This window comes from Onychomys torridus, chromosome 4 (genome assembly GCF_903995425.1).
Source record: "Onychomys torridus chromosome 4, mOncTor1.1, whole genome shotgun sequence".
In the NCBI taxonomy this organism is placed as follows: Eukaryota; Metazoa; Chordata; class Mammalia; order Rodentia; family Cricetidae; genus Onychomys; species Onychomys torridus.
This window is the reverse complement of record NC_050446.1, coordinates 109144640-110142638: the sequence shown is the minus strand read 5'-3', so window position 1 is coordinate 110142638 and position 997999 is coordinate 109144640. Positions and strand designations below refer to the sequence as shown.

At 39.6% G+C, this 997999-nt stretch overlaps 1 protein-coding gene, 1 non-coding gene and 1 pseudogene across 3 annotated transcripts; 2 read left to right on the top strand and 1 right to left on the bottom strand.

Moving 5' to 3' along the window:
- Positions 1–179779: 179779 nt before the first annotated feature.
- Positions 179780–876180, bottom strand: Plcb1 (phospholipase C beta 1). 2 transcript variants are annotated; one of them, XM_036183929.1, is made up of 33 exons: positions 875736–876180; positions 847324–847401; positions 659181–659249; positions 440037–440174; positions 409818–409897; positions 408055–408108; positions 406824–406899; positions 398796–398896; positions 396744–396910; positions 365414–365560; positions 347642–347799; positions 341518–341600; positions 335206–335290; positions 331843–332020; positions 327091–327158; positions 324734–324830; positions 322341–322425; positions 320236–320360; positions 318722–318876; positions 315491–315655; positions 314700–314799; positions 312718–312822; positions 311612–311721; positions 295969–296101; positions 293119–293172; positions 289448–289667; positions 282937–283117; positions 266580–266656; positions 266391–266480; positions 265564–265621; positions 264878–264964; positions 253482–253599; positions 182950–183006 (listed from the first exon to the last, which is right to left on the bottom strand). In XM_036183929.1, the coding sequence occupies exons 1-32, from the start codon at positions 875832–875834 to the stop codon at positions 253501–253503; spliced, it is 3522 nt and encodes a 1173-aa protein (XP_036039822.1). In that variant the 5' UTR covers positions 875835–876180; the 3' UTR covers positions 182950–183006; positions 253482–253500. The 2 variants fall into 2 exon arrangements, with proteins under 2 accessions (XP_036039821.1, XP_036039822.1); XM_036183928.1 differs by lacking the exon at positions 253482–253599 and having other exon boundaries at positions 179780–183006; positions 875736–876179.
- A 56384-nt stretch (positions 876181–932564) lies between these two features.
- Positions 932565–932668, top strand: LOC118583250. The gene has a single exon (XR_004944840.1). It is a non-coding gene; the product is annotated as a U6 spliceosomal RNA (small nuclear RNA).
- A 7341-nt stretch (positions 932669–940009) lies between these two features.
- Positions 940010–940463, top strand: LOC118581900 (annotated as a pseudogene).
- The last annotated feature ends 57536 nt before the right edge of the window (positions 940464–997999 follow it).

Genomic DNA, 997999 nt, shown 5'->3' with positions numbered 1-997999 from the left:
GAGGACACTCTGCTTCCTCCCCCTCCTGCCTGACGGCGGCCACCAAAACCCGGAGACGTGGCACCTGCGCACTGGGGACTGGGGCCCATGCTCCAGGCTGAACTGGGCATGCTCAGCTGCCTGAGTTGGTCTGGCAGGTCAAGAAGAAAAGGCTTGGCTTGAAGGATAGCTTAAGAAATGGGAGGGAAGGAAGGGAGCAGGGTGTTAGGGCAAGAGACAGACCAGGCACTATGGGCACAAGCCGTTAAAAATGCAAAACAGTCGTTCACCTGATTCGTTCTGGTGATTTCCCGCAGGAATAAAAAGGGAATGACCATCAAAAGTTGACCAACTAGTGTGATGGCACATGCCTGTAATCACTTGGTATGGCTTTGACAGCAGCCTAAACTGTACTATATGGTGGGTTCAAGGCCAACTTGAACCTTATCTCAAAAAAAGAAAGAAAGAAAGAAAGAAAGAAAGAAAGAAAGAAAGAAAGAAAGAAAGAAAGAAAGAAAGAAAAAGAAAAAGAAAACACTTTACCACCTTTAGGGAAATGGGCTGAGAGCCACTGACCACTCCCTAGCTAAACACAAAGCTTCAGTTTTAAGTGAGCCTTGAAAAAGGTTTCTCAGCACTGAGCCTGCCTGCCTGTGACAGAACCAAAAGAAACATTCATGAACCTGGGTCAGTTTTTCCTGCAAGGTTAAAAAGACACAAAAGATCCCAGAAAAGCTGATACTGGTCAGGGGGCTTCAAGATGCACTGGTTTTGGCCCATGCCATAAGGCACACAAATTGCCTGGGCAGCTTGTGCAAGTGATGATTTTCATTAGGCAAGACAGGAGGAAAATCTGGTGCTCTTGCAACTCTTAACAACTCTCTGATAATGGTGTTCATAAACTGAGACTGGATAGTAAGGGGGTTAGGGCAATATTTTAGGCCTATTCTCCCTATGTGTGAGAAAATGATGGCTCAGAAAGGGCAAGCAGCTTGCCCCAGGTTGTGCAGCCAGTAAATAGTGCAGTTAAACTCAAACCCAGTTCCTCGAGACTTCCTTTGTATGTCCTATATTCCTCTAGTATTATCACAGAAAGGTGAATCATTTATGTGACTGGTAGTTCTTACCAGTAGAACTTAGTACATAAAGCACTCAAATATAGTCAATTAGTTAGTTTTTGATGACTTACAAAACCACCAACACATAGTAGCTTAAAACAATTAGAGCTCACTTTTCCCTGGATGAGCTCCTGGGACTGGAATCAGGGAGCAGCTCTGCCCTACAGCCAAGTCACACACTTGTGAGACGACATGGTACTTCTGCACGGGTTCCATATAGCAAGCCACTACCACCAACAGCAAGGAAAGCTAATCCTAATTCAAAACAATGCTTTATACATTTTATTGACTAAAGGAGCTCACATATTCATATCCAAATGGAAAGCACAGGACATATACTGCATGTTTGATAGGAGCTTATGAAAAACAAGATAGCCATTTCAAAGAGGTCTGCCACATGTACCAACTTCTGTAAAACAAGCCCCTAGAGCTTACTCTAAGATTTATAGATCAAACATCTCATTTTACATATGTGTAAAAAAAAATCCAAGTAGTCTTTTGTTACATCAGGTGCTCAAGCTAATTTTGAGCTTATTATCACTTTCTACTCATTGCTATATAAACAGTGGAGTTCTCTAAATACAATATGATTTCATGGAGACTCCCTTTCCCTCCCCTTAATGGCTTCTCAGACACTTTTTCGAAGACTTTCATGTGCCAGACACACTCACTACTCTTTGCCCAAGAGGCTAAGGTAAACTTAAAACAAAGTCATCTCCTTGATGAAGTTAGATGCTACCACGGGAGTCAGGCTGTGTTAAAATGCTAAGAACCATGGGTAAAGGAAATGAAAGAGACTCCTGGAAGCAGGCAGGGAAGACTGTGAGTCTGGACAGGGGACAGACATGGCCTCTCTGAGGATGTTTGAGTAGAACCTGAATGAGAAGAGAAACGTGAATGTCTGGGAAGAAACATGTCCAGCAGGAGGGAACAGTCAGAACCAAGATGAGAATGTGTTTGACCTATTCCAGGGTGGCCACCCAAGGCATAACGTGAACAGAATTGAGGACTCAAAGGCAGCTGAAACCAAATCAACTAAGAACACAAAAAGGACTTTGGGCAAAGCTTCTAAGTGCCCTGTGAGCCCATTGCAAGGTGTCAAACACGGTTATGGCAGGATTGATTGATTGATAGTTTTAGAGAGATTCACATTGAAAATGTCAGTAGGAAAGGAAGGGTACCTGGGAGGGCCTGGAAGGACATGCACGTGGGGAGTGAGGTAATTCTATTTTAATCAAAAGTGTGTAGACGAATTTCTAAACAGTCTTATTGAATAAGAAACAGCCAAATACAGGGGTGAAAGCCGTAGAGATCAGAGAACTAGTGATAGCTACCAGCTAACCTTAGCTCACCACACCACCATAGCTTCCCAAGAAAGCTACTTCTTATCTGCCCAGCTTTTTATTGCCTTGCTGTTCTGCCTTCTCATTGGTTGTTAGCCCAGCTACCTCACTTCCTTGTCACTTCCTGTCTGTACAGACCTCCAGATCTCTATGGTTGGTACTGGGATTAAAAGCATGTGTTACCATACTTGCTTGTTCCTAGTGTGTCCTTGAACACACAGAGACTCTGCCAGCCATGTGATTGGATTAAGGGCACTGTCTGACTTTTGTTTATGGCTGGCTATGTCCTCTGATCTCCAGGCAATTTTTATTTATTAACATAAAAATAAAATACCAGCACATTGCAGCACAAATAAAATATCACCACAAAAGTGTATGTTTTAAAAGAAAAAACATAAAGAAAATAAGTGTAGGAGCAACAGCACAGAGGGTAGCCTATGGTGAGCAGCGATCCGTAGTAGGGCAGTTCAGGTCTTGCTCAGGGTCAGAACTCAAACCAGGTAATCCTCCACATACATTCAAGCTTCTCCCTTTCCGCAGTATGGGCCCAGAGAGACCCCTTAATTCTTTAAAGTTGGTGGCACAGGATTCAACTCTTAATCACTTTCCTGTTCACTGCCCTTTGCCCCTCGCCCATCTGCACCTACTTCTCCAGAATTGTGGGAAGGAAAAGGGAGAAAAAGGGATAAATGGTTCTACTTTTGACCTATGGCCATTGAGATCCCTTCTTGGTTTACTGTGGAAAGAGGCCTTTGTCACTCTCTAGGACAGGTCCAATTGATAGTTCTCTGCTGTAGAAATAATAAATAGGGAGGCCCTTGAAGCATGTTTTTCTAACTCTATCCCTGGAATCTGCATTCTTTTTTGTTTATTTGTTCATTTTAGTTTTTCAAGACAGGGTTTCTCTGTGTAGCTCTGGCTGTCCTGGAACTCTGTAGACCAGGCTGACCTCAAACTCACAGAGATCTGCTTGCCTCTGCTTTCTGAGTACTGGGATTAAAGGTGTACAGCACCAGCACCATCCAGCTGGAATCCACATTCTTTTTCTAAATTCCATGGCATCCCAGTGCTGGAGCTTACCTGTTAAGTGGGCCTCTCTACTGACTGTGGCTTCTGAAGGAATGTTCCACAATGTCTACTGGAAACACAGAGAGAATGAAAGTGCCCATCCCAGACAGGCTCCCAGGTTGGCAAGGAGGGAGACAAGTGAATGGATGCCTGCACCTAATTGTGAAGGCTTTCATTAGAATGTGGGTCCTTGAACACCTCTCAGCTACAGAGTCTAGTCCAAATTCCCTAGCAATATCTTTGTTATAAATCAATATTAGCCAAAGGAAAGATAGAAGCATCATCCATAATGCAAACAGTCCCCCGCTTGGGTTTTTATAAAGTCTTGTTGTTCTTATGGAATATGAAAGAGGAAGAGCAAATGTAAGGAGATTCAAGTTAACCCCCTGGACTGGAGCAAAAGCCACACTGCATCCTCTTTAGAGAACAAGCAAAGGGCAGCACATCTCTGATCCCCGTTTAAAGTGACCCATTAATCAAAGTTTCTACCTAGCTCTTTACATGCTGTCCTTTGGAAATGAAGAGGTCACCCCTGGCCCATTTGTCCAGGTTGCCTTAATTAGAAACATGCATCTTTGAAAAGTGGGCAGCTGACAGACAGGCCTGACATGAAGCATCTTGGCCCGGGGTGTTTCTCTCCATTCTTCACATGTAAACGCAGCATTCTGGTCAATTCAGCAATCCCTCCTTGCAGCTTCAGTGCTGTTGAAATGAGGTTGGAAAAGTGCATTCACTCACAGCATAAATATCAACTGAACACTCCACAAGACTCAATGTTCCCTTTTCCTTCACTGGCTCCATGTGGATGGAATTGCAGCAGAACTACAATTCTGTTGAATGTATTATTCCTCTCTGCCTCGGGAAGCTCAAACTTTCACCCACCAAAATAATAATAATAATAATAATAATAATAATAATAATAATAATAATGTTGACCTTCCTTGTACAGTCAATTTTGCCATTGTGATTCATCCTGACCAAGATGAAAAACAACTCCTTTTTACAGCTTTGCTTCTCGTGTGGTTAGAGAAGTAGCTAAAGAAGACTATATGAGCCAACCATTCCAACTCACAAGTCAGTCAGTCTGGTCAACACTGGCCAGTCCCAGAGTTGCTGTGGTGGCCTGCCTAACCAACACCATACCAGGACTCTACCTATCACATCAGAAATGTAATCTTACCTGCTCAACATATTCAAAAACACAGAACACCAGACCAATAGAACAGCAACAAAATTCTATATACTCTGTAATATTTTTGTTTTGTTTTGTTTTTTGAGACAGGATTTCTCTGTGTGCAGCCCTGGCTGTCCTGGAACTTGCTCTGTAGACCAGGCTTGCCTCAAACTCACAGAAATCTGCCTTCCTCTCCCTCCTGAGTGTTGAGATTAAAGGCATGTACCACCACACCTGGCTAGTCTGGAATTTGTAAACTCACATTAAAAAAAAAATCTTGCTTGTAGGTTATGTCTTCATAAGAACCCTTTCCTACCTTTTTAAGATGGGCAGACACATTCTCTACCTTTTAACTGAGGAAAATACAGAGCTTCTGAGATCCACCTGAGGTTCTAACACTAAAGAAAGTCCTCTCTAGCATGCCGTGTTGCTGGGACAAGTGTTTCACTTCACAAAGACACCGAACAAATGGAGCAAGTATTGTCTGAGATGGTCCCTTGCTAAGCCCTGGGCCAAGTCAACTGCAAAAGAAGATTTACATTTTTCTAACTTTTAGAAAATCATAGAAGAAGGAACATTCCAGGGACCAGGTGCAGCCATCATTTCCCCCTTGGACATCTCCCCCTCTTGGAAGTCACTTGGTAGATAAATAATAATCCGTAAGAGGCCTGAGGAATGTTTGTGCTTTCACTTGGCTCACTGATGATAAGGGCCTGGGGAGATGGCTCAGCGCTTAAGAAGACTGTTGCTCTTGCAGAGGACCTGGATTTGGTTCCCAGCATCCACATGGTAGCTTATAAGCAGTTTTTTGGGGTGTCCATTGCTCTCTTCTGGCCCTTGCCAGCACCAGGTATGCATGCTGGCAGTGCACTTAAATGTAAATACACATCTGCATAAATGGGCAAAATACCCAGACACATAAAATAAAAATAAATAGGTCTTTAAAATATACAGATGACAAAATCAGAAATGTGTGGTGATATTTTATTTGTGCGTTAATAAATAAAGTTTGCCTGGAGATCAAGGGAGAAAAGGCCAGCCATTTTAAGTAAACAAGAAGTCAGGCAGTACATGCCCTTAATCTCTTAGCAGGCAGGATCTCTGTGTGTTCAAGCCCACACTAGGGAACACAGCCAAGCATGGTGACACACTCCTTTAATCTCAGTACCAACCATAGAGATCTGGAGGTCTGTACAGACAGACAGACAGTGACAAGCTGTGTAGGAAGAGGAAGTGAGGTAGCTAGGCTAAGAGAGTCAATGAGAGGGCAGAAAAGCAAGGCATATAAGACTGGGTAGACAGGAAATCGTGATCTTTTGGAAGCTGTGGAGTTGGTGAGATGAGGTTAGCTGGTGGCTTTCCATATTTCCCTGATCTTTCTAAGGCTTTAACCAAAATTTCTGGTTCTGTGTTTCTTATTTGATATGACCATTTAGAAATTCGGCTACTGAAATGAGAGTCTCTGTCTGACTGCTTCATAAAGGGCCTTCTTTCAGCTGAACTTCTAACAGTGGCAGAGATGCCAGAGCCAGGCCCAGAGGCAGAAGCCCATTCTTGCCTTGGCTTGTATGTACCTACACCATGTTTCCCAAAGCAAGTTGCTGATTTGGGTTCAGGGTTTAAGTATAGGCCAAAGTAAAAAATGATAACATTTTAGTTTATTAATTTTACATATGTAAATTCCCATCACAGGTAGAAGCTGATGAGAGAAACGCTCTCTAGAGAGCTAAACAGTTAGGATCATCATTGCCCTCTACCATGCCACAATATTAGAGTGTGCCTTCTCAAGGGCAGGGACCATTGCTCATCGACTTGGAATTCCCAGGTTCTGCATAGCACTTAGGATAGAGTGAGGGTGTAATAAATGTTTGCTGGACCAAAAAACCACTGGCTTTGGAATCTACTGAGTGGCTGGAACCAGAATTAGCAAGCCATTTTTTACTTCTGCAGCCACACATTACACCCTGACTCAGTCATTAAGTAATATTGATTGACACCGTTTTATAAATACCCCTTAAATCATTCTGCCCTTTCAGGTGGAATTAAGCCTCTTATGTTTACAGCCTTGAGCACAGTCTTATTTTATACATTTGCCTCGTTCTACAGGTATCCATTTGTCTGTCTCACCTCAAAGGAGTGTAAAACTTTGCCATGCAAAATCAGGGTCTTAGATCTTTTTTTTTTTTTTTTTTTTTCTTTTTTGCAGCAAAAGAACAGCCTATATTTTAAAGACAGTAAAATGTGGTCAAGATACGAATTTTGAAGGACTGTTGCCCACCAAGCATTCCTATACTACAAGAAAATTAATAGATGCTTGTGTCTTATTTAGCCTGCTTAAATCTACACCAGTGAGTGCAGACACAATTGCCCATTTTCTTCCTCCCTCTTGCATTATGGTTTGAATATGAAATGCCTTCCATTGGCACATGCACTGAATACTTAGTCCCCAGCTGATGGCACTGTTTGGGGATTTGGTTAAAACTTTTAGGAGTCAGCGGGGCGGTGGTGGCACACGCCTATAATCCCAGCCCTCGGGAGGCAGAGCCAGGTGGATCTCTGAGTTCGAGGCCAGCCTGGGCTACCAAGTGAGTTCTAGGAAAGGCGCAAAGCTACACAGAGAAACCCTGTCTCGAAGAACCAAAAAAGAAAAAAAAAACTTTTAGGAGTAGAGGCCTACCTGGAGGAAGTGGGGCTCCAGGGGAACACCTTTGACAATTGTACTTGGTTGCTGGTCCCTTGTCCTCTCTGTCCTTCTGTTTGCCATGAGGTTAACTGCTCTCTTCCATACACCTCTGCCACCATGATGCTCTCTCTGCCCAATGATCATGGATAGAACTTTCTGAAACCATGAAACAAAGTGAATCTTGTACCCTGTAAGTCATTCTCTAAGAGACTTTGCTCACAGTTATGCAAAAGCAGCTCATGTACCCTTTTTAAATCTCATAGATTTTAAAGATATATCTGTGCATATAGAACAGCCCCAATCTTTCCTATTGCATGAATATAACATTACTAATGAATCAAATAATTTGGGGCTGGAAAGAGGGGTCAGTTGGTAAAGTACTTAATTTTATAAGCATGAGGACCTAGTTCAACCCCAGAACTCAAGCTGAAAAAAAATAAAGCCAGGTGTGGCCATGTGGCAGTTCATACATGGAAAGCCAGTACTGGGGTGACAGAGACAGGGGATCCCTGGGTCTTGTTGGATAGCTACTTGAATTAAAGCTCCAGGTTAAATAAGAGATCCTATTTTAAAAAATAAAGTGGAGAGCACTTCAGGAAGGCATCCAGTATCAAGCTATCACAAACACATACATACAAAATAATTGACTTTTAAACATTTTTGGATATATTTTATTTCATATATATTAATGTTTCACATGTGTGCATGTAGGAATACCACATGCATGCCTGGTGCCCTCAGAGATCAGAAGAAAGCATGGAATCCCTGGAACTGGAGTTATGGATGACTGTGAACCACAGTGTTCACAGTGTGGGTATTGGGGAACAAACCCAGGTCCTTTGCAAGAGCAGCAAGTGTTCTTAACCACTGAGCCATTTCTCCAACCCACAACAATTAGTTTTTGAGATGAAGTTGCTGTGTTGCCTTGCCTAGTCCAGAACTTGTGGGCTAAATGAGTCTTTCCCCACTTAGCCTCCTAAGTGGCTAGGCCCAGGACATAGAAACTTGTCCTGGATTTTAGATTCCTATCATTTACTATGTCTGTCTGAATACTCTTCATTACAAATGGTCATGACAGCATTATAAAGCATTTCCATTTCTTTCTCACTTCCCTTCCACCCCTTCACCATACAGTATTCTAGTTGCTCATATCCTTATGTCCAGCACTAACCTTTCTAATTTTAGATACCTCTTGGTTTTGATGACTTTCCTTACTCGGGTTCAGAATACTGTCTTTGGCTTGCTCTGCAGCACGAACCTACTGTGCACCTGCCCTGTTTCCTCCAGCCCGCCTCCTTTCCTCGAAGCTATTTCTGTTGTCCCTTCAGGTTGCAAATTTGATTGGCATTTGAATTAATCTAAGTCTTACAGTTAAATGGTTTCAGAAATGGCCCATTTATTGTGTTTTCTCCATTCATATCTTGGTTTGTTGACATCCGCCTCTAGAATAATTTCTTTTTAAAGGGATGATGAGATCCATATTCCTTAAAGATTTTATGTCAAAATATCTGTGTGTTTACTGAATGTATAGATGATTGCTCAGCTTTCTGTAGGTTTGTCTTCACTTCCTTTTATTTCTTAGGGTCAATTTATACATTGCCGCCAGCATGTCATATTGCTAGAGGAAGCCTGAGATGGCTCTGATAGGTTTTGCCTCAAAGACAATTTTTTTTTTTTTAAATCAAGGTTTTCACAGGATTGCCTTTGAGGTAACATAACTTTATAGAAATATCTCACAGCAAGGATAAAAGGTTTTGTTTGTTTCTTTTAAAAGATTTTATTTTCTTTTTAATTGTGTTTTTACATTCATCTGTGTGTTTGCACATATGAATGTGGTGCCTTCAGAATCCAGGAGAAGTCAAATCGTCTAGATCTGGAGTTACAGGTGGTTGTGAACCACCTCACCTGGGTACTGGGAACCAAACTCTGGTCCTCTCTAAGAACCATTTTTAACCATTGAGCCTTCTCTCCACTCTCTGTTTGGCATTTTTAGTCAGAATCTCATTCTCTGTCCCAGTCTGGCCTTGATCTGATGGCAATTCACCCACCTCAGCCTCTCAAGGGCTGGGATTATAGGCATAATCCACCACTCCTGGCTTCCGGGGTCTGTATTTTCAATTTCATATTTATAGTTGATCTAGCAATATTTACTGTCAACTAGTGTGCCTACGAAATGTTTAACAGACATTTCCTGAAGGTACTCTGGCCAGTCTGAACATGGCAAGTATGGCTTTGCCAGGCCTTACCCTTCTCTCCCATACCTTCTGCCTTGCTAAAAACCATTAGATGACATTCCTAAAGCTAGCCACTAAGGTCTACTTCCTTATTTGGCCACTTCCTCCTCCTGAGGCTGACTACCAAGGACCAGCTACCAAAGTATTGAAATCCAGCAATCAAAAGCCCCCTTTGTAGCCTGGAGAGATGTCTCAGTGGTTAAAAACATGTATTGTTCTTACAGAGGACCAGAGTTCAATTCCCAGTACTCACATCAGTCAAGATACTCCTAACCTCAGGCACATGTATGCAGATATACACATAAACAAATAAATATGTAACTAAAAAAGCTCCCTTTAGCTCATCTAATTAACCTGTTCAATTAAAATTAAACACCTCAACTTAATACTGGGTCTCCCCCTTGACCTTTACAAACCGCCATTTTCCTATGTGCCTGGTTTCCCCTCTACCCAGAGGCATTCCTTTGTCCCCCCAGGCACAAATATCCCTCCTCCCTTTCCTTTGTTCCCTTCCCCTCTCCCTGGTCCTCTATCTCCTCTGTTTGTCTTATTCCCTGACTTCTGTCCCTATGGGGCAAATGTTAATATTCTGATCTGCCCCTTGGTGCCGCCCTGTGTCCTAACATAAAAATCTCATTTTAGGCCTGGTGGTTGTGGCACACGCCTTGAATCCCAGCACTGGGGAGGCAGAGCCAGGGGGATCTCTGTGAGTTCGAGGCCAGCCTGGACTACCAAGTGAGTTCCAGGAAAAGCGCAAAGCTATACAGAGAAACCCTGTCTCGAAAAACAGAACAAATAAAAAATAAAAAAGTCTCATTTTGGGGAAAGGGCTTTTCCCTTCTTCTCTTCTACTTTTCCTCCCACGAGGTGTGGACCCTTCAATCTCTTTCTCTCTCTCTCTCTCTCTCTCTCTCTCTCTCTCTCTCTCTCTCTTCTCTCTTCTCTCCCTCTTTCCTGTCTTCTCTTTGTCTCTCTACTATAATAAATCATTTCCACGTTGATGCAGTGTCTGGGTTATGAATGAATGTCCACCTGCCGCCGCTGCTCCCATGCCCACATGGTGTGGGTCACCTGCCAGCCCACCACCTCATCTGCCCAGCATGCCAGCATGTTTCCCTGCACACGTGGAATACCCTGGCCAGCCAGCGTGCCCTGTACAATATATCATAACAGCAAATCAGTCTCCTTTGTGGGAGAGCATATTCATGGGGGTCCTGAGATGCTACTTTTCCTTTCCTTTCCCATGTTTTAAGTGATATATTTTACTCTTCCTGAAAATAAAATAATCAAAACATCTATTGATCTATTTTTTATGAACCATATCATCTTAGCCTCACTCTGTAAAACAGGGGATTTTTCACTTACTTCACATATAGGTCAACTACATGAGCACAGAAATAATATATAGCCCTTTAGAAAATTATTTCCTTTTATTGTATTTTTAATTAGAAATTCTTTTAGACAAGATATTTTGATCATGTTTTCCCCTCTCCCTACTCCTCCCAGAATCTCCCCACCTAGCTTCTTACCCAATTTTGTTTTTTGTCTCTCTTTCAAAAAATAAAAACACAAAAGAACAAGAAACAACAAAAAAATTCAAAAACAAAAATCAAAGCAAACAGACAAAAGACCAACAAAACAAACAAAGGAAAAAAGGCAAAACAAAGAAAAACAAAATAAAAAGTCCACAAAAATACCACTGATTTCATTTTGTCTTGGCTAACTACTCCTAGGCATGAGATTTGCCCTGGAGAGTAGTTGATATACGTAGTGACACCGGCTTGGAGAAAACCGATTTTTTCCCTTTGCCAGAGACTATCTATTATAGATAGCTTCTTGGTTAGGGGTGTGATTCCCTATCCTCTTCTCCCACTCAGTGTGTGCAGCCTTTATTGATATATGTATAAACTGACTTACCTTTGCATAACAAAACTTTACCTTTCCCTTCATTCCCATCACCACTCTGTGACAGCTGGAATAATGTCCCAATCATCCTTATCCTTATTTCCTGAGTCTACAAGAATATATTTCCTTCCATGACAAGATGGTCTTTGGAGATGTACTAAGCTAAAGAGTCTACAGTATTACAGCTTATCCTGAATCATCAAGGCTGGCCCCTGGAACCACACTTTCCTTAGCAGGGGAAGAGGGGAAGAAAACAGATAAAGAGAGTGACACCCCTGATCAGCACTTGACCTGCAACCAGTGCTACTGGTAATGTATATTTGAGAAATACAGGTTAGTAGTTAGTCATCTATAATAATCAAACTTGTAGTTATATTAGGTATATCTTCAAGGTTAAACAGACATATAGTTTAGATAGATAGGTGATCTTCAAAACCTTCAGAGATCTACAGAATATGGCATTTAAGATGTTTAATAACCTTACCTCAACTGTTCACAGTATGCTGTCCAAACTGGAAAAGCAGGAAACAAAGGAAAAAGACTGCTGAACTTTGCCAAGACAAGGTGGGGCAATCTTTCAAAATTTCTTCTTCACAGAAAATTCTGTCAGATATTCCAGGCTTGTAGGACAAATGTGGATACCCCAATATTACAGAGGAACCTTGGTTGACTGTCCAGGCAGCCAGCTACTTCTGTCATTTCTATAGTTTTAGGAGTTGCTTGCTCTGTGCTTCCTATTTACTCAGGTAATATTATATCCTTTTTGGGTCTTTGATGGAGGTGAAAAGATAGTTATGTTTATAGTTTTCCTTGTTACCAAATTCAAAAAAGAAACTTACATAAGACATGTAAAGTGGATAAGGTTGAGAGACATAAAAGCTTAAATTGTTTATCTAAGAAAATGTTTTGAGGCCTAAAAAGATAATTTGGAATTGGTAATACAAAATAAGATAGAAAGTAAATTAGGTACACAACTTTGGACTCACCCAAATAGGACAGATAATGGAGTATTTTCTCTGAATTTGCCAGATGCAAATGGACTGTATATTATAAATGTAATTCTTACTTGATAATTGTTCTTATCAAAGAGGGGGAAATGTTGTAGAATATTTATTTAACTATGTAAAGATGTTGCCTGCCTAAAGCACCTAATTGATGTAACAAAAAGCTGAACAGCCTTTAGTGAGAGAGGAGGTATAGGTAGAACTTCTGGGCAAGGGAAGTAAGTAGGAGGAAGAATTTAGGATTGAGGAAGAAAGAAAAGGAGATGCCAGGGAGCTGTCAGAGGCCAGCCAGCTAGTCATGGAGGAAGCAGGAAAGTAGGACACACAAAATGGAAGAAAGGTAAAAGGCCCTGAGGCAAAATGTAGATGGATAAAAACAGGTTAAATTAAGTTAAAAGAGCTAGTGGGACAAGCTTAAGCTAAGACCTAGCATTCATAATTCATAATAAGTCTCTGTGTCTGTATTTGGGAGTTGGTTGGTGGCCCAGAGTAAATGCTAACTATACCATGTACCTATAATCCCAGCATTGGAAATTCGAAGATCCCAGGGGCTCTATGGCCAGTCAGTCTAACAAGTTGGTGAGCTTCAGATTCAGTGAGAAAGTGAGTGTGAAAAAATGAGAGAGAGAGAAAGATACTTAGAAGTTCATTAGAAGTTCATCTCTGGTCTCTAGACATTCACATACACACATACACACACACTTCACATGCACATGCATGCAGGCACACACACACACACACACACACACACACACACACACACACACACACATCAGAAATAAACTGATTACAGCTGGGACTGACCCTCTGACACCCTGAAGAGAGAGATATGTTCATTATTTTTAAAGCAAGAAGAAATAGTGGTTTGGGGCATTACCATGCAGACTACTAAAAATTTGAAGGCCAATTATTTCTATGCTTCTTATAGCATGTAGAAATTTGTTTTCTTTTTACTTTTCTTTAATCCCATTCAGAACATAGTAGCCTTTGTGCTGTGGAATAATCCTTTTGCACACTGAAGATTTGTCACTCAGATTGGTTTAATAAAACGCCGATTGGCCAGTAGCCAGGCAGGAGGTGTAGGAAGGACAAGCAGGCTGAGAATGTTGAGGGAGGAAGGGTGGAGTCAAGAGAGACTCCAGCAGATTCAGAGGGAGCAGGGCACGTAGAAGATGAGGGAACAAATCACGAGCCAGGTGTGTTTGTTTGTTTTTTAATGTAAGAGTTAGCTAGTAACAAACCTGAACTATCAGCTGAGCATTTACAGCTAATATTAAGTCTCTATGTTGGATATTTGGGAACGTGTGGGTGGTAAAGAAAAGTCTGTCTAGACTTCTGTGATATTTCTCTATGGTGGCTGTAGGGGCCAGGGTGCAGCCCAGCCATAGAGCACTTCCCTGATGCGTGCATGGTTCCAACCAGGCACTACAGAAGTTGTTGTTTTCTTGTTCTGAGGCCTCCCATGTAGATATAGAACTATGGAAATGCTATAAGGACAGGTAGTACCTGGGACGACTGACTGCCCTGGTGCTTTTCCAAGGAAGCATGACGTTGGTTTCATGAGGTTTCTGGGTTTGACTACTTTTTTCTTCTGCTTACTTTAATGTCATTTCCATGATGTCACAGCAGTACTTTTTCAGTGAACCAGGCCCAGCTGATTATGGGCATTATGGCTGGGTTGACTCAGCCTTCAGGCTAAATTTAGAAAACTAAATAGAAGCAGAAAGGAGGTAAGTAGAATTAAATGCAGGAACAGATGAGGGGCTCACTGCTTCAACAGCGCTTTCCAGGTGCTGTTTTGGTAATCTAGGTGAGAACCAGCATGTGGTGTCTTTCAACTTCAGTTTCCTCATAGTTTTGTTAAGAAATATATTGATCCTTTATTAGATACTGGTGTTTTATTAGATGCCCAAACCAATGCTGAGCTCCATAGAAGCCACATGGAACAGGTTTCAACAAGATTTTATCCTCAAGAGAAACTTTGTTTATATATAATGTTGCTTGACTGGAGTTTTCTTCTTGTAATTCTATTGCAGAAGTATCTCTATTATACTCACAAAAGTAGGCACCATGGTAAGGTTTGTAGGACCAGGAAGGGCATTAGCCTATGATCCTTGGCCACATCTTCCCATTCCTTTTAATAGTCTTTCATGGAACTGCCCATCCCTCTCCCCTGCTCCCTTTCACAGTCTTCCAAATCTTTCTTTTGTTTTTTGTATAACAAGGATCTACTGGGCAGGGAGTCCACCTGAGATCTTTCTACCTGAATGATCTGTATCTTAATATACTCATATGTAAATGCAAATAGAGCAATCACTGTACTTAGCGGGTATTTTGAGGATTAAGTGAGGTAATTGTTGTATTAGTCAAGGGGCTCAGAAAAACCTGACAAGACACAGAGAGGTAAATTACAAGGAATTTACTCATGTGACTATGGAGGTGAGGAGTCCTGGGATCTGCAGTCAGCAATCTGGAGATGCAGAAAGATAATAGGAATTTTCAGTCCAAACGAGACCTGAGCACGAGAAGAGTGGCTGGTAAAACTTCCAGTCTTAAAGTTGGTCTTCTAGAGACCCACAAAGAGTCAATGTCTCATTAAAGTTCATCAGTTCCAATGCTAATCTCACCCAGAAACACCCATAATAATGAATGTTTGACTGACTACCTGGACATCATATGGCCACATCAAATTGACATAAAAAGTTAACAGTTACATCTTTTGGTACCCAGTTGTACTAATGAATGCTTTTCTAACACCTCCAGTTCTTATTAATTTTATTCTTTCTCTGGACTTCTGTGGTGTTTTAGTGGTGGCACTATAAAGAAGTGAAGATTTATGACACTTATGTCACTGAAGTATGTTTTATTGATTGTTTAGGGCCATTTTGTTTTCCCAGAGGACTAGAAAGAAAAACAAGAAAACCACAGCCATCTCCAGTTGCCAAATTAGTCAAGACAGCCATGACTTTTTCTGCCTGCTTGTTAGAAAAAGAAGGTAACTTCTTATCTCATCCCTTAAACACAAAAGGAAGATACTCAGGGCAAGCTATTCCTGGAGATAAGGGCTTGTTCATCAGAAAGACTGGTGTCTCATTAGGCGTCTTGTTTGGAGGTGGATCGGTGCCATAACTTCTCAGCCTAATTTGTGCCACTACAGTGAACTGGCAGCCGAGGAAGGCATTCTTGGGAAAGCCTGAGAAGTAGCCCCAGTGTTAGGGAACATTAATGGACACTAAGTGTATTATCTGATTTTCATATGGAAATAGATACTGTTGACAAGAACTTGGGGTGGAGGGTGGGGAAGGAGCCAACCACTCAGGAAGGGTATAATGGTATCATATACAAGAAGGAGATGATGTCAATCTTCACCATAGCCCACTTATGTGAGACTTTCAAGGGGCACCAAAAAAAAAAAAAAAAAAAAAAAAAAAAAAAAAAGATGCAGCAGTTCACATGCATGAGGAAGCATAAAGGGTAGAGAAGGAAACAAACCAAATGACTTCTTCAAGCACTCAACCAACACCCCACAGAATGAACTAGAGACAAGAGGAGACCGCAGCTCTACAAAGAGTCCTCAGTAGACCAGGAGCTTAGAAACAACAAACCACCAACCAAGTGAAGATTGCCTGGAGGCCACCAGCAACAGCCTCACATCAGGAGACATTGAGGCCCATCCTCCTACTGACAGACAGCCATCTGTATTTCTGTTTCTTCCAATCTTCATCACCTCTGAAAAACAAAGGATTCAGTACCAGAAGAAGACAAAGAAAGCATTCCTCACAAAGACCATAAAGTTCTTCCCTCCCTTCCCTGAGGAAGCAATCAAATAGCTTCTGTGTTAGGTTTTTTTTTTTTTGTTGTTTGTTTGTTTGTTTTTGTTTTATTTCTGTTGCCATGATGAATACCTGACAAAAAGCCACCAACAAGGAAGGATTATCCATTTTGGCTCATAGTTTTAGAGATTTTACTCTGAGGTCATTGGCTCTGTTATTTCTGTGTCTATGGAAAGACAGCAATATGAAGCTGGGAACATGAATCAGATGCTAGACACCTTATGACAGTCAGAAAAGAGAGGGGATGGGGCTGAGGTCAAGATACAAACCCAAGGACACACCCCCTTTGACTTACTCCCATTGGCTAGAGCCAGCTATGGAGCCTTCCAGAGCCTGCCAAATCAGTGCTACCTATGCAGGTGAACCTCGTCAACACAGGAACCTGGGAACATATCTTATATTTAAGCCATAACAGCTTCTCTCCTCCAAATCTCCAAGGCAGGAAGTAAGAAGTGTTCTAAGTTAGGTTTAAGCTAGAACATACTGGAGTCCCAAATTGGATCACTCTGAACTCTTTTAAATAACAAATGTAGTAGAAATGCCACTAGCGATACAGATATCAAATTCTCTCTTTATTGCACTACCAAGCAAAAAAAGAACTCTAGATCTTGTAGCTGGGCAGAGCTGGGTGTTCACTCTGGCCAGTGGTCCCTGAACAAAAGTTAAAAGTTTCACTAAAAAAGCTAAAAAAGTAAAATCTTTGGACATTCTTCAGTGTTTATCCCCCTGCTGGGGCCCTGTGAAAGATATATATTAGAGTCAACAGTGTCATGAAATCTAAGCAGATGGGGCTCTGAGTCATCCCTCGGAAAGGAGATGCCTTGGAATTCATTTTGGCCCATGTCAGGTTTTCCATGAGTAAGAAATAAACCTCATCACTGAAATTCCTGATTATTTTGTAACCGAAAGGATAATCTAACTGATTCTGACCAATGTAGAAATTGATCTTGGAAGAGGGAGGTCACTTCAAATCCTAGACTGTTTTGCAGGAGTTTACCTGTCACAGGATGGATGAACATATCCAAGCCTGGAAAGACAATAGTCCATGCACAAAAGAGAAAAGTTAAAAGTGTTGTCAGAGAAAACCCAATATTTTCATTAAATGTTTGCTCCTGCTGTAATAAAAAACTACAAGTGTGGGCATAAGGCAACACAAATTTATTATTTTAAAGTTGTAGTGAGTAAAAGTCCTATTTGTTGTTTTACCTGCCTACAATTAAGGTATCTGCAGTCTGCTTTTCCTTCAGCAAACTCCAGGAGAGAATGAAGTTTTCTTGCTCCCAGTGGAACTATAGGCAAAAATTAGCTCCTGGCAATTGCAGAACTGAAGTCCCCGTGTCCTTGCTGGTTGGCATCTGAGAGCTGGCCTTAGTTTCAGAGGCCACCACATTCTTCAAAAGGAAGCTTCCTTGTTGCTTCTAAATGTGCCCAACCATTCAGGAACCTTCACATGTTCAGCTAAATGAACATATTCCAAACCATGTGCTTTTGAGATTTGTGGCCACTTAGTTGTGTTGGCATGAATGAAGGATACACAAAAGTCAGAGCGTGATCAGAGAGAAATGGGTTCTCTATTGCTAAGTGCTGAGTAGGGAAATTAGCAAGGCCTGTCTATGCACACAGATTCTTCTTGGCCGTTGAATGACACCCTTCTCTAGCGTAAAAGACTACACTAAAGAGGTTCTTTTGGCCACTCCAAGACAAGGATAGGCTGGAGAATTTATTTTTGCCCTATTCCAAAACAGAAAGACAGGGGAAGATTAGCTGTGCTTTTACCTGCTGAAGCATTTCGCCAGGCTCCTATTCCTCTTGAACCAGTGTCTTTTATCTTTCTTTGCTCTCTCTCTCCCACTGTATTACTCTTCCTTGCCCCCTCCACAGTAAAGTCTCCTCTGTTTCTTCCCTTTACCCCTTCTACATCCTACTCTTCCCCTCTCTATCTCCTTCTTTCCACCCACATCTACGGTTCCCTTCTACTTTCCTGGTTTCTGCAGTTACTTCAAGTTATCTACTCACTGTTAGAATTCTGCCCTTACTCCAGCTACATGACCACACATGCGCAGTTCAGGAGTTAAACCAAGATTTCTTGCATCTTACATCATCAGTGTGCACTGGCGACTACATGCGTGCATGTGTGCAAGCGGCATGGTCACGCATTCAGTGAATGCATGGTGTAGCTCTGTAAGCCCATCTGTGCGTGTTCACCAGGAACCCTTAAAAAGCAGGACACAGACCTCTCTATCCCTCCCTCCCTCCCTCCCTCCCTCCCTCCCTCCCTCCCTCCTTCTCTCTGTTCTGCTCTGTTTCTTCCCCACCATCTTTCCCTCTCATAGCATGTGCTCCTTTTTCAGGCCTGGTTCTCCCCCTTTACCCTGAATAAAGCTCCAAAGCTAATACCGGGTTCTGCCATGACCGTGACCTTTCCACAGGGTAACCAATGCCGCCACCAGAGCCGCTCATCATTCATTTCACGCACATCTAAAGTTTTGGAGCTAGGATCTGTAAGTAAAAGGGAACATGTGTTTGTGCATCTGGGTCTGGGTTAGCTCACTCAGTAAAATATTTTCTAGTGCCATCCATTTACCTGTGAATTCCACTTTTCTTAAAAGCAGAATAGAATTACATTATGTATAGCTACCACGTTTTCATTATTATTCCATTAATTGAAGGTATTGACACTGATTCAATTTTCTAATTATTGTGAATAGATGGAAATGGCCAATCAAGTGTCTCTGAAGTTGGATCTTGAGCCCTTTGGGTTTATGCCAACAAGCGGTATAGCTAGGTAATATGGAAGGTGTACATTAGCTTTTGGAGAATTCTTCACACTGATTTCTACAGTGGTTTCTGTATAAGTTTACAACCCCACCAACAGTGAACAAGGATTTTTTATTCTTTCAAAAATTATAATATTTTATGAATTGGTAGAGAATATAAACACATGTATATAATGCATTTTGAGCATTTTTACTCGATCTTCTCCCAGATCTTTCCTTCTTTCTCCCCAATACTTCCTAATTTTGTCTCCTCTATTTTTTTTAATGTGTATGGGTGGTTTACCTGCATATATGTCTGTGCATAACATACATGCAGTGGCCTTGGAGGCAAGAAGAGAGTGTTGGATCTCCTGAGACTGGAATTACAGTCAGTTGTGAGTCCCTGTGTGGGTACTGGAAATAAACCCAATTCCTCTGCAAGAGTATCAAGTGTCCTTCGCAGCTGATCCATCTCCCCAGCTCTCTTTTTCACTTTTAAATAACCCAATGAATCCCATTTGTACTGCCTATGCATTCATGTTTGGGGCCTTCCCTGGAGCATAGTTGACCTACCAAGGGCCATACCATTAAAGAAAAAGCTGTTGGCTTGTTCTTACTCAGGTCTTACAGGTAACCATAGCTGTTGTGAGTTCATGAGTGCAATAGTACTCACATGTCCAAAAACCATTGTTTCATGTTGGTCCTCCACAACCTCCCTCTAGCTCTTAAAATCTTTACCCCTCATCTTTCACAATGGTGATTGAACTTTGGAGGGAGAGACTATTATTTAGATATCACCTTTGTGACCACAGAGGCTCTCAAGACATCACTTAACACATGCTACCCAGAGAGCTACTAGTCACTCCATAAACTTTGCATGAGTGAAGCATACACCTTTGATATACTTAGCCACTGAGATGTTAATGCTTGTTACTTTAGACTAACTTAGCCTATCTTGACTAACCAGGAAGTAGTTAATAAGCTTTAGAATCTATCTAGGATGTCAGTGACAAAAGGAGGATTAAATTGGCCCAGAACTATAGAAATTGAGACTGGAAAAATGAAAATAATTTATTGTTTATACTTCTTGAAAGTATTTAAAACATGATTTTATATGTGTGTATATTTTCATGACTTATAAATGCATTCTTAAGATTGTTTTAGAGCAGCAACTTAAGTTCATGTCAAAGCTGAAAGTACAGAGATTTCCCTCTTTCCTTTTTCCTTACATGTGAATAACTGTTCCCATTGTCAACAGGCCTCAGCAGAGTCATGCAGTTGACACAATGAACCTACATATCACATGGTCACAAAACATCAAGGTTCACTCTTGGTGTTGTGTATTTAAGGGGTTTAGAAAACAGTATGAAATACATACAATAGTATAGTGCCAGATAGCATATTTTAACTTCCTATGAAATTCTTTTTGCTCCTGTTGTAGAATATTATTTTAGCTAGACAAAGATGTGTTATATTTGTTTATGCTGCATTTGTTTAATGATGTAAAGATGTGTTACTTTTGTTCTTTTGTCTTCCTAAGGAACCTGAATGGTCTAATAAAAAACTGAATGGCCAATAGCAAGGAAGTAGAGGGATAGTCACGGCTGGCAGGCTGAGAGAATAAGTAGGAGGAGGAATCAAGGACAAAGAGAGGGGGCAGAGAGAGAGAGAGAGAGAGAGAGAGAGAGAGAAGAAGAAGAAGAAGAAGAAGAAGAAGAAGAAGAAGAAGAAGGAGAAAAGAGAAGAGAAGAGAAGAGAAGAGAAGAGAAGAGAAGAGAAGAGAGAACAAGAGAGAAATAGAGGGAGACACCCAAGGCCAAGCAGCCACTAGACAGACATGGAGTAGAACATACAAAATGAAAGAAAGATAAAAAGCCCTGAGGCAAAACATAAGTGAAGAGAAAGAGGTTAAATTAAGTTATAAGAGCTTGTGGGACAAACATAAGCTAAGGTCAAGCATTCATAACTAGTAAGTCTCCGGCTGTCACAATTTTGGAGCTGGTTGGTGGTCAAAAGAAAGCCTGCTACATGTTCCACTTCCATAGCTTATTCCATCCTAACCTCTGGGTACCAACCTCTGATTTTTGTATTCCATCCTGCTTCATTTCCCACATAGTTGGATACATACATGTTGTAGTATTTTAAGATTGACTTTTTTGCTTATGCTTTCTTCGTATCTTACAACACCCCAAATAACCAGGACTAATTCTTCATTCTTTTGGCATACCACAGGCTTCTTCTTTCATGTACTGAAGGGCAATTTGTTTAACTCCAAGATTTGGTGATTATAAATAAAGCTGCTGTAAGCATCAATGTAAAGTCTTTCATGTAGACAGTTTTCAAACACCAAGAAGTTAAGAAGTACTGTTTGGATCTGCCCCGGAACTCCATCTAGACCAGAGGTGAGTGCCTGGGGTTATAGCCAGAGAGGCAACTGTCCCTGGGTCCCACTGCTGGACACAGGCCATCCCAGGAGGACCTGACCAACTTGGCCCCAGTTTCCAGCCAATCGGTGGGCCCTGAGGGAAGGCTCCCTTTTCCAAGACTGCAGGCAGACACATCAGTCTTCACACCCTGCCCCCACACCCATTTGCCCGAGACCCCAGCCACTTCCTGAGAATCAGAGACCAGCCCCCAGCTTCCATCCTGCCCTGGAACTCCCATCTGGACCAAAGACCAGAGGAACTCCCTTCTGGACAAGAGGATCTCCCATCTGGACAAAATAAGGAGACCCCAGTCACTTCCTGAGACTCAGAGTCCAGCCCCCCAGCTCCTATCCAGCCAGCACTCTCATCTGGACCAGTGCTCCCATCTGGCCCAGAGCTTCCATCTGGACCAGAGAGAGGCTCCCTAAATCTGTCAGCTCTCTCTGGACCAAGTACACTGATAAGACCAAGAACGAACCCAAGAGGAGATGGGCAGATGCCAAGGCAGAAGAACATACAACAAAATAAAGAGCAATACAGCATCACCAGAACCTAGCCTTTCTCCAACAGCTAGACCTGAACATCATGGAATGGAAGAAGAAGAAGAAGAAGAAGAAGAAGAAGAAGAAGAAGAAGAAGAAGAAGGAGAAGGAGAAGGAGAAGGAGAAGGAGAAGGAGAAGGAGAAGGAGAAGGAGAAGGAGAAGGAGAAGGAGAAGGAGAAGGAGAAGGAGAAGGAGAAGAAGAAGAAGAAAACATCCTTATAAGTAACATCATGAAGAGGCTAGAGCCTCATATAGAAGAAATCAAAAATAAAGTAGAGGAACAGACAACCAAAAAATGGGAAGAACACTATAAAAAACTAGAGGAAAGGACAATTAAAGCAGAAGAAAACAATAAGTCCTTGAAAGAAAATCATGAAAAAGCAAGGGAGACAGTCCAAGACTTGAAGAGGGAAATAGAAAAAATGAAGAGGCCACTAGCAGAAGGAATGATGGAAATAGAAAATCTGAGTAAACAAGCAGGAACTTCAGATGCAAGTATAACCAACAGAATGCAAGAGACGGAAGAGAGGATCTCTGGTGTTGAAGATACAGTAGAAGAAATAGATTCATCAGTCAACGAAAAACACTAAAACCAACAAAGTCATGACCCAAAATGTCCAAGAAATTTGGGACACCATGAAAAGACCAAACCTCCGAATAATAGGGATAGAGGAAGGAGAAGAATACCAACTCAAAGGCACAGAAAATATATTTAACAAGATCATAGAAGAAAACTTTCCCAACTTAAAGAACAAAATGCCTATGAAGATACAAGAAGCCTATAGAACACCAAACAAACTAGACCCCCCCCAAAAAAAGTCCCCTCGCCACATAATAATTAAACAACTAAACATACAGAATAAAGAAAGAATATTAAGGGCAGCAAAGGAAAAAGGCCAAGTGACTTATAAAGGCAAACACATCAGAATAACACCCGATTTCTCAATGGAGACTTTGAAAGCCAGAAGGACCTGGACAAAAATAATGCAGACACTAAGAGACCATGGATGCCAGCCTAGACTAATATACCCAGCAAAACTTTCAATCATCATAAATGGAGTGAATAAGACCTTCGAAGACAAAACCAGATTTAAACAATACTTATCCACAAACCCAGCCCTACAGAAAGCACTAGAAGGAAAATTCCAACCTAAGGAAGGCAGATACACCCATGAAAACACAGGCAATAGATAACACCACAGCAGTAAACCCCAAAGAAGAGAAGTACACACACACTACCACCAAAAAATAAAAATAACAACAGGAACGAACAATCACTGGCCATTAATATCCCTTAATATCAATGGACTTAATTCACCTATAAAAAGACACAGACTAACAGAATGGATAAATGAAAACAGGACCCATCTTTCTGCTGCATACAAGAAACACACCTCAAATTCAAAGACAGACACCTCCTAAGAATAAAAGCCTGGGAAAAGACTTTCCAATCAAATGGTCTTAAGAAGCAAGCCATTAGGTGTAGCCATCCTAATAGCCAGCAAAATAGACTTCAAACTAAAATCAATCAAAAGAGATGAGGAAGGACATTACATACTCATCACAGGAAAGATCCACCAAGATGAAGTCTCAATTTTGAACATTTATGCCCCAAACACAAGGGCACCCATATATGTAAAAGAACCATTACTAAAGCTTAAATCACATATAAAACCCCACACATTAATAGTGGGAGAATTCAACACCCCACTTTCACCTCTGGACAGATCGGCCAAATTGAAACTTAACAGAGACATAATGGACTTAACTGATGTTATGGCTCAAATGGACATAATTGATATCTACAGAACATTCCACCCAAACAAAAGAGAATATACCTTCTTCTCAGCACCCCATGGAACCTTCTCTAAAATCGACTACATACATGGCCACAAAGCAAATCTCAACAGATACAAAACAATTGGAATAACCTCCTGTGTTCTATCGGACCACCATGGTTTAAAGTTAGATTTCAACAACAGAAAAAACTACAGAAATCCTACAATCTCATGGAAACTGAATAATGCTCAACTGAATCACCAATGGGTTAAGGAAGAAATAAAGAAAGAAATTAAAGCCTTCCTAGCGATCAATGAAAATGAATACACCACATACCCAAACTTATGGGACACTATGAAAGCATTGCTAAGAGGGAAATTCATAGCACTGAATGCCCACATAAACAAGCTGGAGAAATCTCACGCTAGTGACTTGACAGCACACCTGAAAGCCCTGGAACAGGAAGAAGCAAAGTCTCCTAGGAGGAACAGATGCCAGGAAATTACCAATTTGAGAGCTGAAATTAATAAAATAGAAATAAAGAGAACAATACAAAGGATTAATGAAATAAAGAGTTGGTTCTTTGAGAAGATCAACAAGATAGACAAGCCCTTATCCAAACTAACCAAAAGACAGAGAGAGAGCATCCAAATTAACAAAATCAGAAATGAAAAGGGGACATAACAACAGACAATGAGGAAATCCAGAGAATCATCAGGTCATACTTCAAAAACCTCTACTCCACAAAACTGGAAAATCTAAAAGAAATGGATAATTTTCTGGATAGGTACCACATACCTAAGTTAAATCAAGACCAGATAAACCATTTAAATAGTCCAATAACCCCTAAGGAAATAGAATCAGTCATTAAAAGTCTCCCAACCAAAAAAATCCCTGGACCAGATGGTTTCACTGCACAATTCTACCAGATCTTCAAAGAAGACTTAGTACCAATACTCTTTAAATTGTTCCACACAATAGAAGCAGAAAGTATATTACCAAACTCCTTCTATGAGGCTACAATTACCCTGATTCCTAAACCAAAGAAAGACGCAACAAAGAAGAGAACTACAGACCTATCTCCCTCATGAACATTGATGCAAAAATACTCAATAAAATTCTGGCGAACAGACTCCAAGAACACATCAAAACAATTATCCACCATGATCAAGTAGGCTTCATCCCAGGGATGCAAGGGTGGTTCAATATACGAAAGCCCATCAATGTAATACACCATATAAACAAACTCAAAGAAAAAAACCACATGATCATCTCACTAGATGCAGAAAAGGCATTTGACAAAATCCAACACCCCTTTATGATAAAGGTCTTGGAGCGATCAGGAATACAGGGAACATACCTAAACATAATAAAGGCAATCTACAGCAAGCCAACAGCCAACATCAAATTAAATGGAGAGAAACTCAAAGCAGTATCACTAAACTCAGGAACAAGGCAAGGCTGTCCCCTCTCCCCATACTTATTCAATATAGTATTTGAAGTTCTAGCCAGAGCTATAAGACAACATAAAGAGATTAAGGGGATACAAATTGGAAAGGAAGAAGTCAAGCTCTCCCTATTTGCAGATGACATGATAGTATACATGAGTGACCCCAAAAATTCAACCAAGGAATTGATACAGCTAATAAAAACCTTCAGCAACATAGGAGGATACAAGATCACCTCAAAAAATCAGTAGCCCTCCTATATACAATAGACAAAGAGACTGAGAAGGAAATCAGAGATACATCACCCTTTACAATAGCCACAAATGATATAAAATACCTTGGGGTTACTCTAACTAAGCATGTGAAGGACCTATATGACAAGAACTTTAAGTCCCTGAAAAAAGAAATTGAAGAATATGTCAGAAAATGGAAAGATCTCCCATGCTCATGGATAGGCAGGATTAACATAGCAAAAATGGCGATCTTACCAAAAGCAATCTACAGATTCAATGCAATCCCCATCAAATTACCAACACAATTCTTCACAGATCTGGAAAGAATAATACTCAACTTCATATGGAAAAACAAAAAACCCAGGATAGCCAAAAGAATACTGTGCAATAAATCAACTTCTGGAGGCATCACGATCCCCGACCTCAAGCTCTACTATAGAGCTACCATAATAAGAACAGCTTGGTACTGGCATAAAAACCAACAAGTGGACCAATGGAATCAAATTGAAGACCCGGACATTAACCCGCACACCTATGAACATATAATTTTTGACAAAGAAGCCAAAAATGTACAATGGAAAAGAGAAAGCATCTTCAACAAATGGTGCTGGCATAACTGGATGTCAATGTGTAGAAGGCTGTAAAGAGATCCATATCTGTCATCATGTACAAAACTTAAGTCCAAGTGGATCAAAGACCTCAACATAAATCCAATTACTGATAGAAGAGAAAGTAGGAAGTACTCTTGAATGCTTTGGCACCGGAGATCACTTTCTCAATATAACACCAGTAGCACAGAGACTGAGAGAAACAATCAATCAATGGGACCTGTTGAAACTGACAAACTTTTGTAGAGCAAAGGACACGGTCAACAAGACAAAGCAACAGCCTACAGAATGGGAAAAGGTCTTCACCAACCCCACATCTGACAGAGGGCTGATATCTAGAATATATAAAGAACTCAAGAGATTAGACATCAAAATGCCCAACAGTCCAATTAAGAAATGGGCTTTAGAACTAAACAGAGAATTCTCCACAGAGGAAGTTCAAATGGCTGAAAGACATTCAAGGAATTGCTCAACATCCCTAATTATCTGGGAAATGCAAATCAAAACGACTCTGAGATACCACCTTACACCTGTCAAAATGGCTAAGATCAAAAACACAGAAGACAGCTTACGTTGGAGAGGATGTGGAGCAAGGGGAACTCTGCTCCACTGCTGGTGGGAATGCAAGCTTGTTCAGCCACTTTGGAAATCAATATGGCGCTTCCTTAGAAAATTGGGACTCCATCTCCCCCAAGACCCAGCTGTAGCACTCTTGGGCATATACCCAAGGAATGCTCAATCATACCACAAGGGCATTTGCTCAGCTATGTTTGTATCAGCTTTGTTTGTAATAGCCAGAACCTGGAAACAACCTAGATGCCCTTCAACTGAAGAATGGATAAAGAAAATATGGTACATATACACAATGGAGTTCTACTCAGCAGAGAAAATCAATGACATCATGAGGTTTGCAGGCAAATGGATGGATCTAGAAAAAATCATCCTGAGTGAGGTAACCCAGACTCAGAAGGACAAACATGGTATGTACTCACTCATGGGAGGATATTAGATGTAAAACAAAGACGATTAGACTGCTACACAACTCCAGGGAGGCTACCTAGTAAATGGGACCCTAGGAAAGACACAGGGATCACCCAATGACAGAGAAATGGATGAGATCTACATGAACAACCTGGATGACAGTGGGAGTAATGAAGGGCAAGATTTGAGGGAAAGAAATCTTAGGGGAGCAGGAGATGCCAGCTGGATCAAGAACAGAAATGGAGAACAAGGAATAACAGACCATGATAAATGAAGACCACATGAGAACAGGAATAGGCAGAGTGCTCGAGAGGTCCCCAGAGATCCACAATGATATATCCTTTGTAGACTGCTGGCAATGGTCGAAATGATGATCTGACCTAGTCTGGTGATCAGATGACTAAACACCCTAACAGTCATCTTGGAACTCTCATCCTATAACTGATGGAAGTGGATGCAGAGATCCTCAGCCAGGCCCCAGGTGGAGCTCCAGGTGTCCAACTGTCGAGAAAGAAGAGGGACTGCAAGAGTGTGAATTGCTGAATCCAAGATTGCAAAAAGCACAAGGACAAATAGCCAATCGAAAGAAAGCACATGAATTATGAACCAAAGGCTGTGGAGCCCCCAGCTGGATCAGGGCCTCTGGATAAGTGAGACAATTGGATAGCTTGAGCGGTTTGGGAGGCACCCAGGCTGTGGGACCAGGACCTGTCCTTAGTGTATGATCTGGCTGTTTGGAACCTTGGGCTTACACAGGGACACATGCTCAGCCTGGAAGGAGGGGACTGGACCTGCCTGTACTGAATCCACCAGGTTTGAATGAATCCCCAGGGGTGTCTTGGTCCTTTAGGACATGGGAATGGAGGGGAGGGTCTGGGGGGAAGGTGGGAGCGGGGGTGGGAGTGGGGAGGACGGGGGAACCCATGGCTGATGTATGAAATTAAAACACATAATTTAAAAAAAAAAAAAAGAAAAATTTTTAGAAGAAACTGTAAAAAAAAAAAAAAAAGAAGTACTGTTTGGGCACACGTGTTAAGAGAAGGTTACTTTTATAAGAAACTGCCAAATAGTCTTCAAAAATGGCTAGACTGGTCTCCTTTCTTGCAGTGAATGAGGGGTTTTGCTACTCCATGTGTATATTTTTAAAAGACCCATAGGGAAAACTTAACAAAAAAGAATACTGGGAATTGTTATACAATGTTTAAAGATTACAATAACATAAGAAATACATGGAAATCAGGATGTGTTTTCCTTTTGAACCACGGGGGCTCTAAAATATAGTTTCCCAGTGCATAAATTTGATGAGGTAATGACAAATATAAGCTGCGTAGCTGTAAAATTTTCTCTTTTCCCTTCCCTCTCTCACAACATTCATGTGCTGGTGTAACCCAGTATTACTTCATGCTGAGATGTTTGAGAAGCTTAGTGAGGAAGGCTGATTTGCCTTTTAATCTCTACGTAATTACCACTGGAGAGTCACTAATGAGCCATGAACACTCAGGTGAAGTTCACCCTTATCATCACCATCGAACCCGTCTACAGGTACTGCTCATGTCACTCAGGGATGTCTTCCTGGAGTGTTTTAATAATGGAAGGCTTTTGCTGTCAAATCCAATTGATTCCAGTTTCACTCATACTTTAAACCCGTACATTTTTTTGTCCCTACATTTCTTTGATGAGGTGTTCAAAATCTAAATGATCTGCAATACATACAATTGTTTGCCTTTATTCATTATATGGTAGGATCAACAATCTCTGATAATTTTTTAAAAAAGTCTTTTTACTCTTATTACTTAGTTTTGAGTTTGTATCCATCCAAGCTTTTTCAGAAGTTTTTAGGGCTCAGTAGAGCATATGCTCAGTAACTCGAATCTTGGGTTCAATTCTCAGTTCCCCTAAAAGTGAAATAAAACAAGATGAATTTTTATTTCCTAGAATCCCAAATAAAAAACTTAATTGAGCAGCCATTCTTGAATTCCCCAAAGAGACAGATTTTCAAAGGCTGTGTCTCTGAATCTTCCCCCACCCCGTGTGTGTGTGTGTGTGTGTGTGTGTGTGTGTGTGTGTGTGTGTGTGTGTGTGTACTCTTCCTGCCTCTGCCAGGGCTGAAGGGTTATGGTCATATACCAGAATGCCAAGCTTTGGGGCTGACCAAGTGTTTCTAACAGTTTGAAGTATCTGAAATTCTGTAACCTAAGAGGTCTCAAGATATGAAGAAATACAGTCTCAAAACAGGAGATGACAGCAACTGATAGGGGCAAGGGCAGAGACACAGCCAAATATTAGGCAGAGCTCCTGGAATCCCACAGAACGGGCGGCGGGGGGGGGGGGGGGGGGGGATGTAGGAGCCAGAGGACATGACCCACAGAATTAACTAACAAGGGATCATAGGAGCCCACAGAAACTGAAGTGACAGTTTCTTATTTAATAAAGAATAAGGCACCATGAATCTGGGGAGGGTTGGCATGGGAGGATAGAGGGAAGAAAGGGTGAGAAAGGATTTAAATATAGTACTCATATACAAATTATTAAAAATAAATATTAAAAGCAAGAGAAGAAAACCATTTACATAGAGATGGGAATAGACATCTTATTGAATAAATAAGTGGAAATACCTTTCAATCTTCTCTCTTTTGGTATGGAAAAATCAAATTCACAGCTATACATATGCCAGGAAGATGTTTGTCAGTGAGCTACACCTGTAGCCCATTCTTCAGTCTTTATATCAGCCTAAAGTCCCACATCATTAAAGAAATGAAAGCGAGGGGCTGAAGAGATGACTCCGTGGTTAAGAGCACTGGCTGCTTTTCCAAAGGGCCTGGGTTCATTTCCCAGGACCTACTTGGCAGCTCACAACTGTCTGTAACTCCACTTCCAGAGGGTCTGACACCCTCACACAGACACACATGCAGGCAAAACCTTGATGTACATTAAAAAAAAATAAATTGTCAAAAAAGAAAGGAAGGAAGGAAGGAAGGAAGGAAGGAAGGAAGGAAGGAAGGAAAGAAGAAAGGAAGGAAGGAAGGAAGGAAGAAAGAAAAAGAAAGAAAGAAAGAAAGAAAGAAAGAAAGAAAGAAAGAAAGAAAGAAAGAAAAAGAAAGAAAAAAAAGACATACTCTCTAACTTGATACTTGCATACTTTGTCACTTGTACACCCATAATGGTTCCTAATAGTCTCTTCAAAATACAATTTCCAGACAGTAATTTATATTCTAGAATATTCATTTCAATGAATAATAAGTCCTGAAAAACAGAAAACTGAATCTATAAAAATGCCAAACAATAGAAACATTGTTTGCATTAGCTACATTAGCAACCTACCCAGATTCTTGGGGAAAGTTGAGATTTTGCTGTGTCTCACTCAGATTCACATTTCAGCTTAAATAAACAAACAAAATAACCTTGGACAAAATCTTAAACCCTCTGAGTATGAGTGTTCCCATCTGAAAAATAGGTGCAATTATATACGGCTTATGGTGGTTAGAGAATACGGCGGTGGTGGCGCACGCCTTTAATCCCAGCACTTGGGAGGCAAAGGTAGGTGGCTCTCAGTGAGTTCGAGGCCAGCCTGGTCTACAGAGTGAGTTCCAGGACAGCCAGAGTTATGCCCAGAGAAATCTGTCTCAAAAAAGAAAAAGAAAAAGAAAGAAAAGGACCCCTTTCCAATGTCAGGAGCATCTTTTTTACTTCCTAGCTCTCAATACCCAACCATTACTTTTAATGAGCCAGGAATAACTGTTAAATTAGTCACACGAGCAGTGGTGCAACTGCTCAGTGGCCAAATATGGATACTAGCTGCTATGTTAGACAGCATAGTCAGCAAACGTCCATTACTTAAGAAAATTCTTTTGACTTTGCTCCTCCAGAGCCTTATTGTATCCACAGTAGAAATGTCCTGGAAATATCAAAACAAGTGAAATCATAAATGACAAGAATATTTCTACTATAATGAAAATTTTAGCTTTCAACACCCATCTTATTTGAATTTAATTTATTTTTTCTTTTTATTTTAATGAACATGTATTGTAACAACATATTCCAATTTCTAAGCATTATCCTGATATCTAGTTAAAGGAAAATAGATTTAATTACAATAGAATGATCACATTAGAAACAGTTATACATGTCACTGAAATGCTCATTTTTGGGGCTGTATTTCCTTGTTTACCTTACATTTCATTGGACATAGATCAATGCTTGATTTTTGCCTATTTTACCCAATTCTTTGAAAAGTAATTTTTGGATTAAAATACTAATGGTTTAAAATGTCCTTATAAGTACTCCTTGGGTGCACTATCCTGCTTGAAAAATTCTATGAATTTATTTTCTCTAATTAATACAGAACATTCCTATCGATCCAGTGCATAGCATGGCATAATGGATGATATGGAAGCCTCCTTCTTGTGATTCACACATCCCATTTTTTTTCTTACCTGTGAAGAATCTTCTGACTCCTCCAGTATCTAAAATATCTGGAGACAAAAAAGAATACAATAATAGCTGGACAGTGGTGGTGCATAACTTTAATCTCATTACTCGGGAGGCAGAGACAGCAGATCTCTGTGAGTTGGAGGCCAGCCTAGTTTACAAAGTAAGTTTCAGGGCAGCCAAGGATACACCGAGAAACCCTGGCTCAAAAAACAAACGAAAACCAATAACAATAAAAGAATATATTAATAACTGAGTTCTTGTTTATTCTATTCCACATATTTTATAGTTCTAGAAATCATACTTTAATAGTTTTAACATAGTTTACTTTACAATTTTCTGAATAAATGACAATTTTTAATTTGATAAAAATCTCAACTCTTTGAACTTAGAGACTACAGATTCAGCTCTAGAGAGCCCTAAGTTGTCCTAATTCTCAATTGTTTCAAGAATATAAGGTGTGACTAGCAGGGTATGACATCAGGAAACTATTTCTCAATCTACTAAATTTGCACAATAAACTCAGTCCTAAGAGATAAACTGAGGTCCATACTTAAAGTGTGTTAGAGTTTACTATTGATGCACACAATGGGTTTTCCTTCTGTTAATTTGTGTGCTCATTTCTTACCCATTTTTCTATATCCAGATCTATCTAGTTCTTCTGTGTATTGAGACTAGTTGGTTTCCTGGTTCAGATTTGGAATGGGGCTCTTTCTAACCCCATTGTAAAACATGCTCAGTCATAACTGCACTTGCTAGTCTGTAATGGAAGTACTTGCTGATGGGTTGTTTTGAGAGTTAAATAAGAAACGTGTTCAGCTTATTTCATGGCACCAAAAAACTTAGTGGTAGCATTGGGGATAAGCTTTTCCACTCATTTCCAGCCAATCATCCTCAGACTGCTAAGACTCCCAGTGATCCCTTTACTAGCAATCAGGTGTGCTGACAGTAGAAATTACAATGCAGTGTCGGTATTTGAATGTAAAGTATCCTCCATAGCCTTCAGGGTTTAAGCACTTGGTCTGTAGCTAGTAGTGATGTTCCGGAAGATTGTGGAGCCTCACTGGAAGGATGGGCTCACTGAGAGTGGGTCTTCTGGCTTCATAGCCAGGCCTGAATTCAGCCCATTCTCTCCTTTCTGTCTATGGAAGTATTACGACCAGTTGCTTCACTATCCTGCTGCCATTTTGATGAACTGTATCCCTTCTTAAGCCATGACCCAAAATAAACACTCCCTTAAGTTGCACTTGTCACAGCAATGGGAAAATCAATGGACACATGCACCCTAGAAAGGTTGTCTGCCATCACACTGTTATGAGTTTGAGAAGTATGCATTAGTCCTGTAAGGCTGATCTATCTATAGACTACCCAAACTGACTTTTGAAATATACACTTAGGACTGATCCCAAATTAGAATAACAAAACATGGCAATTGATAATCTATTACAAGAGAAAGATGGGTCCCCTTTAGAGAAATCTGTTCTCTTGAGTTGCTTTAGCCATGAATGACATAGTAGCCATATAGTTTTATGATTCATGCATATCCACCATCCCTTTGTTCAGTGTCTTCTATGTACAGGCTGATATTCATTGTAAAGATGCATCCATATTTACCTTTTGCTATTGTTTGAGAATGTAGCTTCTAAAACCTATTGTGAAATTCAATTGCCATAGTAACAGTGTCGAAAGTAGGACTGGTCAGAAGCAATTCAATCAAGACAGCTCTGACCTTGTGAATGTAAATGGACAGATGATGTTATAACGGAGGTGAAAACCTGATAAAAATAGTAATTTCAGCTCTCTTTCTTCCTCTTGCCTCCCATTCCTGCATATGATCACTTCCATCACACTGGACACAGCAAGATGGTCCATGTTAGATGACCCTGAATCTTGGACTTCCAGCCTCCAGAACTGTGAGGCAAATAAGCCTCCATTGTCCACAACTGACCCAGCCTGCATTCTGCTATAGCAGCAGAAAATGAGGAAGCACCACTAATGCCTTTGCTTTTTACAATGTTTTATGGCACTACATTGCAGAAGTAACTCAATTCAATCCCTAATAAACCTAAGCAAAAATATTTATTCTTTAAGGTTAAAAAAAAATCTAGAACCATTATCCATGGTCAATCTCTCACACAATGTCATGCATCAACGTTTCTTTTCTCATTCCCTTTTCCTGTCTTTAGAGCCATCTCCTGACCCTCTTACATCACCTTCTGGCTATCACTCTTCTACCTTTCCCCTACTACTACCAAAGATTGCTTTAAGCAGGGGAGGGATCCAATAACCTCATTCACATTAAAATGCAAATTAGTAATTCCCTGCAAGGCTTAATATGGTCTCTCCCATGGGGAATTTATATTTTAATGTGAACCAAAGGACCACATCTATAAAAGTCTAATTTCAAGGATCAGAAATTTAAGTAGAGAAGGTCACTCAAGGAGGCTGTAGGCCCTTCTTAGCCTTGTATGTGTCAGATCATGGACAGTGGAGTACACAAGCCCTGTGAGGGGACAGCCAAGAACTGAGGAACAGAGTACTACAGTGACTCCTAGATGCCCCCAGGTGATGGATGAGTAGAACATTCATTGAGGGCTCTGTGCAGGCAGAAGTCTGGTTCAACTCCTCCAGAAGTCAACAAAAGGGAGGGCCAGCAAGGAGAAGCTAATAGGCATTCCTTCAGGAATAAGATGAGTGTGACAACAGTCAATTTGTGGACACCCAAACAAAGGGAAAGCAATGATAGGAAAAACACATTCTCTTGGGGCAGGAGGGCATGTTTGATGCAGGAGGTGAAATTCTGAAGGTTTGTCTTCAAATACCATGGGTTAAGTAAGAGTGGAGTTGATGATTCCCAAACAGGAAATACCCAGATCACATGACAATGGAGGTCTTTGATCTTGCTGTACTTTGCCTGTCTATAGCCTATTCTTCATGACAGACTGCTGCTTGATTGATTCTTTATAGTGTGTCATTTAGGAACATCTTGATGCTCACTAGACACGGTCCATGAGCTCTCAATCTTTGGCTCTTATTCCCTCGTCCTTGTTTTTCAACAGTTGACTCTTCATTCTGTTATTCACACTTGGCTCTAGTTCTAGCTTCTAAGATTCATCTCCCTTGGGGGGAATTTATGTTTCATGCAGAGTACTCAACACATGCCTCTGACAGTGTCCAAGCCATTCCCCTCCTCTGTGGTGGTATTGTGTTCCCCAAAATATTGTGCACTCTAATAAACTTATCTGGGGTCAGAGAACAGAACAGCCACAATATTAAACCTAGAGGTTAGGCAGTGGTAGCACACGCCTTTAATCCTAGCATTCCAGAGGCAGAGATCCACCTGTATCTCTATGAGTTCAAGGCTACACTGGAAACAGCCCAGCTTTTAATCCCAGGAAGTAATGGCAGGAGGCAGAAAAGTATTTAAGGTGTGAGGATGAGGAACTATAGCCTGGTTAAGCTTTTAGGTTTTTGAGCAGCACAGTTCAGCTGAGAGGCATCTAGTCTGAGGAAACAGGATCACCTGAGGAATTGGCAAGGTGAGGAAGCTGTGTCTTGTTCTGCTTCTCTGATCTTCCAGCTGTAACCCAATACCTAGCTCCGGGTTTGTTTTTACTAGTAAGTACCTTTAAGATTCATGCTATACTCTCTGAAGCCAACGTTAGCTAACTTTTTCTCAATGGTTGGTATTGAGATCCCTGAAGAAACTTGCTGCAGAAAGAACCTGGCTATGTATATCAGTCACAGTGTATGATAAACTTCATAGGATATCCTGGGCCTTCCCTGTCTTCAAAGGCCAGCATCTACAAACATAGGAACAGACATTTGTGCTTTTACTTGAGTTCTTCTCATGTAGCTTGCTGGACAAACAACTGCACATTAGTTGCATAGCTCTGTACAGAGTACATTGATTTAGATCTCCCGATGGTTTTCATTCCTCAAACCAGACTGGACTACTTGGGACGTACTTTCTCACACCAAATGGCAGTAGTATAAGAAAATGATAAGAGCAATGTGAGGGTATTGAAAATATTTGAGCATAGAGATTGTAGAGTTGTATGACCTACTCAGAGTGAACCATGACATGACCCAGAATATTAAAGTATCAAACAGCAACAACAAAACAAACAAACAAACAAACAAAACCCACAACCTACCATATTAGCCCACAGCTGTAGTAAAGACAAAATAATAAGAGAGGAAAAGAGATGAAGTTTCACTTTTTGGGTGGTTTCTTCAGGCTCAGCAGGAGACTCTGTGTCCCACACTCACTATTCCATACATCTACTAACAACTCCACAAACAGTTTTCTCTTATTCTCTACTTGGTAGATGAAGACACCTAGGAACAGAGACATCAAGTAAATAGGGAACAAGAGTGACAAAATATTTAAAGAGTTCATAGTTATTGAATATTATATCAGTTTCAAGTCTTTTCTGCTACAAATAATAGAAAATAGAGCTAAAGTTGTTTTAACAATGGCATTGACTCCTTACTGTGGAAGAGGTCTTAGTGGAGGGGATTTGAGGTGGTGGGTTCTACTGAGTCCTCATCATTCCCAAGACCCAAGGTCTTCCTTGTTTCTTTCCTGCCAAACTCAGTGTGTTAGTACTTACATCTCACAACACTAAAACACCCGCTGCAACAGCAGTCCTCTGCACATGACCTCTGTTGTACCTTTATCCAGCATCCGTTATTAAAGTCTACACAGAACACTAATCTTGATTTCATATTGGCCAAAATTACATCACACAATTATGTCTAAACCAATCATTTGAGGAGAGGAAAACCACTCAGATTGGTTTAGACAAAATTATGACTCACCCCTACATCTTAGAGTTATGAGATTTCTGGTCTTTTAAACAGACAGGATTTCTGGGATAGTTAAAAAAATAATTGCGTTCTGTTTATAAGGAAGAAAGAGACAAAAGTCTGGTTAGACAACCATTGACTCTGTCATTGGTCTTCTTTCTTTGGGTTTGCATTATATTGCATTTATCAACTTATCAAATATGCCCATGACTTTGCAATATGAAAAATTGATAGACTTAAATTTTAGCTTTCATTCTAGAAATTGGAGTGAACTTTTTTTTTCCCCCAAGACAGGGTTTCTTTGTGCCTGTCCTGGAACTCACTCTCTAGCCCAGGCTGGAGACTCAAACTCACAGAGGCCGCCTGCCTCTGCCTCCCGAGTGCTAGAATTAAAGGAGTTCACCACCATTGCCTGGCTTGGAGTAAAATTTCTAACATCCTTCAAATAATAAATTAAAACCCCGAATCAAAATTAGTTTTCCAAACCAGGGCTCTTACCACAGTTTAAATATTATACCTTCTGTTGATTATAAATTGATACATGATAGGTAGATAGATTTTACATATGTGTGTGTGTATCTGAAATCACAATGCACCTAAACTAATAATCTTTTAAAGTCTTACTGCCAACATTTCATTTCCTACATGTTACATAAAATAGTGTTATGTATCTTACAATCAGAGGTACAGCTGGGAAGAATATGACCTCCAAGTTAAGATAGGGTTTTAACATGTGATAACAATTTGTCTAGTTTTGTGTATTCAAAATACCAGTGTCCTGATTAATTACTACTGTGAATATTTGGCTTGTCTGTTGCTCCTGTTTGAAGAGCCATGGGGAGACTGCACAGCACGTTACAGTACAGTACACTAGTGACATAGTCTTCCTCTTATGCATTCAAACCCAGACTGATACCCTCTCATGGAAGGTTGTCTCTTTCCTTGAAGTTTATCCACTTTCTTTAGTAAATGAGTATGCAAACACCTAGCTACAGTGAACACAGATGACTATGAGGGTCAAAGCAGGGTGTTTTAGAACCCTGGGTTGGTTGAGGAAAGGGAAGACATACTCAGAAATACATTATGAAGCCACTTACATGGCCAAGCTCATCAAAATCAAGTTTTTAGTATGTGTGTAGTATGCCAACACTGACTAATCTGCACAGGAAACACTAGAATTGGTTTGGGAAGTAAGAGGATGAAGCCAATTTCAATAGAAATCAAAGGAAGAAAAGAGTAACAAATGGGAAGGAATAAAGATGGTGGTTTCAACTAATTCTCCAGAAACAGGAGTTCTCCGGAAGAACTTGGCAGAGAGCACCAGGAAGGAAGAGAAATTTGTTATGTGTCAGCTGAATTCAAGCCTCCGAATGACCAGTGGAACATTTTGCAATGAGGGTGGAGCTCTTACTACCTTCTTAGCCACTCCTGTGCTTCCCTAGGAGAAGACAGAGTTCCCCAGGCTATCTTAGGGAAGAGCATGTCTATAGGCTTGCACCTTCACACCTGCATTGGCTTGGTGTCGGTGGGCACCTTAATTATCAACGACAGAAGAACTTTTATATTCTTAGAGGCATAATGGATGCTGATTTTTTTCGAATAAGATTGTTTCTACTTTTGTTGTCACTTATTTGTTCTATAGACACATGTCTTAAGACATAAGGTAATGTACACACACACACACACACACACACACACACTCACACACACACACACTCACACAGGAGGAGAGGGAAGGAATGAGGGAGGGAGGGAGGGAGGGAGGGAAGAAGGAAGGGAGGAAGGGAGAGAGAGAGAGAGAGAGAGAGAGAGAGAGAGAGAGAGAGAGAGAAAGAGAGAGAGAGAACATGAAAGTTCTGTTTGTTTCATAGTGAAAAAGCAAATCTGTTTTCCCCTCTCTTCTTACTCTAACAGAGATACAGAATTCCTAGGACTTAATGATAAAGTACAGAGAGAAAAAATGAAGCACTTGGCAGGACAGTCCATTTCAAGACCCAAGTCATGTAAGAGAAGAAGGACTTTATGGGCTCAGGTCAGTAGGAATCATGAGTCCAGAGCTATCCTGAAAGATAAATGGATGCAAGACCCAAAGCAAAGTGGCCAGGACCCATTCAGTACACCGACATTTGTTCTGTGTTAGGCTCTCTCCCTCAATGCAGTGGAAACAAATAGTGCTCTCCAAACAACTTCAGATTCATGCAGAATAGTGACAGGGGTTCTTACACTATTACTGCTTTAGCCTTAGTAAATCCCATTGAAGACCTCTGCTTGGCTGCCTTAGGCCACATGTATGCCATGTGTGTCAATCACTGTCAGCAGGCTATGTGGTGCAGACTGCTATGCATTGGCAATGTTTTCCCTTGCCTCCTGCCACATACCTACACCCCTTGCATTTTTATTTTAGCCATGTTAAGTGTATTCTGGACAATAGGATGTAGAATCATTCTGATGTTCTCTCTCCCACCGTGTGCTGGACAGATACTGGGAACCAAGCGGCAGAGGCTAAAAGTAGCTGTGTGAAACTGCCTTCTATCCTTAAACATTCATCTTGACCTTTACACGATCAAGAAGTATGTTATCTCCTATATTCAGGTACCACAATTCAATGGTTGTTTGTTACAACTAGTGTTTCCTGCCCCAGCTAACGCAGGGTACTCTGAAGTGCTTTGTGCTCAGTCTTATGGACATGTGTCCAGACAATTGCGGCCTTTGGTGCCATGTAACTCTTAACGCTGGTTCTGGCAGACTTTACTTGAGTTACAATATCTTTGATTATATTAACTGTTAATGAAGCAAGGATAGTTACCAAATTCAGTCAGGCTTGACTCACTGTTTTTCCATAAAAAAGAATCTTTTAATGTGGATGTGGGTGTTTTGCCTAGATGTGTGTATTGGAGACCATATGCGTGCCTTGTGCTCATGGAGTGCAGAAGGGCATTGGATTTTTCTAGAACTGGAATTACAAATGTTTGTGAGCCACAATGTGGGTGCTAAGAATTAAACCTGGGTCCTCTGGAAGAGCAGTGAGTTCTTTTACCACTAACTAAGCCATTTCTCTAGCTTCTTAAATAGCTTCTTTTGCAACCAAAAGGTCATTGGCAGTATTCTTTTTGTTGTTGTTGTTTGTTTGTTTGTCTTGTTTTGGTATTTTGTGACAAGATTTATCTGTGCAACACTCTTGGCTGTACTGGAACTCACTCTGTAGACAAGGCTGGCCTCAAACTCAGAGATCCACCTGCCTCTGCCTCCCAGGTGCTGGGATTAAAGACTTATGCCACCACGCCTGGTCATTGGCAGTATTCTTGAGAATAGGTAAACTAGAGTATGAACTGGTCCCTAAAGGAGACAGGAGCAGCAGTCAGTCAAGGGCAGCAATGCATCATCATCATCTAAACTGAAAAACTGACACCATCAATGCCATCTGTACACAAGATAACCACTGAAGAAGAATGCAGTTTGTCCTGACAGACTGGAATTCTTGCTTAAAAACTTTTGGTCACTAAAACCTTACTAAAAATAAGCATCTTATCCCAATGATTAATGGTCCATGTCCTCTGTGTGTTTTGGTAAATTCTACCTGCTGGCATGCTCTCCCTATTCCCAACAGATCAGCTTTCATGTGTTGTAGCCTGGCAGATCAGCCCTGGTGCCCTGAAGAAGTGGTTCTCAGCATCAGTGTGCTTAGCCTCACCTTGGGTGGGGGTGGGATGGCAGTGAAATGAATATTCCTTGGTGCCACACACAGAATTTTTATTTATTGAACCTTAGCTGAGAATTGGCCTTTCTAATAGCTTTCTGCATGATGCAGATGCTGTTGACCTGGGAGGCAAATTCTGAGAACCATTGTCCCAGGGAACAAGGAAGCTGGAAAAGTCAACCTGCCGGCATGCTGGCAACTGCACATGGCTTTTAGCGAGATGTTAGATTTAGAAGGTCACGGGGCTTAGAGAAAAACCAGCTGGTTTTGAAGTAAATATCACAGGAAATCAAAGGAATCTTAGTACAGGACTGGACCCTCACATAGCAATAGTTAAAACTGAAAAGGATTTGATTGACAAGTTCCAGGAAAGCTCCATATTAGAACAGAATGATTTAGCCCATAACAAAGGTCAGATAAACCTGATCCTGTTCTCTTGCATGTCTTCAAAGCAGCTGCAATAGTTCAACAGAAAGATGTGGAGACTCGGCATAGGTTAACAACAACCAACATAGAAAACCCACAGGATCTGAGAATTCTGTTTAGGATCAGAACTATGGAATGATATAACCATACTGTGGAGGCCCACAAAGGTTTCCTAGTGAGATCTGAGCTTGCTTTGCCGAGCAGGGCTGCATTTGAGGATTGCTTGACCAGGTATGGTTACCAGGTGACTGGAAGAGTTTGTACTTGGCTGTGCTAAGAGGAGGTCTTTGCTCCACACCTTGGTATTCCTATAAAAACCCCTTAGAAGAGACAGGAGGCACCAGTGGATAATGACCCAGGCCCTTTCAAGGCTTTCTGTCTCTCTCTCTGCTCCCTCTATATGTCTATATAAATCTCCTATCCCCCACTCCTCAAGAGTACCCTGGGGGAAAAAGTGAGAGATGGTCTCCCACACCACACTGAATTTTTCAGCATGTGATTGCAACTGTGAGTCTGGACTGAGGATGTCTGAACTTTAAGGCAAGACAGTCAGTATCCTTCATTGAATGTAAGATACACAAAAAAAGGGACTTTGTGTTCTCAACCACTATGTGCAATGGCCAGTACAGATTCTTACACAGAGCATAGGCTTGACAAATATGAGAAAAATGGAAAAGAACCTGATAAAACTCTTCATAGATCTAAAATTTGCTGGTAAAATCTGACTATGAAAACTTAGTGTCTCTCATGGAAGATATAGTTTCCACTGTGCTTCCCAGACATGGAGGTATTCAGACATCAAAGAATTTTGTTGAGGGCAGAACTAGGGATGTGGAATAAAAGGGTGAAGGATTTCTCCCCCAGAGGGCAGAATCATGCTCCATCAAGGAAGTCCCCTACTTTTGGGGAAATATTAAAGGCAAGTATGCATGTGTGCCCAGTGGGATTTTGTGATCACTGTGTGTCTCTCTGTATTCCCTTCTAGAATAACATGTTTATTTGCTTTCTGCAAGATCAGTCTTTGTTATATGTTAGAGGCATTTTCTGGCCATTTCCACTTTGGGATATAGGTTGGATAGAGCTTTGTTTGCCATCACCTGTGACCTCAGGGTTGAGCTGGGTATGTGAGCACATAAAGCTGTTTGTGGCTATATCATTCCAGTCTTCAAGGCCAGCATCTTCAAATCCCTCTCTACTCCGTCTTCACAGTGTCTTCTTCTCTGTGTGAGGGAATACCCCAGGGCTTCCCTCTTGCAAGGATAACTGAGGATAATCGCTCATCCTCAAAATTCTTAACATGGATATATTGTGTATGTTGTCTATGACAAGTACTATTCCTACTTAGTGTAAGGTCATAGAGGTTACATAGCAGTGAGTCACAAGTTGTTAGGATCCTGTGAAACTTTGTCGGGAGGGAGGCAAGTTGCCCTTTCACTGACTCCCTTTTCTCCTCCCGGCGTGAGATTCCTGGGAAAATCCCATTTCTTTTGGGGTCCATAGTTTCAACAGTCTGAGAAATTGAGAGACACAAATGTCTCTTTAGAAAAAGCTTCATTTTTCTGCCAGGCCAGTTACATAATGACATCCGGGAACACTAATTCTCTCCAGTGGTTAAGCTAAGATAAAAGAACATACATAAACTGCTACACAAACTCTAGATGTGAATTAATCATAGATTTTGGTGTACATTAAAGATTCTTCCATGTGAATTCCATCAGACTATGTCTCTCACTCACTAGAAATAGTTTTAATATCCTCTATGATTTCTTGAGTGAGTTATTTAGAAGAAAATTTCCAAATATTTTGATTTTTTTAGGGATATGTTATTAATTTCTAATTATTAATTAATATCTATTTCCTTCATAGGCAAAGAACACACTCTGTAGAATTTGAATCCCTTAGAATTTGTTGGAGATATATCTATACCCTAACATTTGGTCTATCTTTGTGAACCTACTGCTTGTACTTGAAAAGAATACATTTTGCAGTTATTGGGTAAGATGGTCTATAAATATCAATTGGGTCAAGGTGGTTGATACAGACTCTTCAGATTTAGAAAAAAATTAAATGCCTAATCATTTGGGGAATAGAAATTAAGTATGGTAAATTTATATACAAAGCTATTTTATTACTGAACACTGAACAATTTTACTCTTTTGACTCTCTCAGACATGGCAAATGCTCTCATTCGCTTCCTGCATTTCTCTTTTAGAAACATGTCCTAAGTCATCACTCTGGCTTATGAGAAAAATGTAGCACATAGGTGAACATTAGTGAGTGATATAAAATGGACCTGAGCCTATTATTTGTTTAAAGGGATTAACTTAATTCAATAATTAAGGTGAGCAAAGGCAAATATTTCCAAATCCATAGGTCCAAATCCAAGCTTTGAACAGCCCTTCAGCAAACACTTGGAAAGCCAGGGCTTAATGTGCTATGGTACGTGAAGAGTTCTGACAAATGTTTCTTCATGACTTATACAATATAAGGCCTTAATAATGATGGCTAATCGTTCTCATCCGCCAGAGTGATGGTCCAATGGTCAAAGCTCAGTACAGCAAAACACCAGAAAACTCCCATTTCAAACTAAAGGGAACAGAACAGGACACCCAATGCTACTTTGGCATCAAGATTAATTTGAGAGCAATTAAGAAAGAGCAGATATAAGGAACCTTCTTTGCCTTTTTTGCTTTTGCCTAAAAAGCAGGTCACAGTTTCTAAAGGTTCCCTACTCCCACCTCCTTGCAGGAGTGATAGATTCTAACTCTAGATCCTTATGAGCCCAGACATGACATTAGAGGGACACACAAAATGAATCTGCCTAAAACTAGCTCTTTTTCTTTTATTTTAACTAAAAATATTTTTATCTTTTTTGTACATATATAAAATGTATCTTAGTCATATTTATCCCCAACTCCTTCTTCTCACTCCCCTCTCCCCAGGACAGCCCCCTTTTCCCTTTGATGTCCTCTTCTGTATTTATTTATTTATTTATTTATTTATTTGTTTGTTTGTTTAACCAACGAGGGCAATTAGTGATTCCATTTGAGCATGTGCAAATCACCAGAGGCCACACCCCTGATGGAAACTGACTGCCTCTGTAGCTGGCCTGCCTTGCGGGACTGTATGTGTTCTGAATAGTCACTTCTGCACTGCTCTTTGGCTCTAAGACTACTGAAACAATGGACCCCAAGAATTAGAATTCCACCAGTTATCTCCTGCTGGAGCAGGAAAAGGGTGAAACCCTGGTGGGATAGGGGACAGGGTGGGGCGGGGAGAGGGAAACATAGCTAGAGTAGAAGCTTGTGTCTAAGAGAAAGATTTGCAAGCTGTCTGATGACCTTGCAGGAGAGACTGAAGCTCAGACAATAGAAGGTGGAGGACCACGTCTTTGTTGGACCATTAATTATTCATATCTCTTTCTTTCTATTTGAACCTTACCCTCCTGTTTGGATGTGAAGATAAAGGTGGGAGACAACCTTCTGGATCTCTTTGTCCCTCTTCTTAATGTTGCTGTGTTGAATAAATCTCCGTTTTCTGCTTTCAACTTTTAAATTGGCTCTTTTAATTAGTTGAGAATGGTAGCCAAACTGGGCTTGCTGGGGGAATAGGCTATGGCCCTAAATACTCTATCTTCCTCAGTAGCCATCAATTGCCAATAACTCCTCAGCTAGAGTTGGAACCTCTTGAGTCCCTTAGCAGTCCTTGCTGGAATTACTGATTGACATGGCCCTTGTGCAGGTGTTATGCAGGTGACTGGAGCTCCTATGAGCTCCTGTGTACAAAAGCTGTTTGTGCCAATAGGCCCTCAACCTGTGTTGAGCCTTCACAAGCCCCTTCTCCTCCACCATTTTTTTAAAAATGTCTTCTGCATTCAAACACAGCCACCATGAGTTCAGGATTACAACAGCCCTGTCACATGCAGAGGACACTATTTGACAGCACTCCACAACTTCTGCCTCTTACAATCTTTTTGCATCCTTTCCTGTGATGAACCCTGAGCCTTCTGGGGAAAAGTGTGACACAGATGTCACATTTGTGGTTGAACACTCCAGGGTCTCTTATTCCTTGTCCTTTAACCATTTGTGAGTCTTTGAATTAATTACTGTCACTGAAAAAAATCTTCACCTGGTGAGGGCTTATAACTGCACACCTTGACTTTTGATAAAGTGGGTATGATACTCAGGAAGGCACAAGAGCCAAGCACACAGGGCAGGGGGCACGTGTGGTTTGTGTTCCGACAAAGGTGGTGACATGTCTTCTTTTCATGGGCTGGGTTCCAGCTTCACAGTTTTTCTTGGTTGGCTGTTTTTTGTTTGTTTGTTTTGTTTTCTGTTTCTTTTTTTTTTTTAAAAATGGGGCAAAGAAAATGAAAGAAGGGAAGGCATCATAGCTCCAGTCCATCAAGTACTAGGAATGCAGCAAGTCTTTCATGTAAACAAAAGTCGGACTGGTTTGGAGGTAGGGATTAATTAAAACATTTACATGTTTTACAAGGTGGGAAATGAAAGTTTGAATTCCTTATCATCAGCAAACATTTGACAGTGCTTGACAGAAAAGACTGTTATTTAATGTTTCTGACAAGACCTTTCCAAACAGGCCCATGGATCAATAGAATAGAACAAAGGACCCGGTTCATGCTCCTACAAACACATAATTTTTGACAAAAATACTCATTAGAGAAAATATAGTATCTTCAACAAATTGTGCTGGAAAAACCGAATAGCAACATACAGAAAAATAAAGTTGGTTCTTTATCTTTGACAGTAGCCTAACCTCCTCACCTTCCCCACCACCCCTACCCCAACCTAAACAAAATTCAACTCCAAATGCATCAAGGACCTCAACATAAAATATGATACTCTGAATCTTCTAGAAGAAAATTTGTGTTTGCTTTAACTTATAGATGAAGTTAAGGACTTTTTGAATGAGATTCCTAAAGCACAAAGAGGTAACAACCAACAATTAACAAATGGGAATTCATGAAACTAAAAAGCTTTACAGCAAAGGAAACTATCAATCAAGTGAGGCATACTACAGAATGGAAAAAAAAAATTTCCCCAGCTATACACCTAATAGAGGATTAGTATCTAGAATATACAAAGAACTGACGAACAACAAACAAAAAACCGGACACCAAGACAATGAACAACACAAAAATGGGCTGAGAAACTGAATTTCTCAGAAGAAATATAAAGAGCCAAGACGTATTTTTATAACTGTTCAACATTTTAGCCATTAGGGAAATGCAAATTAAAACTACTTTTCTATTACTCCAGCCAGAATGATGATGATCAAGAAAACAGGTGCTGGTAAGGATGGGGAGAAAGGGAAACACTTATTCACTGTTGATGGGACAATAAACTGATGTAGTAATTATGAAATTAGTTTGAAGTTTCCTTAAAAACACTAGAAATAGATCGACCACATGATCAGGCTGTACCACTCCCAGCCATTTACCCAAAGGACTCTGAATCCACTACAGAGACACTTGCTCAACCACGTTCATTACTGCTATATTCACAATATGGAGGAAATGGAACTAGAGTAAACATCCATCAGCTGATGAAAGGGTAATGAAAATGTGGTACATATACACAATGGAATTTTTAGTCAGCTGTGAAGAATTTGAAATTGTGCAGTCTGTAGGTAAATGGATGGACCTGGAAACAAAATCATACTGTGAGATAGTTCACCTCAGAAAGGCAATTGTCACATGTGTTCGCTCATATTTAGATTTGTGTTTCAATTGGAGTATGTATAGAAGCCAGAAGACTAGATAGGTAAATTTGGGGAATGATTTAAAAGGGGGGGGGGATAATAGAACAGATGTGGTGGGAACTGGGGAAGGGAGTAAGGGCAGGGGAGGGGAAGTTTAAGGGGAAAACAGTTTCTTTTTAATCACCCTTACAAAAATCAAAATAATCTTAATATGACTAGTACATTTTATCAGGTAGGATTTCTAGCTGCCATCAACTGAAATGAATTCTGGATTATTTGACTTGAAAAAAAAATTATTTAGGAATAGAAAGTAGCCCATTCAGATAGTTAAGAAAGACAGTTGGAATTTTAAAATGGTTAAGAAGCTAAGCATAAGTAGCATATGTTCATAATTTTAGTTTGGCAGGGACGAAAGTGGGAGGATTGTGAATCCAAGAAACATCTAGTAGGATCCTGACTCCAAACAACAAACAAACAAGTAATGAAGTAAAATAGGAAACAAGGTAAGTCTCATCACTGTCCCATACTTGCAATGGCCTAAGGGGGCAGGAGTGGATGCTCCACCCCCTCTGTCTCTAAAGTTCCCTTTGACTATTTATTGGATTAGGCAAGGCTGCTCATAAATCCATCTCTCAGCTGCAAGGTAAAAGAGGGAAAATGGTCATCTTAGTTTTTCAGCTTCCAAGAAGGAATTAAGCTTCACATTTCACCAAGCCGAACACAGCAGGAAATATGTGACCAAAGGAAAAGGGTTTCAGACAGAATGCAGGAGAAAAAAATACAGATATTTGCCACGTTAATGTTTCCGGTCGTCTTTGTAAATGACTGTATTTACACAGGAAGCAACAAGAGAACTTTGCTGTTTTGGTTGCTTGTTTCCTATACTGATATGTTGTAAGGAAATCCACAGCACGTCCACATCCTGTTAATCCATAACAATCTGTGGTATCAGAGGAATTGGATTCAATACTGGACTTGTCCTCGACCAGCTGTCTGGGCTTCTTCAAGTCACTGTTAAGGAAACAGTGAGTCCCAGTGCTCTCACAAGGGAATAGGAGTAGATGAAGCCTATAGTAGTTATCAGAGACAAAAATCTCTACCATTGGAACTAGCTTTGATGATGGAAAATCTAACCAGAAAGCTACAGCCAGTGAGCCCCCTGAGCACTTGCAATACAGTTGACATCATTGAAAAACTGGTTCTACCATTCTCCTTCATTTAGTGAATTTAAATTTCAATGGTCTCTTGTGACTAGTGACAATTGTACTGGACAGTGTAATGTTGGATACTAAGACCTGTAAAAACAGGAGTCTTGTCTGCCTTGCTAGTTGTCTATTCTACCAGCTGTGTGTACCAGTGTCAAGTTATCAGGTTGCAAGATTCCTGTAAGCCTTTATCTGGTCAGCAGAAACACCATAGATGAGTAACTTTTTAGTATAATAAATGATGAAGACCAAGACAGGGTTTGTTGCTCAAATACAGAGACCGTACAATAAGAAGACAACATGTGAGTGAATATGTCTCAGAAGCACAGGAGTCAGCCCTGCTGTGAGGGAGCAGAAAGGGAGATCATGCCTGGAGATTCTAGAAACAAGGAGGTGGGGAATTAAGGGGTGGACAGTAAGGCAGGTAAAAGGGCAAGGTAGTTTGTATGTGGGGGCCTAGAAGATGTTTTGTTAGCAACCTCTTTCACTTCACTTTGAATGAGGTGGAAGTCATTGAAGAGTTTCCATGAAAAGTCTGTGACACATCGCCTTTGTATTTTTCAAAGGGTTGCTCTTGCTCTACTTACTGTTAGGAGTGCTGTGACCCAAAGGCTGGTGACATAGAAGGACCACTGAGCTGAGGGAGACATTCCAGCTACCCAGGCAAGACATGGTGATGACTTGAATTATAGGAGCAGTTCTTGTATAATATTAAAAGGACCAGCCTTAATATTATACTTCCTAGAGGCTCAGAAGAGGAAACTATGAATGGCGAGGATTATTTTCAGGAAAAGAATCTAAGTACACCAAGTTCTTTGTCCAATCATTTATTCTTCCAAGTCCTCTTCTCCGTCCTCCTGTGCCCTGGAAGTCCTGGTATATATACACTTATAAGAAGTATTCCCTTAGCAGAGCATAACCAGGTTTCCAGGGTCAAACGGAGGGGTGATAAGAATCACACAGAGAGGCAATAATGGTTAATTATCATTTGCAACCCAAAAGGGAAGTGACCAATGGGGAAATGAATTAACTAAGGGCTAAATTCGGGTAATATCAAGAAGAAGGATCTTATGTGCTCAACTATAATGTTAAACATGATTGGATGAAAATGTTAAGACACTATAAGTCGCTAGGTCAATGGGTGAAAATAAAACTGTCTTCTTTTTTCCTGTGGCTCCTATATGTCCAAGCTATCTGCCATTTTTCTGCAGGGTGGGGGAAAGTGTACTCGGTCTCTAGGTAATCTGTGTACAGATAGATGCCTCTGGTGATAGTTAAAGGGAAATCTGGAACTAGAGGTAAGATTTGGGAAAGGAGAAAGTTAAGCTTAATTAGCATATCCACCAGGCCTTCTCAAACAGGTAGTCTGGATGCTTAAGTCTGTTCTTAGAGGGTACAGAGGTATCTCTGATAAGGTACTTTCCTCCATCTGGGGATGGACCTGGCCGGATTCTGCAAATGACAATACAGGGAGGCTTGAACTGGGGTTCTGGCTGTTCACAGCTGTCAGCGCACAAGGTATCTAAATATTCCTAGAAGTGGTTAGGTAAGGAGTTAGAGGTCTATAAAGTTAGTAAGGCTGTAAGAAAAGGAGGATCCGAGCTAAATTGTGCGAAGCTATTACTTATGGTCCACTTGACCTAGATGATATCTCCATGTGGAATTTACCTTAATTTCAGGAGACTTATTATGTGGTGGTTTAGACTGTTATTCCTGTTATTCCTTGAATATGGCTAAGGGAGATGTCTGATTCCATAACCAGCTGAGTTCTCATAATATATTCCTGTGACCCATAGCAAGCAGTGAAGGTGATATTTTAGTCTATTTTCTTTATTTTAATTTTACTTTTTTTTGTAGTGCTGAGCATCTTACCTAAGACCTCACATAGTCTAAGCAAGCAATCAGTACATTGAATCATATTCCCTAGCACTTAGTTTACTTTCTGTTACTATGATTGAATACAACAGATTGGGTAATTTGTGCCACATAAAAGTTTACTTATTCACACTTCTGGATGTAGAAATACCAAGGCATCAGCGATTTCCAGCTTTTAGTGAAGCCTTCTTCATGGCATGACGTGGCAGAGGATGTTACATGTTGAGATAGTAAATATTCCAGAAGGACACACTCATAACCAAGTCACTCTTCTAATAACTAAACAATCCATTAATGGAAGAAGTAAGCCACCTATGAGGGCAGACCCACAAAGAAATACTCTTCTATCAATGGTCCAACCTCCAAATATTATCAGCACATTAACTCAAAGTTGTCTTTAGCAAATGAATAATGTTGAAACCATAGTCGGTGACTGGGATGGTCAAGTTCAGCGTTTGAAGGTAATGTTAACAGCATTGGGTAATGGATTGACCATGGTCTGCAAGGAAGAGATGAGATGAAGACCAAGGTAAAACCAGAAAAAGTGGAGTTAGAATTTATTAGTATGAACAGAACTGTTGGTGAGCAGTTTTGGAGGGCAAACATGGAGCTTCAGTTGACATCTGCTGAACCTGAATCCAAAAGTGAAGGGTGAACATGCTCCAGAAACCTCTCAGTTGCAGGAATCTAGGGGCTCTTTGTAGCAGAGTGTACCAGCTATCCACCTAGAGGATCAATCAAAGGCACTGTGCTGTGGAGCTTGCTCTTCTGCTCTGTCAGGAGTTGGGCAGTCCCCAGCTACCCCCCGAGTTCCCAGCTCTCGGTCATTGCCCATTGCTCAAAGGGCAAGCCATCTGCCTGTGTCAGTCACCATGTATTCTGCCTGGAGGAAGCTGTCTAGACAGTGTCTTTCACTCCCTGCTAATATACTTTTGCTTTAAAAATCATTTTAATTCAAAGTGATGAATTGAATATATTGTGTGTGTTTCTATAAGTACTTCCCTTCCACATAACAAACATTGCACAATTTCAGTACAGAAGAGATTGCAGAATTCCACCCCCACCAAGACAAATTATTAACTATTAATGAGAACATTTAAAGGTAACTTTATCTTTGCTTTGTGGAAGTTTCTTTAGAACCAGAAAGCAATGATATGGGAAATAAATGTAATTAACTTTGAAATGCTAAGTAGATAGTGAAAACACCCACCTCCTCTTTAGCCTTGGCAAGGATTTTTCTAGGTTTTAGATTTGTTCATTTACGAAGTCTGGAAGTCTGGCATTTGCTTGTTGTTGAGTTGGTGCCAAGAAAATGAGATGTTTGTCATCTGATAGAACAGAAGGCCTCTTTGATTTCCTGGGAGAGTATAAACTTGGAGAATGTGCAGCCTGCAGAAAAGGAAAGGGAAACCCATAGGATTAGCCCTAGGCTGCCAAGCTTTCTCTTGAGGAGTTTGTAGAACAGAAACCATGCTGGGAGGCTACTCAGTTTCCTAGGACTTCCACTTATTGCTCCTTGCTGAGTTCCTACCTAGAGCCTAATTTAAGAGCTAGAGATTTGTGTCCACGTACTAACTATGTCCATATTTCTCCTGCCTGACCTCAGGCCAGCAGCTGACTTCTCTTCTGGTGTTGCTACATATGCATTCCTTTATTTTGTGTCCCTCTTAAGTGCCCTGTATGGAGAAAGGGTTTGTTTGTTCACCAGGGGAAGATGTCTTCATTTCAAACAATCCATGCACACTGATGTGTCTCTTTGTATTTCCAGGAGGCAATAATGTTTTCTTGCTCAGACCCCATATGCTATCCTGTATCCTTATCCATTCAGCTACAGTGAAAGCTGTTGTTGATGGTATGCTTTTCCCTGGAACATTGCCCTTAGCTGAGGGAAGACACCTGGCCTGGAGATACCTGACATATTGTCTGTACCTTGGACCTATGGTCATTGACTAATAAACAGGAGGCATAAACTTATGCCTAATCCTTTGCCCCAAGGTTAGACAAACCCACAGTGCAACTGGTGCCTCATGGCCCCAAGGACCAGGTTAAGGCTATGGGGTTAAGGCGTTGTCTTGAAACTACATCCTTGCTTGTCTCCTGCTTCTCTATCCTGCTTTACTCCCTCAGTCTCCTGGAGGTCTTCTGGCAGCATACTCTTAACTGTATGCACACACAGCCCTAGTTTGTATTTTGTTTCTAGACAACTCAACAGCAGGCTCCTGATTCCAGAATTGGGAACACATCTAACCTTGGGAGTCAGAGAGTACCTGGCTAATTTTGAGTCTGGCAAATGGATTTACTCATAGCTACAATTGTGATATGCAGTGAGCCTGTAGAAGATGACTGAGTGACTGTTACCCTTAAAGAGATGCTTTCAGATGTTTGGCACTTACCTGCAGGCCACAGAGGGCTATTAGGTTAAATTTGTGGATAAATGCCACCTAATGACTACAACATAAACATGTAAACTATGGTGCCATCACAAGGATTTCACAAAGGCATTGTTTTGAAGTGGGGTCTTATTAGGTTGAGTCTAAGCTGACCTTATATTCATGATCCTCATACTTCAGCCTCCTGAATGCTGAGATTATGGGCATATATGAGCACATCAAAAGATGATTTTAATCTACAAATGTTTAAAGTTTTTTTCATAGTGCTTAGTCAAGATTTTCCAATGCTGTGGGATGATCCTTCTGTATGCTGTGAACGTGTGTTGCTCTCATTGGTTAATATTAAAGCTGTTTGGCTTATGGCATGGCAGGATAAGTTTAGGCAAAAACAAAACAAAACAAAACAAAACAAAAAAAGAACAACAACAAAAAAATCCCACAAACTGAGGACTTGGATGAAGAGGGGAGGAGTCAAGACAGACATGAGCAGCTTGCTCATGAAGAAAGATGCCAGAGGAATGGTAAAGCTATGGCCACATGGCAATACATAGATTAATAGAAATAGGTTAATTTAAATGTAAGAGCTAGTTGGTAATAAGTCTGAGCCATCGGCCAAACATTTATAATTAATGTAAGCCTCTGTGTGGTAATTTGGGAAGCAGCTGTTGGGAATTTTTGGAACAGGCAGACAGGACAGAAAACTCTGCCTCCATTTACATCCAAAAAGAGCATCTTAACCTATTTTTTTCTTCATAAAATGTGATCCATGGACCAGTGGTATCAACAGCACTTGGAAGTTTCTTAGAGATGTAGATTCTTGGGTCTTATTCCAGCTGAATCAGAATTCACATTCTTAACATTTCCCATGAGATTCTTAAGCATATGAAAATTTGAGAATATTGGCTCAAAGACGTCTTTTCAGCAAATGTATTAGTGACATTTGGGTCCTGTGACAGGTGACTAACATAAACATCTTAAGGGAGGTATCTTACTGTTCTATTGCTGTGGAGAGGCAGCATTTAAATTGAGGGCTTGCTTACAGTTTCAGAGAGTTACATCAGGGCAGGAAGCATGGTGGCACAAAGGCATGTGTGGCATTGGAGCAGTCACTGAGAGCTTTACATCTTGATCCACAGGCAGCAGGCAGAGAGAGAGAGAGAGAGAGAGAGAGAGAGAGAGAGAGAGAGAGAGAGAGGTTGAGACAGACAGACAGACAGACAGAGGTGGGGGGAGGCTTTGAAACCTCAAAGTCCACCCATGTGACTTACCTCCTTCAACAGGTCACACTGCCTAAGCCTTCCCAACAGTCCACCAACTGGGAACAAAGCATTCAAATACAGGAGTCTATGGGGCGCTTCTCATTCAAACGATCACAAAGTGAAGATTTATTCTGTCTCCAGGTTTCAGAGAGTTCTGTTGATGGTGGTGTGGTTCTGTATGCTTGAGCAGGACATAAGATAGAAAGTCTGTCCTCTCATGGAAGACATGAACAGAGTGTGAAGGAGGCACTGGTAATGAGGATTACTATCAAAGGCATGCTTACTATGACTCACTTTCTCCAGCTAGGTCCTACCTCCTAAAATTTCCATAACATTCCAGAACAGCATCACCAACTAGAAATCAAGTGTTGAATGCCTGAGTCTATGGAGGACATTTCATATCCAAGGTATAAAATCATATTTTCATGATTAACATAACTAGAAAAATTTGAAAGTGACCAAATCTATAAAACAATAGCTCAAGGTAGAATAAAGTGGATGCGTTGGCCCAGTCTCTGTAATCTCAGCACTGGGGAGACTGAGGCAGGAGCGTTGTGAGTTTGAGGTATGTAGTGGCTATAGAACAAGACCCTGTCATGAAAAAAAAGATATAGCCATAGTTACAAATTTAAGATATGGGCATAGATAAGCATTGCTCTCAGCTTTCATCAGAGAATCTTCTTTTTGCAATGGTAGTAGTTAATGCAGAGACTCAAAATGTTAAGAATAAGCAAATGTTGAGTGCCAGGCCCTAAAAAGGATTTCTCTATCACCCCTGCCAAGCCTCAGGGAACATTGAAGAAAGAGTTTAAGGGTTAGAGATGTGAGAGAATGCTGCAAAATAATGTCTTTAAACATGTCATGGATGTTGTACTCTTTGAACTCACTGTATCTGTGGTTATCTGTATAATATCTGCTTAAGGTTAAGTGTAGAGTAAAAGGGCCAGCCAAAGAAATCCACCCTGACCTTGAAACCAGAGTCAGTGAAAGAAACCCACCCTGACCTTGAAACTAGAGCTAAAAGGTTAAAAAGAGGGCAAGTGAAAGAAACATACTTTGGCACTAAAACCAGAGTCAAATCTGCCCCTGACCAACTGAACATGAAACCAACCAATCTCTGAGCACAAAATCCAACCAATCCATGAGCACGAAATCAAGCCAATCTGAGCTTGTCCAAGCTCAAGGAGATTGAAATCCAATCAATTCCCATCCTGAAAATCTTCTCCCTGGAAAAATTCCACCCCTAAGGACCCTATATAAGCTCTGGGCCTATTCAGTTGGCAGCTGCCCTTCTCTACCCTGACAGGGGCAGTTACTCTCCTGGATTCCTCCCTCCCAAATAAATTTCTTGAGTTTTGGGTGAAGACCTTCTTTTGTCAGAGCATAGCAGAATCTCTGTTAGGAAAGTCTCTTTGCAGAGTGGAGCAGAGAAGCAATGGACACCTCTGCTGAGAAACTCCCTTAGGGGAATGGAGCAGAACTCAGCTGTAAACAATTCTCTCTTAGAGAGGAGCAGGATTACCACATCCTGTGAGGAGACCAGCACCCACTGGGAACCCAGCTTCAGGTATAGCCTGACTTCTCTGACAAGTCAGGATACCATTCCCCTCACAGTTGTGGGTATTCCAGATACCTTCCCTTCACAGTTGTAGGTATTATCTGACTTCTAACAGTCAAGGTACCTTTCTCTTCAGAGCTGTAGGTATCCAGGATACTTCTCCTTCATGGCTTCAGGTATAGCCTGACTTCCCGACAAGTCAGGATGCCTTTCTCCTCATAGCTGTAGGTATCCAGGATACTTCCCCTTCACAGCTTTAGGTATTGCCTGACTTCTGACAGTCAGGGTACCTTTCCCTTCAGAGATGTAACACTTGCAATGAGCCCATCAACAACTCCTCATGGATGAGAGGGGGACTTAGGAGATGCCACCCCACCTCCAGGAGACTATTAGTAGCTAATGATTTCTTGGAGTGCATGCCATTTTCTTCAGTGGTGCAGCCACGGATAAATTATCTGTGCTCTGTTAAATAATCCACACCCATGTCCATGTAAGTGACTTAATTAAACCCAGTGGGATGCACACAGAGACATGGAATGAGAAAGGGGATTTGTTAGAAAGAAGCGATTCAGAAGAGGGAAGAGGAGGAGAGAGAATGTAGGAATTGAAAATGACTAAAATTCATTAATATGTACATTAAACTGTCAAATTAACCACAAGACTGAATGACAAAATTAATAATGAAAATGGAGAAGAACAAGAAGGGCGAGGAGGAGGAGGAAGAGGAGGAGTAATTGCTTAGTTACCTAGATACCATTTATTCTGTATCTTATAACCATTAAAAACAGACCCTACGACTGGGGATAAACAAATTATTTCTGATAAACTGAAATGAATAGCAAAGAAGTCACAAATCAAGATTATCTTACAGAAAGAAGACAAAAACAAAAAACTCCGATCTTCTCAGTCGGTGCTTGTTTTCAGCTGTGTGTCCCAGTCCATTCTGACTATTGCTCTGGCTTTAAAGTCTTAGGGAATTTTGAGAGTCATTACACGGAGAAAGTGGCTTCCTGGCCTTCAAGTCACATCCATCCCTGGATTTGCACTGTGAGTATGTGCTGGGGGGCTCCTAGGGTGCCTTGACTTGATAAAGGAAGTGAGTAGGAATTATTTCAGTGAGATGGGCCAGTCTCAGTGAAGACACAGAGTGATAAGACACCTATTTGCATGGCCAAAGCAAAGATTTTAAAGTTCAGCAAACAAGATGCTAAGCGACAAGGAGTCATTACAGACTATTCAAAGAGCTCAGCTTTCGTTCTTCTGGTGCTGATGGGCCATTTATCTGCAAGTAGAGAAACCTGGCTAAGAGAGAAAGAAAGCACAGGTGAAAGGGAGAGGGCTCTGCTATCTGAAGGTTTAATTTGCCCAGGGTGTTGAATAAAGGAGACGCTGTTATAGTCAGATAGGCGGGGGAATAATGCCAGGTAGATCTGCCCGGAAATCTCATCCACAAAGCACTGCTGTAACGGGGTCCAGTCTACTGAGATGTTATTTTGTGATGGGGACTTTTGTAGAAAACAAGAGTGGCTGAGTTAACACTCCGAGGCCTGGTTCAGTGTTTGGTTACATCCTTCTCTGACGTCAAAATCCATTCTACTCTAACAATATTTATGTATTATAAAATTCACTTTACCATATATCTTTATATATATATATATATATATTTCTGTGTCTCTAACATGCTTTCAAGCCACAGTTGGTCTCTGTTTGAGTGAAACTAAGTTTTAAGTAGATATTAATATTTATTCAAGAATACAAAACTGCAAACTTAGCATTCACTGAACTCCAGTGGAGTTCAGCCTCTGGGCTCCCCTGACGGCTGACTGATCATGATTTTCTCATACCTTATTAGGTTTGTCCTGTTTGTGTTGATGAATTAGATAGATTGACACTAAATTACACATGTTATTCTCCTAAGTATGGAGCTGAGTACTAGTATTAAAACAAAATGTCTTTTAGATTGGAGGGTTGCAAGGGTGCGTTGTAAGGCATCACTCTGTGAGCATTATTCAGTAGCTAGACTGCTTGGTACTTACATTTAAATTATTGAGAAGTTAAAAAAGAAAGTCAGATGATGTGGCTTCAGGGAGTGAATATGTCTTTAACCACCAACATCAAAGGGAATAACACTCCTTTAAGACAGTTGTGTTAATTTAGAGCAAAATTCTTCCCTGGTAAAGGGACACACAGCCTGTTCAGTTGAAGAGTCTGTGCTTCTGTACTTCTGAAACACAGCTCATTAAGTATCTGTGTTTCTTACCTAGCACAGAGAAAGATTTAAGCTCTAACAATGATTACAGGCTAAGGGGTACTCACTCTCACTGTTCAAATCTTCTTGCCACAGAAAAGAAAGGCACAGGTTGCATCTGAAGGGCTTTGATAATACTTCCACAATCATTCCTAAACATTCATGAAGTGCTGTTGTTTTTTTATTTCTGCTCTTTTTGTCTTTTATTTTTTTGGGGGAGGGGGGCTGCCATCCAGCTCTCAAATAAATAACACACAGAGGCTTATTCTGAATTATGAATGCCTGGCCTTAACATGGCGTAGTTAATAGCCAGCTTTCCTTAAATGATCTCATCTCCCTTTTGACTCTGGGCTTTTTCCATTCTCTTACTTCCGTAATCTTACTCTTACTCTGTGGCTTGCTGGTTGTGTAGTTGGGTGGCTGCCCCCTGATGTCCTCATCCCTGTTTGATACTCTACCTCTAGGATTGATTCCATCTGTTTTTGAGACAGGCTTTCGTTATGGAACTCTGACTGACTTTTGCCTCTACTTTTCCTGCCTCCTTCTAAGTCTGGACTCTGCCCAGCTCTGCTGTTGGCATTTCTCATTTTTAGATAGTGCATCGTGAGGGGTGACGCTCTCAGTTTGTGTCTTTATTCACTCTGGGCATCTTCTGTGGAACCTGTTTTGAGACTGCTTGTGAATATGGCCTCTTTGATCCTCAAGATGGCCTGTCTTGAGAGTTTCTGCTGCTCTTGCTGGTGGTAACTCAGGGCAGACATACTCCTTCCTGGTTAGACTTTTCTTCCCAGTCCTGAAAGGGCAGGTGATAAGTCACCAAAAGAACTTTCCACTCCAAGTCTTCCAGCCTTTGGCCCCAGTACCCCACTACCAATGTTACCATGTACTCTCCCCCAAATTAGGTCCCAGCTGTGCTGTAGAACCTCTGCCCCCATAACCTTGCACATTTCACTGCCCACATTATATTTTACTAAATACATGATTTTTATATTGTGAAAAAAGAGAGGGAGATATGAAGCCATTACCTTATCTGTGTATAGACAGCCCCAGGCTTAGAATATCTAGAATATCTAGTCAGTGTTCAGGGGTTACATGATTACTGTACCTACTTTCATCCCCTAACAGATAGGATAATTCAGGAACACTACAATCAAGAGGCTATTAAATGCTATAATATCACTTAAGAAAACAATGCTTGTTAAATCTGCTTACAAGACAGAATCTTAATAATGAGTGTTCCCTTGCTTTGAGTTCACTAATTCTGGTGAAGGAATTTCACTAAGGGCATGTATTTTGTTCCCAGAATATGAACATTTTGATACAGTGCTCAAAGAGCTTATGAAGCGCAGGAAGAAGATCTAATGCCAAAAGAATGTGACCTAAAGCAATTTCCAGCTTGAGCTACCATGATTTTATCTAATAAAATATGTAATGAAAACATGCTATACACCATCAATTATTACCTCAGGATAATTTAGGCACTGTTGGATAGCCCTCTCAGCCTATTTTATAAAGCTTATACCTCATCTTTTGACTTCTATCTCTGGCTTAGATGCTGCCCAAGTCCAGTGGCTCCTTCATGTACACAACGCCTGGCCTAGAAATCCATGGCCATTTGGCCCTGTAGCCTGCATTTACTTGGTGCAGATACCCAATACAACCACAGCAAATATTTGTCAGACATTGTTTTCTAAGCAGTGGACTAAATTCGTGTGAACTCTCCCACTCTCAGGCTTAATGCAAATGTATTCTCAAAGCTCCTGTTTTAAAAGATAGACCACTATAGTTGACAAATCAGTCCAAGGTTTCAGACTTGAAATAACACTGGTTCTGAAAGCAAATGGTCTGCCTCTAAAACCAGTCTTTACCCCTGGTCTGGACTGTTTTCACATATTAAAAATGTGTGTGCTGAAGTCAGTTCTGGTTTTCTAAAATCAAGTAAGGCTAATCACAAAATACAGCTGATCCTAAAGGTTTTTTTTCCCTCTGCTTGTTGTATATCTAATTGAAATGTTTATCTAAATTGTTCTATTTTCAATAAAAACTTGGGAGTCAGATTTTGGGGTAAGATTCTGATAGATCAAGAAAGCTGCAGAGGAATGATCAGCTGAGCCTCTCTCCATGTTTGCCAGGTCAAAAAGACCCAAGAATCTTTCTAAGCCCCTCCCAACTTCTTTCTGTGCCTCTCTATCATATCTGGGATCCTCCAAAACCTCTATGACTAATTCAGGTCAGCTAGTCTCTGACTCTGCTCCCTGATTCAAGGTTAACTTCATAACAGTCTCAGAGTGTCACAGTGCAATCAAATATCTTGCAACATCTCATATGTGCTGTGTTTTGACAAAGCAGTTGTGTTTTGCATCTGTTAAGATTTCCAGTTACTGATCTTCTACTATGACAGTCAATATTCTGATTATGTGAAAATTCTGAATCAAAACAGCTCCACCTTAACATCAAAAGACAATAACCTCTGCTGCCCCTGAGGGTGGTAGGGGCCCACCCAGGTGGGTCACTGGGAAGTGGAAAAGGGGATTCCCTTCCCCCTAGTTTATTGATATCTTCTAATGGAGTGTTTAGGTTATATGTAGTGCTCTGTGAATGTTCCTCCAATGATTAAATGAATGAAGGGATAGATAGAAAAATGAGTGAATGACTTGAGAGAGGAAAAAAGAGAAATAACCATACAGAAACAGGGGAAGGCCTTCTATTAAAATACAAAGAAGGATACCTAGCTAAGCTGAAGAGTCAAGAAACAGTTTCCATTTTATGTGAAACATACATTAACTTTAAAAGCCATTCAGTGTTGATCTGATGACTATATTTTCAATAAATAGCTATCAAATAATGTTATAAAATATTCAGTCATGACAGAAATTGCCATTTGTCATTCTGTGAAAATGGATATATAGCTCAGCTAGCTAATAGAACCAAATATCCCAAGGTTTTATATATATATTCAGAGACAATGTGGTCCAAGGAACCCTGTCACTGCCATATAGAACACAAAGTGATGGGAAAAGGTAGTTAAAACTCGCCCTTCTCCTGTTCCTAGTTCCCATCAATAGAGGCTGCAAACTCATGGAGCTTCCTTGCAAAGGAAGCAGCAATTGGAGTCAAATCTCTGATGACTCAGAAAACCTCAGGGCCTCAGGACCACAACATAACCAGACTGGATATGTGATTCCGCGAAGCCCCAGAAGGATAATTTAAAAAGGACTGGGTTAATTGGCTTTTCTATGGCAAATGATCCCTGAAAATGATGGTTTAATTTACCACCCAGCTATGAGGATGGAAAGTTCTTGGTGGATAGCCAGGCCTTGTCTGATTGCATAAGTCCCAGCATCATGATTGTTTCACCTATCCTCAGTGAGCTTGTAGATGTCCATGTTTTCATCTTTCTTTTCCACTTCTGGCATTCTAAGACTTTCTATTAAAAAATAAAAACAGACATAAACACCAATAAGCATTCAACAATTAAAATATCTAGACACAGAGAGGATTAGTAGTACTTGTCGTCACTCACCATTATAATCAAGACTTTTTAAAACTCTTTCCAGCCATCTTAGAAGATGACCTTTGCCATGGTCTTTGCCACTCCAGCTTTACCCCTTAGCAGGAAAGTTCACAACTGTACCAGAACCTCTCTTCCAAAGACTGCTGCTGTGAGTCCTGATGGTGAAATCATCGCTGTTATTGAGAATATATCTTGGGGTTCAGTGAATTTTTCGAGATACTTCTTCTCTAATCTGGCACTCTCTCCCCTCTCTCTCTCCTTCTCCCTCTTCTCTCTCCTTCTCCCCCTTTCTCTCCTTCTCTTTTTTTCTCTTCCTCTCCCTCTTCTGACAGAATCTCACTATATAGCCCTTGTTGGCTATACAGTGGAACTCACTATATAGACCAGGACTTGTTTATGTCAGTGCTGAGGATGGAGCACAGGGCATTGTGCCCAGCAAGCAAGTGCTCTACTGCTGAACCACACTACCCACCATCACATAAGGGCTCTTAAACTTGAACCTGATGCCTGTTGATAAGTGGCCTAGATTCTAACTATTAACTGCTAACTGCCACCTAGTCTACTAAACCATAAGCATACAAAGATGAAAGCATTTTTCTTGTATGTATGTCTGTGGATTACATGTGCACAGTGCCCAAGGATGCCAGAAGACGGCATCATATTTCCTGGAATTGGAGTTACAAACACATGTGAGCTGCCTTGTGGGGTTCTGGCAATCAAACCCAAATTCTCTGGAAGAGCAGCCAGTGTGCTTAATCATTGAGCTAGCTCTCCAGTTATCCCCACCTTTCTGAAAATATATTTGAGGCAGCATTAAGTTGTGTGGCCTTGAAGTCGGATGCAGATGGCCCCAGGTAGACAGTATTGTGACCAGCTTATTTGGACCTTGACTCATCAAGAGTTAGAAACACTGTGAGAAAGTCAAAGCTGTTAGCATATTGGAGGTGTGAACTCTTGCCATTTTTAATTTGATACATTGGAGAATATTTTTCATGTTCTAGAAATACAGAGGGATTCACTTATGAGTAAAGAAATATAATAAAAATAATGTCTTATGTCTCTGGCATTGGCTTCAAAATAATTTGTCAAGTTTTCAGACAAGGGACACGAATGCAGATTTGACGTGAGTTGAAGATTGTTTGACATAAGGTATTAGGTATGGAGGGGATGGTACTCTATCTTCTATTTTTAATGCATACTTAGTATTTAACATTTTCAATAATAGACACATTCTGTGACAAATACACATCAGAGATATTGGAACTAGCAATCTCTAACATTTACTTTTTTTCCTTTTCCTTTCCTTTCCTTTTTCTTTTTCTTTTTTTGTTTTTGTTTTCATTTCTTTGAGACAGGGTTTAACAGCCCTGGCTATCATGGAACTCACTTTGTAGATCAGGCTCCCTATTGCTGTGATTAAAGGTGTGCAGAGCCATGCCCTGCCTCACACTTCCAGTGTAACCATTTCTATAGATGATGAAAAATATCTGACTTAGAAAAGACCAGTGGAGGAAAAGTCTGCAGTGGGAGAAGTATTGAAGGAGACAGAAGGGACTAGGACCTGGTAGGAAGATGACGACAGAATGATGCCATGCTATTGAGCTTGAAAGAGTTTGGCAGGGAAGACACTCACGAAAGTTCCCTGAGCTTTAAAAAAGAAAGTCAACAAAGTGTTTTTCCAGGAGCTACTTCCAAAGCTCGTGACAGCCAGGACACACTTGAGTCAAACAAAATGCGGCCTTCTTGGTTTGCTTTAGCAAAGCATAAACTCCCCCTCCAGAGTTCTTCAGGCTTTCCTTCAGGGATTTGAAAGGGGCTTCCTATGGGATTTGGCTTATCTTGGGTGATGTCTGTTCGGGCTGTTATAACAAAATATCATAGTCTGGATGGCTTACCAAAACCAGAAGTTATTGTTCCCAATGTGGAGACAGGGTAGTCTAAGATACACATGCCTGAAGATATAGTATATATTGGGGGGCTATTCCTAATAGCCAGTGCCATGTGTTTACATGAGGGTAAATGAACTTCCTGGAGCTCCTTTTTATAAAAGAATTAATTTCAGAATCCAATCACCTCCCAGAAGGCTCAGCTTCCTAATACTATCAGCTCAGAGGTTAGGATTCAGTATATAAGTGGTGTGGGACACATAATTCTCAAGAGTGTAAGAAAATAAGGTCAGCTCTGGGTTAGATGTTGGCCAGAAGCTGGATTGTCTGAGATTAGTCCTTCTCTAGGAGGCTGGAAGGTTAATACAGAACCAACCACATGTGCTGTTGGTGAAGAAGCAGCTAGCTCATTACTCAGAAGAGGGCCATGGCTGGTCATCTGCTGTCAGTGCCAAGTGGTCTTGGGTGTCTCCTGTTTAGACACAGAGTGAGTTTTGTATATGTTCAGTGAAGGATTCCTTGGTCTATTTATCAAGAGATCCATTTTTCACTTGCTCAGAACATACATAGGGAGCCAAGACACTGACTCCTGAAGACATAAGAGCTAGCTTGGGCTCCCATGGGCAATTAGATGGAGTTTGGGGAAGACTTTTTAGCAGTCTGGGCAAACTTTAGTTTTAGTTGTGCTCTGTACAAAGAGCATGTGTATACACATCTGAAATGGTGCGCGGGAGGGGGGGGTGTCAGAGAAAAAAATGGATTCCGATTAACATGAGCAAGTATCAGTCTCACAGTTACGAATGAGAATACCAGAACCAATTATCTAGCAAGCCCTACATAGAACAGAAAACTCATTAAAATAAAAAATTAAAAGGGGTCTCTCTAATGGTTCCAGCAGTCTTGCAGATTGCTTTAGAAACTACGAACAGAAAGCTGGGTGGTGCTTCTTTAATGTACCTCGCACCATTAACTTTTCACAGAGAACAACACCATCAAGAAATAAATGGAAACAGCCCAACTGGCATCAGAACAGGATTTCTCAAGGAAAATCACCACCCAAGAAACAAAACCCTAGCTGCCTTTCCATTTTCCATTCATATTTTCCTGTCGGCCACAGCAAACAAGCTCAGCTAAAAGGAGAAGGACAAAGTAACTAAAACAACTTTGGGTCACATAGTAGTACACAGATACAACTGCCGGCCATCTTTATCTTCTTAGGCTGAAATGTTTTCCAAACGACTTTTTGTTCACTGTTTCACAACTGGAGCTCTGACTTTGGTGGATCTTTTGTTCATGGATGTTGCCATACTTGGGATCTTAAATATCCATCAGAGGCTTGTGTGTTACCCATTTGTTCTCCAGAATGGCACTATTAGAAAATGGTGGGCACAGGGGCTCCCAGGAGGTCTTCAGGCCATTACAGATATGGCTGGGTGGTCAGTTGGATTCTGACTTCTTCTTTCCCTCTTTTCCTTCCTAGCCATGAGATGAGGAGTTTGAATTCTCCATATTCTTCCTCACTACAGGTCCAGAAGCATCAGGCTAATCAATCATGAACTAGACCTTCTGAAACCACGAGCCAGTGCATCTTTTCTCTTTCTAAGTTGGTGTTTCAGGAATTTGCTGGAACTTACAGAAGGCTGACAGACACAAATGAGAAATATCTTATACTTCACACATCCAGAAAATGGAGTGTCCTTCTAATGTTGTCTAAATGGAAATTTACAGGTTATCAACAAGACCAAGCAAAACACCCTCAAGGAAATGGCATTACTAAAAGTTGAGGCCTTTGAAGGTGACTGGCTCCTCTCTCAAGAACAAGGCTAGTTCCCATATAAAGGAGAGCTCCTTGCCTTCTTTTATCTTGTAAGGTCAGTGACAAAGCTCCATCTGCAAACCAAAAGCCAGCTCTTACCAGACACCAAACGTGTGCTAGTGATCTCAGACTTTCCAACTTTCAAAGACACAGGGAAGTAATTTCTGTAGTTTATAAATCATCCAGTTTAAGACATTGTGAGGCATCCTTTCTCTCCAAGAGCCATGGTAGCTGAACATTATGGGGAATTCCAGGGATGGGGTAGGGAAGGGCAGGAGCTTGTTCTAATGCATGGAGAAACAATGCCTTTCCAAGGAGTAGGGCTTGAGCTCAGAGGTCCCTGATGTGAGAGGCTCTGGAACAGAGACAGGAGAGAAGGGAGAAAGTTGGGGGAGAAATCAAAAGTTTGGATACAGGGAGGGGGGAGAAGAGAATTGTTGTGATATTTTAATTGTGCTGAAATGTGATTTTATTTGTATGTTAATAAATAAAGTTTGCCTGGAGATCAGAGGTCACATAGCAAGGTCACATAGCCATAAATAGGAGTCAGGTGGTGGTAGCACAAGCCCTTAATCTGATCACATGGCAGGCAGAGTCTCTGTATGGTCAAGGATATAGCCAAGCCTTTACTCCTAGTACCAGCCATAGAGACCTGGAGGTCTGTATAGACAGAAAGTGATGAGGAAGTCATGTGGCTGGGCTTAGAGCCAATAAGAAGGCAGAATAGGAAGGCAATAAAAACACAAGGTTAGATGGGAAGAAACTCTCTGGGGAAGCGACAGCGGCAAGGTGGTAAGATAAGGTAGTTGTGGCTCTTTGCTAGTTCTCTGATCTCTTTGGCTGTTACCTCTGTACTTTGGAGAATTGGCCAGAAGAAAAGCAAGAGAGACAGATACAATAAGAAGCTTCTGTGAATGCTATGCACTGTAGACTTTGTAACCCCTTGATGCTCACAAAGTCCCCTAAATTATATATTACTCTTCACCACATAAAGCAGTGGTTCTCAACCTATGGGTCACAACCCCTTTGGGGGTTGAACATCTCTTTTACTGGGGTCACATATCAGACATCCTGCATATTATTTTACATTATGATTAGTAACAGTAGCAACATTACAGTTACAGAGAAGCAATGAAAATTTTGTGTATTAATTTAATTATATTAAAGGGTCACAGGAAGGTCGAGAACCACTGGCTTAGAGGAAATAGAAAACTGGAGAAGGTGGTTAGTTCTTTGGAAATATTGTTGGGACTGTAGGGACACTGATAGGTGAGGAGACATGTTTGAATTGTTTCTTTGCTAAACAAGCAGGTAACACGAAAGAGCCACTAGTGCTGAAGTTTGGGAAGTATGGCCAACAAAATGCATCCCACTCAAAAACCATGATGTTTTGTGCTGAATTTGCAAACCCTTCATCAATGCCAGCAGGGAAAACTTCAGTTTAAGACCTAGGATTCACACTGATCATGCCCATGGTGCTTTCTTTTTTCTTTTCTTTCTTTTGTATTAAAACAAGACTTTTAATTCATAAACATAATCTACAAACAGACTGGGAACCTTACATAGTGTACCATTATAGAAACATAACAGTTTCTTGTATGACTCAGTTCATCAAAATAGCCATAGCCTAACAATGCAGGCGAAAACAAAGAGATTAGACATATATCTTTAAACCAGTTTTTGTAAATTTGAATAACTCTTAAGAGAGACATTCGTTAAGTCAGTGGTTTTTAACTTTTTGTGGGTCACTGTTATGCAAACATTTGATATGCAGTTGACCCTAGGCTACTCCCATGAAAATGTCTTTTGACCCCCAGAGTCTTGAGGTTGAAAAATTGTTCCAAGTTCTTTGTCAGATTATTTAAGGTCATTGTCTTATTGCATCACAAGATAGAAATATCCCAATTTTTGGTGCTTAGTAGTTGTGGCCCTAACTTTAGTTGGCCAGTGACATATATTGGGTGTTTGGGATTTCAGTGTAGTATTGAGCCTTTCTCAGGGTAATCCATGGTGCTTTCTTTTCCATCTTCCACTGTCCTAGTTTCCGGTGATGTCCTCCTCGCTCTCATCACCAAGTTTCTCTTTATTAGAAGAATTCCCTGATTTCCTCTAATCCTTCAGAATCTCAGGCTCACTTGAAAGCTTGAAAACCATACTATTCTCATCAGAGGTCAGCATCAAATTCATGGCCAATACTGCTTTCATAAAAGTCTCTTACATTGTTTCTTTTTCTAGTTTCCGTTAATGTTTCTGGTTTCTATTTTCTGTTTTTCTCTGAAAATAAATCTTACCTGTCCATTTCTGGGGCAACTTGCAACGTGGAATTATTACTAATATTTTCATCACCTTATCGGCATTGATTATTTACTCTTATAGCACACATTCTCTTTGGCTAAATATAATTCATCTGCCACAGCATTTTTTTTTTGAGACAAAGTTTCTCTGTGTAACACCGCTGGATATCTTGGAACTCATCCTGTAGATCAGGCTTGGCTCAAATTCACAGAAATATGACTGTCTTCACCTTCCAAGTGCTGGGATTACAGGTGTGCACCATCACACCTGGCCAGTAATCTTTATCCTAGTTACCACAGAGTCCTTCAACATAAAAGCCCCTTATACCTGCATAATTTAGTGGCAGGAGCTAATAAAATAGCCGATGAGGAAGGAATAAAGCACCTTCAGAGATAGTTTTGTTTGTTTGTTTTTCTGGTGCCAGGAATGGAACCCAGAGTTTTGTGCGCATCAATCCCAGGTCATGCCAATCCTCAAAAGCACTTTCATCTTGTGCTCTGTGGGGATGAGGGAGACCGTCCCTCCCTTGATGCCATGTTTCCAGGTAAGGGAGATTCGATTACGAACACATCTGGCTGTTTCCATCTCCCTACCCATTTCTCTCCAAGAATGAAGAAAGGACTTATCTGAAAGCAGAGTTCAGAAACAAAAGTTGAATCCACTTCCCTTCCCTGCCCTTTTGGTACCGGCTTGCTAGCGAAGAAGAATCATTCTCATCTACTCCATTGTGTAACTTTTTTGAAGAGCAGCTTCACTGGGGACATGCTGTTTTGTCAACTACATGTAACTTGCATACAGGTTCGAGTTGGGAAGGCTCTATTGGAGAGCAGATAAAATACACTTTCTTAAACCCAGTGTTTTTAGTCATAAAACTATGGTGAAAGAATATGATCAAAATATATTGTATGAAAATTTCAAAAATAAAGTTTAAAAAAGTTTGGATGGGCAAAAAATTTAATAACATTATATATTAACTTCATAAACTTCCTTCTTGATTCTAAAAAAGATTTCCTAAATAAACTTTTCACAATATCCTTTCCACATAGCCCATCAATTAGAGTCATTAGATGGATTCCATAATTTTTCCTACTTACATGACTGACCATCTCCTCCTCTTAAGAAGTTAAATACATGAACCTGTGGACATTACATAACTGCCACAAATGGCCCTCAGGATAAATGCTTCTGTCTTGTTATGTTCATGACATCAGAGTCAAAGACTCTTAAATGTCAAAGTATCTTTAAATGGTAATGCACAATGTGTGTGTGTGTCTGTGTCTGTGTGTATGTGTGTGTGTGTGTGTGTGTAAGAGAGAGAGACAGAGACAGAGAGACAGAGACAGAGAGACAGCGAGAGGGAGAGAGATTATTCAACACATATGTGAGCAAAACATAACAAATATGCTGCTTTTATTTGCTATAATAGACTCTCTTGCAGCAAAGGAAGCCTACAAGACCACGCCTAAATATGTAAAACAGACTTGTCCTTCACAACTTTTTGAATAACTTGGGCTTTCATGGAGAGAAAGTCACAGCCTGGCTGATGTCATCTTTTCTCCTTTTCCTGATGTGTTAGCACCATGCCTGGAAGCACAGCAGCCTCTTTTACCCATGATGATGCTGGTGATGCAATGCTGTCAGTTATAAGTGACAGATGCTGAATCAGTAAGACAGAAGAGCCAAAGTGCCTATTTACATGAAGCAATTCACATGAAGCAAAGCCACCAACTTCCCACCTCCAGCTTCCTCTTGAGAGGTAGGAAATAAATCTGTATTTATGAAGGCCCCACTGGGCAAATGCTTTCCTAACATGCCATATGAAATGATGGATAAGACATTGTTTCTATTCTGAAACCTCCCTAAGTCAGGAGTCCCATCTATTTAGCTTAAAAGCATTGTGATAATAGAAAAGAGGAGAAGGGTAAAAATACTAAATGGGGGCACTAGCTTAGTTATATGGTTTTTGGAAAAGTTAAATCCAAGAGAAAACCTGAAAATAAGAACTTAAGTACAGGACGAAAGGAACTGGCAGGGTGAGTTGGAAGTAGGAAGGGAATCATCAAATGAGGAAGCAGCGATAAATGAGCGGATGTGAGTCAAGTCAAACCTGACTCCACCTGTGCCACCTACTCTAGCTCTGAGTCCCCTGCTCATCTTAGGCTGAGCGGCTCCCCTGATGATCACCATACATTATGGACACAGAACTACCATCAATCATTATCTCTCACTGGTTTCATTTTGTCAAGAAATATATCTCCTTAGAAACACTGAATTTTTTTTGCCATGATTTAATATGAAGATCTCATAAAAATCTCTCTACTACTTGCATGGGATTATCCAGGAAATAAACTTTGTTTCAGATGCTTAACAACAAAAATTCCATTCAGTAGTTCTCTCTGAGAAAAACTGAGATTAGAAACCAGGTTGCTTTGGAGGTCTCTAGTCTCATTATGAGCAGAGAGTCTAGTTCTCTTATGGCCTTTGGTGATGGCTGAGTGGATAACCAGATTCATGGAATGTACTGGGACCAGGAAAACTGTGCCGGCTTCCTCAGAGTCACCTGGTGAGTGACATGACCCTAGAATGATCTTGGCTTGATGATCTTCCAGGAGTCACCACTTCATTGACAGTAAACGTTCAAAACTTCCTCCCAGTTGGCTAGCTTGACATAATCACTGCTTTATTTCATTTTAAGCAAGTCAGCTCTTGATTCTTGTTTGGTTTATCTTGGTAGGTCGAGACTGGTTGCATTTTTTCAAATTAATAAATTATTAAAATTTCACATATAGCCAGGTAATGGTGGAGCATACCTTTAATTCCAGCACTTGGGAGGCATAGGCAGGCATATCTCTGTGAGAATGAGGCTAGCCTGATCTACAGAGCTAGTTCCAGGACAGTCAGAGCTATACAGTGAGACCCTGTCTCAAAAAAGTCACGTATATGTACTGTATTTACATAATTTCCCCCTCTTCTACCTATTATCCTTCCCATATCCCCCTCAAATTCATGGCATATATCTACCAATAAATTTATGAATACAACCTGGTGGATCTGTTTAGTGTTGCTTGTATGTATATGTTTTTGAAAGGTCCAAGCAGATGCCATAAGAGGCTGCTCAGTCTTCTTTCAGAGATCAGGCCTCAATTTCAGTTTCCTGAGACTGGAGCAAGCAGTTTCTGAGAAACAAAAGACACAGTCCTTGCAGTAGCTCCCTTTCTGCACATACTCTGACTGCTCAAGGTTCAGCCAGTTGTTTATTGTTTGGGACCCCTCACCAACTTTGAGCTATATGCATTGGTCAATGTGAACATGCACAGCCAGCCAGCCCCCATGACAGCACAAGGACAGAGCCTGGGACTTGTCCAGGCCTGCCCCAAAAATGATAACTGTAACTCCCAACCAATAAATTCAAAGATTACACACCCTCACCCAATCATATGATGCAAAGGCTTGTACCACCCTGCTTGCAGTGTTTCCCTTTAAAAACCCCTTATCCTGAGAGCTCAGGGCCGTCCTCCTCCACTTGTTGTGTTGAGTATTGGATGCAGATCAAGCCCCAGCTTGCTTGTTATCAATAAACCCCTTTATGTTTTGCATCAGATATTGGCTCCGTGGTGGTCTTGCTCGGGGGTCTCGTGATGCAGCCACAACATTTTCATGACTGACTATTTGGTATTGGATAAACAATTAGGGGGCTCTTCCCTAGAGAAGACTGTTTCTCCCTTTAACAGTAGTCATTAATTGCCTGTAGCTTTTCATCTAGGAGTGGGATCCTCTGAGATTTCTCCCACCCATATTGGCATGTCAACTGGTGTTGTGACTATTCTGATTTTTGTTTAGACAGTCACAGTGTTGAGATTTCACAAGTGTAGCTTCCCCATCATATATAGAAAGCACAAACTTGGGGCAGACTTCCTGGTTCTCTTGCTCTTCCAATCTTTCCATTTCTTCTTTCACAATGCCCTGACCCTTAGGTGTAGGGGTACATAGTAGATGCATCAACTTGGCCCGGACACCCAGTAGTCAGTTCTCTGAATTGTGTTGACCATTTGACTCATTGTGGCTTTCTGTAATGATTTCTGTCTGCTTTAAAACGAAGCTTTTGGCATGAGGAGTGAGAGATACATTTATCTGAGGGTATAAGGATAAGAATTTAGAAGGCAGTTAGTAATTACACTGGTTTAGGAAAGTGGCAGTCATAGGTTCTCCTCCAGGACCCATGACCTCATTAGCTATGGGTAGTTGGCTGGGTTTTCAGTCCCAGGGATGATTTCCTTCCTGTTGAGAGAGTCTTCAGTCCAATTAGATGGCTGTTGGTTACCCTCAAGATATTGCTCCTTTGGGAATAATTTACTGTACTGGTCATTGTTGTGGTTCCTGGGCATCACAGCTGGCTAACAATCCTAATTGCTTCCCTCCCTTGACAGCTTGCACAGCACCTTCCAGTACTAGGAAGGCTGGTCCTTCAGAGGGAGTTTTTTTGGGTCACATCCAACTTGGTTCATCCAAGTCTGTGTCTGAAGTGCATAATGTCTTGAGCAATAGGGACTTACCTTCAACTTTAGGGAGACGACCAAGGGCAACAGCAATATCCTACATTGTCTCCTGACAAGCAACTTGAAAGGAAGTTTCTCATGCCTGGTAATGGGGGTTTTGTTAGTCTATGGCTCTTAGAGGGAACATTATCACTCCAAATGATGTAACTTCAGTAACAGATCCTGTCTTGCCACTGAAATAAAGTGGCAAGCTATCAAGGAAGACACTTGATGTTAAACTCTAGCCTACGTATAGACATGCAACGTATGCATATATACCTGCACACACACACACATGCACATACACAGAAACATGCACACACTCATACACTGATGCACACAAAATAAAGTAAAGAAGTATATTACTTCCTGTGAGAGAAAAGAGATGAGGGAGATGGAGAGAGAGAGAGAGAGAGAGAGAGAGAGAGAGAGAGAGAGAGAGGACAAATTCTGGGAAATAAACTTAGAGCCTTGCATGTGCTAAGCAAGCATTTTATCCCTGAGCTATACCCCCAGCCCCTAAGACTCCTCTTAATAGATAAAATAATGAAAGCATTACAAAAATCCTGTATAATTTATGGCCATTTTGGCCATCAGTCAAGCACAGATGCATGTTGAAGTTCATTAGGGATTACGCCTAATGCTTAGGCAGCACACTAAAGTAATTACATTCATTTCAGGAAGTTAAATTTCAGAGCTTTTTGCATGCATCCATGTATGATGCATGCTAATGGCCCAGAAGAGGAGAATGAGGTCCTCTGAGGAATTAACTCTCTAGTTTTGAACTTTTGAATAATAGTTCAGGACTTGATGCAAACACTGTTTTAGTATAGCTAACTTTGCAGGTCAATTTGAATAGCCAAGCTGGATTGTTCTTCATAGTTCAGGCTCTTCAAACTTTATGTGCCCAGCATCCCCTGAAGGATATATTTAAGCAGATTTCTAGACTCCCCCCTCAGAGATTCTGATGGGGTTGGCCTGGGATGAGGCAGGAGAATGTGTATTTCTGATAAGTTCTTACAGAGTGCTTCTCATATGATTGGATGTCAATGCCACCTCAATTAAATATAGTAAATAATCAGCCTGGCATCATTGCTCTGGAGAAGAGTCATGATCACTCTTAGCTCAAATTTATCATTCATTCTCAAAGACCTTGTCCCTCAGGCATTTCAATATAGTTAGACAGGAAGTAATCCCCCACCACAGAGGATCCTCCATTGGGACACATGGTTGTTTCAGCTGCTGCTCATTTCTGCAGTTTCCACTTGACTGAGTACCTACTTCTTTTCATTCAGCTTCCCATTAAATGAACAGAATGGACGATGATTTGGGGTAGTTGCAGGAAAGAAACTTGAAGTCTTCAGTACCCAACAACAAAAGTGAGCTGTGACAGTGAGCTCACTTTTCAGCTAGCAGCATCTATCAGAACACACAAGAGATCGAGAATGAATCCCTGGGGAGGCTTAGTCTGACCTCTGCTAATCAGGATCTAGGAAGAATAGAGACAAATCACTTGCTTGCTCTTTGGTAACAGCAAATGCTTTTCAAGGGCAGTATTTGCAGCTCATGCTTGGTCAGAAGAAAGTGAATGCCCTGCTATATCCTGATAATTGCAATTGAGAGCGGCTCTTATCAGCATTGGCCAGAAAATCATTGTCTATTCTTTACTGTAATCAGTGGTCTATTTGTAAAATACACCCTCTATCTGGGCACTTCTACTTTCTAGGTAACAGGTGCCATAGTTGTCTAGACAATTAGCTCTTTCTCTTTGGGAGTTTCCAAAGAAGAGAAGGATGATTTTTACCACACATGGGCCACTGCTTGCCACCACTTTTGTATTAGTAGCAATGTCATCAGCTTTGCAGAGCACAGTGCTCTAACCTCAGACTCCCCAACCAACATGCAGCTGGACCTCCCATCACAGCTCTCCAGGAAACCTGGTTTTCCTTCTTTACATGTCCCTCAGTCTCCAGTGTTTGCCTGGGCTTGGCCAGTTAGCAAACATTTTCTCTCTGTTTAAGGGAAAGCCCTACAGCACTGATGTTTGGGCCTAGGTTAGTATGGTAATGTCAGGTTTACCACATAAGATTTCCTTTCAAATTTACAAAGAATGCTCAGGGAACCTTGGGATATATATATATATAGCCTCATTATATGGTAGATCTACTTTTTGCATTTGGGGAATTCTCCACACTAGCTGCCTCAGTTTTTAATCCCACCAATAGTGAATGAGGGTTCTTCTTTCCATACACCTTCACCAGCATTTGTCATAGATCCAAGAGAATAACTACTACTGACACTTTGCTTAACCAGAATAATTTCTAACTGCATTTTAAATACTGTCCTTATACCCATAGATATGTATAGTTCTCATCCTTTATCAAAGAAGCTCTTTGCAACTATTTGGAATATTGTGACTATTCCAAAATTCACAACTTATCTAAGTGTGCATAACAAGTGACTGGATTCCATCCCAAATTGCTATATCTATAAAGCAACCCCTATGCCAAAGGCTCAGGGAAGGACCATGACACCTGCTGTCTTAGTGGTTGTCATATTGCTGTGAAGAGACAACATTACCAAGGCAAACTCTTAGGAAAGAAAGTATTTAACTGAGGTCTTGCTCACAGTTTTAGAGAAATAATCACAGCAAGAAATAGACAGGCATGGTACTGGAGCAATAGCTGAGAGCTTTACATACTGACCTACAGGGAGAGAGAGAGAGAGAGAGGGAGAGAGAGAAAGAGAGAGAGAGAGAGAGAGAGAGAGAGAGAGAGAGAGAGAGAGAGACTGGGACTGTGTGGTTTAAATAGGTATGGCCCTCATAGACTCATGTGTTTGACTTATAAGGAGTGGCACTATTAGGAGGTGTGGCCTTGTTGGAAAAAGTAGGTCACTATGGGGTAGACTTTGAGGTCTCATATGCTCAAGCTATGCCCATTGTGGGACATGATTCACTTCCTGTTGCCTGTAGACCAAGACATAAAATTCTCAGCTCCTTCTCCAGCAACACATCTACCTGAATGCTGCCATGAAGATAATGAGCTAAACCTCTAAACTATAAACCAGCCCCAATTAAATGTCTTCCTTTATAAGAGTTGTCGTAGTCATGGTGTCTCTTCACAGCAATAGAAACCCTAACTAAGATAGTCTTTAATGGGTTTTTGAAACCTCAAAGTTACCCTCACTAATGCACCTTCTCCAACAAGGCTATATCTCTTAATCCTTTCTAAACAATTCCACTAGTTGGGAAACCTAGCATTCAAACATTTAAGCCTATGGGGACCATTCTCATTCAAACTGTAGACATGACCAGGAGGCTACACTCAAGAAATTGCAGCAATATGGTTACCTCAATAAGACCTAAATAATGAGAATACCAATTCATGTGACACATGACTGGTGGGAATTTCTCAAGACCCCACCCATAGGTTAAGACCTACAGGCAATCAAAGACTGCTGAGAAAGGGAGAATCAGTTTTTATAGAAGCCCTGAATTTGAGGGACCATGGGAGGGGCTAGAGGGGGCAGAGGTAGAGGTAGAAATGGTGTAAATACAGTACTCATGTATGAAATGACAAAAAAAAATTGAATAAAAAACTAATATAATGATTTACTATTTTTATTTCTAATTGTTATATATTTTGGTAGCCTCTCACTTTGTTATAATTAATTATTTTTTTACATTTATTTCTTATTTAGTGTGTGTATGTGTATGTAGGGGGGGGGCGTGCATGTGTACATGGGAGTTTGAGGACAAATGAACAGAGTCTGTAATCTCATTTTATCATGATGGTTCCAGGGGTTTGAACTCAGTTGATTGGGCTTGGTTCCCTGTGCCTTTGCCGGGAGAAACACACTTGTTTTATGCCTTGCATGCTTGTTAAAACCAGAAGCCTAGATTCTGCCCCCTTGCACTAAATTAAAGACATGTATCCATGATACCCATTTGGCTGGCTAACCTTATCAGTCTCCATTAAAGACAGTAGGAGTGTCTTTCCAGACAGAACCTATCACGAGTTCCTGCCTCACAGAGACAGAAAGCACACCAATGCTCAAAGGGAAGACGCCAGTTGGAGCTGCATGAATGCCTATGCTTAGGTGGTTAACAAGACAAATAGGGGATGCTTCTGTTCTGGAAACACAGTAACTTAGCCCAGCTGTGGAATAACGCCCATCAAAGATGGCCATTTCCTCATAGGCATCACTTTGGGTAGGTAGTGAAAGAGCACCCAGGCAGTAGGAGAGGCCCCTTTCTAAAAGCAGCCTATGGGAAGCATGGCTGCTTTCTGCACCCCAGTTCCTCACTGCACTATGTCACCATAGCTTGATGGACAGCTTGTTTGATCTCTGCTCTGTCCTCAAAGCACCGTGGGAATCTCTCTATCGTCTTCCAGATCTTTGCTATGTCCTGTCTCTGCAGCCCTGATAGCCATTCAACCTTCTAGAGCAGGGATGGCTCTCAAGCTGTGGGGGCCAGAAGTGTTGTTGTGACTCCCCCCCACCCGTGTGGTGTTTTGGGGTTTTGCTTTATGGACTGTTAATACTCCCTAGAAACTGGTTGGTAGCTGAAGTGAGGAGAAGGCAATGTTCTTGAGTAAGCCACAGGTATCATAAAATCTCTTATCACCTCAATAGTATGCAAAGAGATCATTCATGACCACAGTGGGTGGGAACTCCGAGTTTTCTAGGTAGAAATAAGTTTTAGTTTCTGGATTTCTGTATACAACACCAAGCTATGGGCCCTGCCTTTATATTACAAATGTTGTTTTGAGAGTCTAGACCATCATAACAAAAAAAAAAAAAAAAAAAAGCAACAGATTAAACAGTTACAAGAAAACACATTAATAATATTACTCTATAATCAAAATCGACTATCAACTGTGCATTTAAAATATTTTTATTTTGAAAAATCAAATGTTCAAATAACATTATAGAATTTGTATGTATCATTTTCTAAGGTACACATGTGCCACATTGGTTTGCGCTCCTTGGTGACAGTAGAGATGTGGCTGTCTGCCTCTTGCTTCCCAGAACTCCCTCTTTATTGCTCTCTCTTTTTACCCCCCCCCCCATGCTCCTGTGTCTATGGTTTGGTCCTTTGTATTGTTGAGTTTTGCGTAGGCTGATTTAACCAACCGTGGACTTAAATATTTGGACAAAAAGAATTGCATCTGTATTAAACATGTACAGATTTCTTTCTTGTCATTGTCCCCTCAATAATCTAGTATAACAATGGTTTACAGAGTATTTATTATAAATACCTAGAGATGACTTAAAGCACATGGAAGATACAACTAGGTCATATGCAAAAACAATTTCATTTCATATAAGGGACAGAATATTGTCCACAATGCTTTCCCTACATATTTCTGAACGCATCCAGACAGCCAGTCATGTGTTCTACATAACCGCTGCACAGTGGTCAGACCAAGAGACATAATATTAACACAATATTGCTATTTTGAATAAATAATCAAACTTTGCTGGTTGTCTCTATGTCTTTAACAGAAGTTAAAATTTTTGTTTGGTTTTTTTTATTTAACATGGAAAAGCATATTATGTTCTTCTGTGATGTATTTTCGACAAGCACAGGACAGTTCTTCATAATCTGATGACATCAAACACAGGAACTTAGTTAAGAATGTGCATACTTAAAATCTACAGACATGATTAGTTTCTCTTGATTGTTTCAGCTTGTGGCTGACATTTTGTAAAAGTGACCCTTTTGTCTTCACTGTACTCTATGACATACAAGTATTTATCCAGCTCAATTAGAAGAGAATAAATGAATTTAGGGCTTTGAGACACACTGTTGTAATTGGGGTCAATCCTTTGATGCAGTTGCCAATCAGTTCTCTATTACAGAACACAGACCCCAGACTTCATGCTTTGGCAGGCAATCACCACTCAATATACCACTGCTAAGAAGAAGCACACTTGGAAATAAAACTTAGGGCAAAATAGAAAGGTAAAATTGCATCAGCAAAATAATTTCATAGTTTAAAATATATTAAAATGTGGTTGTACCCTTTGAGAATAAAATTGCTGATTCTATACAGTAACCTATTTTTTAGAAGATTTCCCCTTAGAGCTAAAATCCCAGTTATAATGTAGAAAAAGGATATCATTTATTAAAAATGCTCTGATATCAAAAGCACAGAAGATGAGCTCTGTTTATATGCAGTGTGTCTGTTTCTACATCTGTATCTACATCTCCCTGCACCTTGCCATTGAGTGTGTTCCTGGCGGACCAAGGTGCCACCGCTGTCACATCATTGGAGTAAGATTTTGGCTTTCAAACAGAATGAAAGGCAATCAAGAAACCCAGAGAGTTAGTAGCTGTGACAGGTGCTCATCCTCGGGACTCCTACAGGTTAACGGACATGGAAGCAGGAACTGCAATGGGGAGGACTGAATGTAAGTTATCTTGATATTTTCACAGTATTACCCATCCTTTAATATACCGTGTTATGCTATGAGCCTTGAGACGGAATGTTTTCATTTGTATCCAGTGTGATTAGATCTGGGGACCTACTCCTATCCTGGCAGTATTGGACGCTGAAGGGTTTCCCATGTGTTCAAGCATAGGTGCTATTGTGATGTTTGAAACATTTCTACTTTCTTTAGTCCATTGTGCTCTCTTAATGATGCTAATAAGAGGGTTATAGTCCTGTCTAGTTTCAGAAAGTTGTGAGAGCCTGATTGTGAGAGCGTACTGATTATAAGTAATCAGTACACAGTGTTGCTGCAGCTGCTGGTACTAATGTCGGGAACTGAATGATCAAAGTGTCTGTCAGATTAAGAGGAATAGAAACCCTCTCAATAATTTGTGCAGAATCCCAGATCAAAAGAGCAGAGGGCATTGCCGCTCACAGCCATTGCTCAGAGAGCATTATTATTCATTTGGGACCCAGACTTCAAGAAGATGCTCCACACAGCACACGCTTGTAGAATGTGTAATTTAACAGGTGATGGTGTCATGAAAAGGAAATTACAGAGTTGTACTGTAGCCCCAGGTAATCTTATTAATCTTTTTGATCTTTTCCTTTGCTGTTGAATTGGTTATTCCTGATAGGAAGACAACATTATCATTCTTTACTCAAGTAGGAAGTAGGGAAAACACTAGTAAGGGAGCCGTTTTGTAGCATGTTACACTTACTTATGGAAACAGTGCACTTGTGCAGGGGACACTGTAGTCACACAAGTAGATACTTCATTTGTTTAGCTCATTCCTTCCCTTTCTAATCACAACAGAATTCTAGGTCCTGACATAGATTTGGTGGCTTTGAGAAAAATAAAAATACAAGTCATCAGTAAAGTATTTTTAGTTTATCTGAAAGGGAAAAACTGAAAATCCTTTCCCTTAAGCGATGGGAGACGGAATGCAAATCCCTGAGGAGCTTCAGATACATCACGGAGGGGTCCATGACAGAAACCCCACATCTTGAGCTTCCCCTCAGATGTTCTTCTCCTTTCTTTTGGGGGTCACTTGTCTTCCTGTCAGAGAGGCAGCATGTAACAGATTTCCCATCACATCTGAAAACTGAAGCTCTATGAAGATGCTCATGTCAGCAAAGCTCCAGAAAGCTGCTTTCCTGGGAAGGATGTGTGCTTTGTGGATTAAGAGTAGGAAAAGAGCTTGGAAGGAAACAACCCATTTAATAAGTGTTTTTAAATCTGTGTGTGTTTGAAGATCTCTGGTAATTGTGATATTTTATTTGTACACTCCAATAAAACTTATCTGGGGATCAGAGAACAGAGCCAGCCACCAAATTAGATGCAGAGGTCAGGCTTGGTGGCACATGCCTTTAATCCTGTCACTCTGGGAGGCAGAGATCCATTTGGATCTCTGTGAGTTCAAGAGCACATTGGAAACAGAACCAGGTATGGTGGCACATGCCTTTAATCCCAGCATTTGAGATCTCATACCTTTGCTACCAAGTATTTGGGAAGCACACACACCTTAATCCCAGCACCAGGAAGGAAGGAAGATGGCAGGACATAGAAATCTTTGTAAGGCATGAGAAAATAAGAACTCATTCTCTTGAGGCTGAAGATTTTGTAGAGGTTAAGAATGTGGCTGGCTTGATCTTTCAGCTTTCACCTTGATATCTGGCTCTGATTTTTTTCTATTAATAAGTCCTTTTAAGATTCGTCTTACAGGTAATATATATATTTTGGAGCTGAGGATTGAACCCAGGGCCTTGCGCTTGCTAGGCAAGCGCTCTACCACTGAGCTAAATCCCCAACCCCCCAGGTAATATTTTTAAATGTCTCTTTTTACCTTTATTTTTCTTTTCTCTCTTCCCTACTTACTACATGATACCACATTGCGCACTAATAACAGTGAGGGTGTACTTAAGTCCACACATGGTTGACGAGATGGGGTTGAAGGTCACTGCATGGTGCCTGCTGTGCCTGGAGCCCAGTAAAATGACATGGGTGAATGAGATAAGGAGCCTGTCTAACCACCTGTTGCCTACAGACAGGCTGGCTACATAGAGTTTTGAGTGGGGTTTTTCCCCCAAATAAAAGTTATTGGAACTTTTTTTCCCATTTATTTATATATTGTCTGTAGCTGTTTAAAGTTCAAAGGGAAAGATGAGCAGTGTGACAAATATTATATGGTTCCAAATGCTTAAAAAATTTAGTTTAATTTTTTAGCTTATTTTAATTTAAATAAGAGCTTTCAACATGACATCTAAACTGCAAGTAGATATTAAGTAAATAATAATTCATCAATATTGTCTATAGTTATAGCATCGTGTAGTAGATCATTGTAAAAGTACCCCTTTTCCTTATTATGACATGACCAGTTAATATGCGATCTTCCTTTTTAATAGGCTTTTAAGCAGGGAAGTGATAGCTCATGCCTTTAATCCCAGCCCTTGGGAGGTAGAGGCAGATGGATTTCTATGAGTTCAAGGCCAGCCTGGTGTATAAAGTGAGTTCCCAGAGAGCCAGGGGTACACAGGGAAACCTTGTCTTGAAAAAACAACAACAAAAAAAGGTTTTTAAATGTATGCTATTTTACTGTTCACTTGAGTTTAACGCTGCAGAGCATATTGCGAGACCTTCTTCATCTTGCTTGACTGCCCCCCCTCCTTCTGCAACAAACATTCTATTTTTTGATTCTATGAATCTAACTTCATATTTCGTGTAAGTGGGATCTTGTAGTACAGTTGATTTTCTGTGACTGGCATATTTCACTCAGGATATCTTCAAGTTATCTACATTCTTTTCTAATTGCAGGGTTTCCTTCTTTTCAAGACTGAATGGTATTCATGGTATTCCATTGTTTTGTCATACCACATTTTCTCTATAAATTTATCCACTGATGGAGGCTTACAGTCATTTTCACATCTTATTTATTGTGAATAGTGCCACAATAAATGGAAAATACAATGTGATATCTCTTCATACCTGTCAGAATGGCTATTCATAAAAAAACAAAAGTCAGCAAGTGTTGCCAAGAATATGGAGCGATTGGAGTGCTTGCCTTATGTTTCTGGCTATGCAAAAATGATACAGAAAACAGTGTGGCAATCCTTCAAAAAATAAAAAAAAGTAGAACTACCATATGATCAGGCAATCCTCCTCCCTAGGGTTTATCCAAAAGAGCTAAAAGAAAATGTAGTCCTGTGCCCTTTGTGGCACTACTCACAATACACAAAATATTTAGTATCTTGCTCATCACAAAAGTATTTGCTGCCCCCAGTTCAAAGCTTAAACACTGCTGTTCCGAGATCAACAGATTCAGCATCAACACAGGGCTCCTTAGACTCTTATTCATCCAGCCCCATTCTAGATCTCAGGAAGGAAATCCCCAGGGGTGGGAGCCAGCAACAGTGCTTCAGCATGACCCTGGCAATAGAGTCAAAACTGTGACTCTTGTGGTCTAGAGCATCCTGCCCTGATGTTACACTAGGTACCGAGGTACCAGTGGCATCAATTTGTGGGTCATGGTTGGATCTTGTAGTATCTCAAAAGTTCACAATCTAGAGCAGGACACATTTCAGGCTACATATGAAAATCTCATTCAGTTGACAAATGGTTTACATGTAGATTTTTATTTATTTTAATATTTATTTATTTTTTTGTTCTTTTTTACATGTAGATTTAATTTCCTGTTAAACTCAGAATGAAATTTTACAATGACAAAAATGAACATTTGCATATAACTCAAAAAACTTATGCAGCTTGACAATGTTACTTTAGGAGGCAAAATACACAGGGTATAAGTAAGGCCTATGTCTCTGTACATGTGTTGGCATGTAGTGATATCTTTTTTCAAATCAAGGACATACCCTCCTTGCCATATCTGCTCCCTACTCAGGTTTTTGGATATGCATGGTGTAGGCTAAGGAAGAAATGTGGTCCCTTGTGGGCAATCATCCTGCACTATGCAGAACTACACAATTAAGGGAAGGGTAGAGGGTCCTCTGAAGTTTGGAATGCAGGATTGAAATCCAGGTTGAGAGAGCCTACATTGGCTCCATATAAGATTTTCAACCTTCTCATTATTGATGTTCAGGGCTAGCTAATGGTTTGATGTGGGGCAATGCTGTGTACTATAGGATGTGTAGCTGTATCCTGGTCTCCACACATTAGTGATGACAACTAAAGGTTGCCTCTGTACCCATGTAAAGCCCTTGAGCTAATGAGCTCCCATCTCAGCTTCATCCAGAGTCCTGGGAGGATCAGACACAAGCTACCATGCTGGCCCTGACTTCTAAATGTTTACATTCATGGAGCCAGATTATTCTTCAGGCAGCCAGTTCACAAAAAATGACACCGAGATTTATTTTTTATTGTGAAAGCTCAGCCTATATCTTAGACTAGTTCCTAATTAATTCTTATAACTTTAATTAGCCCATTTCTATTAATCTATGTGCTGCCGTGTGGCTCATCGGCTGTTACCTCTACTCCTGCATGTCTTACTTGTACTCCATATCTTGGCATCTCTCCTGCTCCTAGATTCCTCTCCCCTCCTTTCTCTGCCTGAAAGTCCCATCTAACTTCTTCCTGCCTAGCTATTGGCCATTTATTAAAGCAATCAGAAGGTGTCCTGTCAAAGACACATCTTCATAGTATACAAAAAGTTTATTCTACAACATTTCCCCCTTTTTGTCTAAATAAAAAAGGAAGGTTTTGCTCTAACACAATAAAACTATATATAATAAGAACAATTATCAGATATTATCTAAGTAAAAAGAGAAGGTTTTAACTTTATCATATTAAAACTATGTAGAATAAGAACAATTATCAAGTAAAAATTATATTTACAATGTCTGCTCCATTTGTGTTTGGCAAATTCATAGAAAATACTCCATTATCTATCCTATCTTGGTGAGTCCAAAGTTTTGAACCTAATTTACTTTCTATTCTAAATTGTATTACCAACCCAAAATTATTTTTTTTTAATCTCAAAGCATTTTCTTAGATAAACAATTTAAACTTGTGTATCTCTCAACCTTATACACTTTATACCCTTTTTGTGAGTTTCTTTTTTGAATTTGGTAACAAGAAAAACTCTTAACTATCGAATCTTCAACCCCAGCAGAGACTTGAGAAGGATATAATATTATCTGAGCAAACAGAAGTGCAGAGCAAACAACTTCCAAAACTATAGATGTGACAGAAATAGCTGATGCCCTGGACAGTCACCCAAGGTTCCTCTGCAATGTTGGAGCATCCATGTTTGGCCGACAGGTCTAGAATATCTGATAGACTTTTCTGTGAAGCAGGAATTTTGAAGAACTGTCCTATTTATCTTTCCAAAGTTCAACAGTTGCTTTCTTTTGTGTCCTGCTCATCCAGTTTGGACAGCATACTGTCAGCATTGAGACAAGGGCAATTTCTTTGCCCATTGGCTAACTTTGCCACAATAAAAGCGAACTCCATATGGAGGTTCTTCATGCTGCCAGGATGAGATACACCTCACTATTATGAAAAGCCTTATGCTACTAAAACATTTTAAGTACCATACTCTGTATATCTTTGAAGTGTTTGAGGACTATCTAAAATGTATCTGTGTGACCTTGAAAACATACCTAATGGCTAGAAATTTGATTGTTATAGATGACTAACTACTTGACAGTAAAACGGCGCTGGTTGGTTGACAGAGAAGTCCTGAGCCACAGCTACCAGAGTTAGGAAGAGCTTTATTAGAAAGAAAACAGGCCTGGAGAGAAAGGAAGATGGAGAGAGAGAGAGAGAGAGAGAGAGAGAGAGAGAGAGAGAGAGAGATTGGAACATGTTAAGCTTTATTAGAGACAGATTGTTTAAGGCACCTGTTTTCTTGGAAACAGAAAGAGGAAACACAGGAAGAGAGGGGTGGGGGTTCATGTCTGGCTTTTTAAGGCAGGGGCTGCATAACCAAATGGTAGGTATGTACCTGCCCAGGCTCCCTGATCATGTAAGACTGTAAGACGTTAGACCCAAGCTGTGCATGTACAGAATCATAACATTACTAACCTGTGTATTTTAATTATCCTAAATAGTTTGTAATAATAACTTTCAAGAACTAGAAATTTGTGTTACATTGTTAAATGTGCTGCATAGGTACAAAACCTTAAAAAGAGTAGAAGCTTATATAATAGTATAACAAAATAACCTTACATTTGTGTCAATATAAGAAATATCTTAAACAAGAGTAGAAACAGATATAGAGTATGTTCTAAGAAAAATAACCTTAAGTTTGTATCAATACACAAAAATCCATGCCCCTGTAAAATATTTGAGATTAATAGTTGTTCAAAAGTAGATTCAACAATACACCCTTTTATTCCACCATTTCTATACTATATTCTCCTTTTTTCCCTTCAGAAAGAGATTCCCAAATCCAATCTCCTTTGTTTAGCTTTCTCTCTGACCATGACCAGTAACAATTTGTAACCAACTTCCCTAAATGATGACAAACATCCATAACTAGATTAATAGTTGCTTTTTAGTTAAAAGTTGATTCAATAATATGCCCTTTTATCACATCATCCCTATATTCCTCCTTTTCTTTTCAGAAAGAGATCCTTGAATCCAACCTCCCTTGCTTAGTTTCCTCCTTTAACCATGACCAGTAACAACTTGTAATCAATTCCCCTAAACAATGACAAACATTCATAATCCACAGAATGACCAAAAGCCACCCACCCCATCTTTGGGGAATTTGGGTGTTGTGTTCTCTAGATTGCCATTGTCTGGGGGCAATGACATCTTTGGGGGATCCTGAAAAAATTAGGATAACGGTCAAGTCCTGGGAGAGCCAGCTGTAACATTTGCTGTCCAGCCTCTGTGCAATGAGAAAGCACAAGGCTTATCTGTAGTCCTGGCTAGAATAGTCTGTAAGGCTAGACAATGTTAGCCAGCAGCCTTGAAGCTTTTCCCACTGCAGAAGTCTGAGGAAACTGTAACAGAGGTACCCCTGGGAGGATAGATCACATGGGCCACCTGTTTTCATTGGTGTCTGGTTCCTTTGTTCTAAAAACACACAAACTTTCAAAGGTAACATACATATCTGCATTAATACAAGTATGGACTGTGCATTGTACATAAGCCAGCCAAAGATTTTTTTTTTTAATGTTTGAGCAGGTAAAAATATGTCACTTGTCTTGTAGTTTTTCTAGGTTTATTTCCTTAAGTCTGCAGCCAGAATTTTCAGGGTATCTCCCCAAATCAAGCCTGATCTCTTTCAACCTTGAATAAATCTGTAGCCTTTCAGTTTTTGTGAAAATAAAAGCATAACCTCTTCCCCAAAGCAAAACATTCTCCAATTTCTATTTTGATGTCAAGACATCCCTAAAGTATCTAGGCTGGTTTAATTCAGCAGTCCCTTTCAAAAGACAATGTCTTTCATCATCTGTTGTTCTCTGTTCATTAGCATTCAAAAAATTCAAAATTCACAAAACACCATATAGGATCCAAACTGGGTTATAATATATTCCATCCTTATTTGGCTATTTTTTTAAATAATAATTTAGTCTCTTTTTAAGACTTTATTACTTTTAAATTATTTTTTTCTACAACTGACTATACCCATTTTGTTTTCTTTCTGCAGCATCTAGGGGCATTTTAAAACATACTTTACCTTTTTAATGGTTTTCTGTATATCTGGATGTGGCTTTACTAAGCATCTGCAACATTTTCCAACTATGTGAGACAAATCAACCTGCCATGTCAGCCATTGATTCATAGATCAGCTTAGCACATGACACTGGCAGCTGACTCCAGCCTGCAGGCAGCAACCAGTAGCTGTGCCTCTGTATACCATGCACTGGCACACCTAAGAGACTATAGGCCTAAAAGGCATATCCAGCCACATGTGCAGAACATTTTTTAGCTTTCTCAGGACCTATGTTTGGATATTTGAGCCCCAACATTGGATGTCATATGTTGTCAGATTTTTCTTTGGACTGACAATTCACAAAAAACAGCATGGAGACTTACTATTAATTATGAAAGCTAGGCCAAGCTTAGGCTAGTTCCTAGCTAGTTCATATAACTTACATTAACCCATTTCTATTAATCTATGCTCTGCCACATGGTTCATGGCTGCTACCTCTCCTCCTGCATGTCTTGCTTGTTTCCCATCTCCTGGCATGTCTCCTGCACCTAGAATCCGCTCCCTTTCTTCTCTCTCTGCCCGGAAGTCCCACCTAACCTCTTCCTGCCTAGCTATTGACCATTCAGCTCTTTATTAAAGCAATCAGAAGGCACCTTGGCAATGACACATCTTCATAGAGTACGAAAAGATAATTCCACAACATGTTCATTCTTGGATTGCATCATTTCTTGTTGAAGAGGGTTGTGGTCACTGGGTTTGGTAGTTTTTGGATGTGTCATATTGTGAGTGATGTGATTTTTTCCATTCCAGCTATTTAAAACATAGGATAAGATGTGTTTCTGGATAGATGAATACAATTCTTTTTTTCTGGGTAACTATCTGTCATAAGGATATCTTGACTAAACATACTATTGTTTATTAATACAATTATCCCCAATCAAATTATTCCTCCTTAAGTGATATGTCAAAAAATGTACCAAGCATTGAAATGGACTTTAGAATCAATAATTCTCTTTACCTTAGATAGACAGACAGACAGATGGATTTTATCTGTCTACCTCTTTGTCTTCACATTTGCTCATGTTTTCTCTGAACTACCAAGAGAGATTTTCTGATGGATTCATTCCTGTGCTCCTGTGAAAAGAAGGAAGGCCTGGTGTTGTGTAGCTTACTATTTGTCAGTAGGGTGATTGTCCAACGGTTTCATGGCATTTTCAATTTGACTTTTGCTTTTCAGATTCCAGGTAAGTCATGATGGGATTTTACTGTGGTACCTCAGTGCAATCATGCTTGTTTCAGGCTGTTGACAGGAATGGGGGGGGATACTGTGTTTGAAAAGATGGAAGAACTGTAGAAAACATTTATGTATTTTTAAAATCCTGGGGTTGGGGACACATCTCTGTTGGAAGAGTGCTTTCTATGGAAGCATATGGACTTGATTTTGGTCCTTGGCATCCGTGTAAAAAGCCAAGTGCGGCATTACTTGTTTGTAATACCAACACTAAGGAAGCAGAGACAGGGGGAACCTGGGTCTCACTTGCAAGACAACCTTGCCTAATCACTAAACTGATTCAGTGAGAGATCTTGTCCTTAAAAATAATTTAGAGAGTAATTAAAGAAGACACATGAATTCAACTTTTGACCCATATATATGTGCAATACGTGTACACATGCACCTTTGCACAGGTGTGTGCTGATACACACACACACACACACACACACACACACACACACACATACACACTCAAAGAATACAATTTTTTTTTTAAATTTTAAAGGCTGAGTTTACCTGATAGTATATGTTGCACAGTACTTACAGTTCTTATGTGGCTGTAGTATACTTAATATTTTATGTTTATCATTATTGGCATTATAACATAAAATACAATATCTAGCAGCTTTAGTATTTTTGTATGTGTATGGATAAAAAGCTCTGTATGCTCATAGGTACATGGAATTTTGTGCATATTGTACAATATGTGAAAAAACAATAAATCGGCACTGAATGTAAGACCTTGAAGTGGGAAGCTGCTTGTTAAGGTTGTTTCCTGATACAACTGAACTGGCTGGAACTGACCCTGTTGTCTTTGAATATAGCTTATGAAAGACAATTGTCTGAAACAAAAAAATTAAAGACAGATTTCTTTCAATTTTTGCCTTTTATTCTTGTTTTTTTTCCTTTTCATTATCTCTTCAAAGTTCATTTATATGAACCCTTTCCAACTGTTTTTGTTGGTGTCTCCTTCAAAGCTGGCCTTGGAGCATTCTGATGAATGCTCTTGATTCACCAGAAAAGTGTCTGAGATTCCTCACAAATACAATGTCCTTTGGGGCCAAACCTTTATTTCTGTCTGAACATTCTTCAGTACATTACAGCCATTCCGTCCTTAGAAACAGGGAAGGCAGAAAGCCAACAAGTAAAAGAATAGCAATAGCCCACCAGTCCAAACCAGTGGACTAGAGAAGAGTAACCAGAACACAAGCCAAATGCTGATGCCATCTGCCAAATGCTGACGCCATCTTTGTTTCTGATATTGTTACATCAGCTTAGCCTCTTTGCCTTGTTTATCATGTTCCTCTCCCACTCCCACATTGCAAGGGCAACTGTGCATTGTTTATCTTTATATTCCCCGAGACAGAATCTGCATATTTGGAGGCAAATGAATATTTTTTGAGTGAAAAATAATTACGATGACTTTGAAACATGTTATCTGAGAAAGAGAGCATAAACAACAGATTCGGCCCTGTTCCATTTTAACTGATGCTGATTAAAAAAAAAAACAAAAAACATCACGCAGCTTTGAAATTACTTGAAACACTCACATAGTTTGCTACTTGTTATGTCTGTTTAGGAGAGCGTACCTCCATCCCTTTGGGTGGCTCAAATCTTATTGGTCCCAATGTAAATAAACTTGGAGTGAACTGCTCTTTAGACCTTCAGGAATGTTATATCAAAATTTATCAGACACCCAATAAGAGAGCCACTTACCTTAGCTACTAGACTTTAAAAATACATGTGAACTTGAGTTTGACTGACACTTTGTGAGCTTAGTCTGTGGCAGATGCTCTTTACAAGATCAGGAGCCTATGGTATAATGTGTCACAGCAGATGCTTCTCTGAGTACTGAGAGTTCAGTTTGAGTCAGGGCACAACCCTCATGCCTGGAGGGACCTATGAGTCATCACAGATGTCCTCAAAAGCATTGTTTTAGGGAGACATCAAACTTCAGTTAGACTTTGTTTTCTACAGAACTTTAACCAACTAACTGGACTTTAATAAAATTATATTAATATAGTCTATTCCTTGTGAGATTTGGTCTCAGTATTCTTTCTCTCTCTAATCATTGTGAATCCAAGAACCATTCTGTTTGCATGACAATGAATGATATGATTCATGGAATCATACTTTGATCATCTTTTTATTTCAACCACATTCACATTAAAAGGAACAGAGGAACTTCATATCTGGAGAGGAAATAGTCATATAGTCCACATCTCAGCTGATGGTTGAGAGATGGGAGGCAAAGAGAGGAGGGCTGACATAAGCATTTATATGATATCAATCAACTATATGCTAGCATATGCTTTGCACATATCTGATCTTCAGGTTACTAAGTATTTTCTTCTTATATACTTAGTATTTGCTTTGAGAATTAGAAGGATAATGTTAGAAGCCATGGCATGGTAGCTTTCCGTACCAATGAGCTTCCATACATTGGTCGCCTTTCTCACTCCCTTGCACCCTACCCAAGAAGCTCCTGTCTTAGTCAATTTGGGTTGCTATCACACACTACCATAGGTTTCATGTCTTATCAATGCCAGCATTTATTTATCGCAGTCATAGAGGCTGGGATCCTGGGGTTGAGGTGCCAACATCCTGGGGTACAGGTGACAGCATCCTTCTGTGTTGTAGCCTTCAGACTTTTCCTTGCATCCTCACACAGTTGATAGAGGGTGTCTCTTGCTTCAGAACACAAACATACTCATGAGGGCTCTACCTCACGACCTAAGCACTCTTGATGTTATACTGTCAGATTTTCAACTTACTTATTTGTAAAGGTGGTAAGAGATACAAACATTTGGTCAGTAATGGTACCCCAGTACTAAAATCTTGCCAAAGAGAAACATGAAATAATATCATATAAGAGGGGACACTCAGAGAGAACAGTACAAGCTACCACAAGGAAGCCATAGGCTGTAGCTAGAATTGAGGAAATCCTGCATGGTAAATAGTCCTGTTTGTTCAGCTCACACATCACATAAAAATGAATAGGGACTATTATGTAACATGAGACTTGAGAGACACATTAGCCAGGTGCAGCCCATGGACCTTGGATCCTGACTCAAGAGTCAGCTGCAAAAAAAAGAAAGTGAAAAAAACTGGAACCCGAAGAGGAAGTGGCATCAGGGGCTGCTGGGGGTCATTTCAGTGTACAGCTGTGATTTTGGTTCTGTTTTAAATATTTAGGTGTCAGAAATATATGCTCAGTCATGAATGAAATATATATATATATATATATATATATATACAGGGTTTAAACTAAAGAAGTTTGTTTACTTACTCTGTGTGATTGTAAGTTTTTGTTCGGTTTAAGAGCTATAGTAGCTAGATTCCACCTCTCAGTTCTGTTCTGAAGCCTGAGGTAGTAACAAAGTATCCGTCTGTATGTGTAACAAAATCAAATTTCCTTAAAAGCAAAGATAAATACCCTTGAGCTCAGTGTGCTTGAAGTGCGCTCCCTTCCTGAGACCTAACTGCTGTTAGAAGGTCAGACTGTCCCATGCTCAATGCCAAGCTCCAAGGTCATCTGAAATGTCTCCTTGGGAGGCATCTCTTTAAAGCAAAGCAAGGCCACCTCTGTTCTAAAGTGAGGTCAGAAGCTCTTGTGAGTGCAGAACCCACTGGCTAAAGAAAAACCATCTTCAAAGAGTTTTGAAGGACCTTCCTTGAGTATGTGCAGGAGGAATGTAGGGATTCATGGTTCATTTACATAGATGCTGCCTGCAGATCCTGAGAAACCTCATTTCTTTCCCAATACTGCATTGGAGGAGAGCCTCTAGCGAGACAGGAAATAAATGGCTCATATCCTGCTGTCTGTTCCTCACTGAAGGCCAGCAGGCTAGCTTCTTTGTGGGGTTTAAAAGACAATGGGAGTTGAGGGCAGTGAGACAGAGCTTTCTAAGGCTGCCACGTTTTAAGCAGAAAACAGAAACTATTCTTTCAAAGTGAAATGAGGGAGCATGCAATTTAGAAACAACCATCAGGCTCTCTTAACATCACCGCTTCTCAGTCTATAGCGTACACACATATATTTTGAGAATGCTATTAAAAATGTGTACGGTAGGGCTGGTGAGATGGCTCAGCAGAGAAAAGACCTTTGCTGCCAAGACTAAGGACTTAAGTTGGATCCCTGGAACTCACATGATTGAAAAAGAGAATCAAGTACAGTAGGTTTTTCTCTGACCTCCACAAATGCCCTGTGGCCTGTGAGTGCACACACACACACACACACACACACACACACACACACACACACTCACACATCCACACACACAACATAAATAAATAAATGTTTAAAAAGGTATATTATGACCCAGCAGGTCTGGGATGAGGCTAGAAATTCAGAAATTCTGTCCTTCTAACAGACTTGTAGAAGGTACTCCATGGCCAGCCAGCCCATAGTTCATGCTTTAAGTTTGAGATTGCATGGTCACTTTTCAAGATAGAATCGAATTTCTTTTACTGGCTCCCTCTTTAGGGTGGGTCTTTTATTTTTATATCATTTGTGAAAAATACATTTGTTAATCTTCATGAGTGCAATCTGAGAATAAATCTAATGACATGAGAAATGCATGGTTACTGTTCAGAATCACATGGCGAGCCTGCAGAGGGGACTGGAGGAGGAAGGGCATCCAGGGCTTGCAAAAGAACACTTACTAAACTCGGGGCTGTTTTTCATGTTTTCTGATCGAGGCTTTCAGGTGTTATTAGGTGAGGGCTATTGTCTCTATGTAAGAAAGACCCAGAAGTGCCAGCTTAGAGCAAAATGGGAAGCTCTGCAGAAAACATGACCCAGTTTCTTCAAAAATAAATGCCAGGGAGAAAAGGAGGAGGGACAGGGACTCACACAGATGAAGAGATCTAAGGGCCATAGAAACAAGACAGTATGGGCATCTTGCTGGAAATCTGATTCGGTTGAATAAAACCTATAACAGACATTTTTTGGAAGCACTTGGTAACCTGGAGCATAGGTATTAAAAAACTGTTGCCATTGTGCTACGTGGCCTCATGTTATTGCAGGCCTGTTACAAACAGAGTCATTATCTGTAGAGATCAAACAGTAAAATTACATCCTGTTTTCATTTGCCTGAAAGCACATGTGCACACACGCACACACATGCACATGCACACACACGTGCACATGCACACACATGCACATGCGCACACACGTGCACATGCATACACACACACACACACACACACACACACATACACACACACACACACACACAGAGGGAGAGATGAAAGGGGAGGAGAAACAGATGAAACAAGAATGGCAGAAACCTAAGAAGCATCATTCCTAAGCCTCCATGTTTTAAAGCTTACATTTTAGAATTAAAATTTTTTTATAATATTTTATTCTAGCAGCAAAGGTCCCAATACATATCGCATAGCTTCTCCTAATATAACATCCTATGTCACTGAGACACAAAGATCAACACCAGGAAATTAGCAATAACATAACATGATTAAGTGAATCAGAAATTCCATTCTAATTCCACTCACTCCCCCAACTAATGTCATTTTCCTTTTCTAGGAACCAAGGGAGGGTCTCAGCTTATTTGCTTTCATATCCTTTTATTCTCCTCTGGTCTATGTTTACTCCAAGTTGCCCTACCCCCATTCTTCATGCTCTTGACACATTAGGAGCATGCTCATTTGTTACAGTGTAGAAAGTCCTTCAGTTTGGGGTTGACCTAGATTGTCATGTCCAAACTGAGGTCTACTTATACTTTCATTATGATGTTCTCTCTATAGGTATGGTTGACATTTTCCATAGTAGAAGTCAAAACGACTCTGAAGTTCAGACATTGTGATGTTACATGACTTCTTTATGTTGAATAGTTCTTAAATGAGAAGAGCTGATATTAGAACCCAGACTCATCCATTAGCATCCTTTATATTACAGAGTATGTGATGTAAAACAATCTTTAGATGGGAGGCTGGTCACCTGGGGGATCAGAGCTCTATAATCATCTCACTGCTCTGTACATCATCATCTCTTCCCAGTTTATGGGTGCTTTCCAACAATGAGTATCTGCCATCAAAGCCAAATTTTGTTTTGCATGGTCCCTTAGTTAGGAATAATGTACTTGAATTCTCACTCAAAATCCACACAGGTAAGCAAAAATAAATATTGAATGTATGGTAACAGAGGTCACAGAATTTAGAGTTAGATTGACAGGCTTCCCTTGGGAAATGAACTGAGAAAAATAAAACAGTTGGCATTCCTCCCTCTGTATGTACATTTATCCTTCTGTCTCTTTCTCTTCTGGAGACACAAGAAACAGAAGATTTTTCTCACATTATTTTGGTGTGTGCACGTGTTCCATTCTACCACTATTCTAACCATTCTTCATCCTATGTGTCCTAAGGAGCAATTATCTATGTAGCGGGCTTTCTTTTGGACCACCAACCAGCTCGCAAATCATGACATGGAGACATTATTAGTTACAAATTCTTGGTCTTAACTTATGCTTGTCCCACTAGCTCATATAACTCAAATGAACCTGTTTCTCTTCATCTACATTTTGTCTTGGGGCTTTTTACCTTTCTTTCATTCTGTATGTCCTACTCCTTGTCTGTCTGTCTGTCTGGCCCCAGGTCTTTTCCTCTCTTTCTCCCTCATTTTCTTCTTTCTCTCTCATTCTCTCCTTTCTCTCTTTTTGAGCCTTGATTCCTCCTCCTACTTTTTCTCTCTCCCTACCAGCCCTGCTTTTCCATCCTCTGCCTAGTGACTGGCCGTTCAGCTTTTTATTAGACCTATCAGGTGCCTTAGGCAGGCAAAGCAACACATTTTTACATTGTCAAATAAATGCAGCATAGGCATATATACAGCATAAACAAATGTAACACAGCTTTACATAGTTAAAGAAATATGCTATTCCACAACATATCTGCTTGACTTTCAGAGGACATAACCTTAAGTATAGGAATATCTTCTAAGCAATTTCAACTTCCAGTTATCTTCACCCACACTATGTATTATAAAAACTAATTTTATGGATCTTGTGAGTGTAATAGCCATTCAGTCAAATAAGCTATGGCCATGGGAAAGTAGGATGTATGATTCTTATAGTACTGGCAATCTACTTCTTCAGTTGTGGCTATGGGGAGCTGGTGGGAATAAAACTTAGCTGAAAAACCAACAAATAATTTCCTGCATTCCTCATAATCAGTCATATGACATATCCATATTTTGTTGATTATACATCCCCAGGACATGTCCTGATAGCTGATTCATGGTTCTCACATACAAATGACAAGAACAATATATCTCAGTAAAAACAATTAGCCAATTTCTGGAGAGAAGAAGACAACATGAAAGCCTTCAGATGATATCAGTCTTGGATGGTATCATTGTATTGTTCACTTTAGGGGTGTTACGTGTAGGCTTTCACTCTGAGGACCTGTACCCCATCTTCTCGACACCTTGCATGGGTGGTGCAATTTCCTACCCCATTGATATTAGGCTTGCTCCCATGACTCACTTTGGTCAGTGGAACAGAAGCAGGCATGACATTCTTATCCTTGAGGATGAGTTTGCAAGATCATGGGGAGACTGACAGCATCTTCACCCACTTCTTCTTTACACTGTGAAGTGCATAGAGGAGAAAAGTTCTTCTATAATCAAGTGTTTGTTTTTTTTAAATCAATATTTCTGGTCATAGAGTAGCAGAAACAGGGGAGAGTCATGTGAAGGAAGGAAGAAACTGTGTCTGAGTTTGTGACTGGAAGAGTCAGAATGTTTGCCAGGCACATCTTTCATTGTGCTTCCCATCATCCACTTTAAGCATGAAACTGTTGAATATCTGGGTGGAGAGTCACTGGGTAAATTATCAAGAGTGCTGGGTGGAAGGGATGTGTGTCTATAGACTCTGAGTGCTCCTGTTGCCAACCTAAGCATAACCAGGAGCCAACAGTGTTGAAAGAATCAACAGGGGAGAGGCACGGCTTGATTTATGCTAGAACAATGCAATGACCCCACCTTTCTTCAGATGCCATACACACATAGACACCAGCAAAGGCCTAAACAAGTGACGTCATAGTTTAAACTGGGCTTGTCTTTGTACTAGCCACTGGCCATCTGGAGCACACAATAAAGGGAAATCCACTAGAAGGAAACTTTAGAAATGTCCAAACACTCTAACTTGGATTTGGAAAGTTTAAGAGGATAGCAGAACCAGTTCCTACTTGGAGTGGAGTTTGTTTACTCTGCTTGTTGGAAACCAGATCCATTGACCCTAATGGTTTTGACTGGTGCTCAGGGCTCTTTTGTTTTTGTACAATGGGGCACTCAGTCTTGGCCAATTTCTGCAAATGAGTTTTTACAGATAGAGCAGGCAGGTCTTTCTTCTCCAGTTTTAAGGACCTTCGGGATTAATGGGAATTTATTCCTGAAGCCATAGCTTCCCTCAATGCTGCCTGGGGCCATAGGGAGAAAAGCCTCTTACAGAGTCCCTGAGGCTGGGAAGGTAGGATGATTACCTTACCTCGGCATAGGGGAATGGTGTGTGGGAAGGTATGGAAGGTAAGAAACAACAGAAGCAATGACATATTTTAGCTTAAGCCTGTGCTCTACTGGGGAGGAAGATACATACTCCATTAGCCAGGGCTTGGCTTTCAGAAGGCAGGGATAAAGAGGGAGTGGGAAGGAAAGGTAACAATTTGGCAGGATTTCAATAGCAACAGGAAGGGTGTCCTTTTCCATCTCCCCTTCCACAAAAAGTGACACTGAATGCCTTCCCCAGTCTGAGTACAGTCCACCTTACATGGAGTGCCCTGCTCAAGATTTCATCCTTTAATGTGGTTGGCACCCGGAGAGTCTGAGGACTTAGGACTTAGGCTGTCTCCTACTTGTGAGAAGATGTTGACCATGTCCTGAGTATCTACACTTGGAAATAGAGCTGGGATTAAAACCTCATCTCAGCATGGCTGCAAAACCCAAGCCCCAGTCCTTGCCCAGACACAACAGAAGAAGTCATGTACCCTCTGAGCCCAGATTCTTCACTGCCAAAATAAGAGTGGAATCAGTGGAGCAATGGAGCATTTCTTTCCATTATTACTCAAACCTGAGATAGAGAGCATTGCTGTGGTTGAAGCCTGCGTAGGAGCCAGGGCCCTGAGCTCTCTATCACCCTAAGGAGACCTGTGCTGTGTTGTATTACTGTCCTGCAAACCACTGTCTTCCCTAACGTCCATGGACAATACCCTTCACCCCATTGATGTCCGGCTTGCTCCCATGACTTGCTTTGGCCAATGGGACAGAAACAGGTGTTCAGAATGAGTTTGAATGATCAAGACAGCTTGGCCTCTAGCATTTCTGGGGTCTGAGGTGAAAACCATATGTCCATGAAACAATATTCTTCAGCCTGGAGAGAGAGAGAGACAGATGATACATACATATATTTTACTCTTAGGCTGCTGAAACTGTAGACCCATGGATAAGAAATGAAGGTTTGTTTTTGAAGTCACTGAGATTTGGGGGATGTTTGTTACACAGCTTTATTATAACAAAGCCTGTCTAATGGACATATTATTCCATAATATTCCAAAACATATTATTAAAACCTATATGTAGATATAATTTGCATAAGAAAGTAACCATCTAAAATATTAAAAACAAGCACAGCCATCCTAATAACACTACTCATGTTTCATTGATGGTGCTCATGCTGGGCAACAGAGTCGTTTTTGACACCCGGATGTCTAGTGTTGCTGTCTTACTCAACTGTTTTCCAGTCTGATTTTCTAAAAACTAGACTACACTTAAGCTCTTTTAATTACTCAAATGAAGTACTCTTTAAATAGGTTTCTCTGGTTAGTTTCTGTCAACACAACACCAGGTGGGGTCATCTGGGAAGTGGGAACCTTAACTGAGGAATTGCCTCCATTGGATTGGCCTGTGGGTGTGTCTGTGGGGCATTTTCTTGATTGATGGTTGATGGGGAAGGGCTCAGAACACTGTGGGTGGTACTACCCCTTGACAAGTGGTCCTGGAATGCAAAGGAAAACAAACTGAATAAGCTGTGAGGAGTAAGCCAGTAAGCAACATTCCTCCATGGTTCTTGTTTCTGGTTCCTGCCCTGACATCCCTCAATAATCAAATGTGATCTGGATTCATAAGCCAAAGAAGCCCTTTTCTACCTCAAGTTGCTTTTGATTGTGGTGTTTATTATAGTAACAAAGAAGCAAGCTAAGGTAATGACCCCCCTATAAAAAAACAGCACCTAAATCCAGGTGCAAGATCTTGATTATTGGCAAACAAACTTAGCCACTTCACCTTCTAAGTCCCAGCTCCTTCCTTCCCATTAGCCTCACCTCTTTAGAGCCAAAATACTATTTACCACAGGTACACACTTGTTTCATAATAAAGTGTCCAGGGCAAAGTGGAATGGGGAACCCCCGGGACCATGCAAAGTGGTAGGTGACTACACACTGACCCCTTTCCAGCTACTGCAGCACAGACCAGCAGCTTTTAAAAGAGTGAGCTCAGTCATCAAGGAAAGATGATCGTATTTGTTCATCTAGAGGCAGCTTCCCTTCAGCAAAGGTAGAATGATTCGTCCAGGCTCCAATGTCAAAAGGCTTCTATTAGCCTCCCTCTGTGTGCTAAATTTTCTCCAGTGTGTTCCAGAAGCTAGTCCCTCATTAACATCTGAATAGATGAGGAAGGGATCTCTATTTTCCAGAACCATTTACTGAGCACCTTTTGGACAGACACAACAGTGTGCTTAGTACCACAATATCTCCATGAGTGCATCCAGACCCATCAGAATCATTGCTAAGTAGGCCAAAGATAGTCCAGCTTAAAAACTGCAGAATTAAGTTTTATACTGCATTGTCATTGAAATACGGTTGGAGATCCTATGGCCTTGGTGGTTCTATGTGGGTAACAATATTATAGACCTTATCTAGAGATGCCTCTTATAACAGCCCTTTCAAACTTGTAAAAATATAGACGCAGATAAAGAAATTCATATCGATGAGCATAGCCTTTTCATTGAACACTTGAATACTGATACTGTACTTAATATTCAAGTGGTGCTAGTGTGTGTTTCTCAAAAAAATTAGTCTTTGAGGATACATTTGGTTTCTAACGATTCCTTTGCTGATCTTCCCTGCCTCAGGCACTATTCTCATCCTTTGAAACACTGTTCAGAGGGAACCCAGTCCAAAAGCCATGGCAGCTCAGCACAGTGAACAAACTACATTTTAAAAGAGGTCACTGTAGCTGTCCTCACATGTCTCACACCACAAACAAACCATGACCTTGTTTAGAGAAGGGATCAGGCCACAATGTGGGCATTCCAATGATAATGACCATCAGAATAAGTATTAATTGAACACTTACTTCAGACCACATATAGTTCCAAGAATTTCACCATGACTAATTACAACTTCCAAAATATTCATTAATCTCTAGTTTTGCAAATAAAGCATAAAGAATGGAGATGACCTGCCAGACAGGTTTCTGACTTCACAGAGTATGACTTGTAACTCCAGCCCTTAATCTTATCAGAGATTCCTCACAAAGAATCCACAGGGCATCTACGGGCAGAATTCAGGGAACACTTGTATAAGAATGAAAAGCTGGGCATCTTGTAGTGATTTCTAACTGAATTGGTGCATTTCCGTTGGTTAAGGAATGTAGAGAACAAACTGATTGTGACTTTATCATCAGTAAACACCCTGTGACTTTATCATCAGTAAACACCACAGATGTATTTTCTTATCATGTGACAGCTGTGGCTAGATTGTTTAAATATGGTTTATATCCTTCATTATATAATAATTGTGGAAGCTGTTATACCTACCACTAGAGTTTGTTGTTTTATGCATTAATAAGGAACATGTCTTTAAAAAAAAATGTATTATATTGAGCTGGGCGGTGGTGGCACACGCCTTTAATCCCAGCACTTGGGAGGCAGAGGCAGGCAGATCTCTGTGAGTTCGAGGCCGGCCTGGGCTACAGAGTGAGTTCCAGAACAGGCTCCAAAGCTACACAGAGAAACCCTGTCTCGAAAAAAACAAAAAGAAAAATAATTGTATTATAATTCTATGTCAGTGGGTTGTTTTATTTTGATATATATATATATATATATATATATATATATATATATATATATATATATATATATTGTTTTGTGCTTATAAACCATTATTCTCCTACAGCATGGGTAAAACACAAATGTCATGTTAAAGGAAAGAACCCTGTTGCAAAGGAGCATGGTATTTATACCACTTCCTTGATGAAGCTTCTAGAACAAGCAAATCTATAGAGATTAGCAGCTGACAAGGTCTGGGAGAGAGAATGGGAAGTGTCTATCTAGTTTCCTTGTGGGGATTGGGAGGATGGGGGCTGAAGAAAATGTTCTCAAGTTGGATTCTGGTGGTCTACTCTGCAGGTGTATGAAAGACCTTCAAATTGTGAGTTTGGAAACACTACAGTTATACTCAATACGGCTGTGAAAAGCAAGCACAGCGATATCCAGGAGCAGTCAAAGCTTCCATGAACTTCCTGTGGACCCCCAGTAGGAAGCACAGATGCACAGAAACCATACTAGGAAAAGTTCTATTAAAAACTTTAAAAGTGCTGGGCTTGGCAATACATGCCTTTCATCTCAGCACAGAGGCAGGTGGATGCCTAAATTGGAGGCCAGCCTGGCCTCTATAGAATCCAGGCCAGCCAGGATCACACAGTGAGATCCTGTCTTGAAAAAAAAATACATATTTTTTTAATGTAACTAAATCTTGTGAGTTTAAGTAAGTGAAATTCTATCATGAATTAAACTGACACAATGAAATTGACAGGACAAGAAATGGATATTAAGGAAAATTTCCTGAAATCCATCAAGAAAAACAAATCAACAAAACAAGAACTTGCACTCTGGTGCTTGCTCCTCATCCTGGTGTCATGTTTCTTCCCAAAGACCCCACAAAGCTGCTGCTCCTTAGGATATTCAAGAGCAGAAAACAGGGACTAGCTTTCTGTTTAGAGCCACAAGATATGCTAGTGCTGAGTGAGTGTGAGATAATCCTTTTCCACGCCCTTCTGGAACCATCACCTTTGCCAACAATGAGGATTTGTGTGTGTATGTTTGTTTTTGTTTGGTTGTTCGTTGTTTTGTGCACTGCTCTTTAGGCTAGTGGTCCACCTTGAAAGAAGATGTTTTCATGGTGGCTTTATATCACATAAATACTCATGGAAGATCTTCCCTACCTACCTCCATACCCTGCAAGTCTCATCAACTCTAAAAAGACTTACCCTAACACAGATTCAGTCTGCCAGGAAGTCATCAACAATGACAACATCCTGTCCTCCTGTAGCTCACCATGTGCCCTTCAGTTGAACTTTACTGGATACTTTGTGCCCTGACCATGGTCTTTTGCAGTTTGGGGAACAGTGTGTGTGTGTGTGTGTGTGTGTGTGTGTGTGTGTGTGTGTGTGTGTGTGTGTGTGTGTGTGTGTGTGTTTATCTTATGCACCTGCTACTGTACTGGGCAGAGGCTTCCTTGGGCAAAGAAGGGCAGCTGGCCCTCGAGGAACCAGGGATTTAATAAGCCTGGGCACAATTTACAACCAGTGAAAAGTAAGGCTTGGACTTGTAACCTGTTTTCCTCACCTGTGGACTATTTATTCTATGTTCTCAAGAGGACTGAACACCAAGTATCCAGCTCATTAGCACACTGTCTATCACCTTTCCTCTATTCCTTGACTCACTGCACGCCCCCTCACGCAAGCTTGTTGAAATCATCTCCAAAACCAACTTCTTTAGACACAAATTCTTGCCTCTAGGTTTGATCTAGAGAAACATCAATTTAAGTAAATATGCATGAAATATGTATACCTAGACCCAAGTAAAAGATCTTTAACTGTGGAGTATAACAGCAACAAGCAACTGGGATGTATGCTCCATAGTCCATTAATTCTGTCAGTGTTCAAACACTTGGGGACACCTGTTTGTTAACCATGAATGTATGCTGAGATCTCCAATGATATCCCTTTTTCAGCTGGTGAGCATTAAATACACAGATGCTCAACGTTAGTCTAGGCCAAACCTAAAACACAGGGCTGATATGGGTAGGTAATAAAACTCTTCTTTCCTCTTGAAAATCAAAAGTGGTTCAAAGGGGAATAAATAGTTAACCAACCTTGGTCAAACCATGGTCTGGTTGGTTATTATCTTAGTTCTTGTTCTGCAAGGGGGCTCCAGAGAAGTTGTCCTCATTGTCAATACTGACAAGGGCAGTTTAGTAGCCACAAGAGGATTGTTCCTGCTTGGGTGCCTCATCCAGCATGGCTCCAGGGATAGACATGAAGGGGACAGGAGGTAATGAAGAAGTGACATGGACTCAGGGACACAGACAGAAAATCTGGGATCAGGTGGGCTGAGCTCTCTGACAGAGAGACCACAGTACCCCAGAAACTCAATGTGTTTATTCTATAGAGTTGAACAGGGAGGTGGGTTTATGGTCTACAACTGAATCAAGGTGGCAAGTTTACCTAATCTCAGTAGGAGCAGTCTCTAGAAGTATGGTCTTTAGGCCATAAACATCTGGGAGGAGAAAGCTACGACAGATGATGGATATTTCTGCAAATGCTGTTAACAAATACTATTAACTCAGACCCCTGAGGAAGGCTTTACCATCCCTCTGAGCCTCACCTGGGGAAGGCTTCACCATTCTCTTGGGGCTGAGGCAAAGGAGTCCTTGACATTGCTATGCCCAGTTCAACAGCACACACTCACTAGGAACTTCATTCATTAACATTTGGGATGGAGGGAAGAAATGCCTTCAGTTTCCCCTTGTGGAGTAGTTGCTCCTACTTAGAGGGCTAATCTCAGCATCAGCTGACCTGGCTCCCAGGCTGTACTGCTGCGGAAGGACAAGGTGAGCACAGGTTTAGGACAAGGACTGGAGACTTCCGGGTGCCACTCTGGGTATTTGAAACAGGATGTTGTAAAGTCGCATGTCCTGCTTACCCTTGTGCCTTTTACTCTAGAGGGATGAGGCAGGCTAATTGGACTTAATAAGGCTAGTCAGTTGTGTACCACCAGCTTTGTGACAGGGCACTCATTATGGGGTCAACATGCTTGCACACAAAGTTAGCAAGAACCAGCCTCAAAATTTTCAGACAAAAATTGCAAAATGAGGTCAGGGATACCAAACTTCGATTCTGCTTTTAGCTGCTCAAGGGGTGTCTCCAGGCCCAAGTGAAGAGTCAGTAGAAGCAGATTCTATGTCCTTTTCACATTAGTGTCTTAATTGAACAGTCTTCCTGAGAATACTGGCTGCAGATCAGTTCTGCTCACAAGGGACTTCAGAGTACTGACCTTTGTGTTTGCTCAGCAGGGCCTCTTTTTTTTTTTTTTTTTTTTTTTTTCATGAACATTCCTCCATCAGGCCCCAGGGTAGAAACAGGGTTTGGTCAGGCCTAGAGAGGGTAGGACTGCACCAATGTCCCTGCCATCTACTCATCTGGACGCTCTCAGGGTTTGATGCCAGAGGAGAGCTGCTCCTCCCTTTCTCAGACCTACCTTAGAGGCTGGGAAAATCTGTATTTTGGAGCCTGAGGGGAGCTCATGCAGGGAGCCCAGCTTCACAACTTTGCTCTTATGGGAGTGATCTGGGAATAGCAACTAGAATCTTCCTGGGAAGCTCCTTAGAAAAGCAGGAACTTGGATCTTCCCCAGCTCTGCTGAGTAGGGCCTTGGGCTTGGAGGATTTCAGGCAGCCTTTCAGAAGCTCTGCATTAGAAGCAACCTCCCAGGGCCTCTGACTGCTCTGTTGTTACAGTGTGGGCCTGTGTCCCTCTCCTCCCTTCTCTCCCTTCTCTCCCTTCTCTCCTTTCTCTCCCATTCTCTCCCTTTTCTCCCTTGCAGATCTTTTACTGCCAAGATTTGGAAAGAACATATCTTGGGGTTTTTGTTGTTGTTCTGTTTTCTTGCTTGTGTGTGTGTGTGTGTGTGTGTGTGTGTGTGTGTGTGTGTGTGTGTGTGTGTATCTCCAAGGCTATGCCCCAAAGAACCCAAAGCAGTTCATATAAAGCCCATGACTTCTTCAGTCTCTTGTTTTACCTTAGAGACTTCTATGAATTTTATATTCGATTCCATAACATATTGACATTTGCCTTAAACTAAAGCTATTTGCTTTAACTCTAAAATCTTTGAAACACACTGACTCTTCAGGATGATGTCTACCCTTCTGCCCATGACTTCCACTCTGGCTTGGATAAGGTTCTGCGCAGGCACTTGTGTTTAAAGGCTTGGTCACCAGCTTGCTGTGCTGTTGGAAAGCAGGGAAACCTTTAAGAGATTGGACTTAGTAGGTTACCGGGGTGTTCCCTTGAAGGAGACCTTGGGGCTCTACCTTCTTCTCTCTCTTTGTTTCCTGGTAATGATTAGGTGAACAGCTCATTCCATAATAGTCTCCCCATTGTGTTTCACATTGTCAAGCTCTCAAAGCATCGAGGCCAGTGGACCAAGGACTGGAAACTCCAAAACACTGAGCTAAAGTAAACTTTTCACTTTCAAAGTTAATTGTCTTGTGCATTTTGTTATAGCTCTAGAATGCTGATTCTTACAAGTTCCCATCTAGCATTCTTTGCACACACACTATAGCAGATGCAAAATGGCCCGATGAGTTAATAATTTAACAGGGAAATCCCTGGAAATTGCACGCTCCAATTGTTAGGGAAAACATAGGGATTCATATATTTGATTAGAATAGGAGACTTTTCTTTAAATGTTTAATACTAGATATTGATCACAAATTAGAACAAAAGTTTGTGTGAGTTACTCTCCAAAAACAGAGATTTATATTAGTTACATATTTTTTTTTCTGGAGTCAGTAACACTCTTGTGTTTGGTTCCCTGCAGGCAGACCCCTGAGGCAAGTGTTTGAGTATGTCTGTCTTACATTTTTTTTGGGGGGTAGAGGGCGAGGTTATGTCTTGAGAGAAAGTATAACCGGCCGTGAGTTGGGTAAGAATATGGCTTTAGTAATGTCTGGCTGTGGCTTGAATCACAGAGCATGCTGGAGCATGACTCATACCACTGAGTTGCCTCACTTGAGGTAAAAGCCAAGGCTGTGTCTCCACACAGGCCAGTCATTGACTCTGAGCTGCTTGCAGAGGAGAGGATGAATCCAGGCAAGGTAATTCCTGATTATGGTAGCAGCAGCCCAGGGGAAGGGATCTTTTATTTCAGTCATATTCATAAATCTCCATAGCAACCTGGCAAGGAAAACTTGTGGGAGTGGGGACTGGGGTAGGGAGTGGTAATATCAGTGTCCACCTCAACTTCCATGATGGTATGGAACTTTGACATTCCTGTTTTGCTGCAGTGTGGCTCAGAGGTTATGCCCTCTTTGCTGTGTCCCTTCAGTTCCCATCACCCGCTGTATAGTGATTGGGCACCAGATATTAGTGAAATTATTAAGGCCACTCCATGTAGTTAAAAGGGAGGTTGATTTTGTGGGGTAACTCACAAGTGAAGGGATAGTTTACAGAGTCTGGGAAAAGGTGTGGTGCGTTCTGGCGGTGTTCTCTGGAGAACTCTGCTCTGTCTACCTCCAGCGTCCAGGGTCCAGAAACTAAGAGAGCCTGCAATTCTAGAACCCAGGTCTTCAGTGTCCTCTCTCAGCCCCTCCTTGTAGGCGTGACTGTTAACGAAGCCTCAATGGGGGTTGGAATTTCCAGGTCAAAGGGCTGCATCCAACGAAATGTGTGCTTAGCTGGTTTTGTCACTGTGTTAGCATATAATAGAGTATACTCATAAAAACTAATCCTAGAGTAGACTTATAAAAACTAACGTGGCTGCAGCAGCACTGGGCACAAAGACTTCATGGGCTCCGAGAAGCACAAGCAGCTGGTCACTGAGACATATGAGATGTCATTGTGTATCACATGGTGACATATTAGCATCATTTTCTTCCTTGTACTGTTGGTAATTGCCACCAAGGTAAATAGTCCCTGGCTTCGGCTTTTGAAAAAAAAAAAAAAAAAGAAAGGTTCCAAGGCGTCTTTGGGATTCCCATCTCCAAGCCTTTCTAACACGTCCCGGCATTCAAGTGACATTCCTAAAGTGGCTCCCTTCCTTCCCCCTTTGGGTTTCCATTGTGGACTTGCCCTGGACACACCCATCAGGTCAGAGTACTTTTTCCTGAACACTAAGTCCCAAGAAAACAACAAGGGCAGCCCTGGCCTAATCGCTCTCGGTGATTACTTACACAGCTGCCAGGATGCTGAAGCTGCCTTGGCGAGCATCCATGCTGGGGAGGGGACACACCGAGCCTTCACAGTGAAGCCACTGCCATTACCAGGCAGGGAAACATCCTTAAGCTTCAAGTGGCTTTCAGACGTGGAGATTATGATTCTTTTGTAATCACCTTAAATGACCTGGTGCTGGGAAGGTGGCCTGCTTTCAGACTGCACAAAACCTGGAAATGCTTTTACCACTGTGCAAATTAATCAGAATGCTTAAGTCAGAATCAACAGGAGGCAGCATGCCGTTTTTGTTTTGTTTTGTTTTTTTAAACTCTTTTCTTCTTTTTACCTGACTTTCTTCTCATCCGTTTTCTTCTCTCACTAGTCTAGGGCTCCAGAATGGCTTTTCACATCCTGTGAGTAGCAGGCAGAGGCAAAATCCTTTAAGCAGGCCTTTTGGTTCTGAAACAAAGCTGGAAAATTTACAATACATGACTCTCAATGCAACTATTTTATTTTATCACCTAGATTCCCACTGTGTGTGTGATTACTATGTCTATCACATATGAAGAGCATCCTTTAAACATTATATCACAGTGCATTCCACATCGTCTGCAGTGTTGACGAGGAACATGAGTCTGCAGAGTTCTTGGGAAGTTTTTGATCTTTCACAGAGTCTAGGGGTCCCAAGTTCTTTCTCTGAGAGCAAATTGTTGGTATGCTTGAGTTGTCAAGGTGTTCCTGAGTGGAAAAAAAGAAAAGGAATAAAAAGGAAGACATGACTGCCCCTAGGTATGGTGGAGAAGAAGGCTTATTGTAGACATGAGGGAGAACATAGCCGGAGGCATCTAGAAAAGTCTACAGTGGATGTGGCCAGATTGAGCAGGACCATGAGAAGAGAGAGGGGAAGGGAGAGTAAAAGAACACAGGCTGACCAAGAGGGGTGGCCTGGGCTGAGAGACTGACCAAGAGACAAAATAGACAAAATGGCTAGATTATGTCGGGAAGAGCAGCTGGGGGAAGGGCAGCCCAGGTCCCAGGTTGGAGAGCTTGGGGTAGAGGGCGGTGTATGCCAGCCATGAGGACCCAGTAACAGGACTGAGGGATGCTGGCAGAACCAGGCACCCAGAGTCTGCTTGATGTGTTAATAGGCATCTCAGCCATTTGTTCTGGGTTTGAGACCTAACAGTTCCAAAATAGTTACATATGCAGAAACAACATGGTTGTGTGGAGGGTTGTGTTTTCCCTTCTCCCTAACAAATGTTTGTCCTTGTTTACAGTAGTCTAAAGTACTCTTTTCATCCTTGGACATGTTAATTACTTAATTTTTCTAAAGAGAGTTGAGGGGTCTGGGGATTTAAGTCAGAGGGGAACCCTTGCCTAGCATGCACAAAGCCCCCAGCATCAGATAAACTGGCCAAGACAGCACACACTTGTAATCCCAGTGCCCAGAAGTAGAGGCCAGAGGAAGTTTGAAGGACATTCTTGGCTTCATAGTGAATTTGAGGCCAGCATGAGATCCACAACACACACACACACACACACACACACACACACACACACACACACACACAGAGAGAGAGAGAGAGAGAGAGAGAGAGAGAGAGAGAGAGAGAGAGAGATTGAGAGACAGACAGACAGAAACAGAGAAACAGGAAGCCAGAGAGAGACATGGTGTCCTCTGGCCTGAGGAAATATCGCTTTCCCAAGTGTCCTCAGGGAAGCTCTTTTCTCCCTCATTTCTTGAAGGTAACAGTGTATGTGATGTCAGGAACCTCAATAGCCTGGGCACATAGTCAGCAGGAATCTGCCCAAACACTCACTGGCCTGTGCCTGATATGGCCAAGAAAAGCCCATATTCACATAGTAAACTGTGCCCAGGTTTCTTGGTGACAGGCACCTTCTACAGAGATTGCGCTGGGCGCCGGACCCCGGGGCTTTGCTGTTGTGGATTTCTAAGGAGAAAGGGGGCTCAAGTGGTGGTTGCAGAGCCTAGTGGATCCTGTTCTTCTGGCCCACCTGCTTCTTTGGCTTTTCTTTAACCCAGAGCCCTTTCCCTTCAGGCAGGATGATCCTGTCTGCATTGGAACGCAGCCTCTGACCCTGAGCTGCCTGGCTTAATTTCCGACCTCACAGAACAGGTTGTGCTTGACACTAACTTGTCACAATCTAGATGTTCACTTCATGGAACAAGTGGACAGAAAATGTGCATGGCTGTGACTCAGCAGTATAGCCTGGGCTAACCTAACGTTTATTTTCTTCTCTTCCCCTGGCCACTTCTTTCAACATTTTCAACCTCTTTTACACACAGGATCCAGGAGAACTCCAGGAGGAATTTTATGTTCAGTTGGCCTCTGTGCGACTCTCAGCATTCCCCCTCATCCCATACAGATTCTTGTGCCCACCAAATCCTTGCTACCCACTCCAGCTCTCAGAGGAGCCCCTGTGCTGATTTCTACCACTACTGATTCCTTCCCCCTGTTTCTAAACTTCATAGAAGTGTCTGGCTTCTTTCACTTGCGTATGGTACTTTTGAGACTCAATGGATTCACTTCAAATGGCTGATAAGAGCAGCACTGTGTTTCTGGACATTTCTCTGATCATCGTTAGTCTTCTGATTGATCTTGGGGGAGGGAAAGGCAGGGCTGAAGGAAGGGAATCTGCCAAGGCCTCCCCTTGTTCTTTCCAAGATCAACACCTTGTCTGAGTGTGCACAGGACCTGGAAACTGAGATCTGTGGCTTCCCTACAACTCCTTCACAAAGGGTCATTGCACAGGCTAGGGCCACAGTGTTTAGAGAAAGCCTCCAAGAGGTCCTTGCAGCTGTCCACTGGAAGCCCCACCCATCCTCCCCTCCAAAGGCTGGCCTTGGCTCTTAACGAGGGACTCTGCAGGCCTCCCATTTCCCGCCCTGCCTAGGGGAATCTCCTTCCTAGTGGGCTCCTCCCCAACCCCCAACCACAGGCACGTCTCTGTTCCCTCCCTCCTCCTTATCAAAGGCTTAGAATGGGATTGTTTTCTTCCAGCAGCTTCCCCTTGGCAGCGGCCAGCCCTGGCCAGCCCTGAGACAAAAGAACACAATGAATAGCCTTCTCTGTGGGCCACTCCAATGTCCTTGTAGTTTGTGGTCGCCCTTTTACCTCTTTAGTCTTATCTGATACTCTGCCTTTTACTCCCTATACTCCAAGCCTAGTGGCCTTGTTACTAGAGGTATTAGGGCCAGAGCCTGTGCCCTGATAGCCCTAATATGACACATTTGGCCACCTGTCCTCAAGAAGCCAATTAAACAAACAAGCAATAGTGAAAATCAGAAAAGGATTTTTAGTCAGCGTGGCCACATTGGGAATGAGGACAAAGCCATCAAGTGACTCCTCAAGGTCTGTCTTCTGAGGTCCCCGTTAGGTCTCAAACACAAGATAAATGGCTGAGATGCCTATTTCACATATCAAACACAAACTGGCTGCAAGATGCTCCTAGCATCTCTCAGTACCTGTCAGAGTCCTCGGGGCTGGCATACTCCGTCCCCTACCCTAAACTCTCCAGCTCAGGGTCTGGGCTTCCCTTTCCCCAGCTACTCTGATTTCATCCATCAGCCATTTTGGACATGACATCCTTTTTAGGTGTTCCTGACTCTCTCTTCTCTTCCTCTCTCACCCCTCCCTACCCATGACCCATTTCAGTGTGGACCCTTCCTGATGCCCTTGACTGTGTTCTCCCACACACCTACAATAAACCTTCTCAGCCGTACCTAGGAACAGCCATGTCCTCATTTTTTTTTTTTTTTCAGTCCCCACATGAGGTGGAAGGGAGGGACAGAGTTGTGCTTGCCTAAGCAATGCTGGTCAAGGCACTGTCCTGTCTGTCACTCACAAACTGTAATCACAGCTCCAGTTTCTCCTGAAACGTATCCTGCTGCTTTGCTTGAATTGCACAAAATTTCCTCCAAAAGACAAGTCCCCCCTCTGGCTGGTACCAGGCTTCAGCTTTTTCCTTCTCCCAGAAAGGAATTTGGGGAGAAATTCCAATTTCTTGGAGACCATTATTTTACTAGCCTGGTAGCCAAAAGGAAGGGCAGGGCTGTCTCTTTAGCTTATTGTCATTCCTGCCAAGTTAGCTACTCTCTGTCCCCAGAACAGTCAAATCTGTCCCTTCTTTAGGGCCTTCCCTGTAGTTCCTTTTGTGTGGGTCACTTTTCCCTTCGTCCTTGCCTAACTGGCTTTCATTCATCATAACCCAAATGTAACCCTCACAGAGTAGAAAAGCCACTGTTCCAGTGTGGTGAACCTACTTCCCCTTCATATGTCAAAGACGGTTTTGCAGTGTTTTACCAGTAGCTATTTTTTTCTAGTTCATTTCTTTCTTTTGTTTGTTTGTTTGAGACATGGTTTCTCTCTGTAGCCCTGGCTGTCCTAGAACTCACTCTGTAGATCACTTTGACCTTGAACTCAGAGTGCTGAGATTAAAGGGGTGTGCTAATACCACCGCCCAGCTAGCATTTATTTCTTTGTTTATTCATTCATCCATTATGTTGTTCTCAGCTTAGAATGTGAACTTGGGAGAATGGAAGCCTTGTCTGTCATATCCACTATGTTTGCTGGTTATCTATTGCCACAATTATGCTGTCTAGCAAATGAAAGACAAGTCAAACTTCAAGGTCACCAAAAGACATGTATTTATCATGCATTTTTATGTTAGCAACTTACGCTGTGTGGTGGTGCAGTTCTGGTGCTGAATTACCATGGCATCTGGTCTTGGGGTAGAGGCTGGGTGCTGTCGGCTTCGATGGCTGGGCTAGGAGAGTTTGCTTTAAGAGTACTGAGAGGAATAAATGCACTAGGGAGAAGCCCCAGCGAACAAATAAGTTACAGGCCTTGTCATGGCGCAGCCGTTAATATCTACTGGCCAAAGAAGTCACAGTCAAAGAATTCTAAGAAGGATTCTAAGTTTGCTCAAAGAATTCAAAGGAGAAAATAAACTCCCAAATGGATATCAAGAGAATGCAAACATCTGAATGAAATATGGAAATCAATACAAGATACAGAAGGTATGTTCAGCACAGATGTAGGAGGGCTGAAGAGAAACCAAACTGAAATACTGGAAATGAAATCCACAATAAGTCAAATAAAGCCTTATAGAAAGCTTCACCATAGGTTCCAGACTATCTCAGCTTAAATAAATAAATAAATAAATAAATAAATAAATAAATAAAATGAAGAAATGAATATATGAATAAACAAACAAACAAACAAACAAGGGCCTACACGGCTTCCCAGCAAGTAATGAACCCAGCTTCGCTTGCTTAGGCCCCTTGACATCATCTCTGAAATTCCTGTACCAAGATCCCAATCCACCCAGTCTCCTAAACCCTCCCTCCCTTGCTTAGGCCTACCTCTGCTTCCCAGGAATGACACTCCAGGAAGCAACACCATGCCCCTGCCCCAGGCTAGCCCACAACTACCAGGAACCTTGTTCCCACAGCCTCTTCCTGCAGCAGCAGCAGCCTTATATCTGACAGTGATGTCATAAATGCTCTTCAGAGAAAAGATAGGCTCTTTAGCAAGTGATGCTGGGAAAATCAGACAACTACATGTAGGAAAGGGGATTATTTATCGATCCCTAGCTATTATCTTTCACAAAACTAACGCCAAACAGATCAAAGACCCCTATGACAGTCCAGAAACAGCTGGTGGAAAAAGTAGGAAAAATATTTTGACGTATGGGCTCAGGTACAACTCTAGCCACTCAGTAAACAAGGTTGATAATTAACCAATGGAACTTTATGAAACTGAAAGACTTCTGTGAGGTAAAGTAAACAGTTAATTGAGGGAAGAGACTGCCTACAGACTCAGAGCGGGAGGAAAAAACTTGTCAGCTGAAGCTATAGAACTGACAAAGGATTAACATCTCAAATACACAAAGAACTCAAATAACCAAACAACAAGGCAACACATGACACATTCTATGAATGGCCCCTGGAACCAAACAAAGGATTCTTGAGAGAAAGAAATTAAACAGCCAATAAATACTTTTAAAAGTGTTCAACATCCTTAGCCATCAGGAAAATATGAGCTAAAGCCACTTTGAGATGTTTATGTCGCCCCAGTCAGATGAACATCATCCAGAAAAGAAAGGACAAGAAATACTGGTCCGAATGTGGGGAAAGAGGGGCCTGTGTTCCCTCTGGGTGGGAGGGTAACTGAGGCAACCACTATGGAAATCAGTGTGGAGGTGTCCCCAAGAGCTAAATACAGAGCTACCATATGACCCAGCTACAGCACCCCCTGGGTGTGTACTCAAAGCACTCCTTCCTACCCCAAAGATACTTCACAACCATGCTTCTTGCTATCCTATTGACAAGAGCAAGGAAATTCCACCAGCCTAGATGTCTACCAACTGGTAAGTAGGTAAGGAAAACATGGTAATGCACACAGTGGAATTTTGTTCGGCTACATGGAAACGTGAATTTGGTAGGAAAGTGTATGGAAGTGGAGACTGTTTTATTAAATTATATAATCCAGGCTCAAAAAAGACAAACACCACATGTTGTGGATCCTAGTTTCTAATTTTTATGTGTGTGTGTGCTTCTGTGGGAGTGAGTGTGTGTAGGGGACAAGAAATTCGAAAGGTGCCCAGCAGAGGGAGAACGAGGCTTACAGGGAGAGGAGTAGGGAGGGTAATGGAGTAGGTGTGCTATGATTGGGGAAGTTGGTACAGGGGTGGAAGGGTTTAAGCTGGAGCTGGGAACAGGGAAATGGGGGAGGGTCAGCAAAAACTAAGTGTGCATGAAAATGTCATTAGAAAATATGCAACTTTGCAGGCTAATAAGAAAAAGAATGAGAAAGAAGACAGGGGCAATCCTAGAATACACACACACACACACACACACACACACACACCTATACTCACCCCATACACAATTTCCAGGGCTGTTGTAGGATAATCACTATAAACCCTCTTAGATTATTGTAAGAATCTAATGGCCTAAAATATCTTATCTGAAATTCTAACATGGATTGTAGTACTTTGCTAGAGTATCAACTCAGAGAGTGATCTGGGTACAGGGAAGAAATGACTGGATTTAGCTTCAACGTGTGCTTTCAGAAAGAGGAATAAACGGTACAGAAAAGACTGATAGACAGTCCTGGTGAAAAGCCTCATGCTTGTTCCTTTCTCCAGAATTACAGGTCATTACTGGCAGCGATCCCTGGGACCGTCTTCAGTGGGAACGCTTTGTCTGATAGCTTTGCTACGTTATGAGACAATTTTTCTAAGTGACAGAAAGTAATTAAAAGATATCACAGAAAATCAATCTGCCCAGTTAATCTTGCCACTTCCAAACTCAGGAAGAATCTCCTGGCAACTTGCTTCTCACTCCACCATCAGACATCAGAAACAGAGTTTTACATTTAGATGCTGAGTGTGGGTAGAATCCTTTCTGGAAAGTAGTACAGTAAATATTTTTATCCTCTGGGACATGTATTCTCTATTGCAGCTACTGAGCTCTTTCTTTGCAGTCTAGAGCAGTGCTAGCTGAAAAACTGATTAATGTATGAAGATGAACTCTGACCCAACATGACTTAGAAAAGCTTCAGCAGCCTATGTCATTGGCCGTGGCTTACAAACCCTTATTTTCAAGACTTCCAAGAAACAAGACGTTCTTGAAGAAGTCTTTAGAGAAAGAGTCTTAGAATGACTAATTTGAGACATAAAATTCCCTTCAAAACAAAGAAATAAAAATCTTTTCCACCCCGCCCCCAGTGAACAGCTTAAAACATCCAGAAGATAAAACACTTTTACTTAACAAAGAGGAGTTTTGCAAACTTATGTTTTTATGTCAAGGGAACATATGGATTTCTCTCAAGAGAAAGTTGATTGGCTATCTCGGTGTGGAAAGGAGATTACAAGGAGCTGCTGTATTGGGAACAAATCTTTTCTTTTGCCCTCTCAATAGTTCCTCTGTATCCCTTGAAAATGACAAGGTCTCTTGAGCAACTTATGACCCATGGTGGGCTGTATAATAAGAAATGTAACTTGCTCTCGGGGCATATGACTTAGCAAGTGAAATCCATGATTCTCAGTAACATTTCAATTTTTAGGTCAACAAATATTAGTATAAGCATGACCCTTGCAATTCTTAGACCATAAATATAAAAATCCACTGTTCATTATCTGAAGTTTGTATGTAAATGGGCAGCCTGAATTTCACTAACTACCTCACCTGGACCACTTGGTTCATTTGCAAAATATGAGAAATTGTACTTCTGTAATAGGAATGTTGACAGTTATGAGATCAATATAACTTTAATTTAAAACACATTGATGAGAGCCTGACACATAATGAGAATAGAAGATGATCTACTATCACCAGCTATTTTATTATCTGATTGGTTTTAGCAATACATATGATGATGTAATTGTTAAGACTGGATTATGTCACCCTCCAAATTTTCAAGTTAAAGTCTAAATTCCCAGTGCGACTCTGAAGGTGTAATTAAGGTGAAATAAAGTCGACATACAATTCATATCCTTACAGGAAGAACATGAGGATCCAGGCATGCATGAGCAGAGAGGAAAGGCACTGTGCATACTGTGTGGTGAGTGAGGAAAGAGGCCTCAAGTAAACCAAGCCTACCAAAGCCTGCATTGAGCGGAAATGGTGCCCTCATAACATCTTGATCTGATAATTCCTTTTATTCCTTTTAAATCTACTTATACAAACTTCTTGTTTGTGCTCCTTGCTTTAGTTTTGTTTTTGTTTGATGTTTGTACCTCAATGTAAACGTACTCTTTATTTTTATTTTGAAATCACAGGATGTTTTCACCTATGAAAGCAAAGAGCTTTGGCCCCAGTCAAATTCTAACCCACAGACAGAGCAACATCAGTTAGCATCTTAAATTCCCTTTGCTGTAAATTTCTTCTCTTCTGCCATTGAGACTAATGGACTAGATAAGGAGTGGGCGTTGACATTTATTATTTTGTGGCATTCATAATTCTAGCTAGATGGGAAGTGAAATATCAACCTCATCAATATTCAGAGTCAGTGACTATATGTAGCATGTGGCGTTGACTGATTCTATGTGGTTAATATGTCTTGGTGCTCATTTCTCATGGTAGTGTTGTGCTTAAAAATTGTTTTTACTGTTTGGTAAACATTTTGAGATCTGAGCAATTTTCTGTCTCCTGTAAAAATATAGTTTTTCTTTCCATAAAAGACCCTCACAAAACACAGGATTTGCTTCAAAATAATGAGGGCGTAGGAAATAAGATTCATATAGGGAGGTGATGGCCACAGCTGTTTGATGGGCATATCAGGGTTTAGTGTGACTTTCTGTTACTCTGGAGTCTGTTTACAAATTTCTATATTATGGTGGCTGTCCAGCTCTTCACTCCCCTAAATCATAGGAATACATGTGTGTGCTCTTTGCTGTTTGACTGTGTAGTGCTTCTCAGTTAGGCACTAACAAGCCTCTTCCCAGACAGGGGATCAGGACATTCTCTAGTTAATGGAATGACCGTAGCCCTGATAGGAACAGCTTGCATGCAGACACACCTTGCATATGTAATTTACATATTAATACTGACCAATAAAATATGTCTACTTATGGAATAACATAATGATTACAAAATATTTATGTACACATATATGCCCATATACACTGTGAAATTGTTAAAGCTAGCCAGTCAATGCAGAGACTTTAAATGTGCATGAACGGTGGTCTTTGGATTTATGTTTTCTGCCTTTTACCAGAGAAGAGCACTGGGTAGCTATTGTTCCTTTATCCTCTTTCTTGGAACAAAAAACAGGAATCATACTCAACCTCGACTCACAATTTGAGGGCTGGCTCAGTCCAGGCTAGTTGGAAAATGGCCAAACCTCAGCCAACATATAGGCTGTGATAGTGCCATAAATGTTTGCATTTTCAAACCACTGGGATGTTAGAATTGCTATAGACCATTCTCTGGAGAATATCTAACATAAAGCAGGACTTCTTATAGCATTTTTTGAGATTTATTAATTTATTGGTTTAATGTTTTTGGAAGTTCTGTTTGACTATATGTCTGTGTACCATATTCATGCAGTGCTCAAGGGGCCAGAAGAGGGGATCAGATCCCCTTGAATCAGGAGTTAAAGACAGTTATGAGCGACCATGTCAGTGCTAGGGATTGAACCTCAGTCCTCTGGAAGAGCAGTCAGTGAATCTAATCCCTGAGCCATCTCTCTAGCCCCAGAAACATAATGTCTTCAGTGGAAAAAAAAAAAAACCATATACTTAAAATTCACTGAATACTGGCAATTACATCTACATAAAATTATAATCTAAACTTTAAATTAATTAAATATTTTAGAATCTATTTTTTTTTGTTTGAAATCCATGTATATCAAGTTAACAAATTTGAGAGCTGCTCCTTAGGGCCCTGCCCTATTCATTGTGATGAAGAACGTGACTTGGGGTCTTTCTGGTGTTTTATGAAAGACTAGAGACTCATTCAAAGTCTGTTTAGTAGAAGAAAGAATAGAACAAGGATTCTTGATGGAATCTAGAAGCAGGAACCACAGCTCACCTTGTATATCTGGAGAACAAGGGTTAGAACCGAAGGCAAAGTGCAGACAGAGTTGTCACCTATGGTTGTTTGTTATATGTTGGGGACGAGGGGTCAGTCTTTCACAGTTTAGACACTGAAGTTTCTATATTTATGATGGCAAATGTCAGGCAGGTGACAAAATCTCTTGTCTTGCAGGTGTTTCAGTGCATGAGAGCCAAGTGTCTGGAGGGTTTTAACCTTCACCTCTCTGCTCATGGGGTTGTGGCATTGGCTCCTCTCCTGTGCACATCTGCCTGTCTTTCTCAAGATACTCAAAACGGTTTTCTTACTTCTCAATTCAATGAGTTGTTAGTGTGTTGTCTTAGTACAAAGTTAATGGTGTCTAGCAGGGAAATTTCATTTTTTCACTTAGCTGTACTGTCTTAAAAGGCAGATGGAGGAAGCGTCTTGGGCATGTGTAGTTTAGTTGGGAGATGATCCTTAGAAAGCAACGAAAAAGGAGTCACAGAAGGGCGAGTTGGCTGTTGCTGTGGCCCTGAGGTCACCCTACCAGAAGTTCTCCATGGCAGTATAGAAAACACATTTGCTTTCTATTTCCTTACATTTTAGAATTTACTTTAGTTTGGGCCACTGAGGTCTTTCCAAGCTGTCTCTTGTTTCTCAATTCTTGAGGGCTGCTTCTCCTAGGGCTGTTACATGACCAGCTTCCGGCCTGTGTTGCAAGCGGGCTCTGCACATTTCTCAGGCTCAGAGAAAGCCCTTGAGCTGTGAAAAAATGAGAAGCTGCTTCTTAGGGTCAGAAGCTGATGGAGACACCAGCAAGCGTCCCTGCACAGGTGACTCAGGGATCCACTGAGGAGATACGGATGGAGCATCCAACACAGCAGAGAATAATTACTTCACTATTCACTCACAATAGGTGTACAAGTGCCCATGGTCTCAGTGTGTATGTCCTCTCTAAATTTAAATATTGAAATCGCTTCGACCAGTGCATGGTATTGTCTGGGACTTCTGAGAAATGAGTAAGTCAGCACGACAGTCTAATGAATGGGATGTGTCCTTAGGACAAAGGTCACAGAGAGTCCTTGGCCCTTTTGCCTCGTGAGACTACTGCAAAAAAGACAGTGTCTGTGAATCACAGAGCAGATCTTGCCCTCAAAACTGGGAAAAATGAATTTCTGTTCAGAAGTCATCCAGCCGACTTTCATTTATTTTTTTTTAATAGCAGCCCAAATGGAACAGGCCAGAACTTTGTATCCAAGGAGTTCTTTCTCGCACCCACCTGGTATTCTTCAAGCCCCGGAAATGGAAGAAAAAGGAAGAACTAAAGACTACAACACAAAATAGAAGTATTCCATCCACTCAGCCTGTTGCTCTTCTTCAGGGTCTTCTCCTCTGTGGGAGCAAAGAAATTCGCACAGGTGGAGACAGGAAGAATCATGGCTGGGAGCATCTCCCATCTCCAGCCTGTACTCTCTTTTTTACAATGGTTGGACTAAGTTTACATGATTTTACAATTAAGTCTCTGTCGTTTTTATCATCTTCTACTTCAGTTTTATTGCTCTTGGCATCTGTCAGGCTGCCCAGACTTCATCGGGGAAACAAAGAGCATCCTGTATATGTTAACGTTCCCTAAAGCAGCATTCAAAGTTGTTCCCACACAAGGTAATGTAGCCAAGTCCCCTGGCATATTTGGTGAGCAGACCGAAGAAAGGCAATTTTGATTGCTTAACCTGGTATATTAGTATATTAGTGTGTGGTTTTGGTTTTGTTCCATATATATAAACTTGATGCAAACTAGTCACTTGATAAGAGGGAATATCAATCGAGAAAATTTCCCTGCCAGCCTGGCTTGTGGGAAGCCTGTGTGCATTTTCCTGATGAATTATTGATGTGGGCAGGCCTGGTCTACTGTGAGAAGTGCCATGCTGAGCAGCTTTTCTGCAGTTACTCCAGGTTTTGGAGCCAGTGGTCTCTGATGAGAACATACAGCATTTGTCTTTCTGGATCTAGGTCACCTAGCTCACTATGATCTTTTCTAGTTCTAAATTTCTACCTGCAAATGTCATGACTTCCTTATTTACAGCTGAAAGCTATTACAAAGTGTATATGTGCCATATTTTCATTATCTATTCTTCAGCTGGAGGAATATTTTTTTCATTTCCTAGCTATTGTGAATAGAGCAACAATTAAGGGGAAAGAAATTTCCCTTTATTGATGACACCATGCACTTCTGACACAGGGCATGGAGGACCCAGGCTTGGGTTCTGATTGGAAAGTCTCTCCTCTGAGGACTAACTTTCATGGTACCAGAAGATAGCATGCAGGCTTCCAAAGGAGGGAATCAACCAAATAGTTTAATACAGATATGATGCCTATGCACCACAGCAATATCCAGATCAGCATGACACAAAAACTTTAAGGATGTAGTGTTCGCATTGTGGTGGTCTGAATGAAAATGGCCCCATAGACTCATAGGGAATGGCATTATTGGAAGTGTGGCTTTGTTGGAGTAGGTGTGAGACTTGGGGGTGGGCTTTGAAATGTCAGATGCTCAAGTCAGGCCTAGTGGCTCACTGTCTCTTCCTGCTGCTTGTGGATCTAGATGTAGAACTCTCAGCTACCTCTCCAGCACCGTGTCTGTTGGAAAGCAGCCATGCTTCCCACCATGACAATAACCTCTGAACTGTAAGATATTCCCAAATAAATGTTTTCTTTTATAAGAGTTCCTGTGATTATGGTGTCTCTTCACAACAACAGAAACTGTAACTAAGATGGGCATGCTTCCCTTGGTGGAAACCAATAGCTCTCTAACTGGACTTAAAACTTGCTCTGCTCAACAATAGGAAAATCATGCTAGTGTGGGAAACATATCCAAGTACCCAAGCTAGTGAAATCATGGATCCTGGAGGAGAACCTACTACTGTATTAAGCCAACATAATTCCTAACTATATTCTAAATATTTATTGTTATACCCACAGATAATTGTAACTCTCATCCTTATCAAACAAACGTCTCCTTGCAACAGACAGAGACCATTATAGAAAACCACAAACATAAAGATGTGGAGTTGGGGACAACACAACTCCTGTACCTAAAGCTCAGGGATCATTATGGAAGAGAAGGGCAGAAAGATTGTAAGAGCCAGAAGAATAGGAAGTTTTCTGTGAGATTGAGTCTCCCAAGAATGTCAGAGGCTACACCCATAAAGTATAAACAATATGGCTGCCTAACTATGACCTGAATGAGTACAATAGGGATAAACATACTAACTTAGAGGGGAGAAAGCTCTCAAAGTCTCAGTGCTAGATGAAGAACTACCAGCAATGAAGGAATTTTGTGAGCAGGAGAAACAGTTTTCTCTAAAAAAGAGCACATCAATCGGTTATCCACTACCAAATGGTCAGCCTTGAAAACATATGTACAAATAACAATATATGGACTAAACAGGTTTTATTCATATATTAAGGAACATATATTAAAAATTAAAGAAAAAAGCCATACATTTGAAAAAGAGTATGTGGGAGGTCTTGGAGAGAGGGGGAGTTATGTAATTATATTTATTAATGTCAAAAATTCTTTAAAAATTTAATTTAGGAAGACAAAGGTAGGAGGAAAGAAGGAAAGAAGGAAGGAAGGAAGGAAGGAAGGAAGGAAGGAAGGAAGGAAGGAAGGAAAGAAGGAAGGAAGAAAAGAAGCAGAGAAAGAAGTCTGAGGAGGTCAGGAGGAACAAGAGAGTAATCAGCATTCCTCTGTGGCTTCTGCTTTGGTTTATGCCCCCAGGTTTCTGCCTTGCTTGAGTTCCTTCCCTGACTTCCCCCAGTGATAGAATGTGATCTGAGGGATGGAAGATAAAATAAACCCTTTCCTCCCCAAATTGCTTTTTGTTGTGGTATTTTATCACCGTAATAGGAACCTTAGCTAAGACAGAAATTGGTACCAGGACAAAGGGGATTGTTGTGGCAGACTTGACTGTGTGTTTGCGAGGACTGTGGTTGCTTTTTAACTTTGGGATGGAAAAGCCAATGAGGGCTCAGAGCTCAGTGGGCTGTTGGGTGGGAACTTAGGGGGTAAGAATGTTGAGGGCAACAACATGATGAGGTCTCAGAGGACAGTCTGGGAGTCCTTTCAAGGCTCTGTTTGGGCCATCCAATATTTTGAAACAAGAGTCTGTGGTTCTGGCAGCCAAAGAATCTGCTGTTGAGAACAAGAGATTAGGACCTCTAAAGTGAAACTTCTACTGAAACCAAACATATCAGATGAGCTGAAGAATCAGCTGTGATGAAGAAGAAACCGGAATCATTTAAATACGGTCTTTACGGGTACTTCCTCAGGGTCAGCACACAGAAGCTATGGAGTAGGACAAGGATGTACCTCATGCTGGCAGCCACACTTCATAATTGTAAGCGTCACCCATGTGGTTCTGGATTTGAAGGCATGAGGGGGTCATGGAGAACAGTTAAGGTCTGGCACTATGAGAAGCTGAGAGAGGCCATTGGTTAAGTTACAAACTCAGTTGCTGTAGCAGCCCCCGGTTTGAAGAGGTCATGGAGAGAAGTCAAGATCTGCTGTCTTAGTTCTTCTATTGTTGTGAAGAGACACCATGACCACAGCAACTCTTATAAAAAACCAACAAACAAAACAAACAAAAACAACAACAACCAAAAAAACAACAACAATATTTAATTGTGGTAGTTCGCTTACAGTCCATTATTGTCATGGCAGAAAGCAAGGCAGCATGCAGGCAGACATGGTGTTGGAGCTGAGAGTTCTTAACATCTTGCTCCAAAGGCAACAGGAAGTAAACTGTCTCACTGGGTGTGGCTCGAGCATATATGAGACCTCAAATCCTGACCCCCCCAACTTCCTCCAACAAGAACACACCTGCTCCAACAAAGCCTATCTCCTAATAGTGCCACTCTCTTTGAGGGCCATTTTCTTACAAGCCACCACACTTGGTACCATGCAGCAAGATGAAGAGACCCCTCCGGGTAAAAATGCAGCCCAATTGTAGTGCAGACCCTAGCATTTTGGAGATTCCAGTACCATGGGATGACTACTAAGGTCAGCATCAGCTGTGGAATGATGCTAGTCTGAACCTATTAGATGTGCTATTTGGCCTATGGATGGCAGAGAAATGGAGCCATCTAGAACCTTTGGAGTCCAGGACCTAGGGTTGTGAGTAAATCCCAGATGCCTAACACTGAGCTTTTTTATACTGTTGGACTTTGCTTTTGCTTTGATCTGATTATGACACTGGTAGCTCTTCCCCTTTGAATAAGAAGTATTTAATTTTTTTTTAACTTTTCTCGGATCCCATAGTTAAGAGACTTTGGAGATTTTAGAGAAGCTTGTGATATTTTATAGAGGCTTTGAACTTTGAAAGAGACTCTGGATGTTTTAAAGAGACTGAACTTTCAAAGTATTTGAATTAAATAATTAAACTTAAAGACTGTGGCACTTTTAAAAGTTGGAAAGTGTTTCATTTTGAGATATTAATATGATATCTTGGGGGGATAAACAAGAAAGTACAGGTTGTAGTTTAATAGTATTGTAGCAGTGTGTCAAGTTGTCAAAAGGGGTCGATTGTCCTGATTCCGAGTTTTTGTCAACTTGACACAAGCGAGAGGCATTTGGGAAGAGGAACCCTCAACCGAGAAAGTGTGCCCACCAGCCCGGCCCAGAAGCAAGCCTGTGGAGTTTTTTAGTGATTATTATAGGGTAGTCCAGTTCAGTGGTTGTGCAGCATCATTCCTAAGAAGGTGGTCCTGAGTTGTATAAGAAAGTAGAATGAGCAAGCCATGGGAAACAACCTGGTCAGAAGTACTCCTCCCAGAGAAACACTGTCTCAAAACAAAAACAAAAACAAACAAATAAACAAAAAATAAGAAGTACTCCTCCACGGCCATGGCTCCTGCCTCAGTTCCTGCCTTGACTTACCTCAATGATAGACTACGACATGGAAGTGTAAGCCAGATAAACCCCCTCTTCCTTAAGTTGCTTGTAGTCATGGTGTTTCATCATCAGAGCAACAGAAACCTCAAGGCTCTGAAAAACAGGAGTCAGAACAGTGCATGATGTTTGAGATCAAAGTGTTGGGATTAAAGGTGTGTGACACCCCTGCCTGGCCTGTAGTGACTAGCTCCACACTCTGATCTTCCAACAACTTTATTTGTTAGAGCACAAACAAAATATCACCACAAGAAACCATCTACGTAAATGAAATGGGCACCATTGAGAACAAATTGTAGTAGCTGTATTCTAGTATCTGAGTCCATATACCATTGAGATATGGGTATAATCTCAGCATCTTCTTTATTCCTTTGTCCCCTTATCCCTATGTTTACAGATTCAGAATCCCAAGAAGTGAATCTCACTGGTCTATGCTACAAGGGAGGTCACTCAGGCTGATTTTGGTAAAGACAGGAGCAATAAGTGGCAGTCTGTGGGAGTCTCTGCCTGTGAGTAAGGATGCTTCTCCAAAAAGCTAAATGTTAGGAGCCCCATCTAGGAAATTTATTTCCCCAGGACATAGTCTAGAAAACTGATTTATGAAGACAGAATTATATGGAGTACTCTGACTTCTCGGAATGTCTTCTGGGGGCTAAAAGGCAAGAAATAAGGACTGTTGTGTGAAGAGAAAGATTGCATTGTAGCCAAGCTATTTGTGTCTAGTCAACACATTTTATTTCTTAGCCTCAGGACTCTAGTCTTATGTTCACCCACCAGTAAGAGATCAATTTCCCAACTCCTGATTCTGGCATGGCCTTTTGTTACTGGTGGTCAAGGTCTGGGCCAGGTGTTTTTAGATTCTTGGCTTCTTATCCAAAGAATTGGAGATAAAGGCTCATGAGGATTGGCAAATGAAATAAGAAAACTTAATTCAGAGCAAAGTGATAGTGTACATTACAAAGGTATACATTGGTAAGATTGACAGGTGGCCACAAGAGTGAGATCACTCAAGGGCCCTGACTATTGCTCGGCACTTCCTTTTATGAAGTTCCAGAGAAGGAAGGGTTTGGATACTATTTTGATGGTCCTCAATTTTGATTGGTAGAGCAGGCCATATATTCCTTTTCCTATTGTGCATTTTCCTTCCCATAATGCACCTGATTTTAACTAAATGTACACACAATATGCATAGGCATAAAAATTTCACTTAAAGTGAACTAGAAAACACGATTTTCCTGAGCTTTCTGAACATGTACCCCAAACCAATTCAGTCCTTCTATTTCTCATAAAAGGATAAGTTGGGAATATACTTAAACAGAAACTGTAGCGCAAATTTTAATTGGTCTTAATAATAAAAACCCAGAGTCAGATATCAGGGTGAAAGCTGAAAGATCAGAGAAGCAGAGTAGCCAGCCACTAGGAAGACTTCTTACTGCTATGAATCCTGAGGTTGAAAGGGCTGAGCTCCTGTCGCCACCCTGACTTATCACTTCTCTCTGTTTAGCCATATCACTTCCTGTTTTCTCCTCCCAAGTGCTAGGTTTAGAGGCATGTGCCTCCCAAATACTGGGACCAAAGGCTTAAGATCAAAGTGTTAGGATTAAAGGTGTGTGACACCCCTGCCTGGTCTCTAGTGGCTAGCTCCGCACTCTGATCTCCAGATTCAAGTTAGGAGGGCAAAGGAGTTCTGGGGTTGCACATTGTTTGGAGAAGGGTGTCTGAGACATACATGGCACATTTGAGTGAAGAAACTGGGCTGCCAAGTGCATTGTTGCAAGAGGGGTCTTGTAACATTGACTTATTCATGAACTCCAAACCGAGATACTAAACTATGTGTGCTGGCCTGTTTCACACTCTTCTTTCACTGCTCTTTTGAATATAGTGGAGATGGCATGACCATTCTGTGAGGGTTCAGCAGTCTTACACGCTCATTTTGTATGTTGAGCTATGTACAAAGAGGTCATATTACTAGAGGATGAGAAACAGCTCATATCACACTAGAGTAAGCCAATCATATAATGTGTGATTGAAACTACCTTAGTCTATCCACATCTCCATAGTTGGGACCTGCCCACTGATCAGCACCAAACTGTGGAAGTCAGAACCAACCTAGCAGAGATCAGTAGAATCACCCCGCTGAGCCAACAGAGTTGCTAATTCATAGATTGTGAGCTAACATAGCTGTCATTTTTAACCCACGACATCTTGAGATGGTTTGTTTAGCATAGTAGGTCATAGATAAAATTAAGAAACAAAAGTTTTCAGAGCAGCCATCTCTTCTTCCTCATCACTTCTTCATTGTGAAGACCATACCTTTCCATCAGATGAATTCCCTGAGAGCTTTCTTGTTCACTGGTGAAGAAAACAGTGAGATAAATCTGGGATAGAATAGGGTGGAGAATTTCCTTGATATGTCACTGCTGTTTTTGGGTGTTAGGGCAATGGGGACGCAGGCACAGGCAGAGGAAAATGAGAGTGTAAAGTGGAAGCTACTTACCAGGCCAGGTCAAGCAAAAAACGGAAGCCAATGCCGCCACAGATCCAAACACAAATCTAACAGCTGATGCTGCCCAAGCAAGTCTTTTCAGCACACTCGCATGCTGGCTCTTACAGCTACGAGACATTATTTTAAGAATCTATGTGTGCTTGGCAATAACTCTTTTAATTCTTCCTTCTGAGCTCACTGATTTCTGCTTGTGCATAGATTAAATGTTTTGAAAGTGAGGCTGTATCCACCTGTGCTGCTGGGAACCTTCCAGGAAACTCCCCAATCGGAAGGCTCAATCAAGCCTGTCTACACAGTGGCATCATCAGCAGGTGGCACAAGTGGGAGTCTCCCCCCAACAAGACCACAAACACAGACATCTGTTGCCAACTTCTTGGAAGAAAGCCACACACGAAGCATTTCTGAGAGAGCACATGTACACGGCCTAGGAGGAGGGGGTGTTCTTAAGAGTCACACATATGTCAGGGTCTTGGCTCTGATTTTTAATCTAAGAAGAATTTGCTAAATTACTCAGAATGTACCATATGCAAGAATGAAGTTAATTTTTCAGGACTCTCTGATGGATTCTACTTGTAGCTTCTAACTGAAGGCCCTGGAACTTCCCATAGAGCTCTCTCTCTCTCTCTCTCTCTCTCTCTCTCTCTCTCTCTCTCTCTCTCTCTCTCCCTCTCTCCCTCTCTCCCTCTCTCCCTCTCTCCCTCCCTCCCTCTTTCTCTCCCTCCCTCCCTCTTTCTCTCCCTCCCTCCCTCTTTCTCTCCCTCCCTCCCTCTCTCTCTCCCTCCCTCCCTCCTTCCCTCCCCCCTCTCTCCCTCTCTCCAATTAGGAAAGAATTCCTTCTGTAAAATAAGCCTATACTCCATGAGCTGCATGTTGTGGGATACCTAAGCCAAGTTTCTAAAGTCTTTGTGCAAGTCATGATGGCAAAGTCTCAGCTTCTTCACCTGGAAAGACTATGGTTACCAGGAACATCCCACCTAGATCCAGCAATAATTAGAGAATTAAGTAGGTTGAAGAATGAGGTAACAGAAAAGCATGAACAGCTGTCTGGTAATGAGACTCTATGGGAATTGCTTCCCAGATGATTGCTCTGGAGAATACAATATTTTCCTGATGTTTCACTAAGAGTGGGATTTCCAGAGTCTGGAAACAGGGCAATCTGGACAATTCTTAAGATCGTGCCATGTACATGATTTTAGAAATGTTTCAGTTAACATATTTACTGAGCGTACTAATGGGATTCAGTGGGCTATTTGAACACATTCATATAGTGTGCAGTGATCCAAGCCAACCTCTCTTCTTCCAGTCTCCCCTTCCTTTCCAATCTCTGTTAATCATTATTCTGCATTTGGGAAAAAAATGTTTTTTAACTTCTTCATATGAGATGTATCACATAGCACCTGTCCTCTGTGTCTGGCTTTAGGGTTATCTCACTTAACTTGGTATCTTCTCCTTTGATCTGTTTTGCTTCATATGGTAAGATTTCATTCTTCTTTATGGCTGAATCGTATCATATATATGTGTGTGTGTGTGTGTGTGTGTGTGTGTGTGTGTGTGTGTGTGTACTTTCTCCTTTTTCCTTTTTTATTGATGATTTGGGAATCTCACATCATGTGCCCCAATCACACTCACCTCCCAGCCTTTCCATGTCCACCCCCTTCCCCTGTGACCTCCCCCACCAACAAAAAAGCAAAGTAGTGGAGTATGGTCAAGTTCCTAGTGGCCAGCCTCTCAAGGGAGGATGAATCTATCTCTGCCTGCATCTCCTCCAGAAGCTATCAGATGAGGAGAGCCATGCAGTGGCCAGAGTCCAGCAGGCTGCGTTGTGAGGGGTGGGGCTACTATCCTGTGCTCAGGCCACAGCTGGTGCCCTGTGCCCTCCTGTGATGGCCTGTGGGGGAGCAATTCTCCTGGGAGGGGCAGGGCCAGCTCTCCTGGAAGGGGCTGGGCTGGTTCTCCTCCAAGTGTTGGGGCCAGCTCTCCTGCAAAGGGTAGGTCTAACTTTACTGTGTCCACATCACCATCAGCACCCCTGTGCTCAAGAGGCGGGGGTATACGTACATTTTCTTTATTCACTCATCAGTAGGCCCATAGGTTGGTTCTGTGTCTTAGCTATTGTTAATAAACAGAATGAACATAGCTGCAGGTCTCTCTTTGGTCTTCTGAATGCACCTGCTCCAGCCATGCATGGGTTGCATCTGTTCCTCTCATAGCTTTGTTAACTCAGGACCAGCCTTATTTGTGTTATCCATGGTCTGTCCCACTGCAAAAAGTTGCAACTTAAGTTGAACAAGCATTCATTAAGCATACGACTGGCCAGTTCGTTTTAGAGGTCTTTGGCCGTAAAAATTGGGAATGGTTGTCACTTTAAGGGAATGATTGTCAATTCCAAGTCTGTTTGGTGCCCATATAGGCTTTTACCAAGTCTTGTAACAAAATGAACCAGTAGGGACAAGGTGTAAGAAGAGTTGTGTGTGTGTGTGTCTGTGTGTGTGTGTACACACTGTTCTATCACTGAACTCCTTTGCTAGTCCCTGTCCTTGTCTGAAGCCAGCCATTGTTTCAATGGTCCCTTGACCAGTCCTTCAGAGTATCTTTTTGTCATTAGCCTGGTGCAAATAGGGCTGGCTGCTTCTGACAACCAGAGGACTAGGAATTGATTTCTGAGGGCTTTTTTCCCTAAAACAATCATTTCTCCAACAACCCACAGAAGTCTGCTCTCTTAATGGATAGCCATTTATACTGACAGCTTGTTGGAAGTGTCTATTGTCCAGTCTCTTAATGGATACCTATGTATACTAACAGTTAAAGCGGACATGCACGGAAGTATGTATTACCTTTGTATTTTCCATCTAGAAGTCATACTACCATAAACAAGGACTGCCTGGCCGCCCAGCCCCACACATCTTGGAGGGAATAGATCAGATGCTCCTGACGGCATAACTGTCTGCTGTCTTGGGCAGGGGTGGCCAAGGGCAGGGGTGGACGGGAGACACTGGGCCAGGTTAAAAGCTTGTCCCCTCTGTTTCAGAATGCTTTCCCCGTCAGACCCCTCACACCAAATGTAAACGACGAGTTATTTGGGCCAGTCCTTCTTCTCACTTGCCTTCATTGCTTCTCCGTTTTTTCTGTTTTTGTTTTTGTTCTTGCTCTGTGGCAAAATGGGGCATGCAGAGGAGGGAGGCAACAGCAAGGGAATTACATAATCCCGCGGCTTCCGGAAGAGTTGATGGAGTTACACAGCTCTCTCCTAATTATTTCCCTCTTGGGCTCCAATTACATGTTAGAAACTTTCGGGCAATCCACCAACTCATCATCTTCAAATTCCCATGGATTATGAAAAGCAAAGAGCCTGGACCCAAAGCTTAACACTGTTCCAGTGCCAGCAAAAGGCTTAAAGGCTTAGATCCTAGGAGGCAGGAGGGGATAGTTTCTGTCTGAAGACGGCAAGCAGTGGCCTGAAATTTGGCTGGGATTCTCCAGCTGGGAAATCTCCCTTTGCACATCACTGTCAAAGGATGAATAGAATTTTTATTTCCTACAAGGGCATCAGGGGCTCTTCACATAAGGCAAAGGCCACTGCTGAACAAAATTATTACTTCTGTCTACTTGAGTGGCTACTTTGTGTTAATTTTTTAATGGTACTAATTTTCCTACTCCCCATGCTTCCTTCCACCCCACTCTTTGCACTGGTGATTCTGTTCAAGGCCTCATGCACTTTAAGCAAGCGCTTTATCACTAAACTATATCCCCAGCTTTTATCCTCTTTTGACACATTCCTAGAGGGGTTGGGAGAAGCTAGGCTAACGTCTCGCCTCTCAAAGTGAAGGTCACAGACACTTAATATGACATAGCACACATCCAGAACTGCACCTTACTTGGGAATATCAGCTTCTGTTACTGAGTGCTTGTCAAGGCTATGCCTTATGTTCTGGTCCTTTGGTCAGTCTCCTGACAGAAAATGCATGACAAGATGGGAGTTGATGGGTGTTTATGAAAACACCAGTGATAGAGCTATGCCTGAAAATGCCAAGAGCTTTCTCCTTTTACTAATGGCCTGCCTAGAGAAGGGGCGACTTGCAAAGTTAATGAATGCTCTAGGAGACTGAGAGCTTGGACGCCACCAAATAGAGAGCTTTGCAGTTGCCTAGAAATGGCCTTCTAGTCTTCTGGATCTGCCCCTGCTGCACAAATTCACATAGAAGCCAGAGGGAAGGCAGCCACAGGGTAACTAGCCGGTAGAGATAGGCTTTCTGATCTCAGCTGAAACTAGATCTCATATTTGCTCTAATGTTATGGCTGTTTCGCAGAAAAACAGAGAGGTTCCATAATGGCCCAGGCTCATATGCATAGAGAATATGAGAAGTGGAATTTGAACTTGGTGAGACTCTAGTGCTGCGACTCACAGTTCCTTGGAATTCTGTTGCTGGTGACTCTAGGCACAAAGAAAGCACTTGAAGCATCCTAGAGGACCTCTACATAAGTGTTTACCTCATGTTTGCTCTTATCAGTGCTGTGTTGGTATGTTCATGTGCCAAGAGGTCAAGGTTATTTTGTTTACTTCATTCAGGATGAATTTCCTGCGACACAGTGGAGTGGGCACCAGCTTTTTTTTTTTCTTTGTGACTAATGAGTCTACAGAGAAACCACAGTGTATCAGGTTCTGCCTTGCCCCTTTCTTTGGGGTGCATTTCAGCTTCCCAGTGCTATTGTGCTACCCTAGAAATCGCCAGGGCCACTGTTTCAAGCACAAGTTCTCATTTCTCCAGGCTGAAAGGAGTTTGGAGTTCCAGCCCCCCCCCCCCCCCCCCCCCCCCCCCCCCCGTGAGTGGGTGGAGTAAAGGGACCCAGGAGGCAGTGTTGATTTTCCTGCCCCACCCATGTGCTCACCAGATCCCCAGGTTGCCTTTTTCTCTGGAGCCTGGACTCTTTCATCCAACACCTCCAGCTGCCTCTACCGAGTAGGGAAGACTAAGAAGTTCCAGGGCCTTTGTTTTCTGGCCTCAAATCTGTGCTGTCTCCTGTTGTCCCCAACTGAGGCCAGGGCAGACTAGACCTGCAGTTGTCTTTCTTTGTTCAATGAAGCTAGGTAAAACCCAGCCTATCCCGCAACAGGACCTAGTTAACAAAGGACCCACAAAGGGTTGATTGGATATGGGGAAGGAGACCATTTGGTGGTAGGATATCCAGAGGCTAATTTAATGACTACCTAAAGACATGGGGTTAGAAAGTGCCAAAGAGCTTGTTGGCGTTGGCATGTTGTTTGGAAAGTGAGGTCTGTTGAGGTAAGTAAGCAAGGATTTAGGGAGCGGGGAGTGGAGGAAGCTTCTAAACACAGTCAGCAAGCTGTCCCCAAACTGCTTGTCATTGTTGGGATAAAAATGAACCAGAAGAACAGCCTGTGGCCTTAAGCCGGCCACAAAGCTAAAGGGCGAAGTGATGACCGTCAAAACAATTGCTGTGCCTTCCTGACCCAAAGCTAACAAAGGCTAAAGGAGAAATTCAGGTTGGTAAATATGGCTGACTGTCTCCTTCCTCAGACACCTCCAACAGGCCATTCACCTGACTGCAAAGTTGCACCACCAGAATAGAATGCAGTTAATTATTTCTTCCTATGATGCCTGAATGGGTGGTGTGTGGTTTTGTGCCCCAGGCTCCCACTATCCTGGGTAAAACACACTTTTTATATTCACTCCAATAAGAGCCTTAATAGATGGGTTCTGTGCAGCCTGGTCTTTGTTCTGTCCCAGTTTGCTCCTTTGGCCCTTTGGACAAGATCACCATCTTCCCCTGCATTCTGGTTTTCTTCCAATTTTAGTATATGTGCCTTCAAAGCAAGCGTGCATTCTGCTTTCATCAAAGCTCTCTAATGAGTCTCCTGGTTTCCCATGTGGTTCTTCCGTAAGATACTGGAGGAGAGGCATCTCTAACCTTGGGCTGTTTTTGCTGAGGATGAAGGTGATTTTCCAGTTCTCCAGTGACAAGTCTATATACTTAAACTTTGTTCTCCATGTCTATCCAGTGAGAGCTAAGTAAATAATAATTATTTCACTTACTATGAACTATTTGGGGTTCCCCAAATATTTATTGAAACCATATTTTACACCTTGTTTAGTGAGAAAAGCTTCCATTTCTGATACAAGATAGCTTTTTAGGGGGAAGGAATCTTAAAACGTTACTTGGGAGTCTGGTGGAGATAGCTCAGTAGTTAAGAGCACTTATTCTTCCAGAGGACCCTGGTTCACTTGGTTCCTAGCACCTACGTAGGCTGGCTCAGAATTTTACAATCACCTGTAATTCCAGCTCTAGTTAAAGGATCAGACGCCCTCCTTTGCCCTTTGAGTGCACCTGCCATATGTGGTATTCCCACTCCCCACGTGTGTGTGTGTGTGTGTGTGTGTGTGTGTGTGTGTGTGTGTGTGTGACATTTGGTTCATTTCTGTCTTTGGTACAGTTCATCATATAAAAGAGGTATTTCTTTTGTTTCAAAAGAATAAAAATGTTCTGATGTTTTTGTTACATGTGTATGATTACCTAGTTTTTTAGAACCTTTATCTAAATAAATTAGTACATTTAAATCCAACTACTAAAAATAATCTTAATTTTTTTCATATGAACATTTCAGCAAAAAGAACAGTGCCATAAGCTACCATCTAACCATTACCCAGACTGAATAATTACCAGAAAATTGCCAAGCTTGATTTATCTATTTCTGTCTGAAAACTTTTCCTCTTCAGATCTGTGTTACTAGGACTTGGTTATTTGAGTCTCCTAACAAGTTAACATCAGCTTCTTCGTAGGATTGAGAATTTCATATACTTCTTGAATCTACTTATACCATGGTGTGCCCTTATCTTATTTAAATCTCAGAATATTTTTAAGTTTATGGTAGGATTATTCTGAAATAAATGCCAGGCATCGTGTCATGACACAGCCACACACAGTGATATGTATCTACAAATACTACAGTGTTGGTGTTGGCTTCCACAGTGTAATGCCAATAAATATTTTTTTAACATAATAGCTATCACATGATTAAATAATTACACCATAGGATCTTAGTATAGTGTTTCAGTCAAGCATGCTTATAAAAAGAGTCAGAAGGTCATTAGAGCCAGTTCTTGGGTATGAATATCTCTCTGAACTATGGCTGAGAGGTAGCTAGGCTATACCTTAAGGATATAACTGGGAAACAGAAACAACATCAGCTCCTTCCCCAGGCTGCCAGGTAGTTTCCCTGACAAATTCGAAGTGAGGGTAATCTCAGGCCCTTCCTTGCTCTCTTCTTATGCGACCCGATGTCCGCGCTGTCTCCTCACTGCTGGGACATGAGCTCAGATACTGGGATGCATGCTCAAGGGATTGCTGTCAGTCTCTAGCAGATGCCCAGTGTGTTTCTGGCAACAAAACACTTGTCACCTACCAGATGCTGACATCTCCAAATTTGGATTTTATGCAATGGGGACCGACCATGTATGTGTGAAGCTTTTTCTCTTCCCCAGTCTCCTTCCTCTGAAGCTAAAGATTCCAAATAAAGGGGCTGTAGCATATATCAAATGCATAGAACAAATAGAACAAACTTTCACATCTTGTTTGTGTAGCTAATCCTGAAGGGATGAGGATCTCTGGGAGGCTGACAGGTGTCAGCAGCTTGGAGCTACCTCCAAGGTGGGCTTGGATACTGGGCAACACTTATGACCTTAGACTAGACCTCAAACCAGGAATGGTGGGTACTGTGCACATCAGACTCCTCAGGGCTCCCAACTCAAAAGAGACTATTTATTTCTCTTATATTAGTGTCTTGTGGTGGCCTCATTCTGCTCTGTCTGAAAACCAGGTTTTTTTTAACCTTTATTATAATAGAAGGAAGAGTATCCAGTGTACACATCTGAGCTGGATCAACTCGAGCTTCTATTTCAGGCTTAAAAATATTTCCAGATGGAGATACAGTGGCCCTGGAATAGGCTTTGCCTCATTTGTACAGAAAGTGCTTGGAGTTGGGGAATAGTCCTTTTAGAACTAATCTTTGGATGTGGAGATACACCCACGAGATATCTGTCATATCCCAGTCAACACCTACAACATTCTATGAGGAAGATAACCTTAGCACCATTTTACTAAAAGATTAGTTGAAGCTCAGAGACTTATTTTGCCTAAAACGACACATATAGACGTCAAGACCTGGATTCTGTTGTTGTTATTGCTTTAAAATACAATATGTTCATTAAATCTTTGAGAATTTCATGCATTCATAGATTGCATTTTCATCATATCACTCCAATTTCTCCCCTAACTCCTCCCAGATCCATACTCCCACCTGTCCTGTCCCACTTGGTGTACTTTCTTTGTTTGGAAAAACAACTCACCAAGACCAAATTTATGCTGCCTGTATATTCATAGTTGCTAGGCTGTACACTGGAATGGCAGTTTGCCAGGGACCACTCCTTGAAGAAAAGTGACTCTTCCAGACAGTCCCAATCAACTGTCATTAGCTCCTCAGCTATGGCAGGAGCTTTGTGAGCCCCTCACCCCTCCATGCTGGAATGTGAACTGGCTTGATCCTGTGCAGGTCTCCTGTAGGGAACCTCAGCTGCTAAGAGCCCATGAGTACAGTGGTCATGTGGTATCAAGAAGACACTGTTCAGCTCCTGTCCTCTTTGATCCCTGGATCTTGCCGTCATTTAACCTCCATTTCCACCATGGTCTCGGAGCCTTGGGAGAAGGAGGTATTATTATATAGATGCCTCACAGGCTGGAGCCGAGCACTCCACCAGCACTCACTCTTTGCAGTTTGATGAGTTGGAGTTTCTGCATTAACATGGTCCAATGCACAAAGAAACTTCTGTGGTGACAGAACCTGGATTTGAATGCAGCTCTGTAAGAATCCTAAATCTCACAGTCCTACCAAACTCAGCCTATATTCTTACCATCCTTAATACTAACACATCTATTCAGCAGTTCCTCATCGTGGCGACCTGAGAAGTTTCTATTTTCATAGCATTTATCCTTATAGGAAACAGAGAGTAGTTATTTTCATGTTTCCATGTGTAGAGAATCAAAGTCACTTCCATCACTAGGTTTCATCCAAAAGTTTAGGAAAACACTCTCTAAGAGTCCAAAGTTAATAGATGCCATATTGCCTATATCTGTGACTAGCATACCTTTTCTGTAGATATTAATATAACAGATACGACAATATAATAAATATTTTAGGCTTTGTAACTAACTACTTAATGTTGCTCTAGTCTGAAAGCAGGCATCCCAATAAAATTTTCTGTACAAACACTAAAATTGCAATTTTAAGGAATTTTCACTTTGTGAACACCATTTTGGGTTTGAGATTTTTCAAACATGTAAAGTCATACTTAGTTCACAGGTCAAGTTTGTTCAGCAGACAATATATATGCACACATGCTGGAAACAGCGCCAGATCTTGCTATCATGGAACTGGCCATCTAGAGTTAAAAACAATAAATTCCATGGTTGAACCAGAATTTCCAAGACTACAGTAGTGATCAAGGGTAAGAATAGGAAGATAAAACAGCCCTTAGTATGTACTGCAAGGGAAGTGGATCAAGTATGATAGTGAGATTTGAGAAATGCCCTTTCTATAATCTTTTAGTCTTCCTGTGAGCTTCCCCATTTGAAATCAATATTACTGATTCCCAGTCATCACATGGTACCCATGGTTGTGCCAAGTCAGCCTGTCTTTACAGGTAGGTGAGTTTACAGAGGGAAGAGACATCTTACATTGGTTCCCAGAGCTTTTCTGTATCACATCTCTAACAAGTTGTCCTTTTAATGTAAACAGGATCATATTGAATTTCAGTCTGGTGCCTTAAACCCTTGAAACGCCATCTAGTTGCTTTAGCTTCCCATCCTAATCCTTATCAATTCTTTGTTCTTTCAGCCAGACAACTGATAAAGACACTGTGTCCCCAGAAGAAGATTTCTTTCCCTTACCCAGGAGCACAGCTCTACTTCAGTTCTAAAGATTGTTCTTTCCCTTTTCATTAATCAGAAGAGCAGTAAGTGCTCATACATCTGCATGCACCAGGATTGGTTCTTAGACCCCCTGTGGATACTCAAATCCCTGGACACTCAAGTTCTTTGCATGAAATGGTGTATTTGCAGAGAGTCTACATATATCCTCCCATGTATGTTAAATCATCTCTAGATTACTTGTAATACCTAACAAAACATACATGCTGTGTAAGTAGTTGCTATAGTCCATTGTTTAACGAATAATGATTTTTAAGTCTGAATGTATTCAGCACACACTTATTTTTTTCTGAACAGTTTAAATTTTCAGATAACTGAAAGTTAAGGCCCAGAACCCACAAATATGGGCCCATTCTTTTGGTCCAGAAACAATGCCCAGGTCAAACATCTGGGTCAGAATACTCTAGGACAGTGATAGGATGCCAGAGGTAATCTCCAAACATCCAAGCACTTGCTACAGTTGTCTCTGAAATGACTGGAACACTTTGAAACCCTAAGCTCTCAGAGATGTAGTTGTAAATACTGGACACAGCACCAGAAAAAATAAACTCCAAATTTGTCCTGAAAGTTCACAGATGGGTACTTGTGAACTTTCTAGGGTTCATGACTTTTAGTATAGCAGGGGATGACAAGGCCTCTAGAACATATTTAGAGGAACAAGGCCCATAAGAACTGCTCCTATTAAATTGGAGCATTTGTGACTTCTTTTGATAATAAATGCAGTGGTATAATTTGATTAGCTGATTTATGTGCCCACCATCACATGTGCAATGCTAGGTATAGCCCTAGAAAACGTAAAAGACACCATCAATTAAATGTATTTTGATTATTGTAATTGTCTCCTGGAGTGGTAATTTTTTTAAATGGCCAGAAGTTATTTGAGAGCCTTTTCATCAACAGGTGAGGTCCAATCCTCTCCCTTCCAGTTTGGCTGGGTTTTTGCTTGTAACCAAAAGAACGTCACCGGAGCAATACTATATTACTTCCAAGGCAAAGTCAGCTTCTTTTCCTGAGCTCTCACTGAACTATCAACTTTGGGGATGGTGGTAGGTAGAAACCATTTTTAAAATCCAACTACCCTTGCTCAATGTGCTGGAGAGTCACAGGCAGGGACTCCAGAAACCAGCCCAGGCCAGCCATCAGTGTGAAGTACTCCAGATACTCAACCCAACCAAGCCTTCAGATGATTACGTCCAGCCAACAGCTGATTGCAATCACTCAGAGATCTTCAGAGATAAGTTCCAGGCTCCAGTGTTAGTAGACTCTTGGACCACAGAGCCAAAAGTCTGGGGAACAATTTGTGACACAGCAGAAGCACCAGCAACAATAAGCAGACTTATATTCATAACAACCTATGAATTTGATTCCAACCACACCAAGGTGGAGGAATCAGCAGTAAAACAATATTCTCACAGTGTTAGATGCACACATGCTGATTGTTGCTTATCAGTGTCAGCATTAGGAGTCAAAGAGAGGCATGATGGAAACAGTGAGCTGGGGTCCAAGCGATTGTTGTTGCTTGTTCCTATTGAGATTTTGGAGCCAACTGTCAAGTGCTACACTTCTCCTTTGAGCATGTTGTAGCCTCAGCTGCCTAATAGCATCAGGCAAGGTCTATTTTACTCCTCTATGGAGATATGAAAACCAAAGTGAGTTTCCTAGCTTCCATCCTCACATAGTCCCTTCAATGTAGAATACTTCACTTCTGGTCACCAAAAGTAGGGTAATTTCTTACCAGAAGCAACGACTCACCTCTCCACTGGGCACCCAGTAGGTGTCATGCAACTCAGTTCAATTATTGTACTTCCTACCTGGAAAGACTGTCCAGTTTCATGGACTGAAAACTCAGTCCCACAAGGCTCTCTGGGTCACCAATTACAATGGTACAGAAAGGATGCCCTTTACTGCAGATCAATGCTATAACCATTCATTGCCCCTTGCTTGCTTTTGGTTAATTTGCTGGAGAACCCATGGAAACAGCTGGCACTTATTCACTTACTGCTAAAGGATATAACAATGGATGCAGATAACCTCCTCCAGAGTATTGTTGAGTGTGCAGTATTTTGGAAGGAGCTCAGAGTTCTCATGCCCTCTCTAGCTACCACCCGTCTTGCAACCTAGCTTGTCCAGCTATCCAGAAGTTTCCCAAACACAGTCCTTTTGGGTTTTGTGGAGGCCTCATCACTTAGGCATGATTGGCTAATAAATTGGCCATTATAGATGAGCTCTACTGTCAGCCCTCTCCACCCTCTGGAGGTTAGGGGCTCCTAAACCTTTAATCCTGGTATTTCTGTGACAAGCTTTAATCCTAAAGCTATATAGGGACCCCAAACTCCTGCTTATCTCATGAGCATACAAGAAAGACTCTAGACTCCAGAAGGTGCTTAGAACTGTATATCAGGAAACAGAGTTGAAGACCAAATATTATTCTCTCTCTCACAACTTACAGACATTATTCATGGAGAGTGAATCAATCTTGACCTGTACCAACCACTTTATGATGTATATTCTGCCATGATAAAAGACAGAAAGAGGTCAGACAGGCAGGAGATGAATCTTGTCATACATATACCCATTAAAAATCCATTTGTGCAAAAGTCTTTTAATTTGATTGACTAATTAGCAACATATAAACAAATCCAAGATGGTTATTTTTCCAAAAATTATTTGAAATGTAATTCATTAGTTGGGGGTTCCTGAACTCCGAGGGATCCATCAATGAGGACCATATAATTTTATTACTGCATTGTAAGCAATTTTTTTTTTTACCAAAATGTTACATCTATCATATATGTAACATATATGATATGCCTAACATAAGTAATAACTATAACATGTTTAATACATACACCGTGCTTGGTGGATTTCTTTGCAAACACTTAGAGAAGTACAACCAAATTTGAAACATTACAATTTTGCAGGACTCCTATGCTTTCCAGACTGAACCTTCAAAGGTAACCATCATTTTGACTTCCAACATAACAGATTGATTTAACTTTTTAAGAGATAGGATCTTGCTGTGTAGGCCAGACTGGTGTCTGTCCTCACTGTAACCAACTTTGAGTTTATGGGTAGGAAGAAATGCAAAAGGGAAGGAAATAGAGCTCCTAGAATATTCTAGAAGGCCAGAATGCCAGAATTACACTATTCTATGAGTAAGAAGCACATCTTTGTGAGAAATTGTTTGTTACAGAAGTCAGAGTTAATCAGAAATTGTTATTTGTTGATTTCTTGTCAAATTCATGAGCTGAATGTTTTCCTGGTTATAAACTGGCCCCCTATAGGGGCCACTGACAATTTTAGTGCCAGACCCAGTGGTCACTGGCCAAAAGACTTAGTAACTTGAAGAAGGTCATTAACCACGGTAGAAAAAAGACCACTACTGCATTTTTGGAGAATTAATTTCTTTTTCAGAGAAAGTAGCTGCCAAAAAGATTCTCCTCCATAAGAGATCAGGATTACAGTGAACCCACATTCCAACCTAAAGCAAAGTACCTGCTCAAGATTCTCAACAGAGTGGGTTCTGATCTATACTTCAATTCCCCATTAATCTGGATGATATATGATAAACCAATTCAGAATACTAATAGAAAAATGAACAAAGTTTGGTTTATTGGCATTATAGAATACTATACTATAATGAAAATGGATAAACTTCAGCTAGATCTGGTGACGTGTATTAATTTCCCAGACATATTAAGCAGACAAAAGAACACACAATGTCTGTGTCTCTTTCTATAAAGCTCTAGAATAGGTGGAACTATAGGGCATGATGGTGGGTACTTATACTCCTACTTCACAAAAAGAGAATACATTGAGCCTGGCAGGACTTCAAGACTAGCCTCGCCAACACAGAAAGACCCTGTCTCTTAAAACCACAACAGAGCAAAACAAAACAGATTAAAATCACCTACAATGTTAGAAGGTAGGATGGCTGCTTCTGAAGGTTGACTCTGATCTGAAGAACTGGTTGACTTGAATTTTGCTTCTTCAGTCCTGACCTTGCAAGAAACCTCACAAAACTTTTCACTAATTTTTATGTGTATAAAATATATATATATATATATATATATATATATGCATATGTATGCCAGTGAAGTCATCAGTTTAAAAAAAAATCAAACAATGAACTTTAAAAAAGACTTCTTGAAAGACCCTTCAGGATTTATAGACTTTTCAACATATGAATTATATATCTTTGAAAAAATCCATCTTGGATATTGGCATACATTGTCATTTATAGTCAGTTTTTAATGGATGTATGTCTGGTTGGACACAGGCCCAAGGAATCAAACTTCTCATTCAGACACCTGGACTTTAGAAAGATCAAACAAAGTTACCCTTTCTGCTTCTGTCTGGGCCACACCACCTACTTTTCATTTTCCTAACAACACTTCCTCTCAATTCCCATTTTAACAAGTTTAGGAATACTTGTCAATTCATTATTTCTAGAACTTAACATCATAAAAGCTGTGCTGGTGGTAAAGATGTTAGGGAAAGTGAAATCTCACTCTCAAATGGATATGCTCACTGAAATATGTATGTACTTTTTTAAGGGTGGTAAGACACATGTGCCTTTAAGAAGGCCTCTGTCTGGAAATGGAAACCAGGGAGGCCATAAAGAAACAGATATCTGGGAGAGAATGCTGCACAGAATGTTTGTTGTTGTCTTTAAATGAGGGGCAACAGCAGGGAAAGACTATACTGAATCCAGGAAGCCTCCAGACTCTACCCAGTGCTTGTGGTTCCCCACTGCTTCCCTACTACAGCATCCATAAAATGGAGTTTTCAGGAATATTAGGACTGAAATTCAAGGTGGAAAGTTAGTTCTTCCTAGAGATGCAGGGAAGGGACTGTGGTCCTATTCCCCCAGCCAAGGGAGAAGGGCTCCCCATAACTAGTTTCTGGGATGAAAGGGGGCCTCATTTTCTACTGCTTGGCATCAAATAGATGGATCTTTGAGGGGGTAAGTGCATGGAGAAGGAGCAGCTTCCACCTCCTCCTTCAGTTTCTTAGATTCTGAATAGGTCAAGTTGACAATTGTGGCCATACCTCAGTGTAGAGGCAAAGGGACAATGGCAGCAGGAGGCTCTGGGGTATGAGCAAAGGATGAAACAGTGGAGGGGTTTGGAGGAGGTCACATTAGAGCAGAGAGTTCCAAGCAAAGTCACTAAACCCTTGCAAGCATAGTTATAGGCTCCTCACCAGGAAGTAAATGCAAGGACACAAACAGGTCTATGATAGCACACCAGGTAAGATGGCCTCCCTGCCCTCCCCACCCCTACTCCCATTCCCCTAAATGTCTTCTCTGGGTGATCACTAGCTGTTTTCCAGTCATTCTAAATGATCTTGGTATTTCAGTGTCATGTCCAGTGTGGTAGGTGGAGACATTGTTTGCTTTGCACAAATGCAGGTTATGTGAGGGTTTGGCTTCCAGGATGAGCTTGCTAGAAAGTAAGACTGGAGTCACATTCTGAGTGTCTTCCTTTTCACTCTCAACCCCCAGTAGCTTCAGGACTATGTCCTTTCACAGTGTTGACCAGGAGTCCATCTTGTGCTTCTGGAAATATCATTCTTTGTTCTTTTAAGTGCTCTGTGGGCTTCTAAATGTGCTGCTTGACACTTTGCTTCATTTTGTAAACTGACTGGAATATCCTTGTAAAGATGGACTGAAATTTTTTACTCTCTCTCTCTCTCTCTTCCCCAACATGACTTGTGACAGTAACATATTAATACTGTGGCCCTTAAACTTGGACAAAGGGAATCTGTTGAAAAAATAAGCAATCGACCACAGCTTAAGTCAGAAGGTAAATGTAACTCAGAGCAGTGGATTTGGTACGGTAGTACGGATTCTACACTTTACCTTGCATGGATGTCAAAGCTCTATGTGTTAAGATCTCACCCCCTCCTCCCCATGTGGCAGTGTTGAGGTGGTGAAACCTTAAAAAATCTGAAGCCTAGTGAGAGATAAAAAGCTGCTGTGACACCTTCCAAGGCCATGATTCATGCTGATCTCACTAAATGAGATAACTCTTGCAGGAATGAGTTCTTATGAAGGTAGTACACCCTTTCTACACATGCTTACCTTCTCCATTTCTTCAATAGCTTCTGATGGAGCCAGATGGCTCCAAGAGGACATAAGTACCATGATTCAAACAAACCTCTTTACGGAACAGCCAGTCTCAGGGGTTCTGCTATAATGATGCCAAACAGACCAAGACAAGCTCACGCATACCCTTCTGCTGATGTCTCTGTAGTCAGAAAAAAGCAGCAATTAATGCACTGGGTTTTCTTCAACTAGAAAAATTCACCTAAAGCAAATCAAGGAACCTTGGTCAACTTGCACTTACGTGATTTTTTTTTTTTTATAACTACTGACAATTTATTTGACATTACAAAGGCTATGCATGATTTTCAAATTTTGTATGGCCATTGTTCTCATATAGACTTATTTGGTACCTTCTATGAGTCATACCCCAAGTATAGGAAGGGATGACACAGATACAGCTCTGTCCTCAGAGTTCACAGCCTGGCAGAGCTGTTTGCCTGCAGTGAAAATGGTTGTTCCAGTTAGTGCTTTCTCATTAATCACAATAACCTCGTTTTGCCTCAATAGTCCTGTAACACATTATCATAAAATGTAGCAGATTACAATGACCGCTTATTTCTGCTCACAGTTTTATGGGTTAGAATTTGGGACAGGCTGTCCTGCATTCTCTCATATGGTTAAAGTGCAGCTTGGGCTGGGCCATCGTTGTACAAGTTTGGATTTCCCAGATGGTTCTTACTGGAGAGACAGTGTCGGGTACCAGCCAGGGCTTGGGGCTTGAGAGGGGCATACTTCTGAATGCCCTTTCCAGCACCATGCTTCTGATAGAAGTGGCTCCCCAAGAACAATCATTCCATAAGAACAGCAGAAGTAGCTCAGCCTTTCTGGACCCACTCTTGAAGTTCCCAGCATCACTTCTGCTGTCTTCTATGGATTATATGGAAGTCAACAAAGTTGGGCTAGATTCACGTGGGAGGAGGGCATCAAACTCCTCCATGAGTGGGAACTGTTCTCCAGAGTTTGAACACACAGCATCTGGTATAACAAGATTTATGGGACCATTTAAGGGCCTATTAGAGATAAGCCAGAAGCTGTGCTTGAACATGGCTGTGGGATTTGGATCTCTACCAATAAAGCCACCTCTAGTGTATCTCTCTGAACACTTTTGGTAAAACTAACAGAAGCTAGCCTTTCTCTAGGCAGTCCATTGCTTATCAGGCTTCTTCACAGGAGTTGTGGGACAAAAACCTGTGCGGTCATAGCCAGTACTTGTTTTAGTCAATATTTGTGGTATATAGGAAAGAGGGAAAGTTTGTTCTAAACAGGGATTTCTTTGTTCAGATTTACCAATGAAAAAATAAAAATTAGTGTATTTGCAGTTTTAGTAGCAGAAATTTTAAGGTTGTTAAAGCATCAGGAGTCACATCTGTGTCACTTGAGCACAGTTACCGAGTTCCTAATTCATTCCAACCTACAGCCTTTCTCAGCTGATGTGTAGACTTCTCTGTCATTGGCTCCTTCTGCTCTAGCAGGGCTCTTCTGGCAAAGCCTCTCTGGCACAGTTTTGAATATCCAGGTTTCCTCGGTTAGGACTAGAGGAACCCCCTGACCTAGCTAGAGGCAGAGACATTATCTCACCTTTGCCACAGCCCTGCTGAGCAGGCTGCCTCCTAAGGATGCTTCTCCTGATTGTCCACATTGTAGTGGGTCCTGCTCGCTAGCTCAGATCCATTTACCCTCACCAGACAGAAGAGGACCCCGCTGGAATCCTCCTTCCACTGACAGCTTTTGATGCATATCAGTCACACGGCCTTGTTGCTGAAAGCCTCCCACGGTCCCATGAGTAACTAACTGCCTCCACATATAGGGTTCTGCTCTGAATGCCTTTGGATTGGCCCTATGGATTGGATTGATCTCCCAGTGTCATTTGCTTCATGCTTTCAGAGAGTGGTTTTCAATCTTTCTTGATCAGGACCCTCAGAAGAAATACATTTTATGGCATGATCCTGGATAAGTGCAGCTAAAAACTTCATGAAACAATGTTTAGCTTTATTTTTTGCAAGGAGCTGGGATACTTCTAAATATTATTTGTGTGTGTGTGTGTGTGTGTGTGTGTGTGTGTGTGTGTGTGTGTGTTTTATGGTGATTATGAGCTAACAAGTAATACAATAGATATCCCCACACAGTTAGACCACAGACAGCTGAAACAGTCTCTCTCTCTCTCTCTCTCTCTCTCTACACACACACACACACACACACACACACACACACACACACCACATAGACTACTGAACAGTTACCCCCACTCCAGTTAGGCCACATTATGTCAAGTTATATCACCTTAATAACTAATAACTTCCTTAGACATGGTTTGGAAAATCACCACATGCCTAGAGATTTGGAAGGACTTCAGGATCAGTCAGAAGTTGATCTAGACTCTGCACATCTATCGACAGCTTAGTTCTCATACACCTTTATCGGGAGCCTCCTGAGGATTCAGTTTCCTTCCTTACTGATGGATGCTGGACAGGATCATTCTGGATGACCTGACTATCTCCAACAGCTTAGCTTGGATCATCCAAAAATATGGGCCATGTCTAGATAACTTATATTCCAGGATTCTTCTTGGCTTTGAAAAGGACCATTTTGCATGACTCATCTAGGGAAAAGACTGCAAAGCAAAGGACTGAGGGGAGGTCAAACTTTGGTCAAAAATGATGGCAATAAACTTTTCCTTATCTACTTACCTTGTGCCAGGCATGTTTCTAAATACTATAGATGACTAACTTACATAGTTTTCAAAGTAATTCCATTTTACAGATGAAGAAACCAAGGCACCGGCAGATAAGTAGCTTGTCTATTACATTGTTAGGAAATGACGTGGCGACAATTTCAGTCCAAGTTTCAGGCCTTAGATTTCAAGTTGTTCAGAGTAGCGTGCTAACCTGCATGCCTTTAAGAATGAATGAGTCCTGAAGTGTGTTTTTTCAGTCAGCCTTCCACAACTGTGACAGAATACCAACATAAACAAGTTAACGAAGGAAAGGTTTATTGAGTCTTGAGAGATGTCAAGTTCCAGCACACTGCTTCTTAACTCTCTGTCCTACAGAGAGCTTTAGGGAGGCACCATGGCCTTACTCAGGCTGTGAGGTCTGCCTAAAAACACAGGCTCAAACTTTATCAAAAACATGTTTTAGGGTGCTAGGCAACTTGTAGATCTCTAGAGAAAGACATTTTCAGCAGACATTCACAAATAAATCTGAAACCCAGGAAAGAAGGCACATCTAGAGTTGTGAGCAGCTCATGTCAGAAACAGATGAACACACTTGTGTCTTTCTACAATGTCAAAGTTCACTGAATAATAATAAATTCACAAAGTACATTAGTTTCATTGGCATGTGTAGTTGGTTATTTTTTTTCACACTTTGGGCGTCTGCTACCTAGCTCCCAAATAAATACATGGAGTCATATTCTTACCTATGAATGTCCAGCTTTAGCCTGGCTTGTTTCTAGCCATCTTTTTTTTTTTTAACTTAAATTTACCTGTTTCTCTTCTTCTACATTTTGCCAGTGTGATTTTTCCTTTCTTTATTCTATATGTCTTTCTTCCCTTCTTACTCTGTAGCTGGTTGTAGCTGGCTGGGGTGGCTGGCCCCTGGTGTCCTCTCTTCCTTCTCCTTTTCTCCTTCCTATCTCTTTTCTCTCTTCTATTTATTCTCTTTGCTTGCCATCTCCACCTATTCTTTCTCCTGCCTACCTATTGGCTGTTCAGCTCTTTATAAGACCAATCAGGTATTTTAGACAGGCAAAGTAACATAGCTTCACAGAGTTAAACAAATGCAACATAAAGGAATGCAACATCTTTGCACCATTAAACACATATTCACAGCATAAATGAATGTAACACCTCTTCAACTAATATTCCACAACAGTCAGGAATTTGTCAAATCGTCCTGATTCTCTTTTAAGTTGGCCAAAGCATGTTAGCTCTCAGATCATACATTACAGGTCACACAGTAAATATCTACATATGTGTATGTATGTAGGGTATAGAGGGTTAAAGAGGCTGCAACAGACTTCAAGGAACGCAAAGAGGTCTGAGACTTGGAAGCAGGAGGCTGACAGACATGCTAAAAGAGTCTTGTGGAGGACTCACAAAGCTTGCCTTTACAGAGGTGCCCTGAGACACTGCTGCAGGGTCAAGTCATAGAGTCACAGATAAGAGCCAGTCCTTCGGATCAGGTCAAGTCAAGCTGCAGTAGTGAGATGCAGCACCAGAAGGTCTTGGAAGTGAAGAGCAGGACTTGTTCTAGATGGGAAAACTAGTGGACAAATGGCTGGGAGATCCAGCTGGTCGAATGGGTAGACAGACAGATAGCAATTTGAACAGTTTCCATCAATAGTGGGGAGTATGCCAACCTGAAGCCCCTGGGATAGCTGGAGGTTCTCTGCCTACTGGTCCCTTAGCATATATACCAAGTGGTCAGATAGCAGGTTTGTGGAGGATCACTATTATCTCAGTGTTATAACTTTAAAAAGACATAGAAAACTGGTAGGTTTGTGGGAAGAAAGTGACATGACTCCTTATGACATGGAGCACTGTGGTCCAGACTTAAAATGAGAGAGCATTAGCAAACATGGAACATCATTATTTAGGCAACATGGCAGGGCTTTGAAGGGACAGAGAGCCTTCTCTTCAAATCCCAAAGAGGAGCATCCTTGTAAGATATAACTGCCATGTACAGCATGGCAGGGATCCTTAAGGGGGTATAATGGCAGTAGGGAGGGTTGGGAGGAAGACAGAGAGGGAGGGAGGGAGAGAGAACCTTGAAATCCCTAGAAAAGATATTTCTGGCTCTCACTTGTTCTCAAGGGCATGGAAAAGTTTCATACCACATGTGACCCAATCTAAGTGACTTCTGGTGCGGATCTAGGCACCAGGTGGGACCATAGTATAAAATTGCCTTTGCCGCAGACAGTAAAGGTGGGAGGCTGGGCTTGCTTTTCCCTGCTAGTACCATAATCCATCATAGCAGGGGCTTGTTAGTTCTTTGTTCTAAAGAACAGGCTGCAGGGGTGTGGTCTATTTTCTCTTAGGCTGCTCCATCAGGCCTCTAGAACTAGTCCATCTTAAAGCAGCAGGTCCATTATGTAGCGGGCAACAGTAGGTCTCTTCCTCCTCTCCATGAGGTCTAGACAAGGGGTTGGCCACCTTTCCTCAGTCTGGTGTGCTTTGTAAGTTCCCAGGCCTGGTTTCCAGATAGGATTTGAATACATCCATGTGTCTATTTGATCCCAATCAACTTTGGTGCATTTTAAGGGTGGCACTCTTTCCTCTCATAGAAATAAGTTATTGGTAAGTCTGTGTCCTATGTGTGGTCCCTGGCAGGTGGTAGTGTTTATGTGCCTGCAAAAGTGTACAGCTATGCTACTTCTGCATTTATACTCAAAATGGAGTAGAAGGTGCTTCTGAAACAGAGTCCCCCTGGGCCAGGCAGCCCCTAGAAAAACACTGTTTTACACAATATAATATTACTTAGAGTAGGACACAGCCTGATCTTAATGTCTACAAAGAAAGACTTGGTAATCTTTGGCAGAACATGGAGTACAGTTTGGATGAAGTCCTAGTTTAAAATCAGTTGAGAATAAAAATTAACCAAGTCGAGAGCTTCACAAAGAGTAATGAAGTACTGAAGGGATCACAGGAGACACAAAGACACTTTGGAAAAAATGATGAGAAGGGTGGTCAGAGGGCTGAACAAAAGACCAGAGGCCAATGGGAGAGTGGACGTAAGGAAGGGAGTGTCAGTCAGCAGGTCATGCCTAGGATGAGTCTAGAGAGCCAAGGCAGAAAGCATCATCAGTCAGCGAAAGCATCCACCAGGCACTTAGAAGAAGTTAGACCAGTCAAGGCTGGAGAGTCAGTGGGAGAGAAAGCATAGAGAACTGAGAAGCTTGCCTAGGAAGGGGAGAGAACACGGGGCAGGAAGGATTCTGACATTGAAAGAGTTTTGTTGTAAAGATCATAGTGGATTTTAAGATAATGACACATTGAGGGGGTCTAGGGAAGAGGTGATGGAAAGTAAAATCAACCCAGGGACAAAGGGTCCCAAGGAACTGAAGTGGGAACTCACCTCGGCCTTAAAAACAGGATGCATTTCACCGTTGGCCTCAAAAGAAGTGAAAGAAGTCAGATTCAAGGGGGCACATCTATCATATAATTAAGATTCATACACAGTCTTACAGTGAGGAAGTAGACTGGTGATGGTCAGGGGTCAGTGGGAGGGAAGTGTGGGAGTGGCAGCTGATGGTTCAGGCTTGGACTTCGGCTTTGTAAAATCAGGTGGTGATGATGTTTAACTTTGTGAACATGCTGTACCAAAAAAGGGGGGGGGTAAAGTATATGCTATGGGAAATAAGCTAATGGTTTCTAAGAGCTTGGAAGAAACTATTTGCCTTGAGAACAATGAAAAGTCTCAATTTCTGGGTAAAAATACCACATATCTAAGGGTAGGAGGCTGCCCCAGCTGTGTGATTTGTACAGACACTGCACAGTGTGAATGTAGAGCCCTTGGTCACAGTTATTAAGACTTTTTAAGACAGCATTAAACTGAACATGGGGTTTTTCTAATCATGGGCTGTTTGGAGGAGGGGACCTCTTCTGAGCTTTGGGCTTTTCTGACTGTGAGTCCTGGGGGGACTACACAGGTTCCATGAGACACATCTCATGAAGGAGCATCTCACTAGATGGGTTCAATCATAGAACCTCAAAGTTCAATTGCGAGGTTCTGAGATGAAAGAATGAATAGAAATCTGGAATTATTCTTGGAGGGAATGTGAGATTGAACTGACTCTGGCAAAGAAAGAGAATTACTAGGCAACCAAGAAAAGCCAGTTAGTTTTTCGAAAACACCAGTTTATAATAATATGGTTACATTTTCTTTTCAGCATTGGCTCTCCAAAAACTAAATAGATATATAGAGATGTCTTAGTCAATGTTCCATTGCTGTGAAGAGACACTATGACCACAGCAACTCTTATAAATGAAAACATTTAATCGGGGCTTGCTTACAATTTCAAAGCTTTAGTCCATTATCAGCATGGTGGGAAGTATGGTAGCATACAGGCAGGCATGGTGCTGAAGAAGGAGCTGACAGACAGTTCTACATCCAGATCCACCAGCAGAAGGAAGAGAGAGCCACTAAGCCTGGCTTCTACCATTGAAATTTCAAAGCCCACACCAGTGGCTCAGTTCCTCCAACAAGGCCACACCTATTCCAACAAGGCCATACCTCCTAATCCTTCTCAAGTAGTGCACTCCCTGATGACTAGGAATTACAATATATGTGCCTATGGGGGGTTTTCTTAGACTACCACCAGAGATAAGCCCTTTCTGGGCAGATATGGTTGAAGATCAAACAAAGGGTTAAAAGTTAACAATTAAGCTAATTGGAATTAATACATTATTTCAGGTGGGTTAGGGAGATCACCTCACTAGCACACGTTTATATGATATCTGAAAGCAGCAAGAGTAAGGAGCTAAAACCTAAATGAGGTACAAGTGCAGAAAATTGGGAGAGAAGAGCCAGAGTAGAGCTGGTGGATTTTGATGGAACTGTAGGAATCTCAGTTTTCACATGGCCATTCTGGGCTTTAAGAAGCCAAGGATCCAGTTCTGCCTCTGTTGAACCTACTGGACATAATGACTCAACTCCTAGAGCATCAAGACTGAAGCAACCGTCATTGTAAGATGTAAATCTTACATTGTAAGATCTAAAAAGGACAAGTTATTCTCCATCCGAAAAGAAACGTCCTCCACTGCATATAGCAAATGAGCGTTGATAGATGCTGCATATGGCGTGACAGATGGAAGAAGTCGGGGAACACACTTTCCTCTGTCACAGACATGTTTCCTCTCATTGCTCTTCTTACAGTTCTCACCTCTTCTCTCATTGCTACCTAGAAAGGGTGAATCAGCCACTGCACTGAGGGAGACCAGAAACTTGGCCAGTGTGTGGTTATCCAAAGGGTTGCAAATTCATTTCTTCTTCAATTTCTTTAAATATACTTTCTGCCAAAGCTCAATAATTGTAAGCTTGTACACACGTAGGTCCATAGAGAAATCTCCCACACCTCCTTCCAGTAAGGACTCTCCCATGATGGTGGGAATGATCCCTGTTTGCAGCAGTGAAAATTAGTTTCTTTCCTTTTGTACTTTGTAAATAGGACTGTAAAGTGTGTTCTCTTCATATTTGATTTAATTTGCTCAGCATCATGCTTTTGAACTTCATCCATGTTTGTTGTACCAGCATTGCTCTATCTTTCTCATGGTTGTTTTTACTGGGGTCCACTTCCAAGGTTTCCAGTGATACTGAGGATCACTTGCTGATGCTCAAGTCCTTTATATAAGTTGGCTTAGGATCTGCATCTAACCGATGTCTGTATTTAGAAATTTTTGTAGCTGAGTGGAGGTGGCACATGCCTTTAATCCCAGCACTTGGAAGGCAGAGCCAGGCGGATCTCTGTGAATTCAAGGCCAGCCTCGTCTACAGATCGAAATCCAGGAAAGGCATGGAGAAATCCTGTCTCGGGGGGGAAAAATTGTTATTCTTTGATGTTTAGTAATACATTGTATTACATTCTATTTAACATGCACTTATGAAGTAACTCATTGTGGATTTAACACTGTGCTAGATTCTGAAGGATATTCCTAAGTCATATTCTTGAGCTCTCTGCTTATAAGTGAGAAAAACTCAATTAGAGTTGGCATAAAGCAAAACAAATTTATTGCCTATAAAACTGAGCTGTGGGGAGGAAGCTGAAACAGAGACCCAGCACTAGCTAGCCATTCTTTTTCTTTCATCTCTTCTCTCTGAGTGTTGACTTCATTCTTTCTTGCCAGAGACGGTTTTTCCATGTGGATGGGTCCATGGTCAATGACAAGGGTCTGTATCTAAGAACAAAGTGGGAGACAAGTTGTTCTTGGTCTGATGGGTTCCTATAATAAATACTGAGAGACATATTTTTATCAGAATGGCATGGGTTGCATATTCACCTCTGAACTGGTTTTGGAGTTCATCAGAGGCATTGGAAAGGAGGATGGCAAGTACATCATCATAACTGACACATTTTAGATAGAATCCTACTGAAGGGTTCATTATTTTGTCAATGGAGGTGTTGATTATGGAAGAGGATTCAAATTCTATTCCAATGATGTGTCTCAGAGTAGAAAAAGATATAATGCCTCAGGATGAGAAGGGTAAAAATATGTAGTTCCTTGAAAAATTCTGAGGAGTCGGGCTAGTGGGCTTTTGTTGCTTTGTTTTTCAGTGGATTATTTGTAAAACTAGCTGCATTATTCTTCCAGTATTCTTTCAAGAGCTTGAGTAGGTCCATCTCCCCTGCTCTGCCATCTGCAGCTTCCATGGCTCTCTCTTAGGCCAGCCACATTCTACATCTGAAGCTCTCCTTGGTAAATGTCCATGCTCTGGTGTCTCCAATATCCTGGGATCTCCATTGCAACTGAGATTGCTCTTTCACAAATGACCTGCAGGGACTCCAGTCTTGGCATATGGGGCCTGGCCTCAGCTCTTCTTCATGATCCCTGAAATCCTGTATCTTTCATGCTTTTTAAGAAACCAACCCAGGTCGGGCAGTGGTGGTATATGTCTTTAATCCCAGCACTTGGGATGGAGAGACAGGTGGATCTCCGTGAGCTAGAAGGCAGCTTGGTCTACAGATAGAGTTCTAGGACAGGCTCTAAAGCTACACAGAGAAATCTTGACTTGAAAAAGCAAAAAAAAAAAAAAAAAAAAAAAAAAGGAAAAGAAAAGAAAAGAAACCAATCCAGCCACATAACCTCTGACCTAAAATCTACCCTGCCTATGGGATGTGCTGGGATTGTGCCTAAGCCCAGTTGTTGTCAGGGAGGCTTCATCCAACAACTGTTGGAAACAGATGCAGACCCACAACCGAACATTAGGCAGAGTTCAGGGAATCCTGCAGAAGAGGAGGAGAAAGGATTGAAGGATCCAGAGGGGTCAAGGACAGCACACACACACACACACACACACACACACACACACACACACACACACTACCAACAATAACAACAAAAAACAGAATCAACTAACCTGGGCTCATAGGGGCTCACAGATGTTGAACCAACAACCACAGAGCCCGTGTGGGACTGACCTAGGCACTCTACATATATGCTACACATGTGTAGCTTGGTTCTTTTGTGGGACTCCTGACAGTGGGAACAGGGGCTGTCTCAACTCCTTTACTGGCTTTTGGGACCCTACTCCTCATACTGGGTCACCTTGCTCAGCCTTAATACATGGGGAGGTACTCAGTCTTACTGCAACTTTATATAGCGTGTTTTGTTGATACTCATGGGAGACCTGCCCTACCCTAAGCAGAACCAGAGGAGGAGTGTATTTGGGGGTGGAGACAGGGTGGGGTGGGGTTCAGGGGAGGGGCTGGAAGGAGAAGAGGGGGAGAAAACTGGCCAGGATATGAAACAAACAAACAAATTAATTAATTAATTTAGAAAATAGAATTAAAGCTAATAGCAGAGGGAAAAACAAACAAACAAAACAAAACAAAAAACTCAATGCCACATGCACAACACCTACATACAAAATCGCTCAGTTCTGCTGCCAACTTAAGATGTAGCCTGGCTGTCTTAGACCACAGCTGCTGTGTGCTGATCCTGAGAAACATACTGCTATCATCCCAGTGACAGTCTAATCTTTCATCTAAGCGCTACTGACCCCCCTCCCTTTTTTTTTTCCCCGAGACAGGGTTTCTCTGTGTAGCTTTGCACCTTTCCTGGAACTCACTTGGTAGCCCAGGCTGGCCTCGAACTCACAGAGATCCTCCTGGCTCTGCCTCCCGAGTGCTGGAATTAAAGGCATGCGCCACCACCACCCGGCAGTACTGACTTCTTATTAGTCACCACTGATTCTTCAGCCACAGCCTGATCAGCACCCTATTGTCCCCATCAAGCACAAAAGGCTTCACCTCAGTGATGTTCTTCTATCTGTTATAGTTGATTCCTCCAGCCCATTCTGGCCAGCACACATAGATGCTTAGCCAAAATGTCACATAAGTAGCCTGTGTCTAGTTTCCAACAAAATGAATCTCTGAATCTTGTCTTTCACTGTGTGAATTATTCTCAGCATTCTTTTCTTCAGAGCGCCCTTAAGAATGGCCCTGTTCATAGTACTAAATGTATTTTCCAGCCCAAAGTTCTAAGGTCCTTCACATTCGTTCTAAACAGCAACACGGTCATGTTTATCAGAGAAGGTGACTCCATTTTGCAGGCACGAATTTCTAACACAGGTTCATTTTTGTTATGTGATAAGAAAAAGAAAAACTCTTACAAAAAGCAACATGGGAGAGGGAAGGGTTTATTTGTCTTAAAATTCCAGGTCACAGTCCATTCTGTGGGGAAGCCATAGCAACAGGAGCTTGGGACAGCTTGTTATTACACCCACAATCGAGAGCGCAAAAATCACACACACTAGCTGCTGTCTGCTTGCTTGCTTACCATAGGCCAGTTTCTTCCATTCGTACACAGCCCAGGGGCCCCTTCCCATTTACAGATGCCTTTGAGAAAAGGAGAATTTGAAGTACAGAGGAGATAACAAAAGCTGTTCTTGATGGCTGGACAAATAATTCATGTTCAAATGTAGACATGAGCAGAGGAGACAGAGGGAATGCCTGCATGGGGTCGGCCAATTAACAGTAAGGCAGAGGACAGAGCACATAGTGCAAGAAAAGTTAGCTGTGTGAGTCAAGGCAGAAGCGGACAATACATGTGATCAAAATAGGAACATAGTTTGGATCCCCCACTTAGATGAGTATTTTTATTTTTTTGAGACAAGCTGGGCTCAAAATTGATATGCAGTACAGGACACCCTTGGACTTATGACATACATGCCTCAAGGGCAAGGATTACAGGTTTGTACCAACATACCTGGCTTAGATGAACAGTTGAACTTTTGTTCAGTGGCAGAACACACAAAGAGTTTTACTCTTTTTCTGTTTACATCTACAATACAGTGTTTTACTGTCTCCTATCTATAAACGTTACTTCCTCACCCCATGAAACAGTCTTGTAGTTTATTTTGGATAATAGAATCAAGAGGAAATAATAGTGTGCCAATTTCAAGCTAGGCTTCAAAAAATCTTGTATGTCTCCACTAATTTTTGGAGGGCTGCCTTCACCACATAAACAAGCCGGGACTAACCTCCTGGTGAGTTGATATAAGGCGAGCATGAACTCTCATAGGCGTCTCTATCTTAGAGCAACTGCCTCTCCTCATCCATGCAATATAATGACAGACTGCAGGCCCAACATGAAGCTAAGCTAAAATAAAGAAATACCCAGTTGTGGGGATTTGGCTAGGTTTACATGACCAGATATAAATTTCCTCCTATCTAGTGGGCCATAGACCCAACTAGGCAACTGTTGATTACTCACAAAAATAAAAAAAAAAAAAAGTGCCACTATTGCAGCATTAAGGATGTATTCATAAGCCAGTCTTTGTTGTGGTTTATAGGCTTTATAGATGGATAGACCTATTGATTGCTGTTCTGCCTTGCCAGCTTTTGGTACTATGAGAGCTAGCCGTCAAGAAAGAGTCTTCCTGGTCAGTTCCTCCAAGTCCTGTGTCCAAAGTATGTGGTGTATTCAGCAATAGGAATATGTGTGTGTGTGTGTGTGTGTGTGTGTGTGTGTGTGTGTGTGTGTGTGTATGTGTGGTGTATGTGTGTGTATTTAAACTAACATAAAATAATGTTTCCATTTGGAAGTTTTCAAGTATTCCTAGTGTTATTTATTTCTTTTCCCTCCCTCTCTCCGTTTTACCCTCTTTCCCGCCTCCCCCAGAGTTAAAGCCCTCTCCCAATTTTTCCTTTTCCTCCTTCACAGCACTTGTGCCTGCTCTCCATCCCCATCTTTAGAGCTCCCATTGACCTTCCCACAGTCCCTTTCTACTTTGCTGGCTTCTGCTGTTCCTTCAGCTTACATACTTGCATCTAAAGTTCTGGAACTAGGATATACCAATAAGACAAAATATGTGGTGTTTTTTTCTTCCTGGGTCTGGGTCACCTTACACAGCATAGTACTTTCCAGTTTTATTCATGTACCTTTGAATTTCATTTGTCTTTGCATCTAAGTAAGTATTCCACTGTGCATATTATATCCATTCTTTAGTAGAAGGACATATGGTTGTTTTCATTTTCTAGCTATTGTGAATAAAGTGGTAATGAACATGGCTGAACAGGTATCTCTGGAGTTGGAGTCTTTTGAGCACATGTCAAGGAGTAGCAGAGCTGGGTCATATGGAAGATCTATTTTTAGCTATTTGAGAATTCTCCACACTGGTTTCTGCTGTGGATATCACTCTGTGTAAATAAAGTTCTGATTGGCCAGTGGCCAGGCAGGAAGTATAGGCGGGACAAGAGAGTAGAGAATTCTGGGAAGTAGAAGACTAGAGAGAGACACTGCCAGCCGCCGCCATGAAAAGCAACATGTAAAGACACTGGTAAGCCACAAGCCATGTGGCAAAGTATAGACTAACAGAAATGGGTTAATTTAAGATAAAAGAAGCAGATAGCAAGAAGCCTGCCACGGCCATACAGTTTGTAAACAATGTAAGTTTCTGTGTGCTTTCTTGGTTGGGTCTGAGCGACTATGGGACTGGCCGGTAAGAGAGATTTGTCCTGACCGGGCCAGGCAGGAAAACTCTAACTACAGGTTTCCATAGTGACTGCCTCAGTTTGCAATGGCGCCAACAGTGAATGAGTTCTTCCTCGTCCCGGCATCCTCACCAGCATTGCTGAAGTCATAGCCATTTTCCCAAGCCAAGTAGATAGGAACTCTATGAGCAGATAGGTGTATTAAAATCACATTAGGAAAACTACACCCAAGAACACACTGAAAACATTGGACTGGGGAAAGGGGACAGCTCTTACAAAGAGGAACTAGCCAACCCTGAGATGGTGGCAGTGCCTACCAGTTTGTCATCTTACCATCTAGTATATTCAGTAGGTAAATAACTCCCCACTCTCCAATGGGCTTCAACTCAGCTTAGTCCCCACTATTTATGGGGCCTGTTTGAATCGCCATCTGTTCCCAGCTTGTTTATATGTCTGGACTTAGTTCTACACCTTACTCCTATGAACTTCATGGACTTATACCTCACGTTGGCAAGCAATTTGACTCAATACTGAGGGTAGGCTCAAACCTGCGGCTGGGCAGCTTGGCTCTGTGGTGGCCTTCAGCAGAGTTATTTATCTAAATCCTCTGCATACTTCCCAGATCCTCTTTGCATCTCTCAACCTTCTGCTTCTGCCTTCAATATGGCCTCTTTGAGCAACTTGAATTCTCCTATGGCCTCCTTAGCTTTTTTGTAGTTATTCTGTAACAGTGTAACAGAGATAGATAGACAGATAGCTAGCTAGCTAGCTAGACAGACAGACAGACAGGCAGAGAAGCATACAAACAGAGGTATTATAGATATAACTATTGAATGATGTGTATGATGTGAATTGTACCATGTGATCTGAGTTAATATTAGTAGTTAAGACTGGAATAAAACGATGTGTTTGCTTACAGCCACCAACCAAGAGAAATTGAAACTACCTAGAGAACTGCAGCCAATAAAGTATCTTGTGATTCATTATGAAACAAATTCTGACATTGAGGAAAAATACATATGTGCTCATCTATGTTTCTGACATAGCCCACTCATGACAAATGAAATAGGAAATACAATTTTAAAGAAGGCTATTCTAATAGCAGAGCTTAAGACTAGAAATGTGGAGACAGAAAGGAAAGAAGCTAACAGTTAGTAGAGAAATATCAACACGGATTTCAGAAGTCACTGTAAACATGGAGTTTTACAAGATCTAAACTAGAGATTATCTTGAAGTGGCTAGAAAATTGATATCACAAACAATAGGGAAGTTGGAAAGAGGAACTAATTTTTAGGGTAAAATAATGTCTGACTTATGAGCTAAGTCCAACAGACCTTTTAAGTGAAAGCTATTACTCCATGGCATAAAATGAATAGCATCAATTCAGTCAATTCAGATGGTGAGTCAGTTGTTTAAGGAAGAATATTTAGTTAGCCATTAAGAATCACAGATCTTCTGCTCTACTTAGCACTAGCTGTTTTGTATTTTTATCTGCTGATGAGAGTTTTCAAATAATCATAAGCATTTTCTGATTGTTTTTCATAGTTCTGAGGCTTACCTAGGTCTGTGTGGTAGGGTATTTCATAGCTTGATGGACTTCAAGATGTGCTGACATCAGATGGAGTACATTGACACTTGGAGCTTTTAAAGCAAAAACAGTTTGAGAAAATGTTGTATAGGAAGGTCAATCTGACCTTAAGGTATGTCATAAGACCCTGATCCAAGAGTCTTAGTCTTATTTTCTGCAGGAGAGGAATATCTTTGTCTTTCAGACAGGGATGCTGAGAAGCACCTCAACACATTTTGATAAAGTTTCTCCAGGTTAGTACCCTTAGTTCAGAATCTTCTTTTTGTTGTATAATATTACTTTCTATTCTTTATCAAATCTTATGGTGGTCTGAGTGAGAAATGTTCTCCACAGATCAATGTATTTTAACACTTGGTTCCTTGTTGGTAGATCCCTTTTGGGAAGGTTATGAGGAAAGTACATTACTGAAGGCAGGATTTAAGAGTTTACACCATGGACCCACTTCCTATTTACTCTATCTACTTCCTGTATACACAGGAAGTAGAAATGTGATCAACCATTTCCTGATGTGATCAGTTTCCTACTTCTGCAGCCATTCTACGTCCTCATAGACTCTTAGCTCTTAGAAGCCTTAAGCCAGCATAAACTTTCTTCCTTAAATTGCTTCTGGTCATGGCATTTTATTATAGCAAGAGAAAAATAACTAATACAAATCCACTATTTAAAAACATAAATTGTTAGGCAGTGGTGATGCATGCCTTTAATCCTAGCACTTGGGAGGCAGAGGCAGGCAGATCTCTATGAGTTTGAGGCCAGCCTGGTCAACAAAGCCAGTTCCAGGACAGCCAGGACTGTTACACAGAGAAAACCTGTCTTGAAAAACAAACAAACAAACAAACAAACAAACAAACAAAAAACAACCAGCAGCAACAACAAAAAAATTAACTACTTTCTATGAGTTTCATTTCCTAACGAAGGGTCCTATGTTGGTCATGCTTACACTCTATACATTTAGACTGTTTGGTGGGAGAAGTGTCATTGTCACGTTATTAGAGGACTATTCAGAATGGTGTTCTTTGTTAAACTTTAGGAAACCTGCGACACACATACCTGAGTGAATATAATTCTGATTTCTTTTTATTTTGAAGAATTTTTAAGGTTATGCAAGATCACAGACCCCAGTGTGGCAAAGGAAATTTAACGTAGATGGCTGGAAATCTGCATTTGGTATCATTGCAATTAAACTTGCCAGGTTTGTAATTTCAAATCAAAATAAATTCCTACCCAGGAATGAAAATGTAAACTCAAATTTGTAGAATTGCTATAATGGAATACTTCACGAGAGAGCATCGAGTACATTCCTTCAACTCCAGACAATCTGACTTTAATACATTCCAATGAGATTTTTTTTAACCACCCTTTCTAGAATGTAGCCATACAAGGACATTCTTCGATGGGCTTTCTTAATTGTGTACTCCAGCTTCTTTAAATAACTCTGGACCTTTAATTTGTAAAAGCTATCAGTAGTGACATTCTCCTTGTCATAACATTTTAGGTATTGCTAAAACCTAGGTCTGAATCTGATATATGCAAATAATTCTACTAGCCTCCAAGAACTGAAAACATGCTTCAAGCCAAAAATTTATCAATCTCTTCAATGCTTCTCTTTAGGATCTTAATTCTAAGTGTTCCAGGATCCTTAATTATAGGCTCACATAAACGAATGCTGTTGAAACATAAGAATCTTATAATGAAAAAAAAACGATGTTAAACAAATTTTCTCTTTCATATGTAAAAGCAGATCAAAGTAAGACTGTTCAGACTTCTGCCACGTATCCCAATTCCTATATTACCCACCGCTCCACTAAGCTGTCTCCTTTCCTGCCTCTGTGTTAAGCCAGACCTGAGCTCTGATTTGTCACTCTGCTCAGCCTTCCTGTGTACCTCTGTGTTAGGTCAGAGCTGGGCTTTGCAGTTCCTGGTTTGGAAATCCCAGTTACTTAGAATTCTGTGCAGATTGATGACAATTATTCTGAGGAGACATTTACAGCTCTCTCAACATATCATTACGACCCTGTCTTCATCATTACGACTATCATCTTTATAAAATACTAAAACCAAGTATTCATAAGCACTCCATGCAAGGCCAGGCCGAGGGCCACTTCATTACAACAAGTAGAACCCAGGTAGAAGGCCCAGAAAACAAAACACAAAGCCTAAGGAGATGGCTCAGTGGGAAAGAGAGCTTGCTGTGTAAGCATGAGGACCTGAGGTCGAGTCCCCAGCACTCAAGAAAAAGTAGCACATGTCTATGATTCCAATGTTGGAGAGAGCAGAGACAGGTAGATCTGGAGCTCACTGTCCACCCAGCACAGTTGATAGCGTGCCTTTTAGGTTCAGTTAGCATCAAGGGAGTAAGTGGAGAGCAATAGAGAAGGAAATCTGACATCCTTCTCTAACCTCTGTTAGTGTGTACCAGGCCATACACATACCCCTCCCATTTACATATGAAGACAGAAAACACAAGGTGAAATCTTATTACAATTCATAAAAGGCTAATATTTTTAAAAAGCTCTTCTACCCAAAGCATTTTTTTTTTGCTGTTTTAGAGAAAGGAATAGATTTAGGGATACCGGCCTCCAATCTATTATGAATCCGTAGAGGAAGGCAGAGAACCTGGGAGGGGCTTTGGAGATTTGGGTGTCTTGGGCATTGGCTGCTATTCCAAGTAGAGTTGAGTAGTGTATCACAGAAGCCTGTGAACTTGGATCTAACTATGGTCCTCCTTTATTAAAAATGAAGACTCTGATTCTGAAGGTTGCAGGTAAGCACCCAAATAGCATTCATGACCACACGGTAAGAGAAGTGTCTGGGGAACATTTGTGTCGTATTAGGAAGGATGCACTGACCAGGTGATGAGTGAATGAACAGGAGAGATACTTGGAACCACTTGATAATTGAGGAGAAGCAATGGTAGATTCTATCTCCTTACCAATTTATAGCAATGGATAGACATGGGTATTTATTTATTATTTATAAATATACAAATCATATTATCTTATTATACATGATAATTTTGCCTTAAAGAAATTTGCCCCCTGGGGGTGGGGTGGGAATGGGAGGACAGGAAGATGAGGGATAGGGTTAGGGGGTCTGAAGGGGGGCAAAAAAATTTATCCCCAATACAGAACATGTTTTGCAGAGGTTTGAAAGAAAGACAGTTTATTGGTGTAACTTAATTTTATTGACTTACCAAGTTAATAAGAATTTGTTGAGAATACGTTGTACCTCAATCATTGGAAAAAATCAAGTACTCCCCACACTCTGGGTATGGGATGAGGACTCAGGGTCAAGTACAAGAGACAGCTATTTCTAATCCACATGGCATGTTTGATAAGATATCACCGCTGAATTCCTTTCCATATGGAAAGAAGACAGATGACTCAGTGTTAAGCATGAGAAGACATCACGGTTTACAAACACATTATTGAAACTGTCAACAGTATAGGTCCAAAGTGAGAAAGAATTCTTGTCCTGGTGAGCATATGACTCTAACAGATGGCTGTTGTCTAATAATGGGGAATGTCTAATAATGGGGAAAAAAACCACAAAACTTCTTTTTAAATAGCGCAAGTGAATAAATCGAAATACCGATTCTTTACAAACTACTATATCTCTGTCCCATTAACACTGACAATTTTTACTGTTCTTAAAGAATGCATTAATCTTTCTCTTTTTCTGAGGCCCTTTAATCAATGTGTACACTGGACATGTGAACAAGAGTAAGCGTTTTTCTTCCTTGGGTGGTTAAGGCTTCTGTGAAAAGCCTTAAAGACAGTTATGGGCATTGGCTACACGAGAGCATCTTCACACTAAAATGCTTAGCAGAATAAGCATTCTCAGTCCCACAATGGGCAGGTTAGGAAGCTCCCCAGAACTCCTGACAGTACATATAGAACTTTCTGGAGATCTTATAATAGAATGCAATACTATATAGTGCTGTGCAATGCTGGGTAGTTCAATCCTGGACAATTCAATTCCAGACAGTTCAATCCCAGAGTTCAGTGCATGCCCCCCAGGCATTCCCCCAGGAATGTTCCCTAAGCAGTGGAGTTATAAAGAAGGCTTCTGCACCAAAAAAAAAAAAAAAAAAAAAAAAAAAAAAAAAAAGGCTTCTGCTAACCCATAGCCTGGAGTCATAGCTCGGGCCTCATTTCATCCTCCATTGCGCCACTGACTGCACTAGCTCTGCAGCAGTCCTGAAGACCTCTTCTTGTCTTGGGCACCCTGTTAGCTAATGATGATTTAATTGGCAATTCAGACAGCTTGGAGAATGCTCTCAGGGGGCCAGACATTTCGGTCTCTGTTTAGACAGCTAATGAAAGTAGGCAGGAACAAGGCAAAGCTCAATTAAGTTTGCAAAGACTATCAACAGGGAAAACCTGTGAAAGGAGCGATGGGTGGGTTATATGGACCAGAGAGCAGGCGCCTAGCTGTTTTCCATTTTTGCCTGGGAGCAGATGATGAGAGGCATTCTGTCTTGCCTTCCATCTTTTAAGTTGCTTGTCCTCATTATACATGGAAATAAATCTCTGATGCTCAATGTCCAGCCTGTAGAAATTCTATTTGTCAAAGATACCTCAGTGGATTGGCACTCTATGTTCAGGCTTCTGTGATGAAAATACTATAGGAGTATTTCACACAGTTCTGGGGTCTGAAAGCCTCAGACCAAGCTGCCAGCTAATCTGTTGTCTGGTAATGACCATCTTCTTAGAGTCCATGTTGCCACCTTTAAAATGCTTTAATAGTTAATATATATTCATTATTCATAAGTTTTCATTAACACACACACACACACACATACACACACACACACACACACATATATATATTAGGTGTTCTATTCATATTTGTTCCTGCTTCTTCTGATGGTCCCTTTTTACCAAAAATAGTCTCATTTCTTCTACTACTTTTTGCATATAAATATACATATACACATACATTTAGATTATTTATATGAGAGATAATGTGTTTTTTGGTTTTTTTTTTTTTTTTTTTTTTTTTTTTTTTGGTTTTTCGAGACAGGGTTTCCCTGTGTAGCTTTGAGCCTTTTCCTGGAGCTCACTTGGTAGCCCAGGCTGGCCTCAAACTCACAGAGATCCGCCTGGCTCTGCCTCCTGAGTGCTGGGATTAAAGACGTGCACCACCACCGCCTGGCAGATAATGTGATTTTTGTATGAATCTGCTTATTTCAGTTACCATCTCGGTTTTCAGATCTATCCTTTCTCCTGAATATTATATAATTTTGATTTTCACTGTGAATTAGAAGTGACCCCATTGCTTATATATACATTTTCTTTGTCCATTCATCTGTTTATGGGCATCTAGTTTTCCGTATCTTACCTATTATGAAGAGTGCAGCAATAAATATGAATATTCAAGTATCTCTGTGGTATGCAGACTTGATTTTCTTTGGGCATAGACCCATTATTTTGAGGCATCCCCGTTCAGTGGCTGTTCTAATTGGTATGTCCAACAGCAGTGCCCAAAGGTTCCTTTCCCCATGCATCTCTACCAGACTTAGTCGATGTTTATTTTCTAGATGATAGCTAAGATGTTTGTCTTATTCATTCACACAGCCAATCAAGATTTTCAATTTCATCCTGATAATAATATTTCAAAGTAGAGTTTATTATCCACATTTCATGGAAAACGATCCCATAAACACAAAGTCGTTCATCCAAGTTTTAAAAGGGAAGTTAAGTGAAGGGACTGTGATCTGAACCACGCTGTATTCTCAGTTGTTTTCTCAAGCACAGGACATTGATTGCACAGAATGCCTGACAAGAGGAACTCTGAACCAGCGAGTGAGTTAATGATGGAAATGAGGACATTGCTTGGAACCATGACCACAGCACACATTCTCTCCATTCACATTCTAACTTCTAGAGAGTCTTCTGTTTATTTGATCAGATTCCACATATTTTAAGTACATTTTGGAAAAACACATGGGAAACATTGGAATGAATCAGTTTGGTTAAATAATTGTCATAGTTGAGAAGATAAATAAGTGGTTATCATTTTTTGTGATGATGATGATGATATTGATAATAGTAATTCCTATCTTTGATATCTCTTTGAGTCTGATGTAGTTTGACTTGTGTTTCTTTGGAATGTGATCATGTACCAAGGTTGAGACAATCAATTGTCTGTCAGTTATGCAGTTAACAGGAACCCTAAGAGCCCATGCTGTCTGTTAGTACACTTTGGACTGATACCTATTTCTCACATTTCTCATGCAAGTTTAAGAAAACTTGAACCTATTACAAAATATTGGGTCATATATGTGTACTTGTTCCCTCTCTCCAAACTCAGTCTCAAATTCTAAATAAGATTATGCTGTTCCATGTTTCATTTTTTAAAAAGAATAACTAAGAGTCTGAGATCAGAGAACACAATAGACACCTTTCTCTCTTTGATGTCCTGTGGCATCACCTTAATGAAATACTGTGACAAAGGTTTGTTTACATTTCTCTCCTTAGGAGGACGCAAAGAGCAAACAAAGGGATATTCAGAGAAAGAAGTCACTCAAAGGCACCATCTACTTGCAGATTTCTTATTTTAGGTTACCATTTGGTTAGGTGCCTGAGTTGTTTGGCTATATGTGTTTCAACTGAAGCTCTGGCCTATGCAGAGCTGTCTGTACAGAAATAGAGCAGGGAGATGGAATGGAACACACCATGGCCACTGCTGCTGGCCAAGTTAATTACTTCAGCATCTTAAATGAGACATTTCAAATGTCTTCAGCAAGGCCATCAGCCTTGTATGGAGCAAAGGCTTATTTTTAAAGTTGTGACGTTGCCCATGGAATGCTTTGTTACTAATTTAGAATGCTTGTCCTGAGACTTCAAATCTCCGGCATCTGTTGCCACCCACCAGGAGCTTTGTTCAGGCCAAAGTCCACTTGGGGTGAAATCTCAGAGCTGGGCAGCTCCACAGGGAGCCAGCAAGGCCTGGGAGAGAGGTTGTCATTCAGGGGTTTGTTTAGACAGGGCTCCAGCTTTGAAAATAACACATCTTGGATATGGGAATTAGAAATATTTTGGTGAGTATTCAGCCCATTTTTCCTTCCTGTGGCACGTGCCATGGACATTTTGGCCTTTGGAATTTGGGGTTGGCTATGAACTGTTAGCAGATGATAGGTAAAGTGCAGCTTTTACTGAACTTGGCCAGTTAGGCTTCCCTCTTGCATGCTGTGATCAGATAAATGGAATGGCCATTGTACTCTTGCCACTCCTCCCTGAATTTCAGTCAAAAATACAAGAGAAGAAATATATTTACCACAGAGCCTCACAGACATCAGCTGACATCCAGATCTCTGACTATAATATTAATACTTTGGGGGATGTTATTTGGATGCTTGTTATACGGCATAAAGGCAACAACCAATTGACTAACATATGAATGAAATTGAATGATGTATATTTTCCTCACATGGTTGTGTATATATATATATATATATATATATATATATATATATATATATATATATTTAAACTAACATGATAATTTAAAACTCCCTCACACAAGGTATAAAGATAGATTTTATTAACATCACTGAAAAAAAGACTGGCTTGGGACATAGTAGATACCAGCTTTTTCCAAACAGAGTAGAGATAAGAATAGGGTTAGTAGTAATCCAAGGGTGGTTGGTGGTGAGGTGTTTAAAGTAATTGCTTTATGACCTTAAGACTTCTGAGTCTGTAAAAATTCTCTAGTCCAAGGAAATTACCTAAAAAGTAGTGTAAAAAGGTACTAGAGTTCTTGCCTAGCATGTTCAAAACCTGAGGTTCAGTACCCAGCAGTGCATAAGCTGGGTGTGATGGCCCATACCTATAATCCCATCTATAGTATGTTTATATTTGTGTGCATACATTTAACAATAATAACTGAAGTAGAGGCCATGGATTGGAGAGGGAATGGGGAAATGGGAAGAGCTGGCTGGAGGAGGGAGAGAAATGATGCAAATAGAATACTCATTTATGAAATTCCAAATTTAAAAAAGAAAAAAAAAACAAATGTTCTGGAGTATTTGGAGGAATATAAGCTTAGAGCCTACTGAAGGGAATGTGATTGTATGCAGTCATTATGGAGAGACCCTACAAACCTAAAATAGATCTACCATATGCTGTCCCTGCATCCTTCTCCTGGTATATACCCAAAGGAAATGAAACTAGCCTACTAGATCTATATGTGTGTGGTTACTGTCCTAGCTAGGTTACAGTAGCTAAGATGTGAAATTTGTCTATATACCCATTAATGAACAAATGCATAAGAACATGGTATATTTGTGTAATGAAATAGTGTCCAATCATCATAAATAATGAAAGTTAAAAAAAAAAAAGTAGACGTGGAGGACATCAAGTTAAATGAACCAAACATAGGAAAACAAGTCCTGTGTGTTCTTTCTTAGTGGAAAGTAAGAAGAAAAGTCTTCTTGAGTGTATACTAGTGGTTAGTAGAGGTTGGGAGGTATATGTAAAACAGGAGGACATGAGGGGAGCTTGGGTTTAATCATTACATACTGTTTATAGGTATGGAAAAATCACATTGACATCCATTTGTATGTCAATAGAAATCAGTACAAGTTAATAAAAATCTTAGTTTAAAAAAAGGAGTTGGCCAAAACCAATGGTTGGCATTAAGCTATGGATATAAACATAACTATTTGTGTGGCAATTTGATGGCTCATCCTGTCCATTTAGCAGAACAATACCAGTACTTTCCTGACCAGGGCCTGTGACCTCCCCTGGAATGGGCTTTTGGCCAGGTTTACAGTACCAAACATCGATTTTTCTCTTGTGTGGAGTGGGCCACTAATCCAATCAGGGAGTAACTGGTTATCCCATTACTAACTTGCCACTACTGCAACAAGGGGAACTTTGCCTGATCAGTCCTTAGTATTCCATGTTGAGTATGACTTTTGAGCATTCTCCCCAGCAGCCTGAACAGCAGCCTCCAGCAAAGTAAGAACTACCCAGCAGGGAGGAGTCTTCAGTCTTGGTTCTGGTGACCTATGGCCTTCAGCAACCAGAGTCTTACAATCTAGGTCTCATGTGCAAAAACCTGTACTGTTTGGGGGTCTTCAGGCTTCTTGACTAACTTCAGGGTGGTAGCCCACTATTGGTACCGAGATTTAATAATTTATGTTTTCTGGAAACAGTTTTATGTTTCCATGCAGGGTATTTCCATTTAAACTGCTGATTTTTTTTTTAAATCAGCTTATCCATGATCAGGTTTCCCTCAGGCTTTTTCATGCATCCCTATTTTCAGCTGATCCTGTCTTCACCCCCAGCTCTTTGTCCCTCCTTCTGTCTTAAGCTTTTCCCTTCCCCCACTATTCCTTCCTCTATTTTCACATCAGATATGTTCTGTCATCCCACAGGACCTTGTTTCCTCCCCTTCCATGGACTTTATTCCAGTTTCCAGGTTTCAAACACTCCTACAAACATTCTAAAAATGCACATGTATGAAAATTAGAAGCCAGGATCCACATATGAGTGAGAACATGCAGTGTTTCTCTTTTTGACCTGGGGTTAACTTACATTATAATATTTTCAGTTACAACCATTTTTATGAAAAATTTATAATTTCTTTTTTCCTTACAACAGAATAAAATTCTATTGTATATACATGCTATATTTTGATGATCCATCTATGCTGATCTCTAATTGTTTTGGGGGTTGGTTTGTTTTGTTTTCTTCAAGTCCTTCTGGAAAAATATTTTCACTAGGAAGTGGGTTTCCTTCACCTGTTTTGGGGGATGATGAAGTGGTCTCCCCCCCCAACTTAATTATCAGCAGTCCTGGTCTAGCCTTTGGCATTGCACTTGTGCCCCAGGTAAGGCTCCAAGACTGTGGCACTGGGGTGCTAGTTAGAGAAAGAAAGCTTTCTAGATTGTTTAAGTAAAGGGTGTCAGTGTTGAAGTTGGCAATGGATGGAATGAGAGATGAGGGGAATACCAGGTAAAGCATGGTGAGGATGGCCTGTGGGCTGCAGGTGTGGGAGTGGTAGAAAGACTATATCAGAAATGTGGAAGGGAGGGTTCCTCTTACTTTAGGAAGGGGAGGGACAGTCATAAGGGTCTATCAGAATGTGACAGGAATTAAAACACCATGGCTTAACAATTAAAATTACAATGTACAAAATTATAAGTAATCACACACACACACACACACACACACACACACACACATACACACAATGCCAGGCAGTGGTGGCACATGCCTTTAATCTCACCACTTGGGAGGCAGAAGCAGGCAGATCATTGAGTTCGAGGTGAGCCTGGTCTACAGAGTGAGTTGGAGAACAGTCAGAGCTTCACAGAGAAACTCTGTCTTTAAAAACAAAAACAAGCAAGCAAGCAAAACAAAACAAAACAAAAAACCAATGAGGAGAAACTAAATAACTAAGACACTAGGGAAAAAAACTGAACAAGACAAAATGAACAAAACTAAAAAAGCATACAACTAAAATATGCATGCAACCCAACCCACAAATGAGCAAACACACACATGGGGTGGTAGCGGAGAAAGCAGAGATGGAGATAGACAAACACAGAGCAGTAGTAACCTAAGATAGACCATATTGGTCCAGTTATTTCTTTCTCAGTGGGATGCTGTGATTCCTCCCACTCCTAAGCCTGTCCTTTACATCAGTTCAGGCACAGAGGACAAGGAGTGGAACTCAGTAGATTAGTCATCTTAAGCCTCTGTGCCCTTTTACTGAGGACTTCTGTAGGCATGGGCATCTTCCTACTAGACTTTGCTGAGCTGGGTGCCTGTATCCTGCCCACCAGATACAAACATGCTACCTGTGAATGAGGGAACCTCCCACAGCAGTACCCTGACGGGATGTGGCCAATGTGCCCACCTGAGTACGGAATCCACAACACTATACTCCCTTGTGTGTGGCTTTCTCTGGCTTTTCAGGGATCTCCTACTCAGTTTTGTAGCTCTGTGTTTGCCTTGTTTTGTTTTGCACTTGTTGATTTTTTTTTTTTCCACTGTGGAGGCTTCACTCCTAGATTCCTAGAGCTGTATCTGCATGAGTTTCACTTGTGAGATAATTGATAGTGATGCTTGAGTAGGGTAGCTGAGATGATCCTGGGTGAGCTCAGTGGTAGTTTCTGAAATTAAGATGGGGATAGATAGTAGGGGGGTGCAGGTCCAGTGGCAGTTGTACCATGAGGATGGCTGAAGCATCAGTGAGCAGCTGTGATGGCTGGGAGGGGGCAAGTTCTAGGGATTGCTGTCAATAAGAACACCACTGAGGCAGAAATGTACCTGTGGTACCGTTTTCTGTTTCTGCTACCCTTGGGAATTGAACTCAGGGCCTCACACATGCTAGCAAAGCACTGTACCACTGATCTAAAGTCCCAGCTCTGATGCTCTTTCAGTAGGCCATTAGAGGAGGCATATGCTTGGCCCTCAGAGTGCCTGTGGCCATTGGGACAGGGCTCAGGTGGCAACTGTGTCAATGCTGAGTCCCTTTATGGAGGAGATTTTACTGGTGAGCAAGTGTTTGCCTGTGTGCTGCAACAGGAGCATCTGGGCTGTATGGGGCAGCAGATGTGGTCCTTCTGCTTGGCCTACTATTATCACCTGCTTGCTCAGATGCAGCATCTGATCTGCCCCCTTTTCTGATAGTCCAGGGTACTGATTTCTGTAGATTTTGTTTGTCTGACTTCTACTTTCAGTTGCAAATGGAAAGACTAAACCCACAGAAAACACTGGATAAGAATTTCTCTTCTGAAAATATACTTTCAGAGTCTCTTTAGAGTAGAGAAGTAACACTTCAACTCAACTTTCTCAAATTTTTAAAACTTGTTGTACAAACATGTATCTCAGAAAAATCAGTACATGCTCAGTTATGCAAAAGAATCAACCTCTCTTTAGGATGAGAGGTTTTAGGGATATATGTACATATGCTAGATTAGAATATAACACACAAGAGTAAAACTTAGAAGATTCTCTCATCTCAGGCACCATAACCGAAAAGTAGGCTCAGGACCAGCAAGCTCATGGCAGAGGGTAAGTTTGAAACTCAAGTAGGTTTATAATCAAAAGTTCACACCAGTTAGTGCCTTCTGTATTACAAATCACCCCAGAGCTTAGCAGCTAACACCAACAATCCTTTATGAATACCGACAAGTTTTGATTGATTTGTCCGGGTGCTTTGGGCCAGTGTGGCTTCCCTAGCTGAGGGCAGTGATCCATAGGGGCCAGCTGCTAGTCAGTTAGCTAGATGGCTTAGCTAATCTTGGTTGGCTTCATTTCACATCTGGTCTTTTGAACTTGGAGAATGAGGTCAGCTCAGCTTAAAAGTATTTCTCAAGCATCTGCAGGTTAAGGCAAGGCTATCTCCATGGCAAAGCCACAGTTCCCTTGTGTGGCACCCAGAATGGAGTAATCTCATTGATTAGCCAAAGCCCATCTTAAGGCCAGGCCGGGTACAAGGGCAGGGAAAAGACAGGAAGAGTCATTTCCTCTTGATTGCACAATCTATCAATCAAAGCCTACCAGGGAGGCCACTTTTGCAATCAATCAACTACAGGTTAATTAATTTAACCTTCCTTGCCATCCTTTGTGCCTGGCCTAGTGCCACTGTAGTCCCTGTAGATGAAGAATAATTGATCTTGAGCCTCTTAGTGAAAACGACGTGATGAGAACACGTGTTTCCTTAGGACATCTTTTGGTGCTTCGGGGTCAGAGTTTTCTATTGCTGTTGTCCAGAAAAGCATACTCCTTAAAGTAGATAGTCTATCTTCTATTTAAAAGTCACATAGAAATTCAGAAGCAATGTAGGGTGCATAAATTAAAATTGGCTTTGGTGAGAATAATTGACTTCTCAGAGGTGCGGCCAACAGGGAGCTGTCAGGATAGATGAGTTTTTACACGTCTCAGAGAGAAACTGGAGCTCTCAGTGCTAAATTTAACTTAGAAGGATATCATACATACATTTGACAACTTGAAGGTCTTCAGTGTATAGGAATTTTTTTCCGTCTCTGTCTGATATTTTCCTAATTGCTATTTCAGATGAGGTATGCGAATGAAGCTGCAGAATATCCCCAAATAACACATGGGCCACTTCATTTTTAGACTTTGATTAGCTACTTTCTCCCAGGAGATTGACATCGAAGAGAGTAAGTTATCCGGTGGCTGGGTTTGGTGTGGATAGCCACAAAGGTATTGTTGTGGGGAGGGGGAGTAGGTGAAACATTTCAAATAAAAACTGAGTGACTTTGAGACAACCACTAATATGCTTGATAAAAGAGAAAAGGAAGAAACAACAAAATATTGAGTGATCACCAAGTTGGAATCTGGGGGGGGGGGGCAGGGGGAGCGGGTTTAGCAAGGATGCAAGCAAAGCACTGAGACCAATTTGTTCTGCGAGTATATACCTATTGGGGGTACTCCAAAGCATCAGTTTGGAAGGACTCATAAGACAAACAAAAATGAAAGACTGAGAGGCCGCTTCCACTGGAGAGTCCAACTGCCGTGGCTCCACAGGTTCAAATTCAAGATACAGGGAAAGCAGAAGTAATTCCCTCTAGTACTGTCTCTGTTAGAGGCTAGAGAGAGAGTTTTCCCAGTCCGGGCCTTATGCATGCCAAGTGAGCAATACATCACTGAACTGTGCCCCAAGCCTTATTTTAGTTTTCAGTTTTGAGACAATCTCACTAAGTTGCCCAAGCAGGCCGTGACCTCATGACTGCCCTATCTCAACCTCCTGACATTTGCAATGACAGGTTTACATCACTAGGCCCAGTAGGAGAGAAGGCATACGCTTGGGGATTGAATAAGGCATTATGACCAACATCTCAAAGAGGAAAATCAGTGGTCAACAAAGGGACATTAGGGAACCTTCTTTCTCTTCATGATAGATTCTCCCTAGAAAAACCTTTTATTTTGAGTGTCATAGAAGTGTTTAGGATAGCACTGTAATGCTTGATATTTTAAGGCTATAAAGCTTCTTACATTGGAAGAATTCTTGTTTTGGATTTAGGTGTGGAGGTTGCCCTTAGGTTAGGGAGTGGGAATTTCGGCCCATTCTCTGAAGGCCCGAGTCCATCTTCTTCTGGCTGTGCTTCCTTCCTCCCCAGAGAAGTATTTTTTTTGGGGGGGGGACTTAGGAGCATAAATGATTATCTTCAATAGTCCTGAAGTCTTTGGCAGAATGTGAATTAATTTTATGAAAATAAACTTACTTCACTTTTGAATATATATCTACTAAAAGTAAAAAAAAAAAAAATAGAACCTCTCAGTAGATCATTTTCAGTTCCAGGAGACTTAAGTAGTGTCAAGATGCAATACTAGGGAGACATTCTGGCCTTTTTAGAAAAAGACTTATTTACTCATGTATTTTTATGTGTATGAGTGCTCTATTTGCATGTGTGCCTGCATGACAGAATAGGGCATCAAAGAGAAGAGGGGATCAGTAGATGGCTATGAGCCACCATGTGCTTGCAGGTAATTGAACTCAGGACCTCTGGAAGAGCAGCCAGTGCTCTTATCAGCTGAGCTATCTCTTGGGCCCTTCATTCTGGGCTTTAATGTCATCTTTTCATGCAGGCCTCCATTGTCCTGCCTTGCCACTGCCCTGGTCCATTTATATGCAGTAGTTCTTTCTGCTTCTTCTGTCTTAGCCTGGAGAAATACTGAGGTTTTTCTGTTGTTTTCAGGCCACAGCAAGATACAGGAGTTTTGTGATGCTGTCTCAGTTGAATGTGCCCTCTTTGGGGTTCTGTTTTTTTGTTTTTGTTTTTTGTTTTTTTGATACTTTGCAATAATGGAGGTAAAATCCTTCTCTGACACTTGCAATTTTAATATTCTTTCCATCCTAAATTTGAACAATTCTTTCAGAAAGTGGCTAATGTCCCCTCACTTCATTTAAACCTTGTGCCCATCATTTGAATCCTTTGCCTCCCTCTGAGCATACTGAAAAAGCCCAGGAAGCAGATTACATGTCTCTAGCCTTCCAGCTTGCAGCTTCAATCCCTGAGGTGTGGAACACAGAAAGTCACAGCATTTGAGATTAACAAAATGTCAGGTAGAGAAAATAATTTGGGGTAAAGCAGTGTAATGTTTGAGATTTGAAAGCCGTCAAGCTTCTTATGTTGGAAGTATTGTCCTGGATTTAGATGTGGGGTTGCCTACCTTGGGCCCATGCTTTGAAGGTCCCATTCTAGGCTTTCCCTGGTTATGCTTCCTCAACGGAAAATCATCTTTTAAACTTGGGATATGTGCTAAACTGGGGACCTTGGACCCTTCTTCTGTTGGCTTATCAGTTTAGAATGCCTTTCCCAAATATCCCAAGTCCTATTCCAGGTTTTCCTAGCTCTGGGTCTCTCCCCTGAAGTCAATCAAGCTGAAATTATCTTCAATGAGAAGTCTCATAACTGGGCAAAGGTCAGCTATAGGCTTAACAGTTGATGACCTCTAATCCCTACTTCTCTACTTTCTAGGTAGTTTCAGAAACCACAAGACCTGCTACTTACAGATACAATAGAGCTAATCTTGATGGGTTGGGTGTTAGGATGAAGAAATTCCCTGATAAAATGTTCCCTCTACTTATGAGGTTCTTTCCTTCTCTGGAGAAGGTTGGCCAAGGTAAGCACTGGATTAGAAGTGTTGGAGCTAACATCTCTGCAGAGACCCACAACTGATGACCAGATTCTCCAAGTCTTGGGCAGTTAACTGTGAGAGATGCTCTGTAAATCTTGGAAAGGAGGAGTGGAACCCTAGCTCTGTTGCCCATCAAGGTAACTTGCTTAACAAAATAGCTTTCCTCACATTTGCCTCACATTAAGGAACTAAAACAAAGAAAAGCAAAACCAGAATCAGTTGACTGGGAACTGGGAAAATGTTTAGAGTCATATGTTTTCAATTACATAAAGCAAGGGGAAAAACAAATGAAGAGCAACTTTAAGAGACTGTGTAGTGAATCAACATAGCTTGCCTTTTATCTCTTAAATCAGCTACTTGGACTGATAAACCATGTCCTAATGTGACATGGGGCCCATTCTAGGTTAAAGAGTTTGGGGGTTGCCCTTTGCTGTAGAAAAGGAGGGAGCAACTAGAGAAGCAACTCTAACAAGATAGGGATGTATTACATTCAAGTTGATGCTGACGCGCTTCTTCCAAGTCTGAGGTGGGTGTGCAAGCATTCATGTGTGCCAGTGCATACCTGCATAGCAATAGTGTTTTTGGCATGAAAGGACAGCTGTGTCTTTTCTCTTCCAATTTGTGCTGGGGTAGAGACATAGGCTGATTCATTTTAAGAGAGTAACCTGAAAGGTAGGCTTATCTGGCCATGATTATCATCAGGAAACAGGCATTGTATTCTGTGCCAGAACCCATGCTTGGAGCATAGTTTGTTATATGTGTTGACCACATGTATGGTTGGGGATATATACACAGTGCATCCAAAGTTCCTCCCTGTGGAAGGGTGATTCTGTTGTTGCCTTCTTAGTGTGCAGCTTTGGAGGCTCTGAACTGGACAACACTAGAACATTTGGGAAAGAGAGAATGAGCATCTTGGAGAGCTTACAGGATTGCTGAAGTGGCAGAAGAAAAGAGGCTAAACCCAGAGGTAAAGGCAGAGGAGACAAGAGCCCACATGGATTCAAACTGGGGGAGAGGAGAAGCTGCAGGATATTTGTCAGTGGCAATCACATACATTAGGAGAAAGAAATTCAAGAAGTAATTTTAAGAAACTCTATCAGGAGTCAAATCTTATTCGGCATTTCCTATAGAGATACCAATACACTTTTATCTCTTCTTTTCAGCCATTTTCCTGGTCTTGGCCCAATGTTGCATTGGATACAATGGTGCTGGAGATGGAGATTGGTTTTCAATTAAATGCATGTGCAGCCTCAGGTTCTCACAAATCAGGTGTCTCATAGAAAAGAAGAAGAACATTCTGCTATTTGCCTGCTTCTAAGAAACATGTATGCTTCTTTTCTGAAGCAGGATGTACTCTTATATTTGACGAGGAATCATAATTTAATTGTCAAGATTCTTTTTCTTTGAGATTAGGACATTTCTTATTGCCAGCTTGGATTTTTTTGACAGTATAAATTGGATGATGTGTTATGTAATGCACTTTAACTTTTAAAGGCCATTCAATCATTATTTCCATTCACTTGTCTGTAAAAAAATTTCCTTCCATAGGAAACATGAAATCACAGTGAATTTACCAAGTAGTATGCACCTTGTTCTTAAGAGAAAAAGGAAGATCTGGAGAAGTAAACTTTTGATATTTAGTTTAAAAATACACAGAGGATGTCTTTGTAAATCCACAGATTTATGCTGTTGTCTACCTGAACAGAGAAGCTTCCTTCTGCAGTGGGTAGAGTTTAATGCAGAGACTGTCCAATTTGCTGAGAGTAAGTGGCTGGACGTGCTCAACTATCAATGGGGTGAGTGTATCCAGCAACTCCAGGCTCAGGGCATATCATGGATGAGGAGGAATATTGTTAAATGCTGTCCTTTGACATGATACGGCTGCTGTGCACACAAACTCATAGCAGCTGTATTTACCTGCACAAGACCACCACATGATCAAGTCAGTTTAAAATCCAAGAACAGAGTCAGGCCTAATCCCCACTCTTTGCTGGGGAGCTATTGACATTCAATGGCTTCTGGGAGATGAAGAGTCACTTTTCTTTGGGAGGGAAGCCACTGGTGATCAGCCCATGCCCTACTAGCTTACTCCACATCCATGTCCATTTGGGCATCACTAATTGGAGTCAGTGTGTTATTTTTAGAAAAAGGGTATGGCTTTTGGGAGGGGATACAAGTCAGGGAGCAGGGGGAGTGAGTAGGAGTAGATATGATTAAGATCCATTGTGTACATGTATTACATGTATAAAATTTTCAAAGAATAGAAAAAAGAGAAATGATGAGAACTATTTCCTTAAGAATCTGCATCCTTTTTATCAGTCCAAAGAAGGATGCCTACTGGGAGAGCTTTTCCAAATGAGATTTTGGGATAGGGAAGCACAACGGAAACTAGGGTCAAACACCAAGCAAGGGAACTCAGAATTTAAAATGAATATCAACACAATTAAAAATGACAGAAGACTTGAGTAGACACTTCTCTAAAGAAGATGTTCAAGCAATCACAATTTACTCAATCATCAGTCACCTTGGAGCAAATCAAAGCCACCGTGAAATACTTCTTGTCATGCTGAGAGTGTGTTATCAATGCCAAAGACAGAAAATAAGAAGGGAAAGCAAACGGCCTCATCCACTTTGGAAGAGAGTTTGGTAGATTCTAGAAAGTGAAACATGGAGTTACCACATTGCCTTGGCATTTCCACTACTCAGTACACACACAAGATGTCAGAAAATGAATTTCCACATAAAATCATCCAAATGCTCCTAGCAGCATAATTCATAGTACCTAAAAGATAGAAACAAAATACCTGTTGATTAAGTGTGAAAGAAGAAAATGTAAACCCAAGGGGCTGAAGAGATGGCCCTGCAGTTAAGAACACTTCCTGCTCTTCCAGAGGGAGGTTGGGTTCCCAGCACCCATCTCTGATAGAGGCTAACAACTTCCTGTAACTCCAGCTCCAGGGTACCTGATGCACTGGACTCATGTGGCAAACATTCACACTTGAATAAGAGCAAAAGTGAAAATTTTTAATATGTACCTCTTATGAGCTATTATTCAACTGTTAAAATAATGAAGTCTTAGATACATGTTACAAATTATAAGAACCCATGAAAACACTGGTGAGTGAAAGCAGCCAGACACTAAAACCCACATACAGAATCTAATTGTATGAAATGTCCAGAAAAGAAACATCCAAAGAGATAGATAGTAGATTAGTGGTTTCTAGTGGCTTGGGAGAGAAGGAAGTAGAGAAATAGTAGGAAGAGATTGCTCGTGGGTATCAGATTTCTTTTGGGGCGAAGAAAATACATTGGAGTTAGGAAGTAATGATTAATGAGAAACTTGGCAACTACTGAAGTGTGTATTATGAAACAGTGAACTTTATGGTACCTGAATTACACTCAGTAAGTATATTATTAGAAAAATTAATATTCAGAGGGTGATGAAGTGACTGAACATGGTGTCTATGGTTAAGAAAAGCTCCTGACCTTTGACAAAATCAAATACTCCTCCATGATAAAGGTTCTGGAGAGGTCAGGGATACAAGGAACATACCTCAACATAATAAAGGCAGCTTACAGCAAGCACATAGCCAACATCAATTTAAATGGAGAGAAACTCAAAGAGATTCCACTAAAATCAGGAACAAGACTAGGTTGCCCACTCTCTACCTAACAATTCAATATAGTACTTGAGGTCTTACCTATAGAAATATGAGAACTGAAGGAGACCAGGGGGTACAAATTAGAAAGGAAGAAGTCAAAGTATCTTTATTTTCAGATTGATATAATAGTATATATGAGTGACCTAAGAAATTCCACCAGGAAACTCCTACACAGCTGTTAAACACTTGGATACAAAATTAATTCATAAAACTTAGCAGCCTTCCTATATCCAAATGACAAACAGACTGAGAAAGAAATCAGGGGAAAAAAAACTTATGCAACAGTCTCAAAAATATAAAATATCTTGAGGTAATTTTAGCCAAGGAAATGAAAGACTTGTATGATAAAAACTTCAAGTTGCTGAAGAAAGAAATTGAAGAAGGTGGAAAGACCTCCAGTGCTCATGGATAGGTAGGATTAATATAGTAAAATGGCCATTCTACCAAAACCATTCTACAGATTCAGTATAAACCCCATCAAAATTCCAACACAATTCTTCACACATCTTGAAAAGACAATTCTCAGCTTCATATGGAAATACACACACACACACACACACACACACACACACACACACACAAACCCAAAAACCATTCTGAATAATTCTGAATAATAAAAAACCTGCTGGCAATATCACTATTCTCAATGTCAAGATGTTCTATAAAGCTATAATAATAAAAACAGCATGGCATTGACACAAAAGACATGTAGATCAATGGAACTGAATTGAAGATCCAGACATGAATCCACACACCCATGGACACCTGTTGCTGTGTGTATTGCTCTGTATAAATAAAATGCTGTTTGGCCAGTGGCCAGGCAGGAAATATAGGTGGGACAAGAGAGAAGAGAATTCTGGGAGGTGGAAGGCTGGGGCAGAAAGTTGCTGCCAGCCACCACCAGGACAAGGAAGATGTAAGGTACTGGTAAGCCACGAGCCACGTGGCAACTTATAGACTAACAGAAATGGGTTAATTTAAGATAGAAGAACTAGATAGCAAGAAGCATGCCATGGCCATACAGTTTATAAGTAATATAAGCATCTGAGTGATTATTTTATACATGGGTTGTGGGACCACGGGGGGGATGGGGGGGTTGGTGGCATCTGGAGAGAAGATCTCCAACTACAACCTGTTTTTTTTTTATTTTTATTTTTTTTAAGAAGCCAGAAATACACACATGGAAAAAGACAGCATCTTCAACAAATGATGTTGGTCAAACTAGATGTAGAAGAATCCAAGTAGATTCATACTTATCACCCTGCACAAAACTCAACTCCAAATGATTAAAGACCTCAAAATAAAACCAGACACACTGAACCTGATAGAAGAGAAAGTAAGGAATAGCCTTGAACTCACTGGCACAGGAAAAGACTTTCTGAACAGAACACAGTTAATACAGGCACTAAGATCAACAAGTGGGACCTCATGAAAGCAAAAAGTTTCTGCATGGCAAAGGACACTGCTATTCAGACAAACCAGGTATCTACAGTATGGGAAAGATTTTTTATAACAACTCCACATCTAATAGAGGACTTATATTCAAAATATATAAAGAACTCAAAAAAACTAGGTAGCAAGAAAACAAACAACCAAATTCAAAAAAGAAATGAGGTACAGATTTAGGCAGAGAATTCTCAAATGAGGGAATTCAAATGGCCAAAGAACACTTAAAGAAATATTCAATATTCTTATTCATCAGGGAAATGCAAATCAAAACCACTTAGAGATTTCATCTTACACCTATCAGAATTGGTTTGATCAATTAAACAAGTTACAGTTCATGCTGGTGAAAATGGGGAATAGGGGCAAGCTGGTGGAAGTGCAAACTTGTATGGCCATTATGTAATCAGTGTGGTGGTTCCTCAGGAAGATGGCAATTGATCTACCTCAATATCCAGCTCTACCACCCTTTGGTATATACGTAAAGGATGCTTTATCCTACAACAAAGGCACTTACTTGCTCAATGATGTTCATTACTGCTGTATTCATAGTAACCAGAAACTGGAAACAACATAGATGTTTCTCAACAGAAGAATGGATAAAGAAAGTGGTACATTTACACAATTCAATATTAATCAGCAGTTTAAAAAATGACATCATGAAATTTCAGGCAAATGGATGGAACTAGAAAAAAACCACCCCCGTGTGAGGTATTTCAGTCCCAGAAAGACATATATGGTATGTATTCACTTATATGTGGATATTAGTTGTTAAGTTAATGATAACTGAGTTCCATTCCTTAGAATCACGGAAGATAGGTATAGAGTAAAGGACTACAGGGTCCAGGCGGACCTAATCAGGAAAGGGAAATAGATAATTATGGATGGATAGGGGGCAGGGGGAGACTGGAATAGGAGGATCAAGTGGGGAGGGAAGGGGAAAGGGGTTGAGGGAGAGAATACAGGGAGACCTAACAAAAATTAAGGGGCATTTGGGGTAATATGGAAATCGAATAAAGTAGAAACTTCCTAAAATGCATACATATTTGAACATAATCTAAATTAAATAATGGGGGAGACAAAGTCCCAACTGGCCGTCTTTTGTCACTAAACAAAGCTTCCACTACCAGGGAGTAACATCTAGTGAGTTGTTTGACAATGGAGTCCAAGGGAATCCCCCAAACAACCCAGGCTGTTGCCAAGACAATAGGTTGCTTTCCACAAACTGACAGCAAGGCCCCATTGCTGAAGACAACACCCACACATCTCATTGAACATGGAGCAGTGCAGCTGGTGACTACATGGAGCCTTCGCCCCTCAGTTCTAGTGCGTTTGATACCGAAAGGGACTCTGCATGCTAAAAAAAGAGGAATGTAAACACCAAGACAGCCACAGGCCCTTTGATCTACATTGGTTTCCTCTTGCAAGATTTGCTAGGGTACTCGTGGCACAAAGCTTGTGGGAGTAACCAACCAATGTCTGATTTGACTTAAGGCCCATTCCATGAGATAGAACCCATATCCAACACTGTTTGGGGGACCAAGAATCAGAGACTAGATATCCCAGGGACCTCGAGGAAAACTGAATACTATTGGTCTTTAAAGAAAAAAAAAACTTAGTGATAAAATGGCTTCTAATGATATTTTGCTATACTCACAGAACAGGGCCTTTTTCAGCCATCACCAGAGAAACTTCCTCCTGCAGCAGATGGGAACAAATACAGAGACCCACAGCCAGATGTTTTACACACACACACACACACACACACACACACACACACACACACACACACACAGAGAGAGAGAGAGAGAGAGAGAGAGAGAGAGAGAGAGAGAGAGACAGAGACAGAGAGACAGAGAGAGACAGAGAGAGAGACAGAGAGAGAAACTGGAATGTGTCCATTAAATCCCTCTTTTCATAGCTCAGGGAACCCTGAAGAAGAGGGAGCTGAAAGAGTGTAGGAGCCAGAGGGAATGGAGGACACCAAGGAAACAAGGTCCTCTAAGTCATTAGGAGTAAAGCTGAACTCAAGAGACTGAAGCAGCATGCATGCACAGGACGTGCACAGATCTGTACCAGGTCCTCCTTATATCTATTATGGCTTTCAGTTCAGTGTTTTTATGGAATTTTTGAGTGTGTGAACAAGTGGGTCTCTGATTCTTGTGCCTTCTCTTGGGCTCTTTTTCTTCTGTTTGGTTGGTCTTGTCCAATTTTGATGTGATAGTTTTTTGGTTTTTTTATGCTTTATATTGTTACATTTTATTATTATTTCTTAGAAGTCTGTTCTTTTCTATTAAGATACAGAAAGGGAATGGATCTGGATGGGAAGGGAGATGGGGAGAAACTGGGAGAAGTAGAGGGAGGAGAAACCATAATCAGGATATGTTCAGTGAGAAAACATCTATTTTCAATAAAAGAAGGAAAGAAAAGAAAACGTGGTGGGGGCAGAGCTCCTGAAGTTTTTCTTGAGACCAAGAGACTGGCTGGTACTCCTGAGAGCCAAAATGAGCATCATTTTATTCCACCAGTGTCTCAGAACCTAACAATCAGAGACTGACTACTTTTCATATTCTGTTTGGGGGTTGGCCCCTTGACTCAGAGACACCATGGAATTGACACTATTTGCTCGCTGACAAGAAACTAAACAGGGACACACACACACACAACACAAATTTCAGTCTTTGTGGTTGGTTGTACTTTCATACATTGCTGGCCCAGGAAGTGCCAGACCATTGAGCACTGAGTGGCTGGCATTCATTATTTAGAGTTGTATTAAGAGTTGTTTGCTTTTCTTTCATCTTTTAGATAAAGCTAGTTGAATGAATGAATTTACTCACCACAAATATAATATCTGTCCACTGAGCACATTGTGGGTAGTGGAAGGATTGACTTGTGAGGCATGGCACCTGCTTGAAAGAGGCACTTAAGGGAAAAAGAAAGAAAGGAATAGTCTAGAAGTCAAGGGAAGAGCATTGGGAACCCATTGAGTGAGACAGTGAATGAGACTAGAGAGAGTTGCATAGGGCACTGTACCAACAAGGAATATCTTGTTTAAGATCTCAGACACTTACTGGGGGACTATTCTTTATCTTGGGGACAACTGGGGGCATTTAAAGGCTTTCCATCTCCTTTAGACTTTGACATTGCTAGTCTAGCTATGGCATAGAGAAAGGGTTACACGACTGACAAGGAACTTTGGGCAGATGGGAGATGATGGTGGCTCCACTCAAGAATGGGAACAATGACAGAAAGCCAATCAACATGAGTTATCATGGAGTCAAAACTGACTCACCTGAGTTGGCCATTTCTTGGAAAAGGGATAAGGGAGAAGGTACTATCAAAAACAATGTTGAGGTGTGGAAATGTAGCTCAGTTGATAGTTCTTGCTTAGCATACACACAGCCCTGGGTTTGACCCTTTGCACTACATACACATGGTGTAGTCGCACACCCCTATAATCCTAGCATTTGGGAGGTGGAGGCAAGATGATGAGACAGTCAAGGTTATTGACCTTTACGTAGTGAGCTTGAGGCCATCCTGGAATACATGAAAGCCTCCCTCAACAAACAACAACAACATAACAACAACAACAACAAAAACAAACTGTTCATGTCAATGTTTTGTCTTGGGCAAGTGGAGTAATGTTTCTTTTTTCAAGGATGAAGAAAACAAGGGAGTTGGAAAGGTCATAAGAGAGACAGGAATTCTGCTGGGTGTACACTGTGTGTGCAGACTGTGTTGGCTAAAGACTGCTGTGTATTTAGAGTGTTTCATAACGCTTATGTTCTTCAATGACTCAAATTCTGCCCCACAGTGTGACAATGTAGATAGAGGAAGGCCATTCTTAATTCTGCCTTATTTGAGTTCCCGACTGACTCAGTCCCCTAAATCTATGACAGACAAGAGGTCATTTGGAGTCACTTATAGCATAGCAATAGATAACTGGGATGCTACATTTGGGATGCTTTTGTGACGTGGGCAGAGAACTCACATATACAATCCTTTTTTCACCAATGCTACAAACTACATATTTCATTAAAAACTTGCAGTGTCTGTTCTCCTCATTTCCATAATTTGTCAAAAACACTTGCTTTGCCTCTTTTAGGTTGGGAAGAAAGCGATAGCCAGAGGAAGGTAGAAGGAATTCTGCCATGGGGGTAGTGGCAAGGACAGTGCCACTCCTGGAAGGTGGTGGTGGGACAACCACAGTGACAGCTGTGTTGTGCACAGCACCACAGAGTCTAGTCTGCCTGGGCACTGGTGTGTTGTGTGGGGTGGGCATTATGTTCTAATGACTGGTGTTATGTCTATCCTCACTGTCCTCCCTATAAAGTGGGCTCTGACTCTAAGAAGGTCCAACTGGACTGTGTTAAGAAATTTTTATTGTTTCCTTTGGATTTGTGATGAAAGCACATAAAATTACAAGTGGAAGAAACATCATGCCACAAAATTGCATAGAATGATTACAAAAATGTGAATTATGCATTTTAAATAATTTGAGATAGAAGAACCCAAATATGTACATTTTAAGAGCATCAAATACTTTGCCCTCTCTTTCTTTATCCTCTTAAAAGGCAAAAGTCACAATGTTCAATCCATCACAAACAGTATTAACATAGTGTACAAGTATTAAATTCAAAGGAATGCAAGCAACGGCCCTTTCTTTTGGAACTTAATTAATGACTGCTTATCTATTACAGGAGTATTAACTAATGAATGGTGATACTGAAATGTTAAAAGCCAAAACACATGGCATGTCATTAGAACTTTGAACACTGATTTACACGGCCCAACCACATTATTCTCAGTAGTTTAAAGGTGTCAGGGACATAGTCTAATTAATGCATGACTCTATTCTCTATTACAGGAAAAACCACAGTACAGAATTTCACACATTCAACAAAGAACAAGGCAAATACATAAAGGCACAAAACTGCACATCATATAGACCCCTTTTCTTTACCTTTGTCTATTTTCAAGTAATATTAACATTATTAATGGATAGTATCACGGTAGTAGTTTCAAAGATGCAAGATGCACAGTGTTATACACTACCCCACAACTGCAAAAAGTGTCACTGTACAGATATAAAAATGTGATTACAGTAAATGACCAAATACAAAACATTGTAAAATGACTAGAATCACCAAGATAATGAAGTCCAACTACCAAAACAGGGTTTGAGAGTCAAGGTTATTTAACCTCAGTCACTATATGGACTTTGATGAAATCCACTGTTCTGTAATAACCTCCACTGTGTTTGGTTATGAATGCTGTTATCAATTCATTCTTCTCCAATTTTCGACAGTCTATAATTGTGTTTGTAAAATGCAGCATTCCATCTGGACCATTTGTGTTTGTAAAATGCAGCATTCCATCTGGACCATTCTCACTTCTTTCTGAGTAATGCCTTTCCTTCAAAGTGCAAAAGTAGTACGGTTTACAAAAGCTCTCTCTTCAGTGGAAGGTAAGTTTTAGTAAGTGTCTAATTAACACTCCTGATTCTTCACATAAAATACAATCATCTCTAAAGGGGATGTGATTTCCCCTTTGTGTCTCACTAGATATGTTTTTTCTTTTTTTAATCAAACACTATCATGGTGTTCGAAGCAAGCCTTCATTTTGATTAAAACTTAATTATGATCCTAGTTATTGCTTAAAGTTAAATAAAATCATTTCCATAAAAATATTAAATTCTTGAAACACAAATTTCAGGACACAACTGGTTTTTGCATTGTAAAATGCTCTGCTAAATTATAACCAGACAGGTTCACTTTGAAATAAAATGAAGCCATGAGAATGTCATTGCTGAGTTTTTATGTTCTTTGTCTCATTCTCTAAACCATATTTTTCTATATAATTATTATTTAAGACTTTTTGATAACATTTTTATTAGCTTTAACATGATATAATTTCTCTTACTCCCCTTAAAATAAAATAAAAACTCAAAAAGACATGACTAAGTGCAGTAAGTATACAAACTAAAATATAACCAAAGCTCTATTACTATTAGAATAAAATTGAAATCAATCAGTTAAAATTTATTGAAGATAGTAGTAATATATTTGCATTCTATTTCCTATGCATTTTTGCATATTCTGACCGTTAAAACAACCTCAAAATCTGATACTTAAAATCCAATTTTGATCCTACAAATTTTTTTAGTGAATTTATATTCTAAATTCTAAGTCTACCACAAGTTGCATCAATGACTCCATAAACTGATTCTTAGCGTTTCCATATAATTTAATATCCATGTGACATATATATTTGACCCATTTCTTCTCTGTCCATGTATCCCTGAACTTGCTTTTAAATCTTATGGAAGAGATTTGGGTCACTGCCAATTAATAAACACACATGTACACTCATGCGTATGTATGTGTGTGCACTTATGTGGCTGGGTGCATACATGTAATATATACATGGAGATAATGTGTATCATTTATACATGTGCATTTCGATAAATATTCTATCTTCTTTTCTACAGTAAAAATAAATGAACCACAAAAAATATCTGACAACAAAATAACCCACTTGAACCTGTTCAGTCTAGCTGAAATCCTGATTAATACATGTCAGCTCAATTCTTTCTCAACAGAACAGACTCGTTCCATTGTAGCTGTTGGATCATTTTAGGACAACAACCAATAGAGACCCAAAGGTGTGCAGCCAAATATACACTCTATATTGATAATAGGGAAATGGCTTTACTTTCACTGGGCAATGATACAGTCAAGTGATTTATTTTTTTTTATAAAAGAAACCAGCTTATAAGAGTCACTATGGTATCTAATAAAGCCATGTCAATAGCAAATACAGATGCCTCTGTGATAAATAAATTAGCAAACTGCAAGCCACCAGTGCTTGCAAAGCAAAGGATGACACAATTTAATATACATGTTAACTTGAAAACATGGAATTGCGGGGCAGTTCGGGAAACAATGGTCAACATGGGATGTTCCATAGTGTTAAATGGTGCTATGCACTTCTCAGACTATTTCTATTTGAAATACTTTACACCAGGGCTTCAAATGAAGACATGGGCTCGAGTTTTCTTCAAAGAAGACATTGTCCTTCATTTCATGTTCCATGGAGCCTGGGAGCTGCCTGCTTTCAATTTACTACTGGAAAGAAAAGAAAACTGCATACATGCATCCTTATCTCTAGACTGGCAATAGTTTCCACATGATACATGGAACTGGGGTATGGGACTTCCACACAGATCCTTCTGGAACTCTGGCTTTGGTGGATTTCAGGCTAAGGGATGCTTCTCAGGAAGATGGCCCTGGGCAGTGATCTTTGTCATTAGAGTCCGATGGAACTCAAGCAGCCGTGCATATCTAGAAGGCCTGGCAGGAACATCACAGAGGAGTATCAAACTCTCTTCCTGGGTTCTCTCCTTCCACTTCCTCACTGGAGGGAGACTTGTGGTTCACCTTTCCAGGCTCTGAGGCCAGGGAGGGAGGGGCAGACCCGTGATTGCTGTCTTCACTGATTTTCCCTTTCATGGCCTCCTGTACAAACTCCAGAATCTCCAGGGGCAGTCTTTTGAACTTGTCTTGGTACTCTTGCTCCAGCTCCATCTGCAGCTGAGAGACATCAAGAGAGGAAAAGGTTTGAAATATAAAGGTCATTTATATTTCTCAACTCACCCATACAGAAACTCCTTCACAGAGACGTGTGAAGGGCACAGAGAAGACACATGGACTTAGGATATCTTTCACTGGTCATCTGCATTTAGATGAAAAACAGTTTAATAGGACATATCATTTGTTTGCAGCTGAAAATCAAGTCCTGGTCATGTTTTGTGTAATGGGCCTGGGGACTTGGACTAAGACAAACACAATTATAAACACATTCACATACATTTGGAAAGGGTTAGAAGCAGTGTAGAATGATTGAAATTCTTACATTTAGGGATTGAATAAAGTCAACAGTAGGAATTGTCAGGGTCAACTATGAACAGGGCTGAGGGGCTGAGGTGACTGTGGCCAAGAGAGTGAACTTCAAGGACAGGGCTTCAGTTTGAGGTTGGGAAGCTAAGACTGAGTGCTTTGAATTTGTTTATTCGGTTCGTATTTTTTCTTTTCTTTCTTTCTTTTTTCTTTTTTTGCAGGACCTCATACATGCTAAGCAAACCCTCTCCTATTGACCTACACCTCAAGCCCATTAGAGCCTTTAAAGAGAAGCCTGGTGAGGATTTTTCAAGTTAACACTCCTCATATACAACATTAACGTTTGCCATGACTTCTTTTTTATTGCTTCCTTATTTCTTTTTTCACTGCGATTTTTATTTGTCTTTTAAACTGTTACAGTTACCTTTTAAATGTCTTCTATTTTACCTGTTTTATGCCTTGGAAAATTGGAAGGCCTTTTTAATGTCAAGGAAGTGTGTCTTCACATACAGACTTATGTAGCTGTCTTCGTGAGAAAGTGGTTGTAAATGCACGTCTCTTATACAGAAGTGAAGTGCGGGTACTTGTAGCAGGGAACACTGCTTACCAGGAAGTCTCTGTTGTCTGCACCCAAAGAAAACCCCAGATTTAAAATATCATATGACCTCCAGGAGACAATGCTCCTTTGCCGTCCTTATTAGCTTTGAGGCAACCCTTTTTAATGGCACCAGGGAGGATGAGGCAGGAGGATTGCCATGGGTATGAGACTAGCCTGAGCTACACGGTGAGTTTAAAAAAGAAAAACATTCAAATAAAATCCAGAAAGTCCTTAAAAATCTGAAAATGATTCTGGCGCTTGTCAGCCTTTTAATGTGCACAGATTGGCCCTGGTTCTCATTGGGGAGGTGTGGGTGGGCCTTGCTTCCACATTCTCAGCTGTTCTCTATGATGCCAATACAGCTGGCTCACGTTAGTTACACTGATTACCATCTCTTCTAAGCCCCCAGATCGACTTTGCCACATCCTGGCTGTATATCTTCCATCTGTGACAACCAGTGAAGCCTTGAGGGTTTGGCCTTGACTCTTGGGACCTTCCACGGAGAAGTCTATCCTTGTGGGTCTAAACCTCTTTTCTGGACATTGCCCGCCACTTTACAGCATCCACTGGCTCAACTCTTTCATTGTTGCTTTAGGCCAGAGATACTTCGCCACGTCTTAGCTATTTAATCTGTGTATCTATGTGTAATCATCTCTGCAACTCTAAAACTCCCAAAATTATGAAATGCAAAAAAATTCGGTAAATCTGTGACAGTCATCAAGAATGACGGCCACAGGGCTCTTTGTGCTCTTTGTGTAGTTTCCTCCTTGTGCTCTCCCCTATGTATTTTATTACCAAAAGGTTAATTTGTGTGATTAGAGTGTAGAGCAGGCCTTCCTGGAGTGTTGCAATCATGGTATATACAATGCATTGCTTTTCCAAATAAAAATCATTATGGTTTCTAAAAAGCAATGGACTGGAAGGATGGTAGATAATAGATTCTGGATCTTGGTGAATGACTCCCTCCAAAACATATATCAAATGGAGTCTTAAAAAAATGGCTTAGACTGAGTATTCAAAATCAACTTTCTCTCCTCTCAAAGAAAATATAAGATTGTGTGTGTGTGTGTGTGTGTGTGTGTGTGTGTGTGTGTAGATGGAGGGAGGGAGGGAGGGAGAAAAAGTGGAGAGAGAGGGAAAGAGAGAGAGAGAGAGAGAGAGGGAGAGGGAGAGAGAGAACACTCTACTGGACCAGGGGAAAGGTGTGTTCACAGCCCCAAAATGCACAGGATTATGATGGAGCAAGGACACCATGAACACAGTCCCACATTTTTTTGTCTGGCTCACAAAAATCACTGCATCATTAAAGACAAGAAGACAACTGTCCTTTTGTCCCACACTGTTCCAACAATCAAAAACAAAATACGGTTTGTGTAGCAGCTCAGTTGTTCCCAGGAATGGCGTCCCACCCTGACGACTGGTCCAATACAACCACCAGTTGTTGCCATCTGGTCACAGCCCTCCATTCAGCACACATGTGTTGAGGTTCACTTCCTAGCAAGCTAAGGAAGAGAAGAACAGCACAGGCTCCTGTGCTGTGACACAGAAGGTGGTCATTTTTATTTAGGGTTGATGGGTACATCTTCACGTGTGGGTGTGTCAGACCTGACCTAGCAGACAGTCTTTCCTTAAGATATTGGTCTAAGACACCATGGTATTTCAGAAATGACTCATAATCGTCATCGTCATTTAAAAGGAAACGAAAGTGAGATTTGGTAATTTGATTCCTAAGAAGACTTAATTTTGATAATTTAATTTTAATAATGATGCTTAACAATTTATAATTATTGACCTAATTGTAGCTAAGTCATAACTATCCTGGACTTTTCCTTTTATCATGAGGTAGAAGCAGATTTTTTTTTTCATTTTAAACTAGGTCACTGCCTCACAGTTTTGATGAAATGCCATATAAGCTATTCTTTAGAAAAGTCACTCAATTATTAATAAGCTAATTTCAAAATTGTATTTCCTACTAGATGTCAACTTATACACTTTTCCTTTTCTTTTCTTATAAACTAATGATCTGTTCACTGTAAGAAAATATAAAAAGTATACAGGCGAATTTCTGGAGCCATTCCCAGAAAGCCCCATCCAATGGGAGCTAGTGCAGCTCAAGGACCGTTGATTACAGGGGCCAAGAAAGTCAGGGGAATGAGAGAAGCAGGCTGTGTCCGAGGGCGTAGGAGGCTGGGACTGCAGCCAAGTAAAGGTGGCACCAGCAACTCACTTCTAGCTGAGGCTTTTCAGATTCTGGTTTTTCAAGAGAAAACAGAAGTTGAAAATTTCCTGTGAAGGTTTCTGTTTTTTGTTTGTTTGTTTGTGTCAGCAATCAAATAAAATAATATTCGTCAGTCTAGCAACATTTTCCACTGCTGAGTAGCAATCTAGTAGTATCTGTAGGAAGGAAAATAGGTCTGTCCACACTGGGTTGAGTCTTCCATTCAGAGGCTAGGCTCGCGGTAGCAGGTGCCCAATCCTCACAGGTGGGCCCAAGTAGAGTGATGGGGTTTGAAGACAGCTACTGGTGTGGCACATTTGAAGACAGAGTGAGCTCTGAAGCCCATGCCGGGGCAGTTTCCCTTGCCTTGGATTCTGCATGAACCTGATGACTGATCGCCTGGGGCCTCGGCTCTCCTCAGACCTGACTGAGATAACAGGCAAGCCTACATGGCTGCTCCGCCCTCATCTTCATCTTCATTCCACATCAAGCTGGAGAGCAAGCCCTTTCTCCTGCTTCCTATGATTTTTGTGCTGCAAATGACCTGTAAGTGAAGCTGGGCAGACCCCAAGAAACTGGTTTTTCCTGTATTCTGCCTGAGAAGCTGTCAACTTAGTAGGCTCCAGCATGTTTATGTGCCAGACAGGCAGCATTAACTATGTGTGGTGGCAGAAGCTACTGTAGTTCTCTCAGCTATTCCCAGACGTGAGCCAGAGGGTCACCAGGGCATGGGTTCAAGATCAGTCTGGATACAGTACTAAGGCCTCACTGTCCAAAGCTCAGGGGGCAGCATTTACTTACATTTATCTTCTGTTAAAAGTACCTATTTGTGTTTAAAAAAGATTCCAAGAAGTATCTTAAGACAAAAACAAACTGACAAAAAGAAACAAAGTAAAAAAAGAAAAGGATAGCACACATAACCTTGGATTGGGTAAGTCTACCTTTGGTAGTCTGGTCTATAGGCACAAGAGTAAGGCTGTTCAAAGCATTATGATGTTGACTGTTTGTAGAGGAAAATTAAATGAGCAACGGTGACAAAATACACCCCGATGACAAACTTCGTCAACAATCTTAATTACCTTACCTTTCTTTCTTAATAAACATGTATTTTCTATCTTTCTCTAGACTATCTCCTGAATCATTTGAAACTGTTTTAGACATGAACACCGTATCACACATCACCTGAAAATAAGGACATTTTCTTACACAATGGCATAATTAATCACTTTCAGGAAAATAGTAACAATTATTCATTGTTAATCAGATTTTTCAAATGTCATCTCTTCCCAAACCTTTTCAGCTTACTTTTAGATCAGACTCTAGAGTTCATATATCATCTTTTATCCCTTTTCCCTTTTCCCCATCTCAGGTGTTTATCACAGTCTTAGGTTTTAGAAGTCTCGTCTACATTTCTTACTGAACACCTATATTCTGAGTCTGTGTGATTAGTGGCTTGCACTATCATTTAAGTTGGCTCTTGAAAACGAGAAGCTAACTTTAAACTTCATTAAATGAAATCTATAAATATTTGATTTGGCAAGAATATTCAACAGGTATTTATTTCTATCTCCGATTACTACATCTTTGTGGGTGTGTAGGTAAGCTGGTTCTAGTATCAGTGATGTTATTTAATACCTAGATAACCTGGTAACTGCTGGGCCTTGATTTTGCCGGGACCTGTTTTTGTCCTTTCAACTGGCAGTTCTGTGGTAAGGTCAAATTCTAGATCTTTTTAGAAGTTTCCTTCATACCTTTTAAACTCAATTGGTAATTCTTTGCTATTTGTTGGAGATAGATGCCAATTTCTGTCATATTTAGTTGGTATTCCTTTGTAATGAACAGCAAGACACTGTCTAAAAAACAAGCAATCACCAATGTGTACCAACAACTTTCCAACCTGGACTAGAGTTTGCCCTCAAAGGCCAGACAAAGGTTAAAGGTTTTGTTCTTTTAATTACATATCTTTCTGAATGAGAAGTTGAGAGAATAAATATTTTTGAAAGTTACATGACTTTTCTTCTTTTTCTTATTCTCCCCATCTATCTTTTGTCTTTGTCTGTCTCTCTGTTTCTGTCTCTGTCTCTGTCTCTCTCCTTCCCTCTCCCTCTCTGTCTGTCTCTGAAGTAACTGCAACAATTTTTTTTTTTTTACTTATTCCTTGGATTTAAATCAGTTTTAACAATTTTATGCTCCCTCTTTGCTTATATCGCAGCTCAAATGACTGGCAAGGGGTGGGGCGCGAAGGCTTTTAGGCTGCCTCTGAGGTCTGTTGTAATGTCCCTTTTGATTTTTGAGTATTTAATTGCTGGTGTGTGTGTGTGAGTGCGTGTGAGTGTGTGAGTGTGTGTGTGTGTGTGTGTGTGTGTGTGTGTATAGCTGCTTTTGGAGGAAACTCTGGTTCTTCCCAGGAAGCTTTAATACAGCCAGCCCTGGATCCTAGGAGTGCTCACTGCTTTCAGTCACCAAGTACAGGGGATCTCACTGGATGATAAGGAAATGCACTTTGGAAAGCCATTGGTACAGATTAGTATTTCAAATGTCTTTGTTTGCTTTTGGTTTTGAGATAGAGCCATGCTATGCAATCCAGGCAGGCTTGGAACTCACTGTGTCTACCTGGATGGGTTTGAATCCAGGTTCTTTCTGCTGTTTCAGCTTCCTAAGTGCTGGCATTGCAAGTGTGCACCAATGTGTCTGGCTCCAATTTTACATATACTATTAGAGTTTCTTCCTAACTTATTAATTTTTTTTTTTTACTTAGAGTAAAAATTTTGCCTTCTGATAGTATTATTGTGTTTACCTCCATGCTTTATGTCAACTACACGGAAAGTTTCAATATTATGATTTATTAAAATAACAAAGTAGCATTCAAAATTTTCGCTGGATTCTTTTTATTCCCAGAATAAATTGAACTAAGAATAGTTCCCTGTTAAAGTGTGCCTGAAATAACTATATTCCTTCTGTGGTTGTGTTGCCTTTGACAGACAGACAGACAGACAGACAGACAGATGGAGAGGTGGTTTGTTCTCATCAGCCCTTTTAATTTAGTGTGATCTCCCCCCCCCCACTACTAGTAGTAGCTACCATAGGTATTTAAAATTCAATACTACATAATCTTTTAATCTTCTTAAATTATATCATTTTGCCTTTGGGAGATAGGTATATATAGTACTTTAATATCTTGTACAAAATATTTTGATATTTATTGCTAAAGATAAGGAAAATAGTAAAAGAAATTAGTAAAGAAATTAAAAATCAACAAAACACAAGTATTTCTGTGAAAGGGTTCTACCTAACAAAATATGATAAAGCCAAAAAAGTGTAAATTAATAAGTGAACTGCAAACAGAGAAATAACCATCACACTGCTATTATGATCACTGCAGAGTCCCCTTGTATTGGTATACATTTCTGTGACTTGAGAAAAGTTTAAAAATATAGAACTTCTTTGCAAGGAAACATGAGAACATAAACTGTATGAGGATCATGAATATTTTCATTTTTTTCTATTGCCCACTTTCAGTGTAATATGATTATTTTATTTTTGGCATGAAAATGTCTTTCTAAAATGAAAACCAAATCTAATATCTGTTTTAGAAATACATAGGAGAAAAAAAGCAGAACTGTGGGTGTGTAATATAATCAATGATTATTTCATGGAATATAGTGTTCCAGCTTCAACTTTACTGGTTGGATAAATGGATGTTTAAAACAACATGAGGAAACTTCTGAAAATACATTAATTGAATGGGTAGTTTCAGACTTTGCCTGAGCAGCCTTGAAAGGCCATGTCTTATTTTTAGAATAAGCTCATGAATTCTTAGAAAAGTACAGAGTGAGCTTAGTCAGGTTACCTGAGGATCATTCAGAAGTGCCAAGTCGGAAAAGCAGACTATATCATGTATCTTAGCCACTCTATTTTTTATTTGTTCTCCTTTTAAGTTCTTAGAATAAGTTACCGTGAGACTTTGAATCAATATTGCTGAGTCCGTGAGAAATCCCTTTTGCATCTAAACACTAAATAAAATAGAACAATGACATTTATTTAACTTCTTGTGTGGGTTTGAATATAAGAAAAGAAAATTACTAAGTTGTGGAAATAACAAAGGCCCTGCACAGGAAGAGGCTCCTTGGGTAGCAGAGTAGTCTCCATTGTGCAGGAACAGGCTTCTGTGTTCTACCAGGATGGGTGGAAGCCCTGTGTAAGGTCAGAGGTCTCTACCCTTGAGATGAGAATTAGTAAAAGGGGTATGGGCAAAGAAGCCAAAATGATTCATGGGGCCTATGGAGGAAAAATATTTGCCATGGGAATTGGAAATCAGAATCAACAATCAAAAAGGAATATAGCTTACCAATTCAAATTACTGATGTGAATGAGGAACCCAGTGCCTTAAATTTAAAGAGAAACTAACTGTTCAGCAGTTGTTGTAACCTGTGATGTCTCAGCAGGGAAACATCAAATTTAGACACTCTGGAGTCCCTCACAACCCAGGAGGGAGCCATATAGACAAGTTGGTACCAGCGACCATGAAATAATGTTCAGAATCATAGACATACCTAGTGCCAGTCAGCTTATGTTGGACCTTGTAATTTCAAGGTTGCCATTGGCAACAGAAATCTAAAGAAGGAGCAACATCATGATCAATACATTTCTAGGTCAAAGTAGGAAATACTTGAGACATGACATAAATAAATTAGAAGAAGGAAAGACTTTTGGGTTTAAAAAGAAAGGAAGAGAAAGGAAACTGTGCATCTCATGCCAATGTAGAAGAATGAAGTGAATTCACAAGATGGACTTAAGATTATCAGGGGCATGAGCACAGTACATATTTTTGACAAAATATCCTAAGTAACTACATTCCTTGTAAACAATAAAGTTAATTAACTTTCATCTTATAAGCAAACATAAACTGGAAGTAGGGCTTGTTGTAAAGGGCCTACAAGCAAATCATGAATTACCTTATTGCCAAAGAGTCGCACAAGGAGAATAATTCATCATCTAGATAAAATTCTTCCTCCAAATTGACATCGAATGCATACATTCTATCTAATGGAGTTTCAACTGTCTTATACATAATTTTAATTTTATTTATTATGGTAGAGCCTCTGTGTGTGTGTGTGTGTGTGTGTGTGTGTGTGTGTGTGTGTGTTTGTGTGTGTGATACTATAGGTGTGGTCAGAGAGCAACTTTCAGGAGTCTGCTCTCTCTTCCACTCTGGGTGTTCTGGGGATTGAACTTGGGTCTTTAAGCCTGTACAATGAATGGTTTTACTCACATAGCCATCTCATTGGCTTCCGTTGTCTCAAATATAAAAGGAAAATTTTCTATGCTTATATCCTCTGGCTACTCTTAAAAGGTTTAAACTAGACCATGTTTTGTATATTGTGATTGCTTACTAATGAATAGTGTTAAATCTTATTTCTAAAAGAAGAGAAAGAACAGGATTTGTACACAAACACAGCTGACACCCTACCTGCTAAGTGGCCCCATCCCTTCTAGTTATATCTCTTGAGTGGCTTACTTGGCCAAGGCAATGTGGTCATGATTCTTCTTGGCTCTCTTTTTGAACTGGATTCTGGTTTGTTGTTGATTTTGATACATTTATCAATAAATAATATTTTTGAGTGGTTTGATGCCATAGGTGAGGAAGAACTAAGAATCTTTTCAAGATAATAAAAGTTAGCCAGGCACTGGTGGCACATGCCTTTAATCCCAGCACTCAGCAGGCAGAGCCAGGTGGATCTCTGGGAGTTAGAGGCCAACCTGGGCTACAGAGTGAGTTCCAGAACAGGCTCCAAAATTACACAGAGAAACCCTGTCTAGAAAAACAACAACAACAAAAAAACCAAAAAAAGTTATGTATGGAGAAAAGATGTTTGGCTGAGGGGAAGGGTATGATGTATGGATTGGCAATGATGCTTGGATTGCGACCTTAAAGTGATACCAGAAATACTCTTTTGAGGAGTTTAGAGCTAAAAATTGGATCACATTGGATCTATCAATACCCTTGTCATGATCATACCTGGGGGTGGAAGCCCTCAGTGTGTTCCCTTTTCTGTAGAACATATGATAAATGACATTCCCCATGCAGACAGTTCTCTAGCTAAATTTCCCTTTTGGTGTCCCACCTAACGGTATGCTATGTGTGTATAAATAGTTGATTCTTAGGCTTTGAATCTACTCAGATATATATAAAAGTACAAGCCTTGGTCTATTTCTTTCATACAGAATCAGCTATAGATCACAAGTGAGCCCCACATACTCTGTAGTTGAGACACATTTAAAAAAAGATGATGCTGTATAAAAAGGGGTACTGCTGGCAAGCTTTAGTGTGTCTCTAAAGTTAATGTGCAAACCAAAGAACCAGAGTTTGTTAAGGTTCAGGCTCTGAGCCAAGTACTAGATCTGTGATGGGTGGTGAAAATTTGCAATTCTGACCAGCTGTAAGAATATGCAGATGTTGCTGGTCTGATCATTCTTTGTAGAACTCCAGTTTAGACAATGGTCTTCAGACAGTTTTCTTCTGTTGGACATTCTCTCCCTCCTCCATATTATTTCAGGAATATATAAATAAATAAGTACACACACACACACACACACACACACACACACGCACACACGCACACACGCACACACGCACACACACACCCTCTGAAAGACTTCTTTCTGGTAAATTTCTCCATTGTAGACCTCTGAAGTCTGTAATACTTAGGGTTGGTTTCAGAGTGTTCTCTGAAACATATAGGGTGAGAGGCAGCATGAGGAATGCTAACTGCACAGGGAGGGAAGAGGAGGAGCCAAAGACAAGGTAGGCAAAACAGTCAGTTATTCCAGATATCAAGTTAATAAAAAGAGTCCCGCACTTTAATCCCAGCACTCAGGGGGCAGAGCCAGGGGGATCTCTGTGAATTTGAGGCCAGCCTGGTCTCCAAAGTGAGTTCCAGGAAAGGCGCAAAGCTACACAGAGAAACCCTATCTGGGAAAAAAAAAAAAAAAAAAAAAAGAGTTCCTAACAAGCCTTTACATCCCCATGTAGCTCTTAGGCTAGCGCTCCTCTTTACATCACAGAGGAAATCTGCTCTTTGTATGATAAAAAACACCAGGAAGTTCTGGTGCCTTTCACTTAGCTCCACCTCCATCTCTTCTTCACTTTCCCTTTCTGAAAGCACCCCTTCTCAGACTATTTCTTAACACAGCCCATACTTTAGACTTCTGAGCTTTGAGATGCCTTTCAAATTTTCTTTTGCAATTATCTCACAGGCACCTAGAGATTACTGCGGAGCCCTTGGAGAGGAATGTTAGCAAGTATACAGTCAAATCCTACAAGATTTCACAGTCTTGGAAAGGGATTTTTGCAATTACACAGTCAAACCCTTTCCTTTGACTAAGTGCAAACCTGTGGCCCAAAGTAGTTAGTGGTTTCTAAGAATACAGGGCTCACTGGTGGCAAAGCTAGCACCAGATCTAGTCAGTTCTCTTCTGTGGCAGACTGACTGGCTGACTGGCCATGACATTTCACGTGTCTCTGTATTTATAACCTTTGCCTATAACTAAACTTCTCACATCAAAAGTGTAGATGTATTTTTTGTGTCTTTCAATATGAAGAGGCTATGTGATTTGTTTTAACCAGTCGTACCTTATCAGTTTTGGCCTAAGCAGAGGCATGGAGAAAAAACATCATTTAGCTTTGCTTTCAGCTTTTCTGCCATACCCTGAGGTTTGTTTTAGCATTTTCTAATGACTTCCACAGTTTTACTCGAAAGTTCTAGAGTTGTGGTGTAGAAAGGGTTGTTTTCCATGTTCTATAAATAAGACTCTTGCTCTGTGTGTGTGTGTGTGTGTGTGTGTGTGTGTGTGTGTGTGTGAAGTTATATATGTAACCATATCCTAGTCATTCAACATCTGGAAGCAACTCATCCTACAAGTTAAGGCAGTGATGGAGTACTTCGCAAACCACTTGTTCAGCTGTGGTACACTTCCAGGACTCAGCAGTTTTGTTCTGGCTCTAGGACACTGTTATCTTACAGGACCCTGTATTTGAGGCCTGGGAGTTTTCTCTTTTCAGTGAGTACTTTCTTTGGACTCAGTTGTCATCTATTAGAGCTAAGAATAAATACGATTATGAATGAGGAAAGTAATTTTGATTTTGCTAAACACTCCAGAGATACTTTGTCTAATGGGACATTGTGATTGTACTCAAAATGCCAAAGTGTAGGTCTCCATCTCTGAAAACCCATGCTTTGGTCTAAGGAAGTCTAAGAGAACTATTTTGCAATCTGGAGGGAAAAAATTTTCAGCACATTATTCAAAATCTCCCATCATTCACGGAATGAAGAAACAGAAGCTTACCACCTAAGTGACTTGGAAAAGAATCACAATTTGAACCTAAATTCTTGCCTTCTATTGTAGGCTGCATCCCCATTGTTCCAGACAAAGCCCTTTCTGTGGAAAAGACAAAATGTACAAAGACCCTGGTAATTGTATGTGCTGATGGAAGACTAGCAAATCACTCCAATATGCGTTCTGTGAGTATCGAGAACTTCAGAGTTGTTTTCCTAAGACAAGTGGCGAGTCTTTCACTGAAAAGTGACCCAAGGGAAGGACCCCATGGAACAGTCTTACTAATACACTGTCCATGTAACAAGAGTAGAACTTTGTGGAAAATTATAAGGTCTTCCAATCGTGTGCCATTTGCCCAGTCTATTTCTAACTCTTCACTGGGTGTTTCTCCCTGGGTCTGTCCTGTTTGGAATATGCTGGCCTTCTACTCTCCCTGCGTAATTCTTCAGTTTTTAGCGCCTGTTTATTTGCTCAGCTGGCTGTTCTTCTGTTTGCCATTAAGAGTCTAATTTAATTTGACTATTTCGGTAAAGAGCCAGAGACTATAAGAAAGGGCAAGCAAATGGAAAACTGGAATAAGGAAAGAAAACATAGTTGAAAAAACAAAAGTTATTTTGAAATATAAACAATCTGGCAAACTGCTAATAAACAAGGAAACACAGACCCGGAAAAAGAATTATAGTAATATAATGGGAGCAATAATTACAATTTGTCAGATGTGTACTGTCCTTAGAGCTTTTCATGTAGAACAATACTAACTTCAGAGTGTTCGCACTGAGGTATCGTTGGGGTCCAAGAAATAACATAAACTCATGAATTAGATTTGGGACAAAGAAAGAGAGATAGAAACTTAATTATCTGTGGAGAGAGGGTGTTGTGTTTTCTGCTTAAAACAGTAAAGCTGCAAATTTTGACATGTACCAAAGTCACGTAAAAGACTCATCTGACTTAGATAGTTTTCACTAGTTTGTAACACTTTATTTACCTTATTATGAGGAGCAGGAGCATGTCTGCCAATGGTGACTTGTGCCCTCTGGAGAGACAGTAAGAAAGAACACACCAGAGGAATCCCACTTTTAACCACATAAACAGATCAGACAGGATCAACAGACAGAACCAAAAGACCATTCAAAGGTGAATTCTAGATTCCGCAGCTATTTCATTTTCCTGAGAGGAAGGGTTAAATTTACTCTCTGAATTAAATTTCTGCGGGAATCACCATCCAAAGTAAGTCCATGCTCTGGTGGTGAAGGCAGCTAGCTCAAGCAAGCTGCGTTTCAGTTTAATACCCTTTGGAAGTCTTGGGTTCTCTGAAGGCTTTTCCCAAAGAAAGGACCTGTCCTTGTCTGGACCTCAGCTCAAATAAGAGTCTCCTCATCTGTGCATGCCTTGATGCTGGCTCCTTTTAAGACCTAGGAAGCATGGTAAGAGCCCAGCGTCAGCCCTAGCAAGGACCACTATCTTGACTTAGCCTGAGTATTATATTCAGAAAACATGATGCAGGCTCTGTCACATGTCCTAGAATGAACTCAGACATGTCCCTGGAGAGTGAGTGCCTTCTCCTGATCACCTAAAATTAGTTGAAGTTTTTTTCTCTTTTTTTCTAAGTGTGTATTTTGAGAGTGGTAAACAGTCCTAGAGTTTTATCAGGATAGTTGATTTTGGTGCTTAGGGAGTGAGTATGTCCTAATTATATACTCACTCCTAAACAGATGCTTATGTCTCCTTCTTAAATTGCTGTGGTTTAGGGTTGACCATTTACAGCTTGGTTTGAAAGGGAGCTGGTTACTGTTTTCCTTGTTTCATAGGCATTTAAAGGATTCTGATTGCCAGGTGCCTAAATTCTCCACCCAAGGTGAAATGGAATGAGGGTAGGATGTCATAAGGGCAGCAAACTGAAGCTGAGCCAAGGAGAAGGTCTAGGAGTGAGGCAGGCTGATTGGGAATTGTTATGAACGCAGAATACATGTCTGGGTTGCAAATGGTAGTCACCCACTCTTTCTGATTAGATGACTGTCAGCTACCTGCCCAAGTATGCCTCATCTGATTATTTTTTTTTTTCAAAAGAAAAGACAGGAAATGTATTAAATCTGATTTTCCAGCCTTGCCCTCTAAATCAGAAATTCCTAAAACATGAAGCAGGTCAATATACAACTTCTAGGGAATGTGAGTCATATACTACTTATGTGTTTGTTACTGAAGCTGAAAGATTGCTACCTCACTGAGCCGGAGCCTCTCCTTTCAGGGATTGGCCTCCACCAAATTCTGCACCATTTTTCCTTTGGCATCTGCTGTACCTAGCTGGGAGTGCCTAACTCTGGAACATGTTTACAATTCCAACTAGAAGGTTAATTGAGATATACAGAGTTGAGGTCTGGCTAATCTCACTGCTTAATTTTTTAAATTCATTTGCAAACTCTTTATAATGAAGTTTACTGACTGTAGTAACTCAGACCCAGAAAGACAAATGTTCTATGTTCACTCTTGTGTGTGGTGCCTAGCTCAAATCTTCAGATAGGTATGAGTGCATAACCTGAAGTAGCTGCAGAAATCAGGAAAGTCAAAAGGAATGGTGGAGGTGGAGGGAGCAAGAAAGAGCTCGAGAGAGGAAGAGCAGGTTGTGGGTTCTATGAACTGGGAGTGGAAAAATGGGAGAAAGCTTGGAAGAAAGAAGGGAGTGACAATACAAGGTGAAGAGATAAGGGATAAATGAGACTAAGGATGTTCGAGAAGGCCATAAGGAAACATTTTATTTTATGTTTACCTAAAATGACATATTATATATGTTTGTGCATATGGGTGTGTAATATATTAATGATGTTATGTCACTAGAGGTGCTAATCCATACCTTCTATTCACAAGAGTCAGTCTTTCTACTACAAATTCCAGTACCAGACAAGAGAAACATCTTCTTGAGTTTTGGTCAGGGAAACCTAAGACACTCCCTCATAAACCAATATAGACTATTGCCATTGTTCTTGGTTACTTCTCAGAATGTGAAGGTATGTCTCTGTTGCTGAAGACACCATACACATTGAATATAGGACTTGAGATGGATCTGACCTAAAAGCCTCCTTGCTATAGTCTAGCTCTCATAATACAAGAAGGTGCTATGTAAGCTGCCAAGGGAGAAAAAAAAAAAAAAAGCCAGTATTTATATCCAGCTGTGATATCTACAAAGCACAGTAGTAACCAGTATGGCAAGATACCCCTAAAGGTGTAATAGTGGCACTTATATCTTGGGAATAACCAATTTCTCTCTAATGGAATTAAAACCTGTTCACTAGGAGAGAATTCATACCTGGTAATGTAAACCTAGCCATCTACCCATGACTGATGAGGTCATGGACTCTAGAGGAGAACCTACTGCTACACTAGCATAATTTCTAACTACAAACTAAACACTTACCCTTACGTAGCACAGAGTAAGTGCAGCTCTCACTCTTCATCAACTTCTTTTGAAGCAGATGGAGACCAGTACAGAAAGCCACACATGGTCAACCAAGCCTGACGATTATAACTACAATACAAGCCAGTCACCTAAGGCTCAGGGAATTCAGTGAAAGTGGGGGTAGGGACAGTGTAAGAGTCAGAAGAGCAGGGCATCTGCTGAGAGACTGTGTCTTCTAGATAAGACAGGGAAGACACACCTATGAAATCTTAACAGTATGCTAGTTAAAACAATACCTGAACAATGACACGAGTTGACATGCCAACATGGATAAGGGAAAACTCACAAAGGCCTGCCTTTAAATTAAGAGTTATAGGCAAATAATTATTGCTGAGAGAGGGAGAATCAGTTTCCTCTGGGGGCAAGACTCTGGTAGATTATTCAATACCAAGCATTCTATCCTAAATTCATATGAGCAACACTAAATAGACCCAGCAGGTTTTTTTTTACATTTATTTGTTTGTATACATGTAACTATAATAATTAAGTAAAAAGGAAACAAGAGAGAAAATACAGGAAAGTAGAAGGAAGGCTTGCAGGGAGAGGAAGGGGAACAGAGGGAGTAGGAAGCCAGAGATGATAATGAGTAATTTAAGGTGATCAAAGTATATTATAAAAACATTAAAAAATAATAGGCACATAGGAGCACCACTGTGTTTCAATCCCTTTGTCAGAGTGGCTCCAGTGTGTGACACGTGTTATGAAAGGAACCTGATATTCTGATTTACAATGTGGAAATAAGCTGGCCAATTGGGAACACTCATGCACTACTGTTCTATTTTATGAAGTCAGTTTTTACTCTGTTTGTCACAACAGCTAGTATTATACAGGTCCATTCTGACGCACATAGTTTATGATGTATAATTTACATTGAAATTAATGAAATGATGAATATACACTAAGTTATTGTGACTATTTCCTTTTATTCATGATCCGCCTTTATTAGCCAATTTTTGTACCATAAGGATGGACTCTTGCAGTTGCTGTGGGCTTTTTTGCTAATTCTGAATTTAAAGTAAAAATTAGAGAATAATGCTAACTATAAATCTTGAATACTTTAAAGCTATTCCATGGCTATAAGAAAGAGGTGGTGTTATGAAATCCAGGGGGCATTATTATGTCACATCAATCATTATCATTTTTTCTTTTATGAGGAAACTATAAAAACAGAGGAAATTGCTCCTTTCTTCCATCAGGGGTTAAAATATACCATATCTATGGTTTATGACTGAAGTGAAATTAATTTCATAACCACAGGGTCAGGTGACTTCAGTTCAATTCTATTGTAAATCAATTTTAAAACACTACTCCCTTTTTCTTCTGCTTGGGTAAGAAGGTAGAAAAAACAAGCAAAAGCTGACTTTGTGCACCTACCTACTAGGTGTCCATATCCTGGAAGGGCTTAAAAAACTTGGGAGGGTGTGTCTCTAATTGGCTCAATGCAGGGGATCAAAATCCTTTCTGACGAATCCTGGATCCATGCGTGATAAACAGCACAAGAAAGCTATGATTCATTTACTGGTAACAGGAGAGTCTACTGGGTTCCACCAACCCTGTCCTGTTCTCAGTTAATCACACCCGGGAGAGAGCCAACCTAGTCTCACATTACATACGGCATGTGCTTAGAAGTGGACAGTAAGCCCTGACCTGTGGTTCATTTTCTGCTTACACTTACATCCTCTTGTCTTCACTACTTAATACATTTACCGGTGACCTCACATAGCCAGATTGTAAAAGTGTGTTTCTCTTTACTTACCTCTCTACCTGTGCCACAAGCTAGTCATAGAGACAGGAACCAGACACAGTTGTGATTTTACAAAGTCCCCAGGTCAGTGGGAAAATATCATATGCAAAACAATAGTGTGGTATGCTGACAAGTACCATGCTAAGACTCTACACAACAGACAAGGAAGTACTAGTCACCTGTCCCTGCCATCACAGGGCAGGAACTACTCAAGACCAGAAGTGTTGGACGTCATCAAATGCTGGCTTTCTTGCATATTTTTTTCTAGATGACAGCCACTTCAGTTCAATCATAAGCCAGTGGGTCACTTCCAATGTCATCTAGTTACATTCTAATGCAACTGCAAGAGGAAAAGTGGCAGGAGCTGGGTGAAGTATAATAACGCATTCCTGTAATCCCAGAAACTCAAGAAGGGGAGGCAGGAGGGTCATCAAGAGTTACGTATGAGGCCAGTCCCAGAGCAGCCAGGGATGTGCAGTAAAACCTCTTGTCTCAAGAAAACCAACAACCAAAATTCAAGAATTCTAGACAGGTTTTTAAAAACCTGAATAGGTTGTCTAGTTTTCTGTAAACTAATGTAAAACACCCTAGCAAATATCCCATGATAAAGCAGAGACTAATAGCCTAATCAATCATAAAATCATAAAAATTATTATTATTATTATTATAATTTGTTATGTGGTACATAAAATGCCACTCTGATGATGTACCAATATAATTCCTATAAATGTACTCTCCCTTATGAATTACTGTTTCAACACATGCTAAGGAAAAGTGGGCATAAATAGGAGACTTTTTATTGGTGGTACAGGCTTGTCATGTCAGCTACTTAAGAAGCTGAGGCTGGAGAATCACAAGTTCAAAGCCAGCCTGGGCAACTTCACAAGACTGTCTCCAAATGAAAAAGTAAAAGTGGGTTGAGGACGCACTTGTAGCAGAACACTTGTCTAGCATGAGTGAAGTCCTGGTTTTAATCACTAGTGTGGCCCCAAACAAGGTAAATATGACAGGCTTCTCAGCTTACATTAAAAGATTTCAACTTTGAGTTGTCTACCTTCTTGAGTGGTGGGAAAGTTCCCCTGTTTAATTCTTCCAGTGAGAAGTGGTTTGAAAATGTGTCAGGGCCTCTTCAGTTTCACAAACTGACAAGGACAACGTGATTCTGGTAACACAATAATGATACAGCACAGAAGTGTTCAGCACAGGTCAGGCAAAGCATGTGAGGTCTCACAGACTAAGTCCCCAGAGCTAACAATGCCATCAGGAATCTTGTTAGAAATGCAAATTCTCATGGTGTCCCTAAACTTAGGAAAGCCTAGGGATAAGATTCCACTTATCTGTATCTTATTATGCCAACATCTAAGAAGCCTGGTTAGAGCTTGAAGAGAATGTGCAAGAGATTCTCATTTAGATGAAGCAATGGCAGTCATTCTTGTATTTAGTGATGGTGTCTTCAAAAACATAATGCTAGATGTCAAAGTGTTTTCTTGCCCCTACACACCCGGTAATTGTCAAATACAAGGACGCTATGTGTAATACTCCTGAAGTTTGCATGGCTGTAGTGGTAGCATCATTTTCTTGGTGGTCTTATCATCCACTTGTCAATGCACAGCCCATAACCCTTTGGCCTAGCCACTGCAGTGACGTCTGTCTACTTTCAGCTGCCTGCATCTCCAGCAGAGGTGTAACTGTCTCAGAGTGCTATGAAACATTTCACCCTTTGCAAGAAATACTCAAAGATACATATTCTGTAGGCTCTCCCAGGATGCTTAGGGGACTGAACACAAGATGCCCATAGTTGTAATTTGCCGGCCCAAACCATACCTTTCAATAACTTCTGTCTTCACCAGATTAGTTTTCTAGTTTTACTATATATAGTCCGGCCAAAAACACTGATTTAATTAATCACAATGTTTGTCCTGGGGTCTGTTTCCAGAGAACCCAAATTAAGTCACTAACTGAGCTTTTAGTCTGAATGTGTTGGCTAGCACATACTGGGTCGAAATTTGCAGTTTTCCTTTCTTTTGAGCCTGGTGTATGCCAGCTCCTAACGCATGTTGGTATTATCTGACTTTCTTAAAAAATATTGGAGAGCAATCCTTCATAAACTGTCCAATGTCTTCATCTGGTTTGACAAAAAACAAACCAAAACAAAACCAAAACAAAACAAAAAACACAATACATAGATCCACATGGGTTTAAAACAGGTTATAGTCAAACAGTACTCAAGTGAATTTGAGTTTGAGTATATTTTGTCCCCAACCTTATGAAGAGACCCTAACCACAGAGTCACATATAAAATATAATAGAAGTTTCAGCTGTTGAGAAATAATTTCCATAGAGAAAAGGAGTAAATACACAAGAGAACTGATGGGTTGTGACTGGAACACAGGTAGTACGTAACACCCTTTTCTTTTCCTCTAGCAACACATGGAATAGACAGATCCAAATAAAAGAAAAAAAAAATCTTTCAAGAAAAATTACGCTCCACTTTGAAATAAATAAAGCATGTGCAACATGTGAGTATGTTCAAAAGCAGTGTATCCCACCAGAACACAAAATATAAAATAAGTGATCTGATATTACACCATGTTTAATAGCCTAGTCCATTCAAGAAAGTAGACTTTACACTAAACAACAATCAAACACCAATGCTGGAGATACAGTGTATACTAAAAAGAAACATCTTTCAATGTTTTCCATCTCCAAGAAATTAAACATTCATTGAATTTTTCTTTTTAGCTGCCTCTTAAGCAAATATTTTGTCTCAAGCACAAGGACTTAATTCACACTCAAATGAAGTAGCCTTTGTTCCTTACTTTTAAAAGCATAAGTGTATTATCCTTTGCACATGTCTTCTCTTCCTTGATATCAAGCCATTCCCACAAATGCACATATTACGTCTGTTTGCCTTCTATAAGTATGTTTTCATTTCATTCTTCTGAGCAAATATTACCAAAATTTTTAAGTCAAAATGCTACTAATAGAAACATAAGGTCTGATTTAAAAGATAGCCCTTTGATTTAAATGTAGTCAGAACAAGAGGCAATTTCATAATCTCTCCCCTTTCCTAGTGGAAGCTACTCTCTGAAGTAAGAGTAACATGAAAACAAAGTGGATCTAGATTCCTCTGTAGGAAAGGTATTAGAAAGGGTCCTTCTGTGTGTCTTTTCCCTTCCTTCCCCTGTTCCCACTGTTTCCCAGTGTCACACATTCCAGTAGGCAATGACTCAGTTGAATTATCCACCACCCAGGAAGATAATTAACTTGTTCTAAGCGACTCTGATAGAGGCTACATTGGAAAAAAAAAAAGTGTCTTCAACAAGAAATACCCGATCAGCATCTCACAGTTGGGAAGACAGGTTTTTAAATATCTAAAACTAAACCATCACGAAGTCCATATTCGCATGAAAAATTTAGATACATGAGTTTGAACAGACTGGGTATTGTTTTATTAACATGGTCAAAAAGGGTTAAATGTGAAGACTACTTTTGTCAACTGCTTCCTGTTTGTGAACACAGTTGTTTGTGCAGATGTTCAGACCCCCCACTCTCTTACACAAATTAGAACTCAAAGAGCAGGCTCACCTCCCAAATACATACTGACCTTAGTGTTAGGTGAACTGACTAAAACATACCTGTGGTGGCTTTAAAGAAAATGGCCCCCAAAAGGGAGTGGCTCTATTAGGAGGTATGGCTTTGTTGGAGTAGGTATAACCTTGTTGGAGGAAGTGTGTCACAGTAGTGGAAGGCATTGAGGTCTCATATAAGCTCAAGATATTCAACCATTATCTCAGATTATTTTCTGTTGTCCCTGAGTCAATTTGTAAGAACTCTCAGCTCCAACACCATGTCTGCCTGCCTGCTGCCTTGCTTCCCACCATGACAGTAATGGACTAAACCTCTGAAGTGTAAGTACCACAATAGTGTTTTCTTTTATCAGAGTTGCCATGGTCATGGTGTCTCTTCACAGCAATAGAAACCCTAAGACAATGCCTTTCTTTCCCAGTAGAAACTGGGGACAAGATGTACTAGTCAATAAGGAGCAGGCCATCATCTTTGTGACTTTTCAGGTACAAGCGCTTTGCCCAACTGTCTCACCTGGGCAACAATCTGAGACACTACATTATGTCTCAGAAAGGAAGCACAAGAGCAGATCAAAGAACTATTAACCATACTTCTGCTGCCATTTTATTTTCTGACTCTCCAATTGCCAAACCGTATTACCTTGAAACCAGGAACTGGGAAAAAAGGAGTAGGCTTTTCTTGCTTATTCTAGTCCTCTTTAAAATAAGGTCTTATTTTAAAAACCCACTATTAATTAGGGTGTTTATTGATTATTTGTTAAGTAAAACCACCACCCACACATACACTGAAAGATATACCAGCAGTTTTTACTACTGAAATAGTTGAGCCATGCTATTACAAGAAACCCTGTGCAGTCCACACTAACAACCCATAGCACTTCATCTGGAAAGTCTTAGAGTGAACCACATGACCCTGGACATCTATGCCACAGACAGCCTAAATTATTCAAAGGATCCAGGGCTCTCAGTGGGACTAGTTCAGCCTTCTGACATTCAGCTTCACACCATCTCTGTGTCATTCCAGCAAGGACCATCCGTGACCTGTCACTTTCACATAAAAATTTCCATTTCTACACAACATCAGGGTTTGATGCCAAATATAAATGTTCTTTCCAACTATTCCCATAACTTTTCAGATCAATTAGACCCTGAGTCTTAGATAGCTAGACACTGTTACCAAGTACAAGTGCATACATAAATATTTCATAATGACCACAGGAAAACATTACCATGATCACTTGCATTCAAGAGCAGGCCATGGAGTAAGTATAAATGTTTGTTGGTGAAATTAAGAAATGAAAACTATAGGTATGGCTGCACTGAATTTATAAAAGGGCTCAAAAGACAGTTCAATAATAGAAAATATGAAAACGATGCCTTAAAGCTATTTAAAAACATATTTGAGAAAGCAGGCTACTAAGGACTTAAGACTTTTCTTACAGGGAAGAAAAAAAATTTAATTCCTGTGAATAAAAAGCCAAGAATGGTCCCTAACTTGATGCCACTGAAAGGCTGTGGAAACCTTAAGAGATCACTGGGGAAGCCTCTTGAAAATCCTAGGTCACAGCAGGTCCCCACCCCTTCCTTACTCTCTCTTAGGTCTCAGTGAGACCCCACCCCTTCCTTACTCTCTCTTAGGTATCAGTGAAACCCCCACCCCTTCCTTATTCTCTCTTTTTCCACATGGCTACCATGAGGTAAAGAGGCTCCTTGACAGACATTTTGGCTGCAATGTACTGTGCCATCACAGGCCCAGAGCAAAGAGGTCAACAGGTTACAGACAAAAAAATTTAAAGCTATGAGCCAAAATAAAGTTAATCTTTATGAAGCAATGCCTTGGGTATTTAACGCAGTAACAGAAAGCAAGTAACAATTGTCAAGCAATGCTAAAGAAGAGAGGTGGAACCTGCCTGGTGGGTTGTGCTGCAGAGTTAAGACAGTCAAGAGAGCATTATAAATACAATTACAGATGACTTAACTAAAAGAATGGCATAGGGATTGCAGATGCTGACACATGATTGGTGGAACTCTGTCATGTGATGCCATGGCCAAGTGGTGGGAAAAAGATAGATTATACTTCTAGAGATACTTAACAAAGGTGATTACCTTAGGGGTAAATCAGACATTGGTTCCTCATTATGCACTACACATATCTTTATATACTTAAAGATTTAAAAGTCAGAGTCAAAACTTGGATTTTTTAGGTGATATGAATTAGTACAACTAGTCCTTGAATAGTTAAAGATTGCATTGAGATGCCTCAAGTACAATTAAATTAAATTAGAGAAGTCTGTCAATGAAATGCAAATTTAATCTTCAATAAAGTGAGAAACTGTGTAAACAGGACAAAGATGTTAGCAATGAACACATGAGACAAAAATGGCTTTGAGCTCTATAAAGAATTATTACAAGCAACAAGGCAATCCAAGTTTTAAAAAGCAAACAACAGACACACAGGCATTTGCATAAGAAGGAATACATTTCACCAGAACCAAAACAACAATAAATGGAAGAAGGATCATTGTCTTCACTGATCAGGAAAAGACAAATCAAGACCACAAAGCGATCCATCTTAGTGGGAAAAAATCAAGTCTCATTTAAAAATCAACCATGGCAAGTGCCTAAATCAGCAGGGTTCCCCACACACTAGTCAGGGAAACTTTGTGGTACTTTGGAAGATTGTTTAGCCTTATCTTTAAACCTGAAGACCCATACTCCTGAACGTATTTGTTGTGGGATATTTGTACACTGTGTGAAGATGTAATTCTGTGATTGGTGTAATCAAAAGCTGAATAGCCAATAGCTAGGCAAGAGGTATAGGCTGGACTTCCAGGCATAGAGAGAAATCTGGGAGGAAGAGAGGCACAGTTGCCAGCCAGACACCAAGAGGAAACAAGAGGTATAAGATAGAGGAGAGGTAATGCCACATGGCAAAATGTAGATTAATATAAATGGGATAATTTAATTTATAAGAGTTAGTTGAGATAAGCCTAAGCTATAGGCCAAACTTTCATAATTAATAAGAAGTCTCTGTGTCATTATTTGGGAGCTGGCTAGTGGCACAGAACACTCTTTATAGACACTGCAATGATGTCCTTGGTAACCAAGTACAACTCATACAGAGCGTACATCTTAGGAGACACTGTACATGGATATTAACACCAGATCTGTCCTTTACAGCAACCTCTTGGAAATCATTCAAATCACCCACCTGTAGGGCAAGGGATAAGTTACTATAATATATTCATGGCCTAGAAGGCTGTATGGATGTTTATAAAAAACTAGAACTAGGCAGGGTGGTGGTGGCAGTGCACGTCTTTAATCCCAGCACTCGGGATGCAGAGCCAGGCAGCCTCTGCAAGTCTGAGGCCAGCCTGGGCTACAGGGTGAGATCCAGGACAGGCTCCAAAACTACACGAAGAAACCCTGTCTTCAAAAATCAAAAACAAACAAACAAGCAACGAAAAAAGAACCCAAAACAAAACAAAACAAAACATAACAAAAACCCCAAACAAACTAGAAGTACACTCGACAGGTACAGATAGACTATGCAGAGATATGCTTCACCTTATTAAAACTTCCTTACTAGTAAACATAGAAAAAAGTGTGTTTATTATAAGTTGGATAGATTGATGTTTAAAACGCCACTGTTCATTACTCCTTCTTTGTAATGGTTCAGATAGGACCTGAGTAACATTGCTGAGTCTTGAGACTACTGTTCAAAAGGCCTTAAGTTCTGTCTCATTCTCCTGGATCTTTGATATCAGCATGTGACTAAGACTAGACTTGTTTGGTAAGAAACTATAAAAATAAACCAGGTTGTTGTAAGAAAGGCCATTCTGTACCCCTATATAGCCTGCTAACCCCTAAACATGAAAGAGGGGATAGCAAATGTCAGCAGTAGAGCTGTGTTCCTGATCCTCAGCCGACTATAAATACATCAACAAAAAGTGCTAAGACAAGAAGATTTTCCTGTATCACCAGCTCATGAAAATAGTTTATTTTATGTCCTTGTTTGAAAATGTATTTGTTGTTCAGCAAAAACTAATTGATGTATCAACTTCATGGCTGTTTTTTGACAAGTGCACATACCCATTTATTTATCCAGCACCCAGATCAAGAAAGGGAACATCTCAGAAATCCAGAGGTCTTCTCCTTTTCTGTTCCAGTCACTAAGCATCCTGTGCCTCACCTAAGATGGCAGCTAACATCATATAGACCGTATAATCCTGTGAGTGGGTCCCTTAACTCAGCATTTCATCTGTAGAACTTCCCTATTTGTTGTGTGCCACTGTGGCTTGCTCATTCTTATTGACTGGCTAGATTCAGTCTTGTGAACAGGTTTCACTCTGTATCTGCATGGACCAGTGGATAGCCATCAGGCTAGTTCTAGTTTGGGACTAGTGTAGCTAATGCAGCTGTGAAAGTTCTAAAATGTCTTTGAAGAATATACATGCACATTCCTGATGACTTTAGCAATACATTTTAAAGTGGAATTTGTATAAAAGTTGCATACAATATATATCAGTATACTTCAATACGTTATCATACTTTAGTACAGTACTCATAATGTCATAGGAGGCCATTTTATTCAACTGAAGAGAAACACACACACACACACACACACACACACACACACACACACACACAACCTGAAATGCAAAACTGCAAAATATAATGTTATAGAAAGACATATGCTCGTGATACACAAAACCTGTGTGAATATAAAAAGTGTAAGAATTGTACAAACAAGATTCAAAGTCCTGGTTACCTTGGAGGGTTGAAAGTGAAAAAAGAGAGAGGAGATGGCAAAGGATGGGAAGAAGGAGAGGGGGAGAGAGAGAAAAGAAGCAAGGAGGAAGATTTGTGTTATAAATTCTTATAGGAATACAATCTATTAGAAATGTACTAATAGGAACTTGCATGGGACAACATGAAGGGAATTTTGTGAATTAAGTTTTTTTCTTTTTTAATCTATCTACTCCATGAAAGAGGAAGTTATAACTAGGTGTGGTGGCACAGGCCTGTCACCTAGCCTCAGGTTATGGAGGTAGAGAGATAGGAAGGAGGACAAGGTCACTTTCATTCATGCTGAGAGTTTGAAATTAGTCTGAACTACATGTGGGTGACGGGAGACCATCCCCAAAGAAAAATCAAAGAAATACAAAGTAGAACTGGTGAGTTCTGAAAAGTCACTGTCTCATGTGACAGATTTTACATTTGAAAGGATAAATGACTTAGAAGTGATTTGGTGATTTGGAGCAGAAATTTGGTATAAATTTTCTTTAAAGATCCGGGCATGCTGGCACACACCTTTAATCCCAGCTACTTGGGAGGGCAGGCACAGAGGATTCTTTTCTTTTCTTTCTTTCTTTTTTTTTTTTTTTTTCAAGACAGGGTTTCTCTGTGTAGTTTTATGCCTTTCCTGGATCTCACACTGTAGACCAGGCTGGCCTAGAACTCACAAAGATCGGCCTGCCTCTGCCTCCACGTGCTGCACAGATGATTCTAAATTGGAGGTCAGCCTGGGAAGGTAGTGAGACTTTGTATCAAAAGAGAAAGAAAAAGATGAATTTTGTAGGGGAAAAATATATTTCAAAAGTATTTTTCCCTCCGTGGTTTCTACTTGGCACCTAACCTGTATCCTCACAAGATGCTGGTGGTTAAAACATTGTCCTTACATAATATGACAGTCTGAGCTGCAACAGAATGATTAATGCATTGTCTTTGTGTAACATCATGGTGTCAACAGTGTCTTAAAAACCTGTCTGCTTATTCACTCGGAAAGTGTCCGTTCTTCAGTGAAGTGTCCTTAGCTCTCTTACTAAACTTGCTGGAAGGTGGAATGGGAAATTATTTTCTTTTTGTCAGTAATGTGATTAATGACACTACATTCCTTAGAGCTTTGAGGACCCTGAGCCAGGAGGTGGGAGTGATTTGGAGCAAGGTCTGCTGCAGCCAGGAGAAGTGGACTTTGTGGACTTCCACCTCCAGGTGGTGCCAATAGAGAACAAAGAACAGTGATGGACATGCTGGCCTCTTTTTTCTTATTTCTTCTTCCTTACTAACAGTATCATTCAAATCAGCCTTGACTTCATTTCTCTGGTTAGACAACTCCTTAGGGCGGGTGGGGATGAGTCAGGGAGAACCTGCTCCGGGATATCCTAAGCCCCATTTTGGAATTTCTGAGCCTCCTCTCCAACCATATGCTCACAAACATTAAAGGGGGGTTCCCAGATCAATTCAACATGTTGTCACATCCCTTTATTTTAATCAGGCATTTTTGCTACCTTCCACAACAGATAGAAATTCTAAATTCACTGAGCACACATCATTTCAAATTTCCCCTGTTATGTTATTTAAACTTTTCCTACATATCAATTAGTTGGAAATAATAAGTCTTTAGGCTATCCATTAATTGCTGCGCTGTAGACATGATCTGTATTTAAAATTATGCAAGGAAAATTAAGGTGAAGCACAGAGTCTTGGCTAATGGAGAGGGCTTCCTAGTCCTTTGGAGCAGCAAAGGCGAAAGAAAACAGGCCAGGGGATGATGCTCTGGGGGCTCCTTTCTGGGGGTCTGCCATTCGCTAGTGTGAGATATGAGACCAGCCTGCTGCAGCTGGAGGCTCCTCTCCCTGGCTTTTCAGTTTTCATTTGGAATAGTTACTGTATTTGGTCATGCTGCAGCAGAAGAAAATGATTGTCTGCCAAAGGCCCTTTTCTAGTGGAAATTTATTATAAATAGTTTAAAGGCAACAAGGCTTCAGAATGAATTTCCCTTTCTCTCCTCCCTCTCCCAAACACACACAACACATCTCTGGTCTGGAATCTTTCTGTAATCTTGGTTAAGTCGTGGGGTCGGGGTGAGGTGGGGGGCCTGGGAGGGTCTGAGCCCAGGGAGAGGGAAAGAGATAAGAGGTGTCACCCCCAGCCACCTCACCCACCAATGCTTTTATTTCAAGAAATGCTACAGTTTTCCTGGAAGATGTCTCCTGAGGAAGAAGCCAAGGAGCCCCCACTGCTGGCCCTGGGCCACTGGAGCTGTGACAATTTGTAAGAGTCTTTGCCTTTCTAATTACTAAGCCCCTTGCTGTGCTAAGTGCTTCCCCGCCCCCCCCCCCCCCAACTATCTGTCTGACCTAGTCCCTCCCCAGGGAGTATGGTGAGGATTCCAGAATGGATTTAGAAAATCTGAAAAGGGAAGGGAAAGGTGGGAGGAGTGTTTGGGAATGGGCTTCTTTTCACAGCTCTCCCTGGCCTGGGAAGTTCATGCTTGTTGATCTTTGCATTTGCATGCTCCTCGTTTTTGTTTGTTTTGTTTTTCTCCCCAGCTTCTAGTTTTGACCTCCCCATGATTAATGATTTTGACTGTGGAGTCTGAAAAGCCAAGCATTGTGGGGTCATTCTTGCCCTCTAGTGGTGAAATAATGCATTAAAATATTACTTCATCCTTTATACTCACAGCCAATACTTGTTTAGCGTTCAATCAGGTAAATACTGTTTCTCTTTCCTTCTGTATAAGCTGTTTTTGAAAATCTTTATTATACGTATGTGTTTTCATATTTTCTTAAGTGGGAGTTGCTATTGGACCTTTTCTGTCCCTTCTTTTAGAGATGGGGGTCCTGTGTTGGCCAGGCTGGCCTTAAACACCAGATTTGAGAGATCTTTCCTGCTTCAGCATCTCCAGTCTCAGAGTTGCATGTTATTTCCTGGAGAGATGTTAACATGTGTCTAATCCCCCTAGACAGGACACTGACACACCAAAGGACCAATTCTACCCATGTCCTACTTGGTGAAGCAAGTAGGGGCATGGGCATAGGCCTTCTTAAAAGAGTATGCGTAACTCATCAACTGCTACATCACTGCAAAGCCCCACCCCAGCATAGGTATAAAAAATGCATTATGGAGTACCCTTTTTAATAGAGTCTTGTGTACTCTTGTGTACATTAGCTTCCACTCAAAACCACGTGTACCTGGGGTAAGAGGAGCTAACCCTAACCCTAACCCCACGTAAGGGTCTTATGGGAGAACTCTCCAACTGTTTCTGCTAGGGTGTATCAACAACTCCTTTACCGTTATGATGGACATAGCCATCCTGCATTGTTTTGCTTATTCTATTGCCTTGACTAGGGCCACACATTTTCACCACAGCAACCCCTGTTCCATTATGGCTCATGGCTGGTCAAAAACGACTCATTGAAAAGAATTTAATCCAGGTTATGACACATGGACCCACTTATTCTATTTGTAACTAATTAGTGTTGGGTAGATTGTTAGAGTCCCATCATTGCCTGGATGGGTGTGTGCGTGCGTGTGTGCACGCACACGCGAGTGCAAAATCTCTTCTCAAGAAGTTTTAACATACATCTGTTTTTTCTTGTTGTCCTTAGTGGGAATTGTTACTGGAGATGCTTCCAATTCCACATTTCCATTCCTAATGTGGGTGAGCTCATTTACTTCCCTGGCCCTCAGCTCCCCATTAGTCCTAGGAACTATTACCTTGCAGATTGACATAGTGTAACTTCTGACCACACAGGGGAAGCGACAAAATTAGAGCTCATGTCCACAATCCCTGGGATACCTCAGGCTTGGCTGGATGTGATCACTCTGTTTACTGTGTTTCTGTTACCATTTCAGTAGGTAACAATGGGGAGATAGGAATGACTGGTGATTATTATAGGAAAATAAGGAACATCATGCAGAGGGCTGTGAAGTTAGATCTCAGACAATGCTTGCAGATGTCTGATGACTTCTGGTACTTTCTAGTCTTAGGATGTTAAAGTGATACTTCTCACACTCAACTAATCTATCCTAAAAATACACATGGATGCTTGCCCTCAAGTCACTTATTCCCTGTCTGTGACTTGCTTTCTACTGATGACAAGGGAGCAGAGGGAACACATCTCCCAGGACTGCAAGCCTGTCCTGAGAATGCCAGCATACGGCCAGCTCTACACTACTTGTTGGGATTGGGTTTAAGTCAGACTCAGAGGAACAATGTCACTGAACAAGGCCTGTGCTTTGTACAGTTCACTGGAGTTCCTCCAGACTGTCTTGAAAGATTGCTTTGTTATTGGTAAAGAGGAACACCCTGTAATAGTGAGATTTTTTTTTTTTTTAATATTAGTCCTTTCTTTGAGACATGGCCTCAGGTAGCTCATGTTGGCTTCAAACCCCTATGTGAAGATCTAGGGGGATTAGACACATGTAGGTTTGAAGTCCTGATTCCCTTCCAAGAGTTGAGATTATAGGAGACAGCCACTGTGCTTGGCTCAACAGGGAGATTTTTCTCAAGGTCTATAATTAGGGACTCAAAAGTGATTGACCTTTCTTTCAGGAGACCTAATGAGAAGATATTCACTAATGTCACTAGCCAGAATTTAGTAGTGACACTTCATAACCTCAATATGCATGAAATGACAGAATAATTAAGAGGTAGTAAAGGCACATAAAATAGAGAGAACTGGAAAGGAGGATGGATGTCCACAGCTGTAACCTCAGATTCGATGACCAAGGCAGACAATCATGGCATGAACCTAGATAGCCCTGGAATTCTCATCAACTTGAGATCTGAGGCACTGTGGCCTGTAGTCACATGCTGAACTTGGGAGGCAAAGAGCAACCCACTGCCATTCAGAATAAGGCTCTTAGGGACCAAAGCTGGGATGATCACTCAGGGTTGTTTTGCAGCCTATTGCAGATCTAGAAGAAATGACTTTTTGTAGGTGAGTGTGTCCTACTGTGGTCCCTTAAATCATAACTTTAAGGGACCTTAAACTGCAGGAAAGTAACAGTTATCAAATATGCAGAAAGGAAACAGGTGAAGAATGAGAGTAAGATGGCAGTGGAGCATGTGGCTGGAGGATACATGAGTAGAGTAACTGGCCGAATGGAGGGCACGAACCCTTTTAGAGGGAAGTGGTACTAACGTCCCAATTCACTGGAATGTAGATTTAGTGTGGTCTTTTTATATTTCAAAAGAAGCAAGAGGCCATCTTTTTTTTTTTTTTTTTTTTTTTTTTTTGTCGAGAAGTCCTGTTAACTAAATGAAAGGAAAGGTAAAGAGAAAGTGACACATGAGTTACATAGATTGTGTTTGGGGGTTATTTCAATTAGGTCACCAGTTCGAAACTTGTGGTTTACATACTTTGGTTGGAATAGTATTGTCAGTGTCAGGTTTCTGGAATATGTTGTGTCTCATGTCTCCTTCTACAGCTACAACACATCCCTTACAATGGGTGATTGATAAATGATAAATTTATTCCTTTAGCTCCAGAGGCTGGGACATGCAAGGTAAGGACGCCTGAAGAGTCAGCATCTGGTAAGGACTTCTCTCTGTCACCAGGATGATACCTTTCAGCTGTGTCCTCCATGATGGAAGGGTAGCAAGGACAGGGTGCCTCAAGTCCTTACAAGGGCACTAATATGCTCTTAGAGCATTAGCACTGCTGCCCTGTGGATTGCATTTCAACTTAGATTTCAGAGGCACACAGATACTCAGAGCACAGAAGGAGGGGATTTGTGTTCCTACTTTTCAGATACTGAGGTTGAGACTCACCAATGCTTTTCTAGTCTTTTCCTGACGAGTAATACCTGGCCTGGATTCTCCAACGTGTTTGCCCTTGAGTGTTCCTGTACACCCATCATTCACAAGTCATATTGGCACAGTTGTATACGTGCCTACAGCTCCCACCCAATTCCTGAATATACTTTCTGGCTCTGAAAGGACAAATAAACAATGCGCCTTCGGATATCTTTTAGTGTCTTGGTTTACACTGAAGTCAAGAGGGTCTACTTTGGCCACAACAGGTACTTTGCTTTTCATAGTGTTATCCCTTTGCTCAAGGGAAGGGAAATCTGCTCAGAGTCACACAGCTCCAGATTGAAAACTGCGGCCTATTTACACTTGCATGTTCTAAAACAGCAGTTTCCAGTTGGGGCTCAGAGATCAGAGCTGTAGTGCCTGCCTGCCTGTTTGTTTGTTAACTCTAGTAGTAAATAGCCATCTGAGCTTGACCAGTGTGGCCATCCCTTATACATCAGACCTCTAACTAAAATGAAGACAGCATAGTCAACCTCCCAGATGCTGTGGGAGACTTCAGGAGACAGTTCCTACTTCGGCAGGTAGTAGAGGCTTGAAAATGGAATCAATATGAGTGATCGTCATCTCAAAATCTTCTACTAAAGGTACAATTTCCTTTCTAGGGTAAAGCCAGATAGATCCAGGAGTCACTGGAATGTTTGGCTTCTTTACTTGTAAGAATATGACAAAGGGTGTTCTAACAGAAAGAACTCAGAGGAGCAGAGAGTGCAGCCAGAGCATCTCTCTCCCATTTGTTTTGGGACCTGCAGTCATTTTCTCCTGGGATAAACTGTTTGCAGACCAAGTAGTTGGCTTCCAAGCCCCCAAACATGATCCATCTGGAAAAGTGTGACAAATTCCTAGTTCGGCATTGATGCCAGCTGCCAGGCTCTGTGGAGAATTGGGAAGTGTTAGGCAGAAAGAGCTAAGGAATAGCTCCACATCCCATGCAGTACGTGTTTATCTAAGCACTCCCCCCAGATGGTCTGCAGTGGACCAACCAGGGAAGACAAGGCTCACAGGGCCCATCCAGACTGCCACTATGGGCTAGGAGGGTGACTCCTTGGGCTCTTATTGGCTCCTCTGGCCCTCTATAAACACATCCCATGTGGTTGAAATGGCCTAGACCTCAAGTCTGAATTCTACTTTTTAGAGGTACTCAGGCATGATATAATATGAAATACATTGAGTCTTGGTCCCGAGTTCCCAGCGTACAGCTCCTACAATCCTCAGGACCCTCTGAGTAAGAGGATTATCTTCCGTTAATCACAATGAGTACTTTCAATCATGACTTGATGTTAATCAGGTATATAGGGATCAGGTCTGTGGACAGTCTCCAGATGGAGCTAATCACGAGAAAGACAAAGTGATTAGAGGAACTTCTAACCTTTCATTGGTAGGGGAATTAGAGATGGTAAAAACTCTGGGTAAAGACAGAAAAGCTTCCATGCTGGCACAGCTTCTGCGCTTAGGTCTCTCTCTGACTTTGAGCTTTACAAAATTGAAGTGTTGAGACTTAATGGCCAATGTGGTGGTGTTCGGAAGTAGGGCAGGGCTGTGGATGTAGCTCAGTTGGAGAGGACTTGCCTAGCATACACAAAGCTCTCCCTGGATTTGATCCCAAACATTGAATAAACAGCAAAGGTAGGGCCTTTGCAAGAGGTTATGGCCAATGGTGACTCATTCGTGAAATTAGATTAAGAACCTTAGAAAACAGACTTTTTAAAACTTTTATTAAAAACTTACAAATAATTAAAAATACCACACACCAAAATTAAAACACTTTTTCTAGTTCTAATTCTGCCATGGACTTTGTTTTGTTTTGTTTTTGGTGGTGGATAAGTATAGAAAATATATTTGTTACCCAAAGTGTAATTTTCATGATGCTCCACAACTTCCACACTGAATGCATTTCTAAATGTGCAGAAGTTCACTGAATTACACAGACTTTAGTCTTGTTAAGCTGGGTGTGCAAAAAGAGGTTTCATGCTTCTTTTAGATCTCTTAATGTTCTGCCTTCAATCATGAGGGCACAGCGTCCTTCTCCTACGGAAGTGGACACACCTTTAAATGACCAAGTCTGCCAGTGCTTTGATCTTAGAAAATGACTATAAGACTCTAAGAAAATGACTTTTAAAAATGAGTTAACCAGTCTCAAATACCTTGTCACAGCAATACAAAGCCAAAGTCATTCTATATTTTCATAAGCTGGTAGATATAATTAAAGGAGCCACCTAAGTCCTCTGAACCTCTAATTCCTAGTCACTTGGTCAGGAGCACAGGGAGTCCAGGACTGAACTTGGAATTGAGTTGGAGGCAGCCTTGTGAGACTGGATCCCTATGAACTGATCCCAAGTCAATTGCACCCAAATCAATTGCATTGGGCATCAAGCCAGTGATGGAATATTGGTCAGTGTCAAAAAATGTTCCTCACAGTTACCAAAAATCCCTTGCTTAATTCAAAGCCTCTTACTGGCCCCACTTCCCTAGGTCTGAATTCCTGATAGCAGAACATACAGTGACTGTGCCTGTATCTAACTTGAAGGGTGCCTAAAGGGTAAGGTGGAGTGGGACATTAAGGGAGAAGGACTTGATCTCATGGCTTCCTTATCCTAAGTCCTGCATAGACCCTAGATCCCTTTATCCACAGTTTGCCTTTATATAGTTTCACTTACCTGTGGGCAACTGTAGTCTGAAGATACGACATTAAAAACTAAACTAAAGATGTACAAAGCTCACAAAATTTATAATAAATCTCACATATTTATTATACATATTGCTATAATTCTGTTTATTGTTTATCTAACTTTCTCATACGTATGTATAACATCTGGAACTGTCTGAAGCTTCTGGGGCCTTGGAAGGTATCCCTCTGGATATGAAAGGAGCTAATGCAGTAGAAAGTGGGTGGTACTGACCTAAAACAGAGCTCTGAAGATGCTGGCTTAGGAGTTTTATGAATGTGGTTCCCAGACTAATTTAACCGGAAGTCCTCAACCTTGGCTGTACATAAAAATCACCCATTGACATTTAGAATGGCCCACCTTCTTGCCAAGCTAATTACATGAGGATTTGGGGATTGAGGACCAGGAATCAGTGTTTTTCAAATCTGTTTGGATTCCTATTGTTAACTCAGGCTGGCAGCTCTGGCCTGGGGGATGAAGATAGCAGTAAACAGGGAGATGACATGTGCAGGGCAATGGAGGTGAAGCTTGGGGCTTGGAATGAATCACTTACTTCTTAAAATGGATCCCTTTATGCTGCCCCAGCTGACTGCCATGCATGCTTGGCCCTGTCTTCAACTTTCAAGTGAAGCTTCAGATCATCACATGAAAATCTGCACTTTGTAACTGCCAGCAAGATGTGTATTGCCAGGATACAATTCTGATGGGACAGCTTCTTTAATGACTTGGTGTTTAGGGTGCTAGTTGGGGCTTTTGATGTAGAATTTTCCTATTCAAAATATGGACCATGGTCCAGCAGCTTTGAAAGCATCTGGAGGCAAAACTGAGTTCATTTTCATTTAAAAATATGATAAGCTATCCTTTTCTTCTTAGTGTCTATCAAGGACCTAAGAAAGACTCATGTTAAATGTCACACCATGCTCTACATGGTAACAGATCCACTTCCCCTCAGTACCCTTCCCTCCCTCTGCTCTTCTGTTTTCCTAATTATCCTCTTACCACATAATGCAACTTGACTGATGAAAAACTCTGGCATAATAAAAAGAAAATCAGCTTGGCTAGAAGTTAAAAAATTGGAACTTCAAAGTAAATGCTTTGTATCTGAGCAACAGATACAGTGAACCATAATGAACTGGAGAGAAATTAGTCATGCAGGAGGACTTATCAATTTTATTAATCTTTTTAGGCCCATAAAGCAAACTTCTAACTCCATGGATTTTCTCAGAAAATTGTTTTTCCATTTTGCTGCTTTATGTTCTCCTCAGCGTTCCCTGCTCTCTGCCCTCTTTGGCTCTGAGATGTGGCTTCCTTTCTAGTTTCTTGAGCTAAAATTATAGGGTGCCATCCTTTCTCCGTATATATGAGCGAAAGCCCCACACTTTCCTATGGACACTTCAGAAGTTCCATTCTGTATGCTTTAGCAAGTTACATTTTTTATTTCAGTTTAATGGAAGTTCCAATTCTATTTGCTCTCTTTGTCTGACCTGAGCATTTATTGAGAATGCTATTGCCGGTTTTCCAAATACTTGAGGACTTTCAAATATTCTAACTGCTTATTGATCTCTAGCTTTGATCCAAGAACATATTCTGCATTACTTCAATAACTTAAAGCTTTCAGCCTTGCTTTATGACTTCATCTATAGACTGTGTTGGCAAAATCAATGTGTAGTTGGGTACGCATTGTTTACTAGTTGACTTTGGTGCACTGAATGTGTGATTATGTGACATTGATTAGTTGTGTTGCTCAACTTCTCTGTGTTTTTCTATTTCATTGTCTTGCTGCTTTCACCAGTAACAGAAACCATGTTACAATTTCCATCTGTGATTTGAAGGGTGAACAGCAGTACTCTTGTTTATACAATAGTTTCTAGCTACAAAACTCTCAGTTTACAAGTACCTGTGTTAAGAGAATTTACAGGCTAGCTTATCTGTTTTAAACAAATGCCACTAAGAGGAGCAAACCTCTGCAAAGCAACAGAAAAGGACCATGTTAGCAACAATGGGAGTGGTAACCAAAAGGAAAATACAGGTTTGGCATTTCTCTCTTTCCTACATTCTAATATCACAGAAGAATCAGTTTCCAAATACTAAGTATTTGAAATATAGATCTGCTTCCTCTACGGCTAATGACCTTTGCCTCAAGTGTACGGGATGTTAATGAAAGCCTGAAGCCATCAGAATTAATAGGGCACTTAAAACCTAATCATCAATTATACAGGCAAACTTTTGCAGTTGGTGCCTACGATTGAATAAAAGGTGTGTAGTGTAGTTACCACAGGGGGAAAATACCTCTTCCATTTAGATTTTCAAAGCTCTAAGAGGAAATTTTAGGGAACAGCAACAACCCATTAAAATTAGGAATTAAAAAAGTCTAATGCTAGAATCTAATTATGGATTTCTGTATCACAGTGTCAAACCAAGTGTTTTAAAAATTATAAAGTCTGTCCAAACACACGTGTGTATTATGAAGGATGTCCAAACACACGTGTTCTTACCTTGGAAGCAGTTAGTTATTTTGAAGCACTGTCAAATAAGACTAAATGTTACTTTTCCAATTTCCATTTGTATTTTAATTAAAATACATTTATATATTATATCCTCATATTATAAATTTAGGTGACAGTCTAATAATTCCATTAATAAAAAAATCTTTGAATGGGGGAAGAAAACATCCAGTTTCTAGGGGCATGAAATTGAAAAGTTTGTGTGACATTGCTCTAAATTACCAGCTTACTATTTGATTTTGTCCCAGCATGGGAATACAGGCAACTGGGTTGCCAATGCAATTTTTACTTTTCAGAAAATGAAAGTTTCCAAAGCTAGAAAACTCCAACTTTGAAAGACTTCCTTCAAGATGTTCTGTATATTCGTGATGTAGAAGATCTTCACAATTTCTGTCTAGATGATGCCAGGAAGTCTTGTCTTCACAAGTTGGTGAAACACAGATGGGTGGAACATGCTCAGTCTCTAAGCTCAAATAGTCATATTACCTCTCTGATCTTCTGGTTTTCAAAGAATAATACATAGGCTAACATCAATTAAAGGATATATATCTACAATATATAGCTTCTTCTCTTTCATATTTTGACACTTTGTTTTTCCGTAGTTATTTCCTCCTAAATCCTATAACTAAAGCTCATAATGTGGGGCTGGAGAAATAGCTCAGCAGTTAATGGCACTGGCTGCTCTTCCAGAGGACCCAAGTTCAGTTCCCAGCAACTATATGACAGCTCACAGTTCTCTGTGGTCCTATGGATATGACACAGATATACATGCAGGCAAACACTCATACATATAATACATATATACTACATTAAAAGTGCACTGGTTGTTCTTCCAGAGGACCTAGGTTTGGTTCTCACCATCCATATGGCAGCTGAGCTGAGAACCATCTTAAATTCTAGTTCCAGGGGATCTTATGCCCTCTTCTGGCTTCCTTGGATGCTAGGCATGTACCTAGAGTACATACATACATATATGTAGGTTGAAACCCATATCCATAAAAAATTTTTAAAAATCTAAAAAATATTTAAAATAAAATCCCTTATGTTCTGAATTCATTTAGCCTCAATAGTTCAAAATGAGATAATAGAAGACATTTCAACATAAAAGTTTGCTTTGACACAAAACCAGACTTCTGGATGTATTATAAGACTAGACTAATCCAAACAAATACAGGAGAAACAACAGTAATATTTAGCTGTGTTTAGTTAATATAAGGATGACAAACAGTATCCCAATTGATCAAATATTAAAAATTTGCATTTAAACATCATCATGAAATGTCTATGTAAGGATTACTGCTGATTGTTTGCCTTATTCCTGAGATAAAATAAGTTAACCCTGGCAATTCTCCCAGTCTTTCATTTTTTTCATTGTTGAAAAATATTGGGGTGCTGAATCTAGGCCTTACACAGGATAAGTATACACTTTACTCCGAGTTACACATTAGCTTTCTTCCTATACTCTGCTTTTCAGACTATTAAACAGCCTGATATTTGCAGCTTTCCATCTCATTCTATTTTACACTGATGTCACCATTTTCTTGTCTTATCCTATTTTTATTAGTTTGCAACAATGGCCACATTACCCAAAATGCTTTCAAAATTATGAGGAATGTCAATACTAACCATAGTAGAGGCTGGACAATGTAAAATGTTTTACTTATGTTTATTCTCTTATTAACCCCAAGCAAAACTCACACCAAATAGCTAGTGTTTTTGCACTAAGCTGAAAAAACAACTTAAGGCCCTCCAAATAAGTACATTTCTATAAAATGACTTCAAGGTGTTACCACAAGTATGAATCACACAGCTAGGTTGCAAGCTCAGGGTCGCTGGAGAACTTGACCTGCAGAGTTTGACACCCTCCCAACACAGTCAACAGGTCTGTATAGTTCAAATAGTTCAACCTTTACATCTTTAGATGGCACACTAGAATTCTAATTTTAATGTCAGTTAGTGCCACATAAGAGCGGAGGTGAAAGGTCAAGAAGAGCATGCACACACTAACACACTTACTGATAGAGATTTACACTGTTATACGTGTAAACGCCAACACACTTACTGATAGAGGTATACCCTGCTATACATGCTAATACTAATTCACTTACTGATAGAGATATACACTGCTATATGTGGTAACACTAACACACTTACTGATAGAGATATACACAGATATACATGCTAACACTAACACACTTACTGATAGAGATGTATACTGCTATATTGGGTAATGCTAACACACTTACTGATAGAGATATACATTGATATATGTGCTAATACTAACACACTTACTGGCAGAGATATACACTGATATATGTGCTAATCCTAACACACTTACTGATAGAGATATACATTGCTATACACGCTAATACAAACACACTTACTGATAGAGATATACACTGCTATATGTGGTAACACTAACACACTTACTGATAGAGATATACACAGATATACATGCTAACACTAACACACTTACTGATAGAGATGTATACTGCTATATTGGGTAATGCTAACACACTTACTGATAGAGATATACATTGATATATGTGCTAATACTAACACACTTACTGGCAGAGATATACACTGATATATGTGCTAATCCTAACACACTTACTGATAGAGATATACATTGCTATACACGCTAATATAAACACACTTACTGATAGAGATATACACTGCTATATGTGGTAACACTAACACACTTACTGATAGAGATATACACAGATATACACGCTAACACTAACACACTTACTGATAGAGATGTATACTGCTATATTGGGTAATGCTAACACACTTACTGATAGAGATATACATTGATATATGTGCTAATACTAACACACTTACTGGCAGAGATATACACTGATATATGTGCTAATCCTAACACACTTACTGATAGAGATATACACTGCTATACTTGCTAAAGAGGCCCCTACTAGGGAAGGCAGAAACAATGTGGAATTTAACTGAACACAGAATTAAGAAACTGTTGATCTCAATTACTGTGACTGTCCTGAGTTCCTTTTAATGAAGAGCTGTTTTAGAAGGGAAAAAGGCAAACAAATTAGCCTCAGCATTCCCACAAGGGAAAAACATTTGTATTTATAGCAGGCATGATAAATGGTATTGTTCTTTAAAATACAGTCACAGCGAAAGGCAATTAGAGTAACAGGCATACCATGTAATGTTTGAGAAATGACTCCACGAAATGATTGAATAGCCACTTCAACATGTTTTCAGGCAACTGCCTCATAAGATAACATATCTACTTCTACAAACTGGGGTCACAGAATATGATAATGCAACGTAATTTCATTCATGTCTGGATCTACAATTGTGAGCTGCCATGTCTGCATATAGAATCAAGCTGATTTTAAATTTTAAAATGTGCTAGGTTCCTCAGATCAATTATTCTTGATGAGATTCAGTCTGAAGAAGTCTCTTCCAAATTAAAAAGGAAAATGAAATCATGGGCCCTGGGTTGAACTTACTCTTTTTTGTTGTTGTTGTTTGTTTGTTTGTTTTTTGAGACAGGGTGTAGTAGTTTTGTTGCCTGTCCTGGATCTTGCCTTATAGACCAGGCTGGCCTCGAACTCACAGAGATCCTCCTGGCTCTGCCTCTAGAGTGCTGGGATTAAAGGCGTGTGCTACTACTACCCAGCGAATTTATTCTTACAGAAATTTTTGTTGTTGTTTTTTTATTTTTGTTTTGTTTTGTTGCTATTGCCTTCAATAACTACATAACTACATGCTAGCCAGCCCAAACTTCTGCGAAGTTTCTCATGAAAGAGACCCAAACTGGACACAGGGCCTATGTACCTATAACCCCACTACTTGGAGCCCTGGGGCCTAAAAACATCTGTGATACAGTGAAACATGGCAGAGTGAGAGAAAGAGAGGAGATGGGGGCAGCAGAAGAAAGACAGGAAGGGAGAACAGCTACTGCTCTGTTGAAGCCATACTTTTCAGACTTTGACTGCCATAAAACTTCTGTATGTTCACTGTCAAATTTTTGTTGATTTTTATTTTTTGAAATGGGATCTTATGTAGATTAAATTAATCTCAAACTCACTAGGTAGCTAAGGGTGACCTTGAATTTCTGATCTTCCTGCCTCCATCTCCCAAACACTGGGCTTATAGACATGCACTGACACACTTGGTTTATGTGTAATGATCAAAACCAGAGCTTTGTGAATACTGGTGAAACACTCTTCCACTGACCTGGAGCCAAAGGCCTTGCCTAGCTTCCTTTCACTTCCTTTCCTTTTTCATTTCTTTCAATGCTGGAGCTAAGCAAGCCAGTGCACTACCACCATGTCACAGCCCGAGTCCTTTCACTTGGTTTTAGCATCATAGTATGACAGCAAGTAAACTGAAAACAGGGATCACAGCCTTTCATTCCAGAAACTTGTCCTGATTTTGCATTGGCTGAATGAGGCCTGGAGCTTGTGCTTGAAGCCTTGGGCTTGTCTGGAGGACAAGTACTTTGAGTCTGTAAAGTAATTTTGGCCTTGACCACAGCATGGAAAATACCTGAGAACTTCCAATTTTATGAGGTGGACAGAAAACTACTAAGAGTATGTTAAACACACACACACACACACACACACACACACACACACACACATAGGTCAGTCCAAAAAGGTTGGAGTTTATAGCTCAGGTACATTTTAAAGGAATATACACATGTGTGTATGTTAATGAAGATGATAATGTCTATATTCCAGATATATTGAGACATAACATATGACATAATATTAAATCCAGAATTCCCTAGATCTACTGCTCATGTGGTTCATGTGGTCATATCCTGAGGCAAAACACACTTGGTTTAAAGTCAAGAATCCCCAAAGCTGTCACCATTTCAACTCTGTTCAAAACTTCTAAGTTCAACTCTCTGAGACTTGGGGCAATTTCTTGTTAGTGCCTATAACATCAGAAGGAAAGTCATACCCATCCAACAAACAATGACATAGAGTAAACATTTCCATTCTAAAAGGGAAATATGAGAGGACAGCAAGGAAAGATTGAACCAAAACAAGATCAAAACCTAGCAGTGCAAATATGATTTCCTATAGACACATGCTCATCATCTTAGGTACAAGGTGATGTGATATGAGCTCCAACCAGCCTAGGCAATTCTACACCTAGAGTCCTGTTACCTACAGAACACATGTCCTCTTTCTTTGGTGGACTATTCAGTAACAACAGCTTCCCTCAGCAGATATCCCATGTTCCTGGCGTCTTCAATAGCTAGGAGTCTCCTTTGAAGCTCAGGATTCACCCTCACAACTCCATGAGTCAGTCTCTCAGGGACTCCTCTAGGGGATCTGATAGGAAACACATATTCTAGCTTTATTGACTTCCTTGAGAATTTCGGATATAAGCCTACACAATCCTGTAACTTGCATTCTGCATACTGGCAAGTCTGTGCCATGAAGATGTTTTCAAGCTCTGTTGCCAGTTGAAGAAATATCTGGTCTGACATGGGTCATGGCTGTATCGAGTGCCCGAGCAGCGGAAACCAAGAAAACACTTCTGCAAGCAGTAGTTTTCTAGTAGGGCAACTTTTAAACTAGCCCCCTTAGACAGAGACTTTTATATCCTTGGAGCCTGTGATGGGTGGGGTATCAAGACATCTTCCTTACTTTGATGTGACAGCACCCGACTTCTTACTAATGACACCCTTTTAACAACCAGGGCTGTTTTGTTGGCACTTGTCTACAGCTTTAAATGTGTCCATGCCCCTTTCTAGGACATGCTGCATATTTTCCAAGTCCTTCTGCTCTGCTCTTTGCTTGTGATTCTCACTATAAATGTGGTTACAAGCAGCTAGCAATAACCACAAAACAGCCTTAATGCTACACATCGTGAAAATTGCCCTGCCACATTAATTAGTCCATTACTCTTGAATTCAGCCTTACTTGAATTTACAGGTGCTGGGTAAAATGTAGTCAAATTCTGCTTCCAGAATTCCAGGATTCCTCTCACTGTGGTTCTAAAAGGCCTAAGAACCACATAGTTAGGTTAGCTATAGTGATGACCCCACTTCTCCACTGTTCATTTTCTCTATTACTTTCGTGTCAGAATCAGATCATTAGATTTAGTACAGGAAATTGGCTTATGGGGTTATGGAGGCTAGGAAGTCTCAAGATCTGTGATTGACAGGCTAGAGGTCTCAGTGAGCCAATGTGCAGTTCCAAAATGAGTTTGGTAGCCTGCAGTCTAGGGGAACCAAAGAAATAAGGTCTAGACCCAAAGTCAACAAGCTTGAGCCTCAAGATGAGCTAATGTTCCAGAGTCAGAAGGCTGGTCTCTGACTAGAGATCAATTGCTCAGCTCCAACAGTCAGGACAAAGGAGTTTCTTCACCCCATCCTTTCCATTCTTGCCAAATCTTCAGCTTATTGATTGGAAGACAATCTGTTTTTCTCAATTTACAGATTCAGATGTTGATATTATCTAGACAGAGACCAACTGAGATACCCAAATAATATTTGATTGAGTGTCTGGGCACCCTGTGGTACAGTTAAGTGAACAAACAAAATTAAATATCATGGTTAGATTTCTATAGCTGTGGTAAAACACCACAATCAAAGCAGTTCTGGGGAGGAAAGGGTTTATTTCAGTTTACAGTTTTACTTTATAGTCCATCACTGAGGGAAATCAAGGCAGGAACTCAAACAGGACAGAAACCTGGAGGTAGGCACTGATGCAGAGACCATGGAGGAGTGCTGTTTACTGTTTTGCTCCTCGTGGCTTGCTCAGTTTGCTTATAGCACCCAGGACCACCAGCCCAGGGGTACTGCCACACACAATTGGCTGAGCCCCCACACATCAATTGCTAAGAAAAGATTGAGCTTTCTGAGAGCCCAATCTTATGGAGGCATTTTCTCAGTTGAGGTTCCCTCCTCTCAGACGACTCTAGCTTGTTTTAAGTTGACATAAAAATAGCCAGAAGGGGGAAAAAACATGTATGGATAAAAGAAGGGGCCTCAGACCTTTTGTAGCTCTCCACATCAAGCTTTAGAATCTGTTCTGTCATCCCTTGAATGTGAGCTAACATTCTGATTTGTTTGGATTGTAGGATGTGACAGAAGTGACCATTTGTTACATTTGAGGACAGGCCATAGGAGTCTGTAGATAGCAGGTTTTGAAAATCTGGGCTAGACTGATAGAGGCTGAGAGACATGGGGCCTCATCATTCCTACTGTCCCAGCTTCCAAACTGATAGCTGAAGCTTGTCCTCAACCTGACACCCTGGTTAACTACATAATAACACCTGGTTACTGACTTAAATCATCAAAATTCGAGGTAGCTCATGACTCAACTGAAACTCACTGACTCAAGTATTTTGAAAATGATGCCCGTGCTTCAGACTATTTCTTATACCATTTGAGGTACGACTGGTTAAGTATTTATGGAGAGATAATCAAGTCTATTAGGCAGTTTACAAAACTTAAACAGCCAGAAGTCTTTCCACAGCAAACCTGCAATGAGTGGTTTTGAAAGACAGGGATCCACAAATGGATTTGATTGGCCAGTGCCACCGTAGGGCAGGCTAATAGTTATGAAGATGTGCCTGTAACCTCGTGTGTGTGGCAAATCTCTACACATGCATCAGGGTAGACCCCAATGAGGTGCTTCAATATAGGTCTTCAAAGGCTGCAGTCAGCTACTTCAAACATCAGGGAAAGGAGAGGGCTATCACAGGGGTGGACAGTCTTACAAAACAACAAAAAGTAGGCAGAAAGTCACTGCCCTAATTGACAAGATGGCTCAGAGGGTAGAGCTGTTTGCTGCATAAACCTGATGACCAGAGTTCAATCCTGGAAACCTAGGTAAGGGTGAAAGCAGAGAACTCACTTGCAAAAGTTGTTCTCTGACCTCCACACACATGCATGCCATATGTATTAAACCCTATTTCCATATGAGGTAATATTCAAAGGCTATGGGAAATTAGGATGTAGATATATCTTTGGGGGAACCTTCCACTCAACCCTTTGCTATTTAATGATCCTTGATAGTGTGTCCAGCTGTGCGATACTTTCTAAAGAAGTGAATCTTTGTCTTCCCAATGGGTTCTTCAATACTCAGATTAGCCCACTCTGCAAAGTGAGAGACAGTTAATTATCATAATAAAGATCTTTACTCTGAGGTCATGCACTGAAAACAAGATCAAACATAGCCTTTAGACAGTGAGTTATCTGTGGGTCAGGCTTTTGGTGTTTAGTCTTATGATAGGGATTCTTATGATCCACTCAGAGTCGGAACCAGCATGTGCTCAAATTTATGAAGAGAGAACACTTTGTATTTGAGCTTTTAACATGTTAGTGGCTGTCAAGCTCATCATTCAAGCACAAGGCCTTGCCAAAGCTTTCCCTGGCTTTAGTCTCTATAGCCCTGGCAATAGGATACTCCAAAATGAAATGAAATTTAATTTCTTTAATGTATTACACAAGACAATTTTCAGAACCAAGTGTTACAGAACTTATTAAATATGCTGGATAGCTCCCCATTTGTCTGAGTAAGTATATAAACAACCGGTCTACTGAAATTTTAAGACCTCTAAATTTTACTACAGCCAGTAATTATTTCTTTTCTGTAGATGTTGATCCACTTAAGTGTGTGTCTGTACCATACTTTGGTCAATAAAGTGTCTGTTAAAGAGCCACATGCCAATGGTGAGGAAGATTTAGTGGGTTAGTTCAAAAGTTGGTGCTGATTTTTAGACTCCTTGAAGGTCACATTCAGCTAAAATAATGGGAGAGCATTTATAAAATTTATTTTTAAAATTCTTTAGTCAACAAAGTGGCAGGGCTGGAGAGATGGCTCAGCAGTTAAGAACATTTGCTGCTCTTGCAGAGAATCCAGGTTCAATTCCCCGCACCCTCATGGGAGCTCACAGCTATGTGTAACTCCAGTTCCAGAGAATCCAACATCCTCTTCTGGCTTCTATGGTCACCAGGTATACATACATAAAAACAGGCAAAACACTCATATACATAAACTAAAAATAAATCTTTAAAAATAAATGGCTAGTTGATCATTTTTTAAAAATTAGACTTAAATTTCAAGAAAAAAGAGTAAAAATAATTAATAATAAATAAAAGCAATTGGTGGTGGTTTCATCCACATTCTAACCAATGTCTAGGTATGTTCTGAGGTCTTACAACCTCATTCTTTTATAATGATCTGACTTCATTTTGCTAACTCAGGCAGAATAATCCAATAAGAAATAAAAGTGTCATCTGGGTGTGGTGGTGCACACCTTTGATCCCAGCACCCAGGAAGCAGAGGCAGGTGGAACTCTTTGAGTTCAAGGCCAGCCTAGTCTACAGAGCACTTCCAGGACAGTCAGGGCTCTGTTATATAGAGAAACCCTGTCTCAAAAAAACAAAAACAACAACAAAAAAAAGAACAAAAAATAAACTAATTAACTAACTAACTAAATATATAAGTGTGGTGATCACAGAGAGAGGCTTAAATAAGAATTTGGCAAAAGAAAGATCATTACTGAAATCGAATGTGGATATCCATCACCTAGCAGAGAGATGTGTGAGACAGTGGCATGATAACATCCCTTGTACATTACATGAACATGAGCAGCTGGGAGAGGCTGATTCTGCTGAGGGCTCCATCTGTGAAGAACAGCCTTGCTTCCTAAGGCTGTGCCTGAAGCTTAGGGAATTCTGGGATTCTCCATGTTTCTGATGGGAAATCGGTGCTAAAATATAAACCCTGTCAAGATAGTCTGCTGCAGTTTTAATGTGTTCCCTAACTTTGTGAGTCAGAAGGTCATCACTAGTGTGGCAGGGTTTGGAAGTGGAACCTAACACAAAGTGATTGGATTACCAAGGCATTGCAGGAATATGTTATTTATAAGGATGGGCTATTAAAGTGAGACTCTACTCATACTTTATTCTGTATTTGCCTATTTGTCTTCACCTTCTGCCATGTGGTCAGGAAGCACTGGCACCAAGGCACTTCTCAGACATTGCCCCTATGACCAAGGACTTCCAAGGCACATTAAAAATTGTCCTAATCTGTATTCTTCTGTGATAGCACAATAAAGTGAAGGATGGTACATAATGATGTCAGCCTCTGCATAAATACAGCCTTTTGCTATATTTAATACATGGAGACATATTCAGTAGGTTCTCACAGGACTTTAAATGTTTTTCAAGCTATGAAGTTTAGCTTCATTCAGAAAAGAAACCTTACTTCCAGAGGATGCACACAGTGAATCTAGGCCTGTTTTCTTGTTAGCAGGCCTTTTTTTTTTGCCCAGCAGTTTTAAGTCTTAGACAACTGGGAATACAATCATTTTAAAAAGAGACTTAGAAGGAGATAGGTAAAACAATACAACAACAACAAAAATTTTAACCCTCTATCCAAGTCAATCTGGCTTCATGCATGATACTTTCTGATAAAAGCAGCCATATGGCATTGGATATCGTGAAGAGGGGGATCACATCACAAGGTGGGATGTGTGAGACCCTGGGCTCTATTCAGCCAGCAGCAATGTTTTCTGAGCCACCCAAACATGTTCTTGAACCCAATGGTGCATACAGACAGATGGTACATAGTTAACAACAGATGAGAAAGGACTAGGCTGGAGGCCACTTAAAGGTCTCAAAGTCTAAGCCCTTAGAGATCTTCTTTGGACCAGGATGTTAGTGAGAATTACCACCTAGAGGCCAATGTGTGGAACCTCAAGGGTGACATCAGTAGTCACACAGGACTGAATTGAGATTTATTTTCCCTTGTATCTGAAATTGATCCATGCCCAAGAAAACTTGGGCATTATTCTTTGCATCTCAGGCTTTCCTTTGAAGTCAGTAATGCTTCAGGAAAATGCTGAGGAATTTGAGGATTAAATGAAATGTATTTCTAGAGACCTTTTCTCCAATATTTTATTAGAAAATTCCTCAAACATGAGTAACAGTAGAAGGAATTGTACAGCAAGACATCAACAGACTTGCCATGATAGTCTACCATTGACCACTACTATGCCTTTACACTTTAGCATATATCTGCCCCATTGAATTTTTGGGTACATTTCCTAGGGACTTTCAGACATCAAAATTAATATATTAGCACATGTATGATTGGTTGAGGTTCATGATGATTAAAAAAGGCATTCTGCAAGTGCAGCATGATTCTGTTCTCAAACTTGAGTTCTCCCAGGTCTGGGTAGGGCTACAGTGAGAATTAGTATAGATCAAAGCCATGTGTTGGATCTTTTCCTAAATAACTACTTCTAAGTATAGAAGGGGAGAAAAAAAAAAAAACCACTTGTGAAGGAGCATGGAAACAGAGAAGTGTTTCTCCTCTTCCTCTGTCATTGGCTGATATCATTAAATCAGTTGGGTTGGTTCCTCTAGGGCCTTTCATCATGGCATCATGATCTTTCTGAGCATAGAAGTTGGAGCCCTGAGTCTGCTGAATTTCTCCAAAATAGCTGTAGAGCATTTTTGATTGAACGAGTCGATGAATTTCTGGCTTGTATTTAAGCTTGGCCCGATAAAGGACAGCATGTTCTTATTAGTGGGGTCATCCTCATGAAATGGCAATAATGAGAAGAGAACAGTGCTGGGAGATCAGCTCCCACTGTAAAATAATCGTTCTTGTCTTCACCGTTTTCATAAGGGAAGGTTAAAATGACAATTGGCATTGCTGTCAAGAGGGTCTGCAGATTTCTTTGTTTCGGATTGCCCAACCTTTGAGAGAACTTAATTTGACTTTGGACACTAGAGAAGATAGTGGCCTATACATAGAACTGTTGAGAGGATCAAAAGGAATTACAGAAGACAGAGAAATCTGATGTCTCAGTGAGGCCCTGGGATGCATGATAAAGGCTACTTCCCTCATTGCCTGGGACTTTGTCTCAATACATTACAGGAGTCTAAAATGCAAGTGTCTCACAGCAAACGAATCAGTATAACTCTGGAAACACTCTCCATTCATTTCATTTCCCTAAGTTACACAGAATATTCTCTATTAAAACAATTTGTCACACTGCTACTTCCCTTCTCAGCTCAAGGGTTGGCAAACTATCCTGAGGGAGCCACACAGAAAATATTTTCACTGTGTAGGCTGTATAGTCTCTGAAGCAACTGTTCAATTTGGTATGGTGGATACAAACACAGACAACACATAAGGAAATAGGTATACTTATGCGTAGTACAACTTATTTAAGGACCTTGAATTTTGTGTTTCAAGTTATTACATGTGTTCTAAAATATTCTTCTTTTGATCAGTTTTCAATCATTTCAAAATCCAAAACTCATTCTTTGTTCATAGGGTACCCTGGAGTTGATTCTCTAGACGACTTCCTATGATGGAAGAAAAGATGCATCTTGGCACAGTTCAGCACTGTAAGCATGAGCTACAGGGCTGTGGGGCATGAGAATAGAGATGACATGAAGGAAGAGGTTAATTTTAAATGCTATTTAATTATAATCAAATAAAGGTTGAATAGCTGGGTGTGGTTCATGTTGTATAATTCAGCTGTGTAAACTTTTTTCACATTAACTTTAGAAAACATCCTCATCTCTGGCCTACAAACAAGAATCCTTTTTGCAGAGTAAGTCACATGGTTAGTATACCCACTGCAAAGACCACATCTGTATATACCCTTGCATGCACACTGTGGGTGAGATCACCAGCATGGATTCCATAGGGTGTATGCTCAAGTACACATCCAATGCATAGTGCTCATGCATGAGGACACACAATGTAGCTCTTTGTATTTCATCCATCAAGCCCAGTGAAAAATATAATTATGAGAAGAAAAATGTTCCTTGATATGTGCTTTCTCTTCCTATTTATTATCCATGCAAACACAATATAGGGTGATGAAAACTGTTGTATGGTATGAAATTCAACCTTTCTTTTGGTTTGCTCATTTTTAAAAATCCTATCTTCTTTAGTCAACTTGCAGTAACAAATCTGCAAAAGTGATCCAGGAATTGATATATTCTGAGCTATGTATTGTGATAATTTCTAACCAAATGATGATATACAATCCTAGGTCATTTCAGATGAAATCTCCATCCACAGGCAGCACTTCATGCTGAGAAAGGCCAGAGAAACTGATTAGTCACACACAAAATCACTACCATTTAAATTGCTTTTGTAACAAGTATATTCAACAAAACTATACATGACTATTCAGATGCCTCAAAGGCATGCCCAGCTTGCTGTGTGCAACAGTGGTCTCATGTCTTCTCAAGAGTCTAAACTTGGTTGTCTTTGTCAGTTCTGTAGTCTGCTGATAGAGGCCAACATCCCCTCAGCTCACATCCAGAAAGCCAGATAATTCTTTCATTCCTTCCGTCCTTGACACCTTACACCTAACTTGGCACAGGATCCTGCCTCATGTGCCCCTCTCTTTTGTCACAATCCAGATTCGTATGGCTAATGACTTTTGCTACATTAATAGAAGGGGATTAATCAATCTCTTAAAAGATTAAGAAGTATGAATGGTTAAATGACTGTAACTGGAGGCGGAGCTTTCTGTCCCATATGCCCAATTATACCTGGCAGTAGCTTCCCAAATTAGCATTCAGAGGCTTATATTAATTATAAATGCTTGGCTGATGGTGCAGGCTTATTACGAGCTATCTCTTACATTTAAAGTAACCCATATTTCTTCTTTATGCTTTGCCACGTGGTTTGTATCTTGTTACCTCATTTTCTACATGTCTTGCTTCCTCTGCAGCTGGCTAGCATTTCCGGATTCTCCCTGCTGCTGACTCTGCCCTTCTTCATTTCCATCCTCAGTTTGATTGTACTAACTAACCTTATCTTGCCTCACCATTGGCCAAAACTGCCTTATTATCAATCAATTTGAGCACCACACATTCACACTGTACAGAAAGACATCACACAGCAAATGAATACAAGGATCTTGAGAAAGCTTGAATGACTTTATGGTGGCACTTATGGTCATAATGCCCATGGCACCTACAAGCTCAAGCAATGTACAGGAGGCTTCTACTCATACTGTCAACTAATGCACAGGCTTCAAGTTGCTTACTAACTATTCCCAATTTACTTTTTTACTCCATTCCTTGTTGTCACTTTATCCCACATAGTCCATTTGTCCTTAGATGTATTCATCTTTCTGTGCTTCATTCATTAGTTTTCTCTGTATACTTCTTGGGAACAAAGCTGTCACAAAATTTTTATAGCTATAATTTAGAGCCCCAATCCTTATTGTAGTGGAAATCAGTTCTTCTTCTCCCTCCCACCCACCCATCCTCCCTCTCCCTCCCTCTCCTTCACTTCTCCCCGCCCCCCCCCACCCCCCGGCTCTCTCCCTACCTTCCTATTTACTTATAGTGCTGTGGACTGAACTCAGTATCTTGTACATGTCAGACAAGCCATCCACATGAAAACCAGTTCTGATGGCTGTATGACCATCCAGTGTCCAGTTGGACACACACCTCCTTGTGTGTGTACTATTCTTTTTTGTGCCCTTGAGACTACATGTGGTTTCTATCACATCCTTTTCCACATCCACTTTGCATAACCTCACTTTCCCTGGATTTGTAAGCATGCAATAAAGTGTATATTAGTAAAGCAGAGACTGAGTCTGTTCAGATTTTGGCATCCAAAGAAAATACAAGACAAAGAAATTATAGGCAGCATTTAAATCTGTGCTGTGATGCCTTTGGTTTGATTTTGAAAGTGTTATTCTGAAAGTAGGTACTATCCTGAGATCTTTTCTTGGTGTGTGAAGAGCCAGGAAAATAAACAGGATATTACAAATTGATTGGTGAGTGATTCTTACCACCACATTCTTTAGAATTTTTTATTTTCAGAATATTTTATTTCCTTCACATCCACTCAACATTTAGGCATCGAAATTTTTTTTTATTGAAAAGGCAGATGACAGTATGTATGGTGTGCTTGTGTACTGCACCTGCCATCTGCTGATGGAGCATTTGCCACACTCTTTAGCATTTTTCATTATGTTGAAATGATTCATTATAACTGTACATAGAAAGTCCAAAGCAACTCCCTCAGACTAAATTGCTATCTTGTTAAAGGCCTTCTGAGCTCTTCAGAAGGCATGGAGGACATCAACCTCTTTGGCAGGCATCTCCAGCTTGTTGTCTCCTGCATGAGCTGTACAGTGACTGTACCTCTTATCTGCCCCCACATGACCTAAGATTCTCTTGTTTTAGGGCTGGAACACAGTTATGCTAAATTTAGAGATTCTTTTGAGCAATGGAAGGTGCTTGGTCTTCTTTTCCTGCTTTCTTTAACTTATGGTGCATATCAGTAAGAAAATGCCACATCTATGTCTGTTCCATCTAATCTCCACAAAGGATCACATCTCTTTGTCCTCCCCCAATGCACCTGGCCTATAGTAGGTTCCCAACCAACTTTATGGAATGAGTGATATTGTTTTAGCCTAAATAGTTGATCAGTAAAGAGTTAACAATGTCAGCGACATGCCCTTTAAGTGCTTAAGTGTTCACTCCTGGTTCCCTGTGGCCTTGTCAGGTTGACAATGATAGCCATCACTCACTTGTTAACCCAAACTTGACAAATGGGTTTAGCATCTATTTTCTTGCTAGTTGTAATTGTATCCAGCTATCAGATTACTCATGCCATGTAATACAACCAACACAATTTCATTTTAAAAAAAGGAACAGGTGCTGAATACTTTCATTAAGTATTAAACCACAGGCTGTTTGTTCTGTAAATAGGTCACATATTGTGTTGAATGATCCTGACCTGTCATTTACCATCTGCCTACATACAACAATGTCAGATGGATACAAATATACCTCTAGAAAGAGACCCTATGTCAAAGTGTTGATACATCAAGCACAGACCTCAGGATAGTACCTGCTACCAGAATAACATTTTCAAGATCAAACCAAAGACATCGCAGCACAGATTTAAATGCTGGTTATAATTTCTTTGTCTAATATTTCCTTTGAATGCCAAGATCTGAAAAGATCCAGCCTCTGCTATTTGTGACTCTCTACATTAGAAACATTTGAGTTTTTGTATGTTTTACTATTATCTCTAAATTTATTGGAATTTTGCCTATACTAATACTAAATATGTTAGTATAATGCATAGTATATATCATAATATACTAATTAACCCTTATTCATAACAAGAAAATATAAATAGATCCATGCCCAATACATCCTTGTCGATGTAGATTTTCTCATTTGTTGGGTATGATCCAGTTAACTGTTTCTTCATATTGATGACCTGCAGTCCTGGCACTGAGTATTGAAAGGACCATTTATTTGCTGATCTACAATACCAACTCTGTGAAAAAGAGTTTCACAATATGTCCAAGTCTCTATTTGTAATTTATTTGTGTCAGTGTTTAACTTGCCAATATCCCATTATCCCAATATCCCATTATCCCAATATCCCATTTAAGTTCCTGACTTTAAAGTTACAAAAAACTTATGTTTTTTTTTTTAATAAATGATACATTTTTCAAGCTTAAATTTACCTTAAAGTTCAGGACTTCCTCAGTAAACCTTAGATTTTTGCTTTCTCACACACATTTGGGAATCTATTCAGCATATTCTACAAGTGTTGAGCTAATTTTCCTGGCATTGTATTTCACATATAGATCAGTTTGGATGAACACCTTTTATGCAGTTGGCTCTTTGTGTTCATAAGAATGTTATGATTGGCCTTGTTCAATGTTTGTTAATCATGTTCCTTTTTTCATAATTTTTGGTATTTTTTGCTAGGATTATTACTGGACATAACACATTTGCTAAAACATTATACAAACTAAAAGCTGTTTTAGTTGCTTGCTGTTTATTCATGAAAATGCCATTGATTTGGGTATCCTTTTGACATTAAGGATAGTTTCTAAGTGCTTATTAGAATAATTTTTCTGTAGAATTTTGAACAGACATACATCATTTACAGTCTATTTTTCTTCACCTAAAACCCAAATGGCATTCTTTTTGTTTCTCTTTCATTTCCTGCTGCATAGATAGGAAGGTCTGAGAATAGAGACATTTGGGTCTATTGGGAATGCTTTAACGAGGTTTTCCTCAGATTAGGGCAGGTTTCCTTTTTTTTATACATGCATGAACAAATTAGTAAAATTTCAAATCCTGTGTAATTACTCACGTCTTGTAATGTGATATCTTTTTTTTTCAGTTTGTTTCATGTGTCAGTCACCAAGAGAAGTGTGTTGAACATTTTTAATGCAGGGATGGATGCACTAATGTCTGTGTTGGTACTGCACATCTTTGTACACAATGACATACACGTGACATTTCAATTCTTCTACGTTCTTAGACAACTGGACATTCTTTTATTCTGTAGCACTGTTCATTTATTTTAGCCTAAATCTAGTTTACTTGACACAGCATAGCTAAAGAGGGGTTCGGTTCATTTTTGTCTGATATGTTTTTCTATAGTTTTGATATGCAACTTTCCTAAACCTTCAAACTCTAAACATGTCTTTGTTGAGCAAATTTTAAAAAGAAGTTCAGCCTCCAGTCTTTACTATTGGTAAGTGGAACCTTGTGTGCATGCTGTGATTACTCATGCAATGGGATTTGACTTCATCATCTCACTTCAAGGTTTTTTTTTTTTTTTTTTTTTCTCTCTGCCTCTGCTTATTCCTTCCTTTCTCCTTTGACTTTTGTTTTCTTGTACTTTTTAATCTCATATTTTTCTGCTTTGCAATCTACGATGTCACAACTTTTTTATTCTTTCAGTGGTATTGGGAATTTCAATGCTCACTAGGTTGCAGGCCAGTCAATCTTTACTCTCTTTCTGAGCAACACAGAGACTTAGGTTTTAATATTGACTTCTTTTGAATAGAGCACTGCTTCACATTTAATTTCTAGTCTATAACCACACAAAACAACCTTATTTTCTTACACAGTAACTGTTTATTTAGGTTTGTCTGCTAATTTACTTCCAAGATGTTGCTGTTCAGTCTTCCCCTCTGCGGTTAGGTTATTTTTCCTCAGAATGTGTCCTTATTGAAGGTCTGAGGGCAGTGAACTCAGATTCCCCATTGTTCCTATGGTATATAACTTTTTTTTTAATTCTTTTATTTTGGTTTTCTGAAATTTTGGTAAGTCAGAACTGGATATGGAATTTTTTAAATGTATTTTGTTTACAATTCTGATACTATGAATTTGTGTCTTCCATGAATTCTAAAGACTAGGTATTCAGATCCTCTCCTGCTTCCATTCTCTTATCTCTTCTTAATCTGTTCTAACCCCTGACCTCTCTGCTATATTTCTGCATGCCTTTGACATTCTTCTATATTATGATAATTTTAGAGATCTCTGGAAATTTACTAATTGTCACTCTGTGACTATAACTACGCATTGCATTTTAAATAGAACTGTGTTTTGCATTTACAGGTAATCAACTTGTTGCGAGTCTGCTTCCCCTCATTTAAGTTCCTGACTCTTGTCAACTTCCCACACACCTGCTCACCGTCTCTCATCATTCCTACAATCTCAGTTTGAGGCACTTGGTCTGCTGTCTGCTGCTTCTGTGGTTCTTACTCAGGAACTGTCTTCTTGTGTAGTGTGGTCACTTGGGTGAGATGGTGTGTCCTGGAAGTTTATACACTCCCAGCAATTGTCTAATGTATTGTTTAAAGACCAATTCCTTTATAAACAAATGGATTAATTATACCAGCAGTTCTAAATGAGATACCTGCAGACCAAACACTGGTTTTGTAAAGGGGTACGTGGTGGTATTGTGTTCCCCAAAATATTGTGCACCCTAATAAACTTATCTGGAGTCAGAGAACAGAACAGCCACTAGATAGATACAGAGCCTAGAAAATGGTGGCACTCACGCCTTTAATCCTAGCATTCCAGAGACAGAGATCCACCTGGATCTCTGTGAGTTCAAGGCCACATTAGAAACAGCCAGACTTTTAACACACGTCTTTAAACCCAGAAAGTGAGCCTTTAATCCCAGGGAGTGACGGCAGAAAGCAGAAAGATGTATAAGGTGTGAAGACCAGAAACTAGAAGCATTTTGGCTGGTTAAGCTTTTAGGCTTTTGAGCAGCAGTTCAGCCGAGATCCATTCTGAATGAGGACCCAGAGGCTTCCAGTCTGAGGAAACAGGATCAGCTGAAGAACTGGCAAGGAGAGGTAGCTGTGGCTTGTTCTGCTTCTCTGATCTCCCAGCATTCACCCCAATAACTGGCCTCGGGTTTGATTTTATTAATAAGACTCTTTAAGATTCATGCTACAGTGGTAAGAATCCAGTTTCTGTGAGAAGCAGCCAGAAATCATGACCTCTCAGGGAAAAACTTCTTTCTCTTTGTAGTAGTACATCATGCCTTGAAAACAATGTTTTCTTGAAATTCCTTATAATACAGGTTTTTTTTTTTTGTTTTTTTTTTTTTTTTTTTTTTTAAACTGATGCATGGTCAGGGGCTATTGGCTCCTCAGGGTTCCAGTTTTAGGTGATGTGTCTTTTATTAGACACACCATGTCGGCTGCACTTCCTGTTCTTTCACTGTCCAAGCACCTTAGCAAATACTTTCAGGCGGGAAGCCAGCTAACGCTTCTCCTGCTTTATAGTGCTGCTTCCATTCAGGGGCACCTCCACTGGACACCCTCTCTTCCTTCCCTTGGCTGATGCTTGTAGACACATTTTAAGATGCACTTTGAGTTTTAACTCTCTCTGTTTCTCTTTCTGTATGTTTTCATAACCTAAATCATTTCCTGAAATGGTGGTTTAAACACCATACAAAGTTAACTTTAGCTAGCATTCAGGTAGTTATGATTTTTTGTATGAAAAAATGTACAAAATTAGGTCAAAACCTATGGTTAGATCGTATCAGCAACAGATGTGGAAATTTTATACTGAGGGAAACATGTGACTTTAGGAGTACTTCAGTATCACTGTGATTCTACTAAGAACCAATCAAGCTTGAAGGGCTCATTAGCAGAAACACGATGCCATCAAGGAATCATAATGGTGTCTTTTAGGCTAAATTGGAGTTTTGAAAAGCTAGAAATAGAGGGTACTTAAGAAAAATGGATGCAGATGAACATTGAGAAAAAAGTTTAGGATTTCCAGCAATCTCCCATTTTAAAGTAACTTTACTAGTATTAGATTCTTTACATTAAATTAAGAGCATTTTAACCCATTCAGAAAATGAATAAATATATTATTTTTGGAAAAACAAGCCAACAATTAATAAAGATAGAGAGCAATATAGCACCCAGGATACCCTGCCCTAAGCTCAGCTCCCTTCTCATGTTAACCATGTTAGTAAATAAACACCTGACTTCTCTATTTATTCACATTCTTATCTATGCCTACACATCCATACACAAACATCCTTTGTCTTATATTTTGGTAACATTTATAGGTTGTATGGTATTTCTGCATGTCTGGACATGTTTTTAATCAACTCTCCTGCTTGTCTAGCCACAGAACTCTCCAATCAACCATTTCAGAAATTTGCTCTTCACACCTCCATATTATCTGCAGAGAAGCTGACCCTATGCTACCTTTCAATGTGTCCTCTAAACTCTTCTTTCGGGAAATGTTTGGAAACAGTTCCTTGCTTGTAATGTTGTAGATTTTGTTGTTTGGGGCTTTCACATGGATCTTTTTTTGCTGCTGCTGTTATTGAGTACTCCCTTTTGATCTTGATATTCTGTAACTGGAGTTATAGAAGCAATTCCTATCATATCTCAATGATATTTGTATCTTTCAGTGTCCTTCTTTGGGCAACCTTCCCTCTAAGCTCCTGGCCCTGGCCATGCAGCCACATACTGTCCTATGACTGCCAATCCATTTGTTTTTATCACAATTATTTAGTAATCTTCTGCACATAGTTGTCTCCTCTTTTTATCCTATGACTGTTCTTCACTTTACTATAATTTTCAGAGAACTACTAAATATTACTTCTCAAAATCTATCCTATAGAAATATACAAGATTCTAGAAGAATATCTCTATAGGCTATATGATGTGATTCTATATTTTATGTTTGTTTTATAATATAAATAAATATATAACACACACATATATATAATGTTTTATGTTCTTAAACAGAGTTATAGATTATATATATAATATATAGTTATATATTATTGCTGCTGTAGACAGAATTTTTATTTTTTATTTAAATTATATCTATAAAGTAACTGAATTACTTTGTATTGTATATTTTCAGTGTTTTATGATGAACAGATAAATTTTAAATTGTCAAATGTTTTTAGAACTTATCTCCCTTCATGCTGCACACTGTAACTCACAATACAGGAATGTGCTTGAGAAAAGAGAATGGTTGGGAATGGGGCTGTGGTCCAGACAAGAAGGCTGGAAGCTAGATAGCATGGCTGGCCTCACCACCCCATGAGTAGAGCATTCTGGCCACTTCCACTTCTGCTAAATCAAAGTACCAGTCTGCTTAGGTCAAACTCTGAGCCTTTTACTGTAGTTTTCTGTTTTAGGATTGCAGTCCTAGTAACACCTCCTTTATCTCTGCTTTAGATGAATATAAATGGAAATTACCCAGCCCATCAGCAAACTTTTATGTCAATAAGAGTACAGTGATCATTTAAATACCAGCTAGGAGCAGAAGTTCAGTTCCTATTAAGGAAGAGAGGGTAAAGCTAAAGAAAGGCTACCTCTGCACAGGGGAGAAGGGAAAGCTTGGCCCTCTGGGGCACACAATCAAGTATTGAATTAACAAGCATCCCTCCCCCTCTGTGACTGTTAATGTGTAGCAGCTGAAAATGAATAAAGGAAGGCACAGTGGAGAGCCACCAGAACAAACAGTGCTGGATGCAGAAATCGTCCTCTCCCCAGACAACTGTGCAAAAGGGAAACAAAGGCTGATCTAAAATAAAAGAGACCAGATTTGTAAAATCCTGGGCTTTGTACTCACATGACTCACATGACAGCTAGGCAGGAAGGCCCAGTGAGCTGTACTTAGTTGGTAATCTGCTTGCTGGTGTCATCTAGATGAACTGACAAATGCAAAAGAGACTGTGTGTGGTACAGCATCCAAGGAGAGCAAGCACTGACTACAATGTGATTTTGTTAATGGTATGTTCTAAGTACTAAAAGAGACACTTTTATCAGAGTTTGTGCCAAAGCAATGAGCTATTGTGTCTTTATGTCTGCACACACATGCGTGCGCGTGCGCCCCCCCCCACACACACACACGAGTCAACCTTTTGCTTTCATAGGATCTGCATTTATGGATTCAACCAATTATTGCATCACAGATCAGAAATGCTTGAAAAAGGGCTGGAGAGAAGGCTCAGTGTTTAAGAGCATTGTCTGCTCTTTCAGAGGTCCTGAGTTCAATTCCCAGCAACTACATGATGGCTCACAACCACCTCTAGTGATATTTGATACTCTCTTCTGGCATAAAGGTGTACATGCAGCTAGAGCACTCATACCTAAAACAAAAAAATAATTTTTAAAAGAAATGCTTGAAAGAAAAAATTGTACTTATACTGACAGTGTATAAATGTTTGGTCTTGTCATTAGTCTATAAATAATGACAATAACATTTATCATCATAGCATTCACATTGTATTAGGAATTAAAAAGTGAGTTAGAAGTATATGGAAGTATGGAAAGCTTGTGCAATTCTAAGCTAACAACACATCCCTGTATATAAGATACATGAGCATCCATAGATTTTGGTACCTGTGGGTGGTCCTACAATTAGTTTCTCATGGATACTAAAGTACCAATACACATTCAAGTGTAACATTGTAGATACATGAATAGATGGATTGTTGGATGGTTGGAGAGCTACTTTAAAATTAACTGTCATTTATTACAAGCAATATGAAAAAACATAGTCTCTTCTAGTTGTTCATAAGTAAGAATTTTAATTACAAGAGTAGATATCTAGGTTTGGAAGTTTTAATGTGTAGTTTTTAGGCTTTCCAATTCTCTTAGCTTTATTGCTTATGCAGAATGCTCCAAAGGCCAAAATCCAGATGAGGACCAAAATGCAACACAGTTGCGGACGCCACACATTATTTTTCATCCTGTGCTCTTGTAAAGTCTTATATAGCAGCTTTTGATCACGTTTTAATGTCACCAGTAAAATCTAAATATCACTTACAGATTCTAGATATGACAGTGATTTGGGGTAAGCTGTGCACATCTAGATACAGAGGTTAAAGAAAAAAAAAAAAACATGTCTAGAACTTCCAGCTGAACTTAAGGGTAAGACAAACCAGGTAAGATGGAGTATGTATGGGCTGCGTACAAAGCTTTGCTATAACTGGACCCTGGCAGGGGCATACACTGTGTGTCTTCATCTCTCTAGAATATATCTACTGGAATATGACTACAAAAGGAGCTGTCAAGAGTTAATCCACCTTTTCTAATAGAAATATTTTATTTATTATTTTTTTTCTTTTTTACTATTATTATTATTATTATTATTATTATTATTATTATATTTGTGTTTTAATTTTACACATCAGCCATGGATTCCCTTGTCCTCTCCCCTCCCTCCCCCATCCCCATCTTTCCCACATCCCCTCCCCTCCATTCCCATCTCCTCCAGGGACAAGACTTCCCTGGGGATTCATTTAAACCTGGTGGATTCAGTACAGGCAGGTCCAGCCCCCTCCTGCCAGGCTGAGCAAAGTGTCCCTGTGTAAGCCCAAGGTTCCAAACAGCCAGCTCATGCACTAAGGACAGGTCCTGGCCCCACAGCCTGGATGCCTCCCAAACAGTTCAAGCTATTCAATTGTCTCACTTATCCAGAGGGCCTGATCCAGCTGGGGGCTCCACAGCCATTAGTTCACAATTCATGTGCTTCCATTTGTTTGGCTATTTGTCCCTGCACTTTTTGCAATCTTGGTCTCAACAATTCACGCTCTTACAGTCCCTCCTCTTTCTCTACAATTGGACACCTGGAGTTCCACCTGGGGCCTGGCCGAGGACCTCTGCATCCACCAACATCAGTTATTGGATGAGTGTTCCAGCTCGACTGTTAGGGTGTTTGGCCATCTGATCACCAGACCAGGTCAGATCAGGCCCTCTCTCGACCATTGCCAGCAGTCTACAGAGGATGTATCATTGTGAATTTCTGGAGACCTCTCTAGCACTTTGCTTCTTCCTGTTCTCATGTGGTCTTCATTTATCATGGTCTGTTATTCCTTGTTCTCCCTTTCTGTTCTTGATCCAGCTATGATCTCCTGCTCCCCTAAGCTTTCTTTCCCTCAAACCTTGCCCTTCATTACTCCCACTGTCGTCCAGGCTGTTCATGCAGATCTCATCCATCCCTCTGTCATTGGGTGATCCCCATGTCTTTCCCAGGGTCCCGCCTTCCAGGCAGCCTCCCTGGAGTTGTGTATTTATTAATTTTTAAGACCTATCAACTACCTCCTAATGTTTCTTGTCTGCCTGATGAGTGGGTTGGTGTTTGTGTGTGCAATATTTTATTTTAGAGCAAATACTATTAGGCTAGTCTGAGTTTTAAGTATGAAACAGTTTTTAAACTATTCATGGAGAGGTGTATGTCAAAGACATACATTTGCCTAGCATGCTCCTGGGTTCAATCCTGAGAACCACAAAACTAGAAAAAAAAATCCAACTTCAGCTTAGCAGATTAAAGCCTTTGAGAGATGAAAGAGAATGATTTTTCTACAAAAAAAAAAAGAGACTTTAAAAGCTTTTTCTTAAAATGCTGCCAAACCTTTCTATGAAAGTACAAACAAAGTAGAGAAAATTAAAAGAGAAAGCAAGAAAAGACTGGTGCTACCTAAGCCATATGCTTCTTGTTACCAAGGGACACAGCGCCCATGAAGCTGCTTGTTATTCACTCCATTATAAACTTCTATCTATCACAGCAGGTGTTGGGGCACAAGAGGACACGGTGTCCAGGAAATCTGAAATTAGGTTAGAAATCTCCCAGGTGACCAATTCCCTTTCAATTGACTCAAGTAGCTGGCTGCACCTGGCCCAGCCCCTGGGCTGCCTGCCTGTGAAATGGCTGTGATTTAAGTCTCAGCAGAGATGCCCCTAAAGCATACTCCCTACAGATGCAAGAACCACACATCCAGTGAAGGGACAAAGATGTCCATCTCCTTTCTAACTGCTGAAGGAAATAGCTAATTTCCTTAGTTGCTTGGCAATTCTGCTCCCTACAGAATTGGTTCCCTTGTTTCTTGTGTGAGTCAGTCTCTTGAATTAAAAACTGTCACTCACCCCACCCCACCCCATTTATTTGCTTCCCCACATGGAGGGTAAGTCTACTACAGAACTCAGGGTATCTTTGAGGGAGAGCAGAATTACATGCCCCGACCTGCAAAACTTCTTTCTATGTCCACTCAGGGCCCAGCACCCTACTACTGGCCTAGACTTCTCCATGGCCCTACATCAGGAAAGTGGTAGAACTCACTGTGTGAGTGAGCCCATGGTCTAGAAGAACTGACATTCGTCAGCAAGCTGTTACCATGTCCTTTTTTGTTTGTTGCTAGGTTTCAAGTAGCCTACTCAGAATGTCATTTTCCATTATTGGGGCATTACAACACTCCCCTGCCCTCCTGAGACACATGGGATGTGGAGGGCTATGAGCCAGTCCAGATTTTTCCAGATTGTGCGCTAGAGAGGCATGCACAAAGCTTTACCTCCCCTTCGACTTCCAAGTCTGCAGTTGAAAGACCCAGGCTTTCCTCGTTCTCTCTTTTTCCTAGCTCCACTGTCTTTTCAAAGGTAGTAAAACTGGTCTCTCAGACCTGGCTTCTGGGCTGAAAGGCTCTAAAGGAATTCAGAGAAATCTCTTACAATTCTATTTTTCAGGATGTATGTCCCATTATTGAGAATCTTCTCTTTTAGGAGCTGCATCCTTCCCTTGAAGAACTCCTCTTCAGGTGTAAAGCTACAGCTTAAGGTGGGAAAAATCAGTTCATTATATGCAAAATGCTTTCCCTCTACCATGAGGTGAAGTGGGTTCTAATGACTGAAACTAGAATTGGCAGCCTATTGGTAGTAGATGCCTCAGTATAGCAGCCAGGCAGGTCATGTAGTTTTATGTTGTAGGAGATCATGGTGTAAATATTATCACTAGAAGGCACTAAACAGTAGAAGAAAACAAGCCAGTGTTCAAACGGTATCTTCAGGGGTGTTCTCCTTATATTTCATGATAGTTTGCTGTACACTAACTAAAATACTGCTCATGGGGAGAAAAGCTACCATCCTGAGAGGAGGTGACAAACCTTCTTTGGTCTTCTCTATGGCTATCATCTCCTTGAGTTCCTCTTGTCAAAGTACACTCAACTATAAATGAGAAGTACTTTCTAGCTTCTTGGAACTGGATGTCCCTCTATTTGTTTTATTTTCCCATGATTCTTCTAGAACTTCCTTCGGTCTAAACTTTCAGAAGCATGTTAGATGAGCTGTCTTCCATTTCTTGTCTCCTCCTGATCCTACCAGTATTACCTAGACTCCCATATCTACTTTTCACTGATTGCCTCAAAACAACAAAGTTACTGACAAGCTCATAGTTACTGAAGCCAAGGGACAGTCTTTGGCGGCAATAGTTTGAGTGAGTCACTCACATTTCCAGAGCAGGAATTTGGGCCCCAGTGTGAAAGATGAGATACTTGGGAGTGACCGATTGGTGGATTAGTGGGTTATCACAGGGGTGGCTTTGCAACACAAGCCACCTACCTCTCTGGCAACTTGCTCTATCTTGCTATGTGAAGACTTTGCTGCAGTATGATAATCAAGACAGGCTCAGTGGGCACTCAGTAGAAACTAGTGGTGCATTCTGTGACTTCTTAACCTCCAGAAGTGTCAGCTGAATAGATTATTCTCTGCATAAATGACCCACTCTTGGAGAGTATGTGGTAGCAACAGAAGGCATACAACAGCTTCCGACACAGTGGGCAGTTCCCTTCATGCTGATGCACTGATTTTTACTATTGTTTCCCTATTACTCTAGACTTTCCTCCCACGTTCTCCACCTCCCTTTCTGTCTTTTCCTTCCTATTTTCCTTTTACCAGATTTTTTTCTCTTTTTTCCTCCCAAACACATGAAGGATTTTATGTATCCTGACATATAAATTCAGGTAGATTTAGGATTCTCAGTCTCCCCTATCTCCACCAATGTCTTATGTATCCATGTATTACATGGATAAAGGGTAGAAATATTAAATCATTTAATGATTTCTGCTTGAACTCCTCCTCCTGGAACCTCACAATGTGTTGTAATGACACAAGAAATCATGAACAGGTCTTCACTCAGAAAACAGATGGACTGCAGAGTAAATCCAAAGAGCAGGCCCGAGATGAGGAAGCCAGTGCCGCCAATCATTCTTAGGGAACTTTGATCAAGTCGCTTCAACTTCCGGTACCTCACACTTTAGAGCCCACGAGTGTGACTTAGCCTTCACTTTTTAAGAGGTTGAAGATGATCTCTTCCAAATGGAAACTCATTTTTCAAAGTCTGAACAACTCTTGACTTGCTTGAAGATGATGTAGAAGGGTGACATTAGAGAGATATGCTTCCCACAAGAAAGTCGTATTTTATCCCCGAACTGCTTTTTCACCAGCATCCATTCAGCTTCACTTACTGCTACTTAAGACTTTTAGAAAGATTGAAAAGAAAAACCACACTCCATGAAATGAACCAGGAAAGTGTTGGCTTGGCATCAGCCACGACTGAGTTGAGCCTCAGCAATAGGAAGATTGTTGATGTGATGGCTGGGGCAATTTTCAGGAGGAGACATTGCTGACTAGGTTACGAACTGTTGTCAAGACTTATGTTTTAGGGGGCTCTTTTGTTTCCCCCCAAATAGTACCTTCTGGTTACCTAGGAGAGGATTATTCAAAACAACAGCCTCTTCCTGCTATGGGAAGAGAAGAGTGTGAAAGATAATATAATTCAACAGGAAATCTTGTTTTGTTTATAATGAATGGGTGCTATGGTTCGAATATTATGTGTCTCCTGTGAAACTCTTGTTACAGTTTAACTCCATTATGAGATATTAAGAAGTAGCATAACGTGAGACATTTAATAGGAGATTAAGGCTCTGCCCTAATGAATGGTTTAATGTATTCATGTGATTAATGGATTGATGAGATATCTTAAGGAAAAAAAAAACCCACATTGCTATAACAGCGTGTTCTTATCTCTCACCATGTGAAGCATTTTGCTACTTTGGAACTCTGCCAACAAGAAAGTCATCATCAAAATGTGGCCTCTGGACCTCTGATCAGAACTGTGAGTGCCAGTAAACCTTTTAACAACTCATGTAGCCCATGTATTGTGTTATGAACCACAGAAATAGATTACAAGGGATAATAATCTTCCTACAGTGGCATGCACCAACAGGAATTCTGTATAAATACTAGAGAAACTCTGTGGCTGAAAACCATAGTTTGAGTCCATGCTATTCTGGCATGTGTTCAACAAAGGGCTCTCCAAAAAAAGTGCCCTATTCATAGAATTTAGTATTTTTCATGGTATAAGTTCTTATACTATGTCCAATTTTAAACAATCAAATAGATGACTTTGAATAAGGAATTATGGGAAAATACAGTTATAACCACAATACAGACCCTACAAATATAAAAACATAAGACAATAATGCTGAGAGCTATTAAATAATCAAAAAGTGGTGACTTTGGGGTATTCGTTATCTTTTCTTTTAATTTATTTGTAAATTTATGAAATTAAAAATTTAGCAAAAGCCATATTTAACAACCAATACAAAGTCCTCGGAAAAAAAAATAGATAACTGACTCCAGTATGCCAGTGGTTTGTCCTTAAAGAATAAAAGAAATTTAATGTTAGCTTAATTAATACTTAATGCACTTGATGATGTTTATTAAGCCAATAATAAACATATTGGTTTAAGCCTTTTCTACACTTGTCGATATTCTAGAATGGCATGTTATTTATGGATACATGACTATAAAACAGTGACTAAAGTCATCAGACGCTAGAGAGGTGACAGTTTTCTGTAAACTTTTTGACTTGCATATGAACAATACATTTCTTTTTCTATGAAAAGCAAAGCACTGGGAAGACATTGGCTTATTGTCTTGACTTCTAAATTGTGTAGTCTTGAATTTGCATCCTGAACTCCCAGTTCCCAGTGGGACTGTATTTTGGATGAACAGAAATAGACAGTAGGGTCCATGCCCTATGTTTGCACCAAAGCAAGGACATATGAAGACACAGTACACAGGCCATAAGCTTGGAAGGGAAGCTGCACCTGAAACCTCGATCTTAGACTTACAGACCCTTCAACATGGAGAAAATAAATACCTTTTCTTTAAGTTCCAGTCTGTCTATTGTTATGGAAGCCTGAACAGATGCATGAAACAAATAATGAGACCAGACATAGCTCCAGGACACTAATATGATGCTCCTATCTAAGGCTTTCCATAAAGCTGTGGGTATTACGTTCTGTCTGCTCCTCTGCTTCAAGCTTCAACTCAGTCCTCTGGGTCACAGTTCAAACCTTGCCTCAGGTTTGGTTTTCCCAAGTAGCTGCTTGCTCTTTCCCACTACAAAAAGCTTTTGTTTGTTTGTTCCAGCTTGTCTTGATCTTAAGGTGATTCTCCTGCCTCAGTCTTCCAAGTGCTGGGATTACACATAGCGCTACCATGATGTCTAGTTTGCAAACAGCTTTTTATAATAATAATCTTAGTGGGTTTTGTCAATACAAATCTTTTGTAGGCAGATGGCCCACACACTGGAAACCAGGCATGTAACTGTTAAGTTAAAAACTTAATTAAATAAAGAATTCCATTGTATAAACTACATTTCACATAGCAAGGAGCCACCTGTGAGCAGTGGCTACTGCACTGACCATTCAGACATTAAAGTCTTCTGTCTTTGCAGAAAGTCCAAATGGACACTACACAGTGGTAGACAATCATCCATTGGATACAGGGCTGCCAGGCACCCTTCTGTTTTCCCAGTTCAAAACTTAATGCCTGCAATGTAATAGGTACCGATTAGTTGAATCAATAAAAGAAAACAATGGACACTGTTCACCCAACTGTAGCATTGCAAAAGTATCCTCGATCCCATGAGCTCTTCAACTAAGCACAGACACCTGAACTTTTTATTATTGATGAGTACAAAGCTAAAAACAAGCTATTTTCATTTTCTTCAGGATGAGAACACCAATATGCATCATTAAGATATAATTATAGACTCCATCTCTCAGTGGTTAGTTAGGAAGAACACTATCGATTCTAATTTATTTTTTCTAGGCCATCGAGGCTCCATTGCTCTATCAGTGACCTTATGGACTCATTAAATCTTTCAGCATGATATTTATGCAACTGTTTAATGAGTCCTCCAACACCTCCAATTCTCTGAATCTCATGCCTATTATTTTAGTGGTAAATGTCTGCCTTTAATTAATCATATCCTTGACAGACTCAAAGGAGACCATACAAAGGTTATGGAACTTTCTGTTGGTGAAAGAATTGTTTTCACATTTAAAGATCTTCAAAGACACACACCACAGTCCTTAGGGGTCCCTTTAAGGTTTTAAACATTCTTACTCTCAGAGAAATCCCTTTATTTCTTGTTTAAATCTTTCTTAATGTAGCCTGAAGCAGTTGTTTTGCCTCTGTTGCCAAAGAAAAGGAGCAGGGTGAGGGGTGAGAGAAGCCCCTTTTTGCTGTGTGACACTTAAATATAATCTAGAAGGAGATGGTTCTCTTTCAAGATGGTCTTTAGATTTCCCAGTATCCTCTGGGGTAAACTAGGGCATAAGTACAACTTCAAAAGATATATGAAAGCCATCTGCTTAACAAATCAAACTAGGGCCATAGCACAGCCTACACACTAGCCCTTCAAACACACTGGCCCTTGGTGTTCACTCATCCCTAGTGAACTCTAGCCCCTGGTCCACTGCAGCCCCTTCTACACACTAGCTCCTAGTACATACTAGGCCCTTTCTGGGGTATTTCAGAAGAAAGCTTAACTAACAAGGATGTTCATAGAGTGCTGGGGATGTGGAAGACTTTACCAAGGAGGGATTAGGGACAGAAGAGAGAGTAAGATGCCAAGGGAGCCAAATCCATTTATAAAGTCTCTGGTTTGAAGTCAGCACCTACATGCATATGCTAAATGGTGAATGGATGATGAGGCAAGGGTGGCCACTAATCTCTCAAACCTTAGTTTCCTCTAATGTACCACACTGAGAACAAGAAGCTAGGACAAGTGATGTGGTCAGAAGGTGTGGACAACAATGCATGTGAGATAAATGCTATTTTAAAATTATTTTAATCAGGATGACTTTTAATACCTTTCTATTGCTGCTAACTGACTTATAATATGCCAAAGCATGGAGGAGCTGTGTGTTCTGTTCTTTTGAGTTCCCTGTTGGCAAAGTCCAGAACACAACAGGCACTCAATAAATGCTTGTCATTAAGTTGTATTTTCCCAAGGTAATGCCTTCAGTATTTTTAGGAGCAGGTCACTCTACAGATCCTTAATTTTTCCAAAGATTCATTTTATTTTAATTATGTTTATGTAAGTGTCTGTGTACGTGTGAGTGCATGAGACCTTGGGGTCCAGAAGAAAATGTCAACTTCCTTGGAGTTAGAATTCAAGCCACTTGACATCATGGATGTTAGGAACTGAATGTGGGTCCTCTGCAAGAACAATAAGCTTTTAAACAACTGAGCCATCTCTCTGGGTCCACCTCGGCTTATCTAATGATTCACATCTACACAAAAGAAGCAAACACTTACTTGAAAGTTTGCTATACCGTGATTTGTCACTACTAAAAATAGAAGTTATAAGGACTAGCAGTCTGGGCTACCTGTTCAGCTTCACCTTTTGATTTCTAACTAATAACACAAAGTGTACTTTTTCATCAGTGATGGAAGTGTGCATTTACAATGTTAAAAACATGAACTTTAGCTATTGTAGACAAGTACTCTTGGGACCCACCTTCTTCATGTCATAAACACAAGAACTGTATGTACTGCTAGCTTCAATTAATTTGCTCTTTTTCAGTTGCTATGTATAAATAGAAATGTTTAGTGAAAAATAAGAAACATTTTGGGAAAATTAAAATGGGAACAAAAATGACTCTATATATTGTTACATAAGAATGATTTATATTTTTTAAACTATAAAATTCTATAATTAGTTTTTTTTTTCTGGTTTAGCAGTGAGACATATTTTTCATGAAAAGTGTGAGGTTAGTTTATTTTTACATCACCCCTTGTCTCTGAGCAGCTAAGGGGAGCAAAACTAACAATGTGATTAAAGATTTTTTGGGGAAGTCCAGGTACTATGGGAATACTCTTTTAAAAGATGTACCATTTTGGTATTTTGGTTGTTTATTTGGTTGATTGTTTTGTTACTGTGTGCAAAGCAGGAACAAGCCCAATAGAACACTAGAACAAAAAGGAACATTTAGAGTCTCTATTTATTTGTTTTGAAAATCCAGCTCGAATTCCATATCCTTAGGACCACTGCCATCTGCATCTTTTGAGAGACTCCAGAGTTCTACTCATTGCAGAGAATGCCTCACAAGGGCTCTCAAAACAGAGCCAGTGAGAGATGGCTCAGCTGGTGAAGAGGCTGGATGCCAAGGCAGATTCAAGTTTGAACACTGGGACCCACAGGGTGGAAGGGAAGAACCAGCCCCTGCAAACTATCCTCTGCTCTCCACACATGTGGAGGCAGCTGTGGTACTGTCCCTTCCTCCACAAACATATATAAACCACCAGGCAGCAACAAACCAACCAAAAAGAAGACTTAACATTCAGGGCCCAATGAGGAGGGTGTTTCCAAGCTTCCCCTGTGGCTTCCTGTACAAGATGGAAATCAGTATACGCCAGCCTTCCTCTCCAGGAACAAGCTTTATCACAGGGTCATACAGTTGTCGCTGATGAGATGATGTGGTCAGAAATCACGACTAGGCTGCAACTTTGCTCTCAAATGTGCTCTTTCTCTCTCTTCCCACCCCTCCACCTCTTCCCCTCTCACTCAACAAGAGAGAAATAATGATATCAATGGGCCAAGCTTATTATTAGATAAAAACACAATTTAAGTATGGAGGCAGCTTACAGATTTTTCAATAGGCTTAAGACAGGATGTAGGAATGTTCTAGAACCCTGACAGTCACATTATGGTCACAGGAGTGTCTGGTCATTAAATGGGGGAACTGGTTAGAAGGACAGATTCTTCTACCCAAACAGACCTCTCAGATCAGGATGTGTACTTAAGAGGATGCCCAAACAGACCCCGTAAGATTTGGTCAGCACTGAGCCAATGCCACTGGTAAACAGGGCATGCAGGGACTTACCTCCCTTCCTCAGCAAGGAGTTGTTTGCAACCATTTTTGGACATGTTTCTATGCTGCATTACACTACAGGTCAACCAATATTTGAAGAAAAAATATTTTCAGTTTCATTGTAGAACTCTATTTTTGTTACATCAGAAAAGCATCTTGCTATTAAAACATTGTTCTATTTTAAAATACACTTTATTTTTTAATCTCTCAATTCCTTATCATGGTATCTTTATGGACTATAGTATAATAGTACAGCAGTACAGGTACATGGCATGTGTGGATCAGGATAAGGTGTGTGTGAGAGAGCAAGTGAGCGAGAAAGAGAGAGAATGTATTGAACACATTCAGAATCTTCTCCACTAATTATTTTGCAGTATACAGTAAGATGTTGTCAGCCATAATTAGCCAGGCTATTGTGGGTAAGAAGGGTAAGAAATTTGACTTTTTTTTTTAATCACAAGGATGTCTCATGTCTCTTCCCAAATGCACACCCTCTGGAATGGCACAGACCCGTTTTTTGGATTAGTGTAAGGAATGCAATAAATTCTCACAACACAGCTGTGAGTGCAAGAATCCTGTTTGAAGTTCAAGTCTGCAGTCTGCTCCAGTCTCTAGTTGCTAACCCAGAATCTCTACTGCAGGGATCTAGTGTTCTCACTTCCAGAGTCAGGTTCACAACCTGCCCTCTTAACTCCAAAGGTCATGTGATAGTATATTAATTTTGTTGAATTTTTAGAAGGCATAATAAGATGTAGAGTGGGTTAAAAAGATTCCCTCAGAGACTCCCTTTTGGTTTGAAAAATAAAATGGGGCCATGTGAGGAAAAGGAGGTAGTGAGAATCACTGGAAAATACACTTCCGAAGTGGGAAGAAGAGATGAAGAGCAAGAAAGGGAAAAATAAGATTAAAAGGGGAAGCCAAAGTGTAGATAGAAACAAAGGGAAGGAGGAGGAAAAGGAGTGAAGAAAAGGGAGTTTCTGCCCATCGGAAGGAATGCAAGGATGGAGGAATAAACAGCAGAGGAGAATGAGGCCAACGAAGGCATTCCAGATGTGCTGGAAATTCCACAGGAAATAGATGGGACTGTGGAGGAGGAGGGTGAGGACCAAAGAGGCAAGTCCGCACTGCCTGCACAGGGGATGGCCACACACCACCCTTCTCTCAAAAGGGCCCTCCCATCCAGTCCTACCTGGCTAGAAGGACGGCGCTCACCACTTGAGAGCTTGAGGGTTGGGGGGAGTAAAGTTGGGGGGAACAGAGGGATCCTCATGGCAAGTTTCCGACAAGACTGAGGAGGAGCCTTCCCCCTGTGTGGAGAAAAAGGGAGGCTGTCATTTCTATGGCAGGGAAATGGCTTTCTGAGTCACCTGGTGTTTCAAATTTAGGTCTGGGTGGTCCCTTGATGTGCCATTTGGAGTGGCAGCTTAACACCCCCACCTCCCTCAGCACCTGCAGGGTAGCACAGGACCCAGCTTGCCAAAAATGCAGTGGTACTGCTAATTGACTTCTTGGCTCTTCCCCACCCTCTCCAGGGATGAGATGTGATGACAAATTTGTTTGTCCTACTACATCAAGAGAGCTGAGAAAAGATATTTGATTGACAGCTTTTCAGTGGGATGAGGCAGCCTGGTGGGTTGAGTTTTGATGCTCTACTTTTCATACCCAAAGAGAGAATGTTGTAAAATGAAGTTAATTATCCCTTTACATAAATAAAGAAATTCAAAACTCTTTACTGGAACTCCCTTCAGCAGCATATATATGTGACAACTGGAGCCATGCTGAGAAGATTATTGTGGCCCTGGAGTTGAGTGGCATACGAATTTATGAGGTGTTCTATATTAAACAAAAATATTTACTGAACAGCAAGAAGGTGTCAGGCGTTATTCTTAGGTATCTAGAGTGCAGGGCATGGGCAGCAGCTAATAGAAGTGGAGAAAATAGATGAAGCTCTTCACTCCTTGCTGCTTACACCCTATGGGGGAAAGACGGCCAGACTTAGAAAAGAAATTGATGACTGACTAGGCAGTAGTCTAGAATAAAAATGAGGAAAAGGTCAGAAATAGGAGTTGGTGGTAGTGTGCAATAAGATTTTTTTCTTAACCTTTATGTGTACGAATGTTTTACCTCCCTGTATGTCTATGCACCACTTACATGCCTAGTGACCACAGAGGCCAGAACAATGTGCTGGGTTCTCTTATACTAGAGTTACAAACAGCCATGAGTGAACATGTGGGTGCTAGGATTTGAACTTGGGTGCTCTGGAAAAGCACCATTTTCCCCTTAAAATGTCAAAGGCTTGTGTAAAATAGTTTTCAGATATCAACTATACTTTTATGTATTTTGCATTAAAAGTGCTTAGGATGTATGTATTGATAATTTTCACTATCCCATTTACCCCAAATGAGGACTTAAAAATTAGAGATATATTGAGAATTTAAAATCCACTTAGTAGTAGAAAAATGCAGTCAACAGTGCATGGTGGCGTGAACACAGGACAGAAATCTGAAAGGAGTCCCAAAGCTCCCGCCCTGAGTGTGCAGTCTTTTTTGTGTATGGCGGTAGGAAGATAGAACACCTCTCAGTCAATTCCTGATGCTAAATTGGGGTTTTGTGAGAAGACGGAACCATAACTCAAGACCATCTACTTAGCTGGTAGAGAGTATTACCGTTGGAGTCTCTGCCTTAACCCAATATAACTAATTCCATACTGCCACATCATCTCATTTCCAGGAAGGGAAAATCCAGAAAAGGAGGGAGAAAGCAAGTTACCTGGGAAGAGAAAAGGAGGAAGAATCAACTGCCCCCAAGTGAATCTTTGTTACAACTTTGTTGAAACTTCAAACTCATCACCTTTTAGAAATCAACTGGTAATGGGAATCTGTGAAGCAGCCTATGCCACACCAAGCTTAAGGGGTAGCCCCTTCACAGGCACAGGCTTGTCAGTGTGCCTCTCTCATAATTACATAGTCCACTTGTTCAAGAGAAGTTCAAATTTTTTAAGTAAGGACATTTCTGACTTTTACACAGCATGGATATCTTTGTGATAATGCCCCAAAGGGAGTAAGTGGGATGGTTACTATTCTCTACAGTTTCAGCTCCAGAGAGTCAAAGGGTGGCTGAGGCATGGCAGCGCTTTTAGAACGTAGGCATCTGTGAAAGCAACAATGGGCTCTTTGGTGACTTGGCTTCATATCTTTATCTGTCTAGACTGAAGCCTGCTTGCCCATCTCTCCTACTTCAGGCCTGCAGTAGATGGGGAAACAGCTTTTGTAAACTCTACCACACAGGAGGAGCAAATTTCCTGCCGTGCACAAGCATAGTTTCCTACAGGCTGCATGTCTCTGTCAAAGTGGGACTAATTCAGATATTAAAGAATTCAACACTGCTGTGAGAGGCCTTCCTATCTCAAGCATTGGCTAGTTGAGTTGCTTGGCTGTCTCTCCCACAGTAAACAGAAAAAAGTTGAATTTGATTTTAAAACTATCTTCTTTAGAAACCACTAAATCCTAAGGAATGACTAGGCCTAACTGAAAGGACCCATGAATCCAAGCAACTGAAATCCAAATGTTTTGCATGGCCACCATGGGCCTTACTCAAACTGGAACATTTGAATTTATTCCTCTCTGGAAACTTTAAAGGGTGAAGAGCCTATACCCCAAACCTGAGGCCTCTCCAGAGTCAGGGAAGTCACAGGGAATCCTCCATACAGAAAGCTACAGCCTCCAGACCACTGACTTGACAAGAAACCAAATAGAACTTTTAGAAATAAAAGAAAGCATACAGCTTGAGAGTTAAAACTTAGCGGATGAGCAGGGTAGAGCCAGTGTGTCAGAAAGACAGTCAGAAAAATACCTGTCCCCAGGGAAGCACAGAACAAAAAGGTGAAAAAATCCCTGAAGTTAAGAGGGGAAAAAGGAGTAAGAGTCTATTTTGTGCATGTGTGCATGCATGAGTGTAAGGGCACACACACACACACACACACACACACGCAGATGTATGCATAAATTTGCATGTGTGCACACACACGTGTGCATGCACACACACATACACCCACGCACACAGAATAAAATTCTAGAAGTGAAGGAAAACATTGCACAGAAGCCACTGTTTGTCGACATGACATCTAAGAGTCTGACAGAACAGATGAAGCTCAGTGTCTGGCCATTGCAAACACACAGATAGACGTTAGAGTCATCTGTCTGGTCAATTCAAACACACAGGAACATTATAGAGTTATCTATCTGGCCATTTCAAACACAGAGATACATTAGAGTTATCTTTCTGACCACTTCAAACACAGAGATACATTATAGAGTTATCTGTCTGGCCATTTCAAACACAGACACATTATGGAGTTATTTGTCTGGCTACTTCAAATACACAAAAACATGTTAGAGTTATCTATCTGGCCACTTCACACACACACAGATACATTTTAAAGTTATCTGTCTGACCATTTCAAACACACAGATACATTAGAGTTATATGACCACTTCAAACACACAAAAACATTATAGCATTATCTGTCTGGCCACTTAAAACACACAGATACATTATAAGCTGTATAAGACAATGAAAGTTGTGTATCTGGCCATCAAACACTGAGATATATTAAAGTTATCTGTCTGGCTACTTTAAATACAGATACATTTTAGAGCTATCTATCTGTTTGGCCATTTCAAACACACAGATACATTATGGAAACAATGTAAAAGATAAAAGGGAAAAGTATAAATGAAGTCCAAGGGAAGGAATACAAATCACATCTATAGAACTACACTAACACTTAACTATACCAGCAGATGTAGGAAGGCAGCAGAATTTTATCCCTAATGAGCTGCCAGAAAGTAACCACCCATACAAAATTCTATACCCAGGGAAAATATCACTGCAGAAGGAAGGCAATGTAGATTCTGGTACACATTTTAAACTAAAGAATGTTCATTCAGCAAAGAAGGCTATAAGCATGTAGATGAAACTGAATGAACACTGATGGCATGGCATATGCTAGTCTCATATATTATGATTAAATGTCTTTATGGTCATCTCATGCCATTACCCTTTTCAGTGTCTACCCCATTTAAGGACATCTAAAAACTGGGGACACATTGTAAATATAGGTAGAAACTTCTGGAGAGCCTTGGCTCTCACTGAAGGAACCACTCATATCAGTGAGGTGCATAACTAATGTTTTTTGGTTTTGCTAGTTTTACTGTATTTTAGAATAGTGGCCAGAGACACTGAGGCTTTTTTATTAAAATTTATTCTAATTTTAAAAAGTCTTTATGATCACAGTAGATTTCAAAAATAAGTTGAGATTGGACAAAGGGAGTAAAAAATGGTTCTAATATCTCCCAGAAGGAAAGTAAACATATCTCAGTTTTATGTTCAAGAAAATTGATAACCACATTTGTTTTCTAAAAACACAATTCTTTGCATAGATAAAAATGAAAAAAAAAATAACTTCATATAGAACTGATAAGACCAAGCTACTGTGTGGGTTAATCAAGATTTGACAATAAGTCAGGCATGGCCCAAAGCCTGTTGGCTCCCACTGAGGAGTTTGTGTTCCCAGAAGGAGTTCTAATTGATACTGGCAGGGAAAATCCATGCTTGTCCATCAAATAGTAAAGATTAGAGGTATAAATGAATTAGGTGAAGAAGGGTCTAACTTTAGCTCCCCAAGTTAAGTCTTTTCCCTGTGAATACCAGGTCAAATGTCAGCTGCACCCAGGGTTCCATCTCAGAGACCGGCAGTGGTTCCTAGCATGATTAACTTCATACCTAAGATGAGCCACTCACCTTGCCTCAGAGATGCCAGAGGGAGAAATGAGGAAACTCAATCTATAGTCTCCTCATTGACAAAGAAAGAAGAGGCAGTAGCTACGTGACAAAATGTTCTTTGGGAATAAATGAAAAATGCCCTAAAGCTTCTTGGAATTCTCTCTTGATAAAGAGCTAAATTAAAGCAGAAAACCTATGGCCTAAGAAATACCAAAGACAAATTAAGTGTCAGAGAAAAAAGAAATTACAAATTTATCGACTGTTTTATGAGGTCAGGCAGACAGTTCATTAAAAGTCTAGTCAAAGGATGATTCCTTTAATGAGAGCCAGTAGCCACAGAATGATCAATACACATTGGGATATCTGCAACAGATTGAGGGCAACATGCTAGAATAAACCTCTTTCAAATGTTCAGGAGTAAGAGCAGAAGGCCTCTGTATCATCACAACTTGTCGTTTAAGTCCACACAAGCAATGGCTGCTTGGTATTTGCAGCTGAGCTCTTGAATCGCTTCCAACACAATTTATATACACTAATTCTTTCTTATTGGCTTGGCAAACCCAGGTATAGAAATCCCAAGGAAACCAATTATGTCACTGAGTTGGAAGCCTGAATAGTGTTCTTGCAAGCATCTTATAGATTCTGTGGCTGAATTTTGCAAAAATACATATCTTAGACACAATTGAAGACATACATTTAAGGGCTCAGTGAAGCAGGTGACCACCAGGAAACCCGTATCTGAATATATCTCTGGAAGGGAGAATTCTGTTGAAAAGGAACTGAACATTACCTTTAAGAATGTTTATTGTCTGTAACTTAATAAGTCTCAGTGGGACTTGGGCACAGCAATGGACAATTTGATCTTATGTCAAATCCAGGGTCAAAATATCTATTTGTTATATAAATTGCCTCTAAGGATCAAACCTCCATTTTTTTTTTTTTTTGCTATGCTCTCAAAAGTTACAAGACAATGGAACACACTGTGCTTTTTTATAATAAAAATAAAAATGAATTCTACCTACTGAAGGAGTCTGCTATCAGTCACAAGTGGGGCAGTCCAAACTAAGCTTTTGCACTGGGTCCATCATATGCTCCCTGGCAAACAGGGACCAAAAAGATTAAAGATATTGTTTCTGACTAACCATACTTTCCTTTCATTGTTCTGTTGCAAGGTTAGTAAGAATATGAGGACTCAGGTTCATTGGGAGCCTGAGTGTGCTGCTGAGTGAAGGCTCCATTTTGCATGAACCTTCAAGGCAGCTTGCCCTCTGCTGGGCCAGGGAAATGCCTTGCCACTGAAGTCCTGTTGGCTTTCACCAATTGGATAAATTTCTTTTGTTCAATTTTTAGATCTCCTTTGACTTTTAAAAGACAAGAATTTATTTATCAACAAGGAAGACTATATTATGCAGATAAGTCTAGGGTTCTGAACATCTCAAAATAGTAGATTAGGATAAAAAAAAAGTACAGACAAAAAGAGCTTTCTCCATATTCAGGCCATGACTGTGGACACTGACCTATGACTATACTACACAGATGAAGTGGGTGAAGGGAGAGTGAATTAGTATGTTCAATAACATGCTGAAAGACACTGAAGACTGAGGAGAGATGCCATCTCCTGACACTTTTGCTACAAGCAAATGATGATGTATTATCAGGTTCTATTTAGAACGCTTTTCTATACCATTTTTGAGAAGGGCCGCTGCTTCCCAGAACTAAGAGTGACTTTTGGGCATGTTTTCAGGTGAAGCTTGCCCTGTATACAGTTCTTGTCATAAACTCGGAACAGTTCATAAATTTCTAGATGTCATAAAAATCACTCTGCCTTGTCATCACTCTTACTGAATGGAGCTGACTTGGTGAAGCTGTTTTATGGCTACTATTGACTATTTTCATTTCCTTGAGTTTTTCCTCTTTTCTTTGGTTGCTGCTCTTATTCATTTGGTTCATATCTATGGCACGCTCCAGAGCCCTTCCACGATCGCATTCAGGAAGGAGGATTTCAAAGGCAGTGCTATTCTATTTCTGGTTCACATCCCACAGTCATAGAGCACTGAGGTCTGTCACTCACCCTGGCCTTTCCTAATCTACACTTGCTGTCCCGTGATTCCATTCCCATCCCACACTGGATGTGCCATTTCCCTCCACTGCTTACTACTGTTGCTTGCAAGTCTGGATCTGAAGTATCCTCCAGAGGTCCATGAATAAACGCTTGGTCTATGTACCAAGTGCTCCAAGGAGTTAGTGGGACCTTTAAGAGGTGAGGCCTGGCTGGGCCTGGTATCTTACATACCTTTAAACAGTAATGTGGAGGCTGAGGCAGGAGGACCGCTGTGATTTTAAGCTAGTCTAGATTGCATAATGACCCTGTCTCACTTTTTTAAAGTGAATCTAGTGGGAATACATGAACTCACTGGGAATTTTCCCGTTGAAGAAAACATTGGGACTCAGGTCTATTCTCACTGATTCAGGTTTTGCTGCTGAGCATGAACACAATTCCTCCACCATGAACTATTTCCACGACATGGTGTGCTACTATAGGCCCAAAGGAACAGGGACAAACAACATGGGACTAAAACCTCTAAGCTTGTGAGTGTAAATAAACCTTGTCCCCTTTTAAACTGACCATTTCAGGAATTGTGTCCCAGAGGCAGACAGCTGACTAACATCCTTCTTGCTTCTGCTGTCCTTTTCTTTCATTTGCTATGCAGCATACAATAGGACTACATGTGATTTATTTTGTTTCACTTTGTTTGGATGGAGACAGTGTCTTACATGTATGGCTTCAAGCCTGATATGGAGCCAAGGATGACCTATAAAAGTCCTGATCCTCCTGCCTCCTCCTGCCAAGTGCTGGGATTATAGATGTGAGCTACCATGGCTGACTTCACATGTGATTTCTTATTTTATTATCAAAGTAATAGCTATAAAAACACATTCTTAAGCTTCAAAGAACACCCTCCAACAAATGATTTGGTTTGACATGGAACCAACAACCTTCAAGGGCTACCTTAAAATCCACTTACAACGTGATGGCCACAAGAACAGCCTCACAGATGAAAGAGAAAATATTTTGTGGTTCCTAGTTACACTAAGAAATAAAGACAAGAGAATGATTAAGAATTCCTAGGAACACTGTAGATCTCTAATAATCAAAGAGCCAAGAAAGAAGAAACAAAAGCCTCTGAATATATAGTTGTAGCACAAACTGCTCAGCACCCCCAATTACTGTTTATTCAGTACTCCATGAGAAAGCATCCATTGTGTTTAGGTTTCTGGCAACCACAGAACCAAGGAGCTGAACTTTCTCCACCTCTGTGAATGAGTCCTAGTCACAGTAAGGCAGTCATAAATATTACACTCTCTTCCTTGTGATTGCTTTAGGAACCAGATGTGGTTCCATTATAGCAGATGAGAAATTTAGTGTGTGGGGGTGGGATGGGGTGGGGATTGGGGGGTTCTGGAAGGTTTTCACCAATCCTAAGAAGGGTATAAATTGGGGGTATTTCCTTTTCTTCTTTTAAATGGTTCTACGTAAGATGATGACACAGGATCCTTAGCAACCATCTTGTCCTCAGTGTTAAAGTCTGAGAGCTGCAAGCATCAACATCAAAATTCTGAAAATGCTGACTCTCGGGGAGGTTGCTAAGCCACTAAACCAGCTACCTGTCTATAGAACTGGCTAGCCATCCCTGGAAGTGGTCAGCTATCCCTAGAAATGGCTGCCCATCCCCAGAACCGGCTGCCCACTTGCTGTGGTTTGAATGAGAAGTGTCCCCCACAGATTCACGTATTTGAACACTTGATCCCCAGTTGGTACCACTGTTTGGGTAGATGACATAGAACCCTGCTGGTAGAAGTACAACACTGAGAGTGACCTTTGAGGTCTTAAAGCCTCAACCCACTTCCTGTTCTCCCTTTCTCTACTTCCTGACTGTGGGTAGAGATACAGTCAGCCAGTTTCTTGCTCCAGCCACCTGCTACCCTGTCTCCCTTGCCATTATGTTCTCTCTCTCTCTCTCTCTCTCTCTCTCTCTCTCTCTCTCTCTCTCTGTAATAGTAAGCCAAAATATACTCTTCTGCAAGTTGCTTTTGGTTATGGTGTTTTATCACAACAGAAAAATTACTAATATAGTACCTACAGTATCCCTAGAACTGTGCCTCCATCCTTAGAATTGTGACACTACTCAAACAGTAATATTGCCACTTATGAAGTTGTCACTGTTTAAGATAATTATTTATCTATTCAGTTAGTTAGAAACCTGGCCTCACTATATGGGCCATAATCTCTTAGTCTTCTGTCTCCATCCCCCAGTTAATGGGATTATCTATGCATGTGAGCAAGCCAGGCAGGTTAATTTAATTTTGTGGAAAACTGGACTCTAACAGATAAGTTGACAAAGGTTATTAGTCACGTTAATGTTTGGTTGTATCCAGTGAAGAAGCTTTAAGGTGCTTTAATAACCACTTACTTAATTTGATTTTAATCATGATGACATAGGACAGTCATACGTGTGATAATATATGTCTATACTCCTGGCACTGGGGAAGCTGAAGGAGAAGGAATCTGAGTTTACACACACACACACACACACACACAATGAGGGCTAGAGAGATAGCTCAATCAGTAAAGTGCTTCCCTTACAACATGAGGACATGAGCTGAATCTGTGCAATTTACACACATAAACAAATCTATGTGTAGTGCCATACTCTCATAATCCCAGCACTGGAGAGAGAGGCAAATGGACCCCTGAGTCTCTAGCCAGTCAGCCTCATCTACTTGGCAAGTCTGAGGCTAATGTGAGCCCGTTTCAAACAGTAAATATGGCTAGTATATAAGAAATTATCTTCTGGCCTCCACATGCACACGCACATAAGAATAAACATACATACAATATCTTAAATTGCTTAAAGTAAATTGTATAATTTTAACATATATGCATTGCATTTGATCTATGATTAAATATTTCACAATGTAGAACCAACACACACACACACACACACACACACACACACACACACACACACACACGCTCAGAAGCCAAACAAAACTGAAAGTAACGGTAGTTGTCCGAAGGGCTCTTAGAGGTCTAAAACTGGCTATGAAGCTCACCATAGGCAAATTTTATTACACCAGGATAGAAAGTGATGACAAATCCAACAGTAGATGCTGAGCTTGAAAATGTATGTGTCTGAATATACATACTTCTGGCTAATTCATATTTTTCTTAAATTTTAGTCAAATCTGGAGCACATGAGTAAGATAGATTCTGGAGAGAAAATACAGTGCCCCCTCCCCAATATGCCCTGAAGCCACAAAATGCCAAAGCTAATCTGCCATTTAATGTCCTCAGCTCAGGGACTCCTTAGCATCATTACTCTTGTGCTTTGGAGCCATTATAAAGTAAAAAGGGGTCACAAACACTGTGACACCAGATAGCGAATCTAGCATCAGAGAGCGCTACTGTGGGCTGTGCCGGCCAGAGGGACAGTGCACACCCAGAGTGGCTGAAACAGTGCTGTGAGGTTTCATCAGTTGGCTGCAAAGTTGTGCAATTTAGGACATCATGAACTGTTCACTCTGTGAATTTCCCACTTAATACTTTTAGACCATGAATGGCTGTGGGCAATGAAACTCAAGGAAGTGAGACTAGCAATATAAAGGGAGACTACTGTGTGGCAATTTCTAAAGTTACACTAAACTGAATCTCACTGTACTGGAATAAGCAGCACTGGCTAAGCTTTTCTGAATTGGATGCTAATAGGAGAAACTTAAGAATTAACAACATACAAACTATCAATTCTTGCTCGAGGATTTATATGGCTAAGCCCTAAATCTGTAAAGATAACAAATATTAAGTGACTATCATATATAATAAACATAAAGGATGAAGAACAAAAATAATTCAGAAAATATATTTAGAGCTAGGTATGAAGAACCTCTCCGAAGCAGACTAGGGAACAATAAATACAAGTAAATAAACCTAACACTTGAGTTCCGCAGATTCAATAAGCACTTAGATGGAATGGCAATACTTTCCAGAATCTGTATTTTCAACTGTAGCTTAAAAGGCAGGCAAACCTAAAAAGCACATTTTTTTTTAAACAGAGAAAAACATCCAGCAATAAATGAAAATGGATAGAACGTTCTAGAACTGAATGCTGTTGGCTAACCCACAAATACTTGATTTACAGATAGTTCATTCAACTTGATGTCTATAGCCAACTAATTTCAACAAGCCACAAGCACAATCCGCTCTGATTTATTGTTTTCGATTGAACCCAGAACCTTGTACATGCCGAGCACTCTCAGTAGTACTGAACTACACTCTGAGCTACAATAAAAATGTAAAGGGCAGCACTGATGAGCTGTTGCTTATAGGGGCAAAGAAATGTCTTTTTTTTTTCCCCTCCTGGTTTATGAAAGATTTTGTTGGGTCAAGATCATGGCCATCTTGGTGAAGGGTGTCCTCTGCTGGGCAAAATTGGATATCACAGCATTACAAGATGAAGTTGGTTAGTTAGATTAAAAATCCCTTGCCCAAGCCACTTATCAGACTAGCTGAAAACCACATCTGTGGAGAGGGTTCCACACACTCATACTTTTTAGATAATGCCAGTTGGTGATGAATACTTGCAGAATATTGCTATATTGTTACTACCACAAAAAAAGATGAGTTTCACACACAAGGATTGACCTGAGAAGTTGTGCAAGGTGCTTATGTAAACCAGGAGATGCTATTTTTACTGCATAGAAAGCAAATGAGCCAAGGGTGTACAGATGTCCAGTATTATTTACCTTGGGCTTTTCATCTAGGATCTGCTGGCGGACCTCCTTGTGTTTCTCCACGAGTTTTTCCTGTCTTTTACTCTGTGCTTCCTCTAACTGTAAGAAAGTTACCAGAAGAAAAGTCATATTAAGAACCAAACAAAGAAATAAAGCTTTTATGTATGTTACAAGAAACAAAGCAAAACAACAACAAAAAAAAAACACCAAAGTTTTTCAAGTCTACAGCATCAGTTATCTGGTATTCCAGGAAAGAACTGCCCTTTGAAGCTAGGTAAGGGGAACCCAGGGCAGTGCAGGGTGGTGATGGGTAGACACACATTTTTGTTTATGTCTGAAAATTTCCATAACACAAATTTTCTAAAAGCTTAAAGACTGACCTGGATGTGGGTGTCATCTTTATCACTGTTATCATTGTTAGTAACAATGAAGGGATCTTTTGGGAACTCCCTTTTGGGTCACATTTTTAGGGTTCATAAGTTGGGCAGTGATTCATCCCCATCCAGTTTTATAGTCCTTTTATTTAGCTCTTTTCTACATGCACTTCTCAATAGCCAGATCATGTGCACTTTTATGGGTTATCATAAAGCAGCTGAGTGCCGGTGACAAGTGGACACAACAAGGCACAGCTCTCCTCCTAGAAGTTCACAATGAGCCTGGCGGTTGCAAAGGAGACAGAGGTGCACAGACAGACATACCCTCTTGATGTACTGCACCACCTCCTGGATGTATGACCGGATCATCTCTGTCTTCTCCCTAAATGGAAACGAGCCACAGATTATATCAACCCAGCTGCAATTCCAGACTTCTATGCTTTTACTGTCAATGCACAGTATGTGGGGGCAGTGGTGGTATGTGTCTCCAGGCATAGGCCCTGTTTTTATTAGATGTTCCCAAGGTTGTCTAACAACTTGGGGAATGGGTATTTAGCCATTTCCCAAAAGGGATCTCTTCATATTTTTTTCTAAAAGGCCCAGAGTGACCCTGTTTGAGAGCTTACTGTAAAAAACGTTACAGTGGAGATTGTAGTGGTGTGGAGACTGGCCTGCATAGGCTCACAGGCTTAGTCACCAAAGAGTGAAAATCATAGGATTAGAAGGATTAGGAGGTGTGGCATTGTTGAAAAAAGTGTGTCACTGGGGATGGACTTTGAGGTTTCAAAAGCCCAAACTTGGGTCTCTCTCTCTCTCTCTCTCTCTCTCTCTCTCTCTCTCTCTCTCTCTCTCTCTCTCCTTGCCAATCAGGATATAGCTCTTAGCTGCTGCTCTAATACCTGGAGTGAAGCCATACTCCTGCCATGATGATACTGGACTAACACTCTGATGCTGTAAGCAAGCCCCCAATTCTTCCTTTTATAAGAGTTGCTTCGGTCATGGTGTCTCAGCAGCAGTAAAACAATGACTAAGGCAGGGATCATGTGGTAGTACAGAAACTTTACCAGTGGGCCTTTGGTCAAGACACTGGTTCTCTATCAGAGAACAACAGTTCATCATTCCAGTTAGGGAGGGGTCTACTTTCCACTCACTCTTCCATCTGGCTTTTGTCTTTCGACTTGGCTTCTGTTATCTTCTCCTGCCTCTTTTTATCCATCTTCTTCTTTAATTCTTTCTTCTCTCTGAGGTTACAAAGGGGGAAAATCAGACAAACCCAATAGCAGTCTGGAACCCATGCACTCACTTCTATTCAGGACAAGTGGGAGAGAATGCAGGCTTACTTTTCGCAGATTTCCTTGAGCTTCTTTAACTGATTGTTCTGACACTCTTCGGCAACATCTGTCAACTTCTGGATAAGCTGAAGAGAGAAAATGCCAGTTTGGTGTTTTCCAGGATCACAGATACAGGCTCCCATCCCTGCCCTTCCCACCCCAAACACTAGCACATGGAGTCAGGCAATCTGTGGTGGACACCGAGCTGCTGTTGGGGTCACCAGAATCTATCTAACTTTGGCAAGGAGGACATGGTTTTAAAGGTTTCTACCTCTACTCTGTAACATATAAAAAGTAGTAATTGGGGACTAGGGATATAGATGAGGGATAATAAGCTTTAAAGGTATGATTTGGGCCAAAACTCTACCTTTTCTGAACTAACATTTTCTTGATTATAATTAAATCATTGCTACATTTACCTCGGGCAGGTAGTGTGAAGCTTAAATAAAATAATAAGTACGATGTAAATGGAAGTTATAAAAAGCAGTGCAGTAGAATTCTGGTTTCTGGCTGTATTTTTTGGTCTTGTTGACTTGCTTTGAAGATGCCATCAGTTACCCATCTCAGAAACAGATGTAGTGTCCTTGCCGGGGTAACTTCAGTTGATATAAAGAACACCAGGAGTGCTTTTCTGTGCTGTTGTTGAAGCTTGGGTTGTGTGAATGGAACAACAGTATTGTTCTGCATCCACTTTCTTATCAAACCAAGATTCAGGACAGTAGCAACTGCATCTTTGTATCCTTTGTATTCCATATGGTTCTCAACATGCCCAATGAATACTTGTCAATTACATGAAAGTCAATTTTCATGTCAATCAACCCTCACTCCTTATTCCACCCCAAGAGTCTGTAGAACCTCAGGTGGGTGGGGCAATAGGCTTCAACTCTTTTACCGGAGCATAAACTATAGGGCATGGACTTCCTTCGAGAGGCCCCACTTCTGTTTCCAAGGTGAAGATTTTCTTCCCCAAAATATACAGAGCAAGATGAGCTGACTAGTGCTGTAGAAGTAGTATTTATCATAATAAAAAGTCAGTCTTCCCTCAAGATCCATGGAGGATTGGTCTTGGAATCCTTCACATTTATCTAAATCCATGGACGACTTGAGCTAAATGGTGTAGCACTGGTAATATTCACATACCCTTCTGTGTACTTTAAATACAAATTGTTTATAATATTCAGAACACCCTAAATGTTGAAAATAAATTCAGACAGGCTCCACATCCAGGGTCTTCACCTCTGTTTGATGCTGCTCTCCATTGTGGTTTTCAGAAGTTTTTTTTTTGTTTTTTGTTTTTTTTTTTTTTAAGTCCTTTGAGCTAGGCAGTGGTGGCACACACCTTTAATCCCAGCCCTGGGGAGGCAGAGGCAGGCAGATCTCTGTGAGTTTGAGGCCAGCCTGGTCTACAGAGTGAGTCCCAGGACAGGCAGGGCTACAAAGAGAAATCTTGTCTTGAAAACACACACACACACACACACACACACACACACACACACACACACACACACACACACTACTCAGTAGGTAGAACTCCTGCTCTGCTAGCAAAAGGCAGACATGGCCATTCCTGTCTGTAATCCCAGCATTGATTTCAGCAGCTTAGAGAGATCCATGTTCACTCATGACAAACATGGAAGTTGGAGCATTTGTATGTAAAGTGGGTTAGATCTGAATAGCTATCAAGGAGGATGTGGGCCACAGAATGCCTGTTTCATCATTTGGAAAAGACTGCCTCAGCATGGCTGCCACAGTTGAGGAAATCATGCTTCAATCGGTGCCATTTATCAAACTGTCCAGATGTAAAACACTGTTGTTTTTTTTCCATAGGGACCCCCACAAAGTGTCAGCTGACTACTTCACTCCTTTCCATAGAGACCTTTTTCCTGTTCCATTTGCCCAAATGTTTCATAGAAATTACTCAAGAGATTCTCAACTTTGGAACATCAGATTCTCTTGGGGAGACTTCTGAAGAATGCAGATTGCAAGGCCTTGTTCCTGGGCTTGTGGACTGTAGGTATCTGGTGTCTGGGCCTGAGAATGAGTATTTTCATAACCTTCCCAGGGAGTATGGATGCTTTGGTAGTCCCTGAGGTATCAAGGCACCCATTTGAATTTGACAGCAATCACACTTCCCTTTCTACATTTTCATCTCTCATCCACATGATCCCAGAATACTTTATTTTCTGGATTATTTCACCATCTGCTGACATTTTTGGCTTTCTTCCTACCTATTCTCCTCACCCTTAGCACTTTGGCAATCAGCCAACAAAGTCACTAAACTAGAGACCCCTGGGCTTTGCACCCACTCAGTTCTGATATTTACTTGAATTTGGGGTAAGTCCTTAAACATGGCTGTACCACAGTCTCCCAAACTTCCCCTGGCTCTTCATCCTCAGACACTGTGAACTTGCTTTTTGTTGTTCCCACTGAGTGGGGAACTATTCATTTCAGCCCAAACCCAACAGATATTGATCAAGCACCTACTTATAGACCTGGCACTGTTCTAGAAGCCTGCCTGATGACTCATCTGGATTGTTCTTGTTACTCATGTCTTAGGATCAGCAGCTCCAGCATGACAAGGACACACATTAGAAATGAAAACTCTCAGGCCCTCCACTAGAACAATAATTCAGGCTCTGCACTTCCTCGAGATTCCCAAGACAAAATGTGCACCTTGGAATTTGAGAAGCCCTGTCTGGACTGTTGAGGAAGACGCTGACATCATTAAAGAGGCCATTTCAGTTTGTCTGGCCTCTGTCTCAAGGTCTTTGGAACTTTGCCTGTGCTCTCTTCATTACTTCAAACTCAATGTCCTCATCTTTGTACCCAGGGTGGTTTAGACAGCTCTGGGAAGATACACACAATTTTTTGACAGACCATATCCCATATCATAGGTCCGTAATTTGGTTTGTCTTTTTATCCCAAATAACATTTCTTTGCTTCCCCTCATGTCTTCTCTACCTGAAAAAGCATTTCATGTTCTTCTCTGAAATGTCCTGTCTGTGTGGGATAAACTCCCTCTATGCAAAAAACCACATTTCTATCTATCCTCCCATGAATCTTGTTCTGTCTTTTACTCTCCTCCGTTCTGGTTCTAAATTGGATAAGAGAGTCCATTTGTTGCTTTGTGCCTTTAATCCCAGCAATCTGAAGACAGAGGGTCAGCCATTCAAGGGCAGCCTGGGCATACAGTGAGACTTTGTCTCACAAAACAAAACACAAGGCAAACAAATAGAACAAATGAAGAAAGACAAGTGATTCCCACACTTCAGTGACCCCCCCTTCTCACTTCCTCAACCTTACCACCTGTTGTGGGTTTTTGTTTGTTGTTTTTTTGTTTTGTCAACTTGACACAAGCTGGAGTCATCTGGGGAGAGGGAATCCCAGTTGAGGAAATACCTCCACCAGACTGGTCTGTAGGCAAGCATGTATGTCATTTTTCTTGATTAATGATTGATGTGAGAGGGTCCAGTCCACTGCAGGCAGCGATGCTCCTGCTCAGTGAAAACTGAGCAAGCAAGTAAGCAGCATTCTTCCATGGTGTCTGCTTCAGTTCCCACCTCCAGGTTCCTGCTCTGAGTTCTTGCCTTGGCTTCCCTCGGTGAACCATGACTTGGGACATGTAAGTCAGACAAACAAGCCCTTTCTTTCCCCAGTTGTCTTTGGTCAGTGTTTTATCACAGCAACAGAAAGCAACCTAAAACACTGCATCATTTCTGCTTCAAATACTGGAATTCACCTCATCTTTCATTAAGATTTCAAAACTCTTTGTTGCAGAACTTACAGTTCAGTTCTTAGAATTTTAATTATTTCACAGATTCCTAAATTTTTCTGGTTCACAGAACCTTTAGAAACTCAGTGATGTTTTGTTCCAATGATACTTTTAAGCTAAAAAAAAAAAAAAAAATGAGGAATTGCTGTAAGGTCCAAACAACTTAATGCTAGTAATTTGCATAGGATTCCCAACAGATGTTCCTGTTTCTATAAAAAAATAAAAACTATCTCACAGTGTCTCTGTGAGTTTGGTGTTGTGCCTGAGGGTGCCTTGGCACACATTTTAGGAATAATTACTTTAAACTTCATAGAATGGGTAACTACTCTCACATAGAAATCTGTTCTTCAATGTCAACAGTAATTACCACAGTTATTCCTTCCTTCAGCTTTCTTAGGGGCTTCTGTTCAGTTCAGATCTGCACCTACCTCCTTATCAACCTTAGCTGTGGATGCTTTACCACCTCCTCACCTCAGCATCTTCAGAAGTAAGCTGAGGCTTCCTCTCTCCCTGGAGACAAGACTTTTCCTTTTTATTAGGAGTCATTATTCAGCTCAGAAGTGTACAAGGCCTTTCCTACCTACCCTCTTGGGTAGGAAACATCCAGCAAATCACAGACATCTGTAAATTTCTCCATACCACATAGCTTTCTGGTAACAGGAACCCTTTGGCACATGTCTACAAACTGCAGTCTTTACCTTGAATGCATCTCTTTCTTGTCTGGAGTCTTTCTTTGGCTTTTCTACTCCAGCCCAAATATCTTCCCTTCTAAAATGTCTCCAAGACTTAACTGGACCCGTCCCCAGATATTTTTCGACTTGTAGATTTTATTTTTTGACATTCATTATACCTCAATAAACAAGGCAGTAGTTTGCTTCCAGAACTGTCTGCACAGACCTTTGTGCACACCTTTTTTTTTCAAGTTATTCTACTCTTTCAGTGATATTCCCATGTGAACAAGTCAGCACAAATAGAGATCACTCCCATGACTGTAGAGCTACCTTGGGTTGTGTTGCTCTGCCTCAACCATTCTTATCTCTATTTAAAGTTTGCCCAATTAAGCTCCAGGTGGCAGTGTGTGCACTATCACAAGTTTGTTAGTGCCTGGAAATGAGATGATATATGTGCATGCACAATGGGTCTCTTGTTAAAGTTAAAACCTTCCTTTCTGCAAAAAAGAAAAGGGAAAGTGCTGGGAATGTCTTTCTGTATGCTGTGGATGTGTGTTGTTCTGATTTGGTTGATAAATAAAACGCTGATTGGCCAGTAGCCAGGAAGGAAGTATAGGTGGGATAAGCAGAGAGGAGAATTCTGGGAACAGGAAGGCTGAGTCAGTAGTCGCCAGCCAGACATAGTGAAGGCAGAACTGAGAAAAGGTACCAAGCTGCATGGCTAAACATAAATAAGAATTATGGGTTAGTTTAAATGTAAGAGCTAGTCAGTGGTAGGCCTGAGCTAATGGCCAAGCAGTTTTAATTAATATAAGCCTCTATGTGTTTATTTGGGTCCAAGAGGCTGCAGGGCTGCAGGAGCCAGGCAGGACCAGGAAAACTTCAGCTACAGTCTCTCTCCTACCTCATCAAGAGATGAGGGCCTATCTGTGCTTTCTTATCCAGTACTATTTCTCTCAAAGTGCTTATTCTGCTTTCTGGTTCATGTTTGGCTCCCATAGGAACTGCTCTATACTTCAGCCTCCATTTTTTGGCCAAAGTTATCGATTAAGGAGATCATTGATTTAATTATAACTTGATTTCTAGCCATGTGTGACTTCTCTAAAGGTAGCATGGCTGGCCAATCATATGACCCCAGCAAGGCTTTTCCCTAAGATTCACTTACAGGTCAATGAAGAAATAAATAAAACCCTGTCTTGTCTACCATTCTGAATAAGATGATACTAATACTAGCCAGAAACAACAGAGAAAGGGGGAAAGTGAGAACAATCACATGTGGGCTACAGGAAGTACCAGAGGCTGTTTCTAGATAGATCTCTGCCTATTTCCCGTCCTTAGATTTCTATACTTCTTACATGATTGTATCCTGCTCATTTTTTTCTAGTATATATTATTACTCAAGTTAGTCCAATATAAGTTTCTAGTTCTTGCAATCTGGATAAACTTGACAAAAACAAGCAAACAAACAACAACAACAACAAATCCTAAAAATTTCTCCATGGCTCCACAAATAAGAAGAAAGAACTTGAGTTTTGGTCCAAAGTTTTCATTGCGTGAGATGTGAACACATGACCCTGAGGAATGGTTTTCATAGTAACAAAAGCACTTTTGAAGTGCTTTTTAACACTGACCTAAGAACAGAGGGCATTAAGTTTTGTAATTAAGTATGTTAGTTACAAGCCTAACCAGGAATGAACAATTTATAGGTAGGAATGAACAAAGATTTAAAGATTTCCTATGAAATGAACCAAGAGTACACATGGGTAATCTGGAATTCTGCAAATGATGTTTAAGTTTAACTTTGATATAATTCTTCTTTCCTCAAAGTAATACACATCTTTTTCACTTTGTTTATTTGTTTACTATTCATGACAATCCCCTAGATAAATGTCCAAACAATTTAAAGACTCAAAAACCAAAACCAAACCAAAAAAAAAAAAAACTAAAGTCCCCTGAGAATAGAATTTCATGCTTGTTTTCAGCTCTGAACTAAATTTCAATTGGTTTAGTCACTGGAGGAAGGGAAAAATTTTCCACAGAAGAAAATGAATTCCTGATGCTGAATCAAAGAGAATAAAAGATGTGCGGCCAGAAATGATCATATTTGTAGTCTCTCTGAGAAGGACGGTTGAGAAAATGGACAAAACACAGCGTCAACATACAGGGCCCTTCCTTCTTCACCAACTCCCTGAGAAGTATCTCTTTCATTAGTTCTTGGTGAGCATCAAAGCCCCTCTAGTGACTTTTCCCTGTGAACTGTTCAACTTCTACAAAGAAGGAATATACAATGTATGTTAATTATTTAGTGATCCAAAGGCCAAACACAACATGACAACTTGAAGACATGGTAGATGTTTACTCTGGGGTGTCTTGGCCACAGGAGTTGAGAAATTTTCATTCCTGTATTCAGCAACTCCTTGCTGAACATCTACAGCATATAGTCTTATTATGAGCAAAAGGGGCCCTGTCCACAGAGAGCTGATTTTCTTCATTAATTTCATTCTCATCTCAGAGAAGAAAGTTTTGGATGAAAAGGTAGTCATCTTGATTATTCTTTAAAACAGTCAGTTTTTCCTACCTATGCAATCATTACTTATTTATATATATGTATATTTTTCCATAACTCAAGTTAATTTATACCTACGCACTTGAATCTAAATGCTTTGGTGTTGTTTATTGCAGTTCTTAGGATTAAAACCAGGTACTCATACATGACAACCAAGTGCTCGACCACTGAACTGGACCTAGACCCTCAGTTTGGACTTAAATATTTACATGATCCTTAGATTAAATTTCTGTTATTCAGAAAGAAATAAAATTGAAAATCTGGCCAACACTCTTATTTATTGTAAAGAGTTTCATCCAACGAACTCCTAACATTTTAAATTATTTTTCACTCTGAAATTATGCCACATTAATTGCCTTCTTTCACTTTTGGGAGATGTGAATGGAACAGTATGATATGCTTCCTTGAAGATACGTCTGCTAGCCTTCTATGAGGCCACAAAACTATTTATAAACCAATAAGTTTGGTGCAAGGAGCCGTGGTCTGCTTTGCAGCCTAAGTGACACATGGTGGCTTGTGTCATTGCAGCTCTTTGGGCCTTATGATTTTGAAAGCCACAGTGGCCACTTACTTCAGAATAAATGAAATAAATACTAGTTGCTTGAAACAACCATTATTGCAAATAGATGTTTTCAGATAATTAGCAATATAAGTCTGACTAGAATAGACAGTGTTTGTCTTATTTGTAACTTGCTTATAAATCATGGGTTCTATGGTCCATTTGGAAGGCAGGCCCAGGGAAGCTGTCCATGGAGATAAACATAATGTCAGTCATTCCTTTTCTAAATGCAAAACATATCATTTCAGCATCCTTCATTTGCCAGAAGAAATGCAGTAATTCCTGAAATTTCAGGATGCTCAAGCTAAAAGGCCCCACAGGTGGATTTTACTTTGAAATTTTCCTTACATCAGAATGTCTTTCTCCTCAAGCTGCTTTATACTGATGCAAACAAAAGCTGTTCATTCCCTGATTTGCCTTTAGGTTTTGTTATTCATTGTTATTTTCTTTAATCTTTCTTAAATAGTCATTAGCAACATTTAAAAGACATCAAGACAATATACATTGTGTACAGAAGAAGAAAGAAGAAAAACAAAGGTTGAACAATTTGTTGCTTTAAACTAAACATCCTAATTATTATTTTAATATCTGTGGGAGGTGAGGCATTTCTACATCCTATGATATAGGGGAAAGTAGAGAAATTAACATCTTAGTCAAAGCAGACTTTCTGAGAATTCTTGTATAAACCTCTTGTTTTAGAAGTGGTGATACAGACAATAAGGAGGTGAAATAGTTTTATTAAAAGGTACATATATGAAAACAGAAGCCATTTCTCCTTTCCTCAATCCTATGCAAATTATCTTTGGTAAAGAATTACTACCATATTCTAGCCACATGGTTAAATTTCCATGAATAATTGTTCTATTAAATCTAACATGCAAACTATGAGGGACGTGCACACATTTTTTTTTTTTCTAAAGTTAGCTCTGATTCTCTACCTTTTCCTGCCTTCACACTTTATATTGTGCTTTACACCTACTCAAAACAACATAGAGTCTGTGTCTCTAACCATTGCCAAGTTATATGACTTGGCTTAACCAACATAATAAAAAAGAAGTTAGGAACTCTTGAGAAACTTTCAGCAGATGTTAGGTAGCTAATAAAGAACCAGTGGGGAGGAGGGGACATTTGAAGGAAAGGTAAATAGAACATAATGTTATAAAGAGATAAAGGAGAAACTAAAATGGGAAGATCAAATGGAGAGGGAGATGGAAGGGCAGAGTAGAGGAGGGAATATGGGGAGAGACAACTAACATTAAACGCCACATGGACACCTAGAAGCTTTCTAAAACACATATACACATACATATATATGAAATTTAAATGGAGACATCATATAATGGGGGGAACAATGCCCCAACTAGACAACCAGACATCTTATGCCACCAAGTAAAACCTCCTCTACCAGGAATGAGCTACATCTTGTTGAGTCATTGGGATCTATAGACCCCACCCTCAGACATCACAGGCTGTAGCTAAGGCTATTGGTTACTCTCCACAACCTGATAGTAAGGCCCCATTGCTGAAGACACAACTTACTTATGTCATTGACCACAGAGAAACTAAGCTGGTGCCAAATTAGAAGCTTAACCCTAATGATTAATTAGCATTCATGGTACTGGAAGGTACTGATATCAGAAAAGAAAACTAATCATTGATATTGTCCAGCTACAAAACACAGGGTTTGTAGGTATACTTGTGCAGTAGTGACACTAATGTTATAGGAGTAATCAAGCACTTTTGATTAGATTTAAGGCCCATTTCATGATATGGAACCCATACCTAATATGTAAAGTGTCCAAACCCTAAGACTTGATAGATTATAGGTCCTAGCTGAAAATCTACTACTATTCTTTTAAAAGGATAATAGGGAAAAAAAAAGACCACTAATGACATAACTCTATATATCTATAGATCAGAGTATCAATTAACTCCTTTTTTTTTAAATTTAATTTTTTTGAGACAGGGTTTCTCTGTGTAGTTTTGGGGCCTGTCCTGGACCTCACTCTGTAGAGATCCTCCTACCTCTGCCTCCTGAGTGCTGGGATCAAAGGCATGTACCACTGCCACCCGGCTTATCACTTAACTCTTAACAGAGAAGCTTCTGCTTCTTGCAGTTGATGGTAATTAACACAGAGACCCATAACTGAACAATGGAAAGAGAGTGAGAGACTCTGAACCACTCAACCCTAAATAGGATGTCTTTGACAAATCCCTTTCCTCAAGGCTCGTGGATCTATACTAAATAGGAGGGGGAAAGAGTGTGAGAGCCAGAGTGGTGGAGGACTCCAAGAAAAAGTGTCTTCTTGATATTACAGGACTGATGTACATACAATGTCATGGTTCGTGAAGACTGGCAGCATGCATAAGACTACATAGGTTCAAACCAAACAAAATCTCAGCACTGAGAAGGGCAAGTAGACACAAAGACCTTCCTCTAACCGAGAAGCCAGTTGTAGTTGCTACTTGCTGGAAAGGGAAAGGAATGGTTGCCCAGGAGTAGTTGGAGAAGACAAAATAGACTCCATTTTCTTGTGTGGATACTTTTTGTCTTGTCTTTGTCTGTTTTTGTCTTATTTTTTTCCTTTGATTTTGGGGTGTTTTTTTATTTTTGGAGTTTGGGTGGTTTTCTGAGAGAAAGTTGTATGGGTAGGGTAGTGGGTAGGGTATTGAAGAAGTTGGGGGAAGGAAAAGAATATGATCAAAATACATTGTATGAAAAACATTTAAATAAAAATATAAATAAATATATATTCTAGTTTCTAAATAGGAAAAAATCAGAGCTAATCAAATTAGTAAGTCGAAGACCTGGCTAAGAAACCACCACTAGTGACACAGGAATTTCCCTGGGAAGGGGAAATAGAAGAGATCTCCTTGGTAAACTAGGGGCCAGCAGAGATGGGAACATGAGGGTTTGATTTGGTTGGGGCTGATGGAGTGGGGAGAATAATGAAAGAGATATCTTGATTGGGGAGCATTTGGGGTCAGGTAGAAACCTAGTGCAAGGGAAATTCATGAATCTACAAGGATGACCCCAGCTAAGACTCCTAGCAATAGTGGAGAGGTAGCCTGAATTGGCTTCAGACTAGTGACTACCCCAACTGTCATCAGAGAGCCTTCATCCAGTATTGCTGTGGATATCGCTCTGAGTAAATAAAATGCTGATTGGCCAGTAGCCAGGCAGGAAGTGTAGGCGGGACAAGCAGAGAAGAGAATTCTGGAAACAGGAAGGCTGGGTGAGAGAGACACTGCCAGCCACCACCATGACAAGGGAGATGTAAGGTACAGGTAAGCCACAAGCCACATGGCAAGTTATAGATTAATAGAAATGGGTTAACTTAAGATAGAAGAAGTAGATAACAAGAAACCTGCCATGGCCATACAGTTTATAAATAATATAAACATCTGAGTGATTATTTTATATGTGGGTTGTCGGACCACGGGGGCTTGGTGGCACCTGGAGAGAAGATCTCCAACTACACAATATGGAAACAAATGCAGAGATCCACAGCTAAGCACTGGGCAGAGCTTGGCGAATCCTGTTGAAGAGAGGGAGAAGGGATTTGTACAAGCTAGGGGAAGGGTCAAGGTCATCACAGGGGAACCCACAGAAACAACTAACCTAGGTTCATAGGAGCTCACATACTCTAGCTGAAGAGCCTACATCAAACTGACCTAGGTCCTCTACATATGTGTAACAGTTATGTAGCTTGATGTACATGTGCAACTTTTAGTGGTAGAAGCAGGGCCTATCCCTGACACTTTGGCTGCTTCCAAGAACCTATTCCTCATACTGAGTCACCTAGCCTAGCCTTAGTACAGGGGAGGAGCTTGGTCTGACCTCAACTTGATATGCCATGCTTTGTTGAAGCCCATGGGAGGCCTGCCCCTTTCTAAGGAGGTGTGGATTTGGGGGATGAGGTTATGGGAGGAAAGGAGGAAGAAGAAACTGTGGTCTGGAAATAAAATAAATGAATAAATTTAATTAATAAAAAAAATTACTACAAAAAAAAGGAAAGAAACCACCCCTAGGAAGGCAGGTTCATTTAATGACAATGTACTTTTCCCTCTCAGATTTTCTACTTTGAGTATTTCCATAGAATTCCTTGTGGCTGGACCTCCTTGCACAGTGAAATTCTATGTCACACACTCCTTAAGTGTACTTTATTTAATTTTGTCTTTGGCATCTATCAGAATGTTGTGCTAATGTTATTATTTTTAGTGAACATTTGTTTAGGAATTTATTGATGTCATGGCCTCTTAATCTCTGAACTGTAAAACCCAAGCAATTCTAACCCCAAAGCCATTTTAGGAGATGAAATAACTCTGTTTAAATTTCCTTATGACCCTTTTACCTGGGGCCTGATGACTTTTTAATTACACTTGAATTTGTCTAATTTAGCTTGGGTAACCCACCCATCATTCAGACTCACCACCAAAGATTTAAAAAAAAATCAAAACTGTCACTCTGGCCAGCTTTCAGTCAGAGGCTCTTGGGCAGCCCAATCTCCAGTCATTACATTTAGAATTGAAAAGTGTGCTATTCATGTTGGAAGCAGGGTGATGGAGTGTGAACTGTGGAAGCCAAATGGCCGTGAAATAAGCTGTGAGCTTCCAAATCTGTGGAGTCTGGGTCTTAGCCTTCTTAACAAAAGCCTTCGTAAGTGGTTTACCCGAACTCCCAGCTCACAAACACTGTGGTGAAGTGAGCGTTTTGAGATGGTTGCTTAACATTTGACCTGACAGGGCCATGTTGAAATGGATACATATACATATGTTTGTTTTACTCTAGTTCAACAGCATATGTGTTTTCTTTCTTCAGTAGAAGGGAGTGAACACATGTATTCTAGCATTCCACTTCTCCCAGGATTTCGGTTCTTCCTACCCCACAGCAAACAGGGCTCAACTGGTTTCCACATTCTACAGTGTGGTTCCTCCATGTGGTATCTCCCATACCCTCTGACAGCACCTATCCTGTTCTGAGGACAACACACAAGAGATGGAGTCCCCGAAATCCCAGATCTGTGTTCCCTCCCCTGTATCCCATCTGTCTTATTCAATACTGTGTAACCTTCCCAACATGGAGCCATTCTGCTATTCTTTCAAGACCCAGATACTTTACATGCCACATCTTCTTTCTAGAAAAGCTCTCTTCCATGTGTGTGCCTGGACCAACCCTTCAGCTCCTGACTCAAATGTTGCCTCATCAATCAGTATGCCAGTCTTTCCATGACAAGTCTCTTTAAAATTTCTAGGCACATTGTTCACTCTTCTCCAGCCATGAACATCTTTTCCCCCAGTACTAATATCATCTTTCTCACGATCCCTTCTTGCTACTTAATATACAAAATATATTGCTAACTCATTGTATTTATGATCTATGCCTCCCTGGTAGAAGGTTAGCTCCAGAAGGGCTAGGATTGTTGTTGCCATTTTTATCCAATATTTGTTTGGAATGTTTAATTAGCAAATAGCAATACTAATAAGTATTTAATGACTCCATGAATGAAGTAGATTTCTCCTTTTGAGGTGATAAAAATTATGACATTGATTATAATGATAGTTGTTCTTATCTGTGCATATCCTGAAATTGTGCATCTTATGTGATATGTGAGACAACGTTCTTGAAGGAGAGAGAATCCCAGCCATCAAAACTAAATATTTGGCTGTGCATGCTCTGCATGAGCAATAAACACAAAACAATCCCTTCATCATGGCATTGGCCTACAATGCTATGTGAAGTAGGAGAGATATCGATATAGTGGTTAGGAAGCAGAGAGTCTATGGGCAGATGGGTAATGTTCAAATCACAGATGGACCACTTTCTAGTCAGAATACCTTGGAAAAGTCACCACATGGAAAATGTGCTGACAATCCCAAAAACTAATGAGTGCTTTTTTTTGAGGACCAATCAGAATGATGATTCCTATAAATGGCTTAGCATAGTATATGGCCCAATAGTGAGTGTTCAATACACTGCTAGTACATTCATTGTTATATTCTGGAGTTTTAGCCACAGCTTATTGGAGAAGATCAGATGGTAGTAGTTGGAGCTGGAGGCAAGTCATCATTTATTATCAAAATGAACTTTGACTCCCATGGGTCTTTCAAGGCAATTCTCCACCCAGCTCCCCAGTCCCTTCTCAAGCATTCTTTTATTGTTTCAATCTTTAAAAAATAATAATTTACAATTTTTATGTGTATATGTCTGTGCTTGAGTGTGTATCTGTCCACTGTGTGCATGCAGTGGTAGTGGAGTTCAGAAAGGGAATTGGATCTTCTGGAACTGGAGTTACAAGCAGTTGTAAGCTACGATGTGGGTGCTGGGAACAGTATCCAGATCTGCTGTAATGCCAGTCAGTGCTCTGAACTTTTGAGTTATCTGTCTAGCCTCTTACAGCTTCCATTTTATTTCAGTAGTCCATCACCAAGGCAACTGTGGAACTTGTTAAAAGATCTCTGTGAACTTCACATTTAAGTTCCAGGACCTCAAATAAAGGTTCTTAGAACAGGATTATCAGCAACAGCCTATTCTCTGGAAGGCCCATTGAACTAGGATTTAGAACAAGACCTCCATCTGGGTTTTAAACCAGCCTTCCAGAGGATCCTGAGAATAACTGGCCAAGTAGAATATGATTTAGATAGGTTAGTCATGTGATTCCGACTTTTTGATTTTATATTGGAAGATCCAGAGAGAGGACAAAAGCATTATAACAAGTCACCTACTACACAGTACATTTTCTTTTTTCTTCAATAGTTTAGGTCAGCATATAAAATAAGGGGTTTCATTGCTACAGCTTCACACACGAGTATCATTGTGTCTTGTGTAGATTCAATCCTCCTCCCTTTCTCCATCCCTCTTCTCCACCCCTAGCTGGTCCTTTCCTTCATCTCAAACAGTATCCTCTGCTTTCATGCACATCCATGTGTGTGGCTCATTCACACATCCAGCTCCTGTCTGTGAGAGAAACAGGGTATTTTACCTCTTTCTCTGTTAACCTTGCTTGCTCTCCCTTTCTCCTTCCTGCTTTAGAGTCCCTGTTCTGTTTTCGTGCCACATATTTATATTTAAATCTAGACTGGACACATGAGATGGCACATGTGATATGTCTTTCTGAGTCTGGCTTATTTCATTTAACATGATGATCTCCACTAATACCCATTTTCCTGCATGTGAAACAACTTAACTCTTCTCTATGGCCTACTAACACTGTATATTTACCACATTTTCTCTATCTATTCATTTTTCTGATGGACACCTTGGCTAGTTCCCATCTACTGACTGCTGTGAATGGGGCAATGATAAATAGAAATGTACAAGTGTCTCTGAATATGTTGACTTAAGATTACTCTGGGTGTCTGAGTCATGTGGTAATCCTAATTTTAGTTTTGTGAGAGCTTCAATACTTATGTTCATAGTGGCTAGACTGGTTTACCTTTCGCCCAGCAGTGCACGAAAGTTTACCTTTTCCCACATCCTCACTGGTATTTGCTGTTATTTGTGATGCTAGCCATTCTGACCTGGGTAAAACAGAATCTCAAAGTAGTTTTAATTTGCATTTCCTTGACAGCTAAGGATGTTGAACATTAAAAAAAAAATCATTGGTCACTTATATATCTTCTTTTGAAAATTACCTACTCAATGCATTTGCCCATTCACTGGTTGGATGACTTGTTTTTCTGGTGTTGAAACTGGGCACTTCTTTATAGATTCTAATTTGCTCTTAGATGTATAATTGGCAAAGATTTTCTTCCTCCCATGTAGTGGTATTTGCTCCGCCTATAACCTTGGGCTATAGGGCCCAAAGGAGGCGGTGCTTCCTGCCACTGTACGTGACTTTTTAAAGGAGAGGTAGAAGGGTCAAATGCCCCTTCTCTCTGTTCCTGCCTGCTGGGTGGATTTGCTCCGGGTCAGATCAGAGGAGTACTTCACCTGTCTACTCCGTTCTGTGTTTGTGAGTCTATTTCCTCAACTTATCTTAATAAATTTCCCTAATACTTCTTAAACAGACTCCTGTGGATTGGTTGCTTTACTTCCATATCTGTCTTTTCATTCCCAGTGAATCTCCTTACTTGTACAGACTCATAGCAAAGAGATGATCATTCTATCTACTCAATATACTACTCATTTTGGTCAAGGTTATTCATTCCTTTTGTTTTTGGCAATTGCTTGTTTTCAAAGCTAGAATTTTATTATGGAATTCACTTTGTGTGTGTCTATGTGTGTGATTAAAGGTCAAATATCTCTATCATTTATTAAAGCATCAAAAACAGTATCAAGAATTTCAGAATCCATGAGAAAATATTTTGGCAGGCACACCTTGTCACTAACAAAGAGGGTGTCTTTTGCTTTCACAGGTAGCCTTGAGGCTTTGAAGGAAGAACAGGACAGTGGGCAGCATAGAGCTTTGTTGTGTTTGTTCATGAAAAACTTGGTGATATTCACAAGTAGAAATGAAAACTTACTTGTAGCACATGCTTCATTTTTGAAAAAAAAAATTTACTTCCTTGTACCATCCCAAAGAACCCTGGAAACTGAGATAACCTGACATCCAAAAATAAGCGATGAAAGGGAAAAACAAAACAAAACAAAACATAGCTCCATGGAGGGAACAGAGGAACTTATCAAACATGTGGGAAGTGTTAGTGTGGTGGGCATTGAGAGTGGCCTCTGTATTCGCCATGCTGGTGCCATTCACTTCTACACTGTGCCCTCTGAGTCATCTGAGAGCTGCAAACATTTGCTCCTCCAAAAAGCCCTGCAGCTGCACAAACACAGCCCATGCTCCTCGGCTTACCAGTTTAATGTGCTCTCGCTTCTGGTACTTCTCACTGTAATACTGCTCTTGCCGAAGATTAAGCAGCTGCTGCTGCTGCTTGTCCTTCAAGTCTATTAACTTCTGGGTCATCTCTGCATCCAGGGCAGCAAGGTCTTGCTCAATGGCAGATGAGCCATGGTCAGGGCTGCTGGGTTCAGATCTGCAAAGACACAGAGCTTAGCTCAGGAACTAAGCAGGTGGTAACAGGTGCTTGGAAGGTTCTGGAATGACTCCTCTCAGGGTCACTGGTCTTGGGAAGAGACAAAGCCACTAGAAGGAGAAGGTGAGACTCCCACATCCAGATAGAAAACTGTCTTTGAGTAAATTGCTCTTCACATTATATGGAGTGCTCAGGGGAGATGATGGATGAGTGAGAAATGATGTAATGAACACAATGCCTAGTGACTACTTTGAGAAACATGTAGAGTCTACTTGTGGATGAGGAAGATGGGTGGCAGGAAGAAATAGCTAGGACCTCAAGACCTTCGCTTCTCCTGACACATCTTTAGATATTACTTGTTTTAGAACTTTTTTACTTTTGCTATTTTGAGGAACAGTCTAAAAAATAACCACATGGTAATGTCCTACATGTTCTATAAAAAAAGTGTTCAAACCATTACAACGCCACTAGAAATAAATCATTTGGTGATCTGATACCCGATAAAGCATTGCTCTCTTGGAAAAACATGCAAGCTTTGTTTAATCAGAGAAGTAGAATTATCTGACCTGTATTTCCTTTTCTCAGAGGCTTAGAGAGTTTAGTTCAGTGTTCAAGGACAGAAACTGCATCAAAAGTTGGTGGTGTGCTGCAGAAATACAATGTGAGCTATGCACATGACATTTTACCATGTCATTTAAAACTTTTAGTAGCCATCTTCAAAAAAGAAGTGAGTAATACTAGTTTTAATAAGATATATTATAGGATGGGTATGATGTGAATACCCATAGTCTTAGCATTCAGGAGCCTGAAACGGGTTGATTGTGAATTTGAGTGCCATTTTAGCTACATGCTGAGCCCTGGATGCAAAATAATAATTGTGTGTGTATGTTAATTTAACAAATTAGAAGAACTCAAAAGACATAGAAGTTATTTTATCTTTGTTTTATAATAGACTCCAAGAAATCTGTTGTGTAATCCATAGATTGAGCACATCATAGTACTGATAAAATGTACCTTTTCTTGCCCGGGTTAAATGTGGATTTCCCCACTGAGCTATACCATCAGCCCAAATGACCCCCATTTCAAGGGCCTAATAGCCATATGTGGCTCATGGCTCTTGTCTAAGGTGTGTGTGTGTGTGTGTGTGTGTGTGTGTGTGTGTGTGTGTGTGATTCAAGCAGATCAGAAGGTTTTGGAAGCCCTGTCTGGCTTCCTCTACTTGATGGCATCTTCAGATATCATAGGATGTCCATCCATATACACGTCTCCTGTAATTTTCATGCGCTATTAGGACTTTGCAATATGGTGTAAAAGTGAATAAACAAATGTGTGCATCACTCAATTGGAGTTCTTAGGAGATCTTTTAGAGGAAACTTAACCTTCTCTGGCTGTGTAGTTCAATTTAGCCTTTAGATTCCCCTTCAAAGAGTGACAAATTTCACCTGATATCTTTTACATCTGTTCTACCGCTAAGGAAAGGTGATTTTGCTGCCTTTTAAAAACCAAGCGTTGCATGTTGATCGTGTTTTCACACATGTTACATCATATGTCACAATATGGCTCTGAAGCCACATCTTGTCTTTCTCTATAGCCTGGTGGCCAAAAGGATGGCTCTGAGGACTGTGAGAAGAAGGATGCAGCACAGACTATTGTGTCCTCAGCCCATGGCTTGTCCTCTCGCAGTTTCAGGGCGATTTATAGAAGTGTCAGCTAGAGAAGAGGGCTGTGTTTCTCAGTGGCAATCTTTCAATTTAAGTCAAGCCCTTCAGAGACTTTAATGAGAGCTGATGACATGCTTCCAAGAAAGCTCAGACTGTGAATGCTACATCCGGTTTCCTGGACCTGTGACGAGGGTTGATTACCCTGACCACATCTGCCCATTTATCAGCTAACAGGAAAGATCAGGCCTCTCATAAGAGTGGTTTGTAAAGCAAGTGTCTCGGCTCACCCCTGCCACCCCAGCATTCGGGAGGCTAAAGTAAAACAATATGAAACTGAGATTAGGCTCAGCCAGTATGGGGCCAACCTGAGCCACACAGGGACTGTATCTCCAAAACCCAACCAACTAACCAAATAAAAAAAGGAATACTTTTTAATCCAAACTACAGAAAATCAAGTAAATAAGGGAAACAATGACTTAAAATGCCTTTTTAACCACCATGGTATTTATTTAAAATCTCGAAACATTGAAATAGAACTCAAGGGTACTTGTGCTTTGAAAAATTAAATGCCTTCTAAATTATGTATTTTAACAATATAAATAACATTTTACTTTAAGTAGTGTAGACTGGTGTTCATGATGATTTTCAAATAATGTCTTACACAATGCTATTAATGTTCACTGAAGAACTAAAGTTAAAAAAATGTAAAACTGTTTTGACATTTAGCTAAATAAACCCAAGGAAGACAAAAATTGTTCCCTAAAAATACAACAAGAAAATTTAAGTTACCTGAACTTTATTTCTAGTTCCCTAATCATTAAACATTGGAGAAAATGTTTTCACAATAAAAATGAACCCCACTAATCAGAGAGCAAATATTATTTATCACCAACAGACCTGCAAAGAAAGCTCCAGGAAAATACATGATCACAACTTTGGAAAGTGGGCTCAAACATTTAGAACAGTTGATAAGTAATCTTATTTGGCTTTTGCTGTTTTATAAATACATTCACAGTATGGACATATACACAAGAGCATAATCAGTTTCTAAATCCTTTGTGGGACAATAGGCACCTTTTCTGAAGACAACCACGTCAGGCTCCAAAGTTACTATGCCACAGAACACAGCTGATAGGTAGGTACTGTGCTTTGGCATGTGGCAGCATCCTGTGCTCTGTTTGTGTTTCTGACCAGGCCACAGTGTGAGTGTGCTTCAGGTCCTTGTTACTGTACTGTGGAAGATGTCTGCATATACTTTGTGGGGCTGCTGTGAGGATACACAGGGAAGTGCATGTGAGTGCTTCATTCTTTTGTGTTGTGTTCACCCAGAACCTCAGATTATTTGGAAACCTTCTTTGGAAATTTTCCTGTTTATCTGTTACAAACGCCGAACTGAAATCCGCATGGAAATCGGGAAGCAGACACTGAGACTCTGACCTTTGGCAGCAGGTATCTGCTACAGCTTAGAGACAAAGCCCTGGATCTTCATGCAAGAAATTATACAAGAGGTGCCCATAAGTCTGGGGAATCCTCACTTCTCATCACAGCACAGTCTAAGCCAGTAGTAGTGGCTTTTATGTGGCTGGGGAAGGAGACTGGAGAGGCAGGTGGGATTTAACCAAGGCTTTTATGATGTCTTTCTATTTCTAGGAACCACTGGAGTTCTGGACCAAATTTTTTTTTGAGACATAAACAAAATGAACTTTTATTAAAATATTGAAGCTGAGAGAGATGATAGGGAACACCTTAGTGGGAGCAGGGGGTTTTCAGGGAGAGTTTTCAGAGAACTAATCTTATCACTAACAAGTCTTTGGACCAACAGTGCCAGAAAACTCTATACTATAGCTTGTCAGAACTGCAGAGGCCCCACCACAGGTGTGGATCAGACACTGGGATGGAGGCCTAGATGTCTGAGTCTGAGCAGCTCTCCCATTGCTGTTCTTGTGAGGAAAACTCTGCTTTAGCCAGAGTGGAGTGCCTTGAACAGATGTGGCCATGGTGAACACATATATTTCAATCTCCCCAAAAGTTACCTGCAATGTTACAGAGCCACATAGACCATGTCTTCTCTCCTCAGGGTATCTATTTCATATCCCAAACTCCCTTAGAAAAATAACAAGACAAGAATCCAGTCCTTCCTTCTATTTCTGCCACCTTCTTTCTAGGAGAAACATTTAGCATCACTCAGCTGGACTCCTGATAAAGTGTCCCCTCCCAGTCTCTGTGCTTATGCTCTGAGTCCTCAGTCCTCACAGAGTACCATCTGGACACCACAACTTCAGCATCACCTGATCCAAGCATTACCGAACCAGAACCTGCCAGTTGCTCATGAAAAGCCCAGCATAAGAGTCCAGCTTCCATGCAGCAGCTAGGAGTATTGTCTGAGACTATTAATTAGATTATACACATTTCACCTAATTGTTTTCTTCAGTGGATTCTTACTCAACCACATAAGTTCTGAAGTACTTGCTGCTTGCCCCAGCTCTAAAAGCCCTTGGTTAAATGGTGTTCTGTCTGAGCTGTTAGACTTCGTTTTGTATCATTCTACATGGGGCTTACTAAGTCTCACTCATTTTGCCAACTCTATTAACCATAGAGCAAGTTGATTTTTCCCTTCTTTGAATCTTTCCCCTAGTCTGGAAGCGTCTTCTCTCTCTCTCTCTCTCTCTCTCTCTCTCTCTCTCTCTCTCTCTCTTCTCTCTCTGGTTGTCCGTGGTTGACATCTCATTCTATATTGACATGTAAGAATGCTTTTCCCAGCTGGGAGTTTTGGCATGTGCCTATAATCTCAGCATTTGGACAGCAAGGCACGAAGATTATGAGTTCAAGTCCATCCCAAGTGCCTTAGGGTTTCTATTGCTGTGAGGGAAACACTGTGACCAAAAGCAGCTTGGGAAGGAAAGGTTTATTTGGTTTACATTTCCTGGCTCACAGGCCATTAAGGGAAGCCAAGGCAGGAACTCAAATAAGGTGGAAACCTAGAGGGAGAAGCTGATGCAGAGGCTATGGACAAGTGCAGCTTACTAGCTTGCTCCTAATGGTCTGCTCAGCAGCTTGCTTTCTTTTAGAACCCAGAACCACAAGCCCAGGGGTGGAACCACCCATAATGGGCTCGGGCCTCCCATATCAATCACTAATTAAGAAAATGGCCAATAGGCTTGCCTACAGCCCAGTCCTATGGAGAGATTCTCTACTGGGATTCCCTCCTCTAATATGACTCTACTTTGTGTCAAGTTGACATTAAAACTGGCTGGCACACCAAGCTACATGGTGGCATTCTGCTTCAAAACTCTATAGAGACCTGGGCACATGACTAAGTAGTAAAGACTTGTCCAGCACACACAAGTCCATGGGTTTCTTCCCCAGCACTGTAAAAAAAAAAAAAAAAAAAAAAAAAAAAAACACCAAAACAACAAACAAACAAAAATGGAGGGTATTCTGTTTCTGAAGTCACTCTACATCATAATATTGTTCATTTTTTGATCTTCATGATTATGCTGTATGGTTACATTAGTTATTCATTTCCTTCTCATTACCATGGTGTCTTGGGTTTCTATCACTGTGACTAAAACACCATGACCAAAACCAACTTGAGGAGCAAGGGAATTATTTCATCTTATACTTCCAGGTTCATCATTGAAGGAAGTCAAGGCAGGAACCTCATGATAGGAACTGATGCAGAGACCATGGAGAAATGTTACTGACTTGTTCCTCATGGCTTGCTCAGCTTGCTTTCTTATAGACCCCATGACCATTAGCTCATGGGTGGCACCACTCACTGTGAACTTGACCCTCCCATATCAAACATCAGTCAAGAAAATGCACGACAGCATCTTCCATGAGCAGTTTTGTGGGGACACTTTCTCAGTTGAGGTTTTTCCTTTTACAAAATGACTCTTGCTTGTGTAAGTTAACATAGAACTAACCAGCACATGAGACTATATATTTGCTATTTCAGGGTAAAACTTTTAGAGGCTACAATCATTGCCTTATCCCCAGGGCATGAGAAATACAATAATAATATCATTCAATACCTGTGTTAGGCAAGCTTCTCTTCACCACATTCTGAGTGGTCTGAGTACACAATGCTGTGAGAGCAATAGCCCTCCGTGTATATATCAGGGCATTATGAGTTTCAGGCATCAAAAGAAGGTTGAAACATTTCCCTTGTCTCTCCAACTGCATTCTTGGTATATAAAAGTTCTGTACCTGCCCTGTTGGCAGTTGCTATAGTGGGAGAGGGTGTCAGCCTCCTGATATTTGAGTCAAAGGATAGAGCTCTGGGAGTCTGTGAATCCACCCCAGAATTGTTCAAATGTAAGAATCCCTACCCATAGTCCCAGCTATCCTGGAAACAGAAAAAGAAAGGTAACTGGAGTTCAGCCATTCAAGACTAGTCTGGACAACTAGCAAGATATTGTCTCTTACAAGGAAAAAGGAAAGGAGGGGAAGGAAGGAGGGAGGGAGGATAAGAGGGAGGGAGAAAGTCAAATGCAGTTCACAAGCAAAAGCGAACCAATTCAAGAACAGCAGAGAGTGGAGCAGGTGGTGTGACTTTCCTCCTGTGGTCACACAGGTGAAAAAGCATGGCACAACACATAAATCACCACCCCCCAGGGGCAGCATCTCTTTCCTCATGGTAGAAAGTTAGCAAGTCCCTATCACTCACTTTTTCTTGCTGTCCTTCTTGGCGGACTTTTCCAAGGCTGCCCTCCTTCTCAGGTAGTCGTTCTGGATCTCATTGTACTTGGTGGTGTGCTCCTTTATGAGCTCGGTGGTTTTCTTATGGTGTCTCTTGACCAGGTCTTTCATTTCTTTGTAGTGCTTCTTCTGAAGCTTCACAAATGCTTTCTGTTGCTTGAGCTCTTCGATGGTCTGCGCCTCCACTTCTGCAACAGAGGAAGAGCAGGAGAGCTGAGTGACAGGGTGGACCAAGAGTCCAGAGGAAGGGATGGGGACATCCTGCTCAGAGAGGAGCAGCCCATCCCCACCAAGAGCAGCCAAACAGCACAGCTTGGATGTCAGACCTATCAGTCACCTGCTCTGGCTCGCCAGTTTAGCAAGGTGCCACCAAACTTGGCAGAGACCCAGTTCCTTCATCTGTAGCTTTTCAGTTTTGTGTCCCTAGAAAGAGTCTGGGATGGGGATTCCAGTGTCTGTGACTTACTGAGGACTGAGGACATGGGAGGCAGAGACATAGAACAGCAGTGGAAACAACTGAGCAGCAAGGTGCATGGCAACTTCACTATGACTTTCCCATAATCCCAGGGGAACCCCAGTATGCACTGCACCCCAGGACTGGTCTCCTCATGAATAAAAAAGGTCAGCTTTTTGTGAATTTGGAGCACTCAGAAGGGGGATATAACTTTCTAGAAATGATCTACCTTTAGGTAAAGGGCAAATTTGTAGAAAAGTAGAATTTGGACTTTAGCAACCTAGGCTCACTCCAGCTAGGAATAGGGTGTACCACATCAGAGGAAAATGGAACAGGTTTCCCACTTCATTGGTTTAAAGGATGATAACACTTCTACCAGTTCACAAGCCTGGTCTGATGGTGAAATAAAAAAAAATCATGGAAAGCATTGAATAGTTTTGGGCACCATACATGGAGACACTTTGCAAATAATCACACAGCTCTCAGGGACTCACTGACAAGGGCCACACCACAGGTTTCTCCCTCTCTCTCAGTGGATATGGTAGTTGAGTGTGTCAAGAAGGTGTCCTTTAATCTAAACTTTACAAAGGCTCCAGCAGGGCTAGTGGCCATCTGTATGACTGCAGTTGTTTTATGCAATGTTGAGAAAAATGGTCAGTGTGACAAAATCTGGCCATAAATCATTCTGTATTTCATATGCATACTTCATCACTTCTATGACATGCATTTTAAAAAAATGTGTTGTCGCTTTGGAAATCAAGATTCTACACTAGTTCCCTATTGCTTTTCCTGGTATTACAGGAATGGGGTTCAATGTATGGTGTCCTAATTTCAATGAATTATCATTTATTTGGACCCAGATTAAGTCAAAGTTCATATGTCTCCATTTCTTGATATGAAATTTCTGTTTTGGGAACAACAACAACAACAACAAAGATACTATAAATACTTAGAGCTGTCAAGCTATTCAGAAATAATATATGTCACAAATCACAACATAGCTGACTAGAAAACAAAATGGCTTGTGCATAAACAGGGGAACTGGAATGGCAATTTCTGTTGCTAAATACCAAGGCCTTTAAACTGCTGCAGGAGCATTTCCTGCTCCCACCATGCATCTGCCCTGGCAGCTCATTTTTCTTCTTTTTGAAGAAAGAAGCCAAGGAGAGAACTAGGTACATTTATTTAACGGTTTCCCTCAGGCTCAAACTGACTTCGGGTGGTTGCATAAGAAGTGCTTGCATTAAGAATTTATAGTCCTGAGGCATTGCCACATTTCCTGGTAACAAACTCCACTTACTTTTTAAAAAGAAATGGTTTCTGAAAAATCAGCTGTGGACAGTTTCGAAATAGGACTCTCCATGCTCTAGCCTGTAAGAAAAAGACACCCTAAACTGCCTTTGAAAAGCCTCCAGGCCAATGGGTATCCCTTGGAATATCCCAAAATGTAAAAGTTAATGTCCATTTGCATAAAGACACAGTATTGCTAATGGGTGAGCTGCCCAGAGATGGCCACTGACAGGGTGGTGGTCTAGATCCCCTGACTGTGTATACATTCACATATTTTTAATAGTATTTTTATTTTATAATTACCTTAATTTCACATATCAGCCACGGATTCCCCTGTCCTCCCTCCTCCCCTCCAACCTCCCCAATTAACCCCCTACTCCCACCTCCTCCTAGGCAAGGTCTCCCCTGGAGAGTCAGCCCAGCCTGGAAGACTCAGCCAAGGTAGGTCCAGTCCCCTCCTCCCTACACCAAGGCTGAGCAGAATGTCTCAGTATAGGCCCCAGGCTCCAAAAAGCCACCCCATGCACAAAGGACAGGTCCTGGCTCCACTGCCTGGGGGCCTCCCATATAGTTCAAGCTAATCAACTGTCTCACTTATCCAGAGGGCCTGGTCCAGTTCCATGGGGCTCCTCCGCCATTGGTTCAGAGTTCATGCGCTTCCACTAGTTTGGCTATTTGTCCCTGTGCTTCCTCCAACCATGGTCTCAACGTCTCTCACTCATACAATCCCTCCTCTCTCTCGCTGATTGGATTCCCCAAGCTCCACTCTTGGGCATATATACCCAAGGAATGCTCAATCATACCACAAGGGCACATACTCAACTATGTACATTCACATATTTTTTGAACACTTCAGCATCTTATTTTCTGCATCAGTGTTGTATTGCTTCCCATGGAACTCTTTCAAAATATGCTTTGTGGTCTTAAAAGTTCCTAACAATTTTTATATTTTGATGGTACATAACTGTGTGCATAAGAAGCATCTATCCAAAATCTCCAGTTCTGAATATTTCCGCAAAGTTTGTATGCTTCAGGGACCATCACCAAGTAAAAACCAGAATACCACCAGGACACTAGGCATCTTCTGGAACCCTGCCCCTAAGGCATAATCTAAGCCTAGGTTTCCAATGGTGATCAGTTTTGCCAGTCTTTCTTTGATCTTCAGCTGGGGAAATCATGCTCTCTCCTGCCCTACTTCCTTTTCTCAGCACACACCTTAGCTGTCTGCCTTGTTGGAAGTGATCGCAATTTGTTCTAATTGTTATCCCCCCCCCCCATTCCATTCTGTAACTGCACCATAGTCCACTTATCCGCCTCACTGTTGGTCAGCATCTGCTTCTTACAATTGGCTCTGTTTTTGGTGAACACATGCATACATTCTTGTTCTGTTTTGTTCCAGACATTCTAAACATTTTTAAGACTCCACTACACAGTAAATGCTAATTGTACTGAAGAAAGCATAGGTGAATTTGAGTCCTGTTGCTTGATGTAACTAACCCAAGTTCATATGAAAGATCATACCTATTGTGTATTTCATGCTCACAAATAGGCTATATTCTGCATATCTGAAATACAGCTTATTGTCAGCACAGTAGGGGGACACACATTCCTGTTACCTGGCTCTTGTAGCCAGGAGGAAACTACTATTTTTTTTTCTGAAATAGGTATCATCAGAAACTATTATTTTTAGCCAATAGCATCTTGTCTGCCAACTCTGGCTACTTCTCTGTGTTTACATTAGACAATGTGACCAAACTCAGGCCAGATGTCTACAAACTCTTGAAACATTTAATGACTCTAGTTTTCAGAAATAGATGGCAATTTCTTCCCCTCTAAACACTCACCATGCAGTGTTTAGTTGCTGACTTCCATGCAGAGAAAAGGCTAGCACTCACCTGTTAAAACACTCTGGACCAAGTCTTCTGTTTTGGCGGGTGCCTTTACAGAACCTGCAACCACAAAGATCAAAGAAATGGCCTTCTTTGTTTTTCAAATTTTATCCCATTTTAAAAAAGAAATATTTGGACTTGGGGGTTGTAGCTCAGTGGCAGGGCACTTGGCCATCTGGGTTTTATCTCCCGTACTGGGGGCAGGGCCCTTTGATTCTAAGTCTCTTTAGAGACAATAGTTAATTGTAGTAGAAAGCTATTTACAACACAATTACTCTAAAGCTTCTTTAATTTTTAACTTTGATTCAATCCTATATCAATTAGCAATTTTATGTATTCTCCACATACAGGGAAACAGCCTTCCACTTGCAATTGAAAGTTCAAATCAAGGGATTAAATCTCAGTAGTGCTACTGCCATCTTCTGGCAAAATCAGGAATGACTAAAGGCTGAATGTGGACCAAAGGGCAGTACCAAGTTTTGCAGACAAGAACCATTATCAGCACCCAAATTACTGAGCAAAGTGTAAGGAAAAATAGGGTATGTATGCACCTGCAGAATGCCTCTTCCCATACACCTAGGAGTAGGAATCAAGATTTTTCAGAGGGATGTACTTTGACCTAGGGAATCCATATCATCAGGATGGGACATGCCAACATCACTTGTCCCTGACAGGATGCATCAAGAAGGACAGAATCAAAACAAAACCTTAATCTGGTCACAAAAAAAACCTCAAAAAAAAAAAAACATCGAGGCAGCTCAAAGTGAGGGGCATTTGGAAAACAATGATCACAACTCCTCCAAACTCTCCAGGGGTCTGAGAAATAAGAGAGTTAGGGGCTGTTATAGAGGGAAGGTGACCATGCAGACAGGATGAGCAAGTGCAGTTTGGGACACTAGGTGTGAATCTGCAACAATAAATGGACACTGGAGTAAGGAAGGCCAAGTTCATACAAGGCTTGCTTGTTGTGAAGGTTTACAGTGATCTTGTTGAATACTGACTTTAGGGGAAGAGGAGAATTGTGTCACACAGTTTTTTCAACTTAAAAAAACATTTCCTGGCTAGAGAGATAGCTCAACAGTTAAGAGGACTGGCTGCTCTTCCAGAGATGCCAAGTTCAAATCCCAGCAACCACATGGCAGCTCACAGTTGTCTATGGGATCTGATGCCCTCTTCTGAGGTGCAGATGTACATGCAAGCAAAATATAGACAAAATACACAAAATATATGAATTTTAAACAAACATTTAAAAAATGTTTTCTGTAAGTCAAATTATTTTAAAGTATCACTTAAAAATCAAAATGTTAAAATGGTAAATTCTCTGTTATTCTCATAAGCAATAAACTATAGTTCAGAAGCACTGCAAATGTTTCCACATGGTAAAATGTTGTTTCTTATTTATGGTTAACCACCTCCTATTACTGATTTCACTGACTTTCTTAAAGCAGAGTTTCAGTTCATTCATATTTGATACAAATGAAGTAGGATTGTATTTTATACATTTGTACCTTTACATACCAATGAGAAGATCTGAACTTTACCAATGTCACGTTCCATCACGACAGAGAAGGAAAAGGGCTGAAGCCACACTCTCATGGAGGAAACTCTTTCCCCTCCTATTTTATTAATTTTATTAACTGATTCAACTCGATGTGTCAAGCACATGATGCTCCTCAACACTGGGTGACTGAGGGTATGCACGGAGCTGAACCTGCTCTCAGGAATGCTTCTGTCTGTTAAGAGAAGCACACACACACAAGCTCCCTACCACCCACCACACACACACACACACACACACACACACACACACACACACACACACACACACACACAGATACCCACGTACCCCATACACACTCACATACCACTTCAACATGTCACAACACACACACACACACACACACACACACACACACACACACACACACAGATACCCACGTAACCCATACACACTCACATACCACTTTAATATATCACATACCACACACACACACACACACACACACACACACACACACTCACACTTACACCATACACACTCATATACCACTTTAATATATCACATACCACACACACACACTCACACGATACACATTCACATATCACTTTAATATAGCACATACCACACACACACACATACACATGCACATGCTCGCTCACTCATTCACTCACTCACTCACTCACTCACTCACTCACTCACTCACTCACATTAACCAGAGTGAGGTGAAATGCCTACATGAGCTGCCCTGAAATGATATGATTTCTCTGAGGAGTGAGACAAATGAGTGTAGCTTTGGATGAATGAAGAGTAGAAGCCCTTTAGTCGTACCAGGTATCATGTATGACCTGCCTTTCCCTTCACTGGCATTGTGCCTTTTAGGAAACTCTTCATCACCCCCTACATGAGACAACAACACATCCAGTGGAGGACCAGAATGATGATGATGAGCTAACCTGTGGGCATAGCCTCACAGGCAGCCTAGCATGGGCAGGCATTTAAGGTTACTGGAAAGTCCGATGTTGGCAGAGACTTGAACTAGAAGGAAGAATGTGCTTCTAAGGCATAGCTGTAAGTTGCTTGAAGAATGCTTCACAAGCTCAGCTCTATCAATGTGTGGATCATAATTCACCCCCAAATAACAACCCATGACACAGGTGGATTCTAGTTTGTCAGCAGAGCCAGCTGAGAACCTGGGAGGCCCTGTGACATTCATCCATGCATCCATCCAGCTTCCCACTCACTCAAGTCACACATGGGCATGCTTTCTTTCCTCCCTCAAAGCCATCGAATTCTGCAGTGATCCCCAGAGGCTGAAGGTTGGACGTCTAGCAAACAGCACTGTCTCCACTGCTTACCTGGAGCTGGCTGGCTGTGTGGAGCCTGGGAAGGTGGTTTGGGTGCAAGGGATGTTGTGTGAGTCACCCCATTTTCTGCTGGCGTGGTCCTGCTTTCACTGGGTGCCTCTGATGATGTTTCCCCAGGGTCAGCCTAAAATCATAAACACCTTTCAATTTCTGTTTCACATTGCTTTCACTGTCTTCCTATGCCAATGAGGCATTTCCACAGTTCGTTTGGAGTCTGAAATATCAAATTTGAAACTGTCTGGAAAGCAAGATTAACTCGGCATAGTGTGAAATCACAAAGCGGCAGGTTAATTGCACAGAAGGCTCTGGTGTCTCCTGCAACTTGCCCATGCTTTTGGATAGAGCCTTCCCATACTGCCTCTGGATGTGGCCAGGTGGTATGCTTCCATCAAATGAACAAACAGCAAATCTAACACAAACAAGGGACCATAAAGACACGCATCCATCCAATCTTCAGCAGACTCCTGCTATAGGTGTGGAGATGAGAGGCTCTGTAGAAGGATAACTAAGTCCTTCTGGCTGGGATGTCCCAGGCTACGTAGCCCTAGCAGAATACACACTTGAGTGAGACAGCTAAATTAATCTAAGCCTGGTCCAGAGTGGCAGAGCTGGGCTGCTGAATAAATAACACAGAAGGAGATAGTAAGCATTTTGTTTCAGGCCATCAGTGTCCATGCCACAGCAAGAACTGATGTACTGGGTAGAAGTGCAGACTTCGGAGCCAGATATTCTCAGATTCGAATTAAGTATGCCATTAACAAGTCACTTAGTTCTGCATGCTGTTTCCCCATCTTTATCCTAGATGGTATACATCAATTTGGGGTCATGATATTACATATCTGTAGCATGAATCTTAAATAGTCTTATTAATAAAAACAAACCTGGACCAGGTATTGGGGTGAATGCTGGAAGATCAGAGAAGCAGAACAAGCCACAACCACCTCACCTTGCCAGTTCCTCAGCTGATCTTGTTTCCTCAGACTGGAAGCCTCTGAGTCCTCATTCAGAATGAATCTCAGCTGAACTGTGCTGCTCCAAAGCCTAAAAGCTTAACCAGCCAAATGCTGCTAGTTTCTGATCTTCACGCCTTATATATCTTTCTGCTTTCTGCCATCACTCCCTGGGATTAAAGGCTAACTTCTAGGGATTAAAGGTGTGTGTCACCAAGCCTGGCTGTTTCCAATGTGGCCTTGAACTCACAAAGATCCAGAGGGATTTCTGCCTCTGGAATGCTAGGATTAAAGGTACGAGTGCCACCATTTTCTAGACTCTGTATCTAGTGGCTGTTCTGTGCCCTGACCCTAGATAAGTTTATTAGGATGCACAATATTTTGGGGAACACAATACCACCACATCTATCTTATAAGATTTCTTCCAAGATCAAAACAGTCAATGTTTATTAAGTACCTAGAACACTTTCTTGTGAAACAGTTAAGATTGTGGGACGTTTTCAATGGATGATAACAAATGTCTCCAGACTCATGAACTCTTCATTCCACCCACTCCAGCAGCTATGTCCTAAACAAAGCAAAGGTTTAAAAGATGCCTTTTGAATCAATGCTGATCCTTATAAAATACTCACCTCTATAATTGCATCATATTTCAACAGTTCTTTCCAACACTCCAAGTGCCTGGCATCTGTTTTAGACTTGCTCTCCATGTCCACAGCAAGTTTTACTGTTGAGTTTACCCTAGCATTTTGCTATGTAGTGCATTTATAAGGTACATTAGGAATGTTTTCTTCTACTGGTCATCTGGACCCCAACACTGTGACATTTGGACAATTTTACCAAAGAAAGGCAGTAGACAGCATCACTGATTCTTATTCTCTTCTCCCCCCACCCCAAATCACTGCTTTTCATTTTTCAAACAAAACCTTGCTCTGTAGCTGTGGATGGCCTTGAACTCATGATCCTCTTCCTATAGCCTCAGAATTGGCTTTGAATCAGTCCCCCCCAAAGTATCTTTAACTTAACAAATAGTCCTGTTCATTGATTAGGCCTCTTCATTGTAGCTGATATCCCTGGGATGGGTGAAAGAAAAATAAGCCTTGGTACCAGGCCAAACATCAAGCACAAGAGACAGGAGCCTAGCTACATAACCTAGAAGCATTAGATCCTGCTATTGTGAAATTATGTCTTTTGATGGATGGATAAATCTGACTGGTAAACCCCAGTCTGGTCACATTTAGCCAGCACCCATTAAGAAATTTCTCCCTAAAGTCATATGCCAAGAGGAATAATGGTATATTCTTTGTTCAACCAGATATTGCAAATAAGAGCCTCTTGAATGCAGTATATGGGTGGGGTTTTTGTTTGTTTGTTTTCTTTTACTTTGTTTTTTGCTTTTGTTTTGGCTTTTCCACTGTTGCCAGACTTTTCCATGCAGGACATGTTATACACAGAGAATGGTTTTCATGTTTTTCTTAAAAACAAAACAACCCAGAGTTAATGACCTGGAGCTGTAAAGTCATGAGAAGGAAAAGGGAAACCATTCCTAAATTCTGAGAAAGCTCTTGTAAGTACAACAGACGCTGCTCAGTTTCTAACTGTAACTGCCAGATTTTGAGGAATGATGGAAAATGAGATATTCATGTGAACTAATACATTTTCAAATGACCAAATGCCAAACCCAGAACAGGTTTCTGCATCTGGTGACTGGAGGAGCAGAGATTGCCTGGACCCCAAAGAAAAGATACCCTGTGCTGGAAATGCCCTGAGCCAAGGGCCAAGAAATGTGCAGCTCACACATCCTCTGTCCTGCCCAACACATGTCAGGAGAAGAAGGAGAGTAAGGAACTGATTAATGGGTCCTGGTGTAGTCAGATTTCCCAGGGCCTCTTAGGATTTTTCTGGAGACAAATGTGATGCGTGAGTGAGCATTTATGATGTCAAACAACAACAGACTGATGCTTGATCCGTTTGCTGAGGGATGTGTAGAGGAGCCACAGCTGACAGTTTCCCTAATGGAAACTGATACCAGAAGTAGTTGATGGTCCAGTGGCCTGGACACTGTTGTGTACTGGCTTCATCTCAGCTGCTCAGATGGGTCTTGCTTCCAGCACCATGGCAGAGTAACCACAGATGGTACTGAAAGTCTGCACTAAAACCTATTAAAAGGAAGCTGGAGGTCAGATAGGTGATATGAGAACTTTTATAATTTAAAGTCTAAATATTTTAAATAGCAGGCATTCTGTATTCTATGAGAGTAGCAACTGCAACTCAAGGAAGCATTAACACAACAGTGAATTATAGCTAAGACAGAGACCTCTAAGTAGGTGAATGTCATTTCCAAAGAACTCATCCTGTCATACCAAAACAGCACTCACAGACAAAAGCAAATAAACGGTTACATACCTACAGCTATGAAATACTAAATTTAACTTTTTAATACAACTGGAAAATCAAGTCATTCCCACCAGACTGACATGTGAGATTAAATGCAAAAGCCAATTCTGTATCCAGCTCAAAGAAATCTACACGTTTGACTGTTTCTCCACAGCTGTTCCGTAATGGTCGCTTTTATGTGTTTAAACAAAATAAGCACAAAATCCTTTCCCAAGGTCCTGGACATCATGACAGAAACAAAGGCACCCAAAATGTGTTTTTATAAACTGAAAGACCACTGGAATTCAATTACATGAATTTCAATGAAGCAAAATTCATTGAAGTGGGACTTTGGTTGCAACTTACTAGATTTTTGCTTTTAGCCTCTGCCCGCTAGTGGTCGTATGGAATTTCTGCATTTTTTTTTTTCCAAATAAGACCAAAACCAACTTTTAAAAACTAAGATTTTATATTTAAAAATTACACCTTTCCAAGAATTAAATTGAGCACAAATTCCTTGAAAATATACTTCAGGGAAGTCAGCGAGTGGATGACTTAACGACTCTTCTTACAGGTTTTGTAAAAGGGAATTTTTTGTAGGACATGCTGTACAGATGCAGAAGACTTGCGTCCCGAACTCGTTAATTGTGGCTTTGGTAACCAACCAGCAGAGAATACATATCTTAAGAACTCTGTCGAATGTTTACCAGGAAAGCAAAATGTCCTTCAGCTCTCAGATGTGACTCAGCCACTTGGGGTATTGGAGGATCCTGGTTTTCCTGATGCATGGGCTAGTGAGATGGCTGAGTAGGTAAAGGTGCTTCCCATCCAGCTTGTTGACCTAAGTGTGATTCCTGGGACCCACATGGTGGAAGGCAGGAACAAACTCCAGAAGTTATCCTCGGGTTCTATACATTTGTGCTATGGCACATTCATGTAGGCACCTCCCCCACTAAGTAAATTAATAAACAAACATAAAATTAAAATGCACTGTCCTGCCGGGCAGTGGTGGCATGCACACCTGTAATCCCAGCACTCAGGAGGCAGAGGCAGGTGGATCTCTGTGAGTTCGAGGCCAGCCTGGTCTATAAAGCGAGTTCCAGGACAGCCTCCAAAGCTACAGAGAAACCCTGTCTCGAAAAAACAAGAGACAAAAAACAAACAAACAAAAAAAATAACAACAGCAAAAAACAAAAAATAACAAAACAAAATACGCTGTCCCTTCCATCTTCCATGTGGATGGTCATATGACAGTATGTTGACTTGGATCCTGGTAGGTGAAGGGTGAGGTTAGCCATTTTCCCAGAATTACATGGAGATATGTAATTTCAGGCTATCAGGACAAATGTGGGAAGGGTTATGGCTTTATTAGAGACAACATTTCACTCAAAACAGCTTTTCAAAAACACATAGGTAATTTGTCACTAAACTTTCCATTAGTTCAATTAACTCAGCTGTTATACCTGTCCTATTCCTAAGAAATTCAGACTCGGTCCTGAAAACCATATCCTGACTGTGCATTTCCACATACTTAGGAGTGAAGCACACTGACGTTTGCAACCTGCTTTGAAATGCACTAAAAATAAGATGGAGTGTTAAGTGGGTAGAGGGGTTTATATGTGATAAAATGAAAATCAGGATTCAGTTACGGACTGATATAAGAACATTAACTTTATGATTCTTTCGAGTTTTACCTGTGTTTGAAAATTTTTGAAGAGCCTACTGGAAGGATGAGTGAGAAGAGAAGTCTTTGAGTAGTGAGGTGAATTTACCTTCTGCCTTTAGTCTTCTGGCTTTCTTTAAAATTTATTTATTTATTTATTTACTTATTTAACATGCATGAATATTTTTCCTGCATGTATGGATGTGTACCACATGTGTGCCCCGTGCCTTTAGAGGGCAGATGAGAGTAATAGATCCCATGGAATTGGAGATGCAGATGGTTTTCAGTCCCTGTGTGGATGCTGGGGACTGAAACAGGGTTCTCTGCAAGAGCAGCAAGTGTTTTTAACCACTTAGCCCATCTCCAGCCAGTTTTTCAAATATCTTAAAGAACACCTAGTATGTAAAATTAGTTTGGTATCTTCTGCAACTAATGTCTAGGAAATTCTTTCAGGAGTAACTGGAATGTAGTCCAAATGTCTCTTGATACAACAAGGCTGCAATATCATTTAGATACATTTAGCATTCCCACCACATATTGAACCACCACTGACAACTGCAAGTTTAATGTGTGAGCTGTTATTAATGTAATTTTCTTCCTCAGAAGTGAGGAAGAGAAAATATGATTTTTTTCAAGGTATGTATATGTAAATATATATCCATACACATACATACTTATATGTGATTTGTTATACATACATTCCAGCATAGTGACTGACATATAGTATTATATAATATTTATTGAATGAATTAATTAATGAATGAGTGAAGGAATAAGCCCACATTCAGTTTCCTGATGTTACATAAGCAATAGATACACTTCATGGGCAAAGTCCTGAAACTACAGTACCACCTAAATCTTGTGTTGAAATCAGAAAAATGTGTTTAAAAGAATGAATGGATAAATCCATGAATGGAAAGCATGATGCTGCTCCTCTCTCTATATCTGACTAACCATCATGACTGAGGGATCACAAAGCTTTTAAAATGAGAATGAACATGGCATTGCTGACTATCTATATATGTGTCAGTATCTATAGGAAGTTGGTTCTACAGCCCAGAAAAATCTCAAAAGCCAGAAGTGCTAAAGACCATTTGTGAAATGCATGTAAAATTTTTATAGACTCTATGCACATACTCCGTGTACTTGTAGGTCATTGCTATATAAATAGTTATTGTACTATTTTATTTAAGGAGAATTACCAGAAAAAAGCCTGCACATTCATTACAGAGGCAATTTTAAACAAAACTCACAATCTATAGTTGGTTGAATGCATGGAGGCAGAACCCACAGATACAGAGGGCCAACTGTGCATTGGAGTTCCTACCACCTTTGTTAGATATATATATTTTTAAATATATATATATATATATATATATATATATTAAAAGTTTCTAAAAGTAGGGACTGAACTTTTCAGTGAGGAAGGTATCTTGGCTTCCTCTTCTAAAAAGTAGTCTAAACACCCTGTGCATCTCTGTAGGGGTAGAGCTTTGAGGTTAAGCCAGATTGTTTTGCACCGACTGTAGATAACCACTTAGAGTACAAATGCTAGACAGTATTGAGTGGAGGGTGGGAGAGAGTTACTCCAGAAGCCCTTTTGGATTTCTGTGACTAAGCTGACATTGTAGGGGATGGAATGAATAGGCTTCATTTGAGGAGAGCTACCCATTTGTGAGAGAAGATACAGGGCTCCAAAGCAGTGATTCTCAAAGTGTGGTCCCCGGGTCAGCACCAGCAGCCCTTCAGATCCTTAGAAATACAAATTCCTGGGTTTACCCCATCCAACTGCATCACATCGGGGCCATCCATGGATGCTAGAGGAAGCAGCCAGGTGATCCTGACACATGCTGAACACTGAATCCTGCTACTCAAAACCTGGAAGGCTGTTAGAACCGCAGAATTTTATGACCTGTGCAAGACTCATTGAATTGGCATTATATCATGATTTTTATGCTTATTGAACTTGAGAGTTCTAACTTGGAGCAGAATGAAAGCATTCACTATTTGAGAGTCATGCTTTTGTAATCCTTTTGCTGTTGTGTATGGCATGGGTGATAATTCCAGTGTTTTAGGAGGATAAAGCCAAAGCTCTGAATTGTAACCCACTGAAAACTTTCAATAGATTTGTGAAAGCAGCTGGAGCAAACCAGTGATTGATTGGCTGAAGTTCCAGTGGCTATCTGGGCTTCTCCTGATGTCTTTCTTTAGAAGACCACATTTCTTTAATTAATCAACTCACTCCACAATTGACTCCTCTAAAAGTGGAGGCTACTATAAGTGCTTTAGGGCATTCAGAGGGAGTGGCTTTGTAATTGTCCAAGCTAAGTAGCACAGAGATGAAAGGGAAGGTCTCATTTTCTTCTTTACGAAAACCTTTTATTGGGCTGGAGAGGTGGCTCAGTGGTTAAGAGCATTGAGTGCTCTTCCAGAGGACCCAGGTTCAATTTCCAGCACCCACCTAGCTGCTCACAACTATCTGTAACTCCAGTTCCAGAGTACCCAACTCCCATGCAAGACAGCAATGCACATAACACAAAAATATCTTTGAGAATTTCTTGCAATGTATTTTGATTATATTCATCCTCTCTCCCAACTCCTCCCATATATAACTTCCTTTTCCTACCCACCCAACTTTATGTTTTCACGTTTTCTAAACCTAGAAAGTCCAATTTGTGTTGCCCATACACTTTTGAGTGTGGCACCCTCTAAAGGCCTTGAGTGAGTCCACCAGGGACCATACCCTTAGAGATAACTGGCTCTCCTTCCCCTGGCAGTTATCAATTGTCAACAGCGCCACAGCTCAAGGAGCCCAGCTCCCTTGTCCGTGCTGGAATTTTATCTGCCTTGAGCTTGTGAAAGTCTTATTCATGCTGTCACAACAGCTGTTGAGCTGTTCATCTGTACAGGTAGGTGCTCACTGTCTAGGAGACTATGAAGAAACTTCCTTGCTAATGGTTTCCAGAATATTACAGTTTTGTCATGCAATCATATCATGGGTGTCGTGTAGATATATTTTACTCAAAGTATGCTCCTCAAGCCAGGAGATCCTGTCAATGAAGCTTATTAAAGAGGCCGGGTCTCTAGACCCACACCTAGACCCACGGAATCAGGCTCAGCATGTTAGCATCCTATTCCAATCTTGATGTAAAATTTGGAAACATACTGGCATAGATGAGGAGTTGTGAGAACATGTTGTCTGTGTTTCAACCCCAACTCCTTTGCTTACAAACTTCGTGGCCCTGGACAAGAAATTTAACCCCTCAGTGTCTACATCTCCTCATTTGCTAAGAGGGGGCAATTAGAACATTATGGATTTTTATTTTGCTCATGCCAGCAATCTTAGTTTCTTAGGGGTTAAGGTAAGCTCATGACCTGTCCAGGCTATATAGTGAGTTCAAGGCTATCTCAGGAAGTTAAAATAGCTTGGGATGGAGCTCAGTGGTAGAATATTTGTCCAACCAAAATCCAACTAAACCAAACAAAGTGCCGCATATGATAATACATTAAACGGCCCAATAAACTGATGGGTACATGGAAGGCACACAATGCTCATTACATTTACTTCTTACTCTGGTCCTCTAATATGCTGATATTATCACTGTAGAGGCAATAAAATACAATAAAAACAAGAAGCAGTCCCACCCCCCCCCCACCTGTCAGATTCTAACTTCTTGATGTCTGGCCCAGGGCCTGAGATGCCCAGTACAGAGAATTAGAGCCTACCTCCTAATGGCTCCTGACACCTTATCCCAAATGGCCAGGCCCAGCGAGACCTCTAACACATTCCTTCCCAGGGGTGTGGTGCTTTTTCTCTCTGGGAATTTACCTGCTTTGTTTTTGTCTATAATGTATATTGCTTATTAAAAGTTTTCCATCAGGCTCAGCGGGTACAGACATTTGTCACAATGCCTAAGAACCTCAGTTTCAACCCTAGACGCCATATGGTAGAAAGAGAAACGACTCCCACAAATTGAACTCTGTTGTGTCTGCAAGCACTCTGTGGGGCATGAAAACGTGCGCGTGTGCGCGCGCACACACACACACACACACACACACACACACACACACACAAATGTAAATAGTAATGATAATAATAAAACATTTTTTATGTCAATGCTGTTCTGGCAAATACTTTCACCTCCATGCCTTTGGCACACCATTGCCAGTATGACAACTGAGCTCAAATATTTTGTTTTGATATTAAGTTCTCTATGGAATATTTTCTAACTGAAATATGGAGCATTCACATTTTTCATTTATAGGTATATTTTAAAAGTAAAAAACAAAAAAGAGTTGCTGATATTTCATTTGGCATCTTTGTAATTATATTAAGGTATCTAGGCTTTGAACTTTTATTAAATTTGCAAATAAAAATACATCCATAGGCAGCATGCTAGTTCAATATGTGTCAATGACTGACAGTACTTATATATTACTTAAGAGAGTTTTTTGTCGTTGTTCATATCCTAATTTTTTAATTTGACTTATAGATAAGTACCTATAAGTGCTATAAATCTATTCCTAGGATTGAGATTATGTTTTTATTCTGCAATGTTGCTGATTAACAACCCGTACACTGACTTTTTGTTTTGTTTTGTTTTGCTTTGGTTTTTCGAGACAGGGTTTCTCAGTATAGTTTTGGTGCCTGTCCTGGATTTTGCTCTGTAGAATCTGTATAGCCCAGGCTGGCCTCAAACGCACAGAGATCCACCCAACTCTGCCTTCCAAGTGCCAGAACAGTGATGTTTAAAGTGATAAAAATACTCAGGTGCTGAGGGACACACCAGACATCCCAGGCAGGGAGGTGGACAGTTTGGGGCCAGCCTGGGCTATACAGGAATATCTTGGCAAAAAAAAAAAAGAAAAAAGAAAGAAAGAAAGAAAGAAAAAAGAAAAGAGAAAAAGAAAAACCAAAACTGAGAAGAAGAAAAAGGAGGGAGACATGAAAGCAAATGCAGCAGCCAATCTCTATGTGATTTTCTAATATCCAACCACAATTCACCTATTACATGAGGATAAACATATAAACAGTCTGGATTAACATTTATAAGAATATAATCTGAACAATCTCTTTTTCACAGGGTATGTAATTAATGCCTATTAACTGAACCCCAGGGAAAACATTGGACTTAAAAATGTCATAAGAAGGCAACTTTGTAGGCTTCATCCCAAGGATGCAAAGGTGGTTCAACATAGGAAAGTCCGTCAATGTAATACACCATATAAACAAACTCAAAGAAAAAAAAAACCATGATCATCTCACTAGATGATGCATAAAAGGCATTTGACAAAATCCAACACCCCTTCATGATAAAGGTCTTAGAGCAATCAGGAATACAGGGAACATACCCAAATATAATAAAGGCAATCTACAGCAAGCCAATAGCCAACATCAAATTAAATGGAGAGAAACTCAAAGCAATACCACTAAAATCAGGAACAAGGCAAGGCTGTCCCCTCTCCCCATACTTATTCAATATAGTACTTGAAGTTCTAGCCAAAGCTATAAGACAACATAAAGAGATTAAAGGGATACATATTGGAAAGGAAGAAGTCAAGCTTTCTCTATTTGCAGATGACATGATAGTATACATGAGTGACCCCAAAAATTCAACCAAGGAACTGATACAGCTAATAAAAACCTTCAGCAACATTGCAGGATACAAGATCAACTCAAAAAAACCAGTAGCCCTCCTATACACAATAGACAAACAGGCTGAGAAGGAAATCAGAGATACATCACCCTTTACAATAGCCACAAATGATATAAAATACCTTGGGGTTACTCTAACTAAGCATGTGAAGGATCTATATGACAAGAACTTTAAGTCCCTGAAAAAAAGAAACTGAAGATGTCAGAAAACAAAAAGATCTCCCATGCTCATGGATAGGCAGGATTAACATAGTAAAAATGGTGATCTTCCCAAAAGCAATCTACAGATTCAACACAATTCCCATCAAATTACCAACACAATTCTTCACAGATCTGGAAAGGATTATACTCAACTTCATATGGAAAAACAAAAAACCCAGGATAGCCAAAAGAATCCTGCACAATAAAACAACCTCTGGAGGCATCATGATCCCTGACCTCAATCTCTATTATAGAGTTACCGTAATAAAAACAGCTTAGTACTGGCATAAAAACTGACATGTGGACTAATGGAATCAAATTGAAGACCCAGACATTAACCTGCACACCTACGAACATATAATTTTTGACAAAGAAGCCAAAAATGTACAATGGAAAAAAGAAAGCATCTTCAATAAATGGTGCTGGCATAACTGGATGTCAATGTGTAGAAGGCTGTAAATAAATCCATATCTGTCACCATGCACAAAACTTAAGTCCAAGTGGATCAAAGACCTCAACATAAATCCAGTTACTCTGAACCTGATAGAAGAGAAAGTAGGAAGTAGTCTTGAACACATTGGCACCAGAGATCACTTTCTAAATATAACACCAATAGCACAGACACTGAGAGAAACAATCCATCAATGGGACCTGTTGAAACTGAGAAGCGTTTGTAGAGCAAAGGACACAGTAAACAAGACAAAGTGAATGGGAAAAGGTCTTCACCAACCCCACATCTGACAGAGGGCTGATATCCAGAATAAATAAAGAACTCAAGAAATTAGACATCAAAATGCCCAACAGTCCAATTAAGAAATGGGCTGTAGAACTAAACAGAGAAAGTTCAAACGGCTGAAAGACATTTAAGGAATTGCTCAACATCCTTAATTATCTGGGAAATGCAAATCAAAATGACTCTGAGATACCACCTTACACCTGTCAGAGTGGCTAATATCAAAAACACAGAAGACAGCTTATGCTGGAGAGGATGTGGAGCAAGGGGAACTCTCCTCCACTGCTGGTGGGAATGCAAGCTTGGACAGCAACTTTGGAAATCAATATGGTGCTTCCTTAGAAAATTGGGAATCCATCTCCCCCAAGACCCAGCTGTAGCACTCTTGGGCATACACCCAAGGAATGCTCAATCATACCACAAGGGCGTTTGCTCAACTATGTTCATATCAGCATTGTTTGTAATAGCCAGAACCTGGAAACAACCTAGATGCCCTTCAACTGAAGAATGAATAAAGAAAATATGGTACATATACACAATGGAGTACTACTCAGCCGAGAAAAACAATGACATCATGAGGTTTGCAAGCAAATGGATGGATCTAGAAAAAAATCATCCTGAGTGAGGTAACCCAGACTCAGAAGGACAAACATGGTATGCACTCACTCATAGGAGGATACTAGATGTAAAACAAAGATGACTAGACTGCTACACAACTCCAGGGAAGCTACCTAGAAAACAGGACCCTAGGGAAGACACAGGGATCACCCAGTGACAGAGAAATGGATGAGATCTACATGAACAACCTGGACGACAGTGGGAGTAATGAAGGGCAAGGTTTGAGGGAAAGAAAGTTTAGGGGAGCAGGAGATCCTAGCCAGATCAAGAAGGGAAAGGGAGAACGAGGAATAATAGACCATGATAAATGAAGACCACATGAGAACAGGAATAGGCAGAGTGCTGGAGAGGTCCCCTGAAATCCACAATGATATATCCTCTGTAGACTGCTGGCAGTGGTCGAGGGAGGGCCTGATCTGACCTAGTCTGGTGATCAGATGGCCAAACACCCTAACAGTCTAGCTGGAACTCTCATCCAATAACTGATGGAAGTGGATGCAGAGATCCTCAGCCAGGCCCCAGGTGGGGCTCCAGGTGTCTAATAGTTGAGAAAGAGGAGGGACTGTAAGAGCGTGAATTGTTGAGACCAAGATTGGAAAAAGCACAGGGACAAATAGCCAAACGAATGGAAGCACATGAATTATGAACCAATGGCTGTGGAGCCCCCAGCTGGATCAGGCCCTCTGGATAAGTGAGACAATTGAATAGCTTGATCTGTTTGGGAGGCATCCAGACTGTGGGACTGGGACCTGTCCTTAGTGCATGAGCTGGCTGTTTGGAACCTTGGGCTTACACAGGGACACTTTGCTCAGCCTGGATGGAGGGGAGTGGATCTGCCTGTACTGAATCCACCAGGTTTAAATGAATCCCCAGGGGAGTCTTGGCCCTGGAGGAGATGGGAATGGAGGGTAGAGGATGGGGGAAGGTGAGGTTGGGGGCGGGAGGGGGGAGGACAGGGGAACCCATGGCTAATGTGTAAAATTTAAACACAAATATAATAATAATAATAATAAAAAATTTAAAGATGAAAAAAAAAAAAGAAGGCAACTTTGTAGCCTATTAAAAACCTGGCAATATTTCACAGTTCAGTGAAGTTTTTATGCTCAAAAACAAAGGACTTTTGGAAGCATCATGTTAAAAAATCAGACAGAAGATGTCTTTGCTACTACACTGGGGTCTCCAGTGTCTAACATGTCCTAGACAGAATTTTCTTTTGTGAAAACTATGGTTGCTTATTTTGAGTGGCCTCATTTGAACAAATGCATATCACTGTACAATGGGAAAGGACACACCAGCATTTGGAGGCTGAAAGTTACTTTCTCCTCCCAGCTCTTCATGGTCAAGCCCCCCCCCCCCAATTTAATTCTCCAGTTTCAAAAATGAGGCCAGGGAGGGTTTAGACAACTCCACAGGGCATGGATAGGGTGGTATTTTATTTTCTCTGAGACCAATGTGGACTCTGTGATTTAGAGCTTATTGAAGGACATTAGAAATGTCCAAAATAACCTAAATTTAACTAGCAGTATACATATATAAAAATCATTTCTAATCACTTTATTAAAAAGCAGAAACGGAAGCAATATGGATCTAAGTTTCAATTTCTACTCTTTTTATATCCTTTACAGTTTTTATTCACCACAAATGTGCTCTTAGTATGTGATATCAACTCTTGGTATGTGATGTCGGGCACAAAATGAAGCTTTTGAAGTACACCAGGGTTAGAGATCTCAGCAATTTCCAAGGCTCACTATCTCCTCCCTCTCCTTAGAGTGACAATTTGCCCTGTGACAGGGAAATGACCTGGGGGGCACCATCACTAAAGGCTCCATGGTGAGACCTTCACCAGTGGCTGCTTCAGCTGAAGAGCTGAAGAATGTAGGTATCTGCAAATGGTCCTTTGATGTGAATAATTCCTCTCTGGAGACAGCAGCTAACAGACAGACACAAGCAAGTACCCTACAGGTCCCTTGCATGTATATCATGACTTCTAGTTTATAGTGTTTTTATGGGATTACAAAGTGTGCAAGCAAGTGCATCTCTGATTCTTGTGTCTTCTCTTGGGCTCTTCTCTATTGTTTGTTTTGTCCAATTCTAATGTGTTAGTTTTTGTTTTATCTGATTATATGTTACTTTATTATGTTACATTTTATTATTATCCCCTAGAATCCTATTTACTTTCTTTTTTAAAAAAAGATTTATTTATTTATTATGTACACAGAAGAGGGTACCAGATCTCATTACAGATGGTTGTGAGCCACCATGTGGGTGCTGGGAATTGAACTCAGGACCTCTGGAAGAGCAGTCGGTGCATTTAACCTCTGAGCCATCTGTCCATCCCCCCTATTTACTTTCTAATGAAAGACAGAAAGCAGGTGTTTCCTGATGAAAGGGTGGGGGAGGAACTGGAGGAGCAGAGGAGGGGAAATCATAATCAGGATATATTATGTGAGGAAAAACATCCATTTTCAGTGAAAAAGATCAAAATGTAAAAATAAATGAATAAATTCTTCTTAGCATCCCATGGAGTCTTCTCTAAAATATTCTAGGCCACAAACCTAGTCTTACCAAATACAAAAGAAGCAAAATAATCTTTAATATCATATCAGATCATAGAGCAATAAAATTAGAAATCAATTGTAAGAGAAACCATAGAAACTACACAAACACACAGAGATTAAACTATGCATTCTTAAATGACTAATGGGGTTGATGAAAAAATAAGGGAAGAAATTAAAAACGTTTTAGCATCAAATGAAAATGGTAACACAATTTATGAAAACCTTCATGAGACTACCAAGACAGTCCTAAAAGGAAAATGTGTAGCTATGAGTGCTTACCCAGCTGTGACCCCTGAGAGCTGCAACCATGATTTAAGCCTGGCATGTATGTAAGCACATACATGTCATGATGCCCATGTGGAATTCAATTTGTGGAAACTTGTTCTCTCCTTCTACCATATGTGTTTCAGGGACTGAACTCAGGTCATCAGGCTTAGGGACAAGCACCTTACCCACTGAGCCTCTCACCAGCCCTTGGTAAGTATTTTGTGTATTATAAAAAAATCATAAATTACTTGGAAAATCATGTGTTTTAAATTAAAAGCAAAAGAAAATGCTAAATGATTTAGTGATGATTGCTCTTCAGTGACTTAGTTGGTAAATCAATACAGAATCACCTAGAAACACCCAAAGCAGCAAGATGTGTACTGTTCATTCACTACAGCCATGGGATAAGGCCCTGGTGTTATCTAAAGAATGCCAAGGGAAAGAAATATGGATATTTGGCTGACTCATCTACAGCTTTGTGACTTTAGGCTGAATTCCAAGAAGGTGTGTTCTAGCATGCCATGTCTTTGAGGTGCGACGTTACACAGCCCATGCCAGCCAGTGGATGTGGACCTCATTATAGTCATGTGTTAAGACTGGAACCCTTCTCACCTCTTTCTTCACTTCCTCTTCATCCTCCAGCGTCAGTGCAGCCAGCTGCTTAGCTCTCTGCTCCATCAGATTGACATATCGGATTGGGTTGGACAGAGCTTCAATCACATCTAACCAGGGAAGAGACAGTCTAGATCAAGGTTTCTAGAGGAGCTGACTAGCCATCATCCATCCAAGGAACCATGCATGCATACAACCCACCATCCACTCATTCATTCACTCATTCCCCGACCCACCCACTCATTGATGTAGCATCATTTATTCTTCCACCTACCCCTGTAACTCTCCTCTCAGATATGCCCCCATTTTGAAAATAAACAAGAGGCAGGACCTTGCTAAAACTTGAGAGAGAAATCAAAGTCACTCGGGTCTGAGAGCCAAATGACATGCACTTCAAGTCATGATTCCCCCTAACTGCATCTTCTCTAGCTTCCTTTTGAAGCTTTTGTCTACTCCAGCAATGGCTTCCATACTTGACTTATTTGGTTAAGAGTGTATCATAAGTGAAGGCTCTTCACATAAAGCCTGTCTTCCAGCCTAATGAAACAACTGATTTGACAATCTGGCAGTGGCAAGACAATGGAGTTATAGCTGCCACCTTTGGGCCAGAAACACATGTTCTATGTTTGTCCCAGTCTCCACCTATGGCCAGTGTCTCATTCTTAGGATAATAAAAAAACAAACAACAAACAAAGGAAAACCAAACCAAGACAACAATAACAGCAAAACATTTAAAAATGTGACTTTTGGTTAAGTTAGTGCCTGTGAATTTGAGACTCCCATCTATAGACTTGATCAGAGACCTGCAGCTAGCTGGAGGTAAATTCACTCTACAGATATAGATGAATAACTGTAGAAGTGGACAGCATGGGCTGGGAAGTGTTGGTCCCATGGGGATAAGACTGACCTTGTGTAAAGAGAGTAAACACTGGAATATTAGGATTTCAATCAAGAAATGTTTAATGTATGTACATACTCAAACAACTGATTCCTAAGCACACACACCAAAGAAGTTGTGCTTATGAGAGCAGAGTGTCCCACCATTGGCGCAGTTAGCCTTCCACCAGGCCACAAAGATGCGGATACCCTCAGGCAGCACTGTTTACCTGCATATGTATCTGGCACGTAGTCTTTGACTTCTATGTAGACAAAGACAGCTGGCAGCATTAGGGGCAGGTTCCTCTCATTCCGCAGGGAGATGTAGTGATAGCCTGCAGGGTGACAATGATACTGAATGTCACCTGTTTGCTTCACAGTGCTAGTGACATTCATTCCCACCTGTGGTGCATGACAAACAGTCCACTTGTTTTTCATTTTCATCACACAATTCTGAGTGATAATTATAGTATGTACCTCAACAGGCTGGAAAAATCATTGATTCTGTATCATTATTATTATTATTATTATTATTATTATTATTAATATTGTGATTATTATTATTTCTGTTCTAACCATATTTTCACCTGCAAATTGTATATCCCACTTTGAATTATTGGTTCAAAGGTACCCACTACAACAAATCATACTTGCTGTGATTTTGTGACTGGAGATCTGTGTTGTCCATGGGACATTAGTGCTTCGGGACCAACATGGTGTGAACATGCACATGTAGAGTTAGGCACTTTTGACATACCAGTGGGTTCCCTAAAAGAGCCCCTATGTTGGGTGCCACCACCACTTCAGTGTGCATCCCCAAATGAACACTGGATAGAAATGAGTCCAAATGGCATCCAGAAGTGCAGCTTTGCCATTGTGCACAGGCTAGCCCAGTCAATCCTCATGCTGTGGTTCCTGTGCTTTGTCCCCCAGGCTGGCGGCAGAGTGATCACCCAGCTGTTGACTTTGAACAGCTGGAGGCACAGGCCTGTGCTTGCCAGAGATGGTTTTTGAGGGAGATTCTCCTAAAAAGACTGAGCCTGGCTGACCCAGTTCTCTAGTTTCCTATCTGGGGAGGTGATCCCCACCCCCTACTTCCTCCAGGGGGCCTCCGCTTAAATTAGGTCCTTACCAGAAGAAAGCTGATACAATGATCTCATCTTGACCTGGTAGCCTCTAAAACTGTGAGCAAAATTAACTTCATTCCTTCCTAAAGCAGCCTGACTCAGGTATTGCCCTTAGATTAGTAAAAAATAAACCAGTATACGCTGCTAACCCACAAGACTCATGAGTCAGAATCACAAATACTCGCGAGTGCATTTTCAGACAGCTTACAGTATTTTGTGGTCAAAGTGGATTTCTGGCAACACTACAACATGACAAAAATGAAAAATCACCAGATTAATTTGAAAAAATTTAAAGCCTTTGTTGTACAGCAAAATCACATAGGAGCAATGTAGTGGAACATTAGTTTAAGATGTATTACATTCGTGTATGCTATGTAATACTTGTTTAATGTTGCAAAGATTAATGTTGCAAAGATGTGTTTTGCTTTCTTTTTTTTTTTTTTTGGTTTGTTTTTCGAGACATGGTTTCTCTGTGTTGTTTTGGTGCCTGTGCAGGATCTCACTCTGTCGACCAGGCTGGCCTCGAACTCACAAAGATCTGCCTAGCTCTGCCTCCTGAGTGCTGTGATTAAAGGCATGCGCCACCATTCTTTAATATCACATTTGTTTAACTCTGTAAAGCTGTGTCACTTTGCCTATCTAAAACACGTGGTTGGTTTAATAAAGAGCTGGATGGCCAATAGGTAGGCAGGACAGAGAAATAGGCAGGGCTGCCAGGCAGAGAGAATAGATAAGAGGAAATCTAGAGAACAGAGTGAGAATCGAGAAAAGGAGGATGCTAGGGGTCAGCGACCCAGCCATACAGCCAGCCACAGAGTAAGAAGGAAAGAAAGATATATAAAATAGAGAAAGGTAAAAAGCCCAGAGGAAAATGTAGTTAAAGAGAAACAAGATAATTTAAGTTAGAAAAGTTGGCTAGAAACAAGCCAAGCTAAGGCCGGGCATTCATAAGTAAGAATAAGTCTCCAAGTATTTACTTGGGAGCTTGGTGGAAGGTCCCCAAAGAGTAAAAAAGAAAACAACTACAGAGCAACAGATCCTAAGTCATTCTTTAATGACAAAGTCTCTCACCACACTATCCATACCTGGCCGAATAGCCTGCACAGGCAAGATCCGGTGGCCAATAAATTTACCTCCTTCTTCATATGCTGCTATCCTCAAACAGGCCAGAGAAGGCAGAACTACCTGTGGGGACATGAATGATGCTGGTCACAGAGTAAGCAAATCCAAGAAAGAACTAAAAAAGTATTGGAGAACCTGGCCCTGCCCTTCCCAAACCAGGTATCTACTCATCTAATCTAGGTAAAAACTTACTTAAGCTGCCTCTCTGAAGGTAAGAAAAGACATGAGCAGAAACAGGGCTGCATTTGGGTGCACCACCATGCTTCAGAGGCCATTTGAGCCAAAGGGTATTTTCTTTTTACACACACATCATCAATGTAGAAAGTTCTGTGAACTCAGTTAGGGGATCTTACCATTGTGTGCACAGGTTTTCAGATGAAGCTACTTTGATATATTAAATCAAAATTAAGGGGTTGGGGGTATGGCTCAGAGGTTAAGAATACTGTTTGTTCTCAAAGAGGATCCAGGTGCAGTTCCCAGCATCCATATGGCAGCTCTTGAAGGTCTATAATTCCAGTTCTAGGTGATCCACTTTCCTCTTGTGTGGGCACCAGGAATATATATGGTGTGTAGACTTACATACAGGGTAGACATTCATTTAATTAAAGAAAGCTAAAATATTGAAAAATAAAATTAAAGCTTTCACGATAACCTTCAAAGTACAACTGCTTTATATACTCACAATCAAATAATTCTTGTTTTTCCTCTGTTTGGAACACCCAGAAAATACCTGCCTCTCACGGAAGAGACCCACCTTTTTGAACACAATAGGTTCTTCTTCCCAGACGGGATTTACAGCATTTCCTTGGGATGTCTTGGTTTTAAATGCCTTCCTCCTTGTGTCCACAGGCAAACCAAACATATCCACTTCCACATAAGTTCCAACCTTCTTATCAGAAAGAAACTGACCTGAAATAATCTAGAAAATATTGAAAAGTCTTGAAAAATGAGTAACAAAGAGTCAGGAGAGAACTCTAAGGAGGCCAAATGCAGCCTGTGAGTGTGAAATCATAGGCTGAATGAAATAAAGGCAAGAGTAGAGCCTTCTTTCCTCTTCAACCTAAAGAGTTGACAGAGGAGACTGAGAATGGGGTGGTTAGGAGCCAATCAGACGGAGTCATATGGGAGCAATAAATGAACCAGCATCCTTGGAAGCTACCAAGTTATCATGATCTCTGTCCTCACTCAGCCATCTGAACAACTGTGGGCCTCCTTTGTCTAGATACAGAATTAATCAATGTTCTGTAGTTAAGTGAGATTTAAGTCTACATATTCTTATAAGATATCCCATGGTTTCTTCTATCTATACTCGAGTTGTTAGCCTCCACGGGACCCTTACTTGTCACAAAAGTGAATGGACATATTTACCCAGAACCAGCTGAGAAAGCTTTCCAGGACACTGTCTCCCTGACTCTTCAGGGTTGCTGATCACATCAGCAGGTTCTTTGGCACCCCTTAGCTTCTAATGCCACCATTGTGCCAGATTCCCAGCCCAGCCATCATCTTCGAATGATGTCCCTATCATGGGTAAGCTCAGAAAGGCACTGGATAGCTGATGACTTTGTTCCAAACACACAACTCAGATTCCCTGGGTTTGCTCATCACTCCCTGTTCCTGCTGTTCTTTCTGGAATAAAGTACAAGCACATTTTATTTGCTTCCATTAACCATTATGGCAGGTGACAGACCCCTTGGATGTTGACAACTGGGCTAAACAGAGAGGAAGGTGAGGGAGATGTTTTGTGAATATGTAGTCTTAAAATCTCATTCAATTCCACAATATCGAATCATTCCATAGCTAAGCAAAATAGGCTCACAATAGCATGACTAAATGGCTAGCCGGCAAGAATAAAAGCAATGATAAACTCTTGTTATCAATCACTGTTGTTTAACTTGGGTTCTACTTCCTAACAGGCTTTGTACAACATGTCTGAAACTTTCAAGTGACATGAAACCCACCAGGGATTCAGATGCCCAGAAGTCTTGGGTTTTTATGTTGTCTGATCAAAAGCAGAGTCCAAAAGTAGCCATGACCTTCAGCCTTAGGGCCTTCATCAGTCAGATGGGATGGTAAGTCACCATGTTAGCTTATAGGTCTGGGACTATGATATCTCTGCCAGAAGACCTACACAGAGGTATAATAGGACCAACGGGAGCCCAACCCCAGGTTTGGTGGTGATGATGGAGGCAAGTGGGGCTTTATGCAGTGGCATGCATTTTGGACAGAAGCTACAGGTTAAATTTTGGCTGGGGGCTCTCAACTATTTCCCAATTCACCCAAACTTCACTGTGTCTATGTCGTGGTTTTATAACTGTTTGCACTGGCAGAGTAGAATTTTCAAGACAAAAATTAATAAGCAAAAAGACATATGGGGGTAAGATGGATCTAAACAAGTCAAACTACTCCTAGTGTGCTCAGCTAGGACAACAAGCGACAGAAGTGCTAAAAGTCGGGCTGCTGTCAATACGTGATGCCTACGGTGTCTTGACCGTTCTTGACAGGGATTCACTGTCATTTGCTGAAAACAACTTCTAAAAATCAATACATTTATGCAGCATCATTTTTTGCCTAATTCAATCTATAATATGTGGCTTGAAATAACTTCAAAAGATACAATTACAAAACATTTTGCTGAAATTTCATTTTTGAAACTTTAACAGACAGTGGCTCACTTTGGGGAGAACCAGGGGATGAACAGCAATGCTGGGCAGGGAGGCAGAGGCCTGTTGTCAGAGCACTTAGGTTGAGCTGGGGGAACTAAGAACTTAAGGCAAGCCTGAGCTAAATAGTGATGCTGTCTAAAAAAATAAAAACAAAAACAAAACAAAACAAAAAAAACCAAACCAAACCAAGGGCTTGGGATGTAGGTCAGTGGTAGAGTACTTGCTAAGCTAGTGCAAGGTCCTGGTGTTTTATCACCAGCAGTATAAAGCATGTGTTTGGGTTAGATATTGAACTGTCAGAGGGATGTGTGGACAAGTTTTTCACTTGACTTTGTTAAGGTCAATCTGAAAAAGGCATTTATATTTAGTTTTGGAAGTGTATTAGTCATACAGTTATTCATGGAAACACACAATAAATGAGATTATAAAAAGTAAATTTTTACATTTTATATAACATTCTAGTTTCAACAACCACATGCTTCCAGAATCCATGGGGAAGCTCTTTATAAAAATGGAGTCCTCAAGTCGGGCAGCGGTGGTGCACACCTTTAATCCCAGAACTTGGGAGGCAGAGCCAGGCAGATCTCTGTGAGTTCGAGGCCAGCCTGATCTACAGAGTGAGATCCAGGACAGGCACCAAAGGGACACAGAGAAACCCTGTCTCGGGAAAAAAAAAAATAGGAGTCCTCTTATGATATTAAAATACTTCTTCACAGCTAAAAATCTGTTGTCACATCTATTTCAAAGACTGAATAAAGGGATTTGGAATTCGTTTTTAGGATAAAATGCTTAGTGAATAAAGCAACCCTTTAAGATTATTAAAGTGACTTTTATATCCCTGAATATACAGGTAGATTGAAAAACATGCTATGGTAACTTGGAAGCTTTTGTTCAATATTCAATCATTAGAATTGGTGGGAACTGGGGTGTGTGTGTGTGGAGGTGGGAGGACTTGAAGACCTCCATAGGGGTGCCTGGCTTCCCTGTGCATTTCCCAGTGAGATATTTGCATCCAAAGAGAGGACTGGGCAATGGGAAGCCTCCATTCACCTATTTCTTTAGCTCCATTTACTGTTATCCTAAGAATGAGACTCGGCTCCTTTATTTCTTTGTAGTCTGGGGAAATTTTTAATGAGTACTGATCTTTAAAGAGAAAATAATGTATGAAGGAAACTTCCTAACTCATAAGTTTTCAATGACAAAGATACTTCTTTATGCAATATAGGTGATAATTAATTCCCTTCTCAGGGATGGGTTTGTGACTTCTATACCCAGGGTAGGGGGTGGGAGTCTGGCAGTGGTAAGGGTGGAAGTGTACATACCTTAACGGATAGAGTGTTGGCCACTATCCCATCTACGATTCCTTCAGTAAATGGGTCAAAATGCTTGTCTGGCCTCCTCATGAACTCTGGCTTTAGCCTGTAGCCGCTCTTCCCATTGTACTCATACATGCCCATGTTTATCTGCATGGCTAGATCTAATCATAAAAACAGCTCAGTGTAAATGCATTTGTGTTTGGAAATTGTAGAATAAGAGTGTATAATATTAGAGTCCACTTCCCCAACTGTTAATGCTTTTACCAGGAAATAGTAGTTATACACCATAACAATTTAGACAGAGAGAGAGAAAAAGAACTGTATTCCCCAAACCCAGAGAGAACACTGCTTCCAGGCTGGTTTGTAGTGTTTTTCAGTTTAAATATATTTTTAGAAGCATTACAGCTATTTTAGCAAGTATTTTTCGGCCTTAATTTTTACAGCTGCATAAAATTCCTTTGCATGCATATATTTGAGTTGACAGTTTTAACTAGTGCCTTCTTTGGACACATTTGTTTGTAGTAAATTTCCAGCATTTTACGTAAGTGCTTCAGTGGACATCATAATGAAAATTTTGAAAATTTGGCAGTGTTTTGCTAGGAGTGAGGGGAATTGCTGAATCAAAAGGTAGGCACATTAGAAAAGGCTGCTTTTGTTTTGGTAAGTCTTGTTAAAATGTCCTCTAGAAAGTTTAAATTAATTTATACTTATGTAAACCATTTTAAGGAATTTTTTTGAGGACTGATTTCTATATAACTCATTATCAAGGGATGCTCTAATTCTTCATTTATTCATTTATTGGAAGACATTTTAAATGTGCATTTCTGTGATTAATTACAACAAATATGAATTGTTCACAGACTCTTTTCTAGTGCACAAAGGTTACTGGTCAAAGTTTTAACAGTCAGTGTATTAAATGAATGTCTAAATTTACTATTATAATTCCTGGGGTTAAAAAATGCAATATAGGACACTCAGTGCTGGAGTATTTACCTAGCATGTGACAAAACCTGGATAAAATCAGCACTGTGGATTTGAATCTCATAAAGATTTAAAATTTTTAAGGCACCTAGGAAATAATTTGCTGTTCCAAAGCATCCAAGAAGTGATCTATTTGTATGAATGGAACCAACACAGAGGTCTGTGCTTGTAATCACACCAAACTTTTTTACATGGGCTCTATGCTTAGAAGGTAAGGGCTTTATCAACTGAGCATTCTCCTTAACCCAGGATTTCTCTTTTTTTCCTTTATGTTTTTGAATTTCCAGTTTTCCTAGAATGATTTTATACTAATTTTAAAATTGCGTTAAAAAGCATGAAATCCATAGATATAAGTTATTATTGACAACTCAACTTTCAGATTGTAGTTTTTTCCTTTGCTTTATCCTTCATTGAAATTTAGTTTTTCAGCCAAATCTGGCAACCCCCCCCTGCCCCCACTGCCCAGTTTCCACGGTAATGGTTTGTAAATGCTTGGAAATGTGACTTTGCAATGATGGGAGTAATCTCCTGTTACTTACCTACTGTCTGGAAATTGAGTGCCACCATCTGACAGCCAGCATTCCAGAAGAGCTGGGGCATGTAGTTGGATGAGTCCACACGTGTTCCTTTGGGGTATATCCTGCTAAGTTGCATCTTGTTGTATCTGGACCATCATGTTAAGTAGCGAATACAATTTCAAAATTATTAGTCTATTATATTCACTGTAAGGCTACTTTCTTATCTTTCACTGGGGAAATAAAGTAAATAGCAATGATTACATTGCCCTGATAGGCAAAATGTGCACAGAATGAGTTAATAGAACAAACATGTTCTTAGAAACAAAGTATTACTACTGTGAAACCTGTGGATTCCAGGGCAGTAAGAATAACTGAGGCAACATCTATCAGGAAGCATCAGGCACAGGGATGATGATGAAGGGCACTGCAAGGAGCTGGAACATTAAGTCCCAGGGAGTATGGCATTGTGTGTGGCAGAAGCAGGAAGTATGAACCATCAAGCTGTTTTTGAAATGCTCTGTCCTCATTTTTTTAATCTTTTCTGGGAGTACTATTTGCAAAGACTACAGTAATCTTCAAGATTAATAAAGAAGGTAAATATAGCACAGAAATTGCTGATCTTGCTTCAAAGTTTAGTTCAGTTTCCATCCTAAAGAAATTTGTAATTTAACACTACTCTGTCTTTGTAATGTGACAGTCTGGCTCCTACCACCACTTAAGGCAGAGTTAGTTAAGGTCTGAGGTAGGCAAGACAGACTTGAGTCTTAACAGTGGAACTTGTTGGCTCTCGGATCTTGGGTAAGTTAATTTATCTTCTGTTCTCAGTTTCCTCACCAATACAATAATTCCTCTGCCACAGGATTCCTTTGAGAATTAAATGAGATAAAACATTTAACAAAAGAACATCACAGAATCAGTACTGAATACTAATGATAGTGATTTATAGCATTTAATCATTTAATTACAGTATTAACACTTGTTCCCAGTTCTCTCATTGGTGGGTGTGTGTGTGTGTGTGTGTGTATGTTTGAAAAGTACCATAGCTTAGGCTGTCCTGGAACTGGTGATCCTCCTGCCTCAGCCTCCTGAGTGTTGAAATTATATGCAGATGCTGCATGCTTACCCTCTGTTGATAAAGCTTTTGATTTTTTGTGTGTATGCATATGTGAGTGTGTGTGTGTGTGTGTGTGTGTGTGTGTGTGTGTGTGTGTGTGTGAATGTGTGCAGGTACACATGTGCTTACAAGGTTGTACCAGAAGTCAACCTTTGATGTTACCCCTAAGGCTATCCACATTGGTTTGATGATTCAGGGCCTCTCACAGGCCTACAGTTTGCCCAAGTAGACTAGACTAGTTGCTCAGTAAGCCACAGGAATAATTCTGTCCCTACCTCACTGTAATTATAGGTGCATGTCACCATACCCAACTTTCTAAAAACATGGACCCTGGGATCAAACTTAAGTGATGGAGTCATATTCTTAGCCTCACTGATGAGGTGTAAAAGTGAATTTTATTCTAGGAATTGCTTCATGAAATTTAACTCTTTAGAATGGTGGTATTAATTTATGAAAAATAACATAAAGGCTTCTTCAATTTTTATTCATGGGAAATAACATAAAACTAGAAATCACCATTGCTATGCATTTATATTCATATAATTTTGAACATTGTTCCAACTACTTTTAATTGAACTTATATCACATATGTATGAGGTGCTAAGCCAGGTTCATAGCTATGTGCACATACCATTGATCTATAAATTCACACATATCTATAATCCTAGAGAGCATATTTAGGTCAGTGTATACAGCATACACACATGTTACATATATTGCCCCCAATTAAACAGAAAATCATAAAGTTAGTAGCATTAGTTCTGTGTGAAGATGAGGAAAATCAGAATTAAGCAAATTGCTAAGAAACTAGGAGGTTGAGGTTTGAAGCAGCCTTGCAGACAGGGCTTCCACTACCCTAAAGCTAGTTTATTTCTCTATAGACCAGGCTACCCAGGTTGCACACTACACTGGCTATAGATGGAAACTATTCTACACATCTTTCTTCTTATTGAACAAACAGCCCATGACTTCAGCAGATGTGGTCAGCAGTCATTCATCAAATCAAGGATACTCTACAAATTCCACTGGAGACTTGGTAAGTTGTTCAAGTCCCTTGGTTTCCACGAAGGAAGACATTTCAAAGCTTTTATTTCTTTCTGAGTTCAACAACAACAAAAAAGGTAAGAAATAAAATTCAGTATTATAAATTATAATATTATAAAAGAAATAAATACATGCTAAGTGAATTGGACTTTAACATTCAGTGTTCATAATTAGACTTTTATCCACCAACTATTTGCCAATAACAAAAGTTGAGTCTTGCGCCAGGCGGTGGTGGCACACACCTTTAATCCCAGCACTTGGGAGGCAGAGCCAGGTGGATCTCTGTGAGTTCAAGGCCAGCCTAGTCTACAGAGCAAGATCCAGGACAGGCACCAAAACTACACGGAGAAACCCTGTCTTGAAAAGCCAAAAAAAATTTGAGTCTTGAAAGTTATATCTTCAAGTATTCATAACTTAGGTGAGAAATCCTCATGATTCTGTGCTTTAGGGTGTGAATTAATTAATTAACAGGTGTAGTATGACAAGAAAGATGTTTTTGTCTAAATCCCTCCAGACTGACTTTCTGAGGGATCTGCAGGAGACATTGTGGGGATGTAGATGCTGACATTGCATATTATTCATGCCCACATGTCAACTCTTTTTTTTTTTTTTTCGAGACAGTGTAGCTTTACACCTTTCCTGGAACTCACTCTGTAGCCCAGGCTTGCCTTGAACTCACAGAGATCCGCCTGGCTCTGCCTCCTGAGTGCTGGGATTAAAGGCATGTACCACCACCACCCAGCCACATGTCAACTTTTAAAGTCACAGCTAGTGTGACATCAGAATTAGGATCTACCAAAGGACAGGGATCTCTGAAGATGTTTCAATCTGCCAGCCTCATTTCCATAATAGATTCCAACAGCCAAAGAGGTGAATGTGTTAAAGAACTCAATATTCTTGAATATCAGAATGTTAGGAAAACACCCTGAATGTGGAATTCAAGCCTCTAGAGAGGGCAGGGGATGAAACACAGTGATCTCAGTTTAGAAAGACTGACATGGTTTTCCCAACTGAGCATCAGTGGCTATGCCCCCACTCAGGTATATGTTACACACTGTTGGTAAACAGCTCTATGTTTCGAAAAATGGTGATCTTTGGGAAGTTGTTCCCTCTTTGACTCTCTTACTTTCAGAATGATTCCTCCTGATCACCAAAGACTCTATTCATCGCCCATTTGCCTAACTTGCTTTCAGGGTACCCCAGTTCCTTTATTTTGCTTCACCATTAATTTACTTTCATGCAATTAATAATTTTAAGCATGATTGTTAATTAAAATTAAGTCTTCACAACGGATAAAATACAATCAATGAGATGTCTAGCATGATCAAGTGACAGGAAGCACATGGAGAAAGTGTGTGAATGACCATGGGCATCACGGGATCCAGAGAATGCCCACTTCCTGCCCCTCTACCTCCCAGAACCTCTAGAAGCTGTGCACAGTGGAGTCCTAGAGAGTGAAATCAAAGGGCAGGAAACCCTCCAGCTTTAGGATGCTTTGCATTGGACAACTTCAGATAACAAGAACCAGTAATGATGGCATCAGAAAATGATGGATTCTTTATACATGAGCTGCAGTGAAATTTAAATTCCTTGTGTGTATCAAGACACCAAGTGCCACTAAGTTAAGACTCAGAGCAGAATCTCACAAATATAAATAATCATGCCACACAGAAGCTTGAAGTTGGATGTATCTAGATTTTTTTTAAATGAGGCTGTTGCATTTAAGCAAAATTTCAAGTAAGCAACTAGGAAGCCTCAAGGCTCCTCTTGCTCTTACACTTTGTGTAAGTGTAAAGGGCACTTTCATAAAAGGGTTTTCCCCATTAGGTAGTAGAAAGATGACTTCTGTATTCAATTTGAATGGGTAGTTGGGTGAAGGGAAAACAAAAAGTGGTGTGAAATGAGTTACATAGTCTCCTCAACACATGAAATGAGTTGGAGAAATGGAATCCGGGTGGGTTGGTTCTATTTTGTGTTACCAAGCTTGTGTAAGTCTTTCTTGCTTCCCTTCTGCGATATGGACAGATGCTTAACACTGTCACTAGGTTACTAGGGGCCCCACAGGGCTTGTAGACAAACAAATGAAATGTGAAATTCTCAACCACTTGGACACTGGTTTGATGTCTTTCAGGTAACCATGCATAGTCTTCAGGCCCATAAAATATGTGCAAGAACATAGTTTGTGATTTTCTGATATATTAAATATAATATCAAAGTGTTAAAAGTTACATTTCTGTAATGATACCAAGATAGCACAATCTATGCAAATATCCAAGACATCTAGAACAGAACAGTTCCTTCAGGTTCTGATTACCTCATGTTTAGGCTATACTAGAATTTTTTTTCTGCAGAAAAGCTTACTTTTTGAAATTTCAAAGGACTCAAACTTGACAGGTTGAATATAGTTCACTAGGTTAGACATCTCTTCTGTGGCCATGGCCTCGCTGCCGGCAGTCCCCTAGAAGCAGGAGTGAAAAATAAAATAAGAAATATTTCCAGAGTCAGCATTATATTATCTAGAGTTATTTTCTCAGGAAAATAGTCACATGATGCAAGGGAACAGAAAATCCTTCCATTCTGAAAAGAACTGCTGCTGCACAGAAATCCACCACGGGACAGGAAGAAAAGGCAGGCTGGGTCCTCATCACAAACATTTGGCAGCATGTGTGTTTAGAGTTTGGATTTTGCAGTATTTATTTATACATAATGGATATTTTGTGAATGAGTCATAAATCCAACAAAAATTTCATTTAAAACTCACCTGTATATTATACCCACTTCCTAACTGTCTTTTCTCCCCAATGCTGAGTATTAAAACCAGCATAAAATGATTTTAAATATGAAATAAAATATTCACAACATAGAATTTTCCATCTGTGGCATCAGGTTAGCTTTTCAAAGTTTAGGGGCTTTGGACATTTTAGATTCTAGATTTTCAGATTCTGTATGGTAACTATGAATGGGAGAGCTGTCAGGGTGGTCTGGGGTCAACAGCATCAGGACCTCCATTTTTAGCCTCTCCACAGGCATCAGGGATGAAAATCTGTATCAATACGGTGATGCCTACAGGAACCATTGTCTTCTACAGCATAGAGCACAGATGTAAGTGGGTGCTCTACAAACAATTTCTATATTTCTTGATAAGCACTCCCCTCCCTTATTGGTTCCTGTGTGACAAAGTGTGCTGTATGGAAACAGAATAGTTGCTTAGGTCCCAGAACAAGGCCATTTAATAGTAAATCCAAAGGCCAAGTCAGAAGCTGTTCCACTACTCATCTGAAAAATAAAAATCAGTCCTATAGGACATACATTTCTATAATTATTAAAAATAAGTTAAAAAAAAAAACAAAACAGGTGTAGTGGTGCACACCTTTAATCCCAGCACTTGGGAGGCAGAGGCAGGCGAATCTCTGAGTTTGAGGCCAGCCTGGTCTACAGAGTGAGTTCCGGGACAGCCAGGGCTACACAGAGAAACCCAATAAAGGAAGTGAGCTCAGAACAGTGTCTGGCGAATAGCAAGAGCTTACATTATTTTAGATGTTATCTGCAATTACATATTCTTCAATACAAGTTTCAATGAAGAAAACCCATACTTGCACAGGACAGGCCTCTACAGAAGGGTCTAATATTTTCTAATTTTTTCGTTTAGAAGAGAAAATACATAGAGATTGGGGTTTCTTTGTGAAAATACCAGCAGAAATACTCTGATTAAATGCCAACTGGGAAATACTCATTTAAAAACAGACAATTGCAAAATGATCGAGTGTGCCCTGAAGCCGCTCTCATGCAGATGGAGCATCCTCATTATTACTGTAGTTTCCCTCTTAGAAATCAAGATTAAATTTAGTGGGGACATAAAAAAGGCACATTTTAAACTAAGCTGGGCACCATGGTGCACATGTGTGGTCTCAGCTACATGGAAGCAGAGGTGAGAGGACTGCTTGAGTTCAGGCATTGGAGTCCATCCTAGGCTACACAGTGGGACTCATTCACAAAATAAAGAAATGAAATGCATAAAAAGCCAGACCACATCAAAGCATATAATTGTAAGGAAAAGAATGCTAAAGAAGAATAGGTTATTGAGCCATGTGTAGTGATACACACCTATAATCCCAGAATTTTAGAAGTTGAGCTAGCCTTAGCTACAAAGTTAAATTAGAGTCCAGGCTGGACTGCCTAATGAGATCCTATCCCCAAACCAAGCAAGTTATCAAACCCTCAATAAAGAGATGAATGTCAACAAAAAGCAAAGGAGAGAAAGACAAGAGTTACTTTCCTTTACTGTAATGGAACTATACGGCTGTCAGTACATAGCCAAACATCTATAGCATATTTGAATGCAGATCCAGTATAATGTTCATGATAGTGACTGAAAGAAAATTCTGCAATCCTCATTGAACTGTCCCTGATTGGTTTCCAAGTTCTGCGCATTTATTATTTATGAGTTGGTGGCATCCCTTAGGGAGCTGATGTCAACATGTCGCTTCAGTGGATGCAAAACCAAAACACCAGAATCACTATCACATATCCGAACACTCCTGCAAACCCTATATTTTCCATGGACTTCAGACCATTCCACAAATCATTGAATTGCCTCAAAAATTGGAGCTGCCAATCAAATGTTCTGTGCTTATTCTTTCTGCCACTAGATGGCAGAAGAGGACCATAAGAGAGCCATAGACTGCAAGTTGGGGGCTAGCGCCCTAGCCTTAACTCACCTCATCCATGGAAGACTTTTTACAGTCATCATCATCGTCATCATCGTCGCTCTCTGTGTCTGCTTCGCCTGTCAAATTTCAATCACAGACACGATTTCAGTATTCCAAAGTTCAAAGAATTTGCAAAAGCACACTGCCAACTATGGTCAAGGATGCCCTAGAAGGCTGACATTCTGCTCCTTTTAAAGTTATTTTTTTTTTCTTCCCAAGATTTATGGTTGCTTAGCAACAGATAATTAAAGTGACATTTTGAGAAATTTTTCACAAATTTGGTTTGTGATAAATAGCATCGAAAATTTCAAGTTCAATTAAAAATGCCCATCTTAAAATTTTTCCCATCTGTTTTAAAAATACATGTCACTGAATATAATTTTGTTTCTGTGCATTCTATTGTAATGTACATGTTCTCTTGGAGAGATGTTAAACTCTGTGGTTCTAAGAAAGATAAACTCTGGTTTTATTAGTCTGTCCTCTCCTAAGCCAACACTCTTTAAAATAACCCTTGGCCAGCTCAGTGACCAACCTTCTCCAAAGAAAGGACCTCCCAGAAGTTGAAGAAGTTTATGACTGATATCGGGAACTCTGGGGAAATGGTAGCACCAATGACAGCATGAAAACCATCAAGTGTGGATCTACGGTTATTTAAATAATGCATAAATCATAAAAAAATGATATCATTCTTCAGCTCTAAGAATGTGAGAGCCAGAGACAGTGGAAAACTACAAGGAAGAAGTGTCTTGTGAACTCACAGTGAGTGGGTCAGCATGCACAAGACCTGGTCAAGCTCCAGCCAGACCAATTCCTAACAAGATGAGGGGAGGGGAGTGTAAAGAAGTCTCACCTTTAGATGAGCAACTACCGGCAATTCATAGCTTCTGGAAGAAGGTGGGTCAGTTTCTCTAAGAGTTTGGACCCTAGTTTGATCATGTTTGAGGGGAAGTCTGCACATCTAACTAAGAATATTTGGGCAGCACAAATTGGTATTGAAGAATTTAAAACAAAAATATAGGGCACAAGGTTGGAATGGTAGGGCAAAGGGAGTCGATCTGGAAGAACTGAGGGGGACACTATCAAAATATACTGTAAGAAATTCTCAAAGAACTAACAAAGATTTTTTTTTTTAAGATGACATTCCTTTTAAAGGGGCAAGATAAATGCAAAAGAAAAAAACAATGAAAGTCAACATAAGTAGAAAATAACCTTTTGATTTAAGATCACTATGCTTGAAAATCGATGTCAGTCTGACCTGATTCAGCTTCATACTTAACCAATATGTAGTCATTTCAATTGGTTGGTTCTACTCTTCTCTTCAAGAATTAATGGACATTGTTCAGGTAAAATATCTACATTGGTATATTAAGTATTAAATTCTTGTATACTTCTAGGCTTTGTGCAAATGCAACCGAGCATGTAAAAATACTTTGAAGGAAAAAGTCAACAAGGCACAGTTTGTAGGCAGCCCCTTTTCAATTTCTCGAATTGCAATAGCAAGAACATCCCAATAGATGGCAGCATGAGCTCATTACAGAGGCAGCTTGCCGAGGCTGGCACCTGCTCCTTTCCTTCTGGAAAGTTGGCCACACTCTTCAATCAGTGTAGATGACGTGGTCCCCATAGTCCTGCCTTCCAAGAAGCGCCTAAGGTCTTCATGTGAGTGACCAAGATCAGTCAGTTACTGGGTAGTAGTGGGGAAACATCTATTGAGGGGAAAGACTTCCGTGGCCGTAAGAACTGTGGATGGCCTGGTACAAAGAGCCACATAACGTCCAAATGTGAATCCCTTATATTTGGGGACAAACATACCCTGTTATATTACAAACACATTGTTCTAGGAGGCTGCTACTTGATACTTTATATACTTCTCTTTTACCTGAAGTTCTTTGTATTATTTTTAATCAGAGAGGTGATTCTTTTAATAAAGCAATTTGAAAAAGTGATTGACAGAACCTTCTACAAAATGTTACATGAGACATAACAATTGTCTAATCATCATTTCAGATACAATGCCATGTCAAATTTTGGATTGTGTGAGGAAGAAAGACTTTATCTTCCTCTACTGTTAAAGACCTGACTTTTCCTTTGCAAGTTTAAGAAAAAAACATATGATTTGTATTTATATATCAAGTCAACAGAGTCTGCACAGGGGCTTTTCTCATAAGACCTTGAAAGGAACCTGGAGAAATTTATTTGAAACATAAAAAATAATATCCTTTCAGAAAGCAACAATAACAATACCCATAAGTGGTATCTTACTTGACCCTCGTTCTTTCTGGAAAGTGTACTGGCTAAGGCTTGGCTCTCAGAAGAAGAATCTAGAGAACAGAGTAAATTAGCTTTGAAATCAATCCACACCATGTTTTTGTAGTTGCTTGAGTTTCCGGTACTGGGAACATTCACAAAACAAATGGTAAATTAACAGGACTTTTTATTCAGGGGCCTACCTACATACTAAAACATCCAAAAATTTGCATGGCAATAAATAAATACTGATTGCAAAACAGACTTCCGGTTAGCTTAGGCAACCTAGAGAATTGCTAACAGATTGCTGCTTTTTCCATGTATGAAATGATCCTGTTCACTGCCTGCAGAATTCAATATTAGAGTTATGTATCCAGTTAATGGGAGTGAGAATTGGAAGTAGATAAAAGCAGATGGCACAAAAACCACCAAGCGCCCACATGCAAAGGGAAGCACATGGGGACAGGTTGGGAAGAAGTGACCTCTAATGGTAATCATTTCACACTTCAAATACATTCTCACTGAGAACGGAAGTTATTTTTTCAAAAATGAATCAGAATTATGTCATGATATTTGAAAAACACATCTGAGAACCACGGGGTGGGGGATCTTTTGAAAGAATTATATAATGTCTGTTCATTAGGCTGCCAATTTAAATAATAGGAGCAGTTGACAAGCGAGACAGAAAGAAGAAGAAAGGGTGAATCAGGCTCAGTCAGTGCTTGGGGGTGTAACATGCTCAGAGGTAGAGCCCCTGTCTAGCATGTGAGAGGCCACAGCACAACAGAGGACCAAACAAAACAAATCCAAATAACCAACCAACCAACCAGACAACAAACCACGTTGGCCATGCTTATGTTCTGATTGCCCTAGACTTCATACTTTTTAACATTCCAATTGTTTAAAAATCTTTAAATGTATGTGTGATAGGCATAGGGACATACAGATATATGAGCAGAGCATGGATTTTTCATCAAATAAAAATCTACATTGAGATAGAAAATAGAACCAGACTCCCGAAGACACTATGGCTCCCTTCTAGTTACTTCTAAGGGCAGTGGTTCCTGACTTCCAGCAGTATCTTGCTTTTACACCTTATGTAGATGGAGCTACATGGCAACTACAGTCTTTTTTCTTCTTCTTCTTCTTCTTTTTTTTTTTTTGCATTTGACTTCTTTTGCTGACTATTGTGTTAACAGTCACTTACCCTTTCATGGACAGCCAGAACTTGCCCTCATCATACATATTATTCTTTTGTATGACTATGTATGATTTATAATCAGCTGATAGATTGTTGGCTTCCCGTGTCTGGGTATTCTAAGTAATACTGCTTATAGCAATTTTCCAGTCTCTAGATGACTGTTTCTACTCATGTCTTGTTATCTCTCTCCCGAGGAATGAAGCTGGTACAGAATGAGTATCCGTGCTTAGTTTTTATCAACACACTCAATATGGTCCTTCCTTCCTCCTTTTCTTTCTTGGCCTCTTCCCTCTTTCCTCCCCTCTTCTGTTCTCCTTTCTTCTGTGCTGAGGACAGGACCCAGAGCCTCATCCCTGCTAGGCATGTGCCACTGAGAAACTGTCAGCACCCCATGGTAAACTTTAACTGAAGAACGCCCTGAAGTCAAGCTTACAGTTCTTTTAACGTCATCACACCCCCAATAAGGAGGTCTTTGCAATTGTCAGGGTTCCCCTGGATAAGGGGCAATAAGTTAGGCTCAATGACAACCCAAAGAAAACTAGTGGCCCTATGAATTTTTTTCTCATAATCACAGAGAGTCATTTTCAAACTAATGTGAAAGGAAGTGCTAAGCACTGCCCAGTCACTTTCATAAACAATGCAAGTCATTTAATCCCTTCATGTTTGTAAAGAGCTCACAAAACATGGGAGAACTGCAAAGCCCAGCACCCTTCAGTGACTGGCCAATCTCTTGTCTTCCCTCCTCCTGCTGATGCTGCCCACCATGAAGCTTAGAAGCAAGGGACTACTGCAAAGCTGATTTGCCTCAAGTGCAAGCCAGAGAACACCTTCCCTAAGATGTGCTGACTCTACAGGTGAGGTCAGGCCACCCCAGACTCTCTCCATGGGCCTAAATGATATCTAGAGTCTATGATACGACAGCACTTCCCCGTGGTAGTTAGCGGGTGAAAGTAACCATAGAAGAAAGACTTCAGAGATGCCACATTGCTGACTTTGAAGCTGAAGGAAGAGACCTGTGAGCCAGTGAATATGAGTAGCCTCTAGAACTTGGAAAAACAGATAAACCCTTCTTTTAAGCTTCCAGAAAGTAACCGAGCCTGCCTGACACCTTTGGTTTATTCCATAAGCTTTCTCGAACATCTTTGGACCTACAGAACTTGAGGTGAAGTGATCCTTGTTTTCAAGTTTGTGGTAGCCATAGGAAAGCAATGCAGCTTAAAACTTCCAAAAGGGGGAAGCTGAAAGCCCTTTTAGGCCAATGTCAGAGCCGCAGATCTGAAAATCCACTCATTGTGAGCCCAGTAGCTCCTCACCGGCTCCTGGAGACGAGGGCTCGAACACACTGGACGAGTCGCTGTATGTATTGGAGGCTTGCTCAGAGAGCTTCTTTTTACCACTTCCTTCTGATGACTTGTGTGATTTCTTCTTGTTTTTCACCAAGATTTTATACATTAAATCCATAGGGCTCGGAAGAGGTACCCCAGATTCCAGCTATTTAAAAGAAAGCACAGTCTTTAAAAATACTGTTCCCTAAATATTAATTATTAATCATGAATTATATGCTATCACACCTCATTAACTGACTTTTACATCTTAGCCAATTAGGCATATATGTGTATTTGAAATATTTACCCATGAATATTGCTTTCATGTTACTTTGCATATTTTAATTATGTCAGTATTTATACTGAAAATTAATGAAGTCTTTCCTGTTTATAATTTTCCCATCAAGAAGATGAAGAAACAATAATTAACTGCTCTTAAACCCCCCCCCCCCAAAAAAAAACCAACAACAACTTTCCCCTCCTTTTAGATATTTCTCCAAAGGCACTGCACAACTTTAGATTACAGCTTTTCTAACAGTCTCTAGATTATCATTTCCTATGTTCAACACAGCTTATGAACAGTTCTAACTGTGCCCTGCATATTTGTTTTTTAAATGAGAGATGCATTTAAATGACTGAATTCATTTTCCAAAATGAAACTTCAAAAGTAGGACCACAGGAATGTTCTGGTAGATTTGATGGACCAAACCTGGACTTTCAGGCATTTTCTGATGGACTGTGCAAGTCCAACCATTTTACTGCAGAACACGTCAGCCATCTCTGAGCTGACCTGAATCTTCAGTGAAAGGCCCAACATTTGATAGGAAGAATTGGTGAAGTTGGGCAACGGTTTCCAATTGAGTCACTCTGTCAGACAAAGCTTTACAGACAGCAGAATCCTGTGTTGGTTGTATACTTGGGGTTTGGCATCAGCCAAGGGGAATGACATGATTTCAGACTTCTTTCTAGCCCTGAGATCCAAGCTGTCTTATTACTGAGGCTTATTTCACTCTTGCATGTTGTTGCTCATATAATGGGAAATCAATTTCCCATGAGAAGGTTATGAGCTACTGTATCAGGGAGTGTGTGCAAAGCACAAGATAGGTTTATTTTTAGAAAGTCTTTTGAAGTCCCACAGGCTAGTCCTCTATTCTTTGCTTGCCTTGAGTCTGGGGACCGATATGAACTCCCTTAACCACATGCAGACACTGGGACAAAGTGTCCAGGAGGAAGCAGCTACTTTAGGTTATAGCTGCTCTTTTCTATTCTGAACAGACATGGGACGGCTCCCAGTCCTCTGGGTGGCATCCTTGTACTTTACTCAGAAGTCACAAGGAGATAGAGAAGTTCTTGTTACAAGCTGCAGTCCCTTAAAGCTGCTTAAAGCGGTATGCCCAGTGAATTACAGCTCCAAACCTTGAGAGGCAGGGATCTACTGATGCAGGCTTAAGAAGCTGAAGATTTATGGTGACAGATATTCCTGTTGGAGGACCATGGTGTTGGGCTTTTACACCAGTAGTCCAGAACTGGGCAGCTGCAATTATCTTCAGCTTCCTACAGCAGTGAATAGCAGCAAGGGGGTACTGCCCATGTGTGTTCTAACTCTTGAAGGACCTTAGGGTGTCAGGACCCTGAGCACCTAGAAATCCTAGCATTATAGATTGGGACCCTGGGAACATAAGGCTTTAGCTTCCTCTACAATCTAACAGATGGGTCTCAGTTTCCCTTTTCCAGCTCTTTCCAGTGCATGGCGCCTCGAACACTTTTGTCCCTGCCCCGGTGGTCACACTTTGGAATCCCACTGCTATCCCTGTGATACTATTGCACTGCTGCTTCCACCAGCTCCGCTTGCTTCTGCAGTGGCAAAGGGGGCGTGGTGTGTCTGCACCCATCCCAGTGCAGAACCCCACATCAGTTCAGGACTGGGTTTGCACTAATTACACGCCTGGGTGGGGGCACCAGGAATCGGGTTCCCCTCTGGCCTGGGTAAACGCGGCTGTTAAGAGTCCACTGAGGCTAGTGATGGCAAGAAGTCTGGTGGACACTGTTCAAAAAAGAGGTGGCTGGAATGGTGCTTCATGGAGCTGGAGTTGTGCTTTGGCAGCAAGACGCTCTAGTTCAGAGCAGCTCCCTCAAGGCGGGCATATAATGTTCAGGGCTGTCAGGCTGCCATAAGGGCAGTCCAGCTGGCTGCTAAAGAGGTACTGCTTGGCTGACAATCCTCTGTTCAAGCATCTGGACACACAGAAAGAGACTAACAACTATCCATTAGGGAATCAAATTTACTCAGCTCCCCAGTATCTTGTTTAAAGTGGGAAAAAAAAAAAAAAACAATAAGAGAGGTGCTTACAAATGACATTTAACAATGATCTACTCTTAGCTGAATACCCATGGGGAGAGCTGGGCATCTTTTCTGCTCATGACTGCGGCAATAGAAGCCAGAGCCCTGCTTCAAAGGTGACCAGAAGTGGACAGCAGGTGGCAGAAACAAGCTAAGGAATCAGTGTGGCCACATTTTGCTTTTATTTCGAAAGGGTGTGACAAAGATCCATGGTGGGTAGGCAGAGTCCTGCCCTCTTGGACTGTCTCTGTGAGTTGACTGTCACTGCTCTGCAATTGTGACTCATTCCTGCCAACTGAAACATTCTCTCCTGAAGGGAAACAGGAGAAGAATGAGATTCAGGAAGTACACAAATCTCACATCCTTCAAGCTCCTGAAACCTACGAGATTCTCAGGGCCCTTTTCCATGGTTACATAAGCAGTATGGACTGCTCCAGAGGAGAGACTGCTCAGCCTGTCTAGCTGCCTGCATATCAGTCAGGGAGCACAGGGATGTAGCTTTCATGAGTTGATACCCATGCCAGAGTAGGCTTTTGGAGCTGCCTTTGCATTGTCTACAACCCTGTAAGTAACCCTTCACCTATATTCTTGTAGGTAACCCTTTACCTACATTCCTGTACGTAATCCCAATGAACTAATGGTGCATCAAGTTAGAATTCAGTGGAATTGCTATTTTGGCCTGTCCTCAGTCACTTACCTGAAGTAAACAGAAATGAGTTCACAAAACAAAAGACCTGCGGTGTCTCTCTAAGCAGAGACAAGAGGGACAAGACTGGAAGAGAAGGAAACAGACACCTATCTTCTGGCCTCAGCTGGGCCCCATGCTAGAGTCCCACAGATCAAACCGTATCGCTCATCTACCTATCTACAGACACCGTCCTCCCCAGCTGTAACCAGTTAAGTGCCCTCCTGCAAAGGCACACATCACAGCATCACTCATCTACCCATCTACAGAGGCGGTACCTCCCCAGCTGTAACTAGTAGGTGCCCTCCACATCACAGCTACTTACAGGGCATTTTTCCAGTGGCTCCATAAGCAGGGCATCACCAAAGATTAATCGGCAATACTCAGCCATCTTGGCTTGCTGCTTCGGGCTAAGAGCAAGAAGAAAGGAATTATGAGGCCTTTTTTTTTTTTTTTTTTTTCTTTTTCAGAGAAATGGCTTTGCATTGCTAACACAGAAAGAGGTCAGCCAGGATCAATTTCCGTCATTCTGAAATGCTATCCTGAATACCACACGCAAGCCCTGACACTCATGCACACGTACCACACAAGTGCAGCATGCAGGCTGGGTGTGTGAGGCTGTTTTTAAGGTTGTCCTACCACAACCCAGATTTATTTCCCTGTCTCCAGATTCAGGAGAGTTAGAACCCCTGGGTTCCTTTTGTTGGATCTCCTGGTTTTATGTCAACTGTAAGGCACCTGGGATAGGAATGTTTTCATGATTCCATGTGAATTCTTGGGGAAAATATATCAGAGCAACAGAAAGTAGAGAAAGGATCCTTTATAAGGAGGCAAGAGGGGAAGGAAGAGTGAGAAAAAGAGGTGACTAAATGGATAGAGAGCTGTACATGCAGAAGGAAACCAAACAGAAGCAGGTTTGTGTGTGCACGTGAAGGCTGCTGAGGAAGGACAAAGCAGCTTTGGCAAAGGCTGTCTGCAACTCTTCCCTCTCCTGGTTTTTTGAGACATGGTTTCACTGTGTAGTCTGGGCTGGCTGGCTGTTTGAGATTTTCCTGCCTCACTCCCCCATACCCCGCCCCCCCCCGTTGCTGAGAAGTCAGGCAGACATACGTCTCTGTGCCCAGATTTGCTTGTCCGTAACCTTTCTGTGCAGAACAAGTGGAGTAGAGGAGGGAGCAGGTCATGCCAGCTGCCAGGAGGAGCCTGTTCTGACAGCGGCTGGGGTCCAGGCTTTGCCAAGTTGAGCTCCTCTTTCTGAACTGTTTTGAATCTGTACACGGAGAAGGATTTTAACTGCTCCTGGAACTGGGCAAAGGATGCTGAGAAGATGTGATGAAGCAATGGATGCAAACACCTTTGAAGAACTACAAGGGCAAGCAAGATGCATATAAAATGATCCCACAGGGGCAGATGCCCCAGTCTGTGGCTAGCCTAGACAATCTGTGCCTCCAGCCCTTGTAAAGATGCTGTTAGAAGGAACATCCACATCTTTTCAGCACTCCTGTTTCCCTTGACCTTTTCAGATGCAATTAAAAAACAGTTTTCTCATCCTGTGCAATGATAAACATCATTACACAGTACCCAGTACTGCTGGGTTGGGGTTTATGGGCTTTGATTGTGATCTACAGGCTGTGGGTCTGGACTTCACCGGGTTATACTGCAATGACACTCCATTCTAGCTAAAAAAAAAAATGTACTAGAGGAATAGCAACTGTGATGAAAATGATGGTGCTTTACCATAAATCATAAAGATTAGAAGATATAATTCCTATTTTCATTCCTTCCCTGAAGGTAAGCCTAGAACACACTGTGTTTTCTGGGAAAGGGGTACTTAGACAGACGCTCTGCTGCAGTGCAGGAGGCAACTGCTCATTAGGACTGTCTCTCACAAAAACCAAGCATGGGCTCCATGGTCAGGTGAGCTTTTTGGGTTCATATGTCAACTCTCAAAGTTATCTTCTTGGAACTGCAGGGAGAGCTAAAGGAAAGATTCTGGGAACTTGCAATGCCTCGCATAACAATTTCACATCTTTCTTTTGAGACAAGGTCTTCTTATGTAACTAAAGCTGGCTTCAAACTTGCAATCCTCCTGCCTCTGCAGGATCATGTCCACAGCAAAGCCTTACGCGTCTACATTTTCCCCGTCTCGCTTGAACAGGATTTTACTGTGTGGTTCACACAGACCTAAGAATAGAGGATGACAGCTCTCTGAAGTGTGAGAAAGGATTGACCATCGACTAAATCCTGAAACATCCTGGAGGTGGTAGTTTAAGGACAACTGACTAGAAGCTATATGGATGGGACCTTTGGGACAGGCAGGGAAGCGATTGATGAGATAGATGATTTTTGCTGAGTGGTAACTTACACAGGAAGTCTGCCAGGCCGATGTGCTTTCTGGCGGCAGCTGAGAACAGGGCACCTGTGCTGGGTGGGAACAATGTAGTGTACCTGTATTTTCAGCAAGGCTGTGGATAATTCTGATATGAGCAGCTCATGAGCCACACATATCGTTCACATCACCTAGAGTGTCATTAAAATGCAGATTCACACTTAGAATCTAGTACAGGGCCAACATCCAGATATTTCTAAGAAGTTCCCAAGGAACATATGCTGCTTGTTTGAGGACTGCATTGTGAAGAGGTCTGTGTGGAGACTGAGAAATGAAGATGTAGGTATCCAAGAAAAAAAGTGAAGTGTGATGTTTGGGAATCAGGCCATTTGTGTTCTCAATAAACACAAATGCACTCCTAATAGAGCAGAGATCAAACTAAACTCTCTTCTCTCTCTCTCTCTCTCTCTCTCTCTCTCTCTCTCTCTCTCTCTCTAGTGGAAAACAAAGATAGTTTAATTGCAGATCATGCCCACAGAAATAAATGGCATTAAAACTGAAATTAACAAAGAAATCCTGTAGCTTTTAGAGCACCAACCACCATGGTAACAAAACAAAAGGAAAATTCACAAATATATTATGTGCTTCAGGCCATGGCATATATCCTAAACATATTAAAGTATCCACACAGCATCTGCCAAAGAAGTCAGTTTTCTGACAAAGAATGTACCCAATTGCGTGGGGTAAAATCCTACAAGATCCAATGTCCTTTTCAGACCTTGTCAAAAATCTCAGTCTGTGGTGAAGCCAAGCTTGGAAGTCATTTCAATCAAATTCAATATAAGATTCTTTTCTTTGAAAATGCTAAATAACAAATCAAGTGGGACCTTTTAAAACTAACATTCTTTCCCTTTCTCTCCCCCTCTCCCCTTCTTGTTTGTGGTGGTGGTGGTGGTGGTGTGTGAGTGTACAGTGAGGAGTGTGTGTGCAACACAGTGGATTTGTGGAGATCAGAGGACAATTTTGCATAGTTGGTTCTCTTCAAAGCCCTTTTGTTCGGTTGTGAGGATTGAACTCAGGTTACCAGGCTTCCAATTACCTTCACTCACAGGGCCATTTTACTGGCAGGAAGTGGAGGCATTTTTTAAACAAGTATTCTAATTTGGGAAGTGGGAAGTACCAGCTCTCTGGGAATTCTTGACAGCAGGCAAATGAGTCGAGGGCAGCTAAGTGCAGCATCCCCATTATCTGTGGGTAGGTGATTTCAAATGTTTGAAGAGAAAAATAGTAAAATCTGTGGATTTCTCCCCACACCCCACAAATAATTTTTTTGATAATGTGGGCCAAATTAGTAAGGAGCAGAGCTCTGAGCCTGGCCTTGCACATGAGGCACAGAGGACCCTGGGGTTGTTAACCAGAAATGGAAAGCTGGTTTCTCGATGTGTGGGGGTTATGGTGCTAGTCACTGACTTGAGGATTCTGAAGGTTCCTCTTGTTTGGATGACAAAGAAAGTGCTAGAATGTGAGGATTAATGTTGACTTAGGTGACTCACACACCACCACCACCACCACCACCACTACAAACAAGAAGGGGAGAGGGGGAGAGAAAGGGAAAGAATGTTAGTTTTAAAAGGCCCCACTTGATTTGTTATTTAGCATTTTCAAAGAAAAAATCTTATATTGAATTTGATTGAAATGACTTCCAAGCTTGGCTTCACCACAGACTGAGATTTTTGACAAGGTCTGAAAATACAGGGGTCTTTCCACTAAAGGAAGTCCGCTCTTTCATTGAGTGTGTGATATTCCTCCTGGGAAGCCTGAAGTTGAGCTACTTGGCTCTCTGGATGTGAAGGAGGGAACTGTCAAACAACTTCCTCTCATCAGAAGTCAGCACTTCCGTCCTGTGCTGCCATTACATGATCACAACTGTGTGTCCTGGGAAGGCTATTTTTCTGTTTTCTTTCATCATGTGTGAATTATGAATGAACTTGCAACAGCTACATTTATTCACTCAGGAAATGCAACATCCTGGTGCTCTAGCCTCTTTTAAGTGTTGTGCCCAGTTTGGGATCTCTGTGTAACAGAGATTGCAAAGCACATCCTGTGGTTGCAGATCACAAGCCACATCAGAGTGAACACTGGCTGACAGTTGCCTTGCAGAGCTCTGTCGGTTGTCTTGATTCCATGTCTTAGAGGGTTCTGATGTGTGTGTGTGTGTGTGTGTGTGTGTGTGTGTGCACAAGCATGCATGCAGTGCTAATTCAGAGCCTGCACTCAGAAGCCAGGCTAGCTTGGTTTGAAACTCATCTCAGCTGCATAGCCTCAGGCAAGCTAAATGCTCATTTGGGATCCAGTTTCTCTACCTATAAGATAAGGGTAACCCTACTGTTCCTTTGGTGAACACTAGGGCTTAAAGTACGGGTTGCATGAGCATGTAACATATTGGGAACAGTGCTCAGGGCAAATACATGTTCAGTAAATGTAAGTTTTTCTATGTCATGGTGGTTATAGATGTAGTCTCTCAAGGGAGAGTGTACTGTGTAGCAAGTGAGACCCTGAAAATTGAATTGCGTTTCTCGATTTTGTCTCCTTGAAGAAAATAATACAGCTGAATGCCCATTATTAAAGCAAACAAAGGCAAGGCACTGTCAACACGTCTGAAAACTGTTATGTATGCCTGAACAAAAAGTGGCCAGGCGTTGCTGGAACCTGAGGAAATATGGAATAGACACTGAGGAAGAAAACCTCCAACAAAGTCACTTGCAAATCAGAGCTGTTGCTGCCAGCCAGGTGTTAAACACAGTCGGCAGGAGTGAGGAGAAATAGCAAGAAACGGAATAAATTCCTCTCTCTTCCATGCCCTCTCAGGAGCATTAGGAAAATCATATTCAGCGATCTTACCATTCATAGGATGAAATGCTCACAATGAAACAGAATGTAGAATGGTAAACCTGGCACTGTCCTGAGAACGAACTAGAAATAGATACTTAGAAAATTGGTTGTATCAAACTAAGGTTGCTTTCTACATGCTAACAGAGCACCATATTTAACTACTTAGAATTTTGGTCTGCTCAGACTGCTTCTTGAAGATTAGAAATTGATGCACTGAAGCATGTGTTGCAAATTCATAAACTGGGAAAGACTGTTAGAAGGAAGGGGAGAAACAAAAATGAATGAGCCCCGTTACTACAGGTGTAGCCAGCTTTCACTAAAAACAATCAGCCAGGGGATCATTATGAGGTATAGAAGGCTTCAGAAACACCCTATAAATAGCCATGGCCCTACCCATATGTTCTTCAAGCATTGATTCCACCCACTAAAGTCTAATGTCTACATCATAGTTATAATTTATCTCACCTTGATTCTTTGCAATAAAATGAACAGTTACATTACTAAATGTGGCAGTACACCCTTGTAATCCATCACTTTTGAGGCTGAGGCAGAAGAATTGAGAGTTTAAAGCAATCCTTTTTATACAGCGCTACCATGTCTCAAAAATCAAGGGTTGATGTTTCTGCTCAGTGGAAGAACATGTGTGTAATATACAAAAGGCTCTGTACTCATACTCCATCTCAACTATGGCAAATATTTGAGTAAATAAAATAGTTATGTCAGAATTATCTTTTCCTTGTATAGCTCAGCAGTAAATGCAGGCTACTTTGGGGTAGAAAAATGTTTGCAATACAAATAAGCAGTGTAAAGCATCAGTAAGAGAAGGGATGTAGCCAACAGACACAGGTGAGAGGAAAGAGTTTGCAGCTGTTCCATCACCAGCTGCAAGCAGAGGGAACTGTTCTTTTCTTTAAAGGCAATATAAATTTGTAGCAAGAGTTGTTGCTGAAAGGGGGTTTTAAGAGTGGCCAATTGTAGGTGGGCAGCGGTGGTGCATGCCTTTAATCTCAGCACTTGGGAGACAGCCAGGCGGATCTCTGTGAGTTCGAGGCCAGCCTGATCTATTGAGCGAGCTCCAGCACAGGCAGCAAAACTACATGGAGAATGCTTGTCTCGAAAAACCAAAAGAGTGGTCCGTCGTCAGTAAAGGAACAACAGTGTAAAGACAATGTACTCAACCACACTGTAAAGCAGTGTCCTTAAAAATCATAGTATGGCATGAAGATAGGCCCCACAAGCCCATGGGCTATTTTAATGCTCATAAAATTTAAATGAACAGTTCGTCCTTTGCAGATGAAAGCGTGCCACTTTGAAAGACATCACTGATGATACCAAATCATTTGAAATCAGATGGAAAATTGCTAAAGAGGCCTCATTAGGGAAAAAGACTACTCACTGAATGCTCCAAATACTTACGAGTCCACGTGGTTCTCAAAAGACAGGAGGATGGGAAAAGGCGAAGTCTTGAACGCACACTCTGCGATGGCTTCTATGACTTCCTAAAACAAGAACACATACATATTTAACACTGCACATTGTGTGTTCATTTTGCCCCCTTGGAGTTGTGTGTGTGTGGTGTTCTACTTTTCACCTACATGCCCAGCTCACATAGCTCTTGCTCTCTCTGTCTCTCTCTCTCTCTCTCTCTCTCTCTCTTTACTTATAGAATTATATCAAATGACTTGGGATGGCTGTGTCATTCTGGCTTCTGGTTCTGTATGGTAAAAAGAAATGAAAATGGTCTCTGGTGGAGGGGCAGGTGGAGAAAATACTTCTATTTACTGATTATGGCTTCTGTTCTGTAATGAAACCATCTAGTCATGTCATGAAAATTTGGACAATAAGATGAGGCAAAAACTTTTACCCATAAAGTTACTTTCTGAACCAAACTGCTATTAGCATTTGGTTCTATTTACTTCTGATCTCTTTGTCATATACTTGTGTGATTTTTGTCTTGATAACAGTTATATAATCTGTATTTTTCATAAATATTGTTACTAAGAGATAAATAAAAGAGGGAGAGTATGGCCTGGTGGCAGGGTATCTGCCTGGAGTTGGCAAGGTCCTGGCATTTACAGCCCACATCAAAACCAAACAAACAACAAACAAAATAGAGACAGACTTTGTGTTCATGACAGTACTGTTGAAAGCATTCAGAGGTTTGTAACCACCAAGCCAGTCTACCTCGCTACTTTCATCATCCCAAACTACAGCCCTGCTAGCAGTTGCTGGCTTTACCCAAGCCCTATCCCACACTCGCAGTCTCAACAACTGGCTCTATAACTATCATGTTTTCTTAGATCTGCTGTTCTGAACATTTCAAATACATGCAATCGTGGAATATATGGCTTTGGGGATTGGGCACTTTTCAGGTGGTGTGTTTTCAAAGCCCATGTGTGTTCTAACATATATCAGTACTTCATTTTTCCTTTTATACTTGTTTTATATGTTTCTGAAAGGGCTGAAGCTGGAGCCCAGTGGTTGGGTACTCAGTACTCTATATTCTACATCCAACAATGAAAATACATTATATGTCATAAGCTTCAATAACTCTACATAAAATTACAGAAAGATGGAAGTACCATGTTTGACTTAATTAGTCATCAACTGTTGGATGGGTACATTCTTCTAGGGATGGACTCTTGAAAGAAGAAAAACTGACTAGAATAATATGAACTCATTCATAGTTTCTTAAAGATTTCCAAATTATTTTTCATTATAAACTATCTACAGTAATGAACAAAGGATCAGATTGAAAAGCATATTCACCACTGGGCATTTGAGCATTACTTTTTCCAAAGTGTTTCTCTTACTTAACTGGTATTGAGGTACAATCTCATTTATTTATTTATCCATTTATTAGATTTATTGGTTTTTATTTTATATATGTGAGTGTTTTGTCTGCATGTATGCCTGTGTACCATGTGCATGCAGGGCCCATGGAGGCCAGAAGACAGCATCAGATCGACTGGAACTGTAATTACAGACAATTGTGATCTGTCCTGTGGGTTCTGGGAATCAAACCCAGGTCCTCTGGAAGAATAACCAGTGCTTTCAACCCTGAGCCATCTCCCCAGGCTCTTGCTTATTGTTTAACTGTTCCACCATCCCTAGAATTTAAGCTTCACATTCCCATAGGTTGCTTTTATTTACATTCACTATTTGCACATTTCTCCTGTCCAGCTGTAACTACTGCTCTCATTCTTCACACTGAAACCTTTCCCATGATTCCTCTCCCTTTCCTGTGTGGTGCATCACTTTCTTTATAGATACACCATTAAGCTATTTCCCTTGCCCCGGAGTATAAATGAGGCTTTCTAATTCTGGACTGCATTTGCATATATCTTCTAAGAAGGATGGTCTTACATAGAGCAAGAATCTCTCTTCCTGTTTCTTAGAAGTGAATTCACAGATTGCTTTTCATACATAATCAATTTACCTTTTTATCACAGGCGAGTCCATCAAAATAAGTGCACTATAAAAAGCAAGTGATGTCAGGATGTAACTTTTAAAAAAAATTTTTATACATTTGCACACAGGTTGTAGATGCAAGCATGCTCCCAGCCAAGTCAGTCTTGTGTTCACTACCACATAGGTATGTGGCTTCTGGCACCTTCCTAGTGGGCATGGGCCAAGCAGGCAGGACACTGAAACTTCCCTCGTCAGCCTTACAGAGAAATATTTCTTCTGTCAGCCCTGAATGCTGGGCAGGCTCATGAGCTGAGTTTCTATTTACAGTGAATCCAGGAGGGGTACACTTTTACCACCTGTTTGCTGATAAGGAATGAGGCTTGGTCTGATGGGAAGATTTTCCAAAATCTTGCAGCCGGCAGTGCCAGAGCTGCTCTTGGAGTCCCATAGTTGGCCCAGTAGTCAGCTGGAGAGCAGCACCCCAACATCTGCCTTCTCTTTCTCTTTCCCACCTATCTTCCTCTCCTTCCTCTCTCTGATCAGCTATCCCCCATCTCTACAATACTTTTTAGAGTATTTTAGCTGCTGGTTAAAAAGCTCTATCAAATCTTTACCAAATTTTGTCTATTATTTTGAGTTGGCTACAACTAAAAATTCTAGAAGTGCTCCTGGGTGATTTTTGCTCTTTCTAATGCCTGAGAATATTTTGTAAGGTGTGTATGTTCACTCAAGGTCAGAAAACTAGCAAAGGCTCTTAAGCTTCGTTCTTTCATACATTCTATATTAGTTGCACGAGTGTTAAAAGTCCTATCCTGTACCATTGCTCCCTATTCCTCCAAGACTTAAAAAACTGCATTCAGTAACCTACTGTCTTAGTTAGGGTTTCTCTTGTTGTGAAGAGGCACCACAACCACAGCAACTCTTAACAAAGAAATCATTTAATTATGGTGGCTCCCTTACAGTCCAGAGGTTCAATAATTATCATGGCTGGACATGGCAGTGTGCAGGAAAATATGGTGCTGGAGAGGTAGCTGCTACATGCTGATATGCAGGCAACAGGAAGTAGACTTTCTCACTGGGCATGGCTTGAGCATACATGAGATCTCAAAGCCTACCTCTACAGTGACACATTTCCTCCAACAAGACCACACCCACTCCAACGAAGACACGCGGTCCCAATAGTGCCACTCCTTTTGGGGGTCATTTTCATGCAAACCACCACACCTACTGAGCACACAGGTTAACGACTAACTTTCAATCAGCAAACTGTCCTTGGACACCTTTGCCCTTGACAGACAAGAGCAGGGGGGATATGGATAGAGCCATATAAAACTGCACCCTAAATTATTTCTTTCAGAAAATCAAGCCTTATTTTTAGAAATGCTTGGGCTGACCATTTCATCCATTTCCATCACACAGTTTGCTCCATTTTATTCCATGGATATAGCTGGTTAAAAGTATCTGCACACGTGGAGAAAAACCCTAGGATGGAGTGGGAAGTGTGGTGTCTGTCCTATGTAAAGAAGAAAGAGACTGGGTGTGAACGGAGAGAGTAAGACCAAATGGTGAATTCTGAGGACACCGTCAGACTGACCAAGACAGGTGGCATCAAACAGGCACAAAGATCCAGGGGAGAAGAAGCAGAACTGGGCCACAGCTCCAAGGCTGGCAGAAAGTGACTGACCTACAGCCTCCCCACCTACAGCCTCCCCACTCCCAGGCTGGCATAAAGAAGCTGACCTACAGCATCTCCCTCCCTAGAACAAAACATTTTATTTCTGTCCATACAATAAGCAATATCATATGTCAACAGGCATCCTTGCTTTTTGAGGTACATCACATGGCACTGCTCTGGGACACATAAACTGAGAGCAGATTAACACTGTGACACAAAAATTACAAATTTTGTGCCCTGCTTCTGTCGCTGCTGCCGCATGCACTGGACTGTCACATACAGTCCAGTCACACTGGGAAAGCCACTTCTAAATGCACAGGAAACAGTGGGAGGAACATTTCACCACCCACCCACATGTGAAACATGGCATTTCACACGAAACAATGGAGAAGCAGATTTCACTTACATAATGGACACAGGAAAGGCGATAGACATGAATGTGAGGCTACACTTTGATTGGTCTAGGATGGCAAAACTCCCAATCTTTATTGATCACCTCCTCGGTGTCAGGTTCACTTCAGTGCACTGTGGGGAGATGGGCTCACAGAATAAAGGCTCTTGTCTTTGTGGGGATTATATTTTAGGAGACCCGGTAAATAAGAGACACAATGATGAAGTTCAGCAGAATGTCACAAGGTGACTGAGTACCACGTGGAAATGTAAAAACACAGAGTGAGAGGGTGAGATAATTTCTATCTGAAGGGTGTGGGGTCACCACTATAGAAGGATGAAATAGAGAAGTCCTAATAGTCATGACTTGGTGACATTTGAGAGCACTTCAAAGAGGTAAGCGGAGAACTTCAGTACAACCTGTGTGGAGATACAGCTGGCCTGGTAGGGTCAGCAAACAGCAAGGAGGAGATAATGGAGAGCAGAAGGCCCTATCCCTTGTCCCAATCTCACCATTACAAAGTTATCTTACATACAGGCTTGGGGAAAGCAGACTATACTTGTGCAGAGCAGGGACTGGACTTGTGTGAGGGAAGAGGGGTCTCTAAGTGCCAGTCTTAGGAGCCATTCACATCGGCCCTGCACTGAACTTACAGAACTCTGAGTGAAGTGCCTGAATCTGGCATCCTTAGTTCCTTCCTCACCCGGCTCCTGGAGAAAACATCCTGTTGCTGAATTTTTCTACAGCTCAGGCTAACATTTCCACTGCTTGCTCCACCTCCACCCCACTTCCATGTCTCTCCAAATGGCATGAGCAAGATCATAGGGGTAACAGTCTGGAGGGTGTAACTGGGCCCTCTTTGGCGCTCCTGGTTACCCTATCCACTAGCAGGCAGAGGAATACAGTCCTCTGGGCCGGCTGATACCCTTAAGCCTCTAAAGCTGCCAGTATTTGGACATGGTGGAGAAGCTGGCTGCAGGAGTTCAGGCAGGGACATTCAGCAAGCAGAGACCAGGAGCTCACAGATGTGACTGAAGAACCACTCGTGTGCCAAATGCAGGGGAAGAGTCACTCCAAGTGAACTCAGTGGCTAAGGCTGGGAAGCCAATGCTCTGTTCAAAAGAAATAAGCCATAGAATGTGCTAGATGTTTATTCTGTTCCCAGGATCTCAAAAAGAAAACAGAATTGCAACTCACAAGAGACTCTAAGGGGTATAAGTAGGGCATGGGCAGGGTGGTGGGTGAGTCTTCCAACAGCTCAAGTGTAGTGCCAGGTCGGCTCCACTCCTCCCAAAGCCAGGACCCTCTCTGCCGTTGCCAGTTGGAGGAACCCCTGACATGTGGGCCATTCCCAGCCTCTTGACTGTGGCTCCTGGCCCCACTTTTTCCTGCAGAACCCAACTAGGTGAAACTGAGGCTAAGCAGAGGCTAAAAGGAAGAAAGGAAACAGGGGCATGGAAATAAACCCATAAAAACCATCTTCGTTTTTCTCACTTTAAGAATATTCACATTTTTCAGAGTAGTTCATTTCAGGAGCCGATACAACTTTTAAAGATTTTGGCCAGGATTCAAGTCAATACCATATTAAATGTGTTGCAAAATTAAGTGAAGATTAAGTGTTACTTTTCTCTACTTATGGATGAAATGGTCAAATAAGGCTTCATTTTCTTTCAAACCAGCACACCCACTGAGCATGCAGATCAATGACAACTGTACTTGAACACCTTTGCCCCTGACAGACAAGAGCAGGGGGGATTTGGATAGGTGGACATTTATAGAGCCATGTATATTCTTCATTTCAAGTATATTTGACAATAGTAATATACAAGAAAATAATGACTGGACAAAAAGCAAACAAAAAACTTTGATATTTCCTTTCCTAAGCCAGTAACTTTAGAATTCAGATAGTAGGGTAAACTGCTGCATTTTAGCTTCTGAATTCAAACACAGTGATGATTCTCATTCTATGAACTTCATTGTAATACCCAGACATTATCTGAGAAAGCTTTACCCCCATAGGGCCAGGTCTCCGAGCTGCCTTTCAGCAACTTTGTTCATTCTACCTTGAAGGATATTTCTGTTGTCATGGTGAATCCATGGGTGATGACAGGCTCTTCCTCTGCAGTCCTTCCCTTCCAGCAGTCCAGCTCTACACAGCGACATCCAGACAGAAGCACCTGGCGATACATCTCTACAGAGGAGTTCCCAGCCAGCTGGCCAGCTGCAAAACAAATCCCAGAGTCCCTTGAGTCAAGGAAAGTATGAGGTAGGGGCTTCATCAAAAGCCCTTTTGGCAAACAAAGTGCTGGAGCATCAGGCCTCCCTAGTGGTGGGCTGGGAGGAGAGGAGAGGAGAGGGGGAAAAGGAGGGGGAGAGGAGGGGAGGGGAGGAACAGAGGGGAGGGAAAAGGAGAGAAAGGGGAGAAAAGGGGGAGGGAGGGGAAGGGAGGAGTGGGGGAAGAGAGGAGGGAATGAGGAGAGAAGGAAGAGAAGGAGAGAAGAGGAGGGGAAAGGTGTTGTAATAGTAACAATGACACATACTGATTATCTGCTTACTGGGAGTCAACTATAGGCCTTTGCAGTCAACTGTTAATACTGAAAAAAAAAATTAACTGTCTGGTATAACTATTCTATAAGAAACAGAGTCCACTCCAGACAATGAAAGGGTCACAGAGCAGTTGAGTCATCCCAGTTTCCATGGGGAATACATAGAAAACCACAGTTCTGTTCATGGAAGATACTTAGTAAGTGAAGGCAGCAAAACTCCCCAAATTGGTGGACAGTTTGAATTCACATTAAATCCAACAGAAATTTGGCTGCAGAAATTGACATTCTGACCCAAATACCACATGGCAATACAGGTGGGGGAGGGGGACTTAGTTAGCTAAAGTAATCTTGAAAAATATAAACAAATTGGAAAAAAAATCACACTTTCCAGTTTTAGAATTTACTACCAAGTTACAGCAGTCAAGACAGTATGACACCATTATAGGAAGAATGCACAGGTAAATGAAATAGAAACAAAGGTTTAGAACTAAACCTTCAGTTTATGGTCAGCTGACTTCCAAAAATGTAGCCCATACAACTCAGTACAGAAAAAATTAGTATGTTCAATGAAGTGACCTGGGGCAGTAGAACAGCAACACATCAGAGAGAGAGAGAGAGAGAGAGAGAGAGAGAGAGAGAGAGAGAGAGAGAGAGAGAGAGGAGAGCGCTGGATCCCTCTTTCACAACACACAGAATAAATTAATGCAAAACTGATCAAGTCCTAAATGTGAGAGCTCAAAATACGAAGGTCTTAGAAGAAACATAGGAAGTACCAATGACTGTGTGTAGTCAACACCGACAGCACAAGCAACACAAAGAATAACAGAAAAACTTTACAAAACTGATATTTGTGAGCACAGCTGAAGTGACCTAGTGAAGCTGCTGTGTAGCTAGTTAGGAGTAAGCAGGCACCACCAACACTCTCATAATTAGTTTTGGGCCCAACCTCCCTGGTCCTTGTTAAGCACAATGATTCTAAGGAAGGGGCAAGTATGACGATTGTCCCTCAGAATTTGAAATACAATGTGAAAGTAGAAGAAAGCATCCCAATTGCCCCTCAACACTTTAAAATACCATGTTAAATGATAACTAGGTGAGACAAAAGGAGGGTGGGTGGCAGGCTTTGTGAAGGCCTTTGAGGGAAGGCTATTTACTCCTAGTAAAATATGGCTATTTGTTTGTTTTCTGTTTTATCTTTTTTCAGTTATTTTAAATCTGCTCTAGTATGTCATCTACCCCCACCCCTGCTCTTTTGGTCAGAAAAAATGAATTCCTAGTCATATCTCTGATCCTGAGTGGAGGTAAAACTTTCTGAACTGCCCCAAAATATCCTGATTACTATGTGTTTAGAAGCTTTCTAGTAAAGAAGAAAGACATACCTTGTCCCTCCTTTCAGAATGAACCCAAGTGGCCATGTCAATCACCTGGACAGAAAACACCCCCAAGAAAGCTGTTTTTTTTCCAGAGACTTTAAAAAGCAATACAAAGTATATCTAAAAAGTGGACGTTGTCACTTGGGTTGCTCAGACGAATGCATTCCCATCTCAAGAGTGCTTCTCTCTGTCCTTTGTCCTTTACCTTATAATAAGCCCCACTCATCTTCAACATTGTTATCTGAGTGTCTTGTCTGAGTTATTTTAAGAAAAATCACCTGGATTGAGGACCTGGTGAGATTAGACTGTTCTCCATTCTATGTTAACTCCATATTGGGTAAAATGGTGGCTTCACGTTGTGTCTTGTCCTAAGAGACTCCAGTTTACAGTCTTTGACTCCAGTTTGAGTACAGATGCAGAGGCAAAATGCCTCTGTATCTTGATTGGCATGTGAATACCACTGTATGTCCAACACTACCCATGAAACAGAGCATGATACATGGCTTATTCTTAACTGTGAAAAGGGTGTTACCCTATGGATTTATTATCATGAATTTGGGGCCCATAAGCACATGTGTGTATCAAAACTATATCAGTAAAACCAGACACCAGAATTTACTGAACACACCAGACTGAGAAAGAATACAGGCTTGGGCTTCATAAAAAGGAGAGCACTTAACACCATGATGAAAATGACCCTTGTTGTGGAACAATCATTTTTTCCACTGTGAAGATGTGTTGCTTTCATTGGTTTAATAAACAGCCAAATGACCAATAGCTCGGCAGGAAGAGTTTAGGCAAGACTTGTGGACATGGAGAGAACTCTCATCAGTCAGGCTCAGAGGAAGCAGGACATGTACAAAATGAGGTAACAATCTATGAGCCATGTGGCAGCAAGTAAATTAATAGAAATTGATTAGTTTAAGTTATAAGAGCTAGTTAGAAACAAGCCTAAGCTATCAGCCAAACATTTATAATTAATAATAAGTCTCTGTGTGGTTATTTGGGAGCTGGCTGGCAGGACAGAATATTTTGCCTACAGACCCTGCTGATATGACTAGGTGTATGCTCCAGTAACAAACTGGCAGAGGATACTCAACAATCTCAGGGGCTTCAGCTTTGCTCAGTCTCCATGGTTGAGGCAGCCCATTTGACTTGCCATGTGCCCATTCAGTCACATGGACTGGGCCTTGTAATTTATCATCATGGCTTCCACGATCCTGCATCTCACCTGGGCAGCTTGACTAACCTGGATTCCCTCTGACTCTATGCTTGACTTTCTACATTAGCACCTCCAGCATATTGCCAACAGGGTTTGCTGCCTAACTCCCACATAAACCCTCTTTGCATCTGTATCAGCCTCCTGCTTCTGCCTCTTAATAAGGTCCTTTAAACTCCTTGAACTCTACTGAGCCCTCTTCACTCTCCTGTGGCCATTCTGTAATCTCCATATACACACACACATGTACAGAGAGACTTACTGTGTGATGGGTAATATGTGACCTGAGAGTTAATATCATTAGTCAAGACTGGAATAAAAAAAGTGTTGGTAGCCAGTGTCCAGCCATCATAGGAAATTAAGGCTACTTGGCAAATTGCAGCCAGCAAAAACTGATGTAGCTTGTGAACTGAATGTTACTCAAGGATCTTGGATGTATGCCTATGTTTCTGAGGAAGGGTTCTCATGACAGGAATCCAAAGTGAGATCTCTGTTGTAAATTTATGAAATTATGATAATGAAGACACATGAGAGGTCTGAGGACAGAACAACTTTTTTTCCCCCTTAAGAAGTTAAGGAAAATCACTAATTAAAATAAAAATTATTTATTCATTCATTTAATGTGGACGTACATGCATTGTACCACAGGTGGGGAACCTGAAGAAGTTAGAAGATGGTATCGAATCCCCTGGAACTAGAGTTAAGGTAGTGGATTATGAGTTGTCATGTATGTGCTGAGACCTGAACCTGGTTCCTCTACAAGACAAGTAAGTGCTCTCTCTTGACCATCAAACCATCTCTTTAGTCCTGGTAGTCACTCATTTCTTGATAGAAATGTTTTTAAAAGATGAATAGCAAATACATTTTGAAACACATCTTTTACCAAACATACAAATTGAAGACTTTTATTTCCATGTCAAAAGTTTGTTTGATCACAAACTGGTATGTTTTGTTTTATTCATTCCTTCCTTCCTTCCTTCCTTCCTTCATTCATTCATTTATTTTTTAATTATTTTAAGTCATAGTCTCACCCTGTAGTCTAGGCTAACATCAAATTAAAAATCCCTCCTGCCTCACCCTCCTTAGCATTGGGAGTACAGGCATATTTTCTCTCCTTCACCTTTTGGATCTTCCTTTTATAGCCAATTGAAAGATGGCTTGTTGATAAAAACTGTCAAAATGACTTTGAAATGGACAACATCTGCCTTGTGGAGAAACACAGGGGGAAGGAAATTGGATTAGGCCAACTGGCTTAATGTTATTTTATATGCATGGCATGGATACCGGCCCATCAGCATAACAAAAGGTCCGTATTCTTCACAGTGCTACACAGCTCCAGCAAAGACACTGAAAGGCTGATTAAGTACATTTTCATAATCACTTTTCTTTACTAGAAAAATTAGGGCATTTAGACACCCAAATGTATTTGCAAAGACAAAAAATTCCTGACAGAACAACCTGGAAAATCCTGAGGCTGGATAATCCATTTATGATTGCCTCAAAGCTTATTGTCCCTGCAAAACTGTCCCCATCATCTCTGCTGCATAAAGGACAAAGGAGGGGGAAGTAGTGCAAATTAACACTGTTGTTATTCCTAAACTTCTGAACTATGGGAAATAGAGAATTGAAATAATCGTAAGATTAATTCATCAAAAGGTTTGTTCCTGCACAAGACAGCATTGGTATGAAAGAACAAGGCAGGGCGGTACATGTGCTGTTATCATGATGGGTAGTGTTAATTGCCAGCTTTGTAGACTCTAAAATCACCTGGGAGATGGACCTCTGGGCATGCATGTGGGGAATTACCTTCATTTTGTTAATTGAGGTGAGAAGACCCATCGACTGCACATAGCATCTGTGATGGCTATTCTTGGTTGTCAACCTGACTACATCTGGAATTAATTAAAACCCCAAAATGACTGGGCACACCTGTGAGGGATTTATTTTTTTCTTAATTGAATCATTTGAAGTGGGGAGATGCACTTCTAATCTGGATCTTTGAGGCAGAAGACACATCTTTAATCCAGATCTCTTGAGGTAGGAAGATCTACCTCTAATCTGAGCCACACCTTTTACTAGAAGCCTATATAAAGACATGGAAGAGAGAAGCTCTCTTTGCCTGCTTCTTCCTGCCCTTTCTAGCAAGTCCATTCCTTCACTGGCATTAGAGCCTACTTCTTTGGGATTCAGACGTATACTGAAGACCAGCTGACATATCCAGACTCGTGGACTGAACAACTACTGGATTCTTGGACATTCTGTCATGGGCAGCCATTGTTGGGTTAGCTACACCACAGCCTGTAAGTTTATACACACACACACACACACACACACACACACACACACACACACACACACATATGTATGTATATGTATATAATGTATATAATGTATATAATGTATATAAATTCAACTATAAGTGCTGTTACAATAGAGAATCCTGACTAATACATCATCATCCCAGGCTGGGATTCTGGGATAACAGGAACTGAGTAGCACTCTGGACCCATCCCTCTTGCCCTGATTGTGGTTGCCCTGTGACCAATTTCTTCAAGTCTCTGCCAGTTTCCCTACCATGATTAACTGTGCCCTTGATCTGCGATGCAGAATAAATCTTTGCTCCTTTAAGTTGCTTTTGCCAGAGTATTTATCAAAGCAACAGGAAACTTAAGACGGCTGTGAAAGATGTGTTACTAACGATACCAACACTATGAAATAGTTGTTGGCTTCTATCTACACTGTCAATAATACTTTTTGTTAAGCCTGCCTACTTTTCTGAAGTGTAACATTCCCTTTTTACTTTTATCTCGGTTGGCAAACCTGGGCATGTTCTCTGGGGTACTCTGGGCTTTCTCACTCTTCTGTTATAAAAGTTATCTCATCACCACCTTCCACCCAGATATGGAAAATATCCATCAAATATTTTCTCTCTTCTTCCTCTTCTTCATCTCCCTCCTTGAGGGAAGCTGATGAGGTTTACAGCTTGCTTGTCCCTACCACTGGTTGTTGTTGATTTAAACTCTAGTAAAATTGTCCTTAAGCTTTCTTCTGAGTCCATTTTTAAATTCTTTTATTAACATGGACCATGAACCCTAAGAAGGGACCCTGATTTATCTGGTAACATTTGCCACCCTAGGTGGAGTACTCCCAAATTTCTGATACCATAAGATGCTGCAGAGAGCTTGGTCTTGACTGACCATACATGCCATAGTTGTAGAAAGATGGACTATTATAAAGCCAAAGCCAAAATTAATATAGGCTTTTTTAGGACCATCAGTAGTCAATTACCTTTACTTTGTGTGTGTGTGTGTGTGTGTGTGTGTGTGTGTGTGTGTGTGTGTGTGCTTGTGCATGTGCGTTCGAGCATGCACAAACACTAGGGGGATCATATTATGTAGTCCTTATTTCAGTCTTTCTGCTTCAGCTTCCTCAGAGCCCTAGAACCGGTTTTAGTTACCTTCCCTTCTCTATCAGACCTCACAAGCTGTGACAAGTTGATAGCAGTATCTCCAGACCTATAGCCTTCAACAAGCAAATGCAAAGAATTCCATGAGATGACATTTGTACCCATGACTGAGATCACTCCCTTACTGCACCCTGCTTCATTAGGCTCCCATCAATGCCCTTGAAGTTGGTACATGTGCCTATTAATGCTTTCCATTTGTTTGGTTGCTGTGGATATTGCTCTGTATAAATAAAATGCCGATTAGCCTGTAGCCAGGCAGGAAGTATAGGCGGGACAAGCAGAGAAGAGAATTCTGGGAACAGGAAGGGTGAGAGAGGAGATGCTACCTGCTGCCGCCATGAGTACCAACATGTAAGATACTGGTAAGCCACGAATCATGTGGCAAGATATAGATTTATAGAAATGGGTTAATTTAAGATGTAAGAACTAAATAGCTAGAAGCCTGAGCCATTAGGCCAAACAGTTTAAACAATATAAGCATCTGTGTGTTTATTTTATAAGTGGGCTGTCGGACTGCCTGGGCTTGGCAGGACCTGGAGAGAAAACTCCAGCTACATTTGGTGACTTCAAAACATCTTACAACCTCTTCTGTAGTGGAACATACCCCTCTGGATAGCCTGGGTCTCTCTTCCTGGGGCAGGCTTACTCATATCTCGCTCACAATAAACTGTTTTCTTGTTTCCTTAAAAGCAGAGATGATGTTATTTTATGTTGACAGTAACTCAGGAAAACTGGAGTGCTCTGTCATAAATGATTCAAAGCACTTTTAGAAACATTTCTGTGAATGGGCTTATAAATGCATTCGTCATTCAAAGAACTATTAGAAGGAACTGAATGTATTTTATGAAAATGTGGGTTTGTGAAATGAAAAATAATCTGAAAACATTAAAGACTGTGTTTGCCATCCAGCACCTACAGCCTGCAAAATACCCCCAAAAGCAAATTTCTTGCTCATTCTAAAAATGAACGATTTTTTATAGGGAATGGAAGTGTCCCAAAGAAAGTATAATTTGAGAAAAATCCATATCCCTAATCTTCCCTTTTCTTGGAATTCCTATTGTGTTTCTTGGATGTGTTATAATTTCCATTCTTCTCTTTTTCTCCCCCAAGTCTTACTTTATTTTCATCCCTGAAATTGTTTTTTTTTCTTCATATACCACATCATCCCATTGTATTTCCATATGACTGGGGCTATGGACTAGACATGTGTCCTGAGTCATTCAGCCCTTGATATTTCTAAAACTATTACTTGATATCATCTCTGCCTGGCCAAGAACACTCTATGCAATTCTCTCTAACTTTGTGACCAAACTCTAAGCTGGAGTTCCATCCCAGATAGATTTATAATGGTGCCTCAAGTCAGTCCGCAGTGCCTCCCTTGATGTCATCTTTTGTGGCTGCACTGGCTACAATCACCGGAGCATTAACTCTGATTTCTAAGGCATCCAGGGAGAGAAAAGAACAGACATTGAAAATGAACAGCTCTTCTACTAATACAATCTTCTCAGGAATTTCTCATGTTTTAAAGCCTGGCAAGGAATTGTCCACCTTTATGCTTATCATTTCTTTGATGTTTGCCTTCAAAGTGACATGCTTTCAGAATGTGATGCACCTGTCAACTCGGTGTTCTCCTTCTGTGAACACTGTCACTTTCAGTACATGGAGATGGACACAATTTTTGCCAACTTTCAATTCTGTGACACTCTTTCAGGGCATATGACCTTATAGCTGCATCTATGAGAGCAATCCAGGTTACCAAGAAATGCTTTGAATTCACTGCTGTCCCACTGAAAACACAAAACTCTTTTGATTATAGATTCCAGTGTTATTAAAGGGCCTAACTGAGAGAATATGGAAGATACAGTCATTCCCTTTCCTAAGAAAATCAATTTCAGCCCTAAGCCTTATTGTTGCCAGATATATCAGCAACCCTATACTTTCTCACTCTTCCTTCTATTTGTCCTTGCCAATGAACATTATATTTGATTCCAATAGTATCCTCCCAGTCCTGGAAAGTAAATCTAGTATCTTCTCATGCTGTCATGCCATGGAGGTGGTCAGTGTGGCCTCTGCTGTATGGTGTAATTCTGACAATTCATGCTAAGAATAATGGAAAGAATAGTGGGTGGGACTGAAGGAGTGGTTTAGGGGACCTCTACACTCTTCAATCTTATAAAGAATCATAAATCATGGATTTCACAGAAGTAAGTATGGATATCAGACATAGGAAGCCCATGCTTAGGGTACACAGTCAACCTGAACGCATAAGAGACCCAAAAGATGGGGAGTACATGATGACTCATGTATTCCTGATTGAGTCAAGCCTCAGTAGCTGATGTTTTGCTGCATGAGGTATAAATTCCTCATTCTTTAGGTCATTTAGATGGTATCTAATCATGTTTGTCCACAGGAACTCTTGCTCTTTTAATTTATCTTCATTGTATAAAGAAGCCAATGTAAGAGTATTATTTAAAGGTAAATTCTAGTAGGGCTCATTTATTTCCTAAGTTTATTGCACCACTCAATTTTTTTAGGCCTGTGTGTAATTTAAATTAAACACAAATGATAAAAGTTTGCATATGCTACAGTCTAGTGAATGGGAGAGAGGTAAAGAAGGGAGTGGGTGGCACTCAGCTTTGGTGAATAATGCTTCGTCCATAAGGGAACAGCTAGGCCCTTTCTACAGCCAAGAAAGGCTATAGGAGAAGAGAATAATTATCTGAGATCTTCCATGAGATAATTTAATTAATCAGATTATTGGGGTAATTAATTCTAATATTTTTCAACATTAAATCTCCAATCTTGCATTTTGTTCTATGTGGGATAAGGATATTAATTAGGCAATGATACACAACATAGCTGCCTTTATATAGAACCATTATCTTTCAGATTTTTGGAGATTGGGAAATTTTATGAGCCAGCTATGGTGCCTGTTGAAATGACTACATAGCATTCTGCCTGGAGAGAAGAGGCTTTTACTTTCTTTTTCCTATTTGAGCCACAGGGACAAATTTCTTAGAGAGAAACAATAACTTAAAACATAACCACTCCAGGTACACTGCCACGACAGGCTGAAACACTCAAAAGTGACTGCTGTCATTAATAACCAGCTCATCCTGTGCATGCATTTTATTGATCTGATGTATTCTTCCTTTTAGGTCTATCTTCACATTTAATGAGGTGCAGTAATAGGGGTAGAGGAGACAGAAGGCAGAGACTGCAAGACAGAGGCATTCCCCAGGCTGTATGTATTTATTTTTTACAGTCCCTTGGAAAGGATCCAAAGAAAATAATCCAAGTTTTGAAATTCTTCTTGTTTGGGTTGAGAGTGGAGTGCCTCAGGAATACAAGTTCTGAAAATACTCCAAGAAGAGCAGAGTGGAGACAGGGTGGCCAGGACTGGTGAACATTGTGTCACTCTGTCTTTCCTCCTCCTGCCAGAATATGGCCCCATTGGTGCTGCCCTCTGCTTGAGCCCAGCGTGGCTTAGGCTCATGTGAACAGAACTCTCCCTAGACTACTACACACTCCTATGAAATAAGATTTCTGTACTTTCTATTTGTTTCAGAAAAGGGTATGAAGTTATATACCTGGAAAAAAATCCAAAACAGCAGACAGGTGAGGAGACTGCAATCCATGTTTATAATCTAACTTATTTCTTAGTCATAAATTTAACTGGATTCTCCAGTTACACTGAACTTGATAAAAGAGAAAGTAGGAAGTAGTCTGGAAAGAATTGGCACAGGAGACCACTTCCTAAATACAACACTGGTAGCACAGACACTGAGAGCAAAAATTAATAAATGGGACCTCCTGAAACTGAGAAGCTTTTGTAGAGCAAAGGACATGGTCAATACGCCCAAACAACAGCTTATAGAATGGGAAAAGATCTTCATCAACCCCACATCCGACAGAGGGCTGATCTCCAAAATATATAAAGAACTCAAAAAGTTAGACATCAAAATACTAGATATCTTAATAATACAAAATTAAAAATGGGCTACAGAGCTTAACAAAGAATTCTCAATAGAACAATCTCAAATGGCTGAAAGGCATTTAAGGAATTGTTCAACATCCTTAGTCATCAGGGAAATGCAAATCAAAACAACTCTGAGATACCATCTTACATCTGTCAGAATGGCTAAGATCAAAAACACAGAAGACCGCTTATGTTGGAGAGGATGTGGAGAAAGGGGAACACTCCCCCACTGTTGGTGGCAAACTTGTACAGCCACTCTGGAAATCAGTATGGCAGTTTCTCAGAAAATTGGGAATGTCTTCCTCAAGACCCAGTTATACCACTCTTGGGCATATACCCAAGGAATGCTCAATCTTACCATAAGGTCACATGCTCAGCTATGTTCATATCAGCATTATTCATAATAGCAAGAACCTGGAAACAACCTAGATGCCCCTCAACTGAAGAATGGATAAAGAAAATATGGCACATATACACAATGGAGTACTACTCAGCAGTAAAAAAACAATGATATCATGAAATTTGCAGGCAAATGGGTGGATCTAGAAAATATCATGTTAAGTGAGGTAACCCAGACTCAGAAGGACAAACATAGTATGTCCTCACTCATAAGTGGATACTAAATGGGAGGGAAGGGATGGCCAGACTGCAATCCACAACTCCAGAGAGACTAGTTAACAGGAAAAGACCCTAGGAGGGACACATGGATGATCCTGTGAAGAGGAAGTGGATGAGATCTACATGAGTGGGCTGGGTGGTTGAGGTGGTGGTGGTGGTGGTGGTGGTGGTGGTGTGTGTGGCAGAGGGTGAGGAGTGGGGAATGAGAACATAGGGAAATGGGAGGGTCAAGCTGGAACAGGGACAGAGTGGGAGGGCAGGGAGGAAGATACCATGATAGATGAGGACATTATGGGAATAGGAAGAGGTAGGGTGCTGGGGAGGCTCTCAGGAATCCACAAGGTTTACCCCATCTTGTTCTTCTGGCCATGGTCCAGAGGGTGCCTGGACTGGTCTACTCTGGTGACCAGCCTAGCAAACAACCTAGCTGTCATCATAGAGCCTTTGTCCAGTAACAGATGGAGGCAGATACAGAGATCCATGGCCAGGCACCATATAAATATTTATTCAAAACCCTCTGGATAATAGGAATATTATGTTCATTTTGTGTGTAATTAAAGCATCATCCTTACTACTAGCATATGAAGTAAAATTATGTTTTAACCCATAAATCAAAAAAAGGACTTTTCAAGCAAAACCTTGAATGTTTATGGGAAGTCTGTCCTTCCTTCTATCCTTCCTTCCTTCCTTCCTTCTTTCCTTCCTTCTATCCTTCCTTCCTTCCTTCCTTCTTTCCTTTTTTTTTCTTCCCTCCCCTCTTGATTATATGGTATTCTCCTCAATTCCCCCACAGGAAAGAGAATACTTTGACTTGAACTGGGAAAGTATAATATGGTAAAAATTTATTTGATCTAATTCAAATCTGTGTAGTGCAGACCGTGGCACAATAACAGCTCAAAAGACAGGGCAAGAAAAACAACAATTAGAATACTCAGGATCACAACAGCAGTTAGTAGCACTCATGTTTTAAAAAAAAAATTTGTGTTTCTGGAAACTGTACAATACTAGAAATCAAATAATGAGATGGAATAATCAGAAATCATGTTATGTAAATTAGATGCAGAAATGTGCAGATGCTGGCTTGAACTCTTTTTTCAGTAAATAGTCAGAAGGTTGGGGATGTCGCTCAGGGCTAGAGCATTTGCCTAGTTCAAGCTGCCCTGGGTTGCATGCCTAGTAAAACAGGGAAAAGGTGAGTCCTTCTATTTCCTAGCAGCTAAACATTGCACCTTCTGAGAACTGTTAGCCATAAATATACAAATACTTACCTGGTTTTTATTAATGTACAATAACTGTACAAAATAACAGGCTTCCTTATGAAATTTTCACGCATGTCTGTCATGTACTTGTATCTTACTTGTCCCATTTACTCCCCTCTATTGTCCTCTTTCTCCTCCTTCCTACTGGCCCCCTTTCAGTTTCCCAGAACAGTGCCCAATCCGTCTTCAGGTAAGCATTTTTAGAGTGTGGATTCCACATATGACTCATGGTGATCTCTAGTTCCATTCATTTTCCTGAAAAATGGCAAACACTCTGTTTTTCCTCACCGTCAAACAGTACTCCACCGTGTTTATACACTATGTGCTTTACTGAGGCTACGTCCACATGGTGGCTCTTGGAAAGTGCCCCAACACACACGGATGTCCAGAAACTTCCCTTGTATGCCGAATTGAATTTCTTCAGGTATACACCTAAGAATAGTGTAGCTACACAAAAATAGGAGTTCTGTTTTCAAATTAAAAAAAAAAAAAAAAAAAAAAAAAAATCTGTGCACCAGCCTGGCATAATGGAGCCTGACTCCTCTGTGATCAGGGAACAGTTATGCTGAAGGAAGAGGATATTAGTGATTGCCAAGAAATTAATTTGTGTGAAAAATCGTTGGTGAAAGTGCAATTTATAAAAAGAAAACATCAAGGGAATTTTGAACTATATTCTTTGAGTTTAGTACTGTTGGTGTTTCAAAACACAGTACTATTGGGTTTCAATACTGAATAATTTTCCCATAACTGTTATTGTGATATCACAATGTAACACAATATATCATCAGAAATGACATATTATTTGGGTTGTTAGTAATTATATATAATTTGTTACATACTAAAATTACTAACGGACACAGCTGTAGAATTAAAAACTTAAGTTGGAAGATAGAAACAGAAATACCTTTGTGAACCATATCCTAAAAAGAAAAAAAGAAAAAATTTCTTTTTTAGATTTATCTAGAACTTGTCACTGAAATAGTTTGGAAACCATGTCTCATAGCACAGGGTTTACATTGTTGTTAAAAGAGACCAGGGCAATTGGACTCCTGGAGCTCCACCTGGGGCCTGGCCAAGGATCTCTGCATCCACTTCCATCAGTTATTGGATGAGCATTCCAGCATGACCGTTAGGGTGTTTGGCCATCTGATCACCAGACTACGTCAGATCAGGCTTTCTCTGGACCATTGCCAGCAGTCTACAGAGGATGTATCATTGTGGATTTCTGGGAACCTCTCCAGCACTCTGCCTATTCCTGTTCTCATGTGGTCATCATTTATCATGGTCTGTTATTCCTTGTTCTCCCTTTCTGTTCTTCATCCAGCTGGGATCTCCTGCTCCCCTAAGCTTTCTTTCCCTTGAACCTTGCCCTTCATTACTCCCACTGTCGTCCAAGTTGTTCATGTAGATCTCATCCATTTCTCTGTCATTGGGCGATCCCTGTGTCTTTCCTAGGGTCCCGTTTTCTAGGTAGCTTCCCTGGAGTTGTGTAGCAGACTGTAATAGCGTGAATTGTTGAGACCAAGATTGGAAAAGCACAGGGACAAATAGCCAAATAAATGGAAACACATGAATTATGAACCAAAGGCTGTGGAGCACCCAGCTGGATAAAGCCCTCTGGATAAGTGAGACAATTGAATAGCTTGAACTGTTTGGGAGGCACCCAGGCTGTGGGACCGGGACCTGACCTTAGTGCATGAGTTGGCTGTTTGGAACCTTGGGCTTATACAGGGACACTTTGCTCACCCTGGAAGGAGGGGACTGGAGCTGCCTGTACTGAATCCACCTGGTTTAAATGAATCCCCAGGGGAATCTTGTCCCTGGAGGAGATGGGAATGGAGGGGAGGGGCTGGGGGAAGGTGGGGCGGAGGCAGGAGGGGGGAAGACAGGGGAACTCATGGCTGATGTGTAAAATTAAAACACAAAATAAATAAACAAATAAATAAATAAATAAATAAATAAATAAAAGAGACCAGTGCTTATGGTGGGTGGTCCAGGTAGGGGCAGGATGGAGGGATGAGGGAGCGGGAGTCTCTCGACAGAGAACAGGGTGAGCCTACAGGAATTCAAGGGAAGGTGTTTCCAAAGAACAACAGATTCTGTCATTAAGCTTCATAAGGGGCTAAACTGAGGCAACTGAGCATTAGAAGGAGAAAGGTGGACGCTGGCAGGTGAAGGAACAGAATTTGAAAGGAAAACCACACATCCTTATACTATGCAGACAGATAAATGGACAAATTCCAGTGTGGTGAAAAGAAGGAATGTGCACTTGATGCCTAATCACTGTGCTATTGCAGACAAGTGGGGAGTGATGACTACAAACACAAATGCTGGAAGTTTTGTACATCAAAGGATTAGTGCTATGGTATTTGCTATTGCAACTTCCAGGCTGGAAAGATAATTCTACATGTACAAAATTTAGACACTTAAAAAAATGTTGTCATTAGTATGTGATTAAAAACAAGATTCCACTGTAAGTGGGGTCTTTTCCAGTTACAATTCCTTGGATTAAATTCTTTAAAAAAATTCATATTTTCTCCTCCTCCTTTTCTTTTTTTTGAGATTGGGTCTCACTAGCTCTGGATGAACTCAGTATATAGACCAGGCTGGCTTGGAACTCAGTATATAGACCAGGCTGGCTTGGAACTCAACAGAATTCTGTCTGCCCCTGTCTCCTAAGTGCTAAGATTAAAGGCATGAGCAGGAAAACAAAATTGCAGGAAAACAAAATTGCAGGAAAACAAAATTTGGATTTTAACTTGGCATTTGACTAACTTCCTTGAACCTGCGGTTTTTTTTTTTTTTTTTTTTTTTTTTTTTAAGCAGCTATCCAAATTGTGACATTCTTTCCAGTTGTAAATGGAGGTTATAGGTCACAAGTCACAGTTACACTAGAAAAATCTGTAGCTTTGTCACTAGTAGAAATCACAAATATTTTCCAATTTATTCGATAGTGCCTAACACATTTAAAGTTTGTCAGTAAAAAAATGTGTTATTTTAGTACAAATTATTTTAGTGCTCATTAAAATGTCAGTGAATTTTATTTTCTTTTTCATGCTAGATATTTTTTATTTCATATATTTACAGTCTGAGAAGGGCCCAAAATCTTCAAGAAGATTCTAAATAGCTTTTCAGTGGTACCAAACATACCTAATAAAGTTAAAAACCCCCTAGAAATGGAAAAAAAAATCTTTTCTAAAGGCTGATAGACAAGGGTGAATGGTGCAATTTGATTTTTGTTGTTGTTGTTGTTGTTGTTAAGCTTAAGGAGCTGAATCCAAGGAATGTGGTAGAGCAGACAGTTTTCTTTTTCTTTTCTTCTTCCTCTTTTTCTTTCTTTCTTTCCTTTTTCTTTTGTGAGACAGAATTTCACTATGTATCCCTGGTTGTCCTGGAACTTGCTCTATAGACCAGCTGACCTTGGAGTCACAAAGCTCTGCCTGTCTTTGCCCTCTTAGATGCTGTTTTCTTAAACTTATGAGACTCACAGTGGTTTTCAAACAGGACTGAGAATTCTTTCAAGTTCTCTCATTGAGGGCTTGACCATGTGCCCTCTCTCCGGACCTGGGTAGAATTGTTACTTTTCCAATAAGTACAGAAAAAAAAAAAAAAAAAAAAAAGAATCTCGCTAAGCTCTAGAACCTAAGTTGCAATAGATAGTTAAACTTCCTCCTGACTTCTGGGGCATTTGTTTTGGCAGCCCAGAGTTCATGTAGGAAGGCCACCTTCCCTGAGGTTGCCATGATATTGGGAAGCCCAAGCTATAAGTGACTCTCCATAGGGAACAGGTTCACAGCACTAACTGAGTCATTACAGTGGACCTGAAAGACATGTAGGAGATGGTGACAGAAGGTTCCATCAGAGAAACTGTGTCATCTCTCATATCCCCATTCTGTTCTCAGGAGAAATCTAAGACACCCCAGGACACAGATGTGCTGTGATCTCTTTCGCTGCTCTGATCCCTGATAGTGTGTGAGCATTTGCTTTATGCCTCTGCATTGGACTGATTTGCTGTGTGGCAGTGAGTGACTAGCATAGGATGAGCCAAACAATTTATCTTAGTAGACAACACCAACAAAAACAAAGAAGGTCACAAATCACCAACGTGCAAGCTGTGCAAATCTGACAAGCATTTAAATTGCAGCGCAATTCACTGTAGAACTCATACGATACAATACTGACTAGATGGTTCTGGACTGTGTATATTACCTTGTGTAGATAGCCCATTCTGGCTTTCGCAAGGCTATGTTACTGTCTTTGCCCACGATTGTTTCTCACTTAGTGTAGAAACAACACACATGTACTTGAGATTGGAGCAAAGGATATACCTAAGGAAGTACCAAGGATATACTCAGTCTAAAGGCTATACTAAGGATATCTAGAAATGTCCTCTGACCTGTCACCTTTCTGCAGTCCGGAATTTTCTTAGATACTCAGTACTTGAATCTCTAGTCCTATTATGTGTCACCATGAGTCCAGCCTGCAGCCCCAGCTGAACAAGCCCACATCGGACCCACTAGCACGTCCACACAACCTGGAAGGTATGAGGCTCATCTACCTCCCAGACACCAGGTAACACCCCAGACTTCAGCTGTCTTAGAAACATCAGGATTACAAAACAGAGACAGTAATGTGGTTTTTACAAAGCTTTTCCTTTCTTTTTTAAACCAGTAGCTGATTCTCCCCAAGAATATTTTAAAGCTTGTGATTAGAGATTAAAAGAAAAAAACCCTTTTTTCTTTTTGATGATTTACCAAAAACCTTGCCAATGCTCAGTTTTGGATCAAGGTAGGGGACAGAGTTTTGTTTCCTCTTCCTTTATTATATTTACTATTAAATCATCATTTAGATAATAGCTGTTTGTCCAAACCCTGTTTCACCTTGAATGAAAAGCAATTTGCCTCACTGCAGTCATTGAGGGGTCTTAGAGCCCTTAAAAGTGAACACAACAGAGAGAAGTGGGTGTCCAGTGTCCATGGTTTTTTCCTTTTTTGTTTTCCTGGTTTTTTTTTTTTTTTTTTTTTTTTTTTTTTTTTTTTTTGGTGCTGGGGATGGAGCAAGGCTCCCAGCACACTAAGAACTCTGAGCCATATTCCCTCTGGAAATGCCTATAAATTCACTATACTCTCAATCCTATTACACAAAATCTCATCGGCCAGAAAACATCAGACTGGAAAACAACACGAACTGTGAAAAGGGATGAAACAACTTCACAAATACACACAGAATGGCTTCCAGCTGGGGAGGTCAGCAAGGCAACCCAGATCCCCAGAAGCGTTGCCCAGGACAAAGGAAGTGTGTGTTTTCCCACGACAGACACTAGACAGTAAACTCTGGTGGGGCCGGCCACTTGGCTGTCAGAAACCACATTGTACCTGTGAGGTAGGTGTTGTGTGAGGAATTGATGAAATAGTGGGACAGGGGCTGCGACATGTCTTCATTCAGATCCAGTTTCTCAGGTGAAACGACTCCGTTTTCTTCTCCGCTCAGGTAGCGCATGAATCCATCCACTGACATCTGCCCTGGAGAAAATGGATTGAGAGGCGTGTGAGTGGCTCAGCTTCCTGAGACTGCTGGGGTCAGCCCGCTCTGATCCACCCCCAAACAAGCAAAATCTGCTCTGCAGCATCCAAGGAGAAGACAGCGGACTCAGTTTTGTCTTAATACAGATACGCACACACTTTGTCTAGGATCATGCTGTATGTTACCATTACCTTCACAGAAATAAAGGAAAGATGTAGTTATTCTGGTGTTTCTTCAGCTTTTCAGAGGATTTAAAACAAACTTACTCTTTTTAAATATAACAGTGAATATCAAATTCATGAATTACAAAAGAAAGATTGCTGGGCAGTGGTGCTACAAGTCTTTAATCTCAGCACTCAGGAGGCAGAGGCAGGTGGATCTCTGAGTTTAAGGTTAGCCTGGTCTATAGAGCAAGTTCCAAGATAAGCAGGGCTACGCCCAGAGCCTCTGTCTCAAAACAAAACAAAACAACCCAAACAAACAAAAAAGAAAAGTTAATTCTGGGTAAATCACCTTGAGATGGTTTTCCAAATTTTCCATTAAGAATATATATTGTTTTATTTTATAATAAAAATTATGAACAAATATTTTTACTTTATGTATTCACATCATTTTTCTCTCACACAATATAAAAATAACAACAAATGACTTTTGCTTTACATAGCAAACTGAGAGTATATAGAAAAGAAGAACTCTGAATTTTATTTACAAGTTTACTTCAGACAGAAAAATGTGACTTTTACTTTGTGATTCAACTCACAAATTTTTTTGTTTCTTATACCTTTTTGAGGTAGAGGTAGCTAAATATTCAGACTATCTTTTGATTTCAGCATTACTGAAATATACTTGGCAGACAGAAATTATACATATTTACAGAGTACAATTTGAAGCTGCCTCATAAGGACTGAGATAATCCCTCATTTCCAGCTCAGCAGTCTCTTAGCCCCACAGAGAGCTATCACCACAGCCTGTTTGTCATCTTTAACAGTCAAAGCTTCAAAATAACAACAAATAAACAGTAGTACTTTCTGCCAGACTGGGAGCTCTTTGAAGGCAGGGTCTGTGTCTGCATTTGTCTGTGCATTTAGCCCATGGCAGGTTTAAAATAAATTGTTAAATGAATAGGAGCAAAAGGAACCCTGGAAAACAGAAAAGAATAATCTAGAAGAGCTTTTTGACTGGTTCTCTAATATCAGGGTCTTTTTAGCACACACAGACTATTTATAATAGAGCTTTCTGAAATGACTCTTATGTTCCAGGCACCTAGAAAAAGGTGTATGCATCTCAAGTCTATCCAGGAATAGTAAGATGTCTAGATTCACATGGAAACTGGGGCCCTACTTGCTAATGGCTGTCAACAAACACATTTTTTATCAAGGGTCCACTTTTATGGGCCATGCAGTGAGAGAAAGCAGGTATGTGTCCATCAACTCCTTGTCCTTCAAAACTTAAAAAAAAAACAAAACCCAAAACATTTAGGGCAGGAGAGATATTCAGTGTTTAAGAGCATTCGTTACTCTTGCAGAGGACTCAGGTTCCATTTCCAGCACACACAGGACACCTCACAACCATCTGTAACTCCACTTCTGGGGGACCCAATGCTCTCTTCTAGCCTGCATGGGCACCAGACAAGGATGTGGTGTACAGACATACATGTAGGCAGAAACACTCATATATATAAAACAATTCTGCTGCCCAGGTCCAGCATAAGATGCAGAAGAACTGGCCAGTTTTGATCACCAGTAGACTGAGCTAGGAAGGAAGACATGAAGAGGGACTAAGTGTAAATAGTGAATAGAACCTCCAAGGAGTATGGAGGAGAAGGCACTGGCAGAAAGGTGTGCACCTTCCCAGCTCTGCCATCCTTGGGCTCTCCCATGATGCTTCTGTACCTAGTCAACTTAATTCTTTCATGCAAATTAGAAAATAAATTGCTCTGACAGTGGAAGATCACAAAGGACAGTAGTAGATGGCGTTTTCACCCCATGCAGATGGCAGTTGCATACAACCCTGTCTCCTACTGGAGCAGCCCCTTAGGGGAACTAAACTCCAGGGCAGGAAAGGATGGCAGTAGAACCTCTGTATGTGAGTGAGTGCCAGGCAATAAGCATGCACTCTAGTTACCAGGTTAGTGGAAGCTGTTTGTACACTCCTTTTAATGGACTACAAAGTGTACTGGCAGAGGATGGTGTGACCCAGCACCCTTCTTTTATGGGGCTGGGCTTGATTCTGAGGCTGCCAGCTTGTATCTGTTATATTCAGGTAATAACTAACTCCTGGTTTTCCTAAATAAATAAATAAACTATACATCAACAGAATAGAGGTGATGAATTAGTTTTCATTTAAAAATGGTTTATTTCATTTTTAGTTATGTGTGTGTATGGGTATGTGCACATAAGGCATTGGTCACAGAAGATAGAGGTATCAGATACCCCTAGAGCTGGACTTACAGGTGACTGTGAGTCACCCAATGTGGGGTTCAGAGTCGAACTCCAGACCTCCACCAGTAAAATATGTGCTCATCACCTTTGAGCTATCTTTCTAGCCCAGGCATAAGTAAGGTCAGCATCAATACCTAAACATTGTTAATACCTTGTAAGAACCTATGTTAAGACTTTGGACTTTGTTAGTGATTAATTTTGTTTTCTGTATTGAATACAAAATGGAGGCTACATAATCTACAAATGCCATCTTCCAATGAAGCCATTATATTTCAGGTCAACACATAATTTACAAAAGAAGAGTGTCAAAATTTTATTCATTCATTAATAAGAAAGCCTAGAAGATGACAAAATCAGTTTAAAGAGGTTATGAACCTCACTCTCTCTCTCTGTGTCTGTCTTTATCTATCTGTCATCTATCTATCTATCTTCTAAATTTTTAATTAAAAACTCAAAATTGAAAATAAACAAATATGCCTCTTTACTTTTTTTTTTTTTTTTTTTACAAATTTTCATGCTGAGAATTAAATACAGCATACACGTGAATACACATATGCTAAATGAGTATTATATCATTGGACTATGTGCCTAGTGTCTTTGTCAACAAAGAACAAACCAAAGACCAAAATTAAACAGACATGGACAAAATTGCTAAATTAAATACAAACCTAGCTAAAGATTGGCATATCAACATTTTAGATAATCTCTTCTACCTTTGAAGTTCCACAGAAATCAAATATTTTAATTTAGTTTTTCCTTTTTCGGTGCTGAATATTGAATCAAAAGCCTGACCCATTCTCATCAGGCACTGAACCACTGAGATTTGACTCCAGACCCTTAACATAATATTTAACACAGGCTACAGGCAGAAAATAATTTAGGAGTTTAGATGAGTTAGTGCTCAGGGAAGAAGTTATATAACTTTACTTAATATTGTACTCATTATTATTAGTGAGTATGCACGTGTATGAATGAAGATCTGGACATGCGAGTGCCACAGGATTTGGTTCTCTCTTCCACTGAAGGTTCTAGGAATCAAACTGAAGAAGGCAGGCTTGCAGTGGGGGAGTGATTTTACCTGCTGAGACATCTTGCTGGATGACATGAATCTAAATTTGAAGAAGAACAATGCTTACTTTTTCAGAGTAGTCAGACAGAACATGCCCAAGAATGAGGTGATCAGACACTCTCCACTCCAGAGCCCTACCTGCTAGTTACAGGAGCAAGATTTAAGATTTTTGCTGCCCCAAGTGAACAGGTAGAAGTGTGGAAAAGGCAAGAGATATCCCTGTGAAAATTAGGAATAGTCAGTGCATACTAGAGAAGGTGAGTCCGTTAAAGGGTCACAAGCCCAATTTTAAAATATATTTCACAGTTTGTACAATGTGTGAAATGTGCCTTTGACTGGTCAAGGTGTGGGGGCAGAAAAAGGACTCTTAGATTTTCATTGCTTCCATATAACCTACAGTGGAAGAACACTGTTGTCATTGATTTAAAAGCATCAGCATTAAAAAAAGTAAGTCTCTCACTGTGAAAAACTTCCATTTATTTTCTTAGTCCATGGAGGAACAAGGAAGATGGACAACCTTGAGAACTGACATAGGATGGAGCTAGACATTGTAATTCAGTGGGGGAGCATTTACCTAACAAGTATGAGGCTCTGAGGCTATGAGTTCAGTCCCAAGCACTGTAAAAGCAAAGCAAAGCAAAACAAATAAAACCAGACAGAAACCTGTGAGATGACTCAGTGGGTAAAGGTTTGTGACATCCTTGAGCTGAGTTTGATCCCCAGGACGCACATGATAGCAGAGCTGTCCTCTGACTTCTACACATGTTCCTACACACATACACTTGCACAGAAATAAATGTAATAAAACAATAAAAAAAAGCAAAATCCACACCAACCAACCAACCAACCAACCAACCAACCAACCAACCAACTAACCAACCAACCAGTAAGCCCATGACACCAGGCAGCATGTAATTCATCTATATAATGTATAAAAGCCCTTGGAGGAGTTACAGGATAAAGGCATCATCTGAGGCTGTTCCATAGTCCTTGAGGAACAAAAAGGGGGATTTATGCTCATGAAAAAGGAACTCTGGAAAATGGAAAAGAATAATCTAGAAGAGATTTTTGACTGGTTCTCTAATATCAGGGTCTTTTTAGCACACACAGACTATTTATAATAGAGCTTTCTGAAATGACTCTTACGTTCCAGGCACCTAGAAAAAGGTGTATGCATCTCAAGTCTATCCAGGAATAGTAAGATGTCTAGATTCACATGGAAACTGGGACCCTCCTTGCTAATGGCTGTCAACAAACACATTTTTTATCAAGGGTCCACTTTTATGGGCCATGCAGTGAGAGAAAGCAGGTATGTGTCCATCAACTCCTTGTCCTTCAAAACTTAAAAAAAAAACAAAACCCAAAACATTTAGGGCAGGAGAGATATTCAGTGTTTAAGAGCATTCGTTACTCTTGCAGAGGACCAAGGTTCAATTTCCAGCACACACAGGGCACCTCACAACCATCTGTAACTCCACTTCTGTTTTATATATATATATATATATATAAAACAACTCCTAAAAATAGGGCCACTATTCTGCTGCCCAGGTCCAGCATAAGATGGAGAAGAACTGGCCAGTTTTGATCACCAGTAGACTGAGCTAGGAGGGAAGACATGAAGAGGGTCTGAGTGTAAATAGTGAATAGAACCTCCAAGGAGTATCGAGAAGTAACTTGTGTAATTTGCTCTTGATGCATACACAGAATTGCAAGAGAATACAGGGCAAATACTACCATGGTCTAGAAGCCAAGACTGGATTTCCAAACTCATAGCATTTCTAAAGCTGCTTTCCATAATGACTTGTCTTAAGGCAATGAGCAAAAACAAGCTCCCCAATTTCTCCTTGATTAGGAGCAATGACTTTCCAAACTTTGAGTGATGCTTCTATGTCAATCTATTTCTAGTTCTCAAAATAATTTTCTTGTTTACTGTCATTTTTTTCTTCTTATCATGGAAGAAGAGGGCATCATTTTTTCCTATATCTACGCTGCCAGACCATATGAGGTCACTATATTTAAAGCTGATATTATTATGGCTATGTATTCTATTCAGAGACAAGACATGTAGTGACCCAATAATTATCTTGTACAATTTTTAACTTCCCTTGAGTTTAATAAATGTCTAATTTATCATTTGTAAATTTCTTTGCACATATATCTAGGACAATGTCAACTGTTCATCAGTTATCGATACCTCATTGTAGTGTGTTCAAATGCAAGTGCTTTATCATTTACATTGTCTTAAAGTCTTTCTTGGAGCCTTCCAACCAACTCCAACTGAAACTGATGAATTCCTATTCCTTTTACTTTTAATCTATTCTTAATAGCTCTTATTTTTCGCATACTATGCCTTACTTTTTTGTGAATATATATTTCATTTTAGTTGTAGCACATTTGTCAGTAGCTTTCTGATGAATTATTTCATAGTACTGAATTTCCTGAACTTTGCATGTCTAACAATGCTCAGATTGACTTGTGTACATAGTTTCTAGTTTAGGTAGGTATAACATTCTTGGTAGATTTTTTTTCTTTTTCTACTATAAAGTTGTTTGACTTTCTTTTGATTTTCAGCATGTTGGAAATATTGAAGTCTTCTTATATCACTTTCTTAAAAACAGTTGTGTGGCCTATATTCAATATCTTTGGCTCAAATTTATTGAAATTTCACAATGGCTTGAATTGGTATGGTTTTGTCTCTATTCTCTGTTTTGGTATGAGCATTACTAGCCTGCTTGTGATAAATTTCATAAATTTATTTTTATGATGCTTTCTTCTCTCAAGAATATTATTTCTCATATTTAAAACTTTAAGGCATCTTAAACATATATATATATATTCATATATTTTTTCACATTTGTCTGACTCAATTATTTCTTCAATTCTATTCCTACCTCTTGCTTCAGCATTTTGTTTCTTCTATGCTCTTTTCAATAATCACAAGCTAATTTCTGATATCTGACATTTCTTTTGAAAACAACATCTGTTCTCACTTCAAAGACATATTTGTTACCTTTCTAAGGATGAAATGGTATCTATACACGTAATTAATTCTTGCTGTGTAGTTGTCTTTTTCTGCTGTTACTTTCCCCATTATTCCTACTTTAAAAGAAGTTCCCTTCCTCCACCTAGTAACTACTGTCTACTTATATCTTCTAGTTGACAGAATGAGACATTCACTGGATTGTTTTAATTAATGTTGATGAGTGGCTTTGAGATTCTGAGACAGATGAGGCACCACTGTGGAAGGATCTGCCTTTGTCTCTCTAGGAGCGATGGCTCATCTTCAGGTCTCTTGCACAAAGAGTAAATGTTTAGTGCCAGTAGTCTAGGCCAAGGTGGGGAAAGCATGCATGGGTCTCTTTGGGTAACAGTCTGGGGTCTTATTTTCAAAATGGTTACTTTGCCTGCACCTACTCTCTGTCATCTTCACTTAGTCTGTTCCTTTCCCAGATAGAAATTCTGGCTACATTTCAACAGCTGCCCAGCCCCATTCTATTCTCTATTGGTACTCCTTCTTCTGCAAGAACATAGCTACTTCAGTTCCTGAGATGTCTAAGATTTCTATGGAATAACTCAGGATGGTTCCCAGCACACCACTTGGCTGATCTATGATCAGCTCCTCAGACTGATTACAGCTGTAAGCATAAAGCCAACTTTCTAAGATAATTGTTTGTTTTCTTAGTTTAAACCATTTCTAGATCACATGTATAAAATTATCTCTTAATGCACTTTAAGTGTAGACTCAAGGTAACTTAATTAGATAAATATGTTCATTCTATTGTGTTATCTTGAAGTCCCATGATGTTTCTATTATGAGACATACATTCTAGTATTTTAGATAAAATTAATTGTATTAGATAAGATACATTTTAATAACTATAGAAGAATTGATTCATATAGTAGGGATTTTTTTTTTTTTTTTTTTAAGTCTTCTATTTTGCCAGGTACCTTTTTGGCCTTTGCTTCTTCTTTTTGCATTGGAATGTTTGCAGTGACTAACATCTCACGATAGGTGGCACTATATGGATAATTTGTCTTTGTTTCTGCCTATACCATGTAGTCAGAGTGGCAGAGGCTGTCTGAACTTGCAACTGGGAAACTGCTTGGGCCTTATGACTTCTCTTGCCAACCTCTCAGGGATGTTAGTGTACAACAGGTAAGGTTGGGTGTGAAAAGTGCTGTCAACTCTGAGTTTCTAGCATAATAATAACTGAATCAAGCTGGTCCTTGATGTCTGTCTTCATCCATGATGGCATGGGAGGAATCCTTGAGATGTGAATCAAGAAATCATGTGCACATTTATAACTGAATTTCCTAAATCTCTCATGTCAGGTCACAATTTCAGTTCAAAACACTGCTGAAGAATTTATCCAATTATCTAAAAAAAAAAGTTGCAAGGAAATTCCAGGGACAAATTGTAAGGCTTTGAACTCATTTGTGTGCTAAGCCTTATTATAGCAGGATATTTTCTCTCTGATCTTCCAAGAGCCTGACCCTCTAACTTTTTTATGAAATAGGTAACAACAAAGCATGCTACCTTTTTGCCCTTGGAAAGGGAGGGATGATGAAAATGGTACATTTTCTGCTTGTTTTGTGAACACTGCTATAGCAAAGCTGCCTTCTCCATGAGAATACAACAAGTCCTAGATATGTTGGTATCAAAAGCCATCAGACCAGAAAAGGGAATCCAGGACAATTGAGAATATAGTAAGCCAGTCTTTAAATGGTAAAAGGGTTCACTGCACTCTATTGTACTGCTCATGGCAACCTCTGAATCCATCAACGCATATTCCTCTTAATGACCTTTGCTCTGGCAGAATTTCCTGTTAAAGTCAGAAGTAAAAAACATATGTGAAATAAATCCATAGACTTCAATCTTCTACTTAGAAGCTTATGCATACGGCTTTCAATAAAGACCACATAACACAAGTGGATGCTTCTCATTTATAATGAAATTTCTGAGCACAGCAGATACCATTCTCCATTATATTTTGCATGAATGAGATGAGCTAGGGATGGAGAAAATATATAATGCATGACTAAAAGCTAATCTCTGAATAGAATTTATGGTGTATTGTTCTGGTACCCAGAGAGTCCTTTGGTCATCTCTTTCTCACTCAGTATGCATTTTCTTTTAAACTGACATGCTTAATTTTATTTTTTAAGACATAGTCTCTCTATGTTGCCTAGGCTGTCTTGGAACTTGCTGTGAAGATGAGGCTGGCCTTGAACTCACAAAGATCTGCCTGCCTCTGCCTAAGTGCTAGGATTAAAGGCATGAGCCACCACACCTGGCTTCTGATGATTAATTTTCATTGTCAACTGCTTTGGACTTAGAACCACCTAGAACAGACAGCTCTGAGTGTGTCTGGGAAGGTGTTTCCATGGAAGCTTAACTGAGGAAGGGAGGAGCACCTGAATCTGCGGCCTCTTCCCATGGCCCCAGACTGAATGAAAGGGAGAGCAGAAAAAAGAGAGGTGGAAACCAGCATTCATCTCATCTTGCTTCCTGGCTGTCTTCAGTGTGACTGGCTGCTTCATGCTCCTGGCCTCTCAGCTAGGGCTGGTAGAGCCACCCCTGTGATAAACTAGACAATTAAACTGTGAGCCAAAACAAACCCTTCCTTATGTTGCCCGTGTCAGGCACTTCATCACAAAAATGAGAAAAGTCACCAATACAGAAAATAAGTACCAGGACTGGGGTGATTGCTGCGATAAATCTGATCATGTGATTTGTAGAAGGAACATAGAATTTGGACTGTAGAGTGGAGAACGTTGTCAACAGAGCTTAATGGAGTATTCTGGTGAGAATGTGCAAGACCAGAATGTCGAGAGTGGTGGAGTGGAGACTATGCTCAGGAGCTTTCCAAGTAGAATTGGGGACTATAGCAGAGTGTGGGCTGGAAGCCATTTTTTGCTTTATCCTGGTGAGGAACCTACATAGTTATAGATTGTGCATGCCCTGAAAACTAGCCATAAGTGAAGCTGAATTAAACGGCCATGCACTAAACTTGTTCAGAAAGGAAAACTTAAGACAACACAATATCCAAGGTGTGCATGGGAAATGCCACTGTTCTTAGCTCAGAGGGAGACTGAGAGGGAGAGAGAACAGAAAGATATGAAAAATGAGCAGTTTAGCTAGGAAAGGAGAATCAGCAAGCTTAAAGTTGGACAAAGTAGGTCGGGAGAAGGCAACTATAACCCTTAAAGAGATCATCACCATGAAAGAGAACCCTAGAATTCTGTGCTGACCTCTAGGCAAGGTGCTCTGAGATCAAGATTCTACCCATTGAAGGCTCCAGCTTGGAACATGCACACTCACTTGAAAGGGAAGAGATAGAAACAAGAACATCACAGAACATGTTGTCTACTCAATACCAGCCAATTATGGAAGTGCTGTTTTCATATAATGGCTGCCAAAATGTACAGAGGACATGAAAGCTGTGGTAGAGCCACAAGGTACTTTAAGTTGGCAATGGGCCTTGGCAGAATAGTCCACGTGGTGCTGACTTTGCAGGCATGTGAGACATACAAAGGACCATGGAGACTTGACCAAGATTCTGGAAGTCCACTGATTCAAGCAATTATGTGGCAGGATTGGATTTCCTGCAAGAAGGCCCTGAGATGTCATTGTTTGAGGCTGTGAACGTGAGACCTCTGTGTCAATAGAGATCTCAGGATGTTGGGGATGACAAGACTATTGTCTGCCTAGGAAAACTGCGGATACAGAATAGATGCAATTCAAGAGAGAATAGGCAAACTGTAGGCAACAAAACTGGAGGATTCTACTGGGGCAGGTCCAGCTAAAGCTGTTAAAGCCTGTATAATGCCACCAAAATCCCAGACATAGAATAGGAAGCTGCAGAATTTGATGGTTTTCCTACTGGGTTTCAGTCTTCCTTCATTTTTTTCTTTCCCTTTGGTTGAGAACTTGTATTCTATACAAGTATAATGGAAGTATGTGACTTTTAAAAATTTTTTTTTACAAGAGTTTATAATGAAGAGATTGTCTGTGTCTTAGGAGAGGCTTTACTCTCTCTCTCTCTCTCTCTCTCTCTCTCTCTCTCTCTCTCTGTGTGTGTGTGTGTGTGTGTGTGTGTGTGTGTGTGTGTGTGTGTGTGTGTGTCTTTCTACATAACCTTGGCTGTCCTGGAACTCACTATGTAAACCAGGCTGGCCTCAACTCAGAGATCCACCTGCCTCTGTACCCCCCAAGTGCAAGTGCTGGAATTAAAGGTATGCACCAACATGCCTGGCTGATTTTGGACTTTTAAACAGTGTTGAAACTGTTAAAGACCATGGGGGACTTTTGAGGCTGGGATGAATTAATTTTGCTTTGTCAGATGGACATGATTCTTTGAGGACCAGGAATGGAGTATTGGGATTTAAAAGTGATGTGGCTGGGTGTCAAGTTGAGAAAGGATGAACTTGTGATGACTAGCCTTCATTGCCAACTTTACTGGTTTTAAAAATCACTTAGGAAACTCACACCTGCCTGTGTATATGGCCAAGAAGTTTAAGGAAGTGTGACCTACCCTGAACATGGGTGGCATTATTGCATGGGATGAAGTTCTGTAGTGAACAAAGGTGAAAAAGAGAAAAGGGAGCTGAACCCAGCATTCGTCTTTCTGATTTGTGACTTTGGCTGCACTGTAGGCAGCGGCCTCATGCTCCTGCCACCCCAGCTGGAACCATCAAAGTTGTTCTTTCTGCCTTGCCTTCCTCAGCTTGATGGAGAACATCCTCAAGCTGTGAGCCAGAATAAGCCCTTCCTTCTAAGTCACTCTGCCAGACATTTTGCCATAGCAGTGGGATAAGTAACTAATACAGATGCTTAGCCAGGAAATTCCCCCTCCATGCCAGTACCAACCAATGTAGAATCGCTTGTGAACTAGGAGTTTCCAGCAAAGAAAATAAATATGGCTGGCCATGTTTATATGCATGGATTTTCTTTTTAGATAATGGATTGTGTCTGGAAAGAAAATCTAATATGTAAGCACAGGCAGGGTCATGAATGAGGAAAAATAGCCTTTGAATAGGTTCATCAGTTTGATCTGTTTCCCGTGTGCTGCTTAACAAATCATTCACGTTCCTTACCATATGCAGAATGAACTCAGTCTGTCCTCATTGTCACTGTAGGATGGCTAAAACCTACATGCCTATTTTATAGACAGGAAATCTGAAGGAACAGGCTTGCTCAAGAGAACATAGAACACAGAGGATTTGTGCCTTAGGTGGATAGGCTGTGTCTCAGCACTGTGGAAGACACAGTTCTAGTGTCAGAAACAAAACCGTAATAACAGTGGTAATAATATGAGCTACCTGCCACTCTGAGAATGGACCACATGCCAGTCACAGACATTCTTTGAGAGACGGACTAATTTTCAGCTCAGTAAACTGAGGCTGAGTGGGAAACAAGTTGTCTGGCAAGTGTGGAAGCTGAACCGGTAGCTCACGCTGGGGCGGTGAAAAGACAGATGGAGCTGATGAGATTGGTCTTATCTATGCACCCATCTCTCCTCACACTGTCCTGAGTAAGGGCCATGGACCATGGAAAAGGGGACATTTTGCTGCATAGACAGTTGGCTTCCATCTGGCTACACTGCATCAGTCCTAAAAATAGCCCTGAATGTGACCAGGAAAAGAGTCTTTCCAATGATTTACTTATCTCTCTAAAATGTGTTACTTTAATCTTTTTGTTAGAAGAAGCCGGGGCTTTTGCAGATAAATGACCCATCTGGCAGAGGTGTGAGGATTAGGGTCTTTGATTTGAATTTATCTATCAAGGTCCAAAATTCTTTTCCAGACTAAATTATGTTCTAATCTCTGTATGCAATTTAGAGGTGTCCTCCAGCATTTTCTTTTTCGAACCCATGAATCTTACATTTAGGAGAAGAAAAATAAAACACAATAGAAAATGTGTTATGCCAACATCGGACAATAGAAATGCTAAGCATTAGGTGACATTGTGGGATTTGCAGAAACTATTCAGGTTAGCTTGAAAAGGGGAAGAAAAGCCAAATACATGCAAATATCTTCAAAGCTGTTCGGCACCAGGAAATTTTGCCTTGGAAGACAGATGGTCCACATGTATCACTGCACAGTTGAGATGGGCAAACTGGACAATGTGTCTGCCAGTTAGCATGGGCACCAAACACATTCTGCTGTGCCAAATGCCAATTAGGCAGGATCTGGCACTCATATGTTTGGATGTCATTGGGATTAGGTGGATGAAAAACCATTCATCATCATTCAATCCTCACTCTCTGTGTAATGATAGCAAAGGTCGTTGGAACACTTCCTGCCCAAGGGCTTAACACCTCCTTAAATCACTTCCAAGCTCAGCAGTGAGATGCTATTTCTTGGCTTATGTTTATTCCTGGTGCTATGACCCTTGAGGATTCTGCTAGCTCCTCTCAGGGAAAGTGCAGATGGCATCGACACTTCATGGCTCACCCAAATCTATTTGCCTGCTTTCAGAAATAATCATTAAATGTTCCTCTTGTTTTCTGCTTGGGCATGAATTTTCCTACAGCATATGCTAACTACCTCAGATTCTCTATAATAGATGAGCTTTTCTGGCTTCTTTATTTTTTATCCAGATTTTCCCAATCTTGTATTTAGTATATTCTATACATGTTCTCATCCATTCTTACTTTATCTTAAGTTGAAAAGGATCATCCATTCTATTCATTGTAGACAGCAAAACCTGCCCTATTACCATAGCTGTGGACAAGTACAAAAAGCTATGACATGGTGTGACAGTGTTCAGTAAGTGCTTATTTGCTCTGCACCAGTCTCCAAAGGTCAGCCCCTGGCCTTGCCGCCTCAGCTCTCTACAGCTCTGCAGCTTTCCCACTACTGTGTTAAGTTGTACTTGTTGAGGTAGTTGGTGTGAAAGTTCTTAATAATGACACTTAACTTTGATTTAGCACATTCCTTTTTTTCAAAATATTCTCACATTTGTGAATTTATTTACTCCTCATCATTCTGTTTGGCAAATCAAAGAAGCTTTGTTATTTAACTTGACAGATAGACTTTGGGTTAAAGATTTAACTGTCCCTTAATATTGACATGGAGAGATTAAGACAGGGTCTAGATTAGACCTTTTGTCTAAAAGCTAGCTGTGGTGGCTCACACTTATAATTTCAGAAGCTGGAAGACTGAGGCAGGAGGATTACTATAAATCTGAGTCTAGTTGTGCTACGAAGCAGGTTCCACGCCAGCCTGGGCTATTTAGTGACTCTCTGTCCCCAAATCAACAAACACTCTCTAAAAATAACAAAATGAAGAAAGAAACTTTCTTATTCTCTGTTTTTCCCCTCTAGACCTAGGGGACCCCATGTACTCTGACCTATGACGTCATCCTCAGTCCCCTTTCTTTTTTCAATGTAGCCTTAAACTTGCATGTGGCGCCTAGGATTGCCTGAGTGTAGATCTAACCTTTAAGCAGAGTCTTCAGAGAGTGGATCGCACTCCACTGTGTTCCACGAGTTCACTTTTTGTGATTCTGATCACAATGCAAAGAAGGCAAAGTCTTGTAGATCCTAGACCAAGATGTCTGGGTTAAAATGGATGCTGCTTTACAAGGGCAAAGCCTTCACTTGCCTTAATCCCGACTATTCTGCAGCACAAAGGCAGGCCCTGCTGTGTGTTCTTCCAAGCTGTCTTATGAGGCACTTAGAACCTTCCTGGTGCTTCAAGTGTCACGAGACTCTGTCTGTCCCTCTTGGGAACCCTGCTCTGCAGAATTCTTGAAGCAGAGCAGGAAATGGCACTTTCCTCCTACAAAGCTTTCAGATCATCTAGGGATTATAGGGTTTTGCCACTATAAGCAATTCCAGAAATTCTTAGGTTAGATGCACAGTGCAGGTTTTAAATTTTAAATGTCTGTGACCTTGCATCAGGTATCTGGTAAAGGAAACAGCTGTATGGATATCTGGCACCATGGAGGACCTCTTCTTTCATAGGCTGGAGGTTGGCTGCCTTGTTGTCTTCTGTACTTAGGCCTGCTAGGTAATGCTTTACCACTGAGCTACATCCCCAGTCAGCTTTTTACTTGGAGACAGTCCCTCATAAACTATCCAGGCAGGCCTTACAATTGAGATTCCTGCATCAGCCTCCAAAGTAGACAGGGTGAATAGTACTTTTTATACTGCTGCAATCAGGGGAACATCTGTTTTGCTGGTGAGGCGAGTGCAGTAGGCTGTGTCAGTGTCTCAGGATATGATTGGATTTCCATTTTCATTTCTGTACCTGAGGGCTTACTTGGATGCCCCTGGGAGTTAGAACTACCTTAGAGCAGCTGCAAACACGGTGAAGAATGGATGTCTCACATACTAACATAGTGTTTGTCCCACTACTGAGCTCTGCTTGTGCACAGTGGAAACAGGGCCTTCACTACCTGCATTCTCCTCCCTGTTCTCAGTCCTATGACACTGCTTCCAAGAATTGTATCTCAAAAGTTTCTAGACTCCAATTTTTCTTTCAGAGTTTGTTCCCAAAGAAATATGGAACATTGGCATATAGCAAGAGGACTATGCAACATCGTTGGCTCATAGTCTGTATGCTAGCTGCAGTATTAGGTAACATGGTTGCTTTTGTCTATTGTCTGAAGTTAAGGATTGTCTTAAGTAATACTATCTGTAAGGCTGGGGATAATTGCTTTATAATCAGAATTCTAGAGACTGCAAAGATTCAGAGTAAAGACAGAGTTCCCAGAATTGCCAAAATCCATCAGTATCTCCACTTTCCCTGCTGAGGCCTTTTCCAGATCCTCAATACTGTGTTAACATGGACTGTCTAGTCTGGTTTCCTTGTGATCATGACTTATTTGCTCCCTACATTCAATGTGTCTTCCTCTTGTTTGGTATGAATGCGACCCTGGGGATTGTAGTCCTGGGGATCAAGGGCCTGTGGCTTAGCACAGATCAACCTGCCTAGCTGTGTCTCTTACTGAATGAGTCCCATGTATCTACAGCTGAGAGGGGAAAGGTGTAACAGCAGCAGCTGTCATTATCATGTTCTGATGGCAGGGTGACATGGAAGGGGAAAAGAGCTATTTGCTTAGTCTCAGTACATCATGCACAAAAACGACAAGGTCTCTTGTAAAGAGGGAAGAGGCTTTAGGAAGACAGCATACTGTAGGTGTCTTAGCCTGCCAGGCTCCCTTCCTTTCCCTGGGGACTGGCATTCCTCTTTTATTATTTTTACATTTCCTGAGTGGCTATTTTCTGAACAAAAGGAATTTTAGTTGTGACAAGATATGGCTGTAAGTTTCTGGCTAGAGTAGAGCTGCTAAGCAGACACTGAGGTCACCAAAGGAAAGGCCAGAGGAAGAAAAAACAGTCTTCCTGGGCCGGGCCTTTGCTTCCGTCAGGCTGAGTCCCTGCCATTTGGGAATGAAGGAAAAGCTTAGAGAGGGAAGACATTAGGAGGTACGGTTTACCAAGCAACAGCGAACACGGAATGGCTATTCTGGGAAAAGGTGGGGTTTAGTCTGTTTATTTGTTTCTGCACCCATTTCAAATGCTTCAGACAGGTCTATGAACACAAGAAACTCAGAGTAAAGAGGGGTTTGAAACGCACTCAGGAATGACAATACCATCCTTCCTTAACCTTCCACGGGGGCTAGAAAGTCAATAGGTGGAATTTAAATAGGATCCTAATCAATAAAATGCTAGTGCGGCTTTCAGCAGCTTCCCCAGTGCAGTAAATTAAGGCATGAAAGATTCAGCCAAGTCATACATTTCTCTTCTGTCTTTGTCTTTTGAGAAGTTGCGTCTGTTCTTCCGATTCAGTTCTTTTATTCCCTCAGTTGCTATGCGAGTAATCTGTGCAACACACCTTAACTGTGAGGCAGATCTTTAAACTGGTCAATATTCTCCCAGATGAGCAGTTTTAAAACTGAACATCTTGCATCTCCCGGGGTTTGAGCCACAGTGCCTGCAGAACCAGGGCCTGGCCTGAAGAAGACACAGGGGAAGGGAGGACACCTCACCCCTCTCAAGTACACACTAGCTTCTTTTCTTGTTAATCTTCACAGCGCTTTTGGCAGTTTTATTCCCTCTACACACTGGTTTTCTTGTAACACTTTGTTAGAAGAAACCCAGACAAAATAGTGCCTCGTCAAGGGCAAATTTGAGACCATGGCTGTAGATGCCACATGCTAACATGCAGTGTGGGCACTGCATCTCTTTTCTGAGAACTGCTGTGGGAGGGGTCCATGCGGGACTCCAGAGCAGCTGAGGGCAAGAGGGAAACTGGAAGGGGCCCCAGCCCCAGCCCCAGCGCAGCTTCCTTCTTACCTGCTACTTTTGTGCCCTGAGAGGGAGAGCTAAATGGGAGTGGCTACATCATCAATTGCTCACAAAAGTCCCTGGTGAAAACTTCATTATTGGTGAAATTATTAAGGCCACTCCACGTAGTTAAAAGGGAGGTTTATTTTGTGTTGTTCTCTGGAGAACTCTGCTCGGTCTACCTCCAGCGTCCAGGGTCCCAGAACCAAGAGAAACCTCTGCTCTCCATCCTGGGTCTTCAGCTTCCTCCCTTAGCCCCGCCTTATGGGTGTGACCATTACGGAAGCCTCAATGGGGGTTGGAACTTCCAGGCCAAGGCTGGGATGGCTACCCACTACACTTCATGAATGGTAACAGGGTAGTCTCTAGGGAAGGTGGGGAGTGCACTTCAGAATCAGGCGACAGCTCCCAGGGATTTTCAGGATGGCTATGGCTGCATTGAGAGAAATTCCTGGAGGGTTACAGAGGATGCTGCTGACTCGGGTTGGGCAGGATGTGCCAGGGGAAATGAGAGGAACTGTAGGTGTCAGTCACCTCTTTTAACAGGAGAACAACCCAAGGACTGAGCAAGGAGAGCTGCTCGCCTGGGTTGACTTGCTTAAGTCTGCCACCATGCCAGACATTTTCCTTAACTGACATTTGATTTCTGAAGCATGCACATGATGATAATAATGACAATAAATAATGATAATGATGATAATGATAATGTTTACATTTTTTTGAGATAGTATTCATGTGGCCCAGCTGGGCTTGGACTTTCTATGTATGCAAAGATGACCTTGAACTTCTGATCCTCTTGCCTTTGCTTCCCAAGAGCTGGAATGACAGCAGTGTGTCACTGTCCCTGACTTACGTGGTGTTGGGATGGAACCCAGGACTTTCTATATGCTGGGCTAGCACTCTACCAACTGAACCATGTCCCCAGCCCATCCTTAATTTTTGTAAGTTCTACCTAGCAAAGGAAAAATATTGACATGGAAATATAATTTTAAAATCTATATGGAAAACCTAGAGAAACTAAAATAAGAATCAAGTGAAAAATCCTATAACAAGTCAATTACAAATCTTTATGTTTATAACTCAATCATAATTATAAATAAATATTTATAAAAAGAAATATTAACCCAGAAAAAATATTTGGCCAAAAACCTAACATGTTATTTTTTCCAGGTTTTATGACTAAGTGATTCTTATTTGCCACTTGCTAAATGCAATATGTCTGGAAGTCAAGAACTATACAGCAATGTCCAGCTTTAACCACTACTTTTACGACATAAATGATTAAGTAATTTCTAATTACTTGTTAACAGTTCAGCCAACTCTGTTTAGTGGGTGATGACCCACATTGCCTTATCATACCCTCCGTAGTTAACTCTCTGAGCATTTTTTTTTTCACAGAATCATTTCAAAGATGAGAAGATACAGAAGGATTGGTGCTGGGCAAAGGGGTCAAAGTGGCCTGAAGTGTGACACCTGGGCTTGACCTTTGATCCAGTTCTAGTGGGATATATTAGTTACTGTCCTGTGGCCAAATTGCCTGTCGAAGATAACTAAAAGGAAGAAAGAGGAATATTGGTCCAGCTTCAGTTCATCAAAGTGGGGAAAGCACGCTGCAAGGAATCATTTCACAGGTGACAAGTGCTTGGTGCTGAGGCTGCTCACACTGTGGGAGACCAAGGGAGCATATAGAGTATGGCAGGAAGCAGGAGCAGAAATGGCCTTTGAAGGGTCACCTTCAGTGTCCCACTTTCTCCACCCAGCCCTACCTCTTAAAGGTTCCTCAGCTTCCTAAAATAATGCCACTATCTGGGGGACAACCATTCAAAATAGGAGAGTGATGAAGACATTAAGATTCAGACCATATGGGCCAGGCAGTGGTGGTGTACACCTTTAATCCCAGCACTCGGGAGGCAGAGGCTGGCGGATCTCTGTGAGTTCGAGGCCAGCCTGGGCTACAGAGGGAGTTCCAGGAAAGGCTCAAAAGCTACACAGAGAAACTCTGTCTCAAAAAGCACCCCCCACCACACACACAAAAGATTCAAACCATAATGTGGATTCTATTATTTTTTTATTTGCCTTGCAACCATCTCTCCTTTGTCTAATGAGCTTCACTTGCTTGAACTTTGAGGACCTGCTCCTCCATTATCAGGTCACATGATATGTAGTTTAGATAGATGATACTGCATTGACTCTAGGGAGACTCATGTGTCTAGTTATTTTATTTGATCCTCCAGGACACAATGACTTTTAACTCAAGAGTGGCCTTGGGTGACCTAGACTGGCCCAGGATTCTGAGACTTTTGATGGAGCTATGAGGGAAAATAATGTCTTTACAGTGGGATATGTTGGTTGGCAGGCCTGGAGCTATCATGGTACTTCAGAGAATCTCCTAAATCGCTACAATAAATGCAGAGAAAATGATGAGAGGTGGAGAAAGATAACTGTTTTCTATTGGCAACAAATATATAAAAACTGTGTATTATATATTTGTGAAAACAATTTGATATTAATATTATTTTCATTTTTTAAATTATTTGACAGTTTCATATGTGTATACACTGAATTTTTTTTGTTTTGTTTTGTTTTGTTTTCTGTTTTTGTTTTTGTTTTTTCCAGACAGGGTTTCTCTGTAGCTTTGTGCCTGTCATTGATCTCGATCTGTAGAACAGGCTGGCCTCAAACTCACAAAGATCCGTCTGCCTCTGCCTCCCGAGTGCTGGGATTAAAGGCGTGTTCCACCACTGCCTGACTAGGTTTGATTATTTTTATTCCCTCTACAATTAGCCTCAAATTCCTCCACTGAAACTCTATTTCCCTAAGTAAGGCCCCCTCTTTCTTTGATGTCTTTTTTGATTTTGTGTCTCACTGAGGTTAATTTTGGTTGCTTATATGAATATGGTGGGGATTACTTACTAGAATAAGGGCAACTGATCAGTAGTTATCCAGTTGAAGAATATAACACCCTCTCCCCAGCACCCAGTACCCCTGGGCAATGTGATGTTTTGCTATATGGCTGGATTGCAGGGTGATGAATTCAAGCAAACCAACAGACCCCTTTCCTCGAGTATTTAGTTTTGTGGTTCACAATTTGAAAATCTCTTCTTGTAGCTATTTTAAAATAAGCAGTGCATTATCATTTATTCTAGCCTTCAGTACGTCACTAAAGCTTAGTTTTCCAACCTGTATTTGGGTGCTTTCCCATCATCACACATCTCTTTCCCTATCCCTCAGCCTCAGGCAACTATCATTGCACTCTCTGCTTCCAGCAAATCACCTTCTAGATTCTGTGTGTAAATGGAACCATACAGTCCTTGAGGAAAGACAGTTCTCAATAACATTATTTGAGCTCTTGGATTCTCATGCGCAGAGCCACTAAAACCCAGACTCTTTGCTTGTTGTACATCCCTTTCTGTGTTTCAGTCCAATTTACATTCCTGTGTTTTCCAATGAAGGAGCACTGCCTCATAATATTACAGTTTGCAGAACTAGAAAGCTCAGAATCCTGTCACACTCCGCCTGCTTCCTGGTATTAATAATGTTCCAACATAGTTGCATTGTGTCAGGATTTAAAATAAAACAACATTCGAAATACAATAGAGTTATTCCTCCTGATACAAGCAAGAGTATCCTGTTTCTACTTGGAGGAAAATGTGTTGTACCTGAACTTGTAATGCTTTGCTTAAAACCAAATTGTTGTGCCATCCTAATTGTGAGTTTATTTTAATTCTCAAATCATTAACTCCATATACTTGGATCAGATACTAATGGGTACTACATAACTTCAGTTTTTTATGATTGAACTACAATAAAATGGGTAGGCATTTATATAGTACAGCCTATAAGTAATTCAAGAGGAGGAGTCAATGGTAAAAAAGAGTAGAGCTTAAAACACCTGCTAATATTGTGTTCTGCTGTATCAGTTCAATTATTCAACAAACACTTGCACACTTACTCTTTACAAAGGAGTAAGAACAGAAACAAACTGTTTTTTTTTTTTTTTATGTTTTGTAGTTTAAGCAAAAAGTGGCTTTCATTCATAGATGTCCATTGAATCTTGAGGTCTGTATTCCATTATCAAAAGCACCAATATAACTGTCTTATTTTTCCGGCTAATTATACCTCACTGATTTTTCTAAAGAGTGTAAGTAATTAAAAAGGTATTAGTCTCCAAACTAAAACGTCTATGACTCTCTTGTCTGGGGGGGGGGGGTCACTCGGCATTCCTGTGTCAAGCATGGTTAGATCTGCATTTAGACAACTAAGCAAGGAAGAAGCAGTTGGTGACTATGGGAGGGACATTTATAAACATATAACATTACATGAAAAAATAAGACAAAACTCTCTTGAGAATGGTATTCTCTATTACCAGAATCAAATCTTCCCTTTACGGAAAATAGCATGCAAACACTTGGCTTACAAGGTACAGAAAGCCTTTGTCTATTTGGAACGTTCCAAGCAGAAATTCCATTATGGAAATATGGCCACCACACTCACTGTAGCTGGCTAACAGAGCAGCAAAGGCCATGCTCTCTTCCTTATTCTTTACTCTTCCTTGTGCTACATCCTTCAGATAACTTGTACTTACATGGTTTGGTGTTTAGGCTTCTGGCCACATTAATTTTTTTCATTTAATTTTTGTCTTTTACTTAAAATTAAAAAAAAAATCCAAATGAACTGGGCATGGCAGCATAAACCTTTGCCTCAGCCCTTGGGAGGCAGAAACAGGCAGATCTCTTTGAAGTCAACTCATCCTTATCTCCATGGTGAGTTTTAGGCTGTCTAGGACTATCTTAATACAAAATAAAACAAACAAACAAATAAAACCAGTTCCTCAGAAACTAAACATTAACATATATCATGTATGTGTATTATTTAACCATTGAAAAATATACTTTAAATGTATCTCTTGGAGCCCTGGGAACCCACAGGCCTCACCAGCCAGGGAAACAGGTAGGTTCTAATTGTGGACCTTCACTTTTTCCTATTTACCTCCAAATCTAATCCCCTAGTCTTATCTCCAGCTCTGTAGCAGACCAACCCCCACCACTGCAGCTTCCCCTTTCTCTGCCCTCATCTGCATCAGATCACAGATATCTTCTTCTCCAACCTCTCTCCTTACATGCCCCTTTGTCTCAGCCCCCAACTCCAGCATGCATTTCCTAAGAGCCCACCAGCCAGGCATGACAGAGAAGCAAGTAGACCAGGGAAAGTTCTCCCTCCTCTCCTAATCCCCTAATGAGACTCATCCCCTAGTCTTATTCCCAGCTCCATAGCAGACAACTGCTGTGGTCTCTCCTCCCTTGCCTGTTTCTAGGGAACAAAGCAAACATTTGTTTCCAGATACTTGATTACACTATGTAAAGATATGTCACTGTGATTGGTTTAATTAAAAGCTAAACAGTCAATAGCTAGGCAGTAGGTATAGCAGTGACTTCTCGGAAGAAGAAAGGAGCAGTCGCCAGACAGACAGAGAGAAGACCCAGAGAAAGAAGGATGGGCAATATGGAGATGAGGTAATAAAGCCACAAGGCAGAAAGTAAATTAACTGAAATGGGCTAATTTAAGTTATAAGAGCTAGTTAGAAACAAGCCTAAGCTATTGGCCAGGCTTTCATAATTAATAAGTCTCTATGTCATTATTTGGGGAGTTGACAGTCCCAATGAAAAATCTGCCTACAGACAATGGTAAAACACCCTGCTTTGTTTCCTTATGTGGCACCTTGTACCCGTCCCCCCTTCATGGTTCATCTCCATTCCAAAGTGTCAGCTCCCAGTTCAGTACAGAAATACATTGTATCTGGAACTCCCAGTGGCCACACTTGGTAGGATCTCAGAAGCATTCCCTACCAGGCAACCCACAGCCACTGCACTCTCCTAAGAATCAGAGAGGGCAACAGAAACCAAGGGACAAAACATCCACTGAACAAAGAAAGGCCAGATATCAGAGCTTAGAATTACATTAATCTCAAACCTAGGTGCCAGGTCAATATGTCTCTAGTAGAGCCCAGCAACCCTACTACAGCAGGCCCTGAAAAATGCAACATAGCTAAAACACAGGACAAGGACCTCATAATAGCCTTTAAGAATATGTTAAAGGTCCTTAAATAAAAAGGAAAATGAACAGCCTATTAAAGAAATATATGAAAACACAAATAAATAGTGAAAGGAAATGAATAAAACTGCTAAAGACCTGAAGATAAAAATAGAATTAATAAAGAAATCCCAAGCTGGGCTGTGGTCGCATAGGCCTGTAATCTCAGCACTTGAGAGGCAGAGGCAGGTGGATCTGTGAGTTGGAGGCCCGTCTGATCTACTGGTCTACAAAGTTAGTTCCAGGATTGCAAAGGCTACTCTCTCTCTCTCTCTCTCTCTCTCTCTCTCTCTCTCTCTCTCTCTCCCACAGATACCCTGTCTCTTGGATAACCTAAAAAGAAAAGAAACAAATAAGAAAACCCAAACTAAGGAAAATCTGGAAATGAAAAATTTAGGAACCTCAGAGGTCAGTCTCACCAACAGAATATAAGAGATGGAAGAGAGAATATTATACACTGAAGACACAATAGAAGATGTAGATACCTCAGTCAAAGAAAATGTTAAAAATTAAAAAACCTAGACAGAAAACACCCAGAAAATATGGGACACCACAAAAAGACCAAATCTAAAAATAATAGGACTAGAGGAAGGAGAAAACATCCAGGTCAAAGGCACCGAAAATATTTTCAACAAAATCGCAGAAGAAATTTCCCTAAACCAAAGAAGTAGGTACCTATCAAGGTCCAAGAACCATACAGAACACCAAATAGACTGGACCAGAAAGGAAATTTCCCTCAGCACCTAATAATCAAAACACTGAACATACAGAACAAAGAAAGAATATTAAAATCTGCTATGGAAAGAGATCAAGTAACATACAAAGCCAGACCTATTAGAATCACACCTGACTTCTAAATAGAGAGTCTAAATGGTTTGCAGACTCTTAAGAGACCACAGATGCCAGCCCAGACTCCTATACAATCACAATAGATGGAGAAAAAAAAAAGAGACGTTCCATTAGAAAACCAAATTTAAGAAGTATCTATTTATAAGTTCAGCCTCTAGTGAAGGTGCTACATGGAAAATGTCAACCCGAAGAGGTTAACCACACCACATTGTAGTGGATAGGCATCCCAGCATTGGCCTGGAAGTTCCAACCCCCACTGAGGCTTCGGTAATGGTCACACCCACAAGGCGGGGCAGAGGAGGAAGCAGAAGACGAAGGATCGGGAAGAACTCAATCTCTTGGTTCCGGGACGCCGGACGTGAGAGGTGGACCGAGCAGAGTTCTCCAGAGAACGCCGCCGCCGGACTACCCTCTACCTTGCCAGACTCTGCGACCTACCCCTTCATTTGTAAGTTACCCCACAAAATAAACTTCCCTTTTAACTACGTGGAGTGGCCTTAATAATTCCACCAATACCACATAAACACAAAGAATAATTTCAGGACAGAGAATCAAAAGAGAAGAGAGGAAGAGAGAGAGAAAAAAGACTACAACAACAAATAACAGGAATCAACAAATACTACTTACTTATAACTCTCAACACCAATGATCTCGATTCCCCAATAAAAAGACATAGACTAATGGAATGTATGTGAAAATTGGGTCCATTTTTCTGTTGTATCCAAGAAACACACCTTAACATCAAAGATAGACATCATCTCAGGATAAAAGGATAGAAAAAGAGATTCCAAGAAAATGAACCTAAGAAGCAAGCTGGTAGCCATTTTAATTTCTGCCAAGATAGACTTCAAACAAAAATAATCAGAAGAGATAGGCAAGGACACTAGAACCTCATCAAAGGAAACTCCATCAAGAGGACATTTCAATTCTTAACATTGATACACCAAGCACCAGGCCACCCAAGTTTATATAAGAAATACCACTATAGCTTGAATCACATATTGACTCTCACACATTGATAGTGGGAGATTTCAATACTCCACTCACACCACTCTATAGGGTATCCAGACAAAAACTAAACAAAGAAATGCTGGAACTAACTGATGTCATAAACTGAATAGATCAACAGATGTTTATAGAACATTTTATCTAAATGTACCTTCTTCTCAAGCTCATGGAACTATCTCCAAAACTGACCACATACTTAGATACAAAGCAAGTCTCACCAGAGATAAGAAAATGGAAATAGTACCCTGACCTATCTGACCACCTCTGATTAAAACTGAATATCACCAACAACAGAAAGATTACAAATTACAAGTGCATGAAAACTGAACAGCTCACTACCTGACACTGGCTGGGTGACCAAGAACTTGAGACTAGAGAGCTCAGGGACCTAGGTAAAACCAAATACTACTCTCCTTAAAAAAAAAAAATAGCAATAAAATGACTCAAGACATTCTGCTATGCTCATAGATTAGTGTCTTGCTCAGCCATCATCAGAGAAGCTTCCTCTTGCAAGAGATGGGAACAAAAACAGAGATCCTCAGGCAGACATTGTGCAGAGAATGAGAGACCTTGGACATTCAGCCCTAAATGGGATGTCTCCAAACAAATTCCTGCCATCAGAGCTCAGGGAACCCCTTGGAAGAGGAGGCAGAAATAGTATTAGAGCCTGGAGAGGATGGAGAACATCAAGAAGACAAGGCCTTCTAAATCAACAAGATTGCAGCACATACAGACTCACAGAGACTGAGGCAGCATGCACAGAGCCTGCATGAGTCTGCAGCAGACAGGGCCCTAGAGCAGAAAGTAGAAGTGAATACATTCCCCATCCCTAACCCAGAAGCTAGCTCTAATTGATAGCTACTAGCAAATGAATATGTGGTTTCCTCCAAGTGAGTCACACTGGGATACGAACTACTCTTATGAGTTGGCCTCATGCCCTGCAGTAGTAGATGGCCAACAGAAAATGAACTCATTGGCATCTTCTAAGGTTCCTTGTCTCATAATGCCATGTCAGCCACCCCCCCACTTTAGAAATAATTTACTTTTTGTTTTTATTTTATTTTATTTTTACACTACAGGTCTTTTGTGTATATATTATGACTCCCAGTTTTGTGTTTTTATAGGATCCACGACTGTATGAATTAGAGTGTTTCTGCATCTACATCTGTTTTCTTTTCCCTTTTCTTGGATGCCTTTCCTTCTATTTGTTTGTTTGTTTTCACCACTATTGTCTGGCTATTTTTTTTTTTTTTAAGGAGAGACAGAAAGGGAGTGGATCATGATAGGAGGGGATGTGCAGAGGAACTAAGAGGAGTAGAGGGAAGGAAAAGTACCTACTTCTTAAGAATCAGAGTTTATATACATTCCTAACATACATATTGTTGCATTCACAAGTACATGCATTTCTTATGCCTCACATTCTAACTCTTGGTTTTAAGGGATAGAAGCAATACAGACATTTCTTTCTAAGACATATCAGACCAAGACTGTCAATTCAACATGGAGATTAACACCAACTTACTTAATTCTCGGGCACACCTGAGAAAATATTCAAAATTATAGCCAAGGGAAAAAACAAGCTATGATATTGTATTGGATTTTGGTATCTATTTTCTCACATTTTCATTGATAAAAATACAAGAATCACCTGACTTAAAGTTAAAACTAGTTTCATGAAGAGCATTCCTGTATTAAGTCTGGAGTAAGCCATTGGATCACAAACTCTAGGTTTGGCTCTTTGAAAAATGTTCACATGCTTTATATATTTTTTATTTTTTTACTCATTATTTTTGGTAGTGCTTGAGATACGACTCAGGTTTCATTCCTGTCAGGGAAGTACTCTACCAGTAGGCTGCATGCCTAGCTCTCACATCCATCTTTAAAGTCACATGATTAAAGAAAGTATTTCCTTAGAGCTCCACACCAGCCACCACATTAAAGTTGACAAAGCTTTCTGAAACTATACTTTGTTAACATTTACTCATACTCACCCAATAAAGAAGAAACAAAAAATGCCTTTTTTTTTAAAGGAAAGAAATCCCAAAGTCAAACTCAATAGATTAGGAACTATAAAAAATTAAAAACAGTGATTTTCATCATCTGACAAAGTATTACAAACTCTTAGTTCTTTCTTCCCTTTTCTTTTTTCCTTCTTTCTTTCTTTCTTTCTTCCTTCCTTCCTTTCTTTCTTTCTTTCTTTCTTTCTTTCTTTCTTTCTTTCTTTCTTATTATTTTTTTAGACATTCTTTCTATGCAGCACTGGCTGTCCTGTAACTAGCTATGTAGACCAGGCTGGCCTTGAACTCACAGAGATCTGCCTGCCTCTGCCTCCCAAGTGCTGGGATTAAAGGTGTCTGCCATCACACTTGGCCTCAAACCTTTAGTTTCTGAAGCATTGCAATTTCTCCACCCTATAGATAAATCTCAAAATCCTTATCCTTTTGACTATGAAATAATACTGAATAAACAAGAAAAAAATCTAGTCTTCTTTGTTATCATAAGCAGTGAAAGCAGCATGCAAAATGCTTTGGAATAAAACAGCTGAAGTTCACCATTGTTTTCTGACTCAAGCAGCTGGGGCTGGTTAACTGTCATTGAAAAAGATTTACTCTGTGTAGCTAATGGGAAATTAAGAAAAACAACTGTCTGGGTTGTTTGTCCAGATGCACTTGTCTGTCCTGTGGTGTCTTTAGACTCAGCCTGCATGACTGGGTAAGTCCTGTCTTAATTTCTCTTGGCAATAATTATATAAGAATGCTCAAAATGCCTTTTCTGAATGTGTGCATAAATGGACAAAAGATGCTACCCTTGATCCCTGGAAAATCTTCCATTCAATCCTGTTGAAATTAAGCCTAGAAGTTCCCTGGACCTTTCCTACTGGCTCCATCTTCCAGCTTTCTACCCATCCTCAGTATCTCTCAAAGCCTGGCCCCTGTAGGCTGGGCTAGATACTGCTCAGTACCTTGTTCTTAGAAATGAAGATCCAAGAACACAAGTTTGATAAAGCTTCAGATGACTTAGACATGTCAGCACTTGAGAAAATATTTTCATCATACTATTCTCGAAAAGATTAGAAAGCCCTACCTTGCTGCTGTTTGGCTTTTTTTTTTTTTTTTTTTTTCTCAAGACAGGGTTTCTCTCTGTGTTGCTTTGGAGCCTGTCCTGGAACTCACTCTGTAGCCCAGGCTGGCCTCAAACTCACAGATATCTGCCTGCCTCTGCCTCCCAAGTGCTGGGACTAAAGGTGTGTGCCACCACCGCCAGGCAGTGTTTTGCTTTTGTTTGTTGAGAAAGAGTTTTGCTGTGTAGCTCAGGCTGGCCTTGAATTTGAGATCCTCCTGCCTCCCAAATGCAGGGATTACGGGTTTGTGTTACTATGCCCACTGAGTAAAAGTCTTCAGAAGTGGAAATTTTATCTTTTGGTCTGTCACCTGTTGCTTTTTCTTCAATAGTTTTTTGTTTGTTTGTTTGTTTTTGTTTTGTTTTGTTTTGTTTTGTTTTTAATGCTGAAGTCATAAAGAATATAGATTTGTGTTTGCTTACATATTTCCCCCAGGGTCATCACACTGAAGGTGTCTAAGTGGAGGCATGCCATCATCTCCTCCCTTAAACAGCTGATCCAGCTGAGTTCAGTCCTCCGGGCAATGGACCACCCCTCAGGAAGGTGGGTCTACCTTAAGTCATGCTAACAAGACAGGAGGATTAATTCGTTTTCTAGGTGTGTCAGGAGAGATCCACCTGCCTGTCTAAGTTCTGCTCAAAATACATTACTTTTCCCAATTTTTTTTTCTCTTCTGCTTTTCTTTTGGATGCTGGCCAAAGCCTAATATGCTTTTTCTGGTGCTTTGGGTTTCCTCACATTTCTCTAAGGCTCCTTTTCCCTGTGCCTGATGTTTCTGGTGGCTTAACTCGAACAACACGGACCCCTCTCTCTCTTAACCTGCCAAATATGAATCTATATATAAAAAAAGAAAAAAACTCTCTCTAAAGTTCACCTTCTCTGGTCTGTGAATTTCATCCTTCTAACTCTGAGATAAGAACCCCACAACCACTGGCTTGGGCAGATTTTGTGGCCCCTGAGTTTCCAGGACCCTAGATTCCCGGCAAACTGTCATTCTCAAAAACACCCTGAGATTCCAGCACCATTTCTACTTTGTCCAACTTTTGATCAGTGTGTTAATTTATGGCTACTAGCTGTTAAGCTAACCCAAATCACATCCTTTCACTTTACCCTTAATGCAGGACAGTCATCAGAAGTTCTGTTTTGTGCCTGTGCTTTAGGGTGGAAGTAGTCCTACTAAGATCTTTTCTACTTTGATTAGCTGACTACTGAAGAATTGAATTTCTTCATTAGGGGAAGGGTGACAGGTCTAGTTAACCAGATCTGCTTATTCATCATTTCTGTCTCATGGGGTGACAGAAGGTACATCTTCTTGTGTTAATAAGTAGTTAGACATCTATCCACATCTTGGTGTTAGATGACAAATCCCTTGTCCCTGCCATAAGGTATTTGTGAAGAGGCACTAATCTAATCTCTGTACAGACTATTATGGGGGATGACGCTTATGTTGGGGGCACAAATGGAAGTGATTAGATCTCCCCTCCTAGCCTATAATAAATATTGCATCTGAAGCAGGTCCACTTTATAGGTCTTGGGGAAAACAAAAGAAACTCATGTACCTTATAATCTAGAGGGCAACTAGGTGGAACACACCAGAGGAGGAATTAAAACCAACCTCCTATACTTCAATATACTGAGTAGACTTAACACTTGGTCATTACATCACACGGCCGGATGCTTTTTAGTGGTTATTATTTATTTCAAACTCACGAAAAGTCAATGAAAATCTTTTCCCTCTTCAGTTTTGCAGCTGAAGCACCTCCTCATACACAAAGAGGTTAAATGTCAAGATGGCACTCTCTGCTGCCTCTGGCTATTACAGTTAAAGGATTCCTGAGCAGAGTCATTAGATCACAGGGTGGCCTGCTGGTTTCACAAACTTTTCCCTGTCACACAGTTATGAGCTAACCATGTCCAGAAGTCATTCTGGAATTGTTCCCCCACTGAGTGTAAGATGTTCTTGAAAAAGTCTGGATTTCATAATGGGAATGCCAATCTTCACTGAGAGTTTGTGCCCCCCCCACCCCCCCCCCCCCGCTTGAAAATAAGGAGAGGCATTAGAGAGAGAAAAAAGGATGTGTTTCCATATACTTGCAGGGCAGACCTGCCAATGACAAGGCCCACAGTTGGCTTGTTGCTTCCTTTCATTGGCCTTACCTAAATGGCAACAATAAGAATAGTATCAATAACAAAGGCAAATTGCTTGGGCAAGAAAATAGAGAGGCTGAAAAAAAAAAGTCTATAAATTCCAATTAACAGACTGAAAAAACTTAAGATTTTATTTTATACTTAATATACACCTCCCTTTTCTTTTGAGAGGGCTGATTACAGAACAAGTGTAATATATAAAATCCTTTATGACACGAATTCTCATCTTTGGCTTGTGATTGATTGCTATTTCTGTTACTACATGAAGTGACTGTATGTTAACACATGATTCATTTCTTCTCAATAACTGGTTCATCTTGGCTTGTTTTGTCCTATAAATTATATAAACATTTGCAGTAAGTTCACTCATGATGGAACAGGCTTTTGCAGGAGAGTCTTTCAATCCAGAAGACATTCAGTATAAATGGGAGAGGTTTTGAGGACTATGCTATGAATATAATTGGAACATACAGCAACTAACTGTTCATAATCATATTTTGTTAATTAATTTTTCCAGAATAAAAAAAAAACATATGTTTAAAAACAATTTCCAAGTAACTTAGAGTTGCCATTCTGATGTCATTTTTTTGTACTATTTTTTCTACCAAGATTTTAATTTAAATCTACCAAAACTTTAAATAAGAAAGCTATAAGACTAAATTTCAGAATATTCTCCCATGTAAAAACATTATCAGTTACTGTAAACCGGAGTAAGGCATGATTCTAGCAGACTGAATATTCTCTTTAGCTTTGGATACCTAGAGAAAAATCAAACAATATAAAACAAAACCAAAACAAATTCATGGACTACTTTAGAGAACTTTAAAAGAAAAGTGACCCTAACAGGCAACTTTTGAGCTAATAAATTCCCCATATGAGAAAAAAATGCATTAAGTTACTGAGTAAATTTGGGAAAAAAAAATGGTGAGAAATGTAAAAATATGTGGCATGTACATGTAGCTATAACTAGAAAAGTAAATCACCAAAGTTAAAAAAAAAAAATCTACAACATGGTAACAACAAAACAAAACAAAACAAAACCACAAGAGAGTCCAAACACAAAGGAGCTACATGGTCGTACATCCCTAACTCCCAGAGTGTGGCCCATCACAAAGAAAGCAGGGGCTCTGTAGTGTGGTGTGGAATGAAGCATACTACCTTTCTTGGCGAGGCTGCTGTTGGGTTCATACTTCTCAATCAATACTTGGACCTGCTCTTGCTTCAGAGGTGGGTAAAGTATTTCATTGAGTCGAGGATCTCTCTGCTTAAGGTTGATAAAATCCATCATCTGCTCAACAGTAAGGTACGGTTTGCTTTTGGCACCACTGAAAGCAACAAAAACACAAGAAATCACACCAACTTTCCTCATCTTATTTATGCATTTAGCTACAGAGAAATAAAATTGCATCATACCTGGACAGTCTACAATGGAATTCTGATCATGCCCTAAAAACATGGTGCTTCCACACCATACTTTTCCACCTGACTCTAATGCCTAGAAAAGCATCAGATGACTAACAATGTCCTTTATCACATTTATCACTTAAATATTGCTGATCTATTAATTTAAAAAGAAAACTCCAATGTGCTTGAATACATTTTTCATTTCATTGAAGTTACAGGTTTAAACCGAGTGGTGGTGGTGCACGCCTTTAATCTCAGCACTTGGGAGGCAGAGCCAGGTGGATCTCTATGAGTTTGAGGCCAGCCTGGGTTACCAAGTGAATTCCAGGAAAGGCGCAAAGCTACACAGAGAAACCCTGTCTCGAAAAACCAAAAAAAAAAAAAAAAAAAAGTTACAGGTTTATAAAAATCTATAACTCTTTCATTTGCTTGTGTTTGTTTTTGGAGGTGGGGACTCACTCTGTACCCCTGATTATCCTGGTACTCTCACTACAGTCCAGGCTGCCTTCAAATTCATAGTGGGACTCTGAGTTGGCTTCTTTCAGATAATGATAATAATGATTTATACTATTATACAGATGTAGAACTAAACACACAATCTCATTTTATCCTCAAAACAGTGGTGTTATTGAATATTGTTATTCAAATGCCCATTTCGTTTTTATTTATACCATAACAATTTGATGGTATAAATATTGCAGATACCCAATAAATGTTTTATGGCGATGAAATCACAAAGCAAAAGCATTCAGTGTACAATGTCACACTAGCAGCAGGACTTATCTGTCTGCCACTTTACTTCTTTACCAAATTTGGATCAACTTTTTTCCATTAGGTAGATTTTGGTATATCAAAAGAGATAAACTGCAACTTCCATTTAATTGTTTCTTTTTTCTTTTCATGTCTGAGTCTCTTTAAGAAGCAATACCTGGGTTGGAAAGATTGCTCAGTGGTTAAGAACACTGACTATTCTTCCAGAGGACCTGGGTTCAAATCCTAGCACCCACATGGCAGCTCACAACTCTCTGTAACTCCAGTTCCAGGGCATCTGACACTCTCCCACAGACACACAGACACCAATGAACACAAAATAGAAAACAATTGTAAATTCTTTTTTTTTTTTTTTTTTTTTTTTTTTTTTTTTGAGGCTGGAGAGATGGCTCAGCAGTTAAGGGCACTTATTCTTTCAATGGACCTGGATTCAGTTCCCAGCACCCACATGGTGGCTCACAACTGTTTGTAACTCACTTTCAGGAAATTCAACTCCCTTTTCTGGCCTCTGAGAGAACTAGGTATACACATGATAAACAGACATCCATGTAGAAAAAACACTCATGCTTGTTAAATAAAAATAAATCTTAAAAAAAGCAATGCCTATAGAAGTTTGTAATTCCTAGATTCAGAGAAAATAATATGCTCTCTGTGTGGGTTCTTAGTAATCTATACTTCTTTATACTGATATGGTTCAGAGGCATATGATGAGTAGTACTCAGTCAGGAATCTTTCTGTTACATGAATCTTTCTTCTGTGTGTGAAGACACTTCCTGCTGTATCTATACTATTCAATCTAAACAAAGCCAACTGAGCATATGAAAATGCCACCCTGCCATCAATGTGTTATAGTAAGTATCTGCTCATTAAAATAGTAGTTGTTTGTTGAGGTCAATAGCACACCACCACCTCCATTGTACCATCCAGAAGCACTGCTTTTGGACAACCTCTTTCTAGTTATAACAAAATCCTGCCCTAGCCACTCTGAATATAAGCATAAGCTAGAAAAAAACAGATTAAAATGCATCCTCTTACAATTCAGAAAAGATGTTATCAATTTCAGGTCGGGGACAAAGATTGTTCAGGAACACTCTGTATACATCTGGAGTGAAATCCTCTTGAGGTATGGAATCATTCTGGGAAGAAAACAACAGGGTAAACAGGTGGTCTCATTCTTTCTCAAGTTTCCTTTCTGATTTTCCTTTGTCCCCTCCCTCCCTCCCTCCCTCCCTCCCTCCTTCCCTCCCTTCCCCTCCCCCTCTTCTCCTTCCCTCTCTTTCTCTTTTTCTTTTTCTTAAACCAGAGTAAATATTAAGAACACATCTCTGAGGCCAACAGTAACCTTCATTTAGAACCTGTTTGGTGTGTCAACACTATTTTCTGTTAATTTTTAATTTTAATTAAAGCATAAGAATTGTATCCTGCTAAATAGATGTTAAGATAATTTCCTCAATATATTTACTAAAGTAAGTTGCATATAGGAAGATAGAATCTGTTCAGTAGAAATGTTTAACTTGCCTGTCTGTCCCTCCCTCCTTCCATGTTTGAGTGTCCATGAGTGTGCACATGGGCATATGGAGGAGAGACCTTGGGTGCTGTTCCTTTGGAGCCATTGACTTTGTGTTTTGAGACAGGGTCCCACATAGGCCTGGAGTTCACCAGGTAGGTTACACTAGCTAGCTGTGAACCCCAGGGATCCCCCTTGTTTGCTTTTCCAGGTTAGGATGTCTGAATTATTTATGTGGGTCTAGGATCAAATTCAAGTTCTTATTCCCTTTACTGAGTAAAGTACCTTCCCAAGTCATTCTCATTTTCCCTGTTATCTCCCTCTCTCTCTCTACTCTCCCTCTCTCTACTCTGTCTTCCTCTGCTTCGGGTTGAGTCTTCCTCTTTAAAAGTGTGGGAGAAGGTATATGGCCTTGTTCGTCATTTTAATCATTTAAAGTGGCATGAAGAATTTGCACATTTCTGTGCCCTTAATCAGGCTTTTGAGTGATAACCCTAGAGACAGTGCTAAAATAAAAACATAAATTCTAACTTTATGTTCTCTCTCTCTCTCTCTCTCTCTCTCTCTCTCTCTCTCTCTCTCCCTCTCTCTCAGAGGAAAGCGTTTATTTCATTTTACACTTCCAGGTAACATTCCATCATTGAGGAAAGTCAGGGCAGGAACTCAGGCAGGGCAGGAACTGATGTAAAGGTCACAGAGGAGTACTGGTTTATGTTACTTGGTCATGAGATGCTTTTCATAGGCATACAGCACCACTTATCACTTGCTACTGATTGCTCATTGTCCCATTGTTTGGGAAATGAGTAACTGATATAAAAAAGGCCACTTCTACGGCTTATGTTTTCTGTTTGGCTGGGCTGCCATGGAAACCGGAAGCATATATTTGAGCCTTTGTTAACAGGAAGGACATTTTTCTTGCAGCTTCCTATTTCAGGTATGTGCTTGAATGATTATTTTTATTTTCAAGCCCCTAAAACAAAGAAACACCCTTCCTTTTAAATATATTCATATATTTTAACTGTATTTTAATAGAAAACAGAAAAATCATTGTCTGAAATTACACACTGCTTGCTAACAGTGTAGAAAATTTAGCTCACCACTTAGCATATTGTAGAGGCCCCATGTTTGTGGAGTGAAAAAAAATGAAGTAATATTTCCTTGACTAGGTCCATTTATAGGAGGGAAAACATAATATTTTGCAAAAATGAATTTTGAAAAAAGAAAAGAATATGTAAGAACACACAAAAGATCTTTATACCAACAGACTTGGTTTCCTTAGACAGAGCTTTGAAATCATGAGCTCAAGGACCCAAAAGAGCATTGGAAATTTTCTTGAAGGGCTTTATTGGTGTTTCGACACTCATAAAATGGAGACATGATCAACCCAGTTACAGGATTCCAGAATTCCATTTTGTTTATGAAAAGAAATACCTTTGCCTGGAGGAGGCCAGTTTCTGTGTGAGCTAGACACGTTTCTCTTCTTTTCTAGATAGGCAAAATGACTACTTACTCAACTATTTGACTGTGAGAAGAATGTTTAAAATTATCTGTCAAAAAATATTCAATGGCACTATTTGCCAACTCAAGTATTGAGCTGTATTTACTAATCCCAAGTGGAACACCTCATCTTCCTATTAAATATAGCTCTCTAACCTCACTTGGCAGATATAGACATTGATCTTATCTGAGGATATCAATAATGATCTTCCTTGACTTTACTGACCTTCTTTTCTTGTTTCTCTCTGAACAGCCATACCGTCCACTTGGGCTGCATTTTCTCCTGACCTTGTTCTTCTGTCTCATTCTGCTCATCTCATATTTCAGAATAAGTATTTACTACATGTACATTATGAGAATGATGAACAGTGCTATCGAGGGCTGAATATCATATTTGCTTCAGAAAAGTAGGCTTAACTATACTTGTGTGTAGACATAATATTTCATAGACATATTTTACTAAAATGTAAGCATTATTTACATTTTAGCTGTGAACTAGGATTTTCAATTAGAGTGAACAAACTAATGAGACAGTCTGAATAAGTGCAATACTATTTTCATTGCATGTTGAAATTTAGCACATGAAAAACTTTTTCGTGAAGTCGGTTTTCTTCATCTTGCTGCTGTCCGTCCTATTCAGCTGACCCACAAGGATGTCCCATGGTCTTTGGAGTTAGTGGGAGAAAATAGGAGTAAAGATATTCCATATAATGCCTGGAAATAAATTATTATCATTGAAAGTAAGATGCAAGCATGTTGGAGACATGTACTGCAAGCTACAGGCAATTCTCAGTTTTTTACATGTGCAATGAGTCTGTAATTCACAGACCTCATTCATGTATCTTCCTTTTCTATGTCTGGATTTGGTAGAGAGGAAAGTACAGATTCATTTTACCTGCTTGACTAAAGAGGCAGCCCAAAGTCCAGTGTGCTAAATAAAGGTCATGCCCAATGTCTGCGTATTTCTCGGCACCACATCTTCATATTTGTTTTAGGATGGTACTTTTGTTCTTGTTCACACATTTGAGTATTTAAAGAATAATTTTACCATGAACTTTTATTTAACATTCAAAGGGTTTTAGACTACATTTATTGAAGCAGACTCTCCATAGGTTTATTATCATGATTATCATTTTTTATCACTTTATTCTATGTGTATGGGTGTTTTGCCTGCATGTATGTCTGTGTACCACATGTATGTCTAGTGCCCACAGACCAGAAGGTCTCAGATTCCTTGGGAGTGGGGTTACAAACAGTTGTAAGCCACTATGTGTGTGCTGGGAATCAAATTAGGGTCTTCTGGAAAAGTAGCATGTGAGCTGCCTCCTCAACTCCATGTATGTACATACATACATATACATATATGCATACTTATAAATAAATATATATGTATATATATACACATGTATTGCTTATTACCCAGTAATTTTTAGACATTCAGCCCTTTGTAATATTTTTGTCTTAGAACCATAAAACAACAGTTGAATTAGCCAGAGCCCTTGGAATCACTGCAAATACATTGCTCATTATATACTGAGCTCTTATGTGGTTTGAAATAGAATTTTGATACAATGACTCTAAGAACTGCAACCATAAAATGATTATATTTCTGATTTATCTTCAGGAAATAAGGCAATGAACTACAGCTACACAGAGATGTTCCTTTATAAACTTTACAGCATTCCTTAGTAAGATATGTGCAAGTCTCTAAATAGAAGATAACTAGTCACCTTATGGATTAAATGCATACCTACCTAACTACTGTGCTAAAATTTATGTCTAAAACAAATATATGGGTTTATTTCTTATTTTCTTCATTAAAGTGCAACCCCATAGGCCAATGTCATAAAGACTACAATGTAATTCCAAATGTCACCAAGCCCTTTCAAGTTAATATGTCTTAAATCAAGGGAATTTAGTACTGATAAATTATTTTCAGTTCTCAGAGAGCTTGTGGGTAGAATAGTAATTTTCTGAATATGGAAAGGTTTTCACAGGTCTCACCGGAAAATATGTTTGGATTATTAATAGAAGGACAGTAATTGCTTTGTCTCATTTTAGGTACCGTATTACTTTTCACCAATTAGGGTAACTTGAGGCTAGTGACTGTACTCTCCAAAGGAAAACCCTCTAAAGCAATGTGTTATTCCAGCAGATCATGTCAGCTGGGGTACAAGTTCAAGTGCATTAATTATCTGTAACAATGTGCACAAAGATAATGTTTGAAAAATCTCAACAGGATATCCACAGCATTTCTGGTAATGTGTCTATTTACAGAACACAATTAAGTCCACTTTGAATGACGGCTGGCTAGGAAGCAGACTCTCATTTACGCAGACTTATCAAGCATTTATATAACCCCTTTCCTCTGTGGCATGTGTAAAATACCCCTAGGCAATACATTCTGAATCTTGTAGCTAATAAGTGACTATTTCTTATACTGACTTTTCTGTACATATGAAATTACCACAAGGTACCACAATTTTTGAAAATTGTTTTTGATGTGCTATAGACAGCTCACAGAATCATTTATTTCCTGGCTTTGAAATGGTCTTGGGTCTTTGGATCTTAAAAAAGCATTTGAATTCTACAAGTCCTCCAAATAAATTATAGTTTACAATGAAAAATGATCTTTCAAAACTATAATGGAGGTTGATTATATCTTAAAATATCTTCAGTTTGTTTTCAGAAAATTGTCATTACATTTAATTTGCTAAAGAGAAGTTCTTTTTTTTTCCAATTTAAACATAACTCCTACTGCTTGATTCTCATTTTCGTTCTAAAATGTCTCCAGTTGATATTGGACTGAAAATTTAAGCCTATAATAGACATAGTGAATTATAAAGGCTCAATTTATATTTATTGACTGGGTTGTCAGAATCCAATTGTTCAGAAAATTACAATTTACAGAGAATTGATTGATGGATTTTTTTTTTTTCCATAGAGCTTCATTCTGTGTTTCTTCTTTCACTTAACTAGATGTAGAAGACTAAGTTTAACTTTTTGATCATTGTATTTCACGAGATTGTCTCAAGAAACAATAAACTTAGAAGTGGTCACAAAGGGGGAAAGCACCTTCTCATGGCCCATAACTCCGTCTCTATGCTTCCTCTTTACACTGAGTGTGTATAATGGTCATTCCTCAGCCGGTCAAACTATTCCCTGACTCCAGGCCTCTGGGCACTGTCTCTCCTGGAATGGATTTTTCTTCTTCTCATTCAGTTTTTAACAGCACCTCATTCCATGTACAGATGCATTTGGTGGCATATTTATTGACTAATTCTTTCAGAGTACTCTACTGTATTTGAAACCCAGAACCCCAGCATTCGTTCAGAGCCTGTGGGTGTACAGCAGGAACTCCTGGAACCCTGATGGAGTCAGTGACAGGAATTGCATTGTTCTATCTTTCCTACTCCAAAGCTTCTACCAGACAAGCATCAGTGAGCATGTCTGAGCATTGTAATTTGCTCAGCACAATGAAGGGAAAGGTATTAAGATGGGGTGCATAGTAACACACTCTCAAGGTGTAACAGAAGTCCTGGGTTTGATCTCCAGCACTACTCCTCCCCAGACAGGGAAGAAAAGAAAGAAAGGAAATAGAGTCCAAGGACCAAAACTGTATGCAGCTCTTCTAGTGTCACTGGCCACATGCATTTCAGAGAGCAAAACTGGGATTGGAACAGCACCCTGGCTCTCCTGTGACCTAGCAACACCTTTCCTCTCCCTTATTTTTAATTTTTAAAAGAATTTCTACTTATTTATTTATTCTTTTTTTTTTAAAGATAGTATCTCATTCTGCAGTCCTGAGCTGGCCTGGAACATGCAGTGATCCCAGTCTGCTCCTGAATGTTAGAACTGCAGGCACACAACACCATGCCCAGCAAGCACTCCTTTTAATTTGTTTAGTTTTTTAACGTTTGGAACAATAATTGGCTGACAAAAGTCAGAAGCAGTGCTCAGCCCTTTACTACAGTGTCATCCTATGCTGAAAAGTGGCTTTCTAGTCTCAATGCAACTTGAACTTGGCTAGTTATCTCCAGAGGCTCAGAGTCCGCTACCGTAGCCAGTGATCCAGATAAGGGTTTGCTTGTTGCTTGGATACTAGGTGAATGTAATTTGGAAGAGAAAGGAAAATTCTCCATAAGCATGAGATGCAGAGTTCATGCAACACACTCTATTCTCCCAGAAGCAATGGTAACAACGTCCTTTTAGAATCATATAGAAATGAATTAAAATGAAGAGGAGTTCCTGTTGGTGGCTAACATATACAAAATGTCTTACGTGTCAGGCACAAAAACAAAAGAGTACTTTGTGTGCTGGTCTGTGGTGATACTGTATTCCCCAATATATTGTGCACCCTAATAAATTTATCTGGGCCAGAGAACAGAACAGCCACTAGACAGACATAGAGGCCAGAAAATAGTGGCACGTACACCTTTAATCCTAGCCTTCTGGAGGGAGAGATTCATCTGGATCTCTGTGAGTTCAAAGCCACACTGGAAACAGCCAGGCATGGTGATTTACAACTTTAATCCCAGGAAGTGATGAAGAAGGCAGAAAGGTATATAAGGCATGAAAACTAGGAACTAGAACCTGGTTAAGCTTTTAGGCTTTTAGCAGCAGTTCAGCTGAGATTCATTCTGGATGAGGACTCAGAGGCTTCCAGTCTGAGGAAACAGGATCAGCTGAGGAATTGGCAAGGCTGAGGAAACTGTGGCTTGTTCTGCTTCTCTGATCTTCCAGTAATAACCCCAATACCTGGCTCTGGGTTTGTTTTTATTAATAATACCCTTTAAGATTAGTGCTACACTGGTCTTCTCCCTGGGAGCAGTAAGTGATCTCCAAACTCTTTCGAATCTGCATCCCTTTCAGTAGAACAAAGTTTCAGTAGAACAGTCTTGAAGAGTGTTTATACTAATTTTTTTAAACAACAAACATATTATGTACCAATTGTGTCTGTAACTGATACATTTTAAAACTAGAGATTTAAAAAGAGAAGTTGAAATTTGTATTTTTGAAAGCTTCTAGAGCAGTGGTTCTCAACCTTCCTAATACTGTGACCCTTTAATCTGGTTCCCAATGTGTGGTGACCCCCAACCATAAAATTATTTCATTGCTAATGCATAACTATAATTTTGCTACTATGATGAATCATAATATAAATATCTGATATGCAACCCCTGTGAAAGGGCTGTTTGAGCCCCAAAGGGGTCACAACCTACAGGTTGACAACTGCTGACTTAAAAAAATAAGGGTGAGGGGTTACTTAGAGAAGCAGGTCAAGGACCACTGCTCTAAAGGATAACAGTTTGACATTATTAATAGATATTATGCCAAGAGGCATCAAGAGTGGGTTTATTGTAAATGATGTGTTCAATTCACATTGAGAATTGATGGTGTAAAAATTATGTATCATTGAGTAGACTTTCCTTCATCCCTACTATCTGTCCTCAGCCTTCCCTCAACTCTGCCTCTCCCTCGTCCTGTCTCTGCCTTTGTGTGCCTTCCTCTACACTCTTCCCAAGACAAAAGTCTCACGTAGCCCAGGATAGCTTTGAACTCTCTATGTGGCTGAGGTTGGTCTTGAAATACTATTCTTCCTGTTTCTACATCCCAACTTATGAGATATAGGGCATTTGATAACATTCCCAGATAACTTTTTTTTCTAATAACAATAAAGGGTCATTCTAGACCAAAATGCCAGAGATATGAGAATTAGAGAATTTAACAATGGTCTGACACATTGTACACATTAACAAATAAGTTATGTTTCTTTTTATTTGTCCTTTTTTTTTTTTTTTTTTGAGATAGGTCTAGGATGCATAGCCCTGGATGGCTTGGAACTTGTTGTATATCTTAGGCTAGTCTCAAACTTGCAGTAATCCTCCTTCCTCGACCTCTTGATTGCTGGGGTTGTAGACATGTAACACCACACCCATCTCACTTCTGGATTTTTTAATTGCATCAAGCTGTGTCTAGGAAATACTAGGCAGAATACATCTAATATGGAATTTTAAGAACTTCGATGTGGTGGGATGGTAGAGAGACAGCATGCTTACCCGTGAAGATGGAAGACTACAAGCCTCTAGTGCAGTTTCAACTCGCTTTCGGTCTGCTGAAAACAATCGATAGATGCTACAAAGTGAGAACATATAAATGAGAGTTGGTTAACAGGCGATATGGTTCACTGCACACACAGATGACCCCAACTCAAAATATTACACAGAATGAAAGTTAGGCGTCTCTGAAGAGTTAAAAAATCAACCATTTCTCCACAAGTCTGCAACTGTTCTCAAGATCAATGTGTATCTTTCAAAACTTATAGTGTCTGATATAAAATAAATATTCCAAGACAGTAGAGATGACACACGGAAAACTATTGAGCTAACTAATTTTTTGAAAGATTTATTTATTATGCATATGGTATTCTGCTTGCATGTATGCCTGCACACCAGAAGAGGGCACCAGATCTCATTAGAGATGGTTGTGAGCCACCAAGTGGTTGCTGGGAATTGAACTCAGGACCTCTGGAAGAGCAGGCAGTGCTCATAACTTCTGAGTCACCTTTCCAGCCCAACTAATTTTTCGCATTAATTCTTAAAATAAATGACTTCCCCAGTCTTCTCAATCTTGTCCTTGTTCCACACATGGCCTCCAATGGTATATTACACAGAAGCTCACTGCAGGCTTCCACGTCAAAGTTTAAGCTCTTCCGGCTAACATAGTCTAACCATGTACTTTCTTTGCTAGCAGTTGCATACAGTGATTTGGATTTGTACACTCAATTGATACACTAGAAAACTCAGTCTGGTGCTTACCACTTCTTCAGGGTAAAGGTGATCTGCCATCTTGCTTATCTTGGCTTTTCTTTGTGGCTCTCTTCCTATTCTTGCCCTGCTTTGATACTTGAGCTCCCTGCCTGGTGCCTGTGTCTACTTGACATTGAGAGCCTTGCCTTATAGTGACCAAAGGCATACCAAAGTTACACAATGTGCACTTGTAGAATTGCTCTGAACCTCCTCAGGTGAATTTGGCAGTTGACACAGTGTGATTTTTTTCCCTATTCCCTCTACCCACTTCTCAAAAAGGACACCACAGGAAGTGGCAGCCAGGGAAGTGTCATGAGGAAGCCAGCTGCTCTTGTCTGAGACTAGCATGATGGAGGACAGGGTCACCACATCATTTCCATGCTCCCACACAGCCTGGTAAAGAAATAAACCAGACCTATGGCACAGATTCAAGTTTTTGGGACAAAGCAGATCAATGATGAGAAACATGGCTGGAGCTTACTTTTTGAGAGGAATGCGCCCTTCTGGAGTGACCTGAAGCTTGAGCTTAGTATATCTGTTGGGAAAGCAAAAAAGTTAGTCATTCATTTTAAAAAGTATTGAAAATAGTATACAAGAAGATCTCAAGTCCATGTGCAGTATGCTGAATTTGCCAAACTATCCAAATCTCCAAATTGGTACCTGGATGGCGAAACGGAACAATGCCTTTTTAGAAGCTCCCCAGAAGTTCCCCTCATGCCTTCTTCTGGAGTCCATCTCTGCAAATCATTGGCATGTTTACATTAAACAGTAGAGATTGTCTTTGCTTGTTTTTGTCCCTACATAAAATGCAATTGTGTTTTGGGTCTTATTTTTTTCCCTCAGTGTTAAGTTTCTGAGATCCATCTATATCCTGCTTAGTGATCACAGCTTGCTTATATGAAATTCACAAAGAATATTAGGACTGGATTTATCTCCTCATCAGCCTACAGACACGCAAGTAGAGAGTTAGAACAACAGAACTCTCAACCACTGCTGGCAGAGTGTCAATAGGAAATGCTGCTTTGGGACACTGCATATACTGTGACCTAAAGACCCCACATCCCGATTTGTACATAATACATTCATCAAAACTCATGTGCTATAATTCCCACAGCAGCCCTCACAAGGGTCATCCATCTGGAATAGACATTTTCAGTAGATTATGATTACTCAACCAGTTTCACCATGCTGTGTCTCAGCTTGAACATTCTATTTCTCTCTCTATCTCATTTATTAACATTGTGTAGAAAAATACATGTTCTAGAAATATTTGTTCGATAAAAGATGGCAAGTAAGATAAACAGGGTAAAAAGAAAGGAGGAAAGAAGGCAAGAGCCATGTAGGGAGGATCCTTAAGGTAACAAAATTAGGAGAGGGGATTATTCCATGATAAAACATTTGAGTAAAGACCTGTGACTAAAATTCACATAAGAACAAACTAGAAAGTGCCTGAGATGAGCTCTAAAACAGTGGGTATGGCTCTGGAACAAGAATGAAGACAGAAATATATTCAGTGAATTAAAGGCATGCCTATTAATACTTCTGCTTGTGGTTTTGATTTAAAGGTCCCTCAAGCTCCTGAACCACCAGAGTCACCAAGAGGAACACACTCATCTCCCTGCTGCTCATCTGGCATGCATCATTATTTTCCTTGGTCAAATAATTTTTAGAAAGGCTGTCACAACTCCAGGGTGATTTTCTTACTTCCTTTCTTTTTCCTCTTATTTTCTTTCTGCTTCTCTCTCTATTCTCTCTCTCCTCTATTGCTTGGTACAATAGTATGTAAGGTCCACAATTCAACCCATTTGAATGAAAGAGGTAGGAAGATCTTATGGTACCCATCAAAATTATCCAGATCTAGAATAACAAGGACATGTGCTGTCCATTCTCTTCAAGAGTTAACAAAAGAGAGAACACAAGCAGAGGCAGCAGAGGATGCTCTGAAAAGAGCAACTCTGTGTTCTGAGTACAGCTGGCAGAGTTTGGAGGTATCTCCTTTTGTACATCAAAAGCCCTGATCTTCAGGCCACCTCAGCCTGATGTGCACTTGGTGGGAAGAGTCATCTCTCCTGGAAATCTTCCAAGCATCAACAGTAGAGGAATCTGTCCTCCAACCTATCCCAAAGGGAACTATATGTTTATGAATGTGAGAAGCCAAGGCAGCATAAACAAAGATTCACAAAGGAGAAAGGAAATGGGTTTAGAAGAAGCAACACCCTTAGCAATACAATCAGAGTGACTTACGCTTTCTCCAGAAATGCATCCCTGGACATGTTCTGAGCCAGCAGGTTTGTTGCCAAGCTGAAAACCTCAGTTGTCCATTCCTGAAAAATATGTCACACTTGAATTAGCTTAAATATTATTCAGGTGTAAAATATGCTTTTAACTTGTCTTCCAGGAAGACAGATGAATTAATTCAAGTTGGATAGGAACAGCTTCCTACCCACCCCCTCTTCTCTTTATAAGGTTATAATCAAATTCAAATATGACTGATTCTCTTTTAATAAGGAAATGTATAAATGAAGATACAGTTTTCTGTCTTTTAAGTTCCTCATTGACAAAACTGCTGTGCTTCAACAACTGTACAGTTTTTACTAATTTTTATTGAATTATAAAGAAATATAGAATAACAGAAAAGTTTAAAATGTGGTAAATATATTTTCAAAAGAATGGGAAAAGTCTTCTTCCTTCACCACTCACATAGTGGAGATTTATAGCAGGTTTCTACCTACTATACAAGGTTTATAGTATCAGGCATGGATTCCCGCTTGTGGAGTGAGCCTCACATCCCATCAGGGAGCACATGGTTACCCTTAGACTAATTTGAACCACTGCTGCCCCCATCAGCTTGTCTTGTAGGTTTGGTACCGCAGCTCCTGGGTTTGACATCTGGGAAAGACCAATGATGCTTTCACCTCCCCTTCCCCCACCCACAGCCTGCATAACACCATCTGGCACTGTGCAAGATACTAGTGGAAGAAATCTCAAACAGTTCTGGCGGAAAATCTAGAATCTTACGATCTTTGCATTCATTATAAAATGATGTCTTTTAGTTCGGCACTTTTCCAACTTTGGTTTGTTGTTATTTCTACTACTGATTTTACTTATCTTTACATAATATCTTTAAAATCATGATTATTTGCTTCCTGCTTAAAACCCTAATAATGTGCTATCATGTAACAATGGGATACTTTGTATAGGACTAGAACAACAGTGGATCAAGAGTGATTGGAAAGAGAAGGCAGACTGGTTAAGACAGAAAACTAACTGAAAGAGCCAGAGGTAAGCAAACATGTTAGGAGTTACAAGGAACAGGAAATGATCTAATAGGAAAGAAGAGAGAGGAAGGGAGGGAGAGGGAGGGGGAGGGAGGGAGGGAGGGAGGGGAAGGAGAGAGAGGGAGGAGGGAGAGGGAGAGGGAGAGGGAGAGGGAGAGGGAGAGGGAGAGGGAGAGGGAGAGGAGAGAGAGAGAGAGAGAGAGAGAGAGAGAGAGAGAGAGAGAGAGGAAATTCCAACTAAAAAGTAGACCTGTATGTAGGTCAGAGTAAAAGAACATTTCACATGTGCTCACATGTCCAAAGGCAGCAAGCGAAATGTAATATCATCGAGAGCCCATTTCCAGGATGGGCAGTGAGGAGAGCCAGGATGAGGCTGAGCACGAGGGGGATGACTGGACAACAATGAAAGGAGGGATCTGAGGTTGAGCATGCAAAGACCTCAGTCAGGAGGCTGCAACAGTGCAGGCGAGGATGCTGAGGCTTTGACCTTTATGAATTAGATGGTGGGGATTTAGAAAGAACAGCACAGGATAGCTTGGAAGGAAGATAAAATCGTCTACTATAAAACTGGAAGTGTACACAGAAAAGCAAAGCATCAAGACAGCATTTTCAATGGCACCGAAAGCAATTTTACTAAGATTAGATAATTTGAATAAATAATAAATATTGCCACTGGTTTTAAAAATTTGTTTCTTTTATAGATTTGTCTAGAATAAAGATCAAACTTAGATTTCTCTGTGGCAACCTTATGTAGCAGTGAAAGTATTTATAACTGAGGTTGTTGTGTGGTTTTGTGGGTTTGTGTAGAGCAGCTGTTCTCAAACTGTGGGTGGTGAGACCCTTTGGGGGTCTCACATCAGATGTCCTGCATATCAGATATTTACATTATGGCTCATAACAGTAGAAAAATTATAGGTATGAAGTAGCAACAGAATAATTTTATGGTTGGGGGTCACCACATGAGGAACTGTATTATAGTGTCACAGCATTAGGAAGGTTGAGAAACACTGGATTAGAGCTAATTTCACACCAAATACAAAAGGAATTTAAAAAGTTTCCAGAAATTTAATTTTAGTTTGACATTTTAGGCTGAAAATCTAAGTCTTCCACTATATCCAGCCCAATAAAAATATAATGTGAGCCAAATGGAACTTTGATTTTTCTAGTAGCCAAATTTAACAAAAGAAAAAAGTACATAAGATTATTTTCAGTAAGATATTTAATTTAGTTCAGTATTTTACCTGTTTGATCACCTCTGGGGCATTCCAAATAAGAAAATTCACACAATTTCATGTACTTGGTCAGTCTAAATATAGATGTAAAAATAAAAATATTGTATAAAAATTACCTTCACACTATATATAGAAGGTAATTATGAAACATAAATTGGTTTCATGTTTAGACTTGAATTCAATCCTCAAGATTTCTCATTGTATTGGAAAAAAAAAAAAGGAAAAAGTTCCAGAACCAGAGGCATTTCTGGTGGCTGTGGCTGCCAATTGGTCAGCACAGGCTTTCTAGATCCATTGGTCTCTCTCTATGGTCCTTTCACAGAAGAAACAATCATACCTTACTTTGTGTTGCCCAGAAGCAGATCCTTAGATGACGTTTTATAAGGATTGGACTTCTTACAGTGTTCCATGATAAAACTAGAATAGTAGGCGGGAACAATCAGAGAGGAGGAAGAAAGGTGTGAACCTAGTGAGGTCCTAGCAAGACTAACATGGTTTTAATCCCACCCTGTGCAGAGGCTATCACAGAGCCCTGTTTGCTGACAGATGAGAAGGGATATGAGTGTGGAAATGATTATGCGTGTTAGTTTTGGTGAAGGGCTACAAGAAGAGGCAGAGAAAGACTCAGGCACTCTGCTCTCTTTGCTATCAAAGTGTGTTCTAGCATTCAGGGGATCTGCCACAAAGATCACTTGGCTGATGACAGTGTAAGCAGAATGAGAAAGAACAAAGTCAGCACCCTGCTAGAATCCTTCCCAGTACAGTAACTATCAGTGTTTTAGGATTTTTTTTTTTTTTTGAGTAACAAAAATAGCCACCTTGTACAAGGAAGGAATGTACAGCCAAGCTCTGGGGTAACTAGCCCATGTATGGAACATTTCTCAAGTTTCACATGTATTCGCATCAGGGTTTTGCTGAAGAGCACTTGTTCCTTCAGTAGAGCTGAGGACGGGACAGAGATTCTGTATTAGGAGTTTCTGGGTAAGGTCTTGGCTGTACCACAACATGAGTGGCTGGCCATGTTCTAGGGTGGACATGTAGCACTCCAGAAAGCTTGTTAGAAATGTTGATTTCAGGCTCCACACCACATCAGAATCTATACTTACACAGAAACTCTTCATGTGTTTTATGTGTATCAACATTTAAATATACAGCTGGGCCAAAAGCAGCCCGCTGAATAGCAGGACAGTCCAGGATCTGACTTGGGAAGCTTTAGCCCAGTCTTTGTTTATTCCGTTCTCAAGCAAATAAATAGATGATTTGGGGCTGTTGAGTTTTGCCAAGCCCCCAAAGACCTTGCAGCTGTGTTAGGAACAACATGGCTAAAGAGAAGGGTCCAGAGCATAATGAAGTATGAGGAAATAAGAGTCACTGCTAGAGATCAGATTACTGGTTTCTTGGACTTCAAACCTGAACTCAGGAGAATATGGACTATGCTTTGCTGTGGGACCAGTGGATCTTACTGGGACTTTCTTTTCATAAATCTAGTGCTGAGCCTATGGCCTGAGAAGGGCAGCTTCTTTGGTGTAGAGGATCTGGTCTTTTCCTTTCAGAAACCAAGGAAGGACAGTCACTCCACTTGGCTTGGCCCCAGCTGTTTAAATCCTGAAACTTCTTAGAGGACATTTCCTGTCTTAGGTTTAAATTTCTCCTTGGGACAAAGACCTTAACCTGAGAAGTTGACTAAAGATCAACTGTGTGGAATTCTGCTTGAGTTTCAGAGCTCCTGTTTTGATCCCTTCTCCATTCCCTCTCCTCTCGGATGTCAATTTAGACAGATTCAAAGATACTTTTCCTACCATGTCATAAAAGTAGTGCCCTTTTCTTTCTAGAGCTATTTAAGTTCTGAAATTTGTGGCATATGATTTCATGTGTTTGCTTAATTCTACAAACACTTATTAGTCACAAGTATTAATTATGCTGCTGATGACTGTTTGAATATTTATTACATTCTGAAGGGAGATCTTTGTATCCAGTAACTGGCTCTCAGAATATTTTTCTGGGAGATGTGTAGCTATTATCCTCATTTTACAGAACGAACTCACAGATTCAAAGCACTTATAATTTTTATTGGGGCTAATACAGTCACTGCTTGGGATCAGATCACTGATTTCTTGGACTTCAAATCTGATCTCTTAGATGCTGGGTTCATCATTGTTTTGTTCTAGAAAATTCAAGGACAGCTAATCTACACAACTAAAGAGATGAATAAACCCACTGAACTACATTCAATAGCCAACACTGATTTATAACTTCCTATAGGCAGGCTATGTTGTAAACATTTTATAAATAACTAACACATAGTCCTCACAATGCCCTCTGAAAGACAGTCTATTGTCAACAGCACATTTTGCAGATGAAAAGCTGATGCAGAGATGTTGAATAAACAGCATAAGGTGGGCACAGATAGTTAGGGGGCACTTGGAATTTGAACCCAGGTTTGTCTCTCAAGTCAAGCACTTTACCACTCCCTTACAAGGATGAGGTGAATGAAGTCGGGGAGAAACAAGAAGTGATCTAATGGAGAGAACAGGAGGCCAGCTACAAAATGCAAGACTGGCGTCTTGCAGCCCTCACAGAGATGGGCACCAACTCAACTCAAATTTCTTTTAGTTCCTGTAAAGAGAATAAAGAGAAAGATTCGGCCCTGACATGATTCGTCTCTGTCCTTCATCCAAATACCATCCATGCAGTAGTTCAATTAAATGCTCCCAGTTCTGAGAACAGAAAGGAATTCTCCAGGGCTAACTCAGCCTCTGGCTAAGAAAAGTAAACATACAAAGACTGTGTCTTTGGAAAGAAATGTCATTCTTGCCAATGTTTCTGTTTTCTACTCTTCTGATTCGTATTATTTTAAATGTTCTAATGTATTTATATTACCTTTCATTTTTTATTACACATATAAAATACATGGACTGATGTAACTAACATATATCTCTAATCCAAATTTGACAAACATTAACATTTTGCCACAGTTCCTTAACTACATTTTTTTCTTAAAAAATTTCTTAATACTTAAAACATTGTAAACTGTTGCAATATAGTTTAAATTAATTCTTCTCTATGTTCTCCCTTTTTTACTTCTCTTTCCAGGAAGCTCAGTGCCTGTGGATCTGGATGTAAAGCTATCAGATACTGTTCCAGTGCCATGTCTGTCTGTTTTCAGCCCTGGTGATCATGGACTAACCCTCTAAAACTCTAAGCAATCTCCTAAGCTCTAGTTTGAAAGGTAAATACCAACATTGCATCTATTTTTATATGGCATTCTGAAGAGGGTGGTATAATTCAGGGTCAATAGACTGAGGCCGGAAGACTTAATCTAGCCTGTCATCTGTTTTTTTTTTTGGGGGGGGGCAAGGTTTCTCTGTGTAGCCTTGGATATCCTGGAGCTCATTCTATAGAGCATGCTGGCCTCAAACTTTCAGAGATCCTCCTGCCTCTGCCTCCTAAGTGATGGGATTAAAGATGTTGTCAGCAGCTAGTCTATAGAGTGAGTTGAGGATAGGCTCCAAAGTTATACAGAGAAAACTTGTCTTGAAAAACCAAAAAAAAAAAAAAAAACCAAAAACAAACAAACAAACAAAAAACAAAAAAAAAACCCAAACAAACAGATGTTGTCTGTTTTATAAATAAAGTTTTATTGGAATATAGACACACTTCTCATTTCTGCATTGTTTGTGGCTGTGTTTATGTTATAATGGTAGAGGTGACTATTTGTAATGGAACCACCCCTGAAATGTCAATACAACATAGCCCCTCTTAGACAATGTTTGTTATCTCATACTATGGCATCCTCTATGCTTGAAATTCAGTGCATGTGTTCCTGTTTATAATCAATATTATTTCTTTAAAACAAGGCTCTTTCACATAGGTCCAGTTAATTTTTATTCCCATATTCTTCCTCTGAAAGAATGTATAACTTGAGAATATCTACTTTTATTGATGGATATTTATCTTTATTTATTTGAAAATGTTTGTTTCATGATTCATTTTATCTTAGGACATAGCCAAATGATTCTGTATTGTGAAGAACCTAAAGAATTCTAGGATTCCAGCATTTTTATTGGTATTATTTGTTCAATGAAATGATACTGTGCATTCTTACTGGCAGAGCATAAGTACTTGTGTTTCTTGCATTAAAACAAAGCCATCTGCTATCATTAGACATCCAGAAAAGTTGTTCAAATCTAACTGACACAATATGAAACCCTGCAGTAGTTTTCATTGATATCCTGACTCACCAATGTAGTTGAGCACTGCTTTATGTATTTAGGAGCTATTTTTTTTTCAAATTTCATACTTATATTCTTATTTTTTTGGCCCTCTGCAACAGAGCAAGTGCCCTAAACTCTATCTAGCCCCATACTTACATTTTCAACCCACTTTTCTTTTCATTGTTTTAGAAAGGTGTAGAGTTTTGCTTGTCTGAGGATTGAGCTCAGGCACATCCATCAGTCTCAATGCCACTGCTGCTAGTAGAAGCCAGAAGTACACAGTGGCTGCAAGATGTAAAAAAGATCCCATGGCATCATGGCATGTCTGTTTCCCAGGGAATGGCTTCAACTTAATATCAACCTGGTCGAATCATATGAAAAGGCAAAGTGTAGCCTCTTTCAGAAACATATATTCATTCAAAATGTTCTTTGAGGAGGTGAAAATATTCTAGAAGGTCTCTGAGTATCTCCCTGTCTATACACATACACATATAAATAATACATTATATAAGTATATACATATAGAATTATAAATCAATGCATACTGCCATAAAGGACTAACAAAGCTCATGTTCTAAAAGCAGATACTTCCAAAGTGTCCAGTTTGACAGGTGTATTGTAATTATGTATTAAAAATTCTTTTGTGTGTGATCTATGCATGTGTGTGAGAGCTACACTCATCTGAGTGTATGTATGTGTGTATAGGGAGGGTAGAGGGCTAGAAACTGACGTTGAGTATCATCTTCTATTGTTCTCAACCCTATGTCTGAGACAGTGTCTCTCACTGATCCTGGAGGCTGCTATTTGACTAGACTGGCTGCCTGGCAAGCCCCAGGGACCTGCCTGTCTCTGTCCATTTCCCTAGCACTGGAATCACAGATGTGTACTGTCATAACTAGATTTGTGTATGCTGAAGTGTGGGACTCTACAAGAGACCAGCTCCCACCTTGCTCCTACCTTTTGAAGGGTTCTTGGGTGTAGGAGAGAGGAATGAGGAAATATTAGGTAGAAAGATAGACCTAGACAACAAGGAGAAAGACAGAGACACAGGATAGCTTCGGAAGGGCCCTGAGTCAATACCCAGTTGTGCCTAGAGCTTTATTCAAAAGGGCTTTTTATAATATACCAAGGGAGAGGCAAAAGACCAAGATCAAAGCACACCATACAGCCAAGTGTAGACCCTTCCAAATACCTGGTAAACACACCTGTGGCCAAATCATCTCCTTATGCAGCCCTGCTGGGTAAAGCAAGCTCAGATTCTCTGACCCTGAGTAAGGTCTCACAGGAAGCCTCTGTAGGTCTCCACACTGAGGTTCTAAAGAGCCAGCACTTCATCTACAGAGCAGTCTCCTCAGCCCTTGTAATGGCATTTTAAATAAACATTTTAATGCCATTTTAGGTTCAATGCAAAACTGAGTGGCAGGTACAAAGGGTTTCCATGTATCCTCTGCAGCGCCACATGAATAGCGTATTCCATTACTAAATATTCCCCATCAGAGTGATAAAATTGTTACAATCAATGAACCTACATTAACTCATTATTATCACCCAGAGTCCACCTCATATATTAAAGTTTGTTTCTTGATGCTATATGCTCTCTGAGCTTGGGAAAACCTATACTGGCACACATAAGCACTTATTTATCAGAGTAGCTCTCCTGCCGTAAGCATCCTCTATGTCCTATCTATTTACCTCTCATTTTACATAATGAGTTTCAAAAGTATCTTAGTGTTTGCCATAATTTAAATCTAGACATTTGAACACTTGTCACATGTTTTAAATACTTCATATTCTACTTACTGATAGTTGCTAACTGCTGTCATTTTTAACAGTGATTTCCAACTAAGTCATCTCATCTGTGACAACAGCCTGGTATGTGAATGAGGAATAACACTATATGGCTCCTTCATAATGGCCTCGCCTGCCTGAGCCTGTGTCACTACCCTTCTAGTGTGAAGCAGAATCAATGATGTAGGGCATTTTTCTTAAGGATTCTGTGAAGAATCTTTCCATGATGTGAGAAGTTCTATGTATTACACAGCCTGTGTTCAAATCAGAAAAGACTCTAAGAGAAGTCACTGCATGTGTGCTCTAAGACAGAACACTTAGAGTGTTAGATATGATTCTGGAACTGTTTTCTTGTTATTTGGTAACAGAGCAGGTCTTAGATCCTATCATTAGAATGTTCCTATTTTCATCTTGTATGCAAAGACAAAACTGCAAGACTACCATCCTTGCTACAACAAACCCCAAACAAAAAGTGTGCTAGTGTCAAGTAATATCAGTGTTGAGGCACAAACATTATATTGCTTAGCTGATATAATATCAAGGAAAGATGCATGATTATTTTCAAATGGCTTTAGGCTACAATTGGAAAATGCATAATAACTCAAGCTAACTTGGGAAATTGAAGAATTGATCAAGGACATTGAGTAATTTATTGTAATGGAAGGAAAAACTGGCCAAATTGAAGAAGGAGAAATGCATAGTAAACCAAGACCATCGAGAATCGAGTGTGAAAGCCAAGGCATGTTCTTCACTGCTTTTGCAATCAATTTGCAAACAGTCATTTTTCTAGATGACATGATTTCTTTCCCTACTAGTGAGCTCTTTCCTATGGCCCCAACTGCACCAAGTTGTCATAGATGGTGGCTCCTGTCACCATGGAGACTCTGGCTGCTTTCTTTACCTCTAGTATAGAACCAATATGGGACTGGTCTAGTGGGTCTACCTTTGGGGACAATCAGTTCATGTTAGAACCTTGTAATACATAAGAGGCCAAATCCTGAGCTAGGTGAAGCAGTACATAGAAGGAGGGGTGTAGAAAACACTGCATTTTTGCTCAAGAGCCCAGGGACAAGGATGTGTGCCATCCCTCAACTTACATGGATCTCATCATTCTATGACTGATTTTACAAATTGGGTGATTAAATTCTTAGTCATTGAGTTAGACTGTGTGATGCACTTGTAAATGAAAAATACTTCTACACCTTCAAGGTTTTGTCTTTGGAAATTAATCCCTGTGTCTCCCCTATAGTTTTAAGTTTTGAACATCACTTTTGGCTACAGAATTGGTGACTTGGTTTTGTTTGTTTCCTAGTGTAAAATGAACTATATTGGAATGGATTTTAAGAAAGTTAGGGGTGCTGGGTTCTCCAGTAAACAAAGTATAAAAAATTTCATGCTGGGGTTTGGAGCATCTGTCCTGAAAGCATTGGCCTGCTCCATGCCTTGCTTTGTGCTTTGGGCTATATCAGAAAGTGCAGTGACATCAGACTCAGATTATCTTGAAGAGGATAGTGTGGGAAAATAAAACCCTTTTGTGTTGGTTTGAATATGTTTTTCCCCTCTGCAGTGCATGCTGAATTTTATTTGTCATTGTGGCATTAGGTGACTAATAAATCTCTGTTTTTAAAAGTACCAACTCTCTATTATGTTGCTACAATGCCAAAAAATGGACCAGGAAATCCCTCAAAGAAGAGGTAGAAGCAAAAAGACAGGTAAGTGTGTCTGTTGAAGTTAAGATAAGGAGAGGTCTGTGCCATCACTGTAAGCTTCAAGGGTTACTTTTTTATTTAAATAGCTGGATGGTGGTGGTGGTGGCGGTGGTGGTGGTGTTGATGGTGATGGTGTTGTTGTTGGTGGTGATGGTGGTAGAGGTGGTGGTGGTGGTGGTGATGGTGGTGGTGGTGGTAATGGTGGTGATGGTGGTGGAGGTGGTGGTGATGGAGGTGGTGGTGGTGGTGGTGGTGGAGGTGGTGGTGGTGGTGGTGATGGTGGTGGAGGTGGTGGGAGGTGGTGGTGGTGGTGGTGGTGGTGGGTGGTGGAGGTGGTGGTGGTGGTGGTGGTGGGTGGTGGAGGTGGTGGTGGTGGTGGTAATGGTGGTGGTGGAGGTGGTGGTGGGTGGTGGAGGTGGTGGTGGTGGTGGTGGTGGTGGTGGAGGTGGTGGTGGTGGTGGTGATGGTGGTGGTGGTGGTAGTGGTGGGTGGTATTTCTTTCCAGCTAGTTTCCTGACTCATTCCTGGAGTGTAGAACCCCCAAAGATTCACACCTATGGCTCCATGTCAATTGGCCATTTTCTTGGGATAGTGCCCCTCTCATAGCCTACTGCCACTTTTATGAAAACATTTGCTACTAGTCTAGTCCTGATAGTCTTGATGTCAATTATTTTGCCTGTGGCTGACTCAATACTGTGTACTATAGATGATAAAAGTGTATAACCAGGTTCTGTTCTTATAGTAGTTATCTAATCCTGCTTATTTTTAAAGATATTCTATTTGAAGATATTAAAACAGAAAGATTAAAAACAAACAAACAAACAAAAAACAACTAATTCTACAGTGGGAGGAACTCCAAGAAGGAAACAGGGAGCAATCACTGTTTCTTGGGAGTTAAGTGGTGCTGCTTATTTGCTAAACTGAAATGTTTGACAAAATTAAAACTGCATTCCTGGAAAATTGAGTTGTAAGTATGCACAGGTTGTTCCTCGTTAACTTACAACATAATGACGGAATTCTGCTAAAACGTAATTTTCTCATTTGGAAATCGATTTGTTTTAAATACCTTAATTATACCTTCCAACTTTATTTTAAGCCCACTAGCAAACCGGTTTCTTTTCCTGGAGATGAGAAGGGGCTTGGCCCGTGGTAGGAACCTGGATCCTGGTGGTCCCTCCTCTGCCATAAGAGCTACTCCTCTGCCTCTGGCTTTGAGCACTTCATTTATTTTCAGATTATTGAACTCTCTTCTAGATGGTTTGAAAGTTTTCTGCACTGGACTTTAGAGCTACTCTTTGCCACACCTGAGCTGTGGGGTTACTATTAAGTGCTGCCCTTCTACACTTTGGCCTAACTGAAGGCCACTGTCCCCTATACCAGCTGTACATCCAACCCAAAATTAACTCAACAACTTGTTTAGCTCCAATATGCTCTGCTGCACATGGACAGTCACAGGAAAGTAGAAGTTGGAGTTTCTAGGGAAAATGTGACGTCCTGATGTAGGTGCTCCTGAAAACACACAGATAGCTAGGGATGGGGAAATATCTCGTTCTTGTTAGCTTGGGTCTATCAGTTTGTGAGACCATTCATGCATCCTGATACACAGAGAAAAAAAATATAAGAACAAATGTTACACAGATAGAAACTGTTACCTTGCCATGTTACCTTTTGCTTTAGTGTATCTTGGCCCCCTAACTCCTATGCTACACACCATGGTTCTTTCTAAAAACTTTGCTCAATTTCGTAGAAGATAAACTCTAAGATTTGTGCCATTGGAAGTAACTGGCTATAAATTATTCTGCACAATCAGGAGGAGGGAATGAAGGGAATAACAATTTATCTGTTTTCCTTTAGTTATTTGTCTCATACACACACACACACACACACACACACACACACACACACACACGAACGCATGCACGCGCACACACACACACACACACACACGCACGCACGCATGCGCACACACACCACACACACACGCCACACACACACACACACACACACACACACACAAATGCATGTGTGCACGCACACACACACGTGCACACACACCACACACACACACACACACACACACACACACACCACACACACACACACACACACACACACACACACACACACACACATCCCACACACATGTTCCAGATTGAACCAAGGCCTTCATGCATGCTACTCTGAAGTACACATTCATTCTTTTTTGCTCTTCTCACCCCACTTCCCATTCTCACTCCTTGCTCTGGTGACTAGCAGCACCCAAGCTCCAATACCCCGAGCTGTTTCTCCACAGGTCTCAGCGTTTCCTAATGGCCCATTGCTTTCTCTTAGAAACTGGCACTTATATTCCTTTGCCATCAATTTCATAATATCTTAAGCAGGGTAAGAGGACTTAGCGCTCATAATTCAATGTTTTAAGGCTATTTTTCCTCCCTAATTAGCTGTGTGTCTCAATAAAGCTACTTAAAAACAACAACCCTGTAATCATCCTTAGCATCCTCTTTTGTATCCTATTATACAGTAAAAACAATAGCAAATATTTGGCCTTGGAAGCATATCAAGAATCCAGTCTTCGTTTAGACTTCAGCCAAAGCACTTGAGTATTCCTTTACCTTCCACTTTTGCACACACTTTGCACACAGAGTGATCCGGTTAAAGTACGGCACATCCAACCTATCCTTTGGTTACTCATAACAATAAAGGTGATGCTCAGAGTATCCACATGCCACGGAACTAGCATCACCTCTCATCCTATACGCTGTTATTTCTCTGCTACCACGGAGTGTCTGCTTTCAGCTAAACTGGCCTCCTGAGTCCTGCCATCATGCTGGGCCTTCTTGTCTCCCTTATCTTCTTCAGGCTTTCATCTGCTGGCATCCTCTCATCCTGGCCTTTTCTCAACAACGTGTTTAAAAGCAAAGTGTTCTCCCACTCTCCAGCACTCCCTACCCCCTCTATATGTTGCTTGTCCTGGCATGTTTTGCTGTTGGTCTACTCCCAATTCTAATGTTTGGTTATTTCTCTAACCTTAGCCCTCAAAACAGTGCATGACAAACAGTGGGTAATTAAATATTTGTTAAATAAGTGAATACTATTATATAGCCATTAAGAAAAATTACTAAGAAGTTATTTTCAAAAACTTCGTGTTATCGTTAGTGATGTACAAATTACTTGGGAGCACTTAGCTAGTCTCCTCAAGATAGTGACTGATATCGAGGGAGAGCCACCAGTCTCTCTCAAGGAGTGTCAAAGAATTGTTTTTCTCTAGGACTTAATATATGGAGGGGAACAGGAGACAAAGTCAGGCTGACAGTGAGCTCTTCTTCCCTCCAAAACCCAACAGTGATTCTTTTCTCTTCTTTCCTCCCTCCTGTTCCTTCTCCTTCCTTCTCTCCTCCTGCTCCCTCCCTCTCTTCCTTTCTATCATTACTATTACTATTATCATTTTAAAGTATTTTCTTTTTCTCTTTCTTTTACTTCTGTTTTTCTTTCTGTGTCAGCATGTCTGCTTCAAGCCCTGGGTCAAAGACAACACATTGAAGGCATACTCAGCTGCCAGGCCTCTGAAGTCAGGGGTGCCAAGGAGTGGGGAGGAGGTCCCTTGGCTCTGCACCCAGGGTTGGATGGGTAAGGAGAGATGCCATCACTGATCTGGCTTTCTGTCTGGCATTGCTGGGGCTAGCAGGACTTGTACACATGACAGTCAGAAAGCACAATTATTTCTGTTAGCAGGTTTATATGTTCCCTTCACTCCAGCTCAGGTGCCTCTATGTGGGATCCTGATTGGCTCCATGCAGCTCATGTTTAACACATGCAGAAAAGTGACTTGAAGGACAGAAGGCAGGAGATGCTTTTCTCCACAGTCCCAGCATGATAGCTGCTGCGGCTTATCTGTGAGTATGAAAGTCCAAGCTGCCCTTTCTTCTCTGTTTATTATGAATCTCTCTCCTCTGACTTTTAAACTTTTGTAAGAGTGTTCCAGGTGGGTGACATTTTCACAATGTAAAACTCAGTATTTATCTAACTAACACTCCTACAAAACTCAAGCACAGATGGTGGGGAAAATGGTATTTTTCAGTGATGGACCCCCATAGCTATCAGACAAGAGTGTAGGGGATGGAGCTTAGCCTGTGTTATGATTGGTAGGGGAAAGCTGAAGATGATGTCGGCATGGGCTGTTTAAGGTCAGAAGAAACAAAGAATGAAGATCTCATGAAATACAATCAATAAAGTGTCTTTATGTCCCATTTCTCAGCAGTCACTTCTGTCATATGTACAACCTATAACAAAATCACGCATAGTGCCCTGATATCCCTCAACACATTGTGGAATATCATTTATGACATCTTTTTTCACTTTATTATTTTGCATTGAAGAAAATTCAAAGTTTTAGTTATTGACTACTTATCACAAATTGATGCTTAAATGAAAATAAACTATATTTTGAAGAGAATATATATTAGTGTTTATAAATTTAAATGTTCCCATAATAAAAAATATGACTTTTATCTTTAGGGATTGGTTTAGAACATGTAATACTATTAATTTTGAAGAATGCCTGCTGTGGATATTGCTCGGTATAAATAAAATGCTGTTTGGTTAGTGGCCAGGCAGGAAGTATAGGCGGGACAAGAGAGAAGAAAATTCTGGGAGGTGGAAGGCTGGGGCAGAGAGAGATGCTGCCAGCCGCCATGACAAGAAAGATGTAAGGTACAGGTAAGCCACGAGCCATGTGGCAAAGTATAGATTAATAGAAATGGGCTAAACATAAGAGTAAGAGCTAGACAATGGTAGACCTGAGCTAATGGCCAAGCAGTTTAAAGAATATAAATGTCTGTGTTTGAGGAATCTACAAGTGGCTCTTTACTCTGCTGTGTGGTGGATTTAGCCTTTGCTAGTTAAAAAAAAAAAAAAAAAAAAAAAAAAAAAAGGTTTCTGGGCTATGCACTGCTTTGATAGAACTGCTTCCGGTAGTTGATGGTACACATGGCTCCAGACCCAGAGCTGGCGATAAACTGTACCACCGCCACTTTTTTTTGGGAAGCTGAAGTGGGCAGAGGCAGCAGCCACAGCGGCGTTTCAGTCTTACAAAGATGGATATTATATAGAGAATCTGGTTTATGTTGTCTTTGGGATTTTTAACTACAGAAAAAGATTTGATCGTAAAAGCTGTTGAGTTAATCAAATATGTAAATTTTAAAGGTACCTTGACTTCAAAATTTGGATATAAGGATATGTTGCTTTGGAAAAGAGTCTCTGCTTTTGTTTCCACAGAAAGCCAGAGGCTGTGGATTTCTTCCAGATTAAGATACATTAGGTTTGATCAGCCAAGACCACCTGAAAGGTCTCCGATGACACCATAGCCCAGATGATCCAACATCCAGAATGGTTTCAAGGCAACTGGCTCAGAGGTTTACCCTCACGCACTACTCCATAATCCTAAAATTTTCTTTGTGTCCCCATAAGATACAGTGCCCCCCTCCAGCAGGAAGAAGTAAGAGAAACTACATCCAAATTCCCAAAATTATCAAGTTGGCTTTGGAGATGGAATTGGCTCACTCTTTCTCTAAACCCAGGGATATTGCTAAAAGAAAAGGTTACGAGATTCTTGTGTCCCAAATCAGAAGAGCCCTCTGATGTGGGACAGAAAAAACCCAATATTTTTATTTAAATCAGGTTGATTATAAATATAATTTCTTTCTAAAGAAGAAAAGGGGATATAATATAGATATAATAGGATGAAAGGGTAGATTAATGAACTTACTTTTAAAGAACAACAACTTGCATAAATGTTTTACATTGGTGTAGATTTTAGTCTATTGATACAAAGTTAAAGTTAATTTTGTTATATTGTATATATACTTCTACTCTCATTTGAGGTATTATGTTTATGCAACTCATTTACATTGTAATGGATAATTAAAAATAGATTAATAATTAGTCATCTATGATAGTCAAACTTGTATGTAACATGTTAATTAAGTTTTCTAGGTATACATAGATATATTTCAGATATATAGGTAATCTTCAAACACTTCAAAGACCTACAGAATATGGCATTCAAAATATTTTTTAAAATTCAGACTTTCTGGACAGTGAGACATGTCTGCTCCTGGCAGCACCAATTTACTTCAGAGAGGAGGATGGGCATCGAAGACACTTCATATGGAGTTTATCTTCACCTTGGCAAAAATAGCCATTTGGGCAAGAAACTGTTCTCGTCTGGACTGCTTGATCGACGGAACATGCAGGACCCATAGAAAGGTGACCACTGAACTTTGCTTGGCAAAATGGTCTTTCAGGTTCTTGCTTCACAGAGAAAACTGCCAGACATTCTACAGGACACTGAGAGAAATGACCAAGAGACTCTAGCCCTATGGGCTGAAGACAAACACCCCAACTTTACAAAGGAACATTAGGTGACTGTCCAGGCTGCCAGCTTTCTCTGTCTACCCCACTAGACTCCCAAAAGTTGCTTGCATCCTTCTCCCAGTTCTCAGGCAATATTATATCCTTCTGAGGTCTTTGATGTGTTTGAAGACTAGATAGTTATAATTTTCTCAGTTATGATGAAAGATAAGTTACATATTAAAGCTTAGACTCACAAATATAAGATAGATAGGATATCTTCTTTAATATTGTAACTGTAATTCTTGCTTGATAATTGTTTTGTTATATGTAATTTTACTATGTAAAAGTTAAATCCTTCCTTTAAAAAAAAAAAAAGAAAAGAAAAGGGGAAGTGCTGTGGATATTGCTCTGTATAAATAAAATGCTGTTTGGCTAGTGGCCAGGCAGGAAGTATAGGCGGGACAAGAGAGAAGAGAATTCTGGGAGGTGGAAGGCTGGGGCAGAGAGACGCTGCCAGCCACCTCCATGACAAGGAAGATGTAAGGTACTGGTAAGCCACGAGCCATGTGGCAAAAGTATAGACTAATAGAAATGGATTAATTTTAGATAGAAGTAGTAGATAACAAGAAGCCTGCCATGGCCATACAATTTATAAGTAATATAAGCATCTGAGTGATTATTTTATATGTGGATTGTGGGACCGTGGGGGCTTAGTGGCACCTGGAGAGAAGATCTCCAACTACAAATGCCAATGAAAATTTGCAAAACTTCTTTGTATCAAATTCCACAGTAAAAATGGACCAGCACTGGCTTTGCAGGTCTCTTCAGCTATTCCAACTTAATTTCTAACTTTCCTCAATTGGTTGTAATTTTCCTTCTCTTCCTCCCTCTTCTTGTATTGATTTGTTTGTAATTGTATTTCAGGTCTTGAATTTATAGCTACCCTCTATCTCAGCTTTCCAAGTGCTAGGATTAGCCATGCCTGCCTAATTTTTTTTCCTTGAACATCATCAACAACAACAACAACAACAAAAGTTCCCTCTATGGATCAACTTCTCTCATTCCTTTAGCTCTAAGGTGTCAACTGCTAGGAAGCAGAAGCTGACTTTCATATTTTAATAAGTGCACAGTGACTGATGGATCACAGGTTCTCAATGGGAACAGGTTGGGTTTGGGGACAATTAGGAGAATGGAAGTCATTGTAATTGATACCAAACATGTCCTCCTACTCAGAATTTTTGCAAATTATGGACAGAAAATCATATGTATATTCTATGCAAGGAAGCTAGAAACAACCATCCATTAGAAGAACCTCAATTTCTTCTACCCTGAAGGATTAGAGTCCATGATGCTCAAAGCCTTCAGGGCCTTGACATTTTCTGTGATTTACCAGTTGTTCTCAACAGTTCAAATGCCTCCTTTCCTTTACCCCTTCCTCTGTCTCACCACCCTTCCTTCTCTCTTTCATTCTTTCTCCCACCCCTAAAGACATTCGCTGGCCATCTATCACATAATCAACTAGATTCCTGTGTCCAAGAGTGACCCAGCTGTGCTGTTTGCTCACTGGCTCACACAACTAGGACACTGCATTAAACACTGCATTAAACATATACCAGCAGGCAATTCCAGAGTAATGAATGCAGCAGAAGACATGATGATGTTTTTAGTAAAACAGAGAGAATAGTAAAAGATTCCTTGAGATTTTTGGCTAGAAAAGGAGATGGTGAATCTCAAGTGAGGCCTACACCTTATGCAGAAAGACAGGTAGAGTTGGAAAGTAAAGAGAAGTTTCTAGAAAAGCAGGTAGCTGACAATCATCAAGACCTGTCAAGAGCTTCGATAAAACAGCCCAGAGGAAGAACATGAGGGAGAGATGTGGGAACTCATTATAAGGAGCAGGGAGCTTGGATGCTGCTGGGGTGGTGGGCAAGCAACTGATATGGATGAAGTTAAGTAAGTTTCCAGGAAATCTCACATCATAATCTTCAAATAAGTGAATTAAATTCTCCAAGACAGAGTAGCAGAGGCTCCCTTTTAGAAAGTGGAGATCCTTAAGACTAATGTTCAGTTCACACAAAGTGTTTCAGAGAGTGCATTCTCTCTCTCTGTCTCTCTGTCTCTGTCTGTCTGTCTGTCTGTCTCTGTCTGTCTCTGTCTGTCTCTGTCTGTCTCTGTCTCTCTCTCTGTGATAGAATTTAAAAATGTAGCTAGAAATTGACCACATCTATTAAGGCAGAACATAGAAAAATCTACAACCAGCAATTATACTTTACAGTGTATGCTCCCAGGAAAGGCAGCTGTGTGGCTTCACTATTGCAATAGCCTTAAATTAGGAACTGTCAGGATGCCTGTCAAGTATAGCAAAAAGTACAGAATACTATGTAACAAAGAGAATTAATAAATTCTACTCATAATATAGAGAATACTAAACTGGTAAATCTGGAATGATAGAAGGGAGATAAAAATGGCTACATTCCATGAAGCCATTTATTGATACTTTGAAAACAAGCAAAGCAGATCAATGTAAGAAGCCCAAACAAGGGCTGTTAGAAGAGCAGATGCCTGGGATCCTGATGATGCTGGATTTTACTGGTCAGCTTTAAATCAGGGTGCTAGTAATACGGGTGTGCTTCCTTTCCAAAAGTCTACCATGGCATAGTTAGTATATGAGCACTTTTCCAGATGCTTAGTGACCATTAGTATGGCTACATGGAAATGCATGTGTTTTGTTTTGTCCTTTTGTAAATGCCTGAAAGAATTCAGTGCTAAAGAAAGGTTAAAAAAATGGTGGTATTTACCAATGCCTGTGCAGTTAAGCCACATATAATTTCCCTCTCTTGGCAATTATTGCACATCTTAGTCTCATCCTACTGGGCTCCAAAGCTGTTGAACGCACTGCTTCCCAACAAAACAGAGCAACATTAAGGCTGAAGTCTACCAAAATAGGTGATGATTAACAGTATACTCATGTAGCAGGAATCCTAAATGGTCTTATTAATAAGAGAAAACCTGAGGCCAGTTATTGGGGTGAATGCTGGAAGATCAGAGAAGCAGAACAAGCCACAGCTACCTCACCTTGCCAGTTCCTCAGCTGATCCTGTTTCCTCAGACTAGATGCCTCTCAGCTGAACTGTGCTGCTCAAAAGCTTAACAGCTTAACCAGCCAAATGCTTCTAGTTACTGGTCTTCATGCTTTATATATCTTTCCGCTTTCTGCCATCACTTCTTGGGATTAAAGGCGTGTGCCACCATGCCTGGTTGTTTCCAATGTGGCCTTGAACTCAGAGATCCAGAGGGATTTCTGCCTCTGGAATGCTAGGATTAAAGGAGTGAGTGCCACCATTTTCTAGCCTCTGTATCTAGTGGCTGTTCTGTTCTTTGACCCCAGATAAGTTTATTAGGGTGCACAATATTTTGAGGAACACAATACCACCATATACCCACATGGGGGGCGGGGTCTTACCAGTATGTCCATCAATTTACTATTTTATATCATAGCCTGGACCTCAAATCCTGCCTCTCAGGTGACAGATGGCTTCACTAATTTCATGGAACAGGAAGAGGGAGGGCAAGGAGATGAGTCTCCTATTTCGACGCCACTCAGAGATCACATATAAGGCATGTTTCTCCTTAGACCACAAGTGCCAGGCTTCCTAGAACACTGACCCTAGAGGTTTTACCACCGATGATTAGAGAAGGAGCTCGCTAGACCCAAAGGTAAACATGCTGGAAAACATTTGGCTTTCTAAATGCAAAACAGTGAGGCGGGTCCTTTGCCTTCTTTACATAGTGGGATTCCTCTGGGCTGCATTCCAGGACAGATCTCATTACTGGTTGGGCTTCTCCGGGGAAATGAGTGTTCTCTTAGCAGTTGTAATCCAGGTCCCTGACACCTGAAGGTGGACAACAGCACATGGCAATCATGAGATGGGCTGCCTTTGGCTCACAGCACTTCACAGTTGGCAGCTTACAGGATGCTGCTCACATTGCATGTGATCAGGACATAGTAGTAGACACACCTAGAAGTCAGTTTCTGTGCCACACCCCAAGAGAAAAACAGGATATAGGATGGAAAAACAGGATAAAGAATGGAAGTGGGCAGGCAGAAGAAAACTATTTTCTCTTCAGGCACACTGGCCAACTGAAAATTTGATCTGATGAGTCAGTTAGCTTACTTGAAATGACAGGAATTTTGTGGGTGGATGTAAATGACCTGCCTTTTACAGTCCACAGTAACCTTACAAGTTAGGTCTTTAAAGTAATTCACTAACTAGTGAAGAAAAATGCTTGAGAAATCAAATTCTCATTGTTCTCACTGAGTGATTGCTGACTAAAATTCGGCTTCAGTGATAAGAAAATTGAGGTAATCAGAAAGAATTTCTTCTACATTCTGTTCTGCTACTAGGACCATAGGTGTACTCTGCTCTTATTCACCTGAGCAAAGTGCCCACTGTTCCCACCTAAGCTCAGCCTCTCTGAGCAATAGAATAAGAACAGTCTCTCCCACGCACTGTGTGTGTATATATGTATGGACATATGTGATGATATATTGTTTCTAATCTAAGAAGTAAAGCTTGCTTGAAGATCAGAGGACAAAGCTAGCCACAGAATTAGCCACAGAGGTTTAGGCAGTGATGTCACACACCTTTAATCCTAGCCCTCGGGAGGCAGAGATCTGTCTGGATCTCTATAACTTCAAAGCCATGCTGGGCTACAAGAGATTAATCCAGTCTAAAAGAAACAGAGCTAGGCAATGGTGCCATACACCTTTAATCCCAGCACTTGAGATCTTATGCCTTTGCTACCAGTATTTGAAAGCACGTACGCCATTAATCTCAGCACTAAGAAGTTTGAGATAGAAAGTGAAATGGCTGGGTAGAGAAAGGCATATAAGACTTAAGGAGACAGGAACTAGAGAGCCTTTTGGCTGAGGACTCAGGCATTCAGTCTGAGGATTCAAGGAGTTAGTGAGGTGAGAAGTGGCTGTGGCTTGTTTCCTCTGATCTTTCAGCATTTAACCCAATATCTGGCTCCAGGTTTTTATTATAAGACCATTTAGGATTTGTGCAACATGTATGTGTATATATGTGTATGTATGTGTTGTATATGTGTGTATGTATATGTTATATATATGTGTGTGTGTGTGTGTGTATGTATGTGTCCATACATGTATGGCGTGTGTGTATGTGTGTGTATACATGTACATGCCACAGCACATACGTGGAAGTCAGAGGAAAATTTTTGGGAATTGGTTCTCTTCTTCCACCATGTAGCTTCTGGGGATCAAACACAGGTTATCAGGGTCAATGGCAAGCCTATTGGGGCCATCTTACTAGCCTAGGGGTGGACAGTTTGGAGTTACAGATCTAACAGTAGTATTTTTGAATTTTGACTACTTTTATGGTTTATAGCATAACAACTCACCTTTTGTCAAGTACAAGCAGCTCTAGACAATATGGAAGCAAATGGGAGTTGCTGCCTCCCAATAAAACCTCACTTACAAAAGGAGAGTGTTGTTAGCTCAGTTTGGCCTCAGGCTTAACTTCCTCAAGTCCTATATTAAATCTTATTTCACTCGTCTAGCCAGAGACACATCCCAGCAGTCCTGCTCACCTCCATGGGCTCTTGGGTTTCTTGTACAAGACTAGCCTCACCACTACATAAGATGGTGTCATTTCTTATACCTTAAAAGTACCCTGAGCTCACTTGTCTTCACTTCCTAAGAGCTTTCCCATATCTCTGCTGCTCATTACATCACAACACCTCAAGAAACAAACAAACAACAAACTGGTTTTGATTTCTTAACCTGTCTCCTTCTGAATCCCCAATGTCATTCTGATCAGATATTTGAACCCAAGACTCCACTGAGGTTGTCCTAACAACGCTACAGTGAACTTTGTGTCATTAGATCCAGTTGTCAATTTCTGGCCTTCATCTTACTTGGAACTGTTAGGAACAATTGCACAGTTGATCTCATCTGCTGTGGATGATTGATTGATAAATAAAACACAGATTGGCCAGTAGCCAGGCAGGAAGTATAGGCAGGACTAGCAGAGAGGAGAATTGAGATAACAGGAAGGCAGAGAGGAGACGCCAGCCTGCTGTCCAGGGAACATGATGTAGAGGCAGCAGGTAAAGCCACAGAACATGTGGTGACATATAGATTAACAGAAATGGGCTGAGTATAAGAGTAAGAGATAGACGATATTAGGCCTGAGCTAATGGCCGAGCAGTTTAAATAATATAAGTGTCTGTATGTTTATTTTATAAGTGGGCTAAGGAACTGCTGGGGCTTGGCGGGACCTGGAGAGAAAAACTCTAGCTACACTCACCCTTGAAATATTATTTTTTTACCTGACTTCCAATGACACACATTTATGATTGTTGCCTTGCTGGCTGTTCCTTCTCAGCTTCCTTTAGTTCTGATTCTTATATAATGTCGGAGTGTTCATGACTCTGAGGTCAGCTATCTTCTCCATCTAGGGTCACTTTGCAGTTGATCCTTCACCCAGCTTCATTAAGTTCCACGATAATTTTAAATGCTATTAATTAACTAATTTCTTTGAGAAGTTTATATATCACATTTGTTGCTAAACCGCAGGCCCACATACCAAACTCCCACTCAGCATCTTCACATGGATTTTTCATAATCTCAAAATGAACAGGACCAAAACTGAACCTCTGACATAGTGAGGGATGCTTCTTTCTTTCCTGATACTCAAGACAAAATTCTAACAACATCTTTGATTTCTTTCTCTTATATAGAACATGGTTCATAAGTATCTGCTGTTGGCTCTTGCTTTAAATTATGGAGATTTCGACCCCCTTCCATTTCCTTTTAAAGTTTTCCTTCACTCAACTAACTGGTAATTCACTTAAAATATCCCAGAGTTTGTTAAATGATCTGCTTTCCCCAATTGTTGTCTTCTCCCTGGCCCCTATCCCATTACTGAACAAATCCTAAGTCAGATCATATCTGAACTCAGTTCAGAACTCTGTGATGGCTTCCAATTCACCCACAAGAAAAGTCAGAGTCCTTCATGCTTCTGTGTTCTCTTAGCCTTGCTGCTTCTGTTCCTGCTGCAGGTACCCTGTGTTGTTTCAAGACATATCAGATACTATATTGCTGGAGGATTTTATACTTTATGTTTCTCTATCTGGAATATTCTACCTCTAAATATATTTCTAGCCTATTCCTTCAGATTCTTCAAATCTTTGCAGAGGTATCACCGACTCATAGATATTACAGGGATTAACAGCCTCGGAGGCCATTGAGTATAAACCACTCCTTCAGCTTGACTTTGGACCCCAACCCACATTTCCCTGGTAACACTAGAAATAGAAGCCCTTCCTCAGGATTAAAATTCCTCTGTGAGAAGGCTGAGGTACTGAGACCTCCTTGAGGCCCATTAAGAAAAAGTAACTTCTCCCTAGTCAAAAATAGAACCCAAGCTCTATCTCTCAGCTTAAGTGCAGATCTGACATTTTAAGCTCTCCAGAACATATGCTAAGCTCTCCTCTTCTTAACAGTTAATGCATCTGGGTCTGTCAATCACCTGGCCAGGAGTCCACACCCTACGAAGAGAGGATTATCACCCTATGAGATAACCCCCCTTTTTTCCCACAAGCCCCTCTGCTGGAGCAGCCCTGTGCCATGCTTTTACTACGGTCTTTCCATCTCTGAGACCTAACCATGAAAATGTAGAGCTTTTTCTTTTCCTTCTTTCTTAAAAATATTTTATTTTATGTGGATGGGTGTTCGTATGTATGCCTGTGTACCACTCACATGCCGGGCACCTGAGGAGTCCAGAACAGGGTGTTGGATTTCTTGGAACTAGCACTACAGGTGCTGGGAAATGAACCCAGGTCCTCTCTCTGCAGCCAGTGCTCGTGTCCACTGAGGCATCTTTCCAGTCCCATCCTTATTCTCCTTCCTAGCTCGCTGTTTGGATACTGGCTAAAAAAACCCAAGCATGCTTTCCCCGGCGCTCTGGGCTTTTTCACTCTTTTTCTGAAGCCACAGCCCTACCAAGCTCTCCATGGGATGTTTTCTGACTCCACTGCAAATGAAATGCCATCTCTCTCCTTCAGGATTTCAGCTCATCTACGATGTTAAATTTCTCTCAAAGTCTATAAAATCCTTCTCAAGCCTCCTTCTGAGCCGGTTTTAATTTTTTTTTTTTTTTTTTTTTTAATTAAGAAGGTTGAGAACCTAAAAAGGAAACCACTATTTCCTAGGTAATAGAGATGTCTGGTGGGACCAATCTACATAATGTCTACTTTCCCACACTGGCAATCTCTACTTCGTTTGTGTTGACCTCGCTTCTCACTTCCTTATTCTTTTATTTTGTTGATTGTCTCTCCCTCACTGGAATTCATGTTCCATATGGCAAAGGGTCTTTGTTTTGTTTAATGCTATATCCTCAGTAACAAGAACAGAGCTTGGGACATGGTTCAGAGCTTAATACAATTGTAAGTCAATGGGTGAATGATTCCAGCACCTTCCTGTCACCTATAAAAAACACACATTGTCAAGGGACTTCAAGGATCATATCCATTTGTCGGGAGAGTGGCTGAGATTTCAGATCTATAGACTCCTTAAGTGCTTTCTTCCTTTTTATGTGTTCCTTCTTGTATCCCTAATTTCAGGACTTATTAACATAGATTCATTCCCCTGCTTATTTCTTTCCTACAGTAAGCAAAAGTGGCCTCTGTGCTGGAGAACTATTTCCCTTACAGTGGTCTTGTTTTCTCCAGCAACACAGCAGCCCGCATTCGTCTCCTCAGCAACAGTTCTACTGCTCATTTTGCATTTGTTAAATTAATGGGTAGAATTTTGAAAGGTGATCTTGCCGAACACTGAGCAGTATTTGTGTTCTTCTTGACTTTTGGATTTGCTCTGCTTACCTCATATTCTGTGCCCCCTCCACCCCAGCTTTAATTTTTCTTACATACTCAGAAACAGAGACTAGAGGCATCCACAAGATTTTTTCTCATGTTATTCTCTCCCTCCCCCCAGTTTGTGGAGATACCTGACTAAGAATATTATCTCATTGGAGGTACAAATAAGTAATTATTGAGAAACTTTTTATAAAATTTCCACAGTGGCTATTAAGGAGGCTAGATGACTCCATTTCTTGAAAAGAGTCATCTAAAGAGGCTGTGTTTCTTAGGTATCCCAAACACTCTGGGAGATGTTTGCAAGTTAGAGAATGCACACAAGTGCTGAAGAATGTCGATTTGGCTCAGCTAAGTAAGATGATAGGCTCTCCCCATTGTACTCAGAGGTCAAGACCTGAGATTCTATTCAGCACAATGTTTTTCTTCCTTAATATGAATCTAGACTGAAAAGCTGCCAACAGAAGTCCCCAAATCACATCCAGTTCATAGTTGTATTTGTTTGTCTAACATGACATGTGAAAACAACTGGTGTCTATATTTAACATCCTATCTGGATTCTCCAGCTCCTTTTGGAGCTAAACTCAGAGGTCAGACAGCACTAGAGTGCAATGCCCAGATCTGCAGGATGCAAATCTCCTGGGAACTTGTTAGACATGCAAATACTCAGAGTCTATCCTAGACTGGCTGGGTGGCACTGTGTACTCAGTCTTTTAATAAGCCTCTGTAATGATTCTGGCCACAGTCAAGTTTTGTACCTACTGGTTCACAATTGGTGGAAGCTGAATAGCAGCTGCATTCTGATGAGAATGGCCTAAGGAGATTGTCAGGAGGCTCCCATTCCCCAGTCTTTGCTGCCTTACTTCTGTGCTATGTAGTTATTAACACACTTAATAAGGTCCTGCACAAATTTAAGTCCACAACCTGTATGTAACCTATGCAGTCTCTGAGAATGAATGACTGCCCTTGTGGCTGAGGTTGTTACAACAGTAAACTGATGGATGAACAGGGATGCTGAGTATTACAGCACCTCTTAATGGTAGGGAATGCCAAGGGAGACTGGACCAAAACTTTGAGAACTAAAGGCTCTTCCAGACTACTAGAAAAAGTCAGAGGGAAAGCGTGTGTCCACAAGTGACGCAGAAAATAGAACAAGGAGGTGTGACAGTTGTGTCTGAGTGACTTTCAAGTCCAAGGTCTACATCAGAATAGAAGAGATGGGAGCAAAGAAGACAGGAGAGATGGCCAATGGACATTTGCCTCTGAATGAGGCTGGTGATTGGCATTGTGGGGGTTTTCAAGGAAGATGTAGTCATGGTGAGATGTCTAAAAACTACAGTGTGCTTAAGGATATCTTAAGAGCCCAGGCTTTTACTCAGATGATGAAACAGCCACATTTATTGTAGAGTTTATTTATTCTTTTCATCCTCTGTTGTCATTTTCTTAGTGGATACCCTCAACCTTGCAGTAGATTGTGAATGTAGGCTCCACTATGAGTCAAAGGAAGAGAGGAAAGAAACAGGACATTCATTATCTCTCCTGAAGCTCCTCAGAGTGGTCAGGCATCTCAGGGAGGTGAGATGAAGTCCTGGGATGCCAAGTGATGGAAACTACAATATGAACATTGGCCTTCTGGAGAGTAGGGATGTGTAGAGAACAGTTTGACTTACATTCCTATTTCTCAGACACATTGAACTCCCAGAGGGGAGCTGATTGTTAGGGCACAGGAAGGCTGATGAGTCAGGCTGTGTGAGGAAGATGTGATTGTTGTTTAACTGTAAGAGACACTATGTTCTTAGTCCAAGCACAGAGGGAAGTTGGAAGACAGTTTCCTTTGCATGTCTGTCTCTCAAAGCATTCAGCTTTCTTAAAGACTAAATTAAAAATTTGGTTTCAGCCAGGAATAGTGGCATGCAACTTTAGTTCTAGCACTTCTGTGGCTATGCAGGATAACTACAAGTTTGAGGGCAGTCTGGGCTACGGAGAAAATTCAAGGTTTGAGGTCAGACTGGCCTATACAGTATAAACCTGTCTCTAAAACAAACAAGCAAACCCAACAAACAAGAAAACAACTAAGTGCAGCAAGTCTGGAATGCTATCTAGGCTAGTGTCAGCAGCTTCCTTCCGAGATTGGCCTTCCCTGGCTAGCTCATTAACAGACAAGCTCCTTCCCCTCCCCTTACTCTCAGGCCTCCTGCTTCATCCTTCTACACTCAACTTTATCTGGCATAAAGCACGTCAGGTTCATACCTTCACTAGGAGGTAGCTGGAAAGTTTTTCTAGAACAGCAGGGGCAATGGCCTTGTACACAGCTAAAGCCCTAACATTGGGAGTGTGTCTGGCACAGGAACGGTTCCCATTCTGCAGATACATGTTGAAGGATAGCACGAGCTGATGTCTGCTTGCAAACGAGTCTGACAGCATTCAACTTTCAGAGGAGCCTGTGCATCCTGTATCATGCCTGTTAGGTCTCAAACCCTGGGACAAATGGCTGAGGTGCCTATTTAACATCTCAAAGCAGACCTGGCAACCAGGTTCTCCCCGCATCCCTCAGTCCTTACCTGTTATAGGGTATTGCCAGCACACCCCCTTCTCTATCCCAACTCTCCAGCCCAGGGCTTGGGCTGCCCTATCTTGTATAATCCAGACCTTTTTATTACCCACCCCCTTTTACGTTTTGCTCTCTTGGCTGCTGCTTTTGGTTCACCTCTCATCTACCTTCCCCACTCCCTTCACAAGGCTCAGGGTCAGGTCCACTCTGGGCTCTCCCAGATGTCTCTGCCTCTGGGCTGTGCTCTCCTTTTATCTGCAATAAACTTTCTCTTCCACCTTACCTGGGAGCAGCCATGTCCTTTCCTTTCCTTTTTCTTTTTTTCATTCAGTGGCACCCTTTTCCTTCAGGGCTAGTGCTATGCAAGACCCCTGAGATTAGATACAAGATGTGATGGACTCACAGATCATTAACAGCCAGAAATATGGAAAATACACGTTAGAAGGAGAGTGGTGTCTGCAGATTTTAAATTTCTGACTCTTGTAGTTTCACTGGCAGGGGGTGGGGAGGTAATTCTATAGAAATTTATATCCAGAGAATGTAAAATATACTATATAGCATCATTAATTATGCCCAAAGCTTCAAGTGTCTGCTGAAAAACAAAACAAAACAACCTTTGTAGATACCATACTGATGAGGACCATAATGGGATTAGAAATTTAAATCTATGGGAAATTGGTATGTGGGAACCACAGAGAAGAGGAAATTGAACATTTTAAAAATATAACTGCACAAAGGCTTAGAACAACAGAAGATATACAGATTAGTATGCAACATAAATATATTCAGTCTCAGTAAAGACCTGCCTGAATGTAACATTTATTAATGTCTTAATTAGAAATACAATGAATATCAAGGCTGGTCATTTTAGAAAGGGGAATATAGATGTATTGGGGGAGATACATTTTTATGATGGTTTGTAAATGTTTAGTACTTGTTTATCTGCAGTCATCCAGTACTGTCCACCAACTCATTCAATACTGAGAAATGGGGCTGTGCAACTCAGTGAGTTAACAACAGGACTCCAAAATAAGGAGGAAAGCAAGGCAAGTACGATGCCAAAAGGGGCAGACTTTCCTGCCCTGCATTCTTTCCAAGTGTAAATTATACTCTGTTGTTATGAAGAGAAAACAGATTAGGTTTTAACACACTTGGAAAACATAGTTTTCAACACCCCAGAGGATTACATCTGGTTGGTATTTTATTCACTCTGTTGTAAGGATTGAAGTTGATGTTACAGAAATGATCAGAAATAAACCCTTGCTGAAACAGAACAGGCCAACACATTCGGCCGTAACTCATGTAATTTTCAGAGCACTAAAGATTGGACAATTATAGACCACACGGCCCTGACCACATACCCTGACCAGGAGCGACTGTGTAGCTGTGATCTGTGAGATATGTGCTCTGTGAGGGTACACCAATGATATATAGACCACTTAGATTCAGGTTCTTAACCCTTGAAGGAAATTGAAAGTCACTAGTGTTCTGTAATACAAAATATAAACATGGATGGGGACCCTTCTTTAAAATGTATTCATTTCAGTCCTTTCCAAATGGTCATTTTAGAATAGCAGTTCTCAACCTGTGGGTCATGATCCCTTTGGGGGTCACATATAGATACCCTAAATATCAGATACTTATAATTCATAACAGTATTAAAATTACAGTTATGAAGTAGAAATGAAATCATTTTATGGTTGGGGGCCACCACAACATGAGGAATTGTATTAAAGAGTTTGCAGAATTAGGAAGGTTGACAGCCACTGCTCTAGAGGAAGTATCACACTCAAGTCCAGGGAGTCTTAGAATGTGTTGCTTCTTGTCTACTATGTAGTCTTGCTCTTTCTGTGTACATCTGGGAGGCCCATTTTTTAGAAGTAGAACAGTCATTAGTTACTAAGGGAAAATCCATTTTAAAGCCACCATTTTAGTCTATAGCTGAATAAATATTTACTATTTAAAATTTTATGTAAAATGTATTCCTTATTTCACATATTAATTAAATAACTACTATACAACTGCTGGTGATCTGTGTGGTATTCAGGAGAAACCAGTTTACAAATGTGTTGAAGTTGAACATCCTTAGGCAGAGAGTTAAAAACGGAAATGAAGTTAGAAATGATGATGGGATCAAAGTTAAGATAGAAGAAAGAATTTCATTCACCAGGTGAAATGAAATGTGGTTTTATCTATATTTTGTTTTGCAAAGGATTTTTATCTAATGCCATATTCCTAATGAAAACAATCTCTGTCACTGAACACAGATGCTTGTTATTGAAACATGTTTTAAATACATGGATACTTGGCAGCTGAATTATTTTTAGATGGATGTTTAACCCAAACTAACTATTAAACAAACTGAAAATCTTCCACATGTATTAAATGGTATTGCTAGAAATTAGATGGGGACAACAGCTTTGGTGTCCCCACTTACCATACCTTGGCCACTTCCTCTTGGAAAGCCACAAGATTCAAGTGAGAGATGTTCACCAGGTCAGGACCATACACCACTGTTATCATGCGCTGCTCCAAGTGCCCGATGTTCCCAACATCCAGAAGTTCACGTAACTTGGGATCCTGGATAAGAAATGTGAAAAAGAGCAGCATATAAGAAAAAATTCTAACATGATCGAATACCTTTAAATGAACTTGAAGTAGAACTGCCTTTTTCTAAGAGGAACTTGAATGAATGGAAGTATTCCGTTCTACAGTGACTAGAGAGGTGGGGCACTTGCCAAAGAGCAGTGGGGGAAGACTTTCCAGGGCAAGACCCATGGTTTTCAGTGAAGCGCTCTTTCTGTCCTATAGTCATCCTGCAACACATCTGTTTGTGTTAGAATTCTTTTACTTCCTTACATCATCTCATGAGTTACACATTGAAATGGAAAATTTCATCTTTCTCCATTTGTGGCCATGTTAAAACAAAAGGAATTTTTTTTTCTTTTTCAAGACAGGGTTTTTCTGTGTAGTTTTGGTGCCTGTCCTGGATCTTGCTCTGTAGACCAGGCTGGCCTTGAACTCACAGAGTTCAACTGGTTTCACCTCCCAAGTGCTGGCATTAAAGGCGTGCACCACCACTGCCCAGCAAACAAAAAGGAAATTTTTACAGAATAAAAATGCTCATGCCTGCTATAGTCTAAGCAATTAAATAGCCTCTAGAAGCATATGAGTTGGTGCTATGGGAAAGTGGTGCAAAGTTAGGGCATGAAGGTGGGGTGCTTTGCTGGAATCTTCTGGTCATTGAGGGTATCCCTGTGAAGGCCATATTGAGTCCTGTACCTTTCTTCTTCCTCTCCTTTAGTCCTTCCAGGTCATGGGATGAATGTGTTTGCTATATGTCTGTTTCTGTGAGATGTGCCGTCCCCTCATTTCACCTACTAGATGCTCAGTAGTAATAGGTCTTCCCAGTCATAGACTGGAGACCTCAAACATGAGCTGACATAAGCCTTTTGTCCATATAAACTGATTGTCTCTGGTATTTGTTACAAAACCAGAAAGGTACCTATGGCAAAAAACATGGCCAAATCTCCTGCTGTGGCCCTTCCTCTGCACTGTTTACAGATGGAAAGAAACAGGGTGTCAGCGTCAACTTTGATAGTTGAAGTCCCTCACTCAGTGTGTTCTGGTATTTGGAAATAGGGAATGCCTGCCATCTTTTTCTGAGCAAGCCTCACTCTTTGGGAACATTATGAGTAAGTATCCCTTGGCGATACGGCTTTTGTTTTTGCCTTCCCCACCCCTCTTTTTTTTTCTGGGAAAGGGAAGTTTCCAAACTCACAGAACTCAAAATAAAACCGAAAATAGGGCTTAGTCAACTTGGCTGTCTTTATTTTCCTCCCATAGGACAGGCCCTGTAGGACTTTTCAGGCCATGCAGAAAATTAGCATCAAATCAATCACTTAGCAAATTTGCTGCCAGCTTCTGAGCAAGGACCACACTTGCATTTCTATTTATTTAGTGAAACACCAGGCCAACGGGGCCTGATTACTGAGGCTGGTTATTCTGGCCTCCTTCTAGGGGGTTTTCTAAACCCTTAAAAGAAAGAATAAATAAAAAAAAAAGAATAAAAACAAGCAAAACCTTTACAGCTAAGTTACTTACTTGGTATCATTAATTCTCTCTCCACTTAATAAAACTTTCTCCTGTTTGGCTGCACAAAGATGCACACTTTTGGGTAAGCTATTGAGAAATAAGCCTCATTTCCAAGCCTGCCCAGAAGAGCTGAAGATTGGATTCCCTGACAAGATGAGAGCTTATCAAGCCAAGTGAAGCCTCCTGGAAAGATGAGCTGCTCCCCTCACAGCACCAATTCCATCACCAACAGAAACGGAGAGGCATAGAGTCAAATCATTCCCAAATGAAAATTGCAAAGTGGGGGACTTCAGCACTATAGAATCATCAGAAAATTAGAAGAGAATGCTTAAGAAAAATAAACAATGACACCAGCTGTTCTGGGAAATGATTAATTACATCATAGTTTTCAAATATCATAGAGGCAAGTTTGAGAATTGAGTGTGTTGATCAATACTTGTACTCAAAGAGAAGAACAGTTCTCAGAAACCAACTAAAACTTGCAAAATTCTCATAGGCAGTCAAAGCACATTTGCTTACTCACTAAATAGCTCTTAGTTAAGGGTTTCTACTTCCCAGGATTGCAGGGAATAATGACTTATCACTGAAATAAAGGAACTAGAGGCATGTAAAGGTCTCCAAAGGAGGTACCTAAATAAAGAATAATGGTCAAAGAACTTCTCAGAATTCTGATATGAATGATGTTACTACTAGATAGAGTTAGCAAGAATTTAGAAGCAACACATCATCTGTGTAAGGTTTACTAGTAACTATTAACCCATTCACAGTCCCTTGGTCTTTCTGTAATTGGAGTCAGTGTCTGGGCTTGGGTGAATGAAGCAGAGTATGAAAAAAGAATCACTAACTGAACCTGAACACTGGTGAGTCTATCTGGAACTGTTCACATTTCTAACATACATTTTAAAAATAATTTTTGAAAATGAACTAGTGGAGCAATTGTACTAGAGATATATTTTATCAATAGAAATTCTAATTCTTTAAAATCTTGTAGTTCAGGATACAAAATAAGAAATGATTTAACATATCTAACAAGAAAATTGTGTCCTAACATTGATTTATCTTGTTTTGGTGTGTGATATTTTAAACTACACTTTACTTTATCTTATACCATTGCTCATTTTAATCCCCTCTGTACTAATACTATAATGTATCTCAGCATATCAACATGTATGCTGATGAAGATGCCTGTCTCTTCAAGCACTACAGGCTATCCCCAGCAGCTTTAGACCATCAGACTGTGCAAAGGAACAACCCGGAAACACCAACTGCATTGGCTTCACAGATGAGGATCTCACAGAGGAAATGAATTCAATGAACACAGAGGTGTAAAATTTTGTTACTTCTAGACTACAGTACTGTAGGTCTGGGAAAATGAGTGGTTGTATTCTAAAAACAGACATGAAAAATCAAAATTGTAATAAGGACCAAGTCCTGCTGATAGTTTGTCTGAATTATTTTTGTCCCCTGTCTTTTCTCCCAAGAAACTTTATGTGAGTCTCAAAATTCTTGATAAGTTTCCAAAGACAGTTAAAATACTCAGGTTCTAGAGCACTTAAACACATGATATGGAGCCTGTACATGGTTTTATGAAGAAAACTATTCCTCAACTCTTAATACTGTTTAACTTTTCCAAAAATATTAAAGGATATAGGGAAAACTAAGAGATGAGGTGAGCTTGGAATTTTACATTTTCACCTATTATTCAAGTCTTACTTTCTACAGAGAATAATCTTTCTGTGTCTCTCCAGTTGGAGCTAATAAAAGCAACTAAGAACCCTGGCAATTTTCATTTAACCCCGGAGTTATCTCTATTCCTATAAGAATTATGAAGCAGATGTGGTTTGGCTACACAAGTCAACTTTTTCTCAATCAGCAGGACTTGTGATTAAAATACTTCATGCTCATCCTAAAGAAAGTACAGCTTTGTTCTTGGTGAAATCTATTAGTTATTAACATTCCCTGGTAATTGGCTGTCGGAGAAATAAAGACTGTTCCACACATAAGAAAGGTGGACTCAAGTATGACACAATTATGTAATTATATAATTTAGAATGTCAGAGACAGATGGAAAATTATACTTAAGAGTGTTAAAAAGAATATTAAATGCCAGTTTAGATCTTAACTGGTTAATCTGACTTTTAAAGAAAAGTCATTTTATTTATATGTCAGGCTTTTGCAAAACAATGCATCTCCTCAAAATACTTAGGTATCAGAAATTTTTTTGTTTGGTGCAGAAAAATATACCTTACCCATTTGTTTTTCATTGTCATCAAATACATCTTTATCAGATTTTAGGCTTATTCAATACTTTTTATATAAAGAAAATTCTGTTCTCGGCACTTAATACAATGTTCTCAATCTGAATTATGGTTATACATCATTCATAAGAAAGGTGAGACATGTGAAAGTCTTTTGGTCAATACCACTGTAATAATTGTAAATAGAAAGACATACTCCTTGATATAGTTAAATGAGATTGATATAAAAATCACGTGCATGGTTCAATTGGCAGAAAAATAAAAGGGCACCCATTAGTCACCTTCCAAAAGTGATATTTTAAGTCAGTTTATTAGAAATACAAAATAATCCATATAGTAAATCAAAATAGGGAAGAAAATATGAGCTAATGACACCAGTTACCTTTCTAGGATAAATGGAAGCAAAAGAGTCATGTTCAGTGGCCTTTAGTCACCCTTAACGAAAGTATAAGAACACAAAGTATATAGATTTTTAAAATTTAATAAGAAAAGTAGTTAGCAACATCCTTTTCTTGTCAGTATTTATAGCTAATATGTTACTCGTGTTACAAACTGCCCCAAACCTTTCTGCCTTCTTAGACATCTATAAACTCCCAACTGCTATCAAAATTCTCCTTTTTTTTAAACTTTGATTTTTAGTTTTATTTATTTTGCATATAAGTGTTTTGCCTGCATGTGAATGTACACTGTATGCATGCCCAGTGCCCTCAAAGACCAAAAGAGGGCATCAGATACCCCTGGAACTACAGTTATAGGTGGTTGTGATCCACTGTGTGGGTGCTGGGAATTAAACCTGTCCTCTGCAAGAGCAGCAAGTGTTCTTAACCTCAGAGCCATCTCTCCACCAATGCCAGCAAAACTGCTGCAGAACAACATAAAAGTCCCTAGGCTGGAGGGGCAGAGGTGTACACACAGTAGGCAGCTAGGAGTTCTGTGTTACATCATGTTTGAACCCCCTGCAGAGAGAGTGAAATACATCAACATCTCCCTCAACCTGTAAGGAAGCCAGTCTACTTGGTAATTTTCAGTAACCACATGGTTTCTGTGAGTTTGTCTCATCTCCCTGACAGGTAAGGTTTTTTGTTTGTTTGATTGTTTATTTGGTTTTGTTTTACTGGTCATTTTTTTAAATCTCTTTCATCTCCATTTTATTTATCTAATTTTGCAGAAACATCTGTTTTCTTTCATGGTACTCTGTGATAGCTGTATATTAACAAGGGAGCTTCTAGAACATGATGACACACTCAAAAGCCAAACATATTTCAAAAGGTCTGAAAATTCCTTAATAACGAGTTTTTTTTTTTCCTTAGAAATCAACCTGTCCACACATATACACTAATGACTGTATTGACCCATTGTCATTGGACTTGGTTTATTGAACCTACAATAGTTGACAGGGTCCAGACCCAGAGAAGTACAAGGAACAGTTTCCTAAGAGGGCATCTGTCTCAGCTAGATGGCAGCTGCAACTCTCACCAACAACAAATCAAACTGGATGCCCAATAGAGAAAGGACAGCTTATAAAGATAGAACATCCCCAGTTCCTGCCAACTCCTTCATGCAAATCAGGGATTTAAACTGCAACCGAATGTTCTTTCTTGACTGGCCAATGACAAAAGGGACCTGGTGGCTCATCCTGTAACCCTACCTGCTATAGAAGCTGAGGAAGGAGGATCACAAGTTCAAAGCTGCCTGAGCAAGTCAGTGAGCCCTGTTTTTGACAACAAAAACAGACAAAAAAGACTGGGCATGTATCTTCATGGCACATCTATTCTCTAGAATTCAGAAAGCTTTAGGTTTGAATCCCAGTGCAGATATGGGAGGCAGGTTAGCAAATGGGAATAGGAGAAATTGGTGATTTCAGTCTGTAATCCTGTGCAGTGTAGGGTCCTGATGGTCACCATCTGTTGTCAACTGTAGTCAACTCATCATTAGCTTTGACCTATAGGGTCAGGATGGTGACCACTCTTTACATTTGTTTAAGATGTATTCACAGACATGTTTTTAACTCTAGGGTAGCGTGGAAGCCCCAAGTCTCTGATTATGTCCTTGTGTGGATTTCCTGTGAAACTAGAAATTGCATATGATCCCTTGAGGTCCTTCACATCTTTTTATGGTTCTTGTCTGTCACTCAGTGAGGAAGGCAGCAGATTCTGCACTCACTCTGTTGGGCATTTGGCTCTATTTAAAGCAATGTGGTTATGTGAATCTTTGTTAAACATCCCATGCTTCAGTATTTTCATCTGTGAATGGAAGCTGGCAGCAATGTTCCATTTAAAATCCTGTCAGAGTAAATACATAAGCCTTCAGGAGAGCAGCTGAGAAGGAAATCACAGCTTGAAAATAAAAGCCAGAATGACCCACCCACTGAACAGCTTAACCTCATAAGAACCAGCACATTCTGGTGTGTGACTTACAGTCAAAGTTTTCATTTCCATTTATATTTATGCTTACATGGGTAATTTATAAAGAACTTACCATATTTTAAAATCATATATTTGAATTTACCATTTCTCTTAATTCGCTCTTCTATGTGAAGCATTCTGTAGAGGGCTAAAGGATAACCCATTTCTAGGACCTCTCAACTTCCAGCTCCTTCATTCAAGTGGTTTTGAAAAGAAGGCAACATGATTTCTGAACTTCAGCTTAATTTTCCACACGAGGCGGATACTAAGGACAATGCCTGAGATGAACAAAATTACCACAGGAAATGAACTGAAGTTGTGAGGCCTAAAGGATCCCATGTTTTAAGGAATTAAATTGTGTGTGTGTGTGTATGTGTGTGTGTGTGTGTGTGTGTGTGTGTGTGTGTGTGTGAGAGAGAGAGAGAGAGAGAGAGAGAGAGAGAGAGAGAGAGAGAGAGAGCATGCATGCACACACACAACATACACTGACATGATTACTGTCATGAAAAATAGCAAAATAAATGTTGGCTGCTACTTATCTTTTTTTCTCATTAAGACTCTAAATGCTTTTAGGAGTTAACAAAGAATCTTTCCTATTGATTCACTACAAGTAATTGAAGGAGTATGGATTAAATGGGTAATTTGTCTCTGAATGTCTGAGAAGATGCACATACTTGCTGAAGGTCTAGACATGTATCTCAAAATTGAATGTATTTTGACTCTCAGGGTTTTTTTCTTTAATTTTATTTATATCTGTTTTCTATTATTCCAGAAATACATAAGTCCAGCATCTCTGCTAATACATAAATATCGATATGTTATTGCTTTAGAATCCCAGGAATATAGCCCCCCCCCCCCCCACCAATTCAATGTCTTGAGGAGATTTGATATCTACTTTCACAAGGAGTAACTACTAACACCTAAATAAGTCCTGGCTTAACTATGCCTTTTTATGTGTGTGCTTCTTATTGGCAGTAAGAACCTATCTTCAAAAACCCATTATACCTATTCATCAAAGCACATTATGCATGAAGACCAGAGTTGTAATCTCTGCGACCTTCAGTTTCAATGAGGAAAAAACATCTTGAGAGTTCTGTGATTGGGTCTATTCAATGAGACCTGAGGGTTAATGATATCTCCATGCTGAAAAGGTATCACCAGCATTCTCAGCACAGTTCTGTACAGGGAATAGAAAAAGAGTTTACGGAGCATGAAGCACTCTTAATTTTACAAAAAAGGATGATCGCAAACAGTACCACTCCCAGGACCTTATTAGTCAAGTCTTTACATTTTACTTGTTGCTTTGACTGATGAGCTGTTTGTACATTTGTTCTCACATCTCTGCTATGTTTACACAGTTTTTTTTTCTTCCTACCTTCTCAGCCACTTTTTTTTTTTTTTTGTCTCTCTCATCAAAATTTTTCCATGATATTTTGTTGATCTGTTGCAAATCAGGAAGCCAAATGTTCTTATGTCTTCCTGAGAAGATGGCATTCAGTACCTGGTATATTTTGAGATAGGACATAATGTTACCTGTTTTCATAGCCAGAGAATTTTAACCACCCTACTTGTCAGGGGCTGATTGAAAAGTTTCCATTTCTTGACTTATTTATTGGTTTATCCATATACATACTACTTGGTTAAACCATGACAAGTACTATGTTGGGTGGTCCAGAAATAGGTGTACCTGAGACTACACATGCTCTTCTCTGTTTTAACTACTTCAACTCAATACCCTTACATGGAACACAGTTTAGGACAAATAGAGTTTACAAGACTGAGAGACTGGTTCACAGTTTGACTCCAGTCTGGTGATTCTGCAGTATTGCTGGGTAATTTCAGCAATTAAGTACAAAAATTGGATTTTACTGGGCTAAGAATGAATGCCTTCCTGTGGTTTGCTAGCAACTGTCTAACAATAGTCTTTCAGAAATAAAAATAAAGCAAAACATCAAACATTTAAAACACAAAATTCAAACAAGCCAGCAAGTTAAAGCCCCATGCTCTACAGAGTAACATTTATGGATGCCTGTGAGATAACCAGCCAATCTCAAGCAACCCAATGACATAGCTAAACTTGGAGCTGAAAAGGCATTAGCAGTAGCCCACTATTACATGCTATCTAACTCTAAATATGTAAAAGCAAGAACAGACCTCAAGATCACAGATAATCATAGCATTTAATAAAATAATTATAAAGTGATACATTTGGAGGTATCTTAAATCTAATTCATCTGGTTGCAAGTTTATATTCTTTAATGTATAACGTCTGAGGTTAACAATGAGAGAATTTTGCAAATATTTAACAATTACCTATTGTGAACTAGTACAAACTGGCTCTAACACTTCATTACTTGTATCCAGCAGTAGCATATGAAAGCTAAAAAAGGGAAACCCTATGTTACTGGGAACATGGCTTGACCTCAAATTGAACACACTACCTTGAATGTCTAGGTGCCCATTCTTCTGTTTTTGCCTGAAGAAGAATGCTTGAGATTGGCTTCCTGTCACAGATTGCTGTTGCATTCTCTAAACTATGTAATAGGACCTCGCTGAGCATTCCCCAGAATGGTCCCACTGGGCAAATCCAACTCTCTGGGCTCCATCCCAGTAGAGTTAGAGCTGATCCAATATAAAGGAACATAATTAGTGCATCTCACTCCAAAGCAGAAGTGCTGCCTTCTCTCCGTGAAGGAATGGCTCTCTCTAGGGACCTTCTCCTGGGGCCCAGTGCAGCAGTCACTACCCAGTCACTGGACAAATGCTTATCAAGCCTCTACTGTTTACCTGGTGTTGTGCTCACTGATGGAGTTATATTAATGAAGAAAACCAGGGAGCCTCATCTTAGTGATGCTTACAATCTAGGGAGGAAATAGGTATTTAAAAAACAAAACAAAACAACAATAACAAACCCAAGGGATCTAAGCACTTGGAGGCAAAGGCAGGAGGATTGCTAGTGTGAGGCCATCCTGGGACCCAGTCCTCAACAACCACAAAATAACTAAAAAGACAACACAAGAACCAAAGAGCCTCCTAACTAAATACAAGAGTATAGTTCAGGAATCTAACAATGTTAATGAAATGGAGAGGGGAATCTCTCAAGAGACATTTCTTACTTTTCTTTGTATTGGAGACAGGGTTGCATCCATAGCCCTGACTGGTCTGGAACTCACTATGTAGACTAGGATGGCCTGGAACTCACAGAGATCCTCCTGCTTCTACCTGTGCCTCCTGAGTCCTAGAATTAGAGATATGTACAACCAAGCCTTAGATTCCCTAGAGACATTTTGATTAACTGAATTGTGTTGACAGATACAGTAGTTATAATCAGAAGCATTGCAGACAAAGGGTGAACATCATACACAAATGCAACTTATTCCTCCCTGTGACTGAAGAAAAGATGCCAAGTTCGAAAAGTTTGAAAGTTAAGGGAGAAGTCTGGATGAAATAAAGTAGGAGAGATAAATAGGGTGCCAAACTGTGCAAGAAAGTATGATCTGTTTTTAGGAAGGCATTCTAAGCAAATCTCTATTGAATGATTTCAAGCTGGAGTAACCTAGAATAGCATTCATTAGAATGTTGAGACAGACTGGAAAAAGGAGAATATATATATACATATATATATACATATATCAAACAGACTGTCATGTAGCTCAGGCTGGCCTAAAATTTATATGTAGCCCAGACTGGCCTTGAACTTGAACCCCCAACCTCTGCCTCCTGAATTCGTGAAGTACAGTCACACCTCTACCTCATGTGCAGCATTGTAATAGAAGAACCTAATAGCTTAGACCAGGGGCACAGTGGTAAGATGTACAAATCTGAGATCTAGGTAAGGCAAATCAGCATAACTTGACATTGGTATTGAGGTTCAAGAGATAGTGGTGCCCGGAGTATTCTAAGGTTCTGAATTGCCCAACCAAGATGGTGCTATTAGGAGTGACAGGGATGCCAGGAGGAAGTCCAGGCTTGGGGAAGTACAGGTTATGATGCTGTGTTTAAATTTTGACACTCAAAGCCTGAAGAGGTTCAGAAGTTATACCTGCATTCAGAACATAAGTCCAGTTGGAAAAGACTTTTCCTAACAATGATAGCTACAGAAAACAAAGTCCCCAGTCTCAGTTTGCTAAACAGGTTTCTAAACACAGTCCAAGAAGCATAGAGTGCAAAAACATTAAGGAGATTTGTTACGTGTTTTCTTCTTTCATGGATTTCAGGTCATCTCACATTTTCCTCCCTTGATTCTCAGGCTAAAATCATTTTATATTTATAAAAACGTGACTACATAGGAAGGCCTAATGAAGTATGGCTCTGTAAAGAATAGCTTCTAAAGAATTCAAAGAGAGGTGACATATTTTGGATATGTCTCCCCAGAAGATAGATGTTAAAGATTTCTGTGCATTGTTGTATTCAGCAGCAAACGGGGACATTTCAGAAACAAGGCGCTTTATTAAAAGCATTGATTTCTGAGGCTATTGTGTTTTATGTAGGTGGTTTTGAATAATGATGTAGAACTATAAAAGCACTTTCAAAATATGATACATCAGATGCTGCTATATGTATGACAAAAGAACTGTAAATCACTAACTTGTGAACTAGATATTCTCAAATCCAGGTGATTTGCAAATTTCTTAAATATTCAAGGCAACACATATGAAACAGAAATAATTTAAGTGCAGAGGATGGCATTGTAAGCAGCTTAAAAAAGTTATGCTTATAAAGAATTTTAAGTTAAAATATATATGGTGCAAGCAAAATTAATAAAGGTTTGCTGGGTGGGAAAGCTTTAAGCCCTCTAGGGAAAAAGCAGGTAGGGAATCTAAAGAGGTGTTGTGTGTTGACCAACCCATAATTAGGGCACAAGGATCTGGAAAACTTCAGAGTTGATGGATCCACAGTACTCAGTACACTTACAGAACCTGTGACATCAATTGCTTCTGAGATATATAAGTCAGTGGGTAACCAGATCTTCTGGTCAAAAGCCCTGGATATCCACATATCCACCAGGGCCATAGGAGAGAAGAGGATTCTAGGATCTAGCAACACAGGCCAGGAGAAGGGGAAACCTGAAAGCCTTAAAGAACTTGAACTGAGGAAGGAACTAGTTGTCACTTCTCAAAACCTCATCCATCCAGTGAAGAGTCAGGACAAGGCCTTGAGAACCACCTTCTTGCAAACTCACTTTTGTGGTTTTTATGTATTTATTATTATAATTATTAGTGTGTGTGTTACACATGGTGTGTGTGTGTGTGTGTGTGTGTGTGTGTGTGTGTGTGTGTGTGTGTAAATGCATTCCTCAGTGTGCAGGATGAAGCCAGAGAACAGCTCTGTACAGCAGGCTTTCTCCAGCCACCTGTACTTGGGTTTCAAGGCTCGTTTAAACTCAGGTTGCTAGACATGTGCCAGCATAGCAACTTTATGTGATGAGCCATTTTGCTGGCCCACTTTTTTATTTTACATCACAGAATTGTGAGAAAATGTTCATTGAAGTACCCTTCACTCTGAGAACTGACTCACAAGTGAATGTTCTGGAGCTCTACAAATACCATAAGCATACTCCTTTCAACCTGCTCCACTCATAGCTGTCATCATTCATTCAACAAACCCTGTCTTCACCACCTTCAAGGTTCTGAGGGTATGGTAAAGGAAACAAAGGCACAGCCGTTACCGTGCAAGTGTTTCCGGAACACCAGCAGCTGCCTGATTGTGCTGATGGGAGGAGAAAAGGTGAAGGAATAAAGCTGACGGGTTTTCAACAGAAGGAGCTTGAGGTGAATACACTGATTAGGAGTCCTTGCACAGTGGCCTGGAGACACTACTACGGAGGACTCACAGTCACCAATACTCCTGTCCACAGAGGTGATGGAACTCCATAAACTGTATTTGGCCTAAAAAGTCTTTTCCAGTCACCTGAGCTAGTAATCCTAGGCCTCCTGAAGAATTTGGTTTTGTGAATTTAAGAGTAAAAACAAGTGTGACTGACTTGTGTTTTTGGAATTAGGAAACTCGAAATTTTTGTTGGTTTCCTTGAGATGGGCAGGAGGTCTTAGATAACCCCAAGCTGGTGTCTAACTCGATATGTAGTCAAGGCTGGCCTTAACCTCCTGAATCGTTTGTCTGTTTCCCCAATGCAAGGGTTACAAACATGCACTGACATGCCTCGCTTCATACTTCCTTTTTTGTTATTGTTCTTTTTAAATTAAAAGTGAAATGGAGGGTTCTAAGATTTTAAAATAACCATCCACTCTGACTAGCCAACTTCATGCATCTAAATGCACTAGCTATAGTTATACTTGGGATCTAGTATGCACCTCAATGGTCCACGTGTCTAAGGTGTGGCACTCAGACTCTGGTGTTTCTTGAAGTGATGGAACTTTTAAGAAGTGGAGCCTAGGAGAAGGAAGTTAGGTCACTAGGCAGGGATGCGCCTTTGAAGGACTCGGTCCCTATCTCACCGTTCTTCCTGGGAGCATCAGATAAGCATCACCCCACTCTTCTTCCTCCAGGACTTCCTGCCTTACCACAACCTGAGCATTAGAGATAATGGATCATGTCAGCCTTGTAAGCCATGAGGTACAGTAATTCTGTATCTTCTTAAGCTGTGAAAACTTCATACGTCAGGTACTTCTCAGTGATGGAAAGCTAAGACAGCAGTGGCAAAGTTTCTAAATGATAGTTTTGCTGATGATATTCATTTAAATCTTAATTTTCAGTAATACCCATGCTTAATCTTATCAAAAGTACAGTATTTATTTCTTGTATTTGATAAGTGAGAATTAGATAAAACTATACCCAATGCTACCATTTTAGTTTCTCGGGTGCATAATTTGGCAGCTTCAGAACACATGGGCTTCTAAATTAAAACAGAATCTTACGTTCAGATTAAGCTTGGTGCGTAAACATATATAGGTGCCAATAGCTTTCCTAGTCATGTTTTGTTCTTGCCTTCCATAAATAATAGTAAGAATAAGTAAAAGTGAAAGTCGAGGTATTGATTTCTTTAAGAGTGTGGAATGCTGGGGTGATTTTTCTAGAAAGTTTAGAAAGAAATCATGGCACATTTCTTAGATGTTTAACTAACCACTGATTTCAGGTTTTTCTTTAAATTGGAAAAATTGAAATTAAAATCTTTTTACTTATGATGAACTTACCCTCATCATAGTAAATATGGATTACTACCTCACACTGCATACAAAAATTAACTCACAATGTGTAATGGACCTGATGTAGGAGCTAAAACCGTAAAGACATTAGGCAACTGTGTAAATATAAACCTTCGAGGCCTTGAATCAGGCAACCATTTTTCTCAATCTATGAGTTGAGCAACAACAACAAGATAGTAAATTAGATTCCATTAACTGTAAAAACATTGGGCCAGGAAGATAGCCTAGTAGTAGAACATCTGTTTAGTATGTGAGAATCTCCAGGTTTAAAAACAGAAAAATAAAAACAAGATTCAGTCAATCAACTAGTAACAAATATGGCATTGCAGAGCAACAACTCTAACAAGAAAAACAAACAAACAAGATGGGAGAAAGCACTTGTCCATTCTATCTAAGAAGAGACCTGCCAAATATATTACTGGTGAGAATGTCAAGTGGTGTGGCCTTTGGAAGAATGTGAAAGTCCTTGAGATGGTACACATTGTCACCCACATGACATTGCAATTTCTTTCCCAGGTATACACCCAGAAGAAGTAGACAAGTGCCATGAGTTATCAACAACTTTACAAAATTCAGCATCAGAGCTCTTTATAATAGTCAAATGTTGAAAATGCCAGACATGATGGCTTAAACATTTCATCCCAGTGGATTACCCAGAATTTGATGCTAACCTGGACTATTCTGCCTGTATGTAGTGAAAGATCTTGTCTCCAAAGTCAATAAATAAATAAAAGTTGAAATAATACAAATGTCCATCCATTGATAAACAAAATGCAGCATAAATATGAAATAGAACATTATTTGTTAATCAAAGTAATGAAGTACTGATACATGCTAGCATAGAGAAAACCTGAAAACATCATGCTCTGTAAAGGAGGCCAAATATGAAAGACCATATGTGATATGATCCCATTTATGTGAAATTTCTGGAATAGTCTAATCTTTTTATTTCTTTTAAGTTTGTTTTACATAGACAGACCTCAAACTTATCAGGCAGCCAAGAATAGCCTTAAATTCCTGATACCCTGTCTCTACCTACTAAGTGCTTGGATCACTAGCATGTATCTTCATTACTAGCTTAGAATTGTACATTTAATAGAGACTGAAAGGTAAATAGTTGCTAGGGAGAAAGGAAGGTTGCTCTTGCATATGGAGTTTCATTTTGGAGTAATAAAAATATTCTAAAATTAGTGATGTGTATAAATGTGTATACTAAAATAAGGAATATGCAAAAATCATTGAATTACACACTTTAAAAAGGCTAATTTGCTGGTGTTTGGATAAATGTTGATCTTTAGAAATCTGTGCACCCTGACAAGAGTTATTTCAGAGTATGTTCATGAACCACAGGATCTGAAAGTGATGGGATTTATTTGGCCTAATGACAATGGTGAATTGAAGGAAAAGAAGAGGTAGTAACCGGGAAGACTGTCAGGTATGATGCAGTCATCATTTGTAACAAATGCAGCTGGTGAGGTGACTTTTAATTCTCAATTCTCTGTAGCTGTAAGATACCGTTCTATTTCATCCTAATAGTAGGGGACTCTCCACACTTTTAATCTCATTCTGATGTCCTAACTCACAAATGAAAATTCTTGAGCCAAGTCTATGTCACCTTTGGACATGGATGGCTATAATATAAATCTATCAGAAATAAGCTCAAGCCCAGCCAACAACACTGGTTTTCTATACTCATCTACTTGCTCTGAGGATGAATGTAAGGGACCAGAGGTCAAAGGTTGGAAGAGAAATATACTTCCAGTTCAGTAACTTTTCATGTATTTCAGTAGGAAATTTTTAAAATGGCATTTAACTTCTTCTTAGCAAAAAACGAAACAAAACAAAACAAAACAAACAAACAAACCAGGTATGCTGCTGGGAGGGTTATTTTGGGAGTAGGATTAAAATTGAGGATCTGTAGTGATATATCTCAAAACATTTCAGGACTAATAGTACCAAATTATCCAGGCCATCACTGCTGGGCAACTGATAATTGTTACAGTCCCCTGATTATTGTAAGGTAATTATTGAAGCCATTCAAATAGTAGAAAATAAAGCTTTGTTTGGAATCCAAATAATTACCTCTAATACTTTTATTTTTCACTCTTGTGCATTTGTTTATTTATTCAGGAAATATCTGAGCTGTTGCACTAGGCATGTGGTTATGCCAATGGCCTCCTATTTGGTGTTTTGGTTTGGTTTTCAAAATGCATTTGTGAAACTGTTTATAAAAGGCATTAGCATCGTGGGGGGTGGGGGTGAGAAACCACCACTCTCCAAATCCATTTGTAAACATTTGGAAATATTTTCTCATTCCTTGTTAAGAGATGCCACATGACAATAATGTCAAATTCGGGTGAGCAGTGGAAGTTCCCATGATGAAGGGAGTCTGGAGTTGGAACAAGCTCACTTTCTGGGCATAGCCTTTCCCTTTAAGCATGAACTGATGACTACCTCATTTCCAAGTGGATTTATTACCTTAAGAGAACAATTTTACCTCACAAAGTGGAGCTCAAAGTCTTTGCAGAATCCCCAAAGTCTTTCCAAAATAATTTTTTAAAGTTTATTTGTGATATTAGGGTCTCAGACTAGGAGGATAGACAACTTTGAGTCAAGCATATGATTTTAGCGTTATTGAGTCTCTGTGTACGTTAAATATATACTTACAGTTATCTTTTAGAGGATCACACATGCATTGAAAAGCAATGAGTGCATTCATCTGACACAGTGCAAATCATAATCACCTATGGTAGGGTACAACATATCCACTTGAGAAGTAACAGTTCAACATATGTGTGCTATACAATGTATTTCATATGTGTATGTATATGTTATATATGTATATGAATCACGCTACTTAACACATGCATTACCTCACATACTCCCTATTTTTGTACCATTTTTATGTATAAACATGACTTTTGACCAAAACCTCTGTGTGGTGATGTATTGTATCTTCCAAAATATTGTGCACCCTAATAAAGTTTATCTCAGGATCAGAGAAAAAAAGCCAACCACTACATTAAACATAGAAATCAGGCAATGGTAGCACACGCCTTTAATCTTATCTCTTGGAAGGTATGGACCTGTCTGGATCTCTGAGAGTTCAAGTTCACCCTGGGAACAGAGCCAGGCATGGTGGCACATGCCTTGAATTCCAACACTAGTTACCATAAAGGTCTGGAGGTCTGTATAGACAGGAAGTGACAGAGCTAGACAGAAAGAGGAAGTGATGTAGATGGGTGGAGAGAGAAGTGAAATGCAGAACAGAAAAGAAAATAGGTGTGTATATACAGGAAGTAGGTTTCTTTGGGAGGATCTTCAAGTGGTAAGAATGTGATTGGCTTCTTTCTACTTTTCTGATCTCTCAGCTTTTCACCCCAATATTTGGCTCTTGGGTTTTTACTAATAAGACAATTTATCACTTCATCCTACATCACTGAAACTGTGAGCTAAGAAAAATAAAACCAATCTTCAATCCTCCTTTTAAGATGACAATCTCGGGACTTGTTTTTTTTTGGTGTTTTTTTTTTTTTTTTTTTTTTTTTTGCTTTTTGTTCACATTTATGACCATTCTGCTATGTTTCAGTGACCAAAAGCTAACTAACACTGGTAAGAGAGGGAAAATTACTGTTCCAGAGACTGTTGCCATTGCTAACGGAGAGACCATGCTGAGAATCACTGAAGTTTAAATGTATACACAGCTGGGTTGACCAGCTCTGACTGTCTTTGGCTCTGTCATCTGGGTGGAAAATGGAGGGGCCGAAGAGGCAGCTGGTCATGCTAAACCTCACCAGCTGGAGATTACCTACAAAGCTGTTTGAATTCCACCCCAGAGCCTCCCTTCGGGGAGAGTGCAAATGTTAACCTGAGTTTGGAACAGAGCCACTTTGAAAATCTTATATACCTAGCTTAGCCATAGATTTAGAGGGATGTGTTCAAAAGGGATGTGCTTGGTTCCTAAGGTGTGTTTGTGATGCCTGGATCTGCTTTTGATGAACTGAAGTCAGTGAGACAAAAAGAAGAAGAAAAAGGAGGAGAGACTCTGGAGTATCACTAAACTGACAGATGAGCGGATGGGCAGCACACCTCGGGAGTCAGCTTGCCTGGAACTGGGTGTGAGCCTTGTCTTTCACAGAACCTGGGGCCTTTCATCTTCTGTACTTTTAGGAGTCCTTAACGAAGTGCACATGGCTGCTGCTACAGAAACAACATATCTGATCACTGAATGTATACACTTGGGAATCTCTCAAAGTAGAAAGAAAGGAGTAGCTTCCTGGGCATGAGGTCCAGGGACCTCAACTCAGCTTGGGAAATTCAACTGCTTTGGAATATATGGAACTTTCTCAGCTAAGACAGCATCTTTGAACCACACATCAATATCAATAGCTCCAGAAATTAAGCTAAGAAGTTAAATTAACTTCTAGCACACAAGTTCTCTACAATACCATGAACAAGAAGAGAACAATTAAAAGCAAAATTTCGATACTTTTTACCTGCCTTGCTTGCCCTTGAAGTGATGGGAATTTTTCTGTTAATATTCTTTGACCTGTGAACACTCCCATTAGGATTCTGAAGAACTGTTTGGGTTTCAGCTCAACTCTGTAATCTCTGGTTAATCATCATGTATTACAGAGTTTGTGGATGAAATACATTTGGACAGGGATAAGTCTATTCATGATAATTCAATGCTGACATTCAGGGCTTAATTCAATTTTCAAAAGTGATGATCTCCACGGCATTTCAGCAAGCCCATTTTAATTAATATCTCGACACCTCTTTAAATACCATTTTGTGTTCTATACACCTGCTTTAAATTAAAGCAGTTTAAGGTCTAGCTCAAGAGCCTCTATTCTGGGAATGCCAAGAGCCAACCTTTCTTTGGTTTGATTTTTGACAAAAATAACTTGGTGTCAAATACTCTCCGTTGTCTCCACATTTTTATGGATATTAGACAATCATGCCTTGTTTCCTAGGACCAGCTTTTCAAACTCACCTCAAAAAGAACTTCTCATCTTAGGTAGATAAGGCGTGGGAGGTGACACTTAAGGAATCTCAGTTATCCTGAACTATGGAAGTCATACAGGCCTACAGCATGAGGTGTTGATGGTAATGGAGGTGCTGGATGGAAAGTGGGAAGCAATGGGACAGATGGACCTACAGAAGAAAGCTGTCAGCAAGCTTTGTCTCAAGAGCAGGAAGTGATCCCTTGTAAACAGCAGCCATGAACATGTAATCACGCATGGTTCTGCTTCTCTACTCCTGCATTTACATAAGGGATAGATACACACTCTCACTTCAGGCTTTTGTCTTTAAACAGTCATCACTACATCTGAGAACACAGAACATGGGCAGTAAGTGTTAGCCTGTAACATTGCTGGTATTATAGGAGAATGAGTCCAGGGTCTAGTACACACTAGGCAAGCACTCCTCCACCGAGCTACATCACTGTTACTTTTGTATCTGTAGTGCATGATTTTATATTGGACACCACAGTGATAAAAATATAGAGAACAGTTGCCTGTCCTTTTCTTTTGTTCATTTGGCATGTTTTTAGATTAATTTTGGTCTTATCAAGTCTTTTTATTTTCTCCTTGTATTTGGTAGAGGAATTTTAATTGTCCTTAAAAAAAATCTTTATCTTTTAGGTTGTGTTAGCCTTGAAAGAAAATTCACTGACTATCTTTATTCTTGAATAAAAATTCACAGATGCCTCTTTTAAAAAGTTCCTCTGTGCTATTACATGCACTATAAAATGTAAGAGCAACCTTTAAAACAATCCAAAGGTTAATACAATAATGTGTTCCTTTACGGAATGCCCTTTTAAGCACCTAATTTGGGAGAGTAACTGTCATCTAAGAATGAATCAGATACGTGCTTAATGTCTGATGGAGGCAAGATGCACTTAGGGAAATGGTTTGTTTCTAAAGGCAGCGATTTATCTGCTGTGCTATTTATACAGCATATTTAAGGCTCTGAGCTCATCCTGATATGCTGTCTAAAGAGTGCCATTGTTTTGCTTCCTAACAGAGATACTGAAGGATTCCTGCAACTCACATCTGTAAAGGGCTCTACAAGGACTGGACACTCCATAGTGCTCTCAGAACTCTGTTCTTAGAAAGCTGGAACTGAGCCAGACATGCAGCACCCCATCCCCCAGAGTTCAGAAGGACTCCTATCTCACCCTAGGCTGACGCAAGGCCGTGAAGATTCCCCAGGGGCCTTATGCATCCATGGCTGTCTAGGAAGTCCTAAATTAGGCTGTGGTCTGGAGTGTGGTAGAGCAGCTTGGGAACACCAGAGACAGGTTAGAAAGCATATTGCCCAGTTCAGGCCAGAATGGTTTTCAGGGCCACCTCCAGCATTTTCTCAAGGCAACTCAGTTGCTCACTGGGCTAGCAAACACCAAATGGACATAGTCCACTGATTCTCTGAAACAATGTGGACCGGACTTGAACACCTGGCCTGGCTCTAAGGAAAGTATGTCTCAGTTTCTTCAGAGTGAAAGAACTTTCCCACAGGGCCGTGGTGGCACCCACCTTTAATCCCTCAGGAGGCAGAGGCAGGTGGATCTCTGAGTTTGCAGCCAGTCTGGTTTACAGAGCGAGTTCCAGGACAGCCAGGACTACACAGAGAAACCTTGTTTTAACGCAAAATAACCCCATGCATTTAGCCTTCCACACCTACCCCCCTCCCCCATAAGCCTCAAACCCCAATCAAATTTATCATATTTTAGGTAGGAACCATGTGACACAATCACTGTGTCATATTAAAACTGAGTAAATTTTACTTTTCATTTAGTGACACATACCTCAAAGGAGAGTAAGTGATCACACGGAAGACACCAAACAAGTAAGGAACTGGAAACCAAGTAGAAGGCACAGAGAGGGCTGTGCATCCTCCTAGCTTATCCAACAGAAATTACAAACTGATTTTCAGGAAGCTCTTAAAATCCAGCTGCCTGATCCCACCCCCAGGTACTGATTAGGTAGTTGGCTGGGTTCAGCGTGGGATTCAGGAATTTTACAAGTGGCTCCAGTGTTTCAAATGCTCTAGAGTTTAAAACCTGTGTAAGGACATGGGTGTGGCTGCATACACCCACACTCCTACACTCAGAAGCTTCATGAGACCTAGGCAGCTGACTACACAGTGAGTTCCAGGCCTGCCTGGGATACAGATTGAGAGCCTATCTCTAACTATGCCATGTCAAAAAACTTACTGTGCATAAACTCAAAGCTCATGCTGTATTACTTACATTGCTGATGTTATGAACGGGACTGTATGTCTCCCCATTGCTCCAGTTCGCCTGCTGAAGCTCTAATTCCTAATGAGAGTGTATTTGGAAATAAGATATTTCGACAATGAAAGTTCAATGTGGTCATAAAGATCCAGCCCTGATCCAGTCAAGGAAGAATCATTGTCAGGAGAGGAAAGGAGCCTGGGAAGAAGCACACACCATAGAGAAAAGGCCTCTTAAAACCATGGAGAGAAGGGTACTGCCAGCAGAGAAGAGGCTTCAGGGGAAAGTCAACCTGCCGCCATCTTGACTTTGCACTTACAGCCTCTACAGCCATTGGGAAAGACATTTCCTCTCTCTTAAGCACTGAAGAGGGGATATCCTTAAACTGAGCATCAAAGCGCAGCTGATAGGAACTATTATGCTAGCTGCCTTTTGGCCTTCCTGGAGTTTCTAATCCACCCTACCCCTCTCCAGTTAGGAGAATGGAAAGTATTCATATATTTATTCCCCACAAACTCCAGCAAAAAATCCTTCATACCAGGATCTGTCAGAAGACCCACATTCAGTCTCCCATGGGGTCAGAATTCATGATGGAGAGAACATTGCCCTTTGAGAACACCTGGGATTGGCTCCAAGGAGCAGGCAGCTGGGCAGGACCAGGTGAACATTTTTGCCTTTAGGCTCAACTGTCATCAGGTCACTGAGTAAAAGTACTTGCCACCAAAGCTTGACATCCTGAATTCAATCCCAGGAACCCACAGAAGAGGGGAAGAAGGGATTGATTCCTTCCAAAGTTGTCCTCCTGACCTCCACACTCATGCCGAGGCATGTGTGCACCTCTACACACACATGCACATCACACAGACATAATGTAAAATACATTTTTTTAAGTGACAAGGATTAGGTTTTTTTGTTTGTTTTTCATACTTAGAGGATCCATGAGGCATAGGACAGACACTAAGTCACCCTGACCTAGCATGGCAGATGCAGATTTCCTGATGGCCAAAAGATACAAAACAAAACAAAATGTTAAAAAAATGTTTTCTGAGGAATCTGGTATGACTTAGGGGTAGAACATTGCCTAGAAAGTACAAGGATGTGGATTTGATCCCCAGCACTACAAAAAATAAAATCACAAACAATGCCTTTTCCTGGTTATTGCACTTCATACTCAGAAGTCATAGCACAAGGGGCCAATGGCCAACCAAGATCCTCAGCTGCTTTTGTGGGTCAACACAACTGCAAAGAGTAGATTTCTCTAAGCTTCCTGTTCTGCTTTCGCCTTCTTCCCATTTTAACTTAGAAAAGCCCCACTCTTCATCATCTTGAAAATATTGATTCCGGACAGCTAAAATTTGTGTTTCCTCCCTGGGTGGAAATCTTCATTTTGGCTTTAATCGACTTTCTAATCTATAGGTCAGTGTGCCCCAACTTGCCTTTTAGGTTGCCATTCCTGGGAACCATGCCAGGTTTCTGTGACCCTCCCTGCTGCTCTCACAGGTCTCTCCTTGATCTTGACCAGGTCTGGTTACCCTTGTGTTTTCTGACCCCACGAGCTCAGCCTAAGATCAGCCTAAGACTGCCAGCAGGTCCTCTCTGGGCCTCAAGTCTCATTTATCTTTGGCCAAGGCTGAGCTTTATCTTGAGCTGTTTCCAACTCTTCTCTGTGCTAATGAAGAGCAGATTGGCATCGGCATGGCATGGACACTGCCTCCTGCGTTCTTTTGTGGGAGGATGAGGGTAAGCTTTCTTACAAGGGTTCCAAAGTTAGGACATAGTCCCCTCACTGCCATGACCTTGCTTCAATTTGGAACAAACATAATTTTAGTGCTGTATAAGGCATGTCTGCTTTTGTTTGTTTTTGCTTTGTGACTCTGATTTATCTTTGACTGGGCCTGACCCTCTTGCTCTGACCTCTGGGGTAGAAAATGATGCTCTCAATAATGAAAGCATTAGTAGAAGTGCTCAGACATTGGTCCATAACCTGTAGCAGTCTCATGGGGACTTCCACCAGAAGACTGTTTTAGGGAACTTCAGCTCAGCTAAGAGGAGCACATCAAGGCACCTGGGTCAGCTGACTTCCAGTAAGGTAATCAGGTTTCTGAGAGACATAAATGGGCTAAATGGACTCAAGAGCAAAGGTACAAGGGGGAATCTCCCAAGTGGATGCTTGACTTCCCACACAGCCCAGATCGGGTCACCCAGCCCAGAAATCTAAATGGTGGCAAACGGCTCCTCCCAGCCTGACTCTTCCCCCTCCTGGATGGAAAGCTTCCCTCATACTCCAGCTGGCTCCATGGATCACACTTACAATGGCTAACCTGGCTGGTGCCTAAAGAACATGGCTTCATTAAAGGACACTATTAAATGCCAGCCTTTTCTTTTCTTTTTTTTTTTTTAAATTTCCAAATTGGTACATTTCTATACTAGGTTGGAAAAACTCAATTTAAAAACAAAACAGAATGCAAGAATCATTTTTAATGTTATTTAAAGCCTTCTAAACACAGCTCAGAAAAAAGTCACCTCCCTGCAAACAGTAAGTGAAAAAACATCAACAGAGATGATTTTAGGAATTAAGTCTTCCAGAACTGCCTTTTCTTGCCTACCTTCTCCTACCTCTACTGTAGTTCAAGGCAGCCACCTTCATGAGTATTTTCTTGTGTAAGCACTCCTTCAAACTGTCCTTTTCTTTGTTTTCAGGTAAAACTTCATGCTGAGCATGTCCAGAGACATTTCGGTCCATCCTTTGAGTCTTTTAAACATTTGCTTCATGACTTTAAATTAAGCATGCTTCCTCACACATGTGTCTACTATATTTTCTTCATAAATTATGACCATAAACAGCATGCTCATGAATGCACCCATCCCTCCATATATCTATATCTATATCGATATATAGATATATCGATATAGATATAGATATAGATATAGATATAGATCCTAAATCCCGATAGTTCCTTGGTTTAAGAAGTGCACTTTTTTAAAAAAATAATCGGCAAGCTGTGCTTATCTGCTATAGATATAAAATTTGTTTCTACTATGTCTTCATTATTTTATTTTGAATTTGAACTCCAAGATGAGAGCCCACTGTGCTCTGTGACAGACAGGGGTCAGTCCTTTCATTGCTGTGGTCTTGGTTCAGTTTCCCTACAGAGGGCCATGAAACTCAGGAAACCTTCATAGAATGCTGGAGCTCCCCCAAGACAACCCACCTAACTTCCACAGGGTTGCTCTGAGAGTCCCCGGAGGCCTTTGGTTCCTTATCAACACCCGAGGAGAAACTGAAAGATCTATTAACTCAGCACAGTCCTTGGCTCTGGTCCATACTGGCTGGAGAGTTCTCAACTCCATCATTTTCAATCATCCCTTTCATGCCAGAAGCTCAGATCAGTGCTCCAACACTGTGTGTTCAACCCCAAATAACAGATGATGCACTCCATGGAACACAGAAACCATCCAGATGATGAAGGTTTCTGATATCCCCCGACTGTTCACAAGTACTGACTCATCATTTCCCTCCCCACAAGACCTCTTATAGCAGTAGTTCTCAACATTCCTAATGCTATGATCCTTTAACACAGTTCCTCATGTTGAAATGACCCCTCAAACATAAAATTATTTTCATTGCTACTTCATAACTGTAATTTTGCTCCTGTTACGAATCATAGTATAAATAGCTGTGTTTTCCTATGTTCTTAGGTGACCCCTGGGAAAGTGTCATTCTGCCCTCAAAGGGGTCACAGCCCACAGGTTGAGAACCATTGTTGTACACTCTCTTCACTTCTTTTTGGTCTATCTCATCTACAACACACATTCAAACCCCTCCTCTCTCTTCTAGGAGTCTGCTCTGTTGCCTGGGATTATCTTGAAGTAGGTAGGGCTCAGGGGAACTTCCAGTCTCAGTCTCACAAGTAGCGATGACTATAGGTGTACACCAAAGGGCTTGGCACTGGAAGGATTGCTTTAAAACTCACTTCCTTCTCTTAAAGGGGAGAATATGTTAAGACAATAAGAACAACAAGAATAACCCGATCTAGCCTTCTGTGAGGATCTACAGACTATAACCCTCTCCATGGGACTCTCTTTCTACAACGTCTGAAATGTCTCAGAAATCAAAGCAAAAGCTTGAGAAAGCATTGGGCAGGCCCTCCCAAATAACTCCACCAGGTCAAGCCCTTACAGAAAAGTCTCTTTGTCCTTCTCCTTACGGGGTTATGTTCTGAAGTCTACAAACCAATTACAAAACAAGAAGACAAAGTACATGAAAAGGACTTAACTAGTCAGCCCAGTTGATGCACAAAGGCTTTGTGGCATTAGAGTTGACTATTTTAATGCTTTTCATAACAGAAATTTAAACTAACAAAGGGTGATTTCTTTTCTTTCTTTCTTCTACCCCCCACCTTGTTCTTGTTCTTCTTCTTTTTGTTTTTTAACTTTACTTGGGTTCTAGGCATTGAACTCAGGTCCTCAGGCTTGTGCAGTGAGCACTTGATCCACTGAGCCATCTCCCCAGCTCCTGTGTGTTTGTTTTAAGTATCTGATACTTAGCATGAAGTATATTCTCTTAACAAATGTTAGCTGTACACCATTTACTGGTGATTTCCTTTGAGCTTGCTGCCATGGCAGATATCCGTGCACCTTGCTTAACTGCAACTTATGCCTGTGGGTTAGTAATTCCCTGTGGCCACCCCCGACCCCCACGGCCCCAGTTCCCAGTAACCACCATTCCGCTCTGACTCTGAATTTCAGTCTGTTAAATGCCTCCTGCTGGTTTCATCAGCACCATGACCAGTAGCTAATAGGAACCATTTAAGTTAAGAAAGGTTACTTTGGTAGTGGTTGTATTCCACCACATGCCATGGCAGGCAGGAGCTGAACAGTGATGACAGGAAGATGGGAGGACAGGATATTGTTCTCAATGATACCCCCTTAGTGGTCTACATCCTGCAAGTCGTCCCTATTTCCCAGTTTAGACATCTCTCAATAATAGATTTGTTTAATTTTTGACAGTTTCATACATGTATTAAATATATTGCGATTGCATTCACCCACCATTACTATCTATTACCCTTTCCTTCCCAATCAGTTCCTCAATGTGGCTATACCACTGAAGGAAAAGACATCCCCATCCTCCAGCACCCATTATTGAACCTTGAATGCCAAACCCTATGAGGGTCCCCTTTCATACTGGGCCTTTACCTAAGACCTTGGCCTAAGTTCTATTTTTCATTGGTAAATTTGGTTCCTTGTTTTACTGGAGCCATACCTTTAAAAATGCCAGTTTTGGACTACCTAGCTACTGAGATGACTTGAAGCAAAGATGTAATGTAAAGATTGATAGTATAAGGGAAAAACTACTAAAAAGCCAGCAAAAGAAAGCCCAGGCAATAGCTGGGAGACCTTTGTTTGTGACTATGAGTGGGAGACACACTATGTCTGTTTGTTTGCTTCCCTACTCATATGTTTGGACATTGTCTACGTGGTACCAATCTGACTTTGAAATAAAGTCATACTTATTTCAATAACTTTAAATGAAATAAGTCTTGTTATCACCTGAAATAGCTTCCTTTCATGCATGAAAGTCCTTGGGAAGGATAGAAATTCACACTGGACCTAACTTCCCCTCAATTCCACTTGAAGGGATACCGCTTTTCTCATTCTGATCCTCCACCAAATGCTTACCAAGAGTGCCATGAGCTTCTAGACTGGGATGAAGCAGTCAGCTGTTTATCTTCAGGAGCTGAGTGTACCTACTATCAGAGTTTCAGATTTATCTTTGCCTGATTATTGTTCTGTTACAGCTGAAATGTAGTCAATCTCTTGTGTATCTTAGTATTTTAAAAGCAAAACCAAAACCAAACAAACCCCACAAACCCCCAAAACTGCTTTAGGAACTCACTGCCCTAGTTAAGCTGTAGCCTTATGTTCCTCAGAGGCATGGTGGGTGTTGCATCCAGTTTGACCCTAGCCCCACAACTTCAGCCTTCTTACTCTTAGCACTGTGCAGACATGACCATCTAGGGATGAGCCCTACCACTCAGAAGACTTTTAACTCTGAACCCTTGAGGACCCATGAGTGGACCACCAATGTTTCCAGAGCAATACTGGTGAGACTGGGTCTGATAAAGGACTTAAAATGCTGCTATAACAATGACATTATTTTTAGCCCTAGGAGTACTTGAGGCATGAGACCTACATAATGTAATCTACAGTGACAGACTTTTGTAATACCCTAGTGTCAGGAATGTAACGAATAATTTCCAGTTTAATCACAGTTCTTACCTGGATATAAGAGGAAATGATGACCAATGGAAGTTTTGTCCTCCTCTTGTCAGTCAATACAATTGTGACAATCACTTTGTTGTCATCTCATTTTTATCATTATAATTTAAAAATTTGTAATGATTCAGATGCCTCAGACACCGAGTTCTTAATCTGTGTGAATAGAATTTGTGTTTTCCCTACATTTTGACTAAAATAAAGTCTTTGTTCTCACAGTTCATGTGCCTCAACTTGCCTTTCAACTTGACAAAAGCTCCACATTTTGCAAGAGATGGTTCCTATCTTGGTTCATTCAGGAACTAGTTGCCTATAAGCAATGTATTTCTCCATGCTCTGGAGGCTGGGAATTCCAACATCTGGGTAGAGTCTGTGTCTGGTTAGGTTCTGCTTATGCATTCACAGACAGATATTTGCCTTTGCATGGTGCAAAGTGTGAAGGAGGGCTCTGTGATGTCCTTCATAACTTAATTTATTTGTAAATGCTCTCATGTGAATCATTTCTCAAACACCATTACTTTGGGGCTTAGGGTTACAACAGATAAAATTTGAGGGACATAAATGCTCTAACTATCGTATTATCACAAAAAGTGGATGATTTCAGTACAGTAATAAAAGTACAGAAAAGGAAGTCCAAACAGGACACCTGAAAAAGACCCAGTAGGAATGGAGTTGAGACATTTCTGAAGAATTCCATTTTGTTTTCACAGAGTACAAAGGAATTTCACAAAGTACCTGCCTATTGTGAATTATGAAACAGTGTCTTTGGAACTAATTCTGCTTTATTTGCAACTCATTATTTAAATATAAAATATGCCAACAATATGTGAGTTATTTTGGGCTCCTTTTATCTTTATTTATACAATTAAATTAAGCTCAGTAGAAGATAAAATTGATATAGACCCTTTATCTGTTCTATTTTTTACTATTGCTGTGTAACAAATTACTATACTCAGAGGCTTAAGCAACACACATTTAACATTTTCCAGTTTTATGGGTCAAAGGTCTGACTTGGATGCTTTCTAGAGGCTTAGGGGTCAGGGATGGTGATCTGTGCCTTTTCATTGTCCTGTTTCTAGAGATAGCCAATATTGGTTGGATTGTGATACCACCTTCCTTCTGTCTTGAAAGGCAGAAACATTGAGTCTAGTCCTTCTATTTCTTATATCCCTCTGCCTCCTGACCCACCTTCTTCTTTAATAACCCATGCCATTGCACTTGACTCATAGTTATTTGGTCACATTGCTTGGGGCCGGTGATGATTCAGTACATTATGGAGGGAATCTATGGTAAATCAAACTGTTGACTTCATGGAAAGAAGAAAGAGTGTAGCAGGGTTTCTTTGGGGCCACCAAGCGACTCCCAAATTATGACATGGAGAATTATTATTAGTTTTGCCTTGGGGATCTTTACATTTCCATCATTCTGTATGCCCTGCTCCATGTCAATCTGGATAGTGGCTGGCTGCCTGCCTGCCTGGCCCTGGGCATCTCCCTCTTTTTCTCCCTCGTTCTCTCTCTCCTCTCTGCCTAGATTCCCTCTACTTACTCTCTCTGCCCACTTGTCCCACCTCTACTGCCTATCTGTTGGCCATTCTTTATTTTTAGACCAATCAGGTGCCTTAGGAAGGCAAGGTGAAACAGTACCACATCTTTACATACTTAAATAAATGCAGCATAAACATAAACAAAATGCCTTTACATATTAAAGCCACATTCTGCAACAAAAATATAACACATCTTTACATAAAGTAATATTCCACAACAGGATTGAGAGAGAGACAGAGACAGAGACAGAGAGACAGACAGAGAGAGAGAGGGATGGGGAGGGAGGAGAGATACTAGTAATTTAATGACCTTCTATTAAGTTCCAACTCATGAATTTCCAACCACCTCCCAACTCAACCAACAGCACAGGTCAAGAAAATAAACCTTCAACAAATGGACCAGTGTAGGGGACATTCTGAATCCAAACTATGTCCTCCAAGTTATTAACCCAATTTTAAAGCCATCTGACCACTATTCTTAATTTCATCTGCAACTGTCATACCTATTTGCCATGAAACCTAACACATCTCCAGGCTCCTAAAGACAAGACACAGAAACTGCTGGAGAGCTGTTATTTACCCAATAGCACGCCATTTTAGCCTAATGCAAAGTAACACACACCAATAAGTGAACAAAAATGGGCTGATCTCCTACAATATAAGAGAAAACAGAGAATCAAAGAGCTTTAACTACCATACTCTATTTTGTCATTAGATAAATATAGAACTTAAGGTAAAGGAATAGACTTTTAAAGGTACAATTAAAATTTAGCTTTATCCTCAGTAGATAGCAATGCTGTATGGCTGTGATCACCCCACAGGCACTAAGGAGACATTATCTTCTGAGTGCCTGTACAAGTATGTATACCATAGAAACTACTTGAGAAATATTCACTGGAAGAACATTTTTTAAAAGCATTTGCTTGTTCACTTTTAACCTAGCAGGCAAACCCTTCATGGGTAGATATCTTTACTATGTACAGTCAACACTGTATGCTTTGAGGGAGTGACTAAAAACAGTTTATGACATGCAGCTTTCTGATCACTCAAAAATATAACAGTATCTGCTATTTTATCATTGAGTAGTTAGTTACTAAGGGGCCAAAACTCTACCTTAAGAGCTTGTGATATATTATCTCATTTAGATATCACAAATTACAAGGAAATCTATAACCATCATCTTGTGCATGGCAGACCACTACAGAAAGACCATCAGATTATAGCAAGATATTTGTAACTTCTTGTGGAATCCCCCTTGCTCGTACCATCATGTTATTATCATATAAGAGAGCAAAGAATCAAACTGACACCCTATCTCCCTGAGATGGTCCCAGGGCAGGCTACATTAAGAACAGTGTTGTACATGTTCTGATAATTGTCTTAATTCCTACTAATTAATAATAACCCAACTCATTTAGTGTAAATCCTGGGAGAATTCCCTGTTGGTACAGTTCAAAGCTGAGAAAATCCAACCTCCTCCCTTTTACTTAGCTGTTACATTGATAGCTCTGGCATCAGTCTTAATGATAGCAAAAAGAGATCATTTTCTGATCTTAAAATTTTTGAAACAATTTTACTGATTTAATTAAAATTCTGTTAGGTAGAACACTTATATCTACCAAAGGTATTTTGCAGCCTGAAATTTTTATAAAAATATTATTGTTATAAAACTTGGATCCAAGTCATATACTCTATACAGAGAAATAAAAATGTGTCTGAGGCTAGCAATTGGTATCTCAATGAATTCTCCCAGGCCATACAGTCCTGTTGAGGGAAGCTAAGGCAGGAACCCCAGGCAGGAGCTGAAACAGAGACTATGGAAGATCTCTGTTTATGAGGTTTTTCTTTATGGCTTGCTCAGTTTGCTTTCTTATACCACCCAGGGCCACCTGCCTTGGGTGGCACTGTGCACAGTGGGCTCCCCCATCAATCAGTAATCAAGAGGATGCTCCACAGACAAATCTGATGGAGGCAATTCCTCAATCAAGATTCCCTCTGTCCAGGTAACGTCAGCTGGTGTCCAACTGTCAGAAAACTTACCAATACAGGGCCTCAGCCTTTGTAGCGTAGGCTTTTGAATTACTATATTAATTCTGGATATTGGAGTTGAAATTTGGGGATCTAAATACCAATCAGTGAACATACATTTACAGGATCCTTTAAACTTATTTATTATTAATTTAGTGTGTCAACAATGTGAGAGGTTGGATGCACACATGTGAAAGTCAGAGAACTTCTAGAAACTGTTCTTCTTCCACCACATGGGAGGCAGGATTGAATGTAGGTCATCAGGATAGGTGGCAATTGCCCATTCACTTATGGGAATCTCAATTTCCTTAATCTGATTTATATGAAAAGGAATTTTGTAGAATATAAGGAGCAGGAGCAGGTGTTTTGTGTGTGTGTGTGTGTGCTTGTGTGTTGTCAGGGATCAAATAGAAAACCTTATATATGCTGAGAAAACACTCTACTACTGAGTTATATAATTCAAAATTTAAAATTTAATATTCTCAGTTAGTTTGGTTTGTTGCATTTGTGAGTGGCCATGAAAGCCCAGGACATTTTGATTTGTTACTATGAATATCAGTCCTCCATAAGGACTGGCCAGTATTAGAGAGTAATTAGAAAGAAGCCTGGTCCTGCCACTGGCCCAGTGTCAGCTTTTAAAGAATGTATTTATTAATGCTAGAGGTGAAGCATGCCTATAATATCAACATCCGGGAGGTGGAAGCAGGAAGATCAGAATTTCAAGGCCAATCTCAGCTACATCATAAGCTTAAGGGCAGCCTGGGCTATATACAAGCCTTGTCCCAATCATCATCATCATCATCATCATCATCATCATCATCATCTAATTAACTTACATTTTGGTATCTAGAATCAAATCCAAGGCCCTGACTGTGCTAGACAAGTGTTTGAACACTCACCTATACCCTCAATCCCACTTCTTCTTTTAATTTTTATTAATCACTTAATTTTGCTTTTCCTAATTAAATGAAGTAGAATTACCCAACCCCTGGTACATCTCCCACTCTTAAGTTGATAGCCTCTTTTTCTTTCATCATTATTCCTATATATGTATATAGGTAGATGGATGCACATCATTATTCCTATATATGTATATAGGTAGATGGATGCACATCATTATTCCTATATATGTATATAGGTAGATGGATGCACATCATTATTCCTATATATGTATATAGGTAGATGGATGCACATAATTATTCCTATATATGTATATAGGTAGATGGATGCACATCATTATTCCTATATATGTATATAGGTAGATGAATGCACAAATACACAAATACAACTTGCTGAGTCCATTTTGGTTTTTGTGCGTGTATGAATATATGGTTTCAGGGCTGACTATTCTCCATTTGTCAGCCACTCAGGGAACTCATAATGGGAAAGGCCAATCCTCCTCTCAGCAATAAGTTGCCTATAATTCTTTGTCTAAGGGTGAGAAGATGTAAAGCTTTCCCCTTCCACATTAGCTTGTTCACTGATATTGCTGTTTTCTGGTCTTGTTGCTATGTAGTCATTTCAAGGAGAGACTGTTTCACAGCAGAATTCCTGCTATTCTGGCTCTTAAAATCTTTCTCCCCAGAGGAAAGATGGGATGAGGAATAAGTAACACCAAGGCTATTTGATAAAGCCTCAAAGAATAATTCTATTTTATATATCGATAAAGTAGAAGTTATACCACTTGGGCTGACAATGCTCCCACAAGAACCAGAGTCTAACAAAAGCCCTATAGAAAGCAGGAGGATACCCCTGTAGAACGGCAGGTCAAGGTAGCCCAACTGACTCCCAAAACAATATAGACTACTGGTGTGGCCCTCGGTTGCCACATTGAACACTTAGGAGGTGCATGATTTGAGCTGAAATCTGACCTGAAAGCCTCCTTCCTGTGGTCTAGCTTCCAGTGGAGCAGAAAATACTAAGCAAGCTGTTAAGGAAGTGAAGCAATAGTCCTAACCAGATGTAACACCTGTGAAGTGTGACAATGGCCAGTACGGGGTAAGATATCCCTAAATGTGCAATAACTAAGTGACACTCACATGGTGGAAGTAGCCAACAGCTGTCTAGTTGGACTTGAGGCCCACTCAACAGGAGAGAAATACTGCTTGGTACTGGAAACCTAGCCAATAACCTACTCCTATCACTTTGCTAGGCCAACATAATTCCTCATTGCATTCTAAATCTTAACCCTATACCCACAGATACATGTAGCAACCACCTCTCATCAAAGAAACCTGTCTTTAGAGCAGAAGGCAGCCATCACAGAGATCATCTGGAGGTAGGAGCCCACCCTCAATGCGTACCACCTGTGTCCATTCTCAAATGGCAAATGCATTATTTCTGCTTCTAGCATTGCTGTCAGCTCTGCCACCATATCTAAACAATATTGTTTCCTTGCGAAAAATGTTCCTGGAAAAAAGATTAAGGCTAACATTGGTAAACTGACACACAACAATGATGCTGAGTTAGGTAAAATAAAGAGATTTCAGAACTACAGCAGTGGTTCTCAACCTGTAGGTTTTGACTCCCTTGGGAGATGAATGACCCTTTCATAGGGGTCACATATGAGATATCCTGCACTTCAGATATTTATATTATCATTTTTAACAGTAGCACAATTACAATTATGAAGTGACAATTAAGTAATTTTATGGTTGGGGGTCACCACAACACTAAGAACTGTATTAAAAGGTCATAGCATTAGGAAGGCTGAGAACCACTGACCTAGAGAAACAACCTCAAAGTGGAAGTTTCTTTCCCTGAAGGATAAGTCAGCCACATACCTGAAGCATAAAACTGAAATACTAGCTGGATATTTGAAATGAGAAACCTCCTTTGTCATTCAAAGGGTTTCTCAAGCTGCCTGCCTTTTAACTGTCACGGTTCAAGGAGGAACCTCCTCCATGCCCTGAGGATTGCATGTGTTCATTCAGTGTTCACTTAATGACTCTGGGGTACTGATTTTGAATGAGACAAAGTTCTCCTCAAGGAGTTTACACAACCCAACTGGAAAGGTAGAACCATGAACATAATTTGGAGGATTAAGAAATTGTCAACTTCATGTGGAAAGGAGGCAGTAAGTTCTCCTAAAGAGAAGACAGAAAAATTTCATGGATGCAGTGTCTACTTTTGCATTTAGAACAGGCTTGGTAGTTGGACTACAAGCTGGCAAAGAGTAGGGCTGTCTCAAATTTAGGAAACAGGGAGGAATCCTGAAGAAGCATATTGGGGCTAAAGGTGGAGAATTCACCAGAATGAATGTAGCATGTTCAAGGCCCCTGGTACAATCCCTGCTTCTCAAACAACAACTAAACCAAGCTAGGCTGAAATAAGCTAAAATACAGAACACAGGAGCTGGGTGAATTTAGGATTCTGGAATACAACAACTTGACAGAGACTTGAGAGGAAACAAGAAGCATTCAAAGCTGGGTGTGGTGGCACAGACAGATTAAGAAAGATAAAATTTTGATAGTTCTTTTGAGTGTAAAGCATGTGTGTGTGTGTGTGTGTGTGTGTGTGTGTGTGCACATGCACGTGCATTTTTATGTGTCTTGCACATATATGTTGGTGTCTGTGGAGTCAAGATGTTAATGGATTAAGACTGGGTACTTTCCTCTATTTCTTTGCACCTTGTTTTTTGAGACAGGTTTCTCACTGATCCCAGAGCTTACTTATTTGGCAAGACTCATTAGCCCATGAGCTCTGGAAAGACTCTGCTCTCCAGTGGTAAGACTGCAGGTATATGGAGCTACCTCTGTTTTTTGTTTTGTTTTTTCTTTGTTTGTAGGTGTTATTGACCTGAATTCCGTTCTTTATACATTGGAAAAGAACTTTCCTGATCAAGTTATTTCCCCTGCCGCAAATTTTAATAGTTAATAAAAGAGATAATAATGTAACCAAGTGCAGGGAAACATGCCAACAAGGAACCCATTAAGTATTCTTGAAGTAAACAGAGTAAAGCCTTATTCAGGAAGCACATATTATCTCAAACAACCAAGGCAGAGACAGGTATAGGAGGAGAAGCATCACTGTGGGATCTAATGAGCTGTGAGCAGCTTTGGGAAAGGCCTGTTGTGGTCAGCAGTATGGCCCCAGTGCTAGAATATACACTGAGATGGTTTTGCCTTTGGAAGCTAATAAATACCTGAAAAAAGTTTGCACCTTAGAATATGCATGTAGACATGTGCCCAGAATAGCAACACTGAGCCTTGAGAGCATTTGCTTCCAGAAAGTGAGCAAAGTCCCAAGCATCATGTGGAGAATCCTGCCCCAGTATGCACAAGTACCTGATAGAAACAGTACAGGGCAAGGTTTTTTAAGTAGGAAAAGACCAATTTTTTGAGACCATTGTAGTGGGTAGCCATCCCAGCCTTGGCCTGGAGGTTCCAACCCCCATTGAGGCTTTGGTAATGGTCACGCCCACCAGGCGGGGTTAAGGGAGGAAGCTGAAGACCCAGGATGGAGAGGAGAGGTCTCTCTTGGTTCTGGGACCCTGGACACTGGAGGTAGACCAAGCAGAGTTCTCCAGAGAACACCGCCGGACTGCGCCATACCTTTGCCAGACCCTACAACCTATCCCTTCATTTGTAAGTTACCCCACAAAATAAACCTCACTTTTAACTACGTGGAGTGGCCTTAATAATATCACCAATAGACCATGGTGACTTACAGTTCAGAAAAGAGAACACTGTGACTAGAATCATCTTGATGGTATTTAAAGAACTAGTTCTTCCAAGACAACATGTACTGTTTAGTACTATGATGGGAGGTCAGCAATGCTTACAGTGGTCAAGTACTCAAGAAAGCCTGCTAGAGGTCTAGAAATTCTGTTTCAATATGGGTGGCATCTCAGTGGTATGTGAACATAGGTAAGTTAATGAAGATACAGATATAGGCCATGTACACTGTACTTTGTTTGAGTTATATTTTAACAGGAAGTGAGTAATTGGGAAAAAAGAAACAAAAGATGATCATTTACTGACACATCCCTGCTTGTCTGAATCCTGTGCTTGCAGTGGGTTAGACACCGTGTCCCCACAGGATACTACCCTGTGAGATGCAACATGCTTTATCAGTTCTGTTCTTTTACATTTTATATTTTGCCACTTGACTATGACCCTTCCTAAATAACCTCGTTTAAGAATAAGAAGTAAAAACATGTTCAAAATCATTGCTATTAATAATTAAACTAACTGGAGGCATTATTTCTGCAGTTAATTTACAAATGCAGATGCAAACCAATATTGTTTTCCGCTGCTAAAGTGCTTCATTTCATTTCTCCTAGGTCCTTGTTTCTGCCCCGGAAATACTCATTTAAATGCAGGTGTGAGGATGCATAAGCTTCTTAGCGGTGACTCAGAGTGCTGACGGGCCCCTTTTTATGATTTTTCCAGACAGAGAAGAATGGTTCCGCATGTTAAGTAGCTACAGCGGTATAATTCAGTCATAAATGGCTGCTCCACATGGCTGCCTACTGCTCCTAAGTTTCTGAGCATTGAATGCCATGCTAATACACTGGAATTTCATTTCTTCTTCCCTTACTTAGCTAGATAAGGGCAGCTCCAAAGTTCATAATGCAAAATGGAAAGTTCCCCTTGAAAGCATTTTCCAGGCATGGAGAAAGAATAGAGACCGTCACATGAAGATATTCCAGTAAGCAGAGGACTCAGGGAGATGTTCTTTGTTCAAAGTAAGCATGCAGATTATAAAGTTCTCAGAGGAGTTTGCTATTTCATATGGGAGATCCATGCTGGAGACTCTGCATTCCATGACTACTCTCCTGGGCTAGGAATATTAGGTCAGGTTGCTAGAAGCCAAGCCTCAACTGAAGATTCTTAAAACCCTCATTTCTTGAGTTGGGCTCTCAGGGGAAACATACAAGGGAATAAAGGATGAATGTTTGGAAGAGGAAACGCTAAGGATTCAGTTTCAGCTGGAGACATGTCTTGGCCTCTTCCAAAGAAGATTCTAGAATTTTAATGTGCCAAAATATAGTCTCAAACTGGGGTTCCTTGATTCACTAATATGGGGGAAAAAACTAAGAGATAATGGCTAAGACATCCACAGCATTTTACAGAAAATAAATCCTTTGATTTTATTTTAAAAAATTTAATTTGAAATTATACCCTAAAAATAAAATCATGGGCACATTCAAGAACGTGCCACTCACGACCCTTGTACTTCTGCACTTGAGAGGCAGAGGCAACAATTTAAGTCTTTAGAAACCAAGTTCTATCAGCCAGGTATCAGCCCATGAATGCCACATAACAAACTGTCCCAACTCATATTATCTAATAACAATAAGCAACTTTTAGCTTACACCCTTGTGGGCTGGCTACATGGTCCTGCTAGTATTCACAGAGCCTGCCACATACATGGGAATGAATTTGCTGTTGCCTCGTTGAGAGTAGCTTGGGGGCTGGAGAGATGGCTCAGTCGTTAAAGGCTAGGCTCACAACCAAGAATATAAGAGAGTAGCTTGGGTTGTAGCAAATGTGCTCAGTTCTGCCCCACACTTCCCCTTCCCAGCAGGTTAGCCTGAACATGTTATTAGTGTGACAGTGTCATCTAATTGCCAGTCCAGCTGCACAAGCCCTTCTTTCATATCATCGTGGGTGTCACCTCTCTCAACATCTCATTTGCAGTATTAGTCACACTGCTGAGTTGACTGGAAGGCAGGTATTAAGCTCCATGTCTAGGGGCACAGATTCCAGAAGTAGAAGTGATGAAGAATTGGGGTCCATAATGTAATCAATCTTCCAACAAAGAAAATGCCACGTATGCTTCAAGGAAAACAAACAAATAATATTAATATTCTATCATCTGTCTTTATGCTTGAGGATTGAAACACATTTATTAAGCAATTTCTGCTGACCCAGTATGTATTTCTATCAAAATCAACTGCTGTAAGAAACTTCCTTAGTCTATGTATGAATCTCCCTCTTATTGATCTACTGAGTTGTGATACCTGGTAGGCTTAAAGCAGAAACCAAATCATTCGTACAAGTTATAATGGAAATGCTGATAAACTGTGATTTATTTGCAGTGATCCTGTTTGTGATAGATTTCTGTTCTAATCACCTTGAGTGGTAATGGACAAAGAGGAAATCTACAGTTTATAAAAAGGCCAGAGAAACCACTAGAGGGAAAAGCAAGACTTTTCTATGAAAAAATTTAATATAATTTTTATTCTCTGTGTAGTTCTTTAAACAGTATCAGTTGGAATTATTACTTAAAACTTTCTGTCTTTAGTCTATTCAGCCCTCGTATGAATAACTTAGGTGGGTTCTCTATATAACTTCTTGCTACTGTTTTGTAACAAACCACCCTGATTCTTCATATTCCACTCTTCCCCGGAGAGGTTATCTTTTATTTTAATTTTATGGATCAAAAGTTGTTTTTTTTTTCACTCATTGTGCTTCCCTGGATCAAGGGCCATTCAGCTCTGACAATCAACTGTCATCGCACACGGAAATACCAGTGTCACTGCCCTGCAGAGAGGAATCACAGAGAAGTGACAGTCTCATGAGCATGCAAAAAAAGCTAGCTCATTCAACAAACATATTAATGGCAAATATAACATACGATATTTGCTTGTTTGGTGTTCATGGAATGTGTACAAGTTAGCCTGGTCTGTGCCCCTCACTGAGCTACTAATAAGTAAAAACTGAAATGAGCACACCAAAAATAAATTATAAAGGGTAACAAAGGTTGGGATTATGAGCAGTAAATGCTTTTAAAAGAGAGATGGAGGTGGTCCCTATGGACTGAAGTGGTCAAGTTTATTGGCTACTGGGGAGGCTATTAAAGACATGCTCACAGGGTGAAGATTTTGGAACCTACATTCACAGGCAGGTTTCTAATGAGAATCTGGTACATACATACAGACAATGTCTCTACAAACAACCAAGTACCAGAAGGAGTAATAAGCCCTGGCATCTCAACATTACAAACAAAATCAAAGAAGACCTCAGGGGAGAAAACCTGAAAAGCAACTGATAATCTTTTAATTAGTCAAAAGAAATCACGTGGGCTGCTTCCATTCGTTTACCTTCAGCCTTTGATGCTTACCATTCTTCAATGAAAATGTCAGCTGCTATAAGACTGCTGAGATAAGCAGCTCATGATCCAAAAATAAGACATATATCACAGGAGACTGGTTAAAGGTTTTCTTTCTCCAGCTAATATTGCTTAAGTTAAAAATGTCATTGAAGAAAATGTGAACTGAACTGATGGCTCAACAGGATTGATTATGTTCACAACTCTTTAAAAAGTATGTATTTTTTGTCTACAAATAATAGAAAATTTGATTAGTTATTTTATTAGTATAATTTGAAAGAACCAAGCAGACCCCATAACAGGCCGCTCAATCTTTTCTCAGAGATCAGGCCTCAATTTCAGTTTCCTGAGACTTGAGCAAGCAGTTTGTGGGAGGGCCATGAACAAAAGACACAGTCCCTGCAGTAGCTACCTTTCTGCATGTACTCTGACCACTCAAGGTCCAGCCAATCATTTACTGTCTGGCACCCTTCACCAACTTAGAGCTAGGTGTATGAGTCAAGGTCAGAGCCTGGACCACTGAGTTAGCCTCCACAGTCAGTATGTGCTAGGCCAGCCAGCCTCCATGGCAGCTCAAGGACAGAGCCTGGGACTTGTCCAGGCCTGCCCCCAAATGGATAACTGTAACCCCCAGCTAACCCTAGCCAATTAAAAGTTATTAACATGATTGCCACTTGCATAAACCAATCCTGAGTCTGTTCCTATGTAGTCTGTAGACCCTAAGCCCCTTTACTTTAAAAACCCTGCCCCATTGCTACTCAGGCTCTCTCCTGCTCTGCTGCTGCATCAGACACACAGAGAGTCTGGAGTTAACTTGCAATAAAAGGACTCTTTGTTTTTGCATAGGATTTGGTCTCTTGGAACTCTGGGTACAACATTATTTATCATGAAGTTTTCTTGTTTGTTTTCACCTACAGCTCCACTAATAAAGAGTTCTATTCTTTCCCACAACTCTGGGACAAGAAATTATTGTAAATTCTCCAATTTTCCTCTTGTATTTTGTGTGTGGTTTGCTCTTATTTCATGTATAAACTGTTCTCACTGTCACGCACAGTCTTGGAAAAACTCATAGAAATGTAGGTGATGTATGGATTGCTGTATAACAATTATTAAATTGTCAGCTGGAAAAAAGGTGAACATAAAAATGGCATAAAACACAACCCTATAGTTTATTTCAATTTAGAAAAAAAGGAAAAGGCAAATTAATACTTTAGAATATACCCTTAGAATGTATTCTGATGAAATGACAGAAAGGTAACATGCTTTAGGGAGGGGTTGATAAGTACCAAATTATATTCTTTTTAGATGGACATACATATGTTCCCAAATATACTTTAAATGACTTTGCATTTTACAGCAACTCTATAAGAAGATATCTATATAAAACCAACTATGTATGTGTGCATTTAAATAAAAACTGGAAATAAAAATTGTACTTTAATCATTACCTGTGTGAAGTGTCACCTTCAAACCATTTGCTAAAATGAAAATAGGGATTCTTAACCTGCATGAAGAAATAGGTATGGCAGCCAGGCAGCATTCTTTGCTTCTCCTTGGTGACATACTCATTGCTCTATAGTTGGTTCATTACAGAGTAGAGGAATCCCATAAATAACAAGGAAGGACTCTTCACAACTGTGCACAGCAGAGCACAGTCCCTACACTCTCCAGAGCATTGCTTTATTAAAATGTGAAAACAGGCTAATGCTTCTGGAGGGCAGGCTACCTGACCAAATATCAGGCAGAAGTACTCACCAGCTGTGTGAAGATTACTTTTCATTATTAATTTGGCCAACTGAGAAATCATTTACAAAATTAAAGAAGAAATTACCATTTTAAAAGTGCTTATTGCTCTTTTTAAACACATACAAATGTGTGTCAACTAATTTGACATTCATTTCAACTGTCATGTTGTTACTGTATCTTACAGCCTATGGAAATCATGACTTAAGTAAGATGCAAGTATCTGAAGACTAGCTGCCATTCCTGAAGCAGGAGTTTTTTGTTTCTGATCAATCCATACATTGGTTGTCTCTGATGCACATGTCTAAGCTTACTCTTGGTATGAACTAAAGAGATCCAGCAAGCAGCAGTGACTACTGTCCCTGGAGAGATGTGGATCACATGAAATAAAATCAAGAATTCTTCAGGTTGGAGCTTTCTTCAATATCAGTCCAGCCTTACCACACAGGCAACTCACATGAAGGAGAAGCCCTCTGTGGCACTCTGGAGTGAGGCCAGAATCAGGAATATTCCTGCATACAGTGAATCAAACCTGCCCATCAAAAGGGGATTCATCTCCAGCTAACTGCTATGAGGAGTTTCTGCTCACTCTGGATCTAGTTCAAAGGACTTCCATCACTCCTACTGCTTAGTCTATGACTGAGCCAAGAAAGTAAACACAGGAGTCACACAGACTCCATGTATGCACATGTATTCTATATGAACAATTATCTCCCATGAAAAGATAAAAGCTGTTGGGATCTTGGTAATGTCAGCCTAGTTTCATTTTGGAAGTACTCTTTCTTTCTGTCCAAACATCTAAACCATTTTGCTAGTGCTCTTGAAACACATATTGGCAGTAAGAGGTCTAATTTCCCTAGTGCACTTGTATATCCTTGAGTTGGTCACTTAATGTTACTGTAGCTCCCTATCCTGGTGATCCAATCAATCAATCAATGGATTACACTAGATGGGTATGTCCAAAGGGGAACATGAGAAGTTTCTGTTTGAGTTAGCATTATACACAACTTCTGGAGAAACTTTTATCTAACCACTACTGTGCCCTCTATACCTTGGCACCCTCATCCCAGTGTTCTCCTCTTTGGTCATCTTTCTCTTTCCCTATCATTGTCTTTTATTTGGCCTCTAACTCCCAATCTTTGTATCTTTCTGACTGGAGTGATTTTTCTGTGGCTAGAGTCTGCTTAATGCCTCTCTTGCTGGAAGTACCACAGATTTGATGGATCCAGCAGACTGTCCTTAGCCAAGCCACTGTAGAAAGTTGTTAGGTTTAACAGCCTAGCTTGCTTTCAATTCAGATAGGGACACTGACCACACCTCTTGGTTTCTAGTAGAATTGATTCTAACTGACTGTGAAATAAGTTTCATGACAATATACTCTTTGTTGACTACATTCCTACCTTGTCCTGCTTCCTATCGCCTCTGAAGATGTTTTCTGCTAACTCCAAAAGGAAACTATTCTGACTCAACTTGGGACTAACATCTGAACATGCTGAACTAAAATAATTCACATTACTGATTCCTGTTAGAGAAAACAAATGATTAAGAATCATACACCTACCATAGCTGCTTTTGTTTCTGATCTATTATAAAATTCTACTTTCTTAGGACATTGTAATCTTTATCTGAGAATTTACAAAAGATCTTTCTGGTCTTGATATTTTCTCTTTTTTTGTAGAAACTGATTACTGGAACCTTCTGAGCTCCGTTTATAAGCATCAAACATGAATCAGACTTTTAAACAGAGCCTTAGAGGAAACTGTAAAAGATCAGCATTCATCTTTTTTATATTCTTCTTTTGTCCATAGGACAAGTCCATTAGCCACCAACTGCAGAAATGTTAATGTTCAATTACCCTGAAATAACAGGTTTAGAAAGGCACGGAATTCCTGGCTTTTTGTTTTGTTCTCACTGGATCTTAGCCTGAAAGCAAAGAAAGTAACTACTACTGTAATCACCCATTGATACTCAGGAGCCCTGGTCTGAGAAAGACAGTAAATAAAACGGGAAGGATTTTATGCCTTTGAAAGCTTAGAGTAAAATTTGATGTTGCTGAAATCAAAGTGAATCATGGGCATTGAGAACTTGGGCTTTTTGCAGAGGGGTCAGAGAGATGTATAGGTAGAGTCCTGCCCCCAACCCCAACACACACACTCACACCAGTGTGACTAACTCAGGATTCTTTTCTCTGCTGATGAGAGAAAAAGTTGGCACAATGCTATGGAAGACAGACCTATATCCAGAAATTGGAAAGGATTTAAAATGAACAAAAGCTTCAGAGCCAGAATCTTGCACAGCACAGGGATGAACTAGTGCCATACTCATCACTGTCAGCCTCTAACAGAACAACCCTCTACAGTGGCTGTCCTACCAATTTGCACATTTCTCAGCAATGATTCTTTAAAAAAAAGTCATCCTTCCTCACTCCCCAAGAGAATGCCTGTGCCTATTGTTTCCAGAGACTGCCTTCATGAAGGTCACCAATGACCTCCATAGACTACATTCACCTTTCTCTGATCCTCTTCCTTTCTTCCTTCCCTTCCCTCCTTCCCTCCTTTTTTTTTTAAAACCTCCCTTCCTGTTTTCCAACCCTGGTTGCTGAACCTAGGGTCTGTCATGTGCTGGGTGAGTGTTCAATCAGAGTTATATCCCCATCCCACTCTTTTTGTTCCCACCATAATTGATTACTCAGCCATGTCCAGTTTTATTTTATTTTTCATCATTTTGAATTTCTGTGCTATCCAGGATGATATAACTCAAGGCCTTGCATGTAGTCAGAAGGAGAACAGAAAAGGGGAAGTGATGTGGGATGTCTTTCTGTATGCTGTGAATATGTGTTGCTCTGATTGGTTGATAAATAAAGCTACATTTGGCCTATGGCAAGGCAACTTAGAGGTAGGTGGAAATCCAAGCAGGTAGACAGAAAGAGAAAGGAGAGGCAGAGAGACGCCATTCTGCCGTCCAGGCAGCAGCATGTAATAGCACCCAGGTAAAGCCACAGAACACATGGCGACATATAGATGAACAGAAATGGGCTTAGTTTGTTATAAGAGTTAGCTGGCAAGAAAATTGAGCCATAGGTCATATCCATACTCTTCATAATTGATATAAGCCTCCATGTTTTTATTTGGGTCTGAGTGGCTTCAGGACTGGGCAAGAAATAGGAAAACTTCCAGCTACACTTGCAGATGCTCTGTCTTAAATATTGCCTTTGGGTGTTTTCCTTCTAAGTGACTGTTCATTCTTTCTCAATATACCTCACTGGTCCACCACATTTATGCCACCAGTGCCTAGTTTGCCTAGTGCGCTTTACATTATTCATCTATACCATTCCCCCTATGTGACCCTATTTTGTCTATGATCTTAAGTATTTTATCCACTAATACTTATACTTCTCAAGTCTGTCCCCAGCAGTGAGTGTGCTCAAACTCTCCAGACCTCATATCTACTTCTTACACATTTCATGCAAATGCAGAGCTAGCTTCATGAGAGGAAATTTGTACAAATGCAGAAATAATCACACCAGGCTGAAGGTTCTGTAGACTGTCCAAAAATTCTCAATGATTTGATATTTAAACTAATATTTTACTTCTCAAGTCTGGCGCTGTGGAGGTTTGAAAGACAATAACCCCTAAAGGGAGTGGTACTATTAAGAGGTATGGTCTCATTGGAGTATGTGTGGTCTGCTGGAAGAAATGTGTCACTGTGGAGGCAGGCTTTGAGATTTCATATATGCTCAAGTGGGTCACATCCAGTGAGTCAGTTCAGGTTCTGTTGCCTTTGGAGCAAGATGTAAGGACTCTCAGCTCCAGCACCATGTCTGCCTATATGCTGCTTTGCTTCCTGCCATGATGATAGTGGACAAAACCTCTGAACTGTAAGTGAGCCACCCTAGTCAAATGTCTTCCTTTGTAAGAGTTGTGATGGTCATGGTATTTCTTAACAGCAATAGAAATCCTGGCTATGACAGGTTCCTATAAGAAGACACAGGAGCAGGGCTGTGTGCCCTGTGCATGCCTAAGATTTCTCCATGCCCAAAGGTTCATGTGCAGATTCATGTGGAAGAGATCTGGAAGCTGAGAGCTGTGCTTCTATTTATATCAGAGCCTGATTCAAAAGCACAAATAAGGCAATAGCTATCAATAATCAATAAACCTGATCTTACTTGTTCCATCCTATATGTCAGTCAATCACTGTGCCAAAAACGTGTCAGAGAAGTGGGAGACCCAGTACCCCAACAGTTCCCTTTCATTAATTCCCTCCTGACTCATCTGAGTCATTTCCTCAGGTCTCCAGGCATTTATTTTATTGCTTGTTTTCCTCAAAGCCATACAGTAACATTGGGTCTGAAACAAGCTAGGTCCTCAATAAATACATGCCAATGGAGTAAATAAATGAAAATATAGAAAAAATGAGGTTGGTAGGTCTAATGGTTAATCTTGGTCGTCGACTTGTCTACATCTGGAATTTTCTACAACCCAACCAGCTGGACACCTGTGACAGATTTTTCTTGATTGGATCATTTGAGGTAGGAAGACCACTCTAAATTGGGGCTAGACCTTCTGGTGACAGCCCACATAAAAGGACATGGAAAAAGGACTCTTTTGCCTTTTGCCTGCTTGTCCTCCCTCTTGCTGGCAAGTTCATCTATCCTGCTGCTGTAGCATTCCTTCACTGGTGTTAGAATTTACTTTTTAAGGATTCCAACATAGACTGAAGACCAGATGAGACATTCAGCCTCTTGGGCTCAGCAACCATCAGATTCATAGCCATTCCATCTGGAGACAGCCACTGTTAGACTAGGGAGTCAACAGTCTTTAGGACACTCTAATAAATATCCTTTTAATATTCATTCTATCAATTCTGTTCCTCTAGACTCCAGATCAGTGGTTCTCAACCTGTGGGTCATGATCCCTGGGGTTGAAAGACCATTTCACAAGGGTCACATATCCTGTATATCAGATATTTGCATTACAATTCATAGCAGTAGTAAAATTACAGTTATGAAGTAGCAACAAAATAATTTTATGGTTGGGGGTCACCACAATATGAGGAACTATATTAAAGGGTGACAGCATTAGGAAGGTTGAGAATCACTATTCTAGAGGAATTCTAGAGGAACTTAGAGTCTCAGGTTTGGTTACACTTCTTCTCTGGATGTGTGTATATTCTGTCTACACATATGTGTATGCACATGTAAAAGCACAGATATACATATATTTACAGACTATCCTAGATATTAGCATAAATTCCATACCCATTTCTGTGTCTCTTTCACTGTAACAGGCACAGATCAAAACAGAATTGGCTTTAGCACTATGGAAAAAAGATTGCTGATTGATTTACAGTCAATCTTATTCTTCAGCTGCAGATTTTTGCTCAGTAATGAGCAGGTAGCCTTGAGATAGAAGCATTTATTCTGACCATTGGTGTCTGCAAGAACACTTAGGGTTCTGCTGGCACAAAACAATCTTTTGGTAAACTGTGAGTATGCATTGTTCTCATTGGCTAATAAAGAGCTGACTGGCCAATAGCTATGCAGGAAAAAGTTAGTCACAGCTTGTAGACAAAAGGAGACTGCAAGGAAGAAGTCAGGGGAGTTGCCAGGAGATGCAGAGAGAAGCAAGATGAAAATGCCATGCTGAAGAAAGGTACTGCCATGTGGCAGAGTGTAGATAAAAAATTTGGGTTAATTTAAGTTGTAAGAGCTACTTAGTAAAAACCTTAGGCTCTTGGATGAGCATTTATAATTAATATTAAGTCTCTGTGTGGTTATTTGGGAGCTGACCAGCAGTCCCGAATGAAAACCTCCACTTACAGCAGAAGGTAGAATAGTAAAAACAAAACCATGATGGAATGATAGTCCTGACTCTACCCTAGACAGATGACATATGCTGAGATTAGAGGTGTGTAGTGAGCCTGATCTTCTGGTAACTCACATTGTGTTCCTTGCCTAATTTTCACTGTTGTTCCCTGCTCCCAAACTGCTTATCTTTAAGTTTATCTTCAAAAAATATATATTATTTTTATGATAAGCTCTTTATGCTCCAAATCTTTTGCCAGGCTCTGTCTCTAGGTAATTCAACCTAAGATACCAATCAAATGAGACTTACTGCAGGTTAACATCTAAGGTCCCTAAAAACATTTACTAAACATTTGAAATCTCCCCTACTCTATGTTTAAGACACTTCTAAACAAAGTAACTTGGTTTACTTTTGGAATATACATGAACACACACACACACACACACACACACACACACACATACACACACTCAAGTCTGTACAATCACACTGGCCTTTAAAAACACTTTAAAGAAAATCAGTGCAAATAACTAATGTTTCATGATTTTTAAGCAAAAAGGCGTGTTTATTCATTATAAATGGACCTCTATAACCGTGTTTTGTTCACCGTATCCCCACCCCTGTAGGGTTCTTAGAACTTCTAAAAAGCACAAATTTCTCTGTGGGCTTTAATCATCACACTTTAAAGACATTTTTTAATAAAAGCAGCATATGTTGTAATAATGGGGTGCTTTCATTAAATCCTTTCTTAAGTAGAGCCTGTACTGTTACTGTTGTTGTTAGTTTTTTTTTTTTTTTCCCCTTAGTTCAAAGGCAACCTTTGCTAGAAAATCTCTCAGGTAAATAAAAAGAGTAACAAGAAATTTCCAGGTATTTAAGTTTCCCTGAATCCACAGTATACTCTCTCCAGCATATATTTGGCAAGGCTATAGGATGGACAGGACAGCTCACTGCACAATAGTCAGAAAGCATTGGAGATAGCTGAATAGGCTGGGGTCCCATGTCCTTCCAAAAACATGCTTGCAATAACACATCTCCTTCTACTAGGCGCCATCTACCAGAGGTCCTACACCTTCCAAAATCACCACCACCTCAGCATCACCAGTTTGGAAGCATGCTTTTAACATGGAGGCCACTGGGGGACATTTCAGATTCAAACTATTACAATATAGCCTCCTATTTTAAAAATCAATATTATAAGAATAAATTAATTCTTTTCAAGGAAAGCTTGTGGCTGAGACAATATCATAGTTATCCATGTACACACTCTCTTCAGAACTTCTGACTTCTTCAGCTTTCCAATTTGTGTGTGTGATCTAAAAACTCAACTGATCATAAATTCCCTTTAAAGTATAAATTACTTCAAAGACACAGCTTTGGTTGCTAAGTTACAGCTTCTAAATAGTGTCTCTAAATTTTAACAACTTCAAATAGACATTTCAACACTGGTTGTTTTTTAAGCAGAACAGGAACAGGGAACATGCCACGTACTCTAATGATTATTATTAACCTATTTTAAAGTGCAGTACCATTGCAAAGTTCTTATGTACGCCAGTGAAAGTTAGTTTTAAAGGCATTGTGTGGTGTTCACTGAAACATCTGCAGTTTGAAAGGAAGTCTTTTTCATAACAATTTAGATCCTCCATAGAGATGGTGATGTTACTGGGGAAACTCTAAATTTGGAACATTCTGTTCTCAAAAGGGGAAAATGAAGTAGGCATCTAAGGGTCTGCATAATTTGGGCTGCAGGTCGGCAATAACAGGGCAAAAGTTGAAGGTAGAGGAGGGAGTGGAAATGAGTACACATTTCTGTACCACTTCATGTATCTCTAATGCCCTTTCCTAACTACTGAACTTGTTCCCAGATTTAGTCCATTTTTTCCTAGATTTGCAGGTCAGTCTATTACTCTGGGTTCTCTAGAGGAATAGAACTAAGAGATGAAAAGACGCACGCACGTGCATGTGTACACACACACACACACACACACACACACACACACACACACACACTACATGAGAGAATATCTTAAATTGACTTAAGCAATACCACAGAAACCATCGAAGAATGGCTGGCTATCTCACAACAGAGAGATCAACCAGTAGCTAATCAGTCCATGAGGCTGGCTGTCTCAGAAGTCCTAACCTGACATGAAAGGCCTGCAGGGCTCCTGGAGAGCAATGAGTCCTCAGTTCATGCTGGAGGCCCAGGAAAGCTGACTAATATAAGCAAAGGAATCAGTGCACAACAGGATAGATGAACTCATTTACTGAGAGAGAATAAGAGTTCAAGCAAGTGAAAGGAGGATCTGGGCTGCTAGCTGAAGGTGCTGCACACATTTGGGGTGGGTCTCCCCATACCAATTAAGGCAATCAGGATAATTTGCCACAGACACATCCACAGGCAAACCTCATGTGGACAGTTCCTCAAGCCAGGATCCCTGTCTAAGTGATTCAAAGTTGTGGCAAGTGAGCATTTGAAAACTCTCAAAGTCAGGGACACAGACATTAAGCCACTGCCTTGGGAATCCTGAGCATTTTAACTGGTTGAAAGTATGAGTATTTCTCCAGGTTTAAGAGCCTAGTCCTCAGGCCAGTATCACATAACGGTAAAAAATGCCAGTGACAACCTCACAGGGAATAGTTCAGTGTGGTCTGATCCAGTGAAGGTTCAGAGCTAGAAGTGCTGGGATCTTTTATCTAGACTAGGAAATTTTGAACCATTGATTACAGACCAATCCAGGGAACTCCAAGTACAAACAGCATTAGCAAACCCAGAGTATGCAGTCTTGTGCTGCAGAATCACTGCAAATATTCTGCTTTACTGGTATCATACTTCATGAGTGCACAGGTTAAATCATTAGAAATAAATTATATCCTCAGGATAGCTATAGGTAGGTAGCTGAGGTCCAGAAAATTGAAAACAGTTTTTGTCACCTATAGGCAGTAGACAAGTGGTCCTGTATGGCAGCCACTTGCAAGCTACATTTGTGCCATATGACCAGGAACATTTCCAGGAAATTCATTAGCATCTACCCTTGGAATCAGTGCTATGATCACAAACTTAGCAAAGTAGAGCTGAAATTTGTTCCACCAACAATATACCTGCTTCAAAGGTACCCACAGGAATGTTATGTTTATTTGGCAACACTTAAATAATGATCATCATCGCATTCATATTCATGTGCTCTCCATTCCTGAGGATGTGAAGCATCATTTCTCAGCTCTGTGCAAAGGTGTTAAGAGTGTCTACTGTTCATCAGGAACAACTTTGGGAGGAGGTGTGCACCCCCTTCACTGACTGAAGACAACCTGTGTGGATGCCTCAGCCATGTGCTCACTTGGCACACAAAGCAGGTGTTCCTGGTGTTTAAAGACTGCTCTGATCCACTCAGAAGGAGCACGTGTAGTCTCGAGGAAGCACTCCTGAGTGAGCAGCAGTAGGCTGGAAGGCAGCTAGAGCACATTGAAATCGCAAACAGCTAGGGATATAAAGCCTATTTAGAAAAATTGAAAGTACCAGTTTTAAAATATTCATGTCATCCTTTAATTATATAACTTGTAGCAAACAACTAGTGAGGTAAAATTTTTGAGCTGTTGATTTTGTTTAAACTTTTTAAGATGTTATTTTTAATTTATGTACATGCATGTGTGTTTGTGTGCATGGTCATGAGGTTCCAAAGAAGGTGTTGGACACCCCTAATACTATGATTAAAGGTGGCTCACAAAGCCACCCAGCATGGGAGATGAGAACTGAACTTGGGTTCTCTGGAAGAGCAGCAAGCGCTCTTCACCACTGAGGCATTTCTCTAGCCCAAAGACTGATTTCCTTAATACATAGGAATTAACACTACTACTCTATCTTTAGGTTTTCCCTAACACAGACATTTTTTAAAAGTGTAAGCTGTTGGTTTTATAAACCTCTATATTTTGAGTCCCCTGGGTTTGCATGCTACAATGACCAAGAAGGACCAGCTTCATGTCGGTGGCGAAAGTGATAACGTGGGTGCCTACCAGACTATTCAGGAAGAGGTTTTTCATAGATGATGGGCTGAAAAGAAACCCTGGGATATGTAGGTTTCTGGCTTAAAACTTGCTGTGGTAATAGGAATAGTAAATCATTCAAATGCCACTCACGCTAGTAGTCTGAAATTAGAAATAGTTTAGAAATCCTTCAATGACAAGACTTCGGCCAATGTGAATTCATACTGTCAGATGACTCGAAATTCCAGTTGACTGTGCTGAGCTGGGGTTATGCTTACTTGAACTGGCACCCATCCCTCAGAAGTGCAAGGTAAGTCACTTCTGTTGAAGATACCCAGAGGTCCTTGGGCTGGAACTGACAGGAAAATGCCTCCTCCCTGAAGACTATGCATGACTAAGACATGATACCTGAAGGCGCCATGCAAATCCCTAAAAGAGGGAAATAATCCTACTCAGCTGTGACACACATGCCTAGCATGGTATGAGAACACGAAGGGTATAATAGTAGCATGGGTGTCTTGATGGTAACCAACAGCTCTCTAATTGGACTAAAGGTCCACTCAACAAGAGGGAAACCATTCTTGGTACGGGAAACCTAGCTAACTACTCAGGGCTAATGCCATCGCAGATCTTGGAGGAGAACTGCCATTTTACTAAACCAGTATAGTCCTAATTACATTCTAAAGTTTTGTCCTTGTCCCCACAGATAAGTGTAGTTCTCATGCCTCCTCAATGAAAACTCTCTTTGCAACAGATGGAGACCACTACAGAAAAACCTCAACCAATCAAAATGCACAGTTGCAGAGCCCAGTCCCAAAAAGTACATCTACAATACAACTCCAGCATCTCAGGCTCAGGAAACATGGAGCAGGAGGAGGTTCAGGAAAGATGACAATTGTCTATGGATCAGGGAGTTGGCTGTCTCTTAAGAATGTCAGAAGCTCCACCCATAACATCTTAACAACATGACTTCTTAAATATGAGCAGAACAACAGCAACACCAATAAGGAAAAAGGGAAAAAACATGGAAAGCCCAGAAAACCTCAACCCGACACAAAGAACTAGAGGCAATGGAGGAGAGCTAAGAGCAGGACCACTGGTCTTCCTCAGGGGATAGCACACCGACTGGCTTTCCAATACCAAAGGGTCAGCTCTGAAAATACACATACAAGTAACAGTATATAAACTCAGGAGATTGTACTTAAGATTTAGAAACACACACACACACACACATACACACACACACACACACACACACACACACACACACACACACGTTATACATTCATAACAATTAATAAAAAAAAAAGAGGCCACAGTTTTGAAATAGAGCAAGGATGGGCATATGGGAGGGTTTGAAGGAAGGAAAGGGAAGGGGAAATTATATACTATCTACTCTGTTACAAAAAGAAAACAATGTTAAGTCCATCAGTGTGCTGCTTAGTGGAAGGACTGTCCATTATTCTGGTAGGCAGAATGTTCTGGTAGGCTGATATATATATTAGCCATTAGCACACAATCAGAGCAAATGAGGTTGCTTCATCCAGTCACTATTTAGCAGGCAACAAGGGACACTTAACCCACTGCTTTTCAGAACAGTGCTCTCCTTGAGAGCATTTCCTTTCCCTTTCCAGAGTCCCTCAGGACACCACAGCTTCTCCTCCCTACAGATGAAGAGCTGCTTAAAGGTGAAGCTCGCTCTCAGAAACACAGACCCAGTTAAGGACCATGGGGCAGTTTCTCAGACTTTTAGGGCTTAAACTCTACTCTGACACAAGCATATCGGAATCCTGGAGAGGAACATTGTGTGGTCAAGGTTGAGATCTACCCTTGCAAAGGCGTAAGATATGAGGAAGATGCCTGGGAACAGGTCTTCGAGGCAGTTTCTTGTCCAAGAAACTCTTCCTTGGCACAGAAGGCTACAGATGAACTTGGCAAGGACCCTTCACTCCCTCTAGCTTCCTTCACTTAACACCTGCTGCGAGGAAAAAGGCAAGCATCCTTAACTAGACATTATTCCATGTCATGCCTGGGAAGATTTCTTGCTGTAGAGTTTTGTATGGCTTCATAAGTAAAGGCATTTTCTGCCAAGCCTAATTAAGGATTGGTTTTGGTCTTCAGGATTCATGTGCTGCAAAGAGAGAACTGACTTCTGCAAGTTGTCTCCTTAACTCCACATGCAAGCCAATGCATGCCCATCTTCTCCCAGTAAATAAAACAATGTGATCAAGAACATCAACTTGACCTGGCCTTATAAATGATGGGATAGGGAAGACTTCTCATTCCATATGAGATACTTATAGTAAGTATTCTTAATTTTATAGGAAAGACCACTAATTTTAAATATACCCTTTAAATTATGTATGTATGTATGTATGTGTATGTATGCATGCATGTGGGTGTTTTGCCTGTATGTGTGGGCACCACATCCATGCAGTTCCCACATAGACCAGAAGAGGGTATTGAATCCCCTGGAACTCCAGTTACACACAGTTGTGAACTGCCACATGGGTGCTGAAAAACAAACCTTTGTAAGAGCAGCCAGTGCTCCTAATTGATGAGTTCTCCCTTCCATTCAATAGCACCACAGGCCACAGTTTGCTTTCTGTTTCTTTGTTTTGAGACAAGGGTTCACTGTGCAGCCCTGGCTGGCTTGGAAGTCACATAGATCTGCCTGCCTCTGCCCCTCAGTTAGAATCAAAGGAATCCACCACCACCCCTGGCAAAAGTCACTCACTATTAGTCGTAGGCTTAAATTTCTTTAAAGTTAACAACATTCATGATCTTTAAATCTAACAGCTTAGAGAGCAAAGCAGATTTAGACTATGCACTGCACTTCCTAATTGTTTCTGGTAATAGCATTTAATCCTCATGCAAATTGAGCCATCCCAGCAAATTTCTGAATCCTCTGAGGAAAGGTAACCAGAAGGGTAAAGCAGTTGAAAACTCTTTCATTTTGGAGTGACCTCAGAAGCTCCTTCAATGTGATTCTTGAAATTTTCCTTGAATTGACAACAAAATGCATTTCAGGATGCCACAGCTGAGGACTTGACGCTTATGGTGGGGGAACTAGGGAGCTAAGGAGTATTTCTGTGCTTCTACTGCCTTAGAGGCATAGACCACAGAGGAAGCCCCCATTGTTCGATGTCATACCCATGCCACTTGAAAATGCAGTTACAGAATTGTAATTATATTCTAAGTTAAAGATACCAGACTTCAGGACAGGAAATACCAATGTAGTTTCATTCCTTTAGGCTTGGGGATATATCCAATAACTGAGGCAGACCACACGGGCATTGTGAAGCAATAAGGCACTGACCAGCTAAGAGCCTGTGCAACTGCAGAGCTCATACAGCAGGATATATGTGACAGCTTACACAGGTAATACACAAGGCCACTTTGAAAGAACTGGGACCAATATCACCTGCTGTGGATATCGCTCTGTGTAAATAAAGTTCTGATTGGCCAGTGGCCAGGCAGGAAGTATAGGCAGGACAAGAGAGAAGAGAATTCTGGGAAGTAGAAGGTTGGAGAGAGACACTGCCAGCTGCTGCCAGGAGAAGCAACATGTAAAGACACCGGTAAGCCACAAGCCATGTGGCAAAGTATAGACTAACAGAAATGGGCTAAATATAAGAGTAAGAGCTAGACAATGGTAGGCCTGAGTTAATGGCCAAGCAGTTTAAATAATATAAGTGTCTGTATGATTATTTTATACGTGGGTTGTGGGACTGCTGGGGCTTGGTGGAACCTGGAGAGAAGCTCTCCAACTACAATCACCAACTGAGAGGACTGGTGGCTGCTTTCTGCTTCATTGTAATGGCATCTCCTATCATGAGTGTCTCCAGAAAATCATGCACAACTACATTTTTCTAGGAGGATACTGACCCAATTCTGGAATTCTCTACCACCTCCCCATTTAACTCACAAATAACTCTCACTTCCACTTAAGTTTTCTGATAGGATGCTACCCAGAGTCTCCAGTGGGCTATCTCTTTTTAGGAGGCCACACTCTTCCCTCAAACATGTAGTCAATTTCTCTCTGGAATAAGCTTTCTCCAATTCTTTATATTTTCTGGTCTAGGAACTCTATCTGATGGTGACAGGAACCTGGAAATAATGATTAGAAGTCTTGAGCTGGTCTTTGTCCCTGAAGCTTCCTCATCCTTTACCACTGGTGACATAATCAAAAGAGAACAACAAAGGATGCATAGGTGGCTCCACATCAGAGTTATATGAGCAGGTAAACCCTACCTGCAGGTCCCTTCAACATTCTCCCTGGAACATATCAGAGAATTTGTTAGCTTCAGGTCAAGTCTCATGGGCATTTCCTCACCCGCTGGCATCTTATTGCTTATTGCTCCTATTTCCCCTCATAGCTGGGGGCTCAACCTGGATCCCCATATGTGCTAGGCAAGTGCTCTACTTCTGAGATACACAGTCTGCCTACTCTTTCCATACTCTGATGTATTACCACATTATTCCCAGTTAAATTCCACTGGCCAAGCAGACATCATTTTTCCAATTTCCTTTCATCCTTTGTCCATGGTTTCTCTTACCTATGTGAGAGTTTCTGACACTTCCTTCCTCCCACAGATTAGTTGTATTTTTCTTGTTTCATTTTATGCCTCACTTCATTGTTGTTTAAGATGGGACCTCTTGCACGTTGGGTGGTAATTGTAGACTCATTGTCGTTTTAGTCCTTGGGTTTGCTATTTCTGTCCACTGTGGGGTGGAGTTTGTTTACTGATTTTTCTAAACATTTTTTATTAACCTACATATCATAAATTTTCAACTGTAGGAGTACAGTTGAGTGACATTAAGTGAAACTGCAATGTTTTGTTCCAGGCTTCATCCCCTACTAGTTATTGAATGTATTCATCCCAAACTGAAGCCTGCCCCATTAAACACTAATACCTCATTCTCCTCTCCAACTGGTCTCTAGGGATGGGCTTACTCTACATATTTCCTATAATTGGAATTATACAGGTATGTCATAAAATTTGCTATAAAGGCATCTATCCTTTTTTGTGGCTAATTTTATTTAACAGTCTTTGAAGTCTAACCATTTTCTAACGTGTGCCCAATTTTCTTTACCTTTACAAAGCTGAGTCATACTCCATTTGGTGCACATACTACATTCTGTTCACATGTGAATCCATCGATATAAATTTTGGTTATTTTCACCTTTTGACTATTGTGAATTATGCTTTAAAAACAGGGAAGTGAAAATATATCTCAGCCCCTGCTTTCAATTGTTTGACTTGCTGGATTAAAATTTGAAAACCCACAATACAATTTGCCATGGCAACTGTACCATTTCACATTCCTGCCAGGAATGAACAAAGATTCTCATCTTTTCACAACTATAAGTCTTACTATATGCATTGGTATTTCAACCTGGCTTTGACTGACATTTCCTCCATGGCCACTAAATAATCTGTACCTTCTCTAAGGCTTGTTTCTCTTCTGTGAATCTTCACTAGAGAAACTTAGTTACATCTTCACTCATTCTTATACACTATTTTCAAAGTTATATTTTATGTTGTGTGCCCCTGAAGCTGCTGTTCAGTTAGTAAATTAGGTAGGTAGTAACTTAACATAAACTTCCCTAGCTGTGCGCATGCTCCACCCCACCCCTCTCTCACACACACACATACACACACACCCTTTGCAACCTTTTTGGATTGTCTTGTGTTGGACATGTTGTTGTTGCTTAGCATAGCTATCCAAAACTCCACCTGCGCTTTCATTTCCCAAAGTGATGTAGTGGTGAGTTAAGGTGGAAGGAAAAGCTTAGAGTTTGTAAGTATCAGCCCTACCTGGGACATCTACATATCTGTAGATTCCTCACTCCATGGGAGTGTGTCTTTGTGTGTCTTCAGAGCCATTATCCCTAAAGCAATCTTCCTCTAAGCCTCTTCTCTCAGGATTTATGTGTGCCTATTCTACCAACTGTCGTCTTTTGCTCAAGGTCGCTTGTTTATTTAACTCTCAGAGTTTTTCAGGAATATTTTATATAACGGTTTGTCTCAGTGGGAGTCAAGTAACTGGTGAATGATTCCGTGGTAATAAAGCCTGGTCTGTGAGGGCACCAGAGCTAAGTACTCTCATCAGAGAGACAACTTCCATTTTCAGTAGTGCTGCCTTACTGAGAAGGTATGTGGCTAGGCTAAGTGAAAATGTCAGCTGTGCTTAAACTTGCCAGCTGAGTGGAGTCAGCTACCTCCTGTGTGTCTACGTGGAGTCTTTCTGGAGAGAATCAACTGAGGGAGAAGACCTGTTCGGAATGTGTGTGGCACCATCCCATGTTCTGGGGTCCCAGTCTAAATAGAAAGGGGAAAGGGAGAAAGCTAACTGGGTGATAACATTGAGCACTCTCTGTCTCATCATCCCCTGGGATGTGAGGAATACCCAACAACCATGGGCATCAAGCGAAGCCGGCCCTGCTGCCACAGCTTCCCAGTGGGATGAACAGTATCCCCTGAACATTGTACCAAAACAACCTTGCTTGATGGGTATTTGGTCACAGGAATAAAAAAAGTAGTGAACACAGTCACAAAGCTCTCTCACCACATTAGAACGACCTTTTCTTGGTTCAGCACATACTTGGCTGCCTGAACCTTTGCATCATCTGCAGAAAATTCACATAACTTCTCAGTTACAGTTTTTTAGTTGTTGTTTGGTTTATCAGTGTTTTTTTTTGGAGGAATGGGCCTTTGGAGCGTCTTTCTCCACTGTTTTTGCTGAATTGATCACTAACCTTCATGTCATTTGGATGTGCAGACCCATATCCTTAATAGGATGGAAAGGACTTAAGGCAGATAAGGCAAAAGGTCATGTGTATGGAGTTCAGAATTTGAGCTTTGATGTGAAAAAACACTCCCGGCAACATCCAAACACTCTCTCCTTTCCCTTCTTTCATCCATTGATTTAATAGAGTCAGGTCAAGGTCATTGTGGTTTGAATGAGAACGGCCTCCATATGCTCGTAAATGAACACTTGGTCCTCAACTGGTGGAACTGTTTGGGAAGGCTTAGGAGGTGTGGCCTTATTAGAGGAAGTATGTCACTGGAGGTGGGCTTTGAGGTTTCAAAAGCCCAGCCAGTCTCAGTTAGCTCTGTCTCCTGCTTGCAGATGAATATGTGAGCTCTCAGGCACTCCTGACTCCATGCCTTTGCTCTGCCATCATGGACTCTAAACCTCCAAAATCATAAGCTCAATTAAATATTTCCTTTTCCAAGTTGACTTTGTCTGGTTATTTTGTCACAGCATTAGACAAGTAACTAATATAGGCATCTACACCAACTCCTAGACCGAAGTCATACTCATAAACTCAAACACTGAGGCTATCTGCACCAATCTGCACCAACACCTAAAACAAGGCTATCCACACAGACTAGAATGCTTCCCAATGTGGACCAGGGCTTGGGCTTTTATCGTTTCAGCATCGCATCTCTAAAGACACATTTTCTAGCCTGGAACTGACCCTAAGTCTTTTCTGGAAAGGTCATGCTTCTCTATGTACTTCTTATAAAATCTCCGTTTCTCTCTAATGCCTGTTAAGTGTTTCATGTAAATGTGACAAATACAAAGCAAGGCAGACATTCAAGTTAATGATAAGGTGTTGCCTGTGTGTGTCGGGGAGAATAGGGCATGTACTCTTATCATAAATGTTACAGTAGCGATTTGAGTGTCAGGGCTTCATCAAAATCATCTGAAAAGGTTTGAGTTGGAGAACAGACTATAATTTCCACGTCTGCCCCAAATAATCAGTCACTGACAAGCTAGGAATTCTTATCAGTAAAGATTGAGCCAATTTTCTTGATTTCATAAAAGCACATTATTTTTTACAAAGAAACTTTCAAATAATTTTAGGCCTGATTGAAATTGCATGAAAGAGACACTGAGTCACAGGAGTGATTTTTAAATGAACAGAAGTTCAATAAGTGACTGTGTCTACTGGTGGGCTGGGCAGCCTACCTCTGCAAAATCCATTGGGTAACTATTAAAGCACATGTTGGTCTCAGGATTGGAAAATTCTTTCCAAGTTAATGGATTTTAGCCCTAGCACCCTCAGCTCCCCTTACACGGATTGAGGCTCACATTGTCCACATCTTTGTTCCCTCCCACACTCTGATCAGTTAGCCTTTCTCAACCTCTAATAGGTTAGTAGACATTAAGCACAAGAGTTTGTAACACAGGCGTAGAGAACCAAGTCTACATGGGAAAATACAGTTTTTAAAAACACTTCTCAAGCTGACAGCAAAGAATATTAAATTACAAAAAAATTGTCAACACTCCATCAGGTGGTTCAGAGAAAATGGAGTGATTTTTGTTTAATCGATGTTTCTAGGGATGATATAACCCAGCCTTGTGCATGCTAGACAACTGTGTGGACCCTGATCTAATCCAGTCTCAATCCTGGAAAATGTTTTTAAGGGTTTGACACTTGAAGGTAAAAGTGTTAGGTCTCCAGATATATCATGCAATAGGAATGTGCACTGGGTTCATATGGGTAAGATCTTATCAAATTTGAATTTAGTTTCAGAACTAATGTAGAAAAATCAAATAGTATTAATATTGTCAAGTAGGAAATCAGCAAGAACTGTTGTTCTTACCAATGGCACATTACTGATAACTAACATAAAGACAATGCAAATATTTTGAGAGGAGCTTCTTCAACTTGAACCCAAGGCCTTAGTGCATGCTAGGCAAGTGCCCTGCCATAAAGCTACATCCCCAAACCCTATATTATACAAATATTAAGCATATTCTTCCTTGTAGCTCTACAATCATATCTGACCACATGATCAGCACCCAGACTATGGTATGGGTTCAATCTCCAGTGCCGTGGTGTCTTAGTTATTGTTCTATTGCTGTGAAACAGATGTTATGACCAAGGTGGTATACAGAAGAAATCATGCATTTTCCGGACTTAGTCACAGTTTCAGAGGGTCAGTCCACAATCATCCTAGTGGAGAGCATGGAGGCAGACAGGCATGGTGCTTGGCAGTAGCTAAGAGCTAACATCCTGGTCTGCTGGCATCAAGAAAAGAAAGTAAGACTGGGCCTTGTGTGGGCTTTTGAAATTTCAAAGCCCAATGCTAATAACAGGATTCCTTCAACAAAGCCACACTTACTCCTATGAGGCCACACCTCCTAATCCCTTCCCTGCTTGAAAATCCACTTTCTGGGACCAAACATTCAAATATATGAGCCCATTGGGGACATTCTCACTGAAACCACCACCTTCCACTCCCTACCCCCATCAGCTGTTCTCATTCAAACCCCACCCACACACAGGAAAAGGGAAAGAGATGCCACCTCCACAGAGTTTTTCAAGCAGGCACACCATTTCACATCACCGCCACATGAGGGTTTCAACTGGTGTAAAACTTTGTCAATACTTGGTGTTCTTAGTACTTTTACTGTGCTAAGTCTTAAGAATTTCAAGAGCATTTTGTGCTGAACTGCTGCCCAGAGGTTACAGATGACTTGACGATGGCCCCTGTTTTGGATTCATTTACTTGAATCTTTTTTTTACTTCATTGTTGATTCTATTCCCATACCTCAAATACTGCCAGTAGTCATATCAGTTAAAAAATCAAAACTTCCTATGTGGTATATGTGTAGAAATAGCTGAATCACGAAAAAAGTCATTCTCATAAGAATCTGTTTTTAGAAGATAAGGGGCCTTTAAGAATTGAGAAGTTAGTACATCTTAAAACCAAATTTTGGGGTATCAAATGCGTGTGGCATCTTAGGAAATGATTCCATCCTGTACTTGGAGCTGTGCTAACATTATTTATTCCACTAAAAGTTTAACAGCAAATCTAAACAGTGAGAAACTCTATCTAAAGTATGCATTCCAACAGCAAAAACCAAAACACAACTGTGAAATTGCCTTTTTCACACTTGTAAGAGTGTGCCTTTTGAATTTTGTCCCGAGAAAGTATAAAACACATGCAGATTATAAAGTTACTGTGACTGACAACTGATTTGCCTGTGAAACTCAGTTTGCAATTTCTAATCAAATACAGCTGATAAAAAATTCAGCCTAGTTCTTTCTGGAGCTACGGCTATGAAGTATACAGTCTTCAGTTATTGTCAGATACATCAAGTACACATGCCAGCAACAGATATCATTTGGACATGTGGTATGTTTGCATCTCCAAACTTTATCCTGAGTTCCTAATAACGGATAGAGGTGATTAATATATAGTAACTATAAAAGCCACTATGAAGCTTACAGTTATAGACTGACTCAAGAGTACATAAGTTTAAGATAAGCTTAAGCACAATAATGAAAAGATGTGTTAACTCAGTTATATATTGTAAAATGGCAATTTAGCAAATCACAAATTTATGAGTGATTTGTAGTAAAATATAGTCATGAATACTGTATTTTATGAAATCCCATTGAATTCAATTATTCCCTTTTAAGTGAAAACTGTGGCAATAGTGGACAACTAACTTCAGATTTTAATGGATGCAATATCTTGGTGTCTGTTCTTTGTCTATTCCACTTCTCATATCCTGTCACAAAATCTGAATTACTAAACAAATAGATATCTTCTAAAAGAGGAGAGGAGAGAGGGTACATGAAGGAGGGAGGAGGAAGAGAAGGAAGGGGTGGGGGTGAGGGGTGGTCAAGCCTGCCATTTTGTTGAATTAGCCCTTGAATTATGAAGTAAGAGACAAGAATTGGGACAGAATAGAATTAGGTTTGATGGATGGTTCTCAGCCAGAGAAAGTCAGGAGATGCAATGGAGTTGGAATACACAGGGTTCTGAGTGACATTTTAAGGATTTTCATGCTTTAATAAAAAATAATGAAAGCTATTGTAAGGTTTAAGCCTGGGGTTTACTTGATGTGCAAGCTAATTAGGAAGCCATGGTCATTATAGGTAGAGAAGAGAGATGGGTGTTAGTGAGGTTACTAATAAATGTCCTGGGAAAGACAAAAATGGATGAGCTCAGGAATAAAGTCTGGAAGAATAAATCCAGAAATAATATTTCAGGGCATGCACAGGATTAGATAAGGGCCATGAGGAAGAGGGAGATGTAAAATGTGATTAGCTTACATAGTAGGAAAGACAAAGGTGACCCCTCGGAATGAGAAGGCCATTCTATCTACTAAAATGAATTTGACATAAGCCTCCATGCAGGACTAATTTCCCTAGTCTCAACCTGAAGTATTATGAGGGGTCAACAGTACTGCAAATGTGTGATGGATGAATAGATCATTGCTTTGATGATACCCACACCTGAAGGTGCTGTAATTGCTTATTTAAAAAAAAAAAAAATGATGCTAGAGTCAGCTGTAGGGCTTCCATGAGCACAAGAGCAAGCCATGTGAAGACAGAATGAGCACGAAAAATAAATTGCTTGATGCTCAGTAGCCCAAAGAAACAATGAGCTGGCTTTATTACAAGTTTGGGGAAATGAAAAAGTTCTGTGAAGTGACAGTCTGCCACTTTGGATTCCTTAGAGAAGTATCCAAGTTATTATTCTGGAAATGCATGCTTTTATTTAATCACTGGGCCATTTGAACCAGTTAATTAAAGCCAACTAGAAAGTGCAATTATAAATTTTCAGATACATATAGCAAAATATGCTATCTGGAGACAGCAGAGTAGAGATAGAGACCGGCTACTGTTAGAGATAACATTCCGAAGAGCACGATTGAATTAAAAAGAAAAGCATAACAAAACTTAACTCAGAAATAGATATGAGATTTTTTCCAGTAAGATTCATGGTACTAACCATTTCTGACAAATACATAACTTAAATAAGACGTGACTAAAATACATGGGTGTTAATTTTAGCCTTGAATCTAAGGCCTATTGGCTGTATAGTAAATATACTTTTTTCCCCAACAAGATCCATTGGAAGGGGTTTTTGTCTTTTGCCTATAGAATACTTGTAGTTTTCAATTCTTCTCCTGATTGCAAGAGTTTCTTTAATGGTTAAACTCAATTGTCAGAGTTTTTGATTGAGAATCTCCTAGGAAATGAATAATCCTACCTCTGTATGTGTCTGTGAAAAAACGTGCATGGAGATGAAAGCATGAACTCTGACCTAATGGATGACCTGATGGATTTATCCTATGATGGCATTATTGGGAAGTGGTGAAAGGTGGAAGAAGTGGGTCAGCAGGGATGTGCCCTTGGGGTTCTGTCTTGCCCTGGACCTTTTCTATGTTCTCTCTCTCTGCTCCCTGTGTGCCATGATATGAGCTGCTACGCCTCCCATGACCTCCCCATCTTGGAGGGAAACTGTAAGCAAAATAAACCTTCATTCTTTGAGTTATTTCTGCCAGATATTGTTATCAGGACGATAAAAAGTCTAATAGTTTCCATATAGAAACTTGGCTGTATTCTTAGGAATGCAAGAATATTCTGAGCTAAGATATGTTTCTAAAATACAGTTCAGGCTCTGATTATTATGTTGTAAGTTTGCAAACCACTACTGAAGAACTCATGCAAGAAGCTTATTGGAATTTGCATTAGATAGATTTTTATCAACCTGACACTAAAGTTACCTGAGAAAGGGAAACCTCAGCTGACAAAATGCCCCCATTGGACTGGCTTCTAAGCAAGTCTATGAGGGTATTGATTAATGACTGACTTGCGAGGGCCCAGCCCAGCCCACTGAGGGCAGCGTCACCCTTAGACTGCTGGTCTTGGGTTATGCAAGACAGCAGGCTGGCCAAAGCACGAGGAACAAGCCAGTAAGCAGTATTTGTCCCTGACTTCTGCTTCAGTTCCTGCCTCCAGCCATTTTCCTGCCTTGAGTTTCTGCCCTAACTTCCTGCAGTGAGGCAGTGTGACTGGAAAGTTGTAATACAAAGTAAACTCGTTGCTTTTAGTCAGTATTTTATCAGTGTACTAGAAAAGTAATACAGTACTCATTAGAAATGATGTGGGAAAACTGGCTCAGTATTCTACAGATGCTGCAAGAGTTTGCAGACACATGACACATCCTAGCAAGTAAGACAAGTCCTTGGATCGTCCCTGGCTCTTTGGCTTTAGTTTCTTTTGTCCAACTGCCTCCTAGAATTTTTTTTTTTGATGTTTAGGAAATTTTCATTGTGATTTTTGTTTACAGGCAGGGTGCCATGTTATAGAACTGACTAACATAGTGTTCACTATGTCGGCTAGGCTAGACTAATCTTGAAGTCACTAAATAGCCAAGATTAGTCTTGAACTCCCAGAAACCCTCTCCCCTCAAGCTCAAGTGCTAGGACTGTAGACACGGCTCCACCACTTGGTTCAATTTCTCTTGAATAGTGATTCTGCTACCTTTGCCAAGTGATTTTATCCTCTGAGGCATGGTTTCTGCACCTACAGCATGATACCATGTGATTTTTCCTAAAAACATTATTCTGATGATAAAATATTTGTAAATTTGTGGAGTATTGGGAAAATATCCATCAGTATTAGCTGTCACATAGTGTCATCACCTCTGTAAAATAAACCAAGTACTTCCACCCAGTGGGCTCTTCCGGGGCTTTTCATATGGGCTGGAATCTGAGCCGTCTTTGACACTTTCTTCTGATTTCCCAAATCTAACTGCCATGCTCTGACACCACTTTTGCTTACATTTATGTGCCCTGCCAATCATGACCCCACTTGAAGACTTAATTCTTTGCTTCCCAGCCACTACATTTGTTATTAATGATCTCTCCTAGCCCAGCCTCTCTGAACATGATTGCATAGCCAATGGCTGCCAAACATCTTCCACTGAGAAGCACTGAGTCACTCCACACCCCTGCTGAGAAACACTCAGGGGTTTCTATTTCCATCCAAGAAAGACGGCATGGAAAGTCTTCCATGGTCTTGTCCTCACATCACCTCCACCAGCCCGATCTCTCATGTCATGTTCGAGTCCAGACATAAGGTCTCTCCTAGCCAAACTGGCCAGCCCATCCAACAAGGACTGTCTGTGTGCTCCTGTCCCATGGCATGCTCAACCTATTTCTCCACCTGTGAGGCCCATCCTCCTCTGAGCCTTCTCACTGCTTGGCAGTCACTACACCACTTCACTCAGTTTCTAAGAGGTAAGACGTTTTGGAAAGAAAAATAATTTATAATTCCATTTCCTACATTTACTTCACAAAATATTTTCCACATAGGGCTCTGTATTTGACTTCCTTCTTTCTTTCCTTCCTTCCTTCCTTCCTTCCTTCCTTCCTTCCTTCTTTCCTTCCTTCCTTCCTTTCTTCTTTTCTTCCTTCTTTCTCTCCTTCCTTCATTGTTTCTTTCCTTCCTTCCTTCCTTCCTTCCTTCCTTCCTTCCTTCCTTCCTTCCTTCCTGACATACACATCCTTCTAGATTGCCATCTCACTGACAACCAATACTCTGATCCTTTCTTGAGACTTTCCCATACCAGTGCCAGATCCTGAAAAAAAACATTATAGGGTGAGGGAGAAGGTGCAGCAGATGACTTACTGGTAGGCAGCAAGTATGAGAACCAGAGTTCAGATAAATCATGTCAATGGAGAGCTGGCCCACCTTCAACTCCAGTGCTCAGAATTTGGAGATGAGGTCCCCAGCGCAAGATACCTTGTGAGACTAGCCTTCTTGTTATCACTGAGCATCAATTGAAAGACCCTGCCTCAATGAGTAAGTTGAAGAATGACCAAGAAAAACTCTTGACATCAACCTCATACTTACACAAGCGCGCGCGTGCACACACACACACACACACACACACACACACACACACACACACACGTGTCCTGTTGGGTAGCACTATTCCTGGGGAGATTTGGACAAACATCCACTTAGTCCAGATAGTGAATCAAAGACACTCTAAGTAATGAAACCACTAAAGCCCAATTTGGTAAACCAGTGAGTTTATTAGGGTCCCTTATGGAATATGAGTGAGGGGTTACTTACAGGAGCATAGATGATTCCGAGCTGCTACATCACAGAAAGCCCATCCTAACATGTGTGAAAAGTCGTGGAGGCTGGAATCCTAGAGCTCTCTGCATGGCATACAGGCAGTGGGATAGGTCTGAATCTCCTCATCAGCCCTCACTGCTTATGTGACTTTGGGGAAGAGGGGCCTTGTGCATGTGATAGTGACCTCCTGAGACTTCTGAGTTGTTTCTTTCCTCAGTCCTCATAGCCTCCTTATAACTTCCTGAGGTTTTTGTTGTTGTTGTTTGAGATTTGTTTTTATTCATGTTTATGTGTTCACATACGTGATGTGCATTCCATGCCCAAGGAGGTCAGATACCCTGCTGCTGGAGTTACAGGTAGTTGTGATCTGATGATTTGCCCACTGTGGGTTCTGGGAACTGAACTCAGGTCCTCTGGAAGGCCAGCAAGTGCTCTTAACCTCTGAGTCATCTCTGACCCTGAGGACTTCCTGAGTCTTGAAGAGCTTCCCTCCAGGATGAAATGATTCAACTCAGAGGGAAGTACTACACAACACACCCATACACATACTAACACACATACACACAGAAGCATCACACACATATGCATATGAACATGTATATACACAGAAGCACCACACACATATGTATATAAACATGCATATACACAGAAACACCACACATGTATACATGAGAAAGAAAAAAAGAGTTACTGGATGCATGAGTGCGTATCAGATCTATTTTGTAACTTGTAAATTTAGTGCACACACCCAGACATTTGTCTCCCTTCATCTTGCCTTTTACTAAGAAGACAGCTCTAGCTAGGGGACTCTATTAGACCGGAAGTGCTGAACCTGTCTCAAAAACACTTTAGCACTCGAGAAAACCCAAATTTGGCAGAAATACCAGCAAGTGAGCTTATCTTGATGTTACTGTGATGCCACAAGATTGGATAACCAGAGCTTTTCCAGTTCTGGCATGGCTGCTACGGCTGCAACTCAGAGAAGGAGGCTTCAGCAGTCCCCACAGGTACACAGTAACACTTGGCCCTTCCCTTGCAATGTAGAAGCATGGGTTGCTAGTAGAAAGATGGGGACAATGACCTGTCCTGGTCCTGAAGGAGAAGCAGGAATAGAACGTGTTATGAACTCGGTTGCAGGTGGTGTCACTTCACCATCAGTATGAATTCCCTGCCCTCATTCTGCAAATGCCCAGTCTTCAAGGGGCTGCTTGATAATCAACCCATCTGCATCCCTAGTGCTAGTTTGCAAAGAGGTTTCATTTCAGTAATTTCTTCTTGAAATGCTTGTTCTCCCACATGCTCTAGGTTTGGAGACAGGACTAGTGGACTGGAGTGCCTGTGACACAGTCCTCTTCCAGTCTCCATCTCCTCAAGCAGTTGCAATGACCAGCAACAACTGGCTGAATTAAGTTTTTCTTTTACATAATTTGAGTTCTTATTTTTTTTTCCTTTTTGTAGGTAATTTGCATATACTAGAATGAAACCATTGCACACCACAGTGAAGTCACAGTATTCTTTTCACCTAAAGTCTTCTTTGCCCTGTAGCCTATGAGTGTTTCCAAAGCCCTTTCATTGTTCACATATGCTCAACATTCAGAACTATGTTCTGTATGTGCTTTGCACATTCTTCAGACCTCCTTTCTCACTCAGACTGAGAATGTACATGCTTCAAATGGCCCCAGAGCCCTGGCCACTGTATACTAACATGTCTCTCATGTTATCATAGACCAAGCTCTGCCAATTCATATTCACATTCATGTTTATATTCATATTCATTCTCACTCTCTCCCTTTCCCTCCCTCCCTGCCTCTTACTTCCTTACATTTAGTTTTGCAGCACTGGGGATCTGAACACACTAATTTCTCTTTAAAAATTAATTTCTGTACATATTCTAACACGTACAGACATCCTAGGGGATATTGTTTAAAAGGGTGTTTTGATTTAATAGTTCTAGAGTAGGGGCCTAATAATCTGTGCGGCGAGCTCCTCGACCAGCGAGGAAGAACGACCACCATTCGAGGATTCTTTTTAGATCACACTTTATTGGAGCGCCTCTTGATTGAGGGAGAGCGGGAGGTGAGAGGCCCAAGAACCAAAAGGCAGCTGCTTATATAGGGAACCAAGCGAACGGGTCAATCTGTGATTGGATCCCGCCAGAATGCAAGCACGGGGAGCCACGGGATAGGCTGAGGACATAAGGCCAAATTACCATATACGTGCATGCGCAAGCATCGAGGCGCGCAGCCCAGCAAGCACAGCCAAATATGGAGTTGTTTACAGCAAAGCTGTCAGGAAGTCGGCGCCATCTTAGAATGGTGGCTCCCTACAAATCTGCATTCCCAACCAACTGCTAGACAATATCAGTGTGTTTTAACTGGTGAGTAAATATATCTACAAGTAAGAAAGCAGAGACTTGATCTTAATTTTGTTTTTGTTTTTTAACCACTGTGTTCTCAGTGCCTGGATCATGTCTGCTACATAGTAGTTGCTCAATGAACAATCAAAGATCAATGAATGGCATACATTTTACTTGAATAGAGGGAAACACAACATGGCTTGTTTGATAATTATGATTTTAAGTGGCTGACTTTGTAGAGACAACCTGGGAAAGTCAATGAACTTCTCTGAGCCCCAGTTTCCTGATTTTCACAAACAGTTCCAAATATCACCTCTAAGGTCCATTGTGCCTTAAAGTATATGATTCGGTGAATTCACAGGAGTCGGAAAAACAAGCGTTTCCCAGCCAGTTGAAAAGCAAAAGCACTTGTGCAAACATAACTGAGGTTCTTGCCTTTTGTCTTAAAAGCTAGCTACTCCTCTTACTTTTCCAGAGCTTTTCCAGCTCTTTGACCTGGCTGCCATGGCTGCAACTCAGAGAAGGAGGCTTCGGTAGTCCCCACAGGTACACTGTGACTTCTAATTTCGAAGCATGCTCCTGGTTGTTAATTTACACTTGACCCTTCCCTGGCACTGTGGGTCCCTCCCTGTTCACACTGATCTCTAGTTAAAAGCCATGGACATGTGTTTTCAGAACAGTTGGGTGCTGAGAGTTAAAGAAAAAAAAAAGAGGTAAAAAAATAAATCTGCTAGGCCATATTCAAAGCCATGAAGGTCCACAAGCAAGTCTAACAAATAGCCAGTGAGGTTTCTGATAAGAGTGGGCAGTTCCTGCGGAGAACATGGGGACAAGACACTTACGGTTTAAAATGATCCAGAGTGCCTGTCCATTTGGACAGCCAACTACCAAGCTTCCTGCTGACCTCTGCTTTTACATCGTGCTGGCTGGAGCTCAGAGTTCTGCCCTTTCTCCATAGGCAAAAGATACCAGGTGCCTGAGGCACTAGAAGACTGTGTCGTCTCCAAGTTCTTTGAAAGAACAGGTCATGGAAACACAGGAGTTCAGAGACCTATTCATTTCTAGGCCATTTACTTTGCTACTTGGAGAGCTTGACAGAGGGAGGGGGAGGACACCACTTGAGACTGCTACATGAGTGAAATAAACAAATGGCCCTGTGAATTGAGAGCGCCTTCTGGGATCCTGCTCACATCGCGGTCTCTGATTGGGAGGAAAATTACTCACAGCTGGGAAATGAAGTCACATCTGTGTCCTGTATGAGCTGAAGCCTCCTCATTCCTTTTCGCTCACTCCAAATTGTACTACCATTCCAAATCATATGCAAATGCGAAAGGGAGAGGTTTGAAAGGAAAGTTACAGCTCGGAGCTCTTTGTAGCATCTGGATTGGCACACTGAAGGTGAGTCCTGACGCATGCATCCTTTCCTTCCTGTGCCGTTCACTGAAGCAGGGAATGAGTTAGCCATTTTACTTGGCAAATTCTCAAAAATAAACATGTTTTTCAAAAGAAAAGTAAATTTTTCACACCTCGAGGAGAGGCCACATCCGCCAATCCACATGTCACCATTCTGTATCCTTCTCTGCTTACTGACTTCCAAGGTCAGCCATCCCATGCTCCTCTATGGAGTGAGAGAGAGCATGTTCATGGGGCTTCTTATGTGAACTCAAGGAGAATGTGGCATGTGGTTCTTTCCCACATGCATGTTATCTTGACGCATTTCCTAGCGCTTAACGCCGAGTAAGACCCTCACTGCTGCAAAGAGAAGGGCAGAAGGAGGCGCGGCAGTGGCTTCCCCTTCTCTCGCTTCAGGGAAGGGTCTGCGTACATTTCTGTCCCTGTGTTTGTGCATATGCCACATACCAATGTTCCAATAATAATAAAAACAACATGCCTCATTGGGAGTGGTGGAAGAATTATTAAAATAAATAAATACAGGGCATCAGGGCTCTCAGTCATTGGCTTAGATGAGCTTGGCAAAAGGTTATAATTTCTCGAGTCAAAACCAAGCCCTAACTTCACTACATCAATTGTAGGAGCAACAACACTGCCTTTATTCACTGTCTGTCAACAACGTGGGACAGGTGGGAATGATTCTAATCATTAATTATACTTGACACAACCTCAACTCCGCCTTGTGTCAATGGGAGTCTGTGAAGAGGCGCTCTGCTTGTGGTTTTGAAACATTTGAAAGGAGGTTTAAGACATCAGGTAATGTGAAAGACTGGGAGGGCGTGAGCTGTGGTGCGGTGCGGCTGCCACAAATAGACTGCCAGGATGATTTGTGTGAAAGGGCATGTTGAGGCGGACAGGGACAAGGGGCAGGCTTTTCAGGCAGAATGAGCCTCTGATTGCTGGCTGACAAGGTGTTTGCTTTTCTGTTTTCTAAATTACGCAGGAAGCGTTCCACATTGTGATTTATGGTGGAGTGGGGTTTCAGTCACCTGTGAGCCTCGGAAAACTCTGGAGAAGCAGGATGTTTTCAGACAAGTCTCTCCACATCAAAAGCTGGAGAGACGGGGTGTCCCCTCCACCTTCCAGACAGCATGGCTATGGAGAAAGTGAGGGAATGTCAAGTCATAGCTCATTCTCCAAGACCAGAGCTAAGTGATGACCTGCACAAGCGAGGCTTGGCAGGCAGAGCCTCGAGCCTCACTTTCTTGACTGTAAGGTGGCCAGAGACATTTTCTTAAAAATCAAATCCTATTCATAAGCCATGTGACTACAGTCCTGAGTAGAAAACTAAACTGTACTTCATTTATTCTTTCAATTTACTTTTAAACTGATACATAAAAACATAAAGCACCTTCATCTGTTTGGGATGCTATGCGATGTCTCAATGATACACACACCATGTGCCATCTTGGTAATAGCAAACACAAACACCTCTCCAAACACTTGCCATTTCCTTTTGGGCAACTGAACCAGTTGTTGTTTAATCTATTATTTATTGATTACCCTTTCTGTCAACCATTAGGTTAATGTAAGAGCTTCAGAGAAGTGAAAGATTGACTGATGTAACCTCCAACCTCAGGAGTGCTGCTATGATTAGAAAAACATTTGCTCCAAGCCCAGTGAACTAAGCACTGAATGTTCTTCTGTTGAATTCCAAAAGCATTTATCTTCTATTGTCACTTAAATAAGAAAGGTGAAAAGAACCAGGGATAAGAGAAGGGAGTGGAGAGGGAGGAAAGGGAGGAAGGAGGGAGGAGGGAGGACCTTTTTAGTAACAATCATTATCCTAAGTGCTATGGGATACAACAGTCTAACAGAAAACACATTTCTTACTCCTTGTCCTCTAAGGGAGCGATGCTGGCTCCTTAGTCCTTTTAAATTCCAAGTCCCCTGTATCAGCACTGCATACAAAACAGTCACTAAATATACACGGATGCAATGAACAAAGAATGGTCATGTCCAGCCTTGGAAATGTATTTTCAACCTTGTTTGAACTGTTTCCAAAAATCAGAGACAAATAATTTTTTTCAAATAATTTTTGAGAGCCTTCCTATTTTCAGGAGGCTGTACGTAGTCTTACAAATGACCCCATTTGCCATGTGAATCAAAGAATATAGGGATTTTTGGTGATCCTAAATTCCATTTATGCCATGGCTGTGATAGAAAAAAATGGATATGGTAAAAATATTTGATGACTTTTTAGAGGTATGTTAAAGTATTGTAAAAATGAAATCAAGAATGGAAATTTCAGCAGAACCTCCATGTATTATCTCATTTGTAGGTCACAAACAGGGACTATCACAGTTTGATATCAAAGGTCATGATCAGTTGACATCATTGGCATTATAGACTCATATATCAAAGGAACACAGTAAAAAGTAAACGAATGTACCCTGGTTGAGTTGTGGCCATCACAGCATGCTTCTGGCATGCTCATTGTGAGTGGGTCCTTTTGAGCATATTCTTTTGTGAAAATCATTGCATGTCATTTGATTTTATACAGTTTACATATCTTAATTGCCCTGACTCTTTATTAATCACAAGATTAACTAAATTCACAGAATGTCAATCCTGTAATACAAACAACAGATTCATTCACTTAGATGAAAATAAAAATTTAGTTAGCTAACAACGAAGTATGGGAGTGGGGGTGGTGCAGTCAAGACTAATTAATATGTTGGCTCAGGGGCACACCAGAGAGTTCTGTTTCCTTTGCTTGCCCAGTTTCTCTACAATCACACTGTTCATAAAAGGATGGATATCTGAGCTTCAGACACCTTGCTTCAGTAGGAAGCAGTTTATATCTAATTTACATTCGAATCCAAATGTTAGTGATTTCTCCCAAATTACTAATATTATACAAAACATACTATTGCTAGTAAGTTGTAAGCTTCTACCTGTGTTTTATTCTCTATTCAGACTGATTTCCATAACAGAAAACTAAGCTGGTGATGCCAGCCCCCAAATGGTCCATCTATAGGGCACTCTGAACAGCCAAGTGCTACCACTGAGTTCCTATGTCCTAAGGCTGGTTGTCAACCCTACTTGTTTCTTATCCAGATGTTCTGCATCTGGGTGCCATAGGTATGGATATCTTAGTCCCAGTTCTCTGAGAATGTGATTCAGTCCTACATGAAATCACTGTGCATGCCCAGATCTGCAGCATAAGTCATCAAAATTCCTTATGCTATTATATCACTACATTCTTGTGGGCATAGGGATTTGTGGACTCTTGCACAAGACTTCACAGTTTTCTTTTTAAACTCCTGAAAAATATTAAATTTTTTTCCTCACATGCCTATATAACATAGCCTTTTAGTATTGATCATACTGATTAAAGTGAGAGATGGTAAGGTTAAAGGTGAGACTGGTGGAAATGGACATTTCTGGCAATGCTCAGGCAATGGTGTTTCAGAATGAAGACCATTTAAACCTTGTGAGAAACAGAAATGGAAGTCTGATATCTGTTGAAGTGGCTGCCAGTTCTGAGACATCTTAAGGAACTTCTCTTGGATTTAAAGGAAGAGAAGTTCCGAGTTTTGTGCACATGGCATTAGTGAGGACATGTTGGCTTCTGTACATAAAGGAAGGGAAGTATGTCACATATGTATTTCTAGAAATGATGCCTGATCTGCCTGGCAGACCCCTCCCTGTGTTATGGTCAACTTAGAACTCAAATGTTCCATATTGTGATGATAGCCTATGTTTAAAGAAGGCCACCTTCAAGTCTTCCTCTGTGTACTGCAGGACACTCTGTCATGCAGAAAAAGTCTGTGCTGACTCCATGAATGTGGTGAAAGAGACATTTTCACACTTCAGATCCAGTTGTTAAGAGCCTTCCACTCTCGGCCCCTTGCTTCTTGGAGTACCTTTTGTCACACAGGAGGTCCAGGCTACTCTGCTATTCAGAGAGGTCTAGTCAAGAGCACTGAGGCACCAGACACAGAAGGGGTGATCATGTGTAATGCTCTGCTCTGCTAAACCTTGCAGAGTACTTTAGTTGAGACCACCACCTTGCTGTGACTATGGGAGAGACTCCAAATGAGAACTCGGCAGAGCCCAGCCAACCTAGGAGGTGTGTAGATGAATTGCTACCTCTTAGTTGAATATAAATGTAAATAATATCAATGGAGGAGGAAGAGTAAACTGCATAAGTAGAAGAACAGAATTTGCTAACCAAACCCACAAAATCCTCCTAAAGTACTCCTCCTAAAGAGAGAGGATTCCCCACATTTCATCCCATAAATCCATGAACTTTCTTTCTCTTACAAACACTTTCTGTATAGACTGCATGGTTTAACTATATATATTAAATTAGCTACTAGGGAGAGGAAGACCCTTCAGAACACACACACATACACACACACACACACACACACACACACACACACACACATACACACACAATCATAGACATTTGAGGTGATGGAAATGCCAGGGAGCTGCAGATGATCACTGTACATTGTATTTATGTATTCCAATGCCACAAGATATACAAGAAATACATACAATTATTATGTGTTAATTTAAGAAAATCACTTAAAAACAAAAAGCCACCTACACGTCTATAGGAATAATTACAGTCACCAAATTAATTATAAACTAATGTAGCAGCTTTTCAAAGATGTAAAAATTAGAAAAAACAAAAATTAATCCCATGAGCTGACCATCCTTCCCTTCCTGTCATTGATTATGTAGTAATTCCTCATCATATTTTCCTCTAATCATGACTACTCTATTTTAAAATTATAACCGAAGGTGGGCTTGGCTTACTGGCACATGGAACTTGCATACTTACAGAAGAAAAAAAAAATTACAGCAAGAGAAAATTAAAATTGCCCTAAATGAAGAAAAAAATTACAAAGTCCAACAATATTAAGAAATGAACTGCCACCTGCCCTGGTGGCCTTTGAAGGCCTGTGTAGTGAGCAGTCTGTGACTACAACAACTTCACCAGTTTCATGGCGAATCTGCCATGAATCATAACACATATACCAATTTACATCCATTTTAATTACAGAAAATAGTTTTCTAGGTTGGACCTGAAAGGCTGTGAACTTTAAAGACGACACATCCTATGTGGGGTGACTCCACTGTAATTACCCTTTGAAGTATTGACATTTGGGGCTGGGTAAGTCTCTACTATGGAGCACTGTCTTTTGTGAGTTACCCACTAAACAAAGCTAACAAAATTGTTTTACTTCAAGAAAAAAAGTGCCCCAATCAATGAGCCTTCTCTGGTTCTTTACATTATTCTCTTATCTATTACTGTAATTAAAACATATTTCAGTGGCAGATGATTTTATTAAAATTTCCCCCATATAAACATAATTTCTATGTTAAAGGGAATGGCACTTGAATTGCTTTTGACATAAAGGTCTAACTTTTCTTTCCCCACGTCATTATAAATACACAGTGACACATCTGACTACAGATGGGGATATGTTTAGCACATTATAGTGAAACATAAAATTAATGACATTATAATAAAATCATGTATCATCTATATAACAAAGTAGGATAATTTAAACTATAGTCAAACAATCTACTTTCCTATAAAATGATGAGCAATAAATTCTGGAGGACACAATCATTTTCTAAAACAATACATAGTTCTAATAGTTTCATTTTGGAAAAGAAGTGCTTTATTATACGAAGCAGGAGAAGGGATGGAAGATGTGCTGGGAGAACCCGACTGTCTGCATGACTTAGTGCTTCACAGGGCAGATCTCTATTTGAATGCAGAAAGCCAGGCCAGAAACTCCCCCAGCACAGTCTGGGCACTGGTGTGAAGGAGCTGTGGATTCTTGTTCTTGGCACCCCGTGAACATCAGAGCAGAATATCACTAGGCTTTGGACCCCTGTCTGCACCAACCAGGTAGACATCTTGCTGTGACCTTTTTCCTTTACTTTTGCCTAAATATCCTTCAAACCCCTCTTCCACAGAGAAGCAAAGATATAGCTGTTTCTATCATAAGAAAACAACCATCTTGCTGTGTAAAATGCCTGCTGCCCTCTTGGAAGAAAAGCTCAAGGCCTCCTCGGATGGAAACATGGCCTCCCGGAGTTCAACTCCAATTCTACAGAGTCGAATGTGCATTGTAGAAGACTCCTATAGGTTTTGATACAAATTTGGGGTCTGAGGAGACAGCCTCCTGCAGACCAGGCCTGCTCTGGGGTCAGGTGATCCTTCTAAAGCACTAGAAAGTGGGATTTGTAGTTCCCAAGGAACTCCCAGTCTAGGGCAGCTAAAGAACTAGATAGACACAGAGCTTTTAAGAGCCTGTTGCACAGGGCCTGTGTGACCATTCACATCCACTAACAATGTTTCTCAAAGATGACCTTTCAAGTTTACTCCCTTCTTCCACCCTTCTCTGTCTCGTCCTCCCCTCCTTCCTCCCCAGATGTCTATTTACCTCTTTTTCTTCCCCATTCTTTCTGTCTCACATCTTTACCTTCCAGCGTGTTTTGAACAAAGTCATGAAAACTGAAAGGAAACAGAGGTTTTTGTTTTGCTTTTTAATGCTAATTTATTCTCATGCATGTTTCCAGATTCCACAACTGGCTTCATGGCTTTGATCTATGTCTGTTTAATAATATGCTTAAGAGTCACTTAATATAAATTTACCATATTTAGTATGCAGAAATACCCCCTGATAAAAGCTGGCAAAGAATGTAACATTTATAGCTGACATGATAAACAAAGAAGTGAACAAGAAACGTTCTAGCAAGCCCCTGGGAAGTTCAGAGAGATTAGCATGGAATGCAGGTGGCATAAGGCACAGGTCTGGAAGCAACTACATCCCCTATAGCTGCCTAGCAACGGGAATGTGTAGCTGACCTGGCTTTTAACAGGTAAGATCAGGCAGTGCCTGGATACCTAGTAACTGATAAAGCAGCTGTCTAGGTGAGGATTTGATAGACACATAGCTAAAAAAAATTCAATACATCGTTTTCCCTTTAAATGTTCAATAAGCTTTTTTTTTTTTTTTTTCTGTTTTGGTTTTTTGAGACAGGGTTTCTCTGTGTAACAGAGTCCTGGCACTTGCTTTGTAGACCAGGCTAGCCTCAAACTCACAGAGATTCTCCTGCATCTGCCTCCCTAGTGCTGGGATTAAAGGAATGCACCACCACACTCAGCTCTTCGATTTGCTTTATTTAGACAGAAATACTCTAAAATGCAGACACCATGACAGTGGTTAATAAAACATAGCATTTGCAAATAGGACTCTAATTTTAGACCAATGTAGAAAATAAAATTTTAATGTTCCAAATAGTTACTAGGCTTTGTTCATACTCATGCTTTGGGTATGACAAAGATCAGATTTCTGTATTTAATTCACTATTGTTTGTATCTTTGTATATTACTTTCTATTTCTAGTTTTTATACATTTAAGGAGATTTAGAATAAAAGTTATATAACAAAATGGTTTATGCTTTAAGAAATTTTCAGGTCTTGTGGCCAGGGAAATGGCTTAGTGGTTAAGAATAAATACTGCTCTTTCATAGCACCCAAGTTCAGTACCCAGTGCAAATGTCAGGTGGTTTATGAGCCACCTGTAACTCCAGCTTCCACGGAGGAGCAGACACTCTCTTCTGCCACTGTGGGCACTTGCATACCTGTGGCATCCACCCATCCATATGTACTCACAGAGAGATACATATAATAAAAATGATAAGAATGGATTTTTAAAAAAACAAAAAAAGTAAATAAAAATTACAGATCTTGAAATCTTAGATGAATGGAAATAATTTTGTGTCAAATACAATATCGGATACTAGATACATATCTATAAATTTGCAGAAGACTATAAGATTTCATTAATTGCTTACTTTATCATTCTTCCTCCTCCTTTACTTTCTGAGATAGACAAGATTAAATTCCTTTTTTTTTTTATCCTGGTGTGATCAGACACTGGATGGCCTGGGAATTGAACCTGGTTCCTCTGAAACATCAGTTAGTGCTCTTAACCGTTGAATCACCTTTCTTCTCCAGGATTAATTTTTCCCGAGACAGCATTTATCTAGGTAGCTTTGCACCTTTCCTGGAACTCACTCTGTAGCCCAAGCTGGCCTTGAACTCACTGAGATCCACCTGCCTCTGCCTCCCAAGTGCTGAGATTAAAGGCGAGTACCACTGCCCCCACCCCCACCCCCGGCCCAAGATTAAATTCTTAATGCACTGGAAGGTGTGGTGACATTTTATTTGTGCTGAAATGTGGTGATATTTTATTTGTATGTTAATAAATAGTTTGCCTGGAGATCAGAGGAAATAGCAAGCCATTAAGTAAACAGAAAAGTCAGGGAGTGGTAGCGCACGCCCTTAATCCAATCACTTGGCAGGCAGGGTCTCCGTGTGTTCAAGGACACACTAGGGAACAGCCTAGTGTGGTGACACATGCCTTTAATCCCAGTACCAACCATAGAGACCTGGAGATCTGTACAGACAGGCAGTGACAAAGAAATGAGGTAGCTGGGCTAAGAGCCAATGAGAAGGCAGAACAGCAAGGCAATAAAGGCAGGGGTAGACAGGAAGTAGCTCACTTTGGGTAGCTGCAGAGCTGGAGAGGTAAGGTTGGTGGCTATCACTATTTCCCTGATATCTAAGGCTTTCACCCCTATATCTGGCTCTGTGTTTTTTATTTAATAAGACCATTTAGAAATTCATCTACAGGGAGAAAAGGCATTGGAGTAAAAAAAAAAAAATCACTAAAATTTTGTAAATGAGAATTGATGTTCTGTACATAATCTTGTGGAATAGACAAATGCAGGAAGTTGGCTTACCATGGATGCTTTAAGCACAAGGAATTCCCATGCACATATATGTGCACATAGCTGCTAACATATTCCAATCAAAATTATTGTATCTTACTATTTTTGTTCAAAAGGATAAATTTCTTTAATCTAGTAGGTTCAAACCAGAATCAAAACATAAGTAATTAAGCATATTTACCCTTTACTCTGGAGACCTGGGCAAGAACTGAAAGACTATTTACTGTGAGACACAGCTTCCTCATATGATGTCTCCTCAGAGCCATGAATGATGGTCCTTCCTTACAGGGGTTTATTGAGCTGCTAAAATGTGTCCTTCCCTTTGCTGACATTTGCGCTAGCATTTGTTATTTGCATACTCTCCTTTTGCTGAAAGTTTATGACCCCCATCTCCTTTTTCTCCAATCTTTCTTTCTAGATCTTCAATTTTCTGACTTGGGCCCACAATAATTTTGTTATATCAGAACCTACTTTTAATTTCCATGCTGTCAGCTAATCAAAAGTCCCAATACCGCATAGAGAGATCAATGGAGTAAGATCAATAAAAGCTGCTGTGAAACTTGGATCTGGATCACAAGAAACATCTAAGGGAGTGTCACACTCAAATGTCTGAATATGAAAACTGAGCATTCATTGTCTTAACACACAAATCAGATTTTTAAGAACTGATGGGTTGAACATGAAAGATATAAGATAGATGAATTTATAATTTTGTAATTATCAGCTTTACAAATTTGAATTAATGGAGAATATACATTATGTTTAGAATACTTGCAGGAATTTTGGAAAACTTAGTCACATAAAATGAATAAAGTAAAGCTAGTCAAATTTGAAAATTCTGACTGCTATCATGCTGAATACATTCTTTAATGACACTGCAATTTAAATCAATCATTAAAAAAGTAACAACATGTCATCCTCCTTTTTATAAATACAAACACTTCAAAGGAGAAACAATAGAAACCAGGCTATATTTTTAAGTCAATTAGAGAGCATACACTTTAAGCTTTTAAAATGAAGATAAACTAAGACTTGAGGAAAAGTGGCCTTAAATATTTATATTAATGAGCAAGGCAGGTTTAGTTAGGGAGTCTTGTCACATAATTTCAAATAAACCACTCAGTCCAAAGCAATAAATAATAAATAAATAATAAAGTAAATAAAAATGAAAAACAATGAAAGACCCAGTAACAATAAAGGCAAATACTTGAAGAGATAACTCAAAGAAGTAAAAACCTGAAAGAATAAGTCCAAAGACACTTGATCTCATTAGGAGTTAGATCATGGACATTTTAATGTACTTAGATAAGAGTTTACATTCACTTGGTTGAAATGCTGTGTATGATTAATTGTTAGCCAGTGTTTAACTAACAGTTTTCATGCACTTTGAGTGGAAATGTAAGCTACTAGCATTTCCTGGGAAAAGAGTTTCACAGCTAGGCTGGAAACAGAGCCCCAGCAGGAAATGCAGAAATTCCATTTGTGATCACTTAGCTTGATTGTCAATTTGATTGGATTAAGAAGAACCTAGGAGATTAGTGAAGCCTGTGAGAGACTTCCAAGAGATGGTTAGATTAAGAGGGCCTGACCTAAAGTGGATTAATCCTCTGATGTATTCACAATAAGATAGATTATTGGGAGACAGTTAAACACAGGAGGCAGAGCACAGCTGGAGGAGGTAGGTCACTAAGGAATGGTCTTTGGGGTTACACTTTACCCTGGCTTCTTTCTATATGATGTTTTCTCTGCTTTCTGCCCTCCCTAAGTGACAATTTTCTGTACCACACAATCCCACTACCACGATGTTTTGTCTCACAACAAACCCAGAAACATCAAACCAGTGTCCATGGACTGGACCCTTAGGAACCATGAGCCAAAATAAATCTTCCCTCTCTTACATTATTTCTATCAGGTATTTGTTCACTGAAGTCAGTAAAGCACTACTCTATACAAAATCCAAGATCACAAAGATCTCAACACAAAGAGCACTGGGGAATACTGACAGGAATGTTCATCAAAAACATTGAGGTGTCAAAAAGTAATTGGCCCCTAAATGGGTATAATGAGAATGGATTACAACAAATTGTAGTGTATTTTTGTGATCCACATTATACAAGTAAAATAGGAACAAAAATAAACCCTACTGTTCTGGGTCTAATAGACAAATTAAAGAAGAATTTATATACAGTGGTTCTACTTACATATGTTCAAAAGTACTATGCTATTTAAGAATATGTATAAACATAATTTAGAAATATGTATATATTTGGGGGAATCATGAACAAGGGATATTACAAATAAAAATTCTCATTTTAGTACTTATGTCTTTCAGAGATATGTCAGAGTGCTCCAGAGCGTATTTAGAGAAGTGTACAGTAAGTATCAAGAGTTCTGGTAATATACTTTGTTAACATAGAATTGCTCTAAAGAAATCTGACAGTGTGAAGAAAGATCTCCAAAATATATATTTGTAAAAATCTCAAACCATATATCTTGATAAGAATGAATAATGTAAATACAGTCCAAAACATGCTTAGTAGTATGAATATAGTTATTGCATGTAGCCCTATTTGCAATGGGTAAATACTGAGATCATTCTAAATAGCATCATGAGTAGATAAAGACAGCTGAAAGCACTATGAAAGCACCAATATACCATAATTTATATAGAATATGATAGGAGATGTACACTCAAATGTGTAGATAAGTTCAAGATAATACTTTTTGAACAGAAAAACAAGGAGCACTGCTAGAAGGGAAATAAACAGACCTGATGAGAATGAGTAAGGGGAATTCCTCTCCATCTAGAATCTCAAACACTTTCTTACCAGGACCCTTGATACTTACAAAGAAACATTCACAAACTAAGTGAAAATATTACTACAGAGAATATTTTGGAGGTTATGAGGAAAGTGTTGCTGTTTAAACCTTTCTTTAGAAAGAAGAGTAAAATACATACATACAAATATAAAAATACAAAAATAACAGAAGAAAATTAAAATAGTTATCACCCTGCACAAAACTCAGCTCCAAATGGATCAAAGACCTCAAAACTAATCCAGATACACTGAACCCAACAAAAGAGAAAGTTGGGAACAGCCAGGAATTCATTAGCATATGAGAAGACTTTCTGAACAGAACACCATTCGTGCAGGCACTAAGATCAACAATTAATAAATAGAACTTCATGAAACTGAAAAGCTTTTGCACAGCAAAGGACACTGTTGTTTGGAGAAAGTGGAAGGCTACAGAATGGGAAAAGATTTTCACCAACTACACATCTGAGAGAGGACTAATATACAAAAATAAAAAAAACCCAAAGAAAACAAATAACTAGATTTTTAAAAATGGGGTACAGATCTAAATAGAGAATTTTCAAATGAGGAAGCTCAAATGGATGAGAAACACTTAAAAGAAAAGTTCAAAATCATTAGTCAGCAGGGAAATAGAGGTCAAAATCACTTTGAGGTATCATCTTATATCCCTCAGAATAGTTTACATCAATAAAACAAGTGACAACTCAGGCTGGTGAGGAGGATGTCTAGTAAGAGGAACACTCATTCATGCTAGTGGGAGTACCAACTTGTACAGCCCTTATGGAAGTCAGTATGGCAGCCCTTCAGGAAGATGGGAAACAATCTACCTAAAGATACAGCTATACCACTCTTGGGCATATACCCAAAGGATACTTCATCCTATCACAGAGACACTTTCTCAACCATGTTCTCTGTTGCCCTATTCATAATAGCCAGAAACTAGAAACAACCTAGATGTCCCTCCACAGATGAGCGGATAAAGAAAAAGTGGTACATTTACATAATGAAGTATTATTCAGTTGTTAAAAAAATGAAATCATAAAATTTTCAGGTAAATGGATGAAAAAGTCATCTTGAGTGAGATAACTCAGACCCAGAAAGATAAGTACGGTATGTATTCCCTTACATGTGGATATTAACTGTGAAGTCAATAATAATCAATTTGTAGTAGAACCACAGAGGTTAGGTACAGAGTAAGGGAATAGGGTCATGGGGGATGGGAGGCACAGTCCTAGGTCTCATTAGGAAAGGAGAATAGAAAGATAGTTATGGATGGATGGGGGAGCCTGGAACAGGAAGTTCAAATGGTGGGAGGGAGGGAAGAAGGGGATGAAGGAGGGAATACTGGAGTGACCGCTAAAATTAGGGGCCATTTAAGGAATAGTATGGAAGCCTCATAACAGTAGAAGCTTCCCAACATATAGTCTCAATACATGTATATATATATATGAGCTAAATGAAATTACCAAATAATGGGGGAGACAGAGCCCCAACTAGACATCTCTTGTCACTGAATGCATCTTCCTGTACCAGGATTGGGTTCATCTCATTGAGTTGCTGGCCAAAGGGAACACTCAAACAATCCAGGCAGTTGCCAAGTTGTGGGTTACTCTCCACAAACTGGCAGCAAGGCCCCACACAGCTGATGACAACACCTACAGACCTCACTGGAGGTAGAGGAATGGAGCCGGTGGCTACACTGACCCTCTACCCCTGTGTTGAAGTGTTGTTAGATACAGGAAGGTGCTCTGCACACCACCAAAGGAGAAGCATAAACACCAACCCAACTGCAACCTCTTTTGGTCTATAGTGTTGTCCTGGCTGCAAGACATAATAGTGCAGTGGTGGCACAAAGCTTGTGGGAGTAGCCAACCAAGATCTGAAGATGGAACCCATACCCAGTACTGCTAGCATGACCAAGAACATGAGTCGAGACAGCCCTAAAGCAAAACCAAATAGTACTGTTCTAAACAAACAAATAAATAAAAATTAATTATTGAAAATAAATAGCAACAAAATGGCTCCTAATGACATTCTGTTATACTCAAAGGTCAGGGCTTTGCTTAGCCATTAGCAGAAAAGCTTCTTCTTGAAGAAGATGGGAATACCTACAGAGACCCACAGATAGACATCATGCAGAGAATGAGAGACTTTGGAACACCCATCTCTAAATGGGGAATCTCTATCAAAACCTTCCTCTCAGGGCTCAGGGAACCCAGCAGAAGAGGAGGCAGAAAGAGTATAAGAGCTGGAGGAGATGGAGGACACCAGGAGACAAGGGCTTCTAAATCAACAAGATCGATGCACATTTGTACTCACAGAGACTGAGGCAACATGTACAACGTCTGCATGGGTCTGCACCACATGAGGTCCTTGAGCTGAAAGGAGAATTGGACACATGCTCCCATCCCTAACCCAGAAACAATCTCCAATTGATAACCTCTTGTAAATAAAAATTTATTTTTCTCCAAAGGAGTCTCACTGGGGAAGCAAACTACTCTTAAGGGTAGGTCGCATGCCCAGCAGTAGATGGCTAACAGGAAACTATAAGTGAATGACATCTTTGGAGGCTCCTTGTCTTATAATGTCAGGGCTTTTACTTTTTTATTTTATCTTTTTAAAAAATTTTAATTTAACATATATTCTTATTTATTTATTATTTTGCTTCTCTGCAGGTCCTCTTGCATATATATTATGGCTTCTAGTTTAGTGTTTTTATGGGATTCCAGGGTGTGTGAAGGAATGGGTCCCTGTTTCTATATCTATTTTTTTTTGTGTGTGTGCCTTTTCTTGCTCTCTTCCTTTAATTTGTTTGTTTTGTATTTTTCTGATGTGTTAACTTTTGTTTTATCTTGTTATATCTATTTTATTATTACCCCTTAGGTGCCCACTTGTTTTCTAATGAGAGACAGAAAGGGAGTGGATCTGGATGGCTGGGGCGGTGGGGAGGAACTGAGAGGAGTGGAGGGAGGAGAAACTGTGATCAGGATATGTTATGTGAATAAAGAGTCTCTTTCAATAGAAGTAAAAAATAATCTGTTTCTCACAGATAATGAAACTGCTCAGAATGCTATAAAGAATTAGAAGAAAACCTTAGTACATGTTTTTAACTGGAAAAAATGATGAATGTATGCAATTAAATGTAATCATGAATTTTTTATAGTTTCATAATTTCCTTTCTCTTTTTCAACCTCCCTGTCTCCCTGCTTCCTTGCCTGGGATGGGGTTTTCCTGGGTGGCCAGGCTGTCAGTGCGTTCAGGAGATTCTCTTTGTCAGGTCAGAAGGCGTTTGGACAACAGGTGTACGCCATCACAACAGCTATTACATACATTTCCTAACATAATACAAAACGTATTCTTTGCACTTTTTGACACAGAACAACATGTAAGCTAAAATTTTCAGAAAAAAAGGTAAGGCATCCAGTATGTGACATTGCCAGATGTGGACATCTAGTTTTGAAGGTGCCTGTCTGTCCATTGTGAAGCTTTTATGTAGGCCTCTTCTGTCTTTGTCTGAGCATTGTGGGAGTGGCTTCTTATTATAGTTTCCTTTCTCGTATTTATGACTTCTAGCATTAAATAGGAAATAGCCTTTCTTCATTTCTCTAAGTAGGGTCACACCTCTTCAAGCCCCTTTTGTAGCTTACAAAGAAACAGCATTGGATGGGATGATGTAGTTTCACTTGTGGAAGTCCTTTGGTTGGAAATGTGGACTCTGCACAGTATCATGTCTTATAAATGCTAATGATCTTCAAGGGCTGTCACCCTGTAATGTCGGGGTGAAGGTTAGAGTCTTCTGAAACCTCTGCTAGTCTCTTTAGTAACTCCTCCCCTTTTATTTTTCACTAGCAGAAATTACACTCCTATGTTGAATTATTTTATGGACTCTATCAGCTATCGGAGTTGAATAGTTTGTTTCTGTTCATTCTTGTGAGAATCAGAGAAGCAGATGGGTTCTGCCCTCCATTCTACAACTCAAAAATTTTTAGACAGACATTTTCACAGCTCTTGAGAAGTCTTCAAGATCACACGATGGCTGCCTCAAATCCTGTCTAGGCCCTGCAAAGACAATTTCCATCAGTAAGCAATTCCTTACCTTCTCCCTTAAGGTCACCACTAGTCTAATGCCTACTGCCAGACTCATTTTTGCCTCTGCCTCTTTTACATGGGTGGGAATCTTATAAAACCTTTCCAGACAGTGCACTCTTCTGCTAGCTTCTCTCATTGCACATGTTGCTTTGAGTTATTCATGATGTAGTAGGTTTGTTGTTGCATTGTAGGACTACATCAGTGTTCCTTTACCCATCTGTCTGTACATATAAAGTGCTTCCAGTTTTTAGCTTCTTTACAGATGTTGCTGTGAGCACTGTCATCCAAGCATTTGCATGAATTTATATGTGGTTAGAGATATCCAGAATGGGAAGCACTAGATCATAGGATCAACATATAACTGGCCTTTCCCAGATCACCAGCCATGTCATTTGTGTTTGTGATGCTGCTCTTTCATGGAAAATGCTGCAACGAACAATGTTTCACATGCTGCTGGGATGTTTCTGCTGTCTGAAACTTCACTGGGAAACTGAGGGTGAGAACACAGACAATTACAATGTCTTAAATCTCCACGTTCCCTTCACAAATTTGAAAATGTTATTGTTTAAGACCCATCTTTCCCTGCATAGAATGACGACAAAAAGATGATAATGTGCATACATCTTAAGGGGATAGGTAAAAGTAAATTTATATATAAAGTATAACAGTTATGACCCAGATCAAAAGGTTGAACATTTCAACACCACAGAAACTCTACTCATCTTCTGGATTATATGGTCACTCACAGGCAGCATTTTTACCTGACCCTGTAAACTTTTTGTATTTATACATAAGTTTGATGTAAATGTGCCCGTACAGTTTTGAGAGATTGTGTAAGGGACGCAAATTTTGAAAAGGAAAATAACTTTTATTATAAATAAAATTTTAGTGTAATGAAGAGAATAAACCATAATATATTAACAGAAAACAATGGTCACCACAAGTATATACCAGGTGCTACCTGGGCATTTATATCCATAATATTTAATCTTTCAACAATTCAATGAGCAAGGCAATTGTACTCAGTTTTCTGGATTAAAAAAAAAAAATCTCAGACCACTTTCATACTCGGGAAAGATGGCCTGGCCCCTCATCACAGGCATGCATCTCATCTGGGTGAGCCAGGCCTGACAGGCTAAGACCAGAATAGCTGATCCTTACCCCCATCTGCCATGTGTTGGCACAGGTGAGAGAAAGATGGCCTCCCCTCTTTGCAACTTCTACCTGAGGCATGCTATAGAGCTGGTCAGAAGAGTGAGAGAAATAGCCCTGACCCACAACAACTGCAGCACACAGGAGAGCAGGCCCTGCACCCTACCTGGGCAGAACACTAGAGCTGACCCTATTGTCAGGAGTACAAGTAAGCCAGCCATTAGAGTGGGAGAGTTGACCTGCCCCTCCCCCCCCCCATCCTCTGTACAGCAATTAGGATAGAGGACCCTGCACCTTACCTGGGCAAAACAGTAGAGCTGGCCTGGTGATGTAAGTATGGGGGAATGAGAGCAAGAGAGCTGGCCCTGCTCCTTGCTGTAGGCTGTATTCTGTGAGCTAGATGAGGCAGTGCTGAAGAGTTCACCCGAGTAGTGACAATGAGGGAAATCTAGCAGGGTGACCAACCCAGCTACCACCCAGACTCAGAATCAGGGCTATGAGTTGACCTACTCCAACATCCACTGAATTTATTAACTATTGGAGCATGTGAAGGGGATGAACCTACAGATCAGATCCAAAACAAGGATCTCCATGACACAGGACAACACCAGGATAACCAAGTGAGAACCCACAATCGGTAGTGCAGCAAAAACCAGAGGTCTTGAACCTGGAGCCAGACGAATGACTAGTGGCAATGAACACTTGCAAGATAAGATGAATGGACTAAAGGATAAACTGTCAGACTCAATGGGCCATACTGCAGCTTCCATGACAAGATTCTTCTTTTTCTTTTCTTTTTTTTTTTGTTTTGTTTTTCATTTTTTTGTTTTGTTTTGTTTTTGGTTTTTCTTTTAAATTTGGTTTTGATCGGAGGTGGCTTGCAAAGGCAGAGGGAGAATGCAAGGGGACTAGAAGATAATTGGGATTGGAATGCATGATGTAAAATCTACAAAGAATCAATAAAAGTTAAAAAAAAAAAAAAACCTCAGACTAAAGGAGATGAAAATATCTTGCCTGTCTTGAAAACCTAGTATGGCTGACAAGAATGTATACCTGAGTATACAGTCGTACCTGACATGAAACAGCTGTGTGTGTGGTTATCCTGCTGAGCCTAACATTAGCCAGCTGTATGAAATTATCCTCTTGAGCCTGACATCATTTTACTGAGCCTAATATCATACTGTTGGGCCTGTTATCATCCAGCTAGGCCCCAAATCATCCATCACTGACATCATCCAGCTGTGCCTGATGACATCCTCCTGTATCTGACATCATCCAGCTGTGCCTGATGACATCCTCCTGTATCTGACATCATCCTTCTGAGCCTGAGATAATTTTCCTGAGCCTGATATTATACTGTGGGGCCTGACATCATCCAGCTGTGCCTGACAGCATTCTGCTATGTCTGACAACATTCAGTTGTGTCTGTCACCATCCTGCTGTGCATGATATCATATATATGTGACTGACACCATCCATTTGTGCATGATATCATCCTGCTGTGTCTGACATCACTCTGATGTGCATGATGTCATCCAGCTGTTTTTGACACCATTCTTCAACTGGCATCAGCTAGCATGTTTGTTATCATAGACTAACTTTTATTATATGTACTGGAGACTAGTTCTCACAGTTGTAATAGTTTAATTAAGCAGATAAAGGTCTGATTGAGCAGAAGAAGACACCTGTACTAGTCATATCTTCCCTCTATTTAACATAAAATATGAAAACAAGCTGCTAGAGATAAGGGTCACGATTTGACTAGATGACAAAATGTAACTGCCAGGTATATTTGGAATCACTTACACTCTCCTGTCATTTTCTGTTTTTCCCCCACAATGAAGCCATGAGTGTATCTTACCATCGGAGCCTACAGCTGGCCTTTATTACCATTTATGGGGTCCATTTTTTATTAAAATGCAATTAATGCCTCAAGATATAAGAATACAAATTGTAAGTAATACAAAAAGCAAACTGATAAAGCTGGATTCATGAAGTCGCTTGTCAATAATGATGATGCTTGTACTCAACACAGTACCTTGTTGAGGGACAATAAGATGCTTTTTATTTAGGGAAAGGTGATAGAAAGTTAAGCCAATGCCAGGATTCAAGTCTGAAGGCAGTTGGAAGTGCCACTGCCGTTTAAACCAAGTGATTTTCTAATAACAAGTGGGAAGACAGTTATCAAATAATGTAACAGTAGGAAGAAATCATGGTCAAGAAGGCAAAATCTCAGGTCTGGGTGGAGTCCTAACGTTCAGTGGAGCCAAGATATTCACTTGGCCAAAGGACCACCCCTAGGAAGGTGAGTTCACCTCTAGCCATGCTAAAGGGATAGGTGGAATAATTAATTAGTCCTTTAGTGAGATATTATACCTTGTCTTCCTAGAATTCTCACTCCTAGTATAGGAGCTTATCATAAATCTGCCCACTTTTCTGAACTCTTCAGAAAGATATAATTTGTCCTTCCTTCTTTCCATTTCTTTTATAACATGCTTTAAAAAACACTTTGTGTGTACCCAATGTTTTGGGCTTTCTTACTTTTTCTCTGAAGCTCCCCCCACCACCATATGGCTACTTGTTATCTGTTGGTTTGACTTCCATGCCAGATTAAATGGGCCCCCACCACCACTTACTCCTTTCTCCAGGCAGATGTTAAGATTTATATGTTGCTTGCCTAGGAAGTCTTTATCTTGGAATGCTAATAAAATTTTCCTTGAGCTTCCTTACCAGTCTATTCTTAAATTATTTCATCAATGAGACTAAGAATGCCAAGAGGGGCTCTAATTTCCACCATATCATCAGGCAACTAGAAAAGGATCCCAAGATTTCAGGAACAATAGGATAATATGTTGGATGTTGCAAATAAGTTTTACAAATAAAAATAAGGGCCTAGAAGAAGGTGTGTTAGAATGTATTAAAGGAATATCAAATTTGATTCTCTTGATAGAAGTGCATGAATCAAAGAAATGTTCTCAGGGAAACAGAATGATAAAGACAATGCTTGAATAAAGTTTCAGGTCTGTGGGACACTTTAAAATATAAGAATGGATATAGGAATGCAACTTTGAAAAGTAAATTCCTTCCATATACTTTAAAAAGTTAAGAGTACAAGAGAATGAGATCTTTATGTCTAATGAATTATCACAGATTACAGACCTGAGTCCCTTTGCCCAGATCACATCACAGAACACAGATCACATCACAGAACAGCCACTGGCTCAAAGCCACCTACATACTCTTCCTTGGGGATTACTCCACTCCAAAATGAAGGGTTGCTTGAATTCTACTTTTGTTGGAGTAACATGGACCTTCAGGTAAACACACAGATGCTTTAAGGAAAAAAATACTGAAAAATTGTTATCTAATCCCAAACTGATGTGAGTTGAACAAGTGTGATCTTAATAAGATGAAACCACACAAAGAAAAGTTGGTGTTCTGCAAAATCCAGGCAAAAAGACAAATTTCTTGTTCCCCATTTTTAAAGAAATTTCCTAAGATTTGCTTTATTCAATTATGTCTTATTCATGGACAGCAAGAAGCTGATCTTTCTTTACAGTTCTACTGGTCCCTGACAACAGCAAAATGGAATGTTGGGAGGGTATGGAAATGAGTTTGTTTCTCAGTGTGACTTGCCTGAGATTGGCTTTTCAATATTTCTCTGTGTCCAAAAAAACCCAAGTTTAATCACAGCACTCCAAAGGCCTGAGGGAGGAGAATCTCTGTGAGTCCTAGGCTAGCCTGGTCTACAAAGCAAGTTCCAAGGCTGTTACACAGAGAAAGCCTGTCTTAATAAACCTGAAAAAACAACAAACCCATCTACCAGCACATAATAGACCTTTTTGGGTTGACACTTGGTTTTATTTCTTATAGCATCTTCTGTTCTGATTATCTTTATCCAACTGGACTTATAAATATTTAATCAGCTCACTGCTGCTTGCTTAATATAAGAAAGAAGAAACCTGACTAATGATACTCAGGCAAATTGACCTTGAAAGGACAAGACACAGTTAAATGTTATTCTTATCCTGGTTTGCATTTAAGGAGGGAAGCAAATGCCAGAACAGTTTAGCTAAATGAAGTTATTAAAAGAAATATCCCAGGCATAGGTTACAAAACAGGAATACCCCATCCGTCTCCACCTTGAAAACCTCAGACACATTGGTTTCTCTCATTTATCCAATTTCTGAACTTCCAAAGGTATTTACATATTTATATTTTATTAACTGTATTCTTTAATCTTATTTGATAGACCATTATACTGGTCTCCATATGAGTAAAACATTGTTTCCACATTTTTGATATTTTTTTAAATCACAAAATGGAAAGGAATGGAGAGATTTTTCTTACACTTTTCCTCTGTTGCTGCTACTCTTATTATTTATATATGTCCTTGTGTTTGAATGTGTATTCCATATATGCATGCAGATGCTGGTGGGGGCCAGATGTGGTATTAGATCACCTGGAGCTGGAGTTACAGGAGGTTGTGAGCCCAATGTGGTGCTGGGAGCCAAACTTAGATCTTCTTAGAGAGCAGCATGTGCTCTTAATTCCTGAGCTATCTTCCAATACACACTAGTTGCTATTATTCTTATTTTTCAAATTCTTTACTAGATATGTACATCTTTGTTGGAAGTTTTTTCTATTTTAAAATTAAATTGTCAGTTGACCTATTGTATTTTATTGAATGAGGATTTGAAAGCAACTTTGTGGAGCAAAAATTAGCTTCAAGGTAAATTTCTGTAAGTACAAACCTACTATTATAAAAATCTGAGGAGCGACATAGGCATGTTGCTTCCACTTGCTATACGCTCACACATGGTTTCCTCAGTGGCTTCCTCTGTCTTACTGGAAATTCATCCCTTAAGTGCTAATACCCCACACGTCACCAAACACCCTCACTGAGTGCCAGCATCTCTTTCCTTTCTGTATACACTGATGTGAAAACCATCTTGATACACCACACTCTTATGAAACCCTAGCTGTCCCCTTGCAGCAGATTTAGAAGTATGGTTTATAACACAGAGGTTGCTCCACTGACACCATCTTGATCGCTGATCACTTTCTGAGTCTGAAGCTCTCCTGAGGCTGTCAACCAAATCTGCATATCATCTATTTGTTCATCATAGGGTGTAATGTACAACGCCTTTTGTTTTCTTTCTCCTTTGGATCCACCTCTCCATCTTTAATTCTCCCCACTCCCAAGAACACACACTTGTCTGATCAGAATCATTTATAAAACTTTATCTTGAATATGATTTTTGCTCCACAAATATGCTTTTCCTTTCCAATCCTGATTAGTGCTTGGTACAGATACCTTGGAACCACTGAGTGGAAGACAGTGTGATAGATACTTGAGCACAAGTGAAAACCAAACTTCCACCTTTGCCCCAAGGTCCCATGAGCCTTGCAAAGCTCCTGGCATTTCATCCTTGGCTGCTTGATCCACTTTTTTTTTTTTTTTTTTTTTTTTTGGTAGAAAGATGTAAGAATTTATGGGGATATTGTCTTTTAGCTGTCTGTTCCACTGAAAACAACACCCATGCTCTGTGACTAGCATTCCATTTGACAGCTTTGTCTGCACACTTCAGCCAGTTTGATTTCAACGCCAGCATGGAGGACCTTGATTTGAGATTTCATCATCAGAGAAGCAGATGCACACTGTGTCAAGTCTCAGAAAACAAGTGTGGGATGAAGATCATCCTTCACTTCATATTCCTTTTCAGTCACCTTCCTATGTTTACAATCCCTTACAAGTAAAGACTTCTAAACATCCTGTGGCTTAGAACACATCATAACCAAACCATTCTGACTATGTTATCGTGGTTAAGAATCTTGCAGCCACGCTTTTTGCTTTCTGGTATTTAAAATGGCACCATTTGCTTTTGGTCACTGAGTTCTGTTCATTACAACAAAAACTGTTTTCTTTAATCTGAGTTTTACAGATCCTGAGGAAAGGGCATTGCACTGGCTTTGACTATGTGTGTTTACTGGAGGAAGAAAAGTAGGACACAGAATAATGAACTATGAATAGACTTTGGATTCTATTGGTCCGTGTTGAGGCATTTGTCCTTCCAGGTGGGTGAGTTTCTGGGAGAGGGCAGCTGGTGTCCACCAGAATCCACTAGGACAATATTAGAAAATTAATCAAATGAGTATCCTTAAGTGAGGACCCACCCAAAACAAAAATTGGACTGGGATGGAGATCCTTATACAGGTCTGTTGAGGAAGTACTCAGGAAAAATCCAGAACAGCAGAAGACAAATGAGATGTAGACTCAGCCATCCCATGTTCTCAACTCAATCCTCAAAACTCCTCTGGACTCTATGTCACATCCCCCAATCTATGATGAAGGAAGAGGGCTAACTTTGCACATCACAGGTGCAAAGAATGCTACCTGGTAACTAGGATATTTGGAGGGAGTGTGAGACTCGAAGAGTAACAGGAGAAAAGGGCAGTCATTGAAGGACAGTCTCCAGAAGCATTTTCAGTTTCTCAGACCACAGCGTCAGCACCCATGGTAGGACCCACAAGAGCTGATGGGTCCAGGCAGGACATTTGATCTGCTCCAATCTGAAGAGCCATGCTAAGAAAGAAAATTGACATAAGTTGCACTCCCGAACTCTGGTTTCTGTAGTGCAACATGATCTCACCTCCTTCTCATGGACTTTGTGCCCATTTGTTAGTAGTCCAAGGCTGCTGAGCCTTGGGGTATCATTTCTCCCCTAAATCCACAAACAGCTTTGAGTGACTGTCTCAATCACTGGAATCCTTGTGTGTTTTCTCTTGCCCACAGTGATCTGTTTGCTACTACATTGCTGGTAACTACACTTTCTGTATTTTGTTCACTTGGATACACTTTTCCATATTTTAACACCTCAGAAACTAGAATGCCATATTCTAAAAACAGTTGGCAGGATTTTTCCAAATTACTATTGGTTACATAACAGAAGTGCCTCTTATGGTTGCTAGCTTTTAAGATTAGTGAAATGTAATGCACCACACATGCAACAGGTTCATATGGACTGTTCTATAAAAGTACATAACCTTTGGTTCAGCATCTGTGCTCACTCACTGATACAATAAGAGAATTAGAGGTGACCTTTTAGAATGTAGCTCATGCTTAAATACCAATGCATTTGAACTAGTAATCCAATGGATGCAGTGGGCTCCTCATATGACAATCCATGGAAAGAACAGAGTTAGTGAGTGTAAGGGAATTTGTCCTGGAATCCTCAGCCCACAGGGTCATATCCCTTTCTCTCTTCTTTTCACCTTACTAATTTGTACGAATGAGGGGGGCCTGATGGAATTAATGAAAATTATGGGAAAAATAATTCTTTTTTTAAAAACTCAAGAACAAGTAGCTGATACAAGGTTAATGAGGCATCACCTAGAATTAGCCCTTCAGGGAGCAGCCTTAATAAATGGATAAGAATAATTTATAATTAGGCTTTTCCTTCTGTACTTGAAAAGTGCTTAAGATGAGCATATTTAGAAGAGGGTTATACATATCTTCCACTGCTTTGCAATTTTATTTCTATTTTTAATTTGTCCTAGGATAGTTTTCTTAATTTTTGTTCAGCTGAATTAACACAGTCCCCTCCTGGAATAACATCTTGTTGGCATTATAAACATTCAGGTTAGTGAGTACATCCTTTATTTTATCAATGTTTAGACAGATGGAATTATATATGCATGTAATATTTGCAGAAATCCTAGGCTATACTTAGTGTACAGACTTTTGATGAAAGAGTTCAGACCCAGAAGATTGCCTACAGTATGATTTTACAGAGAGGAAACATGAGAAGATGCACAACTTATTTAGGTCATAGCAACTGTGTAGTAATTGCCTTTGTGGGTGGAGTGTTTGATTGGAGCATAGAGCGGGGAGGCTAGTGTGACATTCCTCATCTTGAGGAGGATGAGTGTTAAGCGAGTTTGTGTATTTGCCACAGTTCTTTGGAAGATACACTTCTACCCGTGTATATTGCAGAAGGTAGATTTTTACCTTAAGAAAGTGCTACTGGAGAAAGATGTGTATGCTGTTACTCAGATCTTGGTCCCTACTTTAGAGAAAAAGTTAGTACAGAAAAACAACAACAACAACAAACCCCAAATAAACCAACAAAACTAGCTGGATAAAGGTAATGGGAAGAATAGTTAACTAAATTTCTATTATGTATAATTGATAGGATTCATCCAAGCTGTATTTTTTTCCTAACATTTCCGAACAAACTTTAGATATTGATCCACACTGAAATATCAATAATCAGAGTGTGATTTTAAAACAACAATAGGGTATCCTGAAATAAAATTCTAGAATAATCCTCCCATCTGAGTCTTAGCCTCACCAAGACCTTTTCATCCCTCTAGACTCAAAAGTTTTCACAGATAAAGTGTTAGTGGCTCCGAAGAAGACTTTTCTTATCACTCTGTCACCTCTGTGTGATTTCTAAGGATCTTTTCTCTGTGACTTGTAGGTTTTAGAAAAAGCAATCCCTTCTTGTCTAAAACCTGAACCCAGCAGTATTCATCACTTCAAAAGGAGACTGAACAGACCCAGTGCTGCAAGCCTAATAACCTGAACTACTTCAGGGACAGAGGCAGAAAGATTTCAAATATAAGACTAGCCTGGGCTCTAAAGTGAGTTCAAAGTCAGGCTGGACAACTTAGTAAGAACCTTTCTCAAAAAACAAACAAACAAAAACAAACAAACAAACAAAAAACATGTTTGAGATCTGGCTCAGTGTTGGAGCATTTGCCTGCCATATGTGAAGCCCAAAGTTCAATTTTCAGTCCCACTCCCTCATACATATAAGTGAATAAATAAATTAATAATAAGCATAGTAAGTCAGCCAAATGAGTTCCTCACATTTAGGCTGTCTAATGATAAAGCAATGACTCTGGCCAAACACTACATCTCTGCACATTATCTACCAGGAAACATCTGACAATGTATCTATTAAAATTTGTTAAAAACAAGAGATAAATGTGAAAGCTCAGCATTCTTCAGGGTTTAATAAATAATGTCAAAATGTTGCTCAATAGTGTCCTATAAATAAAACTATTAAGCTAAATAAGCATACAGACATACAAATTACATTCATATGAAGATTTGAAGGCAAAGGAAGAGATAAATATAGAAATATTTGCATGTCATTTTTGGTGTTTTTTTTTTTTTTCATGAGGCGGGGTGTAGAGTTTGCTATTTAGCTACTAGTGTGTCTCTTGCCTTTATTTATTCTCGTAAACAAATTGATAGGTAGTTATAGAAAATGGAGGCAATTATGCAAAAAAAAAATCAGATTTGAAGAACAACTCCTGCCTACCGCCTTGCAGTCCTGGTGGGTGGGCTGCAGGGGACAGAGTGGGATGCTCAGACCTCCCCCACTGTGGGCTGTGGGATGCTCAGACCTCCCCCACTGTGGGCTGTGGGATGCTCTCCCTCCTAAGCCTTAGTTCCTACCTGTGCATCCAGTTTGCTTTCACTTTTCTTTCGAGTTTGAGATCAAGGTCTCAGAAGAGTTTGCTCACTCTTTGCTTCCATATACCTCTCTTCCCTCCACACTAATGAGACCCACACATTAGCCACTCCCCTTTGCAGCCCCCAAGGCTGCACTTTCTTCCTTGGGCCTCACACAATAAGTCCCAGAAGACAAGGGGTGTGTTGACTTTCACTGACACACTTACATCAGTAGGTGCAACACTTGTCACATTGCAGCAGGTGTCTAGTGGGCACCAAATGAGTGCATGACTGGATAAACAAATGAATGACAAACACCAGTGATGGCAGAGGTACGCCATCTCCAAGGCCACTATCTCCACTTGGATTTCCTTGTTAGTCTTCACTTGTATCTCACATCCTTATAAGTCCTGGCTGGGAAAGAGAAGCTGGCAACCTTGGTATTTCTGTTATTTCTTGGTATTTTAGTGTAGATCAAGAATACTAAGGAGGGCTGGAGAGATGTCTCAGAGGTTAAGAACACTGGCTGCTCTTCCAAAGGTCCTGAGTTCAATTCCAAGCAACTACATGGTGGCTCACAACCATCTCTAATGAGATCTGTTGTCCTCTTCTGGCATGCAGGCAGAATACTGTATACATAATAAATAAACTTGAAAAAAAAAAAAAAGAATGCTAAGGAACAATTCCCAAACCTAACTGGTAAAATAATCAGAAAAGTATGAATTGTAAAATAAAAATAATTAATTGCATTCAAAATAAATTAATTAAAAGTTACTATCATCCAAAAACATTAATTCTCAGGACCAGGTTTCAGTCAGAGTTGAGAAGTAGGTAGTCTTCTTCACAAAGTCACTCAAGAATCCAGACTCCTGCATTTCCCTTCGGCTACCTTCTTGGCACTTTACTCCATGTCACAGGGTCAGTAGTTAGGTTGGGATTATCATGGAGTGAACTCCCTCACCTCATGTACAACAGGCAAGGGATTAGGCATGTGTCCCCCTAACTACAAATAAGGCTGGGAAATGTACTGCACTGTGCTTCAGAAGCAAAGGACAGAGCCAGGACCAGGGCAGAGCTACTGCCACTATTTCTGTTCCACTGGGACTGTTGGATTTGTTGTTTGTTTGTTTGTTTTCTTCTGTCTGGAATCAGGATGGCATTGCACAGCACACTCTCTGGTTGTTAGCCTGGCATGGCCTTGACAGAGAACTCTCCTGTTTCATCACTCGGGCACGGATTCAATTTCAAATGTGCATCATTCCTTTCTGTTATTACGTTGGTTTATATCTTTCTATGTCCCAGTTTTATCCCGTCTTATTCCTCACTTTTAATCAGCTCCAGGTTCACCCCACAGTCTCTGTCAGGCTCTAGGTTTCTAACTTATGTGATTACGACAGAAGGTGCTGGACACAAATAACACCTCATACCACTACTTACATTTCTTTGAATACAACACGCTGCCAGCACTCTAAAGGTTTGATGCTTTGCTCCTCTTTCAGAATTTAGCTCTAGTAGCCCTTCAGCTGCCCAGTGGTTGAACTCGTTCCCTGAGAAATCAGACATACATCTAACAGAAACATAGGGTCCACCATCTCCTAGTATTAAATGTCTTACCAACTCGTCTGCAAGCACTGTAGGGATTACAAAGCCTGGGACAGTGTTATATTTTTCTGTGTGATCATAATAAAGAATATATAGAAATCTTTGATGACTTTTTTTAATGACTGAGTGAATATGCTCATCACCTTGACCATGACTCAACTATGCAGTGCCTAAGGATTAAATTCTAGGCATTCTGGAATTGAAAACACATATATAACCAGAAGAATATAATATCAAAATGGAAATGTAGTAACTGTAAGCATATTAGGACCATAATTTTTCATTTTCTATCAAGCTCTGTGATTACAAAGGAAATCAAACAACCCATTACTCCTAATTTAGCTAAATGCAGCTATAGCTGTCTAGCACTCAGTACCAATGATTGACTCAGATTTAGATATAACTTCCACGTTTAACAGAGTAAACATTTCTGGTAGATCTGTCTGTCTTTCTGAGGTGGTCATCCCACTTTCACTGCCATGGCAGGTGATTCCTCTATGTCAGTGTGTTGGAAGTGGCCATGTGACTTGATTGGACCTTGTCAGGAATGAAACATTCAGAGGGGTGTCTCAAGCCTATGACTGACTTTTAACCAATATAATCTAGCAGAGTTGATGCAATAGAGGCTTGAAACAGGTAGACTACATTGCTGAATGTGCCCTTGCATGTGCACTCTGGCTGTCACTAGGGAAAGAGCATGGCCTACAGGAGGGGCAGGAGGTTATGTAGACAGAGCTGCCTCAGGTACCCTGTCCAGCTAAGCACCTGAAGCTGACCTAACCAGAGAAGAAGAATTTTCAGCTGAGCTACTGTACTTCCAGATGTTTGTTACACACCAGAATTTGTGTATACTTCTTATATGAATTTTTCCTTGTACTGTGCCTCCCTCAAGACTGTGCACAACTAGACAGCAAGTGGTTTCTGAATGACGCCACATACTTTGAACAAATTCTGACTATTGAGAGTGGAAACCAGGAAGGAAGTTCAAATGAGCTATTCATGAAAGTGGATAACAGAAAGACCACACCTCGGTTTGGATAATTGTACAAAGAAAAAGCTTTACAAACAGTAACAAAAGTTCACAGAGCCTAAGTGATAGGAGCAAAACTACAGGAGAGGAAAATGAGGTAAATGATTAGAGTAGAAATTTCTAATAATTGTATGCAACCTGAGTATATTTAGTGCCATAATTACAAATGCAATTTACTATAATGGTGTCTTCATGCTAACAGTTATTAGTTTAATAAAACTGCTGGTATAATAACGTAGACACTATTACTGAAACAGCTCCCTAATTGAAGGACTATTATTACAGTCGGTTTAGGACAGAAATGGTAATAGCTGGTAGACTGTTGAAAGTACACAGAGGTTCCTTTAGGGCTGAACCTATGAAAAACTCTCCTACTCTTTACCCTAATATTCCAGACCTTGACTTGAACAACTTGCCCCCTTTTTCCCTCTGACTTTCAAAATGCATTAGCATAGAATCTAAATACCACTTTACTTTGTTTCTGGTTTTGGAAGTGGGGTCTGCTGAATAGCACTTGGGTCCTTAATGGAAATTCAGTTCAATCATGAAGGAAAGTGTCAGTCTTAACAGGGTCTGAGGGTGATTTGCATCAGTGTTTGAGAAGCACTGGGTTTTCATCTAAAGAAATTTGTTAACATTGAAAGTAAAAATGAGTATTTACTCAAACACAGAATATGAACCATACAATGGAATTTACAAAAGTATAGTTTTAAATATAAATTTAGTTATGTTTTAGTTAGGGTAACAATGACACCATGAGACTAGATAGTGTTTTACCACCGGGGACACATTATTATTTAGGGACAGGGTTTTCTGTTTAATTGTGATGTCCTTTTCTTTTTTAATGGTTTTTGGTTCTTTAATGGTTATGGTTTAAAGTTTTGGTTCTTCAGCTTTGCAAGCATTTGACAACTTTTATAAATCAAAGCTTTCCGTTGACAGTATTTTGGTGTAGTTCTCATTTGTTTGATTTTAGGGATAACCCTCCCATTTCAGGTGGTGGTTCATGATAGCAGCTGGCAGAAAGGAAATAAATCTTGCAGTACATAATGGAGTGTAACATTCTCAGTTTTAACACCTGTGCTATATGGATTCATTCTGACCTGTACAGTCTATTCCAACACACTAAGAACATTGAAAGTATGAAAAATATTTACACTGTAAGAAAATACAATTTGTCATATTACAACTGTCTAAAAAACAGTGATCATCCTGTATACTGTTGACACTTCACAGATTAAACTTTTTTGTTCTGTTTTTGAGCTAAAAATCAGACCCCAAACCCTGCACCTGCTGAGCAAACCTTTGTCCATAGATATATTCTCCAACATATGAATGAGTGTTTCTGTTGCATTATTTATGTGTAATTCAGGGATTTACTGCTGAATGTAAAGCTTGTCCAATCTATTCCTCAGATGATCTCCATCCAGATAAAACAAGCCTAATACCATTAAGGAGTTCCTCTTGTCTTTTGTCATTAATTTTGCTCATTTTTGAATTTAAGACTATTAAAACCACATAGCAGGTACATGTAAGGTGTGCATTTACAAATTGAAGACTTTTATTTAAACACTTAACAGTGACATCATTATGCTAAAGGAAAATATTGGTTTAGTAAGACAAATATTGTATGATTGCATTTATATGTGGAATCTAAAACATCAGACTCAGAAACAGAGTACAATGATCATTTCTGTGAGTAGCAGGGGGGATGGAAGATAAGAAGCACAAAGAGTCAAAGGCCACCAGGCTTCAAGTAGGTAGCAGGAAGTGTGCAGATGACCAATTGCAGAGCAAAGCAACCACAGTTCATATTAATGGGTTATATTTTTCCAAATTGCTGAAAGAGTGAATCTGAAAGGTTCTCATCACAAAAATATATGAGATTATGATTGTACTAATTAGTCTGATTTGTTCATTTCAAAATTTGTATATAAATAGATGCAGTTTTTATCTGTCAACAAAAATAAAATGAAGCTACAGCAAATGGCTGGGAGGCTAGATGTAGCTAGCACAATATGCTTGTCTCACACATATGAGGCCCAGGGATAGATTCTTAGCAACACATACAGATAAAGGCTGTCCAGAGACAACTTGCCATCTGCATATTTCTGTGTAGAAGGAGCAATCCACAAAGTGGGGGATAATATTTGAAAACTTATAAAGGGACTATTACCCAGAATTCAAAAGTAACTCAAGAAACTATAACAGGAGATCAATGCGACCTAAAAAATAGGCAAAGAATTGTATAGACATTTTTCCCCCAGAAGAAGGCATACAAATGATAACACATCTATTAAAACCAGTCACCAAATCAGCCCCCAGCTGTTTAAGAAATGCAAATTTATACTGCAATGAGATTATCACTTCATAGCTGTTCTAATGTCTTCTGTCATCAAACAGATGGAAGACGAGAGACTGATGGCTCAGTAGGGAGGCACCTGCTGCCAGACCTCATGACTTGGGTTCAGTCCCAGGACTACATGATGCAGGGAGAGAACTAGTCTCCAAAGGTTGTTCCCTGATCTCTACATGTCAAGCATATGAACAAATACACATACATGCATGAATAGAAAACAAACAAATAAATCAATAAAATGATAATTAAAGAGACAAATGATAACAAGAACTTGTAGGGGCATGGAGAAAAGAAAACTTTTGTACAGTGTTGGTGGGAACTTAAATTTGAATCTACTTTATGGAAAACAGCATGAAAGTGCCTTAAGAGATTGAAGATGGAATTATCTCCTTCCATTTCTGAGAAGGGATCTAAAAGAAGTGAAATCAATATGCTGGGTGGAGAGGGCATACTCCCAAGTTCACGGCAGCACTAGCCACAACAGTCAAAGTACAGAATCAAACTAAGCATCTATTGGCAGAAAAAAAATTGATAAAGGAATGAGATACATTGCACACACACACACACACACACACACACACACAATTATTTGTCAGTTGGAAATGAAATGCTAAGTTAGAGGTAGTGGTGAATCTATCAGAAGAAGTTCAGGGGCATACATGGCTAAAGTTTATCTCATTGGGCTGAGGATCTGCCTTGGTGGTACAATGTGTACTTAGGAATCCCAAGGTCCTAGGTTCTGTCTCCACTATTTAAACAAAGAAGCAACCCAGAAATTACAGGAAACAAAACAAAACCAAATCACCAAAACCCCCATTCCTGTAGAAGCAGTCCAACTAGAATTTAATTACTTCTTTATATTTACAAAAATCAACTCTGAGAGAATGTGAGAAAGTAAACATTTTTAAAAGTTAATTTTGAAAAGTGTCAGTGTTCTTCCCTAACACAGGACAGACCATCAATTTGTTGTGAATTTAAAGGACTGGCTTTGGCTCCATGAAGGAAGGGGAAAGCAACCTATCCCCAGAACCAAAATCATTTGATAAAATAAACAATATGTCACTCAATTCATTCTTGAAAGGATGGCTCAGTGATCTTTTCACCATTGACATAATATGCTGTTTTTAGAGGCAGAGAACATCACAGGATACATAATGATTTGAATGAGAAATATCCACAGGTTCATGTGTTTGAACGCTTGGTCTCAGTATGTGGTACTGTTTTGAGAGGTTATGGATCTGTGGGACTGTGGCTTGTTTAAGGGAAGTGGGTTGCTGGAGGCAGGCCTTGAAGGTGATGTCTTCTCATTCCAGTGCAAGCTCTGTTTTCTGACCTAAGAAGCCTAATTGTAAATTCTGATCACCCTAGACAGTTGCTTCCCCCTCGCACCCCACATGCCTTTTATGCCATGATGGACTGTAACTCCTAAATGGAGTCCAAATAACTCCTTCTCTTAAGTTGTATCTGCCAGATATAAGGCCATAGTGGAGAGAAGTAACTAGACTGCTATCTATCAAACCTGTGATAGTTACTCAAGAAATCATACATTGGTTATAAATTACAATTGTCAGAAATAATGATGAGTACAATTCCTATGAGGCAGCCAGGAACAAAGGCAAAACAACAAACTCACAACAGATCAGAGGGCAACATTTCTCGGAAGTCACCTGTCTTAAATGCCCTACTGGGGCAGTACCACGTGTAAGCATTTGGAAAATGGACCATTATCTCCAAGTCTGTGGAAGGAGGCCCACAGTCATATCAACAGCCTAGTATTGACCAAATAAGATTTTCATCTTATCTTTTATTTTAATGGCTTTCTGTGTGTCAGTGTCCTCAGTGCCTTGGTGGTACTGAAGGAAGAGATTTGGTGTAGGGAGGGAACTGTTACTACTGATTTGTTAGGAAGTACCAGGGAAAAGTGATAATAAAGTACAACCAAACTTGATTCCTAACTGAAGGCAGTTCTCTCCAATGGTGTGTCCTTAACACCTGCTCTCAGGAAGACCACCGTGGAAGACATCTAAGGCATTGTCTAAACACTAAGGCATCCCTGGATTCACTCCAGTGCACACCAACTCTGTACTTTCCCTTCGCTGTATCCTGAAAGCACCAAGCAAAACACAGTTTGATGAATAACCATAACTAGCTTTCTTTCAGAACACAAACTAAATGGCAGTCATCTTTCTGCACCAGATTGAAGGGGTCTCATTTATGGGTGTTTCATGTAAATTTGCACATATTTTTAAAGCACATGGAAAAGATGCTCAATACTCTGCCCTGCTTCTGCTCAAAATGATGCCTTCATTTCCAGCTGCTTTGTGGAGGACTGTTGCTCCCTTCTCTCTGAAGTAGAATGAACTCTGGAAATCCATGAAGCAGGTCACCATTTTTATTATTTAGTGAGACAGAGCAAGTGGATTTGGGGTGATTTCTCTGGGTGACACAGCCAAAAAACCAACCAACCAACCAACCAAACAAACAAACCAAAAACCCAGAACATGTTTAGACATCAGTCAAGATTCAATGTAGCACTGTCACTACTTCAGAAATACCAGACTTTTTGGTAGGGCCAGAGATGATAGGAACAATAATCAAAGGAAGTGTACTTAAAAAATAAGTTGATTGAGGCTGATGATGTCTTCCACAGTGGTCTTCTTGAGAGCAGGTGTTAAGGACACACCATCGGAGAGAACTGCCTTCAGTTAGGAATCAAGTTTGGTTGTACTTTATTATCACTTTTCCCTGGTACTTCCTAACAAATCAGTAGTAACAGTCCCCTCCCTACACCAAATATCTTCCTGGTCTTACACACACACACACACACACACACACACACACACACACCTTAAATTTATATATGCTTCAAATTAATACAGTATTATTTATTTGTTTGTTAAAATAGCCATTAACTCTATGTGGACTTTTTTTTTTTTTAAGGGAACTATTTACAGTGTTGACCCCTGACATGTAGCCATTGTACAAAGTCTCAATCATATGCTTATTTCTCCAACCAAGGAAGAAAAGGTTTGATTTGAATTTTCTCATCTTGGTCAAGGATCATATGTCTCCCCTTTCTGACACTACCTTTACCAATATTTAAGTAGAAGCCTAGAAATACTCAAGGACAGTGAGAAAATGGCAAGAACAGAGATGTTATTCAGTGTGGCCACTTGGCAGTGTTTATAATCTGAAATGGTGAAAAAGCATGAACTCCAGGATATTAAAATTTGTTCCGGAAGCCTACCTTTTAGCTCCTATGTGAATATACTTGTATCTTAGTTGACATCCAGAGTTATCTTAATGTTCTTGTGCCTGCAGCTACCTCAAATCTAGCTTGTTAGTCTTCAGAGCTCTGTGCTAGCCCACTGATTGATGGGAGTATTTGAAAATGGGTTGTGGATGTAAATATATAATCATTTGTTGTGTCAGTAATCATATAAATAGGTTCGCACTCATTAATTCTGTTACCAAATGGAAAAATGAAAACTAATTCAATCACTTTAAAATGGTCTAGAATCACACAGAATCTAGTTATCAAAAAATGTCTAGAATAATTGTAATGATCTCCTTTTTGAAATTAGTATTAAAGTAATATAGAGTTTATACAAAGAGAGAGGGTGACAGGTGTTAGAGGCTACAAAATTGTATTCTGGGTAGGAAAACTTCAAAATTATGAGAAAGAATGGCTTGAAGCATCCTGGCAGAATTATAAAGGGTGACACATAAAATTATAGCACCCAGTAAAGAATTTTTGATAATGGAACCTCTTATTGTATTCTTATTGTGTTATATTTAACAATGTAGCTTATTAAAATATTTATTTTCAAATACTAGGTCCTTAAACTGTTTTCACTTACTAAATAAACTTTATCCAATTTCCTGACACCAATATCTCTAATTTTCTTTATAAAAAATACAAAGGTTTTATAACTAACGACTCCCATTGATCTTGGGCAATTACTGTGTCTCAGTTATCCTCAGATTCTGTCCACCACATAGTGACCTCCAATTTATTAAAAGTAATAAATTTATACCCAGTGTGACTGATGTGGTCTTGTAAATTATGTAAAAACCAGGATACTTGTGAGGGTAAAAGTATTTGATAAAAATTTCATTTTATTGCATTAGGAGATCTATACATCATGTCAGTTAAAGGTATTTCAAATATTAAGGACCATGAAGAAGGCTCAGCAGGTAAAAGTACTTGTGCAAACATGAGGATCTAACCTTAAAGCTCCGACACCTATTTAAAAAATCTCAGGTACTTTTCTCACTGAGAAAATCAGCACTATATGAGGCAGAGACGGCAGGGATAGTTTTCCTGAGGCTTGCCCATCCACAGCATAGCTCAGTGTTTGGTGAGAGAATAAGGTAGGGAGTAGTAGAGCAGGACATTGGTTGTTCTCTGACTCTGTATATATGTGGACAGTTATATCCACATACATGACACCCATACACAGCATATGTACTCACACATACAAGAAAACATAATAAAAATAAAAGTTGTGTGCTCCTATGTGAGGAAACCGAGAGATGCTCCATGTAAAAATGAGGTGACCAGTGCCTTGGTTTTTGAAACCTCAGCCTCCAGAAACAACTTGTTCACCTGACTAAAAAATGAGTTTTTCACTCATGCCATGAGGCATCCTGTGCATGAGAACGAGGCAAATGTACAGAAACAATGAGAACTGCACACTATACATATAATGTCTTTGTTGCTGAATATGTACAAGGCACAATACCTTACATGCATCTGTGCAAGTGCATGTACACCTTTATATTATATCTATGGGTTACTATTTGGTTGATCTTTAAGACAGAAAAGTGAATTTGAATAGATAGTCTGTTAAACACAAAATCTTGGGGAAGTTGCACAATAGAGGTCATCTGAAATTCTGTCAGATAAACCGGAGGAAGATTAAGCCTTTTCATAAGCATCTGGGCTTCCAGAAAGCAGTTTTAGATTAGAGGTGATAGATTCAATGAATTCATTATTTTTACTTTGCATTTTTAGTAATCCCTTCCATAAATAACGAGTTAACACATAGAGACTTCATTAGAGTAGAACTGGTATCTTTTAAAGTATACCCACAACTGTGTCTTCATTAAACATTTGAGTGTTCATGAGAGGTATTCTGGCTTATTAAAGCCTATAAAAATCACTAAAATGTAAAATTATTAAATCAGTGTGAGATACACCATTTAAAAAAAGTGATGCAGATGATCTCCCATTGAGAAAGAATGCATTTCTGGTGAAACCTACCACTGCAGATAGCATTATATTGGTGGAGTTTAGAATTAGATAAGGGAGCTCAGTTGCACCGGGTTCAAGTCCACAGAGAAAATACCAGGTTGGTATTACTAGCCAGGTACTGATTAAGTTGTTTTTAATCATGTCCTATAGACAGAAAGTTGATTGTTTCTCATATATTTGTAAGCCAAGGGAAACAAGCCCCTAACAGCTAATACTGTGTTGGTTCAGTGCTGTACTAGACCCTGTTATAAATGACCAAAACCAAGAAAGAAAGATGAAAGAGAAGCAGGTGCCACACAGAGAGTCTGGGCAATGATCTCATTCCACACACTAGAGCGAGAACAAAGCCAAAAGCCAGAGCTATATTCTTTAGCTCTGCTGAAAGCTATTCCCCCAAGAAACATGGAAAACAGAGCTTCCCCATTTGTCCATTTTGACAGATCTCTCCAATAATAATAGCAAGTCGTTTGCATGTAATCCAACCTGCCTTTAATTAAATTGTTACCCCATTTACTCTCTTAAAAGCCAACTTATTTCTCCAAACAGATGGGACATAATTACTAGGTCCAAGAGACTGCACCTCCACTGAGCCAACTGCATTTTCCCTCATCTTCTAAATGCTAAAATTTCCAGGGGTTTCTTGAAGAAGAGTTGATATTACTGAGTCACTAGACAATTTCCATAGTTTAACAAATAGGATGTAGTTAATGAAACATTTCACTCAGAAGTACAGAAGGAATAAAGAATTTTTTTTACTTCAGAGATTTCCTTTTAAAATAAATTTGAAAATGCTTAGTAGTCTGTATATGATTGTATTCCTTCTACTTCCCCCCTCAGACCCTCAATTATTGCTCTATTCACCAATTGACAATTGCATTGATTCAATGTCTCTGGCAGGGTAATGAAAACCAATATCCATTATCCACTCGCTCCTTCCCAGCCTATGTTTCCCCATTAGTCACAGTAGGTTGAGATGGAGCAAGCTTCTCTGTCTCACGAGGGCTCCCCGCTCAACCAGAGAAGGGGGAACAGACTGACAGAAGGGAAACAGCCCTGCTAGCCCTGCTAGCCCTGCTGTTGGCAGCATAGGGCACAGTGTGTGTGGGCTTTCATGAGAAAAGACACATGGCTCTTTATCACAGTGAGAACTTTCTAACTTCCATGTCAGGAGGAAAGCACAAGAGAACACAACTGCCCATTTTTCAACACCTCTGCACATTTTAGACAACTTAGTGGCACCACCATACATTTCTATGCTTTCTAGGAATCAGGTATTTCAGAGAGCACATAGCTGTTTTTCCGTTTCATTGTTTGATTTGATTTTTCTGGTGACAGATTGAAATCTCTTGTAGCATGAATCTTAAAAGGTCTTATTAATTAAAACAACCCTGGAGCCAGGTATTGGGTTGAATGCTGAAAGATCAGAGAAGGAGAACAAGCCACAGCTAACCTCACTTTGCCAACTTATCAGCTGATCCTGTTTTCTAAAACTGGAAGCCTCTGGGTCCTCATCCAAATGGATCTCTGCTGAACTGCTAAAAGCCTAAAAGCTTAACAGAACTCCAGTTTCTGGTCATCATGCCTTATATACCTTTCTGCTTCTTGCCATCACTTCCTGGGATTAAAGGCATGTGTCACCATGCCTGGCTGTTTCCAGTGTGGCTTTGACCCCAGAGATCCAGATGGATCTCTGCTTCCAGAATGCTAGGATTAAAGGTGTGTGTGCCACTATTTTCTGGCCTCTATGTCTATCTAGTGGCTTTTCTGTCCTCTGACCCCCAGATAGTTTATTGGGTTGCACAATATATCAACCACAATCCCTTCTGGGTCTGATCAGAAGAAAGCAAAGCTATGGGGTTAGGAGCTTAAGCCATATTCATCCATTGTTTTTAATAAAGTGAATTTCACATGTAACCCAAAGATCTTCTGGTCTAGAGACTAAATGAAAAGTGATTGCATTCTCAACTCGGAATTTTAAGAAAATGCTGCTGCTGCCTCTGCTGCTGTTAGGTGTGTAGGATTGAACCCAGGGATTCATGCATGCTAAATATACACTTTGCTAATCTACTTTTTTTTTTTTTTTTTTTTTTGGTATTTCTGGTGGCATGGGGACACTGTATATCTCTACCTACTATGAAGTTGGGTGTAATCATGTGTTTGATGTGACCAAGCAAATGTCAGCTGAAGGAGCTGACATGTCTTGGCAAACATTTTTAGAGCCTGCATATAATTTGCCACCTTCTCTTTCTTTCCTTTTGTACTAGAATTTGCAATACCAGTGAGACTGCACCACAATTGGGTGTCAGATGGAGGTGACACAAGACAAGCCCTCCTGCCGCCCTGGGATGAAACAACAGCTAGACTGAGAAATATATTTTAAAAAAAAAACTGTAAAACTCATCTGAAAAAACTACATTTCAAGTAAAATCTATATGACCCTTGGCTTTCCTGGCATCCTTGCTTCAACACTAGAGATACCACATATGCCACACCGAGTAATTGAGGGTGACAAGGAGAAAACAGTGTCAACACCAGCCACATTTTCTTTTCTCCACTCCAAGCTTCCAGTCAAGTAATTTAGACATTACATGGGTGAATGAAAGCTTTGCATTAAACTTTCCTAGAACTATAAATCTTTATATTAAAGGCCCAAATTATTTAGTACCTAAATGAGAAACATATTCTCAGGATTCAAAATTTAAAAGTTGTGAAGGGGGAGAAAGCATATAATGAAATATGTCCCTTGTACCCCTGAACCTATCTGCCCAGGTCCTAATTCACAAACCCTAAGCTCCATTTAGATGTGTGGACAGAAAATACAAACCAACAGCCAGGTGTGATGGTACAGGATTTTAACCTTAGTACTCAAAAGTCTGGGTGTTGCAGGATATATGATCACACTGTGAACCCAAGTTTGTGTTTGTGTTAATTAAATAAAACCAACCTTGGGTCAGGAGGTGAAACCAGCAACTCGTTGACAGCGAATAATCATAGAGAGTCAGAGGGAATCTAGAAAAAGGATAGAGAGACACACAGGAAATAGGAGGGAGGGATTATGAGTGTGTCAGTCCTTTGGTTTGCAGTGACAGAAGGGAGGCTCTCTTTTCTGAGATACTGGCAAAGAGGGATGGTCTGCTAGTTGCTCCTCAACCTCTCTGAAATAGCAGGTTTTCACCTGGGCCTCTACTCTCGAGTCTTTATTGGTGAATAGAATGATAAAGGTTTAGTTAAAACTTACATTTTGTGGCAGTGGCAGTGGCAGGAAGCAGATCTAGCTGGATGAGAAAGTCCCACTGGGCCGGAAGTGGGCTGGTAACTGTGGAGCTTTAATATCCTAACCCTAACCCTAACCTTAACCCTAACTGCATAGCCGCAGTTACTGGCCGAAACAGCAGTAGATTTGGGTGCAGCCACTGTGCTGGTGAAAAAACCATCAAGGCAGAGAGATAGTGAAATGGACATAAGCCTACTATACTACACAGTGAGGTCATATCTCAAAAAATCGAAACCAAGCAAGCAAACAAACACAATAAAACACAAAACCCAAGTACGCATCTTTGTAAAACAACAACATAAAAAAGTCAAACTTTTAGATGTTCTCTGAAAACAAGGCTATTTATAAATATGTGGTAATAATCGGAATCACTGGGTTTACCAGGTAAATGGGAAAACTAATCAATAGAATTCAATTAAAAGTTTATGAGACATAAACGAATTTCAGTTCTCAACAAACTCATTAAAGATTGCCCATACAACCACACAGGGTTTGTTCAATGGCAAAGAAAGGAAGAGACTAAGCTGATAATTTTTTGAGGATGACTCTGGGGTCACTGAAACAGCAGGAAGAAGATATCTTTAGTACTTAAGGAAAGGACATAGAAGTAGAGTTGGAGAGAACAGGCAGTGGCAAGGAGGGCATCATATTAAACTGTGTGTGGAAAGAGAACAGGAATTCTAAAGAAACCAAAGTCTATGCACAGTCACTAGGCAACAGAAGAAGTGGCAACCCAGAGCAGACACTAGTCATTGGACACCATGCTCACAGAACAGTGTGGGAAAGCGATCAGACAGACTAGTCACTGGAGACAGCCCCTTAGCATTCTGTGCCCTATGTGGTTCACTTCTCAAAGTCTTGCCATTTAGTAATCAATTTGGTTTGATCATCCATTTCTAAAGGGTCTAATATTTTATTTCTTTCCAGATACAAGGCCTAAGGTGCCCACTATCAGAGCACAGAGCTGTAACCACAGGACTGCATGCTCCTGCCTTATCCTTGTCAAGGCCATGAGAGATGGAGAGCAGTGACTGGCCAGAGCAGAGCAGCAAAGAAAACAAAAGGAGGAAACATGAATCAGAAATAAAATAATATTCAATGTTTTTGCTTTTGCAAATTTATTTCTCTCTAGAGATTAAAAAAACCCATCTATTCTACCAGCAAGTTTTCTTAGAACTCTGAAAAGAACAAAATATTTTCAGTAAATGTTAGAAATCAGTAGTTGGGCAACCACTAAGAACTGTAGGTAATTGCCAATGTACCAATCAGAAAGCTCTAAAAGTTTTCTTCTCAACGAGAACTTGGCTGGTCAAACACAAATGGCTGCACTTCAGAGAAATAAACTGTAGTGAACCAAATGAGCCACATGCCAAAAAACAAAACAAAACAAAAAAAACAACAGATCTTATACCTCTAAATAAAGTATGTATATAGGTGTCTTTACAGATATGATAAATGATATCCAAATGTAAGCCTGCCCATATGCCTCGTCAATTGAAAGAAGTTAAAGGAATAAATATTGGAGAAATGGTATGTCTCTTACAATGCTTCCTTTATCATGAGCTGTGACGTGTTGACAAGAGAGAGATTTCCAGGTTAGAGTGATTCATATCAATTATCTTCTCCCTGGGATGCTTTAGGAACTTGTATTTTAATAGCTATGCTATCTTTAGAGCCAATGCACAGAAATCATTAATTTTAGTCTTAACTTTCTGTGCTGACATATTTAAAATTAAATATGATTTAGTTATGTTTAGTAGTTACATATTTGAAAATGACAAATAACCTTAGCAATAAATAGGTATATTAGTTAGGAATTTTAAGTGAACCTGTGGACTGTAAGTTTTAGTTGATCTTTTTTCTTAAAATTGTATTTCTAAGAAGTAATAACCTTAGAGAAAAAAGACATGGGACTAATATAAGCAATGATAATTTATATTTAACAAAATGAGTATCTAATTCATTTTCATAAGTATATACATTCATAAAATATTTTAATAAAATAATATGTATGTTTAAATAGATATAATTATTGTATATATCTTTTTGTTTGTTTGTTTATTTGTTTGTTTGTTTGTTTTGAGACAGGGTTTCTCTGTGTAGTTTCAGTGCCTGTTTTGGATCTCTCTCTGTGGACCAGACCAGCCTCAAACTCATAGAGATCTGCCTGGCTCTGCCTCCCCAGTGCTGGTATTAAAGGCATGTGCCACTACTGCCCAACATTATGAGATGGCTCAGCCATTAAAAGCTAGTCTCACAACCAAAAATTATATATATCTTTTAACAACAGTGATAACCCACTTTAATGACTTTTTGTAATCTTACTTTAAATGCATGTTAAGATGTTGAAAATCATACTAACAAACTATAGGCACTAATTGAGGAAGATTTGTACTGCGTAAAAGAGATTTTTATAATGTACAATGGTGAGGACTGAGGAATGGGATGATTCCTGAATCTCATGGAATTTATCAGAGACTGACATTTTTCCTATCCAGTCTGAAAACCCAGAAGGACCAGGGTCTATGGTCCAGAAGCTCATGGTGTCTTGTGCATGAAGCATATAAAGGTTTCTCTACAGGAGCCTCAGAAGGTGGGGAACATTCAAGAACCTTCATGAGACAACATAATAGAGGTGGCCTAGATATAGTCCACTGCCTTGGGCCATTACTTCTAAAACAGAGGATATATCTGTATCTCATTTTTTTAATCAGAACACACTAAGATTCCTCTCTCAGTGCCTTGGATGCTCTGCTGGGTAACTAGCGACCAGTCTTCTATGCATGTGGCACAGCTTCCATGCCTGGTTGCCACCTGAGTCTGGAGGGAGTAACTAAGCACATAAGAGAAGAAATGAACTTAGAGTGTAAAACTGTGTTAAGAGAAAGGTATTCACACACACATACAAAGACTTCAAGGTAATATGAATTTAAATTATAACCAAAATGCCCTACCTACTATGGACAGGGTACACACACCTGATTCTCTGTATACATGACCTCTTTGCCTTTTCTTCACTGAATTTCTGATACAAATATATATCACTTAGTTTATGGATGCTTGATAGAGACAATCTTCATGAGAAAATAAGCATATAATTGTATAAGGATCCTTAGTGTTAACTTCTGTATAATGTTATTTTATTTAACATTGCATTGGTGTTCAAAATTACAGGTACATATGTGAGAAATTATCTCTCCATAAGGGAAAAAAGGAAAGAAGTAGCAAATATGAAAAACAATACTTGATTTTGTTTGTTTGTTTGCTTGTTTGTTGGTTTTTCAAGACAGGGTTTCTCTGTGTATCCCTGGCTGTCCTGGAACTTGCTCTGTAGATCAGGTTGACCTCAAACTCTTACAGATCCATCTGCCTCTGTCTCTCAATACTTGAAATATTTAGAAAATAGTTTTCCACTCTTACTTTCAATGTCAATTGAGAATAACAGCTTCATAATTCTTGCCCAGTGGGAAGACCATAAGAAAACAGTTATTTTCCAAATGAAAAGCGTAAAGGAGTTCAAGGTGAGACAAACATGCATCTTGCTCGTGGGTAGACTCTGCAAGCTCGGCCACACCACTCCATCCACAGGGTAAGTTTTATTCATTCTGTGGGTTTTCCAACCATGGAAAGTGATCCAGTGAGTGGTCTGAGTCTATGGTATGTAGTCAGGAGAATGAAAGGCTGGAATGTTGGCTTTCCCAGTGACCCTGCTTCCCTCTAGATCCCTGCCAACGCTTCCATGTAAAAGCCTGGGCTAATGTGCCAGGATGAGAGCTGGGTGAAAGAGAAACCACCTCGGTGGAGTTCCTGCTCAGCCAGCACCCAGCTGAGAGGGAAGAGGAGAGTTTAGCCGGACTTCTCTTCAGCAGAATAGCTCCCCAAATTACAACAGGTTAAGTGGGACCCTCACTGAAGTTTGGTTTAGGTCATGAAATATTGGACGAGTTTGTTAGTTACCAAAGCAACCACTCTCCTCCTGTGCATAGGTTAGTCACTACTGTATACCATGCGTCCCTGATCATTGGCCAAAAACCCTTATATATCCTCTGTGTTTCTTGTTCAATTTCTTGAAAATGGAGTCTCTATGAGGTGAAGGACCTCTGACAGCTTTATTCTATCCCTATATTCTGGGCTCTAAGGGTGTTCAATGAATTTTTATAAAGTAAACATATGAATCTATTTCACATGCCATTCTAAAGATAAACAAAATAATGTAAATGGAAATCTCATTGGCCGTTCAGGTGATTACTGGAACAGACTGTTTTCTTTTATACTTTATTGTTGTTCTAAAAGATAAGCAGTGAGTGACCAAGAAACCAAAGGGTATTTGCAAAGTCATTATCATATACAAGAGTAGGAGAGAAACTTGGGTACTTGTGAAAAAATATTATCTATTAGCAAATGAATGCAGTATTTAAAAAAATATAAACACCCTTTAATAAACAAGGCTAAATTCCTATTGCTAATGAGCTTCTTGCATGGCTATTTATTAACTGATTTTTTAAAAATAAACTAATGAGTTCAGATGTTTTTCTATACTTGGCTTATTTAATGAAAACATGTTTTGTAGCTTTACCAACAAAAATATGTCAGAAACTTACCAAGTTTTTGTTTTGTTTTCTGTCATTCAAACATATGATTCTTGTAACCATTGGCTACTCAAAATGTGATTTGATCTGCATAAAATCATCTAAAGCTTTGGTCCAGCAGTCACATCCAATTCATTTTATGGTTAAATGCATGATTAAGTCTTCTATCATTAATTGACTTGTTACTGTTGTAAGCAGCCTTCACAAACTAAAAAGTATTTATCTTGTTTGTTTGTTTGTTTTTTATAAAATGACAAAGATGAGATGGGTGAATCGGATAGCAATTTTCTCCTCAAAACGTATTTATTAACTGCTGGCAGAACTGTAGCCAAAATATTATCTTCTGAATTACTTTTCAAAAATTAATTTTACACAGACTGTATTTACTTAACTTCTCATATATCATTTTATAGTTCAATAACAAATATCAAATGGAAATTTCAAATGTTCAACAATGTATTTAATGATTTTTTAAAATTTTAAACATTTTGCTATTGGTGTGTATGGGTTGCAGTTAGATTCCAAATAAAATGTAGATTTATTTTTTACTCTGAATTTTAATGTGTTTCTGCACATAAAATTCATGAGCCTAAGCAAAAATGTTGTAGATATTTTTCTTTCATTTCTAAGCAATTAAATTCATTAGCATGTCTATGGTATGGTTATATTTTAGGTTCCTTAGCCACAGATATACTAGACATATGGCATCTGCTGTAATTACAGAAACCATTTAAAACGGGAGGTCAATTTAACTTCTAAGATCATCAGTCAATAGTTCAGGCTCAGCACATAGACTTAAGACCAGCTTTTATTTACATGAGTTCTATCTCTCTACATCAGTTTTCTACTTGCAAAATGAGCATTCTGCCTATGCCTAACCCCCAACATTATTATAAATGTGAATATGATGTTTCACAAGTATACGCAGGTAAGGTACTTGATCCACCACTGGACAAAAGACTAGGGCTTTTTTTTGTGAACAGATCAACTTGCTCTGTGTATACTCTGTACTGTCACAGTCTCTCCCTGACCTGATTTTCTAATCATACCAAAAGAAGGTGGCCTTCAAGACTGTCGTATAGGCTGGGAGTGTAGCTCTGTGAGAGAATAGATACTGATCATGTTTGAGGCCCCAAGTTCTATCTCTAGTACAAGAAAAGCAAACAAGCAAGCAGAAAATCACAGAAACAATAAAATACACTCAGCAAACCTCTTGCCAAAAGTATCTGAAGGAAAAATCAGCCTCTGTAAGTGGCCTGTTGACTATTCCTAGTTTACCTGGATGGCTATATCTCCCTTAAGGGTTCCAGGGGAAGGAGATGAGAACACCACTCAGCTCACTGTTCTTGCTTCATGGAAATGGTTCACCCCCACATTTTTAATAAGTTTTCATTCAATGTTTTAGGTCTGGGATATACTTTTGTCACCCTCCAAAAACACATGCCTCCAATTTGCTTTCTCCAGGTCACACTGAGCATTTATTATGTGAAGCAACAATGGCAGGCACTGAGGGTTAAAAACCAAAGAGTGGCACATTCAGACTGTTACTGATTCTATCCTTTAGGGACAGACAGAAAAAGGGAAGAAAGCCTCCATGGAAAACGTCAGGCACTGTGGGGGTAGGTACACTTGGAATCCTAGGGCTGGGGTTTGAACTGGCAAGCCATGGACCAGTGAGAAACCTTGTCTTTTGTGACAAGAATTTTGAGCAGAGCAACCTTGGGCAATGTAAAAGAAGCTGTGGGGGACCTTCAGAAGTTGGAATAGAGTGGTCGTGGATGCAGTGTGTAGAGGTAACTCTTTCCCTCAGCTAGGAAGAGGTGGAAACACTAGACAGATACTGCAAATGCAGAAGACACTGAAGCAAGCAGCCGGTTGAGGCAGGAAGGTTGGGTAATGAGGGCTTGAAGCAGGAAGGCTGGGTATGGAAGCCAGCATAGGCCCATGTCATAATTTGGTGATAAGAGCCAAATCTAATAGAGGTAGACCTATTGCAGACTATTCCATTACACTGTGTGAAGATGCATCACTGTGATTGGCTTAATAAAAAGCTAAATGGCCAGTGGCTAGGTAGGAGGTATAGTGGGGACTTCTGGACAGAGAGAGCTCTGGGAAGAAGAAAGGCAGGGTATGTACCCTGAGGCAGAGAGAGAGAGAGAGAGAGAGAGAGAGAGAGAGAGATAGATAGATACAGGAGGAGAGATAAAAGCCAAGAGTCACATAGCAACATGTAGATGAAAAGAAATGAGTTAATTTAAGTTCTAAGAGCTTGTGTGACAAGCCTAAGCTATAAGCCAAGCTTTCATAATTAATATTAAGTCTCTCTCTGTGTGTGTGTGTGTGTGTGTGTGTGTGTGTGTGTGTGTGTGTGTGTGTGCTGGTGGCGCAAAGAAAAATCCATCTACACAGATCCACAATTTGTGGACATCAGTCCTGTCCCAAACACTGGACAAAAAACCAGAAATTCTCAGTCATCCAATGGTAGAGCTACTTCACAAGAACAAGGGGAGACTGAAGAAATGAAGGAAGAAATGTAGCCTTAGGAACTGAATAGCTCCAGCCTCCCCCGATTTTCATTACTCACTCTTATCACCAACTTGGTGGTCCATAATACAGCTGATGCCACGATGTTAGCAGTGGCTGGAGTTGTTTCCAAGAAAGTGAAGCTGCTTTTGTATCAATTAAATTGGCTGAAATCATACACCCTTTGGGGCCTGTCCAGGTGTTCATGAGGTAACCTTTTAACATCAGAGGGCCCCAAATAACTCCTTCAGAGAATAATAAGGCTGTCATTCAGAGTGTGTATCCTATGAAGAGCCATGGTTAATCATGTAGAGCAGACCACGGAGTTCCTTTTTCCTCTAATCACCTCTTACCACACACCAAAGAACACCTTGTTTGCTTTTGCCATAACTACTATATAATTCATTCCTTGCGAGGTAGATTTGTGATTTGGTGATCCTAATAAATTTCCTTACTAGTGACTTGCACACAGTAGGAAAGACAAAAGAAGCCTCATTTGGGTAACAGGAAGGGATGGGGGAGAAGGCAAGCATAATTATGTTGGAAAGGAATGAGAAAACTTTTTGGGCCACCAAGAAGGAATAGAAACTTACAGAGAAATCTAAAAGAGGGAACACGCCAGCGTATTTTAGAACACCTGGAATCCTGGGCTGTGTAAAGCCCATCTTTTCTCAAGTTCCTTGAGCTTCCCAGTCACTCTGGCAGCTGGCTTTTACTTTCTGACTTTAGAGCAAGCTTGCTTCTACAATAAAAAGCAGCCTCAGCCACTTAAAAAATGCATTACTAACATGAAGACACCTCACCAGGATCTTGGCATGTCTTCCTGCTGCAATATGAACTGTCTGTCCCCTTTACAAAGATGGCATTACTTCTACACCAAAACCACTAAAAGCAACTTTAGGAAGAATCAGAGAAAGTGAACAGAAGTAAAAATAAACGTTTTACATAGTTCATGTAATTTTATTATTAAAACTACATATTATTACCATAAGTAAGATTAATTATGTCTCGCAACACAATAATATGTTATTGCTATAAATAGTAATTTTCTTTACAGAAATTAAGACAGCAAATTCTCACATTCAAAACTAAACGAATATAAGAAAAATCTTTCTGGGTTTAGGTTTATTCATATCATATATTCCAAGACAGATATTTTTAGGTCCTGGCTTATATTTGCCTTCTCATGTGGGCCAAGGGAAATGCATCATTTCCCCTTCTTCAATCTAAAACTGCAACCCACTACATTACTCCTCATTAGGGATGTAGGAGGAAGCCTGATCAAAAAGAGCAAGCATTTCCTGCTTACACTGTTTAGCATTATACCGTGGTTTTTTAATTTAAAACCACATGATTCTGAAAGCCAATTGTGTCAAGCATTTCCACAAAACATTCTTTTATGCAAACTTACAAATGATTTATTTGAAGAGTTTACTGCACGAATTACATTTGGAAGATGTAGCCAGCAAGGCAAATTGTGTGAAAGGCATGACTTACCCACAGTCAAACAAGCTATGCACAAATCAGGACTATTTCAAAAGCCTAAACGCTGGAACACTGGGCAAGTCAATGAACTTTCTTTCTTTTCATTATAAAACAGAGAAGAACTGGTTGGAAAAAAAATACAATTGACAAAAGTAATCAGTCACTGAAAATGAGAAGGTTTGCTACTAAAAGAGGAAGCCAATATGCAGAAAACAATTTCAGACAGCTTCTTTGCCCCAATCACACTCTGAATGAAGAATGTGTACTCATTTTGAAGTCAAGTTAATAATTTCTATTTCCAGTCAAATGGAGCAAAGAGAACCTTCTAGAATTGCCTTCCCCAATCTCCAAGACAAAACACAAAAACAAAGCCATTTAAAATGTTCTGTTACATTTTGTTTTTGAGCATATGCATGTAGAGTCTGTGTATGCCATGGAGCATATATGTTTCATGGCCAAAGAACACCTTACAGGAATTGTTTCTCTCTACCATGTTTGGCTTGTTACCAGGTCAGGCTTGTTGGCCAGCACCTTCACTACCTAGGCCATTTCACCAGCCCGAAATCCCTGCTTTTATGACACAGAACACAAGTCAACAAAGGACAGTAACTCCTTGGTGAAGGTCTATCAACAGAAGGAGTTGTTTCCTTCTGTTTCCCAGATGACAACCCACCTCATTCTCTTGAGACCGCCATTGTTCAAGGACAGTCTTGAGATATGCTCCAGTGTTCTTGTGCTGGGGGGAGGGGTGTACTGCTGAGAGCCCAGAAACACTGAGCCTGGGAGAGTTCACAAGAAAAAGTACTGGAAAAAAAATGTTTCAGAGAGAATGAACTTCAGATATGGGTACCGGGCACTTCCACCAATACTGATCAGACCATGTATATGAATGAGTGAATAAGTTAAGCTGAGACAAACCACAGGACAGAACAAGCAACCTTCTTCAACTAGCTAAGTCCTATGTGAAGCACCTGTATGTTGATAAAGGGTACAAATACCCGAGAAATAATATTGAAAAACTATCAAATTTTATGAGAAGCATAAATCTTCCAATTTGAAGAGCTCAATGAATCCCAAGTATAAAAAATATGAAGAAATCTAAACTAAAGGATAATACTAACAAATCTCTTAAAACATGTGAGAAAATTCAAAAGAATTAAAGTCTGATAAACAACAAAAAATGGAAAGATTAAAAATTAACAAATTTCTTTAAAGACATGAACCCCAAAGGATATTTGAGAAGAAACTGATAACCTGAACAGCTTAAAGAATTTAAATTGGGAGATTAAAAAATCACAAAAAATGCTCTATCTCAGACTGCCACACTGATGAATCCTACCCAACATTCAAAGAAGAAACAATACAAATCTCTCTGATAAACTTCACAGGAAGAACTGCACCCATAGCATGGTATGCATCTCCAAAACTCAAACCATGCAAAATGATGAGTAGAAAAAAAAAGCTCAAATTGCTTCAACATAGAAAATATATTAGAAAAGAATGACCAACTAAATCCAATACATAGCAACAGCAACGTAGTGCTACTAATAGAGGGCTTAACTCTAGGGATGTAAGGGTTACCCTATCATTTAAAATTTAATCACAAAAATCACAGTAACAAACAAAAAAGTTAAAAAAAAAATCATCTCCATGACGCAGAAAGATGTATTTAATACAATCTAACACATTTTCCTAAAAATAGCTAAAAGGAAAATAGAAGCTTCCTCAAATCTGGAAAAGGACACCTACAACAGTGTATAGCTATTATAAATAATGATAAAAGACTAGGTGATCATAAATTGGCCAAATGTGTCTGAGATTTCATACTACTCAACACCGCACTGGAATAAAGGGAGAACATCCTGATCATCTTGTAGAAACCGTGCAATCTGTAAAAAAAAAAAAAAAAAAAAAATCCATCACATCTAATAAGTGGGTCTAAAAAATTGTTGGATCCAGGAACAAAATACAAAAATCAACTTTATTTCTATACAGTGACAACAATAACTTAGGTTGGAAATAAAAGAAATGATGGTATAAAATACGTAATACTTAGGGATACATGTGCAACTATAAAAGATTTTTACACTGTAAACTACAGAGCAACCCTGAAAGAAATGTCAAAGCTCTGGCTGGTGTTGAATCAGTGGTAGAGCATTTGCCTACCGTGCAGGAGGTCTCAATTTGCTTTCCAGCACAAGAAGAGAGAGACAAAATCAAAACAGGAGGAAGGGAAGGAGACGGAGTAAAGGAGGTGGAAGAAGGGAGGAGACAGGAAAACAGGAAGGAAGGGAAAGGAGGCAGGAAGAAGAAGAGCTAAATAAATATAGGTATATTATGTTCAGGTTTTAGATGACTCAATATTTTAAAGAATTATTCCCCAAATTCATCTATATTCTTAATGTAAATACAACCACAAATTTCTTGTAGGAGTTGATGACTGATTCTAAAAATTTTATGTAAATGGAGAATCTAAATTCAGTCTAACTCTGAAAAGGAAATAAATGTGCAAGACCCAAATGATCTGATTTTAATAATTTGTATAAAATCATGATAATTAAGACAGTGCAATACCAGCATACAGAAAGACAAATTAACGGAACAGAAAAATGTAGGTTCAGAAGGTGACACACTTTGAGACAACTGATTTGCAAGGAAGGACCACAGACAACCCATTAACAAAAATACCAGTTTTAACAAATGGCTTGGCAAGGCTTGGATAACTGTAGTTTACCAAGAACTCCCAACTGTTTCACACCTCACACCACACATAAACACTAACATCAATAACAGACTTCAACACTTAATTCAAACTAAAACACAAATTATCTTTAGAAAGAAGATAAAACCTTTGAGTTGGGTAAAAAAAGGTTTTTAATATATAATAATGAGAGCACAATGTATCACAAAGCAAATTAATAACTAGATTGCATAAAAGTTACATATCTCTGCTCTTTGAGAGACATGTCATAAAAATGAGAAAACACACTATGGCCTTGGAAGAAACTCTTGCAGAACATACACGTCAAAAATGACTCACACCTGACCCTTGTACAAGCATCAGAAATGATTCATACCTGACTTCCTATACAAGCAAAGAGAGTAGGAAGGAAAAGTGGCAGAGATGAAGTTGCCCTTAAAGAGACATTTGGTCTCTCTCACTCATCTGACTACTGAAACAATGGACCCCAAAGATATGGGACTTTCTTCAGGAGTCCTGTGCTGGGAGAAGGAAAAGGCAATAGCTAGGGCGGTAAGTTGTCTTCCAGGAAGATATTTCACAATGCTAACAACTTGGCTTCAGTAGAAGCCCAGACAAAGATAGATGAACCCTGGTTAGGGCCAGACCTTGACTTTGCCACTTGGATATGCATGTCTTTGGTCATCTTAAACTTGCATCTCACTTCAGCACTCTCAAAGATGGACTTAGGAGGTGCTTTGGATTACCTTTTCCTTCTTCCCAATGTTGCCACACTGAATAAATCTCCCTTTTCTGCTTCCTACCCTTAATTTGGCTCTTTTCATTGGCTTATTGAGGATGGGTTGTCAGGCCTGACTTAGAGCACAGATTGTAATCCTCAAATTCACTAACACAAACTGCCATGTCAAAACTGGAGGAAGACTCGTACCAACATCTTACTAAATAGGAATCAAGTGGGCAAATAAGCAGTAGAAAAGACCCTTAACATCATTAGTCATTAGGTGTAGGCAAATAAGGAGCATACTGAAATGCCACTCACTATCTGTCAGCATGGGTACAATTCTGAGCAAATGAAGTGTTGGCAAGGATGTTGTCTCTTTGTAGCATACTTCAATATAATATTAGAAAGTGAACATATCCTACCATTTTCAGCTGAACTCCTGTTGGTACTGGTGTACAGGAAAGGAAAGCATATATATATTTACCAAAACTTCTACACACATGTTCATAGCAGGTTTTTTAAATAATAACCCATAAACAGGAAGTTGATATGTTCTCATCCAAAAATGAATGCTGTGGTAACAAATAACTCCTCAATAATAGTGGCTTCTTTCTTCCTTTTTATATGTGCTGGCAGCTGAACTCAGAATCTCACACATGCCAGGAAATACTTGACCACTCAGCTCCAGTCTCAGCTCACAAAATGCATACTTCTTGCTTACACAAGCCCTGCTGTGAGGGGCTTTGCCCTCACTTCAGACTCTGACTGAATCAAGTAGGAATTTTCCTGGAAGACCCGCTCTGCTCTTAGTAGGTTTTGGTAGAAATTAATTACATTTCTGCCTTTATGTTTAGCTGTCCAAAGCCGGCCACATTTGAACCTTACAACAATGACATAGAAGGGTCTTCTGAGGGGAGGGGCTAAGGATGGGAGGATGGTGGGAGGGACAGCAGATATTTTGACAGCAGTAAAATGTGTCACAGAACTAGAGTCTTGTCTTGCCTGGCCTAAGATATTTTAATATTACATTCTACATGGATAGTTTTCTGTCTTTGCCCCTCAAAATGCAGGGATGTTGTCAAAGATGCCAAAAGACACCAATAATGAAACACCTTATCAAACACACCAAAAATCTAACCCAAGGAGTTACCAGAGCCACAGAATCCCTTACAAAACTCCAATTTACAGAAGGAATAGGGCTCCCCTTCAGATTCAGATGTACACTGCTCCAGGGAGAACATGTCCATGTTGAAAAGCCAGCTTTCAAGACAATACCTGTGAAAAGTAAGAACCTTCTAGAATCGCTGTGCTACTGTGGCTGGGAGCACCATATGAACCCTGTGGCTGACCAGTGCCCAGACAAACTCTCTGCTGTTTCCATGGCTTTGGCCCACCTGATTTTTGGAGGCAGTTAGAATTTTCATATGCTGTTGGACCAATTGGAACTTACTACAATATAGATATTTTGAAAAAGTTACTAAATCATCTTTCAGATTCTAGGAAATTAATAAGTAGTAGAAGGAGATAGGAAAATGTATTTAGCTAAGTTCTCTTTTTTATAAAACGAAGTTATATAAATACAAAAGTGTTTTCATTTATTATGATAACATCTCTAAGTCATTTAGCTGAAATATTTAGCTACATAACACTTCCCTTTGGTAAGAAAAACATCACTTAGCTTCCAGCAGATCTTTGATCTGAGTTCTCTTAGTATTTTGCTTACTGCACTGCAAAAGCCATGTCTGCTATCTTGGCATGCTGCATAATATTCTGGTGTGCAGATATTTCATTCATGGTCATTTATGGATCTAAGTTCATATTCCACTCACTGACCATCTTTCCACAGGAACCTGTGAAAGTCTCTGGGAACAGAACTCACATCCACATTGGTTTCCCAGTCCCAAGCAGAAACACACATATTTTTAAGGTAGTCAATAAATGGAAAAAGAATAATTCAATGTTGTAAACTATGCTTATCAGTACCGCATAAAAAGAGCATTTTCCTAAAAAAGAGGCATTTTATTTAGGAAAACGCTTTCTAATCATTTGACTGCATAACATGCCACATTGAAATTAAACAGGTCTACAAACCTTTGACATGCTATTGTTTTCATAATACAAGCTATCAATTAAATGTGGATCTCTGCTCTAGCAAGGCTTGGTGCAGGAACACAGGTAGGGGGAGAGTAGGGTGGCCTGCTCACACATGTCCTACTAAAAATACTCAACTTTCTCCTGACAGACCTTAAAAGTCCTTGTCATATTTCTATTATTTGCATCAGAAATGCAAACATTCAGAAAGCCTTTATCCAGTAACTGATGGAAACGTATTTGAGAGACCCACAGCCAAACATTAGGCTGAACTCAGGGCATCTTGCTGAAGAGAAAGAGGAAGGATTGTAGGAGACAGGGACTGGAGGCCAAGGGCATCACAAGAAAACCCAAAGAAACAACTAACCTGGCTCATAGGAACTCAGAGTCTGAACCAACAATCAGGAAATCCTGCATGGGACCAACCTACGCACTCTCTCTATATGTAGCTTGTGAGAATTCTAACAAAGGGAGTAAAGGCTGACCCTAATACTTTGGCTGGCTCTTGGGAAACTTCCTCATGCTGGATTGCCTTGCCCAGTATAAATACAAAGGGGGATGCTTAGTCTCACTGACACTTGATAGGCTATGTTTTGTTGATACCCATGGGAGGTTCCCTTTTTCTGAACACAAACAGAAGAGGAGTGCATGGGGAGGAAGAAGAAGGAATGGGAGGAAAGGAGAGAGGGGATGTCAAACAAACAAACACAAACAAACAAACAAACAAACTTGTTTGAGTCTGAGGAAAAAATGCAAATATTCTTAGAAGGCAACAAACCCACTTCAGCTTTTGCACATTGTTACTTTCCTCTTTGCTATGATCAAATATCTGACAAAGCAGCTAAAGGAAAGAAATGTTGCATTGTTTCATTATTTAAGAAAGGATACAGCTTACAACCCATTATGCCTGGGAAAGCATAGTGGGAGGATGAGGAGCTGGCTGGTTACTCTGTGTCCATAGTCAAGAAACAGAGTCCTGGATGTGGACGCTCACGCCTTTTCCCTTTTTTCAGTCTGGAACCAGTCCGTGGGATGGCATTATTTACATTCAAGGTGGATCTTCTTTCTTAGTCAAACCTATCTGGAAATGCCCTCATAGGTAAGTGCAGAGATATGTTTCCATGGTGATTCTAAATCCAGGCATATTAACAATGAAGATTAACCAACACATCGCCAAAATATCAACAACCATTAAAAAAACGATTCTGGGATGCAAGCAATGGAGAGAAGCAGTAAATAAATATACATGGCTGATAATACATCATTTTTAAATATCAGGAATACTGCCAACTTGAATGTCTAAAGTGGGATAAGGAACTGGCATTTGACAAATGTACACTTCAATTACTTAGATGCAAAGATACTAAAGAAACTCATTTGATGAAGGTTGCCTTTTTAAAATATCTAATTTCATCTGTCTTCAACAGATTCCATTCTTAATACTTTGGAGCCAAGAACATTAGTGCCCTGATCTTACCACCATGTTCCATGGCGCTGGTTTAGATTCCATGATACCACAAAAACAAAGATTCTGTTTTTATGTGGTGAGCAGTACGGTAGTAATCTTTTTCAAAGCAGGTTAGAATATTTATTTAATTTCATAACAGACTTTCTGTGTTCTTAGAAAACCACTGGGAGTCTCAAAATAATATTTATATAGACCATGAGGCTACCTCTCTTTTGCCGTATACAGGAAACAGAGGTTTCACTTCTATAATTTATCTAAAGAAAAATTTTTCAAAATATGCCACTATGACAAACTTTGGGATTGAAAGTCTGTTGCCCTTTTAAATTTTCAAATAGAAGGTCTTTGAATGGATTTAATAAACATTATCCAACTGCCTTTCAAGTGCCCATGGCATGGGGTTTGTTCATCCTAGGAAGTATATAATCCCAGTCAGTTGCCATTCTCTTGGAGCAAAAGGCACATCTAGCCAGCAAGAATAGTTTTGGTTTACCTGCTAAGATGGTATTTGCTTATTATATAGTAGCTGGTGGACAAGTAGTGTTATCAAACGTTTACAGAAGTTAGATATGGACTTGCTACAGAGACCGGCAATGACCGGAGCGTGAACAATGATGCTCTTACTGCAGATGGCATCTGTTATCCAGAAGGTCACTTCTCACAGACACCTCTTCTTTCTTTTCAATATGGCCCTGAGGACTGGACTCAGAACTTTGGTATAAGAAACACCACCACTGAGATTTATCTCCAGATTCTTTTTATTAAACTATAATCTATTAATATATATCCAATATATACACATACATAAACAATTAATAGAAGCTATATATATTTATGGGTACAGTGTGGGGTCTTTAATATATTTATATGGAGGGTAATGCTCAAAGCAGCGGAGTTGGTATCCCAGACTTAAACCAATATAGCAGTTTTCTGTGTTCATACCATTTGAAAATTCTCTAGATTAGGTTTGTTTTTGAATATTTAATAAACTGTTGTCAATCACAATTATCTACTGTGCATTTGTATGCTTCTTAAATTGCTAAATGTTAGCACTTCCCCAATGGGGGAAAAAAATCTGTATCACAAAATAGCTCAATGTCATTTTAACCTGACTGGCAGATATCTGGAAATAGCACTTACAATTGCCACTTCTAAGAAACAAGTAACATACACAACATTTTTTTATGTCCGTCTAAAACTAAGTGCACTTCAAGTGGAAACAATGGTTGTTTTGGGTTTACTCTCTTCTGTGTTTCCTATCTGGCTTTTAATCTCATGACCACATGGTGAGCAGCTGCCAATTATAAAACCATGATTATTCAACATAAAGCCAAACAATGCACCACCCAAGTCACCTAAAGTTTAAGACCCCAGAGGTATGAGTGGTGAGTCAGGCAGTTAACTGGAATTCAAGAGTGTTCTGAATTACATTCTTAACAAGAATAGCCTTAGCTCTCAAAGCGCAGTCAAAATTAAAACCTCCCCATTGTTTTTGACCGATCTGATAAGAATGAGAAAGGCGGACAAATTTCCAATTAGCTAGAATAATGTGGCACACAGGAAAGCACCTTTAGCTGGGTGCTTTGAGTTCAAAGTGTTGCAAAAATTCACCCCAGCAGGTGATTATTCAAGCTGGCACAGAGTGTGGCTGCAAAGGCACCGCTATTGACCTGAGTCTACAGAAAACAAATGGTGCCTACGGAGCAGTCCCTTTAGCCTAGGAATGCTTCAGGTAGCTTATTTGCAGCATAAAATGCTTCAGAGATTTCTATGCCCATAGTGAAATTCATTTTTCTAACTTATCTCCACACTCAACACCTATAAACAAGGAGTAGACAGACATCCTCAGTTCAGTGAGGGTTCATTTTTACATGTCTTTTTTTTTTTGACAGTGTGATACTTGAGCACCTTAACAACAACAAAACCTAAGCCAGCTGTTTTAGTGAACGTTCCATTTTAGCACACTGAAACATTGTTTTGCCATTTTCCCTCACCATTAGAAATTCAAACGAAAGCAAGACAATAATGAATTAACAGAGGACTCATCTAAAAAGCCTTTTATATATGTTTAATCTATCCCTACAAAATGTTCTAAGCATATTCTGACAAAGATGGAGGCAGCTGTGTTGGAAAGGTCATGTGAGTGACTGCTATCATGGTCTGAGTATGGAAAAACAAAAATAAAAATGATTACAAAGTGGCCACTTCTGCTTCTCCCAGTGTCCAGTGTCTGGGTGTCAGGGAAAGAGTTCATATGGACCTTCCCCATGGAGCTGCTATGGCAATAGGGGGCCGTATTACAGTAAGTAACTTCATCTCTCTACCTTGATCTCTGCCATATATATTAGGTGTGCTGGTTAGTTTTTTGTTGTTTGTTTGGTTTTTTGCCAACTTGACACATGCTGGAGTCATCTGGGAAGAGGGATCCTCAACTGAAAATTTAAAAAATGTCCCCATCAGGTTGGCCTATAGGCAAAGATGCAGAGCATTTTCTTGATTAATGACTAACTAATGTGGGGGATGGGCAGCCTACTGTCAGTGGTGCCACTTGGGTGCAGGAAGTCCTAAATTGCTTAAAAAAAAAAAAAAAGTAAACAGAGTGAGCCATAAAGAGCAAGACAATAAACAAATCCTCAAGGGGCTATGCTTCAGTTCATACTTCAGGATCCTGCTTGAATTCTTGCCCTGAGTTCCTCCTTCATGATGGGCTATAAGCTATAAAATGAATAAATCCTTTCCTCCTCAAGTTGCTTTTGGCTAGTGTTTTATCATAGCAATGTCAAAAAATTAGTAACAGGTTAATGGGGCTGTGACCCACCTGACTCTGCTGTTCTGGGGAGGACTGTGGAAATATTTGAAATTTTGCATGGAAGAGCCATTAAGTGCTCAAAGCTCAAAGGGCTATTCTGTGACAGCTTGGAAGATAGAGTGTTGAAAGAAATGTAGACAATGGAGGCCTGGTTTGTAAAGTTTCAGAAAGAAGTGAAGACTTCATAAGAGTTATTCATGAGCTATATCTGAATTAAGAATTTAGGGTTCTCTGGTCAGTTAGGTCTGAAAAATCTGCAAGACTGGTAACCCTGAAGTAAAACCTTTGCTTTGCTGGGACAACTGAGCCCTTAGTTAGCTGTGGCTCTAAAATCTACTGTGATTAATAAGATTGGGATTAAATCTCATGGGAAGTGTTTCCTCATGGTCAGCACATGGAAGCTATAATCGAGGAGACAAAATTGCATCTCAAGTTGGCAGCCAAACTTGTTAATGTATAGAAGTATAGAACATAGTAACTGTTCTGGTGCCATGAGAGCTGTAGGTTTGAAGAAATCATAGAGAACAGCTTAGGCTTGGCTCTGTGAGAGGCCAAGAGGCCATTAGAGAATGTGTAGGTTCACCTGCAGTGAGACTCAGCATGCTGGAGATGTCAACACAATGGGAAGACCACCAAGAACAGCAGAAGACATGGAGTGGAACCCACCTGTGCCTATCAGACAAGGTGCATGTGCTGTGGATGGCGGAGCTGAAAGGTGGGACTGCCTAAGCCCTTTGGAGCCCAGAAGATCATGAATGAGTGAGTTCAAGATGTCAGAGACTGAGGTATTTATACTTGTGACCTTGGGCTTAGCATTGACTTAATTGTGACTGTGCCCTGGTTCTTCCTTCTTGAAGTAAGAAAGTATTTAACTTGTTTTTGGCTTTACAGGAACCCACGGTTGTTTTTTAAACCTAGAGTTTTGGATTTTTTAAGAGATATTGGACTTTTAAAATGCTGAAATTATTAGGAGCGTGGGACTTTTAAAGTTATACTAAGTGTTATACTGTGATATTAACACAAGATCTTGGGAAGAAACAAGAAAAATCATGGTTTAACAGTGAAATATTAGTGTGTCAAATTGACAAGGGATCAAATGTGCTTGTTAAGTTTTTGTCAACTTGACACAAGCTGGACTCACCTGAGAAGAGGGACCTTCAATTGAGAAAAATGTATTGGTGAAATAATTAAGGCCACTCCATGTAGTTAAAAGGGAGGTTTATTCTATAACATTGTTTATGTAGGCAATGGAAATGAGAGAAATTGGAGTTTAATACTGTCCATAACAAAGGCAGGACTAGAGACTTAGAAATACACCTCTCAGCTTGGGGAAATGAGTCTGAAATTGCACGTTTACATATTTTTCAATTTTAAAATTAAACTGTGCATTAGCCTTTAGAAGTGAGATAGCTTTGTGGTATTTTTAAAAAGATGAATTCTCACTATAACTGCTTTGGAAGTCTTTATCTAAGCCAGGCTGCCTGGAATTTGCTATCATTCTGCCTTCCAGGTACTAGAATGCAGGCCTGTACCTCCAAGCCTGGTTGGGGAACAAGTATGTGGGTACCAGGCAGAAATAGAAAGGGTCTAAGATCTTGTTTCTGCTGAGAAGCACTGTTCTAACAGAAAACCCCGTTAATTGCTTCTATTATTTGTAAGTCTAAGGGATTACCTCCGTATTTTTCATAAGGACTCCACAGAAGAACTCTGTTCAATTCTTCCTATTTGCAATAAAGAAGAGTTAATCATATGAGTAAATGATCACAGTCTATTCTACACCTTAACTTTTCAGGGTCAACTTCTTTTCAGTAATGATAACTAATAATTTTGCATGTGTAATTGTATGTGGGTAGGCACATGCACCTGGGGTGGTGCATGTGGTCATATTTGCACATGTCTGTGGAGGACAAAGGACAACCTTGGGCACTCTTAGGCACTCTCTACCCTTTGTGCTTCTATTTTTAGAAGGAGACAGGGTTTCCAACTGTGCCAGATCCTGGTAAATAGGATATGATGGTTCATTGTGAGCCCCAGGCTTCCATCTGGCCCTGCATCTCCCGTGATAGGATTAAAAGTACATATCACCACATGAGCTTTTGTGTGGGTTCTGGGCATCGAACTAAGGTCCTTGTGTTGCAAGGCCAGTGTTTTAATGGCCATGTCATGTCCTTAGCCTTAACTGTAATAATTTGATAAAAACAACTGAAAGCTGATATGTCAAGACATGACATAATTTCATTATGAAAAACCATGTGCATTTTTGCATTCATGTAATGATACACTCAGAGTGAGGTAGGTCAGAAAACTCCACAGGTTTGCCAATACTTCCAGGGTAGCATATTGTATCCATCCTCCAGTGGAAGACAAAAGACAAGACTCAGATACTAATGTAGGTTGCTTACAATGGAACTGGGGAAAGAATCACTATGTTTTCATTTATTTTAGCTGAATATTTGTTAAACAGGAAAACAAAAGCTATTTGTAGAGACTTGTGCTCTCAAGTCATATGAGTCTGATTAATCAAACAGAGCTTTGGTCTATTCCATTTTTATTGCTTCCACAAATAACAGCCATGATAAAGGTTTCAAAATATGTGGAGAGAAAAATCTCCCCCACAGTACCCAACACCTCTTCTCAAGGAACTACCCTTGATTGAGTTAAGAAGACGTAGGTGGGCCTGCCACATAGTTCTGTAATCATCAACAGCCCTGTCCTCTGTCTTTCTGACATGTTTTGAGAATGTTTTTAAAACCCACTCCATTGTAAACAATCCTACTTGGCAGGAAGTCTGCATTAAAATACATAATTTTACAAAATGTAAAATTGTATCCTTTGTAATTAAATTGTCTTTTATTTTTCTCAGTGAAAATAAGAAGCACTGCTGTGTCTAAAAAAAAAAAATGCTCCAATGCCTTTTGCTACAATTGGGATTACACATCATTGGCTGGACCGACTGCTAAGCAATTTTGAAAATATTATTATAATCATTTTCAGTGAGAAGTAGATTATTGGATGTTATACAAATATTTTTAGTGAAATATCCTTTGTATTCACTGATATAAGTTAATGGACATGCCAATTTGAGAAGCTGGACAAAATAAACCAATTTTATCCTGGAATTGCAGAACCACAGCTCTAATATAATCTCCTTCAAGCACAGAATAAATTGAGCTATAGAGAAATGAGTTTTATTAAACTAGGAGCACACGGCATACTAAAATAATTTCTAAATCTGTGGGTGTTCATGAAGATTCACATCAATAGTAAATGATTTTTTAACTTAGAAGTTATCTTGATATTTATTTCCTCATTTTTCATAGGAAGATATTCAAATAGATTCCAACTTGGTAAAAAAAAAAAAAAAAGGACAATAATAAAAAAAGAAAACTATAGTCACAGAAAGTATCAGCTTTCACTTGATTTCATTACCTGTGGATTTCAGATTGAGAACATATTCCAATGATTTATTTGTTGAGTGCTAACTCTATGATGTTCTATCTTATGTAATCCAAGTGAGGGTGAAGATAGATATCAAAGGCACATAGAAGGTAGTTAGAAAACACCTGACATCTAAAGAAATGCCTTTCAGTGGTAGGACAAGTGTATGTAAGGTATCCTATAGGGAGTCTTGGTGAGTTTAACTGAAATGAAATACTGTTGTGGAACATTCCTTTACACTGCATAATGATGAGTCACTGTGATTAGTTTAATAAAGACCTAAATGGCCATCAGGAAGAGGTTAGGTGGGACTTCTGGGGACAGGGATCTCTGGGAAGAAGAAGAAAGATGAGTTGGATAGAGAGGAAGCCAGATAGAGAGGAAGCAGTTTGGGCAATACAGAGTAAAGGAAACAGGGCCATGTAAAAGACATGTACTATACCATGAATGTCTGAATGACACAGAATTAGCATGGGGACTACAGAGATGAGGAAGACTACAGACCCTTATTTCTCCATTCCTGTGCTAGAGTAAAGCTCTAGAGACCAATAGAGCAGCATCCAGGGGCTCACCCAATCTGTAGGCGGTCTATCTATTTCACAAGCACCATAAAATAATTGGAGCTTGGCTCAGAAGATCTCTATTCCTGAAAAATCTAGAACTACAACACAACTGCATGGAGGCACTCTGTGCATAAAGGCTTCTCTGTCTGGAACCAGCAATTATTTGGAACACACTTTCTCTCATGGTGGATGGCAAGTGTCAGAGAATCTCTTTACCAGAAAGCAAATGTAAAATTGCTGTCATTATATTGCTAACATTTGACTGATCCAAAGCACACAACAGGGTAAGAAAATGGAATAGACTATTGACTTCATCCATGGCCCAGAAAGAGGGAAAAAGAGAAATTATGAATGAATGGCAGCACTAAACCCAAGAGCTAGTGATATAAAACTGACTAATAAAGCATATCACTAAAGAGCCTATAGTCTGTTAAGAATTTTATATTCCATGTTTCCTAGTAGTAGAAGCATCCACTTGCATCCATTTCTCTTTCACAGCTTCACAGTGTTCAGTGAACAGTCAATTATTTCACAACATCAATATTTACAAAGCATACAGGCTAATATATTATAAATTCTTGGGAGCCTCAGAAATACTATACCTTCTGAAATACATCTCAGCACTATCTTAATATTTACAATGCAATGCACTTATATGCTGACTACTATATCTACAATGTAAATAAAAATGTTAATTTACAACTGCACAATTTGCTGTCTTATATGTATTTTGTTCTCAATTAGCATTCTAAACCAAGAAGGTAAAATAAGTAAGGTTGACAGCAAATTAAAGATGTTAAAAACATAAACTTGTCAGTCACAGCATTTGGAACTATTTTGAATATATGCATTTCTGGTGAATTAGGCTATGACTCCAGAAGAGGTAATACTTGTTATGATCACAGCTTCCTACCCTGAAGAATTAATAACAACAGACATTCCAAAATAGTAATTAGATAATGAACTAGGCATAATTGCCAAACTATAAAACTGGCTCATGCAGCAATATAATTTTTTTACAAATATAAAAGAAAGAAATGTATGAAGGACAAATTATATAACATCCAAGTAAATTCGGTTATTTTTAATTTGTCAAAAAATCTACTCAAGTTAGCAAATTTTAGACCATTAGTAGGTGGAATCATTTTTTTTTTTTTTCAGAATTAGCCTTTCATAAAGTTGTCACTTTGAAATTATTGAAACTGCAAGGAAATATCACAGTCCATGTCCTTTTATTCCTTTTATTTAAAAAATGTTATTACATGTTTATTTATTATATATGTAGCAATGGGGGATGTGTGCCATGTGAGGGTCAGAGAGTAACTTATGTGAGTAGGTTCTCTCCTTCCACCATGTGGGTCCCAGGGATCACACTCAGGACTTTAAGCCTGGCAACAAATGGCCTTACCCACTAAGAAATCTCACAGCCCCCACAATCCACACTCTTGGAGAAAGAAAATCATTATAACTAAGATATGTTTATCTTATAACTTGTTCTCATCCAAAATAAGAATTAGAAAAATTTCTATACTTTTCCCCAACATACATAAAATTCTCTGTTCAAAAATTAGCATTGCAAACTGAAAAGGCCCTTTGTGTTTGGGAGCAGGGCTGCTATGGTTTGTGCTGCCATCATTATTTTTATTTGTTTTGTCTTCTTCAGGCTGTTGCCTCTAAACTGAACAAATGGTAAGTTCCTCCATTATTTTTGTGTCTCTTCTTCTTTTCCCCTCAGATTATCTGGAGTTTCACCATAAAGCTGTTATTTGATGAATTTCCTCAGTTTGCAGAACTTACATTGGTAAGTTAAATCCACAAATCATCAACCAGTGCCAAGCAACTCACCCTTTGCCTTTGCCATGATGGTACGCACTAAGTCATTCCGGGAATTGCCAATCGGTGCAAAGACTGCCTTAATTGCAACAACCACAGGAACACAGCTGCCTCGACTATCTATTCCCAACTGAACTCACTGATTCTTCTTCTGTCACGCCAATTTTACTTGATAGAATTAAATCCAGAAGAAAACAATGAGACTTTATGGAGTGAAAGCTGGGCAAAACTGTGATAACGAGAAGGCAAAGATGGTTGAAACCAGTGATGACTAGTTATACGACACTCTGAAGTTTGGGGACTCATTATTTTACAGCATCCCAGGTGTCTCTCAGTTAGTAAAAATAAAAAGATCCTGATATTTGGATGTATCTGTTGTGTATGAGTTTTATAGTGTTCAAGACCCAATCTTGGTTCACACAAGGTAAGTACTTGACTCTGCTGTACTCCAGCCCTGCATCTTCGTTTGCTTCTAATATGAGGCAAAGACCTACACAACTAGGAAGGGAAGGCCATTTTTAATACAATTAAATTACAGTGTCAACTATCGAGATATGCCCTTTCACCTGCTTCCAGGGGTATCTCAACATTGTTTATATTTTGGCTTAGCCTGGAGATCAGAAACGGCTGATTCTGGTTCATCTAGATAAGGTAGGAGAGACAGTTCATTTGTCTCATAAGTCTGCAGGGTTTGCTAACATTTCCGGTCTACAGACCACTCATCAGGCCATGCCCAAAGATGCTGATTTAGTTGGTCTGGGTGATCTTGAACATCTGTTCTCTTTAGAGCCTGCTGAGTAAGCGAAAGTAGAGTCTAATTGCAGAAAAACTGGAGTGTACCGCCATCTTTCTGACAGAATCCCTTTTCTACAGCTGGTGTTTGAATAGTCCTTCATGATAAGGGAATAATGTGACTGCTGAATCCTTGCTTTCTGCCCCATATACGGGGGTGTGTGCCTCCTTTCTCAAGCTTTCTGTGGTGTGTAAATATATAAAATCTTTATCCCTTTGGACATCACACATAGTTATTGCCATCTCAATTCAAGGCAATAACTAACAGTTTGAGACCACTCTGAAGAGTGGTCCAAAGATTCACTGTATTGGCCTCATCTAGGAACTTGTGAAGAAAATGAAACATTTTGGTTCCCCTCAGACTCACTGAGTTAAAATTTATATTTTAATAAGATTCTAAGATGATTTGGGGGCTCGTTAAAATTAAAAAAGCGCAGCTTTGATGACAGTCTCTTGTGTTTTCCCTAGGTCTCAAATTCAAGCACTTGATTAAAGGGATGTGTTAGTATAGCATCCAAAGCACTTAAGAAAATTAACATTAGCATCTGGCAAGAATGAGTTAGCAGAATGCAGGGGAATGCTGCATCCTTTCCTGTTTGGTTTTGGCAAGGAAAAGTGAGGCTACCCTATGGAGCAGTATTGATTCTACAAGGTGACCGGCAGCTTCTTGCACTTTACAGAGGTCAGATTCTCCCTTAGGACCTACTCCCTGCACCTTGGCAACACCTACACTCACACATCATTCTCTTTCTTATTAGCACTTGCTGATCTTTTTCCCCCCTAATATTTATTTTAATTTTATGTGCGTATGTGTTTTGTCTGCATGTGCATCTATTGAACACACATGTTGGAGTCCCAGAGCTGGCCAGAAGAGGATGTCAGATCCTCTGCAACTGTAGTTACAGATGGCTGTGAGGCACTATGTGAGTCCTGAGAACCAATCTGGGTCCTCTGAAAGAGAAACAAGTGCTGAACCATCTCTCCAGGCCCCTGATCTTTATTTTTTTATTAATATTCTCAAATAACGAGCTACTGAAGGCAATCACTGGCGAATTTCTCGCTAGCTAAGAGTAACTGACTACTCATTGATAACCTTTCCCTATGCATTCATCCCTCACCCCCATTCTACTTCAACTCCTGTCAGGTGAACTTTTACAGATCCCACTTATGAATGAACCAACTTACTGTCTTTCATTGCTTTACTTCTGTCCCTTAACACAACAATCTCCAGTTCCATCCACAGTACAAGGGGCTGCATCCTACTTGTGGTTGATACTTTTCTGCTGTTTCCCTGCAGCACATTTTCTTTACCCAGTAACTGAAGGTAAACTCTAGTCATTTCCATTTCCTACCCATTGTGAATAGTGTTGCGGTGAACATGCGGCAGTAGATGCTCTGTCAATGTCAGATGTCTTTCCTTTGACCATATACTCTAGGAGGGCTGGACCACCCAGGGATTCTATTTTTAATGTTTTGAGGAAACTCCATGCTATTTTTCATTATGGCTACACTGATTTATGTTCCTGCAACACTGTGCAAATACTGCTCTTCCCCTTGTTAGCTCACTCTTGACCCAAGGTATATCTTGGCATTTCTCTACATCTGCATTCCTTTCCTGAAAGATAGCCACAGCACTTTCTCCTCCAATATCTGCTGCTAGGTGGTATTTTGCAGCAGCCTCTCCATGACATGCACTCTCCTTGTTCTCTAGTATTTCATGCCAAAATTCCTTCGTCCTAAGTATCTGTGCTTGACATTAAGTTTTATTTTATTTATAATAATTCTGTTTTATTCATAGCTATATCCAGCATCTGGAGCATGACTATTTACACACTGGGCAGCCATTACTTGTTAAATTTAAAAAAATCTTTAAATTCTACCTTTCTTTGCTATTGGGAGCTGAGAATGAGCTCAGCACTGTCATGATGTTTGAGCCAAATCTACCATACTACGTAAGCAGCTGACAGGAACCAAGAACATAGCCGAAGAGGAACTAATTGTTCAGAGGAAGTCTCATAGAGGCTTTAGTAGCATTCTAGAGGTTGTGACCAATTCTTGTTTCTAAAGATAGCCTTCCATGTTTCCAACCAAGAAGAAAATGCACACATTGTACAAATGAGAATGAAGTTGGTCCCTTGGTTTATACGTTAGAACTGATATCAACAATTGACTGCTGATGGCCTAGCCTATGTGAGAATTCACTTCAAGAATAGTGACATCATGCCATCATCCTCCTGAATCACATTTCACTTACTGAGAAGTTCAGACAAAGCCAATTACATGATGTCATTTTCTATTTCAGAAAGAGAGCATGCACATGGCTGGATCTTTTCCTCCCTATTAGTGCCCTAGAGTGACGGCAAGTAGTTCAATCTCGTTCCTGATAATGATAGCTGGTGAAAGGAAAACTAACAAGGCTAGGCTGTCAAAACCCATTCTTTAAGCTATGTATGAAACTCAGATACTCAGTTTGACATTTAAGAAAATTTGAGAGGTACAAATGGTTATTTGTTTTATAAAGTGAGACTACAGCTATTGCGCAATAAAATTTGCCTTCCAGTAACATAAAAACATCTGTGAACTAATTTGTTGAAAACTTATTAACAAAATTGCTTAGCATGGAGATACAGTAATTATTAAGCTGAACTTTAAATGCATAATTAATATGTGTATTAACATGTAACTTTGGAGATAACTAGCTCTACGTCATGATTCAGATTAATTTCAAGATGATCATAAACATGAATGAGCAAATATTCAGCCATGTGTGTCAGGGACACATGAAATCTCTAAAATCCATGCTCTATTCCTAAGCATGTGTTACATTTCCCAGTATACCTTGTGATAAGGATGTTCACATTATTGACTTCAGGTCAGCAAATATGAACTAATGTGTCTGTGTATTCAAAAATCCTTAATTGACAATCCTTTATGCTCTTGCCTCTTTTGGCTTAATGTAATCTTGCTGGGTAAATTAAAGTCCCAAGTCCAACCCTCAGCAACCCCAAAACATTATGAAATATAAAATACATACACACAATTCTCTAGTGTTTTGATACTAAGATTGGGGTCTTATCTTTTATAGCATCTAGTACCAGAGAGAACCATAGTCTCCCTCCTGCGCCCTGTCTTACATCATGGTCTCACGCTCTTATAGCTATGATTCTTCAGTTCTCCAAAATACTTGAGATGACTACAAGGTCTCAGTGAAGAAGAGATGATTTCTTCTTCTAGATAGGCATTCTATAGCAATAGTATATCAGGAGTTTGCCTAGCTGAGGCAGACTGTCCTACACATCTGTCTTCTATTTGATAACACAGAATCTCACCATTGGCATTTTGGGCAAAACAATAAAGTGAGTAAAAGAAAATATATAAAACAAAAATAAATACAGTAACAAACAATGAAAGGAAAAGGCCATTCCTTTGAGTTACTTTAGTAAGCTGGTCCAAAATAGAACCCACAAAGTCTGCAAACCATGATGTCAACCATAATGCCAACCATGACCTCTGCAGAATCAAATCCTCTGAGCTCATTGTGCTTGAAACAAAAGTTATGCTAATTTTCCAAGAAAAACTTAAGTGTTCCTAATGGATGCATTTCTAGTTTCCTTAGGGAAAAATTAAAATGATCATGAACACAGAATGGTTTGAGAATATTTTATGTCTTTAACTGAAGAGATGGAAACTGACAGAAGCATGTGTGTGTGTGTGTGTGTGTGTGTGTGTGTGTGTTTGGCATGATAGTAAGAGAGCCAGGAACAGCTAAATTCTTAATTCCTATTTCCAGGAATAGCATTTTTCATCTAAACTTAAGAGAAAATAGCAGAATCATCAAAATCCATAAAAAAATATTGCCTGAAATACGATTTGAATGAAACTGGCTGTGGCCAAATTACCAAGAAAACCCCAGAAACATAGCCCCCAGACAGCGCTATTCAAAACACACCCCTTGAGAGACATCATGTGTTCCTTGTAGCACTTTTTGGAATACACAACAAAAACCGCCTGAGAATGCAGTGTACCTACCAGGGGGTCAGTCATGAACTCTGATGAAAAATCACAGGTCAGCCTGCAGGAGGACTAATAACCCACTGCTTTGATCTCCCTACTCCTTTCCCCCCTTTTATTTTGATTGTTGCAGTCTTCATTTGTTGAATACCCAAACCTGCCCATATTAATGTTGACTTTGTGACAGGCAGCTTAGTAACTACTGCTTCTTCATCTGGGCTTCATACCTGTCCTCTGGTCACAATTACAGCTTTCTCTGGCAATAAGCTTCCATTGAGAGAAGTTAACATCTGTGAAAGCAACGCTCCTCAAATGCCTTCTCTACAGCACAAGTTACAAAAAAAGAGAATAAGGCAAGGAATGGGCTTCATAAATCCCCTGAGTGCATATATAATGTCCTTTCATAGATGAAAGCCCAGGAAAGCCCTTTACTGCAGGCATTACACTATAAGTATGAGCCTAAGCTTTCTCAGCTGTAGAAAGCTCCTCTTGATATTAAACCAATTAATATTCCACAGACTGACTTGAGAAATGTGTAATTAAATATGACATACAAAGTGGGAGTCAGACACTCGGTTAGAATCCAGATGTGGGTGGTAATTTGTAACTGGTAAATGAAACATTAACCTGTTAGTAATTGGTGAGCATTAGACAGAGTGGCAAGCATTCCATATTACTTTGTTCTCTCCTTTTCTTTGTCCTTCTCTTATCTCCTTTAGCATTGCCACTTCAGCAATCACTACAACAAAGAGATTCATCTTGGCAAAGACATGGAGACTCTGGATTTTCAGCCCCTTTTGGAAGGGATGTAAACAGCCTTTCAGTTTCTTCCGGTTTAAACACAGAAGTGTCATGTGTCCCAGTACTTCATCTACTGAAGATTTTCTGATGACAGATGAAAATGGACTTTAACTGGAGTGTTAAAGTCTAGCAGCTCCAACAGGCTAAGTTTGGCCACCTATCCCCAAACACCAAAAGATCTCAGTCATGCTAAAAAGTTGAGAAAAAAAAATGTCTAAATGTACTCTGGAAGATGAATGGATGAAGGGTCCAGTGATTCCAAGCTCTTTCACATGGTACTGACTCAAGCTTAGCTTAAAAAAGAGGAAACAGTGGGGCAGAAGGCAAGAGAAATGCATTATCAAGTCTACAGGGACAGGTGCTGTCTGGCTGAGAACTGTCTCTCTTCTGATTGTGCAGATGGGTACAAAGAAGTCCTATTCCTTAGGAAACAGGTTGGTCATACTCCAGAGGAAGACCTTTCCATCACAGATAATTGCCTGGGGAGGTGGTTTGTCCTGTGAGGCTCTGCTTTTCCTGGAAAGGTAACTGAATGTCTAGGAGAACACTTAGGGAAACTTGAGATGCCTTTTGAGGGTCTCAGTCAGGCGCTGTAAAAAGCTGACAGTAGAAGCCTCCCTTATTACCTTTTCGACTTTTGACTTGAAGATAATTGGATAAGTAGGTATCATGGGTTCCTAGATAGACTCCCTTGGGTGATTGACAAGCCTGTGTGAAAGACTGATGAGTGATCCAAAGGAATGGAGACAGATGCAGAATGGGCAGATTCCAAGTTATCACCCTGCTTTCAGTGGCCTTGTGAACCAGTCAGGAATCAATGATGTTAGCAAAAGTATAATTTATAAGCCTGTTACCGAGTATCTACATAAAAATTATACATGAATAGATTTTTGCCCAAAGAGTAGAAATAGCTCCAAAGTCCATCAACTAAGCAGACAGACAAATAAAAGGTGGTGAATCCAGACATTGAAATACTATCTGGCTATAAAACATAGTGAACTTAACACCAGTGAATGGAGTCATTTGTTAGACATCATAAATCAATCAATCAAATGATAAGGAGACAATTCTGGAGAAGAAAATTGCATAGTTATTCTAGGTTGTGAAGACCTGAAGACAAAGGAGGAGTGACTTAGTGGACAGTGTCTCTTAGAGTTGACAGAGTTATTTTTAAGTTCCATTGGGATGATGGCTACTCAACTCCACACACAGGAATCATTGAATTGTTCACCTTGTAACAGTGAAGGATGGTGTGTGAACTGTTTCTTAATAAAACTATTGTACTTGTTTGTTTTGTTCCACATGTGACCTCTGCACATTTGGAACAGCTCAGTTTTGTAAAAGGCTGGCCCGAGATAAAGAAATGATGGGGGGAAATAATAAATTTAATATTTTTCTCCTAGTGAGAATTATGGTTATTTTATTTTCTTTCTTTTCCTCATGCACTTTCAACCAATAACAATGCTCCCAGGTACATGCATGTACTTAGAAAACAAAAGCAGAAATTATCCAGCATCATAGTTATACAAAACTGGGGTTTAGCATGAAGACATATTTCCATACTAAAGACCTAAACAACAATGGTTCAAACACTTAAAAATCTGATTCAACACACTACAAACCAATTTGCAGGCTTAGCCACTCATAATCTTGTATTTGCTCTAGAGTTCTCTGACATTTTATAAGTCCCTGAGCACTGCCACAACCAGCCTGCCTATGTACACATGCCTCCCACATATAAAATCCGAGTTCTTTCCTTAAATTTCTCTTCTACCATGGAATTTTCTTCCTTCTAAGAATGTGGTGTCAGACTAGAAGAAGTCTCTTGAGAAACCTTTGACTGTATCTACTGAGTTTCTGGTAGTGGAAGCAACACAAGTTTCATGATATAAAGCTGCTTGGCTTTACACAGGACCTCCGACATGGATTCCCAGTACAGCAACAGAAACATCATTATCAACATCATCATCATCATCATCATCAGCAGCAGCAGCAGCAGCAGCAGCATGCCTAAAACATGCCACCTCAGGTGCCACTGGAAATCCACCATCTCTGACATCCTGGGAGGGGGTGCTGCACCAGTTCAGCAGGTGGATCTAATATATCCTTAGCTTTGAAGAAGGAAGACAATGGTTCTGAGTTGAACCTCTCCCTAACATTTCCTGATGATATCAGGCATGTGATGATATCCACATGCCAGTCTGTGCCTTGATAAAATGAAGAAAACTTAACACTTTAAAGTACCCATTATGGGTAGCTGAGTTAGCTAGTACATATAGAAAATTTTATTAATAGAAACAACTATGTAAATATTGGCTGCCATTGTCATTACAAATCAATTCACTAATATGTAGCCAATAAAAACATACTTGATATACCGAATAATTTTATTCATTTATCTAAACAGCAGAGAGTTTGAAAAAGTATCACTAACATGTATTGTGACAGGCATGGTGGTGAATACACCCATTGTTCCACTTAAGCTTCATGTGGACATGTTTGTACATACCAATGATACCAGATGCTCAAGAGTCTCTTGAGTTCTAAGCCAGCCTGAGATACATCATGAGTTGGAGGCTAGTGTAGGAAACTTAATAAATGGCTGTTTATGTGCCTCTGTGTAGAACATTTCTTCACTTGTCCAGTCCTAAGAACTGCCAAATGTACAATTACTGTTTGTCTTTTACAAATAAAGAGGTTTTAATGCCATGTAGCTTTACACAGTACCAATTATCTGTGTAAGACTGCAGAAACCACACTCAAAAGCACTGCCTAAAAACTGATTAGCTTTTGTAACCTAAGTGAACTGTTGTCTTTATTAAGCAAAAATACATAGATAATAAAAGTCTAGACACTAACTGTGCAATTTTATAAATTTTCATGTTGGTGTACAACTATGTAACTACTGGTAGATCAAAATTTAGAACATTACTCCCCAAAGGTTCTTTCATACTTCTTTCTGGCCAATGACCCCTAGGCACACAATTAACCACCTATTAGTTTTTTCTGTTCCTGAAGGTCCTATGATAAGAACCATAGAGTTGACAGCATTGGGCTTGAATTTTAGTGTTTTACTATTTGTAAGACTCATCCCATCTTTTTTTTTTTTAAATTTTGTATAGTGTAGCTTATTTTTTTCATACTGTAAAGTAGAATCTCATCTGTTTGAATGATAAATAGGAGCACTCTAGTCAAATTCTTTTTAAAGTCATCCAAATAGTGTAGACAGAAGAACCCAGATGCCTCTTATTAGTCAACAAGGCGAAAATAGAAACTAAACTAGAAGTTTTTCTAATTGTGCAAATCAATGATACATACTTGATATAAAACCAAACCCACACTATAAAATCACCTTGGGAAAAGCCCAGAAGATAAAAAAGATGAGGTTCAATGTCTTGCCAAACATAGCCCCTTTGAGTCCACAGAAGGAAGGTACATAATTTTTAAAGAAAGTAGAGAGAATTCCATAAAAACCTGATTTGATTGTTGGGTGAATGTAAAGAGTAGGATTCTCAGTCACCATCTGCATTTGGTGCCATTAAGGATTAAAAAGATAGCAAATGCTGACCTGATGTGGCTGTGTATAGAGTTGTTCATAGTTCAGTTTAGAGTTAGAATTAAAGTTCAAAATCTTATTAAGTGATTCCATTTTTTGGCTAGTAGAATCCAAAATATAGTATATTTTGAGTACAGGAACATATTTGGCAGAATATGCTCTGGAAACTATAATGAAGAAATGTGAGATAGATGATATATATCATCATGAGTATTAATGGCTCTGGGATGTTCGAAATCAGCAGACCCATGAATGCAACACTTGGCAAGTTTTACATTGTGCATGCCTCCCTACCTGTGACACAGAAGACTCTATATTCAATGTGACCCTAATTAACAAATATACAATGATATATATTTTAAAAAATAACCCTAATTGTAGGGCTAGTAGATGACTCAGAGGATAATGATGATGCTGACCTCTAAACCTGATCATCTGAGTTCTGTCCCTGAAACCCACATGATAAAAGGAAAAAACTGAATCCTATTACTTGTACTTTGAGCTCCACATGTATACCATTTGTGTAGATACCCAGGAGCACAAATGCACACATACGCAAACACACACACACACACACACACACACACACACACACACACACACCACACGCCTGAACACAAATAATAAATGTGTTGTCTAGCAGTTTCCTAGGAGGTTAAAGCCTTTTATTTTGGAGGGAAGCTCTGTAAGACACAGGATTTTAAAAGGGAGGTAAAACAATGGATATTTTTAAGAAAAGATGAAAAACAGGAGGTGAAAAACAGGTTATTCTAAGAGGGAAGCTCACTAAGACACAGGATGTTTACAGAGACTTGAAATAATGGGGCATTGTAAGGAGCAGTGATGCATTCCATCCCACAGAGAAGTTCAATAAATTCAGGTAGTAAATAACTCAATGGCTTAAGGAAGTCCCTAAAACTGAGCTCTTCCTTTTCATAGCATATGTAAACAATAAGGACTTTCAAGAACCATTATCATACAAGGTGAGGTCTTAGAAGAGTCTTGGGTCAGCCTAACAGCCTGGAAGAAGCCAAAGCTAGCCAAACTACCTGGAAGATGCAGACACCAGCTGAACTGCCTAGAGGCAGCTCAGACTAACTGAACTACTTGGAAAAGACTTACACCAATCTGCCAAGCTGTCTGCAGGCTATGCAGTTTGCTCTGGACTTCTAGGTCTTGTGAGCTGTCACTCATGTTGGGGTGGGCTTTGGTGATGCATCTGTCATTGATCATTTCTGCTCCTGTAAGTAACCCTTCACCCATATTTCTTTAAGTCAGCAGTTCTCAGAGTATAGGTTGTGGCCCCTCTGAGGGACAAATGACCCTTTCACAGGTGTTGCACATCATATCCTTGCATTATGATTCCTAACAGTAGCAAAATTACAGTAATGAAGTAGCAATGAAATAATTTTATGCTTGCGGGTAGGGTCACCGCAACATGAGGAATTGTATTAAAAGGTCCTATCATTAGAAATGTTGAGAACCACTGCTTTAAGAAATTTCAAAAACCTCACTGATTCGCTAAATTAGATTTTGGTGGTCTCCTTCCTTTGGTCTATTGTGGGTTCTCTATCTGCAATAAGCAGATGTTTGTGTGTGTCTCTTCAAGAATAGTTTCACACACCATAAGGTTATAATTCTTCTAAATTAAGACATGAAAAACAAATGCACACATAAAATGAATTTGGGAGAAACTTAATGTTATAAATTAGAACCTCAAAGTTTTATAAAGCAAGTCATATCTACAGATAAGAAACTTCAACAGTAATAAATTTTCTCTTAATTTGTACCTAAACTATTTAGTTACCATATTTAAAAAAAAAAGGTAGGGAAGAAACTTCCCATTGGCTTTATTCAGCTGATTGTAAGTTAACTAGTCTTTGTTGAGGTAGGTCAGAGCGTCCATGCATGGCTTTTGTTATCAGTATGACAGCTCAGCTAAGGTTCCTGGTGTAGCTCTTCTGATGCAAGATGAAATATAACAAAATGGGCTTAGAAGACATTTACACAAAAGGAAGGCTTCATTGCTGGGTGTGGAGGAAACCCTTACTGAACATGTGCTGTTGGCATGGGCACAGTCATGTCAAAGACCCTCCTGTGCCTCAGGTCCTCTGGAGTGGCAGTGTCTTCCTTGTGTGAGGCTCAGAAGGATAGCCAAGCCTTCTTTTGTTCCTTGTGTGGATGCTGACAACATATGAAGAAAATGTCCACTATAACCTTCTCCACCTGGATATTTAAGGCTTGAATACTGCTCCCCTACAGAGACTGCTCCCACTGATATTAGCTAAACTGCATCCTTGATTCAGCTATACACAATAACTCTGCCTCCTTGTTTATCTTATTTAATAACCCCCCTCCTTGTTCAGTTATGTATCATAAGCCCTGTCCCCTGCTTTCTTAATTCAGCCATATGCAATAACTCTTCCCCCCCCCCCCACCCCACCGTTCAGCTGTATAAAATAAACACACTGAGCTTCTGGGTTGCTGTGTCTTCTCCATCAGAGAGCCTAGTCTACCTGATACCAGCTTTTATGTGTCTACAGGTATTTGTCTTTTCTTCATTCGCTTGGCATCCAAGTCAAGTCAATCCCTGGAGCTTGCTAGATGCAGAACTCCACCCTAAGGATAGTTTCCACCCTAAGTCAATTTCCCTGACTTTTAGGTAAACAACTAGAACACTGAAGGACCTGAATTTGTGAGTTTAACAGTGTGTGGAACTCATTTGGAGATCTCTTACACAGTTGGAAGAACTAAAACTGGGAAAGAAATTTTTCAGGAGACACCAAGGTGAATTGTATTGTTTGCCTTGAACTTTTTTGTTTGTTTTTTTGTTTTTTGAGACAGAGTTTCTCTGTGTAGCTTTGGTGCCTGTCCTGGATCTCACTCTGTAGCCGAGGCTGGCCTCGAACTCACAAAGACCCACCTGGCTCTGCCTCCCAAGTGCTAGGATTAAAGGCATGTGCCACTATGGCCCAGTTTGCCTTGAACATTTAATGAAAGGGAAATCTCTCCTCTGAGATCATATCAATACATACTTTTTCATTTGTTATGACTTGCAAAGAGACAGAGATAGACGCACACACCGAGAGAGAGAGAGAGAGAGAGAGAGAGAGAGAGAGAGAGAGAGAGAGAGTTGGCAGCATACTCAGAAGTTTATTGGTCATTGATCGGCTGTCCACATCTATCCCCTTCACAATCTAGTTCAAACTAACAAATTTATTTTCATTGGAGTACCGCAGATCTGAGAGAATAATTACAAGAATAGTTCCCCTAGAAAATATAATAAATATATAAGATGACAAAGTAACTTCAGTAATAATTGAAATATATCATAATTTTAAAACATAAAAAAATTTCAATACAGGAATTATCTGAGCACAGCTAATACTTCACAGAACAAGGAAAAGAATGAAAACATAACTCAGAAGGAATAAACAAAAAAGGAACAGAATCTGTTATTCTCAATAGAGCATGATGAATATAGTAAATAATAATGTATTGTGTATCTGAAAATAGATGAAATTATGATGACTGTACTCTCCAAAAGGAAATGACAAATTTAAGATCATATATTTGCTAATTACCCTGATTTGATCATTATTCAATGTGTGTGGGAATCAAAACATCACACTGAACTTCATAAATATGTATAAATATTATGTGTCAGTCAATCAAAATAAAATAATTAAAAACAAAGAAGCTCAGAAAAAAAAAGACCAATGCAGAGTTGTGGAGCCCAGTACCAAGGGATACATCTATAAAAGAATTCCTTCACCAAAAGTTTCAGATGTAGAACTATCAGCTCCTTCTCCAGCTCCATGTCTGTCTGCATGTCATCATGCTTCTCACATGCTGCTAATGATCTAAATCTCTGAACTGTAAGCCAGCCCCAAATAAGTGCTTTGCTTTGTAAGAACTGCCACAGTCATGGTGTCTCTTCACAGCAGGAGAACAGTGACAAGGACAAGTGAAAATATTAACAATGACCAGAGGGAATGATAACTTCAAAGTCATAACAAGAAGACTGGCCCATGAGCCATAATAGTTGACCCCAATCTGTGGAATATTGTTGCTATGTGCTAAGAAGGGACTAGCATCAACTTGACACCAAAACCCTAGAAAATATATCCTCTGAAGTAAAAGATAAAAGAGCCCCATTTTCATTCAAATAAAAATATAACCTCTTTAACAATATGCCATTAGGAGATTTCCCATGGAACATACTTGAACTATAGATCAGAAACAAACATAAAAAACCCAAATGCCAAGTCAGATATGCAGAGCTGAACCTAAAAAGCAAGTGGACGCATGAGCAAATTCATATAATCACTGGGTGTGTTTAAAATGTCAAATTCCATGCCTTGAGAAAATTAGATACCAGATGACCACTATTGAAGTGAAAATGTCTAACACATAAACATACAAGAGGAAGAAGATTTTTATGAAACAGAGCACACTATCTGCTTTCACATTAATTGAAATGGTACCACAAAATATCAAAGTTGAAACAATCAAGATAAGAATAGCAAAATAATAACAATAATGACTAGCTAATTACATCAACATGAGCAAAATTGAATCAGCATTAATTCGGTGAGAAATCACGACTGATAGTCAGTCTGAGTCCATCTACATTCACCATAAAATTATTTTGAAAGTCGGATATGTAAAAATTAATCAATATAGTTTTGAAATCACTTGGTATGAGATAAAACCATAAAGAGAAGTATGTAGAAAATAAGCGAAAATTCGCAAAAATGATTACACAGGTGTGGATGGCAAGTGGGGAAAAGGAGCCATCCAGAGGCTTCCTAAGATAAAGGAAGCTATGGTAGCTGTACAAATGTTTATTGTTATTAATTCTAAAAATAGAGTAACATAATAAATTCTTCACTTATTCAAGGTTGAAGTGACAGGGAAAGGTATTCTTTCCAATGTTTTTCAATTTTATTCTTGAAAAAAGATTCTTTCTAGTGGTGCTCTGACTAGTTGGCAGCCAACACTGCTTAGTATTGCATTCCTGAAAATGGTTAGGAAAAATCAAGTATTTTGTACACAGTTCTTATTTTGGAAGGAGGCAAGAAGACCACATAGTAGGTTAGGACAATGGTTCCAACTCTGCTCCCCTTCCTCCCACAAATGCCCAGAACTAAAAAAACTCACTCTTGTTGTGACAGTTAGCATATCACATTGGCTTTTACATCTAGTCAGACTGGTTGGCTTACTTTAAAACGTAATCTGGAACAAAGGTTATATATTAATAAACACTGATGGATGCAAAGAGGGAGTTGGGTTGGCTTCAATATCATGCTTTAGACAAAACATTGAAATTACTTAAAAAAAGGTCTATGGAGCATGTTTAAGAATATAAAAGAGAAAACTGCATTATAAGCTATAAGCCATTCAAGAAATGTAAAATCAATCTGTTCTCTTTCAGAAATGCCTCAATATGTCTTCCTCAATCATCCTTAAATGGTGAAGCTCCCAGTTTCATCCATACATAAATCATGACTGTACAAAGGTCACTGGATGACCGTTTCATGCCATTACAAGGAATCAGAGGACTATCAGTATTCCCAGAAATCAACACAACAGCAGAAAGTAGAAGACCTTAAAGATTCCTTCAGCCTCAGTGGTGAGTCCATGTTTGTGTGTGTGAAGTGTTTAGACCAGCTTTTCATTCTCACTAAATGCTAGCTGTGGTTGTTTCCTATTTCTATGAAGAAAGCAAAGCTTTAGATAAAAACCACTCTGTGTGTATGTGTGTGTGTGTGTGTGTGTGTGTGTGTGTGTGTGTGTGTGTGAGAGAGAGAGAGAGAGAGAGAGAGAGAGAGAGAGAGAGAGAGAGAGAATTGGAAAAGCATGTGTCTCTGTGTGTATCTGTGCTGCAAACAAAGGCTATGCCAAATTAAATGATGTCTCAAAGCAAAGTTTGCTCATGTTAAATAAAAGAAAATATTGTTATCACTACCAAAGGAAGAAATTATATGCTGAACATCTGGAATGGGTGTTTTCTAGATATGATAGTCTTGTAGAATCCCAATCACACCACCATGACATTTATGACAACATTTTCTAAAAGATTAAATTTAAGAACAAATAACCCAGACCAAAAATACTACCTTTTTCACATAAAATAAAATAAAATGAAAATGAAGCAATGCTCAAGAACCATTAGACTGCTTTCTATACATAGGAAAGATATAAAACTGTATACAGTTGTTGTGTATGGCCATTGTTATTATTGTTATTATATTAGCAGTGCTGGGACCAAACCTGCTGCAATATTCTAAGTATGGGCTACATTGTAGACCTTTTATGTTATTTTTTTAAAATAGCAATTAGATAGTAGGTATATCTAAGCACATTTCTGTATGATTTCACCAAAAATATAACTGAAGATGGAAGAGCTCATATTAACAAAACCAAGAATCTTCAGAGCAAATTTCACTGCAAAAATGATGTGCCAAATATCCCATGTGAACAACACAGCAAGTCTGTGAGCTAAGTATTGCATCTCCATAATCATGATTGCTATTTTGAGATGAGGAAATTGATGCTTAGAGGATGAATTCTCTTGTCAGAAATGTTACTATAATTGGTGAAGGCAAATCTCTCCACCTACCATGTCTCCTAACTTCAAAAAGTAAAGCCTTTTAACATCTGACAGTCCTATACATCTTCTCCATAACCATAGACTGGGTTTATTTAAAAAAATGTCATTTATAAGATGCACAAATTGTTCTTGATCCAATGCAAGGCTCTGTAAATGCCCTAAAAAACAAGTGAATCTTCTAGAATTTGAGAGAATAATGGTGGTTACCAAATGCTTGAAGAGAAGAGAGAATGCATGGAGTATATAATCAGGACTCAATAAAAATTAGTTAGGAGTTCTGATGCATGGAGGGGTGACTCCAGATAAAGATTACACAGCTCATATTTAAAAGTAGCTATAGCACAGAATTTGCAGTTTTATCACAAAGAACTACTAAGTGTTAGAAGATTTTTTTATGCTTATCCTATGTGGAATACTGCATGATGTTTACAGGTATAGAAAAAATACATGAAACTTCATAATAATATATAATCTTTATGTGTCAGTTAAAAAAGTTTCGAAGAGTTCAGAGAAAGTCAGAGGTACCGTTGACTCAGTCAAATATTTTTGTCCTCAAGACTAGGAAAAGCCAAGAAGCTATAAATGTCTTCATTAAGGCCTCCAGGAGAATCGTATATGGCAGGAAGCTACTTAAATTTAATTTCATTAAACGAAATTCATTACATTAAATTTATGTTCCTCAGTTGCATTGGCTCTGTTTCTAGTACTCAGCAACTCCATGTGGCTAAGAGCCACTGGCTTGGGAAGGGTCAGAAATGAGTGTGTCCATGTCCATCACAGCAGAACTCTTAGCAAAGCTGGCCTGCTTCACTTGCATTTCCATACAAGCCCCTCCACCACCCAAGGGTATCTCTGACCATAGAGTCCCTGGTGATTCATGCAATACTCAAGATCTCAAATGAAGTAGTTGAGAGAAAAGGTTCAAGGGCCTTCTCAAAACATTTACAAGCAAGTAAAGGTTGTGGGACAGATGAAGAAGATAGTGTGGGGCACTGAGCAGAATGCAGCAGATTTGAAAGAGAAATCTTGGTCACTACACAAGGATGGCCAGCTGCCATCTTCACCCAGAAAGTCAGAGAACATTCAATAAAACTTCCTTGGGGCAGAAGGCTTCCTTCGTTATTGGTCAATATCAGCTACACAGAATGAAGGGTTTCAATGTGGCAGCTTCTTTATGCATACAACATAAATATTCTGATTGTATCCTCCTGTCATTATTTGTAGTGGGTAGCTGTTCCAGCTTTGACCTGAAAGTACTACCCCCATTGAGGCTTCGGTAACTGTCATATCTACAAGACAGGGCTGAGACAGGAGCCCTTAAGACCCGAGATCTGGATGTGCTGGGGATCCTGGACATCAGAGGTAGATCGAGCAGAGTTCTCCAGAAAACACTGCTGGACTGTGCTATACCTTTCCTGGACCCTGTAACCTATCTCTTTACTTGCAAGTTACCCCACAAAATAAACCTCCCTTTTAACTACATGGAGTTGCCTTAATACTACAACCAATAATTATCTTTCCTTATTTTCACCTTCCTCTTCTCCTGGGCTCCTCCTCCTGATAATTTCATGTTATCCATTTTCTTTCTTCTTTTAAATTCCATGCACAAGAAAAACTATTATACTTTTCTCTTAGCATACAACTTATTGCACTCAACATAGCCACCATTGGTTTAATCCATGTTCCTGAAAAGAACATGAATTTGTTTTTATTTATAACCAAAATAATAATCCATTTTTATGTATGTTTGTATGGATCTATGTGTGTGAGAGGGTGTCCCTCCCCCACCTCTCTCTCTCTTCTCTCTCTCTCTCTCTCTCTCTCTGTGTGTGTGTGTGTGTGTGTGTGTGTGTGTGTGTGTGTGTGTGTGTATTTAGAGGCCAGAGGACACAGCACAAAGTATAAGAAGCCATCTATCAAGTATAAGAAACCATTCATCTTGACTTTGAGATGGGGTCTCTCTCTCTTGTTGTCATGGTGCTCTCAATATAGGCTGGAATGGCCAGCCAATAAGCCTCAGGGATCCTTGATGCTGCAATTACAAGTATGCACCTATGTGCACAGAATTTTACTTTTATGTGGGTTCTAGGGATTGAATTAGGGTCATTGTGCTTTCAAAGCCAGCACTTCACAGACAGACCCATCTCTCCAATTCCATATCACATTTTGTTTATTCATGTGTTGATAGGTTCCAACATTGATTTTGTAAACTGTCTCTTGTGAGTAGCACTATAATAAACCCATTTTCCCCTCTATGGTTATTTGATTCCTGCAAGCATATACCAAAGACCATATAGCAGTTCTAGTTTTAGTTTTTTAAGGGATATTCATACTGCTTTCTATCATTATTGAACTAATTTACACAGCAATGAACAGTATATACAGGCTTTTTTACCCTGTGCCTCTCATTGGTATCCATTATCTTGCATTCTTGATGATCACCAGGCTGGCCAAAGAAGTAATAGTAATTTATATTAATAATGCATGTGTCTTAGGGTTTAAAAATGCTTATTTTATTTATATGTACACTGTATTTGCACCAAGTACAATGCAGGATCCGGTGAAGGTCAGAAGAGGCATCAGGTCCCTTGGAACTGGAATTCCAGATGGTTGAGATCTACCATGTGGGTACTGGAAACTGAACCCAGGTTCTCCATAAGGGAAGCAGCTGCTCTTACCCACTGAGCCATCTCTGTCCACCATTGACTTAAGATTGATGGATGTTTGGGAGGGAAAGACTTTTTCCAGTGGTGTTTGGATAGGCAGAGAAACCTTCAAGAACAGTGCATTCAACTCCACCAGGTATTCATTTGTGACAGCAAGCTTCATGTGAATTGCTGCAGTCACTAGTCTAGAGAATATGAATGCTCTGAGGTGACGTAGGAGAGTTGTCCTTGCATTCTCTTAGCAAAATACTGGATGATGTCAATATGTAACTGTAGCCATGAAGTCTAGCACATGCTATGAATTATGAAAGCTACAAGAAAATAGATATGCTATGCTCTATGTCTCTCTCCACCTCATTCCAATCTAAAGGATAGAGGAATCATTCCTACCACTTTTCAGTCAATGGAAACCCAAGTTTTGAAATACATGCAAATAATTCTCTTTAACCCCCAGAAACCAAACTGACTCAGGAAAATAGAACATTAGTTCATATTTCTCAGCTAGACATTGTCATCACAGGAGTCCATACTAAGTGTTCTCATATTGATATTCATCATTTAGGGGAGACATTACAGAGTGATTTTATTACATTTCTTCTACAAGTTATGGCAAACCCTATTGAGAAAAATACTGATTCATCATCTCTAAGCAATTAATATTTAGAAGTCATCATGGTTGTGCCATGTAAAGCAGTGATTAGTAAAATGGGCAAATGGAGAATATTGTGGTCTCTATAGATGATCATTGCATGCAAAGCCTTAATGACCTGTCACTTGAGGTTTCCTAGAATAATCCTATTAGATTTTTTTAAATGACAGAGTTTTCTGTCTTTTATATCAGGGTGTTTAATTATAACTACATAGTATATGTAGCTATATATGAATGTGTCTAATTATATTATCTAATAATGTTCATTACATTATACAGGATAATTTTTCTGTACTCAAGACTAAGCTGATATATAAAATTCAAGTGAACATCGTCCAGGAACAACAAAGAGAGAGAGAGTGTGTCATCAACTGACAGGTCAAACATGGAGATCTGAAAGACTCAAACGTGAGAAAACAATTAGAATGAAGTATCAATAATTTAATATTTAATGGTGAGCCAAGTATCACATTAATCCCTATGCAAAGAATACAGCCGAGAGAAAAAGAATGGTTCCCACACAGATGCATATTCATACTCAATACAATTGCTATGCAAATGCCTGAAGATGACATTAACTTGCTTTGCCAATACTTTCTGATGAGACCAGTAGAGAGAGAATTGTGAATTTTTTTCAAAATTAATTTTCTGGTCTAAGTGGTAGCTCACTGGTTCTCTGAAAAACAAAAGTAAATGTCTATGAACCTGTACCCCATCCTTGCCTATCCTTCAAACCAACTTGACTCATTAGAAATGTTGTAAGAACCCAGCTTTTAAATTGACTAGTGGCATCAATACACCCTGTGCCTCCATGTAAAAGTGACAAGCAATTCACATTTTATTCTACATTGGCTTTTAATTCTATTGAAATAAAATCTGAACATTTCAAAGAGTAGGCACCGTGTTATTAGAATATTTTGTGGAATGTCAAACCCTGTACAAACATTACTTCACTCATCTGCATGATTTCTTTTCTGGAGTGGGTGGTATGTTATTATTACTGTTAAGTGAGAAAAGTTTGCTTTGAAGGTCAGCTTCCCTGCCTGTAAAAGAACTTTTCATATAAGAGTTTGAAGTGGCAACCTCAAATGCCTTTCATACCATGCAGGCACTGTAAGTCAAACAGGCAGAAATGGATATGCAAAAAGAATGGCCTGACTCAAAGAGAGAACATGTACAAATTTAGCTCAACTAAGGCTGGTGATATACAGAAAGAGTTAAAGATAAAGCTTGGGGAAGTTCTTGGTTCCAGAAAACCTGCATACTCTTGAAATTGCATGGATTTGTATGGAAGCTCCTTGCTGTATGCATTCAGTGGAGGGTGCAGATTCAAACGCATACAGACAGTACAAAGTGTACTTGATAGAGTTGGATAGGTAGGAAATGGGGTTAGATACGGAAGACATTTGGAGAATGAGTGAATGCTTGTCAAAATACATTGCACAAAATTCTCAGGGAAATAATAAAAAAGTGAAAATAACAAAGGGAAGCATAGTGTTTAGAGACATAAAGAAGCCTAGGTCTAAGAATACTATTATAGTTGGGCAAAAGAAACCTCTGTGAGTTCAAGGCCATCTTGGTTTGCATTGGGCAGTGCAATAAAAGGATGGAGGAGGTTTCAGAATGACCAGAATCACTCAGTTGTATACCAAATAACTTGCTAGGACTCATGTAGTAGCCTGGATGTACCTGAAAAGCAATTGTGTGTGTGTGTGTGTGTGTGTGTGTGTGTGTGTGTGTGTGTGTGTGTAGTTGTGCAAATGCAGTAAATGTATAAGGATGTAACTGGTTGGAAAGAAGGCAGTAAAATCATGAGGCCTGTGAGCAATGAATCTGCTAATCTATAAACTTCATAGCTTACTTTCTAGTAAAGAGTAACAGTGAAAAACCTCAAATGGGTACTGATGGGACTGAACTTAAAAGTTTTGAGCCAGGTGGGTGGCGTACACCTTTAATCCCAGCACTTGGGAGGCAGAGGCAGGCGGATCTCTGTGAGTTCGAGGCCAGCCTGGTCTCCAAAGCAAGTTCCAGGAAAGGCGCAAAGCTACACAGAGAAACCCTGTCTCAGAAAACACAAATCAAAACAAAACAAACAAACAAACAAAAAGTTTTGAAAGGTAACAACTGCAGCATGGTGAAAGACGGAAGGATGGAAGGTGAGGTGATGAATGAACTTTCTATGACGGCATCAGAGCTATGAGGAGATGAAAGATGCTGTAGACCTGGAGGATGGTGGTAAAAAGGCAAACAAGGCAACAGCAGGATGACAGACACTACAGACACATACCCAGCACAATGTGAGGTGAAAACAACAGAATGAGAAGTTTCTGGATTTCTGGGTGGTATTGTCCACAGAGAAAGACAGAAATGATAGTAAGCAATAACATCAGACCAGAGGCTTGCCCTCCAGAACTGTGGATTTCTGTGTTTATCAACTATCCAGCTTATAGTATTTTGTTAGAGCAGCCTACGTAGAATAAGAAGAACAAAAATTTCCTGTCTTGTACATGGTAAGTCTAATCATGTTCACTTTATGTGAACATTCTCTCATGAAATGTGTGTGTATTTATTAAAAGCAAAAATACACTTTAAAAGACCAACCAGTTCCTTCAGCATACTTTGCAATTTATAAAGCTGAAAAAGCATTCTTACAAAACAAAACAAACCAGTTCCACTAAAGTAACCCAACAGTTATTTCACTTTTTAGGGGGAAAAAAATCACCACCAGAAACTCATTAGGCTCAGAATTCTCGGCAGCTGAGATAAAAATCCACACAACACTACTGATACAAAAATATTAGGTTTTATTCATGCCAACATCATTTTACTTCAAAAGAACTTTCTAGAAGCCAGCCATTCTTTGAAGTCCTCTATTAAGACAAATATTAAGAAAGATTTTTTTAATTTTTGGAGCATTGTTGTACATAAAAAAGAAAACCATGGTAAGAATACAGTAAATTTTTACTATTAAAAATAGATATTAGCATGCTAAATTATGTGAAAAAATTCATATGTACTCCTTTTAAACAATTTTTTTATTTTTTTCATTTTGCCACAAGCAACTAAGAGAGATGAGTCATTGATTAAGCCATAACATATATTCCTATAATTTACCATGTGCTTTTGATTATGATATAAAAAGCTTTGATCCCGCTGTACACATTATTATGATCACTATCCCTGCTTGATTGCAACCTTTGAACACAGATTGGAATTTATACTCAGCACAAAGATGAGTGCCTAGGAAGGAACAAGGAAACAACGATAAGCGTCCCTTGGGTGACACTATAAATGGGCACTGTGAAGGGACCTGACAAGGTCACAGTCTCAGGCCTGCACAGGCCTGAGGGTTTCTGGCATCAGCATGTGGGTGTTATAAGCACAGAACTAGAAAAATACTACTGATGAGAATATTATCACAGTAAAACAAAAACTAGTGACAACACATGAAACTCCATGTTCTGTGAGCTGTCCAAACCAAAATAAGACAGGCCAGGCAAACAGACAACACCTTTGATGGCAATAATTGCCATCGAGAGAGGGGAATGGGAAGAAAGGCTGAGACACAAAGGTGACATCTGAGTAATGACATGCAAGAAGGGATGGAAAGCCTTGCTGGTGTCTGGAAAACAGCATCTAGACACAAGCAAGGCCATCTCCAAATACCATCGTTTGCTCAGCTGCTCAGTCCAATAACCTATGAGTCATCCTGACTCGCTGCTTCTCATTTCACATCCAATCCATCACCAAATTATGACAGCTCTACCTCCCAGATCTACGCTTACATCTTCCTGCTTCTCCACAGTAGGCTCAAGCCCAAGCTCAGCCAACTGCTCCCCAGATCATACTTTCTGGCCCTGAGTAAATTCTCCACAGAGAAGGAAGGAGTTCCTCTAAAAAATAGTAACATTCTACGTCTCAGCACATCCTCAAAAAAATCTAACCCTTGGCATGAAACCTCCACTCCCTGTCAAGGCGAAGGTATGGGGGTGCTTCCTGTTGACTTCATCTCTCTCCTGTCACAGAACACTGTGTTCATTGGTTAGGCTGCCATTACTAAAATGCCACAAACTGGGTGAATCAAACAATAGGAACTTATTTTCTCACAGCTCTAAAGGCTGGAATATGCCTTCGGGGATGGCTTCTGGTAAGGATTTTCTTTCTGGCTTGTTGGTAACTGTTTTGTCTTTGTGTCCTCATGTGACCTTTCATCCGTCCAAGCAGGGAGAATACATTCTGCATGTATTACTTTTCTTATAAGACTATCATACCTGAGTCCACCTTTAAGACCTTATTTAACCTGAATTGATTTCTTAAAGCCCTGGCTTCCAAACACAGGTGCACTTGGGTTTGACCTTTTACATATAGCATCTTTTGGAAAGAGGACACCATCCAGTCTACAAAAATTATTTCCAGCTGTTTCTTCTGCCTGCCATAACTAGAATTCCATGTTTTTGCATGATCTGCCCCTTCATTTCCTGCAGGTGTAATGATTTCCTTGGCCACCTCCACAACACAGCAACCTCTGCCTGTCCCCCACTGCCTCTTTCTTTAGTCTCCCAGTACCTGACATTATATTCAGTAGTTCATGGCTTGCTTCCTGTCTGGATCCCAGAAGGCAAGGATTTCCTCACACTCTATCACAGCAAACTGTACACAGGTGCTCAGTCCACATTGTTAAATAAAATCTCACAGCAGTCTACCAAAGAGAAGGCAAGCCCCATTATACATATAAAGAAATCAAGGCTAAGAAAAGTTGAACATGACTAGGCTTTCTCATTTGGAAGCAAGATGTGAATCCAAGTGAAGTCACATTTGGTCTTCTATCATCTTCATCCTCCACAAGGGTCCTACAAGGTAACTATGGAGGTTCCTGGGATTGGTTTGCTTTCCTTGGATGCCAAGGGTGTTGCACTCTTCCAATGAAGGCAATGCTGAGAAGCAGTATCAACAGTTTCCCTTACAAGGGCTGGCCCTAAAGGATAGCTTTTCAAAGGTCCACCTTGGAAAGAATGCTCTCACAGTAACAGTAACAGACATTCTCTAAAGTTCATCTAGTCTGCTCAGAAAGTGATGAGAAAAATCATAATGCAAGGCTGGCTGGTTTCAAAGAAGGCTGAGTTTTACCTAGATTTAAACTGAAGAGAAGAGAAATTCTTTTGCTGTCAGGTTGGTACCCATGAAAGCTGGTTTACTCAGGGACAACCAACCAATCAGGCAGACAAGGCCTGGTTATTTACGGATATCATTATGCCAACATACTTTCCACCTTCGGTCATCCTTACTCCCCTTTGCTAAGTCCTGCAGTGATCTAACTCATCACGTTCCTATCAGGAGACGTTTCCCCAGGGTATTCATCTGGTAAAAATCTTGATTAGTCTTTTAAAATCCAAGTCAAATATCTTTCCCTCTTTGGCTCCTTTTAGACAGAAACAAATGTTGCTTTTCCAGGGTTCACTGAACTTCATCAACAGAACCAGCCACTGTAGAAGCCAAATCTGTCCTAGTAAACACAGCATCACTTGTTTCAGCTCACACTCTCTGAAAATTCTCTTCAAAGACATTGCCTATATGCTGTCTGTTTTATGTCTTCAGGACATCAATACATGCCTAACACTCCAAAGGAACATAATGAATGTTTGGCAAGTAAACTTCCATATTCAAAGAAGGCCCTTGATGTTTGCCCAAGGCCAAGAAAGAATTGTATAGCTGAGAAATGAATCTGAGTCTTAACCTTCACAACCCAATGCCTTTCCAAGTGGACCAGGGGGCATCTGTTTAAGTCATTTAATCGTATGTTTTCATAAAGTCACCAATGTTCTCAGAACTTCCTCCATCACCTGCCTTTTGAGCTTTTCGTTTGGGCAAAAATGCCTCAGGCTAAACTAAATATTTAAATAGAAATAAAGAGAGGCAAAGAGAAGGAACTCTTTCTCCTGGGGGGGGGGGGGTTATTTATTAGCGTGTACTAGATCAGATTTAAGAATGAAAATAAAAAATAAAAATAAAGCTTTGTAATTGAGAAACATCTGAAATCTAGTGTTATGAGAACACTGACTGCCTAATATGATATTCACAATGAAATTTACTTTGCCTTTTGTTAGATCTTTTATAAAAGTTGGTTTCAATTTTTTTAAAGGGCAGGAATCTAGGCGTAGATTTCAGTTAACTTTTTGTGAATATCAAATTTAAAGCCTTAAACATCTGTGAGAGATTGTTTGTTTGGTTTTGATTTTATTTATTTTTTGGTGGTGGTGGGGTAAATGAAAAAGTAAAGAAGAAAGGAAGGAAAGAAGGTAGGTAGGTAGCAGGAAGAGAGGGAAGAAGGAAGAAAAAAAGAGTCAAAAGGTATGTCTAACAAAAAGTAACTCCATGCCTATTTTAAAAAGGCAGTCTTTTTTTTGTTTCTTTTTTTAAAATTTTATAATTTAATTTAATTTTACATATCAGCCACAGGTTCCTCTGTCCTCCCCCCATTCCACCCCTGCCCCAGCCTTCCCCCCAGCCCACCCCCCATTCCCATCTCCTCCAGGGCCAAGACTCCCCTGGGGATTCAGCTCAACTTGGTAGATTCAGTCCAGGCAGGTCCAGTCCCCTCCTCCCAGGCTGAGCAAAGTGTCCCTGCATAAGCCCCAGGTTCCAAACAGCCAGCTCATGCACTAAGGACAGGTCTGGGTCCCACTGCCTGGGTGCCTCCCAAACAGTTCAAGCTAATGAACTGTCTCACTTATCCAAAGGGCCTGATCCAGTTGGGGGCTCCTCAGCTTTTGGTTCATAGTTCATGTGTTTCTACTAATTTGGCTATTTGTTCTTGTGCTTTTTCCAATCTTGGTCTCAACAATTTTCACTCATACAATCCCTCCTCTTTCTTGACAATTGGACTCCTGGAACTCCACCTGGGGCCTGGCCATGAATCTTTGCATCTGTTTCCCTCAGTCATTGGATGAGATTTCTAGAATGACAGTTAGGGTGTTTGGCCATCCAATCACCAGACTAGGTCAGTTCGGGCTTTCTCTCAACCATTGTAAAAAGGCAGTCTTAAAAGAGTCCATGACAGGAGTCAAAAATAAACTCATCCATTCATACTTTCTGTCCAAATGCAGATGGTCTGTTGTTTTCCTTTTAGTGATTACTTGTGATTCTTACCCACAAAGAGAATGAAGTTCAATAAGTTGATCTGTGATATGGTCATGTACAGGCACATATGACAATGGAATTGGTGAATGGATGCCGTGCTGTTAAAGGCTGGAAAGTAAGTATGTTACAGGTGATAGAAATAAGTGTGCTGTTTCTTACAGTATTGTGAAGATTTAATGTTCATTCCATTGCTACTATGGCCTTTTATAAGGCAGTAATTAAAATCTTAGTTTAACATTTGGTACATACCTCCCAATGACATTACATATAGGCTCACACAATATTTTCTTGATACAAACCCCCTGTTTACAACTTAGCAATGAAAAGATGTGGTCCCATGTGTCAAATTGTGCTGGTTTGAATGGATCTAATCCTGCAGTCCTTCATACTTTTTGATGACTACCTAGAATAGCTTGAACTTCTAAGAAACACTGTTTTTTTGTAATTGTGTGGGTTTTTTTCTCCCATATTAATTGATTTGGCTACATGTCATAGATGAGATATGGTAGAATTCATCAAATCAAGTTTACAAAGTATGAGCATGGAATTTGTAGTCAATCCACCACTAAAGACAAACTCCTTAATAAAAGAATGTGATTTCCATTTAAGGTTGTGGTACAAAAGTATGTATTCCTAAACATCTATGCTATCAGTAACAAAAGCCAAGCTAAGGAACTATGTCCAACTTTCAGTCATCAAAATTTTTCTGAAGAATATTCTTTCACTTTGTAGATGCATTATGAAGTGTCATAAAACCAACCAGTCATTTCTACGGTCATAGAATTCCAGAAGCTCCAACATGGAAGGAACTGCCATGTCATCCTGTTCAACACCCTGTGCCATGACTCTCAGGAGAGGCAATTTCCTTTCTTACCTCAAAACTGTTGTGCGACCTTAAACAATTGAGACTGATTTGTGGGGAGTTCATTGCTTTGCTGTCTGCTGTCACTGCCCATACTAACAGCAAAAATCCAGACAAGGGAGAAAAACATTTTTTGAAAAATAACAACAAAAAGTCCCTTCACGGACGCATTTCAGCAGAAAAGACTCTCATTTTTCAAAAATGAAATTATCCCTGAGATAGTACACTGACATTCTCTCCAAATGTGCTCAGAAATGGTAGGCATTGTTATTTCTGGCCCAGTAGGAGCTCTGATGTTGAAACAACTTTTTGTAAGACTGAGTTTTCACAACCTTGGGCATACAATTTGTCTTCGATGGTGCTCTAGCACAGCAATTATTCTGCCAACGCAGGCTTCTGCTGCTGCCTTTGAAACGTAACACATCTACAGATTTAGTTAGAAGTGAATCAGCCACTTTGCCACACAAGTGCTCCACTCCCATGAAAACATGGAGTCTGCTGTGTGTATTTGAAAAGCTCTAATTGTCAACTCCTACCTCCTAGTTGTAAAAGCAGTGAAAGGCACAAGACTAGTGTGCACTGAAGTTTTCTAGAGCCTGTTTGATTAGATTAAAAATCCTGGCATGGTCAACAGGAAAACAGACACTGTGAGGTATCTTGGCCTTGCAATGCACTTTCACACTGCTGAAGAAAAGAGAAAGAGTAGCTTTTCAAGGAGATTTATTCCTGGTGTCCTTTCTTAAAGAAATCTGCCTGCCAGCAACACAGAAGTCATTATATGCCACAGAATATGTCTTTGGTACGCAAAACCATCACAACAGGAAAATATATGTGGCGTTATCAATTCCAAGTTGGGACAGCCTGTCTTGGGATTGCTGCCAAGAGCTGATTTCAAAGAAGACAATACCAATACAACCAGGGCTGCAGACATTTTCTTGATGTTCTGTCCAACAAATACATGAGAGTCCGAAATCACAGAGCCCAGGGGAAGTAAAAGGTCATCTTGTCATTCTCTCTGTCCTTCCCTCCCTCCTTCAGCCTTTGTTGAAAATGCTCCTGCTAAACCCATATTCTGCAGAGTTTGTGTCAAGATTTCATTGAATGGTTCAAAGGGACATTGCTCATTAGCTTGCTTCCTTCTTTGACAGTTCTAGAACTTAGAAAAGTATTTCCTCTCGCCTCCACTGAGTGCTTAGTTCTGATTTCCTTAGGAAATCCCTTCACAGTTTGAAAGCTGCAAACTCTGCCCCTCACTGCAAATTCTTCATTACAGCTGAACCCTCCCCATTTCCTGGGCTGTTATTCACACTTATATTGTGGTTTCTTCACAAACTAATAACCTAATGATAATAATCAATATTTTGTCTATTGTTGTGAATAATTTGGAATGTACCACAGATCACTTTAGGTTATTCTCTCAATGAGTCATCCATGAGTCTTAGTATCTTTATTTTAGGGACAATGATCAGGAACTATACTTCTTGCCCAAGGCTCATAGCTAGTCAGGAATGTACATAAAAATAAAACTCAAGCTTCTAATAAATACCCAACACTTCAATCTCTGAACTCTTAAAAATTATCACACAGCTCCCCTGACAGTTATTCCTACTAGTGGCTTTGGTCCAGACAGAGGCAAGCCCACAGACAATGTCTCACTGGTACAGGAATGCTAGTATCTGACTTTTAAAATGATACCTGGAGTGTTATTACTATTTCTAAAAACTCACTGTTTCATTCGGGTGTTTGCATCTATCCATCCATGCATGCCCCCACCAATACTTAAGACCTATATGCAGCCTCAGAATTACAATTCTACTTATCTGAAACTAGAAATCACTGAGACCTCATTAATCTCTGATTATTTTATCCAATGAATTGATCATATCTCTAAATTATGCACAAAAGAAAATCCAAAGCAAACTTTCACAATGACTTTAGAGAACTTAACAACAGAAACAACCAGTCATAAGAAGGGGTATAGAAACATAACCTAAGCTATGATTCAACATAAACACTAACACCTGGGGGTGACTGAACAAAGAATGGCTAATTTTCTTGACCAAACAGTCTATTCTAATTGGTTGGCCACGTTCACAGTGCTTTTCCTAATTGTGCTCCACTAGGGACTTAAACATTTACACGAAGCAAAATTCTAAAAACCAAGCAAAACAAACAAAACTAAATATAAGTCACTCAAACTAAGTGAAAAGACTTTAACGAAAAGAGAACTATGAGGTACAAGCAAATTACAAACATCAAGAGGAAAGCAGTGTGTACCCCAGCATCAGCCACTGCTGGGCACTGCTGTTAGCCTAGGACTGAAAAGACCAGCAGAGGGAGCAGGTAGTAGGAGAGAGGTCTTACTATGAGTGGTGAAAGCTAGAGCAGTAGAAGGATCATCAGTGAGAGCTGATGTTGGGAAAATAAGAGACATTGCCTGACATGTGATGCTGAAGCAGAGGGGACAAGGGAAATGCACCTGACGCCTCTTGCTGTGCACTCCAGCAGCCTGGTGATCCATTCCACGGGCCACACCCAAAGCTAATGCAGCTGGTCATGGAATGCAAGCAAGTAACGCTTCTCATGTGAGTCATCATTTTCTAGGACAAGGAATAGAAAAATGGTGGAGTGGAAACTACTACACAGCTAGAGAGTGTAGGGTTAACAGTGAGAGGACAGCAGAAAAAGGTTTAGCACACACTGCACCTTTTTTTTTTTTTTTTTTTTTGGCTAGTGGATCCACAGGCTACACTGCAAATTTATTTCTCATATTGGCAAAAGCTTATTTTTAAGTGGATGTTGAACTTTACATTCTTCCTTTGCCTTATGAAAATTGCTGCCTTCCACCTACCTGGATGAAGGACTTGATTGCTTCTACAACAGATAATAATTTTATAGGCTGCAAGGTCAGGGCCCATACTCTGGTATAATTTGAATTAAATCTCATGAGATTTTCATAAACTGATTTTGGTATTATTATTATTGTCTGTTTGATTTAGTTGTTGTTGACAATGGCATGGCAAAGGTAAAAATCTCCTGGACCCTATCAAGGAAAATATTCAAGCATTTAAATAGCCAAGTCCTTCTTCTTCTAAGTTTATGATCTGAGAAAGTCCCTCAGTGTACATTTATTCTTACACTAACATTTATGATTGATTTAAATAATATTACAAATATTGGTCATTTACGGCAAGATAGGTCCACCTGAGTTATAATTTTTAAAGGGCAGTTTTAATTTGCTATTTCACTGAACTTTTGGTGTAGATATTCACTGAATTGGGCTTTAATTGCTAAAATGTATGGTATTTCTATAGAAGTTAACAAAGATATAAAATTGAAAGTGCACAAAATAGATATAGATTTTTCTAGAAAACACTCAAAATACAAATAAGAAATATATTACAGGATCACCAAATCATATTTTTCTTTATATCTGTACCTAAACATGTGGAATACATTCCATTATTTCCTGTCTAGCAATATTGTCAACTCAGTTATGTCAGTGTGCCTTCTATTGTTTGCTTCCTTCTAAAATCAGAGTGAAAACAAAGCATAGTGCTGAAAAACAGAGTCCTTGTTTTCTGTATGTATTTCTCTACAATGCTTCTTTATAGTAATTATGTAACATTTCTATGGTAAGAGGCCCCATTGTTTCTGCTTAATCTTCTTCAGTTGATATAAATACAAGGAGCTAAATGAAAACTTCAGATACAAAGAGCTTCACAGTTGGACAAGCCAAGTCAGAAAGTCCTCTGTTGATTGTTCAGCCAAAGCTTATGAGCTAACAACAGGCTTGGCCACCAAACATGGGGCATCTTTGAGAAGTGATGGAATTGTTAATAGGTAGGGCTTAGTAGGAAGAAGTTGGGTCATGCAGAATACCCTTGAAGGTTATATCAGGGCTATCACTGCAGCCTCTTTTTTGGCTTCCACCCCATCAGATCAGCAGCTTAATTCAACCACACATTTCCTGCTACAATGTTCTGCCTCACCACAGGTACAAAAATAACAGAAACAATGAACCATGAACTAAAACCTCTGAAATCAAGAACTGAGGTGGCTTTTAAAATCAGATATTGTGTCATAGTTAACAGCACAAAAACGGCTAACAATATTCTATCCCAAACAGAAGGACTACCATCCTCAGCACAGGGACAATTCTCTTGGAAGATAGAATAACATTAGAGATAACTCCTGCTATGATCAGCGACCAGTCACTGCCCATGTTTCATATATGCTCAGCTCATTTGTAAGCAAATAGTGTTTCATTCAGTCCTGGGATTCATGCAAAGCCATCAGTATTTGAATAAATATTATCTGTAAGCCTCAAGAATAAGGAGTTTTTATTATCTGTTGTTGACATGAGTTGCCTTTCAATCATCAAATTTCTTATTTTGTGATCAGATTAGTTTGTAAGTAGTACATTAAGAGTCATTAAACGTCTTGGCTGGATAATGGACTCAAAGTAATTTTCTCTTGAATCGTACCATTCTATGTTTTGGATATTCCATTCTGGCCCAGGAAGTCTGTAACTGATGATCTTTGTTATCAGGCTCTTTGACATTCTTTATTTATTTTCTTTTGTTGTTGCTGTTTTGTTGTATTCATTTGTTTGCTTGGTCAAAGTTTCACTGCTGTGGGGCAAATAACTGACATAAATTGAAGTGAAGAGGATTTATTAGGCTCACAATTACAGAGGCTGCAATCCATCAGGAGAGTAGGGCATGGCAGAGTGTAGCAGCTCACACCAAGACAGAAGAAAGCAGAGTGAAAAGCCGGCACAAACTGACCCTCTCCTTATGGCCATTTATTGAGTCCATGCCCCAGTCTAAGGGATACTGCATCTCATATTCAGTATATGTCTTGTTCCCTTAGTCAAAAGTGTCTGGAAGTGCCCTTCTGACATACATAAGGGTATGCTTTATTAATCTCCTACAAAATTCTCAATTCAATTGGGTGGACATGTAAAACTAATCCTCACCATATCCCATTATGCTTTTTTCCTCTTATTGGAAATTGATTCTTTTCTCATATAATATATCCTAATTATAGTTTCCCTTCTCTCTATTCCTCCCAGTTCCTCCCTACCTGCTCTCCTCTCAGGACCCATTCCATTTCTGTCTCTCATTAGAAAATATTAGGCTTCTAAATGATAACAACCAAACATGACAAAGTAAACTATAATAAGATGAATCAAAACCTATCATATTGAAGTTGGACAAAACAACCCAACAGGAGAAAAAGCACCCCCAAAGCAGGCACAAGAGTCTGATATGGTCTGTCTGCTCATAAACTTATGCTCTCAAAAATATTTGAACTACAAACCATATCATTTTTCAAGAAATGCCCTAGGCAAAAGCCTCACTACAGCTAACCAAACATGCCCAAGTCAATGAATAAAAACCAGTACCCCTTTAACTACAATGTCACCAGTTACAAAGAATAGCTTAAAAGTAATTGCATGCAACAAAAACAACTGGCCCATGATCAAGAAGTAAGGTAAGTTATTCCGAGGTAAATGATGCGTTTTTGCATTGGCACCTTTTGGAAAAGATTCCATTACTGTCAGATAGCAGCAAGGTCTACTGTTTCTTCACTGTGAAATGATGAGGCTGGAGTAATGTCTTGCACACTTTCTTGTTATAATATAATATACAAACTCTCCAGATAAAGGAAAAATGGATAAACCCAAAGCGATCAAGTCATTGGGTACAAAGACAACTATTTTACTGTTAAAGAGACATACAGCAGAATAAAATGTAACCATGAGTTCCTATAAAAAGTCCAAGTACCACATTAAATCACCATGATGCAAATGATGTGAATTTTCCTTCTTTCACCCATGATCCAGCTGGAAGAGTTAAGTGGTTTCCTTAGACACCAAAAACAAACAAAATCCAGTTTAAGGAATAAAATCAGAACAGTAGCATCTATGACAGTTTCCACCAGCCATGTCTTATTCATTATAGGATTAACAAATGCTTAAATCATTTTTGTTATCAGAATACCATCATTAAGATAATTTTATGTAGCTTTAGCAACATATTTTTCCAGTCACTGATCTATCCCTGGCTTTCAAGTGAAGATGTACACATCTTTTAGGTTATCCTACCTTAAGGTTTTATTGACCCTGATGCTATTAGTTTATATTACAACTGCTTTCTTGGAAAAAATAACAAAACCTTCATGCATGTGAAATTATTTAAAGAAATGATAGCAGAGACCTTACCATTCTTTCAGTTTAATACTGTTTAAAGTAGCGTAGTGTTGTAGGATATATTTCTGTAAACTCTACAAGTAAACCCACATATACATCTTTAAATAAGACAGTGAATCTTGATACTGTTAAATCAAATATGAGTGAAAGCAGAGGCCAGAATGGTGTCAAACGAAGGCATACATAGTTAAAGGAAGTTTTTAACAATTTAGAACTGTGTTGCATAGAAAGGGGCATTTTTCTCTGTGCCTAAAAAAACAGGGAAAAGTCAGAATAAGAGAGAAAGGTTAAATCAAACAAAAGGTAGTGTTTAAAAATGTAGCAGAATCATACTAGAAATATAAAATGTTTATAAAACTGCTATCATGTGTCATCTAAATTGCCAAAAAAAACCACATCTGCTTAAACATCTAAATATCACACAGCCTTTAAGAGTGAAAAATTCCAGTTTAGGCTGTAGTATGAATATATAGGCCATAAAATTCTTTACAAATAGTTGACATGCACTCCAACCTCTTTGAATTAAATATTTGACTATTTCTGCACCTCAGCCTTTCCTGTGAAATAGTCACAGTTTACTCTACTTGTTTTTATAGCTCTTAGGAATAAACACAGCTCATCATCCTTTGAAGGCTCTCAAAGCAGAGGTTTCTCTTTAAGGCGTTGTTTGCAACAGCTAATAAAATATAGTCCTTAGTCTCAGCGAAGGCTACTGTGGGCTGAAACCACCACTGGGGGCTCAAAGCTTAGCAGTTTATTTTTTTCTATAAATACTTTACCCAGAGATCCCTAACTCTGCAGATGGAAAAGCTATGGCAGACTAGCGATTTGCATTCCATCAAGTGTTAAATCATTCGCTCAAGCTCGCGGAGGACTTTCTGAGTGCACACTCCACATCCGGCACTGGGCATACAAAGGCAGATTAAAGGAAGATTACACTGGAGAAGAATGAAATGAAAGGTTTAAAATAACTCGAGAGGGGACACTCTGAAAAACTGCCCTACTGATGATGCATCCCTGACTCTCCCCTTCTCCTAACGCCCTTTCTGCAGTAAGACCGACAACAAAAGAGAAAATAGTTTCAGCATGGCAAGTGCATGCCAGGTGTGTTCCTTAGCTCCAAGGAGAGGCATAAAGGATGGCTTGCCTCCCCTTTGCCAGGGACCAGTTACTACGGGGTGCAGGATACTACGCTTCTTTGCAGCTGAGAATTCTGAGGTCACCTCAGTCGGGAAGTGGGGAAATGAGCTATTCCTACTCCACCCGGAAGCACCTCATCTAGCACAGCCCAGAGCGCCTGACCAGGGCCTTGTGGCTATTTGACCCCTGAAGTAACCTCATGGGACGGAGTCAGGCGGCTTACATCCAGTGAGGCCTGAGAACCTCGCAAGCTTATTGATTTATGAGACACCTCTGTATGAGAGGGATGACACATACTGTCTTTATAACATATCTTGTGCGTGTTCTCTTCCATTCTGCAACCATTCCCTCCCACACACACTTTCTACCCTTTCTTTTGTAAATTAGAAAATTTTCAGTGTTTAGATAGTCTGCCAATTTTTTCCCATTGTGGTGTCTGGGTTTTGGAAAATTTCTAAAAATCTCTTTTCATATTGTACAGTTAGAAAAAGTTTTTTTTTTTCATATTCTGTTTGTTTGTATTTCTCTCAGTGTTTACATCCTTACTCCACCTCAAATTTATTTGAATATAAAATACCTACATTATAAATGGCTACATTACCCCAACATTTAGAAAATATGTTATTTATCATTTGTAAATGTCACTTTTTTATTTATCCAAAGGGAACATGCAATATTAATTTATATACTAATAGATAAATACATAAAATAGATACATAAACATATAATATAAAAATATATAAAATATTATCTTTACTCAAGCATAAAATATATGTCTAACATATATTTATGAATTTTTAACTAGGAGAATGATTGCCTCTGGCTGTTATGCTCTGAATGGAAATGTTCCCAGTATCATTTACTGGTAATTTATTTTTCTTTACATATCAATCTTTTAGGCTTCAGTGAGGTATATATAGCCTGTTAAGTCTATTACTATTTCCCCAAAGTGGTTTTCTTGATTACTCTCTTGGAAGTTGTCAGAACACTAATAAGATAGAAATTTAATATCAATATGTTTCCTATTCTTGGGAACACTACAATAGTTAAAACTGATAACAAAAAATTTCCATGCAAATACAAAGTACTGGTAGAGAAGAGCTCAAGTACTCGGTAAAAACATAAGATGACCGTCTATTAAACCAACTGAGTGGCTATTTAAGAGATAGATCTTAGCTTCACTTTTCAGTACCATAGCGTATTATTCTGTTTTTGTGTTTGTGTAGATTAATAAAAGTGGCCCTGACGCATTAGCCCATTATAAAGCAGATTCCGTGTAGCTATCCTTGATGACTTACGTCTGCTTGGACAGTGTCTAACCTCTTCCACAGCACGGTTATAAGCTGCATATACTAGGAGTTAAAGCTTTAGTAAGTAATAGCTTCCAAATGTCCTCTCTTTTTGCCAAATCTCACTAATCTTGAGAAATTCTGTTTGTTCCCTGACTTCCACACCCCACTGTGGAAAATTTCTTTGCATCTCTCTGTTTGATAGCGGGATATCAACACACGAGGCCTGAAGCTCTTGGCTATGGGGAAGGCTGCAGTCGAAGCCTGGCCAGCTAGATTATCAAGGTCTGTAGCCAGAAGCAGTCATAGGCTGCCCATGATTTGAGATGTTCTCCACCTCTCGCCCCTAAAAGCCACCAGGAGTTTCCATGACAACACATGGAAGCTGGGATCTTTCTTGGTTTTGGATCTAGGGAAATAAAATCCTAGGAAAGAGGTGGGCAGCATTATATGGAGGTTAAAAAATGCAAACAGAAACTCAGGAAATGATAAAATAGACAAAAGGGGAAAGAATAATGAAGGAGAGTGAAAGGAGAGCTTTTGATAACAGATTGTAAGTGAGGAATCTCTTCTATGTAGATACAGCATACATGAATTAATTAAGTCTTAATTTGTTTGTTTTTCTGAGCACAAATGAGAATTCCACAGATAATGAAGCAGAATAAGTATGGTGCAAAACAAATCAATGTATATTGACATAAGTTCAAAATTCTTTTTTTTTCTCAGAGCTGAGGGCCAAGCCCGGGTGAGACTTCCACGAGAAACAGTGAATATGTCACTGTTTTCGTTGTGTGAAGTGTGTTATTGTGGGATCACCCAACGTAATTCTACTCTGGACATCTCCCTGCAGTTCATCTTACCCTTTAGAGTTTATCAACCACCATGATAGTTGGCTGCTTCAAATGCTGCTTCAATTAATAAAACATTCTTTTTTTTTTTTAAATAAAAAAGATGTTTGCTGTATATAAGTAGGAGATAGGGCATTATCTTTAAAAGTATCTCATGTTTAACTCTTATAAATGGAGACTTGTCAGTATGGCTAGCTAACCCCTGAGGATTACAACTCAGGTGTCTCTTAGGTACACATAGTAGATTTTAACCATTTTGCAATAAACTGTCACAGATTTTACAGCTTACAACAATTCACATGACCTTGCTGTTTCCATAGGCCAGATGTCTAGGTATAGCCTCACTAAGATTTCTGTTAGGATATCACAAGGCTGTGATTAAGATGTCAGCCAGGTTATGTTGACATCTCCAGACTTCACTAAAGAACAATCTGCTTTGAAACTCAACCTGGATGTTGGGAGAATTCAATTTCTTAAGCTCAATGGCTATATGCCTTAGCTTGGTAGATAGCACATTAGATACTGAGGGCTCTATGCAATTCCCAATGGCTTCCTATATTCTTGGAAGCTGCCATGCTTCTTCAATATGTTTTCTCTGACAAGGTCACTGATTGAATTGCACATGAAAAGATAACCTGTCACCTCAGAAGGACTTTTTTTTGTTTGTTTGTTTGTTTGTTTGTTTTGGTTTGTTTTTTTGTTTTTGTTTTTGTTTTTTTTTTTAATGAAGAGCTCATTATCTAGAACCTTCTAGAATTATCTACTTTTGATTAACTGGCTTGGGAAATGAATTTTATATGTGAATTTTCTTTACCTGTGCCAAATTCTACTGTGTGGAAGAAAGCTTTGGATTCTGTCTATGTATAGAGGACAAAGCTTCATAAAGGGATGAACAGTAGAAATAAGAATTATGGTAGTAGCTCAGAAGTTTTTCTATAGTGGCTCCACATAAGAATTAAGCAGGACTGCAGAGAGCCCCAAACTCCAGCCACTTGGTAGGTATGTCACCTAATTCCATTCCCAGCTAACTAGTTTTGTAGCTGAATGTATGTAAAGAGGCATTCTACTGCAGTCATATTTCATGCTATAAACCTAAGAGTTATATCTATGAGGCATGTCCCAGTATGATATTAAACTTTTGCTAGAGCATAAGTACATGAGATAATTCTCTATGTTTACAAGTTTCTGTGTGACACAGCAAGGAATAATGAGAAGGTTCAGGATTACCTGATTCCCACTAACCATGTCCTGCTTTTAAAAATGTGTTTCATTCTCAAAGTACAAAAAGATCCCATGATTACTGTGGTATTATGGCCAGACAGTATCATCACAGATGAGGGTAATGGTAATGTTTATAGGTATTGGGGCTAAGCAGATCTTTGTCTGGTCCATATGTTTTGTGTGGCCACTTGGAAAGCTACACAATCTCTTCAGACCTCTGTGTTCACATACAATATTATGATAACTTTAATAACTATCTTTATTATCTGGTGCTAAAATGCTTAGTACAGCCCTTGACATATGAAGGTCTTTTTTTGTTAGATATCAGTGCTGACATTTTAATTTATGTAAACTGCCTGGTTAAGCAACTCATTGATAGAATATTACATGTGCACGGAATCTTTTCCTAGCACAGATGGGTAAAGCATTGAGCAAGACAGGAAAATCTCTCTGCCCTCCTGATCTCACACCCTTACTTATACACCTGGCACCTCCTGGTGATATTTTTCAGTTATGTCTTTGGAATATAAAACAGCATGAAGATAAATACCGAGTCTAGCTTGCTCGTGAATCTTTAGTGTCTGGTGTGTTGGCCACAGGTAGATAGATATCCAGTACAGTTTTACATGAATGGGGAAAATAAACAGAGAAATTATAAGGTAAACATGTGCCTCCCAAAAGGAGGAAATCCAGGAGGAACATACAGACAATTAGAATAAGTGTACACATTAAGAAATTAATGAACTTCCTGCCTTACTAAAACTCTGTTATGTGTAATCATGTCAATCTATGCCTTTTAGCTTAATAATAGAAAATAAAATGCTAAAGAATGGGCAATAAATAAACACCACAGACATTAATAGTCACTGTGATTGAAAATCACCTTGTAATTTTCTGGTAACAAAAGCACAAACAAAAAATAGGATGAGCTGAGTAATTTATAGTTTTTGATAGAAGTGAGTACCATTCTCCCAGAGAAAGATTTTGTTCCCCCACCCCATGCTGCCCAAGACCACTCTAGAAGTCACACTGACAAAACTAATCATGATGGAGAACCTCCTCATAAACAGACTTCATTTATGCCATTCTTGTACATTATTCATAGTGGTTCATCACCAGAAGGCTAAGAACATCATGAGCTGTATAAAACCAGTTGATCATAATGATGACGGTGAAGGCATCTCTCCTTTCCACTTGGTCTGTGCCAGCTCCAATTTTATGTCCTCTGTATATGTTCTCATATAATTCTTGGAACAGCACTATGAGACAGTTACTTTTAGCATTCATTTATAGTTGAAGAGAGAGGCACAAGACACTAGATCTTTTTAAAGGTCAAACAGAGAACAAGATTCCAGCAATTTCGTTCCGTGACATGTTTTACTTTGTAATTCATAATTCTTCTCTTTATAGAACACCTTCAGAAAGCATGGGAGAAAAAAATCATCATCCAAATTACATATCCAAATAATTACACTCCCCCCAAATTTAAACTCTCTGGTACATCATTAACAATTTTTCGGGAATTTTTTTCTAGCATTTTCTTTGCTCTACCATTATTAGAAAATCACTTTTTGATTTTCAATCATTAGAAAGTTGAATCCCAGATGTTTGCAATTATGCCCCTGACCATTAGGTTGGATGGTTCTCTTGCAATAGGAGCTAGGTAGGGACCGGAAGTTGTAAGGAATTTGTTTCCATTCTAACTGTCCTCCCTAATGATAACTACATTACTAGACCTTGCTGGGTCTAATTAGAACTTTGTTTAACCTCAGCTGACTGTGCCAATGATGGTGAGTCCATTTACTCTGGAAAATTGGTTTCAGCCAGGACTGATGAATGGATACCACATGTGGTGGGAAAACCTACAAATAACAAAAGTTATTTTTGCCCCTGTGGCTGTGTTGGGAGAAACCATGCAGGGTAGGTGAGTTCAGTGATGCGTTTAACTATGGACAGGAAATGTTTTCCAAGCCAGCTAGATTTCTCCAGCTCTGAGCTGTTAATTTTGTGTATGACTGATATCTCTCCTCCTTGCTCAGCTGGCAAATACGCAGGATCAATCAAAAGGTTTAATGTTGGCAACTTCAAACACCACTTCTGTGTTCTAGTCTCTTTGATCATGAGGAAAGGTTTTCTCAGAAAAGAAACAAACACGGAATTGGAAGGAAGTAGGTTAAGAAACAAACAAACAAACAAACAAAAAAAAAAACAAATTAAAAAAAAAAAAAAAGACCTACAAGCCACAGCATAGATTCATTTGATAAAACATTGGCATTTAGTTTACATTCAGAACCTTTAATTGTCTGAGCTGTAGTGCCCAAATTCATGCTAAAGCTTAACCTCTAATGTGACCTTAGTTGGAGACAGGGTATTCTGTAGGTAATTAATGTTAAGTGAGGTCACAAGGGCATTTCCCTAACAAAATAGGGTCTCTGTCCTTCTAAGAAGAGCTATGCACCAGTAAAGAGTGAAACCCACATCTGGAATGAAGAGTCATATGCTTGCTACTTGCTCTAGTTTGTTCGAGTGATTTCATTCCCTCCCTTTCCTTCCTCCTCAGTTTCTGTTTCTAGACCTTCTCTCAGAAGTCCCAAAGGGTGATGCACTTTGTAGGCACCTTGCAGAGTAGCATTAATTGAAGATGTCAATATGTTTGTTAGTATGAATGTATAATACACTATATTAATTAAATATTAATATGAAATATGTAATACTGTAAGTCAGTTCTATGCCAAGTCAATTAAAAGAAACAGCATGAAAGGATTTGCTTGGATTCATATATATTTTCTCTTTTTTGATGGGAAATAATGTGTATTTATATATAGACATGAAAGTCCCTTCATCATGAGCTTGCAGAAATATATTGGCTTATTCATTGAAAGGTTTTGATCATAGGTAGTCTGAATGCTAATATCATGCAGCTTGATGCCTTACATAGGCACCTGGAGAATTAATTCTCATTCTTGCTGGGGCCCATTCTATTCCCAGGCAGGGCACTGCTGGGATTGGGTGTTATATTGGTCCATACCTCAGCTCATGTCTCCAAATGCACCCTTTTCCTCAAGATCCTCAGGCTTCATCATACAATGTGATGAATATACTTCCAGCCCTCCTCATCTGACCTTCCAGTTGGTCCCTGACTGATAGACATGTTTACTTTCTATGGCTAAATCTGATTCATGCTCAAATCTAGGTTGTCTGACACTTAACAAACAGCTGGGTGATTTCAAGGTAGTTTATCTTCTAAACCCTCTCACAGTTAACTCACCTTTGAAAGCCACAAGGGTTCATCCATAAACCTGGTAAGACCTAATGCCTTTCTCATGTAACAGCTAATGATTAAAAATGTCTTGATAGGGCTTGGGATGCAGCTCAATGGCAGAGTGTTTGCTTAGCATAAACAAAAAAACAAAAACGAAATTTGGCCCCAAGTGTTGCAAACAAAGCAACATCCAAATGCCTATGCATGCTGCATTCTTAGGCATTTTAATGTTCTTCCTCTCATTTTAACTATATAACAAATCTACACTACAGACAGATCTATACAGACAGAAGTACGTGGATGCAGATCGGTGGTTTTACACTCTTCCCACCAGTAAGGAACACATTTCCTATGTCACTCAGTACACACATAAACATGTATATAGTACCTGAAGAACATTCACAGAATGGCAGTGGTCATTAAACCTCATTAGCTGATAAACTCTGATACTTTTATTGCACTGAAGTTTATTCTAGTGTACTGTGATTCAAACTGTGAGTTGAACCTACAGAATTAAATTTATAATCCACATGGGCCACAACTCAAAAACCCCGAGAGACAGCAATATCATCGTATCACCTTAGCCATCTAAGGGCACCGAAAAGGGCTCTTATTTTAAGTTTGCCAGGCAATTCTCTTCTATTCCATGTCCATTATGAGTTATCTCAGTTAATTATTAGAGAAGTTAAAAGAAAAAAAAAAAAAAAAACAACTTCACTGTTTTTACTCATCTATCCAAATAAGTAGAGTCACTCTTCAACATGCATGCAACCATAACTTAACTCACAATTAAGGGAACTAATGTACTTGTGGTAACCCAACCACACATCTAAGCTACCCAAGGCTTGGAGAAATACACAGCCAGGACACCTGGAGCATATTCTAAGGAAGAAGAGAATAAGAGACAAGTAAATCCAGACTCCACCAACAATACCTCCTCTCTTCCCTCTGCAATTATTTTCCTGGAGGTTTGAAGAAGCCCCTTTATTTCAGGATTCCCCAATGGTACCACAGCTAATCCATAACCCACAGATTCCACATTAACTGCCATGAGATAGAAATCAAACTGGTTCTTTTCCTTCCTTCATTTCATGTTTCTGATAAAAAGATGTCAGGGATGTTCAGCACAGTTTGGTGGAATTTACAGAACTGACTCCCACACCATCATCCTGAGAAAACCCCAACTGCAGGCTTGCATAGTTACCCCTCCAAGTTCAGTGTAGACTGCTGACTTGCCTTTTAATCTGCCACAGATTCTTGCTCATAATACCTGACAGGGTTTTGAAGTTTAATGTATTTGTAGTTTAAGTATTCCCTGGGGATAGGGAATACAGACCAAGAGTAATAATTCTGCCTGTTAATAGACATGACACATTTTTCCTACATGTTTTTCTTTTTTTTTTCCCTAAGTGGCTTAAAAAGGAACCCTTCCTTTACCTTTTAGTTTGCTTGATTTGTTTTTTGAGACATGGTGTTGTTAGGTAACACAAGCTAGTCTTAAATTCATGATTCACCTGTCTCAGGACCATTGTAAGTGGGGTGACAAGACTTTTATTCACTTAAGTCAGGATTTTCACTGAGGATCTTCTAGACTAGAATTTCTCAACCTGTGGGTCATAACCTCTTAGGAAAACTTATGTCTCCAGCAATATTTATGTTATGATTCATGACAGGTGCAAAATTACAGTTATGAAGTAGCAGTGAAAATAATTGTATGGTTGGTGTCACTGCAACATGAGGAACTGCATTAAAGAATCCCAGCATTAGGAAGGTTGAGAACCACTGATCTAGAGTTTATCCTTCTGCCTTCGTTTTGTTAATATGCTCTTTTGCTCTCTTTAAGTGTTTTCCTCAAGAGACAGCCCCTGTACAGCCATAGTCCCATTTAAACTCCGTATGATGGCTTTTTAAAAAAACCACTAAAACCACACTTGATTAGATATTCATAATTCAGGTCTTAAACCTTCAAATCTCCAGAAGCCAGCTTTTCTTTTAAGCTTTCTGACTGAGAGTAAACTGGACTTTAATCTTCCTTGGCTTTAGGCTACAGATTTGTGATGTCTAGTTTCTATTGCATTTTTAAAAGTACATTTATTTATATAACATCCCAGCTACAGTTTCCCCTCCCTCTTCTCCTCCAAGTCCCTCCTCCACCTCTGTTCCTACTCCCCAATTCATTTCTCCTCCATTTCTGTTTAGGAAAGGGCAGGTCTCCCATGAGTATTAACAAAATATGGCAGATCAAGTTGCAGTAAGACTAAGTACCTCCCCATGTATTACAGCTGCACAAGGAGACCCAATATGAGGAGTAGGTTCTCAAAAGTCAATAAGAGAGTCAGAGGCAGCCCCTGTTCCCACTGTTAGGAGTCCCACAAGAGGACCAAGCTACATAACTGTAACATATATGCAGAGTGCCTAGGTCAGTCCCATTCGGACTCCCTGATTCAATCTCTGTGAGCCCCTGTGATCCCAGATTAGTTGATTCTGTGAGTTTTCTTGTGGTGTCCTTGACCCCTCTGGCCAAATGGCCATCTTACCAATGCAATCCCCATTAAAATCCCAACACAATTCTTCACAGACATTGAAAGAATAATACTCAACTTCACATGGAAAAACAAACAAACAAACAAACAAACAAAAAACCCAGGATAGCTAAAAGACCTATCACAAGACCCAGCTATACCACTCTAGTGCATATACCCAAAGTATGCTCAATCATACCACACGGACACTTGCTCAATTATATTCACAGCATCTTTATTTGTAATAGCCAGAACCTGGAAATGTCTTAGATGTCCCTCAACTGAGGAATGGATAAAGAAAATGTGGTACATTTACACAATGGAGTATTACTCAGGCGTTTTTTTTTAAAAAAAAAAAAAAAAAAAGGACACTAGGAAATTTGAAAGCAAATGGATGGAACTAGAAAAAATCATCCTGAGTAAGGTAACCCAGACTAAGAAAGACAAACATGGTATATACTCACTCATAAGTGGGTATTAGCTATAAAATAAAGGATAACTATGCTACAATTCACAGACCCAGAGAGACTAGGTAACAAGAAGGAATCATGGGGAGACACACAGTTCTCTCAGGGAAGGGGAAATAGAAGAGATTATGTAACTAGACTGAGGGCAGGTAGGGATGGGAACGTGAGTGATCAGGTTGGGTGGGGAGGAGGAGAGTGCTGAGAGGGATTGCTTGGGAGGCATTTTGGGGATAGGTGGAAGCCTAGTGCAGGGGAACCTCCCAGGAGTCTACAGGGAGGACCCGAGCTTAGACCCCTTGCAATAGTTAATAAGTAGCATGAACTGGCAGTCTTCTATGACCAGATTGGTACCTAGTCCAATTGTCATCAGAGAGATGCTATCCAGCAACTGATGAAGGAAGATGCAGAGACCCACAGCCAAACATTAGGCAGAGTTTGGGAATCCTGAAGAAGAGTAGGAGCCAGAGGGGTCAAGGACACCATGGGAAGGCTCACATCATCAACTAACCTGGGCTCATAGGGGCTTGTAGAGATTGAATGGACCACCAAGGAGCCTGCTTGGAACTGACCTAGCCACTCTGCATATATGTTATAGTTGTGTATCTTGGTCCTCTTGTGGGACTCCTAACAGTGGGAACAAGGGCTGTCTCAACTCTTTTTATTGGCTCATGGGACCCTCCTCCTCATACTGGATAGCTTAGTCTTTCTGCAGCTTGATATGCCATGTTTCGCTGATACTTATGGGAGACCTGCCCTTTTCTGGATGCATATAGAAGAGGAAGGGATTGGGGGGTGAGAGTGGAGGGAGGGACTGGGAGAGGAGAATAGAGGAAGGCTGTGGCCAAGATGAAAAATAAAAAGATGAATAGAATCTATACATAGTTTATCTCAATTTGTTACAGCATATTATATATGTGATTCAATTCTTGTTTAATCTACACACACATTATATATATGTATATATTTAATTTATATATTTAAATATGTCTATAAAAGAAAATGCCCCACAGGCTAATTACTGTTGGGCATTTTCTCAACTGACTTCTTCCTAAATGACTCTAGCTTGTGTCAATTTGATGTAAAACCAGCCAGGATACCAATACTACACATTCTTGTTCATTTCAGTTCTTTATTTGTCCATCTTCTGTACTCTCTGACCTACATCTCTACATCTCTGCATTTTTAGAAGGCTAGAATACTGCAAAAGAAGAATTTAAATTCACTTCTTCTGATCCATTCAAGCTTGTGATCTCTGTGTGTACAGAGAACTAGTGTGCTTGGATAGAGTTAAGAATAGAGGGAAAAATCAAATTGTAACAGAGTTCCCATTTTCTCACAGTGCTGGAAAGCATGGAACATTTCTTCCTTTAGAATTCTGATTTATTCTCAGCCTTGTCCAGAAACTACTGGGAGTTAAAGTAGCACATTGCTCATGGACTTGGCCCTCAGTGAAGAGCAATCACTGGACTGTTTCATTTCTCACCAATCACCCTTCCATGTCTCAGGGAAAGAAATCACAATTCATCCTGTCCCTGGCTCTTCCAGGCAGAAATGAAGCAGTGCTTCCTATGTTTCTTTCCACTCGGCACCAAATCAGAATCTGCTAACGCACATGCCAGAAAAGTGTCACTGTGTGGAGAGCTGAAAGTGGAAGAAGGGTGAGCTTAGGCAGGTCTCTCTGCTGTCTCTGCAAGATACCAGAAAATGACGAGCTGGAAAAGCAGCACAGGAGTGCACTCTCATGGACACGGCTTTTGAAAATTTTCTCTCAAAGAACTGAATATAACATGTACAGGACATACTAGCCCATTGTAGAGGCAGGGGGAAAAAAACAAACAAAGCTGTGGGGACCACAGGCACTACTGCTGAGGGTGCCCTTGTTCTGCACCTAGGCCTGCTTAGCAGAGAGTTGATCCTCATTGTCTTGGGAATTTAGATTCACCCATTGCAGAGGCTAAAGGGATGTGCTTATGTTTTAAGGGTGAGGACATGATTGTGGTGTGTGTGTGTGTGTGTGTGTGTGTGTGTGTGTGTGTGTGTGTGAGAGAGAGAGAGAGAGAGAGAGAGAGAGAGAGAGAGAGAGAGAGAGAGAGACTGAGACTCTCACCTGTGGCGGAGGTGGGGGAGAAAGAATGACAGAGGAGGAGGAGGAATTAATGTGCTGAGCAGAGCTAAATGCAATTCCACTCTGAGCTTCAGATCTTTTCTCTTCATGTGGTATATTGCAACACGTAGGGCCGGGTTAGGGTTTTAGAACTGTACATCCAACACAGACACACTGGATTCAGATTGGTGTTTTAAATGGCTCCAAGGTGGGGTGGGTGTGGGGTAAGGCAGATGCTTTCTACAGATCTAGAGGCACCTTTGCAAATGGCTTCATGGTTTCTCTGGAGCATGGGTCATGGGTAAGTACTTTATCCATGGTAAAGATTTCTTTATCACATGTGCATTTCCCACCATTTTAGAGGTCCAGGGCCAAACTTTGTGCAAAATTATAAAAAGAAAATATCTGAAATAAACACTTGTACATTTTAAAATTTATTTAATTTTATTTTAAAGTGGTATGATGACCTCTCAGCCAACCTGCAGAAGTGTTAACCATCCTGTGTCCAGTGCATCCATGCTGTCCACACTACTATATACTCCCCTCTCAGTAAGTCAATTGGTAGTCAACTGCCACAGCATCAGAAAGCTGTGTTGATACATGGTAATTTTACTTAATAGTGGATTAAAGGTATCCATGCTGGCAGCTTGTAAAGGCCAAGAAAAGTCTAAGTTTCTTCCTTTGAATGAATAGGTAAAAGTGTGTGTGTGTGTGTGTGTGTGTGTGTGTGTGTGTGTGTATGCATGTGTGCCTGTCTGTATGTGCGTGTGTGTGTGTACATGTATGTTATTTGTCCTTTACATAGTTCTTGGCATCTGGATCTATCCCTAGAAGAGCCGACAATTGAACTGATGTGGAACCTTTGCTTAATACTTTGAAGGTTAAATCCTAAAGCCTGAACAACTTTGCCTAGCTCAGTTTATGATATGATGTTGGCTAAAGCAGAAGGGAGCCAACACTGCATCTTAAAATTAGGAAAATTTAAAAAATAGAGGTGTCATCACATAATTTTTTTTTCTAATAAAAATTCTTAGTAGATGTTGAAATGGGCTCCTCCATACTAAAATAGTGTTGCCTGAGAGAAATCCACAAAGGTAAACTAGTTTCAACAAGACAATACACACTGTGTATAGTTACACAAATACTTTGTTGGCTTCAAATCCAGTAAATTGTCATCGGAGGTTGTAAGAAACAAACATTTGAATTGGTGTTGTATGACCCAAAGTGAATCTTCACCAGAGCATAGTTTGTGGTGTTGTATGCTCTTGCCCTCGGCCACTTACAACTTACAGTACTTGAAGCAAATTCAAACATTCTTTATAACTGCGTAAACATTTATATATATTCATGTGTGTGTCATATGTTGTATGTGTGTGTGTTTATGTGTGCTGTGTGTATTGTGTGTGCTGTAAGGATAATCTTCAGGCACAGGAATTAAAGAGTGAACTGGGCCTGACTTCCAGACCCCTTCATGATTCTAGCAAGCTGAACCAAGCTTTCCTTTCAGTCCTGGATTCTGTGCTCTCTGAATGTGTTCTTCCCTTTCCAGTCCAATTCAGTTAGCTTGATTAAATACTGATAGTGCATGCTAAGAACTCTTCCAGAGCTACTCTGGGAAGCTCTGAGAGATGCACGAATGGGTATGATCAGGTCCTTGCATTACGGAGTCTGACGGCAGGTGTAGGGATTAATAGAAACATGATGCTTGCCAGATTTGAAGGTCAAAACTTTTGTTATTAATCTGGCTTACATCCCAACTAATACATTGCTTTGATCTTAGCTGATCTACTATCCTAAAGGAGAAAACACTGAATCTAGCACAACTGGGAGGTATAATAACTAATATATATATCTTAACTAAGCTGTTATGCTTTGGTTTTGTTGTTGATCTTTTGAAACATGGTCTCCCCATAAGGCTTCAAACTTACTATGTAGCTCAGGCTGGCCTCAAACTCATGATCCTCCTGCTTCTGCACCCAAATACTCCTATTACACTCTTGCATCACTATTCCTGGCTCTGAAGTATTACTTTAAAATTTCAAGTGGATTGATAAGTATGTTTTTAACTATTTAGTGTCTGTATGTGGTGATGGGAACTGTACACACAACCTTGGTACATGTCAGGCAAATTCTCTTCCACTGAGCTATACCCTAGACCCCTCTAAAGTCTCCCTAAAGAAGACATTTTTATGGTATGAATGTTTGTGTGTGAGCTTGTGCTGGAACACAATCCACTTACTTTAGTCTCAGGCCTTTGCACTAACAGCTCCCTCCACATGGAATACCAATGCTTTAGGTTTTCTAATTATTATTATCTCCTTCTCAATACTCAAAACACTTCTCTGATACTATAAAATCAGGGACCTCAGTCTCAATAAGATGTTCGCCTACCAGTCAGTATATATAATAGGCACACAGTAATCTAATCATCATTAACAGGGAAGTACAAATCAAAACCATTTTGAGGTTCCATCTCATCCCAGTAGTCATGGCTTTTATCAAGAAAACAAATTACATCAAATACTGGCAAGGTTGTGAGGAAAGGGGAATTCATGCTTCGTTAGTGAGAGGGTGAATGCATACACTGTAGAAATCTGTTGGTTAGCTCCAAAAGGTAAAAACAGATCAACCATATGACCCAGCTATATTTACCCAAAGGACTCTATATGCTATGACCAAGATACTTGCATATACATGCTCATTGCTCTTTTGTTCATTTTAGCTATGAAACAGAAGCAGCTTAGATGTCTAGCTGATGAGTAGATAATGAAAATGTATGTTTACACAATACAATTACACTAAAGAAAAATGAAATTATGAAATTTGCAGGGAAATGAACAGAATTGAAAAGTTACACTGAGTGAGGCAACCTATGCCCACATGTTCTATTTTTCACGTGGATCATTGCTTCCAAACTGATCTGTTTTTAAGTTGGTACATCTGTGGATACCAGGATGCTATAAAGAAGCCACACTGGATTAGGAGAAGAGGCCTGAATGGAGTGAAACAGTTGAAGTCTTTCAAAATTAAGACAGAGGTCAGGAATTCTGAGGTGGTACAGTTTAAACAGGCAAAAGGATGGGAGATAGAGGAGGGGAGGAGTTTGGAGAGGGTTTTAACCAAAAATAGGATTGATTGTAAGGAGATATATGGAAACCTATCACTTTATAAACTTTTGTTTCTATAGTTTGAAAAGAGGTACCCTACAAATTGAATAATGCCAATCCAAGAAGCCATGGGTAATCAAATGAGAATCTAAATACCTTCCTATGCTTTGTTAGTCAGGAAGGCCCCTAAACAAAATAGGCTATTGCTGCTGCCCACCAGAACTAAATGGTTAAGGTCTTTTGCTAAAGACATTACAGCTTGGTTGCAGGATACAGAGAAATCAAGCTGGAACAGAACAGGAAGCTCTCTCTGTGGGATAATATACACAAAGCCTGAAGGAACTCTGCAGGCTGTGGGAGAAGAAAATTCATCAATGTTTTGACCCAACTGTGAACAATACCAATCTGCCAGGCAAAATGTGCCTACTGGCACAAGATTGGTGTGACTGGGGGAAACCAACTGATCTCTGGTGGGATTTAAGGGCCACTCCATATGAGAGAATTTGTGTCTATTACTACATACAAACTTAGTCAAAAGCCCATGGCTAGGGATGGGGAAGTCATAGGCACTGAGGGCTGGGGGAGCATACTACTGTTATTTTGATAAATTCACATGACATCAAACTGCCTTCTACTTATGTTTGTATTCTTTGCCAAATGCTATTCTCAGCCTTAATCCGATTATCTTCTCTTTGCAGTAAAGGGCAGTGAATGCAGTAACTCATGGCTGTTAAAAATGCTGAGAATAAATAACTGTTGGGTGCTCATCACTATAAAGGGGTTTACACCATGCCCTCTAAGGTTCTGGGAACATCACACAAGAGGAGATAGGAAGAATGCAGGAGCTTACAACATGGAGGAGTGCTGCAAAATGTCTCCTTGACATGACACAGGCTTTGCAATAGAAACTTCACAGCAGCTCTTGTCTACACCAGGGCCTGAACAAGACTGGACCTGTCAACAGTCAGTCATGGATGGAAAGGGATTCCAGGGATTCTCCCAGAAACTACTGGTAATCAGTGAAAGCTGAGGAAGGGGGAAATCACAGTCTTTAGTTTGTGCATACTGGTAAGCTTATTAGACTCTAATAGTTCCATATCCATTGTCACATGGATGGCCCTCATTAAACCCAGAGTGTCACAAATCAACACAAAAAGACATGAAAGTGGGAAGGGACTTTAGGGAAGGGGAGGTTGGTGAGAGCATGAAGGAGAAGTGGGGGTAAGGGTGAGAGGAACCGGAATGCATTATATACAAGTTGGAAACTGTCAAAGAATTAATAAAAATTGAGACTATATCCATGGAGATCACTTCAAGAATATTTTTTACAAGTTTTATTTATTCCTTTATTTTTCTTTTGTTTGTTGACTATAATTTTTTCATACAATACAGTCTGATTCTGGTTCTTCCTCCCCTAACTCCTCCTAGATTTATCTAAATATCACTTGTTTGTTCATCCATTCAACATGCCATTGTTCATCTACTGCATGTCTGGTACATTCCTACTGTCCCAGGGGTACAGTGATTACCAAAACAGATCACACCTTCTGTCCTAGGCTTATCAATAGGTTGAAGGGTTACTGCCAATAACATGCAAAGAAGTAATTCAACAGTTCAGTAACAGGTCCACCTACTAATATTTCATCTTAAATTATGGTTCCTCATGTTGAAGAAATAAAACTGGTTGAGTGGATAATAATGGTACCAGTCACTTTATTTGTCCAAAAAACAAGCATAGAGAGTTTTACATGTTCTTCATGTGTATTAAATCATCCAGGTTTCAAACATGCTGCAAAAGATGTGTTTCATCTGTTGTTCCTTTACAGGAAAGGAAATAGCCACATAAGAAGGTCATGCCTTAGACTGATGGTGACTAAGGCCAGACTGAACCTGACTGGTTCATATCCAGAGTTTATACCACCACGGCTTCTATCACATTTTCACCTAGCACGTGCAAGAGCTAGCATCACTAATCATGATGCTCATGAGATCAGTATAACCAGCCTTACTGCATACAGTAAAAACCTCTGTGTCACTACCACAGTGAAATTGCCAGCCCTCAGCCCTCTTTGCTGTGTCTGGTATCAGCTTCAGCCAGATTTTATAAGGCAAATGTTTCCTTTTTAACTGAGGTATTATTAGTATTCAGTGAGATATTCAGATCTTAAGTTAATAATTCACCAAGTTTGATGAATGCATATATTCATGGACAGCCCTTATCAAGAGAGAGATCATTGCTAATCCTCAAAGGAAGGTCTCCCTTTTACATGTTTTTTGGTCAACTATTCATATTTTCCTTGGTCTTATACATGTACACATTTTCCTTGGTCTGATACATATACACATTTTCCTTGGTCTGATACATATTTCTGTAGCAGTTTGAATAATGAGTGATGGTTTTGATTCCCCATAAATGTCTCACTTGTCAGGGATGACCAACAATCACATTTGAAAGTAGCATCAATCATACTTTCATCAGCAGCTGCAATTCTGGACATCCCTGCCCTCTTTTTATCTGTGCAATCTGTTTCAAACTGTCTGTCATGCTCTGCTTTCACTAAATGCACCTGGCTCTCCAAACACCGCCAGCTATCAAAGTGCCCCAGAAGGGGCAGCAGCTCATTTGCCTGTCTGTCTGTGATTTGTAATGTAGAGTATCACGACTCACAAGTCACTGAGCAAATGCAGCAGGTCGATTTGTTTAACCACCAAAAACCATGCCTCATCAGCACTGACACTAAATGTGCAAATAAGACTTGCTATTTCCATACTGATTTCCTTGGGAGGTCTCTAACTTGATGGACATGAAGGTGATACATCAGAATGCATACTAGACCCATGATTTTCAAATTTTCATATGGCTATAAATCCTCTGAGAATCTTCCTAAAATATGGATTCTTATTTCTTAGGTTTCAGCTGAGCCTGACACATTTTGAGGCTCCTTAGAGATGCTGCTAATGCAACTAACCAAAGAACCAAAGCTGATGCGGGGCAGTGGGGGTTGCAGAGAAAAATCAAATTTGGATTAAATAAACATTTATATGTACTTTTTTCATTGACATGACCAAATGTCCTATAAGGAGTAAATGAAGGGAGAAAGGGATTATTTTGACACAGTTTTAAAGTACAATCCATCATGGCAAGGCACAAGAGCCGAGATAGAATGGTAGAGGGAGCATGAGTATTGGTGAAAGTATTAAGGCAACTCCACATAGTTAAAAGGGTGGTTTATTTTGTGGGGGAACTTACAGGGTCCAGGAAAGGTGTAGTGCAGTCCAGCAGTGTTCTTTGGAAAACTATGCTCAATCTACCTCCAGCGTCCAGGATCCAGGAATCAAGAGAGCCGGCCAACATGGATCTCGGGTTTTAAGGGCTCCTGTCTTGGTCCCGCCTTATAAGAGTCACAGTTTACTGCAGCCTCAATGGGGGTAGTACTTCCAGGTCAAAGCTGGAACAACTACCCACTACACCTGAGGTTGCTCAAATCAGTGAGGAACAAGAAAAAGATAGAGCAGACTCCTGGCACTCATCTGGCTTAGGCCCATAGGCTGGTGTCATAAACATCAACCCTCTTTGGACACACGCTTACAGATACTTCCAAAGTATGTCTCACAACTGCTCAAGGCACTTCTTAAGAGTCAAGTTGATAATATAAATTAACCTTCACAAGTCCTCCCCTAACCAACACCCAAAGGAATTAGATAGTAAGTGGGATCTCAAGTCAGAAATTGAGTTACTGATGTAAACGGATGACTTGTTTAACACAGATCTTAGCAGAGTGCTAATATGTCACAGTCCAAGTGCACTTCATGGTATATGAGGTTTCCTAAATAGACTGGATCCTGGAAAGTTTTCTTTGCATCTGATGGATGCATGCACCTCTAACAGGGTGTTAAGTACTCAGAAGGCAATTTCATCCTAAATTTCTGTAGCTCCAAGGGCACTTCCTCCTTGATCTGACTATCTTCATATAGCAAAGACATAAAACAAGAGTGGGGGATAGCTCAGTAATGAGCAAATGTGTAGCATTAGAAAATCAAACTTCCTTTTTTTGTATGTCTTATTTTTGCTTTGCTTTGTCTCTGTCTTCCTGAAACAAGTTATACAAACTTTCAAACCAAGAAGACTGAGCTTATAAGCTCTTACCAGTATGTTGACTGAGACATACTGTGTGGAAAGAAAACCTTGGAAGGTACCAGCCATAAATGCATATTCATTGTGAGTCTCAGAAACCATGATACGGTCTATATTTTCTTTTCCTGAATGAGCAGGGGCTGTTCATCCTTCCTTGGATACCTTGGAAAGCTTCCTGGTGTCCAATTTTCCCCCAGTTTCACCCTTCTCTCGCTTCATCCTTTGTTAGGGATATGATAGCTGACAGCTCAGAGGTGAATTTTTTTCCAGGCTGTCAAATTGCTCTATTCCACCAAGGTATTTAAAGCAGAAACAGACTTTAAAACTTGGCACTTCTAGGAAGCCTGAGTCACTGTGAGCAGCAAAGGTGATAAATTTTTTCTTTCTGATGTGGACTTTCCTCTCCCAGGTAACTTGGATTTGTGAAGTCTGGCCTCACATCATGTTATGACATTTTTGCCTCAGCTACTTGCATAGACTGTTCTGATGAACAGAGCCAAAGCTTTGCAAAGTTTCATTCACTGAAAAAGATATCATAATAATAAGACACTGTGATAACTATTCAATAAATTCACATTATAGCTAATGTTTATGGTTCTATGTGATCACAAATAAATAAGCCTTGTGGTAGTTCACAGACTCTTCAAAAATTACAAGCTCATATCCTGTTCTTTGTGAGTTATCAAAGACAGGAGCAGATGCTGTGAACTAGCAAAGGGGCCCCTTTCAGCATACACTTCTCATCTTAGCTGTTCACTGGGGATGGAGGAGGCTTAGTGTTGACTAGAGGTACTTCTCCCATTTCATTCAGTTCTTTGAGCAGGAGAGATTACCCATATTTTACAGGGAAAGAAACTGAGAGCTTGCTTTGCTATAAAAATGTGTATGCCTTAGATGCATCTTCAAGCTGGCAAGAACCAGGAGTTAGAGTTGCCACTATGTCCTTTTTTTAATAACGTAGCATTGACCGCACATTTCTAGTATGCAAATGTATTTACATTAATTGCATATAAAATGGCTGCTTCTATAGTCTTCCATGGTCTACAAAGCAAGGGCAAGGACACTCCTACCATAACATTAAGACAACAAAGCTAGCATTCTTATAGATTGGATCCATACACATTTAATTAAGGAGTAAACTATACTTTAGAAGAGCTGGCTCCACTCTATACTATTGCCTCCATGAGAAATCATAATAATCACTAATATTCTGAGATGCCTTTTATTATCAGGCATGGTGTTAAGCCTGAGACTCCAGAATTTCTGAACATATAAAGCTCATTTGGTTTTACACAGCCCACTCTTAGAGCAGATATCATAGAAAAGCAGTGTTTTGCATTAAAGGAGCCAAGCACTGTATTCCAAGTATGACATGTTTAATTTTACACACCAAAACAGTTTAACTTCATTTTTAAAAAGACTTAAGGCTATTTTAACATCTTCAATTTTCCATTTGAGCAAGGTTGCTTACATAATCATTAGTTGCAATAATCAAGTGGAAATCATATTAAGGAATTTGGGTGGAAAATTACAAAATATTTTATATACAGTAAATTTAAAGAGGAATGGGTCTCTTGGAGCTCTCAGAAATGTCCCCGGTTCCTCATGTCCTCGCTATAGGTAGGAAATGAAACAAGGGTGTCAGATGCAATGGAGAAGCATGGCAGGGACCTGTCTCTCCCCATGACCGTGGGTTAAAACAAAGGCATCAGTGTATCAGAGCCAATAAATATTTCTAGAATCCTCACTGTTGCATGAAAATGGAGATATAATTAGACAAGAAATCAGAGACAAAATAGCTGTTCAGTAATGAAAACATGAAGTTTATTTTTCATTATAATATGGCTTTTTCAAAATCCTAATGATTATCTTTTAAAGCATGCAGGGTAATAAAGTGTTTTATAGTAAATAAATATTTTTATACAGAAAAAAAACCCAGTGAAGTTTTGAGAAGGTCCATCAGTGGTAGCTATGGGAGGCAAACTCCAGGAAGAATTCCAATGCAATTGCTGTTGGGGCATGAATGTGTGTGTTATAAAAGATTCTGCATTAGCAATTTTACTTCCCAGCACATGTTAATATAGTGGAAGTGGGGCCTCTGAGAGCTAATTAGGATTCCACAAGGTCTTAAAAGTAAAGTCTCACGATGGTATCACAAGAAGAGGGGAGAGATACATAGTACAGGCTTCTCTGTCTTGCCATATGATATCCCATGTTACATTCTGAAGCACAGAAAGAAGGCTGCCTTTCACTGCTAGTGTCTTGCCATTCAATGTTCCTGCTCCCAGCAAATAAAACAAAGTAAATAAGCCAAATAAACTCCTCATTCTTTAAATCCTACCTGCATTTTATTGTAAGACGAGAAAATGGACCTCAAACAACTCAGCGTTTATATCAGAGGATATCTACTAAAAGCAGATTCGACACCTCTAAAGATGGATAAACATGGACAAACATTGTCTACTTACTGACACTTGGAGGCAGACTCAAGATGGTGGGCCTCATCCTAGGCTCTACTGCAACTGGCACGTTTGGGAAATCAGAGCCACTCCGGGTGGCATGGCATCAGGGTTACTACACCTTACAAAACCATGGGAGCTTGTGACACCGATATTATACATCCGCTGGTGGGAATCTGTTAACTAGAAGTCAGGGACAGCAGATGAAGAGAAAACTGTGTGAACTAGGGAGAAGGGGACAATATAAAGCTAAGTCTGATCCTCTTTATCGTCAACTTTAGCAATTCACCTGACCAGTAGAAAGCGTGGTGCCTTCACCAGGGACCAGCTCACAAGCTGGGCACAAGCAGAAAATTCATCCAGAGTTGGAGGACTGTGGATAGCTGCCATGAGCCAGCCAGGAAATGTCAGATCAGTGTCCTATGGGGAGTGCTCTAGAGGGCCTGGGTTTCTCAGACAGATGAGTTTATGGATTCATCCTGTCTACACTAAGACACCTTGCTACAGGCATTACCATTCACAAATACAAAAAGGGCTTCTAGAATCTGGCATATTGATATCTTTCTCCTAAGATTTTTCTGCTCAGACATCTTGTCTCTTTGCAAAGTATAAATGACCCCACTGAGAACAGAGGATAGGGATTAAATTGAAAGTCAATTAAAGAATTTAATTACAATTAGACTCTCCATGAGTTCGAGGGCATTTTTATTATGACTCATTAAATGAAAGTGTATCTATTTGTTTAACTCTAAGGTGAGGTGCTTGTTAAATGGGGACTATATTGTAGTTTTCCTACAAACAACCATTCCATCAAGGCACTTTCCAGTTCCAGCTTTTATGACGACATTTCCTTCCTTTCCAAACGTACAATTCTTAAAATCCTGGTCTCAAGAGTGAACTCAAAGATCCACTCCAACCCTCTTTATCACTACAAAGAAACCCAGTACAGACATGAGTTCCACTGGAGATGTTCTACAAGCCCAGTACCTACCGTGGAAGCAGCTTTATTTGTTCCTCAGTAAAGGAATCCACAGGTGCGTCAGCTGTGCCCTCATTTGGGGAGATTAGAGACAGTAGTGAAAACGCTGTATGACTCTGTCTGGTAGCAAATACTCTTCAGTAGGAGAAAATGAGTGCATTGCTAATGTTCACTCGTCCATAATAAAAACAGAGTCCCCAGTGTTTCTGAATGGGTGATTAATTAGCAAATGAAAATTGCTGGAGGGCAGGGTTTCTCCAACTTTCGGGAGCACATCACTTGCCAGGAGATCTCATATTTTGAGTCAGTACATCTGGGTAAGAGTCAAGACTGCATCACTAATGAACTCCCCATGGGATGCAGAGGACACCTCCTCAAGGTCACACTTGCAGGGCACATGTGCTCTGAAGGAGCCACTAGAAACCCATTTCCTTGGACACAGTGTCAGGTTTCAGATGCTCTATAGCCATATGTGACTAGTGGCTGCCAGGCTGAACTACATAGACAAGGAAGATTTATAGCAGTGTAAAAAGTTTGTTAGATAGAATTGTTTGAAATGCTGGAACAATGGTCTCAGATAACATTGCAATTCTCTTTGATTTTTGTTTCTTTAGATTTTCCCCTGTTACTTCCTCTCCATTTCCGTCACCATACCAAGCCATGGGCCATTAAAATAGTATGCCTTTCTTTCTTTCTTGTTTTTCTTGCGCCATCAAGAGACTTCAATTACATCACTGCAGCCACATATGCCAAGCTTCTCCTCTTCTGTTTGCCCAACACCAGTTCTGCAGATCATTTTAACTCCCCAAGTCAGAGTCAGGAAAGTTTAAACTATCCTGTAAGGATTAACAGTATGCCTTTCACTATTTATTCCTAGTTTGTTTATGCAGATAGCAGGAGGAAATCACTGAATTTGCTGCCGCTTTAAATATCCTCTGTGTCTTTATATACATGATATAGCAATAATCCTTGATTTTAGTAACTAAAATAAAAATGTTAGCATTTATTTCTTAATATCAAGGCTGAGGAAGAAAGTCTCTTCTGTCAAAAAAAACAGAAGCTTTTTGTCTCTTGCCCATGTTCTCCCAGGCTACTTTTCTGTGAAAATGATTCTTTCTTAAGCTCATGTAGCTAATCATCTTCATGGTAGATGAAAATGCTACTCCCTGCTCAGCACTGGTTAATGGGTAACAATCTTTCTGGACAAGAAATATATGCCCAAGTAGCAAGCATATTACAAACTGTCTGAAAGTAGTTCAATGAAATTCAGTTTGGAAAAAGACAGCAGTTGACAGGCTACATCAGAGGCAACACTTTTGTGGAAGGTCATGGGATGTCACCCATTCAATTAGTCTACATTTTGAGTGTTAAAATCTGATTGAAGACAGGGAAAGTTTTTAAAAAGTGGAAGATTCAAAATATGTAAGTGCCACAAATTAAAGATTCTAGAATTGTGCTGTATTGAATGACATCTTTGCAGAGAGATATTGGTGACAGATACCTAGAGTCAATCTTTCTACACTCAGCTAGAGCTACCTTGAAGCATCTCTGAAATAAGCAAGTTCAGAATTTTTGGTTGGCTTAAAATGTTTGATAAACCATGTGCCTATGTGTGGTGATATTTTGTGTATGCTCTAACAAACAAAGCTTGCCTGAAGATCAGAGGGCGAAGCCAGCCACTAGTTAGCCATAGAGGCCAGGCAGTGGTGGCACACACCTTTAATCCCAGCACTTGGGATTCATGCCTTTGCTCCAAGTATGTGGGAGGCACACATGCCTTTAATCCCAGCACTAGGGAGGCTGAGACAGGAAGTGATATAGCTGGGCTGAGAAAAGGAATATAAGGTGGGAGGAGACAGGAGTTCAGTCTTTCTAGCTGAGGAGTTGGTGAAGTGGGAGGTGACTGTGGCTTGTTCCTTTGTCTCTCTGATCTTTCAGCATTTTTTCAGATATCTGGCTCCAGTTTTCTATTTAGACCAATTAGGTTTCATGCTACACCCAAGAGTTATGCTATGCAGATTAAAAACACCTTACTCATTAGTGATGGTAACTTGAGAACAGACAAGCAAAAACAAAACAAAGACTCAGGCTGCTCACTAATCTATCTTTATGTTGTCAAGTACAAGTTTTAACAATTAAAATAAATCTGGAAGACACTCTGTGGAGTGCAGGTTTATTGTAGAAATAAACACTATCTTCATTAGTGAGAGGAAATAAAGATTTGATAATTTTGAACAATTGGGTAAAACAAGAAAAAAATGGAAAGATGGATGACTTTATTGTTTTTATAATTTAAGCACACATAATATAAAATAAGAACTTTGCCAGTGATGAAAACAAATTTAAAAATATGTGCTAACAATAAGAAAATCTTGTACATCCTTGATGTGGTCTGATTACTTCAGAGTCAGGCTTAATGTCTCCAGTACAATAAACATGTGCTAGGCTTTCTCAATTTGATCTCATTCATTGGGAGAAAAGTACATTGTAAAATTTATAGTAGATAGTTTCCTCAGTTTTGTAAAGAAAAATGTATTAAAAGGTATAGAGGTTCTGGTTTGATGGGTTGATGATACCAGATGTGCCTGCTCTGGAACACAGTCCTGAGACATATCCTTTAGAGTGCTTCTTGTACCAACATTGGAAGAGGTTTCTTTCAGAATCTTGAGTTGATGGCAAGGTATTGATTCTGGGGCTGTGGCTTCCTCATGGGCTGCCACTCACTTGAACTTCATTCCAGCACTCAGCTCTAAAAACATGGTGTAATAGACAAGGTGCACATACAGCTCATGGAAGGCCAAGGCTGCTGGCTATCCTCCACTCATAGTTTCCAATCTCATGTTTGATTCTGCTCCACTTTCTGTCAATCCCCTGTGTCTACTGTTTATGATGGCTGCCTTCAGTGGGAGCTATTGGAGACTTCTTTTAAATGACAGATTATCCTGGAGAAATTTTAGAAGATAATGAATTCATGATAAGAAAAACAAAATCCTTTATCATGACAAAAATCCAAATGTAGGCCAAGGTGTTCCTCCATGCTGTTTTTGTCTACACACACACACACACACACACACACACACACACACACACAGAGAGAGAGAGAGAGAGAGAGAGAGAGAGAGAGTTTTAAAGTATCTAGGTCAAGCTGCATAGCTAGATGAAATCTACACAGGAAGACACATGCAGCAGCTGTCATCTTCATAATCACAATCTTCATGGATCCCCTTTCCTGTGCGCACCCTCATAAATCTTCATGATAAACACATAAAGCAGGTAATGCTAGCATCTCTGCTTAGCAGCTGAGGAAGTATAGAAGAATAAATAATGGGCCTGTGTTTCTCTTAAGTTGTAAAATCCCAGAACACAGGCCCTGTTTGTTTACTCATCTCTTGACTTCCTGTTCTACTTCAGAATCTGATTACATATTAGATAGTCTAAGAATACAGACCTGTTATTGAAATGAAATCTAGTCATAAGGGGGAAAACTATGGAATTATTGGTCTGTTCTCTTACTGTGGAACAGCCATATTAGAGTCAGACAGTGTGAACAAACTGGCCCCACTGACAGTACCAGATCATGTGACTGATTTGGCCAACACAATGTGGAAGCAGTAGTGGATAGATGTGATGCAGGGGTTTAGCTGGCAGAAACAATTCTGTCTATCTTTCTGATTCCTTGCCATTACTGTAGAAAGAAGAGCTTCAGACCCATGCTGGTTCAAAGACATGGAGACCTAAACTGAAAGATCCAAATGCAACTTGTAATTCAAGCCCACCTCAACCAGCACCCAGAAGAATTCAGTACTATATAGCTAATATACCAAAGCATAACTAAGAAAATAAATGCCTACTATTATAAGTGATTGACTCTGGGGGACTTTGTTACATGGCTTTATCATAGCCATGTCTGACTCATATACCTTGGGGAAGCTGATTCATAGTTTTCTTATTTAAACTTGTCAATTTCTTTGATAAGGAAATAGTGTTTCTGTTGATGAGGTCAGATGATGAAAAGAGGTCTGGCTGACAGGTGAAATAATCTGAATAGTTTTAGATTAAAAATCTTACTTATTTTTGTTTTACGTGAATAAGTGTTTTGCCTACATTTATGCAAGTGCACCATGTGTGTGCAATGCCTTCAGAGGTAAGAAGACAGTCAGATGCCCTAGAACTGGAGGTACAGAGCTGCTATGTTTGGGCTGGGAACTGAACCCTGGTTCTCTGCAAGAACACCAACTGCTCATAACCACTGAGCCATCTTCCTAGCCCCTAATTTTAGATATTTTAACTACAAAAATGGAAAACAGGATTTTTTTATACTTTTTTAGACTTCAGTGTCATGGGATGTGAGGACAGTCATAACAGCAGCATCTTTATTCTTTACTACTCATGAAGACGGCAAGAGTGGCTTTATGATGAGCCAACAACATTCTGAAAGGACAGACAGATGTGGAGGCTCTCACAGGTATTTATAGAGACATTACATATCAGCCATGTAAGCTGTGTCATGTGTGAGCTTTGTGTTCTTCGTTAGCAGCCACATATTTAAATGTAGACAGACAAGTGTGAGTTAATTTTAATAGTATATTTTACTTAACCCAATGTTTCCAAAATATTAATTGATCCTATCATTCACACCAAAAGCTACTAATTATATGTTCTATTTTTTTTCAAATGAACACTAAAAATTCAGAGTGTATTTTATATTTATACACACTCAATATGGCATGGTCAAGTTTCAGGGTAGGCTGGGGTGAGTGTCATAGTTAAGTTTTAAGTTGAAACACTATGACAAGTTGTCTATCTCATGGTGTTCCTTTCCTATGACTGCTGTGCTGAAAGGAAAAAAAAATGCCTTTTAGATAAAGTTCTGGAGGTCAAAAATCTAAAACTGAAGTGTCCACAGGGTCAAGCTTTCTCTGCAGGCCCTTCTGACCTTCAGCTTCTGGAACCTCCATCGCCTTGTGGCAACACCACTCTACCCTGTCTCCATCACCACACCTCTACTTCTGTTGTGTTTGGCCTGTGCCAAGTGACCTATATGACATTTGTCATTACTTAAGTCTACACTGGATAACATGGGATGTTTTGCTTTGTCTTCATGTCAATATTTAGTTATATTTAAAAATAATTTTTTACAGACAAGAAATCATCCACAGGTTCTGAGATTTAGGACATGGACATTTCGTTTAGGGTGTGGTTTGTCATTACATCTTAGACACATGAAATATACTTGAAATGGAACTGGAGACAGGGACCAACTTGGGTGGCTCACAACTACCTGTGACTCCAGCTGCAGGAGGTATAACACTTCTGGCTTCCTTGGGCCCTGAATTTATATGTGTATGTGTGTGTGCATATGTATGTGTATATGTGTGTGTGTGTGTGCACTAAGACGTATAAACACAAACACTAAAAATTAATCTTAAAAAAACAGTAACTAAATAAAAGTAAACCACTCATAAATTAATACATAACTGGCTATACAATGCACAACAAATTCAATAAAAAATAAATACACTGTATATACTTTTATTATATACATGCTAAAAAAGTAAACAGGATGCTACACATTACTATAGCATACTCACCAGAATGGTATTAATGGCAAATTTTTAGGGAAGAATGTATAAAACAAGGTTGATTTGATATTGTTATGAAGTATAAATTAAGAGAATCATCTTAGAAAACTACTTGGCCCCAATGAACACAGGATTCACTGACTAGGCACCCCGTATGCCTGAGCTCACCAGAAAAGACAGGGTAGAATTCTGAAAGCAACAGCAAAGAGTATGCTTCCTGCGGCTGCCATGAGATGGCTACACACTCAGTGGCTTAAAAGAAGTTTATTTTTACATTTCTGGGGGCTACTTGTCATATCACAAAATTGGAAACTGCACAAATGACTGAAGATAGTTTGACACAAAAAGTACACACAGTAATAGTTTATATCAAATGACTTGTTTTTTAATTCTAACATCTATAGCTACCAAGTGAATAGATCCATCATTTGCCTCTGACATAAATACAAATGCATCATGTCAGACACCTCTCCCATCACCCTCTCTCCTATTCCTCAGCTGTATATATTTCATTGTTCCTATCATTCTCCTAAATGGCTGTGTTCATTTTTACATTTGCTCAGTGTCAACCTAATCCTTAATAGTACAGAAGAACCATATGAACAAGGTCTTGCCTGTCTTGGAAGATAGCAAATTTGGTTCCTAAATATAATATTCACAACTCTCAGTGATTGCCAACATATGTTTGTCTGGACCGGGACATAATTTACAAGGCCTGAAGCATGACAATCTCCCAGTGGTTTCTTCAGTTCTGTGAGGTCTATGCTCATGGAAAGAGTGCTACATGTAGCCAGCTGAAAGTTGTCATAGAAAAAGACTTCCTAGACTGACAAGAGCCCCAATATGCCTTGCCTCATAGCTCAACAATCATGTCTTTGGGTTCTTACAGCCTCTGCTGATTTAAAACTGGGACCACATGGCAAGTGGATGTGGCAGTGATCTCTCTCCATTGGTTGTTATCTCACTAAAAGGCTACTTAATTCTAAAGAACATTTAGAATTGTTTCAGTGCTCAACAGTGTAGGAAAATACAGACAATTAGGATTTTTTTAAAATAGTAAATCAACTATACCTTACATTCAGAGTCTTTATTAAACTAGAAAATGAATAATGAAAGTTAATATTAAATTACATGACTGTTAGCAATAGAAAAACAATAAACACCACTGTCACCAGATATCCATGGCTCTTCAGTGCCTTGAACAGGCTGCAATGTGTGTGGCACCAGCAGATAGAGTGATGAATGTGAGGTAATTTGTCTCACATGTCACAGCTGGGTAGTGGCAAGCCTGAAAATAGACTCTTAACAGTTGACTTTTTAACAGTGTGATTTCAACTACTTAGACAAAAATGCTAATAAGCCTAGAGGTGTAACATTCCACAAAGCCAAGAATCATCATTCTAAGAATGTGCTGCATTTGCCCACCTACAGGTTTGCATTCAAGGCCTTCACTTTAAAACAAGCAGTGCATTGAAATCAAACACCTATTTTCAAACCTAAGAAAATGGGTGGAAAGAAGTAAAGTTTTTGTGTCCTTAATTTATAATTTTCAATGGCTTAGAACAGCCATTTCAGATTTCAGTAAAAATGCTCACTCAAGCTGGTTAGACACCACACCTAGCTTCCCTGTAAGTCTCTCATATTCATGGGATTAACTTTTCACAATTAATGAGCCAAAACTGACTGACTTTCTTTAACTATAGTCCGTGTTTATTTGTATTTCCTTCATTTGAATCCAATGTCTCTTATCTGTCTTGGAGTCCCAATCAGAAAGCTATCACATGTAGCCATCACATCTGCCCAGGCACCTCTATATTGTGTTTTTCAGACATGGATTGGTATTTCTAGGACTGACCTTGAGGAAGGACAATTCTAGGCTTCTAATGACCCACCTTGCAAGAGAGAAGAAAGGACAGGAAGTCAGAAAGAGAATTAGCTTTCTGAAGCCTTCCAATGGCTTTCAGTTCTAAGTACTCAGCATGACACTTTAAGGCATTGTTTTCTGATATGGAAATATGAGTGTCCACCAATATAGACTGTCCCAACATTTAGGTAAAATAGTTCTACATAACACTGAGATCATAGATTAAAATAATAAAGATAATAATAATAATAGTAATAAGCAAGCAGTGACTGCTACCTAAGTTGATGTCTGTGACTCACATGGTGGAAGGAGAGAACAGACTTCTTCAAGTTGTCCCCTGATTTCCACATGCCTTTTGTAGTACATACATTCAATCTCATGCATGTGTATGCATGAACACACACACAAATAAATAAGTAAATAAAATTATAATATTAGAAAAAATAACCAGGCCATGGTGGGTTTTACTCCTATGATTCTAAATTATATAATTTAATAACTGTTTTTGAACAATTGGCTTTGTGAAATGATACTATCAATAGCAAAAATACAAACAGAAAAGTTTCTGGCTACTGATGGTCCAGCTTCCAGATGGCTCAAACTTTGGTGGAAGCAACCATCTTCTGGAAGAAGATTCACTCAAACAATGGCCCCAATTTCTCCCCTCTTCATATTATCCATTGTAAATGGATATTTCTTCATTGTAAATTTGTGATTCTTTGTACTAAAGGGTAGTCTATTTTGCCACTCCAATATAAGATGAGCTAGAGACTTACCTTGATATAGACAATGTGGCATAACTGGTTTGGTACCTTTTTGGATGGAATATACACGTCAAGAGGCCTTGTGCCTTCTGCTTTCTCCATTAGAACATAGGTCTATTTTAAAGAAATGTGGGGCACTTGATGAGCAGTGGAGGCAATTCTTGACCTGCTCAGAGTCAGTTGACCCCAAAATGTACCCTCAAGAGATCCCAGTCAAAAATGAGATTATCCACTTCCTCCAACCACAACTGAGTAAACACATGTGTGAGCCTGACCTGATGCAGAATCATTAGCAGCACAAAATTTGGTGACTTTATGTCCATGAGTCTCGGGCTAGGTGCTGCAGCCTGTGAAGAACACTGAGTTCTACCTGAAGCATGAGAACAAAACATCGAAGACTCAGGATTTGAACATTCACTGGTCACAAAGATCTTTTCCAGTGGTGGAGAATAATGAACTTCCAGGAACCAGAATTTTAGAAAAATCTACAGCTTTTCAAAAATTTCTAATCTGACCACAGAATCTTTAAGAACTATATTTTTGTATTTTATTTGGAACTAAAAGTAATCATATTCAGTGGGAACTGTCATTCAAAATGTCTGAATCATGTTTCCAAAATATTATGGATTCTGTACTGAACTTATTTTGAAAAGAATTAAGATTTGATTTAGAAAATTCTGTCCATGATAATATTTCTGGAAAGGCATTGTTTAAAGGATTTTAATATTTTAGTCATAGAAACTGAAATTGTAGAACACTATCCTAAATCATGTCATTTTGAGATAATGAGGCCTTTAGTTTTATACTTCAGTAGAAAACTGATGTTCCCCCCATATATTAGCTAATCAAGGAGTGTGATTGATTAAGTTTTTCAAAAAAAGGGAGGAAAAAAAGTGAATAAACTTGGGGATTATTCTTTCCCCTTCCAGCTTGCTGTCTTTTCATCTCATATTTTCATGTCAGCACCAGGAGATGTGGCTCCCACAGTGAACTGCAAATGATTTGACATGCAAGGAAAAATTGAGAGAATGTCAGAATAAATGTAATACTGATTGTACACAGTAGAAAACCTGGGAACTCTGCCTTTTGATATAGATATGCAAATATTTTGCCCAAACTCTAAAAATAAAACTTTTGCACAGAGGATTCATTCCACAAAACTACAACACCCATTGCTTTTAATGCAAGTTGTCTGTCAATATTCCTGGTATTAAAAGTTGCCTAGAATGAAACAAAATCAATGCCACATTTTTACTGGTAAATATGTAAAACTAACTGATCAGTTATGTAAACATATACTCATGAGCCTCCCCCCCCCAAAAAAAAAAGCAAAGAACTTTTAAAATGTTACTTCAACTTAAAATCTAGGCACTGTTGTATTGCACAAAGGAAATTATGCATAACCTACCTTTATCAATGAAAAATCAACAACTGTCCTGGTGTCCAGTAGAATGGGCATTCACATTTCATATAAGGCTTGTATGAATAAGTCCACAGTAAACCATGTTCCTGATGAATAATCTCCAAAAGGTACCAGATGTCAACAGGCACAGCCATTCTGGGTGTTGAATATAGTCAATCTTCCCTTTGTGTCTATATCACCCCCGTGCCGCACTGGCTATCACTGAAGTTCATATCCAAGTTTTTCAGAGCAACAACCATTACATTAAAAAAGTACCTCTTTGTGAAGCCTTGATCATCTTCTCCCATTGTAACCAATTCAGTGCACATCCCATTGGGCAATGTCAATATCTTGTTACCATAAAACACTCTGTGTTCCATTTACAGCATCTACTATGCTTTGTGCTACTTTTTGTTTTTGTTTTTGTTTGTTTGTTTTTCATTTTTAAAGACAGAGTTTCTCTGTCTAATAGCCCTTGCTGTCCTGGAACTTGCTTTGTAGACTAGGCTGGCCTGGAACTCACTGAAATCCACCTACCTCTGCCTTCCAAGTGCTGGGATTAAAGGCAGATTTTATATTTCCAGTTACTGTTCTGTTTCATGTATAAGGATCACTAACACCAGAACTTCATCTTATTTCTTATTTAATATCTTAATGCAGGATTTTCTTATGGGAGATGCTCTCTATGTTTTTAACTGAATTATGTAGTCCCAACTTTGGCATTTAATAATACAATATTACATACAATGCTCATTAACTATTAACAAAATATACATGAATGAGAATTTTACCAAGTTGTCAAAGTATATAAAATTAAATTTCAAAATAAAGAAAATACAAAGCCTAGTCATGGTGGTTTATGCTTGTAATATCAGAAATTGGGAGGCTGAGACATGAGGATAACTGTAAGTTTGAGACCAGTGTGGGCTATGTAGTGAATTACAGGGCAGCCTGGGCTAACAAGTAAGGTCCTGTTTAAAGATACACAAAGCCAGCAAACAAATAAAAATAGTAAAGCCATAATTATAGATACCATATTTAAAAATAAGGAGACAGACCCTCAGAGAAGGTTTTATTGCATTGCTATCAGAAAGAAGAAAGTCTAATATATTACAAAGATTCAGTGAAATGCACCAAAACATATATCAAATTAACTTTTTAGATTACAGACCAAATATATTAAAAAAAAACCATTTAATTAAAGGTCATTTGAAATATGAATAAAAATCTAACTAGAACACTATCCACATGGTATAATACTTGGGATATACTCTATGTATAGGATAAACCCTTTAAGGCTTTTATAATAGCTATAAAGACAATATGAAGGAAAATAAAGAATGTATCCATTTGGACAGACATAATCAGTATGCCAATGACATGGTGATAACTACTATGTGCTAAATTGAAATACCAATGAAATTCCAAGAGTCTTTAGAACAATATAAACTGATTCTGAAATTCATATGAAAATCTTAAGGAGAGTGAGTATAAGCTACTGTTGGTAAAGGCTGTAATGTGGGAGGCTGAGGGAGTAAGATTGCAAGTGTGAAGCTCCCCTGGGCTACATAATGAGTTCAAGGCCAGCCTGGAAAAACCTAGTGAGATCTCCCTGCCCTCCAAAAACTGAAAGAGCTGGAGATGGTGTTTAGCAAAGAATGCCTACTCAATATGTAAAGTTCTCAGTCTCATCCTTAATGCCACCCAAATGACAAACGTTGAAATGCTTGAAACGACATGTGTCCTCAAGGAAGTCAATATTTTTCGATGTATACTTCAGTATTTGTGTCCCCTGTGTAATAAATAACAAGAACAGTTATGTTTGGTGACCACTGTCACCAAAAACTGTGGCCAAAAGACATACAGACAACTGCTCCTCCAGACACTCAGGTAAGGGTAGTATCACTCAGTCTGGATCTTTTTTCCATCAATTAGTTAAAAACAACAGTTCTTACTCTCCTCAGATCAGAATCCAATCACAAAATGGAACATTTTACCCAACATAACACAGCCAAGGTTCATCTCTGTGCCACCATCAGCAGTTCAGAATGTAAGGAAAGGTCTGGTATTACGCAAGATTTCCATCTCCTAGAATGGACAAATTTAAAAAGCATGGGGCAGATGCAACATTAATCTTCCCCCACATGCTTTATGGCTATTTAAAGGGACTGCCAACATGAATAATGCACACTAGTTATTTTTACATAAAACATACTCCAAATTATACATTGAATAGCTCAGTGATGGCACAGATTTCCAGAAGTTGAATTTATGAAACGAACTTTTATTTTGTTTTGATTTTGTGGACTTTATGGTTAAATTTCTAAGATAATGTTATTTGCTTTAGTAGAAACAGTTTTGTTTTTGTATTTCCTAAGAATTTGAAGATAGTAAATAGAAAATTAATTTTTTGAAAGTATAAAATGGAATTTTGTAGTTCTAACACACATTATATATCATATATAATATGCATTATATAATATTTAACATTTACATATACATTATATGATATGTGTGTAGTATATTATATGTATATTATATATGCATGCCTTAAGGAAAATGCTTTGCTATAGGGCCAGATATTAAAACAGTAGAATAGTATTGAGAATAAAATTTAATAGAAATTGAATAATATTTTGTCATTCCTAAATAATAATCCTCATTTGCATTAAAGAACACAAATATACCTTATAGTATTATAGTAAACATTCAAAGACAGACTGAGCAATGACATGGAACAGGCCAGAAACAGACCCTGGCACAGGCAAAAACTGGTCACAACAAGGTTCCTAACACATGAGGGAAAAGGCAAGGTTCTTAATAACAAGTAGTCCAAAAGACAGACTTCTCAGTAGATGCCACTGGGATAAAAGACTAACAGATTTAAAAGGATCCAATTATATTTCAAAACACAGAATTGAAAGAATTTCTGGGAGCCGTCTTGGCTCAGTGGGTAGAGGCCCTCGCTCTGTCCCATGTAAAGGAAGAAGGAAGGAGAAAACCAATTCCACCAGTATGTACTCAGACTGGTGCAACACATCCACAGACACACACACACACACACACACACACACACACACACACACACACACGAATAAAATTTAAAAACATAATAGTGTTGGAACAAAGAAATCAAAATTAGAAAAATAAAATTAGAAAGTAAGATTCACACCTCACACCAAACAATGGGCAAACACCTGATCCAAACTGTAAATGTAAAGACAGTAAATAACTGGAAGCTAAGTGTGACAGTACAGCCCTGTTATCCTGAAACTCTGAAGGTGAGGAAAAGGGCTGGGTGAAGCGTACCAGCTCAGCTGGGGCTGGGGAGTAAGTCTATCTCAAAACAAACAAACAAACAAACAAACAAACAAAACCAAAGCAAAAAGGAACAACAACAATTTAACAACAAGAATGGAAAAAAAAAAACTATAAAGCATGGAAATGTAAGAAAGCACAAAGAAACTGTTCTTCATAAGCAACAAGATACATGGTAGATTCAAATGGAAACCAAAAGCTACCTAGAAAAAAAAATGCCACAAACAAAATCAAAAGGCAAATAAAACACATAAATGGACAAGGTTTGTGCATCTGTTAATAGAAATCATGAAGAGGCAGCATTCTTCAAGATGCCGATGTGGGGTAGTGTATGCTCCAGAACACTGCAAAAGGCAGTTCACTCAGGAAGAGGTATTTGACAGGGTGGGGAAAGAGTGGTTGGTGTCAGTCTAGACAGTTTGACCTTCCTGAAGGGGCTCAGGTAGACTTCTCATAAGATCTGAGGGGAATTTGAACAATATGGAAGCAGTTCCTGTGAGGATCATTATCAAAAACAACTTCATTTTTCGAGGAAGCTGCCACCAGTTCTACTAATGAGGAATGACTAGAATTCTAGAGGATTGTGTCTAAGTCTGTCCTTCCCTTTTTATTTTCTTAAGTCCAAGAGTATTGTCTTTTGGCAAAACTGTCTTCAGAGTGTCAGTCTTAACTCTTGGCCTCAATACCTCCTCCCCTTCACAATAATGAGGCTGATTCCCAAAGGCTACTACTTTGGACTGATCAATCACTGGCTGAAATCCGAGTAATCTGTAGAGCTTCCAAAACTTCAAAGTTGGGACTTACCTCTCTTGCCTTTAGAACAACTTCTATATGTGTGGTTGTATATAAAGCCTCATTTAAAAAAAAAAAAAAAGTCTTTATTGAATTTGAGGATTAGAATAATCACACTGGATAGCTTGAACACCAGTGACTAGAGTTGAGAAAGTATCTGTTTTCATATCTATCTATCTATCTATCTATCTATCTATCTATCTATCTATCTATCTAATTTTTTTCTTGCTCTATAAACTAAGAGTGGCCTGGAACTCTCTGCTTTACAAGGACTGGTGTCTTGTAAGCCTATGCCACATAGCCCCACACATTCCACTTGTCTTGAATGTGCTGTGGAACTATACTTGATTCTTAAGTAGATCCTTCCCCACTTCAAGTATGACAGTGCAAATATATTTTATTGTCACATTTCTAGATCTACTAGGTTTTATAAAACCAAGAACCCACTGTTGAAAACTTGCCCCAAACTTCCACCTATAACCAGAAATGCAACCTCTCTCTTCCACATGCATGACGACATTTCAAGATTCAAGATCATTCAGTAACAAAACCATTTTAGGACAATTTGCTCCACCCACTTTGCAGGCCAGAGCACAGTTGGTCTCAGGCATAGCAGTCAATGATCCTTCACTACTGCAGAAAGTAGACATGGCTGTTCTCTAGAGTGGGTGACCAAATGAATACAGCATGCCTAGCTAAACCTGAAATTCTAATAAACAACATATTTTTAGAATGTCACTTCATTTTCTTAGCATGTCTCACATATGTGTACATCCATTAGATACAAATCACTTGCTAAAGCCCATTAATTCCTTTAGGATCACTGAATAAAAAAGCTTTTAAGCCACAAAATCACCAACTCAAGTGAGTTTTAGAGTGTGTTATGTACATAAGCTACAGATCTTGAAACAATTATATTACAGTGTCACAGGCACAGACATGTACAGAGACAATTCAAATATGAAAAAGAGCAACACCATCATCACCACAAATAACTTCTTAGCACTAATGTTAGAGACAAGATAGCTAGGTTGACACTGGAAAAGTCTTGATGAAATCTTTTGTGTGTGTGTGTGGGATGGGGGCTTGAGAGGATAAAAGCACGTTACAGAAAAACTTACACTTCCGGACTGGATGGGAATCAAGGTCATTTGTGAAAATGTGACATTAAGAATGGAATTAGAGTTTTAAAAAAAAAAAAGAAAAAGAAGAAAGAAAACACCAAAGTTCTATGAAGGAAATGTTAGCAAAACAATTCCAGGAATTTGTCCTGAAGTTGGACCTCTGCCTATGTAAAGGAAGACATTTCTTTTTCAGTTGCAGCCTTACACATAATAAAAGATACAAGCAGCAGTCAGGTGTGGTGGTGCACACCTCTCATCCCAGCATTTGTAAACCTCAGCAGGTGGATCTCTGGGAGTTTGAGGCCAGCCTGGTCAACATATTGAGTTCCAGGCTAGCCAGGGATACACAGAGAAACCCTGTCTCAAAAAAACAAACCAAACAAACAAAATAGGAGAGGGGACTGGAGAGACAGCTCAGCATTGAAGAGCACTGGCTGCAGTTTCAGAGAACCTGGGTTCAATTCCCAGCACTCACCTGACAGTTTACAACTAACTGCATTTCCAGCACCTGGGGATCTAATGCTCTCTTCTAGCCTCAGTGGATCTAATATTGCCATAGACACACACACAGGCAAAACATAAGACATGTAAAATAACCTTGAAAATAAAACAACAGAAAGTGTTATGGCATAGAGTAAAAAACTTAATCTTACGTGAGAATGACAAGGTACATTTTATATATTTTGAAAGAAACTGTTATCTCAGATCACTGGTAAAAGATGGGCTTTGTATTACCAGTCCCTATAGGACTAGATCACTATGTGAATTACCTCTTGTGTTTGCAAAGACAAATGTTATGAGATAAAGCCAAAAGGTGAACAGGAAATGAACAAAAGAAATGAGTGTCCATTTTCATTCACATAATTTTGAATTTTGAGTCAAGCGCATAATGTAAATGTAAAGTTAATAAAGGAATAGAGAATTTAAGCCCTCAAATTGAGTGTAAATATAATTAAAAGGACCCAAATGAATAGCTAATTAATGGTATAAATTCTCAGGAAATAGATTAAATTTTTTCCAAGACAGGGTTTCTCTGTGTAGCTTTGTGCCTTTCCTGGAACTCATTTGGTAGCCCAGGCCAGACTCAAACTCACAGAGATCCACCTGCTTCTGCCTCCTTAGTGCTGGGATTAAAGACGTGCACCACCACCACCTGACCAAAATAGATTAATTTTGATGACCTTGCAACACACGAGTCTAGTAAAAATCTTCCTAATGGATAAAGAGATCCACAAAGAAACTGAGTTTTCTCTAACTGCTTATGCTATGGAAGTATTTCATATAAAATATAATTAACAAGTAACTATGCCAAGGTAGAAAACAGATTTATCACTACAAATGAACTGTATACATGCAGGGAGAAATAAGAAGAAAGATGACTGGGACAATGAGTTAAACTCAACCAATTTCAACTTACTATCCCAAAGCCTGCACTATAATTTATGGAAATAATATCAAAGCCGATTAAATAGATATTAGCTCCAGAATTTCTAATAACATCAAAGATAACAAAGAGTGCTTTCTAACAGTTCAAATGTAAATGAATAACAAATACTTAATATAATTTGAGGTCAACAGATTATTACTTGGGAAAAAAAAAACCTGATGAATATGTAAAATTACTTAGAACCATGGCCATGCTTAGTGTACCTAGTTAGGTGAAAGGCACAGAGAGTTAAGCACTGTTAGCTCTTTTAAGAAGCACACAAATTATAGCATATCTGGATTTACTCAGCATCTAAAGCAACTGATTCATCTTTTCTTTTTTTTTTTTGTCTTGAAAAAGATTTTTTTTTTTTTTGGTAGCAGCTATAGCTTTGGACATTGACACACTGAAAGGCAGAATTCTCCCTGACACTTCCCCAACTTGTATTTAACTGTCCTTTGGACAAGATCCCACATTTGAGACTGAAACAATAACTCAGGAATGGCCACTGGAATAATTAATTTTCATCTTCTTAGTCATACAGCCAGAAGTTGTTCCGTGCCAAGGATCTATAATCCTAGCGCCATTCTCAAGAAGGGCTAGGATTAATAGTGCATGAATTGTTTGCCACATGCAACTAATCCAAGAAACGCTACTCAAGTAATTATTTTGTTAAGATTAAAAAGAACTATTTTTAATTGACTTGGATCCCTTACAGGTGAGTTTCTGCTTTAAAGTCAATCTAAATTTAATTTAATTCACCTTATTAATTGGAGCAAAGAGCCTCTCAACACTCCAGGAGCATACCCCTGAACTTCAGGCTCCCTGCTTCCTCTAAAGCTTTATGATAAATACATGATTTATTGTCTAACATCCTATTGCCTAAGAAATGTGCTTGGTCTAAAAACCCAGGCATAATTTAGCTCAATATATTGTTTTCTTTTATGACTACATAATTTTTCAATTTTTAATCTTCAATTGAGCATGAGCACTGTTAAACTAAATGCAGATCAATGAAGAGACTTGATTAAAAGAAACTTGATGAATATCTAGATCTTGGAACATTTCAAATAATTTACTTGAAAGAATTCAACTCAAATATGGTAGTTGCATGTCAGTAAAACATTACAGAGCAGAGACTAAATCACTTATGACTTTCCATGTTTAAAAATATTTTTTAAGCTAGAATAACAAGTCTCTTTTAAAAATGGAAAATGATAAGGGTTCTTGTCACATTTCTACAGTATTTCAAATGCTCTAGAGTATCCTTCAAATAAATTATTTGACTGAAGCATAATCATCTCACACCATGAAATTTTGCACAACTAACCTTAAAATTTAATATTATGTCTAGTTTGTTATGATATAATTTATTCTTTAACAAACTTTCTCAATGGTCTATCAAACACTAACTCACATGAAATACATGCTCAAACACTTCCTTTTATTTTAATACAGTAAGCACTAATCCTATTTAATAGTCTTGGTGGGGAGTTTATTTCAAGCATTGCTTCTTTAAAAATATGTAAACATAAAATTGTATTTTCCTTCTTTACCCATTTCATACACTCGTGTGGGGGGGGGGAGAAAGAGAGGGAAAGAAAAAGGGAGGGAAGAAGGATATTAAATGAACTTCATTTAGATTTTTATATAGTATCCGTATTTTCAAGTAAAAGTTTGTGGATGATGGCTTCTAAATAAGTTTTAATTTTCAAACAATATACAAGGAAGTGACTCATACAGAAAAATGTTTCAGATGCCCTAAAAATAATGTGCTTACTCATTAACTCCTGCTTTAGATGGTGTGACAATTCAGAAACAAATAACTATTGTTTAATCTCCCAGACCATTGTATGTGTCCTAACTCGTGACACATTAAAAAGCCTTATGCAATTCATATAAAGGTACTCAAGGATGAAAATAATACAATTCATAAATTTGCAAAATGACTAACATACTTAATTTCATCTAAAGATAACAAAAGCCAATTTCAATGAACATTTCTAAAAGAAAACTCATTTTTGGCAAACACTTTTTTGAAGAGGAATAACAAATCCTGAATCATCTTTAATCTAGAATATGCCCGATTATGAGGACAAACACTCTTCATCACCATGACAAATAACAAAGGAAAACAACCTAAAGTGAAGAAATATTTAATCAGGCTTATAGCGTCAGTGTTCTCAATCTAAGGTACACTGGACCCATTCCTGTAAGACTGAGCCAAAGGAAATCTCCCAGTGGCCAGAGTACATGTGGCCACTGTCACTTACTTCATGACCTCCCAAAATGGAAAGGTGACAGAGATAGTTTCAAGATATTGCCTCAAAGGGAACATCCTCAGTGACAGCTTTACAATGTTTGTATCACCTTGCAGAGTCCCCTAATTATGAATCTATCAGTGGATTAATCCACTGATGAAGACAAAGTCTTCATGATCCAATCACTTTCCAAAGCCCAACCTCTGAACACTGTACTTTGGCCAAATTTTCAATATATAAGTTTTTGGGGAAATAACTCATAAACAAAACAGAATGATGACAAAAGGAAGGAATTTTTGAATCTTCAGAATAACCCTCCGACTACTCTCCCATTCCTCTAAGGTGCCTCACAGATATTATTACTGTATCACATATTATAACTGCAAAGTAATTTTTGTTTGTACATCATTTAATTCTGAAAGTCTGCAGTGGATATAAATACCATCCCCTGAAGATTATCTTGCACATATCCTTCATACTGAAATATGGATTATGAGGCCCTTAAATGATGAGAGGACTCCTCCAATGTCATTTCATCATTTGAACATTAAAAGTTCAAATCCAGTGTCTTCAATCATCTATGCTGTGACAACAGAATTCCTCAGACTGGGAGTGTTATGAGTAATAGACACTTGATTCTCACTCTACTAGAGGGGGATACCTGGCAGGAGATTCCATGTCTCATGAAGTCTGCTCTCTGCTGTAAAAGGACACTTTGAAAGTTGTGTGCTCACATGATAAAAGGGGGTAAAAGTGGAGCCCTTTGTGAAAGCTACTTTAAAAAGGACCATAAGTCATTTATAAGAAAGAACCCACATGACCTCATCTCTTCTTAGTACCATTTTATAGGAGGTTAAGTGTCAACAGGAAACTTTGAGAAGACACAACATCCGAACCCCAGTACCCACAGCCCTTGCAAACCAGCACTGTGCTGTCTACCTGAGTCCAATATGTTTTCCATAAAGCCACTCAGAAGTGCAGTAACATGGATTTTAAAAATGATTTCAACTGTAAGGTCTTATTCACTTAGATGATCACATTGATTATAAGGAAAACAGTACACTTATCTTTATTAGATCAGAATTATTCTGTAGAGAAATAAGTTATCAACTTGGTCTTAAGACTACTGAGAGGAAATATTTCTTTTAGCTGTATTATGCCCCCCTCAAAATCCATGTATTGAAGTCTTAACCCCTATATCTTACAGTGTAGTCAGAGGAGATGAAGCCATAGGACACACTTCTTTTTCTTAATTGAGAACAGTGGTCAAGTTTAAAGAGCTCTGTATTGAAAGATTCTAGGAAAATTCCCAGTGCATTTCTGTATCATAATTCTGAAATCACTGATTTCAAAAGAGGAACTACCTATTTAAGCTGGTGCCTTTCACATACAGAAATGCTTCTCTATCTTGACTGAACACCAGGGTACCTCCAGGGAGCTTCAGAGGAAAGATGGTGTGTGAACCCACACCACACATTGTACTTTAATTGATTTGGGTGTGGACTACACATCAAGATTTTAAAAGGTCCCCAAGTACTTCTCATATCTTTATATTAAAATCCATAATTAGAAGCCCTGTTTTACAGTGTAGGTCAGTGGGTAGAATTACTTTTTTAAAATTACTAACAGTGAAAACCACAAGATGGCATAATTTTTCATTTGAAAGGATTAAAATTGAGAAGTTTCTGAATTCTACCCTTCACTTCTACAGGTTGAACTTGCTGTATATGGACTGAGGTCTCATAAGACAAAAGCACATTTGTCAAGATTTACAGCCTTTGGTAAACACCTGGGCTTCAACTAAATTCCTTCTAACACTGCTTTCAATGCTGGGAACCAGGGCACACATGTCCTCTGTTGCCATGTCCTTTAATTCCTGTAACTCTCTCCCTTCATTCCTCTGAAACTAAAGTCTCGAAGACTGTTAGATAGGAAGACACAGTTAAGGTATTTGTCATAATAAAAAAAAAATCAGAATATCAATTCAAATGTATACATTTTCAGTTCACTGTATTTTAAAATGGATTTGCACATACACTGAATAATGTAAGCACTGCTCAAACACTCAGATTTAACTTTTGATAAGAGTCATACTAACATCTCCTCAAAGAAGGGGATTTAGCCTAAGATCCCACCCAGCAAAGGCAGCACATCTGAAAAAAAAAAAAAAACTTTAGAGAATGTAAAAGCTTCCAGCCATTAGAGAAGATGTGCTTGCTGTGCCTTAATGGTCACTTTCAGTGTCTTTTTTGTCCACTATTGACTGTCCTTGAGGGTAAGGAACATGTAAAGGATTTCAAGTACAAATAGGCACCCACTCTGCCGAACCCCAGCATCCTAATGTTTCTGCTACTAACGTTATATAAAGGTTTCTGTTTCCAAGGAAACTACTGACATATATGGAATTTAATGAACATAAAAAGGAACCTTGCCATATAATTTACATTTAAAGATAAATGTGAATAGCTGTCAACCCCCCACACAGAGAGCCACACTCACACAAGTTCTGAGGAATTTTAGCTCTATTTTGCTTCCATTAGTCAAAAACATAAACACATTTATGGAAACAGAGTGACCAAAAACAATCTCGAAAAAGCTCTGGCAACATGTGAGGTGAATTAAGAAACAGCTGAAGCCAAGAATAAGGGCCAGAGGTTGATCTCATTAGCAGTCGGAAGAAAATGAGGAAACCTTTGATTTTGTTGAATCTAGCATTCTTTTCTTTCTTTCTAGCCCACAAGTATCTACATCAGATCTTATGTCGGCAGTTTCATGCAATGATAAATCTGGACAAAGTCAGGAAATTCGCTGATAGTCCCCGAAAGGGGCAATGAATAAAGTTCTCATTTCAGCTCCAAACCTCATAGATGATTCATTGAAACCACTGTTGTAGAACACCCAAATAACACCTCATTATGAGATTCCTGTGTTGACACCCAAATCCTATGACAGGCTAGTTGGGATTTGACAACCCTTAAATAAACAATCCCACTAGCAAGATATGTTTATGATGCAGGGAAATTTTGAAAGAATGTGCAGTGTTATCCTCAATAGGAAGTTTCGGTAGGAAAAAAGAAGGTTAAGAAGAAATGCCACTTGACCCTCCCCCACCCCTGCCTGCCTTCTCTTTGCTAAACGCATTTTGAGGGATTTGGATGGTCTTTTCTGTTATTTCCTTTGTCCTTACTGATGGTCTCTTTTATTCTGGTGAAATACACAAAGCTGATTCACCAAGTCCATGAAAACACATACTGTGGTACTGCTAGCATCATCATACACCCATGAGGCTCTTCATCTTCTCAAACTAAGTTCTCAACTAAGTAACAGTATTTTCCCTTTCTGGTCTCACAGCCCTGACATCACCATTTTACTCTTTGAATGTGTAATCTGGATACCTGACATCTGAATGGAGTCACACCTCATTTGTTCTTTTATATATTTATATATTATTTATATTTACATTATTTATATATAATAATATTTATATATTATTTTATTTAGAAAAGTATCTTCAAAGTTTGTTTGTGTTGTAGTGCATGTTACAATGTAAGGCCCTTCAACACTAACTAAAACTCAATATCGAAGCATATGCTACATTTTCATATATCCATTTATCTTACACACTGGGAAATAAGGGCTGCTTGCTTGAGTTTCTGCTTTCAACTGACTGATAAAGTACTGTTCGAAGGCTTTTGTGCTGGTTCTTCACAAACTCTTCAAAGTCTACATGCCATGGACATCAGGATGCAGTTGAGACTTTCTTCTCTTTCTCCCCACACACTCTCTGTGTATCTGTGTATTTTGTGTCATGTGTGTGTGTGTGTGTGTGTGTGTGTGTGTGTGTGTGTGTTATATCGTATGGGGTCATCACAGTATTTGGAAGTGTGCAGGAGCCTTTGCCCATGAGTGAACATGTTAATGTCAAACAGAATTTCAGGGTCTCTTCTTCTGCTCTCTGCCTTATTGCTGTGAGATAAGGTCCAGCAGGTTGCCATTTTGGCTAGGGTAGTTGGCAAATGGGCTCTCAGGCTCCACATGTCTCTGCTTTTCGGTTCTGTAGTTCTAGACATGCTCAACCGTGCCTGGGACTTTTCATAGTAAAGTGGACATCCAAATTAAAATTCTATGCTTGCAGAACAAGCACTTATCTACAGAGCCATCTCACCAGCCTTAGCGTCTTCTTTTATACAAACTCATTAGGACACCTCACCCAAGCTTTAAACACCCAAAATTTCATTTCCAGGGCCAGCATCTCCTTTGAACTCACTTTGAGTCTTCACCATATTAGAAGTTTGACAGACAATACAACTATTTAATTATTCAAAACCAAACTATGGATTTTTCCATTCTAAGATGGATTCTTTTCCTTTTTTTCCTATCTCAAAATACAGCAAATCAATTATTCTAGTTTCCCAGGTCAAAATATTTATAGTTGTTTTTGAATTCTTTCTTTCTTCATTTTTCTCATCTAACACATTAATAAATCCCATGTTCCCATTGTTAATTCATATTTAGATGTTACCACATTTTCACACCTCAGCAGCTACCATCTTGACCACAAGTCACCATCATCATTCTCCAGGCTGTCTGCAGCTGCCAGTTGGTCTCCATTGCTTCTTCCTTCATGTTTTGAAGTCTATTCTCAACACAGCACATATTGCCTTCAGAGACTCTGATCCTATCCTGCTCAGAAGTCTCTATGTCTCTTTATTTACAATAAAATTATCTCAAGCCGCTGGCATGGTCTCAGGCTTGAAACTCACTGTAGTTTAACTGACATTCTTGTCATTGTTCACACATGGTATGTGCATGCCCCATTTGGAGGCTTTGCTTTGGCAGGGCCCTCTGCCTAGATGTTCTGCCTGTGGTCATTCACCCAATTCTGGCCCTCATTAAATTCTTGTTTCAACAAGAAAGCTTAGTCTACAATAGCTACATAAAACAGAAAGCTTCCCCATATCTCAGCCTATGGTTTCCTCTCCTTGCTTATTCTTCTCAGGGGAATTTATCAGTCATCTCTTCCCCACACACTATGACATGATGGAATGTGTTCAGAGGGCTAGAGGCCATGGCATGCTTTATACCACCACTGTCCATTCATTGACATCAGGCTGATGACGTGAAATTCTTCAAGGTAGAAATGCTTCCCCACAGAAAGTAAGCCAACACAGAACTCTGGGGTTTCAGTTCTTTTCTTAAAGGCCCACTTTTTGAGCACCATCATTCCCAAACAGAAGTTACACAGGGCCAGAGGTGTCAGTCCTGTTTGTTCACTCCTGGTTTTTCCCAGAACCTAGGTGCGTACCTGCCAGAAATTGCCAAACCCTACAGAATGAAGTTTAAAAAATAATAATCATAGAAGCATCATTTACTGCATAGAGATTAAAAAGGCAAAGGCAAATCAATTTTTAAAATTTAATTTTACTCTAATATGCTGCATGGGATTCTGGTGATACTATATAAAATTTAGAACTTAATTATTAACCTAGATGTTTACAAAGCATCCCTATTTAAACCAACATTTCAGATCTGAAATAAATTGCCCTCTACAAATCAAAGGACCTGGATGCTAGGTTAGTGTATGAAGCAGTTCCCTTTACAGAAAGTAAAGTTCAGAAGAAAAGTCACAGCAATGTTTCTCAAAGATATTGCTATATGTGTCACTGAATATAGATAGCCTAGAGGTTGTGCACAGTCTAGAGTTGGGAGGTCTATGTAACTGCGATGTTGCTTCCTGCAAGTCGAAATTCAATTTAGAATTACTTTTAAGAAGCCATATATAAAGCCATGTGTAAAACTTAATATAAATATTATTTTGTTTCTATTATTCAGGACAATTTCAGGAGTATTGGTATTAGCTCTTCTTTGGACTATGTGCCCACCCCTCTTCCAGTAAGGCACTTGGCAACCTGGGACCCTTATCTGCATATGCCACACACACATACATGCCTCTCTTAGCAATGCATCTACCAACCTGTTAGCAAACTAAGACCCCTGCCTGCATTGAGCTGCAGGTACATGCCATTCTGTACAGCAAAATAAATTTCTCCTCCCCATAATGACTCTCACCTTTGGACAGAGTCTAATGAGTTTAACTTAGTTTTATGTCCCAATAAGAAAGCAGAAAAGCCAATCCTACCTGAACTGTCTTGGTTGTATTTACAATAAAGCAAAATGTCTTAAGTTGAGAAAAATATTATTTTCCTTTAGCTTGCATCCTCTAACAGTCATGAATTTAGCACGTGACTTTTTCCCCTTTACTTTCACCTGATTAGCCATGTCCAAGACAAGAAGTTTTAGGTAATGTCAGTTTGCTGGATACCAATTCTAGAACCTTCAATATGAAGCATGTGACTATGATTAATTACCTCATTTAAAATTTGGAATCAAAGGCTAGCAGAAATTATACTCCTAAAACCAGACATCCACCACAGCCCATTGCACAGACGAGGAGAAGTGAGGCCCAGAGGAAGGAAGGCACACCTTCTTTAAGCTCATCAGTGACATAGCTGGCACAAGAGCTGAGAGCTGCTCTTCTCTATTTGATATCCTTTTTAGCATGTCTACTGAGTTGCTTCATCCTAAGGATCATGACACTGGTGATGTCATCTCTTTGCATTAGCACCTTTTAAACTTTCTCATGTGGTCTTCTAGAAAAAATATATACTTTGCTGCATGACCCAGAAGATGTACTTAATGTACACAAAAACATTCCATGAAAGAAGCAGCCCTGTACAAGGCTGATGTTTTTAATTCTAGTCAAGTCTATTTCAATTAATGCTGGACACAAGCCATTGAATTAGTCTGCTGGGTCAAGAACTACTAATAGATCTGACACCACAGTGACACTGTCTGAGAACAGAGATCCTTTTGAAATCAGCCCACAGAGTGGCTGTGAACAGCATAAGCCAAACGTATATGCCACAGTGCCTTGCATGTAAGTGATCTTCAGAAATGGGTTGTGGGGTAGAGGAAAAGGGCAAAGGAAGGAGAGAGGAATGCATTTTAGAGTTAAAGATGTAAGTAAGGTGCCTTCTGTTTTTTACGTTTAGATTATAAAGTCTCCCAAAGTCACTCCAATGAGAAATTTCAAAACCAGTGACTTGAACAAAAGCTGTATACAGAAGAACAGATTTCACTCTATGTACGATGCTGGAAGTCGACACTTAAGTTCATTAGCAGGGCATCCTATGGCCTTCTCCATTTCCTATAAATGCCATTTCAAATCACAGCAGGGACAGAAAACAGTTCATTCTCAGCCCAGTGTTGAATTTTTATGTAACTAGATGCTGGGAAGAACAAAGGCAATACAAATACATAGATAACTATCTGCAGGGTGCCTTAGTATGTTGATAAACATCTACTCCACAGGTACCTTTATTCTGATCTAGAAGCTTCTACAGAAAGTCTAATGCTGAATCTGTCCTCCTTCAATTTGCTGTTTTTCCTGAGTCTGTCTCTGTGCCGTTTTATGTTTTTATGTCCACTTCTGGTGTTTTGTTGATGGTTGTTTGTTTATTTACACAGGGTCATGGTGCTGTGTAGCCCAGTCTGGGCTCAGGCTTGTAACCCTCCACCTCAGCCTCCCAAGTGCCAGGATCACTGCATATCCCATCATTTCAACAGTGTTCTACTCTGTGAACCTTTCGCTACATTTTTTTTCTACTTTCTGTTTTGTATTTCTTGTTTTAAGTTCTGAAAACCTTATCCCAGCATTCATTTTCCTGTTCCTGTTCCTGTTCCTCCTCCTCCTCCTCCTCCTCCTCCTCTTCTTCTTCCTCTTCTTCTTCCTCCCCGTCCTCCTCCTTCATTTTTTATTTTTTTGAGAAAGGGTCTCACTCATTATGTAGCCCTGGCTGTCCTGGAACTCACTCTGTAGACCAGGCTGGCCTCAAACTCAGAGATCTGCCTGCCTTTCCTCCTGAGTAGTGGGATTAAAGATATCTGCCACCACACCTGGCCCTTATTCCAGCATTCTTAATGGTCTCTAATCAATAAAGCAGCTGTCCACTTCAGGTCACACACCTTGTTCAACAAGATGTCCTACTGGACTCATTGCTGAAGGCTTTAGAGGACAACTCTTCTCCATCTATACCCCTACTGTCAGCCAATAGCTGTTGAGGGTGTCACTGTGTAGGAGACCTGATGAAGGAGATGGAGATGGAAGCCAAGCTCAGCAGGATCATGAGAAAAATAGGTACCTGGTAGTTGATGCCATAAACCGAATTGCATGATCAGACAGAATAAGACTCCAAACATTATAAATAACTTATATTTGTATTTTTCTAGGTTGAGCTGAGGTCATCTTTGTCACATTAAGGAATCTTTTCATCGTCACAGTCGCCTACGTTGCCTGTGGATCCACAAAGCGCCTTTAACAAGACTCCTACTCTGTTCACTCTTGACATTTAAACTTTCCCAATTTAAGAAAATGAGATGAAAATTAACTTCCTGGAAATCAGATCTGAAATTTTAAAATAATACTTTTTTAAATGTTGGGAGGAAGGGTTGGGGAGTAACTCAGTATTGAGCTTGACAAGCATGAAGTCCTTGGTTCTGTCTTCAGTGACAACATTTTTTTTTTTTTTTTTTTTTTTTGGTAAGATGACAGTGCCATCGGCACATTAGAGCAGTGACACCATATTCTGCTGCAGATGTGTGTTTCAGCACCCTGAAGCCACACCTCATCTGTAGCCATTAAATTTGAGATCTCCTGTGCAAACAGTTTGTTAATGATTTATTTCATTGCCTCCTTGAAACATCCTATTAAGTACCTATTAACAGCCTATGAGGAGTAAGTAGGTCTCAGCAAGGTCATACAGGTATATAGAACAGAACCAGCTCCGGAAATGTTAATGTAGAGTAAGTCTCAGAGAACATAGCACAGAACAAGAATGGCCCACAGAGAAAGCAACCCTTCTCTCCAAGAAAGTGTGAGCAGAAAGAGACAAGCCCAGTATCCTGGATTTCAAAAGCACTTCCTCAAGGGAGGCACTTGGAGATCTAATCATAGTTTATCAGCTGAGCACAGTGCAGATGCCACTTCTACCATTTATCAACATTCAATAGACATTTATCAAACCGCATCCATAAAGCAAGCACTCACTGATAAGCTAGTGAAAGAGACCTGTTCCCGCTTGCCACTTTCCAAGAGGCCCCAGTGGAACCGGCTTTGACTCTTGATGCTTAAGAAGCAGTGGGGTCTACTGAAAACCAGTAGGGGCTAATGAGAAGCAGTCAGGTGGGGTGAGATGTACAACTGTCCTCAGCTAGTATGGATATCAGGGGAGGCCAATAATCCTGGGTTAAAAGGCAAGTTTCACTGCTAAGTTACTGATATTATACATGGAGCTAACAGGCTTACATGAAAGCTGACTAAAACATTGTTTGAAGAGGAAAAGATTCTTTGCTAACCCCAAACTGGGAAACATTCTGTATCATCAACAAATTACTAATTCAAAATGCTTGACATGGAGTGCAAACACCAAGCCACTGAAATCCCCTATATGAGTAGAGAAATCTAAATGGTTAATTGGTTTCACCTAAAACACGTTTAGAAGCCTTCTTGCAAATATTTCTGATTTTTTTTTTCTTTCTAAACATTATTTTTCACATTTTCTAGTCAACCAGTTTAACCCTTCAGCTAACCCCAGCAGTTGGTATTTGCTCCATGCCAGACTCTGTTAGCACCAACCTACGGCTGCAGGATGTCTGTGAGGAAAAAAAATATTACAGCTGAATTTTTCTCTGCACCTCCAAAGTAACAGATCATTCTGAATGTTCAAGAAACTATTTTGACTTTTAGAGGCTAAAACAACAGTTGTGGGAAGACACTAAAAAAAGAAAATTGCTGGTTTCAGCTCATAAGTGGCAACTCCCCTTCTCTTGCTGTGTTGCTGATACACTGCCTCTGCCAGAAATAAAGTTCTTAATGTGTTAAATATTAAATCCAGGAACAAAGAGTTTTCAGGTTTGATGACAAGACGATGCACTCTACCAACCAGAATAAGTTAAAAGACACATTTTCTTCATCAAGCACTTGAATATTAACCTCATAAAACATGCTGCAAGGCCAAACCAATGACATCCCACTTAACATATCCCAAAGCATCCTTGGTCCTAATGTGAAGAATTAACTTTTGCCTTTATGGATGAAACTGTTTTAATTGTATAGCTTTTTTTTTTTTTTTTTCTTCATATCATCTCTGTTTACTAGGAAGAATGTGAATTATGACAAATGTAAGTAAAAAATAATATATGTTTACTAATACTTCTGAATTAGGTGACATTTTGAAAGTGCTCTCAAAAATATCTTAGGCATTTTGCATTAACTGACAGAGGTTAAGTATACATTACTCAAAATACTTGGGATAAGAGTGCTTAAGATTTTAAAACTTTGAAACATCGGTATATATGTATTCAGATGTCTTGTTAATATGACCCAGATCTAAACACGAAATTCATGCATACCTGATATACATTGCCTGAAAGTACATTTTTAGTGACCAAGGCATATCATTGATCACTAAGGAATTTTCCACTCAGAATTTACAGTATTTGAAATTTCTACTTATAGATGCTTAATCTGTAGCTTCTTTGGCATTTCATATGTCTACTTTTTCTTCAGACAAAAGCAAAATAACAGAGTAATAAGCAAACACCTGCATTACACCACCCATATGCTCACCCATTGTTTCCACCTTTTAATACAAGTTCAAGTGAGCGAGTAGAACACACTGGCTGTTATGTTTTACAACATTTACAACACAAGAACTTTTAACTGGGGCAATTAATTGATATCTTGACACAGATAAAGAATCAAAGTAGCAGCTGGTGCAGGCACAGGCTCTGCCTCCTACCTTGGGAGCTTTGGCATGCTTCCCACACCTGGCATCCTTGACAAGGCTGAGATCTAACAGCTCCGTCTCCTGGAAGGCAAAATGGGAAATTGTTAAGAAACTACCCAAATCGTTCCTCTTTGTCTTATGTCATTGATATCACTTTAAAGGATACTATTATCTGGAGATATGCCTGAGAAATTATCTGCAATAGGCTACCCCTCCATATTATGTCTCATTGAAGCAGGAAGAAAACAAAAAGATCATCAACTGCTGACTACTCAATTTAGTATTTGCTAAAGCATCTTAGACAAATTAAGTCCACAGTTTACATCCTTAAATCTACATCCAATAGGCCAGTGTTCTCAACATGTCTAATGCTGTGACCCTTTAATATAATTCCACATGTTGTGGTGACTCCCAAGCATAAAATTATTTCACTGATACTTCATAACTGTAATTTTGAAACTGTTATGAATCATAATGTAAATATCTGATGTGCAGAATCTCTGATATTTGACACAGGTTGATAACTGCTTCTCTAAACCATTCCTAAATCAAGAGAAAACTAATCCTTTTGTTCTGCTATTGAAAAGTAATCCTGGGGTCACTGAATATAGTTAAGGTGTGGGCAAAAGCAAAGAGAAGATTAGAGAGGCCAGTAGGAGGAGTTGCTCCCATCAGCTCACTCACACCTAATACAGCTGGACAATATATGGACACACACACACACACACACACACACACACACACACACACACACACCAAATTCTGTTGCAGTCTTTGACCACAAATCTCACACCACCGTCCTATCACATATTCATTACCAAGCATTCATTATTCAAACAACTATTATATGTAAGTTACTCCAGGACACAAGAAACATGCATACATGATTGCCATCAGGCAGAGGAAGGAACATAGAGAAACAAATGTGTATAAGACAAGAAAGAGTCTTAAAGTTAACTGCTCTGAGAAGTGAGAAAAGAGGATTTTTTTTTTCCTTTAAGTACACACAGAGGAATCATTTACCTTGGGGAAGTGTAAAATAGGTTCCTCACAATTGGAGAGTGCAAGGGGAGAAATAGTCCAGATAAGAATGGCTCAGGGGCTTGAGATGGATCTAAGATATTAATCTTCAGATATTTAGAGCTATAGTCCATGCACGTCAAGCAAAGGAGGAGGATCAAGAAAAATCCAGGAGCAAAGAATAGCAAATATGTATACACGGTTGCAGTGCAACTTCTGTATGGGTGACCTGAGGTGTCCCATAGGATTAAATGTTGAATATTTGAAGATAAGTCATGGAAGACAACACCAGAGGGTTGGAATCCTTGAAGGTCTACTTGTTGGATAGTGATCATATGGTTTGTCGCATATGTATACCAGCCAAAGAGCACAGTGATATAATGAAAAGAATACTCTTAAAGGGGTTGCAACCATTCAACAACTATTTCCCCTTCAAGAGTCAATGGGATGCAGCCATCCAGCCCCCTTCTCCCAGAAAAGACACTATACAGAGATTCCTCTGACAACAAACTCTCTAGATAATTTGTACAAGATACTCAAGAATACTAATATTCTCAGGGAGCTTTTTCTGACAGTTATCTTCCAATTCTGAGTGTCTGATCCAAAACAGTTTGAACACTTTTCTAAGGAATGAGTACAGAGTCTACTTGGATACTAAGTCCCTCTATTGCATACAAGTTCATATTAGGTCAAAGAGAACACTCTTTTTTTGACTTCTTCTCTGAGAAATGAAGTGAAGATTAGGTGAGGGAGGTTTCTTCACATGTTCATTCCATATTGGAAGTTGCCTTTCCTACTCTTCACTGTTACTGATCTGTGGAAATCTCATACCATATAGAGTATCATGCGGGAACCAGGCAAAAGGACCTTGTAGGACACTAACATGGATTTTTCTCTCAGGTCCCTTCACTCCCAGTACTGAAAGTACCTCATGAGCATTAGAAAAGTGTGCTATCAACTTGACATTCAATGTTTGGCTTAGACAACTGCATCATGGATCTGTCCTGGAGAAATAATGCACCACCAAATTTGACATAGAAGGAGCCCAGGCCCAATTTTTTTTCATTTCCACAGTAATGACCACTTTGCCCAGAAAAGAGCAGAGGGTTCCCAATAAAGCCTGTGGAAGTTTAATCCAGGGGCTGGAGAGATGGCTCAGTGATTAAGAACACTGGCTCTTCTTCCAGAGGTCCTGAGTTCAATTCCCAGCAACCACATGGTGGCTCACAACCATCTGTCATGAGATCTGGTACCCTCTTCTGGCCTGCAAGGATACATGCAGACACTACACTGTATATATATAATAAATAAATAAATCTTTTTTTTAAAAGAAGTTTAATCTAAAGGAAAGGAACAGTGTGGAGATCTGAGAGATAGGGAACAGAGTGAAGGTTTATCATAGGAGAATTCAGAACTGGACTGCAATGTAAGGAAAGGGAAGGATCAGCAGCAGTGCTTGGGGATTATGACTTTCTCACAGGGTCTCAAGCCTCAGGCAAACCGCTTTCATATTTAAGAGTGGTTGATTAGGGAAATCTGTTCAAGAGCAAATGCTCTTCATTAATTCATCTGAACACTGTTTATTGAATGCCTCCAAAGCATAGACGATTAGTGAGGATTCAATCACAAAACACAAAAGTAGATTGTCCATTTTGAGGCATTTGCAATAGCCCAATCACTCTCTTTTAAAGGAGATACCTCAAAACCCTTGCAGTTCCTGGCTATGGAAGGCTAATCCACCGGCTCCACAAGGCTGAGGTGGAGCTCCTGACTGTAGAGAAGGGAGGGCAGAGGTGGATGCTCAGAGAGGAACAAGCCAGTGGAAATGCATACTGGCAGGAATGATGAACATAAAACAGTCACACAGGTAGAATAAAAACTTTCTACACACATTCTATACTCACCAAATTTGATAGTAACTTTTTCTGTTTCAAGGTTTTCCTTTCAGTTGATCAAATGGACTGAAACATTGCTTGTTTGTTTACACACAAAAACCCAGGCTGAGTTCACAAAGAACTTAGTAAGCGCCATTACTTTTATATTGACGATAATGAATATTGTTCTCTACTGCCAGCTCCAGAGGAAGCTTCCATTACCCTAGTCGTGGAGTGATAGTTAATGACAGCTACCCTGGGGATTCATTCTGATACCACAGGGCTAAGAAGCCTCTCACTGGTGTGTAAAATTGTGTGTTCAGGAAAAGCATCCAGGGTGCTGTGGGGTGGGTAATGTGGCATGGGAAAGACCCAGGTGGAAATGCTGTTCTTGAGCTCTCTCAGCTGCAAAGCGTGATTAAAATAGCATCCCCTCCACTTCCATTTACATGCAAAAGCCATTCCTCTTGGGGTTCACTGCATCTTATTCTTTCCTCCATGATGAAGAAAATGAGGAACCCAAGATACAGGACGACAGAAATGTTACTTCTGTCATTGAAACTTTTTCTAGGTTAATTTCCCTATGTTAATAGTTTTAACAACCCAGTTCATTATTGAAGTACTGAAGTGGTTTTTCTTAGCTCACTTGAGAGTTGGTGCCTTCTAGCTTTGCAGACCTTGCTGAATGTAAACTGTATCACCTACTAAGTGGTGACAATGCCTCAAATACCGGTGTCTCTCGGAAGGTAGCCTGATTCAAGGAACTTGGAAAGCTTAAAGACATTAAGCCTGAGAATTTGATCTCTAATAAACTTCTAATTGGTGCTGATGCTACTGGTCAAAGGACAGGAACTTTGAGATGTGCTAATAAACACACACTCACAAGATGCTACTGTTGCAGAAGATTTGTTTAACTATGCAAAGATGTGTTGGGTTTGTTTGTGTTATGAAATATTTGTTTAGCTATGTAAAGATGTGTAGCATTTAATGATGTAAAGATGTGTTGCTGTTTTACTTGCCTACCTAAGGCAGCTGATTGGTCTAAATAAAAAGTGGAATGGCCAGTAGTGAGGGAGGAGGTGTATGCAAGATTTCTGAGCAGGAAGAATAAGTAGGAGGAGGAATTTAGGCTCAGGGAAGAAAGAAGAAGAGATGCCATCAGCCAGCCAGCCAGCCAAACATACAGGAAGCAAGAAAGTAGGACACACAGAATGAAAGAAAGGTATAAAGCCCTGAGGAAAAACATAGATGAATAGAAACAGGTTAAATTAAGTTAAAAGAGCTAGTGGGGCAAACCTAAGCTAAGGCCAAGCATTCATAATTAACAATAAGTCTTTGTGTCTTTATTTGGTAATTGGTTGGTAGCTCAAAGGAAATGCCAACTACAACCTGTAAGGCTTCTGGGTGAGCAAGATGGATAAAAGCTATATAATAGTTATAAATTACATGAAGAATCTTTAACTTATTTTTCTATAGTCAATAATAACTATTGAATATAAAATGTGACTAAGAGTGAATAATCTAGGCTTGGATTTGATGTAACTGAGGGAAACCTCCACAATCTCCAAGTTTTGAACATTCTATTATATTAAATTTTATCTTTTAATTGTTCAGAAATTTAAGCAATCATTAAAACTGTTTTAAACAGTGAAGTAGATGTGTTTTCTTTAAGTTCTAAGGCCACCTGGCTTGCCTAGGTTTGTAAAGGGAGAATGCAGCAACAGACATCTGCTTTCGGCCCACAATGACACCTTCAAAGACTGGACCACACCTCTAAGACCTCCAGCAAATGCACTAAAATGTGGAGATTTCTCCTCCCTTTGTAAGCATGAATAAAAGTGAAATCAGCAGCAAAGGTTTGGGGGAATATTGTTTCAGATTTTTGTTTTGAATGCATGATGAGGAAAGTAAGACCTGCCAGCTAAGGGAAGACTGGATGGTCTCAGATGTTTATATTCAGCAGAAGGATTTCAACCCATCAGCCACAAACCTACTGTGAGGGAGATGAACCATGAAATCCACTGCAAATTCAGGAAAGACTACAATTTAAAATGTAACTCTTTCAAGAATACCAATTTCTATGCATTGTTACCAAATACCATTAGTCACCCAATGTAATAGCATGCTTCAAGTTCACACAATACATAATCAGAACAGCAATTACAGCTATAAACATTTCACAGAGAAGATATTAATGGTTGGGTGTGTAGTGTGATTATGTGTACCTCCACATGTGGTATATTCATTAAGCTGTTCAATCTTGATTTACCAAAACTATCATGAGTTTATGTATTGTCTCTCAAACATCTTTAAAATTCATAATTGGAGAATGTTTTGGGGATTCTAAAAAGACAGTTTTGAACATATGAGGCACATGAGCATATACCTGACTCTTTGTTCTTTAGCTCCATTTTGTTTATGAGGGATGCCTGATCATGTAGTATAGCTCTCAAAAATCCCTGTACTGTCTCCCCCATCTGGACTTTTCTTTTATTCATTCTGTAGGCATAATTTTTGTCTTTTTGTTTTACAACCAGTGGTGTAGGAAAGACCAATGTGAATGGGATGAACCATTCCTGAACAAAGGTGACTGTCCCATATTCTTTATTTAGAAACACTGGGTTGAATATAATGAAAGATTCATAAACATAGAAGGCAGAAAATGGGAGTCATTTCTTGGAATTATCACTTGTTATCAACACAAAGCTAAGCAGTTCATTACAGATGTTTGTGTGTACCAGACAACCTATGTGTCAAACAGAGAGGCAGATGCCAGCAACATCTTGCTTATTGGGCTGCTGCTAAATCAACTGAGATATTAAACCAAGATCTCTATTAAGCAAACAAGGGTAATTGTATACATATAAACTCTAAAGCTTGTAACATTTCTCATTTTGAACAATGAGGACAAAGTTCTAGGAGAAACATTGGAAGTTGGAGCATTGGTTACTTTTGCTGTTGTTGTTGCTGTGATAAAACACTATAACCAAAGGCACCTTAAGGAAGAATGGGTTTATTTTGGCATATGGTTTCAGAGAGATGAATCCATTATGGCGAGGGGTATGGCATCATGTGGCAGTCATTGGCAGCAGACGGAATCTCAGAGAGAACATCTTTAGCAACAAGCATGAAGAAGAGAGGAAATCAGAAGTGGGGAGGGCTTTAGAATTTCAAAAGCCCACCTCAGTGATGCACATCATCCTTCAAAGCTGTACCTCCTCACAACCACCACTAACTCAGGGACATGTGTTAAAATGCCTGAGCTTATGGAGGATATTTCTAATTCAAACTCTATAGTTGATAAAGCATATAGAAGAAAAATGGAATATATAAGAATAACAATTTCTGAAGGTTAAAGGTATTTCATGAAAACCTGAAACAATAAGAGAAGCTACTTCTAGAGAAAATTGATTTTACCTTCATGTGCCCAAAATTAAATGTAAAATAAGATGAATATTTGCAGTGGAAAAAGAAAACATAAGATTGTTCCTGTGTTACAGGTTATATTGTAACTGTCTACTAGCATGGAATTTCTGGGCTTTGTTGTGAATATCTTGACAAAGACACTATGCCATTTCTTCTCCACATATCTAGCACTTGGGCTAAGCATCCAAAGCAGAGTCTGTATTCTACTTGGTTTATGGAAGGAATGATACCCTGCTGAAGATGGTAAATATTGTCCAATTTGGGCTCTAATAGGAAGAAACTATAAAATATCATTAGCTCTCACTTTTCCACAGCAAATTAATCTGAAAGGTAGGTGTTATGAGTAACCCACAAACACAAAAAGTTGGCTGATATAGTGTATGGATTACTTAGTGCATTACCACGTTTTGAAGACTGTCTTCGGCACTCAGTGCAAAGTCACTTACTTATTCGATTCTGAAGTCTCAATGTTATTCCTAGCCTTGCTTCCAAATTCTCTGCCTCAATGATAATAGTCAGGAATATAACCAATATTACAGAAAAATGTGGAAAGTAATGTTATTTATATTGTCTTCTTTCTTTTCTTTCCTTGACTATTACTTCTTCTTCAAATATGGGGCATCCACCAAGGACTAGAGCTCATATATTATTTCAAAAGCTAAGATATGTAAAGAGAAGATACCACCTCAACAAGCCAGGCAGCATCTTTAATGCAATGTTTAATGCTAATGGTGCTTCTAAATAAGGTACAGATTCACTTGGAATGGGAGATATGGCAAGCACAGAATAGAGGCTAATAAGTAAAGAAGGTGAAGCCTAGGGAAAAAGGAAACTCTGATGACTAATCATACAACATCCATGGCTAAGGTAGAATCTGTAGACTATTTATGGCTATGGAAAGTTTACTACCTAATTCTTTGTTTAATAATTTTCACTTAGTAGCTGCAATTTAGCAGATATTCAATACTGAAGATGTATTTTTGAGTAAAAGAAACACAATTGTTGGCATTCTTTGGGGAGATAGATTTCAGTATGTATGTGTCTTCAACAAGTGCTCATTCACAACAAAAGTGAATTCACAGAGTGGAGAAACAGGAGCATAAATCGTAGACATAGATGTCTTCCTGAGAAACTACTGACATGGTTAATTCATGAAGGAGGCAAAGGGCGATGTTGGTATGAACATCCAGGAGAATGATAGAAAAACAAGCTGTGCAAGGGCACTGGAGGAGGAACAGGTCACATACAGTTTAAAAGAGCCATGTGCTGTAGCAGGCAGTGTGGTTAATTCCATGCCTTATAAGGCACTGTGGCAAGTATAAGGACTTGTGTCAGTATTCTAAAAGCATTTATAGCCTCTGTTCTGAAGCATTCATCTAATCAATCTTTATCACTAAAAGATTGGGAGTCAAATATCAGGGTAAGAAACTGAAAGATCAAAGAAGCAGATAACTGCTACCAGTCGCTTCCCACCTCTACCATCCCTACATCCAAAATGGCCAAGATCCTCTCCCAGCCTTGCTTTACTACTTCCTGTCTCCTCTCTGTCTACAGTCCTCCAAACTTCTATGGTTAACTTTGAACAGCACACTATATATATATATATATATATATATATATATATATATATATGTGTGTGTGTGTGTGTGTGTGTGTGTGTGTGTGTGTGTGTGTGTGTGTGTGTGTGTATGTATTACTCTCGTTGATTAATAGAAGCTGATTGGCCAATAGCCAGGCAAAAAGTATAGGCGGAGTGATCAAACTGAGGATGCAAGGAGAACGAAGGGCAGAATTAGAGACTAGAGGAGACACAGAGAAAGAAGCAAGAGAAAAGGGCCAAGCTAACCAAGGTACCACCACACAGCAGAGTGTAAATAAGGAATAGGGGCTAAGTTAAAATGTAGGAGCTAATTAGTAATAAACATGAGCTAATGATCGAACATTTACAATTAATATAAGCCTCTGTGTAGTATTTTTGAAGTGGCTCCCAGGACAGGAAACTCTGCCTATATTGTTCAGTTTTGAGCAAGAAGTTCCAGATCATCATTAGAAGACAACATTTCTGCCTCAAAATATCCCCAGGGTCTCAATATTTGTAGCAGATTAGTCCCAGAACCTCCATGGACAGTACTATCTATAGATGTTCATATCCTTTACAAAACTATGAAGTATTTGCATGTAACCTAAGCACACCCTCTCTGATATTTTAAATCTTCTCTAGCTTATTTATAATGCCTGAGGAGACGTAAATACTACGTAGATCATTGCTAAACTACATTTTGGGGAGAATGATAATTATAAGAAGTAAGTCTATACCAATTCAGCATGCCAATCCATAACTACTATCTTTTGGAGTGATTTTGATCCACAGTTGCTTGTGTCCTGTCCATTAATGTACAGCCCAGGAACAGAAAGAGGTGACTCTAGTTAGGAGTTCTAAAATGATATGGTCTTCATGGTAGTTTAGTTATCTGGAGTGAGCAGAAAAGGATGAACTGCAAGGAGTCAGATGATAATACCCTCCTATAACCAATGCTAAGGAGTCCATCTGTTGAGAAGGCAACTAATTATTATTGTTAAAAGTTGTTGAGAGCAAGTCAATGAGACAAAACTTGAAGTTTATTGAGATGGGATTAAAGTTTCTCCATCACTAAAGGGGGTGAAAATGAACATAAACAATGCATTTAGCACTACCAACAGTAATAGTAATTAGAACTATTAAAAACAGAAACCAAAGATATATATGCCAAGAAATGTAGGAGGGAGATGATCTGCAGGTGTTACCTCATTAAGCAGTGCAACAACCCCAACACCAGTATCTAATTCTTCCCTTCAGCAGATGAGAGAACTAACAAATATGCCACTACTCTGGACCAACTGGGTAATTTCCTCACAGATTCCAACATTATTCTTACTCGTAGTAGAGGGAATGGTAAGGTAGCCTCATGGCATCTGTGCTTTTCTATAATCACTTCTATTCAAGCACACTGGTTTCTAACCAGGAGAGTATGGCAGAGGTGGGAGACTATTGTGCTCACAAAGATGCTGGGAAGGATGACAAAGATAAGATGGTTTTGCAGGTATTATAAAAGCTCTCAACCCAATGACTTAACCAAATGTGCTATCCAGGTGACTTTTCAGAAGACCTAGAAGTGAAAGACTGATAGGAACAGAGGTGCTGTCTGGCCTGATGGCTACGTTGTATACTATCTAACAAAAAGAAAATCTCTAGAACAGTGGTTCTCAACCCATGGGTCAACCCCCCACAGGGGTCACATGTCAGATATCCTGCATATAGATATTTACAATTCATAACAGGAGCAAAATTAAGTTGTGAAGTAGCAAAGAAATGACTTTAGGTTTGGGGTCCCACAACATGAGGAACTGTATTAAAGAGTTGCAGCAGTAAGAAGGTTGAGAACCACTGGTCTAGGATATAGGGAACTCAGCTGAAAAATGGTGAGGAAGTACATTTTGGCAACTACCTGACCACGGTAGCAAAATCAGAGCTAAATGTGCAGCAGCAACCATGAAGAACACTTCCTTGCATCCTGGCAAGTCCCCAAACAGGTGTGATTCTGGTTGACTGACACTGTAAGAGAAATGTTTGCCACTAATGTGTGATAATTTGTCATGAAGCAGGAAAGAGCTAATACACTACTCCCAGGTAACATTTCAAATGAGAGCAATGACTTTATTTTTACCTTATTTAGCTGACATTATAAAAAACTGAAGAAAAGGTGTAGGTGTATAATCACCATGAGATACCTATGTCTATTTTAAAGATGACTAATTTCAGGAATATGGGGAGTCTTATAAACAACACTTTTGAATTTATTAGTTCTTATTACCAGGTAGCTCACAGAAGGATGTGCCCTGTTTCATGGGTGGGAGTGGGGAGAGGAAATGCCACATTTGTTAAGGACTCAAGTAATTAACAATAATATCAATGTCAAATAGGATTACACTCATACAATCTTCTGTTACTTCCTGTGCCCAAAGAATTTACTCATTTCATGCTAATCAGATTAAGGGATAATAGCATCCATCATTTTGTAAATGGTTTCTTGAGTGCTAGAAACAATTTCCATGAATATTTTGGGTAAGCACAGAATCCAATTTCCATAAAAGGTCTTTTGAAAGAAATATGAGATGCTATAGACTTATCATGGAAACAAGATGATTTCAACTGTAGCCAGATTGTCTTTTTGAGTCATCTGAAATGTTCTCTCTGGTCTATACCTATTTCACTATGGCTGGGCAGCCAGCAACGTTTCGTATCTGGCCATGGAAGCTGCTTCTGTTCTTCAGTCTTACCTTAATATAACTGAACATACAACTTACCACATGCCATTTATACTATTTAAATTCCTTCATGGTTCAAGATCAGGGGTTCTGAGAATGTAGTCCACTGATCTAGGACACCAATACCACTTGAGAACATGTACAAAATACAAAGTCTTTGTCTGCTTCTAGACCTCCTGTATTAGAAGCTGTGGGATGGAATCCAACAAGCTTTTAAATAAGCCTCTGGGTAATTCAAACACAATCCAAGATTTGAAAACTTCTGCCCTAGATCTTAAATGGAGACAACAACTGCCCACAGAGAAGCCTAATTAAGCAGGGCTAGGTAGGACATTCAGACACTTGGACGGGCTACCTTTATCCATTTATAAAAGAATTGCACCAGGGTACTCCCAGCAATGAAGGGACTGAGCATCAACAGTCTGAAAAAGTTTGCTTTAGATGTCTCTGTGTTGCAGCAGCAAGTGTAACCTTGTAGATTAAAGGGACCATTTCTACGCTGAGCCCTGGAGGCCGCACAGAATCAGAGTCACATTCTAAGCATGGCTGGCTTAGTTCCAGATGTTCTGATTCAACCCCTGTGCATGATACTTCTGGGCTGGAAACCAAATACACTTCCCCTCTCTCTAGTTACAGAATCAGGGCATGTCTGGTGATCCCTGAAGTATACATGAATGGCATCCAGCCTAGCCTTACCTTTGCAGCCACTTGCTGAAATCTACCTGGATAGTCTAATTTTCACCTTTAGCTATTTGTTTAAAAATAGACACTACACATTTTTCAGCACTAAATTTGTTTTCATCCCATTGAGTCTGAGTTTCAGCCATGGCAGATTCCAAGGCACTTTTTATCTATATGACATTTTGAATGTGTGAGGAGTTAATCTATATGAGTTGACATATATATTTCATATACATATATTTCATGTAAATGATGAAATAATGGTCCTTTTTGCTTTGCCATGACTTGCTTCTTAAGATCATTTTGAGTTTTCTGGCAAGGCAAAGGAATCAAACTGAGTCCTTTCCAAATGCTAATTTGTGCCATATGGAGTTGGGAATCTAATGGGGAGGATGAGGCTTAATGAATTTTCCTGAGGAGAGCATTCAAAGTCAATCAATACATTGGCCCTAAGGTTCTCCTGAAGTACTGTGAATTTAAAAGTGAACTTTCCTTTTGATTCAACTGTGGATCAGCCTCAGCCCTAATGCATGCACAAAACAAACCAAGCTGTTCATACAAAGCACTCCGGAAAAACTCCAGTCGTCCCACATTGTGTTTCATTTATTCAGGACATTCTTTCGGTGGCTGCTCACCTGGCTCCCTGCCTGGCCCCTTTTCTAGCCAGACACCACCTCCCACTGTCTGTTTTACTCTCACCACGGGGCATTTGTGATCTTTGACCACCTTTGGCCTGCTGGACACACTTCACTGAGGGGTGGAGACAGGAGGACATGCTGGAAGGCTGTGTACCTTGCAGCAAACCCTGAGCTTTTGACTGACAGGTGCAGAAGCAGGATGCCTGGCAACCTGGCCATAGGGCAGAACAAAGTTCCTGGTACAGATTTTGTTCTAGAACTCTCAGGAGGGCATACATTAGGCTAGACCTCTGGCAGAAAGTTCAGCCTTGCCTGACCCCCCCTTCCACCCCCTTACCCAGCTTCGGCAACCCCCGGTATCCCTTCCTGAATACGCCTTTTAGATACAATTCCTTGAAGGAGTTGGGAAAGTGATCAGTCTGGAGAACAGATCCCTTATCATTTATAACTAGTTTAGCAAGTAATGTTAAACTGGAAACCAGCCAGCCAGAATCATACATATTTACTGCTATTAATCATTTTTCTTTGGTTTTACTCCATTTCTGCATGTTTTAAACTATCGTTATTATATGCCCATTTAATGAGAATTCCCTGAGTCTGAATTCTGTCTCAGTGCTCTGCACTTCACCTTGTATCATTCTTTGATTATAAACTATTCTGACCATTCCTAAGAAATAGACACATGGAAACAAATTATCCTCTCTAATGTACGAACACTTTTATCAAAAGCATAGCCACATCACTATTTAAGAGGAGGAGCTTGTCCAGACAGCCATACTCCTCTGCCACGGTCATGAGAAGCAAGGCAGCAGCCGTTGCAGAAGAGTTTCACAGACTGACACTTGACGCCTGCACTTTCAGTGTGGATGTGAATTGCTGAGCTGTTCAAATTCAAAAAGTAAGTGCTTGTTGACTCAGTGGTTTCACTTGGGGAAATACATCTTACAGCAATAAAAGCACTAGTGTGTTTGAAAAAAAAAAAGAGGAGGAGCTTGATTTTAGGGGAGGAATATTTTCTACTAAGAACATCAAAGCTATAAAAAGCATTCATTTACCTAATCCCTAAGTCAGACTTAATTTTGTCTTATTCAGAGCTAAAAGGAAACATATTCGTATCCACTGTGTGACTCCCTCCTTGCTAAGGATGGATTTCAGTTTTACCACCCACTCTGAAATCTCTTTGAAAAAAATCAGAACATAATGGTACACAAATGGTATCCAAAGCTGAATAAAAAGGATTCATGGGTAGCACTAACTGGATTTGGTGGATGATCAAAAACAAAGATACAGGAAGTTGGGAAGAGAGGGTGTTAGGGGGACATGGGGAAGCTGGAGAGGGAGATGATGGGTAAATAGATATGCTTGTGTACATGTCCAAATTCTCAAAAATAAAGAAAAATACTTTTTAAACTCCAGCAGAAAGTTAAGATCCTTTTAAGTTATATTTTTCTAGATGTTTTTGGGAAATACTCTTAATTTTGTACTGTTGCTTATTAGGAAGGGAGTTAATAGTGATGACTGAACCTGAATGGGATGGGTGAAGATGAGCAAGCCAGCTCAGGGAGAATGAAAGTAAAGAGTTTAGATTCAAAACTGCAAAAGCACAAACTTTAAACGCTCTCATTATGGGGAGTTGGGATGTACAAGAGGCCATGGATCCATTCATTAGCTTGATAAAATATGTACATAGTAACACATTGTATTAAATCAATACAATTACTTGTTTGTCAATTAGAGATATATGTATATACAAATATGAACACAGAAGCAATAACAATTAGTGAAAAAAGAGACCATGAATTAGAAGAGTGAGGAGGGGTATATGGGAGAGTTTGGAGGGAGGAAAGGGAAAGGAGAAAAGAAAAAAAAGGTTAGTAGGTTTTTGTTTTTAAGTGAACTCTGCAGGAAAAACAAAAAGGACCTGGTAATCATGCAAGGCTCAAATTCAACACATACTGAATATAATTCAAGGCAATGCAAATGTATACGTAAAAGCACTAGGGGTGACAGAATCAGTTGGGATGGCACAGGGTCTGAGGACAGAAAATTTAGGATCACAGCTCCTCAAGAAATAAGACTGTAGTAGCCAATGTGGAATGGGGAAGGGAGGGTTCAAGACCTTGTAGAGTTAATTAAAAACAGATGCATTTTAAAGAAGGTAGAAATTTCCATCTTCACAGTCAGATGTGGACACATTTTGGAGGTGGGCAGTGGTTTATTACCAGAGAGGAGAAAGTGAATAGTTTCTCATAATGTCCTTGAACTTCTACAATAGGGAACCATGGAGCTGCTCCCGTCTGCCCTACTGACAATGAGAAAGGAAGTAATAAGTTGTGAAAACTCTTTGACAAGACCTAATGTTTGCTCCAATTCCTGCCCAGAACAGGAAAGCCAAAGAAAACAAACAAGTGCAACTAAAAGAAGACAATTGTCTTCCTCAGCACGCCCTTGACTTGACCTTTAGGAGAAAGTTGAGAAATTCTCTCATTCATGCCCTTCATTTGAATATGCTGAAAAATGACATCACCAGGCACTTTATTTTAATCAACTGGTGAGAAGCATACAGTCATTCAAAAACTAAAGAATGGGAAGTTGGAAAAGAGTAAAAGAATTAAGGAGCCAGACTTAGTACAAGTGGCAGAAACCAGAAGGATTTGAGTAAAATTGTACCCCCCCCCAAAAAAAAAAATCACACAAAGGAAACATCACTGGGGCAGGGTTTAAAAAAAACCCACATTAAAAAAATACAGACAAAAGTTTAAGAGAGGTTTGTCTCCTATAACTTTCTGTGCTTTTCTATTATACACATAAATTACTTCCAGGAAAGAAAGAATGAGAGGAGACAGGAGAACTATAGACCATAAGTGTTAGCTGTGCAAACTCCCAGCCCAAAGCCCATAATGCTGGGGTCAGCCAAGGGCTTGTGTCTCCACACACAACAGGGGTGATGGCAAGGCTAGAAGAAGAGGAAGCCAGCTTTCAGGACTCCCTGCCCATCTACACTCTTGAAGGCTGACTAATGGTGGTAGCAGTTGTTACAAGGTCCCCTGAAAATCTGCTCTGACTGAACTGATCAGTGTACTTCACATCAGTGTTCTGCACACGCTCAGACCTCAACTTCCCCTTGTCACAACAGAGGAGCACTCTGAGAACAGAGACTTCATTGAATGATGCCACAAAGTCAAGTATAACAAATAAACCAAGTCCTTGGATGACTTTTCTCAAATTCTAAACTTGGTGATGAACTAAGAAGCATTTGATGGTGGAACTGTTCCCCAAAAAAAGTTGGCACAGGCACAGTGCCAGAGAGAATTTCTTTGTATTCTCTTCTTCTTTTCAATTAAATATATTATCATTTTTTAACAACATCCTTGTAAAAGATAGCTCAGGGGAAATAATCACTATCTTAGATGGTCACCAAAGATACAACAGTGAGAAGAAAGAGTCACTAGTATGTCTAGTTGCTATGAGATGTTTTCTGGCTCCAGATCACAACCTCTAAGCAGAATTCCACTGACTACTATCAGTGATCAACTCTGGATATGAGTTCTATGTGTTGATTCTCTGCAGCCTTGAACTTTCAAAAGAGGATCTATTTTGATTTTGTATCTATTCATTTCACAACTTACAATGTTATTATAAAAGTTCTTTATCCACTATAGTTTCGAACAACTGAATCTTATAATCTCTTCAGCAGCCTAAATATCGACCAGCTTCACTGTCATCCCTCTGTGTATAATTTTTCAAAATAAATAAAAGTAATAACTCATGAATCTTTAACATAGGTTTCAAGTTCCCAAGAGGACAGATCACCATTTTCAATATTGAAGAATATATTTCTTACCATGCAGATAAAAGTAAAGCATAATAATAATTCTTCCTCAGAATTATTTCCCGTGCTTTAAAAAAGTAAATACAAGGACTGGGTATGTAACTCTGGAGATGTAGCTCAGTGACAGAGCACTCCTCTGGTCCTGGTTCATCCCAGAATTGTGGGTATGAAGAGAGTGGAAAAAAAAAAGGAAAAATAAAAAGAAAAAAAAAATCCTATTTAGTTCAAACATTGGACTACTCTTTAGCGAAACTATTCTATCTTGACTTTTCTTAAATTTTTTGTCATTTTCTTGTTCTTTCTGCCTGCCTAGCTCTGACCTTCTCATTCTTACCTTCTTACCTTTCTATGGATCCATTTCCTTCACTTAGGCCTCATTGAAAGAAAAGAAAAAAAGGTTTTTCACATCCTGGGTTATTTGTCTTTCAGTCACAAGTCAGATGAATCACATTTGCTCTATGTGGGTCAGTCAAAATTAAGTACAGGAATCTCTTAAGTACCAAAATTGGTCCTATTCTGTCTTATGATTATGGAATTAAATTAACCTGAGTCTTAAGCACTGTATGTCTTTCGGCGTTATTATTTTTTTTTTTTATTATAAAAGCTAGGCCACAGCAAATAGTCCAACCTCACAGAAAGTGCATAGATTTCATAACTTTCTCCTTCATTCCTCTGTTATTATTTGACAGGAACCTCTCAGAGTGTAGTACTTCACCCAGTGTAGTGGATCATTTGGGAGCTTGTTAGAAACTCATATTTCTGGGTCCCACCCAAACCCCCTGACTTGGTACCTTATTGAAAATTACTTAGAAAAACATGGTATCCTCTTAATGATCAGCTACTGTTCTTAAACAAAATCTATAACTGAAAATTGATATGAGAAAAAGTATCTGTGCAAATACAAAGAAAATTAATTCCAGATACAACAGAATCTGACTTTACACTGTGCCCATTCTGCAAGTCTATTTTCAAAGAACAAGGATGTAGCTTGAATAGGCTCATTGTCTCATTAAAAGCTATCTATGGGGCTCCAGTGCTTCCTTTAACATCTTTTCAATCATCATATATAAACATTCCTGGATGCTTTAAAAACATGTTTTGATGGACATGGAAAACTGAGGGGTAAACTGTCACTATTCGAATGGCGACACTTCATCATAATGACTATTCTCTTTTCCCCACACAGGGATATAGATTTTCATAATAAATTCTTGATGGGCTTATACATATCTTAAGGCAGAAGTAATTTGTTGGCCACCAATATTGGCACTTTGCCCTACACACTGTAGAGAATTGTGAGGAAATCCTTTCTCTATCATGAGCTGTGTTTCCCTGCACCCCTGGCATTTCTGGGCATGTGAAATAGTGTTCACAAATGAAACAGAAATGCAAGAGAGATAAGGGGCATGTCTGGTCTCATTCTTTCCTCTTCTTTCTTTGGAAGAAAGATAAAGAGACCCTAGAGAATTCTGCAGCTAGTAAGTTAGAATCTATCTGAATCATCAGTTAGAGAAAGCTACCTTTTATGAGGACCACCTATCCTAGATTACTTAGTATATGAGACATCCTTTTGTGTATGTTAATTTGCTTAAACCTTGAACTTTAGTTTTTTATAGGAGATATGATACTCCAAATAATTACAGGGCACATATACATATGTTTTAAAAATGATAAATGTCATAATCTCAGGTCATAAGAAAAACCATACACATATAGAACACTGGGATAGGGAAAACAACCTTAGAGGAGAAGAAACATTTTTATCTCCATGTTTTAGAGATGAAATTGAGACCACACTGTGTAAAGTGTTTTGAGATCCATACTCAGTTACTTGCATAACTTACAGTTTACTGTGTAACTGTAGTCTCTAACCCCCAGAAGCCTCAATACATTGATTAACTCACTCATGGACTAGATAAAGACCTGTGAAATATAGTCAGCATCCCTTCTTAGTATTTATGCTTATGCTTGCAGACTGGCCGTCAGCTTTGATGAGTGCAGCTACTTTTTGCAGTGGGCAGGCTTATTTCAAGCTCTTATAACTGGTCAAAGTACTGAGAATTAGTGAATGCCGAGTGCCCAGCAATAAAGAGGACATCTGTATCACTCTCTCCAAGGCTCAGAGAATATCACAAAAGACAAAACAGAAAGGATGTAAGAGCTGAGGATGGGGTAGGTGCTGTGGAACACTGTCTTCTGGGCATTTTGTGGCCATCACACTCTTAAATTTACAGTGGCTTTGACTATCTGCAGGAAACTGGGTTTGTCAACATCCTGTCATGGAGAAGAAGGGACTTGTCTCTTCCTCCCTAAGGATAGAGACAGTTGATGGTTGGTGGAAAGGAAGAGATATGTTCTTCAGTGGTATAGCTACTAGTAAGGTACCTGTGGTCTTCTAGATCATCTCTCACCCAGGCTCCTGTAAACAACTAATGAAACTCACAGGGAAGAAAAAAGAAGGGGAGAGGGTGGGCAAGAGGAGGAAAAGGAGGAAGGGGAGGAAGGGGAGAAGGAAGAAGAGGAACGAAAGAAACAAGGACCATAGGAAGTAAAAGGAGAGATGGTTCAGAAGAGGAAGGGGAATCAATGTGAAAGGGAGAGGGACAAGAGGGTAAGAGGAGTGAATATGATTAAAATAGAGTCATATACATGTATGCAAATATCATATAAGCATTATTATATATTCTGATTGTGGAGGTTTGAAAGAAAATGATCCCCAAAGGGAGTGGCAATATTAGGAGGTGTGGCTTTGTTGGAGTAGGTGTGGTCTTGTTGGAGAACATATGTCATTGTGGAGGCAGGCTTTGAGGTCTCATATAAGCTCAAGCCACCCACAGTGTTCAGATCACTTCCCACTTCCGGTTGCCTGTGAGTCAAGATGTAGGACTGTCAAGCACCATGTCTACCTGCATGACACCATGCTGCACCATGATGATAATGGACTGAACTTCTGAAACTGTAAGCCACCCAATTAAATGTCCTGGTGTTGCTTGACAGCAATAGGAACCCTAAGATATTGATATATGCTAATAAATCACGAAAAGGTAAAATATGACAAACATTCACTAACATATATAAGATTTACTAGGTTTGCTTAAGTGTTATGGTCTCCTTGAAGACTGCTGCTATATTTTTATGCATATATAGACATTTTCAATGTTCCTAATTAATCTGAACCAGTGACTGGAAGCAATGATCTTGATCCAGCTCTGTAGTGGGAAGTAAGAATACTAATATCCAATCATGTTGATTAAGAATAATGTATGAGGCAGACACAGTGCAATATCAAACTTCCCTCTCCATAAAGTGGTAGGGTCTCACCCACCAATCTTTTCAATCACCTTACATTCTTACTGTTTTTTCAAATTTCATTTTCAGTCCTTCTGTAGTCTCTTTTCACTGTTAGGGGTTTTGAAAGTTTTCGTTGTGATAAAACACACTCAACTCACAAATTACCATTTTAATCATTTTAAGTCTACAAATCAGTGATATTAAGTGCATTCAGACCACTATGCAGCCATCACTGTCATATTCCTCAGAGCCTTTTATCTTTTCAAACTGAAATTCTGCCCACATTAAGTAATAACTCTTCACTATCTGCTCTCCACCCAAGCTTTTGACAAACTACATCCTACTTTCAACCTTGGTCCATTAAAAGACAAAAAAATTCATTTTTTAATTGTATAGAATTTATAGAGAATCATGATATTATATATAGATGTACACAGAAATTTTGTTTGTCAAATTCAATGGTCCCTATGGTTAATATATTAGTATGGTAATTAGCTATAATTAATAAAATGACATTGAAACTTTATCTAAAGTTCATCTTTTATTCATATGTCCTTAACCTGACCCTTTATCTTTTTTCTGCAACACAATCCCATTTAAGATGACATTACAGCCAGCTCATGCACTAAGGACAGATCCTGGTCCCACAGACTGGGTGCCTCCCAAGCAGATCAAGCTATTCAATGGTCTCACTTATCCAGAGGGCCTGATCCAGCTGGGGGCTCCACAGCCTTTGGTTCATAATTCATGTGCTTACATTCGTTTGGCTATTTGTCCCTTTGCTTTTTGCAATCTTGGATTCAACAATTCATGCTCTTGCAGACCCTCCTCTTTCTCAACAGTTGGATACCTGGAGCCCCACCTGGGGCCTGGCCAAGAATCTCTGCATCCTCTTCCATCAGTTATTGGATGAGAGTTCCAAGATGACTGTTAGGGTGTTTGGCCATCTGATCACCAGACTAGGTCAGATCAGGCTTTCTCTCAACCATTGCCAGCAGACTACAGAGGATATATCATTGTGGATTTCTGGGGACCTCTCCAGCACTCTGCCTATTCCTGTTCTCATGTGGTCTTCATTTATCATGGTGTGTTATTCCTCATTCTCCCTTTCTGTTCTTGATCCAGCTGGGATCTCCTGCTCCCCTAAGCTTTCTTTCCCTCAAATCTTGCCCTTCATTACTCCCACTGTCGTCCAGGTTGTTCATATAGATCTCATCCATTTCTCTGTCATTGGGTGATCCCTGGGTCTTTCCTAGAATCCCATTTTCTAGGTAGCCTCCCTGGAGTTGTGTAGCAGTCTAGTCATCTTTGTTTTACATCTAGTATCCTCCTATGAGTGAGTACATACCATGTTTGTCCTTCTGAGTCTGGGTTACCTCACTCAGGATGATTTTTTTCTAGATCCATCCATTTCCCTGCAAACCTCATGATGTCATTGTTTTTCTCTGCTGAGTAGTACTCCATTGTGTATATGTACCACATTTTATTTATCCATTCTTCAATTGAAGGGCATCTAGGTTGTTTCCAGGTTCTGGCTATTAGAAACAAAGCTGATAGGAACATAGCTGAGCAAATGCCCTTGTGGTATGATTGAGCATTCCTTGGGTATATGCCCAAGAGTGCTATAGCTGGGTCTTGGGGGAGACGGATTCCCAATTTTCTAAGGAAGCACCATATTGATTTCCAAAGTGGCTGTACAAGCTTGCATTCCCACCAGCAGTGGAGGAGAGTTCCCCTTGCTCCACATCCTCTCCAGCATAAGCTGTATTCTGTGCTTTTGATCTTAGCCATTCTGACAGGTGTAAGGTGGTATCTCAGAGTCATTTGATTTGCATTTCCTGGATAATTAGGGATGTTGAGCAATCCGCTAAATGTCTTTCAGCCATTTGAACTTCCTCTGTGGAGAATTCTCTGTTTAGTTCTATAGCCCATTTCTTAATTGGACTGTTGGGCATTTTGACATTACAGTCATCTTCCTGTACTGTTAGTGTTTCACAGGCTTTCCTTGTGTTTGATAACCATGACAGTTGACACCTACCTCTACTTTTACCTTTTTCTCTCTCCACACCCAGGGCTACCCAGTGCTAAGCAATGCTCTAACATTGATCTACACCCAAGCCCTTAAAAAAACATCCACTGCATCCTATGTAAGGTACTTGTCATCAGTATTGGCTCTCTCCCTGCCTAAGGCTATTTTTTACAGACTTCTCAAGTCTAAAGCTATTCATTGTATCTCCACTTGGAGTACACTGGATGGGAGGGAAAAAAGCTCTGAGACACCTCATTTAAGAGTTAAGAAGTTATTCACCTTGAATGACATTTTGTAGATCAATTATTTGGGATTATTCTGTTTGGGGAAGTTACAGTTCTTCGAAACCATCTGCTTATTTTATTTCATTGAAAATAACAGCATGGGCTGACCAATATTCACCTTACATTTTGAGGTAAAACCCAATATTAGATTATTTATTTTGTTGCTTTAAAGCCTTCCAGCTCTGGGAATACCCACGGACTCTTCATTGACTCCTGTGTCCCTGTGTTGTCTCTCTCCTGCTGTATTTTTCAAGGACTTTCTTTCTAATATTAGTAGACACTCCAGTGTCATCTTGCAAATGCCCTCTTCCAGCTTTCAAGTCAATTATTTCTCCTTGGAAAGTAGTACTTGAAACTGACATGATGTGCCTGGACCCATGCATTTCTACTAAGGTACCATAGCTTTTAGGTCTGTTCAGTGTATAGAGGTTGAAAATGTCTTAATTAACTCTCCCACAATCCCCTACATCTATAACTACTTCCATTTTTTATCCCTCTGCTTAGATATAAACTAAACATGGATTTATATCACTATCTACAACTATAGTACATGAATACATATGTCATTCTAGGCCCTTAACTGACAACTGCACAACTCAACAGTGATAAAGTTTGATTCCACAACTAGGTAACCACTGGATTACTCACTTCTAGTACACAGTACAGTGGTCTTGGAATCGTCAACTCCCTCCCTCATGGGAAACAATTCTTTTTTTTTTTTTTTTGGTTTTGGTTTTGGTTTTTCAAGGCAGGGTTTCTCTGTGTATCCTTGGCTGTCTTGGAATTAGCACTGTAGACCAGCCTGGGCTTGAACTTGGAGATCTGCCTGCCTCTGCCTCCCAAGTTCTGGAATTAAATGTATTCACCACCACTGTCCAGTGGGAAACAACTTTATTAGCTGGTGATTTTTGTTTTTGGTTTCATAGATTCCATTTATTTCCAAAACTACTTAAGTTGGAAGTTTTTCACTAACTCCCTTAAGCAAAGTTGTTTCGTATATCTGTGAGATAGTTAAAAACTTACTATAATCTGCATTCTCTCCCAAGATGCCTTTAGTCTTCAAAGTGTTCTTGATGCTACACAGTGCCAAGGAATTTTATAAATACACAGTGCATGTGCATGTAATTCTGGTAGTACTACACGTTGACTCCTACCCTAAGAACGTCTACCGTGTTTCATCTTTTCAATGCCTTTTACACCTTGGGGCAACTAACCATCACCTTCCCATCTCTATGCCTGTGTATATACACAAATGAACTCATTAAAAATACAGCCCTTTCATCTAGGTGCCTATCCAGTTTGATACTCACTTCTCATTTGTCACTGACTAGCACTCTGTTCTATCCATCCTAGTTTATGCATACAGCCATTGAAAACACCTTTGCTTCCAGTTTGGAGCAACAAAGAATAATTCTTCTATAAACATTTCCACAATGACTTTCATGTGGACACAAATTTTCACTTTTACCTACAATCACAACTGTTAGATCAGGTCCTAAGAGAGTAGTTAGTTTCATAGTAAACTGCCAAATTGTCTTCCAAAGAGAGTGACCACTGCATCCTCACAGGATCTGGTACTGTCTTGCTTTGCCATTTTGAAAATGCAGTGGGATTTCACTTAATTTATAGTTTATTTGTGACAACAATGCTGAGCATTCTTCACATGTGTAACTAACATCTGGTATCCCCTCTTGTAAAGTTTTAAACTACTTTCTTATTGTTGGTTACTTAATCTTTTGCATACTCTACACAGAATTCATTTATCAGAAAAGTTTCCAAGCATCTTCTCATGGCTCACGTTGTTTCACTTCATTCTTGTAATGATAACTTGCATGACACAAACATATCACTTTAAATCTAACTCATCAACATTTTCTTTTAAAAAATCATACTTTTGATGATATCTAAAATCCAAAATCACTCAGACTTTCATTGTGTGTGTATGGAGGGAGGGGAATTGGGAATCAGTTACAGGGGCATTCCTCATCGCTTTCTGAGACAGGGACTCTCATTTGACCTGGAGCTCACCAATTAGACTAGGTCAGTTGAACAGAGAGTCCCCTTGGCTTTTACCTGTTACTGCCTCCCATTGCTGGGTTTAAAGGCATGCATCACCACACTCAGCTTTTCTACATGGATTCTGGAGATCAAACTCAGGTTTGTTTGAGTAGTAAGTACTTTTCTGACTGAGCCATTTCTCTGGCACTGATTTCATTTTTGTAAGACAGGTTTTATTGGTTTGCATTTTACATTTATGCTTGTCACTCATTTTTAGCTAATTGCAACTCATTTGAGTTAATAGTTTGTATAAGACATAATAAACTCCACATATGAGTTTCATTTATGTTTACATATGGACACTCATTTGTTTAAAGACTATTTGCTGTATAGACTTGTGTCTTTATAAAAAACCTGCTTGCTGTATTTATTACTTCCCAGTGACCTATATGTTCAGTTACATTCACCAAAAAATTCTTTCTTTGTTATTGCAGTTTTATAGTAACTCAAAAATCAGGTAATGTAGCTTCTTCAGCTTTAGTTTTCTATTTTAATAGTGGACTAGGTAGGGTCAGTTCTTTGAATTAGTTTTATCATCCTAAAACCAGTTTATCAACATGTAAAAAAAAAAATGTGTCCTGGAACTTTGCCTGGGATTGCATTGAATATATAGTTTAACTGGGAAGCAGCATCTTTACAATATGGAATCTTCCTCCCCCATAAACATGAAATAGCTCTAAAATCTGATATACCTCCTTTGACTTCTTTTACAGCATGTTGTAGTATTCCATACACATCTGACTGAGATAGCTCACTAAATCTATCCACAAGAAATTTCTTTTTTTTTTTTTTTTTTGTGTGTGTGTGTGTATGTGTGTGTGTGTTATTTCAAGTTCTAGTGGTTCATTCTTGGTATATAGCTAAATAACTGATTTTTAACAGTTGATCTCAACCCTAAAAATCCCGATGAACTTGCTATCTGCTCTGGATAATTTGTTACAAACAGACCTTTTGAGTTTTCTTACACAGAAATTCCTGCCATGCATATAAAGGCATTTTTATTTCTGCCTTCCATTTGGGTCACTTCATGCTCTGATTCCTCTGCTTTTCAACTGGATCATATTCAAGTCTTTCATCACACTCTGACTGACTCCCGTATTTCTCCTTCTCAGAGTCTGGACTGTTCACCTAGTCCTATATAACCAGCTTGCCACATTTCCCAGTAGTACACCGCTCCTTTCTGGGCACACCCATGCTCAATCTGTATTAGGTGCCCTTATGATCCTATTGTCAGTAGCAATGCTACCAGCAAGTAAACAAGCTACCTGCCTCTCCACTCATCGCATTGGAACACAGAACTGCAAGCAGAACAAAGACTGTAAAGACTCAGAAAATCCAGACGCCGATTGCATGGTTTTCCTGCAAATGCAGCCAGTAGAATAGCAGAACTACCTCAGTAACCTGTGCATTTCATCACAACCAGATAAGGCTGTCCATCTGCCATAGGTCCTTCAGCACTGACTGTGACTATGGCAAGAGCTACCTGATTTGCTTTTTCTTTCAATTTACAGTCTTTTCTCTTGCTGTCACCTGTCTAATCTTTCCTTTTAATCTTCTCACCTGGGTCCTCTGCCTAAATTCTTGTGCCTTTCAGCTGTTCCTTTAATCTATTAAGGGTCTTATTATTTTTGTTAAGGGTCTTATTTTATTTGTTAATCTTTTGATTCCTGTACTACTGATTTTATTTGCTTGGATTGTTTCCATGGAGTGTTCATAGTTTATATGCACATAGGCATTTGTATATGGATGGATTAATAATGTGGATATGTGTACACTTTTTGAATGTTCTATTTCTTCATATTAAAGAAAGCTGCTTAAGAACCAAAATTCCATTTCATATTTATTAGGAATTAATACACAACCAACTACATTTGGTGACTGCTATCTGTTTTAAGTAAAGATACTGCCCTAGTTTTAGCATAAGCTCAAGAAATAACTATTGAATATGAATTAAAATAATTGTATCCTGCTTCTAATCATATTGGATATGTTCTAGTTTGGTTTAAGATACCACTAAGTAAATAAAAAGGACAAAATCAACAGTGGTTCAGACAACTTCAGACCTATTTCTCTCCCACATAAAAGTGTGGAGGTAGGATTCCAAGTGTTGTGAGGACACATAATAAAGTTATCTGGTTCTGGCTGTTTCAGCCCAACAGTCTCTCCTACTTTAGAGTTGGGAATTCAGATATCATTTACACTCACATCATTCTGGGCTGCAGCAGACAAAGGAAAAGGAGGCATATGCCTCTTCCTCTAGGAAAAGGTCCTAAAATCCCCATAAGATATCATAGGCATACCTAGCTTCTTGATGCTGAAATGGTGGGAAGAATGGACGCTAGGTCTACTGTCCACAGACTACTTCTATCTAGAGTAAGGACATTCATTTCTGCATATGTTTGGAGGAATGTAATCTGCACACTCCTTAGGAATCAGAGATCATGGAGTTACTAAGTACAGCTTCATCTCTATAGGATAATTCTACAGAGAAACTTGCTTCCTAGTCTTCTCATCCCCAGAACAGCATTTCTCAGGTACACCTACAAACACCTCTTCCCCAAAGAAGGTGAAGGAAACATCAATAATCACATCTTCCCTCAGATCCTCCAAGGCATTTTTCCTGAGAGGTGTTCACCTTTCTAGGGAGCTAGCTTTTTTTTGGACCTCTAACAACACAAAATTAAACTAACTTGGAGATTTCTTCACAGAATTAAAGTTAATCTTAGAAGTTCATCCTCCACATGCTTCATTTTGTTTTTAAGGTTTAAGTTCTCCTATTGTGACAGTAAGAGTATAATTTAATCAGCACTGTAGTGTTGAGAGTGAGAGTTGATGATTCAAATTCTTAATGTAACCAAATTCCCAATTTGCCAGCAAATAAACTCCATACAGGTATGTGTTTCTGATCCAGTGTCACCAAACTAATGGACATTTCCATGAAAACTGGTTCAAAGCAACACAGAAGAAAGATACACATGACATTTACTTTAGAGACAACATTTATCCTTGAAAGATTCTCTGTTCATTCTCTCTTCTGCCTTCTGGATTGGTTTTCTCCCACGTCATCAAGTTTTGGCCAAGGATTCTTTGCAAGTTAGCCACTATTATTAGAAAGCATCTACTGTCTGATTAATTGATTAGACAGGGCCTCGCTATGTGACCAGGCTGGCTTTAAACCTGAGATCTTCCTGCCTCAGCCTTCTGAGTGTTGGGATTACAGGCATGAGCTGCCATGGCCAACTGGCAGCTAGCTTTCTTGAGTTCCCTTTGAAAAAAATTATGGGTTAGACATTTCAAGTCAAATGACTACATTTTTATTTTTCCTAGCTACAAAATCTATTATTTCAATTATACAAAATATTTATTCTGACATTCTTACCATTTTTCCATAAATAACAAACACCAGAAGTAAAATACATCTATCTCTTAATTGGCATATTCTTAATCCTTTCCTGTTTATAGCTTTACACAGGAACCTGTTAGAGATGCTTTGCTGCTTAACATCCAAACTAAACCTGCCCTGGGAGCCTGGACTATTTATCACATATTTCCTATATTTAGCACTTGGCTTTGTTCATGGCCCTGTCTCTTCCAGCCTACAAATACTTTAAAACACTCAAATCTTGAATCCTCCTCTGTCTCTTGGGCCAGCCACCCTCACACAAACTAGCTCACAGTGATGCATGTCACACAGTCCCACATCACAGAGGAGCACGTTATAGACTGCTGTATCAACAACACAGTATGCTATGTCACCAAAGTTCATATTAAGGAACCCTATGTCACAGCATTCTACATTACAGAACTCCACATCATAGAGATCCATGCCACAGAACTCCACATCACAAAACTTCATGTCACAGAATTCTACTGAACATGTGTGACAGTACTCCACATCACAGAGTCCTGTGTGACTGAACTCTAAGACACAGAGCTGCTTCCTGAGTTCTTTTCAGACAGTCCTTGCATTAGATTCCTTTCTGGAAGGGAAGGTAATTGCAGGAAGTAGCTAATGTCACCCATGGATACAACTACTATTTCTCTTTTGGATTTCAAAAGCAATTGCTGAATGAAATCTGATTAAATGGGTGATATTTTTTACCCCAAAACTGTCAGTGCATTTATTTAATAACTCATTGCAAAATAAATCTTACTTCTGTTTTAAGGCAGATTAGGTGTTCTGAGACAGAATCTTGCATGTTACTACTTTGATTAACGCAACAACAAAATTTGACATTAAAGGGGTGTGTGTTTTAATAGTTCAACTAGTAAGTAATAATAATTTTAAGAAAAGAGTCCATATCTTCCTCAGTTGAAAAGAAGAAAATGCTAAGAAATGGTAAAAAATGAAATCTTTACTAAGCTGGTGACTCGCTCTGGCACACTTCTCCTGCACTTAATCCTCAAGACAGAATAAGAACAAGGTCAACAGAACATTCTCAAAATGTCAGGATCATAGTTATTATCTACTCAAGCTTTGAAAATGCAGGCCTGGCTAATTATCTTTACTGTGGCTAGGTCTTCCAATCATGAGCAGATATGAAGCGGAGAGTCACACAGACAGGTAGAAAGTGAGGGAACGTGAGAAGGGGTACATCTCACTAGCAAGAGAAGGGTGGCATTCGTTTGGCTGGGACTGTAGTTTTTGAGTGCAAGAGTTTAATTATTTCTATCTTTACAATGTTAGGAAGTAATGTTAAATACTTTTTTTTTAAAGATGTAATAATATGAGCCGGGGATAAAAGTGTTTACCCTTCAGGAGGCTAAAGCAAGAGGGTCATGAATTGGAGGCAAGCTTATACTTAACTACATAGTGAGTTCAAGGTCAGTTTGTGTTACAGAATGAGACCCTGTCTCAAACCAAACAAAGATAGATAAAAATTAATAGCAGCTGGAGTGTCGCTCAGAGGTAGAGCACTTGCCTTACATGTATGAGGTCTGAGATTTGACCCTCAAACATGAGGAAATGATAGGGCAAGCCTGGGGCCTTACTAACTTTTCAATTTGTTTCCTGCCACAATAAAAGGTGAACAGCAGTGGCTTTATTCTGCCCCTAAATTATGACAGAAAATAATAATGTCCCCCTCACTCTTCTATTTCAAAACCATGGCATCTTTCCTCTTCAGCTATTTGAGATTACTGAAGAAGGTGCCATTGAGGGAGAATGGCAAAAATGAAGCCGAGGAGAAATGATGATGACAAGTTAAAGAGAAAGCTTGATTCTGCACAACAGTCTTTTTGTTATTGGGTAGCTTTTAGGGAGTCACGTGGGTTTTGCCCAGGACAGTTTTAGGCTCCATATAGATGGAAAGATATGAGTATGACAAGGGAGAACGTCAAATGCCACAGCTTCCACCTCTTCTTCCTCAGCACTACACACTTAGCAAGTTGTGGAGACAGCTGCTTATCAGTTTAGTGGCTTCTAGGCATCTAGCGGGTGGAGGTCAGTACCTTTAGTAAGGTAACATTCCAGAACAGCACATGCTATATTACTAAACTACACCCCCTGCCCTGGACAATATCCAATATCAGTCAGAGACATTTGTAGGTAAAAATACAAAGAGAAATAAAGAACATGAGAAACTCAATTTTCTAACTTCAGTCCACTTGGAATCCTCCAAATGCACCCATTTCAATAATTTAGAAGAACCTGAGTCAGAAGGCAGCTTTTTTGTTTTTCCTGGTAAGGCACTGTGCAGTGCTAATGGAGAGCACACTTTGGCAGTTTTGACAAAGACTTTGTACTTTTTGTACTTTTTTTTATGAGTACACAGTGTACCAAGTATACTAAAAAGTAATTGTTAATTTGTATACTAAAAATAATTGTTGATTTGGTTAAAGCACTTCTCTGTTTTTAATTGCCTAAGGCCATACTTGTTCAAAGAAAGCAGAGATCATTAAGGAGTATAAACTCTTCTCAGAATGCCAAATCTGCACCAACTATGCCTATTTTTAATATGCATTTTGTTCCTTCATCCTCTTACTAGGTCTTGACTGTCCAAACATTTGTCTGCAGCAAATACCCCTCCCCAGCCTACATACACACTTTCCCAAGTACACACATACTTACAAAAAGTAGTTGAGAGGAAAACAGAGACATTTGATTTTGGAGATAACACATGACTTGATTCCCTGTGGACTTTACAAGAGTTAGTTTAAAATCTGGGTAGGCCTGAATATGTGGTGTGAAGGCAGCTGAGGACATCAGGAAGGGATGTACTGTGAAGGACCTTTTGGAAGAGGTGTGACAGCTAATCATGGTTGTCAACCTGAATGGATTAAGAAGGCCTTTAAAAAATTAGTACAACACACTTCTGAGTGTACTCCTAAGGCAATTCCAGAAATGCTGGCATTTGAATCAATGAACTGAATGAGGTGGGCTCACCTGACTGTGGCTGGCACCAGTCAAGAGTTAGGGGCCTGGAGAGAACAAAAACCAAGTAGCTTTCACACAGAGGTAACTTGATACTTGTTGAAGCAGTGTGTGTATTTGTTTGTTTGTTTGCTGCTCTTATCACTTGTGGACAGCAGATAGTCGCTCCTCCAGCTTCTGATGATGCTCTTGCACCTGTGACCCTCAAAGGGCTCCCAGGATTTCAGGCTCAGACTAGGACTACACAATTGATTGACCTCAAGCTGAAGTTTTCCATCTCATGAATTAGGCAGCCACTGGGTACCCTGGCTCACCAATCTACAGATGGTCACTGAAGAACTAGTCTGCCTCTCATTAGGTAAGCCAATATAATGAATTCCTTCTTGTAATTATGTATGTATCCTGTGATGGTTTCAAAGAAAATGGTCACTATAGGCTCACAGGGAGTGGCACTATTTGGGAGGCATGGCCTTGCTGGAGTAGGTGTGGCTTTGTTGAAGAAGTTGTCATGGGGGTGGGCTTTGAGGTGTCAGAAACTCAAGCCAGGCCTAGTGTGTCTCAGTCTCTTCCAGCTGCCTGTAGATCCAGATGTAGAACTCTCAGCTCCTTCTCCAGCACCATGTCTGCCTGTATGCCGCCACACTTCCTGCCATGATGATAATGGACTAGACTTTTGAATTATAAGCCAAGCCAGCAACCAACAAAACATTTTTCTTTATAAGAGTTGCCATAATCACGGTGTCTCTTCACAGCAAGAAAAACCGTTAAGACTTATCCTATTGGATCTGTTGCTCTGGAGACCCAAATACAAGAAGGGAACCAAGAAAGATGGGAGCTTAAGAGTTTATGGTTTCACTGGGGCATGCATGGCTCTAGTAGATGTGCCAGAGTGAGAGGGAGTGAAATTGGAAAGAAGACAAAGGCTTCAGGAACTCAAGTGCCACAGAAGCCTAAAGGAACTTGGGTGTGAAACCAGATAATAAAGAATGCAGACGTACACAGACAAGGCAATCTATCATGAAACACAGAAGTCAAATTTTAGCTCAGACTCCATAAATAGAGTGGCTGTTCCCACCTAGAAAAAGCAAAATAAAATGTCCCCCTTTGTACTTGTGTTCTAAGAAAAAGGTGGATTAAGGACAGTGTGCCCAGTTGTCATAGGCTGTGAGACCAAACAAACCCACAAAATCCAACTCTTGGGTTGGTTATTAAAGCTGGAGACACGCATCTGGCAGTGTGTTCTGGAGGCAAGTCAAGCCTCTTTATGGGCTGTACTTGAAGTATTTACAGACTGAAAGAAAAAGCACTGGGATCCAGATCCCCAAACAAAACACACATCAGCAAGGACTAACTCTTGAATCTAGCAGCCTAGCAAAGAAATGGCATGAGGCCTCAGAGAAGTACAGGAAACTAGGGCAGAGCAAAGCATAGGTCAGAGAGGCACAATGCAGCTTCTCCTATGTGTAGGTCAGAGAGATACAATGCAGCTTCTCCTGTGTGATCAAGGCCAGTTTCTCAAGATGCTGGACTATGTCTTGACAGCAGCCCCCTGCTATGTGGTATGATGGTTTCATAGTTGGTATTGTGTTTAATTACAGTTCACTAAAACATTGTAAACATTATTGCATGCATACAAACTCATAATGCTCTTGTAGTCCACAGAAGTCTCTGGAGTAGGTTATTTAAGGTACTCATAAGATGGATTTGGGCACTGGTGAGCTGTATCTCCCAGCTGCAGCAAGTTAACTAGAAATCCAGCCCTGGCAAAATTCTGCTTGTGGGATACTTGTTCCTAGCTGTGCATTGTTATGTGCCAAAGGCCAGGGATGTGTATGAAATGGTACATAGAGAAGCATTAGCAGTCTCATCAACAAGCCAAAAAAAAAAAAATGTATGAAATAAGCAGTTTTTAAAGGATAATACTGGGGGTATCCAAATAGTGAGTGGGTACACTGAGAAATAAGCCAGGTTTCACTCCAGCAATCCAGGGTGGTGGTTCTCAAAGCAGAGGACCCAGACAAGCAGCAGAGAAGTTAGCAGAAATGGACACAGACAAGGCCAGTGAATCTGAATTTCTTATCACACAAACTGGCAACTATAGGGAAGGTGTCTGTTTTCTGGTGCTGTGAACTGAACTCAGGACCTCATACATATTAGGTACTTGGTCCATTTTGAGTTACATACCAGCCTAGAAATCTATGTTTTAACAAGATTTGGGTGCACGCTATGGATGGTGAAATACCAATCTAAGCAATGTAAGAACTGATGGAGCAGCATGGGCACCCTACAAGAACTGCTTAGAAATACAAGATCTCTGGCTCCATCCCACACCTGCTGAGCCAGAGGTGATATGTTATTTAGAGTCCTCCCCCTCCCACCCCAGTGCTGGTAGGAATATTAACTCTTGAAAGCTGACCAGGAGATGGATAATAAAACCCTAAAAGAGGGAGATGCTATGGGAGTAGAGAGGAGGGGTAGACAAGAGGAATATTTGAAACAATTAGTGAGTGACTCCTCCCTCTATGACTTTATTTATAGCCAGGTAGTATAAAAGCACAATTTGGATACTCACCTGGAATGAATGGCATGCTCTGTTGGGACTTGAAGGATGCTGAGCCCTAATATATTGGGTAATAAAGATTTTTCTATCCACCAAGGCTACATATCAGCCTTTCTAACTGTCCCGCTTCAAAAGACACAGACATTTCAGAGCTGGACTATACAAAAAATCATGTGTAATTTTTTTTTTGTAAAGTAGAATGAGGGGGTGGGACAGTGGTACTTGGGGAGAGATTGAGATGGGATATACTTAGCACTGGATAGATTCATGGTGAGAGTCTCTGGGATTTAGCTTTTGTTCGGGGCTATGAACCCTTGCCAGCTACAAGTCAGCAGATGGTAGCGACACTGATGAGATGGGAAAGTGAGCTTTGGACTTGGGGAGAAAAGGTGAAGGCCCACCCGAGAGAGAGCATACAGACGGGAAGCACCTGCTCTCTTCAGTCACAAATGACTGTAATGGCCGAGGCTCTAATGATGGATGCAGTGGGTCACAAAAGGAAGGAAGTAGGGACCAGGTCACCTCTATATTTGATTTCATTTAGAAAGTGGTTCCAGTTCAGCACAGATTATTCATTTGTTAATGAATGAACTTCCACATCTTATCAACGATGGGTTTTGGAATATATATTCCTACTCCTAAGATGTGTGGGAGGCCTTCCATGCACTTCTGTCATCTGACACTGCCTTCCACACTCAATGCAAGTGAGTGGAGCCTCTCTATGCTTAAGCCTAAGGTCCACCAGCTATCAGCAAAGCTTTGAAGGATACACAGTATCAGCTCCTCTGGTCAGGCCAGTTCCACTGAAGTTTCTCTGCCTTCCTAAGTCACTCTGTGTTCTTAGGACACAGGGAGAAGCAGTTTTACTCAGCAGCTTCACTCCAGTCATTTATTCACAGATCTTGGTATTTGATCAGCATGATCTGACTTTCCACTATGGTACTTACAGTTTAATCTTGCCTTTCTGTACCTCACTTTCCACGCATGTAAAATGAAGATGATAATCCCTTTGAGATATAGTTTCTCATGAATATAAAATGGGGTAATGCAAAGGACTTAGAACAGAAACCAGTAAACAGCAGATATGCAATGAATGCCAGCTACCATTATTGCCAACTGTGCAATTGGCCTGTCATAAACTATTGTTTAACATATGCTTAATATATATTAAACAAATGAAAATCTAAGATCTAGGTAGTGTTTACACAATGCAATTAAAAGCAAGCAGAAAATAAGGCTAAGGCCCTAAAGGGAACTGCTTTGGTCATGATGGTCCAGAACTTGGGAAGCCTCTGTAATGAAGTCCATTCCATGATACAAAGGGGCATCTTCAGGAACAACTGGCAGAAAAGAGTTTCATCAAGAAAGCAGCAACTCTAAGTGCTTCAGAATCTAGTGGCAGAGCATGTTTCAGGGAAGAGAGCCTCTGTCAGCTTGGGCAATGATGGTAAGGGCTCCAGTGACATGGAAAGGCATGGCCAGATTTTGGACACTGGCCAACACTTCCAGCAGAGGGGTAGAGCCAAGATCCATCACAGAATCTCTTGGAGGTAAGAAAGGGAGTGGAGAGCAGGTAGAGGGTGTGCATGAAGACCATGCTCTAAAGAATTTTGCTCTGATGAAAAACAGTAAAGTAAGAGTTTGAATAGTAGAGCATGATTTAAAGCTAGAGAAGAGCTAGTACTAGAGAAGGGCAGCGTCAGTAAAGGCACACAGAATAGGAGCTGCAAGATATGCAACCAGAGGGATCCACCTGCAGCCATAGTATACTCCAGTACAGCACCACAGCAATAAGTGGCAGGGGAGGTGCAGACACCTCACAGTTCATGGGCATCTTGTGTGAAAACTCCAAGACAAAGCGCATGGAAGAAAGAGGATGGTTTAAGACTAAAACAGGACTTTTTACGCTATCAGGTATAAAAAGTCTTCTATGTTGTAAACTGGATAAACACTGTGGACATCTGTGAAGTCACAGGAACATCAGAAACAGAAAGTAGTATGTCCAGCCCCTCAGCATGTGGTAACAATACATTTTGAAAGTGGACTCTATGTATTAAAAATAGAATCTATCAATAGATTCAAGTTTTAGAAAAGAAATCTATTTCAAGAAGCATATTATCTTTAATATTTAAGTTCATGAAGAATAGAAAAGGAAATCCAAAGAGTCCCAAGTCATCTTATAGGAACCATGATTGGGCCTTGCAGTAGATGTCCACCAGAAGTTCTTAGACAGTTTCTGAGGAAGCCTTTTCAGATATTTGTAAATAGCATTAATACATTGCTCACCGGCATGAAAGCTAGGAAGTTCAAGAACATATTGCCAGCAGAGTCATTGTTTGGTGGGGGTTTTGTCCTTCCTTCCAGTATGGTACTCTCCATGTCACATTCCCCAGGGCAATACATACTGTACCCACACACGGTAATGGAGTAAATAGGGCTTCATCAGTTCTCCCCAGCAATTTTAAAAAGTACTAATTCCCAGAGAGCCTTTTACTAGGATTATACATTAAGAGACTGGGGGTCAGGATGGAGGTCCACTCACTTGTCAGAAGAAAGGCAGAGCAGACCATGCTGGGAAGAAAAAGAATACTCAGCATTTGCTGAGCTCATGTTTTGTGTCAGATCCTGAGCGAAGTCTTGTGTAAATGTTAAATCACTCATGGTCTTCTTATAGACAAAAAAGCAGAAGCCCGGAGATGCCAATACGCACCTACTAGAGAAGTTGTGGCTACAAAGTCTCAGTGATGTGCAGATCAACCAAGACAATTACCAAATGTAGAAGAGAGTTTGTGAAGCAGCAAGTGGGTAGTGTGGGTGTGCAGAGACAGGCAAACAAGAGGTCAAGGTGCAGGTGGGCTGAAAGCCAGTCCTGGAATTAATTTTGTAACACAGCCAGTGGTGATGGTGTAACACTTAATGGAAGGTTGGCAGACGTTGCTGGCGGGGGAGTTCAAGGAGTAAATATGCCTATCCTGTTGTCAGTGGAAGGATCCATGACCTTTCCAGGATCCTGACTGCAAAGCACCCTCCCCATCAGCCTCATCCTGTCACTCTCTCCCATTACTGCCAGCATCTTGAGGAAAGATGGCAGAAGTTGTCAGCACTGTGATCTCAACTATCCTCATGACACAAACACTTCAGAAAACTGAGCAATTCTGGTAAAGCTAAACAGGCCCCTACCCTATGATTCAACAAGCCCATGCCATGTAATTGCCTGCGGAAGAAGAAAACATATCCACGTTGGACCAGTGTGAGTCCGGTGATGGCAGCTTTAGTCATACTAGCTCAAAACTGGGAACAACTTAGGCATACGTCAAGGAGAAAAGAGATAAGCAAACTAGTAAAGTCATACAAGGAATCCTATATGGCCATAAAAAATAGCAATGCAACCTCCAATAACTAGGATGAAATGCAAGACCATTATGCTGAGTGACAAACAAATATGCAGAGTCACACACACACACACACACACACACACACACACACACACACACCCCATGCCAGATGATTCAACTCAGGTGACAAGTAAGAGTACCCAAAATAAGCGGGGTCATGAGGTCTTCACTCTTTCTAGGCATCTTCTGTGTGTGCAGGCTGATAGGTACTGAATGGAAGAGCAACACAAGGCAGGGGTGAACAGAGAGATGAGTCAGTGGTCAAGAGTATTGTCTCCTCTTCCAGAGGGCTGAGGACCAACAGGACCACTCACAACCATCTCTAATTCCAGTTCCAGGTGATCCAGCACCCTCTTCTGGGCTTCACAGGCAATAGGCATGCACATGGCACACAGACATACATGCAGCCAAAACACCCCTAGACATAAAAATAGCAATTAAAAATTCTTTCTAAAACTTCTAGGCATAATGGCATGCTCTTGTGTAGAATGAATCTTAAATGGTCTTGTTAATAAAAATAAACCTGGAGCAGGTATTGGGGTGAATGCTGGAATATCAGAGAGACAGAATAAGCCACAGCTTCCTCACCTTGCCAGTTCCTCAGCCGATTCTGTTTCCTCAGACTAGAAGCTTCTGAGTCCTCCTCCAAATGGATCTCAGCTGAACTGCTTCTTGAAAGCCTGAAGCTTCATCAGCCAAAAGCTTCTAGTTTCTGCTCTTCATGCCTTATATACCTTTCTGCTTTCTGCCATCACTCCCTGGAATTAAAGGCTCACTTTCTAGGATTAAAGGTGTAAGTCACCATGTTTGGCTGTATCCTTGAACACAGAGAGATCCAGGTAGATCTCTGCCTCTGGAATGTTAGGATTAAAGGTGTATGCTACCACTGCCTATCCTGTATGTTTAATATTGTGGCTGTTCTGTTCTCTGACCCTGGATAAGTTTAGTAGCATGCACAATATTTTGGGGAACACAATACCACCACACTCTTGTAATCCCAGCACTGGGGAGAGGAGACAGGTAGACCTGGGATTCATTAGCCAGCCAGCCTAGCCCACTTACAGAGTTCTGGGGAAGTGGGAGGCCTATCTTAAACGTAATATACAGAGCACCTGAGGAACAGCATCAGTGGTTGTGATCTCACTTCCATGTGTACACACATGCACAAACACACACAAATGAAGTTGGGTTCAAATACTAATTTTAACACATAGTAGTTGAGCGATTTTGGGTCAGTTGCTTAACATCAATGGTGCTTATTTCATCATAAGTCTGAATTTACTTTAAATAACAAGACCTTAGAGCAATGCCTAGCATGTAAGCTGTAATTAGTTCTTTTTAGCTATAATTTTTGACAAATATCTTTATTTTGGTTACTCCTGTTATAATCATTAGAGACTTAGCCTATATATAAACCTTATGTTACTATGGGAACTAACACAGACACATAGATGTCATGCTAAAATACATATAATTTTTCCAAACCAAGATATGTGTAAACAGCATAAACAATTATATTTTCTCTAACTGTTAAAATATGAAAGGTTATGATCATAATGTTGTAAGCTGTACTAGGAAAATCAGAGTAAGGAAAAAAGAAACAATGATTAGTGGTGAGACAAGAAATTAAAACCAGTGATGTAAAACCAACACTCTTGATGAATGTGCAATCAAAATAACAAAGCTTGTAAGGAAAGGTAAAGGAATTCTATCCCAGCCCAACAGTCACCTTTCTAAGCAGCCAGAGATGTCTTTGTTCTTCGAGAGTTCCCTGTCCTAACATTAGATCTGCACACAGAACTGAATCAGAACAGATTTTAACAAGATCTACAGCAGACATGCATGAGCAACCTGTCTGGAGAGCCACTGGTCTATACTCTTCTAATTAGGTGAACTCAGGGAAAACTCATGAACAGCACCATCTGCCCTATTACAAAATATGACTAACTCTTTATTTTCACCATAACGGAATATCAACTTTCCTGCCATGTTAAGGAAATCATAAGCTATGATCTCATTTTTATAAACAAATGCAAAAACATATGCATGATACAAAATATGCATATAAATGAATATATAGGTTTAGATTTACATTAAAAAAAATTGCAAAATGACACACAACTATTTACACTAGTAGTCAATTTCCAAAGGTGTTGTGTGGACTTTCTGTAGTTTTTCTCCCCTTTAGTCTTAGCTCTGTGCACTGAAGAATTCAAGATCAGTTTTATTAATTCTTTTTAGAGAGCTGAAAATAGCTTCTTGTCTCCCCTGGACTTCTTTTCTCTAGGCCAAAGAATCCAACTGTTCTCCCTGGCTCCTGCTGTTCTGCCACATTTCCCATGTCCCTCAGAGCCCCCTATGTTATCAACAGGCCACTGAGACATGGTGCCAGAGCCCAGCTCTCCCTGACCAGCATTATTAAGAGTAATCATCTGTTCTCCAGGAGTTCTTTCTTCTTAGTTAATAACTTCTTCCCTTGAAAATGTCATTTTAAAAGTCATAGGAGGAATTGGTTCCTAAGTCACATGAATTACTACAATTTCCCAAACACACTGGTGATGCCAGGAAGAGGCCTGTGTCTGCCCTGTAATAGCATTAATTGCACAGAACTCAATATTGATTCCTACTGCAGAAGAGAATCACTATAACATGTGCTTGAAGGAAGACAATGCAGGAACACGAAGTGTTTTCTGAGATAAGCAGAAAGGGGACAGATCTGCTCTTGTGCAGGCACGGACACTCCAGTGCAGCCAAGGGGAGCGCTCACAGTTATGCAACATGGATGGAGCTCTAGAACACACGGTGAAACTGGTATGCCAAACCAGAAAATAAAAATAAAAGACAAGTTCTAGAGGCCAAGGTTTATAAAGAAATGGATATATAATTCTTAGATCTTATTTAGTACCAAGACAGTTTAGAACAAAACTTCCCAACAAGTCAGTATATCATGAATTATTTGGGACATGGTGACTGAGACACTGACCCTTTAATGTGACTGAGAGGCCTGATCAGTTCCCAGATCCAGAGTGGTCACATCCAGCACCAGGAGGACACCATACACATTAAATTTTTCTTTCCTATGATATGTTACCGAAAACTGATAAGGTTTTGTATGAAAGGATGCCATCAGTCAGCTTTTATGGTGGACACATACAACTCTGAACATAGAAAACACTACCTCTACAACAGAAAAAGATATTTGCAACGTAAGTATCAATGGGCAGATCCTGATCATTATCACTGAATGACTCTGGAAACTCCATTCAGCACAAAAAGAGCTAAAGTTATGAGAAAGCTGATAAAGACTCTAAACTCAGTGTCTGAACATTGTGCCATTGTAAAGAGCACTCAAGAACATGGCACAAGAGCCTTGGACCGTGAAATACAAAGCCAGACTTATGAAAACATGTACTGAATATATATATATATATATATATATATATATATATATATATATATATATATGCAGAATATTAATATTAATACACCATGGGCATGAAAGTGATATGCAAACAAAACAAAACAAAAAGACCACAGAAAACTGGAATGGCCACAGAATAAAAACCATGAGTCTTTATCAAGAAAGTAACAATTGTCTAAACCATGTCTTAGAAAGATGGCTTACCAGTTCTTTGTCAAGAAGGGATGACTGTACCAGATAGAGGAACACACTAGAGCACAATGGAATGTTTCGTGCATGCTGAGGAGTACCTGGAGGTATTATGTACTCAGCTAAGATGTTAAGTTAACAATGGTCTTGCCTAGTCATGGACCTTGTATGTTCCAATATCAACCTGTCAGACTCACTGGTCTGATGTACTCACTGGTGTAACAGTGGCAGGATTGTTTTAGGAGATTTGAGTCCTTCTTCATAGGAGGAAACTCATACCAGAAACTATAAACCTGGTCAGAAGCCATAGCTAGGGATGTCATAAGGCCTAGAGGGCACCGTTTTACTGTCATTTTCATTTACAAAGGGACAGGGTATCAAACTGCCCTCTAAATATTTGGATTTATAACCACAAACGAGTGTTGCTATCAAGCTTTAATCAGAGAAGTTTCTTTGTGCAGTGACTGGTGAATGCTCATCCCTAAACATGACATGGGTATCAGCGCATCAAAAGCTCAGGGAGCATTACAGAAGAGGAGGTAAAAAAATTGAGGCTGGGAGAAGGGGGCAGGACATGAAATACTCTCTTCTGAACATAACATGACTATTACAATCATAAGTGTAACTGCCAAGTTTTTCTGCTTTGGAGTCCTACCCATCATCCCTGTGGAATCAGTACCTCTTGATAGAGAGGGAGTTGTTGTCTTCTGTGGTATAGCCAACAGAGAGTCCCATGTACTAGAAGCGATGGCTCTATATGATGGCTCACAAAATAGTCCTAGTTAAACTCAATGAGTCACAAAATAAAACAAAAAAAACCTTAAAGATATGGAAATGGTAAAAGGACTTGAGAAAAGAGAATGGGTTGCTAAGGATGGGGGGATAATAGAGAGGGAATAGCTGTGTGAGTAGAATGCATTATATATATATATATGAAATTCTCAAACAATAAGCTTAATATAAAAGGAGAGAATAGAACACTGAACTATATTAAGTTAGAGCTCAATATTATTTTAGTTTTTGTATTGTGGTCCCTTTTTCCTTAGGGAAACTAGTTATTTCTTCAAACAGCATGTGAAAATATACAAGTCTACATGGGCCAGCACATAATGCCACTCCATAAATTATTTCCTATTTCAGGACTTATTAGCAAGTTAATTTTGTCACATTTATGACAATTCTAGGAAAGGAAAGCATACTTACAATGAGTACCTTTTTATAAGCTATGGCTTTCAGAATGTTTTATGTATATCATTCTGTTTAAGGCCCATAAACCTAGGAAGCAATGCTAATATTCCAATTTATGCATTAAGATAGTGAAGCTTATAGGTTAATTAACTTGGTCACAAATTATACACCTATTAACATAAATATGTAGCTTTAAAAGCCATCCCAACCACTGTGTGTGTGTGTGTGTGTGTGTGTGTGTAGAGGTGTGATATATGCCTTTGCATATATTCATGCAGACAGGTCAATGTCATGTTTCTTTCTTCTCTCTCTCTCTCTCTCTCTCTCTCTCTCTCTCTCTCTCTCTCTCTCATATATATGTAGGAGAGAGAGCTGAACTCAGGTCCTCATATGTGTGCAGCAAGCACTTTAGCCCCTAAGCAATCTCTCCAGCTCCTAAAATCAACATTTTGTATTCTACGTAATGTTCATTCTGTTGCAACATGCCACCTGAGAGCCAAAAGGAGCCTTATTGTCAAGACCCTGTAGCCTGAATAACATATCTAACAAACAGGATCTAAAACAGAGCAGGGGCCAGACAGGATCTCTATGAGTTCAAGTATGCTAGTTGTCATGAGAACATAAGTGTGACACCAAACATGTTTCTAAGACAGGGTCTCCCAGCCTCACAACTGTCCGGATTTTAGGTCAGATGTTGTTTTTCTTTAAGGGGTGTCATAGTCACTACAGGATGCTGATAGTACCTGGGCTTCTACCTGCAAGATGCTGGAAGTACCCTCCTCTATGTATAGCCATCACATATCTCCAAATATTGCCAGACATTCTCTGGGGATTAAAATGCAAAATTGCTCTCAGTGGGAAAACATCATCACTCTGAGGCCATATAATAACATTCTTTATTGAAAAGTAACAAGGCATTGCTAAGTTCCACTACTACTCAGCAATCCAAGGCCTGGCAGTAACAGAATCCCCAGTTCTTTGCTTTGAACCAAGATTAAAGCAACAACAGCTTTGCACGGAGCTTTTAGCCATCCTTAGGCTAAGTAATGTTAGCTGCTCTACACCAGATAAGCCTCAAACTCTCAAGTGCCTTAGTTACTACAAGGTTATACCGTACATGGTACAGTCCAATGTAGGCACTCCTGGTTACATGGATCCTCTGAAAGTGATTACTCCCGAATTGAGATTCTATGGTTTGGGCTCTATCATCTCCAATACATGTATTTAAACAGGCCAGGGGGGGAAAAAAGGAAGAAAAAAAAAAACAGTAGTTGCTCTGATTTGTGGTTTAAACATTTTGGAAATTCAGATCTCAGACAAGGGGTTTGAGAGCTTGTGAGCCCTTCAAGGGGTGATTAGGATTAATGGAATTATTGTGATGTCATTACTAGGAATGCAGTTTCCCAACAAAGGTGAGTCTGTGCCTCTTCTTTCCCCTCCCCATTGACTCACATGCTTCTCCTCACCTTCTGCCACTGGATGAAAGTAAAAAGTCCCTCGCTGGATGCAGACCCCTCAACCGGTACACCCTAGACTTTAGACCAACTAGGGATCAATTTCTTTACAAACTTTCCAGCCTCGTGTATTCTGCTATGGCAATGTGAAAGGAGCTCAAAGAGGCAGACATGTCCTTTCTGGAGCTGTATGAGTCTACAAGAGATCAACTTTACTTGTATTTCTTTGAAGTGAGATGGCCATATAATCCTTTATCAAGAAGACACTCGCTAGTGATAATTCTAACCCAATTGGCAGGCATGCATATGTTAGTGACTTTGTGTCCACCTATGCCTCAAATTGGCATTTTCCAAGGCAGTATTTCAGATGAATAATTCTTTAATTTCAGCAAATGCAATCCCAATCTTTCTTAATTTTATACATGATAAAGTTTGCATACAAATAGTTTCTCTGACTTAAAGTTAGTATCAATGTCTATAAACTCTGCTTTTGACTAAGAATTGAAGGTACCCACCTCAGAAGGTAAATAAAGCATATTCAAAAGAGGAGTGGGAAACCATCAGCCAATGGTGGGGTCAGGACAATAGTTATAAGCCCTGCCAGTGGACAGTGAGCAGGTCCAACCTTGGGCTTCCATACCAGGTAGTTGCATGTGACCTTAGGCAAGTAATTCAGTCTGTCCGTCCTTCCACACTCTCACCTAGTGTGATGATTCAAATAATAAATCTTTCCTATAGTCTTCAACATTTGAACACTTGGTCCTCAATTGGTGGTACAGTTAGGGAGCTTTAGGAGGTATGGCCTTATTGGAGAAAGTTTGTCACTGGGGCCAAATTGCTTCTGTTTCATGTCTGAGCCCTCAGCTTCCTGCTCCTGCCACCATGCCTTCATTCCACCGCAACTCTCTGGGACCATAAATCCCAATAAATGCTTTTGTCTTTAAATTGCCTTGGTATGGTATTTTATCACAGCAATAGAAAAGTAACTAATACACCTGCGGATGATAATAGCTGCAACTCTGGAGGGCAGACAAGAGTGTTAAATGATATTTGAGCAGCACTTAAAATAAATATCCATAGTAAATTCTGGTGATTGACACTATACCATAGTAGACATCAAACAAGTGCCCTCTAATACTTTTCTGACATATGCATGACTTTTTAGAGGGTCCCTTTAGGTTTTCCCACTTTAGCTAGTTTATGAAGATCAAATAAACTCTGTCTTAAACTTTAGCAGACTTATTCAGTTCTACAGTAGAAGCTGGAAAAGACAGCATCTGGGGAAGTAAGTGTCGATGAATCAGCATAAATCCATCCCTTTGGCTGGAAAGCAGCCCAGAGTGCAAGCCCCACTGACATTGAGCCAGTGGCATCATGTTCACTTAAATATCAAGGGCAGCAGCACAGAGCATGATGAAAGATGGAAGCAAGGTCAAATGCTTTGTGTGTTCTTCTGCCAGATCAGCAGCCAGAGACTCCAGGGCCAAGACCAGAACCCAAGTGCCCAACTTCTCTTCCCATTCACGGTCCTGAATCACCTCATTTTATAAATGAGAAGATTAAGATGCTGGAAAGCTACTGTTCAGATGGGCGACATGAGTCCAAACCCAGATTTATTGATGCTGGTACCAACTGTCTCACAAGTGCTGCTAGTCCATGTGTGCTGCTGTATATTTCATAATCCTACAGAGAAACTGAAATCTGAGGCACATGAGACCAACAAAAAACCCCAAAGGATGTCTTTTAGTAAGATGCCAGGCTTTCCCATGTACAAACACATCTATCAATTTCACAGTCATTTCCCCAAATGGAAGATGATTTCCTACTGTCTAATAGCATGCAATAGCTTCACTATAGTAAAACAGAACACCCCAATGCCACTTGACTCCAACAATAAGCAAAAGACCCCAAAGCCACTCTTCAGGTGAAGTGCCTTAGTAATTAAAGAAGTTAACAGTTTCCTGGACCCCAAACTTATGCTTCAGCTGCTTCTGTCAAAAGAATAGTGTATGAGAGACTGTTCACATCACCGTGACATAAGCAAAACCAGAAACAAAACCTTGAGAAAGGCTTCACCCTGCTAGGCTGTCGCAGCAGGGTAGCATAAAAAGTATACCACAATGTAGAATATTTTTCTCTCAGTTTTAACATAGACAAAAATTCACAGGCCAGGCTGTGGTGGCACACACACCTTTAATCCCAGCACTCAGGAGGCAGAGATAGGACGATCTTTGTGAGTTGGAGGCCAGCCTGGGCTACAGAGCGAGATCCAGGAAAGGTGCAAAGCTACACAGAGAAACCCTGTCTCAAAAAAACAAACAACAAAAAAAAATTCACATGTAGAGTCTCATTCCAAATCAAGTATCTTCCTGGGTAACATTATTTTCTAAAATACTCCTAACAATGGGTCCTCACAGCTGCCTCATAATCTCAATTCCTTTTCAGTGGGCCCTGAAAGCAAAGTACAGTCTAACTGTTTTGACTGAGATAGCAGCATAAATATCTCCAGACATGAATGCATACACAAATCTGCAGATATGTATGCATGTGTGCACATGGACTTTTCTGTAGTCCATGCTTTTCTGACCTACAAAAAAAATGGTTCTCCATAGTTCATCCTTCAATGCATCAGAAGCATCAATGCATATTAAATATTTGGTATTCACTGAAAGCCTGCTGGGCAAAATGATATCATGCTCCCTGCCTCTCTCCTTTACAGATCATTTTACTTTACATGCAAGCTAGACGCACAGCAAAACCAAGACGCTGTTAATACAGGTATCAGTAATAGTTCTTCAAGTCAACTAGTAACAAACGCTGCCAAAATGTCAGGAAACCATCTTTCAGGTCTGGTTCATGCCAGTGAAGTCTGTCCTCAATGTAGATTTATCAAACATTCCACTGACTCCACAGGGCCCATTGAATTAAATCAAGAAAATGAGAAGTCTAAACAACCTTTCTACCGCAAAGGAAAGCTCCACAGAGTGACGCCCATTCAGCAGGGCCTCAGCGCTGAGAGGGAAACTACATGTGAACAGTGAACGAATGGTGTTGCTGCTATGCCACCCAAGCAATGGAAAATGGGCAGGAAGGCCATCAGTGAGTTACTGCACCTTGTAAGAATCCACTGAATGTCAGTATCAACACAGCACATGTCCTCCGTGGCTCTGCGATGCCCCTTTCTGAGTGTTCACAGGCAACAGCTGGTAAAACCATGTCTTTCTGGAGATGGCAAAGGATACAGGTTCTGTAACCAGACCATCTGGGTTCAATTCCAGCTTTACCAGGTAAAGCTGTGAGTCTTGGTTCACCTTATTAACTTGTCTGTGTTTCATCTTTCCACTTATGAAATAAAGCCTTCACCTTATGTTTCCTATAATAATCAGTTGAGTCAATACAGTGGGATGTGCTGATAATAAGGCCTCAGGCACGAGAGGAAATTAATGAAAAAGATGTTATCAATACATTCAAAGTCACTGTTTACTCTCATCTAAAGACTACCTGTTTTTTTGTTTGTTCGTTTGTTTGTTTGCTTTGGTTTGGGTTTTGGGTTTTTTTGTTTTGTTTTGTTTTGTATTTGTTTTTGTTTTTGTTTTTGTTTTTGTTTTTGTTTTTGTCTTCCCTGACACCAGTAGAAGATATGGGAGGATATTTTTACTTTTATAAGTTTTGCTTCAGGAAATAATTACAACTACACCATAAAACCTGCTTGCCACCTACCTATTTTCCCATGTTCTGTGGCAAAATAAGGCAGTATTTACAAGAGGTAAGCCAGCCACAGAGCTTGTTTACAAAGAGTTAAGTAATGCTTACTTTAATAAACATCTCAAGATTTTCATGAAGTTACTAGACTATTGAAAGAGAGACCCAACTTCCATCTGGAGTGTGCAGTGGCATAGCTCTGAAAATACTGCATGTGTGGACTCTGGGAAAAAAACTAAAAGCGACCTGCAGCCACAATCAAATGATTATTTTCCTAAGAGAACGGTGCTGGAGACTCTCGGGAGCTGAAATACAGAGCCACTTCAGTTCCAGGCACGTGTGAGAGGGAAACACGAGTCCCAAATGTGCTGGATAAAATCCTCAGTTTTTGCTGGAAGGACAAAATACTGTCCACTCAAAGACTAGACATCTCTTGGTGAGAGGCTACCTACAACTTCTAAGTATGTCTGGTGGAGACTGAATGGAAGATTTGAAAGTCACCATTGAAATCCTGAGGCTGGCATTTGTTTCTTATGCTGGTAATACATATTAACCTATTTTATCAAACTTACTCCTTTATGGAATATGGATAAAAATAGAAAAATACAGAATTAGGTTTTTTGCTACTTGAGACACCTGAAACTACCTGAGTAATGAATAGGCTTCTCATTTGAACTTTGCATTCTCCCTGGAACCTAGATGAGACTGCCAATAGCAAGTGTTTGTATACTGACTGCTCAACAGCGACACTGATACTGTATCTCATTCAGTGTCCTGCACATCTGACCACTAATCTCCTCAATTTACATCATTAGTTATATATAATATATTCAGCCCATAGTAAATTTTCCATTCTGAGCAATCATCTACCCCACCAAAACTTTTAGGAACCCCATAAAATATTAAGAATAATTCAATATTTTATTTTGAGGCATCTCCTCAAGCATGACAAAGGACAACAGGCAAAAAGTAAAATGTCACAGCAGCTTTAAATTATGGCTTTGTATATACATATAATGATTTAATTCACAAAGCTGATATGACATACATAATACATATAATATATATTTATTACTCATCCAGAAATAAACAACAATTAAAACATACAAGAAGAAATGATGCAAGATGAGTATATCCAACATGTGATGGTTAAGTTCAACATACACACACAAAAATCCCTAGTCATATACGAAAAATTAAGACAGTTCAATGGAGTGACAGGAAAAGCTGACTTCAGACACTAACATCACCCACCTCTGTCCCCCACCCCCATTTCCATTTTAAGCACCTTATAAAAGCAGCCAAATTTAAATTGAAGCCATGATTAAGGAAGGAGCAGCAGGATGAGAGAAAAATGAGATTTAACAAGAGACTAAAAAAAAAAAACTACAGTCACATTTTTTTTATGTATTTGTGTATACAGACATACAATCATAATGCACAGATATGCACAAAGATAAAATATCATGTATATGTACATATAGAGATGGCTACATGCACCTGAGTTCATGAAATAAACTAAGCAGGCGTTCACGGTCACAAGCACAAGACAATACAACTATTCAACAACGAGAGAAACAAATGTCCAGCCAGAAAAGCAACACCTGAGGGCATAAGTGAAGCACAAGTTAATTAAAAACTTGGCATATAAAATTTCCGTGCTCTAAAACTGGAAGGATGCTGGTATCCTCTGCACTGAACAGTGACAGGCAGCCTTCCAAGCAGCAGCCTCTGTTCGTCAGCAGCCAAATTCCTTTTATCCTTTCAGTAAGGGCCCATTTGAGATGGGGGAACTTTTGACTACTAAATCACATTTCCTGTCTTCCCTGGCAGATATGCACAGACATTTAACTTAATTCTAGCCAATAGGCTACAAGTCTCCTTGATGTGTGAAATTCTGTGTCACGTTCTTAATAAGAAATGAGTTTCCCTCATCCAATAACTGATGGAAGTGGATGCAGAGATCCTCAGCCAGGCCCCAGGTGGAGCTCCAGGAGTCCAATTGTTGAGAAAGAGGAGGGACTGTAGGAGCATGAATTGTTGAGCCCAAGATTGGAAAAAGCACAGGGACAAATAGCCAAATGAATGGAAGCACATGAATTATGAACCAAAGGCTGTGGAGCCCCAACGGGATCAAGCCCTCTGGATAAGTGAGACAATTGAATAGCTTGAACTGTTTGGGAGGCACCCAGGCTGTGGGACCCGGACCTGTCCTTAGTGCATGAGCTGGCTGTTTAGAACCTGGGCTTACACAGGGACACTTTGCTCAGCCTGTAAAGAGGGGACTGGACTTGCCTGGACTGAATCCACCAGGTTGAATTGAATCCCCAGGGGAGTCTTGGCCCTGGAGGAGATGGGAATGGAGGGGAGGGACTTGCAGGAAGGTGGGGGCGGGGGCGGGAGGACAGGGGAACCCATGGCTGATGTGTAAAATTAAAACACAAATATAATAAATAAAAAGAGAAAAAAGTAAAAAAAAAAAAAAGAAAGAAAAGAAAAGAAAAAAGTAAAGAAAGAAATGAGTTCCCTCTGTTTCTACACTTTTGCAATGGGAATTGCGCATGGTGGGTGATGTGACCCATACTCAGCCACAGTAATTCTCTAGCATCTGGTTGAACAGTGCAAAGAAAACGTGGATCCCCAGACAATCACATGAATAGGGTCTCTTTAAATTGACCACTGGTTTAGACCTTAACGTGTACAAGAAATAATCCTCCATTTTGTTTAGGTTACTTTTACCTGAGCCTTGTGTGGAAGCATATCTTTATTCTGTAATATTACCTTTTGATTCACTGTTCTGTCTCAGTATTTTAAGTGAGTGTATGTCTGAAAACCTTTCAGAAGCTCTCAGAAAGAAATCAAAATGAAGCTGTAATCTGGACTTAATTGAAAGGAAAAGGTGTTCTATATCTTTTCCCTTTAAAAAAAAAAAAAAAAGGAAAAAACATTGCAGATTAACCAGTGAGAAGACATGGTCAGATAAGTGTTTTTTTTTTTTCATTTCATATTTCATAGGTTAATAATTAAGTGAAATCATCTGCAAAACTTTCTGAAGAAGCAAATAACTTCCACCAAGAACATTTCTTAAGTCATAAGAAAAAAATAAGTATTTATAAGACTGTGTAAACTAAAGGGTAAGGGAAAGTACATGTTTTCTTCCTAGATAGCATAAGAACAGTTAGTGATGGCTGACCCATGGCCTTTAGTGTTACTCCCTTGAGCAGTAGACACTGGACTGGAATGCAAACTTTAGAATGCCAGGATCTTTTTCCCAGGACATGGATGAGCATTTCTTAGCCAGGCAAATGAACCACACCACAGAAGTAAAACCAGAGAAGTAACTTTATATGATTTTGTGTGGAAGTCAGCATACAATTCATAATTTCCTGGAGAATTGAACTGTGGAGGAAGAGTCAGAAAGAGGACTCATCTTGAAGTCAGAGAGACCCATGAGAATATAACAGCAGATGTTTACACTTCCAAGGAGAAACACTTAACAGAAAGTCAAATATTTACATAGAGAACCCTGAAGGGCAAGTCTCCTTTGAAGGAATAAATGTTAATGGCTCTTACATAGGCTGGGGAAGTAGATGGAAACACTTGTAGCTTCATATGTTTAAAGTACTTGAGACTGTCTTCTCCTCTGGAAGCAGCTTTGTTAATGGGCAATGTCCTTTCCAGTAAGGTCAAGGGTGCTATGCCTCCACTGAGTTCCAAATGCCTCAGGCCAAATGAAACCTTTCACCCCTTGAGCTTTCTGGCACTTCCTGAACATTCTACCAAATTCCTAACACTTACCTCTTTGCTTCTCCTTATTTACCAAGAATTGCTTCAGGACAGCTGGAGATGGGAGTCTTACTTATATTCAAAAGCACAGATTCTATAGCAATGGTTCTCAACCTTCCTAATGCTGGGACACTTTAACATAGTTCCTTGTGTTGTGGTGACCCCAACAACAAAATTATTTTCCTTGCTACTTCATTAACTATAATTTTGCTACTGTTATGAGTTGTAACATAAATATCTGTATTTTCCAATGGCCTTTGGATAGATATAAGGATTGCATGGGTTAATATATAAACATTTCTCAGGCTAGTGTCTAGAACACTGTAACAATCACATTAATATGGAATCAGTGTTTGACTCTAGAACTGACTGATAAAGTCATCTATGAATAAAAGGTGTATTGGTGGCAATGTTTTCATATCTACAGGTAACTTCAATTTTTAAATAAGCATTTATTTCTAAAACATTTTAAAATATTCCAGTGAAAACGTAATTCCAATGACATTCTGGAATGATTGCAATGCCAAACAATCATCTCTTAAGTTTATTAAAGATTCTAAAAGGTAGAATGGAATGACAGTGTCCTCTTTGAAGGCATGGGACTTGAATCTGAAACACTATTTTTCAGAATGTCCCCTAACTTGGAAAATTGATCTGAAGTTTGAAGTCATTTATTTCAGAGACTCTGAACTATCCTTTTATACAAGTCTCACCTTCCAGCCTCCACTATATTCACTCCTATGAACTTGGTGACCTGTATATGACATGATTATTTTAAGAACAAAACTTCCATGTAAATGTAAAGTTGGACAAGAAAAGTACCTGGAAACCTATTTGTGTATTTTTCTGTGTCAGATTCTAATGTAGCCAGCTCTCCGTTTCCATAGGCCCAGCATCCCCAGATTCAGTCTTCTGAGGACTGCAAATGCAGTCAGGAGGTTGGAGAGTTGGCTGAGGGGTGAAGAGTACTTCCAGAGGACCTGACGTTGATTCCCAGTACTGACTTGTCTATTACGATGACTATGACCCCGGCAACGGTTGTAGGCATCATATCAAAGAAGGCTAGGTTATAGCGTACTTCCCCAATGACACTTAAATGTCCCCTTCCTTCATAATGTCCCGTTCATTTAGTGAACATTTTCATGACATTATGACATAACACATCCTCAGAAAAAAAATCCCATTCATGTGAAATTTCTCAAATGCAATGAATCTCTGTGGCAGTCTATATATTCAAGCTGTTGTGTATAGTGTCCCTTGAAGCTGGCCATTCTGCAGGGTGTCACAAGTGAATTGCTGTTATTTTCATTAGTATGACTTTTACTAGGGTATGTGGGAGTAATCCTTATCAATGAATTACACAGACACACACACACACACAGACACACACACAGACACATACCATTTCTATAGAGACTGATACAGAATTAAGTTCTAATTGTAATTTTAAAATCTCTAGCACTAGGCTGTATCTATCACAGTAGCACAGAATACTGTAATGGTATATATATTATTTTTAAATCAACATCTTACTTCTCAATTTCTAGTTTGCTCATTTAATTCTTCCTCTACATAAATATGTATTTGAAAGAATAGTTGGTAAGGATATCAAAACTAGAGAAAGTATTATATTATAATCTTTATACATGAAATTAGCCAAATTTTTTCAGTAATGGTCAAAGATGGTATTTAGTAGGCTATGTATAGTTGGGTTTATAATCACTATTAAGACTCTGAGATAATGAAACATAATTTCTATGAAACACAGTTTTTCAAAACAAAGACCTTACATATGGGGCTCATTTCCTGACTTGCACCTTACTTATAGAAGCTCAGCTCATACAGGGAAACACCACTGTTGCCACATTCTGCTTTTTAGAATATTAATCTTTGGAACACTGAACAGTCAGCTGAGAAGTTATGCTCCTCTGGATTTATCCTACTGAAGAGACCACATGGAGAACACATAAGAGGGTAGAGGCAGACTAGAGAGATGTTCCTGACCCCAACTGCTTGAGCCTTTACAGCCAAGAAAACTGGTACCTGATTTGGAAGGAATCCCTATAGTGTCAGGTGCACTATCACAGCAAATTCCTTAGAACTCAGATGAGATCACTTCTTAACTTAGCAGAAGAACCATAAAAAAAAGAACAGCAAATGACTATTATTGTTTTACACAAACAAGTTAGAGTCTGTTCCATAGCATCTACCATTATATGCATTATACAATGTATATAATTGTGTGTAAAGTTCTTTTAAGCACTGGAAAGTATCCACAAAGAAATACTGTAGAAAAGACAATAGCAAACAGGTGTGGCCAAATTTTACAAGTACTTGTTCACTAAAGTTTATGGTTCAAATCCATAGTGTACTATCCTTTCAAAACATTGTGTTAATTAGCTTTGACTAGAAATTTTCCGACTGTGACAGAGGGGGATCAGACAGCATTTGGAAAGGCCATTCCTCTCAAACAAACATAGGTGCTATTTCGATGTGAGCTCATTGTGAGGTATACTTCTTATGTCAGTTCTGTCAAACCTTGACATCCTGCACACCCCACACAGTTCAACAGCTCTGGTCAGTACCATCTCCTCCCCATCCTCTGACAAGCCAACTCCACTGCCTACTCTACCAAGTAAAGGAGACTTGTGGATAACTTGACAAATGTACACATCTGTCATTTGTAATTTAGAAAATTAGAAATGAAATTTGAGGGTTCATTTACTTTCTCTGAAATACATTCTGTTGTTTTCAATATTTTTCTGCTTTCTTTCTGCTGCTCTTAAACTAGTGCTTAAAAATTTATCAAAAAAAAAAAAAAAAGTCAGGCGGTGGTGGCGCACACCTGGATCTCTGTGAGTTCAAGGCCAGCCTGGTCTACAGAGCTAGTCCAGGACAGCCTCCAAAGCTACAGAGAAACCCTGTCTCGAAAAACAAAAAAAAAAAAAAAAAAAAAAAATTATGTACTATCTCCCATATGTTTATTCTGTTATTACAACTATCTTCTATCTTGGAATTCAATGAATGACTTGTTTTATTTTGTTATTTACTTACAATCACAATTATGATTCTAGTGCTGTATCCTACCAGCTGAATCTTTTATTATTTTATACATTATTCTTTAGCTAGCAGACAAAGAGCTTGACCTTATAAAAGAGGGTTTTCTGACCTTGGAATGCTGTGGGGTGGAATAAGTGGAGGGTTGATAGAACAAAGACCACAATAGAAGGAAAATATAAAACAGTAATAACAAAGATGGCCTTGGAATTTAATTCTGAGAATGTTACAGCATACGGCTCCCATTGGGTATGCCAAGGAAGGCGTAGTGCTAGCAGGGAGTTCATCTGAGAAATGCAATCCCAGGAAAAGTTACAGGGAAGTGGAAATACAAGACGAAGATGGGAAGAAAGTCAGAACAGGGCATGTAAAAGATGAATAATAATGCACACAGAAGTTCAATCTCATTGGGAAATTTGGGAAAATTGAGAAAAGCACGTCTCAAATCTCCCCTAAGTAAAAGCTGAGAACTTAAAAGGACCTTCCTAGCAGATCCTATCTGTAACTGGTGAAGGGCTGCTCCAGGGCATCCTTCCTGACAAGCTTAGCCTGCCAGTACCTGACTGTAAGCATTCCAGAGGAGACAGCTCAGTAACCAGAAGCAAGGGGCACATCTTGGATATCAGGAAAGTTTCTGAGGACAAAGCACATCATCCCCTGCAGGGCACAGATTCCTCCTGCACACATTCCCACGAAGGGGACATAATGTGGCAAGTTTTTAACATGGGATTCACATTTGAATCATTTAGATTCACATTTAGAAACATTCTGATTACTGGAGGACAGGATTTTAGACCATGTACTGTTATCAAAGCTCATCTTTCTTGTTGACAGTACACCAGGGAATTTTTCCTAAGAGACAATATCCTGATAAATATTTAAAGAACATCAGCTTTATAGGTGTGCTACCAGAAGATGCCTTTTCTAATCCCTAATGTCTCTCCTAGTCTCTAGGGCAGAAATAATACTTTTTTTCAGAGCTAATTTTCATTAACAAACACCAAGCATGAAGGAAGCAGAACAGAGAAGTATATATGAGAGCAGAGCACTGGCACATGTAAGTGCCCAGGGCACAAACATGAAGGATCAAGTGAATAACAAGAAGGTATAATAAGAAGGCCCCAGGGATTAAAACATGTGTCAAAACAGTATTTTTCTCACATGTGTTTACATTTTGCTATGAAAATAGAACACGTCCATTCTCTCAAATAAAAGCCTCCTCAGAGAAAAGCTCTGTGACTTGTTAGCAATGTGTACCATTGTTTGTGAACACCACAAAAGCAGCTTGTAGCTACACAAATTATTTCAATTCTATTTTCACAGAGGCATGACAAGTGGACAAGCTTAACTCTGAGGACAACAGAAAACACTGATGCCATTGGGCTTTACTGTTCTCCTCTTCTCACGGTTGGGCTTCTTTCTCTTCTTCCCTTCCTTTCCTGCTTTCTAATTTTCTCTGATTTTTTCTTTGTTTCACTGTTTTCTCTTTGTTTAATGTTAAGTATAAACTTGTATGAAAATATAACATGGTATTATATGCAATGGAATATATATATATATACATATACAATAAAAATATTAAGTAATTTATTGTTAAAGTTTTGGAAAATGTTTCATAAGAAACTACTTTGTACCCCTTAACATGTGAGTAGACAGCAACAGGGATTCCTCAGATACTGACTGGGTGTCATGAGAAAGCTAAAGCTGGATTAAACACAGCCACAGAGTGAATATGCATGCTGTGGCATGGTTTCCCTGAGAGGTGGCATACAGGGAGAAGCCAGAATTGTATTTAACAGTGGCTTCTGGCTCTGAGCCTGGACCTGTCAAGTTCTGGATAAATCATGCCATTGTCATATATTGGTGGCTGATTTTTGAGAGGGATAGTCAAGATATTCTGTGAGCTAATACAGTTCTGTGCATCTATAATTGCTTACCTATAAAACTTTTAATGCCTAGTCCCTCCTTACAAAATGGATTTCTGGTAGAAGGGAAACCCCATATCAATTTGCTGGGCAACAAATACTCAGAGGTTCTAACAGCTGTCAGGTGCTTTCTCAGATGTATTGTAGTAATAACCACAGTCATATGCACATGTGTCTCTGAAAGCTACTAGTGTGAGAGACACACTGACTTTAATAATTACACAATGTGGCATACAGAGAATCATGTTTCTTCACCTTTTGTGTACTTACTGAAATGATCTCAGATTTGGACATAAAGAGAAGCCAACATGCCACTTCCCAGACTCCACATTACCTGGTCTATTTACAAAAACAAAACAAAACAAACAAACAAACAAAAATGGTGCCAACACTTTGAGCCAGCCTCCATTTGTATTGTAGCACATGTGCTGGTTCACACCCACTCTTTGACGTGAATGAAGAGAACAACAATTTAACAGACTTATGTATTCTTCATTGGGTGACAATAATAATGAACAAAATATGAAGACTTCGATCCAGTTTAGAAACCACTCTGTGCATTGCAGGATCGGCAACTGAGCTCTCTGTCTGCAAAACACTTTGCCTTTAAGAAGGAGACTCTAACCCAGATACAAGCCTGAGCCCACAACACTTGGAGACTGAGACAGGAGAATTGCTAGTATGAGACAAGTCTGGGATATAGACAGTGAGAATCTGTCTCAAAAAAAAAAAAAAAAAAAAAAGGACAAAAATAACTGGAGTCTAGTTTTCTTCCTCTTGAGTCTTTCAGGCTTTGAGAAAAGGGCATGAGAAGTGACAGTACTGATGTCACGATGAGCCTAAAATTCTAATAAGCTTATTTCCTTCCCTGTTCTCTCTGGTTGCCCTGCTCAGCCACCATATGAACAAGTGGGGGATATCTCCTAGAGGATGAGTGACACATGATCCAGTTACTCTGTCACGACAACCTTCTGACTATGAGTAAACTGGACCACAAAAACTGCCCAGTGAGCCCCTGACCAAATCCCCAACATGCAGGTATGTGACCTAAGCAAGTGCGTAGTGTCTTAAACCACTGGGATTGGGATAATGTGTTAAGCAACACTGACTTGGCAATAGAGAATTAACATAACAATGGAGGTAATATTTCAATACAACATGACTCAGGGACTCCCAGACCCATTTGTTTTAGAAGAAAAGTGATCATCAATCTCATTCAGCTATGAATCCTGTGAACTATAATAATAACTGTCCTAAACAGATAAGCTCACTTGTATAATAGTGAAATGAGTGTCATAGGAATAACCAGCCACTTTCTGATTGGATTTAGAGCCTGCTCTGGCACTGTTAACAGGGCCAAGAACCCATGGCTGGATAGGTAATAGGCTCTATGGAAAAACCTAATATTACTATTCTGCTAAATGGACATCATATTAAAATGACTTCCAATGAGTTATTGCTGCACTCATTGATCAGCATATCTTTCAACTATCACCAGAGAAGCTTCTCTTTGCTGTGGATGATGGACTCTCAATGGGTCAACATGTAGAGAATAAGAAACTGGAGTGTTCATCCCTAAATGGAATATACCTACCTTACTTTTCCCCCAAACCTCAGGGATTTTCCCGGAAGAGGGGGTTGAAATATTGTAAGAGCCAGAGGAGGTAAGTGACTAAAAAAATCAGTTCTTTCCAGACACAAAAGGTCAGTTGTACATATCAACTCACAGTGCCTGTGAGAGCAATGCTACAAGACCAGCATGAACTGAAACCAAACAAAACGCTGGCATGAAAGTGAAGGTGGGAAGTGGATGTGAAACCCCAGCAGAGAGCCTATTGGCAATTGACAGCTACTGGGAAAGGTAGAGTGAACTTCCTTTAATGGTGTGACCTCTGATAGGTTAACCACACTCCAGAGCAAAGCTGCTTCTCAAGAGTCGCTAGGTAACACCTATTGGACTCAAGGGTTCAAACTTTTTTTAAAAACAGATTTACCTTATACACTAGGATTTACTTGTAGATAAAGCTAGAGAGAAGTAAAATTTTGTTATCATTACCATTTTGTTTGTGAATTTCAAATTCACTGTTGGTCTATGTATTCTCATATGAAAACTGGGGTAGTGAATAACTTTCAAAGCAAGACATAAAGAAAAGAAAGTACTCCTAACAGGATCTAAATGGAAAGAAAACATCACTGAAAGTGCCCAAGAGGCAACAATAAGAAATAATAAGGTATGTTTTAAACCAAAAGGACCAATGAATGGGCTAATTCATAACTGCACAACTGTGAGTTTTAACAAGGAGAATGCCTACATTTTACTCTTCATTTTCATGATTAAAAAAGTAACAGAAACCCTTATTAAATTGGGGCAAAATGAACAAATTATGATTGTGGAAAAGTACATGTCAAAAGAAATCACAAGCCCACTCACACTGACAACATTACTGACAAGCTGGCCTGAGTGGGGAGCTCATTTCTTCACAGAAAGTCACCTCACAAGCAGGAAACAGGAGCCCTGGAGGTTATGCTTTCATTTTGTAACACTAAAGCCCTGCAAGTTCTTCAACTTCATGGCTGCTTGGTGTTTTGGGGGGAATAAGGTTATTTACCCAGCATATACTTGCCCTGTTGAGCACCTACTTGGACCAAGTACTTGTTAACGCATCACCTGCACAAATGTGGTAAGAGCTAACCAGCATCTCTTACCATGGAGCCTGATGAAATTGCTTGGAAAACTAATAATGTATAAGAGAACCTATAGAATCAGACACTCTGACAGTGAGGCCCAGGAATTTGTTTAACAAGCTCTCTAAGAGATTCCGGTGCAGCCTCGTATGAAAATTGTGTTTTCAAAGCATTTCATTGTATTTGGTTTTCTCTAAATCCTTAAAGTCTCCCCATTCTTGACTCTCCTACTCTGAAATCATCCAGTTGCTAATGGGCTCACATGTCACAGTTACCCAGTACCTGCCTGCCCTTTCACTAACTCATTAGTTTATTTAATACTTACTAATACCTACTATGTACTAAACACATTATTGAAAACAAACAAGGGTTTTTTGTTTTCTTTTTTTTTTTTTTTGCATTCATTTCTGTGTGCATATGGGAGAAGCATTTCGTGTGGACAGAGAATAAGCAAAAACACTGTGGCACACATGTTACCAAATCATATCACATAGAAATTGAGATATAGAAAAGGAGAGTGAAAAGAGAGCTCATGTGTCCCTAGCAGGGCCTGGGGACACAGACCTGCTTTCATCCTTCCAACAAGACCACTGTGGGGAGGAAAACAGAAACTTGACCCTACTGATTCTAAGAGATAGTCCATAGCTTCCAATCCTGTTCTTTCTTTCCCTGGAGCTATAGCCTTCATACCTTGGGGAAAACACCCTGTGCCATAGAGATGGCATACAGGCACTGTTAGAGGCAAGATGTTGCTTCAGTTTGAAGGGAACAGAAGGAAAATAAAGGCAGGGGAAACAGGGAAGAGAAGGAAAGGGAGGAGAATAGAGGAAAAGAGGGGTTGGGAAGGGGACCACCAAGGAAGAGAAGGGATCAGAAGGAGATGGGAGGCTAGAGGAAGCAGGGAGGAGGGAGACGATGTAGAAGGGGAGTGAGAGAAGGGGAAGAGAAGGGAGCTAAAACATAAAAAAGAAGTGAAACTATAATACAATTTCTGAAAACGGATCTGCCAACCTCTTGGGAGCTCTGAGCTGAGATGGTCTTCCAGAACTGTCCTGAAGAAGGATGCACCCCTAAATTTACATACTGGAGCCAAAACTCATTTGGTTAATTTCTACAAAGGGTTATTCAATATGAGTTGGTTCACCTGTACATAGCACCTTAAAAAAACAATTAACTTAATAAGGTCATGCAAAAAAATGTGGAAAGGAACACAAAAACCCAAATTCCTTTAGTTTTCTTGGAATCTATTCTTCCTTTTAAGAGTATTCAGTATTAAAACCTCGCCCCAGATGTCCATCAAATGCTGATCTATAGCTCAAGTGCTTTGTAGAACTAGCAGTATTGAAAATGTAAGTAAGTCTTTTCAGGAGAGTGTTCATTCTGCCAGATATCAATAAGGGACACAAGCACTTTATTCAAGGCAGGTGAAACTGCCAAAATTATAATTGGTTGTAACTGGAAGTAGGCAAAGAAATTAATATTGCTGAATACTGTTCAACTCCCTGAGAGCTGGCAAATTTACTCAAGACAGTATACCATTAGGAAAGCAGGGGGGAAAACTCCACACAACATGGCCAGCTTTCTCTGAAACTCTCGAATGGTCACAGTTAACATGGTAAATATTTAATTCCATCACTTTCAGGTGCCCTTTGCCCTTGGTGTTTTACTTCAACTGCTCCGAGATCTTAGACAAACATTCAGACTCCTATCACCTGCCTGGTATTCTTGCTGGCTTAGCTTGCTGCCTTGGGCCAGAATCACAGGAAAAGGGTAAGTAAGACGAAGAGAAAATATTTCTTTAGCAGAGAGGAAGAGGATAAAACAAGAGGTGAACATGACCTTCAAGGATGAGAAGGACTGCACATATCCTTCCTTGTTATTTGAGAGACTGTAGTCTGAAACAGAGAGGGCAAGCTTATATTTAATGACTGTGAGAAGAAGGGGGAATGATTTCTTTCTATTTGGAAAAGAAATCCATTGCCCTGGCAAGTGTTCTCAGCCTGCCAAGAAGAGCCCGAGGACGGTGACGCTTTAGTGCTTACGCTAACCAAGTTCCAAGAGTTTGCAGAAGCATCAGAAGTGAAGCCGCAGCTACCCTGATCTTCCAGAAGAGCACACTAGAGCCCAGTACACACTGTGAGCCGTCCATCCTCAAGCCAGTTAGTGCAACCAGAGGCTGCTGTTACTTGGCACACTTTACAATGACATGAATGATACCACTCTGTCCTGTTGCATTCTCTGACAAAAAAAAAATGCTGTTGCTTTCTGTTTTAAAGAAAAGCCATGCCTGAGAAGGCTAAGCACCTCCTCCAATGCATCAAAATTCTTCTTCAAAGAGCAAGTGTCCCCCACAACTCACTGTTCCTTGCTGACTGAAGACACCAGGTAAGTAGAAATCTCAAAATGCAGGTGGAGATCAGGGGCTCATTTTCCTCCTGAGGACACATAATTTAGGATCTTCTCCATTCTTAGAAATCAAATCCCTCATCTGTAATTATGTATTTCTGCCAAGTACGTGATATGGATCAATCACAGATTTAGCACATCAATTAGGGATTATCAATTAGATTTCCTAGATGTGACTGCCTTGGAGACTACCTCTTTAGCTTCCTAACTAAGTTTTTAAGTGTCAACTGAGAAAAGCCAAGATACCAAGATACTCCTAAGAGCAAATAATGACTCCATAGTTGGAGAAATACTTCCTTGTTAGTTCGAGGTCCTTTTAAATTATCAAGCTAGCCAGCATCCGAGAAGTGACTCAAACATTTAATAGAGATTAAACCTAGCCTCACACTGAGAGACAAGATCTATCAAATGCCACTCAATCCTACATAGTTAATTATGCCTCTGCTCTCATTTCTAAAAAGGAAGATGGATCACAGTGAAGTCCAAATGGTGCATTCAATAACTCTATCAAGCTCTCACTGATCCCATGAAACTATAAATGAAGGCAATGCTCTCCAGACCAGACAAGGACTCAGAGGGATCCAGAAAGTCTCAAAAATATGCACTGTAATAGAATAGATAGATCCACTCACTATCTAACATTGCTAATGGAACTTTAAGAAGACCAAGAAAGTCCAATTCCCTTTTCTTGGTTTTTAGGGATTTTTTGTTTTGTTTTGTTTTTGTTTTTAAATAATTGACTTTATAAAAAAGAATTTTACTTTTATAAGTAAAATTTATATGTGATGAAATGCATATACATGTGTGAATTTTGATGAAAGCACTCACATAATACAAACCCTACTAAAACATGTTATTTTAATGACCTGGAGATCTCCATGCCCTTCCTAGTCAATCAATGCCCTGAACCCCAAGAAGGAATCAGGACTTCTTTTGACACCATAGATTAATTTCGCTTGTTTCCAAGTCCAAGTAATGATAAGATGTATATGCTTATTTACTCAGTTTAATATTTTAGATGAATACCCAGGGCTGTAAATAGCAGATTTCACTTTTTCATGTTGCTACGTATGGCTCCTTGAGGAAATGTAGAAACACAAATTTCAAGCTTTTGTTCTGATAGTTGAAGATGATTAAAATGTTAATTTAGATAATATAATATAGATTGTTCCTTTCAAAAAAGTATTATTTTAAAAAGACACTATACCTAAATAAATGTTTTTGTTTTTTTTTTCACCACTGGAGAAATGTACAGTAATAAAAAGAAACAGTCTTCAAAGAAAAACTCTCAAAATCCACTTTTCTTCTCAACAGGACTCCAGATAAATAGTAACTAAACAGATCTGTTTTAATAATTGGAGACTATTTTAAATATAGTTTTAAAAAAAAAAGAAAGAAAGAAAGAAAAAACAGCAATAGTCTAGAAATCCACTGAAAACATTTTATTTTCAAGACCTGTTGCTGGCCTAAGAAAAGCACATTACCCTGCCGTCCACTCTTAAGCACGGCAGCAGTAATACAACCCGAAGAAGAGTCCCTGGGTGCTCTATTTCTGGCAATCTCCCTTAACTGGCTAGCACACTAATCCCTTTCTTAGAAGAACACTTAGCACTGGAAATGTGTGAGGCAAACACAAAAAAGCAAGCCCCAGTTTCGTATGCAAATCAGCACCATGGAAACCAGGGCGGCACTGCTGTGCTCAGGGCAATTGGTGGGGAACAGATGTGCTATGAATCAAAAGCTAAAGAAAACTGCTGTCAACAGGATTACAGACAGGGCCTGCTATTCACCCTGTGGCTTCCTTTAATTCTGAACTAAGAGACTGCAACTTAGCACTTCAATAGACTAGATCGTCATCACGGGGCTTCTAATTCTTATTTGTGACCCCAACTAACAAAACCCTTGCTTATTTACAATATAGACATTGAAGAGTGACATTAATGAGTCTTTCCCTTATAGTAAATATAATTTTAGAAGTCTTAAAGGTATATACATTCCGACCCAAATAACAAAATAAATGTGTTTCTGTGTCAGCCTGTAGGAATTCTTTCATCTCCAGTTCCTTTGTATGACCATAATCACCCCTGAATGTAATTATGAAATTCAACACTACATCTGATAACAGAAACCGATGTGATTGCCTGTGGGGTACAATGGCTCTACCAGAAAGGTGTGCATAAATCTTTAGGGTGATAAAAATGTTCTTCTTTTGGTCTGTATGATGGTGTCACTCAAGAGTGTCGTATCTCTCTCTCTCTCTCTCTCTCTCTCTCTCTCTCTCACACACACACACACACACACACACACACACACACACACACATATACACACACACACAAAATCATTCATTTCACCATAATCAAATTTACCACTATAACATGGCAGAAATCATACATTATTAACAAAGAGTTCCATAGGCTTCACTATATTAAGAGGTTTCCAATTCCAAAGAATCCCTGATTTACTAAGAGTAGATAAGAGCAGCTGTGAGGCCAAGTAGATCCAGTATGACCTGGTTACTGAGTGACCCATCATCCAGTTAGCCTCCAGCCCATAGAGAGTCCAGTCTCATAGATCCTGCCTACTCTGAAGAAATTCTCTCTCTGCATCTCTCTCTCTCTGTGTGCTCTGTCTCTCTGTCTCTGTCTCTCTTTCTCCTAATAAAGCTCTAAAAGGTATCACTGGGTTCTGTCGTGACTGTGACCTTTCCATGCAGAAACCTGTGCCAGTCACCATTGCTGCCATATACCACTACAGACATCCCACACCGAGTAACAGTTGTAGTGAAGCCCTGAACCCACCTGATCCTTTCTCCCTCATCCCCTCTCTGAAAAACTGGGAAGGAGATTTTGCCATGCTCAGTCCCCACATTTCCTTAGTCTATTTGTTAAAATCTTTTTTTTTTTTTTTTGTCATTTGATTCTTGTTTTTTTTGTTTGTTTGTTTTGCTGGAGCTGAGGACCGAACCCGGGGCACAGCTAAATCCCCAACCCCTCTTGTTTTTTGTTTTTTTTGTTGTTGTTGTTGTTTGTTTGTTTGTTTTTATAATTTAATTTAAGTTTACATATCAGCCATGGATTTCCTTATCCTCCCTTCCCCTGCCCCCCCTCCTGACCTCCACCCAGCCTACCCCCTATTCCCATCTCCTCCAGGGCAAGGACTCCCCTGGGGATTCAGCTCAGCCTGGTAGATTCAGTTGAAGCAGGTCTAGTCCCCTCCTCCCTTCACCCAGGCTGAGCACAGCCAGCTCATATACTAAGGACAGGTCCTGGGCTCACTTCCTGGTTGCTTCCCAAACATTTCACGCTAATCAACTGTCTCACTTATTCAGAGGGCCTGATGCAGTTGGGGGCTCCTCAGCTATTGGTTCATAGTTCATGTGTTTCCACTAGTTTGGCTATTTGTCCCTGTGCTTTTTCCAACCATGGTCTCAACAATTCTCGCTCATACAATCCATCCTCTTTCTCACAGATTGGACTCCCAGAGCTCCACCTGGGGCCTGGCCATGGATCTCTGCATCTGCTTTCATCAGTCCTTGAATGAGAGTTCTACCATGACAGTTAGGGTAGTTAGCCATCCGATCACCAGAGTAGGTCATTTTGGGCTTTCTCTCAACTATTGCCAGTAGTCTATTGTGGAGGTATCTTTGTGGATTCCTGGGGACCTCTCTAGCACTTTGCTTCTTCCTATTCCCATGGGGTCTTCATTTATCATAGTCTCTTTTTCCTTGTTCTCCCTCTCTGTTCTTGATCCAGCTGGGATCTCTTGCTCCCCTAAGCTCTCTTTCCTTTGACCCTTGCCCTTCATTACCCCCACTCACGTCCAGGTTGTTCATGTAGATCTCATCCATTTCTCTGTTGTTGGGTGATCCCTGTGTCTTTCTTAGGGTTCTTTTTTCTAGGTAGCCTCCCTGGAGTTGTGAGTAGCAGTCTAGTCATCCTTTGTTTTACATCTAGTATCCACCTATGAGTGAGTACATAACATGTTTGTCTTTCTGAGTCTGGGTTACCTCACTCAGGATGATTTTTTCTAGTTCCATCCATGCCTGCAAACCTCATGATGTTATTGTTTTTCTCTGCTGAGTAGTATTCCATTGTGTAATGTACCACATTTTATTTATTCATTCTTCAGTTGAAGGGCATCTAGGTTGTTTCCAGGTTCTGGCTATTACAAATAATGTTGCTATAAACATAGCTGAGCATGTGCCCTTGTGGTGTGATTGAGCATTCCTTGGGAATATGCCCAAGAGTGGTATGGCTGGGTTTTCGGTGAGATTGATTCCCAATTTTCTAAGAAAGTGCCATATTGATTTCCAAGGGGCTGTACAAGCTTGCATTCCCACCAACAGTGAAGGGGAGTTCCCCTTGTTCCACATCCTCTCCAGCATAAGCTGTCTTCAGTGTTTTTAATCTTAGCCATTCTGACAGGTGTAAGGTGGTATCTCAGAGTCATTCTGATTTGCATTTCCCTGATGATTAGGGATGTTGAGCAATTCCTTAAATAGCTTTTGTAGAGCAAATGACATAGTCAACAAGACAAAGTGACAGCTTACAGAATGTGAAAAAACATCTTCACCAGCCCTACATCTGACAGAGGGCTGATATCCAGCATATATAAAGAACTCAAGAAATTAGACATCAAAATGCCCAACAGTCCAATTAAAAAATGGGCTATAGAACTAAACAGAGAATTCTCAACAGAGAAAGGGCAAATGGTTGATTCTTGTTTTTAAGCTCCATTATGTCAGGCTTATCCTAGCAGATACTCCAACTCAATTATTTATAGATGAGGAAACTCAGTAGTGATTCTTTAAAATAATTATGAGTTGCATAATACAGACCTGGGTGATACCTATCAACCATTCACCATTTAAAAATACAAATACCTTCCTTCCAAAGAAGTCAATAGTTAATGTACTCACCTTGATGTAGGGCCTATGAACCAACTCTTGATCTTCCCAGGGAAGAGATAATAGTCAAAGACATCCTTAGGTTTTCTTTACATTCTTGGCCTATCTTCTAGGCTGTGACTTTTAATGCTAGTTCAGGAAAATGGTCCATTGAAGAGGCTGCTCATAAGCACTGTCACTAGATGGATCTGTGACCCTAGTACAGATATATTTCATGCCCTACCTCAGATCCTTCATGACCATAAATAAGGGGATAAGAAATTACTGTCTTCTCCTCACAAGTCAGTCATCCTGTGGAAGCTACTTATAAGGATTTGTTTCAATAATACTTGGTTTCAGGCACAAATATTGTATATAGGTATATTTAATTCTATCTGGACTTCAATGTTAAAGGGGACCAGTGGAAAATAGAAGAATGACAAAAGATTATTTGTTATACCAAGTGAAAAGTTAATGAACATATTTGATACCTCTTATCATTAGAAAGGGAGACTCCATTAGCTCATATCTAGCTAGGATAAAGGGAAGATAATGCTATGATAATGTTGGCAAGTTTCACTGTTATTATAATTATTCATAATTAATCAACAAATAAAAGTTCTGGTAGAGCTCCTTTGAAATCCACAGGCCCATGTGGATTAAAATTCTACCTCTTTAACTTTTAATTATATGGTATTTAGCAAACTATATATCCTCCTGCACTTTACTGATTTTTATTTGTAAAATGGGACTGTTCACAATTCTTCCTTGGTGGTCACTATGAGGAATAAGCTAGCTAATTTTTGCAAAGAGCATAAATCCTCTGGCTGATGCTAAATATTATATACAAGTTTCTTCAATGATAAATTAATAGTAAATGTTTTGTTCATAAAAGAATTTGAGGGAGACTGTCCCTCCTCTGAAATAAGTTCCTTTTCATTAATCAGTACTAGATTTTGTTGGTTTGAGACAAGTACACTGTTTCTGGATTAACCATTCTAACATTTAAGTTTCCTCTAATACAAAGATCAAAACAGCCCTGGAAAAGAAACTATCAAGCATCAAGCACACTTGTACTTAAATAACAAAATAATTAATGATTAACAATGGGAAACAATTGCATTAAAAACAAAAGAAAATCTAAACACTGAATATCCTCTCCACTATGAAGAGAGGCAGTTAAACTTGGGCAGATGATTCCAGTTGATAACTTGGGGAAATCAACCAACTGCTCCATTCATCAGCCATTGGTCCCTCTGCAGAGTCCATCCCCCACAAGGAATAATTTGATGCTGACAGCAGAAATAGAAGGCTATTTCTGATTAATTTTTATGGAACCAATTAACATTGAATCCAGAGATGGTCAGAGGTTTAATTGACCCTCAGAACGTTCCTTTCTGCACCCACTGTGTGCTCCCAGTCCCACCCTTAAGTCTCAGGCATATTTCCTTTAAAGTCAACACTATTTTTAGTCATTGAAATGTGGAAGTTTTTGTTAATTCTGTTTAGAGAGCATGCAGGATGCCAGCTAAATGTCCCACTTTCTCTCATCCCTCACCAGACCGACAGTTGGAAACACTTAGTTCTGTTCTGCTTCCATTGTCTCTGAAGTCATTTGAGTGATTTAAATCACAGATAAGTATTTGCAAATGAGCTGAAGGAATAAAGATGTGTCTGTACACTCCAAACTACCTTGTTAAAAATGTGCATGGTTCTAAGTTAATTCTTTGGGATTTGGTTAATGCTCTGCAAATTGCAACAGAGTTCTTCCCTGGTTGTAATGTTTCATGGCTAGATTTGTGCTTCCAGATCAAGAATTTGTTTAACGTTGTTAAAAGATTTTTTTTTAACTCACCACCTACAGAATTGCAGAGGAAATGAAATCCTGCCCAAAAAAGCTCTTTGTGCACTTTCCAAATAACCTCTAACTTGCTAAGAAAACAGCAGTAAACTTAGTATTGTCATATTTCATTGAACATTTACTGTGGTTAGCTTAAGACTAATCATGGTAGTGTGGTGATATCTGTGTATCCTAATAAACTTGCCTGAGGATCACAGGACAGAGCCAGCCACTAGATAAGACCTAGAGGTCTGGCAGTGGTGGCACACACCTTTAATCCTATCACTCGGGAGGGAGGGATTCCTCTGGATCTCTGTGAGTTTAAAGTCACACTGGGCTACATGAGATTGATCCAGAATAGGAGAGAAATAGAGCCAGAGAGTGTGGCACACACCTTTAATCCCAGCACTTGAGACCTCATGCCTTTGCTTGGGAAGCACACACACCTTTAGTCCCAGGAAGTAATATGGCAGGGCAGAGAAAGGCATATAAGGCATAAGGAAACAGAAACTCGCTCTCTTTAATAGAGGTAAGAACTGGTAGCTGCCTGTTCTGCTTCTCTGGTCTTTCAGCTTTCACCCTGACGTCTGAATCTGAGTTTGTTTGTTTATTTTTTTATTATTAAAAGACCATCTAAGATTTGAACAACATGGTAGAGACATCAAGATAGTCCAAAATAGCTGATATTAATCCCACTTTACAGATGGTAAGACTAAGGATTACATACATTAAGGAGGTTTGCCAGAGTGAAGAACTGGGCTGCAATGAATTTGAAACTGGAGTGAATTTAGCAAAAGCACCAAGTTTCTAGTACAGGGTATGTGCAAGAGGCTTCACAGCGACACATCCAGTGCCCTGTATGTGGCATTTTTATGATCATTCTTCTCCATGGCTTCCTTAGTGGAACTAGAACTTTCAGTCATTATTAATCTATTGCAGAAAGAGAGGAAAGGGTTGAAGGTTCTTGGAAACACTGAGACTTTCCATCCTTCTCTAACAGACCACTATCCCCTGTATCTAAACTCAGTAAAGTGATAACCAATAGAGCAATATATTCTGTAATAGGAATGGCTCACAGGCTTAGCATCCTAAACCATGAACAAGAAAGGCATTAAACCATCTCATTAAATTCTTATCAGTTAGATGCAAAAGAACAGGCCTAAGAAGGGGTGTGGTGGCACAAGCTTACTGCCTCAGCTATGTAGGGCCAAATCACTGGAGCCTTAAGAACTGAAGATCCATGTCTAAAACTACCACAACAAAAGCTCAAAACGGGCCTTCCAATCCTCACTGACTCATTTGGAACTGACTCTATGAAGCTCCATTCCCACTCTCTACTGTTGTTCCTAATCATGAGAGTGATGATGTTCATTGGCTTAATTTACATTAACAGACTAAAAGCAGACCCTCTAATCTCCATTGTTTGCCCTGTATGCCTGTCTATGAAAACAAAAATTAGATGCTGCACAGGCACGGATATGAGCCTTTGAAGCTGCATGTGGAATTCTAACAGTTGCTAAAGGCTGAATCGACACTGCAGCTGATAGAGGGCCCCAGACTTTGGGAAGACACATAGAAACACCAACTTGTAGATTTTTGGCCTCTGTGCACAAGTCAAACCATAAATCACTTTTCCCTCACACCACTAAAGGGTGATACCTGTAGACCACTAGGGTGATGTAACAGGATTTTGACTTCTCATTCATTCCTTCATTCTTCATTCCGGTAGCTGGCACCTCCAGACGCTTCACTTGGTATGAGCTCTCAACATGAACTGAAGAATGGTTTTGACCTGGAAAGCACCTAGAGTCAAGCCCTGATGCGACTGCTTACAGGTGTCATTAGCTACTTTGAGCTGACTTCTCTGCAGCGAAACAGGGCTGCTAATGCTGGCTGAATGTGGAAAGGATCAATCAGCATAGACCTTTAGAGATCAGTGCATATCCTGTGTAGAGCACATAACAGAAATAGCAGCTTCCCGCAGGAAATCGGCATTGGTTGATGTCTTCAGAAGGATGAGGGAAGCGTTGAAGCATCACAGGAGAGTGGGTTGTGCATTCAGAATCTAAGGGACTACTTCCTGTCTCCTCATTTATAACATATCTCATCAATAGAGTGAAACAAGCCAAGTACTCAGTTCATGAGACTGTTTTGAGGATTATATGAACACTAGCAGCTATGTATACCCTACTATAAGCTCTCTGTAATGATTGGCTATTTATTATTACAATCATCATCATTTACACAAAAACAAGTAGAAACACACACACACACACACACACACACACACACACACACACAGTGCCAACTAAATAATTTTGGTAGGCTCTGAGATGTTCTGCCCATAAAGGAAGCTCCACATAAGGAGCTTGAGACCTGGCATCTCACTTATAAAAAAGCTATCATGCACAAGGAGATTTCTGATTAATTGTGTTTGGCCCTAGGGATAAACCAGCCTCAAAGGATCAAAATAACAGGAAACTCTCTCTTTGCTTAATTAAAAAAAAAGAAAGAAAGAAAGAGAGAGAGAGAGAGAGAGAGAGAGAGAGAGAGAGAGAGAAAGAAAGAAAGAAAGGAAGGAAGAAAGAAAGTAAGAAAGAAAGAAAGAGAGAAAGCAAGGAAGGAAGGAAGGAAGGAAGGAAGGAAGGAAGGAAGAAAGAAAGAAAGAAAGAAAGAAAGAAAGAAAGAAAGAAAGAAAGAAAGAAAGAAAGAAAAAAAAAAGAAAGAAAAGCCAATATGACAAAGAAGACACAGAACGCTTCTGGAAAGAGGGAACTTGGGGTAACTAGAGAAATCAAGGCAGCACCTACAAATCTTTTAGAGAGGTGGCCCCAAGTCACCACAAACATTGACTCAAGGGAGCACAGCTAATCTTTGAGATCCTCTGGAGACTGAAATAATTAATCCCGATAAACAGGTAGATGCTTCAGAATACAACCATTCGATGAGGACATTGCCCTAGTGCCTCTGAGTCCATCAGGCTGGGTACCCTGTTTCTTCTAGGCCAGAACTTTATGCTGTCACTTGTCCACACAGCTCACTCTTTCCAAATAGAGAGCTGGCACAGAAGCTCGTTCACCTCTCAGTCCGATGATCTTTCAAGGGAACAGCAAGGACTGCTATTTGTTTGAGATGAGAACCTGGCCTTTGGTGACCAGTCCATTTTCATTCATAGCTTATTGGCATTCGCTGATCTCCTGCTGGAAATTAATTAAGGTTTGTGTTCAGCAGGAGCTGGTATTTGCTTTGAATCCCAGACTCTACCTGAAACTCTAAAATGACAAAAAATACATCTCCAATTTGGGGCTCGATGAGGCAAATTTGAAGAGCCCCCTGTAGCTCCCAGTTATTCTGTTCTGAACAATGCACTATAAATGTTCCCAGCCACAACACACCAGGTGGATTGCAGCCTCTTGGAAGTTCCTGCTGATTTTACCAAGGGGGAAAATGCATGCCTAGATGGGACAAAAAGGGCCAATTTGAACATGCAAAAACTAGTATTTTCAGTATTTGAATATTTTACCATCATCTTTATCATGATACTTCTCTAGTCCTTTTCTGAAAGAAATAATTCATCATGTATAGGAAAAATTCTAGCAAGTCCCTTAAGTAGACAGAATTATTCCAGCTAATAAGCTTTCTTCTTAACAGGGCATATCACCCATGGATTTCTCATATTTCCCATACATATGCCTTTGAAAATCTCTATGTATCTCTGTGGCATTCTTGTAGTTTCCATCTGCTCAGAAGAGTAAGTATAGACACTTTGGAGAATGTCAAGAGTTTGAAGTAACCCTTGGCAGGAAGGCAAATGGGGAAATAAAATCACGACCTTTACTTTGAAACCTCAGGTCTCTATAAAGGATAACATAACAAAGAGGGAACAGGAAGCTTTCTTTTGTCCCAGATTTTTTTTTCTTATGTTTTCAAGAGCTGCTCCTGAGAGTAGATCATCTATTTCAGGGACACACACAGGACATCTTAGATGGCCACATGTGGTGAGCTTTGTAATCAATCCCTACCTCACAGCAGATTAGTAAGTGCAGCCAATACAAGTTGTTGTAATTTTATTTCTCTACATTATCTTGGATCTCTTTATACCAAGACTGTCTCCCAGCAGCCCTAAAGCTCTACCCCAATGCCCAAACTACATCAATTATGGCACAATATCTAATAAGTAAAATTATTTCTTAGAAGATAAGAAGATACAATATTTGGGGGAACACAAATATTGTATGTTCCCCGAAATAAACTGATCTGGGGTCAGAGAACAGGACGGCCACAAAATTAAACATGAGGATAGACAGTGGTAGCACACGCCTTTAATCCCAGTGCTCTGGAGGCAGAACCAGGCAGATCTCTGTGAGTTCAAGGCCACATTGGAAACAGCCAGGCATGGAGACACTCGCCTTTAATCCCAGGGAGTAGGGGCAGAAAGAGAAAGATTATATAAGGCGTGAAGACCAGAAACTAGAAGCATTTGGCTGGTTCAGCATTTTGGCTAGTAAGCTTTTAGGCTTTGGAGCAACACAGTTCAGCTGAGATTCTTTTGGATGAGGACTCAGAAGCTTGCAGTCTGAAGAAACAAGACCAGCTGAGGAACTGGCAAGGTGAGGACACTGTGGCATGTTCTGCTTCTCTGATCTTCCAGCATTCACCCCAATAACTGGCCTCAGGTTTGATTTTTATTAATAAGAAGTTCTAACAATTCTGCTACAAAAGACCCCAAGCTTTTACTTGAACCTTGCACATGATCAAATAAAAGGCATGCTAATAAAATAAAAGTAAAAAATGGACTAGAGTATGTGTCTTTTAATTTCTCCAAGCGGCAGTGGTCATAACACTCTTTAATCAGAGAAAAAAAAAACTAGACATGGACATTCCAACATGGAGTGAGAAGGCATTGGTGCCTTTGTGCTATATTTCTAACTGAAAGCCAAAGATTTAAGTAGCCAAAACACAACACTGACATTAGATAAAGTATAATTAAAAGGCTAATTTTGATGCAATCAAGTCTACTTAAAACTGAATTGTAGTTGACTTCAATTGGCCACATCTTTGGCCCTAATTATTCAGTGCCAGAATGTTGAATAACTGTCATGTGATCAGCAGATGCTATCATAAAAATGGAATAGTTTCCCGAATTAGAGAATTGGCATGTGTTTCTTTATAAAAGAAATTAGTTTAACAATCTTCATTATTTTTCTTGACAAGTCACCAATTGTTCATTTTGCATTAAATCTAGCTAAAATACTAAACTAAAGGTTTCAGAGAACATAAATGAAGGGTTCAACCACTCTACTAGTAGCAATGGAAGCAAGAAAAAAAAAGCTATAAATAATGCGATCACGTTTGAAGGCTGAGCAGGTGCTTACATGAACACTGAGTTCCTATCAGGCATCAAGCACTGTGCAAAGTGCATCACCTTTACTGACATTTTAAATCTTGCTAATACCTGTAGGAGGCAGTTGCTATTATTATCTCTATTTTGGTATGAGGCCATCAAGGCAAAAGGAAAAGTGATGTGCCAAGCTCAAGCAGTCAGGAAATGATAAAGCCATTGTTGGAATCTAGGTAGTCTCACACCAACGCCACAGTTGTACCAAATCCTAACTCCTGGAAATAATGCGAATTCTGCTAACCTTCTGGCTGTGCAACCTAAGCATCAACCCCATTTATTTCCTTGGATACATCCTTCAATGCAGATGCACTGAGTCAAAGCGAAGCACATTTTCAATTTATACTTGGTGCCTAGACGGCAAGCATCAGGAAAGGCGGGTGAGAGGACCCCAGATGGTGCACTCGGCGTGAGCAGAAGGGCACTGGGGTGTGCTCCAGCAGGAGCAGCAGCAGTTTCATTTGTCCACTGAGTGGAAAACATAATGATGCAAGAGAGAGAGGTCTCCTGTCCCAGGAACCTGGCTTCTTTGTATCTCATAGAATTTATGTTTTCCTTGAATCCAGGCATAGGATACGCTTGCACCAATGAATATGGCATTGTTATTTTGAAACCAAAGGAAACATTATGGATTCATCAGTGCTTCCTATTTCTTAATAAATTATTTTTAAAAAACCCTTTTTACAAACTCTTTTCATACAGAAAAATTATCTGACTAATGAATTTGGGGTATCAAACTCAGTTCTTTGAAAAGGGCCTGCTTTCTTTTAGCTGTAAGGAAGTTTTACAGACAATATTGCTGTGTTTTGCAGGGAAAATGATACTGAAGAATCCAACAGTAGCAGGATATAGGTTTTCTGAACTTACGTTCCTGAAGAAAAGTTGCATTTCCAGAAAGGGAGTAGGGTTCCTTCAGCTCCCATGACTGGGTCTTAGAATTCCAAGAGTCTAACTAGTAAGAATAGGCAGAGAAGATTCCTCTAAGTATATGGTCTAATATAGATTTTTGAACCCAATTCTGGCCCAGGTATCACACACACACACACACACACACACACACACAGTCACTTATACACAACCACTGCTTAAGAAGCCAGAATGTCCCTCAAATGAAGTAGATGGTGGTGTTATTTAAAGTCCTTATGTCAGCAATAAGTATTGCCATTTCCTAGGCTATGGTGAAGACATATCACTTCTGTCTTTAAGTCATTCCTGCCAGTTCTTCCTCATAGACAGTCTACTTTTAGTGAATACTTACAATGAGCCAAGCATTGCACTACACTTTGCAATTAGGAAACAATGGGAGTACCTTTCCCAAGTGACTATAAATAATGTCTCCCAAACACATAGCTGTGAAATTGTAGAGAAGGAAGGTGTGTGAAGCAATGAAAATGGGAAGCTGTGATTTGGGGGATAAGCCCTTTTGACCTAGAGTTGCAAGGCTTCAATGATCCCAATTCATCATCTTCCCTATATCCAAGTCTCTTTCCATGGAATCAGCAGATTCTCTGTTCTTTGAAACTAGTTTAAGAAATGTGATATGTTCCAGCCAATGGGATATTAGAAGTGGTATGACAGAACACTGAGAAGCACTTCATATCTCCACTCTGTCCTTCTGTAAATATATTTTGCAGCAAGTGTGCAGTGGGTTGAGACAGGTGAGAAGGAACTAAGTCACCCTGTTCTTTCTAACTGAAATCATCTCAGACTAGCCCCTACTATGAATTCCCAAGCATGTAAGGGAGCTTAGCTAAGAATGGCCAAAGTGAAGCCAATCTCTCAAATCTGTGAGCAACAGATGCCTACTGTTGCCATGTAGGGCAGCTTTATTGTGGTGAGAGCTAGATGATACATAAGGTGGTATCTAAGCTGAGCACTGAGAAACAATATGCAAGGTAAATCAAAAGGAAAACCTTCAACTTTGAAAGAAAGTAAAAATGAAGATAAATTGATGAATTCTGGGGATCTTTGGGGTATGAAAGCAAGTAAATATAATGATAGAGCAGAGAGGAGACATAAGTCTAAGAAGCACTCGTGAATGACACTTAGGCATCCAATTTGGGCAAATAAATAAATTTGCTATAAAATTTATCAGAAAAGGAGCAGTTGGGAGTTGTTTATGATTAGGATGAAGGTGTGAGAATAACATGAAAGTAGAGATGTTATATAGCCTCAAAGGAAGCATATGGAGGGCAGGGTGGTATGAACTTGGGAGTGGAAAGCAGAGTATTTCTATCCAAGGTCTGATAAAGCAAATGATTGAGAATAGATTTAGATTGGGCCTAAACACAGCATGTGCATATTTATATGTGCAAAGTAAGGCACGTGATAAAACTGCACTGTAACTCCATTAAAATCAAAAGCAAGAGAAACCCAAAATTGTATTTTCAAGTATAATTCTTAGGGAGCTTAGCCTATAAGTCTTTATGTATTACTAAAAGTACTGGGCAGAAAGAATAGTCTAAGAGCCTAAATCAACTTCCATCTGAAAAGAGAAGATGTTCCCAGAAAGAAGAAAGCAGACCCACAAACAGAGGCTCCAGGACAGAACTTGAGAGCAGTGGCTGTCATAATGGAGGATAAGGGGGTGCTAGAGTCTTCAGGGTACCTCTGATGTCTCCCATTAACTCTGTTCTAGGTAATCTATTCTGTCTACCATTGTATCTGTCCATTAAACTATCTACTATCTAACAAGCATCTATTTGGTAGCTCTATATTACTGATAAATGGCACCATATGTAGCATTTCCCACATAGAACATGTCTAGACCAGTGTTCAATTATATTTTGAATGCTCTACTTCAGTCATTGATGTTCCTGTGCTCCATAACATCATCAGGGCTTTGAAGAAAGAAATGCTCAACAAATCCTTCTAAAATTACAGAATAGGTAGTATTTACATGCAATTCTTTTTTTTTTTTAATGTGAGGAACAAGAATGCAAACTGTGTTGGTTTTCTCTCACTACCTATACTCACAAGGAGTCTTGAAAGGATAACATGAACTCCACTGGTGACTCTTACAGTTTGAAGATTTAACAATTTAATTTAAGTTCTTGCCTCATCTTATTAGAACAGGCATTCTGTGAGGCTGTGATTCCACACATCAGATAAGAGCATGAGAGCCTATAAAGTCAATGGGAACTCTGCACAGTAAAATGTGTCAGCATTGAGGTTAGGACTAAAGAGGCACAGAATGTACTTCAAGATGCATCAAAAATTACATGTTATGATGGCCAGTCCACCAGAAACCTTCCTCTAAAATGTCTGACTTTAATTCCTAATGGAGTGTCCACTCCTCACCTTTAAAATACCTCACATCTGCTAGGCATGAGTGATTCTAACATCCACAGAGTCTCAAGAAAGCTTTCTGTTCCCAATCAATACTCTCACTCTCAGCCATCCCTCAGTGGATATGATTATTATTACTTGGCATTCAATTGTCTTTCCCCATTTTCTCCAGTTCCCTTTCAAGAATTTTGTCAATAAACAATTAAAGAGGCCATGGCATTTAGTGGCTTTCCCCCATACTATTTTTGTACTTTAAACATCAATGTACAGCTATTCTCTGATTATTGAACAGTTTTACTATGAACATGGCAAAGCACACTTCACAATATAAGTTCATCTCAGTTGGTACACTCACACACTGGGACAATTTTACCCTTAGTTTTATACATCTGTGCATAGGCAGAAAGGCACACATATATGCATATAAATATATGTGTGCATGCTTGCATAATGTCAACATACTTGTATATATATGTATGTAGATAATGATAGACAGACATAAGTCTATACACACATTCTTATCCAAGTTCTTCCTAAGTAAAGCAAAAAAAAAAAAACCAAAAAACAAAAAACCAAAAACCAAAACTATTCACTAAAATAGCTCCATTATATTCCATATCAGTGGTAACACAAACATATGATTACCTCATCACATGTAAAAGTATAAATGAAACAAGAACACAGGTAAGCCTCATGCATTCTCTTAAGCATATGACCTCAGTTCTCACTGTGCATGTAGTAGAAGGAGAGACAGACAGAGACAGAAACACAAAGACACACACATACAAACAAACACACACACACACACACACACAGAGAGAGAGAGAGAGAGAGAGAGAGAGAGAGAGAGAGAGAGAGAGACAGACAGACAGACAGACAGACAGACAGAAACAGAGACATGGTGGGGGAGAGTGAGAAACCCACACACACATGGCTAGATATGGCCCAGCAGAAGAAGGACAACAAAGCAGCCCTGACTTGAGGGGGAAGCAGCTATTCACAGCTCCCTTACTTTGCTCCCCCTCCATTGCAGACCACCATTTCCTCCAGCTTAGAGACAACCATCCACACTTCGACACCAAGGAGGAAAGTCACCAAAAGGATGTTTCCTACTTCAGCTAGCAAGGCACAGCCAGCTGCCCATTTTCAGGGGCACACTTGTTCCAGTTTCCCCCACTCTGGATTGTTCTTAAAGATAAGAGACATCGGGCACAACATGAAAAGAAAATTTGGGATCATCTCAGATTCTCTAAAGCAACAATATACAATGAAGAAGAACTCCAAAGAATTTCAGAGTACTGATAGATACACCACAATACACACACTCTCACACAACACACCCACACTCATGTTTTACTTAAGACTAAACATTGGACACTTACAGGAACTCTGTGACTTGGGGAGGCCTTGGGCTATCCCAGAGGAGTTTCAGTGAGGATCCAGTGATGATGGTATACCAGAAACCAGAGGCCTTAAACCAGACCAGCAGCTCATTGCAATGAACATTTGCTAGAAAGGTTGACTGGACAAGAAGGTATGTTATATAGCCCACTGCTGCCACTGCCACCAGGACAAATAAAGAGGTGATGGAGATCAGGAAGATGGAGAAGTAAAAAGATTTTTTTTTGTGTGTGTTGTTTCATTTTGTTTTTGTTTGTTCATTTGCTTACTTTGTTTTGCTTTGGTGTGTTTTTTTTTTTTAATTTTTCTTTTGGGAACACTAAAGGGGTGAGGGGAAGATATGGGGGGACTTGGAGGTGAGTAGAATTAGAATACATGATGTGAAGTTCCCAAAGAATCAAAAAAGAAATTATATTTTTTAAATGACAGGCTTGAGAGATGGCTCAGAGGTTAAGAGCACTGACTGCTCTTCCAGAGGTTCTGAGTTCAATTCCCAGCAACCACATGGTGGCTCACAACCATCTGTAATGAGATCTGGTGCCCTCTTCTGTATACATAATAAATAAATAAATCTTTAGCCAGGCGTTGGTGGCACACGCCTTTAATACCAGCACTCAGGAGGCAGAGCCAGGGGGGTCTTTGTGAGTTCAAGGCCAGCCTGGTCTACAGAGCGAGATCCAGAAAAGGCACAAAGCTACACAGAGAAACTCTGTCTCGAACCCCCCCCCCCAAAAAAAAGACAAAACATTGACCTAAACATACTAAGGAAGCTACAGGAAGAGATAATGAATTATGCAATTAAGTTGAATATTCAATGGCTAGTTACTAACACAACACCATACATTTACTTTTTCATATAATATTATTATGCCCTCAGGTTTTTACCCGGAAATAACTGCAATGGCTATCTTAACATAGATATTAACCCTCTGCATTGTTTGCTTGAGGTAAATTAGTTAAATAAATTCAACCAAAATTGCCCTAGCAGTCTTTCTCCTACATAAAATTAGCTTCTCTACTGTCACTTTACCTTGAATAACATAGTAAATGAAGTATACACAACATTCTGCTATTTTGTGTGTATTTATATAAAATAATATCCTCACCACAGTAACTATGGGCCAATATATGAGAAAGAATTGATGTTATATATAGTAGTATAGTATATGTAGTAGTAGTATACATACCGATTACATCATGACTAAAGGCTAAACGATGGCTATTTCCTTAAGCTAAAAATGTAAGCATTTTTTACTAAACTATTTTAGTCGTAGACTAATCCACAAAGAAGAGTCTATTTGCTCATTTTGATAAATCTTCAGTCACAAACATATATTTGCTGCATAATATGTTTTAGATATCCTTTTAAGGCAGATAAAAAATTACTGAAATGTTTTCTTGGCCCAGCTGCTCTCATAATTTATGAAAAAATATGCAAATAAAATCACATTTGCAAAACACGAAAATAATATAAACTTTAACTAAGTCTTCAGGTCAAGATGTGACAAGAACATTTTTCTTTCTATCATATTTTATGTTATTTTTGTTATGAAATAACAATACACAAAAAGATTTATATCAGACATATGTGTATATCCTGTCTTTATAATAAAATAAGTCTATCTCTCAATTTAAAACAGATTAGGAATATCACTTTGTTTCTTTCCTAAATTGTACTGTTTTCTGTGTATACCACCAGGAGAAAATACTTTATTAAAATGGTACTCTTGATTTATGCTATAGTTCTGTGTGAAAGACATGTGATAATTAACAAAGTCTGGAGAGGTGGCTCTGTGGTTAAGTGTGCTTGCTGCTCTTTCCAAAGTCTTGAGTTAGGTGCCCAGCACCCTTGTAGGATGGCTTACAACTGTCTGTAACATTTTGGTGGCTATGGCACCCTCTTTGGCCTCTGAAGGTACCCACATATGTGTGGATTTGCACGAGCACGTGCGCACATGTACACACACACACACACACACACACACACAAAATATGTTTAAAGATGAAAATTATATTTAAATTACATGTCTTGAGCTTTATAAGTAATATGTTAAGTTGCTTATAGCCTTTCTGGAGTTTACGCTTGTATGTCTAAGAGTTTAAAGTGTTTCGCAGGTAACAGTAGCTAATTTTTACTAAAGTAAAATTCAAGAGCGCTACTGTCAATTCCACCTGTACTGCTCACTCTTGCCTTTTTTGCCCTTATGAACACACCACAACTGTGGTGATATTTATTTGTGCTGAAATGTGGTGATATTTTATTTGTACTTTAATAAATAAAGTTTGCCTGAAGATCAGAGAAAATAGCAAGCCATTTTAAGCAAACAAAGAAGTTAGACAGTGGTAGCACACGCCCTAAATCCTATCACTTAGCAGGCAGGAGCTCTTTGTGTTCAAGGCCACATTAGGGAAGAGAGCCAAGCATGGTGACACACGCCTTTAATCCCAGTACCAACCATAGAGGCCTGGAGGTTTGTACAAACAGAAAGTGACAGAGCTGTGTAGGAAAAAGAAGTGAGGTAGCTGGGCTAAGAGGGCCAATGAGAGGGCAGAACAGCAAGGCAATAAAGGCCTGGGTAGACAGGAAGTCTCGCCATTTGGAAGCTGCAGAGTTTGTGAGGTAAGGTTGGCTGGTAGCTTTCCCTATTTCCCTGATCTAAGGCTTTCACCCTTAGATTGGCTCCATGTTTTTTATTTATTATTAACTTATTAGACCATTTAGAAATTCGTCTTAACATCACCAAGCTTCTTATACAGTTCTTTCCATGCACTTGAGCTACATTTTTGGTGGGGGATATCCCCCCAAAATTGTTTTTCCAAATACAAAGAATACAATGTGTAATATCATAGGATAACATGACATTCTTTCCCAAATGATGTTACTTTGATCTCTCACTTCACAGAGAATAGGGATACTAAATAACTAACATGATGCTCATGCCTCAGAATTGACAGCTTGTCTGCCACTAGTCTTCTGGAGAAGAACATACACTGTGTTATCATATTTCTTATCTTCCTAGTTTAAGAAAAGGGCAAAATGGTTGTGCTTATTAGTCTGACCAGGAAAAAAGAACCAAATAAAAACTGTATCATTTCAGGAGGGTAGGAAAGGGAGTTTCATCACAAATAAAAAACTATATATCTTGTCTATGGTTTATATGATGTTTGAATCATATTTTCCCTAAATATGTAAACTAGGCCATCCTTCAAGTAAAATTGTTAAATGAAAATCATTTCTGTCATGTCTGCCTGCACTGTCTTTCCTGAACTGTTACACATGCTGTCCTGAGATGAGTCACTCAGGAAAACATCATGGAGATGTCTAATGCCCTGTGATGGAACTCATCTTCACAACACAAACTTCCTCTTGTCAGTTTCCTCCTCCTCTGTGGCATCTGTGTCCACCTGTGCTCATAGACTGGGAACTCATTGATCACAAACTCTTTCTCTCTCAAGCTTTCATTCACTGACAACAGGCAACAACTGAGGGTTTCCACATGGGTTTCTGTTGAGTGTCCCCAAGACCAAATGCTATTGTAACACTACAAGGTACCAAACTTTTCACTGTGGTGATATTTTCACTGCACAAAGGCAATGAAGAGTGAAACAAACACCTGGTATCATCACAAAAATGAGGACACTGCCACTATACTTCCTGGAGATCAATTCAATGAGCTATTCATTGTCACATGGCCAATATTTAAAGAAATCACCTATAAATGTCCTTCTTATAACTGTCAATCTGTTGTTCCAGAACTTCAGTGTTAATAGTCACCATGGGAAGAATGATAGCTTTGCTATTTCTTGACCTCTGAGAACACGTTTCATTAGTATTTCCTATGATTAAATGGGCAGACTATAAGACAAGCCTCTTTAGTGCACCAAAACTCAAGAAGTAGAGGTTTGAACTGAGCTGGCCCTCTGCCTCATGCAATGTCCTGTCTCCTCGAAGCATAGCTGATGAAGAAAACAAAGGTTACTCAGTCCTGAGTGTGTGGCTGGCTATTTTCTTGAAAATGGAGGGAGTGGGTCTGACACTTCAAAGTAAAGAACTGATAGTATTTGTTATCATAGAAAATGGAAGCTTCGATGCCTACATCAGAGTCCATGAAAATTGTATTCATCACTAAAGCCTGAAGGCTTCCCAATACTGCAGACCTTTCTGGTAAGACCAGATATGACAATGAATGGGGCCATATAGGACATCATTTCTCATGTTAAGCATCATCTCCTTGGAAAAGAATCAGTCAGGTAAGACTTCACCATGAAAAATTCTTTGCTATTGCAGCCACTAACAGTGTGCTCAGGAACTTAACAAAAATTTACCAAGTACCTACTATGTGTTAGGTTCTGGGATAGACACATGATAACAGGCAAAAAAAAAAAAAAAAAAAAAAAAAAAAAAAGTAGATGCTTCCCCAGGAGTTTTACATATAAACATTGATTTAATGTATGAGAAAAGGAGTGTGAACATCAGTTTACTAAAAGGGAATGGGGCATAGCAAGGTTGAAGGACTTCATTAAGATCATAGAACAAAGCCTTAAGATACCCATCCTAAACTTTAGGGCTCCAAACTGCACTTTAGAATAATAAGAGCATCTCTTTAGAATGTGTCCAGCATTATTTTATTGTTGTCAAAGGAAGTACTGATTATGTGCCCATTTTATAGATTTAAAAAAAAACCTGATGTTAAGTACTTTATGTAACTGATCAGCATTCAATTTTCAAGAGACTCAGAATCAAACACAGACCTTCTGCTCCCTTTCTTAACCATCAGGCTACACTTCCATGGACAGTTCCTTGTTACACACCCTCAAGGCAATAAATAAACCTAATACGAGGCATTAAGATGGAAGAAGTTTTATGTGAGAATGTTCAAGACTGACAGGGTAGGCAACTTAAACAATTCATTTGCTGGTCCTCAATCAGCCCTAAGGATTTCAAGCTTATCCTATAAGCAAGCTGATGGGAAACTTCCTTTCTTCTGCCAGTCTGTTCTAGAACATTTGCATCCTTTGACTCACCATAGAAGATTATCCACATGAAAACACAGAGCAGTGCTTAGGAGGTGTCTGAAAGCATTTTCAATGCTATTTTTTGCTCTGTAACATTTTCTCCCTTTTGCAGTCACTTAATCCTCCAAGAATGCAAATCAACCCTTTGCTGTGTATTTTAAGATATTCGGAAAGCCTCCTGGAATAGATACATGAAGGGACAGAGGCTTAACCAGGAAGTCACATTATTTAATCTTTATGTTTCCTCCACCTTAATATTATTTTCTTAGTTATCACCTTGTTAACATCAATTTCCACATCTGTAAAATGGAACTGTAAAAACAGAACTCATTCCTGGCAACATTCTGAACAGCTACACAAGACTGATTTACTGAGTGTTTAAGATGCTGTAGAGAAACATGTAAGTACCACGCTTTGTGGGGCAAAGGAAAAGCAACAGTAACTGCAAAGACCATAACAAGGAACACAGAGGTGTACATAACAGCAGATCTTGAATGTTTCCCCAAGTACCACTATGTCTTCATAGTGTCAAGGGCAAGAGTAGGAGATGCACCTTAGGAGGTGAGACCTGAAGGAAGAAGCTAGATCACTGGGGATTTGCACCCTTGTAGGAGAAACCCAGTTGCCTTCTCTCTCCATAAACACACACTTAAAGTACCAGAGAAAGGAGATACAGATCCTGAAACTGTCTTCCTGATCTGTCAAGTCTACAGATGCACGTGACTTCTAAGGAAAACCTTTGGACAAAGAGTAATAAGTAGCCGAGCCTATATAAGAAGTACAAAGTGAGGAGCCCAGGCGACCTCAAGCCTTTCTTGAACCTTGGTCAGAGGCTTGGTGAACACAATGATGTCATTCTACTTTTCTTCCCATGAGCAGGAATAAGGTAAGTACAGCAGCAGCTGGGTCAGGAAGGCCACAGAAATGCTTGGGTGGTACCATTCGGGCAGGTAAGTGCTGACACTCTGCAGGCTCTGGATAGGAAGGAGTCAACTTACTCTTGGCCTAGAATACACTTGCTTATTCCTCCTTCACTCCTGACAATGAGAAACACACATGTAGCACTCTGAAAATTAAAGTTTAAGACCATTAAAAATTACTGCCATACGTAAGCTTCTATTTAATTTTCACTTTGGCTGGGCATCTTTTACTCTTACCCCTTCCTCCCAAAAAAATGCCACTGACAGGGAAGGTCACTCTGAATAAATAAATGAATAAAAGCCCCAAATACTTTATAGTCTGCCTAAACTTGCCAGCAGTTATAATTTATACTTGTAAGGTATACAGTTGCTACCTATTGTGTATGCTAATATTTTTAAATCTCCTAAATAGGGTTAAAGTAGACAATTGCCTTAGTTTCTCTGAATTGGTTGCAAAGGTCTTCTAGATTTTGGAGTTCTATGAAGGTGTAGGAACAGGGCTGGGACTGGATGGGAGGATGAAGGGGATCATTAGTGCACAAAATGTCAAAGCAACATAGTTTACCTTCAGATACTGTATGGGAAACTCAGCTGTGCTGTCCACAGCCTGTCATCATTTGCCATTTCAGCATGGACACCTTCAGTGCCAAGTGTAAGCACTCCTAGCTTTGTCTGCCAGGTGACTGCCCAAGAGTTTGGTGTTAATGTCAGACCCCTCAAGCCGCTGACCAAACACTGATGGGACTGGAGGAGAAGCACCACAGTTACCCAGTTCTTTGGTTGGAGGTATAAGAAACAGACTGTCTCCTAGGAAATTCCCAAGACATTCCAGCTTTCCAGGGCAGGAGCAACTTACTTGAAGTGCACATCCCTAGTGATTTCTTCCATTCCCTCTCTTACTACTCTAATGCACAAAAGAGTTTTCTGGAACTGTCTTTCCAAAAGTAACTGCACTGAAATTCTTGCCTCAGTCTCTTCCTAGGGTGTGGTGGTTTGAAAGAAAATGGCCCCCAAAGGGAGTGGCACTATTAGGAGATGAGGCCTTGTTGGAGGAAGTGTGTCACTGTGGGGGGTAGGCTTTGAGGTCTCTTTTGCTCAAGATTCCCTCAGTATGACAGTCAACTTCCTGTTACCTGCAAGATGTAGCACTCTCAGCTCCAGCACCATGTCTGCCTGCATGCCACCATGCTCCCTGCCATGATAATAATCAATTGAACCTCTGAAACTGTAAGCAAGCCACCATAATTAAAAGTTTTCTTTATAAGAGTTGCCATGGTCATGATTTCTCTTCACAACAATAAAAACCTAACTAAGATAGAAGCTGGTATCAAGGACTGGGGTACTGCTGTGATAGGCCTGAACATGTGTCTGTTTGGAGGAATTTAGACTTTGGTACTTTGGGTTATGAAAGCAGTAGAATGCTTTAAGCATTGTTTAGTAGGCCATACTAGTAGGAGCATGGAAGACAGTGGTGCTAAATGTGATTTGGTGAACTGTGGGGGGCTACTTCAAGATGTTTCAGAGGAGAAGATATTTAGTAAGTTTCCTAGAGATCATTCTTGTGATACAGAAAAAAAGTGGTTGCCTTTTGCTTTTGTCCAAAGAGTCTTCCTAAGGCTAAAGTGAAGAGTTTTGGATTAATTCCATTGACAGAAAAAAATCTCAAAACAGCCTAGTATAGACTGTTGTGTGGATATTAGTGGTAACTCCAATGAAGATTTATAATGAAAAGGAGCAAGCTGAGCAAATAAAAATACAAAATGGAAAGACTGAGCAAAGGGGTATGAGGAAATAGAATGGAGCTAAATCCTGTGTTCAAGGAGATAGATTAAGAAATTAAATAAAGGGAGTGATAATCTCAGAGCAAGTTCCCATCCAGCTCAATTTCCAACTTGTGGAAATAAAGTAATGAAAAGATTAGAGCCAAGTGTGGTGGGGCATTCCTTTAATCCCAGCACTGGAAAGGCAGAGGCTGGCAGATCACTGACTTTGAGGCCAACCTGATCTACAGAGCAATTTTCAGAATAGCCAAGATTAGGCAGTGAAAGACAGAAAACTGGTAGAGATGTAATTGAATGAGAGGGCTATATTCCAGCCCCAGAAAGCAGCAGAACTTGGCAGCTTCAGCTACCTGATTCCAACTTTAGAGTTAAGAATAGAAGAAAGGAATAAAGTCACTGAGACCAGGCATGTGTCAGATGTGTTTCTGAATGAGGGCCTAGAAGAGAGGCCATTAAGTGAAGCTGTGAAGTTGAAGCCTGGATTGCCTTGGAGAACCCAAGATGTTAAGAGATGCCAGGGTTGTTGGATACCTGCCAAGCAGAGCTGCTAACAGGGAGCGGAACCAGCCCAAGAGAAAGAAGTGTGCGGCAGTCAACAAAGGTGAACAAAGTTAGAAATCTGAAGAGCATTTTGACAACAGATATGGAGCTGCAGAGTATAAAGTTTGTCCAGTTGGTTTTCAGTCCTGCTTTTGTCCAGTATTTCCTTGCTATACTCCCTTCCCTGTGTTTTAGAATGGGAATGTATATACTGTGCAGTTATTTGTTGGAAGTATATGATCTGCTTTTTGACTTAGATTTTTGTTGTTGTTGTTGTTGTTTGTTTTGTTTTGTTTTGTTTGAGACAGGGTTTCTCTGTGTAGCTTTTGTGCCTTTCCTGGATCTTGCTCTGTAGACCAGGCTGGCCTCGAATTCACAAAGATCCACCTGGCTCTGCCTCCAGAGTGCTGGGATTAAAGGGGATTAAAGGCGTGCACCACCACCACCCGGCTTGACTTTTTTTTTTTTTTCAGGGGAATTAGAGTTAAGAGATAGCCATACATCTCAGAAGAGACTTTGGTCTTTGAAACAAGTTTGAGACTGTTATAGACAATGGGGACTTTTGAAGTTGGACTGAATGCATTTTTTGTATTTATGGTATAGCTATTAAGTCTTTGGGGGCCAAGAAGTAGAATGTGGTGGTTTGAAAGAAAATGGCCCCCAAAGGAAGCAGCACTATTAGGAGATGAGGCCTTGTTGGAGGAAGTGTGTCACTGTGGGGGGTAGGCTTTGAGGTCTCTTTTGCTTAAGATTCCTTCAGTATGACAGTCAACTTCCTGTTACCTGCAAGATGTAGCACTCTCAGCTCCAGCACCATGTCTGCCTGCATGCCACCATGCTCCCTGCCATGATAATAATCAATTGAACCTCTGAAACTGTAAGCAAGCCACCATAATTAAAAGTTTTCTTTATAAGAGTTGCCATGGTCATGGTGTCTCTTCACAGCAATAGAAAATGCTAAGTGAGACATAGAGGAACTAAAATTAAAAAGTTATCCATGGTCTTCTGTTGCATTCTTCAGCCAATTTCCCTCTTTTCTTTCTGGATCTCAATAGCAAAATCAGTTTCAATTTACCTACCAACTTTTAGATGTTCATGAACTGAAATGCAGCTGTGTGTTTTAAGCTTTTAGGAGCCTACTGTACCATTCTAGGGTACACAGCAAAAGCTAATTAGACCCAAGGAAGCCAAGAAATCCATTAGAATGAATCAAGTTATCTCCAATTGCCTGCTATTTTACATTACATGCTGGATTATCAAAAAAGACAAACAAAATGATATTTGAGAAATTATATCTGCTATCATTCATCTCTCAGAGGCTCTGACACTCACTCATTAGTTACTTTTAAGCCACTCATGAACACTGTCAAGCTGTATTGAAATGGTTTTGGATTCCTGCAAACCTGGAAGAGAAATCAACAAAGGAGCAGTCTAGGCTCTCTATGTCACACCTGATCACAGCTGTCAGTGAGAGTCTTGGCCAATGACTTGGCCTCACTCATCTTGGGATTCACCACAAGGACATTTGTCTTTCATTTGTTGGCTGTGTCAATTTACTTAAAGCTTCACGTTTCTGTGGAGACCCTCCATTAGAACATTCCAGATAAGACACAGAAGAGCCAGGCTAGGCAGACACAAACCCTGGTTTCAACTATTCTTAGCTCTATAATTTAAACCAAACTGCTTAGCTTTGCTTACCCCATTTGCAAATGGAAAATAATACTAGAATCTACTTTGAAAAGCTAAGAACTCTTAACTACATGCAATGGCCTGATGAGAAGTGCATCAGATTTTCAGGGTATCTGAGTGGAAATGCCTCCATCAAACCTGAAATGAGACTACTTTTCAACAAGGCTCAGGGGGAGCTTTGAACACTCTACTGCCTCAGAAGCACTGGCAAAGCACATGCCCAGTGTTCAAGCAGACCTGGATAAGCTCAGCATTACCCATTGATATTTACTATTATTATCTCAGTTAATGTACTTCCTCAGGACTACATTTCAATGATCGCCAAGAATCAGGTAAGTATCTCTATTATAAACTGAACATTCTTTCATGATGTTGGTTCTGTTGTACTTTCTCCTTTTATATAACTATTTGATCCCAACATGCCTCACAGACTTTTTACATAGTATCACCAATCTGATTTTTTAGAATCAGATGCTGATATACAGCGTCATAACCACTTTAATATTCAGATCACACAGAAAAGATGGACAAGGGGAGAGGAAGTGTGGGGAAATGAAAGAATCTGAGTAAGCCACAACCACAGGTAAATCTCCAAGTCCCATCCTGGTTTTATAGGAAACCCTGGAGTATAAATCAAATCTCAGTGTCTCTAGTCTTGAAGCAAAGGAGATGGACTTCATAGAAATGCCCTCCATGAGAAAACTCCAATATCAAGAAAGAGCTGTGTTATGAATGAGAGACCAAAGAGAACCATGAGGAGTGAAGCTTACCAAAGCTGAAGAATGAGAACCCAAAGCAAGGATCCAGAGTCAGAGATGGTCCAATGGCATGCTAATAATGCCCACTGCAGACTGGCTCTTTGAAGACATCCACAGTTCTACCTCAACCAACCTGCACTCATAACCACATCCATTCAATTACTTGAGTTCTAGATATTCAGTATATGATAGGCACTGATAATGACAATGGAGATGTAGCATGGATGAGCAATGTAGTTTATGGAATGCCACAGAGCAGGGACAAGAAAAAAAATCACATAAAAATAGAAATATCATTTGCTTCCAAATATCATACACGCTATGACTGCAAAATGAAGTAGGAGACAAAGAAAGAGATGATAGAGGTGGAAAGTTCTTTGGGCAAGAACAAGATTAAGTCAGTAATGACGGCTGCTCCATCAATGTTGCTCTCTGGTTTCTTTGCCATACCCATGCTGAAGTTGACGGAAACAGCTTGTACCCATGCTCCTCTTTGGAGGATAGTTTCTAGTTAAGTGTTTCCTTGTCTAGGGATGCCTAAAAAGTTGTATTAACACCCTTGGGGCAGGTGGCTGCTGGTAGGCAGGGATTCACAGTAGAGTCCTCTTGTCTTTCTACCGGATGACCCTGAATTTCAGTTCACATACCTGAGAGAAACATAGGATCAAGCTGAGGTGATGATTAGTTGGTGCTTTCCTAGCATATTTTGCTTTTCTTAGTCTTTCTTAAGAACATGTCTTCAGAAGCTCCCTTGCATAAGGATCCTAGTCCCACACTCTGCTCCTAGAGAAAGATGACATAAGATATAACAGCCTCTTCTTCCTCCTCCTGCTCCTCCTCCCCCTCCTTCTTCCTTCCTTCCTTCCTTCCTTCCTTCCTTCCTTCCTTCCTTCCTTCCTCCATTTCTTCCTCTTTTTTCCTCCTTCTTCTCCTTCTTCCTCTTCTCTTGAAATTGTCTTTTTCTACAGCATCCCAGGAAAAGAGTTTCAGATCCTGAGATGAACAACCACTTCTCATTTCTTTGTAGGTTTTCCTGAGAAGAGAAAGCTGGTGCTGGGATTGACTCACTGGTAAGGTGTTTGGCTAACATGCACAAGATTCTGGCTCAATGCAGAACACTTCAAGCAATTAAAAAAGAAGAGCAATCTGGGTATAAAACACCAAACTTCACTTTGCATTTGCCAAATGATGGAAAGGAAAGACTAGAAGGGACAGCACTGAAACACAGGCTTCAAGATTTGCCAAGAATTCCAAATATACTGGTTAGAAGAGCCATTTTGGTGCTCAGTCTCTGCTCACTACCCTGAATCAATGGGAGATGAAGACTAGATAGTTATATTCCCAACAAAAAATCCTTCTGTTTAGAGAGCATTTAATAAGGTACTGACAAGCACCACAGAGGCTCATTCTAGCATGTACCTTCATCTCCTTTCCTGTCATGTAAAATATTTCATAAGGATAGTATCAGGAAAAACTACCCAAACCCTCAATGCTTACATTCCACTGGGTTTCTATGGCCCACTGGCCCTTAAAGGTACTGCAGCAAAGACTATTGTCACATGTAAATGCCATGAACCCCTTGAGTAATTACTAGTCTGTGGAGGTAATGTGGAGGTGATGAACAAGCCAAGAGGGTCCCTGCTGATTCTTTGTACATCCATCAGGCAGACACTATGATTCTGTTGGCTTAATTATTATACCTTGTATAGATGAATGTAGGGAACATGCTTGCCTTGTCATCAGCCACCCAGGGGACTAGTACTGAGTAATTGCTTTCCATCGCAGCAGGAGCCATCGACTCCCAGCCACAGGTACCATCTGGTCCTCGATCCCACCCTCACATGCCTCAGAAAGCCTCCTGGGGACAAGATGAGATATCAGGGTTGCAGTTATTATCAATATGCTCATTTCTTATCTCCTTTATTCCAACCATAGATTTTACCATACTAAATACCCCAAGATACTAAGCTGAATATATTTACAAATGTATAAACTCATATATTATAGTATTTTATTTGTACTGTCATATGCAATATGAAATATTCTTCTATGTTGTAGAATTATATAATTATACATATGTGTGAAAAACATTAAGCATATATATTTATCATTGCACTGTCATCTTTTGAGAAATAGGCTAAAAAAGTCATTCATGAACAGATAAATATTTGATAAATAGTATTACCAAAACTAACTTGTAATGATCCTCATTTGAATGTCACTTATCACAAAAATTCACAATAAGTTTCTCTTGAATTAAAAGTGAAATGTTAAAATTATAAAAGATGAACATTATGTAGCTGAATATCAGTGTTAATGTTATATGGGTGAATCTATGTACATATAGTATTATATGGGACTTTTCAACCTCTCTAAGTCTCTTTGTTACATACTTATGAGGAAACCTAGAAAGGCTACAAGAACAGAGAGGAGGAGAAAAACCTCAGGTCCTTTCCTTAATAAAAGGAATTGGCAAATAATGAATAACAAGTTGAATTTAGCAATCTGAGAGTTTTAACATGAAATAGACAACCATTATGTGTTGAATTAATTAGCAACTAACCAACAAAAAGAGAAACAGACTAAACGCTCACCCAGCTCACATTTTAGGAACCATGAAGGAGTATTACACTATGGAAGCCCTATCCCTTGAACTGTTAGCTGCTCTCAACTCTGAGGAACCTACATAAAAACCAACCTCACCCCCACCCCAGGCCAAACTCAGTAAATCACCAGCTCTCCTGGGTAGCTAGAATTGTACATGGTTGTATGATGGCGGGAATCATCAAAGTCACTTTTGCTATTAAATAAAAAAAAAAAAAAGTCAGATAAGGATCAAACAGCACATGCCACCTAAGTTATGACACTGATACAAACTGGGCTTTATTCTCTACAGTGGCATGCCTAAACACACTTCTCATTTTCAAACGCTTCCTGAATCCATCTGTGAAGATTGTCCACTGGGAAGTCAGCTGTGATTCGGATGGGTTCCCCTTTACACATGACTTGTGGCTGTTTTCAAGCTACTTTCAGTATCTCCTCTGTTCTGTTTTAACTACTATATGCCAGGGGGATTTTATTTTCTGGTCCTATTTGGTGGTCTCTGTGTTTCTTACACCTGTATAATCATTTGTTAATAATTACTCTGTATAATTCCCTTTTTGGAGGGAAGTTTTCTTCTATGATCTTATCAGTGTCAAATGTTCTATGATACTGACCTGGGATTCTTTTCCTTCATCTATGTCCATATGTAGATTTGGGCTTTTCATGGTGTACTATAGTTCTTGTATATTCCTTTCATATATTTATTTAATATATTCATATTCTATGCTTGAGTGTTTCAATTTCTATACTTTATCTTCAAGTGCTGTTATCCTATCTTATACTTGATCCAGTCTACCAGGAAGGTTTTCCCTTGAGTTTTCTAATTGAGTTATTGAGGTTTTCAATCACGTCTCCATTTTACCTTGCATTCTCTTCAGTATTTCCTTTTAGAGGTTAGATATATTCATTTTATTTTATGTGGGAGTGTTTTGACATGGATGATTGGAGTCCATGGCAGTCAGAAGAGGATATTGGATCTCCAGGAACTGGATTGTGAGTGCCCATGTGGGTGCTAGGAATCTAACCCAGGTCCTCTGCAAGAGCAACAAGTACTCTTAACCACTGAGTCACCGCCAGTCTCCAGCCCCTCCTTACATCAGTATTTCCATCTCTTTAATGAATTTGGTTTCAAATCCTGAATTTTCTTCACCATAGCATTCAGCCTCATGTCTGTGTGTTTTGGGGCATCACCTGAACACCTACTGTCATTCTTTTTAAGTTCATTGCGCTGATTATTACTGTCTTCTTTAAACTCTTAATTATTTAATAAAGTTCATGCTAGTTCTCTTTTTAAATTCTGTGTCCTGGGATTCATCTGGATAATTCTCATTAGAGAACATTTCTAGAAGACTGGAGAGTCTGAGGGGGACACGCTGGCTGTCCTGGCCTTTCATATTGTTTATTTCTGCTATATGACCTGGGCATGTGGACTTCCTATTTTGGTTGCGTATCATATGTGCTATTCTAATCTGTCTTAGGCAAGGCTGGTGCAGAAGCTGAGCCAGAGACAGCAGATGTGCAAACTGCCCACTGCAGGTAGGACTGCAACTTTGGAGATGGTGCTGTGGTGGGTGAGGTTCAGAAGAACTCAGTAGGCAAAGGAAGCATGCAAACTGTGTATACGGAACTTGGCCTGTGAGGCCAATGGACCACAGTGTAAAAGTAATATCCTAGGGGCCATATACCAACGATGTAAGGGAAGAAACAAGAAGCACCATGAAATATTTTTCAAGTCCCTCTCAATGAATAAGTACAATATGATTAAGGCAGTCTTTCTACCATGCAGCGTTCTTAGGACCCCCAGAGAGGATGGGAATGGGCAGTGGGCCCTGGAAGCAGCATGCCCATGTGGAGTGGTCTAGTCTTGTAAAATATATACTTAGGACCAACTTCCTGATTTGGAGTTTAATTTCAATGAAGGCATAAGGTCACACATGGCCACCCCACCCCCAACAGAGAGGCCACTCCAAATCGATAGTTAAGTTAGACAGTTGTCCCCATAGCCATTGAACTAGTGATAAGAACACATGGACTTGCTGCTGCTAGTCTAGGTTAAAAACTGAGAGGATCTTCTTAAAAAAGGAACAAAAACATTGATTGGTATGTCAAAGGTTCACATTTTCAGCCATTATTATTTTACATTTGTGGTTGAATATCAAGCCTACTTCACCCATGTTCCCGGTTCAAGGATGATTACAAGTATTATTACATAAGGAATTTTTTTAAAAGTATCATAAGTTTAATCCCTAATGATACTGATCTACCTGCCTACAGATATTTATGAGACCAAAGGGAAGATCATACATTTAGGAGAAATATTTACTTTGGCAAACACAAGCAAAGCATCTGGTTTATAGAATCAATAAATTCCTGAAGTAAGAGTTCTGTAAACAATGAGAAGAGAAAACCAGAGAGAAGGAAAAGAGAGTAGGATGTAAACAGAAACTAGACAAGGGGAGGGCAGGCCAGGACAACAAAGGAGAGAAAGAAAAACACCAGAGCAAAACTGACACATTTATTAGAAATGCACACATAACTATCCAAACACAAAAAGCAAAAGCAAACCAGCATGTGCACAAGCAAACCTTTCAGACTGACCCAGAATGAACGGGCAGAACAGACAAATAGCCCTGACCAACAGCCCACAGCAACAGGCGGAAGACCACAGAAACAAGAGTCAAGAGCAGAGTGGAAGGAAATACGGCAAGTCTGTGGGATTAATATGCTTCCCCAGATTCCAGAATCTTCTTGTCAGCATCTGTTCATCATATACTGAGTCAAGCTTTTCCATATTTCAGGAGGAGAGAAAGCACCCTTGACATGATGGAAAAAAAAAAAAGAAAACACAACAATTTCTTACAAAGGCATATAATTCCAGCATCATAATGCTCTGTACCCCAAACAGAAGGCAGGGGGAGGCATTTAGATGGAAAATAACAATAGTAAAGAATCCTCTAAAGCAAATCCATAGGAGAGTCGGAATGCTCTCTAAATGCATGATCACACTCACACTTATCACAGAACAACAAGTAGTAGTTAGTCATGGAAACAAGTAAGGCCAAAATGAGAACGATAGGCTTAAAACAAGCCACAGTCAGCAGTGAGCAGTAACTAGTGATAATGACCAAACTCTTCAGTTTTCACATCTCCAATCAAATGAGCACCTAATTGATTCCTTGATAGGTACAAGTAAGTATCTGTTCCACATACATTAACAGGTATAGTTTCTAGGAATACAAATGTTTATTGAAACAGAAGGCTTCCTCTAAGTTAGGAAAGAAAATATATTCAAAGATGATCTGTCTCCTTGCTGTTTTTCATTAAATTCAGTAGCTGCCCCATGAGCAACTGCTGTCCTTTTTTCAATTGCAATTTCGCAGCTACCAGTAGATTGGTCTCACTGGCTGTAGCCAGGTGGCATTTTGTTCCCTCAGGCACTGGCTCTTTCATGGCTGCTAAAGGGAACTTTATCTAGATCTCTATTCCTCTGTAGAACTCAGTATTCAAAGGTTGAGGTGAAATTCTGCAAGCTCGGAGAGGTTGAATAGCAAGTAGCTAATCTTCTCTCCTGGTTCCTGTCTCCCCCCAAATAGGGCGTCTTTCTGCTCAATCCTTACTTAAGAACACTAGCTAGACATGGTTCCTCCATACCACTTCCTGTCAGCTAGTTGCTGACTCAGCCTACTGAACCCAGGTTAACTTTATTTAATCAAACAAATGTAATACATCTTTCCATCAATAAACATATTGTAACATAAACAGCATAAATGAATGTAACACATCTTAAACTAATATTCCACAACATCTCTTCATAGAGTTTTCACCAATTCATTACTAAAATAGATTAATGTCATATAGAGAAATTTTTAACTTGTTTTAAAAGCTCTATGGTTATCATAATTAAACAGAATGGAAACAATAATATAAAATTACTGTTAGCTTTCAAATAACAATTTGTACTAAAATATCTAGTTAGCTGAGATTTGGTGCCACACACCTTCATTCCCAGCACTTGGAAAACAGGGACAGGTGGATTCCTCTGAGTTCAAGGTTAGCCTGGTCTATAGAGGGAGTTCCAGGACAGCCAGGACTACACAGAGAAATCCTTTCTCAAAAACACCAAACAAACAAACAAGCAAACAAAAAAACAAATGTTATCTTAGTATTGGAGAAGAGTTCATGTGTTGAGTGTCCTTAGATACAAACTTGAAGTTTTCAAGTATAACTTAGTATATACTTTTCTTTCTTTTTTCCTTTGTTTGTTTATCAAGACAGGGTTTCTTTGTGTAGCCTTGGCTGTCCTGGGGCTTACTCTGTAGACCAGGCTGTCCTTGAACTCACAGAGGCCACCTGCCTCTGATTCCTGAGTGCTGGGATTGATGGTATGTGTCACCAATGCCCAGTTGGTAGATACTTTTCTGATGCCTCATTTTAGAAAATATAATAAAAGTTTGCAATATTTTGTTGTATCTCCAATTAAGCACCTTAGAAATTTATTAAAATATTTTTAAAAATAATTTTTAAAATCTAAATAGTGAAAAGTATGAATTTGGTGAAATACATACACAGTATATAATACCATATAGTCATTAAAGTAGTATCTTGATGGGCCTTAAATACCAAAAGAAATATTCAGAGTATCTTACTAAATTAAACAAAAATAGCAATAAACACTATACAGTGCAATTCCGTTCTGCAGTAAGTAATGGAAGGAAGTATGCCAAAACTCAAAAGTGGCTATTTTAAGTGGAGAGTTTATGGATGCCATTTATTTTCTTCTTTACAGTTTTATGTATTGTGTCAGGCTGTCAGACCCAGGCTTCCTTTCTTCTTGTACTAACTGAACTTCCAATTTTAGCTAGCTACATGACTATAAAAAGTGAGATGAAGTTTCCCAGTGTCCATTGTGTGACTAAGCATAGGCTAATGGAACTGCAGTGGAGATGATATGCGTAACCTCTGGCAAAGTGTATAAGTTCTTCTTCTTTTTCTGTTTCTTGCTGGTAAGTGACTACAGAGCTGGAGCTGAATCAACCATCTTGGATCATGACGTAGAAGCTAAGTTTGAGGACAGCAGCATAAGTATACATAGGCCAGGCCACATACCATGGAGGCCATAGCTCCTCTCACTTGTGTACCTCAGAACAGCACGGGATGCCAAGAGCCCCTAATCACAACACATGTGATCCATGGTGCAGGAGCCAGAGTTGTGTCTAACACACACTCTTCCCAAAAGTTCCATCATGACATTGTATTAACTTTATAGGAGAAAATACCCTTAAAAGGAAGAATAACAGGTTTAACTGAAACTTGTTGGGACAAACCCCAACTGTGAGGCTCACAGTAAAAATCAGTTAAAATGTTAAAACCCACAACCACCACCACAATGAACATGATCTACAAGCGTGTGCTTATTTCTTTTAAACACAAAATATATTTGGATAATAATATTCATCTGTATTCTTCCTCCAGATGCTTCCATCATTTTCCAATGCAGACAGAGCATAAAAATATTATTATACTACTGACCAAAAATTGGACATAGGGGTGACTAAACACAGCTTCTTTTCGAAGATCTTCAGGAAGAGACAAGATTGGCCTTACCCTTTCAGTGCTTCCCAACTAAAATTTAAAATGCAGAAGGATTACCCAAGGAATGCTCAATCATACCACAAGGGCATTTGCTCAGCTATGTTCATGACAGCATTGTTTGTAATAGCCAGAACCTGGAAACAACCTAGATGCCCTTCAAATAAAGAATGGATAAAGAAAATATGGTACATACTACTCAGCAGAGAAAAACAATGACATCATGAGGTTTGCAGGCAAATGGATGGATCTAGAAAAAAATCATCCTGAGTGAGGTAACCCAGACTCAGAAGGACAAACATGGTATGTACTCACTCATAGGAGGATACTAGATGTGAAACAAAGATGACTAGACTGCTACACAACTCCAGGGAGGCTACCTAGAAAATGGGACCCTAGGAAAGACCCAGAGATCACCCAATGACAGAGAAATGGATGAGATCTATATGAACAACCTGGACGACAGTGGGAGTAATGAAGGGCAAGATTTGAGGGAAAGAAAGCTTAGGGGAGCAGGAGATCCCAGCTGGATCAAGAACAGAAAGGGAGAACGAGGAATAACAGACCATGATAAATGAAGACCACATGAGAACAGGAATAGGCAGAGTGCTGGAGAGGTCCCCAGAAATCCACAATGATATATCCTCTGTAGATTGCTGGCAATGGTCGAGAGAAAGCCTGATCTGACCTAGTCTGGTGATCAGATGACTAAACACCCTAACAGTCATCTTGGAACTCTCATCCAATAACTGATGGAAGTGGATGCAGAGATCCTCAGCCAGGCCCCAGGTGGAGCTCCAGGTGTCCAACTGTCGAGAAAGAGAAGGGTCTGCAAGAGCATGAATTGTTGAATCCAAGATTGCAAAAAGCAAAGGGACAAATAGCCAAACGAGTGGAAGCACATGAATTATGAACCAAAGGCTGTGGAGCCCCCAGCTGGATCAGGCCCTCTGGATAAGTGAGACAATTGAATAGCTTGATCTGTTTGGGAGGCACCCAGTCTGTGGGACCAGGACCTGTCCTTAGTGCATGAGCTGGCTGTTTGGAACCTTGGGCTTACACAGGGACACATGCTCAGCCTGGAAGGAGGGAACAGTACCTGCCTGTACTGAATCCACCAGGTTTAAATGAATCCCCAGGGGTGTCTTGGTCCTGGAGGACATGGGAATGGAGGGGAGGGTCTGGGGGGGAAAGTGGGGGTGGGAGCGGGAGGGGGGAGGACAGGGGAACCCATGGCTGATGTATAAAATTAAAACACATAATAATAATAAAAAATAAAATAAAAATAAAATGCAGAAGGACAAACCTGAGAGCCAAGGAGCTGTCTTTACTTAACATGGCCAGCTAGTCTAAGTTTAACAACATGGCTGTGTAACCTTGAACTGGACAGAGCAATAAATATCAAAATCAGTAACAGAAGAGGAAGAAGTAAGAACTGCACATTGGGATGCTTCTGTTTCATTCTTGTGTGCTCTCCATTATATTAGAACTAAAACCAGTGACATCAAACCACAATGTTCAACACACAGCTGACCCCAAGAAGGTTTACTTTATTATTTTTTTATTCTTTTCTGCCCAACTCCTCTCCCAGATCCTCCCCAGCACTAATCCAGTCAACTTCATGTTCTTTCTCAAAAAACAAACAAAAACAGAAAAAAAGCTACTAAAAATATGGGTCTAATTTGTGTTGACCCACTTACCCTGAGCATAGTGTGTAGTCGGTATGCCCAGTGATACTCCACTGAAGAAAAGTGATTTACCCTTTCCCAGATGCTTTCATTTGTGGACAGCTTCTTGGCTAGGGGCAGGGTTTGGTGCCTGTCTCCCCCTCCTCCCAGTTGGAGTTTTGTCTGTCTTAAGCTTGTGGAGGTCTTGTGCATGTGGTTACAGGCTTTGAGTTCATATGTGCACCTGCCCTGCTGTATCTGGAAAATGCCATTTCTTTCAAATCATCTACAACCTCTGACTCCTACAAGCTTTCTGACCCCTGACCTGCATAGATCCCTGACATCCCATTCAGGTCTCAGCACTCTAAAGACTGCATTCATATTTTAAATGGTTAAGAATAAATTATTCAAACAATAGTACAATTGGGAGAGAACAACTGCTCTAAAAGCTATTGAGGCTTACCTGCACAACACTATCCTTTTGTACACACACTACAGGACCGATGATCATAACAAAGAATGGCTGCCCCATGCCTGGCCAGGAGCTCCCCAAAAGACAATCATCTCCAAGAGGAAAATCCATAATGAGCAGAGGCACCTACTCCCCAACAGGACACTACTTGGGGTGATAAGTGAAGGTTTTTAAAGAAACATTGTAACATTGTCTCTTCAAAATTCCTATACTATTTGAAATTCCATATTACTCCCACATGAGCTTTGAAATGGGAGTAGAAAGACCATGAACTTTTCTGTCTTCTTGAAGTAGGCAAAATAAACAAGGCAGGAACACCAGGAAAGAACAAGCCGCCCAACTGGCCAGAGCCAGGGATACCTTCCACATCTTAACCTTGCAGAGTGCTACTTTCTGATCTGTTCCCTGAGCCACATGTTTTATCAGGAAACTGAATGTAGGATTTGAACAAGGAAGTTAATTTGACTGGTAGGAGGCTCCTCTGTAGGGACAGCTGCTGTTCTCATCTACACTTTGGCCAAACAGATTCCAGTATGAAAAAGAATTCAATTTTTATTTCCCTTCCCCCCACCTCTTTTTTTTTTTTTTTTCCTGAGACAGGATTTCTTTTTGTAACCACCCTGGCTGTCCTGGAACTAGTTTTGTAGACCAGATGGCTTCTAACTCACAGAGATCACCTGCCTCTGCCTCCCGAGTGTTGGAATTAAAGGTGCGTACCACTACTGCCAAGCTTCCTTTTTATTTCTAATTAAACATTTCAAACTTAATGCTCTCAGTCAAAAGGCAGAGTACCAAAATGCAACTTAATAAAGAATTATGGATTCTGGAGAAAACCAAATTTGATTCTGGTATTTGATAATACAATTGTTTTGATATTTGTGCAAAACAAACATTGGTATTTTCTGGGATCTATATATAAACTGAATACATAAAAATCAAAATTTCTTACTGTAATCTAATACAGATCATTTGATGAGTTCCTGGTATGGTAATTTTAATTAAAAATTTAAATGCAATGGAACTTACTGTTTTAACAAACTAGAAAATGGCTTAAGGATAAAGGAATCATCTCTGCTATACCCACTTCTCCCATTACCATCCTCATGGAATAACTATTTCCACTAGAAATACTGTGATATATAAAATACACACCTAATATCAAAATGATTACAGGGAAGTGACTAGATCAAGAGAGAGAATCCTGTCAGCCTTTCCAAAGCACCTTCTTGTGCACTCTTGCTGCTCCTCTGACACTCACTAATGAATGAAAGCCATCCACCTACTGCTGTCCTGGATATGACTGCTGGAGGCTTGCTTGCCTGTGCAGCAGGACATGATGGTAGAACCTACACTAAGTATAAGGTAATTATATTACTGGAGACATCACCCTTAGAGGAGATTAACACAATTTTTGTAGAGTGTGTTAAATCTCCATAGAGTACATCAAAGTGAGCCCACCCTACACATTCACCCTTTCTTTACTACATGTGGCTGGTTCCTTTTTCATCTCTCCATTGTGTTTAAAAAAAAATATTGTCCCACACCATGCTGCCATGATTTTGCAGTTACCAGAATTGTAAGCTAAATGAGCATCGTTATAGTGTACACAGCCCCAAGTACTTCTGATACAACAACAGAGCTAATCCACCTGCCATCTGTGATGCCTTCTTTGCTTTGCTTTTTACTTCCATCAGTTTCACTGCATTCCTTATATACATGTTCAGCTTTTGCCTTGCTGCCTTTTATATACACAAACTACCTACATTTAATTCTGTGTATTATTTTATATATGACCCTCTTCAAGTAACACCATTTTGGAGAAATCTGTCATGAGTACATATGGTATATTTGCTGTTGTAGCTACGTAGCAATACTTTGTGTAGACATACTATGCTTTTATATGGGGAAAATCACATAAAATGCTGTCTTACGTATTTCAAGTATTTGACTCAGTGGCAGTGAGTACATTTACAATGTTGTCTAACCATGACCACTATGTGGTTATCCCAAATAGGAATTCTGTCATCAAACAATAGTCCCTGATAACTTCCATTCTGTAATTTAATTCTTTTTAGAGACTTCATGTATGTAGAGTCCTTTACCCTAATGTTTTCAAATTCATCTACATATTGCAAATTATCAGAATCCCATTTTTGCATTAGGTTTTCCTTGCTGTGGCAAACATATGAAACAACTTATAAGAGAAAAGATTCTTCTGGTTCACAGTTTCCAGTTGGCTTCTGACTGGATTGGCTTCCTCCCTGCCGTGAGAGTCAACCTTATGCAGTGCTTTGGACTTGAACTGAGCCATAATATAACAATAGTGGGATGTGACAGGGAAGGTGCTTACCTCATGGCAGTGAGGAGACACAATATGAACAGGAAGAAAGGTCTGGGGAACAGACACACACTCCATAAGCATGCTCCCTTGACTACTTCCTCCAACCAAGTCCCACTACCTGGTTTTCATCACTCCCCAATAACTTCACCAATTAAGAAGCCATCAATGTGGTACTCCTCTGTCGAATGGAGAGCTTCCCACATTCACTCATCATTCAACAGCTGAATCTACCAGTTCAAGCCCAAGCCTTCAATGAGTCTGTTAGGGGATACCATATCCAAACATAAAAATTCCTTTGTAAAGTTTAATAATATCCCCATGCATCTATATCCTACTTCATTTACAGATTCATCTGTGGATGGACACTTGGAATTGTTTCCACTTTTGGTCTATTTTGAAATATCCTGCTAGGCACATGGGATGTCAGTGTCTGTTAGAGTCCATGATTTCAACTCTTTGCAGAGATTATTCCCACCCAAATCCCAACTCCTAGGAATTCCAGTATTTATTTTTTGGCCATGCACAGCATAAAGATTGCCATCTCTTCATATTTTTACCAACTCACAAGGGAAATAAAATAAAAACAGGCACTTGGTTGTGGTTTTGAATCTTCTTTTTTCTTTTGATGCTGTATTTTACTCTGTAGCTCAAAATAGAGTTCTTTTTGTAGCCCAGGCTGACCTCAAAGTAGTGGCTCTCCTATCTCAGCCTCCTGAGTGCTGGGATTCCAGGCATGTGCTACCACACCCCCAGCTCTGCAAAAATTTCAATGTTGAGTTGGGAGCATCAGCTTTATGTATTTAGAGTCTATTTATATCCACATTTCACTTACAGATTATAGCTTTCTCCACGAAGAAAGTCTCACCCACATCAGCACTGTAACAGCAAAGACTGATGTTCACGAATATCTGTGAAATTTTGTGAAAATACAAGTTGTGTTTCAGTACATTTGAGTTGAGGGTCTGAGAGTCTGCATTTTTAATAGATTCTCAGGGTCAGAGGGGCAGGTCATGAGTGTAATGAGTGGTATGGATGCTGTAAAACAGTGCAGTAACATAAACTCAAAGCAAACATCAAGCACAATAGCTTTTTGCTTAAAGCAACCCACATTATGAAAGCCACACTCCAAATGTCTTCTCTTTTGTGTGTGGCTTGTTCATGTAAGACTTCATATGAAATGACTCACACTCAATTTCTGAGTACAAAGGGGAAGTAAACCCTTTGAGATACGCAATGTAATGAACAGTGACCTGCACAGGATATGGTCAACATCGACATCAGTGGTTATCCACCCACATTCTCCACCAGCAGTGCTTTCCATAGACCCTGTGGTTCACAGAGCTCCCTTAAGGCTCTGAGCCTGGTGACTCAGGCTAAGAAGACCACTGGTGGAATTATATAAAAGATGAACTTGAAGGGACTCTGTCAGACTCCTTTGGCCTTACTAAAAAAAACTAACCAGTAAACCCACAATATTATGTTTTTTAAGTATTATGTAAATTTCTAAGGCACTTTTGATGTCAAAAGGAATGTTTACTAAGAACAATTCACACATGGAACCTTCACCTGGATGATATAACAACATCGTCAAGAGGAGAAAATATTTATTAGAGTCTCATCATGCCCTTCCTTGCATTTGCTCATGTTGTTTTCACAGCTACATTGAGGCAGACACTTCAAACAACACTCTTTGGGCAGCCAAGTATACAAAAGGAGAATCCAATGTTGTGCTTTGGTGTTCCTACCTTCGAACACTATTTATTCACAGACAACTGTTACCTTTATTGATTACTAAAATTTGGAAGTAAAGTAGGATGCTGATCCAATGTTGTCCTACCTGCTTTTGGAGTGGCAAACATCCTCATGTGCCATGAACATTCTGTTTTAGTTACTTTTTTTATCAGGTTTTTAACTTTTGAAACATTGAAGATGCTGGTGTTTTGTTATGTTTTTAAACCATCTAGATAGCCCATCTTTCTCTGAATATTCTCACTCTTTCTTTGGTTTTGTAAGCATCCAAGCAAAGAAAAAATAAACCAAGAGAAACAAAAAATAAGAATTTCCAAATTAAGAAAAAGACAGTGGGTTGTGAATATTCCTTTTTATTCAGCTTATAAATGAGGAATGAAAAAGAAAGGGGTGGAGCTTTCTACATGAACAGGAACTGAAAACTTATTAAAGAAGAAGAAGAAGAAAAAAAAACCGGAAGCCAGTGGGTGTTTAGCTAAACACCCTCCTAACAAACTTAGCTGAGCTAAGATGTACACTCTTCTAGACAGCTGAGCAGGCACAACAAACACCTTCCAGGGCAGTAGAAATAACCTCCTGACCTTAGGTCAAAACACTGTGTGGATTTTCAAGTTAGAAAGTAAAGAGAGATTTAAAAACTGCCTTGCAAAATACCTTTAAAAATGAGAGAAATCATTATAATGAAGACAGAACAGAAACAAACAGAAATGGAGTTTGACCTGACACAATAACTCTGATATCTAAGAAAATAACAGATTTTTCTGGACCAAGAGGAGATGGGAGTCACTTATTCTATCCATCTCTCTCTGTCTCTGTCTCTGTCTCTGTCTGTCTGTCTGTCTGTCTCTCTCTCTCTCTCTCTCTCTCTCACACACACACACACACACACACACACACACATACACATACACACACACACACACACGGACTCACAAGGACTCACATGGACTCACACAAGCACACACATGGGCATGAGTATGCACACAAATACAAAATTATGTAAATATGATGCATTTGAGATGTTACAAGGGGAAAAAAAAACATAACCTTCTCCCCAGAACTAGATGGCATTGATAGTCTACCCAGCCTCCCTGTTGAAGACACGCAAAATGAAGCCTTAGCACCCAGCTCTCGAAACACAGCCTGCAGATGCAAACACTCTGGTTTCAGACAATGAAGCTAAGAGTCACCAATATTTTATTGAAAAAGGTACAATGTTTGAAAAGCAACATCCAAGCAAGATGAAAAGAGGGCAAAGCAACTATGTAAAGCATCCTAGTTCCAAGGAAAACAAAGAAGATAATTTTTTGTTTTTGTTTTGTTTTGCTTATGATTTTTTCTTTTCTTTCTTTCTTTTTTTTTTTTTTGTTTTCTTTTGCATCCAAGCATGAAAAGCAAATAATTCAGCACAGGGAAAGAACAAATCCTTCTCAAAGCTGTGCATGACCCTTACTTAGCTAGACGGCCATGAAGTAATGGCTATAAAAGTGATTCAAGAATAATATATCAAGCTGTACTACCCACCATGAAAGAGACCACATATGATACACACATCGGGGCCCTTTCCATATCCTCATAATCATACAGTTTGAGAGTGGAAATGAGGCAAGGCAGACAATCAGCTAGACAAAGCCATGGTAGGCAGTGGAAGGAGAGCACAAATGACATTTGGATACAGTGCTGGCAAAAATCTAATACCAGAGACATGATTCCAGGGCAACATGGAGCCTTTAAGCAAGCACAGTGTACAAAAGCAAATGACACAGGTCCCAAGACCAAGACACGGGTTCAGATAGAGTAGAAGAGATTCCGTAGAGCTCTTATGTCCCTTAGGGAGGAAACCAACAGTAAAACGAGAATTTTTTGTATGAGTTTGTTTGTTTGTGTGTTTGTTGGTTTTTTCAAGACAGGGTTTCTCTGTGTAGTTTTGGTGCCTGTCCTGGATCTTGCTCTGTAGACCAGGCTGGCCTCGAACTCACAGAGATCTGCCTGGGTCTGTCTCCTGAGATCCAGGAGAGGCTTTGCAAACAGTGGCTACTCACCATTTAAATAAATGCATCCATCCACTGTAGGCGCCCCTCCCTTTCCGCACACTTGCTAACTTGGCCATGATCACCTCTGCCTCCTGCCTCCCTTTCCATTACTCTCACCAGAGTCAGTGATGGACATACATTTGATGGCTTACACATCGAGGTCTGCTCTGCTGTTTCCTCTACAAATTGTTGTCTGAGTATAGATCAGATACCAGCTTTGTACAAATCTTACACAAAGCTGATGAACACGGAACCCAAATTCATCTTGGGCCACAGCCCACATGATTTGTGCCATCCCATTTTTTTGGAACAGTTTATTTTCTCACCTTCTTTTTAAACAGGAATTCATGCAGCCTTTGAAATCCCCCAGAAATCAACTTCTTAAATGTAAATTGTCACTGTTTCTAAAACGCAATGTTCTAAAAGAGCTTTGAAAAAAATTACACTGAAGGAAGTTCAGGAGAGCCAAGTCTTTCCATCAATCAGTGAAGCTGGGTCTCTTGCCCAGGAAAGCTCCCAGGGTGGATACTCACAACAGTAAAGCAGGACTTTCCATGATCGAAGACCTGTCTAGCCGGCCAGGGACCTGGCCACTGATTCTAGCATAAACATTTACTGGTGAATAACTGTTACCAAAGGAGATGATTATAAAATCTAGCCCCTGTTTTAAGAAACAAAATTAATAATCAGAGAGGTGTTTTGAAAAAATTCATTCTGGCCAATTTCACCTCTGACCTTTAAATTTATATCCAGCAGATTTCAAAGTAAGCCATTGCTGTTTCCATCAGCCAAATAAAGCCTGCCATAAAACAGGAATTAATACTGTGAAATGACGAAATTGCCCCAAAAGTCTTGAAGTATGAATTCAATTATTATCCAACTCACTTCGTTAAATTTTAATTTATCTAATGATCATGTCAGGCTACTTCCAAATGTGACATTTCCCCCTGTTCCTGGCAATCTCCGTAGTCCATTTCCAGCTACGTCAATGACTGGGATCAGCCAGTGTCCAGTCTCATAGGAGCTGTGCCATGATCACTGCCCTTGATTTGCTCTGACTTGTTCTTTTTCATCTAGCCAGATTCTATCATGAGTGCAAACTTCCATGAGGAATGGGGACATGGGCCCTGCTGTTCATCACCAGCTGTCAGGCACCCAGGCAGCACAAATGCAGAGATGACAAAATGGCCACACATTGTCTGCAGTTTCAACAGTGACATTTAATTTAGCAGGCACTTTAAATTTATTTCCTTCAGCAAAATTTGTTACCCCAACTCTGAGATGATCCAAAGGTGCTAAGGAGTTGGTATATGGTAGACTTAGTAAGAGGATGTTTCCCTGGATATCTCAACAATCGAATGTGGATAAAATCATAGGAAACAAATGAGAAAGTTGGCTACAAGTTTAACTTTCCCACTGCTGTGTACTCAGTTAGAAATGCACACCTTTTCAACAAGAATTATTGTTGTATCAGATTCAATACAACAGAAATAAAACACATCACATGGAGCTTCCCAATGAAGAAACAGAATAGGAATTACCCAAGGATGGTTTGTTAGGATGAAGCTCCTCTATTTATTGCCCTTCTTGTAACCCCTGATCATGGGACAAATCTCCCACTTACTAGCTTGCCTACGCTTTCTCTCCTCTACACTGTTTCATGATGCTGTTGCTTTATCTGTGACAGTGACATCATGACCTCAATGAAAGCCTCCTGTGTGTACATCTCAAGGCACAAACAGTATCCTCTCTAAACACCCAATAGTGCTTCCCCAATGTGTGTGATTTTTCCACGTGGACATATTCTTATTTAGCCCCTCTTCCTTTCTTCCTTGTACTACTGTTTTGTTTAATGGTGCTTTAAAATGGTTCCTTCAGAATCACCAAACTCTCTTACCTACCCCAGGACTAATGCAATTAAAGCCTTGGAAAGATGCTATGGATGGTGCACTGAAGTTTGCCAGGATGGTAATGCTGCACACTTGACATCGCTCTTCATTCTTGTTCCTTAGAAATCCTTCCCTCCTCCCTATTTCTCCCATCTTCCTTCAGAGCTGTGTAGGTGGAATGTGCTACTTGATAAATGTAGTCTAGTTATATAACCTGGCTGCTTCTTTACAAGATGTTATAAGCAGGGTTACCTTAGTTTGTCTCTGTTATGTAATTGGATTGTAGACTCCTTTAAATCCTTCCACTTACCTAAATATTAATCTTATTTCTAGCTTGTTTGATTCCTGGCACTTGTGTCTTGTACTTTATACTTGTATGGGTAACTTTATCTTACCTTATCTCTTTGCTGTATTATCCAAACATTTCATAGTCGAACTGTCTTATTTCCAAGTTACCACATGCACCCGTACTTCTCAGATGAGCTATGTAGAAATTTCTCTCCTTGAGAGCAAAAAGGCACTCATAAAGAAAATATAGTATGAGGAATGAAGAATAACAGTCTTAAGTAATAGAAACTGTTTTCTACAAATAAATTTAATTCGAGCTTTAAATTTTTCATTAATTTTAAACTGTAGGTCCTTAATTAAGTCAGAAGTAAAATTGAAGCCTTGAAATGGGGATTATACTAGGATGGGGTATGGACTCCATGAAAGCAGAAATGGCAAAGCAGTCTTAGGTGGAAGCATTATAAAGCCAACAAGGCAGCAATGAAACTGGCTACAAAGAGAACTGAAAGAAGCCAGAGCATCATCTGCCCCATCTCTTTCATGCCCACATTGCTGCTAAGCTCACCGAGAGAGTCTAGGGAATGCTGCCTACCACTTTCAATGAACCTTCCTGTAAAGAAAAGTTTATAAACAGAAAAAAAAGCCCACAGTAGCATGGCAGGGAACACATGGCTCTGGCTTAAGAATGAATGTTCAGCATTCTCAGCCTGCACCATGTACAACAATACGCTCTTGAGTGAGTAGCATGGGGGTTGGAAACTGCTGTGGCTAATTTCTTCCATATTTGCGTAGGTTTGTTTGCTCTCTCAGCAAAAGGGTACAAGATGGGATGGAGGCCAGTTATGTAACAGTAGCTCTGTAATTCTTTAATGTTTCCCTATGACTTAGTCGATAAAAAATTAGATCAATTATTTCATATACTATTGACATAAATGAGCAAGAATCTTAAACAGTTTTCACTTTCAGAAAGTGGAGGATCAGAAGTTACATTTGTTTTTTTTTACTTTGTTTTGTTAACTTCTATTTCATGGTCCTGGGACTAAACCTAATGTGTTGAGTTACAACTACAGTCCTTATAATGGACTCTTCATTTGGGGATACATTGCAAAGCTCCTGTCTTAATTGGGGTTACTATAGCTTGATGAAACACCATGACTAAAAGCAACTGGGGAAGGAAAACATTTGTTCCACTAAAAATTCCGTAAAGCAGTTCATCTTCAAAAGTGGTGAGGGTAGGAACTCAAGCAGAGCAGGAACCTGGAGGTGGAAGCAGATGCAGAGGACACAGAGAAGTAGAGCTTTCCGGCTTGCTAACCATGGCTTGCTCAGCCTACTTTCCTATAAAAGTCAGGACTAACAAGTTCAGGGATGGTACCACCCACAATGGGCTGTCCTTCCCCCCATTAATCACTAATTAAGAAAATGCCTTTCAGCCAGATCTTATGGAGGCATTTTCAAAATTGACAGAGATGCAGAACTTATGTTTTGGTTTTGACTAAAAAATAAAAACAGTAAGCAAGGAAACCTTAGCTTTGGGGGAAAAGTAAGAAAAGCTGTTTGTGGAAAGGTGTTGGGCAAGACAATGAGGGTGTTCTACAACTCATGTCACCATTACAATGCCACTGAGTTTTACTTCTGATTTGCAAAAGTTCTGAATTGTAAAATGTACAGTATTGGTGAAATTATTAAGGCAACTCCATGTAGTTAAAAGGGAGGTTTATTTGTGGGGTAACTTACAAATGAAGGGATAGGTAACAGGGTCTGGGAAAGGTGTAGCACAGGCCAGTGGTGTTCTCTGGAGAACTCTGCTCAGTCTACCTTCAGCATCCAAAGTCCAGGAACCAAGAGAGCTGGCACATCTGGATCTCAGGTCTTCAGGGTCCTCTCTCAGCCCTGCCTTGTAGGCGTGACAGTTACCGAAGCCTCAATGGGGGTTGGAACTTCCAGATCAAAGCTAGAATGGCTACCCACTACAGTACAGTGTATAAATGCAACAAATTTATAGCCAATTCTCTCTAAAAATGCTTGGCATGCATTATCTCATCTAAGTTTATTTCATTATGATTTATCCCTTGCAATTGTTATTGTTAATTCCACTTTGCTCATAACTTAAGTTGAATGATCTGCAGGAAGAGTAACTGGCAGAGTCAGGCAGAGGGAAAGGTATTTTCTGAAATAAAGTTGATATTCCTTCTTCTAATACAGACCAAAGGAATATATATGCACATGTTTGAAATAATTGTGTGTGACTGTGTTAAAAACCATCTCATTTTGTATCACCCAGGTATTATATATTTTTTTCAATTCAGTAGAGGAAATACATAGAGAAAAGGAAAAAAAAAAAAAAAGAACATCATAAAGTGTTAAGTTGAGTTGCCTGAAACCAGAGAGGCTGAGACCTGAGACTGGGATCACATGATTAACACAGGTGACTGCTAGGCAGAGGGGAAGGAAAGAGGCCTGTGATACAGAGAACTAAGTTGAGTCAGACAGTGGTCTCAGATGAAGTCTACCCTGCTCCCTCTCCTTGAGGAGCTTTACTCCACACTGGATACTGTCCTGTGAATTATACACATGCTGACATGCACAAGTTTCAAAGCCAAATTACATTATAACCGCCCCTATTATCTTTGCTCTATGGGTGTAAAAAGAATAGTGTGTGATACAGAGGTAATACAAGACAGACAGCTTACATTCACACACAAGCGGACTGCCTTCACATCAGCTCTCCCAACAACCTCACAAAGTTACCTCAATAATTACACTCAAATACAATATTGAAGGAGCAGAGAACTATCCAATTTTCTGTATAAAATCATCACTCGGTATAGACACCAAGCACTTTGTTCTCTAATATCCTCTACTTTGCTTTCTAATTTGTTCAACCTGAGACAAATGACTTTATAAAACTCACTCTAGCATTTGGTTATTTCCAAAGTTACTGCATAAAACTATTCTCGGGAAATTATGTTCTTTTTATTAACAAGATTGAAATGTGAGCATTTCTAGCCCGAGTTTTGTGTTAAACACAGCAATTATGTCCTACCAATGAAGGATACACTAAGGGACATCTATCTAAAAACTAGGCGTTTCAGAAGCACCTCTGGAAAGACAACAGATACCAAGGAGTGTTTTTTAATGAAGGCTCAATATCCAAAATTTTGTTTCACTGATTGTTGTCTTTGTCCAAAGACGTGTGCTCACTAAGTATCAGAATGCTCTTAGAAAAAAAAAAGAAAAAGAAAATCCTTCCATTAATAAAACTATACTTGTAAAACTATGTATTATGAACAAATTGGGAGAAATGCTGCCAATTTAAGGAAATGGTCTACTCCCTAATACATGGATTAGATTAACTTCCACATTAATTTTCTTCTTAATATGAATTTATTAAGAATCAGGAAAGATAGTGGGTATGAACATTTGTCTACAGGATTTCTTGGCATTGCTCCAGTGAAAATTATAAAGAAAGAAAGAGCAACTGGTAGGTTGATTACACAGCCTACCCAGCAGCCCCTCCCTGTGTGTCTGCTCTTTTCCTGGTGACTTTGCCATCCCTCCCTGTGGGAAAGTGCATTTTCCTCCTCACCTAAAGTATGGGCTAGACTTACAAAAGCCACAGAATGCAGAAAAGTGATATCACAGCAGCTCCAAACTATACGCTATCAATTATACACACATACACACGCACACGCACACACACACACACACACACACACACACACATATATATATAATATATATATATATAATATATATATATATATATAATATATATATATATATATATATATATATATATATATACATACATACAATGATTATAATCTATAGGCCTATCATTATGCTTCCCAGGCTCCTACTGTCTCCCAGGCTTGTCTCTACCCTCCAAAGGGATCTCATCTGGTCTAATGAGATGTGATTAGAGTCAGGAGAATTAAAGTTCCCCAGCCAACAACCTAACCCTCAGAACCAGAGTGCCTCAGCAGACCATGGCTAACCAGACAGGTAAGGAGCAATGGAGACCTGAAGAACCTTCAGGTCACAGTCTCTACACTAATAAGTCATTTGGCCACACATACCTGAGAAGTCAAATAAAACAGCCAAATTAATAGAAAAGTTTTTTTTTTTTTTTTTTTTTTTTTTTTTTTAATGTAGCCAGCCACACTGAGGAGAAAGACAAAGAGAGCCAGTGACTCCTGCAATCCATTACAGGGTCCTGGAGTGACATTACGGTTTAAATACTAGGTACACCTCAACATTCTTCATCAAGGTATGATCCTGTACATCACATATCTGGGCTTCTGCTGTGGGATGTTCTGTATGTCAAATGTGTTGCTCTGATTGGTTAAAATAAATAAAGTGCTGATTGGCCAGTAGCCAGGCAGGCAGGATAGGGTAGGCAGGGTAAGGAGGAGGAGAATTCTGGGAAGTGAAGGCTGGGGAAGAGAGAGACACTGCCAGCTGCTGCCATGACAAGAAAGATGTAAGGTACTGGTAAGCCACAAGCCACGTGGCAAAATATAGATTAATAGAAATGGGCTAAATATAAGAGTAAGAGCTAGACAATGGTAGGCCTGAGCTAATGGCCAAGCAGTTTAAATAATATAAGCATCTTTGTGTTTATAGATAACTGATACAGTCTCTACAAAAGAAAATACATACAAAGATAACTCAAATCATACTATAAAATTTGTAACAGTATTTAAAGAATCTGTTTATATAATGTAGCTTATATAAAATTTAATATTTTATACATAAAACTAAGCTGTTATTTATCCTAAATTATGATATATGAATTACAATTTATCTTATTTATTATTTGTGCTTATACATTCATTTCCTCAAAAACATGTACAATTGAAATAGATTTCTGTTTTATGAGAAGAATATGAATGGCCGAATGTAGGTTTTTACATGGAATCAGGAATGAGAAATGTATGATATGTAGCAGCTTCAACATTTTATTAATGAAAAATATTTTTAGGGGCTGGAGAGATGGCTCAGAGGTTAAGAGCACTGACTGTTCTTCCAGAGGTCCTGAGTTCAATTCCCAGCAACCACATGATGGCTCACAACCATTTGTAATGAGATCTGGCGCCCTCTTCTGGCATGCAGGAATACATGCAGATAGAAGACTGCAAACATAAGAAATAAATACATCTTAAAAAAAAGTTAACACTGAAAAATATTTTTAGATTTATTTATTCTAATTTTATATGTGTGAGTGTTTGTTTCTATGCATGTAGGTGCACCATTTGTCTGCCTGCAGAGGTCAGAAGAGGGCATCAGATCCCCTGGAACTGGACTTACAGATGGTTGTGAGCCATCAAGTATGTCTTTGGGTACTGAACCTGGGTCCTCTTAACCACTGAGCAATCTCTCCAGCCCCTTATGTAAAAATTTAAATTCAATGTAATAAATGCCAATTCTAAGGACAACAACAAAGATTGTATACTTGAATAGAGACCAGAAAAAAGTAATTTTATTAGGTTTGCTTATTTTTTCATACTGATTCAAAATTAGAATATTTGACATTTCCATCCATTGTCTTCATATGTATATTTGTAACTATATATACATGTAAACCTACCAATATTCTCAAAACAATATACTTCCTTCCTATTCTGATAGCTTCTAGTGTATTCTTTTATATTTTATTCAACTATTCTTTTTTTTTTAAATTTTGGTCTCCAAGAAACAAGCCTATTCCACAAGTCGCTCCTGGGTGAAGACCTCTAGTTTGAAAAATGTTCGCATTAGTGTTCAGCTGCTATGAATCAAAGTCATTAGAAAGGCTTTGATGATAAGCACTTGCCTAAGGGGTGAGCTGTTCTTTGCTCACTGTTGAGACTTTTTCCACCACTGTGAGTGGCCACAGGTAGTTTTTTTTTTCTTTTCCAACAATAATGGCAACAATTAACAACTGCCTAGTATTTTTCAGATTACAGAGTACTTTTCAAATATATTACCTCAAACCTCCCCTGAGTTAATTGGCAAAGACAATATAATATTGTGCAATTAAGTTCAATTCTAGGTAGTTTGGTAATTTTATTATTGAAGATAAAATGAACCTCAGTAACTGAGATGCATCACCCACTTTCCCATGGCCTAGTAATTGAGTTACTTTTGGATGCACGACATGCTGGATCTCCTAGGGAAAGGTTCACACCATCCAAGTCTAAGAGCTAACTTCTTTTGGGCAAATTAAATAAGGAAACCATATCAGATTGAATGCTTCAAATTCCATATAATGTATAACTTTCAATGATGGTATAAAAGATACAAAGGTAAACAGAAGCATGTAGAAAACAATGACATAAGCCAGTTTCTGTAAAGCATCCCCCAGGAAAGCAGCCTGACTTGCTACCAAGCCATAACAAAGCTATCACTGTTAGCAATGTTTTGTTTTGATTTTTTAAACTGTTTTAAACAACAGTCTAATGCTTGAGGAAAACACATTGACATGCAATCCCAAATCCTAATTTGTCATCTTTTAAGAGATTTATTTAAATAGAAGAAATAGGTGAGATATATTTTTAACTAACATATACTTAGTTTTTCCTAGGTGGTTGTAATCTTAGAATTGCAACTATTGAATATAATTTAAAGAGGCTTTTTAAAGATAATTTCAAAATCAATAATGTAATTTTAGAGATCTTTTTACACATGCTCCCCCAACTACTCTAATTTATTCAAGTAATATTGTGGTTTGAGTTAAAATTTCCAGTTTTTATATCACATTGAGACTCTCGAATTTCTGAATCTGAAAAAGGGGGAATAAAAGTGTAGAATATTCTGAGAAACATGCTAGGTAGCTGTCAAAACTATAGTTGTGATAAATACAGTGTTCTCTGCAAGGTGAACATTTGGGAGAACAGAAAGTTTCTCCCAAATGATTGTAGAGTTGCACACTATTCACAGCAAACACACTGTTAATGTGATAAGCTATTAACACACGTGTAGAGAGACACAACTGGTTGACAATGCAGTACTTTCACTTTTCTTTGTGAATAAAATTCCCAATTCATTTGGGCCATGATTTGAATTATGACTTAAACTGGTAATTGTTGGCTTTAGGCAGATTCAAGACACCCAGGGGTAATTGCATCAGCCTCGTGTGGGTATAAGAGTAGTTCAATAGTTCAGAAGAAAATCCAGAAATAGATACACACATACAAATGCACTCAACTATGACAGGTTGCCAGGGAAAGGCAGTAAGATAAACAAACTTTCTAAATGAATAGCGATTGATCATTTGGACATCTCCTGGAAACAGGGAACAAAATCTGATCACCAACTGTGATCCATCAATTGCTGGTTGGAGGTTGATTTGGAGGAGATAACACCTAAGAACTGCAGTCTACTAGGTGAGTGGGTCGAGAGTTCCTGTGGCATAAAGAAAGTGTTCTGCACACAGTGATAATGTGAAGAAGAATGCTCAAGAATGGTTAGGTCCAAAGGAACAGAATGTTCATTGCATTCATGGTAGAAAATACTTTATCCCTGCTCTACCAAACTAATACTAATAAATTATACCTGTGAGAGGAAGACACGGCATAAAGTTGTTCCTTTCATAAATATCTATCTTCAGGTATTTATATAGCAGGAGTAAAAGAAAAAGTAGGAGAGTTTATCAAGCAAAAAAATTCAATTGTCCTTAGAAAAAAATCAACTGGACAAAGAATATGGCCCAGTGGTACTTACTGCTTATGCATGGGACAGCTATTTAGTAAAAAAAATCAAAATAAAGTTCACCTTCATTTTTTAATGTTTTAAGGGATCACTAGATATAGTTAGCCATTTTGTCTGTCAACACTCTGCTCGGATAAATGAAAGGAAGTTATGTATCAAGATTTCACTGGTTAGCAACTGTCTGCAGCTACAACACTGGATCTACATCAATCAATCATATTTTTTTTTTCACAAGAGCAATCAGCAGTTCCACACCATTCAGAAGTCCTAGGTGGGAGCACATTACAGAATCCAAGAGTCACCCTTTTATGGGACCTCAAAACCAGCAGGTAAGGTTGGCCATAGGTGGCCATGTTTGCTGAGGCAACTGAAGCTAGTCTCCAGAGATCCTCCCTGCAAGTTTTACTTTTCTTTTTTTACCCTTCTAAAAAATTTTGGAGGTTATAATATAATCAAAACAACTCTGCATTGTCTCTCCTCCCTCCAAACTCCCATAAACAACTCTTGTTCTCTTTCAAATTCATGGCCTCTTTTTCATCAATCTTTACTGCATGCTGATATGTGTATGTATATTATAAATATATGTTCATAAAGATAACCACTCAGTCTGTATAATGTTTTGAGAACTGACCATTTGGTATTGGATAAACAGTTGGTGTGCTCTTCCCTGGAGAAGACTATATCCTCTGCTCTTAGCATTCCTTAGTTGTCTTTAGTTATTTGTGTATGTTTGAGGCCTCTTTCCTATCAAATTTACATGGATGGGCCACTCAAATCTCTCTCCTTCTTCATCATCCATATTTTCCTACTACCTAAGGTTTACTTCTTTATCCTCTGAGGATCTTCTTGAGTGCACAGGCAATCCTATCACCACTGTCATTTTCAAAGAAATGAAGATCAGGTGCCAATGTTAACACGCCAATAAGAAAATAATATCCACCTTCCCATGTTCATTGTGACAAACACTTTCTCAATTCTGGGTACCCTTAATTCTTCACAGTGGTCTTCACAGTAGCAACAAATGACGTCACTAGAAACCTTAATAAACTTAAAAGTTAATTAATCAAGGTCAGATTCAGCTTCATTCAAAATTTTATGCTATTATTACATACCACTGGTCATTAGCAATTGACACAAATTGCTTTCTTTCTGACCTTCACTTTCCCTCTGTTGCTCTTGATATTTCTTTACTCTCTCACTCTTTCTTTTTCTCCTTTGAGAAATAATCTCTCTCTGAAGACCAGTCTTGACTATAACCCAAAATGTAGACCAAATTCACCCTGACTATGGAATCCTCCTGCCTCAACATCCCTATTGCTGGGACAACAGGCACCACAAGCCTGCAATCACCACACACTTTATCATCACACAATGAATTCCAACAATAAAAATCTTGAGGAAAAGCAGATAAAGGTTTATGTATCCGATGATGTAATCTGGAAAATTCCATTTCCTGTTCTCTTAACTACAATAGATCTTTCCTTTCAGAGCAAATTTCTTTATAATAAGCAATTTAATAATAAAAGAGAATAATTACTTGGAATAGCATATGCAAACCGCCACCCAGCTATGCCTCTAGGCTGTAGCTACTCTTTGCCTATGGCAAACTTCTATGTACCAACCCTCAGCTTCCAGGCTTGCCTTACTTCTTTTTGCTCTTCTCAAGAGCAAAAACGTTCTTGATTTGAGAACCTAATTGTATTTAGTCTCATTTTCTACTTGTACTGTATTCTGAGTTTGCCTCAAATTCATATTCCCCAATATGACACTATTAAGAAATAAGGGAAGCCAATGGAGACTTGAGGAAGTCTATCCATTTGACTCTGTGCCACAAGAAAATACAGTTAAAAGGCATAGGTGTGAAAAATGGACCCTTATCACCGGTTGTGCTGGTGTTTTGATTATGTATTTTCTAGTCCTCAGAACTGTGCATAGAAATTACTGTTTAGAAATGATACCATTTTGGGTATATTTGTTCTAGCAGCGTGAAGACAGAGACTTATGTCTATTGCACTGCTTTTATTTGTAACATTTCTGTGAATAAAAGAAACTAGGTCTTCTATCTCTGAATCCCTAACAGCTAGCAATGTCCCTGGCATATTATTTGGATTTGGTAAATACTTATTGGCTGACAGTCTCAAAGTAAGATGAACTGCATCATGGTTCATGTCCTGATAACCATATCCCTGATATATTGTTTGCACTCAAATAAATATTCCTTAAGTCTCAGGTAGAAATGATGACTGAATGCACCAGTTGACTAAAAGTTTAAAATGGAACTTCTGCAAATACTTTTGAATATTTTTCTATTTATAGTGCATTAAGATTATACAAAAGAGGGACTTAAGCAACAATTCAGAATGACTAAAAATGTGATGAAAAGTAGATGCCAGCTACTTAGAGTTGTAAAGTCATTCAAAACGCAGGATCACAAAACTCAATAGACCACTAATAAAGTAAAGTGAGTGTCACATGGTAACACAGAAGTCAGGATATTACTAGCAATAAATTAGTACAGTGTTATTAAGTGATGATTTTCTTTATTAGCTGCAACTTGTAAAATGCAAGATGAGTATCAGGTATCTGTCTTTGATAGACACTTTGGCAGCATGCTTCACAGCCCACATTTCATATCCTGAAGGTCAGACTTTCCCAGATACAGATATGCCCATCAGATGTGGAAAGACAGGCTTATGCTTAAATCCCAGTTTTCAGCAACTCCCTTTGTGTTTGATTTCCAAGTTGTGTTGTGAAAAATATACTTATTCTCAGGTAATTCCATACTAAACACACTAAGACAGTGATTGAAGATAGATGGCCTGCTTGTTAATATTTTACACCTAAATGACAGCAAATCTCTGGCAGCAGACTTGAGTATCTAATCTTCAGGCTTCTAATCCACTATCTTTATGGTCATCAGTTCCAAGGGGGTAAGATGGAGGTATGGACACAGCTAACGTATCCTAACACTCACATCAGAGAAATGGCATAGATAGCAACATGCAGTAATCAAAAGCAAAGAACTGAAGCTTGGGACGTTCTTTCTGGTTCTAGAACCACTGGAGTCACAAAACAGACAGACTGTCTCATCTTCCTGCTAGGTTGACTTATGTGAAGACAAGACTTTTGATAAAGCCTCAAATTTCAGAATGAACATGACCCCAAATCACACAAAAACTACAAAGCAAAGGAAAGTGAGTTCCCTACTGATGAAGGTTCTGTCTATCAAAATGGGATACATCACTTCAGGAGACTTCATAATTGCGTTTAGAATTTCACTTCTATTCACCATTTAAGATTCTACTTCCAGATCTCACATAGCTTTGGGCAAAGCTTTCTTTTCAATTACTTCTAGTGATGGATAGGTCCATAACTGAGACCAGAATAATGTAAGAATGATAATAAGCTCAAAATCATAAAGTGTTTTATTAACTTGTCTCCAAAATATTCAAAATTGCTTATCAGCAATTTCTGATTACTTAAAAGATCCTAAAAATGGGGTACATTACAAATAATGATACTTTGAAATAAATCATCTTTTTATAAACATAAACGCATTTTGAAATACGATGGAGACCATTAGTACCTTCTTGGAAATTTGCAATGTCTAATAATTTTGTTTCTTGCCTTCTGAATTTTAAACTTTTCTAAAAACTTCCCTTATTCACTGTTCAAGTTGTATTTTTTAAAAATCTCTAGATAACATCAAAGACTAGATCCCTTCAGAAGTAAATCTAATAGATGGCTGAAACACTTTGCAGGGGAACAATAGTCCTACACAGCCTGGAAAAATAATCTTCATTTCCTGTTTTAAAGGAGTTTATGAAAGTCAGCCACCACTATCCTTATCCAGCAATGCTCTAATCAAATTATCATGGCTGCATTCAGATATCTTCTGGCAGATTACCTAGGGAGGCTGAAACCTGAGACAGATTTTCTACGTATTTGGTATTCAACCTTGGACCACATTTCTATAGACTGGCATTGCTTTAAGAGCTCTTCATGAATGTAGTGGGTATGAGGTGCTTTGACCTAAGTGGTAGACTTGCCATTTTTTTTTTCAGAAGCCTTCCATTTAAACACGAGATCTGTTTACCTGGTCCTTAAAAACTCTGAAAGTGTTCAGGAGTCATGCTTGCCACCTCTCTATCCTTCTTCTGGTTCTGTGGCCCATCTCCAGCTCCTACATGCCACGTTTGAAACTACATGCAACTGCAGTCTTCTTGAGCTATTTCCAACTATCCTAACAATGTGAAGAGTGGAAAGGACTGCAAAGATCCAGTCTATCCCTGCTACTGCCTGCTTACTGTCTTCTGTGAGAGCCCTCTTCACTGTGTCCATACTCCTTTATTCCTATCTCTTTTGATTCTTCCATCTTAGGTCATCTGAGCACACTCTCCTCTAGAGGTCTGTGTCTTGGGAACCCAGTGTAAGTCCTGACTGGTCCCCGAAGGAGAAGGAGTGGAAGAAGAAAGCTAATATTTAAAAAGCACTTACTTTCTCCAAACCTGCACTGGGCACTTTACATGTATTTTCTCATTGGCTCTCACCCAAGAGGCACACATGTACCATTCTTACATTTGAAACCCTGAAGCTAAAGAGAAGAAAACATAACTTCATAACTTCAGTGGTCCTTTGTTACACAGTGTTCCCTCTTGATCTGACTGAGGAGGGTCATTTCCTCGTCTGCCTTTTGTTTCCAAGGAAAGTAATAAACATACATCTGTTACTATCATTCAGATATTAGGCATGTGTATGTGATTATGTGTGATGAAATTAATTAAACTGCCTGAGTTCATTAATCATATAAATGCAGAAAATAGGGCTTAAATCCCTGTCTAGATAATTCCTGAACACATGTCATTTCATTTTAGTCACATGCTATATGGCTCGAAACAAACAGTGCTCACTCAACTTCTAATTTAATATGGTTTACTATACGGGGGCACCATCACTTCTGTGAGAATTGGCCTTCTAGAGAATTGCAGTATACAATGGGCATGGGAACAAACACCCTGGCTTACAATTCCTAAAGAAAACCAGTGATGCTCCTTAGAAAACATGGAACAATCTGAAAGTCAAAAGAAAATGATGTATGTAGCGACTATTATATGTCCTGCATCAAAGGGATGTATTCCTGGACCTTGGTGTAGTGGCCTGAAAACTATGTGGCATAATGGAGCATGGGCCATAGGAACTCAGAGTAGAAAAACAGGATGCTAGAGCCGTGGAAAGCTTCCTATCTTGGGAAGGAAGCACGCCAGTCTCCATGGACAACAGACAGCGTCTTCATACTACATAGCTGAATTAGGAGCGGCAGGATATTTTGCACATGTAAGCCACTGGGTCTGGTGCTTTGAAAAAAAAAGCCCACAGCACAATGCCATGTCTTTTGGCTGCCTGAGCAATGGAGGGTTAAATCGTAGCAGCAGGACTTCAAGAGCATGAGGGCAGCTCTAGAGAAATCCAACCTAGCTCAGACGTTCAGAGCCAGTGAAACACCAGCTCAAAAAGAAACTCCCTAAGAAAAGAAAGCAACTGTTTATAAACTAACCAATAACTATATTTGAGTCATTCTCAGAAAAACTGCACACATGTGCACACTCATTCATACATAGTGATATCACTGTCCTGACCTTACCAGGTAAGCTAAACAAAGTAGTGGGAGATGATTCTGTCTTTGCTTGCCATCCGGAATAAAATTACAGCAACTGTGCCCCCTGCCCCATATCCTTTGCTTTTAGACAAGTGACTTGGCAGTGATTTCCTTCAGGTGGTTAAATCCAGACTCTTTTTTTTTTTTTTTACTTGGAGAATATGGCAGAGACCATACTAGCAGTTGCAATGGCAGCCCTCAATAACTGTTTGTTTCTACTCTCTCTTTTGAAACAACCTCCAAAATCCCTGCATATCAGAACCTAGGGAGAATAGAACCTGCAGATGCTCTTCCATCCCAGCTAACAACAGTCAATCTGTACATGGTGTGGCCCTGCTGACTCAGCAGCCAGTTGCAAATGCTGGAGTGGTCCATGAGCAGACAGAAGAACTGGCAGCTGAACATAGATCAGACTGCTGATGCACAGAATCACAGCCTAAATATAGGATGGCCATTTAAAGCTGCTGTAATTTAAGATGATTTCATATACATACAAAAATAGTTATCTGATATTCATCTCACTTTGTTTTCAAATTTTACTATTGTTTATGATTGACATGTAATTACTTCATTTTCCTGGGACTGCTGGCATTCATATTACCAAACAGATACACACTTAAAAGAAAAAGCAGAGAGAACACCACAGACAAAAGGTTAATATTACATAGTATATAAAATGGGGCACAACCCACCCTTGGAAGAGTGAGCTAGTAATCTGAAGTGCAGGCCTGTTGATCAGTTTAGCCTTTCTTGACATTAGATGTAAACTTATACTTTGTGTGTGACTTCTATCATTTAATATGGTGGGATTTCATCCATATGGCATCATGAATGACTAGTTCTCTTTGCTTCACAGCTGAATGGTACAATACACTACTATTTGTTTCTCCACTCTTTTTTGATGAACAACTGGGTTGTCATGCAAACTATTACTATGACATTTTGAGACTGATTGTCTACCTTTGGATGGTCATACATGCACATTTCTGTTTGGCTTATATGATATTATGTGGTATTATGTGATATGCTATGGTGTGACAATGTGGTATGGAGTGATATGCTATGATACAATATGGTATGGTATGGTATAACACAATATGATGCAGTATGATACAATGGACACAAATATAGCTTTAACACTTTTGCAAAGCCCTCCCCCGAGAAACCCAGGGAAGTTCCAGTCATCTGTATCTTTTCTCAAACCTGGTACTGCCAGATTTTTCTATGGCCATGCCGAATATCTTTACGGGGACATAAAGAGTATGTCCATAGAAATATGTTGATTTTTACTATAAAAATACTCTGATACAAAAGAATACAGTCTTTTTCATTAGTAATTACAATTTGCTTAATTAAAACGAGTTCTTTTGATTCTTCAAAAGTAGAAAATTACGTTTAATTGTCATCAACCAATCCAATTGAGAATGGATAACAATGATTAATAAACTTAAATGCTGCTATGTAAATACATTAGTAACCGCATGCTATATTCTGAGTGTAACCTAGGATTTATTATTAACTCTAAGAGGATGGCTAATAATAGATCAATCACTATTAATCTTTAGCTTTAAACCTATCACAAGCCTGGGAGAATAAATATTGTCAGTTTCTACTCAGTAGCTAAATTCCAAACCACTCCTGTGCTCAATGCATCTTCTAAAGGAATAAATTAGAGACATTTTCACAAATTCAAACATTTGTAAATAAGGTCTAAAATTAAATAAAGTAACCACTAAGAAAGACATGGCTTGTCTCTTTAAAGGTTCTATTTATACCCAGTGGATGGCCACTATTAGGAGGGACATAGTTCCCTTAGCCAGAATTATAGAAGCCTCAAAATATATTTCTGGGCTTCCACCAGGAACAGGCAGGGACTCAAGAAGAAGCTTCTGGTTTGGCCAAAACACAACCATTCCTTGAGGTCCACATTGCCTGCCAGAGAGGATAGCTAGGTCCTGTAATGAATGCAACAGGAAGAACTATTCTGCCCTGTGTCTGGAAATTTAACCATTCTCTGTTTGCACTTGTCATGAAAGGCACACGTGGGCATCACTGGCCATCAGCTGAACACAGGCTTCACTGCATGGTCTGGCAAAAGTTTCTTCCTTATTCATAAACATATCTTGCTTCTCTTCTACCAGAATAGACTGAAATCCCAAAGTTACTGCAGATCATGTCAGTTTTCAAATCTTTCATCGCTTATCAATTGATAACCTGCCTTAAACATCTACTGTTAGGGCAGAGGTTTTTTTGTTTGTTTGCTTGTTTTTTTGTTTTTTGTTTTTTATTTGTTTGTTTGTTTGCCACAAACCCTGAAAAATTTTTTTCCACAGTGATACAGATTTAGATATACAACTATTGGCCACTAGATTCCATTTTCCTCCTAAATATGTGCAGCCTTGTTTTAACTTCCAGCTGACAGGTTTCCTATCTTACAAGACTGACTCTAACATTCCACTTACAACTTTACAGCCAACATTTCCATATGACAGTTGAACCCTAGTCAGTGGTTTCAAACCAGGTGCATCATCACTGACCTAATCATTGTCCTACTCCTCTTTGCTTCATCTCTCAAAGACCCACTGCCTTGCCTTGTTCCTGGAGCTGACAGCTCCCTTTCCCTTATGCTCAGTCAATACACTCTGCTAAGCTTCCCTTCAGACTGAGCACCCCTGAACTTCTCAGTCACCCACACTCCTCTCTCATCTCTCTGGGACTATGCTTCAAGCCCTCACCTACGTTACTGCCATTATCTCTTAATTTACCTGTGCCTCACTTTACTAAACTTTTCAAATCATTTTACACCAAACTTCTTTCCCTTACAAACTTTCTCCATTCAATGTAAAGATCAAGTGCAAGTGTTTCCACTGGCCTTCAATGCAGCCCATGAGAGCTCTTACCTCACTAACCTCTCACTTGCTATTTGTGGTTCAAGTGTCAATCAAATCTTTCTTAAAGGTGTCTGTGCCATGCTATCAATGAACTGCTCTGTGGCAATGGTAAGGAGCTCTGTAAGCCAATTTCTTCACCACTGATAACTGGGCCAGGGATGAACAAATAACTCTGGAGTCTGGTATTGAACTCAATGAGGCTAGTACACCTCTGTTGTGGCAGGGATAGCCACACACTAGACACATCTATCAAGATGTAAGACATGTGTATGAAGAAGATGAAGAGGAAGTGAGATGAGCTACTGAGTATCCCAGAGAAACACAAGGACCGTCTGAGTTCCTGACTCTCAATTTCTGGCTGTTATTTTTTATGATGTTCTATTGAGTTTCTTACTAAATCCTTTCTCTGCTCCAATGATAGTGCCCAAAGCCAGTTCAACATTGCTCCTTTTTTTCCTCATAGGTAAATCTATTAGATCACCCTTGACCACTATGGCAGTCTTCATCTGAATGGCTTTATAAAGACTCTTCCCCTCTGTAAATGCAAGCCCCTCTTCATCTAAATCATATCGTTTTAAGACTTGAATCTAACTCTCTTCTTCTGAGAGGTGCTGCTTGCTGCAGCTTTTTGCTTCCTCTTTCAAGGTTGGAGACAGAGGTCACAAGAAGAGAAGAAGTTATGAAGTTCAGTCTGCACCACACATGTTAGCTCATTTGGCTTCCATTTGCTGATGGCAGAAATCAAGATAAATGAAAATTATCCCATAGATTTGTCATGAAGTTTTAAGTAACATATTTAAAATCCTATTCTAGTTCCCCATCTTCATGAGGGCTAGCGATATGTTGCAGTATTTCTTATGTTTTTATTTCTATAGATCTTTGCTTCAATATCAAACTGACACTGAGTAGCAACAAAGATTTGATATTAATTTAAAACATACACATGAATGAGTCTTGTTCAACTCAAACAAGGCAGTCTAAGCGACATGTTCTCCCAGGTTAAGAGCTTTCAATGTTCCCAGTGCTTTCAATGTTCCCTGCACCAAGCTAGCAAAAGAGTTGGCTATATGTGAAGCAAGATCACCACCTGGAAAGCAACCTGCCCTTAGGACATGGGACTTGTGGCAAGGAAACAAATATAATTAAAACTATTTTTTCTAGAAAGCAAAGGCTTAATTTTTTAACTAGATTTCTTTTCTTGTTTTAATAAACCCACTGTGCATATTTTCTTACATTTGGAAAAACATAAAATGAAAGGATAAAGATTATTCTGTTGATAAGCACATTAAAATGAAATTTCTCAAGCAAGAGAATTTCAATTTTATTAAGAAACACACAACCATGAAAACATTAGCAGATGTCAGAAAATAGGATCATACAACCCAGAAAAATAACTTAAACCGGACAATCTTACATTTACAATAGTTGCCTCTAACTCCCAATTTGATAACTACACTATTGCTCTCTACAGCTCATTGATTTAAATGACCAAAACTGAGCTAGTTTTCAAAAGTAGTTTTAAAAAATTTTATGTAGGCCTCTTGGACATAAATGAGCTTTTTTGTTTTGGTTTGGGAATTTTTTTCCTATAATTCTATGGACAATATTCTCTATGCTTTCACTGTGGTTATTCATCTCCTTCTCTGTCATAATCCAAAAGTTGGGTCTTTTCATGGCATCCCAGAGTTCTTTCACCATCTGTTAATACTTATTTTTAAATTTATCATTTGCCTTTACTGCATGATCCAATACCTCTATCTTGTCTTCCATTCTTGGTTGTATTTTCTATATAGTCCATTCTATTGATAAGGCTTTACACTGAGGTGATTTGTTTGTTTTTAATTTGGCTTACTTAGTTTTTCATTTCTAGCATTACTTATGCTTTGGATCTTCTTCAGCAATTCTATCTCTATTTTCCATTGGATTGACTTCCCTAAAAATGCTCAGTTCTAGTATAGGTTATCTCTTGCCCAGTTCTTGATCATGGGGCCCCATAAATCTCTCTAAACATTGTTCTTCATTACCCTCCAGACTTGACAGTAAGACCCCATGGCTGAAGATACCACATACCTAAGTCACAGCACATGGAAACATTAATCTGGTACCCACCTGGAACTTTCATCCTATTGGCTAGATTTCATAGTTGTGGGAGGTTATATATACACTACTTGAGGTGGTGGTGGTGGGGTCATCAACAGTCTTACCACCTGTGAACTCTGAAGGCTATAATAACCCTTGGCCTGACAGGATATGCCCACTAGTACTATAATGGCACAAACATTATGGGAGTAACCACCAATTAAAAATTCTATTTAAGATATAATCCAAATGATGGGATCCATCATTGGTACCATTAATTAATCTAAACACCCATAGCTGGCTAAATCATGTGCCCTAAGGAGGAATCTATTATTCTGATAAATGTACATAATAAACAGACTCCTACATTCTTATCTTCATACCCATAGATTTGTCTATCTCTTAACTCTCATCAGAGAAGCCCCTTTTTTGCAGTAGACAGTGACATATGGAGAGCCACAGACTGAAACATATGAAAAATAAGAAAACGTGGATAAGTACACAGCTCTAAATGTGTTATCTATATCACATGTCTTCCCCTTTCTGACTCATAAATCATTGTCAAAGAGGGGAGAGAAAGATTTTAAGAGTTAGAGGAAATAGATGTATACAGTGAAGCAGTATTTTTTTGACAGAGCCGCACAGTTGTACACCTGAATTCATAGATGCTTAGAAAGCATGCAAAGACTTGCAAAAGATCAAGCCAGAAAAAAAAAATCCCAACATGGATAAAGGAGTGAGAATTCATGAAGTTCTACCTCATCCAATGGGCTATTAGCAACTGGTGACTGGGATGGAGAGTCAGTTTTCCTCAGGGATGTAAGCCTGGGAGAGTACTCATGCTCCAGTGGATAATTCCATACTTATGCAAATGCAGGAACCATCATTAAATGGAGTTTGTGGGTATTATTTTTAAAAAGAGAGAAAGGCAGCACAAAAATTCAATAGGGGAAAGTGGCAAAGGAGATAGGGGAGGGATTGGAGGGCAGAGAATAGGGGGTGATTGGATTCAAACATATATGAGTGTCTGATTAGGAAATAAAATGTTTTCTAAAGCATTACAAATATAAAACAAGTTTATGTGGTACCTAGGATGATATATTCTCTGTTTAATTTTATAAACTTTGAATATTAACATAGAATTCTAAAATACATAAGAAGACAGAAACATTGAATTTTTATGGTTTTTTACCAAGGAACATGTGTGTTTTCACTCTCCTTATTCCTAAAATTAAGTTGCTAGAGGTGATTGGTACAGTCACACTGGAGAAAACTGGACAATGCCAGGTAAAATGTGTACATTCTGGTATTGTTTGTAACAGTTCCTTCTTCAGGTGATGCTTTGATAAGGCTTTCAACCCTTACTATTAGCAGCTTCGTTTCCATTAAGAACACTGGACCAGGCTATGCTGAACTTCTGTACAAAACCACGTATAAATATGGTTCTCCTTTTATGGTACTGCATGGAACCTCAGCCAGAGTCATAAACAGTAGGTACAGCCAGTATGTCACCCTTGCTTGGCTTCAAAAAGCTATGGAAGAAGAGATCTCCAACCATCTTTCCAGAACTGTGTTTGTTATTGAAGGTAGGATGTGGGGAGCATAAAGAGAAGGGTACAACTGAGAAAAGAGAAAGAGAATGGTTCCTTAACAGAGAATTCCACAATCAGAAACCTCATCCAGAAGCATTCCCCAACAGCCCAAACTGGAAATGCACAGAAGCATCAGCATTAGTCATAACCCTGTACCTTCCAATCTGCTTAGCCCCTGTCCACAACCAACCACAGATCAATCAGTATTTGCATAATGAGAACTGAATGATAAAAACTTAACTACTTAGCTGCTCCCCTTAACCAAATCAGGAGTGCTGCACAGTGCAGACATCCATAGCTCATCATATGGTCTGCTACACAATGCAGACATCCACGGCCCATATGTTCCACAGACTTGCTGTTACTACCATAGACAAAGTCCAATAAATAAATTTACTTTCTACTATGGTCTCAAGGCTGACTTTTTTCTTCCTAAATATTCTACTATATATCGTACCTGTAACCTGACTTCACAGCTTTCATGGGAGTTTTGTGGAGTCTTCAAAGCTTTTCATTTTGTTTAAAATAATACAAACCTTTAGGAGAATGCATCAACAATTTAATCCCAAACTGTGTAACTTTCAAAATTTCTTTTTATCTTCTGCAGCCTAAGTCTTTCCTTAAGACATTAGACAACCCTTTTGCAACATTTCAGGGTTGTTTTTTGAGTTGTTTTATTGTTTTTATAAATAAAAATCCATTTTTCAAAAGATATGGTGGTGGAAACTGGAATCTGATTTACATAATTGGTTAGCTAATTAATGTCATGGTTGGTGTCTGATTATATTATGGATTCTATTTGTGTCTCCATCAGATCAAAGGCAGAACTAGATTATCTAATTTACTAGCAATAAAGAAATGGCTAAACAGAGATGCCTCCATCCAACTCTGAGTTAACAAATAGTCCTGATCACCCTATTTCTGTTCTTGGAGTGCAAAGCATGCCTCATGGAAAACAAGATTAAATGCAATTTATAATGATAAGTGATGAACATTATTTATTCTCTTTCTAGAAAAATTACAAATGTGAATAATTACAAATGAGTAAATTAACATGTTCATAATTTCCGACTGGGAGGAAGTCACTATCAGTAAGATTCCCATCCATATAGCTTCCAGGCATTTCATCTTTTAACAAAAGATCTAGTTTATTTTACTTTCCAGTCTGACTAGTTCCATTAACAACAGGAGTGTGCACATTTTATTTATTATTTAATTAGGGAACATTTACTTAATGTCAGAAAAATATCATAGCTTAGCTGATTTCCTGTTTTGAGAAATTTATAAGCATACTATTATTACTATTTAGTATTTTATCACATTTTATTTATTATGTGTGCTTGTGCATATTCATGCACATGTATGCAACACAGACCATGTGTGAAGGTCAGAGGAAAACTGGCAAGATTCATTCTCTCCTTCTGTCATGTGCATCCTATGGATCCACCTCAGATTGTCAGACTTGGTAGCAGAAACCTTTGATCTCTAAGCCATTTCATTGGCCCTCAACTTGTTTGTAATATTGATCAGTGTTACAATGGATTTCATTGAAATAGCTGATGAATTTCACAATAACTATTTTAGAATAAGATTTTAAGGGTTTGAAGGCTTTTATATGACAAATTTGTCAAAGAGTATAAAAAAAAACCCAAACAAGTCTAAAAAACCTTCAAAATAGCAAATATAGAGTGGAATCACCAACCACCACACACTGTGGAATCACCAACCACCACACAGAGTAGACTCACCACCCACCACACAGAGCAGAATCACCAACCACCACACATTGTGGAATCACCAACCACCACACACTGTGGAATCACCAACCACTATACATTGTGAAATCACCAGTCACCACAGAGTAGAATCACCAACCACTACATACTGTAGAATCACCAACCACCACACAGGGTGCACTCACCAATCTTTACATAAAGTGGAATCACCTACTATTGGTGAAATTATTAAGGCCACTCCATGTAGTTAAAAGGGAGGTTTATTTTGTGGGGTAACTTTCAAGTGAAGGGATAGGTAACAGGGTCTGGAAAAGGTGTGGCACAGTTTGGAGGTGTTCTCTGGAGAACTCTGCTCAGTCTACCTCCAGCATCCAAGGTCCAGGAATCAAAATCTCAGGTCTTCAGGGTCCTCTCTCAGCCCTGCCTTGTAGGCGTGACTGTTACCAAAGCCTCAATGGGGGTTGGAACTTCCAGGTTCCACTGGTTTTTAGCTTTCAAAAGAAGTAAATTTTATGAGTGAAGATTATTTTTCTATACATTGTATTTGAATAAGCATATCTTTGGTTAATTTTAAAGCTAATAGGCTCACTCATATTTCTTTTCATCTTTGTTAACTGCTCATATTACTCCTTTACCCATTTTCTTACTTACCATATAAAATTACTTTACAATAAATACTTTCAGAGTGAAGATTTAAACCTTTTAAATGTCACTGAGTTAGGTTTGCTGAAAAATAAAAATAAATAAAATATTTAAAAGCCCTAATTTGTTCTACTTTCCCTTTTAAATTATGAATTATTCTTTGTAGAGCATTTTAAGTAATGCTGTACATTCTGCTTCCTATTGAATAATCTACTGGTCACATGATTTAGTACCATTTTGATCACCTTGAAACTATTGCAGAACTTTATAAATATTTGGAGATTATTTATTTGGTTTTACCTTAATGTGTATTTTGTATTAGGAGTTGAGGTTGGAATATTTTCCAACTTTCCTCTTTAGGATTGTCTTAATTATTCCGATTGTTTTCAATGGACATGTTTCTGGGGTACAGTGTGGGACTGAGACAGGAGTACAGTGTGATCAACTCACAGAACCACCCAATAAATTCCATTTTGTCATAATCCCCATCTCCTTACTGAAGTCCTCCTGAGAATTTTTAATTGATTTGTTTTCCCAACATAGATAATTTTGCCCCCAGAAAATGTTAACATGGCCTTCTTCTGTCTAGCATTTATGTTGTTTACCACAGTGTTCTGCCACAGACATGTTGGCGGGTGCTCTGGTTCCTGCTCCATTTATCAGGAACGCCCTGAGTGCCACTACCACATGGAATCTCAACTGTGGCTTTGAGATCATCGGCAATATTTCAAACTTTATGAGATCTTTTAAAAAATCATTAATAAAACATTATCATCTTTGTTACTTTATGAGAATGATCATGTGATTTCCTTCCTTTCACCTGCTGAGATAATAGCTGTAAAGATATGTTTTCTAATATTAAAATACATTTAAGGATCGTCTCTCTTATGCTGGACTTTTAATATAGTAGATTATATCTGTAGTTGACTTCAGTCTTGGCCACCTAGCAGAGAAATTCTGAAGCACAGTTTAGAAACAGAACACATTATGCAAAGTAACTATATAGTACATACTGTAATGTTGTCCTATTGGTTAGAACCAAGTCACATGTTTTCAAGACACAATCTTTCCAACTACACAAATAATCTATTCAAAAAAACTTAAATAAGCTGGGCAGTGGTGGTGCACACCATTAATCCCAGCATTCAGGAGACAGAGGCAGAGGGATCTGTGTGAATTTGAGGCAAGCCTGGTCTACAGAGAGAGTTCCAAGACAGCCAGGCTACACAGAGAAACCCTATGTCAAAAGAACAAAAAACAAAACAAACAAACAAACAAAAACAGAAAAAAATTAAATAAATAGTAGCCGAACCCAGAGAAGAAAGTGGGCAAATTAATCTGACCAGAATGTTGTTTCACTTTAGCTTTTAGGGAAAATGGCAATTTTAAAAAATTATATTGCTATTTGCCAGACACATTTATTACATGATTCTGAACACCCTCCCCCTAAATTAGCTTCTCCCATAGGGAAAACAGTCTTAGCATAAAAGCATAAACAAGGGGTGTAGCTAGTTCACTGTGTTCTGTGTGATGCTTAACATCATGGCTAAAAAACTGAAGAGCCATGGAGCAGACTTTCCCTCACATTGTCTCTTCAGCACTGATAAGTAAGCCAGAGGTCTATTTTTAGTAAAATGCTGTTTTTAATCTAGTAAGCTTCTACTCCAAAACAATTTATCAACTGCTGCCAGATCTACAAAGCCAAGACAAAGGAGGAAATATGTCTAGATTCAAACAAAGAATTCCGTGTACACTTGATCGTTCTGTGACAACTCTTAGGCCCATGATCGTATCTTTAAGAACTCCACATGGCTTTTGGACTCATATTTAACAGAACATGGAATTTTACAGCTAGCCTTTAATGTGGTACTGTGTTAAAAAAGAAAGAGTTCAAAAGGGGTAGAGTATTACATTCCACCAGTGGCTGGAAAATTCAGAAAGAATGAGCAAAGCGAATACATGACAGGCTTTCCACAGGCTTTCAAATCCACACCCCACAAGAAATCATAACAACCAATTCTGATCATTATGTAGCACACATTTCTGGAACATCTTTTTCTACTTCCTCATCATCATCATTATTGTTGCATTATTAGTAGTGTCATTATTATTATTTCAACCGTCTAGGTAATTGAATATTTCACAAAACTCAGATCTGGATACAACCACTTTGGAAAACTCCTTCATCTTTAAAGGATGAACACTGAACAATCACACTCCTTTACCAGAAGTGTGCTGAGGCAGCTCTCCTTGGATTTCAAGCTGACTGTGCAGAACCTGTTCCTACTTTACACTCAAGTGCATAATGCTTGCCTCTCACTCAACACTTCCACTCCAAGGCAGAAGTGTTTGCAGATGCACAAGAAAATGTGTGCATGAGTTATGTGCAGCAATGCCGTTAATAATGATCTTAATTGAGAAGCTATGCAAGTGCCCACTGTAATACCATAGGTAAATATGGTATTACACAGACACACTGTGGAATATTAAACAGCAACAAGAATTACAAAGCATAGGGCATTGTGAATCATTCTCACAAACACCATGGTGAGTGAGTGACAGAAAGAAAAAAACAAAAAACAGACACACACAAACAGAGTAAGCTGTGAGTTTCCCCTGACTTAGAGTGCCCAACTGGCAGCTAGTTTGTGTGGTTGGAATCATAAGGTTAACCTTGGGAGGAACAGCAGCAACTGCAAGGTAAGAGGAGGGTGTAGATGGAAGTGCTCCATTTCTTAGTCTGTATGTGCTGGTTACATGGTTGTACTTTGATAATTTAAAAAATATCACAAAGTGATATTATATGTAACCTCTCACTTTCTAAATATATTTTATTACTCTATAAAAAGTTTTTAAAAGAAAGGAAAAACGTCAGCTTAGCTAAGCATCAATTAAGAAACGTTGTATGCCCTTATCATGACTATATCCCCCTCACCCAGGGATCACAAGATAAAACTGTAAACCATATGAAAGGATCAGTATTTTACTTGGCATAAAGACCCAACAGTTATGAAATAGTAACTCTCCTTACCATTCTGACTTCTTGTCTCCACTTTGTGTGTTGTCCTGTCACTCTGGACATGCTCCTGCAATGCACTAAGGTGATGATTCTCCTTCCTCATTTCTTCTATTAAATGGTTCAGGACAGCCAGGTCTATACACAGAGAGCTTGTGACAAGAGACTAAAGTTATGTTATCTATAAGGTGCCACAATGCCCTCCAAAATACATTCCTCAATGATCTTGGAAGATATGGCTTTTGTATTGGTGGATAAGATATTCACCGATTAGCCAGTGACCAGTACAAAAACAAGATGGCAAATCACCATGCACCATGAATCACTTTGTAATGAAAGGGAAGAACAGAAAAACTCTAATATAGGTGACAGGCAAAAAACAAGAAGCATTATGGTTGAAAAGCCTAAGAGATGATTTTATTGGAAACCTCTAATATTCTGTGTTATCAGTGGTGAAACTGCCTAAAAGTAAAGAAAAAAAAAATCACATAAGCAAGCACCCAATGTGCCAGCCTGGCCGCCATACCCTTCAAGATGTTCCCTCCACGTTACACAGGAAGCAGTGAGACCTGAGGATGAGAACAATGGCTTTCTCAAGATAGCTTTCTTCAACGAACTTTCTAAAGCTTTAGTGTTGACTCTGTTCAGTCAAGCTGAACTAAGATAGCCCACTGTGCTTGTCACTTTGCACGCGAATCAAAGGAACCAAGAAGCACAATGTGGCTTTTGTAAAACCAATAGCAAAAAATAAAATGAAATAAAATAGAGCAAGCTGGAAGTCCATCTCTGAAGCACAGAAAAGATTTGAAGTATGCAATATACAAGATATGAAGTAATTAAAAGCTATCAAAAAATTTAATATCTGAAGATATTATGAACCCCAATAGCAGCTGTAATTTGGAAAAAATGCAAATCTATTCTCTTCTTAAGAGTTACAAAAAACATGTAATCCCATCCAATATTCAGTTCATATAACTAGAGTACAGTACCAGAATTTACAATAAAAGTTTAAAAGAAAGCATCCAAACCAGGCATGGTATTGCATGCCGGTGGTCCCAGCATTCATGGTTGCATCAGGAAGACCAAGAGTTCATGGCCCCTAAAAATTCTAAGCAAGCTGGGCCACACAAGACCTTCCCTCAAACAATATCCATAGTATATGCACACTTTCCTCAAAACCTGTTGTGAACAACAACTAAAATCCAAATGAGAAAATTAGGACATGTCCATTCCCAGTACAATGCTGATTAGATGACATTTGTCATTAACTTTATAAGTATGACAAAGGGTCCTGTTCATATGGAGACATACACTGACATTATTGTGGGTATAAATACCAGTATCCTTGGAGACAATCATCCAGGGATTTGGAGTTAGTAATTAGGTAAGTGTTCAAACAAAAATGTAGTTAAAGGTGGTTTCTCAGGGCTATAGAAGGGCCCATTCATCATTTTTGATCTCTGTGTACAACTGATGTTTCGATAATAAATTAGATTTTGAAAAGAGATCACAAACAGAATATAAAGCAGAAAGCAGAGTCCCCCAAGAAAAGAGTATATCACTTATATAAATATCAAAACCAGGCAGAACAAACCCAAAGCATGAAAATCAGAAGAGTAGTTTATCATGGTAAGGCTGGGCAGTGACCAAAGGTGGTACATTTCTTTTTTTTTTTTTAATTTTCTTTCTTTATTATTATGTTTTAAATTTTATACATCAGCCATGGGTTCCCCTGTCCTCCCCTCTCCTGCACCCACCCCCACCTTCCTCCCAGCCCCTCCCCTCCATTCCCATGTCCTCCAGGATCAAGGCACCCCTGAGGATTCATTTAAACCTGGTGGATTCAGTACAGGCAGGTCCTGTCCCCTCTTTCCGGACTGAGCAAAGTGTCCCTGTGTAAGCCCAAGGTTTCAAACAGCCAGCTCATGCACTAAGGACAGATCCTGGTCCCACAGACTGGGTGCCTCCCAAACAGATCAAGCTATTCAATTGTCTCACTTATCCAGAGGGATCCAGCTGGGGGCTCCATAGCCTTTGGTTCATAATTCATGTGCTTCCATTCGTTTGGCTATTTGTCCCTTTGCTTTTTGCAATCTTGGATTCAACAATTCATGCTCTTGCAGACCCTTCTCTTTCTCAACAGTTGGACACCTGGAGCTCCACCTGGGGCCTGGCTGAGGATCTCTGCATCCACTTCCATCAGTTATTGGATGAGAGTTCCAAGATGACTGTTAGGGTGTTTAGTCATCTGATCACCAGACTAGGTCAGATCAGGCTTTCTCTCAACCATTTCCAGCAGTCTACAGAGGATATATCATTGTGGATTTCTAGGGACCTCTCCAGCACTCTGCCTATTCCTGTTCTCATGTGGTCTTCATTTATCATGGTGTGTTATTCCTCATTCTCCCTTTCTGTTGTTGACCCAGCTGGCATCTCCTGCTCCCCTAAGCTTTCTTTCCCTCAAATCTTGCCCTTCATTACTCCCACTGTCGTCCAGGTTGTTCATGTAGATCTCATCCATTTCTCTGTCATTGGGTGATCCTTGGGGCTTTCCTAGGGTCCCATTTTCTAGATAGCCTCCCTGGAGTTGTGTAGCAGTCTAGTCATCTTTGTTTTACATCTAGTATCCTCCTATGAGTGAGTACATGGTACATTTCTTAATCTAAAAATGTGTAAGGCTTGTTTAGAATTTGAAAAATAGTTTAATTGTACAGTAGTGAATCTTTAACTTTTAAATGTGTATATTAAAAACAAATAATCACACTGTGTCACAGGTATCACAGTGTTTGTTACTATTAAATACATTAAAGAACATATTTATGGTGTCAGTATTAAGGGCAAGATGTATGTTTCACAATATAAGCATTTCAAAATAGAGCCTTGATCTCGACAGCAGCATGAAAATCATAGCTTAGATGTTATGAACACGGACAAAACACTTCCTTTCCTTGGTCAGATCTGGTCTCAAGATCAAAGTGTTTGTTGAAGACACAGGGGGCAGACTCCATTGGGTAACTCCCTATCTCATTCTTGAGGATAGCCCCTAGCACTTCTAACTCATAGAAAATGACACTGTGGCCCAAAGGAGTTATGCCATTTACCAAATGACACCAAGCTGATCAGAAAGGATTAGCCCTACTCCCATGTGGCTCAAAAGCCCATGCAGCAATTTCCATTTTGCCCAATGACTCCAAAACAAGCATCCAACAAATGTGCAAATTAAGTTAGATGTTTTATTGTACATTAAGCAGACTGTTTTGCTTAAATTTTGGTGTTTGTTTCTAACCAAAATAGCTCAAAATGAAAACAATCTGAAACTTTAGGCAACGATCTACTTGAAAAATCCATTAACCTCCCACGTGCCAATTCTCACTGTAATTCAACCTTCTTATGTGTTTTAGAAAGAAATGACTTTCCCTAAAGCAAGAACTTCAAGGATTATGCTGATTTCTCACCTAGAGAGGAAAGCACACTGCATGATGGAAGGAGAGGTCATTGTAGCGAGTTCCCTAATATCCAATCAATTTTAAAACCATGGGTACAATATACCTTCCTAAAAAACAGGTTTAATCTACATGCATGCATCTGAATTGAGTCACTGCTAAGAATGCATGCACTTTCTGAATTCTACAAGTATTTGGCTAGATGTTTATATACTCAGAACACAAGCCTTTCCCATGGAATTTAACCAAGATTTTGTGCCCTGGGAAATGAAGAGGCCTGGACTTCATTCAACAAAAGCAAATGTGCACATTAAAACAAGTTTAATGCTCAATTGCCAAATTTTAAAAAGTTTATAGACCTCACAATCAATAACAAAGGCATTCTTATGTTTTCTGAAAAGAAAAAAGGGGAAAGGAGAAAAGAGAAAAGAAAGACAAAGAGGTCAGTGCTGGGCTTCTACCAAACCTTCAGGCAGGACTGCTCATGGGTGTTTCTCCAGATGGCAGACTTCCAGGGAGCTTGCCAACTTGCTGGCCTTGCTGGGGACACAGAGGTATTACAGCTTGTCCTAATGGAACTGTGAGACAATGTAAATGTTTGAAGAAGGCCTAAGGCTTGGGATCTTATTGGGTGAGACACCCAAGAAGCACTGTATTGTAATCTCTGCCATAGAAATGCCACCAAACCCAAACATAGAACACAAGCAGGAAAACAGCATGATGCCAGGGCTGAGCTGGAATTTCATTTAATAGAGGCACTGCCAGGCACTCCAGGAAGGGTGCAGTGTTTACCAATTACAGGAACTGTACCAAACTGTTTGATTTAGAATGGCCAACTTATAAATGAAGACATGTATGACTCATGAGTACAACGGTAATTTTACTAATCAAATACTATAGTCACAGCATATTTACATAAAGATGACATACTTTATTGTTTATTTGTTGTCTAGTAGAACAGTATTCATTGCCAAGAACGGACAGGAAATAGAGAGAAAGACTGGAATTATCTCAGAGACTGCTAAAGTGGAGAGTTGCAACTGATTGCAGTGTTACAGATGTGCTGAATAAAATTACTTTTAGAAATTTAAAATTTTTAAGACATATAAAATCTTCTATGTTTACAACTTCAATGTCAATAACAGACAAGACAGAGACAGGGTGACAGAAAATACTGGAAGAAATGGCCACAATTTTGTCAAATTGCTGAACGACATCAATTTTCACATAGAAGCTTAGCAATCTTGAGCAGAATAAACTCTATAAAATAATGTATAGACTTACCACAGTGTACATACAGAATACCAAAGCCCAAGAGAAAATCTTGGAAGTTAGATGAAATAAACAAGATATTACCTATAGATGAATAATAAGCACTCAAATGTCCACTAAAAATGAGGGCATGTAGGAGATAGATTTCTTTAAAAGAGTTGAAAGGGTGGAATTATGTCACCTAAGATTTCTAAATCCAAGAAATGATATAACTCAGAAGTGAAGGCAGGAGAGAATTGGGTAATGAACGTAAATCCCCATTATGGACCAGGGCAAGAGCAGAAGTTTCAGGAAGCTGCATTAGCTGAAGAAAAATGAAACTGATATTCAAGATGAATAGTTCATGCAAGGATTCTGAAAAAAAATGACACTCTTCTTAATTCCTTTATAACACACAATACTATCTAAAGCAAAATTAGAACAAATATCTTGTTAGGCTGAGATGTAATGAGCAAGAACCTGGCAAATGCTTTTGGTAAGACTTGGTTCAGTATTAATGCTGTTTGGGAAACCTAAATTAACTGAGGGGAAATTATGAAAAATTAAATGTGAATTTTCACAATCTTGATCTTTTTTATTTTAATTCAGCCTAAGAAACTATACAAAAAGACACCTGAGACCTCTCAATGTAGATGTCTATGGACTGTGACATTTTCATATCTCTTTAAGTACTGAAACTCCTGGTTTTCACCCCTGACCCAGAGCTTCTCTTGTAATGTCATTTTTATGAATGCATTAGGCTGCTGTTTGCCATTTTAATCCCAATGGAGCACTATTCAGGGATGTGCAACAGGAGAGCCCAGCCCATGATCACAGGGCCATGAAAGACTAGCAAGAGAGCATGACTTACTGTCCTTTCAAATGCAGGTCCAAGAGCCAGAATAGAGTTGTCCCATGACAGACATGTAAAAGCTTGCCTTTATTGAAAACACATGGGGTTATAAACGAAGGATCAGGGATTTTTTATTTCAAGCTTCTCCTAACTTTTCACTTTTTATATTCTTTCTAAGAACTAGTTGAAATAAATAAGATATTATCTATAGATGAATAATAAGCACTCAAATGTCCACTAAAAATGAGGGCATATAGGAGACAGATTTCTTTAAAAGAGTTGAAAGGGTGGAATTATGTCACCCAAGATTTCTAAATCCAAGAAATGATATAACTCAGAAGTGAAGGTGCTCAGATGCAGAGATGCTCAAGAGTCCTGAATTGAAATGGAAAACAGCACCTTTCCCTAATCTTATAAAGCTGAACTGTCTTGAATCAGACTATGGTCACAAGTGACTCAGCTTATCATAATTATCACAGACTTCTGGAAGGTATCATTTCAAGCTACTTGTGCAAGCATACTCAAACTGTGCATATTAACTCATTTAATTTTCATAGCAATGACTAAGCTACCAACAGCTTTTATCACCTTGAGTTTGAAAATGGGAAGTAGAGTATGGTCAATGATGGTGGAAAAGATCCTATTGATATCTGCCCCAAAGCTGGTGGTACCCTTAATTCTCAAGATAGCTACTTTCCTAGAGAAAGCTAAGCATGTAGTCATGATGTCAGGACACCATACATCATTTTACATCAGCCTATCTGCCTTCACAAGAGACAAAAAAAAAAAAAAAAAGTACTGTGTAATGATTCCTAGAGCTGCTGTAGATATGGCTACACCAGAGGATTCAAATAACAGTACTGCACTTATTCACACTTACTCACAATTCTGGAGGATGGAAGTCTTAACTGTAAGGCCCAGAGGTGCTTCATTCCCCCTTTCAGAATCTAGGAGGATCCCTGGTTTGCCTCTTCCTCTTAATTATTCATGTTCTATGGCAGGTCACCACACCACACCAACCTCTAAGACCTAGGCCATGTTCTGTGCCTCCCAATATGTCCCCTTCTGTTCTTGTCAAGATGACCAGCCATGAGATTTAAAGCCCAATCAAATCCATTAATGTTGCATCTTAACTAACAGCATCCACAAAAATGTGTATTTCTTAAAAAAAAAAAAAAAAATGTTACATTCTGAGTTCTAGGCAGATGTCAATTTGGGGGAAGGCTCTATTCTAACCATTCTACCCTAATGTAAACAGTGTAAACAGCCATAAACAGCATATACTACTTTCAAGTAACAGTATACTATATAATACTATATGACATATGTGTGGGTGACTTATAAGTTTGACATGTATTATAATTATTAAATGATAATTCAGATACTTGTTTATCCATCTAATAATGTCATTGTCACATGAGAAGGAGATAATGAATCATCATCTCATATCAGAACTCAACTTCACTCTAGGAATGTGTAAGAACAGTAACCAGGTATGGATGTAAATTTGAGCAGCTGTTTGAGGAATACAGAATGCTATCCATCAGACATTAACCTCTGCCTGGTTTATGATGGTTTAAAGTTATATGTCAATACCATAACTTAATAAACCAGAGTTTAGCAAGTTAAGATGTACCATTTAAGGACTACTTTCCTGGTAAAGAGCAGCCAAAGAACAACTCAAGACTATTCAAGCTCCTCACCTCTGACTGAGACTTGCCCCAGGACCTTTGCTTGTGCCAGTGGTTCCCCTCTATGTGAGCCACAACTCTAATAATTAACACATTATAAAATAACATTCAATGATAAAGTAACCTATCTAGGCTCTCATATAATCTTAAAATCCAACAAAACATCATTCTTGTGAAGAAACAAAAGGGAAGTAAATTATTCCATCAACATATGTACCTCAATATCTTTGTTTGGCCTTAATTTCTCTAGAAGAAATGGAAGTATGATGTGTGTGTGTGTGTGTGTGTGTGTGTGTGTGTGTGTGTGCTGCGCGGCGCGCACACACACACACACACACACAAAAGAAGAAGAAGAAGAAGAAAACCTTAATGACAGAGATAACTCAAAATTTTCACTCAGATTCTGGCACAGTAACTAGTTTTCAGTAACTTTCTGAGCAAAATTATGTAGAAACTGCCCTTCACTAACAAAGTAACTGCGATCTTAAAAGTCCAGCACATAACAAAACTCAAAGACACCTAATAATATGGAAGACAGAGTGAGAGGGATATGTAACTTTGTATCATTTTTAAATGTCTCCTTTTCTTTTCTTTTTTTTTTTTTTCTTTTTTTGGTTTTTTTGAGACAGGGTTTCTCTGTGTAGCTTTGCGCCTTTCCTGGAACTCGCTTTGTAGACCAGACTGGCCTCAAACTCACAGAGATCCTCCTGCCTCTGCCTCCCAAGTGCTGGGATTAAAGGCATGCGGCCAAAATGTCTCCTTTTCTACATGAATGTCTGCTAAGAAATTGTGGTATGGATGGCAATATGATTCTCCAACTAATGGAACAATCCCAAGCCCTGTGAAACCTAGAATACACTGGATTAGAACTGACTCCACTTGAAAGTGGCAGTTCATCATCTCGGTTCCCTGTGACAGTCTAGTTTAGGTCTAGCTGACTGATTATTTCTATTATCAATACTTAGAGACTATTTCCTATGTGCCAAGATGTTCTACAAATATTTAACCTTAAAAATAACTCTGTGAAGTGGGTGTCATTATTTTTATTCGCAGTTCAGCTAAGAGGAAACTGAAAGCATAAAAAACCGCACCAAAACAACAGAGCTAACTGACAGGCACTGGAAAATGTGGTCTACGTGGGAAATGCAGAAACAAACCCGACTATGCCTCTTTAATGCACACAGACAGGTCCGCCTATGACATGCTCCCAAAAGATGTAGATGCTGGGCCTTCATGCTCCAGACTGGGAGTAACAGAGACGTATGCTCTGCTCCTTGCAAATGCAACCAGAGCTGTGGATCTGTCTGCATGTACCACTAAACACACTCTAGAGTATTTAATGGATTAAAAATGTACTTTGGTAGTAAGGGCATCCACTTCTAACTCTCCTCAAGATCCTCCACTCTGAATGATGCTATTGACAGATCTCTTCATTTCTTTGGTAAGAAGTTTCAGGTCACAAATACAAATCCCAGCAATTTCTTCCTACCTTTCCCATCATCTGATTGCACCAAGCGTCTTTCTCTTTGCCAGGAATGTCCTCAGTGGTGCTCTCTCTCCACCTACAGTACAAGCAGGGTATTCATCTCCCCCCCACTTCTCCCTCTTGGATCAATTCCTTCATTCTCTCTTGAGCTTTCTTCCATGTCAAGTAATCGGGTCATCTTTCCTTCAACTTTGTAATCTCCTGTGACTCTAACTGGACTTTGCACACACTTACTGGAAGATTATATCCTGCAATAATGATAAACCCAGCATACACAGACTTCACTCAGAATTGTTACACACTATGGCTTATGTTGAAATATTCCAATTGTTTTAAAAAAAAGGATATGAGAATGAGAGAAATGGCTCAGTCAATAAAGTTCTTGCTATACAAGCATGAGGACCTGAGTTTATCCTCAACTCCTATGTAAAAAAAGTAGGCATGTGGTACATTCCTGCAATTCTAGCCCTTTGGAGGGAGAGATGAATGGATCTTAGGAGCTTGCTGGCCAACTAGTCTTGGTGAATTTGATGTGCTGAAGCTTTAGTGAGCAACCCTGTTTCAAACAAATAAGATGTACAGTATTAGAGGAAAGACACCTGATGTCAATCCTGGCCTCCAGTCACAAACAGGCACATTCACCCTCACACATGTGCACACACAAACACACAAATGCAGATGTGCAAATGGGATATGTTCTATGAATGACTTGCAATTATGTCACCTTCAGTAAGGAGTAATCAAAGTAATTGAAGGTTCTTAGTTTTGCTTTTTACCAGGTGCAGGGGATTAAATCCATGGCCTTGCACATACTGGACAAGTGTTCCACCCCACCCCACACCCACAGTTTGAGTACAAGGGTTTCTACATAGCCACTGAAGGCAGCAAACACTTCTTACATTCATGTGCAGTAAAGGAAGCACTCTGGATTTTTTTGCTTTTATTATGTGTCCTGGTCTATGTGGCTCTGTAATTTATCTTTAAACAGTTGTGAGGCCCTTTCTCTGACCTCCTGGAGAATGGGGATCTTTTACTTCCCAGGAAATTGACCTTTTACTGAGTGATGCCATGAATTATGATCAGCTTTCTAGCTATATATCTATCACCCATTTTCTAGCTTTACTTAGAATTGCATGTTTCAAGACAAATTCGACATTGAACTCCTGTCTGTTCTGGAAGAACCTCCCAGTGGGCATCGAAACAGAACACAACAAAGATCATTTTGGAATCCTAGAACATTCTTTTGAGCTTCAGGAGTGAACCCTAGAGCCTGGGACTTAGTCTGAGACCCACAGTGACCTTTGGTTCAATTTTAGCTCTCATTTTCTTTCTTCAACCTAAAACTTCGTATTGTTCAAAGGCTTTGCTTAATCCATTCTGTAAACACAAGTCCATGTGCAAAGTATGGTGGATATTCGTGATTCTGTTACAAAGATTTCCTAAGTACAAAACATACAGTTTACATCAGACTTTGCCAAGGACTCCCAAATATGGCATTTCTTCAACTGTGAGAGCCTTCCAGTTTTCCTGAACTTATGTCCCCATGTCTTATAACCATGTAAAATGTCAAAAGGATCTTAAAATATCTAATTTTAACAAACTCCTCAAAAAATCACATAAATAGCCTTTCTAAGTGAAAGAAATAAAAAGAAGTAGGATGTTTGCAAATGCAGTCTATGTAAAATATGTCTGTCATTCATGCTGTACACCCTGCTCCTTCCTGTGAATCTACGGACACACACAGAAAATAGAGACACACACAGAAAACTCAAACGCAGAGGAGTGTCTGCTATTGCTCCTGTCTGAGCATTTTCCAAAGCTCTTCTGCCAGTTTTCTGGGGCTGATCCACTCACACAGGTTTTAATTCTCCCCCCCCCCCCCCCGAACTTGCTTTGTAGACCAGGCTGGCCTCAAACTCACAGAGATCTGCCTGCCTTTGCCTCCTGAGTGCTGGGATTAAAGGCGTGTGCCACTGCCACCACCCCCTGGCCTCACGTAGGTTTTACATGGAAGCTCAGCTCCTGGTCTGTAGAACCAAACAATGCTCATAGTCAGGAGCCTCTACTGACAGTTCAAGACTCTCAAATAGATCCAAAGCTGTCAGTGTGCACATCTACCTTTCCCTCAAACTAGGGCAGTTGATGGAGAATTTTGAATTGTATAATACCTGGCTGTCTTATTCCAAGAGGGGTCAGGATAGTAAAGTCTGAGCTTTCTCAAGGGAAAATTCCTGATCCCTCCCCACCTTAACCAAGATTACTATGGCTCCCAGCTGGCAGCTCAGTGCAACAGAAAAACAATGGTCACACACACACACACACACACACACACACACACACACACACACACACCTGCAACAAAGCATCTTCACCTATAAGACATTCAGATTTCATCTCAACCTTTCTTCCCTGGACTTTCAAAGTCCACAGAGAGATTTAGAAGTAATGATGAACTACAGTGGGAGCCCATGACTTGCCTCTTGGTTACCAAGTAGAGGAAGGGAGGGAAACCCATGAAGCAAGCTTCCAGAAGGTCAAGAGATACAAAGAAGAAGCAGCTTTTCAAGTGGCCTCTAATTCAGAGAGTAAACACAGCACTTCGGCTCTGCCCAGCTATGGAAAACAGCCTTGTGAAGTTGTTGTGGTGCTGAGAAGGCAAAGTATTTTTAAGCCAGTAGCACACAAAGGAATAAGATGGTAGGCAGCACATGTTCACAGTATCTGCACCATTTTCAAGACAGCTTGGTCCTGTCTTAACTTTAGTCACCCTACAGACAGCCTTCCTTGAGCAGAAAGGCACACTCTCCCAAATAATGATCGAGCAAGCCTACCTCCTTTCTGTACCAGAGAGTGAAAAAAAGTTAAATAGCACACCAGCCCAAACCACCTTCCTAATCACATGATTGTTTAAAGGGCAACTCAAAAGGCCACATCAGAGGGCATTATCACACACACAAAAAGGAATGCACTAACATGAGTCTCTGGCATCAAAGACAGCAGTCCTACTGTGGGAAGGAAGCAAAGCGGGGATGCAGCATGAATACACCGTAGTAGCTTTTGGATGAAGGAAGATAGCCAGAGCCATCAGATAATGAGGCCATTTTTAGCTGAAGTTGTTATTTATTATTCACACACACTAAAACTTCTCTTTGGCAGCCCCTCCCCATTGTTAACCTTTGGCTTTCTTATCCCCCTTATCAGGGAATTTAAAAATATGTTTATGTTCAAATAGTAAACATATTTTCAAATATTTGAAATATGCTTATTATTGTCCCTGTTTTGGTAAAGCAGTTAAGAATACATTATATGGAAACAGTTAGATGTGGATGCTAAATTGGCTGGGGACTCTCTGCCCGGTAGGAAAATGGCTTTATTAGCGCTTCTTTGTTCAGCGCTGGAAGATGCCTTCATTATTAAAGAGAATTTCCTGCAAAAGCATTATAAACTATCATCTGTCTCTATGTATAACAAGTGTTAGATAAGCAAGCTCAGAGCTCTCTAAAGGTAAAGGATTTTTTTCATATTTTTCTTATTGTGTGCTAATGAAAATCCAGTCACGATGGGACAAACACATGACATTCCCTTCTGCTTCCCATGCTTAAATTCTCCCCTGGCTTCTATAGCATATCAGACATAATCAGATTTGTCCAACAGGGCAAGCTGGTGTTAGTTTTGTCTAGCCTTAATTCTCTACTACGGATTTGGCCTCCTGGCCTTTCCTTGGTAGCTTCTTTTGTGGCCTCCTGCCTCAGAGCCTTGGTGTCTTCATATTGCTCTGATTACAAAGGTTGATGTGTTACCAATGATCATGTGTTGGGTGCCCTTTCAGAAAGCCCCTGCCTCTGCACCCTCAGGGCACTTGCTTCCTTCTCTGTACACAGGCTAGAGTCTCCTGGGCTCATCTCAGGAACTCCCATCCTTTCTGGCTGTTACCTAAGGAGCATTTTTGTCTCTGACCAACTAAACCTTAAAGCTCCATTAGGTATGATTCTTGTGCACCACTAGATCCTCAGGCTTGGGGCAACAGCAGCCTCCAAAACACGTCCTATGTGAACTCGTAATATATAAATGCACTTCTAAGACAATGGAACCATGATTTCCAGCAAGAAACAGGACTACAATCTCAAAGGTACCTAGAAAGGCTTTAGTGAAGTGGCAGTTCACAACATGGGTGGATTTAGGGACCCAAGAAGATCAAGATTTTGTTTTTTAACACCAAATGTGCAAAGATAAAACCATCTACATTTTAATGCAGCTTTTATTATCTCAAAAGTAAGACATATTAAGGCTCATACATTTTGCTGAATCATTTTCAGTTGTGAATCCTAAAGTGTGTCCACAGATGTTCTTTGGTAACTTCCACATGCAGAAACAACTGAAACAAAGTGTGCAAAGTGTCTTTCAAAGAATACACAGACAAAGATATACCTCAACTGCACAGGTGGATCTTTTGGCTGCTGGTGAACAGTGAACAGGGCTTCGGGCCCTGGTTTGAAATTGCAGGTGTGAGTTTGGTTTACAAAAGAAAGTATACAGAATCCTTACACATTATTTTATACATTATTTATTTATAGATCGTGAAAAAAATATTTTAGTATATAAATAGTTGTATCGATTAAAAAGGCACATTTGCATGCTGATAAATGGTGTGTTGGCATTTTACATAAATATTTATTGATCAAGTTTTTATTGGCTTACAAAGAATTTCATTTCATTACAGCATTTTTCAAATAAAATTTGTTCCTTGGTTTTCTCTCCTTCCCCACCATCTCTCCCTACCCTCCCCCCAGTAGCCTTCTTTCCACTTCCAAACCACATTTGACCGTTAGCACTCCCCTGTCTCCTCATTCCCTTTGCTCCCCTCTCTCGGTCTCACATCTCATTTCGTAGCTGGACACTCTCTCACAACCTCTTGTTTACAAGCATATACACATGCAAAGTCACATGAAGGAGAATATCTGATTTTTGTCTTTCTGAGACTGGGTCACCTCCACCAATACGACCTTTACAATTCCATTCTTTACCCTCCAGTTTTCATAACACATTTTCCTCGACATCTGACTACAATCCTATTGCTTACAGGCTGTTTTTGAAAGAACTGTATATTTTATCAATTAATACAATAAACTAAAAGTTCAGGTGCTGCTTTGAGCTTTATAAATTACATTATGGCCTATCAATGCTCAAGAGGTTTCTACTTTCTTAAAATAATAATAATAATAATAATAATAACAACAACCCAGGCTTTTCTGAATGTCCCCATGAGATGTCTTCAGTGTTACTGCAATTGAAAAAATATTCATAGAAATCAGGTAAGTCCGACCCCAGAACCGAAGCAAAAATCTAAACTTGGCTCATTAGACACAGATATGCCTAGATTTCCCTGTGCCCACATGGAATGAAGGCTGTTAACACTGGAATTCAAGCATCAGTGCTTCAAACAAGGAAATTCACACACTCCAGCAACCTGGAGCTGCTGATAAAGGAAAGAAAACGTCCTACAGTGTGAACAGGATATTAATAGCTTAATGAAGATTGACCTAGAAAGCAGATTTTTATTTTTACCAAGGATGGCGTGATAGGTAATGAACTGCTTTGAATGGTGTATTTTAGGAAAATTGATAACTCATGAAGTTTGGGAATCTGTTCTAACCTTAAGACACTGAAGACTTGTTTTAGATGTCCTTAGGAAACAGAATGAACACAGTCTCTACTCTGAAACACAAAGCTAAGATTCAGTGCATCTTAGTTAGCAATTCCAACAATATAAAGCTCTCCCCCTATGTTATTCAGTGATTATTCAGTGTTATTCAGTGTTATTCAGTTATCCATCAGTGATTCCCACAGTTATCCATTTTGGCTTTTTTTTTTTTTTCAAGATATTTAGAGGCCATATCCACTACAGTTTACCTTGAACATAGTTGGCCCTGTAATGATTCTACTTGGAATTATTATTTAATAGTAACAGTGAGAAAGCACTATTCATTCAGGACAAGCAATGCTTCATATGTTGACCCCTTTCTTGGGCTACTAATATGTGACAGTAGTACCCTTTCTTATCTTTCTCAATTCTAGGAAGAGAAGATGGCCCACACTGCACAGTGTACTGTGTTGCCAAACCAAGGCATTCAGTATGGTGAGTACATTTAATGTTCTATCAACTTGTGGGGAATTGTAAGTGAAGGAGGGTCCTCACTGAATGATTACCACGTAATGAGCCCAAAGATTCAAATTCACAAATGTGAATATGTTCATCACTGGCATTTCTCCTTACACTTAAATCATCTATAACAATGCTAATAGTAGAAAGAGCATGCACATCGACATTTCCCAAGAGAAGCAGGGATATGGAGAGTTTAAAGGGACATAGTTTCAGCTTTCCTATTTGATGAACGTGAAAGGTGCTTCTTTTATTGCTAGCTGTGTTTCATCTCAGGGGTGCCAGCCTCATCTTTCCCGAGAAAAACAATGCCCTTTGTCCCAACAGCATCCTGCTACAGTTTTTCTCAGGAAGCAGAAACTTTCTAAGCATGAAATGAAGAATATGCAAAGCCTCCTTCATGCAAGATACCACAAGGTTGTATGGATATACTGAGTTTCTTTGCATTGTACATGTGTTCTGATGTTAGGTGTGCTGTAGTGAAAGCTAACAAAGCCCATTTAGCAAATGTCCCCTTTCATCCTCCACTTTCAAAACTGAATGCATCCATCCAGAGGGGACAATCTCATGAGATCAAATGGAATAAGCCCAAAGATATACTGACAGCAGCACAGCAGAGCACAGCTTCCTAGAAACCACATCACAGGGTGAGCCATGCACCTCTTCTATCTCTACTGGATTTAAAACTGGAATGGGAATCATGGCAGTCTATGTTAACATTTTTCTAATGTAAAAAACAAAACGACATTGGACTTTTTCTGACTATAAGGACAATGCTTTGGTTTTCCAATTAGATTAGACCCAGAACATTTCCCATAAATTAAATGACTTAAAATCACAGTGGCAAGGTTTGGACAGACATCAGCTTATGATACAATCATCTATCTGGTCACAGTAAAGACCTCTAGGTGAGTCAGGGAAAGGAGACCTCATTTTTCATTTTGCATATCCTTGTATTGTTTATTTCTTCTTTCCCAAGCAAGATGACAGCATTAAAATTGAAAATCATCAAGTACTTTCAGCGAGCAGGTGCCACTTTTGTAATTTAAGAACATAGAGGCAAGAAAAAATGAGTGTAGTAGAATAAAATAACCTTTTAAAACAATATAATATGCCACAGTTAAATTATCATAAGATTACACTCTCCTTTGCCGTACCTTAATTGCACTGTACATGTGCCCATTGTCTGAAGACAATAGCTAACTCCTTGGAGAACAAATTCTACATTTGTCAAGATAAGCTGTTTCCCACTTTTGCTTATAATGGAAGTCACTTGGGCAATGAACTAAAAACCGTACACTGGTTTGTTCCCAACTGTTGACAAATCCCAAGGTTAAACACATTGTGTAACCTCAATATTTACTTTGAAAGGGGTGAGGGGAGTACTCTTTCTCTTTCCCTCCAAGTTTAATTAGAGGAGCAGCAGAGTTCCTGTGGTCCTGGCAGCTGCCCCTCACAGCCCAGAGCTTTTCTTTAGTGTTATCTCTAGCAAAGTTCATCATCCTCTCCAAAGAGAACTGCCAGGGAAGCATTTCTAGAAACAAATGCATTAATACCATCTCGAATTGCCTGATCAGAATCTCCACTGTGATGACCCAGACAAAAGCTGAGAAAAACTTAGTATCACTCAGAACAAAAACATACCCATTCTCTATTTCATTTACCTAACTGGCCTAGAGTTCTGGATATGAAAACTAAATTCACTGGTAAAAATGTATGTTCTATATAATAATCTTAAAGAGTTACATCATTTTTATTAAACGACTTTTGATAATCTTCATACAGTAAATGAAAATAAAAATTATGTCTTGCTTTAATAATTTGATTCACAAAACTCTTCTCTATCTGTGTGAGTGTATAAAAAAAGTACACATGGGGCTCAAAGTCTATCCCTATAGTTGGGAGCTTGAACCAGATGCAACAATCTTAAACAGCTTACCTTTTATTAGACCTCTGTGTGTTTAGTGGGATGGCACCTGTTAAACGCTTCAATTATCTTGGGAAAGCACATTATGTAAACAAAGAATTTCCTCTCTAAGAACAACAATCTAGTGATGGAATGAAGCATTTTTCCTCCTCTGACTTATTACTATAAAGGAAAATGACTGTCCCCTCCCTTGTTATCACTGATGCATCTATTATCTCCTTCTTAAAGAGGTTTTTATGGAATTTAGCCTATTTATAGAGAAAAGGGTAAAGAAATACCCTATTAGAAGAAAAGTAATAAATCTAATGGAATATTCTACCTGTTAGCATGTCCATAATCCTAGAACTTGGGAGGCAGAAACAGGAGGATTGAGAGTAAGAACATAGCCTGGGCTGTCCTACAAGAATCTCAGAAAACTGACAAATTCTCTAGTCACATACTTCTAGCTCCACATTCCAAAAGATGTTTCCTCAAGCCTATATCCTAGCACCTCTACAGCAGGGCCTCAGGTCTCTGGTAAAAAAGGAGGGAGAGGGACAGGAAGCAAAACAGAGTACCATCTGACTGTTAATGGTGCAGTCCAAATATTGCTGTCCCCTTTGTAACTGGCCCCCTCCTTCTGCCACCATGCAAATACTGCCATGAGATCTTAAGGAGAGGTAACACTCTGTGTCCTGCTTGGAAACCTTTCCATTGAAAAGTTGTAACATAGATGAAGGAGGAAAACAGTCATTGAAAAGGAAAAAGAACTTGATAGTATATAGAAATAAAATGTGTCCCTGTGAACTAAAATGTGTTTTTGGACCAAGATAAATATGTAATAAATGGTTGACTCATAGGTTTTACTCACAGGTATTCTCCCACTTCCTCTGACGTTTCCTAATTGCAAACCTGGTACTGGCATGGAAGCCTATCTTTTCAATGATGCTACAAAAGTGAGCAGGCTTGATGGTACCACAGACCTTTTGAGTTTAAGGAGATAGACATGAACTGCAGTATCTCTTAAGACAGAAGCTAGACAGACTGCTGCAACACATCTACTGTACTTATTAGAGTTAATGTAACACTAATCTTCCATTTATAACTACACTTTCAATATAATTAAAGTTTTTTCATGGAAGAATCCATTTTGTGTTTTCTGTGCTTTTGAAGATGTTGTATAAATATGATTATGACAGCAGAAGGGAACTTAAAATGAAACAGCTGGCTTCATGTCTGAATACCCCTTTCCAGTTCTATATAAACTAATAGTTACACTTTACATGTTTATGATCAGACTGGATGTGTCCTGTTTTACTTCTCATAATTTAAAACATAAACATTTACATATTGCTTCAGTTTCCAATTTTATGCCTCGTGGCACTCCACCATTTCATGTTGTTGAGACATCAAGACTCTTTTCCTAATTTTTAATCATCCACATCTAATTTTTTTCATTGTAAAACATGGTCATCACTTATTTCCTAAATGGAACTTTAATTAAAACAACAACCTAGTTTTGTTTTATCCAGAACTGTGATGATTTCCCCTTCACCTTGAGGACATTTCTTTCACAAATGTTGCAATGAGGATGCTGCCATGCTTTTCTGTTTGGCTGTAGATGTCTCACTCTGCAGCTCTGACACTAAGAACATGGCTAAGGGCATCAGTCACAGTGCAGATACCTGAGCAAAATGTGACTCATGTACACTGATGTTTGCAATTTCAGCGACCTAAGTAGGTGAGTCGAGGATGAATACTGACAGAAGACTCCTCACCTAAGACACTAAGAACAACAGAAGCACACAGGCACAAGTCACAATCAGGGAAAGCAAAACCTGTAGGTATATGCCTCTCTCACAACCTCTTCTTGCAGCAAATGTCCAAATTGGAATTGCAATGGAGTTTACTCTAAAATGGTTTTAATTTCTTTCATTTTCTGTTTTCTTTGTTTTCATTTCTCGATACAGGGGTTTCTCTGTGTAACAGCCCTTGCTGTCCTGGAACTCCCTTTGTAGACCAGGCTGGCCTTGAACTCACAGAGATCCACCTGCCTCTGCCTCCCAAGTGCTGGGTTTAAAGGCGTGTGCCGCCACACCCAGCTGGTTTTAATTTCTTATCAACTTACTTAATGTTACTTCTGTAAAACATATGGATGCAAAGCAGTTTTCTTCTCTAACAAAAACTGTTAGTAGAGAATGCAACCAGGCTCTGTCCTCACAGGAATGCAATCTCAGACACACAAATTTAACTTCCTTGTTTTTATCATATGCATAGAAATAAGCAGACTAGAACTGCAAGTGTCAAGGCTGTGACCCTCCACCTCTGACCCACCCAACCATACGGATTCTGATCCTTCCACTGCAGTTTAAGTAAGTCCCAGATACTCTGAAAGTATACAGAAATAATTTAGAATAGATCTCTAAATGCATCTTCTTCATAACATAACCAAAATACCTAAATAACTAACAGTGATTCCTCAGTATGATTAAATGCTCAGCATTCAAGCTTGTTGAGTAAGTGACGTGATTAATTTCTAAAATACCCATCTGCATAAAAGCAGTATGTTACACTCAATTCTTAGATACTGCATGTATTCTAAATTGTGGTGTCCCTTTGGTTTTTTTTTTTTCCAGCTTATTTGTCAACTAAATGAGGTTTATTTCCTGAAGGTGTCTGATCACATCTTCTACCACTTAGCACATGGTTCTTATTTTAGCCTCCCTAATAAGCCAGCAGTAAGATCTTGTGACTTGATAAATTTCAAGACTGATTTTCCTTTCTTGGGGCAAGACTCCTTAATATCTTGAATATTAAGACCTTTAATTAAGTTAATATATACATGACAATAAAGTTAGACACCAAAGAGCAAGACCAAAAAAAAAAAAAAAATCAAAGGAGAAAATACCACATCTTGTTCTACTACAATCAAGTTCAAAGCATAAATTCCTTCATTAAGAATTCTGCCAAAGCTGGGTGGTGGTGGTGCATGCCTTTAATCCCAGCACTCGGGAGGCAGAGTCAGGCAGATCTCTATGAATTCGAGACCAGCATGGTCTACAACCGAGATCCAGAACAGGCACCAAAACTACACAGAGAAACCCTGTCTTGAAAGACCAAATTATAAAAAAGAATTCTGTCATATTCCATAGCAACATTATCAAACTGGCTGTTTTTTTTTTCCTTTTTTTATTATACTTGTGTTTTAATTTTACACATCAGCCATGGGTTCCCCTGTCCTCCCCCCTCCCGCACCCACCCCCACTTTCCCCTCATCCCCTCCCCAACATTTCCATCTCCTCCAGGGCCAAGACTCCACTGGGGATTCATATAAACTTGGTGGATTCAGTACAGGCAGGTCCAGTCCCCTCCTTCCAGGCTGAGCAAAGTGTCCCTGTGTAAGCCCCAGGTTCCAACCAGCCAGCTCATGCACTAAGGACAGGTCCAGGTCCCACAGCCTGGATGCCTCCCAAACAGTTTAAGCTATTCTATTGTCTCACTTATCCAGAGGGCCTGATCCAGCTGGGGGCTCCACAGCCTTTGGTTCACAATTCATGTGCTTCCATTTGTCTGGCCTTTCGTCCCCGTGCTTTTTCCAGTCCTGGGCTCAACAATTAACGCTCCCACAGTCCCTTCTCCTTCTCAACAACTGGACACATGGAGCTCCACCTGGAGCCTGGCTGAGGATCTCTGCATCCACTTCCATCAGTCACTGGATGAGAGTTCCAGCCCGACCGTCAGGGTCAAACTGGCTGTTTTAAAACTGATTTTTGTTCTTCACTCTTCCACATTATTGCCCAAAATGGATTTTTATCACACAGTATTTAAAGAAGCTGAAAAATATATCTGAGCTTAATTCAAAACTTATTTCCAGTATGTCATATATTTTTCACAGATGGTAAACAAACTCTGAATAAAATTAACCAAGTTTAATGTCAGAGAAGTAGATGTAACTAGTTCCAGCTGCTAGCTTTGTGGCAAGGGTGGCTAATGACAGAAGGGGATTGTTATTCAGGGCATAGCATGTACTTTGTAGGGGTAGGAGGATTGGACTATACGGAAGTGCATATGAAGACATGAATACTCAGTAAACAATTCGTTCTCCATGAGAAATGATAGAATGTTCACACTGATAACATGCACATGGACATCCATTCCATTTGTGGCTTGGGCGATAAAAGGTTCCTAGTCTCCCATTTCTACACCTTTTGGTTCTCCTCACTATTTACCATTTATCCAATTATTTCTCCATCTCATCAGTTGTAAGTTCTTTCTCATGTCAACTCTTCTCTAATCCATTGTACTTAAATTTTTAGGAAGAAGAAAACAAGCCTCCATTTTGCCTTCCTGTTTCTCTGACTCAGTGTTTCAGTAGTTGTGTTTTGTTTTTCCAGGTTTTGACTGCATGTATTACTCTGAAATGACTCTAGGAAGAACTCAGTAGAGTGTTGAGACACAACAGAAAGGAAAGCAGGTGGTGAGAGACATTAAAATGAAGAGGTTACCACTCACTACAAGCAACTGGAGCTGAGGTTCCCAGGACATTACGTAAAACTTTGTGCACTATGACTCTAGGTTGTGCTGACTGAATGACAAGGAAGTTAAGAATATTTATTAAATAATTCCCATCAAAATTTCACTGTCTATTCTCTCTGAAAATACATATCACTCAATTTTTGAACAAATACTGCCCAGGAATTCTCCTTACATCTCACTTCTGAAAAAGGCTAGCCCTTCCCTTAAAAGCATCTCTCTTCCATATATGCATCTCCCCCTAGACACACACTTACCCTTTTCCTGTCTTTGCCCGTCACACTGTCCTAGCCACACCTGGTAATGTGCAACTCCCAACCTGTCATAGTGCCAAACCCATTTCTCTATAAGGTCTGGCATCTCCACCTAAATAGCTCTGTGAGTTTTGCAAATCTGGTATTTTCAAAACCAAACTCACTACTATTTCCCACTCCTAACCACTGTTGAAATATTTTTCCATGAAACAAAGGATGAATGCATCCCTGCCTTTCATTCTATTTGTGAGTTGCCTTCCGTCTGGCTAGCCACACGAGACTATCCCCCACCACCTTTGTCTCATCTTCCTTCTTCATTAAGTGACTTGTCACTGGTTCCATTTCTTTCTCCTGTTTCTCTAACGTTCCTCCTGCTCCCACTTTGTTCATCTCCTAAACTGAACCCTCAACCTTGTAGAGATGCCAGACTAATTTGTATTATAACAAAACATGTGAGCCCTTCCAGGGCCCTTTCCTGCTTTGTACTCACCCCTGTTCACTTTGTACTTTACATTGTCCCTCCTCAAATGAATAATGTCCTCAAATGATTTGGTGCCTTTGGTTCTATCTCCCTAAAATCTACCTCTGTTTACAGCAAAATTCTATTTTCTCTATCACTCCTTACTTCTCCCACAGCTCTCTGTTTCCCCACAATCCCTCGGCATATTTTTGTGTCACCAAATGTCAATCATCATATTGCCTGGCATGATTGTGGTTGATGAACCTCCTTCTTCTCTCCTTTAGGAGTTCTCTATTCCTGTATGAGACCCCAGGACACAGATGCATTATCTAACATACAAACAGCTCTCACTCTGTTATTAAGTTGAATATAAAATAAATTAGTGTGACCCTGGTATTTATCTAGCAAATACCTGAAGTCTTCTGCATTAGAAGGCCACCATGTGTGTCATAAGAATCCAGTGGCATGGTCACTATAGAAGCAGACAATGCAAGCACACATACTGCATGCCACAACACGTACAGTGGCTGATATTCTCAACATGAGGACATTGACATTAACAAGAACAAAAAGACAGGTAAGAACAGAACAGCCGAAAATCACCTGTGCTGAAGATTAAAATTAATATTAAGAAAACCCCACTGGCAACTTCCATTTTGACATATGCATTGCACGTGGACAGAAATCAAGAAGGACCTACATATTCTATCTCAAACAAAGATGCTATGCTCCTCCACTCACATTGTAGCTCCTTAACTGCTCATTTTAAAAGATGAACATTTTTCTTAAACATGTTCAAATTAATATAAAATGATGCCATAAGTAGCATTACTGATTACAAAGCTGAAAGAGGAGATTTCATCACAGAGTTGTACTCTTTAAAATTCATCTTTGACTTGTAGCTGACTAGCCCCTGCCTCAGCATGCTGGGAAGTTCCAACTGTCAGCTACAATAAACCCAAGCTCCAGGTTTAACAATGTGCTTAAGTTGCAAGGTTTTGCAAATTAAGTTTTATTCTCAGGTTTATTTTTGATAACAAGTATTAAACTGTATTAAAGATAGAATTACATTGTTGAATTAGTTAAAAATGTGGATATATTTTAAGATAAAAACCTTTAGCAACTTTCTTGGTCATCCCAGATGGTTTCATGAAAAATATAATTGTGACTACTACTAAAAACAGATCAGATTTTTTTTTCTTTCTTTAAAAATGAAAATTCCACAAACTCATCTTGATATGTCTCTGGAGGGACCAAGTATAAGTTATTTATAAGAAATGTAAAAATTAAAATAAAATGAAATGTTTAAAATACAGAAAAAGGCAGATATTTAGAAAATAATACTGAGGGCAAACTTTCTCTTGAGAAGTACAATAATAAAAAAAAGAGAGAGAGACTAAAAGTACCTATTTGAGGGTAATTGTGACTATGAGAAACAGAGAATACCCAAAGGAAAAAAATAAACATTTATCTAACATTTTACATATCTATCTATATTGTCTTGATATTGAACAAGGAAAGGACAAGGCAAACGAATCTCAGTCTATCTCATCTGTGAACACAGAAGCAAAATAAAAAAATTGTCAAGCAGATCTCAGCAATGGCAACTATGATTTGTCCTAGTATGTAAGTGGGGAACAGCTCACTTTGGTTATTCACAAAGGAGTCATCTGAAAGGCACATTACCAACATATGGTCATCTTATAGCCTGTAGGACATCGAGGATAAAGGCAACCTTCGTAACCTGTTCAGGAACATTTCCCAAAAACCTATAGCAGACATTGTGTAGCATTAAAGCTAAGGTGCATTTTTATTTTCTCTAAGGTCAGAAAAAACACAGGCACAGACAGTTCTGTTTTATTTAGCATTATCCCATAAATCCTAGATCTTAAGAAGAAAATTATTAATTTATAGTTATAAATGGCAAATTGTGAAAAAATACATCAAAATCCAAAGTTCTCTGTGTCGCCATGCACCAAGAAAGCACATCATTTCTGTGGCTTTGGCCAAAGGTGCAGGACCTTAGCTTCCTCTCAAGAAAACATCAGGTCTGGAAAGGCAGTTTGGGAAAGAAACAGCCAATGCTCTTCCAATGTGTCAAGTACATGAGTGACAAAGGAAGACAGGAACTGTCACAGATTTCCCCACACTTGGGAAACTTGACAACTAAATGCAAGATGGGATATTGGATTGGATTCTGGACAAAGAAGAAGTCAGCTGAAAAGGTGGTATTATTCATGTTATCTGTGTCAGCATCTAATTCATACTATTTAAAGTCATACTACAATCATGCAAGATGTTAAGATTTTAGGAGCTACTGAATACAAGACAGTCATGTGCTATTTTTACAACTTACACCAATTGTTTCAAAACAAAGGGTTGAGAAAGAAACAGCTGAGAAGTGGCACTTACATACAATCAATGTTATACAACCATAAAGAAAAATTAAATCATTATACTTTTTAGGAAAATAAAAATAACTAGAAATATTTAGAAATAATTAGAAATCATTACAATAAGTTATACTTAGATAAATACTATGTGTTTTCTCTGATGCAGGAACTAAATTTAATTGTATGTATAAAATACTGCTTTCTGATCACTGTTACATGAATATGCAAAATGTACATATCCATGCCAACCATCATCCATTCCAGTTGGAATATTTTTGTTTTCACCGTCTTGGCCACACTATCATTGAGTTCCTACTATCTGTCTTATTATTCTCTGGCATTTTGTTAGGGTTCTTGTCTCTCCCACTGTATTCCCTGTTTCATCAAAGCCTTTCCAGAACTTTCGCTTGAGTGGAAGATGAAGAAAGAAATCCTTGAGCCTCAAATGCTTTTTCAGTGTCTTCCTTTCTCTCCTCCCTCACTGGCCCTCTCTGGTTTCACTGAATTCACACTGTAAGCCTACTCCAGGTAGGCTCCCTAAGAGAGGATTCACACAGTTAAGACTCAGTGTGCTCCCCATCTATATCCACATTGTCTTAAAGCTCATAGCCTACTAACTCTTGGTTCTCTGAACTCACAGCCTGGACAGACTTCCTTTGAAATGCAGTCTCTCAGAGTAGTCTACCTTCTCCCCCACTCTAAAACAACACTCTCAGTATTTCTCAGAGACTCATTTATTCTAAGTCTTACTTACAGACATCTATGTCATTGATGACCAACCTACCTCCAGTTGCATGGTTCTAGAACAAAGTAGATGATCAGTGAACAACTACTGAATAATAGATGGCTTGAAATATGTTAAATAGAAAAGGCACATCAGTTTTAAATCAAATGTTGTGCTACAGTTACTGTATATGTATATATACATATACATATACATATACATATACATACATACATATATATATATACATATATATATATATATATATATATATATATATATATATATATATAGCAAGAAAGAGGAGCCTCTCCCACCCCATTTGTGCTGTTGAGGCAAAAACACAGTAGGCAGAATGGCTTAAAATAAGAAATCATACCTTCATTTCTCTCAGTTCTGAAGAAGGTTATATATAAAATCATGGTACTTAGTGGATTTGGTGCCAGTTGGAGACCACTCTCTTCTTCACAGAGGACTATGTTTTGCTGTATCTTGTGTGGCAGAAGGGGTACAAAGGGTCCTGTAAACTCTTTTCTAAAGGAGCTAATTAGATCTTCTAGGGGCCACCTAGGACACCATTCCTCGTTACTTCCAAAGGCCCCACGTCCACATGCAAAAACAATGGGGATTAGTTCCAAAGAACTAATTTGGAGGACACAGAAACACTCAGCTATGGCAGAACTTTACTGTCAGCAATACAATGACAAATTACTTCTTTATCTGCTATGTCTCCTTATTTTTTCTCATTTGAAATGCATTCTTTTTTTTTTTTTTCTTTTTGGTTGTTTTTTCAAGACAGGGTTTCTCTGTAGCTTTGGAGCCTGTCCTGGACTAGCTCTGAAGACCAGGCTAGCCTGGAACTCACAGAGATCCACCTGCCTCTGCTTCCCAATGGCTGGGATTACAGGTGTGTGCCACCACTGCCTGGTGAAATGCATTCTTCTTTATTTTTCTAAAAGATTTTCTACTAATAGCATGTGGGAAAAGCCAGTCTTCATAATGTCGAATAATTATGCAAAAAATTGCTGTGGAATATTATCTCTACTTAAAGCAGAGAAAAGGTGCTAAATTGGGCATGCAAATTAGAGTTAGTATAGGGGTCCTGAAAAAAGTCATCCCAGGTTACAAAGAAGTTGGATATTATGAAACATGAGTCAACTTTGTCTCCTTGCTCTTATTGCATTGTTCCCCAGACCAGAGCAAAGCTGGTCTAGGTTGACATGGACAGTAAGACAGACAATGGTATGATCACAAATAGAATGTCCTTTCACTTCCAGAACTAAAAATGTGAGTCTTTTAGCAAAGAGAAAAATGAAGCTCTTTATTACTAATTCTTTTTGAGGAAATTACTAACATTTGTTTAGTATAGTCTATTATAGCTAAATTAATAGATGTCCTAGCTGAAAATATATTAGACCTCCCCATAAGGACCAGAGGACCTCCTATCAATCTAAAACATGAACTCCATCAGTGTTGCTATCTTCTTTTGCCTAGTACTCATTACACTTATTTTTGCCTAAGTTGTTAAGTGTTGTAGTACTACTGATATGTACCCATTCTGAAATCAATATAATCCTATATCTTTAAATTCATTATTGAGATTGAGAACAATTATTCTAACACATGAATGTGGTTACATTAAGTGCTAAGGAATATTAAACATGTATCTGTTTACTTGCAAACATTTACTTGTAAAAGAAAATTTTACATGATACGTTAATGAGAATCTTTCTAACTTTGGCACTTGGAATGATAAAACAGTCATAGCTCATGATTCTCCAGCAAAACATATGCTATAACTGCTTCAACCCAAAGATTTGGAGAAGTTACATAAAAATAAGTCCCAGGAAGGTCCACAAAATAAATCACGAAAGAAAACACAATTCAAACTAAGGACCAATACTGGATCAGATGCCAATATCTAATCAATGCTATAAATTACATCAAAATAAAAATGTTACATCAGAACTGATCAGAATTGTTTTCCTTTCATGTAAGAGAAAGCAGAAATCAGATAATGTAGTGGCAACATGGTACCACTAGAGCTCATATTTCCATCTTCCTACTCTGCACTCTTAGCTTATTGCTTCCTCATGGACCACAATATCAGCTGAGGCTCTGGACATCAAATTCATATTTAGAAAGAAAAAAATCAAAGCAAATACACACTGTAGCTGATTATATTTATGAAAAAAAAAAAGCAAAGGATACCACATGACACTGGTTTGGAGCTGCACATAGCTGCAAGGGAAGCTGAAAATATAATTTTCATTTCCAAAGAAAAATGTTCTCATTTAAATGAAAAACAAACAGAGGCAATACATTTGGGGTAGAAAAATAGCTGTCCTTGTCATTCTTATAAGAACATAACAGTCCTCTTTTTCCACATTTTTCATTAACTAGTACATGAACACACTTTAAAAATATAAAGTAAAAAAGGTTTATTTAGCCAGTGAAGATTTTCACACCCACCCATCACCATCTGCCAGTTTCCACCCACCACAAAACACTTTTACTCATTTTTTTATATCTCCTTCTAGTTTCTTTAAGGCAAAAAAAAAAAAAATGTACATAAGATTATTCTTTCCTCTTCCCCCTCCCCCAGGAGCTATTTCCAAATCAGTACATAGAGCCATCATCCTTCTCTCCTGCTGCTATTTCCTTTGAATTGCCTTTTATAGCTGCATAGTACTCCATGGCTGTGTCTATCAGGGCTTTTCTAATTAGTGCCTCTGTCAAATATTTTATTCAAGTTTCAGTCTTCTGTAACCCAACTGTGTGTAGATGAGTCCCTGGTATAAACTGCAGAAGTTGTACTTCCAGAGCAAAGGGCATAGTTATAATTTTGATAGGCATCATTTCCTCCATGTATGTGACAATGATTTAAACTCCTGTCAGCAGTACATGAATGTATCTGTTTCCCACAGCCCCGCCTACAAAACAACGGTCAAAATACCAGCTATCTGTGCTCTGAATGTCAGCTTCTAATTATATGAAAAAATATCATAAATACTGCATGCAAAGGCAGAAATTCTAGGCCAGACTTGAGCATTATAAAATGTACACAACAAAAGTTTTAGCAAAGCTTTAAGTATGTATACTGGATAATCAGTGGAAAGTTATTTTCACATTAGGGTATGTTGGTTCTATGTGGATATTCGACCATTTACTCAAAACAAACCCTTTTTCATTGGAACTTGCAACAAACTAGTAATCTTCGACACACTCCTTCACCCTCTGTCCCCATTGTACTGACCAATGTTGAGCAGTCGACTTCTGCCCTGAACATGTATATGCATTTTCACTTACATAGTTTCTTTGATCATTCTTTGTGTCTCTTCTACAGTTCCAATTCCTCTAAGTTTCTTCATCTTTTCTATCTGTTCCCAAAGTACCATTTCTACCTGATAAAGCTTCAGGTACCTGTACTGATATCACTTAGGTGCCATCTGTTCCTTGTGGCTGGCACAAGTGCAATACTGTCTCCATAGCTAGAACAGGCAATGCTGCATTCTTTTTCATGGGTGCCTTTAGGTCAAAATGCTCAGGATATATGGCTGATAGAAGGCTCTCTTCCTATGCCTCAACCTTCCCAGGAGGTGATGCCACTGGTCACCTGCTCTTTAAGTTGTTTTCAGTCATTTCAACCTCCCATTTAGCAGTGTACAGTTCCTTGTTTTGGTCATACAGGTTTCTCTCTTAAATTTGAAATTGCATTAAAATAAAAAGTTTCCCCAAAATCCACAAATGTAGTAGCTGTAAGTCCTTATGCATATGCTCTTGCCTCACTGACTTGTTTCATCTGAAGTCCTACTACAAACTCCCATCACATCTGTTGACTTGCTTTCCTTGCCAAAACATAACTACTATGAAATGGCTGAGTATGCTAGGTCCTAGGCAACTACAAATAACAACCTAGCCAGCTTTCACACTGGCCTGGGGCCACTCATTTAAGAAAGGACATTAAATATTTGAAACCACTGGGTGACCTTTATTGAACTGCACTTTTTAAAAAAGCCAGTGCATTTAGAAAAAAATACAGATCACCTCCAGGTCTCTCGTTACTTATTAAATGACTCCCAGTGACCCTAAAGAGTTAACACTCACCCGTAAATAACCAGCTTTAAGTTGGGAAGTAATTTGGGTGCCATTAATAGAAAGCAATCAGGACCATTATGTACCTACTGGTTGTCTGCATATGCCTTAGCCTATAAACCCAGTAGCTAGCCAGTCTGGAGGACCAGCAGTCAAGACAACTATCTGAAATTCCCACTTACAATGCTGTCATAAACACAAAGTTCCATGTGAGTATCAAGGTCACTGACCACAAAGCATAATTTGTCTCTGAATAGGGAAGGCAAAAGTACTACAAGTTTGAAAATGGTAGTGTTGGCATTTTGGGAATAGTCAGGATTTTTGTAAGTGTAGAACTGAACAGTTTCACATAATGAAGCAAAAATAACACTAATCTAAGTATTTTAAAAGCAAATGTGAAAAGTGATATCATGAGACTACTTATCTAAGAATTTCAGGTGGTTTGTACAGTGCCCTGGTTAATGATTAACCAAGGTTTCACAGAAAAGGCATTGGGGGGGGACATATTTAACTAGTAAAGTTGGGGAGGGGGCACAGCACACTTCAGTGACACAGGGGAATGGGGTCACCTGCTATCTGATTGGAAGAGCTTTGATTCTAGAGGCTGATACAGAATCTTTAGTTCTGTGTTTCTATGTCTTAATGTATCAGTCTGTGAGAAAAGGAAATGAGTGGGGTGCTGTGTTCACGACCAATTCTGGATACCCTAGCAACGAGATAGCTAGTCTTGTCACAGCCTTGAATCCCAAATATTCTGTTAAAATCACCCTTTCTGCTCTGCTTTCTCTTAGACGACTTATGCAACTTGTTTTCCGAGCATCACCAACATGTCCGGGTTCCTCAGTGGCTCTGCAGGTGACAAATAGCAAAGAAGTGTGAAGCTGTCAGCTCTTAAGTTCTCCCAAGTTGAAACAGATCTAACTCTTGACTAAATATTACTGTGAATTATACAGGGTACAGGATGTGGGTTATGGAAAATCAAATACATTGCCATAACCCTGTTTCTTAAGAATAATGGATGATAAGTTCTGACAAACTTTACAATGTGACTGAAAATTCATTCACTGTGTTTCCTATGACTAGGCCAGATTGTGTCTACAAGCATCTTTGATACAAAATAGAAAGGGACCTATTTCCCTTGTGTAGTATCTCTACTTCCAATAAAATAAAAGTTAAAATGTCTACATTTACATGTACAAGTAGAATATCTCCTAATAGGGATAAAATAAACATAACACATAGTTTCAAAAAATGGTATGCAATTAAGAATGTATCTACCTACACACAATGTTCATCCACACTTTTATAGTAAAATGTTTACTAAAATGAAACAAACCACCATGTCCATCCTTCACAGTACTCATTGTCCCCTTGGGCAAGAGATATAATTTACTTATTTAGCAAAAATAAAAATAAAAATTAGAAAATCTGATTTTTTAGTCAAAAACTAATTGGTTCAATAATCAACTACAAACCCTTCATCATCTCTAGTTCCAATGTGCATATAAAGCACTGGCAAACCATCAGCATCACCAGCCCAACACACACTAGCCAGTAGCCATATTTGTTTACTGTTCAGCCATCTACTTTAACTCTTTATCTGTTTCTATACATACAGGAGGCATTGCTGGAATATGGAATTTGAACAGTATATTAAAATGATCATTCACAGTAGCTACGTAACAAGCAAAGTTGGGGAAACTGCCACCACCACACTCATTCTCCACTGTGAATTTCCATTTTGATTTCAACAGGCATAAATGCCAAGGAACTATGGAGAAAAAATAAGTTATGAGAACTCTGTGAAAAAAGCAGAGCTTGACAGCCATTGCCATCAGCAAAACAGAATGGACTGAGAGTGTCTTGCCTCACTATAAAATATGTGAGTTTAGAGAGAAACCTGTGAACCAAATTAGAATTGTCATGGAAGAAATGGGAAGAGCAGGGGTCAGCGAGAGTTACAGATATACTCCAAGGACATGGTAGCTGGCTAGGTGCTTGAGGTGAAGCAGAGAAAGGGGTATCCACAACTCATAAGTTTTTAGCATGGGAGGGGAAGGAGGATGACGTGGAGAGCTAAGACAAAGATGAATGGTAGGATCAGGGGTGGGAAAAGGAAAATACAATTATGGTGAGGTACTGAGTTGGGGGGGGTTCTGTACGATTACAAAGCACAGAGGTACACAGGCAACTGGGAATTAGGTTTGGCATAGCAGGGAATAGATCGGGTCTGCACACTGCAATGGGGGTGACAGTGTATGTCATGCATGTGAGTAAGGTCATTTGAAAACAAATACAAAGTAAGAAGAGGTGCAGGATGAGCTTTGGAAGAAAGCGTATGACAGGGCAATGCAGAAAGCCAGACTGACCAAAAGCTCAGACAACTGAGGACAGAATACTGTCATCACATTTGTGCTGTAGTCAAGACCTACCCTGGCGTTCAGAGCCAGTGATGTATCCTAGCAGGGTGCATACTGGTCTCTGCCTAAGAGATACATTTTCTGAAAGCTGATGTTGACTCAGAAAAAAAAAAATCTCTTTCAGATTTCTCTAGTCAACCCATTTGCTCTCCCTCAAAATTATAGCATGGATTGAGGGACCTCCCAGTCTCTTTCTGCCCACTTTATAATTATTTTCTTCATCACAGAAGTACTTCCACTAATAAAATCTTGGAATACTTAATCCATCTTAGCTTCCACTTCTTAGAGGTTCTAGACAATCAGAGGCACATAGAGAAACTGATGGCATGCCTCACTTATTGTCAGTTATCAGATTATTTCAGCATTGTGGTTGGCAGCATTTGCAAAATGGGCAAATACCTCTGGTATGAATGAAACGTTACATATAAAGCTTATATCACGGTCAATGTAAAAGAAAGATATTAAATAGCCTACCTCACTATTAACGAAGAATCCTAAATCAAGTAACAAAAAATATGATAAAGAGCTAAGAAAATTGACACCAAGTGTATGCATGGTGTATATGACTTAAAGAAGTATATAATGGCATGTCATTCTTACATTTACTTTATTTACGTATGCAAAGCAATCATTTCCATTTTCAGTAATTTTAAAGTAAATTTCAAATCAAATCTTTCAGGAGTCAAAATATCTCTCTGTGTATATTCCATAATGAAAAGTTGGAGATAAAGCTAACACCAGGAAAATAATGTAAAGTTAAAAGACACCTTAAAAAACAATCTAACTCTTCCCCTAAAATCTGCAGACAAAAGGTAGAAACAAATAACATTAAAGCATTTCAAAGGTTTTCAAGTGAGAATCATATATAAAATTATAATTTAACCATTCATGCAGAAGCTTAGGAAACATGACATTCATAAATCATTCAAAATGAACTAAGTGATAAACTACAGCTAAGTAAAAAGTGAATCAAATTTAAATAGTTGTGATTGGAAATTACATAACTAAATCCATAGCTGTTTTGACTCTCCTTCTCTTGTAAGAAACTGCCACTGGTAAATGGATAGAAACAGTTCAGTGGTACAGTGGTCACCCCACCCCTTCCTTTCCTGTCTCTGTGCACATATAGTCATATATGTCCTCAATGCAAACACATGGCCTATTCTTATTCATTCCTCTTATTACCCACTTTCTGGACAGGACCATGAGAGTGACTGTGATTAAAACAGGTTTTTGTTCTCCCAGTATAGAGAGATCTCTTTTCATCTCTCCTTTCAGCTCTGGGCAATCTTCAAAATCTTGCACCATATGAACAGCCCGCAACTTAGTCAACTGGTTATCTACTGATGGGCACTTACATCATTTCTAAGATAAAATATTACAGCAGCCATGAGACTTGTCTGATATATACAGCATTTTGTACATGTGCAAATACATATAAGAGATAACATGCCAAAGAGAGATTGCTGAGTAAACCTACATGTATTTATAATTCTAGTAGATATTACTAAATTGCCCTCAATAATAAAGGACTAATTGCACTTTCTCCAGAAATGCATGCATGATAAGGCCTGTTTACTCAGCCTTACCATTAGAAGGTGTAGTCAAACTATTAGACTGCTGATACTAGTGTGTTAGAAATGGAAGCTCAGTATAGTTATAATTTGTACTCAAATGTTATGAATGGGTCTGGGTTTCTTTTTTCATAGCTAACAGCTTTCTGCAGTTTCCACTTTAATTGGATTGCTGGAATTCTGACAATTAATTTTAATCCACTTCAAGAATTATTACAGAGAGCACCATGGTGCAGTAGAAGCTTTACAAATGTAAAACCATTAAAGGTAATACCTTTAGGGAAAGAGAGAGTGATGTGAGTAGGATAGAAACCTCTCTGATACAGCTTCTTCATCTTTTATAGCACAAATTAGATATGGACACAAGCTAAATTTTAGTTACAGAAATAGCAACTTAAACTCCATGTTGTTCAGAGTCATTCTAGTTATCTCTCAAGTAGTGATTCTCAATGTGTAAGTCACAATCTCTTTGGGGGTTGAATGACCCATTCACAGGGGTTGCATATCAGAGATCCTGAACATCTGAAATTTACATTATGATTCATAACAGTAGCAAAGTTACAGTTATGAAGTATCAACAAAATAATTTTCTGGGTGGGGGTTACCACAACATAAACTACATTAAAGGGTCACAGTATTAGGAAGTTGAGATCCACTGCTCTAGAGGGATCTTTTTGGGAAATGTTACCTGGAATTCAGCCATTTAGATTAAATGCAAGCTTTTTTATGCTTAATCCAAGGTGAGTAAGATTTCTCAATGTTGGGCAGATGAATTCCAGCCATTCTAGAGCATTCCTGTTTCCAGACTATCTCACCACATGCATATAAGAGGGATGAGTATCTGATATCATAATCCGTACAACTTTGAGTGTGTGCTCCTGGGTAAAAAAATGTCCAAAGCCTATTTTAATGTCTTATAATGTTTTTATTAAAATTTCATGACTCAATATCATTGTTACAAAAGTAGCCACTATTTTAAAAGTAGGAACATTCATAATTTCCAAGGCAATCCATAAAAAGAATAGAAGTTATAGCCACTCCAAGAAAACCACTGTTTCTTTAAAGTATCTAAGGGTGAAAGTCATCTTTCAATTGCTCTAATGATAAAAAACTTGATATCAGGAATAAAACTTTCATCTTCATAGCAGCTAACCCACTACACACATGAGCTCACACATTATAGGGTAGAATCTGCTTATGAGGGAGAGCATATGGTTTTATTTAGCTGAGACTGTGTAACCTCACTTAATATTAGACATTTCAATTTCATCTTTTCCCAATAGCTTTTGTGATTTCATATCTTTAGAGTGGGGTAGTGTTCTGTTTTCCATATGTTCTAGATTATCCATCCATCAGTTGGTGGGCAACTAGGTCGGTTCCAATTCTTTGCCACAGTGAATTAAGCAATAAATTGCCAATGAAATGAGTAAATGGCCTGAATAGACAGTTGGCTTTATACATTGCTGTAGCAGCCAGTCTGCCTATACACTGGTCAGACAATAACAGCATGTGGGACTGACTGCAGTCTATCAATATCAAGGCTTTGCTACTTTACTTCAGATACGGAGGTGATTTCACAGCCACTTAGACTTCCTAACCCTCCCTTACCTTACGTGGAATTTTCTTAAATATCACACAGTAACATAATTTAGTTTCAACTAAAAACTGTGACTTCTAAAGCTCACAGGATTCTATTTCTCTTCTTCCCAATGCTTATCTTTCTGCTGCTCCTTGTATTTCAGACTGAACAGTATGTTACTGCCTCTAGTCTTCCTGCTCTGACCAGGCGGTCAGTCACCGGATGGAGCTTCTTCAGTGTCACTGTTAGCTCTTGGGGTGCTTCCCAGGCCCCCACATTAGTTGACAGAAGCTGAAGTATAATATCTCTTGATTGAGGTTTCTCTACATTGGTTCTGATGGAGGTCAGCTCAGATCCTTGGATCTGTAGGTTTGTGTCTCTCACCAAAATTGAGAAGTTTTTTGTTTTGTTTTGTTTTTAGCAATTATGACTTGAAATACATTTTTATCTCCTTCTCTTGTGACTTTTTGGGACTCTAGTGACAGAAAGCTTAACTGGTTTGTTAACTGTACCATTTAGACCCCACTTTCAAAGAATTTCATCCCTTTTGTGCAGCTTGGGTGTCTCCTATGGATGTGCCCTCAATTCCCTGCACCATCTGTCATTTCCACTCTATTACTGATCTCATTCAGTGGGGACTTTTCTTCTGACTATTGGTTTTTTTTTTTTTTTTGGTTAGGTTCATTGTCTGTATTTGGTTCTTTTTCAAGGCTTCTATTTATTTCCTTGGATGTCTATTCTTGCATTAATTTCAAACCAATTTGTAGCTATCAATGTGTTATTATGATGGCTGCTTTAAAGTCCTTGTCAGATAACTCCAACATGTGATGTGTGCTCCTGTGGACACCAGTCTTTTCCCTCTCCTATTGTAACTTTTCTGGCTCTGGGTCTGATGGGTTATCTCTAGATCCACAAGAGGTGTGTGTTTCTCTGTGGATCCTGCTGCAGCATCCAGGAAATGTAGGATACTGGAGGACTGGGAGGGTACTTCTCCTCCTCACTGGGGACATAGGAGAAGACTCCATGTTGTTCCTCTAGCCTTGAGGTTACAAACCAATATGTTTCCCCCCTTAGTGTCATAAAGGCATCCCCCTTCCGTCTTTCTTTTCATTCTTTTTAATTTTTTAAATTATTTTTTATTTTTAAGTTAGCACATAAAACTTGGGTATCAGTACGTATTTACAAACTTTATTTTAGTGCTCTTTTCCTCCCTTCCCCCTCTTCACCCTCCCCTACCACTTTGTACACTCCTGTCCCAATTTCTTTTGCACATTCATGTCACCTGTGTCTGTTTGCCTAGACCCCTTCCTTGGCACCTCATTTTACCTTCCTTTGTTCTTCTTTCTAGCTTTTACAAGCTTTACCCACATTCATACCCATTCACACACACACACACACACACACACACACACACACACACACACACACACAAAGTTAGGATCCATTACATGAGAGAGAATCATGTAGTTTTTGTCTGAGCCTTCAAATTTCATCATTTCATTTTTCTTGACAACTGAGTAAAATTACATTCCACTGTGGAAATATAGCACATTTTCTTTATCCATTCTCCTAGTGATTGTCATCTAGGTTGGTTCCATTTCCTTGCTACTGTGAACAGAGCAGCAATAACACCGATATGCAAGTATCTCTGTGGGAGAACATGGAATCTTTTGAGTATATGCCTAGGATCCATAGTTACCTCTTGCATTATTTCTAGACCTGTCATTGAACTCACCACAGAACACAGAGATGAATCCATGCCATTCCTCTGGATGATCCTGCTTTTAAAATAGAAGTCCATTCGGCCATACTTTTATCTGGAGCTTTATAATGGCCTCACATTTTATTCCATGAAAAGCTAGCCCTTAAGCCAGATGTACTTAGTGGTACAAGCCTTTAATCCCAGCACTCCAGAGGTAGGTGGATCTCTATGAGTTCAAGGCCAGTCTGGTCTACAAAGTGAGTTCCAGGACAGCCAGGACTGTTACACAGAGAAACCCTGTCTTGAAACCCACCACCCTCTCATTCCCCCAAAAGAAAGAAAAGAAAAAAGGAAAAGTCAGCAATCCGACTGTTTAACAATCCCAATGTAATCTGCCCCTGCCTTCCCGTGTACTCTCTGACCTTGCTTCCTACTGTGCCTTCCAGTCCCCATTTGCTTCACTCAAAGCAACTGGGCTACCCTGTGCATCAACCCCTCTCTGGGATCACAAGTCCTTGCTTAGGACACATGAGGGACTGGGTTCTACCCCCGGTACGGAAAACAAAAACAGAAGAAACACAGCTTCATGCTTACTATTTCTCTGCTTGGAGCATTCTTCTTCTAGATAGCCAAATGCCCCATGTCCTCTAACCCTCTGCTCAGAGGTCAGCTTATCAGAAATGTCTTCCCTGACCATGTACAAACTAGCCCTTCTGACTCCTTTCTTCTCAAAGTCTCATTACGCTCTGTAGTAGGCTATCCCTTCACCATGTCTGCAAGTGGCTGCATTTTATCTGTGATGGTGCTCACAAACAAGAGTGCTGACATTCTGTAGATGCTCAAAAAATGTGAGTGACCTACAGCCTGCACATCCCATTCACAGACCCAGACCCAGTGCAGTTAGAATGGTTATACAAAACTTCTTCTTGGGAAAGGACACACCCGAAAAGAAACTGCCCTGGAATGTTGAAAGGGCAGTAACAGGTGAGATGGTTCCCAGCCAAGTAGATGCTCAAGCGCAGGTTGCCCTCTTTAACCAATCCTTACAAAATATATCACGATGAAGAAAGGTCCCCCTTGAAGTTCAGAGACAGTTTCTAATGTCGATGGGACATGTCCACAGATGAACATCTGGTAGGAAAGGAAATAAGTACAGTTTCTCTCATTTTAAAAAGCAAGATTTATTCTCCAGATGGCCCATGCCTTCAAGTTTCAAAACTATATGAACTGTAATGCACAACAATTTGAAGAAACACATAGTGTATCCAGTGTATAAACACTAGTGACACATACCACATAATTCATGCAAGCTCCACCACAGCCTTTCAAGAACCACTATAACTATCCTCTTGTTATGTATGGAAACTACGAGGCCAAGGGAGGTTAAGCCACTTGATTCAACTGACATAGCCCAGAAGTCACAAGTCCAGGATTCAGACCTGAGCTTTAGAATCTTCACTTTAGGTGACACACTGCTTCAAACACACACACACACACACACACACACACACACACACACACACACACACACATCTAAGTCAGCTTCTCTCCTAAGTGAAAAAAAAAAAAAACATAACTCGTGAGCAAATAGGATGGTAAAAATACAAGAAATGAATGTCAAGCATCTTACCCCAAACCTTCAGCATAAAGCTGACCTTCAGCAAAGGCCCTAGTTACTCTCATGTAGGAGAGTAGAGTTAAACACAAGAAGCCAATGCCGATTCTTGTAAATTGCATGTCTTCTGTTGTTTACGAACTTTTACAGTACACACAGATGTTTCAGAGTGCAACCACCCTCATTAAGAACGGGAACTGATCTCCTGTCTCCCCATGCTGTGTGTACCAGATCCTCCTCAGTGGTCAACATGGGGTTGGTCAACCTAGCAAAGGGAGCAATGCTGCTCTTGGAGAATGACAGCATTCTGCACCCTGCAAAATAGCCCGTGTTTCATCATTTATGACCTGTAAATATGGCAATTCCGTGTGTCTTAACCTAACAAATTCAGGACTTCTCTATCAACTTCCTATAACCAGTCTTTTCTATTCAGGTTTTATGTTTAGATGAAGCCAGAAATTAAAGGTCACCTGGATTTTTTGTACAGTGTTATTTTTTGTTGTTGTTGTTTTAATATAATATTCTCCTCTGGGTAAAAAAGCAACAAATAAGTAAGAGCTACTCCACAGCCTATTGCCTTTGGACTTTTACATTTATTTTCCTGAGAAGTTACAGGAAATGATATGTTTTTCCCACCATGGCCATATAAATCTAAAACTTTAAATTTGATTTAAAATAAATCTTTAAATGTTTTCCGATCCCAGTGTATCTACCTAGACCTCGAAAGAAACTGATTTATGCCAAACCTTACATTTGATTGTTTCCCATTCTTCCTTGCTTTTTAAATTTTATATGTGTTTTATAAGATTCAAATGTAAGCTTATATGTGTTTTTGTAAAATTCAAATTACCATTGACTTGCAATCTTCTATGAGAAATGAACAACCACCAATATTGTCCATTTGTCCTGACAACCATAAGGTTCTTGATTAACTTAAGCAGACATATCTTGCTACATATCTTATATACAATAGTAAGAAGCACCAAGTAGGCACAAAAAAACCCCAAACAAACAAAAATGATCAGCACATGGGTGTCCCACAGAATCCAGGTGGTACATAAATAAGCCCATCAGAGGGACTAAGTTGATGTTTCTCAAAATTCCATGGCAGTTTTAGAGCACGCTGATAAGCCATTAATAATAGGGAAGTTAATTCCTGTTTGCTACATCAATGTCAGTGTAGAGGACCCACAGATTCCAAGTGGAACAGTGACATGGCCAGGAAAGGGACATATCAGTGTCCCTCAAAACTTCACAGGATTAGTGAACATATACCCACAGAACCTAGGTGGAACACTGAAACTGGCCAGTAAAGGAACAAAGTCAGTATCCTGAAATTAACTGCCTCAAGCCGGTTTGACCCTAATGCCACTATTTCAATATGAAAATTAAATATAATATGAAAGATTGTTGTCAGGTACCCAAAGAGAAATCAGACATGATGCCTATTTTTAAATGGTAGACATTAAAACTCACTCTGAAGGGGCATCTTGCCTGGAGACTTGGGGTAGATCAAACCATGATCTCCTTCTCAGTCTTCCATTCCTGAGGCTCATTGGGTTGGGACCAACAGCTCTCTTAGTTCAGACTCCATGATGAGTATTTTGGAGTACCTAGCATCTGAGCAGACACAGGAACTGCTATCATGGAGTGTATCTGACAGTTGTTAATATATCCACTGATATTCCTTCAAAGTACCAATTTTTCAATCAGATAGGTAGACTATGGACCAGAAAAAACTGGTCTCCTGTTAGAATTCAATTTCACACTTGCTAAAAATTCTCCTGAAATTAGCTAGCTAAAGGAGAACTTTCTGTCTGGACCATGCCAAGCAATTCACACGATTCCTGAGAAGTGCATGCGCTATTCCCATTTTAAAGCCCAGATAACCAAAGCACAGACTGGCTAAGAGCCTTCTGCAGAGAGATACACACAGTGTTCAAGTCAGGGTCTGAACCAGAGTGTTGATCCATGCGCTCACACAGGGCACTGCACAAAAGAACAGTTAAGGAAGCCGTGACCTAATTCTATACACACAAAGTGAAGAGATGGAGATAACATGAACTTTTCATGCTCCACAGCTCCCTCCTCAACATACATCCACTAGATAAGGGCCTTCCGTCCCTTTCACTGCATGCCCTGTTGGCTCAGTTAGATATAAATACGCTGATGCCCGCATCTTCACAGAGCACACTCAGCTTTAAAAAGGATGAGCTCAGAGCAAGGACTGATCCTTTCGCACGCTTCATTGACAAAACCTACTGCCCTCACCCTCAGTCAAATGTGTCTGTTTCCCATCTCAGAAAAATGCTTGCGTGGCCCAGGCTACAAGAGGTTTGGAATGATTTCTACCTCTACTGTGGAAAATTTCCCATAATCATGTTCCAGTTGTGGAGTGTCCCGAGGTTTAATTCCTATTTTCCCCACTTATTGTTTAAAAAAAGTTTTGGGTTATTTCCACATTCTTAAAACAGACTTTTTTTAAAAAAAAGAAGACTACTGGGCACTGAAAGAAAATCACTTGAAAATCTTCAGAGGAGAGCACCAGTGAGACAAAAAGCTGAACACAGTACAAGATTGGTACCAATTACAGTAGTTAGTTTTGTTTGTTTACTCATCTGCATTTAAGCTCTGACAAAGGAGACAAGGCAAGCCTCAAACTCACCATCCTTTTGCCTCTACCTCCTGAGTGCTGGGATTATACTCCTGGCTTAGTTTGGTTCATTTCACCAAAGGCTTGTGTTTTCAGGCTTGACATTATTGGGAGGTGGTGGGACCTTTAAGAAGCATGGCCTGATGAGATGTCTTGTAATCCTTGTGGTACGCTTTTGAGGGGGTGAGGGACCTGTAGCATCTCTGTCCCTTGCCCTTCTTTATCCATTCATGACATGAATGGTGCATTCCCACCTCCATCCAGCTCTCTACCAGAGGCCTAAAAGCAACGCATTTACTTGATGATGGACTGGATTTCTGAACCTGAGAGCTGCCACAGATCTTCTCCCTCTGTAAGCTGGTTGTCTCAGCTATTTGTTATAGTGGTGGAAGCTGACTCAACAGCAAGTTGGGAGTCTTGTAAATGACTTAACACTTCTCTGACTTATTACCAGCGTCCCACCCACCTCATTCCTCAGTAGATCTAAACATTGCCTGGTTTCCACAGTTGTCACTGGGAAGATGCTAGGTTTGAATGGAGCTTGTGTCTCTAGTACCCTACAGGGATCTATTTTGTTCCTTTCTGAGAATTAGTCACGTATTAGGAGGCCAGGGTATGGAGAAGAGACTCTACATCTCAGTCATGGAAGAACTATAAAGGGATATGCACAACTGGCACATATTCCTGGTTGGGGCATCACATCGCCTCAATGATTTCAGATGAGGAAGGAAGCAACTGTTCTCTCTCACTGAAACAGCCCATTAACATAAGAAGATAATCTACTGATTTGAGACCACTTTTTAAAGGGCCTTTCTGGATGTGACTACATAACTGCCCACAAAGCATTCCCCTCCATGTATCCATGTCTTTTGGTAATACATATGTGGGCTTTGTTGTGAATACATGGTATCTATTACCTTTTTATATGAATGACCTGCTTGGACATTAAAAAATCTGGAAGACTCACTGGTGTGGCAACTCTATGTCTAAGGCCTTGAAGCATCTACTCTACTTCAGAGACTACAAGGCCAGTGCCCTCCAAGAATAGGTTGGACTACCCTGTTGAAGAATTAGAGACCATACAAGTCACATATCAGTTAGACAATCCACCTACTGAAGGCTTGGCCATAATAGATGGCTCTTCTGTAGCCATACATCCACAACAGGCTCACTGTAGAAGGTGGAAAGAGCCCAGTGGAGACCAAAAATGATCCACCAAAGCCCACACTAGAATGTCAACCCATGGAAGCATGACCTCACCCAAATGAAGAAGCAGTGTTCAAGGGTACTATGTTTTAGGCCATTTTTCTACAGAGAAAATACTAGTAACTTCTGGGTGTTGTTTGTTTTGTTTTGTTCTTTACAAATAACTACATTACAAAAATAAAGGAGAAATAAAGGAAATATCTCTTCACAACAACATGTACATTTAGAAGGAATAACAAAGTATTACCTTCAATCATTTCTAAAGCAGATTTATATATGTTCAACTATAAACCTTCTAATATACCAACCTTAGCTAAATCACTGGTTTTATTTAATTTTGAGAATGACAGTGTACCATGCTGGAAATAATCTTGCTAGGTATTTTAGAGTTTTACATTTTAATTTGTGTACATGTATGTGTATGTTCATATACATATGATTGCATGTGTGTGTCTACATGCACACAAAGTCCAGAGGACAACCTAGGTCAGATATCATTCCTCAGGAGCTTATAAATCATGTTTTTAAAAACAAGGTCTCTTGCTGGCCTAGGATTCACCAATTAGGTTAGGCTGGACCAAGGATCCGCCTGTCTCTTTCTCCCCAAAGCTGTGATTATAAACACACTCCAACATGCTCAACCTTTGTATATAGGCTCTGAGGATAAACTCAGCTTCTCAAGTTTGTGTTTTACTGGTCAAGTTATCTGGTCATCCCTCTTGGTCCTCAATTCAAGCAGAGAAAAATGAAGGGATTGAAGAGAATAAACTTTAAAGCTTTGTCAAATTTCAAAGGAAAGATTTGGTGGGGGGTTGGGGGGGGTCTTTTGTCTAAAATATTACCAATTTGACCAGATTTCTTGTAGAATAAAAACACTTCATTTCTTCTAAATAACAGTCACTGGGAACCAGCAATGTACCAGGCATAGCCCTGAACCATGGGAACAGTAGTGAAGGGGCCAGACACACATCTGTGAAAGTGGTGTGCTAGCATATGCATGGCCGCTTAGCCAACTGTACAATGACCTCTGGAATCCACTGTTAGTCCCAAGGCCCTATGGCATGAAATCCCTCATAATGGAAATCAACAGCAGTCAATACAGGAACTGAACATCGTGACTTAACTTTGTAAAATTATTTACTGTAACTGAAATGTATGATAGAGGTCATTTAAATGGGAGACCATACACTGCCCAAGCAAAGGGAAATTATTGAAAGGGCATCAAGTGAAAAATAACATGCTCCATCTAGGTAAACAGAACAAAGCATAGTTATTGTGGCTAAAGGATGAAAGGCAGGGGCCAGTTGACCTGAGGGAGGTAGAGAAGGATATGTTTTTAAAAAAAGACTTCAGCATACTAAAGGGGTGTTGAAAACACAGGAGGAGCCGGGCAGGCATGAAGCAAGAGAGAGTACAGTGTGAATAAGAAATGCTTGCCCCCAAGTATCTCAGATGCAGGGTATTGTATGAGGAAATAAAACAAAGAGCCATGTGTCTGGGTAGTGAATGAGGTGCAGATGTGCAATCTCTGAAACGTGACCAGAGAAGGGCTGCTATTTGGCTCCAGGAAAGTTGACTGAGATGAGCAGCTAGGGAGGTAGGGAAATATTACAGGAAGGGAGGCAAACTGGATAAACATTTCTAGGAAGATGAGCTATTTAGTAGTGTAAGAAAGACACTGAGTTATGAAACAGCACCCAAACCACTAAGGATGGTAATTGGAGGAAGGACGTGGACAGAGTCCTGGTGAATTAGGAAGCAGCTGGCACTGGGCGGTGGTGGCACACACCTTTAATCCCAGCACTCGGGAGGCAGAGCCAGGGGGATCTCTGTGAGTTCAAGACCAGCCTGGGCTACAAAGTGAGATCCAGGATAGGCACCGAAACAACACAGAGAAGCCTTGTCCTGAAAAAACAGAAGAGGGAGGAGGAGGAAAGAGAAAGGAGGAATAAGAAAGAAGAAGGAAGAAGCAGAAGAAGTGGAGGAGGAGGAGGAGGAGGAAGAGGAAGAGGAAGAGGAAGAGGAAGAAGAAGAAGAAGAAGAAGAAGAAGAAGAAGAAGAAGAAGAAGAAGAAGAAGAAGGGGCATGCCATGGTTAATATAGGTGTACAGATTCAGTTAGAGGGGAAATACTGATAACTCAATAAAGACAGGAAATAAGCATTAGTGTAAATTCATTGAGAAGCCAGGTTCCTGGACAAAAGGAGTAGAGACCACCTGGGAAATGAGATAGATAAGAGGAGAAGAAGAGAAAGGGGGGCTTTGGGGCTTCTGGAAGCAGGTAGGGGTGACCTACTACATCTTCATATTTTCTTTCTTTTACAGAAGGTCGGAGGTCACATAAAATGCTGAGGGAAGCAGCTGGTGGCTGAAATGTAGATACTAATGAATGAGCAATAGAAAGAAGAAGCCTCAGCTTTGGACACTGACAGATGGGCCTTTCACTACTCATAACCTTTAACCCTAAGCAAGCTACTGCACAACCTTCCTGGGTCTCAGCCATTTGGTATACAGGAATTGAACTATTACTGTACGCTAACAGTGTTCTAGAAATAGGTAATGGCAATTGGGTAATATCCTTGACTTCAAGGACTTCATCATCTAATGGGCAAGTGAAAGGGAATTGGACAAAATCAGCACATCACTGAAAGTACAAAGGTGAAAAAAATCATGAGGTGTTCTGTAGCACCAAAGAGAGATTCCACTCCAAACCACAAAAGTTAAAAACAGCCTCCCAAGGAAAGAACTGCTACAATTAGCTTGCATAAACTGAGTTAATTATCACACAAGCTAATTGATGTAAAACAAGGCTACCCCACGCATGGCCACTCCACGCACACAGCCATGTTCTTTGGACTCACTACCTTTCAGAACTGAGCCTTGAGTACCTTCTTAGAGTAATACAGAACTAACTGAGACAATATTTTCTGCAGTACTAGCTTCCTCATGTGACTTCCAAAAGTAGTGTGTGAGCTGTCCCAATATCCTCTTCCACAGGAACTAAATAACAAAGTCTGGTCCCGCTATCAGTACCTATACCCTATGATATAGTCCCAAAAAAAGGTGTGTGGAATGGGGAAAGCTTAGTTCTCTAGAAGATCTTAGAAACATATCACTGCAAGGAAAATTGTGAACTGGATCAGAAAAGCCATTTCAAATCCATATTCCTTCCATTCAGCAATACACATCAAAATGTTCCACCACAATGGAAATGTTACATAATGAGGTTGCTACAAAGCAGTCAGCAATGGGCACTCCGCTGAAGGAAATGAATTTTTCTTATAATTGTGTAGCCCAGGCTGGCCTTAAACTCGTGATCCTCCTGCCTCCGCCTCCTTCAGCAGATCCTACCAGCTGTGCCACCACAACCGGCATGAATTTTAATCAAAGTTCATTTTAAATTTTAATTTAAAAGCCACATGTGCCAATAGAATATTGTATCAGACAGCATAATCTAGTGAATGCTCACTATGATGAGCAGGATATGAAGTTAATCCTCATGTTCCACAAAAGGAAGACATTCAGCCTGGTGTCCCAAGTCCACCACTCTTATTTCCTTTAGATTGATGGACCAATTCAGCCTGAAATCCTTTGCCAAAGAGTCATATTTATAAATCTTACCTAGCACAATGCCACGTGAAAGTCACTTTGGAGAAACAGCCTTTTAAAGTGGAGCAGGACCCCAGGGCACATACACTTCAGATCCATATTTCAGAGACAGGGGGCAGGCTTAGAGAAACAACTGTTTTGTTGAAAACACTTAGGGGCAGGACTGAAATATGCTGACCTTCAGCCATGTTTTCCACTGCAGAATCTATCTTTATGCCACATATTCTCACAGCTCACTGAGACAAAATTAACAGCGTGCCACATGAAGCTTCATAGTCAGTAACTTATTGAAGATTCCAGATAGGATGGTACCAGAGTGGTCTGATGTTTACGCCTAATGACCTAATGAGCATACAGATTCTAGTAAACTAAGTAGATTGGCCTGCTGGAGACTGGCAGATTAGATATCACATGCCCTGGCTATGACAGGTATTTGCTGTCCTGCTTTGGCCAAATGTGGCTGTAAGAGCCTGCTGGACAGTATTACTTTGTTATATTTATTGGAGAAATTTAGAATTACATATAAACTTCCTAGATTATGAAATGTGAGAAATGTGTGTGTATATGTTAAAAGCATTGTGCAAACTAAGCAAAATCTGTTTATCATGGTTCAACTCCCAGTTTGTAGCTTATGTAATACAGATTCACAAAGTCAGAATAACTGAAAATGGAAGCTTTAATAGCAGCCATTGATGAGTGTCAGTGTATACACCACACAAACCAACTGATAGGTCTCAACTGAAACTATGTCTGAGAGCTCCCCCAAAGCCTGAAGTCTGCTTGGCTTATGGCCCTGGATCAAGGGGAGAACTTGGAAAAAGAGCTGGGACAAGAACCCTGGAAGAGCTGGCCACTTAACTCTGGGATATAGTGGGCAATTGCCACAGCTCCCTCTCCTCTGTGCTGTCTCCAGAGTTCCTCAGAGGAATGGAATCTCTCATCTACCATGCTCAAGCATTTAATCACTTGCCTTTGCTTGCCTAGCTCACATCCCACTGTGTGTCCATATTTCAAAGGGTCACCCTGAATTAAGATTGATATTGACAGACAGGAAGAATTCAGCCAACACCAAAGCTTGTTTTTGTGTTCATTTCTCTCCTTGATTGTGAACCAAATAGTGCTAAAGCCCATGAGAAAGCTGTAATATATCTAAGATTGCATTTACTCTGGTATTCTAATATCTCAATATTCAAAACATAGTGCTGAAGCTGCTGTCCTCTTGCATAATGAAGCCATGCAAGAGGAACAAATGTTCACCTAAAAATAGACTCCATTATGGACTGCAGCACAGTCATTAGCTTCTTAGTTTAGCAACTAGTTCTGCCTCATAAAACTTTTCATTGAAGCCTTCATTTCACACAGGTGCACCGCGTGTCATGGTGCAATATCATTTCCAGACCACAGACCCGAAGCGGAGCTCTGCACAGTGCTGGACAGAAACCTCATGCAAAATCATCCTTATCCTGTCAACATCCCTTGCACAGCAGAGTGAAAACAAAGCACCATAATAAGAGAAATGGGGATTTGGCTTTGCCCATTTGTACTATCCAAAGATGACTAAAAGGCAGGCTTCCTACCACATGTGAGTACTACTTGACTTCCCATGGTTTCCCTGTTTGGGCATGTTTGGAAATAAAGGGAAAGTTCTTATAAACTGACAAGAAATGATACAATGTTGCAACTTAATAAGATGAGGCCACCTTCATATTTGTAGATAAAGAAGTTTAGTTATAAAATTACATAATTATACAGAGTTTAGGTTGTCTTTTCTTTTAGCTGTTTTGTTTTTGCTTTTTTTGTTTTGTTTGGATTATTGTGCCAAATATGGACCAGGGCCTTGTACATGCTAACACATACTCTGTCACTGTTACTGCCTGAGCTATTTAAGGCCATTCTTAATATCACATTCTCATATTCAAAAGGGCAGCTAAATTAATTGTGTCCCTTATCGAATGGAGAATCTAGCAAATAAACCCAAAGGAGCATAGGCAAGCTTGGATGGGGACATTTGGTAAGCTCAGGACACAGGGATAACACCTGAGCATTTGGGGCAGTGGAAAGCTAGTGAGTTTTAATTAATTACAAATATAACCGCCAAATTCTATTCTGATCCGATCTTGGATATTAAGAAACATTCTAAAAATGCTAGTAATTTCCTGCCTTACTAAACACAATATAAAGAATATCATCCAATCATATTCAAATAATTCAGAATCTTGCCAGACCTATGGGTGAATGTTCATGCTGAGTGTTACTGCTGGTGAAAAAATAGGCCATGGCACAGACTGCTACTAAAGTAGTGTGTGCACAGCCTCTAAGTTTGCTGACTTCTTCGGTAATGCTCACCTGGGCTGTGTGATACAAACAAATGAGAAGCTTTTTTAAATATTAAGTGCATACCACATACTAACCCAGTAAATCAGAACCCTCGGGGGTTGGGGACAAACAGCAGGATTCTCTGTAGTTCTCCAGTGAATTTTAATGTGCAGCCCAAAGTCGGGAATCCTTCTTCATACTCTCTGTCTCTTCTTGGCAAATGCACCGTGCCTATTAAGTTTCTTTATTCAAACAAATCTGAGGAGGAAAATCCTGCAGATAAACAACCTAACACATTAATCAGTTTTTTAAAAGATAAAGTGTGAAAAGCGAGGCCATATGGCCAGACTGCTCTGCTTGATTCTATTTCTGACACTAGTCAAACACATAACCAAAGATCAGTACATTACCACTTCGTGTACTTAAATTTACTTGCTTATAAATGGAGATAACTGTAGCATTGACCTTCACAAGCTTATGGAAATGATTAAACAGTGTATATGTTATTATAACACAATTACACATTTTGTAAGGTTTGTATAATACAATATATAAGCATTAAAATATATAATATAATATATTGTATAATAGTATGTGTATAATATAGTATTCTAGTATATGTATATTATACAAACATTATAATACATAACAGAATATAATGAATAATAGTATATGAATATTAAAGTACATAGCATGTGTATGCACATTATCATACCATAAAAGTTCATTGGAGAACCATGTACACACTGTATATGCCATGAATACATACTATAAAACTATATACTTATCTATTTAAAATGCAATAATATAAACAATAAAACTATACACTACATGTATATCTCCCCATCTCCCATTTTCTCTACTATATTGAATGTGGACAATATCACAGGTGTGTTTGCTGTTATTGCTGCTAATGGTAACAAATTCAAAGGTTGCATTTTTCTCCTTTTTAAATTATTTAAATAAATAATAATGAAACATGAAAATGCAACAAAATAGATATGTTACTTGTTTTAGTCTCGTTGTGTGGTGATAAATGCTTTCAATTAGTTTTACCAAGTACAAAGAGAGGTTTGTCCTGTTGATTAACTATAGAAAGCGCTTGATGGGACCCCATTAGTAGACTAAAACAATCTTGCCTTGGCAAGAAAATGAACCACAACAGAACCAAGAACATTCACTATCTAAGACATCTGCATCTCAAACAAGCTAGCACAGTTTTTTGACAGTACCATGTATCTATCCTTCTATTTCCTACAAAGGCCAATGGTTGTCCCCATAAAATAAAATTGTAAACAACATGCAAATGTATTTCCTCCACATATTTTTCCAATTCAATACTGCAAATCATGTTTCTATTAAGAAGAATTGAAGCCCCCCCATAATAGCTTCATAGTATGGAAAATATCCCATTTAATTTCTAAGACTGAGAAAAGCTAAATATAAGCAACTCATAAAACGAAGCATAATTTTGTAATTAAGTTATATGGAGAATATTGAATTTAGAATTAAAGCCAGAGTGCCACACCATATTTCCAGATTCCATGTATTATTTGCATGTGTGTTGCTTTTGTTGTTCCCATAAGGACACACAGTGATAGTGGCATAACAATCCTATTATACTGGAAAATGATTGCAAAGAAACGGTCATGATGTCATTTCATCATAACTACAGTGATTTTAAAATACACTTCAAGAAACTGTGCTTCATCCAAAATTCTATTGAAATGTCATGAATCACCACCCACCAAGGATTTGTAAAAGATTCAAATCTAATAACAAGGTTGCTTAAGCTGTGTCTACAAACACTATGCCTGGGTCACAGCTGGCTTTCCTGTCCTTGCCAGTGTTTCTGGAAGTGAAAATTGAGGGGAGGTCCTCACAGTGAGAAGACGGTGTTGATAGCAATGGCACTTGATGGGAAATTGAATTGATGAGTAGGAAGATTGCCTGCTCCTAGCAATCTGACTTGTGGCTGTTTGCTTATACTCAGAATCCTAATTTCTAAAAAAATCAAGTCAGTGTAGATGAAAAACAGTGCCTAGTACCAATATAACTGTGATAATCCTAAAACAATTATTTTAGGAAAAAGACACAGGCAACTGTGCAGCATCTGAGTCTCCTAGAGGATATTAGTACCATTTTCTCTATCAAAGACCTCTAAATCATCTTAAAGCTTATTCCATAAGATGTTTCAAATCCCCTATTGTCTAGAAAACTTTCACCTACGATGTAGTATTTATTAGCAAATATCCTCAGAGGAAATGTCTTCCTGGCAATAAACTCCTTCCTTTGCCTTCCATGGCTCAGTTCCTAAAACTTTATGAAATGTAAACATAAACAAACATCTTGTTTGCCCAACAAGCCCCAAGCTTTCATGCTCTAGATCAAAAGACCACACTAAGCCTGAATAGAAAGCAGGTCACTGTTACCAAGAAGAAAAAAAGGAATAAGAATGCAAACATACATAAATGGTGACTTGGCTTTCAAAGCAGCACATTTATGGTCCCTAACAATGCATTAGGAACAACTGTGTAGCCAGAGATTGTTTATAGCAAAAGTCACCACAAAGAACTAGGTGTTCACAAAGTAGTAGGCATGATGTTATTGTTCACAGTGAACATTCATACCAATCCTAACTCAGTAATACTTTTCTCATGGATGTGCAAAGCACGGCCTAGACAGTTACTGAGGTGATTCATTAAACATACATCAGACTCAGAACTCAAAGGTGCATCTGCCACGGCAGTATAAGTTGCTACTGTTTAGAAAAACTGGCCATGGCTTAAAGTAATAGCTCTTAACTAAGGAATACCTTTACCACTCTCAATCAGGAGGCATCTACACTAACCTAATGAGTATTACATATCCATAATAAGACATCCCCAGACAAGGATTATAATGAAAACAGTCCTTTAGAAGTTGCTCTAGGATACAGTATGAGTGAGACAGAAAGAGAAGAAAGATATATAGGGAGGGTGTTTTCAAACTAGCTAACAACAAAGTGGGTGGGCTTTATTCTACAAGAGCACTTTAGGAATTAACATTCTGCATGCACTCTGAGTTTTCCTGCCCAAGAGGAGGTACAGCTGTGATATGTACCCATCAGATATCATTGATTAAGGTGAGTGTGCTACTCACCAGACCCTGAGAAGCTACAGAGGATTCAAAGTGATCTCTAACAGCTGGGGAGGGGGGAGCAAAAGGATATAGATGCTTGCTGGACACTAGAACACAGCCAGGGTCCTATGGAGGGGCAAGGACCAGGTAGTGCACTTGACACTGCTTCTATCTTCATTGACAGTGGAGATGGACAGACAGAGGAGACAGAGGAACGCACTGGCCACAGGTGCCATCAGTTAGTCTGCAGCAGCTGGTCCTCGGCTTTGGGCCAGGAAAAAATGGCAGTGCTCACAAAGCTGCATCCCGTCCATTGTGCTGCTTGCTAAGGTGATTTCATTCATTGTTTCAGCCTCCAGGAAAATTCAACAGATTAAATGAGCAACCTTCATCCTTTAATCAGATCTTTATTTTCAAGCGTATCTCCCTAAGTGGAAGACTCCCAAAGAAGAAGCCCACTGCCAAGTGGTCTACCCTGAAGCATGTGCCCACCATTCTTTATGGAAGCCAGACGGGTTTCTTCATAGGAAACCACATGATTCTTTTTGTGAGGTTTATGATTCATCATCTAAAATATTTCTAAGCTCTGGACTCCTGTTTTAAAAATATCACCGTGGCTTATGTAAATATTTAACTTCTAAACTTTTCATTTGAACTCTGTATAGAAATCTCAGATTACAAGAGAAGGGTATCTACAGTTGACATTTATAGAAACGCCAGTCATTGGCACTCTCTACAAGGGGCCCACAGACTGTTTCAAGGCCTAGAGGAGGAAGGAGTAGCAGGTGGAGCAGAGAGCAGAGCCAATCCCTCCTATGCCGCTTCTAAGAAATGACTGACTATGCAGGTATAGATGTTTGCCACAATCTAGATCATGGGTAAACAGAAGGGGTGGTGCTTGCTCAACCAGAAAGCGCAAAAGGCAGAAGGTAACTAAGAAAGAAGCAGGAACAACAACCAAGAAGTTCAGAGGCATTGCCATCTGAGGTATTCACGTCAGGTGTGACAACGGTATCAGCTCAGTCCACGGCCTTTGCAGCCCCATGTGCCTTTCACATCCCAAGACAGGAAGAAGGCCCCAAGGCAGATGGTGCCATGGGGTGCTACCCTCACCGGCTACAACTAGAAAGTATAGAGAGCCACCAACCCATAGGGTGACCTTTTTGAAGAAATCAAATTAAGAACTCCATCCCCTGCCATTCAACAGTATCCATTACATGAGAATTCCCAACCTCAATTAATAGTAATGATAGCAATAAGGATGATGAGTCAGAATAAGAGGAAACAAAACAAATTAAAATGAGACTCCATCTAACTTTGAGACTTCAAGCCATCTCTTGCCATGCGTCAGTTAGATGCCAAGGAATTCAAGACAAGCCACAGACAGAAGAATGTATTTGCAAGATTCACAACAGCTATTATATGAGAGCGGGGGATGTAGCAAATAACCCAGGACAGAAATGGGCAGCAATGACTGAAAATATGCCCAGTTTCCTGGCAAATCCAGTTAGGACAGAGGGAAACATATATCTAACAGTTGCATCTGTCAGGCAAAAGTTGAAATGTTTCCTAACAGTGCTGATTGGGGCAGGAGAAAACAGTTTTTCCTCACATAAGATTATGTAGGTATAAACAATGGTAAAGCCAAAGACTAAAATTTAAGATATGTAAAGCTTTCAAGCAGCAATGATACTTGTAAGTATTTCCCTTGGGGACACCCTGGCCTATATAACCACAGAGACAGAACATCAAGCTGGCCATTACTCTGTGTTATAGGAGGTTTGCTGTTGCCCCAAAGTAGAGACAAACACAAAAACCCATCAATGGGAACTTTCTTACCTTCAAATCTAAGTTTGCAATCCACTATTAGAACACAATAGAGCAAGTGAAAAGAAGGGGGTGGGTTTATACATGAACATCTCTAAGACATCCTGTGAAGTCAAAAGCATGTTTTGAAACAGCAAAAATAACATAACAGGATAAAAGGATTTGAACAAAACAAAATGTAGTATTTCCACAGTTATGCATGTTCAAATTCATGAAGGAAACCCAGGAATAAACCAGAAAGATGATACTTATTCCTGACTGGAAAACAAACAAACAAACTAGGATTGGGTTTATCAGATTATCAGATAATGCTGAAGACATTTATACTGCTTTACTCTCGCACTAAAAGAAAATTACTTATGTACTATGCATTAAAAAAAAACTGTATCAAAATACAGTAGGATGCTTTTCCCCCATTTCCTTTAAATCTTATGTAATTGCCCTCTCTTCCCCAGAGCCCTTCTTTTAGGGAGAGAAGCAAGGATTTATTGAACTTTCTTGAGCCTCTTAGATCTGAACTAAACTGGTTTTTTTTTACATCAAACTTGGCACAGAATCACAGAATAAAATTGCAAGACAACATTCTCCTGTGTCACAGTCTAGATAGGAGTTTGTGGGTTCTTCTATGTTGACCCTTTTCTCAGATTCTCATAGTGATATGGATTTTGTAGCTAGCACTCCCTGTTATGATTGCCAGTGTCCATGTGGCATGGTCTAATGCAGGCAACCTCTTTGGTACTTGGGGTGGGCAGGACCTTCTTCTCACTCATCACTTATAAATAAATGCATCCTTCTTACATACTCTACACTTACACCCGAAAAACCACTGTGCTTAAAATAAAATAACATATTCAGTAACTTGTTTTTGCTAATTGTATTCAATAAACTTTATAGAACCAACAGTAAGTGGAAAAACTGTCAAAATAAGTCCAGCAGTGGAACAAACCATGAACATTTATGGCTAAAAGTGATATTCACATTCATCTGCTTTCACTAACCCAAATATCCTGTCAATGTTTCACTAAACACATTTCAGTGCTAAAAATGACTGCCAGTTCTGGTTTTTAACTCTGAACTGTATCATCTGTGCTGTTTGTCTTCTTAGCCACCTATCATTTCTATGGTGGCAAGTCAAAGGAGTGGTTGGGTAAGGCAGCATTGCATTGTCTACAGGAGGAAGCCAGCCGCTTGAAAACAGTGGCTATGGAACAAGGTGCTATGCAGTCATGATAAGAAATGGACATACATTAGATAGCATGAATGTGAGGGTTCCTTCCAGAGCTCTGCAAGGCAAGATCTTATAACCGAGGTGCTATTCAGCCACTCATCTTGCTGGTGAGCACAGGAGGATCCCTGTGATTGCTAATCAAGGTGCTTCCACACACGCTTCATGGAGCAAAGGCAGAGCTTGTTGGAAGATGACTCCGAAAGACAAGGCATCTTATAATAAAAACCAAGGTAAGCTTCCCAGTCATGGAAAACAAATGTGTAAACTCAAATGGTAACTTCAAAAGTATATGCTTATCCCTGAGATCTCTGTAACACAGATGACAGATTCTTAAGACTAATTGACAAAAGAAAAAAAAAAAAAAGATACTTTAAGCAAGTAGTCCTCTAAGGAGCATCATGACTGTACCACTCAGCCCAGTTCCTTCAAAGGATCTTATCCACAACCTCAACTGCAAGCCTGGCATGCTGCCCTCTGTTTGTGTGCACAGTTTGTCCAGCCTACATTGACTCTAATGCATTGTTTACAGTTGTCCAAGACCAAAACGGGGATACATCACTTGATCTGGTTCCAAGACTGGGCTTAGAGCCAGAAAGAAAATGACAAACTTGAAAATGTGGTAAGTTTCTTTTATTATTATTTTCTTAAATCCTCTCATCTTTTAGAGCCTAAGATATATGATCATTGACCAAAAAAAATAAACCTCCAAACTGATAAATGACTGAGGAATGACTTAAAGATTTAAGAAGTAAAAAGTAAAATTTACCATGTCTTGACTAAGACTAATATCCATAAGAGAAAAAGCAATAAAGGGACAGAAGAAATCCCTTCCCCTCCCCCCATTCTTTGTTCCCATTGGTTATAAACAGCATTGTGACCAAGAAGGAAAGGCTGGTATAAAACAAAGATATTTTCTATACTGAAAATACGCCTGGGTCAAAATATTGGGCTCCTAGAACAACAGAGATGCATCAAAGAGCCTTTGGCCCTGCCCCCTTCTCTTCTTCAAGCAAAGAAATGTTTATGATTGGTCTTCTAGTAGAGCTTAACTGAGTTGCCATGAATTATTTAAAAACCCCAAAATATCTTCTGTTGCTTTTATGGAAATTTGATTTACAGGTTGAAAAAATCAAACTGACAGTTTGGTCTCTTGTACAAGCACCCAACCTTTCGAAATGCTCTAGGCATTATAAATAAATCTTTCACAAATATAGCTATGACTGTTCTAAAAATAGTCTTTAGGAGTGAAAAAAAAAAACCTCTTTCAAGCCATTGTTTTACACATAACAGCAGGAAATGTCTAAACCAATGTGATTAGCACACCCAATAACAAACATGAACATTAAGTATGAAACCTTACCCACACATAATTTTTGACACTGGCCTAAGTTCTATGGTTTACTCCTACATCTATGGCCATAGAAGCTTGCAGAACACACAGACAGTAGTTAGATGTAACTCTAGGACCATTAGGGTAGAATTTGCTTCTTGAGAGATTGGGAGCTGGCCAGTTCAGGGTGAGCCTTGAGACTAGGTGCTAACTTTTCAGTATGAAAAATTTTCTAAAAGGACCCACACTCTCATGAAGCTGCCTGGGCCAGTTACAACCTGTGTTCACAAGTGTCAAAAGATGCCAAAGGCCCAGTCTAAGACCCATTGTCCAAAAACTCTGGGTACCTGGGCTATGACATGGTATTTCAAAAACTAATATTTGAACTCCATCATATAGTAATTGATAAGTTCCTAGTTTTTCTAATACCATTCCATTAGTATTGCTTCCTATTGGTTTCTAAATGTATTTAGTGCTCTCAACACACACACACACACACACACACACACACACACACACACACACACAAGAACCCAAAAAACAAAAACTCTACCTCTTCAGATATCAACAGAGGACCCAAACAGTCTATGTACTGGGCCTCTGGGCCTCCTAGATGCCAGTGATTATTGAAACAATAGCCACTTCCTACAAATATTCTTATCTAACTGCCCATTAAACCTCAAAGAATCTTATGGTCTTCAGACAGATTTTAATAATTCAATATGGAATTATCAACTGGCTTTATCAAAACTGAACTACTGAATTCTCAGTATTGTGGACAGAAAGCTAATGTGGGAAGATTCTTGAAAACTCAATAAAAAAGGTTAAAGGAATCTTATCTTTAATTTTAACACTGCTCTAGTTTATTCTCTGTTGCTTTGATAAACACCATGACCAAAAGCAACCTGGAGGCTGGTTTCTTTGGCTTATGGATTAGGATATATAACCAAGGAAAACCAAAGCAGGAACTCAAAGAAGGAACTTGGAATCAGGAATGGAAGCAGAGTCTCCACAGAGGAACACTGTTTACTGGTTTGATGGTAGGCTCAATTGTTCTTCTACCTTTCTTACATAAGCAGCCCCACCTGCCTAGCGATGGTACTGCCTATAGGGGGCCTGACTCTACTACATCAATGGAAGAAATATATATCCCATAGACATGTCCACAGGACAATAAAAGAAGCAATTCCTCAACTGAGATTCCCTCTCCTGAGGTGTGTCAAGTGACAATCACAATTAGCCATCACAAACATGAATAAATTATCAAGACCAAATCAGGCAACTACTGGGAGAACTGTTAATTATAGCACAGAGAGAAGAGAGAACACAATGACTGACTGTTGAACCTCCAGTCATTAAGGTCAAAAGGAATTGTCTCATCATCTTTCTTCATTCTGAATTGGAAGGGAGTTAAATCAATGAAAGTCCAGGATTAATGTTCACCAAATGCAATCCACAGCCTGAGTTTTTGTCTTAAACAGAAAACAACAATTATTCTAGGATCTAGTGAATCCACCATTTCACACAAGCATCCATGAAAGATCCTAAGGACTTTAGCCTGAGTTTCTGGAAGTAGAATCAATAAACACCACAAAACGTCATCTGTTAAATGAGTAGACTTATATAGAAAGTAAACAAATAGTTTATAAGTAACCAACAGAATAATGTAAGGAAGACATCTTATCTCTTACCTTATTTTGATCTGTCCAGTAAAAGAAAAATCCCTGAGGATCAGTCCTCAAAATAATTGGAGTAACAATAGTGGAGTCCTAGAAAATGGAAAAAGAAAGCATGCATATCAATTCATGTCCCTGTGGGAAGCTACTGAAGAAGCAATAATTCATAAGTGATTTTCTAAGGTTATTAATTATTAAGAAAAATTTAAAGCAAAGTAGACATGGTAATTTTTAACTTCATAAAATTATTAATTGGAAGACTGACATAATGGCTTATGGATAAAAGTGATTGCTATACAAACATGAGGACCCGAGTTCAAATCCCTAAAACCTACATAAAGGCACGTATAATAACAGATGATTGTTATACCAGTGCTCCTGGGAGCAGGTACAAGAAAATCCCCAGAAGTCCTTGGATCAGCCAACCTGGTATAAACAGCAGTGAACAACAAAGATGTTCCAAATATGGCTGGAAGTGAAGACTGACACCCAAATGCTCTCCTTTGACCTCTAAACATCATGGTACATGTAAACACTTGCAAATACACAGTCACATACACACTCATGCACCAAAAATTTATCAGACCCAGACCTGACAAAGTTAAGCAATAATCAGAGCATCTTCACCTCACTGGATAAGAAAGATAGTCATACATGCATTTATTAAGACAAAATTTGAAAGACATTGGCATACTTTGTGTTAGAAAACTATATTAAGATTTCCAAATAATGTTAACACTAACCATCATTATGTATTTCATCTAATTAAGGTTAATTAAAATCCATGCTTGAGGATAATATTTTAAATTACATTTGCTCCATAAAGTGATTTTTAATTGTACCAAAGAGAGTAAGCATAGCATTAGGGCATTGCTGTTTCCAAGGTAACAGTAAATAAGGCCATCCTTCACATATTTGGAAAGGCACATACAAAAATTGTTGCAGATTTAAATTTCATATACTAATCTAAAAGATCATAGGCAAACAGTGCTCTGAATTTAGCAGCATGAGTGTAAGAAGGTAGGCTGCTTTCATTGTGTGATGACGGCTAACATTGTTGAGATGTGTTCTGTTCTGCCCACAATGCCCAACAACATTTACTTCTTACACACAGGTGTGTACACACACACACACACACACACACACACTCACACACAAATACATCAAATATGGATTTTAGGGATTTTTAAAATTTAAATAAAACTATATCACTTCCCTTTTCATTTCCTTCATGCACCCTAATTCCAACCTGTTCCAATTCAAATTCATGTTCTCTTTGCACATATGTATAAGTGCATTTATATATATACACACATATATACATACATACACACACAACCTGCTGAGTTCCTTTAGTGTTACTTGTGTGTATATGGTTTCAGGGCTGACCACTTGGTATTAGACAATTAATTAAGGGGCTCATCCCTGGGGAAGACTAATTCTCCCTTTCTGAGCAGCATTAGTTGCTTTTAGTTCTTTGTCTAGGGTGGGATCCCATGAGATTTTCTAGTCCCACATGAGCATGTTTAGTGGCGAACTGAAATACTCAGGCCTTTGCAGAAAATACATTTTTGCATTTTTAAAAATATTTTGAGATCATACTTACATCATTTCCCCCCTTCTCTCTCCTCCCTTGAAGCCCTCCCATATACTCCTCTCTGCTCTTTTTCAAAACCATGGCCTCTTTTTTCATTAATTGTTACATACATGTATGTGTGTATGTGTGTGTGTGTGTGTGTGTCTATCCCTAATACAAATTGCTCAGCCTCTGCATAATGTTATTCAAATGCATATTTTCAGGGTTGGTAATTTGGAATTGGATGGCCAACTGTTGTGCTCTTCCCTGAAAAAGACATCTTTCCCACTCTAAGCATTCCTTAGCCGTCTATAGTTCTTTGTGTAGGGTTGAAGGGGCTTAACTGCCACATTGTTGTTGTTTTGTGTGTTTGTTTTTAAGATTATAATGTAATTACAATATTTCTTCTGTAGCCAAATTTCTAAATGGTCTTATTATATAAAAAAACAGAGCCAAATATAGGGGTGAAAGTGTTAGGTCAGGGAAATAGGGAAAGCCACCAGCCAACCTGACCTCACCAGCTCTGCAGCTTCCAAATGCACCCAACTTCCTGCCTACCCAGGCTTTATATACCTTGCTTTTCTGCCCTCTCATTGGCTCTCTTAACCCAGCTACCTCACTTCCTCTTCCTCTACAGCTCTGTCACTTTCTGACTGTCTGCACAGACCTCCAGGCCTCTATGGTTGGTACTGGGATTAAAGGCATGTGTCACCATGCTTGGCTCTGTTCCCTAGTGTGGCCTTGAACACACAGAGACCCTGCCTGCTAAGTGATAGGATTAAGGGCACATGTTACCACTGTCTGACTTCTTTGTTTACTTAAGATGGCTTGCTATTTCCTCTGATCTCCAAGCAAACTTTATTAAAGCACAAATAAAATATCACCACATTCTTCCTTTCCTTTCTTTCTTCCAAACACTCACATACACTCCTCCGTATTTTTTCAATTTCATGCCTCTTTTTTTTTCAATTGTTATTGCATGCATGTTGTGGAATAATCTTTTTGTACATTATGTAGATGTGTTACTCTCATTGGTTTAATAAAAAGCTAAATGGCCAATAGCTAGGCAGGAAGAGGTTAGGCAGGACTTGCAGACAGGGAGAGAGTGCTGAAGAAGGGAAGAGTCACCAGAAGACACAAGGAGAAAATTACACCTACACATGTATATATGTACTTGTATATACATATATACTACTAAATACTGCCTACTGAGTCTATATGTTACTTGTATGTATGTTTTTAGGGCTGATTGTTTTGCACTAGACAATCAATTGGTGGTCCTCCCCTTCCTGGGGAGGACCACCTCTCCCACTCCTAGCTTTCCTTGGTTGCATGTTGTTCTTTGTTCAAAATGAAGCCTCATGGGCTTTTCCCCATCCAGTTTGGAATATTCATTATTGTTTTCCTCGTTTTCAGCTCACATTTAGGTGGTCTTGTGACAACATAGTTATTGAAGGAGAATCTACAAGTGCTAATTTACTAAAGCAGTAAAATCTCTAACAATCTATAAACATTTGTCCTTATACCCACAGATAAGTGCAGTCTTCACTCCTCTTCAGGGAAACTTTCCTTTGCCATGGACAAAGACCATTACAGAAAACCACAACAAACCAACCTGCAGTCAGCTCAGGGAACATTGCAGCAGAGAAGGCAGAAAGACTGTAAAAGCCAGAGGATTGGGGAGTTTTCTGTGATGGTGTGTGTCCAAGGGCTGGAGAGATGGTTCAGCCATCTAAAAGCAGAGCTCACAACCCAAACATCAAGGGATTGTGTCTCCTAGTGACATCAGAAGCTACATCCATGAAGTCTCACTAAACATCTTTGTTTTCTTTTTATTGAAAAATAGATATTTTTCCTCACATATTATATCTTGATTACAGCTTATACACCCTTATACTCCTCCTAATTCCCCCCTTCTACCTGGATCCACTCCCTTTCTGTCTCTCATTAGAAAACAAAGTAGGCTTCTAATTGATAATGATAAAATATAATAAAATAAGATATAATAAGATAAAACAAAAACACACTGGAATTGGACAAAACAAACGAACAGAAGGAAAAAAGCCCAAGAGAAGGCACATATCCACTCATTCAAACCAAAGAATCACGTAAAAATGTTCAACTGGAAGCCATAACATAAAAACAGAGGACATGGTGTAGACCCATGTAGGCCCTGTGAATGCTGCCTCAGTCTCTGTGAGTTCATGTTAATAATGTTGATTTAGAGGACCTCTTTCTTGGTGTCCTCCATCCTCTCTGGCTCTTTCTGCCTACTCTTCCTTGGGGTTCCCTGAGCCCTGAGGGAAGATTTGATGGAGGCATCCTGTCTAGGGCTAAGTGTTTGAAAGTCTCTCACACTCTGCATAATGTCTGGTCATAAGGTCTCTGTATTTGTTCCCATCTGCTGCAGGAGGAAACTTCTCTAAAGATGGCTGTGCAAGGCACTAATCTATGAGTGTAGCAGACTGCCATTAGGATTCATTTTATTGCTACATTTTACTTTTTTTAGAGGCTTTACCTTAGGTCTGTGGGCTATCTAATCTCAGTTTCTTCTTCACTCAAGCAGTTTCGGGTACTGGTTCCATATCCTGGATGGACCTTCAGTCAAGTCAGATATTGTTAGGTTACTCCCACAAGATTTGCACCAACATGGCACTAGCATGCCATGCAGGTAGGACACCAATGTCATGTTGATCCAAGGTTTTATGAATAGGTTGGTATTTATGTTTTTCTTTTGGTAGAGTGCAGAGTACCCTCATGTACCAAAGATGCTAGAACATGGGATGAAGGCTTGATGTAGGCACTTTTTAACTTCTCTGTATTCATTGAGTTGTCCTCGGCAATGTGCCCTGCCATCAGTTTGTGGAGAACTGTCTTGGCAACAGCCTGGGTTATTTGGTGATTCACATGAGACCCCATTACCAACAACTCAATTAAATGTAACCCAACCCTGGTACAGGGAGTTTCATTTGGCGACAAGAGATGGCCACCTGGGGCTCTGTCTCCCCCATTATTTGACAGATTTGGTTAAGTCATTTTCATATATGTGAGTATTTTAGAAAGCCTCTACTGTATTAGGTTTCCATACCACCCCACAGATGGCCCTTAATTTTAGCTGTCTCACCCTATATTCCCTCCCTCAGCTCTCCTCTCCTCACCCTCCCCATTTGGTTTTTCCATTCCATCCCCCCATCAATCCATGACTATCTATTCTATTTCCTTTTCCTAATGAGATCTGTCTGTCCTCCTCCAGAAACTTATTCTATGAATCTTAAAGAGTCTTATTAATAATGGCAAACCTGGAGCCAGGTATTGGAGTGAATGCTGGAAGATCAGAGAAGCAGGACAAGCCATAGCCACCTCACCTTGCTAATTCCTCAGCTGATCCTTTTTCCTCAGACTGGAAGCTTCTGGGTCCTCATCCAAATGGATCTCAGCTGAACTGCTTCTCGAAAGCCTGAAAGTTAGCCAGTTCTAGTGCCTTCATGCCTTATATACCTTTATGCTTTCTGACATCACTTCCTGGGATTAAAGGCTCTCTTCCAGGATTAAAGGTGTGAGTCACCATGCCTGGCTGTTTCCAGTGTGGCTTTAAACTCACAGAGATCCATGCCTCTAGAAGGCTAGGATTAAAGGTGTAAGTGCCACCATTTTCTAGCTTCTGTATCTAGTGGCTGCTCTGTTCTCTGACCCCAGATAAGTTTATTAGGGTGCACAATATTTTGGGGAACACAATACCACCACAATTCTAGACCTAATGTCTGTGGTTCTATGGATTATAGGTTAGTTATCATTGATTTAAAAGCTTATATCCACATGTAAGCAAATAGTGTATTTATCTTTCTGGTTCTGAGATACCCCACGTAGCATAAACTTTTTCTAGTTCAATCCATTTACCTGGGAATTTCATGGTTCATTTTTTTTAACATCTGAGTAATACTCCATTGTATAGATTACCACATTTTCTTTATCTATTCATCTGTTGAGGGACATCTAAGTTGTTTCCAATTTCTGGATATTATAAATAGAACAGCAATGAACGAGGCTGAGCAAATGTCTTTGTGATAGAATGAAGTATCATTTGGGTGTATGCCCAAGAGTGGTATAACTGGATCTTGAGGGAGATCGATTCCCATCTTCCCGAGGAACTGCTACACTGATTTCCATAGAGGCTGTACTACTTTTCAGTCCCATTAGCAATGGATGAGTGTTGCCCTTATTCCCCATCTTCACACATATGAGCTGTTACTTGTTTAATTGATCAAACCAATTCTGATGGGTGTAAGATGAAATCTCAGAGTAGTTTTGATTTGCATTTCCCTGATGAATAGTGATGTTGAACATTTCTTTAAGTGTTCCTCGGCCATTTGAGTTTCCCCATTTGGGAATTCTTTGCCTAAATCTGTACCTCGTTTCTTTTTTAATTTGGTTGTTTGTTTTCTTGTTACCTAATTTTTTTATTAATTTATATATTTTGAATATTAGTCCTCTATTAGATGTAGAATTGGTATAAAAAAATCTTTCCCATACTGTAGACAGCTGGTTTCTCTGAACAACAGTGTGCTTTGCCATGCAGAAACTTTTTGCTTTCATGAGGTCCCACTTATTAACTGTTGATCTTAGTGCCTGCACTAACTGTATTCTGTTCAGAAAGTCTTTTCTTTTGCCAGTGAGTTCAGGACTATTCCCCACTTTCTCATCTGTCAGCCTCAATATACCTGGATTTATGTTGAAGTTTTTGATCCAATTAGAGTTGAGTTTTGTGTAGGGTGATAAGGATGGGTCTATTTGTCGATAAATCAGTTTGACTGGCACCATTTGTTGAAGGTGCTGTCTCTTTTCCAGTGTGTATTTCTGGGGATTTTAGCAAAAATCAGATGTCCATAGGTGTATGGATGTATTTCTGGGGCTTCAATTCTAATCTATTTTGATGTGTCTGTTTTTGTGCCGATACCATGCTTTTTTATTACTATAGCTTTGTAGTACATCTTTAAATTGAGGACAGCGATACCTTCAGTAGGTTTTTTTTGGTTTTTTTTTTGGTTTTTTTTTTGTTGTTTTGTTTTTAGTTCAGGATTGTTTTATCTGTCTGGATATGTGTGTGTTTCCATATGAAGCTGAGCATTATTCTTTGAATATCTATGATGAATTGTGTTGGAATTTTGAAGGAGAATGCACTGAAACTGGAGATTGCTTTTGGTAAGATGGCTAGTTTTACTATAGTAACCCTACCAATCCATTTTCCATCTTCTGATACTTTCTTCAATACCTTAAAGCTCTTACCATACAAGTCTTTCACTTGCTTGGGTAGAGTTACTCTACAAAGACAAATACAAACATATTTTGTATTATTTGAGGCTATCAAAAAAGGTGTTGTTTTCTTGATTTCTATCTCAATTCATTTGCTATTTGTATATAGGAGGGTTAATGATTTTTCTGAGTTAATTTTATATACAGCTACTTTGCTGAAAGTGTTTATCAGCTATGGTCATTTCTCGGTAGAAATTTTAAGGTCTTGTATGTATACTACCATATCATCTACAAATAAAGATATTCTTCCATTTCAATCTGAATCCCCTTGATCTCTTTCAGTTGTATTATTGCTCTAGGTAAATCTTCAAGTACTATATTGAATATGTATGGAGAGAGTGGACAACCTTGTCTTGTTCTAAATTCTACTGGAATTGCTTTGAATTTCTGACCATTTAAATGGATGTTGGCTATTTGCTTGCTGTAAACTTTTTTTTATTATGTTGAGGCATGTCCCTTGTATCCCTAATCTCTTCAAAATTTTTATCATGAAGGAGGAATGGATTTTTTTCAAAGGTGTTTTTTGCATTTCATGAGATCATCATATGGTTTGTGCCTTTCAATTTGTTTACATGATGATTATATATATTTATTTTGATATGCTGAACCATCCCTGAATCACTGGGATGCAGCCTACTTAATAATGTTGGATTTTTTTATGTGTTCTTGGATTAAGTTTGCAAGGATTTTATTGTGAATTGTTGTATCTATGTTCCTAATGGAAACTGATCTGTAATTCACTTTTTGGGGGGCCTTTATTAGGTTTGGGTATCAGGATAACTGTGGCCTCATAAAAGTATTGGGCAATAATTCTTCTGTTTCAATTTTGTGGAATAATTTGAGGAATATTGGCATTAACTCTTTGAATAATTTTGTGTTAAAACCATCTGCCCTTGGTTTTTTGTTGTTGCTGCTGTTGTTATTGTTGAAAAAAATTTTGCATTCACATTTTCTTTTTTCTATTCATTTTACATACCAACCACAGATCCCCCATCCCCCAGCCTTTCCTCCAACCCCCCAATTCCTTAGTTAGTGCTTCTAATTCACTAGAGTTTATAAGTTTGTTTAAATTGCGTATATGATCTTGATTTAACTTTGGTAAATGGTATATATCAAGAAAATTATTTTCTTTTATATTTTCCAATTTGGTAGGGTATAAGTTTTTAAAGTATGCCCTTATGATTCTCGAGATTTTCTCAATGTCTCTTATTATATCTCCCTTTTCATTTCTAAATTTGTTAATTTGGATATGATTTTGTCAATATTATTGATTTTTCTCAAAAAAAAAACCCTCTTTGTTTCACTGATTTTCTGTATTGTTTTCATTATTTCTGTTTTATTGATTTCAGTCCTGAGTTTGATTATTTCTTGCCATCTACTTCTTTTGGATTAATTCTGATTTGTTCTTTTTGTTCTAGAACTTTCAGGTATGCTGTTCAGTTACTAGTATGAGATCTTTGCCATTTTTCCATGTAGGCACTTAGTGCTTTGAACTTGCCTCTTAGAGCCACGTTCATTGTGTCCCATAAGTTTAGGTATGTTGTGTATTCATTTTCATTCAATTGTAGAGTCTTTAGTTTTTAACTTTTCTTTATTTCTGCCTTGACCCATTTTTCACTGAGTAGTGAGACATTCAGTTTCCATGAGTTTATAAGAATTTTATTGTTTCTGTTGTTATGATATCCAGATAACACGCAGGGTGTTATTTCAAATTCCGTCTACCTGTTGACACTTGCTTTGTGTCCATGTATGTGGTCAATTTTGGAGAAAGTTCCATAAACTGCTGAGAAGAAGGGATATTCTTTAGTGTTTGTGTGAAAGGTTCTATAAATATCTGTTAGGTTCATTTACTTTTTAACATCAGTAAGCTCCAGCATTTCTCTGTTTAGTCTTTGTATGAACCACCTGTCTATTGGCAAGTGTGGGGTACTGAAACCTCCCACTACCAGTGTGCAAGGGTCAATATGAGATTTGAACTGTAGTAGTGCTTCTTTTATGAACTTGGATGCCTTTGTCTTTGTTCCACAGATATTAAGAACTATAATGTCCTCTTAGGTAGTTTTTCCTTTGATTAGTATGTCTATCTCTTTTGATTAGTTTTGGTTTGAAGTCTATTTTGAAAGATATTAATATGGCTACCACAGCTTGCTTCTTGGGTTCATTTACTTGAAATATTGTTTTTTCCCATCCCTTTACCCTAAGGCGATGTCTGTCCTTAATGCTAAGGTGTGTTTCTAGAACACTACAGAAGGTTATATCTTGTTTTCTCATCTATTCTGAGAGTCTGTATCTTTTTATTGGGGAATTAAGACAATTGATGTTGAGAGATATCACTGAGCAGTTTGTTGATTCCTGTTATTTATTTGTTTGTTTGTTTTGGTGTTCTCGTGTGTGTGTGTGTGTGTGTGTGTGTGTGTGTGTGTGTGTGTGTTTACCCTCTTTTGAATTGCTGGTCTTGGATTATTATGTCTAGTTAACCTCTTCAGGTTAGAGTTTTCCTTCTAGTGCATGATGTAGGGCTAGGTTTGTAGACACACAGTGCTTAATTTTTAATTTTGTCATAGAATATCTTATTTTCTCCATCTATGATGACTGAAAGTTTTGCTGGGTATAGCAGTCTGGTCTAGCCTCTGTGGTCTTTTAGAGTCTATAGAATATCTATCCAGGCCCTTGGCTTTTGAAGTCTCCATTGAAAAGTAAGGTGTTATTCTAATAGGTCTGCCTTTTCATGATACTTGCAGCTTTTAATAGTCTCTCTTTGTACATTTAGTGTTTTGATTAATATGTGCCAAGGGGACTTTCTTTTCTGGTCCAGTCTATTTGATGTTCTGTATGCTTCTTATACCTTGATAGGCATCTCCTCCTTTAAGATGGAGAAATTTTCTTCTATGATTTTATTGAAAATAATTTCTGTGTCTTTTAATTAAGTTTTTTTCTCTTTCTTCTATTCTATTATTCATAGATTTAGTATTTTTATGGTGTCCCACATGTCCTTGGATGTTTCAGGATTTTTTTTTAAATTTAACCTTTTCTTTGACCAAGATATCCATTTCTTCTCTCATGTCTCCAATGCCTGAGATTCTCCCTTTCATTTCATATATTCTGTTATTGAGGGTGGCCTCTGAAGTTGCTACTCTAGTTTTTCAGTTTGGCTTTTCTTTATTGACTCTATTTCCACTAAAATCTTTAACTGCTTTATTCATTTCCTTCCACTTTTGGGGTTTTCATAGATTCCTTTGATGAATTTATTTGTTTCCTCTTTAAGTGCCTCTATCATATTTATAAGGGCTATTTTAAGGTATTTCTCTTGTGCTTCAGCTATTTTGCAATACTCACTCAAGGCATGCTGCGGTAGGGTTGCAGGGCACTAGTAGAGACAAACTGTCCTGCCTGTTACTGATAGTACTTTTAGGCTGGTGTCTAGGCATCTGGGTTTGGGAAGATTATAATTTTAGGTGCTGATATCTGATCTTGTCTTTGTTGGGTGGGTATTTTTCTTGGTTTCCATTTCCTCTCTGGTTCTTAGGAGAGTGAGGCAGCTGTGTTGCCTGGCAGGAAATTCTTCTGGGATCCTGATAGGTGTGGCTACTAGGGGTTCCAAGTAAAATGTATTTCTAGGTATTGGGAGCTGACATTTAGGAATGAGGATGGGGGATGGGGAGGATGCATAGGAGTGAGGAAAACAGGGTATAAGGTTTGTTTAATCTCCTGAGAATAGAAGCAGAGAATGAGGAGAAGGCCTAGTAGGTGGTCTACTAGAGAGCTGGGTTGAGAATGGGGGACTGGCCTTGGAGGAATGGGGAAGAAGAGGTGAAGATTTGCAGTTGGCCACCTGCTACCCTACCTGGAGTGGCCTATGAGTTCCCAGGAAATGCCCGCTGGAGTTGGGGGCTGAGATAAAGCAATGAGTGGAGAGGCAGCAAGTTGGGAAGGGAAGATCTGTGTAATCCACTGGAGGTGGGGACAGAGGGCAGGGGTAGCCTCAGCAGGTGGTCTGCTGCAAAGCTAGGGTTGAGACTGGGGTAAGCGGAGAGGAGAAATAGGTAAAGAGCTGCAGTTAGCCTATCTGCTTTCCTGGCTGAAAGTCCACTTTTCTTTCTCCCAACATTTTCATATACATCCTAACCACAGCAAATTCTAACCTTCATGTCTTCAAAAGAAGTTGTAACAAAAACTCATAGGGAACTTACAGAGAGAACTTTGAAAATTTTTATTGTTTGTTCAGGGTAGGCAGAGTAGCAGTGATGTATTTCCATTTCCCTGTACATTTAATTGTAAGAGCTCAGCACTGGAGGCTGCCCACTTGATTTCCAATGCCTCCCTATTCCCTTTCTCAGTTCCTCGTTGTGTAGGGATAGAAGGGCAGGGGTACTGATATGTATCTGCAAGAGTTGCAAAAATCAAAGAGGATGATTTTAGTAAGTCACCTTCACAAATACATGCACACAACATAACAATGTTTGCTATTAATATTGGCATATTTAGAAACAAATGTTGGCCTAGAACATGAGGTGAAAGTGCCTACTGCTCAATCCCAAGAAACTGAATGTGACCCTGAGATCTCACACATCCCCAGAACCCATACATAAAAATCTGGGTGCAGTTGTATAAATCTTGTATGCCTATGGTGAGCCTGAAGACAGAGATAGAATTGACCAGAAGCTCACAGGCCAGCTACCCTGAAGACCTGGTCAAGAGAGACACAGCTTCAACAAGATCAAAAGTTGAGAGCCAACTTCTGATTGTTGTTCTCTAACCTCCACAAGTTCATCTTGGCAAACAAGTGCACACACACACACACACACACACACACACACACACACATACACACACACACACACACCAATAAAAAAACTAATAATAAATAAAAATGTCCTGAAGGATTAAATGTAGGTTTATCTTGATATGCATGTTATTGAGCAAAACAGCTGTAACCTAAAATTTATCATTGCTAAGCTCACAGTTGAGTGGCATTACATTTACATACACTTATATTACCGGGTTATGCCACCACCAGCCATTGGAAGAACCATTTCATCTTCCCAAACTGAACTGCCACAACCATTGAATACTACATGATATTCCCTCCTTCAATAGCCCTGGAAACTACCATTCTACTTCCTGTCTCAAGAAATTTGATGACTCCATGTGATGCATATAAATAGGAGCATACAATGGCATCCTTTTCTGCCTGGCTTATTTTACTTAGCAAAATGTACTCCATGTTCATTCATGTTGTAGCATTGTTCAGCAGCTGTCCTTTTGAAGGCTCCATATAGTAGCAGCACCATGTTTTATTATCTACTCATCTTCCAGTGGACCTCTGATCTACTCGCCTTGGTAACTGTGAAGAATGCTGCTGTGCATAAAGAAGTGTGGACATCTCTTTGAGACTTTACTTTCAATTATTTTCAGTAGATATCCAGAACTGCTAGAACTGCTGACTCATGAGGTAGGTCTATCCTTAATATTTTGAGACAATCACCATCCTGTCTCATTCTGATATTCTTTATTTTTACTACTTTTTAAAAATGTGTTTATTTTATATGTACAGGTGTTTTGTCTTCATGCACAGCTGTGAACCACTGACATGTCTGTTGTTCACAGAGGTCAGAAAACAATGTTGGATGTTCCAGCACTGGTGTTACCAACAGTTGTGAGCAGCCATGTAGGTGCTGGAAATCAAGCTGAAAGAGCATCCAGTGTTCTCAACCACTGAGCCGCTTCTCCAGCCCCTGTCCACACATTCTTAGTATAGAGCTTGAAAAATCATCATTTAAAAGAATTGCACTGGTGCACAGAACTTCAGAAGGAGTAGAAATTATCAAAATTACTTAAAATTTCAAAAAAGAAGACATTTGGAAATAAAATTTGTTCTTAAAATGCAGGGGTAATTAAAAAATGTTTTAGGTTTCTGTGAGATTACATGCATGACAGTTCACAGAAACATTTGCAGACATGTTCCATCTTCTTGAGGTGAGCAAAACAAAAGCCATGGTGAGCTATACAAAGCACGTCCTCTAAGTTCCACACCAATTGGTATTAACCTGCAGGTATAGCTTATCATTTTCAGGTCACCTCCTCTTCAGAGCAATGGACAAGATTCCAATAAAAAATCTTGGTGACAATTCACTGCAAGAATCTTAAAAATCCAATGTTAAAGTTAAAAGACCCTAATCTATGAAATTTAGACACTGGGTCTCTGTCTTGGGCCTCTTTGCTTTGTTCAGATGCTGCTGATTCTAGTTTACTTGTTCTCTTTCCTAGTCCCACACTTGGGTGCAGGTCCTCAGTAATCATTTGTCTCAGCTTCATGCCCACTTCTTCCATAATCACCTCAAACATTCCAGGACCGACTGGAATTCAGCACCCAACGCATGATCTCTCTCAGAAATCCGCAAGTCTTCATTTTTCAGTTCCACTTGCTACATAGCTGCAAAAATCTGTGTTTTCCCCACATCAAAGCAGCTACTCAGTCAAGATGCTGCATAGTAACTGTCAGAACATGTGCCTGGGAGTGATGTCTGAAATACATGGTCATCCTTTTACTCCCAAAGGATATGATTCTTAGTTCAGTTGGCTACTCTAGAATTGAGCCAACCCCCAGAAGGTTTGTTTGCTAAATATTTTCTGTTCTAGTTTGCTTTCTGTGGCTATGATAAACACCATGACTAAAACAGCTTATGGAGGAAAGAGTTTATTTTGTTTACAGATTACTGTCCATCATTGAGGGAATCCAAAGCAGGAACTTGAGGCAGGAACCTGGAGGTAGGAACTGTAGCAGAGAACATGGAGAGATGCTCTTTACTGGCTTTCTCTCCATGTCTTATTCAGCTTGCTTTGTTATACAACATAAGACTACCTGCCACAAGCCAAGACTACCTGCCCAGAGGTGCCACCACTCACAATGGGCTATCTATGCTTTCCCGCAACAATCATTAATTAAGAAAATGCCCCACAGGGCTGCCTATACTCCAATCAAATGGAAGCATTTTCTCTATTGAAGTTCCCTCTTTCAAGATGACTAGTATTTATCCAGCTGTCAAAAATCTAACCAGCACAGGTATTTTTTTTATTCTTTCTCCATCAATATCAATAGCAGGTGTACTCCATGACAGTTTTGAAATTCTCAGTTACACCAAATGTACTAAGCTATTAAAATGGATTACTGGCCCCTATCCACTGAATCACTAACAAATGATTTTTTCACTATGTGTCAGATGTAATCTAGGAATTCACACTTCTAATAAATTCACAGAGAGGTTGATGTAGCTGGTCTAGAATCCACACTTTAAAAATCACAGCAGTAAGGCTTTGAGTCAGAAAGATAATGACAACCTGGGGTGACATTCCTCGGGCATTGTCTAATATTTCTGGAGGACAGCTCTCCAGCCTTGAACTCACAAAGCAGACCTTGTTGGGTGGCTAGTGAGCACATGGATCTACCTGCATCTGTCATACACATATGCACATATCCCCCATGCACACATAAGAAAATCTCATGTGGGCCACAATATTTCTATGAGCCAGTACAGCTAAATACCCTGATGGCAACATTGTGAAAACTTGTTTTTTTTTTGTTTTGACTGACAATCTTATCTGGAGATTTTCCATGTTTGTTTTATGTCTAAGTACTGAAAAATAAACACACTTGGTTCTCCAAGTATCAGTCTTCAACATACAAATAGAGTGATTATGTTGCTACCTAAGAACTACTTTTTACCAGGCTGAAGTAAGCTATAACCTGACCTGTATTCCCTCCCCTGTGGTCATCTTGAAGATCTCAAAACATAGCCTTAATTGGAGATAGGGTCTTTAAGATCTGATGAAGTTAGGAAGTCTTCAGGGTGGGTGTTAATCCAAGGTGATGCACATCCTTACAAAAAGAGGAAGCTTGGGAACAAACACAAACTGAAGGAGACAGAGGGAGAAACCTGTAAGCCAAGAAGAGAGGCCTGGAACAAACCCATCCCTCTCGCTCTTAGAAGAAAATAAGCTTGCAAAAATTCTGCACTTCCAGTCTCCAGAAGTAGGAGGGAAGTATCTGCTGAAAATCTGTGCTCCTTTGTTAGGGCAGTCTACATACACTGGTATGAAAATCACCCTAAGCCTCATGACTAACCTCAACTACTAGTCCATTGGCGCCATGGCTCATTTCTTAGCACCTGTCTGAGATGTACTGGCCAAGGCTGACCACAATTCTGACTTCACAGTGATTCTCATGCTGTCATGCTACTGCAAGAGAACACATGTGACTAGACACATGCAATTCTAAAGATACCAATACTGTAAAACCAACACAGGGGCGCTCTGGATAAGTGAGACAATTGAATAGCTTGATCTGTTTGGGAGGCATCCAGGCTGTGGGACCAGGACCTGTCCTTAGTGCATGAGCTGGCTGTTTGAAACCTTGGGCTTACACAGGGACACTTTGCTCAGCCTGGAAGGAGGGGACTAGACCTGCCTGTACTGAATCCACCAGGTTTAAATGAATCCCCAAGGGAGTCCTGGCCCTGGAGGAGATGGGAATGGAGGGGAGGGACTGGGGGCGGGAGGGGGGAGGACAGGGGAACCCATGGCTCATGTGTAAAATTAAAACACAAATATAATAATAATAATAATAATAATAATAATAATAATAATAATAAAGAAAAAAACCAACACAGGAAAAAAAACTTGCAATGGTACAAAGATATTGCACAAGATTTATATTAGGAAATGGTAGAGAGAAATACAATGATAATGTACACTGGGGTGAAAAAGTTATGCCAAGGAAGGAGAATTCTGAGACAAAATACAAAACATAATCAATATAACTCTGAATATGAAATAAGTACATAATAAATTTAACCTAGGGTGCTATATTCATTGCCTTTTTCCTTGCTGTAACTAAATAACCAACAAGAAGCAACATAAAGAAGGTTTGTTTGGGTTTTTGGTTTGAGGTAATACAATTTATCACAGTGGGAAGGCATGTGGCTAGCAGCTCTGATGTGGTCAGTGAATATGGTACCCACATGTTCACATCTCAAAGAGTCAAGAAGCAGAGAGAAACAGGGCAGTTAGAAGTAGAGCAGGTCTACAGCCCTCCAGGCCCATCTCATAACAGTCCACTTCCTCCAGTGAGGCCCCATCTCGAAGGTTTCAGAAGTACCACCATTTGAGGACCTAGTAGTCAAACACATAAGCTTGTAGGGCACATTTGACATCAAACTATAACAAATTGGAAAGTAGAATGCTGAATTAGCATTATTGAAGCAGAATTTCCATGAAACTCTTCATTGATGGGTGTTTTCCTCCAGGGCTCCAAGAAGACTGGAATGTCTCCAAATAAAGAAGAGCAGAGAGCTACGAATCTTTGGAATAGAGAAGAGAACCGATGCAGAAAGCTCAATTAGGAAATTTGCTTTTAACTCGAAGGTATAAGAATTCCTTTTGACAGAACATATAAGAAAAGCAGAAGTGTGATTCTTTAAAAAAAACGTGCAGTGTGTGTCAGACACTGAACTAGGGAACCAAAGGAAAGCCTAAATCCCCTGTGATCCACCTAGATGCTCAGTACTCGCATGTTTATCACATGGGAAAAACGGATCCTTTTAATACAGTTCTGGTGGTTATCAAGTAACTATCCTATTTGACTTTCATTTACTATGATTTATGACCAATGATGTTGAATATCTTTTCATGTACTTACAAACTGGCATGCTTGTGGTGAGCAGGAATACAGACAGGGAGAGAGGCAGGAGAGGGGCCTGATATCTTTTAAATCAGGTAAGAACAGGGTATGTTATTTTAGTCAGTAGTTCTCAACTGTGGGCAGTTTTGTAACTCAGGGCACTGCTGGCAATATCTAGAAACAATTTAGAGCATCACAACTCTGGCATCTATTGGGTAAAAGTCAAATATGGCATCTTACAATACAAGCCAGCCAGAACCCTACAACAAAATATTCCCTGGCCCCAAATGTGTACACTAGAACCATGTGTTGTTTAACAGCTTCTTGTTAACTTTATGTGTAAAAACTTCCCGGCCCAAAGCACTACACCGGCAGGCTCTTGCTACCACGTATCATTATCTGAGCCACCCTCCCCACTTGCTTGTCCTGCTTCTGTCCATCAAAGTCCTGTGCTCTTTGGCTCCTCGCTATGTCCCCACATCCTCTTTCATGGGTGAAACACATCCTGTCTGTCATGTTAAGTCCTCTGTAGCATCTAGGCCTTCTCATTAATTGCATGTCTCAAAAGAAATTCCTTCCATACACCTTATAAATATGTGTACCGTTTTTCTGTAACAACCCAATTAGTATCAAATGATACCTTTGTTTGACAAGCATGTATCTCCTCCACTGGCATATAAACTCCATGAGGACAAGAGCAAAAGCATTTATCATTACAAATCCATAATGCTGTGAAGACCTTTTAAAATGTATCAACGTATTTTAAAGCATGAATATTAACTGTGTGAAAGGATTTTTAAAAGTGTACTGTAGGAAAAGATGCAAGGTAGATTGCAAACAATATCATTTGAGGGTGAGCCCAGCATTGGTCAGAGGCCATGAGGAAAACAATTTCAAAGCAGTAATTAAAATTTTCAAACCAATGATGAAGGTAAAACAACACTTTGGAGTGATGCGGAGGTGTGAGTAGATAGTAAGAGATGGTGAGCCGAGGTTACATCCTCAGGGCTGGAGATGCAGCTCAGCAGGTGGACTGCTTGCTTAGCAAGTCTGGCACAATCTCACCTGAGTGTGGTACTACCCAACTCTACTCCTAGCTCTCATAAGTTAGAGGCAAGAGAATCAGAAGTTCAAGGGCAAATTCTGCTGCCTAGCAAAGGTGAAAACATTAGATTTGGGAGACTTGAGAAGAGAAAGTACATCTTCGTGGTGGGAGAGGGAAGAAAGTGAAGGAGGAAAAAGAACTGGGAACACTGCAATGTTTTTATGTTCAGAACATGGAGGCTAAAGGTTTTGCTCCAGTTTGGATAATCAATGTCACCTAAAAGCCCATGTGTTAAAATCCCCATCCTCCCCGTGGATATCTGCATCTGCTTCCATCAGTCATTGGGTGAGATTTCTAGCACGACAGGGTGTTTGACCATCGGATCATCAGAGTAGGTCAGTTCAGGCTTTCTCTTGACCACTGCCAGCAGTCTACAGTGGAGGGATTTCTGGGGACCTCTCTAGCACTTTGCTTCTTCCTAGTTTCATGTGGTCTTCATTTATCATGTTCTCTTATTCCTCGTTCTCCCTCTCTGTTCTTGATCCAGCTGGGATCTCCCACTTCCCTAAGCTCTCTTTCCCTTGAACCTTGCCCTTCATTACCCACACTCACATCCAGGTTGTTCATGTAGATCTCATCCATTTCTCTGTCACTGGGCAATCCTGTGTCTTTTTTAGAGTCCTGTTTTCTAGGTAACCTCCCTGGAGTTGTGAGTAGCAGTCTGGTCATCTTTGTTTTGCATCTAGTATCCTCCTACACTGCCAGGCCCCAAGTGGAGCTCCAGGAGTCCAATTGGTGAGAAAAAGGAGGGATTGTATGAGTGAGAATTGTTGAGACCAAGACTGGAAAAGGCACAGGGACAAATAGCCAAACTAATGGAAACACATGAATTATGATCCAAAAGCTGTGGAGCCCCCAACTGGATCAGGCCTTCTGGATAAATGAGACAATTGAATAGCTTGGACTGTTTGGGAGACACCCAGGCAGTGGGACCGGGACCTGTCCTTAGTGCATGAGCTGGCTGTTCGGAACCTGGGGCTTATGCAGGGACACTTTGCTCAGCCTGGAAGGAGGGGACTGGACCTGCCTGGACTGAATCTACCAGGTTGAGCTGAATACCCAGGGGAGTCTTTGCCCTGGAGGAGATGGGAATTGGGAATGTAGGGTGGGTTGGGGGGAAGGGGAGGACAGGGAATCCATGGCTGATATGTAAAATTAAATTAGATTATAAAATAAAATTTAAAAAAAGATTTAAAAAAAATCCCCATCCTCGCCTGGCGGTGGTATGGCATGCCTTTAATCCCAGCGCTTAGGAGACAAGAGGCAGGCGGATCTCTGTGAGTTTGAGGCCAGCCTGGTCTACAAAGCTAGTTTCAGGAAAGGCACAAAACTACACAGAGAAACCCTGTCTAAAAAGAAAAAAAAAAAAAATCCCCATCCCCAGAGTGAGGCTATTGGGAGCTGACGGAGACTTCAGAAGGTAGGAACCTACTGGGACATGGCCAAGACTATGGGGCCCTTCTCTCTCTCTCTTTTACTTCCTGATAATGAGAAGATCTATTTTACTCTGCTGCATTCTCCTATGATGCATAGGAGCTGCATTCTCCCATGAGCTGCCTTGCCCAAAGGAAAAAGGACCAACCTATCATATGCTGAAACCTCTAAAACTGTAAGGAGAAGTAAAATTCTCCTTATGAGTTGATTATCACAGATATTTGGTACTGTAATTGGAAGGTGATTAATGCAAGCATATCAATTGGTATGTTCTTAGAAGAGATTCAACAGAAGATAAAAAAAATATTGTCAAAAGACAGGTGAGGTGATCATAACGAAGCCTAGACTCTGAGATACCTAGGGAAAGAGCAGGGCTTTAGGAGCTTAGAGGAAGGAGACAGCAGGCCCAGGTACACACTGAGGTAGGAGTCAGAGGAAATTTAGTTGTCTGATGACTTCATTGTGTCTGTGCAGAGTAACTGACACAACTGGAACATTTATTTTAAACAGAAATTTAGACCTGTAGGTATGTATTTGCTATTTTCCTCATTTTAGCAATGGAGGTAACAGTACTTTCCCCTTGTGAATCATTCTCGTGGCAGAATGTTTTCAGACAAATCAGTCTTTTCTTTCCCTGTAATTCCCCACATTTGGGAATTCCTTGAAGGGTGATTTCCATTGGTTGTATGGATGAGCATCTCTTTAAGAAATCAAGAAACTGTGGTGATGTCCACAACACAAGCCAGACTGGGTAGCAAGTGCCTGGAAGTAAGAGAGGGGAAGGCAGGAGGTCAGTGAGTTCAAGTCTAGTGTCAGCTACCTATTGCGTTCAATGCAAGCCTGAACTTCAGCCAAAGAGCAGGACTTTTTCTGGCAGAGAGGTTAATGGGACAGAAATCTCCTTGGGATTCTGAACACAGAGGAATGAATACTGGTGAGTAAACACTTGACAGAATCACTGGAAAGGCCAAAGCAGCAAGCTGCAGGTGAGTCTCCATGAATGACTCCAGTATCTTTCAAAGGCAAGAAAGACCACAGAGACCCAAAACCCCAATTTAATTAAAGACAAAGGGAGAAGTTAAGCTGATAGTAAGAATGTACTCTAGGGGCTGACGAACTCTTACCTAATGTGCCAGCTTTTCAGCATCTCACAGAACTGCAGAAACAACACAATGTTGGGAGTTGGTCTATCTCACACCTTTGCCCTCCAAGTTTCAATCATATTTATCAATTTAATGCAGCCAGACTCTCAGCCCCAAGGCATTCTGGCACATGTAGTTTAGATACCCAGACATTTTGTGACTGAAAGTCCTACCAAGAGTGGATGGGGATGGATGCAAAGACTCAACCACACTCAGCAGTACAAATGCACAGTTTACATCAGTAACTTTTCTTCAATCAGCTGGACCACTTGCTGCTGACTTGCACTGTGGACTTATTGCTCCTTTTTAAGTTCCTATAGCCCCTCTTATTACATGAATAAAAATTAATTTTCTGGCATGCACTATGTATGTAAGTCTAAAAAATGATTTTTTTTTAAATAGCAAAATTGTCTCTTTGAATCCTCCAGGCCCCAGTGCTGTCCAGTGATACATCCATGTCCCATCCTGGTGACAAAGCTTCCTTTGCTCACTAATTCCTTTTCCCCTGGACTTGCTCATAAAACTTTGATGCGATAAAATGAAACAAAATGCTGTGAACTATAAAAAGCCCTGGAAATGGAAAACAGATGTAGGATGTTTTTAATTCTCTTTTATTATCAACTACCTATTGTTCTCATTTTATTTTAATAGTCTATTTCCCAATCTATAATAATTTAGTTTTTTGGTATATGTATGCATTTAGTCAGTATCAATTAATACACATACTAAAACATTTCAAGAATACAAAATTTTTCAAATTAACACATAAAATGAAATATTAGACCTTCTAAGAGATCAAAGGGGCTAGGAAAAACTCTTGAAGAGCCAGCATTCTTTGTATCCTGTTTCACCTCTATTTTTCCAAGAATTGAATGTTTCCTTAGGATCCAATGAGTAAATAAATTATTTCATCAGTGTGTCTCCAGGTCCTTTGCTTCAGAGACACAGGCCATCTGGCTCTGATCAGGGACTCCAATATCATAAATCTGCAGTGCATATAGAATTTGTGATACGACCTGAAAGGCTGCAGGAACCTAATGCTAGCTCAGGTAACAGGAAAACTAATGCTTTCAGCTAGCAAGGGTTTGTATTCAAGTGGGGACCCATAGTGTCAGTCAATAACTAGCAATCAATCCCATTCCGTTTCTGCTGCAACTTACCACTCACAATCACACGGGACACTTTTGAAAAAGAAACATTTAACTACAGGTTATCAGGTTTGCCATAAAAAAGCAAAGTGTTCCTATTCCATTTAAGTATCGCCACAGGTAAGTACAAGTTGAAGCAATTTATTGATAGGCAACATTCAACGGAAATATTCAAGATATTCTAATAGCCAGGAAAAAAAATAAGCTAATACACTGGGAGCAGACAGTGTCTGCATCAGGTGTTGTGAAGGGAATGGACTGCAGTTAGTGCAATTTTGTTGGTACACAGGTTGCCAGTGAACTGTTCCCTTTAAAATCGTTAATCTGTGTTATGTGAATTCTTCCTCCACTTTCACGTTATAATAAAAAAATAAAATACTAAATTAAAAACAAAATGACGGCTGGGTACAGCCAACTGGATACAGTGTTGGATTATCATATAGTGAGACCCTGAATTCAACCTCCAGCACAGAAACAGACATGAAGAGAAGAAAAAGGACGGAAGAAAAATACACCCTGACAACGGCGCTCCATGAACCTGCTGTGCTGTGCCAGTAACTGCCTATGTGCATTACTCTCCGGGCTAAATTCCTGGAGCTGTGTTTCTTCCTGTGGGGCATGCTTCACACCTGCTACACTCTCCAGACTCAGCCTTAGGACAGAAAAGGACCTAATCAGGGGTCATCTACACTAGGGATCAGCCACTGCTGTTGTGGCTCTTGGAGAGAGGGTCAATTTCAGCAATAATAAAAATGCTGTAGGCAGGAGAGGTTTGGTTTGGTTTCCATTCAAAATAAAAATAGCTGTTGTAGATTAAAAACAGGCGTAACCATCTATGGAGTTACCAGTCGTAAAAAGCTACCCAGAGGGTAGGGATGGTGTTCAAGCTTGCCAGTGATGATGTCCCTAGAGAGTGTGTTGGTGACAAGTGATGGCTCTGTGGACACTGATGCATCTGGACACATGACTTATATTTTTTTCTTACATGCCTGTTACACTGTGAGGCAAACCTTACCTTACCGTCATCATCTGACTTAGAGAAAAGTATATCCTTGTATTTATTTAGATTATAGTCATTACTGGTTGTCAATAGAAAATCTGAGCTTCTTGACAGACAAGAAATGACATATGAAGGTACTTTTAAAATGTCTATTCATTTCACATGTTTGTGTGAGAGAGGGTACTATGTGCAGCATGAGCATGAAGAAGCCTGTGGAAGTCAGAGGAGAGTGTCAGAGCCCCTGGAACTGAGTTACAAACAGTTGTTAACAACCACCTGGATGCTGGAAACTGAACCCAGGTCCTCTGAAAGAGCAGCTAGTGCTCTCAAGAGCTGATCTATACACCCAGACACTGTGGGGATCTTTAAGTGGCTCTGTAGAGAGGATTTGGTGCCTTCCAGTCAAAACTCCACTTCTGTGGCTGACCCAACCTGGATCCACCTGCTGTCAATTCAGCTGCTTCTTCCATTCCCCATAACCTTTCCAAGGAGAATCTGCTGACTTCCCACTTCATGGCACTCTCCACTCCTCTCCCTCAATTAATCTTGTGAGCATTATCCTGTCATAGAAACCAGAACTGACTCTACAGAATTCTGAAGTTCTATCGAAGCTTTTGTTTAGTACTCTGCTTTAGGTGCAAGGTGTTTTGTTTGGCTTGTTTTGTGTTGTTCTGCTGTGTTTTAAACCTGTTTGGCCCTTGATTTAATTTTTTATTGGGTGGCATGGAGCAAAGGAGGATATAACTTGTTTCAAATCTAGGTGGCATGAATATAAATCTAAGCCCCTAAGCATCCTCAACCATTTCCAACAACTCAGCCCGGCACGCTTGGCTTCTGAATGGTAGGTTGCACTTACAAAAACAGGATGTGCCACATGAAATTATTTGTGTATGCATGTGTGTTCATGTGTGCACAAGTGTGGTGTGTCTGTTATGTATGTAGAAATAAAACTTCTGGATGGGTTGTAAACTGACTTGCTCAGAGAGAGTGGATCCTGTTTTGAATTCTAAACTCATTTTCTCTGCAACATCTAAAAAATTTAAAAAGGGTAAAAATACATGCTCTTTCTCTTTAAACTACAGAATACACAATTGAAACACGTATTAAATGTAGTACAAGGAAGGTCTGGGAATTACATCTGTGGAATAAAAGTGGTATCTTATTGAATGCCTTCGCAAAATCCATATCTCTTTCCAATTTCTATTTGTATAATTCATAATTCGGTTGTTTTTTAAACCTCCCTTTTATTGGGGGTTCCTGTGTGCCGGATATGACACAAGGAAACACACATGAAGCTCAGTAGCTCTTCTGTGATCTAAGAAATACAAAAGGCATATTACAGCAAAGAACATGAGGTTGAGATATACTAGGCAACTTGAGCACAATGTGATATGAATTTGGGAAGCAAGAGTGAAAAACAAAGAAGAAGAGGGAAAAAAAGGATGCTGCCAGGCAGATGGAACAAGCCTTTAATCTCAGCACTTTGGAGGTAGAGGCCAGGGAACCTCTGCGACTTCAAAGCCAGCCTGGCCTACAAAGAGAGTTCTAGGACAGCCAGGGCTGTTACACTGAGAAACTCTGTCTTGAAAAACCAAATAGAAGGAGAAAGAGAAGGAGGAGAGAGGGAGGGAGGGAGGAGAGTGAAACGGGGAGAGAGGAGAGGGGAAGAAAAACTCCCCAGAGATGAGAAGATAAAGAAATAAGGTCCTAGGTTTGAAAAGGCAGCAGCCCAGAGACTGGGGAAAGGGCTGTTTCACAGTTTTGATTCCTTCCTTTCCTGTCTCATGTTCAATTGTTGAGTAGCAGTTTTCTCAGAGATTGAAACATTTCATCCTGCATGGAAGCTTCTTAAACCAGAAGATAGGCAATTCAAAATAGCTTCAGGAAGTCCCTGAAACTGACCGGATTCACTGAGCCTCTTCCTCCCTAGAGCAAATAATAAAGACTGCTGAGGGGCTCTCAGACAAGCCAAGCTGCCTGGAAGAGGGTTAGAGTCTGCAGGCTGTGCGGTGTGGTCCAGGTTCCCCCATGCTGAGGTGGGCTTTGGGGAATGCAGCTGTCTGCCAGCCATTTCTGCTTCTGGAAGTAACCTTTCACCCACATTCCTGTAAGAAATCCCAATGAAACTTATTATTCTGCCAAGTTGGACTTGGGTAGCATCCGTACTTTGGTCTGCCCTGGGCTTCCTATCCGTGGTGAGTAGATATGTGTGTAGCATCCTCCCAGAAAAGATTTTGCCCCACAACACCAATCCAGACAGAAGTCAAAACTCAAAGGAAAAAGGGGTCAAATTCATAATAATCCCCCTGGCTTCCATCTAGTCTACCTCACCACAGATCTCCTGTAACACCCACAGTTCAAAGGACTGATCATGTTCCACCTTTAATCTGGTCATATGCAAATACAAAATAAAAGGCTGCAATTTACTTTATTTGCTGTTATTAGTAAACAAGTAGCCACAACAGGTCAGCTCTTTCTCCTTTCAACAAGTTCAGGAACACAAGGTCAGCTTTGATCATCATGTCTACAGTTAATTAGTTTAAATTTCACAAGATTCCAAAACTTGCCTCACTTCTAAGGACTCCCAGATCTTCCTTCAAAACACAGCAAGTGTCTGGCTGGGTATTAAAGAGTGTCTGCAGACCCCAGCTCCTGCTCTTAGTGACTCGATACCTATTGTCATCTGCTAGTGCTTGTCAGTGGCAATCATCCTTAGAACATCCACAACCTCACCAGGACTTCAGTAAAGAGCCGACAAGTTGTGCATGTCATAGGACTGTCTAGATGACACCTCCCATTCGATGTGAGGGGTTGGCAAAACAGGACTAGTGATTATGCTGTGTAGCATTTTACAATCCTAAACAGCCCCAACACATCACTTTCAATTCTTAGCATGCACTGTACTGTCTGATGGGATAGCAAAACTCTGTGGCATTTGTCCCTCTTTACAACAGGATTCTACTGTTTTCACCACAAAGCAGGTGTACAAAGGGCTCCTAAGTCACTTGGAGCATTCATTTTTCTTCTAGACAAGGAAATGGGATGTTCCCTTGGGGTAGAAACAGGAAGCATTCCCCCAAGACAGTGCCAAAAGCTAAAAGAGGGAAACTTCCATAGCTCAATGTCACAAAATCAAACCAGAGACCCCAAACCTGGGGAAGAGAGAAGGGAAAAGGAAGGAAGGAAGGAAGGAAGGAAGCAAAGACTGTAGAATTATTCACTCATTACCTACGAACAGTTCAAAAGAAATGTAATGATATGAGTTATTCATTCCAATCTGCATATTGATGATGCTTGAGTATATAACCCCCTCTGGGGTTATTTATCTAACAATACTGCATTTTGGAGTGTTCCCAATTCCTAGATGACAAATTTCTCAAAATGTAAGCATAGAGATACAATTAAATTCATAAGTCAGTGAACATTTACGTAGGCTAAGAAAACACAGTAACAGTTCATTCACAAACCTTCCCCCAGTCATATACGGAGTGTTGGTTCTCAAATAAGCAGCAGCAGCCACCACATTACCTACTGCCCTGTGAGAAAGGAATACTCAAGCCCTTCTCCAGAGCTAAATCAGAAACAGGATAGACCTAGCAATCCTAGGACTGCCAGATCTTCTGGGTGCTTCTGAGGGGAGAAGTGAAGAGAAAAAAGACCACAGAGGCTTCCTACACACTAGTACACTAAATGTATCAGAAATGTAGCACTCCCAGTTTTGTACAAAATAAAACAATGGTCCCATGTAATTATTGGTCTAAAGTCACACTGCTAACAGAAGATAGAACCAAGACCCTGGATCCAAGATTTGGTTTTCTTTGTCTTGCAAGCACAACTTCATATAGATGCATTAAAAACAGGTAACCAGATCAAACTGGCCTGGTTCTAAAGGAGGAAATACAACCTAGAAAGACTAGAGGAGGGGTGCTTAGGGTCTGCAATTAATACTAAGAAAGTCTGGATGCCTCCTAGTGCACAGATCACAGAAAGCAAGAGAGCCAGAGTGCCTGCAGGGCACTCCTCTGAAGTCCAGTTAACTCATCCTCTGGGTGCAGTCTGTTTTCTCTTTAAGGATACTCTAGATCTCTCCAAAGTGCCTGCCTCCTTCACAGGAGCCTCCCCAGAAACTCCCAGAGCATCATTCAATCTCTCTCATCAGTGTTTTGATGATTTTGGTTTCTTCTAAAGTGTGCCCAGTCTGTAACAGGAGAGATTTTACCTACTTTCTCCATCACCCCAAAATGTAGTTCAAGACAGGCACTGACAAATGAGCTTGAAATGTTTGTTACATAAATACATGCAACACGAATCACCCACCTGGGTTATCTATAGCCTTCCTTCTCAATGTGTTATTTTCTCACAAACCAGAATTCATGGAGGATTACTTAAAATATAGTTTAAAAACCATGAGTTTAGTAAAGAATCCCAGAGCCGAAACTACCCCCCTTTTCAGTCTGGGACTCTGTTCTCTCCTCTCCTATCCCCTTCACTCTTCTCTCTGCTGATTTCCTCTCTTCCCCTGATCCACCATTTTAACAGCTCTTTACTTAAGTATGTCTAGATGGGCAAGAACGTTCTACCTGTTGAACTGCACTTCCCTTTTGTTTTCTTGACAGAAAACAATTCATCTGTGTCTGGATTTGTTGTTTGGATTCTCTTCCATTTATAACAGCATCCGGTCCAATTAGACTGGGACAGAAAGGAGAAAAGTACAGAGCCCTTGGTAAGGAGAGCATGTTTACATCCTTGCCTACATCATTTAATAATTGGCATGAGATTTCAAGGAGGCTGTGGCTCCTCCGGCAAGTTCAGTTTGCGCTTCCAACTGGACAAAATGTAGGCACAGATGCACTCATCTAAGTAATTGGATTCACTACCTGGAATATTTAAATTGTTTTCAGACACTGGAAATTGGCTTAAGAAGATTAAAGTAAAATACCCGGGAGGATAACAGGCTGTAATTTACGAGGTGGGAAACCATCTCAGTGAGAAGACCAGTTCACTCTCCCATAGCTGCCCCTGAGAAGAGATGTATTCCTCATTAGGACTTGAATTTCTTTAGATCCTGACAGCTCAGGTTTATTCACGTGAGTTGTTCTTACCATCCCCTTTGGATGACACCCAGGAAGCTAAACTGATATAGTATAATGTGCATCGCATCCGCGTTTTCAGTAAGAATTCTTTAAGCGTTCTGAAGGTAACTAGGGTAGAGGAAAGGGAGAGGTCATGAGAAGTCCTAGGATCTGGACTGTAGGTGAAACAGTGGAGTCCCAAGGCTGGACAGGATCTGTCCTACACAGCAAAGGGTGCAAGATCATAGGGTGAAGCTGTGAGTCCATTTCCAAGACTTCAGCAAGCTCATTTCTCAAAACCTAGCCCTCTCTGCAGGCCTATTCTGCGTTCCTCGGCCCTAACAGCCCCTCATTTGCTCACTAATCCGCCTTTAGTGTGCCCTCCCCAGCCCTTCCTAAGGCCCCTCACTCCCTCACTCCGGAGCCAGGCGCGGAAGTTTGGCATCAACGACCACCTGTCGGCTGTACCGCTGTCTTCTGCTGCGTGGCCAGCATAAAAATGCTCAAGGGTTAGCAGTAACTGTGAGGTTTTGGACCTGGGTAGTAGGTATTCTTTCTTCAAAGAGGGCAAAGGAGGTAAAAGAGATCCTTAGCCAGCCGAGAGGTGTGCGTCTAGTTCTTTCCAGCGCTATCCAGCTGGTCCTAACTTCACGCTCTTTCCAAACTCTCAGGACCCGACACTGGGTAAAACCTGTCTCTCCAGCTCCACTGGCCCCAAAGACTTAAATCCCTCAGGAGGCTCTGGCCAGACCCAGCAAGGATGTCAACTCCAAACACCCTAGGAGGAGAAGAGCGCGCGAAGCTGTCACCTTCTGCCACCCACCCAGGCAGCTGGCAACCTGTGCGCCCCGGGCTGCCCGCGCCCGTTCCAGCGCCCCATTGCATAACGCGCCCCTCGCCCCACCCCCACGCAGCCCGCCCTCGGGTGCCCGGCCCGCGCCCCACCGTGCCACCCCTCACTTACATCATCCCACTTGACGAATTTGGTGCCCTTCTTGAGGCTGTCGGACACGCACACGGGCTTGAGTTGCAAAGCGTGCACTCCAGGCTGAGCCCCAGCCATCTGGGCTCATCGGGGTTCCCGGCAGCCCGGGAGAGCACGGCGGGGATGGGGCGCGGAGCTCCCGGCACGGGCGGGCTCGGCTCTCGGCTCAGCAGGCTCTGGGCTCCACCGCCTGCCGGCCTCCCGGCCTCTTGGCCTCCGCACCTCTGGCCAGCACCGCTCAGCAAGCGGGACGCGCGAGGGCGCAGCAGCTGGCCATGCCCCGGGCGGGACGCAGGGTCGAGAGCCCGCGGTGGCTGTGGTGCCTCGGAGGACGCGAAGGAGCAGAGTCCGGCAGTGCGAGCCGCCCGCCGCCGGATCCTGCTTGGCCGCCGCCTCGAAGCGCACCATTCAGCACATCCTCTGTGCCCAGAGGGAGCGCGCGAGTGACACGCTCCGGTCCCCTCCTCCCTCCGCTCCTCCCGCCCCTGCTCCGCCACCCTCGCTCGCGGTCCTCCTCCCCCAGCTCGCTGCCCAACTTTGAGCGCTGGGTCAGCGGCGGGAAGTGGGGACGCAGCGGCACCTCCCGGCTCCCGGGCCCCACTGCAGCCGACGTCTGCGCCACGCGCCCTCTGAGCATGCCCCGTGCGGGTGCCAACGCTGGTGTTCCCGGGGCTTTTCGGGGAACCTAGACCTGGGTGGTGCCTTATCGGATCCTAACCTACAAGAAAAGAAAAGGAGGACGTTGGGGAGGAATAGGGAGAGAGCCCTCGGCTTTCCTTCTCGCTGGTGCTCTCCTGCCCTTTCAATGAGAGAGTTAATGTTTATATAGTGGAGAAGCACTTGAGGGGTTTTGAGCTAGAACTCCATAGAAACCTCGCCCCACCAGAAAGTTGGCAGCGTGCTCGTCTGGATGGCCCGAGAACAGTGTTTTGAAAATTAAAAGTTCATCTGGGGGAAACAATTTTATTTCCCAAGGAAGATGAAAGGTGTAGGGCGCAGGGAGGGGTGGGGGTTATATAGAAACACAGGTGCCAAGACGTCTGCCTTCACTCCCAAGGTTGAGAATGCCCAACGTTTGAGAGAATGGGGAGCAACTGGAACCTGCATCCATCACAGGGGTGGAGGGTGGGGCATAACGTGGTAAATCCACTTTACAAAGTAATTTCTTGTAAACATTTACTTATCACACAATCCAGAAATTCTACTCCTAAATTTTTGCTCGAGAACCCAAAACATACTCACACAGACTTGACCAGCCATGTTAAAGGCAACTGAAAATAGCAAATGTCAAACAACACATAACTAGAAAAACAAACTTTAGTGTGTACATGTGTGCCCCAAACTAGAATACTATTCCATAATGAGAAGGGACAGACATTCAAGAACATACCCATGCGTGTACAAAATTTAAGCTTGGTGAGACAAGCCAGACAAAAAAGTGTGCAGCAAGATGCTGTCTGTAGGATCTGGAGAACAGGTGTTCTGTGGTGACAGAAAGATCAGGTCAGTGCCTGTGGCCAGGGGTAGGCAAAGACTGGCATAAAGACTGACCTTTTGAGAATGATGGAAACATTCTGTATTGGTGTGTTTACATTTATCAAACCTCATAAGACCAGACACAAAAAATGAGTGAATTTTATTTTAATAAAGATTACCCTACCATAAAGGCCGATTTTAGAAAAGAAGAAACATTATGAAGAAGAGGCTCAGCAAGCCTGATGGCCTGAGTTACATCCCTAAACTCCACGTGGTGGAAGGAGAGAACTGACTTCCCAAGTTGCCCTCTGACCTACACACCTATACTATGGTACAAAAGATGTGTGTGTGTGGGGGGGCGCACGTGGAGGAAGGAAAAGGAGAAGGAGGAGGAGGAGGAGGAGGAGGAGGAGGAGGAGGAGGAGAAGATGATTTCGAGACTGTCTTGTTTCATTCTGGTCCTGCACTGCCAAAGTACAACAGTAATCTGATACCTATGTTCCTTCAAAGTAGTGGCCTTGACCCACTGGTTACCTCACAGGAGGCAATGCTCTGGAGTTCAGATTGGTCTTTGCTGTCGAAGACTGCAGTAAAGCTCTGCTTCCAGGGCTCCAGACCTTCTCAATTATACTTTCAACATGCCCTACCAGGTTGCTCTGTTCCAGTCTGGTCTCTCCTTTTCTTGTTTCTCCATCAATTATTTCATCAACTACTGGAATAATTATTGAGCAGAAAGCTTTACCTGTTGGAGTGCCTTAGGAAGTCAAGACAGACCTTGGCTGGTCCCTAAAAGGGACCCTAGAGGAACCTCAGACCAAAGCACTGAGCTGAACACTTCCCAGACACTCCATGATGGAATCCTTGCTATCCGTCAGCATCTCCACCTTTTTCGTCTTAAACGCAAACCCTAAATTGTTTAGCTGGCAACACACTTAGTGAATGAATTGTGAAACTGATTATAATCATTCTGTTTTCCTCCATTGGCCTTTGTAACTGGTGGAGAGGGTCCATGAGGGAGCCAGAGTTAACCAATAAAGTGAAGATTGTGTGCTTCTGGAGGAAATGTCTCATATTTGTATCACCTTTCCTCCCTCTCTTTCTCTTCCTCTTGCTCTTCCTCTTCATCCTCCTTCTGCTACTTTCTCACATCTGAATAGAAAAATGCAAAAAAAAAAATTGTTCCTTCCCGGACTCTTTAATCCTTTAAACCATCTCTAAACTTTCTGATATGTGTTACAATACATATCTTTATTGGCTAATCCTTAGTGTTACTCTTAGATGACCTGCCATATAAAATAATTAACTCCTTGTCATGATTAGTTTAAGGATCAACAAAACCTAAAATCACTTTGGTAGATAGTTTCCACTGAATAATTATCTACATCAGGTTGGTCTGTAGGCATATCTGTAAGAGACTGCCTCTGTTGTTAGCTGATATAGACCCAGTCCACCATAGGCAGCACCATTTCCTAGGCTATGTCCTGAACTGTATGAGTGAAGATAGCTAAAAGCAAGCAGGGGTTCACCTATTCTCTATTCTCAACTGTGGATGTGCTTTCATTTGCTGCTTGTGTTCTGCCTCAGCTTCCCCAAAATGCTGGACTATGTTCTATGCCACAGATCGAGGAACTGATATTGACCCCCAGGAAGTCTGATGTTAGAATTCTGACTTATTACACGGATCTGGGAAGTTTCTCTCTCTCTCTCTCTCTCTCTCTCTCTCTCTCTCTCTCTCTCTCTCTCTGCGGGCACATACAAATATTCCAAATTCCCTAGAAATTGTATTATGGCACTGAGCCTTGCTATCCTGGAAAGGACAGGTGTGTTTGACTTGAGTAATGTCTCTTAATAGCCACTTATACCAATTACTAGCTGTGTGAACATGGTCACTCCTTCTGAAATGGTATATGCTAATACAGTTTTATTTGTAATAGCCATTACCTGTAAACAACCTAGGTGCCCCTCAACTGAAGAATGGATAAAGAAAATGTGGTACATTTACACAATGGAGTATTACTCGGCTGTTAAGAACAATGACATGAAATTTGGAACATCCTGAGGTAACTCAGACCCAGAAAGGCAAACATGGTCTGTATTCACTTATAAGTGGATATTAGCTGTTAAATAAGGATAACCATGCTACAATCCACAGACACAGAGAGACTAGGTAACAAGGAGGTTTCAAGGGGGGACACCCAGATCTCCCTGGAAAGGGAAAATAGAAAGAAGAGATTTCTGAGTAGACTGGGTGAAGATGGGAACATAAGAGATTAGGTTGGTAGGGGTGATGGAGAAGGAGAGTTCTGAAACAGACTACTGGAAAGTGGGGGCATTTCAGGGTCCAATTAAAAACCTGGCACAAAGGAATCTCCTAGGAATGACCCCAGCTAAGACTCTTGGCAACAGTGGATACTGAAAAGTAGCCTGAAGCAGCCATCTCCTGTGATCAGGCAAGACTTCAAGTGGAGAGAGTGGGAAACCAAACCAGCCACATAAACCTTCAACATACAGTCTGTCCTGCCTATGGGATATGCTGGGGTAAGTGTGGCTTAGAGATTATGGGAATGGCCAACCAATGACTAGCCTAGCCTAAAACCCATGCTAGAACAGTAAACCCACCTCTGACTGGAGTACCAGGACCCAGGGACTGGATGACACAGAGACTTAGGATACAACCAAACAAGACTGAAGGAATAGAAGGGGGAAATGTCAATGCAATTGTACCTAATGATGTTCTACTATACTCATAGACTGGTGCCTAGCCCAGTTGTCATCAGAGAGGCTGCATGCAGCAGCTCATGGAAACAGGGTAGACCCACAGCCGGACATTAGGTGGAACTAGGGGAATCCTGCCGAAGAGGGGGAGAAAGGATTATAGGAGCCAGAAGTCAAGGACACCACAAGAAAACCTGCAGAATCAACTAACCTGGGCTCGTAGGGGCTCAGAGAGTCTGAATCGACAACCAGGGAGCCTGCATGGGACTGATAGAGGTACTCTGCATATATGTTACAATTGTGTAGCTTGGTCCTCTTGTGGGACTCCTAGCAGCTGGAAAAGGGGCTGTCTCTGACTCTTTTACTGGCTTTTGTGACCCTACTTCTCATGCTGGGTCACCTTGCCCAGCCTTAATACATGGAGAGGTGCTTAGTCTTACTGCAACTTGATATAGCGTGTTTTGTTGATATCCATGAGAGACCTGCCCTTTCCTGAACAGAAACAGAGGAAGAGTGGATTGGGGGTGGGAATAGAGCGGGTTGGGAAAGGACTGGGGGGGGGAGAGGAGGGAGAGAATATTGTAGCCAGGATATAAAAGAAAGGAAGGAAGGAAGGAAGGAAGGAAGGAAGGAAGGAAGGAAGGAAGGAAGGAAGGGGGAAGGGAAAGAGGGAGGGAGGGGGAGAGGAAAGGAGAGAAGGAGGAAGGGAGGGAGAGAGGGAGGGAGGGAGGGAGGGAGGAGGGAAGATGTTAATATATAAATAATAACGATGCTGAGGGCTATCCACGTCCCTGGTACTTTATAAAAAGTTTTATAGCAATGATTTAATCCTCATATTAACCACATATACTGTGGTTCTGTTAATCTCTTTATTTTATACTTGAGGAAAATTAGTCAGAGAAAGGGGAAATGGTTGCCCCAATTTTTCAAGCAAGTAAATGGGAGAGCCAAAGTCTAAACCTGGGGAGTTTGGTTCCCCAGTTTACAGATGCAATAGCCACAACAATCTATCTTGAAAAGTCATGATAAAGACCAAATACAATCATGTGCGTTAAGTTCCTGCTTCATGCTATAAATCAATAGTAGTTAACATACTTTAAATTGTTCTAAAATCATAATAAATTGTCTCTATTAGCCCTAAAATAACTGAGTCTTCAAAATAGTACCCTAATTTTGTGGTCTGTGATTCAGTCCGCTCCATTTTTGCATTGATTCTATAAACTTCAATCAGATCCATTTTCATCTCTAACCTTCTAGAATGGAAAAGCTCTCTTCCCTCATGAATAAATGAGTTCTAATTGCAGCTAAGCGTCAGGGTTCCTCTGACCTTGTCTTTTTTGAAATAATGGAGAAATAGTAAGAAAACCACATGGGTCCTGCTTTGTAATGACCACATCTGGTTTGTAGAAAAAGTCCCCCTTTATGCTGTCTGCCCCCCCCCACCTGCTTAGCAGGAATGGATGTGATCCACACAGCAACTTTGGCATCCATCTATTGAAGACAGTAGAGCTACAGTTAGCCAGAGTCTCTTAATAACTCTGGGGAAGGTCACTCTGATGACATACTCATTTGTCCAGTTCAGTGATGGAAATAAGAAATATGTTTATAGAGTGTTTGAGCCAAGAATTAAATGTCATTGGCATCATGGTTATAATTAAACTCCACATTAATAGAAGAGATAAGGATTATATATCTTAGATGGCAAATAAGAAAATACGCCCCTGATGGCATTGCTTGCCAAGTTCTGACTCAGTGAGGACTGTTATCCAGTGAAATAAGGAGATGGGCAGAGCCCCAAAGAAGACAACATGAAATTATCACCAGCATGTGGAAAGAGACCATATTTCCTCTTCCCTGCAGGCACTTATTTGAATCTTTTCTTTAAAGCAAAATACACTTCCCTAAATTCTATTACCCAAAAGAAAAAAAAAGTACTGTTAGTGATGCTACAAAAACAATAGTATTTTTTTCTTCTTCTTGAAAACTGACCTTAAGTTCATTTACGTACTGCTTTACCCGTCACTTAAAGCAAAGGCTTTCATTGAAATTGGCTGATTGCCTTAAACACAATTCCAAAAAAAGAATTCTGAAGCTCACATCCAAAAATGTTTAAGGAGAGACACTCAGCAGAATCTGGATTTCACAGAAAATATCAGTGTTTGGGAAGGAAGGCTGCAGAAGGGAAGCCTCTCACTGGAAAGAAGTATCCCCGCCTCCTCCTCTCCCTGCTATCTCTGACCCATGGATGGAGTGACATAAGGACCAAGGCACAGTCTCCATGAGTCAGTTTCTCTTCCAGACATGGATCCTCCCTGTTCCTAAAAATAAACATCACACTCCCTACTTCTTGCTTCAAATGATACCAAGTCTTGATTCTCCAGTGATGCCTACGTCATATGACAGAATCTAAAGATTTCTTTCTATTTTCATGCTCTTGGTTGCTATGAATGGACTCTTTTTTTTTTTTTTCAGAAGGTTTGCCTTATGGTTGGTTTGTAGTGGATTCTCTTCTAAGTTAAGCTGAAACTAAATTCTGTGTGTCTGTATACTCTTTCCCATCATCTATGCAGATTTCAGTTGCAATTACTAATGTAGTAGCTAAAAGACACAAGAACCATTCACTAGTATTTTTCCATGACCTTAACAAACATCAACATGATCATACTCAGCATCAGGACTTCTCTCTCTACCATTGTCTCACTCGAATACAGTTATCCCACCTTAAGAACTAAAATCAAACTTTGCAAGCACCCTTGGTTGTTAAAATTAGTTGTATTACTTATACTTACAGGGTTGTCAGAAGAATGGCTGATCAAAGAGGTCCTGCTGGAAATCTCTACCTGTTGTTCAGTACCAACTCTCTTAGTGTCTAGAAGTAGTAGGACTCCAGAGTCAATTTGCCTCACTTACCTTCTCACATCTTCCTGTTGCCTGGAATGTAGGCTTGATGGAGCATACACTGCTCATGAAACAACCTTGAGGAACTCGACAATTACTGGGTCTTCTAATCACTATAGGATCCTGGATCACTTGGATTTAAATATGAAAATAGAAGGTTTCTGTTATACTTAAACTCCTCTGATTTGGAAGGGTGTTTGTTGTTGTTGTTTTTCTTGTGGAGCCACAATGAATCCTTGCTGATAAAACCACAAGGAAGAAGCACCTGTAGCCTGATGCTAGTGCCGTCTCCATAAGTGAGGATTTCAATGAGAATGCCCCACAGGCTCATAAATCTGAATACTCAGTCCTCAGTTGGTGAAACTGTTTGGGAAGGATTAGGTATGGCCTCATTGGAGGAAGTGTGTCACTGGGGCAGGATTTGAGGATTTGAAGACTTGCACCATTCCCAGTGTGCTCTCTGCAATTACTTGCAGATCAAGATGTGTGCTCTCAGCTGTTCCTGCTGCATATCTTTGCTCAGCTGCCATGAACTCTAACCCTCTGAAGCCATAAGCCTAATTGAATGCTATCTTTTATAAGTTGCTTTAGTCATGGTGATTTGCTACAGCAATAGGAAAGTAATTTAGACACTACAAGTTCTCTAATTGCCTTTCAATGCTCTTGTCAGCAGAGTGGGGACAATCTCTTTTGTTTCATTACCATGTGTTTTGCAGGGTTCTGATCCTGATGAAATTGCTGGTATTGAGCCAATCGACTGAGATTTCTTTATCCTGCTTTCCCCAGGATCAGGACAGAAGCACTGGTTTCATAGAGAAGAACTGTGCTTAAAATATGAATGAGCGTGGGTCATGAGGGAGCTAGCATAGTGATGCGTTTTATTTAAAATGAATCCCAATGCTACTGTAGCTGCTACATAATTACAGTGTGTATCACCAGTTATGTCAATCTGGCATGATTTATAGAAATGTAAAGTCTCACTTTTTCTCACTTGACTATCTTTTTTTGTATTAATATTGATATCATGTATGCTAGGAAATTCACAGACAAGGCTTTGGCCAATTTCAATCTTCATTTAACTAAAGAGTACAACTCAGATTTTTTTCTAGCATTCCTATGATTTTAAAGACAAAAAAAATGAATAATCTGTCATTGTTGATCCAGTTTTGTGATGCCACTCCATTTTTACATATTGCTATATTTTTGTCTGTTTTTCTATTAATGCATAGCTAAGTTAGTTCACTTTACTTAATATAGTGAATACAGCAGTGACAAATCCGGGAGTGTAAATATATCTACAGTGGGGTATGGAGTTCTCTGGGTATATTCAAGACTTCAATAGTTGGCTCACACACACACACACACACACACACACACACACACACACTTTTTATTTTTTGAAGGAATTTCCAAACTGATTTCTGTAATTGCTGTATTTTTTTGCACCCTGTCAACAATGACTTTGTCTTGCTCTCCACATCACTCCAACATCTGTTGTTGTATTTCTTGATTATGGCCACTCTTACTGAGGGCAGGTGGTATCTCATAGTGATTTTAATTTGTATTTCCCTGATTGCTAGGGATATTGAACACTTTTAAAAATAGTTATTGATCATCTGTGTTTCCTTTCACAAAAATTGTTTGGTTCATCTGCCCATTTGTTGGTTGGCAGTTTCATTCTCTTGGTATTTAATTTCTTCAGTTCTTTTTAAATTCTGAATATTAGACTTCTGTCTGAAGTATAGCTGGTAAAGATTTTCTTTCCTTCTGTGGACTGTCTGTTTGGTCTGTTGGTAATTTTCCCTACTATGCAGAAACTTTTTTACTTTCATGCAATTCCATTTGTTGACTCTAGAGCTGTTTCCTGTTCTGTGGGAGTTCTATTAAGAAAGTTTTGCCTACCACAATGCCTTGAAGAGTATCCCCTGTTTTCCTCTAGAGGTTTTGGTATTTTGGTTTTACATTAAGGTCTTTGATCTGTTTTGAATTGATTTTGTACAAAGTGGAAGAAATAAACCTGATTTCATTCTTCTTTGGGTAGATAACCAGTTTTGCTTACACCATTTGTTACAAATGCTACCTTTTTTCCCCCAATATATACTTTTGCCTCCCTTGTCAAAATTAAGTAGGCATAATTTTGTCATTTTATATCTAGGTCCTCTATTTTAATCCATCACACTACCTTTTTTTGAATGCCAGTAACAAGCTTTCTTAATCACTATAGTTCTGTAGTATAATTTGAGGTCTGCTATTGCAATACTTTCAACACTATTCTTAAACCCTAGAAATACTATGGTTATTTTTGCATTTTGTGATTCCATGTGAATACTTGAATTTTTTTTCTAAGTCTGTAGCATGTAACAACAGAATTTTGAAAGGTATTATATTAAATGTATGGGTTAATAACCATTTTTACAATATTCTCCCATCCAGGGAAGTCTTTCAATCATCTAGTATCTTCTTTAATTTCCTTCAGTGTACTGATGTCTTCATTGTAAAACTCTTTCCCTTATTTGGTTAGGTATATTCCTAAATTTAGTTTTGAGTAGTAATTTTTGAAAAGTATGGTTCTCCTAATCTCTTTTTCTGGGAGTATGTTGTTGGTTTGTGTGAAGACTGCTCTTTTGCTTTCTCTTTGTTTATTCTGTATACTGCAACTTTACTGTGTGTATTTTAGGAGCATAGTATATGCTATAGGGTCTTTTCATTGAAGAGCTATGCTATAGACAAATAGGAATAGTTTGATTTCTCCCTTTATCATTTTTATTCCTTTTATTCCTTTACTATCTAATTGCTATTGCTAAGACTTCAGCCACTGCATCAAATAAGAGATAATGGGCACCCTTGTCTTCTTCCTGATTTTAGAAGAAATACTTTGTCTTCATTTAATATAATATTGGCTACAGGCTTGTTATAGCCTTTATTGTTTTGAGGAATATTTTATCTTTTCCTAACACCTCTAGAACGTTTATCATGAAGGCATGCTGAACTTTGCCAAATGTCTTTCAGCATCAATTAAAGTGATGATCAATTGATAGGTTTATTGATGTGGTATATTACATTTGTTGTTTATGTGTGTTGAATTAACTGCCTTACTAGGATAAAGCACACTTCATAGTAATATGTAAGCATCTCAGTGTATTCCTGAATTCAGTAAGCAAGTATTTTAACAAGAACTTTTGCATTTATGTTCACCAACAAAGTTGGTCTGCATTTGTGTGTGTGTGTGTGTGTGTGTGTGTGTGTGTGTGTGTGTGTGTGTATGTGTGTATGTGTGTTGTTGGTGTTGTATATTCCCTGATTTTGATGTCAGAATAATACTGGCTTCTTAGAATAAATTTGGTAGTATCCCTTTGCTTTATATTTTGTGGAGGAAGTTAAGAGGAATTGCTATGAGATCTTCCTAAAAAATTGATAAAGTTGAGCATTGAATCTACATATTCCTGGGCTTCCCTTTCAGGTAAAGCTTTTTAGATACAGTTTCTCTCATTTCTTGTAATGGTTGTGTTTAAGCTATTTATATCATCTGGATTTAAATTTAGTAGACAATATGCATTTAAAAACTATTCTGTTTATTCTTCAGCCTGTTAGCATATACATTTTCATAACAATCTCTATGTATTTCAGTATTTGTAATGATACCCTCTTGATCTCTAATTTTGGCAATTAGTGTCTGGGTCTTCCTTCTTTCATCAATTAGACCAAGGGCTTATCAAAATTAGCAACTTTTTCAAAGAACCAACTCTTTGGCTGATTTTATATATTGCTCTTTCATTCTCCATTTCATTAATATCTTATTATCTACCATGCTCGGTAGACATAGGTGGCTCAGTTTTTGTTTTTGTCCTGAGGTGCATCATTAGGTCTTTAAATGATATATCTCAGATTTTTTAATATGAGTATTTATCACAGACAAATAACAGAAAAAGAAACCCAAAGAAAGAGTATAAATATGTCCAAAGGTCTCAAAGAGGACACAAATAAATTTATGAATTAATTCTAAGAGGATGTGAATAAGTTCCACAGGGAACTATTAAAAGCTGAATGAGATAACAATGCCCTTGTAATATATGAAAATAGAATTTAATAAATAGAAATGTGTTCTAACTCAAAAGATATTATAAATATAAAATTCTATAAACCAAATAATAACTTCAGTCAAAATTTTTTCAAATAGAATGGATCTTAAGGACAATGGAGTAGCATAAGGTAGAGGAACTAGATAATTCAGTTAAAGTCAATGATAATTTATTTAGAAACATGAACAGAATATAAGGTATTTGTGGGATATTTTGAAAAAGATCAAATTTACAAATTATAGGCATATAAGGAAAAGAATTCTATGCCAAAGGCATAGAAAATATTTTCAATTAAGTCACAGATGATGGTTTCTCAAATCTAAAGGGAAAGTGTTGCTGCAAGTACAAGAGGTATATAAAACACCAAATTGACAAGACCAGAAATATCCTATGTTGTTATACATCAAATAATCATAGTGCCTTCTACATGTGTTCTATGAACCTTGTTTCTTGAGATGTGTATTCTGCACAGAATATCTGACCTGCACTCTGTGTAGTGAAGTGTCATGAAAAACTTTAATAGATTATTAAAGATGGATCAGAAAACTTTATGTTGACACTGCCATGAATAATCACCTAGTTACTCTGATTAGAATATATTTTCAGCTGGGCAGTGGTGGTACACGCCTTTAATCCCAGCACTCGGGAGGTAAAGCCAGGCAGATCTCTGTGAGTTCAAGGCCAGCCTGGTCTACCAAGAGAGTTCCAGGAAAGGCGCAAAGCTACACAGGGAAACCCTGTCTCAAAAATCCAAAAATAAATAAATAAATAAATAAATAAATAAATAAATAAATAAATAATATATTTTCATATGGTAGAAAGATAGGAAATAAAGATTGAACCACAGAAAAAAGTTAAATTCTGTATTTATTTATTTATTTATTTGCCCATTTAGCATGTATGTATATATTATGTTTATGTGGAGGGGTCTGGGTGCCATAGTCAGGTCAACTTTGTACAGTCCATTCACTCCTTCCACCTTTATATAAACTTTGGGATCAAACTCAGGTCACTAGGCTTATGTGGCAAGAAGCTTTACCAGTAGCCATATAGTTGGCCCCTAATTCTTAACTTCTACAATAGTTGCTTTTGACTGCTAACTAGATAGGATTTAAAATTAACTGAGAGATGGGTAAGATATATCTTGGTATATAGCATGTCTCAGTAGGCATATCTAAAGAGGATTAACTGAGGGGTATGAAGCCACCCTAAATATGGGTCTTGTGTGGGCCTAGATGGAGAAAATGGGGAAAAGAAAGCCAGGCAAGCACTAGCATTCCCCAGTCACTCATTACATCATTGGCCTCCATTTCTTTCTGCCACCTTTATTCTCTGTCCAAGTGACGTCATGAAACTGTTAGCCAAAATAAATGATGCTCCATCCAGATTATTCTAAGGTGTTTGCTATAGCAAAGAGAAAAGCAACTAATATAATTTCCATATCAGGAGAACTAATTTATCCTACTGCTTTCATTCTTTGTCATTCTTACATGTTGAGAGAATTGATTGTACTCAAGCTACAGTGACCAGTACTACCCAGAGAAATGGTACTCTGCATTATTCTAAGTTCCTAACATTTGAAGCTTTGCATTTTTAAGTATGATGACTAACTTTATGTATTTAATTTTTGATCTGTCACTTTACCAAAGGCTTTTATAAATTTTAATGGAACGAATTAAAATAGTCTATTTCTAGAAACACATTTCTTTGTGGTCCCAGGAAATTTTCTTTCATGGTGCTCCAACATTTGTTACAGGGGAATAAAAGAGGCTTTAGGGTTACTCACTGCTTTCTTCTTGACTTCTTTCTTAGTGACTGGCCACTGGTCACTAAGAAGTTGTTTAACAGGTTTGGGGCCTCAAGAGTATGTGATGGAGTCTACAGATTAGAGCTAAATAAAGAGCTGCAGTGATTCACAGAATAAAAAGTTGCTTGTGATGGCTATGATATCAGCATGCATGCAATTACAAGTATATGCATGCTCACATCTTGAAGCTCCCACTAATCTATTTAGGTGGAAAAAACACTCATTTTCAGTTTTCACAACTGAACCAATAAGTAAGGCCATGCATACAATGTTTTTAACATTCCTGTTTTGTTTTAATCAAATTATATACAAACTTATTTTTTTAAGGTGAAACAAATCACCAAAGCTGTTTAGCAAAAGAATAGCCTCCTGTCCTACCCTTAACCATCTTCCTTCTCTTCAGATAAGCTTTGAGTTATTTTTACCTTTTATTGAATACTATATATTGTTTTTTTATGGCACAGAGGCTGTGCTTTAATCTACTGTTGTTTCAGCCAGCAAATTCAGCTCCACAGTTACTCTGGCAGTGGCCTGGCCACTCAGGCCACAGACTGGAGGGAATTCTGTTCCCACAGGCACTGCCTATGTCCCTGCTACCAAATATAGCCTTTAGTTAATCTCTATCATTCTATTTATCAATCAGACTTGGAAATCAAAGGCTCAGGTGACAACCTGCTAGCTCAGAGAGGTTGAGTAGCACCTAGCTGTAGTGGGTAGCCATTCCAGCCTTGGCCTGGAAATTCCAACCCCCATTGAGGCTTCGGTAATGGTCACGCCCACAAGGTGGGGCTGAGGGAGGAAGCTGAAGACCCAGGATCGAGAGGAGAGGCCTCTCTTGGTTCCAGGACCCTGGATACTGGAGGTAGACCGAGCAGAGTTCTCCAGAGAACACTGCCGGATGTGCCATACCTTTCCCAGACCCTGTAACCTATCCCTTCATTTGTAAGCTACCCCACAAAATAAACCTCCCTTTTAACTACATGGAGTGGCCTTAATAATTTCACCAATACCTAGCTGACCTTCTCTCTTTCCTGGTGACTCTGAAAAAGAGAGTCCTTCCACTCCATCAAAACAAAAGAACCCATGCTACACTAAGTCCTTCCCTACTATTCTCTGTGCATCTATCATCTTACAGATCCCCTATGACTCTCTATGATTACTTTCTGCCAACTAGTTGCTAACTCAGCCTCCTGACCCAAGGTTGATTTTATTTAATTACAAACTACAAATTTTGGGTTCACAGTGTGATTAAATATTCCACAACATTCCCCACTTTTGTCTAAATAAAAAGGGAAGGTTTTAACTCTAACACAGTAAAACTACATACAATAAGCACATTTACCAGGTAAAAAATATATTCAGAATGTCCAGTCCATTTTTATTTGGCAAACTTGGAGAAAGTAATGTGTTATCTATCCTGTCTTAATGAGTCTAAAGTTTTATATCTAAACAACTTTCTATCATAACTTGTATTATCACCCAAAAAATGCCTTTTTAGATCTTAAAACATGTTCTTATATAAACAACTTAAGCTTTTATGTTTCTCAAACTTAAAAACTTTACATCTTTTATGTAAGTTTCTTTTCTGAATTTGGTAACAAGAAAAACTGTAACTATAACTATCTAGTCTTCAATCTCATCAAAGACCCAAGAAGAATATGATATTTCCAGAATAAACAGAAAGCAGGGGAAGCAAGTTACAACACTATAGAAATGGCAGAAACAGCTGTCTGTCTGAACTGTCACCCAAGGTTCCTCTGCAACATTGGGACATCCATCTTTGGCCTGTAAGCCTAGAATATTTGACAGACATTTCTGTGAATCAGGAATTGTGTGAACAACATCTATCAAACTTTTCTGTGAAGCAGTTGAAGGACTGCCCTACCTTGTCTTAGCAAAGTTCAGCAGAGGCTTTCTTTTGTGCCCCTCTTGTCCAGCTTTGACCACATACTGTCATCAGTCAAGGAGAGTAATTTCTTGCCCAGTGGCTAATTGCCACAAATAAAAGCAAACTCCATATGGAAGTTTTCCAATGTCCATATCTATTTTTGAAGTAAAATGGTGTTTTCAGGGACAGACATGTTTCACTGTCATGAAAAGCCTTAGGTAATTAGACCATCTTAACTGTCATATTCTGTAGGTCTCTGAAGTGTTTGAAAACATCTATCTATTTAAAATATATCTTTGTTTGACCTTGAAAACATACATAACATGACTACAAGTTTGATTGTTATATATGACTAACTACAAACTTGCATTTCTTAGTTATCCTAAATAGTTTATAATAATAACTTTCAAGGACTAGGACTTTAAATTACATTTTTAAATGAACTTCATAGGTATAACACATTAAATAAGAGTAGAAACATATATAGGATATAACAAAAATAACCTTAAATTTGTATTAATATACAATAATCCATATCAATGTAAAATATTTGAGATCAATAGTTGCTTTTTAGTCTAAAAGTAGATTCAATAATCTAACTTTTTATCTTATCATTCCCATATCCTCCCTTTTTCATTTCAGAAAGAGATCCTTGAATCTAACGTCCCTTGCTTTGCTTCTTCCCTTACCATTACCACTAACAATTTGCACCAACCCTTGCCTCCAAATGACAGCAAACATCCATAGCCCAAGGAATGACCAAAAAAACTACCCATCCTACCTCTAGGGAATGTTGGTGTCATATTCTCTAGATTTCTCTCTGTTGTCTGGGGTTGGGGGTGACAGCATCTTTAGGGGACCCTGAGAAAATTGGGATAATGCTTAAGTCTTGAGACAGCTTGTTGTATTATTTTTTGTTTAGTTTGTGGGTGATAGGAAAATGTGGAGCTCATCTGAAGTTCTAGCAGGAGTAGTCTGTGAGGCTGAACCATTGCAGTTAGCAGCTTTGAAGTTATTCTGGATGAAGAATTTTAAGGAAACTGTAACAGAGGCATTCTGACAGACTGGATCACTTTGGCTACTTGTCTTTATTCGTGTCTGGTATTTTGTTATGAAAACATACAGACTTATTAAATGTAACATATACATCTACATTAACACAACTGTATAATGTGAGGTAAACAGTAGTCAGCTAACGATTTTTTTGTTTGTTTGTTTTATGTTTGAGTAGGTAAAAGGTATCTGTTAACTTTATCAGTCTGTGTGAACTATATAAACAAACCTCTACTGATGCCTTATGAAAGGATGACATATAATAATAAGTCATGAGGACTCTGTGGCCACCAAGATTTATCATTTCTCATCTTGTCTCAGAACTGTTCCTATGTACCGAGATCAGCATATACATCACCTGTCTTGTAGTTTTTCTTGTTTTTTTTTTTTTCCTTCATGTCTGTAGTCAAGATTTTCAGGAGGTCCCCCACACAGTCAAATCTGGGCTTTATTAAGTTTGAAAAAAATCCATAGCTTTTTGTTTCCTGTGGAAACAAAAGCAAAACCTTTTTCCAATGCAGCATATTTTTCTGACTTCCATTCTGAATTTAAGACATTCTTAAAATATATAGGTTGGTTTAACGTAACAGTTTCTATAATCCAGTGTCTCTTAGCAGCTATTGTTTTTTTACATTAGCATGTAAAAAATTCAGAGTCAACAAAAATACCATACAGGATCCAGACACCCTGTGTATTTCCCATCTTCATGTGGCTTAAAAAAAAAAGATTACTTTACTCTTTCTTTAAAGATTTTATTTTTTAAACTATTTATTTAATTTTTATGACTATACCAATTTTCTTTTCTTTCTTTAGCATCTAAGCACATTACATCTAAGCATACTATATCTGCTAAGAGATTCTTCTCAGTCTGGACCTGACTTTTTGCATGTCTGTAGTGTTCTTATGACCTTGTGAGGCAAACCTTAACCTGCTGGCATGTATATGCCTGTTAGCTTAGCACATGGTATGCTGATGACTGTCTCTGCCCTCCTAGGCCTAAAGGTCCCAGCTCTGAGAAGCGTCCCTGGTGCAATGTCGATGATGAGGCAGGAGTTTTTACCTAGCTCTCAGGTGCTCAAGTGCTCTGCTACACAGTAAGGCCTTTTAAAGGAGGCAAGTCTCTGGATATCGTGAGTAGCAAGCCTACTCAAGACACTTTGGTCACCAAGAAGCCAAACTGCATCTTTTCTTTTTAGCTTTCTCTGCCTCTGTGTGGATTTACCTGCTGTGTATTGGGCAACAAATTTTTTCCACTGGCACAGAGGCTTAATCTGCCTTAATCTGCTTCTCTTTTAGCCAGCAAATGCAGCTCCACAGATACTGCCCTGTTTCTCTGGCACAGCCTTGCTGCTCAGGCTGGAGCCTGGCAGAAATTCTGTTCCTACAGGCACTGGCTATGTCACTGTTGTCAAATATAGCTTTTAATTAGATGTCTATCATTCTATTTATCAATAATATTCAGGAATCAAAGTCTGGGGTGAATACCTGCTAGCTCAGGAAAGTTGAGTAGCTGACCTTCTTTCTTTGTCGATGTTTCTAAAAGAGATAGTCATTCTGCTTGCCAAAACAAAAGAATCTATACAAAACTAAGTTCCTCCCTACTACTTCCTCTATCATCTTACAGATATCCTATGACTCTCTACTGAAGCCTTAACTAATTATTCTTATCAATAAAAAAATCAAGAGTCTGATATCAGGATAAGAACCTGAAAGAACAGAGAAGCAGGGAAGTAGCCACCAGTGACTTCCTAGCACTTCCGTTCCTTCCTCCAAAAAAGGCGGAGATCCTCTCTCAGCCCTGCCTTACTACTTCCTTTTTCCTATCTGTCTATAGTCCTCCACACCTCTGTGGTTAATTTTGGTCAACTGGTGGCTTGCTCTGCCCTCCGACTCCAAGCAAGCTTTATTTGTCAGAACACAATCAAACTATCACACAATACTCTATGATTACATTCTTTCAATTACTTGCTAACAGGCTACTGACCCAAGGTTGATTTTATTTAATTGACAAAAATGCAGACTCAGTGTTCACAGTGTGATCCAATATCTCACAACAACTGTGTTTATATTTATATTTACTGATTTGTTCTGTTCATTGTGCATTGAGTACTTGATTCTAAAACTAATATTGCCTTTTAAAATCATCTTCTCCCTATTTCACTCCATGCCCTTGTTATCCCACATAAAATAATCCGTCTTAATTTTTATCTCAATATTTACTGTTTATATTGTTGTTATGAGTCTTATAATATGGTACATATGGAGTTGTGCTATTTTATATGCTCATATTATCTAAGTACACTTATTGACTGTAGAGTTGGTTATAAATGTGCATATTTTTCAGTTCCTGCATAGTGGTTTGTTCTATGTACTTTCCAAAAAAATTTTTTGATCAACTTTCTGTGTACAGAACAGCTTAGCCTCAGTTGTTGACAGTTCTCTGTGATGTGTATAGACATGTTGAGAATTCTCTCTACCTTATCTTAAAGGGAACTTTTGTGGGACATTTGGCTGCATTTATTCCAGGCTGAGTCTCTTTTGCCTTCTTGATGGATTGAAAGTCCTCTCTTGCCTCTCTTGTTCTTGTATTTCCTTTATTCCCCTCTCAGTCATTTTTTGTTTTGTTTTGTTTTGTTTGTTTTTGGTCAACTGGATGCAATCCTGAACTTATTTGGGAAGAAGGAATGTTACTCCATCATATTTTCCTGTAGGCAAGTCTATGGAGGCATTTCTTGATTGATGTGGGAGGGCCTAGCTCACTATGCACAGTGCCTCCCTTGGGCTGATAGTCCTGAGTTACATAAGAAAGCAGGCTGAGCAAGCCATGAGGGCAAGCCAGTAAGCAGTGTTCCTCAATGGCCTCTGCTTCAGGTCCTGCCTCCAGGTTCCTGCCTTGAGTTTCCAGCCATGGCTTTCCTTCATGATAGTCTCCAACTGCAGTTTAAAAAACAAAATCCTTTCTTCCTCAAGTTGCTTTTGGTCATGGTCTTTGTCACAGTAATAGAACCTAACTAAGAAGTTGAGAGCTCTCTAACAAAGTGAGAGCAGACATGTATAAAATATCTTTTATGCTGTTAACTATTAGTCACTACTGAGTGATTAATTGGACGAACAGAAAAATTATAATATAGATTCAGCTTCTCTCAGAATTTGGGAGAATTAAAAACTTCTCCACTGTCTTTTTTGTTGCTGTTAATTAAATAATATATCTTTAATTTTTGTATAACAATTGCATATGATCCTGGAGTTCAACAAAGCAGTTTTTATATGACTTACATTGTAGTTAGAACACATTTACCCCCATAATTTAAGACAAATTCTTACCCCTTCCTCTTCCCTATTTAGTTATGATTGTTCCTCTAGATACACTTATTTATGTTTTCGCATTCTTTTACAAACATTTTAAGTAAACTATGGTTACATCCCTTGACCCCTTTTCTCCCTCCAATCACTCCCATGCCTATTCCCTCCTTCTCAAATGGATCACCTCTTTTATTATTGCACACACACAGATGCAAACATAGAAATGCAACCTGTTGAGTCAGGGTGTCTTTTTTGTGTCCCCATCATCACCACCACCATGTGTATATTAATACAAGAATGACTACTTTGTATTGGATAACAAATTAGGGGACCCATCCTTAGGCAAGACCATTTTCCCTTTCTCATCAGTCATTAGATGCCTGTAGTTCTTTGTCTAGAGGTGTGTTTTGTCAGGGTTTCCATTGCTATGATAAAATACCATGACCAAAAGCAACCTGAGGATGAAAGGATTTATTTCAGCTTAAGTGTCTCAATCAGAGTCCATCAAGAAGGGAAGTCAGAGAAGTTACTCAAGACAGGAACCTGAAGGGAGGAACTGCAACAGAGACCATAGAGGAACACTGCTTATTGACTTGCTCCTCATAGCTTAAGCAGCCTGTTTTCTTTTACAACTCAGGATGACCTGCCTAGGGGTGGCATTGCCCACAATGAGTTGGACCTTCACACATCAATAATCAATCAATCGAAAAAAAAAAAAAAATGTTCCATAGATTTGCCTACAGGCAATGTGATAAAAGCATTTTCTTAGGATTCCTTCTTCAAAGATGACACTTATTTATGTCAAGTTGACATAAAATCTAGTCAATACAGTGTGGGACCCCATAAAATTTCCCCCTTCCTTATTAGCATGGGTATTTGTATTCTCATTGCTCAGGTCTTGTTTAGGCAGCCATATTGTTGAGATGTAATGGGTACAGCCTCCCTGCCGTTTCTAGGAGATCAAAGACTTCCTCGTCTTCTGCCTCTTACACTCTTTCTGTTTCTTCTTCTTGTACATGTATCTCTTGGGGCTGGACTCTCCAAGATCTGTTCATCTCTGCATTATAATTCTGAGGATATTTGATGAACCTTCAAGGAATCTTCATATTATTTTATATTAAGTAAAATATATAAGCATGTGTGTGTGTGTGTGTGTGTGTGTGTGTGTGTGTGTGTGTGTGTATATATAAATGTATATGCCACTTGGGTTAACCATACTCTGCAGAAAAGACATGCATATCTAATACAGCTCTCTTACCAGGCATGGAAATCTCCATCCTAGTTGTTGATCAGAGTAGTCCAAGTGACTCCCAAAACATTTATAAAGGCTATAGCTGCTGCCTTAGTGGCTGAAGGCTAGTTGCTATTACTGAATACCTCATACACTCTATAGGACACATGAATCAGGACACATGACTTGAGCTGGATCTAAACTGAAAGCATTCTATCTGTGGGCTAGCTTTCATAGTACTCAAAAGTACAATTACAGCTACTGAGGGAGGGAAGCAATCAATAGTCTTATCCAACTGTGATACAAGTGAATGTGCTATTCAAGTGCCTTCTTTCTGAGGACTCACACTCTCATATTCAGTGAATACAAATAACCATCCTCCTAAAAGCAAGATGTAAGTGAGATGGAAGCTATCAGAAGATAACATATTTAAATTACATATATACACAAAAATGTGTAGAGGTTTAAAAATTATTCTGTTAAAAGGATTCCTGAGAAAGATGTCATACCCCAGTTACTACACCACATTTGATTGTTCTAGTAGCACAAATGGGATGCTTCAGATACTAGAAAGTACATTTTAGCCAAACTTGTACATTCATAAAAATAGTTGGCGTGTATCATAGATCCCTCTAAGTACAAATTTGGCTTTCCTATTGTAGTAGCATGCTGCTGTTGCAATGGCCAAATTTCTGAAGCTTAGCAGATGTTTATTAGTCTTTTAATGTTGTTTATAAGGAAATTCAATTAGAGTAGTATCTTAAACTGAATGTAAAATGGCACTAATTTTCTACCTCTTCCTGTACCCAAAGCCTTTTTACAGCTTCTCTTATCCAGGCATCAGCTGATCTTAGAATAGGAATAATGATGCTACAGTGAAAGTGTCTGTTTGGAGCTTTAGCCCCAGTTGTCCTGGGCTGACCTACAGAACACAGGTATAGTCACCCAGCAGAACCAACTCTAAGAGATGAATTTAGAGCCAGCCACTCTGAGCATGAGAGACAGCTGACAAGGTCAAGAGAACTGTCTTCCAATCCACAGCTAACAGGGCATCTGAGTGGACAGTAGCTACCAGGAGACCCACTGGCCTGCATACTAAGAAGCAATTGTAAATACCCACAGTTTTACTGGAATTTTGGTGAGGTTTGTAACACAGTACTGAGATAGTAATAGATAAATAATGAGTATGCATAGCCATTACTATTAACAAATATCTGACTATGCTTACATTGTTTTTAAAATAGTTATGTTGTATTCTTCTTTCTCTATACAATCTAGGGTGTACTTACAGTTAACCAAAATCATTCAAGGTCTGAGTTTCATTTGTTTTCGAAATACTCCAAAATTCTGTTTTCTCAGATAGGGATTCTGACTCTAATATTAGTCAAGAGTAACAAAATACCATTTATGCAAGAAGAAAATAAATTGACGTAGGAAATGTTATGACTCACTAGCTACACTAACCTCAAGTGGAACTTTAATTTAATGGGAAAGAATTTAAAAATTTTTTTTTGCTTCCTTTATTCATTCCTTGCTGTTTGCCTGCCTCTTGCCCTTCCTCTCTCTGTGTCTCTCTGTTTCTGTCTGTCTCTGTCTCTTTGTCTGTCTCTGTCTCTCTCTCTCTTTTCCTGGGACTCAAACACAGAAACTCATATATGATAATTATAAATGTTCCTGTCAAGTTATATACCCAGCCCCAGTTACCTTTTTCTCTAGATGGAACTACAATATTCTAGAGATGTAATTGAGCTCAGTGGTGGAACCAGCTGTGGTTCATCTGTTTTTAGACATTAATACCAAAAGCCTGAGTCTAGTCTTTTGCTTGAGAGAGGTTTATTGGGGTCATTTCCTTAATATTATGGGTGTACATGCCGCACACTAACACAGCTGAGATCACCATGGCCCAAAAGGGAAAGCTAGGCCAACTAAATTCATGGGAAGACTACTGCTGGATTAGTGAGGGTGAGCAGTGGGGAGACTTTGCAAATTAGGACTCCCCATAACACGACACACAGAAGAATCTATTCATGAAGAAATAAATCCAACTGAATCTGTGGCTTCTGTTGTGTGTACTGTTTGGTGTTCAGAGACAGAGTATTCTTTGAATCAGTATTTTGTTCTCAAAAAGGAGGGGTAAGTGCACTGTCACATTCAATTAATGATGACTATGCTTTGTTTCTTACAGTGTGGATAGACTGTGGCTGTACTTCCTCTGCAGAAAATGCCAGTTGTTCTCTGGAAGATCTCAGTACTAATTACAGCTTGCAACCCTCTGGAGCCCAGGACTATAGCCAAAGCTGACAGTTGCACACAGTATATATGGTGAGTGAAGCTGTGAACTCCATTTGTTTGTGCTTTGTGACAAGAACAAGCTACTTTTCCAAAGGGAGATAGACAGCAAGATCAGCTAGCATACCAGCTCCGTGTGAGTACCCCAGCTTACTAAGTCTCTAATTAAAGTCAAGCTAAGTAAATACATAGATTTTCATTTCTTTTACCTAAGATTTGGAGTGGCAAAGTCTCTAGGTGGGATCCCTTTTGTTAACTCTTCCAGATCTCTCCCCATCTTTCTCCATCTTATTATCTCTCTGGCCTCTGTGTATCACTAATCTTAAGGAGTCTTATTAATAAAATCAAACCTGAGGCCAGTTATTGGGGTGAATGCTGGAAGATCAGAAAAACAGAACAAGCCACAGCTACTTCACCTTGCCAGTTCCTCAGCTAGTCTTGTTTCCTCAGACTGCAAGCTTCTGTTTCCTCATCCCAATGGCTCTCAGCTGAACTGCTGCTAGAAGCCTAAAACTTTAACCAGCCAAATGCTTAACCAGCCAAATGCTTCTAGTTTCTGGTCTTCACACCTTATATATCTTTCTACTTTCTGCCATCACTCCCTGAGATTAAAGGCATGTGTCACCATGCCTAGCTCTTTGTAATGTGGCCTTGAATTCAGAGATCCAGAGGTATTTCTGTCTCTGGAATGCTAGGATTAAAGGTGTGTGCTACCACTGCCTATCCTCATGTTTAATATTGTGGCCATCCTGTTCTCTGACCCCAGATAAGTTTACTAGGGTGCACAATATTTTGGGGAACACAATACCAACACACCTCTGGGATATTGACAAGGTTGGATATGTCAACTGAGGTAACATGCTGTGTGGCTCCTGTTGGCTTTAGTCTCAGAGTGCATCAGGATGAAATTGGAAGCAGGAGACCAGGGAACAAGGTAGAGGAGGAGAGCCCATAGATTAACATATAAAAAACTAGAAGGCCTTAACCTACCAACCGGGGGCTTCATTCAGTCAAGGGAGGAATCTCAGAAAGAAAAAAAAAAAAAACAAACTTAGGGGAGGGAGTTACCACACAAGGACCCATAAAAGGTCACATAGCCCTTCACCTCTTCCTTTTTCACTCCCTTGGCACTAGGCCACAGGCCACTTCTGGCACACCTCCAAGCTCCTTTCTATTTCCCTTTCACAACCTCTCTTTTCCCATAACTATCCACATGTCTCTGTACAGTTCATTGTTAAGAGCCTCAAGAACCTGAAAAATGATGGCTGCCTCTCCAACCCAAATACACTCCTGTTCAAGAAAGAAGGAAACAAGATAAGGACAACTTGTCCAACTGGTTCCTGCCTCTTGGGTCTCAGCACGTTAGCTCACAGCATCCAAGTAGGACCAGCTGCTGCTAAGTAGTCCTCAAAGTTCTATTTTATTCTGAGAACATTTGTCCCTAAAACTGCTGGTAGTTCCCTGCTGTTACTCCAAGGCCCAGGGTCTTCCACTGCCCGTGTCCTCTCCTGTAGTTTTTAATACTTCCTTTACTAACCTCCCTTAATTATCTTGCTTGAGTATGTCCTCTACTTGTTGCTGAGATTCCTGGTTTAATCTTGTTAAGTAGAATCTCACAGTTTCCACTCATTGAAGAAAAAATTATTGAAATCTTTTTTGTAACATATATTTTGATCATATTCTGCCTTTCCCCAACTCCTCCCAGATCCTCTCCCTACTCATCTACCTTTATATTCTCCATCTTTCTCTTACACCCTCTCTCAAAATATACAACAAAAAGAAAATCAAAACAAAAGCAAAAAAAAAAATAGTAACGTTTAAAAAAACCAACAAAACAAAAAGCATGCAAAAAAAATGGAGTCTGTTTTCTGTTTTTCAACTGTTCCTGGGAATGTAGCCTGTGGTGATTTGTATATAAGATTTTCTATAAATTGCTTTGGTCATAATGTCTCTTCATAGCAATAGAAAAGTAACTAAGACATGAGTTGGTATCAGGAGTAGGGTATTGTTGTGAAAGGCCTGATTGTGCTTGTTTTGGGAGAGATGTAGAAAAACTTGGGACTTTGGGCTGGGAAATCAGTTGAATGTTTTAAGTAAGGTTTAAAGGGACATTCTAGTAGGAACTTGGAAGAAAGTAATACTGACAGTAATTTGGATAATGGAGGTCGACCTCAAGAGGTTTCAGAGGGGAACAATATTAGCAACTGGGATACAGACCATAATGATGATATTTTGGAAAAGAATGTGGTTTTTTGTTTGTTTGCTTGCTTGCTTGTTTTTTTTTTTCTTAACCTAAGAATCTGCATGAGACTAAGTTGAAGAGTTTTGAATTAATTTTGTTGGCAGAGATATCAAGACAGCATAATATTGACTATGTTACATGGTTATTGGTAATCACTATTATTTGGTCTACAATAAAAAGATCAAGCAAAGCAAAAAGAAATATAAAATGTACAGATTGAGGAGATTAAAAAGAACAACAGGAAATGTAATGTTGGAGCCAAGCCTTGTGGTAAAAGAGATAAGGAGAGGCCTGCAGAGAGGGAGTGGTGCCCTCTGGGTAAATCCTCACTCCACCAATTCTACAACTTGGGAAAAGAAAAATCCTGAGAGATTTTCTGGTCTTCAAAAGTATCAACATATCAAAAACTTATCCAAATGAGGTTACAAAAGCTCATGTAAAGCCCAGAATCTCTCAGCTACTACTCCAGCAGCTGCCTACATGCCATCACGCTCCCCACCATTGTGATAAAGGGCTAAATCTCTGAAACTGTAAGCCAGCCCCAGTTAAATATGAAAATAAGAGTTGCCTTGTCATGGTGTCTCTTCACAGCAATAGAACAGTGACAAAGACAAGTACCAAGCAGTCATCCCTGAAAACACAGGTTCAAGTAACATTATCCAGAACACACACACACACACACACACACACACACACACACACACACACCCCACCACCACCACCACCACCACCAACAACAACAACAATTAATGTAAAAAGAGGCTATGAATTTGAAAAAGAGCAAGGGGGATTGTGGTATATGGGAGGACTTAGGAAGAGGAAATGGAAAGTGGAGAAGATGGGTGGAAAAGGTATATAAAGCATGAAGAGACAGGAATGAAAAGCTTTTTCAGCTGAACCCCTTTCAGCTAGAGGCTTTTCGGCCTTTTCAGGTTGAGGAGTCCTAGAAGTAAGACGTGGCAGTGGCTTGTTCCTTTGTCTCTCTGATTTTGCAGCATTAATCACAATATCTGGTTCCAGGATTTTTTTTTTTTTAATTAAAAGACCATTTTAACATTTCTGCAACAGCATGCAGCTCATCATGGTGTGGAAGAGATGGCTGCTGGAGAGGCTTCATTGCATAGAAGCAGGAGTGTGTGGTTGGTATTTCTCATACTCTGGCTAAACAGAAAGCCTGTTGTAACGATAAAGAAGCAGAAAAGGTACCTTCGGCAGGCAGGCTAAAGTTAGAGGTTGAGATCACTCTGTGTGCAACAGATATAGTGCAAGAAGTTTACTGGGTGAAGGGGCAGAGAGCAAAAGGCTGCTGGGAGTGGAGCAATGAGAGAGAGAGAGAGAGAGAGAGAGAGAGAGAGAGAGACCAGGAGATAGAGAGAAGGAGCAAGACAGCTAGAGAGATCTGGAGTAGCCTGACACTTTAAGGGGACAGTTGTTGTTAAGCAACTCTGTGTAACTCCAAGGACTCTACCATCAACCTTGAGCAGAGTTTCTGTCTAAACCATGGCAGGGGAGATGCCATGATTCGGTCATAGAAACTGACAGACCGTCAGACATCACAGTTCAGCAGGTTCAAAACAAATTTTTCTTTGCTAAAGCTAATTTGATTTAAGCATCTGGAACTAGCAATTAAGACTTAATTACTGCCTATTGCCATATAACTTAGAGGTAAAATGACTCAACAAGTTAGAAATTAGGATTTAGGAGTTTTTTTTTTAATGTTATTTTGCACTTTTACAAACATGAAGCAATTAAGAAACAAGTCAAGAAAGAAGTACACTTGAAAAAGAAATACTACATTGTAAATGTAATTCTAAATAGTCTTATTAAATAAGAAACAGAGCCAAATAAAGGGTTAAAAGCCCAGAGATCGAGCAGTAGCCAAGAGCTACGACCACCTTATCTTACCCTCACTGCTGTCCTTCCCCTGAGAGAAAGAGAGAGAGAGACCTTCTTCCTGTGTCTTTTTGTTCTGCCTTCTCATTGGCTCTAAACTCAACCACATGACTTCCTCATCACTGCCTCTTTATACAGAATTCCAGGTCTCTACGGTTAGTACTAGGATTAAAGGTGCGTGTCACCATGCTGGCTGTGTCCTTGAAAACACAGAGATTCTGCCTGCCATGTGATTGGATTATGGGCATGTGCTACCACTACCAGACTTCTGCTTAATGGCTTGTTCTTAGTGCTTATCCCCAGGCAACTTTATTAACATACAAATAAAATCATATTTCAGCACAAATAAAATATCATCATACTACATAAATGCTTAATTGAAGAAACAAAACAAAATAACCATTCGATTTTTAGCACATGAGCCTATATCCATTTATTCAACCCATTTAATAACTTGTTATGCACGTGATCCTGTTACAATGTCCTGAGTGCTTGAATTACACTAAGTAGACACAATTTCATCCTTAAAGAGAAATATGCAACAACAATAAATACAAACAATAAATAATGACAATCATAGGTTGTTAGATGTAACACAAATTGTTAAACAGTCTCATTAATTAAAAAAAAAAAAAACCCTGGAGCCAGATATTGGGGTGAAAACCAAGAGATCAGAGGAATAGGACAAGCCACAGCCAACCTCACTTCACCAACTCCTCAGCTTCCAAAGAGACCTACTTCCTGTATACCCATGCCTATATGCCTTTCCTGTTCTGCCATCTCACTTCCTCATTCTGCCTAGCTACATCACTTTCTGTCTGTCTGTACAGACCTTCAGACCTTTATGGTTAACTAGTGTTTGAATTAAAAGCATGTGCCACCATGCCTGGCTTTGTTCCCAGTGTGGCCTTGAATGCACAGATATCTGGATGGATCTCTGCCTCCTGAATGCTAGAATTAAAGGCATGTGCTACCATTGCCTGACTTCTATGTTTACTATAGTGGCTGGCTTTTTCCTCTGATCCTCAGATAAGCTTTATTGGGGTGCACAGATAAAATACCACCATAGCTGGGTAACAGATTGTTCATGGACTACAAGAAGAAAGCAGTTTTGGAATGAATGGTACTGTCTTGCTTAACCCCATTGTGAAGTTAAGATGTGCAATGACTTGTAAGGAGTGGGCTCAAGGAGGAGAGGCATCTTAGAGATCTGTGAAGTAGGATCTGGGATGAGGAGAAAGGGCAGAAGCTGTGTAGTCAAACAGGAAGAGAAAGATCCTGAAGATGAAAGCAAAGTGCTTACAGGAACAAATCCTATAGGGTTTTATAGAAAGAAAAAAAAACCTTATAGGGTTTATATCAAACAGGAAGGGGGGAGGGTGTGGGTAAAGTATTGATCTGACATATTAATCCCTGTTCACCCTGGCAACTGGGATGGTTAAGAGAGCAGGAAATAAGTTTAAAAACAAAACCTTGAAGACAGAGGAAAACTAATTTAAAGAACAATTTAAATCATCAGTTGTTATTTGGGGAGGTCTAATAACAATGCAAACGAAGTTCCAGAAAGAGAAAACAGAAATTGGGGCTGGTGGGAACAACCACAAAAATCATATAGGTAAGCTTCTCATTGGCAAATAAGACATAACTCTCTGCCCAAAAGTCGCACTGAGATCTACATAAGTGAAGAAAAGTCATACCTGAAATCATTTGAAAAAATAAGTGCCTAGATGCTTTTAAGGAGGAAAACAACTAATATGGTGATTACTCAAGAAATTAGAATGAGAACATCAGACTTTTTACCAACAACAACAGAGCCAGAGCATGTTTGGCAAAGCCTCCTAAAATTAGGGATCAAATTATTTGGAACTAAGAATTCCATATTCAAGTCCATTTTTTAAAACCCAAGAGAAAATAAAGGTATTTTCTGATATGGGAAGGTTCAGCTAAATGTTCTGAAGGTTCTATTTCTAATGTAACAAATACAAAGGAACTTTGAGGACACTGAAGACATTGGGAACAATTAAATAATAAGACCTGATAGTTAATGCATTGTCACATTATCAAGATAACCAAAGAAACAAATAGAACAATAACAAAATCAGTAAAAGTTGCTGTGCTTCAGTTCCATACCCACTTACATTTTTCAAATTTACCTTTTAAGATAACTGTAGACTTACACCAAATTTTATGAAATAATAGTAAGAGATGATACTATGTATTTTCTACTCAATTGCAAGGTGTGGAAATCAGAAGTATAATTTCTTAAGAAAGAGCCAAACTCTTTTTTAGATGACTATATCATTTAATATTCCATTCAGCAACATATGAATGAGATAGCTTAGGTGCACTATTACTTATATTTGGCATTATCAAACTGTTCTGATTTTAACTATTATGATGGACATGCAATGGTATCTCGCTGGAGTTATCAGGTTGAATATCTTATGTCCTCTTTGGTGAAATAATTCTTTTATTTTAACCAGGTTTTGATTGTTGAGTTTTTAGGTGGGGAGAAGAAAAAGGGAGTTCAGGGGAAGGCACTGAATTGAGTGTCCTCCTGATAAGAGATTAAGCACTTCAGCAAGCAGTTTGGGAGGATCCCTAAGCCAGAAAGCTTCAGTCTCACTAGACAGTGTGAGATATCTACTTAGATGTTAACAATAGCAAGGAGGTCCTGTCCTTTGTGGAATCTGGCTTAGTTAGTATGTAACCTGGGATAAGTGTCTGCACTCAGGTTGCCTCCAATGCCAGGCAGAGGGTGCTAGGTAAGGAGAGGGTTTAGTTGTTGGGTCTGTATAACTCCTCACAGCAGCTAAGTTTGGACCATACCAGGTTTTTTCATTTGGGCCACAAACCAGCTCCCAAATCATGACACAGAGACTTATTATTAGCTTTGAATGCTCAGCCTAGCTTAGGCACATTTCAGGCTAGCACTTTAAAACTTAAATTAACCTGTTTCTCTTTATCTATCTTTTCCCTCAGGGTTTATTACTTTTCTTACATCATGTATCTTACTTTCACTTCTTCTCTATGTCTGGCTGCCTGGTGTCTTCCTGGCTTCTTGCCTGGGCATCTCCCTTGTTCTCCTCCTTCTTCTCTCATTCCTCTTCATCTTCTCTTTTGAGCCTAGTTTTCTCTTCCCATTTATTCTCCCTGCCCACTTATCCTTTCTCCTGCCTAGCTATTGACCATTCAGCTCTTTGCTAGACCAATTACATGCCTGTGGCAGATGAGGTGAAACAAATGCAACCTATCTTTACATCATTTACACACATCCTTATATCATTAAGCAAATGCAGCATAAATAAATGGAACACACCTTTACACAGTTAAGATATTCTACAACATTGGACAGTCAGAGTTTTCTGCAGTTGTGGAAGGAGACTGAGAGGAGCTGCACATTGAAGCTCTTCTAAGTACTCGGAGGGTCTGGGCTCTAACTATAGTGTTCCTAGGGCTTTTATTGATGACTTCTATGACCCAAGCAGTAATTAAGTTAGATATAATTGAAGTTGAAAGGTTTTGCTCTGCAAAAAATTTCCTTAGAAAATGAAATGGTGCAGTGTGGAAAATTTCATATTTGGTTCTGCTTATCTAAAATCAATATCAAGAATATATACACAAATAAACCACCATACCATGTGCAAATTGTTAGAATTTTAGTTCCTCCTCCTTATCTCCATGCTTTTATTTGCTTTCTGGATTTGTGGATACTGAGAACTTGCAGTATTATGTTCAAAAAGAGTAGCAGAAACAGGGTGCTTGTTCCGTTCCTGTCTATATGGAAAAATCTTCCCTTAAGTAAGATATTATCTTTGGGACTTGTAGATAAAGTTTGACCAGTTCAAACAATTTCCTTTCTATCATTTTCCTAATAGACCTTCTTTTTTTCTTTCATGAAATGGGTCCTGAACTGCATGGAATTTCTTTTCTTCTTTATTGACATGATTATGTGACTGTTCTTCATCTTGTAAGTACATTTATCATTATTTATGTTTGGATGTTCAATGACTCCTCTAGCCAAGAAATCAATACCGCTTGACAATGTTTACTATTTTTTGTAAATATTGCTAAATTTCTTTAATATTGTGTTAGATACTTTTGTCACTATATTCATGAGAGATATTTATATTTCCCTTTTAAAAAAAAGTCTCAGGCCAGTGGGATGGCTCAGTCTATAAAGACAATTGCTGCTCCTGATAATCTAAATTTGGTTCCCAGAACTCATGTCAAGGTGGAAGAAGAAAATCAACCCCACAAAGTTGTCCTCTGACCTTGACAGGTATACTATGCTACATGTGCCCACACAGAAACCGTGTGCCTACGTGCATACACAAACAACAATAACAACAGTAATACATGTTTTGAGAAGTAAACATTTCTCTGTGTGGTTCTAATATTGGAATAGTAATCTGGAGAATGTGTCCTATTTTTCAAAAGATATTGCATAAAGTTACTGTTGATTCTTTATATATTTGTTAGCATTGTGTAGTGACATTGTATAGGCCTGGAGAATTTTCCTACAGAAGTTAGTTTTTCAAAGTCAAGTTTATTTATGGTTATAAGGAATTGTTTGTATTGGGTGAGTTTTGTAGTATGTGTTATTTGAGGAATTGGTCCATTTCATCTACAATGCCAAATTTATGTGTTAAAGTTGTTTATAACAGCCTCTTTGTGATTGTAAGGTCCTCAGTGACATCTCTTTTCATTCATGACTTTGGCAGTTTGTATCTACTTTCTCAGTGTTGTTAGACGCTCACCAATTTTATCATACTTTCAAATAGTCAACTCTTGCTTCTTTAAAATTGCCCTTTCTATTCTTGTCTTTACTATTTTCTCCCTGACTTTTTTGGCTTAATTTATCATTTTATTAGTCAGAATTCTTTAAAGGAATGGAATGGATAGAATCAAGTGTGTGTGTGTGTGTGTGTGTGTGTGTGTGTGTGTGTGTGTGTGTAGATACATAGATAGATAGATAGATAGATAGATAGATAGATAGATAGATAGATTAGAATAACTCATAGGCTGTGGTGTGGGTAGTTCAACAATAGCAGGCAGTCTCCTAACAGAAAGGCTAAGAACAGCAGCTACCAGTTGTTCAATTCATGAGATGTCTAGATGTCTTGGCAGTTTCAGTGTGATGCTGGGGTCTGGGAGGATTCTTATGCAGATGTTCCTCTTCAGTATACAGTAGAGTTCTGAAGAAGCAGGTTCTAACACCAGTGTAAGGGTACCTCAGGAGGTGGGTAGATGAACTTTCCAGCTGGAGTGGGGACAAGCAAGAAAAAAGTAAAACTTCCTTCTTCCATGTCCTGTCATGTGGGCTTCTACCAGAAGGTGTGGCCCAGATTTAGAGTGGGTCTTCCTGCCTCAAATAATACAATGAAGAAAATCCCTCAAAGGCATGGCCAATTGTTTGGATTTTAGTTGATTCCATATGACAGTCAAGATCAGAATCACAGTCATTTATTTCCTTAGAGTGGAAACTTTGATCATTCACTTGAGACTTTCTCTCTCTCTCTCTCTCTCTCTCTCTCTTGGTTAATGGATGCAGTACTCAAATTGTAAGTACCACATTGACTGCCCATAACTTTTGATATATTTTCATTTTCATTTATCACAGAGTGTTTTGAAATTTTTTCTTGAGCACTCCTTTTTGACCCACAAGTTATATAGAGAGACATGTTGCTTCATCTCCTCATGCTTGGAGATTTTCTTGTCATCTTTTTTGCTAATTGTAATTTGAGTCTTATGTGGCTAGAGAACATACTGTATCACAATTATTTTAAACCTTTTGAGTTTTTGTTGTTGGTCAGGATATGGTCTGAAATGGTATACATTTCTTTGTTGCATGAAAAGAATACACACACACACACACACACACACACACACACACACACACACACACACATATTCTGTCTATCAGGGAACTGATATAAATGCTAATCTTATCCTGTTGGCTAACCGTGTGGTGAGTTTCTATGTGTGTTGTCTAAATTGACATCCATTTGGTCTATCAATTGTTACAACATGGATTTGAAGCCTCCAGTGAAAACTATGGTGCTGATCTCTTTTTAGTTCTATCAGTTTTATTTTCATCCACTTAGCAACTCTTTTGCTTTATGAGTGCTCATTCAGAATTTCTCTGCTTTTGTCAATATGTAGTATCTTTATCTTTGGTGATCTTGTTTGTTACTTTATTGTTATTATCATTAAACATTATACTAGATATTATATATTATATCTTTTTATAATATATTATTTGTTACTTCAGTATTTAGTCTTCTCTATTGGATATGAGGTATATCCATTTCCCACTTGAAAAATACTCTTTTCAATATTTCTGCCTCTATTCTATTGCCATGCTATATATGAATAGGATTTGAAGAATGCATATGTTTGAGGCATGATTTTATTTACCTCTTTTTTAAGCTGTGGTCTAGGCTGGCTTGAACTCATAATCCTCCTGCCTCTGCCTCTTCCTACCATTGTGCAGTACCACAGCCACCTGAGGGCATATTTTTGTTAGTATGTTTAGACCATGAACAGTTGATATAGTTATTGATGGGTTAAGATTATTTTCTGTTTTACATTTTCTTTACCTTTATTGTATCTTGTTCATTAATTTGCTGTTTAGAACTCCTTTGTAGCTTCCTTTTAGTGGTTATTATAGGTATTGTATCACATATACAAATGTTATTACACTGTACTAGTGAAATGATTCACCCTTTTGAGTGAAGGATCAAAACTTTACCTCTTTTGAATTTGCTTTGCCTCCACACTCAGATAGTTATCTTAAAATGTCCTCATTATTTTATTTTCATTTTGAACTACATAGGACAGTGTTATCATTTTATTGCTCTGGAAAATGCATGCATTTGGAGGATGAAATAAGGTGCATCATAACCAGTAAGCACCTTAAAGATGGTTACTATCATTAGCCACATGAAACAACTCATCCCACAAAGAGATACTACTTGGCAACAACCTTCAAGACAGATATATTAAAAAAGATAATAAATAATGTTAACATTGAGGCAAAACTGAAACCATCACATATTGCTGGTGATAAGGTATATGATAATTTTACTTTTTGGAAAAGAGGAAAATCTTCTACATTAAATATGCAGTTACCATATAATCCAACAATAACAATGTCACAGATTATAAAAAATGTGCTTATTAAATTTGTACACCAGTCAGTGTTCATAACAGAATGACTCAGAATAGCTTCCAGATAGATACCGTACAGATGTTCATCAACTGGTAAGTAGATAAAAATGTATGGCATATACATACAATGAAATATTTAACCATAAAAATAAACAAGGTTTTCATAAGAATAAACCAAGAAAACTTTGTGCTACATGTTAGAAGCCAAACATAAAAGACTGTGTATTATATAATTCTATTTATATGAAATTTCCAGAACAGGCAAACCTTTGGAGAGAGAATGTAGCTTAGGGATTTCCAGTAACTGATAGGCAAAAGGAACAGAGTGAAAAATAACTGCTAATACATACAAAGTTCTGTGAAAGATTATGAAATGTCTTGGACTAAATAGTGCCTACAGTTGTGTAATTTCAAGATGATATTTCAAAACACTGAATTGTATGCCTTTCGTGGACAAGTTCTGTGAGATTTAGTTGTATCTCTTTCCTGTAAAGGAAGTTTATGTTCAAAAGGAAAGCAGAAGGTTTCTGTTGGCCAAGGTATATGTCAGTGCTACCTCCTCAGTCTTTTTAAAAATATATTTATTTATAATTAATTCTTTGAAAGTTTCATTCAGTATGTTTTGATCATGTTCACTCTTTTCTCAACTCCTCTGAGACTGACCATCTTCTGTATCTACCCAACTTTGGTATTCTGTTTTTGTTTTTTTGTTATTTTTGGTTTTTGTTTTTTTTTGGTCATTGTTGGTTTTTTTTTTCTTTTTTTTGTTTTTTGGTTTTTTTTTTAATACTCATCACGTTCAATTTGTGCTGCTCATGTATTTTTGGATTTATGGCCCTTCGCTGGAGCAGGGCCTACTTACCAGAGGCTATACTTTTAAAGAAAACTGACTCTTCCTCTTCCAGCAGCTATGTATTGCCAAAATCTCCTTGGGTAGAGGTGGGATTTCTTGCCCATTTCCCCTATCCATGTTGGGATTTGGTCTTGCTTGTATTGGACAAATTATTGTGCATATTGTCATAACCACTGTGAGTTCATATGTGAAGTTTCCCTGCTGTGCCAAAAAAAATTTATTTTCTTGTAGTCATCTACATCCTGGTCATATTTCTCTGACTTTTGCAATCATTTGGCCCCTCTTTTTCAGTGATCCCTGAGCCTTGGGAGAAAGGTGTGTAATACAAGTTTCCCTGTAGTATTGAATATTCCAGTCTCTTATTCTCTATATTTCAACCAATTGTTGTTTGCTGTAACAATCACCATTTTCTACACAGAGAAGCTTCCCAGATGAGGGATGAGAGATGCATTAACCTACAGGTACAGCAATAAGTTCTTAAGAGTTAATTTGAAGAGAGGCAACCACCCTGGGTCCCACCCCTGGGCACCATCCTGGGAGGACCTGCCCAACTTGGCCCCAGTTTCTGGCCAATCATCAGGCCCTGCAGGAAGACTCCCCTTTTCCAAGACTGCAAGCAGACACTGCAGTCTCCACACCCTGCCCCCACACCCATTTGCCCCAGACCCCAGACACTTCCTGAGACTCAGAGTTCAGCCCCCAGCTCCCATCTGCCCCAGAACTCCCATCTGGACCAGAGGTGAGTGCCTGGGGTTAAAGTCAGAGAGGCAACTGCCCCTAGGTCCCACCCCTGGACACCATCCTGGGAGGACCTGCCCAACTTGGCCCCAGTTTCCAGCCAATCAGTGGGCCATGTGGGAAGGCTCCCCTATTCCAAGACTGCAGGCTCCACACCCTGCCCCCACACCCATTTGCCCAAGACACCAGCCACTTCCTGAGACTCAGAGACCAGCCCCCAGCTCCATCCACCTCAGAACTCCCATCTGGACCACAGAGACCCTCTGGTGGACTCTACAACCACAACACCTTGCCTGCACACCCATCTGCTGGAGACCCCAGCCACTTTTGGAGACTTAGAGAATGCCTGGAAATCCCATCTGGACCAGAGCTTCCATCCTGTCCCAGAACTACCATCTGGACAAGATAAGGAGACCCCAGGGACTTCCTGAGATACAGAGTCCAGCCCCCCAGCTCCTATCCAGCCACCACTCTCATCTGGACCAGAGGTCCCATCAGGCCCAGAGCTTCCATCTGGACCAGAGAGAGGCTCCCTAAACCTGTCAGCTCTGTCTGGACCAAGTACACTGATAAGACCAAGAACGAACCCACTAGGAGATGGGCAGACGCCAAGGCAGAAGTACATACAACAAAATAAAGAGCAATACAGCATCACCAGAACCTAGCCCTTCTCCAACAGCTAGACCTGAACATCACGGAATAGAAGAAAAAGAAGAAAACAACCTTATAAGTAACATCATGAAGAGGCTAGAGGCTTATATAGAAGAAATCAAAAATAAAGTGGAGGAACAGACAAACAAAAGAAATGGGGAAAATGCTATAAAAAAAAAAAAAAAAAAAAAAAAAAAAAAACTAGAGGAAAGGACAATTAAAGCAAAGGAAACAATAAGTCCCTGAAAGAAAATCATGAAAAAGCAAGGGAAACAGTCCAAGACCTGAAGAGGGAGATAGAAAAAATAAAGAAGACACTAGCATAAGGAATGTTGGAAATAGAAAATCTGAGTAAACAAACAGGAACTTCAGATGCAAGTATAACCAACAGAATGCAAGAGATGGAAGACAGGATCTCTGGTGTTGAAGATACGCTAGAAGAAATAGATTCATCAGTCAAAGAAAACACTAAAACCAACAAAGTCATGACCCAAAATGTCCAAGAAATTTGGGACACCATGAAAAGACCAAACCTACAAATAATAGGGAGAGAGGAAGGAGAAGAATACCAACTCAAAGGCACAGAAAATATATTTAACAAGATCATAGAAGAAAACTTTCCCATCTTAAAGAACAAAATGCCTATGAAGATACAAGAAGTCTATAGAACACCAGACTAGAACCCCAAAAAAAGTCCCCTTGCCACATAATAATTAAACAACTAAACATACAGAATAAAGAAAGAATATTAAGGGCAGAAAAGGAAAAAGGCCAAGTGACTTATAAAGGCAAAACCATCAGAATAACAACCGATTTCTCAAGGAGACTTTGAAGGACAGAAGGACCTGGAGAGATATAATGCAGACACTAAGAGACCATGGATGCCAGCCTAGACTAATATACCCAGGAAAACTTTCAGTCATCATAGATGGAGTGAACAAGACCTTCCAAAGACAAAACCAGATTTAAACAATACTTATCCACAAACCCAGCCCTACAGAAAGCACTAGAAGGAAAATTCCAACCTAAGGAAGGCAGATACACCCATGAAAACACAGGCAATAGATAACACCACAGCAGTAAACCCCAAAGAAGAGAAGTACACACACACTATCAACAAAAAATAAAAGTAACAACAGGAACGAACAATCACTAGTCATTAATATCCCTTAATATCAATGGACTTAATTCAGCTATAAAAAAGACACAGACTAACAGAATGGACACGAAAACAGGACCCATCTTTCTGCTGCATACAAGAAACACACCCCAAATTCAAAGACAGACACCTCCTAAGAATAAAAGGCTGGGAAAAGACTTTCAAATCAAATGGTCTTAAGAAGCAAGATGGTGTAGCCACTGTAATATCCAGCAAAATAGACTTCAAACTAAAATCAATCAAAAGAGATGATGAAGGACATTACATACTCATCGCAGGAAAGATCCACCAAGATGAAGTCTCAATTCTGAATATTTATGCCCCAAACACAAGGGCAACCACATATGTAAAAGAAATATTACTAAAGCTTAAATCACATATAAAACCCCACACATTAATAGTGGGAGACTTCAAAACTCCACTTTCACCTCTGGACAGATGGCCAAAGTGAAACTTAACAGAGACTTAATGGTCTTAACTGATGTTATGGCTCAAATGGACTTAAGCGATATCTACAGAACATTCCCAAACAAAAAAGAATATACCTTCTTCTCAGCACCCCATGGAACCTTCTCTAAAATCGACCACATGCTTGGCCACAAAGCAAATCTCAACAGATACAAAACAATTGGAATAACCTCCTGTGTTCTATCAGACCACCATGGTTTAAAGTTAGATTTCAACAACAGAAAAAACTACAGAAATCATACAATCGCATGGAAACTGAATAATGCTCAACTGAATCACCAAGGGGCTAAGGAAGAAATAAAGAAAGAAATTAAAGACTTCCTAGAAATCAATGAAATTGAATACAACACATACCGAAATTTATGGGACACTATGAAAGCAGTGCTAAGAGGGAAATTCATAGCACTAAATGCCCACATAAAGAAGCTGGAGAAATCTCACACTAGTGACTTAACAGCATACATGAAAGCCCTTGAACAGGAAGAAGCAAAATCTCCCAGGAAGAACAGACGCCATGAAATTAAATTGAGAGCTGAAATCAATAAAATAGAAATAAAGAGAACAATACAAAGGATTAATCAAACAAAGAGTTGGTTCTTTGAGAAGATCAACAAGATAGACAAGCCCTTATCCAAACTAACCAAAAGACAGAGAAAGAGCATCCAAATAAGCAAAATCAGAAATTCAGAAATGAAAAGGGGGACATAACAACAGACAATGAGGAAATCCAGAGAATCATCAGGTCATACTTCAAAAACCTCTACTCCACAAAACTGGAAAATCTAAAAGAAATGGATAATTTTCTGGATAGGTATCATATACCTAAGTTAAATCAAGATGAGATAAACCATTTAAATAGTCCAATAACTCCTAAGGAAATAGAATCAGTCATTAAAAGTCTCCCAACCAAAATAAGCCCAGGACCAGATGGTTTCACTGCAGAATTCTACCAGATCTTCAAAGAAGACTTAATACCAATACTCTTTAAATTGTTCCACACAATAGAAGCAGAAGGTATATTACCAAACTCCTTCTATGAGGCTATAATTACTGATTCCTAAACCAAACAAAGATGCAACAAAGAAAGAGAACTACAGACCGATATCCCTCATGAACATTGATGCAAAAATACTCAATAAAATTCTGGCAAACAGACTCCAAGAACACATCAAAACAATTATCCACCATGATCAAGTAGGCTTCATCCCAGGAATGCAAGGGTGGTTCAACATACAAAAGTCTGTCAATGAAATACACCATATAAACAAACTCAAAGAAAAAAACCACATGATCATCTCACTAGATGCAGAAAAGGCATTTGACAAAATCCAACACCCTTTCATGATAAAGTTCTTGGACCGATCAGGAATACAGGGAACATACCTAAACATAATAAAGGAAATCTACAGCAAGCCAACAACCAACATCAAATTAAATGGAGAGAAACTCAAAGCAATACCACTAAAATCAGGAACAAGGCAAGGCTGTCCCCTCTCCCCATACTTATTCAATATAGTACTTGAAGTTCTAGCCAGAGTTATAAGACAACATAAGGAGATTAAGGGGATACAAATTGGAAAGGAAGAAGTCAAGCTTTCCCTATTTGCTGATGGCATGATAGTATACATGAGTGACCCCAAAAATTCAACCAAGGAACTGATACAGCTAATAAAAACCTTCAGCAACATAGCAGGATAGAAGATCAACTCAAAAAAGTAAGTAGCCGTCATATATACAATAGACAAACAGGCTGAGAAGGAAATCAGAGATACATCACCCTTTACAATAGCCACAAATGATATAAAATACCTTGGGGTTAAGCTAACTAAGCATGTGAAGGACCTATATGACAAGAACTTTAGGTCCCTGAAAAAAAGAAATTGAAGAAGATGTCAGAAAATGGAAAGATCTCCCATGCTCATGGATAGGCAGGATTAACATAGAACAAATGGCAATCTTACCAAAAGCAATCTACAGATTCAATGCAATCCTCATCAAATTACCAACACAATTCTTCACAGACCTGGAAAGAATAATACTCAATTTCATATGGAAAAACAAAAAACTCAGGATAGCCAAAGGATCCTGTACAATAAAACAACCTCTGGAGGCATCACGATCCCCGACCTCAAGCTCTACTATAGAGCTACCATAATAAAAACAGCTTGGTACTGGCATAAAAACCGACATGTGGACCAATGGAATCAAATTGAAGACCCTGACATTAACCCACACACCTATGAACATATAATATTTGACAAAGAAGCTAAAAATGTAAAATGGAAAAAAGAAAGCATCTTCAACAAATGGTGCTGGCATAACTGGATGTCAATGTGTAGAAGGCTGCAAATAGATCCATATCTGTCACCATGCACAAAACTTAAATCCAAGTGGATCAAAGACCTCAACATAAATCCAGTTACTCTGAATCTGACAGACGAGAAAGTAGGAAGTAGTCTTGAACGCATTGACACTGGAGATCACTTTCTGAATATAACACAAATAGCACAGACACTGAGAGAAACAATCAATCAATGGGACCTGTTGAAACTGAGTAGCTTTTGTAGAGCAAAGTACACAGTCAACAAGACAAAGTGACAGCCTACAGAATGGGAAAAGGTCTTCACTAACCCCACATCTGACAGAGGGCTGATATCCAGAATATATAAAGAACTCAAGAAATTAGACATCAAAATGCCCAACAGTCCAATTAAGAAATGGGCTATAGAACTAAACAGAGAATTCTCAACAGAGGAAATTCAAATGGCTGAAAGACATTTAAGGAATTGCTCAACATCCCTAATTATCCGGGAAATGCAAATCAAAACAATTCTGAGATACCACCTTACACCTCTCAGAGTTGCTAAGATCAAAAACACAGAAGACAGCTTATGCTGGAGAGGATATGAAGCAAGGGGAACTCTCCTCCACTGCTGGTGGGAATGCAAGCTTGTATAGCCACTTTGGAAATCAATATGGCGCTTCCTTAGAAAATTGGTAATCCATCTCCCCCAAGACCCAGCTGTAGCACTCTTGGGTATATACCCAAGGAATGCTCAATCATACCACAAGGGCATTTGCTCAGCTATGTTCATATCAGCATTGTTTGTAATAGCCAGAACCTGGAAACAACCTAGATGCCCTTCAACTGAAGAATGGATAAAGAAAATATGGTACATATACACAATGGAGTACTACTCAGCAGAGAAAATCAATGACATCATGAGGTTTGCAGGCAAATGGATGGATCTAGAAAAAATCATACTGAGTGAGGTAACCCAGAGTCAGAAGGAAAATCATGGTATGCACTCACTCATAGGAGGATACTAGATGTAAAACAAAGATGACTAGACTGCTACACAACTCCAGGGAGGCTACCTAGAAAATGGGACCCTATGGAAGACACAGGGATCACCCATTGACAGAGAAATGGATGAGATCTACATGAACAACCTGGATGACAGTGGGAGTAATGAAGGGCAAGGTTTGAGGGAAAGAAAGCTTAGGGGAGCAGGAGTTCCCAGCTGGATCAAGAACAGAAAGGGAGAACAAGGAATAACAGACAATGATAAATGAAGACCACATGAGAACAGGAATAGGCAGAGTGCTGGAGAGGTTCCCTGAAATCCACAATGATACATCCTCTGTAGACTGCTGGCAATGGTCAAGAGAAAGCCTGATCTGACCTAGCCTGGTGATCAGATGGCCAAACACCCTAACAGTCTAACTGGAACTCTCATCCAATAACTGATGGAAGTGGATGCAGAGATCCTCAGCCAGTCCCCACGTGGAGCTCCAGGTGTCCAACTGTCGAGAAAGAGGAGGATCTGCAAGAGCATGTATTGTTGAGCCCAAGATTGCAAAAAGCACAGGGACAAATAGCCAAACAAATGGAAGCACATGAATTATGAACCAAAGGCTGTGGAGACCCCAGCTAGATCAGGCCTGCTTGATAAGTGATACAATTGAATAGCTTGAACACAGCATCCAGGCTGTGGGACTGGGACCTGTCCTTAGTGCATGAGCTGGCTGTTTGAAACATTGGGCTTACACAGGGACACTTTGCTCAGCCTGGATGGAGGGGACTGGACTTGCCTGTACTGAATCCACCAGGTTTAAATGAATCCCCAGGGGAGTCTTGGCCCTTATTGAGATGGTAATGGAGGGGAGGGGGTGGGGGGAAGTGGGGGTGGGGGTGGGAGGGGGAGGACAGGGGAACCCATGGCTGATGTGTAAAATTAAAACACAAATATAATAATAATAATAAAATTTTAAAAATTAAAAAAAAGAAAAAGAAAAAAAGAGTCAATTTGATACTATGTCCATTTGGCAAAATAATAGTAGTAGGTTCTCTTCTAGAACCTATGACCTGTTTAACCACAGAATCATGACCCTGTTAATGGGGTCAGGCATGGAGTTCATCTTGTGGAGCATCCCTTAAATCCAACTAGCAAGTGCTTGGTTACTGCTATAATATCCATGCCACAGCTGCACCAGTGGGTAGCAGGTCTTTCCAGGCCAGTCATTATTGTAGCACACAGGATGCACAGCTGAGTATGACTGATGATTAGGTTTCTCTTCTGGTGGTTGGTACAGCATTTTCTAGGACTATGAAACCAACCCTGTACGGATAAAGCTCAGTTTATACTAGCTGAATTTTATCGTGTTCTGTATCTCAGGTATGGAATGTCTGCAGCATAGGGTCTTCCTGTCTAGTTCTGGAGGTTAACAATAGTATTGGCAATACTTGTGTTTCTGTAATAGCTCACTGGCCAACAACTCCAAAAAAAACAAAACAAAACAAAACAACAACAACCAAAAAAAACCTTTCCTGGCACCAGACTTTTTATTGTTACCCTATGGGGACATTGTAATACTCTACCCCCTTATAGGATGAGTCCACTAAACTCTATATATGTGTTTATATATTTTAGGAGGCTTCTACAGCTGTAGATAAGTTTCTGTATCACTTTTGTCTTATTTATTCTTCACTATCGTCTTTCCTCTATCCCACCTTCCCATCCCCCACTCCAATTTAGCCTTTCCTGATTTTTTTACTTCCTTTTAAACCTTTATACTATTTCATTCTATCGCTCTGCCTTCAGCATTCCCCCATGAACCCTTAATAAATTTCTGACCTCTATGGGTATCTCATATAAAACAAAAGCTATTATGCAGAAATGAGAGAAGACATGTGAAAATTTTCTTTCTGGGTTTGGCTTATCTCACTCAGAGTGATTGTTTCTAGATCCATCCATTTATTTGTGAATTTCATTTTTCTTAATGGCTGAATAATATTCCATTATATTAATGTACCGTGTTTTCATTATTTATTCATCAGTTGCTGAACATTTAGGCTGTTTCCATTTCGTAGCTCTTATTAATAAGGCAGTAATAAGCATGAACTAGTAGATACCTCTATAAGTCAGATATAAGTCCTTGGGTATATGCTCAATAGTGAGATAGTTGGAACAAGTGATAGATCTATTTTTAGCTTTATAAGAAACTTCCACACATTTCCATAGTGGCTGCACCAGTTTTCATTTCCACCAGCAGTAAATAACTGCTACGCTTTTCTCTTTCCCCATATCCAAGTCAGGATTTGCTCATTTGTCATTAATGATGTTTTGCTTTTGTTTTATCTTAGCCATTCTGTCTGGGGTAAGATGAAACCTCAAAGTAGTTTTAATTTACATTTCCTTTCTGGCTAAGGATGCTGATTTTTTTTTAAAAAAAAATTTAGATCCATTTGTATTTCATCATTTGAGAACTCTGTGTTTATTTTCATGCCCCATTTTTAAATTGGATTGTTTGCTTTCTTGATATTCAGGGTTTTTTGGTTTGTTTTTTTTTTTTTAGTACTTTGTATGTTCTGGATACTAACTCTCTGTTAGATGTTTAACTGTTAAGTTTTCTTTTGTTTGTTTGTTTTTTGTCTCATTCTATGGGCAGTCTCTTAACTCAAATGATGGCATCTTTGCTGTATAGTTAGTTCCATGTTGTCCATGTATTGGTTGTTGATCTTAATTCCTGCCTCTTTCCTGTGCCTGTAAGTTCAAGGTATCCTACTTCCTTTTCTGTCCAGTTTAAGTACTGAATCTTACATTGATGTCCTTGATCCATTTAGAGTTGCATTTTGTATTGAGTAAGAGACAAGGATCTACTTTCCACTCCTCTACATTTAGCTGTCCAGTATGAACAATACCACTTGTTGAAGATACTCTCTTTTCTCCAAGCATACATTTTTAATAATGCTGTTAAAAATCAGGTAGCTGTGTGAACACAGGCTTATCTGTGGGTCCTCAATTCTATTCTATTGATCAATGAGTCTATTTTATTCCAGTACCATGTGGGTTTTATTAACTATAGTACCATAGTATAAATTGAAATCTTAGATGGTATTCCTCCAGTAGTGTTTTATTATTCAGGATTGGTTTTGGCTATCATGGTTTTTTATGTTTCCAAATGAAATTTAAGATTACTATCTTTAAAGTTTATTTGAGGTATTGCATTGGAATTTTGGAAGGGATTGTATTGTATCTGTAGATTATTTTTGGTAGGATGGCATTTTCCACAATATTAATCCTAATAATCCCTTGGTATGGAAGGACTGCCTTTTCAAGTCTTCAATTCTTTTTTCCAGTATCTTAAGGTTTCATTATATAAGTCTTTCATTTTCTTGGCTAGATTTATTCCAAGATTTATTTTTAAGCTTTCATGAATGGTGATGTTTTCCTAATGTATTTCTCTGTATGTTTGTCATTTGCATATAGGGAAGCTACTATTTTTTGTTGTTATTGGTGTTTGCTTGTTTGAATTTTGTATCCTGTTACTTTTCTGAATGTATTTATCAACTACAGGGAATTTTTAGCCTGTAGGGACTTCTGTGTATAGATATATCCGTCTGTAGCTGAGGATACTTCTTACTGGCCTATACTTAATGATCCATCTCCTCTTCTTTGTCTTTCCTCCTTGACTCTCTATGTTCAGCGTGACCCATTGTTTTGGTTATGCTTTTCAGAACGTTTAATTGTCTCATTGAGTTTTTCATCTATAGCATTGTTTCAGTTTGCATTTTCTTTAAAACATCTAACTGGCACTGGGTGTGGTGGCACATGTTCTTTGATCTCAGGATTAGAGAAGCAGAGGCAGGCAGATCTCTGTGAGTTTAGGCCAACCTGCTCTAGATAGTTAGTTCTTGGCCAGCCAGAGATACACAGTGAGACTGTGTCTCCATAAACATTTTTTTTTTCATATTTTATTTTCATGTCTCAAATTGCCTTCCTTATTTCATTCATCACTTTGTTTTCTTTGAGTTTCTTGACCAGAGTCATCGAAAAAAAAAAATGTTCACCATAGTACGTGACAGGTAGATGGACAATCATGAAAGAGACCGACAATCACTATGCCCTAAGATCAAGGACATCTACAATACAGCTCCACACTGAGACAGAAAAAGACTTGGGGAATCCCTAAGAATAGAGTTTATAGGATAAACAACATTACTCTGTTGTTCTGTGCTATAGTGGCACACTCCTCCTCCCTCTGTCCTAATGATCAGTAATGATGTCTCATGTTCTTCTGATGGGTAAGCGGCAGAAAAGAGAAAGCCTCTGAGGGACAGCAAGAAGTCAATAGAGAATTTCACAAGTAGGATAAGTGAAGACAAAGGAAAAGATGGGAGTGCAAACCATCCCAGGAAGTTGTGCAAATCTTAGAGAAGGCACGAAAAATTGCACCTGACTATCTTCAGGGATTCAAGGCAGCTTTTTAATCTCAAAGGACACATTGTAATATTTGATTACAAAGTCAGAAAGCTAGCAAAAGCATTTATTGGGAGTCCCCCAATAGTCCACTTCCTTCCAATTCTAGTAAAATAAAGAAGATTGGCTTGGCTGTCTATAAAGTGAAAAGACTCTGCCACAGGACAAATGTAGCCAATTTATACCCTTACAATATTTACAACAACCTATAAGAAATGACTATACTCCATCCTATCCCCACTACCACACAAATATCTACAAGAAAAGAATGCTTAAGATATCCTACTCTAATGTGGAGAAAATAGAACTTCTGTTTTCATTTACTTTTGGTCTATATTTTGAAATATATAGAGTGCTTTAGTGCAGAGGTACATGTTTATAACTTATAGACAAGTATATTTTAATAATTATATATGTAGATTATTTTTAATGAGGATATGGCCTGTAAATTCTTAGATAACAGAGTTACAGATAAGGTGTAGATTTAGTGTTCAGTTAGCATTTAGCACAATAGATTAACAAGTTGAAGAATGGGCTAAGCTTAGATAAACCACCAAGTATTCTAATTCTTCTAGCTGGCCATGTCACATAGTTCCCTCTGGGGCTTCAGTGGATTGAGTATATCAAAGTGAATTATGAAATTTCTTTGGAAAAATATCCTAAGAAAAGACAATTTTACTTATAGCTGTCAATTGGTCCACATGTCACAAACTTGGGCAGGTAAATATTGGTAGGAACTTGATTTCTCTGCTTTTGTTGGTTCATAAGAGCCAAACTCATTATATAGCATTTATCATGAGCAAAGAAGGTATTGGTATTTGTGGTGATTTGAATAGGAATGGCCCCCATAGACTCACATGCTTGAATGCTTGGCCATAGGGAGTGGTACTAGTATGAGGTTTGGCCTTGTTGGAGAAAGAGTATTACTATGGAGGCAGGCTTTGAGGTCTCCTATGCTCAAGCTAAGCCAAGTGTTATTGGTGGAAGCATTAAGGAAACCCAACATAGTTAAAAGGGAGGTTTATTTGGGGGTTTTACTTACAACAAGTAAAGGGATAGGTTACAGGATCTGGGAGAAGTGAAGTGCAGTCCAGCGGTGTTCTCTAGTGGACTCTGCTTGGTTTACTATCCAATATCCAGGATTACCAGGAACTAAGAGAGCTGGCACATTCAGATCTCAGGTCTTAAGGGTTCCTGTCTCTGCCCAGCCTCAGGGGCAGGACATAGGTAAGTGTGACAGTTACCAGAAGCCTCAGTGGGGGTAGTGCTTCCAGGTCAAATCTGGAACAGCTACCCACTACAAAGTATGATACAGTCTCTCCTGCTGCCTGCATATCAAGATGGAGAACTGCCAGCTCCTTCTCCAGCACCATGTCTGCCTACACACCACTCTGTCCTGCCATGATGGTAATGGACTAAAACTCTGAAACTGCAAGCCACCCTCAATTAAATGTTTTCCTTTATAAAAATTGCCATGGTCATGGTGTCTCTTCATAGCAATAGAAACTCTAAGACAGTATTTATTACTAGTTTTTGTACATAAATGTCTATTTGATCCTCATTCTAGTTCTATAATATAGTGATCCTTACTCCCATTTTTAGAAGAGAAACAAGCACTGTACAGTTTGCCTAATGCTTGGAACAAAAATGTTTACATTTAATCCAGCTCTCTCTGTTCCCCCTGGGGCCTTGGTTGCAGGTTGGTGTGCTTCTTCCTAGCTCGATAAAGATGAAGTTCTTTCCAGGTTTCTAAAATATATTGTTTTCCTAACATGCTGGAGCAAAGGAAGGGCAATGACCATGCCCTTATATTTGGAAATGGAAAGAGTCTCAATAAGAGAAATTGAAGTTCGTTTTAAAAGGAGAAGGTAAGGTCATTTAAACTCCCTTCCTGCTGTTTAGTTACTGACCCCTGAAGGATTTGTGGAACTCACTTTGACACTCAGATACTAAATGTTGAATTTCAGAAATGATAATTGGAAAAAGTTAATTGTCATCTTCATCTCATTAAACCAATTTTGTGAGACAATTCAAGAGAGAACAAGGCTGTAATTTCCATGCATCATTTATTCGGTAAGTCACTCAGACTTGGATATCATTTATTTTTCAATTCAGAACTACATACATACATTATTTTTTTAAAAATACAAACCTGGGTCTGGAAAAAAGATTGGTATGAATTTGATGAAAAAGTTCAGTAGGGTCCCTTTCTTAGCAGCAATATGATTGGAGAGAGAGCCTATCTCTCCAGAGGGTGGATGCACTTCAAAGCAGGCTATTAAATGATAAGGAGGGGGAAAAAAGCAATTTCCCCAGAATAATTTTTACAACTGCAGAAATACTTTACACAAGTGGATACTCAATTCTCTCCAAAATGCATGTTTATACAGCCTGTGATGAAATATTTAAAATATCCAAGGACTGGTATGTGCTGGAAGTTGCAGATAATACCTCTCCCCTGAACGCCCCTGTTTCTACTGTCTGGAAAGGGGTATACAAAACACTGGAGAACAGGTGCAAGCGACTCAGTATATGAGGCATGGAAACAAAACTGTTAGTCAATCTCAAAATGTAGCATGAATCTTAAAGTTACTTATTAATAAAATCAAACCTGAGGCCAGTTATTGGGGTGAATGCTGGAAGATCAGAGAAGCAGAACAAGCCACAGCTATCTCACCTTGCCAGTTTCTCAGCTGGTCTTGTTTCCTTAGACTGGAAGCTTCTGAGTCTTCATCCAAATGGCTCTCAGCTGAACTGTGCTGCTCCAAAGCCTAAAAGCTTATCCAGCCAAGTGTCTCTACTTTCTGGTCTTCACGCCTTATATATCTTTCTGTTTTGCCTACACTCCCTGGGATTAAAGGCTCACTTCTTAGGATTAAAGGTGTGAGTCACCACGCCTAGCTATTTCCAATGTGACCTTGAACTCACAGAGATCCACCTGGCTCTGCCTCCGGAGTTCTGGGATTAAAGGTGTGTGCTACCACTGCTTAACCTCTATGTTTAATATTGTGGCCGTCCTGTTCTCTAATCCCAGATAAGTTTATTAGCTTGCACAATATCTCGGGGTACATTATACCACCACAGCAAAAGGCAAGAGAAAATGCCAATTGAGATTTTTCATAGAGGTGATTATATGAGATATTTAAAGGGAATTTTAAAGGGGAAAATAATAGTATGTCTATATTTACTGTTTAAAATAGTCTGATAAAGTATATGGCTATTATATTAAATATTTGCAGCATTTTATGCTACTGTTACATTTTCAGCAGTTTTTAAACAGACTGTACTGCTTTAATTTGAAGCATTCATAAGCAAATTATGATAGACGTTAACAGTTATCGGAACAGCAAAATTGGTTAAAAAATTGATAGCAACAGGGAAGAAGCAAGTGTTCTCCACTTATCCTGAATATCTACCTTTAAAATAAACCTATCTGTAGTGGATAGCCATCCCAGCATTGGCCTGGAAGTTCCAACCTCCATTGAGGCTTCAGTAATGATCACGCCCACAAGGTGGGGCAGAGGAGGGAGCAGAAGACCGAGGAGGAGGAGGAGGGGGCTCTCTTGGTTCCAGGACGCAGGAGGAGACCGAGCAGAGTTCTCCAGAGAACACCGCCGGACTGCCCTATACCTTTGCCAGACCCTGCAACCTACCCCTTCATTTGTAAGTTACCCCACAAAATAAACCTCCCTTTTAACTACGTGGAGTGGCCTTAATAATTTCACCAATACCTATCCTCTCTGTTTTCTCCAATCATTCTTCAATCAGTTTTGCATTTTAATTCTTGTTGCAGTAGCCTAAAAACATTCCTTGAGAATAAAGACTATCCAAAGGATTGACATGATGTTGAATTCTGTTTCTCTACTTAAAGTAGCACTTCTCAACCTGTGGGTGGTGACCCTTTTAGGGGCTGAATGACCCTTCCAAAAGGGTTGCCTAGGACCATCAGAAAACATGGATATTTACATTATGATTCATAACAGTAGCAAAATTTCAGTTATGAAGTAGCAACAAAATTAATTTTATAGTTGGGGTCACCACAACCCTGTATTTAAGGCTCTCAGCAGTAGGGAGGTTGAGAACCACTGACTTATAGAGTATTTTGCCACTTTGAAGGCCTTTTGATATGTTAACTTTACACATGTTTGTCAGTTTATTTTATTTTTAAAACATTTTTAATTCATTCTTTGCAAATTTCATAAAAGCATGTGATGTTTTGTTATCTTATCTGTCCCCCACAGCTTCCCTCAACTCCCTCAGCTTCTTTCTCATATCATTGGTGGTATTATTATTATTATTATTATTATTATTATTATTATTACTTTTATTATTATTATTAGCCTCTGGATCCTTTTAGTGCTGACCATATGTACATAGATGTGTGATCATTCACTAGAGCCTGGACAAACAGCCAGCAGTCACAACCCCAAAGTGACTTTCCCTCAGTATCCATTAACTGCCAGCAGCTCTCAGCTAGGGGTGGAGTCTCATGAACCTCTCTCCCATCCATGTTGGATCTTTGACTGGCTTGAATTTGATCAAGCCAAAACAAAACAAAAACAAACAATCAAAAAAGAACCCAAGTCATTTGTATTGTGTATTTTACCTACAGGCCTTGATGTCTCTTTCTGAGTGGATTCAGTTATGATAATTGCTGTGCTCCTATGTCTCCGATTCATCTTTCTTTTCCTTCTCTTTCCTTCTCTGTCTCTCTGTGGCATTTATATCCTCCCAAAGTTTTATTCATAGAAACCTAAGATGTCAGTCATTAAGTGCCTACTCTGCGTTATGCCATGAGCTTTGCACAAATTAATTTTAATGTCTAGACATAAAGAGGGAGATTGAGAAGAAAAAGAGAAACCATTTCAGTATTTTTTTTCTTTTACTTTGAGGTTCGCAATAAGCATCACTTTCTCAGTTACCAAATGAGGAGTAATGGGCAGCTACTGGAATCAACAAGACATAGTGTTAATTAGACAGTGTCGTTGTTGGAAAGGGATTGTAAAACGTCATGGTGGACTGTCAATGAGAGTGTGTATACACATACAGTCTAATACTTACATATACTTGTCAGACATAAAATGACATACTGCCTCATTTTCAGAATAAAACAACTGAAACCAAATATGACAGTAGATGCTGGGTGACATTTACCTCCTTTTGTCTTCTTATTCTCAATACAAAGTTTTGCATAATTACCTTAGCTTTTCATTTACAACATTCTAACAAAGTGAGCTGATGGCATTTCCATTAATCATCCTTGTCAGAAACTAATAACATAAAGAACAGCAGTATTCAAGCATAGACATTACATAAATATTTCAAATAGCTAAGGTTCAGGAAGGTAAAAATGAATTTAAACCATAATATAGTGAACTCAGACTAGATTTAGGGAATTCTTCTTATTCTGGAACATTTTTGTTTTGTTTTGTTTTGGGTTTTTTTTTTTTTTTTTTTTGGTTTTTTGAGACAGGGTTTCTCTGTGTAGCTTTGTGCCTTTCCTGGAGCTCACTTGGTAGCCCAGGCTGGCCTCAAACTTAGAGAGATCTGCCTGGCTCTGCCTCCTGAGTGCTGGGATTAAAGGCGTGTGCCACCACCGCCCAGCATTCTGGAACATTTTAGCATATTTTACTTCACAACTCTGGACTCTCATTAGTTTATGTGATCTACATGCAGTTCCCTAACTCTGCATATATATAGTTTTACCTATAAAATACTTCTGGTCATATATCCATTTTTTATTTTCAGTACTGTCTTGTTAATTAATAATATAAAAGTAAGTAATACTTTCAAGTGCCAAGTTACAAAAACAAAACAAATCTGTATAGACTAGTGCTCTAGAATGAACTTGAATATCTTAGTTTCTAGAATTGAATGTCTGAGCTTAAACCCTGACTTCAGCGCCTTTAGGGTCTGACCTTAAACAAGATACTCCTGTGTTTCACTGTACTCATCAATGTGTAATGAGGTGTTATAAGAACATGTCTGATCCTGACACTTCTGATTCTAGCTATGATGAAATAATAAGGACCAAATTTATCTTATCACCCAAAACAATAAATGGTTGGATAAAATATAGGTACCATAAGTTTTAAGCCACCCAACACTGAGTACCCAGGAATGGAAATCCCTGAAATTTCTAAACCTAAGACTGTTTCCAAGACTTTGTAGTACAGATAAGGGGAATCCCAGACATGTGAAGATTTTAGGAGTTGTAGACAGGAAAGTTTCTATGGAAATCGGATTTGAGCTGTTATCCTGACAGATGGTTAGAAAGGAAAGGGGATTTCAGGAATGTGCTGTGGTTTTTCCGTGAGCTTTCAGCAAAGTGATGATCAGCATATAATATGAAGGAATTACCTGCACCTAGGGAAAATGTCACCTGGAAGAATTATAACAAATCCACACAGGGTTGGGAGTAGTGTTTCTATCAACCAACGGGACTAGAAATCATCAAAGCTTATTGGTTACTAGATGCCCAGAAAGCACTCAGTTGTTGGCTTAAATGTGGGGCTTGCCATACCTAGACCAAACATTGTATGGCTAATTATAAAAACAAAACTCTAAAGGATCAAATTTTCCTTCAGAGTGAAATAAAGGAACATGAATAGTAGTGTAAAACATTTAGCATTAAAAATAAAAAAAAATCACAGCCAATGACTGATACTGAACAAAGCATTATGAGGCATGAGAAGAAACAGGAAAATAAGATTTATAATGAGAAGGGAAGTATTAATGGTGGTGAGGATAGGTGAGAAATTGGAGTGGATGAAATGGAGGTTGGTCATAATATATTATATGTACATATGAAATTTTCAACTGATAAAGAAATAAAAATAAGTAAGAAAGCTTCATAATAAGAAAACTAAGTATGTCTAGTCATGGCACAGTCAAATTTCTAAAAACCTGTTCTAAAAAAAACCAAAATCTTAACAATAAAACAACATAGAGAGGCACAAAGAGAAACATGACAGTATATTTCTCATTACAAAAATGCAGAATGGAAGACAATGAAGCAAGAAATTGAAGATGACAATCTAAGGATGTCACTTGTGAAGTGTGAAAGAGACACACATTCAACCAATGATATCCAGTAAGTCCATTGCTTACAGTGAACATAACAGTAATCAATGACTCAGATTCTCCAGGTAAAAGGCAGTGCTCTACACAGAAAAATAACCAAGATTCTATTATATATTATATGAAAGAAACACAATGCAAGTCTAATGTGAAATAAGTGAAGTAAAAGAAAAATATATTCTGTACTCACCCCAAACAAAAGAAAGTGGAAGAAGATGCCTTAGTGTCACACAAATGAGATAGTATATAAACTAATATTACAGATGTAAAAAGAGTGTCGTGTAGATGAACAGTCTTATTAAATAAGAAACACAGAGCCAAATGCCTAGTTAAAAGCCCAAGAGGTCAGAACAATAGCAAAGAGCTAAAAACCCTTTCTTACCCTTCACTGTTGCTGCTGTCCTTCCCCTCAGCAAGAGACCTACCTCCTATGTGTCTGTCCTTTTATTGACTTTTTGTTCTGCCTTCTCATTGGTTGTAAACCCAACCACATGACCTCCTTGTCACTGCCTGTCTATACAGACCTCTAGGTCTTCTATGGTTGGTATTGAAACTAAAGGCGTGTGTCTCCATGCTGGCTGTATCCTTGAACACACAGAGATCTGCCTAGCTCTGCCTCCCAAATGCTGGAATTAAAGGCATATGCCATCACCACCCAGCTTCTGCTATGGCTTGCTATTAGCTCTGACCCCCAGGCAACTTTATTTATTAACATACAAATAAAATCACATTTCAGTACAAATAAAACATCACCATAGTGTTGTTTCATAATAATAAGGAGGTCAATTCATCTCGAGGATGTAAAAGTCCTAATTTTGTGTGTGTGTGTGTTTGGGGGGATCATTTGCTTTTGAGTCAGGGTTTCTCTATGTAGCTCTGGATGTCCTGGAACTCACTAAGTAGACCAGGTTTGCCTCTCACTCACAGAGATCTGTCAGACTTTGCCTCCCAAGCGCTGGGATTGAAGGCTTGTGCCTGGAAAATTGTTAATGTAGATTACAACCATTTGAATATTCATTAACTGAAATAGATTTGACTTCAGAAAACTGACAAATCCAAGTTTGTCAGACTTAAATATATCTCTCTTGGAAAATAATAGAACAAAGTAGTGAGTACAATGGTAAGATTCTAACAGCCTTAATAACACAGTCAAATTTACAATTCCCAATGACAGCAGAGTGTATGTTTTCATCAAATACCCTTAGAATATTTACTCATGTACATAATATTTGGAGCCACAAAAGTCTCAGTGAGTTAAACTGGAATTCTGTCATGAATGATAACTTCTGTCAACAATGAAGGAAAAGTGAAAAACATTAGCATAAAGGACCTTTGAAAATTTTGATAACTAAAAGACATGTTTCTATAGTACCCTGTGTATTAAAGAATTGGTCCAGGGCTGTTAAAGCTCAGCAGAACACTTGCCTGGAGTGTACTCAGCCTTGGATTCTAACCTCAGCTCCAGAAAAGCCAATGAGTAAGTTCAAAGGACATTATAAAGTATTGTAATTAAATACAAAATAAAATAAAACATCTCAAAATGCTTATACCCTGGTGTTCTGTACTTAGCAGTAGTATTTCAGCATGCAAGTCCTATTTTACAATGCAAGAGAGGCCTTGAAGTTTCGAGGGAAAGAAAGCTTAGGGGAGCAGGAGATCCCAGGTGGATCAAGAACAGAAAGGGAGAACAAGGAATAACAGACCATGATAAATGATGACATGAGAACAGGAATAGGCAGAGTGCTGGAGAGGTCCCCATAAATCCACATGATACATCCTCTGTAGACTGATGGCAATGGTCGAGAGAAAGCCTGATCTGACATAGTCTGCTGATCAGATGGCCAAACACCCTAACAGTTGTGCTGGAACTTTCATCCAATAACTGATGGAAGTGGATGCAGAGATCCTCAGCCAGGCCTCAGGTGGAGCTCCAGGAGTCCAATTGTCGAGAAAGAGGAGGGTCTGTAAGAGTGTGAATTTTTGAGACCAAGATTGGAAAAGCACAGGGACAAATAGCCAAACGAATGGAGACACATGAATTATGAACCAAAGGCTGTGGAGCCCCCAGCTGGATCAGGCCCTCTGGATAAGTGAGACAATTGAATAGCTTGAACTGTTTGGGACGCACCCAGGCTCTGGGACCAGGACCTGTCCTTAGTGCATGAGCTGGCTGTTTGGAACCTTGGGCTTACACAGGGACACTTTGCTCAGCCTGGAAGGAGGGGACTGGAGCTGCCAGACTGAATCCACCAGGTTTAAATGAATCCCCAGGGGAGTCTTAGCCCTGAAGGAGATGGGAATGGAGGGGAGGGGATCTGGGGAAGGTGGGGGTGGGAGCGGGAGGGGGGAGGACAGGGGAACCCATGGCTGATGTGTAAAATTAAAACACAAATATAATAAATAATAATTCCTCTGGAAGAGCAGCCAATGCTCTTAACCTCTGAGCCAAAAATAAAAAAATTAAAAAAAAAAAAAAAAGAGGCCTTGAGTCTGTCACCTTAAGAAACTAGGAAGTAGGGTTGGGGATTTAGCTCAGTGGTAGAGAGCCCTAGGTTAGCTCCTCAGCTCAAAAAAAAAAAAAAAAAAAAAAAACCAAACAAACAAAAAACAAAAACAAAAACAAAAACAAAAAAACAAAGAAACTAGGAATTAAAGAAAGGTGATAATAAAAATTCTGGAAATGAATGGAATAAAATATGCAACTGTCAAGTAACTTGTCTACAGCCAAATCTGAGGCATGGATTTGAGTCCAAATGCATTATTGAGTCATCTCAAAGACACTGACAATTAAGAGAAAATATTGGGAATGGACAGGAGAAGCAAGCAGGGTAGGTCAGCTAATATTCATCAAGAAGTTTACCACTTTGGATGGCTAGAGTTTTTGTGTGATGCAGGCACTCTTGGAGCCAAGGTGGAGTATGTCTTAGAGTTTGCCAACAGAGCTGTGGGGAAGATGGTGTCTCTGTCTTCCAGTTTCCAATCCAATATTTCCTTCCAGAAATTCTTATTATTTACTGACCATAGTAGGCCAATAAAGAGAACATCAGGTGTTTGCAATAAGCAGCCTCAGCATGTAAGGATGAGCCCCAAAGGGAATAGCAGTGAGCAATCAATAGACTCAGCTATGTTGACATCATCCAGAAATGTAGTAACTTTTCAATTGTTCTTGCCAGTTAAATTATGTTTATTTATTTATTTCAAATTTTTCATTTATTTTGCATCTTGATAGCAGTTTCCCCTCCCTCCTCTCCTGTTCCCCCCACTCCCTAGCCTCCTCTTTACCTCCTCCCATCCACTTCTCTTCCATCTCTATCTCCTTTCAGAAAGAATTGGGCCTCCCATGGGCATCAACAAACAAACTTCAAGTTGAGGCAGGACCAATCTCCTCCCCCCTGCATCAGGGCTGGGTAAGGCAACCCAGCTTTAGGGAATAGGGTCCCAAAAATCAGCTCAAGTGCCAGGGACAAGTTCTGATCCCACTGCTAGGACCCCCACAAACAGACTAAGTTACACAACTATCACACACATACAGAGGCCCTAGGACAGTCACATGCAGACTCCCTAGCTGTCAGTCCAGGAGCTCCCATGAGCTCAGGTCAGCTGTCTCTGTGGGTTCCTCCTTCAGGATCTCGACCCTCCTGGCTCATACAATCCCTCCTCCCTCTCTTCAACAGGACTCCTGGAGCTCACCCAGTGCTTATGGGTGGATCTCTGCATCTGCTTCCATTAGTTACTGGATAAATGCTTTCTGGTGACAACTAGGGTCATCACCAATCTGACTATAAGAGAAGGCCAATTCAGGCACCCTCTCCACTATTGCTGGGCGTCTTAGCTGGATTCCAGGGATTTTCCATGGCACCAGGTTTCTCCCTAACCCCGTAATGGCTCCCCTCTATCAAGATATCTCTTTTGTTGCTCTCTTTCTCTGTCCCTTCCTCAACTCACCCAGTCAGATCCCTCACCTACTCGCCCTCTACTCCTACTCCCAGTTTATCCAGACCTCATCTATTCCGTCTTCCCAGGGCGATCCATGGTTCCTCTTAGGGCACTCGATTAGGCATCACATATACTATAAATTGGAACAATACAGAGAAGATTAGCATGGCCCCTATACAAGGATGACAAGCAAATTTGTTAAGACCTGGCTTATTAGGTTTGCTGCTCTTCAACAGAGCCTATGAAAGTGACACATAAAAGACACTCATAGACAGACACTGGTAGTGAGTAGGGAGCATAACTGTTGCTAGTAATTGTTAAATACCTGATATTTCAGGAATGGAGAGCTGACCCAGTGACTAATGGCAGTACTGCTCTTGCAGAAGTCCTGGGCTCAATTCCTAGAACCCATATGGAACAACTCACAATTGCCCGTAACTCTAATTCTAACTGGCCTCCATGGGCACCTGCATTCATGGCATGCATGCACATATGTATGTATATATATACATATGTATGTATGTATACATATATATATATATATATATATGTACACACAATTAAAAATAAAAATCTGTAAAAAATATCTTTGTATTTAAAAGTGGTATACTTTTTTTGACTGGAGTAAAGTTATTTGCTTATTTTAAACTGTTTTAAAATATGCTTTTATTTATCCTTTGATAACTTCATACATGTATACTCCTCCTAAATAGCCCCACAATGCCTCCCTCCCAACTTATTGTTTTCTCTATTTTATTTTATTCTATTCTTATCTCATACAATACATCCCAACCTCAGTTTCCCCTCCCTCCACTTCCCCCAATTCCCCCATACCTCCCCTCTCCTTCAGATCCACTCAGCCTCTGTTTTTCTTCAGAAAATAGCAGGTCTCCCAGAGATATCAACTGAACATGACACAAACCCTCCTGTTAGGTCAGACAAGGCAACCCAGTAGGAGGAATGCTGTCCCAAGAGCAGGAGAATGAGTCAAACACATACCATTCCTACTGTTAAGAAAAAGTCAGAGTCCCCGCTCCCATTGTTAGGAGTCCCACAAAAACACAGAGCTAATAACTATGACATATTGGCAGAAGACCTAGTGCAGGCCCATGCAAGCTCTGGGATTACCACTGAGTCTCTGTGAGCTGCATGAGCCCTGCTTAGTTGATTCTGTGGGCCATGTTCTCCTGATATCCTCAACTTCTCTAGCTCCTACAATCCTTCCTCCTATTCTTCCACAGGGTTCCCTGAGTCCAATGTTTTGCTGTGGGTCTCTGCAACAGCTCCCATCAGGTGCCAGAGGAAGCCTCTCTGATGACAGTTGGGCTAGGCACTGATTTTTGAGTACAGCACAACGTCATTAGGAACCATTTTATTGATTTTTTTTTCTACCCTAGGTCTTTGGGATATCTAGTCTCTGGTTCCTGGCCAAACAGGCAGTGCCTGGCATGGGCTCCCTTTCCATGTTGTGGGCATCAAATTAGAACAGTCAAAGACTGGCCACTCCCACAAGGTCTGTGCCTCCATTGCTCCAGCACATCCTGCAGGCTGGTAGATTATTCTTCCTCTCTTCTCTCTCCTCTCTCTCTTTCTCTCTCTCTCTCCCTCCCTCCCTCCCTCCCCCTCTCTGTCTCTCTTTCTGCTTCTCTCCCTCCCTCCCTCCTTCCTCCCTCCCCACCTCACTGAATCCAGTTACCATTGCTAGCTACCACATTCGTGAGAATGTAGAGCACCTGCTGAAGCACATCTCTGAAGAAAACCCACCATTACCAACCCCTATCACCACCTGAAAAGTGGTATACTTTTTTTTAAATGGCATGGGACAAATTAGGGAATCAAGGTTATGAGTGCACCATGGAAATTGTCATAAATAAATGAGGTGACATCTACCGTCATTGCAGAAAGGAAGCATTCAGTAGATGACACTGGAGAAACAAATTATTCATCTGCAAAAAATTGAAACCTAATCTACCATCTATACAAATATATAAATAAAAGTTTAACAGAAAGAGAGAGTGCATGATTGTGACCTTGGGACAGGTCTGACAATGATCTAAGGAAAAGATGCTTTTAACCATATAATACCAAAGTTGTATAAACTATACCTTTATCAAAGTGAAAAAAGTCATAAAGGGAAGAAAACCAACTACAATTTATATAGATATTTGTGATACATAAATAACTAGTATGTAAAGAAGAAAATATTTTCACAAAATATTGCTCAAAGATTGGTAAAGTTAAAATTATCTGACTCACTATTTAATCATTATACTTTAAATCTGAATTTCATAGATACAAATCTAAGGAAGATAATTTATCTGGATACATAGGAAATATATTCAACTACACTTGTTACCCAGGGAACTGAAATTTCAAACACTTTGGCAAGAAATGTAAAACTTGTTAAACTTTGGTGCTGGCAAGAGTTGAGAATGCATTCACTTTCCTGCATGACTGGTGGGAATAATTTGGCACAACCATTTTGAAAGAGAATTTGGTAAAATTCCTGTAAAAAAAAATATGTATCCTCTGTTAGTGAACAGTTCTATTCTGATTATGCCATAAAAATCCAATAGATATAAAGAGGAACAAAGGAGAATAAGTAAATAAAATCTGTTCAATCTCCTTAATGAAATACAAACTGGTAAAAAGAAAATGGTGGTTCTTAGTATTCTAGCATGAATGATGGCTGAGGGCTTTCTAAGTGACCAATAGGTACAGTGATACAACCATAGGAAGCATTCATACATTAAAAGTCTCTCTCACACACAGGCACACAAACACACACACACACACACACACACACATACACACACACACACACATACACACACACACATACACACACACACACATACACACACACACATACACACACACACACATACACACACACACACACATACACACACACATACACACACACACACACATACACACATACACACATGCACACATACACACACACACACATACACACACACACACATACACACACACACATACACACACACACACACACACATACACACACACACACACACACACACACACACACACACACATGCCCAAATGATCTTACTTTAGATTCCACTGACAGTAAATTCTTGAATGGTGAAAACATGGAGGCTTGGCATGGTGGCACACATCTTTAATTCCAACACTTTGGGGGCAGAGGCATGACCATGAACTTTGTTTGACTGTGTAACATAAAAGACCTTAAATGCCAGGAATAAGAAAATCAGGCATGAGCATTCACATCGTTCAAGGCCAGCCTGGTCTATATAGTGCATTCCAGGTCAGCCAGGGTTAAACAGGGAGACTCTTTCTTAAACAGAGAAATGAACATGGCCAAAATATAAAACCACTTGACTTGCAGTTCAGTAAATATAAGAATATATCCATAAATATTCACCCTATGCACACATATACATAACAAAGGAATTCAAAGATACATACAAACACGTACATACAGCATCAAAAGATTAGAGTTAGAGGTCATTAATAAGCACTTTATTTTTATTTGCTATGTTTGCAACAAAAATTGGTAACAGAATCCACATAGAAATCCATGAAATCAAAATGAGTAAATGAAATTAATCAAAAAACTATAAATGAATGTTTGAGTGGAATTACGTCTACCAAATGTATTTGAAAACCTCCAGGGTTATTTTCCTGCACAGTTGCTCACAGATGAAGCAGGCATTCCCAGGTGGCAAGAAGATAGGAATGCTCATGCTTGATTTTCTCACTTGAATTCAAGGTCCTTGAGGTTTTGGAGTCAAAGTTCGTGACCATTGTCTCACAACAGTGCTTATCATCTATCCAGTAATTTACTTTAAAAAAAAAAAAAAAAGACCGTTTTCTGAACTAGATTAGGAGCCCTGTTCTAATGACTGAAACTCACAGTTTAAACTGTGTGCAATAAAGAACACCTGCTTTTACTCAGTGACAAAAGGTCATTGTTAGTAATGACTAGATTGCCAGTATTCCCATTGTTTGTCAGAATAAACTCACATGAACAATTTTTTATAGATTCAATGATTAGGTTTGTTTTCTTCCTAAAAAGATTCATAATTGTTTCTAGAGTTTCATCTGACATACTTTAACACGTGTCTAAGTTACAACTGTAGTTCAGCATTATTGTTTAGCATCCTGAAGGCAATCATCTTAGGTTTGCCCATGCTTGACTGTGTTCAACTGTTTTAAATGTTTTATCACTTTTGGCAAATGTACTAACTAGTTATTGGGGACTGGTGTATGCCATTGTCCAAATCCATAAGTTTGTAAATATCAGTTGTTAAAGATTGGAAAATGATCCTGCTGTATATGTCACATTCCCTTGTATCTTGTGATTTAGGAGAGCCGTGCTTCTGCAGACTCATTGGCTCATGTCTGATCAAGTCTGACCTGTAAGCTTCATGGGAAGAATCTCAGCCAAGTTTGGGAAAGGCTTTAGCTTTGCATATTGCACACAAATTATCCACTTTCCTACTCTGAGCTCTGACAGTCAATTATATATATATATATATTCATATTTGTGTAAAATTACAAGTAAAACAAGGCTGTAAAAACACTCATTTCCCTACAGCTATTTCTGTCTAAAAATCAGAAGCTCAAGAGCAACCTCTACTCCATTTTTTTCTGGCCTTGACAATTGGCTCTGTTTTTGACACAAGGAAGATACTTGAGAAAGAAATTTTGAGTGGATCTCTGCCAGATGGATATCATTCCTAGGTACTCATAGATATGTTGCTCTGTATTATATGTATATTTCACAGAATACTGGATATGGTCTGAGGTATAGGTATGTCAATGTGGGGCCACATCTCCAATGAGACTACCTCAGGATCCTCAAACAAGCCCCTTCAGTCCTCTGAAGATGACACCCTCAACCTCAGAAAACTTACCACTTGTTTTTTTCTGCCTGTACCATGACTAGAATGGTAAAACTTGGATTTTTTTTCCAGTGGAGGAGATATGGTTTATTAGAGTAAATCAGAGCCACCAAGGGATGAAAGCAGAAGACAACACTCATTGGGTAACAGTGGATAATGGCCAATCTACAGCTTTTCTAAGTTTATTGTTTATGTGTGTGTGTGTGTGTGTGAGAGAGAGAGAGAGAGAGAGAGAGCACGCCGCGCGTGTGCATGCGCATGCGCATAGACAGTACATGATCCTATCCTTCCATATTTATGTGGGTTCTGGGAATTGAACTCAGATCTCCCAGGCTTGCCAGGCAAGCACCTTTACTTGCTGATCACTCTTAGCAGTTCACGTACCAGGAAGCTTACACTTTTAAAAACTTTAGTTTTTAAAAAGTTAAAATATGTGTTTTTAAATGCGTTTTAATGACTGTTCATTTAAAGAAAAAAAAAAAAGATTGACAATTTAGCTCAGTATACACTACTTGCCTGGCCATTGCCCAGGTTCAGAACCTAATGTACACACACACACACACACACACACACACACACACACACACACACACAGTTTATATGCTTATCATCTAGGAAAATGTGTAATGCTCAAAAGAAGACAGGAAAAAAAAGAATTACTTAGTCATCTGAGCTGGTCTCAGAAACAGGATGTAAGGTTGTTTGTATAAGAAGAGTTTGTTCTTCAAGGAAGAAGGAATTTAAACTTTTCCTACTTATTCAAAATTAAGGATTCCTCAGGCTAAACTATGGTGGCAGCCCCTGAGGTCCAGGAACAAGGGAGGGTTCCAGTGACGTAGAGGGCAGCATGCAGTTTTGGAGAGCAATAGATTCAATGATCATCTCCAGTCACCGGTCTGAACTGACAGGGCTGGGCACAAGGAATCGCATAGCCAGAAGAGCCTCTCGATGCCTGCAGAATATCCTTTGGCATAAGTAGATCAACCAATGGTACGGTGGCCCTGGAAACTCTTCCACTGCAGTCTGAATTTCCATCAAAGAGCAGTGAGAGCGAACTCTCTACCTCACTGCCTCCTCTGAATAAGAACATTAAATAACAGCAGCCCTCCCGCCATGAGGTCACTTTAACTGCGAGGAAACCCAGCAGCAAGCATGGTGTTATAATGCCATCAAAATGAGGTGATAGTGCCGCTGGCACCCCTACAAAGATGCAAGGCCAAAATGGCCTTGACTGGTCTCGTATTTCTGAGCACCCATGAACTGCTTGTTCTCTAGTGGAGTGTTCTAGAACTACAATGGAGGCAAACTGGACTTAAATGCTTCTATTATCAAGTGAGAAATAAAACTGTCATGTAGAGCCTCGCTGAAGAAATTACTTGCTCTATGAATAATATAAGGTTACCAATTTAATATTTATATGATGGCTTCCAGCCAAATTAGTAACTCTCATTGCAGAAACTGCAAGAACCATGGGTAATTCGGAGGGTCTGTGGTCAAGCATTATTGTAGCATACCGTGTTCCTCCACTGTAGGTATCGGTATTCAGCCAGTTCTCCTCTGCTTCACTTCTGGCCTTACACTCAAGCAAACATTAAAACAGCACTTCCGCACTTCTAAATCATCGTCTAAACCTTTACACTTCCCCCCAGAGTGAGAGATAAAATGCATATAAGTAGATCCTAAGCATGCCATGCTAGATCTTCTAGTCCCCAGCAGAGTTCCAATCTGATATCAGATAAATGAATGAGCCCGGCCACTATGTTGACTATGAGAAACAGGAAGTAGCTGTTGGTCTTTGGAATAGTTACAAAAAGTAAAAGATACAGCATACAGTCATAGGACAGAAAAGAAATAGAAGGCTGTGAGTGGAATAAACTGGTAGTAAAAGCTAATTTGAATCTGTGAAGAAAATGGGTGTTTAAACATTAAAGGAGCAAATAACTCATGTATTACTGTTCCAGTCTGACATGTGATGTGTGATAAGGTTATCCCACAAGATTTCCTCATTGTTTTTTTCTCTTAAAGTATTGCCATACATCACTTTAGAAAATTTTCTGAAGATTTCTGAGTCTTACGTGTCACCCATTATAATGAAGAAAAGTGTTAACATGATCATTTTCAATATTATTTTTGCTACTTTGAAAAATAATAATCATTAAAAAAGCAAAGAATCACTAGGAATTTTGAGTTACCTCCCCAAATTTATACATATGTAATTTATAAATTATGTGGGTGATTTAATTAAAGAGAAGGAATAACATACAAACAGTAATAATATATATTAGCATCATTAGATTTCTTTTCCTCAAGGGACAAAGGCCCTAATTTATCTCCAGAGGTAATGACCATAATTAATTTGGTTGCTTTATTTTTTGAACCCTGGTGCTGAAAGAAGTGGACACACACCCCCATCCCCAACCCAGAAGCTATTATTGTCAATTGATATCTACTTACAAATTAAAATTTAGTTTTCTCCAAGGGCATCTCACTGAAGAAAGGAACTACTCAAGGGTAGGCTGCATGCTCACCTATCAGTAGGTGGCCAACAGAAAAAGGAACTTGATGGCATCTTTGGAGTTTCAGTCTCTCATAATATTGTGTCAGAGCTTTTTTTCTTTTTTAAAATCTGTTTTAACCTCCGCGGTGCCTGCCGGCTTGCGATGCTGCTGCTTGCGGTGGGTCGCGGCATTTCGGTCCCTGCTAGAGTCTTGTCTGCTTCCACAATACCTAAGAAACCAGGTGCGACCAGCAAGGCCAGTGGGTAAAAACCAAACCAAGGAACGAGAGACACCACTTCCTCCTGCAGGGCCTGTGGCCACTGATCCAAAAGGTTGTATCACCATCGCCATTCATGCCAAACCCGGCTCCAAACAAAATGCTGTGACAGATCTGACCACCGAGGCCACCGGTGTGGCAATCGCGGCACCTCCATCAGAGGGAGAAGCAAACGCCGAGCTCTGTCGCTATCTCTCCAAGGTCTTGGAGCTCAGGAAGAGTGATGTGGTTCTGGACAAGGGTGGTAAATCTCGGGAAAAGGTGGTGAAGCTCTTGGCCTCGACGACCCCAGAAGAGGTCTTGGAGAAACTGAAAAAGGAAGCTGAAAAAAAAAAATAAAGGGAAGAAGTGATAAGCATCACCACGGAACAGCTGGACAAGCCAATCAGAATGCTGACGTCACCCTTTGCTATCCACGATGGTGCCTCTGATCTGCAGACTCTGGGAGACCAGTTGAGGATCACAGCGTACAAGATGACATAAGAATCCAGCTCCCGCCGGGTGGTGGTGGCGCATACCTCTGATCCCAGCACTCGGGAGGCAGAGGCAGTCTGATCTCTGTGAGTTCGAGGCCAGCCTGGTCTACAGAGTGAGATCCAGGACAGGCACCAAGGCTACACAGAGAAACCCTGTCTCGAAAAACCAAAAAAAAAAAAGGCAGCCAGCTCCCTTGACTCCCGGTGGTGCCGCATGCCTCACGTCACCCAGTGTTTCTAGATTCTGGGGCTTTCTGGTTCAGTTTACAAGTAAGAAACCTCTCATGCTGCCCCACAATCCCATCTTCTATTTCAAGATGTTTATTTAAGTGCAAAAATGGCTTTTTATATCTTTTAAAAATTATATGGAACATTTTGTGGAAACCAAAAAAAATCTTTTAAAATTTTTAGTTTTTTTTTTCTCTCTATTTTTTAACCTTGCAAGTCTTTGGTGTGCGCGCGCATATGTATGTGTGTGTGTGTGTGTGTGTGTGTGTGTGTGTGTGTGTGTGTGTGTACATATATATGTATGTATGTATATAAAATGGCTTCTAGTTTTGTGTCTTTATGGGATTCCTGAGTGTGCAAATGAGAGCATCTCTGTGTTTATATCTGTGTCTTGTGGCTTTTCTTGGACCCCTTTCCTTCTGTTTGTTTGTTTTCTCCTAATTCTGATGTTTTTGCTTTTGTTTCATCTTATTATACTTTGCTTTAGCTTATTATTATCTCTTAGAGGCCTGTTTTCTAGTAAGAGACAGGAAGAGGGTGAGTGAGGATAGGAGGAGAGACGGGAAAGAACTGGGAGGAGCTGAAGAAGGGGAAACTAATCAGGTCACACTATATGGGGAAAAACCTATTTTCAATAAGCTAAAAAAGAACAACATTTTAAATATATTCCATCACCTAATTAATATTATTTTGCATAATTTATTGCATAAATAATAGCATATCACTGTCATAAACTTTCATTTCCTTCTTACCTCTGTGCACATACTAGAATGGAATTCATTACCCATTTTATTTACTCTGTGTTACCTTTCTAGTGCTTGAATGCTGTCTGGGGTTCTTCTTATTTTTAACTGCTGGAAGAGTAAATGTCCTCATTCATATCTTCAAAAGCATATATCTCAAAAGAGAAATGCTGGGCCGTAAGGATGCATCTTTAAATTTTTATAAAATACTTTTCAGAATACTTGTAATTATTGGCATTTTTTTTTTTTCGGCTGGCTGTGTATGTGTATATGCCTAGGCCGTGCTTGACTTTTTAGCACCATTTAAAATTCTGTCAAGCAGTAAGTAGTCTGGTCTTTAAATTCCAGGCTTTGACATGTGACATGTGACATTGTTCATACACTCTCATCATCAGTGCAAGCTTCTGTTTTCTGGACTGTCTGATCCTTTCATCCATCAGTCTTTTTTCTCAAATCTCCATTTTCTGTGAACTTGTAGGAATTTTTATGTAATCCTGGTAACAGACCTTTGACTGTAACATGTGTTGGAATGCTTTCTTCACCTCTGACTCAGATCAACACGTGCGTTCATGACATCTGCACTAGTTATCTGTTGCTGGGAAGCGAATAACTACAAACACAACAGCTTAAAACATTGCACGTGTATTGTCTCACTGTTTCTGCAGGTTGAGATTGTGTCCTGGTTCAGCAAATCCTCTGCTTCAGTGTCCCTCACAAGGCTACAGTCAGGGTGTTACTCAGAATGCAGGCACTTGTGAAGAATCAACCAGGTATTGATCAGCTTTTTGTTTGTCTACACAGCATTCATAGAATTATGCTTCCTTTGTGTTGATCTTCAGGGCATTCCACTTGGCCAGCTGACATGACACCTGCTTACTAAAGGAAAGTCATGTATGTTCATGAAATGTGGTACTCAGAATCTTTCATTGTTAGCCAAGGGAATGACAGGCTCTGCATGTTGAGGCATTCTGTTGGTGAGACATAAGGTACTCCAGGGGAAGTAATTACCCAAAGCCATTAATAGCAAAGGGAAAGGGTCAAAGGGGATCATATTAAGCCCTATCTCTTATTTAATTATGCAATTCAATGTTTCTGTCTTTTAATTATGATAATAATCTGCTTGTTGAAATTTTCCTTTATGGTTTTGTTCACGCATCATTCTGTCCTGAGGAAGAAACCTACATTTTACCTATTAAGTTTTCAAAGGTACCTTATGGTGTGAACTACAGAACATTTTTCTATATAGAAAATTATATAACCCAATACCACCATTTCCCCACAAATTTTGAGTCACATTAGGTTCATGTCCCACTCATAATTTTGTTTCCACTTTGTTCCTTGTGGTCTATTTCTCTCCTGGGCTAGCTGTAGCAGCTCATCATAAAGAAGACATCCCATTAACTATATACTGACTCAATAACTGAAATGCATATCACTTACTTTATTTCTCAAACAATCTTGGGAATTATTGTACATTTTTACTCTATGGTTTCCTCTTAATATGTAGAAGATATTACAAAGCCCCTACTGGAGTTCCAAATGGTTACATATACTGAATTTTATATACTGGAAATACATATATGTTCATTCCTATATATACATCATAAGATGAAGTTTAATTTATAAATTATCATAGTAAGAAATGAACAACAGTAACTAATATTTAAGAACAATTATAGTAATATGTTATAATAAAAATTATTTAAAGGCTGGAGAGGAGTTGGTTCAGTGGTTAAGAGTGGATGCTGTTCAATCATGAAGACCCCCAGCACCCACACAAAGCAGCTCATAACTGTGACTCCAGTTTTGAGGGATCCAGCACCCTTGTAGTAGGAATCTTAAAGAGTCTTATTAATAAAATCAAACCCGAGGCAGGTTATTGGGGTGAATGCTGGAAAATCAGAGAAGCAGAACAAGCCACAGCTATCTCACCTCGCCAGTTCCTCAGCTGATCCTGTTTCCTCAGACAGGAAGCCTCTGAGTCCTCATCCCAATGACTCTCAGCTGAACTGTGTTGCTCCAAAGCCTAAAAGCTAAACCAGCTAAATGCTTAACTAACTCTGGTGCCTGGTTTTCATGTCTTATATATCTTTCTACTTTCTGCGTCACTCCCTGGGATTAAAGGTTGGGTTTCTGGGATTAAAGGCATGGGTCACCATGCTTAGCTGTTTCTAAAGTGGCCTTGAACTCAGAGATCCACCTGGCTCTGCCTCCCAAGTGCTGGGATTAAAGGCGTGCACCACTACCGCCCAACTTCTGCTATGGCTTGCTCTGACCCATTTTCTCGTCACCATTTTTGGCTTTGTTCTAGTGGCTGTCTGTTCTCTGACCCCAGATAAATTTATTAGGGTGCACAATATTGTGGGAAACACAATACCACCACATGTCCCCTGTTTTTGTCTAAAAGTTAAAAAAAAAAGGTTATAACTAATACAAGAAAAACCGTCCAATAAGTATATACAACATATACAGTCAAGAATTAATTATCAATGTCCAGTCCATTAACATTGACAGATTCAGATGAAAAACTCCATTAATATTTAACAATGTCCAGTCCAGTAACATTTGATAAACTCAGGCAAAAAAAAAATTTTCATTGCTTATCCTATTTAAAACAAGTAGTTCCTTTTTAAATGTAGATCCAATAATTGAACTTTTTACCTGATCATATCCATATTCTCTCCTTTTTCTTTTCATAATAGCTTCAGTAATCTACCTTTTGTCATTTTTATATTTTTCCCTTTTTCTTTTTAATGTAGATTCAATGATCTACCCATTTATTCTATTATTTCTTTATCTTTTTTTCTCAGGGTAGATTCAGTGATCTACCTCATATCTATATTCTACTTTTTCCTTTTTAAACAAAAAAACTCTATTTTTGGGTTAATTGTCAAGTCCTGTATCATTTGTCCAGCTGCTGCATAATGAGAAAGTGCAGGGCTTGTTTCAAGTCCTTATTCAAGTAGTCTGTCAGGCTGGATCATCTCAGCTAGCCATCTCAAAATTGTCCTGAGCAGTTTGTAGTCCAAAGTTGATCTTTTGGTGGTGTTAATCAGTTTAATGGCTTTATCATAGTCCTTGTGAAATCATCATTGTGCGATCCTGTCATCTTTTTTGAAGATTTCAAAGTTGCTGTTAGTCATGGTTCCCTGTAGATTTTTTTTCTTTTTTTTTTTTTTTTTTTTTTTTTGTGCCTCCTCTGTGGTTTGGAGCAATCACAGTCTGATAAATGTCTGTCTCTCGGAACCACGAATGTTCTTCCCTAGAAGAGAACATCTTCACAGCAATTTCTCCCCACCATTTGTCTTGCCAAACTTTTTCAAACTGACCTTTGCAATTGCTTTCTTGTAACACCATGGTCCTGGCAATTCTTCTCTGAACAAGCAGCAGTAAACACTTCGTCCCAGGTAACAGCATCACCGCAGTCACCAACACAATGAGAAGCAGGAACAGCAGCCACTGCCTCCATAGTTCCACCACTGTTTGTGGCTCCGGCCCGGCCGAAGCTTCTCCTAGGTTGGCCTCAAACTCGGGATCCTCCTGCTTCTGCCTTCTTCAGCAAATCCTACCAGCGTGGAGCCACCACAACTGGCCGAGTGTAGCTCAGGCCTGAGCTGGGGCCCACAAGGCCACAGGCAAGAGGCTTTTTCATGAATTCATACCATGAACATTGGGTGCCAGATGTAGTAGGAATCTTAAAGAGTCTTATTAATAAAATCAAACCCGAGGCCAGTTATTGGGGTAAATGCTGGAAGATCAGAGAAGCAGAACAAGCCACAGCTATCTTACATCCTCTTCTGAATTCCACAGGTACATGCACACACATGTACCCATATACTCAACACAGAGAGTACAGAGACAGAGATGCACACACACACACACACACACACACACACACACACACACACACCACAAATAAAACAGAATAAAACTTAAAAACATCATTAAAACTAGTTATTTTGATTTGACTATGAAAGCCTCCTGCCCCAAGAATCATTAAGTAAAGGATTGCTTGCCAGCTGATGGGCTAAGGGAAGTTGGTGATAGAGGCTTCTGACTCACTCAAAAGAGTCAACACTTGACGAACTCATAATCTGATGGCATTATTGAGAGATGGGGAAAAGGAAGAGGTGGAGCATAATTGAAGGAAAAAGGTCACTGAGAGCATGCCCTGCAAAGGTGTGCCCTGTCCCTCTCTTTCTGTTACCTGGCTCTGCTTTCAGCAGCCTCATCCTTCACATGTGCTCACTGTCATGATGTTCAGCTTTGCCCCAGACAGAGTAATGACTCCAGACCACACACTGAATCTGGGAACTCTCCTCCCTTAAGCTAACTTGTCAAATGTTTTGTCACACAAATGGAAGTCTGTCTAACAAACTTGCAAATTGTTAATTTCCAGAATTTTATAAATGTTGGTTTTTTAGCCACAGGTGGCCATTGGTAATTAAGACCACAAAGATAAATTCATTACAGAGCACTACTGTCAAAAAATTTTAGAATAAATTCGTCAACTTTTTAGATAAATTTGATGTTCAGCAAAAATAAAATTGGAATTTGTTTTAGGTCCACTAATGCCAATCCAACACTTTTGTTGTGTTGTTCATGATTTCCTTCCCCACCTGAATATTCTGGTCCTGTGGTGACTATGAAAATCCATAGGTAGATCTCTGACTTCGTCACTGAGTGGGCAGGAATCATGGTGACCGCAGCTCTAGGTTGGTTCTGTGATGAGAAATATGCTAATTTTAAAGAAGTCTCTTCGCAAAGAAAGCTTATTTTTGTGGAGTGCTGTCTCTGTCTGTGATACTCATTTACTATCTTCTGTCTTGAAGACTTTTTTGAACAATGTGTGAATCTTTGATATTGATGATTTTATGTTCTTGCTTGAAAACCTTAAAGCAAATCCATGAAATCAACTAACCTGGACTCATAGGGGCTCACAGTGACTGAACCGTCTGCATGGCACTGATCTAGACCCTCTGCATATATGTTACAGTTGTATAGTTTAGTTGTCTTGTGAGACTCCTGACAGTGACAGCAGGGGCTGTCTCTGACTCTTGCCTGCTTTGAGGACCCTTTCCTCCTATAAGGTTGCCTTGTCCAGCCTTAATAGAAGAGGAGGTGCCTAGTTTCCCTGAAAGTTGATATGTCATGGCTAGTTGAGATCCATGGGAGGCCTGCCCTTTCCTGAAGAGAAATGGAGAAGGAATGGATGGAGGGGTGGGGTGGGGAAGGTACTAGGAAGAGGAGAGGAGTGAGGTGAAACTGTGGTCAGAATGTAAACACAAAAGAAAAACCAATAAATACAAAAGAAAGAAGGAAGGAAGGGAGGGAAGGAGAAAGAGAGAGAGACAGAGAGAGAAAGAGAGAGAACCTCAAACCAACCCAAGGTGATGTTGTTAACCTTCTTGAGATTAATGAAATTGAGACTTCCAGTTTTTGACTAATTTACAAAGAGCATCCTAGTCATAGAGAAAGTATTCAGGTTGTAAATCCATGTCGTCCTGACCACAAAATCCATGCTTATACATTATGTCATTCTTTTTCTTTCACCTCAAATATGCTGAACTGTAAAGCATAAACATATTTGAAATGGTCAGCAAGATGGCTCAGTGGGAGAAGGTGCTTGCAGCCAAACCAGAGAACCTGAGTTTGATCTTAGGGATCCATTTAGTGGAAGGAGGCTACTGACTCTTACAAGTTGTTCGCTGAACTACACAAATGCACATGAATACACACAATGATAAATAAATGTAAAAAAGTGTATTTTTGTATTAAGACCTTGACTATTTAGAACAGGATTGCCCATCTTTATTTTGTGATGTTTTTATGTAAGGCCTGCATTTATAGTTTTTTGTTGTTGTTATCCATTCTGCCATTTTCTATGATATAAACTTACAGCCAATCAAGTAAAAGAAAAACTGAAATGTCTCTGATGACATAAAATAGATAAAAAGATCCCTCCTTCTTTCATCTCCTTATATCTCACCTCTGCTAATACTCATCAGCCAGAAACCCATGCTCATAATTTCCATTAGTTTCTTTCTTGTATCTAAAAAACATTTACCTACATGTTCTAAACTTTTAAAACTTGAAAAAACATTTTAAGAGAAGAGTTTAGTTTTAAGTATGATGGGGACATGCAACTCAAATTTATTTTCCAAATGACGACTCATTTTCCACAATTCCTCTTCTGTTACAGACCAAAGTTCCTTATGTACCAAGATCATCTCTATGACTCTAGGTCCTGGGTAATAGTTCTGCTGTGTCTCCACCTTCCTATCCAGCTCTATAACATGTTTAGGTTCCAGGTTCAGCAAACCTTCCTTCCCTCTTGATGCTCCAAAAGAGTTTTTAATGTTTCTGGTTGATTATACTTCTGTGGAAATTGTAGCAGTTTCTTTGAAATTCTGCAATAAAAATGTGTTGTAATATTGATTGGAATTGCTTGCCATTGTGTCCTAGTTAGTTACTATTCTGCTGTGATGAAACACCAGGACCAACAGCAACCTGGGGAGGAAAGGGTTTGTTTCACTCATAGTTCCATCTAACAGTTCAGCAGTGAGGACAGAAATGCAAGCAGGACGGGAACCTGGAGGCAGGAGCTGATGCAGAGGCCATGGAGGATGCTGCCTACTGCCTTGCTCCTCATGGCTCACTCAGCCTGCTTTCTTATAGAACCCAGGATGACCAGCCCAGGGTTGGAAACACCCACAGTTGGCTGGGCCCTTCCCCATCAATCACTAATTAAGAAAAATGACTTACAGCCAAAACTTATAAAGGCATTTTCTCAATGGAAGCTCCCTCCTTTCAGATAACTCTAGCTTGTGTCAAATTGACATCTAACTAGCCAGCACAAATCACTAGTTCAATTATGGAAAATTTAGAATATTTGTAATCATGAAATTCCATTCCTTTTTATATTCCTTAATATCTAAATATAATTTTACTAATGAATATTGTCTGTTTCTGTGTTAGATTTCATCCCAAACACTCAATATTTTCTGGCATTACTATGGATTTATCTCTTATTTTATATTTTCTGAATATTGCACTCATTTATGATTATTAATCATACTGAAAACTGTAATAAATTCAATTTTATCTAAGAATTAGACAATCTTTATATTTGTTATGTCTGCACCCATCCCACAGCAACAATGAAACCTGTACATCACAATTTTTCAAATGCTAAGATCTCAAACACCATTAATTAAAGTGGTGTTTTAATTAATCACGGAGAGATCCTTATCCTTAAGGCTATTTTAAATGTTTTGCCATTTACAGTTATGTTGGATCTACAAAAAAAATTGATAGACTTAGGACATCCTTCTCCTCTTTGGAGGATATGGATTTTTATAGGTGCTTATCTTCAGCAGTGAGCAATGCTCAGTTGCCTAGTACATGCAAAATCCTAGGTTCAATCCCAGCCTGATTTTTAAAAAATGTGAAAAATTGTTTATCCTGGGGTTGGGAATTTAACCCAGTGGTAGAGTGCTTGCCTAGCAAGCACAAGGCCCTGGGTTTGGTCCTCAGCTCCGAAAAAAAAAAAAAAAATTGCTTATCCTACAACTACTATCATAGCTACAAGTTTTTAAAATTTATCTATCACAACTTATTGTTCTATATACAGGTTTAGTTTGCTCATGTGTGGTTTAGGATATTTACATCCCTAAAAATCAGTTAAATTACTGTGAAATTTTTCAATATTAATCATTCATAGATGAATTCAGCAAAGTAAACCCACAGGACGTTACACTTAAACATTTTCCCTGTGTGGTAAAGGTTAGGCAGTTGTCTTTTCAGAATGATTATTTAGCATCTCCCTTTGGGGTTATATATAATGCACACCAATTGTGGGGCATTTATCCACCAACCCCACAGCTCCCCAGAGCTTTCTTGAGTGTGAGCAGCAGGAAATATTAGATAGAAGGATTTACAGTGCAAAGATAAACAGAAAATAAAGGGTAGCCTAGAGAGAGCCCGGAACCTATGCCAATGGGGCCCTACTGTCTCTGCCCTAGGGTATTTATAGAGACGCCAAGGAAGTGGAGCAAAAGACCTCCTCCCCCAGCACAGCCAAGTGCAGACCATTTCAGACACCTGCACTCAGGCCCGTGGCCCTAATCATCCTCTATGTGTACCTGCTGGGTAAAGCCAAGAGGAACCCGAAAACTGGTTCCCACAACCAATGTGAGATGTTCTATAGTATAATAATCATGTGTGTAATTCTGTTTCCCTTTCCAGTATGACTTCAAAAAAGTTTCTTTCTATTATGAGGTGTCCTGTTCAAAATGCTGGAAACTGGATACCATGGCTCATACCTGTAATTTCAGCACTTTGGAGGCAGGATGATTGTAAGTTCAAGGCTGATTGGGTAGCTATACAGACTGTCAAAAACTAACCCCTGCCCCAGTATGTTGAGAAATGCTGAGTAAATGGGAACAGAAAAATTTTCAAAGAATTGCTCTGAACTTTTTGACCTGAATTTCTATTTTTGATGCTACAGGCAACACTCTGGCCATGAGATAAAACAGATTTTCTGTGTTTTGACTTAGGCAGCAAATACTGAAGTTCTCTGTTAACACCAGAGCCATTATGCAGACAGTTTCACCATCAGTCCTGAACAGGACTCTCCAAGCTCAGAGCAAGGGCAAAATCCCCACTTTCTACAGTAAGGCAGCCACAGTGGGACTCTAATTTGAATGAGACAGGTGACTAATGAGTCACAAATGCCCCTAGAGATGGTGCAGTGGCAAATATCAAGTCTCCTTGCAGATGTAGTTGGGCTATTCCTGCTTCTTCCTCCAGATACCCTCAGATACCTTTTGGCCTCATCCTTCTGCTTTTATGTGCATCATTTCTAGCAACTATACACTGATAATGGCAACCTGTGTAAGTCCCTCATCTAGTCGCAAGTTGTAGTTACTAACTGACCATAGCGATAATAAATATCCACTACCTTTTCCTGAGGTAAGACGAAGTCCAAAGTATGATCTATGCTTCAGATCTCCTCTCAGGGTTGGGACAATGTCTGCTGTCACTTAACCTCACACCATTGCCTCTACCCCTTTGTCATTTCTGCCTCTTCCTTGCTGGTTTCTTCTGGGAACACCTACTTGACAAACCACTTACAAATGTTCCTTGGATTCAGGTTTTGCTTCTGAAGCCATCAGTCTAAGACCAATGTTGTATGGAAAGGGCCACACCGCTGATTCACTTCCTGATTCTGGGACAATTCTTACACAGTGTCCTTATCTTTGTGAATGTTAGTCTCATCAAGGGAAAATGGTATGGTACTGGACGAAAGTTCTACAGAACGATTCCTCTTTTAATGGCATTTGTGTTTTTCATTCTGTGATAAGTCACTGCTGGACAAATCTAACAGAGTTCATGAAACTTCTCATACTGTTTAATTAGAGTTGGAACAACACAGCTTTAGTACTTTGTTCTTTGCAAGAAATAAATAACATCATCAAACGGTTTAAAATATATTTATGGCTTATATTTGTTTTATAATTACTTATCCTTTGAAAAACTCATCAAACAGTGGAAACAGAATAGCAGCGAACCTACATATAAAATAATTTGTCATCCTTTTGATAATCAGATATTATCACAGTCATGGCATCAGCATGGAAACTCCCACATGGTCTGGCAATAATTTGCTTTTAAGATTGACTTTTAGTAATGAAGGACTGAGCAGTAACTGAAGGTAACTGCACTGAATTATTCCTCCTTTGTGTCATATGTGTAATATTGGACATAGAACAAAGATAACAGATGACATGAAAACTAAAATTTCGAAAACAATGTCTGCCTTGGATCTGTATTCTTTTGATAGATTTGAGAATGAACTGACCTAGTTAGGGTTACTATTGCTGTGATGAAACACCAGAAGCAAAGGCAAGTTGAGGAGGAAAGGGTTTATTTGGCTTACATTTCCACACTATTGTCCATCACAGAAGGAAGTAAAGAAAGGTTCTCATGCAGGGCAGGAACTTGGAGGCAGGAGCTAGGGCAGAAGACATGGAAGGGTGCTGCTTACTGGCTTGCTCTTTGTGGCTTCCTTGGCCTGTTTTGTTATAGAACCCAAGACTACCAGCCCAGGGGTGGCTCTACCCACAGTTAGCTGGACCCTCCCCCACAAATTATTAATTAAGAAAATGCCTTACCTAAAGCCCCATTTTATGGAGGTATTTCCTCAATTGAGGTTCCCTACTCTCTGATGACTTTAGCTTGTGTCAAGCTGACATAAACTAGCCAGCACATAGACTATAAACTGTGTATATTTAAAATTAATCTAATGAAATTGAGATGGCTTCTTCTCTATTAAAAAGATTTGTTGTTGTACCTGGAAGTGATACCTCATCTTCCCTATCTCTGCATCTTTTTCACATTAACCGCTTAGATGTCCCATTTTCTGCTTCTCCTTAGGTATGGCATAAGGGAAAAGATACAATCTCTATCCAGACTCACCACTTTCAGTTCCTTTTGTTGTTGTTGCTTTTTGTTTTTTGACACAGGGTTTCTCTGCTTAGTTTTGGTGCCTGTCCTGGATCTCGCTCTGTAGACCAGGCCGGCCTTGACATCACAGAGATCCTCCTGGCTCTGCCTCCCAAGTGCTGGGAATAAAGGTGTGCACCACCGCCCAGCCACTTTTGCTTTCCTAACTCTGTTTCGTTATCTGTGAAATGGAGCTGGTAACAGCACTTGGGAAAAATCAAATCTCTGACAGTCATTATTACTCACTTGTAAAATCAACTTCTGTAATTAGGTGCCACAGCATGACACTGCTCCCTCACAGCTTGATTTAATGTAGAAATAAGATTTTGAAACCAAGGAAGACAGCCATCCAAGTTTCAACAGGAGCACTCTTGGTGGCACAACTCTAGGAAGGAAGCCATTGTCCTTTTTACAAGCCATCCTTCTACTACTAGATTTTATATATTTGTTTTTGATGGTGGTCATTTTATCATGTGGTTCATTTCTTGACATCCTGTAGGTTTATTTTATTAGGTAGTACTCTTTCATGTGCTTATGGTAAAAGAGATGCACAGTACTGGTAGTAAAGTAACTTGGATAATATTGGATGCCTATTCTTTAAGTAAAACCATCTTTGAAATGTAACTGCAAAGAGTCAAAACAGAGGAGCTTTGTGCAGCCAGCAGGTGCATGTGTGTGTGTGTGTGTGTGTGTGTGTGTGTGTGTGTGTGTGTGTGTGTGTACATGCTTGTGAAGGTCAGAGGACAATATCAGATTTCACTCTTCAGGTACACTGACCTGGACCTTGCCACATTACCTAGGTTGCCTGGAAGCAAGTTCACACCATCCATTTCTGCCTCTCCAATTCCAGAGTTACAAGTATATACCATTACATATGTTTTTTTTTTTTCTATTTTTGTTTGTTTGTTTTGCTTTTGTTTTGAGACAGTGTTTCTCAATGTGTCCCTGGCTGTCCTGGAATTCACTTTGTAGACAAGGCTGCCTTGAACTCCAAGGTCTTTCTGTCACTGCCTCCTGAGTGCTAAATTAAATGTATGTGCCAGTAGGTTAGGGGCTCACATGGAGGCCCTTATGTTTGCAACACAACTACTTTAACCACATGAGCTATCTCCTCAGTTCCCAAAGCTGGGAACTGTTAATGTCATTGCATGTCTTCCTTAAAACATTCATAATGGAAAGCCACTAACGGAATTGTAATCCTTAGATTAATAGGCTATTTTCTACCAGTTACACAATCTTGAATCCATGGATTGTAATTAACTATTACAAGGGAATATGCTCATGAAGGAATTACTATCATTTCTAGCTAAAACATGTTTAATTATAAATTTGTTAGTGAGGATAAAGTGCAACCCTAAGTTCCTTAAGAGAAACCCGACAGACTGTGACTCGGGAAAGTGTTTACATTTTAATAGGTTTGAGTCATAGCTTGAGATGGTAGTCAAGCATATTCTCGGCTAATTCTCAATAAACTACATGTATCCCATCTGTCTATTCTAGTCAACACTGAGACAGCATCTGCAATGTTGATTGGGAAAGCTGTATCAGAAGGGGTGTAGGAAGTGAGATGAGAATAACAAGAAAGCTCCTACCTGGGATGCTCTCCAGACAGTCAGCATTGTGAGCTTAAAGAAGCTAAGTCTGGGGAATTCTGGGATAATATGGAAAGTACGCCCAGAGTGACTTCAATAGAAAACCAAGGAGTCAATCATTGGATAGCATATGATACTAAAGTGCACTAATCTTTTAAAAACCATTTTCAGCCTACAGTTTCCAAAGTAGAGAAATAGAAAGGCCATCTACAACAGGAAAAAAATGCACCAGCAAAGGGATACAGATCATCACTCTTGGCAGTAGGACAACAGATACAAAAGTGTCAGGGCTAAGGGCTACAGTCAGGATGCTAATGACATCTACCTGTAAGCCAAACAAACAGTCATATCCCACAGTGTTCTCATCCAAATACAAATGAGATTATAACATGATTCTTTAAAAATGTAATCACTCAAACCTGTTTTAGTAGTAATCTCAAAATTCATATATATATATATCATAAAGTTGTCTCAAAACTGAAAATTCTCATACAGACCACTATAATATATTTTTAATAATTGAGCTCTCATTAGTTTCCTAACATTAAATTCTCTATTGCTGAAGAATACATCTTATTTGATTTCTAGGTAGCCTCCCTGGAGTTGTGTAGCAGTCTAGACATCTTTGTTTTACATCTAGTATCCTCCTATGAGTGAATACATACCATGATTGTCCTTCTGAGTCTGGGTTACCTCACTCAGGATGATTTTTTCCAGATCCATCCATTTGCCTGCAAACCTCATGATGTCATTGTTTTTCTCTGCTGAGTAGTACTCCATTGTGCATATGTACCATATTTTCTTTATCCATTCTTCAGTTGAAGGGCATCTAGGTTGTTTCCAGGTTCTGGCTATTACAAACAATGCTGATATGAACATAGCTGAGCAAATGCCCTTGTGGTATGAGTGAGCATTCCTTGGGTATATGCCCAGAGTGCTACAGATGGGTCTTGGGGGAGATGGATTCCCAATTTTCTAAGGAAGCGCCATATTGATTTCCAAAGTGGCTGTACAAGCTTGCATTCCCACCAGCAGTGGAGGAAAGTTCCCCTTGCTCCACATCCTCTCCAGCATAAGCTGTCTTCTGTATTTTTGATCTTAGCCACTCTGACAGGTGTAAGGTGGTATCTCAGAGTTGTTTTGATTTGCATTTCCCAGATAATTAGGGATGTTGAGCAATTCCTTAAATGTCTTTCAGTCATTTGAACTTCCTCTGTGGAGAATTCTCTGTTTAGTTCTATAGCACATTTCATAATTGGACTGTTGGGCATTTTGATATCTAATTTCTTGAGTTCTTTATATATTCTGGATATCAGCCCTCTGTCAGATGTGGGGTTGGTGAAGACCTTTTCCCATTCTGTAGGCTGTCGCTTTGTCTTGTTGACCATGTCCTTTGCTCTATAAAAGCTTCTCAGTTTCAACAGGTCCCATTGATTGATTGTTTCTGTCAGTGTCTGTGTCGTCACCGCCTTGACCAGCAAGGAAGACATGACACCAGGCTCTTCTTTCAGCAGTTTATTCAGGAACCTTGAACAATCTTCAGACTTCTGACCCCGGGGAAACCCACTCACAGCCATAAGTAATCACTGGGTAGCCAACCATGATATGCCACGTGGGCACTACCAATAGGTCCAGGTGCTCGTAAGCAAGCCAGATTCTCAGCCTTAGCCAATTAAGGAGTTGTTTATCACAGAGAGCACTCACCATTGGGAAGCCGGCGCCATTTTTGAGGCACGGCTGTACGCAGCTCTCTACATGTCTGTGCTACTGGTGTTATATTTAGAAAGTGATCTCCAGTGCCAATGCGTTCAAGAGTACTTCCTACTTTCTCTTCTATCAGGTTCAGAGGAATTGGATTTATGTTGAGGTCTTTGATCCACTTGGACTTAAGTTCTGTGCACGGCACAGTGACAGATATGGATCTATTTGCAGCCTTCTACACATTGACATCCAGTTATGCCAGCACCATTTGTTAAAGATGCTTTCTTTTTCCATTGTACATTTTTGGCTTCTTTGTCAAAAATTATATGTTCATACGTGTGCGGGTTAATGTCTGGGTCTTCAATTCGATTCCATTGGTCCACATGTCAGTTTTTATGCCCGTACCAAGCTGTTTTTATTATGGTAGCTGTATAGTAGAGCTTGAGGTCGGGGATTGTGATGCCTCCAGAGGTTGTTTTATTGTACAGGATTCTTTTGGCTATCCTGGGTTTTTTGTTTTTCCATATGAAGTTGAGTATTATTCTTTCCAGATATGTGAAGAATTGTGTTGGTAATTTGATGGGGATTGCATTAAATCTGTAGATTGTTTTTGGTAAGATCGCCATTTGTACTATGTTAATCCTGCCTATCCATGAGCATGGGAGATCTTTCCATTTTCTGACATCTTCTTCAATTTCCTTTTCCAGGGACATAAAGTTCTTGTCATATGGGTCCTTCACATGCTTAGTTAGAGTAACCCCAAGGTATTTTATATCATTTATGGCTATTGTAAAGGGTGATGTATCTCTGATTTCCTTCTCAGCCTGTTTGTCTATTATATATAGGAGGGCTACTGATTTCTTTGAGTTGATCTTGTATCCTGCTATGTTGCTGAAGGTTTTTATTAGCTGTATCAGTTCCTTGGTTGAATTTTGGGGGTCACTCATGTATACTATCATGCCATCAGCAAATAGGGAAAGCTTGACTTCTTCCTTTCCAATTTGTATCCCCTTAATCTCCTTATGTTGTCTTATAGCTCTGGCTAGAACTTCAAGTACTATACTGAATAAGTATGGAGGAGAGGGGACAGCCTTGCTTTGTTCCTGATTTTAGTGGTATTGCTTTGAGTTTCTCTCCATTTAATTTGATGTTGGCTGTTGGCTTGCTGTAGATTTCCTTTATTATGTTTAGGTATGTTCCCTGTATTCCTGATCGCTCCAAGACCTTTATCATGAAGGGGTGTTGGATTTTGTCAAATGCCTTTTCTGCATCTAGTGAGATGATCATGTGTTTTTTTTTCTTTGTGTTTGTTTATATGGTGTATTACATTGACAGACTTTCGTATGTTGAACCACCCTTGCATCCCTGGGATGAAGCCTACTTGACCCTAGGAAAGACACATGGATCACCCAATGACAGAGAAATGGATAAGATCTACATGAACAACCTGGCGGACAGTGGGAGTAATGAAGGGCAAGATTTGAGGGAAAGAAAGCTTAGGGGAGCAGGAGATGCCAGCTGGATAAAGAACAGAAAGGGAGAATGAGGAATAACAGACAATGATAAATGAAGACCACATGAGAACAGAAGTAGGAAGAGTGCTCGAGAGGTCCCCAGAAATCCACAATGATACATCCTCTATAGACTGCTGGCAATGGTCAAGAGAAAGCTTGATTTGACATAGTCTGATGATCAGATGGCCAAACACCCTAACAGTCCTGCTGGAACTCTCATCCAATAACTGGTGGAAGTGGATGCAGAGATCCTCAGCCAGGCCCCATGTGGAGCTCCAGGTATCCAAATGTCAAGAAAGAGGAGGGACTGCAAGAGTGTGAATTGTTGAGACCAAGATTGCAAAAAGCACAGTGACAAATAGCCAAATGAATGGAAGCACAAATGAATTATGAACCAAAGGCTGTGGAGCCCCCACCTGGATCAAGCCCTCTGGATAAGTGAGACAATAGAATAGCTTAAACTGTTTGGGAGGCATCCAGGCTGTGGGACCAGGACCTGTCCTTAGTGCATGAGCTGGCTGTTTGGAACCTTGGACTTACACAGGGACACTTTGCTCAGCCTGGAAGGAGGCAACTGGACCTGCCTATACTGAATCCACCAGGTTTAAATGAATCCCCAGGGGAGTCTTGGCCTTGGAGGTGATGGGAATGGAGGGGAGGGGATCGGGGGAAGGTGGAGGTGGGGCCGGGAGGTGGGAGTACAGGGGAACCCATAGCTGATGTGTAAAATTAAAACACAAATATAATAATAATAATAATAATAATAATAATAATAATAATAATAATAAAAAGAATACATCTTATTTGAAAAGCCCTTTGCGTTGGTTGATGGTGGCACACGCCTTTAATCCCAGCACTCGGGAGACAGAGGCAGGTGGATCTTCATGAGTTCGAGGCCAGCCTGGGCTACCAAGTGAGTTCCAGGAAAGGCGCAAAGCTACACAGAGAAACCCTGTCTCGAAAAAACAAAAACAAAAAGAAAAGCCCTTTGCACTTATTTCAGTTTTTGTTTTCTATTAATCAATTGTGCTTTGTGTTTATGTAGAGTAATCTTATTGTCCCTACTTATCTTAACTAAAATGCCAAGTCTTTAAAAAGCCAATATCTAAAACCAGAATAAACTAGCATTTACTTTAGATGTCATCCTCAAAATTATGCATTAATTTCCACTAATACTATTCTCTACTTCAGCTCATATCATTAAAAGAATCTAATATAATACTAATGTGCTAGTTTTCTCTTACTGTAACAAGATACCTTAGAATATTATTGTAAAGTAGGAAAAAGTTATTTTGAGTCTTGGTTTCAATCTGTTGTCATGTGGCTGTCATGTTTCTGAGCTGTAAGTGAAACACAGGATCACATCAGGACAATGTAGTGAAGCAGATTCCTCACCCATAGTAGCCAGGAATCAGGAGAAAGGGGAACAAGGATCAGTTAAAAATGTACTTTCAAGGGATCAGCCTTCTGCTCACTCACTTACTTCCTCCACAGAGTCCTCATTTCCTACTTTTTATGTTCTCCCAATATTCATTCATCTATGAATACATAAACAATTTAACATCCATGAGGTTAAAAAGCCCTACCTTTGAACATAGCTGCTTTGGAGAATAAGCCTTCAACTTATGAGGTTTCAGGAATATTTAAGATTCAAACCATCATAAGTAGATTGGAAGGGCTAATAGATAATTTGGACCATGTAGTAGCAAATCTATAGAGAACGTAAGATCCACTCTAGATATGAGCCATCCTAAGGAAAACATGCCTTTGCTGCAAACTTTAAGGTTCATGTTGCCTATAGGTGTGAAGCGGTCTCTTTACTTAAGTGGTCTAATGCTGTGGATATCACTGTATAAATAAAGTGCTAATTGGCTAGTAGCCAGGCAGGAAGGATAGGGTAGGCAGGACAAGGAAGAGGAGAAGGCTGGGAACAGGAAGGCTGGGAGGAGACAATGCCAGCTGCTGCCATGAGAAGCAACATGTAAAGATACTGGTAAGCCACAAGCCATGTGGCAAAGTATAGACTAACAGAAATGGGCTAAATATAAGAGTAAGAGTTAGACAATGGTAGGCCTGAGCTAATGGCCAAGCAGTTTTAATAATATCAGTGTCTGTATGATTATTTTATACGTGGGTTGTGGGACAGCAGGGGCTTGGTGGAACCTAGAGAGAAGCTCTCCAACTACAAATGGTGCCCAACGTGTTTGCAAGAGTTTCCACCTAAAACCTGAGAAAAAAAGATTCTAAATGGAGCTAAAAACAGCTTCCTAGTTGTCTCTCTCAAGTTAGTGGCAGCCTGCCGGTTTGAGCTACTATGGTGGGTTCCTGGCATGTGTGTCTGACCTGCAGTGTGGCGGGAATGAAGAATCTACAAGCAGCACTTTACTCTGCTGCATGGTAGATTTAGCCTTTGCTAGTTAAAAACAACAACAACAAAAGGTTTCTGGGCTATGAACTGCTTTGATAGAACTGCTTCTGATAGTTGATGGTACACATGGCTCCAGACCCAGAGCTTGTGGTAAACTGTACCACCACCATGTTGGGAAGCTGAGGTGGGTGGAGCCAGCAGCCACAGTGGCGTTTCAGTCTTACAAAGATGGATATTACACAGAGAATCTGGTTTGTGTTGTCTTTGGGATTTTTAACTGCAGAAAAAAAGCTGTTGAGTTAAACAAATATGTAAATTTTAAAGGTACCTTGACTTCAAAATTTGGATATAAGGATATGTTGCTTTGGAAAAGAGTCTCTGCTTTTGTTTCCACAGAAAGCCAGAGGCTGTCGATTTGTTCCAGATTAAGATACATCAGGTTTGATGAGCCAGGACCACCTGAAAGGTCTCTAATGACACCATGGCCCAGATGATCCAACATCCAGAATGCTTTCAAGGCAACTGGCTCAGAGGTTCACCCTAATGGACTACTCCATAATCCTAAAATTTTCTTTGTGTCCCCATAAGATACAGCGCCCCCCTCCAGCAGGAAGTAGTATGAGAAACTACGCCCACATTCCCAAAATTATCAAGATGGCTTTGGAGATGGAATTGGCTCACTCCTTCTCTAAACCCAAGCACATTGTTAAAAGAAAAGGTTAAGAGATTCTTGTGTCCCAAATCAGAAGAGCCCTCTGGTGTGGGACAGAGAAAAACCAATATTTTATTTAAAACAGGTTGATTATAAATGCATTCTATTTCTAAAGATAAAAAGGGGATATGATATAGATATGATAGGATGAAAGGGTAGATTAATGAACTTACTTTTAAAGGGCAACAACTTGTTTAAAATGTTTTACATTGGCATAGATTTTAATCTATTGATACAAACTTAAAGTAAATTTTGTTATACTGTGTGTATATTTCTATTCATGTTTAAGGTATTATGTTTGTATAGCTCATTTGAAATTATAATAGATAATTAAAAATAGATTAATAATTAGTCATCTATGATAATCATACTCATAACTTTGTTAGTTAAGTCTTCTACATATACATAGAGATATTTCAGATAGTTAATCTTCAAATACTTCAAAGACCTACAGAATATGGCATTTAAAATACTTTTAAAATTTAGACTTTCTGGACAGTGAGACATGTCTGCTCCTGGCAGCACCGATTTACTTCAGAGAGGAAGATGGGCATTGAAGACACTTCATATGGAATTTATCTTCACCTTGGCAAAAATAGCCATTTGGGCAAGAAACTGTTCTTGCCTGGACTGCTTGATCAACTGGACATGCAGGACCCATAGAAAGGTGACCACTGAACTTTGCTTGACAAAATGGTCCTTCAGGTTCCTGCTTTGCAGAGGAAACTGCCAGACATTCTATAGGACACTGAGAAAAGTGACCAAGAGACTCTAGCCCTGTGGGATAAAGACAAATGCCCCAACTTTACAAAGGAACATTAGGTGACTGTCCAGACTGCCAGCTATCTCTGTTTACCCTGCAAGACTCCCGAAAGTTGCTTACATCCTTCTCCCAGTTATCAGATAATATTATATCCTTCTGAGGCCTTTGATGTGGTTAAAGACTAGATAGTTATAATTTCCTCAGTTATGATACAAGATAAGTTAGATATAAAACTTTAGATTCACAAATATAAGTTAGATAGGATATCTTCTTTAATATTGTAACTATAATTCTTGCTTGATAATTGTTTTGTTATATGTAATTTTACTATGTAAAAGTTAACCCTCCTTTTTTAACAAAAAAGAAAAGGGGAAGTGTGGTGGATATCACTGTATAAATAAAGTGCTAATTGGCTAGTAGCCAGGTAGGAAGGATAGGGTAGGCAGGACAAAGAAGAGGAGAAGGCTGGGAACAGGAAGGCTGGGAGGAGACATTGCCAGCCACTGCCATGAGAAGCAACATGTAAAGATACTGGTAAGCCACAAGCCATGTGGCAAAGTATAGACTAACAGAAATGGGCTAAATATAAGAGTAAGAGCTAGATAATGGTAGGCCTGAGCTAATGGTCAAGCAGTTTTAATAATATAAGTGTCTGTATGATTATTTTATACGTGGGTTGTGGGACAGCAGGGGCTTGGTGGAACCTGGAGAGAAGCTCTCCAACTACAGTCTAACAATTCATACTCCCCATTAATTTTTGTTGGAATCCTTGCTGATCAGTGCCTCCCTTCCCCAACTAGCACTGTTCTAAACCTGTGCCCATTTTGTCCTGACTTGGCTGCTGACTCTCCTAACTCTGCCTTTGTTTTGTAAATACACTGCTGCAGTTTTTTCACATCTAATTTTGCAAGATCCTACTCAAACTACATACTTCAAAGTGTCTCACAAGTAAAGCATAACTTGAATTTATCTTGATCTGCTCTTCATTACCAAAGATATGTGCCCTTTCTTATGCCTTCAAATCTTGTGTACTTATCACTCAGTACAGTATCTACAATGGATTGGCCAAGGACTCCTCTCTCATACTCAAGTCCATACTAATATGCTCAGTTCTCTAATATAAAATGGTACATGTGCATATAACCTTACACATCTACCTATGTAGCTCATGTCATCTTTAGATCCTGTATAATGCCTAATAAAGTATACATACTATGTAAATTACTATTACACTGTATTGTTGAGGGAATAATCACCAGGAAATAAAATCTATATGTGTTCAGTACAGGTATAGTTTTTCCCTAATGTTTTGATCTGCAGTTGATTCCATGGATGTGAAAACAATTGTACAGAGAATTGACTGTAATTATTTTATCCATTTTAGACAAGTGGTTACATCGATGGCTCCATGTCCATAGTCTTGGGAACTTGCTTAACTCTTAAGTTTCTGGGCTTGATCATGTGACTTATTTTGGCAAGTAGAATGATAGAGCACATAACCAGAGATCTGAAAAATTTTTGTGCAATTTGTTTTGTTCTCATACTTATGTCTTCCAAGGCCACAAGAACATAATAACATCAGGTAAGGTCATCAGCTACCAGATAGCCAATGCCATTCACAGGAGTGAGCCGACATGTATACACCTCTAAAGAAGGTTGTAAAGCTTCCACATTTCTACATGTTTCATCTTTTAAAGTTTGTTTGTATTAACTTACCAAGGATGGAAAACAAGGAGATCACCCAGGTTCTGAATTTCACATCTGGGGACTATGTATAAATAGAAAAAAATAATTAGTACTAACCACAGTGTGTGTGTGTGTGTGTGTGTGTGTGTGTGTGTGTGTGTGTGTGTGGTGTGTTTCAGAGCTCAGCATTGATTTGCATATGACCATGTTATGTCATGTAAATAATGTCATATGATAGACAAACACTTGTCTACATTCAAAGGACAAGTATTCATTCATATGCATTACTGGGAGAAAAAAATAAAATTTGTAAATACAATAAAATCCATCAAGATCGATATCAGCAGAGCAGCTGATAGCTAACCCAGATCAAGGAAGAAACAAGTGGAGAAGAGTTGAGCTCAGCTCTGGTCAACTGAAACCACAAATTCAAGAACTAAGTAAATGCTGATATCCATTCAGCTTCTGTGATTATTGTTACCATATTATGTGGCAACAGCTAACTGACAGGGTCTTCATGCCTCAGGTCTTTCCTGTTTACTTTTGTTCCTACAGCACTCAGTGGATTGATTTACATACATGAGATATTTACAAAAGGTTTGCTGGGTGAACAAAGGACTGATCCCATCTCACCGCTCAGGTATCCCATAAATGATTTCTCAGTACCTAACTTCAAAGGGTCTTCATTTGAAATTGGCCACTTTCAATAACATTACTAAAATATTATTTCAATATTTACATCAATATAATCCATTTAACAAGGAGATTTAATTGAGGGTTCTGCAGTCAAGTTCTCAACAGTTACTACTATGTTACTAGGAAAAAGAAAATGATGAAAAATTTAGGTGATTCCTAAAATTTAGCATCAAAGAATAACAAATTTACCCATCATTAATCTTTGTAAAAAAATAGAAGGAATCCTCAGTAAGTACTAGAGAACTCAATGTAAGATGAACATCAAGTAGTATTATAAATACTATGAAAAAAATCACATTTTCAAAAATTCAGAATATACAAATACATTTGAGCTGCACATTATCTGCTTAAGGCTTCAAAATGAATACATCTGCAATTTATTGTCTAAATTGTATTATGTGTGTATCCAGTGAAAACTGGAAGATACCTCAAAAATTGAATAAGAATTCAAGGGAAATAATATCCCAAATATGGCCCATAATGATAGCAATGATTCAGCCTCAAGCAAGATTCTCAGCCAGCTCTGTAGAAGAAATAAAGTCTGTCTTAGTATCACAGCCTAAACATTAGCTCAGGTAAGCGCTGAAGAGAAATGGCTGATATAGGAAGTAACAATATGCTCACTTTGTATTGACCATAAAAAATGTTTTCAAATAAATGATATTACAAGAAAAAAAGTTGAAAAATGCCTTTACACTTAAATCATATCATTTTTTTCTAAGACTTTACATCCCATGATGAAAAGTTACTCTCTCAAGTCATTCTCACTAGTCAGCCACTCTGGAGGACTGGGTGGCCTCACAGGAACTTTGTAGCTGTGGGACACCTTCACAAAAGGTTCTATTAAACGACATGATTGTGACATCATTAGGGTTATTTGGATTCACTCTCACAATCCAAAGAAATGATTCAAACATATGTGCCACAAAACATTTCTGATATTTTTAATAATACAAGCCATCAGCCTGTTAAAGACCATGAAAACTCCAGGACTGACTGCCTTTCCCTAGAAGAAAGTCGGGTGTTGTTTAGATCTACTGCACATTGATGGGCTATTTTAAAGAGGGCTGTTTAGATCTTTCGGTGTTCAGTAAAGTGAGGAATAAATTTAGAACTTCAGCAAAGCAAGAAATAAGCTTTGAACTGTGGGAAAGCAAGAGATAAACTTTGACCTTCGGTAGTTAGTTACCAGAAAGCTGGCAAATACAGACATTGACTATAACCTATAGACTGTGGTGTCTAAAATGTATATGCAGGCCATCTTAATTTTATATATGTATTTGAAAAATGAAGGCTACTATGAATAAAATCTTGGGGGAATCGGGTATAAAAAGATCTGAGATTTAATCTGAAGGCTGTGGAATACATACAAAACGAAACATATTATGTGGTGAATGTATGACTAACATTATAATATGGATATAAATTCATTTCATCTGGAACACACTGAGGAGGAAGTTTTTCATGCATAATAATTTCAGCAAGCTACCATATTTATAATTCTATTTTCTGCTCTCCTCTACTGGAATCTTTTCAACAGAAAATAGCTGGTGTTGAGAAAGATTAAAATCTATTCATTCCTTCTTTCTCTTCACACGATAGCTTTGTTTAAAGCATGCCATCTCAGGGATTCTTCAAGAATATTTAGCTTCTTGCTTGCTCTCTCCAAGGAAAAACACATATTTCAAGGCATCTGTAAAGTCTATAAACACAAAGGAACAGAACCTTATTACACAGAAATTGGGCCCATTAAAGGTGAGAATATCTTGCTAAGGCCCTTATTTCCTATAGGTGGTTATTTTGAAATATTTTTCTGTAAGTGAAATTGTACTATTTCAGGCAACTTACACATTTAGACATCTTGATATTCTAGCAGGAATTTATCTAATTGAAGTAAAGAATTATGTTATCCAGAGCAGCAAATTATAAATGACATTAATAGTGAATTTTTCTAACAAAGTTTATAATGTATAGAAAGCCATATTTAGAAACAACACCAAGACATGTTCAAATGAGAGCATTCTTCAAATATCATATACTAATGTATTAGCTGTAAATGTCTTGGATTTTAATGGCCAGTTGGAAAAAAGCATACATTAACACAGGAACTTTCTGTAATTAAGATAAATTATCTTCCAGTGTTAACTACAGAAGCCAACATTATAGAAGGAATTCTTCACAGCAATGAATACCTTCAATGCCTACGACTTTATGATTTAACTGGATGAAATTCTAGAGCCAAATTCTAAGGAGAAATAATAATTAAAAGCTTCAGTAAGATTTATTTCAAATATGCCTTTTATCCTTTCAATGTGGACCACTGAGAACAAGATCTATTCTTAAAAGATGGAAATGAAGCAGGAGGAATATGCCAAAACCTATTAATACAATGAGTGCATCCAAATGTTAGCAGTGACAGCAAAGCTAGTTCACTCTAAGGTTAGCTAAATAATTATTTTAAGGACTCACTGTCCTTTCTGGGAAAATGGACTGCAATGTCAAAAGCTCTCACGATGTGGAACATTCAAACATTCATAAGCGTAGATTAATAACTGTTGGTAAAACATGAACTTCACTTAATGAATTAGAGGATATATATGAAGTATTTGTTTAGATTTTACACTTGTATGTGTACTGAAATCATTATGAAACTTATCTCTCTGGTTGGCAGGTGTTTCTTAGCCTACTACAATTGCCAAGTATAATTCAATAAAAGTTTCTATTGCCATCATGGGAATGTAGCTGTGGTTGCCTTTGACAAGGAGCTGAGGAACCTAAGTTTATAGAAAAGTTACTGCAAGGTGGGGACTATCTTGAAGGAGTGAGATTTGGGGCTTTATGCTATCCTACAAACCAATTGTGTAGCATAGTTGCCAAAACACAGTAAACATTTTTAAAAGCATGTTTTTTTTGTGAATGAATTATAATGATAAAAAGAGTTGTTCAATGAATAAATTAATAGAAAGGTTTCTAACTGTCAGTATTAAAATATGACTATAGGTTAGTTATTATTATTTTTCTAAGTTGCTTTGATGATAGTTCTGGTCCTGATTTGTATCAAGCCAGGCTTAATATGCTTATAAGCAGAATATGTATACAACATAAGAAAACCTGAATTGTTTGGGTCATTTATCATGAACTATGTCATGCATACAGAATTTCAATTTGCTGTTCTTTGTTTATTGCACCTTGTTTGTCTCCTGCATTCACTCACTGATATGATTGTTTATCTCTTTATTACTTCCTTTAATTTATCTTTTTCTCTACAGATGCTTTCATCTAGGCTCAGTCACTATTGCTTCCACTTTTGGCTTTTCTTGTGTGTCCTAATTTTATCTGCATGATGTTAACAAATGTGAAAGAATTAAACAATAAACATAAAAATGACCCAAACCAAACTCACCTTTTTCTTTCTAAATTTGGTTGTTGTGTAGTTCTGTTAAAGAATTTTTAGAATGAGAAAGTACAGGTGGTAGCCTAAAATCCACACTGCCATCTTGCACCATTCTGTAATTCTTAGCCACTAGTTTAATTAAATTTTATCAAAGATGTTTCAGCATATTTTTAAGATTAATAATCATTTCTTCCTTTTCTGGTACCATTATTGCATTATTTCTCTATATATTTATTCCCTTGTAAAATTTTTAGGGCTTTGTCACCTCCAACCCTAATGTTATTTCATCTATAATGTGTCAGAATTAAGATGTTATATCTTCAGAATAAGGACATGTTATTTCACATTTCTCAATTCAGAATAATTTCATAAGTCCCTACAGGCCACCACATCAAATTCAGAATGGTCATCAAATCCATTATAATTTAGATTCAGATCTTTGGTATCTACCCCTCTACTTGTTACACATCTTTATACTTATTACACATCTGTATTTTCATAATGTATGATCACTGTACATTATATGCACCACACTTGTTAGTGCTTCTGTTTTTGTGAGCTTGTTGTCTTGATAAGGCCTCACCTTCCATTCCAACAGATCCTACTAACCCTCAAAGGTTGAGATCAGGTGCAAGGTTCTTGTATTATTCTACCACATAGAATTACCTTCTACTACCTGTATTCATTAAGTTCAATTAACATCCCTACATTACTTAACTAACACTTATTGGTGAAATAGGACTTCGACCAACCTGGATGACAATAACCAAGTACATTTCATGTATTTTTCAAAGAAAACAACTTTGCAGGCAAAAATGAAATTAGTGAGATATATCAATAATAAAACTGAAGTACAGAGAAGCTGCTAATGATGGAAATTTGTCATGATTTTGACCCTCACTTGGATGTTTAAGACTATACTTGTAATTTTAAATGAAAACAATGCAGACTTTCAGGTTATTTTGATTGATTGATTTCTGCTCCTTTGCCCTTTTCTTCTGTTGGGTCTACTACAATAGGTTCATATTTCCGTATTTCTACTCAGCAAAGCCTCTGTGTTTCAGCATCAAGTGGAATATTTAGTAGCAAATGTTAACACTGTGTTTAAGGGTATATTTATAAAATGGGGATAATAACATGATATTAATTGAATTTCTATTCTTTGCTCAACATCATGTTATATATATACACACATACATACATACATATACATATATATTACTAAAATTGTTTAATTTTAGTTAAATAATTATTTTGCAACACAAACCAATCCAACACATCTTTATATAGTTAAACAAATATTCTATCCCACAACAATAGTTAACATGTTTGAACCTGTTACTGAACAAAAGGCTTGGTATGTTCAGTTACATTGTAACTAGTAGTACTTGTACCAACCTGACATCTGCAACAATGTATATTTTTATATAAAGAAAACCAGAATTAAGAAAAACTGTGTTAAGAAGGAAGTTTGCTCTTTTGAGGTCGTAATTTTCTCTATAAATCATCCTATCCATAGGAAAAAAATATCTACTAATCTTCCAAATTAGGCCAGGCCCGGAATAATCAATCTCCTAGGCAGCAGATACCTGTCTCAGTCAATGAGAGAGGGCTTTCAAAAGCAGTTTTGTGTTGTAAACAGAGTGCATTTGGTAAAGGTGATTGAACTCTTTTAAACATCACCAAAACCTTCTGCAGATCAGTCTGTGCCCACAGTTTGTGAACTGAAGTGGGTCTTCTACATATTTATCTTGACATAGACTCGATAGTGGCTTTATACAGCCTATGATAACATTTGTATGTATACGAACATAACTGATTGCAGTTCGAATTTTATTTTTATTTGAATTAAATTGATTTCAATGAATCTAAAATGAAACTATGTCTTAGTAGGAGTTCTTATTTTAATTAGATTAATAACTTAAATATTAGGTAAGCATTATTTGAATTGAACCCTGACCTGCTGACATGATTCTGATACTCATATTGTTTAGGCACCTTTACAACTTTTTCTAATGTGAATTTCCTTTGTGTTGGTTTCTGAATGCTTTTCTTCCAATCTGATGCCTTTCAGTTCATACCATATCACATGTGAGTTGATTGTGGTGGTATTGTGTTCCCCAAAATATTGTGCACCATAATAAATTTATCTGGGGTCAGAGAACATACAGCCACTAGATACAGAGGCTAGAAAATGGTGGCCCTCAGGCCTTTAATCCTAGCATTCCAGAGACAGAAATCCCTCTGGATCTCTGTGAGTTCAAGGCCACATTGGAAACAGCCAGGCATGGTGACACAAGCCTTTAATCCAAAGAAGTGAGCCTTTAATCCCAGGGAGTCAAGGCAAAAACAGAAAGATATATAAGGTGTGAAGACCAGAAACTAGAAGCACTTTGGCTGGTTAAGCTTTCAGGCTTTGGAGCAGCACAGTTCAGCTGAGATTCATTCTGGATGAGGACTCAGAGACTTCCAGTCTGAAGAAACAGGATCAGCTGAGGAACTGGCAAGGTGAGGAAGCTGTGGCTTGTTCTGTCTCTCTGATCTTCCAACATTCACCCCAATAACTGGTTTGATTTTATTAATAATACCATTTAAGATTCCTGCTACAGTTGATAGTATCTGAGAAAATTTTGCAATCCAGATGTAATAATTTTAAATTAAAATTTATATGTAACGTGTATTAAGCCCAAACTATTAATTGCTTTACTAACAATATATTGGAAATAAATGAAATAAGTTTCAATGAGTATAACAACAACAACAACAACAACAACAACAACAACCAAAAACCAACCAATCAACAAATAAACAAACAGAAAACTGTAAGGAAGGTCCCAATAAATTATTTTAGAAAATCATTGTTCAAGATGACATCACTGATTATGCAAAGGAAGATGTGAAATAATTTAAGAGGTTTCATAGGCATTTTCTTATATTGTAGGAGAGCAGGGTTATACATCATAAGCATCAAGTAGGTATGTATAAGGTGGATGTGGACTACTACCCTGCCTGATTTTTAATTCCCAGATTCTACTTCACTGTGTAGTTGACAGCTCTACTTTTTTTCTGTCCCTTCTTTTTTTTTTTCTTTATTATTATGTGTTTTAAATTTTATACATCAGCCATGGGTTCCCCTGTCCTCCCTCCTCCCGCCCCCAGCCCCACCTTCCCCCAGCCCCTCCCCTCCATTCCCATGTCCTCCAGGATCAAGGCACCCCTGGGGATTCATTTAAACCAGGTGGATTCAGTACAGGCAGGTCCTGTCACCTCCTTCCATACTGAGACAAGTGTCACTGTGTAGGCCCAAGGTTTCAAACAGCCAGCTCATGCACTAAGGACAGATCCTGGTCCCACAGACTGGGTGCCTCCCAAGCAGATCAAGCTATTCAATTGTTTCACTTATCCAGAAGGCCTGATCCAGCAGGGGGCTCCACAACCTTTGGTTCATAATTCATGTGCTTCCATTTGTTTGGCTATTTGTCCCTGTGCTTTTTGCAATCTTGGATTCAACAATTCATGCTCTTGCAGACCTTACTCTTTCTCAACATTTGGACACCTGGAGCTCCACGTGGGGACTGGCTGAGGATCTCTGCATCCACTTCCATCAGTTATTGGACAAGAGTTCAAGCACAACAGTTAGGGTGTTTAGCCCTCTGATCACCAGACTAGGTCAGAACAGGCTTTCTCCTGTCCATTGCCAACAGTCTACAGAGGATGTATCATTGTGGATTTTTGGGGACCTCTCCAGCACTCTGCCTATTCCTGTTCTCATGTGGTCTTCATTTATCATGGTCTGTTATTCCTCGTTCTCCCTTCCTGTTCTTGATCCAGCTGGGATCTCCTGCTCCCCTAAGCTTTCTTTCCCTCAAATCTTGCCCTTCATGACTCCCACTGTCGTCCAGGTTGTTCATGTAGACCTCATCCATTTCTCTGTAATTGGGTGATCCTTGGGTCTTTCCTAGGGTACCATTTTCTAGGTAGCCTCCCTGGAGTTGTGTAGCAGTCTATTCATCTTTGTTTTACATCTAGTATCCTCCTATGAGTGAGAACATACCATGTTTGTCCTTCTGAGTCTGGGTTACCTCACTCAGGATGATTTTTTTCTAGATCCATCCATTTGCATGCAAACCTCATGATGTCATTGATTTTCTCTGCTGAGTAGAACTCCATTGTGTATATGTACCATATTTTCTTTATCCATTCTTCAGTTTAAGGGCATCTAGGTTGTTTCCAGGTTCTGGCTATTACAATCAAAGCTGATATGAACATAGCTAAGCAAATGCCCTTGTGGTATGATTGAGCATTCCTTGGGTATATGCCCAGAGTGCTACAGCTGGGTCTTGGGGGAGATGGATTCCCAATTTTCTAAGGAAGCGCCATATTGATTTCCAAAGTGGCTGTATAAGCTTGCATTCCCACCAGCAGTGGAGGAGAGTTCCCCTTGCTCGATATCCTCTCCAGCATAAGCTGTCTTCTGTGCTTTTGATCTTAGCTGTTCTAACAGGTGTAAGGTGGTATCTCAGAGTCGTTTTGATTTGCATTTCCCAGATAATTAGGGATGTTGAGCAATTCCTTAAATGTCTTTCAGCCATTTGAACTTCGTCTGTGGAGAATTCTCTGTTTAGTTCTATAGCCCATTTCTTAATTAGACTGTTGGGCATTTTGATATCTAATTTCTTGAGTTCTTTATATATTCTGGATATCAGCCCTCTGTCAGATGTTGGGTTGGTGAAGACCTTTTCCCATTCTGTAGGCTGTCGCTTTGTCTTGTTGACCGTGCTCTACAAAAGCTTCTCAGTTTTAGCAGGTCCCATTCATTGTTTCTCTCAGAGTCTGTGCTACTGGTGTTATATTTAAGAAGTTATCTGTGGTGCCAATGCGTTCAAGACTACTTCCAACTTTCTCTACTATCAGGTTCAGAGTAGCTGGATTTATGTTGAGGTCTTTGATCCACTTGGACTTAAGTTCTGTGCACTGCACAGTGACAGATATGGATCTATTTGCAGCCTTCTACACATTGACATCCAGTTATGCCAGCACCATTTGTTGAAGATGCTTTCTTTTTCCATTGTACATTTTTGGCTTCTTTGTCAAAAATTATATGTTCATAGGCGTGCGGGTTAATGTCAGGGTCTTCAATTCGATTCCATTGGTCCACATGTCGGTTTTTATGCCAGTATCAAGCTGTTTTTATTATGGTAGCTCTATAGTAGAGCTTGAGGTCGGGGATTGTGATGCCTCCAGAGGTTGCTTTATTGTACAGGATTCTTTTGGCTATCCTGAGTTTTTTGTTTTTCCATATGAAATTGAGTATTATTCTTTCCAGATCTGTGAAGAAATATGTTGGTAATTTGATGGGAATTGCTTTGAATCTGTAGATTGCTTTTGGTAAGATTGCCATTTGTACTATGTTAATCCTGCCTATCCATGAGCATGGGAGATCTTTCCATTTTCTGACATCTTCAATTTCTTATTTCAGGGACCTAAAGTTTGTGTCATACAGGTCCTTCACATGCTTAGTTAGCTTAACCCCAAGGTATTTTATATCATTTGTGGCTATTGTAAAGGGTGATGTATCTCTGATTTCCTTCTCACCCTGTTTGTCTACTGTATATAGGAGGGCTACTGATTTTTTTGAGTTGATCTTGTATCATGCTATGTTGCTGAAGGGTTTTACTAGCTTTATCAGTTTCTTGGTTGAATTTTTGGGGTCATTCATGTATACTAGCATGTCATCTGCAAATAGGGAGAGCTTGACTTCTTCCTTTCTAATTTGTATCCCCTTAATCTCTTTATGTTGTCTTATAGCTCTGGCTAGAACTTCAAGTACTATATTGAATAAGTATGGGGAGAGGGGACAGCCTTGCCTTGTTCCTGATTTTAGTGGTATTGCTTTGAGTTTCTCTCCATTTAATTTGATGTTGGCTGTTGGCTTGCTGTAGATTTCCTTTATTATGTTTAGGTATGTTCCCTGTATTCCTGATCGCTCCAAGACCTTTATCATGAAGGGGTATTGGATTTTGTCAAATGCCTTTTCTGCATCTAGTGAGATGATCATGTGGTTTTTTTCTTTGTGTTTGTTTATATGGTGTATTACATTGACGGACTTTTGTATGTTCAACCACCCTTGCATCCCTGGGATGAAGCCTACTTGATCATGGTGGATAATTGTTTTGATGTGTTCTTGGAGTCTGTTTGCCAGAATTTTATTGAGCATTTTTGCATCAATGTTCATGAGGGATATCAGTCTGTAGTTCTCTTTCTTTGTTGCATCTTTGTTTGGTTTTGGAATCAGAGTAATTGTAGCCTCATAGAAGGAGTTTGGTAATATACCTTCTGCTTCTATTGTGTGGAGAATTTAAAGAGTATTGGTATTAAGTCTTCTTTGAAGATCTGGTAGAATTCTGCAGTGAAACCATCAGGTCCAGGGCTTTTTTTGGTTGGGAGACTTTTAATGACTGATTCTATTTCCTCAGGGGTTATTGGACTGTTTAAATGGTTTATCTGGTCTTGATTTAACTTAGGTATGTGGTACCTATCCAGAAAATTATCTATTTCTTTTGGATTTTCCAGTTTTGTGGAGTAGAGGTTTTTGAAGTATGACCTGATGATTCTCTGGATTTCCTCATTGTCTGTTGTTATGTCCCCCTTTTCATTTCTGAATTTCTGATTTTGCTAATTTGGATGCTCTTTCTCTGTCTTTTGGTTAGTTTGGATAAGGGCTTGTCTATTTTGTTGATCGTCTCAAAGAACCAACTCTTTGTTTCATTAATCCTTTGTATTGTTCTCTTTATTTCTATTTTATTGATTTCAGCTCTCAATTTGATAATTTCCTGGCGTATGTTCCTCCTGGGATACTTTGCTTCTTCCTGTTCAAGGGCTTTCAGGTGTGCTGTCAAGTCATTAGCGTGAGATTTCTCCAGCTTCTTTATGTGGGCATTCAGTGCTATGCATTTCTCTCTTAGCACTGCTTTCATAGTATCCCATGAGTTTGGGTATGTGGTGTATTCATTTTCATTGATCTCTAGGAAGTCTTTAATTTCTTTCTTTATTTCTTCCTTAGCCCCTTGGTGATTCAGTTGAGCATTATTCAGTTTCCATGAGATTGTATGATTTCTGTAGTTTTTCCTGTTGTTGAAATCTAACTTTAAACCATGGTGGTCTGATAGAACACAGGGGGTTATTCCAATTGTTTTGTATCTGTTGAGATATGCTTTGTGGCCAAGTATGTGGTCGATTTTAGAGAAGGTTCCATGGGGTGCTGAGAAGAAGGTATATTCTTTTTTGTTTGGGTGGAATGTTCTGTAGATATTGATTAAGTCCATTTGAGCCATAACATCAGTTAAGTCCATTATGTCTCTGTTAAGTTTCAATTTGGCCATCTTTCCAGAGTTGAAAGTGGGGTGTTGAAGTTTCCCACTATTAATGTGTGGGGTTTTATATGTGATTTAAGCTTTAGTAATGTTTCTTTTACATATGTGGGTGCCCTTGTGTCTGGGGCATAAATGTTCAGAATTGAAACTTCATCTTGGTGGATCTTTCCTGCTATGAGTATGTAATGTCCTTTATCATCTCTTTTGATTGATTTTAGTTTGAAGTCTATTTTCCTGGATATTAAGGTGGCTACACCAGCTTGCTTCTTAATACCATTTGATTTGAAAGTCTTTTCCCAGCCTTTTATTCTTAGGAGGTGTCTGTCTTTGAATTTGAGGTGTGTTTCTTGTATGCAGCAGAAAGATGGGTCCTGTTTTCATGTCCATTCTGTTAGTCTGTGTCTTTTTTATAGGTGAATTAAGTCCATTGATATTAAGGGATATTAATGACCAGTGATTGTTCGTTCCTGTTGTTACTTTTATTTTTTGTTGACAGTGTGTGTGTACTTTGGGGTTTACTGCTGTGGTGTTATCTATTGCCTGTGTTTTCATGGGTGTATCTGCCTTCCTTAGGTTGGAATTTTCCTTCTAATGCTTTCTGTAGTGCTGGGTTTGTGGATAAGTATTGTTTAAATCTGGTTTTGTCTTGGAAGGTCTTGTTCACTCCATCTATGATGATTGAAAGTTTTCCTGGGTATATTAGTCTAGGCTGGCATCCATGGTCTCTTAGTGTCTGCATTATATCTGTCCAGGTCCTTCTGGCTTTCAAAGTCTCCATCGAGAAATCGGGTGTTATTCTGTTGGGTTTGCCTTTATAAGTCACTTGGCCTTTTTCCTTTTCTGCCCTTAATATTCTTCCTTTATTCTGTATGTTTAGTTGTTTAATTATTATGTGGCAAGGGGACTTTTTTGGGGGGTCTAGTCTGTTTGGTGTTCTATAGGCTTCTTGTATCTTCATAGGCATTTCCTTATTTAAGTTGGGAAAGTTTTCTTCTATGATCTTGTTAAATGTATTTTCTTTGCCTTTGAGTTGGTATTCTTCTCCTTCCTCTATCCCTATTATTTGTAGGTTTGGTCTTTTCATGGTGTCCCAAATTTCTTGGATATTTTGGGTCATGACTTTGTTGGTTTTAGTGTTTTCTTTGACTGATGAATCTATTTCTTCTAGCGTATCTTCAACACCAGAGATCCTGTCTTCCATCTCTTGCATTCTGTTGGTTATACTTGCATCTGAAGTTCCTGTTTGTTTACTCAGATTTTCTATTTCCAACATTCTTTATGCTAGTGTCTTCTTCATTTTTTCTATTTCCCTTTTCAGGTCTTGGATTGTCTCCCTTGCTATTTCATGATTTTCATTCAAGGACTTATTGTTTTCTTCTGCTTTAATTGTCCTTTCCTCTAGTTATATATAGCGTTCTTCCCATTTTTTGTCTGTTCCTCTATTTTTGATTTCTTCTATATAAGGCTCTAGCCTCTTCATGATGTTACTTATAAGGTTGTTTTCTTCTTCTTCTTCTTCCATTCCATGATGTTCAGGTCTAGCTGTTGGAGAAGGGCTAGGTTCTGGTGATGCTGTATTGCTCTTTATTTTGTTATATGTACTTCTGCCTTGACGTCTGCCCATCTCCTCTTGTGTTCGTTCTTGGTCTTATCAGTGTACTTGGTCCAGAGAGAGTTGACAGATTTAGGGAGCCTCTCTCTGGTCTAGATGGGAGTGCCAGTCCAGATGAGAGTGCTGGCCGGATAGGAGCTGGGGGCTGGACTCTGGGTATCGGGAAGTCTCTGGGGTCTCCTTATTTTGTCCAGATGGGAGCTCCTCTTTTCCAGATGGGAGTTCCTCTGGTCTCTGGTCCAGATGGGAGTTCCAGGGCAGAATGGAAGCTTGGGGCTGTTCTCTGATTCTCTGGAAGTGGCTGGGGTCTCTCTGGTCCAGATGGGAGTTTCCGGGGCAGGGGGATGCTGGGGGCTGGTCTCTGAGTCCAGGAAGTGGCTGGGGTCTCAGGCAAATGGGTGTGGGGGCAGGGTGTGGAGATTGCAGTGTCTGCCTGCAGTCTTGGAAAAGGTGAGCCTTCCCGCAGGGCTGCCGATTGGCAGGAAACTGGGGCCAAGTTGGTCAGGTCCTCCCGGGGTGGCCTGTGTCCAGCAGTGGGACCCAGGCCAATGTTATATTTTTATATAAATTCTTTCATCCAGTGGTCTCCAGTATTATGTGGATATAACCCCCTTTTACAATTCCCATATATTCTTTTGCGATGACTATATGTTGTTTTTCAAGTATAAATATTTAATTGCCTGCAAAAAAATCAGGTGTAATACTTTGCTTATCATCAAGGGGTTATACATTAATACTACAGACTTAATCTCTCTACAATGAATGGCAAAATGAAAATGGAATGCAATACTAGTTGTGTGAGAAAGGTCAAGAGATATTCTCAGAGAAAAGTGATAAATTACTTGAAGAAGAAACTGTTCAACAGAATTTATTAAGCCTAAAGAGATGTATATTCTTCAATCCACCAGGTCGACTCCTTCTTAAATATCCATGAAGAAAACACATATATTCAACAAAATGTATGAACAAGGATTCACTTGAGTCATAGCCAAACTGCATAGTACTTGTATCAGAATAGATGGATCACATTATCACACAAATCATAAAGAATGAAACAGATTACAAGTTCACAACAGCAGCGGAAGCTTTTGTAAATGATGTCACATGCAGAATAATATATGCTTACTTCTGCTTATATAGAATTGAATAGAAAGTAACTGTAATGCAGAGTTTTTAGAGTAGTGATTGCTGTTCCCCTGAGAAGTAGAATGATGCTCTTTCTTGATTTAGATTTTAAGTGTAGGGGTATATTCAATCTTTCAGGGTCCATCAAGCTACAAGCTTAGAATTTTCACATTTGTAGTTATACTTACGTGTCCTTATTAAAGCTACTGATAATCTTCATGAAGTCTATGTATCCCTTTTTGTGATGGATGGATATTATTGCTGGGTAAGGGTAATGTACGGCTCCTCGCCTCCTGGGCCATCTTCTTTTGTCCCTACAATTTTCTTGCTATCATTCTCACAGTAGTAAGGTTGAAGCAACCTCTTCTCTCTCAAAAAACTTCATTCAGGAAACAAATCCTCAAATGGTCACACACAGTTTAAATACCAATTCAAATACACAAGTCCCCACATAGCCTTTTTATCAATCTTCTGTGTGCTTCTGTGTTTTCTCTTATAGTTTGGCCCAAAGGTGGGCAAGTTGAAAAGCAAACATAAATATTGTGATGGATCAGGAACCAAATCTCCTAAGATGCCCAAGTTCTATCCTCCACACATGGAGAGAGAGAGAGAGAGAGAGAGAGAGAGAGAGAGAGAGAGAGAGAGAGAGACTTGCTCAGCATGCATTTATCTGATGCTAACCAAGAGCTCAGTGCAGGGACTGGGGTGAATAGTGATGAACACCTCAGATGTTTCCTGCTTTTACAGGCATTCACCTTCTGAGGGAGTTTAGGGCTAAATACCTTCATAGACAGACCTTAAAATAAGCCTAAAAGCACAGATATTTTGCTAGAGATGGGCGGGAAAGGTGAGGAAGGAAGAGTAAGAGGGACAGAGGGAGGGAGGGAGGGAGGGAGGGAGGGAGGGAGGGAGGGATGAAGGAAGGAAGGAAAACATTATTGATGATCTGTACAGGAAGGGAAATTAAAGCCCACTGCTGCATTGCATCTTTGGAATATTTCAAAAAGAACACCTAAGAATTGTCCTCCTCAAGGGTCCATCAGCTTCAGGCCCTCCTTGATTGAAGACTGATGGTATCTGAACTCGCTCTGGCTTGCCTCCCGCTACACGCTGAGTGTGAACTTGTGGAGGCCTGAGAGAGACGCCAGGCAGGGAAGTTCAGGCACTTTGAATGGAGCCACAGGCTAGAGAGGGAAATAGAGATATAAGAAGTGACCTTAGAGTTCCTCGACTCTGCTAAAGGGAAACAGAGAGAGAAAGTGAGCTATTAACAAAGCAAAAAGCAAGAAAATCATGAGAGTGGGGCTGTCTGGGAAGCCTTGTCAAACTGGCCAACAAAAGTTATTCCAATTGTGTATTATTCATTGAAGACAAGAGAGAATTGGTCACATCAGGGGAAACACATTCCTGGGATAAGGATACATGTATGCCAATTTGTTTTAAAAGTGGAATATAATTTTTAATGTCATGAATTTCTCTTTATATATGTTTGTTGATTAGTTCTATGTTTTAAGATGTATTTTTACTTATTTATTTTCTAAGTTATCTGTGAATACATGTGTGTGCAAGTGCATGTGTGTCTTTGTGTGTGTGCATGTGTGTGATGGTGCATGCAGGGAAGTAGCGAAGTGGGGATATGCACATGTGAGCACAGTTACCCTGCAGAGGCAAGATGTAGGTGACCATTCAGCTAGAGACACAGGCAGTAGTGAGCCTCTTGATGTGGGTGCTGTGAACTGAATTCAGGTTCTCTGCAAGGGCATTATGTGATCCTAACCACTGAACCTATCCAGTCCTATAGATCTATATTTCTATAAATTATATCCATACTTAACTGTGCATATAGACTTATATATGAATTATTTTTATACTCTAGCTTACCACGTAATGGAACACATTTTCATTCCCAGTCATTGTGAACAAATGAGCAGTGTAGATGAATAAATGTGTGTGCTGTAGTGGAGGGTGACATGGCTGTGAATAAGTGTAGAAGTTTCTAGTTCCCCTGCTAACCAGGAGGCTGCTGGTGAGCATTGGGAACATTGCATAGGGACAAGGGATATAAGTGGAAGAGGATAAAAGCAAATAAGGCATCAGGGCTAGGAGTGTGGCTCTGTGCTAGAGTAGCTGCCTAGCAAATGCAAGGCTTGAGATTCAATCCCCAGAATGAAAAAAAAATTAACTAAACTAAATTTATCTTTCAATTACAACTGAAATTCTATTATGAAAAGGGTTATTATGAGATGAAAGGGACTGGAAATAAGTAAGTAAATAAAACATGTAACAAGCCTTCAGACATGATGGAGAATTTATTTTTAAGACCCTTTCCTATTATTAATCTTCTTTTAGGAAATATTTCCTGTCATGAAACCAGAGAAATTTATTATCAAGTGACTCATACTGAGATTCATCTCTGATTTTTTTTTTGTTCTTATTCTTGCTTTAAAATGGAAAAGCAGTAAGAAAGACAAATACGTTCTTTGTCTTAAATTTGATATGCATTTTGACAACTCTTGCAGAGATTTTGAGAACCTTTTAGCCAGAGTGGAAGCCTGCTGCATGGATAGTGAACTGTGAGAGCTGCACAGACGCATTAGTGGAGCCGGCGATGACATGTCTGAGGCACATCTGCTTTACATGGATTGAGTCAAAAGGACGAGGAAGTCAGTGTGAGGCAGCGTTGTTCTCAGTGGTTTTAAAGGCGAAGGGTCATGGAGACAATGGCTCATTTTTAATGGATTTAAAATTGGTCTCAACCTACTGAGATCATATGCAAAAGAAACAGGGAGTCATTCTAAGATATTGCACACATACACAGAGAGAGAGAGAAAGGGAGAGAGAGACAGAAACAGAGACAGAGACAGACAGACAGACAGACAGACAGAGAGACTCCATTATCTGACCCACCTTTTAACCTAGTCTCTAACATTTATGGACAGTTCTTCAGTCATGAAATTTCCTGGGGGCTACCTGTCACTCGTTGGACCACAATCCTCTTCAAAAAATCATCATAAACACACTGATTGAGAAACAGAAAATATTACATCAATTCAAAGGGAAAATCACGGATTAAAAACAGACCATAGTTGTTATTCACCATCCCCACCCTGTGATATAGAAAAATCTCATTGGGTTGTTTTGTAAATTTCACTTATAAATACTGAATTACCTGAAATAAAGATAAGAAAATATTCATTTTTACTCTTTTCTGTTAAATATTTATTCCTTTGTGCATGTGTGTGTGCATGTGTGTCCATGTGTATGTGTGTGTGTGCCATGGTGCATGTATGGAGTCAGAGGACACACTGTAGGGGTCTGCTCTGTCTTTTCATGATGCAAATTCTGGGGATAGAAAAGTGAGCCTTCTCTTTGGTCCTTTTCTGGTGTTTTATAAAGCATTTTACAATAAAGTCAAATAAATATGGTGGAATTGAATGAAGTTCTCTTCTGATGGTCAGCAATTATTTTGCATATATTTGCTTTGTTTTATAAATCCTTTGTATTTGCTTTTTGCAAACTTACTATATATATTTACATATCATGTCTATTTGTTGCTTTTATAGATTCTATATTGCAGTGATATATTTTATACCCTAATAAAATTTGCCTGAAGATCAAAGTACAGAACAAATCACTAAATTAAACATAGAGGTCAAGCAGTGGTGGCACACTTTAATCCTAGCACTTGGGAGGCAGAGATCTATCTAGATCTCTGTGAGTTCAAAGCCACCCTGGACTACCTGAGATTGACTCAGTCTAGGAGAGAAAACAGAGCCAGGCAGTGGTGGCACACACCTTTAATCCCAGCACTTGAGATGTCATGCCTTTGCTTGGGAAGTCACATGCCTTTAATCCCAACACTAAGAAGGAAGTGATATGGTGGGCAGAGAAAGGTATATAAAGTGTGAGGAGAGAGGAACTAAAGCCTTTTAGGCTGAGGAAGCTCTTTCTTCTGAAGCCCTTTCAGCTGGAGTTAGTTTTTCAAGCTGAGGAGTTGCTGAGGTAAGAGGTAGTGGCTGTGGCTTATTCCTTTGTCTCTCTGATCTTTTAGCATTTACTCCAATATCTGGCCCTGGATTTTTTATTAAAAGACCAATTTAAGATTCATGTTACACTATATGTTAATTTCACTTGTGGCATATATCACAGAGAGAACTATTTTAAAACAACACATTTTAATCCAAACAAATAAACAAGCCTCAAGGCTGATGAGATAGATGGAGATCTGCAAATATCAAGAAGTGCTTCTGTGTGCTGGGTTCCATTGTGGTATTGTGTTCCCCAAAAATATTGTGTGTTCCCCGAAATAAACTTATCTGTGGTCAGTGAACAGGACAGCCATAATATTAAACTTGGGGATAGGCAGTGGTAGCACACGCCTTTAATCCCAGCACTCGGGTGGCAGAGCCAGGCGGATCTCTGTGAGTTCAAGGCCACATTGGAAACAGCCAGGCATGGTGACTCACAGAAAGAGAGCCTTTAATCCCAGGGAGTGATGGCAGAGAACAGAAAGATATATAAGGCATGAAAACCAAGCACCAGAGCTAGTTAAGCATTTGACTGGTTAAGCATTTAGGCTTTCGAGCAGCAGTTCAGCTGAGAGCCATTGGGATGAGGACACAGAAGCTTGCAGTCTAAGGAACAAGACCAGCTGAGGAACTGGTGAGGTGAGGAAACTGTGGCTTGTTCTGCTTCTCTGATCTTCCAGCATTCACCCCAATAACTGGCCTCAGGTTTGATTTTATTAATAAGAGCTGTTAAGATTCATGCTACATTCCATCCCTGTTCAAGAGCCCTGCCCTTCCCACTATGCATAAGATGTTTCCTCCCCTTCACACTTAGTGTCTCTTACTAAAGTGACAGAGGTAAAGAATCACTCTCAGTGATTCTAGGAATATGATAGCCTGTCCTAAGTGTGTTATCAAGAGTACCTGGGAAGCTGTGAAAACTCTCATAGGAATCTGAGGACTATTCAATAGCAAACCACAACTTGAGTGATATAAATGCTATGGTGGAAGAAACTTTGGAGGTCTCCATAGACCTGATCAAATTCTTCACCTTAAAGTCACTTATTCATATCAACAACCAAGTACAGACACAAGAAGTCAGCTGTGACAGACCTGTCCTTAACCAACTGGGAACTTGTTGCATCTCTCCCGTGTTGTTTCTCCTGTCTTCTTGCACCCTTTCCTGCCACTAAGCATCTGAAACTCCAGCTCCCAAGAATGCAGAAGATGAGAGGAAATAGGTAAACAAGTAACAATGAACCACATCCTCTTCCTAAAGACCCCATGATGTGCCACATGGATGGAGCTGGAGAGGACAGGGAGACACCTCACTATGGAAGGAAGTTCAGAGTGTTGCTTAAGTTCTTGGTCTAAAATGAGAAGTATTTCATTTCCTTTTATTTACTCTTATTTTTTTTCTTTTGAGATGGGATCTCTGAGTCTACCCTCTAAATAACACTCCTCCTGCCTAGATCTTTCAAGTGCTGCAATTACAAGCATGTCTCACTGTGCCTGGTAATGAAAGTGAACGGCTTAGCAAGAATATGGGTCAGAGAAGTCATGGGGCCCACTGAAGCTTATACTTAAAAACATTTTAGGATGTTCCCAAGAAATCAAATATAATTATTTTTTGTTTCAGCTCATGTATTACATATTAATAAAAATAAATTGTCAATAACTCTTTTCTTAATCTGTCTTTAGCTTCTGTTATATAATAGTGTATTTATACACACATTCTCAGCTTTTTTAAATTGCCAAATTTATCTATCACATGAGATACCTTCTATTTCTAAGATTATAAATATACCCTACATTTTAAAACTAATACCATAATTCAGTTTCCTACTGCTGTGGGATAATCCTCTTGTACATTGTAAAGATTTGTCACTTGAAATAGTTTAATAAAATGCTGACTGGCCAGTAGCCAGGCAGGAAATATGGGTTGGGTGACCAAACTAAGGATGATGAGAAGAAGAAGGGAGGAGTCAGGAGATGCCAGCCAGCTGCCAAATAAGCAGGATATGTAAAAAATGAGATACTAAGCCACATGGCTAGACATAGATAATAATTATGGGTTAATTAAGTGTAAGAGTTAGCTAGTAACAAGCCTGAGCTATGGACTGGGCATTTATAATTCATATTAAGCCTCTGAGTCAGTTATCTGGGACCAGGCAATCAGGACATGAAAGCATCTGATTACATCCTACCACTGTTTTTTAGGTGCATCTGACATTCATTTCATGTTATTGGGTCTGGTCTCCAGGAGAAGCCTTGCCCAAATTCACAGTCAATTCACAGGGGTAGTTCACATCCAGGGCTTAATCCTTTCACTGATCCATGCTTCCAGGCTGAACAGTTCTAAAGGTGTACTCCATCCTCACTTAAGGCTGACTGAGATCCCAGAATCTACTGCAATTCATCTCCACCCTTTGACTCTGGCTACTTTCTCTACATGTCCCTCAGAGGGTGACCTCCATGGTCACTTAAGAGCAAATATATCTCTGTCTCAAAAAAATTGCATTTTAGGGAAGCTTCAAATTCGAAATGAACTTGAAGTAGCTAACTAAATGTATGTTTCTTTCAAGGAACAAATTAAAAATCTCACTACACTGTACTGAGAGCAATTTGGCTTTGTACTTCTATTAACTTTTTTCAAGAAGTATTATTGGGATGGACATGCACATGATAAACTGTTATGAGAGGCAAAGGACATCTGGAGTTGGATTTTTTTCCTGCCATATGGATACTGTGAATTGAACTCAGTTCTTCAGGTTTGGCATCAGACATCTATACTTTCTGAGTTATCTCACTGCTCCTATACTTCAAATTTTAAATACCACCTTCATTATATAGTGAGTTTCCTTTTGAACATAGGTTTGTATTTGGCCTCTTTAGAATATCTGAATCATCTGCTTATGTTTTTTAATTCTTAATACATTTTTTTATGTGCATGGATGTTTCTCCCTGCTTGTATGTGTTTGTATGCACCATGTGCATGCAGTGCCCTCAGAGGCCAGAAGAAGGCATCAGGTCCTCTGGAACTGGAGTTACAGAAGGCTGTTAGCCATCATGTGGATGCTGCTAACCAAATCCGGGTCTTCTGTAAGAGCAACAAGTCCTCTGAACTAGTGAACAGTTTTTTCCAGCCCCCTGACACAATGTTTTGATGATGACAGATTGAAAGTGAGTTCTGACACTTGGCCAGACAAGTTCCTCTATACCATACCTTTGTTCCTCTTTCTTATATTTCCCCTTACAGGTGAAATTTGCTTTGTTTCTCAGAGACACAAAAACACAGTGGATTTTACTTGTCATTGTACTGTGTGTATAATGTATGAGGAATTAAAGCATTTAAAACAGAACTTTTTCTACATGTATATGGTTTTTAAACAAATTCCATAGTAATACAGAATTCATAAAAACAATGTAGTCATTACCCTTTATTATCTTTGTAGAATCTCATGGTTTGCTTCTTATATATCTTAAACTTATCTCTTGATAAGTTTATTTCTAGAAGTTTTGAGATAGTCACTATTGTTATTGACTACTACCTGAGATTTGAAGGCTACTTTTATGTCTGACAATCTTTAAGGAAAATGTGTAGTTCTAACAAAACTTTGATTTATACACTTAAACATTTGTCTAGCTAAAGGACATCTATTGTAAACAGTGCCAACTTTTTGTGTTCCTTTCTAATTAACACAACAAATTTCTTCCTTGACCTATTCTGTTGGCTATACTCACTAACACAGTGACTATGATAGAGTTTTCCTTGGCTCGTCCCTGACTTAAGTAAGGATTCCAATGACATTTTATCAGTAAATGTGCTTTTTTTTCCCGGATAAATTTGGAAGATATAAAGTATCTATTTAAGACAGTGACTTGAGGATGAGCCATCCCAAAGTAGTCTAGAGAAATATAAAATGAAATGAACCATAACTGAGAAAGGGGTAGTGAGTCTGCACAGGTGGTTTCTAGCAAAAACCTGCTGGCTCAGGAGACACAGAGAAACTGTCTCACTGACAGAATAAATAAATAGAAGGTGGAGGGAAATTCAATGATATGACATAGGCTCTTTAGAAACAAAACAGTGACGTTAAAATTTTATAACTCACAAGATATATTTAAAGGGACAGCAGATCCAATACATCAGGCAGGAAGACCCTGTCAAATAAATATCTTTAAGTACAAAATAAATTCCAAAGATTTGGAAGTCATAAAGTAAAGTAAAAGCAATTTGAAGTACAGATCTAGGAAGTCTAAAACAGAATTAATAAGAACTCAAAATAGACAGAGGAACAGATGGAGTGAGGCAATAATTAAGCAATGGAAGACATTTACCCCAAGTGGGAGAAAAGCAGATTCTTTATAGAGGAAAAAATAAAATGAGTTCCTGATGAGGTTGAGTAAATAGGATCTGGCACATACTGCTAAAATATAGGAATCTTAAGAGAAAAATTGAGAGGCAGGAGCAATGGCTCAGTGATTAAGAGCACTTGCTGCTCTAGCAGAGGAGCCAGGTTCTATTTCTGGGACCCACATAGTGGCTCACAGCCTCTGTAACTTCAATTCTAGGGGATCTGATGCCCTCTTTCAACCTCCTTCAGAATGTAGTATAGAGACAAACATGCAGGTAAAACGTTTATACACATATGATGAAATAAAAAATTTAAAAGAAATTTAAAGAAAAAAATGAGATTTAGGAAAGAAAAAGGTATATATCTTCAAGATAAACAAAAACATTCATATGGACACAATAGCATCAAGGATAACACAAGGCAAATTTCAGTGCTAGTAGAAAATGGAAGAGTTTAAGATTGAAAACAATAATAACATTAGGCAACATTTCATAGTGAATTATTTGGTTCAAGAATAAGCTAAAACTATTATGAACCAATGGTGATGGGAACTAAATATGTACAATGTAACAAACTGGAACTTCAAGAAGACACTAACAAAATTAGTTAAGATAAGGCACTGTAATAAGTTACTTAAAAAAAAAAAACTATAGAGCTTGAACAGTAAGTGAATAACAGCAAAAATGATTTGATGAAATAAAAAATAGTTCTATAGAGATAACCTGAGTTATATCATATATATGGGGTTTTAAAAATAATCATGTCCCCCAAAGTGAAAAATAGATTTTGTTAGTCATATCTTCCCATCATAAATAAAATAATATTTTTAAGTTATCATACTGAAAGTGTGAGTATTTTGCATCATGAAACAAAGGCTTTTGTGTTTATTAGGAAAATGAAAGTGGTAGCCTAGAGAATGGGGAAAAATTACCAATTATAATCTGGTAGATGGTATCTAAAATATACAAATAACTAAAAAACTGAGCACCAAGAAAGCCAAATAACACAATTAAACATAAAGTATATAAGGAAGCAGAGAATTCTTGAAGATGAAATACAAATGGCTGAAAAAGAAACACTTTTTAAAAATTCAACATCATTAGCCATCTGGGAAACGCAAACTAACACTTTGATGTTTTATTTTACCCCAATCAGGATGACCAAGACTACTAACGCAAATGATAGCTGATGCTAGGGAAGCTATGGGGAGGGGAGCACTCATCCATTGCTGGTGGAAGTGCAAACTTGTATAGCCAGTATGAAAATCAGTGTGGTGGTTTCTTGGGAATCTAGGGATAAATCTACCTCAAGGTCCAGGTATAGCATTTGTGGGCATATACCAAAAAAAAAATACTTCTTCCTATCACAAGGACTACTTGTTTAATGATGTTCATTGGTGCTGTATTAATAACTAGAAATTAGAAACAACCTAGTTGTCCCTCAGCAGAAGGATGGATAAAGAAAATGCGGGTACATTTATACAATGGAGTGTTACTCACCTGTTTAAAAGAATGACATCGTGAAATTTGCAGGTACATGGACATAACTAGAAACAAATATCCTGGGTGAAATAACCCAGACCCAAAGAGACAAATATTGCATATTTTGTCTTATATGTGGGTGTTAGCTTTTAAGCTTTAGATATGTGTGTTTCATTCCAAATAGCTATAAAGGATATGTAGCTAGTAGGAGACCAGAGGGGAGGGCGGGACCTTCCAAGGAAGGGGAAATAGAGTATATCATTATAAAGAGATAAAGGAGAAACTAGAACAGGAGGATTACATGGGGAGGAGGATAGAGAGGCAGTGTAAAGGATGAAATATGGGGAGAGACCACTAACATTAAAGACCTTTGGAAGAGCCAGGTAAAATCCTAATACTATAGAGGCTTCTTAAAACATATGCATATGTGAAAGGAATCTAAATGGAGTATTCCTTTTGATGGGAGAGACAATACCCTAACTAAACATCTTATGCAACCAAGTCAAACCTCCAGAGTCAGGAACGTAACCATCCTATAGAATCCCTATCCAACAGGGTCCCAAATACCCTCCCCAAACATCATGATCTATTGCCAAGGCTATTGACTACCTTTTTCAAGATGATGGTAAGGCCCTATCGCCAAAGACTTCACTTACTTCCATCATGGAACATGGAGAAATCAAACTCATGCCACTAGAAGCTTCGCCTCTAACGACTAACATTCATGGTCCTGGGATGTACTTCACATGCTGCTGGAAGATAACAGTCGTCATCAACACCCAGCTATAAATCCTGAGATCCACAACAGTGACCTGTGGTGATACTGTGCTCCCCAAAATATTGTGCACCCTAATAAACTTATCTGGGGTCAAAGAACAGAACAGCCACTAGATAGAAATAGAAGCCAGAAAATGGTGGCACTCACACCTTTAATCCTAGCATTCCAAAGGCAGAGATCCGTCTGGATCTCTGTGAGTTCAAAGCCACACTGGAAACAGCCAGACATAGTGACACATGCCTTTAATCCCAGGAAGTGATGGCAGGAAGCAGGAAGGTATTTAAGGCGTGAGGACCAGGAACTAGAGCTAGTTAAGCTTTCAGGGTTTTGAGCAGCAGTTTGGCTGAGATTCATTCTGGATGAGGACTCAGAGGCTTCCAGTCTGAGGAAACAGGATCAGCTGAGGAATTGGTGAGGGGAGGAAGCTGTGGCTTGTTCTGCTTCTCTGATCTTCCAGCTTTAACCCAATGCCTGGCTCTGGGTTTGATTTTATTAATACGATCTTTTAAGATTCGTGCTATATCAACCTTCCTGCAAGATACACTGGTAGAGGCACAAATGTTATGGGAGTAACTAATTGGTTTTTTTCCCCCCATTGGCCCACTCCATGAAATGTAACCCATACCTGACATTGCTAATGTGGTCAAGATCAGTAATAGGACTTTTAATGACATATTGCCATACCTGTATCAGTGTATCACTTGACTCTTGAGAAACTTCTTGCAAGAGATTGTAAAGACTCACAGTAGATTATAAAGACACAAAGAGTCAACAACCAGACAATGCACACAGAGTAAGACACTTTGGGATACTTAATGACTGTGATTCAAGGTCAGCAACATAGGGTAGAAGTTGGTATTAGCCAATGACAGGAGTATTTGTGCCGTTTTGTCTAAACACCATCATCCTAAAAACATTATTTGCACTATTTTTAATGTTTTAATGATGCATGATGTACATGTAGTAAAAGACATGTTTAAAATGTGCACTTTGGCCGGGCGGTGGTGGCGCACACCTTTATTCCCAGCACTCGGGAGGCAGAGCCAGGAGGATCTCTGTGAGTTCGAGGCCAGCCTAGTCTACATAGCTAGATCCAGGACAGGCACCTAAACTACACAGAGAAACCCTGTCTCAACACCCCCCCAAAAAAAATAAATAAATAAAATAAAAAGTAAAATGTACACTTTGATAAATGTTGGTGAGGTGTGCCCTTGTAAAACCATCACCATGATCAAGATAATAAACATGACCTCTGGCCTGGTGTGATGACTGAGTGTGTAAAAGAGCTTTCTGCTAAGCCTGACTCTTCAAGTTTGATCCCTGGGATCCACACTGAGGGAAGAAAGAACCATTTCCTCCAAGTTGTCTTCTGATCTCCACACACACTAGCATGTATGTGCGTGTGACACACACATGTGGCATACTAAGTAAAACATTAATTCACTGTTTAAAAATATTAAAAATAAAATAAAATAAAATACCCTTTACCTTCTAGTTTGACAAGTTTGGTTTCTCCATGTTCCATGATGGAAGTAAGTGAAGACTTCAGCAACAGGGCCTTACCATTATGTTGGCAAAGGTCATCAATAGCCTTTCATGCCCCTCCAAGCACCCCGAACCCTACCAACTACTAATCCATTCGATGTCTTCATAGATTACAATACTATGTACTTCCTTCATGAAACCATACAATGACTGGATGTACTTAGTGTATTAGCCAATATTTATCCATTTTTATGTTTCAAGAGTTAATTGCTTTTATTTCATTGTATGTATCTGTTTATCCATTCATCTGTGGGAAGATATTTGGATTATTTTACTTTAGTTTATTACAAATAAAACATAATTATTCTATTGAAATTAAAAACAAAAGCAAAATAGAGCTGGCAAGTAATACCAATGGCCTTCAAAAGTAGAAAAATCTGGTCCTATACTCTACACCACTAACCTCTTAAAGAATTAAAACTTAAATCATTACTGCCTGCCTCTTTTTCAAAGGTATTTGTGAATTTTTGTATAATGATGGCTACCACTGAGTTAATTCATTCACATATCCACCACCAGCAAATGCTACATTGTCAGTCTCCCAGTGTTGTTCATCTTTTTCAAAGTGTATAGTCTTTAAACAGGAACTAGGGAGACTGAAAATATAAATGCAAGTGTAATAATGTAGCACAATAGAAAAATTCTAGGCCTAAAGGAGATAAACACTATCCATGAATAATAAAGAAAAAAATAAAAAATATTCGGTAAGAATGAAAATAAACCATGGAGGTAAAGAGATTAAAACAAACCAAAATAAGTAATTCTATGAAATTGTATACAAAAGTTGAAAATCTAGAGAACGTGTATACTTTCTCAGAAAATGAAAAATAGCAAAATTGTTCTCAGGATTTGTTTTTTAAAAGTGAGAAGACTGAAAACTAACAAGAGAATGAAAACCTCATTGCTTGTTAATAGATGTCCAAATAACACTGAGCAAAGGAATGACTAACTAGTCATTTCCACCTTAACTTTGTAATAGAGTGCATGGAATGTTTCATTTTTTTCATTTCAGGAAGTCAACAGGGAGCAAAGACGCTGCAGGAGGGCAGGCCTCACATACAGGACCAGAAGTTTCTCAAGTTATCAAGTCAACAAAGTAAAGAGAAAACAAAAATATCACATAGATATAGCCAAGGGAATAAAAATCTAAAACAAGAGTTGGGGATTTAGCTCAGTGGTAGAGCACTTGCCTAGTAAGCACAAGGCCCTGGGTTTGATCCTCAGCTTAAAAAAAAAAGTAAGAAAAGTAATGATATTTCTTAGCTTCAAAAAAAAAAAAAAGAACAGCCACTGTTCGATTAATGAAGAGCTAAATCTTTTTCTGCTGAAATTGTAAGAAAAAGATGTCTCTTAACTGTCACTGTTACTCACTATTATGTTGGAAACTCCAATGAATTCAGGAACTCAACAAATAAAATTTTATTCTTTTTTAATTTTATAATTTAATTTTACATATCAGCCACGGATTCCCCTGTCCTCTTCCTCCCACCCCCACCCTCTCCCCAGCCCGCCCCTGATTCCCATACTCTCCAGGACAAGTTCACCCTGGGGATTCAGTTCACCCTGGTAGATTTCAAGGCAGGTCCAGTCCCCTCCTCCCAGGCTGAGCAAAGTGTCCCTGCATAGGCCCCAGGTTCCAAAGAGCCAGCTCATGCTCTAAGGACAGGTCCCAGTCCCACTGCCTGGGGGCCTCCCAAACCGTTCAAGCCAATCAACTGTAAAAATTACTTACAATGTAATTATTTCTTCTCACCTACAAGGCAAAAGAGGTCATAGTAATAGTAAAGAAATTTTAAAGCAATTTTTAGCTAATTAGAAGACATAGATTCAATTATCAATGGAAATAACTAACTAGAAACAAATAATAGAATCAATCCTTTCACATTAAGAGCACAATCTACAGAATAGTTGTAAGTCTGAAAATGACAAAAGATTTATGTGAAGGAAGTTTATAAATCTCACTAAAAAGCATAAAGCAAGTTCACATTATGAAAGAGATAATAGAAGAAGGAGTCAAAGTTTCTCAAATATTAAAGTCTACCCTAAAGGTACCATTGTCTAAAATATATATATATATATAATATTATATAATATAATACTATATTATATATATTGTATTGTATTATATTATATTCTATCATATCATATATTATATTATATTATATTATATGTATGTATATTTAGATATAGGCTGTAAGAGACTAGAAATATCCCAGGTGCATCACAAAGCATAGAAAGTTGATAAAGGGCAAAGATTGAAAATTGTGGGAAAGCAGGTTCATTAAAAAAGTGGTCTTATAATACTGATGCACATATCCAGAAGACAGCAGATTGGGCACCATCTTCATACACAGTCAGGTCAATTCTTTTTAGTCAGTGCAGAAATCAGAAGGAAAACAAGAGACCATAAAGCATCACACAAGGTTTTTGGGAATGATTTGGAAAAGGAAATAGCAACGGAAGTTTTACAGGTATGTTTTAGTTAGTTTTAGGTTTGTGAGTCAGTGTCACTTGAAGCCCATAGCCCACATTGGTCTTGACTTTGCTGTGTAGTCAAGGTTGACCTTGAATGGTTGATCCTCCTGCCTCAGTTTCCCATGATCTGGGATGAGTCACCACACTAGACTTGGAAATGTTAAGAAGCCATAGAAGAAAAGATGTTGGTAAATGCATTTGACTTTATAAAAAAATTAAATATATGAATAAAGTGATTGTTTAAATGAGAAATACTGCCCCCCCCCTTGTGTATTTAAACACTCACACTCGGTTGCCAATTGGTGGTGCTTTTAAGGAAGGTATGGGACCTTTAGTTGTGGCCTTGCTGGAGAAACTATATCACTGGGGGCAGGCTTTGGGGGTTAATAGCCTTGTGCCATTTCCAGTTGACTCTCTCTGCTTCCTTTGTGCAAAGATGTAGTCTCTCTCAGCTTCCTGCTCCTGCCACCATGACTGTGGCTGGCTGTCATGTCTCCTTGCCATGATGAGCTCTTAGCCCATGTAAATCAAAATGAATTTTCTTCTGTAAGTAGCTTCTTGTCATAGTATTTCATTACAGCAACAGAAAAGTATTCAAAGAGTTTTTATAAATTAGAATATTTAATAGGAAAATAGACTTATGGTATAAAAGGCATTCTATGGATGTGCAGATTCTAATAAAGAATGATCAGAAAATGTTTAAATTCTTTTGTAGTTCAGATCCCCGAGCACTGTTCTAAACCTGTGCCCATTTTTGACTTGGCTGCTGACTCTCCTAACTCTGCCTTTGTTTTGTAAATACACTGCTGCAGTTTTTTCACATCTAATTTTGCAAGATCCTACTCAAACTACATACTTCAAAGTGTCTCACAAGTAAAGCATAACTTGAATTTATCTTGATCTGCTCTTCATTACCAAAGATATGTGCCCTTTCTTATGCCTTCAAATCTTGTGTACTTATCACTCAGTACAGTATCTACAATGGATTGGCCAAGGACTCCTCTCTCATACTCAAGTCCATACTAATATGCTCAGTTCTCTAATATAAAATGGTACATGTGCATATAACCTTACACATCTACCTATGTAGCTCATGTCATCTTTAGATCCTGTATAATGCCTAATAAAGTATACATACTATGTAAATTACTATTACACTGTATTGTTGAGGGAATAATCACCAGGAAATAAAATCTATATGTGTTCAGTACAGGTATAGTTTTTCCCTAATGTTTTGATCTGCAGTTGATTCCATGGATGTGAAAACAATTGTACAGAGAATTGACTGTAATTATTTTATCCATTTTAGACAAGTGGTTACATCGATGGCTCCATGTCCATAGTCTTGGGAACTTGCTTAACTCTTAAGTTTCTGGGCTTGATCATGTGACTTATTTTGGCAAGTAGAATGATAGAGCACATAACCAGAGATCTGAAAAATTTTTGTGCAATTTGTTTTGTTCTCATACTTATGTCTTCCAAGGCCACAAGAACATAATAACATCAGGTAAGGTCATCAGCTACCAGATAGCCAATGCCATTCACAGGAGTGAGCCGACATGTATACACCTCTAAAGAAGGTTGTAAAGCTTCCACATTTCTACATGTTTCATCTTTTAAAGTTTGTTTGTATTAACTTACCAAGGATGGAAAACAAGGAGATCACCCAGGTTCTGAATTTCACATCTGGGGACTATGTATAAATAGAAAAAAAATATTTAGTACTAACCACAGTGTGTGTGTGTGTGTGTGTGTGTGTGTGTGTGTGTGTGTGTGGTGTGTTTCAGAGCTCAGCATTGATTTGCATATGACCATGTTATGTCATGTAAATAATGTCATATGATAGACAAACACTTGTCTACATTCAAAGGACAAGTATTCATTCATATGCATTACTGGGAGAAAAAAATAAAATTTGTAAATACAATAAAATCCATCAAGATCAATATCAGCAGAGCAGCTGATAGCTGACCCAGATCAAGGAAGAAACAAGTGGAGAAGAGTTGAGCTCAGCTCTGGTCAACTGAAACCACAAATTCAAGAACTAAGTAAATGTTGATATCCATTCAGCTTCTGTGATTATTGTTACCATATTATGTGGCAACAGCTAACTGACAGGGTCTTCATGCCTCAGGTCTTTCCTGTTTACTTTTGTTCCTACAGCACTCAGTGGATTGATTTACATACATGAGATATTTACAAAAGGTTTGCTGGGTGAACAAAGGACTGATCCCATCTCACCGCTCAGGTATCCCATAAATGATTTCTCAGTACCTAACTTCAAAGGGTCTTCATTTGAAATTGGCCACTTTCAATAACATTACTAAAATATTATTTCAATATTTACATCAATATAATCCATTTAACAAGGAGATTTAATTGAGGGTTCTGCAGTCAAGTTCTCAACAGTTACTACTATGTTACTAGGAAAAAGAAAATGATGAAAAATTTAGGTGATTCCTAAAATTTAGCATCAAAGAATAACAAATTTACCCATCATTAATCTTTGTAAAAAATAGAAGGAATCCTCAGTAAGTACTAGAGAACTCAATGTAAGATGAACATCAAAGTATTATAAATACTATGAAAAAAATCACATTTTCAAAAATTCAGAATATACAAATACATTTGAGCTGCACATTATCTGCTTAAGGCTTCAAAATGAATACATCTGCAATTTATTGTCTAAATTGTATTATGTGTGTATCCAGTGAAAACTGGAAGATACCTCAAAAATTGAATAAGAATTCAAGGGAAATAATATCTCAAATATGGCCCATAATGATAGCAATGATTCAGCCTCAAGCAAGATTCTCAGCCAGCTCTGTAGAAGAAATAAAGTCTGTCTTAGTATCACAGCCTAAACATTAGCTCAGGTAAGCGCTGAAGAGAAATGGCTGATATAGGAAGTAACAATATGCTCACTTTGTATTGACCATAAAAAATGTTTTCAAATAAATGATATTACAAGAAAAAAAGTTGAAAAATGCCTTTACACTTAAATCATATCATTTTTTTCTAAGACTTTACATCCCATGATGAAAAGTTACTCTCTCAAGTCATTCTCACTAGTCAGCCACTCTGGAGGACTGGGTGGCCTCACAGGAACTTTGTAGCTGTGGGACACCTTCACAAAAGGTTCTATTAAACGACATGATTGTGACATCATTAGGGTTATTTGGATTCACTCTCACAATCCAAAGAAATGATTCAAACATATGTGCCACAAAACATTTCTGATATTTTTAATAATACAAGCCATCAGCCTGTTAAAGACCATGAAAACTCCAGGACTGACTGCCTTTCCCTAGAAGAAAGTCGGGTGTTGTTTAGATCTACTGCACATTGATGGGCTATTTTAAAGAGGGCTGTTTAGATCTTTCGGTGTTCAGTAAAGTGAGGAATAAATTTAGAACTTCAGCAAAGCAAGAAATAAGCTTTGAACTGTGGGAAAGCAAGAGATAAACTTTGACCTTCGGTAGTTACCAGAAAGCTGGCAAATACAGACATTGACTATAACCTATAGACTGTGGTGTCTAAAATGTATATGCAGGCCATCTTAATTTTATATATGTATTTGAAAAATGAAGGCTACTATGAATAAAATCTTGGGGGAATCGGGTATAAAAAGATCTGAGATTTAATCTGAAGGCTGTGGAATACATACAAAACGAAACATATTATGTGGTGAATGTATGACTAACATTAATAATATGGATATAAATTCAATTTCATCTGGAACACACTGAGGAGGGAAGTTTTTCATGCATAATAATTTTCAGCAAGCTACCATATTTAATAATTCTATTTTCTGCTCTCCTCTACTGGAATCTTTTCAACAGAAAATAGCTGGTGTTGAGAAAGATTAAAATCTATTCATTCCTTCTTTCTCTTCACACGATAGCTTTGTTTAAAGCATGCCATCTCAGGGATTCTTCAAGAATATTTAGCTTCTTGCTTGCTCTCTCCAAGGAAAAACACATATTTCAAGGCATCTGTAAAGTCTATAAACACAAAGGAACAGAACCTTATTACACAGAAATTGGGCCCATTAAAGGTGAGAATATCTTGCTAAGGCCCTTATTTCCTATAGGTGGTTATTTTGAAATATTTTTCTGTAAGTGAAATTGTACTATTTCAGGCAACTTACACATTTAGACATCTTGATATTCTAGCAGGAATTTATCTAATTGAAGTAAAGAATTATGTTATCCAGAGCAGCAAATTATAAATGACATTAATAGTGAATTTTTCTAAACAAAGTTTATAATGTATAGAAAGCCATATTTAGAAACAACACCAAGACATGTTCAAATGAGAGCATTCTTCAAATATCATATACTAATGTATTAGCTGTAAATGTCTTGGATTTTTAATGGCCAGTTGGAAAAAAGCATACATTAACACAGGAACTTTCTGTAATTAAGATAAATTATCTTCCAGTGTTAACTACAGAAGCCAACATTATAGAAGGAATTCTTCACAGCAATGAATACCTTCAATGCCTACGACTTTATGATTTAACTGGATGAAATTCTAGAGCCAAATTCTAAGGAGAAATAATAATTAAAAGCTTCAGTAAGATTTATTTCAAATATGCCTTTTATCCTTTCAATGTGGACCACTGAGAACAAGATCTATTCTTAAAAGATGGAAATGAAGCAGGAGGAATATGCCAAAACCTATTAATACAATGAGTGCATCCAAATGTTAGCAGTGACAGCAAAGCTAGTTCACTCTAAGGTTAGCTAAATAATTATTTTAAGGACTCACTGTCCTTTCTGGGAAAATGGACTGCAATGTCAAAAGCTCTCACGATGTGGAACATTCAAACATTCATAAGCGTAGATTAATAACTGTTGGTAAAACATGAACTTCACTTAATGAATTAGAGGATATATATGAAGTATTTGTTTAGATTTTACACTTGTATGTGTACTGAAATCATTATGAAACTTATCTCTCTGGTTGGCAGGTGTTTCTTAGCCTACTACAATTGCCAAGTATAATTCAATAAAAGTTTCTATTGCCATCATGGGAATGTAGCTGTGGTTGCCTTTGACAAGGAGCTGAGGAACCTAAGTTTATAGAAAAGTTACTGCAAGGTGGGGACTATCTTGAAGGAGTGAGATTTGGGGCTTTATGCTATCCTACAAACCAATTGTGTAGCATAGTTGCCAAAACACAGTAAACATTTTTAAAAGCATGTTTTTTTTGTGAATGAATTATAATGATAAAAAGAGTTGTTCAATGAATAAATTAATAGAAAGGTTTCTAACTGTCAGTATTAAAATATGACTATAGGTTAGTTATTATTATTTTTCTAAGTTGCTTTTGATGATAGTTCTGGTCCTGATTTGTATCAAGCCAGGCTTAATATGCTTATAAGCAGAATATGTATACAACATAAGAAAACCTGAATTGTTTGGGTCATTTATCATGAACTATGTCATGCATACAGAATTTCAATTTGCTGTTCTTTGTTTATTGCACCTTGTTTGTCTCCTGCATTCACTCACTGATATGATTGTTTATCTCTTTATTACTTCCTTTAATTTATCTTTTTCTCTACAGATGCTTTCATCTAGGCTCAGTCACTATTGCTTCCACTTTTGGCTTTTCTTGTGTGTCCTAATTTTATCTGCATGATGTTAACAAATGTGAAAGAATTAAACAATAAACATAAAAATGACCCAAACCAAACTCACCTTTTTCTTTCTAAATTTGGTTGTTGTGTAGTTCTGTTAAAGAATTTTTAGAATGAGAAAGTACAGGTGGTAGCCTAAAATCCACACTGCCATCTTGCACCATTCTGTAATTCTTAGCCACTAGTTTAATTAAATTTTATCAAAGATGTTTCAGCATATTTTTAAGATTAATAATCATTTCTTCCTTTTCTGGTACCATTATTGCATTATTTCTCTATATATTTATTCCCTTGTAAAATTTTTAGGGCTTTGTCACCTCCAACCCTAATGTTATTTCATCTATAATGTGTCAGAATTAAGATGTTATATCTTCAGAATAAGGACATGTTATTTCACATTTCTCAATTCAGAATAATTTCATAAGTCCCTACAGGCCACCACATCAAATTCAGAATGGTCATCAAATCCATTATAATTTAGATTCAGATCTTTGGTATCTACCCCTCTACTTGTTACACATCTTTATACTTATTACACATCTGTATTTTCATAATGTATGATCACTGTACATTATATGCACCACACTTGTTAGTGCTTCTGTTTTTGTGAGCTTGTTGTCTTGATAAGGCCTCACCTTCCATTCCAACAGATCCTACTAACCCTCAAAGGTTGAGATCAGGTGCAAGGTTCTTGTATTATTCTACCACATAGAATTACCTTCTACTACCTGTATTCATTAAGTTCAATTAACATCCCTACATTACTTAACTAACACTTATTGGTGAAATAGGACTTCGACCAACCTGGATGACAATAACCAAGTACATTTCATGTATTTTTCAAAGAAAACAACTTTGCAGGCAAAAATGAAATTAGTGAGATATATCAATAATAAAACTGAAGTACAGAGAAGCTGCTAATGATGGAAATTTGTCATGATTTTGACCCTCACTTGGATGTTTAAGACTATACTTGTAATTTTAAATGAAAACAATGCAGACTTTCAGGTTATTTTGATTGATTGATTTCTGCTCCTTTGCCCTTTTCTTCTGTTGGGTCTACTACAATAGGTTCATATTTCCGTATTTCTACTC

Excerpts from the sequence above, each read along its gene's own strand:
- Plcb1 (XM_036183928.1), bottom strand. The coding sequence starts at position 875,834 with ATGGCTGGGGCTCAGCCTGGAGTGCACGCTTTGCAACTCAAGCCCGTG. Across the intron at positions 398,897-406,823 it reads GTAGTCTTCCATCTTCACGG|AATGATTCCATACCTCAAGA; the intron begins GTAAGCATGCTG and ends TTTTCTTCCCAG. Across the intron at positions 320,361-322,340 it reads TCTCCAGTGGAATTTGTAGA|ATACAACAAGATGCAACTTA; the intron begins GTATCCTTGATT and ends ATGATGGTCCAG.